The following is a 1,153,433-nucleotide window of genomic DNA, read 5'->3' on the forward strand; positions in this document are numbered from 1 at the left end:
ATGTGGGTTTGAGAGCCCTCTTTTTACACCCTGTTGCTCTTCTCCTAGAGGGTGGGAGAAGTTTCTTCAAAGGTTCTTTGTAGTTCCAGGAGTTTCCTGCCCTGGCTCCTAGCTGACTGCACTGACAATACAGGGTTGTTACATCTATTGTGTGGTGGCAGATCACAGCCTATTTAGGTGCAAGTGGGGCTGTGCTCATCTCTGCCCCCCCCCGAGTCTGTGGGGGCCCACCAGTAATTACAGAAGCTGACTATGCTCTTGTTGGCTTTCTTATGGGTCCAACACATGTTTATTCATGGCATCTCCTCTGCACTTGGCATTGTGGCCGGGGCCCAACCCTCGCTGCCCCTTCACCTGAGCCCACAGCCTGCTATTGCTCAAATCATTCCCACACATCCCAGGCATCTGAAGGGTTCAGGAAGATGTAAGAGATACCGTCTAGTCTCACACTGTTTCGCAAGGAGTAAGAGGGAGTATCACAACCCTGCTTCCCTCAGCCCTTTTTTCAATTCCAGAAAGGATGCCCTATTAGCCAGCACTGTTGCAGTAAAGACTGGAAGCATGGTCACTGCTGCATTCTCAAACTGAAAAGGGCTATCCATACATGCTTTCTGGAGCAGAGTATCATGATCTCTATAATGCAGCAGCTTGGCCACCACCAGACGCAGGGGCTGACCCCGGGGACAGGTGCTTGGCTGGGAACCTGTGCGCTCATTCTAGGGTGAAGAAAGGCGAAGGTTCAGTGGGCGCCACTTCAATTTTCATTCAATGTTCTAGGTATGTAACCATGCCACTGCCCTCCGCCTCTTCCGGCAACCTCACGATCCTGACATTATTGTGCCAATTGCTCCCCTCTGCATCTTTGGCCCTGTGCTCCAATACCTTCACTCGCTCAGTAGGTCAGTCATTTGATGCTGAAAAGAGCGTTGCGCTGGTTGCCTCAGTAGCCTTAACTTTGGCAGTTTTTGGTGGTCTGCCGTGAGGAGGCACAGTCTTTTTCCACCTCTCCAACCTATTGCTGGAGTACGTGTTTGGAATCCACGACAGCCACTAACATTCTGTCAATTTGAGCTGCAGGGCATGTGCCAGGTGTTCCAGGGTAGGTTCTGGAGGCAACCCCTCTGTCCGGGGGCACCCCTCGGTTTTCACAAATGTACCACTTTTCTTTGGCCTAGTTCTGGCCATTGCCCTGATTCCATGGAGCATTTTGCAGGGTTCCAAACGGTCAAAGCACCCAGTGGGGTCCTCGCTGCCACCAATCAGATGAGAGGGGCACTATCCAAGCAAGTAGGCCAATTAAGTGCAGCAACTGACAAAGACGAACCCGCTCTGGGCCACAGACCTCCTTTCCACAGACACCAGGCTCCCAGCCGCACTCCAGGTGACCACAGTGCCACTCGCCACCACTCCAAAGGTACTAGTCTATTGCCCACCCTCCCCCTCCCCAGTGAGGAGAATCACTTCTGCAGTTCGACACCCCAGCAGAAGGTCCCCAGTTATTGCCAAGGCCCAGTTGCCCCCAAACCTCCCCCAAACACACACACAAGGCTGTCTCAACCGAAAGTCACACAGAGCCTGGTCTCACCTCCTGGGCAGATCCTTCACACAGTCCAAATGTAGACCCAAGGGAGTTATCACATGGGGGTGCCCTTTTCCTTTTGTTGACCTGCTAACTATGCAATTAGAAGTCAGACATCTAAGTATGGAAAGTCTTAAGGTCTGTTTCTATTAAGATAATTTCCTACAGGGTCATACATTTCGTACAAATCCCTGGAGTGGATTTGAGGACAAATTGAAGAGCCTTCAATTGGTAATGGCAACCTGCCATATAGTAACTTAAAATATATTCTGTGCTTTGCATGGATCGGAATGTCAAAATAGGCATCTTGAAGACCCAACATTATCACGAAATCTTCTCGGTTCAGTTTTTGGAGAATTTCTTGCAGCATCACCATCTGAAATGATCGTTTTTTTCAGATATTTGTTTAAATGCTGAAGGTCTAAAACTTGTCTCAGTTGGCCTGATTATTACTTGATCAAAACGAAGCTAGAATAAACTGTGTTTTGCAGATAGCTTCCTTTTGTAGGAGCAAAATAATTTCCAATGACCTGGATAGCCCTCTTCCAGGGTGGGTTTCTAGGAGTTTTTTGAAAAAATTCTAAAGTGAGATCATATTGAATTATATCCAACAGCCACTGATCTAATACTGTAGATCTCCAGCTTCTTGCCACTTCGTGGAGGAGAGCAAAAATGAGAGGTAGCAAACCTGCATCACTGCCTTCTAGAGGAGCCTTGCCCTAAACCTGTTTGTATAGGTCTCTTTTGAGTAGTGCTGTCTGCATTGAGCTGCAGGAAGAGGTGATCTATATTATTGATACAGGAATAGTTGCTGATAACCCTGCTTATTTTCAGAATACAGTTGGCATAAGTCTGACTGGTAGCTTCCTCCGGGTGAGAAAAATCTTATTTCTCTTGCACCCCAAAAGGGCTATTTGCCTGCTCCCCTCCTGTACTGCTGAATTTGTTTTTGTTAGCTTTCGGACTCTGTGCACTTTACCGCTGCTAACCAGTGCTAAAGTGCCCAGGCAGGAAAAAAAACATCAATTTGTTTTTCACTACTGTGAGGCCTATCTATCCCATAGGATACCTTTCAGCTGCCTTGTTACATTTCATAGGTGGTAATTCTTATGTGGAAACAGGTAGAAATCTCATGTTTGCGTTCTAAGGAATTGTAATTTAAAATCCCCTTTAATTGAAAAGTTGGATTTTTGGTGACAATTCTGAAAATGCTGCTTTTAGAAAGTTGAAATTTTCATGACCTAACCATTCGGTGCCTGTTTCCTGGGTCACATGACTAGGTATATATGGCAGTTGGCCTATGTGTATTGCTCCACAATAGATGGACTGGGTATTGGCAGGACGGGGGGCTGAGCTATGCACATCCATACTTGAACTTCAAAAACTCTGCCTCAACTCACACACAAAGAACTTCACACTAGCCTATTGTGCCCCTAGAGAGACTGGGACATGAGCTACCATACAATGCTTTAGTTACATTAAAAAATTACCCGTCTAATGTCAGTTAAAGCTATGTGGGTTGCAAAAGTCTGCTGTTTGAAAAATTGGGTCATGGTACTAAAACTCTCCATACACATATTTAAGAAAATAGCAGTTAAGAGAGCATAAATGAAGCACATGTTTTGACAGTTCTGAAGTATGATGGAAACAAGGGTTTTAATGAGATCAAAACAAATCAAGTCACTTTACTTGGTGATGTGCAAATTATAAATATTCACCGAAATCCAAGTTCAAGACATTGGCGGTTACTGTTAAAGTGGTGGTAATACCACCAACAGGCTGGCGGTAATTACCATCAAATTATGCCCATGGCAGGGATACCTCCCATAGACTGCCAATGTACCACACCAACTGCCAGGGAGTTAACACCACTGACCACAGCAGTAGCCATTAACAGCCAGACGGAAGGCAAGGTACCGACCATCATATTATGACATAGCAAATTGCTAGGATTTCCAGCGCGGTACTAATGCCATCAAAAGTCTGGCGGAAACATAAGACAGAAAACAAAAGTCTCACCAACAACTACACAGAGGACTCCGCCGCCGCCATGGAACCGGAACTTCAAGTCTTCCCGATGCTCTTCTATGCCTTGGCCCTCCTGGAACACCAATGCCGACGAAGAAGACGACGGTGAGTACAGCCACCTAACACACAAGGGAGGGAGAGAGGAAAAGGAGAGTGACACACACAACACACACCATACACACAACCAATTGCAGAGTTAAACCAATGTCACAGGACACACGTTAAAATAAAACAAGGACCACAATGAGAATTAGCAAACACTGTAATTTGATGCCAACAGCCACTATATTGTCTATTCAAATCTAAATGCAGGCAACAATGTTCAGATTGGCCCAATGGCCAGTCCAAAGTACAAAATGGCCACATGGCCACAGGGCACAGTCCAAGGCCCAACTTGACACAATCCGGAATCCACTGTTCAGGGGCATCATGTAGGAAATGGGCAGGCACCTCAGGGGGGAAAAGGGGGCGGGGGTCACCTCAGCTGAAGTGGGGAACTTGCCCACTGGTTCTGGAGTGGGCTCCATGCCCATTTGTCTTTGGTGGGGAATGCAAGGTCACAGTCTCTGAAGTGGGGAACTTGCCCACTGGTTCTGGAGGTGCCTCCTTGTACAACAGTCCCTGGAGAGTGGTCTACATGCCTTCTGCTGGAGGTGAGGGCTGTTGTGCCTCTGCTGGAGGTGAGGGCTGCTATGCCTCAGCTGGAGTTGAGGGCTGTTGTGCCTCAGCTGGAGGTGAGTGCTGCTGTGCCTCAGCTGGAGGTGAGGGCTGTTGTGTCTCTAACAGAAGTGAGGGCTGCTGTGTCTGTTGGAGGTGAGGGCTGCTGTGCCTCAGCTGGAGGTGGTATCTCCTTGCCTTCTACTTGTGGAGTTGGCCTCTTGCCTTTCATTGGTGGTTGAGTGGTGACCTTCCCTTTCGTTGGTGGTTGACTGGGAAATGTCCCTTTCATTGTTGGTTGAGTGAGAACCTTCCCTTTCATTGGTGGTTGAGGGGGCATCTTGACTTTCATTGGTGGTTGAGTGGGAACCTTCCCTTTCATTGGTGGTTGAGTGGGAACCTTCCCTTTCTTTGCTGGTGGAGGAGGACCTTAGGCAATCTTTGGTGGTGGAGAGGGATCCATGTGTCCCCTCATGTGACTAGTCCCCTTGGCCTTTGACATGTCACTTGTATCCTTGCCTCCAGGACTAGGAGTTCCCTCCACTGTCCCAGTCTCCTATCCCCTGCTTTTCACCACTCTAGTCCTCCCTTTCTGAGCCAGAGGTGTGCTTTCAGTAGGAGTGGCAAGTGTCACACACTGGGGCCCCTTTGTGTCAGCAGCTGATGATTTGATGGGAGCAGTGGCAGACTGTATGGTATGGCTGAGGTGCTGTGCTGGGTCGTTGGGACCCTGCTCTTACGGCAGGACAGGGTTGGTGGAGGTGGAGGGAAGAGGTCAAGTTGGGAAAGGAAAAGCTTCTTAGGGACTTTGGGGCGGGATGTGAGAGGAGGGATAGGAGTGGAGGTTGAGGGAGTGGTTGTCGGAGGTGTACGTCTGCTGGACTTGGGTGCAGGTGCATGGACAGTGTGTGTGTGTGTGTGTGTGTGTGTGAGGTGGATGCTGTTGGGTGTCTGAGTTCATGTGTCTGTGTCCCTTGGGGGGGGGCAGACAGGGTGGGAGAGGACAAAGGGGATGCGTGGATGGATGTTGTGGAGGTGTCTGCAAGTGTGGTGTATATGCTGCTTAATATGGTGATGGTGGTGGCTGCTGATGCAGTGCAAGCAGGTGTGAGTGCAGATGTGACTGAGGGAGGAGGAGGGGGAGACAGTGGAGGCAGTGGATGTGGCTGTGTGTGCAACTGTCTGTGTTTGACTGTGCTACTCCTATGTGATGTTTTGTGTGCGTGCTTGTCTGTATCTGTGCCTGGGATGGGTTGGGGTTAAAGAGATTGGGACTGGAGAGTGGTATTTGGCGGGGGAACGGTAGGAACAGGGACAATGGCTGCCATCAGAGAGGAGGCCAGAGCCTGAAACGATCTCTGTAGGGCCGCCAACCCACCGTGGATGCCCTCCAGGTATGCATTGCATTGCTGCATCTGAGATGCCAGCCCCTGGATGGCATTCACAATGGTTGACTGCCCTACAGAGATGGACCTTATGAGGTCAATAGCCTTCTCACTCAGGGCAGCCGGACTTACTGGGGCAGGGCCTGAGGTGCCTGGGGTGAAGGAGATGCCCACCCTCCTGGGTGAGCGGGCACAGGCAACTAGGTGGGGGGCTACTGGGAGGGCGGTTCCGGTACAGGGCAGGTTGCTGTACCTGCAGCTGGGGTGGTTCCAGAGGTGTCCGCCACCACCAGGGAGCTTCATCAGAGGAGGAATCAGATTCAGTGTTGTCACCTCCTGTTTCCGCCGTGGAGCTCCCCTCACCCTCTGTCCCACTGGTCCCCTCGGCGTCGGTGGACTCTGCCTCCTGGGTCCTGTGGGATGCAGCTCCCTCAGTCACTGGTGCCCCTGCTACTCCGCCATATGATGCTAATGCACACATGGAGGAGGAAAGAAGAAAATAGGGGTGGGGGAGAGAAAGGGAGCACTGAGTCAATTACAGCACTAACACCACAGTTGGCATACACATTACCATCACACGCAGGGATCAGGATTGAGCACTATGCATTGCATTTGCATTCCATTGGTTAGGTGCTACAGCAAGATGAGAGCCAACTACTGCCAAATGCACCCCTCCTGGGACATACTAAGTCCTGTCTGACATGGAATGCAACCTAGCTAGGTTACTAGATTTTGCTATACACCCATTTACCTTGAGCTGGATCACGCAACAATGGCTGAGCTGGCATTAAAGGGCACCCATTAACTGAAACCCACAACCAGGATCCCATGCCAGCCAACAATAATTGTTGTAACGCTCACTGTACTCACCCCCTAGTGGCTGCTGTGCTGCCCTCAAGTGCCCATCCAGCTATGGGTAGGCCACCGCCAGTATGTGGCCCATCAGGGGGTCAGGTTTTGACAGCAGCTGGGCCTCCGTGGTCTTCCAGGCCCAGCGTCTCAGGTCCTCCCACCTTTTCCTACAGTGGGTGCTCTGCCTGCTATAGACCCCTAGGGTCCGCACGTCCTTGGCGATGGCACACCACAATCCCCTCTTCTGGTGGGCCCTGGCCTGCAGAGGTAATACAGACAGGAGGACACGATTAACCATACAATCCAGCCTGTCACACATATGGCCCACCAATACCATTTCCATCTCCATTAGCACACACATTACCCGGAGCCCTGCATGTACACTACCACCAGACATACTCCCCACCCAAATGACACACTGCTAGCACACACATGTCCATGCAACTTTGTCACATGCATTGTGCCCATGGTGTACTCACCTGTTGGTCTGAAGGCCCATACAGCTGTCCATACAGGAGTAGGACCCCATCCACCAGGTGCTCCAACTCCTCCGAAGTTAAGGAATGGGCCCTTGCTCCGGTCACAAGGGCTATGGCAGGATCCAGACACAGGTCACAGCAGCACACGCAGTGGAGGTGTTGTCCTGTGGAAAGTCAGGAATCAAGTGAGGTTTTAGACAGAAAATGGCGGTCACGTCCACGACGGTGTACACCGTCACCGCCGCCGGTGATCCCCATTGGATAATGTACTCCATAGAGCCCCATTTTAGCCAATGAGGAATAGCACATTGGTGCAAGACCACCTTCTGCCATGATGCACAACGCCGGCGGAGTTACCTCACTTCCACCTGTCCGTACTTACAGAAAAGTCGCTCACCATTTTATGATGGTGGACAACATTCAGAAATTAGAAACTGCGTCATTGCTGTAAATTGCACATAAATTGCCATTCACATTGTCTGATTACATACTATGTACACTGAGGTGGTGGTTCCATTGTTCAATTTGTGACACCCTACTCACTTGTGTCCCTTAGGCACCTACCACTGCGGAGGAATAGGAGGAGACAAGACCACATGTACAGAACTCTTGTGGACTGGGCTACATTGGAGGACAGGCACATTATACTCACCTATAGACTGGACAGGGCCACAATCACAGAGCTGTGTGCACAATTGGAGCCTAATCTGATATCAGCTATCTGTCATCCCACTGGGATCCCCCCTGTTGTGCAAGTTCTATCAGTGCTTCATTTCCTGGTAACTGGTTCTTTCCAAGTGACAGTGGGCTTGGCAGCAGGAATGTCACAGCCAATGTTCTCAATCGTGCAGGCAAAGGTTTTGTCTGCCTTTCTCAAACACATGCGCAGTTACATCGCTTTCCCCCAAGTTGAAGATTTGGTTACTGTGAAGGCTGGATTCTATGCAATGGGACATATACCAAATATTATTGGGGCGACTAACGGAGCACATATTGCGTTTGTCCCCTCCCGACACAATGAACAGGTGTTCAGGAATAGGAAGAGTTTCCACTCACTCAATGTGCAAATGGCGTGCCTGATGGACCAGTACATCCCCCACGTAACTGCCAAGTATCATGTGTCGGTCATGACGCCTTCGTCCTGAGAAGTAGCAGCATCCCAAATGTGATAGCACAACTACAGATGCACAGGGTGTGGCTAATAGGTGAGCCAGAGCCCCCACCCAATGTATGTCAGTGTATGCCTTCAGGAGTCATCCCCTATACCACTGTGCAAGCCTAATGTTTGTCCCTCAATACTTGCAGGTGACTTTGGCTACCCAAACCTATTGTGGCTCCTGACTCCTGTGAGGAATACCAGGACAGCAGCTGAGAATCGGTATAATGATGCACATGGGTGAACCAGGCGGATCATAGAACGTACCTTCGGCCTCCTGAAGGCCAGGTTCAGATGACTCCATCTGACAGGTGGATCCCTCTGCTTCTCCCCTGAGAAGGAATGCCAGATTGTTGTAACATGTTGCATGTTGCACAACCTGGCCCTCAGACGACATGTGCCTTATCTGCAGGAGGAGGAGATTGGAAAGGCCTGTGTGGCAGCAGTGGACCCTGAGGACAGTGAGGATGAGGAAGCAGAGGATGAGGATGTGGCCAACAGAACATCAGTTATTCATCAGTACTTCCAATGACACCCAGGTGAGACACTGAAACTGACCATTCCTCTGATTATTTATGTTTTCTGTGTAGCTGTAGCAGGATGGCATTCAGTTCCTTTTCATCTCAACTGACTGTCACCTATGCCTTCTCATTTTGCAGAAGTCGGTGTTATAACAACTGTGTACTGATGTGATGAATACAGATAGCTACAGCTCATTATTTGTATGCTATCACAGAGTTCATGTCATTTGCACAAGATGTAACTGTTACCATATTTGCACATTTTCATCACATAAAGCACTATCACTCAAGTTGTATTCAAAGGTGTTTACTGTAGTGAAATTTAGACGGAATAGTGCAAGGGAATGGGGTGATGGTAGGGGTAAGTCCAGGGTATTGATCCAGACTGTTTGTGGCACAGTTCCAGTGTCCAACGGGCCATAAGAAGGGGAGAAAAGGCAGTTCAAAGTGGCCAAGGTGACACAAGGGGGACATTCAGGAGGGTCTAATTTCCTGGCGGTGGTCTTGGTTTTGGCAAGTGTCTGTAGCATCTGTCTGGGTTGCAGGGAACGTTTGTGGGGTGGTTCACCTTCTACAGGGGGAGGGGTGCTGGTGGCCTGTGGTTCCTGTGGCAGGGCCTCCTATCCACTAGCTGCAGCAGATGTGGTAGGCTGTTCAGTTGACTGGCTAGTGGAAGGGGCCCACTGGTTTGCTGTATGTTCCCTCATGATGTTGGCCATATCAGCCAGTACCCCTGCTATGGAGACAATGGTGGTGTTGAGGGCCTGTAAATCTTTCCTGATCTCCTGATGGTGCACCTCCTGCAGCCGCTGGTTCTCCTGCATGATGTCAAGAATCTGGACCATCTTGTCCTAGCATTAGTGAGGGCCTCCAGGACAGTCGGTTCCCTCAGCCTGTCATCCCCTGGCGCAAAGCTGTCCTCCCAGTGTCCCTTCCCCCGTGCCTGTGTCCCCTGAACAGTGCGCACACTGCCACTGCCACTGACCCAAGGACCCTCATTGTCTTGCCTGTGAGGTGTGCACTGGGGTCCCTGTACAGGCGGGCACACTGCAGAGTGACATGCCCTGTGGACAGAGGTGTGGGGACGTTGGGTGGGTGCTGTGGTGTTGGATACTGAGGAGAGAGGCTCTGTGGTCAACTGGGAGTGGGCTGGGGTGGCTGACTGACCAGTGGTCCTTGATGGGCCAGGAAGTTCATCCAGATCCAGATGTCCAGAGTTGCTGTCATCACTGGGGGCATCTTCTGTTGGGGGACCGGAGAGCCGTAGCACCTCCTCGCTGCTGGGATTGGCTGGGGCACCTGCGGGGATGTAATTGATGTAATATGCATCATGTCTGTGACATATTCTACATCCCTAGCTTCCATTATATCATTGCTGTTGCCCTGTCACCTTTGTGTATGCTGATGGATTGTGGGATTGTTAGTTTGCCATGCTGTGCATGCACACGTGGTGGGTGTACATGCAGGGCTGGGAGGGATGTACATGCAGTGGGTATGGCATGCAGGGCATGGCATTGGGGTTAGTCATATGTTTGGGTGCACTGTGTGGGATGGAGTGGAGTATTGGGAGTCAGGGTGAGATGGCATGCAGGTATGGGGGGTGATAGGTCGTACATTTTGACTCACCAATGTCAGCCCTCTGGCTACTCCAGTGAGTCCCTCAGAATGCAGTATTGCCAAGACTTGCTCCTCCTATGCTGTCAGCTGTGGGGGGAGGAGGTGGGAGTACACCGTCAGTTCTCTGGATGGCAAGCTGGTGCCTTTCTGTCATGGAACGTTCCACCTCTTCCTGATGCGTCCCTTGTTCTTGGATGCTATCCCACGGCGTTTGCCCAGTCCACAAATCTCCGCCATAGCTCCATTTTCCTTGCTATTGATATGACGGATGGCTGGGTGTTGGTGTGTGTAGTTGTGTCTCTGATTAGCGTGTCTGTCTCTTGGCTATTTTTTGTGTTTGTAAAGGGTTGTGGATAATATGGGTGTGTGTTTTATAGTGCTGTGGGTGGGTGTGGTGTGAGTACTAGAGTCAGGTGTGTGTTTTTGGTATTGGTCAATGTTGAGTTGTATTGTTTTTGGGTGGCCATTCTGACCGTGCCGTTGTGTACCGCCAATGGTTTAACGCTGTTGAATATCCGTCGTAGTGATTTGTGGGTCATAATGTGGAGGGCATTGTTTTGTTGGCGTGACGGTGTGGGTGTTCGGACTGACACTATCACTTACCTTTGATCTGGCGGATGTGTGTTTGTGGCAGTATTCTGTCGGTTTAGTGTGTGTGTGTGTGTGTCATAATATGGCGAACAGATGTTCGCCTCCGTGACGGTATGTTGGCGGCCATCAGCGTGGCGGTAAGCGGGATTTACCACCAATGGCATAATGAGGACCATTATCTTTTGTGTGCTATTTAGTTTTATGAGTACAAATGCATGCCCCTGAAGATTAAGTGGCCATTGTATGGAAAATGTGTTGTTTGAAAATGAGAGGGTGCTCCAAAATGCACCACCACCCATATATTACACCCTTACCACTCCTCAGCTGAGTAGGTGTGCCTCAGTTGTTACACTTTCTTTTCTTTGTGTGATGTTTAGATTTTTCACAATCCCTATGACTGCACCACTGAAAACTCTGTTAACAGGACCCCCACTTTCAAATTTGTTCCAGCACCACTGTGTGGTGCCCTCATCGGCTACAGCCTGCTGCTTTGTCATGCTGTAGATTTTCGACCTCTAAAAAAAGAGACTATGCCCAAACATTGAAGTCTTCATCGAAATTTTGTCCAGTGGCTCCCTGACAACAACGCCTCCTCCTTCTGACACCGAGGGCTGTCCCCCTGAACTTAACCATCTCACACATTTTTCTCAAAAAAAATATTTTAAGTCCGAAGGTAAGCGGAGACGTGGCCCAATCCACTTCAAGTATCCGAACCTGGCTCCATCGCAATGGGCCGCAGCTTTCAACTTTGGCCTGGTCTGGCACGGTTAGATGTCTGCGGTTGGCCCTGTGATCTTTTATGTGCCATTTTACACTTTAATCTGAAAATTCATAACTCCTGTTCTACAGTTTGGATTTTTGTTGTGTTGTGTTTTCACTTTATTGCAGATTAAGTGCTGGATACATACTTTACACATTGCCTCTAAGCTAAGCCTGACTGCTTTTGTGCCAAGCTACCAGATGATTCACCACAGGTTGATATAGTAACTTTGTTTTTCACCCTGACAAACAATGTGGCTGTTACTTAAATAGGGTTTCATCCGTTCAACCAACAAACCAATTTATCACAGCCTGATAACGCCTCAGTCACAAAACGACTAACAATCTTGCTCTCGGTGTCCGCCATGATGAATTTGAAGGCATCATCTATATGTTTGCTGAAGAGTGCTTCCCCATCATATGGCATATCTAGAACTTTTGCATGAGGTCTAAGGGGTTACCTTTAGCCAACATATTTCCTTAAAATTGTTGTCCTTGCTAGTTAGCAAAAACCTGTTGTAGCCACGTCCATAGTAGTGTCTTTTATTTCTGCTGATGTTCTTTCTCCATCTTGGATTATTGCCTTGGCTTCACTTTTCGTACCCACAGGTAGATTTTCAATAAAGGCTCCCAGGTCTGACCACATTTGCCTGTCATATTTTCCTAAAGAGGCACGAACATTGGTAGCCTCCATGGCTGCAAAATATTTGCCTATATTGCCAAGGTTTCTTCTCTCCTTCTATGGTGGAGCTGTGCAAGGGATGGATGGGCTCCTACAACACCTTTGAGCAGCATGCATCACAGTAGACCCCAGTTTAGGGTGACCCATGAGACAGGTTGGTTCATTGTCAAGGGCATTATATTTTTGTCCAAACGAGGGGTACTAGCAGCCACAGTTGCTGGATTTCTCATTTGTTTAAGGCCCCCAACTTATGTGGCCAATAACTGGTATTGGTGTAACTGATTTCTATGCCAGTTCTCAAAAATCAGAAACAGTCCGTTTTCTTTACTGGAATAGTTATGTTCTATCTTTCTGCAGCCCTTTCCACTAGAGCATGGCAACCACCTATGTCATCCGGTGGTGAAGTAGCTGGTGGTGGAGTTGGCTGAGCTGAGATTGACATCACATAATGCTCCCACTCGGAACCAGGGTCAGTAGGCTGATCTTTTCTTATTCTCCTCCCTCCAGCTCCTCATCATCAGAATAGTCATCATGAAAAAGGTGATGAGTTGAAGCTGTCAAGTCAAAGGTAAGTTTCCAGAGTGAAATCTTGCGCTTGGGAGTGTTTGAAGTATCATATAGGTATGAAGAGAGGTGGTTTTCTTAGTGGGCAGATGCTGTCTGAGATGGTATTGACTTAGCAGTTGATTCTGGACATCATCTGTAATAGTCCACAAGCATTTGTCACAGATCTCTTACTAGTGTGACCAGGACTTGCATCTAATGTGCTTGATAATGTTGTTCATCAAAGGTGCCGTAAAATAAATGCTCTGCAAAAACCTCTACTAATCTTGTCTTCTCATGATGTTCTTAGAAAGAGAAATTCCCTCCAAATATGTGCTCTTCACTTCTTCAAGATCTTGACATCTTATGTGGAGCTGTGGCGGACCATAAGCAGGTCTGAATAAGTCATCATCATCAGATTTTTGGAACATCCAGGAGGTTTGCATGTGGTAAAGGAGACACTTTGCTTAAGGATGCATGTACAGACACAATGGTGACTGGTATACCTTTTTCTGTGATTAGCATAATTTATTTTGCTCTTTTCAATGGTGTCTTAGACAGTCATCAACACTGTAGTCAATGGTTGTTTGTGTGATGTAAAGTGTGACTCCAGTGCCATTGCTCAATATTTATATTTTTTCATTATCAAAGATCTTGCCATTGCTGTTGATGCTGCCTTTGATGGTACTGAAGTCATCAAAGCCGTAATAGAGGTCATTGACAATGTCATTGTCGGTATTTCTGTTGACGGTTTCACCAATGCCAATGCCGGGGCCTTTTTTACCTCAGAAACTGCCATTTTCAATTAAAGTAGGGATGGTTCTGATTTTTCCAAATTAGATGAAGGTTTTATTACCATCATGCTTCCATTTTCTTCTGACTGGAATTCTCAACCGTAAGCCGTTTATCATGGACTTTTTGGACCTACTTAAGCTGCTCCTGAATGAAGTCCGTCTCCTTAGAATGTTTCCTTTTTTATATTTTTTTATGGTGAAAAGATGTTGCCTCACCTTCATCATCTGAAGACTAATATTCCTTAGATTTTCTTCTTTGGCAGCCAAACAAGGAGTCTAGCTTATCTGTCTTTCAAGGTCTTAGCAGGAAATGTCTGAAAGAGTTTGCAATTTTTAGAGACGTGTTCAAGATGAAAACAATAAATTTCTTGTAGGGGTCCTCAGAATATAATCTGGGTTTACCACAAGATCCACATGGCCTGAACTAACTCTTTTAGGTAGACTTTGACATATTTTCAGTCATTAATTATTACTAGCTGCTGACATTCTGAGAGAGTAAATTGCTAAGTTGAATCAGAGGTCAAGATTTCAATAAAAACTAACCAAAAGCTGTGAGACTCTCTATCACTCGCTGTGTGGTTTGAAATTAGAAGTATGTTGGCCCTTGAGGGGGAGTATGCTTCAGGTGCTGCATTCTGATTGGCTAAAGTTTGGTAATTTTTTAATGATGTGACTTGGATAGAATTGTCATTTGCTAAAGCTGTACTTTACACATTTTTCTTTTAACTTCCTGTTATAATAACTGTGGGACATCCACCTTGACAACAGGGAAGATGCAAGCATGTGAATCTATGATTCAATACTGGAGAAGACTTGTTTATGTGAGCCGAGTTGCCTCTAGGAGTCTGGGCGTGTTCTGATTGTGGGTGAGTGTTCATGGTGGGGCATGAGTGAGAACACTGGAGATGAGTCAGAAGGTAGTGTTAATTTTTCACAGTGCCTGTTAGTGTGTCATAACGGTGTTCAGACTTCATGCACATAAAATCTGTGGTCTCTCTGCAGAGTGCACAGAATGATGGTCACATATGTGCCAATTATAATTATTTCAGAAGATGAGGGAAGAAAAATGGATTAAGCATATAACTGAGTGAAAGACAACAGAAGGAAGAAGAATGAAGGGGAACAGAAGTGACTGAGACAGTCTGAAGACTTCCTGGAAGCAGGGACCCTTGGGGTTGGCCCATCAGGGCAGATGCTCACCCTTGTCCCCAGCTGATCCAATACTGAGGACTGAGAATAGATTCTCTCCACTAAGCATCCTGGACTCTTGTGACTGACTCACCCTACCTGTGCTCACTCAATCTGTTGAGGCCTCCCAGCCTGTTGTTGTCCCCACCTTAATTTCAACCACCAAAACTCATCAGCTCCATGAACGTCAATTCACTGAAATGCCAAGGGTAGCGGAAGTGACATCACATGCCATTTGACCTTTAATTTCACTCCCACACAAGCTTGCATATACATACACATTCACACTCACTTAAAGACACTCTTACCCGCAAGCATACACACAAAATGCATTTAAAAGCATTTTTACTCAATTCAGCTGCCAGGAATGGGCATATTCCAGCTAATTGTTCTCCCTTCTTAGCACAAGCTGTCTGTGTTCCCGGCACTAATTTTGCCATCTCTGAGGCCGGGGTTCGCAAAGGCAGTGCCAGGGGTCGCCGCTGCGACCCCTGGCAACCCCTAAATGACGTCCATGATCTGCTCTGCTTGTTATCTTAGAACATCGGGTTTCTTTTGTAAGGCAATACCACTTGATCTGCCTCAAGAACACGTCGGAAGAGTCAAATCACTTTTTTTTGGAGGGGTTCATAATCTTTTTTGTTGCAGCAGTGGCTACAGAGGCGGGGCAGGCTAATGCTGCTTTGATAACTTTTGTCTCCCTGGATTTGTGTGGGAGAATTAAGGTCACTGGTTGGGATTCACTGCTGCTACCAGGGTTGAAAATATCTGCCCAGGGCTCTATATTCTTTGCGTGAATCAATTTGTTACAATGCTAAAGCCTTGGCGGCGGAGCCATCTAAATTCAGTATTTTAAATTCTGCTATTGGTACCCCATCAGGCAGGAGGTATGGGCTGGATAAGATAATCCTTGTGGAGGACTTTAATTGTCACCCATGTGTGAGCCCTCTGGATCCTATTAACAGTAGGCCCAAGAGTTTGTTGGCAGAGGGTCTGCACATGGCGCATACTAGCGTAAGGTCTGAGTTAAATACCATTTTAAATTTTCTCTGGAAAAAAGTATATATGTTCCATCAATCCCAGTATCTTACTCACCTTTAGGGGCCGGGGGTGTGTTTCCATTTTTGATTTATTTGTGTGTCAGCATCCCTGTTTCTTTTTTATCGCCAGCTTTAGTATTGTACATTGTGCTTTTAGCAACCATAATCCTCTCACAAGTGCTAAATGGGATACAAAGTGTTCCCAGGAACCTACATGTGACTCAGGGTGTGTTCTCCCATAAAGGTGAGGGACGGTGTGTAAGATGGTCGCACTCCACAAGCCCACTCAGTTTAAAAATTCACTGTTTTCGGAGTGTAGATCTAATTTTCTCACATGCCTGGATCTAAGTGCCCAGAGTGGAACAATCTTAAGTGCCTTTTAGGGTATATCGCAGAAGGTGTTTGCAGTATTGGTGGTCCCCAAATGAAGGACAGGCCCCAAAAGGCCAAATGATTCAATAGCAAATGCATCAAGGCCTTATCGAAATTGAAGGATGCTCTAAAGATGGTTCCCAGAGATAAGGACTTTGTTATTGCCTGCTGTATGGCCTATAAAATGGAACTTACAAACCATAAGGCCAGGCTAAGAGAGAGAGTATGGGACGATTTAGCCCAAGTTTGTGAAGTTGAAGATAGGGCTCTGTTTTGGCAAGTATTAAATTGCCTGGCCTTAATAGGGACAATGCTCCAACTCTATGCCATCATATATCCTAGGGCCAGTGGATGACGCATTTTGAAGGGATCTATAATGACGGGTCTGTGGTAGTAGACACCACTGTGGAAGTGTCCTTCGGAGTAAGATCAAACTATTATTTTTTTTAACACTTGAGGAGGTGAGCAAAGGGAGCCCCTTAATAAGACCCCAGGGCCTGATGGAATCCCCCAGGATTTGTTTCTGGACGATACTGAGTTCTGAGGCCCTCTACAACATGTACTACTGCTATAATCGTTCCCATTTTTAAGAAGGGGAACAAAGATAACCCTCAATGTTATCGGCCTATCTCCCTGATCAATGCTCTTATAAAGATGATGGGCAGGGTGGTGCTTGATAGGCTGATGGGGTGGGCGAACTAGCACAACATAACCACTGATGACCACTATGGTTTCAGGCAGGGTAGATCAACAAGGGACCAAGGCCTTAATCTATATTTGAATATTAGTAAGTATACTGTTGCTAGGTCCAGATCTATCCACCTTGCCTTAATGGACTTCACGTCCACGTTTGACATTGTCAATTGCAGGAAATTGTGGGGTTTGTTTCTTCCTTTAGGGGTGGACCCTAATATTGTCCAGTTGTTGAATGACCTACATGCCCATACTGTTTGATTTCTCAGGGAGGGGCTTGCACTTGACCCTTTAGCTCTAACAGAGGAGTGCGTCAGGGATGTATTCTTGTCCCCTTTCTCTTTACGCTATATATTAATAGGCTTGAGAAAGCTCTCCTGTCTGTGGGAGCTGACTGCCCAAAGGCGGGATTGAGATTGGCAGTGGTTCTGCTGTATGCAGATGGTGCAGTCTTCATGATAAGGACCGTAGAGGGTCTACAGTTGTTACTGGACAAGTTTGATGATTTTATGGCTAGCTTAGATCTTGCAGTTCATTTCAATAAATCCTACGTAATGGTCTTGGGCCAGAGAAGCACTAGATCAAAAATATTTAAGGTGGACTTGCATACAGTAGTCAAAGTCCCTGTTTTTTCTTACCTTGGAGATCTGTTTGATTGTCATGGCAACTTGAAGGCACTGATTGAATATAATAAATTGGAGCTCATTAAGGCAAATGCTACTGTTTATAGATTTGTCCAGACACCGGAGTCCCGCCCGCCCTATATATATATATCCTACGTGAAAAAATCAATTGATCACTGGGTACAATTACTGTCTTTACCATTCTAATTATTTATTAGTTTTTGTTTCTCTTTGTCTCACTCTTGTAAATGAAATACAATTTAGACATTACAACACTATACACATAACTGAATTTCAAACAATACACAAATAAACATATAACGTTTAACATACAATGTTCTAAAACAATACTCAAAAAAGGAATTTTTTTTAGCACTGAAATCTTTCAACATATAAGCTGTTAAACCTTTTCTCGGCAAACAGTCTTGTAACGTGAGGTAATAATATTTAGTATTGTCTTTCTGAGGTTCTTTGTTCCTGATACTTATACACGATACAATCTCATTTTCATTGTTTCATTATTCCATAATTTCAAGAACATTCCTCAAAAGTGAAGTCGACGCGTTTCGGCCTTTCAACTTCTGGCCTCCTCAGGACATCAAAACCAGTGCCTTATCTTTAAATGTGGAGTTTCTTTCGTAGGGCTTTTACTCGAGGCAATCACCATTCCTTTAAATTGTTTTTTTTCAGTTTCAAAATTGTGCTCAATATTCCTTTATAAACAGGAGTCCACCGCGTGTGAATCCTTCCTTTTAGCCGGTGCTTTCCTTAACCTTACGGGTCACTATATGGCAACGAGGAGTGGCGGTATACAAGAGTTACCAGTATTCAGTCGGTGGAAAATTTGTCTTTAAGGTGGGTGTTGCAGGTTCCCCACTGTGCACCTGCACTGTCGGTGATGAATTAGGAGTCCAGTACATAGGTGACTTGATTGCTCTTATGCCACTGATATGCTGGATCAAGGTGTGGACGAGAGGCGAATCCCAGCTGAATAGGCTGATTCTCAAGGACTGTTTATCCTCTGTTTATGCCACTATGATTCCATGGGATACATAAATTAGGGATGTTTTTAGTAGCCTTGGTAGGGAAGATCTGTTCTGTAGCCCTCAATCCGTGAGCACTGATGAGGTAAAATGGGTTAGGGATACATTTTTAGAAAGCAAGTCACTACACAGAGAGCCAACTTAGCTGTTGAAACACATGGTAAGTGGGCATATGTTGCTAAAAACTGTTTGGACTATGGACCCATATCTGCTCAGCCTAAGGGTGATAGGGACAGATTTGTATTGACCAGATTTAACTGCAACATGATACATCAGCTTTTGGCCTCTCCGAGGGGCTGGAGTCTCCCGGGTTCTTTGGGTCCCTGCGGCTGCAACTATCAGTGTCCACAGGACAACCTTGACTTCATGTTGTTCTGCAGTTACTGGTCTTAGGAAAACGTTTATTAAGCCTTTACTGAAGTCCCAAACTATAAGCTGATGTTTCTTCAGTTCTGATCTGATGGTCACATTACTCTTTAAGTGTCTTGCTTTTTAAGACTGTAAGAGATTCCATGCTTGATTAACCATGCAGTTGGCCCTTGCTCACCTAACTTTTGTAATCTGAGGGTTGTCTTTTATAAGATTTTGTATCTGAGTCTTATTAATTTTTGTAGTATGTATTTTAACTGTTTTGCACATGGTTTATTTGTGAAATGCCTTACAGTGGATTGTATGTGCTTTTATGGATATAGCATAACCAAATAAAGACTATTTGAACTTGACTATCTGTTCGTCCACAAATGTTAGCATTGTTTAGTTTAGTCTCAAATTTTCAGAACTGCAACAATTTCAATTACAATTATTTACAATAAAATCATTGCTATTACTCATTTATTGTGATACTGCTAAAAAGCAATGGCAAAGGGTATAGCTCTGGCTTGTCTTTTAGATGTAGGTCTGTTATTGTGCTGTATGGCTGGATGCAATACCAACCAACTCAGAGAGGCACACCCAAATACTGGCCAATTGTATGCTTTGTAAAGCGCAGAATTTTAGTTGTCTTGTTTTATTTGACACCCAAAATTATGAAGGCCAAGACTCTTGAAAAGGAATCCTAGTTACACTTGTTTGCCAAAGTCTCTTTGGAAGACACTCCACTTTTTCATCCTATTTAAAGCAGTAGTCACCTGGGATGATGGCCAACATTATTCGATCAATGCACCATGTTGTAACTTTGTTCACCTTTTAAGCATTATGAGTGTGCTTGGACACGTGGGAAACAGTGCTTCAAGTATGTGATCCCTATTGCAGCATTAGATTTATTCTATCTAAATCCATTAGTGTGTAGAAGTATCAGCCTTCGCATTACAGTGGTTTTATTTGGCGCTGTCAGGTCCTAACAAAATAACCAGGTTTATTTTGATCATTTTTTTTTTTAATAGAGTTTTACATAGCGCGGACAAGACCCTTTTGGGTGACAGAGCATTTTACAATAATAACGAAAGTTAGTTATGATACAAAACAATATGCAATACACATATAAATGGTATAGGTCATGTAGGCAATAGTTACATAAGCAAGTAATAATAAGAAAGACAGGAACACAGTTATTCATAAATACTGGCATGGGTAAAGTTCGATAGGTGTCAGAGGTGTAGATGGTTGGGAAACAGAAAAACAGGTTCAAGTCGGACCTTAAAAGGCCCCAGCACTGCACCACCTACCTCAGTTAAGCTCTGTCTGGAGTGTCACCCGTCAGTCTCTGCAGTATTGCAGTGGATCACAGCACCCGTCTCTCTGGTGGTTCCATATCTCCTCAGAGCATATCAGCACAAGCAGGTACACTTCACAGACAGGAAATTAGCATACCAACAATTCGTTCTTATAGCCCTTCATGTTGTGTCATTCTGAAGGGTTGTAAATAATGAATGCGATGATAAATGGAGGGACATGGTCGATACACAACTGCACATCTGCCTTTAGAATTAGATCCTACCTATCAGCAACATGTTTTAAATCATTCTGACATGTCTCACAGCTATTCCTTTTGTTATAAGCTTCTCTTACATGCATCAACAGCCAAGTTACAATGTCATATCTAAGACATCAGGTTTATCATTGTGGACTCTTAAATTACTGGGTTATGACTCCTAAGTGCACCTAAGATAATTTCCAGTGATTGTACAGTATCAGGATTCTTGATGAGATTAGGTAACAGGGCTTTCCCATTACAGAGATTTCTTGAGCATGGTTGCCCAGCACTTAACTGTACTTGTCCTTCAAAGTCACTAGCCCCATTTCACAGCTGAGCTTGTGCACAAGGGAACCAACTCCAAACGCAGAAGCATGAAGGTGATTTACACACATCCACTCACATATATATCCAGCTGGACGCACACTCACACACCAAACTCATCCATAGGTACACACACAGGCATACACATACCACATACACAAAGTGACCTTTAATATATCCATAAATACAAACTAACCTTCAAACATCCTTGCACAAATACCCATCAATCCACAGACTTTTTACTTTCACGTACATTCTCCATCCACATTCGCCATTCATCGGTTCATCCGTCTGTCCACCAATCAGTCACCTCTATGATTATACTTATGTGTATTTATTCTTTAAACAACAAACTGGCCCATGCCTTCTACAAAACTGCACTAATTGTCTCACTTCTGAAGAAACTCTCCTTGAATCATGGCAGTATGACAAAGTATTGTCCCTTTTCTTTTCTGCCAGTGATAATCACCATACTGGAATGTTGGGTCAATTCAAATGATTTTAGTCTCAGAGGCTCTACAGTCCTCATCCTCCTTAATCTGTGAGCAGTGTCTAATACACTATCACACAACCTGCAAGATAGGCTCCTGCAAGTTGATCTTCACAGCATCGTTCTTGCATGGTTTAGATCTTTCCTAAAGTCTAGGACACAAGTGGTTCAGCTGAGTCCTTTTAGTTCTACCTTTAGAGATTTGGTATGTGAAGTATCAAAGGGTCTGCTTTTGACCCACACTTTTTCATCTGTACGTGGCCCCCCTAGCTGATCTGGTTACCTATTTTGGCTACCAATTCTATGCCTAGGTCAATGACATTCAGATTATCCTGCATCTGGAAGTTGGTCTTACATTATTTTAAGAGAATTTAAATGCTGTCTTGCCTCAGTAGCCAACTGGATGAATCTCAACTCACTAAGACCTAATTCTGACCAAACCGAGGTCTTAGAGTTTGGTGATCCTTCCTGCTCGATTTCATCTTGGTGGCCTCAGTCTATGGATATCTACCCACCACAGCATCTAATGTACACAACAGGGGAGTCACTTTTGACCCCAAGCTGTCCATTGACGCTTATAGAAGGACGCCTGCCTCCACGTGCTTTCTCATTATGAAAGTTTAAAACAAATATTGCTACTCATCCCTTGGACATCCAGGCAGCTATGGATCCACTCTCTGATCATTAGTATAGTAACACCTTGTTTGGTGGCTTCCTCTCTCACCTAGTACATAAACTACAGTTTATTTAGGATGCAGCTGCTAGGCTTACACAAGACATCCTCAAGCATACCAGCATTCCAACACACCTCAAGAGACTATATTGGCTGCCAATCCACAAGAAATGTGTCTTCAAGGTGCTCTGTTTTTGTCACAAGGCAATTTCCTCTACTGCGTACACTGTCTATTTTGGATATTTTCCAGATATTATCCTTCCATACTGCATAGCTCCTCAAGTCTAAATTTGATAGCTGTAAAGTTCCCCAAGGCCCGTCTGAAAATGTGCGTTCTCAGTGATCACTGTCTAGGAATGGAACACTCTCAGTCTTGGGATCTTGTCAGAACCAAATTTTAAGAAACTGGAGTATTAGCTGTGGAGGATAAGAGCCCACCTCATATAATAATCACAGTTCTTGACACTGTGGACCACTATAGTCATTAAATAAAACTGTGCTTATCCATTTAATAGCTTAGCACAAAGCAGTAAGGCTTAACTTAGAGGCAATAGCTAAAGCATTTATGCAGCACTCAAACAGTAATGAAGTAAAAATGCAACAAGAAAAATACCAAATCAATTCTTTTTAAAAAAGGGTAAACTTTAACAAATAAAATTACACCAAAACAACAAAAATCCAATATGTAGTATTGCCGGTATGAATTTTTGAAGTTTTAATGAAAAATAATGCCAAAAGAACTAAGGGCCAGATGTAGCAAGGGTTTTGCGAGTCGCAAACGGCGAAAAACGCCGTTTGCGACTCGCAAAAGCCACTTTGCTATGTTGAAATGCATTTTGCGAGTCGGATCCGACTCGCAAAATGCATTTCCGAATCGCAAATAGGAAGGGGTGTTCCCTTCCTATTTGCGATTCGCAATGGTATGCAATTCCATTTGTGACCACGTATGCGGTCGCAAATGGAGTCGCAGTTACCATCCACTTGAAGTGGATGGTAACCCATTCGCAAACGGGAAGGGGTCCCCATGGGACCCCTTCCCCTTTGTGAATGGACCCCAAAACATTTTTTCAGGGCAGGGAGTGGTCCAAGGGACCACTCCCTGCCCTGAAAAAACCGAAACAAAAGGTTTCGGATTTTTTGAAATGCAGCTCGTTTTCCCTTAGGGAAAACGGGCTACATTTCAAAAAAAAAAAAAAACTGCTTTATTTAAAAGCAGGTCGCTAACATGGAGGCCTGCTGACTACAGCAGGCCTCCATGTTAGCGAGTGCCTATACTCGCAATGGGGTCGCAAACTGCGACCCACCTCATAAATATTTATGAGGTGGGTCTTTGCGACCCCATTGCGAGTTGCAGAAGGTGTCTGAGACACCTTTCTGCATAGCAAATTGCGACTTGCAATTTGCGAGTCGCACGGACTCGCAAATTGCAAGTCGCAATTTGCTTTCTTCCTGCATCTGGCCCTAAGTCCTAACTGCTGTTTTCTGGTCACACTAAAGCAGTTCAAATCCAAAAGTTAAGGCCAACCATGAAGGTGCATGAGTCGTATAACGGGACCCAGTGCATCCTTGTGGAAAGTTTACCTTCTGGCTTAGAAAAGTTTATGGAGAAAATTTGGTCATCAATGAGTTGTCAGAAGGAAAAGCTGCAATTTGAATCCAAGTAGGGCTTTAGGACAGCAGGCTGCCGAAGAGCAGGGTTTCGGTGTGGACATCGCAAAGGCGGGAAAGCTCTGAGTAGGAGAAGTCCAAAGTCTGTGTCTGGAAAGGCCTTGATGTTGATGGGTTGCTGTTTGGCCTTGGTCCAGAGCCATTCAGACTTAGAAACATGAAAGTCAGATCTCCTTCAAAGAGGCAAATCAGCAAGCTGAGGCTGGCTGGAAATTCAAAGTTGACAGCTGCAGCTTCAACTACGGGCTCCGACGGTTCTCAAGGCAGAAAGTTGACAGAAAGTTTCAAAGTTTCATTTCCTGCAGTTTGGGAACAGAAGGAGTGCAAACTTACACCAGCCAAGAGTCCAGGACCGTAGGGGTACCATTTGAGAATTAAGGCTCAGTATGTCAGAGGCCAACAAGCAGGGTCCACGGCAGGTGCAGTTGAAAATGGTCTGCAGGGCAATTGCAGGGAAAGAGGTCTCTGGAAGAATGTTGTGTCCCTGTAGCACAAACAGGAGGTCAGCCAACTGACCCTTCGAGTCGCTTCTGGGGTCCTAGGTCCAAGGCAAGGAGGTCAAGCCTTCCTTCAGGTTTCAGAAAGCAGGGCAGTCCTTCTTGTGGTCTTCACCTGTCTAGGACTGTTCTGAGGAGGATAAAAGGGATGCCACATTTACACCCAGTTCCAGCCTGTGAGTGGGGTAAACTCCTGGCCATTTCCTAGCCAATGGGGTAAAAGTTCCCAAGGGTAGTCCTACCCAATTTTGCATCACTACATGGGTTTTTTTACTGTAAAGTATACCACACTCCCCCTCTACCTAAAACGAACATGGCAGAACCCTTCTTCCTCTGGTCAGAACTCCCTGTGCCCATGTAGAGGTGTGGCTATGGAAATGGCCAAACTCTCCCTTGTGGTAACTTCAAACCAGTTCTGGGGCAGCTGCCACTGGGTTGGAGCCGAACTGACTAGCAAGACAAAAGTGAGGCAGGCCTAGCTGTGAGCGACATTTGATAATGACAGGGTAGGCATCCTTTGAAGCTCAGGAAGGGTGTGAGCTTCAGCACAGCCCCCCAGGCCATCCTGTTCAAGGAAAGAAAACACCTGTCCACACAGAAGCCCTTTGTCCACTGTCTGCGAGCAATCCACATGTCACCACAGGGAAACCATCAGCAGTCAGATGACACTGGGCACTGAAGAGAAAGCCCCTTTTGGCACAGGCAGGAAAGACAACTTCCTAGAAGTTTCAGTTTCAAAACAGTAATATCAAATCTGACTTGACCATTAAGTTAAAGTTTAAATTACCACTAAAATGAGTCCTTGAACCATTTTATCTGTTCCCAAACATAAATTAGGCATTCCAGGTTGTTATAGTGTAACTCTGTATTTTACTATGGGACAGCCAGCCTTGCCATAGTGAAAAGGGAGGTTTTTCATTGTTAGGGCATGGTAAACATTAAATATACAAGCCATTCTTTTTAGATGCCATGTATCCTAACCTATGGGCACTTTTGGCCTACCTTAGAGGTGACTTATAAACATTAAAAATTAATGTTTAGGCCTATGAACAGGTTTGTTTTGCCAGTAGCAGTTTCAAAGGCTCACACCATTACCGAAACAGGTTTCTGAGGACTGCCTGTCCAACTGCTATGTCCGTTTCTGTGCCCACACCAAGGTAGTAGTGAAATCTTTGTCTGTTCACAGAGGAAACATGCTTTGAAGAGAGATTTATTCTCGGTCAGCCATGGTAGCAGTTAGCTGATAGGTAAAAGGCCTCACTGGTCCAGTAAATAGCAAATTTCCTTAACATCAGCTCACAGTTCTGTGAAAGATGAAGACAGGGCCCTTTCAATTCCAGGGTAGGCCAGAAAAATAACAAATGTGAATTCACTGGAATGTTAGAGCACAGCTCTGCCAGGCGACTCCCTCACACAACATTTGGTAGAAATCTGAGCCAACGTGGCTTCTAAAGGGAGCAGGACAGCCAACACCCCAACTCTATTTGCTGAAGCTTGGGCCACTCCAAACAAAGTTGTTATGCCACCTAACAAACAATGCTGCACCGGCCCAGGGCAATTCCAACATTGTTCCCTGCTATTTAAATGTATCAGGAATTCCCAGTCTAAAGACAGAGAATGATTCATGCATATGAATCAATGGAAGATCCAAAGCTGGAGAAAGGTTTCAATTACCTGAACAATAATTATTTGTCTATTCACAATGTGGAAAATATGCCTAAAACACAATTTTAGCAGATATAAGATGCCTAAAACCTGATGTATGGAATCAGAAAACAAAATATTTTACACTGAGATTATCATAGCCTTCTTGGGGGTAGAATTAGGATAAAGTTATAGACACATTATAACCAAACAGCAATTCTTGATAAACAGGGCAAGCATTGAGTGACCAACCATTCCCTAACAACAAAGAACTCATAAATCATCATTAACCCTTTACATAAATTTCACAAGTTTTATGCAGGCTTCCTCACTACTGAAGATGAGGCAGCACACCAGACTGAACACCCAGTAGAAAACATACTCCTCAAGGGAAACAAAGAAGGAAGGAGCCCAAGGGACAATCAGTGAGGACATAATGAGACAGAAACCCTGTAGCACCTATAAAAGACAGAATGGTTTGTAAAGAAGAGAGGCCATTCCCCATCTACTAACATTCAAAAATAGGCAAACACTGTTGACCGTTCCTGAACACCAGGCCACAGAAAATCAGAGATTGGGAAGAATGACAAACCAAGCGGAAAAGCAACTGCACACTATGCACCCACCCCCCGAAAATTATGAATGGGTGAGTGGTGAATGTAAATACATTATCCTTTGGCGGAAAACAGAGTAGTGGTAGGATTTGGTCTTCATGCCCTGCTAAGCAAACAGCACACCAGAATAACAACCCCATTCGGACCAAAAACCTCACCCATGATCAAGACAGTGATGGCGATGGTCCAGCTCACTGGAGAGACTCTAGCTACCAGAAGGTTGGCATTGCGCCTCAGGCACAACTGGGACCATTACAGTGACAAAGGAGAGACTACCATTCAGGGAACAGGCAGGACAGAGAAACAGGAAGGCAAACAGCACCTAAACATTCTAAACAGAGAACTGAAGGTCATCAACTGCTAGAGGCATAAAAATGGAAAAGGAACAGTGAAAAAGCCCACCAGAGCTCGGTCAGGGGCTGGACACCCCTGAGAGAGGTCCTAAAAGAAGAGGAATGCCTACACCCATATCCAACTTGAGTCCAACTATGAGGCCACGAGAAACATGCACTGTGGATCTCCTTCAGGAAATGACAAAACTGGGTGTAGTCATTCAAAACTCTCTAAGCAGAAACTTGAAGAAGAACCTGTAATAGGACATAATCAGTGTATGAGATCCCTCCAGTCCAAACACCCTGTACCACTATACAGACCAAACATGCATCAAAGTAAAGCTAATGAGAGCATTGTACAAGGCTGCAAAAGAAATAGAAAAGTACAGCCAGTTAATATGTCAATCCACCTATTTGATTGGGCTTACTGGGAAACAAATCCAAATAAGGGAGAGTAAACAAGGAACAGCCAGTCAAACAGGTCCCAAGTCCATGATCTGGGCACCAGGAGGCCATGGATGTGTAGAGTAGCAAGGTCCACTGACAAAGGAGACCACTTTCCAACAAAGGTACAGCTCCACCCCTACCTGCACCTCAAAGAGTTTTGAATTTTCAGCCTCCACTGATGCCACATCCCTACCTTCTGGGTCCTGAAAAAATCCCAGTCATCAATAGATCACGTGGGACCAATACATTACCAGTACACAAGGACAAGGATGCAGATTACATATATTTCTTGGTAGAATATCAGACATTGAGATCATACAGTCCACTGCTGCCTTAATTGAACTCTGTCCTAGGATTTAAAACGTTTACTAAATCAAGGAATCCATTAATAACCACACCTCTTCCTTTCAAGCAATAGTACTGAAAGGTTGTAGTCTGGACTATCCTATTAATGATGCTTATTCACCACGCTGGAACCAAGGGAGATGGACTGCGAAACATACATCTCCATAACACGGCCAAGGATTTTGCCCACCGCAATCACATGAATGACATAACTCCTCTTGAAAGCCACATAATATGCAGGTTGGGGCTGATACAACAGTGTCAAATCCTGCTTGTGAGTCTAATCCTGGTTGACAGGTCTGCTGGGTTTACATATAACACTTGGGGTCCACTTGAAAGGGGAGAGAGCAGGATGCCAAGACATTTCATGTGAAGTCAATTGTGAGCTAAAGTGATTTTTGAAACCTGAAAATTCCTACCTGTTTTTGGTCAGAGTATTGTCAAGTATGAAGGAGAATATTTCTGCACACCAAAGTATAACAGGGCCCATATTACCATAAGGTGCTGTTAGACCTGGCATCATTGGCGTGGTTCCCCTATCTTTTTTTGCCTTCTGACCTCTTGTGTTACTGACCTAGTTTTTACTGGCTTTCAGACTCTGTGCACTTTACCAATGCTAACCAGGTCTAAAGTGCATGTGCTCTCTTCTTAAAACATGGATACATTGGCTTATACTATACACAGTTAGCATTTTAATTCACTTGTAGGTTCCTAGTAAAGTGCACTCCCTGTGTCCAGAGCCTGTAAATTAAATGCTACTAGTGGTTCTGAAGCACTGATTGTACCACCCATTTCATTAGCTCTTTAAACATGACTCAGGCCTGCCATTGTAGAGCATGTGAGTGCAGTTTCAAACTGCTATGTCGACTTGGTAAGTTACCTAACTTGCCAGGCCCAAACCTTCCTTTTTAATAAATGTAAGTCTCCCCTACGTTAGGCCCAGATAGCACAAGGGCAGGGTGCAGTTTATTTAAAAAGTAAGACATGTACATTCTAGTTTTATATGTTCTAGAAATTGTTTTTCAATACTGCAAGACCTGTATCTCCCATAGGATAACATTGTGATTACCTTATTACATGTTATAAGTGTAATTTCCAATTGGGTAGAGATGGGATCCCCAGGTTTGGTGTCTCTGGAATCACAATTTAAAATCACAATGTAAGATGAAGTCAGGTTTTAAATTGTGACTCTGAAAATGTCACTTTTAGAAAGTTGGCACTTTCTTACTTTAAACCATCTGGTGCCTGCTGCCTGTCTCTGAATACCCATCTGGGTGGGTGTCAGCTGGTCTCTTGTGCATTCCCTCCAGACAACCGCACACTAAGGGAGCTTAGGTCTGACTGATAGAACATCAACATCCTGATGTACCATACTGGGCAGGATGGAAGGGAGGAGCGGACACACCTGAGTCGGCTGTGTCCTGATCCCATACAAAGGGTTCCCTAACCCTCTGTAGTGAGTCTTGAGTCAGGGAAGGAGGGGCAGGGACTCTGTGCACTTCAAATGACTCTCTCTGAAGTTACACCAACTTCAAAGGCACCACTGGGTATAAGAACTGTACCTCAGACAGCACCAACAAAGTACACTTATGGACTTGTGGATACTCTGCCAGGATGGACTGCTGTGCTGCTGAAAAGACTGTCACTCTGCTGGACTCTTGCTCTGCTGTGCTGACCTGCTGGTTGCTGGCCTACTTTTTTTTTTAATCAGATTTTTTTGGTATTATATCATTTAAATGGTTCTTATACATATTCTGCTTGTATTACATTGTTTACGATATCATATCTAAGTCTCAAAAGTACATGATCTGGTTAGTGGTACTTATTCAGTATACAATGCAAATTCTTATAATAACAAAACTCAACAATCCCCCCCCCCCCGGTCCCTCACTAGCCATCTTCTCCGAGAACCATGATTCAGCATTGATAACTTTTCTGCAGGGTATCTAGTCGTGTTTGGTTAGTGCTTATTGGTGTTCGGCTGGAGTCCGACGCGTTATGTATTTTTGATCAGGGTCAGGTGTGTGTCTCGACCTATGGCTAAAAGTTGTATGCTATTGTCTTTGCTATTTATTACGTGGTCCTAAATGTTATTTACTGGGTGGGTTCTAATGTATGAACTCCGATCTGAGTGTGTCCATTATTATTTCCCAGTCTTCCAATACTTCTGGGGGTCTGATCACGTTCTTAGCCTCCGTTGAAGTAGTGTGCCTTCTGCAGTTGCCCACTTAAGTAATTCGTTTTTCCAGGTTATTATTCTAGGGCCCTTGGGGTTTTTCCAGCTGATTGCTATCTCTCTCTTAGCGAGAGTTAAGGCCAGGTCTAGGAATCTATCTGAGGCTTTGTGTTTAGTTGAATGAGTGAAGGCGTGTAAGAGACAGTTATCCATGAAACAAGTTGTGTTCTTATTCAGTAGTTGTGACAATTTTTGGCAAACCTCTGTCCAATAGAGTGTCAGTATGGGGCAATCCCAAAACATGTGGTTAAACTCAGCGTCCACTAAGCCGCATCTTGGGCAGCTCTCAGTAGTTTTATTGAAGTATTTATTTATGCGGGCAGGTGTTAAGTAGGCTTGGTGTAGGATATAGAAATTGATAAGTTTAAATCTAGCGTTTCGTGATGCCTTGGAGAGGTTTCGCAGGATGTGTCCCCACTCTACCTCCGGGATGTCACGATTGAGAGCTTTTTCCCCACTGTTGTTTAAGGTAGGGGAACGGTTCTGTGATGTCTGCTCTTATCAAAGCATAAAGCGTTGATATTACCTTAGTTTTGTTGCTTGGGGATGCAAATATGTGCAAATTGCTTGTGAAGAGGGTTCAATGCCCTTTGTTCGCCAATGATTGTGTAGGCTGGCTTTTATAGCCCCGTATGTTAAAAAATGTTTTGCCGGAATGTTGTTTTCCGCTCTGATGGCCTCGAATGTCATCAGTTTATTATCCTTGAAAAGCATGCTTACTGTAGTAACTCCGGCCTCTAACCAGTCTCTCAGTTCAAGTCCAGTTTTTCTCTGCGTTATTGCTTGCAAAGAGCTAAGGGGAAGCTCCGCAGAGTAGGGAGTTTTAGTTTTAATCTTACATAAAAAGGTTTTCCAGCACTTAGTTAGTATTTTTAGCTCTGGACTGTCTTGCTTCTCGTCTCTAGGGGACCCCAAGAGTATCTCAAATAGTCTAGTCCCCTGTGGGGTAGAAATTTTTGCGTTTGTTGTTGCCAATAGTCTGTCCGAGATCCAGAGTGCCAACCACTGTAGTTGTGCCGCAAGATAATAGGTCTCGAAATCTGGTGTTGCCAGTCCCCCATCTGTTGACTGTCTTTGGAGTTTTGTCAAAGCTACTCTCTTCCTGCCTTTACCCCATATAAATGAGCTTACTATGGTGTTTAATTCCCTAAAGAAGGATTTAGGAATCCAAATTGGGAGAGCTGAGAAATGATACAGCAATCTCAGCAATACGATCATTTTGAGAATCGCAATTCGCCCTGTCACTGATATTGGCAGTGTTTGCCAGAATGTCATGCAGGATTTTATGGAACGGATTGTGCCACCTAAATTTCCATCTAGAATATCCCGGGAGTCATGATAAACTTTCAATCCCAAGTACGGGAGCCCATCTGGTATCCATCTAACCAGTCCCAAATTCAGGGGTGGTGGTTGTTGTTTTTTAAGAGGGAGTAAGCCTGTTTTGTCCCAGTTTACCTTTAGGCCTGAGTGGCTTTCAAAGTTAGTTAGCATTAGCTGTGCTAGAGGTCGATCCCTTTGGATGTCTTCCAAACATATTAGGAGGTCGTCCCCATAAAGGGCTATATAATGTCCCTCGTTTCTGGAAAGGATACCTGGTCCCCTCTCCCCTGCACTGGCCGCGGCGGCCAGTGGTTCCATCGCCAAGGCGAACAGCAGGGGGGAGAGGGGGCAACCCTGTCTTGTCCCACGTTCCACTTTGTATCTGTTAGATATTATGCGCCCTTTGCGGACTCTGGCTGAGGGGTCAGTATCTAGTAATTTCACCCATGAGATGTATTCAGGTCCTATTCCTAGTTTGGACATGACTTTATAAAGGAAATCCCAATCTACGCTATCAAAGGCCTTTTCAGTATCTACTGCCAGGATACCCGGGGTCCCAGCGGTGGGAGCTACGTCTCTCATGATGGCAATTAATCTACGAATATTCCCAGCTGTATTGCGCCCTGGTATGAAACCTGCCTGGTCTGGGTGTATTAAAGAGGGCATCAGTGGGAGAAGTCTGGATGCCAGGGTCTTGCTAAGGATTTTGTAATCGAGGTTCAACATAGAGAGGGGTCTATATGCTCCCACTCCTGTTGGATCTTTGTCGGGCTTAAGAAGGGGTACTATGACCGCTTCTCGAGAGGATTCAGGTAGGAGGCCCTGGTCTCTGGTGCACCTAAACATTTTTTCTAGTCTCGGAGAGAGGATTCCAGCAAAGGTTATATAAAATTCAGAGGGGAGGCCATCTGTTCTGGGTGATTTTCCCCCTGCCATTCCTTTCATGGCTTTGTTAATCTCAACTAGTGTGACGTTCTCCTCTAGTATTTCTGTGGGTATCGGTTCCCTGGGTTTTAGGTTTAGTGCCGTTAAATAGTTTTCAGTTTGTTCTCTGTTTAAATTGAGTCTTTTTTTGGTATAGTTTCTCATAGAATGACATAAACTGGGCATTAATCTGTTCTGGCTCAAACAGTTGGGTCCCTGTCTCTGAGGTCAGGTTCATTATGGGGGGGGGATCTTTCACATTGCGAAACCACCCAGGCGAGGAGTCTTCCCGCCTTATCTCTCTCGCCATGGGCCCTTGTGAGGTAGTTTTTGTGGTCAAAGCATCTAAGGCGTTCAATACAGTGTGCCACTTCGGCCATGAGTTCTTGTATTAGGGTTTGCAGGTGTGGATTCCCAGGTCTGTCTTTCTCAGCCTCTCTTAATTTAGTCTCGGCCCGCTCTGTATGGCCCATTAAAGTTCTACGTATTCCCACTGTCTCGGCTATGCACTTCCCCCTTATTACTACCCTAAAGGCATCCCATTCTATCAGTGTGTTGGATGCAGTGGCATCATTGTCTTTGAAATATTGTAGTGCACATTGGCGGAGTTCGGCCCGGAAGGGAGCATCCTCCAATAATTCGGGTTTGAGTCTCCACGTGGGAATGCGGGGAACGGAGGAACCCCATTTCAGAGATAACAACAGGGGATTATGGTCCGATATTGTACGAGACAAATACTCCATGTTTTATATTAATGTGTGTACATCAGGTGAGCATAGAAAGGAGTCTAATCGTACATGCAGTTCATGAAGGCTAGAGAAAAAGGAGTAGTCCCTGATTTTAGGGTGTAAGTTACACCAGGCATCTACTAGGCCCCAGTTTGTTTGCCAGGTAGTGAACTGTCGCGCCGTTCTCACCAATGGGGAGTTGGGCAAGGGAGGATGCGATCTATCTACATTGTGGTCGCTTACACTATTAAAATCACCCCCCACTATAACTGGGGATTGTAAGTATGACGCTAGTAAGCTGGATAATCATGTGAAGAATTCACCCTGATCTGTGATGGGGGCGTAAACATTAATCGGAGCCAGTTCTCTCCCCTCTAGTCTTCCCTTGATCGCCACAAATCTCCCCTCGGGGTCTATATGGTTATCTGTTATTTGGAAGGGGACCCCCACCCGGATCAAGATCAGGGTGCCTCTCGAGTATGCTGAGTAGGTGGTATAGTATGCCTGTCCCCTCCATCTTCTCTGCAGGGCCTTGCCCTCTGCCGATGTTAAGTAGGTTTCTTGGAGCATGGCTATTTGAATTCCCCTCCTTTGCAGGTATGATGAGATCTTATATCTCTTAGCCATTGAGTGCATACCTCTGATGTTCCATGTAAGGAACGTATATGGTTTTGGTGCTGTCATGTTGATGGGTTTTTTCCCCTAATCAGGTTATGCTTCTGAGGTCCCAGCTTCATTAAATACCCTGTCATGCTATCATGGTCCCTGTTCGGTTCTGCATTTTTTGTAAGGGTTCTTGGTGTATTATTTAACCCCAAACCATCCCCCAACAAAGTAATTACCCAACTCCCCATCCCCAGGACAAAAGTCAAAACCTCTCTCGCCCAAACTTGTATGGAAACGTTAACCTGTCCAACAACGTGGGGGGTGCTCCAGGGTGGAATCCGAAGCTCAGCAAGGCGGCCCCTCCTCAACCCCCGGGTAGTAAGCATACTGGGATTCCTTGTCCCCAAGATTATATTCCTTACAGGTATGTGTTGTCAGGCGGGTTACTTCGTAAGGAATCCAGATGGCGCGGCCCCGGGCGCTGCCGCTGTGTTCTGTTTTTGGTTTCAGAGAATTGTGATTCCGTGGTCATGGTTAATGCCTGTTCCTCAGATGATGTTGTCTGATGTTCCTGGGGTCACGTCCGGGCCCCTCTTGTCGGATGCAAGTGAGTGTTCTGATTCTTGTTTTGATTCCGATTGATCTATATCATCCTGGGATTGCTTAGGTGAGCCCTGTTCTGAGCAGCTGAGCGATGCAGCGGCTTCCATAGCTTTTTGGCGATCATTTATAATTTCTAGAGGGGATGGACTGGTCCGTCTGATAGAATTGCAGAGGTTATACTTTCCTTCGCGATTTAAATGGTGCTTTTCCAGGCTGTGGTTTGTCTCTCCGGATGGTTGTTTGTCGATCTAGCCCCATATCTCATCTGCCGTGTTGAAGAACTGTGTGCCAGCTGCTGTCATTATTCGTAGTTTGGCTGGAAATAGCATCCCATACTGAACCCCCATTTTGCGGAGTCTTTGTTTGGCTTCCCTGAATGAGGCTCTCTGTCTCTGTACCTCTCGGGAGAAGTCTGGGAAAATTCAGATCACATGGTTGTCAACCGTGCATTCTCCTTTTTTCCTGCTTTGAGTTAGTAGGTAGTCCCTGTCCCTGTAGTGGAGCAGTCTGGCTATTATTGGTCTAGCAGGGATCCTGTGGGCCCTCTCCACTGCGAATAACTGGGAAAGGCCTTCATCCGCCACATTTTTCTTCAGCCATTTTTCAAGAAAGTACCATGTTGGCTCCCTCAGATCGTTCCGGTAGTCCTATGATTCTGATATTATTTCGCCACAATCTATTTTCGGCATCTTCAGCTCTTAATTCTAGTTCCCTAATCCGTTTTTCCATCTGACGTGATATTTTGGAATTGTCTTTTATCTCAGGCCTTAGTTCTTCCATCTGTTTTTCCGTGGTGCTCACCCTCTCTGCCAGGCGGCGATGGTCGTCTCGAAGTACCGAGAAGTCAGACGCTAGCAGGTCTATTTTCCCCTCAAGGGCAACTCTGGAGGCAGTGATGGCTTGCATCACGTCTTGAAGGGTAGGTCCGCCTGATTCTTTTCCCTCTCTTGAAGGAGATTTACTCAGATTCTCCTGTTCCGATGGAATCCTGGTTGGAAGGTCACTGGTGTTGTTGGTATTGCAACGTCTGCCCGTTTTGCCCATTGTGCAGGGTTGCAGGTGTGCTCAGTGACGGCAGTCTTCCTTTAGGTGGTCGTTGGCTACCTGAGAGAGAAAGAGCAGTTTGCCACTGCTGTTAATAATTATCAATTCACCTTATGAATTTCTTTTGGCGTGGGAGGGCACTGGTTACTTCAAAGAGGAGACTGTGTTTTGGTCTTGTGTTAAGTCGAGGACGCTGTTTTCCTTCATGAGCCAACAGCCAGCGCCTGTGTGTGATTTTATGTCAGCCTAGGGATCGCTCTGGTGTTGCTCCTCCGCCTTTGAACATCAGATTGGCTTCTCTGGTAGACGGGGCTGTCGGCCCTTTCTGGGTAACAGCCAGCGCCCGGGTGTCAGGCACCGCAGAGTCCAGGGCCCCTCAACACGAGGCTGCACCCCCCTAGCGCCTCCCCGGTAGGGGCAACCAGGCCGCAGGTGCGGGTCTATTAAGGCAGTCCCCCTGGTGGGACAAGGCAGGCGCCTCCGGTGCTATACCCCCAGTCTCCACTGTAATATTGGGTCTCTGTTATCTCCCCTGTCGTAATGGTCGCGGGGCAGCGCCACTGACCTCGATGTGGCCAGGCTCACCGCCTGTCGTTCACTTCCTGATCTCTGCAGTCCTCATAAGATCTACCGAGGGGCCTCCACCGGCCCCAGCTCAATCCACCCCCAATGGGTAAGATGTTAAAAGGCAAGGGAAAGCCCTTTCTTCTCCGGGGCCGCGGAACACTCGGCGGCTGCTCCCACGCCGGGACGTCTCCTCACTCCGACCTCCGGAGTCCATTCGCAGCTGGGCCAAAGGCGTTCACCTCCAGGCCCCCAGGCCAACCCCCAGCAAATGAGCGCCGGATGCCATGGAGGCCAGGGTCCCGCGATGGTAGGCCCCACCTCTCCTCGCCCCCCAGGTAACGGCAGCCGGACCTTCAGGCGTCGGCCCGCTAGTTTGGAACTCTCAGGGGCACGAGTCAGGGGGCCCAGATGTTATGACCTGGCCCCCGACGCAGCGCCGGGTCTCCCCTCCTCTTTACGCCGACGCGGTCTCAGGGCCGGTTCGCTCACTCCGACATGGTTGGGTTCGCCGCACACGTTCACTCGCCGCTCACCGCAGCTCACAAGCTCCGCCGCGGGCCGACACCGACCCCCGCCCCGGTCTCCGGAAGCGGGCCGGGCACCCAGCGGTATGGATCAGGGAGGGCCCCTCTCTTATTCGATTGCTCCGCGCGGCTGAGTCGCGGATCGCCCAGTGGCCGCCTTCTTTGCAAGTCGACCTCACCTAGTCGTCTCCTAGAGCCCGCTCGCGTCAGAGCTCAAAGTGGTCGTTCTCTGGCCTCTAATTCCATTTGGAGACAGCCGGAGGGGTCACTGCACCCCCGTCTCAATAGTGGTTGTCTTGGGGCGATTCGGGATTCTGTAACCCCGAGGGTGGGGAGAGAGGAGCGTACTTGGAATTAATACAGATCTGCCCTTACTCTTGTAGTAGATTTACCCACATAAAAGTTCCATTATAATCACCATCATCAAATATTATTTTGGCATTACGCCATAAAAGACAACTAAATATATCAATAAAACCTAGTACAATAGCTGTGCACCAGCTTACAAACATCATCACGCAAGGCAAATATTGCACTGAAATACTGATTAGATTACAAAGTAAAATGGTATTATACACATATGATCGTCACTGTCATAAAATACACACCATTAAAAATATACAACACAAAAAAACTATAATGCATAAAAATAGTACAAAATTCCCAGTGAGACTGGTAAAATGCAATTGTCCAACAATACGACCATTGTGCAATCATAATAGATTGCAATTGTATAGTTAAAAAAGAAAAAGAAGTTAGCAGCCACCTCCCTAACATCTACCAAGAATAAATATATCATTAGGCATTAACTACACCTTTACACAATTCTATCAAAACTACTCTATTATATGAATTAAATATGTACCTTCTTATCAAAATCAATACATTTTATTGAATAGATGCGAGCCTTGGGTTAATGCTGGCGGTCTAAACATAGACCGTCAGTCTCCTTGAGACCCCGCCGGCCGTATAAACAAAATTCCACTGGGCCGGTGGGCAGAAAAAGTGTTAACGCCAGCTGGCCGAGCGGAATGCTGGGACAGGACATTGCCGACGGGTCCACATGGAGCTGTCGTCAATGCCGCAGTACGGTGGGTGCAGCAGCAGCACCCCTCGCGCAGATCACTGCCCGTAAATCGGGCGGTGACCTGCATGACGGGGCTGTGCACGGGGGCCCCTGAGCACCCCTTCCGCCAGCCTTTCCCTGGCGGTTAGAACCGCAAGGGAAAGGCTGGAGGAACAAGGGTTCTCTATCCGGAGGGCAGCGCTGCTTGCAGCGCTGCCCTATCGGAAAGAGAAATCCGTCATCGTCAGGCTGCCTGTCAGCGGAAGCCTGGCGGTGGCGGAGGGTTGCCTGTGGTGGTTTTCCCTTGTTGTTTATATGGCGGTCCAAACTGCCATGCCGGTGGCGGTAATTTCCACCGCTGTGGTGGTCTGGACCGCAATGTTCATAATGAGGCCCTAAGTAGTTTGTAAAGTGCCATTTAGCGGCAAAAATCTCCTTTGTGTGCACCACATCGCAAATAACAATTAGGATAGTGCCAGCACTATGCTTTGGCTCATATCAGTTAAAAAAAATTCTATGAGTTACTTTGTGCTGGAGGGTCCCTAGATTTCTATACGTGGGAGCTATTAATTTCCTTCTAGACATACTATAGGCAGGGCAAAAGAAAATTACATGGACTTCTGTTTCACTGGATCCACCATATGAGGGGCAAACCTGTTTATCAATAAATCCTGATGTTTCCCATTTAGAAGTACATGAGCATTTGGGTAATGTACCAAACCTAAATTGGGCATACAATGTCCTGCCCAGACTGGGTTCATTTTCATGCATATACCCTTCGAAATTGAAAGAAACGTATTCAATATAAAACTTTCTGTCAATGATCTAATAGTTGAGCTGGCCAGCATCAAATTTAGAACAAACGTTTTATATCCTTTTTTTTTTTTTTTTTTTTTAATAAGCTTTGGAAAAACATAGGAAAGCCCTGCTGGGATTATCCCACAGACTATCTCTTCCCATGTTTCTTAATGTCTCTCTGACAATTCTAACCCAGGGTAATTGGCCAGCACCCTGCATACCAAGTATTTCTTCAAGGGCTGGCCTGTAAGAAGTCAGTTCAGTGGTGGCCCACACTCTTCTCCAATATAATATAGGCCTGAGGGCAATTTCCTTTGATATAGGATGGACCCCCAAATCAAACCTGAGTGGAACAACTGGTGTGCTAACAGGATGTTCCAACAATTGTCGCAAAAAGTGGTTCTCTTAGAAAAAGGGTTTTTTCTAACTTATGGCCTCATAATTCACCCCATACAATACAACCCCCAGAGCTTAGGCAACATAACTCAATTACTGGAGAGATAGGCTTAGCAAAGGTTCCTCAGTGCACCTTTAAGAGCCCACTAATATGGTGCTCTAATTTTAGCTTTGCTTGGTGATATGTAATACCCAGTCCATCTGCTTGCTGAGGGCAATACCTAAATATTCAAAAATTCCAAAGGAATCCCATTCAAAGTAGGGTTTGGTTGCGATGATCCACAGTGATTAAGGAGCATGAATTTGGTCTTACCCAAGTTGACTTCAAGTCCCTTATCACACGGAACGTACTAAATTGATCAAGGTCTTCTGAAAGCCCATAGGAGATTGTGAGAGGAGGAGGGTTTCATCCACAAACATAAGGGCTGGTACTTTCATAGACCGTAACCAAGGGTGTCATTGACACACACATTTAAATAATTGACAACCATTTATATACAAGGAAAAGAGTGTAGGTGCCAGCACACATCCCTACCTTACTCCCCTATGAACCATAAAAGGTTCAGACCTCTCCCAGCTACATCAAACTTGTGCAAAGCTATGCTCGTGGAGTCTTTCTATGATGGAAAGGAGGTAAGATGGGATCCTCATGTTAGACAAAACCTGCCACAAGGATAATAGGTCTAAGGCTGTCTTTATGTCTACAAAGACCATATAGAGTCTGCCCTCCCCAACACTACTGTTTTCCATTGGAGAAGCTGCAGCCTGAACATCTGGTCAACCATTTTCAATCGAAAACCCACTTGCAGGGGGCTTAGGGCCTTTTTAGCCCCCATCCAATCTTACCAGAATGACTAGCAAATACTTTCTGCATTGTGTCTATTATACTAATAGACCAATAGCTTATGGGCAGTAGGAGTGAACCTTTTTTTTTTTTTTTTAAAGGGGATTATTTCCGTACCCGCCCAAGAGTGGGGGATTGGCAGCCCTTCCATGATGATCACATAAAAAAATGAAGTAAGGCTGAGGCCCAGATCTTAGATTCAGACAGGAATCGATCTCCAGGTATTTAATCCATGCTTGGTGCTTTAGTGGGGGCGATCTTTCTTACTGCCTTATTTACTACATCCAATATTATAGAAGGATACTGAATCCTAGCACACGCCCCCTCTGTACATGTATTGTTAGTTACATTGGACGTACCCAGTGGAAATTAATCAACTGGGTAATCACCATACAAACTGGAAAAGTGCTTGATCCAGTCATTGGCCGCAATGTTATTGCCTATGATCCCATTGCTCTCCTGGTTTCCTAATGAAACCAGCTTCTAGAATGCAGCATGGTCTTTACGCCTTACCCACCTAGCAATTCTTCCCACCTACCATAGTCCCTTTCTTTCTTTGCAGTGTTTTTTTTTTTTTTTAAATAAAGGATTCGCTGCAGACTAATTAAGCTTATATCCTAAGCCTTAATTGTCTTTAGTAGTAACAGTTTGTCTTGCCTACACTGTTCATTGAACCAAGAGGGAGCTTGCTTCCTAGTTCCAAAAGATTTAAACTCAGTATAAAATACCTTCTTGAATTTGCTACAAAGATGGGTTATGTACATCATCAATCTTTAGTAGAGTTTCAGGGTTCCCTTTCATGAGGGCTAGGTTAGACACAGCATCAAGGCTCTTCCCAACCTCCTGGTACATCCTCCTTAATTAAATCTGTGACCGCTTGACTGTGCTCCATTTAATTCTACATTTATTAAATGTTAAATATAGCCTGTCATGAAAGGGATTATGTCACATAGCTACAGCACAACATGCCGGCAGAGTTAGATCTAATACTAAGGCATTATGGTGAATATCATGACTTGTATTGATTAACATCATCAACATATGGCCAGAGTTTTACATCAAGCAATAAGTAGTCAATCAGACTAGTGCTCCCAGTCGTATTAAAGGTATGCTTCCAATTCCTATCAGACTTTGTCCTCCCATTGCAGGCTTGCAGAGATGGATTTAGTGTGAGAGCTTACATTTGCAATGCTACCGATGTCCATTTCTTAATGGGGGGCATGGTAAAATCCAGAATCAGCCAATAATTATTCTCTTCTGCTAGGGTAACATCATGATCTACCTCGAGGGGCTCAAATTGGCAGTTGACATCACTGCCAATGAACTGTTGACTCCGAGAGAGAGGCCATGTGTGTACCTAGACTTTCCATATAGTGAGGATTCCTGCCCATGGCCCACAGACCTCGAGTATCCATTGTATACATAAATATTTACCTGAGATGAAAACGAAAAGTGTATGCAGAGGATGTAATCCAAAACTATCTCAATTGGTTTTACTATACAGCCAAGGTGGGATCCTACCCATATGGATAAACCCCCAGATGGCCTACCCCCCCCCCCAAATTGTTTTTTACTGTAAAAGGCAAACCCTATTCGCTATGGGTCCTTTATTTGCCATGTTTCCTGAAACAGACAAACTGGTCGATATAATTTCCCCAATCCGGGCAACCAAGTTTGGTACCTAGACCAGCAATGTTCCAAGAGAGCAATCTGATTGCTGTATTGCCTCGCTCTTTGCCCAAAGAATTCTTGGACCCTCCTTGCCCAACCTGGCAAAAAGAAGTTTCCCCGCCAGGGCAGCCAATGCGCACACTACTAATCTTTTCTATTTCTTCAGAATAGGTTTGATCCAGGAGAGGGTCCCTTCCCTCATTTGGATAGATTATCTGATGGCTTACAGAGCGTGTACTCAACTTGTCAATATCAATATTGGCAACCCCCCCCCCCCCCCCTACCCCCCAATGACTACACATCTAGCTCCTTAAACTAAGCCACTGGGACCTTGTATTTAGCTGGCACACATTTATTTGGAGGACAATTCTGTCTCCCCTTTTCATGGGGGTCATCGTTCAGCGGGACCTCTAATCTCCTAACAGGGAACAACATTCTATAGGTACCCGCTCTGTTAAGTCAATCAACGTCTTTGAGGGCTTCAAACTTATTGGCAACGGGACATTATGGAAATAATAATCTAGCTGGGACCTGCTGGACAGAGTGGATACTGCTTTGATCGAGTTAGGTATTCACTTCTAGAATATAGCAGTTTTTTTTTTAGAAATAACCCAATGGTAAAAAAATATCAGCACCCTTTTCCTCTTTACAGGAATCATATGCTAGGAGCCTTTTTGCCAAGATCAGACAGAACTCGAAAATGTATGATGACACACTCACCTGGGCGATCAATCAGACCATTCTTAATCCACCTTACTCTACGTGTCAGGGGTATATTGGACGCTCGTGAGATCGAGAAATTCTTCTTTGCTAACCAATGTATGTATTTATTTCTCAGTACCTCTTAGGACTCTACTTGACCTTTATTCAGACTTGGGACTCCCGACATAATCACTACAAATGGACAGGATGCTGGCGATAGATTGATTATTGGTAGGGCATTGCTTTGAACACACTCCGTCATGGTACAATTTTTCACTGATTATCCATATTCAGCACAACATAGCTTTCTTCCCTCCTAATACAAAAGGAGCACTGTTTGGTGAACGAAAACTGGTTTGGGCGGGGGGCACAGCCGCTGTAGAAATCCTATTGTCGCAGCTAATACTATTAGCCATAGGCAGACCAATACGATTGCTTTAAATTACTCCGCTGTCTCTTAAGGGGCCCACAGAGGAGTCATGTTGTTTTAAAATTTCCCTACATAACTGTTCAACAGTTGCAAGGCGGGACAGAACTGGCACGAGTTCCAGCGCTATGGTAGCTATAACATTTTCAATGATCTCCTCTACTAGCTGTGGGATCCAGCTCATTATTATCGCAGAATTTCTTTGTATGCAAGTGCCATTTGCAAGAGCAACATCTCTGCCTTCCTGAATGAGAATATACCCTTGCAAATTACAGTTTTGGAACACTTAATTTGTATTTGGGCATGTGAAAACATTGGACCCCAAATCTTGAAGTGCCCTTGAATTAGTTAAGTGCTAATGAAATTAAATGCTAGAGGTAAGCCACTTTGCTCTCTGAATATTTACACCTGGTATGCATGAAATACAGAGTTGTTTTATAGCACTTCAGGCAAAATTCCACAGTGTTGTGCACTCTCCTTCATTTTATTCACTATCTATGTGTAATCTCTTGATGATTTGATTCGCTGGTACAGGTTTAAATTCTTCCCTTAAGCTGAATAATGATCTGCTGTTAAACTTCTATCCTGCATCCAGGACCAAGTTTCGCATGCTAAGGGAATGTTTGCATGTGGAGGTCAGACAGCCTCCTTATAGTCAGCCCTAGGCCTCAATGCTCTTTCTTTCATATTTATCCCTTCTGCCCACGTCACTCCAGCTCAACCATTAGGTCCCACTGGGGGGGGGGATGTTACTCTAAATCCCCCCTCTCTCTGGAGACCGCACAGTAGGTTCACCCGACACAGGCAAACATTACATTCCTCCCCAAATTTGGATAAGAACAAAGAAAATTAAAAAGGTCAACTTCATCTGGTCTGTCATGAAATCAGTATATCTCCTGAATGGGCCGGGGCTGGATCTCAGATGGTATCGCCCAGTTCCCGATCTCCCTGACAGCACCTTTTGGGTCCCACCCGCGGACAACATTTCTACTGCGAGGAGCAGGGCTCCAGCAAATGCCAAAGGTGAATGTTCCGGTGGCGTCGGCTGCCCAGATGTTACGCTTTCTCAGGGTCATTCTTAGAGCCATCACTCAGAGAGCTGTCCCTCCTGTTACCAGAGGGGGGGGGGGCTGGGGAAAGAGAAACGCTTGAACTGGGACACATTCCTTGTAATGCTATCACCCCCTCTCCCGGCTGTTATTATGGTCCCTTTGACAGCAGTCACAGTCCATAGCTCAGCCTTGAAGGGTAGCCAGAATTTGCCCCTTGGGTGATGGTCTTTAACCAGCAAAGTGTCTCCCTCACGGATGGTGTTCCGGGCCATCTGCTTCTGCGAATCATAGTCATTGTTGCGAGACCTCCGTTCCATGGATCTGTTCTGGGGTTTCGCCTGGGCGGTCCACATAGTGTGGTGTGTGATGGCTTCAGTTACCACTCTTCCAAAACACAGCTGACTTGGGGTGACTCCGGTGGTGGCATGGGGCGTAACCCTGTATTTACGAAGAAAAGTGTATAAGGTGCTCTCGACATTTTGTAACTCCCCTATGGCGATGCAGATTGTTTTTGACAGTGTCTTCACAAATCCTTCCGCTTCCCCATTCGCCTGGGGCCACCTGGGCGTGATCCGACGGTGCTTGCTGTTCCGGGATATGAGGAAATTGGACCACTCACAACTGTTAAATGGGGGTCTGTTGTCTGTGCGAATCTCACCAAAGAGCCCGTGGGTTGCCATCATTTTCTCAACCTCTGGGATGACCACTGATGTCAACATAGTTGGCAGGAGCACCACCTCAGGGTATTGGGAGTAGTAATTGACCACTATTAGCATGTAAGAGCCATCGGAAAGACTCCCATAGTCAGCGCTCACCCTCTGCAAAGGGGCTGTAGGGCCATCCTCTGTGATGACTGCTCCTGGGGGGGTCAGGCACGGCGCTTGCCCGACAGAAGATGCACCCTTTAGCCACATCTTCCACTTGTTAGTCTAGTCCAGGGAACCAGCTTTTACTCCGGAGCCAGTTCTTTGATTTCACAATACCCTTGTGGGCTCCATGCGCTAGCAGCTCTGCCCTTGGTCTCAAACAGGCAGGCAGCACAAGGAGGGGGCCTCGTAGTAGGCACCCTTCTTCACTCACTGATAGTTCATAGCAGACATGCAAGAAGGCTTGTAGCGTGGTTTTGGCTTCCGTGATACGGAACGTGGTGGGGTGTTGCAGAGGGCGCCAGTCACCGGACCAAATGGATTCCATGGCCATCTGTAGGCAGCCATCTTGACTAGTGGCTTCCACTACTTCTGCGAGAGGTATGGGTAATGGTCTGGCCCGGTCCACCACCAGCCTGACGTACTCTTCTGTCTCAAGAGCTTCTTCAGCTTCGTGGGGTTTTGCTGGGCTTGCATGGCATGACAGGAAGCCAGCAGGGTTCTGGATGCCTGGCTAATACTCTGCATCAAAGTAGAACTCTTGCAGTTGTAGTATCGACTTTTCGATTCTTGGCGGTGGCTTGGACGACGATCCTTTGAAGAGAGAGAGGAGTGGCATGTGATCAGTCACCGCCTTGCCATATAAATAGAGGTGAAAGTGCAGACATTTCCAGTGGATGGCAATGGCCTCCCACTCTATCTGAGAGTACCGCTTCTCAGTAGGCGTCAGCTGGAAAATGTGATGCGGGCCCACTCACGCAGTCTTCTCTCTGGGCTAGTACCACACTCAGGCCAAAGTGGTTGGCATCAACAACTAGCTGGGATTCACATTGAGGATTAAAATATGCCAGAGTGGTATCAGCTGAGAGGGCGTTTTTTGTGTTCTCGAAAGCACACTCTTGTACGTTGCCCCACACCCAGGGGTGGTTGGTCTTGGTCAGATCCTGCAGTGTGGGCCGGTGACGTCCGATAAGCTTCTAATGAAACATCCACAGTACGTAACCATACCCAGCAAGCTTCTAACCCCAGAGACGGAGGTTGTGGTGAGGGCCTCTTGAATGTCTTTCACTCTGGCAGGATCTGGGCTGATCCCTTGCTTCGAGAACTTGTACCCAAAGAAGCAAATGTCCCTCTTCAAGAACTCACACTTCTCGCGGTGTAAGGTCAGTCTGTGCTCCCGCAAACTCACGGACACTGCTCATAGGTAGGCCATGTGGCTCTTCAGTGTGGTGGCGTGCACTAGAATGGCGTCACTCACATCCAGGACCCCTGGGAGCCCTCACAGGACCTCCTTGATGGTTTGCTGGAACACTCTGTTAGCGCTGGAAATGTCTATGTTCAGAAGGGTATACCTTCGTAAGCCTGTGTGTGGAGAAGGTGGGTATGTTCAGGAGTCACATGAGCTAGTGGCAACCACTTTGACCTAGAGAGTTCCCCAATGTCGTCTATAGTCGGGGTCAGATGTCTCTCTCGCCTGATGGCTTAATTGGGCAGACGCATGTCCACGCAGATGCAAACTGAGTCTGGCTGCTTGGGCTTCTTCGCGATGAATATTGGGGACACCCAGGGAGTGGTCCCAACACTTTCTCAATGATTCCTGCTTGCTCTGGGAGCTGTAGCTCCAGCTCCACCTTCGGGCGAAGGTGGAAAACTACCCATCTGTGCCTGAGGGCAACCGGGTTCATGGACTCATCGATGTGCAGCTTGAGGGGGAGGGGAGGTCTTTTAGGCATCCAATGCTGCTGAAGAGTGCTTCGAATTCTATGGTAAGGTCTCCCGTTGGCATGAATGCTGAATGCAAAGTGCCCTAGACTCAGGTTTTGTGCTGTCTCACAACTGAGCAGGAACCTTCTTGCGACACATAGACCTTGATCATGAGCTTCGTGCTTTCGTGCACGGTGTCTGCCGTCAAAAAAACACCAGCAATCCGTAGTGGTTGGGTGTTTCCAAAGGTGTACACATGCACCCTCGTGGACTTGAGTGATGGAGGGTCTGGTAAGCTGGAGTACACCTCAGCGGCTATAAGACTGATTGAGGTTCCGGTGTCTATTAAGGCTGGAACAGGTTGTCCACTAATTACCACTTGGCATGTGGCAATCATCGGTTGTTGACTGCTTCTCTGTCTACCACTCTTACCACGTGGACTAGTCTTGGTCGTCGTCCTTGTCGCTATCCAACAAGGTGGTGGGAAGGGCCGCTAATGCCTTGACTTTCTTCTTGAGTGTGGTTGGTGCAACCCTGGATGAGGAACAACAGACTTTTGAGAAATGGTTTAGCTTGCCACACACATTGAGGGCTTTCCTTGTGCTGGGCAGCCGCCGGTGTGTGGTAGGGTGCCCCCACCCCATCTGTGCGATCTGTCTCTCAGCTTCGACCTGGTGTATTTGGTCTTGGCTTTGTTGGTTTCCAAGACCACCTCATTGACAGGTTCAGACTTTATCTGGACGGATGGTGTCTGTTCCATGGGCGCTGCAGGTGCTTTTGAAAGCTCCTGTGAGTGACCCAGGGTGACGATGTCTCTCATACACATGCTAGGATGCTATAAAATGCGCCCTCTGAGTTTTGAGGAAGCGTACCCTTGAATAAACTGAGGCCTGACTTCGTCCTCTTCGTCTGGTAAAGTGCAGCTACTGGCCAAGTCTCTTTTGTGTGTATAGAAGACATCCAACGACTCGTCGGGCTTCTGGCGTGCTTGGTGCAGTAGGAACCGCTCAGTCTGGGTTGGCATAGGGTTAAAAATGTGAGGTGATTGCACCCGTCAGCATGGCATATGTGGGGGGGGGGGGTCACTTCTGCCACTGACTTGGAGATTTTATGAACGTCTGCCCCTCCCAGGTGTAGAAGCAGTGGTGATTTCCTTTTATCCTTCACTTCTAGGGCTTCGAAGTAGGTCTCGAGGAGCTCAATCCAAGCTTTCCGGCATGCAGTCTGTGGGGGGGAGGGAGGGGACCAGTGATCGTGAAAGTTTCAATTGCTGGGATGCCAGACATGTTGGGGTAGGGGTCAGAGGGCTGTTGCTAACGTGGTTGTGATGTACTACATAGGGTGGACAGAGACTCCTTGTCAGGGCGCTTGCAGACTGTGTGACTACCTGCCCGCTTTTCTCTCTGTGTCCGATGGTGTCTTGAGCCTGACACACACCCTGGGCATTTGGTGCTGCTGGGGCTTGTAGCTGCAGGAAACTGGGTGCTCCAGGAGGGAAAAAGAAAGGAAAATCCCAGTACCTTCCAGATGTCATGAAAGTGAGCAGGCAGAGCGGTGGGCACGCTGTGCACCTTTGCCGAGGTTGGCGGCAGCTGCAGGTCTCTGGGCCACGTGGTGGTGAGATTGGGGAAGGCAGCGAGAGAAAACGCCATGCAGGTCCTTCTGTGGGTGGGGACGTGCAGAGCGTCTCTGTGCCGGCTGTGGACTCAAAACGGAGTCCGCGGATCCGGAGAGTGTTTGCGAGTGGTGGGCAGCTTCTGGTGCTGGCCTGAGTGCAGCCTCCAGCGGTCCCTTGCCTGGACGTGCGGTGCGGAGAATGCACTGTGACGTGGTGCAAGGCAATCGTTAGCACTTCGTGTATGAGGAAGGCAGCGTGGCCCCCTCGTCGCCAGTGTAGAGTCGGCCCTGGGCCTCAATGAAGACGCAGAGACTAGTGTGCTGACAAGCGATAAACTTGCTTTATTCAAACTCCTCTACACTACTACTACTTCGCTCCTACTCTTTCTTTCATATTTATCCCTTCTGCCCACATCACTTCGGCTCAACCATTAGGTTCCAGTGGGGAGGGGTGTGGCTGTAAATCCTCCCTCTCTCTGGGGACCTTACAGTAGGTTCACCAAACTCAGACAAACACTACAGCCTCCATCTCCACAAACTGAATGGCACCAAGATCGAAACCCTGTTACAAAAGTCTGTGTTGCCTCTAGCTTGGTGACCTGCCGACTTAGACGAAGCAAGACAAAAGTCGGAGTCTGCTTTGATAACCTGAATTTTGATATCCAAATTCTAAATGTCTGACTATCCTGTTTTCCTCTCTCGAAAACTGCACGGAGATTTCCCCTCTTCATTACTGAAGAAAGGCGGACATTAGTTGTAGGGCTGTTGATTCTGTTCCGCCTGCTTTATGAGAATACCATTTACCTTGGTCTCCCAGGGAAACAACTGAAGTAATGACAGGTCATTTAAGACGTCTGTTTCCTTGTCTGAACGTGTCATGGGTTCGTCGGTCACTACACTGTCTCCAGATCGAGCATGGGAGCCACCAGCAGTGTATGTGCCTTATACAGCGAGCTGTTTTCCGGTCTGACCCAAGGTTTCTCTCAGACCTCACAGTTCCCCGTAGTTTCAGGGTGTTCTACATGCTTTGCAACGGGAAAGGCTGAAATCATCACAATAATCAGTGCAAAACTACGCTCATGGGCAAGTGGACACAGGGCGTGGGGTGAGTACTAAATAGTTTCAAATAGAAAACGTGTTGAAAGACTACAGATTGGGCGATCTGTAATGCAGTACTATGCTTGTTCATAATTCACGTCTACACTTTTTTTTTTTTTTTTTTTACAGTACTTCAAATTTTGACAATCCACCTACTGACAAATAATACGGTGAATGCGGGAGCACAGTCTAATCTCTGTAGTCCAATTGCCGGTTTTATTTTGTACTCACTAAATTTTAACCAAATATCACATTGTAAACACCTACGAACATCAAGCACCTTCTCCTATTTGCGAATCACTAAATGTTTAATTTTAGCAAAGTATGCATTATTTTTTTTATTGACTATTGCGTAATTAATTTGCTAGACGCACTTGCTTGTGTTCAAATTTGCTGCCTGACCACATGGCACCGTTGATTTACATGTGTCATTTGGCATGGCATCAAGCCACGCAGAACGATCATAATCATACGCAGAACGATCATAATGTTTATGAGGGTTTATCCAGAGGAAACCTAGATAAACTGAAGATTCCGTAGGTCTGGACCGATTGAAAAGAAATCCCATAAACCTAAATATGTTACTCTTCAATCCGCCTCGCCTGAACAGCTGAGGTCCATGAAAGGAAATCTTATCACGTATGATGTTCTATGTGAACTGTTTGTTTTATTTTTTTAATCTACATCAAGAGTTTTAATCTGTAACATTATAAGCATTGGGATTTACTGTAAAGGGAATGTAATGAATGTTTTACAGAAACCACCGATCCAAATAGAAAACAATAAAGAAATAAAAAAAAACAATAACTAAATCAAAACCATTTTCTTCCATTGCTAGAGTTATGAACTTCTTAAAATGTGTAATTTCTAGTTATTTACCAGTGTTTATTCTACGTTGTTTCTTCCTCTCCCTGCGGTCTAGAGCTTGCACTTCATTGACCATCCCTCCGATCATAAAGCTATATTATGGTTAAAGATCCTAAAGATTCATCTGGTCTCTGTCATTTGGTCTTATTGGTCTGCCCCTGCGTGTCCTTACGCCATACATGTCAACACACCAGAATCAGGCAAGAACGTCTGATTTTGTCCTGTTTTAGCTCGTGGACAGTTCTAACATTTTTGGGGCAACAGGCAAAACTGGAATGTGGAGGCCCCTCTGATTTGCATAAAATGTGACACATACAGGTGTGTTTTCATTTCAATAGATGACCCTGCTTCTGAAGCTGCTTTGTGCAGATATCTCCTGCGCTGCAGCCCCTCCCACCCAGCCACCTACAAGTACCTCTTTAACAGCTTAAAGTGTTGAAACTGCCGAGGAACTAAACTGCGGGGCAATGGGTGACAGTGCAGGAGGCCTGATTGCAGGCCAAGCCTGCAGAACGTGTCTCCTTGCAACTCGGCCCCTAGAAAGAGCCTCTTCCCTAAGTCCCGCCATGCTAAACCAAGGCTGCGAGGCCCAAAGAAAGTGTGGGGGGGGGGCATGGGCACAATTGCAACAAAACACCTTTCTCAATTGGATGGGCATTGGTCACAAGAAGACTGGTGTGCTGTGGTCAGGCTCTATTGCATTGTTACGGGGCCCCATGCTGGTGGGCTGAGTGCAGGACCCTGACAGCGGCCCACACTGCCCAAGCCTACAGCCGGCGCTGTTTTAGCTTTCTACCACTTAAAATCGCTATCACATCAATGCAAGTGAACTGGAAAAATAAATTCACCCAATTACTTTTCCAAAGTGAACATCTTTCAGGTTTTAAATTGTTTCCATGTGTACTATGCTTCATTGGTTGTCCAAGGTTTTAGCACCATGATGGTGGTGCACTTTATAAATAATAAACATAAAGATGTCTTTCACATGCCTGCATCTGTAACTACAGCATAAGTAATGCCTGCACTGGATCAGGTGTCATGTGATACGCTGTGTGTCCCCCAAGCAATTTCAGCATCGTGTATCCCTTGCAGCCGGAGGACTCCATTCACGTCTATGGCGGTTAACCCACAGAGCCTGGAACTGGACTGGAGACTGCTTTGGTGACAAGGTCACTGCTCTAGAAGTCCTTACTGGCCCCCATTGACCTGCTCCTTGCTGGGGTTTGACACCCAAAGCGGGCCGGAGAGCCAAAACACAACTTTTAAGTTTTGTAGCCACTAACTGCAGTAGTTACCACTGCCTATTTACATTTTGAGTGAAAAGTTGTGATTTGTGTTTTACTTAAAAATCTATATCCACGGAACCATCTCGTCAATAGTGTTCTTTTTGGTGTCTAAATATTTACCAAAATAAGATCTGTTTTTAGACACTGTTGTCATATTTCTTTCGTGTTTTGTGACTATTTCCTTGTTTAATATTTTTAAATGTTTTACACTAGTTCCTTTGTTTATGTCTGACTGTTCTAAGCCATAATTACCAAGGGTTGAGCTAAGGTTTAACAAGCCTGACGGGACCTAATTTAGTGTCATGAGTATATTACACGGTGAGGTCCCACAACCACACCATATAATACACCACTTTCATCACACTGGTGTCTAGTGTTAGGATCCAGAACTTGTGTTTAGCTGCTCCAGACAATAAGTTAGGAACCACTGAAAATCATCCATAGCAACATATGAGAAAAGGTTTTTTTAAAGTCTCCAAGTTACATTTTTTCCTGGAATTTAGCACCATTTACAATCATTTGCAAAGGTTTTTGAACGTTTAAAAAAGTGGTAAACGTTTTTGAAACTCACAAAGTTTATAAACCATAGAGATCGACTTGGCCACCTTGCCCTCACTGAGACTCAACAACCTGAGGAAGGTCTGCGACGAAAGGAAGATCAGTTTGGGCATTTCTGCAAAGCAGGACTTGGAAAAGGCCCAAAGGGCTTGGGAGTAAGCACTAATTATAAGCAAAATAACACCTGACAGTGGGAATAAGAATGATGGCAAGGAGGTCAAGGAGGAAGCAGATGGGGTTGGACAATTATAGCCAGCGCCGACTATTCATTCAAGGCCCCCATCCACATCTTGCAGTGACACAAGCTTGACTTCAGAGAGAAGGCCCAAAAACCTTGAGGCATAAGTCATCTTCCTGGAGTTGGAGGTAGGGAGACTGGCCCTGAAGGAGAAAAGACTAACACTGGAGAGGAGGAGGGTCAAAACGTGTATTTGAAAACCCCAAAACATGGTGGCAGCAACAAAGACACATTTGCTGGGGGTGGCTATGATCCCAGATTACCTAAGGGTATTGTTCCTAAATATGAGGAGGATTACATTAATAGGTGTCTGGCATCCTATGAGAGGGCTCTTAGGATAAGAAAGGTGGATGCCCAACACTGGGGGGTCTATGTTTTGGGAAATAGTACTAGTAGTGGGGTGGGACAGGATCTTAACACTTCAGGATGAGTTGACTGAGTCTTATCCACATATGAAGGAGGCACATTGTGGCCAAGCGTCGGCTGAGGAAACAAAAAGTGGGTGCAACACACGAAGGAAGCAGGAGGAGACTCCGACTTAGGCTCCAGAGTCGGGAGTGAGCAGTCAGTCTGCGCTCTAGCGCTCTAGTGGTGTCCCAGGATGTGCCCTCCCTTCTTATCTCGACCGCTCATAGGCCAGAAGAGCCGGTCTCAGAGGTGCATGACATGAATCCTAGGAGAGAGACAGACATGAAGAGGGACAGGAAGCAGCAGCTCGAGGAGTCAGGTCCAAGGAAAAGAAGACGTGGGAGTGGAAAGCCAGGAGGCAAACTACACTGCGAGGCACCCCGCCAGGTTCCTGGAGGAACGTGGCTTGCTCAGGTATGCTCTTGTATCTGGGGGCAATACAGGAGGCTGGGAGAGAAACCAAGGGGTTGAGGTAGTTGGGTCATCATAGGTGAAACTTGACAGCACTCCATGAAAACAGATATGTCAATTACTGTTGGGAACTGTGTAAACGGTCTAGCAACGTCGAACTAGACCCTGTACTGTTTTCCCCCATCTATGACCGCACCATCAGCTGAGTTTTCACTTGGTAAAGGAAGCACTTAAGTCTAAGCACAGGCTGTTATCCCATTTTATCATGAGCACACCCCTCAGAGGTAGTTGTACCTAATACCCAAACACTTACCTCAGTAGCTCTCCTTTTTCTTGAGGCACATGTTCTAGAAGGTGGTCCCAACGGCCTTGGAAACTAAAGAAAAGGAAAGAAAATAAAATAAAAGGATAATCAGCATCTGTGTATAGCAACATCCCTACCACTTTGTTTTGTGCACTAAGTAAAAGGTAAGGAAAACACTCAAAACAGACTGGTCTCTTCTACTAGCTCCTGCATAACCACTAGTACTCTGAGCCTCTCTCGAAACCTGTCATTACATGTATTGCGCTCTTTGGTCTTACCCCTGAAGAGTACAAACAAAAGTTAATGATCTCACACAAGGGGGGAACATAGACATGGATGGACTTCATGGATGCTTCTGTAAAGTAACTGATGGGCTGGATAAAGGGTAACAGAGTGCATACTTATGACGTTTTCTACAACTTGATAGTGAAGGACCACATACTCACTAACTGTTCCCCAGAGATATTACACCAGCATCAGGTGTATTCTAAATTATCTAGTCCTAGAGAGCTGGGTTAGATGGCTGATAATAGGGGACGCAGTAGGGTGCCAAGAAGTCCCATAGAGGTGATGATTAAAAAAGGAGGACAGGTCCCCATGAGAGGAAAGAAGCGGGCAAGGATAAAATGTAAAGCACTCCTAAGGAGGCCCCAAAATTTGCCCAGCTGGGGTGCCCAGAGCCACATCCTATTCCAAGGGGAGGGGGTTACCTGGAGAAGAACTATGGCCCTTCAAAGTCTGGGATGTCCTATGACTGTAGAAAGACAGTGCACAAACGGGGAGACATCTTGTGAACTAAAAGGTCAGCCACTGGTGACCATCCCAAAGGCGTTGTTAGTGCAGGGATGGGGGATAGGATGTTGGGTACTGTCAGGGCATCAGTAATGTGGTGCTGACTTGAGTGTCCACACTGCTTGGCTCGCAGGGACATTATGGACCCAAGCACCCTACCTTGCTGCTAGTGTATTTTAGGATAATCACAAGGGAGATTGCTAGGGATCTGTGTAGAGGGCCTGGTTGGCTGGATGTCAATACCCTTGCACAGTTGTTGACCTTTAAGAATGAGAAGATATGTTGTAATGTCTGCCTGAGTAATAAGTAATCTTTCCCCTCTCTGCCTGTACTACCCCTGTCTCTGGAATGCTAACCCTTCCTACCTGCGAGTCAACTGCTGGAGTCCCAACATCCTTATTGCGTTGGTGTGGTGCCTTTGTAGCTGTCCGTGGTTGTGTGTACCCAGATTTGTCTCTGGGATTGTAGACAGGGACTGGGCATTGTCAATGTAGATCTACAATGAAACAATATCTCATATTATACATGTCCCAACTTATGCCTTTATTCCCTTCCTAGCCTGTTCACATGCACGTATATGGAATTAGTGATATCACACACTTAAAAGAATGCACAACATTGTCGCAGATGTTCTGGAATCGTGACTGTTCATTCTGAGTCTTCACTAATATTGCACACTAGTTCTACCTGTTAGTAGCACAGCAAAACACAATGTTCACCCGATCGTTAGTTGCACAACACAACCTTCGCACTGTTCCACCCTGTTATGGAAAGTGAAGCTTATTTGTTTAAAAAAAAAAAAGAATAAAAGCGCTTATTTTCGTTGGGTACCTTGTTTACTTTCTGTAGCTTGCTATATACTCACAAGAGTTCTAATGTGTCCTTGTTTGTTTTTCAGGGAGATGAGCGAAGTTACCAAGAGGAAAATTGCCAGAAGGCGAGCTGCTCTTCAGGTGTTTCTTCACAATGCATTGTCTTCTGAAGGCAGGAAAGGGACAGGAATCAAGACGCAGCACTGCCTATAGAGATGTCAAGGAAACAGTTGCCCCGTTGATGGGACGTGGTTTCTATACTGGAACCTGGCCCATCCTGGCTGCAAAGACTCCCTGGGATCTTGCAAGATCTCGGCAGTGAAGAAACAGGGTAGCAGAAGCACATGCACTTGCTGGGCTAAGAAGCCAGAGAGCCTGAAGGAGAAATGTGAAACAGGACATTGTTTTTACAGTGAATAAAACATAAACAGTACAGATGCTACAAGGCAAAAGGTTTACATTAACAGTAATAGATACTACAAGACAAAAGGTTTACATAAAAGGATAAAAGGCACACAGTGCCAAGTCTGATACTCACTGGTATAACAAACATCACACATGTGTGCTGGTTGTATGGGTTAGCATGGGGGATTTTAGGACCCAGGCTATGTCCCAGATGGACCCCTGGGAATCATGACAGGTAGTTTCTCTGGGTGGGGAGGAATTGGAACCCTTGGTTCACTGACTTACAAGTATGGCAACGTATAGGCAGTGGTCAGGAATCAATGGGGTTGAAGTGAAGGCTCTGATGGATACAGGTGTCAAGATAACCATGGTAATGGTTAAGATGGGTTCCCCAGACCAAATATTCCCAGAGGAGCTGCACAAGAAAGTCAAATCTGACACTGTTAAAAAGTACTATCCCTAGTCTGTGATGGATTGAGTGGGGAGGGATTACAGGCCCAAAGAAGGTAACTGTGTCCCCTCATATCCAAGTAGAGTGTCTGCTGGGAATGGCCTTGAGACATCTGCCTGGGGAGAGATTTTGGGAAGGCCCCATGCAGGAACACGGGGTCTCCCTGAGTGGGTGTGTTTCTCCACTAGAGCACAAAAGGCCTTGAGGGAAAGTCAAGGGATCCTGGAGCCTGGAAGAATGGCCCTGGGCCCTAGTAATAAGAGAAAGGCCAGGAAGGCTAATAAACCAACTTTCATGAGCCTTCAGTGCCAGAAGGAGCTCAACCCTGAGGTGGAAGGCCTGATGTCTGAAGAGGAGGATGCTGCCTTGGGGGACTTACTAGATTTAGCAGAGCTTCATGGAGCAGGAGGCCCTTCCAGTAAGAACATGAGCCAGGGAGATATACTTATCCTACTCTTGGTGGCCTGAGACAGCTGGTTATCAGACAGGAACAAGGAGAGGTCAGGAATACCCATAAGGTATACTGGGAGGAGGAAATCCTGTATAGTGAGGCAAGGGACCGGAAACCAAAGGCAGCCAGGAGAGGTAGGGCTCCCAATAATACAGAGAACTCCTTAACCTGGCCCATGACATCTCCTGGACATCTGGAGCAGACCAAGACCTGGGAAATATTGGTCAACCATTTTAACTGGCCTCAGATGTCTGTGAAAGTGAAGGAGTTCTGTTGCTCCGGTGTCACCTGCCGGTGGCAAGACGTCCCTGAAACCACTACCTGTGGTGCAGACTCCCTTCGAGAGGGTGGGGATTGACATTGTTGGTTCTCTAGACCCATAAACAGCACCTGGAAACAGATTCATCCTGATGGCAGTGGACCATGCCACTAGGTACCCCGAGGCAATATCCCTCTAGACAGTTGCTGCTCCTACAGTAAAGCACTCCTTGATTTATAGGTTGTCAGATAGGGTCGAAGCTAGCATCAAAGCTGAGTTGCTAAGATGCTTGAGTTGTGCTGATAAAGACTTCTAGCAGTCCTTCTTAGGCTTGTCCAGTGGTACCAGTACCCAAACCAAATCCCAAAGGAGGTGTTGAAGCAGTAACTGTAAATAAGAATTGTTAATCCCTTTCATTAAAATCCCCACTTACTATTGGACCCCAAAGCAATGGACCTTCGAGGCAAGTGAGAAGGGAAAGAGCTGCCAATTAACAACATCAAATACCTCTGTTCCCAATGACGTTCTTTTTAAAAGTCAACAATGGGAGTTTTGAATTCTATATTTAAAATGTTATTAAACCACAAATCAGTTCAAATCTGTAATATTACATAAACAATGCATATAGCACTTCCCATTAAGATCTAATCTCTATTCTAATCTAGTTTTGGGAAAAATCAAGACTAGTGGAACCCTTAAAGAGTTCTTGTCTCTGATGCGAAAGCATATTATTTTCTAGCCAAGTATCTCACTGAGAATTTCAGTAGAGTCTTTCAGTAATAAGTTGAAGCAGGATAAAATCAGTCTCCAAATGAATCAAAGACATCAGCAGAGAGAATACAGCAAAAAGTGTCAGAATTGGAGGGCTGTCAGAGAGTCTCTGAGAAGTGTTTGCACATGCAGAGAGTCTGAGCAGAGCAAGTCTGAGAGAAGAGTAGTCCTCTCTGTCTTAGTCCGAGAATTCAATTTTATAACATTTTACAAAAAACAAGTTACAAAGTATAAGTAGATAATCTTCAGGTTTAGCAAATCAAAATTCAAGGTCTCTGTGTGAACAGGCAGCTTCTGTCGATATGGCAAGCTTTAACAAATAACATTTTAAATATGCAATACATGTAACTATTTTCTAATTAGCAATGAAATACTTGAGTTTCTTCCCAGAGGTATGCAACGCTGGGAAAAGAACAGTGAAATGAGCATGATACAATTTTTAAATAATTTAATTTCCATTCTTACATATCTTTCAATCAAAGCCTATTCTTAAAGGAATAATTTTAAGATTAATCTAACATTGCAATAATTATTTTTGTGGGTTAAATGGTCATAAAATAAAGCACTAATATTCTCTCTATTCATTTTTTTTTTTTACTATAGGACATTTGCGTCATGAAATGTTATACTTATGGCCATGACTCGGGTCAAAGTTAACAAATAGGAAAGAATAAGTAAAAATAAAGGAATAGGAATTTGTTCTTGTTAGTAGCTCAGCCAAATACATGTCGTCGTGCAAACTTCAAAAGCCAGACCCACGTTTAATATCAGTGTTTGGGTAAGTCCTACAAAATCATGCCGTACAGGTTAATAATATAATGTTTTTAGTCTTATAAAAGTCTATCAGAGGGTAGCCTGAGACGAGGTTCTGGGTGGATTACAAAGGCCTAAATACAGTGACCAAGACTGAAGCCCATCCCATACCAAGAACTGATGAGCTTACTGACAAGTTACGGGCTGCTATTTACCTAAGCACCTTTGATTAGCAGGGGTGGCTTCTCCGTTAGGGCGGAGGAGTGTCGCCACTCCGCCAGTAGCAGCAGCAGCAGCTGCAAAACCTTTAAAAGAAAACAATAATAAACTTTATTATTGTTTTCGTTTAACCCCTTAGCTGCTGGGCCTTTTGCCCCCCAGTGCTGAGCCCTTTTTTGGCTATTTGGGGTAGTTCGCGCTTAGGGCTTCATAACTTTTTGTCCACATAAGCTAACCACGCCAAATTTGCGTCCTTTTTTTCCAACATCCTAGGGATTCTAATGGTACCCAGAGTTGGTGGTTTCCCCTGGAGGAGACCAAGAAAATAGCCAAAATACAGTGAAAATTTTGTTTTTTCCAAAAAAATGGGAAAAAAGGGCTGCCGAAGAAGGCTTGTGGTTTTTTCCCTGAAAATGCCATCAACAAAGGGTTTCTGGTGCTGAAATCACTATCTTCCCACCTTTCAGGAACGGGCAGACTTGAATCAGAAAAACAAATTTTTCAACACAAATTTGGCATTTTACTGGGACATACCCCATTTCTACTATATTTGGTGCTTTCAGCCTCCTTCCAGTTAGTGACAGGAATGGGTGTGAAACCAATGCTGGATCCCGGAATGCTAAACATTTCTGAAAACTAGACAAAATTCTGAATTCAGCAAGGGGTCATTTGTGTAGATCCTACAAGGTTTTCCTACAGAAAATAACAGCTGAAATAAAAAAATATTAAAATTGAGCTGAAAAAAACAGCCATTTTTCTTTATGTTTTACTCTGTAACTTTTTCCTGCGATGTCAGATTTCTGAAAGCAATATACCGTTTTGTCTGCTGGACTCTTCTGGTTGCGGGGATATTAAGGGCTTGTAGGTTCATCAAGAACCCTAGGTACCCAGAGCCAATAAATGAGCTGCACCCTGCAGTTGGTTTTCATTCTATACTGGGTATGCAGCAATTAATTTGCTGAAATATGAAGAGTGAAAAAGAGGTATCAAGAAAACCTTTGCATTTCCAAAATTGGATCAAGATAAGGTTTTGAGGAGCAGTGGTTATTTGCACATCGCTGAATTCCGAGGTGCCCATACTAGCATGTGAATTGCAGGGCATTTCTCAAATAGACGTCTTTTTTACACACTCTCTTATATTTGGAAGGAAAAAATTTAGAGAAAGATAAGGGGCAATAACACTTGTTTTGCTATTCTATGTTCCCCCAAGTCTCCCGATAAAAATGATACCTCACTTGTGTGGGTAGGACTAGTGCCCGCGACAGGAAATGCCCCAAAACACAACATGGACACATCCTATTTTTTTTATAGAAAACACAGCTGTTTTTTCCAAAGTGCCTACCTGTAGATTTTGGCCTCTAGCTCAGCCGGCACATAGGGAAACCTACCAAACCTGTGCATTTCTGAAAACTAGAGACCTAGGGGAATCCAAGGAGGGGTGACTTGCGGGGCTCGGACCAGGTTCTGTTACCCAGAATCCTTTGCAAACCTCAAAAAGTTTTCCTAACATTTCGGTGACAGAAAGTTCTGGAATCTGAGAGGATCCTCAAATTTTCTTCCACCCAGCGTTCCCCCAAGTCTCCCGATAAAAATGATACCTCACTTGTGTGGGTAGGCCTAGCGCCCGCGACAGGAAACGCCCCAAAGCGCAACGTTGACACATCCAAATTTTTTGAAGAAAACAGAGGTGTTTTTTGCGAAGTGCCTACCTGTAGATTTTGGCCTCTAGCTCAGCCGTCACCTAGGGAAACCTACCAAACCTGTGCATTTTTGAAAACTAGAGACCTAGGGGAATCCAAGGAGGGGTAACTTGCGGGTCTCGGACCAGGTTCTGTTACCCAGAATCCTTGCAAACCTCAAAAAGTGGCTAAAAAAACAAGTTTTCCTCACATTTCGGTGACAGAAAGTTCTGGATTCTGAGAGGAGCCACAAATTTCCTTCCACCCAGCGTTCCCCCAAGTCTCCCGATAAATATGATACCTCACTTGTGTGGTTAGGCCTGGTGCCTGCGACAGGAATAGATCACACAACGGTCAATGTTGGTCCTTACGTGAGGCAGCTGTTGACCCTGGGGTGATCCATTCCTGACACAGGCACTAAGTGTAGGCACTCAAGTGGGGTAGTGTTTTTATCAGGACAGGTGAGGAGTCACTGGGTGGTAGGAATGTTGTGGATCCCAGCATATTCCTGTAGTTTGTGTGACAGAAATGCGAGAAAAATAGAGTTTTTTTTCAACATTTCAGCTTTGCAGGGTATTCTGGGTAAGAAAACTTTGGGGAATCCACATAAGTCACACCTCTGTGGACTCCCCCGAATGTCTATTTCCAGAAATGTTTGGGTTTAGTGTGTTTCTCTATATGGCCGCCGAATCCAGGACCAAAAACACAGGTGCCTGCTTTACAAAACCAGTTTGTTTTGCCATAGACAATTTTGATGTCTCCACAATATGATTTGGGTGGTGGAATTTGGGGCTGAACTAAATTGGGGAGCTCCCAAGAGAGCACTCTCTCTCTGCTTGCCGCCGCATTCACCTGCTCTCTGGGTTGGCCTAACCCACTATTACCCAGTTGCACGAACAGCTTGCGAAGGGACAGCAGGACTGTCCTCATCACCTCCCTCATAATGTACTGGAAGAGGAGTTTTCGAATGGGACTCCTCTGACTGAAAAATCACTCCCAGAGTCTGCGCCATTGTCCTATCCCTCAGATGCTGTCTCAGTATCTGATGTCTCAGTCTCTGATCCTATGTCAGAGCGGTCCTCTATAACCCGAGTGCAGGCAGCAGTCATCCATCAAGATGCCATCTCTGCTATTGGCTAAACTGTTGCTCTAATACACTAGGCTACGTAGACAGTCACAAAATCGATGGTGTGTGTGAGATACGTGCAACAGTAGAGGCCACCTTACCTGCGCTTCTTCCCTCAATCAGCACGTACTTTCAAGACACTCAAAAAACACCTTGTCACATACCATTCGTCACAGTCTTTAGCACCTCCTGCGCCCAGTCCAACAATCATTATTGGTGCTCCCACTCCCTCCTCCTCAGATTCCCTCATTACCACCCAGCAAAAGTGCCCTTCATCTCTCCATAGACTTTACTAATGTACTCAGCTATTTACATAAAATACAGATGTGCTCTTTGCAGTAGGCATATAAACCTTCTGCGCTTCTTTATGGCACTAAAACTGCCACTAGACAAGTCGGACCCTCTTCCCCCCAGGGAAACCACACACATATTGACAAAAGTGATATATATATGACAGCCAACCACCTGAAACTCAACTCAAGCAAAACCGAAATAATCCTCTTTGGCCCACACAAAAACACCTGGGACCCCCATGGTGGCCCACCATGCTAGGCCCTGCACCCACCCCCGCCAACCACGCACGCAACCTCAGCATCATCCTAGACTCCTCCCTCTCGATGACCCAACAAATCAACGCTCTTACCTCCTCATGCTTCAACAAACTCCGTATACTGAAAAACATTCAAATGGATCCCCACAGAGACCAGAAAAACTGTCACTCACGCACTCATCAGCAGCAGGCTTGATTACGGAAACGCCCTCTACGCCGGCACCACTCTAAAACTCAAGCGCAAACTACACGCATCCAGAACTCAGCAGCACGACTCATCCTCGACCTCTGCCGACACGAACACATCTCTCCACACCTCAAATCCCTCCACTGGCTCCCCATTGACAAAAGGATCACCTTCAAGATCCTCATCCTCGCACACAAATCACTCCACAACACAGGCCCTGCCTACCTCAACGAGAGTCACCTTCCACACCCCCACACGGAACGTCCGCTCAGCTGACCTCTCTCTCGCCTCTGTCCCCCGCATCAAACACACCACCACCGGGGGCAGATCCTTCTCCTACCTTGCACCCAAAACCTGGAACGCACTCACAACCCACCTTCGCAAGACCCAAAACCTACTTCTTTTCAGGAAGGGCCTCAAAACATGGCTTTTTAAACAGTGAACCTCCCAGCCCCTTTCCCTCACCCCGTTCCCCCCCCCCCCCCAGCGCCTTGAGACCCTCACAGGTGAGTAGCGCGCTTTATAAATCTTTTTGATACAGATCTACCTCTATATATATATATATATATATATATCTATATATATATATATCTATCTACATAGATATATCTATAGATATATCCATGTACCTAGATATATCTATCTACATAGATATATCTATAGATATATCCATGTACCTAGATATATCTATCTACATAGATATATATAGATATATATATACATATATTTTTTTTAGTTGTTTTATGGTTTCCTTGGGGGCGAAAATGGCCCCCAGGGAAACCCTACAACATCTAAAAAAAAATTGCCCCCACAGGGGATCACCCTGTCCACGGGCGACCCCCTGTCATTTCATTTTTTTTTTAATGTATTTTTTTTTGCAAAAAAAAAAAAATCCCCTGGGGGGGGCACCTACCTTTAAAAAAAAAGAAAAGAAATTATGCCGGGGGGGGGGGCGGCCCGTTTTCCGGGGGGGCCGCCCCCCAAAAGTGAAATCCCTGGTGTCTAGTGGGGTTTCCTGGCCCCCGATCGCAGCTGTGCTGCGATCGGGGGCCAGGAAACCGTTTCAGAAGGCCTCGTAAGAAAGGGGAGACTCTCCCCTTTCTTACGAGGCCTTTTCAAAGTGTTTCCTGGCCCCCCGATCGCAGCTGTGCTGCGATCGGGGGCCAGGAACCACTTTCAGGAAGGCCTCGTAAGAAAGGGGAGACTCACCCCTTTCTTACGAGGCCTTCCCGAACGGGGAAAAGGCCGTTTTCCCCATCAAAGCAGGAAGCGGCCGCAAGGCTGCTTCCTGCTTTGATGGGGAAAACACCTTTGAAACGTCAGCGCGCCTCGTGGCGCGCTGACGTCACAAAGGGGCGGGTGGGGGGAGGGGGGAGACACGGTAGCTTCCGTGTCTCCCGGGGGGAGTAAAAAAAAAAAATCCTCGGGTGCAACGCACCCGAGGATTTATTAATGCCCTTCCTGGTGTCGGCCACTGGTCGTGACCCGCACCAGGGAGGGTGTGTGGGCGTCGGCCAGTGGCCGACGCCCGCACCAAAGCGATTAAAGGGGCGGGCCATGGGGGTGACGAGCAGTGAGCAGAGCGCATGTGTGTTTGGCCGGCCAAACACACATGCGCAGTGGGTTCTCTGGTCTAGAGAGAGCCTGCACAGGCTCCCAGTCTGCCTGGGAGCGTGGGCGCTCCCAGTCAATCCTGATGCTGTTCTGAGTAGCGTAAGGATTGGCCGCAGGGCAGGGTAAGAGCCAGTGCCTGCCTGCAGCAGAGGAACGGCACGGCGGCGGCAAAGGTAAGTGCTTTCTTTAAATAAAAATAATACATTTAAGGTTTATTCCCAACCTCCCCCCACCCCGCTCGCCGCCTAGCCCCTTCCGTGCCCCGTTAGCTGCTCCTGTTGATTTGGCTTCAAGTTGCTTGCAGTTAACCCTCACACAAGGAGCCAAGGAGAGATCCTCCCTTTTAACACCTGAAGGCTAGTTTCAATTTAAAGTGATGCCTTTTCACTTGAAAAATGCACCTGCCATCTTACATAGTTTGATGAATATAGTTCTTACAAGTTTGGAAAGCTTTGGTACAGAATATCTAGATGATGTTGCTGTGTTCATTTCCACTGGAAAGACCACCTAGTCAAACTCAAAGGAATTCTTCAGGTCTTGTAATAGGCAGGACTGACTATCAAGGCAAGCAGGTGCCAGAGAGGGCACGGTTCAGTTGTGTTCTTGGGCCACCACTTAGATGGAGGATATGTACTACCTCCTACTCAAAATTCAGACAATTATGAGCTGGGAGGCTCCTAAAACCCAAACCAAAGTCAGAGCTTTCTTTGTCCTGACTGGGTACTATATAGGATTTGTCAAAGGGAATGGTACCATAGAGGCACAACGACAGAACCTATTTCTAGGAAACAACACAGAATCTTTATCTGGCCTCAGCAATGCCAAAAGGCTTTTGCCGCTCTCAATGAAGGTTTGTGCTCTGAACCTGTCCTAAAAGCACCAGATTTCATCAGAGAGTTTATTGTCTAGAAAGATGCTTCTGAACATAGGGTTGGGGCGTTGTTGTTACAAGTGAATAGTTTAGGTCAAGATCAACCAGTTGCCTTTATCAGTACATGAATCCTCCTTACAGAGCAGCACTGGAGTGCACTGGAAGCCTTTGCCGTGGTTTCGTCCCTGAAGAAGCTGCAACGCTACCTATTTGGGATTCACATCAGAGTTTAAACTATCTACATACCTCTACGGTGGCTTATGCAGATGAGAAGAGAGAACCTTAAACTGTTCATTTCCCTACAGTGTATGGACTTTGGGGTGATCACAGTCATAGAACCAATCATGTCATGCAGATGGCTTTTCCAGATTCTTCCACTATGATGATAACCACCAGGGTGTAGGTTAGTTGGGTAGCACAGTTTGTGTGGAAGGAGAGCCATGTAAGGAAATGCCTCTTTTTGCATAATCACCCCCAATGTTTTGGGCTGATAGTGCACTCCGAGTCAAAAAAACTGCACTAACGCATGATAACTAGACCTCAGTACCAGTGCTTTGAGCCCTAAAAGTGTATTTTTGAATGGCTTATACCCAATTGGCGTAGGTTAACTTACTTATAAGACCCTAGAATTTGGTATCATGCGGATCCAGGGCCTGTAATTTAAAGTGTCTCTCAGGTGCTGCAGCACGTATTGTGCCTCCATGAGTATGATAAAGTAAAATATGTCTCCCAGGGTGCCACAGTAGCCCAATAGAGCAGTTTTACACTGTTATTTTGACATTGCTATTTACACTAATGGCAAAGCCCAGACTTCCCTTTTTAATAAATATGTTGCACAGTGTCAGGACTATTGAGTCCAATGGCATGGTACTGAGTATTAAGAAGTAGGACATATACTTTTATGTCTTAACAGTAAAAAACACAAATTATCTTTTTTACTATAGAAAAGGCGAGTAGCCTCACTTGCGAGTATGGGTTTACACTCAGACAATTCAACTGTGCTAACTCCTGAATGGGACTACTAAAATTGGTACTTAAAGGTATCAAAATAATCATTACATTAAACCCAACATGATACCAAAGTCAAATTTTCTGTAACTTTTAAGAATACAGCAACTTGAGAAAGTTGGCAATTTGTTGCCCAAGTTTGTTAGTGCTCATTAACAGATGCTGGTCACCGGACTGCCTTCTGTTCTCCTGGGGAGAGGCGTGAATGACTCCCAGGAAAGGAAAAAATATAGCCCTGCTGCTGGAAGACGTGTGACCTCCCTTGCAGGAAGCCACACAGTGTGTGCCCAAAAGGGAAGTGTAGGAAATTGGGTTTTTGGTTGGCTGGGGTGTGAGTCCCGGTCAAGCAACAGCCACAATCTCTTGCAAGGTGAACTGCAAACAAATCAATACCTTAACTGTGTAGCTTGGTACAAAAAACAGCCAGGCTTAACTTAGAGGCAATTGGAAAGTAGTTATGTAGCACAAAAGCACAAAAGTGAAAACAATACAAGAAAAATTCCAAACAAATTGAGAAAAAGAGTAAATTGTAATAAATCACCTGAGACCCAGACAAGAAAAATCCAATCAGTAGAACTGGAGTTATGAATTTTTTAGGTTTTTAGTAAAATAAAATAGTGCCTAAAAGATCAAAGTGCCTGCCGTGTACATCTAATCACGCATGACTGCGTCAAAGGTGAAAAATATGGCAGACGGTGATGGGTCGCAGTTCAGATACAAGAAGTGGATTGAGCCCGGTCACCGCTTACTTTCATACTCAGAAAGATTTGAGAAAAATATTCTGAGAAGGTAAAGTTCAGCAGTTCAAGGCTGCAGGTGTCAAGGAGGGAGTTTTCTCATCGGATACGCTTGGGTCGAAACCGTGGTGAGAATTTCTATGTTTGGACTTAGTCTCTGAAATGGAAGCTGAAAATCTCCAGCGGGACAAGACAGAGGGCTGTAGTCAAAGACAGTTCCACAAGACCAGATAACTCTTTGGCAAAGGACAGCTGAAAAGGAGTTGCTACTTCTGAGCAGAATGTAGCAGGAGAAGCCGCAAAGTCAATCTGAATAGCGATATAGCTTGGGCAGATAGGCGAGCAGGTTGGTTTTGGATTTTGACCATCTGGACACTTTTAGCACCACTTCCAAGTCCAATTGCCCAGGCCTGGAGGGACACCGCTTGGAGGGTCAGCACTCACTCAGGCTGGCTCTAGGTTCATGTTCAAGATGGAGGAAGCCCTGTGGCTTTGAACAGGAGGCCAGAAAACTAGCCCTTGTAAGTTACTCTGGAGGTCCTGGGATAGTTGAAGATCTAGCCCTTATACCCAGGCAGACGGTAGCAGAGCAGCAGGACAACAGGGCAGAAATCCAACAGGGCAGCAGTCCTCCAAGTGGCAGTCCTTCCATCAGCACAGCAGTCCTCATTTCCTGCAGAGTATACATAGGTTCAGAAGTGTACTGTAGAGTTGGTGTCTGAGGTTCCCTTTTTTTTTTAGTTATCGCTTGCACAAAATCTTTCATGTTTAAAAAAAAAAAAATCGTATAGAGGGTTTAGAGCCCACCCATGACTTACTTTGACTTACCATTGGCTGGCTTCCAAATGGTCTACACATACGTCAACTTACCTTTGGCTGTCTCATTCGTGGCTCTTGGCTGGTCAACTCCTACTCGTCTCAGTCATTGTGCCGTGGAGACTGGCCTCGACCCAAGTACTGCTTCCAGTACCTGTCTCCCTCCACTGGCAGCTTCTGGTAGTAGTTTTTGTTTTTTTAAAAATGCGTGCATAGTGCACATGCTGCCCCTGTCTGCCCCGCACTAATAGGTGACCTTTTGTAATAAATGTGCAAAACACACAGTTCCCTACTACCACATGTACGAAATGATGGGAGAACACATCCACACCTACTCTCATAGACTACTGCACATTAACATATTTGGTATTACATCATATTGCATTTTTCCCAAAACCTCAAAAAGGTACGGATTTTAAGCCAATGTGGGGCACAGAAATACTGAGTTTAAATGAAAGTCTACAACATTGTGGCACACGCATGCCTGGATGGTTGCTTACGGGACACATGTTCTGCACCTACAAGCGGTGCCATTTTGAAACTGGGTGTTTTATAATGCATGAACACGCCAACTGCAGAGCTAAAGGCAAGGCTTCTGAGCTAGAAGTTCAATTCTACAAGCAGTCTGGATGAGCCAAGAAGCAGCCCGAACTGCCATCACTGAGCCTGGGAACTGTAGGAGTTGGGCTTCTGAGGAGCGTAATTCCGGACTCATCCGCTGTGGGAAAGGGAAACATGCCCCTTACAAGATGGCAATGGCTGAAGGATGCCGCACATCTGGTTGTGGAGACATCATCGAGTAAGCACCGTAGCTCTCTGGACCAGAGCTCCACCAACGCATAGGATGTGCAGGTGACAGTAGGACGAGAGTCTGATGGAGGAGTAGGATTGTGATGTTGGCTTGTACTGTCGCCAGTTGTACCACATACAATTGACCATCCAGGAGAGTGTATATTTCATCCTTGTACTGATGTGGCCATTGTGGACATGGGCTGTAGCAGGGCCTTATATCATTGTGACACGAATTGTGAGGGGGATGTTACAGTTTTTCTTTTAATTATTATTACATACATATATATATATATATATATCAATAGGGAAGAGTCTGTATTCGTATTTTATGACATAACTCCGAGAGGACACCGCAATTGTGGTCAAATAATGCCACTTTCCGCAACTGTACCCTGCATGGCATTGGCCAGTGGGTATGGATTGTATCAGTTCTTTCTAATATAATCCAATCTTGTAGTGATGATAATTTGGGAGCAGAGGCCGTAAGCTGGCGCAGAAAAGTTGGACACAAAACGTAGGTAAAATGAGTAGGTGTTTTATGTGACTTCACTCACCAACTGATCTTCAGAAAATGTTGCTACTGAAGCCCCACCTCCTGCTCCCTCCACAGACTCGGAGGACCAGCAGGAAAGGCTGAAGGTAAGACGCATGCGCATTGCTGACCAGCAAACGGAGTTAAGCGCTAGGAAGGTGGAGCCCCTAGCAGGCCATGCTGTCCTGATCCCGTTAATGAAGGTAATAAAGTTAGTCTTGATACAGAATAAAAGGCCATACAAACCGCAAAGGAGGTTTTACTACCAAAGACAATGGTATGATTTTTATAATAAATGGTGAACTTTTCAATTGAAGGATAGAGATACAGATTGCACTGTAAGACAAGCATTGGCAAAGCCAACAGGTTTTGCATTTGTTTTTCTTTTGCAGTTTATCTTACTAACTGGATAATAAATATTAGAAAAATGTTATAATAATGTTTGTTTTAAATTTGATAAATCTTTAATAGTTGTGTTGTGATGTGTGTTGAATTAATAAACAAACTATTAACAGTTTATTAAATTAAAAACAAACATTATTATAATATTTTTCTAATATTTATAATTCAGTTAGTAAGATAGAGTGAAAAAGAAAAAACAAAGGCGAAACGAATTGGCTTTGCCAATGCTTGTTACACCCTGTTGCCATCCTTCTGGAAGGTGGAGAAGCTTCTAGACAGTAGCTTTGAAGTGCCCAACTCCCCTGCTCTAGCTACAAAGACAATGTGAGGTTGTTAGACCCTTTGTGTGAAGGCAGAGCACAGGCTATCCAGTTGCAAGTGGGACTGTGCTCAGCTCTGCCTCCCATCTTACCAGCAGATGGCCCACTGAGGCACACCTAATCCCTCTATTGTGTGACTGCCTGTGAGGAATTCATGAAGTCTATCAGTTACACCCAGTTATGTGACCAAAGACAGGCTACAGGCACAGAAGGTTCAAGGGCAGAAAAATACCAACTTTCTAAGAGTGGCATTTTCAAAAATGTAACTTTATAATTTAAGAGGGTTTATCATTACAATTCCATAGGCACCAAACATGACAAAGCTAACTGCTCCCAATTGGAAATTACAGCTTATTAAAAGTGATGAAGAATCCCAAATGGCATCCCATGGTAGGAGTAGGCCTCACAGTAGTGAAAAACACATTTAGGAGTCTTTCATTACCAGTACATTTACAACTTAAAACTACATGTACAACCTTTTTATTACACAGCATCCTGCCCTATGGACTACGTAGGCCAACCTAAGGGGTGACATATGTAGTAAATGGGGAGCTTAAGGCAAGGGGGTTTAAATGCCAGTTCCACAAGGCAGTATAAAACTGTATTCAGGCTGCAGCGGCAGGCCTGGGACATATTTAAGGTGCTACTACAGTGGGTGGCACAATAAATGCTGCACACCCACTGGTAGCATTTAATGTACAGGCTTTGGGTAAATGTATAACACTTTACATGGGACGTATGAGTAAATTAAATATGCCAATTGAGTATAAGCAAATGTAACCATGTTTCAAAGAGAGAGCACAAGCACTTTAGCACTGGTTAGCAGTGGTATAGTCCAGAGAGTCCTACGGACAACAAAAATAAATTCAGCAAAAAAGTGGAGGGTAAAAGGCAAAGAATTTGGGGTGACCCTGCAAAGAGGGCCAGGTCCAACAGCAAGCTTTAAAGGGGAAACCACCTTTGAAGAGCAAATAGTGCACACACGTGAGAGGGGCTACTCTTTTGTTCTGGTAGATAGGTTGGTGATGGGGAAACAGTAACCAAAGGAGTTTTCCAATGGGTGTGTAGCCCTCAGGTTGACACACATTGGTTGGCTACCAAGTGGCACTCACCCAGATAGGGGTCCTGCAATCTTGAGAGTGGGCAGAATGTTGTACTCTGGGATAGCTAAATGCCACACATCACAGGAAGTCATCATCAGATAGGAAGGGATGTAGTAGCCCACTGACGAGTAACCACTTCATCCCCTGAGGGAACTTTGTGGGAATACATATGGCTCCCCTGGCACCCAGACCGCAGATCTCATGTACACTGGAGAGATGACTGAAAGAGGACTGGCATGCTGTTCCCTGGACATGCCAAGAAAGACTGCACCAAACGCCAGCCTGCCTGCATTGGTGACTTCTTGGGCTAGCAAAGACAGAACTGTGCTTGTGACGCCTGGCTTGTGGAAACGTTACCCCAGAGCCCCAGACAGAAAATGTGAATTCCAAGACTCAGTTGACTATCATTCTGTTACAGCTATAGGGCCACAAATTCTGAAGTAGTCAGCCTTGGCAAGTCAATAGCCACAATTTCCTGACTGCCACTGACTACAGATATGCAGTCTGGGAGACAGAGTCCAGACACTCAAAAGTTGCACCAAAGTCCACTGGACCAGGGAGAGCCCATTGTAGTGTAAAATGGTCACCCAAGAATGACACTAGCCTCCATCAAGGGGTATTGTAGGTTTTACTGTGACCAGTGACAACTGGACTTTTTCTGAACCAATCAGGACTTCAAGTGACAACGACACCTGTAGCCAAAGATTTCCCACCAAGACCACGGGCCAAGGACTAGCCCAAGAAAGACCCCACCTCCCCAATCCACCACACAGCATGCTTTCCATCCTACCCCATCCTCAGCAGCCTGTATCCTTTGCCTCAGGGCCACTCGGTTGAACTCTATGACAGTTTGCCTATAGAGCTTGGAACTGAACTGGATACATCTTTGGTGACAAAGTAACAGTCCTAAAACTTTTTACTGGCCCCCTTGACCCGCTCCCTGATGAAGTTGGTCGTCCAAAGCAGGCTGGAGTATCCAAATACAACTCTTTAAAAGTTTTACAAAGTTTCTTTTAACCATGGTAGTTACCATCCATGCTTGTTTAAATATTGAGTGGAATGATGTGACTTACATCTTACATAATAATTTATATATCAGGAACCCTCTGGTCGATTTTGGTCAATTTGGTATCTAAAAATTATAAAAAAAGATCTATTTTTATAAATTGGTGTCAGATTTCTTTTGTGTTGTTACCTATTTCGTTGTTTTGGCACTTCTAAATGCTTTACACTTTTTCCTTTGTTTAAGCCTGACTGCTCAAAGCCACAACTACCCAAGCTTGAGCTAAGGTTTGACAAATAAGTCTGATTGAACACAAGTATCGTGAGCATATTACACAGTGAGGCCCCACAACCACACAATTAAATGCACCACTTTCCTCACAAATGCTGTGTGAGCTCTAGATATTTACAGGTTGAGTAATATGTGGCACGCCCATCTAACACAACAGCAGTGGCTATATTCATTAAGGGATATATTCCAGTTCACGGAGATGAAAGTTAAAGCTGATAAACAAGGCACGTGGCTAATGGGAGAGTGTCACTGGAGACATTCTCTGATCACTGCCGCCCCGAATATAGCCCACAACAAATTCATTACATCTGCCAACCAGAACATAACAGATTTTTCGGAGTCATCCACGATTCTGGGCAAGGAGTCTAACTGCATAATGAACACCACCCTAGAAATATCACACCAGAGCCCTGGGGTGACGCCTACTATCACATCCACAGCCAAATCTCTACTCCATGATCCTGGCCTAGTAGACGCTTAACACAGACATTACCTCATGATGGACTATTCCCACTTCTCAGCTGCTCATCAAACCTATGCAAGGATTGACTATATCTTGATAGATCATAGACTGATAGCTAGCATCCATAATGTAGACCAGCTTCCCCAGAGTATTTCGGACCATAGTCCAATACTGCTAGCATTAGAGTGTCCTCATTTCAACAACATAACCTGGCACTTAAATGACTCCCTGTTCTGAGACCTGGCAGTTCTTCAAGAAATTTGGCAGGACATAACAAAATATTTGCAGTTCAAGACACAGGGGAGACAGACCTATGTCAAGTTTGGGATACACGGGGAGAAAGACCTACTGACAGTTTAGTATGCTGTGTAGGCGGTACTCTGGGGGTACGTTCATCCAAGAGGAGAGCTGCTTGTGGCGCATGTGGGGGATTGCATTAGAAAAGTTAAAGCCGGAACTGATACCCCGAGAACAAAAATGAGAGCAGTGCTGACACGCAGGATGATGATGGAAATCAAACATACCACTGATAAGACCCTAACAAATGAGGAATGAAAACAGCCAGCTTTCCAAACCTCTGATGAAAATTTATATACAGCACAAACTCTAGACTTCCAAAGTACTACGGAGTACCAAAACTCAGTATGTCTCCCCAAAACAACGGCTGATGAGGCAGAAAGACTGGATGAACCCACTTTCATAGTGGGAGTGCTTACAGTAATTAAGCACCTAAAATATGGGAAATCTTCGGGCACCAATGGAATTCAGAGCCACTTATTATAAATGCTTTGCCCTTCAACTGACCCCCAAAAGCAAACTAATTTACGTCTACACAGAGCCAAACCCAAGAGATGACCAAGACACCAATTACTGACCTCTTAAAATGGAGCAAGGGTGCCTCCCTGGGTTCATTGTATAGACCAATTTCCTTCTTGAAAATCAATGTAAAAATTGTGAAGGTCGTGGCAACCTGCGTGGAGACTATGATACAACAGCTAACACATATGGACCAAGTGGGATTTATTCTGAATCACTCCACATCAGATAAAACCCCAAACAAGCCTTCCATTTATTTGCTACTGCAAAGAACAGATGCCAAATAACAAGTCCTCCTCTCCCTGGTTGCAGGATGGACTGGGGCATGATGATAACAGACGTTTATAGGGCAAAGCTGGGTCCTAGATTTCAAAGATAGGTAGATGTGCTGTATACTACTCTGTGGGTCAGGTCCAGGTATTTGGTGAAAACATCTCTAAATCAGAGATACAAACAGGCATAAGATAGGGCTGCCCTCTATTGCTTTTTACCATCAACCTGGAACCCATACTGCAAAAAAACAGGGAAAACAAAGTGATCCAGGGTGTTTCGTTCAGGGAATCCACATACAAGGATTATGCTTTTGCTGAAGACATTTTACTGACATTAACTACTTCCAGGGCATCCCTTTAAGAATGAACCTTACTATTAGAAGAATGTAATGCGATAGACTCATACTGGCAGGCTGTCACTCTATTTCCTGATTCTTAGTAGACCCCTTTTCAGTGGCTCAGGAGGGCCTTAACCACTTGATATTCTTCCTTGCCCTAGACCACCAAGTGTGCACTGAAAGCAACTTTAAATTCCTATTCAAAATGATCCAAGCAATCACATCCTGCGCCCACATGCTGTCTCATGGCTAGGCAGGATTACGTCCCTTTAAATGGCTCTTTCTGCCCAAAATTCTCTACCTGTTCCAAAATCAACCAACTACATTTATAAAGATTGAGCTGAATCAGATAGTACATCTGCGAAAACTTTGTTCGGAATGGGAAATAACTACAAGACTCCGACCACAGCAGGGAAGTTTAGGCTTTCCCGACATTCATAGCAACTACAATGCGACACAACCTAGATATACCATAGGGTACGACAGGTCAGTTATTACAAGATGGTTTGTTACATTGGAACAATTTCGAACACTGTATGATATAAAAGGACTCGATCTTTTTACTTACCTTATATTACGTCAAGCAGTTGCATCGCTATGGACTGATTTCCCTCTTGAACCAACTGAGTTCCTTCCCCTCACACAGATGTGCCTTTTGGCCAGCACCAGTCGCTGGGTCTCATGACTATACTGAATCGCCGAGATGTTGCACACGCCCCTCTACAAATGATTCCATGGAGAGATGGGAGGCTGATCTGGGAGTACCAATTTGCCTAAAAGTGTGGGGGCATTGTTATGAACATATAACTCATGTTACTGTTAATCAAAGCCACAGACTAAATCATTTTAATTTTATTATTCATTTTTACTATATCCCATGTAAACTACATATTGTTGGCACTACACGACCATTAGGATGTCTCAGATGTTCTACTCATCCTGCTTATTTCATATTTCTTGCATGGTTCTATTTCACTATAGAGTCCTTTTGGGCTGAGGTTTCAGTAACTATTGGTAAAATTATTTACTTAGATTGCCATGTGCACCACCCCCTCTATCCTAGGGTATGTAATCCATCTCCGTATACTGAGAGAAAGCTGGTGCTGTTAGTTCTGGAGGGATTGGTTGAAAGATGTTGTCTTTCTTAATGAGCAAGATGATGCTTGTCATCACTACAAGCTCCGCGGGTGAGCACTCGAGACGCCTGGGGCCATGCTGTAACACCATGACAAATCAGATGAGGACACCTAACTCGACTCCTGCACTAATGATACCCCTACGAAGCCTTTGGGGTTAATGCATGACTAAACAGTATATCTGTGGCTGGCTGTTCCATGTTTATGTTCAGGATCTAACTTCCTACAAGAAGTGTTGCATTGGTATATGATTGTGTTGAAGCCTTGTGTGTAATACATTATCCACAATGCTACAAAATAGACCGAGACACTCCATTTACTGTGTAAGGTATATCTTTCTGTTTTTAACTTGTTTTACTAAAAAACAATAGAAGATTTGAAAATAAAATTTAGATATATCATAGAATGGTTAATGGGGTAACCGATCAGGTTTGGTGCACACGAGATCAGAGCTTCACACTGAGCTTCTGGAGCAAGTCTGTGAATAACAAAACAGTGTTACCGCAATCTATATCAGTCATTGGTTATTAGATTCATCCTTGACACCTGGGATTACCTCACTATACATAGCAGCTTTCCTATGCACCCTTCACCTACTATAACTGCTGTGGTAGGTAACAGACTTTACACTGGGCTCGGAAAGGGGTTGCTTTTAAGCATGGACAATGGGAAATGTTACCGGCTCTGAGACTTTTCCAAAAAGGGACAATTGGAGTATTTGTAGAAATCAAAGATACTATTCGGATTCCAGAAAAGGAAAGGTAATGATACCTACAGCTCCAGCACAGTGTCTCACAGGCCGACGTCAGGGAAGCAGCAAATCACCCGAAGACCCTTTTCTAAAAGTTCCTACAAACATTAAAAAGAACACAAACCCACATTCTCCTGGCAGCTGGGACTCCAACTCAATCCAAAAGAGTGGGAACTACCTTTAACTGCACTACGAATTTCACACCACAATGCACAAGGGGATTAAGCATTGTACAAAACAGTATGTAGATGGCACTACACACCTGCCAGACAGCATACCATGGAACACCCACGCTCTGGATTATGTTGGAGACAGTGCAGGGACATAGGTAACATAACACACATTATGTGGTCATCCCCCAAGATTGCAAGCTTTTGGTTTCAGCTGTAAGAGATGATTTCAGCCATAAAAGATTATTTCACATTTATTTCAGCCATGGGAGATGTTGAAGGGATAGACTTCAAAGACGATTTAGCCTCTATTCTGTTGGTAATTTCACATCAAAGACATGTACCCTTTACACTCTACCAGAGGCCAGAGAATCTTCCATCCTCTTTTGGTAGCTAGTCAAACAATTTTAGGCCTGTCGGGTAAAGACGTCAAACCCACAAAAGAACTCTGGTTACAGACGATATGGCAGTTAACAGCTAATGGAGGAGAAAAAAAATCGCATATGACCTAAAAGACACACATTTGTGAAGCTATGAGAGCCAATCCTCTAGTATTCCAGCACAGACAACAGAAACTTAACATTCTCTTCCAGGGGATCCACATAAATAGTCATGGGCACTGAATATTCCCACCCATATTTTAAAAGCATATGTATATATGTATGTATTTACATACATCTATGCAGCCTATATTAAAGGCTAAAAATGTCTAATTTACATTAAGTATCTCTTTAATGCATTCCAACAGACTAAAATATTTCTGTAAATCGGAAAAAGAGAGTGGAAAAACACTTTATTTGAAGAGAAAACTGTAAGGAAATGCACAGGCATTTTTAGCCAATATGCTGCATTCAAACACAATGAAAGAATGCTGTAACTGAGCCTGTAAACCCTCCATATCCCATCATGCCCCAGAGGTGAGATTGAGGTGACAGGGCAGTTTTTTTCTGGCTCTTTCAGTGAGGATCCCTGAGCATTAGCTCTTTTTTCATGACGTTTAGTTATTAAAACTCATTCAGTGTAAAAGATTTCCGATTTCACTCAACAGTTTTTAGTATTCTAAGAACTTTTAACAGTTTTAAACGGACTAAAAACGTTTTTTTCCAGTCACAAAATACCAGCTTTATTCAACAAATGCCCTTCCTGTGGCAGGAAAACGACACCGTCTGACCCAGACTATGTGTGTGTGTAGTGTGCTTACCTTCCTCACACGGTCCTGACACCCGTCTACCTCTGTAAGAACTTTTCAAAGAAGACCTTAAAGGATAGGGAAAGAAGCAGACTGCATGCCATGCAGGAGAGAGGAAAGGTAAGACCTTCAAGTGGCCTTGGAAAGTCTAAAACCCCTTTGAAAGAGCCCTTCTATCATCACCATAGAGAGACAGCAGAGAAATCTAGTCAAAGGAATTACTCTCCACCGCCATCGAAGAATAGAAGGTTAGTGTAGAGACAAATACTGGTATGTTCCCCTTTAGCGTCGTCGAGGGCATCGGTTCCATTCACATGGACGTCAAAAAAGCCAACAGCAGAGAGATCGCCGTTGAGAAACTCTCCAAAGACGCCGTCAACTAAGCAGCCATCAACGTCAAGACATCGATCAGAGGCAGGACACTCGACGTCAAAGTAAATGCCATTGCAGGCATCTTTGACGTTGCATCAGGTAGCACCTCGCTCACAAGCGAGTCATTCACCTCAGCACAGGAGCTCAACGTCGGCACTGGCACAAGTACCTGTTACCCCACCGTCTAAATGATTATAGACGCTGAGGCAATGACCATCAACAGATAGACAACATTGAACAGAGTCTCACTAGACATTAGGCTCACGGAGATCGACGAACAGCTGATCCTTGTCTCCAGAGGTTACAATAGTGCCTACAGGCATGGCTCATTCTCCAAGGATGCACTGCCCTCAACATACTCCTCAAAAACAGAGGAAAATTCAACGAAGTCCAGGTTTCAAGTACTCCCGGACGTACTCACCAAGCAGAGGCTCTATGAAGACACCTTCGCCTCCATGTACTCCACTGGCTATGTTTTCTTCTGAGTCATCTGTATTGAGGCCTCAGGGCAAGAACTTGACACCACAAAGATCTCCAAGTCCACAGACCACGTGTTCCAGGACCAGATCACCTTTAACAAGGCGTTCAAGAATCAGAACTCTTCGAACAAGGTCCAGGTCTCTACATAGATCAACTCCAACCATATCTAAATATACTTACCAGACCAGATCTCACAGAAGACATAGGATCTTCTTCCTGATCCGCATCATCTCATTCATCAATAAGAGATTATTTGCCAACACTGTCTGATTCACTGCCAACGAGGGTTTCTCCGGTGGACGACCTCATTACTTTTAATGATGTTCTTGTTAGAGGAGCAGTGAAATTGAACATTGACATTGCTTATCCTCCTACTTCGTCTTCAGTCATCTTTGAAACTCTCCACCATAGAACGACCTCTAGACCTCTACTATCTCTGGTCCCAGATCTTTTGGAACCCAACATGCATGTTTTTCTTACACCTGCCTCGATACGAGCTCTGCCATCACGTATTCTCAAAAAACACAAGGTTCCTGAACAGGATCCGCTTTGCCTATGAACAGATCCTCCTCTAGATTCTGGGATTGTAACGGCAGCAAGAAAAACTCAAGCCACAACCTCTTCTTCAAGTGTTCCTCCAGACAAAGACAGTAAACACACTAATTCCCTAGGCAAGAAAATGTGTAACACCATCGCATCTTGCATGAAAGTTGCCAGCGCCTCTGCTTTATTGGGGCGGTACGACAGAGCTATGTAGCACTCTGTCTAGATTTACGATTTCCTACCCAAGGAGGACAGGCAGGATTTTCAAGAGATTCTGGAAGAGGGCGGTCTAGTAGCAAACCAAATCATAAGTGCTGCTGCTGACATATTAGACGTCGCAGCTCATGGCTATGCGCAGGGAATTTGCGCAAGCCGCTCATCTTGGCTATGACTCACAGGCCTCAAGCCAGAGTCACACCAGAGGATATTAAATCTTCCTTTCACAGGCACATCTCTATCTGGAACGCATGCAGATGATGTGATGGTGCAGATGAAGTAGGAACTCGACACGCTAAAGGCGGTGGGCCTCGAGAAATGTAAGGAGTTCAGACCAAAATACAAGCCCTCTGACCCTAGGCCTTACCAGCAGAGGGTTCCAACCCCTCACTGGTTTCAGCATTCATAACAACAATCCAGGTCACACTAACATCCTCGAAGACAAGCAAGAGGAAGAGGAATGCCTCGCCCATCAACCTCCTCTGCTAAAGCCTCGCCAAAACAATGAGATGTTGCTTCCCCCTTCCCTGTATCCCGCTCCGTTGGGGGGAAGCATTATGAGACACCTAATCGAGCGGAGAAGAATAACATACAACAAATGGGTAATGAACATTATTCAAAATGGCTACTCCTTCAGTTTCAAATCCTAATCTCCTGCTGTCCCTCCAAAAACAACACTCAACACTGTCTTTTCTACAGAGCCTGTTGCAAAAATAAGTAAACACGCTACCCCAGAAAGAAGCCATAGAAAATGTTCCACTTCTCCAACAGGGGAGAGGGATATATTCACACTACTTTCTGGTTCAGAAAAAAGGTCCAACTCAAGACTACAGGCCAATCCTAGACCTACTACTTCTGTAGGAAAGTACCTTCTTGCGTGGCATGGTTACCCCCCATTTTCTGCCTCTTGTCAGTGTGTTTGACTGTGTTCACTGGGATCCTGATAACCAGGACCCTAGTGATTATGCTCTCTCCCTTTAAACTTGGTTACTCAGACCACACACACCCCACATTTGGCATACTGGTGCCCCCTTGTAAGTCACTAGTATATGGTACGCAGGGCATTTGGGCACCAGGGGTTGACCATGGGCTGCAGCATGTATTAGGACACCCATGGGGAGCCCATGCAAAGTGTATCTGCAGGCTTGCCATTGCAGCCTGCGTGAAAGTGTGCATGCACCCTTTTTCACTACAGGTCACTACACCAGGTCACTGTGAGTCACCCCTATGGTAGGCCTTCCTAGCCCAGGGGGCAAGGTGCAAGTACCTGTGTGTGAGGGAACCCCTGCATGAGCAGAGGTGCCCCCACAAACTCCGGCTCCATTTTCATGGACCTCATGAGTGCAGGGACGCCATTTTATGCATGTATTGGACATAGGTCACTACCTATCTCCACCTACATAATGGTAACTCCGAACCTAAGCATGTTGGTATCAAACCCTAAGCATGTTTGGTATCAAACATGTCAGAATCATACCCCAATACGGTTGCCAGTATTAGAAGTATAATTCCATGCACTCTGGTGGCTCCTTAGAGGACTCACTGCATTCCTTCTACCAGCCTTCTGGAGTTTTTCCGGGCAGCCTAAGTTGCTGTCACGCCTCAAGCACGTTTCTGCCCTCCTGCTGCTTGATCAACTCAAGCCCAGAAAGGCAGAACAAAGGATTTCCTTTGGGAGAGGGAGTAACACCCTCTCATTTTGGAAATATGTGTTACCCGGCTTGGGAGGGGTAGCCTCCCCAAGCCACTTGTATGCTTTGAAGGGCACATTTGGTGCCCTCCATGAATAAACCAGTCGACACCGGTTGATGGACCCTCAGTCACTGCTCTGGCGTGAACCTGGACAATGGAAAGGGGAGTGACCAATCCCCTGTCCATCACCACCCCAGGGGGGTTGTGCCCAGAGCTCCTCCAGGGGGTCCCTTAATTCTCCCATCTTGAATCAAAGGTGGGCAGAGGCCTCTAGGAGCATGAGAGTCCAGGTCAGGCAGGTGACGTCAGAGCCCCCTCCTGACAGGTGGTCACCTGGCTCATGACCAATCCCCCTTTCAGGGCTATATACGGTCTTCCTCTGGGGGCGGTTACTCAGATTCGGCTTGCAAGATCAGGGCTTGTCTGCAACCACTACTTCGACTTCTAGCCACTGGAACCGCAACTTGACCCTCCAGGAACCGACAATCTGCATCCATGACGTAGACTCGGCTTACAACATTGTTTCCAGCTTCTGCAACATTTCCCTGGCTGTGCATCCTCTGAGGACAGCAAGTCTTCAGTCTGCACGAGAAGGAGGAAGGAATCTCCCTTGGAGTGAAGGAGTCACTCCCCTGCATCCACAGGCACCAACTGCAACGATGACCGGCTGCGTGGATCTCCTCTCATTCTGAGCTGCATGGATCCTTCATCACGGGAGGTGGTCTGGAGTGGTCCCCTCGGTCCTCTCTAACAGCTGTCCAACTTTGGTGAAGGTAAGCCCTTGTCTTCCCATGCAGGACAATACCCCCCAATACATCTCTTGCAGCTGCCAAGGCTTGTTGGCATCTCCTCCAAGGGATCTTCAGGCTCTGTGTAGCCCCAACCCTCTTCCCTGCGACACACAGCCCTCTGTGTGCTTCTCCTGCAGAGTGGGACCTTTCTCCAATTGTGCTGCATGGGCTCCGCTGCGACTCCTGGTTCCTTGTCCAGTGGGTCTCCTGTCGGGGCTGCTGTTCCTTCTGTGGACTCTCTTACTTGCTGAGGGTCTCCCCCATGGGTTGAGTCCTCCTGGACCTTGCTGGTCCCTGGTAGCTCCAATTTTGCTTCACCGCAACTTCTGCCTTTGCCAAGGCTTGTTGGTGGTTTTTCCACAACACTAACCAACTGCAATCTTCCATCCAGCATGGGATGTCGACTACATCCTCCAGGAACTCTTCTCCGACTCCAGGGCTGCATTGCTTTCCGTCTTCGTCCTACCATCGACCAACTCCTGCAACCATAGTCGGGTGGGTAGTGGCTCCTGCCCCCACCGGACACTTCTAGACTTGGTCCCCTTCTTCCAAAGGTCTTCCTCTTCAGGAATCCATTGCTGGTTTCTTGCAGGCTTGTCTGGTTGTTGCATTATCTTCTTTTTAGTCCTTTTGAGTGGTTTGGGGAAAATCCAGTAACTTACCCCTATCTTCCTGGTCGCCGGGGGGCACTTTGATACCTACCTTTGGGGTTTCCTAATTCCCCCAGCTCCCCTCTACACATTCCAATTACCTAGGCGGGGTCCAACATTCGCATTCCATTTTTTTTTAGTATACGTTTTGGGCTCCTGCCATGGGTCACTATTGTCTATTGCTATTTGCACTGTTTTCTATGCCTATTTCTGATTACTAGTGTACATATCTAGGGTGCTTCTTACCTTCTATTGGAGGGTTGGCTCTCTAGTACTTTTTGGTAACTGTCACTAAACTAAGGTACCTTTTTTTGTAACACAGAGTGTTTTCTTTCATGTGTGTAAGTAATGTGTGGCTACAGTGGTATTGCATGAACTATGAATGCCTCCTAGATAAGCCTTGGCTGCTCATCCACAGCTATCTCTAGAGAGCCTGACTTCTAGACACTGCCTAGGCTACACTAACAGGGGAGACCTGGTATAAGGTGTAAGTACCTTAGGTACCCACCACACACAAGGCCAGCTTTCTACAACTTATAAACAAGTACATCCGCAAAGAGAAATTCAGGATGTTGACTCTTCACCATATATACCTGCAATTAAATCAGGGGGTTTGGATTTGATCCATAGATTTTCAGGATGGATACTTCTACATTCTGATCGCCAGGAAACATTAGAAGTTTCTCCTCTTCAGAGTGACATCCAAGCACTACCAGTACAAAGTGTTGCCTTTCTGGCTCAAGTCAGCTCCTCGAACATTCTCGAAGTGCATGGCAGTAGTAGCTGCATACCTGAGAAAGCAGAAAATATTTGTCTACCCTTATTCGGATGACTGGCTCATCAAGAGCTCTTCTGCAGAGTGGAACACTATCAGACCTGCGAGTTTCTGCGAGACCTGGGACAGCATTTAAATCTAAAAAAAATCCACAAACATACCGACTCAACGGCTGCACTACTTAGCGGCAACTCTGAATGCAAACCTCTAAAAAATGTGTCCTTCGGAGGAGAGGTTATCCTCAATCAAAATGAAATGTTGCAATCTTCTCCAGACTTTTCATCCATCAGCCAAACAAGTAGCATAGTTACTGGGATCAATGGCTTCCTGCATTTTCATTGTCCCCAATGCCAGATTGCACATGAGACCGCTACAACAAGCACTGAAAGATCAATGGTCTCAGTGTTCCAACCTATGGGACAACAGATCTGTCATCACACAAGAAGCCAAGCAGTCACTAAAATGGTGGATGCAGAGCCAGTACTTGCAGGTAGGAGTGCCTCCTATACATACTCTGATCATGGTTGCTTCCCTCCAGAGTTGGAAAGCTCACATGAGGTCTCTTCAAGTTTAAGGCTTGTGGACGGAGAAGGAACAGCTTTACCATATAAACATGCTGGAACTCAGGGCAGTCCTTCTAGCACTGAAATCTCTCTATCCATCCATAGAGACGAGCTCTCTGCTCATTCAAACAGATACCACCACCATATTGCATTATCTGAACAAACAAGGAGGGAACTGATCATGCCCCCGATCACTGGAGGCACAAGCCATCTCGAAATGGCTACTACCCAGAGACTTAATAGTTTTGGCTGTTCACCTACCAGGATCTCTAAACAACCAAGCGGACTCTAAGTTGCACCTTCGCAGAAGCTCATGACTGAGTTCTAAACAAACAATGTCGCTCAAGCTATTTTTCAGGAAAGGGGGGCAACTGCAAATAGACCTGTTTGCCGATGAACCCAACAAAAAATGCAGAGACTTTGCATCCAGGTTTTACCGACCAAGGACTTAGGGGAATACCCTTTTGATTGACTGGTCAGGGACATTTCTGTACGCATTTCCACTGATTCCTCTGATACCGACAGTCATCAACAAGCTGTACAAAGCCAGGACCAGAATGATCCTGATAGCCCCAGAATGGCTCCGCCAATGGTGGAACATGGACCACCTTCATCTGTCAGAAAGACCACACAGGAGACTGCCGTGCAGACCAGATCTCCTTCACAAGCTCAAGGGGGCAGATAGTCCACCACAACCTTCCCCCGCTGAGCTTGACAGCTGGGCTCTTGAATTCCTGCAATATGGTCACTTACGTCTTTTGCAGGAATGCAAGAACATTCTCAAGGAGTCAAAAAGACCATCGACAATACATTCTTATTCCTTTAAATGGAAGAGGTTTTATATGTGGTGTATTCAGAATCAGTGCCATCCTATTCTGGGTAAGGAAGATGTCATGCTACCCTACCGCCTTCAGCTAGCAAAATCGGGTTTGCAGTATTCTTCAACTAAGGTACAGCCTCTCCGGGGGCGTGGCCAAGGAACGTGGCAGACGGGACACACTTCTAGTGCGCTCCCGTCCTCGGTGAAATCCTGCCGCGATCCTGGGGCCTCCTCAGGCTTAGGGAGCCGAGTGCCTGGATCGGGAGGACGTCTGGATGGGGCGGGTGCATCAGGGACCCAGTTTCGGGCTCCCGCGGTGGCGGAGCTCACGCGGTCCTGCAGGGCTGCGCTAGAGCGGTGTATGTGCTGTGCGGCCTAATCCCACTGGAGTTCGCCCAGGTAGGCCTGGGGGGGGCAGGAAGGATATCGGTGCCTTCCCTGGGCGCGTGAGGGGTCACCTTCTGTGGCCCATGCTGTGGGGGCTTGGAGCGGCCTGCAACCTGGTTTGAGACGTAAGGGACGGGGCCAGGACGAAAGGCCCGCCATCTGGCCTTGCTTTTGGACTGAGTTGTGGGCCAGGAGGATCGTGGTTCTCGTGCACTTGGGTGGCTGCGGGCTTGGGGCCACCTTACGTGCTGGGAGGTGTGTTGCTAAATTCCCCCGCCGGGGCCCTATAGTGACGGGCTTGCGGCTTGTCTGTTTGGGCCTGTGGGGCCGCGCTGATGGGCGGCTAGAGTTGTGGAGAAGGTACCTGGAGGTCCTCCTGGTCGTCCTGACAGAGGAGTCTTGGCATATCCGCTTCTACATTATTCCGGGCTGCTGGTGTGCTTTGGCCACTGCACTGACACTGCTGGGTGGAGTTATCTGTCTGCCTTGCAACTGCTGGAGAGTCTGGAGCCCATTTGATTTTCCTGATTCACTGGGCACTGAACTTTAAGTCGTGGAGTGCTGCGAGGACCGTTTTGGTGGAGCTATGCTGTCTGGAACCTGAGTGGGGTGGCCTGTCGCTTTGCCTGTGTGGAGTAGCATGGGACGTCACAGGCAGACGGAGGCCTCACAGGGTAACACCATGGAACAGTATACTACCCCAGTGGCTCTCCCGCAGTGACTGGCTAGATCGGAGGTGAGTGGAGAGGTGGCCGATGCAGCATCTGGTGCTGGTGAGCCGTCGTGAGCGGAGCTACTTGCGGCCATCCAGGGCTCCCGGGTGGCACTGGAGGGCAAGCTAGAGACAGTTGCTGTGGAGGTCAATTTGCTGCGAGCGGACCTGCGGAAGGTATCCGATAAGGTGAATGCGGCGGAGGGCACCATTTCAGAGCTTCAGTCTGAAGTGGGGACACTACGGATGCAAATGGCACAGGCCACATCTACGGTGGGACGGCTGGAGGACGCGGAAGGGAGGTCCCGGCGGAACAACATCAGGTTGCTGGGCTTTCTGGAGCGTGCGGAAGGGTCTGCCATGGAATCCTTTGTGGAGAACTGGATCAAGGACGTGATGCAGCCGGCTGGACTATCTAGAGTCTTTGTGGTGGAGCGTGTCCATCGGGCCCTCATTGCGCCTCCGCGGCCTGGTGCCCCATCAAGGGCCATCATTGCACGCCTGCTTAATTATAAGGACCAGGACTGTGTTCTGAGCGCTGCAATGGAGTCAGATAAGGCGTTGTACGAGAACTGCAAGATCTCAATCTATCCTGATTACACCAATAAGGTGCAGAATTCTCGTAAAGGATTTATGGAGGTCAAGGCGAAACTCAGAGCCATGAACATCAGATACATGCTTCTGTATCCGGCACGTTTGAAGATCTTGTCGAATGGCATGATCACTTCTTTGACCGTCCTGAGGAGGTGTGGCGCTGGCTGGAGAAGTGGGATAAGGTGGCCCCCAGTAGAAAGGAGGGGTTTGGAGGCGCCGCCCAGCGGGCCTCTGGCTCGGGAGGACCGGATTGGAGATCACATGGTTCTGGGAGCCTTGCAGAGTCCTGCCACAGGGTGGAGATACAGCGGGTGGCACAAGGCTTTGGTGTCTGCTAACCAAGATGAGTGCACAGCTTCAGAGCAGAACTTGGAGGTGGGTGGGGAGGCTGAGATGACCCGACTGTTAATTCCTTTGTGTGTTGTTTCTTGTTGGATCTGAGGAGGGGATGCAGGACTTGATGGGGGCTGACCCTCGGGCTATGGGTGCTGGGGTCTTGGATTAAGGGGGGTGCTGAGTTTTTTGTGTTTGATGCTGGGGTGGGGAGAGGTCACTCCACTGTTGTGGTAGGCCTTTATTTTAGTAGGGTGAGGTTTAGGCTGTGGTCCTGGCAGCATCTACAGGTTGGTCTTACAGTATGGTTTGTTCTGGTTGTTTTACTGTATTTCCAGGGTGGGACGGGGTGGTGGTGGGGGTATGTTTATGTTTGCAGTTTACTCTGCAGTGTGGGTGTTAGAGCGGGGTGTGCGGGCTGTGTTTTTCTATTTTATCTTGGGGGGTAGCATGCAGCGGGTTGGGTCCATTGGGTGGGGGCATCCACTACTACTGCCATGGGTCACCTCATTAATATGCTGACTTGGATTGTTCGGGCCTGAAAAGTTATACGAAGCGTTATAGGGTGCACTCGTTCCTTCGTAGGCATAAGATACATATTGCTCGTCTCCAGGAGACTCATATGACGGACAAGGAAGCACTTAAACTGGCCAAAAAGAGGCGGGCAGATGTTTTCATCCTCCTTCTCTTCATATGCGCGGGGGTATCTGTTTGGGTGGCCCCTGGGGTCCTGTTTACCCTTGTGTACAGCAAGGTAGTTGTTGAGGGTCGCTATGTCTTGGTGGAGGGCATGCTGGATGGTCTACCCATTGTGATCCTTAATGTATATGCGCCCAACACGGGCGAACCCTCCTTCTACTCCAGAGTACCTGAGATTTTGGGGGAACAGCGTGGATAAGCCCTTGGTCTGGGCGGGGACTCTGATTGTGTGATTGATGTGGAGCTAGATTGCTGCCCCCCAAAGCTGGGAACTAAACCATTAATGGTGCAATCCCTTAGAGATGTGATGGTGCACTTGGGTCTCTGGGACGGTTGGAGGGAGCGACATCCTGACGGTAGAGAATATACCTGTTATTCTAGGACACATGATACACACTCTCGATTGGACAGGTTTCTGTTGGGAGGGTTTGACAGCTCGCAGGTTCTGGAGGTTATTCCTCTGGGTCGGTTTATGTCAGATCACATGCCGGTGCGGCTCCAGTTACAGTGGGGAGAGACGGCCTAACATTCGGCTCAAGGTTGGCATATGCACTCAGATTTGCTGACTGATCAGGGATGTCGGGAACGAGTGGGTGATGCCATTAAACAGTATCTGGACATAAACTGGAACACGACAGCATTCCGCGGTTTGGAGTGGGAGGCTATGAAGGCAGTCATTCGGGGGGGAGTGTATAAGCATGGTGGGTGGGGTGCGCAGGCAGCTGGAGCGGGATCTTACGGCCCTGGAGGTGAAATTAGGGGAAGTACAGCAGTTGCCTCTTGACTTGAGCACCGCTAGACGGGAAGAGCTTAGGTTGTATAAGGAGGTGAACACTTGCTGGGACACACTAAGCAGAACTACTCTGAGAGGGTATAGGCAGCGTTTGCATCGAGAAGGCAACAAAACAGGCAAACTCCTAGCGTGGATCCTGAAGCGGGAGGTGGAGGCTCCGCCAATACTGGGCATAAGGGATATTGAGGGAGTGCTTCTAACGGGGTGTTGTGACATTCTGCGGGAATTGGCGTCCCACTTTCAAAAGGTATCTAGAGCTGGCACTGGGTCGCCGGCGGGGGATGCAGAGCAGTTTTTGCGGCAGTTGCGAATGCCTAGGTTAGACCCGGAGAGTAGGAATGCGCTTGACCTTCCGATCACGGCAGAGGAGGTGGGGGAGGCAGTGAAGGCATTGGCAAGATCAAAATCCCCAGGCAGTGATGGTTTTCCTGTGGAGCTGTATCAGGCTTTTTCCTCCACACTTGGGGAACGACTGTTGGAAGTATTTGAGGAGGCGCAGGGGAGCGGTAGGTTACCAGAAACCATGCAACAAGATATAGTGTGTTTATTGCCCAAGCTGGTGGGGGGGCATGCTGCGGATCTTTCTTTGCATCGGCCGCTAACCATGTTGAACTGCGACGTTGAGATACTCTAAGATTATGGCCATTTGACTTAGAGGAGTGTTTCCGGGTCTGGTGCATGAAGACCAGTGTGGGTTTATCCCGGGTCGCAGTACGTCCTTTAATTTACGTTGTTTGGCACATGTTCTGCATGAGACTAAGGGAGAGGAGTTGGAACTGCCAGTGGTGTCTCTCGACCTGGAGAAAGGGTTTGACACAGTGGAGTGGGACGATTTATTGGAGGTGTTGCTAGGCATGGGCCTTGGCTCTGGCTTTTGCACATGGGGTCAACTATTGTACACTGCACGAAAGCATGTGTGGGGGGAAAGACTTCAGCTGTCTGGGAGATTGGCAGGGGTACGCAACAGGGGTGCCCGCTCTCGCCTCTCCTGTCCTGTTTGCTTTGGCAGTGGAGCCCTTGGCGATCTGGCTCCGGGAAGAGATGGTGCAGTGGGGGATACTGGTGGGTCGAACCGTACACGTAATTTCTATGTATGCTGATGATGCATTGGTTTATGTGTGGGATCCTCGCGTATCGGTGCCGGAGTTGTTGCAGAGGATGGCGGTATTCAGGGCTGTTTCCGGTCTCAAGATCAATATGAAAAAATCACTTCTGTTCCCTCTTGGGTGTCTTGTTGGGGTCTCCCCCCCCAGTCGGGCTTCCTGAAGTGGGGTTGCGCTGGGAGGTGGAGTGTTTTCGGTACCTGGGTATTTGGGTTGCTAACTCGGTGGATGTGTATAACACTCACAATACTGAGCGGGTAGTGGCGGGCCTGAAGTGCTCGCTTACTTTTTGGAACAAGTTGCCCTTCTCTGTTATGGTTCGGGCATCAGTAGCGAAGATGATGTTTTTACCTCGGTGCCTTTATCTGGTGAAGAACTCCTTGTACCCACTGCCTGCTCAGATTTTCAGACGCTTGGATAGCTTGTTGATTTCCCTACTATGGGCGGGCAGGGTGGCGCTGTCTGTGCTGCAGAATGACCTAGATGGGGGGGGGGGAACTGGCGATCCCCAAAATCAGACATTATTACTATGCAGCGCAGCTACAATGTGCAGCGCAATGGCTGTCAGAGATAGATAACTGGGAATAGACATTGTATGCTGGTGTGTGCGATGGGCGATCTTTGGCGCACATTCTCATGTCCGTTGGCAGATCAGACCCCGCTGCCCCTTATCTGGTGAGGACTACTGCCGGGATTTGGGAACAGGTGGTGAAGCGGATGCTCCGGCGGGCTCCGTTTGATAGGGAATTAAGATTATGGGATCTACCTCTGTTTCGGGATATTGCAAGGACAATGTAGATGGTGGCCTGGCGATTGGGTGGCTGTGAAGTGGTCGGTGATATGTACCCTAATGGTGAGTTTCTTTCATTCACGAGGCTCAGGATTTGTTTGAGGTGGGCCCTGGTCGGTTTCTGCAATATGCAAAACTTTAGTGTGACCCGCGAGATCTGGGATGGTTTCTCGTTGGCTCCCAGGGCCTCCTCGATTTTGAACGGTCTTCTTAATTGGGGCGAGGATACGCACTTGATTGCCCAATTTTACATGGAATTACGGGAGGATCAACCAGCCGTGATTACCGCGGGACGTAAGGCATGGGAAGCTGATTTGAGGCTACCTATTGAGGATGCTGACTGGGATGTGGCCTTATCATTGGTCCAAATGGTCTCATGTAATAATAGGTTTAAATTGCTGCATTTCAACTTTGTGCACAGGACATATGTCACTCCTAGGAAACTAAATAAAATAGATCCAGGCAGAGGGGCCAGTTGCCCTCGAAGTGGTGAGCTTGGTGCTCCCTTTCTACATATGGCATGGTCCTGTAGAGCTGTACATGTATTCTGGCAGGAGGTGACGGCTGTGATCACTGAGGTCACTGAGCTTGAATTTGAGGTCACCCCGTTGTCATGTCTCCAGGGTGTGGTGAGTAGGCGGCGGGGTAGAGGGATTGTCTATAGGATATTACAGTTGGCTTTAGTATTAGCCAAGCATAGAGTAGCGATCGGATGGATGAGCGCGCAGACCCCTGCGGTCTCTGACTGGTTGCAGGATTTACTGGAGTGGGGGCGGCGGAGGAGCAACACATGAGCATAACACGTAGCGATGAGAGGGCGCTTGCTGGTGTGACTGCTTGGAGTGCACTTTTAGAACGGTTCACTGATGAGGGGGACATCTGCTCTGTGAGCAGCAACGTGGTGGTGGGGGACGGGGAAACACACTAACCCTCTTAGTACTTGTGACGATCAAATGTGGAGTTGATCTATCTTGACTTGTTTATGTTATTAATTGTTTGGCCTCATTAAGCTGTGGGGCTGACTCTCGGGATTTAGGACCGGATGGGGGGGTCTGGATATGTCTTCACAGATGAGGCAATGCTGTGTGCGCCCGTTTGGGCATCATTATATGTCCGTGACCTAACTCTGCTGAACCTGCACTGTGTTGATTTTTTTGTTGATCTGTAATCTTTCATTTGGAAAATAAAAACTGATTTAAAAATAAAAAAAAATAAAAAGGTACAGCCTCTCCTCCTTGGTAGTTGAATGTCGTACTTTCAAACCTCATGGGACCACCTTTTTAACCTATACATAAGGCTTCTCTACAGCATCTTACATGGAAGATGGCTTTTCTTGTTGCTATAACTTTGGCACGAAGAGTTAGCGAAATACAGTCTCTTTGTGCCAAAGAGATTTATACAGTGTTCCATGCCAACAGGGTAGTAATGAGGATTCATCCTAGTTTCCTTCCTAAAGTGATATCTGATTTCCACATTAACCAGACTATCTCACTTCCTACGTTCTTTCCTAATCCGTCCACACCAGCGGAAAGAGCTTTGCAACCTTTAGATCTGAAAAGAGTACTTAAGTATTATCCAGATAAAAAAAAAGACATCAGACAGTCTGATCACTTGTTTGTGAACTAAGGTCCTATGAGAACAGGCATTGCTGCCTCTAAACAAACCAATTCCAGAGAGATAGTTTCATGCATTGTGTTCACTTACCAAAAAGCCAACAAGCAATTTACTGCCAGGCCCAAAGCCCACTCTACAAGGGGCAAGGCGGCGGCAGCAGCAGCCATATTGCAAAATGTACAAATCTCCGAAATCTGCGACTTGGGGATCAGTACATACTTTCACAAGACATTACTGTCTACATTCATATACTAAGACAGACACCCAAGTAGGGCAAGCCTCTTTACAAAACCTCTTTAAATAAACAAGTCAACTGCTTTAGCTTGGTCTTGCTTCATTCGCATGGGTGTGGAATGGGCCTACTATTCTTTTCAGTGCTTAGAACTATTGATGAGGATCCCCTGGAAGGATAAGTTACTTACCTGTAATCCTAGTTCTCTTCCAGGAGCATCCTCATCAAAGCCATAAGCAAGCCGCCCACCTCCCTGGACGAAGCTGGCATGCAGCAGTTTATACATGGCGGTGTTTAGTTCAGCATATTACTGTAAAAAAGTACTGACTTGTCACCTAACTGTAACGTCACTCTCACCTCTGGGACATGATCGGATACTGGAGGTCCTGGAGGTCTTAAAGGCACTGTGCCAATATTCTTTGATTGTGCTTGAATGCAGCCTACTGGCCAACAATGTATGTGCATTTCCTTACAGTTGTCTGTTCAAATGAAGGTTGTGTTTTTTCACTCTTTGCTCTCTCTTTTTATGATTTACACATGCTTGAATCTGTTGAGATGGGAATTAAAGAGAAACGTAATGTAAATCAGGCACTTATAGCCTTTAATATAGGCTGCATAGATGTATGTAAATAAGTGTGTGTGTATATATATATATTTATTCTATGGAATCAAATTCATCAAAAGTAATTCTAGGGCGGGTGAAAGAACATTTGAACTTAGACAAATGGAATCCAAGATGATTTTACTACTTGGATCGGAGTCTCCTTGGGGTCATAACCTTGATGCTGAATTATATGTCCATTTATGAAATATTATAGGAATTGAATTCTAATTATAATCTTATCATAGTGGGAAATGATATTTACTGATGTAGTAGTCAGCATCTATTGGATTTTGTAGACAGTATAATATCTATATTTGCCATGAATAAGTGGTGATCTGAATTTCTATGTTGCCTTGAGAAACACAGAATAATATGTGTTTATTTTTTTTTTATTTTTTTTATTTTTTCTTCCTATACCTATATGGTATTAGGGGAAGAGACACATTTTCCATCACTGTTTTTATCATGTGATATTTACATAATATATGTAGAAGTGATTTTGATGTTAAGCACTTTGCACTTTAATTAGCGGCCTCTCCTTCCTTTATACATGCATATATCAACATTTCGAACAAAGGATTAAGAATCAATATATTGTGCTTTAAAAAAATCTTTCTTATGTTAGAGACGCTAGGCACTTTGAATGGTGATGGTAAATCCAGGATTTAAAAGATAAAATGCTCCCATGTATGGGTTACACTATATGATGACATTTTGTAAAAAGGCTCCAGACTAAAGATCCCTATCTTAGTTCAGCAGTATAGCCAGATTATTTATAAATATTTATAGCACTTGACACTTTATCATTATTTCTAAATTGTAATTTTGGAAAATAACAGTGATTTTATCTATTTTCACATTTGAATAATGAGAGTTAATTGAAATACTCAACTATAGGATAATGATTACTTTATTTGTTATGAATGTATTTAAGAATATTTATAGTTGATCAATAATAACTGATAAAATATTTGCTGATAATATGGAACAATATTTTTCAATTGTGCTAATTATGATATGACATTGAGCTAATTATGATACATCATTTGTTTTTGTTTTTTTATATAGGGCAGTAAAATGTAATTTGTTTGAGAATTAACAGCTTTAGTTTATTTTATTGTTTGTAATTATCATGACAATTGATTTGTGCCTGCAAGAGTTACAAGTTTTATTAGTGTCCATGTCAGCATAAAACTATATACGTGAATCACTGTTAAGGCAGCATTTTGTTTTCTAAATGCAGGCCCATTTTACTTACTTGCATGTTAAAAGATGGCCACACTATTAGTTTGCAATAGCATGAAATGGAAACAAATTATGTTTTTTAAATGATGTATATAAGATACCGTTGTATCGGCTAAGTTTGTCCAGTAGAAGGCGTTTGCCGAAACGCGTTGTCATTCGTTGCAGGAAACTATGTCGTAATCACATGGAATAAAGCTGAAGAAATCTAACTTTGAATATTGATTTGTCCTCATGAGTCGGAGTCGATGAAGGGATCAGTGCAGCCATCTGGTGGATATTGTTCCATCGGTTGTGGATTAATAAAATATATATATATATATATATATATATATATGCTTCTAAAATTCTAGAATCAATTTGTAGGTTATATATATATATTTATATTTAATGTGTGCTCTGGGTTCCCCGCACGTGAGCGGGAATATTCAGTGCTTCTGACTTTGATGAGGATTCCCCTAGAAGAGAACTAGGATTACAGTTAAGTAACTTATCCTTACGCCACTGAGACTTCTGGATCCCAAGGAAGAGGCGGATGTGACTCCAAGTAGCTGTATTGGTTTGTGGTGAACTACTGAGACTCACACGGACATTGGCATGCTGATTTTGACCACAGAGGAGCAGGTGGTGGTGTTCTTTTTTTTGGGGGGTGGGAGGGTGTAGGGTGGGGTGGGTTGTTTTCTTTCAGGAGGGAATGCCTGCCTTTATAATGTATTGATAATATTGTAATGTATGTATCATATATATATATATATATATATATATATGTATATATATATATATATATATATCTACACACACACACACATATATGTATGTTTACATTTTCTTTTTTTACAAAATTGAAACATGAAGATGTGTTTACCATGAAGACAATTGTTTAGCCTTGTTCTCTGGCTGAATGTGCCTATGGCCTTAGAGGCAATTGGTTACCTTCTAAGGAATGACAATTTTGCACAAAAGGTATCTCATTTATGTTCTCCATGTAACACAATATGGCCCCCTGCACATTCAATGTGTGGCTGTTCCTTTCTGCATACTGATGTTATGTTTTGTGTAATGCAGCTAATTTATTGAATGCTTGACAAATAGATGTTACCATCAGTATCAATCTGAAGTTCATAGACTGTACACATTTGTCCTTCTAAAATCTGATTTAAGGTTCAAATTGTGTACCCTTCTTAAAGAACCAATTGACATGCTTTGTGTGGTTAATATCGAATTGTGTCCTACGAGTGTGCTGAACTACCATCCTAATTAGCCATTTGTGTTTCAAGGGAAGTAAAGACCTACCATAATGAGCTTCACCCCTGGGATTCCCAAAACAAGAATTTCTTTTAGTATCAGTACTTTGTAATGGCAGTTAAATGACTTCTCAGGCAGAGAGGCACACGGTATCATGTTTATTACTGAGATGTGACATATCGTATAATGTTCTGCACCATGCATTCTTCGCCGGTAAGAGACTAAAGTATTCAAACAGGGGGTCCACAAGGTCGATAACACAAACACTTCCTCCAGTGAACAGCATGGGATGATCTTTATTCATATGGGTTGCTATTGAGGCATATCGTAGGTAAGAGTGCTACTATAGACACAGACAGGCCATCTTGATACTGATTTACTATTTGTCTAATCGCATTTTGTAATGGAAATGATGAAATGGCCAGGACTAACTTATCAATAGCTTAATCCTCCTGGACTCACTTTAGGGATACTAGAATGCATAATAACCACAGTTTCTGTTGTTGCTTGTGGCAAACAAGTCTGTATGGTTGGCCCTGTGCTTAGAAAAGATCCTAAATGGCTAACATACTCATTTCCAGTTAGAGTCCTACTACTGACGACTTATATAGCAACTGCTAAGTTGTGTTCCACTCCGTGCACAATTTGTATTTTCTCTTTTTTAGGACCACGAGTCAGATTTTCTTGGTCTCTGGATAGTTTGGAACGTGTTGCACCCTATTTCAGAGTGCAGTTTTGATAATGTCAGTCCAGATTTAACAACAACTTATTTGGTATGTTTGTTGTAAAGTACTGCGGAGCTAGGCCTATTGTTGTCATCTAAACTACAATTAGGGACAAGTTAGTCTGTAGAGAGGTGACCACTTACGCTGTGCAGTTATTACAGTTTCTTCTCCTCCTTATGGTTTCTGCAATCCAGTTCTTCAAAGACCTCTATGAAGATCGAGTGGCAAAAGAAGCTAAAATCGCTAGTGCTGCATGATCACTGCAAAGAACACCAATAGGACGGACATGTGGTCCCCATAGTCTTTATGCTTTCTAGTGCTATATCAGTGTGCTGCCCAAAGAAGGTAACCTCGCCAAAAGGCGTTTTATGATAAGGATGGGTACCTAAAACCACTAACCTGTAATGAAGAGGGGCTAAGCGAAGATGTTTCTGAACGTTACTTGTCAATTGTATGTTCTGTCAGATCTTGGCATGCCTGGATAGTGGTGCTCAGAATAGTCTGCTGCAATAGGAAAATAAATGGGGTCTTGTCTGGTAGAAGGTGCCCTAGTAGCTGTCATTCCATTTACTAATGTTGATTCTGGTAATTGCAAATGCAGAGCCAATTATATCCAGTGAAGACATGCTGTATCATCCACACATCATTTGCATTTGACCTTTAAGTGCTATAGGTAGGAAGCCACTGCAAGCACTACACTTCTCTACTGTACGATTTCTTGACAGACTACAACTAAAAACAGTTTGCTTATCTTTCCAAGGGAAGCTCCAACTGCAAAACATAAAAAGAAGTATTTGTCGTGACGCACAGAAATCTCTTTGTAAAAAAGACAGATTTATTTAAAGAAATACATAATGTCAACACCAGTTCTGATCGATTTTTGAAGGCGAGTGCAGTATATGTCCTTCCTGTGTGACAGTTTCTCCACTGCTTCAATTCTATTTTTCTCTATGAATCTTCTTCTCCTTACAAGTGTGACCAAACCAGAAGATGGAAACAGTTTTGTCTCAGTATCACACAGGAATCAAATGGCAGACATTAAACAGCTGACACCCCTAGACATGACGTTTTTTGTATTTCAAAGGATAACATGAGTTCCAACCCAACCACACAGGGGTACATAGTATTCGGATCTGGTGCCAGATTCATGTCGCAAAACAGAATTAAAGCTCAGTTAAAATCAAACTTCTCTGAGCTATCAGGCGTATACAGTGGACTTTGTTATCTAATTTTATAATACCGATAGTGTTATCAGGCACAGAATATTACTTTGTAGCAGACCAAGGCATTTTGTCGATTTGTAACCACTACACAGCACTCTGGCGAAGAGAACAGTGATCGGAATCAAACCACAAATATCAAACTAATCAACCATTCCTTTCAGACAACTGACCTAATGAATGACAAATGCCAAGCTTTCATTATCAAAACACTATATTAAGTCTCAAACTTTAAGCTTATCGACTTGCTCTTCGAGGGTTATTCCCGGATTTTACCACTAAGGCCTCTTGATTCGTAGCCAGTTTGGCAGATTTTCAGTTTCATAGCCCTTCCTCTTTGGGGTGCGTGCCGAGTTCGTCAATATAATAGATGTCCTCGCCTTGGCATAAGGTCGTTTATCAATCTATTAAACAATTATGGTTCACATTCTGAGCTGCTTTGTTAGACCTGCTGCTGAGTTATTACTGGAACCCTACATGTTACTTATTCCCAAATTCTCTTAATTTGTTCGATACTCTCATCCTGTTATTTTCAGTGCTCCGAGAATAGTAACTGTTGCTGACTGATTTTTACCTCCTTGTGTGTTTGTAATCCCCCATCACCCCCAGTTTCTTTGCCTACAGACTCTAACTTTATTGTTCCAGTTCATTTCTATATTGCCTACTGTTTTTAGTGTTTCTTTAATTTCTCTGTAAAAGATACATTCATGAGTCGTATACTAGATCTTCTACTTACTTGCACCCTGCTTCCATGGAAAACAAGTCTCAAAGACCCCACTACTCATATCCTTACTGGCTATCAAACACAATCATGGATTTTATTCAGCGTTGCTTGGTTTTAGTCCAGTTTGATGAGGATTATATCTCAGGGCCACATTTTATCATATATTGGCTATACATTGGTGCCCCATAGGCTCAATAGTTTACAGTTCTGCTAGCACCCGTTTTCTTGCCTTGCTGCATGCCTTCTTTCTAATTCCTTACTATCCCTCACCAGTTTCTTCAATGCCTCCGTCTAAAGGTTTTATGGCTAGTAATATAGTCTCAAAACTTCCCATCTCCACAAATGTCCCCACCCCTGTAACTGTTCATTGATCTAAAGCCCTCTTTCTAGTCCTCTAGGTCGTATTTCCTTTTTCCTCGGATGAGCCTCTTGTCTGCATGCTTCCTTGGGGTTGTTTAAGCCAGCCTGTCTCTATACAGTAATTGCACAAGACAGCATGCATGTACGGAGTTACTCTTCCATTGTGCGTGTTTTGTACCTGCCACCACTTTGGATTCAACACCTGTGGTGCTTACCTTTGGCAGTGTCATCCTTATTTTCCATGCAATGTTTTTCCTCTTGGTTCTCTGGTCCATTAATTGCCCTCATTTTATCCCTTACATTTTTGCACACAATTACCAATATCTATATTTCTGGCTTCTTTAAAATAAAATGGTGTAATTCAGTAGAGGTTTCCAATCAACTCTCTGTTCAGTAAGCATTTAACCTCAAATACAACATGGTAATTTTAGCAGAAGCCTCCAACAATTTGATGGAGCATGTTTAAGAATGTATTTCTCCTGAGGCAATAGCCACAAACCAGATGGATTATTGAAGCTGTCAAAAAATTTGTTGAAATGAATGAATACATTACTAAATGGGGACATGTTGCTCCCGGTTTCTCAAAATAGCTGGTATTTCATTTGTAATAAGGGCCCCATTTGAGTAAAAAAGCACAAAGCTGGTAAGATCAAACCTATCAAAAGGCTACTCAAAGGAGATTACATAGCTACCATAGGTTCAATGAAAATGACATAAGAAGCCATACTCAAAGTCTCTCTGAGGGATGTTAACGTGGAGAGTCTGAAGGTTACAAATCCAGGGCAAAAAAAAGCATAAGGAATGCTTCTTCTCAGAACTGAAAGTCTTTGCCTTGTGTAGTCTTGCAACTTCTGTTTGCTGATAAATTAACACACCTTTTTACGGTTCATATACACCACTGCGTAGGAGACAGTCGAGAACAGAAGCCCTACGTTGCCTTCAAAGTGGACAACTCTTCCAGTCTTCTCTCTTTGGTCACGAGACAAAGGGTCATGTAAGAGGGCAGACCAATCTGTTGCTCCATGTCAGCTTTGATGCTAGAGAGTGCCCAAACGGTTATCAATTGCAGGTGAAGGCACAATATTTCAGGTAAAGGGAGAATTGAAGGCCAGTGGCTAATTCCTATCTTGGACAAACACCGTTTCTTGAGGGCAGAGTCCTGCCTCTTGTAATGTGATGTCATAGTCTAGGTGTGAAAGTTTCCTTCGAGGGAAGTTAGTCAGCAATTCAAATCTTTCATTGTGATAACCTTTCATCTGAATGTGCTTCACAAGGGCCTGAAAAATATAATGAGAGTTAAGAACAGCAATCAAGCAACACATTCTTCCACTACTTACAAGTTACACCATGCTTAACTGTTCATTTGAAAGAGATTATCCAGTGCACGTATAATTAAACAATTTTCTTAAAATGCTGCGGGGCCAGTGAACATCCACTTGCAAACGACCCTGTAGGACTTTGCACTCCACTTATATTCTTAGTTCATTTCCGTGTTCTCGGCTTACCATAATGCTTTACTCCTTACATCTGCAGGAAACCTCAGAGGATGCCGAAAATGCAGCATGATGGTCTGCAAGGTACTGAAGCGAAGGAGACAAAGCAGCAGAACGAATCAGTGTCAGGAAAGTAACTGTCAAAGGCATTTCCAGGGCTTTGATGCTCAGGCGGAGGAGGGATGGGACGGAACGTAAGGGACAGAGTGCATGAGGAGAGTCAGTAATCCAAATACAGAGTGCACAATAGTGTGTGTATACTGGGGTTGACTACACAGTTGGGTTAGAGATGGAAGATTAGAAAAGGCACAGAAGAACTGTCGGGTCTGCAGACCTTTGCACTGATTGGTAAATATATGATGCCCTGCACTTCTAAGTTTCTGATCCACTGTTTCCCCTCCATTGGATTTGAGCTACTATGCAAGCCACCAAGGGATCTCAAATTTTATTCAACTTGAAGCATCATAATTGAACAAGAAAGTAACCAAAGTGTGCTCCCTTATGGAAGAGTAACCATTGTTCCCTCTACCCATACTATGTGGAGTCTGACAGTGGCAGTAGCAAGTCTAGTCCGGGATCCCGGCCTATTTATCTCTACCCTATGCAGGGACTGTTTACGGGCCCCTCTCTTTGTACAGGTTTGTCCAGTCTTCCAATTACTGGATTCCTTTCTTTCTATCATGGCTGCAGCGGACGTATGTTGAATATCACGTGCGTAGGTGTACATAAGGAATGGCCTATTTTGTGCTGGAGTCCTTTGGACTCGGTGTCTTCTGCACAAGATGGTGGTCATATCTGTCAAGCTGATGTAATCCTATTGGACATTTCATTAAGCACAGGGACATCTCCTGGCTACTCTCTCAAAAATCACATTGGGGAGTCAGGGAAGCTACCCGGCTCTGTCACTTTGACTCTTTTGTGTCTCCTGATAGAAATAAAGCAACTTCTCTCTGTTTCATCTTTGTGACAGTACTCCTCTTGTGAGATGGCCTCCTATCAGGAGTCACTCAACATATATCGGAACCAGCCTAAACCAGAAAGACAGTCAAGGAAACTTACTCAAAGTAGGGCCAGGATTCGATTCGGCCCAAGGCGTACAAAAGATGTAATATCTGTTTATAAAGGCTTGGTCACAAGAAAAATCATTGCCTTTCTCATCCACTACTGGATTTTGTGGACCCATACAGGTGAGAAAACCGTGGAAACACTGTGACTGCCAATCTCCCTCAACACTATCTCAGAGTCTAGGAAACCTGTGAACCCATCTTTTTGCTGGGGCAGAGGACAGAATAATGAATCTGTTTGCACGAGAAGCTGGGCTGCACCTGCAAGGAGCAAATTACTTGATCCCCTGACAACAGCCATAGCCAGGTGATTTTAAGGACCTTTGTGGTGAATGTATCAAAGGAGGGAGAATGTCCATAAACAACAAGGAAGCTGTTAGTAGAAACAACACGATTTGGGTTGAGGAGCTTCTCCATATCCTGCAAGCATTGGAAAGGTGAAGCTGCTCAGTGCCTGATCCTCCAAGTACCTGTAGTCTACTGTGATCATCTCTCATGGTCCCACGGGTCATGTGAATTCTGCACTCCATTCGCTGGTCTGGGCACCCCACCCCACCCCACCTTCACCGGTCCTGTTGGATGAGCTGGTTCTGGAACCATAATATTGAACCTGGCCATTTTGGCAGGGTTATCCACAAACGTTTTCCTTCCTCCTCCTGCTTTTCTGACCTCTTTGTTTGCATTAGGACTCTGGGCACTTTGTCACTGCTGATCAGTGCTAAAGTGCATGTGCTCTCTCCTTTAAATTTGACATGATTGGCCCACCCCTGTTTGGCACATTTAATTTACCTGTAAGTCCATTGTACAGTGGTATCTTCTATATCCAGGGCCTGTAGATTAAATGCTACTGGTGGGCCTGCAGCCCAGCTTGCACCAGCCAAGGAGGTAGCTTTCAAACCTGTCTCAGGCCTGCCACTGCAGGGCCCGCATGCGCAGTTTACTGCCACATTGGCCTGGCATTTAAAGTAACTTGCCGAGCCTGAAACTCCCCTTTTACTACATATAGGTCACCCCTAAGGTTTGCCCTATGGAGCTCTAAGGGCAGCGTGCGATGTAGGTAAAGGGTAGGACATATGCCTTCATTGTGTGGCATGTCCTAGTAGTGCAAACAGCCTACTTGGTTTCTCACTGCTGTGAGGCATACTCCTCTTGTAAGCTAGCATTGGGCATTTCCTTAAAGCTACTTACACGGTCATTTCTGATCTGGGAGGAGTAGCATGGGTCTGTTTGGTATGGTAGTGAGAAAGCCTACTTATTGGTGTAGATGGATTTTGTATTACTGTTGTAGAAATGCCCCTCTTAAAAAGTGGACATTTCACTCTGCCTGTGACGTTTGTGCTTTGCAGCCTGACTCCAATCCTCGTCTAGGGTAGAGTGACAGCTGGGCTTTGTGCATACTTTACAGACAGCCATCATACAGGGAGGGTGGAGGCGTAACAGGATTACATCTGCATAAGGATGGTCTTACTGGGCTGGGAGAGAGGGAGGTGGGGCACATTTACATTTGTATAGGCTGTGTCCTGCCCTTACACAAAGGGCTAGTTCACCCCCTATGAATGTCTGGAGACACAGATGGGGTTGAAAGGGGTTGTTGTGCACTTCTAAGGTCCCTGTGAAGTTCTCCGTAGATCATAGGCATTTTGAGTATAAGTAAAGGGGATGTGGCCCCATGTTTTAAAACATTGCGTGGACTTGTACCCAGACGCTGCTGGCTCTACAGACTGCACCTGCTCAGAGGACTGCCAGGAGAAACGGTCATGGGACTTGGTTGCTTTGTAGTGCTGGGCTTAGAGAAGGACTGCCACTCTGCTACAGGGACTCTTGCGCTGACCTGCCTGCACCTCACTTTTGGTGCCCCCGTGTTCTCCAGGGGCTTATGGGCTTGCCTCCCCACCCTCTGTCCTTGCAAGGGGTTTTCCAGAGTTCAGGAGTACTCCTTTGGATTTGCCAGTGTGTGCTTCTACCCCTGGTTATCAGTGTGTGTTGAGCGATGTGTTGTGCCTGGGATCGGCATGTGGGGAGGTGCTTGTTGAGCACGTTCCCCTTGAGGGAGAATCTGCTTAGTCCAGCACTTGCCCAGGTGCACTCTACGTTTTCTCTGGGGACTGGTGCACGTTTTCTGCGCACCATTCTCCGGCCGTGCCGAGGGAAATCCCGGCAGTGAGAGGCCCTGCGTCCCCTATGGTGAGATTTCCCCTAGGCTGCAGGCGTTGCTGGGGATGGAGGCTTCGCTCCCTGTTGGGGCTGATTTGGACTCCATGGAAGGAAATGAGAGGGAGGGAGCAGACGGCTCTTCCTCCAAAGTGGTGTTCCCCCTCTGGCGAAGCCCCACCCACAGCCCTAAGACACCTTGGGTGCCTCGCAAGTGTTGCAGCCGACGGTCCCAGTCCAGACGGACCAACACAGACATAACTCTTTCCTTTAGGCAGCTTTCGTGGGAGGCCCTGCAGGGCTCTGGACGCACTACTTCTCCAAAAGCAGCTTGTTGGGAGGCTACAGAGGGCAGCACCCAACGGACGGCTGCCTTTAGTTATTCCACATGGAGGGCACCTAGCGAGGTCTCCCAGTGGATGTGAGAAGGGTGTATACCTCCCATCCCCCCAACCCCCCAGGCTTGCACATACCTTACAGGGGCATTCTTAAACCTGCTGGCAGGACAGGAAGGGATCCCCAACGGAGGTCCCACTCTTGCTGATTTCTGTCTGATTACCATATTCACTGTAGTAGGCATGCAGGGATTCCTAAAGCCTACAGTTGGCACTCAGATTACCGCCTAATATGTTATAGAGGTGCAGTAGCACAGTATTTATGTGGTATTATTGATGATATGGGACGACCACTGTGATGATTTATGTATGGTGATGCTTTGATGATTCTTGTGTTTTCTCTCCCTAATCTAACTGCTGCATTTCATAATCCGATAATATGGTATATATTGTTTTTACTATGTCGGGATAACAAGCTATTTCAGGATCTGACTTGTATGCACAGGGAGGGTGTTTTTTTAATGACGTATGCAACTTTTACGTTTTATCTTATTGCACTAATTGCGATGGTTTGAAAATTGCCGACTTGGCAAAGTATTTACTGATTTGTGATGTTCCTGGTCTATGGTTTATGTATAATACATTTTATATTTTATATATCATCATGTGGAGTCTCCTTTGTTGTGTATTTTTTTGCATCACTGGTGTGTGTGTTGCACAAACTCTTACACATTGTCTCTGGGATATGCCTGACTGTTCTGGCCAAACTACCAAGGGGGTGAGCAGGGGTTATCTTGGGTGTGTAACTACCTTACCCTGACTAGAGTGGTGGGTTCTGCCTGGCTTAGGTGCATACCCTAACCAACCATAAATCCCATTTCTGATATTGGTGATCAGCGGTGAGGAAAGAAGTTGCGTTTGCGCAGTACCACAGTGACTCACTGTTGCACTACAAACCCTGCGCTTAGACCATTACATGATTTTGTTTTTCCTGATTCTGTGACTATTCTACAATATTGTAGAATTATCGGCATCGTTACGTCGTTTATTTCGAGTGGATATACAGCAGTAGATGTAAGGAATATGTTGAAATTATGTGTTGATATTAATGAGTAATAATGAATTTAATAGTCACAGATGAAAGCATTCTAACGTTTAAAAGGATGTTTTTCATGACACTGACTATAAGTGAAGAAAGACGATATATCATGTATAAATAGCAAAGCAAGATGGCGGCCAACAGGCCGACGAAGGCAGTTTTGCCGAAACGCGTTCCTGTTGAGATCGCAAATAAAATTGCTGACTACCCGCTCTGGAGTGCTGCCTCTTCTTGAATTTGCTGGAGGAAAAGTGTGGAGATATATATATATATATATATTATATATATATATATATATATATATTTATTTTATTTTTTTACATAAAAAGATCCTTTTTTGCTTCATGAAATAAGAAATTTTTTACAACATAGCATTTTGAAGCACAAAATTATCCACAGTAGTTCAGATCATGCGATGCTTGTGAATAACAGTTCACAAGGGTACAACAACATACCTCTAAGCCAGTGTGGTGTATTCATAGAAAAGGGAGCTATCCTAGCTCAATGCCATTTATCTTAGTGGTTTGACCAATTTAGCCAGTTGAGGATGCAAGTGATAGTAAAGGTGTCAAGTCCACAATAATGCCCCCATGGCGCCATATTTTCAACATTTTCCAGAGATATTCTTTATTGCCATTCATCATCTGCTAAGGTGCAGTGCAGTGGTTCATGCCTTTGCGCTACATTGGTGTTTAGGACATCATTAGTTCCCCAATTCAACTGAAATGTTTTACTTAGTGGTTATCAATTTCAGGGAGCAAAGTATATTTGTGCCAGGGTAGGGCAATTTCATTAGGGAGGCACAAGATAAACAGTTGTAGCATAAGTGGGATCTAATATGGTAGAGATTTCAGTTGTTATTTCATGCATGCCAGTATGTCTGGATAACTCAAAATCCCCAGGTTTTGGGCAACAATAGAGACTGGCCCTGTTATAGTACAGTTTATGTTACTTCCTTGGATGCACAATGACAGTCTCCCAATCTATGTCTTACAAGTGGACAATGTCTTTTTCTCATGGACCTTCTGTATGAGGTAAATGGTCTGATGGGTTATTTGTTGGAAGTGTAAAATATCTGGCAGATACTGCACCAATCAATCAGATACTTCTACAACATGGCTTGTCACCGGAGGGGATGAGGGGTTACTGCCACTGTCATGTAGGGCCTTGTGAGCGTGTCAGGAGATTGAAAGTGATGCGTTTGTTGACAGGGAGCCAGTGTAGGTCCCCCACATCAATTTCTTAGACAGAACCCTGTGTACAAGGGGAACTGCCTCTCGGGAATTAGTTGAGCCAATGAGACATGCTTTTGTTGAACATCTTGAAATATTGGACTGTCTGACTGTTCATAGTTTTCCTACATCTGTCTGGTAGTCTTCATTGCCCCTTACACTAACATCACCTATTCTGAAGATACCCTTCAGCCAGATGCATCTGCCAGCCCTGGTCCCCTCCTAAACCAGCCACTGAATGTCTTTGTCTTAGCCCATTTGTGCAGTGCCACCTATGTTGCTAGTGTCAGTATCAATGTGCCCTTCCCTCTATATTAGCAGTGTAGATAAGCAAAATCTTGCATAGTCAACCTGGCTAAATATACTAAAGAGGCATATTTCTGAGCAAAATCTCTGGCATTAAGGACAAGGAATTGAATGGTGCAGTAGTACAGTCATACACTGCTGACATTACAGTTGTATAGAGCAATGGTTCCCAGCGTATGGGCAGAGGACCTCTGGGTGTCTGCAAAGCCTCCTCAGGGGGTCCGTGACTACATAGAAAATTAACTAATAATAACAGATTAATAAAGTGTATGTGAATAAAGTGGCTAAATGTACAATTGGAAATTTTAAAACGTACTGTAAATGCCAAGGAATCTGAAATTGGAGGCAAAAAATGAAATTAGTATCCTCAGATTGATTTGTGGGAGCAATGCAGGTACATCAAACAGAACATTGTATGGACAATGTGTGGCCTCGAATTGAGAAGAGCGCCAACTTTCCTATTAAAATTAACCTTATTTTTTTATTTTATCTGCAAATTAAAGAAAATATGTTAACGTTTGTGTTGGAATGCTTGTTTCTGTATTTTTTGTGTATTGCTTTGCGGTTCAAATTATTGACAATATTTAGTTCTGAGTCTCGGCTTCCAGTAATTACTTAGGGCAAGTCCCTGGATTCCATTAGTGATTCAGTGGGGGTCCCCCGGGTTCCAATACTGATAAAATGGGGTCCACAGAAGTCAAAAGTTTGGGAACCACTGCTCTAGAGTGATAGTAAGCAGTTTGCAGGGATCGTTCGTACCACAAAAAGGCTCATGTCTCAGTTTTCATGTTTTAGAAGGTGACGTCTTGTATTGGGTATTTTGTAGAATGTACAACTTTTTTCATAATGTTCTCTTTTTACTTATGGCAGCCTGTTCCAGGCGCAACACCGGCAGCAAGGTTGCAGCCTAGAAACTATTCCTGTCTCTGGATTTCCGTATTCCTAATTACATATAGGTGGCTGGGATCATCTGAATGCCTTGCACATGAAGCACCTGTTTGCACCACTCATTTATCCTCAAGCCCCCACTAGCACCAAGGATTTTATTTTCTTGCATGATGTGGCCCCCTTGGACAAAGGTCGCTCCCCCCGTACCCCTCCCTCCCTCCCTCAGGTTAGGAGGGCAGATTGGCCATATGTTTAGGCTGATCCCCCCCCCCCCAAGGGGAGCAGAAAACCACTAGACACCAAGGATTAAAAGATTTTAGATGTAAGGGGGCGACCCCTTAGGCAAGGCCTGCTCCCCATTATTGTGTGAGTGTTTGGCCATTTTCTGCCACTCCCCAAGGGGCTGATTGGCTATATTTTCAGGCCCTCAACAGACCTCAGGGATTATTTTATTTAGACGTTGGGGAGCAGCCCACTTGGCAAGGTTAGCTCCCTATTATTGGGATAGTGTTTTAGCAGTTATCTGCCCCCCTTGGAAGAGATAAGCCACTTTTTTTTTAAAAAGTCAGATCTGTCCCCAAGGGGAGCGTAAAACCACTAGACATCAAAGAATACATTTGTGTGAACTGGAGTTTGGCTGTACTGATGTTTGGCTGGCAGTGTGTGTGTTCTGGCGTTTGGCTGATGGTGTGCTTGAATTGGGGATTTCACTGGCGGTGTGTGTGCACTAAAATATCACTCCAGTGAGGTAGAAAAACGACCCTTACAAATCTCACTCACACCTAATTCACAACTCAAACACAAAACGTGGGGCAGGATTCTATTCCACTTCCAACACCTTTTCTAATTCTTGCTCGATAATAAGTACCTGGTCCTCCAGGAAGATATATCCCTTTTATGGATGGAAAGGCCTCACCCACATAGTAGTGATATGCTTTACCATTGGCCACTCCATCCTGCCAGGTTATGGTCGAACTAACTCAGCGGTCTCAACCATACCCCCAAAGGAGAGCTAGCTCCTTTTGGGACAGAGAGATCAGAATAAAGTATCTTCTGGTCAGTTGGGCAGCAGTAAAAAGAATACTTAAAACTACCTCCAGATCTATCCAAATACACTGATGTATTCAGGATGATGCGGGCAGGGTGAAAAAAAAATTACTGGTCCCTTCTATGCTACAGAGGGATTGCTAATAGGTGTAGGCGATGTAGAGGGTGTCCGAAGAGGTGTGCGGAAGGTGAGGCGTATGTACTGTCCAGAGTGTCCTTCTAATCCTGGGCTATGCTTGCCCACATGTTTTAAATTATACCACATGCAACTGAAGTATTGAGAGCAGCCATGAGTGTAAAAGTAAACTGGCTGGTATGTATCGCTTTGTATTTTTAATTTTTTGTTCAGTTTCACAGCTGGCAGTAGTTTGATGTATTTAGTTAGACCTATTGTGTTTGTAGTCGTAGTTGGATTTTCATCTCCTACAAACTGGCTTGTGTTTTCTTTTTTGTTAAAACATAATTTAAAAAATGTGCTGGCAGTTTGTGTGGTCTGGCGCTTGACTGACTGTGTGTGTGTGATTAGGTGCCAGGCTGGCATTGTGTGTGGACGGGCACCTGGTTGGTGATGTGTCTAGACAGGTGGTTGGCTGGCTGTGTGCGTGGACTGGCGGTGCATGTGGACTGGTGCTTGGCTGCCAGTTCTCGTGGACTGGAGCTTGGTTGGCGGTGTGCATGGACTGGTAGTTGGCTGGTGTTGTGTGAGAGATGCCATTTGGCTGGAGTTCTATGTGTAGTGATTTGCTGCCGTTCACTACACACACATTGCCAGCCAAACGCCGGTCCACACTCAGTCAGCTGCCAAACAGTGCAATTGCTGTGCCAGTCCTGTAGGGGGAATGAAAGTGATGGGCCTTTGAATGGCGCTCTTTGTTGAAATGAGTGTTGTAATGTGCTGGACCCGCAGCTGACGGTGTGAATTGGTTTGTGTGTCACGCATGAAAGGTGTGTGAATGGCCTGTAAAGCGGTTGGTGCGTAAACAAACTATGCTGCAAGGATGACATCTACTACTTTGGGAGGTAGATCAAATGCAGTCAACTGTCACTGCTCAATATCCATACTCGGAGGTATTGCTTGCACAGGCTTGGTGTAAAATTCAGTCCTACTATTGTGACCGGAGATGCTCCTGAAGTAGCAGCATGACCAGAGAACAGATGATCATGCCCAGAATTTACAGGCACCACACTCTTGGCCAAATCAGGACCCAGTAGGATTACTTGGGCCTGGCCGTATCTGATCTTATTCAGAACCCTGTGCGGGAGAGGTAGTTCTGGGAAGGAATGCAGGATTCCTCTGCTCTACTCTCAGGTGAATAGGTCACAAAGAGAGCCTTCTGGAGAAACCCAACTTATAAAAGGTGGAGAAAGGCATTCTAGGTAGTAGAGAAAAAAATAGAAATGGAGTCAGGCTTCTCCCCATTGATATATGACGCCCGGGACCACCTCTGGGTGCAGGTGGCATGTGTGCTCCTCTAGGCATAACTGGCTGAATTCCTCCAACCTGGCATTTAAAGACAACACAAGGTGTTGCACGATCATGGAGATGCCATGATGGTGAAGCCAGTTCTAGAGGCCTAGTGTCTCAACACAGAGCTCCGAACCCCATCCCATCCTGGTTTCTGCAATACCACATGGAAGTGGTGCTGTCTGTGAGGAACTCAACCAGCCTTCCCTTGATGAACACTATAAAGGTTTTCAACACCAAGCAAATATCCTGCAGGAAGTTGACCTGGAAGCAGGTCTCCACCAGAGCCCGGAGCCCTCTGATTTTCATCTCTCTCAAATGACCTTCCCAGCCCGGAAGCAATGCATCTGTCACAACTATATGCTCTGGGTGGGGCACAGAGAGGATTCTGCTGCTGCTCCTATGCAGCTGAGAAGAGACCAATGTAGATCATCTGCAGTTTCCTCTGAAACCTCAAAATTTGATATGGTCCCTCGTGTTGAGCTCAGACTTCAGATGTCACTGCAGAGTCTATATTTGCCATCTGGCATGATCAACGAGCAGGATGAAACATCGGGACATAGCTCAAATGTCCTGACTTTCTGATCTAGACGGAAGGCCCAAACGTGCACTGTGTACAGGCTGGCTCCAATGAAAGGGAAACTCTATGAAGGAGCTCGGTTGACTTTGGTAAGTTGATCATGAACGTAAGTGAACTGTGGTGGTTTGATGCTGTCTAGAGGTGGTCCATGACAGACTTTGGCGAGGCCACCTTTATCAGCAAGCGGTCGAAAAAGGGAAATACTAGTTCTCCTGACCTCCAAAGATGGGCAGTGGCCACCGCCATCACCTGTGTGAACACCTGAGGATCACGGGTAAGGCCAAAAGGTAGTACGGCAAACAGAAAATGCTCTTGGCCCACCTTGAAACGCAGGCAGCACCTGTGGGTCTGCAGGACATTGATACACAAATAGCCATCCTGCATGTCCAACATCACTATACAGTATCCTGGGTCCATGGCATATAGACCATGGGCTAGTGTGACCAACTTGATTTTGTCCTTCCACAGCAAAAGGGCTGAAGATCTAGGATAGGACGGAGGACTCAGCACTAGGAAATATCAGGAGTAACACCCAGTTTGGACCCCAGAGACTGGGATTCTCCCTTTATGGGTCCTTTGCCTATATCACCATCAGCAAAATAGGCTAGAGGTCCTCCGAAAGCCAACCTATGAGGGTGGAAGATGCAGGGGGATAAAATAGAATGGCAAGTTATAGCCTATTGGACTATCTGCAGGACCCACCTGTAGGATATAATGTTGTGCAACTTCTAGAAAAAATGACTGATCCTGCGTCTTATGGGGTGTTTGCGTGCTGCTAAGGGCAAACTAAAAAGACATGGAGACTGCTGGCTGAGGAACTGGTGACTGGGAGGTTCATTCTTATTGCAGGTCTGGGCATTGCCTGCTGGATCCCCTGTCCAACAGGACTGGGGTGCCTGCTGTTGGGTGGTGGTTCCTGATGTGGTCTGAGGTCAAAACTCTAGCAATGTCTCAAAAGGGGTGGGAATTGCTGCATACTGTCTTGAGGGTGTGCAAGGCCGAGGGAGCTTGCATTAAGGAAACTTTCTTTAATGCACTCAAAGGGAGAGCCAGCCTTCTCTCTAAACAAGCAAGACCCATCAAAAGGCAAGTCCATGAGTGATGACTAAAAGTCACCAGAGAGGCATGAAATCTCATCCACACTTGTGCCAGAGCATTACACTAGTATCAACTTCACTGTTTAAACAGTCTGTTCGTGTCGAGGCCTGACCTGATGATCTACTTGGATGCATCCTGACTACCGTGAAAAATATTAACCAAATTAGTGTGCAAGTCTGCCACCACGCCAGGTAAAATTTCATCAGCCGAGTCCCATAAAGCATTGGAGTACCTGCCCAGCAAACACTTGGCATTGACTGATAAACAGACTAGGATAGAGGAATAAAACATCCTTTTCCCAAATGCCTCAACTCATTTTCACTCTCACCTGGGGTGACGGGGGCTAGGTTGTCGGAAAGAATTGGGCTTAGCCTTGCTAGTGAAGGCCTGTATTATACTGTAGTGTGCTGCCTTAGAAAAGCATGGTAACCAGGACTGTGTCTGAGATGACATGCACCTGTCTGTTTACAGGTGGACAAGAGCAAGGTTTGTTCCAAGTGTCCATGAGTGTGTTGGTAAGGGCCTCAATGAATGGCAGTAGGGGTTCCAGGGAGGACTGTCTGGGCTGTAACACCTCCGTAAAGATGTTGTTTTCTTATCTCAATGCAAGATGACAGTAGATCCAAAAAGTCTGCCACCCATCTAATGACCATGGCAAAATAAGCAGACTTCTCTGTGGAAGGACAAGTGGGGAGACCATCCCCATGTCGGGAGAAGTGTGCAGCCCACTGGCCTCTTATATGTCCATGTGAAGGCTGCAGTCATCTTAGAGTGGGGCAAATGCATCCCCACCATTATCGCTAACTGGTGGTTAACTCTGGTCAGTATATGATTATGATCAGAAAGGCTGGTAGAGCACTGGAGGCAGCGTATAATGTTTTGCCAGTGTCAGAATGTACCTGGGCAAGGTGCCTCGGAACTGTGCTATAACGCAGCTTTGAACGAGGGAGATTTGGTTAGGAACCAAACAGAACAAATTGATCAATGTCCTCCTCTAGCATAAGTGCCAGCCTTGACACAGTAAAACCAGCAAGCTTTCTAATGCTAAGTATGGAGTCCACTCGAAAGGCAGAGCTGAACCCAACGTGTGTTCAGCAGGTACAGACCGCACCAAAGGTGGACCCAATACCATTAACCTGACTGCAGGCCTGTTAAGATCCATGGGGCCCAAAAGTGTGCCAGAAGAGCCAATAAGGTGCCAAAAATTGGGGCACATGGTTTTCTTATACACTTCAATCTGTTGTGGCATCAACGACGGACCCAGGAATTTGGGGTGCATGGATACAAGCTGCAGAATCAGTTCCTCCGAGGGGGACTAGAATTAGACTGGGGGGCACGACAGCATCCTCGCGTCGTCTCGGAGAGTTTGCGTGGCCCACTAGAACTTAACTAAACAGTTATATCGTAATAAAGACCACCAGCGGGCTGGGCCTTGAAAACTTGAACGAGTCTGTGCCCATGACTCGAGCAGGGATAGTCCTTGCATGACTTCCTGAGGCGTTCAGGGACATTCAGCTTGCCTTCACTCTGATTACCTTCAGGAGGGCACACACCCCACACAACTTGGAGTTGAGGCCCAGACAAAAACCTTACAGGAACATTTCTTTGTGACAGTTCCGACAACGCTCAAACCCTACAGTTTTAAGCGTGCACATGTTCCCTTGCCCACTGGAAACAAATTGTGAATAAAAACAACTTTGTCAATTGACGAGAAAAAAGTAGGAACTAACTCTGGATCCGCGTCTGAAGACGCAGAAAGAAAGAAAAGGACATCATCCCACTTGTATGGCACCCATATTCAGCTGTCTCTTCCTGGGTGGAGTTGAGTCATTTCAGGGCCGCACGACACCAACAAATGCTAGAGCACCGAGGCTATGCTGGAAAATCTACAGGATTCGGTCTGGCGCCTGGGGACACTCGGAAGGTGAGGACTCTGCTGTTAGAATTATCCATCAGAATGCCCTGGTTCTCTGGGCATTTGGGGGTAACCTATGAGCCTCAATATTCAGCTAAAGGCTATTGGTTGGCCTTGTATATTTAAGCCCCTAGTTATAATGCTAGATGAAACAGCATACCTCTAGTATCTCAATAGCCAAGCTGCAATCGGTAGTTGCACAGCAGCCTCTTTTCACAGTGTAAAGGAATTTCAGTATTAGCCAACTTATTTATTGGGTGACCTGTCCTTTACTGACTTGTCTTCTGCTGGCAATTTAATTTTTATTGGATTGGAGGGCCATGCCTTCTCCAGGAAGCAAGCTCATCTTGATTACTAGGGTGTGCCACGATGGTCACAATCACTACAATGCCAGATGTGAGGATTGTGATCCAGGGAATTCTTTCACGGAATGGGATGTATGGTGAGTAGTTCCAAAGCACAGCTGTTAACCTGAGAGTGGTGTTCTGATACTACACCCTGATGTGAACAAGATGAATCAGCAGAACATTCAGGTTTTCAAACCTTTTCATAACTGAAATAAAGTGGCTTTCTAGTTGTAAGTGTATGGGTAAGGCATTCTAGTATCTGGGTGTGAGAGAGAAAAAAAAGCTCACCCACTCAGATGGGCCCATGTAATACAGGGGACAGTCGCCAGATAGTCTTCAGCAGAAGCAGAACACAGTGCCCATCTTAGAGGGTATATAGAGTATACTAGATCTGATTAATGTAGGACACAGGTAGTGGAGGGTTTGATAGTAGATGTACATCGACTTAAAAGAGCAAGTGTTTTTCCTCACTGGAAGCCAATGAAGATTCTTGCTCTAAGCAGTAATAGAGGAAGTTTTAGAAGGAGCTGGATAAGTTTCTGAATTGAATGTATAAGATTAGCAATTTAGGTAGGTGCAGACATAAGGAATTGCAATAATCAGTATGGAAAAGAATAGCCAGTACCATCAATATGTGTCAGAAGGGAGCATCAGGATACTTTAAAGCAGTATTCACAGATAACAGCAGAAAGCATTATTTTGTTTCACAGAAATGAGACGAATCAAAAATGAAAAGCCAAAGTTAAGGATGAGATTAACCAGGGCGTGAGGTAGATATTCAAAAAGAGTGCAGCTACGGCGCAACGCATGAGGAACAGCACACAAGAGATTTAGAAGAGTGGAAAGGTGAGAGAGAAAGATACTAAGTATGATGATTCATACAGGAGGAAAGCCAGATAAGTATTATGAATGCCCACCGAATGTAAAAGGTGAAGGAGGACAAACCTGTGGACAGTGTCAAAAGTGGCACTTTGATACTGAATTATCGCCGAACCTCCTCCTTTATCAGAATATTGACAGCCACTATAAGAACAACTATTTGAGTCAATGCAGGGGCGAAAGACTCTTCAAGTTTGGTGGATACAGTTTTGTTCTTCCAAAAAAGCTGACTACTGATAATTCACAACGCTTTCCAGAAAACTACAGGGGAAGGAGGATGGATTTAAGACGAAACTTGAGTAAGCTCTTAGTGCTAAGCCTGAGAATTCCTTCAGAGCAGGGACTTTCCATTGCTTCCTTCGACTGGTTGGGCACCGAGGCTTCAGCTAAAGAGGTACTAAAAAGCAAGACAGAGCACTGGTCCTATAAAGTCAATTTTAATTGGAATATGTTTTCAGGGCATGATTACTCAGTGAACGAGACAATGATGAGGATGTGCAGGGAGACTGTTTCAAGTGAAAGAGTGGCAAAAGTAGGTAGAAAAGGCAAAGGACGAGGAGAGGCATCAGAAATCAGCTATATCGGCTGTATTAAGGTATTAGGACTGATGGATTTATTAGGATCTTCTGAAAATACAGAGACTCACAGAGGTCTGTAGAGGGGTGAATGGAAGAAGATGAAGGAGGTAGAACAGATCTTTCACTATTTTACTCTTGATGGATTATGTGCATATTATCTGAAGAATATGTACAGAAATGAGAGCTAGCCTTCCTGAGTCAACTCTTATGAAGCATAATCTCAGTTAAAATGGCTGTCTTTATTAAAGAGCTATAATTCTGCTGCCAACGCGTTAAAAAAAGTTTATGAACGTCTTGCATAAAACTAAGGAAAATTTCACACTGGTTGGTGTAGTACTAATACTTTAATATGCTTCCTTGGCAAACCTTCAAGGTGTTTGCTTTAACTAGCCAATAGTCCACTGAGGTGTGCGTGCAGCTCCCACTGCCAGTGTCTTGGTAAAGAACTTTGTGCTGACTTAATTGCAAACTGCAGGACTTTGAATTGGTGATGTTCTCCCACCATTAGGGACTTTAGGTACTTTGTGTGTGCTGTGGGAGTGGGTATGTGAAGTAAGCGTCCTAGAGGTCTACTATTGCTAGGTATTCACCTGTGTTTAGTAAAGGTATACCACCTTGCAATGATGTCATTTAAATCTTTTGCGTCTTAAAGTACTTATTTACAAATCTCAGGTCTAGAACAGGTTGTCTGGTCAGGCCTTATTTTGGGACAAGAAAGTAAACTGAGTATACAGCTGTGTTTAATTCATGTTATTGCACTTCTTCGATACTGTCCTTTGTCAACAGCTTTTGGACCTCTTTTTGCAGGAGTTGCAATTGCTCCTTCTTGAAATGCCTATGCTTTAGTGGCATTGTTGAAGCTTTTGAATGAAGTCTAGCCAGTACCCATGACAAACAATATTTACAACCCATTTGCCTCTGGAAATGGCTTCCAGTTTTTGATCAAATCCTGTATTCGAGCTAGAGTCAGATCTGTTGGGGTTTCCTCTTGCTTTACCTTTGACTCGGAAAAGGTGACTGGGTTACTGATGTTGCCAATGTGTATAACCAGGGAATTGGCTTATCCCAGTCTCTTCCTCACCCTATGTGTGCCAAATTACTGTCTCCCTTATCCTCTCATTTCTTGCAGACTTCTTCTCTTGAATGCAGCCTAAAGACGGAAAAGCTCTAGATGAATAAAGTAGCTGAGCCTACCATCCAATGGTATGTGTGACTTCTAACTAGGAAGATCCCAATTCTAGTTTGGGAGCTTTAGGCGTAGCACAGTGGAGGATATTCACCATCATGAGAAGACTGGGAACAACTTTGTGTACTTTACTTCTGCTTTGCCTGCCTGGCCTTAGTGAGGAATTACAGCATGCTGATAACTGGGATGTTTTTTTGGGTGCTAGAGTGGCCTCAAGAGGTTGCTTTCGGCACTACACATAGACTAACATTGACTTTTCCATCTCCGTTGTTCCTGCAGGGGGCGGGATCTTTCAAAATTCTTGTTTCTAGATTCCCTTAGACAATTGTTACATCACAGGTTTTCTCATTGGAACTGTAGTTTACCCAACTTTGGAGGGAGCTTTTCTTCCAGAGTACTAATCTTGCTTTTTCACACAAGGGAAGAGCACAAGAGCATCCTTTTTGCAGATGGTGTGCTCCTATTATTAGAAAATCCTGTGACAATTATTTACGCCTCCAGAGTCAAAACCCAGACCAAAGGTTATATTTTGTTTGTTGTGCGCTGTGTTTTCAACCTAGTACATGGAACAAAATGACCATGTGACAAACCCATATTCCCACAAAAGTATACATCACTTTAAAGATTATCAATACTGCAAGAAAGAAGTGTGTCAGACAGCATGATTTTTAAGGAAAATGTTTAAAGAATAACAAAACAGTGTACAACAATTTAAACACCTGAAAACAGGCAAAGTGTATCCCAAGCATAACACCTTTAGAATAGACGTGTTCCTAAACCATCCATGAGAGCAGACATATTAAATTTAAAAAGAACACTGTGAAGAAAGAAGTTTTTGGATCCCCTTCTGTCAACACCATGCTATTCTTAGCATCCGGGATAACCACTGCCAGAAGAAAATACAACTGTATTCCTCCAATTCCTTTTACTCTGATCTGACTCCCTATTAACAAAAGAAGTACTTAGAAACTGGTACGCATTACTCCAAGACACTCCACTATCCATGTAGCCCTATTGTATGGGGCCAACGACAACTAACCAGTACAGTAGATATTGCTCAATTCTGGTAATCCCATTATTAAGAATTTTAAAAGACTCTAAAACAATCAATCTCTAAAAGTGCAAACAGGATATGGTATTCCACCCCACCAGGCATCAGGTGATTTTCTTTTTTCTAAAACCTTTAAAAAAAAAAAAAAAAAAAAAAAAAAAAAAAAAAAAAGGGTAGGTCGCTCCCCCTGCCGCTGCAGCTCCACCAGCCCAGGCTTCTGACACCTCCCAGCAAGACCTGCTAAAAACAGTAAGTACTCCCCCCGCCCAGCCCCTCGCCCAGCCCCGCGCTACTCACCTCTCTTCTCCTGTACCTGTCTTCTGCCTTCCGCTCCCTCCTCCAACCTCTCTCCGCACCTCTGCTGTCCTTCCCTTCGCTCTCTGCTCCTCTTCTGCAGCCCTCTTGCTGCGTGCTCTGCTCTTCCTCGGCCCCGCTCCTCTTCCTCACTGAGTTCCCCTCCTGCTTCTTTCTTCATCCTTGGTCTTCATCTGTGTTCTTCATCTGTGTTCTTCTCTCCCCTCTGCACCCCGTCCTGCGTGTTCTTTCTTCTTTCTTCTTTCTTCATCTGTGTTCTTCATCTGTGTTTCTTCTTTCTCTTCTGCACCCCGACCTGCGTGTTCTCTTCTTCTGTGTCCTTCATCTGTGCCCTTCATCTGTGCCCTTCATCTGTGTCCTTCATCTGTGTCCTTCATCTGTGTCCTTCATCTGTGTCCTTCATCTGTGTCCTTCATCTGTGTTTTTCTTTCCTCTCTGCACCCCGTCCTGTGTGTTCTCTCTTCTTCTGTGTCCTTCTTCTGTGTCCTTCATCTGTGTCCTTCATCTGTGTCCTTCATCTGTGTCCTTCATCTGTGTCCTTCATCTGTGTTCTTCATCTGTGTTCTTCATCTGTGTTCTTCATCTGTGTTCTTCATCTGTGTTCTTCATCTGTGTTCTTCATCTGTGTTCTTCATCTATGTTCTTCATCTATGTTCTTCTTTCCTCTCTGCACCCCGTCCAGCGTGTTCTTCTCCTACTCTGTACTTTTCTCTGCGTGTTCCTTCTCTTCCTCCGTGGTCTCCTCCCATCTTCCGGACGCTTCCCCTCTGCTTCTCAGGTCTCTCCTCTTCTGCCTGACTCCTCTCCTTGACTCTTCTCTCGTCTCTCTTGACTCTTCTCCTCCTCTTCTTGACTTCTCTCCCTTCTCTCTTGACTCTTCTCCTCCTCTTCTTGACTCCTCTCCCTTCTCTCTTGACTCTTCTCCTCCTCTTCTTGACTCCTCTCCCTTCTCTCTTGACTCTTCTCCTCCTGTTCTTGACTCCTCTCCCTTCTCTCTTGACTCTTCTCCTCCTCTTCTTGACTCCTCTCCCTTCTCTCTTGACTCTTCTCTCTTCTTCTTTACCCTTCTTCTTGACTCTTCTCTCCTCTTCTTCTTTACCCTTCTTCTTGACTCTTCTCTCCTTCTTTACCCTTCTTCTTGACTCTTCTCTCCTCTTCTTCTTTACCCTTCTTGACTCTTCTCTCCTCTTCTTCTTTACCCTTCTTCTTGACTCTTCTCTCTTCTGGTCTTGACTCTTCTCTCTTCTGGTCTTGACTGTTCTCTCTTCTGTTCTCCACTCTTCTCTCTTCTGTTCTCCACTCTTCTCTCTTCTGTTCTCCACTCTTCTCTCTTCTGTTCTCCACTCTTCTCTCTTCTGTTCTCCACTCCTCTCTTCTGTTCTTCACTCTTCTCTCCTCTCCTCTTCTGTTCTACCTTACTCCCCTCCTCTTCTGCTCTTCCATACTTCCCTCCACCTCTGTTCTTCCTTACTCCCCTCCACCTCTGTAACCCCCCTCCCCTATCTTTTCATCCCTCCCCTCTACCTGACCCCCCACCCTCCGATTTCCAGCCGCCACCTCCTGCTCGGCCCCGCCCCCCGCTCCCATTCGTCGTCCCCCTCCCGCCCCCTGCCCCCAGCTGACCCCTCCTCCCCCCCTCCTCCCTCTTATGGCGGCCGCTGCGCGGCAGAGTTAGCGACCCTTGACCCAAGGGTAGGTCGCTCCCCCTGCCGCTGCAGCGCCACCAGCCCAGGCTCCTGACACCTCCCAGCAAGACCTGCTAAAAAAAGTAAGTACCCCCCCCGCCCAGCCTCTCGCCCAGCCCAGCGCTACTCACCTCTCTTCTCCTGTACCTCTGTCTTCTGCCTTCCGCTCCCTCCTCCAACCTCTCTCCGCACCTCTGCTGTCCTTCTTCCCTTCGCTCTCTGCTCCTCTTCTGCAGCCCTCTTGCTGCGTGCTCTGCTCTTCCTCGGCCCCGCTCCTCTTCCTCACCGAGTTCTCTTCCTGCTTCTTTCTTCATCCTTGGTCTTCATCTGTGTTCTTCATCTGTGTTCTTCTCTCCCCTCTGCACCCCGTCCTGCGTGTTCTTTCTTCTTTCTTCATCTGTGTTCCTCATCTGTGTTCTTCTTTCCTCTCTGCACCCCGTCCTGCGTGTTCTTTCTTCTTTCTTTATCTGTGTTTCTTCTTTCTCCTCTGCACCCCGACCTGCGTGTTCTCTCTTCTTCTGTGTTCTTCATCTGTGTTCTTCATCTGTGTTCTTCATCTGTGTTCTTCTTTCCTCTCTGCACCCCGTCCTGCGTGTTCTTTCTTCATCTGTGTTCTTCATCTGTGTTTCTTCTTTCTCCCCTGCACCCCGACCTGCGTGTTCTTTCTTCTTCCTTCATCTGTGTTTCTTCTTTCTCCTCTGCACCCCGAACTGCGTGTTCTCTCTTCTTCTGTGTTCCTCATCTGTGTTCCTCATCTGTGTTCTTCTTTCCTCTCTGCACCCCATCCTGCGTGTTCTTTCTTCTTTCTTCATCTGTGTTCATCTGTGTTTCTTCTTTCTCCCCTGCACCCCGACCTGCGTGGTCTTTCTTCTTTCTTCATCTGTGTTCATCTGTGTTTCTTTTTTCTCCTCTGCACCCCGACCTGCATGTTCTCTCTTCTTCTGTGTTCTTCATCTGTGTTCTTCTTTCCTCTCTGCACCCCGTCCTGCATGTTCTTCTCCTCCTCTGTACTTTTCTCTGCGTGTTCCTTCTCTTCCTCTGTGGTCTCCTCCCATCTTCCGGATGCTTCCCCTCTGCTTCTCAGGTCTCTCCTCTTCTGCCTGACTCCTCTCCTTGACTCTTCTCTCGTCTCTCCGGACTCTTCTCCTCCTCTTCTGGACTCTTCTCCTCCTCTTCTTGACTCTTCTCCTCCTCTTCTTGACTCTTCTCCTCCTCTTCTTGACTCTTCTCCTCCTCTTCTTGACTCTTCTCCTCCTCTTCTTGACTCTTCTCCTCCTCTTCTTGACTCTTCTCCTCCTCTTCTTGACTATTCTCCTCCTCTTCTTCTTGACTCCTCTCCCTTCTCTCTTGACTCCTCTCCCTTCTCTCTTGACTCTTCTCTCCTCTTCTTTTTTACACTTCTTCTTGACTCTTCTCTCCTCTTCTTCTTTACCCTTCTTCTTGACTCTTCTCTCCTCTTCTTCTTAACCCTTCTTCTTGACTCTTCTCTCTTCTGGTCTTGACTCTTCTCTCTTCTGTTCTCCACTCTTCCCTCTTCTGTTCTCCACTCTTCCCTCTTCTGTTCTCCACTCTTCCCTCTTCTGTTCTCCACTCTTCCCTCTTCTGTTCTCCACTCTTCTCTCTTCTGTTCTTCACTTCTCTCTTCTGTTCTTCACTTCTCTCTTCTGTTCTTCACTCTTCCCTCTTCTGTTCTCCACTCTTCCCTCTTCTGTTCTCCACTCTTCCCTCTTCTGTTCTCCACTCTTCCCTATTCTGTTCTTCACTCTTCTCTCTTCTGTTCTTCACTCTTCTCTCTTCTGTTCTTCACTCTTCTGTTCTTCACTCTTCTCTCTTCTGTTCTTCACTCTTCTCTCTTCTGTTCTTCACTCTTCTCCCTTCTGTTCTTCACTCTTCTCCCTTCTGTTCTTCACTCTTCTCTCTTCTGTTCTTCACTCTTCTCTCTTCTGTTCTTCACTCTTCTCCTCTTCTTCCTTACTCCCCTCCTCTTCTGCTCTTCCATACTTCCCTCCACCTCTGTTCTTCCTTACTCCCCTCCACCTCTGTAACCCCCCCTCCCCTATCTTCTCCCCTCCCCTCTACCTGACCCCCCCACCCTCTGCTTTCCCGCCGCCACCTCCTGCTCGGCCCACCCCCCGCTCCCATTCGTCGCCCCCCCTCCCCCAGCTGACCCCTCCTCCCTCTTATGGCGGCAGCTGCGCGGCAGAGTTAGCGACCCTTGACCCAAGGGTAGGTCGCTCCCCCTGCCGCTGCAGCTCCACCAGCCCAGGCTCCTGACACCTCCCAGCAAGACCTGCTAAAAACAGTAAGTACTCCCCCCACCCAGCCCCTCGCCCAGCCCCGCGCTACTCACCTCTCTTCTCCTGTACCTCTGTCTTCATCCTTCCGCTCCCTCCTCCAACCTCTCTCTGAACCTCTGCTGTCCTTCTTCCCTTCGCTCTCTGGTCCTCTTCTGCAGCCCTCTTGCTGCGTGCTCTGCTCTTCCTCGGCCCGCTCCTCTTCCTCACCGCGTTCTCTTCCTGCTTCTTTCTTCATCCTTGGTCTTCATCTGTGTTCTTCATCTGTGTTCTTCTCTCCCCTCTGCACCCCGTCCTGCGTGTTCTTTCTTCTTTCTTCGTCTGTGTTCTTCATCTGTGTTTCTTCTTTCTCCCCTGCACCCCGACCTGCGTGTTCTTTCTTCACCTGTGTTCTTCATCTGTGTTTCTTCTTTCTCCTCTGCACCCCGACCTGCGTGTTCTCTCTTCTTCTGTGTTCTTCTTCTGTGTCCTTCTTCTGTGTCCTTCTTCTGTGTCCTTCATCTGTGTCCTTCATCTGTGTCCTTCATCTGTGTCCTTCATCTGTGTTCTTCATCTGTGTTTCTTCTTTCTCCCCTGCACCCCGACCTGCGTGTTCTTTCTTCATCTGTGTTTCTTCTTTCTCCTCTGCACCCCGAACTGCGTGTTCTCTCCTTCTGTGTCCCTCTTCTATGTTCTTCATCTGTGTTCTTCTTTCCTCTCTGCACCCCGTCCTGCGTGTTCTTTCTTCTTTCTTCATCTGCGTTTCTTCTTTCTCCCCTGCACCCCGACCTGCGTGTTCTTTCTTCATCTGTGTTCTTCATCTGTGTTTCTTCTTTCTCCTCTGCACCCCGACCTGCGTGTTCTCTCTTCTTCTGTGTCCCTCTTCTGTGTTCTTCATCTGTGTTCTTCTTTCCTCTCTGCACCCCGTCCTGCGTGTTCTTCTCCTGCTCTGTACTTTTCTCTGCGTGTTCCTTCTCTTCCTCCGTGGTCTCCTCCCATCTTCCGGACGCTTCCCCTCTGCTTCTCAGGTCCCTCCTCTTCTGCCTGACTCCTCTCCTGGACTCTTCTCTCGTTTTTCCGGACTCTTCTCCTCCTCTTCTTGACTCCTCTCTCCTCTTCTTCTTTACCCTTCTTCATGACTCTTCTCTCCTCTTCTTCTTTACCCTTCTTCATGACTCTTCTCTCTTCTGGTCTTGACTCTCTCTTCTAGTCTTGACTCTTCTCTCTTCTGGTCTTGACTCTTCTCTCTTCTGGTCTTGACTCTTCTCTCTTCTGTTCTCCACTCTTCTCTCTTCTGTTCTCCACTCTTCTCTCTTCTGTTCTTCACTCTTCTCTCTTCTGTTCTTCACTCTTCTCTCTTCTGTTCTTCACTCTTCTCTCCTCTCCTCTCCTGTTCTTCCTTACTCCCCTCCTCTTCTGCTCTTCCATACTTCCCTCCACCTCTGTTCTTCCTTACTCCCCTCCACCTCTGTAACGCCCCTCCCCTATCTTTTCTCCCCTACCCTCTACCTGACCCTCCCACCCTCCGCTTTCCCGCCGCCACCTCCTGCTCGGCCCGCCCCCCCGCTCCCATTCGTCGCCCCCCTCCCCCCCCGCCCCCAGCTGACCCCCCCTCCCCCGTCCTCCCTCTTATGGCGGCCGCTGTGCGGCCGCGCCGCTGGCAAGCCCGTCTGCACCTGTCCGCGCCTGGACCGCGCCCAGTGCCACGACCCCTGGCCCCCAGCACTCCCAAACCCCGCAGCACCGCTACGACCCCAACACCCTCCACGCCCTCAACCCGGGGCGCTCCAGCACCTGCTTCCTAGCCAACCTGAAACGTACCCACGGACCCTTCACTTGCCACACCTGCAAACTCACCTTCCACTGCGAAACCACCCCGGCCGCCAGCCCACGCGACAACAACCACCTCAAATGCATCCTGATCAACGCACGCTCCGTCCACAAGCACGCCATTGAACAATGGGACCTCCTGGACTCCACCGCACCGGATGTCGCCTTCATCACTGAGACCTCGATGAACGCCTCTTCGGCCCCCGACATCGCCATAGCCATCCCCGACGGCTACAAAATCTCCAGGAGAGACCGCAACAACCAAGTCGGTGGAGGAATCGCCATCGTCTTCAAGGACTCCATCAACGTCACCACTTCCACAGGAGACACCCCTCTCGCCGCCGAACACTTACACTTCCAGATCCACACAGACCCCAGGACCACCCTCAGAGGAACTCTCATCTACAGACCCCCTGGTCCTCGCGCCCTCTTCAGCGACTCTATAATTGACTTCATCTCCCCGCACACCCTTGCCTCGCCGGACTACATCCTCCTTGGTGACCTCAACTTCCACCTGGAACAAAACAACGACCCCAACACCACCGCCCTGCTCGACAACCTCGCCAACCTCGGTCTCAAGCAACTAGTGAACACCCCCACCCACATCGCCGGACACACGCTTGACCCCAACTTCTCCGCCAGGAACCACTTATCCTTCAGCCACTCCTCCGTTATACACTGGACCGATCACAGATGTGTCCACCTCACCTTCCGACGCAAGACGCGCCACCTCCGCACACAATCCATCCCTCGTCGACATTGGAACAAAATCCCCGCAGAACAGCTTCTCTCCACTCTCAGCGACAACCAACCCACCTTCTCCACCGACCCCAACGACGCAGCCCTCAGCCTCACGCACTGGATCACCAACTGCGCAGACAATCTCACTCCCCTCAGATGCCTCCCAAGACAGACCAACACCAAGAAACCTCTCTGGTTCACAGACACCCTCAAGGAATCTAAAAAAAACTGCCGCACTCTCGAGAAAGCCTGGCGTAAGGACTACACCGCAGATAACATGTCTGCCCTCAAGAACGCCACCCGCGAACACCACCAACTGATCCGCGCCACCAAAAGAAATTCCTTCACAGACAGACTGGACAAGAACACTCACAACAGCAAAGAACTCTTCAACATTGTCAAAGAGCTCTCCAACCCCAACGCCAACGCCATCACGCCCTCTGCAACTCCCTCGCCACCTTTTTCCATCGTAAGATCACCGACCTACACGACAGCTTCGCACACCAGACCCAGCCAACCACCACAGAACCTACAACCCCAGCCATCACCCTCAACGCCTGGACTCACATCAACATGGAAGAGACCAAAGCCACCATGAACTCCATCCACTCCGGTGCCCCCTCGGACCCATGCCCACACTTCATCTTCAACAAAGCCGACGACATCATCGACCCGCATCTCCAGGCCATCATCAACAGCTCGTTTGCTTCTGCCACCTTCCCCGAGAGCTGGAAACATGCAGAAGTCAAAACCCTACTGAAGAAACCTACGGCGGACCCCAGTGACCTGAAGAACTTCCGCCCCATCTCGCTCCTCCCCTTCCCCGCCAAAGTCATAGAGAAGACCGTCAACAAGCAACTTACCAACTTCCTGGAAGACAACAACCTACTCGACCCCTCTCAGTCCGGATTCCGAGCCAATCACAGCACAGAAACCGCCATCATCTCAGTCACAGACGACATCATAACTCTGATGGACAACGGAGAAACAGTCGCCCTCATCCTCCTCGACCTCTCGGCTGCCTTCGACACCGTCTGCCACCGAACCCTAATATCCCGCCTCCGCTCCACCGGGATCCAAGGACAGGCCCTGGACTGGATAACCTCCTTCCTCTCCAACCGCTCCCAAAGAGTCTACCTCACACCTTTCCGCTCAGACCCCACCGAGCTCATCTGCGGCGTCCCACAAGGCTCCTCGCTCAGCCCGACTCTCTTCAATGTCTACATGAGCCCGCTCGCCGACATCGTACGCAAACACAACATCAACCTCACCTCCTACGCCGACGACATAGCTGATACTTTCCCTCACCAAGGACCCCACTGGCGCCAAGACCAACCTGCAAGATGGAATGAGAGACGTCGCAGAATGGATGAAACTCAGCCGTCTGAAACTGAACTCAGACAAAACGGAAGTCCTCATCCTCGGAAACACCCCATCCGCCTGGGACGACTCCTGGTGGCCCACGGCCCTTGGCACCGCAACAACCCCCTCAGATCACGCACGCAACCTCGGATTCATTCTGGACCCTCTTCTCACCATGACCAAACAAGTCAACGCCGTATCATCCTCCTGCTTCCTCACCCTCCGCATGCTCCGAAAGATCTTCCGTTGGATCCCCGCTTACACCAGAAAGACCGTGACCCACGCCCTCGTCACGAGCCGCCTGGACTACGGAAACACCCTATACGCAGGAACCACGGCTAAACTCCAGAAACGCCTGCAGCAAATTCAAAACGCCTCCGCTCGCCTCGTCCTCGACATACCCCGCAACAGCCACATCTCCGCCCACCTGAGACACCTGCACTGGCTTCCCGTCAACAAAAAGATCACCTTCCGGCTCCTCACCCATGCACACAAAGCCCTCCACAAAAAGGGACCCGAATACCTCAACCGTCGCCTCAGTTTCTACATGCCCACCCGTCAGCTTTGCTTCGCTAACCTCGCACTCGCCTCCGTCCCTCGCATCTGCCGCACCACGGCAGGTGGGAAATCCTTCTCCTGCCTGGCGGCCAAGACATGGAATTCCCTCCCCACCGACCTCAATACCACCCAGGACCACCTCGCATTCCGGAGGCAACTCAAGACCTGGCTCTTCGAGCAGCAGTAACCCCTTCCCCCCAGCGTCTTGAGACCCTCACGGGTGAGTAGCACGCTTTATAAATGTTTTTGATTTGATTTTCAAAAGTAATTTTAACACTTGAGGATTTCCTATTGGTGATTACTATCTTTGAATATATGGTCTACCTTTGCTAGCATGTTACATATTAACACATTTTGCACCGTTTGATATATTTGTTTTAATTTTCGATCCTACTTGTATTGCATTTGCAGCCTTGTATACTGGTAATAATACACCAACTAATCAGTTACATTTTTTGCTGTATATTTAATTTCTTACTACATTACCCCGTATTTGACCGATGTACTGGCCAATATTCTCACACTTCTGTAACTTGCTCCAGAATGTGTGATTTAATCCTCTTTATGTCTTAGCCTTATTTGCTTTGAAATTAATGTAATGTAATCTTTGGTTTGCAACCTACACCTGATAACCCGGCTTTCTATAAAGTGCTCTTCCACCTAGTTGTGCAACAAAAAAAGAGCAAATAAGTCTTGGTGAAGTCAGGGGTTCCAAATGCTTTCAGCATGCTAGAATTACATTAAATTCAATATATAATTTAAAACATGCGTTTTTATAACACCCTCAACTGCATGGAAGAATCTAGGATCATGTTATTCTGCATCCATGCCAATTGCTAAAAAGCACAACCACTCTCTACAATGCCAAGGCAAACGTACACACAACAGCCTGCCTGCATAGTATTGCATACAGAGACGTCTGAAGGCATAGGCAAAGTGGGTTCAGGCCCAGGGCCCCAGCCTTTCTGCCCCCCCCCCAGCAGAGCCAACTCTGTGATGCAGAGAGGCTTGCCTTGATGGCCTTGAATGATTCTTAAACAGATTGTTTTAAATACAGTTTTCCTTGTATTTATTTTTAATGGGATGTTTATGTTTCATGCAATAGTCATAAAAGTTTCTTTTAGTTCAAAACAGGACCTCACATATGAGAAATGGGAGGGTGTCACAGAGATTATTTGCAGTAATGTTAGTGAGCTGGTGCCGTGTTAAAATATTAAAAAGAACATGTCACTATCCCTGAATAATACATGTAAACACATTTAGAATTTCGACTAGTGTGCTTGTGCACACACTGTGACCTGGTCAAAGAGGGCATGAAAGAGCTGAAATTGGATCACAGATTCAAAGCTGTTCCGAACAGGTGCCCCCAAAATACATACACGGACCACACTGCTAATAGAGAGGGAGAGAGAGGGAGAGAGAGAGAAAATGTCACTTACCCAGTGTACATCTGTTCATGGCATGTTCCGCTGCAGATTCACATGCTGTGCATATGTCTGCCATCTAGTGTTGGGCTCAGAGTGTTACAGGTTGTTTTTCTTCGAAGAAGTGTTTGAGTCACAGGATCGTGTGACTCCTCCTCTTCGGCTCCACTGCGCATGGGCATCGCCTCCATGTTAGATTGTTTTCCCGCGGAGGGTAAGGTAGGTGTGATAGAGAATAAAGAAAAGAGATGTCCATGGAAATGCAATATATATATATATATATATATTTATATACACACACATATGTACAAGTGTTTGTTTAAATTAAACGGCTACAGGCTTCCGGGGAGGTGGGAGGGTGCATGTGAATCTGCAGCAGAACATGCCACGAACAGATGTACACTGGGCAAGTGACATCTTCCGTTCGATGGCATGTGTAGCTGCAGATATACATGCTGTGCATAGACTAAAAAGCAGTTGTTCCTCCCATAAAAGCGGGTTAGCCTGTAGGAGTTGAAGTTGTTTGAAATAATGTTCTTAGTACAGCTTGACCTACTGTGGCTTGCTGTGCTGCTAACACATCTACACAATAATGTTTAGTAAATGTATGTGCTGTTGACCAAGTAGCAGCTTTACATATTTGAGCCATTGGTATATTTCCTAAGAAGGCCATTGTAGCCCCTTTTTGACTTGTGGAATGTGATTTAGGTGTGACTAAAAGTTGTCTTTTAGCTTTAAGGTAACATGTTTGGGTGCATTTTACTATCCATCTTGCTAAACCTTGTTTTGAAATGGGGTTACCAGTATGAGGTTTCTGGAAGGCCACAAACAACTGTTTAGTTTTTCTGAATGATTTTGTTCTATCTATGTAATACATTAGGGCTCTTTTAACATCTAATGTATGCAGGGCTCTCTCTGCCACAGAATCAGGCTGTGGGAAGAAGACTGGTAGTTCCACTGTTTGATTGATATGAAAAGGTGATACTACTTTTGGATAAAATTTAGGGTTAGTTCGTAGTACAACTTTATGCTTATGTACTTGTATAAACGGTTCTTGATTTGTGAAAGCTTGAATTTCACTAACTCTTTGCAATGAAGTAATTGCGACTAGGAAGGCTACTTTCCATGTTAAGAATTGTATTTGACATGAGTGCATAGGTTCAAATGGTGGGCCCATAAGTCGCGTGAGCACTATGTTTAGATTCCACGAAGGCACTGGAGGCGTTCTAGGTAGGATGATGCGTTTTAACCCTTCCATGACAGCTTTGATAACAGGAACTCTAAATAAGGAGCTGTGCTCTATATTTTGCAAATATGCGGAAATTGCAGTGAGATGTATTTTTATGGAAGAAAAAGCTAAATTTGATTTTTGCAAATGAAGAAAATAGCATACAATATCTTGTATTGATGCTGAAAGAGGGGTAATTTGTTTAGATTGACAGTAACACACAAATCTTTTCCATTTGTTGGCGTAGTAGTGCCTGGTAGTGGGTTTTCTTGCTTGCTTAATTACTTCCATACATTCAGTTGGTAGTTGTAGATACCCAAATTCTATGACATCAGGAGCCAAATCGCTAGATTGAGGGTGTTGGGTTTTGGATGCCTGATCTGCCCTTTGTTTTGTGTGAATAGATCTGGTCTGTTTGGGAGTTTGATATGTGGTACTACTGACAGGTCTAATAGTGTTGTGTGCCACGGTTGACGTGCTCATGTTGGCGCTATGAGTATCAGTTTGAGCATGTTTTGACGCAGTTTGTTGACTAGAAATGGAATGAGTGGGAGAGGGGGAAAAGCGTAAGCAAATATCCCTGACCAATTGATTCATAGAGCATTGCCCTTGGATAGGGGATGTGGGTATCCGGATGCAAAGTTTTGGCATTTTGCGTTTTCACTGGTGGCGAACAGATCTATGTCTGGTGTTCCCCACTGTTGAAAGTATCGTTGAAGTACTTGAGGGTGAATCTCCCACCCGTGTGTTTGTTGATGATTTCTGCTGAGAAAATCTGCCAATTGGTTGTGTAGCCCTGGAATGTATGGTGCTACCAGGTGAATCTTGTTGTTGCCCATTTCCAAATTTTTGGGGCTAGGAGGGAGAATTGGGATGAATGTGTCCCTCCTTGTTTGTTTAGGTAATACATTGTTGTCATGTTGTCTGTTTTGATAAGGATATTCTTGTGAGTGAGAAGAGGATGAAAAGCTTTGAGTGCTAGGAATACAGCTAACAACTCTAAGTGATTTATGTGTAACTGTTTGTGTTTGGTCTCCCATTGCCCTTGAACGTTGTGATTGTTGAGGTGAGCTCCCCAGCCAATCATTGATGCATCTGTTGTAAGTATGGTCTGAGGCACGTGGTCTTGAAATGGCCACCCTTTGTTTAGGTTTGTGGAATTCCACCACTGAAGGGACATGTTGGCAGTCTATCAACACTAGATCTTGAAGTTGACCTTGTGCATGTGACCATTGCTGGGCAAGGCACTGTTGCAAGGGCCACATGCTTAGTCTTGCATGTGGAACAATCGCAATACAGGATGCCATCATGCCCAATACTTTCATGACGAATTTGACAGTGTACTGTTGGCCTGTCTGTATTTGTGCTAATATATTGTGAAATGCTTGTATTCTTTGTGGATTTGGGCTTGCTAGCGCTCTGAGTATTTAGTGACGCCCCTAAATACTGTTGAATTTGCGCAGGTTGTAGATGTGACTTTTGGTAGTTTATGGAGAACCCTAGGGTGTGCAGTGTTTATATTACATAATATGCATGGGTTTGACACTGTGTATGACTGTTTGATTTTATTAGCCAATCGTCCAGATATGGAAAGACATGAATGTGTTGTCTTCTTAGTTAGGCTGCGACTACCGCCAGGCATTTTGTGAATGCTCTGGGATCTGTTGCTATTCCGAATGGTAACACTTTGAACTGATAATGCTTTCCTTGAATGACAAACATGAGATATTTTCTGTGCGCTGGATGGATGAGTATGTGAAAATACGCATCCTTGAGGTCTAATGTTGCCATGAAATCGTGTTGTTGAAGTAGTGGGATAACATCCTGTAGTGTTACTATGTGAAAGTGTTCTGACAGGATGTAAAGATTGAGGGTTCTGAGATCTAATATTGGCCTTAGGGTCCTGTCCTTTTTGGGAATGAGGAAATACAGTGAGTAAACTCCTGTCCCGATTTGATTTTGTGGCACAGCTTCTATTGCTTGTTTGAGTAATAGAGATTTGACTTCTTACTGCAACAGAGCGATATGGTGTGTGGACAGCTTGTGTGGTCTTGGTGGAATATTTGGTGGAGTTTGTGTCAATTCTACGCAATAGCCATTACGGATAATTGATAATACCCAGCTGTCTGTGGTAATGGGTAGCCAATTGTTGTGGAACCTTTGCAGTCTTCCCCCCACAGGTGAGGTGTGAATTGGGAAGGGATGGTACAAGTCACTGCTTAGTTTGTTGTGAGGCTTGATTTGCTTGTTGATATTTTCCCCTGCCTCTGGCGTACTGGCCTCTATAAGTACCTTTGAAACCACCTCATTGATATTGAGGTTGGTAGGCCGACTTTGGTTGTGAGGTGGATGCCTCGGGAGTTTGGGCCCTAAATCCACCTCTATATTGGAGCTTACGAAAGGATCCCCTGTATTTCGTGGTACACAGAGCACCCATGGTCTTTGCGGTGTCTAAATCTTTTTTCATTTTTTCAATTGCCATGTCCACCTCTGGGCCGAAAAGTTGTTTTTGGTTGAACGGCATATTGAGGACTGCCTGTAGTATTTCAGGCTTGAATCCTGAAGACCTAAGCCATGCATGTCTTCTTATGGTTACAGCAGTGTTGATGGTTCTGGCTGCTATATCTGCAGAGTCTAGGGCTGACCTGATCTCATTATTGGTGATGGCTTGCCCTTCCTCTACTAATTATTGTGCCCTTTTTTGATGTTCCTTGAATTACGTCTTTCATCTCAGCCCAGTGGGCCCTGTCGTATCTGGCCAACAATGCCTGAGAGTTAGCTATCCTCCACTGGTTGGCTGCCTCCTAAGATGCCACCCTCTTCCCGCAGCATAAAACTTCCTACTCTCTTTGTCTGGGGGGGAGAGAATGCATCACCTGATGACTGCTAACGTGCTCTTTTTCTGGCTGCGCCCACGACTACAGAGTCTGGTGTAACTGTTGCTTTTACTGGCTCCTCGAATATCTGGTCAGCATGTTTTAACATGCCGGGGAGCATAGGAAGCGACTGATAAGTTGCATGTGTAGAGGAGAGTGTATTAAAAGGAAATCATCCTCTAATGGCTCAGTATGTATGGCGACATTGTGATACGATGGCACCCTAGCTATGACTTGAGTGTAGCCTGTACTATCCTCTAGTGGTGAAGGCTTAGAGGGATAGCAATCTGGGTTATTGTCTGGAATGAGGTCCGGATCATAAAGATCCCATGGATCCAACATTGTCCTGCTGCAAATCAAATGAGTGTGCTGGTGACTGCATAGGTGTAGGACTAGTAGGGGGAGAGAGATGTAAATGTGGAGAGAGAGGGGGAGACTCAGGAGGAGAAAATTGAGGAGGTGGAGGTTTCTCCATTGTTCTTGGCACTTAAGCTGGAGGCTGTGCAGTGTCCAATTCCTCTTGAAAGGCTAATTTCCTCTTTGGTTTTTGAGGAGGTGCTGTTAAAATTCTGCTAGTCTCTTTATGGATGTGAATCCTGGCTTGCCTTTCATCCATTGCTTCCATTTGTGAGTCTCCCTCAGTAGCTTTATGGCTTTCTTTAAGTGCCTGTGATAGTCCATTCTCCTCTGTGTAAATAGGCTTTTTCGGCTCCCAAGCTGGTTTTTTCGTTATAGAAAAAGTGAGGTTTAAGGATGGTCTCAGCTCTGAAAACGATTTTTGAGATTTCGACTGGAAAGAGCGATGTTTGCTCGGCTCGGAGACAGAGCTTCGGCTCGAGTCCAATGGCTTGGGAGGAGTGGCCTTTTTCGGTGCGAAGTTGTGGGTTGGTCACCGAAGGTCTTTTTTTGGGTCGAGCCATGGCCTTCCGGCAGTGGCATCCCAAAGGCCTTATGTTTGGGCTTCGCTGGGACAGGGGCAGGCGTGCTCACGGGCTGTCCTGCCGTGACTGGTCTGTCCTCTTCGGGCTCCTGCATGGAGTCGGATCCTCGAATGGAGGCAGCAGTCTGCATGCTTTCCTCCTCTTCGACGTCAAGACGTTCGGTGCTTTTGGATAACATCTCGAGTCTCCGTGCTCTTCTGCCTTGGAGCGTTTTCTTGGATCGGAAGGATCTGCAGGCCTCGCAATTTTATTCCCGAAGGTCTGGGGAAAGGCAGAGATTACAGATGAGATGTTGGTCCGTGTAAGGGAATTTAGCGTGGCACCGAGGACAAAAGCAGAATGGAGTCCGGTCGATTAGGCTTCCACGCGGTCGGCCCGACTAGGCCCGAGTTGGGCACAGGTGCCCCAAAGGGCGAGTAAAGATGTTTGATCCGACTGTACTGAAGTGTCGATAGAAAATGGAATGCGATCGAAACAATACCGACGAGAAATAGAGAGTTTTGAAACTTTTACGACTCGAACTATCGGAGCGAAAGGAAACACGTCCGAACCCGATGGCGGAAAGAAAACAATCTAACATGGAGTCAATGGCCATGCGCAATGGAACCGAAGAGGAGGAGTCACTCGATCCCGTGACTCGAAAACACTTCTTCATAGAAAAACAACTTTTGCTTCACCGCAACTTCTGCCTTTGCCAAGGCTTGTTGGTGGTTTTTCCACACCACTAACCACTAACTGACTGCAATCTTCCATCCAGCATGGGACATCGACTACATCCTCCAGGAACTCTTCTCCGGCTCCACGGCTGCATTGCTTTCCGTCTTCGTCCTACCATCGACCAGCTCCTGCAACCATAGTCGGGTGGGTAGTGGCTCCTGCCCCCACCGGACACTTCTAGACTTGGTCCCCTTCTTCCAAAGGTCTTCCTCTTCAGGATTCCACTGCTGGTTTCTTGCAGTCGTCTGGGTGTTGCATTATCTTCTTTTTAGTCCTTTTGAGTGGTTTGGGGAAAATCCAGTAACTTTCCCCTATCTTCCTGGTCGCCGGGGGGCACTTTGATACCTACCTTTGGGGTTTCCTAATTCCCCCAGCTCCCCTCTACATATTCCAATTACCTAGGCAGGGGTCCAACATTCGCATTCCATTTTTATTTAGTATATGGTTTGGGCTCCTGCCTTGGGTCACTATTGTCTATTGCTATTTGCACTGTTTTCTATGCCTATTTCTGATTACTAGTGTACATATCTAGTGTGCTTCTTACCTTCTATTGGAGGGTTGTCTCTCTATTACTTTTTGGTAACTGTCACTAAAATAAGGTACCTTTTTTTGTAACACGGAGTGTTTTCTTTCATGTGTGTAAGTGCTGTGTGGCTACAGTGGTATTTCATGAACTATGAATGTCTCCTAGATAAGCCTTGGCTGCTCATCCACAGCTATCTCGAGAGAGCCTGGCTTCTAGACACTGCCTACACTACACTAATAGGGGAGACCTGGTATAAGGGTTAAGTACCTCAGGTACCCACCACACACAAGGCCAGCTTTCTACAACTTCTAAACAAGTACATCCGCAAAGAGAAATTCAGGATGTTGACTTCACCATATATACCTGCAATTATATCAGGGGGTTTGGATTTATCCATAGATTTTCAGGATGGATACTTCCACATTCTGATCGCCAGGAAACATTAGAAGTTTCTCCGCTTCAGAGTGACATCCAAGCACTACCAGTACAAAGTGTTGCCTTTCGGGCTCAAGTCAGCTCCCTAAACATTCTCGAAGTGCATGGCAGTAGTAGCTGCATACCTTAGAAAGCAGAAAATATTTGTCTACCCTTATTCGGATCTCTGGCTCATCAAGAGCTCTTCTGCAGAGAGCAACACTATCAGACCTGCGAGTTTCTGCGAGACCTGGGACGGCAATTAAATCTAAAAAAATCCACAAACATACCGACTCAACAGCTGCACTACTTAGGGGCAACTCTGAATGCAAACCTCTCAAAAATGTGTCCTTCGGAGGAGAGGTTATCCTCAATCAAAATGAAATGTTGCAATCTTCTCCAGACTTTTCATCCATCAGCCAACCAAGTAGCATAGTTACTGGGATCAATGGCTTCCTGGATTTTCATTGTCCCCAATGCCAGATTGCACATGAGACCGCTACAACGAGTACTGAAAGATCAATGGCCTCAGTGTTACAACCTATGGGACAACAGATTTGTCATCACACAAGAAGCCAAGCAGTCACTAAAATGGTGGATGTAGAGCCAGTACTTGCAGGTAGGAGTGCCTCCTATACAGACTCTGATCATGGTTGCTTCCCTCCAGAGTTGGAAAGCTCACATGAGGTCTCTGCAAGTTTAAGGCTTGTGGTCGGAGAAGGAACTCCTTCACAAGCTCAAGGGGGCAGATAGTCCACCACAACCTTCCCCCGCTGAGCTAGACAGCCGGGCTCTTGCATTCCTGCAATATGGTCACTTACGTCTTTTGCAGGAATGCAAGAACATTCTCAAGGAGTCAAAAAGACCATTGACAAGACATTCTTATTCCTTCAAATGGAAGAGGTTTTATATGTGGTGTATTCAGAATCAGTGACATCCTATTCTGGGTAAGGAAGATGTCATGCTACCCTACCTCCTTCATCTAGCAAAATCAGGTTTTCAGTATTCTTCAACTAAGGTACAGCCTCTCCGGGGGCATGGCCAAGGAACATGGCAGACGGGACGCGCTTCTAGTGTGCTCCCGTCCCCGGTGAAATCCTGCCGCAATCCTGGGGCCTCCCCGGGCTTGGGGAGCTGAGTGCCTGGATCGGGAGGACATCTGGATGCCGCGGGCGCTTCAGGGACCCAGTTTCGGGCTCCAGCGGTGGCGGTGCTCGGGCGGCCCTGCAGGGCCGCGCTGGAGCGGTGTGTGCGCCGTGCGGCCTAATCTCACTGGAGTTCTCCCATGTAGGCCGGGGGGTGGCAGGAAGGATATCGGTGCCCCCCCCCCGGGCGTGTGAGGGGTCATATTCTGTGGCCCATGCTGAGCAACCTGGTTTGAGGCATGAGGGACGGGGCCAGGACGAAGGGACTGCCCTCTGGCCTTGCTTATGGACTGACGACTTGTGGGCCAGGAGGATCATGGTGCTCCTGCACTTGGGTGGCTGCAGGCTCGGGGGCCACCTCCCTTGCTGGGAGGTGTGTTGCTGCGTCCCCCGCCCCCCCGGGCCCTATAGTCACGGGCCTGCGGCTTGTGTGTTTGGGCCTGTGGGGCCACGCTGATGGGCGGCTAGAGTTGCGGAGAAGGTACCTGGAGGTCCTCCTGGTAGTCCTAATAGAGGAGTCTTGGCGTCTCCGCTTCTACATTATTCAGGACTGCTGCTGTGCTTTGGCCCCTGCACTGACACTGCTGGGTGGAGTTATCTGTCTGCCTTGCAACTGATTATCCTGATTCACTGGGCACTGAACTTTAAGTCGTGGAGTGCTGCAAGGACCATTTTGGTGGAGCTACGCTGTCTGGAACCTGAGCGGGGCGGCCTGTTGCTTTGCCTGTGTGGAGTAGCATGGGACGTCACTGGTGGATGGAGGACTCACAGGGTAACACCATGGAACAGTATACTACCCCAGTGGCTCTCCCGCAGTGACTGGCTAGATCGGAGGTGAGTGGAGAGGTGGCCGATGCAGCATCTAGTGCTGGTGAGCCATCGCAAGTGGAGCTACTTGCGTCCATCCAGGGCTCCCGGGTGGCACTGGAGGGCAAGATAGAGGCAGTTGCAGTGGAGGTCAATTTGCTGCGAGCGGACTTGCGGAAGGTATCCGATAAGGTGAAGGCAGCGGAGGGCACCATTTCGGAGCTTCAGTCGGAAGTGGGGACACTGCGGACGCAGATGGCGCAGGCCACATCTACGGTGGGACGGCTGGAAGCGCGGTTGGAGGACGCGGAAGGGAGTTCCCAGCGGAACAACATCAGGTTGCTAGGCTTTCCGGAGCATGCTGAAGGGTCTGCCATTGAATCCTTTGTGGAGAACCGGATCAAGGACGTGATGCAGCCGGCTGGACTATCTAGAGTCTTTGTGGTGGAGCGTGTCCATCAGGCCCTCATTGTGCCTCCGCGGCCTGGTGCCCCATCCAGGGCCATCACTGCACGCCTGCTTAATTACAAGGACCAGGACTGTGTTCTTCGCGCTGCACCGGAGTCGGATAAGGCGTTGTACGAGAACTTCAAGATCTCAATCTATCCTGATTACACCAATAAGGTGCAGAATTCTCGTAAAGGATTTATGGAGGTCAAGGCGAAACTCAGAGCCATGAACATCAGATACATGCTTCTGTAACCGGCACGTTTGAAGGTCTTGTCGAATGGCAAGGATCACTTCTTTGACCGTCCTGAGGAGGTGTGGCGCTGGCTGGATAAGTGGGATAAGGTGGCACCCGGTAGAACGGAGCGGCTTGGAGGTGCCACCCGGCTGGCCTCTGGCTCAGGAGGACCGGATTGGAGATCACATGGTCCTGCCACAGGGTGGAGATACAGCGGGATGGCACAATGGCTTTGGTGTCTGCTAACCAAGATGAGTGCACAGCTTCAGGGCACAACTTGGAGGTGGGCGGGGAGGCTGAGATGACCTGACTGTTAATTCCTTTGTTTGTTGTTTCTTGTTGGATCTGAGGAGGGGATGCAGGACTCGATGGGGGCTGACCCTCGGGGCTATGGGTGCTCAGGTCTTGGGTTCAGGGGGGTACTGAGTTTTTTGTGTTTGATGCCGGAGTGGGGAGAGGTCACTCCACTGTTGTGGTAGGCCTTTATTGTAGTAGGGTGGGGTTTAGGCTGTGGTCCTGGCAGCATCTACAGGTTGGTCTTACAGTATGGTTTGTTCTGGTTGTTTTACTGTATTTCCGGGGTGGGATCGGGGTGGTGGTGGTGGGGGTATGTTTATGTTTGCAGTTTACTCCACAGTGCGGGTGTTGGAGCAGGGTGTGCGGGCTGTGTTTTTCTATTTTATCTTGGGGGAGTAGCGTGCAGCGGGTTGTGTCCATTGGGTGGGGGCATCCACTACTACTGGATGGGTCGCCTCATTAATATGCTGACTTGGAATGTTCGGGCCTGAAAAGTTATATGAAGCGTTATAGGGTGCACTTGTTCCTTCGTAGGCATAAGATACATATTGCTTGTCTCCAGGAGACTCATGACGGATGAGGAAGCGCTTAAACTGGCAAAGAAGTGGCGGGGCAGATGTTTTCATCCTCCTTCTCTTCATATGCGCGGGGGTATCTGTTTGGGTGGCCCACGGGGTCCTGTTTACCTATATCTACAGCGAGGTAGATGTTGAGGGTCGCTATGTCCTGGTGGAGGGCATGTTGGATGGTCTACCCATTGTAATCCTTAATGTATATGCGCCCAACACGGATGATCCCTCCTTCTACTCCAGAGTACCTGAGATTTTGGGGGACAGAGTGGATAAGCCCTTGCTCTGGGTGGGGGACTATAATAGTGTGATTTATGGGGAGCTATATCGCTGCCCGCCAAAGCTGGGAACTAAAGCATTAATGGTGCAATCCCTTAGAGATGTGATGGCGCACTTGGGTCTCTGGGACGGTTGGAGGGAGCGACATCCTGACGGTAGGGAATATACACCTGTCATTCTAGGACACATGATACACACTCTCGATTGGACAGGTTTCTGTTGGGAGGGTTTGACAGCTCGCAGGTTCTGGAGGTTATTCCTCTGGGTAGGTTTATGTCAGATCACACGCAGGTGCGGCTCCAGTTACAGTGGGGAGAGAAGGCCTAACGTTCGGCTCGAGGTTGGCATATGCCGTCGGATTTGCTGACTGATCAGGGATGTCGGGAACGAGTGGGTGATGCCATTAAACATTATCTAGATATAAACTGGAACACAACAGCATCCCCCGGTTTGGAGTGGGAGGCTATAAAGGCAGTCAATCAGGGAGAGTGTATAAGCATAGTGGGTGGGGGTGCGCAGGCAGCTGGAGCGGGATCTTATGGCCCTGGAGGTGAAATTGGGGGAAGTACAGCGGTTGCCTCTTGACTTGAGCACCACTAGACAGGAGGAGCTTAGGTTGTATAAGGAGGTGAACACTTGCTGGGACACACTGAGCAGAACTACTCTGAGAGGGTATAGGCAGTGTTTGCATCGAGAAGGCGACAAAACAGGCAAACTCCTAGCGTGGATCCTGAAGCGGGAGGTGGAGGCTCCGTCAATACTGGGCATAAGGGATACTGAGGGAGTGCCTCTAACGGGGCGTTGTGACATTCTGCGGGAATTGGCGGCCCACTTTCAAAAATTATCTAGAGCTGGCACTGGGTCGTCTGCGGGGGATGCAGAGCAGTTTTTGCGGCAGTTGTGAATGCCTAGGTTAGACCCGGAGAATAGGGATGCGCTTGACCTCCTGTTCACGGCAGAGAAGGTGGGAGAGGCAGTGAAGGCATTGACAAGATCAAAATTCCCTGCAGTGATGGTTTTCCTGTGGAGCTGTATCAGGCTTTTTCCTCCACACTTGGGGACGACTGTTGGAGGGTGGGGGGGGCAGGGGGATGCTGCAGATCTTTTTTTGTATTGGCCGCTAACCATGTTGAACTGCGACGTTAATATAATCTGGCCACTCGACTTAGAGGAGTAATTCGGGGTCTGGTGCATGAAGACCAGTGTGGGTTTATCCCGGGTCGCTGTACGTCCTTCAATTTGCATTGTTTGGTGCATGTTCTGCATGAGACTAAGGGAGAGGAGTTGGAACTGGCAGTGGTGTCTCTCGACCTGGAGAAAGGGTTTGACACAGTGGAGTGGGACTATTTATTGGAGGGGTTGCTGGGCATGGGCCTTGGCTCCGGCTTTTGCGCACGGGTTCAACTATTGTACACTGCCCCAACAGCGCATGTGCGTGTGGGGGGAGAGAGTTCAGCTGTCTGGGAGATTGGCAGGGTACACGACAGGGGTGCCCACTCTCGCCTCTCCTGTTTGCTTTGGCAGTAGAGCCATTGGCGATCTGGCTCCGGGAAGAGATGGTGCAGTGGGGGATACTGGTGTGTCAAACCGTACACGTAATTTCTATGTATGCTGATGATGCATTGGTTTATGTGCGGGATCCTCGCGTATCGGTGCTGGAGTTGTTGCAAAGGATGGCGGTATTCAGAGCTGTTTCCAGTCTCAAGATCAATGAGAAAAAAACACTTCTGTTCCCTCTTAGGTCTCTTGTTGGGGTCCCCCCGGTCGGGCTCCCTGAAGTGGGGTTGTGCTGGGAGGTGGAGTGTTTTCAGTACCTGGGTATTTGGGTCACTAACTCGGTGGATGTGTAGAACAGTCACAATACTGAGCGGGTAGTGGCGGGCCTGGAGCGCTTGGTTACTTTTTGGAACAAGTTGCCCCTCTCTGTTATGGATCGGGCATCAGTAGCGAAGGTGGTGTTTTTACCCCAGTGCCTTTATCTGGTGAAGAACACCTTGTACCCACTGCTTGCTCGGATTTTCAGACGCTTGGATAGCTTGTTGATTTCCATACTATGGGCGGGCAGGCGAAGCAGGGTGGCGCTGTCAGTGCTGCAGAATTACCTAGATGGGGGGACTGGCAACCCCAACATCAGACATTATTACTATGCAGCGCAGCTACAATGTGCAGCGAAATGGCTGTCAGAGGTAGATAACTGGGAAGAGAGATTGTATGCTGGTGTGTGCGATGGGCGATCTTTGGCGCACATTCTCATGTCCGGGGGCAGATCATACCCCGCTGCGCCTTATCTGGTGAGGACTACTGCCGGGCTTTGGGAACAGGTGGTGAAGCGGGTGCTCCGGCAGGCTCCCTTTGATAGGGAATTAAGAATATGGGATCTATCTCCGTTTCGGGATATTGCAAGGACAATGTCGATGGAGGCCTGGCGATTGGGTGGCTGTGAGGTGGTCGGTGATATGTACCCTAATGGTGAATTTCTTTCATTCTCTGAGGCTCAGGATTTGTTTGAGGTGGGCCCTGGTCAGTTTCTGCAATATGCAAAACTTGAGTGACCCGCGAGATCTGGGATGGTTTCCCGTTTGCTCCCAGGGCCTCCTCGATTTTGAACAGTCTTCTTAATTGGGGCGAGGCTACGCACTTGATTGCCCGATTTTACAGGGCATTACGGGAGGATCAACCAGCCGTGATTACCACGGTACGTAAGGCGTGGCTACCTATTGAGGATGCTGACTGGGATGCGGCCTTATCATTGGTTCTAATGGTCTTATGTAATCATAGGTTTAAATTGCTTCATTTCAACTTTGTGCACAGGACATATGTCACTCCTAGGAAACTAAATAAAATAGACCCAGGCAGCGGGGCCAGTTGTCCTCGATGTGGTGAGCTTGGTGCTTCTTTTCTACATATGGCATGGTCCTGTAGAGCTGTACGTGTATTCTGGCAGGAGGTGACGGCTGTGACCACTGAGGTCACTGAGCTTGAATTTGAGGTCACCCCGTTGTCGTGTCTCCTGGGTGTGGTGCGTAGGCAGCGGGGTAGAGGGATTGTCTATAGGATGGTACAGTTGGCTTTAGTATTAGCCAAGCGTAGAGTAGCGATCGGATGGATGAGCACGCGGACCCCTGCGGTCTCTGACTGGTTGCGGGATTTACTGGAGTGGGGACGGCGGAGGAGCAACACATGTGCATCACACGTAGCGATGAGAGGGCGCTTGCTGGTGTGACTACTTGGAGTGCCTTTTTACAACTGTTCGCTGATGAGGGCGACATCTGCTCTGTGAGCAGCAACATGGTGGTGGGGGGACGGAGAAACACACTCTCCTTCTTAGTACTTGTGACAATCAAATGTGGAGTTGATCTATCTTGACTTGTTTACGTTATTAACCGTTTGGCCTCATTAAGCTGTGGGTCTGACTCTCGGTATTTAGGACCGGAATGGGGGGGGGCTGGATATGTCTTCACCGATGATGCAATGCTGTGTGCGCCCCTTTGGGCATCATTATATGTCCGTGACCTAACTCTGCTGAACCTGCACTGTGTTGATTTTTTTGTTGATCTGTAATCTTTCATTTGGAAAATAAAAACAGATAACAAAAAAGTACAGCCTCTCCTCCTTGGTAGTTGAATGTCGTTCTTTCAAACCTCATGGGACCACCTTTTTAATCTATACATAAGGCTTCTCTACAGCATCTTACATGGAAGATGGCTTTTCTTGTTGTTATAACTTTGGCACGAAGAGTTAGCAAAATACAGTCTCTTTGTGCCAAAGAGATTTATACAGTGTTCCATGCCAACAGGGTAGTAATGAGGATCCATCCTAGTTTCCTTCCTAAAGTGATATCTGATTTCCACATTAACCAGCCTATCTCACTTCCTACGTTCTTTCCTAATCCGTCCACACCAGCGGAATGAGCTTTGCAACCTTTAGATCTGAAAAGAGTACTTAAGTATTATCCAGATAAAACAAAAGACATCAGACAGTCTGATCACTTGTTTGTGAACTAGGGTCTTATGAGAACAGGCATTGCTGGCATTAAAGAAACCAATTCCAGAGAGATAGTTTTGTGCATTGTGTTCACTTACCAAAAAGCCAACAAGCAATTTACTGCCATGCCCAAAGCCCACTCTACAAGGGGCAAGGCGGCAGCAGCAGCCCTATTGCAAAATGTCCCCATCTCCGAAATCTGCAAAGCTGCGACTTGGAGATCAGTACATACTTTCACAAGACATTACTGTCTACATTCATATACTAAGACAGACACCCAACTAGGGCAAGCCTCTTTACAAAACCTCTTTAAACAAACAAGTCAACTGCTTTAGCTTGCTCTTGCTTCATTCGCATGGGTGTGGAATGGGCCTACTATTCTTTTCAGTGCTTAGAACTATTGATGAGGATCCCCTGGAAGGATAAGTTACTTACCTGTAATCCTAGTTCTCTTCCAGGAGCATCCTCATCAAAGCCATAAGCAAGCCGTCCACCTCCCTGGACGAAGCTGGCATGCAGCAGTTTATACATGGCGGTGTTTAGTTCAGTATATCACTATAAAAAAGTACTGACCTGTCACCTAACTGTAACCACACTCTCATCTCTGGGACATGATCTAATACTGGAGGTCAATCAATCAATCAATCATAGGATTTATAAAGCGCACTACGTAACCATGCGGGTTTTAAGGGGCTGGGGGTGGGTTGGCGGAGCTGTTGTTACTGGTCGAAGAACCAGGTCTTGAGGAGTCTTCTGAAGGTGAGTAGGGTGTTCCAGGTTTTGGCGGCGCGGTATGAGAAGGATCTGCCGCCGGAGGTCTTTCTTCGGATGCGGGGGACGACGGCGAGGTTAGTGGAGCGGAGCGGACACGTGGGGGTGTAGAAGCTGAGTCTGTTGTTTAGGTAGGCTGGTCCGGTGTCGTGGAGCGCTTTGTGAGCAGGGGGAAGAAGCTTGAAAGTGATCCTTTTGTCCACGGGGAGCCAGTGAAGGTTTCTCAGGTGGTGGGAGATGTGGCTGTGGCGGGGTACGTTGAGGATCAGCCGGGCGGAGGCGTTTTGGATGCGTTGGAGGCGTAGTAGGTCTTTTGCTGCGATGCCTGTGTACAGTGCGGTGCCGTAGTCCAGCCTGCTGCGGACGAGGGCCAGTGTTACTGTCCTTCTTGTTTCTGTCGGGATCCACTTGTGGATTCTGCGGAACATGGGGAGTGTGTTGTAGCAGGAGGAGGAGACTCCGTTGACCTTTTTAGACAAGGTGAGGGAGGAGTCGAGGATGAAGCCCAGGTTGCGAGCGTGGTCGGACGGTGTCGGTGGGATTCCTAGTGCGGTGGGCCACCAGGAGTCGTCCCAGGCAGAAGCATCCGAGGATGAGGACCTCCGTCTTGTCCGAGTTCAGTTTCAGACGGCTGTTTCTCATCCATTCGGCAATGGATTTCATTCCCTCGTGGAGGTTGGTTTTAGCGGCGCGCAGGTCTTTGGGGGACACCGCGGATGATGCCGGTGGCTTCAGAGCGGAAGGGGGGGGGAGGCGGACTCTCTGGGTTCTTCCGGAGAGGAATGAGACGAGCCAGTTGAGGGCTTTTCCTTGAATTCCGGTTTCGTGGAGGCTTGATTTCAGGGTGCAGGGGCAGACTGTGTCGAAGGCGGCAGATAGGTCCAGGAGGACGAGGGCTGATGTTTCGCAGTTGTCCATTTGGCATCTGATGTCGTCTGTGGCGGAGAGAAGGGCGGTTTCGGTGCTGTGGTTTCGTCTGAAGCCGGACTGGGAGGGGTCTAGGATGCTGTTGTCTTTGAGGTGGCTGGTTAGTTGTGTGTTGACGATTTTTTCAATCACCTTTGCTGGGAAAGGGAGCAGGGAGATTGGTCGGAAGTTCTTGAGGTCGTTGGGGTCTGCTTTGGGCTTCTTGAGGAGGGCGCCGATTTCGGCGTGTTTAAATTTTTCAGGGAATGACGCTGTTTCGAAGGAGATGTTGATGACCTTCCGTAGTTGGGGGGCGATGGCGGAGTCGGCTTTTTGTATACGTGGTGGGGGCAGGGGTCTGACGGAGATCCTGAGTAGATGGAGTTCATGATCTTGCGTGTGTCTGTGTCGTTCACGTTGGTCCAGGAGGTCAGGAGGTTTGCACATGTGGAGTGTTCGGGGGTGGGGTCTGGCGTGGAAGTGGTGTTGAAGCTGTCGTGGATGTCGGTGATCTTCCGGTGGAAGAAGGTGGACAGTGCATTGCAGAGTTCTTGGGATGGAGGGATGTTGTTGACGTTGGCGCTGGGGTTGGAGAGTTCTTTCACGATGCTGAAGAGCTCTTTGCTGTCGTGTGCGTTGTTGTCCAGGCGGTCTTTGAAGTGGGATCGTGTGGCTTGAGTTGGTGGTGCTTGCGGGTGGCGTCCTTGTGGGCTGTGAGGCTGTCAGGTGTGTTTGAGGAGCCATTCCTTTTTTAGCTTCCGGCAGTCGCATTTGGAGTTTAGGAGCTCGTCGGTGAACCAGGTGGCTTTTTTTCTGGCTTGGTTTTCGGTAGGTTTTTTGAGTGGCGCGAGGGTGTTGGCGCAGTTCTTGATCCACAGGGTGAGGTTGTGGGCGGCGGTGTCTGGGTCGGTGGAGTCGGGGGTGGATTCTGGGCGAGGGCGTTGGTAAGCTGGTCTTCCGTAACTTTGCTCCAGCATCGGCGGGGTACTAGAGGTCTTAAAGGTACTGTGCCAATATTCTTTGATTGTGCTTGAAATAAGCCTACTGGCCAACAATGTATGTGCATTTCCTTACAGTTTTCTGTTCAAATAAAGGTTTTCTTTCACTCTTTGCTCTCTCTTTTTAGGATTTACACATGTTTGAGTCTGTTGAGATGGGAATTAAAGAGAAAAGTAATGTAATGTAAATCAGGCATTTATAGACTTTAATTTAGGCTGCATAGGTGTATGTAAATAAGTGTGTGTGTGTATATATATATATATATATATATATATATATATATATATATATGGAAAATGTCACTTACCCAGTGTACATCTGTTCGAGGCATGAGACGCTGCAGATTCCCATGCTGTGCACATCCCGCCATCTAGTGTTGGGCTCGGAGTGTTACAAGTTGTTTTTCTTCGAAGAAGTCTTTTCGAGTCACAAGATCGAGGGACTCCTCCCCTTTCGGCTCCATTGCGCATGGGCGTCGACTCCATCTTAGATTGTTTTCCCCGCAGAGGGTGAGGTAGGAGTTGTGTATATAGTAATAGTGCCCATGCAATGGAGTAAATATGTATTTACATAATGTGGTTTAAAGTGATATATTTACAAATTTACAAATGTTCAAGATCAACTTAAAACAGCTACAGGCTCCCAGGGAGGTGGGAGGGCGCATGTGAATCTGCAGCGTCTCATGCCACGAACAGATGTACACTGGGTAAGTGACATTTTCCGTTCAATGGCATGTGTAGCTGCAGATACACATGCTGTGCATAGACTAGTAAGCAGTTATCTCCCCAAAAAGCGGTGGTTCAGCCTGTAGGAGTTGAAGTTGTTTGAAATAAAGTTCGTAGTACTGCTTGTCCTACTGTGTTGTTAACACATCCACGCAGTAATGCTTGGTAAACGTATGAGGCGTAGACCATGTGGCTGCCTTACATATTTCAGTCATTGGTATGTTTCCTAGAAAGGCCATGGTAGCACCTTTCTTTCTAGTTGAGTGTGCCTTTGGTGTTATAGGCAGTTCTCTTTTTGCTTTGATATAACAGGTTTGAAAGCATTTAACTATCCATCTGGCAATGCCTTGTTTGGATATTGGATTTCCTGTATGAGGTTTTTGGAAAGCAACGAACAATTGTTTTGTTTTGCAAATTTGTTTTGTTCTATCAATGTAGTACATTAATGCTCTTTTGATGTCTAATGTATGTAATGCTCTCTCAGCTACAGAATCTGGTTGTGGAAAGAACACTGGTAGTTCCACTGTTTGATTTAAGTGAAACTGTGATATGACTTTCGGTAAGAACTTAGGATTTTTTCGTAGAACGACCTTATACTTGTGTATCTGAATAAAGGGTTCTTGTATGGTAAATGCTTGTATTTCACTTGCTCTTCTTAGAGATGTGATGGCTATTAGAAATGCTACTTTCCATGTTAAGTATTGTATCTCACATGAGTGCATGGATTCAAAAGGTGGACCCATAAGTCGTGTTAAGACAATGTTGAGGTTCCACGAAGGAACTGGTGGTGTTCTTGGTGGGATAGTTCTTTTCAGACCCTCCATAAATGCTTTGATGACTGGGATCCTGAATAATGAAGTTGAGTGCGTAATTTGCAGATAAGCTGAAATTGCGGTGAGATGTATTTTAATAGATGAAAAAGCTAACTGACTTTTGTAAGTTTAGTAGGTAGCTTACGATGTCTTTAGCAGATGCGTGTAATGGTTGAATTTGATTATTATGGCAGTAATAAACAAATCTTTTCCACTTATTTGCATAGCAATGTCTCGTGGTTGGTTTTCTAGCTTGTTTTATGACCTCCATACATTCCTGTGTAAGGTCTAGGTGTCCGAATTCTAAGACTTCAGGAGCCAAATTGCTAGATTCAGCGATGCTGGATTTGGGTGTCTGATCTGTTGTTTGTGTTGAGTTAACAGATCTGGCCTGTTTGGCAGTTTGATATGAAGCACTACCGAGAGGTCTAGTAGTGTTGTGTACCAAGGTTGTCGTGCCCAAGTTGGTGCTATTAGTATGAGTTTGAGTTTGTTTTGACTCAATTTGTTTACTAGATATGGAAGGAGTGGGAGAGGGGGAAAAGCGTATGCAAATATCCCTGACCAACTCATCCATAACGCATTGCCCTGAGAGTGAGCTTGTGGGTACCTGGATGCAAAGTTTTGGCATTTTGCGTTTTCTTTTGTTGCAAATAGGTCTATTTGCGGTGTTCCCCATCTTTGGAAGTAAGTCTTTAGTATTTGGGGATGAATTTCCCATTCGTGGATCTGTTGGTGATCCCTAGAGATTGTCTGCTAACTGGTTTTGAATTCCTGGTATGAACTGCGAATGTGGTTGTGAATCGCCCAATGCCATATTTTCTGTGCCAAGAGACACAACTGCATTAAGTGTGTTCCTCCCTGTTTGTTCAGATAATACATTGTTGTCATGTTGTCTGTTTTGACAAGAATGTGTTTGTGGGTTATTATAGGTTGAAATGCTTTCAGCGCTAGAAATACTGCTAGAAGTTCTAAGTGATTTATGTGAAGTTGTCTCTGCTGAGTGTCCCATTGTCCTTGGATGCTGTGTTGGTTGAGGTGTGCGCCCCACCCCATCATGGAAGCATCTGTTGTGATCACGTATTGAGGCACTGGGTCTTGGAATGGCCGCCCTTGGTTTAAATTTATAGGGTTCCACCATTGAAGCAAGAAGTGTGTCTGGCGGTCTACCAACACTAGATCTTGGAGTTGACCCTGTGCTTGTGTCCATTGCTTTGCTAGGCACTGTTGTAAGGACCGCATGTGTAATCTTGCGTTTGGGACAATGGCTATGCATGAAGACATCATGCCTAGAAGTTTCATTACAAACCACACTTGGTAGTGTTGGTTTTGGGTGCATGTTTAATGCTATATTTTGGAATGCTTGTACCCTTTGCGGACTTGGAGTGGCAATCGCTTTTTGTGTGTTGAGTGTTGCTCCCAAGTATTGTTGGATCTGGGATGGTTGTAGATGTGATTTTTGGTAATTTATAGAAAACCCTAGTTTGTGTAGAGTTTCTATAACGTATTGCGTGTGAAGAAGACACTGTTGCTGAGTGCTGGTTTTTATTAACCAATCGTCTAAGTATGGGAATACGTGCATGTGCGGTCTCCTTATATGAGCGGCTACTACTGCAAGGCATTTTGTGAATACCCTTGGGGCTGTTATCCCGAACGGTAACACCTTGAATTGATACGCCGTGTATTACAAACCTTAAGTATTTTCTGTGCGAAGGATGTATGGGTATGTGAAAATATGCATCCTTGAGATTTAACGTTGACATGTAGTCCTGTTTTTTTGAGCAAGGGAATCACGTCTTGAAGTGTTACCATGTGGAAGTGATCTGATTTGATGTAGAGATTCTGTGTTCTGAGGTCTAATATGGGTCTTAACGTTTTGTCCTTCTTTGGAATTAGGAAATATAGTGAGTAGACACCTGTTCCTTTTTGATGGTTGGGTACTAATTCTATTGCTTGTTTTTGCAACAATGCTTGGACTTCTAGTTGTAACAGGTCTAAGTGTTATTTGGACATCTTGTGTGCTCTTGGGGGCACATCTGGTGGGAAATTTATGAATTGTATGCAGTAACCATGTTGGATAATGGCTAGGACCCATGCGTCCGTAGTTATGTTTGTCCAGTTTTTGTAGTATGCAGTAAGTCCCCCCCCCAACTGGTGTTAAGTGTTGGGGGTTTGTGACGTTGAAGTCACTGTTTGCTTTGACTTGTTTTAGGGCTTTGGAATTTTGCCCTTGCTCTTGAGAATTGTCCACCCCTGTATGAGCATTGAAACCCTCCTCTCCGGTACTGCCCCTGATAGGTGGGTTTGGCTTATGAGGTGGAAGGCTCTGGTGTTTGGGTACGAACCCCCCCTCTAAATTGTGGCTTTCTAAAAGTGCCTCTGCTTTGTGGGGAGTAGAGCGCGCCCATGGCTTTGGCCGTGTCCGTGTCCTTCTTTAATTTCTCAATTGCAGTGTCCACCTCCGGCCCAAACAATTGTTCCTGGTTAAAAGGCATGTTTAACACAGCTTGCTGGATTTTGGGTTTGAACCCTGAGCTCCGTAACCATGCATGCCTGAGAATGGTTACTGCAGTGTTGACTGTCCGTGCTGCTGTGTCTACCGAGTCCAATGCGGATCTTATCTGGTTGTTGGAAATTGCTTGTCCTTCTTCAACAACCTGTTGGGCACGTTTCTGGTGTTCTTTGGGCAAGTGCTGTATAATATGTTGCATCTCATCCCAGTGTGCCCTGTCGTAGCGAGCCAGTAGGGCCTGCGAGTTCGCGATCCGCCATTGATTGGCTGCCTGTGCTGCCTCTCGTTTGCCCGCTGCATTGAACTCCCTGCCCTCTTTGTCAGGTGGTGGTGCGTCTCCTGACGATTGGGAGTTTGCCCTCTTTCTTGCTGCTCCCACGACCACCGAATCTGGTGTCAGTTGCTGCGTTATAAACACAGGGTCCGTTGGGGGAGGTTTGTATTTTTTCTCCACCCTAGGCGTGATAGCCCTGCCTTTCACTGGGTCCTGGAAGACTTGTTTTGCGTGCTTGAGCATGCCTGGGAGCATTGGCAGACTTTGGTAGGAACTGTGGGTGGATGCTAAGGTGTTAAATAGGAAGTCATCCTCTATTGGCTCCAAATGCATTGCTACATTGTGGAATGTAGCTACCCTTGATAATACCTGCGTGTATGCAGTGCTATCCTCTGGAGGTGACGGCCTTGTCGGGTAACAATCTGGACTGTTGTCGGAGACCGGTGCATCATATAAGTCCCATGCATTCGGGTCATCCTGCGTCATCCCCGTATGTGTCGGTGACTGCATTGGGAGTGTTGTTAGCGGGGACAGCTGTGGTAAATGTAGTGGAGAAGGCTGTGGCGAAAACCTTGGTGGTGGTGTTTTGTCTCTAGCCACCTTTGCCTTTGGCTGCATTTCTGACTCTTCAAATGCCAGCTTTCTTTTGATTTTGATTGGAGGAAGAGCTTGTATTTTTCCAGTCTCTTTCTGGATATGCAGCCTCCTCTGGGTATGGTCTGGTTCCCCCATACTTATTTCCTGCTCAAATCTATGTACATGCATTTGGGTGGAAAGTCCTTGCTCTTCCGTGTAAGAGCCTATTTCCGGCTCCGAGGCTGCTTTTTTCGGTAGCGAAGGTTTCGAAACAGTCTTTTTCGGTTCCGAGGTAACCTTTTTCCCCTTGGGTGTGTCGAACTCTCGGTGCCGAGATGGTTGGGAGCCTGTATCTCGACCGGAGTAGGATGTCTTCGGCAGTTGTGTGGCCTTTTTCGGTGCCGATGGTTGGTCACCGTGTTTCCGATGGGTTAAGCCATGGCCTGCTGGCGGTGGCATCCCCTTGGCCTTTATGATCTTGGAGTGAGTCTTGGACGGGGCAGTTTTACTCACAGTTTTCTGCGTTGTCGTCGGTAGCTCACTTTCGGAGTCGTCAGAGTCTGTTCCTTGTATGGAGATTCTTTCCTCCTCTTCGACGTCGATCTGTTCTCTCGGAGTCAACGCCATTTGTAGTCTTCTGGCTCTTCGATCGCGCAGGGTCTTTTTCGATCGAAATGCCCGACAGGCCTCGCAAGTATACTCCCTGTGTTCCGGTGATAGACACAGATTACAGACCAAGTGTTGGTCTGTATAAGGATACTTAGCGTGGCAATTCGGGCAGAAGCGGAAGGGGGTCCGGTCCATTAGTTTCGGCGATGGACGCTGTCGGGCCGACCAGGCCCCGCCAAAGAGTGGAAGCCCCGAAGGGCCGCCGGAGCGCTTCTACTATCGGTGTCAATATACTAACACTAAACCGGTACCGAGCGCGAACAATACAGTTGAATTTTCGATGTTTAGCTAACTTTCCCGATTCGAAATACGAAGCGAAGAGAAACACGTCCGAACCCGATGGCGGAAAGAAAACAATCTAAGATGGAGTCGACGCCCATCCACAATGGAGCAGAAAGGGAGGAGTCCCTCGGTCTTGTGACTCGAAAAGACTTCTTCGAAGAAAAATAACTTGTAACACTCCGAGCCCAACATTAGATGGCAGAATAATGCACAGCATGTGTATCTGCAGCTACACATACCATCGAACATATATACATATATTTATATTATATATATTTAATATGTGCTCTGGGTTCCCTGCACATGAGCGGGAATATTCAGTGCTTCTGCCTTTGATGAGGATTTCCCTAGAAGAGAACTAGGATTAGAGTTAAGTAACTTATCCTTACGCCACTGAGACTTCTGGATCCCAGGGAAGAGGCGGATGTGACTCCAAGTAGCTGTATTGGTTTGTGGTGAACTACTGAGACTCACACTGACATTGGCATGCTGATTTTGACCAAAGAGGAGCAGGTGGTGGTGTTTTTGGGGGAGGGGTGGAGGGTGGTGGGGGTTGGGTTTGGTTGTTTTCTTTCAGGAGGGAATGCCTGCCTTTATATTTATAATATTGTAATGTATGTATAATATATATATATACACACACACACACTCAATATGTTTACATTTTCTTTTTTACAAAATTGAAACATGAAGATGTGTTTACCATGAAGACAATTGTTTAGCCTTGTTCTCTGGCTGAATGTGCCTATGGCCTTATAGGCAATTGGTTACTTGCTAAGGAATGACAATTTTGCACAAAAAGTATCTCATTTATGTTCTCCAACTAACACAATATGGCCCCCAGCACATTCAATGTGTGGCTGTTCCTTTCAGCATACTAATGTTATTTTTTGTGTAATGCAGCTAATTTATTGGATGCTTGACAAGTAGATGTTACCGTCAGTATCAATCTGAAGTTCATAGACTGTACACATTTGTCCTTCTAAAATCTGATTTAAGGTTCAAATTGTGTACTCTTCTTAAAGAACCAATTGACATGCTTTGTGTGGTTAATATCGAATTGTGTCCTACGAGTGTGCTGAACTACCATCCTAATTAGCTATTTGTGTTTCAAGGGAAGTAAAGACCTACCATAATGAGCTTCACCCCTGGGATTCCCAAAACAAGAATTTCTTTTAGTATCAGTACTTTGTAATGGCAGTTAAATGACTTCTCAGGCAGAGAGGCACACGGTATCATGTTTATTACTGAGATGTGACATATCGTATAATGTTCTGCACCATGCATTCTTCGCCGGTAAGAGACTAAAGTATTCAAACAGGGGGTCCACAAGGTCGATAACACAAACACTTCCTCCAGTGAACAGCATGGGATGATCTTTATTCATATGGGTTGCTATTGAGGCATATCGTAGGTAAGAGTGCTACTATAGACACAGACAGGCCATCTTGATACTGATTTACTATTTGTCTAATCGCATTTTGTAATGGAAATGATGAAATGGCCAGGACTAACTTATCAATAGCTTAATCCTCCTGGACTCACTTTAGGGATACTCGAATGCATAATAACCACTGTTTCTGTTGTTGCCTGTGGCAAACAAGTCTGTATGGTTGGCCCTGTGCTTAGAAAAGATCCTAAATGGCTAACATGCTCATTTCCAGTTAGAGTCCTACTACTGACGACTTATAGCAACTGCTAAGTTGTGTTCCACTCCTTGCATACATTGCACAATTTGTATTTTCTCTTTTTTAGGACCACAAGTCCGATTTTCTTGGTCTCTGGATAGTTTGGAACGTGTTGCACCCTATTTCAGAGTGCAGTTGTGATAATGTCAGCCCAGATTTAACAACAACTTATTTGGTATGTTTGTTGTAAAGTACTGCGGAGCTAGGCCTATTGTTGTCATCTAAACTACAATTAGGGACAGGTTAGTCTGTAGAGAGGTGACCACTTACGCTGTGCAGTTATTACAGTTTCTTCTCCTCCTTATGGTTTCTGCAATCCAGTTCTTCAAAGACCTCTATGAAGATCGAGTGTCAAAAGAAGCTAAAATCGCTAGTGCTGCATGATCACTGCAAAGAACACCAATAGGACGGACATGTGGTCCCCATAGTCTTTATGCTGTCTAGTGCTATATCAGTGTGCTGCCCAAAGAAGGTAACCTCGCAAAAAGGCAGTTATATGATGAGGATGGGTACCTAAAACCACTAACCTGTAATGAAGAGGGGCTAAGCGAAGATGTTTCTGAACGTTACTTGTCAATTGTATGTTCTGTCAGATCTTGGCATGCCTGGATAGTGGTGCTCAGAATAGTCTGCTGCAATAGGAAAATAAATGGGGTCTTGTCTGGTAGAAGGTGCCCTAGTAGCTGTCATTCCATTTACTAATGTTGATTCTGGTAATTGCAAATGCAGAGCCAATTATATCCAGTGAATACATGCTGTATCATCCACACATCATTTGCATTTGACCTTTAAGTGCTATAGGTAGGAAGCCACTGCAAGCACTACACTTCTCTACTGTACGATTTCTTGACAGACTACAACTAAAAACAGTTTGCTTATCTTTCCAAGGGAAGCTCCAACTGCAAAACATAAAAAGAAGTATTTGTCGTGACGCACAGAAATCTCTTTGTAAAAAAGACAGATTTATTTAAAGAAATACATAATGTCAACACCAGTTCTGATCGATTTTTAAAGGCGAGTGCAGTATATGTCCTTCCTGTGTGACAGTTTCTCCACTGCTTCAATTCTATTTTTCTCTATGAATCTTCTTCTCCGTACAAGTGTGACCAAACCAGAAGATGGAAACAGTTTTGTCTCAGTATCACACAGGAATCAAATGGCAGACATTAAACAGCTGACACCCCTAGACATGACGTTTTTTGTATTTCAAAGGAAAACATGAGTTCCAACCCAACCACCATGGCGGGTGAGGGGTACATAGTATTCGGATCTGGTGCCAGATTCATGTCGCAAAACAGAATTAAAGCTCAGTTAAAATCAAACTTCTCTGAGCTATCAGGCGTATACAGTGGACTTTGTTATCTAATTTTATAATACCGATAGTGTTATCAGGCACAGAATATTACTTTGTGGCAGACCAAGGCATTTTGTCGATTTGTAACCACTACACAGCACTCTGGCGAAGAGAACAGTGATCGGAATCAAACCACAAATATCAAACTAATCAACCATTCCTTTCAGACAACTGACCTAATGAATGACAAATGCCAAGCTTTCATTATCAAAACACTATATTAAGTCCCAAACTTTAAGCTTACCGACTTGCTCTTCGAGGCTTACTCCCGGATTTTACCACTAAGGCCTCTTGATGACTACTTGGTATTCAGAGTCTCACGTTTCGTAGCCAGTTTGGCAGATTTTCAGTTTCATAGGCCTGCCTCTTTGGGGTGCGTGCCGAGTTCGTCAATATAATATATGTCCTCGCCTTGGCATAAGGTCGTTTATCAATCTATTAAACAATTATGGTTCACATTCTGAGCTGCTTTGTTAGACCTGCTGCTGAGTTATTACTGGAACCCTACATGTTACTTATTCCCAAATTCTCTTAATTTGTTCGATACTCTCATCCTGTTATTTTCAGTGCTCCGAGAATAGTAACTGTTGCTGACTGATTTTTACCTCCTTGTGTGTTTGTAATCCCCCATCACCCCCAGTTTCTTTGCCTACAGATAAACCTTATTGTTCCAGTTCATTTCTATATTGCCTACTGTTTTTAGTGTTTCTTTAATTTATCTGTAAAGATACATTCATGAGTCGTATACTAGCTCTTCTACTTACTTGCACCCTGCTTCCATGGCAAACAAGTCTCAAAGACCCCACTACTCATATCCTTACTGGCTATCAAACCCAATCATGGATTTTATTCAGTGTTGCTTGGTTTTAGTCCAGTTTGATGAGGATTATATCTCAGGGCCACATTTATCATATATTGGCTATCTATTGGTGCCCCATAGGCTCAATAGTTTACAGTTCTGCTAGCACCCGTTTTCTTGCCTTGCTGCATGCCTTCTTTCTAATCCCTTACTATCCCTCACCAGTTTCTTCAATGCCTCCGTCTAAAGGTTTTATGGCTAGTAAAAGTCTCAAAACTTCATATCTCCACAAATGTCCCCACCCCTGTAGCTGTTCATTGATCTAAAGCCCTCTTTCTAGTCCTCTCGGTCGTATTTCCTTTTTCCTCGGATGAGCCTCTTGTCTGCATGCTTCCTTGGGGTTGTTTAAGCCAACCTGTCTCTATACAGTAATTGCACAGGACAGCATGCATGTACGGAGTTACTCTTCCATTATGTGGGTTTTGTACCTGCCACCACTTTGGATTCAACACCTGTGGTGCTTACCTTTCGCAGTGTCATCTTTATTTTCCATGCAATGTTTTTCCTCTTGGTTTTCTGGTCCATTAATTGCCCTCATTTTATCCTTAAAATTTTTGCACACAATTACCAATATCTATATTTCTGGCTTCTTTAAAATAAAATGGTGTAATTCAGTACAAGTTTCCAATCAACTCTCTGTTCAGTAAGCATTTAACCTCAAATACAACATGGCAATTTTAGCGGAAGCCTCCAACAATTTGATGGAACATGTTTAAGAATGTATTTCTCCTGAGGCAATAGCCAGAAACCAGATGGATTACTGAAGCTGTCAAAGAATTTGTTGAAATTAATGAATACATTACTAAATGGGGACATGTTGCTCCCGGTTTCTCAAAATAGCTGGTATATCATTTGTAATAAGGGCCCCATTTGAGTAAAAAGCACAAAACTGGTAAGATCAAACCTATCAAAAGGCTACTCAAAGGAGATTCCATAGCTACCATAGGTTCAATGCAAATGACATAAGAAGCCATATTCAAAGTCTCTCTGAGGGATATTAACGTGGAGAGTCTGAAGGTTACAAATCCAGGGCAAAAAAAAGCATAAGGAATGCTTCTTCTCAGAACTGAAAGTCTTTGCCTTGTGTAGTCTTGCAACTTCTGTTTGCTGATAAATTAACATACCTTTTTACGGTTCATATACACCACTGCCGTAGGAGACAGTCTAGAACAGAAGCCCTCTGTTGCCTTCAAAGTGGACAACTCTTCCTGTCTTCTCTCTTTGGTCACGAGACAAAAGGTCATGTAAGAGAGCAGACCAATCTGTCGCTCCATGTCAGCTTTGATGCTAGAGAGTGCCCAAACGGTTGTCAATTGCAGGTGAAGGCAAAGTATTTCAGGTAAAGGGAGAATTGAAGGCCAGTGGCTAATTCCTCTCTTGGACAAACACCGTTTCTTGAGGGCAGAGTCCTGCCTCTTGTAATGTGATGTCATAGTCTAGGTGTGAAAGTTTCCTTCGAGGGAAGTTAGTCAGCAATTCAAATCTTTCATTGGGATAACCTTTCATCTGAATGTGCTTCACGAGGGCCTGAAAAATATAATGAGAGTTAAGAACAGCAATCAAGCAACACATTCTTCCACTACTTACAAGTTACACCATGCATAACTGTTCATTTGAAAGAGATTTTCCAGTACACGTATAAACAATTTTCTTAAAATGCTGAGGGGCCAGTGAACATCCACTTGCAAACGACCCTGTAGGACTTTGCACTCCACTTATATTCTTAGTTCATTTCCGTGTTCTCGGCTTACCATAATGCTTTACTCCTTACATCTGCAGGAAACCTCAGAGGATGCCGAAAATGCAGCATGATGGTCTGCAAAGTACTGAAGCGAAGGAGACAAAGCAGCAGCACGAATCAGTACCTGGTGTCAGGAAAGTAACAGTCAAAGGCATTTCCAGGGCTTTGATGCTCAGGCGGAGGAGGGATGGGACGGAACGTAAGGGACAGAGTGCATGAGGAGAGTCAGTAATCCAAATACGGAGTGCACAATAGACTGTGTATACTGGGGTTGACTACACAGTTGGGTTAGAGATGGAAGATTAGAAAAGGCACAGAAGAACTGTCGGGTCTGCAGACCTTTGCACTGATTGGTAAAGATATGATGCCCTGCACTTCTAAGTTTCTGATCAACTGTTTCCCCTCCATTGGATTTGAGCTACTATTCAAGCCACCAAGGGATCTCAAATTTTATTCAACTTGAAGCATCATAATTGAACAAGAAAGTAACCAAAGTGTGCTCCTTTATGGAAGAGTAACCATTGTTCCCTCTACCCATAGTATGTGGAGTCTGACAGTGGCAGTAGCAAGTCTAGTCCGGGATCCCGGCCTATTTATCTCTACCCTATGCAGGGACTGTTTACTGGCCCCTCTCTTTGTACAGGTTTGTCCAGTCTTCCAATTACTGAATTTCTTTCTTTCTATCATGGATGCAGCGGACGTATGTTGAATATCACGTGCGTAGGTGTACATAAGGAATGGCCTATTTTGTGCTGGAGTCCTTTGGACTCTGTGTCTTCTGCACAAGATGGTGGTCATATCTGTCAAGCTGATGTAATCCTATTGGACATTTCATTAAGCACAGGGACATCTCCTGGCTACTCTCCCAAAAATCACATTGGGGAGTTAGGGAAGCTACCCGGCTCCGTCACTTTGACTCTTTTGTGTCTCCCGATAGAAATAAAGCAACTTCTCTCTGTTTCCTGTTCGTGACAGTCCTCCTCTTGGGAGATGGCCTCCTATCAGGAGTCACTCAACATATATCGGAACCATCTTTTTGCTGGGCCAGAGGACAGAATAATGCATCTGTTTGTACGAGAAGCTAGGCCGCACCTGCAAGGAGCAAATTACTTGATCCCCTGACAACAGCCTAAGCCCAGGTGATTTTAAGGACCTTTGTGGTGAATGTATCAAAGGAGGGAGAATGTCCATAAACAACAATCTCGGCCTAGCAAGCTGTCTAGTAGAAACAACACGATTTGGGTTGAGGAGCTTCTTCATATCCTGCAAGCATTGGAAAGGTGAAGCTGCTCAGTGCCTGATCCTCCCAGTACCTGTAGTCTACAGTGATCATCTCTCATGGTCCCACAAGTCATGTGAAGTCTGTACTCCATTCGCTGGTCTGGGCACCCCACCCCACCTTCACCGGTCCTGTTGGATGAGCTCATTCTGGAACCATAGTATTGAACCTGGCCATTTTGGCAGGGTTATCAACAAACGTTTTCCTTCCTCCTCCTGCTTTTCTGACCTCTTTGTGAACATTAGGACTCTGGGCACTTTTTCACTGCTTATCAGTGCTAAAGTGCATGTGCCCTCTCCTTTAAACTTGACATGATTGGCCCACACCTGTTTGGCACATTTAATTTACCTGTAAGTCCATTGTACAGTGGTATCCTCTATATCCAGGGCCTGTAGATTAAATGCTACTGGTGGGTCTGCAGCCCAGCTTGCACCAAACAAGGGGGTAGCTTTCAAACCTGTCTCAGGCTTGCCACTGCAGGCCTGCATGCGCAGTTTACTGCCACATTGGCCTGGCATTTAAAGTAACTTGCCGAGCCTGAAACTCCCCTTTTACTACATATAGGTCGCCCCTACGGTATGCCCTAAGGGCAGCATGCGATGTAGGTAAAGGGTAGGACATATGCCTTCATTGTGTGGCATGCCCTAGTAGTGCAAACAGCCTACTTGGTTTCTCACTGCTGTGAGACATAGTCCTCTCGTAAGCTAGCACTGGGCATTTCCTTAAAGATACTTATGCGGTCATTTCTGATCTGGGAGGAGTAGCATGGGTCTGTTTGGTATGGTAGTGAGAAAGCCTACTTATTGGTGTAGATGGGTTTTGTATTACTGTTGTAGAAATGCCCCTCTTAGAAAGTGGACATTTCACTCTGCCTGTGACTCTTGTGCTTTGCAGCCTGACTCCAATCCACATCTAGGGTAGAGTGACAGCTGGACTTTGTGCATACTTTCCAGACAGCCATCATACAGGGAAGGTGGAGGCGTAACAGGATTACATCTGCATAAGGATGGTCTTACTGGGCTGGGAGAGAGGGAGGTGGGGTACACTTACATTTGTATAGGCTGTGTCCTACCCTTACACAAAGGGCTAGTTCACCCCCTATGAATGTCTGGAGCCACAGATGGGGTTGAAAGGGGTTGTTGTGCACTTCTAAGGTCCCTGTGAAGTTCTCCCTAGATCAAAGGCATTTCGAGTATAAGTAAAGGGGATGTGGCCCCATGTTTTAAGACATTGCGTGGACAGACGCAGCTGGCTCTACAGACTGCACCTGGTCAGAGGACTGCCAGGAGAAACGGTCATGGGACTTGGTTGCTTTGTAGTGCTGGGCTGAGAGAAGGACTGCCACTCTGCTACAGGGACTCTTGCGCTGACCTGCCTGCACCCCACTTTTGGTGCTCCCGTGTTCTCCAGGGGCTTATGGGCTTGCCTCCCCACCCTCTGTCCTTGCAAGGGGTTTTCCAGAGTTCAGGAGTACTCCTTTGGACTTGCCAGTGTGTGCTTCTACCCCTGGTTATCAGCGTGTGTTGAGCGATGTGTTGTGCCTGGGATCGGCATGTGGGGAGGTGCTTGCTGAGCACGTTCTCCTTGAGGGAGAATCTGCTTAGTCCAGCACTCTACCCAGGTGCACTCTCCGTTTTCTCTGGGGACTGGTGCGTGTTTTCTGTGCACCATTCTCCAGCCGTGCCGAGGGAAATCCCGGCAGTGAGAGGCCCTGCGTCACCTAGGGTGGGATTTCCCTTAGGCTGCAGGTGTTGCTGGGGATGGAGGCTTTGCTCCCTGTTGTGGCTGATCTGGACTCCATGGAAGGAAGTGAGAGGGAGGGAGCAGACGGCTCTTCCTCCAAAGTGGTGTTCCCCCTCTGGCGAGGCCCCGCCCACAACCCTAAGACACCTGGGGTGCCCGCAAGTGTTGCAGCCGACGGTCCCAGTCCAGAGGGACCAACACAGACATAACTCTTTCCTCTGGGCAGCTTTTGTGGGAGGCCCTGGCTCTGGACGCACTACTTCTCCAAAAGCAGCTTGTTGGGAGGCTACAGAGGGCAGCACCGCACGAACGGCTGCCTTTAGTTATCCCACATGGAGGGCACCTAGCGAGGTCTCCCAGTGGACGTGAGAAGTGTGTATACCTCCCTTCCCCCTGCCCCCTAGGCTTGCACATACCTTACAGGGGCATTCTTAAACCTGCTGGCAGGATGGGAAGGGATCCCCAACGGAGGTACCACTCTTGCTGATTTCTGTCTGATTACCATATTCACCGTAGTAGGCATGCAGGGATTCCTAAAGCCTACAGTTGTCACTCAGATTACCGCCTAATATGTTATAGAGGTGCAGCAGCACAGTATTTATGTGGTATTAATGGTGATATGGGACGACCATTGTGATGATTTATGTATGGTGATGCTTTAATGATTCTTGTGTTTTCTCTCCCTAATCTAACTGCTGCATTTCATAATCTGATAATATGGTATATATTGTTTTTGCTATGTCGGGATAACAAGCTATTTCAGGATCTGACTTGAATGCACAGGGAGGGTGTTTTTATGACGTATGCAACTTTGACCTTTTATCTTATTGCACTAATTGCGATGGTTTGAAAATTGCCGACTTGGCAAACTATTTACTGATGTGTGATGTTCTTGGTCTATGGTTTATGTATAATACATTTTATATATCATCATGTGGAACCTCTTTTGTTGTGTTTTTTTTGCATCACTGGTGTGTGTGTTGCACAAACTCTTACACATTGTCTCTGGGATATGCCTGACTGTTCTGGCCAAACTACCAAGGGGGTGAGCAGGGGTTATCTTGGGTGTGTAACTACCTTACCCTGACTAGAGTGGTGGGTTCTGCCTGGCTTAGGTGCATACCCTAACCAACCATAAACCCCATTTCTGATATTGGTGATCAGCAGTGAGGAAAGAAGTTGCGTTTGCGCAGTACCACAGTGACTCACTGTTGCACTACAATCCCTGCGCTTAGACCATTACATGATTTTGTTTTTCCTGATTCTCTCATTGGTCATTTTTTCCTGTGATAGCTCTTACGCCTGGAAATCTTGTTTTTACACTTGTATTTTTGTACCTTGTTAAAAATGGGGATAAGAATCACTGTCCTAGCAGTTTGCATTCAAAGAAACCATGATTTAAAATCTCGGATATGAATCCCAAGATTAGGGTAGTTGCCAACTGGGCTCTTTAATACCTATATTGGAGGTTCTTGCTATCGCTAAACCTTTTATTGTATGGGTGTATCATATTTAGAGGTCCTTCTTCACCCAACTATCTTTAAATTGACATCGAGGGAGCACTCGCCCCTACACAAACATCACTCTCAAACCAGAGGCAAGTGAATAAAGGTCTCTGGACTCCAATACCAAAGAACACTCTCCCTCAACAGAAACTCAATGAGTGGCAACACGTAGCTCCTCCGTATTTCTAAATACTTTTATTATTTATTATATATATATATATATATATATATATTTTTTTTTTTTACAAAAAAAAAAGATCCTTTTTTGCTTCATGAAATAAGAACATTTTTACACCATAGCATTTTGAAGCACAAAATTATCCACAGTAGTTCAGATCAAGCGATGCTTGTAAATAACAGTTCACAAGGGTACAACAACATACCTCTAAGCCTGTGTGGTGTATTCATAGAAAAGGGAGCTCTCTTGGCTCAATGCCATTTATCTTAGTGGTTTGACCAATTTAGCCAGTTGAGGATGCAAGTGACAGTAAAGGTGTCAAGTCCACAATAATGACCCCATGGCGCTATATTTTCAACATTTTCCAGAGACCTTCTTTATTGTCATTCATCATCTGCTAAGTTGCAGTGCAGTGGTTCATGCCTTCGCACTACATTGGTGTTTTGGACATCATTAGTTCCCCAATTCAACTGAAATGTTTTACTTAGTGGTTATCAATTTCAGGGAGCAGAGTATATTTGTGCCTGGGTAGGGCAAATTCATTAGGGAGGCACAAGATAATCAGTTGTAGCGTAAGTGGGATCTAATATGGTAGAGATTTCAGTTGTTATTTCATGCATGCCAGTATGTCTGGATAACTCAAAATCCCCAGGTTTTGGGCAACAATGTTTCCTATTCCTTTCTACTTTTCTGACTAATCAGCCGAAATCACGCCCCTCTTTTAGAGACTGCCCCTGTTATAGTACAGTTTATGTTACTTCCTTGGAGGCACGTTGACAGTCTCCCAATCTAGGTCTTACAAGTGGACAATGTCTTTTTCTCATGGACCTCCTGTATGAGGTAAATGGTCCAATGGATTATTTTTTGGAAGTGTAAAATATCTGGCAGATACTGCACCAATCAATCAATCAGATATTTCTACAACATGGCTTGTCAGCGGAGGGGATGAGGGGCTACTGCCACTGTCATGTATGGCCTTGTAAGCGTGCCAGGAGATTGAAAGTGATGCGTTTGTTGACGAGGAGCCAGTGTAGGACCCCCACATCAATTTCTCCGACAGAACCCTGTGTACAAGGGGAACTGCCTCTCGGGAATTAGTTGAGCCAATGAGACATGCTTTTGTTGAACATCTTGCAATATTGGACTGTCTGTCTGTTCATAATTTTCCTACATCTGTCTGGTGTGCTTCATTGCGCCGTGCATTAATATCACCTATTCTGAAGATACCCTTCATCCAGATGCATCTGCCAGCCCTGGTCCCCTCCTGCACCAGCCACTGAATGTCTTTGTCTTAGCCCATTTGTGCAGTGCCTCCTATGTTGCTAGTGTCAGTATCAATGTGCCATTACCTCTATAATAGCAGTGTAGATAAGCAAAATCTTGCATAGTCAACCTGGCTAAATATACTAAAGAGGCATACTTCTAAGCATAATCTCTGGCATTAAGGACAAGGAATTGAATGGTGCAGTAGTACAGTCATACACTGCTGACATTACAGTTGTATAGAGCAATGGTTCCCAATGTACGGGCAGAGGACCTCTGGGTGTCTGTGAAGGCTCCTCAGGGGGTCCGTGACTACATAGAAAATTAACTAATATTAACAGATTAATAAAGTGTATGTGAATAAAGTGGCTAAATGTACAATTGGAAATTTTAAAACGTACTGTAAATACCAAGGAATCTGAAATTGGAGGCAAAAAATGAAATTAGTATCCTCAGATCGATTCGTGGGAGCAATGCAGATACATCAAACAGAACATAGTATGGACAATGTCTGGCCTCGAATTGAGAAGAGCGCCAACTTTCCTATTAAAATTAACCTTCTTTTTTTATTTTCTCTGCAAATTAAAGAAAATATGTTAGTGTTGGTGTTGGAATGCTTGTTTCTGTATTTTTTGTGTATTACTTTGCGGTTCAAATTATTGACAATATTTAGTTCTGGGTCTCGGCTTCCAGTAATTACTTAGGGCCGGTCCCTAAATTCCATTAATGATTCAGTGGGGGTCCCCCAGGTTCCAATACTGATAAAGTGGGGTCCACAGAAGTCAAAAGCTTGGGAACCACTGCTTTAGAATGATAGTAAGCAGTTTGCAGGAATCGTTCGTACCACAAAAAGGCACATGTCTCCGTTTTCATGTTTTAGAAGGTGACGTTTAGTATTGGGTATTTTGTAAAATGTACAACAGTTTCCATAATGTTCTCTTTTTACTTATGGCAGCAAGGTTGCAGCCTAGAAACTATTCCTGTCTCTGGATTTCCGTATTCCTAATTACATATGGGTGGCTGTGGTCATCTGAATGCCTTGCACATGAAGCTCTTGTATGCACCACTCATTTATCCTCAAGTCCCCACTAGCACCAAGGATTTTATTTTCTTGAATGGTGTGGCACCCTTGGACAAAGGTCGCTCCCTCCCGTGCCCCCTCCCTCAGGTTAGGAGGGCAGATTGGCCATATGTTTAGGCTGATCCTCCCCCAAGGGGAGCAGAAAACCACTAGACACCAAGGATTAAAAGATTTTAGATGTAAGGGGGCGACCCCTTAGGCAAGGCCTGCTCCCCATTATTGGGTGAGTGTTTGGCCATTTTCTGCCACTCCCCAAGGGGCTGATCAGCTATATTTTTAGGCCCTCAACAGACCTCAGGGATTATTTTATTTAGACGTCAGGGAGCATCCCAGTGGGCAAGGTTAGCTCCCTATTATTGGGAAAGTGTTTTAGCAGTTACCTGCCCCCCTTGGAAGAGATAAGCCACTTTTTTAAAAAAAAGTCAGATCTGTCCCCAATGGGAGCGTAAAACCACTAGACATCAAAGAATACATTTGTGTGAACTGGAGTTTGGCTGTACTGACGTTTGGCTGGCTGCGTGTGTGTTCTGGCGTTTGGCTGATGGTGTGCTTGAATTGGGGATTTCACTGGCAGTGTGTGCCCTAAAATACCACTCCAGAGAGGTAGAAAAACGACCCTTACAAATCTCACTCACACCTAATTCACAACTCAAACACAAAACGTGGGCAGGATTCTATTCCACTTCCAACACCTTTTCTAATTCTTGCTCGATAATAAGTACCTGGTCCTCCAGGAAGATATATCCCTTTTATGGATGGAAAGGCCTCACCCACTTAGTAGTGATATGCTTTACCATTGGCCATTCCATCCTGCCAGGTTATGGTCGAACTAACTCAGTGGTCTCAACCATACCCCCAAAGGAGAGCTAGCTCCTTTTGGGACAGGGAGATCAGAATAAAGTATCTTCTGGTCAGTTGGGCAGCAGTAAAGAGAATACTTAAAACTACCTCCATATCTATCCAAAGACACTTATGTATTCAGGATGATGTGGGCAGGGTGAAAAAAACATTACTGGTCCCTTCTATGCTACAGAGGGGTTGCTAATAGGTGTAGGAGATGTAGAGGGTGCCCGAAGAGGTGTACGGAAGGTGAGGCGTATGTACTGACCAGAGTATCCTTCCCCACATGTTTTAAATTATACCACATGCAACTGAAGTATTGAGAGCAGCCATGAGTGTAAAAGTAAACTGGCTGGTATGTATCGCTTTGTATTTTTAATTTTTTGTTCAGTTTCACAGCTGGCAGTAGTTTGATGTATTTAGTTAGAGCTATTGTGTTTGTAGTCGTAGATGGATTTTCATCTCCTACAAACTGGCTTGTGTTTTCTTTTTTGTTAAAAAAAAATAATAAAAAAATGTGCTGGCAGTTTGTGTGGACTGGCGCTTGACTGACTGTGTATGTGTGATTAGGTGCCAGGCTGGCGTTGTGTGTGGACGGGCACCTGGTTGGTGATGTGTCTAGACAGGTGATTGGCTGGCGGGGTGCGTGGACTGGCGGTGTACGTGGACTGGTGCTTGGCTGCCAGTTCGCGTGGACTGGAGCTTGGTTGGCGGTGTGCATGGAGTGGTAGTTGGCTGGTGTTGTGTGAGAGATGCCATTTGGCTGGAGTTCTGTGTGTAGTGACTTGCTGCTGTTCACTACACGCACATTGCCAGCCAAACGCCAGTCCACACTCAGTCAGCAGCCAAACGGTGAAATTGCTGTGACAGTCCTGTAGGGGGAATGAAAGTGATGGGCCTTTGAATGGCGCTCTTTGTTGAAATGAGTGTTGTAATGTGCTGGGCATGCAGCTGACGGTGGGAATTGGTTTGTGTGTCACGCATGAAAGGTGTGTGAATGGCCTGTAAAGCGGTTGGTGTGTAAACAAACTATGCTGCAAGGATGATATCTACTACTTTGGGAGGTAGATCAAATGCAGTCAACTGTCACTGCTCAATATCCATACTCTGAGGTATTGCTTGCACAGGCTTGGTGTAAGATTCTGTCCTACTATTGTGACCGGAAATGCTCCTGAAGTAGCAGTATGACCAGAGGACAGATGATCATGCCCAGAAGTTACAGGCACCACACTCTTGGCCAAATCAGGACCTAGTAGGATTACTTGGGCCTGGCCGTTTCTGATCTTATCCAGAACCCTGTGCGGGAGAGGTAGTTCTGGGAAGGAATGCAGGAGTCCTCTGCTCTACTCTCAGATGAATAGGTCACAAAGAGAGCCTTCTGGAGAAACCCAACTTATAAAGGTGGAGAAAGGCATTCTAGGTAGTGGAGAAAAAAATAGAAATGGAGTCAGGCTTCTCCCCATTGCTATATGACGCCCTGGACCACCTCTGGATGCAGTTGGCATTTGTGATCCTCTAGGCATCACTGGCTGAATTCCTCCAACCTGGCATTTAAAGTCAACACCAGGTGTTGCACGATCATGGAGATGCCATGATGATGCAGCCACTTCTAGAGGCCTAGTGTCTCAACACAGAGCTCCGAACCCCATCCCTTCCTGGTTGTTGCAATACCACATGGAAGTGGTGCTGTCTGTGAGGAACTCAACCAGCCTTCCCTTGATGAACAGTATAAAGGTTTTCAACATCAAGCAAATATCCTGCAGGAAGTGGACCTGGAAGCCTGTCTCCACCGGAGCCTGGAGCCCTCTGATTTTCATCTCTCTCAAATGACCTTCCCAGCCCGGAAGCAATGCATCTGTCACAACCGTACGCTCTGGTGATTCTGCTGCTGCTCCTATGCAGCTGAGCAGAGACCAATATAGATGATATGCAGTTTCCTCTGAAACCTCAAAATTTGATAGGGTTCCTCGTGTTGAGCTCAGACTTCAGATGTCACTGCAGAGTCTATATATGCCATCTGGCATGATCAACGAGTAGGATGAAACATCGGGAACATAGCTCAAATGTCCTGACTTTCTGATCTAGACGGAAGGCCCAAACTTGCACTGTGTACAGGCTGGCTCCAATGAAAGGGAAACTCTATGAAGGAGCTCGGTTGACTTTGGTCAGTTGATCATGAACGTAAGTGAAGTGTGGCGGTTAGATGCGGTCTAGAGGTGGTCCATGAGGGACTTTGGCGAGGCCACCTTTAACAGCAAGCGGTCGAAAAAGGGAAAGACTAGTTCTCCTGACCTCCAAAGATGGGCAGTGGCCACCGCCATCACCTGTGTGAACGCCGGAGGATCACGGGTAAGGCAAAAAGGTAGTATGGCAAACTGAAAATGCTCTTGGCCACCTTGAAACGCAGGTAGCACCTGTGGGTCTGCAGGACATTGATACATAAATAGCCATCCTGCATGTCCAACATCACTATACAGTATCCTGGGTCCATGGCATATAGACCATGGGCCAGTGTGACCAACTTGATTTTGTCCTTCCACAGAAAAAGGGCTGAAGATCTAGGATAGGATGGAGGACTCCGCACTAGGAAATATCAGGAGTAACACCCAGTTTGGACCCCAGAGACTGGGATTCTCCCTTTATGGGTCCTTTGCCTATATCACCAGCAGCAAAATAGGCTAGAGGTCCTCCGAAAGCCAACCTGTGAGGGTGGAAGATGCAGGGGGATAAAATAGAATGGCAAGTTATAGCCTATTGGACTATCTGCAAGACCCACCTGTAGGATATGGTGTGGTGCAACTTCTAGAAAAAATGACTGATCCTGCGTCGTATGGGGTGTTTGTGTGCTGCTAAGGGCAAACTAAAAAGACATGGAGACTGCTGGCTGAGGAACTGGTGACTGGGAGGTTCATTCTTATTGCAGGTCTGGGCATTGCCTGCTGGATCCCCTGTTCAACAGGACTGGGGTGCCTGCTGTTGGGTTGTGGGTCTTGATGTGGTCTGAGGCCAAAACTCTAGCAATGTCTCAAAAGGGGTGGAACTGCTGCATACTGTCTTGAGGGCGTGCAAGGCCGAGGGAGCGTGCATTAGGGAAACTTTCTGTAATGCACTCAAAGGGAGAGCCAGCCTTCTCTCTAAACAATCAAGACCCATCAAAAGACAAGTCTGTGAGTGATGACTAAAAGTCACCATAGAGGCATGAGATCTCATCCACACTTGTGCCAGAGCATTACACTAGTATCAACGTCACTGTTTAAACAGTCTGTTGTGTCGAGGCCTGACCTGATGATCTACTTGGATGCATCCTGACTACCGTGAAAAATATGAGCCAAATTAGTGTGCAAGTCTGCCAGCACGCCAGGTAAAATTTCATCAGCTGAGTCCCATAAGGCATTGGAGTACCTGCCCAGCAAATACTTGGCATTGACTGATAAACAGACTAGGCTAGGGGAATAAAACATCCTTTTCCCAAATGCCTCAACTCATTTTCACTCTCACCTGGGGCGACGGGGGCTAGGTTGTCGGAAAGAACTGGGCTTAGCCTTGCTAGTGAAGGCCTGTACTATACTGTAGTGTGCTGCCTTAGAAAAGCATGGTAACCAGGACTGTGTCTGAGATGACATGCACCTGTCCGTTTACAGGTGGACAAGAGCAAGGTTTGTTCCAAGTGTCCATGAGGGTGTTGGTAAGGGCCTCAAGAATGGCAGTAGGGGTTCCAGGGAGGACTGTCTGGGCTGTAACACCTCCGTAAAGATGTTGTTTTCTTATCTCAATGCAAGATGACAGTAGATCCAAAAAGTCTGCCACCCATCTAATGACCATGGCAAAATAAGCAGACTTCTCTGTGGAAGGACAAGTGGGGAAACCATCCCCATGTCGGGAGAAGTGTGCAGCCCACTGGCCTCTTATAGGTCCATGTGAAGGCTGCAGTCATCTTATAGTGGGGCAAATGCATCCCCACCATTATCGCTAACTGGTGGTTAACTCTGGTCAGTATATGATTATGATCAGAAAGGCTGGTAGAGCACTGGAGGCAGCGTGTAATCTTTTGCCAGTGTCAGAATGTACCTGGGCAGGGTGCCTCTGAACTGTGCTGTAACGCAGCTTTGAACGAGGGAGATTTGGTTCGGAACGAACAGAACAAATCAATCAATGTCCTCCTCTAGCATAGGTGCCAGCCTTGACACAGCAAAACTAGCAAGCTTTGTAATGTTAAGTATGGAGTCCACTCGAAAGGCAGAGCTGAACCCAAAGTGTATTCAGCAGGTACAGACCGCACCAAAGGTGGACCCAATACCATTAACCTGACTGCAGGCCTGTTAAGAACCATGGGGCTCAAAAGTGCGCCAGAGGAGCCAATAGGGTGCCAAAAATTGTGGCACATGGTTTTCTTATACACTTCAATCTGTTGTGGCATCAACGACGGACCCAGGAATTTGGGGTGCATGGGCCCAAGCTGCAGAATCAGTTCCTCCGAGGAGGACTAGAATTAGACTGGTGGGCACGTCAGCATCCTTGCCTCGTCTCAGAGGGAGAGTTTGCGTGGCCCACTAGAACTTAACTGAATAGTTATATCGTAATAAAGACCACCAGCGACTGGGCCTTGAAAACGTGAACGAGTCTGTGCCCTTGACTCGAGCAGGGATAGTCCTTGCTTGACTTCCTGAGGTGTTCAGGGACATTTAGCTTGCCTTCACTCTGATTACCTTCACGAGGGCACACACCTTGGAGTTGAGGCCCAGACAAAAACCTTACAGGGACATTTGTTTGTGACAGTTCCGACAACGCTTAAATCCTACAGTTTTAAGCGTGCACATGTTCCCTTGCCCACTGGAAACAAATTGTGAATAAAAACAACTTTGTCGATTGACGAGAAAAAAGTAGGAACTAACTCTGGATCCGCATTCTACCTGTAAGTGTATGGGTAAGGCATTCTAGTATCTGGGTGTGAGAAAAAAAAAGCTCACCCACTCAGATGGGCCCATGTAATACAGGGGATAGTCGCCAGATAGTCTTAAGCAGAACACAGTGCCCATTTAAGAGGGTATATAGAGTATACTAGATGTGATTAATGTAGGACACAGGTAGTGGAGGGTTTGATAGTAGATGTACATCGACTTAAAAGAGCAAGTGTTTTTCCTCACTGGAAGCCAATGAAGATTCTTGCTCTAAGCAGTAATAGAGGAAGTTTTAGAAGGAGCTGGATAAGTTTCTGAATTGAATGTATAAGATTAGGAATTTAGGTAGGTGCAGACATAAGGAATTGCTATAATCAGTATGGAAAAGAATAGCCAGTACCATCAATGTGTGTCAGAAGAGAGCATCAGGATACTTTAAAGCAGTATTCACAGATAACAGCAGAAAGCATTATTTTGTTTCACAGAAATGAGAGACGCATCAAAAATGTACACAGTTTGCAGAGTAAGAAGGGATGGAGGCACATGCGCATTCAGAGGGCCACCAACAAGATTAGTAGGTAGAGGAAGCACTGCCAAATAACAGCACTTCTATTGTATCGCCATTGAACTTCAGTGCACTGGTGGTCATCCGGTCTGTAACGGGGAAAAGACTTACACAGAATTTGTCAGAAGTTGTGGAAGTAATAATCTGGTCTGCAAAAGACAAATGGAAAGCAGTCAGCATGTAAAATAAAAGAAAAGCCAAAGTTAAGGATGATATTAACCAGGGCGTGAGGTAGATATTCAAAAAGAGTGCAGCTACGGCACGAGTCATGAGGAACAGCACACAAGAGTTTTAGAAGAGTGATTCATACAGGAGGAAAGCCAGATAAGTATTATGAATGCCCACCGAATTTAAAAGGTGAAGGAGGACAAACCTGTGGACAGTGTCAAAAGTGGCACTTTGATACTGAATTATCGCCGAACCTCCTCCTTTATCTAATAGCATCAGAATATTGACAGCCACTATAAGAACAACTATTTGAGTCAATGCAGGGGCGAAAGACTCTTCAAGCTTGGTTGATACAGTTTTGTTCTTCCAAAAAAGCTGACTGCTGATAATTCACAACGCTTTCCAGAAAACTTGAGTAAGCTCTTAGTGTTAAGCCTGATAATTCCTTCAGAGCAGGGACTTTCCATTGCTCCCTTCGACTGGTTGGGCACCGAGGCTTCAGCTAAAGAGGTACTAAAAGCAAGACAGAGCACTGGTCCTATAAAGTCAATTTTAATTGGAATATGTTTTCAGGGCATGATTACTCAGTGAACGAGACAATGATGAGGATGTGCAGGGAGACTGTTTCAAGTGAAAGAGTGGCAAAGTTAGAAAGAAAAGGCAAAGGACGAGGAGAGGCATCAAAAGTGACCTATATCGGCTGTATTAAGGTATTAGGACTGATGGATTTATTAGGATCTTCTCCTGAAAATACAGAGACTCACAGAGGTCTGTAGAGGGGTGAATGGAAGAAGATGAAGGAGGTAGAACAGATCTTTTACTATTTTACTCTTGATGGATTATGTGCATGTTATCTGAAGAATAGGTACAGAAATGAGAGCTAGCCTTCCTGAGACAACTCTTATGAAGCACAATCTCAATTAAAATGGCTGTCTTTATTAAAGAGCTATAATTCTGCTGCCAACACGTTAAAAAAACGCTTATGAAAGTCTTGCATAAAACTAAGGAAAATTTCACACTGGTTGGTGTAGTACTAATACTTTAATATGTTTCCTTGGCAAACCTTTAAGGTGTTTGCTTTAACTAGCCAATAGTCCACTGAGGTGTGCAGATCCCACTGCCAGTGTCTTGGTAAAGAACTTTGCGCTGACTTAATTGAAACGGTAGGACTTTGAATTGGTGATTTTCTCCCACCATTAGGGACTTTAGGTACTTTGTGTGTGCTGTGTGAGTGGGTATGTGAAGTAAGCGTCCTAGAGTTCTACTATTGCTAGGTATTCCCCTGTGTCTAGCAAAGGTATACCACCTTGCAATGTTGTCATTTAAATCTTTTGCGTCTTAAAGTACTTATTTACAAAGCTCAGGTCTAGAACAGGTTGTCTGGTCAGGCCTTATTTTGGGACAAGAAAGTAAACTGAGTATACACCTGTGTTTAATTCATTTTACTGCACTTCTTCGATACTGTCCTTTGTCAACAGCTCTTGGACCTCTTTTGCAGGAGTTGCAATTGCTCCTTCTTGAAATGCCTATGCTTTAGTGGCATTGTTGAAGCTTTTGAATGAAGTCTAGCCAGTACCCATGACAAACAATATTTACAACCCGTTTGCCTCTGGAAATGGCTTCCAGTTTTTGATAAAATCCTGTATTCGAGCTAGAGTCAGATCTGTTGGAGTTTCCTCTTGCTTTACTTTTGACTCGGAAAAGGTGATTGGTTCACTGATGTTGCCAATGTGTATAACCAGGGAATTGGCTTATCCCAGACTCCTCCTCACCCTATGTTTGCCAAATTACTGTCTCCCTTATCCTCTCATTTCTTGCAGACTTCTTCTCTTGAATGCAGCCTGAAGACGGAAAAGCTCTAGATGAATAAAGTAGCTGAGCCTACCAACCACTGGTATGTGTGACGTCTAACTAGGAAGCTACCAATTCTAGTTTGGGAACTTTAGGCGTAGCACGGTGGAGGATATTCACCATCATGAGAAGACTGGGAACAACTTTGTGTACTTTACTTCTGCTTTGCCTGCCTGGCCTTAGTGAGGAAGTACAGCATGCTGATAACTGGAATGTTTTTTTGGGTGCTAGAGTGGCCTCAAGAGGTTGCTTTCGGCACTACACAGAGACTAACATTGACTTTTCCATCTCCGTTGTTCCTGCAGGGGACGGGATCTTTCAAAATTCTTGTTTCTAGATTCCCTTATACAATTTTTGCGTCACAGGTTTTCTCATTTGAACTATAGTTTACCCAACAAGGCATTATATTGCTACTTTGGAGGGAGCTTTTCTTCCAGAGTACTAATCTTGCTTTTTCACACAAGGGAAGAGCACAAGAGCATCCTTTTTGCAGATGGCGTGCTCCTATTATTAGAAAATCCTGTGACAATTATTTACGGCTCTAGAGTCAAAACCCAGACCAAAGGTTATATTTTGTTTGTTGTGCGCTGTGTTTTCAACCTAGTACATGGAACAAAATGACCATGTGACAAACCTGTATTCCCACAAAAGTATACATCACTTTAAAGATTATCAATACTGCAAGAAAGAAGTGTGTCAGACAGCATGATTTTTAAGGAAAATGTTTAAAGATTAACAAAACAGTGTACAACAATTTAAACACCTGAAAACAGGCAAAGTGTATCCTAAACATAACACTTTTAGAATAGACGTGTTCTGAAACCATCCATGAGAGCAGACATATTAAATTTAAAAAGAACACTGTGAAGAAAGATGTTTTTGGATCCTGTTCTGTCAACACCATGCTATTCTTAGCACCCGGGATAACCACTGCCAGAAGAAAATACAACTCTATTCCTCCAATTCCTTTTACTCTGATCTGACTCCCTATTAACAAAAGAAGTATTTAGAAACTGGCACGCATTACTCACAAGACACTCCACTATCTATGTAGCCCTATCGTATGGGGCCAACGACAACTAACCAGTAGATACTGCTCAATTCTGGTAATCCCATTATTAAGAATTGTAAAAGACTCTAAAACCATCAATCTCTAAAAGTGCAAACAGGATATGGTATTCCACCCCACCAGGCATCAGGTGATTTTCTTTTTTATAAAACCTTTAAAAATAAAATTAAAAAAAGGATCATTTTTCAAAAGTAATTTTAACACTTGAGGATTTCCTATTGGTGAGTACTGTCTTTGACTATATTGTCTACCTTTTCTAGCATGTTACATATTAACACATTTTGCACCGTTTGATATATTTGTTTTAATTTTTGATCCTACTTGTATTGTATACGCAGCCTTGTATACTGGTAATAATACACCAACTAATAGGTTACATTTTTGCTGTATATTTAATTTCTTACTACATTACCCCGTATTTGACCAATGTACTGGTCAATATTCTCACACTTCTGTAACTTGCTCCAGAATGTGTGATTTAATCCTCTTTAAGCCTTAGCCGTATTTGCTTTGAAATTAATGTAATGTAATCTTTGGTTTGGAACCTACACCTGGTAACCCGGCTTTCTATAAAGTGCTCTTCCACCTAGTTGTGCAACAAAAAAAGAGCAAATAAGTCTTGGTGAAGTCAGGGGTTCCAAATGCTTTCGGCATGTTAAATATACATTAAATTCAATATATAATTTAAAATATGCGTTTTCAGAACACCCTCAACTGCATGGAAGAATCTAGGATCATGTTATTCTGCATCCATGCCAATTGCTAAAAAGCACATCCACTCTCTACAATGCCAAGGCAAACGTACACACAACAGCCTGCCTGATTAGTATTGCATACAGAGACGTTTTAAGGCATGGGCATAGTGGGTTCAGGCCCAGGGCCCCAGCCTTTCTGCCCCCCCCCCCCCAGCAGAGCCAACTCTGTGATGCAGAGAGGCTTGCTTTGATGGCCTTGAATAATTCTTAAACAGATTGTTTTAAATACAGTTTTCCTTGAATTTATTTTTAATGGGATGTTTATGTTTCATGCAATAGTCATAAAAGTTTCTTTTAGTTCAAAACAGGATATCACATATGAGAAACCGGAGGGTGTCACAGAGATTATTTGTAGTAATGTTAGTGAGCTGGTGCCGTGTTACAATATTAAGAAGAACATGTCACTATCCCTGAATAATACATGTAAACACATTTAGAATTTCGACTAGTGTGCTTCTGCACACACTGTGACCTGGTCAAAGAGGGCATGAAAGAGCTGAAATTGGATCACAGATTCAAAGCTGTTCCGAACAGGGGCCCCCAAAATACGTTTGGCCAATGTCCCCCGAAATCCTTAAGATGTACCTGATCTTATATACACTACTGACAACCGCACACAGACCACACTGCTAACAGTCTTTATATATATATATATATATATATATATATATATATATATAAAACGTATGGGCATCGCCTCCATGTTAGATTGTTTTCCCGCGGAGGGTAAGGTAGGAGTGATAGAGTATAAAGAAAAGAAATGTCCATGCAAATGGAAAATATATATATATATATAAATATATATATATATATATATATATATATATATATATATATATAAATATATATATATATATATATATATATACATACACACACATACATATGGAAAATGTCACTTACCCAGTGTACATCTGTTCGTGGCATTAGTTGCTGCAGATTCACATGCTGTGCACATCCCGCCATCTGGTGTTGGGCTCGGAGTGTTACAAGTTGTTTTTCTTCGACGAAAGTCTTTTCGAGTCACGAGATCGAGGGACTCCTCCCATTTCGACTCCATTGCGCATGGGCGTCGACTCCATCTTAGATTGTTTTCCCCGCAGAGGGTGAGGTAGGAGTTGTGTATACTAGTAATAGTGCCCATGCAATGGAGTGAATAGGTATGTACCTAATGTAGTTTAAAGTTATGTATTTACAAATTTACACATTTACAAATTTACAAATGTTCAAGATCAACTTCTGAACGGCTACAGGCTCCCGGGGAGGCGGGTGGGCGCATGTGAATCTGCAGCGACTAATGCCACGAACAGATGTACACTGGGTAAGTGACATTTTCCGTTCGATGGCATGTGTAGCTGCAGATACACATGCTGTGCATAGACTAGTAAGCAGTTATCTCCCCAAAAGCGGTGGTTCAGCCTGTAGGAGTTGAAGTTGTTTGAAACAATGTTCGTAGTACTGCTTGACCTACTGTGGCTTGTTGTGCCGTTAACACATCTACACAGTAGTGTTTGGTAAATGTATGAGGCGTAGACCATGTAGCTGCCTTACATATTTCGGTAATTGGAATATTTCCTAGAAAGGCCATGGTAGCACCTTTCTTTCTGGTTGAGTGTGCCTTTGGTGCAATAGGCAGTTCTGTTTTTGCTTTAAGATAACAGGTTTGAATGCACTTAACTATCCATCTAGCAATGCCTTGTTTAGAAATTGGATTTCCTGTATGAGGTTTTTGAAAGGCAATAAATAATTGTTTTGTTTTTCGAATAAGTTTTGTTCTGTCAATGTAGTACATTAACGCTCTTTTGATGTCTAATGTATGTAGTGCTCTTTCAGCTACAGAATCTGGCTGTGGAAAGAACACTGGTAATTCTACTGTTTGATTTAAGTGGAACGGTGATATGACTTTTGGTAAAAATTTAGGATTTGTTCGTAGAACTACTTTATGCTTGTGTATCTGAATAAATGGTTCTTGTATGGTAAATGCTTGAATCTCACTTACTCTTCTTAGAGATGTGATGGCAATTAAAAATGCAACTTTCCATGTTAAGTATTGCATTTCACAAGAGTGCATGGGTTCAAAAGGTGGACCCATGAGTCGTGTTAAGACAATGTTGAGGTTCCATGAAGGAACTGGTGGTGTTCTTGGTGGTATAATTCTCTTTAGACCTTCCATAAATGCTTTTATGACTGGTATTCTAAATAGAGAAGTTGAGTGCGTAATTTGCAGGTAAGCTGAAATTGCTGTAAGATGTATTTTAATGGGAGAAAAAGCTAGCTTTGATTTTTGCAAATGTAGTAAGTATCCTACGATGTCTTTGGCAGATGCGTGTAAGGGTTGAATTTGATTATTATGGCAGTAATAAACAAATCTTTTCCACTTATTTGCATAGCAATGTCTAGTGGTAGGTTTTCTAGCTTGTTTTATGACCTCCATACATTCCTGTGTAAGGTCTAAATGTCCGAACTCTAGGACTTCAGGAGCCAGATTGCTAGATTCAGCGATGCTGGATTTGGGTGTCTGATCTGTTGTTTGTGTTGCGTTAACAGATCTGGTATGTTTGGTAGTTTGACATGAGGCACTACTGAGAGGTCTAGTAGTGTTGTGTACCAAGGTTGCCTTGCCCATGTTGGTGCTATTAGTATGAGTTTGAGTTTGTTTTGACTCAGCTTGTTTACTAGATATGGAAGGAGTGGGAGAGGGGGAAAAGCGTAAGCAAATATCCCTGACCAACTCATCCATAACGCATTGCCCTGAGACTGATCTTGTGGGTACCTGGATGCGAAGTTTTGGCATTTTGCGTTTTCCTTTGTTGCAAATAGATCTATTTGTGGTGTTCCCCAACTCTGGAAGTAAATGTTTAGTATTTGGGGGTGAATCTCCCATTCGTGGATCTGTTGGTGATCCCGAGAGAGATTGTCTGCTAACTGATTCTGAATTCCTGGAATAAATTGTGCTATTAGGCGAATGTGGTTGTGAATCGCCCAATGCCATATTTTTTGTGTCAGGAGACACAACTGCGTTGAGTGTGTCCCTCCCTGTTTGTTTAGGTAATACATCGTTGTCATGTTGTCTGTTTTGACAAGAATGTGTTTGTGGCTTATTATGGGTTGAAAAGCTTTGAGCGCTAGAAATACTGCCAATAGTTCTAAGTGATTTATGTGAAACTGTTTTTGCTGAGTGTCCCATTGTCCTTGGATGCTGTGTTGATTGAGGTGTGCTCCCCACCCTATCATGGAGGCATCTGTGGTTATTACATATTGTGGCACTGGCTCTTGGAAAGGCCGCCCTTGGTTTAAATTTATACTGTTCCACCATTGAAGCGAGATGTATGTTTGGCGGTCTACCAACTCCAGATCTAGAAGTTGACCCTGTGCCTGTGACCATTGTGATGCTAGGCACTGTTGTAAGGGCCGCATGTGTAACCTTGCGTTTGGGACAATGGCTATGCATGAGGACATCATGCCTAGGAGTTTCATCACTGTTTTGACTTGTATTTTTTGTTTTGGATACATGGTCTGTATTAAATGGTGAAATGCCTGAACCCTTTGTGGGTTTGGCGTGGCAATCCCTTTTGCTGTGTTGATTGTCGCCCCTAAGTATTGCTGTGTTTGACACGGCAGAAGGTGTGACTTTGTGTAGTTGATTGAGAAACCTAGTTTGTGGAGGGTTTCTATGACATACTTTGTGTGTTGTGAACACCGTTCTAGCGTGTTTGTTTTGATTAACCAATCGTCTAGGTACGGGAACACATGTATTTGCTGCCTTCTGATATGTGCAGCTACGACTGCTAGGCATTTTGTAAAAACTCTTGGCGCAGTTGTTATTCCGAACGGCAACACCTTGAATTGGTAGTGTACCCCTTGGAATACAAACCTTAAGTACTTTCTGTGTGAAGGATGTATCGGTATATGGAAATATGCATCCTTTAGGTCTAGTGTTGTCATGTAGTCTTGTTGTTTGAGCAGTGGGATTACGTCTTGTAATGTCACCATGTGAAAGTGATCTGATTTGATGTAGGTATTTAATGTTCTGAGATCTAATATAGGTCTCAGACTCTTGTCTTTTTTGGGTATGAGAAAGTACAGAGAGTAAACTCCTGTTCCTTTCTGTTGGTTTGGTACTAATTCTATTGCTTCTTTCTGTAGCAACGCCTGAACTTCTAGTCCTAGAAGATCTATATGTTGTTTTGACATATTGTGTGTTTTCGGTGGGACGTTTGGAGGGAATTTGAGAAATTCTATGCAATAACCATGCTGGATAATTGCCAGTACCCAAGTATCTGTTGTTATTTCCTCCCAATGTTTGTAAAACTTGCTTAGTCTCCCCCCCACAGGTGTTATGTGTTGGGGATGTGTGACTTGTCAGTCACTGCTTATTTTGAGGAGTTTTGGGACTTTGGAACTATCCTCTATTTTTTTGGAACTGTCCGCCTCTATATTGTCCCCGAAAACTTCCACGCAGATATTGGCTCTGATAAGTGGGCCTTGTTTGTGAGGTCGTGGGTTCTGTGCTTTGCCCTCGAAACTGTGTTTTTCGAAATGTGCCTCTGCTCTGTGGGGAGTAGTGCGCGCCCATGGCTTTGGCCGTGTCAGTGTCCTTCTTAAGTTTTTCGATAGCAGTGTCCACCTCCGGCCCAAACAACTGCTGTCCGTTAAATGGCATATTGAGCACAGCTTGCTGTATTTCTGGTTTAAATCCTGATGTACGCAGCCATGCATGTCTCCTTATTGTCACTGCTGTGTTGACAGTTCTGGCAGCTGTGTCTGCAGCATCCATAGCTGACCGTATCTGATTGTTGGAGATACTCTGTCCTTCGTCAACTACTTGCTGTGCTCTTTTGTGGAACTCCTTGGGCAAATGTTCTATAAAATGTTGCATTTCGTCCCAATGAGCCCTATCGTATCTGGCCAACAAAGCCTGTGAATTTGCAATACGCCACTGGTTTGCTGCCTGTGCCGCCACCCTTTTGCCTGCTGCGTCGAATTTGCAACTTTCCTTATCTGGAGGTGGTGCATCTCCTGAAGTATGTGAGTTGGCTCTCTTGCGAGCTGCCCCTACCACAACTGAGTCCGGTGTTAGCTGCTGTGTGATGTACACGGGGTCTGTTGGTGGCGGTTTATATTTTTTCTCCACTCTTGGAGTAATAATATTTTTCGGGTTAAGCCATGGCCTGTTGGCGGTGGCGTCCCCTGGGCTTTTGTTGTCTTCTCGTGAGTTTCATGTTTCGACGTCTTACTCACGGTTTTCGGCGTTTCTTCGGGATCGAGCTCGTCCGAGTCCGATTCATGGATGGAGAAGCTTTCTTCTTCCTCCTGGAAACGGCCTTGTCCTGTCGGCGCCGACGCCATCTGCAGTCTTCTTGCTCTTCGGTCTCTTAATGTCTTCCTCGACCGAAACGCTCGACAGGCTTCACAGGTATCCTCCTTGTGCTCTGGAGACAGACACAAGTTACAGACCAGATGCTGATCTGTATATGGATATTTGTTATGGCATTTTGTGCAGAAGCGGAATGGGGTCCGTTCCATCAGCCTTGAAGAGACACGTGGCCGGGCCGACCAGGCCCCGACGGGGGGATCGAAGGGCCACCGGAGCTCTTCAAAAGTCGGTGTCGATCTGTTATAACTAACCCGATACCGAACGCAAACAATACCGACGATTTTTCCGAGATTCCAACTAACTTCCCGACCCGAAACACGGAGCGAAAAGGAACACGTCCGAACCCGATGGCAGGAAAAAAAACAATCTAAGATGGAGTCGACGCCCATGCGCAATGGAATCGAAATGGGAGGAGTCCCTCGATCTCGTGACTCGAAAAGACTTCTTAGAAGAAAAACAACTTGTAACACTCCGAGCCCAACACCAGATATCTGCAGCTACACATGCCATCGAACATATATATATATATATATATACATACAAGTGTTTCTTTAAATTAAACGGCTACAGGCTTCCGGGGAGGTGGGAGGGTGCATGTGAATTTGCAGCGGAACATGCCATGAACAGATGTACACTGAGTAAGTGGGATTTTCCGTTCGATGGCATGTGTAGCTGCAGATACACATGCTGCGCATAGAATAAAAAGCAGTTGTTCCTCCCATAAAAGCGGGTTAGCCTGTAGGAGTTGAAGTTGTTTGAAATAATGTTCTTAGTACAGCTTGACCTACTGTGGCTTGCTGTGCTGCTAACACATCTACACAATAATGTTTAGTAAATGTATATGCTGTTGACCAAGTAGCAGCTTTACATATTTCAGCCATTGGTATGTTTCCTAAGAAGGCCATTGTAGCCCCTTTTTTCCTTGTGAAATGTGCTTTAGGTGTAACTAAAAGTTGTCTTTTAGCTTTAAGGTAACATGTTTGGATGCATTTTACTATCCATCTTGCTAAACCTTGTTTTGAAATGGGGTTACCAGTATGAGGTTTCTGGAAGGCCACAAATAACTGTTTAGTTTTTCTGAATGATTTTGTTCTATCTATGTAATACATTAAGGCTCTTTTAATATCTAATGTATGCAGGGCTCTCTCTGCCACAGAATCTGGCTGTGGGAAGAAGACTGGTAGTTCCACTGTTTGTTTGATATGAAAAGGTGATACTACTTTTGGATAAAATTTAGGGTTAGTTCATAGTACAACTTCATGCTTATGTACTTGTATAAACGGTTCTTGAATTGTGAAAGCTTGAATTTCACTAACTCTTTGCAATGAAGTAATTGCGACTAGGAAGGCTACTTTCCATGTTAAGAATTGTATTTGACATGAGTGCATAGGTTCAAATGGTGGGCCCATAAGTCACGTGAGCGCTATGTTTAGATTCCACAAAGGCACTGGAGGCGTTCTAGGTGGGATGATGCGTTTTAACCCTTCCATGACAGCTTTGATAACAGGAACTCTAAATAAGGAGCTGTGCTCTATATTTTGCAAATATTTTTATGGAAGAAAAAGCTAAATTTGATTTTTGCAAATGAGTAAAATAGCATACAATATCTTGTATTGATGCTGAAAGAGGGGTAATTTGTTTAGATTGACAGAAATACACAAATCTTTTCCATTTGTTGGCGTAGCACTGCCTGGTAGTGGGTTTTCTTGCTTGCTATAATTATTTCCATACATTCAGTTGGTAGTTGTAGATACCCAAATTCTATGAACTCAGGAGCCAAATCGCTAGATTGAGGGTGTTGGGTTTTGGATGCCTGATCTGCCCTTTGTTGTGTGTCAATAGATCTGGTCTGGTTGGGAGTTTGATATGTGGTACTCCTGACAGGTCTAATAGTGTTGTGTGCCATGGTTGACGTGCTCAATGTTGGCGCTATGAGTATCAGTTTGAGCATGTTTTAACGCAGTTTGTTGACTAGAAATGGAATGAGAGGGAGAGGGGGGAAAAGCGTAAGCAAATATCCCTCACCAATTGATTCATAGAGCATTGCCCTTGGATAGGGGATGTGGGTATCTGGATGCGAAGTTTTGGCATTTTGCGTTTTCACTGGTGGCGAACAGATCTATGTCTGGTGTTCCCCACTGTTGAAAGTATCGTTGAAGTACTTGAGAGTGAAACTCCCACTAGTGTGTTTGTTGATGATTTCTGCTGAGAACATCTGCCAATTGGTTGTGTAGCCCTGAAATGTACTGTGCTACCAGGTGAATCTTGTTGAGGATTGCCCATTTCCAATTTTTTTGGGCTAGGAGGGAGAGTTGGGATGAATGGTTCCCTCCTTGTTTGTTTAGGTAATACATTGTTGTCATGTTGTCTGTTTTGATAAGGATATTCTTGTGTGTGAGAAGAGGCTGAAAAGCTTTGAGTGCTAGGAATACCGCTAACAACTCTAAGTGATTTATGTGTAACTGTTTGTGTTTGGTCTCCCATTGTCCTTGAACGTTGTGATTGTTGAGGTGAGCTCCCCAGCCAATCATTGATGCATCTGTTTTAAGTATGGTCTGAGGCATGTGGTCTTGAAATGGCCGCCCTTTGTTTAGGTTTGTGGAATTCCACCACTGAAGGGACATGTATGTTTGGCAGTCTATCAATACTAGATCTTGAAGTTGACCCTGTGCCTGTGACCATTGCTGTGCAAGGCACTGTTGTAAGGGCCGCATGCTTAGTCTTGCATGTGGAACAATCGCAATACAGGATGCTATCATGCCCAATACTTTCATGACGAATTTGACAGTGTACTGTTGGCCTGTCTGTATTTGTGCTAATATATTGTGAAATGCTTGTATTCTTTGTGGATTTGGGCTTGCTAGCGCTCTTTGAGTATTTAGTGGCGCCCCTAAATACTGTTGAATTTGCACAGGTTGTAGATGTGACTTTTGGTAGTTTATGGAGAACCCTAGGGTGTGCAGGTTTTGTATTACATAATACGGATGGTTTTGACACTGTGTATGACTGTTTGATTTTATTAGCCCAGCTATGGAAAGACATGAATGTGTTGTCTTCTTAGGTAGGCTGTGACTACCGCCAGGCATTTTGTGAATACTCTGGGAACTGTTGCTATTCCGAAGGGTAACACTTTGAACTGATAATGCTTTCCTTGAATGACAAACATGAGATATTTTTCTGTGCGCTGGATGGATGGGTATGTGAAAATACGCATCCTTGAGGTCTAATGTTACCATGAAATCGTGTTGTTGAAGTAGTGGGATAACATCCTGTAGTGTTACTATGTGAAAGTGTTCTGACAGGATGTAAAGATTGAGGGTTCTGAGATCTAATATTGGCCTTAGGGTCCTGTCCTTTTTGGGAATGAGGAAATACAGTGAGTAAACTACTGTCCCTATTTGATTTTGTGGCACAGCTTCTATTGCTTGTTTGAGTAATAGAGATTTGACTTCTTCTTGCAACAGAGCGATATGGTGTGTGGACAGCTTGTGTGGTCTTGGTGGAATATTTGGTGGAGTTTGTGTCAATTCTACGCAATAGCCATTGCGGATAATTGATAATACCCAGCTGTCTGTGGTAATGGGTAGCCAATCGTTGTGGAACCTTTGCAGTCTTCCCCCCACAGGTGAGGTGTGAATCGGGAAGGGATGGTACAAGTCACTGCTTAGTTTGTTGTGAGGCTTGTTGGTTGATATTTTCCCCCTGCCTCTGGTGTACTGGCCTCTATAAGTACCTTTGAAACCACCTTGTTGATATTGAGGTTGGTAGGCCGACTTTGGTTCTGAGGTGGATGCCTCTGCAGTTTGGGCTCTAAATCCACCTCTATATTGGAGCTTACGAATGGATCCCCTGTATTGCGTGGTATACATAACACCCATGGTCTTTGCGGTGTCTAAATCTTTTTTCATTTTTTCAATTGCCATGTCCACCTCTGGGCCGAAAAGTTGTTTTGGGTTGAACGGCATATTGAGGACTGCCTGTTGTATTTCAGGCTTGAATCCTGAAGACCTAAGCCATGCATGTCTTCTTATGGTTACAGCAGTGTTGATGGTTCTGGCTGCTGTATCTGCAGAGTCTAGGACTAACCTGATCTGATTATTGGTTATGGCTTGCCCTTCCTCTACTAATTGTTGTGCCCTTTTTTGATGTTCCTTGGGTAGATGTTGAATTATGTCTTTCATCTCAACCCAGTGGGCCCTGTCATATCTGGCCAACAATGCCTGAGAGTTGGCTATCCTCCACTGGTTAGCTGCCTCCTAAGATGCCACCCTCTTCCCGCAGCATAAAACTTCATACTCTCTTTGTCTGGGGGGGAGAGAATGCATCACCTGATGACTGCTAACGTGCTCTTTTTCTGGCTGCGCCCACGACTACAGAGTCTGGTGTAACTGTTGCTTTTACTGGCTCCTCGAATATCTGGTCAGCATGTTTTAACATGCCGGGGAGCATAGGAAGCGACTGATAAGTTGCATGTGTAGAGGAGAGTGTATTAAAAGGAAATCATCCTCTAATGGCTCAGTATGTATGGCGACATTGTGATACGATGGCACCCTAGCTATGACTTGAGTGTAGCCTGTACTATCCTCTAGTGGTGAAGGCTTAGAGGGATAGCAATCTGGGTTACTGTCTGGAATGGGGTCCGGGTCATAAAGATCCCATGGATCCAACATTGTCCTGCTGCAAATCAAATGTGTGCTGGTGACTGCATAGGTGTAGGACTAGTAGGGGGAGAGAGATGTAAATGTGGAGAGTGAGGGGGAGACTGAGGAGGAGAAAACTGAGGAGGTGGAGGTTTCTCCTTTGTTCTTGGCACTTTAGCTGGAGGCTGTGCAGTGTCCCATTCCTCTTGAAAGGATAATTTCCTCTTTGGTTTTTGAGGAGGTGCTGTTAAAATTTTGCTAGTTTCTTTATGGATGTGAAGCCTGTCTTGCCTTTCATCCATTGCCTCCATTTGTGAGTCTCCCTCAGTAGCTTCATGGCTTTCTTTAAGTGCCTGTGAAAGTCCATTCTCCTCTGTGTAAATAGGCTTTTTCAGCTCCCAAGCTTGTTTTTTCGATATCATAAAAGTCGGGGTTGAGGATGATCTCGGCTCTGAAAATGATTTTCGAGATTTGGACTCGAAAGAGCGATGTTTGCTTGGCTCGGAGACAGAGCTTCGGCTAGAGTCCGATGGCTTGGGAGGAGTGGCCTTTTTTGGTGCCAAAGTTGTGGGTTGGTCACCGAAGGTCTTTTTTTGGGTCGAGCCATGGCCTTCCGGCAGTGGTGTCCCAAGGCCTTATGTCTGGGCTTGGCTGGGACAGGGGCAGACGTGCTCACGTGCTGTCCTGCCGTGACCGGTCTGTCCTCCTCGGACTCCTGCTCGGAGTCGGATCCTCGAACGGAGGCAGCAGTCTGCATGCCCTCCTCCTCTTCGACATTGAGACGTTCGGTGCTTTTGGATAAAATCTTGGGTCTCCATCCTCTTCTGCCTTGGAGCATTTTCTTGGATCAGAAGGATCTTCAAGCCTCGCAATTTTCTTCCCAATGGTCTGGGGAAAGGCAGAGATTACAGATGAGATGTTGGTCCATGTAAGGGAATTTAGCGTGGCACCGAGGACAAAAGCGGAATGGAGTACGGTCCATGAGGCTTCCACGCGGTCGGCCAGACTAGGCCAGAGTTGGGCGCTGGCGCCCCGAAGGGCGAGTAAAGATGTTTGATCCGACGGTACCGTAATGTCGATAGAAGATGGAACGTGATCGAAACAATACCGACGAGAAATAGAGAGTTTTGAAACTTTTCTGACTCAAACTATAGGAGCGATAGGAAACCCGTCTGAACCCGATGGCAGAAAGAAAACAATCTAACATGGAGTCGATGCCTATGCGCAATGGAGCCGAAGAGGAAGAGTCACTCGATCCCGTGACTCGAAAACACTTCTTTGTAGAAAAACAACTTGTAACACTCCGAGCCCAACACTAGATGGCAGACGTATGCACAGCATGTGTATCTGCAGCTACACATGCCATCGATATATATAAAAAAACAGATTAAACCTTTTTCACACCATTGCACCGCAACCCTTAGCACCTTATTCACTGCTAAAGCTCACTACACAATCTACAACAAATGTGTGCAAAGTGCAGTACCGAACGGATGTGATGCTAAATAGGAGACTTATCCGATTCTTATATACAGTACTAAAGATTAAATGCGTGCGGTCAAATTGCTAGTTTTCACAGACCCAAATTAAGGTTGCCAGACACTCACCAGAAGTTTAGCTTGTTCAGGGAATGCAATCTGTTCTCTTTTGCCATCTGGATATCTCAGCATAAGTCGTGCCTTTGGTCCTAGCACAAGAAAAAAATATGAATTGCAAAAACAAATTGGAGAAGGTTGAGGTTATGGGAAGAGTATTGTGATACATTAAAATGGGAAGATGAATACTGTCATGGGTTCTCTCTTACTGTCCTGCACCAATTTCCAAATATTCAGTATAACTCCAGAAAAGGAAAATAAAAGCTGTAACTAATTATCTAAAATATCAATAAACCTATTTTCTCTTGTTATCACAGTGAGAAGAATATAACTAAGAATGTAAGAACATATTAGCTGCTTTTGAGGCCACAGACCAGGAGGCACTGTTGGGAGAAAAAGTGAGGTAGTCCAATCAGGCCCTCTTTGTTTTCCAATGGATTTCTCTTAGACAACTGATAGATAAGTTACTTACCTTCAGTAACGCCTTATGTGGTACAGGCTATATCAGTGGTTCCCAACCTGTAGTCCAGGGACCCCTGGGGGTCCGTGAAGCATTCTCAGGGGGTCCGCAACTGCTTAGAAAATTAAAAAATATTAACAAATATTAACAAATTAGGTTTCCAGCTTCCAGTAATGACTCAGGCGGGGGTCCCCAGATTCCAATGATGATTCAGTGGGGATCCCTGGGATCCACTAATGTTAAAGTGGGGGTCCACAGAAATGAAAAGGTTGGGAACCATTGGGCTATATCAAGCTCCAGATTTTTTACCTTAGAATTATCCCCAGGTGTCAGATGGGATCTGGAAGATTTATCGTGAGCAGTATCAATGCGTGTCTGTAGGTGGCGTTGTTTAGCTTTGCGTGACATTTTTGGTAACCTCCACGTTGGAAGTGACATTTGTGGGGCCTATATAATAGGTGTCACCCAGGCACATCAGGAGCGCAGAGACACAAAGAACAATGGTCACCGGTGTTGAAAACTAAGGCCTTGAAAGGGTAATAACCCTAGAAATACATTTGAAACGGGGAGGATGAGTGAGTCCGTAAGGAATCTGTGGCTAGTTATAGAATCTCCCAGATCAGGAGTTACCGAACGTAAGTTACTTATTCATCTGACAGACTTCTAGCCGCAGATTTCTTACCTCAGAATAGATACCCAAGCAATACCATCATTGGAGGTGGCTTTGCAGACCAATTTCAGACGAGTAAATCCAGCAGGACCGAATGGGCTAAGTGCCCATCCCTACTGACCTGACTGTCCAGCAGTAGTGCTTTGAAAACATGTGCAGAGAGGCCCATATTGCTGCTTGGCAGATGCCCAGAACCTTAACTCACTGTGCTAATGCAGCAGTTGGAGCTTTATCTCGGGAGGAATGAGATCGCTAGCAATCAGGGGGCTGCTTTTTGGCCAGTGCGTAGCAGATTTTAATGCAGTGTTAACCCATCTGGAGATGGTCTCCTTCTGCACAGCTGACCTGTCTTTGCTCTGACATACCCCACGAAGGCTTGGTTGTCCACTTGGAACACTTTTGTGTAGTCGAAGTAGAACATCAACACTCTTTATGGGTCCAGGTGGTGGAGTTGTTCTTTTTTAGAGGGATGTGGAGGTGCATAACAAGTAAGCAAAATGATGGACTGGCCTACGTGAAATGGAGTGACCACTTTAAGTAGAAAGGAGCCCCTAGTGCAAAGGACCAGTTTTTCATGATAGATGGGAAGATATGGAGGCTTGGGTGATGTAGCCTTAAGCTCGCTTACTCTTTGGGCAGATGTGATTCCCATGAGGAAGGCTGTCTTGATTGTAAGGAGCCTGAGAGGATAATTATGAAGTGGCTCAAAAAAGTTAAAACAAGAGGCATGATACATGGCAGAGGAAAGAGATGAACATGACCTTTTAGAAACCTATGTACAATAGGGGAATTGAAGAGGGATGGCTGGGCGGGCAACTGCAAAAAAAGCAGAGAAAAATTCTATAAGAACAGATGATGGATGGAATGCTGAATAATGTCAAACACTCCTCCCTAGTCAGAGGTAGGGTCCTGAATCCAAAGTCTGTTTTGCTCACAACGCCATTCCAGTTTCGAACCAGCCATATGCAAATCAGTCTTGACCTTGCTCCCCATGGGAACAGTCCAGCCTGAACTACTAGGCCAGGTCTTCCCCGGACCAGAGACAAGCATCCTAGGACTGGTTTCGGGGTATCACCACTCATCAGCCAGGCTAGCTTGGCTCCAGTACAATTACTAGCATAGGACCCACGTCTAGGCATAACTGTCCCACTTGCGGCGACAAACGCAACAAGAACAAATGCTGAACAATGTCAATCATTCACCCCCAGTCAGAGATCTGGGCCTGAATCCATTACTTTTTTCCTCTCCACGCCATTCCACTTTGGACCCAGCCATATGTAAATAAGTCTTGAACATGCTCCCCATGGGAACAATCCAGCCTAACTGCCAGGCCAGGTCCTCCTTGGACTGGAAACAAGCATCCTGGGGTATCCCCCTTATCAGCCAGGCTAGCTTGGCTCCAGTACAATGGCTAGCATGGGACCCACGTCTGGGTATACCCATCCCACTTAGGGCAACAAATGCAAAAAAGAACAGATGATGGATGGAATGCTGACCAATGTCAAACATTCATCCTCTGTCAGAGATTTGGGCCTGAATCCATAGTTTTTTGCAGGGGATCCCCTGGGAAGGAGTCAGGTGTGACTTTGGTATGTTTATAGTGAAGCCCAACAAAATGAGGCGGCTCACCATGGTCTAGAGGCGGGTGACAGCTCTCTGAAGCAAGCCCACTTAACAGCCAGTCATCTAGGTAGGGGAAGACCGAAACCTCCGAAGATGTGCTGTAAGCATTGCCATTACTTTTCAGAATACCCGAGAGTTAATGGTGAGGCCAAAGTGGAACACAGCGAAATGGATATGCTCCTGTCCTACCACAAATCGCAGTTAGCACTTGTGGGCCTGCAGGACGGGGATGTGATAATAAAAGGGCTGCAGGTTGAAAGCTGCCATCCACTTTCAGGATCAAAGGCAGACAAAGGGCCGAAGTGAGCATCTTGAACCTGCCCTTCAGCAGGAAGGTATTGAGCAGGCAAAGATCTAAATTAGGAGGAAGGCCTCTGTTCCCCTCCGACACCAGAAAATGTAGTGATTAACTACCAAGGCCTGCTTCTGATGCTGGCATCATCTCTATTAATCCTTGGGCAGTACAACCTGCTGCAAGAGGGGCAGATGCTCTTCCACCAGCCATTCTGTGAATGGTTTAAGGTGCAGCAGGAGAACAAGAAATCATAGGTCATAACTTCATCAGAAAATCTGTTGCACAGATTTGCTTAAAGTTACTGCATGCCACTCTGGCAGCAAAAAATGGATCCTTCCTTCGACAATGTAGCGGCGTGACTTGAAGGATATGCTAAAGTAGTTTAGAGGCTTTAGCAGTGGGAAAGCCGAAAGACTGTGCTGCACAATCCCCCTGTTGCCCATGCGGGTAGTGAGTGCACAAAATCAGTCATGAAAAGGCTGCTGGGTTTGATGAACAGGCTGAAAATGATGGCAATACCTAGTACCTCTCATAGCATCAAAAGAGATGGAAGTGTTGGTGTGGTTGACAGAGGGTTGAACAGGCTCAAGGAGCATTCTGTGACCTGCTATTCTTACAGCGCTCAGGAAACAAAGAGCTAATGAAAGCCATGCCCATTAACGTTGACTGAATGTCACCGGAAAAGTTTGTGGACCTCATCCAAGCGTGCCTTATAATAACTATACTGGAGCCAATTGCCCTATCTAGCCGATCTGTGGTGTCCAATCCACAGCAGATGGTAAATTTAGCTGCGTTGTGGCCAAATTGGATAGGATGCAAGTCATCAGGGACGCCGGTTAAGATTTGTGCAATGAAGTTCCAAAGGGCCAGAGTATAAAGTCCTGAGAGGCAGCTGGCGTTACCAGAATGTAGCGGAAAACGTGAAGAAAATATGTGCTTCCCAAAGGTTTAAATGAGCTTCAACTCTCTATCTGGAGGAATGGGAAGGAAGGCATTAGGGCTGACCTTGCTTGCTGAGGCATGCACAGCTAGGCTTTCTGGTATGGGGTGCTGAGTCAAAGTCCGAACCACCCAGAGCTGGACGACAGAGTCGTGCTATCTGTCTGCTCACTTGAAGTCTGGGAAAAGGTTTAGCCCACGCCCAGAGAAGGGGGGGGGGTCAGTGAGCACTTCAGCAGCTTAGTATTTGTTTGGCCAGGTTGAAGCACCTTAGTCAGGACATTAGTCCTAACCTCGTTTGGTGGTATCTGGTGGTCCAGATCTTTGGCCACCCTAGGCATGACCATTGCGAGGAAGCACCTTCTTCCATGACAGGGCCCAGAGAAGATACTAACCCAGTGTCTTGCCAAGTGTCAAGGCCACTGGTGTCCTTAAAGGTCGTTATACCAAATGTCATCTGAATGTGGTTGTGCAGATTCACCCCCAGTACCATAAGCATCATTGTCAGAAACTGATCCAAAGAAGGTTATGTGGCGTTTATGCCCTTCTTACAAGTATGGGCAACGTATCAGTCTGATGAACTGCCCAAAGGCTTCAGTCCAAGAAGATCAGAGCACGGTCATGGTCAGTCAGACCTGACTTGTAGTTAGAAAACACAATGAAGTGCACTTCATCATTTGGAATCAGCGCTGATGCTCCATGGTCTGAAGTTTGTTGGGACGCCAAGATCGGAGGTGACAGCAAAGCTGGTTAAGAGATTGTAGCTGGCTCAGAAGTAGCAACTGGGGACGAGGACAGAACAGTCAGCAGAATTCCAGGTGGAGGCCCTTGTGGTTTCTTGGGTTCCAAAAGCACACCAGATGGAGGAGGTAATGTGCCAGAGAGCCGCAGTATGGCATCACAGAATTGTTTGATTCGCTGCGACATTGAACAGCCCCAAAAACTCTGGTTATTTCAGAACAAGGGACCGAAATGGCTTGGAAGGGAAACGGCTTCAGAAACAAGGCTGGGAGGCACGTACATGTACCCTTATGCCTTCTCTGGAGTTGGAGGGTGGTGGGAAGGGGTAAGTCCTGCTTGGACTTATGTTTTTCCTTTAACTTACCCAGAGACTGACTGCGACGATGATCGCCCATGGGAGTGACGTTGGGAATGGGACGTCCCTTCAAATGGGAAGGCGGTGGAGTCTTTCAGTGTCTGGCAAAGTAGAGCTTTGCCTCACAGTCACGGATAGCCTTGGGATTTTTCAAGGCACAAAAAACACAGTCCTTGGCAAATCAGATCGAAACATTTGGTTGTGCCAGTCCCTACAAGGTTTAAGCCCTGTAGTCTTGGGAGGTGACATTTTACCTTGCAAACTGGATTTTCAAACAAGTTGCAGAAAATAAGGGTTTTGTGTAGAGACAAGCAGTAACTCCAGATTTGCCTCTTGTGACATGGAAACAAAGGAACTAATGTCAATGCGCATGAGTTGCGCCTATATGCAGTTCAGCATGTCACTTCTGGGGAGGAACAACTGAGACGGAGCCGCACAACGCCACATACATCTGTAGTTCACTTACTCTTCTTAAACAGTCAGACAGCAAATATTTGTTTTTGACACCTTCCATTACTGAATGCTGAGGTGGCTGGCAAGTGCACTCTGAAAGATGCTTAACCAAGACCACAGTATATAAATACACACAACTTTCTGATCTGTGAGCTGTTTATTAAAGGGAAATGTGTTGCACCACTTAAACTGTGGTCACTTAGCTGCACATCATTATCTTGTAGACCTCTCCTTGATGCCTGACCTGGCTTTATACAGTTATTGCATAATTTCAGATGTCTGAATTCTATTTCTACATGAGCCTTGCTGGTACCTACAAGCTCCACATATCCGGATGGTCAATCTTTCCTTTTATCAGGGTAGTTTGATCATTTTCAACTGTGAAAAGTGAAGGAAATGTAAGCACCAAGTTTGTCATGTTCATGTGGGTGCTATTAGTAAGATATTCATTTTGTCAATGTTGCATTTGTCCATCATCAGTGGGATCGGAGGCATTGGTGGAAAAGCGTAGCAATAATCTTGTAAAACATTCACTGGAAATAAAAAGTGCAAAGTTTTCTCAGTGTGCGTTCTGTGGTGTTGCAAACAAATCCAGTTTTGTGTTTACCCCACCTTTGAAGCATCTTGTTTACCACTGAATGTTAACTGCCCTTCAAGTGATGCCCACACTTGTGAAGGTCAGGACGTATGCATGTTTCTTTTAGTCTCCAGGTAGAATAGTATACTATCATTCATTTATCTCATAATGGCCCAATACCAAATCTCCTGTGCTAGCTTGGACAATTGTAGGAAAGTGGATTACTATGTGGTGTGGTTCTGAGATTTCAACCATACAACCAGTCCTGGGTAGCTGTGGCACAAACAGTCAGGTTTAATCAAAGAAACAAGTGTAAGCATTTAGAAGTATCAAAAGAACAGGTAAGTAAGATGCATGACAAAAAAAATCCAACTGAAAATTATAAATATCGAGTATATTGAGGGAAACCAGAGATATGACTTCTAAGTAGTAAGCAAATTATTTAAAGTCCAATAAATCTTTGTACTGTGCATTGTGGTTCCTAAGGCAACAGGCTAGTTTGACTACAGATCTTCTCTTGTAATGGCCACAGCAGGTCAGGAGCATGTCATGTGAACCACTTAGGTCAAGGGAGTCTGTTACCAGTCATGTTCAGCAGTCTGAGAGCCCTCACAGAAGATTTCACCCGGATCTCAGATCCAGCAAAGAAGTGGTCCTTATAATGGGGATGCAGGAATGAGGATGCTGAGAAGATGCTAAAGATGCTGCTGATGCCTGAGCTGTGGAAGAGATGTGGTGAGTGTTCAAGGGGCCACCCTGGGGTCCACGAACTTCAGGGGGCTTCGCCAGCCCTAAGACTCAATCTCACATGATGTCCCAGTGAATTCCAGTGATACTGGTCAACTAGTTTCTGGGTACGGGTACAAGGGTCTTCAGGGATTGGAGAGTGTGTCTTTCTTGCAGGAGGTCCAGAGTCCATTTCAACATGGGCACAGGTCCCAAAGACTTAGGGACACTTCAGCCAGATTGAGACTGTGTCTCAGCTGGGGGTTCAGAGTCCAGCGGCGGGCAGGTGATTCTAGGCAGCTAGGATCTCACAAGTGCTGGCTTCCTTCAGCTTTTGTGTCCCTGGTGCTAGACAGGGGAATAGCCACTGAGCCTTTGGAGTCTCTTTTGTCCTGGAACAAATGGATCCTTTTTCAACATGTAGCCTCTGCTGGGACTGTCTTCACTGCAAGTCCCTTGTCAAGACTCCATTCACCTTGGACTGGTAATCTGCAGAAGTGAAGATAGCCCTCCCAGAACCTCCTAGGGACAACCCCGGTCACCCACACAGGCACAGGTGTTCGTGGATTATGCCCAAGGGTAGCAGTGGGTAGGGAATAGGGGTAGGGAGGAGGAGAAGGTAAAAGTTCCTGGAAAGGCTCCTCAGTCCACCCATATCTCAGCCAGATGACCCAGTTCTCTGGTACTGCGACCCCTAAAAAGAACTACAGGGAAGGCAATCTATATCATAATTGACATATAGGCATCACAGTATAAATATGATTGTGGTTATGGTCCCCTCAACCCCCATTCCCCCAATAGCAATCTCTCATCTATTATAATGAGCACTTTCGCTGAAAGTATTGTTTCCATACAAAGAGACCTAGGTAAGGGGATAGATTTCTTCAAGTAATCCAGGTACATTGTTGATCTGTATCAAATAATCACCAGCTTAATCCATATCAAAAAGTCTCTGATAGGTTGAGTAGTAATGTTTCTATAAGTCTGTTAAAGACACAGGCTCAATGCACTGACCAGTTTGAAGATTAGGCTTTTCTTACTTTAGTCACAGATGCTTCCCCAACTCCAGAGAAAGAGCAGCTGCAATGAGAAGACTCCACAAAAGGCAGCATAAGGAAAAGGATCCAGCCAGGCACTGCGGAAGGTGAGGTATTCCAAATGAAGATACGTATAAACATTTAAATAGAGTGTCACCAGATATGTGGGAAAGATTAAAGCCAAGGAGTAGAGTGATTCGAAGAAGGAACTAGCATCTGTTAACCTCACTGTTGCAGGCAAGTATCTCCAGGTATGTAAGGCGGACCAAAACATCCAAGACTTCCCCCCTTCTGAGGTAAGCGGTAAAAAAATAGATGCAGGGAGTGGGGACGGCAGGGAAGTAAGTAATACCAAGAAAAGTGCAGGTAGATACAGAAGCAGGTATGTGGGGAACAGGGAACTAGAATTAAATCAAGAAGGCATGGGGATTCTTTTATAGCCAAACATGAAGCCAAGAGCTGGCTTCCAACTCTGATGCGGCTTTAAAATGTGCTGCATTCACGGTGATTGCTAGTTCACATGAGAGCCAGTGATCTTGTGAGACCTGTACATGAACTCAGCACTCACAAGGAATGAATACTCTGGTATTCCTTCCTTCAGGATCACGCTCCAACACACGCATCACGCATGCGCATGCGTTGATAATCCCACAATTCTACTTACCCCCATGGTTGTCCCACCAGACAAGGTTTGTCAGGATGCAGTACATGAAATCTCCGAATTAGGGTGGTGGCGTGAACATGCACTGCAGGCTACTATCTTCAGGAGTATATTCCTCCCAGTCAATTAAATAATAAAGGCTACCTTTTTAATCAATGCTTCTTTGAACCTCGAACTCTACAAGACCATCAACAACTGGTGGTTGAGGGGGTTCAGTGCAGGAAGCAGGGTAAAATGGTTTCAAAAGAGAGGTGTGACACACAGGATGTATTTGGAGTTCCCTAGGCATGTCTAGTTACATTGCTACTAGGTTAATGCTCTTAGGTGTCATGTAAGGGCAAATGTAACAAGGCTGCAACTTTTGAGGCCCAGTTAATCATGAATTTCTTATTGGTAGCCACACCTGATCACCAATGGCATATGATGGAGCTGGACTTCGATATCGATCTGCTTGTATTTTCATCTGTGTTTTATATTGCTTGAGTTTTGTGTTTGCTTCAGTCCAAATCTTTGCAAGGTTTCCATGATGTATTTTTACTGCAGGAATTGCTGTTATTTCTGAGGGACGATGCAAAGGAAGAACTTTCAGATGAAATCCAAACAAAAAATAAAAATGGAGACATTTTAGGGGCTGAATAGATGCGTTTTTTGGAGTATGAAAAATCTGCTAGTGGAAAAGTCTGTACCTAATCATTGTTACAGGTACTTAAACAATGTAAGTATTGTTCTAGTGTCTGGTTGGTGCATTCCATTCAAACATCAGTTTGAGGATGATAGGTAATCGAACAGACACCTTACCAAGACTTGGAGATGAATTGTGCGCCACAGTCTGAAAACCATGGAAGGTAACCCATGTAGTCAGACAATCTGGTTGATAGAAACTTAAATGAATTCCTTTGCAGTGGGGACCTTTTTTATTGGAAAAATAAGCCACCTTATTCAACAAATCAACAACTACTAGGATTGTTGTCAATCCATTTACTCGAGGTAGATCATTAACAAATTAGACTGATGGAGTGCCAAGCAGTAGGTTGAATGTCTTGTGTCTGCAAAAGACCATTGGGCAGAGAATGTGGAGACTTTTGAAAGGCACCAAAAGAATAAGTTTGAACAAAGGTTTGTACATCCCCTGCCTAGCCTTCCCACCAAAACCTGCAGACACACATCTGTTTACCTTCTCTTCCCCTGGATAATCCGCTAAAGGAACGGAATGGCACCAGTATAACACCTTTTGCTGCAATGGAAGAGCAGGAATATACAATCTGCCTGCATGATAATGGTACTTAACTTTTATGCTATTATTAGGAGCAGCTAGTCACTCGTTGTGGCTCAAGGACTGATAATGTTAAAGCAGTTTACCCAGAAATAGATCAGATTCATCCATGCTATTATGACATTCCCCTATAACTCTTTAATGTGGAATAAAATGTCTGTGCCTATGTGGATAAGGTTCCTGTATCTAGACAAGAAAGGGCACCTGCCTTCCCCTGTTTTACCCAGGGTCTATGCATGATCATGAAATTGAATTCAATAAAAAAAGAAAATCATCCATCTCATTTGGCGAGGAGTGTGAGCATAAGCAGGCCTAAAAACCAAATTTCTTGTGGTTATAATTGATTGTAACAATATGCCGTGACCCCAAAAGGAAACACTTCCATTCCTCAAATGCTAATTTAATAGCCAACAATTCCAGCTCAGCAATAAAGTAAGTTTATTTAGATGTTGGCAATGGGATGCATTTTCCCTGATAAGTTCTGTTGGGACAAGACCCCACCAACTGCACAACTAGGAGGCATCAGCTTCCATAAAATAGGGCTGTGGTGGGTCAGCATGCTTCAAATTGTGGGCTGTAGTAAATTATTCTTTGAGAAATAAAAAGCCATTCTCTGAAGCTATACACAAGGAAAAGGTTTTTCCATTTGTGTAATAGTTTGGTAATGAGTGTAACAGTGTCTGAAAACCATGGTATGAATCACCAATAAAAATTGGTGAAACCATGAAATGATTGTACTTCTTTGACAGACGAAGGGCTGGGCCACTGTAGAATACCCTCAGTTTTCTTGGAATCCACATGAATGGCAGATGGAGAGAGAATAAGTACAGAAAACTCCACCAATAATACAAGCATAAATTTTGATGACACCTTTTTTCATTGTGGGACAGAAGGCCATAGATTCACCCAATTTGCACAGGCTCACTAGTATCTGGAGTCCTCTTTTCTTGGCTATCTTACAATATACCACAATATGAGACATATCTTTTTTAGGTCGAGCATAAGCGTATGACCTCTTCTATGCTTTTAAGTATACTTCTTCTGTGGTCTTCAAGCTATTCCATTTGTAGGTTTCTGTGTCATTTAAAAAACCTTGCTTGCTAGTGGCCAGTCATGCCTCTTTGTCCCTCCTTCTTCTATGTGGAAGGAGGGACCAACTACAGTATAATTACACTTTGCCCTGTTTATGTGGGCTGTAGGAGACTTTGTGTTTGCTTGGATTCGTGCTCTTTATATCTGAAAAAGCATTTCCCCAGCGTGGTCGTGTTTTGACTAGCTACGAGATTTTCTGTAACAGGGCTGTAAATTGTCGTCTTATTTTGGACTTCAAAGTGAGAGGATCTCCCGTCACTCAACCCCCCTCCCAGCTTCAGCTGTTCCCACACCCTCTGAGGTCCTGTCTTTGACCCGCAATTGTGCTTGTTTGTAAAATGCAAGATGCAGCCTGGTTAGAAGGAACATGCTGCGTGTGCTGTCGAAAGCTCCAATTATTTTGCAGGGATGTAATCCCAAAGCAGGCATTAGGCTAACTGTTATCCCACAACAGGCCACATGTCAAACTTGGCCCTGGCTTCCTGTGATCAAGGTGCTGTGAGGAGATGTAGTCATGGTGTGTTATCATCCTGGCAGAGGCCCGCTCTTCTCGGCCACGAGCCAGGAGATTTGCATCCCACCGTGCTGTTACTAATAATACCCAGCTTTAGAGTCACCTTCTGTGGTGAAATGACACTGTGGCCTGGGTCAGAGCTGTCAATCTCCAAAAAATGCTTTATTCATACTGCCCCAATTACAATAATGTCCCGAAGATTGCTAGTGCAGTGCTGCTGGCTAATCTTCACTACAATATTTGCCCTCTAAAGAAATACATTGGCATGTGCCGCATCTAATCGAAATACCACTTCTGTCTCCTGCCTGGAATAACTGCACTTTGCATTCCGAATAACATTGTTTTTTAACCGCACAACGATAACATGGAAACCCAGACAGACCTCGGAATAATGCGCCTTGAAGCTGTGAATCACATAAAGCCCATGTACATGAGTAGGTGGGCTAATTGAGAATGAAACATTTTGCCAGGGGAGATCGTTTCAGCAGCCATACCACTGAGTAATGTCGTAAACAGGTTAGAAGATAAAGGGGTTTACTAAAAGTGAACCCCCATAAGTACACAGCTTATGATCCCGGCTGCCTGCGTCGGCGCACATTGCTCTGCAGCAGTCCTGGAAGTGAGGAGCGGGAGCTGACTTTTCTACCTTGGGCTGGCAGAGTGGGGTGAGGGGGGGAAGAGTAGGGACTGCAGTGGCGCTTCAGCCTCACATGCAACGTGTAGTGGGTGAACAGCAGGCCTTGGAAGGCTGGCCCTGTGCCCACCAGAGCTCACCCTCAGCCCACAAGTGAATGCCCTTCTCTAGGCCATGCTGCTGCACTCTGGCACCTGCTCACTGTTCCCAAGATACAGTACGGCACACATAGCAAGGAATCTGAGTATTCCTCATTTGAGCTAAAGGCAAGCAAGTGTAGGATTAAACTTACTACAGATTGGAAGGACAACATGTTACCTCCCCCTTTTCTAGCGCAGAATTTAGGGCCAGATGTAGCAAAGAGATTGCGAGTGTCAAACGGCGAAAATTGCCGTTTGCGAGGCGCAAATGCCTCTTTGCTATGTAGAAATGCATTTTGCGAGTCGGATCCAACTCGCAAAATGCATTTTCCGACTCGCAAATAGGAAGGGGTGTTCCCTTCCTATTTGCGACTCGCAATGCTATGTAATTAAATGGAATTGCAGTTACCATCCACTTGAAGTGGATGGTAACCCAGTCGCAAACGGGAAGGGGTCCCCATGGGACCCCTTCCCCTTTGTGAGTGGACATAAAAATATTTTTTCAGAGCAGGCAGTGGTCCAAGGGACCACTACCTGCCCTGAAAAAATCCGAAACAAAAGGTTTCGTTTTTTTTTTCAAAGTGCAGCTCGTTTTCCTTTAAGGAAAACGGGCTACACTTTGAAAAAAAAAACTGCTTTATTTAAAAGCAGTCACGGACATGGTGGTCTGCTGTCTCCAGCAGGCCACCATCCCCGTGAGTGCCCCTACTCGCAATGGGGTCGCAAACTGCGACCCACCTCATTAATATTAATGAGGTGGGTCTTTGCGATCCCATTGCGAGTTGCAGAAGGTGTCTGAGACACCTTTCTGCATAACATTTTGCGAGTTGCAAATTGCGAGTCGCTATGACTCGCTATTTGCAAGTCGCAAAATGTTTCTTTGCTACATCTTGCCCCTAGTGTCCTAGGCTCAACAGATGTGAGCAACCAGTAAATTAATAGGGACAGCCGAGCCATGGGTCTGACTTGGTTTGAAGAGCACGAGGCGAGCCAGCAAAGTACCACGTATATCATGCAATACACGATCCTGTGTAAATAGGAAAAACGTTTTTAAATTCAAAGAAGTGTATGCCTTAGGCATTGGAAAGCATTTCACTCTAGTATATTAGATTACATCGCTGCATCCCTTTTATTTTATTTTAGATGTGATGGTTTCTAAACACAAATTTATAAAGATTCATGAGTGCCCCACCCCCGTGCCCATGACAAAGAGGTCATGGGTTAACCAAGGAATTAACCCCTACGGTGCCCTGGGGCTCGTCCTGCACCGGGCCCACGGGCTCCCATCGCCCCCCACCAAGGCAGGGATGGAAGAAGAATCGCTTCTCCTTCCGCTCCCGACTCTCTCCTCCTCACCCCACAGTGTCATCTGATGACGTCAGTGTGCAAAGCTTCCAGCACGATCCCAGAAGAGTAATGCAAAAGCATTTCTCTTCCGACCTGATGGTGGGGTGGGAGAGGCATGAAAGGAAAGGAAAGGAAAGGAAAGGAAAGGCAAGGCCTTTCCTTTCCTTTCATGTCTCTCTCAGCATTACTGCTGCCCACTAGACATCAGGGATTTAAAAAAAATATGTTTCAATAAGGGGGGCAGCCACTTGGGCAAGTGTTGCTCCCTAGGGGGGCAATCTTTTTTAAGGCTTTGCCTGCCCCTCCTTGGGGCAGAAACCACTAGGCACCAGGGATTTATTTTTTTGCGCCAATTTCACGCAAGGGGAACGACCCCTTAGGCATGGGTCGTTCCCCTGGAGGAGGCAAATTTATTTTAGGCCATTTCTGCTCCCCTTCGGAGCAGATCGGCCTATTTCTATTAGGCCGATCTGAAACCACGTAGGCACCAGGGATTGGTGTGTGTGTATGTGTGTTTTGTTTGGGAGGGCAGCCCCTTGGGCAAGGGTTGCTCCCCATCGGGACACATTACAGTTGGCCATATCTGCCCCCCATGGGGGCAGATCCACCTATTTTTGGAAGGCCCATCTGCCTCCAAGGACGCCCTCCAGAGACCAGGGAAGATTTATTTTTCTTAAAAAGAGGGGGGGGGGTGTTATGACTATACCCCCACCCCAAATAAATGGGGCCAAAGTTGTTCTGCCCACTGGTGGGCAGATGGGGCAATTACCCCGGATCCACTCCCCGGGAGGAGGGGGAGGCAGAAAGCCTACTACATGCCAGGGAATAAAAAAAAATAGTGGGGTGGTGGCTACCAATCAGTATGGGCACGGCAAGCAAGAGGACATTTGATTATTTTGGGTTTTGGTTTTACATTTGGGCCATGAGAGCTTGTCTAACTCTCAAAATTGTCCCACTTGGAAGAGTGAGAGCTCCACTTTTTGGACTTTGGGACACTGCCATGTAGAAAAATCCACAAGACCTAGACACATTTGAAACCTAAACATCTGGGTGAGTCCAGGGTACCCCGCACCATTTTCTTACCCAGAATGTGCTGCAAACCTCCAACTTTGCTGGAAATCACATATTTTTCCCACATTTTTGTGCTGGAACCTTCCAGAATCTGCAGGAATCCACAAAATTCCTACCACCCAGCTTTGTTGCATCTATACCGATAAGAACTCTGCGGCACTTGTCAGCCTAAAAGTTTTTTTTTGTTTTTTTTTCAAACTGCCCTTTTGGATCCGCTTTGGTTACCCCTCAATTTTGACATGTTTTTGGCTCTTCCCTGTCACAGGCACTTGGGCCACCTACACAAGTGAGGGTAACGTTGGGTGGTAGGAAATTTGTCCCAGTGCGGTGATGTGATTTTTTTGTTAGCTAAATTTGAGGTTTGCTGACGATTCTGGTTAAGAAAACACTGGGGGATCCACGTAAGTCACACCTCCCTGGACTCCCTCAGGTGTCTAGCTTTTAGAAATGTTTGGGTTTGGTAGGTTTCCCTATATGGCTGCTGAGCCCAGGACCAAAAACGCAGGTGCCTCCCCCCCAAAAAAAGAGGTAGTTTTGTATTTGATCATTTTGATGTGTCCACATAGTGTTTTGGGGCATACCCTGTTGTGGGCCTTAGGCCTACCCACACAAATGAGGTACCATTTTTATCGGGAGACTTGGGGGAACACTGGGTGGAAGGAAATTTGTGGATCCGCTAAGATTACAGAACTGTCACCGAAATGTGAGGAAAAAGTGTTTTATTGGGCACATTTTGAGGTTTGCAAAGGATTCTGGGTAACAGAATCTGGTGGGAGCCTCACAAGTCACCCCTTCTTGTATTCCCGTAGGTGCCTAGTTTAAAAAAAAAATGCACAGGTTTGGTAGGTTTCCTTAGGTGCCGCCTGAGCTAGAGGCCAAAATCCACAGCTAGGCACTTTGCAAAAAACAGCTATGTTTTCTTTGGGAAAATGTGATGTATTCACGTTGTGTTTTGGGGCATTTCCTGTCGCAGGCACTAGGCCTACCCACACAAGTGAGGTACCATTTGTATCGGGGGAGTGACTTGAGGGAGTGCTGGGTGGAAGGAAATTTGTGGCTCTTTTCAGATTCCAGAACTCACCGAAAAGTGAGGAAAAAGGGTTTTTTTGGCCAAATTTTGAGGTTAGCAACGTGTTCTGGACAACAGAACCTGGTGAGAGCCCCACAAGTCACCCCATCTTGGATTCCCCTAGGTGTCTAGTTTTCAAAAATACACAGGTTTGGTAGGTTTCCTATGGTGCTGGTTGAGCTACAGGCCAAAATCCACAGCTAAGCACTTTGCAAAAAACAGCTCTGTTTTCATTGGGAAAATGTGATGTGTCCACTTTGTGTTTTGGGGTATTTCCTGTTGCGAGAACAAGGCCTACCCACACAAGTGAGGTACCATTTGTAACAGGAGACTTGGAGGAGTGCTGGGTGGAAGGAAACTTGTGGCTCCTCTAAGATTCCAGAACTTTCTGTCACCGAAAAGTGAGGAAAAAGTGTTTTTGTGCCAAATTTTGAGGTTAGCAATGGATTCTGAACAACAGAACCTGGTGAGAGCCCCACAAGTCACCCCTTCTTGGATTCCCCAAGGTGTCTAGTTTTCAAAAATGCACAGGTTTGGTAGGTTTCCCCAGGTGCCGGCTGAGCTAAAGATCAAAATCCACAGCAAGGCACTTTCCAAAAAACACATCAGTTTTCAATGTAGTGTGTCCATGTTGCAATTCCTGTCGCAGGCATTAGTCCTACCAACGCAAGTGAGGTACCATTTTTATCAGGAGACTTGGGGGAACACAGTATAGCAAAACAAGTGTTATTGCCCCTTGTCTTTCTCTACATTTTTTCCGTCCTAATTTAAGACAGTGTGTAAAAAAGACATCTACTTGAGAAATGCCCTGTAATTCACATGCTAGTTTGGGCACCCCGGAGTTCCAAGATGTGCAAATAACTGCTTCTCAACACCTTATCTTGTGCCCATTTTGGAAATAAAAAGGTTTCCTTGATACCTATTTTTCACTCTTTATATCTCAACACAAGAATTGCTGTATACAAGGCATACAAGGAACCCATTGCAAGGTGTAGCTCCTTTATTCGCTCTGGAAACCTAGGGTTCTTGATGAACCTATAAGCCCCATATATCCCGCACCCAGAAGAGTCCAGCAGATGTAACGTATATTACTTTAAAAAATCGGACATCACAGGAAAAAGTTGCAGAGTAAAACATGGAGAAGAATGTTTTGTTTTTTTTCACCTCAATTTTAATATTATTTTATTCCAGCTGTAATTTTCAGTAGGAAAACCTTGTAGACAAATGACCCTTAGTGAATTCAGAATTTTGTCTACTTTTCAGAAATGCTTAGCTTTCCGGGATCCAGCATTGGTTTCACACCCATTTCTGTCACTAACTGGAAGGAGGCTAAAAGCACAAAAATAAAAAAATAGTAAAAATGGGTATGTCCCAGTAAAATGCCAAAATTGTGTTGAAAATGTGTTTTTCTGATTCAAGTCTGCCTGTTCCTGAAAGCTGGGAAGATGGTGATTTTAGCACCACAAATGCTTTGTTGATGCCATTTTCAGGGGAAAAAAACCACAAGCCTTCTTCTGCAGCCCTTTTTCCCCCCATTAGGGGGAACCCAGGAACTTTGGGTACCTCTAGAATCCCTAGGATGCAGGGAAAAAAGGACGCAAATTTGGCATGGGTAGCTTATATGGACAAAAAGTTATGAGGGCCTAGGTGCGAATTGCTCCAAATAGCCAAAAAAAGGCCTGGCACCTGAGGGGGAAAAGGCCTGGCAGCAAAGGGGTTAATCAATTGTCGAGTGGTCTTTGTGTATGTCCTATATGTGTCCTCTATAAATGGTGTATTATAAATGTAGCAACATTATTGGGCCTGAGGCACAATTCTCAGTCACATACTAGGGATGTGCAATTCGCAAACTGACTGCCTTCCAAATGGGAATGCAATTTGAAATCTGACCATTGTACTAACAGGCTGCAAAGCAAGTTATATATCTGCAGAGGGACGCAAAAAGACCTGCCTAATATATATTATTAATTAGGCAGTTCGCAATTTGCAACCCTCTGTGATTGTGTACAAGTGCAGGCATAGTGGCCAGCACAGGAAAGAAGACCTCTCTTTTTTTTTTTTTTAGGTTGAGCGGGTAAGCGCTCTGACCTGTTGTTAGTACTCTGGGCTTTTAACCACACTCACCTCACGCCCATCACATTCACTCATTTGTGGGCTTGCCTTTCAAAAATCCTTTATTATCATCGGTAAATGCTTTACGTTTGCCCCGCCTTGAGGAGGTTTTGGTACCACCTTGCAGACTGACCCTATTACATGGATAATTGCACGATTGCCAATATGTTTAACTGTAAGCGAAGTTCTTTTTCCGTCTATCCTTCGTGCTCATGCTCTTGGCGGCCATGGCGATTTGAATTGGCTCCCTTATGTCAACTAATGCTTTACTTTTCATTTTTAATTTATGTGGTAAGAAAGGTCCAGTTAGGAATTTACAACGCCAAAAGCTCTAACTCAAGCAAATGTGAGACCCATTGCATTGCAAAGGTTTGTTAGTCTCCTCTCCCTTCCTTTCCACTAATTTAACATCCAACTTGACTATTACATCAATGAAAGCAGAATACTCTTCTGGAGCATCCACAATTTTAGAAAGGACATCTTTAAGATCGCCTGATAACTCCTGATAAAACAGAAGGCCTCTTTTCCCTCGGACCAATGGGTTTCTGACACTAATCTATTGAAGTAAGTCAAATAAAACAAAAAGATGTGTGAACCGTGTTTCAAATTAAGTAACTCTGTATCACTGGCCCCCATGAAGGTGTGTTTACAAAATAAATTATACATGTTTTTCTTTTGACAATGGAAAGATATACAAAATAGGATTGTCACATTCAACCAAAGGAACAGCCCATGAAGCTGCATTGCCTACTAAATGAGAGATAATTAAATTTACCTTTGCAGCATCATCAGATAAGGAGGATGGACGTCAAATGAACTGTCAAAGACACTGTTTCATAAAGACACTATACTTTTAACTATCACCATTGAATCATTCGGGAACCGCTAATGGTACAGGGTTAGGTGTCATAACTGAGATTAACAGGCTGTGCTCCCTGCCGAACTGGAAGCAGATGTACCTCTAGAAGAGGTAAATAAGTGCCCTGGTTGTATGTATGACGTGGCATTTTGGGTATACTGTCTTCAGACCATTCCCCAATGGATCTCCCCCAGGTTTATACCGTGTTAACTCTACCTACAATTGTTGATTCTAAATTTTTAAAGGATCGTACCTAAATTTGCATCCAGTCGAATTCTAGCTAGTTCTTGCATGGAGGGATTAAGGGATGCTTCAGCTAAATCCTCGATAGAAACTACATCTCTAGATTTCCTAGGTGGAACAAGACCCCTGGATTCATCTTCACCTGACCAGATATACTTTCTTGGGCTTGCCTTTCTCTTTCTGTCACGACTTGACTCCACTCACCTTGGACTGGTAATCTGCAGAAGCGAGGATAGTCCTCCCAATACCTCCTAGGGGCAACCCTCAACACCCAGAACAGGCAAAGGTCTCCGTGGATTATGCCCAAGGGTTGCAGAGAGTAGGTAATAGGGGTAGGGAGGAAGAGAAGACAAAAGTTACGTGAGTGGCTCCTCAGTGGACCTGCACCTACCTTCCTGTGACTCCTAAAATAATGACAGGGAAGACAATCAGTATCACAACTGACATATAGGCATCAAGTTTAAGTGTTATGGTTCTCTGTGCTGCCCCCCACAGAGACACAGCTAAAGCAATAAATTCCTTCAAGTAACCCAGGTATATGGCTGATCCATATCAAACAATCCAAGTTTATTCCATCAAAAAGTCAGCAATTGATTGAGTAGTAATGTTTCTATAAGCTGCAGCCTCAGTGCACTAACCCATTTGAAGATGGCGCTGTAATGACTTTTGTCACAGATGCTGCCCCAACTCCAGAGAAAGACTGTCGGTTTCGAGAAGACGCCACAAAAGGCAGCGCAAGGAAAAGGCTCCAGCCAGGCACTGCAGAAGGTGAGGTGTTCCAAATGAAGATATGCATATACATATATATAGTGTCACCAGGTTCAAGGAATGGATTCAGCCAAGGAGAATAGTGATTCCATGCGGGAACTGGAGACTGTTAACGTCACAGGTGCAGGTAAGTACCTCCAGATAGCAGCGCTTTACAAATACTGATTGACTGATATATATATATATTCACTTACACAAACCAAAGGTTACAGGGACATTATAGTTAGGCTCACATTTTAAACGTACCATAGAAATTCAAAATCACCAATCATAGTTACAATTATCACAAGTAACTAGCTCGTGCCCTAAGGTAACTGTAACTAGACCCTCGGCATTCCACAGTTATCTGATCAATCATTTTATTGCGGATGTTACAGTGACATTATCAATGATGTTATCAAATTTGTCATGAGTGCTGTAATTTGTGCGGTAATTAGTGTATGGCGAGGGCACGAGTTATAGTTGTCTTAGGGCACAAGTTATGGTTATTTGTGATAACTACCTATAACTGGTGAATTTCTGTGGTCTGGTACATTTAAAATGTGAGTCTAACTATAATGTCCCTGTAATCTTTGTTCTTTTTTCAGTGAATTTCTAAGTCTTGTTTAACGTAAAGTAATTTTCATTACTACATGTAAATCCAACCACTGCCCTAGGCCAACCACCCCCCCCCCCCCCCCAACCACCCAATCCCATGCTGCGCACGGCAGGAGTTGGCAGCGACCTGCCTCGCTGGGTGTGAGAATAGGTGTGAGAGCGTGTCTCTGGGGGTGAGAGTGGCTGTGAGAGTGTCTATCTGGGTGTGAGTGGGTGCATCAGTTGCTTAGTTGGTGCACCTGTTTCTGTGTGGGTCTGTGAGTGGGTGCATTAGGGATTCAGTGGGTCTGTGACTGGGTGTGAAAGAATGTGAGTGGGTGTGGAAGGGTCTGAGTGGGTCTGGGAGTGCCAGTGGGTGTGTGAGTTTCTGAGAGGGTCTGTGAGTGGTGCGTAAGGGTGTCAGTGGGTGTGTGAAAGATTGAAAAAGAGAAATTGAGAGAGAGAGAAAGAGTGAAAGGGAGGGAGATAGACTTTTTGTAGGCTTTGGTGAAAGGTATACTTAGAATGAGATTTTGTGGGACAAATTGAAAAGAAAAGTGTATTTGTCAATAAAAACGAGTGAGATCACCTTTCTGTATGAACCTTAAACATTGAAAGCTGAAAAGAAATCAAAGCAGGGAATTTACCTCAAACATACCTGGACTAGAACCCTCAACTGTTAGTGTGAGGGTCTGAGACCTTAACCATTAGGCCACAGGTGACTACTTATTGTGCTTTCTCCAGACATAACTATGACATTCAGCCCACACACTTCGGTCCTAGCCGGCTTCCCACATCCTATGGGAGCTGGCACTGCTCCCGCCAGCAGGGAGCTGCTTTTAAAAGCAGCTCCCCGCTTGCAGGAGCAATGTTTTAATCTGTCGTCCCTGCAGGCATATTTGCATGCAGGGAAGACAAATGAAAGCTTTGCTTTCTGACAGCAGGAGTTTTTTTTACAGCTCCTGCTGTTGGAAAGCAGACTTTGTTGGCTTTAGCTTGGAGGGGGCTGCCAGCTCCTACCAAGCAAAAGCAAACAGGGGTAGGCACCTCAGGACACAGCAGGAGCTGACCTGGGGAGTGGTGGTCCCCAGGGCCATCAATGACTCCTCAAGGAGGGCCTAGCGGTCAGGGCTGTGGGTGTCCGAAATGGACCCCTTCACCTTTTTTTTTTAATTTTATATGTACAAATTTGGATTTTCGGTAATTTCTCTAAAACTACTGAATAAATTTACATCAATTAACAAAAAGGCCTCTTTCTGGGCCAAGCGCTACCTTTCTGCTAAATGTGGTGTAATTACATCCAGTGGTTTCGGCGCTATCGCTGTTCAAAATGGGGAAATGTGTTTTAGGCCCTCCCCCTCTTTTATCTGTCCTGCTTGTCGGATCACCCCAAAACTTTTTCGCTAGCAGCTGAAGTGAGGGTAAACATTTTTTGTAAAATTTTGTGTAGCTTTGTCAATTGGCACCAAAGATATAGGCAAGTCAAAAAATGTTTTTCTATAGAAACTAGGTACTAACTATAACTACCTAGTGGCGACTGCCACTATGTGATATATATGGAAAATATCACTTACCCAGTGTACATCTGTTTGTAGCATGTTCCGCTGCAGATTCACATGCTATGCATATTCTGCCATCTACTGTTGGGCTCGGAGTGTTACAAGTTGTTTTTCTTCGAAGAAATATTTGAGTCACGGGATCAAGTGACTCCTCCTCTTCGGCTCCACTGCGCATGGGCATCGATTCCATGTTAGATTGTTTTCCCGCAGAGGGTAAGGTAGGAGTGATAGAGTATAAAGAAAAGAGATGTCCATGCAAATGGAATATATATATATATATATATATATATAAATAATGTCACTTACCCAGTGTACATCTGTTCATGGCATGTTGAGCTGGATGGAAATTCTCTCTTCCTCCTTGACGTTGAGATCATTTTTCAGATTCGATGCCATTTGTAGTCTTCTTGCGCGTCGATCTCAAGGTTTTGTTCGATCGAAAGGCTCGGCAAGCTTCACAAGTATCCTCTCTGTGTTTGGGCGACAAACACAGGTTACAGACCCAGTGCTGGCTGTATAAGGATACTTGGCGTGCCACTTAGGACAGAAACGGAAGGGGGTCCGGTCCATTAGTCTTGGACGACGGGTGTGGTAGGGCCGACCAGGCCTTGATGAAGAGCGGAAGCCCCGAAGGGCTGCCGAAGCGGTCTTGATGTCGGTGCCGATACACTAAAACTAAACCGGTACCGAACGAGAACAATACTGACGATTTCCCGATTCTTTTCTAACTTTCCCGATTCGAAATACGGAGTGAAGAGGAACACGTCCGAACCCGATGGCGGAAAGAAAACAATCTAAGATGGAGTCGACGCCCATGCGCCATGGAGCTGAAAGGGAGGAGTCACTCGGTCCCGTGACTCGAAAATACTTCTTCGAAGAAAAACAACTTGTAACACTCCGAGCCCAACACTAGATGGCAGGAACAGTGCACAGCATGTGTATCTGCAGCAGCACATGCCATTGAACATATATATATACACACACACACACATATATATATATATATATATATATGAAAGAAAAGATGTCCTGATCTGCGTGTTACGGCGCACTTAATTCTCCGGTGGTGCTGGTTTGAGGCAGGACAACCATATTTTCAAAAAACAAGATTCTCTTTCTGTTTTAGCAAGAGAAAACCGCACTCTGTCGTTGTGCCAAAAATACCTTAACTTTTAATACATTAGTGAGATCATAAACAAACAAACAGGAATCCCCTGACGCGTTTCGGTCTCACCAGACCATGTTCACAGGTGTTTCCTGTGTGCTAATTTCGGCGCTTAAAATAAAGTACTCCAAAGTAACAGAAAAAATACTCAAGTTACACCACTTATCAAGAGTTACTCCATAACATCACTAAATATATATACTTTAACAAAGAAAAATTAAACGTTTTTCTATATACATATTTACCAAATTGTAACAGTGTTTTGACTACAATCCAAGGTGTTTTTCACTGAGTTCCACATTGCATTCTGGTATATGTAGTTTATAGCATTTCATTAAATCAAATTATTTTTAAATATATGTCATAAAATCTTGTTTCAGCGACTAATGGAGACTTCAAAACAATTTCTGAGGTGTGTTAACAAAATATAGGGGCCCTCATTAGTTTTTAATTTATATTCACATTGGATTCATATTCATGTATTGCATGTTACCTACAATATCACAATCCCCAAAGTTTCTTTTAAACAAGGCCCTCGCTAAATCCTGCACCTCTGATGGAAGAAAATTAATGTTTGGGTATTATTCCTTCAGTCAATTTATATTGATAGCACCAAAATTGTATGTCTATCTGACAAATGACAACGGGAAAGAAAGCATCTTATCATTTGGTGGAAATGACATAAAATAAATGAATGGCAACATCTTATGCGACTTTTGGAAGTGCAGCAGCTGTAAGGCATGTAAAATTGGGGTGAATAAGAAAGAGTACTCAACAAATACTGGCATGGAGAGAGTGATACGTAAGCACTTGAACTGTAAAAGTCGATTCACAGTATATGTGATTGAATGTCCTTGTGGGTTGAAATATGTTGGCAGTACCATATGTGAGACTAAAAAGCGAATTTTAGAACATATTCGAGCAACTATCAATATAGATAGGAGCTATGCAACAGCGAGACATATGGAACAGAAACATGATAGCAAGTGGGAACTCATGACATTCTATGTAATTGATCAGGTACTAAAATCAGAACGCGGTGGTGACAGAGAAAAGAAATTGCGTCAACTAGAATCCAGACATATACTTGATATCCGATCTCTCACCCCGCTAGGTTTAAACCAGGATGAGGAGTTATTTGTACACCTATAAGAGTTGTCATAGCTCATAAGATGTTGCCATTCATTTATTTTATGTCATTTCCACCAATTGATAAGATGCTTTCTTTCCCGTTGTCATTTGTCAGATAGACATACAATTTTGGTGCTATCAATATAAATTGACTGAAGGAATAATACCCAAACATTAATTTTCTTCCATCAGAGGTGCAGGATTTAGCGAGGGCCTTGTTTAAAAGAAACTTTGGGGATTGTGCTATTGTAGGTAACATGCAATACATGAATCCAATGTGAATATAAATTAAAAACTAATGAGGGCCCCTATATTTTGTTAACACACCTCAGAAATTGTTTTGAAGTCTCCATTAGTCGCTGAAACAAGATTTTATGACATATATTTAAAAATAATTTGATTTAATGAAATGCTATAAACTACATATACCAGAATGCAATGTGGAACTCAGTGAAAAACACCTTGGATTGTAGTCAAAACACTGTTACAATTTGGTAAATATGTATATAGAAAAACGTTTAATTTTTCTTTGTTAAAGTATATATATTTAGTGATGTTATGGAGTAACTCTTGATAAGTGGTGTAACTTGAGTATTTTTTCTGTTACTTTGGAGTACTTTATTTTAAGCGCCGAAATTAGCACACAGGAAACACCTGTGAACAAGGTCTGGTGAGACCGAAACGCGTCAGGGGATTCCTGTTTGTTTATATATATATATATATATATATATATATATATATATATATATATATATGGAAAATGTCACTTACCCAGGGTACATTTGTTCGTGGCATTAGTCGCTGCAGATTCACATGCTGTGCACATCCCGCCATCTGGTGTTGGGCTCGGAGTGTTACAAGTTGTTTTTCTTCGAAGAAGTCTTTTCGAGTCACGAGATCGAGGGACTCCTCCCATTTCGGCTCCATTGCGCATGGGCGTCGACTCCATCTTAGATTGTTTTCCCCCGCAGAGGGTGAGGTAGGAGTTGTATATGCTAGTAATAGTGCCCACGCAATGGAGTGAATACGTATGTACATAATGTAGTTTAAAGTAATATATATATTTACAAATATACAGATGTTCAAGATCAACTTCTAAACGGCTACAGGCTCCCGGGGAGGCGGGTGGGCGCATGTGAATCTGCAGCGACTAATGCCACGAACAGATGTACACTGGGTAAGTGACATTTTCCGTTCGGTGGCATGTGTAGCTGCAGATACACATGCTGTGCATAGACTAGTAAGCAGTTATCTCCTCAAAAGCGGTGGTTCAGCCTGTAGGAGTTGAAGTTGTCTGAAACAATGTTCGTAGTACTGCTTGGCCTACTGTGGCTTGCTGTGTTGTTAGCACGTCTACACAGTAGTGTTTGGTAAATGTATGCGGCGTAGACCATGTAGCTGCCTTACATATTTCTGTCATTGGAATATTTCCTAGAAAGGCCATGCTAGCACCTTTCTTTCTAGTTGAGTGTGCCCTTGGTGTAATAGGCAGTTCTCTTTTAGCTTTAAGATAACAGGTTTTAATGCACTTAACTATCCATCTAGCAATGCCTTGCTTAGAAATTGGATTTCCTGTATGAGGTTTTTGGAAAGCAATAAATAATTGTTTTGTTTTGCGAATTAGTTTTGTTCTGTCAATGTAGTACATTATCGGTCTTTTGATGTCCAATGTATGTAGTGCTCTTTCCGCTACAGAGTCTGGCTGTGGGAAGAACACTGGTAACTCTACAGTTTGATTTAAGTGGAACGGTGATATGACTTTTGGTAAAAATTTAGGATTTGTTCGTAGAACTACTTTATGCTTGTGTATCTGAATAAATGGTTCTTGTATGGTAAATGCTTGAATCTCACTTACTCTTCTTAAAGATGTGATGGCAATTAAAAATGCAACTTTCCATGTTAAGTATTGCATTTCACAAGAGTGCATGGGCTCAAAAGGTGGACCCATGAGTCGTGTTAAGACAATGTTGAGGTTCCATGAAGGAAGTGGTGGTGTTCTTGGTGGTATAATTCTCTTTAGTCCTTCCATAAATGCTTTTATGACTGGTATTCTAAATAGAGAAGTTGAGTGCGTAATTTGCAGGTAAGCTGAAATTGCTGTAAGATGTATTTTAATGGAAGAGAAAGCTAGCTTTGATTTTTGCAAATGTAGTAAGTATCCTACGATGTCTTTGGCAGATGCGTGTAAGGGTTGAATTTGATTGTTGTGGCAGTAATTTACAAATCTTTTCCACTTATTTGCATAGCAATGTCTAGTGGTAGGTTTCCTTGCTTGTTTTATGACCTCCATACATTCCTGTGTAAGGTCTAAATGTCCGAACTCTAGGACTTCAGGAGCCAGATTGCTAGATTCAGCGATGCTGGATTTGGGTGTCTGATCTGTTGTTTGTGTTGCGTTAACAGATCTGGTATGTTTGGTAGCTTGATATGAGGCACTACTGAGAGGTCTAGTAGTGTTGTGTACCAAGGTTGCCTTGCCCATGTTGGTGCTATTAGTATGAGTTTGAGTTTGTTTTGACTCAGCTTGTTTACTAGATATGGAAGGAGTGGGAGAGGGGGAAAAGCGTAAGCAAATATCCCTGACCAACTCATCCATAACGCATTGCCCTGAGACTGATCTTGTGGGTACCTGGATGCGAAGTTTTGGCATTTTGCGTTTTCCTTTGTTGCAAATAGATCTATTTGTGGCGTTCCCCAACTTTGGAAGTAAGTATTCAGTGTTTGGGGGTGAATCTCCCATTCGTGGATCTGTTGGTGATCCCGAGAAAGATTGTCCGCTAGCTGGTTCTGAATTCCTGGAATAAATTGTGCTATTAGGCGAATGTGGTTGTGAATCGCCCAATGCCATATTTTCTGTGCCAGGAGACACAACTGTGTTGAGTGTGTGCCTCCCTGTTTGTTTAGGTAATACATCGTTGTCATGTTTTCTGTTTTGACAAGGATGTGTTTGTAGCTTATTATGGGTTGAAATGCTTTCAGCGCTAGAAATACTGCCAATAGTTCTAAGTGATTTATGTGAAAGTGTTGTTGGTGAGTGTCCCATTGTCCTTGGATGCTGTACTGATTGAGGTGTGCTCCCCACCCTATCATGGAGGCATCTGTTGTTATTACGTATTGTGGCACTGGGTCTTGGAAAGGCCGCCCCTGGTTTAAATTTATACTGTTCCACCATTGAAGCGAGGTGTATGTTTGGCGGTCTACCAACACCAGATCTAGAATTTGACCCTGTGCCTGTGACCACTGTGATGCTAGGCACTGTTGTAAGGGCCGCATGTGCAACCTTGCGTTTGGGACAATGGCTATGCATGAGGCCATCATGCCTAGAAGTTTCATTACCTTTTTGACTTGTATTTTTTAATTTGGATACATGGCCTGTATTACATTGTGAAATGCCTGAACCCTTTGTGGGCTTGGCGTGGCAATCCCTTTTGCTGTGTTGATTGTTGCTCCTAAGTATTGCTGTGTTTGACGCGGCAGAAGGTGTGACTTTGTGTAGTTGATTGAGAAACCTAGTTTGTGGAGGGTTTCTATGACATACTTTGTGTGTTGTGAACACCGTTCTAGCGTGTTTGTTTTGATTAACCAATCATCTAGGTACGGGAACACATGTATTTGCTGCCTTCTGATATGTGCAGCTACGACTCTTGGCGCAGTTGTTATTCCGAACGGCAACACCTTGAATTGGTAGTGTACTCCTTGGAATACAAACCTTAAGTACTTTCTGTGTGAAGGATGTATCGGTTTATGGAAATATGCATCCTTTAGGTCTAGTGTTGTCATGTAGTCTTGTTGTTTGAGCAGTGGGATTACGTCTTGTAATGTCACCATGTGAAAGTGATCTGATTTGATGTATGTATTTAATGTTCTGAGATCTAGTATAGGTCTCACACTCTTGTCTTTTTTGGGTATGAGAAAGTACAGAGAGTAAACTCCTGTCCCTTTCTGTTGGTATGGTACTAATTCTATTGCTTCTTTTTGTAGCAATGCCTGAACTTCTAGTCCTAGAAGATCTATATGTTGTTTTGACATATTGTGTGTTTTCGGTGGGACGTTTGGAGGGAATTTGAGAAATTCTATGCAATAACCATGCTGGATAATTGCTAGGACCCAAGTGTCTGTTGTTATTTCCTCCCAATGTTTGTAAAACTTGGTTAGTCTCCCCCCCACAGATGTTATGTGTTGGGGATTTGTGACTTGGAAGTCACTGCTTGTTTTGAAGAGTTTTGGGACTTTGGAACTTCCCTCTATTCTTTTGGAATTGTCCCCCTCTATATTGTCCCCGAAAACTTCCCCGCTGATACTGGCTCTGGTAAGTGGGTCTTGTTTGTGAGGTTGTGGGTTCTGTGCTTTGTCCTCGAAACCCCCCTCTAAACGGTGTTTTTCGAAATGTGCCTCTGCTCTGTGGGGAGTAGAGTGCGCCCATGGCTTTGGCCGTGTCAGTGTCTTTCTTAAGTTTTTCGATCGCAGTGTCCACCTCTGGCCCAAACAACTGCTGTCCGTTGAATGGCATATTCAGCACAGCCTGCTGTATTTCTGGTTTAAATCCTGATGTACGCAGCCATGCATGTCTCCTTATTGTTACTGCTGTGTTGACAGTTCTAGCAGCTGTGTCTGCAGCATCCATTGCTGACCGTATCTGATTGTTGGAGATACTCTGTCCTTCTTCTACCACTTGCAGCGCTTTCTTTTGGAACTCCTTGGGCAAATGTTCTATAAAGTGTTGCATTTCGTCCCAATGGGCCCTATCGTATCTGGCCAACAAAGCCTGTGAATTGGCAATACGCCACTGGTTTGCTGCCTGTGCCGCCACCCTCTTGCCTGCTGCGTCGAATTTTCGACTTTCTTTATCTGGAGGTGGTGCATCTCCTGAAGTATGTGAGTTTGCTCTCTTGCGCGCTGCCCCTACAACAACTGAGTCCGGTGTTAGCTGTTGTGTGATGTACACGGGGTCTGTTGGTGGCGGTTTATATTTTTTCTCCACTCTTGGGATTAATGGCCCTTCCTTTTACAGGCTCTTCAAACACTTGTTTGGAGTGTTTTAGCATTCCGGGTAGAATAGGGAGACTTTGATACTTGCTGTGTGTGGACGACAGTGTGTTAAAAAGAAAGTCGTCTTCAATGGGCTCAGCATGCAGGCTGACATTATGAAATGCCGCTGCTCTTGACACCACCTGTGCGTAGGCTGTACTATCCTCTGGTGGCGACGGTCCAGCTGGATAACATTCAGGACTATTATCTGACACTGGTGCGTCATAAAGGTCCCATGCGTCAGGGTCATCTTGACTCATTCCTGTATGAGTTGGGGATTGCATCATTGGTGGAGTGGCTACCAGTGATGGTTGCGGAGAGCATTGTGGAGATGGTGGCGGGGTTACTTGTTTAGCCACCTTTGCCTGTGGCTGCTTGTCTTTTTCTTGGAAGGCAAGTTTGCGTTTCATTTTAATCGGAGGGAGAGTACTGATCTTCCCTGTTTCTTTTTGGATATGGAGCCTTCTTTGTGTATAGTCTGGCTCTATTGTTTCCAATTCCTGTCCAAATCTATGTGTCTTCATTTGTGTGGACAGTCCTTGTTCCTCAGTGTAGGAACTTGTTTTCGGTTCAGAGGCCATATGTTTCGGTATGGAAACCTTTTCGGCTGCTTTTTTCGGTTCCGACGAAACCTTCTTTACTTTCGGCGTCGTGGTCTCTCGGTGCCGACCCATTTCGGTGCCGTTATCTCTGTGCCGAACCTGCTCGGAGCCACTATCTCGGGCCCGAGATTGCTGTGTGGCGGTATCTCGACCGAAGTCGGAAGACTTCGCCACAAGCGTGCCCTTTTTCGGTGCCGATGATCGGTCACCTATTTTTCAGGTTAAGCCATGGCCTGTTGGCGGTGGCGTCCCCTGGGCTTTAGTGTTTTTTTCGTGAGTCTTGTGTTTCGACGTCTTACTCACGGTTTTCGGCGTTTCTTCGGGATCGATCTCATCCGAGTCCGATTCCTGGATGGAGAATGTTTCTTCCTCCTCCTCGAAACGCTCCTGTCCTGTCGGCGCCGACGCCATTTGCAGTCTCCTTGCTCTTCGGTCTCTTAGTGTCTTCCTGGACCGAAACGCTCGACAGGCTTCACAAGTATCTTCCTTGTGTTCCGGCGACAAACACAAGTTACAGACCAGATGCTGATCTGTATATGGATACTTGTTATGGCATTTTGGGCAGAAGGGGAATGGGGTCCGTTCCATCAGCCTTGAAGACACACGTGGCCGGGCCTACCGGGCACCGACGGGGGATCGAAAAAACCCCGAAGGGCCACCGGAGCTCTTCAAAAGTCAGTGTCGATCTGTTATAACTAACCAGATACTGAACGCAAACAATACCGACGATTTTTCCGAGATTCTAACTAGCTTTCCGACCCGAAACTCGGAGCGAAAAGGAACACGTCCGAACCCGATGGCGGAAAAAAAACAATGTAAGATGGAGTCGGCGCCCATGCGCAATGGAGCCGAAATGGGAGGAGTCCCTCGGTCTCGTGACTCAAAAATACTTCTTCGAAGAAAAACAACTTGTAACACTCCGAGCCCAACACCAGATGGCAGGATGTGCACAGCATGTGTATCTGCAGCTACACATGCCATCGAACATATATATATACACACACACACACACACATATATGTACAAGTGAATGTTGAACTTAAACGGCTAGAGGCTCCTGGCGAGGTGGGAGGGTGCATGTGAATCTGCAGAGGAACATGCCACAAACAGATGTACACTGGGTAAGTGACATTTTCTGTTTGATGGCATGTGTAGCTACAGATACACATGCTATGCATAGATTAAGAAGCAGTTTTACCTCCTATAAGCGGTGGTCAGCCTGTAGGAGTTGAAGTTGTTTGAAATAGTGTTCTTAGTACAGCCTGTCCTACTGTGGCCTGTTGTGTTGCTAACACATCTACATAGTAATGCTTGGTAAATGTATGCAGGGTTGACCAAGTGGCTGCTTTACAGATTTCGGCCACTGGTATGTTTCCTAAGAAAGCCATTGCAGCCCCTTTTTTCCGGGTGGAATGTGCTTTAGGTGTAACTAATAGCTGCCTTTTAGCTTTTAGGTAACATGTTTGGATGCATTTTACTATCCATCTAGCTAGCCCTTGCTTTGAAATAGGGTTACCAGTATATGGTTTTTGGAACGCCACAAATAACTGTTTGCTTTTCCTAAATGATTTAGTTCTATCTATGTAATACATTAGAGCTCTTTTAATGTCTAATGTTTGCAGGTCTCTTTCAGCTACAGAGTCTGGCTGTGGGAAGAAGACTGGTAGTTCCACTATTTGATATGAAATGGTGATATAACCTTTGGGAGAACTTTTGGGTTTGTTCGAAGTACAACTTTATGTTTGCGTACTTGTATGAACGCTTCTTGAATAGTGAAAGCTTGGATTTCATTAACTCTTCTTAATGAAGTAATTGCAACTAGGAAGGCAACTTTCCATGTTAGGTATTTAATCTGACATGAATGTACAGGTTCAAATGGTGGACCCATGAGTCGTGTGAGTACTATGTTTAGATTCCACTAAGGCACTGGAGGTGTTCTTGATGGAATGATGCGTCTTAATCCTTCCATGAAGGCTTTGATAACAGGGACACTAAATAGAAAGCTGTGTTGTATATTTTGCAAATACGCAGAAATTGCAGTGAGATGTATTTTAATGGACGAAAAGGCTAAATTTGCTTTTTGCAAATGAAGCAAATAACTTACAATGTCTTGTATTCACGCTGAAAGAGGGGCAATTTGTTTAGATTGACAGTAATACACAAACCTTTTCCATTTGTTTGCATAACACTGCCTGGTAGTGGGTTTTCTTGCCTGTTTAATTACTTCCATACATTCAGTTGGAAGTTGTAGATAACCAGACTCTATGACTTCAGGAGCCAAATCGCTAGATTGAGTATTTTGGGATCTGGATGCCTGATCAGTTGTTTGTTTTGCGTTAACAGATCTGGTCTGTTGGGGAGTTTGATATGTGGTACCACTGACAGATCTAAAAGTGTTGTGTACCAGGGTTGACGTGCCCACGTTGGTGCTATGAGTTTGAGTTTGTTTTGACGCAGTTTGTTGACTAGAAATGGAATGAGCGGGAGAGGGGGAAAAGCATAAGCAATATCTCTGACCAATTCATCCATAGAGCATTGCCCTTGTTTAGAGGATGTGGGTACCTAGATGCGAAGTTTTGGCATTTTGCGTTTTTCGGTGGTGGTGAATAGGTCTATGTCTGGCGTTCCCCAGTGGTGAAAGTATGTCTGAAGCACTTGGGGATGAATTTCCCACTTGTGTGTTTGTTGATGATCTCGGGTGAGAACATCTGCCAATTGGTTGTGTATTCCTGGAATGTATTGTGCTACCAGGTGAATGTTGTTGTGGATTGCCAAATGCCAAATCTTTTGGGCTAGGAAGGACAGTTGAGATAAATGGGTCCCTCCTTGTTTGTTTAGGCAATACATTGTTGTCATGTTGTCTGTTTTGATAAGGATGTTCTTGTGAGTGAGAAGAGGCTGAAAAGCTCTGAGTGCTAGGAATACGGCTAGCAATTCTAGGTGATTTATGTGAAATTGTTTGTGTTTGGTGTCCCATTGTCCTTGAATGTTGTGATTGTTGAGGTGTGCCCCCATCCAATCATTGATGCATCTGTTGTAAGTATGGTCTGAGGCACAGGGTCTTGAAAAGGCCGCCCTTTGTTTAGATTTGTGGAATTCCACCACTGAAGTGATATGCGTGTTTGGCGGTCTATCAACACTAGATCGTGAAGTTGACCCTGTGCCTGCGACCATTGCTGTGCAAGGCACTGTTGTAAAGGCCGCATGTTTAATTTTGCATTTGGGACAATGGCGATGCAGGATGCCATTATGCCCAACAGTTTCATTACGAATTTAACCATGTACTGTTGGCCTGGCTGAATTTGTGCTAATACATTGTGAAATGCTTGCACTCTTTTTGGACTTGGGCTTGCAAGTGCTGTTATTTTTGTGGAACCTTTGCAGTCTTCCCCCCACAGGTGAGGTGTGAGTTGGGAAGAGATGGAGTAAGTCACTGTTTTAGCTGTGAGGCTCATTTTGTTGCCTGAAATTTTCCCCTGCCTCTGGGGAATTGGCCTCTGTAATTACCTTTAAACCCACCTCATTGGTATTGAGGTTGGTAGGTTGACTTTGATTGTGAGGTGAATGCCTCAGGTGTGTGTGCTCTAAAACCACCTCTGTATTGAGGTTTCCAAAAGGATACCCTATATTGTGCCATATACAAAGCACCCATGGCTTTAGCGGTGTTTGAGTCTTTTTTCATTTTCTCAATAGCTGTATCTACTTCAGGGCCAAAAAGCTATTTTTGATTAACCGGCATATTAAAGTCTGCCTGTTGAATTTCAGGCTTAAACCCTGAAGACCTAAGCCATGCGTGTCTCCGTATAGTAACAGCAGTATTAATTGTTCTAGCTGTTGTGCCTGCAGAATCTAGGGTTGATCTAATTTGGTTATTGGTAATAGCCTGCCCTTCCTCGACTATGTGTTGTGCCCTTTTTTGTTGGTCTTTGGGGAGATGTTGTATGATATCCTTCATCTCGTCCCAGTGAGCCCTATCATATCTAGCCAATAGTGCTTGGGAATTGGCTATCCTCCATTGGATGGCTGCCTGCGATGCTACCCTTTTGTCCGCGGCATCAAATTTTCTGTTCTCCTTGTCTGGTGGTGGCGCATCCCCAGATGATTTGGAGTTGGCTCTCTTTCTGGCTGTGCTTGCAACCACAGAATCAGGAGGCAGTTGTTGTGTAATGAATGTCGGATCAGAGGGAGGTGGTTTATATTTTTTCTCCACTCTGGGAGTAATTATCCTGGCTCTTGAAATATCTGGTGTGCATGCTTTAACATGCCTGGAAGCATGGGAAGGGACTGGTATGTAGTGTGTGTAGAGGATAATGTGTTAAAGAGAAAATCATCCTCTAAGGGCTCAGTGTGCATGGCGACATTGTGGTAGGATGCCGCCCTAGCTAAGACCTGAGTATATCCGGTGCTATCCTCCGGTGGTGATGGTTTGGAGGGATAGCAGTCTGGGCTGTTATCAGGAATGGGATCTGGATCATAGAGATCCCAAGGATCCACATTGTCTTGCTGTGAATCAAAAGAATGTACAGGAGACTGTACAGGTGTGGGAGTAGTAGGTGGAGAGACAAGCAGGTGAGGAGAATGAGGAGGAGACTGAGGAGGAGAACATTGTGGAGGTAGAGATTTTTGTTTAGTCTTTGGCACTTTAGCTGGTGGCTGAGCAGTGTCCAATTGTTCCTGAAAGGCCAGCTTCCTCTTCGGCTTCAGAGGAGGTGCAGTTATGATCTTGCCAGTGTCCTTGTGAATGTGAATTCTGGCTTGCCTTTCATCTATGTCCTCCATTTGTGTGTGTTCATCCGAAAATGTATGGCTTTCTTTAAGTACTTTTGAAAGTCCATGTTCCTCCGTATAAACTGGCCTTTTTGGCTCCGAAGCTGGTTTTTTCAGGATCGAAAGGCTGGGTGTGGATGTTGGCCTCGGCTCCAAAAGCGATTTTCGAGGTTTCGACTCGAAGGTTCGATGTCTGCTTGTTTCAGAGCCAGTGCTTCGGCTCGAGTCCGAAGGCTTCGGTGGCGTGGCCTTTTTCGGTGCCGAAGTTGTTGTTTGGTCACCGAAGGTCTTATTGCAGGTCAAGCCATGGCCTTATGTTTGGGCTTGGCTGGGACAGGGGCAGGCGTACTCACCTGCTGTCCTGCCGTGACCGGTCTGTCCTCCTCGGACTCCTGCTCGGAGTTGGACCCTCAGACAGAGACTGCAGTATGCATAATCTCCTCTTCCTCGACGTTGAGACGTTCGGTGCTCTTTGACGCCTTCTCCAGTCTTCGTACTCTTCTGTCTCAGAGAGTTTTCTTCGAACGGAAGGATCTGCAGGCCTCACAATTTTCCTCTTTATGGTCTGGGGAGAGACAGAGATTACAGATGTGATGTTGGTCTGTATATGGAAATTTGGCATTGCACTGAGGACCAAAGCGGAATGGGGTCTTGTCCATGAGGCTCCACGCAGTCGGCCCGACCAGGCCCGAGTTGGGCACGGGCGCCCCGAAGGGCGAGTAAAGATGTTTGACCCAACGGTACCGAAGTGTCAATGAGAGATGGTATGCGATCAAAACAATACAGCCAAGAATTAACAAGTTAGAGAACTTTTCCAACTCGAACTATCAGAGCGAACAGAAACACGTCCGAACCCGATGGCGGAAAGAAAACAATCTAACATGGAGTCGATGCCCATGTGCAATGAAGCCAAGGAGGAGTCACTCGGTCCGTGACTCGAAAATACTTCTTCGAAGAAAAACAACTTGTAACACTCCAAGCCCAACACAAGATGGCAGAATATGCATAGCATGTGTATCTGCAGCGGAACATGCCATTGAACAAATATATATGTGAGAGAGCGAGAGAGAGAGACTATATGCGCACACACACACACACACACATATATATATTTATCCTGTGGTTCCAACCCTGTGGTCCGGGCACTGCTGGGGGTCCGCAAAGCATACTCAGAGGGTCTGCGACTCCTTAGAAAATTAAATAATATAAACAGATTAATAAATGCTATATACATTTTAAAAAGCTAAATATAAGTCTGAACATTTTAAAATGTTCCACAAGTGTGACAGAATTTAAAACTGGAGGCTAAAAATTAAGTCAGTCCATCTGATTTGCTGACGCAGTGCCAGTGCATCAAACAGAATGTAGTATGGACGACTATTGGCCTCAAGTGAATTTAGAAAAGCTCCAACCTTCCAATTAAAATTGTGATTAATTTTATATTTGCATGTGAAATAAATAACTGATTAAGTATTTTGTGTATTTGTTTGAAAAATGCTTGTTTCTGTATTTGTTCTGTAATGTTTTGCAGTTTAAATCATCAAAAATGTTTAGTCTGGGATCTCCTGCTTCAAGTAATGGACTCCGTGGGGGTGCCTGTATTACAATAGGGGGTCCTTGGGTTCCAGTAATGATTATGGGGGGGTCCACATGAGTCAAAAGGTTGAGAACCACTGTATTATATAAATATATATATAGATTTCACTTAAAAAACCTACGGTTACATTGACGTTACAGCTAGGCTCACATTTTAAACGGACAAAACCATACAAATTCACCTGCTAAAGTACAAGTTATCTCACGTAACTATTTTACCGCAAATATCACATTGTTATTTTCATTGATATTATCCAAGATGTCATGAGTGTCGTAGTTTGTGGGGTAATTAGAAGTGCATGGCAAGTGTGTGAGTCTTTTTAAAAATAATTTTCGGCAGATCCGCTGCATCGCCCGCCTGAAAAAAAAAATGTTTTTGGGTCAGGACTCAGGGAAGATTTAGGGGAGAGTGGGTGGTCTTGTGCCCCCCTGGGACACTCCAGCACCAGAGCTAAGGGGCCAAGGTGTCCATAAGCTGTCTCCCCTTCATATCTTTCTTTTAAAAAAAAAATTCTGGGACTCGGCTAAAGCGAAGTCCCAAAAAGGCTCTCAACACTTCCTTGTTGAAGTGTTGACAGCCAATCAGATCTCAGCACGAGATTAGGAGGGTTCGCAGAGCCTTCACAGCCCTCTTTAATATTTCAAAAATTACATAACTGATTAACACTAAATAACAAAAAGTGTGCTTTCTGGACCAATAGTTACCTATCCGCCAAATTTTGTGTTATTCCGTCCAGTAGTTCGTTTATAATTTCTGTTCAAAATCCTATGGGAATTTGCAAGTTTTTTGACCCTCACCCTTTTTCTCGACCCCTGCTAGACAGATCACCCCCCAACTTTCCAGACAGCAGATGACATGAAAGTCAAATTTTTGGGAACATTTTAGGAAGATCCGTCAACCGGCGCCAAAGATATAAGCAATAAAACATTTTTTTTTTATAGTAACTAGGTCCTAACTAGAACTACCTACTAGCAACCACCTGTAGGTTATATGTTTATTCACTGAAAAAAACTAATTTTACAGGGGCATTATTGTTAGGTTGACATTTCACCCTTACAAAACCACAGAAATTCAGCAGTTATAGTTATACTTCTCGTTATACCTATGTCACATGTCAGCGGGCAGGGAAAGATATGAAAAGGAATAGTTTCTTATCTGTACCTCCAGTTCTCTTGTAGGGGAATCTCCATTAAAGTCATAAGCACAGAACAGTCCCACACCAGTGCAGGGACCCCAGGGCACCTTTTCCAATATATCTACGCTTTTCTTCAGGAACGCCTGCAGAGTCACTTAAAGTAGTACGCAGCCTAAATGAATAGGTTAAAGTGGCCCAATTCTTCATCTTGTAGTAAAAAACACAGGCCTTAACTGTATATGCATACAAATGCAAGATGTTTTTGTAAACATCATAAATGTCTTTCGCAAACCCTTTTTTAATAGAGTATAGAGATGAAGGAAGAGGGACAGTGTAGCCCCATAGGCTGTCATCATAGGAGTTAACAATAGAGGCTGTGCCTTTAAGGAACTTAGTGACCTCCAGTATCCCATCATGCTCAGCAGATGACAGTTGCTTCACTTCTTTTTTTGAGTCGATGTGTGAATGATGTACAGGTCCCATGGTTACCTCTATCCAGACCACGGGGGAGGAGGTAGGGTTGCTTATGACTTCAATGGAGATTCTCTTAGAGAACTGGAGTTACAGGTAAGAAACTATTCCTTCTCTTGTAGGGTATCTCCATTGATAGTCATAAGCACGGAATAGAATAGCAGGCCAATCCCTATTAAGAGTGGTGGAAAAGATAAAGGAAGAAGAAGGGAACCATCTAGTTATTTAGATTTGTGAGGGAGGCCTATCCTACTCGAGCATCTGCCCTAGCATCAGAGTCCAGGCACTAATGTGTCGTGAATGTGTTAACAGACCTCCATGTAGCTGCTTTGCAAATCACCACAATGGGATATTCCTCATTAAAGCAGTGATAGCTGCTTTACCCCTAGTGGAGTGTGCTTTAGGTCTGGCTGAGAATGTCTTATTAGCTTTTTCATAGTAAAACTGGATGCATAACACAATCCATCTTGAAATTGAGGTGGCTAGCCCTGTGTGGACTAGACCATAATTAGTAAATAATTGGCCCAATCTGTGAATGTCTCATGTCTTCTCAAGATAAAGTTTTAAAACTCTCCTTACATCTAGGACATTAAGTGTTCTCTTCGGATGGAGTAGAGAGAATCTTAAAGAATGATTGTAATGAAATGGTTTGGTTAACATGGAAATCTGAAATAACCTTAGGTAGGAATTTCGGCTGAGTCCTCATAACCACTTTGTTCAAGTGAAATACCGTGTAAGGTTCTTGAGAGCATAGTGCTTGGATCTTGCTAACCCTGCGTGCTGATGTTATTGCTACAAGGAAAGCAGTTTTCCGAGAGAGATGTTGTAGGGATACCTTATGAACAGGCTTAAACAAGTCCTGCATTAGTTGAGAAACAACCACTTTTGGGTCCAAGGAGGTAAAGGACGCCTTACTGGTGGGAAAACCTTCTTTAACTCTTCTAGAAAATCCTTTATTACAGGGATTTTGAAACAAGAGGTTTGTGAAGGGCATTTTCCGTAGGGAGTAAGAGCTGCCAAGTAAACTTTTATGGAAGAGAATTGTAAGACAGATTTTTCCAGATGCAATAAATATGGAAGAATGACACCTCAGCAAATTGTAAGGTCCACGTTATTGGAGGAACACCAGATGCAAAATCTCTTTCACTTCGAGGCATATGCTGACTGTGTGGACGGACGCTTAGCCTCCTTTAGGTTCTCCCTGCAATCTTGTGGCAAGTTCAAGTGTCAATACTGCACTACCTCAGGGGCCATGCAGCCAAATTCAAAGAGAGATTGGGGTGCACCGTCTGGCCTCCGAACTTCGTGGGAATGTCTGATATGCACTGCAGCTTGAGATGTAGACGATCTGACCGGTGAAGCAGATCTGTGAAACAGCACTGACGTGGCCACATCTTGGTTCTCGAGTGGAAAATGTTGATGAGGACTGATGGTATCAGGGGACTCAGTGGTGTAAGAAATGTGCTCTCTAGTTGGCAGTGGTGTGCACCCTCTCCAAGTAGGGAACCTCACTTTTAGTCAGGGTAAGGGAGTCACACAGCTAGGATAATCCCTGGTCAACCCCTTGGTAGCTTGGCACGAGCAGTCGGCTTATATCTGAGGCAATGTGTAAAGTATTTGTGTAAACACACACACACAGTTACAGAGTGAAAACATCACAAAAGGACTCCACAACAGTCTAGAAAAATAGCCAATATTTATCTGATTAAAACAAGACCAAAATAACAAAAACCAACATACACAAGTAAAGAGATGGATTTTCGGAGATTAAATCATAGTATGGCGCTTAGAAACACAACAGCTCCAAATGGGGCTCTCACAGTATCTTGACGAAGTCACTTCCAACAATCTGTCACCACTCGCAAGGGAGTGCGGGCCGGTCACGGAGTCGTGCATACCTCAGATACAGTACCTTGAAAAACAATGAGGAAAGAAAGATGTTGCACGGAAGTTAGGTGTCGCTCAGCCAGTGCGGCATCGGTTTCTTACTGCTAGGCGTGGGAGGGGAGGCATAACTTCCTTACAACCTGCGGGGTCGATGAATCCAGCAGATCAAGATGCTGGCATCAACTTTGTGGTGTCACGATCACACCATGAGGCCACACGTGCTGCAGCGGAGTTGGTGTCACGGATGTCAGCGACACGGCACTCAGGACTCCCACTGTGGCAGGACTTCAGAGGCACTGCAGCGGGCCTGTGTTGCAGGTGTCGGTCGTTGCACTCAGCAGCGACCACAGCTCTGGTGCAGGCAGCTGAGGGGAGTCAGACAGCGGTGCCACTACCTATGTCCAGCTACATAATGGTGACTCCGAACCTGGGACAGGTTTCTGCCCTCCTGCTGCTTGACCAGCTCAAGCCCAGGAAGGCAGAACAAAGGATTTCCTTTCGGAGAGGGGGGTAACACCCTCTTCCTTTGGAAATAGGTGTTACTTGGCTTGGTAGGGATAGCCTCCCCAAGCCACTGGTATGCTTTGAAGAGCACATTTGGTGCCCTCCTTGCTTAAACCAGTCTGCACCGGTTGAGGGACCTCCAAGTCCCTGCTCTGCGCAAAACTGGACAATGGAAAGGGGAGTAACCACTCCCCTGTCCATCACGACCCAAGGGGTGGTGCCCAGAGCTCCTGCAGATGGACACTTGATTCTGCCATCTTGAATCCAAGGTGGGCAGAAGCCTCTGAAAGCCAATCCCCTTCCACAGCTATTTAGGGTTTCCCTCTTGGGTAGGTCCTCAGATTCGCCAAGCAAGACCCCAGCAGAACTCCTCTGCAATGTTTACTTTGACTTCTAGCCACTGAAACCGCAACTGGACTCCACAGGAACCTACAATCTGCAGCTACAGCGACGACTCTGCTCTGCAACATTGTTTCTCTGGCTCCTTCCAGCAACTGCAACATTTCCTCGGCTGTGCATGCTCTGAGGGCAGCAAGTCTTCAGTGTGCACCGAAAAGCAAGAAGTAACCTTTCTTGGAGTGAAGGAGTCATTCCCCTGCGTCTGCAGGTACTAACTGCAACAATTACCGGCTGAATGGATCCCCTCTCCTCTAGAGCTGCATGGATCCTGCATCACAGGTGGTGGTCTGGAGTGGTCCTCTCTACCAGCTGTCCAACTTGGGAGACGGTAAGCCCTTGCATCTCCACTCAGGACAGTACTCCTGTGAACCATGTCTCTTGCAGCTACCAAGGCTTGTTGGCATCTCCTCCATGTGATCTTTAGGCTCCGTGTAGCCCCAGACCCCAGCACTCTTCCCTGCAATGCACAGCCCTCTGCGTGCTTCCCCTGCGACATGGGACTCCTTTCTAGGTGTGTTGCGAGGGCCTCGCTGTGACTCTTGTACTTGCTGTCTGTGGGTTATCTCTGGGGGCTGCCTTCTGTTCTTCTGACTCTCCTGGTCGCTGAGGGTCACCCGGGACTCCCTTCCATGGGTTGACTCCCCCATGACCTTGCTGGTCCCGGCAGCTCCACTTTTCTTTATTTCTGACATTTGCCTTTCCCAAGGGTTGTTGGTGGTTTTCCCACAGCACAGATAGACTGCAAGTCTTCATCCAGCGTGGGACTTCGACTGCATCACTCAGGAACTCTTCAGCTGCTCCAGGGCTGCATTGCTGACCGCCTTCGTCTCACTGTCAACTAGATCGTGCATCCACAGACGGGGGGGTAATGGCTCCTGCCACCATCGGACACTCCAACATGAACTGGACTTGGTTCCCTTCTTTTCCAGGTCTTCCTCTTCCAGGATCAACTTTTGGTCTTGTCTGGGTCTTGCATTATCCTTCTATGATGTTCTTCTGGTGAGTTTGGGGAGAATCAGTTACTTACCTCTTTTCTCCTGTTCACTGATGAGCACTCTGGTACTTATTTTGTGGGTTTCCTGTTCCTCCAACTCCCCTCTACAGCTTCCACTTCCATGGGTGGGGGCCCGACGTTCGCATGACACTTTCTTAGCATATGGTTTGTGTTGGAAAATGGGTTATTGGTAGGGCAGGTAGGTACCTACACCTAGCAACAAGCCACTAACCTCCACATAGGTACAGTTAGGTCTCAGTAAATTAATCCCAGCTCAACCCTTGGTAGCTTGGCAACGAGCGTCAAGGCTTAACTTAGGAGACAAAGTGTAAAGCATTCAAATATCACAAAACAGTAATTAAATAAAACACAGGAAACAGTTTAAAAATCCAAAACCAATTTATAAAAATAGTTTATATTTTTATCTTTAAAATGACACAAAAACGATTAAAATCGGTTCAGGGGAACCGGAGATATGAATTTTTAAAGAATTATTACTTTTCTAGCGCTTAGAAACAAAAAGCGCCAATCGGGTCATCTGGTTGCACCTCGACCGGGGCAAAGTCAAACTTTCAGGCCAACCGCGATGGAGCCCTGCTCGGCTACAGGTCGCGGGAGCCCTCGGTTAAAAAGTTACCTTCTGACTTAGTCTTTATTTTGAAGTTTTTCTTCACCGGGACGAACCTGCCAGTTGAATCCGACCTCCTGGAGCCCTTGTCCGGATACGCGATGTGGGTTTCCTCGGTGGAGACTTTTACCTTCGGACTTAGTCGTTTTTTCGAGATGAAAATCCTTCTACCGGGGTAAACCTGGATCTTGATCCGACGTCCATGGAGCCCTTCTCGGATACGATGGCTGGGAGGTCCCGGTCAACTTTTTACGTTCGGACTTAGTCTCTTTTTTGGATGTTTTTCTTTACCGGGACGAACCACGAAGTCAGGCCGGGTCGCGGTTGAGGCAAGCCGGCTAGAATTTCTGCGGCGGGTCGGTCCCTCTCTGGAGCTTTTTTCCCAAAATTCTAAAATCTTTTCCAAACTTCTGGGGCTTCACCCAGATGTTCTTTTAAGGTTCTTTTGGGGTCCACAGCTCACCCCAAGGGTCCAGAAGTTCTGTGATGGTCCTTGGGGGGTGCGGACTTCAACTCCCAGAATGCACCTGGCGCAAACTCCTTTTTGGCCACTGGACAGTGGTCAGCTGGTCGCTTTCTTCAGGAGTTGGTGCAGGGGACTCTGGTTAGCAATTTTTCACCTGTAGCAAACAGGGAGTCCCTCCTTGAACCAGTTGAAGCCAGGCAAAGTCCTTCTTGTGGTGAAGCCCAAGTGTGCAGCTGGTGCAGTCCTTCTGAGTGCAGGTTCCAGGTGCAGGCCAGGGGTCCAGCAGGGCAGTCCTTCTTCTCCTTAAGTTCCTTTCTTGTTGAATTCTGGAGGGGATCTGAGGTGTGGGGGCAGGTCTGCCAGTTTTATCCTTGCTCCTGGGTGAAAAGCAGGGGGGTCCTGGTCCTCCAATCAGGTACAGGGTTGTCCCCCTGTGATGACCACTTCCTGGGAAGTGTGGCAAAAATCCATCCCAAAAGGCAACAGTCTCTAAAAATCCAACATGGCTGAATCTGATTTTTGGAGGTTACATCTGGCTCAGCCCACCCACTGGTGTGGCTAAAAATCATAAACACACCCCTCTCCTGCCCTCTCCTAATCTAATCAAGGGGGCACCTAGCTGTCTGGGGTTGCAGGATGTGGGGGTGTTGCTGGGTGCTGCAAATGTCCTTCTCTGCCTTTGAAGACCAGTTTGGCAGCCCTCCCCCTTCCTGCCTCACCATCTGCTGAGGGGAGATTCTCTCCCCCAAGCACATTCCTTTGTGTGAAGCCAGGCCACTTCACACCTAATCAAGGCAGCCTGGCAGAAGCTGCTGCAGGCTGGCCAATCAGAGCACAGCAGCAAAAACAATGCAGAGCTGAAATTGGCAACTTTTTAGGTAAAGTCTAAACTTTTTACCTGGACAAGTTATATTAAATCCAACAACTGGAAGTTGTGGGATTTATTACAACAATCAATTTGATACCAAATTCTTGGTATGTAACATTTAAGGAGACTTTAAAATTTAAAATAAAGTCTGCCCATTCTAGCCTATGAAGGCCATTTACTTCCATGAGGGAAAAACGAATTTGGCTGTTTTTACCTCACCAGGGCTTATAAATCTATTTTTATAAATTCCCTGCTTATAGTTACATGGCACCCAGCCCTAGGGGCACATAGGGCACACCTTAGGGGTGACATATGTAAAAATAAGGTAGTTTAAGACTTTGGAAGTACCTTTAATTCCAAAGTCGAATTTGCATATAACTTTAATTTAAAAGCAGCCAGCAAGGCAGGCTTGCTTTTAAAATGACACTGGGCACCTCAGCAATGCACCTAGATGTGCACCACCTATGCTGTGGTCCCTAAACCTACATGCCCTACCATATACTAGGGACTTATAGGTAGGTTAACTTAGCCACTTATAATTAGCCTAATTTGCATATCCATTTTACACAGAGCACAGGCCCTGGGACTGGTTAGCAGTACCCAGGGCACCTTTAAAGACAGGAAAACACCAGCAAAAAGTGGAAAATGAGGGCAAAAAGTTATGGGGCCTCTGCAATCAGCCCTGTTTTCTCACAGTTTGGTCCTCCCATCAGGCCTCCAGTATTATCTATTGTTTTCACTGTTTTCTACTGCATTCTATGCAAATTCCTGACAGCTTCTGTACATATATTAGTGTGTTTTACTTACCTTCAGTTGGGGTATTGCCTATACAGTATTTTAGTATTTGCATCACTAAAATAATGTACCTTTCTTTTTGTAACACTGTGTGCTTCTTTCATGTGTGTAAGGGCTGTATGACTAGAGTGGTATTGCATAAGCTCTGCACGCCTCTTAGATAAGCCTTAGCTACTCATCCACAGCTACCTCTAGAGAGCCTGGCTTCCTAGACACTGACTACACCTCACTAATAGGAGATACCTAGACCTGGTATAAGATGATAATACCATAGGTACTCACCACACACCAGGCTAGCTTCCTACAGCGGGTTGTTGAAAATGAGACAATACCTATTTTGCACAATATTCAAAACCAGGAGTCTTGTGTTATTTGTTTCCTCTCTGCGAGATAATGTGAAATGCTTTCCCATACCTATTTGGGTAACGGGAGAGGGGGAAGAGAAGCCAGGGTTTTTACGCAACTGGTTCCTTCCCCACTTGAGCAGGATGTTGTGCAAATCTTTCCCTAACCTGTTTTCGTTGGCGTTTTAAGGTCAGTGTGATTGTGACTGCTGGTGAACTTGAGACCACTGAGGGGTTTGAACTCTGAGTGTAAAAACAGCGTTGTAAAGGTGTGAAGGATTTCCTTTGATCCTTAGGTCTCTCTAAAGCAACAGCCTTCAGGGAGTCTAATTCTGATTTCATGCGAGCCGTCTTGTCGTCAGCATGGATTCCTAAGAAACTGGAACCGCCTGACAATTCTTTGTTGTAACTCCAGTTTGAGGGATGTTTATCTGAGCCAAGAATGACTTCTGAAAGCGACTGTGGCAATATTCATGTGCTGCTAATAAGGAAGAGTCTGATGCTGCACTGATGACTTGATTTTGGACCATCAACCTTTTATGAAGTCTACCTGTTTGTCTCTGGGAAGATGCTCCGTGAATCGCTGCAGGGATTCCCATAGAGCTCTGCTGTATCTGCCGAGAATGGCAGTGGCACTGACAGCTTTTACGGTGGTGGCTGCTGTACTGCAGGCTTTGCAACCTACAGAATCTAGTTTTCTGCTGTCCTTGCCAAGCGGTACAGGTGAAGGAGTAGTGGCATGGTGCTTTTGCTGCGACTACTACCACCACAGAGTCCAGAGGAGGATCAGCATGGAGGAAGACGGGGTCATGCTCTGGCGGGCGATATTTTTCCAGAAGCTGGGATGGAGCTAGTTTTACTGCAGCTGGAACCAGAAAAAGATCCAGTGCTGGCTCTAGGAGACTGGGCACAAGTGGCAACAGTGGTCCTGTTGCTGATCACTGTTGAGGTCTCTCGGAAATTACAGATAATGTTGGGGCAGGAACCGACATTTGAATGCCAAGCTTTGCCGATCCTCGTACCAGAACGTCCATGAAAGTGGTAATATCATCCCCACTGGAGAAACACAAGCCAAGGTGGTGGTGAAACCAACAGTGTCTGTGAACATCTCCCTCCACCCCATCTAGAGGATGTATCAGTGGAACAGTGATGAGATCTTGAGTAAGACCTGGACCTTGAGCGAGACCTCTGTGAGCGAGGACAATGGTACGGTCCTGAGCGCCTGAAGCTGTGGCAGTGACGGTGAGAACAATAGCGCATTCTGGACTGTGATCTGGGCCCCAGTATAAGTGCGTCCACTGGCTGCGGAACTGGGGCCAGTGGAAGTGGTGCAGTAGGTGGAGGAGGTGGTGAAGTAGTACTTGGAAAAACAATAGCTGAAGAGGGGGAGCATGTTCTTGAATACTCAGAGTCTGGAGAGGAATAGATCCATATTACTCTTCTTTCTTGCCTCCTGTTGTGGTCTCGACCACACATACTATCCAGAGGTGATGTGAACAATCGGGTGTTTTTGGAACAGCTGTAGTAGTCTATGGATCAAGTTTTGCCTGCTGAGTCTATTTGACTTCAAGGAAAGAATTGAGCATATCGATTTGGAATAGGCTCACACCTCTGGATAGAGTGTGTGGTCAAGTGGAAAGGAGATACTTCCAGTTCTTTGGTGCATTATAATATGTGGCCCTGAGGAAGGTGGTTTTGAGTACCAGTATACTGTGGGATCCACCGAAACACGCTTTAGCAACTAGTACCAAGGTTGGCCCAGCAAGTTGCATCTGAACTGCGCTGGTACCTGGGCAAGTCAAGCCTGGAATGCATTTTCTGCGGAGTTAACAATCTTTTACGAATGTGGAAAAACACAGTAGCTATCCTAAAGACTCCCATAAATGGAATGATGGTATACCTTTGAAGAACTGTGGAAGAAAAAGCTATATTTATACTGTGAAATAGGGAGCAAAAGAAATTTATAACACAAGATTTACTATCAATATAAGTGTTGAAACAATTTTGCCATCACTTTGTTACTTATTTAATTAATTTGATTATGTTTGTTTTTTCTGCTTTATGTGTTTTATTTATATATGTTGAGAACTAAACTTGTCTTATTTGTTGTCTTGTGTTGGTTGTCTGGAGTCTGTATGTAGTGGTTATTAGTAATGACTTGTCTTTATGTCTTTGTCATAGTATTTTGAGGTTTTCAATTTACTGTTTTTCATGATATTAGCAATAAAGTTTGAGTTTTCTAGTTAATTTTCATTCAATTTGTTGACAAATATATAGGAGAGCGGCCTTTTTTTACAAAGAGCTCGTAGAGAGGACCAAGGGAACCATTCCAGATCACTACCTGTGATGTAGGATCCACGCAATTCCGAAGGAAAGAAGATCCTCACAGCTGGTCATCGCTGCAGCTGGTGCCTGCAGTTGCAGGGGAGGGATTCCTTCACTCCAAGGGAGATTCCTGCTTACTTCTTGTGCAGGCTGAACACTCGCCGCCCTCACAGGATGCACAGCCGGGGAAATGTTGGTTGCTGGAAGGAGCCGGAGAAACAAATTCTAGAGTAGAGTCGTCGCTGAAGTTGCAGAGTGTCAGTTACTGGAGGGACCAGTTGCAGTCCCAGTGGCCAGACGACGAAGTAAACGATGCAGAGGAGTCCTGCTGGAATCCTGCACATCGAAGCTGAGGACCCACTCAAGAGGGAGACCCTAAATAACCCAGGAAGGGGGATAGGTCACCTAGCAAGGTGAACACTTATCAGGAGGGGGCTGTGGCGTCACCTACCTAACCTGGCCACTCAGATGCTCCCAGGGGCCTCTGTCCACCTTGGATTCAAAATGGCAGAATCAAGTGGCCACCTGGAGGAGCTCTGGGTACCACCCTTGGGGTGATGATGGACATGTAAGTAGTCACTCCCCTTTCCTTTGTCCAGTTTTGCGCCAGAGCAGGGACCAAGGGTCTCTGGACTGTTGCAAACCGGTTTATGCAAGGAGGGCTCCAAATGTGCCCTTCAAAGCATACCAGTGGCTTGGGGAATCTACCTCTCCCAAGCCATGTAACACCTCAGTCTGAGGGAGAGGGTGTTATCTCCCTTTCCCACATGAAATCCTTTGTTCTGCTTCCTCTGCCTGTTGCTGGTCAAGCAGCAGGAAGGCAGAAACTTGTCTGAGGGGGTAGCAGCAGCGTGGGATGCCCGGAAAATACCAGAAGACTGGTAGGAGCAATCCTGGGGGTCCTCTAAGGAGCCCCCAGAGTGCATGCAATAATACAAACAATACTGGCAACAGTATGGGGGGTATGATTCTGACATGTTTGATACCAAACATGCCTAGGTTGGGAGTTACCATTATGTAGCTGGACATAGGTGTGTCCGGTACATGGGTGAAATGGCTTCTTGCACTTACGAAGTCCAGTGTTACGGAGCTGGAGTTCATAGGGGCACCTCTACTCATGCAGGGGTGCCCTCACACACAGGTACCTGCCCCCTGCCCTCTGGACTAGGAGGGCCTACCACAGGGGTGACTTACAGTGACGTGGTGCAGAGACCTGTAGTGAACAGGTGCATGCACCTTTTCCTGCAGGCTGCAATGGCAGTCCTGCAGACACATTTTGCATGGACTCCCATGGGTGGCACAATACATGCTGCAGCCCATGGGGAACCCTTGGTGCCCCCAATGCACTGGGTACCTTAGTGCCATATACTAGGGACTCATACGGGGACACAGGTATGCCACTTGTGGGGTGTGCAAAGTTCAAAGCAACCAAATTTAGAGGGAAGGAGCACAATCACTGGGGTCCTGGACAGAAGGATCCCAGTGAAAACAGTCAACACATACTGACAGCAGGCAAAAAGTGCCAAATGCCAAAAAGAGGGTACTTTCCTACACCACGTTTCTCTCAATGGGTTTCCTTGCGCCACCTCTGGATGAAGACGCCAATCATAACTGACCAGGCATTGATGGCTGAGTTTGTCTGCTCTGACGTTCAGAGAGCCTGCTAGATGTTGAACCACCAGGGATATGCCCTGATGTTCCAGCCGTGTCCAGAGGTGCAGAGCCTCCCAACAAAGGGTCCACGACCCCACAATACCCTGCTTGATGCAGTACCACATGGCAATGGTGTTGTCCGTGAACACCTCCACCACCTTCCCTTTGTGAGAAGGAAGGAATACTTCCAATGTTAGCCTGATCGCCCTGAGCTCCAAAAGACTGATATATAGCTCGGACTCCGCCGGAGACCAGGCACCTCTGATCTCTGCCTCTCCCATGTGGGCACCCCTTTCCAGGAGTGACACATTTGTCACTACTGTCAGATATGGTTAGGGAAGGGAGAGAGATCTGCCTCTGACCCAATCACGATTCAAAAGCCACCACTGAAGATCTTGCGCAGTTCCTCCCGAGATCTGTACCATGTTGGAAAGATTCCCGATAGGGTGCCCACTGGAACTTCAGGTCTCACTGCAGAGCCCGCATATCCATCTGGCATGTGTCACCATCAGAATGTAGGAGGTTATGAGACCCAGCAGCCCCAGTTATTCACAATGAATTCCAGGATAGAGGCTGAAACATCAGTATCATAGCCTGAATATCCTGAATTCGCCGCTCTGGAGGATAACTTAGAAACTGCACATTGTCCAGAACTGATCCGATGAAAGGGAGCATCTGAGAGGGAGTCGGTGTGACTTCAGCACGTTTACTGTGGAACCCAGGGATTGCATGTGGTGCGCCATAGTCTGGAGGTAGGAAACGGCAGCCTGGGGCAAGCCCACCTTCAACAGCCAGTCGTCAATGTAGGGGTGAATCGCCATCACTTTGGTGAACACCCGAGGGGTGCTGGTTAGACCAAAGGGGAGCACAATAAACTGAAAATTCTCGTAACCTACCATGAACCGCAAGTAACGTCTGTGGAAAGGTGGGGCGTGAATATGGAAATATGTGTCCTGCTAGCCCAATTCAACCATCCAGCCTCCTGTGTCCAGGGCAGATATGAACCGAGCCAGAAAGAAAATTTTTAACTTATCCTTTTTGAGGAAGAGATCGAGGGACTGGAGGTGTAGGATAGGGTGGAGGCCCTTATCCTTCTTGGGCACCAGAAAGTAGCAGGAATAACAACCACAACCTGTCTTTGGCACAGGGACCCTTTCTATGGCTCCCTTGGCCAAAAGAGTCACAGCATCCTTGAAGAGAAGTACCAAGTGATCCTATGTTATCTGATTGTAGGATGGTGGCATGGATGGAGGGGTAGTCTCGAAGGGGAGGGAGTAGCCCCTTTGAACTATTTGCAAAACCCACCTGTCTGATGTGATGGATTCCCAGGGGAGGCAGGTGATGGCATATCCTGACCCCAAACTGGTCCCTGATGGGGAAGCATCAGACTAGGAAGGTTTGGAGGCCGCAGCAGGAGAGTTGGTGGACTGGGTCGACTGCTGGTTCCACGATCCACAAGGGAGCTGGATCCCACTTCCTCGGCTACGCAGAGGCTGGACAGCATGCACGGCACACGTGGTTGGGTGCCTCTTCCTTAGCCACAAAAGGGGCAAACAGCAGACTGAAAGGGGCGATGGGCAGCTGCTAGGCCCAAGGATCGAGCTGTAGCCCGTGAGTCTTTAAAGATCTTGAACGAAGGAAGTCTGCTTTGCCTCCGAAGAGACGGGTGCCATCGAAGGGCATGTCGATAAGCGCTGCTTGGACATGCCCCAAAAAGCCAGATATCCTCAACCAAGCATGGCGCCTCAAGGCCACCATCGATGCAAACGATCTACCCAGTGAGTCGGTCGTATCCAGCCCACATCTGATTGTGAACTTAGCTGCATCTCTCCCATCAGCAACAGCTTAGGAGAGAATGGTTCAGGCCTCCTCAGGGACCTGTGGCAGCACCTGTGCAACCGTATCCCATAAAGTATGGAGTAGTGGCCCAAAAGGCATGTGTTCACAGACCGCAATGCCAGACTGGGGAAAGAAAACATTTTCTTGCCAAATTGATCCAGTCTTTTGGATTCCCTATACGGGGTGCAGAAGGGAATGCACCTGAGGAGTAGATGCCTGGATAACCAAGTTCTCAGGGGTGAAGTGTTGGGTCAGGAATTTTGGGTCATTTAGTACAGGCACAGGCGGACGATTGTCCTGTTCACAGGAGCCCCTGTGATGGGATTGGACCAGGTCCCCAGCAGGATATCAGTGGGGGACTCAATGAGAGGCAAGAGGGGTTCTGAAGAATAAGCCCCAGACTGAAGCACCTCAAACAGGAGGTTGGTCCTGACAGCCTCAGAAGGCAACTCAAGGCCCAGGACCTCGACTGCTCTCCTCAACACCACTGAATATGAGGTCCCCTCCTCCGTAGCCACGGTAGGGGGAGAAAGAATGCCAGAGTTCCCGCCAAAGTCAGAATCAGCGTCGAGCAATGACGGTCTGGCTCCATGTCGGAGTGGGTAATCAGCAGAGATTTGACGCCAGGTGCGGGCCTGGGTGCGTTAAAAGCATCGACCTCTGCATCAGCATCGGGGAAGGTCACAGTGATACAACCGACACCGGTGCGGATGCAGAAACTGAACCCCGGGGTGACCTCCAGAGCCAAAGTCGCCAACACAGAACCCAAGGGGGACCCTGCAGGGCCCAAAGGTGCTCCAGCAGGGCCAGACTTTCCAAAGGTGAGATTCGTGGCCTCATAGAACTCTGAGTTGGGCAGGGGTTTCTCTGGCTCCCTGAAACTCGGGCAGGCATGGAGCAGACCAAGAAGCAGGCTCCGAGGACAGAGGCCTAGAGTAAAGACGCTCCTTTTCTCACGTCGCATAAGCCGACCAATGGGGCGAAGTTAAAGAACGTTTGCTGTTCTTCAACTTCTTGTGCTTACCAGAGTGTTCCGAAGATTTGGAATGGGATGACGAAGAGTGTAGGATCCGTGAGCGGTCCAGGGACCTTCCACTCGACCGAGAGTGACGCGGAGCAGAGCGCTGGGGAGCAAGAAGCTGTGGAAGCCGCTCCCTCAAAGCCTTTGGGTTCATGGCTCAGCACTCAGAGCATGACTTCGGGTCATAGTCACTCTCCAAACACCAAAGACACATGAGATGCAAATCCGTCACGGACATCATCAAATGACAGGAGTCCCTGGCCTTGAAACCCATCTTCCGTGATGACATCTCAACGCACCCGGAGGTCAAAAAGCTTTGACAAAAGTAAAAAAAAAAAAAAAAAAAACTACAACAAAAATCCAGTCAAAAAGTGACTATGGGATAGCTCTTCATCGCATCTGCACATGACTTCAACGACGGACATGGAGTCAACCGACGCCACATGGCTGCACGCAGGGGTACTCCCTGAGAAAAATCTCTGGATCAAGACAGGCCTGGGGGAAATTCTATGGCAAGGAATCTGCTACAAGAAGTCTTGCAGTGGCAGCAGGAGTCAGGAACATAATTTGGCAGAAGGCAGATGTTTTGGCCTTCCTTCATCCACAGACAAAGATGGCATTTTGTTTGACAAAATACTTCACTTTCCTATCAGAAAAATTAAGAAAAGACTAGGAAGAGATGAAAACCATTGAATAAAACAGTTGTCAACCAAGGTTTTGTGCATATTGTGGGGAAAAAAAGCCTGAAAAAGGCTGGGCTCAATGATTCAGGATCCTGTCGACAGGAGCTGGAAAAAAGAAGAACGGAAGCAACTGTCACCTGCTGAGCATGATGAGATAAGAGAGGTCAATATGTTCTTAAAGGCACAACCTCTATTTTTTAATATACGACTAATCCATGCTTATGACTTCAATGGAGATTCCCCTATGAGAGAACTCCACTTCGAGCAAGTGGGAGCATTTTCACTGCTGGAAGAGGAGTGTTAGCTTTTGTTTGGCGGGAGCTGTCACTCCTGCATTCCTGAAACACCTAAAAAGCCTTGACCATGTTGCTGTATGAGGTCTGCTCTAAGTAGGTAAAAATGCAGGAGAGTTGTGTTTAATGTTTTCAGTGCCCATCTCAGCCAGCACTGTGTTTTCCTACTTGCTTTATGTTGTATCATACAAAAGTGAAATATTGGGAAATTGACTGAGGTGGAGCTGCTGTTAGATAAACCTTTCAATGGGTGTGCATGGAAACCTACCGTCCATGGGCTACTACTTCGCTTGGCAGAATTTTAGTTCCTCTAATTGAGGAAATCAGGCACTTCCTTAAGGCCTGCTTGACACCTTTATCCACCGTCAGAACGTGGTATGTGCTCTGTTCGCCGATTTACAAGTGATTATAGTCCCTCACAATGCACATACTGGTGAACAGAACATATGCCACGTTGTCACAGAATAGCCTGAGTGGCAAAATGCTAAAGGATTGACCAGATTTTGAAGTGTTTGTTAGGAAACATATGTATACCACACAAGGACCACCCCTCATTGCCCACATGATCCAGAATAAGTTTAACAAATGAAACCAAATGTCCTGTGGGACTTATTCACCAACATTTCTACTTGCTTTGAAAGTGTGCAAGCTCAATCAATAACTTGTATGATAACCAATGTTTTTGAAAAGGGGTACAGGACACTATTTTGTGTGATTATTGTTTTTGCACTTCTTTAGTATAAGATGTGAACACAATCAGCATACAAGATATTGTGTCCTGTACCCTTTTTCAATAGCATTAGTTATGGTACAAGTTAGTAATTGAGTTTTCACACTTTCAAAGCAAAAGTGTAGGTGAATGAGTACCACAGGACATGTATTTGGCTTATTATTCTAGGAAACTCAGGCATGTCTGCCTTAGTTTCAATGGTAGATATGCTCGATCAGTTTGAGGAATAGGCCTTGGAAGGCATACTTGGACATCCTGAACTTGCATCCACAAACTGGAAGAAGTTGGATTTAGCACAGAAAGTGCCTGAGTTTTCTTGAGCTTCAAATAGCTAGGGACAGAAGGCATTAGTACGGGTTCACCTGGCAATTATACAGGATTAGCCAGGACACGGAGACATGAACGGGTATGAAAAGTTTATGGTAGATGTGCTTAGAAAGGGATATTGAACAGGTAGAATGAAGATAGTAAAGGTAGTACAGGTACACATGGCATGACTACATCTTCACCTACAGATTCAAACCCATTGGTGCTGCATTTTCCTCAACACTGAATTACTATGGCACATATGGGTAAATGCTTGACCTGCTCGCCATGTTCATCCTATGTCGGAACTTAGTAGATGTTTAGTTTGCGGTATGATAATTGCATAACAGTCACAGCACTGCACATGATGGTGGATCCGACATATGGTACATTGTCATGGACTAACCTGTGTGTCACAAACTAAAGTTCTTAATAGTTTATGATGTTCTCTTTAGGGAACTTCAGCAATATTCACCAGCATGTTTGCCTTAGTTTAAAAGGTGGCTATGAACACTCAGTTCGAGGAATGGCAGCTCGGAGTCATTCTCGGATACTCCCAACTTGCATCCACAAACGGGAAAGGAGTTGGATCTACTATAGGGAGTGTGCCTAGGACACATGCAAGATAAGTATTTGTGAGCCTCATGTGGCTGTCATGGGAGCCATTAATAAAGGTTTACTAGGCATGTGTTCGACAATGTTCAGAAAGTAGGAGGCGGTTACTTGACAGGTGGTAAAATGTAGTCACTGATCCCATCTAGTGGTGTATGAATGTGATGTGCCCTTGCATGGCGGCGGTATGTTGATCTGAGTGCACTGATCGGTTGGGTTGGATCCACGGCCGGCAGTATAAAAGTCTTGTGCGGGGTGCATGAATGGACCATAAAGCAGTTTGTGCCTTGACGTGGCTTTATAGCTCACCTTCAGAAGTCTTGGTCTTACTAAGAACTCCTTTTTTCTCATTATGAGTAGCTGTGGATTTTTGGCCCTAGCTCAGACGGCACCTAAGCAAACCTGTACATTGTTGCGAACTAGACATCCAGGGAAGTCCAGGTGTGCATGACTTGCTTGGCGTCACCAAGTATAATTTCCCAGAAGCTCTTGCAAACGTCAAACTTTGACAAGAAGCATACATTTTTAGCACATTTCTGTGACGGAAAGATATGGAATGTGCATGGAGCCACAGGCTTCCCATCACCCGAGTTCTCACACATCTCCCAATAAGAATGGTACTCCACGTGTGTGGATGGCCCAAGAGAAAAGGACACAAAAGCACATAAATCGCTATGTTGAGAGATAAGCAACAGAGTAGGAGTGGTATTTGAGATCGTGTTGTGGCACCACCTGTGCAAACCTACGAACCACAGACATTTTTGAAAACTAGACAACTAAGGCTGCCCGGCGTGGTGTGCCATTTCTGGATCCCACAAGGTTTTCGTACCCACAATGCTCTACAAACCTCAAATTCTAACAAATATCACACATTCACCTTCTATTTCTGTGATGAAAAGCTCCGGAAGCCACAAAATTCCTATCACTCCTCATTACCCCACTTGTCCCGATAAAAATGCTGCCCTACTTCCATGGGTGGGCCTAGTGCCAGGGGACTTCCATTGACCTTAGTTTGATCAATTTCTATCACAGGCACTAGGCCTACCTGCTGGACTGAGCTAGGGTCCAAAATCTAGAACTACCCACATTGGGGGAAAAAAAGGCTCAGTTTTCAATCGAAAAATGCGATACATCGAGGTTGCGTTTTGGGCCGTTTCCTGTTGAGTCCACTAGACCTACCCACACAAGTGAGGTACCATTTCCATTGAGAGACCTGAGGGAATGCCGGGTGGAAGGATGTTTGTGGCTTCCCAGATAGCAGAACCTTTCATTTTAGAAATGTGAGGAAAATGTGTTTTTTTCGTCAAAGATCGAAGTTTGCAAGGGATTCTGGGTCAAAAAACCTGGTGAGACCCTGGATACCCCTTGGTGTCTAGTTTTTAAAAATGTACGGGTTGGCCAGGTTTCCTTAGATCCTGGTTGAGCTAGGGTCCACAATCTAAAGCTACCCACAGTGGGGAAAAAAGGGTCTGCTGAAAAATGCAATGCGTTCATGTTGAGTTTTTGGACCTTTCCTTTTGTGGTCACTAGGCCTACCTACACAAGATGGGTATCATTTTTATCAGAGGTACCATTTTCATTGAGAGGCCTGGGGGAATGCCAGGTGGAAGGATGTTTGTGGATTCCCAGATTCCAGAACTTTTAATTGTAGAAATGTGAGGAAAATGTGTTTTTTTTTCAGTCAAAGATTGACGTTTGCAAGGGATTCTGGGTCAAAAACCCTGGTGAGACCCTGGATACTCCTGGGGTCTAGTTTTAAAAAATGTACAGGTTGGCTATTTTCCCTATGGGTCTGCTGAGCTAAGGTCCAAAATCTAGAGCTACTCCCTAGGAAAAAAGGGGCCAGTTTTCAGCAGGAAAATGTGATTCATCCATGTTGTATTTTTGGCCATTTCCTTTTGTGGCCACTAGGCCTACCCGCACAAATGAGGTAACTTTTTTATTGGGAGACCCGGGGGACTGTGGGGTGGACGTTAGTCTGTGGCTCCCCACAGATTCCAGAACTTTCCATCACAGAAATGTAGGAACATGTATTTAGTTGAAGTTTGAGGTGTGCAAAGTATTCTGGGTAATAAAAAAACGTGGTGAGCCACGAAAGTCAGTCTAACCTGGATACCCTTAGGTGTCTAGTTTCAAAAAATTTACAGGCTGGCCAGGTTTCCTTAGATCCTGGTTGAGCAAGTGCCAACAATCCAAAGCTACCCACATTGGAGAAAAGGGGTTGTTTCTCGCTGAAAAATGCTATGCGTTTATGTTGTTTTTGGCTGTTTTCTGTTGCGGTCACTAGGCCTACCTACACAAGACGTGTATAATTTGTATCAGAAGACTTGTGAGAGCGCAGAATAGAAGAACATTTGTTATTGCCTACTGGATTTCGCTGCATTTGTGCTTTTTAAATGTAAGTCAATGTATGAAAAAAGATGACATTTAGAAAAAATACCCTCTAAATCATACACCAGTATGGGTACCCACATGCAGGGATGTACAAATAACCACTCCTTCTACACTCCATATTTTGTGCTCATTTAGTAAATACATAGGTTTCCTTGAAACCCATTTTTCTCTGCCTATTTCGCTGTATGTATTGGTCTATACTCAATGAAAACTCATTGTACGGTGTGCAGCTCAGTAGTTCACTTTGGGTAATTTGGGTTGTTGGACAGCCTAGAAACCCTATATATCCCCCAACTAGTAGGGTCTAGCAGACGTAATGGTATATGCTTTTGTAAATCAGCCATTGTGACAAAAACTTACATGTGAAAATGTTGTCACAAATGCCCTTTTTTCTATTCATTTTCAATATTTCTTTATTCCAAGATATTTTCTTTGAAAAACCCTTGGAGGGTCTACACATGACTCCCTGCGGCACAAAATTAGTTTTTTTGAATCAGCTCTGCATGTTCCAGAAAGTTGGAGAGATGGTGACTTTAGTACAGAATACCACATAAGGTACAAACAAACATTAACAACATTTTCTCTACATGCTGCAGTTTTAGCAAACTCACTTTCCCAAAATATTTGAGAGGCGGAAACAGAAAGAAAGATGTTACTTAATCAGTAAGCATCTGTTTGTGACATGTAGTGCTGTAGACTCAAATGTTCTGCATACTTCCACCATCTAGTGTTGGGTCCAGAAGATAACAAGTTTTTTTTTTCTTTGAAAAGTCTTTTGAGTCACAAGGTACAGTGACTCCCTCGTCTTGATGGTAATGTGCATAGACATTGATTCCATGATCAGACTGTTTTCCCGCTGGTGGTTTATGAATGGAGTGTAGTGAAGATAATGTAAATTAAATGTCCATGCATATAAATGTGTAGAATAGACTACTACAGCCACAGGAGTGAGTGGGTGGGCGCATCTACCTGCTACAAAAAGATGCTTACTGGGTAAGTAACATTTTCCGTTTGATGGCATGTGTGGCCGTACAAACACATGCTCTGCATAGGAAGTAATAGAGTGCCTCCCAAAATTGGTGGCTAACCTGGGGGTGTTGTAGTATTTTGGAACAGAGTACACAGCACTGCCTAACAGACATTAATTTGCCCGTTGGTGTGCTAAAACATCCACACAGTAATGTTTAGTGAAAGTGTGTGGTGTAGCCCATGTCACTGCTTTAAACATGTCAGTCATGGGAATGTTACCTAGAAAGGCTATAGATGCACCTTTGCACTGGGTTGAGTGTGCTCTAGGGGGAATAGGTAATGTGGCCTTTTGCATAGCAAGTTTGGATACATCTGACAATCCATCTTGCTATAGTTTATTTAGTAACAGGGTTGCCTTTGTGTGGTGGAGAAAAGGCAATAAAAGTTGTTTTGACTTCCTAATGGTTTTGGTCTTATCAATATAGAACATAAGCGCTCTTAACATCTAATGTGTGTAGGCTCTTTCAGCAATAGAATCAGGTTGGGGGAAAAATGTCAATTCAATGGTCTGATCAAGATGAAATGGAGATACCACTTTTCGTAAAAAGTTTGGATTGATACAAAGAACCACTTTATCCTTATGTCGTTGGAAAAAAGGTTCTTGTAAGGTTAATTCATGTAGCTCACTGACACAACTGAGAGAAATTATTGTTACTAAGAATGCCAATTTCCAGCAGAGAAACTGTAAATGACATGAATGTAGTAGCTCAAATAGTGGGCCCATTAGTCTAGTGAGGATCACATTAAGATTCCAAGAAGGCATTGGGGGTAGTCTTGGCGGTATTATTCTTTTAAGCCCTTCCATCAAAGCTTTAAGAACAGAAATTTAGAAAAGAGTAGAATGTTGTCTGTTCTGAAGATAAGCAGCTATAGATGCTAAGTGTAACCATATGAAAATGTATGCTAAGTTTGCCTTTTTTAAGTGCAGAAGGTAAATAATGATATTTTGCATCAATACTTGAAAGAGGTCCCAACTCTAAGCAATGCAGTAGTGCACAAAAGGTTTCCATTTTGCAGCATAGCATGCTCCAGTAATTGGTCTACGTGCTTCCTTAAGAATATCCATACATTCTTGGGGTAGGTTGAGATAACCACATTCTATGACCTCAGGAGCCAAATTGCAAGATTCAACCCTTTGGGATTTGGGTGTCTGATTTGACAGTGGTTCTGACTGAGAAGACCCTGGTTGAGAGGAAACTTCTGATGTGGCACTACTGATAGGTCTAATAGAGTGGTGAACCATGGTTGTCTGGCCCATATGGGTGCCCCTAGAATGAGTGAGAAGTTTGTCTGAGCTTCCAAACCAGATGCAGAAGGAGAGGTAGAGGTGGAAAGCGTAGGCAAATATCCCTGACCAGTTTATCCATAGAGCATTGCCCTTGGACTCAAGGTGTTGGAACCTGAAGGCGAAGTTTGGGAATTTTGCGTTTTCTTTTGTTGCGAACAGATTTATTTCTGGAAATCTCCACTTTTGAAAGTAGGGTATGAGGACTTGGGGGTGGCTCTCCCACTCATGGACTTGTTGTCACATCATGCCAAGGAGGTCTGCAAAATTGTTGTGTGTTCCTGGGAGGTGTTTCGCTAACAGGCATATATTGTGATGGATGGCTCAATGCCAAATTGTCTGTGCAAGACAAGACAGTTGTAGAGAAAGTGTCCCCCCTGTTTTTGCATATAATACATGGTTGTCATGTTGTCTGTTTGTCTGTGCATATCAGAACTACCTTGTTGGTGAGATGAAATACAAAGGCTTTGACTGCTAAGTGAACAGCTAGTAACACCAGATAGTTTATGTGTAGAGTTCGATGTCTGTGATCCCAAAGACCCTGAACAGTGAGATCCTGGAGATGAGCAACCCACCCAGTCTGAGAGGCATCCATTGTAAGAATGATCTGGGGAACAGGGTCCAGGAATAGCCATCTCTTAAAAAAGGTTAGTTTTGTTCCACCACTGCAGAGAGCGAAAGGTGCGGATGTCTACCAACACTAGATCCTCTAAGCGACCCTGTGCCAGAGAATACTGGCCTGATAAACATTCTTGCAACAGCCGCATGTGAAGGCAGGAATGTGGTACGGTTACAATGCAAGAAGCCATCATTCCTAGGAGATTCATGACTGATTTTTTTGCTGTGTTTGGATGATTATGATGAAAGAGAGAAATCTGTGTTTGAAATTTTTGTAGACGCACTGCATTTGGGTAGACTTTTCCCAACTGTGTGTTGAGAATGGCCCTAGATAGGGCTGTATCTGAAGTGGATTTAGGTTGACTTTTGAAAATTGATGGTGAAGCCTAATTGATGAAGTAGGCTAATTGTAGTCTGAGTATGGTGCAAACCTTGTTTGAGATTGCTGGCTTTGATGAGTCAGTCATCTAAGTATGGGTAGACATGAATCTTCTGCCTGTGCAAGGGAGCTGCTACAACTGCGAGGCATTTTGTAAACACTGTGGAGCTGTGGTGACCCCGAACAGACGCAATTTGAATTGGCAGTGTTGTCCTTTTATCACACATCTAAGATGTTTGCGATGTGCCGGGTGTATGGGCATATGAAAGTAGGCATCCTTCATATCAAGTGCTGATAAAAAGTCACCCTGTTGTAGCAATGGGATCACATCCTGAAGTGTGACCATGTAAATTGTTCTGACATGAAGCAATGATTTAAAGGCCTGAAATCTAGAATAGGCTTTAAGGCGCCATCCTTTTTGGGTATGACAAAGTATAGTGAATACGACCCTGTTCCCTGATATTGTAAACTAACTGGTTCTATTGCTCATTTTACCAGTAGGGCCTGCACTTCCTGTTTGAGGACAGCAAGATGGTCCTGTTAAAGTTTGTGAGTTGGAGGGGGAATGTTTGGAGGTGTGTACCTGAGCTCCAGACAATAACCATGTTGGATAATATCCAACACCCATCAATCTGTAGTGATTTGTTTTTTACCAATTTCGAAAAAATAACTGAAGGTGTCTTCCTACAGGTGTTTGGTAATCGGACGGAAGGTGTAGTAAGTCACTGCTTGGTGGCAGTGGAAGAGGTTCTAAGGGAGGGTGTTTTCCCTTACCTCTGTAGTTATTCACCCTATAGGAGTCCTTGTACAATTCTCTTTGGAAGGATGTGTGGAGTTGTCCTTTACTGTATAACAGTGAGGTTTCAGATGTGGAGGGCTTAGAGGCCAATTTAAACTGAGGCTTGCGAAAAGTACCATTCGAGGCAGGGAGTTGGAATACTCCATGGATTTTGCCACTTTATTATCCTACTTCATTTTCTCTAACGCTTCATCTACTTGTGCGGCGAAAAGGTCTTCTTTATCAAATGGCACATTTAATATTGTCTGCTGTACCTCCTGCTTAAAACCCAAAATGTGCAGTCATGATTGTCGGCATAAAAGGACACTAGTGTTTATTCCTCTCACTGCTGTGTCAGCTGAGTCTAAAGCACAGCAGATGGAATTGTTGAATATTAATTGTCCCTCAGTAACAATTTCCTGGTCTCTTTTTCTGTGTTCCTCTGGGAGGTACTGGATACGTTCCTCCATTTCGTCCCCGTGGGCAGATCATATCTGGCAATTAGACCTTGGGTTTTTGCGATAGGCCAGCGATTAGCTGCCTGAACAGCAACATGCTTGCCAGAAGCCTCAATGAGCGTGCTCTCCTTATCAGGAGGCACTACATCATGAGCACCCTGTGAATTAGCTGATTTCCTGGCATTAGATACAACAAAAGCATCAGCAAGTGTGTGACCTTAAATAAAAGCTGGGTAAGATGGAAAGGCCTTTATTTTTTCTCCACCAGCAGAGTGATAATGTGTGTGCTCTACCGGGATCCTGGATAATATTGTCTGCATACTTTAACATACCTTTAAGCCTGGGTAGACATTGACTGGACTTATGTGAAGTGCTAAGTGTTTAAAAAAAAAAAAAAATCTACAATGGGCTCTTTGTGAAGAGGCACCTGATGGTATGTGGCGGTCCTCCCAATGAGTTATTGAAAAGAAGTTCTATCATCCGGTGGGGATGGTCTAGCTGGGTAGACCTCTGTGTTCGCGTTCACATATGTGTCCACATCATATTTAGACCAAGGGTCTGTGTCCGACTGGAGAGGCATATTGTCATTCCCTGTGTCCTGGTGTAGTGATATTGGTGTTTTGACCACGGACTGTGTCGCACCACATTGCACTTGGCATAGCTGTCCACTGTCACATTAGTGGTCACCAGTTACAGACTCCATTTTGTATTCAGCTTAGTCTTAGCTTCAATGCTACATTAAAGGTGCGAGTAGTTTTCGGTAAAAAACATATTATGCAACTTGTTTTCAATTCTGCGTGGTCTTTTTCTCACCGAAGAGCTAGGACAAAAGGTGGAGGAGTCAGTTAGCAACATAAGGCTGTACTAGACTGATGTTTATGTTACAGCAGAGAACGGTTTCGTTTTGGGAAAAACACATTGGGATTTTGGCCAAGTTCCGACGTTTTTCTTTCAAAGTTTACCTAAAATAGCCAGCATTTTTTTAATACTTCTTGCGCAGCAGGAGGGGTTTTTCCAGAAGGCTCCTTCCTTGTTTGTTTAAAATATATAAGAGACCCAGGTTGACAGTGAGAGATTCACAGACCTCGATCAGGATTTTAGTTGTCGAATTCCTGATATATTTCCCGTGAGGGTAGGGTTCTCTCTTTCTCGTTTCAGTCGGCTTGCTGGCAGGAGAAAGATGAAGCACCAGACAGGCCCTACGGTGATGCATTTTTATTAATGTTTTGCTTTGCATTGAGTATGAATATATATACATATATCAATGTAAGTGTATCCTTGCATGTATATATTTACTGTTTATAGACTGAAGATTCTTTGAACATGGTCTTACTTCATTGTTGCACATTTTAAAGGTACACTTTTGGCTATACAGGCCTTCCTTCACGAGCCTTGCACAAAGATGTTTTCTTCAGATTAACAAGTGCATTCCAGAGAATCTTTTTGACTTCTTTCAGTGTGTGTATCTTGGCTCAGTCAGCAGTAAAGCAAAACACCTGGGTGCCATGGAATGACTGAGGTGAGCCCTTTGGGGAGATGTAAAGGGGGTCATCTTGAGATGGTGGAGGAGAAGGAGTACGTACTGGTGGAGGAGAGGTTTGAGGTGGAGAGGTAGGTAGAGGTGGGTGGTTCTCAGCCAAACCCATTCTCTTTTGTTTGACTGGAGGAGTTTCCAGAACCTCTTCAAATGAAAGTTGTTGCTTTTAGGAGTATTAACAACAGCTTTCACCAGCACTCTCCCTGTTTGTAGCTGTACATGCAGTTGTGACTGCTTGGCATGAAGCTGCTGCTTCATCCTATAAAGTATGGGCTCGGGGGATGTTGTGGACTCAGGTTACAGAGCTTGTGAGTTTTTTTTCCAGTGCTGAGGCGCTCTTAATTCTCATCCGAAATTGTCGGTACTGAGGCAGGGAGTCTTTTCAGTGCCAAGATGGTCAGTGCAGATAAGGAAGTGGAAGCTTTCGATGCCGTGGCTGATGTTGCTCGGCTTGGTAATGAGATGGAAGACTTTTGCTTAGATTTCGATGCTGAGCTCGATGGCAGGGTGTCCGATTGAGTCTTTTGGTGCCTACAGGGCATGAGGCAGTGGCGTCTCGATAGCCTTTGCTTCCTTGCTTGTGGGCTTTTGTTTGGAGCAGGGGGAGTTTTACTCACGGTTGGTTGACCTGGAGGAATTTAATGGATCTCAAGAGTTAGGTCATCGGAGTCCAAATCTTGGCTGGAAAAAGCCTCCTCTTCACTAGATGAAGCCTTGTGAAGTTCCTGCTCTAGAGCTCATTGTCGGACATGTCTTGAAGTTTGAAAATATCTGGTGTGTCCTTGACTTCTTGCCTCTGCAGGCTCTCAGGTCTCACAGACTTTTTTGACCAGAAAGACTGGCAGGCCTCGCAGTCTTCTATGTTTCGGCGACAAGCAGAGGTTACAGACCTGGTATTGACCAGTCCTCAGAAATTTTGAGTGACACTTTGGACAGAAAGGCATCAGTTCCATAAGGATTTCATTCACTGATTCCTTACCTTAGCCCTGCTCCAGGGTAGACCAATACTGGCCAAAGACTGCAGAATGACTGCTACTGACGATAAAGAACTCAGTAACTACGCCATGAGCAAACCTACAGACTCCCATGTAGCCTGAAAAGCCACAAAAAGGAAATGAAAGTGCTATGAGGACAAAGTGCAAATAAGATCCGCAGAGCTGCCTAAGAAGCTAGAGAACGAGACAAGGATGAGCGACTTGAGTGCAGCCTCTCCTCTATCCTTGGCGTCGACATGGCATCAGCGGACATCGAAGAACGACGCCGATCCTCGGATCCGTCAGACGCCGGGTCTACAGGCGCCATAGGTCTCTTCGGCGCTGAACGAGGAACCGGATGGTGTGAAGACTGCCTCGGAGTCGTAGGAGGCCTAGACGGCGTCACTGGCTGAGACATCGAAGCCGCCGGAGCCAAAGTTGTAGGAGCCGAAGCCTCAGGAGTCGAAGCCACCGGAGCCGATACCGGCGCCAAGCCCACGTTCCCCAGGGGGAGAAAGGGCATAAAGGGTGCCGGTCGAAGTGGAGCCGGAGCACCCATGTTAAAGGCCAAAGGGCCCGACGGACCAGCCGGTCCACCACCTGGAGCCATCTGCTGGAAGATGGAGAACATCACATTTAAAAATGCAGTACTATCAGCTCCAGGGGCCGGGAAAACCGGGTACTGGGGTGCCTGGTTCGAAGGCGACACTGACGCCGGTCTCGACGTCTGCACAGACAGAGAAAACATCTGAGGCTGCGGAACCTCGAACACTGAAGGAGGATGGACCGATGACATGGGCGAAGTCAGTGAAGCTGGAGAAGGCAACGGTGCCGACGGCTGGGGAGTGACAGTGGGACTGACTTCCCAAGTCTTCCGACGTCGAGCTGATGGAGATCTCGACCTAGACCTCTCCCTACACGACCGGCGCCGTGATTCTCTACGACGCCAGGAGTCCCGATGACGCCGATGAGACTTCGGTGACGACGACTTTCGGTGATGTCGCTTCTCCTTCTTTTTCGACTTCGCAAGAAAAAGCGTGGCCTCTCGCTCTTTCAGGGCCTTAGGATTCATATGCTGACAAGAATCACACTTATCAACATCATGGTCGGAACTAAGACACCACAAGCAGTCAGAATGTGGGTCCGTTACTGACATTTTGCCCCCACAGTCACGGCAGGGCTTGAATCCTGACTTTCTATGCGACATTGTAATATCCCAAAGAAAAAATATATCCAAAAACACACTAACTGTCGAACAGCAACAGTAGCTCCCTCGAAGATAACCGTTTCGAATGGCACGGAAAAAAGGGAACTGACGTCGGCACTGACCTCTTATTGCCTGTATGACGTCAGACGGCGTCGCGTGGGCAATTGTGACGTCCTCGCCGACGTGCAGAAGCTAGGAAGAAGATTTCCGTCGAGTGCTGGCGCAATGGGGAGTATTCATTAGGTGAGGAATCCACAGGTAGTTGTATCCATCAGAAATCCCAAACACCACTGGACGTTTACATGGAGAGAGACATGCACTATGCAATATGCATGTTTGGACAAACCTCACCTAGCTAGACCCCTGCAATCCCAACACACAAACCAGTTATCCACTGCCCCACTATTTGGATGTGGCAAACTCCAGACTGATCCAAAATACAATTGGTTTCTGAGAAACAACCATAGAGTCAAACAGATGGTGAAACAGCACAAATAACTATGCTGAGAAAACCTCAACAGATCCCAGAGCAATAGCCAGGGTCTGCATTCCAGCTATCACCACAGGCCCAAGAAGGTGGCTCAGGTCAAAAAAGGTAATGTAACTGACCAGGGAAGACCTTCGCCCAGACCACTGACAACAGGGGAGCACCAACTAACGCATAAAAGAATGTTATTGTTAGGTAGCAGAGGTAAATGGTGGCTTTTCCTAGGTTTTCCTAATTGGATGCAAGAGCAAATCATGCTAAGATTTACCTAGCTGTGTTGAGGCTAGCAACTGATGTGCTATTATTCTTTGAAACTATAGCATTGTTTTGTAATCAGGCTTACTGATTCTTATACAATGCACCACAATATATTGTAATTTCTAACTCAAGCCTCTACATAAAGTAAACACTTACCTGACTGCTGAACATCACAATAACTCAATATTCAAGGGCACAAAAGGGGTCGCATGGTGATCCAGGTACTGTGTAACAGCAATGGTGACACTAATGGTCAATATCAGAATTTAACCAGGATACTGCTCAGATAACATTGAATGCATTGACTAGAGAAATCCTCCAATGCCAACCACACAAGGCCTACAGCAGGTTTCACCAACTGCTCTTCTGGTCACAGAGAGGACACCCATCCCTACAACTTTTCTTAGTATCTCAATGTGTGTTATTACACAATAAGCCTTTTGAATGAGTGAATATCTTTGCTTCGATTATAAGTATAATCATAAAAGCATAAAAAAATCACTCGTAAAACAATAAAATCACAGCATACAAATATGTATGTTTATATCCTAAAAATGTCACAAAAATAATCAGAAGGATACAGTATTCAAACCCATACTCAAGGAAAAGGAGTGCCAAAACATTATCATAAAAAACGGTAGTTCATTACTTTGTTCCAGTAAAGTGCACTTTTCAAGAAAGAACAAACCGCCATGGCCACATTATGGTCATTTAGCGTTTGGAGATAGAGAACAGCAGGTCGAAATTGATAAAAACCCTTCACTTTAAGAAGTGGGAGCAGATACCTCTTTCTAGGAGGATCGTAATAGCCGCAGAACAGAGCCAAGTGCTATAGTGTCTGAAACGAGCTACCATCACAAGGGACAAGTCTTAATAGAAGATGGCTTGTACTGCCTTAGAGGAAAACAAAAATTGTCCCAAACAGAGCCTAGTCTAAACCTGGTGAGAAGCGATCTCTCCCAGGGGCTTCTAACAAAGGAGAGCTATGCTTCAGGGTCTAAGTTAGTTTTTAAAAGCAATAAAACCCTCATAGAAAGATTTCCCAAGGCCTGGTTCTCTCGCCTGCTGAAGGAAGAGCTTCTTTACAAGCTTTTTATCAATCTTTGTTAACTGCTGGGGCTATAAAACAACTCAGGGCGCCCTAGAGACACTGCAGTACATCTGATATAGTTTATCCACAGGATTTTGTGGCCTTGCTCACATCCAAGACAGTCCTCAATAAATTCCTATTAAATGCGGTACGTTCACTGCTCCATACAGTGATCCATAAAAGCAATGGGGCAATTTTAACAACGTCTTCAGCATAATCAAGATGAAGTTAATCATACATAAAAAAGTTGGAGCTAGCAGGACCCAGACCCAACAGCCTTCTGCAAAATCGTTTTTCTTCCTGTTAAATAGCCTGGCAGTTATTGTATCCCCAGATACCTGCACCATAAAATAAAACTGGAAGACATTTCATCCTGTAGATCCGAAGGAGTGGTGGAATGGGTTTACTACCCACCATAAGGACAAACCTAAAGAGGAATCCACATGCTTGATTAAAACGTGCACATTGATTTGCAAGACATGGGATCCAGCTATTCTGCTGATCGAATGTAAGCCCCAAATAAGGGAAAGAGGCCACCCTTGTTACAACCTTCTTTTTGATAGTAATTGGGGAAAGCTTAGAAGAAAGCCTCCCACAAGCCATGAAATGGGTCTTTGTGTTGTTGACATCCAGCTCCAGCTCCCCCATAAATTTAATAAACAGATCCACCAGGCCTCAAAGACCATTAAGTTTGCGTGAAAGGAGCACAGCGTCATCTGCGTACAGAAGGGAGGGCCCCAGGGCGGACTTTACCCTCGGTATATCTTTACCACGGGCCACCCAAAAATAATTCAATCCATTAATATATAACAAAAATAAAATGGGTGCCAAAACCCACCCTTGCCTGACTCTCCTTGACAAGTTAAGAGTCAGAGAACTCCCCCCTCAATGCCAAACTTAACTGAAGCATTAACACTGGTATGTAGGGCCCGAAGAAAGTTAATCAAAGGATGAGGCAATATAAGACTCTAAAATGCTGCAAAGCATAGAGCGTTTACCCTGTCAAACGCATAACTCAAATCCATAAAAGCAAGGTAAACCGCTCTCTTTTTTGCCACCACGTAGTTGCCCACCAACAATTTCAGGATTAGGCTCTGCTCCATCGTCCCAAACCCTCTCTGAAATCATACTGAGCTAGGCAAAGGACATTATTCACTAGAGCCCATTCTTCAATGTGGTGCAAAATGATACGCCCCACGATCTTAACTGTAGAGTCGAGTAGTGTGATTGGGCATTAACACCCCAGGTCTTGCCTACATCCTTTTTAAAAACAGGGGCAATAACTGTGGATTTCCAGGGCTTCTGGATTTTAACTTGTGCAGCAGCGTTTAATACATTTGTCAATAATGGTGCCCATAGATAGATGTTTCCCTCGTAAAGGTCCATTGGGACCCCATCAGGCCCTGGAGCTTTGTGCGAAGGGCTGCCCACTATAGCCGGTTGAATATTCTCAACTTCAAAGTTTATACCTAATGGGAAGAAAGGCACATCTTCAACCATAATCAAGGGAGGACCTTTACCCAGTGAATACACCTTCTCAAAATAGGCCACTCATTTGGAAGCAAAGATGTTAGTACCTACATCATTGGGAGAAACCTGGTAAGCAGGCTTACCATTAACAATATGCCAGAAACTCCTCCTATCACCCAGCTTACAGATACTAAAAAGCTTCTCCCATCTTTCTTCCTTAAGTAGTTACTTTCTATTACTGACTACTCCTTTATAGGTAGCCCTGGCTAGCTGGACTAGCTGCTGATCCCGTGGCCTTAATGGCAACTTGTAGGTGCTTGCTTGCCACTCCAGCTTGCCACTCTACAATTTTTATCAAACCAGCCCACTGCGGGCATTCTTGGGGGGCCAGATAAATCCAACATAATTGATCTAGGAGTATTATTTAAAGTCTGAAAGCCAGCCAAAACAATGGCGAGGGGGTGACATGTTAATAAAGAATTTAAAAGCATATTTAAGCTTAACTTAATTAAGGCTTCCTGCAGGGAAAGGATCGAAATATTACACCAACTAAGCCTCTGACCCCGATCAATTGGGGTTAAACCCACCACGATTGGGACGTCACTTGGAGGATCAACAGCTGGGGCTACCATCCTCACGTCAATGGGATTACGATCTCTGTAAAGTGAATCAAGTACCTGCCCACTGTTAAAGGGGCACCCAAAAGCTTTTGAGGTGAATATATAATAAATGGTGGGCCCCTTACCTCACCATACAAACGTGGGTCGCCTAAGGGAAAAGTTGTCCACCAGTTCCATTAGGTTATAGAGACCCAACTGCCCAAACGCTTTAGACAACTGCCTTCCTATGGGATCGGGTGCTTTTAAGCTCACAGCGACGTCCCCTGGTACAAAAGGGGTTAGGACGGTGAGGGTGGCACCTAACTTGGCATTAAATTCACCCGCCAGGAGAACATAAATAAAAAAATAAAAAAACAGCATGATACTGGACCTATTCTCCAAAATAGCCAGTACTTTGAATAGGGTCTCAATCTGACATCCCAAGTCGCAAAACAAGTTATAAAAATGAATTAAGAAAAATTGAAAAACTTGGGAAAAGACGACCCACAGTATCTCAATCCCCTCATGCCCAAACAAGACCTATATAACTCTGGGGAGTATAGAAATACTGAACATGGTGGCTAAACCCTCCCTCCCCCCCCAGAGCTCTATTACCTGGAGCAGGAGTAGCCAGGATTATATAGGACTCAGTCATGCAAGGTCAGCAACTCCTGAGCCCATGTTTGCTGAAGTAGGATAACATCAAGCTGGGAAATAAAGTCACCCATTCGAGGCCAAAGCCCAGCACAGTTCCAAGAAAGGAATCCGAGTTCCATGCCCTCTCACACGGTGGTACCTTTAGGTGGGCTATAATCTCGCTTGTCACCCACCGCACTAATACTCATGGCAGTGCTACTAAGAAGTCAATAACTTCTGTCCAGATCAGGCAAGGGAAGAAACCTATTCCTCTTGGGAATCAGAGAAGACAGACAACCCAAAAAGACACGGGCTGGCCTCACATTAGGTCGGGCTGTAAGTGCTTGTAAAAAAAAAAAAACAAAAAAAAAAAACTGTAGCAAGATTTGAATGCCCCTATCCATGGAGGGAATGTCAGTCCTTAGAGGTGAAGATCTATCACCTAGCCAGCTAGGTGATCTACAATTGATCACCACACACTCACCTTCCAACTTCTTGTCCATCAGACCCACCCAACCCACCCTCCTTACAAATAAGATGTCTCTATGCTCCTTGATAGCAAAGTTAGCATTTTAAGCCATTTAGTTATTTTCTATCCATCAGAATATTATTGTTAGTTAGCTGAATGTGCAAATTGTAGAAATTGCCCCCAAAGAGATTTACATAAAACTACCACAAACAGGAAGCAGAAAATGACGGCCCCTCTTCAGGTCTCATGATAGGGCAAACTGTAGCTCAGTCTATCACATGATCAAACTGACCATAGAATCGTGCTTGGGACCCAAATCCTACAGAAACCACCATGGCTGCCTTTAACCCTGGATAGCATGTGTGCCCATCAGAAATGTCCATCTACAAGGTGCAAGCAGCACCTCTACAGCTGCATGTAAAAAAAACACAAATTGTTGCAACAATGTGAGATCCTGCAAAACAAAGTAGAAATGAAACCACAATACAGCGCAAGGCCAAGACACAAAGGGGCTGAAGAAATGAGTTAAGAAAAGCAGGCCACAGAGGGGGAAAAACAGAAGTGATTTTTGAAAGACAGTTTTAGAAATCTCAGTGTTCCTTAGGTAACTGCCAAGTGCTGAGAGAACACCCACTAGATGGAGAACTACTGACCATAGGCTCATGCAGTTAGTTCTGTCTTAAGGAATGTGCACCAGGGCAACAACAAATAAAAAAATAGCGAGTTATTTTACTTGATTTCGAGTTTCTACCCCAATGTCAAGTAACATTAAAAACACAGCTAAAAAGCATCCTGTGAGATAAATATTGATTAACCAGTTCAGGCCAAAACTATTAGATTCATAAGGACATGAAGGTGAAAGGAGACCTGACAAAATCTGGTGGATAGAAATCAGTGATTTAATTCAAAGGAAAACTTGGTGTTTTTACTCACCATTTGCTTGGATCCCATCTTCAGAACAATTAAGCTTTTCAGGCTCTTCAGAGGTTTCTCTTTCCCTATCAGCAGATCCAATATGGTTTGGGGCCACACCAGCAGAATGAGAAGGTTGAGATTCAGTCTTTAAAAAAGCTGATGCCTGAGGCGGTCGATTTCCATCTTTCCACTGACTCATGTCCTTGTGAGGAGACTTTCGTGCCTTACTGCTGGTTATCTCTGGCTCTGGCTGTTCCTCTTCATCGTCCGAGCCACACACTGAGATGAACTCCTCGCTCCCTGAAAAGTGCTCAGACTCTGACTCCTCATCTGAGCATTTCTCAAGCTTGGAAACCATGGTGGAGTCAAAATGGGTCTCTTGCAGAGAGGCCTGGATAGCTGCTTCTAGCTGGCTGTCCTCACTAGCATCAATTAGACTCTCCTGTGTTGCAGAAGGTTGTCACAAGGCAAGAACATAAAAAAAAAATGGTCAATGGCGGTTTTGTGCAACAGTGATATTGTATAGCAAATGCATTTATATTGCACTTCGTACACAATCAGACCCCCAACTGCATTAACAGAAGGGTTGTTTCCTAGAGCATAGTTGGTTGAAACAGTGTTTGTTTGCAGTGGTGCCCTGATCCTACCTTCCACCAATCTTATTCCAGGAAGATAATACAAAAATAATTTGTGTAAAACACGGAGGCAGTCATGTCCTAAATATTCTTTGGTTTATACTTTACTAAGAAATGTACACACTTTGTTTAAAGCATTTTGTGATGCACCTGGTCTACAACAAAGTTAGTTTTTCACATTTATTTACACATTGTACAATCATGTGTTATTTTTCCTCACCAAGGGTGGACTCCCTAATGACATGCGTAACATTTAAATTCAAATATTGTCCGGGTCAAATTACCTTTCACTAAGAAAACATTTTGAATTGACAGCATGCATTGATCCCTATCTTCGAGGTCAGTTATAGCTGAACATACCTAATAATGTCTAGTCATTCTTTGGAATTAGTGGTCTCTTTAGTAAACAATACATTTCTTTATGCTAAGGTTCCCCTGATTGTGGACAAATCTTTTAAGCCCTTCGGTCCTTTGCAAAGCCTTCTTCAGGACGTAACTGGACCTACCACTAAAAACAGACGCTGATCCTTATATTAAATTCATACACAAAAACAGCCTTCTATGTGAGGAAGCAACTCTATTCAAGCACATTAAAATCCTACTAATGATAGGAGAACTGCAAACCAGAATCTAAATTATGAAGCATGTGCTTTGTTTTGGGGCTATATAAGCAGACTGGATTTATTACCCTGTGGTGCATTACAGGCTTGTTTTGGGAAACGTGTTCCCCCTAATACATTTAATTTAATCTGTCCATTGTGTTTTTAGTTTGTTTTGGGCAAAACTATAAAGTTTGAATGTACATTCAATAAACCTCTTCCCTCCTCTCAAAACATACACCCTTTAGGCACTTTATTAATCTTAATATATTTATTTTGGAGAGAATATGTACTGCTTCCAGTCTTAGGCCATTGCATTTGGAGTCTAAAGAAGAGAAGCAGAATGAGAATGTGTCCATGACCAACTGAGTGTATCTTATCAGAATCCTTCCAGGAGGGACTGAACACCTGCTCAAGGCATGCACTGTATAAAGGCAGTCAGTCAACATGACAGAAGGTGGTCCAGAATGAAGGAGCTTTTACAGCTAGTGTTTGAAATTGGGTCTCTAGTTGGCAGAGGTATGCATCCTGTTTAACTAGGGACCACAATCCTAGGCAAGGTAAATCAAATACACAACCTAAATTAACCTGTGCTCACGCTCTGGTAGCTTGGCGCAAAGTAGGCAGGCCTCACTTAGAAGGCAATGTGTAAGGTATTTGTGCAAAATATACACAGTAATCACAATGATTCCACCACATAAAGACTCCATACAGGTGCAGAAAAATAAGGCTTGTTTATCAATATAAATAAAGACCAATACAATAAAAATTCAATCAGTAAATCATGATATTCACTTTTTAAAGTTAGTACAGTGATGCGGTTCACAACATATGTGGCTCAACAAGATGTGAGGAATCCTAAGACGAAAATGTGTTTCTCTTAGAGGAAGTACGGCGTTCACTCTGGTTGGATTCTTCTCTGTAGAACGGCTGGAACTGCAGTTCGAAAAAGTCCCGGAGTGGCAGGGTAGATGTCGCTGGGGCAGCGGGGAGTAACAGTAAGGGTCAGTAAAGCATTGCAGAGTCTCAGGGCAAGGGCGAGAGGGGCCGTGCAGGGTGACAGGACAGCAATCGCAGGCAACTGTAATTTCCTCTGAAGTATCTCGACCCAAGCCCATCGTACCTATTGAGACGTTGTTTGTGGCTGCGCAGAGAGGGGTGCTTTAGTGCAAGTCTGGGGAGCCCTCTCTCTGGCAGGAGACTGAGTCTGGGTGCACCACACTGCAGTGCTAGTCAAGCATGAGTTCTGGGAGTGGTCTCGGGATCTCAAACTGTCGGCGCTACAAATACTGTGCAGGCTGCCTCTTGCCACACAGCAGACTGCCTACCAGGCTTGCGGGAGAGAGTGGTCCTTCCCAGGGCATTTGGCTGACACAGTGGTTCACAAACACCAGACGCAGCGCTCGCTTTATGATGTCTGATGGAGTGAGGTCTTTGATGTCTCGCCAACCTGCAGTATAACCAGAGGCAAGATAGCAAGTCCTTGAGTCACTCTGGAGATGGCTGGTGGTTCTTGGGTTGCAGGGCAGAGATCAGCAGATGACAGGGCAGCACAACAAGACAGAGCAGCAGTTCCTGGGAACAGTCAATCTTGGCACAATGGCAATGCTGGCACACAGCAATCTTTACTCCAGCAGTGTTTCCTTGAGCCCAGAAGTGTACTGATTTTGGTGGGTCAGAGACCCAATAAAAAGTGTATTTTATGTGGGGGATGACTTCAAAAGGTTTCTGTGAAGTGCATAGGTTCCCCTTTCAGCTCGGCCACAGCTCTAGACTATTGGCGGGGGAGGGGGGGAGGGCAATGGTCAGGGGGAATCAGACCCTTTGCGTGGGCTCTGGCCACTACCCTTTAACATTTAAGTGAGTCTCCTTCTCAACCTCCTCCCCAGGAAGACTCATCAGTATGCAGATGAATGCAGATGCAGTTGAGTATCTGAAGGGGGAGTGCATAACTGTAGCAGGCACCTAGCCGAGGTCAGACGTGTACTGGAGATAGGCTGTAGGCACACAGGACAGTGAGGGGAAAGAAATGCCCTCAGTATAAAAGTGGCATTTCTAAAATATTGATAGTAGATCTGACTTTACCAGTAAAGAGGATTTATCATTACTATTACAATGATACTAAACAGGATGCAGCTACTCCTCTCAGATCAGGAATTAGAGCTTAAACGTATTACTAGTAATTCCCAATGCTGGCCTATGAGAGGAGCAGGCCTCGAGGTAATGAAAACACCTTTGGGAGTTTTTCACTACCAGGAAATGAAAGACTTAAAAGTATACATCCTGCCTTTTACTCACATGGCATCTTAGGGGTGACATATATGCAAGAAAAAGGAAGTTTAGGGCTTGGCAGGAGGTTTTTAATGGCAAGTCAGGGTGGCAGTGAGACTGAAAGCACAGGCTCTGCAGTGGCAGGCCTGAGACATGTTTACAGGGCTACCTAAGTGGGCGGCACAAGTGCTGCAGGACCACTAGTAGCATTTAATTTACAGACCCTGGATATATTGGATACCCCTTTCTAGTATGTAAATTAAATATGCCAATTTTGGATACACTAATGTTACAATTTTATAGGAGAAAAGCACCTGCACTTAGGATCTGGTTAGTAGTGGTAAAGTGCTCAGAGTCCTAAGGCTAACAAAAGGTTACAGTAACAAAACAGGAAGTAAAGGCAAAAGGTCTGGGATAAGACCACCCTAAGGACGCCAGGTCTAACAGCCAGCAATTGTAAATTAGATAAGTCCACCTAGGAGTTACCAGGAGTAACTCAGAGACAAGCCCAGGAGAAACAAATCCATACTTAATGGTCTTTAGGAACAATGCACGAGTGACAAAGAGGTGAACTACAGATGTCACAGGAGATGGATATAGGCAGCAAATGTAAAGCTTTACAAGGTCCACCAGAAGCGAAATATCTAAGAAGCACCTCTGGTATACACTGGACACAGGTACCTACGATAAATAAAACATTACTTACCTGAACAATCTGTTTGCAGCTTGTAGTGCTGTAGATTCACATGTTCTACACACTCATATCTAGTGTTGGGCACGGATGTTACAGGCTGTTTTTGTTTGAAGTAGAGGTGTTGGTTCTGAGGCTTGTGATCCCTCCTTCGAAATGCAAAATGCAGTAGGATGTAGATTTTACCTCAGGCTGTGTTTTCCCACACAGGTGAGAGTAACAAACAGGAGGATTTCAAAGCAGGACAGCTCATATAATATGGTTGAATATAAAAAGGTATTTGGAAGCTTATTAATTTAAAAAATGTCATACAGTGACCTCGCATTTGAGGAAGTGAAGAGAAACATATCAATCTACACCACAACCAAGTTACAAACTTTGCAACAGTTAAGATTTCCGTTTGTAGAGTGTGCTGCTGTAGATCACACACTTTGCAAAGCCTGAAAAACAGTGCCTTGCTCCCTAAAGTGGTGGTTCGTGAGTTATAGCGAAAGCCATCTGAAACAAAGTTTTAAGTACAGTTTGACCCACCTCTGCTTCTTAGCGGGCATGAATATCCACACATTGTTTGGTTACAGTGTGAGTAGACCAATCTGAAGCTTTACAGGTGTCTACAAGTGGGATACTACCTAAGAAAACAGTAGCCACTACCTTTCTAACCAAGTGGATTGTGCCTTAAGCACAGAGTGTAACGTGTGTTTGACTTTAGCCCAGCAGAATACGCACATGACAATCAATCAATCAAGGTCCATCGTGGAAATTAGTGTCCCCAAGTAGGAATTGCCGAAAGCTACAAAGTGTTTTTCTAATTTTAAAGAATTTAGTATGGCCAATATAGAACATAAATGCTCTTTTGAGATTTAAAGGGTGCAATTGCTTTCCACAACCAACAATGATTGAGTGAAAGAAAGGAGGAATATCAATTATTTCATTGACATTGAACGGTGGGGATGACCTTAGGCAAAAAAATGAGATTTTTCCTAAAACAAACCATCCTTTGTGATTTGAGTAAATAGCTCCTGGTTTGCTAGAACTTGCAGCTCAATAACAGTATGAACAAAAGTGATAGCAATGAGGTAAGACACCTTCTCTGAAATAAATTGAAGTGCACAAGCGAGTAAGGGCTCATCTGGGGGCCACCTGAACCCGGTGGGAAAAAATGCCAAGATTCCACGAGGAGAGGGGTACACTCTAGGAGGAACTCTTCTTTTGAAGTCTTCCAAATTTGCTCTGACTACTGTAGGTTGAATATTGACTGGTGGTGTCCATTCTGCAAGTAAGCTGCCATAGTGTCTAAATGTATCTTGATTGAAGTGTAGGCTAAGATGGTCTTCTGTAGGTGCAACAAGTAACAAATAATATTTTGCACTGAGGACTCTAAGGGTGGTTTATGATGACTAAAGCAGTAGTAGACAAATCTCTACCATTTTCTGCCGGCACAACCAGCTCCTGTTCTGGGTTTGCGGCCCCCCCCTCAGGAATTAGCATATCCTCTTCTGGCAGCTGGAGACAACTGTTGAAACTGCTTGCCCATGTGTTTTTAAAGTCATGCTCTCTGTGCCAATCTTTGTTGAGAATGAATTGGTAAAGTGTGCTGACTAAACTGTCATTAGTTCCAGTAAACTGATGTTCATGAGAAGACCATTGGCCCTGGAGCGGCAAGTGACCCATATGGGCTCCCCACTGTGTGACACTGTTGTCTTTATTGAAGGTCACTTCAAACTGAGGGACAAGGAATGACCAGTCCAATAAATTCTTGTTGTTTCACCATAGCAGTTTGCCCTGAACTCTGGACTCCACCAACACTAGATATTTTAACTGACCAATCACTCATAACTATTTTCTGGCGAGGCAGCATTACAGATAGCACATGTCCAACTGACCTTGTGGTACAATTGCAATACAAGACATCTTCATTCCCGAAAATGTAATTGTAATTCTCAAAGCCAGAGGATGTGATGTCTATTAAAGGGGAAGCAGTTTCTGAAATGGCATCACACCCTGTTTTTTTTGGATATGCTTTGTCTGTCAGCATATTCAGTATAGCTCCCAAAAAGGAGGTGCGTTTGCTGAGGACAGGTTTGATTTATTTGACACTTACAGTGAACCCTAATGAGTGGAGGACACACTGCTTGTTGAGTGTGAGCAAGGCACTGCTCTTTACCAGCTAGTCATTCAGTTATGGAAAGACAAGAACAGCACAGCAGTGAAGGTGAACTATAACCACTGCCAGATAAAAAAAAATTAACAGTCATGGGGCTATTGTGGCCCTAAGGGTTAGTACATGGGTATGTGGAAGCAGGAAATCTTGACATCTCGACTCCCAGTGCCCAAAGTAGAGTAGCCAAATGAGGTCTTTCAGAGAGAAGCGCTCTGAGATGATGTACCGGTTGAGCGGCTGCACCCTGCAGATCTGTTGCAGCACTGTTTCTATCTTGGGCATTACAAAGTACCACAAGTAAATGATTTGTCCCCACTGGAACTGATTTTATTGCTTCCTTTGAAGCAATCCTTCGTTTCCTCCCGAGAAAGCCTTTGGTGGGTTTGGCTGATGCGGAGTGTGGGTGGTGTGATATGAAACTCCAGACAATGGCTCAGGTGACAATAAGGAAAGGTTGCTTGCCTGTAATCCTAGTTCTCTTCCAGGGGAATAGTCAACAAAGTCATAAGCACTAAATAGTCCCGCCTATTTGGGGGGGGGGGAGGAGATTAGGCCCACTCTGGAGCACAACTTATATATATATATATATATATATATTCTTTCAGGGTTAGAGTGATGCATACATTATGCAAAAAAGAAGAGAAGATTCTTATAGTTGTTATGTTTAGGTGAAGAGCAGCTTCAGAAGGAGTACCGTGCAATACCAGTGACACTCTAGACTTGCTCACCTCAAATGTGTGTTTTTCTAGCAAAGTTTTTAAGCACAGTGCCATCCATGCCCAGCTAAAAAAGGACAAAGTATTTTGCCATTTGTACAGCAAAATCTTTGAGCATAGGGTTGGCACTACACAAACGTCAAAAGATGCAGTCTATAACAAACACTAAAAATGTCCAAATTACATTGAGTTTTCATTTTAAAAACAATAGGCAATTACCACATATGTTTGTTTTAAACAAAAAAGAGCACAGGACTGTTTCACAAACGTTACTTAAAATGGAATATAGGAGACATTTTTAGTCAACAGGCTGCAATTCAAAACATAAGAAAAAAAACAGGCACTGGCCTTTTAGACCTCACAGGAACCCCATATATCCCATCATGCCTCACAGTTAACAGTTAGGTCAGGTCATTTTTTACAGTGACGTGGAATCCTGAACAAAAGAATATGCATGAGCTGCATTAGAATTCTGCCAGGGAGGTGGGAGGGTTGCTTATGACTGTTTAGGATTCCCCTGGAAGAGAACTAGAATTACAGGTAAGGTTTTCCTTTACCTTCCAGGGATCCTCATCAATAATCATAAGCACCAAATGGAATAGCAAGCCCATCCCACAAACATGCAGAAGAAATAATCAATAGCAGCTGTCACAATTACCCATTACGATTTGTCAAAGAAGTCTGTTCTACTTGAGTATCTGTTTTGGGGTCTGCATCTAGGTACAAATGCCTAGTAAATGTATACATAGATCTTCATGTTGCAGCGTTACATATTTCTGAAATGGGTACATTACTAAACAGGGCAGCTGTTGTCGCTTTACCTCTGGTAGAGTGGGCTTTAGGTCTGGCAGGTAAGCGTTTATTGGTTAACTGGTAGGAAAACACAATACAGGAAATTATTCAACTAGAGATTGTTGGTTCAGAGGAAGTTATGCATGTTCTCAGTAGTCCATAGTTGACAAACGGGCAATCTGACTTTTTTTTTATTTTATCTAGGTAACATCTACAAATTTGCAGGGCTATTTCTGCTGGGGTGGAGGGATTAGGAAAGAAAGTTGGTAGTAAAATACTTTGGTAATGTGAAAATTAGAAATCACCTTGGGGAGAAAGCTAGGATGAGTTCTCATGACCACCCTATTTGACTGACAAAATACATATATGGTTCTTTAGCACACAGAGACTGAATTTCACTGACCCTACATGCTTAAGTAACAGCTACTAGAAAAAACACTTTCCATATAAGATGTTGCAAAGAGGCTTTGTGTATTGGTTCAAAAGGAGGGCCTATCAGTTTTGAAAGGACAACATAAATGAGTTTATGTGCGTCAGGGCATGGGTGGGAACTGTTGGGCAATGAGTATGACGGTCCGGACAGGTAAGTAATTTCCTTTCCCCCTGTACTGTTCCTCTAGGTCAGCGCCCACCAGAAGAAGGGTATTTGGCGTGCCATCGCCAAGGATGTCCAGACCGTGGGGGTCTACCACAGACGGAGCACCCACTGCCGTAAAAGATGGGAGGACCTGCGCCACTGGAGCAAGAAGACAGCAGAGGCCCAGCTGGGGATTGCCTCCCAACGTGGGATGGGTGCCCGTCGCACCATGACCCCCCCCTGATGTTCCGGATCCTGGCGGTGGCGTATCCGGAGTTGGATGGGCACTTGAGGGCATCACAGCAGCCACAAGGGGGTGAGTACACTCTCATTAAGCTGACTTTGCACGCATTAAGAGGTGTCTGGGTGGGGGAGGTGGGCAGTGGGTTCCCCTAGGCCAGGGCGAACTTGGTAGGCAAGGTCCCTTGTGAGGCAGGCTATGTGGCACCCCAACCCCACCAGTGGTAAGAGCCATGTACACCTAGTCAGGCTCCTGTGACTTCCAGGTGAGCAGCAATTGGTCTTAGGCCTCGTACCCCATGGTCAGCTGAAATGTCTAGGAACTGTCAGTGCATGGCAATGATTGGTACACTATCCGGACTTGTGTAGCTGGTGTACATATTTGTACATACTGAAATTTGACTTTTGACTAATGGATTTTTCATGATTACACTGGTTACAATCATTTCCTTTTGTCCTTGCGTTCTTCCAGGGGGTGGGGGGTGTATATGTAATGTTGCTGCATGTATTTGTGTGTATGTTGTTGTTTGTGAGGGTGGGGGTGTTGCGTGTGTGTGTCGCTCTCTTTCCTCCTCCCTCCCCTGTGTTGTAGGTGCAGTACTCACCGTAGTCGCCGCAGCCGCCGTTCGTACTCCTGGTAGAAGAGGAGGTAAACCCCAATGCTGGAGAGGGAGACCTAACCGGAGGGAATACTTTTTTGAGCTCTTCCGAGAAATCTTTGACCACTAGCATTTTAAAGGAAACAGTCTGTGATGGAGACCTTCTGTAAGGTATAATGGCTGCAAGCTGTACTTTCATGGAGGAGGACTACATACCATATTTGGCTAACTGGATGAGATAAGGTAGAACTACATTTTTGTGACCCAAAATTGGGTGGACATAATTTTGAGCACAAAATAAATAAAACCTTTTCCATTTGATAGAGTACGATGTTCTGATAGAAGGTCTTTTGGACTCCTTTAAAATGTACATACATACATTCTTCATAAAGGCCTAAATGTGCATTTTGGAGGAATTCAGAAGCCATGCTGTCAAGTTCAGCGAGGGAAGATTGGGATGTAGAATTGGTCCTCCAAACTTGTACAGGAGATCCTGTTTGCACAGCAACCTCTTGTGTGGCGTCTCTCACAGGTGAAAAATATGAACCATCCCTGGAGAGCCCATTCTTGTGCTATGAGGGTCATTCTGGTCCAGGACTTGTGCAGTTTGTTGGTCACTGTTGAAATTAGTGGAGTTGGTGGAAACACAGAGAAATTTCCGCCTGAGAAATTTATCAAAAGGGCATTCCCCACTGACCCTGGTTAGGAGAACACGGACACGTAGTTGCAGCATTTTTTGCTATTTGCATCTGCGAACAGGTTTATTTTGGAATTATTTCATTCTCAAAAGATGTCTTGCACGAATAGCTGTTATTGTTAAGTTCCTGACTATCAGCCATTTCCAAATGGCTAGAGCTTCCAGAGACGGAGGGCGAGAATAAATTCCACCTTGTTTGTTCAGGTAGTGTATGGTAGTCATGTTGTTGGTTTGGACAAGGAGGGAGCGTGTTGTTATCCATGGAAATAACTTTAGCCCTAGAAGAACTGCTCTTAATTCTAGCATGTTGATGTGATAGTTTTTTCCTTGATTCGACCACAAATCCTGAGTCCGAAAGGAAGCCATGTAAGCGCCCCATCCCTGTAGAGAGGCATCTGTGATCAGTGTCTCTGCTGGAGGGTCCTGGTGAAAAGGAATCCCTACCAGTAAGTTCTGACGTTGAGACCACCACGGTAGAGATTGGATTGCAGCTTGTGACAGGATCGGTTTGTCTTCCCAGTGATCTGAAAACTGATTCCATTGATCCTCCAGACATTGTTGTAGAGGTCTAGTGTACTCTTGCATGAGAAACTATTAAAATGCAAGAGGTCATTGATCCCAGTAAAAAGGCAATTTGTCTTGCAGATGGATGTTGAATGTTCAGGAGATTGCAACACTTCAGATTGGTTGAGATTAGTCTCTCCTCCGAAGGATACACTCTATTGTATCTAGTGTAGCAACCAGGTAGGGAAGACTTTGTGCTGGATGTTCTATGGACTTCTTGAAGTTGATCTGGAGACCCAGATTGTGCATTGTCTTGATGGAAATTTGATAATGTTCTTCTGTTTGTGAGTGGGAGGAACTCTTTATGAGCCAATCGTCTAAGCAGGGGTAGACAAATATTTTCTTTTTCTGTAAAGATGCTCAGACCACAGACAAACATTTTGAGAATGTTTGAGGAGCCAACTTATGGCTGAAGTGTAGTATTAATGGTGTTGTTATCCCACTTTGAAGCATAGAAAATTTCAGTGTTTTGTGGAGACTGAAATGTGCATCCTGCAGATCTATAGAGCACATCCTGTTCCCTTGATGTAGTTGTGGGTAGATCTAGTGAAGAGCCAGCATTCTGAATTTCTCTTTGCCTATGAATTTGTTCAGGACTCTCAGGTCCAGAATGGATCTGAACGCTTGCTCTAGACCTTTTTTCCCCTCACAAAGAGATAACAAGAGTAGATCCCCATTCCCCTTTGATGGTGTGGAACCTCCTCTATGGCTTCTTTCTGTAGTAGGATGTTGACTTCCTTTTGTAAGAGGTCTTGCTGTTAGTGTGATGTTTTTGCCAGTGTAACGGCATGAGAAGGGGGATTTAAAACAAAGTGAGTAATAATACAGGACAATATTTAAGACTGATTTGTCTCTTGTAAATGAATGCCACCTCTCCTGGTGCACGGGGGGATTTGAGGGGAATGGGGGAGTGAAGACTCTGCTTGGGAGACGGTTTGCTAGAGGATGCAGGTGGTTGTTGAGATCTTCTGCTTCTGGCTGGTCTTTGAGGACGATAATGTGACCGTGCCTGTTGTTGGTGGCATTGAGCCCAGTGAGGGGTTTGAACCGTCCGCTGATAAGGTCAGTACCTCCTTCAGAACCGTTTTCTTTCCTCAGATCTACAGCCTTGAGAGTGTCCAGTTCAGATTTCACCATGGACATTTCCTCATCTGCATGAGTACCAAATAGTGAATTTCCTATAAATGGTAGATTCTTAACTCTGTATTGGGCCTCTGGTTGAAGGCCTGCGAAATGAAACCAATAAGATCTTCTCATGTAGGTACCATGTGAGTATCCATGCATGCAGAGGTCTGCAGCTGCACTAATTATTTGGTTGGATACCAATCCACCTTCATTCACAAATTCCTCAAAAACTTGCCTGTCTTCCTTGGGCAGTTTTTCTGTGAATCTACTGAGTCTTGTATATCTACCCAGTAAGACAGAAGCATACACCTCATTCATGAAAGAAGCAGATGTTCCACACAACTTCACTCCTATGGAATCTACTTGCTTGCTGTCCTTATCTAGAGGGACTGATTATGAAGAGACCACAGAATGCATCTTGCGTGCAGCAGCTATTATGAGTGAATCTGAAAGAGGATCAGTCCTCAGGAACAAAAATCATCAGCTCCTTGACAAAAAGGTCTGTGAAAAACACTTAAGAATAACAATGCGCAGCCTATGTGAACAGCTACACAAGCCAAAATTGTTAGAAGAAAAAACAGTTGTAGTGTAAATTTCACATTTAAACCTCTATTTATTCTATAAATACATAAATAAATACATTCTCATATTTTATTTACACCTCTCATGAGAATAAAACAATGTAGGGCAGTGTAGCCCACAGGCTGCCATTATACAGAATGAAAATAGAGCTGTGCCTTTAAGAAAGTAAAGTCTTCCTGTTTCCCATCATGCACAGCAAAAGGCAGTTGCCTCAGTTCTTTTTTGGAGGCTATTAACCTGACATGAAGAAAAACAAAACATTTGTTGGAGTACCAACCTCCATAATATTCATATTCTGTGTCAACTCCACCGGGGAGGAGGGAGGGTTGCTTATGACTATCATGGAAATACCCCTACGAGAGAACTGGAGTTACAGGTAAGAAACCATTCCTTCTCTCGTAGGGGATTTCCATGTATAGTCATAAGCACTGAATAGAGTAGCAAGCCCATCCCCATAACCGCGGTGGAGTAGATATAAGAATACTGAGAAAAAACATGAATCATGCAAACAAATTCTTGAGCAAAGCCTGTCCAACCTGAGCATCTGCCCTAGCGTCTGTATCAAGGCAGTAATGCTTAGTAAAGGTATGGACCGACCTCCAAGTGGCAGCCTTGCATATTTCTGCCAAAGGGACATTTCTCATCAAGGCTACAGTAGCTGCTTTCCCTCTGGTAGAGTGGGCTTTTGGCCTACCACCAAGGGATTTGTTTGCTAACTGATAACATAACATTATACATGAAACAATCCACCTGAATAAAGATTGTTTAGATGTGCCCAAACCTGTTCTGATTGGGCCATAGTTAATAAAAAGCTGTTGTGATTTTCGTAAGCTTTTTGTCCTGTCCAAGTAAAATTTCAATACTCTCTTTACATCCAGAGAGTGCAGAGTTCTCTCAGCAGGAGTAGCTGGATTCTGAAAGAAAGTCGGTAATGAAATTGTTTGGTTCACATGGAAGTCGGAGACTACCTTAGGTAGAAATTTTGGATGAGTTCTCATTACCACTTTTGTAGAATGAAAAACCGTGTAGGGTTCCTGCGCGCAAAGGGCCTGGATTTCGCTGACCCTACGCGCTGAAGTGATTGCCACTAGAAAAGCAGCTTTCCATGTGAGATGCTGCAGCGATGCCTTGTGTATCGGCTCGAATGGCGTCAGCATCAGACGTGATAAGACAACGTTCAGTTCCCATGGAGGAGAAGGCTTTCTAATGGGAGGAAAAACCTTCTTTAAACCTTCTAGGAAATCCTTAATAATCGGCATCCGAAAAAAGGACGTTTGTGAAGGACTCTTTCTGTATGCCGTTATCGCCGCCAAGTGAACTTTTATTGACGACAGTTGTAAGCCCGATTTTGCCAAACTTAACAGGTATGGCAGGATAGATTGTTCTCCACAGGAAACCGGGTCAATGTTGTTGTGTAAACACCAAATGCAGAATCTCTTCCACTTGCTTGCATAGGCTGATCGTGTGGAAGGGCGTTTTGCTTCCTTCAGAATTTCCATACAGTCCTGAGGTAGGTTCAAGTGTCCATATTGCACTAGCTCAGGAGCCATGCTGCCAAACTCAACGATGAGGGGTTGGGATGAGATATCTGCCCTCTGAACTTCGTGAGAAGGTCCGGACGATATGGTAGCCTGATGTGTGGTTTGAGTGACCGGTGAAGAAGGTCTGGGAACCACCACTGGCGTGGCCACTCCGGAGCAATTAGGATCATTTTGGTCTGAGCATTGGACAGCTTCTGGAGGACCGCCGGAATCAGGGGAAGCGGTGGAAAGGCGTAAAGAAATGCTCCTGACCAGCTTATCCACAGGGCATTCCCCAGTGTCCCTGGATGGTAATATCTGGAGGCGAAGTTTTGGCATTTTTTGTTTTCTGGGGTTGCGAATAGGTCTGTAGAGGGGGTACCCCAGAGTGCGAAAATGGAATGAACGACGTCGTCGTGTAGTACCCATTCGTGGTTCTCGTTCATTACCCGACTGAGGGCATCCGCTTGAACATTCTGGATGCCGGGCAGGTGAGTTGCCACTAGCGACAGGTTCCTGGCTAGAAGCCAATGCCAGATTGTCTGAGCCTCTCTGGATAAAACTCTGGACCTGGTGCCTCCTTGTTTGTTCACGTAGTACATAGTGGCCACGTTGTCTGTCTGAAGAAGGAGAGTTTCCGTTCTCAGAGAGGGAAGGAAGGCTTTGAGCGCAAGGTGGACTGCGCGAAGTTCCAGCAGGTTGATGTGATAGAGACTCTCTCTCTGTGACCACTCGCCTTGGACTCGAAGATGTTCCATGTGCGCCCCCCATCCGAGCAGTGACGCATCTGTTACGATGGTTTGAGATGGAGGCCGTTGTTGGAACGGAATCCCCACCAAGAGATTGCTGGGTAAGCACCACCACTTCAGGGATTGTAGGGTGTGAGGAGAAAGAAGGACTTTGTTCTCCCAATCGTCCCTCAGTTGACACCACTGATCCTCTAGATTTTCCTGCAATGGTCTCATATGGAGGCGAGCATTGGGAACCAGATGGATACAAGACGCCATCGAGCCCAGTAGAGAAGCTATTATTCTTGCAGTGGCTTGAGGTCTTTCCTGCAGTTGTTTGCATTTTTGGAGAATCGATAACCGTCGTTCCTCCGAAGGAAACACCTTTCCTAGCCTGGTATCTACAATGGCCCCTAAGTAATGCAACCTCTGAACAGGTGTTGCTGTAGATTTCAGAAGATTGACTTGAAGACCAAGTTTTTGTAGCAGTTGTAGAGTCCATTCGAAATGGTGCTGTGCCTCGAGACAGCTGGAGGCCTTTATGAGCCAATCGTCTAAATAGGGGTAGACGAATATTCGCTGTTTCCTCAAGTGGGCGGCTACTACCGCCATGCATTTGGAAAAAGTTCTTGGCGCCGATTTTAGGCCGAAAGGTAGAACTGCAAATTGGTAATGGCGTTTTCCGACGGTGAACCTTAGGAATTTTCGGTGTTTCTTGGTTACTGGGATATGAAAGTAAGCGTCGCAAAGATCTATCGCACATAGCCAGTCGCCCTGACGTAGATGTGGGTAAATTTGGTGTAAGGCTAACATCCTGAATTTTTCTTTGCGAATCCATTTGTTTGCTGTCCTCAGATCTAAGATGGGACGAAACTCTTGTTTGTCTTTTTTCGGTACAAGGAAATATCTCGAATAAATCCCCTTCCCTTGTTGGCTGATGGGAACGGGTTCTATGGCTCTTTTCTGCAATAGGATATTGACCTCTAACTGCAGAGCTTCGAGATGGTGGTTGGCTGTTTTGGGTGGAACAGATGGTGGAGAACTGGTGAATCTGAGAGCGTAACCATGTCTCACAATATTCAATACCCAGGCGTCTGTTGTGATGCGTTGCCACTCGTCCAGATGATTTGCGATACTTCCCCCTACCGGAGTGGGTAACGGAGGAGGGGGAAGCAAAGATTCAGGGCTTAGACGTGGGAGCTTGTCGAGGTGTCTGGGTCTGAGGTGTTGAACGACCCCTTGTCGACCTTCTGGAGAAGCCCCTCTGATGCTGCTGCTGTTGCTGTTGCTGAGGGCGTGAAGACGTCCAATGTGGAGCCTGATACCTGTGGGTGAACAGTCTTCTTTGATATGGGCGGAATCCTTTTCGCTGTTCCTTAGGTCGCTCCATGCCTACCGCTTTCAGGGTATCCAGCTCCGACTTCATTCTGGCCATCTCATCATCGGCATGAGAGCCGAACAAAGTGGAGCCTGAGAAAGGCAGGTTCTGTATCCTCTGCTGTGCTTCGGGTTTAAGCAATGTAAGCCGCAGCCATGCATGTCTCCTGAGCGCTATACCATGAGCATAGTTATGTGCGGATAGTGTTGAAGAATCCGCCGCAGCACTTGTAATCTGGTTAGAAACCATAGCTCCCTCGCTCACGACCTCTAGGAAATCTTCCCTTTTGTCCCTAGGGAGATGCTCCGCGAACTGCAGTATAGAGTCCCAGAGGGATCGATCATATCTCCCTAATAAAGCAGTGGCACTGGCTGCTTTCATGGTGATGGATGCCGTCGAGCATACTTTTCTTCCTGCAGCATCGATCTTTCTGCTCTCTTTGTCTGGGGGAGCAGAGGAAGACGGTGACGTCGAATGCGATTTCTTCGCTGCCACTATAACTACCGAGTCTGGTACTGGGTCCGACCTCAAGAATAGAGGATCTTGCTCTGGTGGACGGTACTTTTTAATGAGTCTGGAAGGAGCAGACTTTGTTGTAGCCGGCGTGAGAAAAATGTCCATTGCTGGCTCAATAAGACCCGGAACCAGTGGAAGTAAAGGTCGTGAAGATGTCCTTTGATGCAAGGTCTCAAAGATCACTGATGTCGATGGGGCCGGAGCTGCTAGCGGGATATTCAGCTTGGTTGCCCCTCTTACTAAGACCTCCTGAAAAGTGTTGACATCATCTATGGGAGACACTCTTGGGGATGGTGAGTCCGATAAGGTTGGAGAGTAGTCTCGTGTGGACGATGAAGAATGTCCATGATGTGATTCCTGACGACGGTGCCTAGAGGTAGATGTACGCCTCGAGGAATAACCAGAACGCCCTGCAGATCGCGTTGGAGTCCTCGGAACAGGTTCTGGAGGAGGCGCCGGAAGAGGAGCCGTAGGTGTTACCGGCGTCTGTGGTAACGGCGACTGCCTTTGCGAGAGCTGTGGCGATGCTGGAAGTAGGATAAGCGAGGCCGAGGATTCCGAGGTTGTATAAACCCTTCTAGGCCTCTTAGATGGTCTTCTCGACGTCGAAGCACTCCTCGACGTCGAACTGCGGTGACGGCGAGTGCCTCTAGACGTCGACTCGTCTCGCCGCTGAGAATCTCTCGACGACGAACCTCGACGTCGGTGCAGTGACGGTGAACGCCTCCGACGGCGAACACTCTCTCTCGACGGCGATCTCCCTCGCCGTGTCGACGGCGAGCCCGACTCGGATCTCCTTGACGTTGACTGTGTTCGCCGTGTCGACGGCGACCCAGATCCTCTCGACGTCGGGTGTCTTCGCCGCCTCGACGGCGAAATAGCTGTCGACGGCGAACGATGCCTTTTTCTCGCCGGCGAAGCACTCCTCGACGGCGAACATGTTGGCGCCGTTCCCTGCTTCGACGTCGACGCTCTCGACGTCGTCGGAGATCTATGTCGTTTTTCAGCAGGTCTGGAAGGAGTCATGGAGGAAACAGGTTGAGCCCTGGTAGAAGTCTGACCTTCTCCTCGCTCTGTAGTGGAATGGCCACTTTTTCTCCTGTCCTCTCTCGCCTGAAGTCGGATCTTCTCTCTATCACGAAGGGTTCTTCTAGAGAAGGTTTTACAAATGTCACACGACTCCGGTTTGTGGCTGGATGGAAGACAAATTATACAGACCCTATGTGGATCTGTTTTAGCCTTCTTTCTTCCACAAGAAGGACATTTATCAAAAAGTGAAGGCATTTCTAACTAGAAAAAACCTCCAAATTCTGTCAGAATTTGACAGAAATCAGTAGAAAATGATCACTCAAAGGTAAAAACGTCGAGTGAAAATGAAATTCAGAAGATATTTCAATTAATTTCTGTCACAAAAGCTTTTGTGAGGTAGAGCTCAATGCTTCAGGGTCCTGTCAGCAGGAGCCGAAAAAAAGAACTGAGGCAACTGCCTTTTGCTGTGCATGATGGGAAACAGGAAGACTTTACTTTCTTAAAGGCACAGCTCTATTTTCATTCTGTATAATGGCAGCCTATGGGCTACACTGCCCTACATTGTTTTATTCTCATGAGAGGTGTAAATAAAATATGAGAATGTATTTATTTATGTATTTATAGAATAAATAGAGGTTTAAATGTGAAATTTACACTACAACTGTTTTTTCTTCTAACAATTTTGGCTTGTGTAGCTGTTCACATAGGCTGCGCATTGTTATTCTTAAGTGTTTTTCACAGACCTTTTTGTCAAGGAGCTGATGATTGCACTTAAGAATATACAACAGTGCTCCGGGGTCCCCGCAGGCGCGCGGAACTATTCAGTGCTTATGACTATACATGGAAATCCCCTACGAGAGAATGCTATTTAGAATCTACGGAGGAGCAATCCTCAAGCCTACTGCACTTTTTCCAGGAGGGGTACTTTCAGTGCAAACATCCTACACAGCCTGTATGGGAGCAGGGAATACACCCTATTCATTAACTTTCTTGTGCTGATCTGCAGGATGATGTGCTTTGTACACCATCTGTGTGGTGGGGAGGTGTCAGCAGTTTTTTGTTTGATTAATCTCTTGGTGATAAATGAAGCCAAGTAATGCACATGAACTGTGCTTGCAAGCCACGCTTAAGAGTGCTCCAGTGGCGAGAAAGAATTTGAAAATCTTCCAAACAACTAAAACCTGGGCTCCGTTTCATGGCAAATGCTTGTTGAAATGCAAAGGTAGATAGGAACCAGAATGCTTTGGAACATATACAGGTGGAGTACGGTGTTTTAACATGAAGTATGTGCGGGGGGCCCATTACAAATTGTAGTTTAAGAGGTTCACTTAGCAACACAGCTTGGAATGGAGACAAGCGGACCTGAGTTTTGGCATGCGCAAGTGTCTCCTGAGAACAATATAAAGAAGCCTCCTGGGTGTGGAAATAAAGACACCAAGAACATCCTTAAGAAGGGAAAAGGATGTTTCCATTGAGAACGAAGTGTGTATGTGCTATCTTATAAAGGGAACCCCTGTGGGTTTGAGCAATCAATAAAATAAGGCAGGCAAGGCTCTCAAAAGGGGTGGCGCAGCACGTGGCTGGGCAAGGATAGGGTACAACAAACAATATATACATTTAAAAAAAAAAAAACTACCTGACTCGCCACTGCCTCCAGCGCGCCAGTCTTCGTCAAGGCAGACACAGGCCTGCCCTGCGGCCAATCCTATTGCGCTGCTGGCAGCATGAAAGCAGCGCTAGAATTCGCTCGAGCGTCCTAGCTTGCCGCACTGAGGCAGACTGGGAGCCCCTGCCTGTTGTCTCCAACTGGGCAACACAGTGCCAGGTTGGAGAGAGCGTATGTGCACTGAGGGGAGTGCTGTGCACTCCCCGTCCATCCCAGTCACACCCCATGGCCCGCCCCTTTAACAATAAAATGATAATAAACAGTTTATTATTGTTTCATTGCTAAAGGTTTGCAGCTGCTGGGAAGCATGGGGGGTGGTGCTCCTCCGCCATAATGGAGGAGCTGCCGCTGACATGAAGAGACTTGTAAGTCATACAAACAAAGCTGGCTGAACCAAAACTTCTAGAGGAGATACTCTTGGGCCTTTGCAAAGAAATGGAACAAAGAGCTAAGTGGGTACAACAGTGACGCAGAAAGGAATACACATGCACATACATATCCTTAAAAAGTGTACACAAAGTAAAATACAGAAGTGTATGAAACATAACCATCAACAAGCTGTACAAGTTCTCCTAGTCAAACAAGCGATTTTTACTGTGCTAAATTTTGGATTTACTTATAAAGACAGCCATTTCCAATGTAAAGTAAAAAAAAGAAATCTCCTAATAACTTAACCCCACGGACAATACCAAACTTGGCACTCGCTTAGCAAGTGCAGCTAATGGTCAGCATGCCAATTTTCCTGCAGTTACGTTTTGGAGAAAACGTTCAAAAGGGGAATATTGGGGTCAATAAGAATAAAAATGCTACCCAATAGCCATATGTTTGTAAAGTGCAGTAGTGCAGATGCACATGCTCTGCATACTCCTGCCATTTATGGTTAGGCTCAAATTGGTTTTCTTTGATGAAGTCTTCAAAGTCACAATATGTGTTGTGACTTCACCCTTGGTGCACAATGTGCATGGGTGCCGACTCCATGTTAAATTGTTTTTCGCACAATGTTGAGAATGTGTATAGAGTATCGATTGAATGTTACATGGTACACGTCACTTGTGCAGTGTCAACTAATAAGCTAATAAGAGAAGAGATCTGCAATCAATACAGGCTTCAGAAAAGAATGGGTGCCTGCAAATCTGCAGCATTACACTCAACGAAAAGATGCATTATGGACTAAGCAACATTTTCCATTTGTAGCATGTGTGATTGTAGATAAACATGTTTTGACAGTAAAGAGGTACCCTACTTTAAGCAATGGCTAGTGTGTGGCTGATGCAGAAGTCTAGAATTAAGTTCTCATTACTGTTTGGCCAGGGATAGTCTGTTGCCAAGTTACGATGTCCACACAATAGTGCTTCGCAAAAGCTACAAAGAGCTGGTCACAATCATGGAAGGGGTTGGTCGATGTAATACATAAGAGCTCTTTTTACATCTAGCACAAGTGGAATTCCTTCCACTACCTAGTCTGGCTGCAGAAAGAAAGCTGGGAGCAATACTGTTTGTTAAGGTTGAAGGGTAATACTAACTTGGAGAGAAATATAGGATTAGTCAGAGAACAATGCTATCTTTGTGACCCAAAATGAAAATTTCATTTAAGTGTGTGCTTGCAGTTCACTAATGTGTCTGAGGGAAATAAAGGCTAAAAGGAAGACCACATTCCAAGAAAGGAACTAAAGTCTGAATAAGTGTAAAAGTTAAATGATCAGCCCCCCCAGGAGCCTCATGAGGACTACAGTTGGTTCAACATGGAGCAGGAGGTATTCTGGGAGTTACTACCCTCCTAAGACCCACCATGATAGCCTTAACTACAGAAATCGTATATGGGGATGAATATTTCCGCTTTTGCATGTAGGCTGCAACAGCAACTAAAAGTAGGCATACTGATGTGTGGACAAGGACGGAGTTCTGCAGATCTAAAAGATAGCAAATGACATCATGGAAGTTAGGCTACAAGGGGTTCAACTTTTTGGAGATGCAATAGCGGACACACATTACACTTTGCGACCTAACAGGTTCATTTAGAATTGTGATATATTTTGGGGGAAGGTTTAAGTAACCAAATTCTAAAACCTCTGTTTCCAGATTGCCTGGGGCCTGAGTGTCTGATCTGGCCTTGCCTCTATGTGAGAAGGTCTGACTGAGTGGCTGCTTTCTCATTGAGGCAGACATCTCCAGGAACATGGAGTACCAGGCTTCCCTTGTCCATTTGGGAGGCACCAGGATGAGTGTTATGGATGTTTGCCTCATCTTCCTCATCACATACAAGATAAGTGGGAAAGGTGGAAAACAATAATGTTACCTGATCAATTCATTCATAGTGCACTGCCTGTGGATTATAGGCACGAGTACCTGGAAGCGAAGCTTGGACAATTTGCGTTTTTGGGCACGGCAAACAGGTTAATGTGTGGGGTGTTAAACAGTGGATGTACCAGTGTTAGACTTGAGGGTGGAGTTTCAAGACATGGACTTGCTGATGTGTCCTGCTGACAAGTTTCACCAGGTTGTGGTCCAGCTCGGAAGGTATTCTGCTAGGAGTTGTATGTTGTGGCAGATCACCCAAAGCCACATTTCCTGTGTTAGTACTTAGAGCTAGGGTGAGTGTGTGCTGTTCTGTTTCTGTAGGTAAATACTTGGTGATCACATTGTCCATTGTGATAAGGCCAACCTTTTCTTAACTGACCTCAAAGTAGGTTTTGAGGGTCTAGCAATTCGAGTAACTGCTGTAGATGCCTTTGTGCTCAGCCATGCCACTGAGACATGCATCTCAGCCTATGACAAAGGTGCCGATGGTAATATCTTGTGAAATGAGTTTGTGAAACTCCTGTCCTTCAAAAGTCTGTTGCTGTTCCACTAATGCAGATAGCAGTGAGTTCTGAACTTCACTAACACTAAATCTAACCAGTGACCACTGACCTGCGAGACAGTGGTATTAAGGAAACATATGTATACTTGGGTGGAGTACAACAGAGAGGCATGATGCTATCATCCCTAGAAGGCTCATTACTGTTTTGGCAGTGAGTTGATGATTGCAATGAATAAAAATCAATAACTGCTGGAATACCAACACACCCTGTTGTTTGGGGTAGGCTTTCCCCCTATATGTGTTCAATGTGGATCCCAGAAATGGCTGGATCTGTGGTTCTCGGTAGCATTTCCCAGTGACTTTCTCGGAGGAAATTTCAGTATGCCATAGCTTTGACAATACACTCACCAAGCGGTGACTAAAGGATTAAACCATGGTATGCTCCACCACTCGAAGACGCTTTATGTCACCCTAAGATGAAGAAGCCATTCATGGTCTGCTAGCTGGTGCCTGCTCAGCTATTCCTCTCTGGCATGCCAGATAGTCTGATCTAGCTAACTCCAAAAGGTGCTAGGTTTGCTGTCACAGGTTTCAGGACCCCACCTCACTATGCTTGTTGCAGCACCAAAAAATGGAAGTGCTCCAACTCACCATGAACCACAGCTAACCCCTGTGGGGCTGCAGGACCAGCATATGGGAATATTCGTCTTGCAAGAGCAAGGATACTATCCAGTCTCCAGGACGGAAAAAATCTGCGCCACAGTGATCATTTTGAATTTGTCCTTTCTCCAGGTGTACAACAGCCAGACGCCCAGTTCTCCTTCGAAACAAGGATGTACTAAGAGGGAGGGCGTGGCCATGCAAGATGGCCGACTAGCCACGTTTTCGACAACTCCTGCTGGCACCATATGAATTCTGAATCATCCTGGGACCGGAACAATTCCTGAACTCCTGCCTCCATGAGCATCAGCCACTGGGGAGTTGGCTGCGGCAAGGAGGCAGCTGCAGGTGAGAGTGAAGAAATGCAGCCGAGAAGCGGCGTGAGGGTTGGAGTGGCGCTGGAAGTGCTATAGACCTTGAATGCAGAGTTGGGTGAACGGCATCGGCTGTGGGGCTCTGCAGCAAGAAGGGGCCCCAAGGGAACGCCAGAGTCCTTTGGGACATGCCTGTTGGCACACTGGATGCCAAGCTGTGAGGTGAAGTGCTGTCGGCAGCCTGAGCCGGGCCGTGAGTCATAAAGAAGCGGCAGCAGAGAGCTCCATAGGGTGGGGCTGCAGGTGAAGTGCAGTGGCCCTCATGGAAAAGAAGCACTGTGGACAGGGCCTGCTGAAGAAGGCAGCCGGTGCCTGTGCCCAACCAGAGCCAGGGGGGTGCACCGGGTGGGGGAGGAGATATTTCTGAGTACGCTGGAGAAACTATGAAACACCATGGGGCCCTTCTGGATGTATGGGCCTAGATGCTAAAATCAGCGCAGTAGCCCAGGCACAGGGCTGTGGTGTATGGGAGACAGTCCCGTCCAGGGTGATGGACTGACAAACTCGGGCGGGCTCCTGAAGGGAGCGGAATCTAGTGCCCACCTGTTCGAAATGGGGTTTCTGATTAGCTAGGGTTTGCACATAAACCAGGCAGAATCCACCACTCTAGTCAGGGCGTGTAAGTTACACATCAAAGTTAACCTGTGCTCACCCAGTCAGTAGCTTGGCTCGGAGCAGTAAGGCTTATTCCTGGAGATTATGGGTAAAGCGTCTGCACAACACACTCACACCAGTGACACAATAGGTACATACTTTGGAGATACTTATGAGAACTAACAGGCCACAGGGACCTCTGTGCACCTGCTACAGAAAATGTGGTAACTACTCCTGGGTAATACTCCAGAATTCACACAATTGTGGGGAGGGCCTTCGTCAAGGACTTCCCCCTCTGAAGGTACCAATGCAGCAAACAAGGGCCCCCGAAGTATGCACACACAGGGGAAGGGGGAGGGCTGCATAAACTGCAGCATCTGCGGGGAAACCTCGCTGTGTTCCCCTGCTGTGGCGAGGCTTGCAAAATGTGGCTGCCTTCAAGCACGCTGGGTAGCTGCCATAATCCTAAGTGGTAGTGGCACCACAGGTGTGGGAGACCTCCCTTGGCCTCTCCAGGCCACCTGCACAGCACAATTCTGGCATAGGCGTTACCACTCTCCTCCCTCGCCATGGGTATGGGAGTTCTCTATGAGGGCTAGACACCCTCATGGGTGCCAGGCAACTGCATACCGGGGTAGGTTGAGGCAAAGACAGCTACTGTTGGGTCTCCTGTTGTCCTGGCAAGGTGGTAGAGTGAGGAATCCGCCTGAACAGGGAGGCTCCTATTGGGGTCATGAAATACCTGGGGCTAGGAAAAGCACCGAAAGGTCCACAACCTACCACCATCGGGTACACAAGGTCTCCCATCTGTCCAAACACACCAGTTACCAATACAATTATGTTTCGCCTCGACACCGGTGCTCCTTTCAAAGGTATTATGATAATCAGAAGTCTCTCGTACAGCGGGGCACTATGTTGAGGTTGAGCCTGCAATACTTGCAGTGTTCCCTGATAAGAGCCACAGGATGTGGCGGGGAGGCCTCGCTGGGTCTCCCCATGTGCAGTGTGATCAAAGAGCAGTTGCCCGCGAGCAGGCGGCACAGTTGCAAGGACACCAAGTAGCTCCCCTACTGACTGCTGAATGCCAGGTCCCTGCAGGCTCGGGACAGAAAAGCAAACGAAATCAACGCAAGGTCGCCTGCTAAGCTAGAGTAGGGTGACAGTGCAACTCCTCGGTGGCTGTACCAGCGTTCTCAGTAGCTTCCGAGTTGCCCGCAAAGGAGTGCAGTATGGTGGAAAAGGGCTTCTCCGGGGCCTGATCACCCTCTCAGCTCCTGGTGGGTCGGGTCCTCCTCACAGGCACCGGGTGTGACTAGAGCAGTCCCCGCGTCCTTTGGGACCTGCTCTATGGGCCGAAGGCAGGCGGAAAACAGGAGCTTCCAGCACCACAGCTGCTTCGTGGGGGGGGGGGGGGGGGGGGGGCACTCCCCAGTGAGGTCCCTGACATTTGATACAGGTACCCTAGAAAGAGAGAGTCAAGTTAGTGCCACTGGCCGGCACTGTTTCCACCAGATTGTCCATCGCAGTTCCCTCGGGTGCAAGGGGTGGGGGGAATGACTGACAGTCATCCGCACACAGGCTCAACTGGGCCAAGCACTTCTAGAACGAGAGGTGAACCGCTCCACACGAGCTACCTTCCTGGGAATAAGGTGCTCCACACGCAACCGACTCAGAATTAAGCATGCAACAGGCACTGTTTCTCAGGAGCCTGGGGAAGCGTTGCCATGCGCTAGCTTCGTCCAAAAAGCAGGAAGATTGCAACGCTCTTCATGCTCTGAAGAGGAAAAGCCATGGGTAGCACCTAGCACTCCCCCAAAGTGCAGGGCCCCTGGGAGAACACATGGGGTACAGAGAGTACAGGGAGCCTAGTGTAGGAGGCTGGCCTGGCTTATAGTAGGTACCTGATGGTACTTACACCTTGGGCCAGGTCCAGTTATCCGTTATTAGTAGATTAGTAGTGTTCTAGCAGCTTAGGCTGATGGAGGTAGCTATAGCAGAGCAGCTTAGGCTAAACTAGGAGCCATGCAAAGCCCCTACTATACCACTTATATCATATAGCACTATATCATAAGAATCACAATACTCAGAGTTACTAAAAATAAAGGTACTTTATTTTAGTGACAATGTGCCAAACATATCTCAGAGGATATACTCCCTTAGGAGGTAAGTAAACTACACAAAATATACACACAAACCAAAATAAGTTAAGTAAACGGTTAGAAAAGGAAGTGCAAACACTGTAGAATACAATAGGATGCAATAGGCCTAGGGGCAACACAAACCATATACTAAGAAAGTGGAATGTAAACCACTTTGGGACCCCCGGCCTAGTGTAGTGTGTAGAGGGTCGCTGGGAGTGTAAGAAAACACTAAGGGTGTCCAAGTTACCCCACCCCAAGACCCTGACAAGTAGGAGTAAAGTGACCCTACTTCCCCAGAAACACACTAAAGTCGTGATAGGAGATTCTGCAAAGACCACAACTGACTGAAAAGCACTGAAGACGGATTCCCGGACCTGAAGACCTGTAAAGGAAGGGGACCAAGTCCAAGAGTCACGAAAGTGTCCGCAGCCCACTAAACCCCGGATGAAGGTGCAAAAGGGCTGCCTCCGGATGGAAGAAGCTGAAGATTCTGCAACAACGGAAGATGCCAGGAACTTCTCCTTTGCAGAGAAGATGTCCTACGGAATGCTGGAGGATGCAGGGTTGTTTCTATGAGGAAAGACCGCAAACAAGCCTTGCTAGCTGCAAAGGTCGCAGTTGAAGAAAAAGAGTGCTGCCCGGGCCCAGTAAGGACCAGGGGGGTCGCCACTTGGAAGAGGAGACAGAGGGGGCCCTCAGCAACACAGAGAGGCCACGCACAAGAAGGCAGCACCCGCAGAAGTACTTGAACACAGGTTCAAGAAAACTGAGCACAGCGGTCTTCTCAACACTACCAAGGAGGGTCCCACGAAGCTGGTGGTCAACTCAGAGAGTTGAACAATGCAGGACGGAGTGCTGGGGACTTGGGCTATGCTGTGCGCAAAGGATTCCTTGCAAAAGTGCACAGAAGCCCTAGCAGCTGCAGTTCACGCAGTACACAGGATTACTGTCTGACGTGGGGAGGCAGGGACTTACCTCCATCAAAGTTGGATAGATGGACCACTGGACTGTCGGAGCCACTTGGATCCAGCTCCTGTGTTCCAGGGACCCCGCTCGTCACAATGAGAGGTGACCCAGAGGACCGGTGAAGCAGATGTTTAGTGCCTGCGTTAGCAGGGGGAAGATTCCGTCGACCCACAGGAGATTTCTTCATGGCTTCCAGTGCAGGGTGAAGGTAGACTGCCCCCAGAGCATGCACCACCAGGAAACAGTTGAGAAACCTGGCAGGATTAGGCGCTACAATGTCTCTGGTAGTCTTCTTGCTACTTTGTTGCAGTTTTGCAGGCATCCTGGAGCAGTCAGCGGTCGATCCTTGGCAGAAGTCGAAGAGGGAGATGCAGAGGAACTCTGGTGAGCTCTTGCATTCGTTATCTGAGGAAAAGCCCACAGGAGAGACCCTAAATAGCCCTCAAAGGAGGATTGGCCACCTAGACAGGTAAGCACCTATCAGGCGGGGTCTCTGACGTCATCTCCTGGCACTGGCCACTCAGAGGCCTCCATTATGCCCTCATACCTCTGGATTCAAGATGGAAGAGGTCTGGGACACATTGGAGGAGCTCTGGGCTCCACCCCTGGGGTGGTGATAGACAGGGGAGTGGTCACTCCCCTTTCCTTTGTCCAGTTTCGCGCCAGAGCAGGGGCTGGGGGATCCCTGAACCGGTGCAGACTGTCTTATGCAAGGAGGGCACCATCTGAGCCCTTCAAAGCATTTCCAGAGGCTGGGGGAGGCTACTCCTCCCCAGCCCTTAACACCTATTTCCAAAGGTAGAGGGTGTAACTCTCTCAGAGGAAACTCTTTGTGCTGCCTCCCTTGGACTTGGCTGCCCAGACCCCAGGAGGGCAGAAGCCTGTCTGTGGGTTGGCAGCAGCGGTAGCTGCATTGAAAACCCCAGAGAGCTGGTTTGGCAGTATCCGGGGTCCATGCTGGAGCCCCGGGGGATGCATGGGATTGGCACCCCAATACCAGATTTGGCATGGGGGGACAATTCCATGATCTTAGACATGTTACATGGCCATATTCGGAGTTACCATTGTGAAGCTACATATAGGTATTGACCTATATGTAGTGCACATGTGTAATGGTGTCCCCGCACTCACAAAGTCTGAGGAAATTGCCCTGAGCTACGTGGGGGCACTTTGGCTAGTGCCAGGGTGCCCTTACACTTAGTAACTTTGCACCTAACCTTCACCAAGTGAGGGTTAGACATATAGGTGACTTATAAGTTACTTAAGTGCAGTGTAAAATGGCTGTGAAATAACGTGGACGTTATTTCGCTCAGGCTGCAGTGGCAGTCCTGTGTAAGAATTGTCTGAGCTCCCTATGGGTTGCAAAAGAAATGCTGCAGCCCATAGGGAGCTCCTGGAACCCCAATACCCTGGGTACCTAGGTACCATATACTAGGGAATTATAAGGGTGTTCCAGCGTGCCAATTAGAATTGGTAAAAATGGTCACTAGCCTGCAGTGACAATTTTAAAGGCAGAGAGCGCATAAGCACTGAGGCTCTGATTAGCAGAGCATCAGTGACACAGTTAGGCACTACACAGGGAACACACATTCAGGCCACAATTATGAGCACTGGGGTCCTGGCTAGCAGGATCCCAGTGAGACAGGAAAAAACAAACTGACACACAAGAAAAAATGGGGGTAACATGCCAGGCAAGATTGTACTTTCCGACATCTAGCACAGAAGGAAGTAGTGATTCGAATGGAGGTTCCTCCTCACAGTACTGCAATGCCTTGTAAAGTCCAAGTCGGGGAGCAACGGGCAGTAGGCCAACACAACAGAGCAACAGGAAAGTTGCAGCCCCTCCTACAGTCCAGCACACAGCAGCAGTAGATGAGCACAGCAATGCAGTGCAGAGTGGCAGTCCCTTCTGGCAGCACACCGGTCCTTATTCTTGACAGGGTGTCCTTTTCTAAAAGTGCTCTAAAAATCATAGGGTCAGAGCCCCTGTACTTATACTCAAAAATGTCCTTGTTCGGGGTGACTTCAAAGGAACCCTTTCAAGGGAAACACAGCCCCCTTCCAGCTCAGCCTTGCCTCCAGACATCAATAGGGGATAATCAGCCCATTGTGTGAGGGTAGGATACAGCCTATTGACATGTAAAGCCTCTTCTGATACACCCAGCCCCTCCTGTGTTGTGGCTGTCTGGCAAGTATGCAGCAAGTGGAGCTGTCACTCTGCCCTAAAGATGGATTGGAGTCCGGCTGCAAAGCACTAGAGTTACAAGCTCAGAGAAATGCCCACTTTATACAAGTAAGCAGGATTTCTCACTACCATTCCAAACATGCCAAAGCTACTCCTCACAGATCAGAAACTACCACTTTGACATACATAAGGCAATTCCCAATGCCAACCTATGAGAGGAGTAGCCTTCACAGTAGTACAAAATTAAATAGGCTGTTTGTCACCACTAAGATCTGTAAAACGTATAAGTACCTTTCCTACCTTTTACAAGCACAGCGCCATGCCCAGAGGGCTAACTAGGGCCTACATTAGGGATGACTTAGGTGTAGTGAAAGGGGAGTTTAGGCTTTGGCAATTAGTTTGACTTGCCAAATCAGTGTGGCAAGAAAATGCACACAGAGGCACTGCGGTAGCAGGCCTGAGACAAGTTTGAAAGGCTACCTCTGTGGGTGGCCCATTCAGCACTGCAGGACCACTAGTAGCATTTGATTTACGTACCCTGGATATATGGGATTCGACAAACAGGTGGAAGCCAATCATACCAAGTTTTAGGGGAAAGAACACATGCACTTTAGCACTGATTAGCAGTGGTAAAGTGCCCAGAGTCCTAAAGCCAAAAAAAAAGAGGGTCAGAAAATAGGAGGAGGAAGACAAAATGTTTGTGGATAACGCTGCTGAAAGGACCATTTCCAATACAGCCCAAATACATGGAGTCGGTCCGTGTGGCATGGGGCCTTGAAGCGCCATGTAGCAGGTGCGCCTGGAGTAAGAGGCATCTGTGAGCCCCGTACTGGATTCAGTGAGAGGGAGCCCCGGGTGGTGGAAGGTGAATGGGACTACAAGTGCAGGCTGGTGCTGGAGTAGACATTTGTGTTGGAGTGCTCACCTCGGCTGGTGGTGCCCCCTGCTGGGTGTGGGACTTGCTCTTGCTGAGCCTCCAGGAGAGACTTGTTCAGTTGCAAGACACACCTGCTTTTGGGATAATGGGCAGCAGTGTGGCCCCTGAACTGGGTCCCTGGACCTGGAGGGTGACGGTGGCCTTTGAGAATTAGACTATATTTTTTTGCCTTTGTACAGAGAGTGGCATACGTCAGGTTGCTTGTTGGTGAGCCCACGGTGTGTGTACTGTGGACAGCTTGGGGTCGGGAGCGGTGGGGGTGGTGGGGTGGGGGCTTTGGGGCAGTCTACACCCAGAGATGGGGCAAGATAAGACAGACAAGACTGTGGAATCCAATAAGATAGACAACTATAATCTCCGTGTGATGACGAATGGGGCCGCTGGGGTCCAGGCCAAGCAGGCCCAGGCTGAGGAGCCTGGGGCCCGACTACGGCAGACATTAAGGCAGAATTATGAGCGGCACGGGCATTCATGTTGGGCAAGATTGACACTGTGGCTGCTGGGGTGAGCTACTCCGCACTGACATCTGGAAAATATTGGGGATGGTCATAGATGCTTAAGGCATTGTTGAAGTGCTTCAACAGGAGGTGGAAAAAGAATGTGGCTGCGCTTCAGCCCCTATTGGTGCGAATGGAAGAATGAATATAGGACGCAGAAGGTCGCTCCCAGAAAATAATCTGCGCTTTCTGGGTTTCCCTGAACGAGCAGAGACAATCAGCTGAAATAATCCCAGAGGACTAGCTTGTGAACACTCTGAAGCCCCAGCTCTCAAAGTTCTTCACCACTGAGCAGGCTCATCGGGCACTGGCCCCAGGTGTCCAGGCTGGGGGCGAAGCTTTGTGCCATCATTGCCCACTTCAATTTCAGGGATCAGGACACACACATCCAACATGTTTGGGTCCAAGGGTCACTGCAGTATGAAGGTAGTAATATTATGGTTTCCCCAGACTACACTCGTGCAGGAACTATCCCGGACTACACCTGTGCAGGAGCTCCATATGGAATAACTGCAGGTCAAAATGAGGCAGCCAGACCTAAACTTTAGATACAGCTTATGTTCCCAGCAAAGCTCTCTGTGCAACCCAATGGTAAGGCATACATCTTAACCTCACCAGGTGAAGCAGACAATTTATTGGAAGTCCTTGGTGAAGAACCCCGGAAGCAACATGTAAGCCGTCAGGCAAGTGGTAGGGGTGGCCCTAGTCGGCCCATCTGCAGAGGCATTCAGCCTGCACAAAGATGAGTAATGGGATGCAGCAGAAGGGGAGGATCCTAGTTCAAGCGGGTGGGACACTGGAGTACTCCAATCAATTGTATACCAGACAGTCTTTCTTGGACCATACAGGAGATCAGGCTTCCTTGAGTAATGGCACTGATTTGATATACCACAATGCTATTGGCTTGTTGCTTCCCTGTGTAACTTAACAAAAAACTTTATTTGCAGCTCTGACGTACTGAACTAATGGGTGCTATAATGGGGAGAGAACCTATGACTTTTACTGCAATTAACAGACACCGGTACGGGTGCTATGCTGTTAATTGTTTTTATTTATACATTTTTCACGTTTGTGGTCCCTACAGTCTGTGCTGGCATATGGCCACAGAGGGTTGAGGTCCCATAGAGGTCGTTTGAGTGCCTAAGCCTTGCCGCTCTGGTGGCTTGATGCAACTGGGGAGGTTGAGGCTTTGGCCTCCAGTGGGAAATATGGGGCAGTGGGTGCTCGGTGTTCGCCTGGTAGTTCTGGGCCAGCGTTGTCTGGACTCTCTGCCTGTTGGTGTGGTGTTACTTGGGGAGTTTTTGCTGATAGTTGATGCGAGTGTTGACAGTTTGAGAACACTCTACGAAGCACAGTCAGGGAAAGTGGTGTATTACTTGAGAGGGGTTATGAGCTGTGTGGAGAGCGTGCGGAGCACTGTGGGATGCCAGAGTGCGTCCTCAATTAGGGGGGTGGACACTGTTTGGAAGTTCCAAATTTGGAAAGTTTGTGGTTTGGGCCAACCAACCAGGAGACACAGAATATATTCCTATCTAAGGCGCTACGGAATTTCTATGGCTTTTTTTTAAAAAATACAGGAAACACGTAACTGGGAGGAATGTATCGGCCAGCTGAGACAGAGGTGGAGGGGACTGGTCTATGGGACCTCCTACTCCAGACATGCTAGAGAGGTTGTTAATCTGCGTGGCACCTGGGACTCCTCTTGTGGCAAAAAGTGTGAAGATAGACTCTGAAGGAAGATATGTGTATTATCCGGTACCCTGGATGCAAGGGACTTATGCCTGGTGAATTTATACGCGCCTAACGTGAACGATGATAGAAATTGTGGGACGGTGATGAGGGGGCTGCAGAGCACACTGGTCCGGAAATGATTCTAGCTGCTGATCTGAATTGTGTGCTGGATGGTAATTTTGACCGTTTTCCCCCGAAGATGGATACAAAATAAGGCATGATGAGTGCCCTACTAGAAGTTATTGGAGGGTGCACTACCCACAGCACCGTACCTATTCCTGCTTAATACCAGCAACAGGGACCCATAGCTGCTTGGACTGTTGCCTGGGGCCTGCTAACATGATCCAAGACGTGGTTGATATTTCCTATTTGGCGTTTTTTTAATTTTTATTTGATCATTCCCCCTTGCTGATCTCATATCAGGTGGGAAGGAGAGCCCTCCAGGGTTCCATTGTGAATATTGAGAGTAGAGGGATTAGTGGATACGGTCTTTGTGCACACTGTGGCTGAAGTGCTAGATCACTATTTTGAGGAGAAATGGAAGAGTATGAATGTGAGGGCCATGGAATGGGACAATATGAAGGTGGTCCTGCGGGGGTTGGGGGGTGAGTGATGTATGGAGTGCAGCATCATTTGTCTCCGACGCTTGATGTCCAAGAGAAGAAATTAAGTGTCCTCAAAGAGTATAGAGTTGAGCAACTGCAGTGGCCGGTTGAGTGGAAGTAATGTAGTAGGGATTTGTTGGAGACATGGGGCCATTTAGATACGTTTGTTCACACCAGTTATAGGCAGCAACTCCATGAAGAGGGAGATAAGGTTAGCAGGATACTTGCCATGCTTCTCCGCAACAAGACCCAGAGTTTCTTGGTGGCAGAGGTCTAAAACGTGCAAGGGCAGAAGGTACACACACACACACAGTAGAGTATCACTGAAGTCATTACAGAGCATTTACAGAGGGTATACACAGTACCTGCTGAGTCCCTGCCAGCGGTTGGAGATGCATACCATGCCAGCTTACAGATGGCCACACTTTCGAGCAAAGGCAGGGAAAGTCTAGATGCACCTACTACCAGGGAGGACATAGTGTTAGTGATTCGGGCTTTGAGGACGGCCAAAGCCCCAGGGGGTGATGGCTTGCTAGCCAAGATGTATTAACACAGGGTGGGCATTTTTGTGGACCGCATGTTGAAAGTCTATAATGAAGCTTACGAGGGAGGACTGCTACCCGAATCCATGAGGGAGGCGCTTTTAGTCATGTTGCCTAAACCGAACAAGGATATTAAGAAGGTGACTTTATGCCGTTCACTCTTGAGGCTTAAAGTAAATATATAAAACCTCAGCAAGATATTGACATCCAGGTTGCTGGAACACATGCCTCAGCTGATACACGAGGACCAGTGTGGCTTTACTCCTTGCAGGAACACTTTGTGCAACCTGCTGAGGCGGTCTCTGGTCACGCTTTGGTTTTGCTTGATATAGAACAAGCACTTGATTCTCTGCTGTGGGAATTCCTTTGGCAGGACCTACGGAAGGTGGCCATTGGAGAGCGTTACATAAAGTGAGCGCAGTTATATAGTGCCCTGGTGGCGAGGGTGTGAGTGAGCAGGATGGTGTCACAGCACTTTCCTTTGCATCGAAGGACCAGGCAGGGCTGCCCGTTGTCACCCCTACTCTTCGAACTGGCGATTGAGCCACCAGTGTGTAGGCTGCGCTCTGTGTTGCCAGGGTGGGGAATTACGATTTGTGAGATCACATGAGGTCTCCTTATACACGGATGATGCCTTGGAATACCTGTGCCAGCCGATGTACTCTGTTCCTATTATGCTGGCGTCTTGTCAGAATTTGGCAAAATTACAGGGTTGCACGTGAATCACAATAAATCGAACTTGGCCCCTTTGGGAAAACTAGGAAGGAGATGGTGTAGAACCTTCCCCGGTAGGGCCTTTCCTGGGAGGTGACTGGTGTTAGCTATCTCGGGATCAGGATGACACGGGAGGTGGTGACATTTCGAGCTTTAAATATAGGATGTCGGAGGAGCTCAAGCCCACAGTGAAGTTCTGGAACACCCTTCGGCAATCCCTGATGGGCCAGATTGCACTGGGAAAATTATCATCCTGCTGCGCTGCCAGTATGTCTTTCATGGGGTCATGTTTGAAATTCCTAGGAGATATTTTGAATAACTTGGCAGATTGGTTGTCAAACTGTTAGAAGCCTCAGGGAGGAAAGGGTTAGCCTGGTCACATTCAAGCATCCCTTAGGGGATGGTGGGCTAGAACTGCCAAGGCTGGACCTATACTACTTAGCTGCTCAAATGAAACAAGCGGTGCACTGGTTCAATGTTAGGGAGAATTGGGAGCAGATGCTGCTGTGATTTTCATGTGGAGAAGTTCACTTACAAGAGATCTTGATGCTGGGATTCTGGACTTGAAGCTGTTTGTGGTCAGGAATGTGTGCAGAGCCTGAGAGAAAGCGATTAGCAAGGTATGCTGAGGGCTCCCTAGGAGGCAGACGTGTAATTTAAACGCTGTGCACGTTTGCACTTTTAGCGGCAACAATGTTGGTCGATTGCTGACGTGCAGGGAAACGTGACATATCGCTGGACTTGTATCCTAATGATCAGTTTATCACACTGGCGAGTGCAGTGGAATAATTTAATTTGGGGACAGGCCAGTTTTTACAATTTGCCGAAATAGCAGCGATGGCCTGTGAAGTATGGCCTTCCTTTCCTTATGTTCCACAGGACTGGCAGTCGTTGGGGACACGGCTGAATATGGATCGGGTCGGAGACTGATCTCGTATGTGTACAAGCTGCTACGGGAGGACCTCCCGTTACGCGTCCTGCCAATGCAAAACAGGTGGTATAAAGTACTGGGTGCTCCAATTTCAAGTAAGAAATGGGAGGGGTGTATATGAAGGGGTGAAGGAGATCTCCACGAATGCAAGAATCAAACTGCTTCCGTTCAATATAGTCCACCAGGTATAACCTCACTCAGGCCACGTTGCATGCAATGTATCTGGGGAGTTCCTCCTTCTGTCGATGCTGTTTCAGGAATGGGGCAGATTTTATACTTATGTTCTGGGGGTGTCCCTAACTTGACACATACTGGCAAACAATACTGGATGCCTGAAGTGTGGTTACGGGATGGTCTGTTTACAGGGATGTTGGACAGTGTCTGTTGGGGATGGCCCTAGTCTGAAAGAAAAAAAAAGCTTAGTAGAAAATTTCTCCAGTTGGGATTGGTGCTCGCTAAGCATAGGGTGGCCACTAGGTGGCTGGCTCCTGCCACCCCGATAGTAGCTGCCTGACTGGGAGACATGACTGGATGGAAGTTGAAGAGGAGAGCCATATGTGAAAAATACGGGTGATAACAGGCTTGCGGAGGACCGACAGTCCTGGGCGGCGATGTCTGCTGAACACCTGGAGCTCGTGAGCTGTGAGGTAGACAAGAGGGTGGGTGGACAAGAGGCTTTTTTTCAGGAATCTGCTCGTGGTAGTCGCTGCATCTTTGTTTCAAAGTATGGGGCATTTGTACGAACCAGCTCTCTCATAAGGCCATTTCATTTGTTCAAGTATATTGCGCTTTCTGAGTGTTATTGTAGGGCACATGGGGGAGGGGGGGTGATTTTTTTCACAAATTATACACTGTGATAAGACATTTTAATGGAAATAAAAATGTATACTACAAAAAAAGCTATGTTAAGAGTAACATTCCTCATCTAAGAGCTTGACACTCTGATGGTACCCTTAGCCAGGAGGAGGCTGATCTCATGTTCAGAGGCATGATTTGCTGAAATTTGAACTGGTGCAGGAGGGATATCAGGACGGAACAAAATAAATGGCAGGAACAGTTTTTTTTAACACCCACCGATCATACATGATGATCATCAAACTGGGGAGGAAAAAGTGGAACTTGCATCGTATCAGCTGGCGTTTGGTCTCGGAAGACAAACCTGAGTGGCTTGAGGGTCACTGCAGCAGGAAAGGATGAAATGAATGACTTCAGCCCCTTCGGATCTGAATGGCTTTGATCACTACTGTGTCATTTGGCGCAAACATTCTGGGTCGGTGGCTGCACTGACTTAGAACGTTGCTGTTGCCAGTCTGCTAAACCTCTTGAATAACCCAATAACTTCCAAACCTGATGTTGGAATTTGTGGGGGGTGACAGCAACCATGGGAGAGTGCTGAGACAGAACTATCCTTAAAATTATTCCAGTGCGGAATTAATCTTTTCCACAAAAAAATGCTTCAGCCATCAAAAGGCATGTTGATCAGGATGACTGGCTGTACGTTGAAAGCTCAGTTACATGCACTGAAGCGTGCCCTCTAAGTACTACATTGGTGCCAACAGTGCAACACAAGCAGTGGTATTAAGGCCAACCCACAGTACATATTTCACTGCACCCTGTCCATCCTGAATCGTCTTGTGCTAGTGCCTCACGGAGGTTCAACAGGATGTTAGGCAAGATCTCACTGACTACGTCGCACAACGAGTAGGCCAAGAAGGCAACTTCATTAAGAGAACCAAGGGGTCAAGCCTAGCAAAATAGCACATCTCAACTAAAAGAGTCAGTTGTTTTATTATTAAATATTTCTCTGTCCCATACACGACAGAGGGAGATTCCAGTTGGATGACCATGACTGCATGCTGATAGCTGAATGTCTTTTCTACAGCTGCTTGCTTAGACTGCCGGATCCCTGGCCGATATCAGGACAATGTCTCCGTAGACAACAGGCTTCCTTGCTCAGGAATGGGGGATGATGTATTCCCAGGGGAGAAACCTGAAGGGTGTATTAGGGCTTATCACGCTATGCTCTAACCTAGCTGAGTCAGGAAACAAATATATTATTCCTAGTGACTGTATGGGGAGCTTTTTTGTGTTTCGCTCTTCTTGTCACAATTTTGCTTCTAGTGCATTTTATCATCCTAGGTACTGCAATACATGTAACTTTATCTAAGATTCAGTTACTTCAATAAATCTTATTGAACTATACTGTGCTTTCGTTTGTCTTTGCCTGTGTGAGACTAATGTAACTGAGAGAAAGGGATGAGATCTCATCGACCACGATTCCCCTGAGGAGTCCTCTTTGTGATGAGTGTGGTTACCACATCCCCACTCTCGAGTATATAAATATATATTATGCGTTTGTAACTGTCTGAATACATGTTTTTTGTTTGCATTACTTTGTTACTAAGTGTATGAGTGGTGTATGGGTGACTGAATGAGTGCATGAGTGGTGTATGGGTGATTCAATAGGTGGATGAGTGACTGTATGGGTGAATGACTAGGTGTATAAGTGGCACAATTTTTATAATAAAACAACTGATGTTCCAAGAAAGGGTCCCCATGTAAGGATTTGTATGTGTCGGTGAATGTCGGAGACACAGGGTACCACTTTTGTTGGAAACCCTATCTGACTGTAACTTTGAGGAAAATACAAAGTGCAATGCTAAGAACATGATGCTTTCCTAGGCGAAAGAAGAACTAGATAGAGAAAATAAAACAACACCGCAAATGTGGCTAATGCTAGAAAAATAAAGCAATGCTGAATAAAATGTAACTGGGCTAAAGTGCACAGCGAAAGGCCTAGTTTGCTAAAATAACATGTTCAAATGTGGTTCAAAGCCTAAAATGAAATAAAGGTATTAAAATCTATTCTTAAAAGCATATGAACATGAATGTCAATAATGACAAGTTAAAAGGACACTTGAGCATGAAGTAAGAAGGGCAATTTAAAACATCAGCAGTGGTGCCAAAAACCGAATTCAAAAGTGTATGTAATTTTAAAAATTGTCAATAATATCTGGGGCAATTGAAGCCAGAAAATATTCCACTTCAGCAGGTGGTAATGAACCCTCAACGAGATCATCAACAGATCAGCATCCAAAGATCAAAAGAGTCAATACTATTAGATTCTCTATCTGAAGGGGTGATAGTAAAATCATTTGTATTCACATTGTTCACTGATACCTGGATCACAAAGGTTTCAAGCATAGGGCGCTGCACCAGAAACCTAGCGTCATCAGAGACCAGCTTTTCACCTTGCATAGGGTCACACAAGGAGCTGAACCTTGCTCTGGCCAAGAAGTCATTAGGTTGCTCACGAGGGCATCTTTAAAGGGAAACAGGGGTTCTGTGGAGGTTGGCCCTGGTTGAAGAATCTCAGTCAGTGAATTAGATTATGTTTTAACAGGCAGTAGCAAGTCTAAAACTTTTGCTGCTCCGTGCATGGAGAAGGAGGTGCATTGATACACTGGTGGGCCAGGTAACCCAAGTGCAGCAGCAGTGTCTAACCCACTGCTGTAATGTAGGTCTAAGTAAAGTCCTTCAAAGATGTAGTGATGGAAAAGTATATTGGCCACCTCCCTCACTATCCTCAGTCATATGGAATATGCTGTTATCTGTGGACTGCATCAGAATAGAGTCCGATCAGAGCCTCAGCCCAGTGGCGGCCGGCAGCTTTAGGAGGAAGGGGGCAGGCGGGAAGCACATACACACATTCTTTCACACACAGACACGCATGCACATCCATTAACAACACTAACATTCAAACATGCACGCACGCACCAAACATTCATTTTCAAAGTTCACACACACTCATTCTTTCACACAGACACGCAAGCAGGCACATCAATTAACAACACTCATACCATTCGAACATGCATGCACGCACCAAACATTCATTTTAAAGCATCACACACAGTCATTCTTTCACATGCACGCACGCACATCCATTAACACTCATAACATTCAAACATGCACCAAACATTCATTTTAAAACATCACACACACACTCTCTTACCTTCAGCCTCGAGGTCTCAGAAGGGATGGGACTGCTGCCTTCCCTCATTGGCTGACCTTAGGTCAGCCAATAAGGGGAGGCAGCAGTCCCAGCCTCGTCACAGAGTGGGATGGGGTCAGTGAGACTGCTGACCCCACCCCACTTTGTGACAAAGTGTCACTGATTGACACTTGCTCTGGGTGCTTCAGGGCTTAAACCTGAAGCGCCAAGGGCGAGTGTCAATGGGTGACACTTTCCTCGTCAACCAGGGGAGGGCCTCGAGGCACCTTTGCTGAGCCGAGGAGGTCACGCCCATAGGAGCTGTGACCTTCTCAGCCCAGCAAGTTCAGCTCAGGCAGCCAGGAGTCTGCACAAATAGCTCATGTCTCACTCCTGGCTGTCTGAGCTGAAAATGAAGAGTGTCTGTCAGGCCGACCATTGTGCAGCCTGACAGACACTCTTCATGAGGGGCAAAAGGTGGGGGGGGTTGTGGCCCCTCCGCCCTAAAAGACGGGCCGCGCCTGACTCAACCTTCTCCATGACGCCAGTACTACCAGAGGCTAACAGCCAGGATCAATCATTAGTGTCTGCGTCATCGTAATCTCATGGCGCTACAAAAGTCTGGCATGGGCTAATGTCGATTTGGGATCAGAGACCGGCATCAGAATAAATATGGTACAGGTTTTAGTGGAGTCAGCTGTGGTGCCAGCTCGGAGGGGACCTACGTGGAACCTGGAAGTGGTGCGAAGGTCTGGAACACCATCAGAACAGGCTGGTAAACTGGTTCAGAGGGGGCAGGTAGCATTAGTGGAGGACACACCGACAGATGTCCAGTTAGAGGCCCTGGTGCCTATGTGAGGGCAGAAGGCATTCCATAGATTGAGGGTAGCATCTCAAAAACTTGCTGCATAGTCTCTTTAAAAGCCTCAACCTGCTGTAGAGCAGTCAACGGCACAAGGAACTTTGTGTATGCTGAGACCAGTTGCGGAACCAGATTGGTATCTGATGACGGAGAGGCCCCGAGAATACCACCTTTGAGGCTTCTCCCTTGACTGAGTGGTGGTTGGGGGTGGGGGGGTCTGTGTATGAACCCACTTGGCTTTTTAGCACTTGGAGCATACCAGCTGCTTTGAACATGACTTATGTTCAATGACAAAGCTTCACTTCTGGGTCGCTGGTTACCTTTGGGTGCTTCAATTCAAACATCTTACACTACTTCGACTTGCAGCCAGGGCCCAGGCACCAAAGATTGGGGTGACATATGACCAACATCTGCGTCCTGCAGTTAAAGGGTGGTTTAAACCCTATCATTTTGTGGGGGTAATGGGAGAAACTTTTATTTCTTACCACACTGTTTTTGAAGTCATTAGAAGGCAGAGAAAGTTGGGACTGAAGTGAGGGATCAAGTCAAAAGGTGAGGAAAAGAAAAAAAACGTATTTCACTGCATAGGATGGCGTCTATGTATAGCTTTTATCCATCACTTCCAAGGTAGTGTGTGGAAGTCAGTAAATGACAGACAACTGTGGCAAATACCTCATAATGGTGCCCGAGCTCTGAAAACTGACAGACTGAAAGACGCTGAGACCCAAAGGGCCAATATAGGGAAAGAGAAAGTTTTAAAACAGTTTGCGAAAGGCCAAAAGGTTGTGTTTTTTAATAAGACAAATAGATTAAACTGTCTCAGAATTTGGGTCCAGGATTGGAAAAGAAACAGCCCCATACTGTAGGTTTATGAACAGTAGGAACACTAGGATTCCCAGAGCAGTAACAAAGATTACGGTTAGGCAAATAAAGCTACAGCAGGTCTCAAATGTAGTGAGGATCAAAGGCATAGATAACATTATGGCAAAAACAGAGGACCCTGAAAAATGAAAGTTTCTCAATGGGCAGTCAATATAGCACTGCAAGATGACCAGAGACTGGATGAAGAACAGGCATACATGCAAACCAGTTGGGCAGGTATTTTTCTGGAAAATGTGGAGTTGAGTAAGGAAATGGCAAGGAAGGCCAAGATAGCTTGAGTTTCCATAACAAAGATAAGACCGAGCGACACATTAGACTAGTCGTATATGCCAGTTCAATAAAAGAAGAGGTAGGAGTTTACACTGGCAGTGTATGTAGTAGAAATAATTAGCTGATATTTTTATAATTTCTTTGGCAATATTAAAGGAATGTTCAAAGAAGAAGCCAAGATTTCTAAGAGTCCAAAGGAATGGGAGCTAAACAAAGCCAGGTCCATGGCAATCTGACAACAATCAAAACATTGGATCTAAATGAGTTAAGCTTGAGTCCGTTTCAGATATCCAGGTAGCCATTGTAGAATGACCGTATCACGAGGTTGGATTCTGCAGATTCAGAGTGCCCATCATGCATGCGTATAAACAAAAGAAGGGCATTATGAAGAATACCGTCAATTAAAAAAAAAGGTTTCAAGTAGTGACAGTTGTCATCCCAGTTGAAGTAAAACACAAAAAATAAAAAAATTAAAAAAATGGAGCCCCCGCAACATTATTCACAACAGACTGTGAGCAGGGCTTGGTCCTCACTGTGCACAGCCAGAGGTTGTATTGTATGTACATTGCCAGGATGTGGAGGTTTGGTTGCACAGCCTGGCCATGTAACCAACCACTGCCGAGCACATTCTAAATTTGTGCACTGCAGAGGCTGGCCATCTGCAGGCGGATGAAAGTTGATTGTCATATATAATCAAAGGAAAAAAAAGGAACAGAAATTCACTGAAATATAACAGTTAACATTAAATTAGTTAGGATTCACAATAAAACCTTAACATTCTTATAATCAGCTTAAAAACAGTTCACTTATAGCTATTACAAATATGTGAGGGAGTGGTTAACTACAAGAATACTGGTATTTTCCATGATGACTTGGAATTTGGCACGAAAGGGCTCAAAAAGTATTATGGACAAGGTTCTCATACTACAGAATTATTATTTGTTAAAAAAAAAAAAAAAAAGAAAGAAAGGAAGAAAAAAAAAGCATAATAGTGGCAACATTCTGAGCAATTTCATGAATTTAAATCCAGACAGACAGTTGGGAAGAGCTCAATGTCAATCAGAATTTTTCCATGCCTCCTTACTCACAGAGCACACACGTTTCTTTGGTGGGCTGTCTGAAAGTCCGTCCAGCTGTCCATGCTCAGTTAGGAAACCAGTCACTTGCTCCAAGAATGAATTCACATCAACCTGATGCCACTCCACAAGCTTTTGCCCTGTAAGGATAAAGGAGATAACAATAGAGTCCTATGAAATCATACCCATTTTTATAAAATTTGGATTCTGTAATGGGGGCCAAGCCGCTTTAAAAAATATTTTCACATTCTTTGCTCTACTGGTAACAGACTTTCTAATGCTTTCATTTCAATTATCAAACCTGTAATTCACGAGTTATGTGGTGTGGGAGGTATGTTTGGGAACAAGGGGGAGGATTGGTGGCGGATAGGCGATCAAGCACCAGAACTGGGACTTTTTTGTGCATGCACTAGAGGGTTTCCTTTTGGAGCCACCACCTCAGGCTCCAGCTGTTTTCAGTTTGATTGGTGATCAAGGGCGCAGCTAAGCCACACAAGCACAGATGTGGACGTAAGAGGTACTGTTGCAATGGAGGCTCTCTCCTTTCCAGTGGTACCTCTCCCAAGTGGATATCTGCGCTGGACTCACTGCATAAGGGTGATCTCATGCAGGGATCCGCCCAACAGAGAAAAAGTATATTTTCTATAGAGAAAAGGTCCATTGGCACAGCACAGGGACAAATGGCTTGTTTACCATCAATCTGCCTGTCCAAAAGGGTAGGAAGTCAACCAAGTAGGCTATGATATACATATTGAATGGGGTGGGGTCAGCAACCCTCCACCCCTGGGTCTCAAATATATTTTCTGGCTCGTTGGGGAACTGATTGTCAGGTTTATCGACAATCTACCAATTGCAGGAAGTAGACAGCCCACTAGAAAACAGTGAGAGTTATAAAAAAAAAAATTAAAAAAAAAGAATCAACTGCGGGCCAGATAATCTTGGCATAAGGCTACCCACTCCAGCCCTGAAGCTCAAACAGTCTTTTTGCCTCTCTGTGAGGCAGACCGGGGAATTTCCAAGGGGCGCAAAGCCCACAACCATCAGGGATAGGTGAGTTAAAAAGATAGAGAAATTCCAGGGAGCAGAAAGCCCACAACCAGTAGGTACAAGTGAATAAAAAAATAAAAATACAAAAAAGAAATGGGGAAAAGGGTCCTGTCATGGAACTGGGTAATCATTTGATATTTTTGGCACTTGGTGTGCAAGTCTCCACAATCCCCAGAATGTGTTGAAGATTTCAGTGTGGTTATACTGTAGTTGGGGATAATTTATTCAGAGAGGATGTGTGGATCCACTCCAGGAAGTTTACAGCTAATCTGCTTAGCCCCTGGGTGGATCGCCCAGGGGGGGACTGGTGTCCAAATAAGTAATAAGATGGGGAACCAGTCTTTCTCAACATCAAGCTCCGGCCCTGAGCAGGAGGCAGTCTTTCTTCCCTTCTGAAGGGGACGATTGAGGGGAATAGTTCACAGTATACTGACCCCAGGGGCAGAAGACAGCTAACCAGGGAATATCTTTTAGTGCCTCTTGAGTGATGGGCCAGCTTGTCATGACATTAGACTGCACCCACTCCTCAGACATCATAAAATCTTTCTGCAACCAATGGGTGCAGATTGGAGGTGCTTACCCCAATCTGCCTACCCATGGGAGCAGAAGGTCCAATGGACAACCAGATCTGGTTCCAAGAAACATATAATGGAGTGAATGGTGAAACCATCCTTGCATCGGGCTGCACCAGATCACACCAGTCCAGTAGGCAATCTTACAGAGTCCCTTGCAAATTGGGGTGTTAACTCCTCATCTACTCAACCCAGAGGGAACAACGCCAACTAGACAACATGGATGTGTTTTGTGTAGCGATACGAACAGTGGCTGGCCTGTCCTGGCTACTCTCATAACAATCTTTTAGTCTCCATTAGGGAAGCACACAAGGGTGCCTATTCTTCCTCCGGCATGCCGTTTGTTAAAACTATACCTGAAGATATATAATTTCCTCTCATTTTCAGTGAAAGGTGGTAGAACTATTTAGGCTTGGGGTTAGCTGGCACATAGGGAATCCTACCAAACCTTGGCAATTCTGACATATCAAGGCTCAGGGGAGATCAAGGTACGTGGACTGGCCTCCAAAAAAATCTACTTGCTCACTCACTATGGCGAATCATATTTTATTAGGTCCAGCTAGTTTTAGGACCTACTAACCCCTTCTGGAGAGTTGACAAAGAACAAGTGTTCTGTTCAGTCAGAAAGGAAGGAACAATAAAGACACCTTTGAATCTTGTTCTTGTCACATTTGCCCTGTGCTCAGAGACAGAGGTCAAAAGTCAGTTTGACTTCTTACAACTATTTTTCCTTCTGACTGCAGAGTTCCAGGATTAGGTAAGGTGAACTGTCTGACCTGCTGTACAAAGTGTGTGAAATGAAAGGCTGCAGAGTGTTGGGTTTTTCCTAACACACAACATTTAACTAAGCCAACTGTACAAACATTTCAAAATAAATTTCAGTAGTTCTGAAAGTCCATTTTTTGTATGTCTGTGTGATTAAAAAAATATTTGAATAGGATGAAAACAAATCAGAACACTTTACTTAGTAATGTGCAAATGATAAATACGTTTCTAAAACCCAAATTTCACAGATTGTTAATAAACTATCAGTAAAGCTGCAAGTTAGTGGGAAGATTTTTCGACATTTCTTGGAAAATTACTGTCTGTAATGACAGTGCTCTACCACATCATGCTTTAGTAATATAATTATTAAAAGTGAATGTTTAAACAAACTGAGGACATGTACTGTCCTAATACAATGCTATTAGTAAACTAGGAGGCACGTCAAGGATCAAGTGTACCCCTATATGTAGGCTAGATTCATATTATACATGGAACAAACGTTTAGTCTATTTAATCAAATCAAAATAGGTGTTTTTGTACAGCTGAAATGCTGAACTCACATACTTGAGGATGCACTCACATGTGAGAAGAAAAAGGCAACTCTGTAAAATAAAATATTTGCCTAGGATAACACAATTTGAGTTCCATTTACGGGTCAAATACATTACAAAAAGGTGAAGCTGATTTTTCAAGTTACTTTACTTGCAGGTCTAGTAACATGTTAATGATTTTTCGAGGTCTGGTAGAACCCTGCACATTATTTTACTCTGATTGCCCTCTAAATGTCAAACCATGCCTATAACACATTTTCTCTCGCTTTTCATACGGCATGGAGACAGTATTCTGTCTCTTGGGCCAGCCCGGACCCAGGCATTTCTAAAAACTGCAAACTGAGAAGAATCCAGAATACTGGCGCTTGTGGATTCCTGCACATTTTCTTATTCTGAATGCCAGTTGAATGTCAAACTATACCTAAAAAGACTCAGTTTCCTTTCTTTCCACATTTGAGCTCAAGGTTGGTCTTCACCTGGGCAACACTACCATCACTGGATATTCCTGAAAAGTAACGACTTCAGAGAATCCAGGTTGGTGGGGTTTAACTAGAATGCCTGCAAACAAACTATCCCTACAAACACCATGCAAGTCACAGCTACCACAAGCATGGAATACTAAGACATCCACAACAGACCATCTTAAGCAAAACTCATTTCCTCTTGTTGGAGGGTTAATTTTATCCCTAGATTGGGCAACCATATTTTAGCTCTTAAGCCCATAGTCCGTGCCATTAAGAAGCAAACACATTGTATTCACTTTTAATTCATTTTAACACAGCTCATTTTATATTTTAACAGCTGCTTTGCTTAAAAAACATGCTTGTTAGTATTTCTCTTTATCGGACCCTTGCAAGCATTTTTCTTTGTGCCCTGCTCAAGGCTGTCACATTAATACACAATAGTTTACTGTGTACTGCTGATCCAAGAGTTTCGGAGTCAACTTTTTAACCATAGACATATCACTTTGGGCCTGTTCTCAGAACACAACACGTTTTGTTATATAAGCACCACACAGGCCGAAGAAGGGTAGAGGGAACATTACAGACAGCCATCTTATGCTGTGCACCACTGCTGTGACAGCTTCGCTGATCTTGGCCTGGTCTTTCCAGCCAACTGGGAGGACTGCCAGCTGAACAACAGGCATACCCTTGCCTTCTTTCAGGTATGGGGTCAGGACTCCTTCCATAAGACCGTGATGGACAGAAGGGCTAACAATGCTAGGCTCTCATGTTAGAAATTAGAGTGTACATAGGAATTCTTAGACTCATTATTATGTCAGGATGTTGGGGTTGTTTTTATGTTTCACTCTAATGGTCCCAATCATCACTGTATTAGGTTTCATCCTCCTAATAACCGCAGTTCATGCCGTTCATGATAGAATGCCGTTTCTCCAACAAATGTATTGAAACTTATCCTACATCTCTTTGTCTGCCTTTACATGTATGAGACTTTGAGCAACTGAGAGAAATGGGTAGGATTGGTTCTACCACGACTTCCGTGAGGAGTCAGGAGAATCATGTTTTGAGGCTGCTAGAAATCACCTTTACTTTCTAGGTTTGGGTGAGGAGCTTCCAGTCAGTATGGGACTGATTCAGTCACCCACACGTGGTGGTACTGCCGCCCTAAACTCAGCAGTCTTCCCCCCATGGTAAGAGTCCTACGACAGCCTTTACATGGTCTTTCCAGCCTTCCTGTCCAAAGCAACAGAACCACTCACAAATATGAATTACTTTCTTTATTCAGAGAAGTATGTGAATGTATAATAGTATGACATCTGTTGTTATCTATTGAATGTCTCCATTATTGGTTTCCAAACAAAGAGCAGGGTGCACAAACACATTTTGAAAAAAAAATCCTTAGAATCAATGGTTATTATGGGTAATTCCAAATTTAAAGTGGTATGAATAGCCCCAAATCATAAAGATCCTTGGACACACTCCCAAAAAATGTATACATTTATATACACATTTTTTATTCATTAGAGTTTGCTTTATAAATGGATGCATGGTCAGAACACAATGAAAAACAAATATCTGAAAGCATGAGCTTGGATGATGACTCTAGGAGTCATGTTAGCCTTTTCCCATGGCGCCGCAATGGCATTAATACTAACACAGGGCAAAGCACATCCATCCCAGTAAAACTCCACAGAAACACGGTTCCCCTGGGTACCTGGAAATGAACTGATTCAGTGAAGGCCCAGAAAGCCATCTTGGAGAATCTGTCCCAGCACTTCATAAATGAATGGCAGATGTTTAATAATAGCTCTATAACTATATACCATACCCCGCTCTAGTTTTGTTTGTTTTATGTTAGTAGTTAAATTTTTTATGTTTCAGGCCTTCGATTCTGTTTTCAACCGTATGTACAGTGCTTTGATACTCTAGGGTCATCCACGTACTCTATAAAACACCCTAAATAAATAAAAAATAAATGCATTTTTGACAAACACTATAAATTTCCAAGGTGCCATTTCTACATTAAACATTTTCACATTCTCCCCCACAACAATTTTCCCATTACGCATTAAAAATGGAATAGAAAGAAAACATTTTTGGCTACTTTTTTTTTTTTTAAGCTCTCTCCAGGGTCAATCACAAACCCCGGGTTCCTTACAATCTCCAACATGTGGGGGGAAAAAGACAGAAGTTTAGCATTGAAACCTTTTGTTGAAACAAAATTCTGAATACTGTCCCCAACATCAAAACAAAGAGTTTCCAAAGCAAATAGGTGCTGCCTCAAGGACGCCAAGCACCTAATGGCTTTGCCAGTGCTTTTTGACGCTGCTGTTCATCATTGGTAAACAGTAACACCTTTTTTGATGACGCTGTGCAGTGTTGGCAAACAAAAGGGAAAAAGCACAATGATGTTTATGCGTACATTCGTCATTAAGCACGACTCAAACCAGGTCAAGAAAATCGCCACAAAGCATTGGTGGATACTGACTGACATGTAATCATTTGTCATTTAAAAGAAACACCAGCCTAAGGAAAATGTGGTCCATACCACACTAAATAAAATAACTACGCCTCATGATCAGAGCACCTTACGGGGCCTTCCCAGAGTCATGAGCATTTCCCTTGTGAGAAATGTTCAGTATGCCCCATGACGAATTGCAGTAAGACCCCAAACCTAGGTCTACATACACCCTGGGAGTAGAAACACCATAACTGTAAATCAAATAATGTGATTTACATGATCAAATAAGCTACGCTACACTGACATGATATCAAGGAAAATCAAGATACGAATCAGTGAGCACCTTAGCAATATTTGTTGCAAATGGTCCTCAGCCAAATGAAAGGATTTTTTGTCGCAAAGGGACACACTAACACTGATATATACTGGAAAGCTATAGACAAAATGATTATGAGTAATAAAATGCCACCAACATTGTTAGAGCAAGAAAAACGGCAGGTATACATGACTGGCATCCACAGACTTGGCCTCAATGACGATATTCCCTGGAATCAGCTCAATTCCATACCTTGCTTGTGTCTATGTCGTCTCTACTTCATGACAGCCAACAATTCCTCAGTAAAATTCTGTGAGGTGAAACAAATATTGGTGCATGCCTCCTTCTGCTCCCAGCTTCTGTGTGCCTTCTTTAGCTAGTACAGGATACGGTTAAACACGTAGAAAGCAAATAATCACAGATGATAAATGCATAGGCTAATAAAAAGGCAAATGTTACTTACCCTGTAAGCATCTGTTTGTGGCAAGCAGGGCTGTACATTGACATGCTGTGCATACTCCTGCCATCTAGTGTTGGGCCCAGTGTGTGCAAGCTGTTTTTCTTCAGAGAAGTCTTATTGAGCCACGAGATAGTGTTACTCCACCTCTTGTTAGTAATGCACATGGTCATGGGCTCCTTTGTTAGACTATTTTCCGCATGGTGTGCAAGGATGGAGCTGGAGCAAAGTGATACAGGACAGAGATGACCATGCAAGAAGGAATGATAACTGCAACAGCCAGAGGCTTTCAGTGAGAAAGGTGGATGTATGTGAATCTACACCACTACATGCCATGAACAGAGGAACCGGAAAGCACTTACCAGCTGCATCAATGCCCTTACTTTCTTTGTCCAGTGGTGGTGTGTCGCTGGTACGATGTATGTTGGCTTATTCGCAAGTTGCATGCACCAAAGTGTTTGGAGAGAGTTGACCTAGGATGAAGAATGGGTCAAAACAGGAGGACTTGTATTTTTTGACTACTCTAGGGGTAACTACACAAACTTTAATTGGCTCCCATAAGATGTCTATGGATGGTTTAAGCATGCCTTTGAGCACTGGTAGGTAATGCAAGGAGTGTTAGAAGGAGGATGAGGTTTCTAGCAGAAAAGACTCTTCAGGGGGGAACACTATGCATGTCTATCTTAAGAAATGAGGTTGCCATACCAAGTACCTCATGTTACAAGGTAATGTCATCTGGTAATGAGTGACAGGTGGCATACAGAACAGGGTCTGTATCACCTGGAGAGTCCATGCTACAAGCAAACCAAGCGTCATCCTGTTGGGGCATGTCAAAGTTCTTCTGTGTATTGATCTCCAAAGTCAGAGTGCGGTGACACCTGTGGTGTGTAAGAAAGTGGGGTCAGTGGGGAAGAGACCATGGGAAAAATTAGTCTTGAGGTTGGTAGGGAGGGGGACAGGTAGCTGAGGCTGTGGAAGAGGACCGTTAGCGTTGTCCTGCTGCTTCCTCTGCATGAATGGTGATGGAAGTTCCAGAGCCACCTCAAAACTGAGTTGCATTTTGGATGTCTGCATGGAGGGTGGCGGTGGCTGTCCTGTTTGGAGGTGGATCATGACATGACGGTGGCGGTGTCAAGTTCATTCTGCAGCTTCTGTAGGACAGGTTCTACGGAGCAGACGAACAATGAGGGAGTTGGTGCCGACGCAAGGGTTGTCGGTGCAGAGCGGGAGTTCTGATGAGGAAAGCTTCTGCACCAAAGGGCATTTGGATGCAGAGGTAGAGGAGGTGGGCACTGAGTGAATCAACTTCAGAATCTTCTTTAGAGCCTAGCTGTGACTGGGTGTAGGTTCCGAAGAGGAGTTCAGTGCCAATAAAGGCTCGAAGGCAGTAGTGGGCCCAGAAACCTGTTTCCTGAGCCTTAAGCACGGCTGTCTGGCCCTTGATGGATAGGGCCTCTCAGTGGGTGAGTGGTATCCGGGTAGGGAAGGAGGAACCATACTTATGAGCAATTGAGTGGGTTAGAGGTCTTAGATCTCAAGGTCAGAGCCAGAACTTTCTTCTGATGAGAAGGCTCCCTTCTTCAGCTACTGATGACTCCCACTGGTGTTCCCTTTCAAGGTCCTCAATGCTGAAGAGGTCTGGGGTGTTGTCACGACTGCAATATTTCCAAGCGATGAGCCCGATGGTCTCAAAGAGTCTTCTTCAACCGGAAGAAGCAATTAAGCTTCGCAGAAGGTCATCTTGTACTCTGGCGAGAGGCTGAGGTTGCAAACCTGATGGGTATTTTGTGCGACAGCAGTGGAAAGGCGTTTGTTCCAACACAGACCAGGCATGGAGATCATGGAGTGAACAGACAAGGGAGGTCCCGAAGGTTGAAACTCATCGGAGGGGATCGAAGTCAGCCCGATCCCCATCTGAACAAAGCCGCAAGCATTGAGATGATGCAAGAAAGGGAAGCCGCAATAAACAATACAACAAAAGGGAGAGAAACCAAGGAGAACCGAAGAGCACACTGCAAGGGCATCGATCCAGCGCTCTGTAACACGTCGGAACCACTTGCATTCATCCGGGCCCAACACTAGATGGCAAGAGCATGCAGAGCATAATTATCTACAGCCATGCACGAACATCTTCTTACACTCCATGTTATAATAGATTTTTAAAGCGCTCATACACCCTAAAAGGTTTCATAGTGCATGAACAGAGGGCAGACAGCTTTGGGTTACCTGTATACCTGTCTAAAGAGCAAGCTTTTCATCAGGGACCTCAATTTCATGTAATTGAAAGAGGTCTTATCTCCAGGGGAAAGGAGTTACATAACTTTGGAGTCATCACTACAAATCTAGAACCACCAAGTCTCATTCTAATAAATTTAGGAACCTCAAGGAGGTTTTGGTGGGAAGATCTGAGGTTACTCTAATGCAGATATTTACGTATTTTAGCCAATACAAATAAAGGGCTCCTCTTTATTTTTTCGAAGCTGAAAGAAACAGGCCGAGGTAACATCACTGATATGGGGCTTCATGGATAGATTCCTGTTTACCAACATCCCAAGACTTTTGGTCCGATTTTGGGGTTTCAGCCAGCAGGAGCAAACCGACTTTTTGCTGTTTATTGTTGATTTGTACAATCTCGGTTTTTATCAGAGCTGAGCTTCAACTAAAAGAGGCTCATCCAATTACTGTTAAAATTGCCCTTCACATTTTGCATCTTCAGTGTGTCTGCCGGCCACTGGCAGACATCGGGGAGGTATTTGAAGGCCCCTCTGGTGGAGTGGAAATATTTGATGTACTCATGTTGCATTTTAGGGCGTTTCCTGTCACAGGCATTAAACCTACCCACACTAGTGCAGAACCATTTCTATCAGAAGACTTTCAAGAACGTTGGGTGGAAGGATGTTTGTGGTTGTCCCAAAGATTTCAGAACTTTCCATCACAGAGGTGTGACGCAAATGTGTCAGTTTTGAGTGGTCAAATGTGATTCATCTATGTGTGTTTTTTCCGTTTCATGTTGCCAGTTCTAAGCCTACCCATACAAGTGAGGCACCATTTTTATCAAAAGATATGTGGAAGAACAGAATAATAGAACATTTGTAAATATCAATTGGATTTCGCTGCATTTGTGCCTTCTAAACCCAGTGTGTAAGAAAGAAGATATTTTGAAAAATACTATCTAAAGCATATACGAGCAAATGCAAATTCAGAAATGTACAAATAACCACTGCTCCTAAACTCCATAACTTGTGCTTATTTGAGAAATATGTAGGTGTCCTTGATACCCATTTTTCACTCTACATATTTCACCATATGAATTGATCTATACTTGGTACACAATAAAAAAAACACTGTATGGTACAGCTCAGTTGTTGGCTCTGGGTACCTTGGGTTCTTGGAGAACTTACAAATCCTAAGTATCCCCACAACTAGAAGGGTCTAGCAGACGAAGCGGTATATTGCTTTTTGAATCGGCCACCGTGACAAAAAGCTATAGATGTAAATGCTATCACAAATGGCAGTTTTTTAGTGTTTTCCTACTCATTTTCAATATTTCTTTATTTCAACAGTTCGGCTATATGGAAAAACCTTGAGAGCGCAACAAATATGACCCCTTGATGACTTCAGAATTTTGTCTACTTTTTAGAAATCTATAGCTTTCCTTGTTCACCCGTGGGTTTCACACTGGTTTCCACAACAAACTGGAAGTACAAAAAAAATAGGAAAAATGAGCTACCGCTTTGAAAAGTGCTGAAACTGTGGTAATTTTTGTTCCCAACTCTGAATGTTCCTGAAAGCTGGGAAGATGGTGACTACAACACAGCAAACTCCTTGTTGATGCCATTTTTATGGGGGGAAAACAGTCACTTATTCTGAGCACTTTTTACCTGTTTTTCCCCAAAAACTCGAAAAGTAGCTATAATTTGCCTATTTTCTCAGTATCCATACAGGGGACTCCACAAACCTTGGGTAACTTTTGAATCCTTGGGATGTTGGGAAAAAAGAACACACATGGATACCTTCTGTGAAAATAAAGTTATGAAGGCTTAAGCACTAACTACCCCAAATAGCCAGAAAACGGCTCAGCCCTTTGGGGGAGGGGGCTGCAGAAGAGCAGTTAAGGGGTTAATCACCACCCTTAACCCGTTTAGTGCGGGTCGCGACCAGTGGCTGACACCAGGGAGGGGGTTAAAAAAAATCCTGAGGTTTTTTTTATTCCCCATGCTGGAAGACGCAGAAGAACTTCTGCGTCTCCCTTCAGATACCCACCCGTCCCTCTGCGACGTCAGCGCACAGCGAGGTGTGCGGACGTCACATTTTTCCCCACCGGAGCAGCAGAGGAGCCGGTAAGTGTCCTCTCCCTTCTCCGGTGGGGAAACAAAAGGCCAAAATGGCCTTCCCAGATGCCATGGAGGCATCGATGGAAAGGGGAGAGTCGATGCCTTCCTAGCACCCTTTCCTGGCCTTGGATCGCAGCGCTGCTGCGATCCATGGGCAGCAAATGCCCCTAGGCACCAGGGAACTTGTTTGGGGGGGGGGGGGGGGGGGGGGGGGGGGGGGAGGTCAGCCCCCGTGTAAATGGGCCACCACAGTGAAAATAAATAGGTTGGGGTTCTTTTGGGGGGGGGGCGATTGCGCCCCCAGATAAAAAATAAATTATTAAAATTTTTTAAAAAAATACTACAAAATGGCAGGTCGGCCCTTTGAACACAGGCTGACCCCTGGGGCTATAAATCATTATAATTTCCCCAGGGAGGGGGGTGATTGGGCCCCCACAGGGAATATTTTTTAAAAAAAATGGAGGCCTTTTTTTTTTTTTATAGATGTGATTTCTTTTTTTTTTATACATATGTGCTTTGCCAAGGGAAAGCACACATGTATGCAAAATAAAAGTGATGTAGAGAGTCAGTCTCTCATATATATATATATATATATATATATATATATATATATATATATATATATATATATATATATTTTTTTTTTGCTTCATGTGTTGTTTTTGGGGAGCCACAATTGGCTCCCCAGGCAGTTTTGATGCCATAAAGTAGCGCAGATGGTTTATTGTCCTGCTGCAAAGGATATACATTTACATGCATTTAGCTGAGTGGTTGGTAAAGGCAAGCATTACCTTTGCTTTAAAACAAATGAAATGTATGTGCAAGGGGAACTATGGAGATATGAGGGGTACTTTTGCTGGGTGGTACTGAGGGAATTAGAAGAGGAGGTCATGGGAGGCAGAGCACCAAAAAGGACTGTTGCACTGGGTGCCAACAGCGATAAAGTCTGTGATGATGGGTATGTGGTAAGGTGAAGTAATACTGTCTTTTTTGGGTTTTTTTCAGTGTCTTCAGAGAATCTGCAGAATGGGAGAAGAAGCGAAGGCAAGGTAGCGACATTTCCTGTTGGACACATCACACACACACCCACAAGCAATTTTGTGACTATCTGCCTTCAACGTAGGCTAGTACTTTAGAGGAACAGTTTAGCCAGTAGCAGAGATGGCATCTCGTTGGATGACCAGCCCTAACTCGGGTAATAAAGGACAGCTCTGATGTAGGATCAGATGAGGGAGAGGACAATGGGGCAGAATCTGGAAGTGATTTTTCAGTCGGCGGAGTCCCATCCGACGACACCTCTACCACTGATTCTGAAGGAGACGATGACGACAGCCGTGCTGTCCCTTTGCAAGCACAGTCTGTGCAGTGGGAAAACATCGGGTTAGTGGAACCCAGAGAGCAGGTGCATGTGGCCACAAGCACTGAGAAAGTGCTTTCTTGGCAGCTCCCCTGTTTAGTTCAGCCCCACATTCCACCTTTTTACTGGCGACGCTGAATGTAGACTCGATACAGCTAACTTTTTTGCCAGTCGACTACGTCCATCTATTTTTGGATGTTGACTTCCTTCAGGAAATTGTGCAGCAAACAAATTTGCATGCACACCAATTTCTGAGGGCACTCTAGGGACCCGTTCTAGGGCACGCCAGTGGACTCCCACTTCGCTGGCGGAGTTGAAAATATTTTTGGGCCTTATGCTCAAAATGCGGTTAGTGCAGAAACCCACCTTGCAGTCCAACTAGACGACTCACACGGTTTGGGTAACCCCCATCTTCGCACCATACATGAGCAGAGATTGTTTTTTGCTACTGCAGCGCATGCTATATTTCAATGGCAATTCTGCTGCTTTGCCCCAGGACCATCCAGACCATGACAGGTTGTTCAAAATTCGGCCTGTCGTGGAACATTTGTCTGCCAGGTTTCCAGAGATCTATACTCCTGGAAAGAATATAGCAATTGATGAATCCTTGATCCTGTACAAAAGACGGCTGCTTTTCAGACAGTACATTGCGAGCAAAAGAGCTCACTATGGCATAAAGCTGTACATGCTGTGTGAGAGCTCTTCTGGCTATGTGTAACGCACTGAGAGTGTATACAGGGAAGGATTCTACCCTAAACCCTGTCGGTTGTCCTCCCCAGTTAGGGGTCACAGGTAGGATTGTATGGTAACTTGTCCAGCCACTTCTTCACAAAGGTTATAATCTTGATGTGGACAATTTCTATACAGGAGTAGAGCTGTTCAGTGAGCTCTACAAAGCTGGCACTGTGGCCTGTAGAACAGTTCGTTGTAACCGCAAATGATTCGCGCATGTATGCAAGAAGCTCCAGAAATCCCAGAGTACTACATTGCGTTCCAATGAACTGCTCGCAGTCAAGTTCTTGGATAGTCGTGACGTATACGTGCTCACTACAATTCACGATAAGAGCACTTCCCCCCCATCACGGTTTGGGGTCAGATGGCCGAAGTCCACAAGCCCATCTGTATACTTGATTACAATAAGTACATGGGCGGAGTGGACAAGAACAACCAGGTTCTTCAACCATAAAATGCGTGTCGTGAAACTTGCACTTGGTACAAGAAACTGTTTACCCACCTGATCCAGATGGCAACATACAATGCGTATGTTGTTTACTGTCAGACAACCACAGGAAGACTCATGACTTTCCTTGATTTCCAGTTGTCTGTAATTGAAAACCTCACTGCTGTTACAGAAGCAGCAGCAGCCTCCACCTCATATGTTCTGGACGATGTGGCAAGGCTGCAGGAGCGACACTTTGCTGATCGCATTCCTAAAACACCCAAAAAGGATTGTCCATGTTGTCGCTGTAAAGTGTGCTTGAAGCATAGAAAGCAGGAGGAGAGTCGGTATTACTGTCCACAGTGTCGATAACAACCAGGCCTCTGTGCCTCTACTTGCATTACGTTGTATCATACTAAAGCAAAGTTCTGGGAAATCAACTGAGGTGGAGCTGCCGTTGGGTAATCCTTTCAGTGGCAGTGCATGGATACCGAACATCCATGGGCCACTGCTTCGTTAGGCAAGAAGCCACAGAATTTTACTTCATCTAATTCAGGAAATCATGGACTTCCTTATGGCCTGCTTGAGACCTAAATCCACTGTCAGAACATGGTAGGTGTTCTGTTAAATTAAAGTGCATTATAGTCCCCATACTGCATATACTAGACAGAACATATGGCACATTGTCAGAGAGTATCCTGTGTGGCAGAATGTTAAAAGCATGACTGAACTTTTAAGTGGTTGTTAGGTAACTTATGTATACTACACAAGGAGCACCATGATTGCCAACGAGAACCAGAGTAAGTGTAATAAGTCAAACAACATTTCTACTTGTTTGAAATTGTGCAAACTCAATTTGTAGCTTCACTTTCAAAGCAAAAGTAGAAGTGTTGGTGAATGAGTCCCACAGGATATTTGTTTGACTTTTTTACTTTAGAGAGCTTAGGATTTCTTCACCAGGATATCTGCCTTAGTTTTAACTGTAGCTATGCTTGCTCATTTTGAAGAATAGGCCTCCCAAGGCGTACTTGGACACCCCCAACTTGCATCCACAAACTAGTATAGGTTCACTTGGCAACTTGCAGGATTAGTCAGGACTCTGTTGAGAACAGAGACATGAATGGGTAAGGAAGGCTTATGGTAGGTGTGCCTTCACAGGGATATTGCACAGGTAGAAGGCAGATAGTAAAGGTAGTACAGATGTACATCTTCTATACCTATGGATTCAAACCCATTGGTGCCATCCCAGCACTGAAGGACAATGACAAGTATAGGTCAGTGTCTGACCTGCCTTTCATGTTCATCCTCCATCAGAACTTAGTAGATGTTCAGTTTGATGTATGATAAGTGCATTACAGTCACAGCACTGCACATAATGTTGACTGGGACATATGCTACGTTCTCACGGACTCCCGTGTGTACCAAACACTACCCTTTTTCATAGCCTATGGCCTTCTCTTTAGGGAGCATCACGAGAATTCCCCAGCATGTCTCCCTTAGTTTCAAAGGTAGATATGCTCACCCAGTTTGAGGAATCGCTTTGTACGGCATACTCGGACACCCCCAACTTGCATCCACAAACTGGAAGGAGTTGGATTTAGCACAGTGGGAGCGTTAAAGGCGCATGAAAAACAGGTCTTCCTGAGCCTCAAGTGGCTGCCATTGGAGTCATTAGTAAATGTTCGTTACACATGCATTCGGTAATGTTAAGGAAGAAGGAGGCGGTTACTTGACAGGTGGTAAAATATAGTTAAACTTATTCCGTTCTATGGCGTGTGAATGTGATGGGCCCTTGTCTGGCAGCGGTAAGTTAATGTGAGTGCAGCGATTGGTTGGACTGGGCCCGTGGCCGGCGGTATGAAAGGGTTGTTATGTGTGAATGGACCATAAACAGGTTGGTGCCTGGACTTGGCTGTATGGCCCACCTTCAGAAGGCTTGGTTTTAATTTTAAGATACTTTGAAACCATAATTTCGGGAGGTGCTAAAACCAACCAGTGTGAGTGGTGGGTTAACTTTAACAAACTAGTACCAGGGGAGTCCAAGGGTGCAGGACTTGCGTGGCTCTCACCAGTTTTCCTTCACCCAGAATCCCCTTGAAATCACAAACATTGCTTTAAAAACACTCTTGCCTTGCATTTCAATGAGCAGAAGTCCAGGGATCTGCAGGCAGCCACAACTTTTCTACCACTCAGCGTTCCACTAAGCTTCCAGTAAAAAACTGCCTCACTTTAGGGAGTGGTCAAGTGACCGCAACAGGGAAGTACCCAAAACAGACTGTGGAGACATCAAAACTGCCTACCACAAAACAGCCTCGTTTTGTAAGACAGTCGCCTGAGTATTTGGTCCTGGGCTTGGCAGCCATATAGGGAAACCTACCAAACCCAGACATTTCTGAAAACTAGACACCCAAGGTAGGCCACGGAAGTGTGGCATGTTTGGATTTCACAAAGTTTTCTTAACCAGAATACTGTGCAAAAGTGAAACTATTAAAAACACTATTTTTCATTTCTTTTTCATCACAGAAAACACAGGAATGTGCAGGGATCCTCAAAATTCCTCCCACCCAGTGTTTCTCCACTTGTCCTGATAAAAACATAACCCCCACTTGTGTGCCTGCGCCTAGTGCCTGCGTCAGGAATGGATCACTCCAGGGTTAACAGTAGCCCTCATGCAAGAACTACCATTGACCCTTGTGTGATCCATACCTGTTGCGGGCACTAGCCTATCCACACAAGTGACGTACCATTTTTATCGGAAGACCTGGGGGAACACTGGGTAGGAGGAAATTTGTGGCTCCTCTCAGATTCCAGAACTTTCCATCACCGAAATGTGAGGAAAAAAAATTAGTTTTTGTCAAATTTTGAGGTTTGCAAAGGATTCTGGGTATCAGAACTTGGTGAGAGCCCCACAAGTCACCCAATCTAGGATTCCCCTAGGTGTCTAGTTTTCAAAAAGGCAGAGGTTTGGTAGGTTTCCCTAGGTGCCGGCCGAGCTAGAGGCCAAAATCCGATGTGTCCATGCTGCTTTGTGAGGTGTTTCCTGTCGCGAACATTAGGCCTACCCATGCAAGTGAGGTACCATTTTTATCGGGAGACTTGGGGGAACAAAGAATAGCAAAACTAGTGTTGTTGCCCCTTGTCTTTCTCTATATTTTCCCTTCAAAATGTAAGACAGTGTGTAAAGAAAGACGTCTATTTGAAATGCCCTGTAACTCACATGCTAGTATGGGCACCCCGGAATTCAGAGATGGGCAAATAACCACTGCTTCTCAACACCTTATCTTGTTCCCATTTTGGAAATACAAAGGTTTTATTGATACCTATTTTTCACTCTCTATATTTCAGCAAATGAATTGCCGTATACCCGGTATAGAATGAAAACCCATTGCAAGGTGCAGCTCCTTTATTGGCTCTTGGTACCTAGGGTTCTTGATGAACCTACAAGCCCTATATATCCCCGCAACCAGAAGAGTCCAGCAGAGCTAAAGGTATATTGCTTTAAAAAATCTGACATCGCAGGAAATAGAGTAAAATGTGGAGGAAAGGGGCTGTTTTGTTTCCACCTCAAAGCCAATATTTATATTTTTTATTTCAGCTGTTATTTTCTGTAGGAAAACCCGCAACCAGAAGAGTCCAGCAGACGTAACGGTATATTGCTTTAAAAAATCTGGCATCGCAGGAAATAGAGTAAAATGTAGAGGAAAAAGGCTGTTTTTTTTTTTTCCACCTCAATGTCAATATTTTTTATTTTATTTCAGATGTTATTTTCTGTAGGAAAACCTTGTAGGATCTACACAAATGACCCCTTGCTGAATTCAGAATTTTTTTTATTTTTCAAACATATTTCGCATTCCGGGATCCAGCATTGGTTTCACACCAATTTTGATCACTAACTGGAAGGAGGCTGAAAGCACAAAAAATAGTAAAAATGGGATATGTCCCAGTAAAATGCCAAAATTGTGTTGAAAAATTTGGTTTTCGGATTCAAGTCTCAGGTTCAGGACCTGGAACCCATCAGTCAACTCGTTTAAAAAAAACAGGCTGGCCAACTCATCAACCACACAAGGTAAGGAAGGAGAATACAAGAAATACAAAATGAATCAGTAAAACTAAAATGGTCAAATTTAACTAATTGAATTCCACAGCAACGCCTTTCAACTTTACCAATAAAAGAAAACAAAAAACAGAAGTTTGCAAATCCTGGGTAATATATAAAAACATTCTCCATAACAGCAGAGACCAACATATGTTGATGGAAACTTAGCAAGGGGCTCAAAAGTAACTGCTTTGTCTCAATTCAAAAGAGCTCCAATGTTTTCCAGGAGGATTCTAACAGCTACGCAAATACTGAAAGAATATTACGTATCTACTTTTATGTGTAGTAAGGAAATTGTCACTTACTTGTAAAAACAGATTTGCAGCTTGAACTTTTCTCAGTTCACATGCTGTGCCCTATTCCGCCATTTAGTGGTTTCGCCTGGTAGGTCCCTATTTTTGCTTCTTATGAGGGTCGACTAGAAAGTTCAACACCCACCTCTCCACTCACCCAAGCCCCACAACCAACCACCACCCACCCGTTTGGTGACTCATTTATTCTGTGTATTATCTGTTGCTTTTAGCCAATTGGTCAACCCACACCCCTACATTGAGGAGGTGGGTGGTTTGTATGTAAAGCTAGGAAAGTCTTCAATCTGATAAACTATTGTTGCAAGAAAGTAACATTTTCCTTTTGTAGTAACAATCTTTTCTGAATTCACATGTTGTGCACCTGATTAAGTAGCAGTATTAGACTTTTGTGGGAAGACGGACTGAAGCGCATGTGTGGTTGCAAAAAAGAATCAAGAATTTGTCCCGTTTGGGCCTCCCTCTTCGAAAGGATGTCCATGCAGTGATTTTTTATGAAGGTATGGACTGATAAACATGTTGTGGCTACATATGTCATTAATAGAGCCATTTCCAAGGGAGGCTTGTGGGGTCCCTGCTAAAACGTAGCAGGCGAGGAAGGTTCTTGTAAGAATGTCTTCTGACACCTGTCGACCTCTATTTGGCAGTTCATTCAAAACAAAAATTGCTTGTGTTCCTTAACAGTTTTATTTCCTGTAATAATTACTTACTGCTCTCTCCAAGCCTCGTATATATATATATATATATATATATATATATATATATATATATATATATATATATATATATATATGTCTCTTTCTGCCTGTGTGTGTGATTGTTGGAAAAAGACTGGTTGTCGTATTGGTACATTTACATGAAAACATGATGCTAAATTTGTGATGAAATGGGAGTTAGTTCTCTTAGGACTGGCCCTATTTTTGCATGATCACTCCTGAAGTTTCTGGTCTGATGTTGCTGATTTTTTCAGACTGTATAGAGCATGTACTCTGACCCCCAAAGTATGTGTATAATTGGCTAACACCTGATTGGCTTACTTAACCTACCTATAAGCCTCTATTATACGGTACAAGAGGTACCAGTGCTTGTAAGTCAAATGTCACTAGTGAACTGCATCAATTAATTGTGCCACTAATGGACTGACAAGGTGGAAACGTGACTCTAGGCATGCGGCTGCAGCCTACTCAGGCAGCATTAATACTGCCAACTCGACATGGCATACTGAGCCCTTTTGGCAGGTCAAAAACGTCCTTTTGATATTGATAAGCACCCCCCACGGAAAGGCCTTGGTAGCTTGCCAGACAGGGTGTTTAATAATAAAAATAAGGGAATATTTCCTTTGTATTTAATTTGCCCTGAGAGTGAAAAAAAACCCAAAATATTTGTTTTAACTGTAGTAAGCAGGGGGTCCCTCTCAGAATCTTTTGAGAACAGGTGAGGCAAAAAGCTTGTTATCAGTGTTTCCTGTGGTGTATACCACAACAGCTGATCGGTGTACACTCATGGGTGCATAATCAATCTCTAAATCTAGCAAATGCATCAGGTAACTTGCAATGGTTGTGTCCCCAGTCATATTGTGTAGCAGGTTTTCTTTCCTAAACCAATTAATGAACTTGGTCCACTTGACCTTGTATGGTGTGGTTTGCCTCTTTGCTGCCTATAGTGCTTCCAGCATCTATCTGACAGACCTAAGTGGCCAAACGCAGTCTTCGGAAGCCATGCTACCAGACCAATACAGACTGTCTTTAGGTGGAAGGACTGTGCTTCCTGTAGTGATACCAATTCCAGAAATACTGGGATTTTGATCCCCCTGCCTTCTGCTACAGCCACAAAATGTCCGAACTAAGACTAGCCCACTGTGGAGCTATTAGTATCACTGTCATGTTTGTTTCCTTGCACTTGTTTATCACAACTTGCTTCAGGGGATTGATGGAGAGACAAATGCAAATGTTCTCAACATTCTACTGATAGGGCATTCCCTTGGGTGAGGTGATGATGGGTCACAGTCAGTCTGGCAAAAGGAAATAATGGGATGCATGAAGCCATCATAACCAGTAACTTCACCACCACCAAGAGACTGTTTCTTTTGACAGAGGTGAACCTGCTCTAACGCCATGATTCTCTCCTAGACAAAGTATGCCCTTGCTGAGTTCAAGTTCAATTTTGCCCCCAAGAAGACTTTTTGCTTCATGGATAGAGGCGAGGATTCCTTCATAATCCCAGAGAATTCTAGTTTGTGCACTGTTTCCATTATTTGTTATATACTGTTATGATACTCATATTGCAAGTTCACCCTTAACAAATAATTGTCTTGGTAGGGGACAGACCTATATTACCTGCCTTCTCAAGCGAGCTACCATAGCAGCAAGGCACTTTGTGAATATTCAACAAAGTGATTTTATCTTAAATGGTAGTACCTTAAATTGATGAGAATTGTCTACCTCGTGTGCTTTTTGTGGTCTCTGTTAATCAGGATGTGGAAGTAGGAGTTCTTGATGTCTGTGGTAGCATCTTGTCTTCAGCTAAGGAATAACCTCCTGCATGTTGGTCACCTTAAATCTCAGTGTTGTGATACACGTGTTCAGAAATCTCAAATATATTATTGGCTGTAATGTGAGATCTTTCTTTGAATGAGGAACTACAAATGTACACTCACTGGTTCTGCTCCTCCTGATACCTCCATGATTGCCTATTTTTGCAGGAGGATGTGAATCTTCTGTTTTAAGACTCAATTCTTCCCCCTTGCCAGCTCCCCTTTTCGGCTTGATGTTCGGGGGTATCTTGCCCAGTTCTATGTTATATCCATGCTTTATAATGTTCAAAACCCACTGATCTTCCTCCGCTCTTGGAGGATAAGTCCAACCCTGCACCATACTGGTGTTAGATGTCGGAAGCTTTCCCTTTAAGAATTCTTTGCCTAATGCTCTAGTGGTCTGTGTTTCTCTTTTTGTTCTGCCTTGAAAGGAATGACTGGCCTGCGATGGGTGTTGCAATTGTGAGCCTGACTCTTGTGTGTCCTTTCCTAGGATCTTCTGTGCTGTTACACTAACTGGAAACCTGCCTTCTCATTAGTCTCCTGGTGAGTGGAGTGCTCCTCTTTCAAACAAAATAGACCTTGAATTGGAAGGCCCCCATCACCTTGAAGTGTTACTATCTTTTCTCATTTGCAGCACTAACTCACTCACTCTTGTTCCAGACAGACACTCCCCTGGAAAGTGCATACTGATGACATCAGCCTGTCCAGATTAAAACCTGAAACCCTGTAGCATGTATGGTGCCTCGGAATTGCACCTGTGCAAATCCATCTGCTGCTTGGGTCAGCAACATTGAGGGATGATTTAAAGCATGTATAATAAATAACTGTACCCTTTCTGTTTTACAGTCTTTGTTCTCTTTTATAATGTTCAGGCAGATACTGCATGTGATCCTTGATTTCTTTCTATTATTGATACCAATATCAAATAAGCAAAGCGTTAGTATTTGCAATGCACCTCTCAGTAGCAGGTGACATTTGTCTGCCCACATCTGTTAGTCTCTTGCTTTCTTTGTCTAGTGGTTGGTCCCTGGTGCTGGATCTGTGGCCCTACTCCTAGTCATAGACATTACAGTAAAGTCAGAAATGCTTTGCCTGTGATGTAGTTAAGGTCCGAGCTTGAAGATTTAAATTTCCTCTCTACCTTTGATGCATGGGTTGGATGTCGTACTTCTTCTGCGATGGCAGAAGTAATTCCAGTATGGAACAAGCCCCTACCTGCTCTTCCTCCAGCTATACCCCATATGAGTATAACTCTTTTGTCCACTGCATTATACAATAAATCACCTGATGGTGAAAGTCTTAATGGGTAAGAGACAAAGTTCTCTTCATGATTTTATTGGAGGTCTACGGATAACTATAACACCAGATTAATAAGTTACTTACCTTCGGTAATGCTTTTTCTGGTGGATACATTAACTACCTGTGGATTCCTCACCTAAAGAATTCTCCCCTCGGCCAGCTTCGACGGAAATTTCTTCTATCTCTGCATGTCGACGATGACGTCACAATTGCCCGACTCCACGCAACGTCGTATGACGTCATCTAGGCAATAAGAAGCCCTCGTCGACGTGCAGACGTCAGTTATCACCATTGTTTACGTGCCTTAGAGGCGAACAGGTGAACATTGACCTTGAAGAGAACATAATCACATCAAAGAAGTGAAAACGCAACATTTATTACAATAAAAATAATAAGAAACTAACAGCAATACTGGTCCATATGAAACCCAATATGGCAGTCAAATTCAATCATGGGTACTTGAATTATCAAAACCAGAGAAAGAAATACATATATACATGCTATAGCTATATACATAAAGCAGGCATATATATATATATATATATATATACATATATATACAAGACAATGGCCCTCACCCACGGATTTTGTGGAACGACCAGTCAGGCAACGAAGAGGCGGGTGGGACCGTGAGGAATCCACAGGTAGTTAATGTATCCACCAGAAAAAGCGTTACCGAAGGTAAGTAACTTATTCTTCTGATAGATACACCTACCTGTGGATTCCTCACCTAAAGAATAGAGTCCCAAAGCAGTACTACCTCCGGAGGTGGGTGCCTGAATGGTCAAACCAAGAAATCCTGCAGCACCGAGCGAGCAAAATGGACATCCTTCCTAACCTCAGAATCCAAACAATAATGTTTGACAAAAGTATGGAGGGATGCCCAAGTTGCCGCCTTGCAGATGTCAACCACAGGAACACCCCTTAGCTAAAGCCGAAGAAGCAGCCTTAGCTCTGGTGGAATGAGCACAAAGCCCCACAGGTGGTTCTTTTTTAGCTAAGGAATAACAAAGCTTGATACAGAGATTGACCCACCTGGATAGTGTTCTCTTGTGGACTGCTCTGCCTTTCCTCTCCCCCACGTATCCAACGAAGAGCTGATCATCTTGCCTGAACTCCCTCGACCTGTCGACAAAGAAGCTCAATGCTCTTCGTGGATCCAGTCGGTGGAGCCTCTCTTCCTCCTTGGATGGATGAGGCGGAGGGTAAATGGAAGAGAGTAATAGACTGCCCCAAGTGAAAGGGTGTAACAACCTTCGGGAGGAAAGCCGCCTTGGTCCTTAACACCACTTTGTCTCTAAATCTAAAAATGTCTTGATGTTATGGCCACCAGAAATACAGTCTTAAGAACCAGCAAATGCAAAGCACAAGAATGCATTGGTTCAAATGGCGATCCCATTAGAAATGCTAATACCAAGTTAAGGTCCCACTGTGGCATAACAAATGGTGTGGGCCGAAACGTATTAGTGAGCCCCTTAACGAACCTCAAAACAAGCGGAGATTTAAACAAGGAAAGTTGATCTGGGAGGCACAGAAAAGCAGACAGTGCTGATAGATAGCCCTTAACTGCGACAACTGCACAACCCTTCTGTGCCAAGGAAAGAGCAAATAATAATATATCAGAAAAGTGAGCCTTTAAAGGATCAATTCGGTTCTCTCTACACCAACGTACAAATTTAGCCTACCGACTTGCATAGATCGATTTGGTGGAGTGTCGCCTGGCCGATAAAATAACATCCACCACTTCTGGTGGGAGCGAAAAAGCACTCAGATTGCCCCGTTCAATCTCCAGGCATGAAGGTGCAGACTCTGGAGGTGGGGGTGTAGAATCTGCCCTTGCGACTGCGAGAGGAGGTCCACCCTGTAAGGGAGACGGAGCGGAGGGCACAGAGAGAGTTGTAGGAGGTCTGTGTACCATACCCTTCTTGGCCAATCTGGGGCTATCAAAATGACCTGAGCCCGGTCTTGGCGGATCTTCCTAAGAACTCGAGGAATCAGGGGTATGGGAGGAAACGCGTAAAGCAACTGACCCTTCCAGGACATCTGAAACGCGTCCCTCAAAGCTCCTTGCACTGGATCCTGGAGGCTGCAAAATAACGGGCACTGCGCGTTCTCCTGAGTAGCAAACGGATCTATCTGAGGACACCCCCACATCTGGAAGATGTAAAGAACCAGATCAGGATGAAGACGCCACTCGTGGTCGACCGAGCTGCGTTGACTGAGAACATCCGCACGTACATTCAGAACTCCGGCCAAATGATTTGCTACCAAACAAATCTTGTGGTCCTGAAGCCAGGACCAGAGTCGAAGAGCTTCGCTGCAAAGAAGGTACGACCCCACTCCTCCCTGCTTGTTTATATACCACATCGCGGTAGTGTTGTCAGTCAGGACCTGGACTGACTGACCGCAAATTGAAGGGAGAAAGGCCTTGAAAGCCAGAAGTACTACCAGCAATTCCAACAGATTGATGTGAAACCTCTGTTCCACTGGAGACCAAAAGCCTTTGACCTCCAGGTCCCCCAGATGAGCTCCCCACCCTAGAGTGGAAGCATCCGTTACAACTGTGGCCACCAGCGGAGGCAGCGAGACCGGCCTTCCTTGCGACAGGTTGCCGATCGCAGCCCACCACTGAAGATCCACTGCAGTGTCTCTGGAGATCGTGATCGAATCCTCGAGATCGCCTTTGTGCTGAAACCACTGCCTGCGGATGCACCACTGAAGAGCCCTCATGTGCCAGCGTGCATGAGTGACCAGCAGTATGCAAGAAGCAAACAGACCGAGCAGACGAAGGACCTTCAGGACTAGAACTACCGGTCCATTTCGAAACATCGGAATCAACGCCTGAATGTCCTGAACCCGCTGGGGCGGAGGAAAGGCCTGATTCAATGTTGTGTCCAGTACGGCCCCTATGAACATGAGGCGTTGAGAGGGCTCCCGGTGAGATTTGGGCACACTGATTGAAAAACCCAGGTCGAACAACAACTGAGTTGTCGACTGCAGGTGACGCCGCACAAGCTCTGGAGTCTTGGCTGTGATCAACCAATCGTCCAGATAGGGAAACACTGCTATCCCTCTTCTTCTGAGCTCTGCCGCTACCACCGCCATCACCTTTGTGAAGACTCTAGGTGCTGAAGTAAGACCAAACGGGAGGACCGCAAACTGATAATGCTGCGACCCCACCACAAACCAGAGGTACTTCCTGTGCGATTTGAGAATCGGAATATGGAAGTACGCATCCTGAAAATCGACAGACACCATCCAATCTCCTTTGTTCAACGCTAAAAGAACCTGTGAAAGGGTCAGCATTTTGAACTTTTCCTGCCTGAGGAACCAATTCAAAATCCTCAAGTCCAGAATTGGTCTCAACCGACCATCCTTTTTGGGGATCAGGAAGTATCTTGAGTAACAGCCCTGCCCCCTATCCTGCTCAGGAACCAACTCTACTGCACCTTTTGACAATAGGGATAACACCTCCTGTTGAAGTAACAGAAGATGGTCGTCCGAACAGAAGGATGGGTGGGGAGGGAAGGGAGGAGGAACTCCCGAAAGGGAAGAGCGTACCCTTTCTTCACAATGTCGATGACCCAAGAGTACGATGATATAAACTCCCACATTGGAAGAAATTGGGCAAGTCTCCCCCCTACCAGAGACAAGTGAACAGGGAATGGTGGAGGACTAAAGCTGCTTTCCCTGCTGCACCCCTCCCGAGGAAGAGGAAGAGGCAGAGTGCTGCTGGGTGGCTCCTCTTGTAAGTACTCTGCCCCTGCCCCTGAAGGATCTGTAAGGCAGGGAGCTTGCAGATTGTTGTGGTGCCTGGAACCTGCCACGAAAGGAGGAGCCACGTCCAAAACCCCTAAACTTCCTATATGACCTAAAGGTAGAGGAAGTGGCTGCCTGAAGTCCTAACGACCTCGCCGTGGCTCTGCTCTCTTTGAAACGTTCAAGAGCAGAATCTGCCTTTGTCCCAAAGAGTTTTTCCCCGTCAAAAGGCAGATCCAGAAGAGTTGCTTGTACATCCGAAGAGAAGCCTGATGAGCGCAGCCAAGCCTGACGCCTCGACACTATGGATGTACCCATAGCCCTTGCCCCGGAGTTTGAGGTGTCCAACCCAGACTGAATCACCTGGGTCGCCGCCTGAGCGTTCGTTAGCAAATGCAACACCTCTTGTGGCAAGTTAGGATGACCTTTCGCTTCCTCCATAAGGGCATGAATATAACGTCCCAAAATGCAGGTTGCATTGGTCGACTTCAAGGCCATACTGCATGACGAAAAGGCCTTCTTTGCGGCATGGTCCATTTTCTTAGACTCCCTGTCCGCAGGGGTCCCGGGGAACGAACCAGGGGATGACCGGGAGGAACACGATGCCTGAACCACCAAACTCTCCGGAGTTGGATGTTTGGAGAGGAAGTCCGGGTCACCTGGAGCCGCACGATAGTGCCTTGCTACCGCCCTGTTGACAGCTGTAGAAGTCATAGGCTTTCTCCAAATGTCCTTGATGGGGTCCAGGAGAGCCTCATTGAAGGGCAAGAGAGGCTCCGCCACCACTGAAGCCAGATGCAGCACTTCAGTCAAAAGGTTCCTTTTCACCTCAGCAGCCGCAAGAGGAAGATCTAAAAAGTCTGCAGCCTTCCTTATTACTGCATGAAAATATGCAGCCTCTTCGGTATACTCCCCAGGGGAAGCCAAATCCCATTCAGGGGAAGTGTCAATACCACTTGCAGTGTCCAGGCCCTGAAAATCACCTGAAGGCTCCAAGATTTCGCCTTACTCCAGATGTTGTCTGCTATATTCCTCCTCCTCCAGGAGGCGTAAAGCTACCCTTCTGGACCGGAGCCTGGATTCGAGTCCAGGCGTCGGCTGACGCCGAAGATCTTCGCCGGCGCCGTTCTTCGGATCCATCCGACGCCGGACCCTCCGGCGCTACAGGCACCTTGACTGTGGACTGGATCTGTGGAGAATCCACTGGCACCAGAGTAGCAGACATTGCAGGCGTCACAGGTCTCCTGGGCGACGCCAAAGGCACCAGAGCAGCGGCTCCAGAAGGCAAAAATGGCATGAAGGGTGTCGGCTTGTAAGGAGCCGGAGCACCCAAATTAATAGCCATAGGGCTTGACGGACCCGCATGCCCTCCACCAGGCGCCATGACGACATAGCATGAAAAAATGCAGCAGGATCCGTACCCGGCGACGGGAAAGCTGGATATGCCTGCGGAGTCGGCGCCGGCATAGAAGCAGATGATGGCATCTCCTGCCCCGGAGAAGCCGCCGGTTCTTGAAGAGGCTGGACTTCAAACACCGACAAAGGTGAAGTCGGAGAAGCCGGAGTCGTAGGCGGCGGAGGAGTGATGGTCGGGCTAATCTCCCACGTCGGATGGCGCTGAGCTGATGGAGATCTGGACCTGGACCGACCTCTACTCGATCGGCGCTGAGAGTCGTGACGACGCCAAGAGTCTCCATGGCGACGATGAGTCGAAGACTCTCTACGATGCCGCCTTTCCTTCCTCTTCTTGGAACGGGCTAGGAATAATTGAGCCTTTCTCCCTTTAAGCGCCTTAGGGTTCATGCGCTGGCAAGACCCGCATAACTCGACCTCATGGTCGGAGCTAAGGCACCATAAACACTTTTCATGGGGGTCAGTGACCGACATCCGACCCCCACACTGGTTACAAGGTTTAAAACCAGATTTTCTTGGCTGCGACATAGTAAATACAGATGCGCAACGGTAGCTCCCTCTTAGCCTCGAAGAAAAAACGTTATACGAAGGCACATAAAAAAGTGAACTGACGTCTGCACGTCGATGAGGGCTTCTTATTGCCTAGATGACGTCATACGGCGTCGCGTGGAGTCGTGCAATTGTGACGTCATCGTCGACGTGCAGAGCTAGAAGAAATTTCCATCGAAGCTGGCGTGAGGGGAGAATTCTTTAGGTGAGGAATCCACAGGTAGGTGTATCCATCAGAATACACATTCTTTGACCAACTTGATTAAAGCTCAAATAAAAAACTATCTATTCTGTTTTTCTCAGTGTTTTTCATCTCCTTTCAAAGTCCATTGCTTTATTGGCAATGACAACTCCCATTTTGCTGCTCTGACACCGGTTCAGCAGCACATCTTGCTTCTTTAATAATCTCTGGCAATCCCCTATGCAGAGTGCTGGACCATGATTCCACACCAAACGGCAGAAAAAAAGAATCTGAAGACGGTGACCACATACTGGGGCACTGTGGGCTTAAGTTCAATGTCATAAGGGCTGGCAATGTCCTCCTCTCCAAAAGGTGCCACCACTGAGAAGCAAATTGCGAAGAACCTCGGTGTTAACTAACTCACATGAATGGACTTTGAACTGGTAATCAAGATATGGAAGTAAGTAGTCTTGAGGTCTATTGTCGCCATTGTAAGGACCTTTCTTAAGCTTTATATTCAGTGGTAAATCCTGTAGATCTATGCAATGTCTGTGTTGTATTATGTTATCTCTCCCCACGTCCACGAAGAACCATCTCAATCTGCCCCATCAGATGTTTTGTGTTGGAAGCATTCTATCCTGGAGTCTCTTAGGGGCTGTGACCCATGCTAAGGAGGTATGGCCTTTTCCTTTGACTACCTCAAAGGGCCACCTTTGTACTATTGCAATTAGCATGTTCTGCCTGTTCCATGGGAAGCAATTGTCTTTGGTGTCTGTATTTGTTGTGGTTGGGAACTTCTTCTGCCCATTGGTCTTCTATTTGGGGGTCATGCGCCTCTGTTAAATTCACAACTATATTTAAGGTTCTGTGGCCCTGACTGTATCATTGTTCTTCTTTTGTTGCACAGATTCATCCACAGTTGCCCAACACAAACTTTCCCCTGTGAATGGCATGTTAATAGAAGAGGCCTGAGCATCTTGTTTAAAGCCTAAGACCCCACACATTTGCCTTCATGGGTTATATTATTGACCCTCTTTTTGTACTGTCTTGGAGGTATGGTATTAAGATGTTGATATCCTCCTACTGCTGTTGACCATATCTATTCAAAGGGGTATTGGAGGTTGCTATGTGCCAATGTGTGGAGCATTGCCCTTAATATGCATATAGTGCTTATATTTTTCTCTAGAATGGGCATGACTGCTTTGGAAGATGCTGAATCTTTGACAGTGTCTCTGCCCTGACCTACAATGCTAGCCAGCATAGGTAGGTAGGTACAGGTTTGTCCTTTGTGTACACACAAATTATAGACAGACATGTCATCCGAATGTGATCGTTTTTAGGGGCAAGATTTGATCACCTCTTCTACTCAATCTGTGTTTAACTCCGGCCAACCTTTTTCTATAGTACTTGTTGCTTCTAATATTTGATGTCCTTTTTCTTCATTGAAGTATCTTGCTCTTCTTGAGGTTCTGGTAATGTTCCTGGTTCTAAATAAATCCGTTCCTCTTCTATTGCCTTTCCTCTTTCCCAGCAGGGATCCTGAACCACTTAAGGGAGTTGTTGAACTCTTCCTTTTTTAATACGGCTGATATTTCAACATTGAATTAATGTGTCTTTCAACTTCAGGTGCACATTGTTTGCCGCTGCGTGCATATTATTTGGTACTGAGCACTGAAGAGTTTTCCTTTTCAGGGTGGTGCTGCCTTTCCCTTTGACTCCTTTTCTTTCCCTGATCTGGACCCCTTCTGGAGTAGAGTCAGACTTTGAAGGCTTGTCCCAAACTGTCTTTTTTGTTTCGATCTGTGGGGTTCTTTGGTATTTTGCTTCCCTTTGACTGTTGACATTTTTGGCATCAAGGAAGTTTTCACAAACTTCAAGTTTGAAGGTTTCGACTCCGTGCCTGTGTGACACTTAGGCACTGTAGACCTGTTTTGTGTGTGTGTGAATCAGTGTTTTTTGCAGCAGCTCTTCTCTTCCAAGTTTGATGTAGGTTCTTTTGACATCAAACCCCTTCGCCCCTGCCACTTCTGTTATTTTGGGCATTTCTTCATCCATCAACAGTCGAAGATCTGTGCCTATCCCATGAAGTAGTGTGTCCATCTTTATTTTTCCCCTGCCTTAATTGTTCTATGGAGAAAGTCCTCACAAGGTCTATGCCCATTGGACTTGTAGTCCCATTGTTGGTGTACGGACATCTGACATCTTAGGAGATAGCAATACCTACTTACTGGAGAAAGCCCAAGAGTTGGGGTGGGGGAGGGAATTGGTTGTTGGTAAAAAATAAAAAAAATAAAAAGAAAGAAAAAAAGGACAATAATAACATTCCAGACTCAATCCAGAAAAGATTTGCACTGCAAACCAACATAAACAGCTCCTTACAAAACCAGAAGAAGGATGAGATTGTGTATAAAAAGGGCCTAACAATATAGTCAGATGACTAGCAGTGGGGAAACATCTTGATAAGGGCAAGCAACTTTGACACAAGCGAGTAGCAGGGAGACCCTGCTTAAGATTCTTTGTAGATGCTGTTACAATCCAGACAGGCTGTACTAAACCGACCTAACTTAATCAGAACACTGTTAGCAAGACAGTGAGGAAAATGGAAGCCTAACATTTTCTGTGATAAAGCCCTACTTTAGAAGTAGATCAAGAAAAGCTCAAATCAGTATGATTGGAAAGTGGAACGAAAGCAGAGAAAGATGATAACTTAGGGCTTGGAATTCAATTCAATCTTTATTCATGATTTGGAACTCAAAGAGGGCCACCTGACCAAAACAATACAATTCTCAATATCATAATCATACATCATAAAAAGAGAAATAAGTGATAGTAAAATTGACCAATGCCAGCAACATTGTAACAAATAACTCATAAAGAACATTCACCCATCAGCTACCCCAATCCCATAAATAACAGCCATTTTAAATTCCTAACAAAAACATAGGAGCAATCCAAATCCTAGATAAAATAGGTACACAGACCTTAAAACAATTAAAGTGCAACCTAAAAGAAAATAAATAAATATATATATACACATACACACACACACATATATATACAGATACTACGTAGTCTTCCTGTAATAAGCTACCACTTTGCATGGCAACAAACCTAGCATGGAAAAAAAACCTCCTAGCAGCAACCAGAAATCTATTAATATAAATTTATAAATCCATAAATCCTTTAAAAAATTTAACATTTGTCATATAAATTAATGCATTCTTGGGAGAAAAGAGTAACTCTTGTGCCAACTCAACAGATGTTACCCTATTCTGTAAAAACATTGGACGTAACAATGGCGTAATTAAGATCCTGACATCCTAAATCACATAAATTACATTCTTTCCCCATTTCTCCAAGAGAGGACCAGTTTGCAATTAAATCATTTAATGGAAGCAAAATCCTTCGGAATAAGACCATAATGCGCCGGAGGCCATGGTCCAAGTTTCAAGGGCTACCACTGGACCACTATCCCTGGTTATTACCTGTAACCTTTTCTTACTCAGACAGTACATACAATCTCTCTGCTGACTGACAGAACTTAAATTGCCTTTCAATAAAATTTCAATTCTATGGAAAGAAAGGGAGGCCATAGTCTATTTCTGCAGGCCTAAATAAGTCAAGGCCAGGGCAAAATCTCAAGAAAACAAATATTTCCCTACCTCAGTACCAAAAAACTGATCTATTCATTAGGCTTCTCATAGTCTCCTTTTCACTGTTCTTCAGCTGGTAGCCCCATCAAATCACCCTGGGCAGAACTTGTACATAGGAGCTTACCAATCCGAATTTCAGCCTAACTGCCGGGTTCTGATCAACTGAATTAAAACGACAAACCTTGAGTAGAATGTGGCCCTCCTTTTGTCTAAAAAGTCCCATTTAGCCACATTAACAGATTCTATGGCGTACAATAGCATTGGGGGAACTTTTGCAGAGACAGAGAGCAGGTGCATAAAATGCCTTCGCCCCACTGCTTTAGGAAAGGTAAATAGACCAATTGCATGTGAGGAAGCCTTGTGTGAGCAATTTTCAATATGGGACCTATCCAGTATGCTACCTGAAACCACTTTCTCTAAATAGGGATAGGATTTTACAATTTCCAGTTTTTCCACACCTATGCTCCAGACGAGATTGTAGAGCTTCCCAAACTTTCTGCCTTTCATTATTAAAATCTTACTCTTAGAAACAATTTCTAGAAAATGTGATGTTGTATACTGTTCTCCGGGCTTGGAGAGTTTAGAATGCATTAGTGGACAAGTTATTTGTGTGGAAATGACAGGTCCTTCGGACAGCTGGGGAGATGCGAGAAGAAAAAAATGTGATACTTACCTGTATCTTTCGTTCTCCAGTATTGATATCTTTCATAGATTCACAGGCTTCAATCATTCCCCATCATCAAAGTGGAAGTCCCATAGTAGCTTCTAGAGCAGCAGAAGCAGTATACATAGCTTACAGTGGCAAAAGACACTGACTTTCATAGTCTATCTACATCATTTATAAAGAACCAAACTACAACAGTAACTTTTTGAGCATGTGAATCCATGAAAGATCCAATATTGGAGAACTGGGGTTACTTTTTTGTTTCATTTATGGCTGTTTGAAAACAAAGTACAAAAAAAGACTGAACCCTAAAACAGCACACAAATCTACGAGGTGGACAATAAACATGGCTGAAACCACAATATGCTAGTCATCGTGTGACTATCTATTGTAAAAAATAAAATAAAAATCATAAAAGAGCATACAAAATGTATACAATCATAAAACAGCAATACGAAATATTAAAATAATAAGATAGCGGCATAAAAACAATGAATAAAATCCAGTGACCACAACATGATTAATCTGGCTTGGAGCGCCTAGATCTTGCAGCAGCACGTAGAAAGCTTGAGCCGGCAAAAAGAAAATTCACATAAGGTAAAAGCTGTAAAAACATGAGCGCCAGACATACTTGGGCAAAGTTTAAGGCTTTCAAAATTGGAAGAAGAAATCGCTTCCTGGGCACACTAAAATATTTGCACAGCAATACAAAACGCAGGGGATCCTGAGAAGACAAATTATCACAGCCACAGAGCTCTAAAGTGCCTGAACAAGATCAGCCACTTGGGGAAGCTAAGAGGTGATGTAGCAAACTGAATTTAAATCGGGCTACCACAAATCTGTCACTTTCATTAGATAACAAAGAAAGGTAAGGGTCCGTACTCCAGACCGTTTTTTAACAGTAGGTAACCCCGCACAATAGGTTTCACAAACTCTAGCTGATCCAGCTTCATGATGGCACAATCAAGAAACAAATCCCTTACCCATTTCTTCTCTGGGGAGCGCAGGGATGATGGTTATAACACATATCCACCCTCCCCAGGCTGGTGAAGGCTGCCTTTATTATTACTTTTTTTAAAAGCATATTTTATTGATTTTACCATACAACAAAACATTTCCAACTTGGGAAGGAAGATTGGTAGGTTGCATTAAAAGTTTACATTGTTAATCATTCTTGTTTATACAGTGTAAACAGTTACCCCCGATGATGTCTTCCGCCCACCTACCCCTCCCTCCCCATCTTCTAAATGCCTGTTCAACTATCATGGATGGGCGCTCCCCATAGGGCTAGTAGTCAGTTCGCCCATAGTACTTGTCCATTTATCGACATTCTGTCCAACTAAGAGTTGTTTGATTTCGGATTTATACAGTATAGTCAGTTGTGCTCCTTGTGGGGGAAGTTGTTGTTACTTCAACTCTCAGCCCCTTGGGGGGAGGGAAGGGGTTAGGGCAGGAATTTGCTGGTGTGTTTGTGTGGGAGTGCTACTGTGGGAACCCTGGCCAGTATCACTTAGACCATCTACTAATCCCTCCCATGCTCTGGCATTATCTATTTACCAATGCCCTTGCAAGCCTCTCATATCAACAGTGAACCCTCACAGCGTGGGCATTTTTTCAATTCTTGGTTCTACACTGTCAGTTGTGGGCCCTTCAGGTCCTTCCAGCGATGAGTAAGTTCTTGTTTCACCAGTAGTAGTGCTAAGTCTTGAAATGTACTAGTTGTTTTATTTTTACTTGAGTGTGGGAACCGGTGGAGTAGGTAGTGGGCAGGTGTTACTGGTACCGTCTTCTCTATCGCCCTTACCTAATAAGAACTCCCAATTCCCTGGATAAGAAGAATAACCCCTCTCATCCAAAGTTTTATGTAACTCATAATCGCAACTTTCATGTAGGGGAGACTTGACGTAGTGTCGCCCTCAGACAAGCACTCAGGCACCCATCAGCCCTTCCATTTAGCTGGAGTGCTATGTTTAGTGGTGAGGGATTATACTTTGTGCATCGATTTAGGAATTATCCTATTAAGGATGGCAGTACGTGGCAAGTAACCCTTCCACCCAGAAGTAGGCCACCAAAAGCAATAGTGGGATTGTATTATATCAGATCATCTGCTGTCCTAGGAGTCACTGCCGATAAGATGTCGCTTGAGTTTATGGAAACTGAGGATCCAGGGTCTGAATCAGATTCTTCCAGTTCTACTTCATACTGCTTGGTTGGTGTAGATGATGCAGCGCTGGAGCCACTCAATGACGCCACTGCTGTCCGCCTTTCCCTTTGCTTTTCAGTGAGCGTTGGCACCCCTGTTGACCTTCTCGCAGGTTTTCCCAGTGGGATTCCTCAGTGGGTCCTGCTCTTGGCTGTAGGTCAATCCACAACCAAAGTTCTTGAGGAGTTGTAAAGAATCGTGTCCCCTTCAGGGTGATCACCCTTAGACATGCGGGGAATTGCCCGGAATACGAGATTACCATTTCCTTCAGCCTCTTCTTCGCGTCCATAAAGGCTGCCCTTTGCTGCTTAACCTCATGGGAGATATCAGGGAAGATCATAATTCTACTGTTCTCAAGGGTAATGGTACCCAGCTCTCTGGACGGTTTCAGGATGAGGTCTTGATCCTCATAAAACAACAGACGGGCCTCCACAGGCCTGGGGCCATCCCCGGAGGCAGTAGCCTGGCCGGGTTTCGGTGTTCTCTTTCTAGTGCAAAAAAAATGCAGATCGGCCCATTGGTGCTATCTCGGTGCGTAACCATCCTTCCAGGAATGTGACTATGTCGCCCCCCTCCAGTCATTCAGGGATTCCAACTAATCGGATATTGTTGGAGGCGACCTTTTTTCGGTGTCGTCAACTTTGGCCTCCAGTGCTTTCATTTGAGTTTTCTGCATGGCGAGTTGAGCACAGGCAGCTGTCAGCTCTGTGGTGACCTCCGACTTAGCTCTCTTGTTGGTGGCCCCTCTTTCAGCCAGGCGTCTGTGGTCGTCTCGCAGCAGTCCTCAGTCGGAGCTCAGAGAATCTATTTTAGTTTCTAATGCTTCTTGTAGGCCGTTATCGCCTGCAATATGTCATGGAGTGATGGGGGAGGGGAGGAGGGGTCACTGAGTCCAAGTTTTCGGTAGCAGCTTCGTCCCGTTGTGTCACGTCAGGGAGTTCCTTCCAGGACATGCTGTTAGTTTCCATTGCGCACCTACGGGAATACTTGCCCATGCTCTTGGTACATTATTGAGGATCTGCCCTAAGCTTTCAGCAGGTTTCCATACCCATGTTAAGGGTCTGCATAAGTCCAATGCATGTGGCTTCTGTACCCGGTGTCCCACAGTCCTCCGGTCAACTTGATCGTAGTTATCAGGCCTCTTGCGGACACCTCATCCGCCTTCCTTTGTCTCACAGCTGGCAAGGTTCACGGTGGTGCGCCAGTGTGCTTCACCCTGATATGGTCTAGGCCTCTAGGTGTGTGGGGGCACCTGGCACAGCATCAAGTGACTCCTACAGCTGTATTGTGGCTCGGTCTGTCTCTCCTGTGCTGCCAAACAACTCTAATGCTTCTGAGTAGTAAATTCAGTGCTGCATTGTCACTGCTCATCTGTCCCAGGACTTTATTATTTACCCCGGTAGCTGCTCAGGTATCCCCCACCTCACATGCAGATCCTCAAATTTAGTTGCCCCTCCTTGTCAGGCCTCTGGTTTGTGCTCTCCTCGTCCTGGACACCCAAAACAAATGGAGCGACACCATCGCTGCTGGGGTCTTTGCTACTGGTGCTCAGCCTTTGCCCTTTTGTTAGCTGTATCTTGGTTCAGGTCACTCACCGCTCCAGTGCCAGTGGGGGTTCTCCTCCGACGGTCTCTGTTTTCATGTGCAGCCGCCAGCCCGTCTAGGCCTCTAGGTGTGATGTCTCGGCTTCTAGTAATTCCCTTGGCTGTATTGTGGTTCAGTCTAAGTCTCCTGTTCTGCAAGATAGCTCTAATGTTTGTGGGTAGCAAATCCAGTGCCGCTGCATCACTTCTCAACCCTCCCAGGGCTTTACTATTTTCCCCAATAGCTTCTCAGGTAAACCCCTCCAGATGCAGCTTCACAAATTCAGCTGCACCTCCTCGCCAGGCCCCCTGTTTGTGCTCCCCTTGTCCTGGCCACCCATCCCGGATGGAGCATCGCCATAGCTGCTGGGGTCTCTGCTATCGCCACACAGCCTTCGCCCTTCTGTTGGCCATATCCAGATTCATGTCACTTACTGCTCAGGCGCCAGCGGGTGTACTCCTCCAGTGATCTCTAATCTTGTGGGCGGCCTCCAGCCCTTGTCCATCCGGCTGCCTGTCGGTCTCTTCCGTCTGAAGACCTCAGCTGTGCTGCGCTGATTCGGGTTAGGCCTGCCTCCTGGGACAGTGGGCGGCAAGAGCAAGCACAACTCACGCTGCTCTGTTCGACCTGAAGGGTCCTGCCAGTCTGTTGCTGCCCCCGCTCCGTGAAGCCGCCATTTTGGGAGGGTCGTTGGCGCCTCAGCAAAAGTGTATTTTTCCCCTTGGGTTGCTGCAAATCAACAGTTGTTGTCCCTAGGCTGGCTCCCCCAGACTTTATTTTTAGGTTAGTACACTGGAGGGCAGTATTATGCAGGATGGGGGACAGATGTGGCCTAGGCTTCTAGAGCTCTCAGGTGCGCATTCTATGCCACTTGCGGTAAGCCACGCCTCATTCTCCTCCCCCGGTGAAGGCTGCTTTCACATAGGCTATCCAAGGGATTTTATGCATATGATCAAGAGCTAGGCAATCAGACAATATAAGCCTATTTAGCTGGGCAAGTTTCCCAGACCATACGTTCACTCAACAAAGCAGAGGCCTAAGAAGGACTAGATCATTAATATATCTCACAACCAGCTCCTCATCACCCAGAAAAGCTGGGGTGCTTTGTGGAACCCATAATATGCACCTCAAAAACATTTTCTGCAGTTTGAATCTCATATGCACAAATGTAGCCCTAAGCTTCGATACCATATAACACTCTGGAGATACACCTGGACTCAAAAAGCTTAATCAGGGTGGCAGGTGACCATGAGCCTGGCTTCTGGTCAAATCTAGCTACCGCCCTATTGGACTTAGCCAACTCACATAGTTTGCCCTCCACCAAGGGGTTCCAGTTTATATCGGCATTAAATAGTACCCCCAGGCAAGGGAACGCTGCAAACTTAGCCAGGGAATGATTGCCCACCCTGAAAGTTTAAGAGCGTGTGGATCGAGAGCCAACGCCATAATATGAGACTTTTAAAAAATGAACGGACAAATCCAGGCTATCCAGAATGATGACAAACCTGTCCAATAATGACTGCAAACCTCTTGACAGTGTTTCGTGAGACTTCCTTCCCCAGACTGCAGCTTGCCCCAGGAGGGGCAACCACAGCCATTATCCCACACGCTATAAAGCACTTTTCAACTCCCAAGGACATCTTGCAGGAGGCTGGTGTTTTGTGGGACTCCCTCTCCCAGACTACAGCATGCCACAGGACGAGGAAGGGCCACCGCAGCAATCATCCCACACATATCTACATAATATCTACAATAGGAGCAACAAGCCATGGAGAAGAATCACAAGTGCTACATCTCCTAGATAAAATACCATGAGAGTAGCTAAGTAATAACTATGAGATTGATCATAGCGATCATAGTCGGGGATCTAAACTTGACATTCAAACCAAGTGGTATGGCTGCCGAGCTGACCAAAGATGAGAATTCGTCTTGGGCATTCCAGAACGAAGCCCCTCCAGAGCAAGATCTGTTTCAAAAGCAGCGTTCCAGGTCGTGGATCTTACTATTGCCCATTGACTCAGGGCATGCAATGGCCGCTCCTCTTCAGACAAATGCTTATCCCCGACCTTTAAAAGGGGGGGTTTACCAAAGTACAATTGATTACATTCTTCTAGATGTAAGAATGTTGAGCAAGTTGGGTGATATGGCCATAGTGGAGAAGGATGAGAGTGACCACAATCCATTATTGTTAAGATTAAAAGTCTCAATGACCATTCCTAGCCCCACTTATATAGCCAAAGGCCAATGACAGATTGTTGGCACGAATAACAGAAGGAATGTGAGATGGTAGGTAGTAAGCTCTTTAGCCGAACAAGTCATGGCCCTGTTTTCAATCTTGGTGACCCACAGAGAAAATGTGTGTATGCTAGGGAAAAAATGATACGGTCAGGGCTGAGCACTATATGGCATTTGATAAATTCAGGAATGTTCTGTTTAAGGTTAGGGGGTGGCTAAAAGCCTTGGGGTTCACAGATGACCATCTTAACCATATGAAGTGATTGTAGGCAATACTCCCAACCCTGTATCACTAAGTGTGACTTAGTCCTGCTTCTGACTCCCATTATTCCTAATGTCAGGGGATTATGGTCACTGAAGGGGCTATGCTTTATGTTGAAACTTAAGATGAGCAAAAACAAGGAAGCAGAAACTAAAATAAGCCACTATTGACACACAACCTCTACCCTTGAATGTGGGGATGACATGGGGCTAAATTGAGTTTATCAGCTTTTCTAAAGAAAACATCAGAATAGAGATATGTAAAAAGATATTAAGTATGATAACTTCAGGTGTATGCATCATATGGAGCCCCTCGGCAATCATGCATCTCCTACCTGTGCCATTCAATGATAGAGGGCTGATACAGAGATGCCAATTAAAGTCGCCTACTAAAACAAGCTTCTTCCGACCTTTTGCACCCTTTGGAAACAAACCCACAATGTTCCAGGATAAGAACCCCAGCTCCTCTTCATTACGAGGGTTGAGTGTGCAAATTGGGGACAGAGGGTACAACCACCAGTGGGGATGGGGTGAATCTCCACATGTGGTCAATCACAGGCATCAAGATTACTCAGAATTTCAAATCTATTACTAAGAGGTAGGGATGATGGAACTGGTGAAGACACTGTGGAGCGCCCAAGACGGGCTGAACAACCCCTTGTCGGAATCCAGTTAGTCATACATAACATATCTTGGTAAAAAAAAAAAAAAAAGAAGAAAAACTCCAAAAGGAGCGCCATGATGTCCGTTGATTGGGTATCTTGTTGGATCATACAATAGTCAAAATATGTGCTGCTCTATTGGATTTATTTAAATTAACCATCTCCCACGGTCTCCAGCCCACCTCTTAACATCCAGGCCCATCAAACCTACCCTCCTAACCAGGATGACAGTCATACATTTACATCCCTTAAATTAGTGTGTACCATGAACCATTGCACCATCTTGTTCTTTAATTCCCTGAAAGTTTCTGGTGGTGATTTTCTATGTAGGGGGACATTCCCTGAAATTACAACATAAGGGGTGGCTTCTGGGGGCAGGTTCATCACCACCCCAGGTCGAAGAGTTAATAGGTGGGTATCTACAGAGTGACAGTGACTTGCCAAGGGAATGCTGGGGCTTTAATTTATACGAGGGACAGCTGCTGATAACCTGAATGGTTGCTGTGGTGGGAACACTGCCTCCTCTTGGCTTACAGCAAGGCATTGAGACCTTGCTGAATCAGTGTTTGCAGAGAACCCTGACCAAGATGAGGCCTCAGCTCCCTCTGTAAAATATCTAAGGATTTTAAATTCAACCCCCACCTGGGCAACACTTGCTTCAATCAAATCCAACCTTGTGGAGATTGAATCTAGCTTCAAATTCCCTATGTAGCTGGTGGCCCCAGGATCGGCCACCTGCTGCCAAGCTGCCTGATCTACATATTCAAGGCATAGAAGGGTCTCTATCTGCATTCCTACAGAGCCCCGAGCAACTTTGTGCTTGGGGGCAGCGGACCACCTTCGGCGCTCACATCTCAGGCTGATGGCCAGGATAGTAACGATATGAATCCCTTGGACACCATCCTCTCTATTAACACCTCCTGATATAGCAAGAGAATCCTCTCGTAGGACCACCTCCCCAAATCCCTGTATATGTGATCCAGGCGAAGTACAAAAGCAACCGATATAACTAGAGCCTCTACAGGACTACATACATCTGACCGATCAAGAGGTGAGGTCTCTCTAGTCATAGGCAACCTCCTCTCAGCTAACTCAATCTCCTTTGAGACTACACTCCGCACCCACGTAAGAAACCCCTCAATAGCTGCTGTCTGAGAAGCAGGCTAGAGTGACTTCACAACAGAGGCACCTACCTTTCTATTCCACATCTTCAGCAATTTGGGGCAGTGGGAACAATACACAACCAGTACCCAATGCAATAGCAAAAATGCAACTGACCCTCCCACACACAAAAAAGTTACATTAGACCAGCAAATTAAAGCTACTCATCTAGTAGATCGCTTGTGCCCCTAAATAGAAGAGCATCATTATTCTTCAGGCAGAGCACGATATCAGTCAAAGGCGGGTCACCGCAATGAAGTCACAGGTCTCCTTCTGCACTCCAGAACAATGTCAGTGGGGAGAAGGCAGATAACAAATAGGTTGTAGACACCAGATCCACAGAATAAGAACATTTGCATAACTAGTTACCAGTTACCGTCTCTTCTAACAGCTAAGTCTTACAATCTCGAGCCAGTGCCCTGGTGCCTGTGGCCATGAAATCCCTTGTAAATAGCAAAGTGAAGAACCAGAGCTGAGGGACTGGCTGGTGCGCTATATAGTGCCAACAATACTGCACAGGTGAAGACCATCGCGGGAGCCGCCCCCCCTAGGGCCCTGGTGCTTGTGGCCATGAAATCCCTTGTAAATAGCCAAGCAAAGAACCAGCGCTGCGGGACTGGCTGGTGAGCTATATAGCGCCACTACGCTAAGTGAAAACCATCGCAGGAGCTACTTCATGGAGCCCTTATGCTTGTGGGCAATGAAGTCCCTTGTAAATGGCCAAGTGAAGAATATGTTAGTCAATCTGGCTCATTATTCGCCCTGAAGCGCTACACAGTCAAGGAAGGCGTTAGTGCCAGGAAGGTGGAGGAGAGCAGAACCGTGGGCATCATGATAAGCCATATGACATCCTGCTTACTACCAAAAGTCTCTGCCTTGCTTAGTCAGTGAAATGCACCAACGCTACAGAACTGGCTATCTTTCGCTATCGTCAGTCTTGGTATAGACAACTTAAAATGTCTCAGCTCAAAGATGAGAAGACTAAGAAAATCTGAGAGATTTTCTGCCAACCCCCCCACCACCATCCAATGTATCCATTATGAGAGTCCATTGTGAGCAGAACCTCTGCTGGAACAACCTTACCCCCATCTTGACTCTGGGTTATCAAGAAAATACTCTGACATGAGAACTGGTAAGTTGAGAAACCCAGTCACTAGAAGACACCCTACAGGATGTCACAGATGGACAGTTTGGTTAAAATTTTGACAGCCAGAGAAAAAGAGAGAGAATGCTGTCAAGCAATGCAGTCAACAAGATAAGAGCTTCCCAAATCTGAGGAAAAAGCTGAGTCTGCAAAGGATAACGCATGTCACTTGAAGAGTAGTTCGCTCCGGAGGCCAATCAGACTGTGCAATAGTCACCAAGATATGACAGAACATAAATTCTCTGGATGTGTAGATGTACAGCTACTGTTGATTGTTTTCCTCACCTTACTTGCAACAGTTCAGCTCAGGCGTGTGTCTCCGGCTCACTGGACCATAAACGCAAATGCTGTACCATAAGAGCTGCACAGGAGCAGGACTAAGGCTGATTTGCGCTGTCTGGGGCATTATGGTGGGTTAAAAAAATTGACTGGGTTGTGGCCACGAGTAATTACCAGTGACAGAATAATTAAAAGATTCCACATACTACATTTTTGTTTTCCTCAGTGTGCTGCACTAAGGGCTATTGTACGACTAGATCTGAATCTTGTATTCTCTGTGTCATTGGACTTACACTGTAGACTACTGAAGAGACCAAAATAGGCTGAACCAGGTCTGGGGTTGGAATGCTCCCCTTCAGAAGAGATCTGGCATGGCAGTTCATGCTGGACTTTTCCTGTTGGAGAACGGCCAGGGCTAATTTGCATACTACTTGTTTCTTTCTAAGGTGTTGTGGTAGGCACATAATGATGGAATGAGATACTACGCACAGAACTTACCAGTAGCGGCGATTATTCAAGCATTCCTCCCAGAATTTGTTTGCTTTCCTTACCTCTATGGTTAACACCACTTTTCGAAACCCTCAAAGTTGATGCAGGACCAAAGTTACAGTAAAGAGCAATGAGCTAAAAGGATGTAATACTAGGTAGAATGTAATTTGAGGGATGCCAATTTGTGACATCAAGACCAAGATTTCGACAGGGGTATTCATATTGTCTAAGCAATTTGTTTAAGAGCCTCAGACACAAATGAAGACAGTATCTCAGTCGTTGTTTGAGACAAAATGTACAGGCCAGAAGTATGACTGTTACGTTTCTAACTGTTTTTTATCAGGACTGTCCATAAAGCAGCCTGTATACTAAATAGATAGACAGTGTGTTTAAAAACGTAGTTACGAATTGTCTTATTGGTCAGATCCAGTAGACTCACCTGGTGTTTCAATATTATTTTAAAGAGGGCTTCACATGCTCATCAATATCTCAGGTAGGCTTCAAGTGATAACCTCTATGATGTAAGGGTTATGTAAAAAAAATACTAATCAAACTGATAACTAGTGTCATTGTTATGGTGGTAATCATAGAATAAAATCTGCACTCAGCCAAAGTTGTAAAACATTTTGAGAAGTCTGACAATTATTTTATATCACTGCATCAAAACTTTGCAAACTATAAAAGACAAGCACAAAAGCACATCAGTGAATGCCTCGTCTTTTAAAATCTTTGCAATCAGTTACCTCAGATAAATACAACCACAGGTCATGTACCCGACTACTTCGCTCATGTGTTTTGCTCAGGATGTCTTGTCTCAGGTGGGCGCCACTACGTGCACAGATAAAGAATCAACACCGTGACTTTAGCGTAAATGCTTCGTGAGCATCCGAGAGAAGGTAATTGTGCATTCTATGCCTGTCAGAAAGGAACTGGTGTTCTCAAATATTTGGTGTCCGCATTAATTCTGTCCAAATAAATACAGAGACAATGAGTATGGTAACAAGCAAATACATGGTTGCTAAGCATGTCTCAGGCAGTCTGAATAGCAAAGATTCTGTATACTCTGTTGAAATGCTTACTTAACCCAAAGGCAATGGTTATTGCCCAAGTTGCATGACAGAGATACAGTAATGTTTATTCCCCTATTGAATGCCACAACGTGTTTGCTAATTTCCTCAAATTCATTCACCTCTTGGTTACAGTGTCTAGCAAATGTATCCACTTATATTCTCGTAGATGAAGCACTGCATTGAGATAACCACCCCTGGGATTCCTGGGCATTTTCTCGAGTACAACTACTTCAAACAAACAAAAGGTAATACGACTTTATTATGCCCAGGAGGTGAATCAAGAAAATAATTCCATTGCAAAATGAGCTGTAGGAACTGTAGTGACAAAGTATTTGGCAAATGTATGCAAGGCTCTTCAAAATTTAAAACGGGGGCTCAGAAGATATAATTTAAGTCATAGCACAACTTTACCAATACAACTGTTGGTCCACGACGATGTCATACCTGTTCTGGGGTCCAGAATTGAGACATATGGATAATCAGACAATTTGTAAAACTGGATGTATCTCTGGCCTTCTTCACTATCATGGTAAACCTAAAAAAAGACATTGTGGTCAAGCTAGAAAAACTACTTGCGCAACATCAATAGCTAGCATGGTATTATTGCATGCACCTGCTAACGAAACTGAAGCTCATTACACTAATGTACACAGAAATCATCCTTTGGCAGAGCAACATTTTGAGTCACATATATGTATCACAAGCCTTTGTAAGACGCAACTGTATGCATCAGGATATTTGGCAACCTGTGAGGCTATGATTATTATGCATCTATTGTCTTGACCTCAGTATTAACAAATCAAACACATTAATATATATATATAAAAATTAGAACACACAAGAAATCAATTATAATTATGATATATAGTAAATTGAAAAGCAAAGATAAAAAAAAATCTGGAGAATGCTGCCCAAAAGCATTATTTTGCTTATTTAATGAGCATATCAACTCATTGTAAACAAGTAGCCAGTAATAAAACAAGGCGGCAGAAAACTGTCCTAGAGAGCTACTACAGTGTAGTGGGGCTAACACAGACAATGATTCTGCTTGTTTAAGGCTACTCAGAGAAAAAGCATTTGCAATGTAATAGGTTTCGCGTTTGTTTGAGTTATAGCTATTAGCGTTGTAAATTCCTAACTGGACTATTCTTGCCACATAAATTGAAAATGAAACGTAAAACAGTTGACATAAGCAAGCCAATTCAAAGTGACTCACCCACCATGGGCGTGAAGGAGAGAGACAAAAGGAAAATGAAGTTCACTTGCAGTCACACGTATCGGCAATTGTGCAATTATCCATGTAACAGGGATGATGGCCAAGGCGGCTACAATACTGCCCCAGAGAGGGACAAACTTGAAGCATTTACCAATGATAAAGGGTTTTTGAAAAGCAAAGCCATGAACGAGTGATAGTGATGGGCGTGCGTGGCTAATAGCCCACAGATAGATTACAAAACGGAGCGCTAGCGCTCTCAACGTAAAAAGGACTACTCCATATTGGACAAATGTAGGACAAGATTGTAGAACAGCATGCAGGTTACTTATACGTTTTTCTCCAGATGATGTACAACAAAAATCTGTAACAGTCTTTAGAAATATTGTGGCGATATCAGTCTCCACGTAGGATATTGAGTCCTGCTTAACCTGATGTAAATACATATAACTGTAGGCAAAATGGCCAACTTAAACTTCACATACCAAGACCTTAATCCATGATGGTTGGGAACGGTAAAGGTACGATTTCCGACATACTTGTGAGTTAATTATGAAACAATTCTCAAATCTTAAGCCTGATTCGTAGCCTGCATTATAAAAGCAGTTTCCACTGCCAATACATCTCCATCATCAAATTGGAAGTGGACCTTGCTAAACTCCCTGGATAATACCACAACTAAGGACAGCCTATACAGAAGAATATTTCCTTACATGCTTAAACCCTCGGATTTGCAAATAATTTTCATGAGACATAACGTCCTTCAAAGAATCTCCCATTCCAGACAGGTTAACTCTTAGGCAGACATACAAAAACTCCGACCTGTGGGTAAGCCTAGAGTAACTGAAAAAGTGAGAGCAGTTATGTCTGCATACCTTTAGTACCAAGTTCTAAAGTTAGGGAAACAAAATGGTTACTTACCTGTAAGAGTAGTTTTAGAGCTCTACAAGTTTCTGGTTTCACATGCTGTGCATTATTCCACCATCTAGTTGTTGGGTCCCAAAAGAACGAGTTACTTACCTTCGGTAACGACTTTTCTGGTGGATACATTAGCTACCTGTGGATTCCTCACCTAATGAATAGTCCCATGGCGCCAGCATTCAATGGAAATCTTCTTCCTAGTCTCTGCACGTCGACGAGGACGTCACTCTAGCCCACGCGACGCCATCTGACGTCATACAGGCAATAAGAGGTCCTCGCCTACGTGCCGACGTCAGTACCAACATTTTTTTACGTGCATGAGAACAACAACCCAATGCAATGAAAGAGCAAGGCAACATCCCATAACACTGTAAAATACACAACATTGCAATAAAATGGCTGTAGATTTAATATAACTTTTTTATTTTTTACCAACAAATATATGCAAATCATGTATATACACAAAGATATATACATATATATATATACATATAAATATATACAAGTATCCATATATACAACATCTATTGCAACCTTGAAGACCAAGAGGTGCGCACTCAAGGATTACTTGGTAAGACCAGAAAGGCAACGGGGAGGCGGGTGGGACCGTGAGGAATCCACAGGTAGCTAATGTATCCACCAGAAAAGTCGTTACCGAAGGTAAGTAACTCGTTCTTCTGATGGATACAACTACCTGTGGATTCCTCACCTAATGAATAGAGTCCCAAAGCAGTACCACTCCCGGTGGTGGGTGCCGAAATGGTCAAACCAAGAAATCCTGCAGCACTGACCGTGCAAAATGGCCGTCCCTTCTGACCTCAGAGTCCAAACAGTAATGTTTCGCAAAAGTGTGAAGGGACGATCAAGTTGCGGCCTTGCAGATGTCGACCACAGGAACACCCCTGGCCAAGGCCGAAGTGGCCGACTTAGCTCTGGTGGAATGAGCTCTAATGCCATCAGGAGGATCCTTCTTTGCCAAAGAGTAACAGATTTTAATGCAAAGAACAACCCACCTTGAGAGTGTTCTCTTGTGGACTGCCTTTCCTCTCCTCTTGCCCACGTATCCGACGAACAGCTGATCCTCCAGCCTGAAGTCCTTTGTTCTATCAATGTAGAAGCTTAACGCCCTCTTTGGGTCCAATCGATGTAGTCTCCCTTCCTCCTTTGAAGGATGAGGCGGAGGATAGAACGTGGACAAAGTAATTGTCTGGGCCAAATGGAAGGGTGAAACAACCTTCGGGAGGAAAGCAGCCTTGGTCCTCAACACCACCTTATCCCCATAAAAAGTTGTATAAGGGGGTTTTACTGATAAGGCTTGCAACTCACTCACTCTCCTTGCAGATGTTATAGCCACCAGGAAGACTGTTTTAATAACCAAATACCTTAATGGGCAAGAATGCATAGGCTCAAAAGGGGACCCCATAAGGAAAGTGAGGACCAAGGACAAATCCCATTGAGGCATAACGAATGGTTTTGGAGGATATTTATTTAGAAGACCTTTCAAGAATCTGAGAACAATAGGGGATTTAAATAACGATGGTTGATCTGGAAGACAAATGAAGGCTGATAGGGCAGACAAATAACCTTTAATGGTAGCCACTGCACAACCTTTCTGCGCTAGAGACAGAGCAAAAGACAAAACATCTGACAGATGAGCATGTAAGGGATCAATCTGTCTCTCTCCACACCACATAACAAATTTAGACCACCTATTAGCGTAGATAGATTTAGTGGAGTGTCGCCTGGCCGCTAATATAACATCCACTACATCAGGCGGGAGAGAGAAGGAACTCAGGTTGCCCCGTTCAATGTCCAGGCATGTAGGTGTAGACTCTGGAGGTTGGGGTGTAAAACCTGCCCCTGCGACTGCGAGAGGAGGTCTGCCCTGAGAGGGAGACGGAGCGGAGGGCACAGCGAGAGTTGGAGAAGGTCGGGTACCACACCCTCCTTGGCCAATCCGGAGCTATTAAGATGACTTGGGCCTGGTCTTGGCGAATCTTCCTCAACACTCGAGGAATCAAGGGTATGGGGGGAAACGCGTAAAGCAACCGGTCGCACCAGGTTATCAGAAACGCGTCCCCCAATGCTCCCTGCACCGGATACTGGAGGCTGCAAAATAACGGACAATGCGCGTTCTCCCGAGTGGCAAACAGATCTATCCGAGGAAACCCCCACATCTGGAAGATTAAACGGACTTGATCTGGATGGAGACGCCACTCGTGGTCGGCCGAGAATTGGCGACTGAGACTGTCCGCACGTACATTCAAGACCCCGGCCAAATGATTTGCTACCAAGCAAATCTGATGGTCCTTTGCCCAGGACCATAGTCGAAGAGCTTCTCTGCAGAGAAGGTACGACCCTACTCCTTCCTGTTTGTTTATGTACCACATCGTGGTAGTATTGTCCGTCAGGACCTGTACCGACTGACTACGAAGGGAAGGGAGGAAGGCCTTGAGAGCCAGACGTACAGCCCGTAACTCTAACAGATTGATATGAAACATCTGTTCCTCTGGAGACCAAAGTCCTTTGATCTCCAGATCCCCCAGATGAGCTCCCCACCCTAGAGTGGAAGCATCCGTTATGACAGTGGCCACTGGTGGCAACTGCGCGAACGGCTTTCCTTGCGAAAGATTGTTGCTCGCAATCCACCACTTCAAGTCCACAGCAGCCTCTCTGGAGATCTTGGCCGCACCTTCTAGATCTCCCTTGTGTTTAGACCACTGCCTTCGGAGGCACCACTGAAGAGCCCTCATGTGCCAGCGAGCATGCGTGACCAACAGTATGCAGGAGGCAAACAGACCGAGCAGACGAAGGACCTTGAGGACTGGAACTACCGCTCCATTTCGAAACATTGGAACCAATTCCTGAATATCTTGAACCCGCTGAGGCGGAGGAAAGGCTCGATTCAATGTTGTATCCAGTACTGCCCCTATGAACAGGAGGCGCTGGGAGGGCTCCAGGTGAGATTTGGGCACGTTCACCGAAAAGCCCAGGTCAAACAACAACTGGGTTGTTGACTGCAGATGATACGACACAAGCTCCGGGGACTTGGCTTTGATCAACCAGTCGTCCAAGTAAGGGAATACTGCTATCCCCTTCCTTCTGAGCTCTGCCGCAACCACTGACATCACCTTCGTGAAGACTCAAGGTGCTGAAGTAAGACCAAACGGGAGGACCGCAAACTGATAGTGCTGCGACCCTACCACAAACCGGAGATACTTCCTGTGCGACTTGAGTATCGGGATATGAAAATAAGCATCCTGCAAGTCGACAGACACCATCCAATCTTCTTTGTTCAACGCCAAAAGCACCTGTGCTAGGGTCAGCATCTTGAACTTTTCCTGATTGAGGAACCAATTCAAGATCCTCAGATCCAGGATCGGTCTCAACCGACCATCTTTCTTGGGAATCAGGAAGTACCTTGAGTAACAACCTCGACCCCTTTCCTGCTCTGGAACCAACTCCACTGCGCCCTTTGAAAGGAGGACTTGAACCTCCTGTTCTAGCAACAGGAGGTGTTCTTCTGAACAATAAGATGGGCGGGGCGGGAGGGGGGGCGGAAACTCCCGAAAGGGAAGGGTGTAGCCTTTCTCCACAATACTGATAACCCAAGTGTCCGTTGTAATAGTCTCCCACTTGTGGAGAAAATGCCGTAATCTTCCCCCTACAGGAGAGGAGTGAGTGGGAAATGGTGGAAGCCTAAGGCTGCTTTCCCGGCTGCACCCCTCCAGAGGACAAGGAAGAGGCAGAGTGCTGTTGAGAGGCTCCTCTGGTGCGGGCCCTACCTCTCCCTCTAAATGATCTATAGGGGTGAGAAGAGGCGGGTTGCTGGAATCTCCCCCATAAGGAAGAGGAGGAAGAGCCACGTCCAAATCCACGAAACCATCCTAAAAACCCTGGAGGAGGCAGAAGAAGCGGCTTGCAGCCCTAATGACTTGGCTGTGGCCCTGCTTTCTTTAAACCTTTCCAAGGCCGAATCTGCTTTGGCTCCAAAAAGTTTGTCCCCATCAAACGGGAGGTCCAACAGGGTCGACTGCACGTCCGCAGAGAACCCTGAGTTGCGAAGCCAAGCCTGTCTCCTCGCAACCACAGCCGTGCCCATCGCCCTAGCCACTGAGTCAGTCGTATCCAACCCAGATTGGATAACCTGGGTTGCAGCAGCCTGGGCATCGGAGACGATATTCAAAAGCCCTTGGGGAAGCTCCGTATGTGAAGATGTTATTTCGTCCATAAGAGCATAGATGTACCTCCCCAAGATACATGACGCGTTGGTGGACTTCAACGCCATGCTGCAGGATGAGAATATTTTCTTGGACTGTGAGTCCAACTTCTTGGAGTCTCTATCCCCCGGCACCGTCGGAAAAGATCCAGGCGCAGATCTAGAAGAACAGGAGGCCTGGACCACCAAGCTCTCCGGCGTAGGGTGTCTGGACAGAAAGCCAGGGTCAGATGGTGCAGCCCGATACCTCCTGGCCACAGCCCTATGAACAGCCGAGGAAGATACCGGCTTCTTCCACACCTCCAACACCGGATCAAGCAAAGCCTCATTGAATGGTAAAAGAGGCTCCGCTGCAGTAGAGGCCGGATGCAGGATCTCAGTCAACAAATTCTGCTTCGCCTCCGCTACCGGCAAAGGCAATTCAAGAAAGTTAGCTGCCTTTCTTACCACAGCGTGAAAAGTGGCTGCCTCCTCAGTATACTCCCCTGGAGATGACAAGTCCCACTCAGGGGAAGTATCCAGCCTACTAGCTGTATCCAGTCCATGAAGACCCTCGCCAGAATCCTCTATCTCTCCTTCCTCCAAGACCCGTTGGTATTCCTGCTCCTCTAAGAGACGGAGAGCACACCTCCTAGAATGTAGCCTCTCTTCAATACGCAGCGTCGACATGGCATCCGCCGAATTTGAGGAACGACGCCGATCGCCGGATCCATCCGACGCCATGTCCGGCGCCACAGGCAGCTTAGACGCCGAGGTAGGAGCCGGATGCAGAGAGGCGCGTCTCGGAGCCTCCGATGGTCCTGTCGGAGTCACTGGTCGAAACCCCGAAGTCGACGGGATGGAAACCTCGGGGCCGAAACCTCTGGGGCCACCGGAGCGGACACCGGAGTCGACACCGGCGCCGAGCCCACATTCTCTTAGGGGAGAAAGGGCATGAAGGGTGCTGGACGTAGCGGCGCCGGAGCACCCAAGGTGAAAGCCAACGGCCCCGAAGGACCAGTTGGAGCACCTCCTGGAGCCATCTGCTGAAAGATGGTATACATCGCATTCAAAAAACGCGGTATTATCGGCTCCAGGGGCAGGAAAAGCCGGATACTGGGGTGCCTGGATCGAAGGCGACCCCGACGCCAGCCTCGACGTCTGCGACGCCGGAGAGAACACCTGAGGCTGCGTCACTTCAATCACTGAAGATGTCTGCCCAGGCGAAGTCTGCGAAGCCGGAGAAGGCAACGGCGTTGATGGATGTGGAGTGACTGTGGGACTGACCTCCCAAGTCTTACGACGCCGAGCCGAAGGCGACCTCGATCGAGACCTCTGGCTGAAATGGCGCTGTGAATCCCTAAGGCGCCGGGAATCTCGATGACGCAGATGAGTCTTCGGCGAGGAGGACTTCCTATGATGCTTCTTCTCCTTCCTCTTCGACTTCGCCATGAAGAGTTTAGCCTCTCGCTCTTTTAGGGCCTTGGGATTCATGTGTTGGCATGAATCACATGTTGCGACGTCGTGGTCGGAGCTTAAGCACCATAAACAGTCCGAGTGTGGGTCCGTAACGGACATCTTGCCCCCACACTCCCGACAGGGCTTGAAACCTGACTTCCTCTGAGACATAGTAACTCTCAGATAAAAATCACGCAGCAGAAAAACACACTGTAACTTCGAAAGCAACAGTAGCTCCCTCGAAGATAACCGTTTCGAATGCACGGAAAAAAGGGAACTGACGTCGGCGAGGACCTCTTATTGGCTGTATGACATCAGACGGCGTCGCGTGGGCTAGAGTGACGTCCTCGTCAACGTGCAGAGACTAGGAAGAAGATTTCCGTCGAATGCTGGCGCCATGGGAGTATTCATTAGGTGAGGAATCCACAGGTAGTTGTATCCATCAGAATGTGTCTTTTACCTTGCTCCACAAGATCCAGTGTGTGGTTGCCATCCTCAGGCACCCCACCCCTCCCCACATCCTCCCAGTCCCTTCTTCCACCAGCAGCTTGCTATTAGACATTTCCTTCCATTGCATTGTTGGTCTCACCTGTTTGAACTTCTACCATTTCCGGAGAAAGAAGAATCCAGAAAACTCTTCAAGTTGCAAAACTACTCCCACATGTAAGTAAGCATTTTGTTTTGAAGCATGAATCTTTTCTGGACTCACATTGTAAGAAATGCCTTTTTTCCATGAGCACCCCTTTTTGAACTGATGCTGCTAGATTTTAGACTCTGAAGGTACACTGAGGCCTGTTAAATAGATCTCAGTGCCCTGACCCTTAAAAGGCATATGCCTGATTGGTTCATCCACATTTGGCAAAAATAACTTACTCATAAGTCCCTAGTTCACAGTACCAGGGGTAGCCATAAGGGCCTCATTATGAGTTTAACGATCTACAAATCGACAAACTAGCAGTGGCGGTTGGACCACTGCACTCCTGGTGGCCCGCCCCCAGATTACACCCCTGGCGGCTGGCCCATTCCTGTCGCCGGCACACACATGCACACATCCCTCCACCCATCCATACACTCACAAACATCCCCCACCCCTAAACGCACGCATGCATTCACAAACACCCCCATTCAGCATAAGGAAACATGCACACAGACACCCCCACTCACTCACATTCATCAAAACAGACACCCCCACCCACTCACATGCATCCACACAGACACCTTGGCTCACTGACATTCATCCACAGACACCCCCCATACATGCGCACATACAAGCAGACACACATTCACTCACATACACGCACACATTCACCACTCACCTCCCCCCTCTGCAGATGCGCACACACGCACCCACACACACAGGCATCCCCTCCCTTTGGACGCCCACTTACCTTCTCCGTCGAGGATGTTACGTTAGGGGATGGATCTCTAGAGCATGACTCCGCCAAGCCGTATTTTGGTTTGTAATACGGCAGGTGGAGACCTGCTGCTGTGGCGGTGCTGGCGATGCACCTGCCTCTGCACGCCGATCGCCAGCACGACTGCTGGCAACTTTCCACCACAAATATGGCAGACAGTTGTCAGCACTCATAGCATGGTGGTCTGCAGACCACCAGCACTAGTGGTCTAGTGGCAGGTTTGGCTTTGGCGGTCAGGGAAATTGACCACCAAAGTCAAAATGAGGGCATAAGTTTTTAACTTTACATGTCCTGACAATAAAAAATCCCAAACACTGTCTTTTTTTTTTTAACTATAGAAACGCTTGCAGCCCCATTGGCAAGTGCATGGTTACACACTGACAACTCAGCATTGCTAACTTCTGAATGGCACTACTAAATACGATAGTTGAAAGTATTGTTGCATTAAACTCGACTTGATGCATAAGTCAAATTTAATGTAACGTTTGTGGCAACTTTAGTAAGCAGACACTTTGTTGAGGAAAGTTTTCCATTGACTGTTTACAGTTGCTGGGCACAAGACATCCTTATGCCCTTTTAAGGGGGCAGTATGAACAACTCTCAAAGGAACACAAAGGATGTGCCATTGGGGGAAGTGTGACTTTTCCCTTGCAGGAAGGCCAAACAAGGTGTGATCCCAAAAGGGGAAGCTGCCTTTGAAGGGCAAATGCTGGCCCCAGGGAAGAGGGTCTACTTTCTTGTTCTTGCAGCTAGGCTGGCATCAAGGACAGAGAGGGGGAGCAGTTGTCAAACCATTTTTTCGGCAGGTGTGTAGCCAGCAGGTAGTCACACCTCTGGGGTGGGCTGAGAATATCCATACAGCAACAGAAGGGTTTCACCATCTTGAGAGTAGGCAAAATAGTGCATTATTTGACAGCTAGAGGCCACACTTCACAGGAAATCGTTTCCAGGCGGGTGGGACCTGGTAACCCATTGGCTAGTCGCCACATCCCTCAAGGGCAGGGCACTGTGTATAAAAGTGGCAATCCAGGCACCCAGAACTCGGATCAAAGCTGTACTGAAGAGTTGACCAAAGAAGCACTGCCCTGCTGTTACCTGTACAGGAAAAAGAGGCTGCACCAAGAACTGACTGCACCTGCTTCCTCTTGGACCATCCAAGAGAGGACTGTTGTGCCCTGCTCAAGAAAAAGTCACCCACCGAGCCTCAGACAGAAGAGAAGACTCCAAGAGCTAGTTGTCTTACTTCCTGTTACAGCTCCAGGGCCACAAAACCTGAAGTAACCTGCCTTGGCAAAGTGGAAGCCAAGAATGCCAGACAGCCAAAGGGAAGCATGCGAAACTGAGTCGCAATCCTCAAAAGTTGCACTCGAGTCTGCTGGACCCAGGAGAGTCGTCGGAGTGCAGTTTGGTTGCCTGAGTCGGAAATTATAACCACTTAAAGGGACCCACTGGTTTTGCTCTAAAAGGAGACCAGTGTCAACTGTTTTTTTTTGGCAGAATTTAAACTGAAAACTGAAGGACATCGACTCCTGTGGCCAACGTCACCTCACCTCACCTTGACCCTGGACCAAGGGATAGCCCCAGGAAGGATCAAAACCCACCTCTCCCTCCCCCTACCCTAATTACCAGATCAAAATCTTGTATCATTTGCATTAGAACCACTACATTATTGTCTATAGCAATATGTCCATAAAGCCTGGAACTGGACTGAAGATTGGGAGATAACAGTTCAACAAAGCCCCTGTGGCTCGCTCCCCGACGGAGTTGGTCACCCAATGAACGTTTTCCAAAGTTTGCAACGTTGACCATAGTCCACTGCAACAATTTATTGGGTTGAATGAAAAAGCAGTGACTTATTTTACCTTTAAAAACTCATATCTTCGGTATCCTACAATGATTTTTTTTGTTGAGGTGTCATTTGAAACAAACATATAATCGATTTCTATAAATTGGTGACATATTTTTTACTGAGTCTTGTTTCTAATTCAACTGTTTTGATATTTCTTCATGCTTTATGCTTGTTCCTTTGATAAAGCCTGCCTGCTCAGAGACACAGCTATTCAGAGTTAAGCTAAGGTTTTTCAAAAAAATCTGACTGGACCCAGTACAGTTAGTAAGTTTACTGCACTCTGAGTTCTCCCAACCATGCCATATAAAAAACAGATTTCCTCACACCCATGATGTCCACTGATGTTACAGCAGTATTCTCCTTCCCCTGGACGGGGAGGGGTTAAATGCGTGCAAGTTTGCAGACAGGTGCCTTAAAACCTTTGGTCATACCGGTCTCTCTCTTCTGGCATGAATGTCCATGCAATAGTGTTTTCTGAATGTGTTTATGGAGGACCATATTACTGACATGCATGTGTCCTGCATCAAGATGTTTTCCAGGAAGGCAAGTGCTGAACCCTTCTTCCTAGTGGAAGAGGCCGGAGGCCTATCCTACAATTTAACTCCCGATTCTTTGCAACAGGTCTATATTACTAGTGCTATCCATCGCCCAATGGTTCCCTTGGATATGTGCGAAACCCTGCTAGGCAGTGCACAGAACACAAAGAACTGCGTTCTTTTGCTGACTGTTTTTGTTTCTTTTAATTAGTACATCACGGTCTTCCTTACATCGAAGGTATGCAGGGCACTATCAGTTTTTATCTTTGGGAGTTGGAAAAACCCTGATAGTTGGATGGACAGGTTAATATGAAAGTGTGTTTTTTGCTGGAAAACAGATAAAAAATGCTTGCAAAACATGAAAGTATGTGATGACCTTAGAGAGAAAATAAGGATTTGTTATCATCACCACCCTGTCATTTGTGACTAAAGGTAGGGTTCCTGTATGGTCAGAGCTTGTAGCTCATTGATTAAGCAGTGAAGAGATCACCACCAGAAATATAGTCTTTAGTGTTAGGTACTTAAGTTCTGTCTTATGCATGGGTTCAAAGTGTTCTTTCATTAGCTGGCTGAGTACCTGATTTAGGTGCTACGTGGGTGCAAGTACTGCTCGAGGTTGAGCTATTCTCTTTACACCCACTAGGAATCGTTTGATTATGGATGCAACAAAAAAGGCTTTTTTAACTATTTCTCCCCTGGTGTATGAAACAGTTGTAGCCAAGTGTATCGTAATGGATGCATAAGTCATGGGGTTCTCCATTAGGAGGCAGGTCAGATATCTAATAACTGACTTGCTGTAGCCCTTCTCTTTTGCACCAGTGGACATATATGTTCCACTTGAATGAGTAGCATTTTCTCTTTGCACACAACCTAGCCTTATTCAGAAACTCCATTTTTCTTTAGGGAATCCCAAGTGTCCAAATTCTAGGTCCTCAAGAGTCACCTACCAGCTTGAGGCTTACTGATTCCGGGTGGCTTATCTTTTCGCCATGCATCATTAGTGGTCGTGAAAACTTGGTAACTATCATTTCTCCCTGCACCATCCCTCTGAAGTCAAAGAAGCACGTGTGTCTTGCCCATTGTAGCGCAGTCAGACTCAAAAGCATTGATGACTGTTCGCACATGTTTATCAACAGTCTGATCAGTGGAATTGGTGTATGCAAATACTCCTGACCAGTCTATCAATAGGGCATTCACTCCTGACCAGTGGTATGGGTATCTGGATGCGAAGACTTGGTATTTTGCATTTTCTGGTGTTGGGAATAGGCCTTTCTTTTGCTTGCCCCACCTCTGAAACACTCTTTATAGCACTTGTTGATTCATTTCCCAGTTGAGTGAGCAGTTTGCATGTCTCCTTAGTGCATGTGGCTGGTAAGTTTACTACCCCAACATGAGTATTGCCACTAGATCTGTCTGTCTCTGAATGGCTCATTGTCATATCTTAGGGGTAAGGCTTGAGAGCACGTGCAATCTTGTCCCACCCTGCTAGATGAGGTTAACACAGTAATTGTGTTGCCTGTCTGGTACTTGGATTGTGTTCTCCTTTTTGTGTCCGTCTTCAGTTCCAACACCTTTATGTGCTTTACTGCTCTGTAGGGCTCCAGGTGCCCTATGTGAGCTCCTGTGTGGAACGCCTGAGTTGTGATGGTCACTGCTGGATTTTGTGACTTCAATGGTTTCCTGATTATTATGTTCTCTAGATTCCACCACAGTATCACCTTACTCACTGCCTGTGTGAAAAGCACTGGATCCTCCCAACTTCACGTTGCCTGGGACCATTTGTTGGAAAGCCACTCCTTTATGGGGCGCAGGTGTAGTCTGGCTTGTAGGACCAATGGTATGCAGAAAGGCATCATGCCCATGAGTTTCATCACAGTCCTTACTCTCAAAGACTGTCCCTTCTGGTAGAGGCAGGTTTGGTCTTCCAAAGTCTGGGTTCTTTTATATACAGCAGTTAACTTCGGCTTCGAGTTAATTGCTGCCCCCAGAAATACCATCTCCTGTTCTAGCATCAAGGATGATTTCTCCATATTCAAGCAGAATCCCAGTTTGTGTTGTGTATGACTGTACGTCCCTCTGGCATTGCTTTCATGAATTTGCCTTTACTAGCTAATCATTTAGCTAGGGACATATTTGAATCTCTCCCTTTCTGAAATGTGCTGTCACCACTGTCTTGCGCTTTTGTGAATGCCGTGAAAGCAGATTTTATTCAGAAGGGTATAAGCCTGCATTGGTAATGTACTTTGGCCAAGATGAACCTATGGAACTGCTTATGTTGGTGATTCATCGAGATGTGAAGGTATGCGTCCTTCAGACCCACCGTGGCCATATAGTCTCCTTTTCTTAGAAGAACCCATTGGCTCCATTGTGTATGCTGCATAGTCCTCTTCTCCCAGGACTGCAATTCTCCTGCTCCCCAGCTGCAAGACCCTGTACCTGGGTTATCTATGCGATTTCTAGGTTTCCCCAGGTTATCTGCCTGCTCTGTACAATTTTACCTGTGGACCTCTCCTTCATGTACAAACATTGCTCCAGTTGCTTTTTGATGCCCTGTAAGCACCTCTCTCCATGCTTTCTTTTTTTGCTCAAATCTGTTTATTAAAATGTTTCAGTCTTACACCACTTTCTGCATCATAAAGAACGGAGCATCACTTAATATACACATCATTGGCAATGCAATAAGGAAAGCTGTGCATCAAATACATTTGTGAAGATTGAAGCTGTCTCCATCAGAAAGGTAAAGGAAAAAAAAAACTTGTATGCCAATCTGTTGTCTATGGTGAGGGAGTGGAATCCTGTGAGGAGGACTCAGTACTTCATTCCAATACCTTTGTACGTCTGGTTGGAGAGTGCAAAAAGATAGCAAACAGGAGTATACCAAAGGCGGGGGGACCTGGAGAGGCCTTGAGGTCTTCAGCCAGTGGAAGTTGGGGGGGGGTGCTATCCAAAACTATGTGGTCTCCTAAGTGCAGATGGTTGTCAAAAGAAAGGGGAATAATCGCCTTTATTCTAAAGGGTCAAACATGTGAAGGGCACGAAGTCTGGGGGTCTGAAAGCAGAAATATTCTACACGGGTCATGTAATCAATAAGAGGTGTCCACAGGGGCAGGAACTTTTTGTCTGTTAGAGGCAATTGATGTGTCACGTGGGAGTGACCTCTTCAGTCATGTGGCTTATGAGGTACCAGTCTGCATGTGTCATTTCTACCAGCAATGTAGGGCTTATCCTGAGTATGATCCTCCTTTACTCTGCTGGGTTCGGAATAGCCCATGGTGTCCCTGATATGGCTTAGGATCTCTTTCCAAAAATTGGAGAGAGAGGGGCATGCGCCCACCATAATGGTGACAATCACCCATCTGTGCCCCCACAGCGCTAGCACAAGACAGAGGCCATAGGAAGCATATTATCTTCAGCAGGATCCAGACGTAATCTTCCTGCAAAAAACACACCTGCTTAAATCTGACTGTCACTGCATGGCACACCCCAAATACCCTCACCAACACTGAGCATACACAGACTTTGGGTGTTGCCATTCTCTGTAAAGGGGATTTTCACACAAAAGCTACTACCATGAACAGGGACCCTGGTGGGAGTTTCCTTACCTTGATGGTTGAGATGGGCAGAGACATGCTGGGCTACATTATTGTGCGAGGCAACTTCAACTTGGTCAGGGACCCTGACCGGACAGGAATACCGCACACGCATAGGGCATTAGAGTTATGTCCAAGCTGCTTAAGAAGCAACTCGCTGATACAGGCCTGGTCGATATCTACACCCATACACAAGGGATTACTCCTTCTATTCGCATGTGCACATTTTTATTTTCGCATTGACAATCTCTGTCACCTCCTCCGTACTGCGAACCTTAACATCTGTGCAAATCTCAATATTTCCACTTATGACCATGCACATGTAGAGCTCCACTGAACACCACATGCATGTAGGGCCCATGCTCCCCTGCATAGGCGCTTGCTGGGGGAGTTAAGCCCACAAATGTTGAGGGATAATAACTTCAAGGCATGTGTGATGACCTCTAAAAAGGGTGGGGGGGGGGGCACGGACACTCTAGAAATGGTTGTTTGAGCAAGGAGACCATACTTTCACCACTGAGCTTCTTTGTCCGGTGGGGGTGGGGTAGCAGCTTGGAGTCCTAGCAGGGAGGATACAGTTGTAGCAGGCGATGAGGGAACCACTCAATTAAGGGTTAAGAATGATGTCCCGACCCTATAGAGGTGTTGCCCTCAGAGAGAAAGACCAAATAAAAGGAGGGGTAAAAGCCAGAAGCAGCGCCAGTGCGCACTCTGTAAAATGCACAAAAAGTAGTAGTAAGTGAAAACACAAGAAATATCAAACAGATTTCGGAAGTCCGAGCTCTGGGTCATGGGCCTCTGCTAAGGCGTGCAAGTCAGTGGGAGTCGGAATCAGCCCAGGGCCAAGGCCGGAGCCCAAGCTACAGTCCTCAGTTCTCTTCAGCGGAGGAGTGTGAAGGTTCCTTTTTCAGTTTCTGGAGGTGTAGGAAACTGTCTGCTCTTGCCGCGTGGGATGACTGGGCAGCCTTATTATTGTGATTGCGGCCGTTTCGATGGACCGTGTGCAATTTGGATTGCCAAGCGTCTGGGTGCACAGAAGAGGGTGGTGAAGCATCCCTGCTGGTGGGGTCCCTCGATAGGCCCAGAATAGACCTGGTCTCTCCATCCCATGTGAACAGCAGGCCAAAGGGGTGGGTCCATAGATATTTAGGTACCTGGGCCCGCAAATGTCCCATCACAGGCTTCAAGTCTTCCCTCTTCTTCAAAGTCAAGGGAGAGAGGTCTTGATAGATCTGCATGGTGTGCCCATGAAAGATAAAGCCTGCACTCCCACTTGCAGCCTTGAGCACTAGCTCTTTGTCCTAGAAGTGGACCCTGGTGAGGATGTTGGAAGCGCGTCAGGCCTTCCAGGCGCAGTTGGCACTCTATGCGCCCTATCGAGAACTAGGGGTTCCCCCTCTGCAAACACCTCAAATGGACCCCAAATGATACCTGATCAAATACATATCCGCACCACAGGGGATGCCTCTGATGCCGAGGCTGTTGCAGTGGCCCCGGATCTTCAGGTCCTCTAGCTTAGCCTGGAGCTCGATATGGTGCTTTTCCAATGCGTAGAATCGCCTCCATAGCTCATCCAGATCAGCCACTTGAGAGTCTACTGTGCGTTCCAGAACATCTGTTTTCTCTTTCACAGTTGTCACGTCCTTACTGAAGTCATTAAGGCAGCTGCTGAAGTTTGTTTTTAAAGAGCTGACCTCCTGAGGGATGTACGTCAAGAACTTCTCCATGTAATCCTGTGTGATAGAGAGAGCAGGAGGGGCTGCGGCAGCCTGCCCAGGTCGGTCCTTCCTGCCACTAATGTCAGCCTCTGGAATCTTGGCCCAAAGACAGACCACCATGCTGTCTTTGGCAGTTTTGCCCCTGGGGGTAGTAGGTAAGACTTCAGACTGGCAAGTTCCTACGGCGCTAATCATGAAGAAGTAGGATGAAGGGGCTGCTGTATCCCTCTTGAAATAGGTGTAGGCGTCTGCCTAAAGCAAGGGGATCAGCAGGGTAAGAAGGTAGTCGATGGTCCCCCAAGGCCACAATTGTGTAGTTAGCATCAGTGCATGCAGTCGGAGCCCAGGTCCCACTGACTCGACCAGGCATCCCAGCTAGGAGTTAGGCCTGCCCATGCAGATTCCGCAGAAGTGTTCAGGTCTCCCCGAGCATGCCGGTGTGAAGAGGCCCCAATAACACCAATAAGCCACAAATATGCTTAAAACAGCCTGAGCAGCCGAAGTTTGGAGAGAATCAGTAGCTGTCTCCCAATGCACTGCACATTCCGCAGATGGAGACGGTCCAGCTCCACTAATAGTCTCACAGGGCCCAGCTTAACAATGTTCAAATAGGGTGAGTAGGCCACTTATCTGCTGCTCTTCAGCTTTGGAAGCCGCCCTGGCCGCCATTCCTCGAGCCTCACATGACATGAGGGAAGCTCGTAAGGGGGCCTTGATATATAGGCGGGGGAATGGTGTGCAGACTCTGGTAAGGGGGGTAGGGGGTCACAGGATCCAACATCACCAGTCTGCAAGGGGTGACCAGACTCTCCATGCTTTCTATTGCAGTTCAACTATCTTTGTGCTTCCCCCTCAGGCTCGACATTCTCAGAGTCCTGACGAAAATCTCACTTCACGTTAAGAGATCGAAACATTGGTGTCTTATAACAAGGACATTATCTACATTGTTCTAGTTGAGTCAAATATGCTGTGTTCTTCTTTACATCATAAACACATTGATCACTTTATTCACTCACATGCATTGCACTAAAAAAGAGTACCAAGCTATTTTCTTGTGATTAGCACCCATCGTATATTTCTATGTTCCTATATATTTTTCATTAACCGAGAAGCAACATTTATTGCTTTTACCATCTCATGTATTAGGAACCATCTTTCTCCTTTGGTGGCATCCTTGGTGTTTTCTTGATCAATTCGATGCAATATCTGTGTCATTACGATATTTAAAACCCATCTCTCCAAGGGGATTGCCTCCCATTACTTAAAGAATCCCCCCTATTCTCCACCCCCTGCCACTGTTGTTTTGGGTGCGGGAAGAGGGGGACCGAGTGAATGAGTCACTTACTTGAGGTCCCCGAACATCTTGGGGTATGACCTCTTCCTCAGGCCCTGCTGTTAAATCTGTTGAGGTACAGTGGGGTGCTGCCATTTTGGCGTACACGCCTGCGGTGCTCTACGTTGGCTGATGTCGCTGGGGGTGTGCTTGCATGGACCGGTCAGTCAGTCTTCTTTCTGACATAGACCCTATTGAGTTGTTTGCTCTCCTCCCACTGTTGATGTCTGTAGCAATTGAAGAGTTGCCTTGAAATAGAGATCCTCCACTGGGTACCCACCCCCTCTCAATATTTCTGCTGACCGTTTCCACTCTCTTACTTTCACTGTTAGGAGGAGAGCCTGTAGATGTGTTGTTGCTCTCGCTGTACCTTGCTGTCAAAACTACTGAGTCATCCCTTACGTTGCCCCTAATGAACAGCCAGTCCTGCATCATGTGTTTACATACTGTTTCTCGATACGAGGGATGACAGTCTTCAAGGAGGAAGGCTCTTGAAGAGCCTCCTATCTTTGGTCCAAAATGCCTGAGACCACTGGGAGATACAGGTTAGTGGGCATCAATTCTTGCCATGTCTCTTCTTGTGTGATTGTAATCAAAGGCCATTTCTTCACCCTGTTAATCTTCCAGCTGCATGGTTTTGGCGTTGAAGGTGCCTTGAGGTCTTAAGCATTGGTATACCTGGGCTTGTGTGATTTAGACAGAATTTGGAAAAGTCTTTACTAGAATGTGTCAAAATCCTTTTTCCTTCTCCAAAAAGCATTCTTTGTGTTTAACATGCAGAGCTGGCTGATTCTTGTCTAGGGTCATCATCGACTTCCCCTTCAATGTCAAAGGTTATTTTCCAAGATTTCGAGTCCAGTTGCTAATTGGGGGTGGGGGTGGGGGTGGGGAGGTGGGTGTGTGTGTGTGTGTGTGTGTGTGTGTGTGTGTGTGTGTGTGTGGGTGTGCGTTTACATGCTGGTGTTTTTTGCACTCTGTCCCTTTCGTTACATTGTTTGCTGCTTCTTCTTTGTAAGATTGATAACCCCATCCTCAGTGTTAGAGCCTGCTCCCTGTGCAGTCTCCCCTGGGTGTCCATATTCTTCCTCCTCCTCACTTGATACCTCATGGTCTATAAGCGAGGTGTGTTTCTGCTGCAACTACAAAGCTTCATAGTGTGCCCACTGCTACTTCTGTCTAGCCTACAACATTTTGGCAGGAATTAGGTGCAGGCCTCACAAGCCTTTACATAGTGGTCTTCTGACAGGCACAAACTGCACACCATGTGACTGTCCTTTTGTGCACTTTTGCAGTGACACTCGTGACATAATCTAAAGGGAGTAGTTTTCATTTCCCACAGAGGCCGTGGGCACCTGAGAACACATTCTCTAAGTGTGTGGTTGAGGGGTCAGTGGTTCTTGGGGCGAAAACATTGTCTCAACAGTGTTTCACCATTTCCTGCACTTTTCTTAAGTGTCTTCATACTTCTTTCATCTTATGTAGCTGTTTCTTGACTAATCTTTGAATATTTGTTTTCCCACTCATTGGAGCGCTTCAGCTCCGCTCAAAGATCCAATGGCAGAAAAAGCCATGCAGTAGAACTTCCATAGCGCGTCTGACGTCACAAGGGGATGGACCTAATGCCATATGGTGCTTCAGAGGAGGCCTACAAAAAAAAGGGGGAAGAGAAAGACAATTCTGGGCCCAACCACTAGATTGCAGAATAATGCACACAATGTGAATCCTGAATAGATTCCAACAACAAAACTAGAGATGGTTGGTCCTACATCAAGATTTCACTTGGCCCAAAAGAGGTACTCTCAATTACAGGCAGGAATTGGGTGTAACCTCAAAATTCTGAGTCATACATTGCAGTCAGTATTGCCTTAGCCACATAAACCTTGTTAAATCAAGAGACTCAACAACAAACCTAGACTTACACCTGGCTAAGTATTTCTGGATAGCCTAAGTGACAGAGCTGACAAATTGTTCAAGTCAATGAAGTTCAGATGAATAACACAATCAAGACAGTCAAAGGAGTTGTCAAATTATTGGCAGAATATATTAAAACACCTTCAACTGGAAGAGGAAGCGAAGAACACAAGGAAGACAGCCATAGAACATGTGCACTTTCAAAAAGCGCTTAATCAGAAAGAAAAAAGTAGTGCCTGAAAATTAAGCAGCGCAAGGACATGAGTAAGGAGGCCATGCTTTAGAGGAGGGTCACAGACAAGAAGAGAAATGCAGGCCACCCAAGCTAAATAATAAAAAAGCAAGCAAATTAGAGTGAGTATAAAACCAGCTAATAAGCAATTCGCTGAAGCCAGAAAGGTAGGAAAAACTACTGTGCTTCTTCTTTTATGGAATATGCCACCCATATCACATCATTCCCTGTGGCAGATTTTTTTTTCTTCTGGTTTCTGCTGACAGTATCCCGGAGCACTTAGCCTGACCTATGTTAAACCCTTTCAATGATACAGATGACAACTGAACTTCAGGTAATATTCATTTTTCATTGTGCATTGACCATGCATTGGTTCATATGGTAAAATCTAATGAATGAAAAATGGGTATGTAGGAAACATTTGCATTTTTTAAGTGTGCCCAAGATACTGAGTTCAGGAATAGTAGTTACTTGTAAAACTACTATGAATTTGGGGTTACCCACCCTACCATGTAATTTACACAGGGCTATTTTACAAATTGTGTTCTTTCTGGCACACTGGCTTTCATTTGGAAGCCAACATTGCAGAGAATGTCAAATGATAATAACAAATGTTCCACAATCTGTGTTCCTACACTTCTTCTGATAAAAACTATACACACTTGGTTGATCAAATCACCCGCGACTGATAAAACGCCAAAGTTCAACATGGGGACAACTAAGTTCTCACCTTGAAACCTTGATCTAGAGCAGCGATGTGGGCAGCTGCAGTATTTGAGCTGGCACTAAGGAAAATCTACAAAATGGAGACATTTCTGAAAACTAGACACCCTGGGGAGCCCAAGGTGGCGTGACATGAATGGATCTCAGTACAAATAGGTTACCCATATTGCCCTGCAAACCTCAAACTTGGGATAAAATCACAAATTTTCCTCAAATGTCGGATATGGAAAGTTCTAGATGCAGTGCTCCCACACTTTCCCTGATTTAACTGATACCCACTTGTGTGGCTGGGCCTGTTTCTTACCTTGGGAAAGGGGCCAAAAAGAGCATGTCAACATAAAAAATTTGACTTAAAAACGGACCCATTTTGGAATCCAGGCTCCTGTGACTCGCGTGGATCGCACATTTTCTAATATTCAAGCAAGCGCACTTGCTTGTTCTGAGGGCTGCTCTTCTCTCCCTGGAGTGTAGAGGGGGATCCCTGCTAAAGGCTCAGGCTTCTGTAGCAATTCCTGGGAAGGGATCCATTAGCAATTGATAAAATTAGATTGGGGAGATTCTCCTCTTTAACAACACTTCTCTGATGCTTCTGAGCACCGATGGAAGCGAAAGCAAAATGAGCCAATTGCTTCCATTTGCAGACTGATGGGTGTACACACTAATAGTCCCTCAGTCAAAAATAAACAGGCTTGCTCTTCTGTGGAAACTCTTCACCAGCAGCCTTACTTGGAAAAAAAAGGAAATCCCTCTAGGGGACGGTGCCAGTGGGATTCCCTCCTCTAGGTTAGTTCACCTGTCATCCAAGTCAAGAGTGCCCAGTTGGTTGTGCTGCGGAAGTGAAGATCACATCAATGGCAACCACGGTGTTAAGGGTTTCTATTTTTTTTATTTTATTTTTTTAAAGAAAATGCCTTCTGTCATCATCTTTGAACTTTCACAAAGTTCCATGCCTTTTTGGGAGGTGTCCCACAAGTGGGAGAAAAAAAGCTTAATCAGACCCTCATGCTCACTGTATTGTGTGACCACCTGATTCTCATCGACCACACTGCAAATTGTGTGAAAACAAAAAGAGGAGAACATTAAATGACAGGGAGAAGTTCAGGCTCCATGGCCTTCAAAAGCACTATTGCAGACATAAGGAAGCAGCATGGAGACACTATCCTCTCTACCACAGCTCCTTCCACTAGTTACATGAACCCGCCCGCTCACCCCTAGAAGAGCTCCAAGGAAAGATCTCAGAAAAAGAATGTAATTTGGAAGAAAGGACCGAAAATAGAATACCAACCTATTCAAGATCTCAGGCTTCAAAGAGGTTCATAAAACTGGAGCAGTTTTCTAATGTTGGCACTTCACCAGATTTATCCAGAACCCCACCAAGGGAAGTGGATGCGTGCATTAAATCTAAAAGATACTTATTTCCACAACCCCACCATTCAGAAGCATTGTAGATTTCTGAGGTTATTGGTAGAAAATATTCATTACCAGTTGAAAGTTCAACCTTGCATCCTCAAGTTACAAAACACTTTTTCAAAGTGCATGGTGGTAGACACAGCGCATCTCAGAAAATCAAAATCTTTGCCTGAAGTTTCCTGACTATCTGATTTAGAAAAGCAGCAATAGTTCAGTTTGTGTATTTCCAATGTTTCTATTGACTTCACTGGTATTTATCAAACTGGTGAAAAACAACGCAAGGATAATCCTTATCACTCCAGGACAGCCGTGGCTGTGGTCATACACAGACTTTCTACAACTATTGGAATGGCTACACCAGAGATTACAAAGCAGACAGATACTCATCCAAGAACAAGATCCTGCACCCTAACCTTCCATCGCTGAGCCTGGCTCCTGAACCCATGCAGTATGGTACTCTAGCTCCTACTGAAGCGGGACGTCCCCCTCCATAAGAGAAGTCTGTCCTTTTAAATGAGATGTTTAGCACCTAGTTTCGAGAAAATAATTTCAGTCCAATCAGATGTCAAGTGGAAGTAGTACTTCCATACCTTTTTCATTTGGCACAGTCTTCGCTATAATTGTCTTCTATAAAGGTACACATACCAGCCACTACTGCTTTAGGAACAAAACCCTTCACAAACCTTTTTCAACAGTTCTGTTATTTAAGACTTTCTAGAAGATCTTAAGGTTAATCCTGCCTTACAGAAACCTTCTCCTCCCTGGGGACATAATGTGATTTTTGTCAAAGTTAATGTGCCCCAGCCCCCCATTAGAGCCCCCCTGTTGGTAAGGCTTCTCTTTAAGGTAGCTCCTAAATTACAGATTTTCTAGTGCCATTACTTTCACCCATAGGGTCAGTAATATCCTGGCAATTTGTTGTAAAGAACCCCATACCTTCTTACGTAAAGATAAAGTTGTGACTAGGACTCATTCGAGTTCTTCCTAAAGCAATTTCAGAATGGCATGTTAATCTAAAGATTTTGCTACTGAATGTTTTCCAGCCTATTGGGTTACAATGTAGGATTACCAGGTCATTAGTAAATAAATTAGTATTATTTTTAAATACACTTTCTTTTTGAGGGTGACCTTTAATATTTTTTAAAGTTCCTAGTAGGGCACTCAAAAAAGGGAGATCAGCAAAGGTGGTAACTTATACTCCTGCTTCAGTCCATTCTGTGATGGATCTCTTTTCGTTTTATTGAGGGGGAAACAGGGTACCTGTTAATGAGTAAAGGATAGCACCAATTCTCCGGCTTTTTGCAGATGCCACTACAATTTCATACCTGACTGAGCTTGCGTTTCATAAACAATTACCTGTTCTCTCCCATTATTGTCAGAATATCATTTCCATAGGACAGTATCTTCATGCTCAGAGATGCTTTATTGCCCATGTGCTTCTCCCCCGCCACCCCGTGTTGCTCTCTCTTATGCTTCTCCATCACATTGCTTTTTTTGCTCCATGTGCTCCCTATCCAACTCCACGTTCCTCTATTGACTATGGGCTTCCCTTCCCTACTCCTGCTCTTCATGATGCTCGCTTGCCCATGTTGTATTTCTCCCCCCGGCTCCATGTTTCTTGTCGAACCTGTGTCTTCCATGTTGCTTCACCACACCAGTGCACCACGTTGCTCTGTCACCCATTTTGAGTACCGTATTTATCGGCGTATAACATGCACCTCATAAACTTAAATTTCGGTATGTACTATGGGTCCTTAACATTATATCGGCGTATAACACGCACACATCATTTGCCCCCTATTTTCAGGGAGAAAAAGTGTGTGTTATACGCCGATAAATACGGGTAGTTCTCCCACTGCCTGGATTGTAACTTCTCCCCCACCCCATACCTGTTACCTACAGACCCCACATGTTGCTTCCCTCATTAATTAAAAAAAGAAAAAAAAAACATTTAGCACTACAATTCCAATTTGGATAGCTTGGTGCTCTGCCTAGAAGCTTAGCTGCCTATTGTTGAAACTCATCAGTGTGACCACTGGTTCTCTTTCACTCTATGTCTAAGCTTCAGTCCCTCATGTTATGTGCAGTGTTCAGACCAATGTGGAACTTCCCTGGTAATGGTGAGATGGAAACCAATCTTTCCTTCTTTTCTTGGACTTTACCTTAGTACTCTCTCATACACTGCAAAAGAAAAAAAAAATTATACCACTCTTTTGTCTCAGGGCAGGGTGAAACGGGTCTAGAAACATGACTGGCCAGATGTACAGAGCATTTTACCAGTCGCAAATGGCCCATTGGGCAGTTAGCGACCGGAAAAATGATTTTTTCCATCTACAAAAGGGAAAATGCGACTCAGTAACGTGTTAACAAATCGCAGTTTATGATTCAGTATTAGGAAGGGGCGTGTTTAGGGCGTCCCTATCTAATACCAAATCACACTGTGTATGTATGAATGTTCTGCAACCGGAATGCCGTTGCAAAACACTCGCAGATCAGATCAGCACCAATTTCAAATTGGGGGTAAGCCATTGGCAAACAGGAAGGGTTCCCCAATGGACCTCTTCCCTTTTGTGAATGGGAGCACCAACATTTTTTCAGAGCAGGCAGTGATCCCATGGACTACTGCCTACTCTGAAAAAAATGAAAACAAAACGTTTATTTTTTTGTTTGAAATGCATTGCGTTTTCCTCTATTGAAAACGGGCTGCCTTTTTAAAATCTTTTTCTTTTTTAAAAAAAATGTTTTCCATATCGAGCCTGGTGGGACTCCAAGGCCCAGGCTCCTCTCCTCTTCTGCCCCTCACCTGCGGACACTTGGACTCTGACGCGGGCGCTACATAGCGCACCGCGCACCACCGCTGCTGATTTCCATATCGAGCCTGGTGAGACTCCAAGTCCCAGGCTCCTCTCCTCTGCTGCCCCTCACCTGGGGATACTTGTACTCTGACACGGGCGCTACATAGTGCACCGCGCACCACTGCTGCGCAGGATGTGACCGGGCGAAGCCTGGGCCAAGGGCGGGCCCGTCCGTGCCCGTAGGCCTCTGAGCCCTAAGGTACGCCATCAGGCCATCTAGTGCTGGTTATTATTTCCAAAATCTTCCTTTTTACATTGTTTTGCAGATCCATCTTACAATGGGGAAGCGCAAGGCGAAAGCAGCCCTGCATTGGGTTCTGTCAAATCCAAAATACCCCAAACCAACAAGGCTGTGTTACCCCATACTAATTGTGTTGCTAAGGAAATCGACGACCTGATTGAAGAGGTGGAACAGATCTTAAACAGAGAGAGTTCGACGGAAGGAGCCAAAAACCGGCACTCTCATTCCGTTCCTATCATTGAAACTGCATACCACTCTCAATTCGCAAACTGCCACCCCTCCTTACCAGGTGTCAACCTCCCAAGGCTCTACTAAAATCATCAGTTCTCCTACTCTCTCTGCATCTCATCTCGAATCTGAAGCATTAAAAGCCAGTGCAACGAATTTTACAATTCCTTGCTTTAACTGCTTTTCCCCCCTGGCCCCCCAAGATCTGGATAATCCGCGACTAACTCCCTTTGCCACACACGGAGAGCGCTCCCCTGCAAGACGACTTGCTAGCACTGGTATCTAGCCTCAAGAACGAAGTAGGCGAGTTGAAATCCTTACTGCTTGAAATTTCCACCCTTCTTAAAAGCAAACATCTCCCCCCCCCACTCGCGAGCCTAAGCCAAACCCTGTGTCAATCAAACATCCACTTGCAAAAGGCGCTTTGACAATTGGGCCCCTGCCACTGCCAGCAAGTGTAGCAGGCCCTATGGAAAGGCAGTGTCTCTACAGCCGGCATGGGCCCCTTTCCGAAAACAACACTTCTCTTCCTTCTAATGTTCTTTTCCAATGGGACACCACAAAGGCTTTTTGTCGGAATTCATATCCAACTAATAACAACTATATATATATATGTGTAATGTCCCATCTTTGTCTCCAAAGTCACGGGAAGACAAAGCCTCACTTGTTAACAAGGTCTCGCATTGGTTGAGACACGTCAGAGGTTGTGGTTGAATAATTCATGATGATATTCTATCCGAAGAGCGAGTAAATGGCTTACCTGGCAGCTGGGACTACATAAAACTTAATTTTAAAAATCCCCACTTGACAATAGGTCTTCTAGATATGGAAGCACGTAACACAAATAGGAAGTCTTCTGCTATCTTTCTTAGCGATAGCCGCCCTTTTGCCAACTACATGCAGTTGAATCCTTTTTCCAGAGCAGCCAATCTGGCTCCGAGCTGTTCTGCAGACTATCAAGTTTCCAGGTCACTAGGCTATCAGGCTTCCAAAGGCATACCACCTGACCCAGCTCCCACGACTAGCGCTGGTCCTGCTTTTAGTGGTCAAACAGCATGCAAACTGGATTTCCAGGAGGCCACTTCTGATATTGATTGACTATGTCTTTCCAACTCTTATATTTCCATTTCCAGCCCAGACACACCGGCTACAGGTCCTCTACTTAAGTTACCTAGTCCATGTGCTGTGCCATCCCTGGAACTTCAATCTGATATTACCAACAATTTTGCAAATTCACCTCTGGTGGAGCGTACTGACAGCCATCCCTCAGATGACATTCTTAGGAAACTAAGCTGTTCCACCGCTCAGGCAACAGCAAAACTTCTGTCCTGGAATGTGGCTGGCATCAATGGCAAACTTGCTGACACTGAGTGGGGGGCATATGTCGAAAATGTTAATGTCTGTATGTTCCAGGAAACTTGGGCAATACATTGCACGTATAGACAGGGGTTTAGCTCCTTTTTTAAACCAGCTAAGCCATCTTTAGCAGGTAGGGCAGTAGGGGGCTTATGTAGCTGGGTAAAATCAACAGAGGTGGGAGGAACTAAGGAGGTATATGTAGATTCCCCTGATATCTTGGCCACTGCTATCCAACCAATTTCTGGTTCCCCTGTTCTTTGCATAAATATCTACAGTAGGCCGGGTCCTTCAAATCATCGTTCAACCATTATTGAGCTATTGAATACTTTAATCACGGACCTCCGTTTAAAATATCACATCATAATAGCAGGGGATTTTAATGTTCAACTCGATCTTAATTCAGACCTCATAGAGGTCATGCAGCCTGAAGATAGCACATGGAATATTCCCCCCCCCATCCCATACAAAAAAACTCATATAAACCTTGTGTTAGGGCTATGCAGACAATAGACCTTATTATACTCCATGGTCTCCGTCTTGGTAATGGCCGCTTTCTAGCTGATACTCCTGCCAGACCAACCTTTTTCAGGGGCTCATACAGTAACAAATTGGATTATATTCTTTTTGATTTAAGAGTTTGGCACCACATATTAGATGTGGAAGTGGGCAATCCGTATACCAGTGACCACGCCCCTCTCCAGATTACGTATAAGAGATCTCTTTTAGCAGGAGCTGCATTTTCTTCTGCTCCTTCTGGTGATATGGAGCTGTCTAGCAACAAGCGCACTGTAAGATGGGACTCCTGTCAGAGATCGAATACGCTTCAAGATAAACTGTGTGTTTTAATTTCTACCCACCAGCTATTGTCGATAGTCTTATATTTGCCCGATCCGAAGTCACGTCCTTACACCTGGACCTCTTTGCAATCCTGAAAGAGCTGTTTTCTAAATGTGTTAGGCCATTGACTAATTTTTGTGCCCAACCTTGCAGCAAATGGTTCAACAAGAGATGTAGAGAGGCAAAAAATACCCTGGTCAATGTGTTAAGGACAAAAGACAGACTAGGAATCATTAATGCCAGACGCCATTATGTCTCTATATATAACAAGAGTAAACATGAGTATAAAGAGGGGCTTTGGAGCGAATTATCTGAGGCAGCTAGGGTCCATGACTCCAAACAGTTCTGGCTTCTGGTCTCTCGTAGCGACCAGGACCGGGCACCTTATCTGGAGTCCCATATTACTCCCGATGCCTGGCTCTCCCACTTTAAGCAACTGTATGGCTCACCATTGGCCTGTGATGCACCAAGTCTGGGAGAGCTGACGGCCCCTTATTTGTCTATGTCTATTTGTCTATGTCCCCCTTGCCTCCTTTCACATTGAATGAAACTGTGCTGGCCATTACTGCACAAAAAGCAGCAAAGGCCCCAGCGTCGGATGGGATTCCTTCTGATATCTTTAAAGCGGACCAGAACATCTGGAGTCTGTATATATTAATAGGCTTTCCAACGCCATTCTGACTACTAGATCATACCCTGACTCATGGAAAGAGGCAATTATCGTGCCCATCTACAAGAAAGGAGAGAGGAATTTCCCGGGAAACTATAGACCTATCAGCCTCCTCGATAATCTTCAAAAAATATTTTGTTACCAACTGTTGAGTAGGCTGAAGAAATGGATAGTGGAAAATCAAATCCTAAGCCACCTCCAAGCGGGCTTCAGAGAAAAAGTTAGTACAATAGACCAGATTTTCCGTTTTATTTCTATTAAATGGAAAATTGTTGATGTGGACCAAGGCCATTTATTCGTAGCATTTGTCAACCTAAAATCAGCTTTTGATTTAGTACCCCACTACAAACTGTGGGAGGTCTTGACCAAACTGGGAGTCCCCTGCCCTATTTTAAATATAATTCGAGATCACTATACTGTAAATCATGCCAGAATTAGATGCGGTCGGCAAGGTGAATTAACTGAAGAATTTCCTACCGCTCGAGGTGTGAGACAAGGCTGTGTACTCGCCCCTACCTTATTCCTTTTATTTATAAATGCATGCATTCCCTATCTTATGGAGTGTTCCAACGATGCCCCCAAAATAGGAGGGCAGAAGATTCCTTGCCTTCTATTTGCCGACGACACCTTGCTGATATCCCAAACAGCCACAGGCCTTTCAATCCTGCTTTCGCGGTTCATGGATTTTTGTAATGACCATGGCCTCGAAATCAATCAACTTAAAACCAAATGCATGGTGTTTGGGGACAAAAAAGGCAGGATGCGGCGACCTATTTACTTAGAGGGTGCCGCGCTGGAAAGAGTTGGTGATTTCGAGTACCTAGGTCTGAAACTAGAAGACTCACACAAGTGGCATTCCCATCTTCAGAAAGCAAACCTCCGCCTGAAACAACGGACGAGTGGCATTGTAAGATTTGCAGCTAGATCTCCTAGCTTTGCCATGATGCCCCCTATTGAAATCCACAAATCGCAAGCAAGGGGGGGGCCCTCTATGGAGCTGAACTGTGGGGCCGTTGCAACTTAGATGATTTGACAAGGGTGGAAAACTCTTTCTTAAAGAGTTCCCCCTAGCACCCCAATGCTTCCTATTCGAATGGATCTAAATTTGCCTCCCATTAGCCAGATCGCTGCTCTCAGGCCTCTGTTGTACTGGATTCGCCTATGGACAATAGATTCCCTTATTCCTTATAGATGCGGGCTAGTTAACCTGATGGCAAATGGCACTAGTCTAAAATCAAGTGGTGTGCGTACATAGAACGGACCCTCGTACTACTTGGTTTGGGGTCATATTGGAAGGATCCATCATCTATCCCAAAAAATGCATCACAGATCCTGAAGGATGCATTTTGGCTCAATGTCCAACTTACACAACTGTCTGCAGTCTTCTCATCATCTATGACTGGCAGCTTTCTAAAAGTCAAATGCCACTATGAATCCGAGCAATATATGGACACAGTACTCTCTCCACGCGCACGTGCATTGTATATCAGATTTAGGATAGGTTCTCTTCCCTTGCGCATCCTAACACACAAATGGATCAATACTAGCTGTACCTCTAAGATGTGCCGGATGGGCTGTGCCAGGGAAGAATCCATAAACCATGTCCTTTTCTAATGTCCTGCATACTACAAGCAGAGGGTCCGTTGGATTATTCCATTATGTAGGAAAATGGGCTTTAGGAATTGTCTACTGGCTCTGAGAGTTCTTAAATCGGATCCATCTGTTTTAGTGGCTTGTTGTTTGGCAAAATATTTAGATTCCATTTGGCACTGCCGATTGAACACGCTCAAAAAAATAGGGGAAAATCCAACAATAGATGTTGGGAGTGGTCATTGACGAACTCACTTGTGAATTTCAATGTATCCATTTACTAATTTTATCACTTTTATATTGTCTAACAAATTTTTCTATGTTCATATATTTTTATACCTTTTAGGAATGTTTTATCCTTATTTTAGTTACTGTGTTTAGTTAGGCACTTTTGCATGATCCCATAATATGGCAAAAAATGTTAGAGGGAAAATGTTTATGTTTAAAAGTCATAACGTCATTTAACATTTTACCTTTGAAGTGTTTTTTTTTTTTTATATATATGAGCTTGTTGTCTTGTAAATTATGAATTTGTGATTTGTGGTGTGCTTTTATGGTATTCATTTGTACCGAAATAAAGCTAACGAACGAACGAAAAAAACTGCTTTATTTAAAAAGCAGTCAAAGGCATGGTGGTCTGCTGACCCCAGTAGGCCACCATCCCTGTGAGTACCAGCCATTCCCAATGGGTCGCAAACTGTGATCTACCACATAAATATTATTGAGGCAGGTCTCATGACCCATTTGGGAATAACAAACAGTGTCTCAGACACTATTGTACATCAGATTTTGTGACTCGCAAATTGTGAGTTGCTAAAAATCGCAATTAGCGAATCACGAAATCGGACTGTCGTACATCTGGCTCAACGTTCCCTGTCATACTGTGCAGGAGTCTTACCATTCACCCGGCTTTGTGGACAATCTCAATTCCTCAACACCTTCCCCTCCGTCATTACCAGTCCTCTCTGTGGTCCTTATTTTCAGATTCCAAAAACTTCATATTAGTTCTCGTTCAGTCACTATCTGCGTCAGTGGCCCTGTGCAAGTTTCTCGTGCATGGTTTTGGCTGCTCAGATGGTAGACACAGCTGTGCCATGACCCCTTTAGGTTCCCTGGTCAAGTCTTTATCTGTTGGTTTGTTTACTTTCCTGGTGGGCACCGACAACTACCTTCTAAAGGTGCCACTTTAAAATAGTAAGACTTAGCATTTCGCTGATCATGCCCAGAAAAATATGCAAATTTATCATTATACGTTTTCGAACTCCCTTGTGGAGGAGTCGAGCAATGATTCCATTGTACATAATTAAAGATGGACTTAGGGCTACTCGCTTTGTGAATAAAGTGGTGTCCATAATAGGTGTAGCAAAACATATCACCATGATTATCTCTAAATTGGTAAGCATCTTCATCGTCATAGACAGTATAATATTGCAAATCTTTTAGCATAGAATCTACTGTCTTCACATCCCAATCATCAGAAACAATGCCTGGAATAACAATATCATTCATTGATAACTTAAGGACATACGGTATTTGAATCAATTCAGTGGGACCATATATATCAAACATTACTTTATCCCACACAATCCCATCCGGAATTGGTATTGCAGAAATGTTCACATTGGATAAGTCTCTTCGAACCATATGAGACGAAAAATGTGGTCTCAACACAGTCTCCACGTGCTCAATGTCTGATCGATCAGGAAGAAAATGACCATGTATTACTAGAAAAAAAGTAACCACAAATCCCAACCATAAAAAAGAGTCATTACAGCCATAAAAAGCCACAAATAGTTCCAAGGAATAACAAAATATGTACGTTTAAGCCAACTGAGTAGCTTACGTGGACCTCGGATTGAAGACAGCGAAGACGAAGAGCTGGATACAGCCGCATCTGCGTCGTTGAAGCAGCCAGAGGCACTTCTTGCAAAAGGTGCAACAGTGAACAAGGAAGCTGATGGAGGTTCTCTCCTAGGTACGCTATAAATCACATGTTCAGAAACATCAGTAGAACGTACAGCAACTTGAGCAAAAGAATCGATATCAATCGTTGACTGTGGAACAATCGCGAGATCATCTTCCACCCTCCCCAAGCTCGGAGAGGAAACAGGGTCGGTGCAAATCACCTGCAGCGGGACTTCTTCCCCAGTAGTGAGAGGGATGCCGGAACTACTGGGTGTCCCTCTTGGTCTGCTGTGCAGAATCGGCCACATGTTGTAACTTGACATTATCAATGGAAACAAAACGATTTCCTTTGGCCCCTTGCAGCGGCGGCAAAATCACAGTTCTCGTGCCGCTCACCCCCAACACCGGGACAGGTGCTCGATAAGAAGGACCAAATTCTTTCTTTACTGCGACCTTTTCACGCACTAGATCCCCAATCCTGGGTATCCAACCAGTAGGTGTTACTGGCTCATCCTTAATTCCAGAGGAGGCAGCACTCGCAGAAGAGTTATCTTCACAAAATTGTTGTAAATCCTGCAAAACAGCGACACGATCATTTATGTCAAAGGGCGTATCTGGCGCCTCCACACCAGGACCATCTAGATCAGGAACATACATTTGTGTTTCGAACAGGCACTTATATGAAGTACGACCCCCCAGTGACCTTCTAGGCAAGTTATTAAGTGCTCTCTGTACTCCATACAGGTGGGCTAGCCAACTACGACCCGTACCTATAACCCTGGCTGTTAAGGATTGCTTTAAATCACGATTTAAACGCTCCACGACAGAATTTCCCTCGGGATGAAATGGAGACGAGAATTGGAGTTGGACCCCCAACGAAGCCATGGTGTCCCTGAATGCCTTAGAGGCAAAAGCAGGGCCCTGGTCCGAATGAAAAGCCGCAACTGCAAATGTATCGACAAAGATACGCAAATCTTTAATAACAGTCCGAGCGTAAGCCGAGCGCTGTGGCCAGACCCACACAAATCTGGAGCACGAATCTACAGCAACCAATATGTATTTGTATGCACTATCTGGTGTCAGCGGACCACAATGGTCCAAGTACACACACTGTAATGGTCTGTTTGAAATCAGAAGAGGCGTCTGCTGCGGGCGTCTAGCCGACGATGCTTTAATTTGTTGACAGACATCACAACAAAGGACATACTGCTTTGTCTCCTTATAGAGACCAGGCCACCAATAACGGGCCTGTAAAAGTGAAATCGTGGCAGCCACACCAGCATGCGCAGATGCCACCCCTTCATGTGCTGCAGAAATTAATCGAGGTCTCTCAATCTTATTCGGTAACTCACGTACACCAATGCCTGGAATATTAACAACAGCATTTAGTGCACCACTCAAGCAGTAACTATATTTAGAAGGGAATCCTTTAGGAAATGGCGTGCCATCAGCCGTAGCTTTTATGGCAGCCGAAATCTCTATGTCTGGTTTTGAACTCGAACGAGTCACTGCGGCTACAGTGGCGATAGCCACTGCCGACTTTGCAGCCTCATCAGCCAAAGTATTCCCAGCAACGTGTATTCCAACGCGCTGGTGTCCAAGTGTATGTACAACATGGACTTTAGGAAGCGTTTCTTTCAGACCCGCAACCTTACCCCACAACAATTTATGTTTAATGGTGTTGCCTTAACCTTACCCCACAACAATTTATGTTTAATGGTGTTGCCTTTAGAATCTCTGAACCCATTCATTTTCCAATAGTGCAGATATTCATTGAAGGATTGCACACAGTAGTAGGAGTCACAGACCAGCAAGGTCAATATCGCCGGCTCTGCATGCTCCAACGCCAACAAAAGAGCTTTCAGCTCAGCCAGCTGCGCCGTGCAATCTCCCAAGGTTTTAGTATAAGTATGTCGGGGGCAGAAGACTTCCCCCCTCCATTGTCCCGCTCACCACCGCACATGCAGCAGAATACTGTTGTTTAGTCCCAACCGCTGGTTGCGCAGAGCCATCGGTATACATGACCACTTCATTTTGGTCAATAGGCAATGTGCCAGCAGGAACTGGGTACTCCATTTCATATTGAAGAAATTCTTGAGTCTGCAGCTTAGGGTCAAATATGTAATCCACATCAGTGGCCGTCAAAGACGTAGCCCATTGTATCCACCGCGGGTGTAAAGCTTGCGAATTAGGAACACTCGCTTTTGTAACAGCCTCTAAGGCCGGAATTGGGGAAACGACAATAATGCGTTGGCCCTGGGCTAGCGGTCTTTCTTTGATCACAGCCATCTGTACTGCAGTGAGAATTTTCTCAGTCTGTGCAAAACGTTGTTCTGCAGCAGAATACAAGTGGGACTTGTATGCTATCGGGACCGTCTCCCCTTCATTAAAGGTGACATACGTAAATCCAACAGCCCCAGGAATCACCCTGATGACCAAATTAGTTTTATTGTCCCGTGTGTGTAAGTGTTTAACCGCTAAGAGATCATTCTGCAACTCTCGCAGTATGTGTGTATGCTCAATCGTCCAAAATCTACTTGAAAAATTCGGGCGAATCAGTTCATATAAAGGTTTTATACGTGTAGCATAATCAGGAATGTAAGTTCTGCCAGAATTCAGAAACCCCAATAATGACTGGAGCTTCCGAACCATATTAGGAGGCTGCAATAAAGCACATTTCTCCAAAAAATGTGTCGCCAGGCTCTTGCCCTCACTCGATAACTCATATCCCAGGAAAATAACACTGAGGAAGGCAATCTTCGATTTCTTAAAATTAAACTTATAGCCAATATCAGCAAAACCCACAACAATGCGCGATACGGGTCTGAGATGTTGTAGAATCTCATCGTCCGTCAAATAAATGTCATCAACCTATGATAACGCCTCAGGGTCCAACTCGTGCAGAAGTTCAGTCACACGAGCCGAAAACAGTCCTGGGCTATTCTTATACCCCTGAGGTAAACGACAAAACTTTTTCTGAGAGCCAAACGCACTGAAACTGGTATAGTCCCGACTTTCGGGTGCTATATTCTGGCAGAAAAATCCATTCGAGATATCCAAGGTTGTTTTGTATTTTTTACGCACTATATTATTCATAAGCGCAGCGCTATGTGAATTCTGTATGGCATATGTGCGTGTATGACTATTCAAATGTCTGTAATCCACCACTATCCTATAGGAATGGTCCGGTTTAGCAACCGGAAATAAGGGATTATTCATCGGCGAGACACAAGGCTCAATCACACCTTGGTACTCCAATTGTGTAAGAATTTTCCTAACCGATGCCCTTGCTTCAAATTTAATAGGATATTGCGGCTGTGGCTGAGGTTCGCCTTTAATTGGAATGACATGATAAGGTGATCGTTTATCCCATCCCACATTATTCCTATATAGGGCGGGGGCTTGTGCTAGAGCCCATGATTTACAATAGGACTCCGCTAGTTCTCTCGGAACAAGCGGTGAAAAGGAAGGCACAATAACCTCCTCCCCAACCGGACAGTCGCGAACAAAGTCAGGTGGCCAATCTTGTTCAGCCAACAGGACATCATATGATTTCACCACATGGTCCCAAAAGATGGTGTGTACAATGCGGTCAATGTCCCCTGCTAATCGTAGAGTCACAAGATATACTTGATCAAGATCAGAGACTCGCATATCCGCCGTCTCGACTTGTATGAAGTCATCAGTTGCTTTCGCCTCCAGATGCTCTAGAAGACTCCGGCGAACTATTGTGACCTCTGCCGCGCTGTCTAACAGCGCTAACGCCCATGTCTTGTTCGTCAAGAGAACTCTCTTCTTGAGCGGCATGTCTAACTGAGACTGCTGCCACTTTCTTCTTTTTAAACTGCTGTTTTTGTTGCAGCGGTTTCTCTTCTTGTTTAATAGAAACCTCCGCTGAACGTTGTGAATCCTGTCTCGGTTTCACGTACTCCGTCCTCCGCTCTGACCGCCCACCTCTCTCACTTCTTTTCTCCGAGGAGTCCTGAAAGGAACGAGATTGGCGCGTATCAGTATATTGATATCTATCAGGCGTCTTCAAAGTATCCCTATTCCTGAGATTATACTTATTTTGTGGGGTCTCCGGTTGCGGAGACTGCCCACCATCTTTCTTAGGTGTTTGCTGTTTCTTGTCCCATCGCTTTTTCGCACCCTCGGGTTGCTGTTGCTTAGAATTATCCTTATTATTTTTACCCTGCAATTGTGGTTTCTGCGGTCGAGCCCCTAGGCTATCACGACCAATACTAGAATATGTTTCAGCTATTATTCTCGGAAGTTCCCGCTCCTGATTAATCTGCGGAACGTCCCGAAGACGCATTCGCACTGCTAGTGCTACAGCCTCCCCCTTGAGATTACTCAAAATAATAGAAGAAACCGCATCAAAATTACCCATCAATTGCATGCCTAAATCCAAGGCAGGGGCAGCCCCATATTCATCCTGAATTTGTTTAAGCACCTCCGGCAAATTAGCCAAAGTCGGTGTACCGTGTGCTGTAGTATAGAGTGCGGCAAACACCGTGCCCCAAGTATTACAAAGATCCACCGTAGGAACCATCCCATACGGCAAACACATTGTCAAAATTCTATGCTTATCCTGAGGTCCCGTATGGGGAAATACTGCTTCCAGCGTATTAATTTTTTGCGCCAGCCAAAATGGAGTCTCCTCACGTTTAGCCGGTACTTTGCCCATTACTGAGTGTACAGTGGCCAGATTGATTCCCGGTACCACCGCATGTGGGTGTGCTGGAGCAGCACGCGCTGCATTAGTATTTAATGTCTGCATCACAAACTGAACTAATCGTCTGTATATTGCAGTTAATTCCATATATAAACGACGCACTTCAGCCACTGCCACATTTGCCACTCCAGGATATGGTGTATATGTAGCCAATAAAGGCCAGGTCGGACCATCATTACTTAACGGACCTAACCTTACTGGTGTTACTGAGTGTGGGAGGGCGCCATCAAGCCAATTATGGTGTTCTTGATAAGATAAAGGTATTTCTAAGTATGCATAAGCCCTGTATTGTCCAGGGACATTCGCGAAAAGTATTTGTACCCCCATCAGCTGCTGGAAATACGACCCAAGAATAAAAAAGTTCTGTTCTATAGGCTGCATGGGCGTCCACCACAAAAGTGACCGGACCCCCCTGGACCGTCAGTCCATGTGCTATCAGATGACCCGTGAGCGGAAATCGCATATTAAGCGGTATATTTACTACAACTGGATTCGCCATTAGTATAACAAAAAATAGCTCTAGGACAGAGAAGGCACACCAATATCGGGGTTTTTCCTTTCAAAGTTCAAGCTTGAACAACCAACCACTAAGTAATAGGATGTACCCAACCTGTGGTGGCGGAAATCCTCAGCTCCACGGACGTCTCCGCATACGGAACCGAGGAGTAAAAATATATACGAGACCGAGAGAGTCAGTCGGACCCAAACATTAGAGCCAGACCAAACGTTGGCGGCGCCACGTCGCGTGGGCTCTCATTATCCTAAATGAGACTACTGGATTTCTAGGCAGCAGGATCGATAACGGTGTGGGGGACTGAGTCTGACCCACTTGTAAGGAACTCTGTCACCCTAAATCCGGTTGTTGCTCCTGCTAACTAGCAGTGCCTCATTTCTCCCACGGGGAAGAAATGATTGGGCAGCCGAGCGCATGACATCTTTGGAACTTCTCAGGGAAGTCGTGGTCACTCAGATCCAAACCAACTCTCTCATTCACAATATGGTCTCATATACAAATGACAAAGACAGTATAAGTTTTATAAAATGTTTTAATAAAACAACTGTATTTTAGATATTAAGGCGTGAGCCGCAATAACCAGAACAATACAACATAGTAGGATTGATATAGTAACCAGGAGAGTAAAACATAAGAATAACGCTATCATAATTCCTAACCGTTTCTACTCTCCCTCTGCTTGTTCTATTTAGAGCACAGCATGTGAAGCTTCTAGCTTGCCTTTCTGTATCACTAGGGAGACGGACACACTCATACCTGAGCAAAGGCCTGTGATCTGGTTCAGCATCTGCAACGAGGCAGTCAGCGTCTAGTTGTGGTTCCCTGGTCGGAATCTCCCTCTTGCATGTATTGGGACAAGGAAGTGATTTTATAACTAACATGTCATCGTGATCACAAAATGTTCCTACGCAGGAATGGCAAGTCTAGACTCCTACCACGTCTATCGGCAATGTACCAGACTGTATCCTTGACTAAAGCACAGAGTGAATATGTTATGAAGAACTCCAGTGCTGAAGTAGGCAAAACAGTGTGATATGAATAAAAAACAACACCATAGAACTGGCTATTCTGTAAAATAACAGTACGAAGCCTAATAGAAAGCATTTAGAGTAAAGTGCACAGAGGCTCTAAGCTGTTAGCAAATGAATAAAATATATTTAGGGCAAAGTGCACAGAGGCCTATGGCCTGAAGCTAATGCGCAAAATATACGTAAAACTGACCACACTACATTCTCTGAGATTCTGTGGGACCATCAAGCACAGTGCTAATCAAAGGTTGTCAAGCTTCAGTCTCTTCTGTGTCAATATTCCAGATTTTCTATGCTCGGCTAGAGAGCCTGTCTGCTGTTGCTGGAATTCCCAAAAGAAGATCAATCTGGAAGGCTGGCCCCACCTGTAAGGAAAATATTACTTACCCAGCAGACATCTGTTCGTGGCATGTGGTGCTGTAGATTCACAAGCTTTGCATAAGTCTGCCATCTAATGTTGGGTTCGGGGTAGTACAACTTGTTTTTGTTTGAAGAAAGTTTTTTGAGTCACGGGATCGAGTGACTCCTCCTCTCTGTAATCCTGCGCATGGGCATCGAGACCTTTGTTAGATTGTTTATCTGCTGATGGGAGAGTGAAATAGTGAAAAATATACAGAAAAGATGTCCATGCAATGTATTTACATATGTGCTTTTTACATATATAAGACTAAATTGCAACATTACACACTCCTGGGGAGGAGGGAGGGCGCATGTGAATCTACATGCCACAAACAGATGTCTACTGGTAAGTAACATTTTCTGTTCATGTGCAGCTGTAGATACACATGCTGTGCATAGACTGTAAAACAGTCCCTCCATAATGCGGTGGCTAGGGTGTAGGGGCTGCAATTGTTTGAAAAAGTGTTTTAAGTACAGCTAGTCAAACATTTGCTTGCTGTCTCGCAAAGACGTCTACATAATAATGTTTAGTAAACGTGTGTGGTGTAGACCATGTAGCTGCTTTACAAATGTCTCCTATAGGTATGTTACCCAAAAATGTCACAGATGCACCTTTTTTCCTAGTGGAATGTGGTCTAGGTGGTACAGGTAATTGTCGCTTAGCTTAAGTATATCAAGTTTAAATGCATTTGACTATCCATCTTGCTATAGTTATTTTAGATATAGGATCTCCTTTGTCTGGTAAGGAGAAATCCACAAAAAGTTGTTTTGTTTTCCTAAAAAGTTTTGTTCTATCTATATAGTACATAATAGCTCTTTTAACATCTAGAGTATGTAGAGCTCTTTCTGCTACTGATTCTGATTTTGGGAAGAAAACTGGTAACTCTATGGAGTAATATGAAATTCTGAAACCACTTTTGGAAGGAATTTTGGATTTGTTCTTAATACATTTTTTGTATGAACTTGAAAGAAAGGTTCTTCTAAAGTTAATGCCTGAAGCTCACTGACACGCCTAAGGGAGGTGATAGCAATTAAAAAGGCTATTTTCCATGAAAGGAATTGTAGGGGGCAGGAGTGAAGTGCCTCAAATGGTGAAGCCGTGAGCCTTGTGAGCAAAATTTTAAGATTCCAAGATGGAGCTGGAGGAATACTTGGTGGAATTATTATTTTTAGTCCTTTCATAAATGCCTTGATAACTAGAATTCTAAACAAAGAAATATGTTGTCTATTTTGAAGATATGCAGCAATGGCGGCTAAATATAAACGAATAGATGTGTAGACTAAATTTGCTTTTTGTAAGTGTAATAAATACTGTACAATGTCCTGTACTGTTGATTTGAAAAGGGTCAACGTTTTTTGTTTGGGAGTTACAAACAAAACGCCTCCATTTTGCTATATAGTATTGTCTAGCGGTAGGTTTGCATGCTTGTTTAAGGAAATCCATACATTCCCGTTGAAAGTGTAAATATCCAAATTCTAGGACTTCAGGAGCCATATCGCAAGGTTGAGAGATTTGGATGTTTATCTGTCCTTGTTTTTGTGTCAGAAGATCTGGTCTGATGGGAAGTTTTTCATGAGGAACAACAGAGTTAGAAAAATGTTGTGTACCATGGTTGACGTGTCCATGTAGGGGCCACGAAGATCATGTTGAGGGAAAATTGTTGACTAGGAATGGTAAGATGGGAGGGGGGGGGGGGGGGGGGGGGGGGTGGGGGGGGAGTGTAAGCAAATATCCCTGACCAACTCATCCATAGAGCATTGCCCTTTGATTGAGGGTGTGGGTAACCGGAGGTAAAGCTTTGGCATTTTTTGTTTTGATATGTTGCAAACAGATCTATTTGAGGTGTTCCCCAGTTTTTGAAGTACTGTTGAAGGACTTGTGGGTTGAGTTCCCACTTGTGTGTTTGTTGACGCATCCTGCTTAGTAGGTCTGCTAAGTAGTTGTCTGTCCCCGGGAGATATTGTGCCAGTATGTGAATATGGTGACGAATTGCCCATTTCCACATTGTTTGGGCTAGATGGGACAGTTGTTGACATTGTGCCTCCCCCCCCGCTTTAGAAGATAGTACATGGCAGTCATGTTGTCTATATCTATCAACACTGTTTTGTGTTGCAACTGTGAAAGGAATGCTTTCATTGCCAAGAATATGTTTTGTAGTTCCAGGTGATTGATATGAAGAGACCAATGGGTATTGTTCCATATCCCCTGAATTGTTAGGTTGAGGGGATGAGCTCCCCAACCGTTGTTTGGGGTATCCATTTTGAGAGTGATCTAAGGCACAGGGTCTACAATGGACCGCCCCCTTCATAAGGTATGTGATATTCCACCAATGTAGAGAGAGATAAATTTGGCGGTCCAACAACACTATATCTTCCATTTGACCCAGTGCTTGAGACCACTGACGAGAGAGACATTGTTAAAGAGGTCGCATAAAAGTATGGCATTAGGCACTATGGCAATACAAGAGGCCATCGTTCCCAACAGTTTCATAACAGTTCTTACTGTGTATGTTCGGTTCTGTGTTAATGTTGCAATTAATGTCTGAAAAGCTTGGACCCTGTTTTGGTTGGGAAAGGCTATTCCTAATTGTAAGGAAATGCCTCCTTGGCATGGTTACCCCCTGACCTTTTGCCTTTGCTGATGCTATGTTTTGAATTGAAAGTGTGCTGAGGCCTGCTAACCAGGCCCCAGCACCAGTGTTCTTTCCCTAACCTGTACTTTTTGATTCCACAATTGACACACCCTGGCCACCAGATAAGTCCCTTGTAACTGGTACCTCTGGTACCAAGGGCCCTGATGCCAGGGAAGGTCTCTAAGGGCTGCAGCATGTATTATGCCACCCTAGAGACCCCTCACTCAGCACAGACACACTGCTTACCAGCTTGTGTGTGCTAGTGAGAACAAACTGAGTAAGTCGACATGGCACTCCCCTCAGGGTGCCATGCCAGCCTCTCACTGCCTATGCAGTATGGGTAAGACACCCCTCTAGCAGGCCTTACAGCCCTAAGGCAGGGTGCACTATACCATAGGTGAGGGCACCAGTGCATGAGCACTGTGCCCCTACAGTGTCTAAGCAAAACCTTAGACATTGTAAGTGCAGGGTAGCCATAACAGTATATGGTCTGGGAGTCTGTCCAACACGAACTCCACAGCACCATAATGGCTACACTGAAAACTGGGAAGTTTGGTATCAAACTTCTCAGCACAATAAATGCACACTGATGCCAGTGTACATTTTATTGTAAAATACACCACAGAGGGCCCCTTAGAGGTGCCCCTGAAACTTAACCGACTATCTGTGTAGGCTGACTGGTTCCAGCAGCCTGCCACACTAGAGACATGTTGCTGGCCCCATGGGGAGAGTGCCTTTGTCACTCTGAGGCCAGTAACAAAGCCTGCACTGGGTGGAGATGCTAACACCTCCCCCAGGCAGGAGCTGTAACACCTGGCGGTGAGCCTCAAAGGCTCACCCCTTTGTCACAGCACCGCAGGACACTCCAGCTAGTGGAGTTGCCCGCCCCTCCGGCCCCGGCCCCACTTTTGGCGGCAAGGCCGGAGAAAATAATGAGAATAACAAGGAGTCGTCACTGGCCAGTCAGGACAGCCCCTAAGGTGTCCTGAGCTGAGGTGACTCTAACTTTTAGAAATCCTCCATCTTGCAGATGGAGGATTCCCCCAATAGGATTAGGGATGTGACCCCCTCCCCTTGGGAGGAGGCACAAAGAGGGTGTACCCACCCTCAGGGCTAGTAGCCATTGGCTACTAACCCCCCAGACCTAAACACGCCCTTAAATTTACTATTTAAGGGCTTCCCTGAACCTAAAGATTTAGATTCCTGCAACTACAAGAAGAAGGACTGCCGAGCTGACAAACCCCTGCAGAGGAAGACCAGAAGACACCAACTGCCTTGGCCCCAGACTTACCGGCCTGTCTCCTGCCTTCCAAAGAACCTGCTCCAGCGACGCTTTCCAAGGGACCAGCGACCTCTGAATCCTCTGAGGACTGCCCTGCTTCGAAAAAGACAAGAAACTCCCGAGGACAGCGGCACTGCTCCAAAAGAACTGCAACTTTGTTACGAGGAGCAGATTTAAAGACCCCTGCAACTCCCCGCAAGAAGCGTGAGACTTGCAACACTGCACCCGGCGACCCCGACTCGACTGGTGGAGAACAACCAACTCAGGGAGGAACCTCCGGCGACTCTACGACTGTGAGTAACCAAAGTTGTCCCCCCTGAACCCCCACAGCGACGCCTGCAGAGGGAATCCCCAGGCTCCCCCTGACCGCGACTGTCTGAACTCCATTTCCCGACGGCTGGAAAAGACCCTGCACCCGCAGCCCCCAGCCCCTAAAGAAACGGAACTTCTGTGCAGGAGTGACCCCCAGGAGGCCCTCTCCCTTGCCCAGGTGGTGGCTACCCAGAGGAGCCCCCCCCTTGCCTGCCTGCATCGCTGAAGAGACCCCTTGGTCTCCCATTGAAAACTGAAGGAAACCCGACGCTTGTTTGCACACTGCACCCGGCCGCCCCCGCGCTGCTGAGGGTGTACTTTCTGTGCTATCTTGTGTCCCCCCCGGTGCCCTACAAAACCCCCCTGGTCTGCCCTCCGAAGACGCGGGTACTTACCTGCTGGCAGACTGGAACCGGGGCACCCCCTTCTCTCCATTATAGCCTATGTGTTTTGGGCACCTCTTTGACCTTTGCACCTGACCGGCCCTGAGCTGCTGGTGTGATAACTTTGGGGTTGCTCTGAACCCCCAACGGTGGGCTACCTTGGACCAAAAACTGAAACCTGTAAGTGCCTTACTTACCTGTTGAAACTAACAATAACTTACCTCCCCCAGGAACTGTGAAAATTGCACTAAGTGTCCACTTTTAAAACAGCTTATTGTGTTTTATGTGAAAAGTATACATGCTAAAGTAATGATTCAAAGTTCCTAGAGTACTTACCTGCAATACCTTTCAAAAGAGCTATTACATGTAAAATTTGAACCTGTGGTTCTTAAAATAAACTAAGAAAATATATTTTTCTATAACAAAACCTATTGGCTGGATTTGTCTCTGAGTGTGTGTACCTCATTTATTGGCTATGTGTATGTACAACAAATGCTTAACACTACTCCTTGGATAAGCCTACTGCTCGACCACACTACCACAAAAATAGAGCATTAGTATTATCTCTTTTTACCACTATTTTACCTCTAAGGGGAACCCTTGGACTCTGTGCATGCTATTCCTTACTTTGAAGTAGCACATACAGAGCCAACTTCCTACATTGGTGGATCAGCGGTGGGGTACAAGACTTTGCATTTGCTGGACTACTCAGCCAATACCTGATCACACGACAAATTCCAAAATTGTCATTAGAAATTGATTTTTGCAATTTGAAAAGTTTTCTAAATTCTTTAAAGTCCTGCTAGGGCCTTGTGTTAGTCCCTGTTAGCATTTCTTTTAGAGTTTAAAAGTTTTTAAAAGTTTGAATTAGATTCTAGAACTAGTTTTAGATTCTTAAAGGCATTCCAACTTTTAGAAGAATAATGTCTAGTACAGAGATGAATGAGGTGGAACTCGACACCACACCTTACCTCCATCTCCAGATGAAAGAGCTAAGGTCACTCTGTAACATAAGAAAAATAACAATGGGCTCCAGACCTACCAAAGTACAGCTCCAGGAGCTGTTGGCAGAGTATGATAGAGCCAACCCCTCTGTGGATAACACAGAGGAGGATGATAGTGAACTGGAGGAAGAATCCCCTCCACCAGTCCTATCTAGGGAGAACAGGGCTTCTCAAGCCCTGACTCCAAAAATAATAGTCAGAGATGCTGGCTCCCTCACAGGAGGGTCCAGACTCTCTGAAATCACTGAGGATAACTCCAGTGAAGAGGACATCCAGTTAGCCCGGATGGCCAAAAGATTGGCTTTGGAAAAACAGGTCCTAGCCATAGAAAGGGAAAGACAAGAGATGGGCCTAGGACCCATCAATGGTGGCAGCAACATAAATAGGGTCAGAGATTCTCCTGACATGTTGAAAATCCCCAAAGGGATTGTAACATAATATGAAGATGGTGATGACATCACCAAATGGTTCACAGCTTTTGAGAGGGCTTGTGAAACCAGAAAAGTGAACAAATCTCACTGGGGTGCTCTCCTTTGGGAAATGTTCACAGGAAAGTGTAGGGATAGACTCCTCACACTCTCTAAAAAAGATGCAGAATCGTATGACCTCATGAAGGGTACCCTGATTGAGGGCTTTGGATTCTCCACTGAGGAGTATAGGATTAGATTCAGGGGGGCTCAAAAATCCTCGAGCCAGACCTGGGTTGACTTTGTAGACTACTCAGTAAAAACACTAGATGGTTGGATTCAAGGCAATGGTGTAAATGATTATGATGGGCTGTACAATTTATTTGTGAAAGAACACCTATTAAGTAATTGTTTCAATGATAAACTGCATCAGCATCTGGTGGACCTAGGACCAATTTCTCCCCAAGAATTGGGAAAGAAGGCGGACCATTGGGTCAAGACTAGGGTGTCCAAAACTTCCACAGGGGGTGACCAAAAGAAAGGGGTCACAAAACCTCCCCAGGGGAAAGGTGGTGAGACAGCCAAAAACAAAGATAGTAAAGAGTCTTCTACAGGCCCCCAAAAACCTGCACAGGAGGGTGGGCCCAGAGCCTCTTCACAAAACAATTCTGGGTACAAGGGTAAAAACTTTGATCCCAAAAAGGCCTGGTGTCGTAACTGTAGTCAGTCTGGACACCAAACTGGAGACAAGGCCTGTCCCAAGAAAGATACCACTTCTAACTCCCATACAGCTAAAACTGGAATGGCCAGTCTCCAAGTGGGATCAACAGTGTGCCCAGAGCAAATCAGGTGTCACACTGAAGCTACATTAGTCTCTGAGGGTGGGGTGGATTTAGCCACACTGGCTGCCTGGCCCCCTAACATGCAAAAATACAGGCAGCAGCTCTTAATTAATGGGACAAGTGTAGAGGGCCTGAGGGATACAGGTGCCAGTGTCACCATGGTGACAGAGAAACTGGTTTCCCCTGGCCAATACCTGGCTGGACAAACTTATCCAGTCACCAACGCTGACAATCAGACTAAAGTACATCCCATGGCAACTTTAGAGTGGGGAGGGGTCAAGGGCCTGAAACAGGTGGTGGTCTCCTCAAATATCCCAGTAGACTGTTTGCTTGGAAATGACCTGGAGTCCTCAGCATGGGCTGAGGTAGAACTGAAAACCCATGCAGCCATGCTGGGTATCCCTGAACTGGTGTGTGTCAAGACTAGGGCACAGTGCAAGGCACAGGGTGAAAAAGTAGAGCTGGAGTCTGGAAGAATAGCCCAGCCTACCAAGAGGAAAGGAAAGTCAGCTGGGAAACCAGCTGCAACACAACACCAAAAAGAGAACCTCTCTTCTCAGGAAGAAGTTCTGCCCTCTGAGGGAACTGAGCCTATGGAACTGGAACCTTATCAGGTTGAGCTCTTAGGCCCAGGGGGACCCTCAAGGGAAGAGTTGTGTAAGGGACAAGAAACCTGTCCCTCTCTTGAAGGCCTTAGGCAGCAAGCTGCTGAAGAGTCCAATGGCAAGAAAAATGGAACACATAGGGTCTATTGGGAAGATGGACTCCTGTACACTGAGGCAAGAGATCTCAAACCTGGTGCCACTAGGAGAGTGGTAGTGTCTCAGGGTTTCAGAGAGTTTATTCTGACCTTAGCCCATGATATTCCCCTTGCTGGGCATTTGGGACAAACCAAGACGTGGGAGAGGTTAGTCAACCACTTGTACTGGCCCAATATGTCCCAGAAGGTTAAGGAGTTTTGCCTCTCCTGCCCCACCTGTCAAGCCAGTGGTAAGACAGGTGGGCATCCAAAGGCCCCCCTCATTCCACTTCCAGTGGTGGGGGTCCCCTTTGAAAGAGTGGGTGTGGACATAGTTGGTCCACTAGAACCTCCCACAGCCTCAGGAAATATGTATATCCTAGTAGTAGTGGATCATGCTACTAGGTATCCTGAAGCTATTCCCCTTAGGTCGACTACTGCCCCTGCAGTAGCCAAGGCCCTCATTGGTATCTTTACCAGAGTGGGCTTCCCTAAGGAGGTGGTGTCTGACAGAGGTACCAACTTCATGTCAGCATACCTAAAACACATGTGGAATGAGTGTGGAGTGACTTATAAGTTCACTACACCATATCATCCACAAACTAATGGCCTTGTTGAGAGATTCAACAAGACATTAAAGGGCATGATCATGGGGCTCCCAGAAAAACTCAAAAGGAGATGGGATGTCCTCCTGCCATGTCTGCTTTTCGCTTACAGAGAGGTGCCTCAGAAGGGAGTAGGATTCTCACCCTTTGAACTTCTGTTTGGCCACCCTGTAAGGGGACCACTTGCTCTTGTTAAAGAAGGCTGGGAGAGACCTCTTCATGAGCCTAAACAAGACATAGTGGACTATGTACTTGGCCTTCGCTCAAGAATGGCAGAGTACATGGAAAAGGCAAGTAAAAACCTTGAGGCCAGCCAACAACTCCAGAAGTTGTGGTATGACCAAAAGGCTGCACTGGTTGAATTTCAACCAGGGCAGAAAGTCTGGGTTCTGGAACCTGTGGCTCCCAGGGCACTTCAGGACAAATGGAGTGGCCCTTACCCAGTACTAGAAAGGAAGAGTCAGGTCACCTACCTGGTAGACCTGGGCACAAGCAGGAGCCCCAAGAGGGTGATCCATGTAAACCGCCTTAAGCTCTTCCATGACAGGGCTGATGTAAATCTGTTGATGGTAACAGATGAGGGCCAGGAAGCTGAGAGTGAGCCTCTCCCTGATCTCCTCTCATCAGACCCTAAAGATGGCTCAGTGGATGGAGTGATCTACTCAGACACCCTCTCTGGCCAACAGCAAGCTGACTGTAGGAAGGTCCTGCAACAGTTTGCTGAACTCTTTTCCCTAACCCCTGGTCAGACACACCTGTGTACCCATGATGTGGACACAGGAAACAGCATGCCTGTCAAAAACAAAATATTTAGACAGTCTGATCAAGTTAAGGAAAGCATCAAGGTGGAAGTCCACAAGATGCTGGAATTGGGAGTAATAGAGCACTCTGACAGCCCCTGGGCTAGCCCAGTGGTCTTAGTCCCCAAACCTCACACCAAAGATGGAAAGAGAGAAATTAGGTTTTGTGTGGACTACAGAGGTCTCAACTCTGTCACCAAGACAGATGCCCATCCCATTCCTAGAGTTGATGAGCTCATGGACAAATTAGGGGCTGCCAAATTCTTAAGTACCTTTGACTTAACAGCAGGGTACTGGCAAATCAGAATGGCCCCTGGAGCAAATGAAAAGACAGCATTCTCCACACCTGATGGGCATTATCAGTTCACTGTTATGCCCTTTGGTTTAAAGAATGCCCCTGCCACCTTCCAAAGGTTGGTGAATCAAGTCCTTGCTGGGCTGGAATCCTTTAGTGCAGCTTATCTTGATGATATTGCTGTCTTCAGCTCCACCTGGCAGGATCACCTGGTCCACCTGAAGAAGGTTTTGAAGGCTCTGCAATCTGCAGGCCTCTCTATCAAGGCATCCAAATGCCATATAGGGCAGGGAACTGTGGTTTACTTGGGACACCTTGTAGGTGGAGGCCAAGTTCAGCCACTCCAACCCAAGATCCAGACTATTCTGGACTGGGTAGCTCCAAAAACCCAGACTCAAGTCAGGGCATTCCTTGGCTTGACTGGGTACTATAGGAGGTTTGTGAAGGGATATGGATCAATAGTGACAGCCCTCACAGAATTGACCTCCAAGAAAATGCCCAAGAAAGTAAACTGGACTGTAGAGTGCCAACAGGCCTTTGACACCCTGAAACAAGCTATGTGCACAGCACCAGTTCTAAAAGCTCCAGATTACTCCAAGCAATTCATTGTACAAACAGATGCCTCTGAACATGGGATAGGGGCAGTTTTGTCCCAAACAAATGATGATGGCCTTGACCAGCCTGTTGCTTTCATTAGCAGGAGGTTACTCCCCAGGGAGCAGCGTTGGAGTGCCATTGAGAGGGAGGCCTTTGCTGTGGTTTGGTCCCTGAAGAAGTTGAGACCATACCTCTTTGGTACTCACTTCCTAGTTCAGACTGACCACAGACCTCTCAGATGGCTGATGCAAATGAAAGGTGAAAATCCAAAACTGTTGAGGTGGTCCATCTCCCTACAGGGAATGGACTTTATAGTGGAACACAGACCTGGGACTGCCCATGCCAATGCAGATGGCCTTTCCAGGTTCTTCCACTTAGAAAATGAAGACTCTCTTGGGAAAGGTTAGTCTCATCCTCTTTCGTTTGGGGGGGGGGTTGTGTAAGGAAATGCCTCCTTGGCATGGTTACCCCCTGACTTTTTGCCTTTGCTGATGCTATGTTTTGAATTGAAAGTGTGCCCCAGCACCAGTGTTCTTTCCCTAACCTGTACTTTTTGATTCCACAATTGACACACCCTGGCCTCCAGATAAGTCCCTTGTAACTGGTACCTCTGGTACCAAGGGCCCTGATGCCAGGGAAGGTCTCTAAGGGCTGCAGCATGTATTATGCCACCCTAGAGACCCCTCACTCAGCACAGACACACTGCTTACCAGCTTGTGTGTGCTAGTGAGAACAAACTGAGTAAGTCGACATGGCACTCCCCTCAGGGTGCCATGCCAGCCTCTCACTGCCTATGCAGTATGGGTAAGACACCCCTCTAGCAGGCCTTACAGCCCTAAGGCAGGGTGCACTATACCATAGGTGAGGGCACCAGTGCATGAGCACTGTGCCCCTACAGTGTCTAAGCAAAACCTTAGACATTGTAAGTGCAGGGTAGCCATAAGAGTATATGGTCTGGGAGTCTGTCCAACACGAACTCCACAGCACCATAATGGCTACACTGAAAACTGGGAAGTTTGGTATCAAACTTCTCAGCACAATAAATGCACACTGATGCCAGTGTACATTTTATTGTAAAATACACCACAGAGGGCACCTTAGAGGTGCCCCCTGAAACTTAACCGACTATCTGTGTAGGCTGACTGGTTCCAGCAGCCTGCCACACTAGAGACATGTTGCTGGCCCCATGGGGAGAGTGCCTTTGTCACTCTGAGGCCAGTAACAAAGCCTGCACTGGGTGGAGATGCTAACACCTCCCCCAGGCAGGAGCTGTAACACCTGGCGGTGAGCCTCAAAGGCTCACCCCTTTGTCACAGCACCTGAGGACACTCCAGCTAGTGGAGTTGCCCGCCCCTCCGGCCCCGGCCCCCACTTTTGGCGGCAAGGCCGGAGAAAATAATGAGAATAACAAGGAGTCGTCACTGGCCAGTCAGGACAGCCCCTAAGGTGTCCTGAGCTGAGGTGACTCTAACTTTTAGAAATCCTCCATCTTGCAGATGGAGGATTCCCCCAATAGGATTAGGGATGTGACCCCCTCCCCTTGGGAGGAGGCACAAAGTGGGTGTACCCACCCTCAGGGCTAGTAGCCATTGGCTACTAACCCCCCAGACCTAAACACGCCCTTAAATTTAGTATTTAAGGGCTTCCCTGAACCTAAAGATTTAGATTCCTGCAACTACAAGAAGAAGGACTGCCGAGCTGACAAACCCCTGCAGAGGAAGACCAGAAGACACCAACTGCCTTGGCCCCAGACTTACCGGCCTGTCTCCTGCCTTCCAAAGAACCTGCTCCAGCGACGCTTTCCAAGGGACCAGCGACCTCTGAATCCTCTGAGGACTGCCCTGCTTCGAAAAAGACAAGAAACTCCCGAGGACAGCGGCACTGCTCCAAAAGAACTGCAACTTTGTTACGAGGAGCAGATTTAAAGACCCCTGCAACTCCCCGCAAGAAGCGTGAGACTTGCAACACTGCACCCGGCGACCCCGACTCGACTGGTGGAGAACAACCAACTCAGGGAGGACCCTCCGGCGACTCTACGACTGTGAGTAACCAAAGTTGTCCCCCCTGAACCCCCACAGCGACGCCTGCAGAGGGAATCCCCAGGCTCCCCCTGACCGCGACTGTCTGAACTCCATTTCCCGACGGCTGGAAAAGACCCTGCACCTGCAGCCCCCAGCCCCTAAAGAAACAGAACTTCTGTGCAGGAGTGACCCCCAGGAGGCCCTCTCCCTTGCCCAGGTGGTGGCTACCCCGAGGAGCCCCCCCCCTTGCCTGCATCGCTGAAGAGACCCCTTGGTCTCCCATTGAAAACTGAAGGAAACCAGACGCTTGTTTGCACACTGCACCCGGCCGCCCCCGCGCTGCTGAGGGTGTACTTTCTGTGCTATCTTGTGTCCCCCCCGGTGCCCTACAAAACCCCCCTGGTCTGCCCTCCGAAGACGCGGGTACTTACCTGCTGGCAGACTGGAACCGGGGCACCCCCTTCTCTCCATTATAGCCTATGTGTTTTGGGCACCTCTTTGACCTTTGCACCTGACCGGCCCTGAGCTGCTGGTGTGATAACTTTGGGGTTGCTCTGAACCCCCAACGGTGGGCTACCTTGGACCAAAAACTGAAACCTGTAGGTGCCTTACTTACCTGTTGAAACTAACAATAACTTACCTCCCCCAGGAACTGTGAAAATTGCACTGTGTCCACTTTTAAAACAGCTTATTGTGTTTTATGTGAAAAGTATACATGCTAAAGTAATGATTCAAAGTTCCTAGAGTACTTACCTGCAATACCTTTCAAAAGAGCTATTACATGTAAAATTTGAACCTGTGGTTCTTAAAATAAACTAAGAAAAGATATTTTTCTATAACAAAACCTATTGGCTGGATTTGTCTCTGAGTGTGTGTACCTCATTTATTGGCTATGTGTATGTACAACAAATGCTTAACACTACTCCTTGGATAAGCCTACTGCTCGACCACACTACCACAAAAATAGAGCATTAGTATTATCTCTTTTTACCACTATTTTACCTCTAAGGGGAACCCTTGGACTCTGTGCATGCTATTCCTTACTTTGAAGTAGCACATACAGAGCCAACTTCCTACACTAATTGTGTATTGAGGATAGCCTCTAAATATGGTTGTATTTGGAGAGGTTGCAGATGAGATGTGACTAGTTTATGGTGAACCCTAGAGAGTGTAGGAGATGAATTGTAGTTTGAGTATGTTTTTGACACTGCAAATGAACAGGCTTCGATGAGCCAATCGTCCAAATAAGGGAAAACATGAATTTGTTTTCTTCGGAGATGAGCTGCAACCACTGTGAGGCATTTTGTGAACACTCTGGAAGCAGTTGTGACTCCAAATGGTAATATCTTGAATTGGTAATGTTTTCCTGCCACTACAAATCTTAGGTATTTGCAGTGTGCGGGATGAATAGGAATGTGAAAATAAGCAACCTTCAGATCTAACGCTGTCATGAAGTGTCCAAGTTATAATAGTGGAATAACATCCTGAAAAGTGATCATATGAAAATGTTCTGATAGGATGTAGTGGTTTAAGGGTCTGAGACCTAATACTGGTCTAAGACACCCGTTTTTTTGGGGAATTGGAAAATACAGGGAGCACACCCCTGGTCTTTGGTATTTGAACGGTATTGGTTCTATAGCTCCTTTAAGAAGAAGGGAATGTACTTCCTCTTTGAGAAGAGTTAGATGATCTTGTGAGCGTCTGTGGGTGTGAGGGGGTATATTTGGTGGAGTGTAAATGATCTCCAGACAATAACCATTTTGGATAATTTGAAGTCCTCACTGATCTGTGGTAATTTGAGTTCACTGGGGGTAAAAGAAGTTGTAACCTTCCCCCTACCGAAGTGGTGTGTGTTAGTATTGTTTGTGGTAAGTCATTGTTTAGTGATGGATGAGGAGCCTCTAAATGTAGATGGTTTTCCTCTTCCCTTATTACTGTTTACCCCAAATATGATCATCTAAAGTAACCTCTGGTGTATTGAGAGGTGGATTTAGTTTGATTTGTAGAATGTTCTTGAAATTATGAACTAAATCCTCTGGTTAACCCTGCATGCTGAATATTACCCCTATGTGTGCTGGCTTGTAAGTCCCCCATTGCTTTGGCAGTTTGATTGTCTATTTAATTTTTCAAGTGTGGTATCCACTTGTGGCCCAAATAAATGCTCTTTCTCAAAAGGCATATTTAAAACTGCTTGCTGTACCTCCTGTTGAAACCCTGAACATCTGAGCCGGGCGTGGCGCCTTATGATGATACTTGTGTTAATACTGCGTGCTGCTGTATCCGCAGCATCAAGCGCACATCGAATGGAGTTCTTGGAAATTGTTTGTCTCTCATTTACAATGTCTACCCCTCTTTTACGATGTTCTTCTGGTAGGTATTGTAAAAGTTTCTCCATAGCATCCCAGTGAGCTCTGTCATTTCTGGATAGTAAAGCTTGAGCATTAGCAAGTCGCCAATGATTGGCTACTTGAGCTGCCATTCTTTCCCCTGCCGCCTATCATTTTTTTGCTTTCCTTATCAGGAGGAGGTGTGTCTCCTGTGGACTGGCTATTAGCCCTTTCACATGCAATAGACGCAACAACATAGTCTGGAGGAATTTGTGTCTTTATATTTAAAGGATCAGTGGGCGCAGCCTTGTACTTTTCTTTTATCAACTCTAGGAGTGATAACCCTTGCTCTAACAGGCTCTTTAAATATTTCTTCTGCATGTCTGAGCATGCCTAGTAGCATTGAAAGGAAATGACTTTCTTTGTGTGTTGTACCAAGGGTGTCAGATAAGAGATGCACATTATGAAATGCTGCTGCTCTAGATATAACCTGTAGGTATGATGTGGAATCCCTGCTGGTGAAGGCCTAGCTGGGTAAAGATCTGGATCATTTGGTGTAATATGATGCGGATCGTACTCATCCCATGGGTCCTGTTTGTCTAATGTTTCCCCTATATCTTGAGACCCAGCAGGTGGTGAACTAGGTGGTGTGAACCCTGAATGTAGGGGGAGATGTTGGTGGAGGAGTATGTTTTGGAGAAGTATGAGAATCTTTTCTTTGGTAGTCTTCTGTGGAGGTGTAGAGGAATCAAGACACTCTTGAAAAGTTAATTTTCTCTTTAAAGATGGTGGAGGTGATGTTATAATCTGCCCTGTTCCTTGCTGAATTTGAAGTTGGCGCTGCCTAGCGTCCATAACTTCTAAAATGGGTTCCACCTGTGATGTAGGGGTTGTTATAGACTGTCCAGACTCAGAGAAAGTCTTTTGTGATGTTTTCGGTTTCAAAGGTTTTTTGGGATAGAAATTTTTTGGTGCTCAAATATTAGCTGACTGGTGTCTGTTTTTCGGTGCCGAAGTGGCTGGCACTGAAGCATTACATAGTTTTTGTTTTGTCGGTGCTGAAATGGAGGTACTGGAGGTCGATGCCGAAGATTTAGCTTTGGCTTCTTTCGGTGCCGAGCTGGTATGCGAGGCATCTGAATACGTTTCTAGGCTTCGATCATGGCTGGAAGGCAGTGGCAGACTCTTGACCTCTTTTGTGGTTGTTTTGCCCAGTGTGAAAAGGGGCTTTTTACTTACAGTTTGTGCTGGTTGCAATGGTTGACTCTCGATGTCCGACTGCACATCAGAGTTCCAAGCCTTCTTGTGCGTGCTCGTCACCGAAGACGTCTGGTGTGTCATCTGGATGTCGAGACGCTATTTCCATTCGACAAGGTCTTCGATCTTTAAGCGTCTTGCTTGACCTAAAAGAATGGCACGCTTCGCAGGTCTGGTCGTTGTAGTCTGGTGAAAGACACAAATTACACACCTGATGATGGTCGGTGTGTGGAAACTTTGAACGGCATCGAGGACAAAATCGAAATGGAGTACGATACCACGTGGAAGAGGTAGGTCCAAAGAGGGCCCGAGAGGGCCTTTCTTTTGCCCAAACGGTTGAGAAATTTGATCCCGAGTATGGAAAAGGAACCGAAAATTTAATTATTAAAGAATACACATTTGGAAACAATGCAGATGATGATAGTAAGACAGAAAGAATACAGTTTTAGAGAGTTTGGAGCTGAGAAAAGGAGCGAGAGGAGCACACAGCCGAACCTGACAGAGGAGAAAAAAATCTAACAAAGGACTCGATGCCCATGCAAAGTATTACCATGAGGGGGAGTCACTTGGTCCTCTGACTCGAAAACTTTCTTCAAACAAAAACGAGTTGTACTACTCCGTACCCAACACTAGATGGCGAGCTTAAGCACAGCACTTGTATCTACACATGCCATTGAACAGATCGTTTCCAGGGTCAAGAGACGTAGAGGGCAGATGTGCTTTGACTCAAATGTAGTACACATTAAAAAAGTGAGAACTAAATTCAAGGCCCACTGTGGTATCACAAAGGGATTCAGTTGAAATATCTGTTGTAAGCAGGTCATTTGAACAAGGAAGGCTGATCAGAAAACCTCAATAAAAGCTGAAGAACAGACAACTAGCCTATTACAATGCCCAACATAAGTGTGTGCTGGGCCAACGACAAAACAGACATATCAGAGACTAGTCATCTAGTAATCTGACGGGTGCTGCACCAAGCCACAAAACATCTGGCCTACACTGATTTTGTAGAAGGGCGTTTGGCTGCCAGAATCATCAACACATTCAGGAGGAAGACTGCTGTCAAAGCTCAATCACCAAGCATGGAGGTGCAGCATGCTAGGCCAGAATACAGGAAGTTTCCCTGTTATGACAATAGATCCTCCCACAACAGCAAACTGATCAGAGTTCAGATGTTCATGCCCAGAATTTCTGGATACCAACACCTCCTAGCCCATTATGGAGCAAAGGATAATTTGTGTCTGGTCAGTATTGATCTTTTTCAGAACTCGAGCCAGGAAAGGGAAAGGCAAACAGGAGTCCAGAGTGGACATGAGTGGACAGAGTGTGCCCCCGAGAGACAACCTTCATGGGAACTCTGACATAACCCATTCTGGGAGATGGGGAAAGATTGAGTCAGGGTTCTTTACATTGCTGGGAAACACCCTGGGCCACCTCTGGGTTTAACTGCTATTCATGATACGCTATGTATTGGCAGATGATCCACCCTGGTGTTTAGACTTCCAGCCAGGTGGTTCACGAGCAGGAAAAATGCCCTGGTGGTGCCTTTCAAAGACACAGAGCCTACTGCAACAGGACCCAAGGCCCCGCCTTGCCCTGCCTGTTGCAATACCACATGATGGCAGTGTTGCCTGTGAGCACCTTTTACTAACCTTCCCTTGATGGATGGTAGAAAGGCCTTCAATGCTAAGCAAATAGCCCACATTGCAAACAAACTGATGTGGAGACATCCTCTCCAACTCTCCCAGATGGCCTCCCATCCCAGTAGTGTATTATCCATGACCACCGTCCAATTTGGCTGGGGTAAGGACAGGGATCTGCCATTGGTCCAATCTAGAATCCGCCACTGCAGATCTTTTGCTGTCTCCTCAGAAACCTGGATGGATCCAATTGGTTCCCCTGGTGCGATTCCCACTGAGACATCAGGTCCCACTGCAGAGCCCCATGTACCAACTGACGTCATTGACTAGCAGGATGTAGAAGGCCAATAGATCTAGAGTCTCCACACCAGGACATTGGCTAAAACACTGGTATGATACGCTGAATACCCTTGTCACTCTATTCAGGGGGGGTTCAGGAGCAGGAAGGCACAAATCTGCACCACATCCAGGATAGCTCTGATGAACCAAAGCATTTGCAGAGGAGTCAGGTGTGACTTTAGCATTTTCAAAGTGAACCCAAACAATGCTAGAAGGGTTGTCGCTATCTGGATGTGGTTTATGACTGCCTGGGGCAAGACTACCTTCATCATCCAGACATCAAGATACAGTAACATTGGTACAACCGACCTTCGAAGGTGTGCTGCAACCATCATCACAACATCCAAGGGACACTGAGAACTGCAGATCACGTCTGGCGGCCTGTAAGATGGGAATATAGAAATATGTGGCCTGCATGTCCAATGCAGCCATGAAGTCTCCTGGGTCCGAGGAAGATGAGAACAGGCCCAGCATGAGCATCCTCAATTTGTCCCAATGCAGGAAGGTACTAAGAGGAAACAGATCTAAAACAGGACGGAGGCCTACACCCGCTTTTGGCACAAGGAAGTAGAAGGAGTAGAACCCAGTTCCTAATTCTGAGGCTATAACACTTTGTATGGTGCCTCTGGCCAGAAGGACCTGTACTTCCAGCTGCAAAAAGGACAGGAGCTCCTCCGTTGGCATGGCTTATGTGTAGAATGAGCACCTGGGTGGAAAGGGGCTGCGTAGCCCAGTTGACAACTTGGAGGACTAATACATACTGGGTATCATCTTGCCACCCTTAGAGGAAATGTCAGATTCTGCCTACTTTAGGCTGAGTGTGTGTCGAAAAGGACATGCTAAAGTGGTTTTGTCGTTGTGGTTTGCAGGTGGTGCGGGGGACTGAGCGAATGCCTTGAATGTTATCCCTGGGTGCCACTGCCTTGGCCACAAACTGGCTGAGGAGTTATTGTACCTGTGGGATCTGGCACTGGCAGTACTGGAACCTTTCAGCACATCCACAAAAGGGGTGAAAATGATGGGGTAATGGTCCGGAAGGGGCTGATAACACCAGGGAACATGCTGTGTCAGGCACTCACTAAAGCTTTCCAGAGTCTGCTTTTTCGTCAAAGAGGCAGGAGTCATCAAACAGCATGTCCGTTAAAGTTACTTTGACATGCCAGAGTAGCCAGTATACCTCAACCAGGCATGGCTCTGAAGCACCAAATTCAATTCATGCACATTCTTGGACCGAGCAGTCAATTGTGTTGTGACAAGACCTTAGTAATAACTTTGTGCATGCTGGATGTCCTGTATGAGTTGAGCTAAAGACATAGGTCCTATGGAACTGCTAGTAAGTTCTGACCAACTACATTCCATAACGCATGACTGTACCAGCCTAGAGGGCAGTTGGCACCAAGTGCAATGTGAGACTGGCAGATTAAAACATGTGCTTGCCAAAAGTTTCCATGCTTAGATTCACGGTCAGGCGGACTTGTGGGGAAGGCGTTAGTGTTGACTCCGCTAATTGATGACTGAACCACCAAACTTTGACGTATGGTGCTGTGGTAAAAAGTCAGGGTTGACCAGTGCCGGTCTCTGGAGAGGAGCTATCTGTCTGCTGTCTGGCAACCACAAGCATGGTTTTGCCCAAGAAGGTATCTGTTAGGGCCCCTTTGAATGGTAAAAGAAGTTTAGTAGGCGCTTGGCCAGGCCAAAGAACATCCATGCAGGGCATTAGATTTGACCTCCGTTTTAGGGAGCTGCAGTTCAAAGACCTTTGCAGCCCGCCTCATGACCACAGCAAAAGAGGCACTCTCCTCTGTGTGGCAGGACTAGGGGGAGAAAGACGACCAGTGTCTGGGGAGGTTTCCAGACCACTGGCACACTGTAATTCAGCATACCAAATGCCCTCGTATTGTTTGACTAATGCATCATTATTGTCTGAATCTGACCTAAAGAGTCGATGTAGTGTTCTATCGGTGCCGGAGGGATTTATTATAGACTCTGGGTTCGTGGTCAGGCCTCTGTCAACACAAAGCCAGTTTGAAGTTTCAGACTGCTACAGGTAACAGCTGATCTTCCGGTGCCACTGATTTGAAAGGAACCGCTCTGAAGTTCCCGTATGACAGGAAGTGGCAGATTACACCTTGGATTTGTTGTGATTTGTTTTGGACTTAGCCGAAGGCTTCGACCACAACCAGGACCTACTGTGGGAATGACTTCAGGAGTGGGACAGAACCTTCCTTTCGACAACCAGTCACACCTTTCGATGTCTGGCGATGTGTAGAGTTCTGCCTTGCAGTCACGTATGGCCTTTGGGTGAATCTGGCCACTGGTATTGCAGGCCCTGGAATCATGCTTTGACCATCAGGCTGTACATGCCTACCTCATGGGGTTCTGTCACAGACACCCGTTTGCGACAGTTCCTACAAGGTTTACATCCTGTCATTATTTTGGGAGGTAACAATTTTCCCTTGTACGCTGGTAAAAAAAAAAAAACTGAACAAAATACTCGGTAAAGGAGGATTAGAGCTCTGTATCCACGCCTGAAAGCAAGGAACTGACATCAGTGCTCCTGGGTAGTGCTTTTATGCGCTCCTCTCTTCACTTCTAGAGCAGAACAACATTGGAGTGGAGCTGCACAACACCACCTACTGGTGCACAGGAGTACTACTTGAGTTTCCAGATTCAGCCTGACACCAGGATGAATATTCACAAGGTGAGGAATGGGCTGTTAGATGGGCCCATCAAAAAAATGCTTATTCTTAAACTTTGGCTAAGTCTTACAATTTTATAAACTGTTGGCAAATATTCACCTTATCTAAATCTAAGTGTTAATGGCTATAAGGTGTAACCAGTATATGCCTTCCCGTGCTGTAAAATATTTCATAGAGGAAATTCCCCCATTGGAAGTTTTGCTAAAAAAAAAAAAACACAGACCCATCACTCACACAAGGTGGCATGCGTCATCATTGGGATCACTCCTCACTGACTTAAAGCTATTGATTTATTGCTAAAATTGAGTAGCTGAATAGACAATAAGTTTTATTGGATTTTACCTCAAGAAAATCTTCAGCATGGGCAAGGGTCCATGTCCTTTTAAAGAAAAACCTTCACTAAGCAATTTCCTCAATTAAACATAAAGCCAAACTGTCTTACATGATTTTAACTTGGATCTCTTGAGAGTTGGACTTTGCATTTGGGAGCATGTACTAAAGACTCAACACTCCCACCCTCGGTAATTATGCACACATTCACACTGTAACAACTGCAGTGCTTACTTCAAGGATTATAAAGAAAAAAGAAAAAAAAAAAAATAAGAAAGAAAAGACTAAAAGAAGCATTTTTTCAATGTTGGAAGATTCCGCATTCCACTAAATCTGTTTTTATATATGTTAATATACAGATGTATATTATGATACACGTTTACATTCTTTGTAATAGATCCTTGGTTGCACTGGATTCGGAATTTATTCAGGTGGCACCCTTCTCATGGCGCCTTGACCAGAGAGTCAGCAACCCCATCATCAGCAGTGAGGTACCACATCAATATAGGTGTCTCCCAAAAGGATAGCAGCTCCTCCCATATTTTCCCCAATCCCAAAAAAATGTCAATACAAAAGCAGAGTTATTCAGACCGCTGGAACCGTGCCTCCTTCCGAAGTTAGGACTCTAATGCTGGGCGAACGTTTTCTGAATGGCTCTGAAAATCTGTGCACCCTGCAATTTTATGTTTTTTTCTGGAGAACCTGTGGTTTATCAGTGAACTCTGTTATTGTCCAAGCTAATTAAGTCTGGTTACTTTTGTACAAGTTACTAACCTTCAGTAACAATATATCTGGTAGAGACATTTCTAGTTGCAGATTCATTACCTTTTAAATTCCCCCAGGCATCAGACTGGATCCAGAGACCTTTTCTTCGAGCAGTACCTCTGCACGCCATCAGGTGGCGTTGTTCGACTCCGCGGGTTCAGTGGCGTCGTGATGATGTCGCGGTAGTATAGAGGCACCACCCCGGGGCTCTGACGTCAGTTTCTTTTCGCGACGTTCCACGCCAGAAGCGCAGAGCCATGAAGAACACTGACAGTGGTGCGCCAAAGCTAGGGCACTTTAAGGAAAGTTCCTACCCCTAGAAATCAGTTCGCAGAGCTGGGAGGATGGGCGAGTCTGTAAGGAATCTGCAACTACAATATGTCTCTACCAGAAGGTATCATTACCGAATGTAAGTAACTTGAACATCTGATAGAGACTTTTAGTTGCAGATTCCTTACCTTTTGAATAGATTCCCGAGCAATACCATCCTCGGAGGTGGGCTGCGAACCAAGATCACACAAGGAAGTCCTGTAGGACCGAACGACCAAAGTAGCCGCCTCTACAGACCTGACTGTCCAGGCAGTAGTGCTTGGTGAACATGTACAGAGATGCCCACCTGGCTGCCTGACAGATATCCAGGACTGGAACTCCTTGTGCTAACACTATGGTAGCTACAGTTGCTCTGGTTCAGTAAGCTTGCAAACCCTCAGGGGGTTGCTTCTTTGTCAAAGCACAGCACGTTTTGATGCAGAGGAGGACCCATCATGAAATGGTTCTCTTTTGCACCATCTTCCCCTTCTTCACCCCCACATATCCCCAAAAAAGTTGCTCGTCCACCCTGAAGTCATTAGTACAATCAAGGTAGAACGCTAACGTTCTTTTTGGGTCCAGGTGGTAGAGTCTCTCCTCCTCATGTGAGGGATGTGGGGCAGGTAAGAAGTAGGGAAGGTGATGAATTGACCTACATGGAAGGGTGTTACCACTTTAGATAGAAAAGAAGCCCTAGTGCGGAGTAGCACTTTGTCAGGATGTACCTCCAGAAAAGGTGGTTTAGATGACAGAGCTTGGAGCTCACTTACCCTGCAAGCAGAGGTAATGGTAACCAAGAAGGAAGTCTTGATGGTTAGGAGCCATAAAGGGCAGCTATGTGCACATCAGATATGAAAGGACTAAATTTGAATCCCATGGGGGCATGATAAATCGAATATTAGGGAAGAGATGTGTGAGGCCTTTGAGAAACCTCCTTACAATGGGCGGTTTGAATAAAGAAGGTTGGTCAGGTAGTTTCAGGAAGGCAGAGATAGCAAAAAGATAGTCCTTGAGGGTGCCCAAGGCAGAGCTCTGTTGAGCAAGAGAGAGAACTAACAGCGGAACTTCAGAAAGAGACGCAGAGAGGATTGACAGATTTGTCGATACACCATGCCACAAATTATTTCCAACGAACAGGAGTATACCGTTTTGGTGGAAGGATGCTTGGCTGACAAGATGGTGTTTCAGACTTCGGGTGGAAGGTCAAAAGCCATCTGTCGCCGCTCAATCTCCACACAAGGAGGCGGAGAGAGGACCGGTTCGGGTGGATGACCCTCCCCTGCTGCTGTGACAGAAGATCCTCCCGAATGGGCAGTCTGATCAGAGGAGCTATGGCCATGCTCAAGAGCTCAGGATACCAGACTCTTCTTGCCCAGTCCAGAGCCACCAGAATAAATTGGGCCCGGTCTTGCCTGATCTTCAGAACTCTGGGCAGAAGTGGTACGGGCGGAAGGGCGTACAGGAGGCCTGAGCTACATTCAAGACGAAAGGCCTCACCGAGCGAATGCTGCCTTGGAAATTCCAAGGTGCAAAACAGCTGACATTGCATGTTTTCTGCAGAGACAAAGTTCTAACCAAGGCTCTCCCCACTGCTGAAAAAGACCTTGCGTCACATCCGCATGGAGACACCATTCGCGATCGACTATGCATCGTCTGCTGAGTTTGTCTGCTCTAGCATTCAAGAAGCCCGCCAGATGTTGAACCACCAGGGAAATGTCCTGATGTTCCAGCCAAGTCCAGAGACGAAGGGCCTCTTGACAAAGAGTCCACAATCCCACCACGTTTTTTTTGTTGCAGTGCCACATGGCTGTGGTGCTGTCCGTGAACACTTGCACTGCTTTCCTTTTGAGAGAGAGAAAAAATGCCTTCAATGCTAGTCGAATCGCACCGAGCTCCAAAAGATTGATATGAAGCCTGGATTCCACTGGAGACCAGAGGCCTCTGATCTCTGCCTCTCCCATGTGGCCGTCCCATCCCAGGAGTGACGCATCTGTCAGTACTGTGAGGTCTGGTTGGGGAAAGTAGAGGGATCTGCCCTTTACCCAATCCTGATTCGTTAGCCACAACTGAAGATCTTTTGCAGTTCCTTCCGAGATCTGGACTTTGTCGGAGAGTCCCCCGATGCTGCGCCCACGAGAACTTCAGGTCCCACTGCAGAGCCTGGATATGCTATCTGGCCTTCTGAACCAGCATGATGCAGGAGGCCATGAGGCCCAGCAGCCTCAGAGTCATTCTCACCGAAATCCAGGACAGAGGCTGAAACATCGGTATCAAAGCCTGAATATCCTGGACTCGCTTTTCGGGAGAATGAGCCCGAAATTGCACTGTGTCCAGAACAGCTACTATGAAAGGAAGCATCTGAGAAAGAGTCAGGTTCAACTTTGGCATGTTTATATTGAACCCCAGCGAATGCAAGAGGTTCACGGTAGCCTGGAGGTGAGAGACGACTTTCTGGTGCGTATCCGCCTTCAACAGCCAGTCATCAAGGTAGGGGGAAGACTGAGACCCCTAACCTGCGCACATCAGCTGCAACCACTACCATCACCTTCTTCGTGAACACCCGAGTGGCACTGGTAAGGCCAAAGGGGAGCACAGTGAACTGAAAGTGCTTGTGGCCTAAAATGAGTCTGAGGTAACGTCTGTGGCTGGCAAGACGGGGATGTGGAAGTAGGCATCCTGCAAGTCCTACGATCCCATCCAGACTCCCGGGTCCAGGGCAGATAAGATCTGAGCCAATGTCAGCATCTTGAACTTCTCCTTTTTGAGGAAGAGATTGAGGGACTGAAGATCTAAGATAGGACGGAGACCGTTTTTCCTTCTTTGGCCTCAGAAAGTAGCAGGAATAACAACCACGACCTACTTCTGACGCAGGGACCCTCCCCTCTCTTTAGCTCCTTTGGCCAAAAGAGCTTTGACTTCCTCACAGAGAAGTGCCATGTGATCCTCCGATATGTGGTCGAATGAAGGTGGCATGGCTGGAGGTGAAGACTCGAAAAAAGTAAGGAGTAGCCCTTCCGAAGAATCTGGAGGACCCAGCTGTCCGTGGTAATGGATTTCCAGTGGGGGCAGATGATGGTGACTCCTGCTTCCAACTGGTTCCAGGTGTTACAACAGACTAGGAAGGTTTAGAGACTGAGGGGAAGGGGGTGAACTGGGCGACTCGCTGGCTCCCTAATCCCCAAGATCATGGGATCCCGCATCTGCAGCTGCGCAGGAGCTATACAGCATGCGCGGGTCGATGGCTCGGTGGAAAAGGACAGGGTTGAGTGCCCCTTCCAAAGCTACAAAAGGGGCGAGAGGTGGACTGGTGGGGTCTAGGGGCAGGAGCGAGGCCAAGGGACTGGGCCGTGGCTTGGGAATCCTCAAAGTGCTCGAGCACCGAGTCCGCCTTGTCTCCGAACAGACGGGTGCCATCAAAGGGCATGTCCATCAACGTTTGCTGGACATCCCAGAGAAGCCAGGTGTTCTCAGCCAGACGCAATGTCTTAGTGCCACTGTCAATGCAACCGATCTGTCTAGAGAGTCAACCGTTTCCAGTCCACAGCAGATGATGAACACGGCTGAATCCCTCCCATCTGCGAGCGTTTGGGAGAGGACAGTCCGGGTCTCCTCCGGAATTGTAAGCAGCACCTGCGCGACCGTATCCCAGAGAGTATGGTAATAGCAGCCCAAAAGTCATGCGGTGTTCACCAACCGCAGCGCTAGACTGACGGAAGAAAACATTTTCTTCCCTAAATTATCCAGTCTTTTTGATTCCCTATCCAGGGGGGGAAGCAGTACGGAATGCGTCAGAGGAAGAGGAAGCCTGGATCACGGGGCTCCCAGGCGTGGGATGTTGGGTGAGGAATTTCGGGTCTGTTGGAGCAGGCAGATGGCGGCGGGCAATCGTCTTATTCACAGGAGCCTCTGTGCTGGGTCTCAAAGAAGTACCCAAAAGGACGTCCGTCAGTGCCTCATTAAAGGGGACAAGGGGTTCTGATGTGGAAGACCCCGGCTGAAGCACGTCAGTTAGGATATTAGGCCTAACCTCCACAGAAGGTAGCTCAAGGTCCAAGACCTCAGCTGCCCTTCTCACCACCATGGAGTATGTGGCGCCCTCCTCCATAGCCACGGTAAGGGGAGAGAGCATACCAGTGTCAGGGGAGGTGTCTAGACCACTGGCATCACCCAAATCCTGCACCCAGTCCATTTTGGGGTCAAGCTGGTATTCTAAAGGTTCCAGCGGCCCCTCTAAACTCCACCCGTATCCATACCCATAAGTATAAGGGTCTAGATCAACCCGTGGCCCAGGAGAGCCCATAGAGAACAGAACCGGCGTAGAGCAACATCGTTCAGGCTCCAGGTCGCCCGGTACGAAAATAGGATCGATGTCAATTATGGGCCCAACCGACGTCAGGAGTGTCGACGTCTGGCCTGACGCCGGGGAAGGTCGCTGTGGCATGATCGGCGTCAGAGTGGATCCTGAGGAGCCCTCTGGAGCCATGGCAGAAGCCGACAACTTCGAACCTGAGGGGGCCCTCACCGACTCACCTGTGCCAGAGGCCGCCGCAAGTGGGTCGGTCTGCCCAAAAATATGGCGCATTGCCTCAAAACTCTTTTAGCTGAGTAGGGGTGGCTTCAGCTCCTGGGAAGTCAGGGAAGCGCGGGGCAGACCCAAACGGAGGCTCAGAGGACAGAGACCTTCCTCTCAAATGGGACCTTGAGCAGTCGAGTGTCGGGCCGCCATTAACTTTAGGGACCGATCCCTCAAAGCTTTCAGGTTCATGGACCGACACTCGGAGCATGACTTCAGGTCATGATTGCGCTCCAGGCACCAAAGACACATGAGGTACGGATCCATCATCAACATCATTTAGTGACGGGAGTCGCAAAGCTTAAAACCAGTCTTGCGGGACATCCCTCAACACATCCACGACCTCGTCAAAATCGTTCTACAAAAATGTCGTCATAGTCAAAAAGTGACTGAGGTAGCTCCTCTCCGGATCTGCGCGAAAGAAAAGAACGGACCTCAGCGGCACCAGGGTGGCGCCAATGTGTGACTGCAATGTCATCACGGCGAACACGACGCCACAGACGCCCACAGACTTGAACGACAGCGCGCCGACGTACTGCTCAAAGAAAAAGTCTCCGGATACAGTCTGACGCCTGGGGGAATTCAAAAGGTAAGGAATCTGCAACTAGAAGTCTCTATCAGATAATTTCGTTTTTGACCAGATTAGAGCAGAGGTCTCTTGCAGGGGATCATAAACTATATGCTCCTGAGTGAGAGACCCTTTGTGTAGGGATTACCCACCTAGGTGAAACTCGCCAAACCCCCATTTTCTGTACGGTAGCCATCTGCAAAGGCAACAGGGGCAAATACAGGCCATAATTTAAGGATAATACACAACACCTTCAGCGAGTCAGAACTGTTAAGACACTGACAGGGACTCTGGGTTGGGAAGCATACAAAATGTGTTTAATAACAAGGACAGGATGTCCCATCCCCCCTACCCCCTCCCCCACCCCGGCACTGAAGAGACTCCCCCTCAGACAGTACTTGGTTCAGAGGCTTCCAGGCAAGCATAAAAGAGATGTCATCGGGCCAGGAGTAAAACCTCATTTGGAATGTTACCTTTTTCCATAGTCAGAACAAGTATAAGACAGCCTCAAAGAGGTGGACTGCGTCTGCCAGGAGAAGAGACCTTATAAGCTTGTAGAAATGCACAAGACCCAGCACATAGAAGGACCTGCCTGAGTACAGCCTAACAGACTGAGCGTACCCAGGGTTAGGAGGTTGCCACAGCCCAGCAAGAAGCAAGATCTCCATGTGGTTTGAAGAGTTGCTCCATCATGTTCTCACATTGAGAAAAGGCAGACTTTCCGAATTCCAGCTTCAGCAGTCTGCTTTGAAAGGCCAGGAATGGGGGTTCTTTCCACTGCTTGGAGGAGATTAGTTTCAGTCTGGATCCCACTGAAGTTCTAGTTCTAAAAATCTAGCTGAATGACGAAACCATAAAAACTAACCCTAAAGTGAATAGTGGCTTAGGTAGGTTCCTCCAACACCAGAAAAGCTTGACCACAAAAGCTATAGTCCTAAATAAAAGATCCTGTAGGTAGTCACCTTTGGGGATCAACAGCAAGTGCCCAACAACTATCCATCAGCACCCTTTAAAAAGTGATGGATAGGATGGGCCCTTCGCGGGCTCTTGGGCTCTCTTCAAAGGAGCAACGGAAGCATCGATGAAGTTATTGTGTGAGTCACCTAACACTTGTTTGGTGTGATCGTAGTAATCATGGTGGTAAAATTGTGTATTATTATATATTTTATGGAGACCCTTTTTTGATCAAATACATTTATTATGGATTTACACCTTTTACAATACCAGTTTGGAACTAGTGGGGTACTTCAAGACCAGATTTGAGTCCAGAGTCTCCACATATGTAGCCCATAGCCATGTTTCAATCTCGTGCTAAGAGCTAGAAACTGAGCACTTGTGAGGTTCCACAAGCCAGACCAAGTCAATGTCCATACGACAGTAAAGCCCACTGTTAACAGAAATCGAGCACATAGCACAATTGAACAGGGCTATACAACAGCCAAACAAAGCAACAGTCACCTTAGGCTTTTTTGTATGCAGTTTTCTTGCCTTTTAGGATTTTTACCTTAAGTGAAGAACAGGCTGATACTGATTTTATTGCATAGCATTTATCAGTTTCCAGACCTCCTCCACTTCCTAAGGTGAGCCCAAAACCCATTGTGTTTATAGTAAGTGAAGTGCCTACCATGAGTAAGTGGGTGAACTAGTTTGGTGGCCTTGGAACATTATGGGTAAACAATAGTACTGTACGTCAGTGATTACTGCCAGTAACCAATGACTGCCTTGGGACCCCAAGAAAAATAATTCAAAATAACGTTTAGCAGAAGAATGCATCCAGACATCCAAGTTAATGTCTGGCAAAACTGACACATAAAAAGATGACAGGCAGACTCAATGTGACTAACTGAATGATCGCAAACACCAACAGGAGCCTCTTTCAATGCCAATTGATAACAGAACCTAATCTACAGAACAGCAGCCCTGGAAAATCTGATTTCGTACAGCCTTTCCTCCACAGAACCAGATGAAAAGCTGTTAATTTGTACTCTTTGAATCTCTACACAAACACCAGTGTCTTTACCAGCTTCAATCCATGCAACCACTCTGTTTTTGAGGAAAGAGGATTAAACAATATGAGAAACCCCTTTTGAAAGACAGAGAAAATAGATTTAATCTTTAAACAAAAACACATTGTAACCTCTACACTTTGTTAGCTGTCAGAACCAGGATGTAGATCTCTGGGCCTTTCAGAAGAAAGGTAGTCATTAGAAAAATTGTTTTCTACGCCAAAAACCTAAGTGAAAAAGGCATGAGCTAGTGAAGTCCCAACAAAACAACTAAATTCAAATCCCAAATCGTGGATACAAAGGGTGTCTGTTAAAATGCATTCTGTTTCCCATTAAGAAACCTCACAACATGTAACAGAAACAAGGAACTATTGCAAGTGAACACAAAGAAGTTGACAAAGCCACCAGGTACCATTTCCCCCATGTTGATGATGAAGCCCTGCCTGATCATGGGTAAAGCACATTGCAATCCTGTGTGATTAGGGTTCCTTCCTGCAAAACCAGTTCATTTACACCAACACCAAGACAAGCTTCCCCTCATACCAGCAGTGCATTCTTACTCATGGTCTTCCTTTAGGCAACCATATTTTAACACAGTCTCTGAATGCTTGGATGTGAGGACAGGAGATCTTCCTTAAACAACAATCTGTAGGAATGAGACATGCTCAAGTTGAAAAGAAGAAAAAAGTATCTTGACTGTAAGTGCAAGTTCTCGACCACTGAAATCGTTGACAGAATAAAATGGCTGAATTACTTCCAACATTACAATGGGTTTCCAGCGTGACATCAAGGTCAAGATGTAAATCTATGAAAGATCCAACAGTGAGGAAGTATCAAAAAAAAAAACAAAAAAAAAGATACTTATATGTAAGTACAGTTCTCATCACTGGAATCTTTCATGGGTTCACATAACTGAATTACTCCCTGCCTGATGCAAGGGAATAATTCAAGCAAGTTAATCTATGTTTTTCTTTTTTTTCTTCAAACAAGTTTATAGTAGGTTTTACATCACTGTCATAACACAAAAACATCTGTTGTTTTGCACTAGTAAGGCATCACCATCTTACTCCACAAAAAATTTGTTGAAAATGCTCCCAAACTTCTTCAACTTCTACCCCCACCTCAATCCACACCCCATGAGTCATAACCATTGACTGCACCAGGTTTAGATCACTGTATAATGCCCACGATTGTCCTAGTGGAGGGTGCAATTCACAGATGAAAGGTGCTGTCTCTCCCCGTGGTTGAGTTTACAGGGTGCGTAGACTTATGGGGCAATTTCTGGATATGTCTTGAATACTAATGAGTTGCAGGTGATCCTCTAAGTGATGGTTGCGTTATGGGTCTTTTAAGCTATCCACGAATGTCTCCCAGGCCCCGGCACGTATCCAGGGAGCCTATTCCCCTTCTTGCTTCTCTCAGAAGCACTCCTCCCTCGTATCCCACACATCTCTCAAGCTCTCTGCACAATATGGTTACTCAGGGTCCCCCTGAGGCCTTCCAGCACCTAGTGATTTCTCTTTTTGTAAATAGAAAAGCCAGGTCTTGGAATCTACTAGTGACCTTGGTTTTGGAGGTACATGGGAACCAGCCCAGTAAACAATGGCCAATGGAGCAGGGGACCTCCTTCTTTATAACTTCAGTGACTACTCTTGCTATTTCTTCCTAGTAATTATGCAGTGAGGGGCAAGTCCACAACATAGGAAGAAGTGCAGCTCCTACTTCCTTGCATTTCAGGCAAGCTGCTTCAGTTGTGTGGAAGTATTTATCGATGCGCCCTGGTGTGAGATATGCTCTGTGAAGGATGTAGCAGTTAATCATCAATTTAAATCTGTCAATTTTAGATACCTTAGGGACTCTTTCTAGGATGATCGGATCCCTAGGTCTTCTTCCCAATGCACCCCCAAGGTTTCCAGGGGCTGGAGTAGACACTCCTGTAGTCTCCATGCAGATTCGAAAGTGCCTGAAGAAAGGGTAACATATTGACAGCTTCAAAGAGACCTTGGTTCTGGTTCTTTGTTCTGACATACCTGACTTCCAGTTTTTACAGAAAGCCATCATAATTGCTCCATTGAGCAAGACGTGGCCCCACAAAGGTCAAATACTGCGCAGAATTCCTTGAATGAGGGGATCTCTGCTGTGTGGAATAGGCCACCTACTCCTGTTGCTCCTGCAGCAGGTCCAGTCCGCCAATCTCCCCTGCACCAACGTATTACCAGAAACTCTTTAGTGTAACTCACTAATGGGGACGCCATACTTTGTAGCACCCCAGTTAGTCTGTGGAGCTCTTGGACAAATTATCCCATAGTAGGGTCCAGAGTCTGTCTATCCTCTAGCCACTGCTTCAACCACTAGAGCTGTGCTGCAAGATGATATGTCTCAATCATCGGGGACTGCTAGTCCTCCCTCCATCGTCGGACGTTGTAGTGAGGAAAGCGCCACCCTCTTGTGGCCTGAACCCCATACAAATGCAGTGGCCAAGGAGTCCAGCTCTTGGAACACTGCCTGAGGAATCCACACTAGGAGCGCAATACCATCCTGATCACCTCCTTGAAGGCATCCTAATCTATATGAGGAGAGGATGCTCTGCCGCTATTGTCAGTGAAATATTGCCCTATCTTCTCCCTAATCACCTCCTGGAACATCTAATCTTCCAAGGATTTGGGCTTCAACCTTCAGGTGGGGATACATGGTCTAGGTGGTTCCCATCTTTGTTGCAGGAGAACAGGGTTATAGTCTGATATAGTTCGGGCCAGATATTCAGAGGGGTGGGGGTTCTACCTGGGGATCTGCTACGTAATTGAAGTCTCCTCCTATAATGGTTGAATAGATCAGATACAGGGCTAGAGGACCCAAAACAACCTGTCAAGAAACCCCCCTGTTCCACATTGGGGATATAATTGTTTACTATTGCTATGTTTTGGCCGATCCAGCTGGCCCATCACCACAACATATCTGCTTTCTGGGTCTAGTAGGTCTCCCGTGTGCTAAAAGGGGACCCCCGCTCGGATCAAAACCAGTGCACCCCTGACATAAGCTGAATAAATTATCTAATAGGAAAGGCCTCTCAATCTGTGTTGCCTCCCTCCTTAGCTCTCAGGTGTGTCTCTTGTAGAAGTGAGATATGGATACAACTTCTGTTCAAATAGGAAAACACTTTATAACGTACCAACACTGTGTGCATCTCTCGGATGTTACATGAGAGGCGCTTATAAGTCATAGGGGGAGCCATCTGTCTGACTCTTGAACATCTTTGCATCACAGTCCCCTCACAGCAGCTCAACCACTATAAAACGGTATCCCTAGATAGGTGTGGTTAAGTAATTCACAAGATTGCGATTCATAGTTTCCATATAATCAACAAATAACAGGAATCCTAACTCCCACTCCCCAGGACAAGCAGGCAACTACCCCCTACCTAAACATTAATTGAAATCACAATTACTCGAGGGAGTACCCACATGCTACATTACTGTGGGAGTTAATATGATATTGCTCCATTTTCTAGCATTCATAAGCAGGGAAATGTTCCCAAAACGTCAGTCACTCACCCCGCTACTGACAAAGGTAGTGTTTTCCAAATGTCAGTGTTCGTTCTTGGCGATCTGATAGCTAGCCTCATGCCCCCCTCAAGTAGATCAGTCTGGTCATGAAAGATCATGACCCATAAATAGGACAGACACCGATACTCCCATTGCAGTGACACAAATCAATCCGTTGAGTCACGGCCCTCAGCGGTCGGGAACTGTGCCAATTAACTTTTAAGACCAATTGGGAGCCAAACTCTTCCAGCATGCCCCTACCTCCTGCAAAACCTACTGCTGTGTCTCTGAGGAAGATCAGTACATCGTCCACATACTGAGCTATGCGATGACAACGTGCCCCAATCTGATCCAGATATTGGTTCCCTATTCTGGGCAGGCTGGAAAAGGGTACAATAGCCAGTGCAAAGAGCAAGGGTGGAAGGGAGCATATCCCTGTCTCGTCCCTCACTCTACTCTGTAGCTCTCAGATATGGTCTGGCCTGTGCAGACTCTAGCTGGAGGGTCTGTGTATAGCAACTTAGTCCATGTCAAGAAGCCTCTCCCCAGCTGCATGTGTTCCAGTAACCCATATAACAAGCCCCACTCCAGGGTATCAAAGGTTTTTTCTAAGTCGACTGCAAACACAGCTACCTCCCCATGGTCATAGGTGATCACCTTCCACAGTGCCAGAAGGCGTTGTATGTTAAGCGCCATGTTTGAGCCTGGGAGGAATCCTGCCTGGTCAGGGTGTATTAGCTTGGTCATGAGGAAAAGGAGCCTAGAAGCCAAGATCCTACTTCTTGTAGTCAATGTTAAGCATCGACAATGGTAGATAGGCTTTGCAGTTGTATGCAGGTTTTATCGGCTTTAGCAAGGGCACCACTAGTGCCTTCCAGGTAAACTCGGTAGACAGACAGTTTCTATGGCTGATCCGTAGAGGTCCCTAATTTGGGGGCCAATTCTTCAGCATAGGTGGCATGAACTTGACTGGAAACCTGTCTGTTCCCAACATCTTACCTCATGCTAGATCCTTAATTGCTGTCATTACCTCCTGTATAGTAATGTCTCCACCAAAAGCCTCTGCCTCCTCTTCTGTGAGATTTGAGAGAGGCACTGATGTCAGGAAGTCATGCACTACCCCTTCGTCATATACTGTGGTGCTCCTGTATAGTTTGGAGTAATACCAATAATAGTTTGGAGTAATACTGATAAGAGTGTTGATTGATCTCTTCTTGTCTATATAGCCTGGTTCCCTCCTCAACCTCAATTTCGAATATGACAGACCCTCTCTTCACTGGAATTGCTAGCCAGGCCAGCAAGGACCCAGTGCAAACCCACTCGGTGTGAGCTTTCTACATATATTTTCTATAACCAAAGCACCCAAGTCTTTTGACCTGAACTGTCACTTTCTCCTTAGTGTCTATCAGGTTTTGCTGTAACTTTGGGTGCCCTGGTCTTTGGCTTTCTATGTCCCACAATTCTTGTTCCCCTGCTAGTACCCTTTGCATCCAAGTGCTCCTGACTCATCGATACAGCTATGCACTGACTCCTGATCACCTCCTTGAAGGCATCCTAATCTATATGAGGAGAGGATGCTCTGCCGCTATTGTCAGTGAAATATTGCCCTATCTTCTCCCTAATCACCTCCTGGAACATCTAATCTTCCAAGGATTTGGGCTTCAACCTTCAGGTGGGGATACATGGTCTAGGTGGTTCCCATCTTTGTTGCAGAAGAACAGGGTTATAGTCTGATATAGTTCGGGCCAGATATTCAAAGGGGTGGGGGTTCTACCTGGGGATCTGCTACATAATTGAAGTCTCCTCCTATAATGGTTGAATAGATCAGATACAGGGCTAGAGGACCCAAAACAACCTGTCAAGAAACCCCCCTGTTCCACATTGGGGATATAATTGTTTACTATTGCTATGTTTTGGCCGATCCAGCTGGCCCATCACCACAACATTTCTGCTTTCTGGGTGTAGTAGGTCTCCTATGTGCTAAAAGGGGACCCCCGCTCGGATCAAAACCAGGGCACCCCTTACATAAGCTGAATAAATTATTTAATAGGAAAGGCCTCTCAATCTGCGTTGCCTCCCTCCTTAGCTCTCAGGTGTGTCTCTTGTAGAAGTGCGATATGGATACCACTTCTGTTCAAATAAGAAAACACTTTATAACGTATCAACACTGTGTGCATCTCTCTGATAAGTCATAGGGGGAGCCATCTGTTTGACTCTTGAACATCTTTGCATCACAGTCCCCTCACAGCAACTCAACCACTATAAAACGGTATCCCTAGATAGGTGTGGTTAAGTAATTCACAAGATTGCGATCCATAGTTTCCATATAATCAACAAACAACAGGAATCCTAACTCCCAGTCCCCAGGACAAGCAGGCAACTACCCCCTACCTAAACATTAATTAAAATCACAATTACTCGAGGGAGTACCCGCATGCTACATTACTGTGGGAGTTAATATGATATTGCTCCATTTTCTAGCATTCATAAGCAGGGAAATGTTCCCAAAATGGAGGAGAGTTTCTGCTGTACTTCTCTTGAGAAGTCCGCGAAGATTTTAACTTTGCTGTTCTCGACTGTGACTTCTCCCTTTTGTCTTGCCTCGTTGAAGATATGGTTGTGGCCCTTGTAATACAGCAATCATGCCACAACAGGGTGCGTCAGGGCTCCCGAAAGCGGCGGTTTCGTTGGCACTGTGTGTTCGTTTCAAAGTGAAAAAGAAGGAGAGAATCTTCACTGCTACGTCCTCCTGGAGCCATATCTCCAAACAGGCCATCATGTTGTTTCATTCAATTCTCTTGGGTAGTCCCACCACTTGTATGTTGTTTCTCTATCACATATTTTCTGAATTTTCCGCCTGCAGTTCAAGTGTTCGAACCTTTGCTTCTATGGTGGCAAGTTGCTCATTCACCGTTGTCAAGACTGCAGGCACTACAGCTAGGTGGCCATCCCTTAGGTTTCCTAGATCACCCAGGGTTTAAATTTTAGTACCTAATACCTCCAGAGAGGCTGTTATTTTCTGCAGTATGTCCAGAAGTGTCGGGCCTCCAAGACGTCCTGACTGCAGGGCTTAGTGTCCATCCTCCCGCAGGATTTCTGCTGCTCCCTTCATCTCTGGCCCTCCCATGTCCTGGACCTTCTTACTTGTTTTTTTTTATGATGATGGGGGTAGGAGGAAGTCAAGTAAGCCTGCTTTGTAGTATAGTCTACACTATCTCACGTAGAGACACTTGGCCCGAGTAGAAGCTTGGCAGCTAACTTAACCTGTGGGAAATCCCTCCTGTGTTCTGTGGTAGTGCACTATAGGGTTCTTCTGGACGTCGCAGCCCCCAGTGTTCCAGTGCTATCAGGGCTTTCAGTGCAGAGACATCATCCTCTTGTTGTCCCCGTCTGTCAGCTTAAGCAAGGCCACTGCTAGGGGCTAATAATCTTCTTTGGGGGGCGTTTGTTGTCACTGCCTGCCCACTGTCTGGGGGTACCTGTAATGTGTTCTTTACCAGTTTAATAGCCTTTTAGCGCTTCTAGATCTAGTTTATTATCAGGGGCCTCACCGGAGTCTCCAAGCCGACCTCCGCTATCTCATGCGCCTTGAGAGGATCACGTTAAAGTCTACAAGCAGCAAAGGAAGTTAGTTTCAGCTAGGACCCTGAAGGATTTGTCGCTACAAACCATTAAGCAGCAAACGATTACGCAGCTTCTTTCTTTGAAGCAATATCACCCCAAGGTGAGGGTATGGGGGTTTGGTGGTTTAATTACTGTCATGGGGTCTTTTGCTGGTTTCACATCAATCCCCACGGTGTCTACTTCTCGCTGGTCGGGCCCAGGCGCACCATGTCCCTTGCTGAAGGCCTTTGTCATGGCAGGCCTTTGCCATGTTAATCTATGATGGGGAATAAATCAAGCATGTTAATCTATGAAAGATGCATTGCCAAAGAGTCAAAATTCTCATTACATGAACTAATTTCCAAATCTTTACTCTTTCCAATGAAGAAATGTGATGGGTGATCCTGGGCATCTCTACTTTCTTCCAAAACATAAAGAGGTAAGGATAGGTTTATTAATTGCTAGTTTTTACAGCCTGCTTAATTAGACAGAACTGAACTAGGCCAGGCTATTGGACATGGTACTTCCACCTCACATAGCCATTTCATGACTGCCTGTGTCTGAAAGCTAAAATAAGGAACTCAGTTTACCACAGCTTCCTATAATGGACTTTCAAAGAATCTCTGTGAATGCACAGTAGTCAGATTCAAAGGAGCTGTCTCTTCAAACTACCTAAAACAGATGTGTCCATTGTGTTTCTTAGTTTGGGAATGCAAAGCAGAGTCCATGAGCAATTAGGATTACTCTTCAAAAACTCTTTAAAAATTTGGCCTGCTTTAAAGTGGAGGCATTGTCTGATCTTACCAATTTACAAAAGGGCCCTTCTCTTAGTTACCAGTCACATTTCAACCGATAATGCTGCTTTCATCCATAATAGTACCACCACTTTCACACACTGTGAAAAGGGTGCTTTGAAACTGTGTTGACTCCCTCCTGGTCTCACAGAAGCCATGAACCACAGTTTTCCCAATGTTAAACCTATATGTAGGTGTGAGGGCGTTACATTTTCATGCAGAGCCTTTATCAAGGCTCTTGCTGCTCTGACTGGTGTCTACAGGTTCCTTTTTCCAACCATAGTTATAAGGAGGTCACATTTGAAATCCACTCCACTGGATTTTATTCAAGGACTTCCACTTTTGTTCACCTCGCCTCTTACCACAGAGGTGCGTCTTCTGCTCCTCTCAGTAGTCACTGCATTGTCTCATCTGCTGCCTGCTTAACTTATAAAAGAAGGATGGTGGGATTTATGGAAAGAATGGTTGCATGTAGTGCTACTTTTATCTGTACTGGCACACTGTTTTGTTAAATTCACCACTTTGCACCTGCGGCAGCCAAATTCCCCATTCTGCTGTGTGCAGAAGTTGGAATTAACATTTGTGTAAAGGATCATTATCGACTTTTGGATGGTTAAACAAGTGAAGAATCAGAACCATGTGCGCCAAACTAGGCCTTAAGCTTTCCACATAGGATGGGAAGCCTACATGATTCGCTTTCTCTCAACATCGTGACCAGGCTGATAATTCAAAACGCTTATAAAATTGTAAACTTTAATATATGTTCTTTAATCGTACATTCAAGTGCTTCAGGGATACAGCGAGGTAGCTTTAACACACTTAGATTGTTAAAAATACTAAAAAATAGCACTTTCATGAAATGCAAATGTGTTATTCTATTAATAAATACGTTTCCCAATAAATAAATAACTGATTCAGTCATTTAAATGAAAGTAAATTAACAAACATTCTCTCTGGATTCAAAACTGTCCTCCAAAGATGGACAAGCTAACGCTCACTAGGACCACAAATGGCGTCCTGATGCACCCGAAATCCCCCACCCCTAAATTTTCTACCTTCTGACAAGCTCTTGTCAACTTCCAACCACCTCTTTTGACCTTTACATTCTCACCTGCCAAAAGATGAAATGCTCCCGAATAATGGTCTTGACAGCCTCATTGCTCCAGACGTCACGGTTCAGGCACTGGCAAGCAAAGTCCTGCACGTTCTGGATATTGATCATCAGCCATTTGTTCTGCAACTGACCGCAGTCCTTGGCCTGCAAACAAATACCTTCCAAGTTGATACAATTATCACATCAAGTGTGTTCCGCAAAAGGCCTCCTAACATGGGTCAGAAATTTGGGTCTACAGTATACAGAGGTAAAATATCAAAATACATTTGTAAGTGAAAGGAGTGATGTTCCTGGGTGGGAGGTGGGGTCAAATGAAAGGGCACAATGTTTCAAGCATCTGATGTAAAGATCCAAGCTTTTCACCTAGATCTGAATAATCAGACAACAATTTATCTAGGGCGCACTACTGAGTGCAGACTGCAACATAAGTAGACAGCTATCTGTTAAATTCATATAAAACATCAATACAACAGCAGACATAACTCAGAACTCATTCACACTTGAATCAATCTGATCGAAATAAAAAGTGTTGCCTCTTGCTATAGTATTGTATTGTTCTGTTTTTATATAGGGCTTCCCCACACTACTTTTAGAAGGCCCAGACACTTTATGGGTCACTAATCAAGTAGCTACTCTGTAGTAATCATTTTCCCAGTGCTTCATAATCAGGATGACAAAGGAGTGCTCCGATTTTTATTGAATTCCTGCTCATGTACGACAGAAAGGGTGTTGATAGTAGTTTGGCCTGCGTGGAGAACAAGCTGGGTAGTGAGAGAGGTTTGTAGCCAGGGTAGAATGGTGCTTACTGCTACATAGAGCTTAAGCAATTGTGCTCCAAAGAGAAGTAGACACAGCCAAGCATTAGGTTAGCCAAGCATTAGGTTACTACCATCTTTGATTAGTGATTTTTATAAACAGGGACTGCTCTGAATGGCATCTGTATAGTTCACAGGCCACAAAACAATAGTAGGCCACACTAGCTTGTGGGAAGGAAATATGAAACCTCCTGTGGGTTCCCGTTCCTCCAGTGGCACCGTGGGCTTAGCCACCTAGGACAGCTGAGAAACATCCTATAGCAGTCTGATCATATAACAGGCAATGTCAATGGTCAGCTCCAATAGCCTTTGATCTCCCCATTACAAATCATAAGTGATTTTCATGAAGGTGAGCCACAGTTATGGGTAAAGTCAAATTATTACTGCTTTTGCTAATTCTAAGTGGTTGCTGATTGTCCTTATTTACATGGGTAAGTTGCTTTCCCTGGGGGTGTTCCCAATAGCTTTGAAAGAGGTTTATTGCAGGTAAAGGGTAGCCAATGCAGGCCCTTGAGTGTGGGGCTGATATAGACCCATCAGTTAAGGCAAAGAAGTTGCCTGACAGCAATATTCTGGATACATTAACATCAGCCAAATAAAAGATTTGTAAGTCCAATGTAAAGTCAGTTGGCATAGTCCAGACATTATACCATTACGGCACCTGATGTTGGGACCCTATGAAGTAGTCAAGATAGATCAAGATAGGTAAACATCATCAGGTGGACCTCAAGTCCAAGGTATGATAGTTTCAGTTCATTCATAATCCGGGTCTGGTTGCCACAGCTAAAACAGGTAAGTTTAAAGGACTCAAAGAGTTTACGAAGTGGGTCAAGGAGAGACTGAAGAGAAGCAGGACAATCTTTGAGCCTTGGGACACACCTATTTTTTTTGTAAGAATGGTGCTCACAGAAATCGAAACAGTCACATATTTTGTGTTCCACCTGTGACACAGGACTGAATCGAAGTAAGGGCTCCAACCTGTATTAATGTGCATTTGGTCAGAAGTGGCAATGTATGGTCCACAGTATCAAAAGCTGCTGAGAGATAAAGGAGAATGAGTTAGATCTAATTTGAAATTTACTGGTTTCTTGAGGTCATGCCAGATTGCAGTTAAATGCTTATGCAGTGCCACTTCTAGGTAGGAAACTTGTCTGTTAATCATAAACTAGGTTGTTTTTCTTGAAGAATTCTGAGATCTGATAATGTTGCTTTTTAAACCAAGAAATGGCTCAAGCAGTATACAATAATGTGAAAAACAGAGGGCAATCCCTTAAATTCTGTGCTTTCACATAATATATATCCGGCGCTCATATAGTTCTCACCAAAAGAGCCTCTCGTTAAAAACGACAAACAACTTTCACTAATTTATTATGTATGAAGCAAGCAAAAAACTAAAAAAAACAGCAAACTTTAGGAAGCATATGACTAATTTGTCATCAGGAATTGTTGCTGCTTTTTTGTTTATAAAATCCACCAGACCATTCCAAAGCAGTGTACACAAAAGAAATGATCCTTCCAAGACTTTTCAACAGATATTTTAACAGCCCTCAAGACCACCACTCACAAACAAGGCGCTCTCCTATTATCATTATGAAATTCCTCTCGGGAGAAGCACGTGCATCACAAGAAGTAATTGACTTCCAGGCCCAAGGTGTCTTCTGCAAAACGACAGATTATAGTACTGAAGAAAGCAAACCTTAGCATATACAACTTCACGTCATCAGGTCCCTTAACCACCATTCTTTAGAACATTATATATAAAATATCATCCAACAACAATGAAAAACTGCCAGCAACCACCTGGTAGACAACATTAAATCCAGTTAAAATATCTAAATGGAGCACTGCAGTAGCAGCCATCCTATGTGTTGATAAATCACAAATATCACAGACAACAGTAAGTTAATTTATCATTACGTTTTATGAAACACCTTGCTAGAAAGTATGAGATTAGACAACATCAAATCACATTGGCTCTCGTAACAGCTCTATTCAAAAACAACTATTAGTACAGATTAACTTCACTTGTTCGATAATGGCTATCAGCAACTTGTAACTCAAGGATCTAGCTTTTCATCATCTGAAACTTGCACATGAGGGTCACCGTAGCTGCCTCATCAACTATAGTTTTAAGATTCACCACTGCACAAATAATACGGAGCAAGTAAAACATTGATAATCAAATAGAGATATTGACTCAGAAATTGCTGCCCCCCACATCGAAGCAAAGACAACACATACCTATTTAATTCACACTCATCGCCCAAGAGCCCACCAATCCGAGAACATTAAATGGTTTTCCAACATGATGTTAGACAGACTAACATCCAAAACTACAAACACAAAGCAAGTAATTCTTCATTGAGAAGGGCATCCCCGTTAAAACCATAATGTCAAGGAATCTCAGAATGCCAGCTAATGGCTTTTCAGTCTATGCAAGGGAACATCCTACATCCTACCCTTTAGACACAGACTACTACATACTCAGCGGACCACTCCCACATTATTACCCAACATACCTGCTTCCACAGAAGAGCATCTTGAACAAGAATGCATTAACATTAAAGGCAAAAGTAGTAAATACAAATCACCCCTTCTGGCTCTCATAAAATATTGGTTCTCCAGGTTCTCATTATCTTGACAGGCTGCTGCATCATCTTTAACAAAAAGAACACCACCCTTCCTTGCATAAGACATAACCATCACATATCATCAACAAAGCCACAACATTAGACTTTGAAGAACAGCAAAAAAACGAAAGGACAAAAAAAACAAGCCACACACTCATCATGTGAAAAGAGCTTGAAAAAGATCTCTTCAAGGTGAGCCTAAAGAACAAAACTACTCCGAACTCCAGGACCCAATATGAGACCTTTTCTGTTCTTACAGTTCCATCCCCTTACTTATGTACATGGTCTCTAAATGATCCCCATCCACAGATTATGTTTAAAGAATCACGTTGGTCCCAGCTAAGGTCAAACTGACTTGTGATACCAACATACTGTTAAGCAAGATGAACAAAGGACAGCCTGAAGACTGATTCTGCAAATGTATTGTAATCTCAAATTCTGTGGCAATGAACACCTTTAATTTTGAGATACAATTTGTTAAGCCCAGCTACGCCAGCTATTGAAAGCTATGCATAGTTTATTTTGTCTATTGCTATAACTGCCACTATTTTAAGTCCTCAATCCCTGGACAGCTGCAAATACTATAGATATAATAAAGGTAGAGAACGCAGACTGATTTAACTGCTTCTAAAACTATAATGTGCATTTTAAATGGCATTTGTTCATGGCAATTTTGTCATGTAAAATGTATTTGGAATGTAATTTGTACCTTCAGTTTGATTGCTAAACATGATTAAAACCAAATTTGCAACTTGCAGGTAACCTGGTCTGAAATGACCACAAGCTACATTCCCATTATGCCATACTTTTAATAGCAGTTTTGAGATGCACAAAGAATAAATTATGGGATTAATCCGAAAAGGCAGACATTTTTCCTAGAAGCACTCTCACTTAATACATATGGGATAAAATGTCCCTTGTCATACATTATAAGGATATTCCAAGGATACCGCAAGTCACTGAGGTGTTGCCTTGCCTGACAATGTAGAGGAACGAGGACAAAAGCTTTTAAAAGGCCATTGAACTCTGAAGTGACTTGCAATATCCTTAAAATCTACAATAGAGTATTTTATTCTTTGCAATGGGCAGACATCAATGCCATTCTTACAAACCACCTACATTTTCGGCAAATTCCTCTTTCATGTGAAATGAACCCACAAAGAAACACGCAGAATAAATAGTTTGAAAATAAGTACATAAAAAAGCAGTCAGTAATTTGTTCAGATGCTCAGAATGTGTAGAAAAAGGTAGAGATTATACTTTTTCTGTATGAGCTTTAGTGTGCCCAACAAATATGTTGCCATAGAGAACAAGTTACATACCTTGAATAACACCTTCTAGTGGATACTGCAGATTTCTCACCTTGTAAATGCTGTTGGGTGCAGGACTACATCCTGTGCATTGATAAATCATGTCATGCAACTCTACATCGACTCCTTTCTGCTCTGGAAGTTTCTTTCATAAGCCTGTTCATGGCCTCGGACATGGCGCAGATCAGTGAATTTGTCTAACCAGTGTGCAGACTCCTAAAATTTGAACCTTTTGAGATCGAAGGAGAGTATTCTACAAAACAGGGAAGGGGGGGTGCGCTGGAAGAGGAATATGTTGTTAAAGTACTTCCCAGAAAGGACATTACCGCGGGTAAGCGAGGATTACGTTACTTACCCTGTAAGCTTCTGTTCATGGCATGTAGTGCTGCAGATTCACATGCTCTGCATACTACTGCCATTTAGTGTTGGGTCTGGTGTGGTGCACACTGTTTTTCTTTGAAGAAATGTTCAGAGTCGTGACTCCTCCTCTTGGTGATAATGTGCATGGGCATTGACTCCTTTGTTAGATCGTTTTCCCACATGCAGATGAAAAAGGAGTGAAAGGAAGAAGAGTATGGAAAAAAAGATGTCCTTACATTGTTCAAATACATGTGTAAAACTGTTAGAAGTGGGGTCTCTAGCTGGCAGTGGTTTGCACTGTCCAAGTAGGGACCATCTCTCTAGTCAGGGTAAGGGAGCCACAAAGCTAAGATAACCCTCCACACCAGTTCAGAAAAATAGGCAATATTTATCTGTGTAAATCAAGACCAAAACAACAAAAATCCAACATACTCAAATTTTCAGATTAAATCTTAGTATAGCGCTTAGAAACACAATAGCTCCAACTGGGGATATCACTGTGTCTTGACGGAGTCATTCCCAGCCGTCCAACAGCACTTGTGAGGGAGTGCGGGCCGGTCACGGACTTCAGAGGTGCTGCAGCAGCTTTGGGCTTGTGTGGCAGGTCTGAGACATGCTTACAGGGCTACACTTTGGTTGTCACAATCAGTGCTGCAGGCCCACTATTAACATTTGGTTTAAAGGGCCTTGGCACACATGGTGCACTATACTAGGGCCTTACTGCCAATCAAGTATGCCAATCATGGATAGACCAATCACCAATGCCATTTAGACAAAGAAACTTGCACTTTAGCACTGGTCTGCAGTGGTAAAGTGCCCAAGTCCTAAAGCCAGCAGAAACTAAATGCAGCACAGAGTCAAAAACTGGTCAGAGGCAAAAAGCTTGACGATAACCCTGAAAAAAGGGACATTTTCAACAACAACTATATACAAATAAAATGTAACTGCACCAGCAACAGGCATCTGGGGAGCAGGGAGGCTGCATGTGAATCTACAGCACTACATCCCACTAACTGATGCTTACAGGGTAAGTAACATAATCCGTTTGATGGCATGTGTGGCTGTAGATACACATGCTCTGCACAGATTGTAAAGCAGCCCCCCCTTAAAATCGGTGGCTAGCCTGTAGGAACTGCAGTTGACTGGAAAAGCGTACGAAGCACAGCCTGACCTACACTGGCTTGTTGGCAGGCAAACACATGCATACAGTAATGTCTTGTTAACGTATGTGGTGTGGACCATGTAGCTGTCTTATAAATGTCAGCTATGTGAATATTACCAAGGAAGGCCATACTAGCTCCCTTTTGTCTAATGGCATGTGCTCTAGGAGAAACAGACAAAGGTCTTTTGGCCTTAGCACAGCAAGTCTGTATACATTTAACTATCCACCTGGCTATGCCTGACTTCGATACTGGGTTGCCTTTGTGAGGTAGTGAAGAAGCTACAAAGAGCTCTTTGGTTTCTCAAAATTCTTTGGTTCTTTCTATATAGAACATGAATGCTCTTAACATCCAATGTGTGAAGGGCTCTTTATGCAACTATGTCAGATAGCGGAAAGAAAACAGGTAATTCAATGGATTGATTTAGGTGGAATTGAGAAATCACTTTAGGAAGAAATTTAAGATTAGTCTGAAGAACTACTTTGTCCCTGTGAATCTGGAAGAAAGGTTCTTCTAAAGTTAGTACCTGGAGCTCACTAAACCGGCTGAGTGACGGCAACTAGGAAAGCGACTTTCCATGAAAGGAACTGAAGTGGACATGAGAAAAGTGGTTCAAACGGTGGACCCAGGAGCCTTGTGAATACAATGGTAAGGTTCCAGGATGGGGCTGCAGGTACCCTAAGTGGAATGACGTGTTGGAGTCCATCCATAAAAGCCTTTATTAAAGGAATTCTGAAAAAAGAAATATGTTGTCTGTTTTGGAGATATGCAGCTATAGCTGCTAGATGAAGGTGAATGGAAGGGTAGGCGAGATTTGCTTTCTGCAAGTGGTGCAGATAGCAAACAATTTCTTGTACCATGGATCACTGGATTAATCTGTTTAGGTTGCCAATAGCAAACAAAACGGTTCTGTTTTGCAGCATAACAGGCTCTAGTAATGGGTTCATGTGCTTCCTTGAAAATGTCCGTACATTCTGCAGGCAAACCTACGCATCCAAACTCTATGACTTCAGGAGCCTTATCGCAAAGTTAAGTGACTTTGGCTCTGAATGCCTTATTTGTACTTGATTCCGGATGAGAAGGTCTGCCCTATTGGGGAGCATCTCATGTGGGACTACTAAAAGATCTAGTAGTGTGGTGAACCAAGGCTGAAGTGCCCAGGTGGATGCCACAGGAATCATGACGAGGGATGTTTGCCGGATCTTCCGAACGAGAAATGAAATGAGAGGTGGAAAAGCGTAGGCAAATCTCTACGACCAACTCATCCATAAAGCGTTGCCCTTAGATAGTGGGTGTGGGTACCTGGAGGCAAAGCTTGGGCATTTTGCATTTTCCGATGTGATGAAACGGTCTATGTGAGGCATTCCCCACCTTCTGACGTATGACTGGAGTACTTGCAGATGGAGTGTCCACTTGTGGACTTGTTCTGGATCCTGCTGAGCAGGACTGCAAAGTCATTGTCTGTCCCCAGGAAATACTCTGCCAACAGGTGAACGTGGTGGTGAAGAGCCCAATTCCAAATGTCCTGAGAGAGGTGTGATAGTTGTGAAGATCGTGCCCTCCCCAAAATACATGGCTGTCATGTTGTACATCCTGACTAAGACAACCTTGTGAGACAACAAGTTTTCAGTGCTAGGAATACTACCTGAAGCTCCATGTCGGTGGTTCATAGGGACGTTTGGTATCCCAGAAACCTTGAACTGTCAAGTCCTGGAGGTGAGCACCCCAACCCTTCAGTGATGTGTCTGTGGTCAGTATTATGTGACGCACAGGGTCCAGGAAAGGCCGCCCCTTCAGGAGATTGTTGGTGTTTCACCACTGCAGAGAACAGAGTGTAGCAGTCTAATACTAGATCTTCCAGGTGATCCTGTGACTGGGGCCACTGACTAGACAGGCAATGCTGCAGTGGACGCATGTGCAGTCTGGCATGGGGAACAATGGCAATGCAGGAAGCCATCATCACCAGCAGACGCATGAGGGCCATGACTGTAAAAACGGTTTTACTGAAACTGCGGGAGAAATGTCTGAAAATTCTGGATGCGGGCTGAATTGGGGTACTCTAACTAACTTTGCATTCAGAATTGCCCCTAGATAATGTTGAATCTGAGGAGGCTGGAGATGAGATTTGGGAATGTTGCAGGAGAAGCCCAAATTGAGTAAGAGATCCACTGTCATCGGAGTGTGTACTTGATACTGGTGTAATGTAGTGGCTTTGATGAGCCACACGTCGAGGTAAGGAAAGAAATTAACGTTCCGTCTTCGCATGTGTGCTGTGACTTCCGCTAGACATTTTGTGAACACCCTGGAAGTGTTATTAACTCTGCAGGGAAGGACTTCGAATTGATAGTGTTTGCCTCCAATGACGAATCAAATATTTTATGTGTGAAGGGTTAATTGGTATATGAAAGTAGGCGTCCTTTAGATCTAGAGCCGTCATGAAGTTGCCTTGCTGTAGTCGGCATCCTGAAGAGTAACCAAATGGAAGTGTTCTAAAAGGATGGATTTGTTTAGAGGACGAATGTCTAGTATTGGTCTGAGAGACCTGTCTTTTTCGGGAATCAGGGAGTATAGGGAGTATACTCCTGTCCCTTGATGTTGTAGCAAAGCTGATTCTACGGCCCCTTTGAGAAAAAGAGATTGGACTTCTTGTTTAAGAAGGTTAAGTGTTCTTCAGATAGTCTGTGAGTGTAACAGGCATTTTGGGAGGAGTGGTGAAGAGCTCCAGACAATAATCATCCAGGATAATGGAAAGGAACCACTGATCTGTGTCAATGGTGTCCCGAATGGAATAAAACTGTTGAAGTCTTCCCGCGACAGCTATTAGGTGACTTTGTGGAGGGTGGAGGTAGTCACTGCTTCACAGTGGAGGGGGCACCGCATGAAGCAGAGGTTTTTCCTCTTCTATTATGGGCAGATTCCCTATAGGAACCTCCTTAGAAACCTCTTGTGTAGGTGAACTGAGGCTGTCTGGGGTGTTATGGCGACCCCTCTGAGATGGACGACTTATATGAGCCCCTGAAGCCAGGGCAACAAAAAAAAAACCTTTGTGGAGTGGTCTGAAGGGGCACCCCTGGCTTTTGCAGTATTGGTGTCCTTTTTTAGCTTGTCCAATGTGGTATCAACTTGTGGGCCTAAGAGGTGCTCTTTATCACAGGACATATTGAGTGCTGCCTGCTGGACTTCAGGCTTGAAACCCCAAGCAGTGTAGCCAACCATGCATTCTGAGAAGAACACAGATGTTGATGATGCGAGCAGCTGTGTCCGCAGCATAAAAGGCGACCTAATAGAATTATTAGAAATGGTCTGGCCCTATGAGACAATCTGCTGACCCCTTTTTTGATGTTCCTTTGGACCTCTGAAACTGCAGGAGCTCTTCCATTTCATCCCAGTGGGCCTGATCGTACTGTGCCAAAAGTGCATAGGAGTTTGTTACCTGCCAATGATTTGCAGCTTGTGTCCTATCCTTTTATCACTGGCATTAATGAGTTTGCTCTCCTTCCCACGGGGAGGAGAGTCCCCAGTGGCTTGACTATTAGCCCATTAATGGGCCTTCGCAGCCACAATAGAATCAGGTGGTACTTGTGCCTTGATGTACAACAGGTCAGAGGGGGCCGCTTTGTATTATTTATCCACCCGCGGTGTAATGATGCAGGAGCAGACAGGTTTTTTAAGAATATCCTCAGCATGTCAAAGCATGCCAGGAAGCATGGGGAGGTATTAAGTTTATTTGTAGGTGGCTGCTAGTGAGTCAAATAAGAAATCCTGTTAAATAGGATCCTTGTGTAGTTCCACATTATGAAAAGCAGCAGCCCTGGTGACTACTTGATGGTAGAAGCTAGCTTTCTCTGGTGGTGAAGGGCATGCAGGGTAGAGGTCAGGGTCATTGGAGAGGATGGGATCAGGGTCATATGCATCCCACGGGTCACTTTTATCTGGAGGACCCACCCAACCTGCCAGTGTAACAGTGGGGGGGAACCTGTGGAGTGTAATCTCCTTTTATGGGTGATTGTGGAGGGGAAGCAGGTGGTGGTGGAGGAGGTGGAGGCGGAAGTGGTTGTTGAAGAGGAGGTGAGGGAGAAGGCAGGAGCCTGTGAGGAGGACTAGTAGCCCTTCCTTAGTACAATTTTTGGAGAAAATAGGAATGTCCAAGTGCCTCTTGGAAGGCAAGTTTTTCTTTGGGAAGCACAGGGAAGAAAAGAGTAGCAATAATCCGACCTGTGCCCTCCTGCATCTGGAGCCTGTACTGACTAGCGTCCATTTTCTCCAGTATGGGCTCAATTGGAGAAGGGCTAGTGGAAGATTGGCCTGAGTCTCCGCTCTCCGATGTTTTCAGCTTTGAGGCTTTTGGCACCTAGGTCTTTGAAAGCTTTGTTGGCAACAAAGAAGAAGCTTGTGGCTGTCGGCTCGGTCCTGTGACCTGGATCGATACTGAAACAATCTCTCGGTCTGAAGCTGTAGAACTCAATGCCAATGAGGCGGCTTTGTGTGGGACAGTAGGGGCAATAGTACACCCTTTGGAAAAAGGTGTTAGGGCTGGGGAGGAGTAGCCTCCCCCAGCCTTTGGAAATGCTTTCATGGGCACAGATGGTGCCCATTTCTGCATAAGCCAGTCTACACCGGTTCAGGGATCCCCCAGCCCTGCTCTGGCGCAAAACTGGACAAAGGAAAGGGAAGTGACCACTCCCCTGACCTGCACCTCCCCTGGGAGGTGCCCAGCGCTCCTCCAGTGTGCTCCAGACCTCTGCCATCTTGGAAACAGAGGTGCTGCTAGCACACTGGACTGCTCTGAGTGGCCAGGGCCAGCAGGTGACGTCAGAGACTCCTTCTGATAGGCTCCTCCAGGTGTTGCTAGCCTATCCTCTCTCCTAAGTAGCCAAACCTCCTTTTCTAGCTATTTAGGGTCTCCGCTTTGGGGAATTCTTTATATAACGAATGCAAGAGCTCAGAGTTCCTCTGCATCTCTCTCTTCACCTTCTGCCAAGGAATCGACTGCTGACCGCGCTGGAAGCCTGCAAAACTGCAACAAAGTAGCAAAGACGACTACTGCGACCTTGTAACGCTGATCCTGCCGCCTTCTCGTTTTCCTGGTGGTGCATGCTGTGGGGGTAGTCTGTCTCCTCTCTGCACTAGAAGCTCCGAAGAAATCTCCCGTGGGTCGACGGAATCTTCCCCCTGCAACCGCAGGCACCAAAGAACTGCATCACCGGTCCTCTGGGTCTCCTCTCAGCACGACGAGCGAGGTCCCTTGAACTCAGCAACTCTGTCCAAGTGACTCCCACAGTCCAGTGACTCTTCAGTCCAAGTTTGGTGGAGGTAAGTCCTTGCCTGCCCACGCTGGACTGCATTGCTGGGTACCGCGTGATTTGCAGCTGCTCCGGCTCCTGTGCACTCTTCCAGGATTTCCTTTGTGCACAGCCAAGTCTGGGTCTCCGGCACTCTAACCTGCAGTGCACGACCTCCTGAGTTGTCCTCCGGCGTCGTGGGACCTTCCTTTGTGACTTCGGGTGAGCTCCGGTTCACTCCACTTCGTAGTGCCTGTTCCGGCACTTCTGCGGGTGCTGCTTGCTTCTGAGTGGGCTCTTTGTCTTGCTGGACACCCTCTCTGTCTCCTCACGCAATTGGTGACATCCTGGTCCCTCCTGGGCCACAGCAGCATCCAAAAACCCTAACCGCGACCCTTGCAACTAGCAAGGCTTGTATGCGGTCTTTCTGCACGAAAACACCTCTGCAAGCTTCTTCACGACGTGGGACATCCATCCTCTAAAGGGGAAGTTTCTAGCCCTCTTCGTTCTTGCAGAATCCTCAGCTTCTACCATCCGGTGGCAGCTTCTTTGCACCCACAGCTGGCATTTCCTGGGCATCTGCCTACTCCCGACTTGATCGTGACTCTTGGACTTGGTCCCCTTGTTCCACAGGTACTCTCGTCTGGAAATCCATCATTGTTGCATTGCTGGTGTTGGTCTTTCTTGCAGAATTCCCCTATCACGACTTCTGTGATCTCTGGGGAACTTAGGTGCACTTTGCACCCACTTTTCAGGGTCTTTGGGTGGGCTATTTTTCTAACCCTCACTGTTTTCTTACAGTCCCAGCGACCCTCTACAAGGTCACATAGGTTTGGGGTCCATTCGTGGTTCGCATTCCACTTCTAGAGTATATGGTTTGTGTTGCCCCTATCCCTATGTGCCCCCATTGCATTCTATTGTGACTATACATTGTTTGCACTGTTTTCTATTGCTATAGCTGCATATTTTGGTATTGTGTACATATATCTTGTGTATATTTGCTTTCCTCATACTGAGGGTACTCACTGAGATACTTTTGGCATATTGTCATAAAAATAAAGTACCTTTATTTTTAGTATATCTGTGTATTGTGTTTTCTTATGATATTGTGCATATGACACTAGTGGTACTGTAGGAGCTTCACTCGTCTCCTAGTTCAGCCTAAGCTGCTCTGCTAAGCTACCTTTTCTATCAGCCTAAGCTGCTAGACACCCCTCTACACTAATAAGGGATACCTGGACCTGGTGCAAGGTGTAAGTACCCCTTGGTACCCACTACAAGCCAGGCCAGCCTCCTACAGTGCGGAAACGAGATGTGACACCAAGGACAAACTGAATGGAGTGTGTTCTATCAGGGAACCATTCCTGTCAGTGCCTGAGCCATGTGGAAGATAGGCTCAAGCGGGCCCAGGGGCCCCGAAGGGCAGATGGACGGAGCCCAAACCGACAAATCGATCGAACAACTAAGATAGAAGAAGCACGAAGCTCCGTACAGGATTCTGAATAGATCCCAGCAGATATCAACTAAAGCATGTTAAAGCCTGTGTTTCTATGATGCTGCATTATGCACTGGTCTTTCCTCAAATGGAATTACATCAAATAAAATGCTCGCCTGGTCTGTCACGGCTCCTTTCCCCAGCTTGTGCCTTTGTGTACCCCTTTGGCTTTGCCTGGCATAATACCATTTACACATAGCTTTAATCAGCCGGTAATTAACAAGTCTCCTAGCCACCCCACTCCATCAGGTATTTTTCTGGGACTTTAGCAGCCTCCCGCAGGTGCACCCCAGATGTTTGAAAGCTGTTTAATGCCAGCCTATGCTAACGATTGTTCTGTTTTCTTTTCTTATATGTCTTACTTGTTTCTTATTTCAAGGGATGCCTTTAGCATGATTGGGATGTTTAAGTGGGAGGAGGGATCGTTATGTTTTAGGTTTGCGGTCTCAGACACCTTACTACCTTCTGTTATCCTTTCAGCCATTATTTCACAAGTCACAGGAGGTACGCCTGGGCACGTCACTACTAAAGTTGAACGTCAGGGGATTAACAACCCTCGTAAAGTTAGTCAGGTATAAGCCTTCCTAAACAGACATCACAAATTTCGCTCCTCCAAGAGACGCACTTGTCACATTACAATGAACACACAATATGCTCCCGCTGGACAGTTGCACATTTGGCCTCTTCCTACTCCTCATACTCGAAGTGTTTTGATTCTGATTAAAAAAGGGGTTCCCATCATGATGACTCATACCGAAACTGATGACCAGGGTACATACACGATCATGCAGGGAAAGTTATGTGACACATTAGTGACGATACTGAGCAACTATAGTCCAAATTTTGATGATCCTGCATATTACACTTATTTCTGGAACAAGCTACACACACTGACACCATCTGCCGTCCTCTGGAGTGGAGACCTCAACGCATGTTCAAACCCAAAACAAGACAGATCTAAGCAAACTGATTAGCATAACAGGCACTCCTCCAGAGTCCTGAGTGAGGGCATTGACAGCCACAGGCTAGTGAACATCTGGAGAGTCAGAAACTCCAAAATGCGGACATGCAAGTTCGCCTCAGCCGTACATAGTTCGTGGTCCCACAGGGACTACTGGCTGGTGACTCAGGAGGTGAGGACCTAGACGATATTGGACATCTTGCTAAAATACTGCCTGACTATGCACCAGTCAAGCTGTGAGAATCTATCCACACACACTCTGACACCATTTACATGGGCGTCCGAGCCAAGGATCTGCTGGACCAGGTATACCATGTGAACTTACGCTCAGCTATCGTGTAATAGTTTGAAGAAAAAAAAACACAGGATCGATGAAGGGGACAGATGTCCCTTGGGAAACCTTCAAAGTAACAATGCATAGGCATGCAAGCCAGGATACTATGTGATATATGCACACAAGACTAAAACCACGATCAAGACACTGGAACACAAATATGCACACTCATGCCGGCCCAGCACCCTTGCAATCATAAGGGAACACACATCGGAATACAATGACATGGCAGAAAGCAAAACGCATTATCTTTCCCGGCGCCATGTAGCGAGGGCATATGGGGAGGAAGGCCGCCCTGGCCACAACCTAGTCAGCCACTTTTACATTGCCAAACCATCCACAATAAATACAGGCATTGCCATCTAATTGGGCGATTTAGCCCTGGCCTACCTGTCTCAGGGCTAATGAGAATACCTAATGCAACCAATAACAGGAGAGGTGAAAGAGGCCATTCCAACTACTCCCTAGTGGTAAGGAACTGGTCCCGAAGACCTGTCAAGCGAGTTTTATACAAAAGAATACGTAGAATTGCTGGTGCCCCCTCTTCATACTGTTTACCAAAGCATCCCACAAACAAGTGCTCCCCTCATTCTTACTTGAGGCCTTTATCACCCTCTTAAAACCTGACAAACAGCCCAAACACTGTGAATCATATCTACTGTAGATAAAAAAAATACAGTGTACATACTAGCTACTAGACTTTAACCACTTATAACCAAAATCAAGTCTTCCCAGACCAATCAGGTTGTATACAGACTTGGTTCACAACACATAACCTACATACATTCTTCGCAACGGTTACACTACTTGGACCCCTCTCTGGAGGCGGTACCATTGGACACTGCCAAAGCAGTCGACTCCATCGCATGGACATACATGTTTACGGTGATTGGACAAATCGGTATGCATGAGGCCTTCTTACGATCTGCCCCAGCTGTGAGGTGCATGCCAATGGTCAAACTTCCAACTGTTCCCAATGCAACCCATTACACTAGGTTGTGCACGCGAAGGTGTCTCCCTGCTCGTGGGGGCTCCTTAGTGGGCCGGTAGAGGAGCACTATTCCCCTGGCTCTCACCACAAAAGTCTGGTAGGCTCAGAAGCCTACGAAACACTCGTCTGTGCAGGGAAAATCAGGACTGCCGAATCACAACTCACTGAGCTCCACACCACGGTGTCGCCCACAATGCCCGCTGACATCACTATGGGCTCCCTAGAGCAGCTAGATTCAACCCTGGGCAAACACTCTGAACAATTTGATAACGTTCTTCATGCCATTCTCTATGTTAAAACATCGCCTGAAAGAAAATTGATGCTTTATCCCTGAAAGTGAACCTGCTGAACATGGCCCATCACAAGTTAGCGGCCTGCGTAGACAAAAAATAATCTGCTCTGTCCTCCAAAAGTCCCACCATATGTTATCTTTAGGCCCAGCTGCACAATGTGATAGAGGAAGTAGTCTCTTTGCAAAGCCACGAAGAAGATGCCAAGGGGTGCTAGTGGCGCAACAACATTCACTTTCTGGGCTTTCCACAGCAGGCTGAACATACCAATGCAGAGCTCTTCCTTGAGAAATGGCTGCTGGCAACCATGTTGGAGAACAGGGTCCCCATGTAGTTTTCGGAATGAGAGCACCACATCCTTGGCCACCCACCTCCGCCCAGAGCACTGCCTTGCTCCCTCATCGCTCGTTTCCTCATATACGAGACTGAGATCTCATATTGCAGCTTTTCCACACCCTGGCAATATGAAAACACCGAAACCTCTGCATACCTGGAGCTCACGGCTGAGTTCCAACAACTTTGGGGATCCTACGCCAAGGTAAAACAATTTTTGCAGGAGCTGAAACTGAGGAACAAGAAAGTGAGGAAACGCCAGCTGGGAAAATTCAAGTCTGCTGCTGCTGTTGGGGTGTAGTTTCTTTTTCTGGAAATCTCTTATAATAATCCTTAAATATCATGTGAAAGGTCTGTAACTAGGGCTACAGAAAGCTGCTTCATTGGTTCCTGAAATGTCTGTTCTTCAAATGTTTCCTCATAAGGATAATCCTAATGGAACTTCTCATATGATCTTCATTTGTCATGGTGCCAATCCCTAAAGGAGAGATCTCCTTGCAAGTAAGTTGTTTTGTCCTGATCAAATTCCTCACCAGTTTCCTGACATTTTACACTATCACCGCCTCATCTCCAGGTGCAGTGGAAGAAAATAGGAACAGTCGGGGAGTTGTGGAGGATAAAACAGAATACTGCACTGAGGTAGTGAAGGGAAGTGGACAGATTTTGTCGAAGTGAGACGTAGAAAGCAGAAAGGCATCAAATTAATATGAAGGCAAGTTACAAAGTGCAACTGGAGAGAGAAAGGGTGGGGGTAAGCACACAAGAGGGAAGACTGCCCTTCGCCACTGTCCAAAACAAAGGTGGTATATCATTCCACAATCCAATTAAAGGAACGACCCAGAAAAACATAAAACCATACAACAGCTACAAGTGGGCCCATTGACATGGATCTGCTCAACGCCTTCCCACAGCCAGAACAGCACATATCTAGGTTTGGTGAAATTGGAGTCAGTGGAATACAGAAGACAGTCTATTTCTAAGGATTCTAACAACCATTAAGCCAGTTCAAACACTGACTCAAAGCACTGTACAATCTAACACTTGATGGTGAGCTGTACCTACAATTGAATTTCAAAGAATGGCTTTAACCACAAGACACTATCCACCTTGAAAAAAATCTCAGCTGCTCTATTACAGTGCACCTTATCCCCTAGTAAACAAATCGACTTGGTCACCAGTGCCTTCCTCAAAACGCTAAGAGATCCAAAGAGAATGAGAACTTTGACAACTCACAGCTCCATCCCTGTCTTAAATACAGTAGATTTCTTATAAATGCTTAAAACTCCCACAACAAATTTGGTAGGTTCAAGCTAAGCAACCAAGACACACAAGGTGTGGTTAATTACCTTTTCCAGCTACTAGGCCTGTGCAGCCACCGTCCTGTGTAGTCAACTTTGACGCTATTCAGGAAGCAAAGAGTATAAAGACATAGCTCATGACCTATTGACTAAGGGGGCCCACAATAAATTTAAGATACAATAACCATTGCCCAAATAACAAGACAGGTGCATTTTAATTCAATGGGACTTCTCCTGACCACATAGACAAAACAGGCAAACCTGAACAGCTGAGAATTCTCAGAAGACTTGTCCTGTCAAACAATTGTGTTAAACAGTTTCCCAAAAACATACATGTCTTTTCACGCCTCCGTTTCTGCTGCGTATTTGCTAAAAAGCTTGAGGAAGGGTTTCCATGCAAGACTAGAATTATATTGTATGCACTCAATATCATAAAGTAACAGTACCATAATCCTAGCTCTGCATCATAGGGACTTCATGGAAGCCCAACAATACAATTGTTCTCCCTTGGCGTGGGGTCTGGAGACCCTTATATTAAATGTAATGTGACATTTTGTAAATATAGATGGTAGATGCATAGGCTACACTGCAGACAATGCTAATGGCCAAGGTCACTATATTTTGCCTTGTTTTCTTCTTTCACAACCGATAACAAATGAATACATAAAAGAACCTTGCAGCAGCACCATCATCATGTTGTTGCACTGGCAATCTTGAAAAAAACTGTGCAAAGTAAAGACTCAATATTAGCACAATGTTCCTTTAAGCAGTTAGCAGCTTCCAAAATCTCATCACATCTTTTACCGGCAGTTGCTGCAGAACACCAGTTTTTTTCCTGATTATGAGAGAAGGATCTTGAATCACTTCTGGGACTGGAAAATCCTACTGACTGAAAGGTTTTTTTCTCACTTATTAGGTCTCCACCTGAAGTCTTTCTCGGACCTAATTTTTTTGTCAATATTTGGAGATTTGGTCACCTTTTTCTACACAGATTAGTATTCATGATTCCTCCTTGTCAAGTGCTTGGGATATGATAGATAGAAGGCAGAAAATGACCCTTACACACTTAGGCCCTCATTATGACATTGGCGGTAAATCCTACTTACCACCACGCTGATGGCCGCCAACTTACTGCCGCCGTGGCGGATATCCGTTCACCATATTATGACACACACACCAATCCGTTAGTATTCAGCAACATACACAAATCCGCCAGACCAAACGTCAATGATAAACTGGCGGTCCCAAAACCCACACCGTTACGCCAACAGAACTACTCCCACCACATTATGACCCACGAATCACCAAAGAGGACGGTAAACCATTGGCGGTACATACTGCTGCGATCACAATGGATACCCACAGACAAACAACCACCACACATTGGACAATTCAAACAACAGACACCTGACACCCATGCACACACCACACCCACACCACTATAAAACACACACCCACATTACCCACAACCCTTTACGAATACAAACCAAGACCACAGACACAAATAGTGCCACACACTACTCACACCTATACACCACCCACACACTCCCCATCACATACAACAACACATTACCCAACACACCCTCACCCACACCCACACACATCACTCAACACCCATGGCACCACAAAGACACCCCCGCTTCACAGAGGAGGCGCTAAGGGCCATGGTGGAGGAAATTGTCAGGGTAGAGCCACAGCTATTTGGAGCACAGGTGCAACAGATATCTATAACTACAAAGATGGAGCTATGGTGGAGAATCGTGGACAGGGTCAAGGGCGTGGGACAGCACCCAAGAACTAGGGATGACATCAGGAAGAGGTGGAAAGACCTACGGGAGAAGGTATGTTCCACTGCAGCAAGACACCAGCTCGCGATCCAGAGGACTGGCAGCGGACCTCCACCTCCCCCCCCCCCCCCCCCCCCCCACCACAACTCACAGCATGGGAGGAGCAAGTCTTGGCAATACTGCATCCTGAGGGCCTGGCCGGAGTCGGAGGAGGACTGGACTCTGGTAAGTCAACTCTCTACTACTATCATCCCCTACCTGCATGCCATCACATACCCTGACCCTAACCCTCACCCCACTCCCATCACTCCACTACTTCACACACACCCCACCATCACATCTCACCCATCCCAATGCCAAGCCCTGCATGCTGTACCAATGCATGGAGACCAGTCATAGCCCTGCATGGGCACTCATCACTAAAGCATGCACACTATAGAAAATTAACTATCCCACCATACACTAACATACACAAGTGAAAGTTGGCAGGGCAAATCCAACCAAAGAGGGGAAGCCATGGATGTACAATATGTTAGACACAGAAACCATAACACGTAATTTACATCCCCACGGGTACCCCAGCCAATGTCAGCGGAGAGGAGGTGCCAGCACCATCCAGTCCCCCAACTGAAGAGGCCCACAGTGATGACAGCAATTCTGGTCTTCAGGATCTGGATGACATACCAGGCCCATCAGAGACCACTGGACAGCCAGTTACCCAGGCCCAGTCACACACCACCACAGAGCCTCCGCCATCAGGAAACACCACCACAGCACCCACCAGGCGTACCCGTACCTCTGTTCCCTGGACACGTCAATCAGCAGTGTGTCCACCTCTACAGGGAGCCCAGTTTACGCCTCGCCCCCAAGACAATCGGGGACTTGGGGGTCAGTGGCAGTGGGCACACGGTTTAGGGGACAGCGGCACAGGCCAACAGGGACACTGGGAGGACTGCTGTGTACCAGGGGGAGGACAGGCCCAAGGAAGCGACCCTCCAGAGATCCTGGGAGCCTATCAACATTCCCAGGACACGAAGGGCCAGATCCTGGACAATGCAGGAGAACAGGCGGGACAGACAGTACCAGGGGATCAGGGAAGACTTGCAGGCCATTAACAACACCCTGATCTCCATTGCAGGGGTGCTGGCAGACATGGCAAACATTATGAGGAAGGCAGTCTCACACCAGCGGGCCCGTCACTAGCCAGATATCTGAACTGCCTTGCACTCTGCTGCCGCGAGTGGTCAGGAGGCCCCGCCACAGGACTCTCAGGCCACCAGCACCCCTCCCCCTGCAGAAGGTGAAACACCCCACAAACATTCCTGCGATCCAGACAGAAGCCAGAGACACTTTCCAAGACCCCGGCCAGGAAATGAGACTCTATTGATGGTCACCCTTGTGTCCCACTCAGTCCCACTGTCCACCTTGAACTGCCACTGCTCCTCTTCCTATGTCCTCCTGGGCAATGCACCTGTGCTACAAACAGACTGAAACAATAGCCTGGACTTTCTTCCATTATCACCCCATCCCATTGCACTTGCCCCTCCATATATCAGCACTTCAATAAACACCCTTTTAAAAAAAAAAAAAACATTTTGGAGTATCTCATGTATATCAAATATCTATTCATTGTAACAGGTACAAACACTGCAAATCAACTGTACAAAGAATGAACAAAGATTAATGACCTGTAGCTGGCTGTAGTGATCACACCAGGAGTATATGTCAGGTCACCAACATCTGCAAAACGAATTGCCAGAGGGAACAGTAAGAGAGCCTAGAAGCAGAAAATATCAGCATGCCATTGCCACACAAATTAAAACAAAAGTAATTGAATTGTGAAGTAACACTGTCCTACCTGTGTGTCATTGGAAGTATTGTCGGATCACATATGTTCTGTTGTCCTCATCCTCTGCGTCCACAGGGTCTACTGCTGCCACACAGGCATCTGCAGCCTCCTCCTCCTCCTGCAAGAATGGGACATGGCGTCTGAGGGCCGGGTTATGCAACATGCGGGATGCCACCTGTATCTGGCAGACCTTCTTTTGTGAGTAGCACCTGTTAGATGGAGGCACCGGAACCTGGCCTTCAGGAGGCCAAAGGTCCTTTCAATGATCCTTCTGGTTCTCCCATGTGCCTCATTATAACGTTCTTCTGCTCTTGTCCTGGCATTCCTCACAGGGGTCAGCAGTCATGACAGGTTTGGGTCACCTGCAAATAATGAGGGACAACATTTAGCCGCACACTATCCTACATGGCCCATACCATACCCATACACCAACATATACTGGGTGGGAACCAGGTCTCACCTATGAGCCACACCCTGTGCCTCTGTAGTTGGGCCATCTCATTTGGGATGCTGCTAATCCTTAGGACAAAGGCATCATGCACCGACCCTGGATAATTAGCACTGACGTGGGAGATGTCCTGGTCCGCCAAGCACACCATCTGAACATTCATGGAGTGGAAACTCTTAAGTTTCCTAAACATCTGTTCATTCAGCCGGGGACGAGGGGGAGCGCGGGGGGGGGGGGGAGAAATGCAATAGGTATTCCATCAATCGCCCCAGTTATGTTGGGGATATGTCTCATTGCATAAAATTCGGCCTTCACTGTGGCCAAATCTTCAACCTGGGGGAAACAATGTAGCTGCACGTGTTTTATCAGGGCAGACAACACTCTTGTCAGCACTATTGATAACACTGGCTGTGACATTCCTGCTGCCAAGCCCACGGTCACTTGGAAAGAACCAGTTGCCAGGAAACGGTGTACAGATAGCACTTGACAAGAGGGGGGGGGATCCCAGTGGGATAACAGATACCAGATATCAGGTCAGGTTCCAACTCGGCACACAGCTCTGTGATTGTGGCCCTGTCAAGTCTATAGGTGAGGGTAATGTGCCTGTCCTCCAGTGTCTCCATCTGCAGCAGTAGAAATCTAAGGGACAAAAGAGTTAGGAGCTGGTCACAAACTGAACAATGGAGCTACAACATTAGTTTGCATCCTGTAAACGTGTAATGGGTCTTTGTGATTTGTCCATTATGTGCTAATATCTCCTGTGACGCAGCATTATTCCAGGGCCTGCCTCCTAACCCCTGAAATGGCGTCCGCCTGTCCTGTGTGGAGGGACAGGTGGAAGTGAGGTAATTCCACTGACGCTGTGCGGTGTTGCAGGAGGTGGTCAGGAACTGCAGTGCAACTCCTCATTGGCTATCATTGGGCCCGATGGGGTACAGTGGCCAACGGTGATGGTATGCACCTCTGTGGACATGACCGCCATTTTCTATCATATTCCTCACTTGCTTTGCTACCTGACCTTCCATAGGAGAGGACCAACACTGCATGTGCTGCTGTGACCTGTGTCTGGAACCTACCATGGCCCATGTGACCGGGGAAAGGGCCACAGCCTTCACTTCAGAGGAGTTGGAGAGACTGCTGGATGGGGTCCTATCCCAGTATGGACTGCTGTATGGACCTCAAGACCAACAGGTGAGTACACTGTGAGCACGATGCATGTGGCATGAATGCATGGAGTTGTGTGTGTGAAGGCCTCGTGTAAGGGGGGGGTGGATGTCCTCTTGGCGGCATACAGGTTGTGTGCTGGGCCATGTGTGTGTAAATGGTGATGGGAAGGGGTATGGTGGGCCATATGTATAACAGGAAGGGCTGTTTGTCTAATTTTATTTTCCTGTGTGTATTGCCTCTGCAGGTCAGTGCCCATCAAAAGAAGGGTATATGGCCATCGCCAAGGAGGTGCGGACCCTGGGGGTCTATGGCAGGTGGAGCACCCACTGTTGCAAAAGGTAGGAGGACCTGAGACGCTGGGCATGGAAGCTGGCAAAGGCCCAGCTGGGGATGGCCTCCCAATGAGGGAGGGGTGCCCGTCGAACCCTGACCTCCCTCCTGATGGCCCGCATACTGGTGGTGGCCTATCCACAGCTGGATGGGCACTTTTGGGCATCACAGTAGCCACAAGGGGGTGAGTACAGTGCCCATCATTACAACTTACGCATGGTAGAGTGGTATCCAGGTGGGAGATGTGTGTCAGTGGGTGCCCCGAGGCCAGGCCGGACATTGCAGTGTAGGTCCCCTGGTGACTAGGGTTCTGAAGGGATAATCTTGCTACCTAGCTCGAAGGCATCCACTACTGGTCAGGGCTGCGTGGGTCCCAGGTGCGCTGTATTTGGCAGAGTGTGCCCCTCTCCATGCCTTGGTGGCAAGTTATTTCTCTGGTAGTGCAATGCATATTGCGTAGGACTGTTCCTTGTGTGTTAGGGTGCTGTGTACGCCAACAGTGGTGGTGTTGCAACTATTGACCCAGTGTATCCTTTGTCTCTTCCCCTTTTTTTGTTTTGCCATTCTGCCCTTATGTGCATTGGCATCATCTGGCAGAGGAGCAGAGGCACCGGCGACGGAGGGAGCTGCATCCCACAGGACTCAGGAGGCATAGTCCACTGACGGTGAGAGCACCAGTGGGACAGAGGACGAGGGGAGCACCACGGCAGAGACTAGAGGGGACAATTCAGACACAGATACCTCCTCTGATGGATGCTCCCTGGTGGTAGTGAACACTTCTGTGACCACCCCAGCTACAGCCACCACCCTCTGTACCAGCACCGCCCTCCCAGCAGCCCCTCTGCGAGTAGCCCGTGCCCGCTCACCCAGGAGGGTGGTCACCTCCTTCGTCCCAGGCACCTCAGGCCCTGCCCCAGTTAGCTCTGCTTCCTTGAGTGAGGAGGCTATGGACCTCCTGAGATCCTTCTCTGTAGGGCAGTCAACAATTGTGAATGCCATCCAGGGGCTAGCAGCCCAGGTGCAACAATCTAATGCATTCCTGGAGGGCATTCACACTGGATTTGCGACCAAACAGAGGTCGATTCAGGCTCTGGCCTCCTCTTTGATGGTAGCCATTGGCCTTGTTTCTACCGTTCCCCCTCCAACTTCCACTGCCCAGTCCCATTCCCTTCAACCCCAACCTATCCCAGGCACACATAAAGACTAGTATGCACACAAGACAACACCCAATAGTGTCACAGGCAAACACAATTACCACACTTCATCCCACAGGCACTCACACAAACACCATACAGTTGCAGACAGAACAACATCCACTATTTCCACTGTCTCCCCCTCCACCACCTCCCTCCCAGCCACGTCTACACTCACACATGCATGCACTACATCATCATTCACTCCCAGCATCATCACCACACCAAGCAAGACACAAACCTCACCGGCAGACACCTCCACAACAGCCATGCACACGTCCCATGTCTTCTCCCACTGTGTCTGTCACCCCACTTCTAATCTACACAAACGCAAACACTCAGACATCCAACAGCCATCCCCCTCACAACAGCATACAGCCCATGCACCCAAAAGCAGCAGACACCTCCAACAACCACTCCCTCGTCCTCCAATCCCATTCCTTCCCCCTCTTCCCGCCCCAAGGTCCCTAAAAAACTGTTGGACCCCCCGTCCTGAACGTATGGCCAGGGTATCACAAGCCCAGCCAAGCAGCCCACAGGCCCAGTCCTAACCACACCCACTCGTGGTACTGAAGGGGAAGGAGCCTGCCCCAGCAGGCAAGAAGGGCAAAGAGCCTGCCCCCAGCAGGCAAGAAGGGCAAAGAGCCTGCCCCAGCAGGCAAGAAGGGCAAAGAGCCTGCCCCAGCAGGCAAGAAGGGCAAAGAGCCTGCCCCAGCAGGCAAGAAGGGCAAAGAGCCTACCCCAGCAGGCAAGAAGGGCAAGGAGCCTGCACCTGCCACCCGAAAGGGCAAGGAGCCTGCACCTGCCACCCGAAAGGGCAAGGAGCCTGCACCTGCCACCCGAAAGGGCAAGGAGCCTGCACCTGCCACCCGAAAGGGCAAGGAGCCTGCACCTGCCACCCGAAAGGGCAAGGAGCCTGCACCTGCCACCCGAAAGGGCAAGGAGCCTGCACCTGCCACCCGGAAGGGCAAGGAGCCTGCACCTGCCACCCGGAAGGGCAAGGAGCCTGCAGCTGCCACCCGGAAGGGCAAGGAGCCTGCACCTGCCACCCCGAAGGGCAAGGAGCCTGCACCTGCCACCCCGAAGGGCAAGGAGCCTGCACCTGCCACCCCGAAGGGCAAGGAGCCTGCACCTGCCACCCCGAAGGGCAAGGAGCCTGCACCTGCCACCCCGAAGGGCAAGGAGCCTGCACCTGCCACCCCGAAGGACAAGGAGCCTGCATCTGCCAACCCGAAGGACAAGGAGCCTGCACCTGCCACCCGGAAGGGCAAGGAGCCTGCACCTGCCACCCGGAAGGACAAGGAGCCTGCACCTGCCAACCCGAAGGACAAGGAGCCTGCACCTGCCACCCGGAAGGGCAAGGAGCCTGCACCTGCCACCCGGAAGGTCAAGGAGCCTGCACCTGCCACCCGGAAGGGCAAGGAGCCTGCACCTGCCAGATAAAAGGCCAAGGAGCCTGCACCAGCAGGCAGGGAGAGCAAGGAGCCTGCACCAGCAGGCAGGAAGAGCAAGGAGCCTGCACCAGCAAGCAGGAAGAGCAAGGAGCCTGCACCAGCAAGCAGGAAGAGCAAGGAGCCTGCACCAGCAAGCAGGAAGAGCAAGGAGCCTGCACCAGCAGACAGGAAGAGCAAGGAGCCTGCACCAGCAGGCAGGAAGAGCAAGGAGCCTGCACCAGCAGGCAGGAAGAGCAAGGAGCCTGCACCACCAAGCAGGAAGAGCAAGGAGCCTGCACCACCAAGCAGGAAGAGCAAAATAACGATGGATTAAACTCAGATCTGTGAGTGGGGGTGAGTGTTTGAAAAGTTTCAACACTCCGTCCATCATTTTATTTTGTTTTGTGATGTTGCTTTGTGTGCCCTAAGTGGGAAGGGCATGCCCAGACGTAGGTCCCTTGCTCACTGTGCCACTGGATTCAAGGTAGCCTGGCTGATTAAGGGTGATACCCTGAAACCGGTCCCAGGATGCTTATTTCCGGTCCAGGGAGGACCTGTCCTGGCAGTTCGGGCTGGACTGTTCCCATGAGGAACAGGGTCAAGACTGATTTGCATATGGCTGGGCCCAAACTGGGATGGCATAGTGAGCAAAAGAACGATGGATTAAACCCAGATCTGTGACTGGTGGTGGGTGTTTGCATTGTCAGCACTCTGTCCATCATCCTTTTGTGTTGAGAAAGACCCACATCTGTTTCCAAAACCACAATGCCTCCCCACAGGGACTGTAAACACCTGGATATCATAGGATGTCAAATCTGCAGGACTGAGTCAAATTCACTGAAGATAGCCACCATATTGCTCTTTTGAACAGTTATGACAGATCTTTGTGGGAAACAATTCACGTTTGAAGATGGATTGTCTGAAGAGAGACAAAGCTAGCCGGTGAAGGTCTTATGCTGTATAATCAGGTGATAAGTGATTCCCAAGGCACAGTAGGCAAATTGAGGTTGTGCCAGTGCTGACTCCCTTCTGTGCATGGCTTTCAGGGGCAGTAAGGAGTGTTTTTATTTTTTGTGTGTTTTTTTTTTAATGGGAACATTATTTTACTTTTTTATTATTAGTGAAAGATCACATGTTTAATGAAACTCAGCATTTCATGCTCAAAACTGTCTTTTTTCCTTGTTATAGGCAAATCAAAAGTACCTTATGAAAGGAAAAGGCTTTTTACAAGTTTAACCTGACTTTTTGCCCCCATTTTGACAACTAGGTACTGATGTAATGGCTCTGAAATACCCTGAGCCCTGCTAAACAGGTCAGTGGATGTGCTTTGACCCTTGAAATGGTACATGCTTTTTTGTTTCCTCCCCAATTGACAAACTAAATTACTCGAAAGTCCATAGTATAAGGTGAACAGGGGATTCCCAGGGCTTTTAAGTTAAAGTGCCCCCAAGGACTGTAGCACTTGTAATGGTAAAGCCCAAACGTTTTATATTTATATATATATATATATATATATATATAATGTTTGGGCTTTACCATTACAAGTGCTACAGTCCTTGGGGGCACTTTAACTTAAAAGTATATATATATATATATATATATATATATATATATATATATATATATATATATATATATATATATATATATATATATATATATACCCTATGGCAGGCCTCATGAGTGCTAAGGCAGGGTGCTGTATGTTAAAAAGTGGAACCTGTACATTTTACATGTTCCAGCACTAACAACCTTAAATTCTAATTTTTACTGTGGAAAGGCTAGTAGCCCCATTAGCAAATATCGAATTACAAGCTGGCACCCAGCCCTGCTAACTACTGAATGGGACTTCTAAGGTTGGTACTGTTTAGTATTATAACAAAAACAAAAAACAGTGTATTGAATCCAATTTAATAGTTAAGTCAAATTTAAAGTAATTGGAGGGCAAAGTGTGCCTTTAGAAGTTGCCACTTTAGTTGCCCAAGGGTTCCAGTGCCCGTTTACGGATGTGAGGTGCTGCCCCCCTCCTGCAGGAAGCCACACAGGTGTTAGCCCAAAATGCAAGCTTCGAAGGAGAAGCTACCTTTGAAAGGAAATGGAAACACTGAGGAGAGGGACACTATTGTTTAGGCAAACGGGCTGGTGCTATGGAAGGAGGAGAAAGCAGCTGTCAAACCATTTTTCCCAGGGGTATGTAGCCCCTTGTAGCCACATCTCTGGGGGAGGGCTCGAGAGCTCTGAGTGTCCAGAGAGGGGTATCATCATGTGGGAAGTGGGCAGATGGTTCATCCTGGGCTAGACAGATTCTATTCTTCCAAGGAAGTAGTCATCAGAAGGGAGGGAACCTGTTAGTTCACAACCACATCATAGCCTGAGGGCACTTTCTGAAGATTAATAGGGCATTCAGAACTCAACTCGCGACCAACTTGAAAGAAAGACCGAAGGAGGACAGCCCTGATGCGCCGCTGGACCAGTACAGAGAGGCTGCACTAAGGAAAGCTGCACCTGGTGGCTTATGAAGAGAGGGACTGTGCCTGCCTTGTCCTGCTCAAGGAGAAGCAGTCGTCAGAGCCCAATCAAGCCAAAAGAATTTCAATAGCGAGCTGACTAACCTCCTGTCGTAGCACAGGGAAACAACAGCTGAAGACGCCTGCTGGGGCAAGTTGGTACCCAAAGCCTTCAAGCCACTACCACCTCCGCCGTGCAGCACCCAGGACCAAGACCCGATGCACAGAGAGGCAGCAGAGTTCACTGAGCCCGCAAGAACTGTCAGAGAGCTGCTGGCACCCTCAGAAGGAAAGCTATCGATCAAGGAAAGCCTGGACTGTGACAGCGACAACAGGTGGCTGGTAATCCAGAGGCAATTGGACTTTGGCCAGATCAGACAGCACTTTGTGGGACATTGATGCTGCACCCAACCTCACCATCTTCATGGACCGAGGAATCCCTGCAGGAAGACTCCTGTTGACTGCATCGCATTAACAGCATCCTTAGAGGATCCCAAGCATCTTTCATCCCCTGTGTAAGGAAATGCCTCCTTGGCATGGTTGCCCCCTGACTTTTTGCCTTTGCTGATGCTATGTTTACAATTGAAAGTGTGCTGAGGCCTGCTAACCAGGCCCCAGCACCAGTGTTCTTTCCCTAACCTGTACTTTTGTATCCACAATTGGCAGACCCTGGCATCCAGATAAGTCCCTTGTAACTGGTACTTCTAGTACCAAGGGCCCTGATGCCAAGGAAGGTCTCTAAGGGATGCAGCATGTCTTATGCCACCCTGGAGACCTCTCACTCAGCACAGACACACCGCTTGCCAGCTTGTGTGTGCTAGTGAGGACAAAACGAGTAAGTCGACATGGCACTCCCCTCAGGGTGCCATGCCAGCCTCTCACTGCCTATGCAGTATAGGTAAGACACCCCTCTAGCAGGCCTTACAGCCCTAAGGCAGGGTGCACTATACCATAGGTGAGGGTACCAGTGCATGAGCATGGTACCCCTACAGTGTCTAAACAAAACCTTAGACATTGTAAGTGCAGGGTAGCCATAAGAGTATATGGTCTGGGAGTCTGTCAAACACGAACTCCACAGCACCATAATGGCTACACTGAAAACTGGGAAGTTTGGTATCAAACTTCTCAGCACAATAAATGCACACTGATGCCAGTGTACATTTTATTGTAAAATACACCACAGAGGGCACCTTAGAGGTGCCCCCTGAAACTTAACCGACTATCTGTGTAGGCTGACTAGTTCTAGCAGCCTGCCACAAACCGAGACATGTTGCTGGCCCCATGGGGAGAGTGCCTTTGTCACTCTGAGGCCAGTAACAAAGCCTGCACTGGGTGGAGATGCTAACACCTCTCCCAGGCAGGAATTGTCACACCTGGCGGTGAGCCTCAAAGGCTCACCTCCTTTGTGCCAACCCAGCAGGACACTCCAGCTAGTGGAGTTGCCCGCCCCCTCCGGCCAGGCCCCACTTTTGGCGGCAAGGCCGGAGAAAATAATGAGAATAACAAGGAGGAGTCACTGGCCAGTCAGGACAGCCCCTAAGGTGTCCTGAGCTGAGGTAACTCTAACTTTTAGAAATCCTCCATCTTGCAGATGGAGGATTCCCCCAATAGGGTTAGGATTGTGACCCCCTCCCCTTGGGAGGAGGCACAAGGAGGGTGTACCCACCCTCAGGGCTAGTAGCCATTGGCTACTAACCCCCCAGACCTAAACACGCCCTTAAATTTAGTATTTAAGGGCTACCCTGAACCCTAGAAAATTAGATTCCTGCAACTACAAGAAGAAGGACTGCCTAGCTGAAACCCCTGCAGCGGAAGACCAGAAGACGACAACTGCCTTGGCTCCAGAAACTCACCGGCCTGTCTCCTGCCTTCCAAAGATCCTGCTCCAGCGACGCCTTCCAAAGGGACCAGCGACCTCGACATCCTCTGAGGACTGCCCCTGCTTCGAAAAGACAAGAAACTCCCGAGGACAGCGGACCTGCTCCAAGAAAAGCTGCAACTTTGTTTCCAGCAGCTTTAAAGAACCCTGCAAGCTCCCCGCAAGAAGCGTGAGACTTGCAACACTGCACCCGGCGACCCCGACTCGACTGGTGGAGATCCGACACCTCAGGAGGGACCCCAGGACTACTCTGATACTGTGAGTACCAAAACCTGTCCCCCCTGAGCCCCCACAGCGCCGCCTGCAGAGGGAATCCCGAGGCTTCCCCTGACCGCGACTCTTTGAACCTAAAGTCCCGACGCCTGGGAGAGACCCTGCACCCGCAGCCCCCAGGACCTGAAGGACCGGACTTTCACTGGAGAAGTGACCTCCAGGAGTCCCTCTCCCTTGCCCAAGTGGAGGTTTCCCCGAGGAATCCCCCCCTTGCCTGCCTGCAGCGCTGAAGAGATCCCGAGATCTCTCATAGACTAACATTGAAAACCCGACGCTTGTTTCTACACTGCACCCGGCCGCCCCCGCGCTGCTGAGGGTGAAATTTCTGTGTGGACTTGTGTCCCCCCCGGTGCCCTACAAAACCCCCCCTGGTCTGCCCTCCGAAGACGCGGGTACTCACCTGCAAGCAGACCGGAACCGGGGCACCCCCCTTCTCTCCATTCTAGCCTATGTGTTTTGGGCACCACTTTGAACTCTGCACCTGACCGGCCCTGAGCTGCTGGTGTGGTGACTTTGGGGTTGCTCTGAACCCCCAACGGTGGGCTACCTTGGACCAAGAACTGAACCCTGTAAGTGTCTTACTTACCTGGTGAAACTAACAAAAACTTACCTCCCCCAGGAACTGTGAAAATTGCACTAAGTGTCCACTTTTAAAACAGCTATTTGTCAATAACTTGAAAAGTATACATGCAATTTTGATGATTTGAAGTTCCTAAAGTACTTACCTGCAATACCTTTCGAATGAGCTATTACATGTAGAATTTGAACCTGTGGTTCTTAAAATAAACTAAGAAAAGATATTTTTCTATACAAAAACCTATTGGCTGGATTTGTCTCTGAGTGTGTGTACCTCATTTATTGTCTATGTGTATGTACAACAAATGCTTAACACTACTCCTTGGATAAGCCTACTGCTCGACCACACTACCACAAAATAGAGCATTAGTATTATCTATTTTTACCACTATTTTACCTCTAAGGGGAACCCTTGGACTCTGTGCATGCTATTCCTTACTTTGAAATAGCACATACAGAGCCAACTTCCTACACCCTGCATAAGTGACACTCCATACAAATCTATTGCAATGCAGATAAAGTGCCTGGAACTGCTGAAGGGCTACTACACCTGTAAAGTTAACGGTTCTTTAAGACCTTGCTGGTCCCCCTGACTAGCTATCTGCCGGAGTTGGTCGTCCCAAGTACTTCCAACCAACTGCACTGACACCTAAGTTTTCCTTGAAAAAGTTTCTAAGTGTCCAATTCATTCACTTGCCAAGGTTTGCTCGCTTTTGAGTGAAATTGCTTTGATTCATTATTGCTTGTAAAATCCATATCCCCGGAATCCTCCAGTGTATCCTTTTCTTATGGAAATGCAGTCTTTTTTTATAAACTGGTGGCAGATTTCTGGAGTGTTGTGTTGAATTCTTCAATTGTTTTGGTGCTGTTTAAAAGCTTAACACTTGTTCGCCTCTGAAAGCTTTGCTGCTCTGTGCCACAGCTACTCAGGGTTGAGCTGAAGCTTTTACAGACAAAAAATACTGGAACTAAAGGGGCGGTAAGTGTGTTAAACGGTGAGATCGCACAACCACACCATATAATACACCCCAGTTCCTTACACCTTACCAATAGAAAGGGCGGCTGAAACATAACTACACAGTACTATGTGTAAAAAGGTGTTCTGGGATCCCACGCGGGGACAGGACAATTTCAATCTTTACAAGGTCCAAGAAAGATCATATAATGCACAACTTTAAGGTGGCAAAGAAAATCATTATGGAAGAATCCGTCATTGACAGCCTGTTGTGTCCAAATGAGCCATACACTTTCAGATGGCCTAAGGAATCCAAGCAGCAACAAGTCTGGAAACATTCTTTACTTTATCACAACTACTGACCTATTCTCCTTGCTAATTATTACTCACTGTGTCAAAGCTTCCTTTGTGCATCAAATCGATAGGAGGTCTAAAGAGGTCTGCCAAAGTTGTAAGCTTTTTGTCCACTGATCCACCATTCCGCAACTCCTGCTCCTGGCGAACTGCACCATCCCAGCAGGTCAAAGGGGAAAAAAATGAGATTTAAGGTCACTAGAAGGGGAGGAAAGTCCAAAGGCTTACAACTTGACTAGTCACGCAGAAGAAAGATAGCCAATAAGCATTCAAAACACACACAAAAATCAACACAAACTCTACAATAAGAAAACATGAGAAGGGCCACTGTTTATGTGTTGCGTTAAGAGTTACTTGTCACATTAATTAATGTCACAAATAGCCATTTGTTGTTAAGAGTGGGAAAGGATAGATTAAAGAGCAGAAATGTCTTCAAACCACACTGAAACAGGTTCTGTTTGCAAATGATAAATGGTGAGGGAATTCCTGAGTTGTGAGCCTTGTGCAGAGAAGCGCCTGAAAAGACACACTGTAAAATTACAAAAGTATAAATAATCTGTTTTTAATAGATCTTTCAACTTTGAACATTTCTGTAACAGTGAAACTTGTCTCATTAGAAACGCAAAGATATGAATCATGTTACAGTGCATTTACCAGAGCACCCATAAGTAGAGATCATCCAAGATAAACTGAGCATCCAAATTCAAAAAGTGGTTTACTGGGATGGGAAACATGAATATTTTAAGTCTGAGTAGAGGGGAAGGATAAGTTACTTACCTGTAAATCCTAGTTCTCTTCTAGGGGTATCCTCATCAATGTCATAAACATTGAATGTTCCCACCCTCATGCGGGGACCCCGGAGCATACTTAAAATACACACATGTAAAAGTATGAAATATGCACGAAAAATATATATATATAATAATTTGAGTGGACAATTTTCATACCAAACTCATGTATATGTGTGTACAACAGCAATGCAGACTATATTCATAAACAGGCTAAAATGCTTTATTTCTATGGAGTTTTTTTTCTTTCTTTTCTAAATAGTCCCTTTCAAATTACAATACGAGAAAAAGAACTTTCCAAAGCCCCATAGCTGGGCCCAGGAAAAAGAAGCAGTAGCAACATCAGTGAAAAAAGAGAAAAAACTACATTGAAAACAATGGAGCATTATTAGCCAATAGGCTGCATGCAGGTTAACACAGGAGAACCATAAAAATCTGGCACCGTGCCTTTAATAGATTAGAAAAATAGTCTGTCCTGCACTTCTAGGAGACTTGCGTCCGGGGAGGAGGGTGGGTTGTTTATGACTTTGATGAGGATAAGTAACTTATCCTTCTCTTCCAGGGGATCCTCATTAATAGTCATAAACATTGAATAGATTAGCAAGCCTATCCCCTATCTCTGCGGACTGTCCAATAGAAGTGCAGGAAAAGATATACACTATGCAAACAAATTTCTCAGCGACGCTTGCCCAACTTGAGCGTCCGCTCTGGCATCTGAGTCCAAACAGTAATGTCTAGTAAATGTATGTACAGACTTCCATGTAGCAGCCTTACATATTTCAGAGACTGGAACATTATTAAGGAGGGCAGCAGTAGCCGCTTTTCCTCGTGTCGAATGAGCTTTAGGCCTAGCCAATAACTGTTTGTTAGCCAAATGATATGCAGTAACAATACATGAAACTATCCATCTAGATATTGATCGTTTCGAGGCTGCATCACCTGTTCTCATATGACCGTAATTTACAAATAGGTGGTGAGATCGTCTAATCAATTTGGTCTTATCCAAGTAAACTTTTAGCACGCTTTTCAAATCCAGAGAGTGTAAAGCTTTTTCCGCCGGAGTATCCGGATTGGAGAAAAAAGTTGGTAGCGAAATAGTCTGATTAATGTGAAATTCCGACACCACCTAAGGTAAGAATGATAGATGTGTTTGTAGAACCACTCTATTTTCATGGAAAACCGTGTACGGTTCCTTGGAGGACAAAGCCTGAATTTCACTGACCCTCCTCGCTGAAGTAATGGCTACGAGAAAAGCTGTCTTCCACGTAAGGTGTTGCAAAGAAGCTTTGTGGATAGGTTCGAAAGGAGGGCCCATGAGTCTAGATAATACTATGTTTAGCTCCCATGGGGGAGAGGGTTTTCAAATGGGTGGAAAAACCTTCTTCAAACCTTCTAAGAAATCCTTGACTACTGGTCTTGTAAAAAAGGATTCCTGAGAAGGTGACTTAGGATAAGCTGTAATGGCAGATAAATGTACCTTAATAGATGACATTTGCAGACCCGATTTCGCCAGATGGGGCAGGTAAGACAGTATGACCTCCTTCTGAGCTAGTATGGGATTCTGACCTTGCTGACGACACCAGATGTAGAATCTCTTCCACTTGAACACGTAAGAACACCGCGTGGAAGGTCGTCTGGACTCCTTTAAGATGTTCATGCACTCCTGCGAGAGCCCTAGATGCCCATACTGCAGGAATTCAGGAGCCATGCCGTCAAGCTCAGAGAGGGAAGGTTGGGGTGAAGTATCCTGCCTCCCAGCCTGCAAAGGAGATCTAGTCTGCACGGCAGCCTCCTGTGCGGTTGTTCTGATAGGTTGAGGAGATCCATGTACCAGAACTGACGGGGCCATTGCGGGGCTATGAGAATCATTCTGGTGCTGGATCTGTAGAGTTTGTTTATCACAGCTGGTATGAGGGGAATCGGTGGAAAGGCGTAGAGAAATATCCCTGACCAGTCGATCAATAGGGCATTCCCTCGAGACCCCGGACGGTAGAACCTGGACGTGAAGTCTGGGCATTTCTTGTTTTCCTCGTCTGCGAAGAGATCTAACTGAGGCCGACCCCATTGAACGAAGATGTCTTCAACAACCTCGTTGTGACGAACCCAATCGTGGGCGTCCTCGAGGGTTCTGCTTAGGAAGTCCGCCTCCACGTTTTGCTGTCCTGGTAGGTGAATTGCTGAAAGAGACATTCCCCTCACTAAGAGCCAATGCCAAATTGCCTGAGACTCCCGAGATAGGGGCAGGGATCCCGTTCCTCCTTGTTGGTTCAGATAACACATTGTTGTCGTATTGTCCGTTCGTACTAGGAGAGATTTACCCTGAATCGATGGAGCAAAAGACTTGAGAGCCAGATGAACCGCTCTGAGCTCCAGCAGGTTGATGTGGTACGCTCTTTCTTTGTTGGACCACAGGCCCTGAGCTTGAAGGGAACCCAGATGAGCTCCCCATCCGTCAGAGTGTCGGACGGGATCGGCTGATGAAAAGGAACTCCTACTGACAGGTGATGTCTGTGTATCCACCATCGTAACAATTGTCGTGCTCCTATCGGAAGAAGCATTCTGTCCTCCCAGTGGCCTGTGTGCTGGTTCCAGTTGTTCTCCAGAGCCTCTTGAAGAGGCCTCATATGCAATCTGGCATTCGGGACAATGAAAATGCAAAAGGCCATGGAGCCCAACAGAGATGTCACCTGAAGGGCCGTAGGTGCGTGGGCACTCAGAAGGTCTGGACACTTCCTCCTTATTGATAACAGTCGTTCCTCCGAAGGATACACTCTTTCGAGCTCTGTATTCAGTATTGCTCCCAGGTAGTGGAGGGTTTGTGTTGGGATGAGGGTGGACTTTTGGTAGTTGACTTTTAGACCTAGAGATCTGAAAACACTGAGCACAATGTCCAGATGGTTTTTCGCCTGCTCCGGAGAGGAGGCTTTCAGTAGCCAGTCGTCTAGGTATGGATAAATGAAGATTTTCTGCTTCCTTAAATGCGCCGCTACCGTTGCTACACATTTGGAGAAAACGCGAGGGGCAGATTTTAGGCTGAACGGAAGCACCTTGAACTGATAGTGTTGGGAGGCTATCAGGAATTGTAGGAATTTCAGATGTTTGGGAATGATCGGGATATGAAAATACGCATCTTGCAGGTCTATGGAGCACATCCAGTCTCCTCGATGCAGTTGAGGGAAAATCTGGTGGAGAGCCAGCATCCTGCACTTTTGCTTCTTTATGTATTTGTTCAGTAGCCTCAAGTCTAGAATCGGTCTGAAAACTCCTTCTCGACCCTTCTTTGCTACCAGAAAATAGCGGGAGTACACCCCTTTCCCTCTGTGTGCGACTGGAACCTTTTCTATTGCTTTTTTCTGTAAAAGAGCGTGAGCCTCTTTGCATAATAATCTCATGTGAGCTGGACTGCATTTGGTTGGTGGCACCTGCGGAGGAGGTCGCCAGAAAAGAAGAGAGTACCCATTCTCTACAATGTTGAGCACCCATTTGTCTTTTGTTATGCCACGCCACTCGTGAATGAAAGCTGTGATACTTCCCCCAACCGGAGTGGTGCACGGTATTAAGGGAAGCGAGTCCTCATTGTTTTGCCGGAGCTTTGGGGGTAGACTGCTGAGGTCTGCTTGACCCTCGGTCTCTTGTGGCTTTAAGAGACTGGAAGAGTGGACGCCCTTGTTTCTGTTGTGGCCTCTGGGACCAATGAGGGGTTTGAACCCTCTGTTGGAACGTACGCCTGTTGTAAGGCCTATATCTTCGCCTGAAGTCCTTCCTTCTCTCGAGGCCCAGTGCCCTCATGGTGTCCACCTCCACTTTCATACGCGCCATCTCTTCATCTGTGTGGGTTCCAAACAGCGAGTTTCCGTTAAACGGAAGGTTTAGGATACGCTGCTGCGCTTCCTGCTTCAAGCCTGTGAGTCTTAGCCAGGAAGACCTTCTCGCACAGACCCCATGCGCATAACCATGTGCTGCCAAGTCTGCACCATCTGCTGCTGCACTGATGACCTAATTGGAGACCAGACTTCCCTCCTGAAGGATCTCCTGAAAATCCTGCCTGTCCTCTCTAGGCAATTTTTCTGTAAACCTGCTCAGTGAGTCCCAAAGTGAGCGATCGTATCTGCCTAGGAGTGCGGAGGCGCTGGAGACCATCATTGAAGCTACCGCGCTACACATCTTCCTCCCCAGAGAGTCCAGGTGCCTACTCTCCTTGCCCGGTAGAACCGTGGAGGATGATGCCACTGAGTGCGTCTTCCGGGCTGCGGCCAATATGACTGAGTCTGGCGGTGGATCAACCCTGAGAAACAAAGGATCTTGATCAAGTGCCTTGTATTTCTTTAAGATCCTAGCAGGAGCTGATCGGAGGTTGGCTGGTGCTAAGAAGGTGTCCATGGTTGGCTGTAGAAGGCCAGGCACCAGCTGTAACAATTTCTTTGAAACCATCCTGTGTTGCAGGGTTTCAAAGATTACGGATGAGGAGGTCGAAGGCTCCGGGACCTCAATATTCACTTTCTGTGCTCCCCTGAGAAGCACCTCGTTAAAAGTTGTAATTTCGTCCACCGGGGAAACTCTCGCTGGTGGAGAATCCGTTAGAGTCGGGGAGTACCCTCTTACTGGAGACCCCGACAATGTGGACCAAGAAGGAGACCTTCTGTGACAGTGTGATCTTGATCTTGATCTGGATCTTCTCTGGGAGCGTGACCTGCTCCGAGATCTTGTTGCAGCGCGCCGAGGCCTAGAGGCAGACTGGCGAGATGCAGAACGAGCCTGTTCTGTCTGCGCTGTTGCCGATGATGTCCTCGGGAGAGAAGCCGAAGGTGAGTACATTCTGGAGTATTGCGAGTCTGGAGAAGCAGTCGTTTTATTAAGACTCTCCAACCACCTTGGCGACAAGTTGATGGGCGAGATGTGCCCAGACGAAGCGACTCTCGACCTCCCAGACGAACCACTCCTTATGGAGACCACTGGACTTGGAGTTCTTATCAGCCGGCGGTAGCCCGCGCTCTTCTCCCTGTGAGATAGGCAACACCTGTGTCGACGTCATCAGTTGCAACGAAGTCTATTAAGTCTATTAATTTGTAGAAGGCCAGCCATTTCGAACTCCAAAAATTGCTTTTACCTCTCACGCACCCATTGCTTTGTGTCGAGTCTTGGCTGCTGTCAGATTCCATTTCAGAGGGGCACGCAGAGACTACTGGGCCCAACTGTGGTGGTTAAGGCCTTCCACTCCTGATGTCCTGGGGTCTGATCTACTATGGATTCTGGGCAACTGGGCCAAGTACCCCGCCTGAACTTGGCTCTCAGGATATCCAGGACCGAGCAGTCCAAGGCTCTTCCGCAGCAATAAATCATTGTCCAGTCAAATATTCACTATTATGAAAAAAGTGAAGAACTTTATTTCTACTGCTATCCAGCACGTAGGACAAATACAACATTCACAACAATTACACAGTGCCCCCCTTGAAGCTGAGGCTTTAGTGTTTCTGTGGTGTTTCCCTGTCCCACTCCCTCATCGCGTTAGCGATTAATCATCATTCACTACTGATAACCTCCAGGGTATGCTCCACTATCAGTCCGAGAAACAAGAGTCAATATTGTTCCAGCTATAGCGCTTATTTAGCAACAAGTTCTCCCAGGGCTGACAGACAGAAACCAGTCTTACCCACACCAGCAAGCGCGAAGCTTCCGGAGTTCCTGGTACACAAGTACTCCCATGGTGTGCACACGTCTCTGGCAGAATGGGGCACATCCGGTTGCAGTTCTTAATGCTCCTGGCAATCCCCCCTCTGGTACACAGGGCCTTCGTATTTCACAGCACAAGGGTTCCTGCCTGATGGGCATGGTGAAATTCTTCATGACAGCCCATCCTGGCACACAGAGTCCCCAGCGCTATGGCCCTTAACTGCACATCAGTTTTTTTCAGGGCAGCCCTATAGTACATGGCGTGGTTCCCTTTTTGGACATGCAGCTCCCTTGACGTATTGGCCATGGCTCCCCATTATTTTACTTTTTTGGGCTGGTTGGGGGGGGTGTAGCCTGGCCTCTTTAGTACTTTCATTTTTCTCCCTGAAAATAATTAGCATGAAGCTGAGTATTATTATTATAATCATAGATGTAATCATATCCAATCCTCTGTGGAGCCCCATGCAGTGTCCACGACTGATAGGACGGATGCGGGGTTCTCATAGAAGTGAACTGTTACTGCATTGTGATGTAGTGCTCTTTAAAGAAGTGTGCCTTTAACTCATTCCTGAGCAGGGCTGTGAGGTCCTGATAGGTACTGGAATCATGTCTCAGATCCTGGGTACATTGACAGAGGAGGTCTGTGTCTACAGTCTAGTTTTTTTCTTTTTGCACATTATTGCCTCCAGTCTGATGGTGCCAGATTGAGCTCCAAAACTAGGTAGCAGAGCACTGTAGAAAGTCAACATAAAAATTCACAATAAACATACACAATTTCACATTGCAAGTAAATTCCTACCTCAGGTAGGCACCTTCATATCCCTAAAGAAGGTGGGTTAGCTTCCGGGGGGTGATGACCTACATGGAGGGTGTATAGGGGAACAGAGGTGGGCTCACTACTGGGCTCTCCCTAACAAAGACAGGTAAACAGCAAACTCCTTAGTTTATCTACACCCTACTATTAATTTTTTGTGTCAATCACCCCAAGTTATAGAACAATAAAAGATGTTTACATTAGCACGTCAAGTGGAATTGTATATAGTCCAGAGTAGCCAGTTTCTGGGCTTTCATGACTGTGACTGAGTTGGTTGTCTGATGGGGGAGAAGGAGCCTTATAAAACAAGGAAAGCTGGGCCCTAAATACATAATAAGAGAAAGACTATGCCTGCCTTGCTTTCTTAGTCTCTTAGTTCAAAGAAAAACGAAATTGTCAATCTGTTTGAAAGACTCACTCTCACAATCAATTGTACATGTGTTATGCAAGAGTTTTATGAGGTTATGTATGGGACAATAGAAATGTATACATTTAATATCTTATATTTATATAGAATATAGTTTGTCATACTCAAAATAAGCTGATTTTGCCAAATACTTTATTGGTTATTATGGGTACAAGGCAGGAAATGAGAGACCATCCTCAATGCAAGAGAGACAAAGTGAGTGAGCGGAAAAAAGTGAACATTTTTTAAGAGGTACATTTGTGCCTTCAAAGTAACCCATTAAAGACTTGGCATGGCTACTGAAACCCAGGAAGTGTTGATACAGTCCCTCCTCCAGCAGCAGGCAGGTCAATGTCTGCCTTAAAGGGCACCTTTCGAGATGGCTATCCAAGCCCTGCACCCGGCTCCCACCCTGCATTTCTAACACATGCAAAGTTGCAGCAGTTGAGGGTCCCATCTCTCTTTGCTGAAATGCATGTCAGAGCAGGAACTGCTGCTGCAGGTGGGAGGGACTAGCTGCACTCACTTCTGAACTCTTTATAAAGAATGCTCTGCTGCCATCTAGTGCAAAGCTTTAGAGGCTTTATGCTTTTACTGAAAAGCTTTCTGTCTAGATGTTAACCGGCAATTATTACTTGAAACCGAAAATCAGACACCCTTGGTGCGCTGCACGCCTGGCTAGTTTTGATGGCACACCTGGGTGCTCCGAGTGCACAGATTGGGAACCACCGGCATACGGGGTCTACTACCTGGAACTACACACAGGCTAAGGCACAATTGGCACTGCACAGCACGTGTCTCAATAAGCTGAAGCCCTCTCCTGGTATATGGGGTCGCAGACTCTGTTCTGAAGTTGAGCAATGATCCGATCAGTGCAACAGCAGTTTCCTCACACCTTGCACTGAAAGTCCTCTCACCCTAGCCCACCACTGTATCTCGCTCCCTCCAATGGTCTCCTCTTTATCAGAGGGTACAATGGTCTTGCCCAGCAGGAAGGCGCTGGTGCTCCAGGGTAGGCCTCCAGTCCTGGTCACAGGCAGAAGTCGTGCAGAGCTTCCCCTACTCACCCCCCCCCCGCTCTCTCTTCCTTTTTCAAAGCATTCTGTCACAGTAGGAGTGGCTTCAAAGCTGACAGTCCCACAACACAGATCAAGCAAGCAACTAAAGTTCAGATCTGGACATCAGCCACAGTGATATGTGCATCAAAAGGAAAGTTTAGGCCCCAGCACTACTCCTCTTATCAGCCGCATCTCCGTCCAGGGGACCACCCAACTGACCATAGGTGTCTCTGCTTTAGTCTGCGGCCAGGGATCAGCGATTCCTCGAGGTAGGCATGCAGAACTAGATCCAAACTCCACTAGCTGAAAGTGTAGGAGGTGCAATCACTCTGGCGTGTCAGCCTCTTTGTGCTCTTCCAATGGGTGCAGAGTGGTCTTTTTCTCATCCTCTTTCCAGATCCAGCAAGTACTGAGGGTCAACATGCCAGGAGTGCAATATTTATCCACACAGTCACTGGCCAATGAGCTACTGGGGCCCCTCCTACCTTGCGAAGAAGTTCCCTTGAAGGGTGGCATCTCGCTTTCACAAAATGCCACATTATAGCTCCATCAACATGGCACGACCCTTTCTTAGTTGTGTGAAGCAAGGTATCCCACCCTAGAGGTATAGCTACCTGGGGACAACACACCCATGGTAGAACCAGTTTTAGTATGAGTCCCAGTAAAAAGTTAGCCGGGAAGGGATGCCACCGGGTAACCCTGTATTAGCCAATAGGGTTCCCAACTTTACCCACAGCAAAATGACAATTTGGAAGTCTTGCTGGAGAGGCATATCAAACTATATATGTCTCACTTAACAAAATCTAGCTCCCTGCCATAGGGCTCTCCAGGCCTTCTTCAAGGGAGACTTACATATAATGTTAAGAAGCAGGGTGGCTTTGTCATTAGTTTAAAAGGTGAAGTCGAACTGAAAGTGAGAACTCCATCCTTCCAGTCTGCAGTGGCAGGCTGGAAGACATTCTCTGTATTGTCACACGAAGGGTTGCACTAACAGTGCTGCAGCCTTGAGTGGACACTTCCTTACTTGCCTTGGGTACCCTGGGTCCCATCTACTTATAAAGTCAGGCCTTGCCAATTGGGTGTATCCAATTCAACATATACTTTGCGTGGAGTCAGAACACTGGCACTGAGGTCTGGTTAGCAGGCCTTAGTGCACTCAGAGTCGAAAAAACAGTAGCATCACTCCAAAAATGGGGGGTGAACATGCAAAAAGAGGCATTTCCTTACAATCTGCCAATGCTCATTTCTGACACACAATTCTACTGTTGAAACTGGTGCTTGTCCACACTTATTAGTTAATTTTGCATCAAAATTGTTGTGAGACCATCTGTAGTATATGGATTACAAATTGATGTCTGCCATTACATAGCTTAGAATGAACATGCGAGCTACCATATCGACTCCTGGCAAAATAGGCAGACTGCAACTTCTTTACGTAAAGCACTACATGTACAATGGGCCTGCTACCTCAGCTAAGGAAATGCAACTCCTACATTAAAAGACACTAGCTCAGTAGAAAGAAAGCTCCACTTGCTTTTAGTAAATACATCAAGGGACACAGGGCATTTGCAAAACCAAAATAGAAAAAAACAGTCACGTTGAGTGACGTGCCCTAATTATGTCTGAATGCATAGTACAAGCTCCACATGAGGTCAGCACAGATTCGGTAGTAAAGTTGCCTTTTTTCTACACGTTTTGTAGAATGCCACATGCAGTTGTTCATTCAAAATAACTCCCCACTGACGGTCAGTCTACCCGCTTCAGTGAACAACTGAAGGCAAGAACACTGAAAATGAGAAAGGGAGCAGAGAAGGGTTCACAGTTATATACTTACTGGTTTCTGTTTGAAAGTCCCTGAAGCCATCAAAAATTGAGCGAGCTGGGCGACGCCTTTTCGGAGCTAAAACAACAAATTTTTAAAATGAAAATGATCACCTTACGTACATTTAACGATCTATATATGAATCAACTATTTTACAATCATTTGTGAATAGTATATAATAAGGAAGATGTAAAAAAAAAAATAATTACTGTACAACGCCAATAAGCGTGTTATTTGCATGCGTTTAAGAGTTTTAGTTAACGTTTAATTAATATTCACATTACAAATACAAATAAATTAACTCCCCACCACTCATCCCCCCTTCCAATTCCTTCACTGTTCTCTCACCAGGGATTTTCATGATTTCATAAAGTACCAATCAAATGACCAGGGATTAAGGCTAACTGAACGACGAGATATGAGTGAAAGGCCAAAATGGGGGCAGAGTTCAGTTTGCTTTTGACTTGCTCCATTTTGTCTGACACTTTCACACTTCAAAAGTATAGTATGAAAATCGGTCCATCAATGTAGATAAGACAAAAGTAAGTGGAGCCACCTGGATGCATCAACCAATAAGAAACAGATCGTTGTACCACTGCATGACATCTAATACAGTCGTACAGTACATAGAAAGGTAACATGACCGCAGAAAGTTCAAGTATCTGCAACAGCCATCGCACAAATTGTCAGGACTGCAAAGTACCCAAGTTGGTCTCAATGGTCTACCAAGCCTTAATATCGTCCCATCTGTAATGCGCTGCAGTGTTAAAAGCTAAAGGTAGCACCAGGCACTTAAGGCTTAAACTCAACAGTACCTGGGGTTGGACGCCAATCAACCTGCCAACCCACCCTTTAGCAAGTTGTCAAATGATTAACAAAGGGTGAAATGAAAACCCAAGAGGATCAATGTTGGAATCTGCTAATGCAAAGCTTAAGCTTTCAGTTTCATACCCGAGTACTGCTTGACGCAGAAAGGAGGTGTACGCCTGCCCTGAGGATCAATGAAGTATCAGGACTTGAACCAAGACATGCCAAAGAAGTGATGTAGGAAAATAAAAGCTTTAAAATGTTGTGCACGTTCGAGTACGTGTCCAAGAGAGCATGTGTGTGTGTGAATTAAACTGAGTGACTTAGTCCAAATGAGTAAGAACTAATAAGTGACAGTGAGAATGAATGACAGAGAAGGAGGGAGAGAGATGAGTGAGAGATAGTAAGAGAAGTGATGGAGTGACAGTGAGTGTAAGTGAAGGAGAATGAGTCAGTGAGAATAAGCGAGTCCAAATGAGGCTGCATGAGTAAGTGCACTTTACTGGATGAGAAAGTATAAGAGTGAATGAGAATGAATGAGTTAGAGTAAGTTGTGCAACAGTGTGAGTGACAGCAAGTGAGGATGACTGAGAATGAGTGAGAGGAGTATGAATGAGAGAAGGATTGAGTGAATGTTAATATGAGTAGGTAAGAATGTAATGTTATGCTTGTAAGTCTGCCACTGATCCAGGCGCGCAGGGGTACTCCTGGCAAAGCGCTTGCACATCGGAAGTAATTCTCATCATAACACCATCTGGGACAACATAGTGGCAATGGCATACAAGAGGTAATTCTTGGCATATGTGATATCTCAGAGCAAATTTCCGGCACTGGCACAGAAAGGTTTTGTGGTTGTTTCTATGACAGCATTATGTGGGCCGAAAAATGGTTAAAGACGGGTTCAAGACATGTTGCTTTTATAAATCAAATAAAACAAAAAAACAACAAACAACAACAAAACAAGGTTTAACCGCTGTGCCCATTTTGACATCCCCGCTGGGCAGAACGCCAGCCCAGCGGGGATGTCGGCCGCAACATGGGAGCCGCCTCCTAATGGAGCAGGCGGTGTTGTGACCGTGCAACGGGTGAAAAGCAGTGTGGGGCTGTGCCTGGGGCCCCTGGGCAGCGCAGCTGGAGGATTAAAACCGCCAGGACAGCCATGGCGGTAAACCGCCGGTCCCAGGGGTGCGACCGCAGCGCTTCCGCCGCAGTCGTAATAGGCAAGATTGCACCGCCAGCCTGTTGGCGGTGCAATCGCCAAAACAGCCCTGGCGGTCTTTGACCGCCAGGGTTGTAATGAGGCCCTTTATGTCGGAGTCTTTCTTTTAAACGTTGCAGTCCACAAATTACAATAATTAAAACTATGTTAAAAGAAAAACTCACAGCAGTGTTTAATTTTTAAATACAACTTTATTAAACATTTTTATAATAACCACTATGAGTAAACATTGCTTTTAGTGAATTACTGAAATGTACACAAATGTACAAAAATGTACAAAAATGTATTAAAAATATTTGTGTTGTTCCATGATAAGTGTCAATTTGTTATTTTGATGGTGTGAGTTTTTTTTTTTTTTTTTCACAAAGTCAGTAAGTCGACCTGAGTGCAGCCAGGACCTGAATATATCAAAAGAGGGTGCGTGGAGCTGGCTGCGTTCAAGTGGATGGACGCAGGGCCCTGCAACCAAATCCAAGCCATGGGGTTGGTTGCTGGTGTGGGTGCGGGCCAAAGTTATGGTTAAGTGATAATACCAGTTAAACCATGCCGGCTTAAATGCTAATGACTTCACATATTACATCACTCATGACATCTATGAAATCATTGATAGTATCACTGCAACATTTGCAACAAAATTATTGATGGCAAACTGCACGGTGGTGGTGCAAGTTTTAGTTACATTAGGGCATGGGTTATAAATACTTGAGATAACCAACTGGTGAATTTCATGTTTTTGTACGTCTAGAATTAGATGTTTTAATTGACATTTTCATCTGTTTGTGGCATGTAGTGCTGTAGATTCACATGCTGTGCATAAGCTCGCCACCTAGTGTTGGGTTTGGATTAGTACAACTTTTTTTTGTTCGAAGAAAGTTTTCGAGTCACAGCTGACTCCTCCTCTTGGTAATACTGAACATGGGCATCGAGTCCTTTGTTAGATTGTTTGTCCACAGGTGGGAAAGTGAAGTAGTGAAAAGAGTATAGTAGGACATAAAAGATGTCCACGGGATATATTTACATATATAATTGCAATCTGTACACACTTCTGGGGAGGAGGGAGGGCGCATGTGAATCTACAGTACTGGTAAGTAACATTTTCCGTTTAATGGCATATGTAGCTGTAGATGTGCTCTTAACAGGCTCTTTATACATTTCTTTTGCAAGAAACTGGCTTTCTTTATGTGTTGCACCAAGGGTGTCAAATAAGAAACCTTCCTCTATGGGGTCAGTGTACATACTTACATTGTGATATGCTGCTGCTCTTGCAATCCCTTGTTGATATGATGTAGAATCCTCAGGAGGCGAGGGTCTAGCTGGGTAAAGATCCAGATCATTTGGTGTAATGGGATCCGGCTCATACTCATCTCCTGGGTCTTGCTCTTCTAATGTATCCCCTATACCTTGTGACCCACCAGGTGGTGAACTAGGTAGTGTGAACCCTAAATGAGTGGGAGATATTGGTGGAGTATGTTGTGGAGAAGGAGGTAAAAGTTGATTTTCTATTTAGAGGTGGAAGAGGTGACGTTATAATCCGCTCTGTTCCTTGCTGAATTTGAAGTCGGCCCTGTCTAGCATCCATAGCTTTCAAAATTGGTTCCACCTGTGGTGTAGGGGATGTTAGACTGTCCAGAGTCACTGAGAGTCTTCTGGTGTTTTTTTCAGTTGCAAAGCTTTTTTTCGGATGGAAAATTTTCAGTTCCGAAATTGTAGCTGTTTGGTGTTTCTTTTTCGGTGTCGAAGCAGTTGGTACCGAAACAATGTTCAGTTTTTGGTTTGTCTGTGTCGAAATGGAGCTACTGGAGGCCAATGCAAAAGACTTGTCTTTGGCTTTTTCTAGTGCTGAGCTGGTATGTGGGGCATCGAATAAGTTTCTCGGCTCCGACCTTGGCTGGAATGTAGTGGCGGACTGGTGACCTCTCTTGTTTTATCCGATGGGAAAGGGGGTTTCTTACTTAGTTTGTGCTAGTTGTAAAGGTTGACTCTCGATATCCGACTGCACATCAGAGTCTGAATCTTGAACGGAGAAGAATCCCCTCTTGTTCCACATCTTCTTGCGCATGCTAGTCTCAGAAGATGTACGGTGTATCTTCTGTCTGTCCAGACGCCATTTACATCAGACGAGCCCTTTGGTCTCTAAGCGTCTTCTTTGACCTAAAAGAACAGCAGTCTTCGCACGTCTGATCATTGTGGTCTGGTGAAAGACACAAATTACACACCTGGTGTTGATCAGTGTGTGGAAACTTCGAAAGGCATCGAGGGCAAAACCAAAATGGAGTACGTTCTATCAGGGCTGCATTGTTCGATAGTTTGGTACCACGTGGAGGAGGCAGGCCCAAGGAGGGCCCGACTGGGCTTTGCTGCACAAAAAGGTCCACAAATTGTGATTCCGAGTGTAAAAAAAGGAACAAAGAGTTGAATATTAAAGAATACGCATTCAGAAACAATACAGACGTCGATAGAAAGATGGAAAGAATCATGTTTTAGACTGTTTGGAGCAGAGAACTCTGAGCGAGAGGAACACACGTCCGAACTCAATGGTGGAGAAAAACAATCTAACAAAGGACTCGATGCCTATGCACAGTATTACCGAGAGGGGGAGTCACTCAATTCCACGACTCGTACTACTCCGAACACAATACTAGATGGCAAGCTTATGCACAGCATGTGTATCTTCAGCTACACATGCCATGGAATAAATATATATATATATATTTTCCAAACAAAGCGAGCCAAGAATTTCGACGCGCACTAGCAGCTGGTGCAAGGCAGGAGAGTTGGCTGAACTCTCAAAATATATGAAGAACAAAAGAAATAATTGCCACACACTCCGCTCAGCCACAGAATAAGTTTAAGTGGTTTATTCGGTGCAAAAAGAAAAAGAACAACGCGTTTCGACTATGCAGTCTTCTTCTTAGTTCAATAGTCCTTTCTCTAACAGATCTATTTATAGTGCATATTTCACATACCAATCCAATGCATTCTGGTTATGATAGTTCAATTATACAATGTAAAATTTCACCTAATTTATACTAAATTTCATCAATTCAAAAATGTGTTCGCCAGAAAATAATATAAATGATACACAAATTATATCTATTATATATTAAAATAAAAAAACATATTTTCATGTGTTAGAGAGAGAGCAAAATAAAGTATTATTCTACAATAAACAAAAAACAATAAACAGCCATTACATAATTAAATGAACCTCACAATTCATTACCCTAATTAATTTACTTCCAATTCATTGCTCAAATGTGAATCATGTGAAGAAAAGTTAATTTGATTAATATGGTCATATGATTTAATATTTAATCAAAATTCTAGTAATATTTTCAGTGAAATAGATTCCAATACATTTTAAATTCATTTTAAATCATTTTAAATCAGAGATGGACATAAAGTTCCTCGTCATAATTGAGCCCTAACGGGATCTTTGTCCTCATTAAGATGATATACTTAGATTCCAGTTGTCTCAATTTTTTTACTCTATCTCCACCTCTTTCATTTTCAGGAATGTGGTCTATCCCATAATAACGTAACATTCTCCAACTATTTGTTTCATGTTGTTGGAAGTGTTTGGCTATGGCATATGTTTGATCTTTATGTAAAACTGCTCTGACATGCTCTAAAATTCTCTTCTTAAGCATGCAGATTGTACTACCTACGTATCTCAGGCCACAATGACATTCAATTACATAAACTGTAAATTTCGTGTTACAAGTTATTCGGTGTTTAATGTTTATTACTGTTTCATCCCATAATTTTACAGTTTTAGTTGATTTTCCAATTTTGCAAGCTTTGCAGCTATTACATTTAATGAAGCCACATTGTTGTTCAATTAACCAATTCTGTTGATTTTTTATTGTGAAGTGGCTTCTTACAATATAATCTTTCAACGATGGAGCTTTTCGATACGTGATCATTGGACCTGATCCTATTATTGGACCAAGATCTAGGTCTTTCCGTATAATATGCCAATGTTTGCATAAAATGTTTTTGATAAGGCCACTTTCTTTAGTGTATTCAATTATCATCCTCACATTGTTTTCCTCTATTTTGTCCTGTATAGCCTGAGTTTTCTTGGGCACTAATGTCTCATCTCGAGAGATTGTTTGTACTTTTTCTAAATTTCTTTGTAAAAGTCGAGAATTGTAGCCTCTTTGTTTGAATCTATGTAAAGTTTCTTTATATTTCAACTGTACCTCTTTCTCATTGGAACAATTTCTACGCATTCTGATCAACTCTCCATAGGGAATACTTTTAAGAAGTGATTTAGGATGGAAACTTTGACCATGTAAAATACTATTTGTTGACGTCTTTTTACGAAAGACTGTGGTTTCTAATTTATTATTTTCTACATAAATATTAATGTCTAGAAAATTAATTGATGACTTACTCATTTCACAAGTAAACTGCAAACCCACATTATTCTGATTCAATTTGTCAAAGTATAGTTGAAAATCATCCTGTGTTCCTTGCCAAATTATAAATAAATCGTCAATGAAGCGTACCCAAAGTGCAATTTTATCCATAAATACATCATTATCCTTACTCCAAGCTATTTCCCTTTCCCACCAACCCATTGTTAAGTTGGCATAATTGGGAGAAAGGGAAATGCCCATAGCTGTACCACACATCTGCTGGTAAATCTCATGATTAAAGATAAAAATGTTATTATTGAGGCATAGTTCTATCATTGAAAGCAACATCTTTGAATGTTCAAATTCCGCAATACTTCGCTGTCTTAAAAAATATTCACATGCTCTTAAACCAATATCATGATTAATAGACGTGTATAAGGATACAACGTCTATTGTTACTAATAAGTAGTCATCCGACCAATTTAATTCCGATAAGATACGTAATAGATCTCCCGAATCCTTAATGTATGAGCTTAAAGTCATTACAATTGGTGCCAGATAAAAGTCAACATAGTCAGAAATTCTTTCATACAATGATTCACATGATGAAACTATTGGTCTACCAGGTGGTAATGTTAGTGATTTATGAATTTTAGGTAAAAAGTATATAGTTGGAATGGTTGGATTCTCCTTTTTCAAAAATTTAAATTCATCTAAATTCAGAAGTGATTTTTGATGCCAATCATCCAATTTCGAATGTAATTGATGAATCATTTGATTGATGGGATTATGATTCAATTTTCTGTAATTCGATTGATCATTTAATTGCCTGTATGCTTCTGTCATGTAATTTTGTATGTCCAAAACCACAATATTTCCACCCTTGTCTGCGGGTTTGATTATAATATTAGCATTGTTCGTTAATGATTTTAAGGCTAATCGTTCACTTGTTGAAAGATTTTCCCGATGACCATGGTGTCTGATATTTTGTAACTTTTCCAAATCTTCCAACACTAGTTCCATAAATATATCAATCTTATTTCCAGGTGATAATACCGGACAGAATTTAGATTTCTCTTTAAAATGACTGAACTGATGTTTATTAGTAGCTATATCCAATTCTCGTAAAACTTCTGATTCAGTGTAAGTTTCATCGGGTAGGTCAAAATATAAATCAAATAACGTTTTCAAGTCTCCAATTTGATCAATATATAAGTTGGATTGATGTGGAATGTCAGTTGATATTTCCTCTTGTGTTCCTTCAGTTTTTTTCGAGTTCATGGAATGATACTTGACCAATTTCAATTTGCGAATAAACTTGTAAATGTCAATACGAGTGTTTGCATAATTAAAATGTTTTTCCGGGCAGAAAGATAAACCTTTATTAAGTAAATGACGTTCAGACGATGTTAGTTCATAGTTCGAAAGGTTTATTACTAAGTCTGGCTTCTCAATTATTTGTTCTTTTGGCTCCTGAGGGGGTATTGCCTTTTTACACTTTCTTTTGGATCTTCTGATCTTCCTCCTCTGTTTTCTGTTTGATCTATTTTTCTTCCACCTCCTCGGTATCGATTTGTTCCTCTGCCTCTCGTTAGTCGTTGATCTAGATACAACACTTGCATTTCCTCTAAAAAAGTATTTCCACTGGGATTGTCAAGATGCTCTGAGGAACTTTCCCCTTCACTGATATCAGATTCACTGGGGGTATCTTCACTACTCTGAACAGACTTCAAATTCTTACGGTGTAAATCAGTTTTAAGACTTTCAAATCTCCTTGCAAAGGTTAAAATTCTGCCATACTTGTAATCTCTTTCATCTCGTATAAATTTATTTTTCTTCCGTTCCTGTATTTCAAGTTCATACTTTTCTAATCTGGATTCCATGTTGGTCCTAAAAACTAATTGTTCATCTTTTGTTTCACTTTTGTTAATTTTTTCTTCCACATCCTTGATTTGTTTGTAAATCTCTTCCAAATCCAATTTAGCATGTTTAATTAAAATTTTCATCATGTTTAGGGAACACTGTGTATTGTTCTCCTCCCATTCTTTGAATAGTTCTGATATACGTAGGTAGTACAATCTGCATGCTTAAGAAGAGAATTTTAGAGCATGTCAGAGCAGTTTTACATAAAGATCAAACATATGCCATAGCCAAACACTTCCAACAACATGAAACAAATAGTTGGAGAATGTTACGTTATTATGGGATAGACCACATTCCTGAAAATGAAAGAGGTGGAGATAGAGTAAAAAAATTGAGACAACTGGAATCTAAGTATATCATCTTAATGAGGACAAAGATCCCGTTAGGGCTCAATTATGACGAGGAACTTTATGTCCATCTCTGATTTAAAATGATTTAAAATGAATTTAAAATGTATTGGAATCTATTTCACTGAAAATATTACTAGAATTTTGATTAAATATTAAATCATATGACCATATTAATCAAATTAACTTTTCTTCACATGATTCACATTTGAGCAATGAATTGGAAGTAAATTAATTAGGGTAATGAATTGTGAGGTTCATTTAATTATGTAATGGCTGTTTATTGTTTTTTGTTTATTGTAGAATAATACTTTATTTTGCTCTCTCTCTAACACATGAAAATATGTTTTTTTATTTTAATATATAATAGATATAATTTGTGTATCATTTATATTATTTTCTGGCGAACACATTTTTGAATTGATGAAATTTAGTATAAATTAGGTGAAATTTTACATTGTATAATTGAACTATCATAACCAGAATGCATTGGATTGGTATGTGAAATATGCACTATAAATAGATCTGTTAGAGAAAGGACTATTGAACTAAGAAGAAGACTGCATAGTCGAAACGCGTTGTTCTTTTTCTTTTTGCACCGAATAAACCACTTAAACTTATTCTGTGGCTGAGCGGAGTGCGTGGCAATTATTTCTTTTGTTCTTCATATATATATATATATATATATATATATATATATATATATATATAATCTATATATCTATATATATATTAATATTACCCAGTAGACATTTGTTTGTGGCATGTGGTGCTGTAGATTCACATGCTTTGCATAAGTCCACCATCTAGTGTTGGGCTCGGAGTGTTACAGGTTGTTTTTCTTCTAAGAATATTTTCGAGTCACAAGTTCGAGTGACTTTTCCTCTCGGTGATACTGCGTATTGGCATTGACTCCTTTGTTAAATTGTTTTCCCGCAGGTGGGTGAAGTAAAGAATGTGTACATGTGTAAGTAGATAGTAAATAAAAGAGATGACCGTGCAATGTATATGGAAAATGTCACTTACCCAGTGTACATCTGTTCATGGCATTAGTCGCTGCAGATTCACATGCTGTGCACATCCCGCCATCTGGTGTTGGGCCCGGAGTGTTACAAGTTGTTTTTCTTCGAAGAAGTCTTTTCGAGTCACGAGATCGAGGGACTCCTCCCATTTCGGCTCCATTGCGCATGGGCGTCGACTCCATCTTAGATTGTTTTCCCCCGCAGAGGGTGAGGTAGGAGTTGTATATGTTAGTAATAGTGCCCACGCAATGGAGTGAATACGTATGTACATAATGTAGTTTAAAGTAATATATATATTTACAAATATACAGATGTTCAAGATCAACTTCTAAATGGCTACAGGCTCCCGGGGAGGCGGGTGGGCGCATGTGAATCTGGAGCGACTAATGCCACGAACAGATGTACACTGGGTAAGTGACATTTTCCGTTCGGTGGCATGTGTAGCTGCAGATACACATGCTGTGCATAGACTAGTAAGCAGTTATCTCCCCAAAAGCGGTGGTTCAGCCTGTAGGAGTTGAAGTTGTCTGAAACAATGTTCGTAGTACTGCATGGCCTACTGTGGCTTACTGTGTTGTTAGCACGTCTACACAGTAGTGTTTGGTAAATGTATGCGGCGTAGACCATGTAGCTGCCTTACATATTTCTGTCATTGGAATATTTCCTAGAAAGGCCAGGGTAGCACCTTTCTTTCTAGTTGAGTGTGCCCTTGGTGTAATAGGCAGTTCTCTTTTAGCTTTAAGATAACAGGTTTGAATGCACTTAACTATCCATCTAGCAATGCCTTGCTTAGAAATTGGATTTCCTGTATGAGGTTTTTGGAAAGCAATAAATAATTGTTTTGTTTTGCGAATTAGTTTTGTTCTGTCAATGTAGTACATTAACGCCCTTTTGATGTCCAATGTATGTAGTGCTCTTTCCGCTACAGAGTCTGGCTGTGGGAAGAACACTGGTAATTCTACAGTTTGATTTAAGTGGAATGGTGATATGACTTTTGGTAAAAATTTAGGATTTGTTCGTAGAACTACTTTATGCTTGTGTATTTGAATAAATGGTTCTTGTATGGTAAATGCTTGAATCTCACTTACTCTTCTTAAAGATGTGATGGCAATTAAAAATGCAACTTTCCATGTTAAGTATTGCATTTCACAAGAGTGCATGGGCTCAAAATGTGGACCCATGAGTCGTGTTAAGACAATGTTAAGGTTCCATGAAGGAACTGGTGGTGTTCTTGGTGGTATAATTCTCTTTAGACCTTCCATAAATGCTTTTATGACTGGTATTCTAAATAGAGAAGTTGAGTGCGTAATTTGCAGGTAAGCTGAAATTGCTGTAAGATGTATTTTAATGGAAGAGAAAGCTAGCTTTGATTTTTGCAAATGTAGTAAGTATCCTACGATGTCTTTGGCAGATGCGTGTAAGGGTTGAATTTGATTGTTGTGGCAGTAATATACAAATCTTTTCCACTTATTTGCATAGCAATGTCTAGTGGTAGGTTTCCTAGCTTGTTTTATGACCTCCATACATTCCTGTGTAAGGTCTAAATGTCCGAACTCTAGGACTTCAGGAGCCAGATTGCTAGATTCAGCGATGCAGGATTTGGGTGCCTGATCTGTTGTTTGTGTTGCGTTAACAGATCTGGTATGTTTGGTAGCTTGACATGAGGCACTACTGAGAGGTCTAGTAGTGTTGTGTACCAAGGTTGCCTTGCCCATGTTGGTGCTATTAGTATGAGTTTGAGTTTGTTTTGACTCAGCTTGTTTATTAGATATGGAAGGAGTGGGAGAGGGGGAAAAGCGTAAGCAAATATCCCTGACCAACTCATCCATAACGCATTGCCCCGAGACTGATCTTGTGGGTACCTGGATGCGAAGTTTTGGCATTTTGAGTTTTCCTTTGTTGCAAATAGATCTATTTGTGGCGTTCCCCAACTTTGGAAGTAAGTATTCAGTATTTGGGGGTGAATCTCCCATTCGTGGATCTGTTGGTGATCCAGAGAAAGATTGTCCGCTAGCTGGTTCTGAATTCCTGGAATAAATTGTGCTATTAGGCGAATGTGGTTGAGAATCGCCCAATGCCATATTTTCTGTGCCAGGAGACACAACTGTGTTGAGTGTGTGCCTCCCTGTTTGTTTAGGTAATACATCGTTGTCATGTTGTCTGTTTTGACAAGGATGTGTTTGTAGCTTATTATGGGTTGAAATGCTTTCAGCGCTAGAAATACTGCCAATAGTTCTAAGTGATTTATGTGAAAGTGTTTTTGGTGAGTGTCCCATTGTCCTTGGATGTTGTACTGATTGAGGTGAGCTCCCCACCCTATCATGGAGGCATCTGTTGTTATTACGTATTGTGGCACTGGGTCTTGGAAAGGCCGCCCTTGGTTTAAATTTATACTGTTCCACCATTGAAGCGAGGTGTATGTTTGGCGGTCTACCAACACCAGATCTAGAATTTGACCCTGTGCCTGTGACCACTGTGATGCTAGGCACTGTTGTAAGGGCCGCATGTGCAACCTTGCGTTTGGGACAATGGCTATGCATGAAGACATCATGCCTAGGAGTTTCATTACTTTTTTGACTTGTATTTTTTGATTTGGATACATGGCCTGTATTACATTGTGAAATGCCTGAACCCTTTGTGGGCTTGGCGTGGCAATCCTTTTTGCTGTGTTGATTGTCGCCCCTAAGTATTGCTGTGTTTGACACGGCAGAAGGTGTGACTTTGTGTAGTTGATTGAGAAACCTAGTTTGTGGAGGGTTTCTATGACATACTTTGTGTGTTGTGAACACCGTTCTAGCGTGTTTGTTTTGATTAACCAATCGTCTAGGTACGGGAACACATGTATTTGCTGCCTTCTGATATGTGCAGCTACGACTGCCAGGCATTTTGTAAAAACTCTTGGCGCAGTTGTTATTCCGAACGGCAACACCTTGAATTGGTAGTGTACCCCCTGGAATACAAACCTTAAGTACTCTCTGTGTGAAGGATGTATCGGTATATGGAAATATGCATCCTTTAGGTCTAGTGTTGTCATGTAGTCTTGTTGTTTGAGCAGTGGGATTACGTCTTGTAATGTCACCATGTGAAAGTGATCTGATTTGATGTAGGTATTTAATGTTCTGAGATCTAATATAGGTCTCAGACTCTTGTCTTTTTTGGGTATGAGAAAGTACAGAGAGTAAACTCCTGTTCCTTTCTGTTGGTTTGGTACTAATTCTATTGCTTCTTTTTGTAGCAACGCCTGAACTTCTAGTCCAAGAAGATCTATATGTTGTTTTGACATATTGTGTGTTTTCGGTGGGACGTTTGGAGGGAATTTGAGAAATTCTATGCAATAACCATGCTGGATAATTGCCAGGACCCAAGTATCTGTTGTTATTTCCTCCCAATGTTTGTAAAACTTGCTTAGTCTCCCCCCCACAGGTGTTATGTGTTGGGGATGTGTGACTTGTAAGTCACTGCTTATTTTGAGGAGTTTTGGGACTTTGGAACTTTCCTCTATTTTTTTGGAACTGTCCCCCTCTATATTGTCCCCGAAAACTTCCACGCAGATATTGGCTCTGATAAGTGGGCCTTGTTTGTGAGGTTGTGGGTTCTGTGCTTTGCCCTCGAAACCCCCCTCGAAAAACTGTGTTTTTCGAAATGTGCCTCTGCTCTGTGGGGAGTAGAGTGCGCCCATGGCTTTGGCCGTGTCAGTGTCCTTCTTAAGTTTTTCGATAGCAGTGTCCACCTCCGGCCCAAACAACTGCTGTCTGTTAAATGGCATATTGAGCACAGCTTGCTGTATTTCTGGTTTAAATCCTGAAGTACGCAGCCATGCATGTCTCCTTATTGTCACTGCTGTGTTGACAGTTCTAGCAGCTGTGTCTGCAGCATCCATAGCTGACCGTATCTGATTGTTGGAGATACTCTGTCCTTCTTCAACTACTTGCTGTGCTCTTTTGTGGAACTCCTTGGGCAAATGTTCTATTAAATGTTGCATTTCGTCCCAATGAGCCCTATCATATCTGGCCAACAAAGCCTGTGAATTTGCAATACGCCACTGGTTTGCTGCCTTTGCCACCACCCTTTTGCCTGCTGCGTCAAATTTGCGACTTTCCTTATCTGGAGGTGGTGCATCTCCTGAAGTATGTGAGTTTCCTCTTTTGCGAGCTGCCCCTACCACAACTGAGTCCGGTGTTAGCTGTTGTGTGATGTACACGGGGTCTGTTGGTGGCGGTTTATATTTTTTCTTCACTCTTGGAGTAATGGTCCTTCCTTTTACAGGCTCCTGAAACACTTGTTTGGAGTGTTTGAGCATCCCAGGTAGCATGGGAAGACTCTGGTACTGGCTGTGTGTGGACGACAGTATATTAAATAGGAAGTCGTCTTCAATGGGCTCTGCATGTAGGCTGACATTATGAAATGCCGCTGCCCTCGACACCACTTGTGCGTAGGCTGTACTATCTTCTGGTGGCGACGGTCTAGCTGGATAACAGTCAGGACTATTATCTGACACTGGTGCATCATAAAGGTCCCATGCGTCAGGGTCATCTTGACTCATCCCTGTGTGGGTCGGGGATTGCATCATAGGTGGAGTGGCTACCGGTGATGGTTGCGGAGAGTATTGTGGAAATGGTGGCGGGGTTACTTGTTTAGCCACCTTTGCCTGTGACTGCTTGTCTTTCTCCTGGAAGGCAAGTTTGCGTTTCATCCTAATAGGAGGGAGATTGCTGATCTTTCCCGTTTCTTTTTGGATGTGGAGCCATCTTTGGGTGTAGTCCGGCTCCATTGCCTCTAGTTCCTGTCCAAATTTATGTTTTTTAATTTGTGAGGACAGTCCTTGTTCCTCTGTGTAGGAACTTGATTTCGGTTCCGAAGCCGGATGTTTCTGTATCGAAACCTTTTCGGCTACTTTTTTCGGTTCCGATGAAACCTTTTTTGTTTTCGGCATCGTGGTCTCTCGGTGCCGACTCATTTCGGTGCCGCTGTCTCGGTGCCGAACCTGCTCGGAGCCACTATCTCGAGCCCGAGATTGCTGTGTGGCGGTATCTCGACCGGAGTCGGATGACTTCGCTACCAGCGTGCCCCTTTTCGGTGCCGATGATCGGTCACCTATTTTTCGGGTTAAGCCATGGCCTGTTGGCAGTGGTGTCCCCTGGGCTTTTGTTTTCTTCTCATGAGTTTTATGTTTCGACGTCTTACTCACGGTTTTCGGCGTTTCTTCGGGATCGAGCTCGTCCGAGTCCGATTCATGGATGGAAAAGCTTTCTTCTTCCTCCTGGAAACGCCCTTGTCCTGTCGGCGCCGACGCCATCTGCAGTCTTCTTGCTCTTCGGTCTCTTAATGTCTTCCTCGACCGAAACGCTCGACAGGCTTCACAGGTATCCTCCTTGTGCTCTGGTGACAGACACAAGTTACAGACCAGATGCTGATCTGTATATGGATACTTGTTATGGCATTTTGGGCAGAAGCGGAATGGAGTCCGTTCCATCAGCCTTGAAGAGACACGTGGCCGGGCCGACCAGGCCCCAACGGGGGGATCGAAAAAACCCCGAAAGGCCACCGGAGCTCTTCAAAAGTCGATGTCGATCTGTTATAACTAACCCGATACCGAACGCAAACAATACCGACGATTTTTCTGAGATTCTAACTAACTTTCCGACCCGAAACACGGAGCGAAAAGGAACACGTCCGAACCCGATGGCGGAAAAAAAACAATCTAAGATGGAGTCGACGCCCATGCGCAATGGAGCCGAAATGGGAGGAGTCCCTCGATCTCGTGACTCGAAAAGACTTCTTCGAAGAAAAACAACTTGTAACACTCCGGGCCCAACACCAGATGGCGGGATGTGCACAGCATGTGTATCTGCAGCTACACATGCCACCGAACACATATGTACAATATTTAGTACACGGGGAGGAGTGAGGTTGCATGTGAATCTACAGCACTACATGCCACGAAGAAATGTCTACTGGGTAAGTAACATTTTCCGTTCACTGGCCTGTGTATAGATACATATGCTTAGCATAGACTGTAAAGCAGTCCCCTCCTAAATAAGCAGTGGCTAGCCTGTAGGAGTTAAAATAGCTTGAAATAATGTCCTAAGGACTGCTTGACCAACATTTGCTTGTTGACGAGCTAGAACATCTACACAGTAGTGTTCAGTAAATGTGTATGGTGTTGACCAAGTAGCAGCTTTACAAATATCTGCTATTGGAATATTTCCTAAAAAGGACATAGAGGCACCTTTTTTCCTGGTAGTGTGCGCTCTAGGAGTTACTGGTAGTTGTCTTTTAGTTTTAAGATAACAAGTTTGGATACACTTGACTATCCTTCAAGCTAATCCCTTCTTTGACATTGTATTACCCTTGTGAGTCATTGAAAAAACTACAAATAGTTGTTTTGATTTCCTAAAACTATTTGTCCTGTCAATGTAATACATGAGAGCTCTTAACATCTAGTGTATGGAGAGCTCTTTCAGCGATTGAGTCGGGCTGTGGGAAGAAGACTGGCCACTCCACTGATTCATTAATATGAAATGATGAAACTACTTTAGGAAGAAATTTGGGTTTTGTCTTATGTACTTTTTTTTCTTTATGTATTTGGAAGAAGGGTTCCTCTAAAGTGAAGCCTTGTATTTCATTAACTCTTCTTAAAGAAGTTATAGCTACTAAAAAACAACCTTCCATGAAAGGAAATGTAAAGCACAGGAGTGCATAGGTTCAAATTGTGGACGCATAAGTCTGGTAAGTACAATGTTAAGGTTTCATAAAGGAGCTGAAGGAAGTCTCGGTGGAATAACTCTTTTAAGGCCTTAATTACAGGAATTCTAAATAGAGAGACAAGTTGTCTATTCTGGAGGTAAGCAGCTATGGCTGCTAAGTGAAGTCTAATAGAAGGGTATGCTAGGTTTGCCTTTTGCAAATGTAGCAAATAACAGACAATGTCTTGTACTGAAGGTTTAACTGGATTAATATTTTTACGTTTATGCTGCTAAACGTTTCAATTTAGCAGCATAACACTATCAAGTTGAAGGTTTGTGTGCTTCTTTAAGAAGGTCCATACAATCAGAAGGAAGTTGTAAGTAGCCAAACTCTGACTTCAGGAGCCATATCGCAAGATTGAGTGCTTTGGGGTTTGGATGTCTGATTTGACCTCTCTTTTGAGTCAGAAGATCTGGTCTGTTCGGAAGATTGAGATGTGGAACCACAGACCGGTCCAACAGTGTTGTGTATCGAGGCTGACGTGCCATGAGGGGACTACAAGTATCATGATGAGTGATGTTTTTTTTCATTTGCACATCAGAAATGGTATGAGTTGGAGAGGCGAAAAGCGTAAGCAATTATCCCCTACCAATTTATCCATATAGTATTGACCTTGGAATGAGGGTGTGGGGATCTGGATGCAAAGTTTGGCATTTTGAGTTTTCTGTGGTGGCAAAGAGATCTATTGCTGGCGTTCCCCACAGTTGAAAGTATTGGTGAAGTACTTGTTGATGAATTTCCCATTTGTGGACTTATTGCTGCGTCCTGCACAATAGGTTCCGCTCTCTTATTGTCCATACTTGGGAGATAATCTGCCAGTAATCAAACGTGATTGTGAATCACCCACTTCAAATTGTCTGAGCTAGAAGGGACAATTGCGCTGAATGTGTCCCTGAATGTTTCGGCAGATAATATATTGTTGTCATATTGTCTGTATGGACTAACACTATCTTGTATGAGATTTGTGTAAAGAATGCTTTGAGTGACAGAAAGAGTGCTAGTTGCTCTAAATAATTGATGTGATGAGTCTGTTGAATGGGATCCCATTTCCCCTGTATGTTGATGTTGTCGAAGTGAGCCCCTCAACCTGTCTGTGATGCATCTGTTGTGAGAGTGATTTGAGGCACAGGGTCCTGTAATTGATGCCTTTTTGAAAGGTTGGTGGGATTCCACCATTGCAGAGAGCGATGAGCCTGGCGGTCTAACACTAGATCCTGAAGATGACCTGTGACAGACCACTGTTGAGAAAGGCATTGTTGCAGTGGACGCATGTGTAGTCTGCATGGGAAACTATGGCTATACAGGAAGCCATAATTCCCAACAGTTGCATCACTATCTTCATTGTGTAAGTATGATTCTCCTGTAACAGAGAAGAGAGTTTGAAAAGCTTTAATCCTTATTGTGTTTGGATATGCTAATGCTGACTGAGTGTTCAGAATGGCTCCCAGATACGATTCTATTTATATTAAGGTTGAAGATGAGATTTGAGGTAATTTATTGTGAACCCCAAATTGTGTAGAAGACTGACAGTGTGCTGGGTTTGTTCCTGGCAAGTGTGTATTGTACTGGCTTTTATGAGCCAGCCGTCTAGATATGGGCAAACATGTATGTGCCGTCTTCTTAGAAATGCTGCTACTACTACTACAGCTAAGCATTTTGTGAATACTCTTGGAGCTGTTGTTACTCCAAATGGTAGAACTTTGCATTGGTAGTGCTTTTCTGCAATGACAAATCTTAGATATTTGTGATGTGCTGGATGTATGAGATTGTGAAAATAGGCATCTCTGAGATCCAATGCTATGATGTAATCCCATTGTTGTAATAGGGGAATAACATTGTGCAGAGTGACCATATGGAAATGCCCTGAGAATATTTAGAGATTGAGGTGTCTGAGATCTAAAATTGGTCTTAATGAACCATCCTTTTTGGGTATGAGGAAGTAAAGTGAATTTACTTCTGACCCTTTTAGGGATATAGTTACTGGTTCTATACCCCCCTTTGAGAAGAAGGGACTGTACTTCCTCCTTCAACAGAATAAGATAATCTTAAGAACATTTGTGGGAACGGAACAAGAAGGAATGTTTGGTGGTGTGGACATGTGTTCTAGAAAATAGCAATGTTGGATAATTGATAGAAACCACTGATCTGTAGTGATGTTTTTCCATTGTGGATATAAATGTACCAGTCTTCCTCCCATAGGAAATATATGAGCTGTGGGAATTTGTAAGAAGTCACTGTTTTGTTGAGGTGAAAGAACCTCTGTAAGCAGATGTTTTACCTCTTCCTTTATTATTAGATACTCTGCAAGAGAATCTGAATGAACCTCTGTTATAGAAGTGTGACCCTTGTTTCTGTTGAGAGGTGGATGGGTCTGTGGTTGATGGTTTGAAACCACCTCTAAATTGTGGCTTACGAAAAGTGCCTCTAGTGGGTGTGTTGTATAATGCACCCGTAGCTTTAGCTGTTTTCTGAGTCTTTCTTAAGTTTCTCTATGATGGTATCCACCTCTGATCTAAATAAATGCTCCTTATCAAAGGGTATGTTTAATACAGCTTGCTGTATCTCTGATTTAAAACATGAACATCTTAACCATGCATCTCTCCTGATTTGTATGCTGGTGTTGACCCCTCTTGCTGCTTTATCAGCTGCATCAGTAGCACATCTAATTGCATTATTAGAGATAGCCTGTCCCCTGCTACTATTTTTTGTTGCCCTCTTTTCTGAAGTTCCGGTGGAAGATATTGCAACATTTCTGCCATCCCATCCCAGTGGGCCCCATCATACCTCGCCAGGAGTGACTAGGAATTTGAAATCCTTCAGTGGCTCGCAGCCTGAGTAGCCACTCTTTGACCTGCTGTGTCTATTCTTTTACTTTCTTTGTCTAGAGGAAGAGCATCTACTGTAGACTGACCAGTGACACGTTTTCTTGCCGCACTTACAACTATAGAGCCAGGTGGTAATTGTGCTCTAATAAAAACTGGATCAGAGGGTGCAGGTTTGAACTTTTTAATCAACCCTGGGTGTAATTATTCTTGCCTTGACGGGTTCCTTAAGAATTTTTGTAGCGTGTCTAAGCATACCTGGAAGCATAGGGAGGCATTGGTATTCTTTGTGTGTACATGTCAAGGTATTAACCAGAAAATCCTCTTCAATTGGATCTGTATGCAATTGTACATTGTGACAGGCAGCTGCCCTAGGTATCACTTGATTGTAAGCAGTGTCCTCTTCAGGGTGACATGGCCTCGCTGGGTATAAATCCGGCTCATTAGGGAGAATGGGATCAGGATCATATAGATCCCATAAGTCTACTGCTTCTTGAATCTCACTTAAGTCATCCCTATGAGGTGATGCGGATGATGTTTGTGGAGAGAACTGTGTAGGTGAGGGCGGTAGAATGAAGGAGAGGATAATGTGGTGGTGAAGGCTGAAGTTGTTGTGCAGCCTTTTCTTTCTCCTTCTCTTTTGATAATTTTTTAGGTGGAGGTCCGGCATCCAAAGTCTCCTGTAATTTACGCTTTTTTTTTTTGTTGCTAGAGGAGGAGAGGCTATGATCCTTCCGATTTCCTTTTGTATTTGAAGTTTGCGCTGCTTAGCGTCCATAACCTCTAATACAAATTGTACATGACTCCTCAGTAGCTGCAGAATGTTTACTGCTGGCAGTTTTCGATTCTGAGGACTTTGACACTGAATGCTTGACACGGACCGAAAATGTCAGCTCCGAAAGTGGTGTTACTTTTTCCCCGAGGTGGAAATGTCAGATTTTCGGCTCGATACCGGAACAGATGTAGCAGTCTGGATTCTTTTTAAGTGTCTTTGTTTGGTGAGATGGGACTGATTTAGTCACGTACTGCACCAGTGGTATGGACTGACTGTCGACATCAGAGTCTGGATCAGAGTCTGAATCTGTAACGGTAACCGGCTGTGCGCTGTCCTACTTCTTCCTGCAAGTGCTCTTCTTCAAAGATGTTGGATATGTCTTCGGACAACTTGGACACCAGCTCCAAACGACACGCTCTTCGGTCCCGGAGAGTCTTCTTCGATCGAAAGGATCTACAAGCATCACAGGTCTCTCTTCTGTGTTCCAGAGACAGACAGAGATTACACACCAAAAGCTGATCAGTATAGGGAAATTCGGCATAACACCGAGGACAGAACCGAAACGGAGTTCATTCCATCACTGTTCAACTACAATGTGTGGAAGTAGGCTTTAGAAGGGCAGGGTCGCCTCTAAGGGCAAGAAATCAACCCTGACGATAGAAATCGATTATAAAGTGTAGAAAACACAATGGAAACTATACCAATAGTTAGAATAAAGTTAAAAAGATACCGAACCGAGAGCTGCCGGAGCAAAAGGAAACACGCCCGAACCTGACGGCAGAAAGAAAACAAGTACTCTATGCCCATGTGCAATATTACAGAGAGGAGGAGTCACTCGAACTGGTGACTCAAAAATATTCTTCGAAGAAGAAAAAAAAACTTGTAACACTTCGAGCCCAACACTAGATTGTGGACTTATGCAAACCATGTGTATCCACAGCTACACATACATCAAACACACACACACACATATATATATATTTAATTTTTTGCACTTTAAAAACAAAAGTTAGAGGAATGTAATAGTTGGGTTATGAATTTACACTCACAAAGCCACACAAATTCAGCTGTTCTAGTTAAAGCTATTTCAAACAACTATAACTTGTGCCCTATGGTAACTATAACTTGCACTCCGCCATGCACAGTTTACTCATCAATAATTTTATTGCAAACGTTGCAGTGATATTATGAATGATAACATAGATGATGTCATGAATGGTATAATATGTGGGGCAATTAGTTGTACATGGCGAGGGTGTGAGTTAGAGTTACGTTAGGGCACAGGTTATAGTTACTTGAAATAACTGAGTATAACAGATGAATTTCTATGGTTTTGTGCGTGTAAATTCAGAACATAACTATAGCATCCCTCTAACCTTTGGTTTCTTCAATGGATTTCCAAGTTTTTTTTTTAGTACTTTCTACTAGCTAATTAGTAAGTCGTACCACGCTGGTTAAATGTATAGTGCATCTACTACACTACAGCTGAATAAAGGACCATGAGGTAATGTCTCCAGTGATGTTGTGTGTCTAATTTTGATAATGTGATTGTTCCTCAAGTGTCTTCAAACGGAAATCTGCAATAACATGACTCCTCGTGTAGAGAAAACGATAAGACTACAAAGAGTTGAACGATCACCAAACAAGGGCACTTCCACTTAATTATATTATATGTAATAAGTGCATCTTTGTTTGGTGGAGACATGCTTACTTTCCTCTGCATCAAGAACGCATCTCCAAAATCGGTGGGAAATGTACTGATGGGGCCTCTTGGTAAGCTGTCCATCATCCTAGAAAAAGGCGGGAAGACATTGCATACCACTAACATATAAGTGAGTGGGCCAAACCAGGAGAGCTTCTGGGTCATTTTGCACACTTGTGATTAAAAGAGAGAACGGCGTGCTCTGTTCTCAACAGTAAATGACTTAAGAGAACCCACTTATCAAGTCACTACATAGCATATTTCGCATTTACGGACCGAGGGACAATCCTCAAGGTCCCCAAGATCCCTGCCAGCTTCCCGCCTCTAGCAGAAGCCGGCACTTCTCCTGCATGCAGGGAGCCGATAAAAATGCTGCTCCCTGCGTGCAGCAGCAATCCTTTCATCTGTTTTTCTCTGCTGCCAGCAAGCAGCAGTCGTCTTCCTGCTTCTGTCCACTGGGAGCGGACTTAAAGTTTGCTCTCACATGGTGGGAGCTCTCAAAGCTCCAGCCAAGCTAAAGCAAACTGCTATCTCCCGAGGGTGGGCACCTCTGGAGATAGGGAGCTGGCCCTGGGGGAAGTTAGTCCCCATGGCCATTAATGGCTCCTGGAGGGGGCTGGACAGCACCTCGTCTTTTAGTTTGCAGAGTGCCGGCCCTGGGAGGTGGTTGTTCCCAGGGCCAAATATGGCCCTCTCCCTGGGGCTCTAAAGAGTTTTCGTGAGTGGGGTCCGCAGGGCACCCCCTACAGTATTTAAATAAAGCCCCTGGGAACCTTGTGGTCCCTGGAGCTATAAAGAGCCTCAGGAGGGGGATCCGTGTGTACCTCCTCCAATCTTTGCTATGCAGAATGATCCCAGGACCTGGTCTACCCAGGGGCTAATCTTTAAACAAGCACAAGAGACTTTTTTTTTTTTTTTTAACCGGGATCCGCCGATCCTCAGCAATTTCACAGGAAAATAAAAAAAGAAAATGCTTTTTGGCACTAGGGGCGCCCAGCACCAGGGCTCAGGGTATTTCTACCCTGCCCTCTTTTCTTTATAGTTTTCTTTATGTTGGGGACTCAGCTGAGTACGAGTCCCAAAATGGCTGCCAACACTATCTGGTTCAAGCGTTGGCAGCTAATCAGCTATCAGCACTGGGACTGTTGGATCGGCGGATGATCAGCATCCCTAGATATCTATATTCCTTTTTTCTTCAATTTCTCAAAAACTGCTGAATGGATTTACAAGAAAATAACAACAAGCATTTGCAATGCAAAAGGTCTTGCGTTTGCTGGAGTTAGAGCTATTGGCATTGTAAATGCATAACTGGACTTTTCTTGCCACATAAACTGGTTTACCCTGACACATAATTTGGTCCTCTCTGCCACATACTTCGAGTGGCCCTGCCTATAACTAAAGAACTTCCATTAACCTTCTTCCTCTATATTGCTATTATTTATTATATTTATTTATATCATTACTTTGGGGTCCCCCCTGATCTAGTGGGATGACCCAGACAGAAAGAGCGTGTCATGCTCAGCATTTTGATGGCGGTCTCATTGTCCTAGGACCACCACACAGTGAGCTTTGAGCAAAAATGTTTTGAATACCCGGTAAAGCATTATGTGGCGAGTTTCCGAGTGCAGCGGATATTGTATTATCTTGACTGCAATGCTCAGAACAGCCCAGAGAGGGCACCACCATAAAAATAGCATTTGTGAGAAACATGGTCGTGTAACCGTATAGTCGCCACTATGTAGATATAGTTAGGACCTATTTTATATAGCAAAAGTGTTTTTAATTTTGTTAATTTTGATGAATCATCACAAAATGTTCACAACTTATACTTTGCTAAGTTCAGCTTCTGTGTTGAAAGTTTTGGGGTGATCTGTCATGCTGGAGCTGAGAAAAGAGGGGGGGGGGTCCCAAAAAGCATTTTCCTCATTCATTTTTCCATAGGACCTTTAGACACAAAGCTAGATTCTGTTTCGCAGATCACGCTTTTTGTGATTCGGTGTGAATCTGTTCAGTAGTTTCAGAGAAATGTAAGGCAAAAAAAATATATATATATAGTGACACGGATCCTCCGCGGATCCAACTGTCCCTGTGCTGATAGCTGACTGGTTGCCAACACTTCAGCAAGGTGGAGCCCTCTTGGGACTCGGCTTCAGCCAAGTCCCAGAAAAAAAAAAATGCAAAAAAAAGTCCAAGGTAGAGTCACCCTGACCCCTTAGCCCTGGTGCTGGGCTTCCTGAGGGACCCCGCCAGGACTAAAGAGGTTTTTCTTTTAAACATCCCAAACAAATGTGGATGGATCTGCAGATTTTTCAGAGATTTAAATTAAAAAATAAAACACAGTCTCCTGCACTTTTTCTTTTTATTTGCCCCCAGGTAGGCCAGGTCCCAGGAGCATCATGGGTGGGGGGTTGCATAGGGCACCCCTCCTTGCACTTTAATAAGCCCCAGGGAGCGCCACCTCCTCCAGCCAATGTCTAAATAAGAGCAGGTATGGGTGCAGCTGTCAAAGCAGCTCCGTGCTTGATGAAGCAATGGCACTGCAGGGGAAGCCCTCCCCATGCACAGCTTTTTTGTCAAAAATGTAAAGGCAAATAATACATTGATATTATCAATGGTGTTATCAAAGATGTCATGAATGGCATAATTTATAGGTAATTAGCAGTGCATGGCAAGGGAGTGAGTTATAGTTACCTTAAAGCACAAATTAATGTTACTTGAGATAACTAACTATAGCTGGTGAATTTCTAAGGTTTTGTACTTTTAAAATGTGAGCCTAACTATAACGTCCCTGTAACCTTTGTATGTTTCAGTGAATATAGATATTTATAGATTGACAGACAGACAGCTAGATATAGATATACACACACACACACACACACACACACACACACACACACACACACACACACACACACACACACACACACACACACACACACACACACACACACACACACACACACACACACACACACACACACACACACACACACACACATATATATATATATATATATATATATATATTCACTGAAAGTACAGTTATGGTTAGCTGCGGAGTGCCCAACCCAGGACCTTCTAGGGACAAAGAGGAGGCCCAGTAGTGGGTTTTGACCCAGACCTCGCAGGAAGACCAACAAGGGCTCATGAAACTGTGTGAGTTTGCGAACTAGGCCGTGGTGTGTGCAAACCCTGGGGCATAATCTGTTTTTTTTTCCTTTATTTTTAACAGGGCAGGGTTAAAGTGGCCCTCCTACCCCATTCACCACCATAGCCAGGGAATACACCCTCTCCCTCATTATGCCTCCTTTATTTTTTTCATGGATGCAAGGGCCAAGCCACACTAGCTGTAACGGACAACAGATAATAGTAGAAAATGTTTTTTTTTTGTTTTTTTGCAGAGTTTCATTGACTAAAAGTCAAGATATCTGTTATTAACCCTTTCAAGGCTTTTACAAAACTGTTGAAACACTATTTTCTCGAACAGTACTAAGACAGATTTACATAAAACGAATTATGAAACGATTGGTGTGATTTCATCCAGCATTCTTTTCCTGTAGCAGAGAGCCACGATTCCTATGGCAATTACAATAGAAAAGGAAATTTTTTGACTAGACATCTCTACTTGCTTGGTCTGCACAAAACTTGCCAAGCACAACCAAAATGGGTAGTTATTTGCAGTCACTAAGAACCAAAAAACAGTTCTTTTAGGGAAACTTTGACAAAACCATATGTACACACAGGCTAATGTGGTGTGCAGTATGCATGTATTTGTGACAAAACACAAACAATATGATACATACCACTGATAAAAGCCCTTGCAGATGCATGCGCTGTCAAGCCAGACTGAAAAGGGAATACAAGTTTGAAGAATAACTTTGTACCACCTCTGGTTCACCGTCATTTTTTGACACATACAGCAGATGAGTTACCTCCCACATCATCTAATCAGACACTTCGAGTTCAGTACGCTTTTATGTCAACTCACCACCAAACAGGGGTTCCGGCTCCACAAGAACTTCCTGCTTCTGTGGAATTGGTGCTCTTACATCATCATCATCACTGAAACAAAAAGAACACAAATCTTAATACTACAGTTAGAATCCACCAAAGCAGATGTTTGAAATCATAAATTATTAATTAGCAAGAGAAAAATATTCAGTGATATCCCATCATATATTGTTTTCAAATGTCACAATTGACTATCCTGTTCATCAAATGTTGTCAAATTCATCCGTTTATCTCCTATATGTGTAATACAGTTCATAACAGATTTTAATCTCTCCAACAACGTAGATGAGCCCCATTAAACCATATGGCTATCATGAACCAAATAGCATTTGACTGCCCTACCCACATCTAGTCTATTCTGGAAAACTCCCTAATATGCACAGATCAGGTCAGATTTCCATCTCACAAACTTGTTTCAGCTTAGGGAAGATGGATTACCATTAATTCTCTATTTCTAAACACAGACATAGGGCAGCAGTCATCATAGGCACATATCTGAGTACTTGTCAGAGAATGTATTTTGTCATGTGGAGGTGTAATGCAGCTGGTATACAGCCTAGCACTTGCCTTTGCTCAAAATAAACATAAAAGAAAGTTTGTGCATCGCAGTATTTATTTTGTTCCATTCTAATTTAGGTGGTTCTAAGCAGATATCTTATTGCCTATACAGCACATCTTCCATGTTTGGGCACAATAAGAGAACCAAGCTTGTCACAGATCTGAGCAGTATGCCAGCTACTGACAGTAACAAAATGCCAGATAATATACTAGTAAGTTAATTCCCCGGACAAACTAATAGAAAGCTACACAGTTGAAGATATTTATAAAAAATAGCGTAATTTAATGACAAGTCCAAACTCCACCTCAAGCTTCAAAAAGGGAAGAGTTAAGTCCCAACCCGGAGGTGTGGAATTCCTATAGCCCGAAGTCCATGATATATTGTTCGGGGTCAAAGACAACAAGTTCTCATGTTTATTTTGTCCTTGGGACAAGTAGGCCCAGCTCCAGCAGCCCAAACCCTTTTGCCTGCAAGTTTACAGTACCACATTATGGATCAGTGACTGGCATTGTCTGCAGTTAAGGTAATATTGGTGCCCTTGGTAATGCTGTTCGAAGCTGTATTTATGGGTCATTAAAATGTTGTAAGCTCGGACTGCACTACTGACATTGGTTCCAGTATTAAAATGTGTCCAATATTTGCAAAGTTTAACAGTATGAGCCTATGTATAATGTTCCAGCATGCTCTCTGGTTTGTTGCAAATATTTGCAGACATTCGAGACATTGCAGACATTCTTGGCTTTCAAAATAAAATGTTCACAAAAAATGGAACTATGAAAAAAAGTTGTGATAAACTACTGTGAAATTTAGGTACCATTTCTTTCAAGCCTCATTCAGTAAAATGTGTTCATACATGCTAGTATTTCCAAAAAATCAAAATGGAAAAATTAGTGTAACCACTTCAAACAAGATTATGGGAAATTTGAAAATAAACAAGCAATGGCAAAGCCAATAGGTCTGACATTGGTGGTGAGCTTTTTGGTTTTGTCAATGCTTGTCATTTTGACATGGTTTTGGTAGAGCCTTATTGTTGTGGGAGCTGCTAGGACCTCACCATCATAAACACCGACAAAAAGAAAACATATTTTTGGTCTCAAAACGCACATCTTGCCACAGTAGTTACAATAGTTTGGGGCACTACACAAAACCACTTTATGTGCCAATATGCTCCTTGTGAAATAGTGAAGCCAGACGATAAACAGAGAGGGAGACAATTTTAATCAAAACAGGTCTTGGAAAACCAATTAGGTGCCCAATTCTTAAAGAAAATCACAGAACTGCACACATGATATGTCCTTGCATTAATACAGATTTACCGCTTTCATTAATTCCCAATAATTTACAGATGTAGGGCAGGAAATTGTAATCCAAGAAAATATTTGTGAACTGCACTTTAGCACAAGCAAATATGCATGTGTAGATTTGCTCATGCCAAAATCTATTGAGCGTTTTACAAGTTCACTATCCCTCCAATTACTTTTTCCCCAACCCTGGAAGAAGTTTTACTTCTGCCTTTGTCAGGAGTAAATTTCCAATCTTTCCCTGCATGGCAAAAGATTGGAGAAATGATGGTGCAAACCCCTAAACAATGCAAGTTAGTAGGTTTGCACAGACTCAATAGGGCATTCCAGCCCTAGTACTATTGCTTACGGCTACTTTCCAGCCCCAGGATTTAGATCTGCTGAAAGTTGGCAAAATAAGGGAACTGCTAGTATTCAAACCCTTTAATAGTATGAGCCCTGGATTATTCAGAGAGGCTTTTATCAGAGCTCGGATTCAACGAGAGTGCTGCCATAATTTGTCACCGTACTACACGGCGACAGTGACAAGTGGATATTTTTACAGGACAAGTAAATTTATGAAGCAACCTGTCCCATGGACAAGTAGATATTGTATCAAATTTCACACCCCACACTGCCAACCCATCAGCTAAGTGACCAATCATAATCCTAAATCCTCCATCTTCCCATTTTGATACTCATAACTAACTTGCACAGGAATGGTGGCAGAATACCAGGGATAGGAGCTAACTCTTTCGTGAGGCACATCTGTATCCAGACATCTCAACCTTAGCAAAAAGCTTGTGGAGTATGAAATCTACTTTGCTTATAAAAACAATGATTTTTAAATGTAGCAACGAACCTAGATACTCCTTGCTCTATGGTCATTTCAATTTATAATGTCACGCTCAACTGTTTGTTCATTTCTGGAATTAAATGCCGCTGTTGTGGTTGCAAAATGACAATATTTCCCACATTGTGCTCTAGAAAAAGTGCAATGTCATAACATACAGCATAATTTTGGGGACCCCTACATATTGTGACTGACACTTATTTCAGTCCAGTTTCCTATGCAGCTAGCAAGCGACTCCATGAAGACACAGAAAAGAAAAGGGGACAAAGAGCTGCCCTTTTCAATCCCCACTGAGCCAAAGTATTCCCCATTAAAGATAAAGCAACTCAGGTTATATTACATAGTAAATCACCTGGAATAGAAACTCCACTGTCTCTATTGCAGCCCAGTTTACAAGGTCCAAAGTTTTTTCGCCATTCAAAATTAAAACAGCCAAAGGTTCCGCAAAACGAATGAATATTTGAAGCCAAGAGGTGTGTGGAGATAAATATTGTTTTATCTGGATGCACATGTGTGTTGATTACACAAGCCAATCAATTTTATACTAGCAACATATTTTACAGTCTGAGGTTAGGAATGTCACTAGCCAATAGAGGAGGATTTTCCTTCAGCTTCACAAAAGGCACAAACCATTCACATAGGAAAATCGGAGGTATTTTGTTTTTTGTGTGCTTGTTATTGAATTCTTAGAGTTTTGATTTTGCAGGTTTTAAGTTATTATATTGCAACTGTATAAAGCACTTACTAACCCTAACTAGGTGTTGAGCTGCTTTATGCAGAGCAGAACGCTCTTCAGGAATCTCAGGTTAGTGGCCAGTCCAGTGTTATTGGGATAAGTCTTGTGTGCTCAAGCAAACCATTCTGTGCATTTAGTTTGGTTTCTTCGTGGTTAGATTCAAATTACTAGGAGGTAGGTGTTATCATGAGTGGGGTGTGCGGGGGGGAGCGATATACTAGTTCATGAAGATGTTTGGTAGGAGTAACAGATGGGCTATAGGAGGTTAGGTATTATTTGGTTGCAGAGGTATGGCTTTCAAAACAGGAGTGATTGCGATCTTTGAAATGAGGTGTGTGCAAACTGCAGAAATACTTTAAAGGAGATTAAGGCAAACTTTCAACTGACTTAAAGAAGAGTACACCCAGAGAGAAAAGACATGCAGAGGACCGGAAAAAGGGAAATGGTCATTTGAAAGGAAAAGAGTGATTTTAAGTAAAGATCAGTTTTTGATGTCATATTTTATTGATATAAAGGACACTTTTTGAGATGATATGCAATTTGAGGAGGTAAGACTAGAAAGAATCAGCATCACCTGCATGTGAACAGTGCTATATTTGACAGAACCTGGCAAACAGTCTGTGCTGTGCAAATCTACCACTAGACCACGACTTCAGCCAGGACAACTGATCAGCTCAAGGGTTGGAAGCTTAGAATATTGGCTGGGTGCAAACCTTGAAAGAAGATTCTGCAAATGCTGGAGGGGATGATTCTCAAGTTTCACTCACAGTATTAACTGCAAAGCCAAGTGGGATCCGTTTTGGACACAAATGGTTTGATATGGCACAAGATGAAGGGCAACCACAGCTTCGCTAGGCAGTGAAAGTATATTGCCTGCATTCATGTGGCAGGAGGGTGGATACCCAGGCACGGAAATTCATTGAAGACTTTGCTAGCAAGGGGCTTCTCATCAGATTTCTTAGAGCACTATGCTAGATTGTGGGGGTAAGTAGTGGAACTATAGATTTTGCTGCGCAAGTTGAAGCGGAGCCCTTTAAGGAGGCCTTTTGTCTTTCTTGATCACACTTTCAGTTGGGCTGATGTCAGCCAGTGCACCGGTTCACAGCTCTGTGTGTGTTTTCTGTTAGTGCTCCAGGCTGACGACTCCCTTGCTATAAGGGGTATCACTAAACAAAGGCTGTGTCAGGAGGGCATCCTGGAAAGGACATTTGAAAGGAGAACCAAATGAAACCAGCTCTTTACATGTACACTTAAAAAAAATATCTTCATGACGACACTGCAATTATTTGACTGTACTAGGCCAGGTTTTACCAAAAATAATAGTTTAAAACAAACACGTTTTCACAGCGCTTAGTGCCGGACAAATGCAAAATCATTCAAGGCTGGTACTTTGCTGTACTGGGAATACAGATGACCCAACGAGTCAGAAGGCCACACGTTCTCTATGCATCTTTGAAAGCTGCGTTTCAAAAGGAAAAAAATATTGCCTTAAAAAACATCATGCTGCCCAAACTGAAGGCTCCACCGCCATGCAAAAGCCAGCAGAGAGGGGAGTTGTAATCACTAGGCTGTTGACTAGCAGCAACCTGGCGGTGCCGGCGGTCGGACTGTGGCGGCTCTTCCAGTGTCATAATGTGAAGGCCGGACCATTGCTTTGTCGGAGGTCTGACCGCCACTGTGATTCCGGCGGTCCCAGGACTGCCAGACTCGTAGTGAGGGGCTCAGTGTTTTGAGAACGCTCTAAAACTGAGAGCTATTTAGTCCAAGCATGTGCACACAGATCTCATGCAGAAAATAAGTGTTTATACTAAGAATTTTACTAAATAAAATAGTCTGCTGATATAACAGTTTAATTGAAAACAAAGTCACAGTACACTAAATTAGATAACATCTTGGCTATCTCATTGTCTACTCTGATCAAGTTTTGTTACAGTTTATAGGTCCATAATTTATCCATAGTTAAAGTTATCCCTTTATCCTCTCGAGTTCTGAATTTCCAGAAACGTTTACTCCATAGAGGTGTCTGTAAAGCCCAGATGAACTATGCACAACTTTATCTACATGTAGTGAAGGACTGTCCTCTCCTTTTTCCTCCTTTTAGCAGTCAGCTTTGCAAGTTCCATCGTAAGTCCTAAAGGTAGAGGGTCACCAAGTAAAGGTATAAACAACTGTTACACATTCCATTACACACTATGCTTGGATGGCAGCAACATTCATGCAAAATCATTTGACATGCATTTAACCACACGACTGGGGATCATCTTTTTAATACAAGTTATTCAAAAGACAGGCAGAAGCATTAGAGTAATGCACCTTCTCTACTAAGGCACAGGTGGCAATCGGCAATGAGCACTTCCTGACAAGTACCTGTATCATAATTAAATCTGCTTTTAGTTGCTCAAATGCTGGAGACTTCATCTTAGCCCATTCACATTAGCAAGCAAGATTTAAGATTGCCATGTTATCTCAAATTATGTTTTTCTGTCTTTCTTCTCTGTAGAATCAAAATGCCATCTTTCTTTTTTGATGTCTCTTCCTCCCCCAACACACACCTCACTCTTCGAGGCTAGGTATTAAAGACCCCTGAACTTTTGTACTTCAAACTACATTTATGCAATGTAAGCATTTGCTCCATTGGCAATATCCTAAAAAGAGGTATGTAAACCAGGTATGGGAAGTACTACATCCACTAGGTAAATTAATAGGAGTAGACCCACCAACCACAGGAAGTGATTCACCGAAAATAACTGCCAGCACATGTTCTCTTCAATACCCTGCTCCTCAACCACAAACATATTTTACTTTTTTGGCAAGACCTTTAGCAAGGTTCCAGGCTCCTCAAACACAGATAATGCGGGAGGCTACCTCATCTAATACCAGAGGACAAGGATTTTGCATAAGCTTGGTCTTTGAGCCCCTGTTTTGCAGTTTAAGTATCATGCGAAAGAATTGTCTAAGGCACTGGGCAGCCTCAAAAGCAAAGTGGAGGGTGGCCAATATTTTTTTAAGCTAAACCCTAATCGAACAGGATTGTTTCTAACCAGAAAATCATATACCTGGAGCAAGGTAGTCTGGCTCCATACTATTGCCCCTGTGCCAGAGGCCGGCGATCAGTCAATAAAAACTCAAGTTTCCAATGTGGACAGCTTCTGCATCCTGCAAAGAAACACTAAAAAAAAAAACTAAAAAAAAAACCTGGTCGTCTCTATTTAATGATTATAAATGCCACATGCAGTTAATGCCCTAATTCAATCAAAACTAGGCTATGTGTATGCAATTTAACTGAAAGCTACAACCAAGCCCTTTAATAGGATTCAGCTAGTGCAAAATACCACAGCCAGTATAAGAGAACATGTTAATCCCACCATTAGGTTGATGCATTAGCTACCGGTTTATCAGCGAAGAGTATTCAAGGCAATGACATGCAAAAAGCGTCATACCCTGCTACTTCTCGAATACCAAATTTAGATAGCATATCCTAGACAATGTCCTACCGCAAGTGGGTAGAACCCAAACTGGCACATTGGTGACAGTGCATTCTCAGTGGAGCTGCCAAACTATGAACTCCTAACCCCATTCCTTTACAGAATGAACAGAATTTACTGCAGCTGTCTGTTGCAGACAGCATCAACTGCAATACTTCCAGCCCACCAGATGGCTTTCTTGTCAATCCCACTTGCATTGCTCTTATTGGCGGCTATCCTCTTTCTCTGTTCTTGACGGGTGCAAAAGGAGCTCTTTTGTTTTACCATTAGTAGATTTCTCAATCATTTGTGAAGCATCAAGCTAATATGAAGTGCTGCTGCACACCCCCACTTAAGTAAGGTATAGTTTCAATGAGGGGAGGGCTAGGCTGCATGGTGGAAGATAGAAGATAACTTGCGTTAGCTGTCTGCCTTTTGTGCAGGATCGATTTTTTTCTGCTAAACCCTATTTTTGCTGTCTTTATAGGTCTGTACAGTTCATCCCTGCTAACCAGTGGTGAAGTGCTTGTGCACCTCCTTTCAACATAGTAAAATTGGTATACACCTTTATATATTTTTTTTTAATTTGCCTAGATATCATATTTTATATATATATATATATATAAATGTAAATTAGCACTTGTATAGCGCACTACTCACCCGTTAGGGTCTCAAGGCGCTGTACTCATACCGCTATGGAACACACACACACACACCAAGGGCACACAGGGCCTGCATAATTAAAGGCTACCATAGGACTGCAGCACTCATTGTGCCACCCTCTGCAGTGGCACAAACTTCCTTTTAAATATTAACAAGTCACCCCCAAGTAAGTCTTGATGCCTTGAAGTTAGAGCACATAATATTTAAGAGTATGACATGTACAAGTTTAATGCTGAACATGTCCTTGCAGCGAAAAAGCCCTAAAATCTATTTTCACTGCAGCAGGTTTGGTTGCATCATAGAAGAGCACCAGGAGAGAATACTAAGTTTACTAAATGTTGTCTCGGCTAGAAAATGCTACACTTTCATTTTTGGACTTTTTAAAATATTGATTACAAGCCCAATTCACTACTGAAATCAGATTTGCAATAAATAATTTGGGAAGCGGATTTTAGAAAGTAATTGTTGCCTTTCATAAAGCCCCTGGAAGCTAAATCCCCCACTTTTTCCAGCCAGTAAATAACATTTGAATAGGTGTGAGTGAGGTGTAAACTTGCTTCCAGGAGCAAATAAGCTGATCTGAATGGGCTAAAATAATCCATCAGAAACTGACAGATTATATAGGGTGGGGCTGCAAGTATCCTTTTTGACATCAAAGTGATGAATGCTGTTTAAATGCCTCATCCTGCTTGACAGATCTGCTGGGGTTTTTATGGGATACCTGAAGCGCACTTCAAAGAGGACTATCCTATCACAGGTAAATGTTAGCAGACACATGTGAGGATGTGCAGTGTGTTCCAGTGCAGACAATGATGAGGCAGGAGCCATTATAATATTAACAGAAAATTAGATGTATTCTAGTACAGAAACTCCAGCAACTGTGCAGCATAGTCTCCTCCCAAACCATAATATTTCATATAGAAAATGCCATTGTCACTAAACAGGAGGCGGCTACAGGAAGAAGAAAGCAACCAACTGAATATACAAAGAAGTGAGAAAGTAAACCGCTTGATTATACCAAATACCATACACCACCATCACCCCCTAAAAAACAAACATAAAATAACAAAGTAAAACCATCAAGTACTAACATAACACATATTCAAGCACACCACAGAGATATACAAGATGCAACACCACAATGTCCCTATAAAAGTAAAAAGAATAGAAAAGAGGACAGACTAAGGAAAATAAAAGGTAACTCATTTGTCACTTAATTGTTGTACCCAAAAAAAAAAAACATTGAAATTCTTTTTTCACCCATCTTCCAATTTAACTGCTCCCCTGGAGAAAGACCTTGATCACCCTGAGAGGGTTGCTGAACCTAAAGGTGCCCCTATGTGTGTCCTAGTAATTTAACCCATATTATGTCATCCAAAGCTTTAACAACTTTCAAATATCATACTGTTCTCTCCACTTAGCCTGTTCTCTTGTCCTTCTCATCTTTCCCGGTACTTCAACATCAACTGTTTTTAAGATGAGCTTCTAACCATGGAGGACAGATCCTAGCATAGGACTTTCTTTTTCTGAAACGCTCAATAGGACTTGCCTGCAACGCAGAATGTGGTAAAAATCTATACTCTTAAACACAACACTTCACATTCTCCTTCCAACTCCATCCCTTCATTTAGGCTATCTGAATGGTTTCCTTTGATGTTTTATTGAACCTCCCAGCCATCCCACTAGTTTGAGGATGTTATAATAAAAATCTATTGAGCAAAATACCTCTTTGCTCTAAGAACACTCCCATAATTTTAGAGGTTAATTGCAACCACTTGTCTGTGGGAAAACACTCCGGGTTCTTTATCTTGAAAATGTTGGCTGAAAATGATAGTACTGAATAGGTGGTGGGCTCATGAACAATTCCTACCCTCTGCCATCTAGGAAATATGTCCATCAGAACAAGTAAGCATACAGATCTGCTCTCCCTAAACTTAAAGGACTCACAATATCAAGAGCTACTTCCTCCTAAACTTCTTTTGAAAGTTTGCAATAGACCACAGGTGCAATCCTAAGTTTGGAAGCCTTATCATTTGTTCTGCAATCAACACAATAAATCACCATCCTTTCACCATGGATATCTATCCCTGGACACCAGAACGCCAATCTAATTCCTTCTTTGGTCTTACAAATAACTTGAAATCCTTCATGGGCTAGTTTCAACAAATGATTTCTCACACCCAAATGAGGCAACATCCTGCAAACTATAGTTCTTCTTTAAAAGACAGTTCACTCATTACCGTAGACAAGCCCAAATTTGACTCTCCACTTTGTTGGTCAGACCTTCCACGGATAGTCTAACCACAAGCACGTTTCAATAAATCATCTGTTTCTATCTAACACAACCATTCCACTTCACATACACAACCCTTTGTTACGGTGCAAACTTTCATGTAACTTCATCTTGGCAAACACTCCTACCCATCTGGAAAGGCACATATGCATTTACGTACCTGTGAGGAAACACAACCCAATCTTTTTTTCAAAAAACTCCCTGAAGAAGCTTATGATCAGTTTGGACCATAAACATAACACAAAACAGAAACTGCTTAAATTTCCTAATTGCTCATTACACGGACAGAAAATCCTTCTCAATGGTTGAATACAGTATCCCTGCACTACTCAGGGACCTCGACACTTATGCCAGCGTTACCTTTACACCTTTCAGTTTTTGTTTCAAAACTGCCAAAGACCTTGATCACTGGCATCACTGACAACAGAGCAGGGCAAACCCAGAACAAAACTTCTTACACGTTGTGCATTTGAAAGACTGTTCTTAATTTCCAAAAACTCTCTTGGATGCTCATCACTCCAAGAAAACTGCACTCCCGTTCTCAATAATATATGTATAGCATTGGAACAGCTAATGATATTGGAAATGTATTCAGCATAGAACTCAACCATTCCACTGAGTCCATGCAGTTACTTTCTTGGTTGGACTGAACAAACCCAGAACTGATCTGACAAATTCATCTTTATGCCACACACTACCAGCTGTTATTATGTGATCCAAATAAACTAATTCATAACAGCATAACTTACTTGTTGGCTTTAAGAGTTATACCTCTTGTGCTAAAGATCCTTAAGATTTCTTTGACTTTGTTGATGTGAAATTTCATGGTATCACTAATCATTTTGGAAATATTTTAAAATTGATAACTTCCCCAAGATATCATCCACAAGTCACTGAAGCCACTGAGCATAATCCAAATGGTAGCCTATCAAATCTAGATTCCGAATTGGGTTATAAATGAAGTGTGATATTTAGATTTTTCAAAAAGCTGCACCTCTGACGGTAAACAGAGGCAAGATCTACTATAGTGACAACTCTAGCTCCAGCCAGCATGGTAACCATTTCTGTAATTATGTTAGATAATGGAAATGTATCATCCACAAGCTCTAAGATATTTACGGTCTATGCAAAATTTAATCTCTGCTGAACCTTTAGTAGTTATGCTTACAATAGTAGGAGCTACCCATTCTGATGCTTCAATTATACCCCCATCATAAAACCATTTTAATTATTTTCACAGCACCCTGTACGCTAAAGGGTATGGTTCTCTCCTTCCATGCTACTGGCTTATCAGCATCCTTCAATTTTATGGGAGAAACATACCCTTTCACAGAACTTACACTGCAAAAGAACACAACCAGAAACACTTTAAATAAAATGCCAAGTGGACTCATCTGAACTTGGGATTGAAATTTGGGTATAGATACATTTCTAAGAGTTTCTGAGGAGTCCAGCTTAAAATGGTGCCACCTTTTACAGGTATATAAGCTGTACAATATGCAATATTGCCTCTAAATTATATGTTATCTTCACAATATCCAATTAGCTCTAAAGGTTTTGCCTCATAACTAAATAGTGTAACTTCTGTTTTGCATAAATCAACGTTACACTGAAACGAAGGAGTATAATCCCCAACTAATGTAAGAGAACCTTTATCCGGAGTCCATTGACGGGGACGCTACAATCCATCTGAGCATTATAACTTCTGAAGGATGGTCACATTGTTGATTAGATATGCAGTTGGAGTTATTAACAACTTATTGTACAATATCTTCCTTTGAGGATGAAACCTCAAATATCTGTTCCTTACTAAAACTCCTTTACAACATTTAGCAAAATGCATTCTTGTACCACATGCTTTACATAGTACCCTTAGTGCAGGACAATGGTTGGCACTGGTAAAGTGATTAAGCCACTGCACTCATAACAGCTCCCTTTTTCTTTTGCAAACATAGAACTTGCGTGTCTTCTGTTTACAGATACTAGGTTTGTTTATTGGTAACAAACAATGGCATATTCTTAGTTTTCAGAAGTTGCTGCATACACATAATAGAACATTAACTCTTCTGCAATAGTTAAGTACTTCATTATGGTTGGGATTATATTTTACCCAGAGCCCTTCTCATATTTGATCACTCTTGCATTTAAACATAAACTGGTCTTTTATCCTTTCCGCTGTATTTTTGCCAAAGTCACAAGTGGTGACTAATTTAAGGAGAGAAGTAACAAAGTCTTCTACAAACTCTGAATCTCTCTGTTTTCTTATATCAAACTAGTACCCCTGAAGTATAATAGAGACTTTGGTTAAAAAACGATTATTCAATTTCTTTATGGAAATTTCAAAATCATTTAGGGTGTGTGCTGCATCATTATCATCATCTTGCAGCATCTGGTAAATTCTAAAATATTTCTTGCCCTTCCGCCCCTAATCACTGAAGTAACATTGGGGCATTTTTTCTCAAGCAATAGGTTTGGACAACAGACTTTTAAATTAATAGCAAAAACCTTTATCAATTTTGACAATGGAAGATTGGGTTCAACTGGTAGAAAGAAAGGGGAGGTGAAATATTTTGCATATTGTGACTAGTAAATGAATAAAATAAATAATTATAAAAAATAAAATAAAAAAACTAAGTAAAATAAGTAGGAGAAATAATGCACTCTACTAGGTACTTACTAGTAAATCGAATATGCCAATCACGGGGAAAGCAATTACCATTACAACTTACACAGGGAGCACGTGCACTTTAGCACTGGTCAGTAGTGGTAAAGTGCCCAGAGTCTTAAAGCCAACAAAAAGAAGGTCAGAAAAACAGGATGGAGAAGGCCAAATGTTTGGGGATAATCCTGCATACGGACAAGGTCCAACACAACCCCCTTCCAGTCTAAAGGGTAGACTATCAGTACCTTGATGGACTTCCCTGCTTAGGGTGACAGAACATGGACCCTGGCCCGCACCAGCAGGGGCACGCTCCCGTTTTGTGCTTTTCTGAACCCAGTTGGATCCCTCTGCCCATACTCTCAGGGACCATGAAGCTAACCCATGGGGAATCCTTCTCAACTGTGGATCCCATCTGTGCAGCATCTAATCGTATTGTGTGCACAGATGTATACCAGTAGGCAGACAGTACCACCATGGCCAAGAAGGTGATGGGGCCCCTTCCAACATGTAGGTCTGGCTTCTGTCCCCAGCGTAAAGGCAATTCTATCCACAAGGACAGCAGCCCACAGTGGCCATTGACAGCTGTCAGTGACAGGAGCAAGGCCTCGTGCTTTTCAGCGCTCTCTAAGCTCCGGGGTTTCTCAAATTGGGGGGCGGTAGCCACAGGTGACTGGTACTTTTTGTCCACTCTCCGTCCCACCAGTTCAGGGGTGGTATCCTGAGAGTGGTACTCCATCCCAGGGTCTGTACTCTTAAGCTGGACAGGAGTCAGGGAAAAGTCCTCCCTCCCCCTGTTCCCCTTCCCAGGGATTGATACCATCCTTTTGGGAGCGGTACCTCCAGAATCAAGAACTGTCAGGGTGCTTCTGGCAGTCTTTCTGCACAATTCTTCCACCAGTTCAGGAGTGCTATCCTGCAACTGGTTACCCAACCCAGGGTCTGTACCCTTAGGTTGAGCATGTGCCTGGCAAGCCAGGGCTTTCTCCGTGGGGGTACACCTCTCCCTGTTACTCCCTTCTAGAGCCAGTAGAGTGCCCCTTTCACCACCAGGAATATTACTCCCTCTGTCAGTTCCCCAATCCTCCTCAGGGACCCTGCGCACCTTTGGAGCTCCCTCATTCGCATGAGCCCAATGGTGTATGGCGCACCCCCTACTTAGAAACCAAGTTTCTGGGTTTGTGGACCTTTTCTTCAGTACTGGACACAGTACTTTCACTGCCACCATCTGAGCTCCTGAGCTAAAAGAGCTTTCTTCTCCTCAAGGGTCAGTCTCATTTCCTCCAAAACCTTTTCTCTTTCCTACTTTAACATGAGCTTTACAAGATCCAACTTGCGTTTCCTGGCTCTCTGCCTATTCTTCAGCTCCTCTGGGCACAGACCTGGAGAGAAAACACTGCTGCCAGTTCTGGAGTGCGCACTTCCACCATTCAGGCCGGTCCCCTACCCCAAAGGCAATGGTACCTCCAGCCATTCAAGGTGCAGACTGTTCCTCCTCCTCCACAACATCATTTCCATCCTCCGTGTGCTCACAAGCTTTCCTGGCTGCCAACCAGGCCTTCAGCACCTTTTGCGCTACTCCTTCCTAGTGAGGCCTTTAAAAGGACATTTGAACTTACTGGAGAACTTTTTGCGCTGAGGCACCATATATATTTCCAACCTCTCCTGCTCAAACACCAAATCTACTGCTACCGCTGATGGCTCACCAGACTAAGGCATCAAGAGTTGCAAAAAAACAGAAAGAGAAAAAAGCTGTTATGCATTGATCTGTGATATGGAAGTAGTGTACACCAATCACTGTATATCAAGTACAAATACAAGTCCTATCCCACCCCTGCCACCGATGTTAGAAATAGGGTCTCTAGGTGGCAGTGGTTTCCACCCTGTCCAAGTAGAGACCCTCACTGTAATCAGGGTAATGGAGGTACACAGCTAAGATCAGCCCTGCTCTCTCTCTCTAACACACACACACACTGAAAAAACACACCAGTTTAGAAAAATAGCCAATATACATCTGAGTATAACAAGATCAATATGACAAAAATGAAACATACACAAGTAAAGATAAAAAATTTCAAAGATTACATTGTAATTGTATTGTATTGTAATAGTATTTATATAGCGCTTACTACCCCTGACGAGGCGTCAAAGTGCTTTTCGGAGAGTAGCACGCTACTCTGGAACCTAAATGAAATTAGTGGTGGATTAGTATAGGGAAATATGAGTACAGTTTTAGTATTATTAGGAGATAATTTGAGCCGCGGGTATGTGAGTTTGTTAGTTTGATTGACTGGAGTAATGGAGTGGTGGAAGAAGAAGAATCCAGAAGTGTTAATTGGGAGTTTATAGTAATAGGATTTAGGCTTGGGATGAGTAAAGGGGGGATGGAGGAGGGAAGAGTCTATGGAAAGGGTTAGGGAGATCACAGTAGCAGGAGGGGTTTTGGATAAGTTAAAGGAGAGATAAATGAGGGAGAATTTAGTAGGGTTGTTTGGGAGATCATGGTAGTAAACTGAGGTTTGAGTGAGTTAGATGCGGAAGAGGAGAGAAGAGCTTAGGCAGGGTTATTTAGGAGATGAAAGTGGTAGAATGGATTTGGGATGGGTCAGAGTGGGAATGGAGGATAGATTGATAGAGACATGATATATGGTGATGGGTAGACAAAGTAAAGCTTACAAGATAATATATATATATATATATATATATATATATACACACACACACACACACACATACATTTTTATCATCTTTTTTATTTAATGTATTTATTCTTTATTATTAATATAAAGATATATATTTAGATTTATTTATAATTAGAATTGTATTTATAGATTTTATTTTATTCATTTTTTTCTCCAGTACAGTAGTACTAGAGGAATAAATAGATATGTAAGTACATAGTAAGGGAATATATGTTCAAGGAATATAATAATGGGTATAATATGAGAAGAAAAGTAGTATTGTATAAATACAGACTTTCATGATTTGTAATATTTGAAGTTAATTAATAAGTGTACTTTTCTAACATGTATTTCTCTCGTAGGGGATTTCCATGTATAGTCATAAGCACTGAATAGTTCCGCGCGCCTGCGGGGACCCTGGAGCACTGGTGTGAAGTATATTCTTAAGTGCAAATACCAACCCTTTGAAAAAAGGTTTGTCAAAAAACACTTAAGAATAACACTGTGCAGCCTATGTGAACAGCTACACAGGCCAAATTGTTAAAAGAAAAAACAGTTATAGTGTAAATTCACGTTTAAACATCTATTTATTTTATAAATATATTAACAAATACATTCTCATATTTTATTTACACCTCTCATGAGAATAAAACAATGCAGGGCAGTGTAGCCCATAGGCTGCCATTATTCAGAATGAAAATAGAGCTGTGCCTTTAAGAAAGTAAATGCACAGCAAAAGGCAGTTGCCTCAGTTCTTTTTTCCGGCTCCTTCTGACAGGACCCTGAAGCATTGAGCTCTACCTCACAAAGTTTTTTGTGACAGAAATTCATTTAAAATCTTTTTGAATTTCAATTTCACTCGACGTTTTTAACATTGAGTGATCATTTCCTACTAGTTTCTGTTAAATTCTGACAGAATTTTGAGGTTTTTCTAGTTTAGAAATGCCTTCACTTTTTGACAAATGTCCTTCTTGTGGCAGAAAAAAGGCTAAAACAGATCCACATAGGGTCTGCATAATTTGTCTTCCATCCAGCCACAAACCAGAGTCGTGTGACATCTGTAAAACCTTCTCCAGAAGAACTCTTCGTGATAGGGAGAAAATCCGACTTCAGGCCAGAGAGGACAGAAGAAAAAGTGGTCATTCCACCACAGAGCGAGGAGAAGGTCAGGCTTCCACCAGGGCTCAATCTGTTTCCTTTATAACTCCTACCAGACCTGCTGAAAAACGGCACAGGTCTCCGACGACAGGTCTCCGAGGGCGTCGACGTCGAAACATGGAACAGCACCAACATGTTCGCCGTCGAGGAGTGCTTCGCCGGCGAGGAAAAGACATTGTTCGCCGTCGACAACCATTTTGCCGTCGAGACGACGTGGACACACGACGTCGAAAGGATCTGGGTCGCCGTCGACATGGCGAGGACGTTGCGCGTCGAGGAGATCCGAGTCAGGCTCGCCGTCGACACGGCGAGGACGATCGACGTCGAGAGAGAGTACTCGCTGTCGGAGACGTTCGCCGTCACCACAACGACGTCGAGGGTCGTCGTCGAGGGGTTCTCCACGGCGAGAGGAATCGACGTCCAGAGGTCGCCGTCACCGTTCTTCAACGTCGAGGAGTGTGTTGACGTCGAGACGACAATCAAAGAGGCCTAGAAGGGTTTATACAACATCGGAATCCTCGGCCTCACTTATCCTGCTTCCAGCGTCTCCACAGCTCTCGCCTCGGCAGTCGCCGTTGCCGCAGACACCGGTAACACCTACGGCTCCTCTTCCGGCTCCTCCTTCAGAGTCTGTTCTGAGGACTCCAACGCGATCTGTAAGGCGTTCTGGACATTCTTCTAGACGTTCTTCTTCCTCTCGGCACCATCGTCATGAATCACGACAGAGATCTCGGCATTCACATCATAGACATTCTTCTTCGTCTACACAGGACTACTCTCCAACCCTATCGGACTCACCGTCCCCGAGAGTGTCCCCCATAGATGATGTGAATACATTCCAGGAGGTCTTGGTGCGAGGGGCAACCAAACTGAATATCCCGCTGGCGGTGCCTGCTCCATCGACGTCAGTAATCTTCGAGACCTTGCATCACAGGACATCTTCAAGACCTTTGCTTCCACTGGTTCCAGGTCTTATTGAACCAGCAATGGACATTTTTCTTACACCGGCTGCAACAAAGTCTGCTCCTTCCAGACTTATTAAAAAATACCGTCCACCAGAACAAGATCCTCTATTCTTGAGGTCGGACCCATTACCGGACTCAGTGGTTATAGTGGCAGCAAAGAAATTGCATTCTACGTCACCGTCTTCCTCTTCACCTCCAGATAAAGAGAGCAGAAAGATCGATGCTGCAGGAAGAAAAGTATGCTCTACTGCATCCATCACCATGAAAGCAGCCAGTGCCACTGCTCTATTAGGGAGATATGATCAAGCCCTCTGGGACTCTGTACTGCAGTTTGCGGAGCATCTTCCTAAGGACAAAAGGGAAGATTTCCTGGAGGTCGTGGGCGAGGGAGCTATGGTTTCTAACCAAGTTATAAGTGCTGCGGCGGATTCTTCGATACTATCCGCACATAACTATGCTCACGGAATAGCGCTCAGGAGACATGCATGGCTGCGACTTACATCGCTTAAACCTGAAGCACAGCAGAGAATACAAAATTTACCTTTCTCAGGCTCCACTTTGTTCGGCTCTCATGCCGATGACGAGATGGCCAGAATGAAGTCTGAGCTGGATACCCTGAAAGCAGTAGGCATGGAACGACCGAAAGAACAGCGAAGGGTATTCCGCCCATATCAACGAAGACTGTTCACCCACAGGTATCAGACTCCACATTGGATGTCTTCACATCCCCAGCAACAGCAACAGCAGCAGCATCATAGGGGTTTCTCCACACAACGAAGGTCGGCAAGGGGTCGTTCAACACCTCAAACTCAGGCAACTCGACAGGCTCCCGCGTCGAAGCCCTGAATCTTTGCTTCCCCCTCCTCCGTTATCCACTCCGGTAGGGGGAAGTATCTCAAATCATCTGGACGAGTGGCTACGCATCACAACAGACGCCTGGGTATTGAATATTGTGAGACATGGTTACGTTCTCAGATTCACCAGTCCTCCACCATCTGTTCCACCCAAAACAACCAGCCGACACCTCAAAGCTCTACAGTTAGAAGTCACCATTCTATTACAAAAAAGAGCCATAGAACACGTCCCAATCAGCCAACAAGGGAAGGGGATTTATTCGAGGTATTTCCTTGTGCCCAAAAAAGACAAGCAAGAGTTTTGTCCCATTTGAGATCTAAGGACAGCAAACAAGTGGATTCGCAAAGAGAAATTCAGGATGCTATCCTTGCACCAAATTTACCCACATCTTCGTCAGGTCGACTGGCTCTGTGCAATAGACCTTTGCGACGCTTACTTTCATATTCCAGTGACCAAGAAACATAAAAAATTCCTAAGGTTCACCGTCGAAAACCTCATTACCAATTTGCAGTTCTGCCCTTCGGCCTCAAATCAGCGCCGAGGACTTTTTCCAAATGCATGGCGGTGGTAGCCGCCCACTTGAGGAAACATCGAATATTTGTCTACCCCTATCTAGACGATTGGCTCATAAAGGCCTCCAGTTATCTAGAGGCACAACAACATTTCAAATGGACTCTACAGCTGTTGCAGAAGCTAGGTCTTCAAGTAAATCTCCTGAAATCCACAGCAACACCTGTTCAGAGGTTGCATTACTTAGGGGCCATTATAGATACCGATCTAGGAAAGGTGTTTCCTTCGGAGGAACGACGATTATCGATTCTCCAAAAGTGCAAACAACTGCAAGAGACTCCACAGACCACTGCAAGAGTAATAGCTTCTCTACTGGGCTCGATGGCGTCTTGTATCCATCTCGTTCCCAATGCTCGCCTCCATATGAGACCATTACAGGAAAACCTGGAGGATCAATGGAGTCAACTAATGAACGAATGGGAGAGCAAAGTCCTCCTTTCTCCCCACGCCCTACAGTCCCTCAAGTGCTGGTGTCTACCCGACAATCTCTTGGTGGGGATTCCGTTCCAACATCGGCCTCCAGCTCAAACCATCGTAACAGATGCGTCACTGCTCGGATGGGGAGCGCACATGGAACATCTTCGAGTCCAAGGCAAGTGGTCACAGAAAGAGAGTCTCTATCATATCAACCTGCTGGAGCTTCGCGCAGTCCACCTTGCGCTCAAAGCTTTCCTTCCCTCTCTGAGAGCGGAAACTCTCCTTCTCCAGACGGACAACGTGGCCACTATGTACTACGTAAACAAACAAGGAGGCACCAGGTCCAGGATTTTATCCAGAGAGGCTCAGACAATCTGGCATTGGCTTCTAGCCAGGAACATGTCGCTAGTAGCAACTCACCTGCCAGGCATCCAGAATGTTCAAGCGGATGCTCTCAGCCGCGTAATGGACGAGAACCACGAGTGGGTTCTACACGACGACGTCGTTCATTTCATTTTCGCACTATGGGGTACCCCCTCTATAGATCTATTCGCAACCCCAGAAAACAAAAAATGCCAAAACTTCGCCTCCAGATATTACCATCCAGGGACACTGGGGAATGCCCTGTGGATAAGCTGGTCAGGAGCATTTCTTTACGCCTTTCCGCCGCTTCCCCTGATTCCGGCGGTCCTCCAGAAGTTATCCAATGCTCAGTCCAAAATGATCCTGATTGCTCCGGAATGGCCACGCCAATGGTGGTTCCCAGACATTTTTCACCGGTCACTCAAACCACACATCAGGCTCCCTTATCGCCCGGACCTACTCACGAAGTTCAGAGGGCAGATGTCCCATCCCAACCTCTCATCGTTGAGTTTGGCAGCATGGCTCCTGAGCTAGTGCAATATGGACACTTGAACTTACCTCAGGATTGTATGGAAATCCTGAAAGAAGCAAAGCGCCCTTCCACACGATCCACTTATGCAAGCAAGTGGAAGAGATTCTGCGTGTGGTGCTTAGACAACAACATTGACCCGATATCCTGCGGAGAGGAGTCTATTCTGCCATACTTGTTAAGTTTGGCAAAATCGGGCTTACAATTGTCATCAATAAAGGTACATTTGGCGGCTCTAACAGCATACAGAAAGAGCGCCTCACAAACTTCCTTTTTTCGAATCCCAGTTATTAAGGACTTCCTGGAGGGTTTAAAAAAGGTTTTTCCTCCCATTAGAAGACCATCTCCTCCATGAGAACTGAATGTTGTCCTATCGCGTCTGATGCTACCTCCATTCGAGCCAATACATAAGGCATCACTTCAGCATCTCACATGGAAAACTGCTTTTCTAGTGGCAATCACTTCAGCGCGTAGGGTCAGCGAAATCCAGGCCCTTTGCACTCAAGAACCCTACAAGGTTTTTCATTCTGCGAAAGTGGTAATGAGAACTCATCCAAAATTTTTACCTAAGGTAGTCTCCGACTTCCATGTGAACCAAACAATTTCATTACCGACTTTCTTTCAAAATCCAACTACTCCTGCTGAGAGAACTCTGCACTCTCTGGATGTAAAGAGAGTCTTGAAATTTTACTTGGACAGGACAAAAAGCTTACGGAAATCACAACAGCTTTTTATTAACTATGGCCCAGTTAGAACAGGGTTGGGCACGTCTTAACAATCTTTATCCAGGTGGAATGTTTCATGTATAATATTATGTTATCAGTTAGCAAACAAATCCCTTGGTGGTAGGCCAAAAGCCCACTCTACTAGAGGGAAGGCAGCTACTGCAGCCTTGATGAGAAATGTCCCTTTGGCAGAAATATGCAAGGCTGCCACTTGGAAGTCGGTCCATACCTTTACTAAGCATTACTGCCTTGACACAGACGCTAGGGCAGATGCGCAGGTTGGACAGGCCTTGCTCAAGAATTTATTTGCATGATTCATGTTTTCTCAGTATTCTTCTGTCTACTCCACCGCGGTTATGGGGATGGGCTTGCTACTCTATTCAGTGCTTATGACTATACATGGAAATCCCCTACGAGAGAAGGAATGGCTTCTTACCTGTAACTCCAGTTCTCTCGTAGGGGTATTTCCATGATAGTCATAAGCAACCCTCCCTCCTCCCCGGTGGAGTTGACATAGAACATGAATATTATCGAGGTTGGTACTCCAACAAATGTTTTGTTTTCTTCATGTCAGGTTACAAGCCTCCAAAAAAGAACTGAGGCAACTGCCTTTTGCTGTGCATGATGGGAAACAGGAAGACTTTACTTTCTTAAAGGCACAGCTCTATTTTCATTCTGTATAATGGCAGCCTATGGGCTACACTGCCCTGCATTGTTTTATTCTCATGAGAGGTGTAAATAAAATATGAGAATGTATTTGTTAATATATTTATAAAATAAATAGATGTTTAAACGTGAATTTACACTATAACTGTTTTTTCTTTTAACAATTTGGCCTGTGTAGCTGTTCACATAGGCTGCACAGTGTTATTCTTAAGTGTTTTTTGACAAACCTTTTTTCAAAGGGTTGGTATTTGCACTTAAGAATATACTTCACACCAGTGCTCCGGGGTCCCCGCAGGCGCGCGGAACTATTCAGTGCTTATGACTATAATGGAAATACCCCTACAAGAGAACTGGAGTTACAGGTAAGAAACCATTCCTGATCTTTACTCAACTTTTTTAATAGCCAAATACCTATGATGAAAAACATTTGATCAGTGTGATATAAAATGAGAGCACGGAATCATAACTATCTAATATAACAACTTATAGGAGCTATGCAATGACCTATGAACATGTTAAGCATAGAATAACATACACATATTTATATATACACACACGCACATACATAAACATATACACACATATATATGTACATACATATACATATTTTAACCGTGAGTAAATATACATTAGGTAAACAGGTTTAAAGAGTATGTGTGCAGTTTAGTGTTATGACATAGTAGCGAAAAATATTTTCCAAAGACCTATATATAACTAGACTATACACATAATCAGATAAAAAATATTTATCAACACAGGCATATGCAGTCCATAGCTGTTTGAATATGGTGGTTATGAAGGAAAGAGCCAACTCCTGAGTAGTTTTCTGAAGACAAGATAGTTATCTGTGGATCTTATAGTTGGGGGTAATGAATTCCATAGTTTGACTGCTTGAAGAGAGAAGGATGTACCACATATAGTCTTTTTCTTCTATGGTGGTGTTCTAAGGTGGGGTGCCAATCCTGAGTGGAGGTTTCTTTGGTGAATGTATTTGCTTATTTTGTTTCTGATAAAAAGCGGTCCTGTTCCGTGTATAGCTTTGTGGGTGACACAAAGCAGCTTAAAGGTGCATCTTCTGGCAACGGGTAACCAGTGTAACGCTCTCAAGGCAGGGGAGATGTGGGCTTGTGGCTTTACATGTAATAGTAGCCTGGCTGCGGAGTTCTGAATACGTTGTCATTTTTTCATAAGAGATAGAGATGATCTGTGGTAGAAGCCATTGGCATAATCCAGTTTGGATAGTTCAAGCGAGATAGTAGCCTTCACCTTGTGTGAAAATCCGAGGTGGGGGTAAAATGTGTTGTAGAGTCTTCAAGGTGATGAAGCTTGTTCTTGCTAATTTGTCCACTTGAGCATTCATAGTTAACTTGGATTCCATGGTGATTCCAAGGTTTTTAAATTCCTTGGATAATTAAGGAGGTGGTCCGAGATCATCAGGCCAGGCGCAGAGTGGGTCATAATATTTCCAGTCACCACATATGAGGATTTCTGTTTTGGAGGCATTTAGTTGGAGATGGCTCCAAGTCATCCACTGATCAACGGCTCCGAGGCAACTGAAGATTAGTGAGTTTTGAATGTTTTTGGGGCATTCTAATTTCAGTAGTATTTGTGTGTCATCTGCATAGTTGTAGCATGTGAGATGAAAATCATTTATCAGTTCGGGTAATGATATCATGTAGATGTTGAAAAGCAAAGGTGATATGATTGATCTAACTAATATCATCTAGTCAAGAGCAGTCACTTCAATGCCGGCTTCGTGGAGTCTTTGAATTAGGGTGTCGTGGTCAACCATATCAAAGGCAGCCGAGAGGTCCAAGAGAAGTAGTGCACCAACTCCATTGGGGTCGACTGTGTTTTTAAGATCATCTCGGATTGCTATGAGTGACGATTCAGTGCCTCTTTCTGGGCGGAATCCAGTATGAACGTCTGAAAGTATAGAACTGTCTTCAATGAATTGTGACATCTGGGTGAATGCTGCTCTATCAGTTTGCCCAGGAAAGGTCCATTTGTGATTGGTCTGTAGTTGTTGTGGTCTTGCAGGTCTAGGTTTGTTTTCTTTAATAATGGTCGTATGTATGCCTTTTTCAGTTCTACAGGAAAAGTTCCTGCAGTTAAAGAGTTGTTGATTATTCTTTTTACAGGTGTGGCAGCAGAAGTAGATTAAAGAATGTTGTTGAAGACGTGTGGTGGGCAAGGGTCAGAAGGGCAACCGGAAGGTCTGTTCGCTTTGACCAAATCCATAAATTCACTTTGTGATATTTGTTTGAAGGACTGTAGAGGCTGAGCTGGTTTATTCTTAGAGGGTATTTTAAAAAAGGGGTTGGAGCTGAAGGTTTTCTTCTGTTTTAAATAGGAGTCCAATGTGTCTGATTTGGTTGTGTAATGAGTTGCCAGTTTGCTTGTGAAATCTTGAGTAGTGGGATGACTTCCTTCCATGCATGCAGGTTTTCAAAATTCATTCAGAATTTTATAAAATTCTTTGGCTGCAGATTTAGCATTTTGAATTCTGTCTGAGTAGTACCTTTTTTAACTTTTTTGATTGATGATTTTTATATTCTGTTAAGTTTGGGTAGCTGCAGTTTCTCCTGACTGTTTTGAGCCAGGTCCGCTGCAACTTTCTGATTTGTTGCTTTATCTTTTTAAGTTTTGTGTTTCTCCAAGGTGTTGGTTTTCTTTTGTCCCGTTTAGTTTTTGTGAGTGGTATTAGGATATAAAAAGCTTCCTGAAGCCACTCAAACTTTTGGAACAGAATTAATTTTATCTAGATCTGTGTTGGCTGTTAGTTCTTAGTATAGTGCACACACAATAGCTCCAACTGGGGCTGTCACGGCGTCTTAAAGGAGTCATTCCCAACAGTCTGACGCTTTTCATCTGCCATGGTCCCTACTGTTCACTCTCGCCCCACTGTTCTGGACCCCTCCCACGACAACACCACCAAGGTGTGTTCCTTCACTTTCTTACTGAACAGAACACCTGTTCTTTGTCAACTCAACAGAAGGGGCGAGTAGGTCCTAAAATAGCTCGGCCTGATAAAATATGACTCACCATAGCAAGTGGGCAAGTAGATTTTTCGAGGCCTGCAGAGTTGTAGCTGTGTCCATGAAGAAAAAGTTTAAAGTACATTTAATATGCTAATCCCTTATCTTGGGTTTGGAATAATCTAGAGACAGACAACTGTTTATAATATTTATTATTTTATAGTATATAGGGAAGAATGGAGAAACAGGGGTCATTTTATCCCAAGCCACAATTTTGCTTCCTGTCTTAATCTCAGTGGAGTAGGGGGCTGCAACCCTGAAACAGTTTAGTGGGGGTTGACTGCCAATTACCTTAGGACAGTTTGTAGTGAGGCAAACAGTATGTGCTTTGGAAGTGAGAAGGTTTGCCCCTAGAAACAGTTTACCTATTGGTTGGGAAATGTCCAAGAGTCATTGCATGCACAGGCTAGCGAACTGAACAAAAGTAGCATTTCATACCCAGCTCCTCAGAATACTTCTTGTACCTGTGGCAGAACAGAAGGGTATTGGACTGATTCTCTGTAAACTGCCAAGAGACCCGAAGGGCTGGTTGTTCTCCCACTTGCAATCAGGACTGATAAATGGGTTCTAAAGAGGAGTTGGCTAACCTACTGTCAGGTGTCAGGGACACAAAAAGCTGCACAAAGCTTTTTTCACGCAGTGACCTTCGGACCAGTTACAACTGGAGTTGGACTGGACCTTGCCACTGGCCTCTGCCAGAGTATGTCCTGGCCCCTTAAGTGCTGCCCCTGAGGTTCTGGGTATCTTCAGAGGTGGCTAAGAGGAAGTGTGAATAGTTGGGGCTTAGAAATACTTTGGACTTCCAAGACCTCCAGAACATCAGCTCACAGCAAGGTTGACTGATTTCAGAAGGACTTCATTGGATAGAGCTCCAGACTTGTCTTGCTGGAAGATTTTGAGCTCGAAATAAAAAAAGAGATTAACTGCAGAGGTAGAAATCTTTACCAGGCGATGGCTTAAGGCGTATTCCCCCCCAATAAAGGCATTTCAACGGCAGTGATATTTTAATACTCTCACTTAGAGCAAAAACCAACAACTTCTTCTTGATCTTGTCCAGTGCTAATCTAAATTCGACAGGACTTCGAATACAGCCATCAACCTTTCCCCCAATGGAGAACAACTTTGACCTAAATACAAATTTTGACCTGAACAACCCACTTGGTGTATCCCACTTCCACTCCATCGTGGTTCGCCTGAAAGTGCACTTAGATCCCAATCAACCAAACACATTGATTTCTGATTGTCACTTCACTTTGCCTTCATGCTTTTTACCTTTAAACCTTTTTAAAATTCCCTTATTTCTGCCCCCCCTCATTTAATGTTAGTCTTGCATTTTTCCGCATCCATTTTTCTTCATTTTGAGGAACTGGTTGTGGGAATGTTATTGTACTGTTATGTCTTTATAATGGTTTCAGTTTTTTCCGATACTTTGCACAGTTTCTTAAGTTAAGCCTGTCTGCTCTGTGCCTTTGCTACCAGGGGTTGAGCTCAGGGATACATTACTGAAACTGTGTATGTACCATAAAGAGATTTTAGCACTTATTTTTAGGGGAGAGCTCACACCCTTCCCAACAAAATTTCTAACAGCTCACTACTATTATTGGTCAAATATGAAATGCCTGTGTTCCTAGAGACTGTACAGTTTGTAAATGTGTATGTTCCAACTGGCATATTACAGCACCCACTCCAACAGATGCATTCCACTTTGGGTTTTTTATGCAGTGGACAAACGTGGGATTCACCTACACTAACCCTGTCACATGAATAGTTGAACAGTTGCCTGCATTGTAGAAAAGCTGAAGTAGGTACATTTTTGTGGTTTACACTATTTGTGTCTGTTATTGTTAACTCTTTAGGTCTGGCATAGCTCATATTGCAAGTAGAAATGTCTTATGCAGATTTGTTTCCAAGCTAGCTACAAATGGAATGTTGTAGGGTGTTTTGATGTTCAATGAAAATGTTACTGGTATTTGTATATGAGCTGTTTAATATCCCTTGTATGTGCGACTGAGATCTAGAGTGCTTCGGACTTCGTACCCTAGCAGAGCCATCTTGCCTTTTTTGGCAGATCTTATAGAGCGTGGACTCGGCCAAAGCCACTGGTGCATTTTACATGAGCACCAGATTACATTATTCAAGATCTGATTCAGTTCATAATGTATTTTTATTTTATTTTTTATTTACTTTTTTTTGTTGCAGGTAGATTAAGTGATTTGCCACGAATCACAGGATGCAGGTATGACACTGGGACTCAAAGCTGGTTCCCCAGTTCCAAAATTGTCAGCTCTGGTCATTAAGTCACATCTCCGAATAACAGTACTAATGATCACTGAAAGAGTTTTGAAAAAGCAAAGTCTGCACCGCTAAGAGCCATATTAAAATAAAAGTCTGGCAATGCCAATCGGTCTCGCTTACGTTTAGAGTAAGGGATCATTTGGTGACATAGTAGTGATAAAAGCCATAGATCAACTCTGTCTCCAAGATGGATGCTTTTGAAATTAACAGACATCCATGGCTAGAAAGTACAACTTTCATTAACAAATTGCAGGATAATTTGCACATGTAGCGATACAATGTGTTGTTAAAGACATCTAAAGAGTTCTGTTGGGAAGATGGGGATGCTATATGTCACCTAGCGGATTCTTGAAGTTTCATTCCAAACCTCCATCCTCCAAACCAGGCCATCTTAAAAGAAATAACTGAGTGAGCTTATCGAGTGTGATTACTATTCATGCTGTATTTGAGTTCCACCTTCTGGATCAAGTCTTGAGGGTTCACTATTGCAACTTTTGAGAAAAGTTTAGAAAATGAACTACTGTGGTGTACAGATGGAATGATATAGTCTTTTTTTTTAGGTCAAGAGCGCAAGTGCTCTGATGTGTTGTAATCTATCTGTGAACTTTTAACCACGTCCACCACATGCCCCTCACCATCACTCTTTCATGGGCTTCCCTTTCAAACATTCTTTGTCATCATTGGTAAATGCTTTATGTTTGTCCCTCCTTGGTGCAGTTTTGTTACTGCCTTGGCCATTGACCCTGTTACATTAATAATTGCATGATTGTCAATACATTTGACTGCGAGCAAACTTTTTTTTTCCTTCAGTGTCTCTCCTTCTCGCTCATGCTCATGGCAGCCATGGGCCTTTGAATTGGCTTGCTTATGTCAACTGTTTTACTTTTCATTTTCAATTTATGTGGCAAGAAAAGTCAAGTTAGGAATTTACAACACTAATAGCTCTAACTCGAGCAAACCCGAGACCCATTGTATTGCAAATGCTTGTTTATTATTCGTTTAACGAGTGTTTCAAGACTAAAAAGTAAAAAAGCAGGGGCATCTGCCAGAGGAGGCAAGGGCTACACCTGCATCAACATATACAGCTGAAGGGTTTCCCAAATGTCTCAAGACCTACTAGTAGGGGGAAGCATAGGGTGGTATAGTGTTAAAAGCTCCTGACAATAAGCCAAATCTACTAACCACTCTCGGGTAGTGGGAACTTTCCCCCAATCCCATGAGCAGGCCACTGTATGCTTGGCTGGCAACAGTGCTGAGATGAGAAATTTCCTGTGGACATCTGCCATTTCCGTCAAGAAGCACAGAAATGCCAGACCGGACGAAGGGTGGAACTGTTTCTGCAGGATATCAAAGGGTAAAACTGCAGCCCTGTATGCCAAGATTGAGGGCAGTATCAGACAGGGTGCATGAAGTCTGCTCCACTCCCATGGCATCTAGCACATTTGTCTGTGGCTCATAATTTGTAATGATGCAATTTAGCTGGAGTGTAGTATGCTTGGTGAAGGCATCGAAAAATGGATGAGGCGAAGACTATCACTAGGGGATGTAGATTATCCCAATCCACAAATGGAGGCCCAGTCTTTATCAGAAATAGGTTTGGCCGGGGCAGGCTCCCAACGAACCTTGGCCTGTTGAGGGCCCAGATGCATAGAGGCGAGACAGTAAGTGCTGACAGGAAGGAGCGGTCATCAACGGGAGGGAAAATGTGGTACATTCTGCTGAAGCAGCTGGGAAGTCTGAGTAGCATTCTCTGAGCTTTGCTCAGAGATCATAGAAGGTGAAGAGATCAAGCAAGACTAACGGATAATCTGCACTGGGAGCCAGCCTTTCATGAAACCTATTATCCGAAAAAAGGTCACCCATCTCCAGAACATCCCAGCGACTGATTTGCTGCCGTGCCACCCTTTCCTGGAGAATACCATGCAATGGGGAATGGACAGTTAACTGTTTTAGAGAATATAGGATCTAATGACACAGCCTAATGCACGCAGGAACCCATGCCTGCAGTGTACACATAAATGTATCAATTTCCCTGCAGGACTGTCATTGGGGCTGTCCAAGCAAAGCTGATGTAAGAGTGGATTGCACATGGTCATGTTCAGCAGCAAGGTGTGTCAGATAAAGGGGAGGTCTGAGCCAAAATGAGCAAAGGAGGCCTGAGCACAAATATAATAGAGCTCAAAATATGGGGCTGCAAGACTGCCCCTGGCATGAGGCAGTGTCAGGACTTCCCAGCTAAGGTGAGGTTGGCCTCAAGCCCAGGCAAGGAGCACCATTAAAGTTTGCGCTGTATGGAAACAATTGTGTGGTTGAGGTATGGGTATGTTCAGGAACTGTTAAAGAAGTTCAGGGAAGAAAACCATTTCCATTAGGGTCACATGTTTCATTAATGAAATTGGCTATTTAATCCATCCTCGGATCACTTCTCCCAGCTTGGATAGTGTGACACAGTAATTTCCAGGATAACTACCAGTTTACTAGTACTGATGTGGATTCCCAAATATTTTAAGGACTTGGTGACCTAGCGAAGAGGAAATGAGAGTGGACAAAGGCTGTGGCCAGAGTACGGGGAAATATGAAGGGTTTGGACCAGTTGACTGCTGTACACGATCACTCTAAATAATGAGAATTTGCAGATCAACAGGTCCAGATTTACTTCAGGGTCACTCAGATAAGCGGTGGTGTCGTCCACATAGAGCAATGTGACGATGTTACGCAGGGAGAATGCTAGACCCCTGTGACCATGAAGGTGCCGAACGGCTACAGCCAGTGGCTGGGTCACCAGTGCATATAAAAACGGTAACAGAGGGCAACTTTAGCGGGTGCCTCTGCCAATGGGAATAGGACCCAATAACAATCCATTAATCCGGATCCATGACGAAGAGGCAGCATAAAGGAGTTCCATCTGGGACAAGAAACCATCAGGATCCCGAGAGGGTGCAGGACTGTAAAGACGTGTGGCCACTCAAAGGAAACAAAGGCTTTAGAAGTGTCCAGAAGATAGCCACTTCTTCCTCATCTAGGCGCAGTTTGTGTGGCAAAGTGAACAAGGTCCGGACATTATGGGAGGTACAGCGTTGGGAATAAAGTCAGACCTATCAGCCAGGATGAGGTTAGGGACCAAGAGAATTAACCAGCGCTTTGGCGAAGATTTTGGCATCAGTATTTATTAAGGAGAGTGATCAATAGGAGTCTGGGCACTTAGGGGTTTTGTTTGTCTTTAGGAGTGTTATGAGGATGCTTTCGTGAAAGGAGTGTGGCAAGATGACTGAGTAGGGCCTCATCGTAAACCTGAAAGAAGGAGGTACAAAAAGGGGCGGGGACGAGAAAACTTTATAAAGTTGTTTTAGTGGGGAGGGGGCGGGACCATTGCTCCCCAGTGACATACAGGTGGGTAGTCCCCATATTGCCACAGTAATCTCTTCCAATGTGATGGGTTCTGTCAGAAAAACTCTATGAGGGCTTTCTAGGTAAGCCAAAGTAAGGCAGTAAAGATAGGTGGCGTAATCCTCAGCATCCCGTGAAAACCGGTAGGAGTATAGCTCAGTGTAGTAATTCATAAACTGCTGCATGATATAATCAGGCTCAAAAGTAGCAGTGCCACTGTCACGGGTCAGGTGAGTGACCAGTGGTAGCCCTCGCTTGTTTTTTTAATAATTGTCAAGTGTCGGGCCAGGCCAATCACCCTCCCCATAAGCACATGCAATAGCATATTTATGTGAATTAAGGCATTTGCGGGCAGCTTGTTCAGTGTATTAAGTTAATGCTGCTTGGATCTCCGCCGGCAGGTGTGGCCTATTGGCCACTTCCAAGTCACTCTTTAGGTCTCAAAGTGTTCCCATTGCTGCAGAGAACCATATGAATCAAAATCTGTTTAGATATACAGACCTCCTTAAGGTTAACTTTAAAGGCTTTTCATACTGTGCCCATGGAGTATACACAGCCCTCGTTAATCTCAAAGAATTCAGTAATGTCAGAGTGACTGTCAGCCCTGAAGACCGGGTCTATTAGGGCCTGGGGTGAGAGCGACCACACAAAGGTGACCTGTGGAGAGGCTGGAAGTGCAAGTAAGAATCACAAAGGAAAGATAAGAAAAAGTCTGAGGCAGCCAAGTGTTCCATCTTAGCAACCAACCATAGAAATCAGTGGTGCCTATAAGTAATCGAGCTGGCCCAGGATTCATGGGCAGTGGAAATAAGCGTGCCTTTGTCAAGGTCTGGATGGAGGGCCCTCCAAAAGTCTAGGAAAGCACTGACATCCATAATGTCGTACAAGGAGCTGGCAGCAGCCCGATGAGTACAGGGTGCAAAATTAGAGCAGTCCATATTTCTGTCCCATACAAGGTTAAAATTCCTGCCCCAAAGAACAATGCCCAGGGAGAAGGTTTAATAGCGCTGCCAGCCAAAACGAAGTGTGGCTCATCTACGTTGGGCCCATAGATATTAATGCCAGTAAAATGATTCCCATGGGTGACTGATTGCAGGATAACATGCCTGCCATGCAAATCAGAAAACTCCTCAAGCAGACAAACTGGGAGACTCTTCTGGACCATCCCACCTGCATAAGCAGGGTGGCTTTCATATCCTCATGAGCAGCCCAATTAGCCACAGCTTGCACCAGGTGCAGGAGATGCATTTCCTGCAGCAGTGCTATATGAACATCATGGCACGTCAAGCAGGCAAGTACCTTGCACTTTTTCCTGGGAGTCATTGAGGCTGAGCACGATCCATGTGACAATGTTCATCTCAAATGCATTATGGAGGCACCGTAACATGTAGGCTAGTAGTTAGCAAGTCGCGCAAGGGCCCTAGATAGACTGAGAGGTCTAGGAGGTTCCCAATGACGCCCAGCTAGCCTGCACAAGCAAAAATCCAAAGGCTGAAATAGCAACATAGGATCAGCAGCCATAAGGCAGAACCAGGAAAGGAAAAGAATAGAAAACATAACCCCCTCATTCCTTCCACCACCCAAATTGGACATTCCCACCATCAGTGCATGCCCTAGTAACAGAAAATGCATGCCAAACTCTACAACATAAAACAGCGTACCCTTAAGCATCAAGGAGAAACAATGAAAATGTGCAATGCACCGGGAGAAACAATGTAGACAACCACCACGCATCAACCATAAAGGCAGGCCTCCCCACCCATGGGTATCAGGATGAGTGACCCCCCACAGAATTAAAAAGCATGAGGAAAAACAAATTGAGACATCAGAATCCGCAGTATTAGTGCAAGAAGATATTAAAGATTGCAAGCTTCACTATTTAATTTAGGATAATCGACCTGTTCAAAAATTGGTCACCAACAAGTTTAGTCTAATTACAGAGGAGCAACGGCTTCTCAAACCCATGGTCCATAGAGAGGGAAGATGTCTGCAGCCTCATGCATCGGGTCCTGCTTTATCAGAGAGGCCAGTGTCACTTCTAGGTGTTAAAGACTAAGTAGTACGGTGAAGCCACCTGCGTGGGCCAAGGGCAGCCTAAATGCAATGGAAGGCCTCCATCGAGCATATGAAGATGGTCTGTTTCCCATCAGCTTACTGGCGAGGGGTGCAGGATATAGTATGGAATAAGCCTTGCTGTGATCTCCAACAAGTGCATTCACCTCTCAGAAAGCATGCCTTGCTTCCTGCACCGTGAGAGTAAAGTCCGGGAAGATGGAGATCCGACTGCCCTGGTGGGTATGTTTGCCTCTCTCCAGAGCCAGTCGGAATATCACACCGGGGTCCTGATAGTTGAGAAGTCTGAGTATATTTTGGCATAGAGGTGTGCCAGTGGGGGCCCATTGAATGGTGAGCCCACTCCACCGTGAAGCATTTGGAGAAGAACGTGACATCCAAGAGATCACTTAGCAATTGTTTAGCAAACGGCTCTATTCGGCCGTTATTAGTGGATTTCTGGAATCTTCACCAGGTATATGTTAATCCGTCTGGAGCGGGCCTCGAAGTCCGCAGCTCTGGTGGCTACATTGAGCAATTCATTGCGGAGCTTGTGGTAGTCAGCAGTAAGAATTGTTGGGTTATTTTCCATTAAAGAGAGGTGCTGCTCCGTGTCATTGGCACACGTTTCTTGGTTTGAGAGGAGAGCCTCAAGCTGATCAAGCCGGCCTGTCAGATTATCTATTTTTGAGTCAAAGCTCTGGATGCTGGCACTCATTTGAAACAGTTGAGCATGTATGTCAGCCTCAAGAGACCGGGTATCCAGGGGTGCCTGTTAAGTGTCTGAGACGTATGTTTTGCAAGAGGTGCTTTTATTAAAGTTGAACCCAAGCTTAGGCTTTCTGGGATCTGTCTTGCCCATAATTAGTGAAGAGGCAAGTTCGGGCCCAAAGGATCAGCAGCCACATCAGGATATATAGCAGCAGGTGCGGGGTTGCACTGAGCCTGGCAGATAGACAGATGGTGCCGGATTATGTGGGCAAGGGAGTGGAGATCCCAGGTTAGGCAGCCTTCTTAGCTGGCTGTTGGCCATGCTATCACAACGCCCCCCACCCCCGGAATGATACAGTCTTAACCTTTATAAGTATTTACCACACCTACTGCCCGTTAATCTTGTGTTGCCACAGGACTTGGTCCAGTGGATACATTTCAGTCATGGAACTAGGGTACTCGACATTTAATCTTACCTTAACCACTTCATGACAAGCATGCTAGAAACAAGCATTGTATACTAAAGTTGGAAAGGGTCCGCAAAATAGAGTCAGTAACCTGGAAAGGGCAGCCCTTTGGCACCACCATCTGAATCGCTGTCATTCCAGTTGCGCTCTAAAGAAATAGTTGGAAATGCAGAAGGAGGCGACTGTCTTATTCGCAGTCTCCCATTTGACTAAACTGTATGCTATCGGATAATCACTTTTGAACTTATTTCTGTATTTCTTTTTTGTCATTATCAAAAGTATTTAGAATCAAGGTAAAAGCAGCACCTACGCATGAAGTTAATAAAAACGGACAGGATATTATTACCTGAGAGAGGGGAAAAAAGAGCCCAGTCCCATAGTATATTCACCAAACTGCAATATGGTGTGAATATTTAGCCTTGAAAGAAAGTAGCAGAGTGCCTCAGTTTCAGGTCTGCTAATTTAACATATCAATTTGATCCTGGGCAAATCAAACTTTCCTTGTGCCTCTACTCAATTATTTGACAATATGTCTGCACTTCAGACTTACAGAAAGAAAAACACCAATGGAATACTCTCAGAACAGGACACCGGCATTGTTGGTTTTCATTCACATATTCAGGGCTGCTTATTAACAGGTGGTTGGATTTGCACTTTAATAGCTGAAGTGGTGTATTGTGCTACCCACTCGCACTGCAGTACCTATCTTGCCACTGATAGGTACTTATTTAACAAAAGGTGGTTTCATTGGTGTCCAATCGTGCTTCTGTGGGACAGTGGGAAAGAACCCATGATTTCAGGACAACCCTGCAAAAAGTAGAACAGTTAACAACCCCTACCCTGTACCAATCTAGTACTTGACTACCAAACTACTCCTTATCTTTACAAGCAAGTGAGGCCAAATGGCAATTGTTAACAAAGTATTCCCACTGACTCAAGCTTTGTTTTTAGCCTTCCTAATTCTTGTTGGTGTTAACAGTCTCGACAGTGCCAAGAAGCTTTGATGTTGTGTACCCGCCTTTTCACGACAGAATGTCATTTATGTGCCTTTTCAAGTTTTGGCTTGATGGTACTGTACTGTTGGAGGAAGGTGGTCACAGGTGTAGGGGATTTTCCAGATTTAGGTTTTGCAGATTTAACCCAATAGATCTGACCTACATATAACTTTAGAGGACCATCTTCTAAATGCATTATTATTAAGTCACTGAGGAAAACAGAAAAGTGATGGATGGAACACCTGAATTAATCTCAGCCACTGGCAAGTACTCTAATCTACAGTCTGGTTCATATTTTCTGCCATTCCAGGAGTCCAGCAAGTCCCCTGATAGTCAGGCTTGTTCAGTACAAAAGGAACAGTCCAGCTCAACTGACTGCTCCCCACTGTATATAGCAGAGGTCTTCAAATTGTGGGGTGCACCCTCCTGGATTGATGTGGCTGTGTTCCCAGGGCGGTGCAAATGGCTCTGCAATTACTTGTAAATTAAGATAGCCTGGAAGCACAAAAGGAGCATTTCTATGCGGCCTTCGTTTACATGCAGTACTTAAAGTACATAAAAAGCGTAATGACGATACTACAGAGTGTTGTGGGATAGGTGAGTGATTGTGAAGACAGGAGTCAAACACACAGCTAAAAAGAATAAAGAAATAGGCATTTTATTGTTTTTACAAACCCACACACACCCTCAAATGAAAAATAAATGCAAGTTAAAATAATCAAGGGGAAATATACTTTTACTTCATGAAACCTTAGTTGGCTATTGTGATCATTGCAGATGTCAGTGTGTGACCAGAGAGTCACATAACTGAATGCTGATTGGTGCAGTGGGGAATAGTGACTTTATAGTGCTAAAAGGTCCCAGACTACGATAGAAAGCACAGTGAATTTCATTAACTTACATTGGTATCACACTATAGAAAACAGTCTGCGGCAAAGTACTGTTTAAAATAAAACAAGTGCTTTAAAAATATACATTTTAGTTATAAGCAGACTATTTTATTGTAAATATTTTTATGTGTGTCCATTAAAAGGGCGTACTCCTTTGAACAGATATATATTACCTCTCAAATAGATTGAATATTTGTCACCATGAAGCTGAGTGACTCTATTAATACCTACAATGTCTCTAAAGCAACCTTTATGTTCGGTAAGTAACCACTGCACATATTTACATTTCTTTCAGGTAGTGGCACCTTGGTGAGAAGGGATATTTCTTATTTAGTTCTCTACGATCTGCTTCACAGCATGGAAGCACCCTCCCCTTTTCTTTTCTAGCATTAGTGCCTAGGTCACCACTGCTGCATATGGAATATGGCCCAAGCAACAGGTGGGGGGGCCTAAATGTGCTTTTATGTTGTTTTATTAATGCAAATGGCAGAAAGCCTGCTTTAGGCATCTAGCCTAGACGTAATGGCCTCATTGAATGGGCAGAGTGGACAACCCGCTTCACAGAGCTCTGGGTATTATTGGTGCTGTAGCTGAGTTAAAGAGGTGAGAGGGATGGTGTGAGATGGAAACCCATGTTGTTAACAAAGGTCGGAGGCAACAGCAAGGCAGTAGCTATCTTTAGTGAAACAGGTGCAGTGACACTTTTGCCTAGGGGCTCACAATTATGATATGTGTTACAATGAAAAGTTGTCATTGTAGGCTCATTTATTCTAGAATTAAGCCAGATCCACCCCCACCTCCACCCTCGGCACAAAAAAGGAGGCAGCATGCAGTAGCTCATTTTCTTCAAAAAGGGCTTGTTTTGGGATTGAAGTTATGGTCAGACATAGTGGAGAAGGAGTGAAAGAAGAGAAGAGGTAATAGCCTGTATCCGAGGGCTAAATCCATAATTAATGCAGCAGGTGGAGTTGCAATAGGGCCCACAACCCCCCAATTATAGGCAATAGTGTTTTTGGTCAATTCTATTCTTGTTTGATGCTGTTGCTTTTTTACAGGTCCCACATTTAGTGTGGATTACAGGCTGCAGACCAGCACCTCTGAAATGATCTCATGATCCCCACTCCCTACCATCATCCCTTCTGCTCCCACTCCCCACATTCTAGCCATATAGTTTTGGAGGGAGGGGCCTAACGTCAGAACAATTTGCTCATTGGGCTCAGAGCAAAAACCTTTGAAGACCTCCGATATACAGGGTTTAATCTGCATCTCACTGAGAAAGCAGTAGTGGTCTGAAACCCATCTGAGGTGTCCCTTGTCCCTGTTTGGAGAGGACGTGGCCTGGCAGTTCATACTGCACTGTCTCTATAAAAGGCAGTACCAAGAATAATTTGGATATGGCTGGTGTCTGAGCTAAAGAGGCACCAGACTCAGGGCCCGATTTAGAGTTTGGTGGAGAGAGTATTCTGTCGTAAAATGACAGAGTACCTTATCCATCAAACTCTGTCCGCCTACCTGGGTGGGCCAGCAGGCTTACACCAATGGAGTAAAGTTTACTCAGTGACAGTAAACCTCCCAATAACAGCCTGAAGTGAGGGTCTTCTGAGATAGCGCATAACAAAGACCGCTCTATTTACGGTGGATAACTTAGTGTAGGGATTTTTTTTCCTGTCCATCAGTTCCAGGTAAGTGTGGGACAGGAAAATAAATAAAACCTTAACTCAACCTCCCTCCACCCCAAAAAAAAAAAAAAAAACAAGAGAGAAAGCTCCCATGGTATTTGAGCCATTAGTTTTTTTCTTCTTCTTCTACAACAAACTCCTGCTATGGGAGTTTGTTTATAAAAATTAAAAAAAACTGTTTGGTAAACTTTGATATCTGCCCTCCATATTTGGAGATGCAATCGGTCAAACGTTTCCAACAATCACAGCAACCACCAATGAAGACTGTGTTACTACCAATGCATTGAGATGTGAGCAGGACCAACAGACATCTCTCAATGTGGCTGGCAGAGTAAAAGTGGGGTGGGGGATGTAAAGTCTTCCACCACCCTATTTGCCTTTACTGCGTCGGCCAAATGATAAATCTTGATCTTAGCATTCTATTTCTTCAAACAATACTGACATATCCCAGGTTCAGCTTTGGAACAAGCAAATTTGTCTTCCTCCGGTGAACTGTTAATGTACCGTTGAGTTTTTCAAGCCTTTCATCCCGAACACAGTGTCTTGCCTCTTTATAAAGCATCCCAACCTCAAATTACCATAAACAAGCAAATCTACTAGCAACTGTGGTTTGTATGCACCACTGCTCACTTCTCTCCTAGTTTTAAAATGTACAGTAAGGCATATGTAATGATTAGGCAGAAAAGCAGATAAAAATCTTCCATTAACATTCTAACCAGTGCGCTCTAGCAATGTTCTACTTTTAAGGGTCCAAGCAAAGGAACACAAAGTACCAAAGCACTCCTTCCAAGCCACTCTGGTCCTGGGGTCTAATCCCAAAGTCTGCAAGAGTTCTGTGGGTTTCGTACCTCAGCCAGCACCAAATTGCATACATAATAGCAAATCCTGTATAGAACACATCTAATGCAATAAGTCTGTTGTTCCTACAGGTGCCACTCATTTCCAGCCAGAAGCTATGCAAGGGAGGGTTTCAAGCACATTTCTTTGAGCGAGACACAGTCACCCAGAACATGGTCTTGTGAGATGGCTGTGGTCACTAGGCCTTATCTAAGAAAGGAAGAGATAGCGCAAGAAAGGACCTATGCGACGCAGTTAATGATGCAGTCTTTGTTAACTGAAAAGACGTTGAGTTACATGCCGACAATGCCTCATTAGTACCATCTTTGATGAAAGTACAGTCAATAGGGTGGCCTTAAACTAGTGTATTAATAATATAATTGGTGGCAAAAGATGCTTAGCAGACATGCCAGGTTGACTATTCTTGACAACCTCTTTATCAGAAAAGCTATAGATCGAGGGATGAAGAAGTCAGTCCTTGAATGTACATCCCTTCAGTCACCAAATCAAGCTTGCACTCCATGCTTCCACTTCGATTTTTTAGTCAGTAATTCATAGAGGTTTGCATCAGACTCCTCCACAGAACAGTATCCCTCCCCAAGGTCATGCAGGAGTCTCATCTCGGTTATAGACAAGAGTTGCCTAGGAATCAGACTGGCACTTGCACAGTTTTACAGCATGAAGCCTTGATTAAGGCAATAGATAGATCTTTATGAAGATCATCACAATGAATCATCAGCAGGACATGTTAAGGCTCTCAAACGACAGCTTCATATTGAAGGGTATCTCAGTAATAACTAAAAACTAGAGTTACCGGATCAAAGTCGAAAGCACCGGGCTCCAAGCTAGGTTTCAGAGTTGCAGCTAAATTCCGAAGCTCCAAGGAGTAGTAAAAAAAAAAAAAGAAAAAAAAAGTAATTCTCATCTCTACAACACTGCTGCAGGTGGAGTATGAAGAGATGTTCTTTCATCCACAGACATAAAAATATTGTTAGGAGGGTGAAATTAGGTAAATGTAGCAGAGCTCACTCTCTTTACTGAGATCCCCTCACTCAAGATTGTAGAAAAATCTGAGATTTGGTTGCTTCTACAGGATGTGGAGTTGGAAGGCAATCTGTTTCATTAGCTGCAGTCTCACCAAAATAAGTGAGGTGGAATAAGGGAGGTTACTCTGCTACGTTAGAGTGTAGTAGGTCTAAAAACCAAGCTGAGGGATCGTGAGTGGGGAATTTTGTGGACAAGTTTAATTTCTGCATGATGGAAGAGACCTGGGCGACTACAGATTATTTCAGGCAAGGTTATACTAATTTTCAGATTATCGTTGTAGAGTCCAAGGCAGGTAAGACCGCCAGGAGGCCTTTGTACCTGGGTGAAAATAGCCTGAGTCTGTTCTGTAAAACAAATCAGAATACATTTCCTGGATATGGTAGGCTTAAAAATATCCATGTATAATACGAGCCTCATTTTATTACTAAATGTTTACAGTAGAAGTGTCAGGAAGGCATTCAAATCCCATACTTCAGGTCAGTTAGATTATATTTTAAATGCCTTTGGGAAGGACTGTGAACCAATAATTGGAGGCAGAAGACTTTAATACCACTTTTGAGAACTATTTCTAACACCCATGCTTCACCCACATTCAAAAAAGGCCACAGAAGTTGTAATGACTATATACGAATAGATACCAGCATATGGAGTGACTTAACAGTAATGAAGATAGTTAAGGCAATCACAACCCTTTGGTCCTCTATCTCAAAAGATCACTGATTACAGGGCAAATAGATATGTCTTCCCAAAAAAACAATGGTGTAATCATCTGAAATAATACAAGAAACCTAAAATGGGATGAAATTATTAATACTCATCAAATTATAGAGACAGTTTATGAATAAAACTGCCTTAACAGTGGGGTGTTTCATAGATAATCTACTTTATCCCCTTCTAGCATGGGAAGAACATACTCAATTATATGATCAGCACTGGGACCTTTTTACAAGATTTCTTTCCAGGCGCAGACTCAACCGGAAGAATGGTTTAATAGGAATTATAGGATCAAAAAAACAATACTTGTCCGGGCGATAAAAAAGGCCACTGGTGAGTTATTAAAATCTTCTAGGGTGGAGTATAGGCTGTGTACCAAACAAGCTAACCCAGACTGGGATCACAGGCTGTGGGAAGATCTTATTGAGGCTTAAAAATGCAAAGATGAAAGACCATTTTGGCATTCAGTGGCTCATGGCGCCCGGAATTCTGTTTATGAAACCAGAAGTGCATTTTCAGTCAACTGAATGGGTACAGCACTTTGAGTTGATGTGACACCTAACATTACCAATTCCCCATGTGAAACTCTTACAGTTGAGTGTGCTAAGGATCCCGAAAATGTAGCTTTCTTTTTACTGCAAGATACATTGTTAGCCATTAAAGCCCAAAAGAGGGCATAAGCACCCGGCCTGCAATCAATACTCTCAGATCTTTCTCTGCTTTAACAGGACGGTCTGGACTCCATATGTAAACACTATCTCTAATGCAATTATCTCCAGGGCACCAATACCAGACTCCTAGAGCACAGCTGAGACAGTGCCATTCTACAAAGAAAAAAAAAAAAAGATAGTTGTACTCATCCCAGTAACTAGTGTCCAATTAGCTTGATAGATAGATAATATCCTGTAAGCAAGTTTTGGATAAGTGCTCGACATACATGACAAACCATAACATCTTAGTGAGTTTCAAGCAGGGTTCAGGCCAAATACTAGCACTTTCAACCAGGTCTTCAGTTTCCTCTTGCTAAGTTTGAATTCTATTGACTTTGTAAAAGCCAGCTTTTGTGTTGATTTCATCGATTTATGAACATCCTTTGACCAGGTCCAGAGAGAGAAATTAAGGGAGGGTATGGCTTAACTGGGTGTTCTAAGCAATTTAGTAGGCATAATCAGACGTTGACACCAATGACTTTGCCCAAGTGAGGTGGGGTTGTAATGGAGAGGTGGCTGAAATGATTAAGGTCAGTAAAGGTGTCTGCCAAGGCTGTCCTGGCACCAACATTTTTTCTCCTTTTATGAATGGGTACATTGACTACTTAATGAAATGCAAGGACGATTTGCCAGTTTTGGCAGGTGAGGAGGTGCTTGCGCTATTGTTTGGGGGATGATAGTTAAAAAAAAAAAAAAAAAGTCCTAGACACCCTACATTAAGATTTGTAACCTTTTATAATTCCCTTGGCTTGGAAATAAATTCTGAGAGGACTTACTTTATGAAATTTAACTCCCACAAAACATTCAGGGAGAAAATAAGACTGAATAATAATGATATCGAAAAAGTGACTAAGTTAGACTACTTGGGTTTCAGAATATCAGATTTGCATGGCAGGCATGAGATCACAAAAACGACACTCTTGCTTAAACTTAAATCAAGTGTGTTAGTAAAATTCCTCACCCAGGCAAGCTGCACTCAGTACCACCAATTTAGGAAATATACAGGAACAGGCCATGAGCGCAGCTCTTTATGGGTCAGACTTATGGGGTCACTGTAGGATGGACAGCCTAGAAAAGGATGAAAAAGCTTTCATGAAGGCCCTGATGAAACTTCAAAGAATGCTTCACTAATCCTGTTAAGGTTAGATCTAGGTCTGGATTTAATCATGATCTTTGTAGTGCTGTGCATTATTTTATTCGGTATAAGAATTTAGTTGACAGAGCAACTGAGAACCTTCAGAGATTGTGTACTCGACATAATTTCAAATTCCCAGGCAATAGAAATTCCACGTTTAACCATATTCTAATTAGCCTATGGCTTGGAAAATACTGGTTTAATGTCTTATGCATCAACGTTGTTATCATGCACTCAAACAGAGTTGCTGGTATTGAGCATTTGAGAAACTGCTGACCTCAAACACAGAGGGTCATCTTAAAGGTACATTCCTGATAATGAAATAGTAAAACAGATTTGAGGACTAGATAGATTTTACATTGCCTCCAAATAAGCAAAGTTTATATATAAACTTTAGAATGGGGGACTTATCCGTGGCGGTATTTAAAAGCTTGTTATAAAAAAAACAAAGTTCTGAGCCCGGGGGGGGGGGTGGAGCTTGCCACCAACAAAGATGGCGCGAGCTAAGAAAGCACCTCGGGGTGAGTACACACCCAGAATCCAGCACAAATCCTGAAATTAAAGGCGCACAGGACTAACCCTGTACCCTGGAAGCTGCAAAGGAGCCACCAGTGTGCTTGTGGCGACATAGGCAGCGCCGGCTGGCGCTGCCAAGCACAAAATGGGAAACGAAGCGAAGCAGCCTGGCTGAAGCAGAGACGGCCAGACACAGACACTGAGTCAGTGGGGCGACTGGAGAGGAGGGATCCCATTGCAGTTTCCCTGCCTTTCCCTGGAAATCCTGCGACGAAGAGAGTGGGGCGGTCCTTAGGGGGACTAGGGAGGAATCAGGGGAGGCAGTGAAGAGCCGTGACACAAAGCGGCAATGAGGAGAGGCAGTGAAGGGCCAAGAGTCGGGCGACGGCCTAATGAGAAGGAGGCCAACCGTCAAGGAGCAGCAGAGGTGGGGTGAGTGACCCACACCCTCCTACCTCCCCCCCCACAATTCCCCCTGAAGCTTGGAGTGCACCACACAGGTCTCCAGAGAGAGAGAGAGAGAAAGGAGGGGACTAACTGGCTGGGGGTGGGGGCACAGGCTGAGATCGGATAGCAACCCCCCAGGGGGAGGGGAGAGACCATGGTGCCCCGCCAGCAAAGGGCCGAGGGACCAGAGGGGGATATGAAGGAGACGGGCTAGGACTGACCCATCTGAAGCCGGGAGGGGCCAGTCCATAGAGAAGATAGAGGTGAATCCCGCAGTGCCTAGCTGGAAAGCGAGGAAGGAGGCATCAGAGAGTTGGAGACTGGTGGAGCAGCAGGCTAGGGGCAGCAGGACCGCAAAAGGCAGACGCAGCGGGGGACCACAGGAGGGGAGAAAAGGGAGGCTGGGACCACGGTGAAAGGCTGTACTCCTAAGCATACGAAAACAAATAGTCTGGACAGATACATGATGCGCATGGAGGCAGCAGAGGGCCCAATCCCGGGGTAGGGGGGAGGACCCAGTGGTGAAGACTTAAGCCCTGGGAGGAGCCCTCGCTGAGCACGAACATGGCAGCCATACAGGACATTTGAGACTCCATCTCCCCCTGCTACCGAAACTGGACGCAGTTCAAATCGAAGTCAACCTCCTTAGAGCATATATGGGCAAGATCTTGCCAAAAGTAGCTGTGGCAGAAACACACATTGAGGGCCTACTCGCGACAACAAAACATTTGGAAGGTCCAGTCGCTCACCAGAAAAATCTCAGCAATGGAAGCCAAGCTACAGGTCCAAGAGGGGTGGTCCAAGAGGAATAATGTGAGAGTGGGGGACGTACAAGAGGACATGGAAGGCCCAAGCGCGGACTTATTTGTGGAGGACCTTGTCCTGAATGAACTCAAACCGAAACTATTGTCCAACTTTTTCTCTGTGGAGAGGGCACATAGAATACCAAGCCCCCCGTCGAAGACAGGGGCCCCACCGCGCACCATAGTTGCCAGGATCCTGAACTACAGGGATAGAGTTGCCCTCCTGCAGGCGGTCAGAACTTTCTAGGACTTAAAGCAAGACAATGCCATCATTCGCTTCTTTCCTGACTTCACCCTGCATGTGCAATGCCAAAGGAAGAACTTTGAGGAAGTTAGAAAAGCGTTGAGGGTCAAGGAACTGAGATTGATGATGCTGTTTCCAGCCAGACGGAGTGGAGGCGGAGGGCAACACCTGGCACTTCAGGTCACCAGAAGAGGTGTGGGACTGGCTGGAGATCATCAGGCAATAGACCGAGAAAGCAGGAAGCCCCGACTCAATGTCGCTGATGGAAAGTCACAGGCCGGCTCAGGGTGGGTGAAACACCCCCCAGAAGGCGGAGGACTGAAGGGCTCTGGGGAGTCATGACGGAGGTCTAATGCTCCTGTGGTGAACGAAATCCTCATGTGGGGAAAGGCGGGGAGAAACAATCAAGGCACGCTTTGCTATATAGCGACCAAGGCCACAATAACTAACTGAAGCAAGGGAGGGGGGGGGGGGAGACACTGGACATTCCCCCAGATGAAATCTGCTGAGTGATACCATGCAGGTATCACTCCTGCCCTCATTACCGAATCAATGTTGACGAATGGGAAGTCCGGCACATAACTTGACCATATGGTCCTGGAACATTAATGGTCTGAGAAGCAGGATCAAACGCACACTGGTCTTGCAGCATATAAAGCATGACGCATCGGACATTGTTCTGCTCCAGGAGACACATCTCTGAGGAAACTACGATAAAGGCACTAGATAGATTTGGCTACAAGCTCAGAGCACATGCAGGGTACACCACTGACTCCAAGGGAGTGGGCACACTCATTAAGAAATCAGTACTCCTCATTACACATCAGATTTAGCACGACCACAATGGACGGTAAGTGGCGTTACCCGGGACCTGGGAGGGAACTACCCTGAACATGTGCTCCCCATACCTCCCCCCTCGCCTGCAGGAGGCAGCGCTCCCAGAGGTGGGAGACCACCTGCTTGGCCTGCTCCAAGGGATCCTTATCTTGAGGGAATGACCTAAACTTGACTATGGATACGGGGATAGACAGTTCAGGGGCTTTAGAGGATGGATGAGGCAGGGGGCTCCTTTTCCAGTTTCCCAGGGCACTGGGCTTGACTGACCTATGGAGGGAGGGCAGTCCACACACAATACAATACACATACTTCTCAGCGACACATGGGAGCTTCTCCCTACTAGACTCTTCACATTGTGTGCTCATGCTTCCCGGTTCCGCGACACAGTCATTCACCCGAGAGGCATCTTGGACCACTCTCTGGTGGAAGAAAAGCTGACGGGTCCACTGTGAGACTTCACACTAGTGAGCCGACTGGATGTCTGCGGGATAGAGGGACCAGAGAAAGCCTGCAGGAGGGGGCAACTCTCTTCTCTAAGGAAAACCGGGGCTCGGTGTCATCAGTGGGAACACTGTGGGATGCCTTCAAGGCAGTTTGACGGAGACAGGCGCAGGCATTACTTGGGGTGGCAAAGAAAGAGTTGCAGTTACAGTGCGCAGCCATAGAGAGAGACATAGTAGGATTGGAGGAAATAGCCCTCGCCTCAGGGGATTCAGAGGACTGAGAGAACTTGCGTCTGAGACAGGGGGATCAGAGGTCCCTGGCGGAAAACCACACTAGGAACTACACATTGGCAGGCCACTGCCGGCTGTGCGAGGTTGGTGATGAAGCATGCTGGAACAGAGAAATAGGGAGTGTGCATGGGTATTAAAGGTAGAAAACACAGAGAAAGCATGCAGACAACTGGCGCTGCTATAGTAAAGACCTTCACAGACTACTACTAGAGCCTGTACACCTTCAGGATAGTCATATCAACTGAGGACTGTACCGACTTCCTCAGACACATTCACCTGCAGGAGTTACGGGGGAAGACAGACGCATTGGAGGCGATATGACGGAGGAAGAGGTGATCCTTACTTTGCGGGACCTACAGATGGGAAAAGCTGCAGGCCGGAACGGGATCCCAGTTGACTTGTACAAAGGAATGGCTAATGTTATTGATGGTCCTCTACAAAAGATTTCAAGGAGGTCAAGGACAGGGGTAGCCTGCCAGCGGATAAAAGATCTGCGACGATCACAGTGATCCATAAGGAGGGTAAACCCCCAGAGGATTGCAGTTCATACATGCCAATCTCATTGTTAAATATGGAGGCTAAGGTACTGGCCAAGGTATTGGCGACCAGACTACAAGGGGGTCACAGTATCGCTGGTGTATCCGGACCAGTCTGATTTAATGTCAGACCGGAGCATGCTGCTCAACCTCCAGCATCTGTACAGGGTGCTGCCTCTGACGGACGATCCTCAGACAGAGCAGATGGCTCTAATGGCGCTGGATGCCAAAATGGCATTTAGCCTTCCTGGAGTGGAACTATATGTTTGCAGTCCTGGTGCAACTGGGCTTTGGGCCGCAGTTCTGCGAATGGCCCAAATTACTATATGCCTCCTCTATGGCGCGTGTGAGGGTCAATGGAGTGGTGTCTCTGGAGTTCAAGCTGGGGAGGGGCACCCGTCAAGGTTGTCCCCGATCCCCCCTGCTCTTTGCCGTCGCACTGGAACCACTGATGGCATGGATCCGTCAGAACCCTTTGGTCAGGGGGATACAGGTCCTTGTCGGCTGTAAGGAGCGTACATCACTATATGCTGATGACATTCTCCTTCATGTGTTGAGGCCCTCCCTGACGATCGGCAGGCTCATGCAAATATTCAAAATATCTGGAGTCCACTCTGGATATACGATAAATTGGTTAAAATCGGTGGTGTTTCCCCTCTTGGGAGACCGGCCTCACCTCCCTTGGGATTGCAGGCCCTCGGTAGTGATAGAGGGCTTCCGTTACTTGGGAATATACGTGACTAGGGACCCCAGGGACTTCCTGAAAAATTATTTCACTCCCCAACTGGAAAAACTCAAAGGGGCTGTAACTCTCTGGCACGGTCTCCCCTTGGCTCTGATGGGGAAAGTAGCTCTATATAAAATTATGAGCTTGCAGCGCCTCCTCTATGTCATGCAGAACACACCTTACAGCATTCCATAAGAGGTTTTCGGTATGATAGACTCAGAGGTACGTAGATTGCTGTGGGCGTGGGGGCACCGAGGATTGCTCTGGCCAAACTGCAGAGGGGGGTACACGACGGGGGACTGGCAGTTCCGGACATTCAGTACCACTGGGTATCCCACATTCTTGAAGTCAACGAATGGATGTTGTCAGACCAGCAGGATCTCGCTTATTATATGCTGGATAGACACCTGATGGGAAGGGAGGGACCTGAAGCCCTACTACATGACTAGATGCGAGCGAACCCTGCTGCACTACACAAGGGTAGTGATCCAGGCCTGAAAAGACTCTATAAGATATTTGGGGTGGACAGGAAAACTCACTGACCTCTCCCCACTATGGCATAGCAATGAATTGGCAGATGTGCAAGATCTACATGGAATTCAGAAGTGGGAGATGATAGGCATAGAGCACCTCAGAGATGTGTGGAGGGGACAGGCATTCATCAATTTTGAGACGCTTAAGGAGGAATATGCATTGGCAGCCACTGAATTCTATCGGTACATGCAACTGGGACATGCTGAGGAGGCATATCAAGGAGGGTGATCAACTGTCGGACGTCTCCCTCTGGAGAATAGGGTCCTAATGGAACCACTCCAGAGGAAAGGAATCTCAATGATCTATAAAAAATTAATCAATAATTCCCCTAATCTGTTGAGTAAATTGAGGGAGACATTGGAGACTGACCTGGGACACCTAGAGGAAGATGAATGGGGGTAAAGCCCTCAGCAGCAGCAGGGACACAGCCATCAGAGCCAGATTCCGATTGGTTCAACTAAAAATTATGCATGGAGTGTATTATTCTCATACATTACTATATAAAATTGGCAGGGCAAGGAACCCACTCTGCATGAGGGGCTGCAACGAAGAAAGCACATTCATACATAATATGGGACTACTGCTCCAGTTTAGTTAGTGAGATGTCCCGGACCATTGCACTTGACATTCGTTGGACCCTAAGTGGCTTACCCTGGGAATATCAGGAGAGCACACCTGGCCCAGATACTCAGAAATTTTGCTGAGACTTGCAGCTGGGGTAGCTAAACGCAACATTGCAAGAGCATGGGGGAGCACAGTCATCCCTCGAATAACAGACTAGTAGTATGATCTGGACTGGTGTCAGAACTGAGAAGGCTATATACCAGGGTAGGGGTTGCCCCAGGAAATGGGAGAAGATATGGGGAGCTTGGGCATTAGCTCGAGGTGGGGGGGGATTGATGGTGACCCACAGGAGTGTGCGGAGGGAGGGGTCTGAGGGAGGGAGAGAAGTTTTTTGCTCAAGTGGTGAGGTGGCCGTAAACGCGCCATGATGGTTTGGATGATGTATTCAATGACATGATGCAAGACGTGATGTATTCTCATGTATGTACACTCTATGCATTTGTGTACACAGCAGTGCAAACCCTGTTTTCATTTGAAAAACAATAAAACTATTATTTTTTTTAAATGTTAAAAATCTGAGGCGGATAGTAAGGCCTTTCCATAGCGTGGCCCAGCCAGTGAAACCAAGGAACATGTCCTATTTTTTTGTAGTGCCTGTACTGAAGCTAGGCAGAAATGAGTTAAGCCATTTTCTTTGTAAATAGGGGTCAGAAAGTGTCATTTTACTCTCAGAATATGCAAATCAGACACTAGTATGTGTTTGTGATTTCTATGTACTTTCAAACGATGTGATAAGTAAGAGCAAAGAACAAGAAATATCCTTATGCCCAGCTTCAATCCTTTCTTTTCTTTCCAGCTTAATTGATTATCTAATCTATGTGTATTTCTAATAGGGATCATGTTTACTGGCTAGGAAATGAAACTGCTATGTCTAAGCTAATGTTTCTGAATGCACTTTATGGAATAATTTGCATGCATTTAGGATTTTGAATGAGATTTTCAATTACTGTAATCATAATGGTTTGTAACTTTTGTGATTTAATGCGTGTAATTGTCGATGGATGATTTTCATCCGAACTGCCAATAACGATAGAGTGTACTAAACTAGTGTATGTTAACGCAACAGTTAAAATATAAACACACACAAGCTTCAAAGCCTCAAAACTGGAAATGATTGAAAGCATATGAATGTACAGAAGCTAGAATACTCGAAAGAAGGCTTTTAAAAACAGCTTTTAATTCTCCTTTTTCTACGTGGGCAACTGTACATTGCCCCAACTGACAGAAAAACTCATAGTGAAGCAACATTTGGGGCTACAAGCATAGCAAGATGAGAATAGGGCTCATTTCCTGAAGTGTTTATTAGCAAAGCTAGGATGTGCCCTCAGAGAAAAGTATTATGAACAAGAGTCAGTAGATGAGGTTTGTACAGTAACTGGTAGACCTAATCGGCATGCACAACAAAACATTGATTAATACCTACTTTTGACAAGGATTTTGTATTTTTATTACATCCTTAAGAAGAAAATTTGGTCTGAGTGGAGGCTATTCTGACAGAAGTGGAGAGTCCAGAGACTCCATATCAGTATCCCTAGCTCATCCTAAAAACCTAACAAGCACGAGACACACCTTATTCAACTGGAAGCGCAATCAAGATGTTCATAGGTATCTGAGGCTTGAGAAAAAAGGAAAAAACATGCTTTCCCGGTGAATTATTCAAAACATACTCTGGGGATCCTAGATTTGGCAACCATCACGTGTATTGTTCACATTTATTTTTTTTGCTTGCTTTAGTGGTAAGATAATCTGTGTGGTCGTCCTCATTTAATTAACATATTTTGCAAGATGACTGAATGAAGTTCTGAAAGCTGCATTTTTACAGAGTCTTCAAGTCTGTGAAGTTACCTAGAATATGCTGATTGGGCACGCTGGAGCATCAAAGCACACAATATTACAAATACTGAGCCTGTCTTGATCGCACCAAAGAGAACTCAGACTCCCATAGCAAAGATGGACATCACGTTCTGTTTTTATTTTTCAGCTGTTTATTTTCGATCTGTAATACATCAAACTTTCTGCTCGTTTGTCCTGGAAGGAAGCACTGAGCATGAGAAAGTGCACTTTCACTTCCAGGAGACTGATAGGAGTAGAAGCAACTTCAGCGGTGAGAATCGTTTGTGCAGTCAGGTCCTGTAAACATATCAGACTTGGAAGACGTCATCTGTGATAGTAGGTCTGTGGTGGGTGAGGGACTGGAATGGACACCCTCTCACTGCGTTTTCATTCATCAAGATTAGGACCCAGGTGTCTTAAGGACGCTCTATTTGTGGCCTCCTACAAGGGCATAATCACAACCTACTGAATATGAAGGTTACTCAAACCATCAAAATTCACAAACTGGGGCACCAGCAGGATAAAATGAGCTTTGCCCCCAACTTCACCAACATGTTTTACTTCTGTGAGTTGTCTTGACTTCTTCCTCTTCTGCCCTACCTAAACGGCCTGGCAGCTAAGGGGGAACATTTGCTCAGTAGAAAATATGTTCCAATCATGACAGTACCTTGCCAACTTCTAAACCAGAGACCTCACATAAGTACTACACACAGCTTACTGAAGTATTTTAAACCAAAATTTCCAGTTCTGGTGGCTGAATTTCGCCAAACCAACCTTTCTGATGGGGAATTGTACCCTCTGTTAACTCATCATGAGATACTGAGCTGCCATCACAACCTCTTACCAGAGTAGGAAATGTATTAGCACCTTATATGCTCAATTTTACAATGTGCATTAATCAGTCATTATACAAGGGGTGTCTTGCCTCACTTTAAAACATGTCTCTTTCCTCTTTCTGATGATGGCCATTCTGGAACAGACCTCTACTGGGTGTCAATGGGAGGTCTTCCAGCACACAGCACAGTACTCGAGAAAGTAATTACTGTGGGGCCTTTTATGTGGCAGTCAGTGGTTACTGGACATTATCCTATGTTGTTACTGTCATTTAACGCTAGTGTCAGAGTGGTCACAGTAATAATGGATTAACTGAATAACCAAGTTAAATCTTTTGGACACTCGATTTCTCAGAGGCGGTGGGCGAGCTCTTCAGCTTACTACATGAGAAAGTTGGGGGAGTGTTAGGAATGCCAATTCAGTTGGCTATACTCAATAATATCTACATCTAGTTTACTTTCGAAAAATTAAAATTAATTTAAAAAGTGAATGGTTTACTAAAAAGCAGACTGACACAAAAAACAGATACATTCCACAACATAATTATAGTGTCTAAAGGATAGACAACTAGATTTTTGATAATGATGGCCCTATGATCAGAGTTATTCTTTGGGGCTTGATTCAGGTCAACTCGGGATCTTCTGGAGAGCTTAGACCCCAGGGTTTTAAAAGATGCCAAACTATCACAAACGTGTCCTGAACCAACATGAGGTACCAATGTTAGAATTAGCACTCTCACCCCAAACATTAGTGAGAGCCAGAATAAAAGGGGTAATTGCTAACACAAATGTTTACGGGAACACATAAACCTTCCCACCAAAGACCTAGGATGTATGCTGCAAACGTATCGAGTGCTGGCTCAGTGTCCCCAGTGGTGATGTCCTAGTGGCCTGGTATCGGGCTATTAATGTCCAGTAAAGGACACACTCCACATAAATCTTAAGTCACTGCAGTGTGCATACTAAAAGGGACCACAACTGATACTCCTGTTTTTCCTATCTGGCCAGATGCCTATACTCATTGGGTCCATTGCAGGATGCATTTTTCTTGTGCAGGTCTTGATCTTGCACCAAGTTGGTTGTGTCATGGATATGGCAGAGACATTTCATGTAGTAAGGTGGGATGGGAGTACAGAAGCACCTTTTAAATCTCCCAAAAGTCAAATGTCACGTTTTCCTTTTTCTCTTTTAGGAAAGGAGAAGATTTCACACCCAATTCTATTAAACCTTGTCTAACTGTAGTCTTGAAGTCGAAGTCTATGAATCAGCTAAAGTGCAATGCAGATAAGAGCGAGTTTCTCTTCCTTGGCTCCAACTTTTCAAAAGACTGGCAGATTTTTGGGCCAGACGGTAGGCCCCCAATCCGAGGTGGTTAAAAAACATTGAGTGAAGTTTGACAACCAACTGTCTTTTCAAAATCAAGGCAATCCAATGGAAAGGACCTGCTTTGGCCTGCTACGTACTACAAAAACGTTTCTGCACTTTCCTTCCCTCCCACCCAGGAAAACAATTTTTGCACTCATTATGACTTGACAGAATTCTGCAAATACATTGTATTTTGGCCTCCTTCAGTATTTTAGTAAATAGGTTACAGCTAGTACAAAAGGCAGCTGCTAGCTTGTTTCTTCAGTTTTCGCTGAGAACTCAGATTTCTTCACATCTTCTCTTCTTACATTGGCACCAAGTGAACAACTGCATCCTGTTTAAAACTCTAGTGTTGAACCACAGAGCTCTGCATTTATCTGGGCTTAGCTATCTTTCATCTAGGATACACTCATCTCTCCCTAACGGGAAGTTGTGTTATTCTAATAGGGCACTGGCCACAATATCCAGGATCTGGCACTCTAACACAGGGGGTTGCTCTTTTTCCTATCTTGGCCCCTCAGTCTGGAACAAACTTCCCCTTGATCTCCATCAAATTAATCAGAAACGTGGTTGAAAAAGGAACTGAAAACTTGGCTCTTCTCTCAGAATTAGTCATCTTCTCCCTTGCATTAGAGCCTGGACATCTTCCGAGTAGCTGCACGCTTCATAAAACCCATTTCATTGTCATCCTTTTCCCTTGCCCTTTCTCTTCCCTTCAGTTCCATCTCTCCCCACTTCACTGCCGCTTGCCCAGAGAGTTCAGCTTTTTTACTGTCAACATTTAGGAGTAGGGCATACTGACCAACACAGAGAGTGCTGAAGAGGAACAGTTATGATAAGTTGTGATGTGTCAATTTGTTTTTTTCACTTTTTCTGCCTTGGTATATTAGTCCCCAGAGGTTTATTACGTGTGCCAATTAATAAAGAAGATTATAAGTAGAATAGTTCCTCAAATAATCAGATAGAACATGCAAACCCCACACATCGTACAACACCACTTACAAACTCAACACAAAACATATAAAAGATATTCCAACTAGGTAGGTCTCAACACACTCACAAAAGCAGTGCCAACAGGCAGCGCACATTAAGACAGAACTCAGAACATACAAGCAATTGAGCCCTATTAAGCAATTAATTGGTTATTAAGGCATCTTATAGCATTTTAGTAGAAACCCAAGAATTATCATAACTACACGTGCAACATGTACCGGAATGTGCATGTCAGTGAAATAAGTAAGAGGGTGAGTGAGAATAAATCAGAGTGGGAGGCTGAGTGAGTTTAAGAGTCAGTGCAAGCTTCTGTGGTTTAGTCGGTGGTGAAGTGAATGGGTGATTGTGAACAGGTGGTGGTGAGTGCGCGTGATTGAGTACAAAGGTGAGTACCACTGACCAAGTGAGTGTGGGCACCTGTGACAATATGCAAGTGTGTGTAAGAGTGAATACAGGAGCCCCATCCATAATGTCTGCAAGCCAAAATCTCTGGCTAATTCCCCGTCCAAATAGTACAAAATAAGTTAACAAGGTCAAGTTTCTATTACGCTCTCTACTATTGGGGAGAACAGTACCTTTGTGCAAATGGGAACTACCATCGCACTTCCAAGTCCGTAGGGACAAGAAAACAACTATCCAAGTAAAAATTATAGTAAACCCCCTTAAAACCCTTAGGAAAAGCACATACTGAACAGCGCCTTCAGATAAACAAGAGAAGAAATAGCAAGAGAAATACAAGCTGGTGCTCAAAAGTCATCCTCTGTCAGAGCAAATTAACAATGAAAACAACAACTGGGGGTTAGTGAAAGTCCAAACAAAACCATATGCACCTTTTTAAAGGACACGGTTACAATTAAAAACGTTGGTTATATGCGCTCTGAATTTCTACAGTAAACGAGGACAGTAAAAATACATCTGCCTCCAAGATCCTTATTGCGAGGAGATCACTTTAAAGATACGGATTTTAGCCATTAATCACTTGGAGCTGTAAGTAAGCCTGCCTTTTTCCAAACATACACAGAGAAATGGATCATCGGAAATGAGGTCAGGCAAACAATCGCTTTCACTAAACAGGAGAAGTATGAGAATTAAACCGAAGTTCTAAATGAAGGAATGGAGCTGTAAGCAAATGCTGCTAATTACTGGCGCCAAAGGGTAAATAAGCTTGGTAAAGGAGGCGGAGACACCCTGCTTTATTTTGCGATTTTCACAACGAAAGCAGTCAGTGAGAGGGAGGAACATTCCTTGTTTGAATTATGAGACATGCAATTTCCAAAAGCTTAGCAGGTATTATACACGCAATCACTCAGACTGATATTTTTAAGACGCATTACACTCGGACATTATCAAAAAATATATATGCACAGAAATTCCTAATCATTCAGTAAAAAACAAAATTAAACCCAACACCAATGAAGCATCCTGTCGGGTGTGGGAATACATTTCACAATGTGTCTGACTGCCAAGCAAGGAATAGGCCAATGTGAAGAGTTATTAGAATGAACACCTACTCTGCAACAGGCCGAACAGTGGAGGTGCCAGCAGAGCTTGTACTGGGTTCCTCTGCTATTCCACCGCCATCCAAGAACATGGTGACAGCCATCTCAAGGTTGTGACTGCATGCTTCTAGCATATGTTTTCCGATGCTTTCAGAGGCACCTGCAACACAGATAAAGATGAGAACACAGAGAAGCACCACTCAGGAAGGAGCCCAAGCTCAAATCTTTAAAAAATAATAATCCATGGCAGCAACAGCAGTCTCCACACGTCATTAGTCATACTGTTTGACTTCATAAGAATAATACTTTGGGGACTCCATTTTAAAAGACATCAAGGACATCAATTCACAGACGCTGGAATAACAATCAAATAGAATCTGCAATACTACCTGAGCTCCTTATGAGGCGCAATCAAAGGTAGGAAGCACTAGGTCGCCAACAAATGACATCCTAATTATTACAGCAAAGGGGGTTGTTCATTAGCATTTATGACTGTTCGCGATACTGTATCATTTCTCTGTATTTCTGCAGTATGACAATATTCTACTACCAGAAACGCAAAGAACTGATGAAACATCTTTAAGAATCATACCATGTTCGAGCTGCCTTCAAAATTCTCAAGTACTGCCTAACCAAGGAAGGGGTTAGGCATAACGCCTAACAATAATCCTCAATAGATTGCCACTATTTTATGAAGTCCTGGTTTAGTTTCCAGTTGCCTTGGTTACTTTAACCACTTAAGTTCTGAGGATCATTGTCTGTCCCTCAATGTCCTTCGTTTACATTTAGGGCAGTTTGTGCTTAAGATAAAATGCTTTTTTTCCGCAAAAGATATCCAGGCCAAATTTGTGTTCTTTTTTCCCCCCTACTTGTGTTAGGGGCTATAAAGGGTACCACTGGTTTGAATTACAGTGGAAGCACTTGAGAAAATAGCCATTACATGCGGGAAAAATTAAAGCATGGGGGTAAACACTGGGCAATAAAATGTTCACTTTCTTCTAAAAAATGGCATCAACAAAGGGTTTGATGTGATATGATACCGGGAAAACAGAAGTAATATCCAGATCTGAACCCAATAAAAGTTTGAATTTAGTCAGGGTCATGTGTGTAGATCACTTACGTTTAGCGGGGAAAAAGTAATAGGTAACAAGATTTTCATTTGTAACTTTCTGTACTGAGGCCAAACAACAAACAATTATGTCCGCTCGAGTTCTCTGGTCGCAAGGAAACAGTTTGCAGTTTGCAAAAAAAAAAAAATCCAATATTCAGAGCCAACAACTATGCCGCGGCTCAAAATGCTTTTCCATTGTGTTCCAACCAACTAACACTTTAGATTTAAATATTCTAACTAATAAAAATGGGATTATAGTGAAAGCCTTCAATTTGTTTCAATGTACCTAAATATATGAGTTTTGGGATATGGAACACGTATATCACTTCGAATTCTGGATTATTCTTTATTCAAAATGACCATCAACTAGAGCTTCAACGCTCACTTAAAAAAATTACTAATGAACAAATGCAACAGTAAATGCACATTGTAGAGTAAAAATCCATATACAAGTTTAAGGTAAAATTCATTTACCAAATCCATAAATATTCGTTTGGCATAATTTTAAAAGAAAAATATGAAGTAGTGTGTTGTAAGTGAGGAAGTAGGGTGCGCTAGAGCTTGGTAACTGACAAACAAAGCAATCTGGCAAATTGGAAACTGGCTAATCAGTTTTGGGTCACTGGATGAGCGCAACTCGTTTAATGCCTTCCAAAATAAGTCCAGATCTTTAAAGTGAATCTGCTGCTTGATGGGAAGCCAGTTTTTTCAAAGAGTCTTGTTTTGTGGAAAGTGTCCTAGGAGCAAGCCACAAACAGGGGGAAAGAAAAATCAATAAATAACATGTCTTATCACTTTGTATTACCACATCTCTGCAAAAAAAAAAAAAAAAAAAAACCCTAATGGAATCCATGCGAGGTTGTGCCTATCAACAAGCAGAGAAAAAGATCTAAACTGCAACCAAGGAAAGGTCTTCTATGTTCCTTCCAAAAATATATATATATTTTTTTTGGGCAGGGAGAGTGGGAGCTGCCATACTTGGACCTGCAGTCAATCGTCCTTCAGGGAAACCTACCAACCCAGGGCATTTCTAAAAGCTAGGCACCCAGGAAACTCATGGTGATGAGACTTGCATGAATGACACCACTTCTTACCTAGAATGTCCTTGCAAATGCAAACAAAAATCAAAACTCGCTTACATTTCTGTGACTGAAGGTTCCAGAATTTATAGAAGCGACATTTCATCTAGCACTCTCACACTTACTGAGAAAAACTTAATCTCATGTATGTATTGGTGGGCCTCTCCAATAGAACAGCATCAGGCTAAAAATGCCATGTGGTGTCATGGTCTTCACAAGGTCAGTTTGGCTTGTTCCTGTCTGATGCAAAAGGCCCACCCCCAGGTGTGATGTGCCATTTCAACTCAAGAAGTGTGGAAAGTACGATGATGGGACCTTGGAGTTCTACTGACAGAAAATTGATCAAACCATTTTTCACCAACATACTTTGGCCTTTGAAGCAAGCCACACCACCCCGGATACCCCTCAAACTCCATAGAAATGCCTCAGATTCGTAAGATGTCACACGATCCTGGGCCCAAATACTGTTTCACCATGGAAACCAAGAAGAAATTGTTTAAGGAATATTTTTGACATTTTTATGGCATTGTAAAATGATGAACTAGGATCCATGCAATCTACAACATCGCCTATGTGTCTTGTTTTAATAACTGCCTGGGAAAGGTAGACTTCCCTGGGTGCCAGATTAAATAAAGCTCAAATGCAGGGGCAATTTCCCGCATGGGGTCAACAGAGGGGTCAACAGAGGGGTCACATGCCCGCAATTTCATCCATTTTCTGAACTATAAGATAGGCCTATTTACACAAGTGAAATACTGTTTTTACCACTAAAAGAGTAGGAATACTGAAGTAGGGCTCTTGCCTTTTGTGTTGACTAAGACGTGAAAATTAGAAATGAGTGTCTTCACCAATATTTGACATTTTCAGGGCATCTTAGGTAAGGGGAACTTGTAGAGTGCATGCAAAGCATACCTCCTTAGATCGTCTAAGGTCTCTGCTCTTGTAAAATGTGGGGGATGATAATTTTACTTAATGCTGTGCAAACCATCAAATCTGAGTGAAAAACAATAAGTCAACAGATTCAGTTACTGAATGACTATACCCAGTGTGGTATACCCAACCACAATTGGTCTTATTTTGACAGTATTGCAGGATAGTGTGCATGGGGTGCAAGTGGGCCAGGAAACAGACCAGAGTACATAGGTCCTGTGGCATTCCTGCTTACAGAAAATAATGAACTCTTGTACTGCAAATCTCACCTATCATACAGCTGTATGTAGACATGGCAGTAGCATCCATGTGCTTACCAAAGGGAGCTGAAGTGCAAACCGAATGCAAAGCATGAGAGAGGCATGCCCTGTGGCAGAAGGCTGCCCTCACCACCCTTTCCATTTTGTCGCTTGGTCAGAAAGGATGTCTGTTGTCCAGGAGACATTTGTGCCCCCACTCCCTCAATGTATATAGATGGGTGGGTAACATCACCCAACTGCATCTCCTTCCTAAGGATGTTCCACCTAAAAGGATTACTGCTCCTGGATTCCAGCTGCAGCTGCACTGGAGCCCTTCCAAAAAGGTTGCCTGCTTGAGATTGCTAGCTTACTGGTGTTCCTGAGCAGTAATCCTTTTTCGAAGCTGTATCAATGAAGAGGAAAAGCAGACTGCTCTACTTCCTCTGACAACCTCAGGGAATATGAAATGCTTCCTGCAAATTAGCAATTATTTTTAGTCAAGCAAAAGCACCTTAGCTACGAGGGCCAAGGTGTGCCTCACCCAGGCCTCTAAATCGAACAACTGCTAGCATTTCAGCAACCTTTAGGAAGCAAATTGAGAGGATGTAAATCCCAGAATGCCACAATCATGGGTCCTGAAATGTCCCCTAGCCACTAGGGATAATTTTCATAAAAAGTACAAAAAAGGACTGGAAGTGGGTAGCCAGGCTTCCTGTTAAAAGGCATGCATCACACTGGCCTCCACCCACCATCTCACTTATCAGCTTCCTTAGGTTAAACAGATCAGGGTCACAACCCCCTAATCTGACAATCTTAGTTAGCATGAAATGCCCAGTTGACATAGAGGATTCTGGTCCAGCGACCCAAAAAAAAAAAAAAATTCGAACAAAGTGCCTGACTTCCACATACCAGGCGTGCCTCACTCTCGTCTACCCCCACCTGTTGCATTTCAATGGTGTAACCCCTCGATCTGCACTCATAAGGGGGGGCTGAGAGGCTGATGTGCCTTACCACATGAAGGAAGCCATGACCATGGAGGGGTGCTGTTCTTCGTTCTAAACAGTCTGCGGTGCTAGCACATCCCCAAGAGTGGTAGTATAGCTTATGTATAATAAAGGAACCCAGACAAAAGAAAATTAGAGATCAGTACTAGCAAATATCTGCCCATGCCAACTAGAACAGTGACTGTTAGGAAAAGGACAGTGCTGCCTTCTCATCACCTTAGTAACGAAAGAAAGTGGTCTCCGTAAATCCATGTCAAAATGGTCAACAGATCTAATGCTGTTGTGCAAGATAAATTTACAGTTACTATTTGTTTTGCTTCATCTTCTTTTGATACAAAATCGTCTTTTGATGTCTAGTGGGTGGATTCCTAGGGTAGGAATTCACTTTGCTGAGACAACACTGGAAGAGAGACTCCCCCTTCAAACAGTCCTTCACCCATTCTAATCTTCCAGCCACTGGTGGAGGGAACAAAGGGGGGAGGGAGGAGAGTCTCTGGTGCAAGAACTAGAGGTTACCCAGCTACCTTACCGCTACATTCTCTACTCTAAATAAGTAGCACAGAGAACATGGGAGGTCATATCCTCTGCACTTAGGAGATTGAAAATTCCCTACAATCTAGCCCATATTGAGTCACTGTCAATTGCTACCTTCACCCAGTTAGTGGCCATGATGGATCAGTACAGAGTAAACTATTTTGCAGATGTTATCACCTAGAAACAACACAATCAGATTAATAAGAAAATGATTATCAGAGGTTTTTTTGCATGTTGCTCCATCACAGACCTAAAGGATTAGGCTACAAAAGGATTTGATTCTGCTTGAAATATCACCATACCTTGGTTTAGTGCACCAGATACTAACTGCAGAGTACCCAGAGTGATGGATCTTCTGTCCGTATGGAGTTTCAGATTTGTGAGTGAGACTATATTGGGGGACATTACTGGGCATGTAATCTAGCTCTTAAGTCTGTTCACAATCTTTTATGGATTACACCCTTGCAATTGGACCCTTGTTTGGGGCATTAAAGATTGTTCTTCCTGTCACCCAAAATCTAAACAATCATCAAAACCTCCCCTTTCAATAATGAGTATATGAAGAAGCTTGGGGTTTAGTAAAGACTTGAAGGAGGCCTCGTTCCCGTGTAAGCAGAAACCCTATGGAAGAGTGACCACATTTCCCACCTGAATCTCTGGCACCAACTTTGCAATGAAGATAGACTTCTATTGAGAACATCCATGCTTTTAACACAGTTAGGATAATGCTAGTCTTACTTTATGAGCAATCAAGATATTGGTTGTCTTTAGGACGAGGTGACATCAGTCCAAAGAGTCTGAACTAGAGACCTTCACATCTGTTGGAACGCAATTAGGGCTCTGGTCTTGTAGTTTCTGCTGGGATGGTGTTCCAAAAAGGAAATTAAAAAGAAATGCATTGCTGATGAAAGGAATTGGTTTTGAGTCATGGATAAGCTCTTAAAAATAGTGGCTATAGATTTGTCTCAATGCCAGGTAAACACGTTGACCAAGCATTTCCCACTAGGCCTAGGTTTACTCTGTTAAGCTTTTATTTACCTCCCATTCTACAACTTTAGGGCACACCAGCAGCCACTAAGTCCCTCTTAGCAGTGGACTTCACATCCGCAGGAAAAATAAAATTATACTGAATATCAAAAACTCAAGAGCACTCTGCCCCAATCATTGATTCCCTAATGATTTAAGGTGCCAGCATGATTTTTGTTCCCTCTTTTAGCTGTTTTGGTGCAACCTGAAAAACCACAGAGCACATCCACAATGGAAGGGCCCAATTCTAATATCACGCATAAAAGGAGAGGCATTAAGTTTCTGTCCACTTGTCTTCTGCTGTTGATGCTATACATTCGCTCCAAAGTTGTCACACAATTTAATTGATTTGTATAGCTAGATTTGGGTAACCTTTAAATTTGTCAGTGATATATATATACACACACACACACACACACACACACACACATATATACATATACACATATACACATACTTTAGCTAAACAACAGAAGTTCAAGATTTCAAAAAAGTTGCCTGGAGAGCACATTGTATCCCTGTTTGACACGACTATGCAACAGTTCTGGGTAAGAAATCAGTGAGTCTGGATTTCATGAAAGAGTACTCTGAAGTAAAGTATCTCACAATAAATCTGAAGAAAACAAAAACCTTGTGTTTCAGACTTACTCCTACTAACACAGGTTGGTTTCTGGGAATCAACAAACTGGAGACTACTCCCTGCTACAAAAACCTTGGGCTGCAGCTTGAGCATGAGCTGAGGTGGAGCCCTATGTTTGACCTTAAGAAGAGGTCAGCCAGACTATTAACTGGTTTGCCAGTTTTAACTACAGATTTGGATACACAATCCTAGTCTTTAAGAAGAGCTGAAATGGAACAGTCATTCCCATTATCACTTATGGAGTAGAGATTTGGTTCCCAGGATGTTGGGCTAATCTGGCTTCAATGAACCCCCTTTATGTTAGAGAGTATTGGGCCTACACACCAGAGTAGCCAGTGAGGCAATCACGCTGTAAGTGTTACAGGATGGGCCCAGAGAAGTGCTTTGCACCTTAATTGGCAACAGCTTCCCGAGATGCCTGCAAAACCCGTGGTGCACCTAATTAGGCTTGAACAGTTGAACAAGGGTCCCACGATACAGATGAAAAAATCTAAAGAACTGGAATTAAAAATCAACTGATTTTTGGTGTGAATGGGGTTTTTGATACTCTCAAAGTCTCAACAAATTTAAATTTAAAGTTATTCTATGCTTTGAGGTACTTGATAGAACACAGATTTGGGAAAGCTGCAAGGAATGCACACCTTGGCAAAGTATGCTTATCATTTGAATGTATCACATATCCAGCAATAGTCAAACATGAAGGTGAATCTTACCATGAGGGGTAATTTTTTAAAATATATATTTGTATTGAATTTTGAAAATTTGAATCAAAGTGACATACATGAAAGTCTGTGTCATAACAAAAGACAGTGCAGGAAGGGGTCCATTCTTCTACGATCAATACTAAGAACAAAGGATAATATGAAGGTATAGTGCAGGACTGTTTTAACTTGACATGTACAATCTATCAAGCAATAAAAAGACATGGATTCTGAGCTGGGAGCACTGCATCCTCATAATCCTGGACATCACATTTATAATATTTAATCCAGCCACCCCATATTTTTTTTAACTTTTCGTGGGCAGTCTCTGCTTCTATACGTGTCCCCTTTAGATGCCATTCACAGGTCCATTCTCCTCCTCCATTCCCCCAGGTTCAGCGACTTGGGGGCTCCCCAGTACCTGGCCAAATCTCTCTTTGTGATCACTAAGACCGCTCACTAAGGTTACAAAAAAAAACTTTTCTCTGGGAAGGTCTACATCTCTGGGGATACCTAGAAGGATATATTTGGGATCTTTTCCAGGGGTACCCCCTCCACTACCTTACCCAGTTCCTCCACGATTGTTTGCCAAACAGAGTGTATGGTTATTTATGTCCAAAGTGTATGAAACAAGTCTCCCCTCTGTCCCCCAGCAGCGTAGTCAATCTGAGGACTTTGCTACTCCCAATTTATGGAGGCACGCACTGTCATAATAAATCCAGTGTAGGATTTTGAGCTTGATAAGTCTCAGTCTTTATTTAATCGCTACATTCCTGAGGAATATTAGGGCAGCCTTCCCATTTAGAGGTTCCATTTCTCCCATTTCCACCTCCCATGTGAGCCTTATTTTTTTTTTTAGGTGTTGGGTATGTTGTTCTTTATGGTTTTAATCATAAACAATATCCCCTTTTTCCGTAATCTCCTTCCATCAAGGGTCTCCGCTCCAGAGGCGCATATTCAAGGAGGTCGTTGCTATGGATTACACCCTCTCAGGCGTGTTTAAGCTAAAGCTACTCAAAATATTATGCATTGTGGAGTTGGTATTCATCCTGGAGGGAAGAAAAGGACATAAGGGCACCCTCTTCTAATTAGGGACCCACCTTGGAAATGCTTATGCAGTCCCATCAGATTCCCTAGTTCCTTAAAACTATTCCCTTAACATGGTGGAGTTTCCTGGGTGAATTTATTAACCCATTTTATGTATCGATTTGATTTATGCCATGCTAGAATTGGAGCTTGGGTCTTTGGGGGGGAGCGTCCCCATCCCTTTGCCCCCGTAAAGATAATGAAGATAGGATCGATGTAGAAAGTGGGTTTTTTCCAGCACCTTTGTGGGGTGTTCCCTGTCTGTGAGTGTCCATTCATTTATGGCGAGCAGGTGTGAGGCCCAGTAATATGCCCTAATATCTGTGAGTGCAATGCCTCCATTAACATTTTGTTGCAAGGTTCGAAGGGCTATTCTACGGTGTGTCTCATTCTATAACAACTTCCGGAGCTCAACTTCAGTTTTAGTAAAGATCTCATTTGGTTTGCTATAACAGGATTTTTTCAGGGCATATAGAAATTTCAGGAGTGTGATCATTTTGAACATTGTTAGAAGGTTTATACTTCTATCTTGGGTCTAGCGTACTATAAATACCCAGATATAGAAAGCCTTCTCTTGCTACTCTCAATCTCCCAGTAAATCTCATCAAATCTTCATGGTCAGTTACGGAATACAGTACTGGTTTATCCCAACTGATAGTGTACCCCGAATGCGCTCTAATTTTCAATGGTTTGATGAAACATTACGGGGATTGAGTCATGGGGTGGGCAAAGTACAGAAGGATGTTGGCTGCTTACAGTGAATTATTTTCCTCTTCAAATCGAGGATCCCTCCACTCTGAAGCCTCTAATGCTCGGATATGCACAGACTACACATGCCATGGGTTCCAGCATGAAAGCAAATACAAAGGGTGAGAGCCAGCAGCACTATCGGGTTCCCCTTCTAATAGGGAATTCGGTCGATAAGACACCATTGACTCTTATCACTGCAGTGGGTTCTTGACATAAAAGCTCCACCCAGGCCAAGAATTATTTTGCCCCAGACCCAACTTCCTCAGGACCTGTATCAAAAAGGTCAGTGAACCGTGTCAAAGGCATGCTCTGCATCAATTGAGACGATGAGGGGTACTTTTAAGCTCTTTGGCTTAAGAATCTCACCATTTCTATGCACCAACAGGGCCTGAGTTGGTCTAGCTAATGAACAATGGTGCTTGATTTAAGGTGAAGCAGCGGAGTTAGCCCACGACATTGTTACAGAATGTTGGGCAATATAAAAACATCTCTCTGCCCTCACCAGTACCATCTTGACTACCTACAGACACTTTAACGAATACATCCATTTTGCTAATGAGCTACTGGCAATTGTGGATTTTCAGGAATGTCTGCCATACAAGAAATATGCAGATTATATACATACATACAGCCATAGGTAAGGGTAACACAGCATGCTTTCATATTTGTGTGTATTTTTTCATCCTGACACTCAGAATTTTATATCAAATTAATTTTCCACTTTAAGCTGGCATCTCTATATTTCTGTGTTTTTTTTTATATAGAATTGTACAGTTTAAACAAAATATCACATTTAATTAAATAACATATGAAGATACTACATAGAACAGAATGTAGAGAACATTCTTTCTGCTACACAAAATTATTCTCCTATAAACCATTGTCTCCTTATTGTGTTTTTAAAATGCCCTTTTAAATTGGGCTTGACAGCACCAGATCATAAGTGATCAACATAAAGAAACATCTTTCAGGAGTGCTAGGGAAGGAGTGACTTTGGCTCTTCCCACAAGACTTGATTTGGCAAAAGAAGTGGACTGCCACCAAAAAGAGTGCATCTTTCGCTCTACTTGGCTCCTGAGTGGTTTCTTCTATCCTACAGGAAACAGGTCATTACATGCTCAAAAGTAAGAAAAAATAACACTGGTCTACCATGTTACTGCAACTGTAGAACGCAGGATTGTGCACGGCAGGCAGGAACAGCAGCCATGAACCCACTCCCCATTGAGAATGGAAAACAAGTGAGGCAGCCCAGTGCCAGACAGACTGCGACCACTTCTTCAACAAGTGTACTGCTCTGCACCATCGCTGATGCTTGACCAGACACTCCTAATCTGTGAGAGGCTGACTGTGGGAAGGCACTGGTGCAGTTTGTAGTTCTGGTGCTGCTCATGTTTGGAAGCTGTTTATGTTTACACTTGATTCTGTGGTGAAGCAGGGACGTAGCCCTGCCCATAGGCAGTTGGCGGTGTTCTACACTGTGCAGTAGCAACTTTCAGCAACTGAACAGGAGCATCAGCTATTGCTTCCCTCTAGTGAGGCTTTCCCCCCACTGTCATAACTACTATAATAATTGAAGCTGGCATAACTACTGCTTCCAAAACTGGATTCCAGTCTCAGTCTAGCCAGATTTATTATCCTGTAAGAGTAAATATGCTGGGTTATTCCTAGACAGTAATTCTGTTAATGAGGCTGTCACCTTGACTGGTACTAATTATTCGTATTCAATTATTATGAACGTCTTGTAAAAACCTCAGTGTGACCAGAAAGACGCTCTTATACATTTTGAAAAACTCCTTTCATTTAACAGCCTCTTGCTTAGCCCATATTAGTGTATTTTATGCAGCAAAGTGCATAAAAACTGTATTTGCATTTATACAGCACTTTCTACCCCTGACATGGCATTGAAGCACTTTAGGGCATGTAGGGAACTCGGTTTTGTTGCAGTACCTCACCTACACACTTTTTGCCTGGTAGTTGATGCAACTTTGACTGAAGTGTACTGCGACCCTCCCAACCAGATCCCCATTGGCAGTGTTCTTACTCCCTAAACTGTACTATTGTTTCCCCAATTGGCAAATCCATTAGCACTCTCTGTAAGTCCCAAGCAAATGGTACTCCTGTACCTAGGGCCTCAGGTGCTAAAAAGGCTCCTTAAGAGCAGCAGCATGAATTGTGCCACCCTGAGGGACCACATGCGTGTCTTGGTGCAGACAAAATTGAAAACACGGCATGGCACACGGTCTGTTTAGTATGTCCCCCAACACTGCATGCAATACATGTAAGTCGCACCTCTAGCAGGCCTTACAGCCGTAAGGCAGGGTGCATTATATTACATATGAGGGAATACCTTCACACGGAGATATGTCCCTGCTGTATCTATCGATTCTCAGACAAAGTAAGTGGCCAGGGAAGCCATTTTAAATGAATGTTCTGGACACGGGTCTATATGAGTTCTCCAGCTACATGATGGCTTCACTAAAGACATGGATGTTTGTATCAAACATGTCGTATTGATGAACCCACACTGATGCCAATGTGGGATTTACCAATACATGCACCCAGAGGGCACTTTAGAGGTGCCCCCTGAAACCCTACCAGCCACTGGTGTGGTTGCTGACTGGTTTCTGCCAGCCTGCCACCTGAGACACAGTTCTGGCCCCCTAACGTGAGGGCCTTCTACTCTCAGGAGGCCCAGAAAAAACGCCTCCGGGAAGAGGGTGTAACACCCCCTCCCACAGGAAAGGAAGCCAAACCGTCCAGAGCTCATTTGGTACCTGGACAGGCAGGAAACTTATTCAGATAGGCATGCCACCTCCAGGCTGGTACCCACCCCTAAGGTGGGCTACTGCAAGGTGGTTTCAAAATTTCAGAGAACGCCATCTTTGTGATGGCATACCTAGGAATTCTGGGACAGGGTTATGCCCACTTCTCACAGGAAGTGGTCATTTAGGGGGTGTAGTGCCCTAGGGTCAGCAGTCCATTGGCTACTACCCTACATGCCCCTAAAACCCCTAATTTCAGTATTTATGGGAGCCCCTGGCACCAGAGAAACAGTTCCTGATGACCTAAGAAGACCAAGGACACCAAAGAGCGACAACAGCAGAAGAGGAGTAAAATAAAAGCAGCTGACCTGGTACCAACCTAGCCTACCTGTCTGCATCCCTCGTTGAAATTTGCACCAAAGTCGACCTGACCTGCAGCTGTGCCTCCAAAAACCCTGGAGGACTGCCTTTGAAAAAGACTCAAGACCCCAGGGAACAGCGGACCTGTTCTTCAGCAAACTCCAAAAGAAAGGACTCTGAAGTCTCTGGAGCCCTCAAAACCCGACAGCTGAAGTCACCACTGCACCCACCATTTCCAACTCGAGTTGAAGTGGACCACCAGAGCCAACAAGGTTCCCCGGCCCTCCAGACTCCGAGACCATTGTGCTTTCACCCCTCCTGGATTCCACAACGACGCCTGAAGCCTCTGCACACAATTCCCCCTCCACGACGACCGCTCCAGTAAAGAAAACCCAACACCTAAGGACACCTCTGCACTTGTCACCTTCGAGCAGTGGAAAGGTGCCTACCTGTGCCTAAGCCCCGCTGTTGGTTCAGTCCAACTGGCCTTCTGGCCAGAGCTTGCAGCCTCTTTTCGCAGTGACCGATCTCCATTGGAACGCATTGGGCACCTGACACTGTTTCGCACTTAGCCCACCCCGTGCCACTGAGAGTGTACTGTTGGTGCTGCCATGGACCTTGCCCACTACTCACTGAAACTCCTGGCGATTGGTCTTGTAAGTCGCTGTACTCTACCTCTTTGCAGAACTTATTTTTCCATCCTTAGGATAACATTGCAGAACTCAGAAATTGCACTGTCCACTCTTTAAAGTGAAAAGAATTCTTATTTACAAAAGGTACTTAATTCAACTATTTTTCTCTGATGCCTAAACATACATAAAGATACTTGCTATTTTTATAAATTGGTGAGGATCTTCTTATTGACTGTTGTGTGCATTTGTAGATGATTGCACTCCTCTGTGTTTAGCCTAAGGCTGCTCGACCACACTACTCCTAAACAGAGCACTTTGGGATTGATTTGCAAGCCCTGCCCACTCACCAGGGAACTCCTGGACCCTTTACACAGCATTCACATACCACATAAGGGGCCAGGTTCCTACAAGGCATGATCCTCATTACAATCTCGAACTAAGAACGTTTTTGGCTTGTATTAAAAATTGTCAAACATTAACTTGAACTATTGGGCTTCTAAAGAGGCAGACAAGAAAAAAAAACGACAAGTTAAGCAAACATAGCTGGTTTTCAGGTATGGCTTGATGTTGTTGTGACCTTATGTGATCAATTTAAAAAACAGCTTTCAGGAGTACCACAGAGTGGTTTTGTCTGGTTCTCAGAAGTACATGTTTTGATCGGGAACAGAAGTGCTTTTCTCATAAAAAAAGTGCTCGAGTTACACTCCAGCTGGCTTTTGCGGACAATCTTTATTAGTCATGCAGCGCCCCAATGCCATTACTTTAAATACTTCTCAGTATCATAGTACAGATCTTATTTACTCTGCAGTTGTGAGGGATCAATCCCCTGCTCTGTGATTCAAGAGGTATTTAGTTAACAGAAATATACAAATGTAGGCATGTTTGTAGGTAGTTTGTCGGAAAAGAATTGAGGATACTTGTAACTGTTTTTTTGCCTTGCCAGAAGCATAGGATCACACGACATAGTGCACATGCCAGGTGTTAAACTTCCACCACAATACAAGGCTGTATATGCAAGGGTAGAAAGACAGAGTATCCCCTGTGTTACGTTTTTGTGACCAGGATTTGGAGGGAGAGGCCAGGCTAACAGTATATTAATTACATATTTCATGAAATCTCCCTAACATCAAGGCACAGCTGCAAGCCATGCTGCAAATCACGTTTAAGTCTTTAAAGGGGGTCAAGAAGCTGCATAGTCTCAGTCAGGGAGCTCTTGGGTTGAACGGTGTTGCTTCATTTTATGTTATTTTTTCCTTTCCTGAGTAGTTAAGTACACACAAATAGTCTTTTATTTCTTAAATACAAGGCCAGCTGCTTGACATTTCTGAGGATAATGCAACGTGTTGTGGTATTGATTAAACATATGCATGGATTAACCCCTTAGCAGCTGGAACACCTATGTTTTGTGCTTTGGACCTACTTCCTGTTTTTGGTTGATACCGGTGCAAAACTCATTGGTGATCCAGGAAAGCTATTCATTTCTAAAGCGTTAGACCTTCAGCCTACCATGTTATCGGTATTCCATGGGGGGATGGGTTCTAATATGATTTATTGGCAAGGTACTGACGCCTAGAGAAAATGTGTGATAGCAAGCTATAACTCTTTGCCTTTTGTGAGTTAGCACTCCGCTCCGAAGATACCCTGATGCAAATGGAAATGTTTTCATGTTTTTTATTATTGTGAATTTTATTATTAGAAATTACAATTACAAAAATGTGATTAGATAAACTGATAATTATAATAATAGTAATTAAGATTACATTAAGTCCACCAAGTAAAATGTATGCATTATTTAATTTCTTTTTCCGGAGCTGGTGATGAATGACCATGCAGCATCATGAAGAAGAAAAACACATCCTGTCCCTCTGATACCCAGTGTATAATTAATTTATGGTCAAATGTCCAACATGGAGCAAGGCTGACGAGCCTGCAGGATTACTCATCATGAAAAACTTTGTTAGAGCCAGCTCAAGTAAGGAATCACATTCCACTGTTAAGACACTGTGATAAATGTGGAACACACAGGAAGTTCAGGAGCCTGTTTACCATGAAGAGAGATTTACACACCATTAAGCAAAAAAGCTGAAGCTGAAGCTAGTGTCAGTGATGATGCTGACATGAGTGAGTGCCCCAGTAAATGCTTAAACAGAATAACATCATTAAAGTCAGACGTATAGGCTAAAGAATGCATATTTTGTGGAAAGATAAAATGTTACAGGGGAACATCAACATGTGAGAAATTAATCAAGGCCACAGAGCTTAAAGTTGGCAAAAGGCTTTGAGAGTTTGCAACCATTAATTGTAATTCAAAGATATTAGCAGCCTGCAGTAGAGGCACAGTGGCTGCAGAAGCCCATTATCATACATCTTGTTATAAGAACTGTGCAAGGGTTTTAGCGAAGGAAGAAGATCATGCATCTAGCATTCAAACCAATGATCTCTACAAAAATGAGAGTTGACGCATATAATGAACTATTTTAATACATTAGAACTGTGATTATTCCTAACAAAGAGGTAATACATGTGACAACACTCACTGAAAGGCTTGTAAACCTCCTGACATGCAGAGGAATACGGGGAATAGACAAATCAACCAAGAACCATATTAGAAGAAAATTGGACTCAGAGTTCAGTGACAGCCTCCACATATTCCCAGACAACCGAGGAAAATTATTGGCCCAACCTGACACTGTCATGCTATAGGACTTTGGAAAAGAAAACCAGAGTTTGAAAAGAGAGCTATCGGTTTTAAAGGTTAAGGCAACAGACATGAACAAGATTATTGATCAAACATCATCGCACAAAAGAACAATGATTAAAACAAACTTGAGATCAACACCATGGCCATATCATCAGTCGTTGATAACGATTCATTTACAGTGCCTGATTACCTTAAACTATCCCTATTAGGACTTCTGACTGGAGATCCAGAAAACACAAAGACGACCAAAAGGGTCGCCTTACTCATGCAATCATTCAGTCTGGACATTATATATGCAATCACAAATGGACAGCAGAAGGCCCCTAACCCCCCCCACCCCCCAAAAAAAGCAACTGTAGCTCCCATACACCATAAAAAGGCTGACAAGCAATGCTGAAGTCATTTGCACTCAACAGATTTGATCATGGGATTTCATACTCACCACTGGAAGAAAATAATACTACCTTATGTCTAGAAACATGCTGCTACCTTAAATGAGCAAATTGTTCTTCCAGGCAACATTCAATCTCATGTCTTAACTAACTTAGCATGGGATAACCCTGACAGACTGGAAGAGACTCTTACTGGTAAGGGGAAAACTCATTGAGTCAAATGTATAGCTCTGCAGCCCAAGTTGTTTGGACAACAACCGTATAAATCTCCTCTCCCAAGCATTGAGAAACAAAACTAAAGAACACTGACCATCACAAATACTGAAGAATTGTTCATGTATGTTACTGGAGAACGAGTCACTATCTTCCCTGACTACACCCTGGAGGTGCAACGCAAGAGATCCTTTTTCTTGCCAGTGAAGAAGAGCCTTAGAGAACACAACATCAGGTATGCTTTACAGTTCCCGGCTACACTTCGTAGAACACACAACAACACCACCACTTTCTGCACCACTCCAGAAGCAGCTTGGTCCTGGATGGAACACAGAGGCATGGCAATCGCGCCCCTAGAGAACCAGGAACACTCCGTGGAATGGAAGGTGCAGAGACCCCAAAGCAGTCATCCATCGGTTGGCCCCATGAAGGAACAGGCAGCATGAGAAAGGGCGCAGATGGTGGCAGAAATGGAACGGCATGAAGTGACACTATCGCCTACTAACTCAGTTATAGGACAGCGAGATGACAACTCACCAGACGCCGCTCAGGTACCGTTAAAGACACCCCTACAGGGGAAGGGCCTTGCGGTGACCCCCCAAACAGCCGAGGAAGACATATAATCTCTTGTTCACTACTGGTGAGCATATTTCTGAGCAATATTCACTGAAACACTGAGCAGTCCACAAGGGGTGGCAGATGTAATTCAAACCATGGGCTGGGGGACCCAGACTAAAGGCAACTGGGTGCCTACACAATTTCATTGCCAGCTACCCGTTCACAAATAGTGAATCTGACAGACTAGTTCACAATGTTTGTGTGAAGTTGCTTTGCAGTGCCACTGGATGGGGCCCACTTGTGCACCAACCTGGGGAGGAATGTTTGCAGTTACCCCCAGAGTTCTACGTGGGGTTGTTAAAGTATCTTTTGGTGCACAGAAAAATACAGATATGTGGCTGAAGGAGTCGAGATGGAGGGAGGAACTGTGTTATAAGGAGGGTCATGGGGAGGAGGGACATGGCTCCAGAGGTTACCACGTATTAAGTGGCTCAAAACACACACTGACACATGACACAGTATGTGCTATTGTCCTGGAATGTCAGGGGGCTTGCAGGGTTTGCTGAAAGGTAGTGTGTTCAACAATACTTACGCAGATGCACAATAAATGTGGCACTCCTTCAGGAAACCCACCTCACTGCCCTGGACCTTGAGTACATGCATAGGTGCTGGCTGGGCACCCTGATAGAGACCACTTATTCCTGATATGCTCATGGGATACTAATATGGGTGGCTCCTGGAACCCTGCTAGAAGTACTTCACACCAAGATAGACTCGGGGGGAGGTATTCAGAACTGGAGGGGAGGTTGGACGGCCTTCCGCTTTTGTTGATCGCCCTATAATCCCCAAACACCAATCAAGCACAATTCCTACTATCACTTACCCTGACACTACTGCATTATTTCCCTGCACCCTGTTAATGGAGTGGAGACTTTAACTGTGTCTCAAAACTAGACTTGGACTGTTCACGCGCTATGGTCCCGGGAGCTCAAGCTGCTACTCTTATACAACACCTAAGGCAATGGGCATCTCATACACAAGTTTCTGACACATGGCACTAATTGCACCCTACTACTAGAGAATATTCCTATTATTCAAGATTACATGATTTACCTACTAGAATAGACCTCATATATTGCAACCCCGAAGCAATTTCAAAAGTTGACAGCGCTGAATACTTGGTATGCACTATTTCAGATCACTGCCCCTCACAACTTCAATTAGCTTAGGGACAAAGGCACCCAAATATACTGACATGGCAGCTCCCAGTAGCAGCCCTACAAGATGAGGCATTCAATAACACTACAAGGGACCCCATCATGCATATTTTGAGGTAACGCGGCATAGCCTCCAATACTGGAATAGAATGGGACACCTTTAAAACAGTCCTACATGGCCATGAAATTAAGACAGTATATGGTGCCAAACAGAAACTGCGCCGGCAGTTGCTAACCCTAGAAGCAGATATTAGGAGGTACGACCAATGCTAAAGAGGGACCAAGCAATGGCCACCCCCTTGGTACTAACACAACTTGACCACAAGATGACACTGGACCAGCTGAGCAAGCTGGACTAAAGGGACTATCAGATGAAAAAGCATGTGAAAGTAGATAAGGCAGGCAAACTCTCTTAGCCTGGCTTCTACACTTAGAATGACCATGAATCCCTATCACACTCTCCGCAATGACTTGGGTCGACTGGTCAATACACAAAACTCGATCAACACACATTTTGCTCCTACTATGCTAAATTAAACACTGTTGCAAGGCCGAATAACACCAACCATATCATCTCTTTGTCAAACATGATCCCTCTTCTACACTTGCAAGGTTTCCAGGCCATATACCTTGACACACCCTTGCAGGAAAGTGAAATCACGGAAGCAATGCAGCAAGTGGCACATGGGAAAACACCTTGGACGGACAGCTGGCCATCTGATTTCTACTCCACTTATTAAACACATCTTATTCTCCAACTGTTAAAGATGTATAATTCTGCACAAGCCAAAGGGATACTACCACCCTCTATGCATGAGGCAATACTAGTGGTCCTACCGAAATTGGACAGAGCTGGGATCCTACCGTCCCCTCTCTCTACTAAACTCGGATTTCAAGATCCTTGGCAAGGTTCTAACTAACCACCCGATTCCTATAGTACAACATATAATTCACCCTGATCAAAACAGGTTTATCCCAGGCAGGAATACGTTCAGGAACCCGCAACGCCTGTTCATGCTAATGGATTGGGCGAGGAGCACAAGTGCACGTCCTTGGGTAGCAGCCGTGGACATAGAAAAGGCGTTTGACACCCTGGGCTGGGAATGCCTGCAGGAAGCCTTCACAAGAATAAGAATAGGCCCTTGTTTCCTCAAATGGATCACCTTACTGTACAACACTCCTATAACACAGGGGAAAATGTGGAATGTCTTTTCGGACCAGTTTCAAACTGAACGTGGCTTGGATGCCCTCTGTCCTCGATAATTTGTACACTGGCCATGAAGCCTCTTGCTTGTGCTCTAGGGTTGCGTGCAATAGAATGGGGGATACAGGCAAGAAATACCTGGCATATAATTTCCCTGTATGCCGATGCCACCCAGGTTTATCTCCACAAAGATGCGACAGCACTTCGCCACCAAATGGAGTTCCTGGGACAATTCAGAGAGGCATCGGGCGGAAGGTAAATTGGGAGAAATCATGACTGTTCCATGTCATGGCCCTGTCAGAGGAACAGCGTAGAGAACTTCCGCTCACCCCATTTACTTGGATGAACAACACCGTTAAATACCTGGATGTCAGGGTATATCACTCAACAGCAGATCTAATAGATGGAAATTTGGGCGGAGCCTTAACAGGGGCACGGGCTTCACTTCCGCTCTGGACCTCCCTTCTCCTCTCGCCAGCAGGCAGGAGAGCCATCTTCAAGATGTTGGCACTCCCGAGAATTCTTTACTAATCCTCCGCTATACCCACTCCAATGGAAAGCGATCACAATTCTATACCGATTGATATGTGTAGGTAGAGAGAACTCCCTTTGTCCACGATCAAAAAACACTGGGAGGCCGCCCTAAACGCAGTAATTACTGACAAACAATGGACACAATTTCTATGTATACTGAAATTAATCCCCACTAATGCCAGGCTGAAATACATGCAATTTAACCATCTACACCACACTTACCTTAACCCAGAGTGTCTAGCACGGACATACCCAGGGGCGATCAATGTCGGACTGCATATCAAATCCGGCGAACTTCGTACACATGGTAGTGGCCTGTTCCTTCCTTTACTCTTATTGGGAGGAAATAACCAAGTTTCTCGCAGAGGCCTCGAGTTACTATATAAACAGGGAATTACTTCACTACCTCCTGGGAGTCACCACTCACACTGCAGCACAACAAACACTAAAAAATCATTGATCTTGCGCTCATCCTAGCAAAGCGACGTATTGCGATGTGTTGTAAGTCTGAAACAGCCCCCCTCATCAATCACTATCGGACCTACGAACTGGAATACTAGCTGAACAACTGGCATTAGCCAAGTGCGGTATATGGGTCAAACCTCCATCAAGGCCACCTGACTAGAAGAGGTACCTGAAATGTGTAGAGGCAAAGTCCAATACCAGACTACCGGGAAGAGGTTCAAGCAGATCCTATGCACATACAAATAAACAGACTGCAATTATCTCTCACACACACACACACAGAGAGTACTATCATGCATGCCAAAAGACAATGCCATCGCAAATAGACTCATGAATAAGCTACTCGATGACCCTCCGCACCAGCTTTCATACTCTAAAATAAGACTTGTATTTCTAGCCCTCTCCCCCACCAAACCACACAAACAAATACCATTCGCACACACTACACCACACTCAACAACTGCATATCACAGCTTAACACAAGGCACACCAGACAGAAATGATACTTTTGGAGGGGATGAGTGACTTCACATACCTCACCTTTGAACTCCAGGCACAAGCACTGTGAAGCGCTTGAAACTGTAAATGAACCAATTAATACAGAATACCTATAGACAAATGTGCATGCATGTATGCTGCTGTCGATCTCACGCATATTATCAAGTGTCACTGCTGTTTGTATATGTATTTCTTGTTGAAAACCAGTAAAGATATTTTAAAAAACAGTGCTATACTGACTTCAAACCTGAGCTACTTGAGAACAATCCACACCTATTAGGAATTTTCATAACTCAATGAAAATGAACAAATTAAAACCTTCACTAACATGTCCAAGAAGAAGGCAGTGAACAGTAGTGGCAGGACAATCATCATGAAAGCAGACAAAGCACTATCTGGTCAAATCATTGTGACAGCACAGAATCGGAACCTTCAAATTGCAGATGTACTCTCTCATCCCTTAGGACTTTTACCATGGGCTTTGGCAACTCCAGAAGGTCTGTTGTGAAAGACAAACAAAACTGTTTTAGCAACATACTTGCATAGAAACATTACCACTGCTGAGTAATTACCAGGAAATTCAGCCACGCTGATTGACGGTATGGTTCTTGTTCAGAGAGTAAAAGGAGAGGAATAAAATTTTGGTGACATGACTATGTCTGTCTTGTCCATGGCTTTGCGGAAAGGAAAACTGAGTCAAAGAACTGATGTTGTGTTTGATACATACAATGAGATATCTATTAAGAACAGCGAAAGGACAATCAGAGGGGAAGAACTCTGGCACCAGTTACACAGCATCTCACCTTCCCAGATTGTTAGACAGTGGAGGAAATTCTTAAGCCACATAAGGAATAAAACAACTTTCATCGCATTTCTTGTTAACAAATGGAGGAAACCAGAGAATTTTGTAAAACTTGAGAATAAAACACTATTTGTGAACTGTGAAGATAAATGATACAAAATCACATCTGAAGAGAAGCTCGAAGTGACTGGTCTGTCACAGTACACATAAAAGAAGCAGATGGTTGTTTGTTGCTGCATGCAGCACACACTGCTAATGAGGGTTATGAGGCAGTAATAATAAGCTCAACGTAAGGAAAAAGTGTGATTTCAGGCAAAGTTTGAGGTTTTCAGGACATTGTGGGTAAGAAAACTTCATGGGATTCACACAAGGTACACCCTCCTGGAATCCGCAGGTTGTCTATTTCCAAAAATGTATGTGGTTGATAGGTTTCCATGGGTGGTAACCAAGCATGGCCCAAATCCCACAGCTACCCCAATTGCTGATCTCCCCACATAGCAGTTTAGGCCCTTGTGAGTCAAGGCTTCTTCACCCACTAACACAAGTGAGGTACTATTTTTTTTTTTTTTTAAATCAGGAAACTTGGGGGAATTCTGTTTGGTAGGAAAGTTGTGGCTACCCACAGATTCCAGAAGCTTTCATCACAGAAACGTGGGTAAAGCGTGTGTTTTTAGTCAACATTTGAGGTTTGCAGGGCATTGGGAGTAGGAAATAGAAAGAGATGCATGCAAAGCATAACACCCTGGACTACACCAGATGTCTAGTTTTCAAAATTGTCCCAATCTGGTATGTTTTTCCAAGTGGCAGCCTGCCCAATCCCAAAAAGTACAGCTATTCACAGTGCCAGGTGGGATGATACTGGGGGTTAGCCAGACTCTCCTAGTCTATCTGTAAAATCTACACCCATAAAATTCAAATGCCCTCTTGCTTGCCATTGGGATGGGAAGGTTTAGTTTGCAGGGGAGCAGAAAGACTGTTGAGGTTTTAGGGGTGAGGGTGTTCCTGCAGGTAGGAGGGGAAATACGCACCACATAATTTTATTAAAAATGTATTGCTGCCGTACAGTGGGCAGATTGAGTGTAATTACCCATATGCCCCAGAAAGGGGGGGGGCATTAGTAGGGGGTGGGGCATAGCACTACCCATGATGGGCAGACCTCACTCATACATTTGAAAAAAAAATCCTTGAAGTCTAATGGGCTTTCTGTCCATAACCCGGGGCGATTACCACAATCAGAGTGACTTTTTTTTTGGGGGGGGGGGGCTGCAGAAAGACTGCAGCCCCATGTAGTTGTGGTAATGGCAAGATCGGGTATTTTTGCCGGGGTAGAAATACTTTCATATAAAAATAATTAAGAGGGAGCACAAGCCCTTGCCCAAAGGGCTGCTCCCCCCTTCCATGGTGTCTAGGGAGTCGATCCCTACTTCGGGATCGCGTTCCTGTGGCGATCCCCTCAAGCAAGGATCCACTGGGCAGAGACAACATTGGAAAAGGGAAATTCTCCCCTTTCCAACGATACCTCTCCTATAAGAATCAGTGCTCGGGGGTGGCCGAGTTATCACCACAGAGCACTGATTAGGTGAAGTGAAAAGAGCTACTTTCACTTTAGTATGCAATGACGACAGGGTGCTCTGCGCGCTGATTGCCATTACATATTAAAACAAGCATTTTCGATGCAACGGGTCTCAAAGAAGAAAAAAAACACAGCGCGATCGCACTATGTAAAATACAGCGTGATCGCACTGCGTGGAAAATAAACAGATAAAGTAGTCCGGACACCATGCTGAAAACATCAAGCCTCGTATGTTTTTATTATTTTACCGGTGCTGTGTACGTGGGCTAAACACCGGAAAAGGCATGGCGTATGCATGCCTTTCACAAATGAAAACAAGCGGATTTTGAAAGGCAAGCCCAGGAACCAATGAAAGTGACTGACATGACATGGGTGTGGTTGGAAGCCCAAAGAGAGATTACAGAATGGGACGGAGCGCTTTGCGCTCGCCCATAAAAGAGAAGCTCTGGTGCAAAGCACCAGGGGAGCATCTCTAACCCTCTCTAGTGTTGGCCAATAGGAGGGTGTGCAGGTATCGACCCCATACTTAAGGGGTTAAAAGCATTTCTATTCATCCTAGCATTGCTGTATTTTGTTGATGGAGCCCTGTCAGACCTGACAGCCTTAGGGTAGTCATCCCCCAACTTTTTGCTTTCCTCCCTCCACTTTTCTGACACTATTTCTGCTTGTTTTAGGACTCTACACACTTTACCACCGCTAACCAGTGCTAAAGTGCATATTCTCCTGCCCTTAAACATGGTAACATTGGTTCGCTTCCAATCGCCATATTTGATTTACTTGTAAGTCCCTAGTAAACTGCACTACATGTGCCCAGGGCCTGTAAATTAAAAGATACTAGTGGGCCTGCCGCACTGTTTGTGCCATCCACATAAATAGCCCCTAACCATGTCTCAGGCCTGCCATTGGAAGGCGAGTGTGTGCAGTTTCACTGCCACTTCAACTTGGCATAAAAGTACTTGCCAAGCCTTAAACTCCCCTTTTTCTACATATAGGTCACCCCTAAGGTAGGCCCTAGGTAACCCATAGGGCAGGGTGCTATGTAGGTAAAAGGCAGTGCATGTACATATGTGTTTTATATGTCCCGATAGTGAAAAACCCCTAAATAAGTTTTGCACTACTGTGAAGCCAGCTCCTTTTATAGGCTATCATTAGGACCACCCTCATACTTTTTGAGTGGGAAATGCTGATCTGAAAGGGGTAACCAGGCCATATTTAGTATGGCCAGAATTGTAATAGAAAATCCTGCTTATTGGTGAGGTTGGATTTTATATTACTATTTTAGAAATGCCACTTTAAGAAGGTGGCCATTTATCTGCACTTAGAAGCCATCTGTGACTTACAGTCTGTTTTCAATCAACACCTGGGCTGGGCTGGTTGACAGCTCCCTTGTGCATTTCACCCAGACAACCACAAACACAGGACACTCAGTCTCACCTGCATTCATCTGCATATTGAATGGGTCTTCCTGGGCTGGAATGGTGGAGGGCGTGACACATACATTTCAACGGCTAGCGGCCTGCCCTAACACAATGGGCTGCCAAACCCCCTACTGGGACCCTGGCAGACAGGACTGTGCTTAAAGAGGAACCTGTGCACTTCAAAACCACCGTTTGAAGTCCCCCCCCCCCCTTCAAAGGCATTTTGGGGGAATATAAATTGGGTCCCTGACCCCACCAACTCAGACACTTCTGCACCTACACCTGCATCCTGTCAAGGAACTGCCTCGCTGACCGAAGGACTCACATGGACTGCTTTGCTGAGAAGGAGTGCTGCCCCGCTGGCATCTGACTTTGCTGAGAAGGACTCTGCCTTACCTAAAAGTGCTCTCCAAGGGCTTAGAATAAGCTTGCCTCGTGTTTTCTGAAGTCTCAGGGCCAAAAAGACTTCATCTCTTCAGGAAACTCTTTGTGCTTTGAAAATCGACTCGCCGCCTGCCGGAATCGACGCAAAGCCTGCAGTGCAACTGAAAAATCACCTCACAGCCAACCAGAAAGGAGTAGCCCAACTTCCTGAGTGGAAATTCGAAGCAGCACCTGCCTTGCACCAGAAAATTTGCTGCATCGCCTACCGGATTGACGCAGCGCCCGTGTCTACTTGCAGCACATCAAGGATTTTTCCATGCATTATCCCTGGGCATCAAAATACCCCGCATCGCAGTGAGCAACCAAGACTGCGTGCCGGAAAACAACGCAAATCCCTTGCAGCTTGGAAAAAAACAATGCATCGTCTGTGCCATGCTGGAAAATCCGACATACACCGAATTTTTCCACGCATCTCCTCCTCTGTGGTCTCCGTACGTCGTTATTTTTTACGCAAACCAGGTACTGTGAGTAACAAAGAGACAACTGTTTCTTTTTAAGGATTAAGACTCTTAAACATTTCAAAAGTGCTTATTGAATCTTTTGTCGTTTTGACCTTATTTCATTCAGATAAATATTATCTATTTTTTCTAATCCTGTGCGGTGAATGTTTGTGGTGTTTTCACTGTTACTGTATAATCTATTGCACAAATACTTTACACATTGCCTTCTAAATTAGGCCTGACTGCTCTGTGCCAAGCTACCAGAGGGTGGGCACAGGATAATTTGGACTGTGTGTGACTTACCCGGACTAGGATTGTCGTCCCTACTTGGACAAAGGTGTATACCTCTGCCAACTAGAGACCCCATTTCTAATATTGGTGATCAGCGGTGAGGATAGGACTTGTGTTTGTGCAGTACTGTATAATAGCTATGTGTACACTACCTACCCACAGTTAAGGTCAATTTGATTTGTTCCCTTTCTGTTGCAAATTTCTCTGCTTGACATTCTTTAATCAGTATCCTATACAATATGTCTCTGGCTGGGTCTCAAGGAGGAGCTGGAGAGTTTGACCTAGCCAAGCTGGAGGCAAACATGGTCAGCCAACTGAAGGGGATGGGGGTACCTACCCGGGAGCCTCAAGAAAGGAGGAGTACTAAAAGATGCTGAGGGCCTGGGCAGAATCCCGTTCACAAGAGCATACTGAGTTGGGAGAGCAAGTGGATGGCTCTTCCAGAGGATTTGACAACAGGAGTGAGGGAAGACACCCCTGGATTTGTGCCCCGAGAAAGCAGGGAGCAGTGTTTCTAATCATGGCCTGACCACAGAGGAAAAGAGAGAGGAGAGAGAATTCAGGCTGCAGTTAGCAAGATTAAAAATGGAGGCAGAGAAGAGAAAGTATGAGAGAGAAGCTGAGAGAGCCTTGGCAGAAAAGAAACTACTTCTGGCTCCTGAACAGAGTCTATAAGAGTTGGACCTCGGGTCTAGACAGTCTGAGTCCAGCAGTGATGGTGGCAGCATACATACAGGACCTACTGGAGAAAAAAAAGATTTGTATACCCAAGGATGTGGTGCCATGTTATGTGGAGGGAGACGACATTGATAAGTGGTTTACTGCTTATGAAGTTGCACTAAGGGCTCATGGGGTTCCTGAAGAGCAATGGGGGGGTATGCTTGTGGGAACATGTGTCAATACTTGGGAGGGACACACTTCTTTCACTAGAGGTTGGTGATCTGGATACGTATGCCCCATGAAAGCCATTTTGACTGCCAAATTTGGACTGACCCCTGAAAAGTATAGCCAAAGATTCAGGGACAGTACCAAATTCCCCAACCGAACCTTGGTAGACATTTTTGACTTTCCTAGTTAGGCACTGAATAGTTGGGTGTGGGGCAGTAAAGTAAATGATTATTTGGGTTTGTACAATTTGATCACGAGAGATAATACACTTACTATTTGCTTTACAGAGTTGCACCAGCACCTAGTTCACAGTAAGCTGACTGATCCCAGGAAGCTTGCTGAGGAGGCGTACCTCTGGGCTAGCACCAGAATGTCCAAAAAGGTATCTGGGGGAACTCCCACAAAGGTGGTCAGGGTCCTCAACAGAAGAAAGAGGGTAGAAAAAAACTTAAACAAGGAGCTCTCAAAAGGCCCACAAAATAATTCTCAAGGGAACAGTGGTGACCAGTCCCAGTCTGATTCTAAAAAGTAAGGCTTCTTTGACCACAAGACAGTGAGGTTTATAGCCCAATGCATACAGTGCACTAAGTATGGTCACACTAAGGGCAACTCAAAATGTCCTAAGAGGGCACAGCTCCCACTGGAAGGCAGACAACTGGGTTGGCTAGTGTAGCCCTCAGGGAGGAGGTAGTCCCAGTTAGTTTTGGGGAACAGACAGAGGTAACCCTAGTGTCCCTGGGGGATGCAGAAATGGTGCCAAAAGCCCACATGCCTGCTAATACCTCCAAGTATAGGCGTGGGTCACCATTGAAGGGCAACGGATGGAGGCTCTGCATGACACAGGAGACAGCATGACTACTGTCAGGGGTCTGCCGGTATCAGCAGAGCAGGTCCTACCGAACACATTCCACCAAGTCATAGTCGTTGACAATCGTGAAAGCCACCTACCAGTAGCTCTGATTCTCTTGGAGTGGTGGGAGGGGGTCTTCTGGTACTCTGAAAGTAGCTGTGAGTCCTGCCATGCCTGTACATTGTCTGTTAGGCAATGAGCTTCAGCACACTACCTGGAGGGAAGAAGAGCTAAGTTCTCACTTGGAGATGCTGGGATATCCTGAGTGGGTCTGCATGACCACAAGGTCCATGGCTGCCCGTGAGGGGAGTCAAGGGCGTCTAGACCCTGGAAGAATGGCCCAGATAGCTGCTAAGGAGCGGGGCAAGGGGTGCGAGAAACCAGTCCCAGAAGCTCCCGCTGTGGTAGACGGGGTAACTGAGGAGGAGGCCCCTGAGCCCACTGGGGAGGACATTGCTGTCTACGTGACCTACCTGAGCTTGCTGGCTGGCAAGTTGAGGGTGGGCCAACCAGGGGAGAATTCTTCAAGGCGCAGAAAGAGTGCCACACTCCTGAGGGTTTGAGGCAACAGGCCTCAGCCCAAGCAGCAGGTGAAGCCTCTGGTGATTACCTTTTCTATTGGGAGAATGATCTCCGTTACAGTGAGCCTAAGGAACCGGAGGCTGGGGCAGCACGTGTGCTGGTACATCCCCAGTGTTACCAGGCCTGCCTACTGGGCCTGGCTCACGACATTCCCCTGGCAGGACATTTAGGGCAACCCAAGACCTTTGCCAGGCTTGTCACCCACTTTTACTGGTCCCGAATGGGACAGCCTCAGACTCATTCTGTAGGTCCTGTCCTACCTGCCTGGCCAGTGGGAAGACAGGCAAAAGGCTCAAGGCCCTCCGATCCCACTTCCTGTTGTTGGCACTCCCTTTGAAAGGGTGGGCATCAACATCATTGGTCCACTGGACCCCAAAACTGCCCTAGGCAACAGGTTTATCCTGGTTTTGGAGGACCATACCACCCACAACGCAGAGGCAATCCCTCTGAGGCGGTGACTGCAGCGATGGTGACCAGAACTCTTAATGGGGATCTTTACCCATGTGGGATTCCCAAAGGAGATTGTGTTGACAGAGGCACAAACGTTATGACTGCATACATGGAGTCCATGTGGGGTGAACTACAAATTCACCACTCCCTATCATCCTTAATACAATGGTCTTGTGGAGAGATTCAACAAGAACTTAAAAGGCATGATCACAGGCCTCACTGAGGACATGGTCTGTAAGTGGGACATCCTTTTACCATGCCTTCTCTTTGCTTATAGAGATGTACCACAGAAGGGGGTAGGGTTCAGTCCCTCTGAACTTCTCTATGGGTACCCTGTCAGGGGACCCCCTAAGCATTGTGAAAGAGGGGTCGGAGACCAGATGCAGTGCTTCTGGAAAAGGGCCAAGAGCAACCTCGAGGCCAGTCAGGAGGTGATGAAATGCTGGTACAACCAGAAGACCATCCTCATGGAGCCAGATTAGACTGAAGCCTCACTTTGAAAGGACTAAAGTCAACATGCTTCTGGTGACAGATGAGGGTGTGGAGGAGGAAAGTGAACCTCTCCCCGACCTTCTCTCTGCCCAAGAAGGTGATGGGTCAGTGGATGGTGTCAATCTCTCGGACTCTCTGACCCTGGACCAGCAAGCGGATTGCTACCAGTTACAGGAGCAGTACTCCTCCCCATTTTCCCTTACCACTGAACTCCCACACTTGTGTGTCCGTGATATTGACATGGGAGACAGCGCCCCTGTAAAGAATCAAATTTACAGGTTGTCAGACAGGGTGTAGGCCAGCATCAAGGAGGAAGCTGCCAAGATTCTGGCTCTAGGGGTAATTGACAAATCCAGCAGCCCCGGGTCCAGCCCTGTGGTGCTGGTACCCAAGGCTGCTGTCTCTGGTGCCAAGCCAGAACTCAGGTTCTGCGTGGACTAACGGGGTATCAATTCTGTGATTGACGCTCACCCCATCCCCCAAACTGGTGAGCTCATAGACAGGCTAGGTGCTGCCAAATTCCTCAGTACTTCTGATCCCACTTCAGGGTACTGGCAGATCGCCTTGAATGAGGGGGCCAATGAGAGATCCAATTTTTCAACTCTTGAGGGACATTACCAGTTGAGAGTAATGCCTTTTGGTTTGAAAAATGCCCCGCTACCTTCCAGCAGGTGGTTAACAGGGTCCTGGCTGGTAAGGATGTGTTCTGTGCTGCCTACCTAGATAACACTGGTGTCTACAGTTCCAGCTGGGAGGAACACCTGCTCCACCTCCAAGAGGTGTTCTAGGCCCTGCAACAGATAGGCCTGACAATCAAGGCCAGTAAGTGTCAGATTGGGCAGGGTTCCCCAGTGTACTTGGGACACCTAGTAGGTGGTGGCAAGGTTCAGCCCCGCCAGGTCAAGACCGAGACAATCACGGCCAGGCAACCACCTAGAACCCAAAAAGAAGTAAAAGCCTTTCTAGGCGTCTTTGAATACTACAATAGGTTTGTTAAGGGTTATGGCACCATAGTGGCCCCCTTTAACAGAACTAACTTCCAAAAAGCAACCTAGGTTGGTGAATTGGACAGAGGCTTGTCAGAAAGCCTTTGACTCCCTAAGGGAAGCCATGTGCACGGCACCCGTGCTCAGGGCCCCTGACTACTCCAAGGAGTTCATTGTGCACACAGACGCTTCAGAGCACGGCATAGGGGCGGTTCTAACATACCTAAATGATGAGGGCCTAGACCAACCAGGAGCCTTTATTAGCAGAATCCTATTACCACGGGAACAGAGGTGGGGTGCCATTGAAAGAGAAGCATTTGCGGTGGTCTGGGCACTGAAGCTGAGACTATACCTGTTTGGGACTCACTTCCTGGTTCAAACAGACCACAGGCACCTCAAATGGCTCATGCAGATGAGGGGTGAAAATTCTAAACTCTTGAGGTGGTCCATTTCCCTACAGGGGATGGACTTTTCAGTGGAGCATCGCCCAGGGACTGACCACGCCAATGCTGATGGTCTCTCCTGATTGTTCCACCTTAGTGATGAGAGCTCCCAGGGGGTTGGTTAGCTCTGCCCACTTTCCTCTGGAGAGGATGTGGGACATGTCACACCTGACAGCCTTAGGGTGGTTATCCCCCAACTTTGTGCCTGCCACCCTCCACTTTTCTGACACGGTTTTTGCTGGTTTTAAGACTCTACACACTTTACCACTGCTAACCAGTGCTAAAGTGCATATGCTCTCTCCCTTAAACATGGTAACATTGGTTCACTCGCAACTGGCATATTTCATTAACTTATAAGTCCCTAGGAAAGTGCACTACATGTGCCCAGAACCTGTAAATTAAAAGCTAGTAGTGGGCCTGCAGCACTGATTGTGCCACCTACATAAGTAGCCCCTTAACCATGTCTCAGGTCTGCCATTGCAAGTCGTGTGTGTGCAGTTTCACTGCCACTTCAGCTTGGCATTTAAAAGTACTTGCCAAGCCTTAAACTACCCTTTTTTTTACGTATAGGTCAGCCCTAAAGTAGGCCCTAGGTAACCCATAGGGCAGGGTGCTATGGGGTAAAAGGCAGGACATGTACATGTGTGTTTTATATGTCCTGGCAGTGAAAAACTCATAAATTTGTTTCCCACTTCTGTGAGGCCTGCTTCTTTAATAGGCTAGCATTAGGACTGCCCTCATATACTTTTGAGTGGTCGATTCGGATCTGAAAGGGGTAACCAGGTCATATTTAGTATGGCCAGAATGCGAATAAAAAAAATCCTGCTTGTTGGTGAGGTTGGATTTTATACTACTATTTTAGAAATGCCACTTTAAGAAAGTGAGCATTTCTCTCTACTCAAAAACCATCTGTGTCTTACAGCCTGTCTCCAATCAACGCCTGGATGACTGCTCCCTTGTGCATTTCACCCAGACAAAAACAAACACAGGACACTCGGTCACACCTGCACTCATCTGCATTTAGAATGGGTCTTCCTGGGTTGGAAGTGTGGAAGGCCCGACACCTACATTTCAAAGGTTAGTGGCCTGCCCTCACACAATGGACTGCCAAACACCGTACTAGGATCCTGGCAGGCAGGACTGTACTGAAAGGGGAACTAGTGCACTTCAAAACCACTCTTTGAAGTCTCCCCCCATTTCAAAGACATTTTTGGATATATAAACTGGGTCACTGAACCCACCAAATCAGACACTCCTGGAACCACACCTGCATCCTGTCACAAGGAACTGCCTGGCTGCCCAAAGGACTCTTCTGCACTGCTTTACTGAGAAGGACTTTTGCCCTGCTAGGCGATGACTTTGCTGAGAAGGACTCTGCATTCCCCAGAAGTGCTATCCAAGGGCTTGGATTGAGCTTGCCTCAAAATAAATAAATAAATAAATAAAGGGCTTTATCTTTTCAGAAAACTCCTTGTGCATTGAAAATCGATGCACCGCCTGCTGGAATCAACGCAAAGCCTGCACTGCGACCGAGAAATCGACACACAGCCAACCAGAATGATGCAGCCCAACTTCCCAAGTATAAATTAGACGCAGCGCCTGCCTGCGATGAAAAATTAGACGCATCGTCTACCGGATTGATGCAGTGCCTGTGTCAACTTCCAGCACATCAAGGATTTTTTCCTGCATCGTCCCTGGGCGTCAAAATACCCTGCATTGCACTGGCGAAAAACTACGCAAATCCCTTGCAGCGAGGAAAGACACAACGCACTCTCTGTGCCGCACTGGAAAATCCAGCACGCACCTTATTTTTCAAAGCATCTCCTCCTCTGTGGTCTCCATGCGTCGCTATTTTTTACACAAACTAGGTACTGTGTGTAACAAAGAGACAACTGTTTATTTTTAAGGATTAAGACTCTTTTAAACATTTCAAAAGTGATATTTCAACTTGTGCTTATTGATTCTTTTGTCGTTTTGACCTTATTCAGATAAAGGTCTATTTTTTCTATTCCTGTGTGGTGTATTTTTGTGGTGTTTTCACTATGTTACTGTATGATGTATTGCACAAATAATTTACACATTGCCTTCTAAGTTAAGCCTGACCGCTCAGTGCCAAGCTACCAGAAGGTGGGCACAGGATAATCTGGATTGTTTGTGACTTACCCTGACTAGGATTGTGGCCCCTACTTGGACAAAGGTGTATACCTCTGCCAGCTAGAGACCCCATTTCTAACAAGCCCAAAAGTGTCTTGATCTTTATATAAAAGATACATATTATTTGTGTTAAGATTAGAACATGTAGCTTGCACCTTTTTAGTACGACATGATTTTGACAGGAGAAACCTATTCTAGTTCCAATACTTAAAACTGAAACACATTACTAAAGCTAAATATTTTGGAAAATCTCATTCAAGTATACGGTGACCGGGGCTTTAAGTGGGATCAAAAGTAAGGAGAGGATGTAGTCTCTAAAACTTAGTGTGGTCTATGAAACATACCTACGAATCCTTTCCAATAGGTGTGGGCCATGTAATTAAGGGTGTGCTTAAAACATGCAATTTAAAATCCTGTGCTTCCTACAGAGTGCCATTGAGTCAGCATTATGATACTTCTCCGTCAGCTTTCTGATTCTGCATCCAAACATTTCACATAGTACCACTCATAAAGTTAAGAAGCCAGACATACTGGCTTTGTCAATTCTTGATCAATTTCTACCCCAGGAAAGAGGTAGAGAAGGTCTAAAAACAGTGTTTAAAAGTGTAGCATTTTTTCATCAGGAAGGAAGAACCAACACCCAAAATCTGGGGTGAATGTGTGACCATACCATAGCCGAAGCAATGCCTCTATAGTGCCTTGAAATGTCAGTATACATATGACTTTATGGAAATACCAAAACATACATACATATATATATATATATACATATATATATACATACATATATATATACATATATACATATATATATATATATATATATATATATATACACATATGTGTGTATATTATTTTATATATATATATATATATACAGTGGAAAAAACAAAGGTTAAAGGGATGTTATAGTTAGAAAATACAATTTAAAACATAGAAATTCATTAAAAAAAAAAACAAAAAAAAAAAAGGTTACAGGGACATTATAGTCAGGCTCAGATTTTAGCCGTCGCAAACCACAGTAATTTAACAGTTAGAGTTACCTCAAGTAACTGTAACTCACGCCCCTGCAATGCACAGTTGTTTCATCAAACATTTTACTGGAAAATATTACACTGATGTTATCAATGATGTTATGAAAGATGGCATGATTGCCGTAATTTGTGGGTTAGTTTGTAGTGCATGTCGAAGGCGTGAGGCCAACCCCCTAAAAACACCCAACCTTGCACCAAGCACAGCCTTCACTTGTGCGCCAGACCCTGTGGCCAACACTTCCTAACCCAAAACCATGATGTGCACAGCGCTTTGGCCCTGTGCAGCGGGCTTGGCCTTGGCTTCTCTGGGTGTGAGAATAGGTGTGAGAGGGTGTATCTAGGGGTGACAGTGGCTGTCGGATTGCCTGTCTGGGTGTGAGTGCGCACATCAGTGTTTTGCTGGGTGTGTCAGTGTGTGCACAGGTCTATCAGTGGTTGCATCAGGGTGTCAGTGGTTCTGTGAGTGGATACCTAAGTGTCTGAGTGGGTCTGTGAGTGGGTTTGCAAGTGTCTGAGTGGGTGCGTGAGTGGGAGAATTTATTGAAAGAGAGAGCAAAAAGGTGAAAGAGATAGAGGTTTTTAGTCTTTGATGTCTAGTATACTTAGCTATTTGTTTCCAATTTAAAATTAAAAAATTACTTTTTTTTTTTAATATATTTTTATTTGGAAGAAAAAAAAACATTTGAAGTGAGTCCAGTTGGACTCGAACCCCTAAAGCTCAGTGTGGAGGTCTGTGAACTTCACACTGAGCTACAGTGTTTTGTTTTTTTGTTTAATTAAAAAAAACATTTTTTTAACCCTTTATGGGCTTCTGGGACCGCAAGGGAGCCTGCTCCAGTGGGGTCCCTTTTCATTTATTTATTTATAAGTTCTAACTAAAATGCCCTTTACAGGCTATCTGGCACAGTGAGGGAGCAAGGGCTCCCTTGCGATCCCTCCTTATTTATTTATTTTTTTTAAAAATGCTCTCTTTACGGGCTGACACTGCAGGGGAAGCCTTAAGGCTTCCCCTGCAGTGCCCATGCTTCAGCAAGCACGGAGCTGCTTTGACAGGCGCTCCGTGCTTGTTGAAGCATTTCATCTCTGTCCTCTGCACGCGTGCAAGGGACGGAGATGAAAGCTCTGCTGTTTGACAGCAGGACCTGCTTTAAAGGTCCCGCTGTCAAACAGCAAACTTCTATGTCCTAGTGTTGGGCACCCCAGGACATAGCAGAAGCAGGACCTGCGGGGTGGCGGTCGCCAGGGCCATTTGTGGCTCCACAAGAGGGGCCACGGCCCTCCTCCATCATGAAGATAGCCCCAGGGCTGCTGGTCCCCAGGCCGCAGGGAGTCCGAAGCGGACACTCTTTCAATTTTGTTTGCCGTTTGTTCCGGGGGGGTGATGTTCCCTGGGGCGTGCATGTATCTATAAAGAAGCCATTGGGTGGTGGGTCCCCGGACTCCCCCAACCATAAAATTAGGTCAACTGTGTGAGAAAGTAGCCTCTTTCTAGCTTTGTTACCCCCACTTTTGGCCTGTTTGTGAGTATATGTCAGGGTGTTTTCACTGTCTCACTGGGATCCTGCTAGCCAGGGCCCAGTGCTCATAGTGAAAACCCCATGTTGTCAGTAGGTTTGTTATGTGTCACTGGGACCCTGCTAGCCAGGACCCCAGTGCTCATAAGTTTGTGGCCTATGTGTATGTGTTCCCTGTGTGATGCCTAACTGTCTCACTGAGGTTCTGCTAACCAGAACCTCAGTGGTTATGCTCTCTCTGCTTTCCAAATTTGTCCCTAACAGGCTAGTGACTAAATTTACCAATTCACATTGGCATACTGGTACACCCATATAATTCCCTAGTATATGGTACTGAGGTACCCAGGGTATTGGGGTTCCAGGAGATCCTTGTGGGCTGCAGCATTTCTTTTGCCACCCATAGGGAGCTCTGACAATTCTTACACAGACCTGCCAGTGCAGTATGAGTGAAATAACGTCCACGTTATTTCACAGCCATTTACCACTGCACCTAAGTAACTTATAAGTCACCTATATGTCTAACCTTCACCTGGTGAAGGTTGGGTGCAAAGTTACTTAGTGTGTGGGCACCCTGGCTCTAGCCAAGGTGCCCCCACATCGTTCAGGGCAAATTCCCCAGACTTTGTGAGTGTGGGGACACCATTACACGCATGAACTGTACATAGGTCACTACCTATGTACAGCGTCACAATGGTAACTCCGAACATGGCCATGTAACATGTCTAAGATCATGGAATTGTCCCCCAATGCCATTCTGGCATTGGGGGACAATTCCATGATCCCTCGGGTCTCTAGCACAGAACCCGAGTACTGCCAAACTGCCTTTCCGGGGTCTCCACTGCAGCTGCTGCCAACCCCTCAGACAGGTTTCGGCCCTCCTGGGGTTCAGGCAGCCCTGGCCCAGGAAGGCAAAACAAAGGATTTCTTCTGAGAGAGGGTGTAACACCTTCTCCCTTTGGAAATAGGTGAGAAGGCTGGGGAGGAGTAGCCTCCCCCAGCCTCTGGAAATGCTTTGATGGGCACAGATGGTGCCCATCTCTGCATAAGCCAGTCTACACCGGTTCAGGGATCCCCCAGCCCTGCTCTGGCGCGAAACTGGACAAAGGAAAGGGGAGTGACCACTCCCCTGACCTGCACCTCCCAGGGGAGGTGCCCAGAGCTCCTCCAGTGTGTCCCAGACCTGTGCCATCTTGGAAATAGAGGTGTCTGTGGCACACTGGACTGCTCTGAGTGGCCAGTGCCAGCAGGTGACTTCAGAGGCTCCTTCTGATAGGCTCTTACCTCTCTTGGTAGCCAATCCTCCTTCCTAGGTAGCCAAACCTCCTTTTCTGGCTATTTAGGGTCTCTGCTTTGGGGAATTCTTCAGATAACGAATGCAAGAGATCACCAGAGTTCCTCTGCATCTCCCTCTTCACCTTCTGCCAAAGGATCGACCGCTGACTGCTCAGGACGCCTGCAAAACCGCAACAAAGTAGCAAGAAGACTACTAGCAACCTTGTATCGCTTCATCCTGCCGGCTTTCTCGACTGTTTCCAGGTGGTGCATGCTCTGGGGGTAGCCTGCCTCCTCTCTGCACTAGGAGCTCTGAAAGTCTCCCGTGGGTCGACGGAATCTTCCCCCTGCAACCGCAGGCACCAAAAGACTGCATCACTGGTCCTATGGGTCCCCTCTCAACACGACGAGCGTGGCCCCTGGAACTCAGCAACTCTGTCCAAGTGACTCCCACAGTCCAGTGACTCTTCAGTCCAAGTTTGGTGGAGGTAAGTCCTTGCCTCCCCACGCTAGACTGCATTGCTGGGGACCGCGTGATTTGCAGCTGCTCCGGCTCCTGTGCACTCTTCCAGGATTTAATTTGTGCACAGCCAAGCCTGGGTCCCCGACACTCCTTCCTGCAGTGCACAACCTTCTGAGTTGTCCTCCGGCGTCGTGGGACTCCCTTTTGTGACTTCGGGTGGACTCCGGTTCACTTTTCTTCTAAGTGCCTGTTCAGGTACTTCTGCGGGTGCTGCCTGCTTCTGTGAGGGCTCCCTACGTTGCTGGGCGTCCCCTCTGTCTCCTCCTCCAAGTGGCGACATCCTGGTCCCTCTTGGGCCACAGCAGCACCCAAAAACTCTAACCGCAACACTTGCAGCTAGCAAGGCTTGTTTGCGGTCTTTCTGCGTGGTAACACCTCTGCAAGCTTCATCGCGACGTGGGACATCCATCCTCCAAAGGGGAAGTTCCTAGTCCTCTTCTTTCTTGCAGAACTCCAAGCTTCTTCCAACAGATGGCAGCTTCCTTGCACCCTCAGCTGGCATTTCCTGGGCTCCTGCCCACTCTAAACACTGTTGCGACTATTGGACTTGGTACCCTTGTCTTACAGGTACTCAGGTCCGGAAATCCACTGTTGTTGCATTGCTGGTGTTTGTTCTTCCTGCAGAATCCCCCTATCACGACTTCTGTGCTCTCTGGGGGTAGTAGGTGCACTTTACACCTACCTTTCAGGGTCTTGGGGTGGGCTATTTTTCTAACCCTCGCTTTCTTACAGTCCCAGCGACCCTCTACAAGTTCACATAGGTTTGGGGTCCATTCGTGGTTCGCATTCCACTTTTGGAGTATATGGTTTGTGTTGCCCCTATACCTATGTGCTCCTATTGCAATCTACTGTAACTTTACATTGCTTGCATTACTTTATTTTTCTATTACCTGCATAACTTTGGTTTGTGTACATATATCTTGTGTATAAAACTTATCCTCATACTGAGGGTACTCACTGAGATACTTTTGGCATATTGTCATAAAAATAAAGTACCTTTATTTTTAGTACTCTGTGTATTGTGTTTTCTTATGATATTGTGCATATGACACCAGTGGTATAGTAGGAGCTTTAGATGTCTCCTAGTTCAGCCCAAGCTGCTTTGCCATAGCTACCTTCTATCAGCCTAGCTGCTACAAACACCTCTTCTACACTAATAAGGGATAACTGGACCTGGCACAAGGTGTAAGTACCTTTGGTACCCACTACAAGCCAGGCCAGCCTCCTACAAACGGCCTACCTATTACATGAAAGCCAGCAGCAGGTAGGTGGCAGTCCCCAGGGTAGCTGCGGGGATGGGGGGGGGGGGAAACTTAGCCCACCCGGGGGCATTAGGCCAACAAAGCTTGGGTGACCACCACCAGAGCTAAGGGGTCAGGGTGTTCGTACCCTGATCCCTTTTGTTTTGTTTTTTTTACTTTTTTTTGGGACTCGGCTGAAGTCAAGTCCCAAGATGGCTAACAACACTTCAACAGCTTCTGTTGTTGAAGTGTTATCAGCTAATTAGATCTCAGCACCAGATAGTTGGCGGTCATGAATCCTTCACGTCCCTAGATATACAAATTTGTTTTCCCCTTAATTTCTCAAAAACTACTGAATGCAGTTACGCCAAAACAAAAAACAGCACTCTTTCTGGACCAGGACCTACCTTCCTACCAAATTTGGTATCATTCCATCCAGTAGTTTTTGCGCTAATGCTGTTCAAAATCCCTATGGAAACATTAATGGGGAAAACGTGTTTTGGGGCCCCCTTTTTTTCTCGCTCCCTCCTGGACGGATCAACCCGAAACTTTCCAGCCAGCAGCTGATGGGACTGGCAATTTTTGTGGGAACGTTTCATGAAGATTCGTCAAGCTGCACCAAAGATATACGCAAGTAAAAAATAAAATAAAAAAAAGACTTTTTATATAGAGGCTAGGTTCTAACTATATCTACCTAGTGGCGACAGCCACTAGGTAATACACACATATACATACACACACCATAGAAATGCAGCAGTTATAAGTCATACTTATCTGAAGAAACCATCTTGTGCCGGAAAGTAACTTTAGGCTATGAGTTACAGTTTTTTTTAACATAAATATAACTGGCGAATTTCTATGGTTTTGTGTGCGTAAAACGTGAACCTAACTATAATATCCTTGTTGCCGATATACCCACACACATACATACACACACTCCATATATATATATATGGCTAACCTGAGCAAAGCTACAAAGCTAAAGTAACTCACAAGGTTGTCAAAATAGAGGAATGTTAGACAGGTAAGCGATACGAGATGTAAAACAAGCGTTGGCAAAGCCAATAGGTCTCACCTATAGCAGATCTATTAGCTTTGTCAATTTTTTATTTAACCATTTTGTTGTACAGTAGCACGACTGCTCCCTAGCATGGTTAAAAGTATGAAAAAAGTGTTATGATGTAGCCAACCCTAGCCACTTTATGGTGCTTGCTTTTTCTTTTCTTTTTTTTTTTTAACTTTCAATCATGGTGCACATCAGCCACAGAGCTGTACAACGTGGCAAGGAAAACATTGAAAACCCAAATAACAGAGCTGTGCAGCATGGCTGAAAGTAAAAAAGCATTATAAGCGTGTCATAGCACACTACTGTACTTTTAGACATGCTGTACAACATAGCTTAAAAAATCATTGACAAAGCCAATAGATCTCACACAGATGAGACTTACTGGCTTTGGCATTTTATTTTTTTTTAACAGTGATTATACAGCACGAACTCAATTCAAGTGCATTGAAGCGCTTTGCATGAGCTCACAGTCACATTAAATTTGGTGTTTTTTAGGCACAGAAGATTCATTGACATACCCAAAAACAAAGTATGTTGAGCTGAAGCACTGGAAATGGAACCTGGTAACCCAGTTCCAAAGTCGACAGCTCTGGCCATTACACCACACCCAGGCTACTTAATGACAATTTTGCACATTGGTAACAGGGTGTGATGAGAAACGTGGGGGGGGTTTAAACAGTTGCCTTCGTGCAACACCCCAAACTCTTCCTCTATGCTGCTTTCCTAGGAACTGTTGCATGCTGCAGTGAGCAGATGTGATCTAGGCAAAGGAGGGTGCAACTATTTATCCCATCTCTCTCCATACAGAGGCTTTAATGTGGACACGAGATACAGGACTGCAGCTTTAGTCATCTCCTTTCCGGTCAATCGGTTTATGTTTTGCCAAATTTCAGCTTCCCACTAACTCCTGAAAGATGGGTAGGGGGGCGGTGCTGAGGCCATTTCACCAACCGGTATTGTAACGTAACACTTGCTTTGAGATTAAAGATGTTTCAGCGAAAAACCATCAAAATATGTGTGATATCTTAACAAAAAGAGTGAGAAATCACTAGGATGAGCGCTATTCACAGTCAAGCATGTTTGCCTGAAAGGAATTTCCTTAGAACTTCTGAGAAGAATCGTGCAAAGGTGAGAAAGCGAAAGCTTTCTAAATTAAATAAACTCGTATACGGGATTAAAGCACTGAGGAGTACCTTCTGGGAAGGGAGAACGGCTATCCACACACCTGAGGCACTTGCTTAACAAGTTATTAAAAATCCATGGCTCTATCCTTGGCCCAGAGAACCCCAGCTATAGAGTACACCAATGTCACACCGCTGACCGAATCCCTGACGAGAATCGAAACTGCCTGGTGTTTTATAAACCATATGAAAACTGCACATAGATGTTTATAACGCACCAGGCAGGTTGGATCCTTTGTACGAGGCATGTGGTCTGCAAGACGCTGCTCTCTCTTGTTGGTGCCTCGAGAGGATTGCAATTTAGAATCATTAAAGTTTGTGGTCGAGAGATGCACAAGAAAACTCTGACAGGAAGTTTCAAGCTGCCTACACATAACCTCCGTGTCCCTGTTATCCTCCCGTGTCCTACACTTTCACACCAAAAACCAATGTTGAATAGCACCTCCTCCCCATTTGAAATAACCGTAGTGAAATGCAATACGTTTGGCTTCCTTATGTTTAACATTTAGTTTGACGGCTACTTGTGGGGTTTTGGGCACAAAAGGTGACGGCTTCCCTCAATGGTGGGCAATATCACTCAGTTGCATTAAAGCACTTTGCAGGCATTAAAAATATGTGTAGTCAACAGTACATGAAAATATCGAACGAGGAGCGCAGAAGACTCAAGGGGCAGGAGTGATGGCATTGAAATGCTGGGCGTGCACAGATCATGGCAATTTATAAACGAAAAAAGAAATAGTACCCAAATCACAGAGCGACCAGCGGAACAACAGTAATAAAAAAAAAAAAACATCTGTGCTTGGTCCATGTGCCATAGATCGAACCGGAAGTGATATTTTGCGTGCAATGGCCAATTAAGGAGCATTTAGAGAAGAGTGGTGTGCAGTCAACAAATGGGGAGCAACAGGTGGGCTCCAAGCCCTTTTTTGTATACAACAGTCTCGCAAGATCGCCCCTAAAAACAAACCTGTTTACCCATTACAGTGGATTTTTTTTTTGGGGCGGTGGAGGTGTGTGTTTCATAGTACTTCACAAAATGGGGGCCTGAATGTCAGGAATGAGGTGCACTGACAGGTGTGTCCTATCTGCTGTACATGAAAATCAGATGATGCAGCAGGGTAGGTTTGTTTTGAGGTGCCACTCAAGGGACTCAGTACTGAAATATCAATGTGGCCTGAAGAACAGAATTGAAAAGCATTGGCGGAATTATGCGAGTTTTTCTACTCTAACAGCAGAGGATGCTGCAGGGTTGAGGTGACAGAGGTTGCACTAGTTCCTGTACTGAAACAGCAGAGGTGCTGTCGCCTAGGGGTGAGGTGCACTGACAGAGCTGTGCATGGGTCTCATGCCATCAGGCAGCACTAAGGATTCCAGGACAATATACACTGCACTCCCTCCAGCTGGGGTAAGCTATTTAACAGAGTTGACTGAAAGTTTTCGCTGTAGAGCGGTATCAGGATCTTCTGAGTAGGCTGTGGGTTGGTCGCTATAAGTATGTATGTGTGTAAGACAATGGTAAATTGCTTGCGGTGTGAGCCTGTTTGGGTGAATTACATGGGTCTGTTATGCCATGGGCTTCTGCGCCTTAGACGTCACTGTGTGTCACGTCCTTGTGTTTTAACTGCAACAGTAAATTCCCATTTATAGAGAGCTCAAAACACACATTCATTCGTTTCTAAGCGCTACCTCTTTCGACTGAGACAATATGGCATTCCACTAGAGATTAGCTCATTTAACCCAGATCACGGACATAGTCAAACGGAGAACCCAGGATTAAACAATTTTCTTGAAAACGTAGTTAACAATTTTACCACTTGACCAGGTATCTTGTGTGTGAAGCAGATTTCCGAGAGGGGATTTTTGGACTGTATGGGTGTATAGGTATTAGTTCATGGATGTGGAACTGTTTTTCATGAGTGGGTCTGTGAAACGTGAGGGATGAGTGAGACTGGAAATGCACTGGGTCTTTTTCTAGGGGTTGGTGGAATGTTTCATTCCGGCAGCGAAACAGGTGGAATTTGACATCTCCGCTCCAGAAATGTGACTTGGTGAGCGAGATAGGGCACCCCCTCGGGCATTTTTTTTTTTTTTTTTAACACTAACAATTGCGGTCAGGTGGTTATTTCTCATGTAGATTTGCTGCAGCTCAAGTAGATTTCCTACTCAAGAGGAAGCAACATCAATTTGTATTGTCACAGGCTCTTGTGCACAGCATGGAAGAGTTGGTGTGGATTTTTCATTGCCACCATCACTAAATTGCAGTGCAGGCTCTGTGATGTGCATTTTTTCCCCACCAGTTGGCAGACCTCCACAGAACCTTGACTAGTTTTTAAGTAACTCTACAGATTTCTGCAGTGAAACTCCTCGAGTTCCACCACCACTATTTTATTCCTGTATTTTTGATGAGGTCTCTGAAGTGTTTGAAATGTGTGTTACATGGTTGTGCACCCTTGTATGCGATGGTCTATCTGTTACAAAAATACTTTTTGGGGACATTCTGAAAGCTTTCATGTGAATGCATTCTGCCCATTGCTTACCATTGCCTCTGTGGTTTGTAATTTACTCTTGCTTACTTTCTATTTGCTGGCTTCGTTTGTTTTTAGAATGTCCAACATGTCTTTGCCCCTCCTGAGGAGCACTGCCTATTTATCATCGCTCCTTGCCTTCTTCAACAAGGGCTCGCTTTCTGTAGACAGGCCTTTTAATTTTTTTCTTATCTTGTCACATTTGTTGTGCAATCAAAGACAGAGGGCAAAGTCAGGCTCTGTCGGCCTAGGGAGGTTGGTGGTCGCTTTTCTTTTGCTGACTTCAAAGTGAGAATTTATGTGGCAATCTTGCTGGACACTGGAAGAAGGCAAGTGAAGTTCTTTTCTAGGACACAAGAAAATGTAACTGTCTGTAAATGAACTGTGCAAGTATTTAAAAATATATCAGAATTATTCTGATGTGTGGTGGAAACAAATATTTTAATACAATCAATATAAATCAATACACTAGGTGATGCCATTTCCACACATTATCATGTGTACGCTGTACAGGGAGTGCAGAATTATTAGGCAAGTTGTATTTTTGAGGATTAATTTTATTATTGAACAACAACCATGTTCTCAATGAACCCAAAAAACTCATTAATATCAAAACTGAATATTTTTGGAAGTAGTTTTTAGTTTGTTTTTAGTTTTAGCTATGTTAGGGGGATATCTGTGTGTGCAGGTGACTATCACTGTGCATAATTATTAGGCAACTTAACAAAAAAAAATATATACCCATTTCAATTATTTATCATTACCAGTGAAACCAATATAACATCTCAACATTCACAAATATACATTTCTGACATTCAAAAACAAAACAAAAACAAATCAGTGACCAATATAGCCACCTTTCTTTGCAAGGACACTCAAAAGCCTGCCATCCATGGATTCTGTCAGTGTTTTGATCTGTTCACCATCAACATTGCGTGCAGCAGCAACCACAGCCTCCCAGACACTGTTCAGAGAGGTGTACTGTTTTCCCTCCTTGTAAATCTCACATTTGATGATGGACCACAGGTTCTCAATGGGGTTCAGATCAGGTGAACAAGGAGGCCATGTCATTAGATTTCCTTCTTTTATACCCTTTCTTGCCAGCCACACTGTGGAGTACTTGGACGCGTGTGATGGAGCATTGTCCTGCATGAAAATCATGTTTTTCTTGAAGGATGCAGACTTCTTCCTGTACCACTGCTTGAAGAAGGTGTCTTCCAGGAACTGGCAGTATGACTGGGAGTTGAGCTTGACTCCATCCTCAACCCGAAAAGGCCCCACAAGCTCATCTTTGATGATACCAGCCCAAACCAGTACTCCACCTCCACCTTGCTGGCGTCTGAGTCGGACTGGAGCTCTCTGCCCTTTACCAATCCAGCCACGGGCCCATCCATCTGGCCCATCAAGACTCACTCTCATTTCATCAGTCCATAAAACCTTAGAAAAATCAGTCTTGAGATATTTCTTGGCCCAGTCTTGACGTTTCAGCTTGTGTGTCTTGTTCAGTGGTGGTCGTCTTTCAGCCTTTCTTACCTTGGCCATGTCTCTGAGTATTGCACACCTTGTGCTTTTGGGCACTCCAGTGATGTTGCAGCTCTGAAATTTGGCCAAACTGGTGGCAAGTGGCATCGTGGCAGCTGCACGCTTGACTTTTCTCAGTTCATGGGCAGTTATTTTGCGCCTTGGTTTTTCCACACGCTTCTTGCGACCCTGTTGACTATTTTGAATGAAACGCTTGATTGTTCGATGATCACGCTTCAGAAGCTTTGCAATTTTAAGAGTGCTGCATCCCTCTGCAAGATATCTCACTATTTTTGACTTTTCTGAGCCTGTCAAGTCCTTCTTTTGACCCATTTTGCCAAAGGAAAGGAAGTTGCCTAATAATTATGCACACCTGATATAGGGTGTTGATGTCATTAGACCACACCCCTTCTCATTACAGAGATGCACATCACCTAATATGCTTAATTGGTAGTAGGCTTTCGAGCCTATACAGCTTGGAGTAAGACAACATGCATGAAGAGGATGATGTGGTCAAAATACTAATTTGCCTAATAATTCTGCACTCCCTGTATAGCTGTGTCAGTACAACTGTATGTGCAAATGTAATGGTCATTTCAATTGAAAATATGTTGTTGGTAATGGCAGTGCACTGCCACACCACGCATATTCCACTCTACGACACACCATTCCAATCTACACCTTTCCACTTTACACCACTCTATGACACTCCACTCCACAACACTTTACTTCACGACACGCCACACTCTGATACACCACTCTTTTCTACGCCTCAAACATTTAGCCATGCTGAACAGCAACCACGTTGGTGTGCAACATGGCCAAAACACATTGAAAAAGCCAATAGCTCTTGCTCTGGCAAGACCTACTGGCTATGCCAATGCTTGTTTTGTGTGGTATTTATGTCAGATGAGCATGCATGATGCTTGTGTCTGAGATAGGTGTATGCAAGTCTGCGAAAGGAAGAGTTTGGTATGCGCAACAACAGTCTGTGTGAACAAATACATCTGTGTGAAGAATGAAGTGTTTTTCTGAAACGTAGGTCCATATGTGCAACAAGATCGATGTAAGATTTGTTCAAAAACTAAATTTCAACTCCACCATAAAGTTGTAACATTATAGTCCAAATATCTCTTTCAAGTTATACACAGCAGGGTGGATTAATGTACCCTCTGCAGGTAGGATACGTGCTAGTATCCAGTTGTGTCGACAACCATAGATGTTTCAGAGAACCACAAAAAATGAGCTTAAATACATCTGTCAATAGTAATGGCAGAAATGTACAGAGCAGCAAAGATGTGAAGCTGGCACAAAGCGTAAATGGAAAAAGTGTAAGCTGGTGTTGCTATACCATCAATGCAAAACAATTATTTGTTGCAAAACTGTCTGAAGTGAAGGTAAATAGTGGAAGCCCTTGTGCATGATTTTATTCTCCGGGAATAAGGACAAACAGCTCAGTTTATGTTTTTTTTATTTTTTTATTAGCTGCTGTGATCATGGTTTCCATCTTCAGTTTCACAACTTCAAGTGTATTTTGCTAAATAGCATTTCCATGAGAATGATCTATAGAAGTTTTAACATAGGTGTCTCATTTATCTTCAGACATTCCAACACAAAGGTAGCAAATACCAGCACAGGCAGGGTAACCTGGTTCCTTTTTTGCTCCAAAGTCTAAAATGTCTCAGATGTGCTCAACAGTCACAGATAAAATGTAGTATAGTTGGAACACAGTGAAGTCACTGAAATGTTTTTGCAAGGCATGATGTTTGAGGGGTAGTTATACAAAGAACCTTGATAAAGTAATAAATATGGTCAGTAATTGCTAAGAAGTAGCCCTAGCTGGCAAGAAATATTTTACCTCTGCACAGCTGTCTGTCACACATCCCGGTTTTGTTCCATTTCAGTCATTTCTGTCTCCTGACAGCCTCCACCTCCTAACAATCCCTTTTTATTTCCACACCAGTCTCTCACAGTTACAGCTTTCTCAGCTCCAGTTTCCTCTCAGGTACTGCTGTCTCCTTAATAGTCTCCACTTTCTCACAGGCTCTTTTTAGGTCGAGCTTGCAAGTGCTCTGACGTGTTGTAATTTATCGGTGGACTTTTAACCATGCCCACCACATGCCCATCACTATCACTCATTCATGGGCTTGCCTGTCAAAAATCTTTTGTTACCATTGGAAAATGCTTCATGTTTGTCCAACCTTGGGGCAGCTTTTTTTTGCCGCCTTGGCCATCAACCCCGTTACATGGATAATTGAACAACTGGCAATACGTTTTTGTGTGTCTCTCCTTCGCGCTCATGATCATGGCTGCCGTGGCGCTTGGAGTCAGCTTGCTTATGTCAACTGCTTTACTTTTCATTTTCAATTTATGTGGCAAGAAAAGTACAGTTAGGAATTGACAACGCAAATAGCTCTAAATCGAGCAAACGCGAGACCCATTGCATTGCATATGCTTGTTTTGTAAAGCAGTCTCTCACGGTTTTGAGCTCCCTCAGCCCCAGAAGCAGCATCACTACTATTTCCCTGGTGAGTCTTCCATACTGGGCAGTCTCTATCCTTCTTTGCACCGCTGTTCTACCTCCAGTTCCAATTTGTCACTACTGCATTAAGTCTTCCCTCGTGACGCAACTAAACCTTTGTCAAGACCTCCTGTCTCGTCTGGGCTTCCTCATAAACCTTCAAAAGTCTGTTTTAATCCCCTCCCAACGTCTTGAGTTCCTGTGGTTCCTAGTCAACACTCGGAGTCTCTTCTTCAGCTTCCCCAACACAAGGTTTCCTTGATAAAGAAAGAGATTCGTCATGCCTTGTCTCTCCCTTGTTCTTCCCTCAGAGCCCTAGCTCGTCTTGTAGGCCTTCTTTCTTCCTCCATCCAAGCCATATTTCCGGGTCCCCTTTGTTACAGAGCCCTCCAGAGGTTGAAAATCCGTCACCTTCATAAAGATCTCACCTATTCAGACCAGGTTATCCTGGATTCGGAGTCCAGGGAAGAACTTACATGGTGGATGAGTCATTTGGAAGCCTGGAACGGGAGAACAATTTTCTCTGCCGCCCCAGATCTTGTCTTAGAGTCAGATGCAAGTCTGACAGGTTGGGGCGCAAGATGTGGTCCACTCTCGACTGGGTGTCCATGGTCCGTTCAGGAGTCGTCACTGCACATCAACTGTTTAGAGATGCTTGCAGGTTCCTTTGCCATCCGGTCCTTTACAAAAGACAGAGTAAAGTGCTCCATTCTTCTCAGAATGGACAACCTATCGGCTGTAACATACATAAATCGCCTGGGCGGAACAAGATCCAAACCTTTGGCTCTCTTAGCCGAGAGTCTCTGGGAGTTTTGCCTCCACAAAAACATTCCAGTTAAGGCAGAAGATCTTCCCGGCAATCTGAACGTAGTGGCCGATTGGTTCTCAAGACATTCCCAAGATTCAAGTGACTGGCATCTTCACCCTTCCATATTCAATCTCCTTTCTTCTATCTTCGGAACTATGTCCATAGACCTTTTTTCCTCAAGGCTCAACTCTCAACTCTAAACTTTCTTCAGTTGGAAACCAGATCCTTTAGCCTTGGCTACCAATGCTTTCCTTCAAGTTTGGCCTCCTTCGCTCCTGTATGCCTTTCCCCCCTTCCTCTTTATTGCTAGAGTCTTGGCGCATGCCCACAGGCAACGTTCTTCTCTAGTTTTCATCACTCCATTCTGGCAGTCTCAACCTTGGTATCTGACACTTTTGGAACTCTCTTCAGACCTTCCAGTCCTGATTCCTCCCTTCCCCAATCTTCTCTTGAACCCACAAGGTCTTCCCCACAACCTCATATTGCAATGTTCCCTGTATCTCATAGCTTTGAGAATTTCAGGGCTTCCTGGAGAATCCAAGGAATTTCGGAGGAAGCTGTCCAGTTCATCCCGCAATCTTGGGCTCCGGGTACTTCAAGAGTCTACCGCTCCACTTGGTCAGTATGGTGTAGCTTGTGTGTGGACAGGAATTCAAATTCCGTTTCAGCAGACGTTACCTTAGTGGTAAATTGCCTAGCTTCCCTGGCTTCTCAAGGTAAGGCATACCGTACTGTAAATACCTATAGATCTGCAATCTCTTCAGAATATGTCAGGGTGGATGGTAGACCTGTGGGGGGAACACCCCTTGGTTTGCCGTCTTTTAAAAGGAGTACGTTTTTCTAAACCTCCAACTCCCAAATACAATACCAGGTGGGATGTAAACTCCGTCCTTTGTCTTCTTATCTAATGGCCCGACAATGCTGATCTATCCTTGAAACATTTGTCTGCTAAATTGACCATGCTCCTCTGTTTAGTATCTATCAAACGTGTTTCAGATGTCAAGGCTCTGGATGTTTCCTCCTTTCATTTTTCCGCTTTAGGTGTGTATTTTAATGTCTTTAGATGTACCAAGACCAATTTGTCTTCTGTCCTTTATCCCTTTTTTTCCTCTCAACCTAAACTGTGTGTGTGTGTAATTGCTTAAATACTTATGTTTCACGAACTGCAGATCTCATGGTTCCTTCCTCATCTCATTTGCTTATTTCTTTTCAGAAACCCCATAAACCGGTTTCAACCCCCACTCTGGCTCGTTGGGTGAAGTGGCTTATGTCTCTGGCTGGAGTTCCTAACTTTTCTTATGGTGCCCATTCCGTTAGAGGAGCTACGGCTTCTCGTGCCTTTTGGCCTGGAGCTAGTTTACATGATATCCTCAGATCTGCAGATTGGTCAAACGTTAGTACGTTCAGAACCTTCTATTGTAAACCTGTTGATCACCCTTTACAAACTGTTATTGCGTTGCTTTAAACAAGCATAATATGAGCCTCCGGTCTTGTAATAACATTGAGATTTTCCTAGCCTTGGTGTCAGAAAGGCTAGATTTTAATAAAGACAAGAAAGCGAGTATTATCCCTCTTCATTTAACCCTCCCTGTTCTATTTTTCAGTGGCCTCAACTTCAACCGATACCACAGCTGCCGGCTGATCGACTTTCGACTGTTCCTGCTCTGGGACCTTCATATGGAACCTCGTGTTCTCCTGCTGCTTCTTATCCATTCTTCAAGGATTTCTGCAAGGACTTCCTCTCTGCCTTTTTGACACTTTATGGAATTTTATGGTTCTTTTCGGATTATTCTTTTGACTGACTTTCACAAGAAAAGAGGACTTGGTGCTCTCAGTCAAGATTGTTATTAGAGGGCTCATTATGTGATTGGTTAGCCCCATTGTGATGTATTTCTGTAGTTTTTTTCCCAGGGTTTCTGAGATTCGTAGTTCTTGGCTGCTGTTCAATAAAGTGAGAAAAGAAAAGCATAATACTCGCCTCTGTGTCTTTAATAAAATCTAGCCTTTCTGACACCAAGGCAAGGAAAATCTCAATTAAACAACATAGTTCAATATTTGAGTATTTGTTTGGTGTATACTTGTTTTTGTACTTTTGTGTATTGTTTTGAGGTTCAAATGATAGAAGTTGCTTAAGCAACGTACAATAATGAATCAGTCCCCGGATTTCAGTAATGATTCAGTGGAGGTACACAGAAGTCAAAAGGTTAAAAACCAGTGGTGTAAGCCATTAGAGTGAGACAGTTTTGAGAAGACTAGAGATTTTTGCTTGGACCTTGTAGGAAAATTCTAGGTGTGGGAAGATGCACTGCAGTGTTTTTGATTGTGAGAGAGCTTGATCTGGCCACCTTATCCACTTCAACATTCACGGACAGCTTAACATCCATGGTAAGTAAGAGGTGTCTTACTTTCCTATATATTTTTTGGGGTAGTCCTAGATCGTCAGGAATGGCGCTGAGAGGGTCATACATTTTCCAGTTACCACAGGCCATTGTTTCAGTTTTAGACAAATTCAGTATGAGGAGGCTCTATGTCATCCACTGTCAACAGCCCAAAGGCAACTGAAATTGATGGATGTTTCCATTCCCTTAAGGCTTTCTAATTTAATAAGTATCTGTGTCCTCTTTGTAGTCATAGCAGGGAAAGTGAAAATTAGTTATCAGTTCCAGTAAAGATTTCATGGAGATGTTGAAAAGCATGGGTGAAATGATTGAGCCTACAGGAATTCTTGCTTTATGATTCTAAGGCAAATGGAGTTGTATGGATGATTTTTGTTTTATTGTGCAAGTATTCTGTGATTTATGCAAGAGCTGTGCCCTCTATTACCTATTCCTCAGATCTTTGGATTAGTGTGTCTAGATAAGTTGTGTCAAAGGCAGCTAAAAGGTCAATGAGAAGAAGGGAAGCACCCCATTCTGGTCTACTGTGTTTTTAGAGTCATCCTAGATTGAGATTAAGGTTGTGTCTTCCCAGATGGGATCCAGTTTGGATGTTGGAAATTAGAGAATTGTCTTCAATTATTTGTGACATCTGAGAGAAAGCTGCTCTTTCTTTATGTTTACCCAAGAATGGCACTACACTGGAAAGCAACCTTGGACCCTTTAGTGGTCGTGTGGAACAGCAACGTAAACGCGATGAGCAAGGGCACAGGACAACATATTAGAATGTCTTTGCCAACAGAACGGGAGGTGCAGATCCTGGGATGGGATGCGCTATTGTTAAGGCGGAAGCCGACTCTGACCCGAGTCCGCCTTGAAACAAGACACTTCGCAAAACATAGTAAGCTACCAACTTCAATCGGTGACCTCCGCGGAAACCTCAATGCCCCACAAGCATGCACAGTGCACACTGTGGCTTCTGTATTAACTTAATTGAATGAATGTCTGTACATGATGAGGTCTATGGTCAATACCCATGCTCACTGTATTCATACCTGGAAACTTTTGATAAAGAACTTTTTGTTTTTTTAATAAAAAAAAAGTTTACCCAGGAATGGTCCATTTGCTATAGGTCTGTAGTTGGCAGGGTCTTGAGTGTCCAGGTTAGTTTTCCTTAATAACAGGTGTAAGTATGATTTTAATTCTTGTGGGAAAACTCCTGTGGCTAAGTTGTTAACAAGAATGTTTTTGAAGATTTAAGATAGACAAGGGTCAGAGGAGCAGAAGGCTGGCTTTCTTGACAATTCGATTTGCGATAGTTCTTTGAAGGAGCATAGAGTCTGTTACCTTCCCCTGGAGGGGTTTATTGCAAATGGTTTGTGGCTGCTGGTTAAGTACAAACCCAGCATGTTTGCTTTAGTTGGGTAATAATCTGCCAGTTTGTCACAAAAATCTTAAGAAACGGGATTGATAGCTTCTGTGCATTTTGGCTTATGGACATTTTTTTTCTTCACAAAATTCTTCAGTGGTACATTTTGCATTTTGGATTTGAGTGGGATAGTATTGCTTTTGAGCTTTTTTGATTGTTTGCTTGTATAGTCTATCGTGCCTGTGCAGGTGTATTTTATATTGAGTGTTTGTTTTGAGACAGTTGCATTGAAGCATAGCAATTTATTTTTTTATCTTTTTTAATTCCACATTCAACCAAGTGGCCTGCTTTCTTTTGTTACTTGCAGATGTTTTCAGTGGCAGTAAGATATCAAATTCTTCCCAGAGCTATCATAGACTATTCATACAGAATTTATTGTGAGAAGTTCTGTGTTGGAGGGAAGCATGCTTTCTAGCCTGTCAAATTTCGGCTTCTTCCAAGGTCAATATGTAGTTGTGGGTAAGATGAGTTTAGCTGCAGTGAGTTGTGGTATCTTGTGACAAAAGGCAACCAGGTGGTGGTCTGACCATGTGACTGGAGTAATCATTTGGAATGTGATTAGGTCCTATTTGCCGAAAACAACACCTATGGTGTGTCCTGCAATGTGTGTGGGCTTAGGAAGGAGCAGCTATAGGTTGTGTGTGTCTAGGCCAAGAAGGATGGTTCTGGAGTAGTATGGCACATTAGGTTTGTCAAAGCAAATGTTCAGGTCATTAAGGATCCATAGGTAAATTGTAAGCTAGTTAGAGACTGTGTCTAGAATGTTACTGGGAATGTTACATTGCTAAGTGGTGGTCTATAGAGAAGGGGAAATTTACATGAAAAGATTGGGAAAGGGGTTACATCTGACAAGAAGTGTAAGCCTAGGGAAAAAATAAAATAAAAATGTTAACAGACCTGTAGGTGTAGTGGCATGAATAATCTACTCAACTTAGCCGTAACATGCTTGACCCATAAATTGTTCTCAAATTGTGCAATCCTAGGCAAATATTTTATTTCACAGCCACCATTTCCTTCATTAGCACATGAGCATATTCAAATAGTTTATTGAACAGCAGACATGCTGAGTTCACCTATTTTGTTTGATCTACTATTGTCCATGCATATTAGGAATAGCGACCTCATATATGGTAAAGATGAACCCTGACTTGCATCTCTATTCACTTATAGCATTGTCATGAGGGATGGGACAGGAAAGCTTCATGTTTAAAAACTCCTACATTTATTTATTTAAGAAATATATAACACTAAGGCATACTGTTGTAGCAGACTGTGATTTACAGACAGCACATTTTCCATTGAAATGGCCACACACATTCTCACTCACATGCAGTTTTAGTGATAAAACTATACAAAATGATAATGTGTGGGAATTGGGTTTCTGGAAATATTTATCATATGTGCATTATCAAGTAAAGTGTTTTGATACTGCATAATGACAAAAATGTGCTTTCCTAACTGCTGATACATTTTGAAATATCTGTACAGTTCATTTACAAGCTGTTTACATGGTGTGCTGGAAAATAATTGGCTGCTTTTCATTTCACTCTCCTTGTACCCCAGCATGCTCGTCAGACAGGTAACTACAAAATCCTCTATCCTTGCAGTCACGAAAGCAAAGTAAACACAAAGCTCTAGGATAAAATAAGTAGCAACTTGTAAGACAAATTAAGCTGCCATTTGTTAGAACTGGCACCGTTGGCGTGGTTTCTCCTAACCTTTTTGCCCTCTGACCTCCTGTTTTCTGATTTATTTTTGCTGCCTTTAAGTGGTCAGTACTGTTACATGGTAACATTGGCTTTTCCACAATTGACATATCTGATTTACTTTTAAGTCCCTAGTAAAGTGCACTATATGTTCCCAGGGTCTGTCAATCCGGTACTACTAGTGGGCTGCAGCACTGATTGTGCCACCCACTACAGTAGCCTTGAAACATGACTTGGGCCCGCCATTGGAGAACCAGTGGGTGCAATTTTAAACCACCATCTCGACCTGGCCAGTGTGCACACTTGCCAGGCCCAAAACTTCCTTTTTATTACAGGTAAGTCACCCCTAAAATAGGCCCAGGTTATCCACAAGGAGGCTGGACTGGCTTGTAGTGAGTACCAAGGGGTACTTACACCTTGCACCAGGCCCAGTTATCCCTTATTAGTGTATAGGGTGTCTAGCAGCTTAGGCTGATAGACCATGGTAGCTTAGCAGAGCAGCTTAGGCTGAACTAGGAGACGAGTGAAGCTCCTACAGTACCACCAGTGTCATATGCACAATATCATAAGAAAACACAATACACAGATATACAAAAAATAAAGGTACTTTATTTTTATGACAATATGCCAAAAGTATCTCAGTGAGTACCCTCAGTATGAGGATAGCAAATATACACAAGATATATGTACACAATACCAAAAATATGCAGTATAGTATTAGAAAACAGTGCAAACAATGTATAGTTACAATAGGATGCAATGGGGACACATAGGGATAGGGGTAACACAAACCATATACTCCAAAAGTGGAATGCGAACCACGAATGGACCCCAAACCTATGTGACCTTGTAGAGGGTCGCTGGGACTGTAAGAAAACAGTTAGGGTTAGAAAAATAGCCCACCCCAAGACCCTGAAAAGTGAGTGCAAAGTGCACTAAAGTTCCCCAAAGGACATAGAAGTCGTGATAGGGGAATTCTGCAGGAAAGACACAAATCAGCAATGCAACAACAATGGATTTCCAAACGAGGGTACCTGTGGAACAAGGGGACCAAGTCCAAAAGTCACAAGCAAGTCGGAGATGGGCAGATGCCCAGGAAATGCCAGCTGTGGGTGCAAAGAAGCTGCTACTGGACAGTAGAAGCTGAAGATTCTGCAGGAACGACAAAGGCTAGGAACTTCCCCTTTGGAGGACGGATCCCTCACGCCGTGGAGAGTCGTGCAGAAGTGTTTTCCTGAAGAAAGACCGCCAACAAGCCTTGCTAGCTGCAAATCGTGCGGTTAGGGTTTTTGGATGCTGCTGTGGCCCAGGAGGGACCAGGATGTCGCCAATTGTGTCTGGGGACAGAGGGGGCGTCGAGCAAGACAAGGAGCCCTCTCAGAAGCAGGCAGCACCCGCAGAAGTGCCAGAACAGGCACTATGAAGTGGAGTGAAACAGTGCTCACCCGAAGTCGCACAAAGGAGTCCCACGTCGCCGGAGGACAACTTAGAAGGATGTGCAATGCAGGTTAGAGTGCCGTGGACCCAGGCTTGGCTGTGCACAAAGGATTTCCGCCGGAAGTGCAGAGGCCGGAGTAGCTGCAAAAGTCGCGGTTACCAGCAATGCAGTCTGGCGTGGGGAGGCAAGGACTTACCTCCACCAAACTTGGACTGAAGAGTCACTGGACTGTGGGAGTCACTTGGACAGAGTTGCTGGATTCAAGGGACCTCGCTCGTCGTGCTGAGAGGAGACCCAGGGGACCGGTGATGCAGTTCTTTGGTGCCTGCGGTTGCAGGGGGACGATTCCGTCGACCCACGGGAGATTTCTTCGGAGCTTCTAGTGCAGAGAGGAGGCAGACTACCCCCACAGCATGCACCACCAGGAAAACAGTCGAGAAGGCGGCAGGATCAGCGTTACAGAGTTGCAGTAGTCGTCTTCGCTACTTTGTTGCAATTTTGCAGGCTTCCAGCGCGGTCAGCAGTCGATTCCTTGGCAGAAGGTGAAGAGAGAGATGCAGAGGAACTCGGATGAGCTCTTGCATTCGTTATCTAAGGAATTCCCCAAAGCAGAGACCCTAAATAGCCAGAAAAGAGGGGTTGGCTACCTAGGAGAGAGGATAGGCTAGCAACACCTGAAGGAGCCTATCAGAAAGAGTCTCTGACGTCACCTGCTGGCACTGGCCACTTACAGCAGTCCAGTGTGCCAGCAGCACCTCTGTTTCCAAGATGGCAGAGGTCTGGAGCACACTGGAGGAGCTCTGGGCACCTCCCAGGGGAGGTGCAGGTCAGGGGAGTGGTCACTCCCCTTTCCTTTGTCCAGTTTCGCGCCAGAGCAGGGCTGAGGGGTCCCTGAACCGGTGTAGACTGGCTTATGCAGAAATGGCCATGAAAGCATTTCCAGAGGCTGGGGGAGGCTACTCCTCCCCTCCTGAACACCTTTTCCCAAAGGGAGAGGGTGTAACACCCTCTCTCTGAGGAAGTCCTTTGTTCTGCCTTCCTGGGCCAAGCCTGGATGGACCCCAGGAGGGCAGAAACCTGTCTGAGGGGTTGGCAGCAGCAGCAGCTGCAGTGAAACCCCTGAAAAGGCAGTTTGGCAGTACCCGGGTCTGTGCTACAGACCCGTGGGATCATGGGATTGTACCAACAATACCAGGATGGCATAGAGGGGGCAATTCCATGATCTTAGACATGTTACATGGCCATATTCGGAGTTACCATTGTGAAGCTACACATAGGTAGTGACCTATATGTAGTGCACGCGTGTAATGGTGTCCCCGCACCCACAAAGTCCGGGGAATTGGCCCTGAACAATGTGGGGGCACCTTGGCTAGTGCCAGGGTGCCCACACACTAAGTAACTTCGCACCCAACCTTTACCAGGTAAAGGTTAGACATATAGGTGACTTATAAGTTACTTAAGTGCAGTGGCAAATGGCTGTGAAATAACGTGGACGTTATTTCACTCAGGCTGCAGTGGCAGGCCTGTGTAAGAATTGTCAGAGCTCCCTATGGGTGGCAAAAGAAAAGCTGCAGCCCATAGGGATTTCCTGGAACCCCAATACCCTGGGTACCTCAGTACCATATACTAGGGAATTATAAGGGTGTTCCAGTATGCCAATGTAAATTGGTGAAATTGGTCACTAGCCTGTTAGTGACAATTTGTAAAGAGAGAGCATAACCACTGAGGTTCTGGTTAGCAGACCCTCAGTGAGACAGTTAGGCATCACACAGGGAACACAGACCTATAGGTCACAAACTTATGAGCACTGGGGTCCTGACTAGCAGGGTCCCAGTGACACATAACAAACATACTGAAAACATAGGGTTTTCACTATGAGCACTGGGCCCTGGCTAGCAGGATCCCAGTGAGACAGTGAAAACACCCTGACATACACTCACAAACAGGCCAAAAGTGGGGGTAACAAGGCTAGAAAGAGGCTACTTTCTCACAAGGGTGCACTGTATTTAAAATGTTGAACATGTATCTTTTAGTTTAACATGGCCAAGTTGTGAAAAACTTGTACATTAATTTTCCACTACTGCAAGGCCTATCTCTCCCATAGCTTAACTTTGGGGATGCCTTAAAGCAACTTTTAAGAGTAATTTCCCATTGGGAAGAGATAGAAATATGGAGCATGGGGTATTTGGACTCACAATTTATGATGAACACGGCTTTTGAATTGTAAGTCTGAAAATGCCACTTTTCGAAAGTTGTCATTTTCTTACTTTAACCATTTTGGCCCTTTGTCAGTCTCTGAATACGGTCTGGGGTAGATGACAGCGGGACCTTGTGCAATCCCTCTAGACAGTCACACACAAAGGGAGCTTGGATGTGAAATCGGCACCCTGATCACCTGGCTGATAAGCCTTCCTCGGCTAGATGGAAGGGAGGACCTGACACCTACACCTGAATAGTGCTGTGTCTCTTCTCACACAAAGGGCTGCATACTTCTTCTAGAGTGTCTGAAGCAGGGGAGGAAGGGTCCTTGTGATCGTTAAAGGCTTGAAGTCCCCTCCACTTCTAAGACACATTTTGATATAAGTACTGGACCCCACCAAATCAGTTCACTTCTGGGTCCTGAGGAGACTGCCATGAAGAGGAGCTGTGCTACCAGTAGGGAAAGCCACTTTTTTAAATGCTCTGTTGTGTTGGCCTACTGCCTGCTGCGCTGCTAGGAGGGACTGCCAATTTGCAACTTCCTCTGCTGTGCTGGCCTGCTGAGTGATTCCTTTTGCAGTAAGGTGGTGACAGGAACTGGGTGGTTGTTGCAGTGCACCCCCCCAACCCTTTGCCTGGTTCTATGATGTAACGTTGACTGAAGTGCATTGGGCTCCTGATAACCAGGTCACCAGTGCCAGTGTTCTTTCCTCCAAAGCTGTACAGTTATTTCCCCAATTGGAAAATCCTTTAGCACCCTTTGGAAGTCCCTAGTAAATGGTATCCCTGGTACCTAGCCCCCCCCCGAGGTGCTAAAGAGGGAAACCAAAGGGCTGCAGCACAAAGTGTGCTAACCTAAGGGACCCCTCACCAAGCACATGACAATCTGCTATTGCAGACTGCGTGTCCTGGTGGAGACAAAAGTGAAAACACAACATGGCACACAGCCAGTGTGCCATGTCCCCCAATACTGCATGCAATATATGTAAATCACCCCTACAGCAGGCTTTACAGCCCTAAGGCAGGGTGCATTTTATTACATGTGAGGGCACACCCGCAAGAACAGATATGACCCTGCTACGTCTTTTTTAACTCTTAGACATAGTGGCCAAGGAAGCCATTTTAAATGCATGTGCTGGGCACTGATCAATACGAGTTCCCCAGCTTATTGATGGCTTCACTTATGAGTGGGATGTTTGGTATCAAACATTTGATATTATAAGCCCACACGATTCCAGTAATGGACTTATCAATACACGCACTCAGAGGGCACCTTGGAGGTGCCCCCTGAAACCTTACTAGTCTATGGTGTGCATGCTGACAGGTTTCTCCCAGCCTGCCACCCGAGACAACGTTCTGGCCCCCTAGGGTGAGAGCCTTCTGCTCTCAGGAGGCCAAGAACAAAAGCCTGTCCAGTAAGAGGGTGTAACAACCCCTCCTGCAGAAGGACCTGCTGATTAGCCTTACTAAGGCAGTAAGACTAAAAGAGCTGCTGCCTTTGAAATGAGAACCTGGCTCCTCTCACAGGTAAACATATAAATGGTCCAACAAGTCTGATAGAATAGCATCCCTCTCCTCCTCCCCCCACAGTTCCCAATGCATAATAATTTAAATGAACATGGCTAGCCATCACAATGCAATCAAGTCAACACAGGAAGTTACCACCCCAGCCAGTTCTACCACATCCCTCTTTTCAGCATCTCCGCCCCAGAACCCCCACCTCCCCACTATCTGATGAGGTGAGTTACATCTCCAGAACTAGAAAAGAAAGTCACATAATTCCTTTCATATCAGCTATGTCCTCTAGCGCTTTATCGTCTCATTGGCTAATTCTTATCAGTGATTCCTTGGCTACAGACCATTCCCGCACATCAGTGAGCATTATCTGGCGCTCCCTCTCCCATCCCTGTTACAGCTACCCTTCATCTGGCCAGGAGCAGAGTCAGGTGCAAGAACCTGTATGCCATCTTCCTGCCCTCTGGACACTGAATATTGCTAGGAGGCAATACTGGGGTGTCTGTGCAAAATGTATCCCTACAAACCTCTGCATTTCCACAACCACCACGTCCAGTAATTCTGTACCTCCTTGCATTACCAAGCTAAGTGTAAGAAGTCCGCTTCACCACTGCCGCATCTGGGGCAAGCATCTCAGAGTGAGATATGTCCTGTGGAGAAAATTATAATGCACCAGTTTAAATCGGGCAGTAAACAAGAGTGTGTGAGGTTACTGATCCGCACCCAGTCCCCTTTAGTAAGTTGGGTGTCTAATTCTAAGTCCCAAGCTGTGCAGGTCCATGGAGAAGGGGCTCCAACGTGTGAGGGCAAAGAGTTGTATAATAATGAAATCAAATGACGGCCTGCGCCACAAGTCAAGAGTAGCCAGAGAGTATGAGTTGTTTTAGGGGCTGCCAGATAAGTTGGCCAGGCTTCCCTCGCTATTTCTGCCAGACCCACGTGATGCAGGAATTGGCCTGGTCCAAAGGAGAAAGCGTCCGGAGCCTCCTCAAACGTAATGGAGATTTAATTTGTGTTTAAGTCCCCAAGGAGTTCACACACCCCTTCTAGCCTCTGTTGAAAGAACATATTATTCATCATGCATCTCACTGGATTCAATATCCAGAACAGGAATTCCCGGTGGAATGGGGCTCACCTCCGAACAGTCCAAATGACCTGTGCCAGAGGGACATAAGAAGCTCATGAAGACATTCAGCTTTCAAAGTACCAGTCAGTAGGTGCTTTTCCCAGTTGTCAGCTGGGTCTAGCCATCGAGCCACATGTTGCAGGTGAGCCGCAAAATAATACAGATGCAGCTGTGGGGCTTCCAATTCTCCCCCCTCGTACTGTCTCGCGTGAGCCGTCAGGGAAACTTTACTGCGCTTTCCCGCACACAAAAATATGAGGTCAGATTCCAGCTGTCAAAAAATCCTGGGAGGTATAACAGTCAAGGAGTTTTGAAGTAAGTACAGGCACCTTTGGAGCAAGGCCATTTTGGCAATGGCCAAGTGACCCATCAAAGTGAGGGGTAATGTGTTCCAAAAAGGGACTGATTTCCCCAAAGTGTCGACTACTCTCCCCAAATTGAGATTGAGCTTTAGTTTCCCTGTGTGGGCCACTCTGATCCATAGGTAGCGACAACTGGATGTTTCCCATCGCAGGCCAATGTTAGGTAATTGCTTAAGTCGTGTTGACATCAGCGTAGCAAGCGGAAACAACCTCAACTTGGCATTATTGAGCATTAGCTTGAATGTATTCCAAATGCCCTCCAATAACTGCAGTACTGCTTGCACAGTCTTGCAAGGGGGGCGAATGGGGGCGGGGAGGGGTTTTGGACAGGTACAACAATGCATCATAAACATATAACGAGATAACATGGCAGTTGTCTCCCCTTGGTATCCCCCATTCTCATGGCTTATGTCATGTCTACATGTCCACAACGCTTTTTCCAAATCTATGGCTACTAGCGTCCTTTCCTTCCTGCGAAATTTGGACCTCATGAAGTACATGAGTTAATCGCCACAAGTACAAACCGATACTACATACCGGTATGAAACCACATTGGTCTTAATGCACCAGGCATGGCATAGGTAAGGGTAGACAAGTAGCAAGGGCTTTACATAGAAATTTCGTGGCCGAATGTATCATTGTGAGGGGTCTGTAAGTGGACGGAGCAGATTAATCTCCACCCTGGTCTGAGTAGCATACAAATTTCCCCTATTCTCAGGGACTATGGCAGTATACTCGATTCACGGGCTACTAAGAGAATCTCTAAAAGTTTCTGTGTCAGGATCGCAGCAAAAGTTTGATATAACTCATGAGGGAAGATGTCAGTACCAGGGGCCTTGGAGCACGGGAGTGCTCGCAATGCCGTCCTAAGTTCCTCCAGTGTCAGCAGGGCATCAAAGGCCTCAATGACTGTTACATCTAACCTAGGGAGTCCCACCTCAGCCAAAAAGAGAGCGCACCATTGTGTGCTATGGTCTGTTGCATAAACATGCTGTAGATGTTGCTGAATCCTTTGCACTATGCCCACCATAGATGTGACCGTATCACCCTTGATAATGGTGAGGTGGGTGATGTGTGGCGGTGTTTGTTCCCTACTGTAAAGAAATAGCTCCCTGTTGCAGTTACCCCCCACTTTTTGCCTGATACTGATGCTGACTTTACTGAGAAGTGTGCTGGGACCCTGCTAACGAGGCCCCAGCACCAGTGTGCTTTCACCTAAAATGTACCATTGTTTCCACAATTGGCACAACCCTGGCACCTAGGTAAGTCCCTTGTAACTGGTACCCCTGGTACCAAGGGCCCTGATGCCAGGGAAGGTCTATAAGGGCTGCAGCATGTCTTATGTCACCCTAGGGACCCCTCACTCAGCACAGACACACTGCTTGCCAGCTTGTGTGTGCTGGTGGGGAGAAAATGACTAAGTCGACATGGCACTCCCCTCAGGGTGCCATGCTAACCTCACACTGCTTGTGGCATAGGTAAGTCACCCCTCTAGCAGGCCTTACAGCCCTAAGGCAGGGTGCACTATACCACAGGTGAGGGCATATGTGCATGAGCACTATGCCCCTACAGTGTCTAAGCAAAACCTTAGACATTGTAAGTGCAGGGTAGCCATAAGAGTATATGGTCTGGGAGTCTGTCAAAAACGAACTCCACAGCTCCATAATGGCTACACTGAATACTGGAAGTTTGGTACCAAACTTCTCAGAATAATAAACCCACACTGATGACAGTGTTGGATTTATTAAAAAATGCACACAGAGGGCATCATAGAGATGCCCCCTGTAGTTTACCCAATTGTTCAGTGCAGGACTGACTGGTCTGTGCCAGCCTGCTGCTGAGAGACAAGTTTCTGACCCCATGCGGTGAGCGCCTTTGTGCTTTCTGAGGACAGAAACAAAGCCTGCTCTGGGTGGAGGTGCTTCACACCTCCCCCCTGCAGGAACTAACACCTAGCAGTGAGCTTCAAAGGCTCAAGCTTTGTGTTACAATGCCCCAGGGCACTCCAGCTAGTGGAGATGCCTGCCCCCTGGACACAGCCCCCACTTTTGGCGGCAAGTCCAGGAGAGATAATGAGAAAAACAAGGAGGAGTCACTGGCCAGTCAGGACAGCCCCTAAGGTGTCCTGAGCTGAGGTGACTCCGACTTTTAGAAATCCTCCATCTTGTAGGAGGAGGATTCCCCCAATAGGAATAGGGATGTGCCCCCCTCCCCTCAGGGAGGAGGCACAACGAGGGTGTACCCACCCTCAAGGACAGTAGCCATTGGCTACTGCCCTCCCAGACCTAAACACACCCCTAAATTCAGTATTTAGGGGCTCCCCAGAACCTAGGAAAGCAGATTCCTGCAACCTAAGAAGAAGAGGACTGCTGAGCTCAAAAACCCTGCAGAGAAGACGGAGACACCAACTGCTTTGGCCCCAGCTCTACCGGCCCGTCTCCCCCCTTCGGAAGAAAACTGCTCCAGCTACGCTTTCCCCAGGACCAGCGACCTCTGAATCCTCAGAGGACTGCCCTGCTCTAGAAGGACCAAGAAACTCCCGGGAACAGCGGCCCTGTTCACCCAAGACTGCAACTTTGTTTCCAAAGGAGCAACTTTAAAACAACTGCGTTTCCCGCCAGAAGCGTGAAACTTGCAACTCTGCACCCAACGCCCCCGGCTCGACTTGTGGAGAAACAACACTTCAGGGAGGACTCCCCAGCGACTCAGAGACTGTGAGTAACCGAAGTTGTCCCCCCTGAACCCCCACAGCGACGTCTGCAGAGGGAATCCCGAGGCTCCCCCTGACCGCGACTGCCTGACCCTCAGATCCCGACGCCTGGAAAAGACCCTGCACCCGCAGCCCCCAGGACCTGAAGGATCGGAACTCCAGTGCAGGAGTGACCCCCAGGAGGCCCTCTCCCTTGCCCAGGTGGTGGCTACCCCGAGGAGGCCCCCGCATGCCTGCCTGCATCGCTGAAGAGACCCCTTGGTCTCCCATTGATTTCAATTACAAACCCAACGTGTGTTTGCACACTGCACACGGCCACCCCCGTGCGGCTGAGGGTGTACTTTCTGTGCTAACTTGTGTCCCCCCCGGTGCCCTACAAAACCCCCCTGGTCTGCCCTCCGAAGACGCGGGTACTTACCTGCTGGCAGACTGGAACCGGGGCACCCCCTTCTCCATTGAAGCCTATGCGTTTTGGGCACCACTTTGAACTCTGCACCTGACCGGCCCTGAGCTGCTGGTGTGGTAACTTTGGGGTTGCTCTGAACCCCCAACGGTGGGCTACCTTGGACCCAAACTTGAACCCCGTAGGTGGTTTACTTACCTGCAAGAACTAACAAACTCTTACTCCCCCTAGGAACTGTGAAAATTGCACTGTGTCTAGTTTTAAAATAGCTATATGTGTTTTATTTGAAAAGTATATATGCTATTGTGATTATTCAAAGTTCCTAAAGTACTTACCTGCAATACCTTTCATGCAAAGTATTACATGTAGAATTTGAACCTGTGGTTCTTAAAATAAACTAAGAAAATATATTTTTCTATACAAAAACCTATTGGCCTGGAATTGTCTCTGAGTGTGTGTTCCTCATTTATTGCCTGTGTGTATGTACAACAAATGCTTAACACTACTCCTTTGATAAGCCTACTGCTCGACCACACTACCACAAAATAGAGCATTAGTAGTATCTCTTTTTGCCACTATCTTACCTCTAAGGGGAACCCTTGGACTCTGTGCATACTATTCCTTACTTTGAAATAGTGCATACGAGCCAACTTCCTACATTGGTGGATCAGCGGTGGGGTACAAGACTTTGCATTTGCTGGACTACTCAGCCAATACCTGATCACACGACAAATTCCAAAAATTGTCATTAAAAATTGATTTTTGCAATTTGAACTATTTTTCTAAATTCTTAAAAGTCCTGCTAGGGCCTTGTGTTAGTCCCTGTTAGCATTTCTTTTAGAGTTTAAAAGTTTTGTGAAAGTTTGAATTAGATTCTAGAACTAGTTTTAGATTCTTAAAAAATATTCCAACTTTTAGAAACATAATGCCTGGTGCAGATGTGAATGTGGAGGAACTCGACCTCACACCTTACCTCCATCTTAAGATGCGGGAGCTAAGGTAACTCTGCAAAATAAAGAAAATCACAATTGGCTCATGACCCTCCAAACAACAGCTCCAGGAGCTTTTGGCAGAGTTTGAAAAAGCCAACCCCTCTGAGGATGACAACCCAGAGGATGATGTTAGTGACATGGAGGAGAATTCCCACCTTCCAGTCCTAACTAGGGAACCCAGGGACCCTCAATCCCTGATTCCAACTGTGATTGTCAGAGATGCTGCTTCCCTCACAGGAGGGGCCAGCACCTCTGAAATCACTAAGGATAGCCTCAGTGAAGAGGACCTCCTGCTAGCCAGGATGGCCAAAAGATTGGCTTTGGAAAGACAGATCCTAGCCATAGAAAGGGAAAGACAAGAGATGGGCCTAGGTCCCATCAATGGTGGCAGCAACATAAATAGGGTCAGAGATTCTCCTGACATGTTGAAAATCCCAAAAGGGATTGTAACTAAATACGAAGATGGTGATGACATCACCAAATGGTTCACAGCTTTTGAGAGGGCTTGTGCAACCAGAAAAGTAAACAGATCTCACTGGGGTGCTCTCCTTTGGGAAATGTTCACTGGAAAGTGTAGGGATAGACTCCTCACACTCTCTGGAAAAGATGCAGAATCTTATGACCTCATGAAGGGAACCCTGATTGAGGGCTTTGGATTCTCCACTGAGGAGTATAGAATTAGATTCAGGGGGGCTCAAAAATCCTCGAGCCAGACCTGGGTTGATTTTGTAGACTACTCAGTGAAAACACTGGATGGTTGGGTAACTGGAAATGAAGTGCATGACTATGTTGGGCTTTATAATTTGTTTATGAAAGAACACATTTTAAGTAACTGCTTCAATGAAAAGTTGCATCAGTATCTGGTAGACCTAGGTCCAATTTCTCCCCAAGAATTGGGAAAGAAGGCAGACCACTGGGTCAAGACTTGGGTAACCAAAACTTCCACTGGGGGTGACCAAAAGAAAGGGGTTACAAAGCCTCCCCAGGAGAAAGTGGGTGACACTAGAAACAAAGAAAAAGAGTCCTCTGTAGGCCCCCAAAAACCAGAACAGGTGGGTGGGCCCCAAGACACAACCCAAAACAAAGGTGGGTACCAGGGTAAGAACTGGGATGCCACTAAGGCATGGTGCCGTAACTGTAGACAGACAGGGCACCACACCAAGGACACTTCTTGTCCCAAAAACAAACCCCCTAGCAAAATCCCAGGGGTAACCAGTGTAGCCATTGGGGATGACTCCTCAGATGAGGAGGTCTTCATAGCCTTCAACTGGAAAAAGGGCCCAACAGGTGAGTTGGAGATTCCAGAGGGAAGTAGACACTTCCACCACCTACTGGTGAATGGAATCCCAGCCACTGCCCTGAGAGACACTTGTGCCAATCACACTATTGTGCATGACAGGCTGGTGTTCTCAAACCAGTACATCCCAGGTGAGACTGCCAGAGTAAGAGTTAGCACAGACAGGGTCACTAATAGGCCTGTGGCTTTTGTGCCCATAGAAGTGGGTGGGACTTTTAGCTGGAAAAGGGTGGTAGTCAGTACAGACCTCCCCCGTGATTGTCTTCTTGGAAATGACTACCCAGAGGTTAGTCAGAGCCCAAGAGAGGAACTGGTCCAGTGCCAGTCCTCTCCCAAGGATTCTGGAGGTCCTGCCCCTGCAGTAGCTGCAAGCAGGCCTCAGAAGAAAAAGAAAAGAAAACAGTGTAGGAAGGGTGGACAACCTTTAGCCAAGGTTCCAGCAAGCCAAGGAGATTCTGCTCCAGTAGGGGAGAACTCCAAAAGTGGCACTGGTAAAGTCCAGCCTGACCCACAAGAAGTCCTGGCTAGTCAGGCAACTGTTAAGCCTGAGTGGGTGGCTCCTAACAGAAGAAAGAGTGGAAGAAGGGTGTTTACTACAAGATGTGGTAACCCCCCACTCTAATACAGCAGACAGGCACCCTGAACCCAAAGAAGCCTGTAACTTAGCCCCTTCCCTTGTAGGTGAAGAGCTAAAGGTGTGGTTCTGGGCACTGACAGCTGTCAGTGGCCTCTGCTGGGTGTTAGCCTTTATGGCATGGTGGTCTGACCCCATGCCAAATAGCAAGTTAGGCCCCTTGACCCTGTTGGTCATGGTGGGGTTACTCCAGCTCTGGGTAACCTCTTTGGGTAAGCTAGGGGTGACCCTGGCTAAGATAAGATTAGCAGAGGTGGATACCTCTAACCCCAAAATAGAGAGAATGGGTGGAGACATTAAAGACACAGACAAGAGGCAATTCAGACTAGGTCCTATCACTGTGGAAGTGGGTCAGTTCCCCAGAGGGAATGACTTGAACAGGAGGATGTAAGGCAGAGTAGGCCCCGCAACAAACCAGCCTATTTCCTCTACTCTTCCTCGCCTGACAGACTAGGAAGACTCTCCCAGCTTTGGCTGAGCCTCCTGGCCTGTGGGCTGGGGGGGGGGGGCTTGTGTAAAGAAATGGCTACCTGTTGCAGTTACCCCCAACTTTTTGCCTGATACTGATGCTGACTTGACTGAGAAGTGTGCTGGGACCCTGCTAACCAGGCCCCAGCACCAGTGTTCTTTCACCTAAAATGTACCATTGTTTCCACAACTGGCACAACCCTGGCACCTAGGTAAGTCCCTTGTAACTGGTACCCCTGGTACCAAGGGCCCTGATGCCAGGGAAGGTCTCTAAGGGCTGCAGCATGTCTTATGTCACCCTAGGGACCCCTCACTCAGCACAGACACACTGCTTGCCAGCTTGTGTGTGCTGGTGGGGAGAAAATGACTAAGTCGACATGGCACTCCCCTCAGGGTGCCATGCCAACCTCACACTGCTTGTGGCATAGGTAAGTCACCCCTCTAGCAGGCCTTACAGCCCTAAGGCAGGTGCACTATACCACAGGTGAGGGCATATGTGCATGAGCACTATGCCCCTACAGTGTCTAAGCAAAACCTTAGACATTGTAAGTGCAGGGTAGCCATAAGAGTATATGGTCTGGGAGTCTGTCAAAAACGAACTCCACAGCTCCATAATGGTTACACTGAATACTGGGAAGTTTGGTACCAAACTTCTCAGAATAATAAACCCACACTGATGCCAGTGTTGGATTTATTAAAAAAATGCACACAGAGGGCATCATAGAGATGCCTCCTGTATTTTACCCAATTGTTCAGTGCAGGACTGACTGGTCTGTGCCAGCCTGCTGCTGAGAGACGAGTTTCTGACCCCATGCGGTGAGAGCCTTTGTGCTCTCTGAGGACAGAAACAAAGCCTGCTCTGGGTGGAGGTGCTTCACACCTCCCCCCTGCAGGAACTGTAACACCTAGCAGTGAGCTTCAAAGGCTCAAGCTTCGTGTTACAATGCCCCAGGGCACTCCAGCTAGTGGAGATGCCCGCCCCCTGGACACAGCCCCCACTATTGGCGGCAAGTCCAGGAGAGATAATGAGAAAAACAAGGAGGAGTCACTGGCCAGTCAGGACAGCCCCTAAGGTGTCCTGAGCTGAGGTGACTCTGACTTTTAGAAATCCTCCATCTTGTAGAAGGAGGATTCCCCCAATAGGAATAGGGATGTGCCCCCCCCTCCCCTCAGGGAGGAGGCACAACGAGGGTGTAGCCACCCTCAAGGACAGTAGCCATTGGCTATTGCCCTCCCAGACCTAAACACACCCCTAAATTCAGTATTTAGGGGCTCCCAGAACCTAGGAAAGCAGATTCCTGCAACATAAGAAGAAGAGGACTGCTGAGCTGAAAAACCCTGCAGAGAAGACGGAGACACCAACTGCTTTGGCCCCAGCTCTACCGGCCTGTCTCCCCCCTTCGGAAGAAAACTGCTCCAGCGACGCTTTCCCCAGGACCAGCAACCTCTGAATCCTCAGAGGACTGCCCTGCTCTAGAAGGACCAAGAAACGCCTGAGAACAGCGGCCCTGTTCACCCAAGACTGCAACTTTGTTTCCAAAGGAGCAACTTTAAAACTACTACGTTTCCCGCCAGAAGCGTGAGACTTGCAACTCTGCACCCGACGCCCCCGGCTCGACTTGTGGAGAAACAACACTTCAGGGAGGACTCCCCGGCGACTCCGAGACTGTGAGTAACCGAAGTTGTCCCCCCTGAGCCCCCACAGCGACGCCTGCAGAGGGAATCCCGAGGCTCCCCCTGACCGCGACTGCCTGACTCTCAGATCCAGACGCCTGGAAAAGACCCTGCACCCGCAGACCCCAGGACCTGAAGGATCGGAACTCCAGTGCAGGAGTGACCCCCAGGAGGCCCTCTCCCTTGCCCAGGTGGTGGCTACCCCGAGGAGCCCCCCCCCCTTGCCTGCCTGCATCGCTGAAGAGACCCCTTGGTCTCCCATTGATTTCAATTACAAACCCAACGTGTGTTTGCACACTGCACCCGGCCGCCCCCCGTGCGGCTGAGGGTGTACTTTCTGTGCTAACTTGTGTCCCCCCCGGTGCCCTACAAAACCCCCCTGGTCTGCCCTCCGAAGACGCGGGTACTTACCTGCTGGCAGACTGGAACCGGGGCACCCCCTTCTCCATTGAAGCCTATGCGTTTTGGGCACCACTTTGAACTCTGCACCTGACCGGCCCTGAGCTGCTGGTGTGGTAACTTTGGGGTTGCTCTGAACCCCCAACGGTGGGCTACCTTGGACCCAAACTTGAACCCCGTAGGTGGTTTACTTACCTGCAAGAACTAACAAACTCTTACTCCCCCTAGGAACTGTGAAAATTGCACTAAGTGTCTAGTTTTCAAATAGCTATATGTGTTTTATTTGAAAAGTATATATGCTATTGTGATTATTCAAAGTTCCTAAAGTACTTACTTGCAATACCTTTCATGCAAAGTATTACATGTAGAATTTGAACCTGTGGTTCTTAAAATAAACTAAGAAAATATATTTTTCTATACAAAAACCTATTGGCCTGGAATTGTCTCTGAGTGTGTGTTCCTCATTTATTGCCTGTGTGTATGTACAACAAATGCTTAACACTACTCCTTTGATAAGCCTACTGCTCGACCACACTACCACAAAATAGAGCATTAGTATTATCTCTTTTTGCCACTATCTTACCTCTAAGGGGAACCCTTGGACTCTGTGCATACTATTCCTTACTTTGAAATAGTGCATACAGAGCCAACTTCCTACACCTACACAGTATCCACACTACAAATCTGCCTGCCTTGCCTCCCTCCCTGAGGAGTTTCTGACTGTACTGGTGTAGGGTACATTTATCGAGTCGGTCCTCAAGGTCTCCCAGCCGTCTAAAACTCTGGACCTCGCATCTCTGTAGTACCCGGGTGACCAGGAAAGGCCCCTGTATCTTAGTCAGTTCAGTCTCCTCACTGCTTATATCGGTCTGCAGCTGACGGCGTGCTCCACATATAATGCCAAGACAGGTGACCACCTTGTAAGCTTCCCACTCTGTTGACCTACAGTGGGGGATCCCCAATTGGTGTCCAGATACTCAGTGAGGGCTTTCCCCAGGGTCTCATGACCCACTGTGTCTTCAAAAATACCTGTCAGCAGCTGCCATGATTGTTCCATCCAGGAGGAGTTCCCCCAGACCAGACTATAGCACACTGGGGAATGATCGGATAAAAACTGTAAATGATCTGATAGAAACGGGCTGTGTGTGTAACCTCAATGTCCTCTAGTCGGGTAAACTCACTCACCAGCACCCGGCCCAGTCTGCTATGTGTGTTGTGCGTTAAGGAGTGGCATGTGAATGTCTGTTGTGTTGGGTGCGAAGGTCTCCACACATCATATAGACCTAAATTCTGCATCACTTTGAGGAGGGATTTAGGTCATGTTAGGTTTAGTCCCTGCCCTAGGCGGTGTTCTGTCCGGAGGGGGTCCAAAACACAGAAAGTCGCCCAACCAAATCAGGGCTGAATCTAGGGCGGGAGTCATCAGATCAGGTATAGTAGAAGAGCCCAGGGTCATCGCTGTTGGGTGCATGAGAATTTAGTATAGTCACACCTCCATGCCATCCAGTGTGCCCTGCAAAAGGACTTATCGGCCACATACCTCAGCCTCCATGTAGGTGAAGGAAAATAGGACCCTAGGCGCCACCCAATTAAAGTACCTTGAGCATATGTCTAATAGGGGGAGTGAAACATCTGCCCCTTCCATTTATTGGCTAGTCTTACAGTCCCACTTCATCCAGGTGTGTTTCTTGGAGGCAGACTATGTCAATTTTATGTCATTTGAGAAATGAAAGAACTCTACATGACTTATAAAAGGTATTCAGACATTCGAGTACCCGACAGTCACCCTGCATCATCTATGGGATATGTGTTGACATGAACCCCTCTCCACCATGCCATCCCTAGGCCCGCACTCTGCTGCAGAAAAAAACAATCATTATAAAAACACAAACCAACCAACCCACCCCACCCCGCCCCCTCACCAATGGGCAAACACAGATCAAGCATGAGTCTATCGATGCCCATCCCAAGCACGTGCCAGGACAAACACAGCTACCCCCACATCCACACAGGGGTCGGTAAATACAAACAGGGAGCAGCCCCACCAGCAAGGCTAGTATGCAATTGTCCCCTCTAAGGACTGTGAATTGAAAGAGAGAACCCTGTGCTTGAAACATATGTACATGATTTGATCGAGTGCTAACCTCCTTGCGGGTTATCACCTGCCTTATCAGACTCACACACGCAATTGTACCCCACCCACCCCCGCATTCCGTTGTTGGGAAGCACAGATCCAATGTGTCACGTTTCTTCGTTAGATCCCCATACTTTCTCCCCAATGCCCCTCCCAAAAGCTTCCACCAAATGGAGCCTGAGCAGTAAGGTAATTGGCTGTAACTCAGCTCTATCCTCCCCACTTACCTCTGCCTAAGAGTCCAATATCATGTCTGTCGTGGGGCTTGGAGTCCCAGAGGGTGTGCTTTCCAGTTACACTTGAGAAGGGGGAGCACACTACCTGGCCAACTGAGTTGCAGTTGACTGATGCATGGTGCCGTCCTCTCCGATTTGCACCCAGAGAAAACCCAAGCATGGTTGTGTTGTTGCTTCCAAGAAGGGACCGGAGGGCACCCCTGCTGGGACGCGTGCCCCATGTTTTCGGCTTACTACCATCAGGACTATAAACCGAGGGTTCATCTCCGAGTTCTTACCACTCCCATACTTCCTCTGCCCAGAATATGGATGCTATTGCAGCAAGAGCGGCCTTCAGCATCCTTAGCCAATATTCCCAGCTCCACTGTCGTAGCTGTTAGAGGACTGAGTTTGGGAGCACTGAGGAGTCCATTGAGGGGCCAGGAGTGAGCTACTTCAGCAAGAGGGTCTCTCCATAAGCATATAACCCATCATCCCTGCGACTCTGGTTGGAAGATACCCTGTCGTATCCGCCATGCCAACCTATCCCAATCTGCTCGGTGGCCCCAAGAGTACACTGCACTCCCTCTCTCCTCATGGGGGCTCGGGGACACTGTCACAGCAGCAGCCACATGAGGCACAGCAGCAGAACTCAGCCCTGCAGTTCCAACAATGTTCCTGCCACAGGCGGGCCTCAGCAAGATCACAAGGTCACCATAAATGATGCTCGTTATGCCTCCATTTCCTGTAAGGATCCTGAGTTTGTATGTATGGCCGGGTGTGTGCGTCACCTTCAGGGTAACAGAGCAGATGCACAGGCGTTGTGGAACCCTCATTGGTCTCTTCCTTTCCTCTATATGATGGGTTGGGGACACTCACCGAATGTCCAGTGCTCCCCATGCAGAGTAAAAGTCTCCTGCGGGCTGGCACACCGTGCGCTGGGGCCACCACTCACAGTCCCAGTTGAGTGTCACTGGGGGGGTCTGTGTTCAGGGGCCAGTCGGCACCCAGTGGCGATGAATAGGGGAAATTCCAGGGCCATCAAAGATTTCAACTGTGCATCACTGCTGTGGATCTCCGTCACCCAAGAGTCTGGTAGCAGTGCGTTGCAACAGGGAACCATTTGTCTAACTGCTCCGCATGTGTGACAAGCTCTATCTGGCCAGAGCGTGGACAGCGCTTTTTTCATTTACCAAACCAGAGCGTGTCAAGCGCTTCTTCGTTCACAAAGTCAGCACGTGTAAAGCCTTCCTTTGTTTACCAAGTCAGCACGTGTTGAGAATTTCCTTGTTCACCAGACAACGTGTCCTGAGTGCTTCTTAGTTCACTAAGCCAGCTCGTGCCAAGAGTTTCTTCATTCACCAAGTCAGCGTGTCCAGCGCTTCTTCGCTTACCAAGTCAGCGCGTGTTGAGTGCTTCTTTGTTTGCCAAGCCAGCGCGAGTAGCGCTTTTTTGTTTAATAGCCCAGCCAGCGTGTGCAGCACTTCCCAGCATTCTGCAACACCGCACCGTTTCCGGCCCAGCAGCCACGACTGAGGGATCTCCACACGGCAGCCAAGAAACAGACAAGGTACTCTGAGTAAAGGGAGCGTGCCGACTGCTCCACCTAAGCCTGTATACCCAGTGAGACCCTGCGTCGCAGCTCTGGGGTACCTGTTGTGAGTTTCATGCTTTGGATTGACTTCCAAACGTGACACTGATTGCCGTGGTGATCTCTTCTCTATTGCAGGGAACAAAGTGTCATCATCATTATTTGCTGCTGGTACTTTGTTGGTGTCAAAAACCCCACTGGAGTTCCAGAACTTACTCGTTCGATTTCTAACTGCTTGTGGGGATTGGGTTGGAGGTTAACACGGCCAAGACTCAATTTATGACCTTCAACCCCTTAGTTCTTTCAGAGGTAAAATTAAGCTGGGGATAAACACCTGGACAAGGTTAAACTGTGTGATTATCTGGGGGATAGGTTTTCAAATACTCTTTCATGGACCCCTCAGATCTCAAAGAGTCAGTTAGAGCTGTATCATGTAAGTTCTTCTATAGCTAACAAAAAGGTAAAGAATCAATGTACAGCCCAGTAACTCCAGGTATTGAAATTATCACTCTAAAGCCATAAGGGCAGCACTATATGGTGCAGAGATATGGGGTATAAATGATCTTGGTCCAACTGCGAAAGCAGAGAGTACCTTTTTGAGATCTATTCTAGGAGTTCCCCACAATACATTACTCACTCCTATGCGTTTGGACCTTGGCCTGACAAATATTAAGCATGTAGCTGCCTTCAGACCTTTAGCTTAATGGATTAGAATCTGGTCTAACAACTTTCTACTCCCTATGAGAGAATCTCTCCAAGAAGTTTTTGAACTGGGTAATTCATGGAGAATACCCTGGCTTAGATGTCTAAATGTGGTTACCAAAGTTGGGTCTAAGTGAATTATGGTACAAGCCTGAGTATATCCCAAAAAGAAGAGCTACTGGAGTTATGTAAATTAAAACTGGCTTAACAGTGGCTCTTTAAGTGTGCTCACAGAGAGGTTCCTGGATTTTAAAAGGTCATTTGAAATGTGAGGAGCTCCTGAAGCAAATTGAACCCCAGCAGACAAGAACACTATATTTGAAATTTAGGTATGGTACACTCCCGGTAAATGGGTTTTGTAGCAAATTGTCAAGTTGTCAAACTTCACATGTATGTCCTCCATTCTTGGACAGCCCTGAAACAATGGAACATTTCCTATTCTTCTTTCCCAGTTATAAGGCCATCAGGAAGTCCTGGCTGATTCCCACCTGTTATGTTTTAGCTGCAAAACACCATGAGAATTCTCAAAAGTGATGGTACCGAGTGGCTAGTTTTGCACTTTGCCGGTATCTTTTATATGCTTGGAGGGTGCATTCCAAGAACATGTGTTTTTAATTTTTTTTTTTTTTATAACTGCTACCTGAGTACATGACTCCAGGTTTTTTTTTTCGTTTTTTTTTCTGCCACTGTAAAATAGTTTTTTTATATAAACTACATAGTTGTATGAGTCGCTGGGCAGCTAGGTATTTAGCCTGCAAATTGAGGCTAAAACGCTGGTCCATGAGGGAGGGGGGTTAATTGGTCATTACCTTGTTTTTATAGTATTATTATCTTAGGTTTTTATGGGCTAGGTATACAAAGCCCAAATATTGAGCATACATTGGGTTTTCTTTGGTTTTATTTTTCCTGGTTTCTGTATGTCCTATGGAATACAAGTATGTCTATCTCATGCACTAGCACCTTATGAACTATAAGAATATTGCCGTTAGGTGAAAATGCCTCATGTTGTCTTTATAATCATTAATGTTTTTTTTTTTTACTTTTGAATTTTATGGTCTATTTAGTGTGTGTGTATATATATTTATGCATATATACACACACACACACGATGTATTGTATGTATTTGTTCTTTTAGGGTCTTTACAAAAAAGCAGCGAATAAACATCTATTACTACTTCCAATCTCGAGGGACTAGGGAAGCACAGATTCCGGGTCCCGAGAAAGATGCCAGGGGTGGTATCAACCCAAGGGTGGGCAGGGTCCTTACCAGTAGAAGGAGGGAGGTACAAGAAGAGTAAGGAGTTCTCTAACGGGCCATAAACTAGTTCTGTAGGACAGGGTTCCCTTCCTCCCTCTGAGAAAAAGAAGTAGTAGTTCCAGGAGAACAAGTCTGCAGGAAAGGCACCCATGAAGTTCAATGAGTGTCAACAGGAAGGGCACCTCAAGGCGTGGCCTGGCAAGATATATGGCTGGTAACGTTTCCCCCAGAGCTCCCGCCAGCCTCGTAATTATCTGCCTTTTAATCTTTAGCAAATCGCCCCCCAAAGACAGACATCTTAAGGATATCCAGCGCCTCCCCCAAACTGCTCTGCTCCCCGGACCATTGCCCTGTGTATCCGATTACCTGCAGAGGTGGCAGTCAGACGGTTAAGCGCCTTGGAGATCGAGCCTGGCATGGTTGGTGATGGGCCGCTGTGTGTCAAGTGATGGTGACCTTGATGCGGGAGCTGTCGGACCACCGCTGTTGTTAGGGTCCATGTAGTGCGGTCAGTGACGGGGCACCTACATCCAGACAGGGAGAGCCACATGAGGTCATATAGGCGTGGGGCAGTGATCACAGGGACTGCTGGGAACCAGCCTGACCTGTAAGATGGCTGATTGAAGATTGGGCCTCATCGTTCACCAGGGCCTTTTTCAGTATTGCCCTGGGCATGCACCAAGAGGACTTGCTGCTGTGCAGGGTCTTGGCAGCGATGCCGCTGGGAGCCAGCCCCCCAGTAAATGTTTTTGCCCGCACTGACTGCCACCTATCCACCGCACTTTCATCAGAATTGGAGCACCGGCAAGTGCATTGAGTGAGCACTTTTACTGGTTTTACTTGGAGGTCATCTAATATCTATGATCTCTGACCCACATGTACACTTGTGGCCCTACACCTGCCATTTGAAATATCAGACTGTAACTCAAGCAAGCATGGGGGGGCAGCTTTGAAATGTGGGCCCTGATTCTAATAGGCGTGGATCTTCATTCAATCCTAAACAAAACCGGGGCTAGTGGTACTTCGTAGACTATAGGGGCTCCCCTCTGGTCAAGGGTATGACCCATTCCGATCTCAGGCACCCACTGGAGGGTAGGATCTTATTTGCATGCCACGGAGACTGGAGCCCGTGGTCGAGGCGGGTGTGCATCCCATTGCAGGGAGGGATACCTGACTTGGGGGGTTCGCTACTGCTTACTTCTCCGAGCCACCATACCAATGAAGGGCTGATCCCTGAGAGGGTGCCCGCCACTTATCTGGCTGTTCCCTTGTAGACACCACAACAGTTGTGACCTGTCCTTTTCTCCACCCTAAACTGCCACAATGGTTAACGATAAGCCCAACAAAACTGTGCAGGTGAACAAAATAGACCATAAATTGATACAGTGGCCCTTGAGGTGGGCCTCCTTCGCACAGATTTCAGAAAAATCTCTGAGAGGGTCTAAGAGACAGAGGGGCAGGTTAAGAAAACTCTAGCAGGAAGTAGTCTCAATCCAGAAACAGGTTTTGGAGCTTCAGGACACTCACAGCTTGCCTGGATGACAGGGTGGAGAATATAGAGGAACTTTAATGGAGGAACAACCTCCAATTTATCGCCGTCCCTGAGGAGGTTACGGGACAGACAACTGAACTGTTTCTACAGGACTGGATAACAACAGTTGTAAAGCTCAAGTGCCTGTCCAAGTTTTTTACTACTGAGAAAGCAGATTGTGCACCAACACCGATACCTAGGCCAGAGGCACTACCTAGTGCCATAATTGCTCATCTGTTTAAAGTTCGCGACAGGGATGCAATCCTGCAACACGTGCGGGTCCGGGGGGGTCCCCCCAATCTGAGAACAAGAAAATCATGATTTTCCTGAACTACACCCATAACTACACACAGAAGGTGCAAGACTTCTGCAGAGACTATATGCGGACCAAAAAGGCAACTATGGGTAGGTGGCATTCGCTACAGTCTCATAGTCCCGCGAAGCTGCAGGTTCAATACAAGGGGGAAGGCTCTATTCTTTGTCCCCCGAGGAAGCTAATAACTTGCTCAATTCCCAGAGCCATGTTCCCCACAAACAACAATCCAACAACAGACCAGGCAACACTGAGATACCCTAAAGTTAAGGCATATTCTTTCTTTGTGCGTCACTTAAATTATTGCTTGCTTTCTGGTGCATTGCTCCAATGTGTGGAAGCCAATAGCCGAGAGACTTGGAAGTCTACACTGAAGCGTTTGAGAAAGGGGTACTTCCAGCATCCATGAGGGAAGCCCTTGCTAGTTAAGTTACCTACGCCAGATAAGGACTTAATGGAGGTTGGTTCCTATTGTCTTCTGGGTTAAACGTGGATGCAAAAATCCTGAGCAAAACTGTCAGGAAAACTATTGCCAGCGTTAAGTTCTTCCCTTAGCAAAAACGATTCCCATTTTCCTTGTACCCACGCTGGTTTTCAGCAGAGTCCTCACTCCTGGTGGCTCTTGTGGAAGCTGTTCTTAGAACAAGCTTCTTCAGGTTTAACTGCCACTCAAGATGGTGGCCGCAAATCCTTGTGAGGTCAGTACTCTAGTGTTCCTACCTTAGTCTCGTGCTGAAGCTTCCCTCCAACTGTTTCTCTCTGGGAGCTGTGCACTTCAACTGTCATCCTGAGGAGAATGAGCAGTGTTCCGGAGGTGCTTCGTTTCATAGACAATTCTTCCAATTTTGAGTAATTAATTCTTTTTCTTGTTACGGTGTGCACACCGGCTACTTTTTTCCCTTCTGGAGAAGCTGAATTTCGTACTTCTTCCAACTACTGGCTATCGGCTTCCTGAGGAGAATTTGTTTTGGCTAAATAGAACTTCAACTGCAGTAAGGAATCCTTTTGTATGATCTCCAGACTTGCCAATATATGTATGTACACATATATTCAAAAACTCTTCGCCTTGCAGATTTTCCAGTCTTGGAAACAAACATCAGTGTTCAGACTAACTCCTAGAGACTGTGATTAAGAAAACTGAACCTTGAGAAGGAGTTTTCGTTTCTTGTAAAATACATTAGCAGTTTGTATTTTTCTGAACTTTTGAACTGTTCTCCAGAGAACCTTGGAAGCCTCTGACTCCTGGAGTAAAGAAGGTATGAAATTAACATTGTTCTGTTAGAGAGAGGCCAGTCTCTCAAAAGATCCAGATTAGGAGAACAATAGAATTGGGTGAATGTCAATGGCTGAACAGTTGAAGCCGCAGTAGGAATGTACTTATCTATGCTCTTATCACCCGCCTGCAGGTCCTTCCTTTAAAGAAATCCCAGTAAGAAGAAAGGTGCAGGTTACAGAAGCACACACTGAATATCCTATCTTCAAGTGGGAAACACAGGCTGGAACTGGATCTGGAGGCAGTCTCTCTTTTTCTATTCCCATTCCCCTTTCCCCCTGGTGGATGCAGGGTTCAGATAATCAGTAAAGTCTGAGCACGCATCTGTTGGAGGGAGTTGGGTAAAAGCCATCTGCTCCTGTGGAAGTTTGATTTAATGGGTAATCTCCTGACAGAACTTCTGTATTGGCACCCTGTGAGAGGGGCTCTAACTCTGGTGAAGGAGGGCTGGAAGAAAACTCTTAGAAAAGCCCCCAGGATGTGGCCAGCTACATACTGCCCTTCGGAACCAGACCATGCGCTTCAGGAGCTTGCCTAAGAGAACCTAGTAGCTAGCCAGTAGGACATGAAACGCTGGGGCAACTAGACTGTCACTTTAGTGGAGTTTCAGCTTGGCCAATAAGCCCTTCCCGAAAGGGCATGTCTGATCCGAGGATAGATGAACATGCTCAGTAACTCTGGAGACTAGACTCTCCAAGTCCAGTCAGTCCTAATCTCCTTGAGAGCTCTGGGCAGGAGTTGCTGTCTTGGAAACTCAAACGTGCAAAACTGCTGACTACACATTCTCAGCAGAGGTAAACATATCTAACCAAGGCTCTCCCACTGCTGAAAGACACCTTGCGCCACCGCCAGATGGAGACAATTTGTGATCCGCCAGGCATTTTCGGCTGAGTTTGTCCGCTCTGTCATTCAGAGAGCCCGCTAGGTGTTGAACAACCAGGGATATGCTCTGCTGTTCCAACCATGTCCAGAGGCGCAGAGCATCCTGACAAAGGGTCCACGACTCCACCTGCACTGTTTGTTGCAGTACCACATTGTGGTGGTGTTCTCCGTGAACACCTGCACCATATTTCCCTTGATAGAGGGACAAAAGACTTTCAATGCCAGCCAGATCGCATAGAGCTCTAGCATGATAATGTGGGGTCAGTTGAGACTTTGGCATGTTTATAACGAACCCCAGCGAATACAGGAAGTCTGCTGTAAGCTGGTGGTGGGAGATAACAGCCTGGGATGAGCCAGCCTTCAACAGCCAGTCATTGAGATGAAGGAAGACAGAAACCCCCGATCTCTGTGGGAGAGCTGTAACCACCTCCATCACCTTGGTGAACACCCGAGGGGTGCTGGTAAAGCCAAATGGGAGTACAGTGGACTGAAAGTGCTTGTGGCCTGTTGTGATCCGCAAGTAGCGCCTGTGGAAAAGCAAGATAGGGATATGAAAGTAAGCATCCTCCAAGTCCACGGCTACCATCCAGTCTCCTAGATCCAAGGAAGACAAGACCTGAGCCAATGAGAATATCTTTAACTTCTCCTTCTTGAGGAAGAAACTGAGGGAATGAAGGTCAAGTATAGGACTAAGGCCCTTGTCCTTTCATGGGGTCAGAAAGTAGTGGAAACAGTAACCTCAGCCTACTTCTGGCACTGAAATGCTCTTTATGGCTCCCTTGGCCAAAAGAGCTGTAGTTTCCTTGCAGAGAAGGTACAAATGATCCTCCATCATCCAATGGTAGCATGGTGGCATGAATGGAAGGGAAGTCTTGAATGAGAGGGAGTAGCCCCTTAGGATTATCTGCAAACCCCACCTGTCTGAGTTGACAGATTGTCAGTGCGGCAAAAAAAGAAAGAAAAGAAACAAACAAACACACAGCACTCAGTTGTGTGCAACTGCACATAACAGTTGATACCAACCTTCTAGTAAACCTGATTTACATGGCAGCAGGAATGTAGGATTTACATTACTTACTTGTTCCCTAAATGTACTGTAAACTATAACTAAATGATAATATTCCTGGGTCTATTGACAAATTTCAAACAATTGATGAGAGGCTAAGACTTTGCGTGCCCAATTGCTAACTGGATTACCCGCATTTGTCCCTTGACTGAAACCTAAATTCTAAGCATCCAAAATGCTTACGGTGTTTCAGATTATAAGTGAAAAAGGGTCTTTGCCTCCTTCTTGGAAAGGTGGCGCTCTTGTATGTATCCAAAAGAAATGGGATGTTAGCTCCCCTAGTAACTATAAGCCAAGTGATCCAAGTCAAAGTCACCAAACTGTTTTCTAGGGTAATGTTGTGCACATTGATCAAGTGCAGCAGAATGGAAGGGCTAATTCTGAAAACACTAAACTCTTTCAGAAAAAGCACGTGCCCCATGGTAGGCACCTACCTGTAATAAAAATATATTCTTGATGAAGCCCAATTAGCATTTCACCCTGGTTCCCGAACAGCATTTGCTTACTGCCTACTACAAATTACTTCAGAAGAGCAGCAATTTGGGCTGTATGAGCACAATGTTATTCTTGACCTACAATCAATGTTTGATAAAATCTGCCATGCCACTCTACTAAACATATTCTCAATAGCAGAAGAGGGCAAGAACTCTTATGGTGCACTTCATTTCTAAAAACATAAACAAAACATTCTTCTTGGTCATAACACCTCTAAAGCTTCCACAGGACTCTTTCCCTACTTGTTCAATTCTAAAATCAACCACTGCATGCCCGATTTGTCACTCTGAGCTGATATTTTACATCTACAAAGACAAAAGAAAGTTGCTATTTTGCCCAAACTACCTACTCAACCAAATGCCATCTTGAACACTGTTTCTGTGAGTTGCAAACATGCATGTCTTATAATGGGTTAAAACTCAACTAGTTTAAAAAAAAAAAAAGAAAAAAAAAATCAAAATTTGTGGTTGGTGGCAGCCCTTCTCCATGGAACTTGGTCTTTTGGCACAGGACCAACACCCAGTCTCATCTTCTACTGTTAAAAGCTTGGGAATATTTAAACAAACTGCCTACTTTCGCAAGCTTCGTAAAACCATCCTGCTCCTCTCCATAAAAGGCATCACACCGTAACTGGAACTCAAAAGCTCTTTAATGGCTTACGGCAACTCACTCTATCTAGGTCTCAGCAAAACCTGTTTGCATCAATTGCAATGCATGTGGAACTAAACCTTAGTTCTTACGTCCTGTCACTTTTCCAGAGTGTCTTCTTTTTTCAGGCAGCTCCGCTGTCTTCTCATCTATCCTGGAGTCCAATTTAAGGTCCTCAGTTTCATCTACTCTTCACTTTAGTTACCCATAACCTACTTTCTATCCCAACAAATCCAGCCTAAAGCTTCTTCCACAACCCTCCACTCTGCATATTACCTCCAGCTAAAAGTATTTAGAATCTACAAATACACAGTGGGCAGCTGTTCCTTCTTATACCGGACAAAAAGCTAGGAACAACATTCTGCAGTCTAAAATCCACCAGCTCTAAATTCAGGGGGGAAAAAACTCAAAATGTTTGTTTTCCCTAGATTGAATGTTGCGCTATACAAAACTCCAGTAACATAACAACGCAATATAATTCAATGACACTGAACATCAATGTCAGATCTGTCCTGCACACCGAAGGTCGAAGGCTGCACAGTTTCATGGATTATAATGCAGTCTTTGACCAGAAATGTATAGTTTGTGAAACGTTGAAAAAAACTCTTTTTGCCCTGAACTTCTGAACCCGCAGAATATGCTTAACCCTATCGGTGCAGGCGTGGACCACTGGCCGATACCCGCACACCCTCCCTGGTGCAGGCCACAACCAGTGGCCGACGCCAGGGAAAAGTTTTAAAAATCTTCCGGTGCAATTTTTTCTTTCATCCTGGAAGACGCAGAAGAATTCCATGTCTTCCCCCGCCCCCCGTCCATCTGTGACATCAGCGCACCTCGAGGCGCGCTGATGTCACATTTTGTCCCCACAAGAGCAGCAGAGGAGCAGGTAAGCATCCTCTCATCACTCTGGTGGGGGGAGGGGGGGGAGGCAAAAGCAGCCAATGTATTATATATATTTTTTTTAATGGTTCCCCAGGGGGAGAGAAGGGGGGGCGAGGGCAATCGCACACCCTATAAATTTCTTTAAAGAAAATGTTGGGGTAAGCCCTTGGAGTGAGGGCATTTTTTTTTTTTTTTTTTTACACGTGTGCTTTGCCGTGTGGTCTCGATGGCCCCTGGGAAAGCACACTTGTAAAAAAGACAAAGAAGTGATGCAGAGAGTCTCTACATTCATTCATTAGCTTTATTTCGGTAAAAAATAAATACCATAAAAGCACATCACAATTCCATGGTTTAGCAAGACAACAAGCTGTATAAAAGAGATTTTCGAGCATGAAAGATTGAGCTACATAAAAAATGTTAGGCATAAGCATTTTTCCTACTAGAGATTCATACCATATTTATAGAATCGTATAAAAATGCATAGTAGGTATTAAAAATCAAATACAAGCCTAGCCAAACATATCACGTAAAATGAAACATTTCTGTTTAAAAATATCTAAGCATAAAAAGGAAAAAGATACATTTAGGCAATGTAAAGTAATAAGTGCATACAAAAATGGGTTCATCAATGAGTCTCTACATATATATATGTTTTCCGGTGGCCACGATCGGCCCCCAGGGAAACCACACATATATAAAAGTGATTGTGTGTGTGTGTGTGTGTGTATATATATATATATATATATATAAATAAAGAGAGAGAGAGAGTATAGCGATAGATTCTCTCTATATAGAACTAGATATGTCTTTTGTCTAGTGGCAGTTTTGACGCCATAAAGGAGCGCAGATGGTTTATATGCCTGCTGTAAAGGATATATATGTATTTAGCTGAGTGGATTAGGGAAGACAGGCGCTACCTGAGCTTTAAAACAAATGAAATGTACATGGAGGGGGCTATGGAGATATGAGGGGCACTTTTGCTGGGTGGTACTGCAGGAATTCAAACAGAAGGTCATGGGATGCTAAGTAGGCTAGTGTTTTAGAGCAACAGTTTAGCCAGTAGCAGAGACGGAGTCTCGTTGGATGACTGCTGCTCAAGACCTAACTTGGGTTGTAGAGGACAGCTGTGACGTAGGATCAGAGACTGAGACAGCAGATACTCAGACAGCATCTGAGGGACGAGTCCCATCCGACAACTCCTCTTCCAGTGATTGTGAGGGAGGTGATGAGGACAGTCCTGCTGTTCATTCGCAAGCACAGTCTGTGCAGTGGGACAATAGTGGGTTAATCCAGAGAGCAGGTGCATTCGGTGGCAAGCACAGAGAGAGTGCTCTCTTGAGAGCTCCCCAGTTTAGATCAGCCCCAAATTCCACCACCCAAATCGTATTGTGGAGACATCAAAATTATCCATCACAAAACAACCTGGTTTTGTAAGGCAGGCACCTGCGTTTTTAGTCCTGGGCTCGGCGGCCATATAGAGAAACCTATCAAATCTAGACATTCCTGGAAACTAGATACCCGGGGGAGTCCACAGAGGTGTGGCTTGTGTGGATTCCCCAAAGTTTTCTTACCCAGAATACCCTGAAAAGGTGAAATGTTGAATAAAAACAGTTATTTCATGCATTTCTGTCACACAAACTACAGGAATATGATGGGATCCACAAAATTCCTACCACCCAGTGTTTCCCCACCTGTCCTGATAAAAACGATACCCCACCTAGTGCCTGCACCAGGAAATGATCACCCCAGGTTCAACAGTTCCCTCAAGCAAGGACAAACATTGACCGTTGTGTGATCCATTCCTGACACGGGCACTAGGACTAACCGCACAAGTGAGGTACCATTTTTATCAGGAGACTTGGGTAATGCTAGTTGGAAGGAAATTTGTGGCTCCTCTCAGATTCCAGAACTTTTGATCACCGAGATGTGAGGAAAAAGTGTTTTTTGTGCCAAATTTTGAGGTTTGCAAAGGATTCTGGGTAACAGAACCTGTTGAGAGCAACACAAGTTACCCTATCCTGGGTTTTCAGAAATGTCCAGGTTTGCTAGGGTATCCTAGATGAAGGACAAACTAGAGGCCAAAATCCACAGCTAGGCACTTTGCAAAAAACATGTAAGTTTTCATAAGACAAATGTGATGTGTCCATGTTTTGTTTTGAGGCATTTCCTGTCACAGGCACTATACCTACCCACACAAGTGAGGTACCATTTTTATCAGGAGACTATAAAGGAATGCTGGGTGGAAGAAAGTTTGTGGCTCCTCTCAGATTCCAGAACTTTCTATCAATGAAATGTGAGGAAAAAGATTTTGCCAAATTTTGAGGTTTGGAAAGGATTCTGGGTAACAGAACCTGGTAAGAGCTCCACACATTACTCCTTTTTGGGTTCCCCTAGGTGTCTAGTTGTCAAAAATGTACAGGCTTGGTAGGTTTTCCTAGGTGCCGGCTGAGCTAGAGACCATAATCCACAGCTAGGCACTTTCCAAAAAACACGTCAGCTTTCAGTGTAAAAATTTGATGTGTCCATGTTGCGTTTTGGGGCATTTCCTGTCGTGGATACTAGGTCTACCCACACAAGGGAGGTACCATTTTTATCAGGAGACTTGGGGGAATTCTGGGTGGAAGAAAGTTTGTGGATACTCTCAGATTCCAGAACTTTGCAGCACCAAAATCTGAAGTAAAAAAAATTTTTGCCAAATTTAGAGGTTCGCAAAGGATTCTGGTTAACAGAACCTGGTGAGAGTCTCACAAGTCACCGCATCCTGGATTCCCCTAGGTGACTTGTTTTAAAAAAATGCACAGGTTTCGTAGGTTTCCCTGTGTGTCAGCTGAGCTAGAGGCCAAACTCCACCACCAGGCACCTTAAAAAAAAACATCAGATTTCAATATAAAAATGTGATGTGTCCATGTTGCGTTTCCTGTCGCTGGCACTAGGCCTACCCAAATAAGTGAGGTACCATTTTTATCGGGAGACTTGGGGAAAACACAGAATAGAAGAATAAGTGTTATTGCTCCTTGTCTTTCTCTACATTTTTTCCTTCAAAATGTAAGACAGTGTGTAAAAAAGAATTCTATTTGAGAAATACCCTGTAATTCACATGCTAGTATGGGGACCCTGGAATTCAAAGATGTACAAATAACCACTGCTTCTCAACACTATCTTGTGATCATTTTGAAAATACAAAGGTATTTTTCACTCTTTATATTTCACCAAATGAATTTCTGTGCACCTGGTATACAATGAAAACCCACTGCAAGGTGCAGCACATTTACTGGCTCTGGGTACCATGGGTTCTTGATGAACCTACAAGACATATATCCCCACAACCAGAAGCGTCCAGGAGGTGAAATGGTATATTGTTTTCAAAAATCTGCCACGGCTGGAAAAAGTTATAGAAGAAAACGGGGACAGAAATGGCTCATTTTTTATATCTCAATTTCAATATTTTTTTTATTTCAGCTGTTACTTTCTGTAGGAAAAGGATCTACAAAAATGACCCCTTGCTGAATTCAGAATTGTGTCTACTTTTCAGAAAATGTTTAGCTGTCCCCGTTTCTGTCACTAACTGGAAGGAGACTGAAAGCACAAAATAAATAGTAAAAATGGGGTATGTCCAAGTAAAATTTCAAAATTGTGGTTTTATGATTCAACTCTGCCCTCTGAAAGCTGGTGATTTTTTTTTTTTTTTTTTTTAATCGCTGCAAATTCTTTGTTGATGCCATTTTCAGGGGCAAAAACACATGCTTTCTTCTGCAGCCCTTTTTCCCCATTTTTTCTGGAAAAAAATAATTTAGTTGTATTTTGGCTAATTTCTTGGTCTCCTCTAGGAGAACCCACAAACTCTGGGTATCTTCAGAATCCCTAGGATGTTCGGGAAAAAGGACGCAAATTTGGCGTAGATAGCTTATGTGGACAAAAAGTTATGAAGGACTAAACGCAAACTACCTCAAATGGCTAAAAAGGGCACAGCAGCTAAGGGGTTAATAAAGAGATCCTTGTATAAATTCAAATGGATATTAACAGTGCTTTAACATCAAATATTGACACATTGACTTGATTCATAACTGTAGTCTGGAGTCTGCCCAGTTCAATTAGTGTATGTTAAACATGAGCAAACAACCATGCAAGATTGAGTTTTCCTCACAAAGTATACAATCTTCTCCATGTTTGTTGACTTATGTGGATGACCTGCTTCTCCTTGACAGGTGAGCATGGGCCTTCAGTGCCTACTGGAAAACCTGGACTCATAATGCCTAGTATGTTTTGTATTTATATAGAGTTTACTACCTCAGACGAGGCATTTATTTATATATATATATATTCATATTTATATTATTTACCAGTGGCAGCAATATGAAGATAATGGTTTTCAGATGGGGAAGAACACTTGGTTTTTGCAAGTGGCTTAAAGCTGAAGCAGGTCCAAAACAACAAATACCGAGGAATAACAGTTACACCTTTTTGGAATTAGAAAATGACCCAGGAGGATATCTCAGCAAAGGAAAGTACACCTTTCATAGGTTTGAAAATATTTGAGTCTCCCATGCAGGTACAATAGAAGGCTTGAGTCTTGATAAAACAATTATCATTGCTTCTACACTGAACCCATAATTGTAGTGCTAGATCTGCATTAATGATAGTGGAACCTGACTGTAACTACCATTTACGTTCACAATTTCAACTCCCTTGAATTTAGTTTGCCTGGAATTAGGTAAGTTATGTTTCCAAAAGGTCAACATTGCTTTACGGAATTTAGTGAAGAAAAGCATCTGAAGACAGGCAGCTTGTAAATTGATTATTATGTTTTAACAGACTTGTGAATATCCCAACTGTTCAAAAACATTTTTAAAGCCCATCTTGTAACCATCGCGGGCACATGGATGACTGACATGTAAAATCCGTTTAAAATGTGACGCAACGCTTAGAAACATTTAGGAGATGCCAATTCTATAGCAATACTTGATAGCAGGCCATATGCCCATTTAAGACATGCATTCATAACAATATTCAAGAAGCTAGAAATTCTTGACTTAACTAACTTATGGCAAAGCAATACATGTGCAAGTCACAGGTGTAGGCAGTGGGACCATGATGCAGAGAATTTACCCATTTGTTAACAATTTAGCCAAGCTTGACGGTGCTCAGAAGGAGTTATTTGATGCTAATAATCTAGGTTTGCACAGTGGGTATTGAAATCAAGCCGTTCAGTGTTACCTGAAGGGTGCTACGAATATAATATGCTCTAGAACATTTAAATTCTTTAAGCATCAAGAGGTGTTAAGAAACAGTAATGAATGACAAGAGGCCCTTCCTTTACTCATTCTAATAAACTGCAGGGATGTGGAATTCCTATCGCCCGACGCCCGGGACATCTTGTTTGGGGTCAAGGGCAACAAGTTTTTATGTTCACTTTGTCCTTGGGACAAGTAGGCCCAACCCCTCTGCAGCACAAACCCTTTGGCTGCCTGTTTACAGGGAGTGGAACTCTCTGCAGTTGAGGTAATGTGTTTCCAAAAGATAATGCTGTTCGAACTTGTATTTATGGTTCATTATTTGAAAACCTTAATTATTAGGGTGAGTGCTGTAAATAAATGTTTTAAGGTCACACTTCACTACTGACGTTGGTTCCAGTACAAAAAAAAAAACGTGTATACACATGTTTGAAAAGTTTAGGCTATGAGGCTAAGTATAATGCTCCCAGAATGCTCTCTGATTAGATGCAAATGAAGTGTCAATTAGTAAAATGTTTTGATGCATGCTAGTATTTCCCAAAAATATTTCGAATGGAAAATCAGTGTAACCATTTTCAACACGATTATGGGGAGCATGAAAATAAACAAACACTGACCAAGCCAACTGATCTGACATATTTTTATAAGCCTTTTAGTTTCATCAATGCGTGTCTTGTTTTGACATGGCTTTTGTAACACTTTATTGTTGTGGGAGCTACCAGGCCCTCAACATTGTAACAAACACTGGAAAAAAAAAAAAAAAAACGTTTTTGAACTCTAAAAGCACACGTTGCCACCAGTGGCATAACAAAGGCCCCGCAGCCACCCTCCAGGGGGCCCCTTCAGCACAGCACCTGCCCTGAGTGAGTCTGGAGAGGGGGCTCCTCCATGTTCTTTGCAAAGGGGCACCCTCCAGTTTCGTTACGTCACTGATTGCCACTGTTGTTCCTGACACTGAACAAAACTACTTTGTGTGCCAATATGCTCCTTGTGGAAGAGAAGAATGCGATCACTCACAGTAAAGCCAGCCGAAAGAGAGAGAAATAGAAGTTTAATAAAAACAAAATGTCTTTGTTAACACCAGACCTAATTAGGGACCAAGACCCACATGTAGGTAGCTTTTTGCATGTCGCAAACAGCGACTTTCGCTGTTTGCGACGTGCAAAAAGCACATTGCGATGCACAAACCCAGTTTTGCGATTCGGTAACCTGGTTACCGAATCGCAAAACGGGTTTGCGACTCGCAATTAGGAAGGGGTGTTTCCTTCCTAATTGCGACTCGCAGTGCAATGTAGGATTGTTTTGCGAACGCGGGCGCAAACCAATCGCAGTTTGCACCCATTTCAAATGGGTGCTAACACTTTCACAAAAGGGAAGGGGTCCCCCTGGGACCCCTTCCCCATTGTGTTTTCGTTTTTGTAATGCATCTCGTTTTCCTTTAAGGAAACGGGCTGCATTAAAAAAAAACGGCTTTATTGAAAGCAGTCACAGACATGGTGGTCTGCTGTCTCCAGCAGGCCACCATCCCTGTGAGGCCGCCATTCGCAAGGGGGTCGCAAATTGCGACCCACCTCATGATTATTCATGAGGTGTGCATTTGCGAAGCCCTTGCGAATCACAGATGGTGTCAGGGACACCATCCTACATTCGGATTTGCGACTCGCAATTTGCGGGTCGCAAATCTGAACCTACCTACATGTGGCCCCAAATTCTTAAAGAAAGTCACAAAAGTGCACCCATGGTATATGTCGTACCCTTATAAAATATTTGTGAACTGTATTTTAGCATGGGTAAATACGCATGTGTAGATTTTCTCATGTGAAAATCTATTGAGCATTTGCAAGTTCATTTTCCCTCCAGCCACTTTCTTCCCAACCCTGGAAGAAGTTCTAATTCTGCCATAGTCAGGAGTAAATGTCCAACCTTTCTTATTATGGGAAAATATTAGAGAGAAGCTGGTGAAAATCTTTAAAACATGCAGGTTAGTAGGTTTGCAGACTCAAAGGCATTCCAGCCCTGGAACTATTGCTTACTGCTTCCTCCAGCCCCAGTATGCAGATCTGCAGAAAGGTGGAAAAATAAGGAAATTGCTACAGTAGGGATTGAAACTGCAAGTATTCAAGCCCTACTATGGTAGTAGCCCTGGCATAATCAGAGAGGCTATTATCAGAGCTCTTACATAATGAGATTGCTGCCATAATTTGGCGCCACACTACATGGCACCAAAGGGACAAGTAGATCTTTTTACAGGACAAGTAGATTTGAGAAGCAGCCTGTCCCGTGGACAAGTAGATATTTTAATAAATTCCACACCCCTGAACTGGCTGGCAATATACTGTGTTTAAAATTTAAATATTCAAATGATTGCACATTTTATATTTGAAGCCATTCTCGTGGTGGTGACTAACTCATTCCTAGGTCTGGCGGCACCTTTTTTAATTTTTTCTTTTTTTAAATGCATCGCTGGGATCTCCCTTCTAATTACCACCATATTGCCCTACTCGATGCGGTATGTAAAATATTTGTCAAGGGTATTCTGGATCACCTCTCAATTCGAGTTGAAGAGGACAAGATTCTTCCTTTAGAACAAGCGGGTCATAGGAAGAAATAGTGTAAGCTAGACTACAAACTCCTGCTGAAGCTTATAGTGGGAAAATACATGTAAAATTTGGGAGCGTACCATATATATATTGACAGGGTAGATTGCCTAATCTGAAAAAAAAAAAAAACTGAAGGGATAAAGTATGCCTCAAAGACTTTTTACATTAGTTACTGCCTTTTATTCCTTCACTTGGTGTCGGGTGCTATTGGACAGGGATCAGGGCCTCTACTCTATAATTCTAACTAAAAAATGGTTTGACACAGGGCTGTCTGTGGGCTCCCTTTATTTTCCCACCTTATGTTTCAGAACTTTTGATAACTTATCCCAGTATTGGTGGCCACCCTTCCGTTGCATGCCAATGACACTGCTATCCTCAACTTAACTCCCAAGGGTTTGCATAATTGTTTGGCCTCTCTACAGCACTTTGTTACTCGAGAATCGATGTCTCAAAATGTAAAGTACTGATTTTTAGGTAGTGAAGTTAGGAAGTCTTGTAACTATAGCTGGATTCAGAGAACCTGTAGGCAGTAAAATCATATCACTATTTGAGGAAAATTATAGTAGTCAGTATGAATGAAAAGGATTGCATTATCTAAGGCCTTACATTATCTAAGTCCTTACCGCACGCCAAAGGTCTAAGAGCTTATTATAGCACAGTGGGTCGGAGGAACACTTTTTGCATTTGGTAACTGTATAAAAAGGTACAAGTTCCCCCTGATGCTACTGTATGCCACTAAATCAATCAGTCTAAGTGGGATTTCTTAGAGAAGAAGGAGGGACAAATTCTGCATAGGTTATGCAATTTTAATTTGTCTGTCCAAGTTCCTGCTTTAAGATTAGATTTTGGGCCAACAGGCGATTATGTGCAAGGCCAGCCTAATGTGGTCACCATCTTATGAAGGACAAGGAGGATTCATTAAGGGTTTTTTTGTGTTTGGAAAGTTTTGATTCAGCATTAAGAAAATATTCATTCTCTGGGGATTTTAATTATATCTTAAATCAGTTTGATCTAAAGCAGGTTTCACTGGTCCCTTTCTCATATATTCAACTTAAACGTTTTTTAAGCAGTCATCTAGTTTTACAAGTCAACAGTTAAATGTAGAACACTGAATTAAAAAACAATGTAAGGTGATAACCTCCTCCCGTCAGTTACAAGAAGCCCTGGAGTATTTGTCTTGGAATTTAGAGCATGGAACTCGTCATTTTTAGACATTATTATTATACATTAATTTACTTTCTCTAATCTGTTAACAAATTGGTCTAATTCCAGAGATTTTTTTTTTTTAAATCTCTTTTATTTATTTTGCGCAAAAATAGTGAAAAACACACATCTACTGTGTAGAACGACCCACACCCTTCACCTTCCCCTCCCCCCACTTAATTCCCAGCATACAAAATATCATTTCCAATTGTCAAAGCACTTCCGTGTATACAACTGATCCTACACAGTTTATTATAAATCAGCATTTATTTGGTAGAGGCTTCATCCGAGTCTGATTCTGATGTTACGCATGAGCTGTCTGAGATTGTATCATCTGGGTGTTTGAGGCTTTCCAATATTGTGTCCCATTGTTGTGCCCTGTCTCTTGACCCTCTTCCCCGTGCTGCCTCTTTTTGTAATATATTTCCCTCTGCCCTAGCCCATTTTATCAATGCATTCTGCCACCTCTGAATTTGAGGGCCCCCAGCATCCCTCCAATGGATCGTAATTTCTCTCTTGGCCAGAATCAATGCCAGATCAATATATTTATTGGTTGTCTTTTTAGCGGGGAGTCGGGAAAATCTCCTAACAGTGCTGTCAAGGGAGATAGTCTCAGTCTCCTATCTGTAGCCGCAGCCAGTTTCTTAAATACCTCTTCCCAATAAGGCACTATTTGCGGACAATTCCATAACGTGCTCTGAACCTGCCTCTGGCTCTGAGCATCTGGGGCAACCCCCACCCCCAGTGGCATGCATCTTTGCAATTCTTTGGGAGGTAAGATAAGCTCTATGATAGACATAGATGTTTATTAATTTAAAACAAGCATTTCTAGTTGCAGGATATATATGTGTAGTGATCCTGGCCCACCTCCATTCATCTATGGGTGTCCCCAACTCCGTCTGCCACTTCAATCTGAGTTTGTTCAGAGGAGTGAATGTATCTTTGTGTAAGGCCTTGTAAATTGCTGAAACCACACCCCGGTCTCCCCCCTCGTGAGCAAATAATTCTGCAACTTTCATGTATAGGTGGTTCGTGAGACTCCAGCTTCCAGGTCCTTTGTATAATCCTAACGATCGCATTATTTATAAGGAACATTCCGGATGAAACATCATACTGCTCCCGCAGTTCTGAGAAGGCGTGCAACTGCCCATTATGATATAAGTCCCCCAGCACTATAATATTATATGAAGCTAGTCTCTTAGTGCCATATGTACAAACACATTTTCCCATTATCACAGAATGGGAAAAAACCTTTGCTACATCTGGCCCTTAATCCCTCTTAGAGCCTTCCCTCCCACCACATGCTGCAGACCTGCCATTGGAATTTCGGGAGCATATGGGATTGCTGAACGGGAGCGCCTGAGACCACGCTCCCAGCACACCAGCACAGTGTGCCATTCTGGCGGTAGTCGCCGCTTCCTCCCTCTTGGCACCAGCAACACGCCCAGAAGGGCGTGATATAGTCCGCCCAGATCATACTGCGTATTCTGATCCGCTGGGTCTTCACTTAAAGATCTTGCTAACCATTGCAACTGGCCAGCCCAGTAGTAAATCTCCATGTCTGGAGCCGCTAATCCCCCCTCTAAGGTGGGCCTCTGAAGAGTGCTCTGTGCCAGTCTGTTTCTACTTGATCCCCAAACAAAACTGGATATCATGGAGTTAATGTTACTGAATACTGATTTTGGGATAACCAGTGGAAGAGTAGAGAAATAGTACAATAATCTTGGCAGTATTATCATTTTTAGTAACGTCACTCTCCCCATAACCGCTAGTGGGAGCAACCCCAAAAACTGCATATCAGTTCTCAATCTCCTTATTGCTCTGTGTGTGTTCCCCTAAGTCTACTGTTTTATGATATATGTTAACTCCCAGGTAACAGAATGTATTGGGTGCCCAGGGGAGCCCTCGTGTATCAATAATCCTCAGGACCCCCTCCGTCAAGGGAAAAATTGAAGATTTCTGCCAATTTATCCGTAAACCCGATGCTCCCCCAAAGCATTCCAACATGGTCATAGCTGCCGGCAAGTCCGTTTCTGTGTCCCCCAGGAAGATCAGCATGTCGTCTGCATATAGTGCAATATAATGTACCCGCGGTCCCACCTGAACCCCCTCAAAATAGATGCCTGACCTTGCCATTCGGGCAAGTGGTTCCACTGCTATTGCAAAAAGCAGGGGTGACAGGGGACAACCCTGCCTAGTGCCCCTGCCAATTTGGTATGGATCAGATATAGTCCTGCCCGTACGTACTCGTGCTGTGGGATTCGTATAGAACAGCTGCGTCCATCGGACAAAATCGAGGCCTAGTTTCAGCATTACCTTTTCTAAGTAATCCGACCTAAGGCTATCAAAAGCCTTCTCAATGTCGACTGAAATAATCGCCGCCCGTTGCAGTGTTGGAGACTCAGAGTGGAGTATGGAGACCTGCTGTCTTATGTTCTGTGCAGTGCTACGTTGGGGGACAAACCCAGATCGATCCTTATGGATCAATGTCGTCATATAGGGCAGCAGGCGGGCCGCTAGTATTCTAAGTATCTTATAGTCCAAGTTGAGCATGGACAGGGGGCGGTATGAGCGCACACCCCTCACGGTCTGTCCGGTTTTAAAAGTGGTATCATGATAGCTTCATTTGTGGATTGAGGTAGAGCTCCCCTCCCCCTCACTTCGGTGCATAGGGTACACACATATGGGGCCAGTTTTTCCAGGTATACACTATAAAACTCCACAGGAAGTCCATCAGCCCCCGGGGCCTTTCCTCTAGCCACAGTTTGGACTTCAGCATTAACATCCGCTATCGAGATTGGCTCAGTGAGGACCTGTCTGTACTCCTCCCCCAAATGTGGGAGATCAAGTTCATCCAAGCCCTCCAACTGGGTGGAGCTCAGAGCCTTGACAGGTGGGGCATATAGTTGGGAATAATAGCTAGCAAACCGTGTGTTTATTGCACTCTGCCCATAGAGACGACAACCAGCCGCGTCTTCAATTTCTGTTATTACTGTCTGCTGTCTCGGCGGAGCCGCAAGCCACGATAGAAGTGAGCCTGCTCTATCCCCCTCCGCGTGTTGCCTAGCCAATTATTTTCTGTAATCAAAACAGTTCAACTTTTCGGATGCCACTGCAATTTTGTCTTTGAGTTCAGCAAGACAAGGGGCCAGTTCTGGGTTATTGGGTCTCTGGCGTTCAATGTCTCTAAGGGATTCCTCATATTGTTGGATTTCTAATTCTAAGGTCCTCCAAACCCCTACACTCTCTATTATGCATATTCCTCTGATGACTATTTTAAATGTCTCCCACTCTATCGCCCTAGTTGATGCCGTTCCTGTATTAGAGGCAAAAAAAAAAAAATCCCCAGTTGCTGTCGACAGCGAGTGTTTAAATGCCTCGTCCTCGAGCATCTCTGCTCTGAGACGCCAGGTTGGGATGCTAGGTTTTTCCCTGCACCAGGCCAGTGACAGCAGCAGTGGATTATGATCTGGAATAGTGCGGCATAGGTATTCTGCTGTTTCTACTACGCTTTGTATCTCAGGGGAGCGAGGAATGTGTCCAGGCAAACATGTAAGTCATGTAATGTAGAATGAAAAGAGTAGTCTCGGGCCGTAGGGTGGATATACCTCCAGCAATCACCAAAACCCCATCGTTGCTGCCATTCAGAGAACAGTTTAGCTACTGTTGTGGTTTGGGAACGGGGCAGGGGTGTGTGTGACCTGTCCAATGCAGGGTCTGCAATACAGTTAAAGTCTCCTCCTATCAAGGTAGCTCGTGTAAAATAGGGACTCAACACCCTCGAAAGTGCAGCATGTATTTTTTGGAAAGGCACTCCGGGACGTACCCATATTAAGACTCCTCGTGCAAAGGCAGCGTACGTTGTGGCGAATACCTGGCCACGCCATCTCTTCACGAGGGCTCGGACTTCCTGCTCCAATAGGTGCGTTTCCTGCAATATGGCTATGTGGACTCCCCGTCTCCTAAGCTGATTGTATACCTTTTACCCATGCTATTCAGGCCCCTAACATTCCAGGTAGCGATTTTATATTTCAAGGGTGAACCCCCTAAAGTATCAGTGTAAAAAGCCAGATTGTGTTTGATCCTCTCCGATAGCCAGGGGCTTACCCTCAACCATATTTCCTTAATGTGAAGTGGAGCTAGTACCTTTGTGCTGGGTGCGAATCTCTTATAAACACACATAACTCAAACCCCAATACCCCCCCTTCCTTCCCCCAGGACCGGTAAATAAAACTATCCCGTCCAAACTTTTAAAACTGTAACTAACATCATTTAGGTAGGGCGCACACCAGAAACCGAGAGCCCCCTCCCGGGGTGTCCCCAGGGCCGAGTCAGATTATATCATATATCAACAAACTTGTTACACAAATGCCCCTGTATCAGTCTTAATTGATTATATTGCGATATAAGGAAACAGAACCCCCTCCCTCCATGGAAGCTACTCCAGATGAGAGAACCTCCTCCCCTTCTTAAGACCCATGCGTCTCCTCCAAAGAATCAAACCTCGTAGTTTAACAAAAGCTGTCACTGTGCGACTGCATGGTCCTTCTCCGCCACTCACAGATACTCAACAACGAGGTGTTCAAATAAGGTCCTCTGATGATCTTGGGGTTACTTTGGGCATGCTGATGGATGTGACTCGAGATGAAACGGAAAAACTACCAGAATCCGCTCATAACTGCTGTAGTATCCACTGCCTCTCGCATATCCTGTAAAGCCTGATATCGTGGAGGAGCTACGTCTGTACCTCGCCTGTTGGATCTGTTACGCCTTCTGTTGGTTGTGCAGGGAGTTCCTCGCTGTGGATCAGATGTCAATGGGTCCAGAGTCTCCAACCAGTCCCACACCAGTTGGGGCGAGGTAAAGAAGTGGGTTTTATCACCATATGATACTCAGTTTAGCCAGGAGGAGCATAGCGTATTGAATTCCACGGTCTCTGAGCCATCGCTTGGAATCTTTGAAGGAGGCCCTCTGCTTTTGTGTTTCCCTGGTAAAGTCAGGGAAAATCATTATCCGTTGGTTGTCCACCATTATTTACCCCTTTAGCCGTGCCTGAGTTAGGATACAATCTCTGTCTTTAAAATGGAGCAGTTTGGCAACAATCGGGTGAGGTCCAGCTCCCGGGGGGAGAGGTCTGGTTGACACCCTTTAAGCTCTTTTGATGGCAAAGAAGGGGGATAAGCCCTCTGGTGCCACCACTTCCTTTATCCAGTTCTCCAGGAAAATTTCTATGTTTGCTGCTCTCAACTCCACCTTTTCAAGTAGTCCCACTGGATGGATATTGCTTCTACGGGCACGATTTTCAGCATCCTCCACCCTCGCTTCGAGCAATTTTACTCGAGACGTGAGCCCTAGTAGGTCCGTAGAGAGGGTTTTTTGGAATGGGGTCATTTACTCTAGAGCCTTTTCATTGGAAACCACTCTGTCCGTTAACCTGCGATGGTCATCTCTCGGCAACTAAAGATCCACCGTTAGAGTATCTATGTTCTGTTCAAGGGCCTCACGAGTGTCCAGGATCGCCTGAAGTATTGTGTCCAGTGTGGTCTCCATGGTTGGTGCATCAATGTTTGCCCCAGTGGTAGACGTTTGTTCAGGTGGTTTAGCAGCCCCCAGACCGTCCGGTTCCTGGCCCTCCCTTCTCTTCGGTTTACCCATTGTGTCAGGCCCAGTCTCCTGCTTCCGGCAGCAGAGCAAGCCTCTCACCCCCCGCAGTGCAAGCGCCGTCTCTCACTATCTCTGCGAGGGGGGGCGCTGTCGCTCCTGCCGTACCTGGTTGTGGGCTCCTCCCTTGTCCCTTCTGAAGTGCCAGTCGTCTCCAGCGCCGTTCAGTGCAGGCAGTGCCGTTCCGCCCTACTCCCGAGCTGCGGCCGCCATCTTAGCTCACCCCGACTCGGGGCTCAGGCGCTGGCACTGGTGCCCCAGGTACTCCGAGCCCCTGGGCGCCGCTCAGATCCATGTTTGGGGCCATTGTGTCTTCAGGATTTTCCAGGCCGTGACTGCTGCGGGAGCTCCGCGTTAGGCGTGCGGCTCCATCAGCTGCAGGCCACGCCCCCACTCTAATTCCAAAGATATCAGGAAACTGTACAGTTTGTGTAACAGGAGTACAATCATGTGCTGTTTGTTTGTCCTGCACTTTCCTCGACATCATATTTTAAGATCAATATTTTTACACTGGAGTCGTAAGACACTAGCAGCAGCTTGGCAATGTATCTTCTTTCCCAACAATGAAGTCATTTGACAAAAAGTTTTTTGTTCTATAAATGTGATCTACGCTATTTGCTACATTTTTCGTTTTATGTTGACCTCATCCGAGTTCCAAGACATGAATAAAAACTTAACTATATATAGCCAAGAAAGAAGTGACTCAAACAGATGATCTCGCTAAAGAACAAAAATATATTTCTACTACATTTCAGCTTCCGCCTTCCTCAGGTAGTACAAGATGGTTTGCTCAGTGGCTGCATAGCTGACACTGCTGGATTTTCAAAAAGCATCATGAGTGAAGATTCCAATTGGAACGTGGAATCAGTGCAGTCCTGAGAACTCTTCAGATATGTTCCCTGTGGAACATGTTTTAAAAAAAGAACTACTGGACATCATAGAACATTTCTGGATGTACAGTTTAAAATCACTGCATCCAGATGGCCTGAACATCACTGACAATACCACTTGATTTCTGCATATCTGAAGAGTTCTCATGTCTTATAAAATTTTAGTGGACACCTGGAGAGGAAATTTCAAGGGGAGTTGCGCTCACTGTGAATGGAAGAAACCTTACCAAATAGTCCCTCAACTCTTAAAATTGTCCCAAGTCACTGACCAACACTGCAGTATTACAAAACGAGGAGGAGATGGAATGTTACAATGCGAGAACTACACAGAAATATAGATACGTAATAAGACTATACGTAATGCCTACATATTTTGGAAAGCAAATTGAAGTGACTGCACACTACGACGCGGTCTGTGGGTCCACAATTTACTTATTGTAGAAACATCTTTAAAAGGAAACGGGGCACTACAACACAAATGTTAATTTTTTTTAAAGACATTTACATTTTAGAGGTTGGTAGCACTGGAACCAACGAGTGGTACTGCCAAGAAAGCCAGTGACATATGTAAAGTTCCTCGGGCGTAAAGTAACTATCCCCTCCCTATCAAATGTTGCTCTACGCCCCAGACACTACCCTTCCAATTCAACCCTTGACTCAAACGGTTCCTTCTAAACTTCCTCCATTTTGAAGACCCTCCAGATCTTTCTCAATTATTTCCTGACAGGAATAGGACCTCGCTTCTCTCCGCGTGGACCTGGTTTCCCTTCTAATTTAGGGGGTCAAATAATACTTTTCGTCTAAAAGTCTATTGTGCATCTGATTCCCGCTCCCACTCTCACACGGAGGATCCCCTGCCCTCATTGGCTCACCTGTAATGGCAGTAAACTGAAGCAAGAGAGCGGAGAAATGGGAAGGTGCGGCACCCAGAGCGGAGGAAGCTGCGGATCCACCGCGGGCTGCCATCTTTACTTCCAAACCACAACAAACAGCGTCCACTAGCTCTGCCGTCACTGCGCCGACATCAAGACATCACATTGGGCGCGGAGCGTTGTCTGTTTCCTGGTGAAATTGTTGTGCGCGTGCGGAGTAACCAAACACTCACTTTGCGCATGTGTGCGAGATTAGTGGCTTAGTCTAAAACACTGTACGCACTACCACGTATGTTCAGCTAGAGATGCGCCTGTGAGTGGAGTGTTCAGACCGAGCGTGGCCGCTAATACCATACCGCGCGTTCTAACTTTTTAAAATCCGTAGTGGCGCATCGCAGACAGGACCTGGTTACGGTTCACATTGTTGATGAGCGATTGTTTTTTGCTTACAGTTGGTTCTGGAGTGTAGCGCCCTTTACAACACCCACATTGCCAAATTCTTACATTTCAGCTCTGTTCGAACTTAACCAAAAATTACAACATTCCACTACGGGAGTTAGATTCGTAAATACTCCCCCGAGTAGTACGACCAGATCTTGAAAACCGAAAAAGGGAAATTACACAAACTTAGAGGTATATTATACCACTTTCAGTTCAGTTAAGGACAGAGGCGGGCATTATGCACTCCATGCCAGGAACAGGATATAGGTTAAACATTTTTCTAGTTTAGCCATAAGAATTTTTCTATTAAGGACACAGATGCGAGGCTTATGCGTCTTTCTCTTTACTGAGTAAAATAATAGAAACCAATTGCAACAGTATAAAGTAAACAAGCGTTGGCAAAGCCAATAGGTTTTGCCTATTTAAGACATTGATTAGGTTACTTTGCCTTAGGGTTGATTGGTATGGAATGAAGTATGTTATATTGTAGTGAGGTATATTTAAGTGAAGTGGTGTAAATTTGGTTAGAGTGGAGTGTAGCAAAGGTAATACGTTTCCTTATGTAGTATTTATCACCTCTGTTTTGTAGAGATATTTTGACTTATAGTGTGTATTTTTTTGTTGTGTGTGTGTTATTAATTGTATTTAGGGATGTAACAATACTATTTTTTTACCACACTTTTTATTTTTATTCCAAAATTTGTTTTTATACATACTTTTAAGTTGTAGAATTTAAAATAAAAGCAGATATGAAAAACGAGAATTACAAATAAACACAATATGTATGAGTTAGCTAGACTTTTTTTATCAAATGTTTGCAAGTCATTTGTAATTTTGCTATTTTTATAAAATCAATTTATTTTTAGTATAGTCCTGCAAATATTTTTATTTACACCGTATTACCATTCTTGTATTATGTTGGTAATATATCCATTACAGAAAATTACTTCACTTGTAGTTGGGAAATGTTCCCGTGATGCTTCTGTTAAATTTTTAACACCAAGATCTATAGTAAACCAGTCTATGAGTAAGTCAGATGTAATGTCCATTGATTGGAAGTTGTCTGTATTGATCACTTGCGTTGTTAATGTATCTTCCGTGTGATTGTCGATTTCATAGCTATGTGTTTTTATAGTTTCCGGTAGGAGTTCTGTAATATTAAAAAGTAAGAATTAGTTTTATTGTTTTTATTATTTTTTGGTAAATGCAATTTTTAAAGTATAGTCATACCTGTAGTTTGCTGTGTCTTGTGTTTAATATTTTTTCTCCTCTAAAATTCATGTGCAGTTTCTTGAGTTATTTGTATGTAATCTTCCAGTGGAATTGAAATTCGGTTGCATTTCTCTATATAATAATGTTACTTTTATGTTGTCAGTTGAGTTCTTTATTGCAATGGATTTAAATACTGTTTCTTGTCCATTTATAAATACTTTTTTGGTTGAATCTTTACAAAAGAGTAAAAAAATGTAAATTTAAAGTATGCAGTTGTTTTGATAGGCATTAGTTTTGTTGGTAGTTTTCACTGTGAATAAGTGCTTATGGCTGACTATCCACTATCCTCTAGAGCCATTGGTGGACTTTTAAACAGGGTTTGAGCAACAAAGTGGCCTATCTTAATGGCAAGATAGATACCTTTGTGTTGAAATTTGAATGATAGGCGGATATATATTCCCCAGACTGCAGATGGGATTGTATTACATGTGGATATTAGTCTTTTCTATTGAGTTTGAAAATATGAGTTTGGCATTGTGCACTAAAGGTCTACTTTAAAATGGTTCTTATTAATTGCTGTTTGCCATATTCTTAGTTTTTATGTTTTGCTCAATTTGAAGGGTATGTTTTAGTTAATTAGAGTGCCTGTTGATAAATTAGTTTTCGTTTTTTTTTTTATATGTAATTTAGAATTGTCAATAGTTAAGGTTTCTGATAGGTCGGCAAACATATATTGGAGCAACTAGATTATTGAAAGAGGCTAGCTGGAGCTGACTGAACAAGAAAAAACATTACTCTTTAAGATTTTTGTTAAACTTGTGGTAAACAATAATTTCAATATGTAGCATATTACAGCTACTGGAGAGAAAAGTAATGTGACAGGAGTGAATACTGGTCTAGTGACTCTACATTTCTTATTTTGACATCACTCTTTGTGTTCTGTTTGAGTAGAATAGAATAATTGGCATTCTAGTTTTTAAGGGCTGTCCTAGTATATATGGGACCTGATTATACGTTTCCTTTTATATTGCGATCCATGCGCAAAGCTTTGTTTATGCAGATTACAATTTTAATTCGAGTAATGTTTTTCACACCTGGTAATTTGGTCAGCTAAATTGACATCCATTGTTAATTTTTAGCAGGTTAAACGTGCTTAAATTTAATTGGAGGCTGAGTTCTGCTATTTAACAGCATATGCACATGTTGGTACAGTACACTTCTAACATTGCATGTTTTTTCTCACAAATTTAGAATAGGTTTTTATTTTTATTGAATGTAATAATTATTGTATTTGATAATGACCCCTTCATTATCAGGTCTTTAGTGTTAACCTTTCCCTTGACTTCTATATGTTTATTTTTTCTTTCCCTGTTTTTTCCCATTTATAGTAGTTTATTAGTTCTGAAATTTGGACTTGGAATTCCTTGTTTTGTTTTTGATTGTGTTGTGTGACTTTTGTTATTGATAGAATAGGGATGCAGTGTTCACCTAAAGTGTTATTTGTTCAAAGTTAAAAATTATGATAGAAATGATAGTTAAAATCTTGCAGAAGTGGGAGCTTGCAAGGCCTCAGATAAAACTGCTTGCAAGGTATTTAAAAAAATTGTACGAGGACAGGGGATGTGGTTTAAGCATCAAGATGGCGGTCGCATTCTAAGAGTGCTCCGGGATCCTTCGTCATCCACTCGAATTCCTTGCCATGAGCCACTACAAATTATACCCCTGCCTGCCTCTTGGTACCCGAGCCCACCCCGTTCCTTCTGTAGCCTGCAGGAGAGTTCCAGAGCTGCCCCTTCTGCACTAAACACAGTGGCGCTGTCGTTCTTGGTGTGGTAGCCTGTGCTGAAGGCCGCGTCCCCACCGCCCACCTCAAGGGGCTAACTCAAGGGGTTTCCGTGGCATGCAGGTGACTGTCCACGGCTGCTTGTCTGCTGTGGCCCCCGTGGACTGACTCTTCTAGTGGCGCAGCCTCCTGGGAGCCGGCTGGGGTGAGCAGGGGGGCTGGAAATCTACCGTGCTGTGAGACAGGAGTTGAAGACCCACCAACCCCCCCAGCAGCCTAATCTGGTGGGAGCTAAGTGGGGCAGGGCGCTCCTTCCCGGGCTGCCATCATCGGAGACTGGGAGTGTTGGGCTGTGCTGGTGTGGGCCCTTGCTGCCCTCTGGCTTGCTTCTGTGGCCTACATGCTGGCCCTGGGGAGTGGGGGCATGCAGTGGTGGAAGGCCCATGGAGGCTGCTGCGGCTGCGGAGGACTATTCGTGGCTTGCACTACTTTGAGTTGTTTAACCGTTATTAAGGGCCGCCCTGCCCCTAGTTGCTGGTCCCCATCATATGGATCACAGCCACTGCTTGTCCTCTGTGTTGTCCAGTCACCTGATTACTAAAGAGTCCTAGTTGCTACATCACAGGTTTTCTTTTAAGGACATCCACTTCATATATCCCGCTGCACATTGAGATTCTTTTGCACCACGCTGAGCTCCCCCATTGATGCAAATGGGGGAGTGGGCGTCCTCAGGGGATGAGATACTTTGGTCTCAGCTCTGGACTCTAGGGACCTCTGCTCATGTTCAGCTTCCTCAGTGCCTTCCATACATCGGACTGGGGTTGGTACTCCTTCTTCTTCGTGCCCGCATTCCATGTCAGTTACACTCCCCCCTCTGGAGGCGGTCTGAGGGGATAGCTACACAGGGAGGAGGCCCCGATTCCATTGAACATGGGGGAGCATTGAGGCAGACCGCTCGTGCTCCCACAGGCTTGTGGCAAGCGGGTCGAGCCTCCATCACTGGAAGAGTTACATCATTATACTGATCACTGACCATCTGCAGCTATGGGCAAAGATAAGCACGCCCGTCCACCGGCCTCTCAAACATAAATGTACCTGTACACCACTGGGCCTCTGGCGGAACAGGCTGGGGGTGTGGGCCGAGGGGGATCCCCTTCCTTCCGAATGTGACCTTGCCACAATCCTTCAGGCTGTTCAGACCTCTCAAACCGCAGTGGAAACCAAGATTGGAGAGGTCCGGGTGGGTGTTGCACTGCTCTGTCAAGACCTCCGGAACACTACATCCAGGATTACAGAAGCCAAGTCTCACCAGCTGTGCCACCACTTTGAGAGTCAGTGAGTAATGGAGGATTTTGAACCCCTGGAGGCGTCAGTTTACACAAACCTCTGCAGTACACTATACACACTCGCGTATCAATACTGTCTGTATGCCAACTCCTGAATGTTGAGCTGTTTCCCGGGCCCAGATTCTCCCACGTGGAATTTCAGACCATGCCCCTCTCCTCCTTTAACTTGGCTCCTCGCGGATCGTTTTCGCCCACTGTGGCGCGTTAATGCCTGGTACTTTCAGGATAAGCATTATGTTTGTGAGCTTGGCACTGAACTCCAGAAATATTTCTGTGATAGCAAGGGTTTCATTATTACAGCCAGCACCTTGTGGGCAGAGAGAATTTGCCCTGGGACATATCAGGGCAGGAACGATCCCGCGCTCTCTTCTTCATTCAACTTGAGGTATGTGCCCTCCAGCTGAAGAATAATGTGACACTGAAAACGCATGACGTCATATCTCGCAAGCTGGGCCTTATCCATGAGGATATACGCCTCCAGTCCCTGGAAGCTGCCAAACAACTTAGGCGCACTGCTACGGCCAGGATTTACGAATGGGGTGACAAGAACGGGAAAATATTGTATTGGCTAGCTTCATCCCACCAGACAACCAGAATTGTGCCTGAGATTATTGATGCATATGGTAGTTCTAACACTAACCTCCCTGATATAACACTGTCCTTTGCCGGCTACTACCACAATCTGCATGCATACAGCACATCCCATTCCGGGTGCAATCTCCCCCTCCCAGTTCCTTGATGAGATACCCTTGCCCAGGCTATGTCATACTGAAGCCCACTTGCTTGATGAACCCTTCACAGCCGAAGTGGTAAACACGGCCCGTCTGCATTGCCTTCGGGGAAAACTCCTGGACCTGATGGATTCCTCGCTGAGTACTACACCAAATTTGGTGATGTCCTGATCTCCCATCTTCTGGCTCTCTATAAGGAGGTGGAGCATAAGGGTGCTTTTCATTCAGAGATCGACACTGCTATGATTGTAGTGATCCCATAAACACAACCTCCCTCCTCAGCGTGTACAAACTAACGTCCCATATCTCTCATTAACGGGGAAGTTAAGTTCTACACGACATCACTGGCCACCCAACTCGAGAAGGTCCTTCACATACTAATACATCCCGATCAATGTGGCTTCATGCCGCCTTACAGCACAAGCCATTGTCTTCACCGCCTCCATGTGGCCCTAGCCCACCAACATCGTTTGCCCATGGCCTTAGGTCTGCTGTACAGTGGACTGGGAGTAACTTTGGACTGTGCTGCAACACACCAGGATGGGACCATGCTTTCAGAGGATGATCCGAGCCCTTTACTCTAATCCCACGGCATGAGTCCAAATCAATGGAGTCCTCTCCTGTGCCTTCACTAGCATCCAAGGGACTAGAACAGGGATACCCTTGTTCCCCACTTCTTTTTGCAATAGCAATAGAGCTACTGGCATGCCTCATACATTTCAATGCCCTGATCCAGGGTAGGAAGTGGGAGGTGGGGTCAAGCAGACCGAATAGCTTTGTATGCAGATTACTTGCTTTTATACGTGTCCGAACCAGCGTTGTGTGGACCCCACTGTTTACTTCTCCTGCAGCAGTTTGGAGAGGCGTCCAGTCTTCTCCTTCAAATATGTAATGGTGCCCTTGGGTCCCTCTTGGAACTGCTTTGATTGGCAAGAAACTATTCCCATCCACTGACTCAGTTTCAAATATCTAGGTATTTGGGTGGCTCTCCATCCGGAGTTGAGCTGGACCCTTAAGCTCGAGCCTATGGCGAGGAAGGCCAAAACTGACCTCCTCAAATGGCAGTCTCTTTCTTTAAATGTTATGTGGTGCATAGCTCTCTACAAAATGGTGATCCTCCCAAGATTTTTATATCTCTTCCAAAATGTACCTCTCCTCGTATCTCAGTCTTGGTTCCATGCCATGGAGGGATTTGGGGCCACCTTTAAATGGCTTTGTTCCAAGCATTGGCTTTCCTTTGCACATGTTTTAGCGGGACCCCTATGATGGAGGCTTGGGTATGATCAGCCTCTACCTGTACTATTTAGCCTCGCAACTATTAGTGATCCATGACTGGTTTAACGGGGGTGGTAAGACCCAACATACCGATTAGAAGTCTCCCGTTTGGGGCATTCTCACATAATGGATTTGCTTTACGGGTCCCCAATTCCCCAGAGCACTCCCCCCTAATGACTAAAGTTGCCTTTCTCACTTGGAGAGCAGCCCCATGTCGTACTTGATGGAACTCGACACGCACACAACAAATGCCTCTTTGGCATGGTACCTGGTTGAGAGAGAGGGCCTTGTTACGCGGGTTTGAGAAATGGGACCCCATTGGTATTTCACACTTGGGTTATGTTTGGGCAGGCACACATATGCAGGCCCTTCAAGAACTCCAGACTACTTATGTGCTCACCAAGACACAATTCTATAAATATCTCCAGTCAAAACATGCCATCCAGGCCCATGCCATCCAAACCAACCTCCTTCCAGAATTTAGCCCAATGGAAGCCAAACTCCTCATGGGTGCCCTGGGCAAAAGGGGTGTCTAAGACATACCATGCCTTCATTGTTAACACTCCAGGCAGCCTAGCTCACTCAGAGTCGGTGAGATGCCTGGCTGGGTCCGCTCAAGGATGACGATTGGAGAGACACCCTCTTGGCACCTAGAATCATTATTGTATCCTCAAAGCTATGCTTGATACAGACATATCACTTATACACAGCCTATCTCACCCCAGCCTGGATGAACTGAGCGGGCCTCGTCCCTGAGCCCACCTGCCCCCGCAGTGCTGGAACACCCACAGTCTTCTATCACGTGGTCTGGCGCTGTCTAAAAATTCAATTGTATTGGTCAGCAGTTGTGGGGGAGTTGACTGAGGTCTTGGGATGAGAGGTTCCTCTTTCTTCTTTGGAACTTTTAATGGGGGTCCTTGAGTGGTTTGCTGGTACAAGGTCTGAAAAGACTTTCCTTGGGACAGCGATTATGGATGTCAAGCGGGACATCGTGTCCCACTGGAGAAAGACCACCTTTCCCACCATTTCCCAGTGGCGCCTTGGGGTGAACTGGTGTGTACAACAAGAGAGACTGGTATAGGAGGCCTGTGGGTGCCCTCGCAAACATGGTAGTGTCTGGGGAAAATGGTTTGGACAGCTGTGATAAGAATTGTTGTGAAGAAGGGACAAAAGTGCAGCATCATATTATTGTGTGACTTCAATTCTTGATTGATGCTGTGCTCGATGGCTATTCAGCCTTCTCTGCCATAATGAATGTGTGTCCTGTTGTGGTTTACTATGTGCACTATCTGCAACACTCAATAAAATCTGTTTATATATTTAAAAAAAATAGTATGAGGAAAAGGACTTGTCCTGAAATTTCCAATAATACACCAGGGTACTGAGATACTGCTATTTTAAAATGTTATAAGGTTGATTGATATCCCAGTTGCTAATTATTTTATTACTAATATTCAGACTTTGAAGAGTTTTTGAGTTTATAATGTTGTAGAAATACCAAGCATTTTTCTTATTTTAAAAGCTCCTTTGCATAGGCAGCAGTGTATTTTTTCATAGACACCCAGCCAACATTTTATTAAATTTGTTTTGTGATATGGGGTCCAATTAGTAAAATTATTTTGTTGTTGTAAAGACTGTGATTTTTTTGTAAATTATGGGGTTTGCAACCAGAAATGTGTGTTTTGAATAGTACTATAGTTACTCTGAGAGTTCAAAATCATTTTTGTGGACTGTTTTAAATAGCAAATAGAAGAAATTGGGTAGGGGATTCCCTCCTTGTATTTGTGATTTAGAGATTTGTGTACATATGGTCTAAACCTGCAATTGTAGACACAAACTACTGATCGGTTACTGTCTTTCCTGCTTTGCATCAGAGTAGTTAGTGAGGTGGCTTTGGAGAAATAGACTACGGTCCAAGCAGGTCAATGAAAGAAAAAGAAAATGAAAGAAAAAGGCTGAGTGAAATCTTATACCAGTAAATATATATATAATTCTTTTATTAAAAACAAAATATATTGACTAATGCCAAAAGTGAAGAAGCATTGGTAAAGATAGTATGCTTTGTCTATGCAAGATCTTGGTTTGTGAATGTTTTTAGCCATGCTCTGCAGTATGGCTAAAATCTTTTTTTTAAAAGTGCTGTAATGTAGCTAGCGCTGCTGTAGGAATAGCAACCAGTGAAAGTTAGGGTTCAGGCACGTTAATATTGATAACGAACTGAGAGATGGAGGTGGGTGGTATGCCAAAATAGACAACGAATGGAGACTGGGACAGAGTGTGGGGCGAGCCTATGCATAATAAAGAGAGGGATGAAGGTTGGAAATAAGCTAATATGGCCAATAAATGAAGCAAGGGAGTATGGTGGGCCAGCTAATATTGGCAACAGAAAAAGGTAAGGAAGGCGGTGGTAATCATACGGACAGGGCAGGAACATCGAGGGGGAGTAGTTCATGATAAGTTAATTTAAAAAGACACACTTTGGTACAGTGCTTAAATCCAAATGAAAAAGTAGCCTAAAAATGCTTAGTGAAAGAACACAAGTAATGCGTTATAGTCTGTGCGATGGACAAACACTTGAAGAGGATGAAAGCCAACAGTGTTGAACCAATATGGGTTGATCAAAGATAATCTAAACAATATGTTTTGGTAATTAAGCTATAGTAATTGTTTACTTTTTTGTTAAAAACAAGCTGTGTTTTATTTTTTTGTTAATTTTACATTTCTTACCTCAATAACTGTTCCTGATACAGTCATTAGAGTTTTAAGATGGGCGCTTCTTTTATTGTTTTTATTGACAAACTTTTTGGAGCTGGTGGATGAAGTAGATATTCTGCTTCTTGCTTAATTGCATTTGGTAGCAATATAGGAGGTAGTCTTGTTACTTTTGTTTGCTTTGTAATATTTATAACATTGTTTTTGAACATGAAATTGTGTGTTCATATTCCATATTTTTCTTTTGTTTGGTTAAAATAATCTTCATTGTAACATGTCACTTTAATTGTTGCTTTACTGTTAGCTCAAGTCAGATGATGTAATACTTTGTTTTCTTGCTTTCCATTTTTATAATAGGTTTTGTCTGAGCATCTGATGACATTTGCTTTTTGTAAGTTGGTAAGGTTTGCTGTTATCTGGTGTTTCGTAGATAATTTCGTGAATGGAAAGCATCTGAAATGAAAAAAAAAGAAAAGGTTAGTTTGAACGTTGATATAGGATAGTGGTTTTTATTTTTGAAGTGCTACCCAGAATGCTTTGTGGTCACTTTAATATGTTTGTAATATAAGTTGGTATTAGAATATATGTGATCTAAGATGAATTTCTGATACGTTGTGTAATTAATAATATATTGTGAGCTCTAAAATGTATTTAGCATATATTTTTGCAATCTTTCAGTTTGTGTACTTGGTATGGGCAGTGGAGGGGCCTCCCTGTTTGCTTTGCAGACAGTGAACAATGCGAGGATGCTGGTGCACCCTGAAGGCTACAGCATTGCCACAGGTTCGATTAAGAGCAGTGGATAATGCTGTAGCCTGTTTCCCGCTAGGCCAGCTGGCAGACACTCAGGTTTCTGCCCGCTGACCTGGCGGGAAACTCTTAATAACACCGGAGGGGAGGTCGCCACATAGCGGCGGCCACCCTGTCTGGAATTTGGCAGACAGGCTTTCCCATCCGCCAAACTTGAAATAGGGCCCTAAGTAATCTTTTACTTTAATTTGTAATGTAATATATCAATCCCTCATAATATTCATAAGTTTGAGGTATGTGTAAATCTTTTTTGTAATAAATAGCTAAACCATGTTTTTTTGCTGATGATATTTGTTGTAAATGATATGATAGTATTGATTAATTTTGAATGTAATTATGTACGTTTTGTTGTATTTATTTCTGTCATCCAAATAATATCTGCATTCATAATATTATCAGGAGTTATAGATTTAAAATGTTTTTGAATAGATCTTCGTTTGCAAACTATAATTTTATTATGATTTTTGTATGTGCTTAATTGGCTAACTAAAATTGTTCATCGTCTGTTATCTCATAATCTTTTCATTTCTTGTACGTTTGAATGTATGATGTTTTATCCATGAAGTTTTGTATGTATATGTTATTAATTGACTTTGCTCGGCTTATCGCATCATAATGTAGATGATTTATTTTACTATTGTTAAAGTGTATGTGAACTGGTTCTATGGTATCGCCTTGTGTTCCATGTATTGTTCTTGCTGATGCTTGTCGCAATGGGAATTGATTGCGTACAATAGTAATCATTTTTTTTTGTGTCTTGAAATTCATTGTATTGGTGTCCAATCTTTACAAATTGATATATTATATGTGTTAGTTTTGTTGATGTTGATTTTCCAATATTTATCAATTTTAATCATCCAGACTCTTGTTGGTATGTTGTGAATATGTTCTACAAATTCAACTATTCCTGATGCTATATTGGTTAATCCATCATTTACTGCTACATTACAAATAAGATCATTACGCAGTTTAACACAATATGTAATCTGTGGTAAAGGCCCATAGTTTTACCTGGAACTTTTCTAATATAGTTTAACTTGTTGAGTGAGTTCAAAAGCAACAGTGTCACTTGCTATATTATTAAAACATGAACATTGTGTATTATATTGTAATAGAAGGTCAATATTCATTGTATTTACTTCATTATTAGTTGCCATGATGTATTGAATTTCTTTTATGATGGTATTTGCAGCTTTTATTTCTCTTTCCTTAATAGTTAACATATGTTTTTCTATGTTTTCCCTCTAGAATCTGTTAAGCAATCATGCAAATGGTAGATCAGTTTGTTGTAACATATTTTTTGTTAATTAATATAGTTGAAAGTATGCTGTCCATAAGTTAGTACTTAAAGCTTTACACAAGTATCTTAAATCTTCAAAGATGTATGAACCAAGTACAGGTTTCAGTTGGTAAAAATCTCCAATTGCCAAAATTGAAATTCCACCAAAAATATAGGTTTGTTGATTTTATTTCTTGCAGTCTGTTATGTATAAAATTGAACATATTAGTACCAACTAGTAAGATTTCATCAATTATAAGTACTTTTAGATTCACTGATAGATTTTTAAGAATGGTCCTTTGTCATGTGACAAAGATTTATATTTAAAATTCTGTAATACAGGAATTTTAAATGGGCTGTGTATTGTTTTTCCATTAATATTGTGTGCAGCTTTACCAGTTGGAGCAGTAAGTATTATATAAATATTATCTGGGTTCTCGCCGCCTTTTGTATTGTAATTGCGTAATATACTCTGACAAAGAGCAGTACTTAGAAAGCTTTTTCAAACTCCTGCACCACCAGTACAGAATGTGTAGCATGGACTGTCTTTTGTTTTCAACCATTCTAAATGATGGCATACAACATTTCTTTGTTCTTTGGTTAAATTATGCATTATGTTATAGTATTGCTCATTTGGCAAGATATAGTTTGATTTTGGAGACAAAGGAGTTGTTAATATTGTTCCATTGTTAATAGTGTTATCCAAATAGGTAACACTTTAATTATTTGAACTGCATTTGTTGTGAGGTAAATCCACAATGTATTTAACTTGCATATATCTTTCATAATATGTGTTATTTTTTCCATTGATTTATTTTTCTTCTCTCCATGGGTAGTAAAGCATTAATAAATCTCAATAATAATTTTTACTGTCATTTACTTTGTTGAATCTGCAATAGCATATCATTTTGTTTCATTGTCATGTTTGTAAATTGTATAGTGATTCTGCATGTGTATATTTCTTTTGTTTTTGCAAGGTATTATTTCTAACTGTTCCTCATCTGAATTGTAAAATTTAGTTTCTGCAAATACATTGTCATTGTAATTTTTTCCTTTTGTTTATGTACTCTGGTTAAAACACGATGGTCGTTTGCTATATTTGATAATATTGCCATATTTTATCTCTGAATCTAGTAAAGTATGTATAGTTTCGAAATCATTCTTTAAATGTGTTATTTTTTCTGTTGTGTTTGTATTTACTTATAAATATAAATGATCTTGAACTTTTTTGTAATGGTATTTGCAAAATAAGGAAAGCAGCTTTTTGGTCACTTACTTTGGTACTGTTTACAACTTTGTTTCCTATGTGTTTTAGTTTGTTAATATATGTATTTTAGTGGACTTCTTTTGCTGCCTGAGTTAATAATGTACTAAATGCCTCTTTTTGATTTCCTGGAATGTGATATAATGTATACTGCACAGGCATGAGGATTTAATATAAATTGTAAATCAATGTTTGCTCTCCATGCCTGTAAAAGTGTACAATTATAATTGTTACTGAAGCATTCTGATAGCTCTCTTTTTTGTAAAAACAAAATCTTTTTTTGATCATTGATCTAAGGCATATAATATATTCTTCATTTAACTGTGTTTTTTGTCAAATGTCTTGATAGGTTAATGTGTTAAACTCTTGTTTATTATTAATGTTGTGAATGTTCTGACAATATTTTATCAAATTACTGTTTGCTTATTCAATTGCTAGTGGTTCAAGGATCATAGTATGTGACATGGAGTAGTTTGGGAATTGATATTTTCATGTTCCTTGATGTTTTTGGGACTGTTTTGTGTATGTGCATGCTTTTTAAATGTTATTACATATTCTAGTTGGGCATCTGTGGTTTTAGTACATGTTATATATGTATTAATAAATTGAATAGTTTCTTGATAGTTTGTTTTTTCATATTGTGGAGCATTTTTAATCCATAACAATTCATGTATATGTGGTGAACCTCTTTGCTTTTTATAAGCACACTTCATCTAAAGGGATAAACAAACGCTTCATTTGACAAAATGTGTTTATTATTGGCTCATAATATAGTGCAAATACAAACTAAGTGTAGGAAGTTGGCTCTGTATGCACTATTTCAAAGTAAGGAATAGTATGCACAGAGTCCAAGGGTTCCCCTTAGAGGTAAGATAGTGGCAAAAAGAGATAATACTAAAGCTCTATTTTGTGGTAGTGTGGTCGAGCAGTAGGCTTATCAAAGGAGTAGTGTTAAGCATTTGTTGTACATACACACAGGCAATAAATGAGGAACACACACTCAGAGACAATTCCAGGCCAGTAGGTTTTTTGTATAGAAAAATATATTTTCTTAGTTTATTTTAAGAACCACAGGTTCAAGATTTACATGTAATACTTCATATGAAAGGTATTGCAGGTAGGTACTTTAGGAACTTTGAATTAGCAAAATAGCATATACAGTTTTCACATAAATCACGTATAGCTATTGTAAAACTATACAGTGCAATTTTCAACAGTTCCTGGGGGAGGTAAGTGTTTGTTAGTTTTTGCAGGTAAGTAAACCACCTACGGGGTTCAAGTTTGGGTCCAAGGTAGCCCACCGTTGGGGGTTCAGAGCAACCCCAAAGTTACCACACCAGCAGCTCAGGGCTGGTCAGGTGCAGAGTTCAAAGTGGTGCCCAAAACGCATAGGCTTCAATGGAGAGAAGGGGGTGCCCCGGTTCCAGTCTGCCAGCAGGTAAGTACCCGCGTCTTCGGAGGGCAGACCAGGGGGGTTTTGTAGGGCACCGGGGGGGACACAAGTCAGCACAAAAAGTACACCCTCAGCAGCGCGGGGGCGGCCGGGTGCAGTGTGCAAACACGCGTCGGGTTTCCAATGGTTTTCAATGAGAGACCAAGGGGTCTCTTCAGCGGTGCAGGCAGGCAAGGGGGGGGCTCCTCGGGGTAGCCACCACCTGGGCAAGGGAGAGGGCCTCCTGGGGGTCACTCCTGCACTGAAGTTCCATTCCTTCAGGTGCTGGGGGCTGCGGGGGCAGGGTCTTTTCCAGCCGTCGGGATTTCAGAGTCAGGCAGTCGCGGTCAGGGGGAGCCTGGGGATTCCCTCTGCAGGCGTCGCTGTGGGGGCTCAGGAGGGACAACTTTGGTTACTCAAGGTCTTGGAGTCGCCGGAGGGTCCTCCCTGAGCTGTTGGTTCTCCACCAGTCGAGTCGGGGTCGCCGGGTGCAGTGTTGCAAGTCTCACGCTTCTTGCGGGGAGTTGCAGGGGTCTTTAAATCTGCTCCTTCGAAACAAAGTTGCAGTCTTTTGGATCAGGGCCTCTGTCCTCGGGAGTTTCTTGTCTTTCTTGAAGCAGGGCAGTCCTCTGAGGATTCAGAGGTCGCTGGTCTTTTGGAAAGCTTCGCTGGAGCAGGTTTCTTTAGAAGGCAGGAGACAGGCCGGTAAGTCTGGGGCCAAAGCAGTTGGTGTCTTCTGTTCTTCCTCTGCAGGGGTTTTTCAGCTCAGCAGTCTTCTTCTTCTTGTAGTTTCAGGAATCTGAGTTCCTAGGTTCAGGGGAGCCCTTAAATACTAAATTTAAGGGCGTTTAGGTCTGGGGGGTTAGTAGCCAATGGCTACTAGCCCTGAGGGTGGGTACACCCTCTTTGTGCCTCCTCCCAAGGGGAGGGGGTCACATTTCTATCCCTATTGGGGGAATCCTCCATCTGCAAGATGGAGGATTTCTAAAAGTCAGAGTCACCTCAGCTCAGGACCCCTTAGGGGCTGTCCTGACTGGCCAGTGACTCCTCCTTGTTTTTCTCATTATCTCTCCTGGACTTGCCGCCAAAAGTGGGGGCTGGGTCCAGGGGGCGGGCATCTCCACTAGATGGAGTGCCCTGGGGCATTGTAACACGAAGCTTGAGCCTTTGAAGCTCACTGCTTGGTGTTACAGTTCCTGCAGGGGGAGGTGTGAAGCACCTCCACCCAGAGCAGGCTTTGTTTCTGTCCTCAGAGATCACAAAGGCTCTCACCGCATGGGGTCAGAAACTCGTCTCTCAGCAGCAGGCTGTCACAGACCAGTCAGTCCTACACTGAACAATTGGGTAAAATACAGGGGGCATCTCTAAGATGCCCTCTGTGTGCATTTTTTAATAAATCCAACACTGGCATCAGTGTGGGTTTATTATTCTGAGAAGTTTGATACTAAACTTCCCAGTATTCAGTGTAGCCATTATGGAGCTGTGGAGTTCGTTTTTGACAGACTCCCAGACCATATATTCTTATGGCTACCCTGCACTTACAATGTCTAAGGTTTTGCTTAGACACTGTAGGGGCATAGTGCTCATGCACCTATGCCCTCACCTGTGGTATAGTGCACCCTGCCTTAGGGCTGTAAGGCCTGCTAGAGGGGTGACTTACCTATGCCACAGGCAGTGTGAGGTTGGCATGGCACCCTGAGGGGAGTGCCATGTCGACTTACTCGTTTTGTCCTCACCAGCACATACAAGCTGGCAAGCAGTGTGTCTGTGCTGAGTGAGGGGTCCCTAGGGTGGCATAAGACATGCTGCAGCCCTTAGAGACCTTCCCTGGCATCAGGGCCCTTGGTACCAGGGGTACCAGTTACAAGGGACTTACCTGGGTGCCAGGGTTGTGCCAATTGTGGAAACAACTGCACATTTTAGATGAAAGAACACTGGTGCTGGGGCCTGGTTAGCAGGGTCCCAGCACACTTCTCAGTCAAGTCAGCATCAGTATCAGGCAAAAAGTGGGGGGTAACTGCAACAGGGAGCCATTTCTTTACACTAAGGTGTGTAATGCATTTTATGAGCACTCTTGATCTGAAGGGGTGTTTCTAATCAGCGTGTCCCTTCTGCTGGTCGTGAAAGGAGGCTGCATAGTTTCAAAGCAGTGCCAAGAATGGACTGATCACAAACATCACTTCAGCTGGAGTGTACACATGTAAAAAAAACACAATACCATTGTTTGTATTTTATTATATTTAAACTTATTGTGCTCATTTTTATACTTTTCAAACAGAAATGCCTATATCAGCTTTGTTTTTTGCACCCAAAATCTTCACATATTTTATCACTAAGCGTTCAGCTAACTGAGCAACTTGTACTTTCCTTTTATTTAAACATACTGAATAAGCACTTCATAGGTCAGCATGCTTTTATTATTACCTCATTAAGTAGTGCAAATACGAAATAAGGTATTGTAGTGCTTTTTATAAGCAACCGCAAGGGATGTTTGTGATCTGCACGTCCCTTCTGTTGGTTGTAAAAAGAAATAACATAGTTTCAAGAGCAGTAACAGGGATGGGCTGATCACAAACTTCACTTCAGATGGAACTGCCTCATATTAAGCACTATACACCTTCATACATATTTGCGCTACATAATTAAACAACAACAACACACATATGCTGTTGTATAAAATGATTGTTCATTATGTTAAAAAACAAAAGTAATTACAAATAGCTCAGTGACTGAACACTTAATAATAAAATATTAAAAAATGTTGAGCTCCAAAAGCAAATCCAACAATAGGTAGAAGACCTTTTTTTTAGACTTACTCTAGGTAATTCACAAAGTATTAGGATTTATATAAAGATTTGTTTGCAAAAGCAACACATATAAAATAGAGCGTGTTATACATCAAAAAAATAAACAAACCATAAAGGCGTTAAATAGTATGTGACTATTAGCCTATATAAAAGGAAAAACAGATTAAGCAGTAATGTATGAGATCCTTTAAAATGTTTTATGCAAACAAAACCAAGGAAAGTACAAATAGCTCAGTGAGCTCAACGCTACGTGATAAAATATGCAATAATATAAAGTGCAAAAAGCAAGTTCAATGCAAGCATCTATATTTGCAAACCGAGTACAACAAGCACAGTAAATTTAATTGTTAAAACATAAAAATTGACGAACTTACCAATAACACAAACACAGTCTCAAACACTATATTTAAAGACATTGTTTCTTATTGTAAAATCAAACCAAGTTTGTTTATGTGTGCAATTCATTAAAATAATAAAAATCGATTAGGAGGATTATAAATAAACTAACCAACCCAAGTGGCAAACTGAAAATACATTTATCCCATATTGCAACACCTCCCTTAAAAAAAGAAAGTAGCAGAGATCTGTTCACTAACTGCACAACTAAGTAATAAAAAGCTAGCATTCCTGAAATAGTGTAAAAAGCTGTCTGCCTTTCCTGTGTGACAAGATCTTATCTTATACTTTAACAGGCCCTAAAGTCTCCACAGTGAACGGTACTTAAACAGTGTAAATTGCCCAAGATCACCTTATGTTAGGGTGACGCCAAGACTTAAATGCGCTTTTACCCTTTCAGCTCTTCTAGCTGGACACGTAATTGCCAATTGTGTGAAAGTATTATTTATTTGCACAATAATATTGTTCGTGGTAAATGTTTGTCCATTTATTTGGCATATTTATGAAATATAACTGTTAAAAATGGTACAGAAGATTTCACACTAATTAAATTACAAATATAAATTAAAAAGTCGTACAGACAGAAACATGATTACTTACAAAGACAAGCTTCTTCCTGTTCCAACAACAAAATACAACGGCTAATTGTTCTAACAAAATGCACAGCAGGTGGAATTTTATTTCTCAATACTCTTAAAACTAAAAACCCTCCTTTCCCAACCTGCAGAAGTAATGTGCATAGTTTTAAAAGCATTAACAGGGACAACCTGATCACTAACATTCCTTCAGACAGAGTGTACTCTTGTAAAACAGCACAACACTTTTGTATATTTTATCACTAAACATTTAGCTCACTGGGCGACTTGTACTGAACTTCTTGTTAACAAACTGAACAAGCACTTCACACAGAATGTGTTTATTATTGGCTCACATAGTGCAAATATGAACTAAGGTATGTAATGCATTTTATGAGCACTCTCGATCTGAAGGGGTTCCTAATCCACGTGTCTTTTCTGCTGGTCGTAAAAGGAGGCTGCATAGTTCCAAAGCATTGACAAGGATGGACTGATCACAAACATCACTTCAGCTGGAGTGTGCACATGTAAAACAACACAATATCATTGTTTGTATTTTATTATATTTAAACCTATTGTGCTCATTTTTATATTTTTCAAACAGAAATGCCTATATTGGCTTTGTTTTTTTGCACCCAAAATCTTCGCATATTTTATCACCAAGCGTTCAGCTCACTGAGCTACTTGTACTTTCCTTTTATTTAAACATATTGAACAAGCACTTCATAAGTCAGCATGATTTTATTATTACCTTATTATGTACTGCAAATACGAATGAAGGTATTGTTGTGCCTTTTATAAGCACTCTCCATCTAAAGGGATGTTTGTGATCAGCACGTCTCTTCTGCTAGTTGTAAAAAGAGGTAACATAGTTTCAAGAGCAGCAACAGGGATGGGCTGATCACAAACTTCACTTCAGATGGAGCGGACTCATATAAAGCACTATGGGCCAGATGTATGAAACTTTTTTGCATTCGCAAATGGTGCGAATCGCAAAATTTGTCCGTTTGCAAGTGCAAAAACGTGGTCTGCAATGCATGAAAGGCATTTGCAGACCAAAAACTAAGAAATCTCAAAAATTTCGATTTTTTGCGTTGCAACCTGGTTTTGCGAGTCGCATTTAGCGATTCGGTATTTCCAGTAGGAAATTGCGAGGTGCAAATTGCGATTCGCTAAATCCAGGTCGCAATTCGATGCATCAAAAAATCGCAAATTGTGATTTTTCGCAGAATGGCATTTTGCACATGCAAAATACCACTAAGTGAAACCAGGTGGTAACCAGGTGCAACCTATATAAAGAGGCCCAGAATGCCTCAGACTCTTTTCCACAATGGCTGCACTCTACGTCATGGTGAGGAGGATGAGGATCTTGGCAGGTTTGAGGAGAGGGAGGAGGAGACAGGAGCGCATTTTCAGAGTGCGCATTACACTTTTTAACCTGACAGAGGAGGAAATATTTGAGAGGTATAGGTTGAACTCAGCCATGATACTTGATCTGATAGCTGAGCTACAACCCATACTTCAGCGCAGAACACTAAGGACTCACAGCATACCCACCTATGTGCAGATATTATGCTCCCTCCACCTACTCGCCTCAGGAGCTATCAAGAGATCATAGTAGCAGCTGGAGGGGTATCACAGAGTACCCACTCTAGATTTTTCAATGCATTTATCAACGCCATGCTGAGCAGACTACACCAGTACATCAGATTCCCCCACACCCCACAGGATATACAGCAGACAAAAATAGATTTTTACCAGATAGCGCAGTTCCCCCACGTCCTAGGTGCCATAGATGGGACACATGTTGCAATCTGTCCACCATCAGCCACAGAGTATGTGTATCGCAACCAGAAATACCAATATTCAGTGAATATACAGGTTATTTGCAATGCCTCATACATCATTACTGATCTCGTGGCCAGGTACCCAGGGAGTACACATGATTCGTACATCTTTCGCCATAGCGGCATTCACACAAGACTGCTAGCTGGGGAGTTTGGAGAAGGATATCTACTAGGTATTGTCCCTCTATACAATGGCGCTTTGATGGCGTGCTGATGTCAGTTGGCTCAGTTACTCATCATACCCTCTGTCCCTTCCAAGAGACAGTGCCTGCGCAGTGCGCACCTATATGATGACGCCCTACCTCAATCCTGCAACACCTGCTAAACAAAGATACAATGCAGCACACAGGGCGACCCGCAATGTGGTGGAGCGCACCTTTGGACTGCTAAGGAGTCGCTTCCGGTGCCTCCACAAAAGTGGAGGGGCACTACAGTACAGCCCAGACACCACATGTAGAATAGTGGCTACTTGTGCAATCTTGCACAATATAGCTACCACCAGCGGCATACCAGTAGAAATATGTGAATCTGAATCTGATGATGATCCCATACCACCCCTACAGCCAGCAGACAAGGACTTCCCTCTGCTGCACTAGCAGAGGGAAGGCAAAGGCGTGCTGACATCACACACAACCATTTCAGATGTAAGTATGAATAAGACAAATGCACTGACAAATGTACCTGTAGTGAATTGAATTTATTACCTTAATGTCTGGTAATGTTAGTTCAACGAATAGCAAAAGAAATGAGTTAAAAAACTAGAGGCAATAGAAGCTCAGAGTAATGCACTATTACGTCATAGAGAACTCATTACCCCTCTGGCCGCTACAGTTACTTTTTGCGGCCACGCACACCACTCTGGTGCCCAGTTACCTCACTGGCACCTCGATTGTCCGCCTCAGTGACAGTGCTGTGCCTGGCACTGCGCCGTCTGGTGTCCATTGCGGGTACAGCTAGACTGCTGAGGCTGGAAGTGTCCTCTGTGTCCCCCAGTGGAAGCTCACTATGTGTGGCTGACCTCTGTCCCATGATGTTATCAATCACATTAGTGATTTGGACAAGTCCGTTAGCCACATCCCTGCTGCTGTGTGCTGCCTCCACCTGTGCAGCCACTGCACGACGTACAATCAGTGAGGTTGCAGTAGCCACCCTGTTGACAGAGCGACAGAAGCCCCCAAACATGTTCATGAATCTGCGCTCCTGTCTGCGGTTGCTCACCCTCTCATAGCGCAGCTCCTGGTATAGTTCACGCACAGCAGAAGTGAGCTCTCTTGTGTCCTGCAATGCCTGCACCTGTCCCTCATGCAGCAGTTCTATATTAGCATTCAGGCACTCAAGCTGGCGATGCAGGCCCCCCATGTTGGTGTTATGTTGCTGCATATTTTTTTGTAAGCCAAGGATCCTTTTGTTCTGTAGGCGCTGCTGCTGCAACATAGCTGCTTCCAGCCCACCAAAGAAGGAGGGACCCTCACCAGCCTCGTTCTGCTGTGCACCGGTATTTGTCGCCATCCTGCGGGGTGCTGTGGTCTGCTGAGAACTGGCCTCCTGCATCTGGGTGCGCCTGCCAGTTGGGGATGGTGTAATTGGCCCTTCCTGCTGCTCATCCGAGTCCTGACTGAGCTCTGGCAGTGGCAGTGCCCTGGGCCTGCGTCAGACTGGCGCAATGGTGAAAGACCCACTGGTGTTTGAGTCAGAGGCTGGTTGGGTGTCATTCTCGCCTACGCTGGCTGATGCTGTGGCTGCTAGGCCTGGCCCACCTGCAACGACAATATGCAGCATGTCAGTAATGTTTGTTGCAAGTAAGGGCACACAATGGTAATAAAGGTACAGGTACTTCTCTTCACTGTGTTGTGGGTGTTGTGTTCCTCTGGGTGTTGCTCTACTTAATTACATTGTACGTGCTACTTTCAGCTCTGGGTTGTGGACTGCCACTCCCATAATGTATTGTTGTGCTGCTTTTAAGATGTGGAATGGACTACATCCCACAATGTTTTACATTACTTGCTAATTCCTAAGGGGCTTTTGTGCATACACATCTGGGGTTACAATTCAATATTGCACTTACCTTGGCCGGTACTTGGTGTGCCGGAGGTGTCTATCTCTGGGACCCCAGTCACAGCTTCAGGGAGGAGTGTGGACTCCACTAGGTCCTCTAATGGGGTGGATGGTGCCTCTGTGGGTGGACCGCCTCCTGTGCCCCTGGCCTCCTGCAGTCTTCTTGCTACCCTCTCCTTCGCACGGGACCGCAGGTCATACCACCTCTTCTTAATCTCGTCGACCGAGCGCTGTGCCACTCCAATTGCGCAGATTTTGGTTTGTATATCTGCTCAGAGTCTCCTTTTCTCCGGCACCTGGAGTGAGCTTTTCCCAAAAAGGCGGTCATGGCTCCTGACCACCTCCTCTGTCAGCACCTCCAGCTCTTGCTCGCTGAATATGAGCTTCCTCTTTCTCTCCCCCTTCTCCTTTCCTTGAGCTGAGGTGTCCATCCTTGTTCAGGTGTGCTGCCTCCTTCAGAGTCTCTCTGGATGCTGGTTTGGGTGTGGCACCTGAAACTGCCTGGGATGACTCACTTCCTGCTTGTGATGTCATCAGGCTCCTCTATGTGTGCTTTCTCGAAATTTCTCGCAATTTGCGATTTTCAATTACCGAATAGCAATTTGCGAAAATGCAAATTGCGATTCGGTAAATCGGCCTCGCAAACCACAAATAGCGATTTTTAAGAAATCGCTAATTCCGATTTGCAATTATGTAACATGGCCTATTGCGACTGGGAAATAGTGATTTCTTAAAAATCTCTATTTGCGATTCGCAAGGCCATTTCTTCATACATATGGCCCTATATACCTTCATACATATTTGCACTACATAATTAAACAACAACAAACACATGCTGTTGTATAAAAGGATTGTTCAGTATGTTAAAAAAGAAAAAACACAAGGAAGTACAAATAGCTGAATGACTGAACGCTTGATAATAAAATATGCAACATAGTTAATTCCAAAAGCAAATCCAGCACTTGCATTTGTATTGGCAAGCTTTTTCATGCTGTGACAACAATATGGTGATAGGCAGGAGACCTTTTTTTAGGCTTAATCTAAGTAATTCACAAAGGGTTTATATAAGGATTTGTTTGGGAAAAGCCTCATATATACAAAATAGAGCGGGTTATACATAAACAAAATAGCCAATAAGAAATAATAAAGGAGTTAAATAGTATCTGACTATAAGGCTATATAAAGGAAAAAAACAGATGAAGCAGTAATGTACGAGATTTAGTTTGGTAATTTTTTTTTAAACATATTGCAGAAGTACTTCATACAAGAGCCTGTGTTTGTCATTGCCATATTATATAGGGCAAATACAAGCAAAGGTATTGTAGTTCTTTCTTATGAGCACGCTTTGTGTGAAGTGATGTTTGTGATCACAGGGTCCCTTCTGCTGGTCGTGAAAGAATGCTGAATAGTTTAATAAGCAATGACAGACATGTACTGATCACAAACATCCCTTCATTTGGAGAGTGCTAATGTTAAACAGTACAATACCTTCCTATCTTTTAACACTAAGCATTCAGCTGACTGAGTTACTTGTACTTTACTTATTATTCTGACATACTAAACAGGCAATTTATACAACAACATGTGTTTGTTATTGCCTCATTATTTAGTGTAAATACAAACAAAGGAAATACATGTTTTTTATCAGCAGACTCCAACAGAAGGGATGTTTGAGATCAGCACGTTTCTTCTGCTGGTCACAAAAAGAAGCTATATAGTTTAAGGATGAGCTAATCACAAACATCCATTCAGATGGAGCGTACAACATGTTAAACAGTACAGTACCTCCGTAGGTTATATCACTAAGCAATCAGCTCACTGAGCTACTTGTACTTTACTTTTGTTTAACATACTGAACAAACATTTCATACAACATAATATATTATTACCTCATTATGTAGTACAAATACAAATGAAGGTATTGTAATGATTTTTATGAGCATGCTCCATCTGAAGGGATGTTTGCGATTATCGCGTCCCTTGTGCTAGTTGTGAAAGGAGGTTGCATAGTTTTAATTAAGAACAGTAAGCCTATACTAATAATCACTGTGTCTCACACTAAAAAAAACATAGAAAGCACTACAATACCTGCATTTTATGTTTCTCACACTTGACAAGAAAAAAATAAAATTTCATTGTTTTAAACTATTTCAGAACAACATTTTCTATAAAAAACCTCCACCTCACAAATCCCATCAGACCACAAACACTCTTGCCGACAAGACAAACTTCTTTGCAGTCCAACAACAATAACCGGCAGCTTAATTTTAAACTACCACTGGTTTTCAAAGTATGCAGCCTCCTTTCATGAAAAGCAGAAGGGACGCGCTATTCATAAACATTCCTTCAGACAAAATCTGCTCCTAATAAAAGCACTACAAAGGATTATGATGAGGGATACATCCTGTGCCCTGTTCTGTGCAATTAGCAAGTTTCTTGCGGCTGCATGGCACATACGAATTTGTCACTTAAAAAATTATTCTTGATTACTATGGGGCCCTATGATTAGGTTGTCATCTTGCTGGATGATACTTTGGCTAACCTGAGGAACAAGGTTTAGGTAGTTATGCATTGTGTGAAGAGAAATACCACCTTGATTTTAGTATTTATGTTTTTATATATTTTTTATGTATTTTTGAATGTAAGATATTTACGATTTAAAATGATAACCTTTGTATTGTGTGATTTATGCTTTGATGGTTTAAATTAACCGAATAAAGCGATGTGTTGATGATGATGAAAAGCACTACGTACTTTTGTTCCTATTTGCACTACGTAATGAGGCAAGAACAAAAACAAGCTGTAAGCTGTCATATGAAGGACTTCTTCAGTATGTTAAAAAAAAGGACCAAACGAAAAAGTAATCAGTGGAAGGACACTGTCATTAACTGATGACAAAAAATGGAAGCTGTTCTTTGTCCACATTCCAAGCAACAGCAGAAGCAAAGCAGAAGCAAAGGAAGTTAAAGCACAGACAAAGTGCTAGAGAATATGAACAAAGTAAATTTGAGCGACATTACTATGAACAAATAGGAAATTCAGTAAGTAAGGGGCAGATTTAAAGTCACTTTAAAGAACTTTTTTGAGATACAAAAGACTTTCAAAGCACAGCGAAAGCGCTGTACAGGCAAAACCTAAAAACTCCATGGCCCATGAACCCCTAGTGTAACATAATTACATGGTCGAGTCACTATCAATCCCTTCGATAAGGGTCGTCATCTCCATTTTTAACACCCTCTTTCTTTGCAACAGAGCTGGCATAATAAGGAACATCAAACTTTCTGAAATAGAACCATTTCCAACTGAAGATAAGGTATTGTCTTCCTTCCAAAAGAATGAAACCAAACTCTTGCCATATCCAAAGTCAAACGGAGCACCATTGCTTTAAGGTGAAATCTTGATAAACTACGAAGATTTCAACTGCGCCGAGCCCCAGTTGAATATCTGATTACTTCAAACATGTTTCTGCTCATTTCATGAGAAAATGGAGATTACGAGCCGTGAAAACCATCCAGATGAATAAAATAATCAATCATATTCGTATACAGGGCAGGATTTCAACATAAAGTTACAGATAAATATACCAAAAATATATTTATACTTTTACGTAGATATATGCAGATCATCAACCAATCCGGGTGGGATAATCCTCGCCTCTGTGTCCTTAATAGAATTAAACATTCTTATTGCATAAGCTAGAAATTAGTTTATTCTATGTCAGGACTAGAGGCTTAGATCATGCATGTTTAAAGCTGTGCTACCAATACAGATTCTACATCCACAATAGATTTATGGTAAAATGCCTTAAAGGTGGATCCCAGTGACCAGTCTGCAGCTTTCAAAATATCCTCCAGGCGCGACCCCAAGGAGAAGGATTTCAGCCGGAGCTGACTTGGTCCCTTAAGCTTGAGCCTCTGGCAAGGAAGGCCAAAACAGAGTTCCTCAAAAGGCAATCCCGTTCTTTAAATGTTATGTGGCGCATAGCCCTCTACAAAATGATGATCCTCCCAAGATTTTTGTGTGTCTTCCAAAATGTACCTCTCCTTGTACCTCAGTCCTGGTTCCAGGCCATGGATGGATTTGCGGTTGCCTTTATATGGCATGCTTCCAGCCATTGGCTTGCCTTTGCACACTGTCAGCGGGACTCCTATGACGGGGGCTTGGGTATGGTCCACCTCTACATGTACTATTTAGCCTCTCACCTATTGGTAATCCATGAATTATTTAACGGGGGTGGTCAGACCCAGCATGCCGATTAGAACTCTCTTGCTTGGGGCATTCTCACATAATAGATTTGCTTGGGGCATTCTCACATAATGCATTTGCTTTATGGGTTCCCAATTCCCCAGAGAACCCTCTTGGCACCTAGAATCATTACTGTATCCTCAAAGCTATGCTTGATACAGACATACTACTTATACACAGCCTATCTGTCCTCAGACGGGATGTACCGAGGGGGCCTCCTTCCTGAGCCCACCTGCCCCCGCAGTGCAGGCACGCCAACAGTGCTCTATCACGTGGTCTGGCTCTGTCCAAAAATTCAATTGTATTGATCAGCAGTTGTGGGGGAGTTGACTGAGGTCCTGGGATGGGAGGTTCCTCTTTCTTCTTTGAGAGTTTTACTGGAGGTCCTTGAGGGGTTTCGGGGTATGAGGACTGAAAAGACTTTCCTTGGGACAGTGATTGTGGTGGCCAAGTGGGACATCATGGCCCACTGGAGAAAGCCCACCTCTCCCACTATTTCCCAGTGGTGCCGTGGGGTAGACTGGTTATGCACAGCAGTCGATTCTGGTATAGGAGGCCCGGGGCTGCCCTCGCAAGCATGGTAGGATCTGGGGAAAATGGTTTGGACAGCTGTGATAAGAACTGTTGTGAGTTAGAGACAAAAGTGCAGCACTATATTACGGTATGATATAATTTCTTTATTGATGCTGTGCTCGATGGCTATTCAGCCTTCTCCGCCATAATGAATTTGTGTCCTGTTGTAGTTTACTGTGTGTACTGTCTGCAACACTCAATAAAATCTGTTTATTAAAAAAAAATTGTATGAGGAAATGACTTGTCCTGAAATTTCCAAGAATCTACAAGGGTACTGAGATACTGCTGGTTTTTATTTTATATTTAAGACTTTGAAGAGTTTTTGAGGTTGTTATGTTCTAGAGATACCAAGCATTCTTCTGATTTTAAGAGGTCTTTTGCATTGGCAGCAATGTAGTTTAACAGACACCCAGCCAACATTTTAGTACATTTATTTTGTGATATGGGGTCCAATTTGTAAAATGAATTTGTTGTTTTAAAGTCTGATTTATTGTAAATTATGGGCTTTGCGAACAGAAATCTGTATTTTGAATAGTGTAATAGTTACTCTGAGAGTTCCAAGTTATTTTTTGTGGACTATTTTAAATAGCAAATAGAAGAAATTAGGTAGGGGATTCCCTCCTTGTATTTGTGATTTAGAGTTTTGTGTATGTATGGTTTAAGCCTGCAGTTGTTTCCTGCTTTGCATCTGAGTAGTTAGTGAAGTGGCTTTGGGGAAATAGACTACAGTCCAAGTAAATATGTGTGAAAGCAGGTCAATGGAAGAAGAAGGCTGAGAGAAATCTTATACAAATTATTAATATATATATATATATATATATATATATATATATATATATATATTTTCTTTTTTTTTTTTAATTTAAAACAAATGTATTGACCAACACCAGATGTAAAGAAGCATTGGTGAAGCTAGAATGTTTTGGCTTTGTGAATGTTTTTAACAATGCTCTGCAGTATGGCTAAAATGTTCAAAAAATGCTATAATGTAGCTAGCGCTGCTATAAGGATAGCAACCAGTGGAAGTTAGGGTTTAGGCAAGTTAATATTGACAACGAACCAAGAGATGGAGGTTGGTGATATGCCAAAATGGACAACAAATGGAGAGTGGGTCAGAGTGTGGGGCAAGCCTATGCATAATAAAGAGAGGGACGAAGCTTGGAAATAAGCTAATATGCCCAATAAATGGAGTTAGGGAGTATGGTGTGCCAGCTAATAATGGCAACAGAAGAAGGGGAAGGAAGGTGGTGGCAATCATACAGACAGAGTAGGAAGATCTAGGGGGAGTAGTTCATGATAAGTTAATTTAAAAAGACACTCTTTGGTCCAGTGCTTAAATCCAAATGAAAAAGTAGTCTAAAAATGCTCAGTGAAAGAACACAAGTAATGCGTTATGGTTTGTGCGATGGACAAACACTTGAAGAGGATGAAAGCCAACAGCATTGAACCAATATGGGTTGATCAGAGTTAATCTAAACAATATGTTTTGGTAATTAAGCTATAGTAATTGTTTACTTTTTTTTGTTAAGAATAAACTGGTTTTTTTTTGTGTTAATTTCAAATGTCTTACCTGAATAACTGTTCCTGATACAATCATTAGAGTTTTTAAGTGGGTGCTTTGTTTATTGTTTTAATTGACAAACTTGGTGGAGCTGGTGGATAACGTAGATATTCTGCTTCTTGCTTAATTGCGTTTGGTAGCGATAAAAGAGGTACTCTTGTTAGTTTTCTTTGCTTTATAATAATTATAACATTGTTTTGGACCATGAAATTCTGTATTCATATTCCATATTTTTCTTTTGTTTGGTTAAAAAATAATCTTCATTGTAACAAGTCACTTTATTTGTTGGTTTGCTGTCATCTAAAGCCAGATGATATAATACTTTGTTTTCTTGATTTCCATTTTTATAATAGATTTTTGTCTGAGCATTTGATGACATTTGCTTAACTGTATGTTGATAAGGTTTGCTGTTATCTGGTGTTGTTTTGTTGCTAATTTCTTGAATGGACAGCATCTGAAATGAAAAAAAGAAAAGGTTAATTGAACGTTGGTATAGTGTAGTGGTTTTTAGGTTGACCATAGCAGCACGCGTGTGCTGCTTTTACGACGTGTTGGTATGTCTCTTGGCTTTTAACCACACCGACTGCATGCCCATCACTGTCACTCGTTCATGGGCTTGGCTTTCAAAATCCTTTGTTTCCGTTGGTAACTGCTTTACGTTTGTACCTCCTTAGGGCCGTTTTGTTACTGGCATGGCCATCGATCATGTTACATGGATAATTGCACTTTTGCAATTAACTTTAGCTAGGAGCGAACTCCTTTTGTCTCTCTCTTCATGCTCATGGCAGCGCTTTGAATCGGCTTGCTTATGTCAGTTGTTTAACTTTTTTTTCAGTTTGTGTAACAAGAAAAGGGCAGTTAGGAATTTACAACACTAATCGCTCTACCTTGAGCAAACGCGAGACCCATTGCATTGCAAATGCTTGTTATTTTTGAAATGCTACCAATAATGCTTTGTGGTCACTTTAATATGTTTCTGATATGAGTTGGTATTAAAATATATGTGATCTTAGATGGATTTCTGATCAGTTGTGTGTAACTATTAATATATTGTGAGCTCTAAAATGTATCTAGCAAGGTTAAAGTCTCCAAGGACAATATAGTTGTAATTTTGGTAAAAGTTGACAATAATTGTTAATATTTTTTAAAATGTTGCTTTGTATTAGTGGTGGTTTGTATAAAGCAATGACTAAGGGCCTTATTCCGAGACTCACAGTGGTGGTCGGACTGCCATGGAACTGCCAGCTCCGCAAGGATCACAGATCCCGGCAGTATGGAGGTTGGTGGTAGTCCTAATCTGCCAGGGCAGCTCTGCAAGCAGCGCTGCTCTGGGGATTAGAACCTCGTTCTCCGCCAGCCTTTTCATGGCAGTAGCACCACCATGAAAAGGCTGGCTGAGAACAGTGCAGGCACCCCCCTGGCCAGCCACTTGCCATGGGCAGTGCAGGAGGGCCCCAGGCCAGCACCCTCACACTGTTCACTGTCTGCTTTGCAGACAATGAACATTGCGAGGGTACTGGTGAAATCTGCAGGGTACAGTGTTGCTGCCGGTCAGATTACGAGCCGGAGACAATGCTGTAGCTTGAAACTCTTCATAACACTGGCGGGGGAATCGCCGCATAGGCAGCAGCCACCCTGTCAGGAGTTGGGCAAACAAGCTTTCCCCGTCCACCAAACTTGAAGTAGGGTCCTAAGTAATCTTTTTCTTTCATTTGTAATGTAAAATGGAATAATATATCAATCCCTTCATAATATTCATAAGTTTGTAGGTAGTATGTGTAAATCGTTTTTTGTAGTAAATAGCAAAACCATGGTTAGTTTTTTGCTGATGATATTTGGCATAAATGATATGATAGTATTGATTAATTTTAAATGTATCATGTTCATATTTTGTTTTTAAATAGATCTTAGATTGTGAACTATAATTTTAATATGGTTTTCATATGTACTTTATTGGCTAACTAAAATTGTTAATTGTCTAGTATCTCGTAATCTTTTAATTTCTTGTTCTACATTTGAATGTATGATTTTTTTCATTGAAGATTTGTATGTATATGTTATTAATTGATTTTGCTCGGCTTATCGCAATATAATGTAGATGATGTATTTTACTAGTGTTAAAGTGTATGTGAACTGGTTCTATAGTATCGCCTTGAGGTCTGTGTATTGTTCTTGCTGATGCTTGTCGCAATGGGAATTGTTTGAGTATAATAGTAATAATTGTTTTTGTGTGTTGAAATTGGTTGTATTGGTGTCCAATCTTTACAAATTGATATATGATAAGTGTTAGTTCTGTTGGCGTATTACTTTTCCAATAGTTACTTTATCAATTTTTACCCAGACTCTTATTGGTATGTTTTGAATATGTTCTATAAATGCATCTATTCCTAATGCTCCATTGGTTAATCCATCATTTACTGCTACCTGACAAGTAAGATCATAACATAGTTTAAAGCAATATGTAATGTGCAGTAAAGGCCCATAGTTTTACCTGGATCTTTTGGTAACTTTTCTAATATAGTTTAACTAGTTGAGTGAGTTCAGAAGCAACAGTTTTGATATATTAGTAAAACATGAATATTGTGTAGTATATTGTAGTAGAAGGTCAATATTAATTTTATTTACTTCATTATTAGTTGCTGTGATGTATGGAATTTCTTTTATGATGTTATTTGCAGGTTTTAATTCTCTTCGCTTAATAGTTAAAATATGATTTTCTATGTTTTCCCACTAGAATCTGTTTAGGAACTGTGCAAATGATAGGTTAGTTTGTTGTCGCATATTTTTGTTAATTAATATAGTTGTAAGTACGTTGTCCATAAGTTAGTGGTTAAAGCTTCACACAAGTATTTTAAATCTTTAAAAATGTAGGTTTGAAATTCCACCAAAAATGTAGGTTTCTTGATTTTATTTTTTGCAGTCTGTTATGTATAAAATTAAACATATTAGCACCAACCATTAACATTTCATCAATTATAGTACTTTTAGATTCATTTATTGATTTTGAAGAATGGTCCTTTGTCATGTGATAAAGGTTTATATTTAAAATTCTGTAATACAGTAGTTTTAAGTGTGCTGTTTAATGTTTTTCCACTTATATTGTGTGCAGCTTTACCATTTGGAGCAGTAAGTATTATATAAATATTATCTGGGTTCTCTCCGGCTTTTGTATTATAGTAGCAGTAATTAGAAAGCTTTTTCAAATTCCTGCACCACCAGTACAGAATGTATAGTATCGACTGTATTTTATTTTGAACAATTGTAAATGATGGCATACAACATTTCTTTGTTTTTTTGTTAATTTATGCATTATGTTATAGTATTGCTCATATGGCAAGATATAGTTTGTAGTAGTTTCTTCTGTACTTTGACTCCATATACCTTAAATCTAAAGATAAATCATAATGTTTTTTTCTTCACAGTTATTTTTTTTTTAACTTTCTAAGTCTGCTACTAAATAATAATTTTGCTCATCAATAGGTTTTGGAGACAAAGCAGTTGTTAATATTGTTAATAGTGTTATCCAAATGGGTAACACTTTCATTATTTGAAATGTATTTGTTGTGATGTAAATCAACAATGTCTTTAACTTGCATATATCTTTCATAATAATGTGTGTTATTATTCCCAATGACTTTTCTTCTCTCCATGGGTAGTGTTAGAAATGGGGTCTTTGGTTGGCAGTCAGGTTACCCCTTATCCAAGCAAGAACCCTAATTCTAGTCAGGATAAGTCACACACAATCCAAATTATCCTGTGCCCACCCTCTGGTAGCTTGGCACTGAGCAGTCAGGCTTAACTTAGAAGGCACTGTATAAAGTATTTGTGCAATAAATCATACAATAACACCATATAGCACCACAAAAATACACCACACAGTGTTTAGAAAAATATATAACATTTATCTGAATAAATGCAGGTCAAAAACGATTAAAATGCAATAAGTAGATGTTGAGATATCACTGTAAAAGTGTCTTAAGTCTTTGCAAAACAAATAAATGTCTCTTAAAAACAATAAAGGTCTCTTGCAAGCATAAAGTACCTGGTTCGCGATCAAAATCTCATCAAGGGACCACAGAGGAGGCGATGCGTGGAAAATGGGGAGGTGTGCGTCGGTTTCGCCCCTTCTCAGACCAAATTGCGTCGTTATTTTCCACGCAGGGGAAGACTTTGGGTCGATTTCTGGTGCACGGTCTTGGTTCCTCTTCAGGCTGCGGGGTTTTCTGGTGCCCCGAGGACTGTGCTTGGAACCCTGGGCTAGCGGAGCAAAGTTACATGTGCTGCATCGATCTAGTGGGCGTTGTGTGGACATTTCACCTGCACGGCAGAAGCTTTGTCGATTCCTCTCTGGAAGTCGGGCTGCGTCATCCCTGGTCTGCTGTGCGCTGATCCGGTGGGCCATGCGTCGAAGTTCCTGTCGCAACGCAGGTGCTGCGTTGATCTTCTCCTTGCGAAGTCATGCAGCGTCGTTCCGGTTCGACGTGCAGTGAATTTCTCACCGCAGGGCAGGCTATGTGTCGTTTTTAGCAGGTTGTGCATCGAATTTTCAGCGCACAAGGAGTACAGTTGCAGGAGTGAAGTCTTTTTGGTCCTGAGACTTCAGGGAACAGGAGGCAAGCTCTATCCAAGCCCTTGGAGAGCACTTCTCAGCACAGCCAGAGAGCAGCAAGGCAGCTGTCCTTCTCAGAAAAGCAGTCCCAGTGAGTCCTTTGGGCAGCCAGGCAGTTACTCTTGGCAGGTCTGGTTCAGGGATTCTTCACCAGCAGGTTTCTTGTCCAGAAGTGTCTGTGAGGTAGAGTGTCTACCCCAAGAAATGTCTAAAGTCTGTGGTTTGGTGTCCTCTTCTTATACCCATTTTGGCCTTTGAAGTAGGCTTGCTTCAAAGGAAAGTGTCACTTTTTTGTGAAATCCTGCCTTGCCCAGGCAACGCCTCAGACACACACCAGGGGGTTGGAGTCTGCATTGTGTGAGGGCAGGCACAGACCTTTCAGGTGCGAGTGACCACTCCTCCCCTCCCTCCTAGCATAGATGGCTTATCAGAAGATGCAGGCTACACCCTAGCCCCCTTTGTATCACTGTCTGGAGAGAGGTGCAAACAGCCCAACTGTTAAACTAACCCAAACAGGGAATCCACAAACAGGCAGAGTCACAAAAATAGTTCAAGCAAGAAAATGCCCATTTTCTAAAAGTGGCATTTTCAAACATACAATCTTAAAACCAACTTTACTAAAATATGTATTTTCAAATTGTGGGTTCTGAGGTCCCAAACTCCACATGTCTATCTGTTCCCATGGGGAATCTACACCTTAATCATATTTAAAGGTAGCCCCCAGGTTAACCTATGAGAGAGATAGGACTTGCAACAGTGAAAACAGAATTTGGCAGTATTTCACTGTCAGGACATATAAAACACACTAGTATATGTCCTACCTTAACCATACACTGCACCCGGCCCATGGGGCTACCTGGGTACACTTGCCAAGTTGAATTTACAGCTTAAAATTGCACACACAGACGCTGCAGCGCAGGTCTGAGACATGATTACATGGCTACTTATGTGGGTGGCACAACTGGTGCTGAAGGCCCACTAGTAGCATTTGATTTACAGGCCCTGGGCACCCCTAGTGCACTTTACTAGGGACTTGCAAGTAAATCAAATATGCCAATCATGGATAAACCAATCAACAGTACAATTTACATAAAGAGCATATGCACTTTAGCACTGGTTAACAGTGGTAAAGTGCTCAGAGTTTAAAAGCCAACAAAAACAGGTCAGGAAAAATAGGAGGAAAGAGGCAAAACGTTTTGGGATGACTCCCTAAAAAAGGGCCAGGTCCAACAGGTAGTAAAGCATTAATAGCTCTTTGTTGAATCTGCAGAAGTATATAATTTTGTTTCATTATCGTATTTGTAAATTGTATAGTGATTCTGTATGTGTATATTTCTTTTGTTTTGCAAGGTATTATTTCTAACTGTTCCTTATCTGAATTGTAAAAATTAGTTTCTGCAAATACATTATCTTTGTAATTTTTTCCTCTTGTTTATGTAATCTGGTTAAAACAGGATGCATAATCTGCTAATGTACACTGTTCTACGGTTTGAGGTTGTTTGCTATATTTGATAATAATATTGTCATATTTTATCTCTTAATCTGGTAAAGTATGTATGTGTTCTTTTTTCTGTTGTGTTTGTGTTTATTTATAAATATAAATGGTCTTGAACCTTTTTGTAATGGTAATTGAAATTAAAGAAAGCAGCTTTTTGGGCACTTATTTTGGTACTGTTTACAACTTTGTTTTCTATGTGTTTTAGTTGTTCTTGAATATTTGTATTATAGTGGACTTCTTCTGCTGCCTGAGTTAATAATTTACTAATGCCTCTTTGTGATTCGCTAGTATGTGATATAATGTGTATCGCACAAGCATAGAGATTTAATATACATTCTAAATCAATGTTTGCTCTCAATGCTTGTAAAAGTGTACAATTATAATTGTTATGAGGCACTCTGATAGCTCTCTTTAAAAAAAATAGTTTTTTTGATCATTGATCTAAGGCTCGTATTATATTCTTCATTTAACTGTGTTTTTTGCCATGTGTCTTGACTAAGGATCATAGTATGTGACATGGAGTATCTTAGGAATGTATTTTTGCATGGTCTTTGATGTTTTTGATGACAGTTTTGTGTATGGGCATGCTTTTGAAATGTTATTACATTTTCTAGTTTTGCATCTATGGTTTTAGTGCAAGTTATATATGCATTAATAAATCGAATAGTTTCTTGATAGTTTGTTTTTTCATATTGTGGAGCATTTTTAATCCATAACAATTCATGTATATGTCGTGAACCTCTTTGCTTTTCATAAGCTCACTCCATCTAAAGGGATGTTTGTTATCAGCGCGTCCCTTCTGCTGGTTGTAAAAAGAGGCAACATAGTTTCAAGAACAGTAACAGGGATGGGCTGATCACAAACTTCCCTTCAGATGGAGCAGACTCATATAAAGCACTATACACCTCCATACATATTTGCGCTACATAATTAAACAACAGCATTGACTCACTTTCATATAAAATGATTGTTCAGTATGTTAAAAAATCAAAAGAAAGTACAAATAGCTCAGAGACTGAATCCTTAGTAATAACGCAAAAATGTTGAGCTCCAATATCAAATCCGACAATGGCATTTGTATTTGCAAGCTTTTTTATGCGGTGACAACAGTATGGTGATATGTAGGAGACCTTTTTTTTAGACTTAATCTAGATAATTCACAAAGTATTGGAATTTATATATAGATTTGTTTGGGAAAGCAACACACATAAAATAGAGCAGCTTATACATTAAAAAATAAACAATCAATAATTAAGGAGTTAAATAGTATGTGACTATTAGCCTATATAAAAGGAAACACAGATTAAGCAGTAATGTACGAGATCCCTTCAAACGTTTTATGCAAACAAAACCAGGGAAAGTACAAATAACTCAGTGAGCTCAACGCTACATGATAAAATATGCGATAATATTAAGTGCAAAAAGCAAGTCCAACGCAAGCACTTATCTTTGCAAACTGAGTACAACAAGCACAGTAAATGTAATTGTTAAAACATAAAAGTTGCCGAACATAGCAATCACACAAACACAGTCTCAAGCACAATATTTAAAGACGTGGTTTCTTAATGTAGCATCAAACCAAGTTTGTTTATGTGTGCAATTCATTAAAATAATTAAAATGGATTGGGAAGATTATAAATAAACTAACCAACTCAGGTGGCAAAGTGAAAATACATTTATCCAATATTGCAACAACTCCCTTAAAAAAAGAAAGTAGCAGAGACCTGTTCACTAACTACACAACTAAGTAATAAAAAGCTAGCATTCCCGAATTAGTGTAAAAAGCTGGCTGCCTTTCCTGTGCAACAAGACCTCATCTTATACTTTAACAGGCCATAAAGTCTCCACAGTGAACGGAACTTTAACAGTGTAAATTGCCCAAGATCACCATATGTTAGGGTGACGCCGAGACTTAAATGCACTTTTACCCTTTCAGATCTTCCAGCTGGACACGTAATTGCCACTTGTGTAAAAGTATTATTTATTTGCACAATAATATAGTTCATGGCAAATGTTTGTCCATTTATGTGGCATATTTAGGAAATAAACTGACGTTTTCACACAAATTACATAAAAAATATAAACTAAAAAGTCCTACAGACAAAAACACGATTAATTACAAAGACAAGCTTCTTCCTCTTCAAACAACAAAACACAATGGCTGATTGTTCTAACAAAATGCACAGCAGGTAAAATTGTATTTGTCAATGCTCTTAAAACTATACAGCCTCCTTTCCAAACCTGCAGAAGGAATGTGCATAGTTTGTAAAGCAATAACAGGCGCAAACTGATCACAAACATTGCTTCAGACAGAATGTGCTCATGTAAAACAGTACAATACTTTTGTATATTTTATCACAAAACATTTAGCTCACTGAGCTACTTGTACTTAACTTCTTGTTAACAAACTAAACAAACACTTCATTTGACAAAATGTGTTTTTTTTATTGGCTCATTATATAGTGCGAATATGAACTAAGGTATGTAATGGAGTTTATGAGCACTCTCGATCTGAATGTTTCTAATCAGCGTGCCCCTTCTGCTGGTTGTGGAAGGAGGCTGCATAGTTTCAAAGTAGTGATGAGGATGGACTGATCACAAACATCACTGCAGCTGGAGTGTGCACATGTAAAACAACACAATACCATTGTTTGTATTTTAGTATATTTAAGCTTATTGTGCTCATTTTTATACTTTTCAAACAGAAATGCCTATATCAGCTTTGTTTTTTCCTCCCCAAATCTTTGCATATTTTATCACTAAGTGTTCAGCTAACTAAGCTACTTGTACTTTCCTTTTATTTAAACATACTGAACAAGCACTTAATAAGTCATCATGATTTTATTATTACCTCATTAAGTACTGCAAATACAAAATAAGGTATTGTAGTGCTTTTTATAAGCAACCGCCATCTAAGGGGATGTTTGTGATCAGCGCGTCCCTTCTGCTGCTCGTAAAAAGAGGCAACATAGTTTCAAGAGCAGTAACAAGGATGGGCTGATCACAAGCTTCACTTCAGATGGACTGGACTCATATAAAACACTATATACCTTCATACATGTTTGCACTACATAATTAAACAACAACAAACACATGCTGTCAGTATAAATTGATTGTTCGGTGTATTAAATAAAAACCAAAAGGAAGTACAAGTAGCTCAATGACTGAAGGCATAATAAAATATGCAAAAATGTTGAGCTCTAAAAGCAAAATCAGCAATGGCATTTGTATTTGCAAGCTTTTTCACGCTGTAACAACAATAATGGTGATAGGCAGGAGACCTTTTTTTAGACTTAATCCAGGTAATTCACAAAGGATTTATATAAGGATTTGTTTGGGAAAAGCCTCACATGTACAAAATAAATCGGGTTCTACATAAAAAAATAGGCAATAAGAAATAATAAAGGAGTGAAATAATATCTGACTATTAGGATATATTAAGGGAAAAAACAGATTAAGCAGTAATGTAGGAGATTTTGTTTGGTACTCTTTAACATACCGCAGAAGTACATTATACAGTAGCCTGTGTTTGTTATTGCCCTCTTGCATAGGGCAAATACAGGCAAAGCTATTGTAGTGTTTTTTATTTTCCCTAGACCGACATCTCTCTATTGGGATTTGAACCCCGTTTGTTACACCAATGTACCCATCATCTCCAAGCTGACACATAACGCTTGTGGGTACCCAAAGCACAGACCTCACTGATATAGGCAGAAGCCTGTTGTAAAATACCTGGCATTTGCTATGTAGTCCGGAAACCCTACATGCTACTAGTTTGAAAGGATTAGCGGGTAAGGCAATCCTACTGGGTCTAGCAACAGTTTCCTGCAAGGTGGGATCAGGAGAGGAATGTCGCAAGACTCTTCTAGAGCCAAGGGAAACCAAGGTTGAGCCCTCCAGAGAGGGGTTACTAGGATAACCTCCACTTTCTGTCATTGGACTTGCTACAGGACTCTGAGGATCATGCTTAAATGAGGGAAGGCATAACTCTGATGGTGGGACCAGTCCTGCAAGAAGGCATCCATCGCCGTTGCCTTCGGATCTGGATGCTAACTGAAAAATTGAAGGATCTGCTGATTGAGTCGAGAGGCGAAAAGATCTGTTAAGCAAGGGACCCACTTGTGATTGAGGCTGAAGAATACTTTCAGATGCAGCCTCCAATTGCTGTAGTCGCGGAGGTATCTGGAGTTCAGTCCACCACTGAATTGATCTCCGTGGCGAGATATTCCGCTAAGACTGAAATGCGATTCTGGAGACAGAAGTGCCAAATATCCCTGGCAATCACCACCAGCATCCGAGACTTAGTTCCTCCAAACTTGTTGACATATCGGACTGCTGAGATGCTGTCCATTCTTAACAATATTTAACAGTCTGTCTGTTCCAGGAATAGACTCTTGCTCCTTGCAAAAGAGCCTGCAAGGAGCTCCAGACAATTGATGTGGAGTTGGAGCTCAGATTCCAACCACCGACCTCTCCTCCCCATGGTGAGGGATCCACATCTGGATCCCCAGCCCCACCTGCTGGCATCTGATTCCAGTCTGGTATCCAGGGAGCTGCCGAAGATCACTTTGCCATTCCAGGCATCCATGTGTTCAATCCACCAATTTATCTCTCTCTTGGCTTCCTCTGAGAGGCGAACTTGGTCTGAATATGAGAGACCTTTCTGTAGATGCTGGATTGTTAGTCTCTGTAAAGCCCTGTAATGGAGAGGACCCACAAAAATGGTGTGGTTCAAAAAGGCCGGGAGACCCACACAGAGCGACTGAGAATATGGTTGGTCTGCTCAATGCAGACATCAATTCCTCCTTGATATTCTGATTTTTTTCCGTCAGGAGAATTAACTGAGACAAGAGGGAGTCTATCTGGAAACCAAAAACTCCATCTAGTGGGAGGGGGCCAGACATAACTTCACTTGATTTATGACAAAACCCAGATCCTGCAAGATTTGCATTGTCCAAGACAGGTCCTATGTCACCATCTGTGGATCCTGTGCTAAAAGGATCAGGTTCCTGAGGTAAATGATTAGTCTTACCCTTCTGGCCTGCAAGCTTTCCACTATTGGCTTCATCAGTTTGTTAAACACCAAGGAGCTGATGACAGACCAAAAGGGGGGAGGGGGTGGGGGGTTTGAATTTGAAGCTACAACCCAGTCAGAAGAATTGGAGGAATCGCCGATGTGGAGGAAAAATAGGGTTTGTTAAATAAATGCCTTTCAAGTCAAGCCGGCCCATCCAGTCGCCCTCCTGAAGAATGTCTCAAAGTACATGTATACCCTCTACCTTGAAATGTCTGTACATGCTCCAGGTATTGAAATCTTTTAGGTTCAAGATTAGGCGAGAATTGTGATCGGCCCCCACGTGGGCACATGGGATTGAATGTATTGTCAGATGACTGTTCTTGTCAGTATCCCCAACTGCGGAATGAGGACTCCCTTTGAGGGCCTTGCAAATAAATTTGGCCTGACAAACAGCTCTTATAATGTCCGTCCCTGCCAAAAAGGGTACTGCAGAACACTTTTTCAAATGAGAGGTGAGCTTTGTCCAGCATGGTATATGTCGCTGCAAACTTGGCTAAGTCCTTAACGAAGGACCGCCAAACATGAGGCCCAGAGTGCTGTTCCAGACTCTGAAGAGGGTACATCGTTGAGTTTTGGTTCTATGCATAACAGAATGGATCATCATCTCTCTCTGGAGATGGCTACGTTTGCGTTCACCAGTTGGCATATTGTGCGTTGCACCCGACCCACCAAATATTGGGTTTAATGGGTTCGCCAGACTCCTTGGCCAGAAAGGTCATCTCATGAATCCTTGTATTGTTTCAGGAATCCAGAGATGTCTAGGACTTTATCCTGGCAGTTACATCAAGCCCTGTCTATGCCCTTCTTGGGGGTTCTTGCCTATTTCTTCATAAAATTGACCATGGTGGGGGTCTACTTCAGGGGTCTCTGTAGGTTTACCCACCAGGTCAGGGGACATTCTGCATGTAGTCCAGCACAGACATCTTTGTCGAAAGCTTGGATGATAATGCTTTGGACATACTCTGCAACTTTGTGAGGGGGAGTCCAATTGGACTTAAGTGGGTGGATGAATTCTGTAGATTTGAATGTCAATACCTTGGGAGTCTTGGAATGGCTTTCAGGTTGGCATTCTGCACACCTTTGTTTACTGGGCCCTCTCTATCACTGTACCCACTGGAGTGAGAATCGGAGTCAGACAGATCAGTGGGTTTAGGCGATTGATCAGGAATAGCGTAGAGGGGTTGAGACACGATATAACCATGCTCTTCTCTGTCTGTCTGTATGGGCCCATCATTTAGCCTTCCCTTTCCCTTGGCCAGACTTAGTAAGCAAAGTATGGGAATCAACTGTGGGGTTTGAGAGGAGGTACCATCCTTTTTGTCGAGGCAAAGCCCTTAAAATATTGGGTGAGGTGCCCCAAAGCCTTAACTAAAGCATTGTTTATCAACATTTGCACCCTATTATCTAGCGCTTTGACCTGGTTCTCCTCTAGGGAAACTTGTTAATTCTCGCCATATGATTCCAAGCCATCTTCATACTGATCATATTGTGCCATCATTCACTGAGGCTGGAACCACAGAGGGCAGAGTAGCCTGCAGTTAAGGTAGTAGTGGCAACTAATAATAAGTGGGGAGTGCTCACCCCACAGGTGAAAGGATATTTAATGTGTGGAGTGCGCCGCCTGACAAGCACTGTAAGAAGAGTTGATATTGGAATTTTACAAACCGTGGCACATTTTTGTGTACCAGGGCCTTTAGGGAGCAAAAGGTGCTTAAGCACTAGGGCGCAAATGCGTGGCAATTGAGGTGCAGAACACTCCAGTGGAAAATGCGCCGCTTAATGCTTATAAGCAAGTGTGCCGCTGAATTCACAAGACGTTTGGCATGTAAGCTTGTGCCCATCCCAAAGGACTAGAAAGAGGACTACGGGCGTCGATTCCAACGCTCATGTCTCGCTCCTGCTCCACAACCTGAACCCATGGAGGTACGGCTGGCAGGGAGGCAAGATGCACTCCCAAAACTGTTCACCTGTCCCCAGGGAAGGAAACAATCAGTGGGGCAATGTCCTGACTGAAGCAGAAACACACTTGTCCCACAACACAATGCAAGTATATTTATCTCAAACTGCAGAAATTAACTTACATAATTATGCTCACAACAGTCTAGATGCCAACTCACTGCGCGAGACCTCGTTTCGGCAGGCAGAGTGTTCACACGATGCTCCAATAATTTGTAACACTACCAAATGCATAAGACACGGAAAGACCAATATCAGTTAACTGGCTGTGACGAAGCAAAGAAAGAGAAGGTTGAAATTGATAAGATGACCTTCATAGAAGGAGGTTGATAGTTTTAGACCATGTGATTATATTACACTAGGGGTTCATGGGTCATGTAGTTTTTTTACTTTATATTGTTGTAATTGGCTGCTGCTATTTTATGCAGTAAGGAGAAAGAAGCATAATCTGAGTCCCCGGTCCTGACATAGAATTATGCTTCTCAAACTTTACTGCTCTAAAGCACAGCAACAATTGAAACCACATTATAAGAAGCCCCATTTCACATGAGTACTCTTTACATAACAGTGTCACCAGTCAGGACACCCCAATCATTGTAAGAGCAGAGAACATGATAATCGGTCCTCTTTATTTGCTGCTCGCAGCTAAGCTAAAGTATTGTTTTCCTCAGGCAATGTAGTTAACATTGTTTGGCATGGTTATGAAGTAACTTTACGTGGTTTTAGTGTATGTTATTTAGATACGACTACCATGTGTGCCCTCTGAAAGTAGCGATCATTTACTGCAAGCCGTTTGCGACTGTGGTCACATTTGCACCATTTTGCCTCCTGACCCTTTCTTTCTTTTCTTTCTTAGTATTTTATTTATGGGGCTTACAATGGCCCCACACTCTTCTGAGAGAGGGACTGCTCCTGCACCAGAGTGCTCTCGCTGAGGGCGCAGTCCTCTTTCCACTGCAGACACACTGCTGCTCAGGTGCCTGCAAATTTTGAAAGGCCTGGGCCGATTGGGCGCTGGCAGTTGGATTGAGCTTCATACTGTTTGCTCCATTTTACTGCCAGCCCATACTCTTCAAAGTAATCCCTCATCCAATTAACCTGAGAAATGTTCCTCTTCTCAGCATTCATAGCCCACAGCTACTTCTCCACATCCCTTGTCAGAGTATAAAATTTGTGAAAACAGGGTACTGCCCTAGGGGTTACAGGCCACTTCCTCCACTCTCTATCAGCCAGGCAAATCTTGAGCCTGTATTTGGGGGTACCTCCCACTATTTACATCCCTGCGGGATCAAGACATCTGACATCTAAGAACGCCACAGCAATGTCAGACGATAAATCCTTTGATAGCGAAGAGTATATGGAATATGATGAAGACTTAACTCCATTCAGGAGACAGTAAACAAAGCACTAGTCATGACTCTATGACCTTTTACAAGACCCCTGAAGAAGTATGGCCTTCTGCAGGCAATGTTAAAGCAAAGAGGCCTCATTCTGCATATTAGACAAGATCTCACAGTCCATTATAATGGATCATGGGTCCGGAACTCAAGTCAGACTGGTTCCTTCAGGGTTGGTTCTGATGTACAAACAAAGTTTTGATGATGCCTCCTCTCAGTCCTCGCATTTACTCTCAGGAAGATCCTCAACCTACCAGAGTGAAACACAAATGCAGAGTCCATGAGGAGGGTGTTAACCCATCTCTTGGGGGGTTCAAAAGAGTCCTCGACTTTGATTCAGACAAAATTATCCACCCTAGGTCAGCTGATTAGCTTCCTATTCTGGAAGTAGCAGACTACGGGCATGGTAGTCTCTGCAAGTGTTTTGATAGGGAGTGAAGAACCTGGCTTCAGGCCAAGTGCCCCAACCCTTGTTCACTGGTAAAGTGGCAAAAACACCAGAGATTGACCCAAGTATGTTGGTTTCCTATGCAAATTCTCAAAAGATCCTAAGTAATGGACCAGCCACTTGTGGCACAGATGTCAAGCTAAACCTTTGGACATCTCCGACTCTCTTACAAAGATATTGGAACTAGCTTTCAGAGTCAAGGACTCTAATGTTTCCATTGACCTTGACACCCGGTTTGTCTTGGCGCAACGTGCAATATTCTAGCTTGGTAAAGCAAATTTTGCATTCTCTTTGGAGCGGTGAAGGCTATCTTTAGCTAACCTGGCTGATCTAGCATCCTCTGCAGCTGGCCCTTTAGCCAGTGTTTTGTTTTTCGGTGATGCTTTAATAAAAGACCTTGGAAAGTTCATCTCTACTTTCTCTGCCTTGATAAGGCCCAGCTATTTCTTTAAAAAGTGTTCATTACTGGCATTTTTGCCATGGTCTGGTGGTATTGAGGATGAGGCCTCTCAAAGAGAATTTATCAGCTGCAGGCATAGGGGATGGGCCATTGTCAGTAAAGTAGGCACGTTCTTCCTCTCCAGAGCACAAGGTGGAAAACGCTGCTTCAAAAGAGGTGACTGCAGAGGCAACGCCTCTGGATTTACCAGTTCATCCTATAAAGGTGAACATTATCCAGCTTCCCAGAAATATCCTGGGGGTAGGGTTCGGCATTTCATACACAACTGGTACATAATAACTCATGATCCTTGGGTCTTAGAGAAGGGTACAAACTTCAGTTCTATGGAACCCCAACTCATCAGTTTCTTCCCAGCCCCTTGAGTTTTTTCCAACAAGAGAAAATTATCTTAGACTCTGAAATTCAGATACTGGTGCGCAAAGGCACAATTTGTGTTGCGCATCCTCACCTTCAGGGTTCTCTCAGCACAATCTTTCTGGTGCAGAAAAAAGGCGATGGCTTCAGATTAGTTCTAAGGCTTCTTGATTTTAGTCCCTAGGTTGTGTACCAACACACCAAAGATGAAGGGCTTCCATCTATTGCTAGACCTTCTATCAGATGGAGTTTGGCTTGTGTGTCTTAATATAAAAGGGACTTATCTCACTTTACCCATTTTCTCATCCCGCAGGACATTCCTACATTTCCAATGGGGTCCCAAGTGGTACAAGTACAAAGTTCTCCCATTAGGATTTTCATCTGTCTCATGGTGTTTCACCCAATGCATCGGGCCAGTGGTCGAGGCTCTCACAGCAAAAGGCATTTGCCTTGTAGTCTATCTGGATGTTTTGATAATCATGGCCCAAGATCAAGAGGCAGTGAAACTTCAACCCTCTTAAACTGGTTAGTTGCTCCAGGAGCTGGGGTTCATTATCAGTGTTGTGAAGTCGATTCTGATCCTGACTAAGATTACAGAGTTCCTGGGATTTCAAGTAGACTCGGTTCAGACTCAACTCAAATTTCCAATGCTGAAAGTGAATGTGATTGAGAGAAAATTGAGACTTGAATTGTTTCTTCAGACAAACTCATTGTGGTCCTTGGCCAGGATAGTAGACCTACTGGCATTTTCCCTGGGTACTTTGCACCACTGAGCCCTACAGCACCTCTGAATCCTGTCTCTTCAGAAGACGCTATCATATTCACAATATATAACCCTGTCAGAGGAGACTAGGATGGAAATGCCCTGATGGTTCACTCGCATCAAGGCATGGAAAGGCACAGCAATCTTTACCAGTGTGCCAGAAGTGGTGATTGAATCTAATGCCAGCAGATGTGGCTGGGGAGTGAGATGTGGCTGCAACTCTAGGAAAAGGAGATAGCTCCCTTTGGAACTACAACTCCACCTCAACTGCTTGGAGTTACTTGCTGGATCCTTTGCCATCAAGACTCCCTCCCCAGAAAACAAACTGTTTGCTTCTTTGGATGGACATCTCTGGCGTGCACTATATTACCAAACGGGGGGGGGGGGCGCGATCCTGAATCTTACTGGAAACAGTAAAGGATTTCTTACACTTTTGCCTAAAACATCAAAGCTCCATGATTGCAAAGTAAATCCTGGGGCAGAAGAATGTGATCCCCAACCGGAACTCCCATTATCTGTGGCACAACAGTGAGTGGAAGGTACATCCCCAGATTTTAAGTTCCCTCAATTCGCTTTGGGGTCCTTGTAGTTGCTTTGCATCTGAACACCCAGTTACCAGTGTTCTTCAGCTAGAGGCTAGACCCTCTAGCCATGAGTTCTGATGCGTTCGTGCAACATTGGGGTGGGGACAATCCACACCATTGGTCATGATACCAAGGGTGATCTCTCAGGTAAGATGTCAAGTGGCAGAGCTGGTTCTGGTAAAACTTGGATAAAAAAATTAAGACATGGTGCCCAGTATTACTGGAGATGTCATGCAACAATCCAATGAGGATTCTGACATACTGGGATCGTGCCACGGATTCAGTGGGTCTCCCCTACCCTTTGGTCCTCACAGGTCAACTGTGCTCGGTGGCCCAGAGGGTTTCAGGAGACAGTGGCACATGCCACGCATTTGCAGCAGGTTTCCTACTAGCTCCAGCAGTCTTGGTTAGCTAATACACATAGAAGATATTCTTCAGCCTGGAGACAATGGGTTAGCTCGTGCAATGAACAGGGTGTGGATCCCCTGGCAGCAGAACTGCACTATATTATAAACTATCTTACTTCACTTCACTTACTAGATATTAGTTTGGCTTACAGGTCCATAAATAACTGCTGATAAGCTATTTTGGCTGGTCATCACCCCAGTGAAGGCAAGCCTATTTTCAATACTGTCTGATTTTTAAATTATTGAGCAGTATTAGATTGGTACAACCCACAAACCTCAGTATGGGGTTTTGTGGGAGGTTAACCTCTTTTAAGATACTTTGAAAGATGGCCAGCTAATGAGGATTCAACCAGAAAAAACACTTTCAGCAAAATTGGCAGTGCTTTTATGTTTGATTTCCTGTTGGAGAGACTAGGAGGTGCAGTCTGTCAATTTAGCAGGCAGAGTATTTGCCCTTTTTGTGGTTTTCTTTATGAACTGTAAGAGAACCAGAACCAATATACCCAATGTATATCTTATTTGGCTTTCCCACATAACCACAAGTTGTATGTCGCACAACGCTCGAAGGTCTAAGAGGATACTACCAGAGCATTGCAACAAGAGTCATAAGAACAGCTGTTAATAACACTGTTGAGACCTTTTAAATGTCACTTCAGGTACCTTGGCCAGGCTGGTATGATGGCTTTTAGCCGAAGCGGGAGTTGATTATTTTAGCATTTGGGGCACATTGTCAAAGATGCCATTACATCAAAGACATTTTCTCTAGGATCTTGCTTGGAAGATATGTCAGCAGTAGACTGGCTCTATGAGTCGACCTTTAAAACATTCTACCATAAACCTATTGTAGATGTGGCTTCAGTTGTTACGGGCCAGCTTTAAATAATCATATTCCGAGCTTACGGTCATGGCATAGAATAAAACATTTTCTAGTTAATTCGTCAAGAATTTTCAACCCTTTTAAGGACACAGAGACGAAGATTATCCCTCCCTAATGAATATGATTCAGTTTAATGGATTTAAAGACTTCAATGAATTTAATGCATTTGGTTCACAAAAATATGTATGTAATATGCAACAAAACTTGCTTGCCATGCAAATGTTTATAATGTTTGCCCTCCCTAATTGTTTGATTTGCAAAATTGATTGTTATGATAGGTTACGGCTTTGGATTTTGTTTTCTATTTCACAGGCTCTGATCAAAAACAGGATTGAGCCACTGTTTCCCCAGCACAGACAGTTGACATGGATGCTGATATGTTCGGACGAAAGCTTCCTCATCGGCAGTCTGATTGAGCCATGAGATTGTCTGCAACAGGCTTCTCCAACAAGTAGCTGGTGAGCTACCGTTAGCTCACCACCTGCTTGTAAGTAGCTCTCCTGCATGCAGCACAGCCTATTCAATTAGAGGCTTGTGGTTAGTTAAATTAATACATGTATAGCTACATTGAAAAGTGAAACACATACTATTTTCAGCAATCATAAGCTGATCTTTGCAGAACAATGGCTGAATTTTCAAAATACTTTTACAGCTGATATTTGAATGTTAAATCATGCAGGGTTCAAGAGGCGTTTTCCCAATATTATTCTAATTATTTTTACTGCTGCTGTTGCACTTAGGTGATCAATGTTTGTAATTATACATATGATAGTCTTCAGGCCTAGAAAAACCATAAGATTGTTACTAGACCCTGCAGGTCGAGTTACCTGAATAATCTACTCTACCTAACTGCAATGTACATGACCTGTAAATGGGTCTCAAATTGTGTGATCCTAGGCAAATATTTTGTTTTACAGAGTCACCTTTTCCTTTATTCTCACATTTGAGTGCACCTTTGAGTATCTGAGTTTAGCATTTCTGCTGTATAAAAAACACTTTTGTTTGATTAAACAGGCCAAACGTTTGCTCCATGTATAATAAGAATCTAGCCCACATATAGGGTACATTATCTCCAGGCTGAAGAATATCTTCTATGCATACTACCTGACCAAGACTGTTGGAGCTAGAAAGAAGCCTATTGCAAATGCCTGGCATGTGCCATTGTCTCCCGAAACCCTCCAGGCCACCAAGCACAGTTGACCTGTGAGGATCAAAGGGTGGGGGACACCCACTGAATGAGTGACACGGTCCTAGAATGATCTGTGACTTGTCTTAGTTTACTAATAGCATTGCCATTAGGGCAGAAGTATTTCCCAGTTTATGTTTAAACACTCACTTTTAATAAATACATTACTGTAGCATGATGTGTTATCACACTGTCATTTACAGATAGTACATTTCCAAGAAATGTCCACAAACCTTCCCACTAACTTGCAGCTTTACTGATAAAACTATGTAGTGTATTGATAATCTGAGAAAACTGGGTTTCAGGAAACATATTTAGCATTTGCACATCACCAAATAAAGTGGTCTTATTTGTTTTCATCCTATTAAAATATTTTCTTCATCAAACTGAAGAACAAAAAATGGTCTTTCATAGCTACTGACATGTATTTTGTCTGTACAGTTAACTAAGTTATTTAAATGTTGTGTTTTAGAAAAAACCCATACAGCCTTTCATTTCACATTTTTTACAGCAGACCAGACAGGTCACCTTAAAAAATCCCAGTGCTCTGAAGTCAGAAAGAATAGACAAACTGACTTTTGACCCCTGTCTCTGAACACAGAGCAAATGAAACAAGGCATCTTTTTCATTTTCTGACTGAACAGAACACCTGTTGGCTAGTAGGTCCTTAAAATAGCTTGACCTGATAATAAATTAGTTACTTGCCTGTAACTGCAGTTATCCAGTATTGGTATCTTTCATAGATTCACATGCTTGAATCTCTCCCGTCGTTGACGTGGGAGTCCCACTGTATCCTAAAAAGCAGTACATAGCAATAACCAAACTGACCATAGAGTTTGTAATGCATAACAGGCCTAAATTTGACAGATTGTCCATGTCATTATATAAGATGGACCAAACTTGAATCACAGCCAATCAGGCGACAGCACCCTCTAGGACACTCCCAGGAGAAGCTCCCTTCCTCAGATTTTCAGTGTGAGAATGAAGTTAATAACCTGAGTAAGTAAAAACTGAGTCTCTAAGGGGAGGAGGGTGGGTCGCATGTGAATCTATGAAAGATACCAATAATGCATACCTGCAGTTACAGGTAAATAACGAATTTCTTATCCAGTATTGGATCTCTCATAGATTCACATGCTTGAATCAGAGTAACAAGCAGTATCATAACATTAACATGGGTGGAGGGAATGAAAAAACATTGCGTTTTCCCTTTTTCTCTCACTCATGGTATATTTATACATAAAAGCTCTTTTTTTTTTCTTTTTTTTTAAACAAAGAGGTAAGTAAGTATACAAATCATATCAAGACTATGGCGGAAGCATAGACGTTCAACTTGAAGAGAAGAAACAGATAAATACGAGAACAAGAGATATAATGATAGTAACAGTAGAAAACAAAATTCTACATTACCAAGAGGCTCACCTTTACTGGAACAGGTGACGGAGAACTGCTTGGCCCACAGTCGCATCCGTCTTATGTGTAGCCTGAAGGCAATAGTGCTTCGCGAAGGAGTGGGTACTCTTCCAAGTAGCAGCACAGCATATTTGATCCAGCAGCACCCCAGTAAACAGAGATGCAGGGGTTGAAAATGCTCTCGTTGAATGCGCTCTAGGTTGCCTTTGAAGGGGTTTCTCTGCTGCAGAGTGGCAGAATTGAATAGTTGCCGATAGCCATCTAGCTATCATTGCCTTTGTCACTGAAGAACCCAGACACCCAGGTCCATAGGAAAGTAATAATTGATCAGATTTGCGAAAAGTCTTAGTTCGCTGGAGATAAAACTTAAGACATCTCTTCACATCCAATGTGTGGAGGGACTTTTCCGCAGGAGATGTCGGATTAGGAAAATATGTGCGGAGAATAACTGGCTGATTCAGATTAAATTGAGGAGGAACTTTAGGAATGAACTTTAGATTCATTTTAAAAATGACGAAATCGTCCGTGAAACGCGGAAAAAGTTGCTGTATTGTGAAGGCTTGAATTTCACTGACCCTTCTGGTGGACCTGATCGCTAGAAGGAAAGCTACCTTCCAAGTAAGGAATTTAAGATCCGCTTTATGTATGGGTTCGAATGGAGGCTTCATTAATTGAGAGAGCACCACATTAAGATGCCATTCGGGAGGAGGCAACATTACTGGAGGAAATACTCTGAATAGACGCACTTATGAACTGCTTAATTAGACGTGTCGGGCAAAGTGAGGCCGTATCCGAAGAATGCCTGTATGTCGAAATTGCTGCCAGATGCACCTTAACTGAAGAGTGCATAAGCCCAGATTTTGCCAAAAACAACAGGTATGGTAGAATCTGCCCTGGAGAAGCCTCATAAGGGTGTAGGTTGTGCCGCTGACACCAACAACAGAACCTCTTCCATTTGAGTCGATACGTTTTGTTTGTGCGGATTCGTTAGACATTATTTCTCTGCATTCTGGGTCTATTTTAAGATATGGAAACTCGTGGAATTTAGGAACCATGCATGAAAGTGTAGTGACATTGGATCCGGATGTAGAATCTCTCCCCGACGCATTGAAAGTAGCATTGGCATTGGAGGAAGGTGTATTGGTGCGGTTTCTGATATTAGAAGAAGCTCCGTGTACCAGCATTGCCGGGTTCATATGGGAGCGATTAGTATTAGGCGACAGGGTTCCCTCTTCATCTTGGCTATAATCCTGGGTATCAATAAGATGGGGGAAAAAGCGTAGGCATAGATCCCGGACCATCGCATCAAAAGGGCATTCCCCCAAGACCCTGGTAGGGGATACTGACTTGCGTAAAATCGGCATTTGGCATTGTTGTTCGTTGTGAATAGGTCTAGAGCTGGCTTCCCCCATGTCGCAAAAATGTTGTCTAGCAGAACTTGATTCAGCTCCCATTCGTGACAATTATTGTGGGTTCTACTGAGCACTTCCGCTAGTGTGTTGCGCACCCATGGAACATGCTCTCAGAGAAATGTTGTGTCTTGTAAACCAGTCCCATAGTTCCTGGGCATCTTATGAAAGTGTTAAAGACTTTGTGCGTCTCTGTTTGTTTATATAATACATGCTGGTTGTGTTGTCTGTCCGCACCAGCACTCGAGAATCTTCTATCCTCGGAAGGAATGCTTGCAATGTGAAGAAAATGGCTTTGAGTTCTAGGCTGTTGATATGCATTAGCCTTTGGCGATCAGACCATTTCTCCTGAACTTAGAGATCTTGAGATGTCCTCCCCAACCTTCCATGGAGGTGTCTGTAGTAATGATAAATTGTGGGACTAACGGAATTAACTTGAGACCTTGAGAAAGATGAGACTGGCAAATCCACCAACCCAATGTCCTTATCGTTCTTGATGTTACCAGAATGCGATCCTCGAACGAACCTTGTGATTGGTTCCACTGAACCACCAGTTCTTCTTGTAACGGCCTCATTTTGAGATGCACATTTGGCACCAGATTGATGGTGAAAGATATCATACCCAGGAGCGATTTGTATGAACTCACTGAAACGGACCTTCTTTATTATATTGTTTGTGCCAGGGATATTAGATGATGCTAGCGTTCCTGCGTAAGGAATGCTTTGTTCATCTTCTACTCAGAATAGCTCAGAGAAAAATCATCCTCTGAGTGGCCTGACAGTGAATTCTAGGGTGTAAGCCACAATGTCCAAAACCCATTGGTCCGAGGTGATAGACTTTCAATTGCGCAGATATCTGGTTATGTCCGCTCCTACTTGGTGTCGGGATAGGAGAGTAGCTGGTACTACTGCAGAGTCCTTGTTTACATCCTGTGTCTCTGGGCTGATGAGAAGATTTTCGACGGGCACCCTGTCTAGAGAAACCAACTGTAGTTGGTTGTCTAAACGATTGTAATGGTCTGTATTGTTGGTACGGCTGGAACTGTTGAGAACGGAAATATGATCCTCTGTAGGAGGAAGAACCACGCCCCCTTGCCCCTCGGAATGGCAGTTTCCTATATTGTGAAGAACCAAGGGACTTAGCGGTATCAGTGTCAGTTTTAACGGCAAGAAGAACCTCATCTATATGCTTGCCAAAAAGCATGTCTCTGACGTATGCCATGTCCAAAACGTTTATTTGTACCTCCGGGCGAAATGAAGTGGCCTTCAACCATCCTAGGCGTCTCAGAACAGCAGAGCCTGCCAATTGCCGAAATCTGGTTGAGGCTATGTCCATGGCATTATCAATGATTTCAGAAGAGGTCCACTCCCCCTCTTGTAAAATCTTCTTCGCTTTTTGCCTCTGCTCCTCAGGGATGAGATCCAGGAAAGTCTTAATATCTGACCACATCTTCCTGTCGTAACGTGCTAAGATGGCTAAGGCATTAGCAGCTCTTACCGTAACGGCCGACATGAGAGAAAACCTTTTCCCAATCTTGTCAACGCGTCGACCATCCCTGTCAGGTGGCACTGATATAGGGGCTGCTGGATTCTTAGAATGCCTCTGTGCAGCCTGGGATATCACAGAGTCTGGCCGAGGATGCCCCGTGAGACATACAGGAGCATCATCCGGAGCCCTGTATTTCTTATCAATCCATGGCAGGACCGCTGGCACCGTAGCAGGATTTTTCATGATCATGACACCCGCCTTCCATAAATGTTCAATGATCGGAATTGATCTTATCGATTTTCGCGCTTGATCATTGAAGATGTACAAGAAGCAATCATAATGCTTTACTGTAATGGCTAAATTAAACCTCTCTGCTGCTCTTTCCATAATCGTGTGGAACCCCCCCCAATGTCTTCAGGAGGGGAGTCTGCTGTAGGATATTGAGGCAGGGATGGGGTAAGGATTACATAATCCTGCCATTTGTCATGTTGAGATGGTAATTCACCCTCTTCCCTTGTTTCGTCCTCCGATGTAGAAGGATCATCTCTAGGCGGAGGAACAGCATGAGGAGGTGGCGTCATTCTGGGTACCATTGGAGGTGGAATGTCTGGGAGCGGAACAGAAGTTGTATTTGGTGGAGTAGATGGTGGTACTTCTGTCTGTGGCGTTAAACGGCGTATATAGTCCGCCAGCATGCTCTGAAGATTCTCTATAAGTGAGCAAGGCATAACCGCCTGCTCCTGCGGATGATGGTAGTCCGTATACTAGTAGTGTTCTGCGTACTTCTGATTAGAGAGTTGGCGATAGGATCCCTCAACCTGTTGAATATGATTGTCATAGTATTCTTCTTCCTTCTCCTCGTCCTGATATTTCACATGGAGCTCCGAGGGACTATGAGCCTGTCCAAAAGGTCCTTCCTCATCCAAGTCCTCCATGTCTGAAAGGTGATGTGGAAGAAGAGGTGAAGTGTTTGTTGCATAAGTCATGGTAGGCTTGTGGTAAGTTCTAATTTTGATGTTCAGAGACATTGTCTTCGTCGACAGGAGCGTCGACGACGGTATCGTTATTGATGGAACTGTAGACGGAGGAACCGTCGACGGATGGTACCGTCGACAACGGAGGCGTCAATGTTGGAAGTGTCGACGGCGGGAGCGTTGCCGCTGAGGACAACGTCGATGGGAACGTCGACGATGAAAGGGTCGATGATGGAAGCGTCACTAGAGGTGATGCCGTCAATGACTCATCCGGTGAAGTCTTGGATGTCTCCGAGGACCTCGCAGACGAAATGGGCGTCAGCGTGGAGAATGACATAGTCGTCGTCGACCCTGATAGTCTCGTCGACGATGTTGCCATCGACGGTGGCTTCGTTGTTGATGACAAAACAACTGGAGATTTGTGCCCCTTTTCTTTCAGTGGTTTACAGGGGGTAGCTGGAGCAGAGGAAGCTACCTCTGAAGAGGGTTGCTTTTCTCTTTCACTCTTTTTGGATTCCTTAGAGTGATGATGCATTTTTAGGGACTTCCTGCTCTCCTCATAAGCTCCTTCAAGAGATCTAGCCCTCCTATGGAATTTAGGAGCAGAGTCACTGTCCTCATCAGATGATGCTCTCTGAGCTTTTGTTTTCTGTAGCCACAATAACAATCTTCCCTCTCTGTCTATCAGAGTTTTTGGTAGGAAAGTACAACAGATCTTACAGTCCTTTGCCTTATGAGTGGCATGAAGGCAATAAATAGAGTTTTTATGTGGATCATCCACATTAACTCTCTTTTTCCCCCAGGTCTTGCAGCGACGAAAGAGGCCTTTAAAATCAGACATAATTTTGGAAATAAGAAAATCCAAACCTTCTCTGAAGAATAAACTGTGAAAATAACTGACTCCCTTCACATTTGACGTGCGGTGAAAATCTGAGGAAGGGAGCTTCTCTTGGGAGTGTTCTATAGGGTCCATCTTATATAATGACATAGACAGTCAAATGTAGGCCTGTTTTGCATTATGAACTCTATGGTCAGTTTGGTTATTGCTATGTACTGCATTTTAGGATACCGTGGGACTCCCACGTCGAGGATGTGAGAGATCCAAGCTTGTGAATCTATTAAAGATCCAATACTGGATAAAATATGACTTTCCGTAGCGAGTGGGCGAGTAGATTTTTTGAGGCCTGGTCTTGAACGTAATATGTCTGATTTGGTCACTGTTACTACACTTATTATATTAGAAGCTCAGGGTGATTTTCATTGAAAACAAGTAGCTCTTATTACAGAAAGGTTGGAGACCACCTGTCTGGAACATATTGGGGTTTGTGATTTTGGTCAGGAGGTTGCAGGGGTTGGTGGATTGTAATTTACTGTTCAAGTTGACCCAGGAACCCGGCTGCCTTTATACAATGCAGAACTCATTCCGTGTGCTGCCACCCATGCTTTTCAGTCAGATCGAGCCATTATTAGTGAACCTAGTGTGAACAGGCAAGAGGAGTAGGGTATGACTAGAGATTCTTAAATTAGATCCCAGCTGGGGTGGGCTCGGTCTCCCAGATCTTGACCTGTATTATCTGGCAGGGCTATTGCAATACGCTGCAGTGTGGTGCAACAACAGATCTAATGGGGAGAAGGAATTACTCTCAGGTACCACTGCAATTCCCGAGCTGCTCATGAGCTGCAATAGGCTCCTGGGGAAGACTTCATTTATTGTCACTCAGGTGGCCCAAGCATGGAAAAAGGCTGACAGGGCTGGAGGGTTCTAAAGCGAGTTCCCTATGCCAAGCTCCTTCCGATTTGGTGGCTGCGCCCCTTCTTTCACATTCAAGCTTTCATGGATGTTACTAAATGGCTGGAGGGGGCTGCCAGACAGCTGGAGACCTATTTCTAAATGGCAATTTTATGTCCATAAAGGAGGATGGAACTCACCTCCGAGTAGATTGAGGACAGTTTTTGCAATATGCGAGTATATCACGCACGTCTGCAAGATCTGGTCTTCATTCCCAGAGGAGCCAGAGCAGTCCCAAGTTCTACAGGTGATTCTAGATCCTGGCTTTTTCAAAAGTATTATTTCACTGCTAAATACTGCCTTAAAATGTGATAGGCTAACGAATATTGCACTGATGCGCGCTCTCTGGGACAGAGTGTTGGCGACCCCATTCACTGATGGGGAATGAAACAGCTTTTGCACAGGTGAGAGAAGTAGCCAGCAATGCCCCATCTAAGTTGGTGCAATTTTATTTACGTCACAGAGCACATTTGACATCACAATGCTTACATAGGGCATATTCGACACAACCTGGGGGATGTGCCAGATGTGGTGTAATCCCAGAAGATTTTGGTCATGTTGAGGGGAGGTACTGTGTAAAATGCACAGAGTGACAAAGGTGAAGGTAGAATTCATAACCAGACACTGCTCACTGGAATTGTTGCCTCTTCCAAAGAAGGGGAAAAATGCAGTATAGATTCACTGAACTGGGCTTAGTACTAGCATAGCCATATACTGAGCCAAAAAGTAATAATCATTACTTGATATCAATCTGAGCTTGTTCCAGGAACTTGTGTGTTCAAGTCCAAATAGTAACCAGGGAATTATTAAACTGGCTCTAATATGTATATGGCAATAATAATCCAAATAGTAACATTGAATCAAAAACAATATTCACTTTGTATAAACACGTACAGTGACATTCATATTATTAATGAAATGCATTCCTAATAAGTTACTGCTATATAAGTAGTAGTATACAAAACTAATGAGTAAGGATTATACAGTAAAATTATCTTTGCACTTGGGTATAATCAAAAGATCAGGCGTTAGTCTTGATAGCTTTCAGATGGCTGTGGTGTATTTGAAACAAGATTTGCACTAGAAACAAATAAACTACGGACTGGTTAACTTACACAGAAGAATTGCGACGTATTCTATCTACCGGTCATAAGACCAGATTCTCTTCATATCAGTGTGCTTTTGACTTTGATGTTTTTTCTTTACATGATTAAGATATTTCTATATTACTACAAACGAAAGATATATACCTATTTACTTTAGCATATGCCTCTATATCTGTAGAGTTGTCTGATTAACATAGTTTTTCAGGTTAGAGGGTGAGGGTGTTTTCCCTTATAAGAGCACCGCTTTATTGTTATACACGCAATTTAATATGAGCCAACTGGGTCTTTGAGCACCAAATTTCTCCCATATCTAACACCCCCCTTTTTTGTATTTAACCATGCACTGGGCTACCCTGACGACTCCGACTCTGTCCAGATTGCGGGCTGATTTCCTGGAACGAGCGTAGCAGAGGAGTGCAGGCTCAGGAAGGTTTGCACTGATGAAAGCGCAGAAAGATACCTTGAGTGTCCAACATGACCATGGGTGTCATGTTGGACAAGCTGGGTGATCACAACACATCCCTGGGAGACAATTCTGACTGTGATTCACCGGAGGGGGATGACGTGGCCCCCGCTGTGCTAGATGATACTGGAGTCGGGTTAGCCAACTCGATATCCTTTCCATTCTCACACTCTTCTACCTCCCTTTAGGACTAGTTGGTCCACTTCAGTGTGCATAAATACCCCCAGTGCATTATTTCCACATGCAGCACCCAAAAGTATGTGGATACATGGTGTTAATTGGTGTTTGGGAACACTGTTATGTAAAGAGTACTCATGGAAAATGAAGCCCATTACAATAATGTGTTTTCATTGCTGCTGTGTTTGAGAGCAGTAACGTTTGAGGAGCATAATCCTTGCTTCTATGTCATTAATAGAACTAAAAAAGATTCCCACATTAGCTAGAAAAATATTTATTCTCTTCTCTGCTTTATCATAACTGCAGACATATAAATGCATAAACCATCCAATAAGTAGAGGAGGCCAAAGACTAGAGTACCCATTACCACAGATTAAAAAAATACATCTTTGTTGAACACCAGAGTCCATCCACCAATCACGATCCTGGGACAATTATAAACAGTGACAGAGACATGTAAACCACCTCTTCTTGATGCAAAGAACATTTACATTGCACAAACAGTCTAGGGAAGCAAGTCTTGTTTCTACTCTGAAAACAACATACTAAATATCTATTTCATCAAACTTTATTAATTAAATCTGGTAAGGATCAAGAGATAAAACATATCAACTCATGATGCAAGGCCATTTCAATCAAGAAAAAATGAGAGGGATAATCCTCGCCTTGGTGCTCTTAATAGAATTGAAAATTCTTCATTGCTTATGCTATAAAACTTTAAATTCTATTACAGGTGTGAAATATTCAGAATTTGTAAATTCAAAGGGTATCACAACTATGGAGAATGGATTATTTACTGGCTTGCAATAGAGCTCTTTAAACATTACGTTTGAAGACCAATCTTCCATGTTGATGATGTCCTCCAATCGAGCTTTAGCATTGAAAGATTTTGAAGTCCACTGACTGAAAAGACACTAAATATGGAGCTGTCAATGCCCGTTTCAGACAGAATCCATTTGGTCCAATGAGCTTATTTCAGATAGGAAACAGGGCCGTGTGGATTTACTAAGGAGATTAGCTGCTGGCCAGATGGAGAATCTCTGACACTGAGAGAAGAGTTGACCCATTCTTATTTCCGAAGACACCGAGCATCATTGAGATTTTGGACTCCTGGAAAGGAGACTTGTCTAGTTGTGATTTTGTCCTTTTGGCAATTACAAATGAGTCTCTTTCTAAAGTAACATTTCTACCTGCTAATTCCAGGGCTCAAACAGCTGACACCCGCTTGCAATAAACCAAGCAGAGGAGGAAGGTCAATTTGGCAGAAAGTAGTTTCATATTAGTACATTATCAGGCCAAGACTGAAGAAATTTCAGGACCAGAGACACATCCCTGAGGAAAGAATGAGTACCTTGATTGAGGGGCAGCAGAAAATCTTATAGCTCTTAAATATTGGGAAACTAGGGGGTGTTCACCAACAGAGCAATCAGCAATTGGAACATGTCCTACAGAGAATGCCGAACTAAAAGAATACATTCTGTAAGACAGGCTATTTGTCAGTAAAGATCCAAAGAAATTCGTCACACATGTTATATCAGCAGTCACGGGATCCAAACTTCGTTTCAGGCATCATTGTGACTAAATGTTCCTGTCAATTTGTATCTCTTGTGTATTGAATCAGACCAAGCTTTGTTGATCAAGAGCCTGTTTTGAAAGTCCTGGCACTTTCCCGCATCTCTGGAAAGTCTCCAGTCTACCAGTTTCAGCAGGTGATGAATAACCAGAGTATTTTGCTGGCCCACTGGGTAAAGGGGCAGGGTTGGAATGAGAGGGAGAATGTGAGAGATCACAAGATAGTTCTAGGAGGAGAGGAAACCAACTTTGTGTATTGCACAACGGCTACATCAGGACCAATGCCACAGATTGTTTCCTCACCTGGGGAGCAATTCTCAAGATCCTGGAAATCGAGTGGAAGACATATTTCAGACCCTTACCATTCTCCAAGGAAGCTTTTGTCACCACTGCCAAGTGGGTCCAGTCTCCAGCTATAGAATAACAGTAATTTTTAGGTCAACTGAAGCGCAAAGAGATCCATATGACAAGTGCCCCATTTCCCATTATGTTTGCCTGGAAGGTGAGAGCCAATACAGAGAAGTTGTAGGCCAGGCAGTGTTGCCAGAAATCCTTGGCAATCTCTGCTAGAGGATGGGATCTCGCACCAAGGAGCTAAGGAGAGTCCGAAAGACAGAGCTAAAAATTTGTATCTAATTTGTTTCCACTGAAATTTTATAGTTATTTCTTATTTCGATCAATCCATAGTAAATATTTGGTAAAACAACAATTTAAAATTGGATCAGTTGGGTTAAAACATGCAAGGATTGCTTGGCGGCATGAATGGATTCTACGTGTGATAAAGTCCGCCCTCAAGAGTTCCCTTCTATCCTGCAGGAGAGCAGGGTATATGCAAACAAAGTGGATCATGTCCTCTTTACATGCTTCACATAAACAACAACTAATTGATTTGCTGGTCCTTAACCAAGGAAGTCTATGAAGAAGAGGTGATAAATAACAAAGCAAATGAGCATAAACTTTCATTATAGGAACACTGAGTATCCAGAATAAAGGTAGGGCTGTGATTTTAGGATCTTGTGGCTCTGTAACACCATCCAGGCATAAGATCTGTTGAACAATGATCCTTTGTCACCCTCTACTGACAGCTTCTTTGTGGTACCATTGATCACTGTTTTAAGGCAATATATGCTAAGTTTAAGACTCAAAAGGACCCCAGTCCAAAGGCATGCACAGCAGAGTCCATATATATCCTGCCAGGCATTGAAGTGCAGTTAGCTAATGTAGACCATAAAATTGTGTCAGTTGGATAGTTGGTTCTGCTTTTTAGTCTATAGCAGGTCTTAATATAGTCTCCTTGTCTAGCTAGGGATTGTTTAACAATTCCAAATTCTAAACTAATTTGTGCTGGTGAAGCATTTTGGGCAAATTAAAGACACTCCCATATACCTTTGAAAGTATGATATCCAGCTGTGTGGCATTGTGGCCACATAATGCCTCACTGCCATAGTTCCCGGTTAAAAGTAGTTTGACATTAATGATCTTTAAGAAGGGGCCGAAAGTTGAGCCCTTCAGTACAGGGAATGGAGTGCCTATGCCAGGGTATCACTTTTCTGTGAAGTTTGTCATTTTTGAGGTTAGAAAGAGACTTTCTCATTAAATAACACCCCGAATATTTGTATTCAGGCACAGTATCCAAGGGCTGACCTTGTAAGCGCCATCTATGATGGCTTATAATTTGACTGGTAATTACCATGACTTTGGATTTGGCCTGTTTTTTTACATCCCATTGGTGGTAGAATATAAGTCTAATTTATCTAGTAAACATTGGAGGCTGACATTGGTTTTGACGCAGGAGCATCACATCATCAGCATATCGGAAGTGTGAGATATGAAAGTCTCCAAGCTTTGGCGCATGAGAGTTGACTTGGTCCACTGAAATGGGCCTATTGGCCAGAAAAAGATAAAAAATATTGGGGTGCCAGCACGCAACCCTGTTTAAGACCCTGATGCGTGGGGATTTTCATTGACAGCTGAGTGTTTTCACCTATCTAAGTACCTGATTTAGAGTTTGGCAAATGGGATACTCTGTCACAAACATGACAGATATCACCCATCCGCCATATTACGATCTCATTATATCCTATGAGAATCACAGTACGGCGGACAGGATATCGTCACTTTTGTGATGGAGAAACCCATCCACCAAAGTCTCAATCTGGCCCTTAGTGCTCAACCCCGTGTCCATGAATAATTGTTGTATTGGTCGCAGAAGGTGTTGCAGTATGCTCCAGTTTGTTAGTTTAAGCCAAAGAAGATTTTATGGTACACAGTCAAAAACCGCCTCAAATTGATGAAGCATAAGTACAGTGGATGACACCTAAATATCGTGATCGGAGACTAAAGGCAATGTCATATTGTTAATAGTGGTCCCAGTTCCACTTGGGAAGTCAGTTTGATTTCGCGGAATTATGTTGTGTTCCCCGGTCCACGTACAAAGATCCTTCATTGGTTGTTATGCAAAGTACTTTGCTTCTTCATCAAGTAGGGCCGCTAGCTGATAATTGCATGGCTTAGACCTATCATCCCGCTTTGAAAATATAGGCTGTCAAGCCTCTATAGGAGTCTGGGATAGTCTGCGTTTTTAGGGTGGCGCTGAAGACCATGGTCAGTTTCCTTGCCCAGTAGCCATAGCTAGTTTTATTTATTGCCTGGGAAATGCAATTTGTCCCGAGAGCTCCAACCCAATGTCCTTGCACAATTTATTTCTCAATTTGAGATGGTCTATATCTTGTTATTTCATTTGTGGAAGTTTGAGGAGAACGTTTGACAGTAGAGGAGGTTTATTGGCAGTAATAATTTATCCTTTGTTGGGGTTGTGCTAAGGACCCCGGTGAGGCCTCTTAGCGGGTCTCCCACTGGACAGTTGAGATGAGTAGCGAGGCTGTCAGTCCATTTTGCTTCAGGAATGTTAAATTCGATAATTGGAAAAGGTGCTTTTTTTGATGCAGCTGACTTCTCTCTAGAAGCTTTTTGAATTTGTTTGCTTAATCAGATTTCTACTTCTTGTTCCAAAGTAGATTTCTGTATGATTTCCTGAGGTTCTGGGTGTAAGAACAGTGCTGTATTACATGGAGATTTCCTTAGAGCTCTCAGAGCTTTATTCGCTCACAGGCTGGTGGTAACTTTAGTGTTCTTAGTTTGAAACTGGCCTGGCCCTGATCACCGTTTCTAGACCAGTGTAGTGTGAAGTTAGTAAACTTGTGTGACAATAGTTTTGTGAAATGTACCCAGTTTTCAAGAGTATTAAAACCTGCTCTTGGACAAGAGTCCAACACTTGCACCACTGTGGCTTCTATGGAATTAACTGATTTATCTGACCATTTAATTTTCTTGAAATTTAGTGTATGCAGAGAGCCAGGGAACCCATCCACTATAGTTAGTTGCTATCGTATCTCTTGTTCACCAAAGCAGGTCTCTGCCCAGGGCATTCTTTAATACAGATTAAGCTCTCTTTTTTTCATTTAAGGAGCTATTATGGCAAATCACTTCTCCTGGGGCTAGCACAGTAAGATAGCCTGGGTGGTGTATAGAGTAATGTTAATTCCCCAGTTACTAAACGCAGTTTTTTTTCCTGAAGAAATAAAAGCACTACTTCATACGAAGTCAAAGTGATGAGGGTTGCCTCGCTGATATGGTTCACCTGGAGCAGGAGAAATTCAACCCATTCAATGTTTGAGGAGGTTAATCCCACCAGAATGGTAAGAGTTACCGTTGTTGTAGTGTGTGTTGACGTATTGGTCTTCATGGGCTGGCTGATTATTATTTGTGTGTTTTGATGGCCTGCCTGTTGACTGCATCTAAGGTTTTAGCTCAACTGCTAGCATGGGGGTGTTATCTGTTGGTGCAAATCTTATGCCATTGTTCTATTTGAACAGTTTGGAGACATATACTCATTTATAACGACCTACCTTAGGCAGAGGGTCTAAAAAAGCAGGTGGCAAACTGGGCGTTACAGTATCCCAGCAAGATTGTGGGTTTGTGATTTGAGGTAACCTGGCTATTCATGCCTAACCAGTCTTATGCAGTGGCGTAGCGTGGGGGGTGCAGGGGGGGGCGGCCGCACCGGGCGCAACATCTTGGAAGAGACTCGAGTGCTAAAATCCACGGGTTAGGGGGGCGCAAATTACTTGCCTTGCCCCGGGTGCTGACAACCCACGCTACGCCACTGGTCTTATGGCACTTGAACTGTCGTCACTGGTTTCTTGGACGCGGCCACTGCAGAGGAGACTGTCGTTTTTTGACATTTATGAAGTGTCGCCTTGGCTGAGAGAAGTTAGCTGAGGAAAGTTGTATTTGTTATGATCGCTGTGATTTGCCATCTCCCAATGCTCTTTGTTGGAATGGAATGTGCTTGCATTTGGAGCATTATGGATGCTTGGACCCGAGGTGTTAGTATGTGTGGGCCTGCAATTACCCCTTTTTACAGCAGCCAGAAGCTGTATATTATTTTCCACTTTACCTTTGATGCTGTAGAGAGTAAGCGGGGAGCCATGCGGGCTCTCCCTGTTTGTACAACGTGCTTTGCGTGTCCGGGAGGGGCACGGAGCACGAGTATATAATAAAGAGAGAACTGCGGTGACGCAGTCTCATGTGTGTCAGCAAACCAGCCTGGTCTCCGTGTGTTACTACTTATGCCCGGTACCCGCACTACATTGGCGACGAGCGGGATATCGATATGCCACGCATCCTAAGAATAAAAGAATAAACGTACCAGTGTGCACGTGGCGCGGAGTCGGCCGCTGTGAAGGGGGAGACGCGGCATGCGGCATAGTTTTGAAGACGAAGGCGATTGACGGCCTTGGCTTGGTGGAGACCGATCGCCTGGTGTGCTGCCCGGGGAGTGTGCGGCCTGACTCCCTGCCCGGGGAGGCCGATTACGGTGAGCCGCGCCCCGCCCCAGAAAAAAAAAGAAGAACACGTGGAGCAAAACGCTCCGTCGAGTGCGCCCGCGGAAAGCGTCCTGTTGCCGGGACAGCCTGCCTGCCCCAGGAAGAGTAACCACGTGGAGCGGAATGCTCCGTCGGGCACTCCGAGTTCGAGCGTCCTGTTGCTAGGGAAGCAACAGTGACGCAGGAGTGTTTTCCCCATCCGGCGCTCCGCCTGTGAGCATTCTGCCGCTGCAGGAGAGCAGCAACGAGTGTTTTCCCCGGGGCCGGGGAACTGTTTTAAAAAAAAAAAACAACGTGGGGAAGGCGGGTCTCTGCATGAAAACACTGGAGAATGGTGCTAGAGAAAGTCGGAGGCACAGCTGGCAGGCAGAGGTTTGCAAATAAATAAATAAATAAAAAAAGAATAATTTTTTTTTTCTTCTCTCGTGGACAATAAACACAAATAAGTAGTGGTTGACTATCATTCTCTACAAAGGATGTTCTGGAAAAAAAATACAGATAAAGCGCTCAAATAACAAGACTGATAAGAGTAAAACGTTGACTTTTGTTAATCAGCGAAGCGTGAGAGTGCAAATATGAGTGCCCCACCCCAAGACAATGCCAATCCACCACCACCACCACCACCAGGGAATCCCCAACTCCCAGCACAGTTAAATAATAGTATTCACTCCTCAATCACATCATTACCACCGTTTAGCCAACTGATTGACCCGGCCACTGCTGCGCCCAGATGACGTTTATGGATAAATCGCCTAGAAAACTATTTTTGCGCAACAAGAGAAACGGATGGGGCAGTACGTAGGTCTGTAATGCTGCTGATGGGAGGGGACGAACAACAGGAGCTTTTTGATTCTCTCCCTGATACAGGAGACAAGTCTGACTTTGATGCAGTGGTAACTGCTTTAAAGAGGCATTTCAATCCTCAACTTAATTCTGATTATGAACGTTTTAAATTGAGACAGGCGCAACAAACAGAAGTTGAGTCGATGGATATGTTTTACGCAAGGTTGAGAAAGCTGGTGAGCTCGTGCACTGGGCTCAATCAGCAAGAAGAGATCCGAGCGCAGATCATTCAAGGCTTCAGGTCCAATGCCTTAAGAAAGCTTATTCTTCGACAGCAGGGTATGTCCCTTGATGATATTTTGATTCTTGCACGATCGCATGAACTGTCTGCGGTATGAGCAGACGCGATGGCAGCCGTAAGGGGTCAGTCGTTAGCTGCAGCGTCATCGACTCGCACTGTTCAGGTAAAGGAGGAACAGGTGGACGCTGTCCAGACGCGCCAGGCAACACCGCGCAAACCAAACCCCGCTAAACCCAGTGATAGGGCTTGTGGAAGCTGTGGCTATGAACATAGAGCGAATATGGGGTGCCCGGCAAAAGGACAGTCGTGCAACCGCTGTGGTAAGGCAAACCATTTCGCTAAAGTATGCAGATCCAGGAGGAATAAGCCAGGAGATCAGAAAGGAAAGGATGCTAATGTTAGAACTGTATCCAATAGTATGGAAGAGGTAAGGGATTACCCGATGGCGAGTGGCCCGGTGTTCGATGAAGACGAAGAAGAGGACATTTTTGTAATTTCTTTCACGGGAGGGAGACAACAAAAAAAAAGACCGCCTCCCATGAGTGATGTTCATGTCAACGGCATGCTCGTATCAGTACTCATTGACACAGGGGCGTCTGTCAACGTCATGGATGAAACTCTTTTCCGGAAATTAATACCTGCTCTGATGCTTACTCCGACGACTACAAAGATATATAACTATGGAGGAAGAGACCCCCTTCCTCTCAAAGGAACTGTGGAGGTGGCTGTGAATAGTGGGGACAAGTCAACAGAGGCAAAGTTCTATGTGGTGGCTGGAGACCGTGGTACTTTGTTAGGATGCCACACGGCAGAAGAGCTAGAACTGGTGTTTTTTGCACATCAAGTCTATGACACTCAGGTGGAACGGCTTCTCAGTGAGTTCCCGCAGCTTTTCGAGGGTCTGGGACGATTGAAAGGAAAGCCTATCAAACTGCACATAGACAACAGCGTGGTTCCTGTGGCGCTAAGACATCGTCGAGTACCGTTCCATTTGCGCCCTGTCGTTGAGAAAAAATTGCAGCTGCTGGAAGACTAAGGAGTCATTGAAAAGGTAGACGGGCCTACACCTTGGGTATCACCATTGGTGATCGCGCCAAAACCTAAACAACCTGGAGCGATTCGTCTCTGTGTTGACATGCGGTTGCCAAACAAGGCTATTCGAAGAGAGAGGCACATAACGCCCACTATGGATGACATTATTGCAGATCTGAATGGGGCACAGTGGTTCTCAAAACTGGATCTTAACGCTGGGTATCATCAGCTGGAACTTGACCCTGAGAGTAGGAACATCACCACCTTCTCGACACATGTGGGGCTAAGAAGATATAAGAGACTCAGTTTTGGGGTGTCCTCGGCTGCTGAGGTATTTCAGAATGCAATCAGAGAGACATTGTCTGGATTACCGGGAGTAATCAATCTGAGTGATGACATCTTGATACACTCCCGGACGAGAGAGGAGCATCATTGCCATCTTAGAGCAACGTTGCAAAGGTTAGCTGAAGCAGGGTTGACGCTGCACAAAAAGAAGTGTGCTTTTTACCAAACATCTGTAGAGTTCTTCTGTTATATCTTTTCGAAAGATGGCCTGCAAGTAGACCCGAGGAAAGCTGAGGCAATCCGTCAAGCCCCTGTTCCACAAAATCCCACGGAAGTTCGCAGTTTTCTAGGAATGGCCACGTATTGTGGAAGGTTCATACCACAACTCGCCACCATGTCTGAACCTCTTCGACAGCTCACGAAAGGGCAACACCGTTGGGACTGGACTCCGGAGGCACACAAGGCGTTTGTGGACATTAAGGCTGCATTGCTAGACAGGTCGACTATGGCTTATTTCAACCCCAGCAGGAGAACGGAAGTGGTGGTAGACGCGAGCCCCGTCGGGCTTGGAGCCGTTCTGTTGCAAGAACAAGGGCATCAAGAATGGATTCCTGTTGCATATGCCAGCAGGGCTTTGTCAGCGGTTGAAACCAGGTACGCACAGATTGAGCGCGAAGCGCTAGCTATTCGATGGGCGTGCCGCCATTTTCATCTGTATTTGTATGGGCATGAGTTTCAAGTAGTCACTGACCATAAGCCTTTAGTTTCGTTGTTTGCGGGCAGCCCGCGTCTGGCACCTCCGAGAATTGAACGATGGACTGTTCTGCTTCAGCCGTATCGATTTACGGTCGTTTATCGACCTGGGGCAAATAATCCTGCAGACTATCTATCTCGTCATCCTGCTCCGAAAGTATTTGATGCTCACCAAGAACATGATGAAGAAAGTACCGAGGTTTTCGTCAGCATGGTCGTACAGTCGGCATGTCCCAATGCTCTTCTTGTAACTGACATTGTAAGTGCTACCCAGGATGATGTGGTACTGAGTCATGTCAAAGAGGCGTTGAGCCACAAAAAATGGAAGTATTTTCTAGAGAAGACCAATGTGTCATGCCCAGATCAGAAGTTGGCTATGCAAAGTATATGGAAGGTGCGTGATGAACTGTCTACTGATAATGATGGGTTGGTTCTGAGAGGAAGAAGAATTGTGCTTCCGCAGTGTTTATGGTCTCGAGTAGTTGAGTTAGCTCATCAAGGGCATCAAGGGGCTGCTAAAACCAAAGCAAGGTTACGTGCCAAAGTGTGGTTCCCTGGTATGGATAAGCAAGTTGACGACATGATAGGGAAGTGTCACTCCTGTATTATCACATCGATGGAACCTCCGAGTTGCCCAGTGGTAACCGAACCTGCTACTTTGAAACCTTGGACAAAGGTGAGCATGGACTTTGGAAGTTTTCCGGATGGAAGGTTGACCGCTGTTTTGATTGATTCATACACAAAATTCCCTGTGGTCGAGGTCGTATCGTCAACAGCGTTTGAAAATGTAAGGCCAGTTCTGCAAAAGACGTTTGCATTGTTTGGTCTGCCCGACGAAATTAGAACAGACAATGGTCCCCCATTCCAGGGGCAAGACTTTCGCTCGTATCTCGATGGGTTAGCGATTCATCACCATAAGATAATGCCCTACTGGCCTCAAGCAAATGGGGACGTTGAAAGGTTTATGCGAACTTTGAATAGGGCTCTCCGAATTGGAGTTGAGCAGAAGGAAGACAGTGAACAGTGTTTGTACCAGTTCTTGAGTGCGTATCGTCAAACACCCCATAGCACCACTGGGTGTGCCCCCTCTGCTCTGATGTTCAAGGTGTCTCCACGTGACTGTATTCCCTCAGGTCCTAAGTGGAAACCTCCGGTGCTGGATGTCAAGGCCACTCAAAGACGACGAGCGATTACTAATCAGAAGGCCAGCGTAAAACGAAGAGCCAAATATCGAGGGTTTCAAGAAGGAGATCGAGTGGTGGTGAGATGTCGGCGAGGAGGAGGGACGTTTAGGACACCGTTTGAGCCTGAGGTATGGGAGGTCATTGGAGTAAAGGGGTCGATGATAACTGCGTCCAGAGGACGACGGAGAGTGACCCGAAACGTGTCGCATTTTCGTAGGGCTGGCCTGAGAGAGTCGGCTGAAGAAGAAGACGAGATAGGTGACACTAATGGTGGTCCATCAACGACATCTGAAGAGACGGAGAGTGTCGTCGGACCAGCAGTAACTGAACAAACCCAGCCTGTGTGTGCTCCTGAGCATGGAAGTGTGCGTACTAGGAATGTGAGGTATGACTTACGCCCCAATCCTGCACCAAGTAGTCAGCTAAAAGACTTTGGCCCTCATTCTGACCTTGGCGGGCGGCGGAGGCCGCCCGCCAAAGTCCCGCCGTCAGGTTACCGTTCCGCGGTCGAAAGACCGCGGCGGTAATTCTGACTTTCCCGCTGGGCTGGCGGGCGGTCGCCTTCAGACCGCCCGCCAGCCCAGCGGGAAAGAGGCTTCCACGATGAAGCCGGCTCGGAATCGAGCCGGCGGAGTGGAAGCTGTGCGACGGGTGCAGCAGACAGTGAAATACATGTAGGGGCCCTCTTACGGGGGCCCCTGCAATGCCCATGCCAGTGGCATGGGCACTGCAGGGGCCCCCAGGGGCCCCGCGACCCCCCCTACCGCCATCCGGATCCCGGCGGTCCGGATGGCGGTAGGGGGGGTCGGAATCCCCGCGGCGGTGCAGCAAGCTGCGCCGCCGTGGAGGATTCAATGGGGCGGCGGTACACTGGCGGGAGCCCGCCAGTGGTGCCGGTCCGACCGCGGCTTTACCGCCGCGGTCGGAATCCCCATTGGAGCACCGCCGGCCTGTCGGCGGTGCTCCCGCGGTCCTCCGCCCTGGCGGTCTTTGACCGCCAGGGTCAGAATGAGGGCCTTTATCTGTCAAGTCGATTGGTCATAAACTGTATGTCGTTATCATTCTTTTATGACAATAACACTGTTGGAGACAGATGGTGACAGTGTAAGAAGGCCTCCGGACGTCTAAAGAGGACAGTGTTTGCAAGGATGGTGCGCTGGTTGTTACGGAATTGCAGTTATGGTTATTTGGTGTTTCTTTTGTTTTCTTTCACTTTCTCCCTTGTGGGGGAGGGCTGTAGGGTAATGTTAAATTATTTGTTTAAGTTTATCAGTTAATCCTTATCCATGTGGAGTAAAACATGGGGGGGATGTAGAGAGTAAGCGGGGAGCCATGCGGGCTCTCCCTGTTTGTACAACGTGCTCTGCGTGTCCGGGAGGGGCACGGAGCACGAGTATATAATAAAGAGAGAACTGCGGTGACGCAGTCTCATGTGTGTCAGCAAACCAGCCTGGTCTCCGTGTGTTACTACTTATGCCCAGTACCCGCACTACAGATGCCAGCAGAGTCCGGTTTATTTAGTGCAGGCCTAAAGATTGGAGAAAACCTTGTAGTTGTTACTTCATGTGAGCTTGTTGTTTCGACTTGGTCCTTTCTACTGTTTATGCTCGTCGGGAGTAGATCTACATGGCTCCTCCTCGAGCCAGTCAGTGTGAATCTTATGGGCATTGAGGCGAGAATTTGTTTTAATTAGTAAATACTGTGATACTCCTCTTATTGCTGGATTTACTTCGTCTTTTGTTTTTTAGAGATTTCTATTACAGGAGTGATATCAGCCTTATGGCATTTAGGCAATGGGGTTAAATCTGCTTTGGAGTTTGGCGCTTGCATTTTTCTTGCCTGACTGTTATAGTAAAGGGCCTCTTGGAAATTTTCCAAGTTGACCCTTGACTCCCCATCAAGAGTTTTTGAGTGAGTGGTTTTGCATGTCCCTGACAAGAAGGAGCTGAGCTATCAGCCGGAGTTGATGAGCATAAATGGTGTGAATAATTAGGAAGCAGTTTTGTGGGAGATTTCTTAGGCTGCTTGTATTGAGTAAGGGTCTCATGTTTGCTTTATTTTCTTTGGTGAAACTGTCTAAGGGTAGGGGGCTTTGTTTATAAATGAGCTGTCTGCTGTGGCAAATGCTCTTACTGAGTGCAGATTATTCGATTTTTTAGCTCACCAACTTTAGTGTCTATACCAGCAACGACTACAGCTAATGTGTTCAGGAAATCATCTTGTCGGCCCATTTTGTCTGATTGATAATTTAAAGCATCTACCGTAGACTGGAACGTTTTTTGCAATAGATCCCTGGCATTGGTGGGGGGATAGCTGCATCATTCCTTCTTTTGAGTATCGAGTAAGTATGAGCGGCGAGTGAATTGTGTGAGCCACAAATGCCACCCTGTAAACCTGCTCAGTATCTGGGTCAGGATCCTGTGGCAACTCAAATGAAGGCTCAAAAAGTAGAGCAGCATACAATGTCACAGTTTGGCTGGTCTACCCCCACGTTTCCGTAGTGAGCAGAGATATTCTGGTGTCTGGCACAGGAGAATCGTGGCTACACTAGTGATTGTCAATGGAGAATGAAAGTCTCTTCAATGGGGTTTTCCAAGGGTGGACACTGTCCAAGTTGTCAGGTATTATTGAGTATATGGATGCTGATGTAGAGGTTGTTGGGGAAGCTATTCCCAATTGTGTGAGGTTGAATTATGATACCAGGACTTTGGCAATAAGTTGGTATTTGGCTCAGCTGTCAGAGATGATTTTGGAGCTATATGTGAGAGACTTTTTATGATTGGACTAATTGGGGAAGACAGCCCTGCTGCCTTGTTGGTTGTTGTTGATAAAATTATGTCTCTTTGAGCCGTGGAAATGTAAAGGTGTCTATTGAGCTCTTTGCAAACATCCTAGCAATGAGAGAGAATAGACACTGTTTATCTTGGGCCACGTTAGTTTCAGTATGTTTGAGTGATGGGGCAGTTGATGACAACTACATGTGATTGACTTAGGGGAGGCTCTAACTTTCCAGGATCTCATATTCCAGCTTGTGGATGTCTGCAGTGGGAACCAATGTGGAGCCCAGGCAGGGCAAGCGAGGGGAGGATCGGAAGGGGGAGTCCTGCCACAAGTGTCCTCTAACCGCCCACTTTCAGTTATCCTGGTTGGTAATAAAAAATTAGGTAGACTGCCCTCTGTTGCCCCTCCTGGGTTGTCCCTTATCTGTTTATCCACTTGGTTGAGTCCCTTGATGCCACAGGCAAGCAGAAGGCCAGAGATGTTAAAGGCAAGGGCAGGCTTTATGCGCAGGTGAGGTGACATTGACACATCTGGTCTGGTGTGCACTCCCCAAAGGGCTACTTGGTCCTGGCCCTGAGTCTGGGCTGAAGTGCTCCCCCATCACTGGTTTCTTGCACCCCTTCAAGGGGCTTGCAGTTTTATCTTGCCTCTGTTGGACGTTGCAGTTCCATCTGGATACTTTGGGTCTTTGAGGTTGGCGAGCCGCAGGCAGAAATACTGGTGGAGGCCAATCGTGTTGCACCAGCAGGCGAACAGCAAGAGACAGCAGACGGCAACCACAGTATGCCACATTGGGCAGAGAGGTGTGTTGCTGGAGGAGATGGTGTTGAGGTGGAAGGCCAGCCACTAGCCAGCAGCTGCTGAGCACCGTGAGTATTCAGTACTCCCCGGCCCCGTGCTGCCCCGCACAAACGCAGGGTCTTGCTTGTCCCATTTGCCTCTGTCGCAGCTGTGTAGACCCCACCCCTATCCCCCCTTGGCACGGCTCCAGTGCTGCATCACTGATGACAATGACAAAGTCCCCCTGGAGCCCAGTTTTTTCTGAAGGTCAAGGGGGAAGGTCCAGCAGGTAGAGCTGGTGGTGGGTGAGGCAACACATGGAGGGGTGCAAGCCGCACCTGGGCCTTAACCTGGCCATTCTGCTTCTCCGGCTCAACCCTCTAGCTATGGGGATAGCGCTGCAGCCACACCTTGCCTCACCACACCTCAATCCACAGTCTGTGATCCTCTTCGGTCCTGCTTTTGCCTGCTCAGTTCCTCGCTGTCTCACTGTTAGAAACAGGGCGAGCGGGGCAAGAGGCCAAGGCTGAGGTCAGCAAGGAACTGGTAAATAAGCATACTTCGGTTATAAACTGACCATGAAGTCAACTTCTCTTAAGCGGTCTCTCAACTAAAAAAAACCTCCATTTCAAGAGTCTATTACCGATCAAAGTATTGAATACCTTGAGATCAACCAAAGGGCAAAATCTTCCACTTTCTTTGGCCTAAAAGGAAGAATTGCTCAAGAAACCCCTGTTGGGACAGCAAGGAGCTATAACTTGATTTTGGAGTAGTGTAGAGATCTTTTGATCTTTGAAATGCAGTCTGTGTACTAAAAAATGAATCTGCTTGGGAGGAGCATACTGAATTGGGGTTATGTGAAACTTTAGATGATAACCCAGCCCCGGCTTGAGTATCCATGCGTCTTGTGTGTGTTGTTTCCAATTGTGAAAAAGTGACAGATTCTCCTGCCAAAATCTGGAAGGGAAGAAGGGAGATCACCTACCCTCAAAGGAAGAATTAAATGTGTATATCTGAACCCTTTGCGTTGGAAATTACCTCTAAATCCTCTGGCTCTTGAAAGGAAAAAGTGGATCCCCTTTGATGATCATTCCAGGTTGATTGTCACTGTGAAGTTCATCTGAGGAAAGGAGCCTGGTATAGAAAAAGCAGACAGAGTGGCTCATATCTATGCCAGCCCTGATGAAAAGTTAGGATTGGAGTACCATCTTGAGAGATAATTGGGCCTTATCAATGGAAGTGAATGTATTGACAAAATGTACCTCTTCCTTTACAAAGAAAGGAGGGGTGCTAGCTGGATAGGACACAATTTGAATTGCCCAAGAGGCAACTGTCCATCTGAGCCCATTCAACCAGAACATCTGGATCAATCAGAGTACCTTGATCCTTGACTAAAAAAGCCAAATCCAAAATTGTGGAAAGTGGACCAGACAAGTCCAAGAGCTTGTCTGGGCAGGCTTTCCGATATCTATTGTATCCTTCTCAGGGTTTTTAACACATTTTCCCAAGAAGGTGGACAACTTGGTGTCAATGTCTAGAGTCAAGGTATCCTCGCCCATTAGGGAGAGACTTAGGGCCATATGTACGAACACTTTTTCCCATAGACACAGAATGGGTAAAAACCTTTGCTACATCTGGCCCTTAGACACTCTGCATGGAGTCTGTTACAGACAGCCTTGAGGAAGGCTTTAAGAAGTCAATTGTGCACATAAGTCTCTGTCTTCATGGAGGGCGTCCACTCCGAAGAATGCAGGTGAATTAAGCCTTAAGGGCCAAAGGTTCCCCGTAGTACAGGGGCGGTTACTTGGGATCCAAAGGGACCCACCCCTGCTTCAGTCTTCATGCTCCTTTTCTTGGGCACAGGAAGCCATGATCTTATATTATTGTCATCTGAGACATCACAGTCCATTTCAGCCTTGTTGATGTCTGGAAAATTATTAATACTCTCTACTTTGTCTTTCTTGTCCGCCTCTCCTGGGTCATTCGCCAGGGAATCTAAATATGCTTTCTATAAATTGTCAAAAGCGTCCAGTTTGGGTTGAGATCTTTTGGTGTTCTGGGCAATTGTGTTAGTTCCTGAAGGCAACTGAAGAGTGGGTTGTGATAGTCCCGTTAGAAAGGACTTAAGTTGCTGCATCGTGGAGTCCAGTGAGGCTGTAATAATCTTCTGGCCTTAGTGTTGCAAAATTTGGTCTAGTGCCAAGCTGTCAGAACTCAAGACAAAATCAGCTGCATCATCTGCCGTCACATCAGCTGGAATGCCCAAGTTATTACTCTGAGATATTATGATGGTAGTATTGAATCTGGCAGTCAATATGAGTCCCCAGTAATTGTTATAGTTCACCCTGTTTAATCTATAGTTTGTAGAGTTGAAACTGTATAGTTGAATGGGTGTACCCAGGCAAGTTAGAATGTTAAATATGTATATATATCTACGGTCACAGCTAGGTAGTTATAGTTAGGTTTGCTGCTCCATACAAAAAACCTTTTTGTGTTGCTAATAACTTTGGCACTGTTTGGCAAATCAAAACTTTCCAAAAAGATGCTACTTTGTGACTAGTTTGTGCATGGCACGTTTTGGGGTGATCTGTCAGGTGAGGGGCAAGAAAAACGGGGGGTCCCAAAACACAAAATCCACACGCATTTTCCATAGATTTATTTTAAATGGGCTACTGAAAAAACTGCTGAATGGATTTTCACAAAATTTACAGGACGCTAAATCTTGGTCCACATACTGTGCTTTTTGTGATTTGGTGTAAATCCATTCAGTAGTTTTAAGAAATTAAGTTTGAAAAATAATTGTATATCTGGATGGTTGGATCCGACTCTCGTGGGAGCGGCAGTATAAAAAATAGAGCACTCTGATAGGCCCAGGGAGCTTTATTTCCCATGGGCCACTTGGTTCTCCTGCTGGTTGGCTGCCAGCAGTATGAGAACAGTGTTGCTGGCACCCGTTACAAGACTCAGGACTTAGGGCCTCATTATGAACACGGCAGTCGAAACCACTGTGTTCATACTGGCGGTCTTACTACTGACCACCAGCGCCCCTGGAACCTCCCCGCCGTATAAAGAACATTCCTGTGGGCCGGCGGCCGGAAACATTGTTTCCGCCTGCCGGCCCACAGGTATGCCTGGCCGGGACATTGACGGCAGCTCCACATGGACGATGAAATTAAACGATGCACGATGTGGCACTGCACAGGGACCCCTGCACTGCCCATGCCAAGTGCATAGGCAGTGCAGGGGCCCCCAGGGGTGCCCTGGTGCACCCCTTCCGCCAGCCTTTCCCTGGCGGGGAAACTCACCAGGGAAAGGCTGGTGCCTGAGGGATCATTATCCGAGGGGCAGCAGCGCTGCCCTGTCGGATGATGATGCCGACCGCCGCCAGGCTGCCTGACGGAGGCAGCCTGGCAGTGAGTGAGGACCGGCTATGGGGGCCCTCCATCGGTTCATTATGTGGGGTGTGGCCCGCCATGCTGGGTGGTGAAATTTCCCGCCACCGCCAGCATGGTGGGCCACACAGCCATGTTCATAATGACCATCTTAGTCCCCTGTGCTAAAGTTAGAAAAAAGTAATAATATAATGGAGCACGGTAGATATACCCTGACCCAATAGGCCCCATGGGAGGACCCTAAGGGACCCTCCTGGAGACCAAAAAGGAAAAATAAACTTGCAAAAAGCTGCACTCTTGCAGAAAAAAACTAACTGGCGGCTTGGCTGCATTCATTAGTTATAGGCTCCAGGAAGCCTACCCCCAAAGCTGTAAATATAAAAAAACGGGGAGGGGCTGCATAGTCTTCATCTCTGAGCCTCCAAAGGCCCTGGGGACCCCATCCATAGGTTGATTTTCGTAATAAAGGGAAGGTTGGCATTGTGGCTCCCCTCTCCAAGCCATTAGAGGTTCCAGGGAGTCCACTCCCAGGGCTAAAATTTGTTAACAGAGAGAAGGGCCATGTAGCACCCCTCCTTGAGCCTCTAGAGGCCCCCAGGGAGCCCACTTCTGGGGCCGAAATTATTGAAAATTGGGAGTGGGCCACACTGATCCCTTTCCCAAGCTTATATAGGGTAGAGAAGCCCACCCCGGTGCTGAAATTACAGTAAATAAGGAGGAGGGCATGTGCCCCCCCTTCTGAGCCTTTAATGGCCTTGGTACCCCATTCCCAGGCCTGCTAAGTAACTATGTCCCAAGATCCCACCCCTGGGGAAATAGCTGTTTCCATGCCCGCACGGGCGCAGGCATATTTGCTCTTGCGTGCTGGTGCATTTTTTAATTTCAATACAGAGATCTGGTACGGGACCAGGGTTCAATTCCCACCTCAGCGGGTCTTGGGCTCAATTCCCTTGGACCAGATAATTCTCACCTCGGTGCCTAATCTAATTAATGGGTCCCACTCTGTAACTCTGGGCAATAGCTTGCTTAATCTCCACAACGGCCCTCACAGCGCTTGGATGCTTGGCTTCACCCTGGGGCTGTCCAGGAGTGGGCGCCTTACAGGGAAAAGCCAGGAGGGGTTCCACAGCGGTATGCGTACAGCACCTTGAGACCCTAACGGGTGAGTAGTGCACTATACAAGTGCAAAGTTTTTTACTCCCAACAGGCGGGAGCTTTGAAAATGCTCTTGACTACTGGGAGCAAAATTTTGATCTGTTTCATAGATCAAAATATTGCACCCAGAGGGAGCAGCCTTCTCCTGGCGAGAGCAATGCCGGCTTCCACTGCATATGCCAGGTGGGGCTGCGGGGGCCATGGGGCCTCCTGCGGACCCAGTGACTCTAATGTGGGTACCCTGTGTGAGCACCAGGACACCACATTTAACAGTGCAGGGCCCTGGGTATGGGTTCCCTGGGGCCCATAATGGCCTTTCGAGTGGGGCCACGTGGCCCCCTACCCTATATTTAAATAAGTGGCCCAAGGGACGTGTTCCCAAGGCCAATAATGGCTCAACAAGAGGACCAGTGCAGCCTTTATTTTTAGAAAATGCCCTGGGGGATGGGGTCCCCATGGCCTAAGAAGGCTCTGAGAGGGGGGCTTTGCAGCCCCCTTCCCTTTTAACATATATGTATGGCCTGGGGGGATGGTGTCCCAGGGCCAGAAGAGGCTCAGGGAGGAGGGCTCTGTGGCACTCCTCCTCTTTAATATAAAAAAAGGCCTTGGGGATGAGGTCCCCAGGGTCTAAAGTGGGTCAGGGTGGGACGCCTGGTCCCCCTCCCCTTTTAAATTATATGTATTCCCCTGTGGGATAGGGTCTCTAGGGCCTAAAGAGGTTCAGGGAGGGGGGCCACATGGCCCCCTCCCCTTTTAACTTAGATGTATAGTCAATGATGCACATAACCCATGCTTTGGCCACCTATGAGAATTGTATCTGTGATGCCATTAATAATGCCTCATATTCTCATGATGTAATATGTGAGGTCATAAGCACTGCTTGGTAGGGGTGCAAGGTAAATAGCTCTGCTAATAACTGAATTTTGGTGTCTTTTTTTTAAACTTCAAAACGTTAATGTTTTTACTGACAAAGGCAGCTAACTATAATGTTAAAAAGAAAAGGCATTATTGTATTGCTAATAATCTTGGCACTGTTTGATGAGTCTCCAAAAAGCTTTCCAAAAAGTTTGTGATTGGCAAATTTCGGGGTGATCCGTCAGGTAGGGAGCGAGAAGAAAGGGGGGGGCCAAAGCACAAAATCCCCCACACATTTTCCATAGACTTCTTTAAAATGGGCTACAGAAAAAACTACTGAATGGAATTTCACTAAATATGTCCGAAGCTAGATCTTGGTCCAAGGATTGTGCGTTTTGTGATTTGTTGTAAATCCGTTCAGTAGTTTTCGAGAAATTAAGGACCAAAAATAATTGTATATTTTGTCAGTTGGGCTCGAGACAGTAGCTTTATTACCCTTGGGCCACCTCGCTCCCACTGGAGTCAGACGCCAGAGAGAGAGATAGAGCGCGTTCTGATTGGCTGCCAGCAACATGAGAAATCTAATGCTGGCAACCATTATACAACCTGGACACTTAGTCCCTCTGTCCTGAAGTTGTGAAAAATAATGTATAGGGCAGCGTAGGGATACCCTGACCTCCTAGGCCCCATGGTGGGACTTAGAGGGCCCCCCTAGGGCCATAAAAGAAAAACAAAGGCAAAAAATGCAGATCCTTTTGCTGGATTGATACAAAATGGCAGCCAGGCTGCATTTCAATGGTTAATTCCCCAGGGAGCCCACCCACTGGGCTGGTTTCATATAGGGGAGGGGGTTGCATGGCCCCCTACCAGACCCTCCAGAGGCCAAGGGGAGCCCGGGGGGCAAATACTGCTGCTATGGGGAGAGGGGATGCGCCGGCCCCTCCCTGAGCTGCTAGGGACCCAATGAGCTCCACCCTGGGGCCAACATTACTTCTTATGGCTTGCGGAGGGGGCCCTCACCCCAGACAAATATAGCCAGGCCCCATAGAATTGGGTCCTTAGGGTGGAAATCGGCCCAGAGAAGAGGGCCACTTTCCCCCTCATCTTAAAAAAAGTTATGGCAGGTTCTGGGTCGGCGAGCTGCGTACACCTTCTCCTTACAGATATTGCTGGACCCCGGGGGATGGGTCCCTGAACCAATATGGGCTCGGAGGGAGAAGCTCCATGCCCCTTCCCCAAACAAGCATGCCAGGCCCTGGGAGATGGGATCCCCAGGGCCAAAATCAGTCAGGGGAGTGGGACCATATGCCCCCCTCCCCTACAAATATCACCAGGCCACATAGGATAGGGTCCCCGGGGCCACTTGACCTCCCGCCCTAAAAAACCTTTGCAGGCCCCTGGGGATGGGGTCCCTGGGTCTGACATCAGCCTGGGGAGGGGGGCACATACCCTCTCCCTAAACAAGCATGCAAGGCCCCAGAGATAGGGTCACCAGGACCAAAATCAATTCATAGGAGGGCCACATGTCCCCCTCTCCCAAGCAAGCACATTGGTCTCTGGGAGATGGAGTCCCCAGGGCTGAAATTGGCCTGGGGAGGTGGCCACGTGCCCCATTCCTCCTGTTAATAAAGCCTGGGTCTGAGCCAAACCGGCCCGTTGAGAGGGGGGGGTCGCGTACACCTGCCCTTTGTGAAAATGTTCCAGGCCCCGGGAGCTGTGGTTCCCAGTGACAAAATCAGCCCTACTAGGGGGGCAGTGTGCCCCCCTCCCCATGAAAAATCATGCTGGGGAATGAGGCCCGAGTGGGCCCAAAATCAAGCCCGGGGAGGGGGGCCACATGCTCCTGACCACTTAATCTAATTAAGTGGCCCCACAGGCTGGGGTCCCCGGGGCTGATAATGAGTCAGGGAGGGGAGCCGCAAGAACCCCCTCGACAAATATTGACGGGCCCTGGGGATCGGGTCCCTGGGGCTGAAATAGACCAGGGGAGGGGGCCACTCACCCCACTCCCATAAAAATTGCAGCAGGCCGGTATCCTCAGGGCCGAAATCAGCCCAGAGAGGGGGCTGTGTACCGTGCTCCCCAGACAAGCACACCGGGCTTTGGGGAATGGGGTCCCAGAGCTGAAATTGGCTGGAGAGGGAAAGTGCTTGCTCACTACCCCTGCAAATATTGCTGGGCCCTGGGGGACGGGGGGGGTGAAATCAGCCAGAGGAGGGGGGCTGTGTACCCCCCTCCCCAAACAAGCATGCCAGGCCCTGAGGGACGGGGTACCCGGGGCCAAAATGGAGAGGGGGACTGCATACCCTCTCCCCCGACAAGTATTGCCGTGCTGTGGGGGTTGGTATTCCCGGGGCCAAATTTGAATAGGTTGCCCAGGGGAGGGTCCCTCCATGCCCAATGGCTAACTACGGGTGGGATTGGCTGCAGGGGTTAGCCATAGGTCTGGCCCAGTGGCCATCTCCCTGCTGCACATGGCCAAAGGCCGTGCGTGTCATGGAGTTGCATTTGCGTATGGTAATTAAGTATTTTTTCATTTATGTTGAAAAAAAACCATCAAATTTCACTGAAAAAGTGTAATAATTAGGTGTGATAAAAAGATCACTTGTTTTTTTTTTTTTAAACTTAGAAATTCACTGAAAAAACTAAAGGTTAAATAACGTTATAGTTAGGTGAATATGTGAATGATAACATTGTTTTGAACTACAAAAACACAGAAATTCAGCAGTTATAGTTAGCAGCGCTGACTATAACTTGCACCCCCGCCATGACCATCACTGATTATATCACTGATGATATCATCCAAGCTTCGCTTTGACACATATTAGTCTATAAATTACTATGGCATTAGAAGCCTTACAGTAAGTACAAAATAGCTCAGGAGAATATCACCTATCATTCATGCCATAACAGATACAACTCCTTTAGGTGCAGAAAGCATGCATTATTTGCAACATTGACCCCATGCAATAAACTTTACAGCTCGCGTAATTCACACTTAGCAATCAACCACAGATATATAGGAAACCCTCATTTAGCATGGTGTTCAATCTGTATATAACTGTTCGGAGCAAGGCAAGTTCCTAAAAATAGTGAATGTCAGTTCCAAAACAAATAACTTAACTACAGATAGCTTTTACCTGTATCAGACACCTGAAACTCACCAAACCTACATTGAGAAATTAAGTTGATATCAGTAGAGAACCGGGTACTGTAAAGAGTTTACTGTTATCCGACTGTTTGCAAACAGTGAAACTTTCATAAGGTACATAGTATTAAAAAGTATCTACTTAGAATAGTATACACTCTGCAACAGTTGTCAAAAAAGACTTTTCTAAAAATAACCTAGATCTGAAGGTTTTAGACATCCCACTACCTGCACCCTTTATAATGTCACAAAAAACTCTACAGATACCCCATCTTCTCAAGTAAAACATGCATAAAGGTTTGTACCGGGTCACACAGTCTTCTAAGTTATGTAGAAATTGCTATGCTGACTCAATTCTGTCGAATAACTCAAGGATGCTTACAAAAGTTAGTATCTACACACACACACACGTTACCATCCTTGAGGGGGCTGTGCGTGGATACCTGCCTTGTGGAAACTAACCATTTCCAATGTTTTTTAAACATACTAATAACACACACATATTAAGAAAAAAATCATGATACAAGAACCTGCTTCAAATTTGCGAATTTATTGTTATTTAATCACACGCACAAAACCATTCCTGTGGGGACTTTAACATGTGGTACCATCCTTGTGAGGACCTACTGCATGATTATCATTTGTGACTGAATATCACCAAAGGTGCATAGCTAAATATTTATTGTATCTGCAATATATATAAATAATCATAATCTGTTCATATATTATTTGCTGCACATCTCCTAGACGCACATGAGTGATGGATTATGGTATTATTATATCAGAAAATATATTGCAATTACAGAAGCACACTTAAAACTGTATTTAACCCATTGCTCAGTGCTCAGAATTTTAGGAGAACAGGAAATGAACAGATAGGGAAATTAGCAGATTAAGGTGGTCATTCTGACCCTGGCGGTCTTTGACCGCCAGGGCGGAGGACCGCGGGAGCACCGCCGACAGGCCGGCGGTGCTCCAATGGGGATTCCGACCGCGGCGGTAAAGCCGCGGTCGGACCGGCACCACTGGCGGGGTCCCGCCAGTGTACCGCGGCCCCATTGAATCCTCCGCGGCGGCGCAGCTTGCTGCACCGCCGCGGGGATTCCGACCCCCCCTACCGCCATCCAGATCCCGGCGGTCCGACCGCCGAGATCCGGATGGCGGTAGGGGGGGTCGCGGGGCCCCTGGGGGCCCCTGCAGGGCCCATGCCACTGGCATGGGCATTGCAGGGGCCCCCGTAAGAGGGCCCCTAAATGTATTTCACTGTCTGCTGCGCAGACAGTGAAATACGCGACGGGTGCAACTGCACCCGTCGCACAGCTTCCACTCCGCCGGCTCGATTCCGAGCCGGCTTCATCGTGGAAGCCTCTTTCCCGCTGGGCTGGCTGGCGGTCTGAAGGCGACCGCCCGCCAGCCCAGCGGGAAAGTCAGAATTACCGCCGCGGTCTTTCGACCGCGGAACGGTAACCTGACGGCGGGACTTTGGCGGTCGGCCTCCGCCGCCCGCCAAGGTCAGAATGAGGGCCTAAGTTAGGTAATGTGGTAAAGTTGAATCAAAAGTCTGCACACTTACATTCTTGTCAATGTAGCTGTTAGATCACAAATTCCTAGCCATGGCATGTAATGTTAATATATGCATAGAGATGTTGTGTGATGATGCCCGGAGCAGTGATATGTGCTTATCACAGAGACATGCTGAGTCATGATGCCTGCAGAAGTGGTAAGTGATCACCAAATAGGAATGGTGTGCCATGATGCCCATAGAGGTTGTAGGTGATCACTACACAGAGATAGTGTGTGACGATGCTCACAGTGGTGGTATGTGATCGTAGTAGCACCATAGCCTCTACAGAGCTTGTGTTTACCGCTCTGATGAAATTACCCACAGATGTAGAGTGCGAAGATAATTATATTCAAGTCCTCACAGGGATAGTGTGTGAAGGGAATCACATCCCATTCCCTTCAAAGGTATTGTGTGGTTATAGAGATGTTCATGTATCCATCGAGATAGTGGGTAAAGATAGCAGTGTTCAAGTCTTCACTGTATTAGTTTGCAAAGACAATGCTCGGGTCCCTGCACAAAGAGTGTGAGGCTGATGATCTTAAAGTCCAAACAGAGAGAATGTGTGATTATCGGCATCTTCAAGTCCACTGAGGGATAGTGTTGCATTATAGTGGTGTATAGGTCTTCACAAAGATAGCGTGTGATTATAGTGGTGTTCACGTCGCCACAAGGATAGTGTGTGTTTATAGTGGTGTTTAGGTCCCCTCGGAGATTGTGTATGATTATGGTAGAGTTCAAGACCTCAGAAAGATAGCAAGTGATTATAGTGATGTTTAGGTCCCCAGAGAGATAGTGTGTGTTATAATGGAGTTCAGATCCCCAGAGATATAGTCTGCCATTATAGTGGTGCTCAAGTCCCCAGAGAGATAGTGTGTGATTATAGTGGAGCTAAGATCCCAAAAACATAGTATGTGGTTATTGTGGTGTTCAAGTCCCCAGAGAGATAGTTTGTGACGATAGTGGTGTTCAAGTCCCCAAACAGATAGTGTGTGATTATAATGGGGTTTTGGCCCCTACGGAGATAGAGTGTGATTACTGTGGTGTTGAAATCCCCACAGGGATAGTGTGTGATTATAGTGATATTTAGGTCCCCACAGAGATAGTGTGTGATTATAGTAGTGGTCAAGTCCCCTGAGAGATACTTTGTGATTATAGTGGTGTTAAATTCCCCAAAGAGAGTGTGTATAGTTATGTAAATGTTGTGCATGCCTGTTGAAGAGAGTAACCAGTGTACATAACTGTATTCCAATCCAGTACCTCACTGCTATGATATAGCAATAGTTGTGAACAAAGGCTGTTATGCACTGTTGCTGGGTCATTAGGGAATTCCTGGCTGCTCTGGCTGGGCTCTCTAGTAGGCCTGAGCAGATGTTCAGTTATGCTGGAGTAATCAGAGTAACTTGAGAACCTTTGCATGACTCTTTGACACAGAATTATTGTTAATAACGCAATGATTTCCACTTGCTTATTCAAGCATAATTCTGGAGGAAAAACATTGTAACGCAAGAACACTGCTGTTTATGTTCTGTTGCATTTAGCTATATTTTCTTAGTGCAAAATGCATCCTCGCGTCCATTTTGGATGGAAGGGTACGTATTTGCAATAAGAGAAAATAGCTAATTTCTGGGAGTAAGTTGGGAGAAATCGTACTCCAAGAAAACATTTAACAAGCATGATTGGCTGCTCGCACTCACTATTCATGTTCTGTTGCATTCAGCAATATTTCTTAGTGCAAAATGCATCCTCACGTCCTTGGTGGCTACAAGAGGACATTTTTGCGGTAAGAAAATAGAACTAAATGCAGAATTCTTCTTGTGTAATTCTGGGTAATGTCATGGAATTTTGATGTAATTTCAGACAATTAAACTACACAAGTTATGCTTTTCTGGAGGAGAAGGCACAGAGAGTGGTGTTGGGTGACATGAGGCTAGTTATTATTATTATTTTTTGTTTACATTTAGGACAAGGCAGAGATTCCATGTTATGTATAGCTCCCCTACTACTCCTCTGCCCCCGCATAGTAATTGAAAGCAGCGGTAGATGATTATGGGAGCCATAAATAACATAAAATTATAGATGGGTAAAAACTGAAGAATTATGAGTATGTTTTCACTTTTGGGATCTGAGTAACATCAAAAACAACTCAAGCTTTGCTCATTCTCTGTTTGATATCACTCGGAACCCCTGTGAAACTATTGCTGTAATTCACTGTTACCCATCTATAATTCTACATGTCTAGCCCTCACAGAAATAGTGTGTGAACTTAATCTTGCTCAGAAAAATTGATTTTTCTTAGAGCAATATTCAAGTTATTAATAAATAGTCCATGTCAATAACTTTGTTCAGGTCCACGATGAAAGTGTCCACACAGAAAATGTGTGTGAAGATGATGAAGTTTAAGTCTGAACAGAGATTGTCTGATTATAGTGGTGTTCAAGTCACCACAGAGACATTGTATGATTACATGAATGTTAGAGCTCTCCTAGAAATGTTGTGTGAAGTTAATCTTGTGCAAGTACTCATAAAGATAGTATTTTATTAGTGTTTTCAAGTTCCCACAGAGGTAGAGTTAAAAGATTATCTTGTTCAAATCCCAAAAGAAATAGTTTGTAAAGACAATGTTCAAGTCCCACACAGTTTGCGTCTAAAGATGATATCAAGTCCTAACACATAATGTATGATTCTAGGAATGTTATATTCCCCACATATATAGCATCTGAGTATACTGATGCACAAGTCCCTGCATAGATACCATCTGATTATAGAACTGATATAGTCTCCACAAAGATGGTGTGTGAAATTAATCCTGATCAAGTACCAAGGAGATCGTGTTCAAGGTAGTCTTATTCTGGTGCTGTCTGAAACAGTGTGCATAGATAATGGCCATGTCCCCAGACAGTGTGTGAAGGTCACGCTGTTCAAGTCCAAACAGATATTGCTTGATTAGAGAAAAGTTATAGCCCATAAAGAGATAATGTGAAGTTAATTTTACTCAAGTTCCCACACACAAATATAGTATTTTATTATAGTAAAGTGCAAGTCTCCACAGAGTTAGCGTGTGTTTATTCTATTGTAAAAGTCTCCTCAGAGATAGTGTATAATGATGATATTTTTCAACTCCCCACTGAAATAGTGTGTAAGGACAATGTCCAGGACTTAACATTGGTAGAGCGTGACAACAGTGATGTTCAAGCCACTACAGATATAGTGAGTGGTACTTGTGATCTTTAGGTCCCTATGCAGTGGTTGAAGGCAATCGTGGTCAAGTCCCCACTGAAATAGTGTATAAAAGCATTGTCCAAGACTCAACATTGGTAGAGCATGAAAATAATGATGTTCAAGCTCCCACAGATATAGAGCCCGATTCAGAAAGGTAAACTTAGATGTTTGGTTTAAATTTAGACAAAAAGTCAATTCATATGTTATACTTTCTGTTTGCGAACTGAAACTCACTCACCACCTTGAAAAAAGTGTTCCGCCAACCATCACATCCTCGAGGTTGGAACATGAAAGAAGCACAGCTCTCTAAATAACATGCTTCAATATAGGGGATCCACTATAACATAGCTAAATGAAAACGTTTTTAGAGAAACAAACACAGTTATAATATACAGTTATAAAATCTTGTATGGCTCAGGTTCAGGAAAAGAAGGAAGAAGAGGTTAAGAGAGAAACTAAGGAAATTAAGGAAGATTTCCAAACATAACCATAAAAATGTAGATTCTGCTTTGCTTCTGAGCTCACTGGAGAGATAGGCATATTGAATATAGCAAGCCAGAACAAAACTTGGAACTTTGCAGTGTAATCATTGTTGATATAATAATTGTTGTCACTATAAGTTACCTCTACCGCATTATGCCATTCACAATCCCCTAGGACATAGTCATAGTCATTCTGTTGGTATATGGAATAGGCGAGATAATTTAATTCATATATTTTAAGGGACACACAAGGAGGAACAAATGTAGCTTTGGTTGTCTTTGATTTATTGGTGGGGAGAAAAAGGCAAGCAGAGCAAGCCTAGTACATGTTCCAGCATGATGAAAGACATGCCAAAGTGTTGGAAGGGTCCGGTGACTGGAATGTGACAGTAATTTGTCTGGCCAATAGTAGGTCTTTCAGATAAATACATTCTGATTCTTTAACCATTTTAAGAAAGGAAACACATCAGGGCATGGCCAACCAAGATGGTCGAGTAGACAGGCGCTGTTGCAGCTTCCGATATGGAGGACGAAATACTGCCAGATCCTGCAGCACTTTATGAGCTGAGAATGCAGAGAGAACAGTGGCGCATCCCCGCACCCTAGTATCCTTATCCTCCCTGTGAAATGCACCCCCTCCCACTAGACACAACTGCAGAAAGCTCCTGAAGTGGCCGGGCCAAGATTGTGGCCTACGACAGTGTGGTGTACCCAGGCATGATGTGACCCAGGGCCGTTTACACTGCTTCACGGTGGGCCCACACTGAGAGCCTGGACAAGACCCCTAGAGGATTCCTTGGGATCTGCTAGGCAGCCAGGATGAAGACATAAGGTAAGGAGGCAGCACACTGCAGTGGTGGTGGGGCAAAGAGTGGCAGACCTGGCGGTGATCGTACACTCAGAGTGCTGACACCACCAAGCCTAACTCCACAACCAGCCTGACACATGCCGTCCAGAATTTCTCTGCCTGGATCACTGACTGCAGCTGTAGATTCACCCATATCAAAGCAGGCAAGTGCTGCAGATCCAACAAACAAGCCATCTGGTACAACTAGAACTCAGGCCAATGAAACACAACTGCAAACTACTAGAAAGAAGATGGGGCACCAGCAGAGATTCCACAGACCAAGCCACCTTCATGTTAGCCATCAACAGATACCACCAACACCTTAAAAACAAAATAAGGCACCTTGGCAGACCGTGTCGAATCAACCTCCAACCACATCAAGGAACTCCTTAGCATTATCAGAGAGTTCTCCTGCCCATCATCCACACAGAACACAATCTCCCCTTCTCAGAAACTCTGCAAACCATGTTGGACTATTTCCACAGCAAGATATTAACCATCTACAGTAACTTCGAACTCCAACCAACTGATCTCTGCAACCTGGATGCCACCCCAAACCACCTGCTCACCGCATAGGAAGAGCTCAACAGCTCGCCACACAGAGCACCACAGCAATCATGAACTCCATCCCTTGTGAATCACCCACAGACCCATGCCCCTTGTATTCCTTCAACCTAGGGAGCAGGGAAATCAGCTGCAAACTCCCCTCCATTCTCAACACATCCATCACCATGCCTGCCTTCCCTGACGGATGTAAACACACAGAGGTCAGGACCCTCCTCAAGAAACCGTCCACTGACCCCAGCGAACTCAAGAACCACAACCCCATCTTGCTGCCCCCCTTCCCCACCAAAGTCCTCAAGAAGGCCATCAACAGCCAGCTCACAGAACACCTGAAGAAAAGCAACCTACTGGATGCCTCTCAATCTGGTCCACGCTAACCACAGCACGTGGACTGGCCTGATCACTGCCACCAATGACATCAGAAGCCTCCTCGATCTGGGTGAAACAGCGGCCCTAATTCTCCTTGACATCTCAGCAGCGTTCAACACTGTATCCCACCACACACTAGTCAAGAGACTCCACCGCATTGGGATCTAGGGAGACACCCTCAAATGGATCTCATCCTTCTTCACATGACAGACTCAGAGAATCCGCCTATCACCTTTCACCTCGATACAAAAAAGCACCATCTGCAGCATCCCTCAAGGTTCATCCCTCATCCCCACCCTGTTCAACTCCAACTCCCCAAAAACACCTTCACCATGAGGACCAACTTCCACAACTGCATGATGAGTGTGGCTGAATGGATGAAGACCAACTGCCTGAAGCTAAGCACGGACCAGACAGAAGTGCTGTTTTTGGGGAACACACCTCACCGTGGAACAACACCTGGTGGCCCATCGAACTTAGATCCACACCCACTCCGACAGACCACACCCGCAACCTTGGCATCATCCTAGACAGTAAGCTCAACATGAAATGCCAGATCAACACAGTCTCTTCCACCGGCTTCCACACTCTCTACATGCTCCTAAAGATCGTCAGATGGCTGCCCGTCAGTACCAGGAAAACTATCTTTGAACCTCTAGTCACCAGCTGGTTGGACTACGACAACATACTCTATGCAGGAATCACCACCCAACTCCTGAAGAGACTCCAGGGGATACAGAACTCAGGTGCTAGACTTTTCCTCGACTGCCCCAAGTGGACCCACATCACTCCTCTCTTCAGGAACCTCCACTAGCTCCCCACCAATTCAAGATGCTGACACATGCCTACAATGCCCTCCATGACCAAGGACCAGCATATATCAACCACTACTGAACTTCCACCAACCCTCAAGACACCTGCGCTCTGCCTCCTTCGTACAGGCTCACTGCATCTACCAAAGCTACAGTGGAGGACTATCCTTCTCCTACCTTGCCGCCAAGCCCTTGAACGACTTTCCCTTCTCCTCTGCACATCATCCTCCCTTCTGTAATTCAGAAAGGGACTCAAGACCTGTCTCTGCTCCCAGCATGAACCTAGCACCTGAATGCCCTCACAGTTGATTAGGCACGTTCTACAAATCTGAGTTGATTGATTGATTGATTGATTAGGAGATCTATGGGGGTATTCCAAGCCTGAATAGTGGGGTTCATGACAAGACCTTCCACCTCATAACTGAATAGCAACTGATGGCCACCTTCACAGCCTGCAGATCTTCCCGCTCTCTCTTAAAGACCTAAACCCAGCGAAAGTCATGATATCATTATTTGACTTTTGTAAAAATGAACTTTTCCCATTTATACCAACTCACAGGGTAGAAAACCTATCATGATTTATATGTCAGCAGTAGTGAAGTCACTGCTAAAAGCCTTACTTAGCTCTGATGACCCTAACAACTTTCGGACCATTTCACTACTGCCTTTGCTGGGTATGTTTTTGTTTTTAATTTTATTTATTTATTGGAACTTTATTCTTTAGTTTATAACAGGAACTGCAGTTCCAGATATAACAGAATACATTCACCAATACTTGAAAGACAGTCATGTCACATTGTCAGTAATAAAACAAATATAACAGATTAATCAATTAAAAGAAAGCCCCCCCTTAATCCAACACCACATGCAGAGACACAGTCATCTCAAAGGTCTTCAGTGCATCAGACAGCTTTGTTTCCCGAAGTACACTGGTGTTCCATCAGTAAGGATACCTGTCCAGAATCAGTGGACTGTCCATCTGTAGTGCATTTGAATAAATACATTTGAAATGGTGCCCGTGTTTGTCTGGGCCAGTACACTCTGGGCAGGAGTGAACCATTTGTCTCAAGCTGATATTTACAAAGGGTAAGATCAGATAACCACATAGCGTGTGACTTTCCCTTGTGCCATTATTTAGCAACTTGGCGTTTGGCAGAGACTACCACCAATTTACAAATGGATATTGGGTGCTCCCAGTTTGTGTTCTGGTTGTATGGGCTCCCCATCCACGCCTCCTTGTCGGACACTGCAGACTGCCTTGCCCCACTGAACTTTACCTTCACAGACATTTTTAAGTCCTAAAGGTAAGCCAAGACCGAGACCAATCTGCCTTATATATGTGAACTGCCCTCTGTGGGGGTTGGCTGTAACTTTTGACTTTGCCCCGGTCTCGGAAACTAGATGTCTGTGTATAGAAATTTGATTTTTAGGTGCTATGTTTCGCTAAAACGCACAACTGTGTTTCTACTGATTGGATTTTTGTCACTCTGATGCCTAACTATTTATTATGTTCATCTATATTTTTCTGAATTGGGGTGGGATTTTTCCTCGGTTTGTTTTTTTACTTTATTACTGTTTGAGTGCTGAATAAATTCTGAACACATTTCCTCTAAGTTACGCCTGACTGCTTTTGTGCCAAGCTACAATAGGGTTAAGCACAGGATAATTTGGGGACTTTTGTAGTTCAGCCTGACAGGGATTGTGCTTTCTGTTTGAGAAGTGTAATCACTCCACTCAACCAAGAACCTAATTTTCATCGGGGATGCATTAATAAGCTCCCACTGCCAAATGTGGTTGCTAGGGCTGAGGGTGAAACTAGTAGTGTGCAATTAATGCTTGCATGCATAAGTAATATAATGTAAAGAGATTTGAGGCAAAACCCCCCTGAGCATAGGGTAATGTCAATGGACCTGATTACGCCCGTTGCGGAGGGGATTACTTAATCACAAACGTGACAGATATCCCGCCCACCATATTACAAATGAAAGGTGGACTATTGTCAGGCTTTAGAATGGCTGGTATGCCCTATGTTGCAAAAATGCCATCAAGGTTTTGGATTACAGGCCTATGTGTTGTGGATGAAAGATTCTCGACTGAAGTAAAACATGAATATTAATCTGTAATCACCATTAAATGATGGCCATTATCAAGTGCACCAAATAAATAGATCGCTATTCTCTCCCAGGCATCTTTAGGGAGTTTCAGACATATTCAGAAGATGTTGAGTAACTTTGGTTGACAGGCAGTTGCACATGTGGCAGGCCTTGAGTTCCTTTCCAATTCTTTCGTTTAAGTATCAAAACCATACTCTGTCTTTGAAGCAACGTTACCACAATGTCCTTGGTGAGCCACTTTAATCACCCTTTGTCATAGACTCTCTGGAATCAGAATCTTCAATCCTTGCAGTCTAACTCCTTCCTTAGTTATGGACAATTCATCTTTAACATTTATGTACTTTTGATATTCACCATTATTACTGGGGGGGTTGAATGTGTTTATTCCATGACTGATGTGTAATTATGTCTTAACTTGAGCAGGTCACCATCATGAATCCTGGGAGTGAAAATCTGGGTTAACGCTACAGCAGCTGGTGTACTTGAATTGGCAATGAAGGTGATGTAGGCTTCAGCCACTTTAGATGGAGTACAATGACCGTGAATAGGCACTCTCAAAAAGTATTCAGCAGGATTTTGATCCTTTTCTGGTTGATGCACAATTGTATAATCATATTCTTGCAATTGTAGTCCTCATTGTGGCTTTTGGATTGCCAAAAATGGTTAGGAAAGCTTGATGATCAGTCACCAGCGTAAATGGCTTTCCATACAGGAATACCTGGAAATGTTCACAAGCCCATACTCCAGCCAAACTTTCCTTCTCAGGCTGCGAATAAGCATTTTCTGATTGAGACAAACTTCTTCTAGCATAGGCCACAACATGTAGTCTTGATTTTGGTCATCCACTATGCTGTGCAAGTATAGTGCATAACCTGACGGGCTAGAATTAACTAGTCTCTGTATGAAGCTCTGGATTGAAGTAGCCTTTTTGATGGCATGTTTGATTCTCTTGAAACTTTTTTCACTTCTTGCGAGCATGTAAAAGAAACATTTTTCTTTGTTAACTCTCGTAATGGAGCAATAACAGTGGCAAAGACCTTTATGTATCTTGAACAGCAACTCGCCCTTCTGATAAGAGAACATACCATTAAAACATCTTATGCGGGTTCAGCATTTGTTAAAGCTTGCACTTTTCCAGGATCAGGCGTCATACCCCCATCAGAAAATATATGGCCAAAGAATTTCAGTTTTGTCTTTTTGAATTCACACTTGTCTGCATTTAAGGTTAAACCTGCATCATTGAGTAATTAACATATTTGTGTAAGTCCTTTATAGTGCTCCTTCTGGGTAGCTCCAAAACTAACTTGTCATCACTATAATTCAGTGCATTCACAACAGAATGTATGATGCATCAAATGACCTGGAAAAGTTCTGCAGTCAATGACACACCAAAACTAAGGGGGTCATTACGACCTCGGCGGTCTTTTTGCAAGACCGCCGAGGGACCGCCGTGCGGAAGACCGCCTGTGCAGGCGGTTTTCCGCTCGGCGTATTATGACTGTTGGCTGCTCTCCGTCGTTATTCCGACGGAGAGGCGCCAACAGCCATACTTGCGGGCGGCGGGGAAGTGGAGGTTGCTCCACCTCCACCGCCACGCCAACAGAACACCGCCCAGTGCATCACGTCCTGTGATTCGCTGTGGCGGTGTTCTGTTGGCGTGGCGGTGTCGGCGGAGCTGCCCCCATGGCTCCCGTCCCCTCCCGGAGGATCGACGGAACAGGTAAGTTGATCGTCCGTTAGGGGAGGGGGTGGGGGGGTGTTGTGTGCGTGCATGGGGGTGTGTGTATGTAGGGGGGGTGTGTGAGTGAGTGTATGCTTGCGTGGGTGTTGTGTGTATGGGAATGAGTGTGTGTATGTCTGTGGGTATGTCTGTATGGATGTGTGCGTGTATGTTTGAATGTGGGTGTGCGTGCCTGACTGTGTGTGTGGCTGTGGGCATGTATGTCGGGGTGTGTGCGTGTGTGTGTGTGTTGGTGGTGCCTGCATGCGTGTCGGGTGTATGTCAGTAATGTTATGTTGGGGGTCGGGGTGGGGAGGGGGGCCCTGCCACCTTTGGGGGGTGGCAGGGGTGGTGGGGGGTGTAGGGGAGGGAGTCGGGGTGGGGGGTGGGGGAGACCCCTATCAGTGCCAGGGAAGGAATTCCCTGGCACTGATAGAGCTTACCGCCATGGATTTCATGGCGGTTCAAACCGCAGGAAATCCACGGCGGTAAGCCGGGTCCAAATACCGCCGGCGGTATACTGACGGCCGCAGGGCTGGAGAACCAAGTCTCCAGCCCGGCGGTTGTTTCCGCCCTTGTGGGCGGGACGGAGAACCGGCGGATGACCATGGCGGTAACCCCCATGGTCATAATTCACCTATGTAAGACTGCCAGCCTGTTGGCGGTCTTACCGCCGGTTCTCTGCCATCCGCCAAGGTTGTAATGACCCCCTAAGTCTCTTGTATCTAAACAAACCAACGTGTAGTGAAAATGTTGTGATGTATCTACAGTTTAGCATTCCTCAATTTCCAACTGATGATAAACTTTAATCAAATAAAGTTGAGAAAAGACTTTGGCACCATTTAATTGTGTTATGTCAGCAATGTGTGGCCTTGGATGTCATTCTTGTTCAATTGCTTTGTTTGCCTGGTGCATGTCAACGCATATGAGCACAGCTCGTTCCTGGACCTTTTAACACACTACTTCTATGGGAGAAACCTATGGTGTGGGACCAGTGGAAAGTTCAATATTGTTGTACTTACATAATGATTCAAGTTCTTTCTCAACAGCTTCTTGTAAATGACAATGCAATTCATCTATGTCTCGGAGCAACAGGACAGAGATCCTCATTGATATGCAACTTTAGTTTCATAGTTTAACTATCCTAAACCATGAAATAATGAAGGAAATTGACTTTTTTTTGTGATGAGCATTCATGTTGTAATTCACCAAAATCGGTCTGTTGTCAGCAGCTATGGGCACTTGCTTTTGTACCTTGAAGCACATAGATCAGCACTTGTACTTTTGTTTTCTTATGTTTCAATGTTGCTATAAACAAACCCCGACGTTTCATGGGCGTAGATGCAGCCCGAGCGTACACTTTGGTCTTTGGCAGTGTAACTAGAGGTAACGGAGACAGTTCATTGTGCTTTACTTCTGGCATTCTATTCATCAATGTACTGCTATTGATAATGAAAGGTATTGAGCATCCATTTGTTTACAATGTAATCCTTGAACAGTGTTAGTATGATTTTGTTGCTTTGACACGTCGACTTTTCTTTGACTGACTTTTCTCCTCAGAAGCAACTAGTCCGATATGTGCATATTTTTTCTGAGGTAAGCATTGACATGGCATGGCACAATAACTGTCTCTACTTTCACTTATTATTGAGGCAGAAGAACCATTTGACGATGACTTAGATGATGATCCACTTTGTTTAGTATGTATTTGCTTTAACTCATGTTGCCCCTTGGCCTTGTGTGTGCATGTTGACTGTTGCTTCTGGAATGTTCTGGTGGCCATTTTATCTTCGTGGGATGACACACTTCGTTCTTTCTTCACTCTGCCCATTGTCATAATATGGTTCTCTTTCCAGAGCCTTTGCACATCTGACCAATGGTGGGACACTTTCCTTCATGTGGAAACGCAAATCCACATCTGAAGCACAACTTCTTTTTCCATGTCAAAGCAGCAGGAAAGGGACTTGTCTGCAGTTGAGGTACTATTTGTGCCCATATGTTATTGCTGTTTGAACTGGTACTTCTGTTCATTAATGCAAACCCCTTTATTATTAGGGTGAGCGATCTAAATAAACGTTGTAAAGTCAGTCTGCACTACTGACAGGAATTTCCAGAAAAATAAATGTGTACACGCATTTGCACAGTCTATCAATATTAGGCTACATACAACACTCACAGAATGCTCTCTGATTAAATGCAAATATTTGCAGAAGCTTGAAAGCACGATTGGTGATTCTTTGCTTTAAAAATAAAATGTTCACAAAAAATGCAACCAGGAAAAAATGTTTTGCGAAACTACTTTGAACTTTTAGTTACTATTTCTTTGAAGCATCATTTAGTACAATGTGTTGACGTATGCTAGTATTTCCAAAACATATTCATAATTTAAAGTCAGTGGAACCAGTTTGAACAAGATTATGGGAAGCATGAGAATAACTAAGCATTGTCAAAGCCGGACATTGGTGGTCAATCTTTTCATTTTGTCAGTGTGCTTCCTATTTTGACATGGCTTGTGTAAAACCTTGTTGTGGGAGCTGCTGGGCCCTCACTATTGCAAAAAACATTGGCAAAAATCAAAACTATTTTTTGGTCTCAAAAAGCACAGATTGCAATACTATTTCATGGCACTGAACAAAACTACTTTGTGTGCCGAAAATGCTCCCTGTGAAAGAGCAGATTGCGATCATTCCTAGTGAAGCCAACCGACAGATGGATAGAGAGAGGTAGAATTTTAATAACAACAAAAGCTCTTGGTTAACACCAGATCTAATTAGGGAAAGTCACAAAAGTGCACCCATGATATATGTCTTTGTATTAGTTCAGATGGATGTTTTTCATGAATGTAGTAGGCTTTTTCAGTATATGGTTTACACCTATAAATGAGGCACCCTGCACTGAGTCCAGGCAACCCTTAGTGATAGTGTTAGAGGCCTTCCAATAACCAACGCTTCCGAAAGGAGTAGCTGTGGAGATTAGCTAAGGCTCATGAGAAAGGGTGTAAAACTATTGCAATAATCGCAGTCAGTGATTTACACACAAGAAAGGGCCACACCAAGTGTTTGGAAAAAAAAAGTATTATTTATATAAACACACACACGTTACCATCCTTGTGGGGACTATGGCCCTCATTCGGACCTTGGCGGGTGGCGGAGGCCGCCCGCCAAAGTCCCGCCGTCAGGTTACCGTTCCGCGGTCGAAAGACCGCGGCGGTAATTCTGACTTTCCCGCTGGGCTGGCGGACTGGCGGGCGGCCGCCTTCAGGCCGCCCGCCAGCCCAGCGGGAAAGAGGCTTCCACGATGAAGCCGGCTCGGAATCGAGCCGGCGGAGTGGAAGCTGTGCGACGGGTGCAGTTGCACCCGTCGCGTATTTCACTGTCTGCGCAGAAGACAGTGAAATACATTTAGGGGCCCTCTTACGGGGGCCCCTGCAGTGCCCATGCCAGTGGCATGGGCACTGCAGGGGCCCCCAGGGGCCCCGCGACCCCCCCTACCGCCATCCGGTTCCCGGCGGGAGAACCGCCGGGAACTGGATGGCGGTAGGGGGGGTCGGAATCCCCTCGGCGGCGCAGCTAGCTGCGCCGCCTTGGAGGATTCCAATGGGCGGCGGTACACTGGCGGGAGACCGCCAGTGTTGCCGGTCCGACCACGGCTTTACCGCCGCGGTCGGAATGCCCATTGGAGCACCGCCGGCCTGTCGGCGGTGCTCCCGCGGTCCTCCAACCCGGCGGTCATGGACCGCCAGGGTTGGAATGACCACCTATGTGTGCATACCTGCCTTGTGGGGACTAACCATTCCCAATGTTTTTTAAATATACTATTAGCACACAAATATTAAGAAAAAAATCATGATACAAGATCCTGCTTAAAATTTGCAAATATATTGTTATTTAATCACAGGCACAAAAACATCCCTGTGGGGACTTTAACATGTGCTACCATCCTTATGAGGACCTACTGCATGATTACCATTTGTGACTGAATATCACCAAAGGTGCATAGCTAAATATTTATTATATCTGCAATATATATAAACAATCATAATCTGTTCATATATTATTTGCTGCACATATCCTAGATGCACATGAGTGATGGATTATGGTATTATTATATCAGAAAATATATTGCAATTACAGAAGCACACTTAAAACTGTATTTAACCCATTGCTCAGTGCTCAGAATATTAGGAGAACAAGAAATGAACAGATGGAGAAATTAGCAGATGAAATTAGGTAAAGTGGAATTAAAAGTACGAACACTTATATTTTTGTCAATGTAGCTATTAGATCACAAATTCCTAGGCATGGCATGTACTGTGTGGTTATAAAGATGTTCATGTATCCACAGAGATAGAGCATAAATATAACCGTGTTCAAGTCTTCGCTGAATTAGTTTGCTGAGACAATGCACGAGTACTAAACAGAGAGTGTTAAGTTAATGATGTTAAAGTCCAAACAGAGACAATGTGTGATTATCGGCATCTTCAATTCCCCAGATAGATAGTGTTGCATTATAGTGGTGTTTAGGTCTCCACAAAGATAGTGTATGATTATAGTGGTGTTCACATCTCCATAGGGATAGTGTGTGATTATAGTGGTGTTTAGGTCCCCACAGAGCTTGTATAATTATAGTAGAGTTCAAATCATAAGAAAGATAGCAGGTGTTCCCCACAGGAATGGCATGTAATTATAATGGTGCTCAAGTCCCCAGAGAACTAGTGTGTGATTATAGTGGAATTTAGATCCCCAGAGAGCTAGTGTGTGATGATTGTGGCTTTCAGGTCCACAGAGAGATAGTGTGTGATTATAGGAGTGTTTAGGTCCCCACAGAGATAGTGTGTGATTATAGTAGTGTTCAAGTCGCCTGACAGATACTGTGTGATGATAGTGGTGTTACATTCCCCAAAGAGACTGTATAGTTATGTCAATGTTGTGCATGCCTGTTGAAGAGAGTAACCAGTGTACATAACTGGATTCCAATCCAGTAACTCAGTGTTATGAAATAACAATAGTTGTGAACAAAGGCTGTAACGCACTGTGCTGCGTCATTAGGGAATTCCTGGCTGCTCTGGCTGGGAGTGATTTGAGAACCTTTGCATGACTGTTTCACACAGAACTAATGATAATAGTGCAATGACTCCCACTTGCTTATCAAGCATAGTTCTGGGGAAAAACCATTGTACCACGAGAACACTGCTGTTTATGTTCTGTTATATTTAGCTCTATGTTCCTTGTGCAAAATGCATTCTCTCGTCCATTTTGGATGGGAGGGTACATTTTGCACTAAAAGAAAATAGCTAATTTCTGGGAGTAAGTAGGGGGAAATCCTGCCCCAAGAGCACATTTAACAAGAATGATTGGCTGCTTGCACTCACTATTCATGTTCTGTTGTATTTAGCAATATTTCTTAACGCAAAATGCATCCTCACGTCCTTGATGGATACAAGAGGACATTTTTGCGGGAAGAAAATAGCACTAAATGCAGAATCATTCGTCTTGTGTAATTCCGGGTAATGTCGTGAAATTCTGAGGTAATTTCAGACGATTAAACTACATAAGTTATGACTTTCTGGAGGAGAATGCACAGAGAGTGGTGAGGGGTGACATGAGGCTAGTTATTGTTATTTTCTTTTTTACATTTAGGACAAGGAAGTGATTCCATGTTATGTATAGCTCCCCTACTACTCCTCTGCCCCTGCATAGTAGTTGAAAGGAGTGGTAGATGATTATGGGAGCCATACATAACATAACATTATAGATGGATAAAAACTGAAGAATTCTGAGGATGTTTTTCACTTTTGGGTACTGAGTAACATTAAAGACAACTCAAGCTTCACTCTCATTTTCTGTTTGATATCACTCAGAACCCCAGTGAAACTATTCCTGTAATTCACTGTTACCCATCTATAATTCTAAATGTCTATCCCTCACAGAAATGGTGTGTGAACTTAATCTTGCTCAAGTCCCCAGAAAGATAGTTTTCTTACAGAAATATTCAGGTTCCCAGAGAATAGTGCATGTCAATAACTTTGTTCAGGTCCACGATGAAAGTGTCCACACAGAAAATGTGTGTTAAGATTATGAAGTTCAAGTCTAAACAGAGATTGTGTGATTATAGTGGTGTTCAGGTCACCACAGAGACAGTGTTTGATTACAGGAATGTTAGAGCTCTCATAGAAATGTCATGTAAAGTTAATCTTGTGCAAGTACTCATAAAGATAGTATTTTATTAGAATGTTTTCAAGTCCCCAAAGTGATAGAGTTAAAAGAGCATCTTGTTCAGATCCCCACAGAAATAGTTTGTAAAGATAATGTTCAAGTCCCACACAGTTTGCATCTGAAGATGATATCAAGTCCAAACAGATAGTGTGTGATTCTAGGAATGTTATATTCCCCACATATATGGCGTGCGATTATAGTGATGCACAAATCTCTGCAGAGATACTGTCTGAATATAGAACTGATAAAGTCTTCACAGGGATGGTGTGTGAAATTAATCCTGATCAAGTACCAAAAAGATTGTGTTTAAAGTAGTCTTATTCTAGTGCTGTCAGAAACAGTGTGTAAAGATAATAGCCATGTCCCCAGACAATGTGTGAAGGTCACGCTGTTCAAGTCCAAACAGATATTGTTTGATTAGAGAAAAGTTGTAGCCCATAAAGAGTTAATGTGACGTTAATCTTAAAGTTCCCACACACAAATATAGTGTTTTATTATAGCAAGGTGCAAGTTTCCACAGAGTTAGTGTGTTGTTATAGGGATGCTCAGGTCCATGCAGAGATAGTGTGTGATCTTTCTAATGTAAAAGTCTCCTCAGAGATAGTGTATAGTGATAATATTTTCAACTACCCACTGAAATAGTGTGTAAGGACAGTGTCCAGGACTTAACAATGGTGAGAGTGACAACAGTGATGTTCAAGCCACTACAGATACAGTGAGTAGTAATTGTGATCTATAGGTCCCTATGCAGTGGTTGAAGACAATCATGTTCAAGTCCCCACTGAAATAGTGTATAAAAACTATGTCCAAGACTCAACATTAGCAGAGCATGACACCAATGATGTTCAAGCCCCCACAGATATAGAGCCTGATTCACAAAGGTAAATTTAAAAGTTTGGTTTAAACTTAGACAAAAAGTCTAAGTTTACGATTTTGAGGAATTCACAAAGGGCATTTATGAATAGTATCTTTACGTTCCATTAACTTTGGGCCAGCTAACTCTCACCCAAAAGCAGTGGGGCACTGACATTGCTCTTATTAGCTTTCAAGGCAATTCATATGATATACTTTCTGTTTGCTAACTGAAACTCTCACTCACCACTTTGAAAAAAGTGTTCCGCCAACCATCACATACTCAAGGTTGGAACATGAAAGAGGCACAGCTCTCTAAATAACATGCTTCAATATAGGGGATCCATTATATCATAGCTAAATGAAATCTTTTTAGAGACACAAACACAGTTAAAATATACACTTATAAGATCTTGTATGGCTTGGGTTCAGGAAAAGAAGATAGAAGAGGTAAAGAGGGAAACCAGTGGAATTAAGGAAGATTTCTAAACATAGCAATTACAGTGTAGATTCTGCTTCGCTTCTGCGGTCACTGGAGAGATGGGCATATTGAATGCAGCAAGCAAGAACAAAACTTGGAACTTGCAGTAGAATCATTTAAATTATTGTTGATATTATATTTGTTGTCACCATAAATTATCTCTTCTGCATTATGCCATTCATAATCCTCTAGGACACAGTCATAGTCATACTGTTGATATGTGGAATAGGCGAGATAATGTCATTTATAGATTTTAAGGGACACACAAGGAGACACAAATGTAGCCTTGGTTGTCTTTGTTTTATTGGTGGGTAGAAAAAGGCAAGCAGAGCAAGCCTAGTACATGTTCCAGCACAATGAAAGACATACCAAAGTGTTGTGAGGGTCCGGTGACTGAAATGTGACAGTAATTTGTCTGGCCAATAATAGGTCTTTCAGATTAATACATTCTGATTCTTTAACCAATTTAAGAAAGGAAACACATTGGGCGTGGCCATCCAAGATGGTTGAGTAGACTGGGCCAGTTGCAGCTCCCGATACGGAGGATGGAATACTGCCAGCCCCTTCAGCACTTTATGACCTGAGAATGCACAGAGAAGGGTGGAACATCCCCGCACCCTAATATCCTTATCCTGCTTGTGAACCGCACCCTGCTCACCGCATGGGAAAAGCTTGCCACACAGAGCACCACACCACAGCCATCATGAACTCCATCCACACACCCATGCCCCCCCGCTTCTTCAACTTCGGGAGCAGGGAAATCACTAGCAAACTCACCTCCATTTTCAATGCATCCATCACCACGGGTGCCTTCCCTGATGGATGGAAACACGCAGAGGTCAGGACCCTCCTCATGAAACCCTCCACCGACCCCAGCGAACTCCAAAACTACAACCCCATCTTGCTGCTCCCCTTCCCCACCAAAGCCCTTAAGAAGGCCATCAACAGCCAGCTCACCAAACACCTGAAGAAAAGCAACCTACTGGAGGCCTCTCAATCTGGTCCACGCCAACCACAGCATGTAGACTGGCCTGATCGCTGCCACCAATGACATCAGAAGCCTCCTCGATCTGGGTGAAACTGCATCCTTAATCCTCCTTGACATCTCAGCAACGTTCAACACTGTATCCCAAGAGACTCAACCACATTGGGAACTAGGGAGGCACCCTCAAATGGATTGCATCCTTCTTCACAGGACAAACTCAGAGAATCCGCCTACCACCCTTCACCTCGAAACCAAAAAGCACCATCTGCAGCATCCCTCAATGTTCATCCCTCAGCCACAACCTATTCAAATCTTACTCCCCAAAAACACCTGCACCATGAGGACCAACTTCCACAACTGCATGGCCAGTGTGGCAGAATGGATGAAGACCAACTGCCTAAAGCTGAACATGGACCAGACATAAGTGCTGATTTTTGGGAACCGTGGAATAACAAGTAGTGGCCCTCTAAACTTGGATCCACACCCACTCCGACAGACCACACCCGCAACCGTGGCGTTAGCCCAGACCTCAAGCTCAACATGAAATGCCAGATCAACACAGTCTTCTCCACCTGCTTCTGCACTCTCTACATGCTCTTAATGTATCCCGGCCAGGCCGCGGGGGAAGCTGCAGCCCGTGTCAAGGGTCGCGGCGCCCGCGGCAGGCCTTTTCTCCGGCCGCGCGCTGTTATTAGGACGCAGCGAGGCCGGAGACCCAGAATTGGGTCACGGTCCTCGCCGCGCACGGCGCACAACACAGACATTGTTGTGGGGTGTCTGGGCCCTCCCCCCTAGCATTACTCACCTGCCACACGCCTTCAGGGCCTTTCTCTTCCTCATGCATGGTTTTGAAGCATGCCTTCTCCTTCCCAGCATGCCGTGCACTTCCCTTCTTCCCTGCATGCACCTGTTCCTTTTGTACAAGGGTATATTTTCTATCTCTAGCTATAGCTCCTTCCCAAGCCAAGATGGTGGTGTTACTTCTTCCTGTTTATCACTTCCTGTCTAGGGGTATATAAGGGGAATCATTTCTTCTTCTCATTGCGTTGCAACACTTCAGCGGTGGTGGTCACGCTCCGGCTGGTCTTCGTTTGGGACGCCAGTCATTCTTGTTCTGTCTTCAGTCTTCCAGATTTCCAGGATCTTGAGTTCTAATCCTTGTGTCCTCCTTCTGTTTCAGGGAGTTCCTGTTGGATGTTTTTTCCCCCTTGGGGTTTTTCCTCTGGGACTCCTTCTGGAGGGCACGGACTGTGGTGGCTTACTATTGTCAACAGCACCGTGGCTACCGGAAGGGGTCGCCCCTACCTCGGTCAGAGCATGACTTGCAGGAACTGGGGCCGCTCACCATCCCTCTCCAGTACTGACGGTAAGCCCAGGGTGAATCGTGACAGATTGCAACGCCCAAAACTCCAGTCGCTGACCGGAACCATGGAGAATCCCGTGATGAGTACGGAACCAACAAGTCAAACCTTGCTCCTGACTATCCAACAACAGGCCCAAGAACTTCAACAGCTACGAACCGAAAATATGGCTTTCCGACAAGCCTTAGCCTATAGAGCCACTGATGTTCCTACTGTCTCTGCAACCACACCTCGCTTCTTTGGGGATCCTAACAAATTGCAAGAGTTCCTAGATGCCTTCACAGTCTATTTCGCATTCCGTCCTTCACAGTTCATGCAAGACAAAACTAAGTTTGGATATTTGATCAGCGCTCTATCTGGCCCAGCCTTGGCCTGGGCAACCCCTTTGGTGACAGGCAAAGATCCCAGCCTGTCTAATTATTCAAACTTTGTCGCTGCCTTTAAACAAATGTTTGAGCGTCCTGGACTTGAGTCTTCAGGAGAAGAAGCTCTATGCGATAGTCAACAAGGAAGTCAGGACGTTCTACAATACATCACACAATTCAAACAGTTGGCAGCTGAAACTTCTTGGGTGGAGCGTACTTTGGTGACCCTGTTTCGCAGGGGTCTCAAGGATGACATCAAAGATGAACTAGTGCACTCCGCCAGAGTGGAGAACCTCAAGGGTTTAATGGATCTGACCCTTGCAATAGAATATTGTCTAAATTAGCGAAGGGTGGAGAAGAAAAAGTCGTATACCATCACACTCGATGACGTCCCGTGCCCTTCCTCATCGCTCTGAGGAGACTCGTTCTGAACCTAAAGGTACTACTGATGAAGAGCCTATGCAAATTGACATGGCACGAGGGCCATTATCAACTAGTGAGCGGGAAAACAGGCGAAGAAAAGGACTTTGCCTTTATTGCGGTGCTGCTGGTCATCTACTTTGTACCTGTCCTGTCCATCCAGCCAAGCCCTTGGGAAACGCCAGCTCCCGTCCTCTGAGAAGGGTGAGGACGGGATATTCCAAGATACCTTCCATCTGTTCCTCAAGGGAAGAAATAACTGCTCTTTTCCTCTTACCCGTCACCTTACACTTAACAGATGGCCGTGAAGAAAGAGACCTGGCCTTGCTGGATTGTGGAGCCAGTGGTATCTATCTAGACGAAACTTGGGCCATGGAAAGACAGATTCTGCAAATACCTAAGGAAGTACAAGAGCAAGTCCACACGGTGGATGGTTCACTCCTAGCCTCAGGACTTGTCCGGCATACCACTCCTACCTTATGTCTGCAGTTCGGGAAACATCAAGAAAATATTTCCTTCGACTTAATATCCTCACCGCATCACGTAATGATTCTGGGGATTCCATCGCTAACTCGGCATAATCCCTACATTAATTGGGAAACTAGAACCATTTCTCTTTCCTCCCACTTTTGCCAACACCATTGTTATTTAGCAGGAAACTATTGGTCCCCGAAGAGTCTCTTACTCACACCACCTAAGGTGGGATGTTCCATCAACGTCCTACAAGGAGTACCCAGACATTATCTAGAATATGCCGATGTATTCCAGAAACCAGAAAGACCAGAACTGCCACCCCATAGAGAATACGATTGCGCCATTCCCTTGGAATCAGATGCCGTGGGCGAATGTATTCTCTAACCGAGCCTGAGAAAAAGATCCTCAAGGAATATCTAGAGGAAAATGTACAAAGTGGTTTGATTGCCCCTTCCTCTTCACCTGCAGGGGCTCCTCTCTTTTTAGTACCAAAAAAGACGAAAGACTTACGTCCTTGCATAGACTTTCGAGGATTAAATAAGATTACTACTAAGGATCGCTACCCTCTGCCTCTTATCAAGGACAGCTTAGAAGCCGTCAGAGGGGCTAAGAAATTCACCAAGTTAGATCTTAGAGGAGCATACCATCTTTTAAGGATAAAGGAAGGTGATGAATGGAAGACCTCCTTCAGAACACCTTTCGGCCATTATGATTATCGGGTGATGCCTTTTGGACTAACCAATGCTCCCTCCATCTTTCAAAGATTCATGAACGCTATTTTTTCTGATCTTCTACACCAGACAGTGGTCGTCTATCTGGATGACATTCTAATATTCTCTGTTCACTCAGAACAACACACTAAACATGTACTACAAGTATTGGAAAGGCTTAGACAACATCATCTATTCTGCAAGCCAGAAAAATGCGAATTTGACAAAACTGAGGTAAAATACTTGGGGTATTGCATTAACCAAGTAGGTGTTGCCATGGATTCAGATAAGATTCAAGCAATTCTGGGTTGGCCATCCCCCTCTTCCATCAAGGAAACTCAGGGGGTCATTCTGACCTCGGCGGTAAAAGGCCCTTACCGCCGGTCAGAAGACCGCCATTCTACCGCCGCGGCCGCGGTAAACCACCACGGTCATTCTGACCAGCAACTGGCAAACCGGCAAAAACCCGACATCCACTGAAGGCCGCCTCATCAGCGGGCAGCGATAAACTGGAGATAACCAAACCTCCACTGCCACGCCAACACAAACACGCCCATGCCATTCTGACCCACAAATCCACGCGGCGGTCTTACAACCGCGGTATTCCATTGGCGGTACACTCCGCCGCGCTCAAAATACACACACACATACAAAACACAGCCACATTGGACAATTCGAAATACACACACCTGAGACACATACACATACCACTCCCACACACCCAATACAATATAAAACACACACCCACATCACCCACAAACCCCTACAACAAAATATATATGAGAGAAGGCGCAATACACTGAGAGAGAGCACAGGGAACGCAAAGCACAACACACACAGGAACACAACATCATCACCCACACCACATCTACGCACACATCAACACACATCACCACGCACATCACCACAAACACCACCCCACACCTCATCCACACCACCCATGGCACCCCAAAGACACCCCAGGTTCTCGGACCAAGAACTCAGGGTCATGGTGGAGGAAATAATCAGGGTAGAGCCCCAGCTCTTCGGCACACAGGTGCAGCACACCACTATAGCAAGGAAGGCTGAGCTATGGCAAAGGATCGTAGACAGGGTCAACGCTGTGGGACAGCATCCCAGAAATCGGGAAGACATTAGAAAGAGATGGAACGACCTACGGGGGAAGGTGCGCTCGATGGTGTTGCGACACAACATCGCTGTGCAGAAGACTGGCGGCGGACCCCCATCCATTCCACCCCAATTTACAGAATGGGAGCAAGAGGTAGTAAATATCCTGCATCCTGACGGCCTCGCTGGAGTACACGGAGGAATGGACTCTGGTAAGTCGAATCTCAATTACTTCACCCCCCCCCAATCACCAGCATGCCAACCCACAACCCCACCCTCACCCCCAATCTCAAACCCCCCAGCACACATCCTCCCTGCCAGTGTCCCACCAGCACAACCCACCCTAAACAACACCAACCCCTGAATGCCAACACAAACCATAGACAGCCATCACCAATGCATGACCACTGCACAGACCCATCCCCCCCCCCCCCCAACCACCCTCACAACACCTCCCACAAGGGAATGTCAGCACTGGGGGACAAGGGCACTGACAATATGTATGCCATGGCAGACACAAAAACAATAACCAAACATTTTACCCCTGCAGGGCCCGAACGCCAACACACCGCCACGGAGGGTCCAGATTTGTCCATCCCACCCCCAGAACAGCCCCCCAGTGAGGACAGCAGCTCTGTCGACCTAGAACCTGATGACCATCCCAGACCATCGGGGACCTCTGGACAGTCGGTTCCCCACACACAGACACAGGCCACACCAGACCCAACCCCCTCTGGGAACACCAGCACAGCTCCCACCCAGCGGGCCCATGCCTCAGTCTCCAGGACGCGTCAATCAGCGGTGTGTCCGCCACTACAGGGCACCCAGGCTGACCCACCACCCCAACAACAACAGGGACCTGGGGGCAGTGGTAGTGGGCACACCGTCCAGGGGACAGAGGCCCGGGGAAACAGGGCAACTGGGAGGGCTGCTGTGCGACAGGGGGGGGAGGACAGGCCCAGGGAACCCACTCTCCAAGAGGCCCTCGCCACCATCATGGGAGCATACCACCACTCCCAGGAGACGATGGCGACGGTACTGGCCAGGTTCACCGAGATCCAGGCACAGCAGGAGGAACGCTACATGGGGTTCAGCAATGAACTCAGGAACATCGCTACCGCCATGGGGACCATAGTCCAGGCCCTCAACCGGATAGAAACCACATTGCGGGACACTGTGGCACCACAAAGGGCCCCTGTCACTAGCCAGGACCAGGAACAGCCTACCACCTCCGCCAGCGCTAGTGGACAGGAGGCCCCACCACAACGTCAGGCCACCAGAACCCCACCTCCTGCTGAAGAACAACCACCCCGCAAGCGGAACCTGAGATCTCACAGGAAGACAGAGTAGGATGCCAAGACACCCGCCACCACAACATACCCCCTGATGTCATCCCACTGTCCCACATTGTCACCCTGTCCAACCTTAAACTGCCCCTGCTCCATCCTTCCACAGGCATATGGACAATGCACCTGTGAAACTGAGAACTGGACTCTGCCATGGACATTACTCCACCCCCTCCCATCACCCTCTTACTATCATGTACCAATATCTATCACTAAAAATAAAACACTCATTGCACTTAAATCATTCAGGAGTCAGCCTGTATTATTTACAAATGTATTACACATTAATGTTCAATAATGGTCAGTTAATTTATGAAGAGAACATACCGATGTCAATAACCCTTAGTCCATGGGCTAACCAAGCAGAAGTAACGCAGTGGGTCATACAGCACTGAAAAGGGAAGGGAAAAGGAAAAATCAATAAGAAAGAACTGGGGGGAAATACACAAAGTAGAGATGCAGGAGCCTTTAAGTAAATGTTAAATGGCGTGGGTGAGTCTTACCTATGTGCTACTGAAAATACTGTTGGATGACTGTGTCCCTGTTGTCTGTGTCGTCCCCGTCGTCTTCCTCCTCTTCACTCTCCACAGGCACCACAGCTGCTACAACACCACCATCTGGACCATCCTCCTGCAGGAAAGGCACCTGACGTCGCAATGCTAGATTGTGAAGCATACAGCAGGCCACGATGATCTGGCACACCTTCTTTGGTGAGTACATCAGGGATCCACCTGTCATATGCAGACACCGAAACCTGGCCTTCAGGAGCCCAAAGGTTCTTTCTATGACCCTCCTAGTTCGCCCATGGGCCTCATTGTACCGTTCCTCAGCCCTGGTCCGGGGATTCCTCACTGGGGTCAATAGCCAAGGCAGGTTGGGGTAACCAGAGTCACCTATTAGCCACACACGTTGTCTCTGTAGCTGTTCCATCACATAGGGGATGCTGCTATTACGCATGACATACGCGTCATGCACTGACCCAGGGAACTTGGCATTTAGATGGGAGATGTACTGGTCAGCCAAACAGACCACCTGCACATTCATAGAATGGTAATTTTTCTGATTTCTGTACACCTGCTCATCGTCTTTTGGGGGTACTAAAGCCACATGGGTCCCATCAATGGCACCAATGATGTTGGGGATATGTCCAAGGGCATAGAAATCACCCTTCACAGTGGCCAAATCACCCTCCTCAGGGAAAACAATGTAGCTCCGCATGTATTTCATCAGGGCAGACAACACTCTTGTCAAAATCTTTGAAAACATAGGCTGAGACATTCCAGATGACATGGCCACTGTTGTCTGGAATGAGCCACTTGCCAAAAAATGGAGGACTGACAGAACCTGCACTAGAGGGGGAATTCCTGTGGGTTGGCGGATGGGGGACATCAGGGCTGGCTCCAGCTGGGCACACAGTTCATGGATAGTGGCTCGGTCAAGTCGGTATCTAAGTATAATATGGCGTTCTTCCATTGTCGACAGGTCCACCAGCGGTCGGTACACGCGAGGATTCATCCTTCTCCTCGCAAGTCCCAGCGGACGGTGCCTAGGAAGGACAACATGGAGCACTGAGTCAGGCAAACCACAGGTTCGTTCATACAGCTTGCACAGTAAAAGAATCGCAATGCAGTGAAAGGCGTGTATGTGTGGCAATGCAAGGCCTAGGCCTGTGTGACGCAGTTGAAATTAAGCCATGTGGGCCCTTGAAATGGCCGCTGCCTGACCTGTGAAGTGTGACAATGGGATGTGAGGTCAATGCGCTGGCGTGGCGCACCGTGGCGGTAGGCGGTCGAAGACCGCTGTACGAAGGCGCATTGGTTAACATTGAAGCCTATGGGTTTCAGGAGCCAATGAGGATGTGCGCCGGCGGTCGCGGTACGCACCGCCGCGGGCGTGACCGCCATTTTCTATCTGCTTAATCACTCGAGACCTGATCATCCACAGGAGAGGACCTATACTGCAAGTGCTGCTGGGACCTCTGTCTGGAAGTGACAATGGCTGCTGCGACTGGGGAAAGGGCCCCTGCCTTCACGTCTGAAGAGTTGGAGAAACTTGTTGATGGGGTCCTCCCCCAGTATGCGCTACTCTACGGTCCTCCAGACCAACAGGTAAGTACACTGGGTGCACATTGAATGGGCTATGCCTGTGTGGAGTGGGGTGGATGTAAGTTGGTGGGGTGGGGGGCGAATGAGGAGTGCAACGCACGACAGATGAGAGAATGTGCCACATGGCAAGTTTGGGGAGGGGGGGCATTCTCATATGAAATGCAGAAAACTGACGAATTTCTCTTTTCCCACCCTGTACATGTCACATAGGTCAGCGCCCATCAGAAAGTCGACATTTGGCGTGCCATCGCCAAGGAAGTCCGGGCCCTGGGGGTCCACATCAGACGGGGCACCCACTGCCGCAAGAGGTGGGAGGACATCCGCCGCGGAACCAGGAAGACCGCCGAGTCACTGCTGGGGATGGCCTCCCGACCTAGGAGGGGTGCCAGTCGTACCCTGACCCCCCTGATGTCCCGGATCCTGGCGGTGGCCTACCCTGATTTGGATGGGCGCTTGAGGACATCACAGCAGACACAAGGGGGTGAGTATCAGCACATACTGGGATCTTTACGCGCAGTGGAGGCGTCTGGGTGGGGGAGGAGGGCTGTGGGTGACATTAGGCCAGGGCGCTTTCTGTAGTGTAGTCCCCTCCTTTAGGCATGGCCCGGTGCCACCGCCCCCCCCCTCTGTAGTGTGCCAAGTACAGCTATCCATGATCCTGCATCACATGTGCGCGTTTGTTGTCCCTAGACCTGTTGCCCTAGTCAGAAGTACTGAGTAGTGTACCCTGATTGCGCGGCTTAGTGCATGAGGCTCCTGTGTCTGTCCTCTCCGCCAACGGTGTTGACAATGCATGCACTCAACCTATCTTTATTTCTCCCCCCACTTTTTTTCTTCATCTTCTTGTGCATGTGTGCATTAGCATCATCAAGCGGAGGAGATTTGGCATCGGAGCACGAGGGAGCTGCAAGTCACAAGGCCCCGGTGGGCCCTGGAACAGACACCGAGGGCACCAGTGATCCGGAGGGCGAGGGGAGCACCACAACGGGGACCGGTGGTGACACCAGCGACACCGACACGTCCTCGGATGGGAGCTCCCTAGCGGTGGCGGCAACATCCGGGCCCCCCGCCTCTACAGGTACAGCCGCCACCCAGCGCACCAGCACCGCCCTCCCAGCAGCCCCTCAGCCTTCGCTCCGTGCCCGCTCGCCCAGGAAGGCGGGCATCTCCTTCGCCCCAGGCACCTCAGCCCCTGCCCCTGTCACCCCTGCTGCCCTCAGTGAGGAGGTCATTGACCTCCTTCAGACCATCATTGTTGGGCAGACTACCCTTTTGAATGCCATCCAGGGGGTGGAAAGGGAGGTGCATCGTAGCAGTGCCTACCTGGAGGGCATTCATTCGGGTCAGGCTGCCCATCAACGATCGTTCAATTCTCTGGCCTCAGCACTGACGGCAGCCATTATCCCTGTTTCCAGCCTCCCTCTTCTAACTGCCTCCACCCTGTCTCTGTCTCCTGTTCCTCAGCCTATCCCATCCACACCATCAGACCAGCCTGCACACACCTCAACACCCAAGGCCAGCTCATCCAGACACAAGCACCACAAAACACACAAACACTCACCCAAGCAACACGCAGATGCAGACATTCCAACAGTCACTACCACCTCTGTGTCCCCCTCCTCCTCGTCTCCCTCCTCCCTCCCTGTGACGTCCACACTCACACTTGCATGCACACCACCATCAGCCAGTGCTTCCATCACCAGCACACCCTCCAGTACAGTCCGCACACGTGCAGTCACCACCCCCACTGCCATTTACACGTCCCCTGTGTCCTCTCCCACTGTGTCTGTCACCCCCTCTTCCAAGACACACAAACGCAGGCAGCCACCCACCCAACAGCCATCCACCTCACGACAGCCTACGTCACAATCACCTGCACCCAAACTCAGCACACCTGACTCTCCTACAACCACATCCTCTTCCTCCACTCCCATCACTACTACTCCTACCCTTTACCTTGGTCCTAAAAAAGTTTACCTCTCCAATCTTAACCTCTTTCCCTCCCCTGACCCACCCCCTCCATCTGCTAAGAGTCCCAAGAGCACCTCAGCCACCACCAGCCCAGCTTCGAGTGTCACTGTGGTGCGTGGGTTATGGAGTCCACCCTTTGGCGGCAGTGACACTTCAATCAGCAGCAAGGGGACAGCCAGCCCCCCCCCAGGCAAGAGGACCCGGAAACTAAAGGGCCGCCGTGAGAGGACTGACACTGCTGCCCCCAAGGAGCAAAGTTCGGCCACTTCACCTGCCACAACATCCAGGGGAGGCAAGGGCCCGAGAGCCCCATCTAAGGAGCGAAAGGGCAGCAGGGCGGAGAGGTCAGCCAGCAGGAGCACGGAGCAGGAGGGCCCCACAAGCCCCATCCCGGCTGCAAGGGACGACACCAAAGGGCCCAGGACTCCGTCCCCGAAGGGGCCTGCCACTGCACGGTCGGAGGGCGACTGAGCAGGGAGTCCAGGCCAGGTCTGGCTCCCTTCACTTACTAGACAGGCACCGCTGAACAGGGCCCCGCCGTGAAGACAGGCACCGCTGAACAGGGCCCCGCCGTGAAGACAAGCACCGCTGAACAGGGCCCCGCCGTGCAGAAGAGCACCGCTGAACTGGGCCCGCCGTGAAGACAAGCACCGCTGAACAGGGCCCCGCCGTCTCAAGCACCGCTCCGCTGGGCACCGCCGTCTCAAGCACCGCTCCGCTGGGCCCTTCATCTCAAGCACCGCTCCGCTGGGCCCTTCATCTCAAGCACCGCTCCGCTGGGCCCCGCCGTCTCAAGCACCGCTCCGCTGGGCCCCGCCGTCTCAAGCACTGCTCCGCTGGGCCCCGCCGTCTCAAGCACCGCTCCGCTGGGCACCGCCGTCTCAAGCACCGCTCCGCTGGGCCCTTCATCTCAAGCACCGCTCCGCTGGGCCCTTCATCTCAAGCACCGCTCCGCTGGGCCCCGTCGTCTCAAGCACCGCTCCGCTGGGCTCCGCCGTCTCAAGCACCGCTCCGCTGGGCACCGCCGTCTCAAGCACCGCTCCGCTGGGCACCGCCGTCTCAAGCACCGCTCCGCTGGGCCCCGCCGTCTCAAGCACCGCTCCGCTGGGCCCCGCCGTCTCAAGCACCGCTCCGCTGGGCACCGCCGTCTCAAGCACCGCTCCGCTGGGCCCTTCATCTCAAGCACCGCTCCGCTAGGCCCTTCATCTCAAGCACCGCTCCGCTGGGCCCCGCCGTCTCAAGCACCGCTCCGCTGGGCCCTTCATCTCATGCACCGCTCCGCTGGGCCCTTCATCTCAAGCACCGCTCCGCTGGGCCCTTCCTCTCAAGCACCGCTCCGCTGGGCACCGCCGTCTCAAGCACCGCTCCGCTGGGCCCTTCATCTCAAGCACCGCTCCGCTGGGCCCTTCCTGCATGCACTGTTCACGGTTCACTGTGCCCACCATGCCTCCTCCTTGACCAGTGGAGACTGTAATCCACCTGATGGACTGTGTCTTTGCACTCCCTAGGATGGCACAGTGGGCAAACCACCCACTGTAGAGACTTGAGAGACTGTGGCTTTGCACTCCCTAGGATGGCACAGTGGGCAAACCACCCACTGTAGAGACTTGAGAGACTGTGGCTTTGCACTCCCCAGGATGAACAGTGGGCAAGCCACCCACTGTAGAGACTTGAGAGACTGTGGCTTTGCACTCCCCAGGATGAACAGTGGGCAAGCCACCCACTGTAGAGACTTGAGACTGTGGCTTTGCACTCCCCAGGATGAACAGTGGGCAACCCACCCACTGTAAAGACTTGAGAGACTGTGGCTTTGCACTCCCCAGGATGAACAGTGGGCAAGCCACCCACTGTGGAGACTTGAGAGACTGTGGCTTTGCACTCCCCAGGATGGCACAGTGGGCAACCCACCCACTGTATAGACTTGAGAGACTGTGGCTTTGCACTCCCCAGGATGGCACAGTGGGCCTGGTGGCCCCTTCGTGGATCTGGCATCGTGGACTCATGTGGCTGTGGTGCCCCCCCCCTTCCCTTCCCCCTGAGGTGCCTGTAGTTTTGTCATCAGATGCCCCTGCAGTGTTCTCTCCAAAGGACTCAGGTCTCCTGTGTGGGCTTTGCCCTTGTGTTGTTACACTTTGGCCCACGGACACTTCGAATTTTGTAAGATGTGCAGGACTAATTGCCTCGGTTATCCATTGCAATGTATATAGATTTTTTTTAATATAAATATTTTTGCTAGTTGACCAATACTTATCAGAGGCTATTTTGTACATACATTTTTCTTCACAAATTAATTATGTCATTGCATTTTTTACGGGGTTTGGGTGGTGTCACTCTGAGTTGTTGCTCTGCATTGGTGTGTACATATTGGGGGGGGTGGGGGTGTATCGCGTATGTGTGTGCCCGTAACCTTTCGTCCTCCCCCCTCCCCTGTGTCGTAGGTGCAGTACTCACCGTTGTCGTCTGCGCCGGCGTTCGTACTCGTGGTAGATGAGCAGGTAGACGAGAGCAGGTAGGATGTTTAATTCGGGTTCCATGCTGTCCTCCGTCCTCATGGAGTGCGTAGAGGTGAGCGTTTTCCCGTTCGTAGTCTGTTTCCGCCGTGTTTTTATCGGCGGTGCTCCCGCCCCGGAAAAGGTGGCGGATTGGTGAGTTATGATAGGGTGGGCGGTACATTGTCTGCCGCCTGTCTGTTGGCGGTGACCGCCGCGCTGTTTGTTTGTACCGCCGTGGCGGTCGGAGTGTTAATGTGGCGGTCTCTGTTGGCGGTTCCCGCCAGGGTCAGAATTCCATTTTTTGGACCGCCAGCCTGTTGGCGGGTTGGCCGCCGCTTTATCACCGACCGCCAGGGTTAGAATCACCCCCTCAGTGTTTTTTGTGATTGGCCAATTTTTATCGACAGTTTATAGCTGACTTTGCCCAGAGAACCAGTTATATTACACAAACCCTTAAGAAAGACAATCTAAGGAAGGGTTTTTGTTGGACCCAAGATGCAGAATTTGCCTTTCAAGAGCTAAAGAAGGCCTTCATTCAAGCCCCCATTCTACGGCATCCAGACACCACCAAACAGTTCATCGTCGTCACGGACGCCTCAGAAAGAGCAATCGGAGCTGCCTTGCTACAAAAACAAGATGATGATGGGCTAGAGCACCCTGTATTCTATCTATCTCTCACACATACTATCCGACTCCGAACTTAACTATTCGGTGTTAGAACGAGAACTACTCGCCTTGAAGACAGCTTGCACGGAATGGAGACACTTTTTTATGGGATCGACAGAACCTTTTGAGGCACGGACAGATCACCAGAATTTACAGTGTTTGAGAAACTTTCAGTGCCAAAATAGTTAGCAGGCTCGATGGGCTTTTTTTTTTAGTCAGTATGATTTTTACATCACATATATCCCTGATTCTCAGAATAATTGGCAGATGCCCTATCCCGTCGCTACCCTGAGTGTAGCGATTCTCCTGTACAAAACCTATTTGAAAATAATAAGATCATTGGCCTAGTACAGACATTCCTAGACAAGGTTAAGACTGAATATTCCATCCTTGAAATAACTGAAATGAACGACTGCAGCTTCATAAAGACCAGGAATACTATTATTACAAAAAAGCCTTGTTTCTACCTACTAAGATAGTCCAAACAGAAGCCCTACGTATGTGCCACGACTCTCCCATCGCAGGTCATCGCGGAATGAAGGCTACCCAACAGCTCCTGCTTCGCTCTTTTTGGTGGCCCACAATCGAAGCAGATACTGAGGACTATGTGACTTCTTGTCCCATCTGTGCACAAGCCAAGACACCTCGTAATAAACCAGTAGGATTACTCCGTCCGTTACCTGTTCCACCAGGTCCGTGGCACACTATATCCACTGATTTTATGTGCTCTTTGCCTCCTTTGGTTGGGAATCGGGTAATAATGGTAACGATTGATTCCTTCACAAAGATGGCACATTCCACGGCATTAAGGAAACTACCTACGGCTAAGGAACTAAGTCAAATCTTTATTCAGGAGATTTTTCGGCTTCATGGCCTGCCACAAGTCATTATCTCAGATCGGGGTCCCCAATACATTTCCCGATTTTGGAGACAATTTTGTAAGACACTAAGAATAGAGGTGGCCTTATCATCAGGTTTCCATCCCCAAACGAATGGACAGACAGAACGGCTGAATCAAGGCCTTGAACAATATTTACGTAGTTTTTGTAATGCTACGCAGAGTAATTGGTATACGTACCTACCACTTGCAGAATTCTCATACAACAATTCAGTACACAGTGCTTCGAAAGTCTCCCCTTTCTATTGTTCTTATGGATTCCATCCAAAGGCCTTTCCTATTCCTCTGAAAGAAACCTCCAATCTTCCTGCCATTACCTCATATGTCCGGCAACTACGGGGTATCCAACGTGTCATACATTCAAATCTTTTAGCCACTAAAACACGCATTGACAGAATGGCTGATAAGAAACGTTGTGAGGCCCCGCGTTATCAGATCCACGATAAGGTCTGGCTTTCCTCTAAATTCTTACCTCTCCGACTAACCCAAAATAAATTTAAACCTTGATATTATGGTCCACTCCTGATTCTTCAGAAGATCAATCCTGTGTCTGTTCGTCTTCGCTTGCCTCTGACTTGGAAAATACATCCTGTATTCCATGTATCACAACTCAAACCCTACATCCCTCATCCTTTTCGCAGACAATTCACCTGTCCTCCTCCTCAATTGATTGATAACGTGCCTGAATACGAGGTCCAGGAAATCTGTGACTCTCGGGTCTTCTGTGGTTGTCTCCAATACCTCATTCATTGGAAGGGCTACCCTATGAGTGAATGCTCCTGGGGAAACACAACTTCGGTTCATGCCCCTCTTTTGATCTGTTGTTTTTTCCGTCTTTTACCTCACAAACCTGGGGCCTCGGGTGGGGGACCTACTGTTGGTACACGGGCCGCTGAGGCGCCTCTCGGCCGGGCCGCACAATAAGCCACGGCCCGTGTCAAGGGTCGCGGCCCCCACGGCCACCTCGGCGGCCACCTCGGCGCCCGCGGCGGCCCCTTTCTCCGGCCGCGCGCTGTTATTAGGACGCAGCGAGGCCGGAGACCCAGGTCGCAGTCCTCGCCACGCACGGCGCGCGACGCAGACATTGTTGTGGGGTGTCTGGGCCCTCCCCCCTAGCATTACTCACCTGCCACACGCCTTCAGGGCCTTTCTCTTCCTCATGCATGGTTTTGAAGCATGCCTTTTCCTTCCCAGCATGCCGTGCACTTCCCTTCTTCCCTGCATGCACCTGTTCCTTTTGAACAAGGGTATATTTTCTATCTCTAGCTATAGCTCCTTCCCAAGCCAAGATGGTGGTGTTACTTCTTCCTGTTTATCACTTCCTGTCTAGGGGTATATAAGGGGAATAATTTCTTCTTCTCATTGCGTTGCAATACTTCAGCGGTGGTGGTCACGCTCCGGCTGGTCTTCGTTTGGGACGCCATTCGTTCTTGTTCTGTCTTCAGTCTTCCAGATTTCCAAGATCCTGAGTTCTAATCCTTGTGTCCTCCTTCTGTTTCAGGGAGTTCCTGTTGGAGGTTTTTTTCCCCTTGGGGTTTTTCCTCTGGGACTCCTTCTGGAGGGCACGGACTGTGGTGGCTTACTATTGTCAACAGCACCGTGGCTACCAGAAGGGGTCGCCCCTACCTCGGTCAGAGCAGGACTTGCAGGAACCGGGGCCGCTCACCATCCCTCTTCAGTACCGACGGTAAGCCCAGGGTGAATCGTGACACTTAAAGATCTTCAGATGGCTGCCCATCAGAAGCAGGAAAGCTATCTTTGAACCTCTAGTCACCAGCCGGTTGGACTATGACAACATGCTCAATGCAGGAATCACCACCTAACTCCTGAAGAGACTCGAGGCGATATTGAACTCAGCTGCTAGACTTTTCCTCGCCCGCCCCAAGTGGACCCACATCACTCCCCACCTAAAGAACCTCCACTAGCTCCCCATCGAGAAAAGATACCAATTCAAGATGCTGACACACGCCTACAATGCCCTCCAAGACCAAGGACCAGCAGACATCCACCACTGACTGAACTTCCACCAATCCTCCAGACACCTGTGCTCCGCCTCCCTCTCACAGGCGCCCTGCATCTGCCGAAGCTACAATGGAGTATTATCCTTCTCCTACCTCGCTGCCAAGACCTGGAACGACCTTCCCCTTTACCTCCGCACACCATCCTCCCTACTGGAATTCAGAAAGTGACTCATGACCTGTCTCTGATCCCATCAATAACCTAGCGCCTGAATGCCCTCACAGGTGATTAGGCATGTTCTATATGTTTGAGTTGATTGATTGATTAGGAGATCTATGCAGGCGTGCCATGCCTGAATGGAGGGGTTCATGACAAGACCTTCCACCTCATAAGTGAATAGCAACTGATGGCTACCTTCACAGCCTGCAGATCTTCTGTCTCTCTCTTAAAGACCTATACCCGTCTAAAGTCATGATATAATTATTTGACTTTTGTAAAAATTTACTTATTCAATGTATACCAACTCTCAGGGAAGAAAATCTATCATGATGTATAAGTCAGCAGAAGTGAAGTCACTGCTAAAAGCCTTACATAGCTCTGATGACCCTAACTACTTTCGGACCATTTCACTACTGCCTTTCCTGGGTTTGTTTTTGTTTTTAATTGTATTTATTTATTTATTGGAACTTTATTCATTAGTTTATATCAGGAACTGCAGTTCCAGATAGAACAGAATGCATTCAGCAATACTTGAAAGACATTTATGTCACATCGTCAGTAACAAAACAAATATGCAAGACTTGATTAAAAGAATGCACCCCTCACTCCAACACAGCATGAAGAGACAGTCATCTCAAATGTCTTCAGTACATCAGACAGCTTTGTTTCCCGAGGTTCACTGGTGGTCCATCAATATCACCACTTGTCCAGAATCAGCGGACTGTCTATTTGTAGTGCAGTTGAATAAATACATTTGAAATGGTGCTAGTGTTTTTCTGGGGCAGGAAACTCTGGGCAAGAGTGAACCATTTGTCTCAAGCTGATCATTACTAAAGGTAAGATCAGATAACCACATAGCCTGTGACGTTCCCTTGTGCCAGTATTTAGCAACTTGGCCTTTGGCGGGTAGCAAAGAGTGCCACCAATTTACAAATGTATATTGGGTGCTCCCAGTTTGTGTTCTCGTTGTATGGGCTCCCCCGCCACGCCTCCTTCTTGGACACTGCAGACTGCCTTGTCCCATTGAACTTTACATTCACAGACATTTTTTTCTAAATTTCTTTTAAGTCCTGAAGGTAAGCCAGGACCGGGACCTATCTGCCTCATGTATACAAACTGCGCTCCGTCGGGGGTTGGCTATAACCTTTGACTTTGCCCCGGTCTCACACGACTAGATGCCAGTGTTTAGCACTTTGATTTTTCAGGTGGTATTTTGATTGGATTTTTGCCACTCTGGTGCCTAAATATTTACTATGTGTTTCTATATTTTTCTGAATTGGTGTGGGATTTTGCCTGGATTTGTTTTTTCACTTGGTTACTGTCTGAGTGCTGCGTAAATTCTCAGCATATTTCCTCTAAGTTACACCTGACTGCTTTTGTGCCAAGCTACCATAGGGTTAAGCACAGGATAATTTGGGGATTTTTGTAGTTCAGCCTGACAGATATTCTGCTTTCTTTTTGAGAAGTGTAATCCAGCTGTTCAACCAAAAAAACACTTTTCAACAGGGATACATTAATAAGCTCCCACAGCCAAATGTGGTTGTTAGGGCTGAGGGTGAAACTAGTAGTACACGATTAATACTTGCATGCATAAGTAATATAATTTAAAGAGAGATGCAGTGAAACCACCTTGAGCATAGGGTAATGTCAATGGATCTGATTATGACTTTGGCTGAGGGGATTACTTCATCACAAACTTGACAGATATCCTGTCCACTGTATGACAAGTTCTCAGCGGACGCGATCACGTTTGTGATGGAGTAATCCCCTCCGCCAAGGTCATATTCAAGTCCATAGTCTCCCATTTGAGACTAGGCGGTTTACCAGCTCTGATGGGTCTAATTTTCATGTATCACAAAATATGGAAAAAATACCTGGCCAGCAGACTGGTAATATGTAGAAAAATAAATAGCATTTGCAGAACTATAATCTTTTTTCCCAGTGTAATTCTTCTTGCCATGGACAAGGGAAGTTGTATCCATCTATTAATTTTATCATTTAGTCGGTATATTGCACAATCACAGTTTTCACTTATGATAGTATCAATCTGTTGATTGACCCATGTAGCCAGGTCAAGTACTGAGCCCATGTTCCATTCCAATGGAAAGTCGGGAACAAACCCAGTAGTATTGGGTGTAACCTGCTTAGTCCACTTAATTATGAGTCCTTAAATTTTACCAAACCTAAGAAACATTATAAGGATTGGATGGAGGCTCACTTGGAAGTTGCAGAGATACAGGCCCTCATTACAACATTTGCGGTAAATCCCGCTTACCGCCATGCAGAAGACCGCCAACACACCGCTACAGCCGCGGAAATCCACTACAGCTATTACGACCGACAGGCTGGAATACGCCAAAATCTAGACACCCACACAAGTCCGCCACACCAAAGGTCAGTGATAAACTGACGATAACAAAACCTCCACCATCACACCAACAGGAATACACCCACACTATCACGACCCACGAATCCACACGGCGGTCTTTCAACTGCGGTATTCCATTGGCGGTACACACCGCTGCGCTCAAAATACACACACTCTTACAAAACACAACCACATTGGACAATTCGAAATACACACACCTGATACACATACACACACCACTCCCACACACCCAATCCAATATAAAACACACACCCACAAACCCTTACAACCAAAACTTTGAAAGAACGCCAGAGAGAGAGACTACCTAAAACAACACCAGCAGCCACAGACACACAACACCATCACTTACACCAGTGTTTTTCAACCTTTTTGGGGCAAAGGCACACTTGTTTCATGAAAAAAATCACGAGGCACACCACCATTAGAAAATGTTAAAAAATTTAACTCTGTGCCTATATTGACTATATATAAAGTAATTCTCTTGAATAGGAATCAAATAAACACAAAGAAAGTATTTTATAATTACTTTATTATGAAATAGTAAGTAAACAGAAATATGAAAAATTATAAAATACTTTATTCAGTGCGCAACCTGGGCCTGTTTGGCTGAACACAAAGCTGATATTCTGGCTGGAATCGAAGAAAGACACACACGTAGCTCTTCGTCAACAGCTCTCAGTCTCTCTCTGTATTTAGTTTTTATAGCAATCATGCTTGAAAAGCTCATCTCACACAGATATGTAGTGGAAAATGGGAGCAATGTCAAAATAGCTTTGTTTGCCAGAAGGGGGAACTCCTTGGCAGTATCCAACCAAAAACTGTCCAAAGGTAGATCAGCAAATCTTAGCTTGAAACCACGATTTTGTCTCAGTTCAGTTAGTTCCTCCTGCTCCTGTAAAGTCATGTCCTTTCCACCAACTGATGCTGAGCTATAAGGGTCCCTAACCCAGTCAAGGCATTCAGTGGAGACTGAAGAGAAATAAAATGACAACTTCTCCTCGAGAGTTTGTAAATGTTTAACTATTATCTCACACAGTGCAGCAGTGTGAACACCTTGCCATTGCTTGGTGAGTGTGAACATTTCAAGATTGCCACTTTCCACGTGTTGATGCCAGAGTTGCACCTTTGAACGGAACCCATTTATTTTATCTGTACTTGTAAGCAGGTTTTCATTTCGGCCTTGCATTCGTGTGTTCAGTTCATTCAGATGATGAAATATATCTGCCAGGTATGCCAGCCTTGCACACCACTCATCACTTGCAAGCAGCTTTGCGTAATCTGACCTCTCATTTGTCAGAAACACTTTAAGTTATTCCCGCAGCTCATACACACGAACCAAGACCTTGCCACGCGACAACCACCGGACCTCCGTATGAAACAGCAAGGTTTTATGCTTCGCTCCCATCTCCTCACACAAAGCTGCAAATATGCGAGTTTTCACGGGTCGTGACTTTACAAAGTTTACCATGCACACAACATCATCCAACACATGAACTAGGTCTGCTGGTAAAGTCTTGGCTACGAGGGCCTCACGGTGTAAAAAACAATGTGTAACAATCACATCTGGATTTCTTTCCTTCACTCTGCTTACAAAGCCTTTGGTGCGCCCGACCATGGCTGCAGCTCCATCGGTGCAGACACTTGTGCAGTTTTCCCACTTAAGTCCTCCTTGTTCAAGGTATTCTGATGTGACCCGAAAAATGTCTTCTCCTGTTGTTTTTTCTGGCAATGCCTTGCAAAAAAAGAAGTTTTCTCTAATTGCATCACCATCAACAAAACACACATTGGCCAAGAGTTGAGCATGTCCACTGATATCAGTAGACTCGTCAAGTTGCAATGCAAATTTCTCACTGATACGGATCTTTTCCAAAACCACACTTTTGATGTCTGCAGACATGTCATTAATACGTCTGGAAATTGTGTTGTCTGAGAGAGGGACTTTGGCTATTTCCTTAGCTGCTTCAGGTCCGAGCATCTCCTCTACAATAGCTTTGCAGGCGGGAAGTATTAATGTCTCTGCCACAGTGTGCAACTTTTTTGACTTGGCTATAAGTTCAGCAACTTGATAGCTAGCTTTAAGTGCTCTTTCATTTACCTTTGTGGTTTTTCTCATGAAAGTTGCCTGTTTCTCCGTGTTTTCACGCAGGCAAACAAAATAGTCTGCATTCTTGTTTTGAAGCGAAGGGTGTTTCGTTTGGAGATGGTGTTTAAGTTTGCTTGGGACCATAGCACTGTTAGCTAGCTTTTCACCACACACCACGCACAGTGGAGTTGGTTTGTTTGCATCTCCGGTGAAAGTAAATCCAAATGAAATATAGCTTTTGCTATATTGCCTTGTGCCAGAGAATTTGCTTGAGCTAACCATCTTTGCTTTTTTTTGATCCCCACTCATACTTGGGCTCTCATCTGGCTCCAAATTTTGTTCAGAGTCCAGTTCTTTCCTTTTCAAAAACTTGTCCATCACTGCAGTATCTCACTGTCACTCAGTACTTACTGCGCTTGTCTCCTCCAGATAGCCGCTGTCCGTCACACTCAGCACTCTTCTGCGCATGTCTCCATCTAGATCCATCAGTCAGCGCTCTTCTGCTCATGTTTCCTCCAAATCCAGATCCATTGGCGCTCTTCTGCTCATCGGCGATCTACTGCGATGTCTCCTCCTGTCCTCCTCCTGTTAGTGTAACAGTGACACCGGAGCTATTTATAGTCCTTAACATCAGTGGTGGGATTCAAAAATTTTAGTAACCAGTTCCGACATTCAAGCATGGTTTAATATTTTTTTCTTTAATGGCAAACAAAAACATTGCGGACTGTTCTCTGCTCAGCGGGGATCGATCCGCTGATCCCCGCTGAGCCGGCGGATGACAGCTCCGTCTCCGCACTGTGTGCAGAGAGGGAGATGTCAGAGCCCCGCTGCTCTCTATGGGGAATCGGATGAGAGCGGACCGCCTGTCCGCTCTCATCCGATCCCATCCGATCTGATCCCCACCCAGGACGGATGGAAAATAGGGTTTCCATCCGTCCGGATTTCACGGACAGGATCGGATGCGGATGGCAGCGGGTGTCAGCAGACATGTCACCGCTGACGCTGACATCCGCTGCTCCATAGCGCTGAATAGGGCATCCAGTCAGATCTGACAGGCGGATCTGATCGGAACGCCCATGTGCAAGAGGCGAGCCCTTACTTTTATTCGATGAATAATAAGTACTGAATAATAAACGTTCCAAACTACTGTATAATAAAAATCATAGTAATAGTCAGAAAAAATCACAATGGTTTGTAAAGTGTTATTGCTATTTTGATTTTTGATTTTTTTTTTCATCTTAAATTGTCTCACAATATTATATGAATGAATGCGTGGTGGTGGGGACAAGGTGCCTTCCAATGGGGAGGCTGCGCAGAGAGCATGGGGTGGCAGCATACCCCCTCCTTCTGAATCATACCCAGGCCACATCCCTTTTAACACTGCGAGGGTACCTTTCAAAATGAAGCCCCCCCCCTCTTTGTAAGGCAACTTGTTCCCAGGTTGAGGAGACAAAGATTTAATTTCTACATTTTGCTCCCAGAACGGATCATATGACTCACGGGCATGTGCCGGGGGCCTATTAGAGTGGAAGCCCCTTTATAGTAATAGGCATTGCACAGGTGATGGTACAGGCATGGCACAGGTGATGGTATAGGCATGGCACAGATGGTACAGGTATGGCACAGGTGATGGTATAGGCATGGCACAGATGGTATAGGCATGGCACAGGTGATGGAATAGGCATGGCACAGGTGATGGAATAGGCATGGCACAGATGATGGTATAGGCATGGCACAAGTGATGGAACAGGCATGGCACAGGCGATGGTACAGGCATGGCACAGGTGATGGTACAGGCATGGCACAAGTGATGGAATAGGCATGGCACAGGTGATGGTATAGGCATGGCACAGATGGTACAGGCATGACACAGGTGATGGTATAGGCATGGCACAGATGGTATAGGCATGGTACAGGTGATGGAATAGGCATGGCACAGATGATGGAGTAGTATGGTAAGTATGGATATTTATTTAAATCTGTGCGAATATAGAATATTATTAGGTTTGTCTTGCGGGCTGAGGTGGTTCGGTTCTTTTGTTAACTTCGTCTTCTCCTGATTATTCCTTAGGTTGGAGGCTCTGGTGGGCTCTGGTGGCTCCAGTATTACCGGCAAGAAAAACAGAAATAATACCAAGGTAAGTGACGGGGTATCTCTGGGGTTTCTATTACCGTAGAAGAGGGGAAGGGATTGTGGGGTGACAGGTATATAGTGGAGTTACCCAGTGCAAGCAATAACGGGTAATGGTGAGGGGTCTCTAATTTAGTGCATCGTGCCCCCAAGTGGACAGGAAAACAAGACTGTCCTCGGTTGCTGTTATTGTGCCCCTACCTTTCTCCTCTCCCAGCTCCCCTATTTCCTTCCCCAGTGCCCTTTTCCCTCTAGGTTCCCGCGTCCCCAGGAGGGACCGTACCTTTGCAAGCCACGACCCTCCTGGGTCGTGGCTGGCTCCTCGGCTGTTCTGCTCCGGCTCTTCTCCGTGGTAGACCTCCTTCTCCTTGTCTCTCGTTACCGCTGCTCTCTCGTCCTCCTCGTCCCGCTCCTCGACTCCAGTTCTTCCTGACTTGACCTCCTTCACTCCTTCGTCTCGTCCTGACCTCGTCGCGCTCTCCCTCTCCGCGTCTTTCGGCTCCGGCCCCTTTTCACCGTCGCTGCCCCGGAAGTCCTCAAGCGTTTCCCTGGAAACAGGGAAACGCGTCATCGACGCCCGGAGCGTTCCCATGGAGACATGGGAACGCGGAACTGACTCGTCGGGCTTTCCTGGCGAGAAGCTGGTTGGCGCTGGCGTGGACGTGGTCGTAACGACCCGTTCACAATGTCCTACTGTGATAGGTCCAGGCTGGAGTCTGGACCAATCACAGCCCGGACATCAGAAAAGTGGAGGGTGTCCCCCTGAGGAGCGCCAATCGGCGCCCCTGCTGGCCAAAGGTGGGGTCAAAAACCCCACCCCCCCCATACCCAGGACACAGTCCGGCGCCCGCCTAGTGGGCGAAAATGTGACTTTTTTTTTTTTTTTTTAAATCTTTCAAATTTTTTAATTTTTCCCACGGCACACCAGGCAACATGTGTGCCGCGGAACAGTGGTTGAAAAACACTGACTTACACAACATCCACGCACCTCACACAACACACACCAACACATCCACTCACACATCACAACACACACCACCTCACACATCACCCACACCACACCATGGCACTGCAAAGACACCTCAGGTTCTCTGAGGAGGAGCTCAGGGTCATGGTGGAGGAAACCGTCCGGGTAGAGCCACAGCTATTCGGATCACAGGTGCAACACACCTCCATTGCTAGGAAGATGGAGCTATGGCGCAGAATCGTGGACAGGGTCAACGCAGTGGGACAGCATCCAAGAACTAGGGATGATATCAGGAAGAGGTGGAACGACCTATGGGGGAATGTGCGTTCCGTGGTCTCAAGACACCAGATTGCAGTTCAGAGGACTGGCGGCGGACCCCCATCTCCTCCCCCACAACTAACAACATGAGAGGAGCAGGTCTTGGATATACTGCATCCTGAGGGCCTCGCAGGAGTAGCAGGAGGAATGGACTCTGGTAAGTCAAATCTTAACTATTACATCCCCCACCCTACCTGCATGCTATCACATACCCCCACCCTCACCCCCATCACTCCAACACCTCACATATGTCCCACTATCACAAACCACCTATCCTAACACCAAGCCCTGCATGCAACACTAAAGCATGGACACCCATCTCCAAAGCATGTCCACTACAGATACCCACACAGATCCCCAAACCAAATATCACACAAGGTCCTAGACAAGAATGTAAGCACTGGGGTACAGGGTCACCCACCCATTGCACGTGATGGCATACACAGATGCAATAATCATGCCTTTACACCCCCCCAGGACCCCTACCCAACGTCACCGGACAGGAGGTTCCAGACATGTCCACCCCCCCACAGAAGAGGCCCACAGTGATGACAGCAGCTGTGTCCACCTGGATCTACATGACCAGCCTGGCCCATCTGGGACCTCGGGATAGTCAGTTCCCCACACACTGGCATATGCCACCACAGAGCCTCCCCCCTCAGGAAACACTAGCACAGCACCCACCCAGCGGGCCCATCCCTCTGTCCCCAGGACATGTCAAGCAGCAGTGTGTCCACCACTACAGGGAACCCAGGCAAACCCACAAACCCAAGAACATCAGGGACCTGGGGCAGTGGCAGTGGGCACACGGTTCAGGGGACAGAGGAACAGGAAAACAGGGGAACTGGGAGGACTGCTGCGTGACAGGGGGAGGACAGGCCCAGGAAACCCACTCTCCACGAGGCCCTCTCCAACATCATGGGAGCGTACCATCATTCCCAGGAGACAATGGCAAAGGTACTGGCCAAGTTTCAGGAGACCCAGCGGCTGCAGGAGGAACAGTATTTGGTGATCAGGGAGGAACTCAAGTCCATCAACACCACCCTGATCACCATTGTAGGGGTGCTGAGGGTCCTTGTAAACACAAGGAGGGACACTGTAGCACAACAAGGGGCCCCTGACACTAGCCTCGATGATGAATAGCCCCCCACCTCCGCCGGCGCTACTGGATAGTAGGCACCGCCACAGGACCACAACACCAGCACCCCACCCCCTGCAGATGGAGAACCACCCCGCAAACGGTCCCTGATATCCAGGAACAAGACAGAGAACAATGCCAAGACCCCCGCCAATAAATGAGACCACCCTGAATGTCATACTTCTGTCCAACTTCGTCACGCTGTCCATCCTTAAACTGCCCGATCTCCACTTCCTATGCTCCTTTGGACAATGTACCTGTGAGACAAATAGACTGGACTCTGCCATGGACATTCCTCCACCATCACCCCTGACCATTTTACAACCCCCTCCACTATTTTGCACTTAAATAAACACCCTTGAATCACAAAACAATCTGGAGTCAGTCTGTGCATTCACAAATGTGTATTTGCAATAACTATGGAATATAGCAATGTCAATTTACTTGTTCATATACCAATGTAACACAGCTGTAGTCCATGAGGTAATATAGCAGAGGTCACACAGTGGGACCCACATCTGTGAAATGGAAAGGCAAAGTGACAAGTCAGGGTCCATACACTGGGTGAAAGTGACAGACATATGATAGGTCTAACAATTGTATGAGATGTAGGAGGCAGTGATGTGTGAAGTATTGCTGGATCACGTTGTTTCTGTTGTCGATATCCTCTTCTGCTGCCTCCTCTTCTTCACTGTCCACAGGCTCCACAGCTGCCACAAGACCTCCTTCTGGACCATCCTCCTGCAGAAAAGGCACCTGTTGTCGCAAAGCCAGGTTGTGCAGCATACAGCAGGCCACGATGATCTGGCACACCTTCTTTCGTGAGTAGTAGAGAGAATCACCTGTCAGTCATATGGAGGCACCGGAACCTGGCCTTCAGGAGGCCGAAGGTCCTTTCGATCACTCTCCTACTTCACCCATGTGCCTCATTGTAGCGGTCCTCTGCCCTTGTCCTGGGATTTCTCACTGGGGTCAGTAGCCATGACAGGTTGGGGTACCCAGAGTCACCTACAAAAGTTGAGGGATAACTGTTAGACACAAACTAACCCTCAGGGACAACCCCAGACAATCATTCACACGGTGTAGGGTCCGTGTCCTCACCTATTAGCCACACACTGTGCCTCTGGAGTTGCCCCATCACATAAGGGATGCTGCTATTCCTCAAAATGTAAGCGTCATGCACTGAGCCTGGAAACTTGGCGTTCACATGGGAGATATACTGGTCGGCTAAACACACCATCTGCACATTCATCGAATGGTAGCTCTTCCGGTTTCTGTATACCTGTTCACTCCTGCGGGGGGTACCATCAATGGCACCTATGATGTTGTCCCAGGGCATAGAAGTCACGTTCACTGTGGACAAATCCTCCACCTGAGGAAAAACGATGTAGCTGCGCATGTATTTCAGCAGGGCAGACAACACTCTGGACAACATGTTTGAGAACATAGGCTGGGGCATCCCTGATGCAATGGCCACTGTTGTTTGAAAAGACCCACTTGCCAGGAAATGGAGTACTGACAGGACCTGCACTAGAGGGGGGATTCCTGTGGGATGGCGGATAGCTGAAATCAGGTCTGGCTCCAACTGGGCGCACAGTTCCTGGATTGTGGCACGATCAAGTCTGTGAGTGATAATGATGTGTCTGTCTTCCATTGTCACCAGGTCTGTACACCGGAGGATGCCGCCATCTCCTCACCTGCCCCAGCGGACATGCCCTATGGAGGAGAACAGTGAGCACAGATTCAGCCAACACGGAGGTATTAAAAAAATAATTTATTGCACACATCTGTCAATCCGCAATGTGCCTGTCACTGTGTGTATGCAAGGCCTAGGTAGGTGTGATGCATTTAAAATTAATGCCATGTGGCCAACTGAAATGGCGACTGTCTGACCTGTAAGGTGGGACAAGGGGATATTAGGTAACTGCACTGGCGTTGTACACCGTTGCGCTAGGCGGTCGAAGAGCGCGGCGCAATCCTGCATTGGTTAACATTGTACCCTATGGTTCCCATGAGCCAATGACGATGTACGCCGGCGGTGACGGTACGCACCGCCGCGGACGTGACCGCCACTTTCTCTCTGTTCACTCACTTGATACGTGACCTTCGACAGGAAAGGACCTACACTGCAAGTGATGCTGTGACCTCAGCCTGGAAGCGACGATGGCTCATGTGTCTGGGGAAAGGGCCCCTGCCTTCACTTCGGAGGAGTTGGAGAAGTTAATAGATGGAGTCCTCCCCCAGTACACGCTACTCTAAGGTCCTCCAGACAAACAGGTGAGTACACTGTGAGCATGCTGTATGGGCAATGCCTGTTTGGAGTGGTGTGGATGGAAGATACAGGGGGGGAATGAGGCCTGCATGAGCAGACGGTGAGTGTATGTGCGTCAGGGCAAGGGTGGGAACGTGGGCCAATGACTGTGACGGTCCGGACGGTTAAAGATCATCCTTTTCCCCTGTACTATTCCTCTAGGTCAGTGCCCACCAGAAGAAGGATATTTGGAGTGCCATCGCCAAGGACGTCCGGACCCTGGGGGTCCACCACAGACGGAGCACCCACTGCCGGAAAAGATGGGAGGACATTCGCCGCTGGAGCAAGAAGACAGCGGAGGCCCAGCTGGGGATGGCCTCCCAACATGGGAGGGGTGCCCGTTGCACCATGACCCCCCTGATGTTCCGGATCCTGGTGGTGGCATATCCGGAGTTGAATAGGCGCTTGAGGGCATCACAGCAGCCACAAGGGGGTGAGCTTCGTCACATCCATCTGACTCCGCTTGCATTACGAGGTGTCTGGGTGGGGGAGGTGGGCAGTGGGTTACCCTAGGCCAGGGCGAGCTTTGTAGGAAAGGACCCTTTGTGAGGCAGGCTATGTGGCACCCCAACACCACCAGTGGTAAGAGCCCTCTACACCTAGTCAGGCTCCTGTGACTTCCATGTGTGCAGCAATCGGGCATAGGCCTTGTACCCCATGTCCCTGTGATTAATTAGGGAACTGTCAGTGCATGGCATAGTGCAGAGGGCTGCTGTGTCTGTAGTGTCCGCCAACGGTAGCGTTATTGCATGCACTGAACATGTCTTACTTCTTTCTTCCCTCCCGCCCTTTTTGTGGTCTCCCTGTTCTTGTGTGCATTAGCAACATCAGGCAGAGGAGCAGTACCACTGGAGCAGGAGGGAGCTGCATCCCACATGGCCATGGAGGGTGAGACAACGGAGTCTGAAGTCACCAGTGGGCCGGATGGCGAGGGGAGCACCACAGCGGGGACAGGAGCAGAGAACAGCGACACCGACTCCTCCTCTGATAGGAGCTCCCTTGTGGTGGCGGGCCCCTCTGTGCCCCCACATCTACAGGTACAGCCGCCACCCCCCCCACCAGCACCGCCATCCCAGCAGCCCCTCAGCGTGTGTCCTGTGGCCGCTCACCCAGGAGGGTGGGCATCTCCTTCGCCACATGCACCTCAGGCCCTGCCCCAGTCAGCCCTGCTGCCCTCAGTGAGGAGGCTATTGACCTCCTGAGATCCCTCACTGTTGGGCAGTCTACCATTCTGAATGCCATCCAGGGTGTAGAGAGGCAGGTGCAACAAACAAATGAATACCTGGAGGGCATTCATTCTGGCCAGGCAGCCCAACAGCGAGCATTTCAGGCACTGGCCTCTGCACTGATGGCAGCCATTGTCCCTGTGTCCAGCCTCCCCGTCCAACCTCCTCCACCCAGACCCAATCTCCTGGACCTCAGCCTATCCCAAGCACACCATCAGACCAGCATGCACACACCTCAACACACAAGGGTGGCTCTGGCAAACATAAGCACCATACATCCCACAGGCACTCACACAAGCATCACACACATGCAGACATACCAACATCCACTGCCTCCACTGTGTCCCCCTCCTCCACGTCTCCCTCCTCCCTCCCAGTCTCGTCTCCACTCACACCTGCATGCACTACGCCTTCAGCCACTACCCCCATCACCAGCACACCCATCACCACACACCGCTCACGTGCACTCACCACCCCCACTACCATTCAGACATCCGCTGTGTCCTCTCCCAGTGTGTCTGTGAGCCCTCCTCCCAAAGTACACAAACGCAGTCACACACCCACCCAACAGCCATCCAGCCTCACAACAGCCGCCAGCCCATGCACCTTCACCCAAAGTCAGCAAACGAACACCTCCTACAACAACTACTTCTTCCTCCACTCCCAAACCCCCTCCATCTACCCGTCCCAGTGTGTCCAAAAAGCTTTTCCTATCAAATGTTGACCTCTTCCCGACACCTCCCCCCCGTCAGTCCCCTAGGGCCCGCCTTTCCAGGTCCCAACCCAGCATCTCAGCCACCACATCACCGGGCACAGTGGTGCCAGCAATAGTGGGATTTTGGAGTGCGCCAAGCAACAGGGCTGCCAGCGTCCCAAGGAGCGAGGGTAAGGACATTCCGCCACCTCCAAAACTGAAAAAGTTGGCCACATCCCGGAGGGAGAAGGCGAAAACACCTGCCACCAAGGGCTCAGGCAAGACAAAAGTGGAAAGTGGCAAGACAGCTGCGTCACCATCCAAGGTGGGGAAGGGCCAGAAAATCAAATGCAGGTCCACGTCGATGCCAACCTGCATGGCGAACAAGACCACCACATGCACCGCCGCCAGCACCGCAGACACTGAGCCTGCCACCAGCACCTCAGACACTGAGCCCGCCACCAGCTCTGATGCCAGAGTCCACCGCAAGCACCGATGCCACAGAGTCTGCCGCACCACCGCAGCTACTGACACCGCCGCCACCACCACTGCTACTGACACCACCGCCAGCACCACCAGCGGCCCCGCGACATCCTGAGCCAGTGGCACCACTGCAGACATGGCTGCCACCCCCAGTGGTCAGTCGTACGAGGCTGGTGGTCAGTTCCAGGAGCCTGGCCAGCTTGCATGTTGCACCACCGTCAGTGGAGTGTCACATCTACTACCTCAGTCCTTGGCAGGATGAAGCACTCTGGGCACAAAGCCCCCTCCAGAACCAGTGGAGATTCACATCCACTACCTTAGTCCTTGGCAGGATGAAGCACTCTGGGCACAAAGCCCCCTCCAGAACCAGTGGAGTATCACATCCACTACCTCAGTCCTTGGCAGGATGAAGCACTCTGGGCACAAAGCCCCCTCCAGAACCAGTGGAGTATCACATCCACTACCTCAGTCCTTGGCAGGATGAAGCACTCTGGGCACAAAGCCCCCTTCAGAGCCAGTGGAAAAAGGCATCCACTACCTCAGTCCTTGGCAGGATGAAGCACTCTGGGCACAAAGCCCCCTCCATAACCAGTGGAGATTCATATCCACTACCTCAGTCCTTGGCAGGATGAAGCACTCTGGGCACCAAGCCCCCTCCAGAACCAGTGGAGAAAGGCATCCACTACCTCAGTCCTTGGCAAGATGAAGCACTCTGGGCACAAAGCCCCCTCCAGAACCAGTGGAGACTGTTATCCACTTGAGAGACTGTAGCTTTGCACTCCCCAGGATAAAGCAGTGGGCAAACAGCCCACTGAAAAGACTTGAGAGACTGTGGCTTTGCATTCCCCAGGATAAAGCAGTGGGCAAACCACCCACTGAAGAGACTTAAGAGACTGTGGCTTTGCACTCCCCAGGATAAAGCAGTGGGCAAACCACCCACTGAAAAGACTTGAGAGACTGTGGCTTTGCACTCCCCAGGATAAAGCAGTGGGCATACCAGCCACTGGAGAGACTTTAGAGACTGTGGCTTTGCACTCCTCAGGATAAAGCAGTGGGCAACCCACCCACTGAAAAGACTTGCGAGACTGTGGCTTTGCAATCCCAGGATAAAGCAGTGGGCAAACCACCCACTAAAAAGACTTGTAAGACTGTGGCTTTGCACTCCCCAGGATAAAGCAGTGGGCAACCCACCCCCTGGAGAGACTTAAGAGACTGTGGCTTTGCACTCCCCAGGATAAAGCAGTGGGCAAACCACCCACTGAAAAGACTTGTGAGACTGTGGCTTTGCACTCCCCAGGATAAAGCAGTGGGCATACCAGCCACTGGAGAGACTTTAGAGACTGTGGCTTTGCACTCCTCAGGATAAAGCAGTGGGCAAACCACCCACTGAAAAGACTTGCGAGACTGTGGCTTTGCAATCCCCAGGATAAAGCAGTGGGCAAACCACCCACTAAAAAGACTTGTAAGACTGTGGCTTTGCACTCCCCAGGATAAAGCAGTGGGCAACCCACCCACTGGAGAGACTTGAGAGACTGTGGCTTTGCACTCCCCAGGATACATCAATGGGCATGGAGCCCCCTCGTGTAGCTGGTGTCGTGCACTCATCCAGCTGAGGTGCCCCCCCTTCCCCCTGAGGTGCCTGTTTCATTTCGATCTGATGCCCCAGCAGTGTTCTCTCCGTTTGAAGTCTGGTATCGAGTGTGGGCCTCGCCCATGCATTTTGGGCCCAGTGGTCCACGGACTATGAATGGTGCACTAGTCGGACTTGTATAGTTGGTGTACATAATTGTTTATACTGTATTTAAAGCTTTGACTTATGGATTTTTCATGATTTCAATCGTTACAATCATTTCCTTTTGTCATTGCGTTCTTCCAGGGGGGGTCGGGGGTGTAAATCTAATGTTGCAGCATGTATTGGTGTGTGTGTTATGGGTGAGGGTGGGGGTGTTGCGTGTGTGTGTCACTCTCTTTTCCCTCCCCCCTCCCCTGTGTTGTAGGTGCAGTACTCACTGTGGTCGTCGCCGCCGTCTATCGTGCTCTTTGTAGAGGAGCAGGAATACTATCGCAGGGAGGATTTGGAGTTCTTGCTCCATGGCGTCCTGGTTCCTCGTGGGTTGTGTAGAGGTGAGTGTTTCCACTTCCAGGTCCTATTTCCACTGTTTTTTTGTTCTTGTTGGTTCCACCCCAAAAAAGGTGGCGGATTGGCCTTTCATAATAGTGTGGGCGATACATTGTCTTCTGCCTGTCTGTTGGCGGTGACCGCCATGCTGTTTGTTTGTACCGCCTTGGCGGTCGGAGTGTTAAAGTGGCTGTCTATGTTGGCGGTTTCCGCCATGGTCGTGATTCCATTTTTTTTACCGCAGGCCTGTTGGCGGTCTTACCGCCACTTTATTACCGACCGCCAGAGTTGTATTGATGGCCACAGTGTCATATCATCTGCATGCAAGGACACCAGTAATCTGCACAAATTGTAGTAGAAAAAATGTTCTGCATGTCATCGGCATAATTAAACTGCCTTTGGCTCCATCGCCAGTACAAACAGATTTGGAGCTAGTTGGCATTCATGTCTTGCACCTCTTAAATTTGGAATTGGGGCTGTGAGAAGACCATTATGTTGAATTCGATCAGTGAGGTTTGTGCAATGCAGCTGGATCTTTGTTATAAATTGTGAAAGTAAACCCCTGCTTTGTTATAAATTTTGAAAGTTACCCTTGTGTTGAAGTATAGGGAAAAGGTGCAAATATACACCAGAATCAAATGCCTTGGTGGCATCTAAAAATTGCAGCTGCATCTGTATCTTGATGTACCTGGTTTAAGACTGCAAACAGTGTGTAAATTATGGGTTGTGGAGTGTCAAGACATAACCCCACCTGATCTGGCAGTGCCATTTCAGGAAGCAGTGGAAGTAGCTGATTAGTCAGCAGCATGGCTGAGTTTATTAGTGATAGATGTCTATGCGAGTCAAATGTTTCTGGGGTTTTATTTGGCTTCAGTAGGGTAATCAGGAGTGTTTCCAGCATACACAGGAGGAGGATCTAGAAGTCAAACAGAGCTAGTAGATGAGGGGCCACTATGTCAGAAAGCTCATAGTAAAATTCAGTTGTACGGCACCTTTGACTGTGTTCGTTTATTAATTTTGTTATCTCCTCCACTAAGAATGGTTGGCTAAGGTGCTCATGGCATGGGTTACTCAATCAGGCTATACTTGTTTCTTGCAAGAATACTGAAGGCTATGATCAGGCTGGTCAATAGTATTTACTTAACTGCAACAACTTGAATAGAAATATGGAATTTTTGATGCTTCTTGAGCATACCTCTTCCCTGGATTCAACATGAAACTGGTGATTGTATCAGCACTAGAAAATTCTATGAAGCTTTATAGATGGAGGTTATGTCAGAGAGCTAACGGTTTTAGATCTGTTGACAGCCTGCGAGATCATTGACCATGATATTCTTCTACAAATTGTCACAAATCTTGGCATCTCATGCACTGCCCTGAAATGGATCACATCATACGCAAGTCATCCTTGGACTCCAGCACAATTCCTTTTGTCAAATAGCAGATACTATGATGAAATCTCTCTCTTTGTTTTCTTGGTTTATTTTCTTTTTAGTTGTTCTTCGTTATTTTCATAGTCAACCATGCAGTATTATAGTCATCCAGCATTGTAGGATTACATGTATCCAAGACTACATTTGCTTTTCAGAAAGCAACTGTGTAACATGTCGATTCTAACTATCCATGAAACAGTGAGTAATCCCTGGTCTTGTAGCAACAAGCAATAACAAAAAGAACCCCCTACCCTGGTACCATCACCCAGATCTCATACAGTCAACAGTGTTATTTTATTACAGAATATTATCAGAACATCTGGCACATGGTCTCTTCTGCATGCTCATGTCATTAGCATGACAGGTTCTGTACAGTAATGTAATGACCTTCACATAGCCTACAAATAGTATCCATAGGCATAAATGTCTGTATGAGTCATTGCCTAAGTCGTTTGTCAACTCTCTTGGTGTTGACAGTCCTACCAATTGTCTCCAAATCCAGTGTCAATCTAGGTCTTAGCATGTCAGCTGTTGGGCATAACTGTGCATCAATTTCGGGCTGGGCAAATTTGTACAGGTCTATATTCCAAGGTCCTAAGGCTATTTGTCCCTCTGTGAGAGGTAAAGCCAGGTATTTAAATTTACTATAAGATCTATTAACGTTTGACCTAGGCAGAAGTCACAGCAGGCAAATAGTTAGGCAACCCTAAATAGCATTTGCCTTTCCAGTCTGTAAGACATCTTGTGACATCAACCCACCAATGCCTAAAGGCTCTGCAGGGCCATATAGCTGAAAGCAGCACATTCGATTACAATGAGGACATCAAAAGGACATTTTCACATGCATAACCTGTAGGCATGCTAGCATTGAATGCACTGTCTGGACACAATTAAATTGTGAAAGCTTAAGGCGGGTATTCAGCAATACCAGCCATACTTGGTGCAGGACTCCGGTCCATTTAGAGTCTATGAGCTCTTCCTCCAAAACCTCTTCTAACTTAGACTGCAGTGAGGTCAAACCTTTAGATCTGGTGGCCCTGTTGGCTGCATATACAACTGTGATGAAATGACAGCCGCTCCTACATATCCACAACATCTGCATTATTGTGTCTAACATCGGTTATGACCCACCACTACACAATGTGAGTGTGATAGCTTTGGAAAGTACTGCCTGGGAGGAGAGGTAAGTAGCAAGCATCACTTCTTGAAGAGACATGAGAGTACCATAATCATATAGATCACTCAATAAGGCCTGCCCTGCTCTGGACCGAGGAGACCTGTCCACTCTTTGTGTTACCTGTGAAAACCTTTGGAGCACCCACAATGGGCTCTGTGGAGTATAAAGGCTCCAAACAACCCTCACATATATGCATTGTTGCCAACTGTCTTATGCTGCCTGTTGCAAGATCGAAGTAGCTTGGACATTATAATGCATATCAAGAACATATTTACAATGCTTGCGGGGGATAATTCCTCTTGCACAGGAAAATTCAAAGGACGCCCCAGGACTGAAGCGCCCTGCAACACTCTGCAGTTTCACCATCAGGTAATAAGATTAAAAGTCAGAGATCTCCTATTTCCCCATTCCAAGAGAAAATAATGCCAGTCTATTGCTACCGTCTTCCTGTTTGAACCCCAGACCAACTCTGTCAATAGCGTGGAGAGTTCCTAAAAAAAATGTCTAAAGCTGCATCAGAATGTTTGTGTAAAAATGGAGCGCCTGCGTAATAACGCTATGTTGGCTAGGGCTACTCATCCCATTACCAAGTGGGGCAATTTGCACCAAAAACCATTTGAGGACCTAACAGCCACTATAGCCTGTCCAAGATCGACTTATAGCACATCTTGTTGGTCTCCTATACTCTGACTCCTAGGTATTTAAAGTGCTGAGTGCTACGAACAGCCCTGAGATTGAAAGCAAAGGCATCACTGCAGCACCCTCCTTGGGCAGTTGGAAAGACACAACTTCACTGCATTCGTCTGTGTGCCAGATTGTGCCCTAAACCTTTGGTGTTCTTTTAGCAGTCCAGCAAGACATTTAGTGCAATTATTAAAATATTAAAATGTCGTCTGCATATAGAGAAATGACATGTTTGTGACTACTGATATGAACACTCAGCATCCTTCTGTTACTGTGTTATGTCAAGCACTCAACTGTGTGCCCAACAGAAAAGTAGGAGAAGCTATACCCCTGCCTTGTCCCGCATTGCACTGTCCAAAAATTGGAGATCATGCTCCCTGTTCGGATCCTGGCAGTAGCGGAGTAAAGAAACCCATTTAATTATATCATTCTCAAAGCACATGTGTTTTAGGACTGACCACAGGAAGAGAGTCAAACGTTTTCTCCATGTCTATGGACACTGTGGACACTCTGGTGGATCCAGCTGGGACACTACTAATGACAGGAAACAACCGTCTCAGGTTTGGTATTATGCTGCAGCCAGCAACAAACCCATTCTGATCATGGTGTACAATAAACAGCAGAACATGAACCACCCTGTTAGCCAAGGACTTCTTCAGTATCTTGCAATCAAGATGTAGTGAAAGGGAGGGAGGGGGTAGGAGCAGTGGGGTAACAAAACTTAATGGGGCCCCATGCAAAATACATGGAGGGCCTCCCTCTGGACGTATTCAAGAATTCTCAGGCCCAGGTACTGTGCTGAAGGGCCCCCTCACCACGGGGCTGTGGAGCCTTTGTGATATCACTAGGTAACAGCCAACTTTCCAGGGCTTGCAAACCACCTTTGGCAGCACAACCACCACAGTTTCTTTGGTAGATGGGGTAATTGTTCGCTTGTGCAGGCCTCATAGTGAAGTTTCAAAAGACGTGGAGTCAGCTGCCCCTGCAATGCCTTAAAACACTTCAGGGGCAGCTGTGTCAGAGCTGTTTTGATCTCATGTGGTGAGATCAGTAGCTTCAACTCCTGCTTCTATTGGGTGATTCACAGCTGTATAGTTTAGATTGGGGCATCTGATGTTATAATACTTTGCAATGCATTTGTGATGCCTTATTTTATTGTCTATAATAGAAATCTTTATCAAAGAAACGTATTTATTAAAATAAAAATTATTTGGGGTGTTCTCTGGCCATTCAAAGAAAATGGGGTGAGAAAAAAGATTGTATATAAATACTCCATGACACATTCATTGCTCTGCTTGAAACAGTGTTACTTAGGATTTGTTTATCCAATGTTGACGTATCTTCCACTCTTTGCATTAGTTCATCCTTCATCTTTATAACCTGAAGGTAGGGCAGTTTGTTATCTTTCTTTAACAACCCACAAATAAATAAATACCAACTACACGAACCATGGAGAACCAGCCTTCTTTCAAATAAAAAATAGTTTATTTGGGATAGTAAATATGTTTCAAGAAACACAATTTCAGAAACTCAGCTCACTTCTCCTCCCTTTTAGGTAAACAATGACTATAATGCCAGTGAGGGAATTATTTGAGAGACAAAAGGTATACATTATAAGTCGCTTTCTATTAAATGTAGGAAGTAAAATGTATTTCTGAAAGTTCGCACAGCCCTTGACGGAGCCGTGCTATGCTGTTTATAATTACAATGTTAGAGGGAACGTAACTATTCCTCAATCATGATTCTGTGTTCAGCATTATAACGTTTTCTTTCAGTGTGTATATATACGTTTTTTTGACAGCTAGAAGGAAATAATGGTTCACTTTTTACATGTTAAGTGCCATTTAAATAAGTGCGAATTTAAAACTGATACATTGTTTTTATTAGGGTTAAAACGCTATAAGTCACCGTCTGTGATCTAAAGCCATCCACAGCCAAGAATGGTCCAACATCTTTTTGCCCGAGCTATCAGTACCAGGCTGGTCATATACAATGCTGGCTCTTTGAGGCTTTCTTAACCAAGGTGTTTTCTATCCCAGCCGGCTCCATCCTCCAGTATGTGACACAAAACAACCAGACCGCTTTCAGCACACTGGTTTATTGTCAAGCGATTGTCCCTTTTGTTATGCAAAAATGCGCTTTTAAACATCTTTAGCTGCTCCTCCTAAGACCTGACATCCTCTTCTTTACTGCACAGAGAACAGTTGGCAGAGATGCTAGGCCTGCACAGCCAAGCATCACCGGGATGGGTTTAGTTTGTATGATATTTAGTAGTACTTTATCAGTTTCTTGCAGGTAAACAGCGCCCACAAACAAATAAGCGCTCATTGAAAGGTTTGTTTTTTAACCCCTTCGCTGCCAGGCCTTTTCCTCCTCAGGTGCCAGGCCTTGTTTGGCTATTTGAGGCAGTTCGCGCTTAGGTCCCCATAACTTTTTGGCCACATAAACTATCCACGCCAAATTTGTATCCTTTTTTTCTAACATCCTAGGGATTCTAGAGGTAACCAGAGTTTATGGGTTTCCCTGAAGGAGACCAAGAAATTAGCCAAAATACAACGAAAATGTAGTTTTAAAAACAAAAATGGGAAAAAAGGGCTGCAGAAGAAGGCTTGTGTTTTTGTTCCCCTGAAAATGGAATCAACAAAGGGTTTGCAGTGCTAAAATCACCATCTTCCCAGTTTTCAGGAACAGGCAGACTTGAATCAGAAACCCACTTTTTCAGCACAATTTTGGCATTTTACTGGGACATACCCCATTTTTACTATTTTTTGTGCTTTCAGCCTCCTTCCAGTTAGTGGCAGATATGAAACCAAAGCTGGATCCCAGAAAACTAAACATTTCCGAAAAGTAGACAAAAGTCTGAATTCAGCAAGTGGTCATTTGTGTAGATCCTACAAGGTTTTCCTGCAGAAAATAACAGCTGAAATAAAAAGAATATTGAAATTGAGGTGAAAAAACTGCAATTTTTCTCCACGTTTTACTCTAACTTTTTCCTGCAAAGTCAGATTTTTCAAACCAAAATACCGTTACGTCTGCTGGACTCTTCTGGTCTCGGGGATATATAGGGCTTGTAGGTTCAAGAACCCGAGGTACCCAGAGCCAATAAATGAGCTGCACCTTGCAATGGGTTTTTGTTCCATACCTGGTATACAGCAGTTCATTTGCTGAAATATAAAGAGTGAAAAATAGGTTTTAACAAAACCTTTGTATTTCCAAAATGGGCACGAGATAAGGTGTTGAGAAGCATTGGTTATTTGCTAATCTCTCAATTCCGGGGTGCCCATACTAGCATGTGAATTACAGGGCATTTCTCAAATAGATGTCCTTTTTACACACTGTCTGACATTTGGAAGGACAAAATGTAGAGAAAGACAGGGGGCAATAACACTTGTTTTGCTATTCTGTGTTCCCCCAAGTCTCCGGATAAAAATGGTACCTCACCTGCGTGGGTAGGCCTAATGCTCGCGACAGGAAATGCAACAGGGACACATCACATTTTTACATTGAAATGTGACGTGTTTTTTGCAACGTGCCTAGCTGTAGATTTTGGCCTCTAGCTCAGCCTGCACCTAGGGAAACCAATCAAACCTGTACATTTTTGAAAACTAGATACCTAGGGACATACAAGATGGGGTGACTTGTGGGGCTCTCACCAGGTTCTGTTACCCAGAATCCTGTGCAAACCTCATAATTTGGCCAAAAAAACACCTTTTCCCCATATTTTGGTGACAAAGTTTTGGAATCTGAAAGGAGACACAAATTTCCTTCCATCCAACGTTCCCCTAGGTCTCCCAATAAAAAGTGTACCTCACTTGTGTGGGTAGGCCTAGTGCCTGTGAAAGGAAATGCCCCAAAACACTATGTGGACACATCAAAATTATCAAATGCTAAACTACCTGTTTTTGCTGGAGGGGGGCTGCGTTTTTGGTCCTGGGCTCAGCAGCCATATAGGGAAACCTACCAAACCCAAACATAGACACCCGAGGGAATCCAGGGAGGTTTGACTTGTGAGGATACCCCAATGTTTTCTTACTCGCAATCCTCAGAAAACCTCAAATTTAGCTAAAAAAAATCTAATTCTTCCCACATTTCTATGTGGTATGAGTGCACCGGGCCAAATTTCCAACCACCCAACGTTTCCCTGGTAAAAATGATACCTCACTTGTGTAGGTGGGCTAAGTGCCTGTGACAGGGAAGAGACGAAAACATGCTGAAATTGAGGGGGAACCAGAGCGGGTCACAAAGGGCAGTTTTAAAAAAGAAATTTTTAGGCTGACAAGTGCGGCAGAATTTTCTCGGTATAGGTGAGACAATGCTGGGTGATAGGAATTTTGTGGATTCCTGCAGATTCCGGAAGGTTCTATCACAAAAATGTGTGATTTCCAGAAAAGTTGGATGTTTGCAGGGCATTGTGGGTAAGAAAATGGTGAGGGGTGCATGTGAAGCATACCACCCTGGACTCACCCAGATGTTTCATTTTCAGATGTGTCTAGGTCTTGTGGATTTTTCATATGGCAGCGTCCCAAAGTCCTAAAAGAACAACACTCACCATTCCAAGTGGGATGATTTTGAGTTAGCCAAGGTCTCATGGCCCAAATGTAAAACCAAAAATCAAAATAATCAATTGTCCTCTTGCTTGCCATGGGATAAGATGTTTTAGTGTGTGGGGGGAGAGCTGAAAGACTGTTACCCCCTTCAGTTGGGGTGGGGGCAGAACCATGCCCATACTGGTTGGTAGCCACCACCACACTATTTTCTTTTTTTTGTTTTTATTCCCTGGCATCTAGTATACTTTCTGCCACCCCACCCCGGGTGTGGATCGGGTGTAAATGCCCCATCTTCCCACTGGTCAGCAGAACATCTTTGGCTCCATTTATTTGGGGTGGAGGCATGGCCATAACCACACCCTCTTATTTTGAAAAAAATATATCTTCCCTGGTCTCTGGTGGGCTTTTAGCCCCCCCGGGGGCAAATGGGCCTTCCAAAAATAGGCCGATCTGCTCCCAAGGGGGCAGATATGGCCAACTGTAACGTGCCACCATGGGGAGCGACTCTTGTCCAAGGGGTTTTCCCCCCCAAACAAAACACACACACCAGTCCATGGTGCCTAAGTGGTTTCTGTCCCCCCTCCCCTCGGCAGATTGGCCTAATAGAAATAGGCCGACCTGCCCCATGGGGAGCAGAAATTGCCTAAAATAAATCCCTCCCCCCCGGGAGCGACCCCTTAGACAAGGACCATACATAAAAACATAGTAAAAAATATATATATATATCCCTGGTGTCTAGGGGTTTCTGCTCCCCCTGGGGCAGATCGGCCTAATTATAATAGGCCGATCTGCCCACTGGGGGACAGAAAAGGCCTACAAATATTTTGCCCCCCTGGGGAGCAGCCCTTGCCCAAGGGGCCGCACACCTTATGCTCAAGTATTTAAAAAACAAATATTCCCTGGTGTGTAGTGGTTTCTGCCCCCCATGGGGGCAGATTGGCCCAATTATAATCAGTCAATCAATCAAAGAAATTTGTAGAGCGCGCTACTCAACCGTGAGGGTCTCAAGGCGCTGGGGGGAGGGGGGAGGGGGGGGGCCAGGGAGGGTCACTGGTCGAACAGCTAAGTCTTGAGGTTCTTTCTGAAGACCAGTAGGTTTTTGGTTTTGCGAAGGTCGGTGGGGAGGGAGTTCCAGGTTTTGGGGGCGAGGTAGGAGAAAGACGTGTCTCCTGTGGTGGTGTGCTGGATGAGGGGGACTGTGGCTAGGGCGAGGTCGACAGATCGGAGGTTGCGTGTGGGAGTGTGGAAGTTTACTCCTTCATTGAGGTAGGTTGGGCCGGTGTTGTGGAGGGATTTGTGTGCGTGGATGAGGATCTTGAATGTGATTCTCTTGTCTATGGGGAGTCAGTGTAGGGATTTGAGGTGTGGTGAGATTTGTTTGTGTCGGGGGAGGCCAAGGACGGCTGTGTTCTGGATTCTTTGGAGTTTGCATTTGAGTTTGAGTGTGGTGCCGGCGTAGAGGGCGTTGCTGTAGTCCAGTCTGCTGCTGATGAGTGCGTGGGTGACTGTCTTTCTGGTCTCTGGGGGGACCCATTTGAAGGATTTTTTTAGGGTGCGGAGTGTGTGGAAGCAGGAGGAGGTTAGAGCATTGATTTGCTGTGTCATGGAGAGGGCGGGGTCAAGGATGATGCCGAGGTTGCATGCGTGTGTTGCGGGGTGGGTGCGAGGCCTAGGGTGGTGGGCCACCAGGAGGCGTCCCATGTGGTTTTGTTGGGGCCGAAGATGATGACTTTGGTTTTGTTTGAGTTGAGCTTGAGATGGTTAGTGGTCATCCAGTTGGCGGTGTCCAGGAGAGCGGCGTGTAGGTTGGTTTTGGCGGTGGTGGGGTTGCGGGTGAGGGAGAGGATGAGTTGGGTGTCATCTGCATATGAGAGGATGGTGATTCCGTGTGCTCGGAGAATGTTGGCTAGGGGGATCATGTAGATGTTGAAGAGTGTGGGGCTGAGAGAGGACCCTTGGGGGACTCTGCAAGTGATCTTGGTAGTGTTGGAGTGGAAGGGCAGGAGGCCCTTATTATAATAAATCGATCTGCCCGGGGGGGGGGCAGAAAGGGCCTACAAATATTTTGCCCCCCTGGGAAGCAGCCCTTGCCGAAGGGGCTGCTCCCCTTATATGTAAGTATGAAAATAAAAAAAATCCCTGGTTTCTAGTGGGCATGTCTGCTGCCCGCTCACATCTCGATCGGGCAGCAGAAATGCTTGTAGAGACATGAAAGGAAAGACCTTTATTTTCCTTTCATGCCTCTGCCTGCCCTCTCCTCCTGAGCGGAAGCGCAATGCTGAGCATTTCTCTTGGGAGGTGACCTCTGATGAGGTCAGCACGAGATTGTGTGCTAACATCATCAGACATCACGGGGGAGAGTCGAGGGAGTCAGGGGTGGAATGGGAAGCAATTCGGGGTGTGGGTGGGCCGGTTGCAGAATGAGCTGGTCTCGCCCTCGGCACATAGAAAGCGTGTGCGAGGCCAAGACCAGCTTGTACCGGGACCCTATTGGTTAAGCATTTCACATTCCAGTAATTATTAGTAGGCATTTTGGTAAATATTGAAAATGCCTTCACCATTTACTAGGTGTTTTGTACAAGTTAGGCACCAGTCAAGCACATGAAATACACCTTCTGTTCAAAGGGTTATTTTTAATTATTTCTTACTGAAATTGCCTTTTTGTCTTTCAACAGAGTGCTTTTGTGGGGCATGGATTTGTATTGTCTGTGGCTTTTCAAATATAGAGCAAAATCCACAAAGGAAAGAAACATGGATGAGTAATGTTATTTGCTATGTTGTGCAAAAGTGACATCTGTTTTATATTAGGGGTGTGTGAAATCCAAGTAATGTACTTTTATGCAAAATTTAAACAGACTTATACAAAATGCAAATCCGACATTTGAACTATATTTTAGTGGGAAAAAGTGCAAAACAACCAAAAGCACCACAAACAAAAGCCACCCACGTTCTTTTTCTCCAGTGCATTCTCAGTCATTTTTTTTTAGCACTAAATGGTGTGTGGTTATGTGAAGTCATGCAATCGCATAATTGTGACAAGTGTACCTTGAATTTACCAATTTTGCACAAATTATGCCAACATAACTCAAATTTTGCTAAGGCAAAGTTTATATTGTCAGCTTTCCCATTCTTAGTGTGTGATTGTAGTCAAATTATTTTGGACCCAATTTAGATTTTGGTGGCGGTCAGAAAATCTAATTAAACAATTAGTACCAATTTCCTTTCTGGAGGAATTACCTATACTATATTTATTATTCAAAAGCTAATTTCTGCTGGGTGATCCATCCACCAGTTGAGAATTCTCCAACTGCGGAGTTACAAAATTTCCCACAAATCTGTGGACTTCTTGCCACTTAACTAACACAGGCACCCTTATTTGTGGCTACACGGCTAAAACTGGAGGATAGTTCACAGTGGAATTTCCTCTGCTGTACATGAATTATGGAGAGCTCAATTCCAGTGGTGTGTTATCCATATTATCCATTTGATGGTGAAAATTCCACCCGAGGACTCTCCTCAGCTTCAGCTTCAGCTTTTCCTCTGGAAATTATAGGATTTTCTATTACTATCAACTTGCTTTAAATTAGGACACGGGGGCTAATTTAGAACTCAGTGGCAATATGGCAAAATGCTCATTTCTTTGTTGAAGGTTTCACAAAAAGAGGATTACTTCCATCATAATATGCCTATGGCAGAGGTATTTCTGCCTATGGATACTTCAATGTACTAGAAGTCTTCATCAGAGAACATACAATTTTCCTCAATAAATCAACGAGTTGTTGCTAACACCTAACCTAGCTCAAAATCAGACCTTTAGCTCCTTGATTGAATTTTGCTAACACTTTGCTTCTGGTTTGCATCTCAAACGTGACACAACCCAAGACAATGTGTTGTGGTGGGATTTGCTTTCCAACACAAATCATGATTTGCTTTCGAACGGTTGCTTAAGTCAGGGCCACTGGAATTCTGCAATTCTGCAGCCCCTGCACTTTCCTCATAATCATAGATTTACCACATTTGCCACATGATCCAACATCCTGAACTACAGATTTTAACAAAAAATTGTTTCTAGCTCAAACAGATAACACGTTGCAAAAAATGTTGAGACCTACATTTGCAAGCAGAGGAAGACTGTTTGCAAAGGTTAACTGGTCATCTTTTAGTTGCTTATTTCTGTACTTGGTTTTTAAATCGGTACTAATGAGGTAAAACGCTTCCCTAGGCAGTATTGCCATGTGAAACACTTACAAAATAATGAAGTAATACTAGAAAAATCTGTACTGCTTTATATAACATCATTTGCCTTTTCTTGCTGCATACTTTAGTAAATCCTGCTTCATAATTTGGTGCTCCCCTGCTGCATGATTCCAGCAGCCCTACCTAAAGTAATGCAAAGTAGCACCGTGGCCTATTTTGCACTACTTTACGTCAAGGGGACATACCATGGTTAGTACAGAGACATTGCCATGCAGCCACCAATGAGTTTTGATGCAAGTCCATATCTACTAGCATTTGTAGACAGGGATTTGTAACAAAAAATGAAGGCTCTTCGTTGCAAGCTTAACAGTGAACAATGTTTAAAAGCCTCCACTTTCTTCCAACTTTGTATATGTACTGCACTGTACAAAATAGGAAAGGCCTGGAATATTGATGAAACACATATACTGCATCTATGTTGTGCAGGAATGCTGAAACATACAGAGTGAGTTCTGTGTTGCCCCAGTGATGTTTTAGCAACGTAATACTCTGCTATTTCAAGCCCTTAAACACTTTACTGTTTGATATGTTGCAGCTGCTGTCAATCATTAAGGTGCATGAGAGGAGTGTTTTCTGATGATTTAAAATAATGAATTTATCAAGTATTTCAAATAATAGAAACTGGCCTTTATTGTTTAGTTACCATAACTATAACTGCTTAATTTCTATGGTTTTGTGCGTGTAAATTCAGCACCTAACTATAATGTCCCTGTAACCTTTGATTTTTTTAGTGAATATAGATAGAAAGATACATTTAACTTTACTCTGAGCCTTCCTTTCCCACTACTCACCCTTAAAACCAGAAATTATCCTTACCACTCTTTACCACTACCCACCTCATAACCCTAAAATTACTCTCACAGTCCTTTAACACTACCCACCCATAACCCTAAAATGACCCTTACCACCCTTTACCACTACCCACCCCTAAACCCCCAAACTGCCCTACTAACATTCACCACTACCCACCCTTAAACTCTAAAATACTCTTACCATTCCTAAACCCTAAAATTACCCTTCCCATCCTTTACCACTGCCCACCCCAAACCCTAAAATTACAAAGACAAATCAACATAAAGGGGGTCATTCCTACCCTGGCGGTCCGAGACCGCCAGGGTAGGGGACGGAGGAAGCACCGCCAACAGGCTGGCGGTGCTTCAGGGGCTATTCTGACCACGGCGGTAAAGCCGCGGTCAGAAAAGGGAAGCCGGCGGTTTCCCGCCGGCTTCCCACTGCCCCAGGGAATCCTCCACGGCGGCGCTGCAAGCAGCGCCTCCATGGGGATTCCGACCCCCTTCCCGCCAGCCTGGTTCTGGCGGTTTTCACCGCCAGAACCTGGCTGGCGGGAACGGGTGTCGTGGGGCCCCTGGGGACCCCTGCAGTGCCCATGCCACTGGCATGGGCACTGCAGGGGCCCCCTAACAGGGCCCCACATTGATTTTCAGTGTCTGCTTGGCAGACACTGAAAATCGCGACGGGTGCAACTGTACCCGTCGCACACCAGCAACTCCGCCGGCTCCATTCGGAGCCGGCCTCCTCGTTGCTGGTGCTTTCCCGCTGGGTGGGCGGGCGGCCTTTTGGCGGTCGCCCGCCCGCCCAGCAGGAAAGTCAGAATTACCGCGGCAGTCATTTGACCGCGCTGCGGTATTCTGGCGGGGGAACTTTGGCGGGCGGCCTCCGCCGCCTGCCGCCCGCCGAAGTTAGAATGACCCCCAAAGTCTCTAAATTCCGGGTACAAGCATTAAAATGTAACACTAAGCATTGATGCCTCTTAGTTATTTGCCCAAAATGATAAAACCAGTTATTATTGTATTGCTGCATAGTGCACCACCATTCTTTAATTGCAGTTAAGAATTAAATAACATTAGTGAAGCATTCTGGGACTCAAAACTGACTAATAGCAATATTTATAAAACCATTAACTACATTCAAGCACAAAAAGTCTAAATAAAATACTTCATGTAAATAAAGTTTTATTTTACTAATTCGAGAAAATGTTAATTTGCATGAAATTATTTCTAAAAACATGGTTATGCAGCTTTTCCTTTGAAATGTCTGTCTTTTCTGCTGCTAAGCAGAGTGTGTTTAACTCAGGGCCGGCTTTAGGACTAGTGGCGCCCTGTGCCCCCCACCCCAGGACCTCCTTCTCAGTTTCACTCACTACCACCCAGCAAATGTGGCCCTCATCTCTCCATCGTTCCCCTTTAACATACATTCATGTGTTTTAAAGCACTTGTAAAGGCTGGCTTTACTAATCCAGTCAGCTAGCCACATTAAATATAGGGGCATATTCAAGAGCCCCTAGCGCCATTCTAATGCCACATTAGTGTCATTAGTGTCATTTTTTTACGCTAATGTGGCGTTAGAAGGCTAAAAATGCTGTGCCATATTTACAAAGTGGCGCAATGCATGCAATGCGCCACTTTGTATCCCTTTGCTCTACATTATTTCTGTGGCAGGCATAATGTATGCAAAGGTGGCATTCCCCCGTTAGGGAGGGACAAAAAAAATGGTGCAAAGAAATCTGACAGATTTCTGTGCGTCATTTTTTTCCTGAACCTGTAACGCCTGCTCACAGCAGGCATTAAAAGGAGGCATCTGTTGGTTACAATGGGCCTCTGGGTGCTTTGCAGGATTAGCATCAACATTTTTTACGCTAATCCCGCAAAGCGCCGGACTAGCGTCTGACACTAGTCCCCTAACTACTGCCATGTTGTGCTGTATTTTAAATACAGCACACACATTGTGGTGTTAGGGGAGTGCTAAGGGGCACAATAAAAGTGGTGCAGCACTCTGTGCAGCTCCACTTCTTTCAAATATTCCCCATAGAGCATATTTAAGAGCCCCTAGTGCCATTCTGATGCCACATTAGTGTACTTTTTTAAAGCTAATGTGGCATTAGAAGGCCAAAAATGCTGCGCCATATTTACAAAGTGGCGCAATGCAGGCATTGTGCCAATTTGTAACCCTTTGCACTACATTATGCCTGTGCCAGAAATAAATAAATGGCACCTGACAGATTTCTTTGCGTCATTTTTTTCCAGCAATTATAACACCTGCTCAGAGCAGGCATGAAAAGGAGGCTTCCATTGGTTACAATGGGCCACTGGGTACTTTGCAAGATTAGCGTCCAAATTTGTGGCGCTAATCCTGCAAAGTGCCGGACTAGCATAAAATATTCTGATGCTAGTCCCCTAACTACTGCCATGGTGCACCATATTTTAAATATGAATCACACATGGTGGCATTAGGGGTGTGCTAAGGGGTGCAAGAAAAATGGCTCTGCACTGTGTGCAGCGCCACTTTTCTTAAATATGCCCCATAGTTCTGTTTTCTGCAGCAAGCATATTAACCCTCTATGCTCCTTTTGTTGAGTCAAAGCTGCCACTAGGCAAAACTCCCATCTCTCTCTCTAGCAGGAACATTAATCACAAGAGGTATCTTGACATTTTAATTGTTTCTTGAAGGCTAAACGCGGAAGGAACTTTTCAGCAGGTGCTTTTAAATCGCAAGTTTCAGAAGTTATTGCTAAACACAGCGTCCAAATGAGGTCAGCGCCCGGTGCGGTCGCACCGCCCAAAAGCCGGCCCTGGTTTAAATGCAAAGTATGTTTAAGATTGGAGTCGCCTGTTGTCTAGAGGGGCAGAGCAAAGCCAAACTATAAACACACTTGATGAAACACAGGTCCCCAGAAGGCAATTTTTTAAAAAGTTGTAAAAATTGACACAGATGTTCCTGAAGTCATTTTTTTTCATTTAGAAGTGCAATCAAGTCCCCACAGCGTGAATGTGTTGTCACACCTAAGTCCCCTCAAGGATATTAACACAAATTCCACCTGCCCCCCGCTCCCCTCCCTCCCCAACAACAAACACACACCAAAGTTTGGTATATCGTCTAACTGGAGATATAAACACACAAAAATATACTTCAGGAACAGATAGGTACAAGCATATAAACATGGCCACTATGGGTGGGCCAAACCATATCCTTAAAAAATACGTAAGTAAAGGCAAAACTAACCAGGACTGATACCCTAAGGACTGGGGAAGTACTAAAACACCAGAGGTACGTAGCAGGTATTCCCCAGGAGCCCGTGTGCAGAGGTGTTACCTAGTGTTGGGTGTCCCATAGGAAAACATTGGGTAAGTCAAGGTTAGGAAAAGGTTGGAAATGGACCCTTCCCAGAGGACTCTGAGGAAACCCATTGGAACAAGGAAGTTACAAGCCTTCTCGTGGATGCTTTTCTGTGGTGGCGATCGTCGGGAAGATGCAGCTGCGGCATCCAGGCGATGCAGAGGGATTGCAGGAGTCGTTCACGACCCATCCCATGCCAGTTGTAGATTGCAGAGTGGTCAGTGGCCAGCAGGGCCACCAACAAGCCGTGGCAAATTCAAGTGAACTTTTGCAAGAAGAGTTGCAGTGATGGGTACCACCAAAATCCGAGGGACTCAACCTTTGTTGGTAAGTCAGGGCCATCCCTCAGCAAGGAGAGCTAGCAGGAATCAATGGAGACCCCAGGAGGACCCTCAAGCATCAGGACAGGGAGTCACGAGGAGGCCTCAGCAGCACAAAGAAGATAGATGCCCATGGTGAAGGAGTTGCAGAGAGGACGTCAGTCTTGGAGCTGTGTGAAGCTTGAGGCTGGGGCTCCTTGAAGCTAGTAGGTCTTCAAGCTGAAGAGCAAACAAGCCTTGGTGACAACAGACACTGTGCACAGGGGGACCATCTAGCAGGCTCCAACGAGGGACCACCGTCTTCCCAGTTACAAACAAAAACAGGTCAGACCTCTGGAGAGCCACAGAACCACCACCTGTGTTGCAGAGCCTTAAGGAGTCTGTGGGACAGCAGAATCCACAAGCTGCTCGTAGAACTCAAGTGATTGCGGGTGCAGGGAAATGTTCCCATCACTCCAAGGGAGATTCCTTCTCTATGTCCTTAGTGCAGGCTGAGTCCTTATGACTCTGGAGGATGCACAGTCACGGAAGTTGCAGAGTCCTTGCAATGCACGGGGACAAAGTTGCAGTAGAAGCCCTCCTACCAGTTGCAGTCTTGTCTTGGTTACCGGCAAAGTCCAGCAGCAGGATCCGGTGTCCAGGTCACACCAGTGCCCACCCTGATAATAAAGGCTTTGCAATAATGTACCACAAGTACAAGATCAAACAGCATTAACATATGGACAGAAATATTACCTTAACTACAGACAGTGCACTTCCCAGGCCCATAATGTGGTACTGTGAACTAGCAGCCAAAGAGTTTGTGCTGGAGGGGGTTGGACCTACTTGTCCCAAGGACAAAATAAACATGAAAACATGATGTCCTTGACTCCAAACAATATGCTAAATGAATTCCACATCCCTGGGTACAACTACCAGTGCTACTGCTAGGGGAAGTAGGGTGCTTTTCTCACGGCAACTGGAGTCAGCTGCCCTGCTGCCCTATGGCCTTTTGCCTTACAGGCAAAGCACCAGAGTTTCTTACCAGAGGAAGAGGAAGATTTGGACCCACCCCTAGAGGAAGATGTTTGTGGAGCCGAAGAAGACCCTTTCTTTTTATCCTTAGGTTTCTTACCATCTTTCCCTTGGGATTTGGAAGTATTTCCTTTCTTATAGTCACCCACACTGTGAGTTTTCTTACTCATCCTGGTGTGAACCCACTTGTCTGCATTCTTTCCCAATTCTTGGGGAGAGGTCAGCTTGGAGTCCACCAGGCATTGGTGCAGTTTTTCAGACACAGTTATTAAGGATGTGGTATCTCATGATTAGATTGTACAGCCCTTGATAGTCATGCACATTACTACCATGTAATGAAGCCTCCCAGAGCCGTAACTGTGCAGTCCACAAAATCAAGCCAGTCTTTCTGAGTTTCCCTGAACTTTATTCTGTATTCCTCAGTAGTAAGCCCAAACCCATCAACCAGTGCCTCCTTCAAGACCTAGTAGTTGTCTGCATCCTCTTTCCTAACTGCTAAATGTTTGTCTCTACCTTTGTCAGCAAAGGAGAGCCACAGGATAGCTGCCCACTGCCTCTGGGGGCCTTTTGGACTTTACAGGCCCTCTCCATAGCAGTAATCCACTTGTGGATATCATCCCCAGACTTGTAAGGTGGGACTATCCTGTTGAGATTCCTGGAGTCAGAGGTGCATATTTACAAGCCCTTTGCACCAAATTAGTAAAACATTTGTTTACACTAATGTGGCATTATGGAAGCATTTGTGTGGTGCCATATTTACAAGCTCCTTTATGGAAATCCTTTGTTCTGCCTTCTCCTGCCCAAGTTAAGGTCAGCAGCAGGAGGGCAGAATAGTGTCTTGGGTCGGTGGCAGCACTGGCTTGCACTCAGACTCTGCAGGGCTGGACAGGCAGACATGGGAGATCCTCTAAGGAACATGGTATTGTGCAACTAGCACTGGAACCAGTGTAGTTGCATGATTCCAACACGCCTAGGTTCGGAGAAACCATTACGTAGCTGGACATCTTGTAATGACCAGTGTCCACTACATACCTCACAATAGTTTCCCAGCACTTCAAAGCCCAGAAAACGGAGTCTGGGCTGGGTAGAGGGACCTCTGCGTGTGCAGGAGTACCCTAACACTTAAAACCATGCATCCTGCCCTTGGGCTGAAGGGCCTACCTTAGTGGGTGATTTATAGGGTTGAAGTGCAGTGACCCAGTATAAGGTAAACCTTGTATCTGGAGTGAAAGATACATGCACCATTTCACGCAGGCTGCAATGGCAGGCCTCTAGAAACACAGTTTGCATGGGCCCCCATTGATGGCATAATACATGGCATAATACATGCTGCAGCCCATGGGGGACCCCTGGTGCCATGTACTAGGGACTTACTGGGGGACACCAGCATGTCAATTGTGGGGTGTAAGACCAACCAAATTTAGGGGAGACAGCACCAACACTGGGGTCCTGGTTAGCAGGGTCCCAGAGTACTACAGTCCAAACACACTGACATAAGGCAAAAAGTGGGGGCAACCATGTCAGAAAGATCCTACTTTCCGACAATTAACTTACAGAAGAAGACCAGGAAATCGTACTCTTCGAAAATATTTGTGAACTGTATTTTATGGATCAAATCTGTTTATTAATAGTTTCAATATAAACAATACATATGTAACATCACAGACTGAGACCGATGCCATATCATACATTAAGTTCTGTATACAACAGTAAAACAGAGGACTACTAAATAGTAACATAAGTAAAAAAGAAAGGAAAAATACTACCAAGGTTTCCCTTCTGTTGGTTCACAAGCTAGCATCAAGGACTATTATCGTCAGATTCACCCACCTGAGCGCAAGCATGCCCAAGTCTTCCCTCCCGACCCTAGGTCAGCCTCAAAACCCTCAAATAGGTTGGACATGTCAATGCCGTAAATTCGGTTGACAATATTCGTAGGAATGGTTGCCACAGTTCCTTAAAGTCTTCACCATTCTGCAAGGAAGACAGAGTGAGCCTCTCCATGGCGAGAATAAACCAAATCAAATCAAATCAAATCATTAACATTTATAAAGCGCGCTACTCGCCCGTGCGGGTCTCAAGGCGCTAGGGGGAAGGGGTTACTGCTGCTCGAAGAGCCAGGTCTTGAGGAGTCTCCGGAATGCGGAGTGGTCCTGGGTGGTCCTGAGGATGGTGGGGAGTGTGTTCCAAGTCTTGGCCGCCAGGTAGGAGAAGGACCTCCCACCCGCCGTGGAGCGGCGGATGCGAGGGACGGCGGCGAGAGCGAGGCTGGTGGAGCAGAGAAGACGGGTGGGAGCATAGAAGCTGAGGCGACGGTTGAGGTATTCTGGTCCCTTGTTGTGGAGGGCTTTGTGTGCTTGGGTGAGGAGACGGAAGGTGATCCTTTTGCTGATGGGAAGCCAGTGCAGGTGTCTCAGGTGGGCGGAGATGTGGCTGTTGCGGGGTATGTTGAGGATGAGGCGGGCGGAGGCGTTTTTAATTCGTTGCAGATGTTTCTGGAGTTTTGCGGTGGTCCCAGCATAAAGGGTGTTGCCGTAGTCCAGGCGGCTCGTGACAAGGGCGTGGGTCACGGTCTTTCTGGTGTCGGCGGGGATCCAGTGGAAGATCTTCCGGAGCATGCGGAGGGTGAGGAAGCAGGAGGATGATACGGCATTGACTTGTTTGGTCATGGTGAGAAGTGGGTCCAAGATGAAGCCGAGGTTGCGTGCGTGGTCTGAGGGGGTCGGTGCGGTGCCAAGGGCCGTGGGCCACCAGGAGTCGTCCCAGGCGGTCGGGGTGTTACCGAGGATGAGGACTTCCGTTTTGTCCGAGTTCAGTTTCAGACGGCTGAGTTTCATCCAATCTGCGACGTCCTTCATTCCATCCTGCAGGTTGGTCTTGGCGCTGGTGGGGTCCTTGGTGAGGGAAAGTATCAGTTGAGTGTCGTCGGCGTAGGAGGTGATGATGATGCTGTGTTTGCGTACGATGTCGGCGAGGGGGCTCATGTAGACATTGAAGAGTGTCGGGCTGAGCGAGGAGCCTTGTGGGACGCCGCAAATGATCTCGGTGGGGTCTGAGTGAAAAGGTGGGAGGTAGACTCTTTGAGAGCGGTTGGAGAGGAAGGAGGCGATCCAGTCCAGGGCCTGGCCTTGGATCCCAGTGGAGCAGAGGCGGGTTATTAGGGTGCGGTGACAGACGGTGTTGAAGGCAGCCGAGAGGTCGAGGAGGATGAGGGCGACTGTTTCTCCGTTGTCCATCAGGGTTCTGATGTCGTCTGTGACTGAGATGAGGGCGGTTTCTGTGCTGTGGTTGGCTCGGAATCCGGACTGGGAGGGGTCGAGAAGGTTGTTGTCTTCAAGGAAGTTGGTAAGCTGCTTGTTGACGGTCTTCTCTATGACTTTGGCAGGGAAGGGGAGGAGCGAGATGGGGCGGAAGTTCTTCAGGTCGCTTGGGTCAGCCGTAGGTTTCTTCAGTAGGGCGTTGACTTCAGCGTCTTTCCAGCTCTCGGGGAAGGTAGCAGACGAAAACGAGGTGTTGATGATGGTCTGGAGGTGCGGGGCGATGATGTCGTCGGCTTTATTGAGGATGAAGTGTGGGCAGGGGTCCGAGGGGGCACCGGAGTGGATTGAGTTCATGGTGGTTTTGGTCTCTTTTGTGTTGATGTGGGTCCAGGCGTTGAGGGTGATGGCTGGGGGTGTGGGTTCTGTGGTGGTCGGCTGGGTCTGGTGTCCGAAGCTGTCGTGTAGGTCGGTGATCTTACGATGGAAGAAGGTGGCGAGGGAGTTGCACAGGTCTTGTGAGGGCGTGATGGCATTGGCGTTGGGGTTGGAGAGCTCTTTTACGATGTTGAAGTGTTCTCTGCTGTTGTGGCTGTTTTTGTCCAGTCTGTCTGTGAAGAAATTCCTTTTGGCTGCACGGATCAGGTGGTGGTGTTCGCGGGTAGCGTTCTTGAGGGCAGTCATGTTGTCTGCAGTGTGGTCCTTACGCCAGGCTTTCTCGAGGGTGCAACAAGTTTTCTTTGATTCCTTAAGGGTGTCAGAGAACCAGAGAGGTTTTTTGGTGTTGGACTGTCTTGGAAGGCATCTGAGGGGAACGAGGTTGTCTGCGCAGTTGGTGATCCAGTTTGTGAGGCTGAGGGCTGCGTCGTTGGGGTCGGCAGAGAAGGTGGGTTGGTTGTCGATGAGAGTGGAGAAAAGATGTTCTTCGGGGATTTTGTTCCACTGTCGACGTGGGATGGGTTGTGTGCGGAGGTGGCGAGTCTCGCGTCGGAAGGTGAAGTGGACACAACTGTGGTCGGTCCAGTGTAGAGCGGAGGCGTGGCTGAAGGAAACGTGTTTGCTAGCGGAGAAGATGGGGTCGAGCGTGTGTCCGGCGATGTGGGTGGGGGTGTTCACCAGTTGCTTGAGGCTGAGGTTGGCGAGGTTGGCGAGCAGGGCGGTGGTGTTGGGGTCGTTGTTCTGTTCCAGATGGAAGTTGAGGTCGCCGAGGAGGATGTAGTCTGGCGAGGCGAGGGCGTGCGGGGAGATGAAGTCGGTGATGGAGTCGCTGAAGAGGGTGCGCGGTCCGGGGGGATGGTAGATGAGGGATCCTCTGAGGGTGGTCCTGGGGTCTGTGCGGATCTGGAAGTGCAGGTGTTCGGCGGTGAGGGGGGTGTCTTCAGTGGAGGTGGTGACGCTGATGGAGTCTTTGAAGACGATGGCGATTCCTCCTCCTACTTGGTTGGTGCGGTCTTTCCTGGAAATCTTGTAGCCTTCGAGGATGGCTATGGCGATGTCGGGGGCCGAGGAGGCGTTCATCCAGGTCTCAGTGATGAAGGCGACGTCTGGTGCGGTGGAGTCCAGGAGGTCCCAGAGTTCAACGGCGTGCTTGTGGACGGATCGAGCGTTGATCAGGATGCATTTGAGGTGGTTGATGGCGCGTGGGCTGCTGGTCGTGGTGGAAGGTAAGTTTGCAGGTGTGACATGCGATGGGTCCGTGGGTATGTTTCGGGTTAGCTTGGAAGCAGGTGCTGGAGCGCCCTGGGTTGAGGGCGTGGTGGGTGATGGGGTCGTAGCGGTGCATCGGGATTTGGGAGTGCTGAGGGCCAGGGGTCGTGGCGCTGGGCGCGGGCCAGGCGCGGACGGGCGCAGACGGGCTTGCCTTTGGCGCAGTGGCCGCCATAAGAGGGAGGAGGGGTCAGCTGGGGGCGGGGGATGGGAGTGGGGCGACGAATGGGAGCTGGGGGGGCAGGGCGTGCAGGAGGTGGTGGCGGGAAAGCGGAGGGAGGGGGGACAGGTAGAGGGGAGAAAAGATGGGGGAGGGGGTTAAGGGTGGCGGAGAGTTTAGGAAGAAAGTTAGGAGGAAAGTTAGGAAGATAGGGGAGGGGGGGTTACAGAGGTGGAGGTGAGTGACGGTGAGAGATAGAAGATAGGGGGTTACAGAGGTGGAGGTGGAGGTGAGTGAGGGTTAGAGATAGAAGGGTAAAAGGATAGGAAGATATGGGGGGTTACAGAGGAGGTGGCGAGTGAGGGAGAAAGATAGAAAGATAGGTAGATAGGGGCGTTACAGAGGGAGTGGCGAGTGAGGGAGGTCAGAGAGACGAGTCAGGAGCAGGAGGGCAGACGCGGGAAGATCCAAGAAGAAGGTGAAAGAAGAAGAGGAGCAGAAGAGAGAAGAGCAGAAGAGAGAAGATCACAGAAGAAGGTAAAGAAGAAGAGGAGCAGAAGAGAGAAGAGCAGAAGAGAGAAGATCACAGAAGAAGGTAAAAGAAGAAGAGGAGCGGAAGATCACAGAAGAAGGTAAAGAAGAAGAGGAGCGGAAGATCAGAAGAGAGAAGATCACAGAAGAAGGTAAAGAAGAAGAGGAGCAGAAGATCACAGAAGAAGGTAAAGAGGAAGAGGAGTGACGAGCAGCAGAGAGAAGTGCCAAGAAGAGGGACACAGATGAAGAAAGCACACGCTGGTCGCGGTGCAGAGGAGAGAGAAAGAAGCACACAGAAGAAGAGCACAGATGAAGGCAGAAGATGGGGAGCAGGGAAGAAAGAAGAGTACAGATGAAGAGTACAGAAGAAGAGCACAGAGTAAGATCAGAGATGAAGAAAAGAAGCAGGAGAGGAGGTGAGTAGCGCGGGGCAGGGCGAGGGGCTGGGCGGTGGGGGGGGGTACTTACTGTGAATTCGCTGGGCTTGCTAGGAGGTCTCAGGAGCCTGGGCTGGTGGAGCTGCAGCGGCAGGGGGAGCGACTTACCCTTGGGTCAAGGGTCGCTAACTCTGTCGCGCAGCGGCCGCCATAAGAGGGAGGAGGGGGGGGAGGGGTCAGCTGGGGGCGGGGGACGGGAGTGGGGTGACGAATGGGAGCTGGGGGGGCGGGGCGTGCAGGAGGTGGCGGCGGGAAAGCGGGAAAGTGGAGGGAGGGGGGACAGGTAGAGGGGAGAAAAGATGGGGGAGGGGGGGTTAAGGGTGGCAGGGAGTTAAGGAAGAAAGTTAGGAGGAAAGTTAGGAAGATAGGGGAGGGGGGTTACAGAGGTGGAGGTGAGTGAGGGTGAGAGATAGAAGATAGGGGGTTACAGAGGTGGAGGTGGAGGTGAGTGAGGGTGAGAGATAGAAGGGTAAAAGGATAGGAAGATAGGGGGGGTTACAGAGGAGGTGGCGAGTGAGGTAGAAAGATAGAAAGATAGGTAGATAGGGGCGTTACAGAGGGGTTGGCGAGTGAGGGAGGTCAGAGAGACGAGTCAGGAGCAGGAGGGCAGACGCGGGAAGATCCAAGAAGAAGGTGAAAGAAGAAGATCACAGAAGAAAGTAAAGAAGAAGAGGAGCAGAAGAGAGAAGAGCAGAAGAGAGAAGATCACAGAAGAAGGTAAAAGAAGAAGAGGAGCAGAAGATCACAGAAGAAGGTAAAGAAGAAGAGGAGCGGAAGATCAGAAGAGAGAAGATCACAGAAGAAGGTAAAGAAGAAGAGGAGCGGAAGATCACAGAAGAAGGTAAAGAGGAAGAGGAGCGACGAGCAGCAGAGAGAAGAGCCAAGAAGAGGGACACAGATGAAGAAAGCACACGCAGGTCGCAGTGCAGAGGAGAGAGAAAGAAGCACACAGAAGAAGAGCACAGATGAAGACGGAAGACGGGGAGCAGGGAAGAAAGAAGAGTACAGATGAAGAGTACAGAAGAAGAGCACAGAGTAAGATCAGAGATGAAGAAAAGAAGCAGGAGAGGAGGTGAGTAGCGCGGGGCAGGGCGAGGGGCTGGGCGGTGGGGGGGGTACTTACTGTGAATTCGCTGGGCTTGCTAGGAGGTCTCAGGAGCCTGGGCTGGTGGAGCTGCAGCGGCAGGGGAGCGACCTACCCTTGGGTATAACCATAACTTATGGAGCCATAATGTTATCGACGGAATCTTGTCAGACCCCCACATGCCCAACAACAACTGTGTGGCTGCATTTAGCGCTAAGGTCATCTGTCTGCCTTTCATTGTTCTCAGGGGGAAGGTGAGATCATTGGGAAGACCCAGGAGGATGGATGCGGGAAACCTAGATATGTGAGTGTCGAAGGCTGCGTCAAGAGTGTCTAAAATATTATCCCAATACCGGTGAAGCTTAGGGCAGTGCCACAGAAGATGGGCAAGCGAACCGGACATTCCACACCCTCTCCAACACAATTTCGACTTAACCGGATCCCAGACATGGATCCTTGCCGGGGTGTAATACCAGTAGGACGCAACCTTGAAGGCTGACTCTGTTCCAGCCGCATTATAAGCAGTGTGATGTGTTCTGTAAAAAGATGCTCTCCCACTCCTCCTCTGAGAGTTCCCTTTCCAGTTCCCTCTCCCATCTTAGTTGACCCTTAGATTTAGTTGGTCGTCCCCCCTCGCATGAGAGCATATAACTCAGAGATTAGTCGCTTGTCATCTTTTTTTGTTATAATCCATTTTTTGAATGGCGTTAAGGGCCTATCTATTGACGGTCTATTGGCGGGCGACAGAACCCAGTGTCTTATCTGATAATACATCATCCTGTCTGCCTCCAACAGGCCATATGTCTCCCTCATCTGGTCAAAGGGGATCACACCCTGTTCATCAAAGAAACAGCCAGCTCTCTTACAGCCCCCCTCGTACCAACGGCGCAGCGCTTCCGCCTGGAGACCCGGGCCGAAATCAGGATTCGCCCCCAAGGGTGTCATTGGGGACGGAAAGGTCGTCAGGCCCGCGCGGCAGGCCACGCGGTCCCATACGCGCATCGAGACCTCCGTGACCAGGGACGCATACAATCCGCATGCTCTATGTCGGCGCCTTAACCAAGGCTCTTTCCAAATATGTGAGCCCGCCACCGCCTGATCCATGAAGCACCAGTGCCTCTCGGAGGACGGGCGGCTCCACTCCAGTAGGAAGCGAAGTTGCGTGGCCTGGAAGTATCGCTGAAAGCAAGGGACAGCCAGTCCCCCCTACCGCTTAGGGCGGTAGATCAATTTTCGCGGAAGCCTCGCTGCCTTCCCCTCCCATATGAATCTTAAAACTGCCGTCTGAAGGACTGCTATTGTTCGCGGTGGGGGTTCTACTGGGAGTGCCTGAAATACATATAGCACTCTCGGCAATATAGTCATCTTGACGGCCGCCACGCAGCCCAACCAGGATAATTTAAGCCTCGCCCAGCTCTCTAAGTCGTGCTGTACTTCCCGCGTCAGCTTCTCGTAGTTCAACGACGTCGTACGGGCTGCTGTCGGACCCAACTCCACTCCCAGATACGGAAGGGCCAGATAAAGGGAAAACGGTCTCGCAAAGTCTTTTCGTGTTCAGCGCTAATAAACCTACTCATAGCCTGCGACTTTAGCATATTGATTCGGAAACCCGAGACTTGTCCAAATTCCGCTAATACCTGCATTAGCGCAGGGAGTGATGTCGTGGGGTCCGCCATGGTGAGGATCACATCATCCGCATACAATGAGATAAGATGTCTATCGCCTCCGAATTTAAGGCCCACAATCTTAGGGTCATCTCGGAGTCGCTGGGCTAGAGGTTCCATATATAAAGCGAACAAAAGGGGCGAGAGGGGGCACCCCTGCCGAGTTCCTCTCTGAACCGAAAAAGGCAAAGAAAGCATCCCGTTGACCCTCACCGCCGCCCGAGGCGCTTGGTAGATGCATCGGGTCCAAGCCATGAACCCAGGGCTCAACCCGAAGCGCTCTAACGTCTTAAACAAATATGGCCAGTGGACCCTGTCAAACGTCTTCTCAGCATCGACAGAGAGGAAGAGTGCCTCCTGTCTCGATCTTTCCGTTTTGTCCAATAGATGAAGCAGCCGTTTAGTGTTATCGCCACACTGTCTACGCGGTATAAATCCCACCTGATGCGGATCCACCAAGCCGGGCATATAGTACTTTAGACGGTGCGCCAACACTCCTGTGAACAGCTTAGCGTCAATATTGAGGAGCGAGATCGGCCTGTACGAGGCACAGTCCTCAGGGTCCTTTCCGGGGTTTGGAATTACTACAATGGTGGCGTCAAGCATGCTCGGCGTAAGGGACCCTGTTCGACGGAAGTAGTTAAAAAGACGCACCAAGACCGGAACGAGTTCCACAGCAAATGTCTTATAGAAGAGCGCCGAGAAGCCATCTGGCCCAGGCGACTTCCCGGACTGCAGGCGCGAGATCACTGTTATAACCTCCTCCGGTCTTATAGGTTTCTCCAGACAAGCTGAGTCCCCTTCCGGCATCGGGGTAATTGCTATCCCTTCCAGAAAATTTCCGGGAGATGAGGAGTCAGACTCCTCCGCCTGATATAAGGCCTTATAGAACTCCGCGAAATCGTCTGCTATTTGATCGCTGGTCCGCGCCTCAACCCCCGATGGTGAGCGGACCATCTGTATCACTGACGCCGTTCGTTGTGCTCGCAGCTTGTGCGCCAGCAATTTCCCACATCTGTTACTACCAACATAGTACTTATGTTTAAGGCGCACCACCGCGTATTCCGCCCTATCCCAGTCCAGCGCTCGCAGCTGTTTTCTTTCTTTCTCCAGCTCACGCCAGATCCTCGGGGCCCCAGTGTGTTTATGTGAGCGCCCCATTTCACCCACCTGCCGCTCCAGGTCCGTTCTAAGGACCTTTCTTGCCCTAGTATCTCTAACCGAAATCGACATCACCTCTCCCCTAACCACGGCCTTCAGTGCCTCCCACAGCGTCGTCTCACCAGTAGACCCATCGTCATTCCGGTCGAGATAGTCAATTATAGCCTTGTGAATCTCTTGTACCGTTACATCGTTCTGGAGCATTGTGTCCCTAAATCGCCAGCTCGCCACATTCACTCGCTCCATGCCCATCTGAACATCCACTATGACCGGGGGGTGATCTGAAAGAGACCGATGCTCGATCGAAGAGTCCCCAATCCGGGCCAGTAGTTCCCGTGAGGCCAGGAAGAGATCCAGGTGGGCGTACGTCTTAGTCGCCGCCGAGTAAAACGAGTAGTCTCTCAACGTGGGATGAGCCCTGCGCCACACATCCACCAGGCCACATTCATTCAGCCAGTGTTTACCAGCCTCAGTAATGGACCCCGTTTGCCCCCACCTGTGGCCCGAACGATCCATCCCCCCGTCCATCACCAGATTGAAGTCACCCCCAATCAGAATAGCGCTGTCTGGGGACTGTAGCAATGGGGTCAAGGCTCTTTTTAGGAAAGGTTCCTGCTGGGAGTTAGGTGCATACAAAGAGGCAATGGTGAAGGAAAAGCCCCCCCGTCTCAGACGTATGGCTAAAAGCCTCCCTGCTATCTCGTGGAACTTGGACACCACCTCGCCCGGGAATGAGCGCGCTAGAAGAATCGCCACCCCTGCATGCTTTGTTGTTACCGAGGACCAGAACTGCCTAGGGAACCACCTGGAGCGCATGCGGTAGACATCCTTCGGTATAAGATGTGTCTCCTGAAGCAAGCATATGTGACAGCCTGACCTCTCTAGGGTGGACAGAACAGCCAACCTCTTGGTAGGGTTATTAAGCCCACGGACATTCAGACTCATACATTTAAGGAGCCTGGGTCAGGTTGAAAATCACAAGCAAAGAAGCTGAAGGGTGCTAGAAAGAAGCTCCGGGGTCAGTTCCTCCCCATCTGTAACCACAGGCCCTGGGGGAGACTCCCTACACATGCAAACCCACAGGGAAACCCAACAAGAATAAACCATCACGCACAACAGGTGCAAAAAGTATATAAGTCCTCGCACTTTCTTCCTCACAAGGAAAGGTCTCCAAAGGGCAGTAGAACCAGCCATGAATGAAAGTCCTCCTCCATCGCCTCTGCCGCCCCGAGCCTTACCGACGGCCGACATGCCGTTCGCATCCAGGCCCGCTAGCCGTTAGAGCACCACCCGGCCCTCTCCTCTACGCCGAAGTTCCAGCTGCCACACTGCTCAGAACAGACCCTCTCTCCATTCTCAGCTCCGAGGGGGACGGTTGTCGCGGCCTCCGCTTTCTCTCTTTTCGTCGCCACCGAGGCTGACCACCCCCGGACAGGGCTGAACCCTCACTCGCTTCCTGGGGTCCATCCTCCATGCCCAGGATCCGAGCCGCCTCTGCAGTGGACGTCACCTGTCGGAGTTGTTCCTCCCATCGAAAGACCAGACGGAACGGATGACCCCAAAAGTAAGAAACGTTGTGCACCCGCAAATGCTCTGTGATCGGTCTAAATTCTCTTCTCCTTTGCAATGTGCGCACTGAGAGGTCATGGAATAGTTGGAGATCATGACCTTTAAAGTGGACCTTCTGAAGAGTGCGGGCTTGCTGCAGAATCCGTTCCTTGAGAACAAAATTATGTAGGCAGGCCAGAATGTCCGGAGGACGGTCCCCGAGGGCGCCAGCTGACTCGGTGCACCCTGTCCAGAGTTATCTCCTGTGTCTCGTCTGGGCCCAGCACATAACGGAATAGGCCCTTCACATAGTCCCCGGTGTCTTCCTTCTCAACCCCTACCGGGCCCCACTGATGCGGATGTTTTGTCTCCTCAAGCGATTTTCCAGATCCTCAACTGTTAACTGGAGATGATCTTGCTGTTCCCGAAGACGGACAACCTCCTGCTGTAGGCCCACCAGTTCTTCTCCGCAAGGAATCTCTCCATCCTCCAACTGCGAGACACGCTCTCCCAAGGAGGCCACCTCTCCTCTCAACTCCTTCACCTCCTGGGATATATCCCGTCGCAAGTCTTGTATATCACTACGAAGTGAATCAAAAAGGGATGTCAAGAAGCCTTTCGTGACCGGCGAACTGCCGTCAGAGTCCCCTTCCAAGCGTCCCTCAGGAGGTCTTGTCGCTGGAGGGTCTTCGGTCATGCCCCCGTAGGTAAGCGAGCACCTGCCAGCATGTCTTTCACTGACCGCTCTCGTTTTGTCTTAGCCGCCCCCATGCTTCGCAGGCCCCGGCCGTTTGCCGGATCAACCTTCCATGTGGCCACACCACCAACGCTGGTTACAATGCACCCAGGTGTGCCTAGTGGCCTCCGTGATCAGCGCCCAGTAAGCGCTTCTCCTCGCACGTGTCTCTCAGGTTCACTGCTCATGCATGCCAGGCCTGTTCCTTCCGGTGCGCTCTGGGGTCTCACCCCATTCGGGATCTCCAGCTGTGCGCAGCCCTTTTTGTCCTCAGCCGCAGCGTCCCAGGGTGCAGCGCCCACACAGGCCGACACTTACTTTCTGTATGGGGGGTGCAGGGTGCCTCCTCGATCACCTTCAGTCCGTGGGGCCTCTCCACGTCCCACCATGTGGCTCTCCAACACTAATGGGTCAGTCTTCAGCCCCTCGCAGCTCCAGCACCTGGGTGGATTCACTTGGGCTCCCAGCCCTGTCGCTCCCTGGGCGCGGGATCTCCGTGCCTCCCGATGGGCCAGCGGAGTTGAAATGCCCCAATGAGGCAAAAGCAGAGGGGGAACCGGGCCTCCTCAGGCCTCCCCCCACGGGTGCGAAGACCAGGGAGCGCCGGGGAGAGAGGGCCCACCCCCCAGCCACTCCAGCCACTCCGGCCGCTCCGGCCGGCACACGTCTCCGGCCGCACTCATGCGCGCCCGGGACACCCCTCGATCCGCGGTCGTCCGACGCATTTTTAAGCCCTCAAGTAGCAGCGCACGGATCGCGGCAGCAATCGGGGGCCCTGGGGGGCCTCCTCAAGTCCTCTCCGGCGGGCTTCGCAGCTTTTTAGAGGGCTGGGGCGGCAGAGCTCGGATCAACACGTCCTAGCTCGCCGCCATCTTGGCCACGCCCCGTGAACTGTATTTTAGCATGAACAAACAGACATGTGTAGATCTGCTCATGAGAAAATCTGTTGAGCGTTTACAAGTTAACTTTTCCTCCAACTACATTTTTCCCAACCCTGAAAGTTTTGCTTCTGACCCTTGTCAGAAGTAAATTTCCAACTTTTCTCAGTATGGGAAAAGATTAGAAAAGAGCTTACTGCTATCTCCAGCCTCAGTATGTAGATCTGCAGAAAGGTGGCAAAATGGGGAAATAGCTAGTATTCAAGCCCTGCTATAGTGCTAGACCTGGCATAATCAGAGAGGTTATTATCAGCACTCTTACATAAAGAGATTGCTGCCATAATTTGCTGCTGCACTACATAGCACCAAAGGGATTTTGGAGCAGATATGCTAATATGAGAATATTCTAATGATTTGCGTATACATACTAATGAGAAATAATTGCAAACAAAACTAATGATTGAAAATAACATGTAATGAGTAAAATGTGCCCACGGGGAGTGGTCACCGTGTACGTTAACAGTACTAAAATAATGTGAAAAATGTATTATGTCATAATTGCTGATATATTCTAATATTTTATGATGCTTCTTATCCTTAACTTAGCCGAACTAGAGGCCTGGTCGGCGCTGGGACTTGCTTGCTTAAACGTGGAGACGCGATGAGCTGCCGAGGACTGGAACTGGAGAAAGGGACCTTGAACTGTACAGAGTTCAAATGAGCTCTGCTAGAATTTTCTGCAATGCACCAGCGGACAGGAGACGATCAGAACAAATTGATACAATTATGTGTAGAGTAGGCTAAATGTACTTTCCCAGGACTCGAACAATGGAACCACTGACTAAGAGACTGTGGGCAACAATTTTGTTACCTGAAGAGCCGGATAATGTTCTCATCGACAGTAGGACCAATCATATTAATGGAACTTGATGCTCGAACCGACGCAAACAAGTGGTAAACAAAAACTATAGGTTAGAATCATGACCCCAGATAAGGTTGACCAATTAGCAAAAGGTGGGATGGACTGAGAGACCCTAATAAAAAGTCATGACACAAGAAGGGAAATCAGAGCAGAGAGGCGAACGTTTGATGACGTCAGGAGACGCTGTCCGAAGTGCTGATATTTGGGCTTGCTCCCTGTGAGCCCAAGTCTTGCTGATGACTTGGAGACGAAGACTGACTCGTTGCTGATCTATCTTGGATAGGTAGCTATAAAATGTTGACTGACTAATGTGTACTTTGTCTTCTAGGTGCCAACTGCGCAGTTTTAACATGTTTTTCTCTCGTAGATAGATTTTTCCAAATTAACGATTTTTGACTAAATTGTTTTCGCACGACGACCCACATGCTGATGCTAATTTGAGATAGGCAGGTTGATAAGGGCGACTTATGGTGACTACAGACAGACTGACTTGCATTGCTGAATTATTCAACGTTTGATTTGCTGAACTAGGGTTGATGTTTATTATTGCTTACTAATGAATCTTGGTAATTTGTTGCTCATGATGCTAATAAAGTTTGATTAACAATAAAGTCGAAATAAAGGTTTTTGATTAGAATTGTAACAAATAGGGAATAAAAACGATTAACCTTTTTGAGAATGATGTTTTTTTTTTTTTTTTAGATAAGGTTTTTATGAATTGCATGTTGATTATAATGGTTATTGAGGTTTCACTGGTTACCGCTTAACTAGGATACTCTGTGCGATCCAAAAGATTCATCGACCTATACGCGTCCCCTTGTAAGTTTAGTTACTAAGGACAAAGCACGCTAGCAGGGACAAGTAGATTTCTTTACAGGACAAGTCCCAGTGACAGGTAGATATTTTAGTAAATCCCACATCCCTGTGGATTAAACGTGAGATTCAACGCATTCCTAATCCGACGGTATGTGACTCCCCTGTCAGTTTATGGCATTTTTTTAAATGACTTCTTTTACACTATCACCAGTAACGTTTTTGAAATATTTGAAAATCTTCCTCTTATCAGTCTCGTCAAGCTCATCAGTGAATCTTCAAATGTATTTATCCAGGTAGTCCAGCTATTGCCAATATTTTGCTTTTTTTGCCGGTGTCAAATGGTGGTGGTTTTATTTATTTATTTTTTATTTAGATTTTAGAGCCAGAATAAATCAAGTCCAATACATATTACAAACAAAGAAGAGGTCAAGATATAGACCATAGTCCAAATACATTTGAATAAAGAATTAGGGTTAGAGGGAAGAGAAAAGAAGTAAGCTGGCCCAAAGGCCCAGAAAAACAAACACACTAACTACTTTAAGGTTAGGCTTGAACTCATGTATCATTTGTCACGAATTACAGGTTACCTAAGACCTTAAAACAGCCCAATTAAAGCTTGTCCAAATTGTCTAAATTTATTAATACAACTGACCCCCGCTTGCCTTGGCCAACGCCTTTTCAAGATCAAATATTTGCCATAAGGTCATTCACCTTTCTTTAGAGCTGGGGGAATGAGCAGACACCAACAAGTTAGCTATGCAAAGCCTAGCTGACGTAATTAAAATTGAGAACAAGGGGAAGAAGGATATAGGAAACAGCGCTCACAGTCTATCACCAAATACACCTAAAATATCCTTAAAAGAACAAGGTGCTCCTGGCAGGAGGATCTTCCTCTTTCCTCCAATGCTTCCAAAGGAAACCAAACATCGACATAACAGGTGTCAGGGCACTCATGAATAATATTCAGTCCTCCATATGTGTCAAGACTTGATACACCATCAATTATGATTCGGACCGGGATGTTAGGAAAAAGTTCTGTTTAATCTTGAAATATAAAATCCATTGGAAACCAATATTTACAATCCACCAACAGCCAACACGTGTTTCGTCCTATGAGAAAGTTTGTTCTCAAAGACTTCATCAGGGCTTCATATTGGTTGCAGGGACTCTAAACGAGTGTCCACTTAAGTCCCCATCTCAAGTGAAAATCTAAATATTTGTCTCAAAGATAAAATGTCAGAATTTATCCACGCGGATAAGTGCAGCATTATGAACGGGAACGCGTCTCTCCGCTCCTCGGAGCTGGAGTGAACCGAGTATACGCTATACTGAATAGGATGGCATAAATTCTGACAGTTTATCTTTGAGACATATATTTAGATTTTCACTTGAGATGGGGACTTGAGTAGACACTTGTTTAGAGTCCCTGCAACCAATATGAAGCCCTGATGAAGTCTTTGAGAACAAACTTTCTCATAGGACGAAACACGTGTTGGCTGTTGGTGGATTGTAAATATTGGTTTCCAATGGATTTTATATTTCAAGATTAAACAGAACTTTTTCCTAACATCCCGGTCCGAATCATAATTGATGGTGTATCAAGTCTTGACACATATGGAGGACTGAATATTATTCATGAGTGCCCTGACACCTGTTATGTTAAAGTTCAGAACAGCCTAAGTCATAATCTGGCCTGTACCCTAACATAGCCTCCCCAGAGTGTGAGCAAGATCTCATGTCCGAGAGCTGCCCTAATCATACTAAGCATCTCCTCCCAGAACTCCCTTAGGGCAGGACATGAATGGAAATATCCATGAAATATCTGCTGCCATTAATCCACATTTAGGGCATTTAGCTTTATCCGATCTGCAATCCAAGGCCCACCTCACCAATTTTGTGGTTGTGTATTAAAGCATACAAATTGTCCTAAATTGATGCAGCCTTAATTTCACCGAGCGCACTGCACTCTCCACCGTCTCCAACGCATTACCTATCTCTGATGGCAGCTAATAACAATAATAACTCTACTCCATTTGGCTGTATGCTGGGAAAGATCGTCTCCCCTCTGTTCGCAATAACCCTGATACATAGTACTTATCAGAGACTCCCAGCTGGATCTATCGAGCTTTAACATCACAGAGGAGCCTTTCAATTCTGCAGACAAGCCCTATAAAGAGAAAACAGTCCCTCAGCTTCAAGTATTTGAAAAAATTGGTTATGGGGAGACTGTAGTGGACTTGCAGATTGGAGGATGAACGAAAACCTTTAATATCGAACAGCTGCCCTGCAATAACAAGCCCTTGTCTTGCCCATCCCTTACAAATTAAATCATGAAAAATGCCCAGAAACATCAGATTTTCCTAGAGCAGCATTTCCTAATGGATTAGCTTTAGGGAGTATTTGAAAGAAATTTCCTGTCAGACAGTTACTGAGTTCCTAACGCTCTTGAACCGCACTCTCTCGTAATAATTGGGGTCATTAATCCGATATAAGAAAAGCTGACAGACCGGGCCTAAGGTTAAATGATAGCAAAAGGCCAATGGGTCTGATTTTGCTAAAATAAACAGACTTCGTAGGCGACCCACAAATGCTGCCCAAAAGTATAGCCAGAAATCTGAGAGTTGTAGCCCACCCAGTCTATGAGGTAGTTTCAGCTATCCTACAGCAAGCCTTGCTCATGTGTAGCCCCAGATGCAACTACTAATTGCCCTGTGTAACTTCTTTTAAAAATAAGGTATGCACTCTAAACGGAATTGCACAAAAAAGATAGACAAATTTGTGGAGAATATTCATTTTAATAAGGTTATCGGTCAATGATACTTATTGGTAGTTTATTTCAGGACCGCAGCTTTGTGATAACATCTTGTAGTAGCGGCTCATAATTTAATTCAAAATTTCTATCTATTTGGGCAATAAATGTGCCCTCCCAGATACAAAACTGTATTTACCACACCTGGTAGTTGGGTACTCGGATTATAATTTAATAATATTGGCACTTAGATACGTTCAATTTATAGCCAGACACCGAACCAAACTTTCCAGTCTCGTCCACAATGGTTCCATAGTTATGCAGGGTCTCAGTAGTAAAAACCGCCACGTCATCTGCATAAGCTCAGACTTTCAGATCACACCCACCAAAGGTCAATGGATCAATATCCACATTCTTCTGTAGCACCTGCAAATATGGCTCAATATATAGTGAAAACAGAGGAGGAGAAACCAGGCAGCCCTTTCGGGTACCCCACTGTATAATAAAAGATGTAGCAGTGATGCCACCGTAAGGTAACACAGCAGCCAGGGATTGATACACAGACTGTACCCATTTAGAAAATCGCTCACCTAGCCTGCCTGCCCCCATTGTGTCCCATAAACAGTCCAGGGCTACCCACTTAAATGCTTTCTCAGCGTCTTATAAGATCACTGCCAACTTAGTCCTCTTAGTGGTGGTAGTTTGAGGAAGGTAGCAACATTGTAGATCAGTCTGAATCTCACTGATGTTGAGAGTAGCGTGCTTTCCAATGATGTTGAATGATCATGTTTGTGCCAATCCTCTTTAAAGTCTTTTGACATGGGAGCCTCAGGATCGGCTTTAACTTGGATGGGAGTGGTATCTTCTTTCTTAGTTCCCATCTTCAAGCTTCACATATTCAACTGTTGCCTTCAATCTTTTTGCTCTTGAAAGACCTATGAAGTTGTTTTAGCCCCACATGGCAACTTGATGAGCAGGCACTTCGGGTACAGACAGCTGTGTAAGCACACCTGGAGCAACTCTCCTTGAACCGCTTTGGTGACTGCTGTGGCACGATGACTCTCTTTAGTGAGCTCAGTAAGTCATCTCTTCTATTCTTTTTGAACTTCAGTTTGTATTTTCTTATACTGTGTTGATCTATGCCTTGCAGCGTTATTTGTTATCTAATAATTTTCTGTAGCTGCACTTTGTAAATATAGTTGAATCTCCCTACAGCGTTAACACTCCATATACTTTATAACTTTATTTTGCATGGCAGTGCGGTGCCTTTTTGTATGATCTTGATCGTAGTTTCTTGACCAACGATGCGTAAACATTTCCATGAAGCTCTTTCCATGCACATGCTTCACATCAGCTGGAGCTGAGTGTTGACTCCGCATACACCAGCCGTCAACTTGACACTTCGACAAAGGCACATGTGGCATGCACAAGCAGTTTGCTTGGACCAAGGCAAACTCTCCAGGAGAGCACTTTCTTTTTCGGGTTACTTATCCCATATCTCCTCACCAGTTTGTAGCGTCTTCTCTGCTACCCACTGAATGACTAGGCCACACACAGAGCTGTAAATTATACATCTTTAGTCCCATGCACGTACCTGTGAACTCCAACATTCTAAACCAAGTTATTACATTCTATTTCAGTGATTACATCACACTGATATGGAGTCCTCGGGGAGCCAGAAAGGTTCTGTTCTGAATCATGCACGGCACTACACTGTTGTCTACTCTCACAAGTCTCAATCCATTTATACAACTATTTTGCTCTTTTCCTTGCCACCCCATACCTCAGTCTTTTTCACCTTGTCTTTCTATTCTTTTCCCTATGTCTCAATCACTACTTTTGTCTCAGATACTTTCATTATCATACCTATCTCCCCATGTCGTGATGGTAGGTAATTGTATGTATAACTAAGATTGTATGTTGTCTATTGTAGGACACCCTATAGTTGGTTATCCCTGGTTTATGAGGTAATCTCCTGGAGATTCTGGAATGTCATGAGCTGTTGGTTAACTGTCGGAGTGGTAAATACAAGGTGTACCTCACATTCCTCTCTTTGTGTGTCGGAGATATATACTTTCAGCAATAAAGAACTGAAAACGAATTGTGTGTGGAAGCCATCACTATACCCAAGCTCTCTATCCCTCTCAATCCAGCTATCACTCGCCCTTTCTGTGTCTGTATCCTTATTTCATTCTTTCACCCTCTTTCTGCCTACACCTGTGTATTCATCTATCATTTTCGCTTCCTCCATCTTACTCCTTCTGTCATCCTGTCATCTCTCTTTAACTTACTCTGTCCATTGTTATCTCCTCTCTATCCATGCATCTTGCTGCTTGTCTCCTATCCTCTCTCTATTCCTCTCACGTTTCTTTTCCTCTCGCCATTGCCTCCATCCTAAGAACGAAATAGTGTATGTAGATTAAAAACAGAAATGTGGAAAGAGGAACTAGAAAGGAATACAACTAGAGGTAAATGGTAGACTGCAAAATAAACATTCTTAAGCAATAAATGACTAAACTTTAAAAAAATATAAACAATCTTGTTGTAGGTTCCTCTTAGCACCTAGAAAGGGCACCCGTATTTTAGCCCCTAGCCTGTGCCTTCAAGACATGCATACATTTTATTTGCTTGTATTACATTTTAGCACAGCTAGCTTTTACCTTGTTGTTTTATATTTTATCAGCTGCTTTTCTTACAACACATTTGTGTTCCACATTTATCCGTCCCTTACACACATTTCACTCTGTGCCCTGCTCGAGGTTGTATATGATAGTTTAAAGGGTACTGCAGATCCAAGAGTTACATTCAACCTTCTGACTATAGACATACAATCACATCAGGCCTGTTCTCAGAACACAACGCATTTTGTTATATAAAAACCACACAGGCTGAAGAAGGGTGGAGGGGACATTCCAGCTAGCCATCTTATGCTGAGCATCACTTAGTCAACAGCTTCCCTGATATTTGCCTTGTCTTTCCAGCCAACCGGGAGGATTGCCAGGACAACAGGCAGACCCTTGCCTTTATTTCAGGTATGGGGTCAGAGCTCCTTCCATAAGACCAGGACGGGCAGAAGGGCTAACACTGCTACGCTCTCATTCTAGATGCTAGGGTGTAAGTAGGAATTCCTAAACTCATGATTATGTCAAGATATTGGGACAGTTTGCATGTTTCACTAGAATGGTCACAATCATAAGTGTTTTATTTTTCATCTTACTAATAATCACAGCTCATGCCTTTTATCAGAGAATGCAGTTTCTTTAATAAATGCATTGAAACTAATCATCCATTTCTTTGTCTGCCTTCGCATGTGTGGAACTTTGTGCAACTGAGAAAAAGAGGTATTGTTAGAAATGGGGTCTCTGGTTGGAAGTCAGTTTGCATTCTGTCCAGGCAGGGACCCTCACTCTAGTCAGTGCATTGGAGATACACACTTCAGATAACACCTGCTCGCCCCCTTGGTAGCTTGGCACAAGCAATCAGGCTTATCTCAAAGGCAATGTGTAAAGTATTTGAACTGTTAACGCGTCCCAATCTAGTTAATTTATTCACTCTGGGACTCGTTTTAGGCCAATGAATCTTTTGACCCTGATTGAAGACACCATAGGACAAGATAACTGATCAATATGTCAATCAATATATCAATAACGTCATCAATAATACTCGGAAACCACCATGACCTTTCAGTCATGAATAACCACACCAATTTAGTACGATTTTGTGATATTTATTCCCTATTGATTACAATTCTACCAGTAAGTTTATTCATCTCAAAACCATAAAACACATCAACATAGTCATAATATGGCTTGAATAAGATTTAATCAAAGCAAAAATCATGAACATTAGAACATAGCACGACGTCAACATGGATTAACATTAGCAGAGTATCATTAGAGCATTATTCAACAAAGCCTTGATTCAGTCATTTGTCTATTTGCGTCTGTTTAGTGAACCCCTTAACTAACCTCAAATTAGCATTGGCATGTTGGGCTTCATGCAAAACAATTTGGTAACACTAATTTGGAAAACATCTAACTATGGTCTCTGTCAAAAGAAGCAGTTGGTACCTAGAAAGGAAAGGCAAACAGAAATTACAATTTCATCATCATATAGTTACCCTCCGTAATGGGTCAGCATACAGAGTTTGTCTTCGTCCTCAGGACATCAGTTAATTCGCCATCAGGCAAGGGATTCAGCAAGATGGGTAAGAAGGGACACTTCCCTCATAAGGAGGAGAAGTATAGAATGGGCAAGATAAGGGCGAGGATGGTTTGAAGAACCAAACAGCAAAGTCTGTAGGTAGAGTGACAAAGTGTCTGGGTCATAGCAAAGTTTGCAACGGCATCTCCCCAATGGCTCCACGTGTCAAAGGTTTTTATCCCTTTTCTGTTGTACAGTCCCCTAATTCCTGATTGGGTAAGGTTGGCACCCCACTATCTCTATCCAATGGGTTTCCAATGATTTCATCAAAATTGTCACCCCATATCAGTTCTCACGTAGTTTCTTGGTTCTTGTGATTGACGTCTCCAGCGGGTAGAATGTCCAGTATGATTTCATACTCTCGTGGTCCTCTCGCATCCTCAGTCAGTAGGTTCATTTTCTGTACCGGTTTAGGCGACCTTGTACCTGTATCTAGTCTACACTGTTGCATTCAGCAAAAATGTTTCCTTGAGCAAGTCGAATTTCATGAGAACGGATCTACTATGGTTACACTCATCTTTTAGCTTTGGAAAAGTACGAGTACATGTCCTTCAGCAAGTCAGCACACTGCACGTTAGTAAAACACATTTAATATGAAACCAGGCAGCTAGGCCTCGACTCATGTTAACTAAGGCCTAATGAGTTATTAGCAAAACCTTAACATATAACTCTTAATATTAGTGTAAAATCATACGTTAACATATCATTATTTCATTATTAATCAATTTCATTAGTCATTGTATACAGTGGCGGCCACTCCCCGTGGGCACGTTTCAAGCGCACGTTTAGCAAAAGCACAGTAATACATTTTCTATGCGCCATTATTATGCAATAGTTCATAAACATTTCATGTTAATTTTGAGTATAAGAACTACGCTCCCTCAGTACCAAAACACACAGTAATACAGTGAAAACACAAAAAAATGGGCACCACACCAGTTTTGAAAAATAGGCAATCTTTATCTAAATCAAACAAGACAAAAGCAACAAAACTCTCACATACACAAGTCAAGATATACATTTTTAAAATAAAACGAGTATTACTCTACAGAAAACAGTGGAAACATTGTTTTTACACAAAGTACCTGGTGTGCGTCACAAATAAAGCCGCAAAGGTGAGCATGCTTCCGAAAAGTCATCGATGCCTCGATTCCTTACTCGCAAGTGAGGTCATGCGTCGTTACTTCTCCGGTCTGGTAGGCAATGCGTTGTTTTTCTCTACCGTGCGAGAGTGACGCGTCGATTTCCAGATGGGGCACCTCAGATCCACTCAGGTTCACGATGATTTTGACACCCAGTACAATGCGTGATAAATCCGGCCGCACTGAGAGGGAAAAACCATACTGTTAAGGGTTGCGTTGTTTTTACTGCTGCATTGCAGGTGGTATGTCAACATTTTCCTTGCATGGCTCCCTGTGCATGGATTTCAGTCCTTGTTCTACCAGCTTCACCTTTCAAGGGCCCAGGGACGGGATAGGTCACCACTTGACATGGCAGTAGTCTCAGCAGGAGTCCAGGTGCTGGCAGAGGAAGTCTTTGATGGACCTGAGACTTCAAAACAGGAGGCAAGCTCAATCCAAGCCCTTGGAGATTCTTCACAAGCATGAATTTACCACAAAGTCCAGTCTTTGTCCTATTTTAGGCAGAAGCAGCAACTGCAGGCCAACCCAGCAAAGCCCAGTCACAGGCAAAGGGGCAATGCTCCTTGGCAGAGGTTCCGCTTGATTACAGAAGTAATCTGAAAATCTTTATGTTTTGGGTCCACTACTCAAAGGAAAGTCTCTTTTGTTCACAAGATCCTGCCTTGCCCAGGCCTGGCTCCAGGTTCACACCAGGGGGTTGGAGACTGAATTTTGTGAGGGCAGGCACAGCCCATTCAGGTATAAGTGGCCACTCATCCCTCCACTCTAGCCCAGATGGCCCATCAGGATATGCAGGCTACACCCCAGCTTCCTTTGTGTCACTGTCTAGTGGAGATTCACAAACAGCCCAACTGTCAGTCTGACCAAGACAGGGAATACACAAGCAGGCAGAGTTACAGATTGGTTTAAGCAAGAAAATGGCTACTTTCTAAAAGTGTTTTTTTTCAAACTGACAATTTAAAAACCAACTTTACCAAAATATGTATTTTTTAATTGTGAGTTCAGAGACCCCAAACTACAAATCCCTATCTGCTCCCTAAGGGGAAACCACACTTAAAAGTTATTTAAAGGCACCCCCCATGTTAACTTATGAGAGAGATAAGGTCTTGCAACAGTGAAAAACAAATCTGGCAGTATTTCACTGTTAGGACATGTAAAACACATCAGTACATGTCCACCTTTCGCATACACTGCACCCTGCCCATGGTAGAACTTTATTAACAAGAGCATACATTTGTGAGCGCCTCATTTTCCTGGAAGGATGATGCCATCGTACTTCTGCTAGAACCAGCATGTGGCTTCCTCCTTGCCAATTTGGTGCTTTGCGCCAATGACTCCAGTCCTGTGTTTTTTGTCTGCAATGCTGAAACCAGGTCTGCCTAAGACCACATAGAAATCCAGGCCATAGATACCGATGCTAGGATCATATTTAATTCCTAGATCAATATGTTCCTGGATTCCAAACCCAAGGGTGCCAGTGGCAGAGAAATTGTTTTTCCTCAACTCATATTCTCTCACCTTAAGGCCTTTCCCCAGAATTTCCTCAGCCTTGGCCCCTCGGACTGTGCAGTGTACAGCAATCTTTTCATTTCTACGGATGCCGAAGGATCTTGCTGTGTAACGGGCTTTAGAGAATACTGGTGTCTGGCCAGTGAGTTGCTCAAGCACCTTGGCTGCATGTGTCAGTCTGTCACCACTTTCACCTACACAGATGTTGAGACAGAGTATGCGAATACGCAGTTCCCTCATGGGGTTCTCGTTTTCAGTTTTATCTGCCGTGATGGGAGAATGCCCATGGGGCTACCCAGGGTCTTACTTAGGAGGGCCTTACATATATAAAAAGGGAAGGTCTGCAGGTCGAATTGGCAGTTCAAAACTGCACACACAGACACTGCAATGGCAGGTCTGAGCCATGTTTACAGGGCTACTCATGTGGGTGGCACAACCAGTGCTGCAGGCTAATGAGTAGCGTTTGATTTACAGGCCCTGGGCACCTCCAGTGTACTTTACTAGGGACTTACTAGTAAAACAAATATGCCAATCATGGAAAAGCCAATTACACCTACAATTTACACAAGAAGCATGTGCTCTTTAGCACTGGTCAGCAGTGGTAAAAGGCCCAAAGTACCAAAAAAAGCAAAAACAAAGTCCAGCACACAGTCAAAACATAGGAAGCAGAGGCATAAAAAACAGGGGAGACCACACCAAGGATGCCCAGTCTGACAGGTATGATCTGTTCCACTTCTACTTCCTTGGGGAGTTAGAGTGTCATGGTTCTAGGCTGCCACAAATTACCTTTACTTTCCAGGTTTGGGAGAGGTGCTGCTAGGTAGCTGATAAAGTCAGGTCAGCAGCTTTCAGTAGCTGTGGGACTAACTTGGTCACTCACACATGATAGTGCTGCCACCCTAAATTTAGCAGTCTTACCCTCCGTAAGAGTTCTATGACATAGCACCCAACGTTTGGTCAGTTATTAATTTAAATGATCTTTTGGGTATTTCATTCTCTCACATGCTAAAGCCACCTTAATTACTTTAGACAGAGACGTCCTTGGTATTAGGGAGGTATTCTCCTCCGCTAAATACATAGTACTTAACCTTAGGCTGTAGGTTGTGCAAGTTTGAACCTTAAATGGATTCCCCAAATTGATTTCTCTGTTTCTGAACTTACCATCTAAAATATGGCAGACCCTCAACTGGTAGCAATTCCAGTAAATATAAGACAACTTCTCCCACAACAACTATTAGCTCATGAACTGATTGTTGAGGGTGGGGATGTTATGCTCAGCGTAGAGCACATGATGCGTACACAACAGAAACTTTCTATCCCTGGGTCACCTTTCCAGCAGCAGATAGAAATTCACACTTTTTTAACAATTATACAATAGTAAATGCACCTGCACAATACAGTGCATATGCATATTTAAGAAATACCACTTTCCAAAATTGGTTTTAAGGCGCCCCTACCACACATTATACAAAATGTTAGATTAGGCCCCTTAAGTAATTAAGGACCTACATGGCGGCCAGAATTAGCCACATATACACCACATTCCAAAGGAGCAAATATGACAGCAGCAAATTTCACACCACTTATGTAATAATTTAGTAGATATATATACATAGACACGTAATACAGTTCGTAATGCAGAATTTAAATACTGCCCTAGCGAAGGCAACTCCAGCAGCAACAGATTTGGCTACAACCGGGATAAATCCTGAAACTGTGCATTCAATAATGGGAAAGGAACCCACCAAATGAGGAGAAATTCTATTTTAGTTAGCACAAAAAATAAATGTCCTGGAAGAAGTTTCCCCCCATACAGGACCCCAAGGCAAACATAGAATTCTCACAATGTGCTTGACTTTTAGGAAGGTTCCCTCAGCAGATAACTGTGCCATTTGGGGTGCAGTATTTGCTGCTAATTACACTACAGCATGCGGTACACCTACACTTGTGAACCTTCCAGAAGTGTAAAAACACTTCCCTGAATTTGAAGATGCAATTAATAGGCAATTGTGCCACAGTATCCTCAATCATATTAAGTAATCTTAAAGGGGAAGCAGTAGCATTGGTAGTACGCGAGTGGCTCTGTGACGTTCTTGTTAGACCTAGCATCCTTAGGGTGGTCTTTCCCCAGTTTTTGGCTTTAACCTCCTGTTTTGTTGCTGTATCTTTTTGTTGGCCTTAGGACTCTGAACACTTTGCCACTGCTAACCAGTGCTAAAGTGCATGTGCTTCTCCCCTAAACATGGTAACATTGGTATATCCACAATTGGCATATTTAATTTACATGTAAGCCCCCTGTAAAACCGTATGCATATACCCAGGGCCTGTAAATTAAATGCTACTAGTGGGCCTGCAGCACTGATTGAGCCACACACTCCAGTATCCCTGTAACCATGTCTCAGGCCTGCCACTGCAGAGTCTGTGTGCAGACTCACTGCAACCCCGACTTGGCATTTAAAACCTCTTGCCAAGCCTTAGACTCCCCTTTTCTTACATACAAGTCAGCCCTAAAAAAAGACATAGGTAGCCCATAAGGCAGGGTGCCATGTGAGTAAAAGGTAGGACATATACTTTTAAGCCTTTCAAGTCCTGGTAATGAAAAACTCCCAAAGTCGTTTTTTCGTTACTGTGAATCTGTCCCTCTCACAGGCCAGCACTTCTTAAAATACTTTTAAACTGCAATTCCTGGTCTGAGAGGAGTAGCTGCATCAGGTTTAGTATCATTGGACTGATAATGATAAATCCTCTTTACTGATAAAGTCAGATTTGTTAATAATGTTCTAGAAATGCCACTTTTAGATACTGAGCATTTCTCTGCTCTCACTTCCCTGTGTGTCTACAGCATGTCACCAATACACATCTGACTTGGGCTACGTGACAGCTGCACTTGTGCGGTCCCTCCAGACACCCACAACACAGGATACTCAACTGCATCTGCATACTGATGGGTCACATTTACACTTCAAAGGGAAGTGACCAGAGCCACACAAAGGGGCTGATTACCTCCCACTCATAGTTTGGATCCAGGGCTGAGCTGAAAGGGGGTACTTGTGTACTTAACAGAAATCTTTTGAAATCATCTCCCACATCAAAGACACTGTTTGGTAAACGTACTGGGTCTCTGACCCACTCAAATCAGTACACTTCTGGACTCAAGGAAACTCTGCTGGAGTAAAGACTGTTGTGTGCCACATCACCACTCTGCCAGACCTGACTGTTTCCAGGAACTGCGGCTATGCCCTGTTGTGCTGCCCTGCTGCCTACTGATCTCTGCTCTGCCCCCCAAAGACTACAAAACAGCTCCAGAGTGTCTCCAAAGGCTTGCTAACTTTCCCCCTGTTCTTTCCTGAGTTCTCAGGGACATCAAAGACCTCGTCACCCTGCAGGATCACCATCAGGACCTCACACCACTGTTAGACTGAGTGTGGCACTTATATTGTGATTCCTCCTACTGTGTGCGTATCCTGGGAGCAAGTGTGCTGCGCTGATGTGATGAGACACCCTAGGGGTCCTGAGGTGCTACGAGGGCTGCATCTTCTTGCATCAATATTGCCAATGTGCTGAGCGCACACTTACCAAATCCTCTCCCAGGGTTGAGGGGGCGCTTGACCGGCCCAATATTGCTGTGCCTTCTCTTCCCCTCCATTGGAGGGAACCGTGCACCAGCATGACTCAGCCCCGTGTTGCGGAACTCCCTGTGCAAAGCCGCTGATATCCCAGACTAGAGGCGTCAGGGAGTTGCACATCAGCACAACTCAACCCAAGTGTGCAAAGTCACCACCGTAGAACCTTGTGTAGAAGCGCACAAGTGCCTCCAACATACAGCAACTACCCTGTCCAGAAACCTGCCCGCATTCTTGTTTTCTCAAGCAGTAATATTATGAAAGCACATTATTTTATCTCTGAACAGAGAGCGACCGTGCAGACGCTTTTCCATGCACTGCTAGCTTGAACATCACAAGAATAATCACACCTCTACTATCTGAAGGAGTCCACAAAAGATTTATTCAAAAGTTTTGATTAGATCTTTGAGGTTTTAGTTTATTACATGCTTTCTGGCCTAGCTTCTTCCTACTGGCATGATTCTTGAATTATTGATTGGATTTTTGTCGTTTTGGTCTTGATTGACCGATAAATAATCACTATTTTTCATAAACCCTGTGTGGAGTCTTTTTGTGGTGTTTTCACAGTAATCACTGCATGTGTGTTGCACAAATACTTCACATTGCCTTCTAAGTTAAGCCTGCCTGCTCTGCGCCAAGTTAGGAGAGGCTGATTACAGTTTAACTTAGGTTGTGTCATTGACTTACCCTGACTAGGATTGTGGTCCCTACTCTGCCAACTAGAGACCCAGTTTCTCACAGTCCCTCAACAAGGACAGGAACGCGAGCTGCCTAAGATTATTGTTGAGAAATACTTTATAACCACAATTACAAGGTAAATCCAGTAAGGACAGTACTGCCACGCGTGTTAAAAAAAAAAAAAAAAAGTAAATACTGGGATTAAAAGAAAAATAGCAAGGACAAACAAGAGGAAAAAGGAGCATCTCCGAGTTCGGAGACCTCAGAAAAACATTACAACCTTAGAAATAAAGAAACTTTAATAACTCCGGACAGATATCAATATACTAATACACCCCCATCTTGCTCCTTTCAGGACTCACCCGAGAAATGCAGTGATAGAGGAGGGCGATCAGATCACCAAAAGGACTGTGTGAAACAGAGAAAGGAGTAACAATGCTCATCGGAAATTTCAGTCAAAAAGGAAGAGAAACTTCCACACAAACCCAGTTAAAAGAAAAAAAAAAAAAAAGGATAAAAAGCTGTAGCACTTCGGCTGAACATGCCACACATATTGAGAACATTATTGACTAATAAGACGTAGGCAGTGACTCTGCTAGACAGTGCAGTATCGGTCACAACAATTCACCAGAATCTTCTACAACTTCTGGATGTGACACCAACTAACGACTTCCTTGAAGTCGAAACTGTGGACAGGCGCGTTTCCCATCCGAAAGGGTTTACAAATTAAGAATTTAAAATGAGGTGGGGACACAGAGCGCACCATTAAAATTATCTTCTGGGGAAGATTAACACTAAGTTACGAGATTCTAATGGCAGAAAAAGATTGGCCACCTGAATTTTTCCCTTCTCTCCCACAAGGGGAAGATGCCATATTGCCTTCTTAGTCCTTCTTCCAGACACAGTAAAAGAAGCTTACACTGCAGATTGGGCATTGATGTGAGCCCGCGAGCGCTGTATCGCAGCCATGTGGGGTGGGACCACGTTAAACCAATAAGATCCACTCCACAGATCCAACCTCAATATTCCATTAATCATGAGGCTAAAGCACCAGTGAGGGAAATTCTCTCAAAGTGAGTAGCCGGGAGTAATTGAACCTGTGTCTCTACTATGAATAACCATTTGTTGCTAAGCCAGACCATTCATACAGAATAGTCTTAGAACAGACACTTAAACAGTCATACATGCACATTTGCAATACAATTTCACATAGTACCTCATTCACTCACAGTGTTAAAAAAGTAAAAAAACAATCTTATTTCTGATGTTTTTCCCCCAAAATCTAGCGCCAGAAAGCAGGGATTTAAGTGCCTTCTTAGTGCTCAATTCTCAAAGAACACTTTGTAGACTCCCTCAAGGGTATAAGGACAGTCCTAGATTGTTCTCAGCCCGTCTAACATCAATAGTGCATGATATAGATCCAAAGGGGCTGTCTTATGTCGATGACTTATCTGACAGACAATCTCAACACGCATTTAGCAAAAGGTGGATTGCATTGTTTTGGGATTCGTTGCACAGGGCTACAAATTCAATTTCAAGAAAACAAAAATTACTTTTCTGTCTTATTTTTAGGATACAAACTATTGAGGAAAAGAGCCTGGCACCAGTATTCCTAGAGAAATGTGTGCAGCTCCAACACCAAATACCATCAAGAAACTACAGTCATTGGGCCCGATTCACAAAGGTAAACTTACGCATTTGGTCTAATTTTAGACCAAAAGTGTAAGTTTATGGCTGCTTGGTATTCACAAAGGTAAATTATGAGTAGTATCTTTACGTACACACTCGGTGCAGATCATACACACTCGGGCCGGATATGGCAGAAATGCATGATGACACATCTGTGTGAGTGCCTACCATCCCCCACTCAGCTCCAGCTGAAACTCCTCAGCCCACACCCAGTCCCAGCCTTGCTGCAGATATAAAAGCGAAGCAGACACAAACAAACCCTTTCAGACCTTGCAACATGTCGCTGACTTTGTTTGCTGGTTTGCCCCTTGTTATGCAACAGGATCAATTGAGGAGAAGGAGGAGAGTTGAGAGGATCTTTACACAAAGGATAAACTTCTTTGGGATGTCCAGCCAAGATGTCCTGGCCAGATACTGTTTACCTCTGAAATCATCTTGGAGATGCTTTGTGAGTGGCAGCAGGATCTTGACTCAGTGATCTGTCACTCCCACGCAATCCCAGCCTTTGTCAAGATCCTAGCAGCTCTCCATTTATTTTGCTATGGGGTAATTCCAGAGGGACACAGGTGACTTTGTGGGCATCTCCCAGGCAACCCAATCCTGATGCCTGCATCATGCACTGAGCTGCATAAATAGGAGAACCGATCCTCACATGCGAATGCCCCATACACTGGCCAGAAGGAAAAGGGTAGCTAGGGATTTCTTACTCATTTCCTTATTCCCACGTGTGCTGGATGCAACTGATTGCACTTGTGGCTCTACAGCCACCTCGCCACAATGCACACATCTTCTGCAACAGACACAGATGGCACTCCATCAACATGCAGGGTGCCTGTGATGCCAGTGGTAGCTTCTTTGATGTGCATGCAGTATTCCCAGGTAGTCCCCATGACAGCTATGTGTTCCACAGGTCACCTCTTGCCTGGCAGATGGCAGTGGGAGAAATTGGCAACATGTGGCTACTGGGTAAGTAACAAGCACCACACAAGTATGAAATGTATAATTGTGTATATACACGTGCACAAACATTAGACAGAGCTGATCCTCATCCCACATTCATGCCCCAAACCGACACAGCATTTACCAATTCATACAGCATGTACTATACAGATGCATGAGGGACCTTCTTCAAATGTTACTCCTTTTCCTTCCTCAGGTGATGCTGCATATGCACTCTCCTTTTATCTCCTCACACCATACAGACATGCAACCACTGTGCCTCAGAAGAAGTACAATAGGGCACACAGAGGTACATGAGCCATCATGGAACACAGTTTTGGTATCAATGATGGTGGACACTCAACACTGTGTCCTCATATGCAATCCTGAGACTACTTTGCGAATCATGCAATGATGTCTGTATACATCTGTCCCCAGGAGTCAAAAGATTGTCTGTGCATGTTATCATGTGCACATCATGGACTAGCATGTCAAACGTCAATGATTGCCTCATTGGCTCCGGGGATCAAAGCTCAGCATGTGTGAGACCTCCGTAGATTGTGTCACAAAAGGCCTCTGCTTCACAAAGGTGGTTTCCCATTGGGGTGAAGGTGCCATATCAGAGGATCTGTCCTTGTAACCAAGGTGGATTTTCCTGCCATGAGATATTGCAGTGTAATGCAATGTGTAATGATTGAGGGGCCACTGTCAGTAGTGCATAGGTTGTGGTCATGTCCTGACTGGCCAAGGTGGGTATTAGGCTTTTGTCACGGGCACTGGAGGGCAGGGGGCAGGTCTCATTATGGTGTATTGTTTCAGAATTTGCATGCCAATATGTGCAACCAGTTAAAAATTGACAACCCTCCATGATCCATACAGTTGAATGTACGGTTTCTGTTTTGGGGTTGGTACAAGGAACTAGTCAGTGCTGCAATGGTTTTCCAGTCCTACAATGTACATCTGGCCCGTGGTGTACTTGGTACTGTGTGTCCAGGGGTTGACATCACAACCTGAACCTGGATTAGTGATACAGCACAGTTTCCCAAGTTGTGCATAAGATATGTTGACCACATGTACCATAATGCAATGCAAAGTGCAAAACTGTGTTGGGAAGTCCTGTAGTGTAAAGTGTATCCACAAAACTTTCCATTCCTCCCTCAGCACACCTGCCCTTCCTACACACTTGTATATGTCACGTTTGATTTCCATTTTCCACTTTTTTAAAAACTGCCACGCCCCACAAGCAGATCCTAAGCTCCACATGATCTGCACTTGGGGGTAGAATCTGGCGACAAGCTGAAACCCAATGATAATCAACATGAAGTGACAGAGGAAATGCAAGACAGGAAGTCCCAGACAGGAAGTTGCAGGCAGCCATTTTCTAGTCATTCTGAGTCATCTTCTGCACAAACAGGATCCTCAGCCATCCTGCGGCTCAGTTAATCTTTACTGCCCCCAACATGGCTGAGGGAGTTGAGGAGGATCCCCTTCAGTGAAAGGGAATTGGACATCCTAGCCGAAGGGGTGCTGGACCACTACCCTCAGCATCACAGGGGCCCGATGACCAGTTGAGCAATGCAGCAGTGCACTGGGCGTATACTACCGGCGGGACAGGACGTGCCGCAAGCACAGGGAGGACCTGAAACGGGCACATCTGAGGGCCCAATAACTGCTTGGGCAGTCCTCCCAGCCCCATGTGCACCGGCCCGCCGCACACCACTGTACAGGAAGGTCCTGAGTACAGCCTGGCCAACATTCCATCCTCAGCTGGAGGAGATGGAGCAGCAGAGATCTGGGGAGTGGATTACCTGTATGCTGTGTCTGGTAGCATGGTGTGAGTGGTAACAGAGCTGTACAAATGTGTATCACATGTCATCAAGTACAGAATCTGGACATTATCTGCAGCAGTCATAAAGCCACTGCCCCACGGGATTACATTGGAGGCACTGATCAAAGTGCATTCTGGGACTTGTAGAGTGCTGGACACTACAGGGAAAATAGCTATCACTCATGCTTTAATGTGAAGAAATGCAATGCCTCCACCGTGACTGGGGAAGCAAGGGCCTTATCCTTGCTAGGTGCAATGCCAAATGGATGGGCCAGGCACTGTCCAGTGTGAGGTCAAGTGGTCACATTTCTTGTGTCGGATGCTGTGACATGCATGCCTTGGTTGTGTGTATTATCCATGTAAAAAATGATTTCTTGTATCATGGAGTAATGGCTGACTTTGGAATACCGGTCTCACACAAAATGGTTCTGGAACTCCCAACGTTTAACAAATGAATCTGTCCTTCAACAGTGGCTCGTCTGTCTAATTTCACAGCTAACTAGCTGAGCCATCTTTGCACGTGTCAATTGGTGTGCAGCACCAGCAGACAATCTTGAACTGCCAAATGTGGCACATGCCATGTGGATTGACAGATAGTTTCAGGCATCCCACAATGCATGTACTCACAGCTTAGCAAAGGTCAGGTCCAAGGGCTGGTTTGCACTTGTAAACCCATTCAAACATTTAGGTAGAATCAGACCATGCTACATAGCAGATATGCAATATTTTGCAGCTACCAAGTCTACACTTGGCAGGGTGATCATTGACAAATGGGGCCCTATTCACAAAGGTCAACTTAGACCAAAAGTCTATGGCCCATATTTATACTTTTTTTAGCTCCGCATTTGTGCCTCTTTTCGACACAAAAACAGCACAAACTTACAAAATACAATTGTGTATTTTGCTAGTTTGAGCTGTTTTTGCATCAAAAAATGACACAAATGCGGCACTAAAAAAGTATAAATATGGGCAAATGTTTGTAAGCTTAGACTTTAGGTCTAAGTTTACCTTTGTGAATTGGGCCCATGGCTTTGGGGCAAACCGCTTCATTCAGACCTTGTAGACTGACTAATGAAGAAAACTAGATAGTGAGAACAGGAAACCCTTGTCCCAATATCTTTGGTTAGCTTGAACTTCAGCCCAATATTTCAAACGTACAGCTTTTATGGCCGTTGAGAATCTTAACAAGATTTTTAGGTTTTGCTTAAGGTTAGTTTTTTGTCATGACAGTAGAGTATACCACTCACAATTGTCAGAGATGTCAATGTGTGAGTTATGTCTGGACATATCAGTGATAGGACACATTCTATTGGGACTCAAAGTCAGCGGGTATTGATCAGTGAGATCAAAGGTGGACAAAGTCATTTTGCTTCAGATACTCATATGTTTTGCCATGATTTGGACACCAACTACATAATGTTCTTACTTCCATTTTCAGTGGACCCAGCTGGCCAAGAAGACCAAGAAGAGGACTGAGGAACAAGGAGAGCTTCCTTTGGATGACGGCAGGCACAACCTCTATCGTCTACTGAGGAGGAGGGACCTGTACCATCTATAGGAGGGGAAGTGCACCCACCAGGATGGACTCCGAGGACAATGCCCGGTTGGAGGCTGCCATGTTAAAAGCTGCAAGTGATTTTCCACGTTGTATAATGTGCTCTCTAATGTTTATTTGTATTTTGTTCCCACCAAGGGCAGAGGATGATAAGAATGTACTCAGAAGGTAGGGAACAGACTCGTTTTCGATTATCACCTTGGGATTGTGGCCACATCCTGGCGTGTTATTTTCAAAGCAGGCCTAAAGCAATCAGCATTTTGTGAATAATAAACTTCTGCAGGGTGAGGGAATTTTATTTTTTGTTCAAAGTATAAGAGGCCGAGACCAGATGGACCGGGGACAGAGAGTGTATGCAGGTCTCAGGCACATCCAGGACGCTCGAGTGTGCCATCCTTCTCGTAAGGATAATTGATCTCTCTTTACTCGATCAATTCCGCCATACCAGCGATTTGATGCTGATTAGGGGAGAGATGAAGGAGTGTTGCCCTTGCCTCATGGTGATGCATACTTTGTAATTCATTATTTGCTTTGCATTATAATAATGATACATATATTTGCTGTGTATATTGCAGTGGAGAATCATTTGTACATTATTGCTATGACCATTTTTTAATTTGTGCTTTCAACATGCTAATCTCCTTTTATGGATCAAATCTGTTTATTATTTTGAACATATAAGCATACAAAAACAGCATATCACAGGGCCGTGAGAGAAATGTATCACTGCAGTAAGAACTCAAATCTACAGCCAAAAATCCCTCCAATTAATCCCTGTACCGTTCCCAAAGGGACATCCCCACCAGCCCCCTCCTTGCGGTCCAGTGAGCAGGCTGGCAACGCCCAATAGTTTCAGACTGCGAGTCCCGCCGATGAGACCCCATGTAAACACATAAATAAACACATACTAACAATGCTTCCCCTCCAGCACCGATGTCATCCTCCTTTCTCTCCACTCCCCTACTCCTCCCCCTCGCCCAGTCCCAGCCCTCCCAGATATCCCCCCACACAGCACTCTAACCAAGGTTCAAGTTAGCCTCAACACTCTCAAATAAGCCGGGCATGTCAACTCAGTGAATTCTGTGGATAGGATCTGAAGGAATGGCTTCCATAATACACTCATTTATCCCATCCGCTGTTGGTAGGCTAGGGTGAGTTTCTCCATGGCGAGAATAAACCAAAGATTCTGGAGCCATGAGGCATGGGTCGGAAGCCTATCTGTACCCCATAGAGCCAGGATCAACTGTAACGCTGCGTTAAGTGCCAGAGCCATCTGCCTTCCTTTTAGTGATCTCAAGGGAAAAGCGAGGGGATTGGGCAGCCCCAACAAAATGTACGATGAGAATCTAGGGATCTTAGTATGGAACGCTGTATATATATCATCTATAATGCTTTCCCAATAACGATGGAGCTTGGACAATGCCAAAGTAGATGCACAAGTGTGCCTGTGGCTCCACACCCCCTCCAGCAGAGGTCAGACTTAACATGGTCCCATGCGTGTATCCGTGCCAGAGTGTAATACCAGTAGGAAGCCACTTTATATGATGTCTCAGTCCCTGCTGGATTATAGGCTGTGTGGTGTATTCTATAGAATATGCTGTCCCACTCCTCATCTGAAAATTCCCTCTCCAGCTCCCTCTCCCATCTCATCTGTCCCTTTGACTTAGGCGGGCGCTTCTCCCCCTGCAGAAGCCGATAAAGTTCTGAGATAACTCTTTTATCATCCTTCTTTAGCAACAGCCATTTCTCGAACGGCGTAAGTGGCCTATCTATTAATTCTCTGTTAGCCGGCAGGAGAGCCCAGTGCCGTATCTGATAATACATCAGCCTATCTGCCTCCAACAAGCCATACGTCTCCTGTGTCTGTACGAAGGACAATACCCCTTGTTCGTCAAAAAGGCTTCTCACCCTCTTGCAACCCTCCTCATACCAGCGCCTCAGGCCTTCCAGACAAAGTCCAGGCTCGAAATCAGGATTCGCGTCTATGAGGGTCATCGGGGACGGAAAGGACGTCAACCCCAATCGACAAGCCACTGCATCCCATATGCGTAGCGTTGCTCCCGTAATCGTGGAGGAATAAAGTCCTCTTGCCCTGTGCCGACGTCGGAGCCAAGGCTCCTTCCGTATATGAGAGCCCGCCACCGCCTGGTCCATAAAGCACCAATGTTTCTCAGTGAGTGGGCGACTCCACTCTAGAAGAAAGCGCAACTGCGTTGCCTGAAAATATCGCAAAAGACAGGGAATCGCCAGCCCTCCCCGCTCTTAGGGCGATGTAAAACCTGCCACGGGAGACGCTTTGGACGAACCTTCCATATAAATCTCAGAACCGCTGATTGAAGAGTGGGTATCGTCCGAGGACGTGGAGTCAACTGAAGCATCTGAAACACATACAGTATACGCGGCAGGATTGTCATCTTCACTGCCGCCACCCTTCCCAACCAAGACAGCTTGTGTCTCCCCCACGACTCCAGGTTCCGCTGCACCTCACGAACCAACTTCGTATAATTCAGGCTCGCCGTCTTGGCAGCTGAAGTCACTAATTCAATCCCTAAATAGGAAAGACTCAAAGACGTCCAAAGAAAGAAGCTCTCAAGGCTTCCTCATGCTCCGAGCTTACCGACAGACTAAGGACCTGGGACTTCTGCATGTTCACCCGAAATCCCGAAACCTGGCTAAACTCAGCTATTATCTCCATAAGCGCCGGTAGCGAAATCGCAGGCTCCGCAAGGGTGAGGATCACATCGTCTGCATGAGATGGTGATCACCGCCAAATTTCACACCGGAAACCAGGGGGCTGTCCCGCAAACGCTGCGCAAGGGGCTCCATATATAGCGCAAACAAAAGGGGAGAGAGCGGACATCCCTGTCTAGTCCTGCGCCCGACCGGGAACGGCAGTGAAAGCACCCCATTAACACGAACCGCCGCTCTGGGAGACCGATAGGCGCATCGGATCCAAGACCTAAAGCCAGGGCCCAAACTGAAACGCTCCAGCACCCGAAAGAGGTATGGCCAGTGGACCCTATCAAATGCCTTTTCAGCATCAATAGAGAGGAAAAGCGCTTCCCTTTGAGATCGATCTATTTTATCTAGCAAATGCAGAAGGCGCTTCGTGTTGTCACTACTTTGTCGGTTTGGGATAAAACCTGACTGGTCCGGGTCAATAAGGCCCGGCATGTAAAAACTAAGGCTGCAAGCAAGAATCCCAGTGAATAGCTTGGCATCTATATTCAAGAGTGAAATCGGCCTATATGAAGCAAACCTTATTGGTTGGTCCAGCTGGGACGCTTCCTTCTCGCCAAGAGGCGTGATTGCTATGCCTTCTAAAAAGGAATCCAGGGCCGTGCTGTCTCGCACATCTGCCGCGTATAAGCCCAGGTAGAACTCTGCAAAAGCCTCTGCAATCTGATCACTCGTGCGGGCCTCCTTTCCGGAAGGGGAACGGATCAATTTTATCGCCGACGCCACTCGTTGCTCTCGCAACCGGTGTGCCAAGAGCTTTCCGCAACTATTGCTCCCAATGTAGTATTTATGCTTAAATCGCACTACCGCATACTCCGCCCTATCCCAGTCCAACTGCTTCAACTGCTGCCTCACCTTCTCTAATTCGCGCCAGATTCTAGGCGCGCCAGTAGATTTATGGGAATGCTCCAGCACAGTCACCTTCTGCTCCAACTCCTCCCTTATCTCTCTCCTTGCCTTATTATCCCTCGCAGACAGTGCCATCACCTCGCCCCGCACTACTGCCTTCAGGGCCTCCCACACAGTCTCCAGAGCTGTGCTGCCATTGTCATTAAAGCTAAGGTAGTCCGTAATCGTGCGCTGGAGCGACTCCACCACCGTCTCACTCTCGCCTAGGCACTTGTCCCAGCTGCCACACTGCTCACTGCTGTTTCCTCCTTCTTTCCTTCCTCCGCCAGCGCGGACGGCCCCCGCTGTCCAGACCTAGCTTCAAGTCCAGATCCAGGACATCTCCCTCCAAGCCCAGGATCCGGCCCACCTCCGATATAGACTTCACCTGATGTAGCTGGTCCTCCCAGCGAAAAACAAGGCAGAACTGGTGACCCCACGAGTAGGACACAGCATGTGCGTGCAACTGCTCTGTAATGGGCTTAAGGGACTCAACGGGCCTCTACGCGTCGTCACCGGGGGCTTTATTCTCCTGATCTCACACCCCTGCCAGCAGCCGTCGGCCTTTCTCTGTAGGGCTCTCCGTGGGCCTGTCCAACCCACAGCTCACTTCCGATTTAAGTAAAGGCCACCTCGGGCCGCCCGTTCCGCCGACCAGTGGCCCAGACCCACTGCGCCACTGCCGACTCCTCGACGTCAGCGCCCAGCGGCACGAGAGCGCCATCACCCGCTCACCGTCTTCTCTGGGGCTCCTTCCTGCTAGGCCAAACAAGGAGGGGCACAGCCACCTCCCAGACCCCAGTACCCGGTTCAGCACCAGGCTCGCACTGCGGGCTCCACGTCACTGCCAATTCGTGTCCACTTCCACAGGCGCTGCCGCGCCCTCGCACCAAGTCAGCAGGCCGCCAGCTCCGGGCCCACCTCGTGGCACGAACCGCGGCTCACTGCACCTGCCGGCAGCAAGCGCAGGCCCAAGGCGCACGACTCCTCACGCACAGCGGTCCCGGCCGTGGGCACCCCCGGTTCTCTCTCGACCCCCACTGCCCCTCTACATCAGGCGTCACAGCGGGACTCCACCGGGCCCCTCAATCGGGGGCCGCAAAGCAATTTCAGAGGCCCGGGCGGCGGAGCTCGGACCAACGCGTCCGCTCAAACCGCCATCTTGGCCACTGCTAATCTCCTTTTAGGAACCTTGCGTAGTGAAATAATAAATGTCTTCTTTGGACTAAGAAGCCCATTCCAGAGATTTTTGTCAGTCCATGAGTGTTTTACCTCAGTCATTAGTGAAGCACAACAGACCCCCAGTTAAACGGGCCCCCCAGTTGCCACCAGTCCCCCTCCATATGCCTGCCCTAGTCCCACTGGGTGCTCTGTTGTCCCCAACACCCCACATCCCTCTTGTGCTACCCAAACCCCTCTCTGTGTTGTCACCCCTTTAGCTGCATCCCAGGAAGGTATGGTGGTATCTGAGGGGGAGCGGGTCAGTCTCTCCCGGAGCCAACAGCAGTTAATAGTAATAGAAGAACAGCATAGGACCCAAGAGAACTTGTCCCGCTCTCTGGATTCCATCAATGCCACCCTCACTTCCTTGGGTACGGCCATGATTTCTGCCCTGTCTCAGCACCCCTCCCACATCACCGGCCATGTGTCCCCCTGTCATTCCTCCCACTCTGTTTACTCCCTACACCTCGTATCTCAGTTCCTAGGGATGTCTGGTCCTCAAATGGCCAGCCAGAAAGAGACAACAACAGCAGAGGATCTCATTGTCATTGAAAAAGAGGATGACTAGAATGACTATTGACTGGGCTTTTGATTTGGACTAGACTTTTCTCCCCCCCACCCATGTGAACAGACTGTTTTCCATTACATTTGCTGATGTGTTTTATTTATTTTTCCCAACCCCCTCCATTTCCCCTGCCCCTACTCTGTGAACAGCAAATATTTATTTATGTTTATTCCTTCCCGATGGACAGTTGTGTTTTTTGGATTACATTTATCTATATAAAGAAAAAAAACGGAAAAGTGTTTTTTGTAGTTTATGGTCTGTGCTGGAACCATAGTTTGGAATTCTACGTCTGGAGTTGGTTAGCTATGCCTTCCACATGACATAACTGTATACAGATGGTACTAGTGATAAACATGTTTTACCGACATTGTTGACACATACATGGCCTACAGCCACTTTGAGCCTTTGAATGTCATCAACTAATGACCAAAACAATTTAAATGTACACAATTTCATTCATTTCATACTGCTGTGCATGCATGTGTCACAGTGCTCATGGGGGATCTTGGCTGCGTCTTCGCAGGTTTGGTGGTAAGGACCTTTGCAATGTCATGTGTTTCCTGAAATACTTAGGCCCATATTTATACTTTTTGACGCACAACTGCGCCAACGCAGTTGTGCGTCAAAAATTTTACCGCCAGCTAACGCCATTCCAACGCGCCATGCGGGCGCCTTATTAATGGAATGACGTTAGCCGGCGCTGCGGACTGGTGTGCGTCAAAAAAAATGACTCACACCAGGCAGCGCCGGTGTATGGGAAAATGAGGGTTGTGCGTCAAAAAATGGTGCAAGTCAGGTCTGAGGCAAAATTCAGGCCTCAAACCGGATTTGCGCCATTTTTTTTTACGCCCAACCTCCATTGACATGACTCCTGTCTTAGCAAAGACAGGAGTCATGCCCCCTTGCCCAATGGCCATGCCCAGGGGACTTATGTCCCCTGGGCATGGTCATTGGGCATAGTGGCATGTAGGGGGGCCCAAATCAGGCCCCCCCATGCCACAAAAAAAATCGGAAAAAATACTTACCCAAACTTACCTTTACTTCCCTGGGATGGGTCCCTCCATCCTTGGATGTCCTCCTGGGGTGGGCAAGGGTGGCAGGGGGTGTCCCTGGGGGCATGGGAGGTCACCTCTGGGCTCCTTCCGAGCCCACAGGTCCCTTAACGCCTGCCCTGACCCAGACATCAGGCTGTGCGCCGTTTTTTAAGGCCCACCCCCTCCTGTGCGTCAAAATGACGCCAGAGTATAAATAAGGGGCACAGGCCTTAAGGTCATTTTTTGGAAGGGAACGCCTACCTTGCATATAATTAACGCAAGGCTGGTTCCCCCTTCCAAAAAATGAAGCATATGGTGGAATTTTGACGCCCGCGGGGTCGGGCGTCAAAGTATAAATATGACGCAGGGTTTGCGCGATTGTGCGTCAAAATGTTTGACGCACATTCGGCGCAAACAGAGTATAAATATGCTCCTTAGTTGCAGGTAGCAGGTCCAGTGTGTGGATCTGCTTGGACAGCAGGTGTCTGTGCCTGTCCAGTGTGGGAGTCTGCTTGGGCAGCGGTTGTCTGTACCAGTCCAGTGTGAGGGTCTGTGTGGACAGCGGGTGTCAGAGTCTGATCAGTGTGGGGTATGTTTGGACAGCAGGTGTCTGAGCCTGTTCAGTGTGGGGGGGTCTGCTTGGACAGTGGGTGTCTGAGCCTGTCCAGTGTGGGGGTCTTCCTGGACATGGGTCTTGGAGCCATTACAAGGAGGGTATGTGACAGTTCATTAGAGGGTGTGTGCAAAGTGAGTGTTCCCATAAGTGGAATTGTGGGGGTGGGGAGGGTGCAGGTTCCCTAACCAGGGGTTGGAGTTGGGATGGTATAGGTAGATGTAATGGTTCCCCTCCATGCACTGACTGAAAAATTTGATATCATTTTGAGTATCCCGCCATCATATTCATAGCCAATGCATGGTGCCTTGCACTCTCCTCCCTCTGAATGACCATGATGTCATTCAGCCTCTTAGCCATGTCTTGCCTGAATGTGTCCATCCTCTCCAACACCCTGGTAATTCTGTGCACCAACTGTGGGAGTTGGAGCATGTCCTGCAGTGAGGCGGACATGTCTGACAGTGTGCTTCTGTCACATATATCCTTCCTCATATCTGACTCCTGCTGGGAAGAAATCTTCCTCCCACTCTCCCACATGTATATCTGCCAGCCCTCTCTGCATGGGATGCCCTAGGATACCAACAGCAGGTCCATGGGCAGGGGTGGGGGGTGGTGCCAAGTGGGAGGTTGTGAGGAGTAGATTTGTGTCTAGGGGCTAACTGCTCCTCAGCAGGGCTGGCATGTCCCTCAGATGTTCGAGTGAAGGCCTGGGAGACACTGTCAGGGTAGGATTGTGTAGGGGAACCAACATGTCTGACCTGGATGGGAGGGCTGTGAAGAGGTGATCTGTGGGTTGGTGCTTGTGGGGAATGGGCATGGGTTGTAGAAGGAGGCACCATGCCAAACACAGCAGATGTGGGATTTGTGTGTGCGCTACATGGGCCAAATGGAGTGGTCATGGGATTGGCCTTCACATTACTTGGATTCAGTCCCTGATCTCCCTCCTCCTACTCTTTCCACCTCCTGTGCTGTCCTGGAAGCTGACAAGACAACTTTGAAGAGAAGTGGGTTTGCCAGTCAGCTTGCCCTGTGCCCGTCACTGGCAGTTGCTTCATCATCCGGACTCAGATCTTCATCGTGACCACCTGTGAGACAGAGTTTGCAACAGGTTAAGCTGGCTTACAACATGGTGCGGTGCAACACAGGTATTGGTCAAAATATGTCCAGGTCAATGGATGATCCACACGTGACCTGGTTTGTGTGCCCCTACACGTGATAGCTCACACTGTGGCCATGAGATGTTCAATGCAAATGTGAAATGCATAAGCAAACTCACTAGTTCTGACCACAGGTCTATGTGCTACTGAGCTTCCCCTAGATGTCAGCTGCTCGACTGGGCTCCTTGAGTGTGTAGCAGAAGAACTGGCCTGTGATCCATCAGCTTTGGAGAGAGGTGACACCATGGTTACTATTCTCCATGTATCCAATGTGATTATACACACCTGAAATAAGCATCACAAATCAGTTAGAGTAAATATTGCATACCAACTACAGGAGAGATCCAAAAAATGGCAATATCTGCTCATCCACTTCCACAAGAAATTGGTTCTTGTTCAAGGGTGGGGTATCACTAGTTTACCGCACCATATGGACTCTTACCTGACGGACAGATGGCAGTGGGTTTGACTGCTGCAACCAGGATGTCTTCTAAACCCCTGGATGGTGTCATACTCATCACTGATGTTGTCCTGACACCAGCTGTAGCGTAACATACATATCCTTTACTGATAGCAAAGGATGATGGTGATGATCCACATGTACATGTTATCTACAAGTTACACCAAGTCCCAGCTCAACCATGTTTCACACTAATAGGCAAACATGTAATTGGATGTTACTGAGAGCAATAGGACGGGAATGACTTGGGTTTCCTGCACTGCCTACTTTTGGACACACCTACATCTTCATTGGCATCATGAATCCCAAGTATGATGTGGTGCATGCTAATTCTTAAAAGAATCTTCCCGAACACGCAGAGCTGGGCAATGCACATCAGATTTTGTCAGTACATTGACAGGTATATGTTTGATATACACAATTATCAACCAAGGTATGGGTAACATTTATTTAACACCTCCACCCCTGCTCCTAAAAGGACCATTTTGATAATTATAGACTGTGAGGGCACCATCTCTGCTGTGCGCTTACCCTTTAGCTTGTGTTTTAAACGTACATGTACAACTTTATGTTCTATGTTGCCTGACCCCAGATAGTCATGGTCAGCACACATCCTGTGTTCCTCTATTCAGAGGTTCAATCATTTGTGATATTGTTGGCAAAGGGAGATTGACAGTTTTAAAGGAGCCCGCATCTTGCTCAAGTGAAAAAGATGGGCTGTTCCCCGGCTTTATTGTTTTCACAATGTGCTGTTCTACCGCTAGATGTCTAATCTTCCCCTCCTCTACACCCAACTTGCCACCCACTACCACACTCCGAAAATGCAAGCCTGCTGGTATCAGTACAGCTCTCACCAACAACATGACTTTAGCAGTTGTTTCCTGGTATCTTGTGAGCAAGTATCCTTGTCAGGAAATTAGGAACAGGTTGTGACTCCACCGCTCCAGGATGAACTTGGGGACAGCTTAATGAGCCCCAAGGTCCCGGAGGATCACTCTTTGTGCAACTCCAGCTCTACACACCAGTAAATCATGTCTATGTGGTTTCAGCAGGGTACTTTGCATGGTTCGAAGTGACCTGCGTGAACTGTGTCAAGGATGGAAAAATCTCTGTGTTGCCTCATTCTCCACTGGAGTGACATTCCATGAACAATGGGAACACTTGTAAGAGTTCCCCAGTGACAGAGCCATGTATACCTGGAAGGGCACAAACACCTTACACCCTGTGAGGTGAGTCATTGCGACTTGTCACATGTAGACTTCCAGCACAGATCCGCCCAAAAATTAACCTACGTGAGGGCCCATATGAACTCTTAGGTAGGTAATGTACACATACATATTTGGTAGACATATCATTGGCCAAAATGACAGGTTGGTGTGTGGCATTCTCTCATGACCCATAAATGAGCATATGGGAATGAGTGACAACAGTGACATTAGACAAACAAAAGCTTTTTGTGAAGCCATTTTCATGTATCCTTACCATTGTCTCACATCTGTTCAGTGTGTTGTGCTTGACCAGAATTCACACCCATACATGTTGCAGAGGTCACTGCAGGCTGCACCTTTCTGGACAACATCACAGGGCCTACAATGATGTGTGTGTTCAGTAAACATAGAAGTTGACACGTGATACACAAGTATACATAGTTCACTTCACAGGTTTGACCCAGTTCATGCATTCCATGTACATAAACTGTGAATCGAATGGTAACAGTGTTTGGGAGAATGCCCTCCCCTAGCCATATTTACTTACCAGTTTGTGCTGATGACATTGGTTGTTGTGCTCCATCACGTTGCTTCCCTGATGGTGCAGGGGACCTGTGCTGCAGTGTGTGACTTTTCTCTGGCTGTATGTGGCAAAAGAACAGAAAGGTCATCAGACATGTCCAAGATATTTTGTTATGTGCAACCTGTGACATGACCACATTTGCATCTTTAGCCAACAGCAGTGCTAAATGTATGAGGAGGGCTTTTATATTGCCATACACCAGTGTGAAGTGTATGAAGCAGCACTGATGGCTCACTGTTTGGGACTGAGGTATTGTACATTTCTATTGCCACCACAAAGGATTCTGGTACTTGTAGTGTAATGGACTGTCTGAGACACATGAAGGGGAGAGTTACCATGCAGATAGCACTTATTTGGGACACCATTCATGGTAACATTTAATGAGTATCACAAACATAGTCATTTGGTGTCATTGTTAGTTACATTGCAAAATACCTGGCACCCCCTTGCAGTCATCAGTCACAGGCAGCCCATGGACCATCTGGGGGTCTATGGTGGAGATGGCATTCCTCTCAAGTGAAGTGAGTCAGAGACGGGCTCCAGTTTGGAGCCCTGGCCACCTCTATCCTGGTGTACTTCTCTTTCACCCTCTTCTCATCCTGCCACTTCTTCATGATGTCCAGATGTCCTCCCCAGTGCAGTGACTGCAGCGGCTAACTGCCATAAAGATGCCTTCTGTGAGCAACCGCTGCTGTAGGGTAGGAGACCATGCAGTCTCTTGTAGTTTCTCACAATAAATTTCAGGATCATGGTGGTCTCCTCCTCTGTGTAGTTTTTTTCACTCCTAGTGTGCAGCATGGCTTCTGGATATTCAGCACAGGCAGGCACAATATGGCTCTTGGGAAACCAGAGCCTTGCTTGTGTGCAGCTTTTATCTGTTTTTTGGATCTGGGTTTTGATTATGTGCAGGTGCATGTGATTACACTGATTACAGCTGTGGTCCGGATGAACTGGCCCGAGTGCAGATGATTTGACCAGAGTGCGGATGATCCACCACAAGTGCAGACATAAAGATACTACTCGTAACTTATCATTGTGAATAACAAGCAGTCGTGGCCACAACAATCGGCTGACGCTCAAACTGTTATTAAAGATTTGCATGTCTTCATAGGGACATATACAGCTGCAGATTCACATTCGGACCAGTGCCCTGCCTTTGCCTCCAGGGCATTCAAGGCCACCATGGCAAAGATGGGTTTTGGAGTGGATTACACTTCTCCCTATCATCCTGTGAGAAAATTGATTGTGGAGCCGAAGGACTGGGACTTAAAGCAGTCCTTAATAGCTACAGTATTAGGTTCAGGTCGTAGATGGCCACATCACCTGTATGGAGTCCAGAGAGCACTAAATAATCTGCCCAGAAAGTCTTTGGTAGGACGCACCTTCTATGTAGTCTTGTTTGGGATATCTATGTATGTTACACATCTTGATGGCCCTTGTGCGGTGGCAGCACAAAAACCTTTTGACATAAATGAATGTGTCACTGTCTTGCAGGAAACGCAACAGTTCAGTGATGAAAATTCATCAGCATATGCCACCACCTTTCGAATGAGGATTTGTCACCATCCACAGTCTGGATTCCTAAAGTTGGGGATCTAGTTTGTGAAAAGATATCAGTGAAGAAAAAAGTGTTTGAGAGAACACCGGTTTCAGTCCTGGTAATACATGGTACCAGAACTGTCATCCTACCACGGTGGCCTGGTTGTAAAGAAAACCGCGTTGTTTCAATAGACAACGTCAAATTGCACCACGTGGCCAATCCTGCACAGTAGACCGCAAGGACTCCTGGGTAGTTTCCGTACCCCTACCATCCAGGAGTTGCCTCTTGAAGCACTCAACAATCCTTTAATTATTTCCCCGGGCTTGGGGAGGGCGAAGAATGAACTTTTGTTGATTCCTGTAACCACTTCATCTACAAGAAATGGCCAGAATACAAATTTGCACTCTTCGAATGCAGCACAAACGGATGGAATTGTTTATTATGAACCACTAATGGATACATCTACCAGTTCCATTACACCTGCATCATCTCCAGTTTTTGCATAGATTGCTTCTGGTTACTTTGCTGACATTGACAATTTTTTTTCAAATTCTTCAGCATCATCTACAGTACCTACATCAAAAGCACATAAGTTCTACATGCAGCTTAAACCTAATTACTTAGTTCGTGTCCATGGTACTATCAGTGGATATTATTGAAAGCGCTCTTCTTTTTTGGATTGGTTTTCTCATTGTTTTCTTTCTACTGCTACGTGATCAATATCTTCCAGGATGCTCTGCTGTTGAACTGATAGATGAGGTTTTAAACCCTTGTTTGTCCTTACATAAGGTCCACAGTGACTTCTCCCATGTGAACATTTCAGCTGTCCCATTCCTGGAGGGACTGGTTGGGGCAAGGTACTATTTGATAGCTTCAGCTCTAAAGAAACAATTCTAATTAAACAGGTTTTAAAAGTATCTGTGAATGCTAGTATTACAACTGGGTTGTTTCTGATGACTGGGATGTAAAGACAGATGAGTCTATGCTTTCTGAGCTTGATTATTACACTGTATTTGAAAGTGAAGATGTGTACATGAACACTGCAAATTATGGGGAAATGTTCTGTTAGCACCATTATGGACATAATTTTCTACACCAAGCTGGTACCACACGAATAGTTTATAATTCTACACAGTGGAAACATTGCCCAACTCCACCAGTAGGGAGTTCTAAAATATATGCAGACAAGGTTTATTTTACTGGGCATGATGTTAAAGATTCTGAGTCCTATTACTTTAAATTTTCACCCTCAAAAGCAAGGAAATATTAATAGACACCAAATTGATTTATTCTGATTCCTTTGTTTCCCAGTTAGTTATAGAAGGCTATGAATATTGGATGAGGTTGATTGACTTGAACAGTGTGTGGGGAACAAAAGATTGGCAAATACAGGATAGGGAGGCTTTATTTAGAGCTTGTCTTATTGTTACAATTTATATTTCTCACCGACACCATTTAACAACTTGTTTAGGATAGGCAAAAATAAAAGAAATCAATGCGCCTAGTATTCCATCACCAGCAAAATTTGATAATTGGCAGTAGATTTCGAATATCACTGAAGAACAGCTCAATAGTTGGGAACAACACCTTTAATTCAACACTTTCAGGTCCCAGTGGGTGGATATTGTGGCCAGTGGACATAAATGGTTGTCATGCATGTTTTGGTAACTCCACACAGAAGCAGACCGGACCCTTGTTAAGTCATCACACAACAATCTGGTATTGTGACATCATACAGCATGGACTAGCTATGTCAACAATTGTTAAAATCTTTCCACATTAGCAGCTTAAAAAGAAAACTTTAGTCTCATTTCAAAAGGTGTAGACTTAAAGGATTTCTTGTTATGTCACAGCAAACCACACTCAAAACGTTTCTTATAAGCTAGTGCGTAAACTGAACCAGACAGAGATACTAGTGCGGTTTCTAAGACAGCTTAACAACGCACCTTTTACTGGAAATGAAAAATACATGCCATGGTTAATTTCATAATCTAATGGCAATTTTTTTAGTTAGGCTGCAAGATAAAGAAAATGTCAAAATATACAGTACAGAACACACTGAACATTTTGATGCTCATTTAAGTGAGCAGAGATTACCAAACCAGCTAGATAAATTCCGATTTTAAAATGCAGAAACAACATGTCTGCGTGTGTTGCTGTCACACATCGCAAAAAGAAAAGACTAGAAATGCGGATGTTAATGAAAAGATTTAAAATAAAAAGGGAAGTCCGTTGTTCGGATGTGCGTTGTATCTTGTGGCTGAAAATAGGTTGGATTTGAGGTACTTAAAAGTTATATGCAAGCAATGTCTGAGCAAATTAGATCTTTTTATGTTGACAAGATCAATCCTAAACAGGGCCGGCTTTTCGGCGGTACGACCGCACCGGGCTCTGACCTCATGGGGGCGCTGTGTTTAGCAATAACTTCTGAAAATTGCGATTTAAAAGCACCTGCTGAAAAGTTCCTTGCGCGTTTAGCCTTCAAGAAACATTTAAAATGTCAAGATACCTCTTGTGATTAATGTTCCTGCTAAAGAGAGAGATCGGAGTTTTGCCTAGTGGCAGCTTTGACTCAACATAAAGTAGCATAGAGGGTTAATATGTCTGCTGCAGAAAACAGAACTATGGGGCATATTTAAGAAAAGTGGCGCTGCGTGCAGTGCCACTTCTCGCGCGCCCCTAACGCCACCATGTGTGATTCATATTTAAAATACGGTGCACCATGGCAGTAGTTAGGGGACTAGCATCAGAATCTTTTATACTAGTCCGGCGCTTTGCAGGATTAGCACCACAAATTTTAACGCTAATCTTGCAAAGCACCCAGGGGCCCATTGTAACCAATGAAAGTCTCCTTTTAATGCCTGCTCTGAGCAGGTGTTAAAAGTGCCGGAAAAAAATGACGCAAAGAAATCTAACAGATTTCTTTTTGTCATTTTTTTGGCCCCCCTATCGGGGGATGCCCCCTTTGCATACATTATGCCTGGCACAGGCATAATGTAGCGCAAAGGGCTACAAAGTGGCACAATGCATGCCACTTACCCTTTGTAAATATGGTGCAGTGTTTTTGCCCTTCTAACGCTACAATAGTGTAAACAAAATGACACTAATGTGGCATTAGAATGGCACAAAGGGCTCTTAAATATGCCCCTATGCCAGTGCCTAATTTTGCTTGTTGTTTCCGGTGTGCAGCCACGACACTTATTTTTCTGACTCAAGCACTTACTATGAGAAAAAGACACATATGGGAAAGGCAGAGGAAAAGAAAATCGAAAAAGCGTCACAATGGGGAAAAAGCAGAAATCCGCAAGAGTAAGTGTAGGAAACTACCATCTTGCCTGGCATGTTACCCCCAATCTTACTGTATGTATGTATGTTTTAGCCCTTATGTCACTGGGATCCTGCCAGGCAGGACCGCAGTGCTCATAGAATGTGCCCTCTATGTGTTCCCTGTGTGGTGCCTAACTGTATCACTGAGGCTCTGCTAACCAGAACCTCAGTGTTTATGCTCTCTCTGCTTTCTAAATTTGTCACTGCAGGCTAGTGACTAAATTTACCAATTCTCATTGGCACACTGGTACACCCACATAATTCCCTTGTATATGGTACTGAGGTACCTAGGGTATTGGGGTTCCAGGAGATCCCTATGGGCTGCAGCATTTCTTTTGCCACTCATAGGGAGATCAGACAATTCTTACACAGGCCTGCCACTGCAGCCTGCGTGAAATAACGTCCACGTTATTTCACAACCATTTTACACTGCACATAGGTAACTTATAAGTCACCTATATGTCTAACCTTCACCTGGTGAAGGTTGGGTGGCAAGTTACTTAGTGTGTGGGCACCCTGGCGCTAGCCAAGGTGCCCCCACATCATTCAGGGCAAATTCCCCGAACTTTGTGAGTGCGGGGACACCATTACATGCATTCACTATAGATAGGTCACTACCTATGTATAGTGTCACAATGGTAACTCCGAGCATGGCCATGTAACATGTCTAAGATCATGGAATTGTCACCCCAATACCATTCAGAATGGTATGGGGGGGGGGGGGTCAATTCCATGATCCCCCGGGTCTCTAGCACAGAACCCGGGTACTGCCAAACTGCCTTTCCGGGGTTTCCACTGCCGCTGCTGCCAACTGTAGGAAAGTACCATCTTGCCTGGCATGTTACCCCCATATTTCACTGTATATATGTTGTTTTAGTCTATGTGTCACTGGGACCCTGCCAGGCAGGGCCCCAGTGCTCATACGTATGTGCCCTGTATGTGTTTCCCTGTGTGATGCCTAACTGTCTCACTGAGGCTCTGCTAACCAGAACCTCAGTGGTTATGCTCTCTCTGCTTTCCAAATTTGTCACTAACAGGCTAGTGACTAAATTTACCAATTCACATTGGCATACTGGTACACCCATATAATTCCCAAGTGTATGGTACTGAGGTACCCAGGGTATTGGGGTTCCAGGTGATCCCTATGGGCTGCAGCATTTCTTTGGCCACCCATAGGGAGCTCTGACAATTCTTACACAGGCCTGCCACTGCAGCCTGTGTGAAATAACGTCCACATTATTTCACAGCCGTTTACCACTACATTTAAGTAACTTATAAGCCTCCTATATGTTTAACCTTCACCTGGTGAAGGTTGGGTGCAAAGTTACTTAGTGTGTGGGCACCCTGGCACTAGCCAAGGTGCCCCCAGATTGTTCAGGGCAAATTCCCCGGACTTTGTGAGTTCGGGGACACCATTACACGTGTGCACTGTACATAGGTCACTACCTATGTACAGCGTCACAATGGTAACTCCAAACATAGCCATGTAACATGTCTAAGATCATGGAATTCTCACCCCAATGCCATTCTGGCATTGGGGGGACAATTCCATGATCCCCCGGGTCTCTAGCACAGAACCCGGGTACTGCCAAACTGCCTTTCCGGGGTCCCCACTGCAGCTGCTGCCAACCCTCCAGACAGGTTTCTGCCCTCCTGGGGTCCAGGCAGCCCTGGCCCAGGAAGGCAGAACAAAGAACTTCCTCTAAGAGAGGGTGTAACACCCTCTCCCTTTGGAAATAGGCGTGAAGGCAGGGGAGGAGTAGCCTCCCCCAGCCTCTGGAAATGCTTTGATGGGCACAGATGGTGCCCATCTGTGCATAAGCCAGTCTACACCGGTTCAGGGATTCCCCCAGCCCTGCTCTGGCGCAAAACTGGACAAAGGAAAGGGGAGTGACCACTCCCCTGACCTGCACCTCCCAGGGGAGGTGCCCAGAGCTCCTCCAGTGTGTCCCAGACCTCTGCCACCTTGGAAACAGAGGTGTCTGTGGCAAACTGGACCACTCTGAGTGGCCAGTGCCAGCAGGTGACGTCAGAGGCTCCTTCTGATAGGCTCTTACCTCTCTTGGTAGCCAATCCTCCTTCTTAGGTAGCCAAACCTCCTTTTCTGGCTATTTAGGGTCTCTGGTTTGGGGAATTCTTCAGATAACGAATGCAAGAGCTCACCAGAGTTCCTCTGCATCTCCCTCTTCACCTTCTGCCAAAGGATCGATCGCTGACTGCTCAGGACGCCTGCAAAACCGCAACAAAGTAGCAAGACTACTACTAGCAACCTTGTATCGCTTCATCCTGCTGGCTTTCTCGACTGTTTCCAGGTGGTGCATGCTCCGGGAGTAGCCTGCCTCCTCCCTGCACCAGGAGCTCTGAAGAAATCTCCTGTGGGTCGACGGAAACTTCCCCCTGCAACGGCAGGCACCAAAAGACTGCATCACTGGTCCTTTGGGTCCCCTCTCAGCACGACGAGCGTGGTCCCTGGAACTCACCAACTCTGTCCAAGGGACTCCCACAGTCCAGTGACTCTTCAGTCCAAGTTTGGTGGAGGTAAGTCCTTGCCTCCTCACGCTAGACTGCATTGCTGGGTACCGCGTGATTTGCAGCTGCTCCGGCTCCTGTGCACTCCTCCAGGATTTCCTTCGTGCACAGCCAAGCCTGGGTCCCCAACACTCCTTCCTGCAGTGCACAACCTTCTGAGTTGTCCTCCGGCGTCGTGGGACTCCCTTTTGTGACTTCGGGTGGACTCCGGTTCACTTTTCTTCCAAGTGCCTGTTCTGGTACTTCTGTGGGTGCTACCTGCTTCTGTGAGGGCTCCCTGAGTTGCTGGGTGCCCCCTCTGTCTCCTCCTCCAAGTGGCGACATCCTGGTTCCTCCTGGGCCTCAGCAGCACCCAAAAACCTCTACTGTGACCCTTGCAGTTAGCAATGCTTGTTTTTGGTCTTTCTCCATGGGAATACCTCTGCAAGCTTCATCGTGACGTGGGACATCCATCCTCCAAAGGAGAAGTTCCTAACTCTCTTCTTTCTTGCAGAACTCCAAGCTTCTTCAAACAGGGGGCAGCTTCCTTGCACCCTCAGCTGGTATTTCCTGGGTTCCTGCCCACTGTCGCGACTATTGGACTTGGTCCCCTTGTCTTACAGGTACTCAGGTCCGGAAATCCACTGTTGTTGCATTGCTGGTGTTTGTTCTTCCTGCAGAATCCCCCTATCATGACTTCTGTACTCTCTGGGGGTAGTAGGTGCACTTTACACCTACCTTTCATGGTCTTGGTGTGGGCTATTTTTCTAACACTCACTGTTTTCTTACAGTCCCAGCGACCCTCTACAAGCTCACATAGGTTTGGGGTCCATTCGTGGTTCACATTCCACTTTTGGAGTATATGGTTTGTGTTGCCCCTATACCTATGTCTCCTATTGCAATATACTGTAATTCTACTCTGCTTGCATTACTTTTCTTGCTATTACCTGCATAATTTTGGTCTGTGTACATATATCTTGTGTATATAACTTATCCTCATACTGAGGGTACTCACTGAGATACTTTTGGCATATTGTCATAAAAATAAAGTACCTTTATTTTTAGTACTTCTGTGTATTGTGTTGTCTTATGATATTGTGCATATGACACCAGTGGTATAGTAGGAGCTTTACATGTCTCCTAGTTCAGCCTAAGCTGCTTTGCCATAGCTACCTTCTTTCAGCCTAAGCTGCTAGAAACACCTCTTCTACACTAATAAGGGATAACTGGACCTGGCACAAGGTGTAAGTACCTCTGGTACCCACTACAAGCCAGGACAGCCTCCTATACCAATGCCTCAGACAGGATTCTGCCCTCCTGGGGTCCGGGCAGCCCTGGCCCAGGAAGGCAGAACAAAGGATTTCCTCTGAGAGAGGGTGTTACACCCTCTCCCTTTGGAAATAGGTGTGAAGGGCTGGGGAGGAGTAGCCTCCCACAGCCTCTGGAAATGCTTTGATGGGCACAGATGGTGCCCATCTCTGCATAAGCCAGTCTACACAGGTTCAGGGATCCCCCAGCCCTGCTCTGGTGCGAAACTGAACAAAGGAAAGGGGAGTGACCACTCCCCGGACCAGTACCTCCTAGGGGAAGTGCCCAGAGCTCCTCCAGTGTGTCCCAGACCTCTGCCATCTTGGAAACAGAGGTGTTAGGGGCACACTGGACTGCTCTGAGTGGCCAGTGTCAGCAGGTGACGTCAGAGACCCCCTCTGATAGGCTCTTACCTTTCTTGGTAGCCAATCCTCCATTCTTGGTAGCCAAACCTCCTTTTCTGGCTATTTAGGCTCTCTGCTTTGGGGAATTCTTTAGATAATGAATGCAAGAGCTCACTAGAGTTCCTCTGCATCTCCCTCTTCGACTTCTACCAAGGATCGATCGCTGACTACTCCAGGACGCCTGCAAAACCGCAACAGAGTAGCAAGACGACTACCAGCAACATTGTAGCGCCTCATCCTGCCAGCTTTCTCGACTGTTTCCTGGTGGTGCATGCTCTGGGGATCGCCTGCCTTCACCCTGCACCAGAAGCCAGGAAGAAATCTCCAGTGGGTCGACGGAATCTTCCCCCTGCTAACGCAGGCACCAAAAGACTGCATCACCGGTCCTCTGGGTCCCCTCTCATCCTGACGAGCGCGGTCCCTGGAACACAGGAACTCTATCCAAGTGACTCCCACAGTCCAATGATCCTTCAGTCCAAGTTTGGTGGAGGTAAGTCCTTGCTTCCCCACGCTAGACTGCAAACCTGTGTACTGCATGATTTGCAGCTGCTCCGGCTTCTGTGCACTTTTCCAGGATTTCCTTCGTGCACAGCCTAGCCTGGGTCCCCAGCACTCCGTCCTGCAGTGCTCAACCCGCTGCATGGACTCTGGTTCACAAATCTTCCAAGTGCCTGTTCAGGTACTTCTGCAGGTGCTGCCCGCTTCTGTGAGGGCTCTCTGAGTTGCTGAGCGCCCCCTCTGTCTCCTCCCTCAAGGGGCGACATCCTGGTCCTTAGCAGCACCCAAAAACCTCTACTGCGACCCTTGCAGCTAGCAAGGCTTGTCTGCGGTATCTCTGCGTGGGAACACTTCTGCAACCTTCATCGCGGCGTGCGACATCTTCCATCCAAAGGAGAAGTTCCTAGTCCTCTTTGTTCTTGCAGAATTCCAAGCTTCTTCCATCCGGAGGCAGCTTTCTTGCACCTTCATCCTGTTTTTCTGGGCTCCAGCCCCCCCCCAGACACTGTTGCGACTATTGGACTTGGTCCCCTTGCTTTGCAGGTCCTCAGGTCCAGGAATCCGTTTTCAGTGCACTGCTGGTGTTTGTTGTTCTTGCAGAATCCCCCTATCACGACTATTGTGCTCTTTTGGAGTAGTAGGTGTACTTTACTCCTACTTTCCAGGGTCTTGGGGTGGGGTATCTTGGACACCCTGACTGTTTTCTTACAGTCCCAGCGACCCTCTACAAGCTCCCATAGGTCTGGGGTCCATTTGTGATTCGCATTCCACTTTTGGTGTATATGGTTTGTGTTGCCCCTAGACCTAGGTCTGTCTATTGCAACCTATTGTAATTCTACACTGTTTGCATTACTTTTCTGACTCTTACTTACCTGTTTTGGGTTTCTGTACATATAACTTGTGTATATTACTTACCTTCTTACTGAGGGTACTCACTGAGATACTTGTGGCATATTGTCATAAAAATAAAGTACCTTTATTTTTAGTAACTCTGTGTATTGTGTTTTCTTATGATATTGTGCATATGATATAAGTGGCATAGTAGGAGCTTTGCAAGGCTCCTAGTTCAGCCTAAGCTGCTTTGCCATAGCTACCTTCTATCAGCCTAAGCTGCTGGAAACACCTCTATTCTACTAATAATGGATAACCGGACCTGGCACAGGGTGTAAGTACCACAGGGTACCCACTATAAGCCAGGCCAGCCTCCTACAGTGAGCTGAAGGGGCAGGGAGTGCCTATAAATGGATTGAAGAGGCCTGAAATGGCTTCAGGATTAAGCTGCCTCTGTATTCCGTGTTCACACATTTAATTGCAATAGCAGCGTGTTTAAGAGGATGGCTTTGGGTGCCTTTTTATTTACAAATTAAACACTGCCGTATGGGGCATATTTGAAAAAAGTGGTGCCGCACACAGTGCTGTGCCTTTTTCCTTGCGCCCTTTAGAACCCCCCTAACGCTACCATTTGTGCGTCATATTTAAAATATGGTGCACCATGGCAGTAGTTAAGGGACTTGTATCAGAATTTTTTATGCTAGTCCGGTGCTTTGCAGGATTAGCAAATAAAATGTTGACGCTAATTCTGCAAAGCACCCAACCCAGAGGCCCACTGTAACCAATGGAAGCCTCTTTTTAATGCCTGCTCTGAGCAGGCGTTAAAATTGCTGGAAAAAAATGACGCAAAGATATGTCAGATTTCTTTGCGCCATTTGTTTTGGACCCCTAGCGAGAGGGTGCCCCTTTGCATACATTATGCCTGTCTCAGGCATAATGTAGTGCAAAGGGTTACAAATTGGTGCAATGCCTGCATTGCGCCACTTTGTAAATATGGCACAGCATTTTTGGCCTTCTAACGCCACAGTAGCTTTAAAAAAGTACAGTAATGTGGCATTAGAATGGCACTAGGGTCTTTTAAATATGCTCTATGGGGCATATTTGAAAGAAGTGGAGATCCACAGAGTGCTGCACCACTTTTCTTGTACTCCTTAGAGCTCCTCTAGCACCACCATGTGTGCGCTGTATTTGAAAATACAGCGCAACATGGCAGTAATTAGGGGACTAGTGTCAGAATTTTTGAAGCTAGTCCGGCGCTTTGTAGAATTAGCGTAAAAAATGTTGATGCTAATCCTGCAAAGCACCCAGAGGCCGATTGTAACCAACAGATGCCTCTTTTTAATGCGTGCTGTGAGCAGGCGTTACAGGTTCAGGAAAAAAATGATGCAAAGAAATCTGTCAGATTTCTTTGCACCATTTTTTTGGCCTTCCCTAACGGGGGAATGCCACCTTTGCATACATTATGCCTGGCACAGAAATTATGCAGCCAGTGTGCTCTTTCGAAGCCCTTGTGGGTGTATGCAGCCTAAAACCGCAAAAGTCCCCATGAGTGAATTAATTAAAAGGTCAGAGAGGCAAGATAGTGTGCTTGCTTTAGACTTGAAAGAAAACAGACATGTTAGAATTGTCCCACGAGGGTGCTGAACTAACTGTTGTGCTAGTTAATGGCGTGCCTACTAAAGATAAGCAGATTTTACAAGAATTAGTTTGTCTTGAAACCCCTGCACACAAATAATATCCAGTCACAGACTGTATATTGTCCATGGTTGGAACAGAAGAAACTCCAAATAGAGGACAGTTGGAAGGAGTAGCTAAAGAAAAAATAAGAGCAGATATATGACCACTACACAATCCATCCCTCACAGTCTAGGGAATCAATGTGAGAAGCAAATGAAAAGCAGCAGATGTAAGAAGCAGAAAAGAAATTGCAAGTGTATAGGAGAAAAGTTTAGAAGCCCAATTATGAGAAAACAGGGCTGACCGCAGAGGCCCCCTAACTTTTTGCCCGCATTTTCCACTTTTTGCTGGAGTTTTCCTGACTCTGATGGTGCCCTGGGTACTGCTAACCAGTCCCAGGGCCTGTGCTCTGTGTAAAATCAATATGCAAATTAGGCAAATTATAATTGGTTACGTCAACCTACCTTTAAGTCCCTAGTATATAGTAGGGCAAGTAGGTTTAGGGACCACAGCATAGGCACTGCTGAGGTGCCCAGTGTCATTTTAGAGGCAGGCCTGCCTTGCTGGCTGCTTTTAAATTAAAGTTATATGCAAGTTCGGCTTTGGAATTAAGAGTAGTTCCAAAGTCTTAAACTACCTTATTTTTACATATACGTTACCCCTATGTGCCCCTAGGGCTGGGTGCCATGTAACTATAAGCAGGGACCTTATAAAAGTAGTTTTATAAACCCTGGTGAGGTAAAAACAGCCAAATTCGTTCTTCCCTCATTGTAGTGAATGGCCTTCATAGGCTAGAATGGGGAGACTTTATTTTAATTTTAAAAGTCCCCTTACGTAAAGGATACCAAGTGTTTGGTATCAAATTAATTGTTCTAATAAATCCCACAACTTCCAGTTGTGGGGTTTAATATAACTTGTTCAGGTAAAGAGTTTTAAACTTTACCTGAAAAGTTGCCAATTTCAGCCCTGCATTGTTTTGCCGCTGTGCTTCTGATTGGCCAGCCTATGGCAGCCTGGCCAGGATGCGTTGATGAGGTGTGAATTGGCCTGATTTTACACAAAGAGATGTGCCTGTGGGAGGGGATCTCTCCTCAGCAGATGGTGAGGCAGGAAGGGGGAGGGCTGCCAAACTGGTCTTCAAAGGCAGAGAAGGACATTTGGAGTAACCCAGCAACACCCCCACATCCTGCAACCCCAGACAACTAGGTGCCCCCTTGATTAGATTAGGAGAGGACAGGAGAGGGGGGTGTTTATGATTTTTAGCCACACCAGTGGGTGGGCTCAGCCAGATGTAACCTCCAAAAATCTTTTTCAGCCATGATGGAGTTTTGAAGAATGTTGCCTCCTGGGAGTTTTTTGCCACACTTCCCAGGAAGTGGTCATCCCAGGGGGGAAGGACTGTGCACCTGATTGGAGAATCAGGACCCCCCTGTTTTTCACCAAGGAGCAAGGATAAAACTGGCAGACCTGCACCCACACCTCAGTTCCCTACCACATCCCTACCAGGAAGAACTACAGAAGAAGGACTGCCCTGCTGGACCCCTGGCCTGCACCTGGAACCTGCACTCAGGACTGCACCAGCTGCACACTTGGGCTTCACCACAAGAAGGACTTTGCCTGGCTTCAACTCGTTCAAGGAGGGACTTCCTGTTTGCTACAGGTGAAAAATTGCTAACCAGAGTCCCCTGCACCAACTTCTGAAGAAAACGATCAGCTGACCACTGTCCAGTGGCCATAAAGGAGTTTGTGCCAGGTGCATTCGTGGAGTTGTAGTCCGCCCCCCCCACCCCCCCAACGATCATCTCAGAGCTTCTGGACCCTTGGGGTGAGCTGTGGACCCCAAAAGAACCTTAAAAGAACATCTGGGAGAAGCCCCAGAAGTTTGGAGAACTTTTGAAAAAAAAAAAGCTCCATAGAGGGACCGACCCACCGCGGCAACTCTAGCCGGCTTGCCTCAACCTCGACCCGGCCAGATTTGCAGGTTCGTCCCGCTGAAGAAAATCTTTGAAAAAGAGACTAAGTCTGAAGGTAAAAAGTTGACCAGGACCTCCCAGCCAGCATATCCGAGGAGGGCTCCAGGGACGTCGGATCATGATCCAGGTTTACCCCGGTCGAAGGATTTTCACCTCGAAAAAAACGACTAAGTCCAAAGGTAAAAATCTCCACTGAGGATTCCTGCAACGCGTATCCGGAGAAGAGTTCCAGGAGGTTGGATTGGACTGGCAGGTTCGTCCCGCTGAAGAAAATCTTCAGAAAAGAGACTAAGTCCGAAGGTAAACTTTTGACTGAGGCCTCCCGCAAGCTGTAGCCGAGCAGGCCTCCATCGCAGTCAGCCTTAAACTTTGACTTTGTCCCAGTCGAGGTGCAACCAGATGACCCGATTGGCACTTTTTGTTTTTAGGTGCTAAAAAAACAATAATTATTTAAAAATTCATAACCCTGGTTACCCTTATCCGATTTTATTCGTTTTTGTGTCATTTTAAAGATAAAATTATAATCTTCTTTTATAAATTGGTTTTGGATTTTTAAACTGTTTCCTGTGTTTTATTTAATTACTGTTTTGTGATATTTGAATGCTTTACACTCTGTTTCCTAAGTTAAGCCTTGTCGCTCGTTGCCAAGCTACCAAGGGTTGAGCTGGGTTTAATTTACTGAGACATAACTGGACCTAAGTGGAGGTTAGTGGCCTAGTGCTAAGTGTAGGTACTTACCTGCCCTTACCAATAACCCATTTTCCAACACCAATGCATTCCCATACTTTTCTTTTCTCAATCAGGAGGACATTATGATTGTCGTGTACAAGGATTAGCATCAGAATACCAGGAAGGTCCATTAAATTCAGAAGAACCACATTACAGACAGAATGTGGAATATGTAATCTTTCTTCTGTTTAAATGAGTGATAGATAATTTAAGTTGCTCTGTACGCTAGATGTTCAATTGCATGTATGATTTAAAAACGTCTGACAATTATGTACGGAGGAATTGTCTGAAGCACGCATTATTCACATTTTCCCCAAACACAGAGGGGTACCAAAGAATATTGGTACCAAGTACACAGCTTGGGCCTACTAATATGGTTCGGGACACAGTTTTGCAGAGTATGCTAGGGCAAATCTTCGTGATTTTCTAAGAACTGCAAATGCTAGCATCCTGGGTACGGGAAGAAGGGGCACATGTGGTGCTGCAGCACCCACAAAATAACTATGCTGGAGTTCAGTAGGTTGATGAGCATTAAAGAGTCCTTTATGTTTTTTTTTAATCCTGTCACAATTTGAGTTCTTTCAAACACAGAGGTCAATTGTCAGACTGTCTTCTGAAAAATTGCTGCATATTGTTTTAAAGGAAGGTTGGGGTTTATTTTTATTTCGGACTGCAAAGTTAGAGGATTTTGTAAGGCAAACTATGAAACAATCTTGGTGTGTACAATGAGTGTGAAAGGAAACAAAGTAGGATGTCATATTTTTTTTTTTAACTAGCACGAAACACAATTTAAATACCTGTAAATGAACTGTTCAAATAGTAAGAAACAAAAATCAATCACTTTTTTGTTAGTCCTGAAGTGTGAAGTAAACAATTTTAATATGATCAAAATTAATCTATACACTTGGTAATGCTCAAATTAAATATTCACTGAAGCCAGATTTCTGCTCATTGTGCGCTGTATGGTTTTATCAGTGATCTGCACGCCTGAGCAAATGTAGTGGGCATTTCTATGTCAAAAAGGATATTGTGCTTTTACTATCTGTTAGGCTAGGTTCTTAGGGATCCATAGCCCTGACTAATGCCCACGACCGGTACAGTAGACTTAAACCAGGGCAGAAATATGTTGGCAAAAACACGATGGTCGGATCCACATCGCTCCTATTCCGTCACTTAGTTGGTTTTAGATGCACCAGAGGCTACCATTATTAAAAGTCAAAACCCAGTTACCACTTGGTACTTGTAGTTTTTCTTGGATCCCCTGCTTTGTCTAGGAAAATACCTTATCTAAGAACTCCCTCCATCGGGTCAACTAGGAAGCGGAGTCTGTCCTGGTGGTATTGTCCTACCCGGGTGGAGAGAGGTTGCCTATGATGAAACATGTCACATTATGTGAGTGACGCTTCCTCTTCCAAAAAGATTGGTCCTTTTTCTTGCTACCCTCTTTCACACCAGAATCTTCATAATTAAGGCACTGGTGATTTGCACGTATAACACTTATATAAGAAACACAATATAGCCACCATATCTTTTTATTTTGAGTGTGTTACCACACCATACTTTAGAAATATATTTCCAACACTGTGCTCCAAAAAGCCCCACAAGCTAAATACTGTATCTTACAACTTTCCTTCTGTATGCATTTGCTAAGCTTGTTCTTTCTTTGTCTGGCACTTCGATTTTTGACAATACCTATGACTTGAGTGATTTAACACTGATGGCAGCATCCAAAATCTAAAACGTCTTCTAGCAAAAACTGATTTACCTTCCTGGCAATTGTAAGCAAATAATTGTTCAAGTATGCTCAATTGTCCTCGCAAATGTGGGAAATGCCTTCAGTGGGAGATTCCTTAAAGCGCTGCATTTCATTTGTAGCAGAAAAACACATTGTGTTTAGCTGTAGATTTTTTTCTGACGAAAAGAATATTAATTGAGAAGGGCCCTACATAGTTACATGCTGTTGTAGATAGTGCTCCTAAATTTGTTGAAGTTGTGGACAATTTGGCAACATTTAATTTAAACATTTGAAGTGCAATTTCATCAGAAACTCAAAACCGATTTGCATGGAAAGTTATTGATATTTCAAAGACACAGGCATGCTAAGTACTGTTGATGCCAGTATAGGCAAAAATAAAGCTAATTCTACACAGTGCACGTTTAGCTTTCTAAATCCAGAATTAATTAAAGGAAAACTAAGGAAGTTAAGTCAGACATTTAGACACTACAAAGTATACGTACTGTTTGCACTGAGATGAAGTATTAACGTACATTATTGAATTCAGAGCAGTCCTTTTCATCAAGTGGAATACCACGATGATCAGCAGTTTGTGGTAGACAATGCAACTACAGTTGTGAGATATGTAACTTCTGTTACGATTTGACAGTTTATATAGTTCCTCAAAGGATTACAGCCAGCAATCCCAGGTGTCCACCTGTTCCAACTGATATTCAGATTGTGAACACTTCAATTAAGAACCCAGGAAACATGGGGGAAAGATAAGCCACTAGAAACACGTATTTGGAAATTATGCCCACAGTAATGTTACCAAAACATATAGAAAAACAAACGAATCCTCAGTAAGACAAAATAAAAAACTCAAACTCTACACAATGCCTGAATGAGTCTTACCTCTTGCTTGACGGACTATGACTACCCCAGATCATACAAGGACACAGGCACTAGCAGCATACGCCCAAAGGATTCTGGTGGAATGAGGTCATATGGACCCAACTTTGCTTTGCTTTAATTTGTGTCAGCTTATAGACATAAGCTATAGACTATGCCCTATACAGGGAGTGCAGAATTATTAGGCAAGTTGTATTTTTGAGGATTAATTTTATTATTGAACAACAACCATGTTCTCAATGAACCCAAAAAACTCATTAATATCAAAGCTGAATATTTTTGGAAGTAGTTTTTAGTTTTAGCTATGTTAGGGGGATATCTGTGTGTGCAGGTGACTATTACTGTGCATAATTATTAGGCAACTTAACAAAAAAATATATATACCCATTTCAATTATTTATAATTACCAGTGAAACCAATATAACATCTCAACATTCACAAATATACATTTCTGACATTCAAAAACAAAACAAAAACAAATCAGTGACCAATATAGCCACCTTTCTTTGCAAGGACACTCAAAAGCCTGCCATCCATGGATTCTGTCAGTGTTTTGATCTGTTCACCATCAACATTGCGTGCAGCAGCAACCACAGCCTCCCAGACACTGTTCAGAGAGGTGTACTGTTTTCCCTCCTTGTAAATCTCACATTTGATGATGGACCACAGGTTCTCAATGGGGTTCAGATCAGGTGAACAAGGAGGCCATGTCATTAGATTTCCTTCTTTTATACCCTTTCTTGCCAGCCACGCTGTGGAGTACTTGGACGCGTGTGATGGAGCATTGTCCTGCATGAAAATCATGTTTTTCTTGAATGATGCAGACTTCTTCCTGTACCACTGCTTGAAGAAGGTGTCTTCCAGGAACTGGCAGTAGGACTGGGAGTTGAGCTTGACCCCATCCTCAACCCGAAAAGGCCCCACAAGCTCATCTTTGATGATACCAGCCCAAACCAGTACTCCACCTTCACCTTGCTGGCGTCTGAGTCGGACTGGAGCTCTCTGCCCTTTACCAATCCAGCCACGGGCCCATCCATCTGGCCCATCAAGACTCACTCTCATTTCATCAGTCCATAAAACCTTAGAAAAATCAGTCTTGAGATATTTCTTGGCCCAGTCTTGACGTTTCAGCTTGTGTGTCTTGTTCAGTGGTGGTCGTCTTTCAGCCTTTCTTACCTTGGCCATGTCTCTGAGTATTGCACACCTTGTGCTTTTGGGCACTCCAGTGATGTTGCAGCTCTGAAATATGGCCAAACTGGTGGCAAGTGGCATCGTGGCAGCTGCACGCTTGACTTTTCTCAGTTCATGGGCAGTTATTTTGCGCCTTGGTTTTTCCACACGCTTCTTGCGACCCTGTTGACTATTTTGAATGAAACGCTTGATTGTTCGATGATCACGCTTCAGAAGCTTTGCAATTTTAAGAGTGCTGCATCCCTCTGCAAGATATCTCACTATTTTTGACTTTTCTGAGCCTGTCAAGTCCTTCTTTTGACCCATTTTGCCAAAGGAAAGGAAGTTGCCTAATAATTATGCACACCTGATATAGGGTGTTGATGTCATTAGACCACACCCCTTCTCATTACAGAGATGCACATCACCTAATATGCTTAATTGGTAGTAGGCTTTCGAGCCTATACAGCTTGGAGTAAGACAACATGCATAAAGAGGATGATGTGGTCAAAATACTCATTTACCTAATAATTCTGCACTCCCTGTATAGTAATACAATTCTTGTTATAGGCATAAGTACAATAAAATAAACTGTAAATTAGCGACACAAACAGTTATAAATGCAAGATACATCACCAAAGCCTGAGTGTAAAACTCTTCCCAGGCCATACAATTTAAATATTGTCAGTGGGAATAGATAAAGAGCTCTGTGCACGAAATTACAAGTTAAATGAAGTTTCAACTTCATGATCGTGCCATCAAAACTGATTCTAACAATTAAGATACTTAAGGACTCGGGCATTATACTATCTAATGCAATAACACAATAAAAATAAATTGGCATTATGCGTAGATATGAGACAACAAAGCAACTTAAGAATAATTTGGACTCCTAGACCATGCAATTAAAGTATCAGAGGGCCCAAGTAAAGTGCTTTGTGCAAGAAATTGCACGTTAAAGTGTATTTTCAGCTTGAGGATGACACAAAAAAGTAACATCAAGAAAAGAAAGGGACTGGGAGAATATTTGTCCAGTGTACAGTCCCCCAAGACTCATGTATATAATAGATATAGTACACTGTTCCATACACTAAGTACATGCAGGGCTGAGAAAAGTCAGTAATTTCAGGAGAGCCCTCACATACCCAATAGGATGTCAAGCTTCATCACTGGGCAGCCTCCTCGTCAGACCGGTGCTGCAATGTCTGGCGGACCACCCCTGTTATGGTGGTGGTACTGAACCGGAGACTCTATACTGAATTCGGTTAGGTCTGAGATGAATACTGAAAAAGAAAAACAAGGGAGTGAAAATGGGGATAACGTCCCGCTACTCTCCACACAAAGGAAAAAGGTAGTGTGCCCAATCCTAGAAATAAGTGCGTGTTCCTATGATGTCCAATCTCTACTATGGTATGGGCGACTGGCTGACCAATCGACGTTGACGGACAGTCCTCATTAAGTAAGTGACCATCCAGCACTTATTTTTGCACATTAGCATAGGAGAAGTAGTAGTTATGGTCCTGAAGAAGTGTTAAGGGGTCATTATGACCATTTAGACGCGAAACATGTTGACCACATTTTTCTAGGATTGGGCACACTACCTTTTTCCTTTGTGTGGAGTGTAGTGGGACATTATCCCCGTTTTCACTCCCCTTGTTTTTCTTTTAATCTTGGCCTGAACCTATCCCTGATTCATTAAATGTGATGTTTAAGGTTCTGAGCTAATTTTAACTCTCTCTGTCTCTCCTACATTTTTCCAACAGTCAGTATTCATGTCAGACCTAACCGAATTCGGTATACAGTCTCCGGTTCAGTACCCCCACCATAACAGGGGTGGTCTGCCAGACATTGCAGCACCGGTCTGACGAGGAGAGTGCCCAGTGAAGCTTGACATCCTATTGGGTGTGTGAGGGCTCTCCTGAAATTACTGACTTTTCTCGGCCCTGCATGTACTTAGTGTATGGAACAGTGTACTATATCTATTATATACAAAAAAGTAATATGTCAATGGATTGCTAACAATTGAGGCACTTCTAAACTCAAATGTTATGTTGTCTAATACAAGATTGCGTAACTTTCCAAGCTTCATAGATATATGAAGATACTGCGTCAAACGTCTGCTCTTAAACATAAGTACATGCAGGCATTGCAATGTCTGATGCCATACTTTAAAAAAATAATAAAAAAAGCACAAAGAAACCTTCTTGCTAACAAAGAAAAAGAGCACAGCAGTATAAAGTGTGTGAGATTCTCGTCGCAGCCTTGCAAGCAGGGGCGGGTGGAATCACCAGTGGAAATCGACCAGTTCCATATGAAAGACTGTACAGGAAGGCATTATAAACAGTGGTCTCTTTATCCATGGAAATATATGATCAACAAAAGGCTCGAAAACCAAATTGGGGGGGGGGGGGGGGGGTGGGGGGGGGGTGGGGTAGGTTGATTCCCCACAGAGTCAACGACAATTTTCCATGGTGCTGGTCAGAAATCCATGAACAGTAGTTCCCCTTTAATCTATCTGGGAATGACATGGTTTCCGGACAGGCCCAATATTCATAGCAATCAATGCTGTTGAGGGTATCTGCAATATGTTTGAGCCATGGTAACTTGTAAGAATGGCTGCTATCCCAAAGTATGCGGATTGGCTTGAGGTAACTTGATAAATTTGGTTTTGACCAGATTAGGTGCTAAAACAAGAGTGGTGATAGAGCAGCAATGGATTTGATATTGTTCAAGCCCAACTCATGTCTAAGGGCTGCCATTGTGGTCCCAGCGCCAAGTTGTAACAAATGGAAAAGAAATTGATGTTTTAACTTTCGGAAGGCTTGTTGCCTTGCTGGACCGCCAAATCTCAGATCCATAGAAGCCAGCAGCAAGTGCTTTGGCTTGGAACGGTTAGTGCTGGCTTGATTGCTCTTCACCGAACACTACTGATGAAAGTGAAGGAATACAGCATTTGACTGTTGGAGCATGCTCATTTCATTCTTTTTCTGCTGTATGCTCAAGGTTAAATTAGTGTAGATCCTTATCCCCAGGTAATCGTAGGAATCAACCTGTTCTAGTGGGTGGTTGTATGAATTCTTCAAGCTGCGCTGAGAATTGACCTGCATATATTTCGTTTTTGAATTGTTGATTTCGAGTTTCTTCTTGGAACAATATTTTAACCCTTGGGGAGCTTGTGTATGGAAAGTTCTGTGCAGACCAAAAGAACGCCGTCGTAGGCAAACAACAAACTTGATGTTGTATTCCGTCCGATCGTGGGGACATCCAAATGTAAAGCTAGCAGTTAATTACTCACATCATTTATGAACACATGAAATTATAAAGGTGGGGTACACGCCCTTGCCTGACAGGCACGTCTAACCCGAAGCTTTGCTCCCTTGTGGCCAAATCTTACCACTATTGTGGTGAAGCAGCCTTGTGCCACACAGAGGCTTGTTGTTGACACCCTATTCCTCCAGGGCATGCAAAAGAGTCACCCTGCACGCAGAATCAAAGGCTGTTCTAAAGTCAATACATATTAAGAAAATAGCCGAATGTTTTATAAAGGTGTATTTCAAACAAATTGAATACAACCTGCTGCTTGTTTGTACCTTGCGACTTGCGAAAGCCGGCTTGAAATGGAGAAAAAATATTTTGGTCCTCGACTCGAGTCTCTAATGAGTTAAAAGTAGTCTGGCCTAGATTTTTCCTGCACTATTCTAGAGAGCTAGGATTGGGACCCAGGTGGTTAGATTGTTGAGGTAGGGGTCAAATAAAATTTTATCAGGGCTAGATTATTTCAAACATTTTTGGCTCAGAATGGCGATATGGAAGTCGCTTTCCCAAATTCTTAACTTGTGATGCCAGAAGTCAACACAGGTGGCATTACAGCATCAACCGGCGAAAGATCTTTGGCTACATTGAAAGGCCGACATCCCCTCTTTGTTAAAGTGGCTACACCATGTTGGATTATATATGTTTGTAATATGGTCAATACAGGAGAGATCCAGGACATGGGGAAGGTAAGACAGGTGAAACCCTCCTTCTCCCAAACCCGTATTGACAAGTATACTACTCCGGCTAGGGATCAGGGTGGGGACACTGAGAACTCAACCACTGCCCTAGGAGACACTGACAAGATTATACAGGCAATTCAGTCCTCAGGCAGCAGTCAAGAATAATATTGGGGCGGTAAGAGCGAGAACGGCCCTACTACAGCAGGACCTTAAATACTCCATGGTGCCCATTTCCGAAGCAGTTTCCTCAGTGGAGGATGAGGTCCAAGACTTAAAGACCAAGGTGAATCACTTACTAACTCACAAACTACAACAGCATGTAGAGAACCGGCCAAGATGCAACAACCTGCGATTCATCGCACTTCAATAAGGGGCCGAGGGTCCCCAGCCTGTTGACTTCCTTGAGATGTGGCTCAAGTCATGAATGCCTTTTGATAAGCTGTCCCCGTGGTTTGCTGTTGAACTCGAACTCTCCCCACCAAACCTCCACCTGGTGCACACCCCAGGACGTTGATTGCCCGCTTCCTTAATTTCCGGGATTGTGACTGCATTTTGAGAGAAGTCCATTCACAAGTTGAAGTTCACTTCCAAAATTCGAGGATCCTAATTTTGTGAGGCTAATCTCGTGAGGTTCAGGTCAGGCGAAGCTCCTATGAACAAGTTAAAACAGAAACCGAGAGCATTGCACTTGCAATATATGATCATTTTTCCAGCGCGCCTCTTGGTCCTGCATGCCAGGAAGGCCCACTTCTTTGACACCCCAGAATCCGAATGGGAGTGGACGATGGAGGAAAGACAGCTCCGGACATGCCCCAACGCATCCTTTTCCTCCTACTGGGCCTCAGCTCTCGCACCTGAGGTGTCTGTAGAGGGTGTAATTGCTGTAAGTGCTTCCGCACTGGATCTCGCAGGAGGCGATGGAAGACCCAACCTGCCTCAAGATCCTCCAGCTCTGGGTCTTCTACCCTACTGATCTCTCCGCACGAGGACTGTTCTTGTGATCTGGTCCACCAAGAACGAACACCCCGACTGAGGGGAGAGAGGCTAAGTCAAACACCACTAATCTACTGGTCATAATGAATCAATGCAACATTTGGACAGGATAATCAGCACAGCAATTATGAGATCCTGTTTCCTGAAGGGGTCCACCACTCCATACTGTCTTATTCTTTATGGGTCACTGTTGGGGATATATTGGAGAGCGACAGATGCTTCTTCAGTTTGGATGGGAAGTATGGCGATGGGGGGAGTTGGAGGGCGTTAATCAATGCACATTTGTGTTGCTGCATTATTATTTGATCTAGACTTTGATGTCAAGTAGATCCAAAATGTCTTGGATTGTTGAGATCCATACACAAACTCCATCTCACAAGGCAGGTCCATCCGGGAGGCTCCAGGTGCTCTCTGACATACAGTCCTCCCTGGGCTGATCTCCTTCGTTCCACACCTCATGGTCCCCGCACACCATAATATTGTGGACTGTCAGCGGGCTTCTAGATAAAATCAAAAAGGTGGCGGTGCTGCGTCACGTTCAACAGCTTCGACCCTCCATTCTATGTCTCCAGGGAACAGACTTAATGGGTGCCTCATACCCCTTTCTTGCTAGCTACAGATGTGAACATGTGTACCATGTGGGATTCACACAAGGTGCCGGGGGGGTTGCAGTTCTCTTGCAGTGGAGTTACTCATTGGTAATACATCGGTCGTGGTCTGACCCCCAGGGGAGATTTATTGCCCTGACAAGCATGGTGGACAGTCATCCTATCAACTTACTCGTATATGCCCCCTACGGCACTTAAGTCATTCTTCGCCACACTCTTGGACACAATAGCTCAGATGCCCTCGGGCTCTACCATTATTGGGGCGATATGAATGCGGTCCTCGACCTGGGATTGGACATTACAGGTCCCCCATCAGAGGTCTGATGCAGACAATCCATGTCCCTTGGTAAATGGATATTGAGTCTTGGCCTTTGTAATGTGTGGTGGACTTGGCATCCCCACTCCTGACACTACACTCATACCTCTGCGACACCACACACATGCCCACATGCCAGTATTAACATGACCTTCATGCCAGCCACTATCTTCCCTTAGTTACTCAAGCACAGATACTTGCGAGGTGTGTCTGATCATGCCGCAAAACTCCTGACCCCCACTCGGAGGCCTATGTGACACCTGAATGCGTGGCTTCTACATGACGATTCCTATTCTACTGGCCTCTGCAAGGAGATTGAAAACTATTTTCGGGATAATGAAGCCACAGTCCAGTCTAATATAACGCGGGCGGCTGGCAAGGCTACAATCTTCGGCAATGCCGAGGCCCTTTTGTGTCACCAGGAAAAGGAGAAGCAAGCACACATAGCACAACTTGAGGCTCAAGCTCTTCAATTGGGGTGCAAACTATATGGGGGGAAAACGGGAATGCATGGACCGTGACCTGGAGTTGGTAAGGGAGGAAACCAGGACTCATTCCCTAGAGGAAGCAAACCAAATTTGGCATGCTTCTCAGGTGCTCGTTTATGGATGGAGTGATAGGAACAGCAAAATACTATGATGGCTAGCCAGCAGACCATTGGCAGGGAGAGTGATTCTTGAAGTGCAAATTTGAATGGGACACTTCATACAGCCCACCATGGCATAGCCTCTACTTTTGCACGGTATTATGCAACCCTTTACACAGCAGTGCCTAGACTGACCATTGAACAGGTTGTACCACTCCTGAACGAGATATCCACACCTCGTCTCCTGGCCTCAGTCGGTTGGAGTCTGGACAAGCCCATAATGCTAGAAGAGATTGGAGAAGCTATTATGGCCCTGAAGTCAGGCAAGGCCCATGGCCCAGACAACTATCCCACTGAGTACTATACCAAGTTTAGGGACGCACTGATACCATAACTTCATGGACTTTATAAAGGGGCCTTGGAAAGAGGCAACCTTCAGTAAGACCTGGACCAGGCAACAATAGCAGTACTCCCAAAATCTCAGCCTCCCTCTGTATCCTGTGCAGACTACCGGCTCATCTCGCTTATTAATGGAGAAATTAAAATATACACCACTCTTTTGGCCACTCGCCTCAAGACAGCCTTACATTACTTGATGCATCCCAACCAGTGTGACTTTACGCCAAACCGTAGTACTATGCACTATCTGTGAACATTACATGTCACCTTGGTACACCGGCACTTGCTCCCATCTCCACGGGCTCTATTATTAATAGATTTCAAATAAGAGTTTGACACAGTGGACAGGGGATACCTAGGCCTTGTTCTCCAAAAAGTTGGTCAGGGGCATACTTTACACAGAATGGTGCAACTTTTGTACTAAATGCCACAGCTCGAATACTTGTCAACACGGTACTCTGAGGCCTTTCCTATCGGTAGATTAACAAGACAGGGCTGAACTCTATCCCCACTACTCTTTGCCCTAGCCATAGAACTTCTGGCACACTTGATTCGCCGAGATACCTTCCTTACTGGGTGGAAATGGGCAGGGGGGGTAGGAGGATCGCATTGCCCTCTACACCGATGATGTGCAACTTTATTTATCACACCTGGTGGTGAGTGGACTCATATGCCTTCATCTGCTGCATGTCTGAGGCGGCATCTAGCCTCCGGGTGAACCATAAAAAAAAAAAAATCTATCCTGGTCCCTTTCTCTCGAGTTCCTGTGATACTGTAAACTGGCAATCCAACATTCCTATCCGGTGTCTTAGTTTCACCTACTTAGGCATCAGAGTGGCACTCGATTCGTCTCTGACCTGGGCCTTAACATCACCCATCTTACCGGCAGGGTAAAGGCTGATCTTGGGAAATGGCAATCACTGCCTCTGAACGTCAAGGGCCATATAGCACTTTATAAGATGTTGATAGTGCCCACTTCCTTTATATCCTTCAAAATCTCCCCATTCAACTTTCACGTCACTGATTCTGAGAAATGAATTCAGTCCCATGGAGGCTAACACGAGGATGGGGGCATTGGGTGCAGGGAGGTATCACAGATATATTACTCCCCATTACTAAATGCTTCGCCTTTCTTCCAACCATTACGATCCTGGTGGGAAACCTGGATTGGACCAATAGACAACAAGGACTGACAGGATGTGCTTATGGCACCTCGTACTATTACAATCTGTCTGATTACATGTGGTAAAATCATATTGCTTGCACTGCGCCTATCTAATCCCTACCAAACTTTACTGGACCAGGCTAAGACCTAACCATCAATGTAATAGGTGTCCACACTCACCTGCTGACTTTTTTCCACATAGTGTGGTCTTGTCCTGTTATTACAGGTTATTAGACACAAATCCTGAATGAACTTTCCATGGTGTTGGATCTCGCCCTAGAGCCATCCCCACTGATGGTCCTCCTGGGTGTGATGAAGAGCGTTGGGGGCTCTCAGGCCCTACGAACATTACTGGGCACTACATTACTCATAGCGAAAAAGGACATTGCCACACAATCAGTGACGAGTACTCCTCCTACACTGTCAAGATGGAGGCGGGGGATTGACTGGTGTTCCCAATTGGAACAGCCGGTGTACCAAGCGAGGGGCTGCCCATAAAAGTATGATAAGGTTTGACACCAAACAGCTTCGGACTGTATGACCAGAAGTATAAGTGTACATCCTGTATGTGGATTCTGATCTGATCTGCTGGGGCTGCCGATTCTTGGCCTGGACAAAGCTGGACTTCAATGGGTATACAAAATATTGTAACAACACGAGTTACTTTTATGCACAGTTACATGTTATTATGGAAATAAAACAAAGTTGGTTATCAAAAAATTGTCAATACAGACCTAAGCCATAATGACAGACTAAATTTCTCAGTGTGCCTCCACAGCCCCACCTAATCAAGTTCCAAAACAATTTTGTGTTGTTTTCTTGAATTGCCTCCATAAGTTTAAGTCAGGCTTTAACATGCAAGTTCAGTTTTTTAAAAATAATTTAATCATCCCCTTATGAGCCTTCCTTACCAACAAAAATGTGACTCACAATGCAGAATTCTTTTTGGAGTGAAAGGCTGATGCTGTCAAACCAAGTGAAGCATATACAACCTTTGAGGTCCAGCTGGTGATACAAAGATGGTGAACCTACTCCAGCTTTGACGTAGTTCTCAAGAAGGTAACCAGTTTAAATGGAACAGTTCGAACAATTTGGTCTTGCTGCAGTAAGAAGTCATTGTGTTCTTGCTTTCAACAATTAATCAGGGCGTAAATTGTTGGCTTATTAAAAGAGCCTCCCATATATTTTTTCTACTTGCCTCCACAATTGTCAGTTGAGCTGTAGATTTTGGCCACTTCTGACCCCAAGCCGGGCTACAATCTCAGATTTAAAGTTGCGACTAAGGGGTCATGGTCACTTCTTTCTAGTTGCCTTATAATGGTCATGTCAGTGATGACATGCTGGGATTCCATATCTATAAATATGTGATCAATCAAGCTGCTCAGTGGCTTGCTCTAAACCTATATTGACCAGGACAGTCTGATGTAGGACCAATAAATAACTCGATCCTATGTAGGAAGTCACGTGAAATTCTGCCAAGCTCGTAAAATCTTGTTTTGAGGATGTCCAAATGCAGATGACCCCATATGGGCTATTGCCTGCACATCTCCACATCCATTAGAGTCCAAGCCGGAGTTGAGGTCCCCACAAACAATTAACATGTGAAGCCTGATGCTTTCATTGCAAGGGAACTTTGCCTCAAGAACTCATTATGTAAGTTAGTGATCTACAGCTCCAGATCGTTTATAACAGCAAGGTACTTCTTGATACCATCAGAGAGGCAATGGATTTTGATAATATCAATTATATGCCCTTCACTGCCTATCCTTATATGCAGGATGTATGCTTGAATTACCTTTCTGATGCTCTAATCTGTTAGTACGGGTATTTGTTGAAACTCAAGACTGCTATGCCATCCTTCTTCCTTCTTTTGTGGTGATTTGTTAGACCTGGCAGCTCTTGGCATGGCTTCCCTGTACTTTTTGCTTCTCGTCCCTGTTTTTGGGCCCTGTGCTGTGTTTCTTTTTGCTGGTTTTACTCTGGGTACTTTACCACTGCTAACCAGTGCTAAAGTGCAAGTGCTCTCTGTCTAAAGGATATTGGAAATTGGTTTTCCACAATTGGCACATCCGATTTACTGGTAAGTCCCTAGCAAAGTGCACTATGGTTGACAAGGGCCTGTAAATCAAATGCTACCAGTGGGCATGCAGCACTTATTGTGCCACCCTCATGAGCAGCCCTGTAAACATGTCTCAGACCTGCCACTGCAGTGTGTGGGTGCAGTTTTCCACTGCCAATTTGACCTGGCAAGTGTACCCACCTGCCAAGCCCAAACCTTCCCTTTCACTACATGTAAGTCACCGCTAAGGTAGGCCCTAGGTAGCTCAATGGGCAGGGTGCAGTGTCCTTAAAAGGTAGGACATATACTGGTGTTTTTTACATGTCCTGAGAGTGAAATACTGCCAAATTAGTTTTTCACTATTGCAAGGCCTATCTCTCCCTTAGGTAAACACGAAGGCTGCCTTGAATTATCTGTAAAGTGCAGCTTCCCATTGGGTGCAGATAGAGATATGGAGTTTGGGGACTCTGAACTCACAATTTAAAAATACATCTTTTGGTAGCGTTAGTTTTTAAATTGTCGGTTTCAAAATGCCACTTTTAGAAAGTGGGCATTTTCTTGCTTAACTATTCTGGCCTCTGCCTGCCTGTGGAATCCATGTCTGGGTCAGACTGACAGTTGGGCTATTTGTGAATTCCCTCTAGACTGACACAAAGGGAGCTGAAGAGTGTCCGACATATCCTGATGAGTCTCCTGGGCTAGCGTGGAGAGGGAGGAACGGACACCTGAATGGGCTATACCTGCCCTCACACAATCCAGTTTCCAACTGCCCAGTGTGTGTCTGGGGCCAGGCCTGGGCAAGGCAGGATCTTGTAAACAACAAAGACTTTCCTTTGAAGTTTGCCTACTTTAAAGGCAGAAATGAGTATAAGTAGTGGACCCAAAACCCCAGATTTTCGGATTACTTATGGATCAAGAAGAACCTCTGCCAACGAGAAGAGCTTGATGCTTGAGGACGACCTGCCACTCTGCCTGTTACTTTGCTGTGCTGGCTTGCTGCTTCTGCATGAAGCAAAACTGGACTTTGCTTTCTGAAATCCTACTTGTGAAGTTTCTCTGAGTGCTTGGTCTGAGCTTGTCCCCTGTCCTGATGTCGCGGGGTCATCAAAGACTTCATCTGCCAGTTCATGGGAGTTCTGACTTGATAAGTGGTGCCAAATCCAGTCCCTTGGCCCTTAGAAGTGGTAACTGGTAAACTGCAAGGGGAAAAATCGACACACCGCTGTGCGCGTGTCAGAAAAATCGACAACAGCATGTCCCACAGCTGGAAATTCGATACAGCTCCTGCTGTGTGGCTGGAGAACTGATGCAGTGGCTATTCTCAACGTGGACTCTTCGCACAGCGCATTGGAAATTTCCAAGCACAGATCCTGGGCGTCAAAATCTGTAAACATCACCGCACGGACCAGAGGATGCGCACCCAAAATTTGTGCACAGCCCCTCCCTTGCAAGTAAAGAATCAACACAGTATCTGGTGCGAGCAAAGAATAGACACACAGCCTCATTTGAGAGTAAGGAATCGATGCATCACTTGTTTTTCTGATGCAGCATCAACCTTGCGGCTTTATTTTTGATGCATACCAGGTACTTTGTGCTAAAACAACGCATCCATTGATTTCTATGGATTTAAGACTCTTTTTACTTTAAAAATTAATATCTTAACTTGTGTATGTTGGCTTTTTGTCTTGTCTAATTTAAATAATATTGGCTCATTTTCTAAACTGGTGTGGAGCCCTTTTGTGGTTTTTCACTGTGTTACTATGTGTGGTACATATACTTTACACATTGCCTCCAAGATAAGCCTGACTGTGTGTGCCAAGCTACCAAGGGAATAAGCAGGGGTAATCTGAGCTGTCTATCTCCCTTACCCTAACTAGAGTGAGGGTCCCTGCTTGAACTAGGTACAAACTGACTGCCAGAGACCCCATTTCTAACATGATTCTACAAAAAGTTGAGTCCCCATCGAAGACCCCCTCACTAACGGACCAAGTTTCCAGAAAACAACAAATGTTGTGTACTAGAATAAAGGTGACCCAATATGGGTTTTTCCATTTTGATCTTTGCCCTGCAATGTTCCAGTATTTGGTTTTGCTACCTTGCCTTCAGAGTTTAACTTAACTTCTTTGCTCTCTGTAGTTGTATTTGTGATTGTAGCCCTGTTCGGAAATATTGGGTTAGGGAAGTTTGGAACCTTAGTTCATTGGGTGCAACTGCTGAGGATAAAAACTAGAACAGTCTAGTGGGATGTGGATTTATAGCAGCTAAATGAAGTGGAAGCATTGCAGAATGATCTACAATTTGTATGGCACGGATAGTTATTCTAATATTGCCACTGTTTGTAGTCAGATAAAGATGTCCTGATAGAGGAGGTTCTCAGTCTCTTTGCTGATCTAAGGAGCTACTTTGGAGTTCCTTGACTGACTTGACATGTTTGCTGCAAACAATGTTTCAAAGACCAAATGGTACTGCTGTGGGGCCCTTTCTGCTACCAAGATAACCCAATGTTCCAAGGTGGCATACTGTGACAATACCTTCTCTAACAAAGGTTTTCTGGATCACCATGTTATCATTGTCTCTCTACCTCAGAACTGGGAATGGAGCCAACCCTATAAAGGATCATGGGAATGTATTTCTTGGAAACCCGGTAGTGAGATAAAAAGTGTTAGAAGGTTGGCTCTATTCAGAATATCTTGAGGACCCCTAGAGCTATTAGCGTAAATAAAATGACTTTTCTGTGCTAGAGAAGCTGCCTCAACTGTGCCCAAGTGAGGAGCTTGACTGTCATGACACAAGTTTAACTTATCAAACCCAAGGCAGTTACTAGGCTGCCCCAAGTCTTAAGTTACGACCTCCTGTGTTTCTGGTTGTACAGCATGGGATTGCAGTGGCAATCCAATTTCGGACCACTAATATGCCTCATGGATAAATGAGGTAGTGATATCAGAGGGGTTCCTGGTTATCTTACCAGATGAAACCGGTTCATTATAAGGCCCGAGGGCTGGCTTCAAGTTGTTAGTTCTTGGAACGAGTTGGCACAATTTGGATTGTCTCATGTCAGCTCCCTGTGATGGAATAAAATATGCTGTTTGGAGCCAGCAGTTCTTGACTTGTATAGAGAGTGCAGATCAGGCTGACAGACCGTACTATAAAAGTGGGAGGTGTGCAAGTGGGGGAAAAGAGGTAGCAAGGTAATAGGGACTTAGGCAACCAATAAGAGAGGAAAAAGGGTAGGAAAGCAATAATGGGTGACGAATGGAGTGAAAGTGTACCAAGGAAAAACAACTTTGAGAGCCTGCCAGACACTTGACCTGGTTCTAATAGACGTTATTTAGTAGCCATGCCACTCTTGCCTAAAGGTCCCAATTCTTAACCGGAAGTGAGGATGGCAAGTTGTTTTATTGGCTTCCCTCTTCGTACTCTTCACAACGTCTATCTTGCCCTCTCCTGGTCTTTAATCTAACTTCCCTTGTTTTCCAGAATTTACTTCAACCCAAAAAATACTCCCCTCACCTCTTTTGCTTGGGCCAGGTTTCTTTTGGGAAGCGTTTGTGAAATATGGCTGGTAATCTCCAAGCAGAGACAAAGGAGACAGGTTCCCTAGACCATCCAGAAGCATCAGATTGTTTCCAGGACACTAAGTACTGCAGTTGTTTGAGATAGGAGAATCTAATCCAGCCTCATATTCCTGTGATCCATTCACTAGTTAAGGAGGATGTGGACTTCATTTTTAGACAGCAGATTTTACTCGAGATATATGTAATACTAGGTACTCTTTCCATTTCTTAGCAAGCTGAAGTTGTACTGGTAGCGGTCTTAAATATGGGAGAGAGCATACAAATATAGGGGTGAACTTAGGAAAGAACTCTCCTAAGTGGAGATATTTTATAGACAACTGTCGTAGTTGGACTCTTGCTCTAGGCAAGACTGCTGGTTCGAGGATGACCGTACTTATGTTTGTAGGTGACTATGCCTATCCTACAACAAGTTGCAACTGTAGTCCCAAACCCTTCCGGCTCACTAGCAGTACCTCACCAAAAACCCAAACAGTTAAAGGTGATTTGTGGCAGCCTTTACACATGGACTCAAGAGTATGACATCTCCGGGAGTGTTGTGGTTAAACGGAGATTACCCCTTTCTCACAGATACATCATGTCTCAATCAAACACAGGCAATAAAGAAGATGCAGTAATGTTTCAATAGTTTTTATTCAACACAATCTGCGGAAAATTGCATGGGCTGCAATGATTAGCATAATGAGCAGCGTAAGAGCCAGAATGGTAAAAACAAGTCATGATATTAAAGACCCCCACCATCTTGCAGTAACATGCAAAGACAAGAGTGTTTAATATGTCCTATTACCCTATTCTGATAGGCCTAACCTTCTACCTGAAGGAGAGCTGGGTATGTTAAACCTAACCTGCCAATGCCATGTCCCTGAGAAGAGCCCCCAACCCTTGTTACCTTGGAATGAGGTCTCTAGCTCAGACTCCGTAGGAACACGAAGACCAGGTCAGCGTCAAGGCAACGTGCAGCAGTGATAGCAGCGATGGTATCTGGTCGGAAGCCCTCTGATTATCTGTCTAAAGTGAGGTGTATTTATACAGATCTACTTGGACCCCTGACATAGGTTGTTCCCAAACAATAGATAACATAACATGCTTGGGACGGTAACTAACATAAACAATTCCCTTAAAAGCGTGAAGAGGGAAAGTACCTAATGTGAACACCTACAGTTTGTCTTTGTCGCTTGATTTGACGCCTTAGCGCGGTGGCACTGATAACAAACTTAAACAAATGGCCTAACTATAAACACAGCAGCTATCTTAGAAGGATTATTTAAATAAATGGGCTAAGACAGAGCAAGCTAAGTAGGTTAAACGTCACTAGGTGACGGGGGAACGAGCCTGCAAGCCAAAGGCTAAGCTAACTCGTTATCCCTTTGAAACAAACTAGGATTCACTACACCAGTGGTTCCCAACCTGTGGTCCGGGGACCCCAGGGGGTCCGCGAAGCCTCCTCAGGGGGGCCGCGGCTGCTTAGAAAATGTAATATTATTAACAGATTAGATCCCCAGCTTTCAGTAATGACTCATTGAGGGTCCTCAGATTCCAATAATCATTCAGTAGGGGTCCACAGAAGTCAAAAGGTTGGGAACCACTGCACTACACAACTACTTTCTCACCCACTTCATATATGGGATACTGTATACAATGGTGATCAGCATCTCTCAAGTTCGGCTTTAAGGTGGCGATCACTGTATTCTTGACTTCTTTTAAATGTGTTAACAGCTGAGTGACCAAGGTGGCAGAAAGACAGGAGGGAAAAGTTGCATGGATCTATGCCATAGATACAGTAGAAAGGAGCGATTCCCATACAGGCATAAATGGAATTGTTATAAGCAAATTCTGCCATCGGAATCCATGTACTTCAGTCTGACTAATCCTTTGAAAAGCATCAGTGTTATTGTTCAATGGCTTGGTTCAACTATTCCGCCTGTCCATCAGTCGGTGTATGAAAATGCATGGAAGGAACAGGTTTACTTCTGCTACTCTCATGAGTTCCTTCCAAAAATGTGTGAAACTTTGATCATCTGTCGGTAAGGATAAAATTGGGAAGACCGTGTAGCCTATGTTTCAGAAACACCTGAGCCAATTGTACTGCTGTAAGCAGACCCTTTTAAGCAACAATATGTCCCAACTTAGAGGAATAGGCCGAAATTCCCAGCAGCATATCAAATTATTTCAAGGATGACAGGTAAACTATACAGTCCACAGATGTTGCAGACCATGACTGACTGGATACTGGTCACGCTTGCGACAATAGCCGTGAAGTGGCTGTCTTTGCTTGTGTATAAATCAAACATTGTTTAGTGAAGTCCTTTGCTAAAGCACATACATTGGACAATGGAAAACGTCTCTTACCTCGTTTTTTTTGCACTCCAAGATGCCCAGCAATGGGTGAATCATGGCATCATTCCACAGCCTGTGGTTGTAGTTCCTTATGGGGCGAGTATAATGCTTCCTTCCACTATGGTAGATGGCCTCCCTTTCTTCTAGCACCTGGTTCCGTCTGAAGTCAATGCACTTCTTTGATCTGTCCTTGTATGAAACACACTTGACCTATGAATTGGTTGACTTTCTGCAGCAGAGATCACAGTAGACAGGAAGTTGTGAGCCCCACCTCGGTTCCCCCCAACCCCTCCCAGTCATGAAAAGGCATCCACCTTCCCATGACTATTTCCCGGTCTATCAATTAAACCATACAGAAACCTGGAAACGAATAAGATCCACCTGGCATGTTAAGCATTCAGGAACGTCATAGAGCATAAACAAACATGTTTTGTTATGCTCTGTCCAGATGCTGAGTGGATAAATTGCTCCTTCCAGGTAGCGTTTCCATTGAGGGAATGATTCCTTGATGGGTACAGGAGAAAGCAAAATGTAGAGGCACTTGTCTCGACAGTAAACGTGAGTTGCATTCTGGCATGTGTCAAAACCAACCCTGTTATGAAAGCTGGTTTGAGGTCTTAAATGCAGCATAAGGTATCTAAAGGGTCTATGAATACATCACTGACAGAGTGCTGGTATGCTGCAGGAGTACTGCACAAGACAAACAGCATGACAAGATACTTGCAATGACGAAAGCGAGTGCTCAATGCAGTCTTCCACTAACCCCCCTCATGAAAAATGACCAGATTAAAGGCTTCCTGAAGATCTAATTAGGAAAACATGATAGTCTCCTTGATCTGCTCCAGCAACACCAATATGGGAGAAGGATACTTATTTCTGATGGTGCTCCATTCTCCTTAGTCTAATTACGGGCTATATAAACCATTCAGTTTTGGGATGAAGAATTCATGAGCTCCTGCAGGGGATGTAGAATGAAGTTTACTTGAAGATACTGTTTTTAGAGCCTTGTCCACTTTAGCAGCCCGCAGATAAATTCTTCAGTGAGAAATAGGAGCATCTGGTTTCAAAACAAACACAACAAAGGGGACGATGTGGTAGAAGGGTTTAATTTATTTTCCAAATAAAGATCTTTACAGGTGTCTGGAATCTAGATCTCATTGAAGGTTCCGTGTTCGAAAGTTTACATATCTGTTTCTGTATCTCCAGACAAGTTTTGAATTGTGGCTATTTCTTTCCAATGGAAAGTAGTATTAAAACAATATCCAGACCAGGGGGTTCTGTTTAAGGAGCCATGAGGTATTTAAAAAAAAACCGAAAATGCTGGAGCATCAATAACGTAAAAAATGATTTTCTCTGGAATAAGTTGCCATTACCATAGCTGTCTCCTTGCCCACTGCTCCAGAAGCCAGATGTGGCATCAATTGCTCGAATTTCTTCTGGTGTGTTTCTTTATCACGCATTGGAATTTGGCTTGTTTTGTTGAAAACGGATGCCCATAAAGCATCCCGATGCACCATAGTGGATTAAAGTTTACAGATGTAACGGCACTTTATTAGTAGAGAACCACTTCCATACAGAAATGCGCCTTCCCATGGACAGATTAATTGGGGACTTGTAAGTTTGACCAATGTACGTCCTCCAATGGCAAGCTTACTACATTTCCCAACAAGGGGCAATTCTTTATAAAATGTAGTTGTTCCCCACAAACCCTTCTGACATCTCCTTTACTTTGTTCGCTGTAACTGCAAAGGCTCAACTTCGGGTTGAAAATTATCAGACTCCTGTATGAACAACCCTCCGTTGTAGTTCCCAAGAGCTTTAATTTCTTTCTCATGGCTGGCTTGTTGTGCATTCATTTTTACAGATAAGTCAATAAACGGAGAAGTGTTAACAGATTGGTTCATAACCAAAGCTGAAGTGTCTTTCAATTCTTCATTTAACCCTTGATAGAATGTTCTTGCAGCAGCTTCATCCATTCAGAACTGCTACTTTGGAAGCAACTTACATGAGCAACTAGATCCCGATTCTCCTTGTTTAAGGATTTATACTGTCCTAGTTTTTGCGCATGTATAGCCCACAAAGAATCACAGCCGACAGCCACAAGTGTCTAGGTCTTACAACTGAAATACACATTCTGAATACAATTAAAAACGGGGGGACAGGATAAGATACTGGAGATACCATTTGGGGAAATGGTGCTCACAATAGCCAGGATTGTCTCAGAACCACTTCATAGCAATCTGGACAATAAAGTATAGGAACAAATTATTAGAATCTGGTAATCAAATTAACAACGGTGAAATGAGGCTTACCTCTCTCTTGGCAGAGGAAAGCTGTGATTAGACCAGTTCCTACTAGAATATCAATGACCTAATCAACAGCAACTCATATGGTTCACGGTATCCCTCATACTACTCAGAGTTCCTCATATTCCACCATAAATCTAATACTGCAGAGGCCCCAGTTCATCACATTTCTCAGATGAAGAGCTCCCGTCAACTCAGGATGAAGCCCTAGCTCCTGGAAACAGTGTGCAACCACATTACAGAAGTCGTCTCCCACAGATTCGCTACTAGATAATGGCGAGTGCAAAGCCTCAATGTGTCCACATTCGTTCCCTAGCTCAAAGAAGGATTTGCATGTCAAAGAACAGGACCCCAAAGAGTCACCACCAGTGGCCAGCACTGATCACCAGTTTGTGGAAACAGGGATGGGCAGCTGGGGCACATCACTCTATGCTTAGTCACTCTGCATCAGAAGGCTAAGTGATGTCAGGGTATGACAGGAGGGATCTCATTGTAACCTTCACATCACAGAGGACACCACACCACTAATGCTTAAAAAAAGACCCTTGTCAAGAAAACGGTAATGTGCATCTCTGCATCTTCACACCAGTATATCACAGAGAGACATCTAAGCCTAGTTGGGCCTGTCAGAATGGGGATCCAAGCAGACCGGTCTATTCTAGCAGGGACCTGGAAGTGTCTTTACATAATATCCAAGGCTGCAGGCAGGTTGATCACAAAAGGCTCCAGGTCTGTTCTGCCCCTTGTAATGGGCAGCTCAAACTTGCTTGCACATTCCAGCTCTGAGAGAAGGTCGGGGATGAAGATAGCCCTGCATACAGCAACCATGTTAATATAAATTTCCAAAGCAAACAGCCACCTACTGGCTTGGCTGCCTATATTTGGTAGGAGGTACGGAACCGCACATAGGTTATTAATTGCATTTTGCCTTGAGGGTTTGGGAGCTCGCAAGGGGTCATGTTGAGAGCCCACATGGCACAGCTCCTCCTACCACCTAAACCCTGACCCCTCGCATGCAGCTGCTCATCAACTTGTGCTCAGTTATGCCTTGAAATAGGCACAGAAGACCTCTAGATTACCAGAGTAATCACAGAGATTACCTTATTAGGACCTCGTGTCAGTGCTGCACAACTGAAATTCTACTGCCACTAATAGGCTACTTACTTTGTCTTTCCATGTACTGATTCAGCTTTAAGCACACTGTTGCAATGTCGTTCTTTTACCATGCTTCTGAATTGTAGCCCAAAGTTACGTATACCAAATACAGAGTGATGGATTTTAATAACAAATTAACGGGAGAGTGCATCTTTCAACATGAGTGACCTACAAAGACATCAGACAATGCACAAGCTTCACCCAGTCACTTGCGGAGAACCGATCGTGGTAGAGGGCATATAGTCAATTAAATCTAACATTTTCCTTAGTACCTTTCCAAGTTCCAGTAAATGTTTTGGCAGGGATTTTATTTTCTTGCAGAGTTTGGGATTCAGCGCAGCGAGAAGGGGAAGGAGGAATGCAACTGCTGTCAGCAGAAGTCACCTGCCATCTAGGGGTTATAATCCTTTTGGATTTCAGTTTTAACAGAAGAGGCACTGGTCTGGCGGGGTGTTAACTTGTGAGAATCTGTTGGAACCAAATATCCTAATAAATACTGCATTATAAATTGATTATTTTATAATCTATCCGAATTGTGCATTTACAGATTATTTGTCTGTGTGTAAATAAATTACCTAATGCCATAATAAAGTCGAAAAGAACATACTTGCTCCTGGCATTGAAGCAGATGATATAAAACAGGCAGTCCGGAAGTAGATAACAGAAAACCCAGTCTCAGAAGCCAGGACTCAGTTACCCAAACAGAGTGACCTCAATAAACCTGAATCTGTCTCCTAAAATTGCTGCCCATAACCTATTGTAACAAAAGATCAGGCGTTTCTAATGTGGGTAATCCGTCAACAGGATTTAAGCAGCACAGATGATCATCGAACAGTTATACTTCAAGGTGGCTTTGTACCATTAAGGGCCCAAAGAAATCTGCCTTCCATCCTCTAAGGGACTGTAGTCTATGCACCCGCCCCCCAATCTCAATTCAAGAGAACTGAGGGAACAATAGATCCAAACTCCACCTAATTATATCTGGATGTGAACTCGAAAGTAAGCAGAATCTCCCCTTCCACAGCATATGGTACCAGGTTAATGTGACAACCTTGTTGCAGCGAAATCTGGGAGCTCAATAGTTTTCCAGAGGCAAATTTGCATTTATGCCTTTGTAACACCGTCTTTGCTGGCCCCTGGTTCTGGTACAGTATACCTTAGTGGAGTACCCAGCAGTAGGTGGTACCTGCTCCTCAAGCAGACTTTGGCGCTACAACCAAAGTCATAACAATTAACCTATGTCGCAGGCTGAATATGTACTTCGGGATGAGCTTTATTTATGCCCTTCATGAGGATGAGGATATCAAGGTAACACAGCAGGTGCATTGCCTGCTCAGTAACTCTGGTTTGCCTAATAAACAGCTCCACCTAAAATCCCTAAAATGCGTGCACTGTACGGGATTGGGGCATGTCTGAATACCAGATTCTGACCAAACACGGACACGACCCCTCCTACAATGACTAACATTGCTTAGATTTTTGGCTGAAAAATTATTTTATAAAGCTTAAGTGCACAGATTGATTTGACCTCACTAACCGATTTTGTAGGGGTTTCAGCTTCCTAAAAATGTAAACCTTTATTAATGAAATCTGTGACCAGTGTCATAACAGGATCGTTCTAAGCAAACTGTGATGGAGAAAACTCTTGCATGGAACTAATAACCGGACTTTTCTTGCCATGTAAATTGAAAATGAAAAGTAAAACAGTTTCACATAAGAGAGCCAATTCAAAGTGCCACGTCATGAGCGTGAAGGAGACACAGAAAAGGAACAAGCCGATTCAAAGCACCACTGCCACCATTAACGCCAGTTATTGGCTCCCTGCGTGAATGTCTTGAAAGGATCGGGGCTGGGATCAAATGCAAACCGAAACTAGAGAAGGGGCCATCATATGCCATAACAGGAGGAAGCGTGACAGTGTGATGGCCACCAAAAATGTTCACTTAGTTAAAACACCTGGGGAGGGAACTCCGCACACAAAGGAGGGACATTTAACAAAATGCACCAATAAAAATGTAAAAGAAGCACAACAAACAATGAATAGCAAGGGTGGCCATGGTTAAAAGCCCATAGAGGAAATACAACAGGCCAGAGCGCTTGGGCGCTCAACCCTAAAAACTACACCAGGTACCAGTGAAGTCTGATTTGCTTTAACCTTAAAAACAGGCTGAAGTCAGGGGATGTTGACAAACGTGTAGAAAAAAAGACGAGGGAGAAGTTCAATGGATGACTGGCCATACATAAAAAAGTGAAGTATTCTTTAGAATACTCATTTCAGGGTAATTAGAAAGACACTGAACAAAATGACAACCAGAATGAAATATTACCTGCAACCATTTTCGATTTTAGGTGTGAAGTCCTACCAAGTGAAGGATTCAATATAAATGAAGTTTTTGAGAGAGATTCAGTAGTGGCTAGATCACCACTGTGAGACCAGTCACATGAGGACAGTGGAACAATGCTGCAAATCACTCTAGTTCGTCCTCATAGCGCCACTTTAATAATATATGGTCCGTAAATCGCAGAAATAAACAACAAAGTGTATACTTACTCCGATAGTAACTTTATAAGGAGAAAGTGGATGCCTGTGAGCATTAGTATATGGTTTCGTTAGAGTACAAGTGGTCGGCTGCACACTAGCAACCACTCTTGCAGGGACTGTGGTCTAACAAATGAGAAAGGGACAATATTTTATCTAGTCTGAGTCGATATCTATCTTTTAAAGCGAAGGATGAAAAACAAAAGCTCATATTTTACACCCTGTAATATGGTCTTTATGTTTACCTTTATTTTCAGGTCAGAGGTGTAATGCATTTTCAGGACCTCTCGTAAGTTTACGTGTAAACTACATAACCCTGAAAAGGACATAGTGAAAACCTCCACAGATTTTTTTCAAACTAAACAAATAGGGTATAGCGACCTGGGATAAGATTAGCATACCTCATCACAAAAAGCAACACTGTCTTCTAAATCAGGATTATGTTCTAGTATATCTTAACGTTGTAAAAATATGTAGGAAACATCAGTAAGTTCACGAAAGAAGATTTTTTCTAAGAGTCGGATCTGGTTGTTTGGGTTGTGTTTTTTTCGGAATAGCTAATTTTATGCTACTGGACAAACAGCATTTGCTTTTGAGGGTCTTTGCTTTCTGGGTGCCAAATTTGGTACACTAAATTAAAGTTCACAATTAAGTATCCTTTACCTGTATTCTGGTATTCAGGCCATTACAAAAGCCAGAACTATTATGATGATTTGTGAATCGACCCAAAGCAAGCAGAGAGGATACACTTGGACCAATTGCTTCAGTAAAGTAAGCCCCTCCATCAACAACTGGGGTTATGTATAGAGGCCTAAAGGGGCTAGGACCTCTTTTTCATCTGGCTTTAACTGTTCACTTTACCAATCTATTGGAATATGGTACTTTTGCAAAGTAAAGGCCAAGCTGTACACAGACATTCTTTGTGTCACTGTGGGTTTCTACCATCTTCATATTTCATCTCCTGTGATAGGCCATGTATGTTTGCCCTCCAAACCCCAAGAGGGCCAAATTCCTAAAGGGAGTAATATGTAATTCCAATAAGCAGTTGGACGCTAGAAGTACCTGATACCCACCACACATACTACTGCCAATACCAGGGCTCACAGTCTCATTGGAAGACACATTAGATTAGAATCAGATTTTATCTTACATACCACCTTTGCTTTAGTGACTGAACCCAGTGTTAAGATGGGCCCATGAAGACAGTCTCGAGTGAAGGGCAGTAATGTATGTCAGTTCTCGTGTGACTAGGAGGTTTTACGAAACACATGGAGGCGTAATGGTGACCTAGCCATTACAGATGAACTCTGAAAACCCTTGTGAGGTATTACATTTACTGTACACAAAACAGACACTTAACCAGTTTGGGCTACTACTATTTGCTACCTGTAATCAAAATTGGCAAGAAGTGTCATTTCCTTCCTTCAAATAGTCTTTTTGTTCAAATACATTTATGTGAGAATATCTGCAAGGATTGTGATTCCCACATCAGTCACTGTAGTTAAAGGCCTGTTTGTTTCAAACCCTGCAAATACTAAGTACATGTTTTGTCTGACTAATGCAGGGAGTATGTGAGATTGATGGCAAGCGAAGAACAGACAAAATGGAAAAACACGAAAGCCTACTAATTACACTGCAAAAGCCCAGAGTTAAACGATTAATAGTCAAGGGTTTATCAGTGAACAGGTGAATGGAGAACTGTACGTGGTATGGGAAGTGGTTACATGATATTCAGCATTATAAACCACTCAAATGAATTACAAGAACACAGTGACAGAAATGCACGGGTTAATTCAATTTTTGATTTATTCAGCAGCTGCACTACCGGAGGGCTTCAGGTTATTACAGAAATACTTTTAAACAAGCTGTAGAAACCTAGTCATTTACTTACACACCATAACATTCCTTCTTTGGCCATACATGTTTTAGCCCCCAGATCTCCCTTTTATTTCTAGCAGAATGAATAAAAGAATGTTACTCACTTTATTCACATAGAGAATCACCCACTTCATCTCTATAGATTAGCTATGGACAATAGCGTGCAATTCACAGATATTAAATATCCTTCCAGAATTCATTTATTCGAATCTTTAAGTAATTAAAAAAACTGTAGAATCCAAACATGAGTTTAATCTTAAATTTCATTACTTGGCAGAAGATCGATGAAACATCTCTAGGATTGTTGGCTGTTTGTTACTAGACTGTAGGATTTTGCCTTCATCCAACAAGGGAAACTTGCTGGTAATTCTACACTTTCTGCGCAGGATGACATTAGCTGGCGATGTAGGGCGGTCCTTAGAGCATGGCTTTTTGTTCTCATCGGGAGAGTCGCACCTTGGTTTTGGCTGTCCATCCTGAGCTTGAGTTGGTTTCTTTTTTGGCTGTTTCTTTACACTGTGAATGGTCTCTTCCTGGGGAATGTCAGTCTTGGATTCAGTTGCACTAGAGGACTCTCGACGCCGTAGCAAATAGCCATCTGGGGAGCCCTTCTGCCTGTTCACCTGGCTCAGTTCCTTGTCTAGCTCCCTCTGTATCTGCAAGGCAAATAACCGGTCTTGTTCCTCTTGATGCCACCTCTCATACATGTTGTTTTCAACGTCAACCAAATGTTGAGATACAAAGCTGCCTTCTGAATTCACTGTGATGTCTTCACTCTCGCTCGTATCAGATTCTGAGCGAATCCGCTGCCTCTTTCTGCCAAGGCACAGACCCCTGTGTCCTTTTAGGGAAGACTTAACACCCTTCGTCTTTGAGGCCTCTTCAACATTCCAGGAACTACATCTATCCATTGACAGCATGTCCAGAAAGGGGTCTCTTTTGTCACGTGTACTTGTTGAGTCTCCAGATAGTCTCTTCAGGGAAGAAAGCTCAATGGGGACAGAAACACCAATTTTAGGACTAAGGTCGGGCATATTCCTGTATAAGTCACTATCTAGGAAGGTGGTTCCGGCCAAGCTGTATGTTGCTTCTTGAGAAAGCTCAGGCATCTCATCAACATCATCTTTCGCCTCCTCTTCCACACAGTCATTAACCGTGGAGCCTCTGTCCTTTAGGAGAGAACAAAAATAAATTAGTATAGTAATGCTCCATAAAGTTTCCAAAACAATCAAGAATCACGAAACTGCTTTGCCGGCTTAGTACTCGAAAACGTCTGTCGGGTGACTTGTATTCTATCAAAGAAAAAGTCAATATAATAATTGCAGGGCTATTTGTCAAAATACACAAGTTAACATTTCCAAATTTCTTTCTTTGCAAACTTATTTTAGGCCACTTTGTGAAAGCGTATAGAATTTCTTTTTTTACTGCCATGTAAGTTGCACAAACTTCAGTAAGGGTAAGACGTCGAAAAATGGTTCTCTTATGCAATGCTGTTTCAAATCACAAACATATATTGGGACTTACCGCTTGTTTAAATGGTCTCACCTTCAAAAGTTTGGGTGTTGCCACCCAGTAGTGGGACCAAAAAGTGCCTCTTAACATTCTACTAATAGGTCCATTAATCATGAAGTACACTTTGCCATACACCTTGCACCACCTATCCTCCTGGAGAGGTGCACACTGTTCGGAGTTTCACCTTTTTAAATGAAATCTGGAGGTGTGAGATGTTCAGACTGATGTCGGAGAGGGGCTTAGCTGACAGGTTGTTGTGAATAGGAGATCCTATGAACTATCAGTCATCCAATAGATAAAGGTACCCTCCTCAGTCTTTACTATTGTTAATCTATTTGCACATTCTACAGCAAAGGAAAAAAGGAGTATGTGTAGACACAGAAGTCAGATAATTAAGTGAAATTAATCCTTACGATTTCTTGACTGAACTGTGCACTGCAAATGCTACACATGTTGCTTGTATAGAGGGGAGGGTGGCTCATGTCAAGCTCTGCAAATATGTTTGATTAGAACATGTCTGGAGATTGCCCTGAAAGTGTTGCGGCGATTCCGCACAGAAAGTTTTGGGCTGATCCTTCAAGCGGGGGCCAAGAAAAGGAGGGGTGTGTCAAAAAAGTGGTGATTCCCCATGTTAATTCCCATAGAACCTTAAGACATGTCTACAGCTTGAACCACTGGACGTAATTACACCAAATTTGGCAAAAAGCTAGCTTTCGGTACGCAGATTAAACTTTCGCTTATTTTGGAGTAAATCAGTTTAGTAGTTTTTGAGAAATTTAGGGAAATTCAAAATGTATACCTATGGCAGCGGTGTATTTGCAAACAAATTAAAGCTTGTGCAAGGAAATGCACAGATCTGACTGGCTGCTAACACTTCAAACCAGGAAGTGTTGGCAGCCATTTTGAGACTCTGCTTCGGCGTGTGTGTGGGTTGAGTGTGTGTGTGTGTGTGTGCCACAGAACGACCATCTCAGAGCAATTTTATTTTTAATTATGTTTTTGCCACAAAATTGTAATATTTCAGGTGAAAAATAAGCACAGGCTCACACACTTGTTTTTGACAGGCTCCCGGGACGGCCATATCCTGGGGGCATTAATATTTTTGTGTAAAGGGGCACCCCTCAGCCCCAGGGGACCTCCATGTATCATGGGCAATGTCTTAATCTGGTGAGGGAGGGGGAATCCTCCCTAGGGCTATGTGCACGTTGAAGGGGGGCTGTGCGGCACCCCTTGGAGGGGCCTATGATTTCCCTGGGGACCACCACCCTCCAGGGCTAGCTATGTACTAGGGTGACCACCCCCGGGACATAGCTGTTTGCAGTGGGTTAGCTGCAGCTTTGCAGCTGCAGCCAAACCACAGCAAACTTAGTTTTTTTGAAAGCGGGGCCTGTCAAGCAGAAATACACAAACTTCACAGGAAGATAACAATAAGCACAATGATCATAATCGTAAACATCACAATAACTATCAAGCTAATTATAACACTAACAACATCAATAATCATTATAAGCAGAACAATTAACCTTGACCAGATTAAGGAAACGTAATTCACATACCCTTTTCGTGGAAGGTGGAATGACCAGAGAGGCTCACCTTAATGGAATAGATGCCTCACCACTGTGTCCATGTTATTCCTCTCTTCGAGACAGTAGTGTCTTGTGAAAGTATGTTGGCTGGACCATGTGGCTGCTCTACAGATGTGCTGTAAGGCCACTCCCGCGAAGAGCGCTGCTGACGTGGCTACCGCCCTTGTGGAGTAGGCTCTAACCTTGTTGTGGAGCGGTTTACCACCTTGAGCATGACATAATTGGATTGCTAGGCCGATCCACATTGCAATAGTCTGTTTAGACACTGAGGAGTCTTTCCTCGCATCCCCAATAGACCACAAATAACTGGTCTTACTTGCGGATGTTCTGCATCCTTCGAAGGCAGATTTTCAAACACCTCTTAATATCCAAAGAGTGCAATGTTTTTTTCTGTGGCGTATCCATTGAATTCAGGAGCCAGGCCGACAAGTGTAGAGATGCGGATCCGGATGCCTGACCTGGCCCTGGTACATGGTCAAAAGGGTTGGCATCTATCTGAGTAACATGTGGCATTTCCGAGAACATGAGGAGTTCCGTGAACCACACCAGTCTGGGCCACCTGGGTGCTATTAGCGGAAGGCAACATCCTTCTGTCTTCATCTTGCTGATGACCCTTGGTATCAGATGGATTGGAGGAAAAGCAAAGGCATAGACCCCTGACCCTCTCATCAAAAACACATTCCCCCACGCTCTTTTTTGGGGAAGCTAGCTTGCATAATAGGGGCATTTCTTGTTCTCGTATGTGGCAAACAGATCGAGATTTGGTCTGCCCCATATTTGGAAGAGTTGGTCAAGAACCTACTGGTCTAGCTCCCACTCGTGATACGGGATAATCGTCCTGCTCAGTGTGTATGCCAGTATGATGGTCTGCCCTGCACGTGCTCTACCCTCAGAGAAATGTTCTTTGCTATGGCCCATTTCCAGATGTCTTGAGCTTGTCGTGATAGCTGTAGAGACCTTGTGCCACCCTGCTTGTTTAGATAAAACATGCTTGTGGTATTTTCCGCCCTGATCAAAACATCAGAATTTTAAAGTCTTGGCAAAAAAGCCTTTAGAGCCCAATCTATCGCCTTGAGTTTTAGCTGGTTTATGTGGAGTTGCTTGTCCTTTCGAGTCCAGGACCCGCTTATTCGCAAATCTTGAAAGTGGGCACCTCGACCCTCGAGGGACGCATCCATTGTCACTATGTAGCGAGGAAAAGTGAGACCGCTGGACAAGTTGGCTGGTGTTGCCCACCAAGACATGGCTACCCGCGTTGCTGGTGTGATGAGAATTTGGTCCTCGAAGGAACCCTGCACCTGAAGCCACTGAGCATTCAACTGCTCCTGTAAGGGTCACATACGTAGTCTGCAATTTGGGATCAGCGGAATGCATGACAAGATCATTCCCATTAATGATTTGTAAGTTCGAACTGAAACAAATCTTTTTGTTGAGAGCTTGTGGGCCAAGCTGGACAGCTTTTGCTTTCTCTCTGGAGACGGGTTTGCCTTGTTTCAGACAGTATCCAGTATCGCTCCCAAAAAATTCAGTGGAAGCGGCGGATCTGACGGAGGGATATTTGGTGGTCTTTGAACAAACTCCAGAGTATGCTCCTTAGCTACTATATCCAGCAACCACCTGTCGGATGTTATGCTTGACCATCAAAGGAAGTGAAAAGTGATGTGACCCCCAATTCTCAAGCCCCGGGTAGTGCTGGAAGCTGGTATGACTGCCTGGTCATTGCTTTCTGCCCGTATCTGTTCCACAAGCAACGGATCTTCCCTTTGTGGGTTGTCTATAAGCAGCTGTGGGTGGCAACCGATAATGCTGCTGTTGCTGAGTGCATTGTTGTAGGGGTCCTGCTGGAGAGGACTGGTACTGCGGTCTATACTGTTGGAACCACCCCGAAAGGATTAACTTCCTCTACCCCTTGCACCTCAAAAAGGCTGTTTCCTGAACTGTAATGTACCAAGGGATTTTGCTGTGTCCGTATCGGTCTTGATGGCCTGCAGCATGTCATTCAACATGCTTCCCAAAGAGGCTTTCCCCCATCAAACTCCATGTCCAGAATTCTGCTCTGAACCTCCAAGCGGAAGGAAGTAGACTACAGCCACCCTTGTCTATGCAAGACTGCTGCACCTGCTAGCTGCCGGAAACCTGTCAGGGAAATGTCAATTGCGCAATCGATGATCTCAGCTGCAATCCGCTCACCCTCCTGTAACACCTTCTTTGCCTCCAACTTGGCATCCTCAGGCAAGAGGTCTAAATAAGCAGACATGTCTGCCCACATCGGGCGATCATACCTGCCCAAGATGGCTAACGAGTTAGCCGATTTCACTCCGATCGCCGCCACTGAGGAAAATTTCTTCCCAATATTGTCCAAACACTGTCCGTCCCTTTCTGGAGGAGGTGTGATTGGTACCGAAGGGTTCTTTGAGCGACGTTGCGCCGGCAGAGATATTACAGAATCTGGTTTTGGTTGGAAAACTAAGCAGGCCTGAGTGTTACCAGGGGCTTTATACTTCTTTTACAGATGCAACATCTGGGAAGGCATTGCTGCTGGAGTTTTAATTGCCTTCAACCCATCCTGCCATAGAAAATCCACTATTTGAATAGCCCTAACCGACCTCTTTGCAGGCTCTTTAAAGTCGTGTAAGAAACAATCAATTTTCTTGGAGACAAATGGCCAAGTCAAATCTTTTGGTTGTCCTTACCATCAAATTATGGAAACCCCCTATGTTCTCCGGGGGTGAATCAATTGGCCCTGCTCGTGGTGGTGATGGTGTAGGAATGAGGTATTCATCCCACTCGCTAGGAGCTGCCTCCGTTATCTCACCTTCGTCTCTCTCGTCATCTGTAGAGCTATGATCATCCTGTGGTTGGTGAACAAACGGGATACTTCTGTGTGGCGTTCCCGGGTTACTGGTCACAGGGGTTTGCAGAGGCATCTGCAGGTTGTAGGGCCTGGATGGAGTCACCGGCATTGATGGTGGAAACCTTTGATAATAAACTTTCAACATACCCTGGAGGTCTGACACTAACATCTAGGCATGGGAAAGGAAGCTTCCGTCTCCACTGCGTGGTATGATGGATCCTGTTGGAGTGCAGCCGACGAATAGATGAGCTGTTCCTGCCCTTCATCCAGGTCCTGGCATTTTACATGTAGTTGCGATGGACTACTGGCTGTACCAAACATTCCCTCCTCCTGAGAATAAATGTCATCGTCATCATCTAGGAGATGCTGAGGAGGGTACGGCAATACTTGCTTGGGGAGGTATGACTCGGAAGAATTGGAGATGTTTTTTCCCCCATGGTGATAAAAGAAAGAGGGAAGAATCTTGCAGAGTCCTGTTGCACAATGAAATCTGCTGAAGGTGGTGCCGTCGTCGACGGTTGCGACGACGAAACCTCTAATATCCTCAACAGTTCTGCCGCCGTCGACGTCCTCGTTGGTGGACTTTGTCGTCGACGGCTCATCCCCCATCGACGGTACCGTTGTCGCTGGTGTGCTAGTCAACGGTGCCTTCTTCATCCTTGTCGCCAGATGTTTTAGTCGACGAGAGTGCCACCGTCAACCGATGGACCAACGAGGAGTCCATCGTCGATGATGCCTTTTTATAGATCCTGGCGGTGATGATCGTCGTTGATTAAAGCGGGGACGACATAACGATCATCGGGGACACTGCTGTAGTAAAAGGCAGCATCTGAGGAGAATCTTACAGAGTCCTTTTCCGGCAACAGGGACAGAGAGGCACTTCTTGGGGGTGCCTTTTTTCCCCACAGGTGTAGTAGGCTCTGAGCAAACCTTTTTTTTTTTTTTTTTAGAGTCTTACGTGGGTCTCTGATCCCGAGGTAGCACTCTCCTGGCACTAATGTTTTTCCACACAGGTATATCTTGTCTTTTTAGCTACCTTTCTTGGAGGCTCTGTAGGCAGTTTTCCTCACTCTCCAGGTCTTTAAGGAGTGAGAAGTGTGAGATGAGGCTTCACTCATCCGAAGATGGATTTTCCATGGCTTTCTGATTTTGTAGCCACAACAAAAGCCTACCCTCACGGTCCTTGAGGGTTTTGTGACTGAAGGTGCGACAGATCTTACAGTCTCTCACCTTGTGATCTGGATACAGGCAGTAGATGCATTTCTTGTGGGGGGATCATCAATATGCAGTCTTTTCTTCCCACAACTGACACATTCTCTGAAAAGACATTTCTTAGTCTGTTGGGATATAATGTCCACTGCAAAGCTGGGTTCTCAGAGAAAATAATCCTGTCAGAAGAATAAACTGAGCAGAGTTCAGGGAGACTCCCTTCACAGGACGCGCTGTAGACAATCTGAGGGAATCAGCCTCTGTTGGGAGTATTCTAGAGGGTGCTGATGCCTGACTGGCTGTAGCTCAAGTTTGGTTCCTTTTTTACAAAAGAACATGGATGGGCTATAACAGTGCCTATTTGGGCCATTAAGGCCTAGTGTATCACAATTACTGATATATGTATTTGAAGTTACCGTGAGGCTCCCACCTCAATCAACAGGGATGATTCAAGCATGTGAATCTATGAAAGATCCAATACTGGAGAAAGGTGACACCACCTTTGACAGAAATTTTGGATTGGTTTTAAGTACAACTTTACGTTTGTATACTTGGAAAAAATATTCTTCAAGAGTGAATGCTTGTATTTCACTAACTCTTCGTAATGAAGTAATAGCTACTAGGAAAGCAACTTTCCAGTTTAAGAATTGAATCGCACATGAATGCATGGGTTCAAAAGGTGGGCCCATTAATCTGGTGAGTACAATATTGAGATTCCAAGCAGGAACAGGTGGTGTTCTGGGTGGAATAATATGTTTTAGTCCTTCCATGAAGGCTTTAATAACTGGGATTCTAAAGAGAGGTATGTTGTAGAGTTTGTGAATATGCTGATATGGCAGTAAGATTAATTTTAATAGATGAGAAAGCTAAATTTCTGTAAATGAAGAAGGTAGCATACAATATCTTGTATTGATGATTTAGGAGGGTCAGTATTTTTAGAATGACAGTAAAAAACAAATCTTTTCCACTTGTTAGCATAGCACTGCCTAGTTGTAGGCTTGCATGCTTGTTTGAGAACTTACATGCATTCTAATGGAAGTTGTGAGTATCCAAGTTCTATGACTTCAGGAGCCAAATCGCCAAGTTGAGAGCACTGGGATATGGATGTCCAATTCGTCCTTTGCATTGCTCTTGGACAGAAGGTATGGGTGTCTGGATGCGAAATTTTTGCATTTTGCGTTTCCGCTTGTTGGGAATAGGTCTATTTCTGGTGTTCCCCACTTTTGAAAGTACTGATGAAGTACTTGAGAGTGAATTTCCCATTCGTGTATCTGTTGGTGTGTTCTGCTTAGGAGATCCGCTAGCTGATTGTGGATTCCTGGGATGTATTCTGCTAGTAGATTGAATTGCCCATTTCCATATTGTTTGGGCTAGACGGGACAGTTGAGATGAATGTGTCCCGCCTTGTTTCTTTAGGTAATACATGGTCGTCATACTGTCCGTTTTTATCAAGACAGTCTTGTGTTTGAGAAGTGGCTGAAATGCTTTTAGGGCAAGGAATACAGCTAATAATTCTAAATGGTTTATGTGGTAATTTAGCTGTTGTGAATCCAATTCCCCTTGAATGGTAAGGTTGTTGAGATGAGCTCCCCAACCTGTCATTGATGCATCCATTGTTATTGTGGTCTGAGGTACAGGGTCTTGAAATGACCGCCCATTCATTAAATTGCTGAGATTCAACCATTGAAAGGACGTGTGCGTTTGGCTGTCTAGATCTTGCAGTTGACCCTGTGCTTGAGACCACTGCTGTGAGAGGCACTGTTGTAGTGTCCTCATGTTTAGTCTTGCATGCAGTACTATTGCTATGCAGGATGCCATCATTCCTAATAGTTTCATTATAAATCTTACAGTGTATTGTTGATTTGACTGAATTTGTGGTATGAGATTTTGAAAAGCTTGTGCCCTTTGTGGGTTTGGATAAGCTAAGGCTTTTTGCGTATTGAGAATAGCACCTAGCTAAGGTTGCACCTGTGCTAGTTGAAGATGAGATTTTTGGTAGATGAAAGTGAACCCTCGTTTATGTAGGGTCTCTATAGTGTATTGAGTGTGTTTTTGACATTGTATAAAATTGCTTGCTATCGTCTAGATATGGAAAGACATGTATGTGTTGCCTTCTTAGGTGGGATGCTACCACTGCTAAACATTTTGTGAATACCCTTGAAGCTGTTGTAATGCCGAATGGTACAACTTTGAACTGATGTTTTCCTGCTATAACAAACCTTAGGTCTTTTCTGTGAGCTGGATGGATGGGTATATGGAAATACACATCTTTAAGGTCTAATGCAGTCACGTAATCTTGTTTTTGTAATAGTGGGATGACATCCTGCAGAGTTACCATGTGACAGTGTTCTGACAGGATATATAGATTTAGGGATCGGAGGTCTAGGATGGGCCTGAGAGTGCCATCCTTTTTGGGAAGGAAGTATAGTGAGTATACTCCTGTTCCATATTGAGAATGGGGGGCCAATTCTATTGCCTGTTTTAGTAGTAGCAATTGTACTTCTAGCTGTAATAGAACATTGTGTTCTGGGGACAGCTTGTGATAACGTGGAGGAATGTTTGGAGGGATAGAAATCAATTCTAGGCAATAACCATTGCGGATAATTGATAATACCCATTGGTCTGTGGTGATATTTTGCCAATGGGAGTGGAATTGCTGCAGTCTGCTGCTCACAGGAGATTTGTGGGGTTGAGGGATGGTAAATAAGTCACTGTTTAGATTCGGTGGTGGCTTGTTTTAAAATTTGGAACTTGCCTCTGGTTCTAAAGTATTGGCCTCTATAAGACCCTCTAAAAGCCCCTCTCTGGTACTGCTGTTGCCCTTGTTTTGCCTGAGAGGTAGAAGACTCTGTGGATTGCAGCTTAAATCCTCCTCTGAATTGTTGTCTGCGAAAGAAGCCTCTATAGGGTGTTGTGTATAAGGCTCCCATTGCTTTAGCAGTGTCTGATTCTTTTCTCAGTTTTGCTATGGCTGTGTTGACTTCGGGGACAAACAGGTGCTTTTTTTTAATTAAAAGGCATATTCAGCACTGCCTGAGGAACCAGAGGAACGTAGCCATCCGTGTCTGCGTATAGTGATGGCAGTATTCACGCTTCTAGCTGCAGCATCAAGGGCAGACCATATTTGATTGTTGCTTATGGCCTGAACCTCTTCCACAATCTGTTTTGCCCTTTTTTGGTGTTCCTTTGGGAGGTATTGTAGGAGTTCCTGCATCTAATCCCAGTGAGCTCTATCGTACCTTGCTAGCAAGGCTTGCGAATTTGCAATTTGCCATTGTTTGGCAGCCTGAGTCGCTACCCTCTTGCCAGCAGCATCGAATTTTCTACTCTCCTTGTCGGGGGAGTAGCATCCACTGACGACTGGCTATTAGCCCTCATTCTAGCCGCACTTACTAGCACTGGGTCTGGAAGAACTTGGTGGCTAATATAATTAGGATCTGTAGGAGCAGGTTTATATTTTTTATCAATACGTGGTGTTATTACCCTAGCTTTGACTGGCTCACTGAATATTTGATATGCAAGTTTAATCATGACAGGTAGCATTGGAAGGCATTGATATTTAGAGTGCGGGGAAGATAGTGTGTTAATGAGAAAATCCTCTTCTAGGGGTTCAGTGTGCATAAGCACCCCATGGTACCCTGCTGCCCTGGAAATAACCTGCGTGTGTGCAGTAGTGCCCTCTGGGGGAGAAGGCTTAGAAGGGTATAAGTCTGGGTCATTGTCAGGGATAGGATCTGGATCAACGTATCACCATGTGAATATTGTGAATGAGTTGATGAAGGCAAAGGTGGTGGGCTAGTGGGTGGTAGCGAAAAAGAAAGTTGTGGTGAATGAGGGGGAGAAGTATGGGTAGGTAATGGCGTCTCCTGTTTATAAGTTTTTGCTGGTGGTGGAGCAGTGTCCAATTGTTCTTGAAAGGCCAACTTTCTCTTGGTTTGCAGAGGAGGTGCAGTAATTATTCTGCCAGTCTCTTTATGGATGTGAATCTTTGATTGTCTTTCATCCATAATCTCAAGGATAGGTTGGGCTTCAGTGTCCTCAGAAACATGATCAGAAGGTCTATAAGACTGTTCATCCAATGATTTTGAGCTCTGTTTAAGATGGCTCAAAAGTCCTTGCTCTTCTGAATAAGATTTGTTTGGCTCCGAAGATGGTCATTTTTTCAGGCACAACAATACAGCTGGTTGTTTCGGCTCTGAAGCAGGGCGTTGAGGCTTCGACTCCGAGCTGTGAGGACGCTTGCTCGTGTCTCAACTAGCACTCTTGATAGATTTACTCGACTCCGACGGAGTAGTGGCCTTTTTCGATGCCGAACCCAAAGGTAGGTCGACGAGTTTTTTTCGGTTCGAACCATGGCTCTCTGGCAGTGGTGTAACCAAGGCCTTTTAGGACTTCTTATAAGTGGGCGTAGGGGCAGATGTACTCACGTGCTGACCAGCAGTGATAGGCCTATCTTCTTCCGATTCTTCTTCTGAGTCAGTGTCCCTGATGGAACCCACCGTCTGCGTCTGTTCCTCCTCCATGGTGTCGAGATGTTCCGTACTCTTCAACGTCATTTCCAATCTTCTTGCTCTTCTATCAAACAGGGTCTTCCTAGATTGAAATGATCTACAGGCCTCGCAATCTTCTTTTTTGTGATCGGGAGAAAGACACAGATTACATACGAGGTGTTGGTCTGTGTAGGGAAATTTTGTTGTGGCATCGGGGACAAAATCGAAATGGAGTCCGATCCATCCTTCGACGCAGTAGGCCCAAACAGGCCAGAGTCAGGCTCATGCGCCCAGAAGGGTGAAATTTAGTTTCCAACGGTACTATCAGTTTGAGGGTAGGTGGAAACGCGATCGAAACAATACCGACGAATAAGGGAATTTTCTAAAGCTTCCGATTCAAAATCTCAGAGCGAGAGGGAACATGTCTGAACCAGACAGCGGAAAGAAAACAATCTAACAACGGAGTCGATGCCCATGCGCAGTTATGACCGAGAGGAATCACTCAATCCCGTGACTCTGAAAAGACTTCTTCGAAGAAAAACAACTTGTAACACTCCGAGCCCAACACTAGATGGCGGAATAATGCATAGCATGTGTATCTGCAGCTACACATGAACATACATAGATAGAATATTTAGTATGTGCTCTGGGATCTGTGCAAGTAGGCGAGAATATTCAGTGCTTATGACTACTGATGAGGATCTCTTGGAAGAAAATCAGTTCCTTCCAGGTAAAAGGATAGAGCTCTGTGTAAATCTAGGGAATGCATCGAACCTCCTGTTTCGAGGATGGGTCTGAACAAAAAAATAGGAAGAACCAGATTCTGAAACCAATGTAAAGTTGAAGAGATGGCAAAATGGTCAGATCTGGACGAAACACTACCTTATCTTGAAGAAAAAAAAAAAAATCATATGTAAGGATCATGAACCAGAAGGGCACCAATCTCGTCTAACTTACTCCCTGAACTAACTGCTAGCAGAAAAAACACCTTGAAAGGAGACCGACAGAGAACTCTGAAGGCATTCAATACCAGAGGTAAATCCCAGGAAGAACAGAAACATGAATGACTGGCCTCAGTAGATGGAAACTTCTCAAAAGACACGCAGGTAAAGAAAGGAAATTGCAACACAACAAGATGATGGTCGGAGTGGTGAAACTTTGCAAACACTCCCCCACAGTCACAGATCTAGGTTAAATTCATTGTTCTTTTGCTCACCATGCTACCCCAGTTTGGACCCAGCCATATGCAAATCAGCCCGAGCTGCCAGGCCCTCAATGGACTGGATACAAGAATCCTGGGACCAGTTTCAGGGTATCACCACTTATCAGCCAGGCTAGCTTGAATCAAGTGGCACAGTGAGCAAAGACCCACATCTGGACATACCCTTGCCACCTCGGGTGAACACAGCAACAAAACAAGATGATGGATGGGGGTGAGTGTTTGAAACGTTTTAACACTCCGTCCATCATTTTATTTTGTGACGTCGTGAGCAAAATAATGATGGATTAAACCCAGATCTGTGACTGGGGGTGAGTGTTTGAAAAATTATTCCTGTGCAAATGGCAGGTGATAACAGCAGTTGCATATGTTCCACTGAAGGCACATAATTTCAGATTAGAATCCTATGAAATACTTGTTGAGTAAAGCAGTGTTTTTTTCCTGTAAGAACAAAGACTGGTGGAGATGAACTGGAAAACATTATTACATCTTTCCTTTCTCTGTGATCCTCAGCATCAACTTTGTAGTCACAAAAATGGAAAAGGGTGTAATAAAACTGCAGGGGTTCAATGCCTGGTTGGGCTAGAAACATTTCATAATGCAGGGCATCTATCTACTTTTGGCTAGAATACCTAAAAAGGACTGGACGGCGCCAGTGGACATGCAGGACGATTAGCTCATGATATCCATTCTCAATCCTCTATGGAAATATCTCCAGTTTCAGGACAAGGGAGGAGTTCAAGATTCACCTGTTTGGCTTGTTACCCAGCCCCTAGTCTTTTGCAAAACTCCAAAAGCCTACTATGGCTTTCAGTGCAGGGTTTTAGGAAGTTTACCTACTTGGACAATATGTTTAATAGCTCAGAAAAAGGATGTTTTTTTGCTGCCAGATCTGACTGACAATGGAGCCCTTATTGTACCTTGGTTTCTAATCAACCGTGCAAAGTTGGACCCAACATGAAACCTGGGCATCATTCTTTTGTGGGTTCCATTTGGATTCTGGGTCAGTGAACCTTAAGTCTCCAGCATTCAAGGTGGCTTTGATCAAACAAGCAGCAGAGGAAAGTATCAAGAGCAGGTCAGATCTCTGACAGCAACGGGCCTGGATCCTGGGGCTGCTGACATCACCCACCCAAGCAATCCTCCAGGGGCACCCTGTAATCATCTCCATCAGCTGTGGCAGGAAGGAGATTCAGTGACTGCTGACCCATATAAAGATGTGGAATAACATCCCCTTTTAGGGTGATGTTGATGCTGTTATCTAGGAAGATGCTAGCAAACCAGCCAAGAGAGCTAGGGTTGGCAGGAATTCACTGGAAGATCTTACGACTACCCAAAATGCCTGGAACTTGTGGTAGGGTACTATACAGTTTGAGGTTTACCGAAGGACAAATTTCCAAGTTTAGTCTGACTAAGAAACAGCTGGTCCGTTATTTCAACCAGTTGGCAGACAGAAGGTCGACTACCAGTAAGATCTTCAGTGGTCTTGACACCAGACATGTTATGTTTGTAAATCAACTATGAAGGCTGAACACTGACACCTACTTCATTTCTGCTGTTAGAACAAATATCCCCTTTCCAACTAACTGCCCTGTTATTGGTTCTAATTTTGGACTTCTGGCCGCAGAGCTGCTGCCGCCACTACCAAACACTTCCTCAGATGGCAAACCACTCTTCATGTTGCTACCTTTCATGTACGTAAGGTATTTGTTACAGGGTAGTTATCTTATCCTATGCAAGCATTTGGGTGGACATTCTGCAATAGGATTTCCATTTGATTATCTTGGAAGGATCATTCAGTGACCTCAGTGCCAGTATAGGAATCAGAGTTTCAGTTTATCTTGGATTGAGACAGTACATAGTAGACACCTGGATTAATATCCAATAGTGATACTTCCTCATTAGCCCATTTTGTTTATTTAAAACAAAGACCGTACTTCCTTCTGCACAGTGGATGTGATCTAATTTCAAGCTCACATTTATACTTTCATTTGGTGGCTTCTTGATTAAAAACACAATCCTTATCTGATGAGTACAAAGACCTAATGTCTGAGGTTATTTTCTCCCATGCTTTTGAGAAGACCCTCAAACATTGCCCCACTATGTTAACATAGCCATGAAGACAAACAGCTTGATAATAGGTGGTACTAGCTGAGTCTTTTGGAATACGCTCCCCGTCTCTCCCACAAAAAAAAGCTGACTTTGAGGCTGAAATGGCTGCAGCCTTGATGACGTTGGATGATTGCTTATGCTAAGAATGTTTTGGTAGGCTTTCTCCAAAGAAAGATTCTCTATGTTCTCAGGCTTGTATCTACCTTTACATCTGTAGTGTCCCGCATCTGTTCCATAAAATAATTTCCACTCACTCCGCAACAGTCATTCTCTGCCACCTTACGAGGAGAACATGTTTGGTCAAGAAACTTGAATACATATTCTCCTTTTGAAATGTGTGTAGATGACAAGGATTCTTACTGTATTCCTAGTTCTCCTCCAGAGGAATCCTCAACAAAGTCATAATCATTGAATATTCCCAACCATGGGCAGGGTCCCCGGAGAATACATTATATATATGTATATGTATATATGTATATATATATGTATATATATACACACACACACATATATATATAAAACTATATAATATACATATATGTAAAACAGCTCTACATTTCTGCAACCTATAGTAAAGGATAAGAATGCATAATTACATTATATTTTTCTTTTAAAATGTCTCAGACTCATGTATTTCTGCAAAACAGAAGAGAGCAGAGGGTGCAAAACAGCTTTTATTAAACTGACATTTGAGGAAACATCCAAAGACAGCCAATAGGCTGCATTAAAAGCATAACAAGGAATGAAAATGTCACTTACCCAGTGTACATCTGTTCGTGGCATCAGTCGCAGTAGATTCGCATGTTTTGCAATAGCTCGCCATCTGGTGTTGGGGCGGAGTGTTACAAGTTGTTTTTCTTCGAAGAAGTCTTTCGAGTCACGGGACCGAGTGACTCCTCCTTTTGTCTCCATTGCGCATGGGCGTCGACTCCATCTTCGATTGTTTTTCCCCGCAGAGGGTGAGGTAGGAGTTGAATTGTAGTAATAGTGCCCATGCAATGGAGTGACTAAGTATGCACCTATTTAAGGTTGAGATGATACATATATAAATAGTTGAAGGTAACTTCCAAACTGCTACAGGCTCCCGGGGAGGCGGGTGGGCACATGCGAATCTACTGCGACTGATGCCACGAACAGATGTACACTGGGTAAGTGACATTTTCAGTTCGATGGCATCTGTCGCTGTAGATACGCATGTTTTGCATAGACTAGTAAGCAGTTATCTCCCCAAAAGCGGTGGATCAGCCTGTAGGAGTGGAAGTAGTCTGAAATAATGTTCTTAATACGGCTTGACCTACTGTGGCTTGTTGTGCGGATAACACGTCTACACAGTAGTGCTTGGTGAATGTGTGAGGCGTAGACCATGTGGCTGCCTTACATATTTCTTGCATTGGGATGTTTCCTAGAAAGGCCATGGTAGCACCTTTCTTTCTGGTTGAGTGTGCCCTTGGTGTAATGGGCAGCTGTCGTTTAGCTTTAAGGTAGCAGATTTGGATGCATTTAACTATCCATCTGGCTATACCTTGTTTTGATATTGGGTTTCCTGCATGAGGTTTTTGAAATGCAATAAATAGTCGTTTAGTCTTTCTGATGTTTTTTGTTCTGTCAATGTAATACATCAATGCTCTTTTGACATCTAATGTATGTAGTGCCCTTTCAGCTACGGTATCTGGCTGTGGAAAGAACACTGGAAGTTCCACTGTTTGATTTAGATGGAACGGTGAAATAACCTTTGGCAAAAATTTAGGATTGGTCCTTAGGACGACCTTATTCTTGTGTAGTTGTATAAAAGGTTCCTGTATTGTAAACGCCTGAATCTCGCTTACTCTTCTTAGGGAAGTAATGGCGATGAGAAATGCCACCTTCCAGGTTAGGAACTGTATTTCGCAGGAGTGCATGGGTTCAAAAGGTGGACCCATAAGTCTAGTTAGGACAACATTTAGGTTCCATGAAGGAACAGGTGGTGTTCTTGGTGGTATAATTCTCCTAAGGCCCTCCCTGAATGCTTTAATGACTGGTATCTTATATAGGGAAGTTGAATAGGTAGTCTGCAGGTATGCAGATATTGCTGCAAGGTGTATTTTAATGGAAGAGAAAGCCAGGTTAGCTTTTTGTAAGTGAAGCAAGTAACCCACTACATGTTCTGGAGTTGTGTGTAATGGTTGTATTTGATTAATATGGCAGTAGCAAACAAACCTCTTCCATTTACTTGCATAGCAGTGCCTGGTGGATGGCCTTCTGGCTTGTTTTATGACTTCCATACATTCTTGGGTAAGTTGTAAGTGCCCGAATTCTAGGATTTCAGGAGCCAGATTGCTAGATTCAGCGATGCTGGATCTGGGTGTCTGATCTTTTGGTTGTGCTGTGTCAACAGATCTGGCCTGTTGGGCAATTTGATGCAGGGTACTACTGATAGGTCTAGCAGCGTTGTGTACCAGGGTTGCCTTGCCCAAGTTGGTGCTATTAAAATGAGTTTGAGTTTGTTTTGACTGAGTTTGTTTACCAGGTAAGGAAGGAGAGGGAGAGGAGGAAAAGCGTAAGCAAATATCCCTGACCAGTTCAACCATAGGGCATTGCCTTGGGACTGTTTGTGTGGGTATCTGGATGCGAAGTTTTGGCATTTTGCGTTCTCCTTTGTCGCAAACAAGTCTATCTGAGGTGTTCCCCAGAGTTTGAAATAAGTGTTCAGAATTTGGGGGTGAATTTCCCATTCGTGGACCTGTTGGTGATCTCGAGAGAGATTGACTGCGAGTTGATTTTGGATCCCTGGTATAAATTGTGCTATTAGGCGAATTTGGTTGTGAATTGCCCAACGCCAAATCTTTTGTGCTAGCAGGCTTAACTGCGGGGAGTGCGTCCCCCCTTGCTTGTTTAGATAATACATTGTTGTCATGTCTGTTTTGACGAGAATGTATTTGTGAACTATTATTGGTTGGAAAGCTTTTAGTGCTTGAAAAACTGCTAGAAGTTCTAGGTGATTTATATGCAGTTTTGTTTGATGTACGTTCCATTGTCCTTGTATGCTGTGTTGATCGAGGTGTGCTCCCCACCCTGTCATGGAAGCATCTGTTGTTATTACGTATTGTGGCACTGGGTCTTGGAAAGGCCGCCCTTTGTTTAAATTTATGTTGTTCCACCACAGAAGCGAGAGGTAAGTTTGGCGGTCTATTAACACCAGATCTAGAAGGTGACCCTGTGCTTGTGACCATTGTGATGCTAGGCACTGTTGTAAGGGCCTCATGTGCAGTCTTGCGTTTGGGACAATGGCTATGCATGAAGACATCATGCCTAGGAGTTGTAGTACCATCTTTGCTTGTATCCTTTGTGTTGGATACATGCGTTGTATGATGGTGTTGAAATTTTGAATTCTTTGTGGACTTGGAGTGGCTACTCCTTTTGATGTGTCTATTATGGCTCCCAGGTATTGTTGTACCTTGCGCGCCAGAATTTTGGATTTTGTGAAATTGACGGTGAACCCTAGTTTGAAGAGGGTTTGTATGATATGATTTGTGTGATTTGAGCACTCTATTAACGAATGGGCCTTGATTAGCCAGTCGTCTAGATATGGGAACACATGTATTTGCTGCCTTCTTATGTGTGCAGCGACCACCGCTAGACATTTGGTAAAGACTCTTGGTTTGGTTGTTAATCCGAAAGGCAGTACCTTGAATTGGTAATGTATTCCGTTGAATACAAACCTTAGGTATTTCCTGTGCGATGGGTGTATTGGTATATGGAAATAAGCATCCTTGAGGTCTAAAGTTGCCATGTAGTCGTGTAGTTTTAGCAATGGCAATACTTCTTGTAGTGTGACCATGTGAAAGTGGTCTGATTTGATGAAAGTGTTCACTACTCTGAGGTCTAGGATTGGTCTCAGCGTTTTGTCCTTCTTTGGTATCAGAAAGTACAGTGAGTAAACTCCTGTGTTTATTTGTGTGTTTGGCACTAATTCGATTGCATTCTTTTGCAATAGTGCCTGCACTTCTATCTCCAGGAGATTGGAATGGTGTGTTGTCAAATGTTGTGCTTTTGGTGGTATGTTTGGAGGGAATTGTAGAAATTCTATGCAATAACCATGTTGGATAATTGCTAGAACCCAAGTGTCTGTAGTGATTTCCTCCCATGCTTTGTAATAATGACTTATTCTTCCCCCCACTGGTGTTGTGTGGAGGGGGTGAGTGACATGTGAGTCACTGTTTAGTAGTAGGGGTTTGGGGGCTCTGAAATCTTCCTCTATTCCTAGGGAATTGCCCTCCTCTATATTGTCCCCGAAAACCTCCTCTATACTGTCCCTGGTAACTGGACGGTGTTGCTTGTGAGGTGCTGGCTTGTGTGCTCTGACCCCGAAACCCCCCTCGAAAGGGTGTTTTACGGAATGTGCTGTAATTGCCTCTGCTCTGCGGGGAGTAGAGTGCGCCCATGGCTTTGGCAGTGTCCGTATCTTTTTTGAGTTTCTCAATCGCTGTGTCCACTTCTGGAACGAACAGTTCTTTTTCGTTAAAAGGCATATTGAGAACTGCTTGTTGAATCTCTGGTTTAAATCCAGACGTTCGGAGCCATGCATGCCTTCTGATAGTTACAGATGTATTAATTGTCCGTGCAGCTGTATCTGCAGCGTCCATGGAGGAGCGGATCTGGTTGTTGGAAATGGTCTGTCCCTCCTCAACCACTTGTTTTGCCCTATTTTGTAAGTCCTTGGGCAGATGTTCAATGAGATGTTGCATCTCGTCCCAGTGGGCTCTGTCATAGCGCGCAAGTAGTGCCTGGGAGTTCGCGATGCGCCACTGGTTTGCAGCTTGTGCTGCGACTCTTTTACCAGCTGCATCGAACTTGCGGCTTTCTTTATCTGGGGGTGGTGCATCTCCAGATGTGTGAGAGTTGGCCCTTTTCCTAGCTGCTCCTACAACGACAGAGTCTGGTGGCAGCTGTGTAGTGATGAAAACCGGGTCTGTAGGAGGCACCTTATACTTTTTGTCCACCCTTGGTGTGATTGCCCTACTTTTGACCGGCTCCTTAAAGATTTCTTTTGCGTGCCGGAGCATACCCGGGAGCATAGGCAGGCTTTGGTATGAGCTGTGGGTGGAGGAGAGTGTGTTGAATAAAAAATCATCCTCGACCTGTTCTGAGTGTAGGCTTACGTTGTGAAATTGTGCTGCTCTAGCCACCACTTGAATACGCGGTGCTGTCCTCTGGTGGAGATGGCTTCGTAGGGTATGCCTCCGGACTGTTATCTGACACTGGGGCGTCGTATAGGTCCCATGCGTCTTGATCTTGGTCACCCTGGCTTATGGTGGTGTGAGCTGGGGAGTGTGATGGAGTTCGTGCTGGTGAGACGTTAATCACGGGCGGAGGAGAGGGTGGTGGGGTAACTCTTTTCACCACTTTTGGTTGTGGTGTCTGTTCAGTTTGGAACTCCAACCTTCTCTTTCTTCTAATGGGGGGAAGGGTGCTTATTTTTCCTGTCCCCTGCTGTATGAAAATACGCTTTTGCGTATGGTCTACATCAGTTGATTGTAGCTCTTCCTCAAACCTATGCTTTTGCATTTGGGAGGTTAGCGAGTGCTCTTCTGTATAAGAGCCTGAAGCTGGGTCGCTTGCAGTTTGTTTCGGCACCGAAACCCTGTCTGCGTGTTTTTTCGGCTCCGAGGTGACTTTTTTCTTTTTCGGGGCCGAAACCTCTCGGCGTCGATCTTCTTCGGTGCCGCTGTCTCGGCGTCGAGCCGTGTCCACACCGGCATCTCGGTGTCGAGGCTTGTCTCCAGCACTTTCTCGGTCCCGAGAAGGCTGCGTGCCGGTGTCTCGACCGGAGTCGGACGATCTCGGCACTGTTTGGGCCTTTTTCGGTGCCGACGGTTGGTCACCGAATTTATGGGTGGAGCCATGGCCTGATGGCAGTGGCGTCCCCTGGGCCTTGTAAATCTTCCTCTGTGTGGTTTTCGACGTCTTACTCACGGTTTGTGTATCGTCGAATCCTTCGGAGTCCGATTCTTGGATCGAGAAGGTACCTTCCTCTTCTTGTTCCTCGAACTCTCGGTGGGCTGTTGGCGCGGACGCCATCTGAAGTCTTCTGGCTCGACGGTCTCGGAGTGTTTTTCGGGACCGGAACGCACGACAGGCCTCGCAGGTGTCTTCACTGTGCTCAGGTGACAGGCACAGGTTACAGACCAAGTGTTGGTCTGTATAGGGGTATTTATTGTGGCATTTGGGGCAGAAACGGAACGGGGTCCGTTCCATCGGCGTTCTTCAGCACGCGGTCGGGCCGACCAGGCCCCGACGGGGGATCGAAAAACTACCCCGAAGGGCACCGGAGCTCTTCGATCTTCGATGCGTGTTGAATCTAACTACGCCGATCCCGAACGCAACAATACCGACGAAAATCTTCCGAAATTAGCTATCTTTCCGTTCCGAAACTCGGAGCGACAGGAACACGTCCGAACCCGATGGCGGAAAAAAAACAATCGAAGATGGAGTCGACGCCCATGCGCAATGGAGACAAAAGGAGGAGTCACTCGGTCCCGTGACTCGAAAGACTTCTTCGAAGAAAAACAACTTGTAACACTCCGGCCCAACACCAGATGGCGAGCTATTGCAAAACATGCGTATCTACAGCGACAGATGCCATCGAACATACTGTTACTGTGCCTTTAAGACCTCCAGGTCCTCTCGTCTCCCATCATGCCCCAGATATGACTGTTAGGTGATAGGTCAGTGACAAGGAGGGCAGGTTGCTTTAGACTTTGATGAGTATTCCCCTGGAAGAGAACTAGGATTACAGGTAAGTAACTTATCCTTCTCTTCCAGGAGAAGCTCCTCAATAGTTATAAGCACTGAATAGAATAGCAAGCCCATCCCACACTCCTGCAGACGAATCAAGGATAAACACCAATAAGTATTTTTTTATCGATGGAATAGATTTCTTGATAAGGCCTGTCCTACTTTGGTACCTGTCTTAGTGTCTGAATCGAGACAGTAATGCCTTGTGAAAGTATGTACCGATTTACAAGTAGAAGCTTTGCAGATTTTGGATAAAGGACGTTCTTTAGTAGGGCTGCTGTTGCTATCTTGCCTCTTGAAGAGTGAGCTTTTGGCCTGGCAGGCCAACTGCCAGGCTTGTGGGCCGACTGATAAGTCCTAATAGGGCCATAGTTTACAAACAGGTGATCAAATTGTCTAATGTTCTTGGTTTTGTCCAGATAAAATTCCAGGACTCTTGAGATCTAGAGAGTGTAACGCTCTTTCTGCTGGTTTGGACGAATTAGGAAAGAAGGTAGGGAGTGAAACGGTCTGGTCAAGGTGGAAACCAGACAACCTTGGGGAGAAAACTGGGACGGGTCCGCATCACAACCCTGATGGCATGAAAAACAGTATAAGGCTCTTTGGCACAGAGAGACTAAATCTCACTGATTGCATGCCGAAGTAATTGCTACTAGAAAAGCAGTATCCCAAGTGAGATGCTGGAAGGAAGCCATATGTATTGTCTCAAAGGGAAGACCCATACGTTTTTGAAGTACCACATTCAACTCCCAAGAAGGAGGGGAAATGTACTGGACTTTATTTAAACCCTCTAGAAAATCTTTCTCTACAAGTAATTTAAAGAATGACCCTTCGGAAGGTGATTTTCTAAAAGCAGTAATTTCTGACAAGTGTACCTTAATGGAAGAGAACTGTAATCCCAATTTTGCTAGATGGAGGATGTAGGGTAATATAAACTCCTCTTGTCCCAGAATTGGATGGTAATTCTGAATACACCACATGGAAAACCTTTTCCATTTTAAGGAATAACAGCGACTAGTAGAAGGTCGTTTTGACTCTTTTAGAATGTTCATGCACTCCTGAAAGAGACTTAGATGTCCATATTGCTAGGAATTCAAGAACCATGCTGTCAAGCTCAGCAAAGAAAGGTTGGGATGGACTATCTTCCACCACTAGCGAGGCCATTCTGGGGTTATCAGGAACATTCTGGTCCTGGCTCTTTAGAACTTGGTGATGACTAAGTATCAGAGGAAGGGGGGTGGGGTGGAGAGACTCGTACAGAAAAATTCCTGACCAGCTAATCAAAAGGGCATTTCCCTTTGTCCCTGGTTGGTAAAACGTGGGTGCAAAGTCAATCAATCAATCATTTGTTCAGTGTGCTACTCACCCGGAAGGGTCTCAAGGCATTGAGAGGAGAAGAGGGGGGGGGGGGGGGGGGGGGGGAGTTGGGAAGAAGAGGCGGTGCTATTGCTCAAAAAGCCAGGCTTTGAGACGCTTCCTGAAGGTCAGGAGGTCCTGGGTCAGACGTAGGTTGATGGGGAGGGAGTTCCAGGTCTTGGCCGCGAGGTGGGAGGAGGATCTGCCGCCGGCTGTGGTACGGTGGATGCGGGCACGGTGGTGAGGTTGGCAGAGCGGAGATGGCGTGTCGGGATGTGAAAGTTGAGACCCTTGTTGAGGTAGGCAGGGCCGGCGTCGAGGAGAGTCTTGCGAGAGTGGGTCAGGAGTTTGAAGATCATCCTTTTGTTGACGGGGAGCCAGGGGAGGTCTCTGAGGTGGGCTGAGATGTGTTCGTAGTGAGGGAGGTTTGTCTGGGCATTTCTTGTTTGCTTTGAATGCAAACACGTCTACTTGCCGTTGCCCCCATTCCTGAGAAATATCTTGAGCGACATTGTCATTTAGAACCCAGTTGCAAGCCTCTGTGAAGGTGCAGCTTAAAAAGAGTGCTTGGGTGTGCAGAGCTCCTGGTAGGTGAACAGCCAAAATTGTTACGTCTCTGGCTAGTAGACGTTTCCAGATGGCTTGCGCCTCCAGTGATAAGGGGTGTGAGAGTCCCTCCCTGTTTGTTCAGATAATGCACTGTGGTTGTGTTGTCTGTTTGAATAAGCAGACAGTTCATCTCTGAGAATCTTCAGCACCAGATTGACTACCCAGACTTGGACCATATTTATGTGCTAGAGCTGTTCCTTGTCCTACCACAAGCCCTGAACCTGAAGACACCCCATGTGAGCTCCCAACCTCTGGAGGGAAGCATCCATGATCAGTCTGTGTAGGGAGTTCCTGGTGAAAAGGCGCTCCTATTGTAAGTTCTGGCTCTGCATCCACCATTTGATTGACTCCTTGGCTTGTTGTGTGATGACTACTTGGTCTTCCCATTGGCTGGAATACTGAGACCAATGGTCTTCCACTGCTTGCTGTAGCAGTCTCATGTGCAGTCTGGCATTGGGGACAATGATCTCAGTAACGACGCTACTTGTCTGGCTGATGGACGAGAAGTCTGGAGAAGATTGTTACATTTCATGTTGATTGAGGACTGAAGGATACACCTCTCCTCCGAAGGATACACTTTTTTGACGTCTGTATCCAGAGTTGCCCCTAAGTAGTGCAGTTGCTGAGTCAGTATGTTTGTGTATTTTTTTTTATTTTTTGTATTTACTTGAAAATCCCAGGTCTCGTAGAATCTCTAGGCAGGTCTGATAGTGTGGTTGCGTTCGCACAGGAGAGAAGCTCTTGATTAACCAATCATCCAGATTAAGGATAGACAAATATATTTTGTCTCCTCAGGCATGCAACTACTACTGCTATGCATTTCCAGAACATCAGAGGAGCTGATTTGAGTCCGAAACGCAACACTTTGTACTGATGGTGCTCGGTTGCCACTGTGAAGCGGAGAAACTTCTGATGCTTCCTGGCGATCAGAATGTGGAAGTATGCATCCTGAAGACCTATGGAGGACATTCAGTATTTGTTTAAAGTTCTTAAGTTTAGAATTGGCCTGTACTCTTGAGTTGGACTTATTTCTGCACCAGAAAATAGCCTGAATATATCCCTCTCCCCTGTTGGGGGAACAGGAAGCTTATACAACTTCTTTTTGGAGCAATGTGTGTACTTCTTTTCGCAACAGACTTTGCAGATGAGATTGTATTATTTCTGGAGGTAAAGCAAGAGTAGGGGGATTTAAACCCGATAGAGGAGCCATTCTGAACAATGTTCAATCACCCATTTGTCATTTCTCTCTACTTGTTCAGATGCTTCATACTTCCTCCCCACTGGAGCTGGAAACGGGAGAGGTGAAGCCTCGGCTCATTGCTTTGGTTGGGCTTCAGCAGAGGAAGATGATGGGTAGTGAGTTCCTCTTGCTGGTCTTCGCTGATGATCGTGTGACCTGGATTGTTGCTGAGTGCGCTGTAATTAGCGAGCGGTTTGAACCCTCTGCTAGTAAGTCCTGCGTTCGAAGGGTTTGAATTTACGCCTGAACTCCTTGCACTCCTCGAGGCAACGTGCTTTCACGTTTTGTCTTAATTTTTGCCATATCATCAGCATTAGTCCAAAAGACAGATGTGCCCGTAAAAAGACAATTCAGTATTTTCTGCTGTGCCTCTGGTTTGAGACCCGTGAGACGGAGCCAAGATTAGAGCCTTGCACAAACTCCATGAGCATATCCATAAACTGCGAGGTGTGCAGTATTAGCAGCCCCACTGATGACCTGGCTTGCAACCAGACCGAAATCTTCAAGAATCTCTTGAAAGTCTTGCCTGTCCTCCTTAGGTAGTTTTTCAGTGAATCTATACAGGGAGACCCCAAGAGCTGTGTTATACTTCCCCAATAAAGCGGAGGCGCTGGCCAGTTTCATGCAGGATGCCGAAGTGTTACACATTTTCTCGCCTACGGAATCATTGCGTTTACTATCCTTGTTTGGAGGTACAGTGGAAGAGGATGCAATTGCATGAATTTTTCTTGCTGCTGCAACAATCACAGAATCTGGAGGAGGACCAGCTTGTAGGAAAGCGGATCCTGCTCAGGGGCCTTGTATTTTTTAAGAATACGCGAAGGCACAGTTCGTATGGAGGCAGGCGTTAGAAAATGTTGCATTGCTGGTTCCAAAAGACTTGGGACCACAGAAAGGAAGGGTCTAGAGGCCGTTCTATGGTGGAGTGCTTCGAAGATGAGAGATGACTAAGTAGGAGGAAACGCAATGTCAATGTTGCTGTTCCTCTTACAAGAATATCATTAAAAGGTAATGTACTCGTCCACCGTAGAAACCCTAGCTGGGGGTTAATCAGACAGTGTGGATGAATAATCTTTTACTGATGAACGAGATGTTGAGGACCAGGAAGGGGTCCTATGTCTTCTGCGAGATCTGGACCGTGAGAATGTCTAGATCTGGTTGGAGTTGAGGTATGTGGCGACCTAGACCTTGTTCGAGGAGATCTGGTTCTTAAAGTCCCAGTCTGTGGACTTGGAGATCTTTGTGGCATCAGTCTTGGCACCTGGGGTCTCGATACAGGCCAAAAAGATGAAAACCTACCAGATGGAGTACGTGGAAGTGAAGGTGTATGCAGTGTTTCTATTTGTTGAAGTCATCTGGTATTACTCAGAATCTGGACTTTGGTGGGTTTCACTCTGTCGTCATAGTTTGTTGAGGAATGTGTGCCATTGGTGCATGAGCAGAGACTGTAGGTACTATCTTGACTTCTGGAGATTTCTCAACATTGACATCCTTGAACGTGATGCCAATAGAGTCTGTGTGTGATGTAGTCTCTTCTTTGACGGTGGTGATTGTCTCAACATTTATAAACGTTTCAAAATCATAATAACGGGTACTGGAGCTGGTGCCGGCGACGTTTCACTGCAACGGCGAGAGGCTCAAAGTCGATCAAGATGCAACCTTTTGCGGCGTTGAGCTTCCATGCGATGCCGTGTCTTGGCTCAGAGGGGCGATATCTCGACAGACGGTTGGTCGATGGTGTCTTTGATAAGCGTCTCAACAGCAGTCATTCTGCCATCGGGCTGTTTGACGTCAACTGAGGTGGCACCAGAGCCCTCGACGAAAATGTTGAAAAGGAGACACATCAGTATTTCCTCCGACGCTGACCTACTCATCGACAGCAGTGGAAAATTATGCTTTTGAAGCAATTTCTCCTTCTGTGTTAATGACAGGAGGGCTCTTTCAAGGAGATTTTAGAAACCCCCCAGCCCCTCCACCCACCCACTTGAAGGTTTTAACTTACCTTTCCTCTCTCCTGCATGTAATGCAGTCTGCTCTTTAACGTGTCCTTTAAAGTCATTTTTTTTTGTTTTTTTTAACAGTGGTAGCAGTCAGGACAGTGTGAAGAAGGCAAGCACACAACAAAGTGTGTGGGTCAGAGTGCAATTTTTCTGCCACCGGAAGGGCACATGTTGAATAAAAACGGCATTGTTAGACTCAATGGAAAAAAAAATTCAGTCAGAAAAAAGGTTAAAAGCAACCAGTGCACTTAAAACCATCGAATGAAAGTCAAATCTTTGAAAATTGAAGGACTTTTACTGACTAAAAGTCAAGAAAATGAAGAGCATATGCTCAGGGATGCTCACTGAAGGACCAGGAAAAAAAGAAAGTGACCCGTCATTTAACAGCCACCTCTGGGGCGTGATGGTATACAGGAGATCCTGCAGGTCTTAAAGGCACAATAAAAAAGTTTTTCCTTGTTATGCTTTTAATGCAGTCTATATGCCAATAATGCCTTTGGACGTTCCCTCAAATTTCAGTTTAATGAAAGCTGTAGTTTTGCCCCCTATGCTCTTTCTCTTCTGTTTTGTATAAATATGGGAGTCTGGAAAAAGTTTTTTTTTTTTAAAGAAAAATATAATGCAAGTAGGCATTCTTAGCCTTTTATAGGCTACATATTTGTAGAGATAGGTTTTTACATATATTTATATATATATCTGATATATGCTTCGGGGTCCCCGCGCATAGGTGGAAATATTCAGTGCTTATGACTACTGATGAGGATCCTCTGGAAGAGAACTGCTTGCACCACCGATGTAAAACCAGAGATTAGACAGGCATGTCACCTAACTACAAAACATCACTCTATGGACTATCAGCTGTACCAGTCACATCTACAGCTAGTATGAGATATATTTAGTATTGTTTTCCCTCTAACATCTGGAGAGGGACAGGTAATAACAGATTTCCTATTGTAAAAGAAGGATTGAAAGCAATCCACCCTTTCCAGCTGCAGGATTGGAAAACAAGTAGCATAAATATAATAAATACACGGAGATGTAGACCATCAGTGTAGATCTTATTTTGCCTGCGATTTGAACAGGGCTTGAAGAGAAAGCTTTTCGCACCATCAAGCATAGCATACTTTGGTGACTGGAAGAAGTCCCAGTCGGCCAGTAATTTGGAGAAAAATACCACAAATGGATTAAAAACAGCTCTCAGTTTGCTGAAAGCTGAAGATAATGCTTGTAAATGTCCAAGGAAAATGAAGTAGAGGTGAAGACGTAGCCAGAATAAGGTTAGACACAAGTTAAAGCAGAGGTCTTCTCAGAGACTCCCTCAGACATGACACAGATTTCTACTGTGCCAAGGTGGACTCTATGCAAAGCAGAGAGCTCAGCACTTCTATGTCTATGAAAGATCCAATGCTGGAGAAATGTTTACAACCTAAGGCAACAGGTTTGTCACTACATTATTGTATATCATATATGTTGATTGTTTGCTTTTTAAGAATTTACATACCAAGATATTAAGTGTTGTCTTTAAAAAACAACAGCCGGTCGAAGATTTACAACTTCACTGCAACTGTGATAATTATGTTGTGTATCTTCACTCCTCTTTACACAACTTTTTGGTTATAAATTGCTGACTATGTATCCATGTCTACCCGAAACATGGAGGCCAAGTATCCATTGTAGATGGACTACTTAATGCCCTGGCTAGTAGGGTACACCAGCATTCTAAAATTTGAAGGTGCTTGGTTGTCCCAGTAAGGGCAAGAATCGGGTGTGGATGGGAGTAACTCAAGCATTGACATTTTCATGGCCCCAACATAAGTATTTTAGTTACCGCAGGTAGGGAGTACTTTCAAGTAAAGCACCCACACTTTGAACTCCATTAGTGCGTAAAGCTGTGCTTTCCCAAAGCCTCAAATTAGTTATTCCAGACTTCAGAATTTAGCTACTGGCTATGCCTCATTTGGCTTATTAGACATGCTTAAGCCGATTTATATTAAGGTACTTAAATTGTTTTTATCGTGATGGCCATGTCAGGAAAATCATGCTTACCTATTACATAATCAAAAATCTTTCTGTTTACCACTGTCTTTCTTATGATGTAAAGACTTTCCAAACAGTCTAGCACTGGCTATGGCCCATTCAAAAGTTGATTAGTTGCTTACCTAGAAATCTCATTAATTGCTACATAATGAAAATGTCACTTACCCAGTGTACATCTGTTCGTGGCATCAGTTGCAGTAGATTCACATGTTTTGCAATAGCTCGCCATCTGGTGTTGGGCCGGAGTGTTACAAGTTGTTTTTCTTCGAAGAAGTCTTTCGAGTCACGGGACCGAGTGACTCCTCCTTTTGTCTCCATTGCGCATGGGCATCGACTCCATCTTCGATTGTTTTTCCCCGCAGAGGGTGAGGTAGGAGTTGAATTGTAGTAATAGTGCCCATGCAATGGCGTGACTAAGTATGCACCTATTTAAGGTTGAGATGATACATATATAAATAATTGAAGGTAACTTCCAAACTGCTACAGGCTCCCGGGGAGGCGGGTGGGCACATGCGAATCTACTGCGACTGATGCCACGAACAGATGTACACTGGGTAAGTGACATTTTCAGTTCGATGGCATCTGTCGCTGTAGATACGCATGTTTTGCATAGACTAGTAAGCAGTTATCTCCCCAAAAGCGGTGGATCAGCCTGTAGGAGTGGAAGTAGTCTGAAATAATGTTCTTAGTACGGCTTGACCTACTGTGGCTTGTTGTGCGGATAACACGTCTACACAGTAGTGCTTGGTGAATGTGTGAGGCGTAGACCATGTGGCTGCCTTACATATTTCTTGCATTGGGATGTTTCCTAGAAAGGCCATGGTAGCACCTTTCTTTCTGGTTGAGTGTGCCCTTGGTGTAATGGGCAGCTGTCGTTTAGCTTTAAGGTAGCAGATTTGGATGCATTTAACTATCCATCTGGCTATACCTTGTTTTGATATTGGGTTTCCTGCATGAGGTTTTTGAAATGCAATAAATAGTTGTTTAGTCTTTCTGATGTTTTTTGTTCTGTCAATGTAATACATCAATGCTCTTTTGACATCTAATGTATGTAGTGCCCTTTCAGCTACGGTATCTGGCTGTGGAAAGAACACTGGAAGTTCCACTGTTTGATTTAGATGGAACGGTGAAATAACCTTTGGCAAAAATTTAGGATTGGTCCTTAGGACGACCTTATTCTTGTGTAGTTGTATAAAAGGTTCCTGTATTGTAAACGCTTGAATCTCGCTTACTCTTCTTAGGGAAGTAATGGCGATGAGAAATGCCACCTTCCAGGTTAGGAACTGTATGTTGCAGGAGTGCATGGGTTCAAAAGGTGGACCCATAAGTCTAGTTAGGCCAACATTTAGGTTCCATGAAGGAACAGGAGGTGTTCTTGGTGGTATAATTCTCCTAAGGCCCTCCATGAATGCTTTAATGACTGGTATCTTATATAGGGAAGTTGAATAGGTAGTCTGCAGGTATGCAGATATTGCTGCAAGGTGTATTTTAATGGAAGAGAAAGCCAGGTTAGCTTTTTGTAAGTGAAGCAAGTAACCCACTACATGTTCTGGAGTTGTGTGTAATGGTTGTATTTGATTAATATGGCAGTAGCAAACAAACCTCTTCCATTTACTTGCATAGCAGTGCCTGGTGGATGGCCTTCTGGCTTGTTTTATGACTTCCATACATTCTTGGGTAAGTTGTAAGTGCCCGAATTCTAGGATTTCAGGAGCCAGATTGCTAGATTCAGCGATGCTGGATCTGGGTGTCTGATCTTTTGGTTGTGCTGTGTCAACAGATCTGGCCTGTTGGGCAATTTGATGCAGGGTACTACTGATAGGTCTAGCAGCGTTGTGTACCAGGGTTGCCTTGCCCAAGTTGGTGCTATCAATATGAGTTTGAGTTTGTTTTGACTGAGTTTGTTTACCAGGTAAGGAAGGAGAGGGAGAGGAGGAAAAGCGTAAGCAAATATCCCTGACCAGTTCATCCATAGGGCATTGCCTTGGGACTGTTTGTGTGGGTATCTGGATGCGAAGTGTTGGCATTTTGCGTTCTCCCTTGTCGCAAACAAGTCTATCTGAGGTGTTCCCCAGAGTTTGAAATAAGTGTTCAGGATTTGGGGGTGAATTTCCCATTCGTGGACCTGTTGGTGATCTCGAGAGAGATTGTCTGCGAGTTGATTTTGGATACCTGGTATAAATTGTGCTATTAGGCGAATTTGGTTGTGAATTGCCCAACGCCAAATCTTTTGTGCTAGCAGGCTTAACTGCGTGGAGTGCGTCCCCCCTTCCTTGTTTAGATAATACATTGTTGTCATGTTGTCTGTTTTGACGAGAATGTATTTGTGAACTATGATTGGTTGGAAAGCTTTTAGTGCTTGAAAAACTGCTAGAAGTTCTAGGTGATTTATATGCAGTTTTGTTTGATGTACGTTCCATTGTCCTTGTATGCTGTGTTGATCGAGGTGTGCTCCCCACCCTGTCATGGAAGCATCTGTTGTTATTACGTATTGTGGCACTGGGTCTTGGAAAGGCCGCCCTTTGTTTAAATTTATGTTGTTCCACCACAGAAGCGAGAGGTAAGTTTGGCGGTCTATTAACACCAGATCTAGAAGGTGACCCTGTGCTTGTGACCATTGTGATGCTAGGCACTGTTGTAAGGGCCTCATGTGCAGTCTTGCGTTTGGGACAATGGCTATGCATGAAGACATCATGCCTAGGAGTTGTAGTACCATCTTTGCGTGTATTGTTTGTGTTGGATACATGCGTTGTATGATGGTGTTGAAATTTCGAATTCTTTGTGGACTTGGAGTGGCTACTCCTTTTGATGTGTGTATTATGGCTCCTAGGTATTGTTGTACCTTGCGCGGCAGGATTTTGTGAAATTGACGGTGAACCCTAGTTTGAAGAGGGTTTGTATGATATGATTTGTGTGATTTGAGCACTGTATTAACGAATGGGCCTTGATTAGCCAGTCGTCTAGATATGGGAACACATGTATTTGCTGCCTTCTTATGTGTGCAGCGACTACCGCTAGACACTTGGTAAAGACTCTTGGTGCGGTAGTTAATCCGAAAGGCAGTACCTTGAATTGGTAATGTATTCCCTTGAATACAAACCTTAGGTATTTCCTGTGCGATGGGTGTATTGGTATATGGAAATAAGCATCCTTAAGGTCTAAAGTTGCCATGTAGTCGTGTAGTTTTAGCAATGGCAATACTTCTTGTAGTGTGACCATGTGAAAGTGGTCTGATTTGATGAAAGTGTTCACTACTCTGAGGTCTAGGATTGGTCTCAGCGTTTTGTCCTTCTTTGGTATCAGAAAGTACAGTGAGTAAACTCCTGTGTTTATTTGTGTGTTTGGCACTAATTCGATTGCATTCTTTTGCAATAGTGCCTGCACTTCTATCTCCAGGAGATTGGAATGGTGTGTTGTCAAATGTTGTGCTTTTGGTGGTATGTTTGGAGGGAATTGTAGAAATTCTATGCAATAACCATGTTGGATAATTGCTAGAACCCAAGTGTCTGTAGTGATTTCCTCCCATGCTTTGTAATAATGACTTATTCTTCCCCCCACTGGTGTTGTGTGGAGGGGGTGAGTGACATGTGAGTCACTGTTTAGTAGTAGGGGTTTTGGGGCTCTGAAATCTTCCTCTATTTCTAGGGAATTGCCCTCCTCTATATTGTCCCCGAAAACCTCCTCTATACTGTCCCTGGTAACTGGACGGTGTTGCTTGTGAGGTGCTGGCTTGTGTGCTCTGACCCCGAAACCCCCCTCGAAAGGGTGTTTTACGGAATGTGCTGTAATTCCCTCTGCTCTGCGGGGAGTAGAGTGCGCCCATGGCTTTGGCAGTGTCCGTATCTTTTTTGAGTTTCTCAATCGCTGTGTCCACTTCTGGACCGAACAGTTCTTTTTCATTAAAAGGCATATTGAGAACTGCTTGTTGAATCTCTGGTTTAAATCCAGACGTTCGGAGCCATGCATGCCTTCTGATAGTTACAGATGTATTAATTGTCCGTGCAGCTGTATCTGCAGCGTCCATGGAGGAGCGGATCTGGTTGTTGGAAATGGTCTGTCCCTCCTCAGCCACTTGTTTTGCCCTATTTTGTAAGTCCTTGGGCAGATGTTCAATGAGATGTTGCATCTCGTCCCAGTGGGCTCTGTCATAGCGCGCAAGTAGTGCCTGGGAGTTCGCGATGCGCCACTGGTTTGCAGCTTGTGCTGCGACTCTTACCAGCTGCATCGAACTTGCGGCTTTCTTTATCTGGGGGTGGTGCATCTCCAGATGTGTGAGAGTTGGCCCTTTTCCTAGCTGCTCCTACAACGACAGAGTCTGGTGGCAGCTGTGTAGTGATGAAAACCGGGTCTGTAGGAGGCGCCTTATACTTTTTTTCCACCCTTGGTGTGATTGCCCTACTTTTGACCGGCTCCTTAAAGATTTCTTTTGCGTGCCGGAGCATACCAGGGAGCATAGGCAGGCTTTGGTATGAGCTGTGGGTGGAGGAGAGTGTGTTGAATAAAAAATCATCCTCGACCTGTTCTGAGTGGAGGCTTACGTTGTGAAATTGTGCTGCTCTAGCCACCACTTGAGAATACGCGGTGCTGTCTTCTGGTGGAGATGGCTTCGTAGGGTATGCCTCCGGACTGTTATCTGACACTGGGGCGTCGTATAGGTCCCATGCATCTTGATCTTGGTCACCCTGGCTTATGGTGGTGTGAGCTGGGGAGTGTGATGGAGTTCGTGCTGGTGAGACGTTAAGCACGGGCGGAGGGAGAGGGTGGTGGGGTAACTCTTTTCACCACTTTTGGTTGTGGTGTCTGTTCAGTTTGGAACTCCAGACCTTCTCTTTCTTCTAATGGGGGGAAGGGTGCTTATTTTTCCTGTCCCCTGCTGTATGAAGATACGCTTTTGCGTATGGTCCACATCAGTTGATTGTAGCTCTTCCTCAAACCTATGCTTTTGCATTTGGGAGGTTAGCGAGTGCTCTTCTGTATAAGAGCCTGAAGCTGGGTCGCTTGCAGTTTGTTTCGGCACCGAAACCTTGTCTGCGCGTTTTTTCGGCTCCGAGGTGACTTTTTTCTTTTTCGAGGCCGACACCTCTCGGCGTCGATCTTCTTCGGTGCCGCTGTCTCGGCGTCGAGCCGTGTCCACACCGGCATCTCGGTGTCGAGGCTTGTCTCCAGCACTTTCTCGGTCCCGAGAAGGTTGCGTGCCAGTGTCTCGACCGGAGTCGGACGATCTCGGCACTGTTTGGGCCTTTTTCGGTGCCGACGGTCGGTCACCGAATTTATGGGTGGAGCCATGGCCTGATGGCAGTGGCGTCCCCTGGGCCTTGTAAATTTTCCTCTGTGTGGTTTTCGACGTCTTATTCACGGTTTGTGTATCGTCGAATCCTTCGGAGTCCGATTCTTGGATCGAGAAGGTACCTTCCTCTTCCTGCTCCTCGAACTCTCGGTGGGCTGTCGGCGCGGACGCCATCTGAAGTCTTCTGGCTCGACGGTCTCGGAGTGTCTTTCGGGACCGGAACGCACGACAGGCCTCACAGGTGTCTTCACTGTGCTCAGGTGACAGGCACAGGTTACAGACCAAGTGTTGGTCTGTATAGGGGTATTTATTGTGGCATTTGGGGCAGAAACGGAACGGGGTCCGTTCCATCGGCGTTCTTCAGCACGCGGTCGGGCCGACCAGGCCCCGACGGGGGATCGAAAAACTACCCCGAAGGGCACCGGAGCTCTTCGATCTTTGATGCGGTGTTGAATCTAAGTACGCCGATCCCGAACGCAACAATACCGACGAAAATCTTCCGAAATTAGCTAATTTTCCGTTCCGAAACTCGGAGCGACAGGAACACGTCCGAACCCGATGGCGGAAAAAAAACAATCGAAGATGGAGTCGACGCCCATGCGCAATGGAGACAAAAGGAGGAGTCACTCGGTCCCGTGACTCGAAAGACTTCTTCGAAGAAAAACAACTTGTAACACTCCGGCCCAACACCAGATGGCGAGCTATTGCAAAACATGCGTATCTACAGCGACAGATGCCATCGAAAATTACTTTTAAGTCTGAGTAAAAGTGGGCAGGAGACTATTTGCTGTCATCGATAGAGGTTACCATTTACACTGGCTCACTCCAAAGGTCACAGAATTTAAAGATCTATACATTACCATAGATTCCTGTTTTGTACTTTCATTTCCAACCTCAGATGGAAGAAATGATGAAGAGTTCCCAATATGAACCGGTGACAGGAATCTGTGGAAATTAAGGCTCACAATTAGGGAAACAACACTTTAATTCAGGAACGGCAGTTGATTCTCTGTACCACAACATGGAAACCACATAAAGGTAAGCAGTCCTCTGAAAATTAACAAAATCCCATGCTTACACTACTATTTCGAAGACACCTATCACATTATTCATATTTCCAATCAAAAAAATACAGACGGTCCGGCTAATTAGCAGTGCAATCTAGCAGACATACAGCTAAAAGGCTAATAACCTGTCGCTTTTTTGCCTATCAACTGTTAAACATTCACATATATTGCCCGACTATCATCTAGTGTCAATCTGAAATAGTTTTATTGGGTTTTAAAGACTAACCTGTGCTGTCAGCCAGGAGGGTATTAGTACGTGATCCTGATGGAATAGGCAGAAACCAGAATTGCCCATGGTTTAACACCACCTTCTGACTACTCTGTCGAGTTGCAGCATTTAGAGCGGTTAACATTTTGCCTCATATGGAAGTTGGGTGGAACAAATAAAGGAACAACATTAGCACACTGGATGTCTGTAGGGCCTGGGAAAGCAGAAAAGCTTCTGGGAATAAATGTCAAAATGATAGTTACCAGGAAATAATATGGTTATTCCCCACTTAATAGTACCCCCAAAAGATGCAGCCTGTTTAGCAGACACCCAATAATACTTGGCCTAAAATGACTACCAGCACTTGCGAAGGCCCACTGCGTGCCCAGTATGTTAAACTGATAGCTGGACCAGACACCCCCTAATAGTTGGTAATAGATAAGAGCAACCTGCAGCTTCCTCCCTTTGCTACCGTTAGCCCAGTTCTCCTCTCAGAAACATAATGGGTGATAACATTACATTCTACTTTTGTGTATTGGGGGTTAAACAACGTGTCTCCCTCTGAAGAAACAAGATCTGTAGGAGGCAACATCAAAGTCAGCAAAACCTCAACGAAAAGGTGGCTGCTAACTAAGTCAAGAGGGCGTGACAATTTTGCATTTAGATAAGTATAGCACATGGGTCTCCAACCTCTTCTGTAATATGAGCTACTCATGTTTAATGAGAATCAGTCCGAGTTACTGATATTATTAGTGTTGTAAAAGTGACCACAACAGCCCAATTATTTTAGTGGCCACCCTATCCAAGATTACCAGAAGAAATCGCCTCAGCACATCAGGCAAAGCTGGCAGTAGTAATGTAAAAATAAAAAATAAAAAAAAAAAGTCAATGTGTAATTCCTCTACTATATCAGCCACAGCTGCAATTTAACTGACACCAAGGTAGTAATATTAGTAATAAGTCTCTCCAGTACACCATGTCTTTTCAGGCAAATATCAGCTCTAAATCTTTCTCCAAATATCAGCTTATAAGTTCTAAAAATGCACGTCTTTCAATTTTGGTACACATATATTAATTCAGTCAAGCAAAATCTAATTTAGTAGGCTGGGCTGCTCTTACGGGAAGCTGGAAAGTTACCAGTAGCTTGCAAGTAACTCGCTGGAGAAGTCTGGTATAGAAAATCCTGGTGTGGGGAAAACAAGCAGGTGAGCAGTTAAGACAAGCAAGAGAAAACCGAGAGTGGGGAGATATATTTTATTCACAACAATACACTACTTATTTTCCCAGACCTGCATATAGCCTGTCTGTAACATTGGTGGCAATCACAAGATTCAGTTTAAAACAAAGGGGTATAATGCAGTAGCAAACAAAATGAACGTAAGCAAAACAAGAAAAAGGGGGCGGGAGCCAACTCATGGGGAATACAAAAATCAGTAAGGTTGACAAGATACTCCTGTTGCTTCATGTACACGAAGGGTCTAAACTACGACATCATGCTCAGGTCTGGACCACAACAATTTACGTGTCAGAACCCATGCTTGGACCCTGGTGCCCCATGTCTATTTTTCATCAACACGAACAATATTCTTATTGCTCATCATAATACAGTTCTCAAACACTTTCTAAATTATCAGTCTTCCATCAATTCCTGTAATGTGCAGCCACCCACACAGGTACACCCCTAAGACTCTCCAATACCTTTTTTCCTCTGAGATCTTGATCACTGGAAAATCCATTCCATTTCCCTGTTCCTTATCTCATTTATATTGCTCATTTGAGATATACCGTAATAGAGCAACTGACCTAGTATGCATAGCTAAAAGGCTTTCAAAATCTCTATACCTCCTACTTAGCAAATGCCACCTCTTAATTTTCTCATTCTTTCTGCACCAGTTCAGTGGTGGAAGCATTCTTAGGAACAACAACCGGAGGAGGATCTAGCAGGCCACAGAGATCCTGTGCAAAGCCCTGCTGACATCACACTGAAAGAGGTATCTCTGGCAAGGAGTGGGTCTATTGTAAGATACAGGAACATCTAAGGAGGTACCCTCAAAGCAAAGACCCTGTACCAGATTTGATAGTGCTTAAACCGGGCCTTTTGTTGCAGGTGGGGCCCACAGGTACTCATCTGCAGGAACCAGCACATATTTCTTCTCAGACTGACATAGATCAAGAAAGTGAAAATCATACAAGGGAGAAAGAAGGAAAACAAAGACGGAGAAAAAGGTGACATAGAAAGAAAGCAGGAACCTGCAAGAGTGAGATAAAGAGTAAAGGACGTTCTGATGGTGGATTCAAGAGGCAAAACCTTCGGGCTGGCATGGATTACTTTACAAAGTAAGCAATGCCAGGAAACATGCTTGCTGAAAGTGTTGGACTCTGGCTTTCATGCCAAGTTCTGTCCAGATCCCCGATGCACGAGTGTTCCAAGAGTGGGGACATCACTGTTCCAAGCACGCTGTGGGTTCCATAGACGAGGGCCAGAGGCAGGTAATAGACCTATTGCATTAAACTGTATTCAGCAAGCCTGCGTTTAAAGTTAAAACCAAGATACAACAGAATAAAAATAAGCGTTATCACAATATTACACATAACCTGCAAAATGCATGGACCATGATCTCAAAAAGCTCAGTCAACTAATTAAAAGGTTTTCCATTCGAAGTGCAGGAGAACAGTTGACGAAACAATGCATCAAAATCTTAGAGTAAATGCATGTCTTACTCTTTCTTTATTCACCATTCAAAGCTGATTAGTAAAGTGCAGGTCCCACCGGTTAAATGACATGATCAAAGGAAAGAAATGTTCACATTCCAGGTGACATAAAGGGTATTGGCAATGTATCCCTTGCGTACAACATTAAGTGCAGTGTGGCAGTCCATGTTTAAAGTGCAGAGTGCAATGATACAGTGGTCTCTATTCATTATCATTATTCTAGGATATGCATACCATAATAAAGTACTGAAATCCAGTGTTAAAATCTTGAACGTAGTACAATCAAGTATGACAAGCATAAATATAAAAAGATTATAATTAAGGTACTAGTCAATCCCAGCCAGGATCTTTCAAGGGAACGAACACTAGTTGGAACTAGCAATCATTCTGACAATACTTATATTTCATCTATAGCCCATAGGATCTCCTATGGTGGGCGGACTCTCGGGGTTAACTAATTCTGATCATTAATCAAAATGAAAATGTCACTTACCAGTGTACATCTGTTCGTGGCATCAGTCGCTGAAGATTCACATGTTGTGCATAGCCCGCCATCTGGTGTTGGGTCGGAGTGTTACAAGTTGTTTTTCTTCGAAGAAGTCTTTCGAGTCACGGGACCGAGGGACTCCTCCTCTTTGTCTCCATTGCGCATGGGCGTCGACTCCATCTTCGATTGTTTTCCCCGCAGAGGGTGAGGTAGGAGTTGTGTTGTAGTAATAGTGCCCATGCAATGGAGTGAATAAGTATGTACCTATTTAAGGTTTAAATAATATATTTACAAATGTACAAAGTGTAAGCCAACTTCCGAACGGCTACAGGCTCCCGGGGAGGTGGGTGGGCACATGTGAATCTTCAGCGACTGATGCCACTAACAGATGTACACTGGTAAGTGACATTTTCAGTTCGATGGCATCTGTCGCTGTAGATACACATGTTGTGCATAGACTAGTAAGCAGTTATCTCCCCAAAAGCGGTGGTTCAGCCTGTAGGAGTGGAAGTAGTTTGAAATAAGGTTCTTAACACGGCTTGACCTACTGTGGCTTGCAGTGCGGATAGCACGTCTACACAGTAGTGCTTGGTGAACGTGTGAGGCGTAGACCATGTGGCTGCCTTACATATTTCGTGCATTGGAATATTTCCTAGAAAGGCCATGGTAGCGCCTTTCTTTCTGGTTGAGTGTGCCCTTGGTGTAATGGGCAGCTGTCTTTTTGCTTTAAGGTAGCAGATTTGGATGCACTTAACTATCCATCTGGCTATACCTTGTTTTGATATTGGGTTTCCTGCATGAGGTTTTCGGAATGCAATAAATAGCTGTTTAGTCTTTCTGATGTTTTTTTGTTCTGTCAATGTAGTACATTAGTGCTCTTTTGACATCTAATGTATGTAGTGCCCTCTCAGCTACGGAATCTGGCTGTGGGAAGAACACTGGTAGTTCTACAGTTTGATTTAGGTGGAACGGAGAAATAACTTTTGGTAAAAATTTAGGATTGGTCCTTAGGACTACCTTATTTTTGTGTAGTTGGATAAAAGGTTCTTGTATTGTAAACGCTTGAATTTCGCTTACTCTCCGTAGAGATGTGATGGCGATGAGAAATGCAACTTTCCAGGTTAGGAATTGTATTTCGCAAGAGTGCATGGGTTCAAAAGGTGGACCCATGAGTCTTGTTAAGACAACATTGAGGTTCCATGAAGGAACGGGTGGTATCCTTGGTGGTATAATTCTTTTAAGGCCTTCTATAAATGCTTTAATGACCGGTATCCTGAATAGTGAAGTTGAATAGGTAATCTGCAGGTATGCAGATATTGCCGCAAGGTGTATTTTAATGGAAGAGAAAGCTAGGTTTGATTTTTGTAAGTGTAGCAAGTAACCCACTACATCCTTTGGAGATGCGTGTAATGGTTGGATTTGATTATGATGGCAGTAGCAAACAAATCTTTTCCATTTGCTTGCATAGCAGTGCCTAGTGGATGGTCTTCTTGCTTGCTTTATGACTTCCATACATTCTTGGGGAAGGTCTAAGTGTCCGAATTCTAGGATTTCAGGAGCCAGATTGCTAGATTCAGCGATGCTGGATCTGGATGCCTGATCTGTTGTTTGTGTTGTGTTAACAGATCTGCCCTGTTGGGCAATTTGATGTGGGGTACTACTGATAGGTCTAGCAGTGTTGTGTACCAGGGTTGCCTTGCCCATGTTGGTGCTATCAGTATGAGTTTGTTTTGACTCAATTTGTTTACTAGATATGGAAGGAGAGGGAGAGGGGGAAAAGCGTATGCAAATATCCCTGACCAGTTCATCCATAGGTCATTGCCTTGGGACTGCCTGTGTGGGTATCTGGATGCGAAGTTTTGGCATTTTGCGTTCTCCTTTGTTGCAAATAAGTCTATTTGAGGTGTTCCCCAGAGTTTGAAGTAAGTGTTTAGAATTTGGGGGTGAATTTCCCATTCGTGGACCTGTTGGTGATCTCGAGAGAGATTGTCTGCAAGTTGATTCTGGATCCCTGGAATAAACTGTGCTATTAGGCGAATGTGGTTGTGAATTGCCCATCGCCATATCTTTTGTGCTAGAAGGCACAGCTGCGTTGAGTGTGTCCCCCCTTGTTTGTTTAGATAATACATTGTTGTCATGTTGTCTGTTTTGACAAGAATGTATTTGTGAGTTATGATTGGTTGGAATACTTTTAGTGCTTGAAAAACTGCTAGCAGTTCTAGGTGATTTATATGCAGTTTTGTTTGATGTACGTCCCATTGTCCTTGTATGCTGTGATGATCGAGGTGTGCTCCCCACCCTGTCATGGAAGCATCTGTTGTTATGATGTATTGTGGCACTGGGTCTTGGAAAGGCCGCCCTTTGTTTAAATTTATATTGTTCCACCATAGAAGCGAGAGGTATGTTTGGCGGTCTATCAACACCAGATCTAGAAGGTGACCCTGTGCTTGTGACCATTGTGATGCTAGGCACTGTTGTAAGGGCCTCATGTGCAGTCTTGCGTTCGGGACAATGGCTATGCATGAGGACATCATGCCTAGGAGTTGTAATATCATTTTTGCTTGTATTCTTTGTGTTGGATACATGCGTTGTATGATCTTGTTGAAATTTTGAATTCTTTGTGGACTTGGAGTGGCTAATCCTTTTGTTGTGTCTATTGTGGCTCCTAGGTATTGTTGTACCTTGCACGGCAGAATGTGTGATTTTGCATAGTTGATGGTGAAACCGAGTTTGTAGAGGTTTTGTATGACCTGATTTGTGTGGTGTGAGCACCCTGTCAGTGAGTTGATCTTGATTAGCCAGTCGTCCAGATACGGGAATACGTGTATCTGCTGCCTTCTTATGTGTGCAGCCACTACTGCTAGACATTTTGTAAAGACTCTTGGTGCGGTTGTTAAACCAAACGGCAATACTTTGAATTGGTAATGTATTCCGTTGAATACAAACCTTAGGTATTTCCTGTGCGACGGATGTATTGGTATGTGGAAATACGCATCTTTGAGATCTAAGGTTGTCATGTAGTCCTGTTGCTTTAGCAATGGTAACACCTCTTGTAGTGTGACCATGTGAAAGTGTTCTGATTTGATGTAGGTGTTTAGTGTTCTGAGGTCTAGGATTGGTCTCAGTGTCTTGTCCTTTTTTGGTATTAGAAAGTACAGTGAGTAAACCCCTGTATTCCTTTGAGTTTTTGGTACTAGTTCTATTGCGTTCTTTTGCAGTAATGCTTGGACTTCTATTTTTAGGAGGTCTGAATGTTGTTTTGATATATTCTGCGTTTTTGGTGGTTTGTTTGGAGGGATTTGTAGAAATTCTATGCAATAACCATGTTGGACAATTGCTAAGACCCAAGTGTCTGTTGTTATTTCCTCCCACGCTTGGTAATACTGACGTATTCTTCCCCCCACTGGTGTTGTGTGGAGGGGATGAGTGACGTGTGAGTCACTGTTTGGTTGTAGGTGTTTTGGGGCTTTGAAATTTCCCTCTGTTTCTAGGGAATTGTCCTCCTCTGAATTGGCCCCGGAAGCCTCTCCTTTGGTACTGTCCCTGGTAGGTGGACGGTGTTGAATGTGAGGTGCTGGCCTGTGTGCTCTGACCCCGAAACCCCCCTCTAAAGGTTGTTTTGCGGAAGGTGCTGAAAGTGCCTCTGCTCTGCGGGGAGTAGAGTGCGCCCATGGCTTTTGCAGTGTCCGTGTCCTTTTTCAGCTTCTCAATTGCCGTGTCCACTTCAGGTCCGAACAATTGTTTCTCATTGAATGGCATATTGAGCACTGCCTGCTGTATTTGTGGTTTAAAACCAGATGTCCGTAGCCATGCGTGTCTTCTTATAGTTACTGCTGTGTTAACTGTTCTTGCAGCTGTGTCCGCTGCATCCATAGAGGAGCGTATCTGGTTATTAGATATGTTTTGCCCCTCCTCAACCACCTGTTTTGCCCTCTTTTGTAGATCTTTGGGTAGATGCTCGATGAGGTGTTGCATCTCGTCCCAGTGGGCTCTGTCATAGTGCGCTAGGAGCGCCTGAGAGTTTGCGATGCGCCACTGGTTTGCAGCTTGTACTGCGACCCTCTTCCCACCTGCATCGAACTTGCGGCTCTCTTTATCTGGGGGTGGTGCATCGCCCGATGTGTGAGAATTGGCTCTCTTGCGAGCTGCTCCTACTACGACCGAATCTGGTGGCAGTTGTGAGGTGATGAAGACAGGGTCTGTTGGAGGTGCTTTATATTTCTTTTCCACCCTTGGTGTAATTGCTCTACTCTTGACAGGCTCTTTGAAGATTTCCTTTGCGTGCCTAAGCATTCCTGGGAGCATAGGTAGGCTTTGGTAGGAGCTATGGGTAGAGGAGAGGGTGTTGAACAGGAAGTCATCCTCGACAGGTTCGGAGTGCAGGGACACGTTGTGGAACTCTGCTGCCCTAGCCACCACTTGTGAGTATACTGTGCTGTCCTCTGGTGGTGAGGGCTTTGCAGGATACGCTTCTGGACTGTTGTCTGACACAGGTGCGTCGTATAAGTCCCAAGCGTCCTGGTCCTGGTCATCTTGGCTCATGGTAGTGTGAGCCGGGGAATGCGACGGAGTCTGTGCCGGTGAAAAGTGCGTTGCAGGTGGAGGAGAGGGTGGCGGAGTTATCTTTTTCACCAGTTTTGTTTGTGGTGCTTGTTCTTGTTGGAACTCGAGTCTCCTTTTTCTCTTAATGGGGGGGAAGGGTGCTTATCTTCCCTGTTCCACTCTGAATAAAAATCCGTCTTTGAGTGTGGTCCACCTCGGTGGATTGTAACTCCTCCCCGAATGTATGCTTTCTCATCCGAGAGGACAGTGATTGCTCCTCTGAATAGGAACCGGTAGTTGGTTCAGTTGCGGGTCGTTTTGGCACCGAAACTATGTCCGCGCTCTTTTTCGGCTCCGAGGCCACTTTCCTTTTTTTCGGAGCCGAACCCTCTCGGCGTCGATCCTCCTCGGTGCCGCTGTCTCTGCGTCGAGCAGCTTCGGCACCGCTATCTCGGCGACGATCTTTGTCTGCAGCACTATCTCGGTCCCGAGATGGCTGGGTACCTGCGTCTCGACCAGAGTCGGACGATCTCGGCACTATTTCGGCCTTTTTCGGTGCCGATGTTCGGTCACCGCTTTTATGGGTTGAGCCATGGCCTGATGGCAGTGGCTTTCCCTGGGCCTTATCAGCTTTCTTGTGTGCTATTTTCGACGTCTTACTCACTGTTTCATGGTCGACGAATTCGTCCGAGTCCGATTCATGGATCGAGAAGGTTTCTTCTTGTTCTTCGAACTCTCGGTGTCCCGTCGGCGTGGACGCCATCTGCAGTCTTCTGGCTCGTCGGTCACGGAGTGTTTTTCGGGACCGGAACGCACGACAGGCCTCGCAATCTTCTTCCCTGTGCTCGGGCGACAGGCACAGGTTACAGACCGAATGTTGGTCCGTATATGGGTATTTGTTGTGGCATTTAGGACAGAATCGGAACGGGGTCCGTTCCATCGGCGTCGATGTCACACGCGGTCGGGCCGACCAGGCCCCGACGCGGGATCGAAAATTACCCCGAAGGGCAACGGCGATCTTAACGATTTGGCGTCGATTCTATCTATCCCGATTCCGAACGCAACAATACCGACGTAATTTTCCGAATTTTGATCTAACTTTCCGTTCCGAAACCCGGAGCGAAAGAAACACGTCCGAACCCGATGGCGGAAAGAAAACAATCGAAGATGGAGTCGACGCCCATGCGCAATGGAGACAAAGAGGAGGAGTCCCTCGGTCCCATGACTCGAAAGACTTCTTCGAAGAAAAACAACTTGTAACACTCCGACCCAACACCAGATGGCGGGCTATGCACAACATGTGTATCTACAGCGACAGATGCCATCGAACACCTATTTTCGGGTCCACTATGTAAACAGTAAGGAGTGTCCACCAGAGTGTTTGGTCCGTGCCAGGGTTGCACTTTAGTAGTATTGGTTCTTTCGTTAGATATGATACATTTATGCTTGAACAACTGACTTTGCATTTTGGTCAACATGGCTTTCTGCCTTACAGATCACATCCTTCCTAGAAATTTGTCTACTGCATAACCGTAGAATGGTCCAGGGTGTGTTCTTCTGATTTCGAAGACCTAGTGCAGGATTCAATGTAACCATCTGAGTGCATACTGGTTTGATCCAGGTAAGCCTTGGTCGTGAATAGGCTGCATGCACAGGCAAACACGACGTGAGCAAGAGTTTCATTATTAGTATTGAAAAGAGGGCATAACGAGGAAAGCATATTTGTAGTTGACCATTTAAAAAAAAAAAATGTAAATACCTTTATTTCTGAGTTTTACATCATTGTAGTGGATTAGAAAAGGAGCATAAAGGATGCAAAGAAACATGGACCCCAAACAGACATGCCACTCACAATGTACAACCACAGCACCACCACACATATTACCACTGAGATAGATACAGACATTGCAATAATGCGTGACAGGGCGGAAGTCTCATGTAACCCAGCTCATGCATTACAACTTGTAGAGTCCAAATCACTTCACACCAGCGTTTAAAATGTAGACACCATTCGCTTCCTCAGAGCCAGTGTGTGCATCTGAACCAGATTCACTGCCCCCATAGTCCTGAAAATGTTCCAAAACGTTCACCCAGGTTGAAATATAATCCTTAACTTTTTTTTTGAAAACCTAGACTGTGAGATATGCTGCTCATCGGCCACCACCCACTCCAGGACATCCTTGACCCACAGGTCCACATGGAGTGTAAGTTTCCATCTAACCAATAACCACTTTTCTTATTGTCAAGAGGTAAGTAAGCGGCAGGAACTCAATGTAACCAAGAGTGGAAACTCAGCAGCCGCCTTGATCCATGGAACCATGCCCACCCCACCCCCACGTATGCCATCACTAGCCTGCAGGCCCATGGCAAGTGTTTAAAGAAAAAAAAAAAAAAAAAAGAGGGAGGGGGGTGGGGGCTTTTTCCTCTCCACATCTGGGACCTTTTACCAGCTTGGTGGGATAGATCTTACTAAGGATGTAAGGAGTGATACATATCAGGTGAATGGAATTAAAATGTAAAAGCTTGAACCTGCTGTTGCAAGAAACCTTACTGACCAATGCACAAGCCTGAACTCAGTCAGCATCTGAGAAGGGCTCAGCTAGTTCCGTCTCTCAGGCTTGCAGTGGGGGTTCAGGTGAAATGCCCCCTCGGGGCTCTAAGCAGAAGTGTTATTATGTGCCTTCTTCCCCCAATCTCAGAACCCCACCAAGCACTTGCGGCAGTACCAGTGCAGCTGGAAATGTGCACCACACTTCCTTTGCAGTATTTTTGAGATTTGCATATTGTAGAAACTAACCAACTTAGAGAAGTAATCAAAAACTCCACAGGCTAAAGGCCTCCAGCTAGCACCAAACAATAAAACAAGAAACACACACAAGACCAATTAAAAAAATCAGCATTTCTTTATGAATTTTTAGAGTCCTTGATTATCAAAATCTGGAGAGAAGAATGTTTTTAAACATTAAAAAAATTCTTTAAAACGACCACAAATGAGCATTGGTCAGCAAAAAGTTTGTAAACATTTGAAAGTTTGTTCAGCAACTCCGCCCGAGTCCCACAGTCGCAGTTCCCGATCAAATGGGGAACTTTGGAGATTTGCAACCTGACTGCTGCGTCTCGAGAACCAAAGGTCTGCTACAGCTGCCCTTCTACCATCGCAAAGAGGACTTTGCAGAACCCCCAAGTTCAATGGCCAGTCACCGCACTTCACCCGTAGTCCAAAGAATCACCAGGAACTTACAACCACAGAGAATCAAGAGCATGTTTGATCATCTTTTTCTCCTGCATACACAGCTTCAGGACCACTTCATTGTCATCTACAACAGTTGTCTCTTAAAGGCTGGAACTGGACTGAAAAAGGCTCTGGTGGCCAGCTAACTGTCCAAAGTATTCTTACTGAGATCCTAGACCCATGTCCTGCCAGGACTGGTTGCCTACCTTGGGTCAGAGTTGCTGAACAAACTTTTCAAAAGCTTACAAACATTTTGTTGAACAATTCTCATTTGTTGATTTAAAGATTTTTTTTAATGTTTAAAAAAGTTCTTATCTCCGGATTTTGATAAATCAAGAGCTGTAAACATTCATAAAGATATGCTCTATTCTGTATAAATTGATGTTGTGCTTCTTTTTTGTTGTGTGGCTTTCTTGTTTCATTGTTTGGTGCTGTTAAATGCTTTACACATTGTTCTTTTGCCAATCTTTACTTCTCGCAGATAGTTACCCAGGGTTGAGCTTAAAGTTAAGTAAACAAGCCTGACTGGACCCTTTATGGTATTTGAGAGTCTACTGCATGATAAGACCCCAGAGTCGTGTCATATAGTACACCCAAATCCTCACATTAACTCTAGTAAAGCTACTCTGCTGGGCGACCTTCTCACATCAAGGAGATCAGTAGGCTGTCCAAACTCTGAAGATTCCCAGATCAACAGAATATAAATAATTCTGCACAGTGTACAGACATCTAGGGAGAAGGATCTTTGTAGCGCTCTCCAACATACCCATGACAGAGAAGGGAAACGCCTTCCAAAACTGAATTGACCTATGGAGGCCTCCCAGCACCCGGTCTATATTATAGCAATGGGGGTTATCATAACCCCCAGTTACTGGAAACTTCCTATCGCCCATTGGAAACCAAGCTCTGGGAGGTGTTCTCTTGGGACAGTTGTTAACCCACCCAGGGGAAACAGGAGTGTCATACGCTTATTAACCCAAAGGCCAGAGAGCTCCTGAAGGCCTCCATATGTTGCATCAGAATCGGTACTGCCTCTCTGGGAGGGGGAACATATATAGGAGCATCATGTGCAGACAGTTGAATAATATGTGTAGTGTACCTACCGTAATTCCCCAGTCCTTCATCACCAGGCGTAACAAGGCAGTCAGGGGCTTCTGAGCCAGGGAAAAGGCAACGGTAAGAAGGGGCAACCCTGGTGGATGCCCCTCTTAACGTCCAATTCTCTTATGCCATACCACCCACTCTAACCCCGAGCACGGGTTCCGTGTAGAACCGTGTCACCCAATCTCTAAAGGAAGGTCTAAACCCTAGTGCCTTCAATACCAACAAGTAAGTAGGTCCAGTCTACAGTATTGTAGGCTTTCTCTAATCGATAGCCACCAATGCCATTTCTTGCTCCTCATCAACTACTGCACACAAGACATGTGTCAGTCTGCGTATATGAAGAGCCGTGCTCCAGCCTGGGATAAATCTGCATTAGTCCCCATGCACTAAGTTCCATATTAAAGTCTGAAGTCTGGTAGCCAGAAGCTTACAAAGCACCTTATCGTCTGAACTGATCATGGTAAGGGGTCGGTATGAAGAAGGATCCGCTGCATTCCCTCCAGGCTTGATCAGTAGGTATATAAACACCCTCAGGCATGGAGAGGGGGATAATCTTCTTGGCCCATGCCTCCTGACATAGGCCAATAGCTGCTCCGACAAAAGTGCGGAGTAAGTTTGGTAGAACTCTACAGGGAAGCCTTCACATCCCAGGCCCTTCGACATATTAAGTTCCCTAAGTTCCCGCACAGTCCCCCTCAAATCCTTCAGTGTGAAGTTTATGTCCAAATCTTGCACCCTTCTGGGGCAAGCACGAGAAGCGGCATTGTCCAGAAGAAGACCTCCATCACATCTTCGCCGACAGTCTCTCTAGTTGTGTACACAGTCTAGAGCTGCATTTGAAATCTGTCAATATGGCCTGGTGCGCAGTAACTTTGGACATAACTGCTAAGAGGAAGCTAGGCATTAGCAGGTGTGCTCCTGTACAAGGTGGATGTAGATCCCTCTCACCATCTGCAAAACAATTAAAATCCCCCACCAAAGAAGTGCAAAGTTGTGCTATCCTGGAGCAAGTCCTGCATCATTATTCAGAATTGTGACGGAATTCCCATCTAATGTACCTCGCGCACAAGTGTGTATCAGCCCTCCACATCTGCTTCTATGTGAAACGAAAGGGTACCCCCGGAGCTATCCTTATGACCACTCCTCTAGCGCTGGAAGAGTATGTGGTTGACTCTAGTTGTCCCCTCCATTTTTTCACTAGTTTACATGCTATGTGGACCTTAGTGTGGTTCTGAAAGGAGTGAACCCAGTACCTTTTTGTATAATCCTTCCACCCAAGACACTCAAGGCTATTATATAGGTGGGTTCTGCCATGAGGAGCTATGAGTGCTACCCTGTGCATTCTGCGTCACAAGGCACATATGGCTTAGTGTTATCAATCTCCCTCCCTGTTTTGTGGAGCAAGAAAGGACACAGCGCAATGTCCCAACCACTACAAACCCTACATAACTCAGTTGCAAATCAAGCAATAACATATCCCCTCCTCCACCCCCGGGCAAACAATTCAACAAAGAACAATCAATCTCGTCCATCATTGCAAAGCTACCAGGACCTGCAGCATAATCCCAAAACGTGTCAAAGTTTACCACTAAAAGTGAGAGGAGGTCCCTGTGTACTAATATAAGTTCATGATGCATATGTAACTTAACCACCTCACCCGTTACCTGGCAACCCAAAAAGAAGGGCTCAAGAGACACTGCATACCTCATCCCCCTACCCGAAAAAAGAAGACAATCAAGAGTACAGCAGGGGAGAAATGCCCACTACGCCTTCCTCCGCCACCCAGGTACCTTGGTCCACACTGCCATCCAAACCACAGCTCCCATGTGTAGACCAGGGAGGCAGACAAATGTTTAGGTGAGAGCTATTTAATCCCCTCACTCCCTGGTGTCACCCAGCTCCAGCTCCTCCATTTCATCTGAGGTCCCCATACCTCAACACCCCCCCACCAATCACCAAATCCACTGAAGCATGATTTAATGCCATGGTGCCATCTCCCTGGATCACTATCCGTGAGGTTGCTGGTTCTTCAGTTGAACCTTGTTCCGGATGTTTATCACCCTTCGAGACCCCCAGCCACTGGGTGGACCCCACTTCTCTCATGGATGACTCCTCCAGGAACCAATCGTTACGTGGTACCTTGCCCCATATCTCCAGCCACCTCCAAATATCATCTGGGCAGTTGAAGTAGTGTGATTTCCCATGCAAAGTCACACTCAGTCTGGCTGGGTACAAAAAAAAGTATTTGAGGCCCATAATCTTCAGTTTTTTCTTAACCTCCACTAAAGATTTTCTGTCTCCTTGCACATGCTTTTTGTAATCTGGGTAGATGGAGATTTTGTGGTTCTCATAATGGGCATTATCAGTTTAACGTACAGCTCAAAGGATACAGTCTTTATAATTAAAAAAGACTGCTACCACCAGAGGAGGTGCCTCAGGCCACAGAGGGGGCAGCCAGTGCCCTGTGCGTCCACTCAGAAAAACTAGAAAGGTCTCTCGATTTCAGTACATCCCGCAACCACTGCTCAATAAATTGCTCTCCTGATCGGCCCTCTGCATGTTCTGGGAAGCCCAAAAGTCTAACATTATTGCACTGGGACCTACCCTACGCAACTTCTGCCCAGACCCCAATGTTTCCTGTCCTGGAGAGGACACCCTCCACTTGCTTTTTTACAGATGCCACCTGCAACTTGAGACCGCCATGGTCTTGTCAGCCGCATGTACTTTCTCAGAGACTTCACGTAGATCTGCGAGGAGTACTGACCTCTATCGACATCGGTTTTTATTTCCTCTTCTATAGTAACCCTAGAGCCCTGGACTGATGATGACCAAAGTTCTGCCCTGGATAGTTCCCCCATTGGTAATTATGGCCTGGGATCCCGGCTCGGGAGACCTCCCCTCTGGCCAGCAAGAAACATACCACACCAAGGTCTATGCCTGGTGTGGGGTGAGAGCTATAATCTCCAGGGACTGTTCATCGTAACATAGTCAGGTCAGATCACAGTGCCTCTGGGGAACCCCTGATAGATCCACTGCACCTGAGCCAACCTCATCCCCACCAGCTGCGGGAGCAGGGTACATGTCCATGTTCCCTTGAGGCCAACTGGCATCTGAGTAGATCTCATGAGGAACCACTGTCTTTGCCACTGCTTTGGCCCAGTCCCAATGAGTCTCTGAGGTCCGCGGCCACACTAACTGCTCCACCGCAGCTCCAAGGACAGCAGCACTGCAACACCAGGGCCACAGCACCAGCAAGGCCCCTGTCAGGGGTAGAACGGGCATGGAAAAACACCAAACATGCCCCTCGGTGATCTAGAGTAAGGTAGGCCCCTGTGCTGCTGGCGGTCATGCAACAATCAGCATCCACTGCAGAAATCCAGTCAGTCGCAGTGCACGGGGAGATCGTTGGGTTAATAAATCCCCAGTCGATCTCCACCAGGGAACAATAAAAAATGACAGGATTGGACACGATTATGCAGGATATTCATGGGCCCATGAGGTGCTCCTCAAGGAACATCTTGTCAGCCATCTTGCGTGGCAACGCCCTCATGGTGGACCTTTAGCTGTAAATGCACTGAGGGGTAAATATGCTATTCCGAATTGTATGTATAATTTTCTATCTATTGGATCTTTAATAGAGTCCAGATATTGTTCAAAGCTGCTGATAGCCGTGAATTCAGCAGATTCATTTAATAGCGTACCCTTATTAGTGTTTTGAGGGTCATTCTGAGCTATCCATAACCAATATAATTGTTTAATTCTACATTTGGACGGAAGAACTCAGTAGGAGAGGTATACCACAGCTCCCGCAGACGCTAACAACTCAAAGGTTTCTTAATATTATTAAGCCAGTCTATTATATGGAATCTATTCTGCTTGACTATTTCTTGTGGCGCTTCAGCATAAGCAGCTCGCTCCAGTGTGGCGCTCAACCTCCTCCAGAACAAAACAGATATGATTCTTGCTTTGTCTGAAATCAGTTTCCTCCCTAAGTCAAGTTTTAACAGATTTAACAGTGTGCTAAAGAAGAGACAAGATAAAGATCTTAAAGTTGTATTTTCAGATCTAGCCATATCAGCTAGGTTATGGAAGCCCCAAATCTTTGCACCATAGAGTGCAGTGCCCAAGGCCTTCAAATCATAAAGCAGTAAGCCTAGAGAGACTGGCTTACTATAGGATGCGCAGTGTTCCTTCAATGTGGCACCCACAGCCTGTTTGAGCTTTAGGGTACTTTTATCTACATGCATTTTCCATGATTCTTCAGAATGTAACTCAATTCCTAGATTATCAAAAGCACCTAGATTCTCTAGCTCTACCCTTCCTAATGCCATCCTTCTTTTATAAGATGTGTTGATTGGTTGTTATGTACTTACGTTTTTGCTGCATTTCCTACTAGTTCACGAGTACAATGAAATGTTTTAAAGCGGTTCAATAAACACTGTGATCCATACGGAGTTTCAGACACTAGTAAAGTGTCATCAGCAAAGATGAAAGCAGGAATTTTTCTTCTAGCCAGAGGGGGAGCATCAGTAGAATGTAATGATAGAAAATGAACTACATCAATCAAAAGCAGAAAGAATGGGGTGGGGGGTCGGGATGCAATACTTAATAATGGGAATGGGGTTTGTTAGTTGTCCCCGGTTGCCCCATCTTACTCTAGCAAAATGTGAAGACGAATTATGACAGAGAGGATTTTTGAAGGCTTTACAATGTTCTGTAAAACCTACCACACCTTCTGGAAGGGGTACCATATCGAAAGCAGAATTCAGTTCGACAAAGCCCACATGTAGGTATCCTTTGCCAATCAGCACCTCTTCCAACGCAAGGTCTGAAATCGGAAAACTTGGTGTATGGTACTGGTTTTTTCTAAATCCAGTTTGGAGCGTTGAGAGAATCTTATTATCTTCAATCTACTTATGAATTTTCCCCAACACCACAAGGCAAAGGACCTTTTGAATGGCATCCGTTAAGCTTATAGGCCAATCATTTATAGACATATTACTGTCTCCCTTTTTGAAAACTGCTACAACCTCGGCTCCCTTCCAGGATCTGAGAATAGGTACAACCCTTGCAATTGCATTTGTCAGCGCCAAGATGTATTTAGACCAATTGTCTTTATCATGAATGAAGGTATCACCCGTTACTCCATCAGGTCAGGGCACTTTCCTGCATGCAATGGCATCAAAGGAAATTTTTATGCCGCTTAAGTCAAACACCAAGTCATTCTTTTTCGAGCCTTTGTGCAGCAAAGTAAAGACCGCTAGGCCTCGCCACACAAACATTGGGTAATGCTTGAAGGCATCCGGAGTAGGGTCACAGTTTAATGCCAACTAAGACCCAGAAGCACAGTCCAGTTAGATTTCTCAAGATATCTGGCAGGCACCCAGTCACAGGTCTGCCTCGGTCAGATCCCCAATGGAAGGCCACTCACGCTACGCAAGGGGCTGAAAGTGGCTGGTAGAAGGCTTCCAGCTCTAATTCTGCCGTTGGAAATGCTATAACAAAGGAACCACATCTTAAGACAATGGTTTAAGAGTCTGCAAGAGAAACAATATTCAGAAAGAGTTTACCGACATGCAAGCACAGCAGCAAACTACAAGGACTGCAAAAACTGAACACTAGGAACTGAACACAAGATTAAAAAGCTGAATGGAAGAGGCCTGACATTTAGAAAATTACAACTCCTTGCTCTATCAACAGACAGAAGGCAAAGGAGGAGGAAGCTGCTGAGCACTAGATGTGTTACACAGCTACTCAGTCTCCAATTTTTAACTGAGTGGTTAGCAAATATTCTTTTATCTCCAAAATAAGTCTCACCTTTGTATATCTCCAGAATGCTTTGTTTGTTTTTTTGTTTCCCGACAGGACTTAGATGATGAAGCCCTGGCAGAATTGGAGACAGGAGAGCACCTTTCAGGAGACCTGCAGCTGGACTCTCCACTGGAAGCCTAAAAGGAAGGAAAACAATAAGTAGAGGTATTCAAACTCCCGTCCTAAATTACTTTTTCAGTACACAGTGGTCTTAATATCAGCAGTACTAAATTTGATATTTTACCATATTCAGTTTAGGAACTAAAGTATTTGCCATATTAAGAATATAAGCACATTGTAATAGAGAAAGGAGAACCTGCCAATGGTTGGAAAGAATTTACAGAATACATCTAGTGCCACTGTCTCAAATTTCCTCAGTGGAGGCTGTGATGGATTAATTAAGGGGCAACTCTTCTTAACCTAAGTGCACCAACTGTAATTAAAGAAACAGTTACTTTACCTTTGCCAACTATATTTCTGAGTGAAGCATAATATTCCTGCAGATTTCACATCTTATGAATACTCCTTCAATGTTTCTCACCAGTCCAGAAAACATTTCCTCAGCAATGACCCTCAAGCAAAGCCTGGTGGCCCTACATGGCTCCAGCTACAACTGTTTCCAGACGTGACCTGAATGAGTATTTTAGGCACCAACTGACATCAGTTTCTAATATTTATCCCCTGCCCTATCGAAGGATGGAGGGGACGGAAAGAGCCATGACAGCAACAAATACACCATATACACGCCAACAACCTTGGGATCCTAATCTTCACGCCACTAGCTCATTGGGAAGGAGGTAGGGGGGTGGGGAATCCGAGAGAAGATTATGTATCTACCAGTATGAAAAATCACCTGTCAGCATCTATTCATAGCATGTCATGCTGTAGATTCACACGATTTGCATAAAGCTAAAATCTAGTGTTGAAAATGTTTTCTTTGGAGAAATTAATTTGTGTCACAACCTGCCCCAGAAATTCCTCCCTTAGTTATGCGGAAGGGCACCAACACCATACAGTGAGTGAGAGTAGTATGGATTGGTGAGTCAAAAAAGTATGGTGAACATGTGCAATTGTAAAGGAAGTTATTTAGTAAATGACAAAATTTCTGTGATCAGAGCCACATGCATCTGGGACAGAGGGCGGGAGCATGTGAATCTACAGCACTACACTCTACAAACAGAAGCTTATACCTTAACATATCCTGTTCGTAGCATGCCTTGCTGTAGATACACGTTCTGTACTAACTGTAAAGCAATACCCTCTACAAGTGGTGTCTGTAGACGATGTTGATGTCTCAAATAGTGTCTTGAGTACCATACTGGGAACCACTGCCTGTCGTCACAGTCAAATATCCACAAAATGTTTAGTGAAGGTGTATGGGTTTGACCACGTAGCTGCATTGCATTTATCAGCTAATTAGATATTGGCCAGAAAAGCCACAGTTGCTGCATTTAGTATGTAGCGTGCAGAGCTCCTTTAGCTTTACGATAGCAAGTTTGGATAAACCTGACTTTACCTGGCAATGCCTGCTTTGGAGATGGGCTGGCCCTTGTGGGGTTTAGCAAAGGCTATGAACAACTGGTCAGTTTTGCAAAATGGCTTGGTCCTGTCAATACATTACACTTATTTTAAAATGTATTTATTGATTTTGTAGAGTAAATGGAACAAAGGACAACATTTCGTACCAGATATATCAGAGACTATTCCAGATGGAGTGTTAAAGCTGCAGTATGAGCTGGGGTTGGTGCGGAGAACTTAGTTAACTTTGGAGTCAGCAATGTTGCACGCATCCCTGGCTGCTGATTACAAAATATAGGATCTACTGGCCAATCCAAGTGCATGGGAAGGGATCCATAATCTAGGCACATGCCACAAGTTGCTATGCAAGTACCAGTAGTAGGGCCATCAGTCTTCCCAGAGCGCGAAGAACAGACAAAGTACCCCAGAATCATAGTATGTGGTGCATATGAGAGACTAAAGTCAATCATCTCAACCAGTGTTTCAGCCTCCTCAATCCAGAAGGATCAAATGTGGACAGGCCCAAGCAACGTCAGAAACTCTGCAGAGTTGGTGGAGCATTGAGCCCAGATCCAGGAGCACTAAGTGTCTATTTGTTTAAGCCGATACGAGTCGCAATATACTCATTTAATTAAATTAAATTGTATAAGCCTATTTCTGTTTAATGGAGACCTGCTTTTTCTGTTCACAGCAATGCTTCCACACTTTCTGAGAGAAAAGGAACCTAACTAAACCACCCAACTTTCCTCGGGATCATTCACTGCAGAAGGAAGAAGCTCCTTGGTCATCCTACACAGACAAGAGACCAGTTCCTATTATTAGACAAAAGGCACTTTTGTGGCTGTGGAAATAACTCACAAAGTTTGTGGGGGAACTCTGGACATTGAGTCGCAGAAGCAGCATCATCATGAAGTTTCAGTAAGAGAAGATGTCAGGTGTGTTAGTCTCACTGAAAGACTTAGATTGACCTAGTGTGAGAAGACACTATCAGAGAACAACTGGATAATCGTGAGAATACTAACACATAGTAATACAGCACATGCAGCCTACTTAATTGCTGGGGTTAGGAACAGGTTTTCCAAGTGGCAGAGTTGGGAAATAAATCAGTGTCAGCCTCTTGCACCTTACTAAGAACCACATCGCCAAGCTAGTACAGCACACAGATTCAATATATTTAGTGGATCATAGTAGTGAAACCACTATCTGGTCTCTCGCAAGCCAAAGGTGAGGGGCAGGACATTTAGGAGAAATACAGTAAATGGCATAGTAAGCCTGTGCCACAAGGTAATAATACTCGGGATCTGAAAATGGCAAATCCAACCCTCTCATAAGCTCTGGTGAGCCTCACCTAACGTGAGGTGCCCTAACTTCCTATATAAACTCTGGGAAGGATGACTCAAAGCCCTCCATGCAAGTTTTAAACATTGGTATGTGGGGAAAAAAAAGGGCAGAATGTTCCAGGTTTGGCATGTATGCGGATATTACTGCAAAATGGAGCTGTATGAAGTGTAGACGAGACATTTTTGCAGGTGGCGCAAATATCATATGATGCCTTGGACTGCAGATTTTAGGGGTTCCACATTTTGGGGTCAATAATGAACACGTCTTGTCCACCTTCCTCAATGATAGGTCTACATGACTTTAGTAGATGTCCATGCATTCTTGTGGGAAACGTAGGTAGCCAAACTCTAGGACCTCAGGAGCCTAATCACTAGATTGAGCGGTTTGAGGTCTGGATTGGCCTCAACTCCTGGTGAGAAGGTCTAGCCAAGTGGAAAGATTCTCGTGGCGGGGGACTGACAAGTCTAGGAGTATCATGTATTAGTGCTATCTGGCCCAGGTGTGTGCTGCGAGGGGAAAAAAAAAAAGTCTGAGAAGTTTGCCATATCTGGACGACAAATGGAAGGAGTGAGGGAGGTAGTAAAACAGACACAAAGATTCCTTACAATTTCATCCATAGTGCATTGCACATGAACTGTGGGTACCTGGGGCCAAAGTTTGGGAGTTTTGTGTTTTTAAGGCGGCAAGTAGATCTATGTGTGGCGTGCCTCAGTGCTGAAATTAGTGAAAAGGGACCTGCACGTGGAGCTCCCACTCATGGACTTGTTTGTGCATTCTGCTGAGAAAGTCGGCCAGTTTGTTGTCCACCCATGAGAAGGTACTCAGCAATGAGGTGATTCCGGGGAAGTAGTGGCCAATATCAGGTCTTTTGTGCCAGTAGTGACATGGGAGAGAGAGCAAATACTGCGTTTCTGGAGGTAGTACATGACTCATATTATCTGTTTTGATTAGCACTACCTTGGGTGGCTCACAGCACAGCAAGGCACACGGAGCAAGGAGCGAGGCAACAAGGCAGCGGGTGTCACCAGGACGTTGGTGGGTCGTGAGTCAAGGTGAGGCGTGGTGGCTGCTTGGCTGCGCTGACCACTGCCCCAGTACTTCTGCATTTGCCTTGCCCGGCCAGGCCCTTGGCTCAGGCTCCAGGAGCAAGTGGTTCAAAGCGGTCATCAAGGGCTGCTCTGTCCCCCTGTAGAGAGCCCCCCGTCAGATCGGAAGTGGCAGGGGGGAGGAAGAGGGAGTGTGGGGTACGGCCTGTGGTGCTCAGGCCCCTTCTGCCACTTATCCACTGGCAGTTGTTGCTGCCATAGTCATAGCCACAGCAACAGCCACAGCCCTTTCTCATTACGGGTCCCAGGGCCACCCGGGCCCGAATCAAAGACCCAGGACTAATATTTGAGTGCAGTGCGGTTAAGTCCAGCAGCGTGGGTGCAGCGGGAGTGCAACTTAAGGGCTTTAGGCCGCAGCCACGTTCTGTACAGAAGCGGCCGGCGTTAGGCTGGTGTGGTTTGTGCTTAAGGAAAGTCTGCCAAGCTCCCCCTCAACTCACCTCTTCATGGTACAGGCACCATCACAAGGCCTATTTTCCCAGCCCAGCCGAGCCTAGTTCAGCTGCTTGGTCACCCATTAACCAGCAACCAGTAAACATCAATTGCCATAGCAGGTTAAGAGCCAAGGAGTAAGGATGCCACTAACTAAGGGGAAGAGAAAGGCGGCAAAAAGGCTAAGGTAAAGCACCCGAGGCTTGCAGGGCAATCTGATCCAATGGGCCAGCCAAATGACTATCACCAGTCTAATTGCAGCTGAGAAAGCTGACAACAACTCGTGCAAACTCAACTCAAGCAAACCGGCTGGACAATACAAGAAAGAGGGGTACCAAATTACTGACTTTTGGTTATCCAAGCTGGTGAACAAATGTACCTCAGCTTCTATCACCACTCAGACAGACCCCCAGCACCCGAACATCTCAGAGGCAGCCGTCGCAGCAACAGAGAGGTGGAAAGCTCCCCCCACCCCCAAAAAGACTGACAGGGTAAACCTCTGTAGCACCCCAAGTGCCCCCCCCCCCAATAATAGAATAAGGGCGGAAGTACACTCTGGTAATAAACAGAACTCTTTCTATTCCCTGAATCTCAAGAACTGGAGCCAGAACTACCCTTTAACATCTCCACAGGTGCCACTGCAGGTGCCATTAGCACCACAACCATCGCAATCATCAGTGAATCCGCAGGAACGGGTATCACTTACAGCACAATGCATGATCCACCACTAATCGATCCTTCTGAACTTTCCGACTCCCATGTCTCAGTACCCTCAACAGAGATGGGGGCCTCCTTGTCCATCTCAAATATCATGCAAGGAGAAAGGGATGGGAGGGGGGTAAGGGAGTCTAGCTAGCCCAACGCCCACCCCGAATCAGAGTACTATCAGCTGTAGCTGATTGGAGGAGACAGTGGCCCATTCCTCCTCCAACTCCTGGAGTTCCAGTGTCTGCAGTTAAACAGGAGCTGGCAACTGGTATGGTGCTGGGTCAATCAGTGGAGGCCAAAGCTTCAGCAGCTTCTTTGTTGGATGTTCCATCTAAAGAGGCCCGGACGGCTTTTGAGGAGGCTGGGGCCTCCTGGCAAGCCATGCTCACAACCATGGATACCATGTCCACGGCGATCTATTATAAAGCAGACAAAAAGGAAACCCAGGTGGACCTACTTAACGTCTTGGCAGTACATATTGTGAGCACTGATAAGAAACTTCAAGGTTTGAATGACCTCATTAGAAGGGCTCAGACCCAGAGCAACTGGGATGGAATAGCAGTGCAGAGGGAGATCATTAATTCCAACTTCCTGGAAGTAGACTCCAATACCAACTAGAACATTGCGCAAGGGTGCTGTGGTGACAACACTGAGCGAGCAGCGCTTGATCACAGAGTATCTAACCAATCTTCCACAATAATTGAGCACAGTCATGTCCTGCAACATGTTGTACTGGCTAACATCCGGCCGACCCAGACAGGGTACAACATACAAAACTAATCTGAAATCACAGACATCAAAATGCCCGCTGGGAGCACATTTTCTTTCGCATTCCTAGGCTTTGAGTAATCAAACTCTTTTTCATTCCCCAGTACAATTCAATTGGAACCTTTGACATTTTAAGCAGAGGATCGGTCATCAGGATCATTAATGAAATTCGGCCCCTTTAACCATATCACTATGGCCAAGCTGCAGTCAGTGGAGTTTGTCCCGCACCCGTGCAATCGGGACAAAGAGGCAACTCTTACATCCTGGGATTCTCCAGATATTGGCGTTCAAATCCGGTCTCATTAAGACACATTTTGCTCATGGGCATTACACTATTAACACAAGAACCCTGCCAATATCCTAGCCCTTTGCTCCCGGGAACTGTGAAGGAGGCATTAGTGTTGAAAGGAGCAGTTGGAGTTGAGAAGTCCCAAAGCAGATGTGAAAATGTAACCATAGTAAGAAACCTAAGCTTGCTTGATCAGGGGCGCAGCCATCAAGTATTCATCGGCAGGCCCACAATCAGGAACCAGGTAGAGCCACAGCCCACCAAGGCACACCACACCAATTGGTTCTGACGCTAGAGTTTGGGAAACCTCCACTGAGGATCACTTACACATATGCACTTGGAATTGCCATGGACTGAAACAATTGGTCGCGGATAAAGCAACACTGAAGTTCTTACAGACATTTGATATAACAATGCCCGAGGAAACATGGTGCACAGAGCCCATTCAAATCTCTGGCTATGTTGGCCGGGATGTCCAGCAGTTAAGCTCCAAAATTTCGGGGACTCGAATGGCGGTCTCAACCACACTATGCTCAACCAAGATCAGCTCGGCTATCAAACAAATCGATCTTGGAATCGACTGGCTGCTGCCAATTCAGTTGGACCCCCAAGAGCCATCAGGGACTATGAACTCACTACTGTTAACCAATGTTTACATACACCCGAACAAAGAGTTGAACAGCGAAAATGTTGAAACTCTTTTCAGCATCCTTAAAATATTGATGAGGCTGTATAAGGAGGCCACTCATATTCTGTCTGGTGACTTCAATGTGGACCTGAGCAAAAGCCACCCAAGACGGGAAAAAACATTATGGCCCATATCTAAATAACTGGCTTGAAAAACTGGGACTAAGTCACTTGAAGACGCACTCAAGGGGAGATTTTTCTTCACCGGTAACCTTTTCAAATGGAGCTACGAAATCAACAACTGACTTTACGCTAATAAATGATGCAACACTGCCACTCGTTGCTACCTACAATATAGTTGCACGCCCAGAAAGCGACCACTTTCCTCAAGCCATACAGCTAAAACGGGCATGCAAGCGATTACCAAATACAAATATCATCATTGCCGCTCCGGGTACCGACAACATAAAGAAGTTAAAATGGCAAAGGCAAGGCATTGTGTACATTGTGGCGAGGGGTTATTTGATGAGCTTAAAAAGGAATTTGAAAATCAGGAAGGTACTGTTTTGCATCCAGGAGCCCGGGTTAAGGCTTGGAAGCACTTATGTGACTCACTACTATATACATTTCCTAATAAATCATCCAGTTTAAGCTCTGCAGTTGTAAAGGAAAAGCAAAAAGCTGTCACCGAAGAGCAGCCATGGTACAATAGAGCCTTGAGCAATTTAAAAAAACAAGTTTCACGCAAATATAAAAAAGTGGCTAAGGCAAAAACACATATGAAGAAGACCTCCGATAATTAAATGCTTCTGAAATTGAGATTACAATACAAGAAGGCCTGCTGGAAGGAAAAAAGGCAGAACTACGAAGACCTGTGGGGCAAGCTCTTGATGTCCAACAAAACGAAGAACAATAGTTAATTCTGGCAATTGGTGAAAGGGCTGGTACATGGGAAACGATGGCATTCTAACGCAGGCATAGATGCTGCCTCTTGGGAAGCCCATGTTTTGGCACTATACTCCAGCACAAATGGAGGTAGAAGGGGACCAACAATCGGGAGCACTTCAAGGCAGTCTGATTTCATCTTTAGTGTCAAGACAAAGGCAGACCCTGACCAAGTAGATGTCATCAAGGATAATGATATCGGCCAACTAATTGGCATCATAAAGAAGCTAAAAATGGCAGGAGCAGCAGGACAGAATGGTATTCCCAACGCCCCATTAAAAGGTGATGCAACATACTGGGCCTACTATCTGGCACTCCTTTTCAACGACCTCCATGGCTCCAAGACGCTTCCAGACACCTGGAAAGACAGCATATTCTGTCGTGACTGACATTGAAGCTAAGCTTTATGCATCATGTTTGCTGTCACAACTATCGTATTGGGTCCAAGAGAGACAACTCTTACCACAAAGTCAGACTGGCTTCAGAGCTGGCTTGGGAACCTCAACCAACGTGACTGAATTGGCCTTGTTAGGCTTAAAGTCCAGATACAAGAAAAGTCAGTTATTTGCCTGTTTCATCGACCTTAAGTCAGCGTTCAATCGGGTCCCTAGAGTCTGTCTGTGGGAAAAGCTGGGGTTTACCCAGCTGCTCGTTGACCGCAATGAGAGAACTATACACAGGTACCCAGACGCAAGTTAAGATTGGAGCAGGCAGCCATGTCACCTACCTTAAACGGTCTAAAGCAAGGATGTGTTTTAGCCCCCATGCTCTCTAATTTATACCTAGCCGATCTTGCTGAGGCCCTCTCCTTGATATCAAACCATCTGCCAACCCTGGCTCAGAATACAGTTGCATGGCTACAGTATGCAGATGACATCGTGCTTCTTAGTTAAACTCCACTCGGCCTGTAGCGTAGTATTAATACCCTTACTGGTTACATCACCAAACAAGGTTTAGAACTGAACCGGATCAAAACCAAAGTTGTGAGTCAGACCAGTGGTTTCAAAACAGTAAATCTGACTCACGGTTCATTGTTGGAACCCAGGTGGAGGTCGTTGCTGCCTACAAATATCAAGGCTTCATAGCATCTGTCCTTCAAACCTCAGCCGGTTGCTGTTCAAGCAAAAGCACAAGCCCTGACACATGGATTCAAGACACTAAAACAAAAACTGAGCTGTCCATCATACAATCATCTGCTCTCAGTTATGACAGCACGGTTAATGCAAACAGTCACTTATGAAGCCGAGACAACGATGGGCAAAGAAACAGCAGTTTTTAATCAAATTAAAACAAAGGCCTACAAAGCTGTGTTCCAGACCCCTAATTCAGCTTCACCAGCTCAGGTTTGCCTAGAATTTGGGTTAAAAAATATATATATTCCAGATCAAGAATTCGTATGTAAAACTCTGCTGGCGACTGCGAGCAGCAGAAATAGGATCAATAAGCAACCTATGCTGGCTTGAAATCAAGGGACAACAGCGCCGCAATATCATAGGTTCATGGGGAAACCATCTAAATATCTCAATAAAGGACTTGGGCCTGGACACTGTCTGGGGCATGAGCTTGAGCAAAGGGAAGTTTTACCGGATAGTCCATGCCGCAACCTGGTCACTGTCACTCATCACTGATAAGAACATACTTGCCAAAAGACGACATGCCTGGGTGGCATTACCTTCATACAAAGTTCTCAGACCCCAGGAATATCTATCAGCTTTTTTTAGGCAAACGCTGAAACGACAATGCTTTTGCACTTTGGGTCGATTGCCACCAAAGATATGGTTCCCTCCTGGAAACAGCAATCCAGGTCGGAAGCGTGTCGTCTTTGTGGGGACAAACTAGAGGTCCTTGTGCATCTTTTTGTGTATGTCCAGCACTGCTGGAGTAAAGGAAAATACTTTTGAAACACACCTTTGTAGCCCTTGGCATATGTTCTTGCAGACCAGCTGTTATCAGCTGGCTAAGCGGCTCTTCAATTTATTTTGCCTGCAGGGGGACGGAAGTTTATGGTGCAGGCGTGTAAATCTCTGTCAAATACGGCCGAATCAGTAGCTGAAAAGTCTGCCATTGATAGGGGTGTCACTGTCCTACATCCAGTACAAGGTGTAACCAAGCACCACCAGACTTTGGGATGATAGTCAATGCTGTATTGACATTGTAAAATTAAGATCAGAATCGAGGTTTCGTCCCCAACTCTCTGTTTTAAGTTTCAAGAAAACCAGGCGGGGCAAACCCACCCAGCCGTTTGTAATCGCCTGTTCTAACTGTATTAATGCATACATGTTTATGTATTTATAGCTCACAAATGTGATGCATTGAATTGATGTTGGTTTTAATTAACTATGCTAATAAAATCTACATCAGTCTGGAGGGGAAGGAAGGCTTTAAGGGTGAGTTGTATTGCAAGGAGCTAGAGGTAGTTGACATGATACCCATATTGAGGAGAAGCCCACCATGCATCTCCAATCATGTTCTACATGCACCACCCAGCGGCCTGAGTAGTCTGTGTGGTGATGGTGACTTGAGGAATGAGGTCCAAGTAAATGTTTGTCCTGCAATAGTTTGGCAGTTCCACCACTGCAGAGAAAGACGATGCTAGCATTTACCAATACTAGACCTTCCCACTTCCCATCCACTTGTGACCACTGTGCTTGGAAGCACTGTTGTAGCGGATGCATGTGGAGCCGGGCCTGAGGTACTATGGTGATGCAGGAAGCCATCACCCCCTGTAGGTGCATAAAGGTTCCGACAGAGTTGACGATTTGGAGGAAAAAAAAGAGTAAGAGCTGCAGGAGGACTAATAACCTTTGTGGTTTAGGGTATGCTTTGCCTCGTAGTACAGCAACAAAAAAGGCTGGACTTTGAAGGGGTTGTAGGTGGGATTCAGTGGCATTTACTGTGAACCAGAGGCTGTGTAGGAGTGAGCAAGCAGCTTGGGTATCTGCTAGGCAAAAGTGCTTACCTGTACCCTTTATCAGCCAATCATCGAGGTAGGGGGAAACACTGATGTGTTGGGTGGCAGGTTGTATGAGGATATGAAGCGCTGGGTGGCAGGATGTATGAGGATATGAAAGTAGGTGCCTTTGAGGTCTAATACTGCCATGTAATCACCTTGTTGAAGCAGAAAGATTACATCCAGAAGCATTACCAAATGGATATGTTTGGAGAGGAAGTAGTGATTCAGTGGCTTGAGGGAGCAGTCCTTCTTGAGGATGGGGAAGTTTAGAGTAAATGCCGTTGCGCCCTGCTGTTGAGGTGGCATCGGTTCTATTGCCCCATTTTGGAGGAACATTGGTATCTCTGCAAAAGGGTGTGATGACCACTGCTGAGGGTATAGCTACAGGGTGGGGTGTTGAGAAGGGGAGTGAAGTTCTAGGCAGACAAGGTACAGAACCTCGTAACACTCACTCATCTGATTTGATTTCCTGTCAGCAGGAAAGGAAATTCTTCAATCTACACTTTCAAGGTGTTGTGTGACTTTGGGGTATGAGCTGTAGGCAATCTTTTGGGGTGGAGGCCTCTTTCCCAGAACCTCCTTTGCCCATGCTACTGTTGCCCCTATAGGCACCCCTAGGGTACCCTAATGCTGTATGCAGATGGCAGGAGTTCTGCTACTTCTGGTTTGGGGGAAGGAGCTTTGGAGCTGCCCTCCCAAGCGGACTCCAAAAGGAGGGCATCCATGGCTTTTAATGTGTCTGTGTTCTTTTTGATTTTTTCTAACATCTGATCAAACTGTGGCCTGAACAGATGTCTTCCACTGAAGGGCAGGTTGAACAGATGTTTCCTGACCTCCAGCTTGAAGCTTGAGATATGGAGACATGCATGTCGCCTGATGAGGACACGGGTGTTCATGCTCCAGGATTCGGAGTCCGTGGCATCAAGAGTGCAGCGGATAGTGGGTGAGACTTGTCATACCAGAAAAGGGGACAAACTGAAATTGGCTATCTTCCAGTGGGTAGTGGCCACTACTGCTACCCTCTTCCCTGAAGCATCCAGCCTATTGCTCTCTATCAGATGGAGGAGTGAGGAAGCCCACTTGTTTGTTGTATGGACAACAAGGGAGTCCGGTAGGACATCTCCCTGGATGTAGGTTGTGTAGTTGGGGGAAAGGCTTATTTTTTTTTTTTTTTGCTACTATGGTGTTACCACCCTGGCCTTGATGGCCTACTTAGAGATGTCAGGGGCTGATTTTATCTTGCCCTTCAACATTGGGAGAACTGGGCAGTCTCCCGAACTTGGATATTGTTCATTGAGGAATGCATGTACAGTTTGACAAAAATGACTGCCCTTTGGATCACATCTTGGTACAACGTAGCGTCACCTGGGGGAGATGCCCCAAAACAATAATGATCCACGTTTGGATCCTCCAGACGGCTGACACACTAGTCAGCCCATGGGTCATCTGTAGGCAGCAGGTTGAATAATATATTGCCTCTTAGGCTTCGGGCATCAAGATGGCGGTCGCACTCCGAGTGCTCCGGACCCTCCGGCATCCGCCTGAGGAAGCCGCCAACCCTGGTTCTGCTCCGCGTTCTCGGCTGCCCCTGTGGGCTCCCTGACTGGCGGTGACCCAGGCGAGCTGCGGGGCACTGCGCGGCAGTGTCCGCACACCTACAAAAGATCGAGCCGACTTCTCGGCTAAGATGGCGGCGGGAGATGGAGCCCCCCATTGCGTCCCAAGCCGTGGTGCGGAATCCCGGGCCGGGCACGCCAGAAAAGGAAGACAGTGAGGAAGCCTGCGGAGACTGGTGACGCGGCCCGGCGTGTGGGTCTCCATGCAGGCCCGGCGAGTTGGTGGAGGGGGCGGCCGGCTGAGGGAGCCCCGACTGCTGCGGAACGGCCCTATGAACTTCTGGGACCGGTCGGAGCGGAGTCCCGGACGAGTGGAGGCAACCGCCCTGGGGGCAGAGAGTCTCCCCGAGTCGCGTGGACGGGAGTGCGGTGCCCGGGGGCAGAGAAGGAGGTGAGGAGGAAGATCGAGCCCCGCCTGAAGTGGAGCCGGCGGAGGCTGGCCTGACGCGCGGGAGGACAGCCGGGCGCCGCAAGACAACGTTGGGCCGCGAGAGGCCTTGGGGCCCCTCCCCCACCGCCGGACAGCACTGGGGAGAAGGTACCCGGACAGCTGCGGGAAGGCTGTGATTTGGACCCTGGAGTGAGGAGGCGGCAGACACCCGGGGCCGGGGATAGGCCCTGAGCCACGTGAACTGAGGTGCGGCACCCCTGGGAAGCAGAGGAGGTGGAGAGGAGCGAGCTGGCCTGCCTGTTGCGGTGATGGGCGACGGCTGGCTGATTTGATATGCACGTGCACAAACGGCCCATGAGATGATGACTGGGCCCTCCTGGGCGCCACAAGAAAATAGCTAGCGGGCTGTGGGAAGCCCTGGAGTCCCCCCCTGCCACCGGTCAGTGACGGGTTGTTCAGCTGGGTGGTGGTGAGAGGAGGGACGACTCGCCTGCCCCCCCTCTCCCAGGCTGGGTGAGCGGCCGGGTCTCCTGGGGGCTGAGGAGAGCGCTGACGCACCAGAGCGGCGTGGGAGAGGTGTAGTGGCGGACCGGCTACCGGTGAATTCAAGCCACAGGTAACAACGGGTGCGCAGGCCCTGCTTTCAAAGAGCCCCTTGGAGGAGCAAACATTAGCTGCAGTTTCTGTGGGTGAGGGGCACCTGACCGAACCGGCCTGAGGAGCTTGCCACGGGCCGGACGGGGCAGAATTGGCCACCCCCTGGCTCCGGGGGGACTGTTTGGGACCCGACGCTTTGCCTGGAGGCGCTGTCCTGACGGGTTGGAGGGTGGACCCTGCAACTGTTGGCCCACTGCACAGCCTCACCGGTTAGTGGCCTCCCCTGGGGTTGCCTGGTTGACACAGGGTTCCCTCCGAGGGAGACCCTCTCTGGGAGTCGGTGAGTGTAAGGAGCCACGGCGTAACCAGGACCCTATTGCGCAAGCTACGTGGCACAGTAGATGCCCACCCTGACCCCTCGAGGTGTTATGGGAAAGGTCAGAGCGACTAGGCAGCCATCGGCTTCCCAACAGAAAATCTATCAATTTACCACGCCAGCGGCCTCCCGGAGTGACTGAGACACGGCCTCCGGAGGTCCCGCCCCTGACGGAGTGAACGCTATCCTTCAGGCAATCCAGTCATCGGAACTGGCCGTGGAGACCAAGATTGGGGAAGTGCGAGAGGATATGGGCCTCATAAGGCAAGACCTTAGAAACGCAGTGGGCTGAATCAATGAAGTGGAGGGCCGCGTCTCTCGGACTGAGGACAATCTGGCCGATCTCAGGACCAAGGTAGCCCAACTGCAAACCCGAATTGGCGAATTACACCGTCACGCCAAAGCGCCGAAAACCGATCCAGGCGTAACAACTTGCGCCTCATTGGTTTTCCGGAAGGAGCAGAAGATAATAAGGCTACCGAGTTCCTGGAGAGCTGGATCAGGTCCTGGATGCCGGAGCGAACTCTCTCACCCTGCTTTGCAATCAAGCAGGCGCACAGGGCCCTGGCTCCGCAGCCCCCTCCAGGCAGCCCCAAAAGGCCAATGATCGCAAGTTTTCTCAACTTCAAGGACCGGGACAACATCCTCAAGGAAGCCAGGCGCTCCGCCAACCTTCACTGGGATAACCACAAAATTTTAATATTCCCTGACTACACTCGAAAGGTCCAAACTCAACGTCGGTCATACGAACAAATCAAGCAAGAACTTAGGGCGATGCAACTCTCATCCATGCTCCTCCTTCCCGTCATCATGGCCGGAAAATCATACTTTTTTGAGTCGCATGAGGAGGCATGGGACTGGCTGACAGAGGAGGGCATTGGGAGCCGGAGGGGCCCTCCCAGCCCGGTGGGGGGTTCCCCGGGACACGGCCCCGTCTCGCGAACGGGCACACGAAGAGGCCGAAGGCACACCAGGTCTCGACGTGGGAGACTAGGGGCCCGACAACCCTATAGATAAGGACATGGGATCAAGAGCCAGCTCCCAGGTGGGTGGACACCACGCAGGCGCTCCAGAGGCCCGAGATCCGGCACAGATGTTGGATGGAGATTGCCTAAGCCAATCCCCTGCACTCTGCTAAACACGGGCTCATGGGCTGACCCGTGACACGCTGGGGACGACCGACGCCGCCCGGCGCTAGCATGTGCGGACTGGAGCAGAGCCATACACACTGTTCAATGTTTTGTTTATCACCCATCACATATGGCTTTAGCTTCCGTCAATTGATTGCATATGATCTGCTTGAATGGAGGGGTCCACCACTCCACTCAAATGACAGTCCCTCTGGCTGTGTTGTTTTGATTGGGTAGTTGGGTGACAGATGCTTCCCCGGTAGAAGTATGGGGTGATGGGGGTTGGGGGTGAGAAGTTTACAGTGGGGATAAGTAATGTTGTTTCAATCAGTTTCCTTTGTTGCTTTTGTAATTCTTTTCCTTGTTTGAGACGGTCGTCCCTGGGCCCACTTACGGGTACCTGACACTCAAGTACATCGACACTGCACACGTGGCCCTCACTGACGCAGGTCCTTTCATGGAATGTTAATGGCCTTCTAGATAAGATCAAGAGGTCTTCAGTGTTCGGCACCCTTCGCAGGTACGCCCCCTCAGTGGTCTTGCCACAGGAGACCCACCTGCTTGGCACCAAGTGTCCTATGATGGCGCAAGGAGGATACGACAAGGTTTACCACTCAGGATTCTCAAGGGGCTCCAGGGGGGTGGCTATTCTACTCCACCGCTCGCTACCCATAGTGGTTACCAGGTCACTTCCGGGTTACCATTCAACCTCGTGTGTGCCTTTGCTCCCCCTACCGGGTTGCCAATTTCTTACTTTCACTCCGCCAGGAGCTGGCGAGCCTTCCCCAGGGATCTACACTAATAGGAGGAGATTTTAACTCCATCCTGGATCCCAGGCTGGACATCTCAGGGAGTATATCCATCAGATGGTCTGGTCGGGCGTCGAGCTTGAGTAGCTGGGCTGAGAGCTTTGGCCTATGTGAGGTTTGGAGAATCTGGCACCCCAGTATGCGACAATATACACACACATCAGCCGCCCACCAGTCGCATGCTAGAATTGACCTCGTGTATATGCCTGCACTAGATATCTCTAACGTCACCGGGGCGGAGATCCTACCCCGTGGGGTTTCAGACCACTCGCCATTGCGGGTCCGACTGGGTGGCGCGGACCCTGCTCGGCACCCGATGTGGCGCTTGAACGTGTGGTACCTACAGGATGACGAATACACCCTCTAGGTCAGAGACCATCTCACCCAGTACTTTGAACAAAATCTATGATCTGTGCGGTCTCCGGGCATAGTATGGGCTGCATGTAAGGCTACTCTCAGGGGCTACTCTACACCAAACATAATCTTCGCATACGGGAACGCAACTCACGAGTGTCGGAGCTGGAAGCCAGGGCGTTGCGGCTTGAGTGCCGAAATGCGGTCACCGCATCAGCCTCCAGTCTGAGGCAACTCACCTTGGTTAGAGAGGAGATTAGACATTTAGTGCTGGAATCCGCGAAACATGCTTGGAGAGCGTTGGCAGCCCGAGTGTACGGCTTGGGAGACAAGAACGGAAAACTGCTACACTGGCTGGCCACGCGACCACTAGCTCACAGAGATATCTCCGAGATCACTGATGAGTCAGGAACACTTGCTAGGGCACCCAGCGACATCGCACAGAGATTTGCCTCCTACTATACACAGTTATATGCGGAGCTTCCCCGGCCACTAGCAGAAAGGGAGTGTCCTCTCCTAAACGACATTGTCCTTCCCAAGGTCTCGCAGGCGACCAGAGAAGGCCTGGACGAGGCCATAAGCCTCACAGAGATCACAGAGGTGATAGCCAAATTGTCATCGGGTATGACGCCTGGCCCAGACGGCTTCCTGGCGGAGCTCTAAGGTAGATGTGGTGATATCCCTTCTGGGATTGACCAAGCCACAATTGTGGTGATCCTCAAGACCCAACCTCCGTCACACAACTGCTTGGCGTATCGACCTATCTCTCTCCTAAACACCGAGATTAAGGTGCTATCGACTATTCTTGCCTCTAGGTTAAAGGAGGCGCTCTCCTAGTTGGTACATCCTGACCAATGCGGATTTATGCCCTTGCGAAGCACCAGACATTGCATTAAGCGGCTGCACGTAGCCCTGGCACACCACGGGGCTCTGACTTGGTCGCCTTTGGCTCTTCTGTTGCTTGACTGCGAGAAAGCCTTCAATACTGTGGACTGGTCCTACCTGGAGCATGTCCTGTTAAGTAATGGAATCAGGACTAAATTCCGTGGTCTCGTGAGGCTACTCTATTCCAACCTGACTGCTCGAATCCAAGTGAACTGAGTGGTCTCTGACCCGGTCCCCATCCGCTGGGGCACTCGTCAGGGATGCCAACCGTCCCCGTTGCTTTTCGCACCTGCGATAGAACCTTTGGTGAAACTATTGCGAGAAGCCCCCCTGATTGAGGGCTGGTCATGGCCTGCGGAACCAGAGGATCGTGCGTCACTATACGCGGACAATGTCCTTATATACTTCTCTAACACGGTCATAAGTGGTCCTCGAATTTTGCAAATCCTAGATCTTTTCTCACAGGCCTCGGGCCTGACCCTGAACCCTGGCAAATCTTTATTAGTTCCCCTGCATCCCTCCAGAGAATGTGTTGAATGGCAACAAAACATCCCAATTCGACGTAATAGCTTTAAGTACCTAGGTGTGCACATAGCCCTGCTACCTGAACTAGCATGGGAACCAAATGTTGCTTCGCTTACTAGGAAAATCAAAGATTACTTCCAGCAATGTCGGAACCTACCCCTCAATCTGCTTGGTAGAATAGCGCTTTACAAAGTGATGATTCTTCCCAGGATCCTCTACTTACTGCAGAACTTCCCATACCCAGTTCCCCGGAAATGGTTCAGGGAGATGGAAACGGTGGCGCATCGGTTTTTACGGCACGGCACTCTTCCAAGACTGGCCCTTATTACTTGCCAAAGAGATGTTTAAGACGGAGGGTTGGGAATGTCCAATCTCTACTTCTATCACCTTGCAATGCACCTGCTCATGATTAATGACTGGCTGGGAGGAGGCTGGACAGACCCTGCATACAGACTGGAGCTCCAAACAATGGGCTACCCCGGGGTCTTCAACGCACTATATGGTGGCCCGGTTCCCCGAGGCGCCCCGGATGTAACTAAGGTGGTCCTGGTGGGTTGGCGTGCGGCCCAGAAAGTGTTGGGTTAGTGGGGCCACCTCACCCAGCAGACCCCACTATGGCAGGGGAGACAGCTGGCATAGGTCTCAGAACTGGAGAGATTCCAGAGATGGGATAGCATTGCGATCCTCACCCTGGGCGACGTCTTGGGTGGGGGTGGGGTGGGGGATGGGGGGGGGAGGGGGGGGGGGGGTCGGGTCACACATGGAATCCTTTGAAGAGCTCCAGGGACTCTATTCACTAAATAGGAGTCAATTTCACAAGTATCTACAGCTTTGTCACGCCCTGCTAGTACATCTTTGAACAGGAGAAAATATTCCAGAATACAGTCACATGGAGGCGAAGGTACTGATGGGCAACTTGGGCAGGGGTGGAGTCTCTCAAATTTACCGATCTCTGATCGCTAATACTACCCCCCCACTTGATGGGCTTTGCCAGAAGTGGGAGGAATGGGTGGGTCCTATGGAAGAGGAGGACTGGAGAGAGGCGTTAATGGCCCCCCCGGACCCTAACCATGGCATCCCAATTTCGACTGTTAAAGACCCTCTACTTGCATACAGCATATTTCATCCCCAAAAGGCTCTTTAAGGCAGGCCTCCGGCCCACAGCTGACTGCCCCCGATGTTCGTGCCCGGACGCTGATTTTTTCCACATGGTTTCGGCTTGCCCAGACATGATGACTTATTGGAGGGCGGTCATGAGGGAGGTCTCGAAAGTCCTGCATACTGTGGTGGAAGCAGCTCCTTTGCCACTCTAGCTGGGGGCCATGGGGAGGTGGGGCTGGGAAGAGCGAACTGTGTCTTCCTGGGAGTGGCCTGCCTGGTGGCCAAGATAGATATTATGGTGGACTGGAAAGCCGGAGTGGCACCGGCACTGGCTAAGTGGAGACGTGGTGTAGACTGGTGTGCACAGCGTGAAAAACTTGTATATGAAGCTAGGGAGTGCCCGAATAAATACAACAAAGTGCGGGGGAGATGGGAGGCTACGTGGAGCACTTAGCTTGTCTGTGATGTCCAGGCTCAGTGGGTGGTGTCACCTCCAGTTGCGAGCTGCGAGAGGGTTCGCTCCTCCACTCCTTACTTCCTTCTTCCTCTTTTACTGAATTGAGTTCACGCTGCATATTATTAATTTTATGTATCCATTGTCTATGGAGCCCATCGGGGCCAATGTTGTGACCGTCTCAAGGTACCAATTGGTGTCATGTTACCTGTATTTTTATTTTATTGTTATGCGTAAAACCAATAAAAGCTCTTTATCAAAAAATATATTGCCTCTTAAAGGTCGACAGAGCCAAAAGGGACTGCCTTCTTGGTAAGAGGAATGGGGCGAACCCTTTTGGTGAGTACGGTGCAATAGAGGTGGTGGTTGTGATGGGGAAGGTGGAAAAAGATGAGTAGGTGCAACATAGGGAAGGGAGCTGGTTGCCTGTCCTTGCGCTCCAAAGCCATCTGTTTCTCAAAAGTTAGTTTTCTCTTCTGAGGCAAAGTCTCCGAAAGTATAGTTGGAAGGAACTTTTTCCAAATTCTCCCCGTTTGAAGATGGATGAAAACTGGTTTTTGCTTTGCATAAAACTCCTCCTGCAGTTTCCTTAGTATAGGCTGCTTCAAGTTGTCAGAGCCTATTCTCAATGGAATCCTCAGTGCCAATGGTGACTTCGGATTTGACAGAGGCCTTGGGACTGACGGTGGTCTCTGTGCCCGAGGACAAAGGTGACTTTGCTTTTGAAGGTGCTCAAGGCTTATGAATAGCCTTAGGGCTTGACAGGTGAACTGGGTTGATGCAGGAAGGAAGGAGTGGTGTTGGCTTTGAAGCCTTTGATCAGTGTTGACCACAGCATGAAGGCAACAGAAACCCAAAGGCTGATTAGGGGTCAGAGTGCTGAATACCCGACCTCCTTGGGGCAGTGCTCTGTCTATGCCTTTGGCATTCTGGGAAGCATGATGTGAGTATCCATGACGACCATACAACCCTTGAGGGGGTCTTTGTTCGAGGACCAGTGTTTGATGAGGTGAGGAGAACCTCCTAATTCTTCTTCACCGTGGAATGAGTCAAGAGGAAAGATTACTGCTAGACTGGGAGATGCTGGATAGGGCGGGATGTCTTAAGTGCTGGCGTACTCCCCTTCCTCAATGTTGAGCGGGTCCGGTTCTCCAAAAATGTCAGCAGGTGTCCGACTTGCAGCTGCATCTTCAATGGACCAACCTTCTCTCTGGTCAAAACCGGTGGACATTCTTCGAGCAGGAGGGGAGACAGGTCTGAGACACTTATGTTTGGAAGAGAGGTTACAAACTTCATGGTAATCAGACCACAAATATTTGGTGAGGCACTGGGGAAACTATGGGAATGGCATTTGCTCTGTGACCACATTCTTGCGTAGAAATCGCCAAAGAGGGCTGGGCATTATTTGTCAGAAGTCGGTCCTGGAGCTTGCTGCTGACAGGAACCTGGGTCAAAACATGGGGGTGTGCCCTAATAACCCCACGATATCTGGGCACCAACATAATATTCCATAAGCATGACCTACTGAAGGGAAAGATGTAAAAGTCACGACCACAGTAAGCACATCAATTACTCACAGATGTAGCTGACCATTACTTGAAGCAAATGAATGTATTCATGTGTGTTAGTATCTGGAATTTGAAATAATGACAACAGCAATTAAAACATTTTAAAAGCCACATGACATAAAACACAGACCAAAACATGTAGTAGTCCACTGGCTGGATGAAAGGCAAATGTATATGATACAATCTTATTCCAGTCTGCCAACTAAGTAAACATCACGTAGCTGTGATCCTTATTTAAAGGACAGTCCACATGGGAGATAGTTCATAGGGTACGCAACCAAGAGGATGTTACCATCCACTGTTTTTAAATGTGAGGCCCAAATGTCAGTCAATATCTCTCTTGCTTAAAGAACTCCTCCAAAAAAGTTTGACGTGTTTCGGCCCCTATCCAATATGGGTCTCTTCAGGAAAATTTCAATTGTTGGTGTACCTTACCATTCAGAGTAATCGGTTTTTGCAATTATTGCATTTATAATGTCCAAAAAGTGGAGGTAGTTCTAGCATATCTCAGGTCCCCCTTTTTGTTTCTTTTGGACAAGTGACCAAGTGATCCGGTAAGTTCAGATCCTTTTTAAATGACAACAAACGCTTCAGTATTCCAAGCGGGTTCAACATTTTCCAATTTCTCTCATTGATGAGCAGCTTTATTGGCCTTGGGACTGTATGTAATAACACAGGTTAAAGGCTCTCCTTTTGGTGTTCCTAAGGGACCAATAGTGTTTCTCTTGGTGTGAACAATGTTCACTTAGATGCTACTTTTAGAAGTTTCTTTGGGTATCCTATGCTTACCAATTTGTTTATCAGAATAGCCAAAGTTTCAAAATAGTCGTCCCTGTTTGTGCAGTTTCTCCTAATACGAAGTTGCCCATTCAGAAGATTTTCATTCAAGTAGCGGGGATGCCCGCTTGAAAAGTGTAACAAAGAATTTTGATATATAGACTTTATGGATAAGCTTACTTTTATGTGTCCATTTCCCATAACCCATAGGTCTAGGAAATTAATTTTCTTAGAATCACTGGTCAAGGCAAATTTAAGGTCAGGTGTACAGTGGTTTAACCACTCATAATGCTGTCAAAATGTTATTAACTTCCCATGTCATGAATAGACCTTCAATGTATCTTAACTATTGAATGAGGTTGGTTCTAAAAGGGTTATAGTTATTGTACACATCTTTGTTCAAAATAACCCATAACTGAGTTTGCCACTTCTGGAGCAAAACTATAGTCCATCACCACTATCTGTAAATATAATTTTTCATTAAGTGTAAAGTAGTTGGTCTTCAAACACAGGGTGTGCTAGGGTTACTAGAAAATCAGTGTGAATATTATGCGGTGCAGGCCTCATATTGAGGGTTGCTCTAATCACTTGAATAGCCTCATCCTGCGGGATGTTTATGTAGAGGGATTGTATGTCAAAAGCTACTAGATATCCTTTCTGTTTGTTAAAGAGGATCCTTTCAATTTATTATTGATATCCATGGAGTACCTCACATAAGCTGGTGTTTTAGTTACAGTTTAGTAAAAACATCTATGTTAGGAGCTACGATTTCAAATATAGAACCGCAGGATTAAATTATTGGCTTCCCAGGGGGATTCACCAGATCTTTATGGATTTTGGGAAGCACATATACGACAAGCGTACTTACAGAAATTCAAATTCGTTGTTACAGATTAAGGCCTGTTTAACTGCCTCCAGGGTAAGTTCTTTAATTTTCTCACATAAATCACGGGTAGGATCTTCTTTAATCAAGCCATAGAGGGCTAGATTATCTAATTAGCGCAATACTTCCTGATCATACTTGGTTCCACCCACTTTGTCTGTTTGCTTAATGACAATTGACTTCTTGTTAGCCAGACTAGATATTGGTATAATCTTCTTTGGTACAATTTTGCTGAAAAACATGTTTCGGTTATTCAGTCGGTCTATTTCCCTTAACACAGTCTTCTAAAAAATGAATACTTCAGGAGGCATGCTATTCGTTGCATGACTAAAAAGGACTAGTTTCTTAGGCCACTGATTGTCCTCCCTGCTATCAGTTCTACCTGAAAAGTATGCTTTCAGTCTTAATTTTACATAAAAATTGTAAGACTTCTGTTTTGGTCTCTACAGGATCTCAAACTGTAACTGGTATAAAAGATAACTCTTTGCTTAAATCCTGGTTTTCAGCTGTGCTGAGTGTATAGCAAGGCAAGGTAAATTGTAAATAGGGATGAGATCAGAATCGAATTAGACTGTCTAGGTCACAGTGGAAGTGTGGAGAAAATTGTCAAAAATCAGAGTCCCAGTATCCTTCTGAACTTGACAGCAGGCGCATTGCCAAATGACAGAGAAGTCATAATGCATGTTGTGACTTGAAATACTTTTTTTTTTTTTTTAAAGAAAAAAAATGCAAATGACAGAGGCCAATTCTAGATGGCAGAAGTAGGCAGTGCATGTGTAGCTACAGCAATACATACTACGAACATTGTTATGGAAGGTAGGGATTATGTTACTTACAATGTAAGTGGCATGTAGTGTATAGATTTACATGCTCTGCAGACTCCTGCGTTCTAGTGTTAGATCCAGATGCGTGCAACTTGTTTTTCTATTCTAAGTCGTCTCTAGTGTCACAAGGTAAAGGGACTCCTCCTCTTAGTGATATTGCACATGGACATCGACCCCTTTGTTAAATTGTTTTCCTGCAGTCAGGTGAGAATGGAGTGTAAGTGCTATGTCCATGCATATAAGAATATAATAAAAGGTACTACAACGGTGACAAGTGTCCGAGAAGGAGGATGGGCGCATGTGAATTTACAGCACTACATGCCATAAACAGATACTTACTTGGTAAGTAACATAATCCATTCAGTGGCATGTGTGGCTGTAGATACACATGCTGTGCATAAACTATAAAGCAGTGCCCTCCAGACAGCAATGGCTAACCTGTGGGTGTGCTTCACGCCAGGCCGGCGCTGCAACGCCTGACGGGGTCCCAGAACGGGAGCTCTTAACCATGTGGGTAAACTAATAACTAATCAGTTTAAATAGGGAGAGGCAAGTGCCTAAATTCAGGCACCGGCACTGGTGGAGAGAAAGAAAAATAAATAAAATTGGTTATTCATCCCAACGAGTCCATCATATTTTTATTCAGTTCAACAAGGAATGAAGACCAAGATTAATAATAACCATGAAAGTCACGAATTGAGTATAATGCTCAATTACTTTAAAAAAGCAAAGAACCACAGAGGACTACGATAATTAAGGTGCCTCTAAATTCGGGTCAACATGTTCTTTGCTTTTTGAAAGTAATTGAGCATTATACTCTATTCGTGACTTTCATGGTTATTTTTAATCTTGGTCTTCATTCCTTGTTAAATTGATTAAAAATGCGATGGACTCGTTGGGATGATTAACCAATTGTACTTATTTTTGTTTCTCTCCACCAGTGCTGGTGCCCGAATTTAGGCACCTGCCTCTCCCTATTTAAACTGATTAGTTATTAGTATACCCACACGTTTAAGAGCTCCCGTTCTGGGAACCCTTCAGGCGTTGCAGCGCCGGCCTGGCGTGGAGCATTCCCGATGATGATGCTAGACATCCAGTGTGATGCTTGAGGGTCTTGTTCCTGAGACATCAGGTCTCCCAGAAACTTCTAGTTTAGTTTGGAACAGTGTACCTTCTGTTTATATCAATTACAGTGGGAGACTGTATACTGGACCAGTAAAAAAAATTCCCGGTCCTCCCCCCCCTTTTTGATTAGTAGATAACCTGTGGATGTTGCAGTTGTCTGAAAAAAATGTAGGTAGCACTGCCTGCCCTACATCTGTTAGTTGGCAAGCCAGTGCATCTACACAGTGGTATTTAGTGAAGATGTGTGGAGTTCACCATGTAGCTCCTTTATAGATCTCAGCTTTTGGCCTATAAAAGCCATTTCACAAGTAGTGTGTGCTCTAAGAGGTGTGGGCAAAGCTATTTTAACTTTGGCTTAATATGTCTGAATGCATTTAACTATCCATCTTGAAAGGCCTGATTTAGCTACAGATTTCCTTGTGTGAGGGGGTAAGAAACAAAAAGTTGTTTGGTTTTATTAAACTCCTATCAATATAATGCATCAAAGCTCTTAACATCTAATGTATGAAGGGCCCTTTTTGCAACAGAGACAGGCTTAGGGGAAAAAAAACTGGTAGTTCAAATGACTGGTTTAGATGGAAAGGCAAAACTCCCTTTAGTAGGAATTGTGGGCTAGTTCTAAGGACTACCTTGTCTCTGTGTATTTCAAAGAAAGGTTCTTCCAAGGTTAATGCTTGGAGCTCACTTACACAGCTAAGTGAAGTGATGGCTACTAAAGAAGCAACCTTCTAAGATATAAATTGGAGAGGGCAGTTATGCAACATTTCAATTGTGGACCCATAAGTCTGGTAAGTACAATGTTAAGATTCCATGTAGGTGTAGGGTAATCCTGGGTAGAATTACTGTTAAGTCCTTCCATGAATGCTTTAATGACTGGTACTTTAAATAATGATAAATGTTTGTTTTGCAAGTAGGTGGCGACTGCGGCCAGGTGCAATCGTATTGAATAGGACGCTAGGCCTGATGTCTGTAAATGAAGTAGACAGCAGACAATATTTTGGACAGTTGCATGGAATTGGCCAATATGTTTACTCTGGTAGTAGAACATTTTCCACTTAGCAGTGTAGAACGCTTTTATGGGTTTAAGGGCTTCTCTGAGAATGGTCAAACATTCTGGTGGGAGATTGAAGTAACTATGACCTCTGAAGCCAAATCATGAGGGTGAGTTATTTTACATTTGGGTGCCAGACTTGTGCGTGGTCCCAAGTGAGAAGATCCTGGTTGAGGGAAAGCTTCTTGTGGGGTACTACAGAAAGGTCTAGCAGTGTGGTGAACCATGGTTGTCAAGCCCAAGTGGGAGCTATCAGAATAAGGGTGAGAGACTTTTGACTGAGCTTCGGAACCACAAACTGAAGAAGTGGGTGAAGTAGAAAAGTGTAGGCAAATATCCCTGACAAATTCATCCATAGAGCATTGCCCGTGGATAGTGGATGTGGGGGCCTGGATGCAAAGTTTGGGTAGCTGCTGTGAATGTGATCTGGGGGACAGGGTCTAGAAACAGCTTTCCTTTTGGTATGTTTTGTGTGTTCCACCACTGCAGAGAGTAATATGTGCGGCTGTCTACCAACACTAGATCTTGTAACTGACCCTGTGACAATGACCATTGACTCGCTAGGTACTCTTGCAGCTGTCGCATATGTAGTCAGACATGTGGCACTACTGCAATACATGATGCCATGATGCCCAAAAGTATCTGGATTTTTCTGACTTATGTGTTGATTGGGCTGAAATTGTAGAATCAGCGTGGAAAGGCTGTAAATCCTGGTCGCATTGGGATAGGCTTGTTTCCGCTGTGTGTTGAGAATAGCCCCTAAATAAGGTTGAACCTGTGAAGGTTGTAGGTGAAACTGTTGTACATTGATTGTGAATCCAAGTTGATGAAGAGGTTTTACAGCGGATTGAGTAGGCTGTAGACCCAACTGACTCATACTGGATTTGATGAGCCAGTCGCCCAGATATGGGAAGACATGAACACTGTCTGTTGCAACTAGTGCTAGACATTTGGTGAATATACAAGGAGCAGTCATGACTACGAATAAAAGCACCTTGAACTGATCATGTGTTCCTGCTATCACAAATCTGATGTATTTGTGATGTGCTGGATGTATTGGAATGTGGAAGTATGAGATTTAAGTGTAATGCAGACAAAGTTGCCATGTTGTATTAGAGGAATAACATCTTGTAGCGTTATCCTGTGGAAATGCTCTGAAAGAATGCAATGGTTTAACGGTCTGAGGTCTAATATCAGCCATAGTCAACCAACTTTTTGGGGGGGAATTAGGAAGAATAAGGAGTATACTCCTGAGCCTTTTTGATAAAGAGGGACAGGCTCTATTGCTCCTTTGAGCAGAAGAGACTGTACTTTCTGTTTGAGCAAGGTTACATGCTCTATGGAGAGTTTGTGTCTGTGAGGTGGCGTGTTTGGAGGTGCTCTGATGCGCTCCAGCCAATAACCCGGATTGATAATATCCAACACCTACTAATCTGTTGCAATGTTTTCCGAATTGTGATAGAACCGTTGTAGTCGCCCCCCCAACAGGTGTTAAATGACCAGGGGGAATGAGTAAGGAGTCACTGTTTTTAAGTGGAGAGTGTTGTATGGGGGGAAAAACCTTTTCAACGAGCCTCGGAATTATTAGAATTATGTGCCTTTGTAGTATCCCCTTGAAGGGGAGGAGTGATGTTGTCTATAGGAGGAGGTGGGGAAATCTGATGGTGTGGTCTTACTACCATGCTTATATGTGAGGCATTAAAAAGGACCTCGAGGAGCGGGGGTTGTAATGCCTCCATTGACTTAGCGACATCAGTGTCCTTTCTCATTTTTTCTAATGTTTGATCCACCTGTGGACCAAACAGATGTTGTTGATCAAATGGAGTACTAAGCAGTGCTTGTTGCACTTCTGGCTTAAAACCAGATTTTCGCAGCCAACCATGTCTACGCATCAGTACGATGGTGCCAATTTCTCTGGCGGCTGTGTCAGCTAAGTCCTCTGACGCATTTTATAGCGTTATTTGAGATGAGCTTGAACTCATATTATTTGAGGACGTCTTTTTTTTTTTATACTCATCAGGAAGCTGTTGCAGGAGTTCCTCCATTTCATCCCAGTGTGCCACGTTGTACCTTGCCACAGTGCCTGGGTGTTTGCAATGCGCCAATGATTAGCTGCTTGTGTTACAACCGTTTCCATGACACATTGGTAAACTTACACTCCTTAATGGTGGAGGGGCATCTGATGTTGTTTGAGAATTTTCTCTTTTGAGAGCATTAGAAACTGCCAGCTAGTCTTGGGGTAGTCGGACCTTAATATACGGTGGGTCTGAGGGTGCACCTTTGTACTTTTTATCCACCCTCTGTATAAGGACTCGTCCGCGCACCGGAACTTTAAAAACCTCAGAGAGTCGGAGCATGCCTTTTACCACAGGCAGATATGGACATGCTCTAGTTGTGTGTGCTAGTGTCTCAAAAAGAAAATCCTCCTCAACTGGATCCTTGCATAATGGTACCTGATGGTAGGTAGCCGCCCTGGCAATAAGATCTTGATAAGATGTTGCGTCATCTGGGGATGAGAGTTTAGATGAGTAGAGGGCTGGGTCGATATGTTCTAGAAGGTTAATATGTGTGTTCCATGGATCTGTGGGCTGCTGTTCACCCGTCCTTCCCTGATCCCCAACGTATAACTGTGGAGTGCCTTATGGAGTGATGTCACCTATATCGTTAAAAGTGGTGAATGAGGTGGAGGTGGTGAGGGAGGTAAAGGAGGTAGTGGGGTGGAGGAAAAACAGACAAAAGGTGGGTAAATAGGATTGGTGGCAATGTACTTTTTCTTCTTCTTTGGAGGTGCAGGATCGATGGCTTCCCCAAAAGAAAGCTGGCACTTGGATGAAGTAAGCTTTACCTGCACAGGTTTTGCCAAAATCTGACCAGTTGAGGGCAAGATGTGGATTTTCTTTTGTTTCGGATCGACTCTCGCAGTCATGGTTTCTATTAACAGTTCTGGTGCAGAAACGGAAGGTTTTTGTGCTGTGTTCAGCCTTTGTATCGGTGCCAAGGTGGGTGGAGCCGAATCGGGTGCTGGTCGGCAGCAAGACAGCTGGACTCTATGCGGATGGTTTCGGCCTGGCTTTTGGTGCCAGGACTGAGGGAGGGGCATCCTTAGCAAGAGTTCAGTGCCTACCATGGCTAGTTGGCAGGGGTGGCCCAAGAAGCTGTTTTGGACGGAGCCGAAAGTCTTTTGGTGGTCTGGACAGGGGCATGAGTTCTCACTGTGCGCTGTCTGAAGTGAGATCTTGTAATTGTTTCTTTAACTCTATTTTTGGATCAGACTCGGAGTCTGGAATGGAGAAGGCCTCCTCCTCTTCTGCTGCCCAGCCCTTGTGAAGTTCTTCCTCACAGTCAACATAATGGTGACAGAAGATGTCAGGTGCTCCTCCAGCTTTCTGCGCTGTATTTCCATTCAACTCTCTAGTCTACCCCGCACTGTTTTCTTAGATGGAATAGATCAATAAGCATCACGGTTCTACGCGCTGTGGTCTAGAGACAAACACAGGTTGCAAACCTGATGGAGATCAGAGTGCATCTAACTTGCTGTGACAGTTGGGACAGAACCTAAATGGAGTCCGTTCTATTAGCAGTGCATGTATGACTTAGCTTGATTACATGAGACTAAGGGCCGAAGGCTGCTTGAAGAAACGCCAAACATCAACTTGACAGGGGACTATTCTGTTTTTGGAGGGTTAAATGCGAACAAAAACAATACCAACAGATGTAGAGATGAACTATGGACCAAAAGGGAGCCTGAAAACAGACTCAAACCGGAGCACCAAAGAACATGTCCGAACCAGATGGCAGAAAGAAAACAACCCAACAATGGAGTTGACGCCCATTCGCAACATCAAGAGGAGGAGTCACCTCGCAACTCAAGAGACTTCTTCCAAGAGAAAAACAACTTGCACACATCCGTGCCCAACACTAGATGGCACGACTATGTATGGCATGTATATTTACAAGCTATCGCAAATTTTCTTCTGATGGACAGCACTTCTCCTGGAGGTGAGACTGAGAAGTATGCAACATACATTTGGCACAGTATCTATTGCTGCATGCCCGAGACATGACAGCAGTGTTTTTCTAAACATTTGCAAGAACAACCACAGTCAGGTGTCAGCAACCAGGGAGCATTTGGAGAGAGCTATGACTGCACTGATAAAGTGTCCATAAATGCCCCACAGGATTTGTTTGGCAGTGGCACAGCAGATCCCAATATAAAGTGTAAGCGTATGAACAATGGTGCATTTAGTCACAACTTTGCTCTTAAGCTGCAATGAAAACCCACAAAGAGCTGTTCATAAACTGTCCTGTCGCATGCAGTCGGGATAGTACAGCACCGCCTGACTGAAGTTCAGTCCATGCAAGCATTCCTCCTTTTTGGTTTGATACGGATGAGGGGTAAAAGACGGCAGGGTAATAGATTTACCCATATAAAAATGCAGACTGTACTTTAGGTAAGGATGGGCAGGTGTCAAGGCCCAACTTACATGGGTAGAAAACGGAGAGGCTGATGAACCTGAAAGGCCGATGAACCGGAAGGGTCTAAAAAGTTCTCAGACTCTGGATTCAGAGACAATTACCAAAAAAAGAACAGATTTTAGAACAGACAGTAAAAGCAGTCAACTATGTATAAGATGGAATAGAGGTGCCGTCAAAACAAACTTCAAATCCTAGCGACTGCCAGGGAACAAGAAAAGCAACCAAAAGCAAAACCATCATACGCCAAAAGCAAACCTTGCAGAAAACAAGCCAGTAGTGGCACTCTAAAGGTGGTAGGATGATCAGGCTGACAAATGAAAACAGACAGGGACACCAAATAGACCTTAACTGTAGCCACCAGTAGGCATTACTAAGAGAAGGACATTTGCAAAACACTGGAAAGGTGGGATTAAAGATGTTGATCCCTTCTAGCTGCACCATTGAATTAATTTAGTTCTTCAGCCTGAGTAGATGCATTTATTAGCACCCTTCTTGGGAACCAAGATTATGTCTGGGACCTTGTCAATAAGACAAACACTGCTCAAACTCCATGTGCCCACCCACAGCATCTGCCGATACGTGCGGATGACAATCATCCTGCTCCAAGAGCAGGTTGTAGGAAAGTTCCCCTTTTGGCATGGTTACTCGAACCCCCCAACACACTTTTTGCCGGAGGTTGATTCTAACTTGACTGAGTGTGGGCTAGGATCCTGCTAACCAGGCTCCAGCACTGGTGTTCTCCCATCCCACTATACCATTGTTTCCACAATTGGCACACACCTGGCTTACAGCCAAGTACCTTATAAAAAGTACCAGTGATATCAAGGGCACTGTAGCCAGGGAGGGTCCCTAAGCGCTGCAGCGTATATTATGCCACCCTAAGGGACGCCTCAACAAACACATGCACACTGCAGTTGCAGCTTGAGTGTGTTGGTGGGGAGAAAAAAGTAACATTGACATTGTACCCCTCTCTGGGTGCCATTCCTACTGACCACAGCCTGTGGCATAGGCAAATCACCCCTCTAGCAGGCCTCACAGCCCTAAGGCAGGGGGCATTATACTATAGGTAAAGGCACAGCTGCATGAGCAATATGCCCTTCAATGTCTAAGTCCATTCTTAGGCATTGTTAGCGCAGTGTGGCCATATTAAGTACATGGGCTGGGAGGTTGTCATTATGAACTCCACAGCTCCATGAAGGCTTCACTGAAGATTGGGAAGTCTGGTACCAATAAACCCACACTGAGGACATGTGTTGGATATATTGAAAAATGCACACAGAAGGCATCTTAGAGATTCCCTCTGCATTTCACCCAACTCTTTGGTGTAAGGTTGACCACTCTGTACCAGCCTGCCACAGACAAGGTTCTGACCCCATAGGGTAAGAGCCTTTGTGCTCTCTGGGGTCAGGAACAAAACCTGCTCTGGGTGAAGGTGCTTCACACCTCCGCCATTCAGGAACTATAACACTAGGCGGTGAGCCGCAAAGGCTCAGGCCTCCTGTTACACTACCCAAGGGCACTCCAACTAGTGGAGCCAGAGTACCAAGAACTCCTGAGGACAGCAAGCCTGTCCATAAAGAAACATGCCAGGAGGACTCCAGGACCACCAGAGATCTGCGACCTGGCCCACTCAGCAATCGGCACCAACGGACTGTGTTTAGGTGGACCACCGGTCCAGAGAAGGTCCCCAGAGGATTCAGACCTCGACCCCACCAAGGGTTGTCCCCTCCTGGCCATCACAATGATGCCTGCAGCCTAAACCTAGAGGACGCCCCTGACCGTGGCCGGATCCGATGCAGATTCCCAACACCTAAAGGTACCCCTGCACCTGCAGCCCCCTGACCTTGGGGAATCTGACCGACGGACCAGTAAAGTCCAGTGGCCACCTCTCCTACTTGTCCAGACTGATTTTCCGCAACGACTCCCTGGACCCAACATGCAACATCTTTGTGAACCCCGTGGTACCCCCACTGTAACGCATTGGGTGCCCGATGGGTTTGTCCCCTGCACCCGGCCGCCCTGTGCCACTGAGGATGTATGTTTGGTGTTGACCTGCGACCCCTCTGGTGCTCATCTAAACCCCTCAGGTCTGTGGCCCTGAAGTCACTGGTACTTACCTGCAACCAGTTTCCTTCCAAGTGCCCCAAGTCTCCACAGAAGTCCATTAAAATCCCGACACCAGCTTTGACCTCTGCACCCGGCTGGCCCTGTACTGCACTTTTGGGGTCAACTTGAACCTTGACCTGTGGACATCCTAACTCTTGATACAATGGATGTGGCAGTCTAAAAGAAATTGTATGCAATTACCCAAGACAGAAGGTAGGAAAGACAGGCTACCTGCAGCTTGAGTACATTCATGTGCAGATGCTGCTCTGACAGACCAAAGGCCACATGCCATCATGTCGCCCAAATGAGCACCCCAAACCAAAGAGGAGGCATGTGTAACCCTAGTACCCGCAGCCTGGGGGGTGTTTTGGGAGAACATGTGATATGCTGAATATGCAACTTCTCCGAAAGGTGAAGAAATCTATACAAATTATCCTGAACCCGATGCACTGTCTGGAATGTTTACACTTGAGCCAAGAGATGTTCTTGGTGTTGCAGATACTGCCTCCTCAGGCAACACTGAATAAATCTCATCTGCCATCAAGTGTGAGGCATTAAGAGGATGTTCAAGGTCATGAAGCCTAATAAATCCAAAACCTGCAGGATTAGGATTAAATTTGAATCAGATATATCAGAAATAATCACCCGAATACCTGTGATCCTTGGAGGAGGATGTAAGCCTTCACAGGGGTTTAATAAGCAGCTCGATGATAAAAGTCAGCTTTTGTACGGGAGCTTTTCAGACACACTATCATAGGTGTGGGATAGAGCAATGCCCAAAGATTAGGCAATGGTTATTGGGCCCAACCTTGAGGTCTTTTGCAAAATATGTCAAGATATCCCATCTTCCTATGGCCAGTTACAACTTTTTCACACTGCACTGTCAGGTAGAGAGGGCAAGCAGTCAAATATCTTCCTACTGAGATAGAGTGGGAAAGAACTCGTACATCAACAGACAACTAACGAAATATGTAACATCTAACCCAGTGCTTTCTGTTTATATAAACGAACAGTACATTTAATCCAATAGCAAAACATATTACAACACAATTAGATGAGAACCTAATACTCAGTTGTAAACCAAGTTGTGTTTAAAAGGAAGGATTATAATCCTACATCCCCCAATACATTAGGGTTTAGGCATTGATCAGGCACAGGTGCAGAATGCAGACAGTTTCCTAAAAAAAAAAAGACCATTAGCGTGTTTAGGCAGCCTGAGAATACCAACAATGTTAATCTGGATTTACTGATTTGGCACAGCCACGATTATAATTTTACTCTGCATAGTTGTGCTTTTAAACAGGAGTGTTTATGAATTAAAGACTCATTTTAATCTACCTTGCACTTCATTGCCTAGGTTGCCATTTCCTCACTAGCTATACTAAGAACTGGTTAAGAGGCTTCACTCGCTGGGGGCGGCCTGAGTTCAACCCACCAGATTTGCCTCACTTCCTGCGGACTTGTTTAGGCAACTATCTTCAGTAGCAGATTGTGCTTTAGTTGGCTGGTCTCGTGTGCACTTTTTTCTATTTTAACATGTCATTAGCGAGTCCACTGAGTGGACGCACCAAAGGCAAGTCAGTCTCTGCCCAACAATGGCCAGGGACAGGTCACTATTCCAGCAAGGAGAAGCCACAGGAGGTATCTGCAATGAGAGGTACTCAGCTTCCTAGCTTTACAAATATCAACATGATGCTTTGGTTCTTCACAAACGTATGATTAAAAATCTAATAAATCTTATTAAAGCTACTGAGGTTGTCTTTTATCAAGTCCTGGTCTGTGTGGTATTGCTTGTGATAAGATTTCCAAGCCAGGAATCAAATCTTCTGTTAGTTCTGTGGCGGTAAGGCACCTGAAGCTGGGCTATATAAACAAACTTTTAATTTAGACATCCTTGCTAGCTCTGAAACCTACCTTGGATAGCCACATGAAGTTCTTTCTGCCATTTGATTAGTTAGTTGCCAGGAATGGGGGGAAAAAGGGTGGTGGTATAGCAGTTATTGTTTGGTCTAATGTTTAAAGGCTAATCTCAAAGGCACTATATAACATCTTTCTTATGCCCCCTCTCAGTGATTTCAGGAATTTATGGATACTATTAATTAATTCTCCTCAGCCCAGTCGACAGCCATTGTACTAGGAGATTTTAATATATATTTAGACACCCAATTACCTGCATACCACTGAGCATCCTATTTGATCCATCACTTAGGTTGCTTACAGGTCACTGTGGCATATACACAATGCAGCCATAAAGAAAGTGAGTTCTCAATTTTACTATGAATGTCCATCTAGAGCTGGTAATTCAGACAGAAATTTTTCAGGTCCTCTGGAATTACAGGTCATTTCTCCCTGGTGGCTGAAAGGATTATGTCACAGGACCTTTCCAATCATTTAAAAAAAAAAAAAAAAAAAATAGAAGCTTCAGCAGATCCAAGCTGGTGTTAATCTCAAAAGATTCAAGGGAGGGTACTGGTGTCACAGGATCAAGGGAGTAAACTGGCTTAGCCTATTAGCTAATAAATTAAGCGATATGAGGGCTCAAAGTAGGCTGAATCAGTTTGAAAAATCGACATTTGGAGGAGCTGGTTTCTGTGATTAAGTTGTGCAAGACTTGATCATCTGTCAACATTTTCCCCCTTAACATTATTCATCTTGATTTATCCACCTTGACCCTTTCTATTTCTAAGATAATTCAATCATCTCAGAATAATGGAATTGCTCCCAAGAAACTTAAAATTGTGACGGTTAAGCCTCTTTTGAAAAAGGTGGGGTTAAACTCCAAAGAACTCTTTCAATTACAGCCTTACATTATTCTTTTGCCGGCAGCAGCCAAGGTCATTGAAAAAGTGGCACCTGGAGCTTAACCTGCTCAGGTTTGTTTTACGATCGCCTTGTAGCATGGAATGCCTGTGCTTGCAGTACAGGACAACCTGTGAAGGGATGCTGCTGGGAGCATCACAAGTGTGTTAATTATGCTCAATTCGTCAGCAGTCTTTGAAACTGACCACAGTCTTCCCAGTGTCCGCCTAGCTGAGTGTGTTAATGAAGAGTGGAGTCTGAGTGTGTAAAATCCTTCTCATCTAACGACCCCAGATAGTTTCTCTAGGGAGTTGGACAACCAGGCCACCTGCAAAACACACATTAGAGTACCTAAAGGCTAAATATACTCACTTCTAAAGCAGCCTTTTTATATCTATTGCTAGAAGATTAGGATGCTTGCTATAGTCTTACGCCAATGACAACCAGCTGATCTTTTAGATGTGATGTAGATCAATTCCGTTCCGCTTCAACAGAGTGAATAAACAACATCAGGAGAATGATGATCAGCAATAGGATTAAGATAAACTTGGACAAGACTTAAGTTTTCACAGTAGGAAACAATCTCTCTTCTTGGCTGGCAATCTTATTGCCCAAAGATCACACTGAATGTCCTACTCCTATGTCTAGTGTCACAATTCTGGGGGTGAACTTTGATGATGAACTTAAGGTCAGTCCTAAAATCTCTGCTTTTGCTTCAACCTGCTTCATGACTTAAGCCTGTTCTGTCTCCATTATCACTAGACATTCGTAGAAGTGAAACTTCCGCTATTGGATCTTGACTGGATTACTTTACTTGTTATATGGTTTGGTGACCAAACAACAACTCAGCAAACTACAGACAGTCCAAAAAAAAAAACCACACAAAAAAACCCGAAACAAACAAACAAGCAGCTAAGGTGGTTGTGGAAGCAGCTCGATTTGCCTCAGCTAGTTTAATTTTGCCTAAGGTCCACTGGCGTCCTATTAATAAACTGATCAGGTTTCAATCTATACATGTTATACATATATATCGGTTTGAATCCACCTCTCAGGGTGTGTGTTTATCTGCTCCATTCCTCACTGATTCTCCATCCGGAGAATACTAATCTATTAATGGTGCCTAATATTAGGAATTTGTGGACTGGTGGAAGAGCTTGCTCTTTTTTTTAGCAGCCTGTCAGTGGAATGTGTTGCCTCTTAAGCTTTATTCCATCGCTCACCTTCCCAGGTTCAGAAAGAAAATAAAAACTTAGCTTTTTAAATCCTGATCCTCGGTTTGGTCAGTTTTTTCCTTCATTAGTGCCTCTGGGGTGTACATGCGCCTAGTAAATATTCTTTACCATAAAAATATAAATGGAATCTTACATATCAAATAAAACACTGTACATATCAACAAATTTAGACACATATTACACAGTTTAAACTTTTCGGGTATGTAGTGCTGCAGATTCACATGCTATGCATAGCTCTTCCGACAGCTAGTGTTGGGCTTGGAGTGTTACAAGTTGTTTTTCTTCAAAGAAGTCTTTTGGGAGTCACGGAATCGAGTGACTCCTCCTCTCGGTTACAGTGCACATGGGTATTGACTCCATTGTTAGATTGTTCTCCCGCAAAGGGTGAAGGAAGGAGTGACAGTAGAAGAATATAAAGAGATGTCCATGCAAATGTAAATGTATCTACATATGTACAAATGGTAAACTTAAATGACTACAGGCTTCAGGGGAGGGTGCATGTGAATCTGCAGCACTACATGCCACGAACAGATGTACAATGGGTAAGTGATCTTTTCCGTTTAGTGGCATGTGTAGCTGCAGATACAAATGCTATGCACAGACTATAAAGCAGTTAGACCTCCCCAAAAAATAGCGGTGGCTAGCCTGTAGGAGTTGGGTAGTTTGAAATAGTGTTCTTAACACAGTATGGCCTACATTAGCCTGTTTTCTGTGAGAAAAACACCAACACAAGTGTTTTGTAAATGTAAGATGGAATTGACCATGTAGCAGCTTTACATTTATCAGCCATTGGTATTTTTCCTAAAAATGCCATTGATGCACCTTTCTTTCTTGTAGAATGTGCTCTAGGAGTGACTAAAAGTTTTCTCTTTGATGTAGCATGTTTGGATGCATCCAACAATCCAAGCCTTGCTTAGATATAGGAATACCTTTATGTGGATGCTGAAAAGCAACGACAAGTTGTTTTGTTTTTCTAAAATCTTTAGTTCTGTCAATGTAGTACATAAGAGCTCTTCTGAGCTTTAAGGTATGAAGAGCTCTTTCAGCAACAGAGTCTGGCTGTGGAAAGAAGACTGGCAATTCCACTGTTTGGTTGATGTAAAAAGGAAATACTACATTTGGTAGAAATATTGGATTTGTCCTAAGCACAACTTTATGTTTGTGTACTTGGAAAAAAGGTTCCTCGAGAGTGAACGCTTGTATTTCACTGACTCTTCGTAAAGAAGTAATAGCTACAAGGAAGGCAACCTTCCATGTTAAAAATTGAATTTCACAAGAGTGCATGGGTTCAAAAGGTGGGCCCTTGAGTCTAATAAGTACGATATTTAAATTCCAAGAAAGAACAGGTGGTGTTCTAGGTGGAATAATGTGTTTTAATCCTTCCATGAAGGCTTTAATAACGGGAACTCTGAATAGAGAAATGTGTTGAATAGTTTGTAAATATGCAGATACGGCAGTATGGTGGATTTTTATGGATGAGAAAGCTAAATTAGATTTTTGCAAATGAAGAAAGTAGCATACAATATCTTGTATAGACGCTGTAAGCGGATCAGTGTTTTTGGATCGACAGTAATAGACAAATCTTTTCCATTTTTAGCATAACATTGTCTAGTAGTAGGTTTACATGCCTGCTTAATCACGTCCATACATTCCGATGGAAGTCTTAGGTAACCAAATTCTATGACTTTAGGAGCCAAATCGCTAAATTGAGAGCAATGGGTGCCTGATTTGACTTTTGGTCTGTGTTAACAAATCTTGCCTGTTTGGGAGTTTGGAATGAGGTACTACAGACAGGTCTAGGACCAATGTTGACGTGCCCATGTTGGCGATATGAGTATCATGGTCAGAGATGTCTGACATAATTTGCTGACCAGTAAGGGAAGGAGTGGGAGAGGGGGAAAAGCGTAAGCAAATATCCCTGACCAATAGATCCATAGAGCATTGCCCTTGGATAGGGGATGTGGGTGTCTGGATGCAAAGTTTTGGCATTTTGCGTTTTCGCTTGTTGCGAATAGGTCTATTTCTGGTGTTCCCTACTTTTGGAAGTACTTTTGAAGTACTTGGGAGTGACTCTCCCATTAGTGAGTTTATTGGTGATTCCTGCTTAGGAGATCTGCTAACTGATTGTCTTATCCTGGAATGTATTCTGCTAATAGATAAATGTGATTGTTAATTGCCCATTTCCATTTTTACTGGGCTAGCAGAGACAGTTGAGATGAATGTGTCCCGCCCTGTTTTTTGAGGTAATACATGGTCGTCATGTCTGTTTTTTATCAGAACATTCTTCTGTTTGAGGTGGTGTTGAAACGCGTTTAGGGCAAGGAACACAGCCAATAATTCTAGGTGGTTTAGGTGAAATTGTTTGTTAGGGATCCCATTCCCCTTGAATGGTATGATTGTTGAGATGAGCTCCCCAACCTATCATTGATGCGTCTGTTATTATGGTGTGAGGCACAGGGTCTTGAAGTGACTGCCCCTTCATTAGATTACTGAGATTCCACCATTGACGGGACGTGTGTGTTTGGCAGTCCATCAGATCTTGAAGTTGACCATGTGCCTGAGACCATTGTTGTCAGAGGCATTGTAAAGGCCTCATGTTTAGTCTTGCATGTGGAACTATGGCTATGCAAGATGTCATCAGTCCTAGAATTCAACATAAATCTTACAGTGTATTGTTGATTTGATTGTATATGTGGGATGGGATTTTGGAAAGCCTGTGTCCTTTGTGTATCTGGCTATGCTAGGGCTGAGTATTTAGAATAGCACCTAGGTAAGGTTGTACCTGTGCTGGTTGAAGGTGTGATTTCTGATAGTTTAGAGTGAATCCTAGTGTATGCAGGGTTTCTATTACATACTGAGTGTGTTGTTGGCATTGTGCAAAATTGCTTGATTTTACTAGCCAATCGTCTAGATATGGAAAGACGTGAATGTGCCGTCTTCTTAAATAGGCAGCTACTACTGCTGGACATTTTGTGAACACTCTAGGAGCGGTTATGCCGAACAGCAAAACTATGAACTGGTAATGTTTTCCTGCTATTACAAACCTGAGGTATTGTCTGTGAGCTGAATAGAGGGGTATATGGAAATACGCATCTTTGAGGTCTAAAACAGTCACAAAATCTTCTTTCTGTAGTAGTGGAATGACATCCTGTGGCGTTACCATGTGAAAATGTTCAGACAGGATGTATAGATTGAGAGGCCTACGATAAGCCTTAAAATACCATCTTTTTTGGGAATGAGGAAGTATAGAGAGTATACTCCTGCTGCTTGCTGAGAATGTGGGACCAATTCTATTGTTTATTTTATTAGAAGGGATTGTACCTCCTGTTGCAACAGAACGTTGTGTTCCGGGGACAGTTTGTGGTAACATGGTGGAATGTTTGGAGGGGTGGAGAATAATTCTAGGCAATAGCCATTGCGGATAATTGATAACACCCAATTGTCTGTTGTGATATTTTGCCAATGAGAGTGGAATTGCTGTAGTCTTCCCCCCACAGGAGATGTGTGTGGTGGAGGGGTGGGAAATAAGTTACTGTTTGGATGGTGTATTGGTTTGTTTTGAGGCTTGGAACTTGCCTCTGTTTCTGAAATATTGTCCTTTATAGGACCCTCTAAACCTCCCTTTTTGATATTGTTGCTGATGTTGTCTCTGCTTTGCCTGGGAGGTAGAAGCTTCAGAGGATTGTGGTTTGAATCCTCCTCTAAACTGTGACCTGTGAAAGGAGCCTCTATGTGGAGTGGTATATAATGCTCCCATATGCTTTGGCAGTATCGGAGTCTGTTTTTAGTTTTTCAATGGTGGTATCTATTTCAGGACCAAATAAGTGTTTTTTTTTTTTTTTTTAAATCAAAAGGCATGTTAAGTACTGCCTGTTGAATTTCTGGTTTAAAACCAGACGGGCGTAACTATGCATGCCTTCTAATTGTAATGGCAGTATTTACACTCTTTGCAGCTGTATCAGCAGCATCGAGGGCAGACCTTCTCTGGTTGTTACTTATGGACTGTCCCTATTCTACAACCTGTTGTGCTCTCTTTTGTTGCTCTTTTGGGAGGTGCTGTATGAATTCTTGCATCTCATCCCAGTGGGCTCTATCATATCTGGCAAGAAGTGCTTGCGACTTTGCAATTGGCCATTGGTTAGCCACTTGCGTGGCTACTCTCTTGCCAGCAGCATCAAACTTTCTACTCTCCTTATCAGGTGGAGGAGCATCCCCTGATGATTGTCTGTTAGCTCTTTTCCTAGCTGCACTCACCACTACGGAGTCTGCGGGAACTTGATGTGTAATGTATTCTGGGTCTGTAGGAGCAGGTTTGTATTTTTTGTCAATTCTGTGAGTAATTACTCTAGCTTTGAGGGCTCACTAAAAATTTGGTTGGCACGTTTGACCATTCCAGGTAACATTGGGAGGCACTGGTATCTAGAGTGAGTGGAAGACAGAGTGTTGAACAAGAAGTCCTCCTCTAAGGGCTCAGTGTGCATAAGCACCCCATGATAAGCAGCTGCCCTAGAAATGACTTGAGTGTAGGCAGTAGTGTCCTCTGGTGGAGAAGGCTTGGAGGGGTTATAGGTCAGGATCATTATCCGGAATAGGATCTGGGTCATATAGATCCCAAGGATCCACTGTATCTCCATGAGAGTATTGCAAGTGTGGTGGAGAAGGCAATGGCGGTGGACTATTGTGTGGAGGTGAAAAAGAAAGCTGTGGAGAATGAGGAGGAGAAGGAGGGACAGGTGCTGGTTTCTCCTTTTGTTTTTGAACTTTTGCTGGTGGTTGCGCAGAGTCTAATGCCCCTCGAACAGCCAGCTTTCTTTTAGTTTTTAAAGGAGGTGCAGTAATAATTCTGCCAGTCTCTTTATGAATATGGATTTCAGACTGTCTTTCATCCATAACGTCCAATATTGGCTAAATCTCAGTGTCCTCATCAGAAGGCTTGTAAGATTCTTGGATTGGCTTCAAGATTTAAGTGTGCTTAAAAGTCCTTGTTCCTCTGTGTATGAGATTTTTTCGGTGCCGAGGTATAAATCTTTTTCGGCCCTGAAAATGAAGTCGGCTGTTTCGGCTCCAAAGCCGGGCGTGGAATCTTCGACTCAGAGGACTGAGGACGCTCCCTGGAGTCGGAAGTGGAACTTTTAACCAACTTGCTCAACTCCGAAGTAGACTGAAGAGTGGCCTTTTGCGGCACTGAACCTGAAGGTCGGTCGGCAACAGCCTTTTTTCGGGCCGAACCATGGCCTTCCGGCAGTGGTGTACCCAAGGCCTTAGGTAGTTGTTTTTTTTTTTTTAAATATATATGGGCGTAGGAGTAGACCTACTCACGTGCTGGCCAACAGTGATAGGCCTATCTTCTTCAGTTTCTTGCTCGCAGTCAGTGTCTCGGATAGAGACTGCTGTCTGCGCCTGTTCTTTTTCCATGACGTCGACATGTTTTGTGCTTTGACGCTATTTCTAATCTTCAGGCCCTGCGATCTCTTAAGGTCTTTTTGGATAGAAACAATTGACAGGCCTCGCAATCTTCTTCTCGGTGGTCTGGAGAAAGGCACAAATCACAAACCAGATGTTGGTCTGTATATGGGAACTTCGCGTGGCACCGAGGGCAGAATGGAAAAAGAGTCCGATCCATCAGGCTTCCACGCGGTAGGCCCAAACAGGCCAGAGGCTGGCAAACGCGCAGAGAAGGTCATAATCTAGATTTCGATGGTACTATTGGTTCGATGCTATATGGAAAACGCGATTGAAATACCGGCTATTAAATAGGTTTTCTAAGTTTTTCCGATTCGAAATCTCGGTGCGAGAGGAAACACATCCGAACCCGACAGAGGAAAGAAAACAATCTAACAATGGAGTCAATGCCCATGCGCACTGTAACCAAGAGGAGAAGTCACTCGATCCCATGACTCCGAAAAGACTTCTTCGAAGAAAAACAACTTGTAACACTCCGAGCCCAACACTAGATGTTGGAAGAGCTATGCATAGCACGTGTATCTGCAGCTACACATGCCATCCAACATATATATACACACTTACAAAATGACAAAGTAAGATTCAACTTATGTTGAATATTGTAAAGAGTGGGACAGTGCGAGAAAAAATAAATTGCAGAAAGAAATGGGCATTTTTTCCAGTGATCATTTAAGGTTTTCACTGATGTTGCAATAACATACATATTTTCCCAGGACATGCTACTTCACATTGATTTGGCTTTATAGCCCAGGTTTAGAGGGGGTTACAAGGGCTCTACCCTGTTGAGGTGAGGTAGTAAATATTCTATAACATAAAACATAGCCTCAAAAGTCAAACATAACTAAGTTTAATGTTTTTTTTTGGGGGGGGGGGGGGGGGGAGGTCGGGTCTCTGAAATGTGTACAGCAGTCTGAAGTGTGTCCAGGAAGCTAAGTCCCATTTACCTATTGACCATCAATGGAGAAAGGGGTGGCGACGGAGCAGTTGGGGTGGGTCAGCAACGAAGGCAACTTCACCTTGGGACAGTATTCATGGGAAGAGATTGGTGAGGCATTTCTGTGCAGAAAACTGCAACTGCTTCTGCAGAATTTGCTGCTGGTTTAAGATCGGGTTTCAGGTCCTGGCAGAACCATCTGTGGTGGAGAACTTTCAGAAGTTGCAGCCTTTGGTCTGGATTCCTGCTTCGGTAGTGACACAGCATTGCTCTGTTGTGTCGGAAACTGTAGCACCAGTCTTTTGAGCTCTCTGTACACTGTTGTGCGTCACAATGGTACTTGCCATGTGGTAGTGTTCTTGTGGCTCACGGAGGAACCACACAGTCTCAAAGGAACCTCTTTACAGCACTGAAGCCAGGAGCGATCACTCCTCACAGACTGCATTCTCTGGGTGCTCTGCACACCAGGAATATGCTGTTTTTTTTCCTGCTTGACAGTCTCTACTCCTCCAGGGCCAGGCATCCTTCTTCCCTCACTCAGCATGCGTACAAGTGGCAAAGCACTTCAGGCAGAGTACAGACTTTAGGTAATGTCCTCTCACATCTAAGAGACGGAATGGAAGACATGCATCAGACATAGCTGCACAGCAGCTCTTTAAGTACTCTGTGAAGTACTCCCTTTCCTTATTCAAGGACAACTTGCGACTTGAAGAAAGACGGAATGTTTGATACCACTTCTATACATATTTTTTTTGAGCTGCTCCCCAGGCACAGTTTTTGTGCAAAGTGACGGTTCTCACAGCAGTTAGCAACTTGGCTGGCCCCAATCAAGCATAAGTATCCAAATCAGAGCCACTATGATGTGTGATGTCTCTGTCGTTGGGTGCCATCATCCAACCTGCAGAAATAATCGGGGACAGACAAAACGGCAGGCCATGTCTATAAATGTTCTCACCTTGAACAAAAGAAACTGCAGTCCGACCCTTCAACCCTACAATCTACTAAATACTGGTGCACATGAAGAACTAATGGGCAACCTTTTGCCAATGAGGTTCGCATTGACTTTAGAAATGTAGCTTAAACTCCATTCTCCATCTCTTAAGGTTCCTGGTCTCCGCCCTCCAGACACATGAATACAGACAATGTATTTCAACTTACTCTTGACGCTGTCCTCATCCCCTATTTTGTGAAATGGGTAAACCAGGGGCATCTCAAATGGGTCTCATTGGTCCCAGTACTCAGACTCACAACAGCATACTGCTACTTCATACATGGAACACACTCACTTCACATACAGGCACTCAGCAAGCACACAGTTCTGTGCTTCACTTAACACCAGATTGTTACCTGAGAGTAGACAGAGAACTTGCCTCTCCCAGAGAAAAAGGTCTGATCACACTATTGTTTCACAAAACACAGCACTTTGCCACCACTGCTTTACATGAGGACACATTTGGTATATCCTTCAAAGTTCATAGGACAAATTAAGTAATGCTTCAATTATTTCAGAGTTGAAACACATTCTTATTGATTGTCACTATTGAAGGTCATCAGTTGAATTGTGTACGTGAACACCTTTGTTGTCAAGTTGATATACAATACATAAAACCTGATTTCATTAAACCGATATATAAATCACATTGTGTCCTACTAAACAAAATGTACACAAATAAAATAATTTTGATCCAGAATTCATTAAAAAGATAATACATCAATCAAGTTAAGAATTATAAAAACTTTTAAAAATACTCTAAATAATTCCGCCAGGTAATAGCTCCCTTCAGAGAATACCCCAGCCCTGGCCACACCAATGCATCAGAAGCCATACGCAGCCACAAAAAAGCTGGGCGATATTGCACAAAACCCTTAGGCCTCAACAGGGGGAGTAAAAAACTACACCTAAAGGGCGCATAAAAATCACAAAACAAAGTAAAATGAACCAAAGTCTGCAAAGACACACCATCGCAGGGGCAGAGTCTGATGGATTTTTCATCATACTTACCTAGCGGAAAGCATAAGTTACTTCTGATAACCACCAGACAAAATCGCGTGATGAGACCTCACATTTCTTATCTCTAAAAGATAGGGCTCCGGGCCCACCCCCATCTTTAGACTAATAAAATCCCTTACAGATTTTTTCCTTAAGTCCTCCTCCTCTCTTTTGGCCCCCAGGATTCTCAGAAAATTTAACTTAGCCCAATATTTATCACGACTGGTCAAACCCTCAGGAGCCTCAAACATGTCCGGACGCCCCATCAAATAGGCTACCTTTCTTCTATACATCCGCCAGGGAATATCCTTCACATGATCACAGGCCAATCAGTCCCGCAGGATCTCTCTGTTAAAAGAGGCACATTCATTAGTCCAAATAAAGATCCATAGCAAGAAGGGATCAAGCTGGATGGTACCTAGTACAAACTCAAGAGCTAATTCAGTGCGCAGGCAAAAGCCAGAGGTGTTTTGGTCAACTCCCAGTAAACTTCTGAAAAAACGATTTTCCTCTACTGCAGGGGCCCTGATGCCCGTATACCCCCAGAGAGCAGGACTGGGAGACATTTACGCCTATAAACTTCGAACAAGGGCTTAATAGCTTTATTTCCCACCCTTGCAGGAAAGTCAAACGTGGCACCAACTGTAATATTAAAAATAACCCCTCTTCTAGAGATACAGGGTTTCCAGGTGCCTTTGTTATCAAAAACAACCCCCTAAATAGGGGAAATCCTGAACCTTGCTGATTACTTGTTCTTTAATCTTCAGCACCCCCACCCTGCTAAGAGGATTCCCAAAGATCATAAAATTTGTTTTTTTACAATTAATCTCCAAATCAAGGGCTGACGGAAAAGAATCATAGGCTCGAACTGCTTCTCGGAGACCATTCATAGTGCAGGCCCATAAGCACTGCATCGTCCACATAGATCAATGCAGGGACACTATTGCCATTAATTTTGGGAGCATCCCTACAGTGTTCCACTAAAAAGTCAAACAATCCATTAGTATACAAAAGGAAAAGGGTAGGGGCCAGGACATATCCCTGGCGCACCCCCCTATTTAACTCAAAAGCATCCGAACATTCCCCATTTGTCCCCACCCTCACATTAGCATTAGTTCCTAAGTGGAGGTACCGAAGCAACTCCACGATATGGGGATCCATGCCTAACCGGTTTAGCCTCTCCCACAGCTTAGCCCGATTTACCTTGTCAAAGGCACAGCTAAGATCCATAAAGGCAAGATATACGGTGGCTTTCCTGGCTTGTGTATATTTTCCAATCACCATCAATAGGTTTAGACATTGTTCCTGGGTGCCAAGCCCTTCCCTAAAGCCGTACTGTGTCCGGCTCAAAATTTCATTTTCAGCCATCCAAGCCTCAATGCGCCTTAAAATAATCCGGCCTAAGATTTTGCCTCATGAATCAAGAAGGGAAATAGGGCGATAGGATTTGGGGTCATTTCGATCCCCCTTTTTGAACACAGGAATAATGCAAGCCGATCTCCAAGTGGCGGGAATTCCCACAGTAACTGCTGCATTGAAAACATTTAACAGAATAGGCGCCCATAACTGGGGACAAGATGTATAGAGATCCATGGGAATTGAGTCCGGGCCCGGAGCTTTGTTGCTGGCGCTACCACAGAGCGCCTCCCTAACCCCATGGAGTGTAAACCTGATAGCTAATTTGGGAGACTCATCAACTTGTCTATCCTGATTGTTTCTTAAATGGCTTCCCTGAAAAAAATCTACAAAAATGATTCACCCAGGCATCAGGGGCGATATTACAGCCCAGACACTGATGTTTCAGATTCAAAGAGACCCCTATTTACAACATTCCAAAACAAGCCAGGAGTTTTGTGCTCTACTGCATGTTCCAATTTCTCCCAGGCTATTTCCTTGAGTTTGAGCTTTCTTGCCCTCAGAACACTTTTATACTTAGCCCTCACATCTCTGACATAATCCATAACTCTGGGGTGGACTTTAAGAGCCCTCCTCAAGGTTTTCTTAGCCTCATAGCAGGCCTTACTGAACCAACCGCCCATATGCTTACCGGGGGACTGAACAGCTGAGAACAGACAGTCTTTAAAGGCTTTGTTCACTCTCAGCATTGCAGCCATTACTTCCTTCAGACTGAAGTCTCTACCAGAAGTATACCCGTGATCAGATTTAAATTGTCACCCACCACCCTTACTACTACTTGCTGGATATTTGCCTGTTTCCACCCAACTCTCCTGCCCTGGTCTTTTATCCTCACCAGCGCAGGCCCTCCCAGTCCTGGTTTACATAAAGCCTCTGGAAAATTGAAACAGACCGCAAGGGGGTTATGATCACTAAGGTGATTCTCTAGCACCTCTCCTCCTGTCACCAAATCTTTTATTGGTGGGGACACAAAGATATAGTCAATTGTAGAACCAGACCCTCTACCTACAAAGGTTGGGAGTTGATCAGTGCCCACCACTTTAAAGTTAAAAATATTCAAAAGGCCAATATTCCTTAGCCCTTTAATGAAAACCCTGCCACTGGGATCCTGAGCACCCTCAGCTGAGCAATCCTCACACTCAAACTCAAAGGGATTTACCACTGTGCTATGTTGTCCTATCTTGGCATTAAAATCTCCTGACACGACAGCACAGAAGTCTATCCCCACCTCCTCCATTCTACACTTCAACACCTAAAGAACTGAAAAAAGGACCCTAATTTGGCACCCCACATCCCAGACAGCATTATTATAGAAATTAACCAAGAGAACATTGAAATTGTTAGGGAGAATTACCCAGACAATCAATATGCCCTGATGGTTACAGCTAATTTGAAATGCTCTCACTATTTTGGAAAATCGGATTAGGGTAACCAAACCACCTTTGGGGCGGCCTCCGTGGAACCGAACTGCCATGACTGCAAACCTCTAATATCCATCCCAGGATGCCTGCCCATCCGACCAAGTTTCCTGGAGCACGATAAAGTCATTATGAGCCAGACACTTAATCCATGCCCGATCTGATAGCTTTGAGTCATACCCGGGACCTCCCTACACATATCAGCACTCGCTGTATGTCTCCTCGCACAGCGTCAATCCACCCCCTCCAAGTCAGGGGTTTTGATGATGTCGATTCTCCTAGTTAGCTGCAGAACACACTGATCTTGATAGGAATTCCTGCCAAACCCAGGTAAAAGCTCAACACACTGCCGCTTATGATTATAAAAATAACCCAAAGGGACCATACCAATCTTTCCCTCTCTCAGAGGAGCCATTGGGCCAGGCCGGGATAACAACAGTTTATAATGATGCAGTCCAAGATTCCCTCTTTTTCTTGGGGCCCAACCCAATCAATTCTTCTAACAAACAAAATATCCCTAAGGCCCTTCCAAGCAAAGTCACAGTTTTTACTCAGCCAATAGCCAGTCTTATTTTTCAATTGGTCCGTGGATTCACTAGAACCTAGGGCAAGAACAGGGCCATTTGTCACCACCACCACATAGGGGGGAGCTCCAAAGAAACCAATGGAGAACTTTTCTTCAACAGATGCCAATTTTGTTTTCTGCTGCTATGTTGAGATCCCCGCCCCCGTTCATCACAAGCCCCGGCCTGTCAGTCAATGATGGGCGGAGGACGGGCATGGCCCACGCGACGGTGTAATGCCTCGCGCTAAGTAGCGCTCACTGGGGTTGGCTCCGCCCCCTGCCTCTTCTCCTTTTGGGACTCGGAGTCCCTTGGTCCCAACTGCCGGTGCTCTCGCGACGGTGTAATGCCTTGCGCTAAGTAGCTCTCACTGGGGCTGGCTCCGCCCCCTGCCTCTTCTCCTTCTGGGAGTCGGAGTCCCTTGGTCCCAACTGCCAGTGCTCCCACATAGGCATGTACTTCTGCATCCAAAGCATTCAGACATAAACAATTGCACTCTAGTAGCAGTAGGGTAGTTAGACTGGAAGGTGTGGAATATATTTTCATTTCAGTTTTCAAACATGCACTTAAAACTGTACTAAGATGCCTAGACCCAGTGATAAATTTACACGCACTGAAAAGAAAATAGTGCAAGACTGATTTATGATACAAAAAGAAATGAGGATGGTACACCTCACAGTCATTTTTGTAAACTTAAAATACACTGGAAGGTGAATCGCGAGTAGCAAGAAGTATCCAAGATATTAAAGTGTCCCTAGGCCCCTCTGCTAAAAGCAGATGTTATTTTACAGTAGGTCAACAGATGCAGGAAATACATGCAAGATAACCATTCTGACAGGTAACATTTATATCTAAGTGTTCTAATTTTTAATGCATATAATTCAATGCAGTTTACAAAGAGGCAGGCATAACTGCAACAAAGGAAAGCAGCATTCCAACGAAGATGCAGCTTATAGTAGTCAACAAAAATCAAGTTTCTATTGCGCAAAATTAGATATTTTATATTGCAGGCTGGAAAGCACTTGGGAAGGCTTAGGAGGTGGTGTACCTGTACATACAGCATGATTTGAAGTATATTCCGAAGCAGTTTCAAAGGCAGTAACTAACAGTTTAAAAAAGAAAATTAAATTGGGGAGAGGGCAGCAGTTTAGAAAAACTTCATCATAACAAAAGTGGTTTGTCGTGTGCTTCTATTCGCTTTTCTGAACACCAAGGCCCTCATTACGGCTTTGGCGGTCTTTTCTTTTTTTTGTTTTTAACACCGCCAAAGCCACTGCAATCAGCATACTGCCAGTGCTGGTGGTATGCTTGCCACCCTATTAGGAGTTTTCCCCTGGGACAGTGAGTAAAATGAAAATGTCACTTACCCAGTGTACATCTGTTCGTGGCATTAGTCGCTGCAGATTCACATGTTTCGCACAGTCCGCTGCCTGGTGTTGGGCTCGGAGTATTACAAGTTGTTTTTCTTCGAAGAAGTCTTTTTTGGTCACGGGACCGAAGGACTCCTCCCTCTTCGGCTCCATTGCGCATGGGCGTCGACTCCATCTTAGATTGTTTTCCCCGCAGAGGGTGAGGATGGAGTTGTTTGCTATAAATAGTGCCCATGCAATGGAGTGAATACGTATGTACATAAAAAGTTTATAATAATTATTTACAAATGTACAAATGTTTAAGATTTAAGATCTACTTCTAAACGGCTACAGACTTCCCGGGGAGGCGGGAGGGCACATGTGAATCTGCAGCGACTAATGCCACGAACAGATGTACACTGGGTAAGTGACATTTTCAGTTCGATGGCATATGTTGCTGCAGATTGAAAATGTCACTTACCCAGTGTACATCTGTTCGTGGCATCAGTCGCAGTAGATTCGCATGTTCTGCAATAGCTCGCCATCTGGTGTTGGGCCGGAGTGTTACAAGTTGTTTTTCTTCGAAGAAGTCTTTCGAGTCACGGGACCGAGTGACTCCTCCTTTTGTCTCCATTGCGCATGGGCGTCGACTCCATCCTCGATTGTTTTTCCCCGCAGAGGGTGAGGTAGGAGTTGAATTGTAGTAATAGTGCCCATGCAATGGAGTGACTAAGTATGCACTTATTTAAGGTTGAGATGATACATATATAAATAATTGAAGGTAACTTCCAAACTGCTACAGGCTCCCGGGGAGGCGGGTGGGCACATGCGAATCTACTGCGACTGATGCCACGAACAGATGTACACTGGGTAAGTGACATTTTCAGTTCGATGGCATCTGTCGCTGTAGATACGCATGTTCTGCATAGACTAGTAAGCAGTTATTTCCCCAAAAGCGGTGGATCAGCCTGTAGGAGTGGAAGTAGTCTGAAATAATGTCCTTAATACGGCTTGACCTACGGTGGCTTGTTGTGCGGATAACACGTCTACACAGTAGTGCTTGGTGAATGTGTGAGGCGTAGACCATGTGGCTGCCTTACATATTTCTTGCATTGGGATGTTTCCTAGAAAGGCCATGGTAGCACCTTTCTTTCTGGTTGAGTGTGCCCTTGGTGTAATGGGCAGCTGTCGTTTAGCTTTAAGGTAGCAGATTTGGATGCATTTAACTATCCATCTGGCTATACCTTGTTTTGAAATTGGGTTTCCTGCATGAGGTTTTTGAAATGCAATAAAGAGTTGTTTAGTCTTTCTGATGTTCTTTGTTCTGTCAATGTAATACATTAATGCTCTTTTGACATCTAATGTATGTAGTGCCCTTTCAGCTACGGTATCTGGCTGTGGAAAGAACACCGGAAGTTCCACTGTTTGATTTAGATGGAACGGTGAAATAACCTTTGGCAAAAATTTAGGATTGGTCCTTAGGACGACTTTATTTTTGTGTAGTTGTATAAAAGGTTCCTGTATAGTAAACGCCTGAATCTCGCTTACTCTTCTCAGGGAAGTAATGGCGATGAGAAATGCCACCTTCCAGGTTAGGAACTGTATGTCGCAGGAGTGCATGGGTTCAAAAGGTGGACCCATAAGTCTAGTTAGGACAACATTTAGGTTCCATGAAGGAACAGGTAGTGTTCTTGGTGGTATAATTCTCCTAAGGCCCTCCATGAATGCTTTAATGACTGGTATTTTATATAGGGAAGTTGAATAGGTAGTCTGCAGGTATGCAGATATTGCTGCAAGGTGAATCTTAATGGAAGAGAAAGCTAGGTTAGATTTTTGTAAGTGAAGCAAGTAACCCACTACATGTTCTGGAGTTGTGTGTAATGGTTGTATTTGATTAATATGGCAGTAGCAAACAAACCTCTTCCATTTACTTGCATAGCAGTGCCTGGTGGATGGCCTTCTTGCTTGTTTTATGACTTCCATACATTCTTGGGTAAGTTGTAAGTGCCCGAATTCTAGGATTTCAGGAGCCAGATTGCTAGATTCAGCGATGCTGGATCTGGGTGTCTGATCCTTTGGTTGTGCTGTGTCAACAGATCTGGCCTGTTGGGCAATTTGATGCAGGGTACCACTGATAGGTCTAGCAGCGTTGTGTACCAGGGTTGCCTTGCCCAAGTTGGTGCTATCAATATGAGTTTGAGTTTGCTTTGAGTGAGTTTGTTTACCAGGTAAGGAAGGAGAGGGAGAGGAGGAAAAGCGTAAGCAAATATCCCTGACCAGTTCATCCATAGGGCATTGCCTTGGGATTGTTTGTGTGGGTATCTGGATGCGAAGTTTTGGCATTTTGCGTTCTCCCTTGTCGCAAACAAGTCTATCTGAGGTGTTCCCCAGAGTTTGAAATAAGTGTTCAGTATTTGGGGGTGAATTTCCCATTCGTGGACCTGTTGGTGATCTCGAGAGAGATTGTCTGCGAGTTGATTTTGTATCCCTGGTATAAACTGTGCAATTAGGCGAATTTGGTTGTGAATTGCCCAATGCCAAATTTTTTGTGCTAACATGCTTAACTGCGTGGAGTGCGTCCCTCCCTGCTTGTTTAGATAATACATTGTTGTCATGTTGTCTGTTTTGACGAGAATGTATTTGTGAACTATTATTGGTTGGAAAGCTTTTAGTGCTTGAAAAACTGCAAGAAGTTCTAGGTGATTGATATGCAGTTTTGTTTGATGTACGTTCCATTGTCCTTGTATGCTGTGTTGATCGAGGTGTGCTCCCCACCCTGTCATGGAAGCATCTGTTGTTATTACGTATTGTGGCACTGGGTCTTGGAAAGGCCGCCCCTTGTTTAAATTTATGTTGTTCCACCACAGAAGCGAGAGGTAAGTTTGGCGGTCTATTAACACCAGATCTAGAAGGTGACCCTGTGCTTGAGACCACTGTGATGCTAGGCATTGTTGTAAGGGCCTCATGTGCAGTCTTGCGTTTGGGACAATGGCTATGCATGATGACATCATGCCTAGGAGTTGTAATACCATCTTTGCTTGTATCTTTTGTGTTGGATACATGCGTTGTATGATGGTGTTGAAATTTTGAATTCTTTGTGGACTTGGAGTGGCTACTCCTTTTGATGTGTCTATTATGGCTCCCAGGTATTGTTGTACCTTGCGTGGCCGAATTTTGGATTTTGTGAAATTGACGGTGAACCCTAGTTTGAAGAGGGTTTGTATGATATGATTTGTGTGATTTGAGCACTCTATTAACGAATGGCCCTTGATTAGCCAGTCGTCTAGATATGGGAACACATGTATTTGCTGCCTTCTGATGTGTGCAGCGACTACCGCTAGACATTTGGTAAAGACTCTTGGTGCGGTTGTTAATCCGAAAGGCAGTACCTTGAATTGGTAATGTATTCCTTTGAATACAAACCTTAGGTATTTCCTGTGCGATGGGTGAATTGGTATATGGAAATAAGCATCCTTGAGGTCTAAAGTTGCCATGTAGTCGTGCAGCTTTAGCAATGGCAATACTTCTTGTAGTGTGACCATGTGGAAGTGGTCTGATTTGATGAAAGTGTTGACTACTCTGAGGTCTAGGATTGGTCTCAGTGTTTTGTCCTTCTTTGGTATCAGAAAGTACAGTGAGTAAACTCCTGTGTTTATTTGTGTGTTTGGCACTAATTCGATTGCATTCTTTTGCAATAGTGCCTGCACTTGTATCTCTAGGAGATTGGAATGGTGTGTTGTTAAATTTTGTGCTTTTGGTGGTATGTTTGGAGGGAACTGTAGAAATTCTATGCAGTAACCATGTTGGATAATTGCTAGAACCCAAGTGTCTGTAGTGATTTTCTCCCATGCTCTGTAATAATGACCTATTCGTCCCCCCACTGGTGTTGTGTGGAGGGGGTGAGTGACATGTGAGTCACTGTTTAGTAGTAGGGGTTTTGGGGCTTTGGAATCTTCCTCTATTTCTAGGGAATTGCCCTCCTCTATATTGTCCCCGAAAACCTCCTCTATACTGTCCTTGGTAACTGGACGGTGTGGCTTGTGAGGTGCTGGCTTGTGTGCTTTGACCTCGAAACCCCCCTCGAAAGGGCGTTTTACGGAATGAGCTGTAATTCCCTCTGCTCTGCGGGGAGTAGAGTGCGCCCATGGCTTTGGCAGTGTCCGTATCTTTTTTGAGTTTCTCAATCGCTGTGTCCACTTCTGGACCGAACAGTTCTTTTTCATTAAAAGGCATATTGAGAACTGCTTGTTGAATCTCTGGTTTAAATCCAGACGTTCGGAGCCATGCATGCCTTCTGATAGTTACAGATGTATTAATTGTCCGTGCAGCTGTATCTGCAGCGTCCATGGAGGAGCGGATCTGGTTGTTGGAGATGGCTTGTCCCTCCTCAACCACTTGTTTTGCCCTATTTTGGAAGTCTTTGGGCAGATGTTCAATGAGATGTTGCATCTCGTCCCAGTGGGCTCTGTCATAGCGCGCAAGTAGTGCCTGGGAGTTCGCGATGCGCCACTGGTTTGCAGCTTGTGCTGCGACTCTTTTACCAGCTGCATCAAACTTGCGGCTTTCTTTATCTGGGGGTGGTGCATCTCCAGATGTGTGAGAGTTGGCCCTTTTCCTAGCTGCTCCTACAACAACAGAGTCTGGTGGCAGCTGTGTTGTGATGAAAGCCGGGTCTGTAGGAGGCGGCTTATACTTTTTTTCCACCCTTGGTGTGATTGCCCTACTTTTGACCGGGTCCTTAAATATGTCTTTTGCGTGCCGGAGCATACCAGGGAGCATAGGCAGGCTTTGGTAGGAGCTGTGGGTGGAGGAGAGTGTGTTGAACAAGAAATCATCCTCGACCTGTTCTGAGTGGAGGCTTACGTTGTGAAATTGTGCTGCTCTAGCCACCACCTGAGAGTACGCGGTGCTGTCTTCTGGTGGAGATGGTTTTGTAGGGTATGCCTCTGGGCTGTTATCTGACACTGGGGCGTCGTATAGGTCCCATGCGTCCTGGTCTTGGTCACCCTGGCTCATGGTGGTGTGAGCTGGGGAGTGTGATGGCGTTTGTGCTGGTGAAACGTTAATCACGGGCGGAGGAGAGGGTGGTGGTGTAACTCTTTTCACCACTTTTTGTTGTGGTGCTTGTTCCGTCTGGAACTCCAACCTTCTCTTTCTCCTAATGGGGGGAAGGGTGCTTATTTTTCCTGTCCCCTGCTGAATGAAGATACGCTTTTGCGTATGGTCCGCATCAGTTGCTTGTAGCTCTTCCTCAAACCTATGCTTCTGCATTTGGGAGGTTAGCGAGTGCTCTTCTGTATAAGAGCCTGAAGCTGGGTCGCTTGCAGTTTGTTTCGGCGTCGAAACTTTGTCTGCGTGTTTTTTCGGCTCCGAGGTGACTTTTTTCCTTTTCGGGGCCGAAACCTCTCGGCGTCGATCTGTTTCGGTGCCGCTGTCTCGGCGTCGAGCCGTGTCCACACCGGCATCTCGGTGTCGAGGCTTGTCTCCAGCACTTTCTCGGTCCCGAGAAGGCTGCGTGCCGGTGTCTCGACCGGAGTCGGACGATCTCGGCACTGTTTGGGCCTTTTTCGGTGCCGACGGTCGGTCACCGATTTTATGGGTTGAGCCATGGCCTGGTGGCAGTGGCGTCCCCTGGGCCTTGTAAATGTTTCTTTGTGTGGTTTTCGACGTCTTACTCACGGTTTGTGTATCGTCGAATCCTTCGGAGTCTGAGTCTTGGATCGAGAAGGTACCTTCCTCTTCCTGTTCCTCGAACTCCCGTCGGGCTGTCGGTGCGGACGCCATTTGAAGTCTTCTGGCTCGACGGTCTCGGAGTGTTTTTCGGGACCGGAACGCACGACAGGCCTCGCAGGTGTGTTCGCTGTGCTCAGGTGACAGGCACAGGTTGCAGACCAAGTGTTGGTCTGTGTAGGGGTATTTATTGTGGCATTTGGGGCAGAAACGGAACGGGGTCCGTTCCATCGGCGTTCTTCAGCACGCGGTCGGGCCGACCAGGCCCCGACGGAGGATCGAAAAATTACCCCGAAGGGCACCGGAGCTCTTCGATCTTCGATGCGGTGTTGAATGTAAGTATGCCGATCCCGAACGCAACAATACCGACGAAAATCTTCCGAAATTAACTATTTTTTCTGTTCCGAAACTCGGAGCGACAGGAACACGTCCGAACCCGATGGCGGAAAAAAAACAATCGAGGATGGAGTCGACGCCCATGCGCAATGGAGACAAAAGGAGGAGTCACTCGGTCCCGTGACTCGAAAGACTTCTTCGAAGAAAAACAACTTGTAACACTCCGGCCCAACACCAGATGGCGAGCTATTGCAGAACATGCGTATCTACAGCGACAGATGCCATCGAACACACATGTTTCGCATAGACTATAAAGCAGTTACCTCCCCTAAAAGCGGTGGTTTAGCCTGTAGGAGTTGAAGTAGTTTGGAATAATGTTCTTAGTACAGCTTGGCCCACTGTAGCTTGTTGTGCATGTAGTACGTCTACACAGTAGTGTTTAGTAAATGTATGAGGCGTAGACCAGGTTGCAGCCTTACATATTTCGCTCATAGGAATGTTTCCTAGAAAGGCCATTGTAGCACCTTTCTTTCTGGTTGAGTGTGCCTTTGGTGTAATAGGCAATTCTCTCTTGGCTTTAAGATAGCATGTTTGAATACATCTGACTATCCATCTAGCAATGCCTTGTTTAGAGATTGGATTTCCTATGTGTGGTTTTTGAAAAGCTATGAACAGTTGTTTTGTTTTCCTGATTAGCTTTGTTCTGTCAATGTAGTACATTAGTGCTCTTTTGATGTCTAATGTATGTAGTGCCCTTTCAGCCACGGAATCTGGTTGTGGGAAGAACACTGGCAATTCTACTGTTTGATTTAAATGGAATGGTGAGATTACTTTTGGTAGAAATTTTGGATTTGATCTTAGAACTATTTTATTTTTGTGTATTTGAATAAATGGTTCTTGTATGGTAAATGCCTGTATTTCACTTACTCTTCTGAGGGATGTGATTGCAATGAGAAATGCGACTTTCCAGGTTAGATATTGCATTTCACAGGAATGCATGGGTTCGAAAGGTAGACCAATGAGTCTTGTTAAGACGATGTTAAGGTTCCATGAAGGAACTGGGGGTGTTCTTGGTGGTATAATTCTTTTTAGCCCTTCCATGAATGCTTTAATAACTGGTATTCTAAATAGAGACGATGAATGAGTAGTTTGTAGGTAAGCAGATATTGCTGCGAGGTGTATTTTTATAGATGAAAAAGCGAGATTCGCTTTTTGCAAATGTAGTAAGTATCCCACTATGTCCTTTGTAGAGGCATGCAATGGTTGGATTTGATTGGTATGGCAGTAGCAAACAAATCTTTTCCACTTAGATGCATAGCAGTGTCTAGTGGAAGCTTTTCTAGCTTGTTTTATGACCTCCATACATTCTTGTGTGAGGTCTAAGTGTCCGAATTCTAGGATTTCAGGAGCCAAATTGCCAGATTCAATGATGCTGGGTTTGGATGCCTGATCTGTTGTTTGTGTTGTGTTAACAGATCTGGTCTGTTGGGTAGTTTGACATGCGGTACTAGTGAAAGGTCTAGTAGAGTTGTATACCAAGGTTGTCTTGCCCATGTGGGTGCTATCAGTATGAGTTTGAGTTGGTTTTGACTCAACTTGTTTACTAGATATGGAAGGAGAGGGAGAGGGGGAAAAGCGTATGCAAATATCCCTGACCAACTCATCCATAGAGCATTGCCTTGTGATTCGCGGTGTGGGTACCTGGATGCGAAGTTTTGGCATTTTGCGTTTTCTTTTGTTGCGAACAAATCTATCTGGGGTGTTCCCCAAATTTGAAAGTACTTGTTCAGAACTTGGGGGTGAATTTCCCATTCGTGGACTTGTTGGTGGTCTCGCGAAAGGTTGTCTGCTAGTTGGTTTTGGATCCCTGGAATAAATTGTGCTATTAGGCGAATGTTGTTGTGAATCGCCCACTGCCATATTTTTTGTGTTAGGAGACACAATTGTGTTGAGTGGGTTCCTCCTTGTTTGTTTAAATAATACATTGTTGTCATGTTGTCTGTTTTGACAAGAATGTATTTGTGTGTTATTATGGGTTGAAAGGCTTTTAACGCTAGAAATACTGCTAACAGTTCTAGGTAATTGATATGAAATTTTGTTTGGTGTACATCCCATTGTCCTTGAATGCTGTGGTGATTGAGGTGTGCTCCCCACCCTGTCATGGAAGCATCTGTTGTTATAACGTATTGAGGCACTGGGTCCTGAAATGTCTGCCCTTTGTTTAAATTGTTGCTGTTCCACCATAGAAGCGAGAGGTATGTTTGGCGGTCTACCAACACCAGATCTTGAAGTTGACCCTGTGCCTGTGACCATTGTGATGCTAGGCACTGTTGTAAGGGTCGCATGTGTAGTCTTGCGTTTGGGACAATGGCTATGCATGATGACATCATGCCTAGAAGTTTTAGCACAAATTTTGCTTGTATCTTTTGGTTTGGAAACATAGCACTTATTACCTTGTGGAATGCTTGCACTCTTTGTGGACTTGGAATGGCAATTCCTTTTGATGTGTTGATGGTTGCCGCTAGATATTGTTGTGTCTGACACGGTTCGAGGTGTGACTTTGTATAGTTGATGGAGAAACCCAGTTTGTGAAGGGTTTGTATGACATATGTGGTGTCGTTTGTGCACTTTTTTACTGTGTTGGTCTTGATTAGCCAATCGTCTAGGTAAGGAAACACATGTATCTGTTGTCTCCTGATATGTGCTGCTACTACTGCTAGACATTTTGTGAATACTCTTGGTGCAGTTGTTATTCCGAATGGCAACACCTTGAATTGGTAATGTATTCCTTTGAATACGAACCTTAGGTACTTTCTGTGAGAAGGGTGTATTGGTATATGAAAGTACGCATCTTTTAGGTCTAATGTGGTCATGTAATCTTGCTGTTTGAGCAGTGGAATGATGTCTTGTAGTGTGACCATGTGAAAGTGGTCCGATATGATGTAGGTATTTAGTGTCCTGAGATCTAATATTGGTCTTAATGTTTTGTCTTTTTTTGGAATTAGAAAGTACAGGGAGTAAACTCCTGTGTTTTTTTGTTGTACTGGTACTAACTCTATTGCATCCTTTTGCAGTAGTGCTTGAACTTCTAGTCCTAAAAGTTCTAAATGTTGTGGTGACATTTTGCGTGTTTTTGGAGGGATGTTTGGTGGGAATTTGTGGAATTCTATGCAATAGCCATGTTGGATTATTGCTAATACCCAATTGTCTGTTGTAATCTGCTGCCAAGATTGGTAGAATTGGCTTAGTCTTCCCCCCACTGGTGTTGAGTGAAGGGGTTGTGTGACTTGAAAGTCACTGTTTAGGTGGAGGTGTTTTTGGAGTCTGGAATCTTCCCCTACTCCTTGGGAATTGACCCCATCTATATCCCCTGAAACCTCCCCTTTGGAATGAACCCTGATATGGTGTGGTTCTTGTTTGTTGGCTGGTGGTGTCTGTGGGTTGGCCACGAAACCCCCCTCTAAATGGAGTTTTTCTAAAAGAGCCTCTGCTCTGCGGGGAGTAGAGTGCGCCCATGGCTTTGGCCGTGTCTGTGTCCTTTTTAAGTTTTTCAATGGCTGTGTCCACTTCAGGGCCAAAAAGTTGTTTCTCGTTGAAGGGCATATTAAGGACAGCCTGCTGGATTTCAGGTTTGAAGCCTGAAGTGCGGAGCCAAGCGTGTCTCCTTATGGTGACAGCAGTGTTGACTGTTCTCGCTGCAGTATCGGCTGCGTCCATTGACGAGCGGATTTGATTGTTTGAGATCGTTTGTCCCTCTTCAACTATTTGCTGCGCCCTTTTTTGGTATTCCTGGGGAAGATGGTCTATGAGAAGTTGCATCTCATCCCAGTGTGCGCGGTCATATCGGGCCAGCAGCGCTTGAGAATTTGCGATGCGCCACTGGTTGGCTGCCTGTGATGCTACTCTTTTTCCTGCCGCATCAAATTTTCTGCTTTCTTTGTCCGGAGGTGGGGCGTCGCCAGATGTATGGGAATTTGCTCTTTTGCGAGCTGCCCCTACTACTACGGAGTCAGGTGGTAACTGCGAAGTAATAAACACTGGGTCTGTGGGTGGTGGTTTGTATTTCTTATCCACCCTTGGGGTGATGGCTCTTGATTTTACGGGCTCTTCAAAAATTTGTTTTGCGTGCCGTAACATCCCTGGTAGCATTGGGAGACATTGATATTGGCTATGTGTAGCCGAGAGGGTGTTAAATAAAAAAATCATCCTCTATAGGATCGGAATGCAGTTGGACATTGTGGAATTCTGCTGCCCTAGCCACCAGTTGCGAGTATGAGGTACTGTCCTCTGGCGGTGACGGCTTTGTGGGGTATGAATCGGGATCATTGTCCGGCACTGGGGTGTCATATAGGTCCCAAGCGTCTTGATCCCGATTATCTTGACTTATGGTAGTTTGCGCTGGTGAGTGCATTTGTGGCGGTGTTTGTGCCGGCGATGCCTGTTGTGGTGGAGAGGGCGGAGGCGTGACTTTTTTAACCACTTTGGCTTGTGGTTGTGCGTCATCCTTGAGAAGTCCGATCCTTCTTTTTCTCATTATTGGGGGAAGGGTTGATATCTTCCCTGTGTCTTGCTGGATGTACAGTCTCTTTTGTGTGTAGTCTGATTCTACACTTTGGAGCTCTTGTCCAAATCTGTGCATCTGGCCACTTATTCCTTGTTCCTCTGTGTAGGATGGAGGTGTGGAACTTTTCGGCGCCGAGAGAGAATCTTTTTTCGGCTTCGGCACCGACAGAATTTTTGTGGCTTTCGGCAGTGTGTCTCGGTGCCGATGTTTTTTGGTGCCTGCATCTTGTTTTTGCCTCTCGGAGCCGATATCTCGGCTCCGAGGTTGCTCCATGGCGGTCCCTCGACCGGAGTCGGGTGTCTTCGCTATGGGCGTGCCCTTTTTCGGCGCCTTCGACGGCTCGCCGGTTTTATGGGTCGAGCCATGGCCTGTTGGCAGTGGCGTCCCCTGGGCTTTTGTCTTCTCGATGGTTTTAATTTTCGACGTCTTACTCACTCTGTTTGTTGTTGTTGTTCGACGTCGGAGTCTCCGGATTCTGATTCCGGAACCGAGAATGTTTCCTCTTCGTCGTCGAAACGTTGTTTTGTCGGCGTGGACGCCATTTGTAGACGCCTGGCTCTTCGGTCCCGGAGTGTTTTTCTGGACCGGAAGGCTCGACAGGCCTCACAGGTATCCTCCTTGTGCTCGGAGGACAAGCACAAGTTACAGACCAAGTGCTGATCTGTATAAGGATACTTACTGTGACATTTTGGGCAGAAACGAAACGGGGTCCGTTCCATCGGCTTCGATGTCGCACGCGGTCGGGCCGACCAGGCCCCGATGGGGGATCGAAGCTACCCCAAAGTCTTCCGATGATCGGTGTCGATGTACCCAACTATCCCGATACCGAACGGAACAATACCGACGCTTTCTTCCGAGATTCTGACTAACTTTCCGAACCGAAACACGGAGCGAAAAGGAATACGTCCGAACCCGACAGCGGAAAAAAACAATCTAAGATGGAGTCGACGCCCATGCGCAATGGAGCCGAAGAGGGAGGAGTCCTTCGGTCCCGTGACCAAAAAAGACTTCTTCGAAGAAAAACAACTTTTAATACTCCGAGCCCAACACCAGGCAGCGGACTGTGCGAAACATGTGTATCTGCAGTAACATATGCCATCGAACACAGCGTTTCCGCCTGCTGGTCCAGTGGAAAACTCACGACAACACTGATGCCAGCTTGTAATCGAACCAGCAGCAATGTTGTGGTGCGTCGGGTGTGACAGCACCCACTGTGCATTTCACTGCCTGTAATTCGGGCAGTAAAAAGAGTGAAGGGGTGGTCCACAGGGCCCCTGCTCTGCCCATGTCAAGTGCATGGGCAGTGCAGGGGCCCCCATAACCCCTTTCCACCAGCCTTTGCATAGCTGGTGAGGCTGCCATGCAAAGGCTGGTGGAAAGGGGACTTGTAATCCCCAGGGGAGCGCTGCTTGTGGCGCCACACTTGCGGATTGCGACTGCAGAGACCACCAGGCTGTCGAGCAGATGGCAACCTTGAGACTGCCACACTCATCATGAGGGCCTAGGTTTAAGTTTGGTTTGCAATGCGTCATGAACATAGAGGACATAATGACTGGCTGCCCAGGCTCTCACAATTTTTAGATGGAGCGAGCAAGCACTTTGACCTGTTGTCGCAGATATGTTTTTTGTGAGAATACTACTTTTTTTTCTTCCGTGTCTCTCCTTCACGCTCGTGGCGGCCATGGTACTTTGAATTTCTTTGCACTGCCTTCCCCCCACCCCTCCCACTTCGTTGCTTCTATTGTGTAGCTTTTACATGGTTTTGAAGATTTGATTGCAGTAACTACTATATGTGCACTGTTAATGGTTTCTTATTGTGTCTGTTTTTAACCATCCTTGCTTCAGCCTTTACCGCGCTTGCAATGTTATCTCAGCCGAAAAACTAGTTAACAGCCATGTACACAATGGGTATCACACTGCGCCCTTTCACAGTATCATCCTCCTTGCATCTGTTGATGTCAAAAATACACTCTGTTATCAAACATTCCTCCCACGTGTATGTAGCGGTTTCTAAATATTTGTACTTTTTTTGCACACCCGACGTAAAAGGGAATTCAGGAGTTGGGCTGCATTTTTTCACATTTTCGAAACGCATCTGCGATCTCAGCTAGTTCTAAGCACATGTAAAGCTTGTTGAGATTTATAAAGGCACTTGTGTTTTTTTCTTTTTCCATGCGTTTTATTGGATACTCAGATAATAAGTGATTTTAACAGTCAAAAACTAGTTTTAAACCACGAATCCCTAGCAAGCTGTTCACTTATAATGAAATATGATAACTTTGTTTGCATGTGTAAGCTCGTGCTGCCACTTGGCATTTATCCGAGTACTCATTGCACAGTGCCCTGTATATCTATTAAACCGTGGCAGATACTGTGGATCTGGAACAAGTTTCAAGGTGAGGTTGCTGCCATTAATCTTATATAATTGATTGTGAAAATGTCAAGTGTCACACAAAAATCAAGTGTAGAACTTGTGGCGCTTCCATTAAGGAGGAGAGTAGCAGGAACGTAGTATGTAGCTGTGGTGCATTTTGGATCACTGGTTGTTGAGCGCACTGTCATTTACAGAGAAATCCTTTACTATTGAAATGGTCACTAAATTTGCATAAACAGTTTTACTGTAAAACCATATAACACGCAAACAATAGTGTTGAAATACATTTTCAGGAAATATTTATCATTTGCAGATAACCAAGTGTCTTGATCCTATTAAAATCTTTGTTTCCATTACACTTCAGAATTACAAAAAAGTACTTTGTCTGTTCTTTCCTAATTGCTGATATATTTTGAATTATGATTGCTGACATTTTGAAATCTGTATACCTCATTTACAGGTATTTATGTTGTGTGTTACAAAAATATTGACAACCTGAAGCTTTCCCTTCACTTCCTGTACCAAGTAAGATTGCCACCTAGGTCACTTTATCAAAATCCTCTCACTTTGGAGTCAGTGAAATTGAAGTAAACACCAGTTTCCAAATAAAAGAGCAATTTGTCAGAAGACATAGCCTGACATTTGACCTCTATCATTTAATTCACCGCATAGATGACAAGATAAACACAATATTTAATGGCATCTTTGTTGCTCACGCACCTTCGGAGCTCCAGCACTGTTATTTTTGGGGGTATTACATCACTTGCATCCCTACTTCGAGTACCTATGGACAAACAGAACTTCTCTCTTTGAAGCTATGCTGTACATCTTAAGTCTCCCTAAAGCCCTGTAAGCATAATGAGCAAACACTCTGGGGCTCTATGGCCTCTTTGTTTGGTTAATTATCTGCGGTCACTGAAGCATTGAGCTTCTCCTAAAATCACTATTTGTCAAGCCAGGTGAGCCAGAAGAGTAAAGAAGGCAAGAAATGCTACTTAGGTTGGGTGTGCAAGTGCTTTCCGACCTGTTGTTATCTATCTGTGGTCTTAACTATGCCCATGTCACACCCATCAGTTTCACTCATTCGTGGCTAGCCTTTCAAAAATCCATTGATACAATTGGTAAACATTTGTCCCAGCTTAGGGCTGCTTTGTTACTACGTGGCAGACTGACCCTGTTACACAGATGATTGCACTATCACGGATATACTGCAGTGTGGGCAATCTATTTTTTTCTTTTGTCTCTCCCCTTCGTACTCCATGGCACTCAGAGCAGAAAGAGCACTGGTCACATTGTTTACACCAGTGGTTCTCAACCTGTGGTCCGGGGAACCCTGGGGGTCCGCGAAGCCTACTCAGGGGGTCCGCGAAAGCTTAGAAAATTAAAAAATATGAACAAATATTGACAAATTAGCTCCCCAGCTTCCAGTAATGACTCAGGCTGGGGTCCACGGATTCCAGTGATGATTCAGTGGGGGTCCCTAGGTTCCATTAATGTTAAAATGGGGGTCCATGTGAATCAAAAGGTTAGGAACCACTGGTTTACACTGTTACCCAACCAGAGTTCTTTCTTTTGGCTCTCCCTTAAGTATGTTCTCTCTCCAGAAAGAATATAAATTGCCAGAATTATTTTCACATTTTTACATTAGATGCACTCTGTGATCAGCCTAATACACATTTTTTGCAGCAGGCATATTAACCCACTGCACTACCTCATGATGTGTCCAAGTTTCCACTAGATAAAAGTACATTCTCTCTCCAGAAAGAACATTAATCATCAGAGTTTTGGCATTTTTACATCAGATGCACTCTAAACAGAAAAAAAACGACACAAATGGGGAAAAAAAAAAAGAAAAAAAAAAACCTGTAAAAACAAAAAAAAAAGAAAAAACAGCTGTAACAATGGCCAGGAGTGGCTGGACATGGAATATACAAGCCTGATATGGCTTTAAAATTATGTTTCCTCAGTAGTTATTGCTTTAACATTTATATGCAGCTGTGTTACTGCATAGTGCTTTATAGCTATTTTCTGCTTTGAAGATGTATTTTTTTTTGGGCCTCCAGGAACAATGAGATAGTTGTTTGAGTGCAATATTACAACTTTACCGAACTCTTCAATAAATACCTTTGAAATGTGTGCACTGCAGCTGCTTCCAAACCCTGTGCAGGCAGCCAACTCCAGCTCCTGAGCGGTTACTGCAGTCTGATAAAAACAGTCAGGTAAGGTGCTGAAATCCTGGATTTGCCATGTTTTTACTGTGATACACTACTATTCAAGAGGGCATTCCAATTGTACTATCAAAGTTGGAAGCCAGCCCTTGGAGTAGTATTCGTAGAGTTGTCCAGCTCCCTAGTTCGATGTGTGATTTGTTCATTTAGTTTGTTTCTGCTTTGCATTCAGGGACTTGTAGTTTTATTTCCATAATGTGATACAAGTTGCGAATACAAAGTTAGTCTGTGAAACTTGAGCTGTGTGCGTGTATTTATAAAACTAACTTGGAGGAGAGCTTAAGTTGATTATACTGTACAATGGTCAATATTTTAAAACTAATATTTCAGTTCTAGACTGACTGAGGACCATTGATATCATGTGAGATGGCTCTCCCCAAGTGCATGAAAAATCATTGGCGTTTTGTTTGACTCCCCAGACTGCAGTAAAGGCACAGTAATCCAGTAAGCAAGCATTCTTGGAATATAATTATGTATTCGTTCCCTCGCGGAAAATGTCACCTGTAGCAACCGCCAAGTAAATATGCTTTGCATCTGGGCGTAGTTAGTGTTTTAAGGACCTTGTTTGAAAAAATATTCCAGTAGGCTTAACAAGCCCTTTAGTTATATGTAGGGCTACTGGAATTATGTGGCAGATAGGACCAAAATATACAGTAGGATTGACCAATTAATGTGGAAAAAAACAGTCCAGTTATGAATTTACAATGCCAATTGCTCCAAGTCAAGTAAATACAAGACCTATTTCATTACAAATGCTTGTATTCTCTATATGTGCACAGAGGTCAGCCCCACACTCACCAGATCTACACTGAGCATTTGGGCTAACTGTGCATCACGTTTCAGCTGCTCCTCTTGCTCCTGTCTCCTTAATTCCATCAGGGCCCTTTCTGCCTCCTCCTCTGCTATCAGTCTCTGAATCAGTGCCTCGCTTGCCTTTCTTTCCTCTTCCTCCCGGGCTCGCCGTTCTGCTTCAAGCTGAAAGCCAAAAAATAAATACAAAGTGAATAAAAAGAACAAAAAAAAAAACTCATGGTCCAGATAGAACAGATGCCAAAAACGTTATTGATATATGCAAACAATTTAAGCTTTTGACACATTCACCTCCCTCTAAGCAGCACACTATGACAGGAACACCTACGTTAGCTTAAAACCTCTTCCAAAAAATAAATAAACTGTAGCATGTCCAAAAGCATTTAACACTCCAAAATAAACAATCCAAGTCTAATTGCTTCAAATGTTTAAAAGTAAGGAATAGCAAGCAAACAAGGAGCAGAGTAGGCAAGCTCAAACCAGAGACAATGCAGTTAATGGGTCAGCGCACTGCATCATCAAAAGTACAGCAGGAGGCTGCAACAGGGACTTAGCATGTGCAAACAGTCTCAGAAACAACAATTACTGTATGCAGCAGCCATACATACATAAAGTGGACTCTGAGTGACAGAGGATTTTTTGGGACTATCACGTTTGTGTATTTTGCCATTAGAAATCAGCATTATACTCCCCAGAAACCGTTAGAAATAAGGGCATTCTTTGTTGTTTTTAGAAACTAGTGACCAAATGAATGGGTGCACTCATTGCTTCTTGTAATAAATAAGAAAAATGTTTATACTCCTAAATTGTTTGATAAATAAATTGCAGCTATACTTGATTGGAAATGCTTCCAAATAATACCAGCAGCAATATGCAGTATTATAAATGGTGACATACTGAGAAAAAGAGGATTACAAACTGAAACGAGGAACAAATTAGTAGAAGCTTCTAGTCAGAAAGATACTCTGACTCGGGGAAATCTTTAACAACCCACTCTTTAGTTTACAACACATTAGGGATTTATACACAAATATACAGGCAGTCAACTGCGTGGCCATTTTCCGGAGTTGTATAGGTCACCATCTTTGCTGGCCAAGCATCAGATAGCTCCACCTCAATCAAACGTATTGTTTATCTCATTGAAAGTGATAAGTGAAGCAACTGTTTCAAAATAATATGATTCCTGGCCCAGATGGATCCTGCAACCTTTTTAAGCATAATGTGGAGTTTTAGAGCCCTTTGTCATCTGTGGTACTAACAGTACAGATCAAGTCTTGCCATATACTAGGCGGCAACAAATGTTTATCCCAATAATTAAACAAGGCGACAATTTTTTTCAGCTGTTTTACAGAGCACATGCACAGAAGAGAGAAGGTTATATTACTCCTAGTATCCAAGACCTGTTGTACCCAAACTGGGTCAAAATTGGAGAATATAGCCTCAGTGGTCGAGTTTCACAGAGACAGTGTTGTTGGATACCTGTGAACATTTTTCAAGTAAGCTAGCAATTTGTAGATAGAAAATATATTTGCGTAGCTTATGGTTTAGTTCTTGAGGAGTAATAGTATTGCCCTCGACTTGAGGAAAGGCTTTATATTTATACAATAAAAGCATCCCCTTGGTATGATTTCTTTAACCTAAATATACTATTCTGTGGAATTATTATTATTATTTTTTTAAAACGTTTTTGTAATAAGGGGTCAGTCAGTCTGTTTTCATATGCAGTTTACCTGCTGGATTATAGTTTCTCTTCCAGGGGTATCTTCATCAATAGTCATAAACACTGAATATTCCCGTCCACGTGTGGGGACCCCGGAGAATAAACACAGATGTATATGTATGAAATATATATGAATAACATTTTAGTGGATACTTTCCATAAAAGTATAATATATACATGTGTAAGACAGTAATGCAGTCTATGTTGATAACCAGGCTAAAAATACTTTATTTCTATGGAGTTTTTTTTTTAACATACATAAAAACTTTCAATTATAGTAAGCCCAAGTAGAAGTCATAGAAAGTATAAGCAACACATTTTAAAATAGAAAAACTACGTTGAAAATAAAGGAGCATTATTAGCCAATAGGCTGCATGCATGTCAATACAGTAGAACCAAAACAATTGGCACCGTGCCTTTAAGACCCTGAGCACCTCCAGTATCCCACCATGCCTCAGGGGTTAGAGTGAGGTGACAGTTGGTTCACTGTTAGGTCAGTTCTTTTTTCCGGCTTCCTCTGTGAGGATCCTGGAGCATTGGGCTCTCATTTTTCTGATGTTTTCAACAGAAAAATAATCTGAAAAAAAACTGTTTTTCAGGCTTCACTCAACGTCTTCACTTATTTCCTGTGTGAAATGATTATTTTCTTTCTTAAAATGCCTTCTCTTTTTGCGAAATGCCCTTCCTGTGGGAAGAAGAAGGCCCAGTCAGATCACACTCTGTGTGCATAGTGTTTGCCTCAGAGTCACTGCCCGGACACCCGCAGACATTGTAAAAACCTGTCTAAAAGGACTTTAAAAGACAGAGAAAGGATTAGTCTTCATGAGAAAGAAAAAACTTCATCATCTTCTCTTCCCAGAACTTCTAAAGATCCTTCTGATGCACGACAAGCTACATCGACGTCAGTTGGTAAGAAAATTTAGTTATGTGAGGTCTTACTGTTGCCAAACATGCTGTGAGTTAGCCCTAAGACGTGAACAGGTTCAAATATCGATATTGTTCAGGTCACACTTTCTGCCGACATTCTTTGGCTGTGAAATTCATTAGCTTTTCCTATGTGAAATGCCTTTGGCTCACTCTTTGTATGCAAGTTCATAAAGCTGCATCTCTTCAGTTTGGACTTGCTTGCCTCTAAAGGTCCTAATTGTGGTTTGTCCCTTTTGTCTGTAATGCCCCTAACGTTGCAAAAGAAAATTAGTTACTTACCTGTAACTGCAGTTCTCCAGTATTGGTATCTTTCATAGATTCACATGCTTGAATCATCCCCGTCGTCGAGGTGGGAGCCTCACGGTAAGTTTAAATACATAAAGCAGTAAGTCAGTAAAAGTAAAACCAGTAGGCCTCATAAGGTATTTTACAGTCTATCCACTTTGTTTTGTGAAAAGACCCAAACTTCAGTCTCAAACAATCAGGATTCAGCCCCTCCCAAACAGTCCCAACATGGGGCTGAATTCCCTCAGATTTTCTAGTAGGAGTGTGAAGTTTAATATCTGTATAATAGGGGAGCCTCTGAGGGGAGGAGGGTGGGTCGCATGTGAATCTATGAAAGATACCAATACTGGAGAACTGCAGTTACAGGTAAGTAACTAATTTTCTTCTCCAGTATTGGATCTTTCATAGATTCACATGCTTGAATCAGAATAACGAGCAGTAATGTTTTCTTAATTAGTGAATTACATTGACTCTAATTCTATCGTAATTTTATAAATGATGTGAATCACATTAGTTCAGCTTTAAAAAACCACATACCTATTAATATAAGTACATCAATAGACATTCGAATAGAAGAGCAATAACAGGTGTGTGGCAGAAAAAACCTGTACTCTTTTCATTATTATGAAGAGTACGACAAGCTAAGACATTATAATGAAGTGAACAATCTGAAGCAGAAATGTAGAGTAAAACACACTGTAGCTTTTAAGAAGACTAAGAACCAATAATGAACATACCTTGAGTGTGGTGGTGGGATGTGTTAGAGGCTCACCTTATCGAAATAAATGCCTCAGCACTGCCTGCCCCACTGCTGTATCGACGTTGTTCGTTTCCTCAAGACAGTAATGCCTCGTAAATGTGTGTTGGCTGGACCATGTTGCTGCTCTACAGATGCTATGTAGTGGTACCCCTGCAAATAATGCAGCAGAAGTGGCTACCGATCTTGTAGAGTGGGCTCTCACCTTGGTGTGGAGCGGTTTTCCTGCTTTTGAATGGCAGAATTGAATTGCCAGACCAATCCATCTTGCTATAGTCTGTTTGGACACCGCGTGTCCCTTTCTTGTTCCTCCGAAAGCTACAAACAATTGATCCGACTGGCGGATAGCTTGAGTTTTCTGTAGATAAAACTTTAAACATCTTTTAATATCAAGGGAATGTAATGTTTTTTCCGCTACTGTTTGCGGAATTGGAAAAAAGGTTTTTAAGATAACTGGTTCATTTAGGTGAAACGTTGAAGGAACTTTCGGGATGTATTTTGGATTTGTCCGCAAGATGACACCTGAGTTTGTGAATTGGAGAAAAGGCTGTTTGATAGTGAAAGCCTGAATGTCACTGACTCTCTTTGCTGAAGTAAGAGCTAGCAGTAACGCTGTTTTCCATGAAATGAATTTTTGGTCAGCTTTGTGGATCGGTTCAAAAGGAGCTTTCATAAGCTGCATCAATACCACATTCAATGACCATAATGGTGGAGGCTTTCTAACTGGCGGGAAAACCCGAAAAAGGCCCTTCATAAATTGTTTGACGATTCTTGTGGAACACAAAGAAACTCTGTCTGGAGATCTGCGGCATCTGGAGATTGCTGCCAGATGTACCCGAATAGAAGAATATGCAAGCCCTGATTTTGCGAGGAGCAGGAGATATGGAAATATCTGTTCCGGAGTAGAGGACAAAGGATGTATATCTTGTGTTGCACACCATATACAAAAACGTTTCCATTTAAGTTTATAGGTTTTGTTGGTAGTGTCCGCTCTAGCTTTCGCCAAGATATGTCTACACTCCGGGGAAATGTTGAGATTCAAGTATTCATTGTATTCAGGAGCCAAGCTGACAAATGAAGAGAAGACGGATCTGGGTGTCTGACTTGTCCCTGGTGCATCGTTAAAAGAGTCGGGCTCTGTCTGAGTCGTAGATGTGGTCGTTCGGAGAGCATGAGGAGCTCCGTATACCAGACTTGTCTGGGCCATTTGGGAGCTATGAGCAGAAGGCGACACCCCTCCGCCTTCAGTTTGTTGATGACTCTCGGAATGAGCGGGATCGGAGGAAAAGCGTAGGCATAAACTCCGGACCATCTCATCGAAAACGCATTCCCCCACAAATCTTTTTGGGGAAGCCAACTTGCGTAGAACTGGCATTTCTTGTTCTCGAGAGTGGCAAATAGATCTAAGTTCGGTTTGCCCCATAATAGAAAAAGGCTGTTGAGAGTTTTCTGGTCTAGTTCCCACTCGTGATAAGGAATCACTGTCCTGCTCAGGGTGTCTGCTAGAATATTGGTTTGTCCTGGCACATGCTCCGCCTCGAGTGAAATATTGTGCTTTATGGCCCATGTCCAAATTTGTTGGGCTAGCTGCGAAAGTTGTAGGGATCTTGTGCCTCCTTGCTTGTTTAGATAAAACATGCTGGTTGTATTGTCTGTCCTGATTAAGACGCTTGAACTCTGTATCTTTGGTAAGAAAGCTTTCAGAGCTAAGTGTATTGCCTTGAGTTCCAGATAATTGATGTGGAGCTGACGTTCTTTCTGATTCCAGATTCCGCTGATTTGCAGGTCCTGGCAATGTGCCCCCCATCCTGCAAGAGAGGCATCCGTTGTTACTATGTAACTTGGTGTTTGGAGAAGAAAAGACAGTCCCGTTTGACAAATTGGTTAGATTCGCCCACCACCTCATGATGTTCTTCATTGGAGGCGTTATGCAAATCTTGTCTTCGAAGGAACCATTGACCTGGGTCCATTGTATGTCTAATTGTTCTTGCAGGGGTCGCATATGGAGCCTGCAATCTGGGACTAGCGGAATGCATGAAGATATCATTCCGAGCAATGATTTGTAGATGCGGACTGAAACGAACCTTCTTCTGGAGAGCCTTTGTGCCAAGGAGGTTAACTTTTGTTTCCGCTTGTGAGATGGGTAGGCTTTGTTGCGGACTGTGTCCAGAATTGCCCCCAAGAAATTCAATTCCTGTTTGGGGTAGAGTTGAGATTTCTGATAATTGACTACGAACCCTAGGTTGTGTAGCAAATGAAGGCAATGGAAAATATGATTTTTCACTTGCGATTTTGAGGGTGCCTTTATAAGCCAGTCGTCCAGGTAAGGGAAGACCTGGATCTCTGACTGGCGGAGATGTGCTGCTACCGGAGCTAACATTTTTGTGAAGATTCTGGGGGCTGATTTGAGGCCGAATGGCAGAACTCGGAATTGAAGGTGCATACTTCCCACTCTGAACCTTAGGAATTTGCGATGGTTGCGATATATGGGGATATGAAAATAGGCATCCTGGAGGTCTAGGGATGCCATCCAATCCCCGGGATTTAACAGACGCAGGACATCCTGTAGAGTTACCATCCTGAATGATTGCTTCTTCAGAAACTTGTTCAGGGCTCTCAAGTCCAGAATGGGGCACCAGCCTCCTGAGGGTTTCTTTACAAGGAAAAAACGGGAGTAGAATCCTCTGTTCTTTTGAAATAAAGGGACTGGTTCCACTGCTCCTTTTCTCAGCATTATTCTTACTTCCCTGAGGAGTTGGTTCAACCTCGGAGGCGGTGGGCCCGATGGAGGAACAGTTGGTGGTGTTTGAGTGAATTCCAGAGTATGACCTCTGGCCACTACATCGAGTACCCATCTGTCCGATGTTATAGCCTTCCAGTTGGGGAAATAGGAAGTGATGCGACCTCCGACCCTCGATGTTGGTTGGTGGGGAAGCGTTGAGATGATCAGCGGGTCATTGTTTCCTGCCTGTATCTCTTCCCCAGGCAGCTCCTCTTCCTCTAGCTGGGTGTTTGTAAGCTGCGGCCGGAGGCAATCGATAATGCTGCTGTTGCTGATGGTATTGCTGTCGTGATCCTGTGGAGGAAGATGGATATTGTGACCTGTATTGCTGGTATCCACCTCGAAAGGAGTAATTACCTCTACCCCTTGCTCCACGAAAAGGTTGTTTTTTATATTGCAGGGTACCTAGGGATTTTGCCGTATCGGTATCCGTCTTGATAGCCTGCAACATGTCGTCCACGTGTTTGCCAAACAAACTCTCTCCATCGAAAGGCATGTCAAGAACACGAGTCTGGACTTCTGGTCTGAAAGAAGTCGCCTTTAGCCATCCTTGTCTGCGCAGGACTGCTGCACCAGCTAATTGTCTAAAGCCAGTGAGAGAAATGTCTATTGCGCTGTCTATTATTTCTGCGGAGACCCTTTCTCCCTCCTGCAAGACCTTTTTTGCTTCCACCTTGACGTCTTCTGGCAGTAAATCTAAAAAAGCAGACATGTCTGCCCACATCTGGCGATCGTACCTTCCCAAGATGGCGAGGGAATTAGCCGCCTTAACGGTGACTGCGGCCACAGAGAAGAATTTCTTGCCAATATTGTCTAATCTCCTTCCTTCTTTATCTGGGGGAGACGCAATAGGTGTGGAGGGGTTTTTGGAACGTCGCTGAGCCACCTGTGATATCACAGAGTCAGGTTTCGGCTGTGAGACTAGACAGGCCGGAGAATCATCTGGGGCCTTATATTTTTTCTCTAGTCTTGGCATTTGTGAAGGCACTGTTGCTGGGTTTTTCATTGCCTTCAAACCCTCCTGCCATAAGAAATCGACAATGGGTATGGCTCTTACAGATCTTTTTGACTGCTCTTTAAAGTCGTACAAAAAACATTCGGTTTCATGAGAAACAATTGCAAGGCCAAAACGTTTCGCTGCTCGCTCTATCAGATTATGGAAACCTTCTATGTCCTCTGGAGGAGAACCTACTGGACCTGCTGGCGGTGGAGATGGTGTGGGGACGAGGTAATCATCCCATTCACTAGTCGTCGAATCTCTTAGCTCACCCTCTTCCCTTTCGTCGTCCGATGAGGGGCAAGTTTCCTGGGTTTGGCTAATTACAGGTATAGTAGCCTGTGGCGTTACGGAAAGGCTAGTAGTATGAGCTTGCCGAGGTGTCTGGTAGCTCTCAGGTCTAGGTGGCGTGGACTAGGTTGATGGTGGAAACCTTTTATAGTAGTCTTTCAACATAAATTGAAGATCTGTCACTAATGTGCTAGGCATAGCGAGGGGCGATGGTTGTTGTGTCTGTGGATAAGATGTTGAGGCATAACTAGGCTGATACTGTTGATCCTCTTCTTCGTCAAACTCTTGGCATTTTACATCGAGTTGTGACTGGCTACTAGCTGCCCCAAACATTCCGTCGTTCTGCGAGTATGTGTCGTCGTCCTCATCCTCTAAATGATGTTGTGGTGGGTATGGCAACACTTTACTTGGTGAGGTATGCATTGGAAGAATATCAGACGCCTTGTCCCCTATATTAATAATTGAAAGGGGTAAGAATCTGGAGGAGTCGTCCTGATGGTACGAGGAATGGTGAGGCGAAGTATCCAGGTAGGTGGATGGTTTGTATACTGTTAATGCTGTAGATGATATGATCGTCGACGGTTCTCTTTTGGCCTGTTCTCTCGTCGACGGTTCTCTTTTGGCCTGTTCTCTCGTCGACGGTTCTCTTTTGGCCTGTTCTCTCGTCGACGGTTCTCTTTTGGCCTGTTCTCTCGTCGACGGTTCTCTTTTGGCCTGTTCTCTCGTCGACGGTTCTCTTTTGGCCTGTTCTCTCGTCGACGGTTCTCTTTTGGCCTGTTCTCTCGTCGACGGTTCTCTTTTGGCCTGTTCTCTCGTCGACGGTTCTCTTTTGGCCTGTTCTCTCGTCGACGGTTCTCTTTTGGCCTGTTCTCTCGTCGACGGTTCTCTTTTGGCCTGTTCTCTCGTCGACAGTTCTCTTTTGGCCTGTTCTCTCGTCGACAGTTCTCTTTTGGCCTGTTCTCTCGTCGACGGTTCCTTCGTCGACGGTTCCGTCGTCGACGGTTCCTTCGTCGACGGTTCCTTCGTCGACGGTTCCTTCGTCGACGGTTCCTTCGTCGACGGTTCCTTCGTCGACGGTTCCTTCGTCGACGGTTCCTTCGACGGCTCTCCCATCGACGGCTCTCCCATCGACGGCTCTCCCATCGACGGCTCTCCCATCGACGGCTCTCCCATCGACGGCTCTCCCATCGACGGCTCTCCCATCGACGGCTCCGTCGGCGGCGTCTTTACTAACGGGTCCTTTGTCAACGAATGCTCCGTCGATGGTTTCTTTGTCGACGGGTACTTTATCGAAGACGGTCGTGTAGGTGCCGTCGTCGGCAGTGCCTTCTTGAACCTCATTGAGAGGTGCTTCGTAGATGGGAGTGCCCTGGTTGATTGGTGAACTCAGGAGGCCTCCGCTGTCGACGATGTGGTTGCCGACGAAGCTTTCTTAAAAAATGTTGCCGTAATTATCGTCGTCGATGACAAAGGCGACAATGTCATAATCATTGGTGAGGCTGGCGTTGTGAACGTCGACGATACCGTAGTCGCTGTTACCGTTGACACAGTCGTCGACGGGGTGGTCGTCGACGGATGTTTTTTCACCGAAAAGAGTTGTTCTGGCTCTTTTTGTGGTGACAGAGACTGAGATGGCTTTTTTGAGGTACTTTTCTGGTGTAAAGGCGTAGTAGGTTCTGAATGAACCTTTTTTGGCCCATGTTTAAATGTCTCTGAATGAAAAACATCCTTTTTCGTCCCAGTAGAGACTTGTCTTGTCTTCTTGAGCACCTTCCTTGGTGGTTCATCCGACCCTCTGCTGCTCTCACCTGTTCTTTTCTGAGGGCGAGAAGTTTGTGATGATGCCTCGCTGTCATCTGAGGAAGGATGCTCTAAGGCTTTCTGTTTTTGTAGCCATAAGAGAAGTCTACCCTCCCGGTCTTTGAGGGTTTTTTGACTAAAGGTGCGACAGATTTTGCAGTCTCTCACCTTGTGGTCTGGATGAAGGCAATAAATACACTTCTTGTGGGGGTCATCAACATGCAGTCTCTTCTTCACACAGGTGTCACAATCTCTGAACAGACCCTTTTTTGCCTTTTCAGACATAGTAGAGCTGTAGCAAGTTTCCTGAGAGAAAAAACTAATCTTCAGTCAGAAAATAGGAAAAAACTGAGCAGAGCTCAGGGAGACTCCCTTCACACGACGTGCGGTAGAAAATCTGAGGGAATTCAGCCTCTGTTGGGACTGTTTGGGAGGGGCTGAATCCTGATTGGTTGAGACTGAAGTTTGGGTCTTTTCACAAAACAAAGTGGATAGACTGTAAAATACCTTATGAGGCCTACTGGGGCCTACTGGTTTTACTTTTACTGACTTACTGCTTTATGTATTTAAACTTACTGTGAGGCTCCCACCTCGACGACGGGGATGATTCAAGCATGTGAATCTATGAAAGATCCAATACTGGAGAAGATTGTATTACTTTCAATTGGGTACCTTTCAAACTTTTTTATTTTAATTATAAGTTTGTTTCTCATATTTTTAAAGGTTATGCTTCTTTAATTATTACATTGTATTAGTGTACAGAAAAGGCAAAACTTAAAGTCATAAATAGCAAGTAAAATCCAATAACTTAAGGATCAAAGATAGGCTCACCATTTTTACAGTGTGGACAAAAGAAAATGAGCACGATGTGAGTATGCAAGTGACAGCCAAATTAACAGGACTGTGAAAAAAAACAATGAAAGCCAATGGAAAACAGAACAGAGACACTCACCTTGCTCACTTCTTGTTCGTACTCTTGTCTCAACTCCCCAGGCTTGCTCACAAGAGGGGCTGGATAGGACGTGCACCCTATGTGTAAATGAAAAGACAATTCTCCTTAAAACAAAGGTGATGTATTGTGAGTTCTACAAACTCACACAGTTTAAGAAGCATTTGTTTAGGAGGAAAAGGTATGCTCCAGACTTTGCCCTGCTACCTTGCCCCATGCATAGTGGACAGGGGAGTGGGTAGGGGGGCCTAGTCACACCTGGAAAATAAGAGGTTGCATACGGATACAGTTTCCTCAGGGTTTCATTGTTTTTATGTATATTAATTACAAGAGGAAGGGGCAGGCAAAGTACAGTTCTCCTAGTACCACATCTGTGACAAAGATCTGCAGAGACTAAAACAGTTCAGTCACTCATATCCACCAATATTCAGTAGATTGACTAAAGTTAAAGAAGTTGACTTTGCACAAACACACACAAAGGATCTATGCCGACCCTGAAGAAACCACCTCTAGGTATCAGAATGACTTGCTGCTCATTGAACTCTAGGCCTCTACGACGTGAAGTTGAGAAACCCAAAGTGCTCAATGATTCCCAGTACAGCCATGTACTGGACAACAATGTGTACTTGAGTGAACCTTCCCATTTTTGCTGTGACATTATAAAAGAGTAAGCTTCAAGAACCAACTGAGGCTGAGGGCAGAATTGTACCTTAAACCACCAACTCCATTTACACAAGCTGCAAGTCAATACAAGGCCTCTCTCTCAATTTGCGACTGGTAAGCATGTCCTACACATTGCCGTGGATCATGCTCTGCCATCCACAGGACACATGAAAATGTGTTTCACTCTTCCAGTGCATGCATTCGTTGGGCTCTTTACTCCAATGTAAAGTGCAATAATCATGTTTCTATCCCTCTAGCATTTGCTTCCTAAATACTAAAATCTAATTAAATGCAAAACAATCAATTGTATTCTGTGCCAACCTATGATTTTTTGTTACTGATCTTTTACCCAGAGAACCACAGATGCTACAATATCTATTCCTGACCAAATAAACTCAAAAATATCTAGTCTTTTAAGCTGAAAGCTCTACAATGTAGCCACCCACATATGCAGTAAACTCTGTATCCATGTGCTATTCCTGCTTAAAAGCTATCCCTAGAAGCAGAAGGCTTAGAGCCTCTGCCAATCACCAGACAAGGCAGTCCTAGATGTACAATTCAAAATGTCTCTGTGCCCCTCTCCCAATAGATCAGTTATAGCAGTGGTTTCCAACCGGTGGTCCGGGGACCCCGGGGGTCCACGAATACTTAGTAAACTACATAATATTAAATGATTATTAATGTGTATACAAATAAAGAACCTAAATGTACAACTTAACATTTTAAAATGTATTGTAAATGTGCAGAAATTTGAAATTGGACGCAAAAAAACATAAATTAGTATCCTCAGATTTATTCATGGGAGCAGTGCAGGTGCATCCAACAGAATATAGAATGGATGATGAGCGGCTTCAATTAAATTTAGAAAGGCTCCAATCTTTCTAATAAACTTAGATTTGTTTATTTATGCGATTGCACATTAAATAATACGTCAACAATTGTGTATCTGTTTGCCGATTTTTTTCCTGTATTTTTTGTGCATTGTTTTGCTGTTCAAATCATCAACAATTCTTAGACCCGGGTCCCTGGCTTTCAGTATTGACTCACTGGGGATCTCCAGCTTCCAGTAATGATTAAGTTGGGTCCCTAGAAGTCTAAAGGTTGGGAAACACTGAGCTATAGATTTGGAAGTATGTGTACCTGTGCTAACTTCCCTCAAGTCAACCACTGATTTGCGAATATTTGTATACTAGGTTCCAACAATATAACAAACAAGCCCCAGAAGCACAATTATCTATCCCTGAACTACACTCCGAAGCTACAGAGCCCCTCACACGGAGATCTGAATCGTGGCTCTAATCCTCATAATTATAAAGCCCTACAGGTGAAAGGCTCCCCTCCAAATTATACAGTCCTACAAGTGGAAGGCTCTGTACCCTATGCTAGTCACAGTGTTTGCACTCAGATTTGCTCTGGGTCAGTCTGATGACAGCAGAATAAAGTCACAGTTAAACAAGCATGCAATAACACAGTCATTGTGAATGCTGTAAAATTCACACAGCTGTAGATACTCCTTAGAGGAAAAAAATTAATGCAGATGTTCTTCTAGTCCAGAGATGTACATTTTAACACTCACTTTCCTCTAGGTCGTCCAAGTCTTGGCCATTGGCTCGCCGCTGACATTCAACTGGGAACTCTCTCTGTATCCTCTCCCACAGCTCGACATCCACTAGGGTCTTGGAACGGGCATGAAGCCGAGCCCAGGTGGCGACACGACGACGGCACATTGGGCAAGAGAGGCTAGCTTTCTCCACCGTCATCTGAAAGCATGGTGAGCAGAGAGTGTGGCTGCAGGGTAAGGTAACCGGCTCAAGCAAGATCTCCCTGCATATAGGGCAGAGGCAATCTGGCAGGGAGAGCGGAAGCTGACTGGGCTTTGGCATCCTACCTCAAAGCAGGACACAACAGCAGCAACTGCAAAATAAAAATAAACAAATGGGAGGGTGGGGGACAAGTGAGCGAGATCTCCACCATGAGGTACAAACAGTTTGAATAATATTGCACAAAGACATATCCTACTTTCAGAAGCTGGGGCATAGTGGTTAATGATTAAATATCAAGATGATCTAGCAGGAGTGACACCTGCTTGTACCTTCCAAGTAATAGCGTGTCTGACCCAATTAAGTTAAACATCATCAAACCTATCTTAAAATATTTCACCATAGGGCACAATGGAGCCAGTCAGTTCTAAGTTTACCCCCAAACTACCATCAGCTACAATTATGGGCAAATATCTGTGGTTTAAGCAAATCAATCCTGTCTAGGAGCACAAATATTATTTATTACTCATTATTAAAGATATTTGTGAAGTACCCCGCTCTATAATAAGTGCATGCAACGGGGAAAACAAAAGTATGAAAGCAAGAAGAATGGGGACTATGTTGAAAGAATGGACATGGGCATACTAGGCACTAATTAGTCTGTTTTAAGTGTTCTGAAGACTTGCAGGCCAAGGTGGAGTTTTGGATCTTCTGGTTAATGGCCCCATCTACCCTTTATTGGAGCTTTCTGTTCCAGAAAAGTGCACAACATTTACTTTATTAAGCACAAGGATCTATCAGATGTTGGGGGGGGGGGTACCATAAACAGGAATGCCATTGTGGTATTAGCGACGCTGAAAGCATCGGACAACAATTAACAGCCTACATGTTAAGGTTAAGAGAGTTAGCGCTTTCTGACCTGTTGTAAGTATTCTGTGGGCTTTTAACCACACCCATCACCTTCACTCGTTCATGGGCACACCTTTCGAAAATGCCTTGATGTCATTAGTAAATGCTTTATGTTTGTCCCACCTGAGGCAGTTTTGTTACAGCCTTGCAGACTGACCTGTTACATGGATTACTGTATGTTTGCTCCATGGCGGCCATGCCGCTCACAGCGCAGAACTGGGCGAACTCCATCAGCGGTTTTGAAGCGCTGGTCACACTGTTACCTAATCAGAGTAATTTATTTTGGCTCTCCTCTTCACGCTTCGTAGCTTTCACAAAAACACTTGTAATTGATAAATGTTTACGTTGAAAATATTAAAAAAAAAAAAAAAAACACAGAAATCCTCGAAGTGGCTCTCCAGACACAGCGGATACTACAATATTCACTGCATTCATGTGTCACAGTTAGACTCTTGCTCTAGGCAAGACTTCTTGTTTGTAGGCGAGTAGGCCAATCAACAAGTTACAACTGTTGGCTCAACCCTCCCAGCTCACAAGCAGTACTTCACCAAAAACCCAAACAGTAAAAGGGGATTTCTGGCAGCCAATACACATGGATTCAAGAGTGCAACATCTCATGGGAGTCATGGTTAAATGGAGATTACCCTTTTGCCACATGAGCAATAGGTCTTAGTCACACACAGGATATGAAGGAGATGCAGTAAAGTTTTCAACAGATTATTAACAAGACTGCTTGCTATCTAACGTATGCATGAGCTGCAATGATTAGGATAATGAACAATGCAAGAAACAGAATTGTAAAAAAAAGAAACTAATCTCCAACCTCAAGAGAGCTAGGTGTGTTAAACCTAATCTGCTAGTACCATGTCAATGAGAAGAGCTCCCCCAACCCTTGTTATCTTAGAATGAGGTCTCTGGATCAGACTCCGTGGGGACACGAAGGCTGGGTCTGCATCAAGGCGATGTGTAGCATAGATAGCGTTGATGGCATCTGGTAGAAATCGATCTGATAACCTTGTCTGTATGAGATTTATTTATACAGATCTTGTAGGACCCCTGACACAGGTATGTTCCTAAACAATAGATAAGAAGGGATGTTTGGCGCAGCAATTATGAAAACAATTCCTTCCAAAAGTACATTATGCTCCTGTCACACTTAAGTGGGAAAGGGTCATGATGTGAATACCTACGTTTATCACTTGTCTTTGACGAAGATAGTGATGCCTAAGTGGCAATAATAACTTGAAATCAAAACATTTTCCCAACTATAAACAGAGCAGCCATCTTGGAAGAAATAATTAAATAAATGAGCTAAAACAGATCAAGTAGGTTAACAGTCACTAGGTGACGGGGGCACAGGCCTGCAAGCCAGAAGGCTAAGCGAACTCCTAATTCCCAATAAAACTAAATAGGATCCTCTACACCCTCCCCATTGCCGGAACAACTATGACCCCATAGAAGCAACGCATGACAAGGTGCTTGAGCCCAAGCTAAAATGCTCTGAACTAAAAACAAACTAAAATACTATTAAAATCTAGTTCAAAATAGGTAAAACATACAAAAGGATAAAATGTCGACCATAATAAGTACAGGAGGCCAAAGCTAATTAGATCAAAAGGCAATGTTTGGCATGACTTTGAAATTTTAGAATAATGCCAATGGTCACATTCATCTAACAATAGTCATGATCTTCAAGAAGGTCTCAGAAGTCATCAAAAGGAAAGGTGTCTGGGAATGAATCCACTTTGTCCGATGTCAGAATTGGCAGACAGACCCACAGAGCAGTAGTGCGCAGCAGTCTCAAGCGCAGGATCACCCGCAAGGGCAGCACCATCCAAAGTGCCTGAAGGAGCCAGGTAGTCCACCAAAGGTGGCTTATAAGCAGCCTCACGAATCAGCTGTAGTCTCATGTGGCACGACTGAGAATTAACTCATCAGGAATATTAGCAGGTCTCGCTCCACAGGAGGCACTGGCGGAATAGCAAGGCACACTGAAGGTAAATGATCGAACCAGGTGCAACGAAAGACTGCTTGCACAGACCAGAAGACTGGTCGGAACAACAGTAACCATTCATACTCCAATTCTTCCAGCAATGGGGCACCAAAGAACTGCCCCATACGGTCATGGCACCGTTGGGCTAGTGGTAGTAGCTCTATTACTCTGCTTAGATTGGAAGGCACAGCCACTGCGTATCAGGTACAGCAGTAGCAGTATCCCGCTGATCAATGCCAAAGTCACAGGAAAGTCACCAAACACACTTGAAAAGAATGAATTGATGGCTGAAGGAATGACTCCTAAGATAGTCTGGAAGATGGACCCGACAGCTTTAAAGAAGTGCTTGGGGAAGTTGGTATTTAATAAGTATTGTATCTTGGATGATGATCCTGCTATCTGGAGAGCATATGTCTCTCTAGCCAATGTCAAAGCAACTTGTTTCCTGAACAGTAGCACCTTTAGTCTGCACAGCTTGCCATAATTTACATTAGTAGTATCAATGTGAGGCCACATTTCCACTACTCAACTCTTGGGGGGGGGGGGTTGGGGGAAAATGTCCACAGCAAGTTACAATCTTGGGGACTGAAATTGCGTAGGCAAAGCCTGGTGTCATACTGCAACAGCTCTGTTCATTCAGGAACATATAACTTCCATTTTGAAAGATATAAAATGTTGGACGAATCAAAGGGACTGGAGTACCCTTCAGAAAACAGACCAAGTTTGCGGCCCCTGCATTGCAAAGGCCATGAAAAGACACCTGTTTGCAAATCACTGAATGACTAACAATCACATTCACTTCCACTGAGAAAGACTTCTGTTTCGCAGTTCAGACATTTATATTCAAAGGGCAACTCCCAATCTTCTTTAATATAGTTATCTTCTACCCGCTCGTATCTGCCCACGGCAAGATGTTTCAAGCATTTTGAAAAATGAAAGGCGGAAATAGGCAGATTTATAATGCCACGTACCAGCCATACTGTTGATTGACTTTCTGCAACCATGAAAGGCAACTTTTCTATATGAAGCATGCTGAAACTCACTTCCCTTTTAGCCACTGTCTTTTATTCCATGGATAAATTAAAAGCAGCAAAAGTGTCACTACTGTTAATTATTTACATAGAACGCAGCCATTTTTCAGAATCCAGAGTGTCTAACCTAACTGCATAATGGAACGCAGTTGACTTTGTCCACTGTGTAAAAAGGACATGTCATTCTGAATGATGTCTAGCACAGATGACACATTATTATTAAGGGAGTATATATATTCTGTTGAACGGTTTCTCCAGGCCATTATTCACAACAGCTAAAGCCTTTTCCAAATGTTCCATATCTATCTGCCTTAGAAGCGCAGCTGCTTTCATTTGAGAAAACTTCCAGATCCCATTGTATAAGGCATACAGGAATCATTTAGAGCCTGGGTTTCTGGGACCTGAGAAAGAATCTTCTAAGTCCATGTCTTCAGATAGCATATTAAGATGTTCTTTAACCGCTGCTAAGGTGTTGGTCTGTAACCATTGCTGGCACAGTTTACCCACACTGTATGTGGTAACTAAACCCAAGTGATGATCCGCGACAAAGCAAGGGTCCGGCCGGCTAATCTTGAAACCCCCCGAGGAATTAACAAAAATCCCCTGACATCCATGTGTGTCTATTGGCCACAATACCCACCACCCGGGACTGGAAAGTGAATAATTAAAAGGTACCAGCCTGAACCTTTGAATCTAATTTTTCCTCAGTGATATTTAGGAAGGATTGACAATTTGTGAATTTGGCCGGTGTGGGGATACTAGACGCATTCATTTCCTTCATTTTTGCTAAACCTAGGTAGGACGTCGGCTGAACTGTCATTTAAAAAATACAATTTGAACAGGAATAAGGTATGCTCTAAACAACGTTTACCTACCCTGAATTTGGCAATCTTATGTTTCCCCCATACACTTTTTATATCAATAGGGCTCTTCCAGTACTCGTATCCTTCAAATGCAAGTCGGGAAACAAACTAATTTGAATAGCTCAAGTTTGTGTTTGTTAGCAAATTCTTTCTAATTTTAGAAGGTGGTAATGTGAAATAGTATGATTCTGCCTTCTTAATTTATGCCCAGAAAAATATGCAAATTTATCTGAATAATGCTTAGGGCTCCCCACAGGCGGAGTTAAACAGTGTTCCCACCGTGTGTAATTAAATACTGATGTGTCTAGTTGCTCAGTGCAGGTACTAATGTCCCCAATTATTATAACAAAACATTTCCCCATAATTATTTGTGCTAGTGTATACATCATTACTCTCAAATAAAGTATAATCCTGTAGTTCAGCAAGCACTGAATCAACTGTTTGAACATCCCAGTCATCAGAAATACCACCAGGTGTAATTACATCAGTCACTGAGATTTTGAAGACATATGGCATTTGAGCGACCTCAAAAGGCCTGTATATATTGAACGGAACTTTATCCCAAACAATCCCATCTGGAATTGGTAATGCTGAAATGTTCACAAGAGACAAGTATCTTCGGACCGTATGTGAGGAAAGGTATGAAGTTATGACTTCATCCACTAGCTTGACAGAAGAATGTTCAGGAAGATAAATGACCATTTATCAAGAGAAAGAAAAAACAGTCACTAAACCAATCCATAAAAGAAAAGCAATGCCAAATATCCACATATACTTCCCTGGATAAACTAAATAGTTCTTTTTAAGCCATATGTACATCTTAAGTGTCTTTGAAAACTTTCAGTTGCGGATGAAATCGAAGAAAAGTCATCAAGGTCGATGAAATAACCGGAAGCAGTCTCTGCAAACAAAGGAGCCGGTGCATTACTGGTGGATGGATCAACCTTGTGTGGAGGTTAATAGTAGACTAGATCGTCTGTTTGTGAGGAGTTGCAGTAGAAAACAGCCACATCTTGGGCCGTTGTTGTCGGTAAAATGGTAACAGGAATCAACAAAAGTTCATTTTCCGCCCTACCCGTGCTCGAGGATGCATTTGTAGCATTGTTGTACATGCTGTTGTAATCAGAAGTGTTGTTGTTTCTTCTTTGAAAAGGTATGTCCTGTTGGGTAGTGAGAGGGGACCAGGATCTACCCAAGGGACCTCTGGGTCTACTGTGCAGGATCGACCACATGGTGTAGTTTGATGTAGTCAATGGAGACAAATCTGTTTACTTTGCAACCAGGCAGCAGTGGTAGGATGAAAGTTCTGGTACCTTGTATTCCCAGGACTTGGACTGGTGCTCTGTAGGATGGGCTGAATTCCTTCTTCACAGCAATCTTCTCACAAACCAGATCCCCGACTTTAAGAATCCAGCCTGTACAAGTTGTTGGCAAACCCCTTATTCCTAAAGTGGCAGCACTGGCGGATGAATTATTACAAAACTGAAGCTCCTATAAGACAGTGAGACGTTCATTTATGTCAAAAGGTGTTTTTGCTGCCACCAAACCAGGGCCATCAAGATCTGGGACATACACGGGTATCCCAAAAAGAACCTCTTAAGGAGTGCATACCCCCAAGGACCGTCTTGGCAGATTATTCAGTGCACTCTGGGGCCCATACAGGTGATGAAGCCAACTATGGCCAGAAACTAATAGAGGGTGAGGAGTAATGGAGCTCAACACCCATTGTCCTCATGGTGCCCCTGAATACCTTAGAGGCAAAGGCAGAGCCCTAGTCCGAATGGAATACTGCAACCGTATATGTACCCATAAAGATCAACAAGTCTTTTATAGCGGTTTGAGCCTCAGCCGACCGCTGAGGCCATACCCACAGGAATCTAGAACAAGAATCCACAGCGACTAAGATGAATTTGTATGCACCATCAGGTTGAAGGGGAACACAACGGTCGAGGTACACACATTGTAGTGGACTGTTGGAAACTAAAGAGGAATGTCTGCAGTGGGCGTTTGATATTGGAGCCCTTTATTTGCTGGCAAATGTCACAGCAAAGAACATATTGTCTGGTCTGTACGTATAGACCCAGCCACCAAAAGTGTTTCTGTAAGAGTGTTATTGTGGCCACAGCACCAGCACGTGCAGAGGCAACACCCTCATGCACTGCTTTGATTAGATCTAATCTCTGGTCTTATTTGGGGATTACTCCATCTCCAACCCCAGGAATTGGTGCAAAGGCAATATTCTGAGCACTGATGTGGTATGAATATTTTGTATGATATGCTTTTGAGAGGCTTGCCTTCAGCCGAAGCTTTCATGGCAGCCAGTATTTCATTATCCAATCTCGTCTGGGAACGAGTTACTGCAGCAATAGAAGCAGTAGCTACTGCAGATTTGGTTGTTTCATAAGCCAAAGTGTTGCCAATAACGTGTACTCCTACACTGTGGTGGCCCAATGTATTGACTACATTAACATTAGGTTAGCTCATCTTTAAGATCAGTTACCCTCCCCCACAGAGTTCTGTGTTTTATGAGTCTCTGAACCCCTTCAATCGCCAATGATCAAGGTAATCATTGTAAGACTGGACACAGTAGCACGAATCACAGACAATCAACGTGAGTTGTCCTGGATCTGTATGTTCTAGTGCTAGGATAACGGCTTTAAGTTCAGCCAGCTGAGCTGTGCAGTCCCCCAGGGTCTACGTGCAGTTATTGTGAGGGTAGAATATACCATCCTTCATCAATACTGTCACAGCTGTGCAAGCAGCCGAGTAAGGATGTTTAGTACCTACAGCTGGTTGTACTGAACCATCAATGTAAATGACAGTATGATACATGACTAGCGGCAAGATGTCCAGAGGTGCGGGGTACTCCTGTTCGTACTGGAGAAATTCTTGTGTTTGAAGTTTGGGATCAAAGAGGTAATCAACATCAGTGGCAGTCAGGGAGGCTGCCCACTGAATCCAACGTGGATGTAACGCTTTAGCGTTAGGAATGCTTGCTTTGGTGACAGCCTTTAAGGCTGGCACCGGGGTAACAACAATAATGTGTTTCCTTTGGACAAGTGGCCTCTCCTTGAAGACAGCCATCTGAACTGCAGGTAGAATTTTTTCTGTGGGTGGAGAGCGTTCTGCATTTGAGTATTAATGTGAATTATGTGATATGGGCACTGTGTCGCCTTTGTTAAAGGTGACATAAGTGAACCCAATTGCACCAGAAGTTATTCTTACAACCAAATTTGTTTTATTGTCACTGGTGTTTAAGTGTTTTGCTTCTAGCATGTCCTGTTGCAATCCTCTAAAGATGCATGTGTTCTACTGCCTAGTGTCTGCTGGAAAAATCTGGGCGTATTAAATCATAAAGTGGTTTGATGCATTGTGCACAATTAGGAATGTATGCTCAGCCAAAGTTAAAGAAACCAAGTAAAGACTGTAGTTTTTCTAAAACGTGCAGGGCCAGGGCCTTGCGCTCATTTGATAGCTCATATCCCAGGAACAATACACTGAGAAAGGCGATCTTAGTTTTTCTAAAATTAAATTTGTCACCCAGGGCTGCGAATCCCAGAATGATGCGATCGACCCTGGCAAGATAAATGTTGAGGTCATCATTTTTGAGACAGATGTCATCCACATAGGACAACACTTCGGGATCAATTTAATGCAATATTGATGTCACATGGACTGAGAACAACCCTGGGCTGTCCTTATACCCTTGGGGCAAACAACTATCTTTTTGGTGAGCCAAATGAGAATGCACTCAGGTCCTGACTTTCGTGCGCTAAGTTTTGGCAGAAAAAACATTGGAGATATACAAGGTTGTTTTGTATTTGTTACGCACTATGTTGTTAATTCGTGCTGTGTGAATTTTGTAAAGGGTATGTGCGTGTATGACTATTTAAGTGGCTGTATTCTAAGACTATTCTATATGAAAGGTTGGGCTATGCAAAGGGGAATAACAGGTTATTCTTTGCACGGGCTCAATTACTTCCTGGTACTCAAGCTGAGTGAGGATCTCCCTCACTGGAGATTTAGCTTCATGTTTAACAGGATATTGAGGCTGAGGCTGGGTTGTAGGCCTAATTGGTACTACATGGTAAGGAGAATTCTTGCCCCAACCTACATGATTGCCATATAGCACGGGTGCCTGCGCTAAAGCCCAGTTGACAGCATAGCCTTGTTTCATTGCTTCTGGAACAAGGTCAGAGAAAGGCAAAATTACATCTTCTCCATGTGGGAGCTTTTGGACATGTTCTGGTGGTCAGTCTCTTTCAGCGAATAGGATATCACAACCAAGTTCATCCCAGAATATTATACTAATGATGCACCTTTATGACTCACTGCATTTGGATATTTAAATCATAAACCCTGTTGGGTGGGATAACACATCCGTCGGCAGACTCAACTGAAATAAAAGTTGCTAGTTGCTGTCGCATCCACCTGATCTTTCAGACTCTGGCGACATATCGTGACTTATGACGCACTGTCCAGCAGTGTCACAGCCCACGTCTTGTTCTTCAGCAATGTTATCAAGTTTGTTGGCATTTGTAATTGAGAGAGCTGCCACTTTTTTTTTTTTTTTTTTTTTTTAAACTGCGGCTTTTGTTGTGTGGGCTTGTCTTTTTTTGTCCGAAGACCGCAGTGAGTCTTTCTTCTGTTTCACATAGGATGTTTCTCTGATCGGCCCACTCTCTCACTACGTCTATCCTGTGCGTCCTGAAAGGAATGAGAGGGACGGGAATCAGTATATGTCAGGAGCTTTTATGTTTTCTCTAATTCTGAGACTATATCACCTATTAGAGTTCTCCGGGTATGGAGAGTCTGCTCTCCGACTTCATCTGTCATAATTTTGCTTTTGTTTATCCCAGCACCTTTTATAACCCTCCTGTGCTTGTTTGATACCTTCCTTAAGGGTGGTACTCTGTACTTCAGGCTTTTTCAGCTTGGCTCCCAAACTATCCCGTCCTATATTAGTGTAGGTATCAGAAATAATTTTCGGTAGCGCTTTCTCTTGTACCGAGTACAGAATCTCTTGGAGCTGCTGGCATATAGCCAACTCTACCGCTCCCCCTTTAATGTTACTGAGAATTATTGAGGAGACTGCGTCGAAGTTACACATCAGTTTCATCCCCGAATCTAGGGCTGGAGCAGCCCTTTGTTCGTTCTGTATGTTTGAACACATCCGGTAAATTGGCAAGTGTCAGGGTACCACCGTAGTAGTGTATATTGCAGCGAAGACTGTACCCCATGTGATGCAGTTGCAAGCGATCCCGGTCCTTAGTAAGTAAACTTGCAAGGGGACACGTATAGGTCGATAAACCTTTTGAATCGCATGGAGTATCCTAGTCATGCAGTGACCACTGAAATGGTAGCTAGCATCAAAAATCACAGAACATTCTATGAAAAACAATCTTAAACCATAATACTCAAGAATAACCACTACTCAGGAAGGAGTTAACAAGCTTTATTTCCCTATTGGTTACAATTCTAAATCATCTATTAGATCAATCTTTATTCAAACCAACTCTTTATTGATTCATCAGTAAAGACATTATCTTTAAAAGAAAACATATGCAACAAAGCACAGCATAAGCTATGAATACCAGCATTAATAATGTAATTCAGCACTTTAGTTGGTCAGTCATTTGACACTGTCAACGTCACCCCTAACAGCCTACCTAACCAAGATTAGCATTAGCATGTGTGTCTCATGCAAAAACAATTTTAGGAAACATTTAATTTGGAAAAAATCTACCTAAGTGAGAGTCTCTATGTAACAGACCAGTTGGTACCTAGAAGAAACAGCACAAAATCATCAGTCACATTTTCATAGCTACCTAGCCAGGATCGATCAGCAACAAGTCAGTCTTCGTCTTCAGGTCATCAATCAGTCAGCTACGGATCAAGCTCACAGAATATGAACCCAAATATCAGCACCTCGGACAGCGTCTCCTGACATCAAATTCTGAAGTCTTGGCCCCTTGTTGTGACTTTTTATTAGGGTCTCCCAGTCCATCCCCCTAATTGCTAATTGGTCAGTCGGACAGCAGATTTGACTTTAACCTATAGCTTTTGTTTACCAAATCTCCTAATTTTCATGCAGTTCAAAACAGAGAGGTTCTTCATGCGATGAGGACATCATCCGGCTCTTCAAGTATCAAAGTTGTTGCATATGGCTCTCCAGTCAGTGCCTCTACTGCTCAAGTCGTGGAAAATACATTTAACCTAATCTACACATAATTGTAGCAAATGGTCTTCATCATCTCCTGTCCATCGGTACATTGCAGAATGTTCTAGCTAAGTAACTTGAACTTTGAGCGGTTCAAGGTTGCTGTTACCAGTCCTTTGCAAGAAGTTTAGTTTCTCCATGTTCAGAGCAAGCAAGGTCCAGTGGAACTAGGCCTTTCGTTCAGCTAACTTAATAATACAAAACAGAGGTTATGGATCTCATGACATATTACTACATTTTTCTCATATATTTTCATTATTTTGCACATTTTAGTACACCTGGTGATCACTCCCCGAGGGCACATTTTCAAACACGCACATGTTCTGCAATAAATTTTTCTACACATTTTTCTCATTAGCAAACACACATATATCATCAATATTCAAAATGTGCACATCTGCACCAACAGTCCCTCCTCTATGACTATGGGGGTCATTCTAACCCTGGTGGTCCAAGACCGCCAGAGCTAAAATGACGGGGGCACTGCCAACAGGCTGGCAGTGCCCCGCAGGGCATTCTGACCGCGGCGGTTCGGCCGCGGTCAGAAGTGGAAAACCGGCGGTCTCCCGACGGTTTTCCGCTGCCCAAATGAATCCTCATGGAGGATTCTGACACCCCATACCGCCATCCTGTTCCTGGCGGTTCTCCCGCCAGGAACAGGATGGCGGTATGGGGTGTCGCGGGGCCCCTGGGGGCCCCTGCAGTGCCAATGGCATGGGCACTGCAGGGGCCCCCGTAAGAGGGCCCCAAAAAGAATGTCAGTGTCTGCTTTGCAGACACTGAAATTCGCGACGGGTGCAACTGCACCCGTCGCACCTTCCCACTCCGTCGGCTCAATTCTGAGCCGGCGTCCTCGTGGGAAGGTAGTTTTACACTGGGCTGGCGGGCGGCCTTTTGGCGGTCGCCCGCCAGCCCAGTGTAAAACACAGAATAGCCACAGCGGTCTTCCGACCGCGGTGCGGTATTCTGGAGGGGGGGGGGGGAGAGTCTGGCGGGCGGCCTCTGCCGCCCGCCAGACTTAGAATCACCCCCTAAATATGTCATCACACCTTTCCTTGACATTACCTTAAAATTCTTTATCAGATGTACATTGCTTTCTTTTTTAATTTTCTCTATAAATTCTTCTCCTGGATTGTTCCTCCCTCCTCTGATCATTCTTAGATTTTCTTAATTGTATCTTTTGCCATAATTTGCATGTACCCCATAATCCCAATATTGAAACAATCACAATTAATACTCCCTGGATGATTTTCCATAATACCCCCATTCCAAATTTGACTAAATCAATCAGTTACCCACAGACGCAAATCCATGTCCAACCTTTTCCCAAACTCCTGGTTCCTTCAATTCTTTCGAATCTTTACTTGAGTTATTTAAATTAGTACGTAAATCTCTCATCTCTTTATCATTGTTTGGAATAAATGAGTAACAGTGCCTAGCATTAATCATTTTACAGACTCCGTCGTCTTTCACTAAAAGTAGGTCTAAAGCAAGCCTATTTTGAAGCGCCATAGCTCTATCTGCAGCTAATTCAGTATCTAACAGGATTATTGCCCCTGTAAAGTTTGTCAGCATGTTATCCACAATAGTAGACAACGTTCGTATCTTGATTGCATTCAGAGTAACTCCTACAGAAGGAATTACTGCCCCAAAAATGTCTCACAATTGCAGAAGAGGTTTCCCTCGTCTGTCGCTCATAATGTAATTCAGTCACTTTTGGAATTTTCTTTAGATTATTTAGCTGATAAATTTTAGGGAAAACTATTCCCAAATAACACGTGCCATGCCATCCCCTAGGGAGACGGTAATCAGCATTAAGTCCACAAATATAGTAAATTCCAGGAATCACAGGGTCCTGACCATTCAGCATAAAAGTCCATTTACTCTGGAACAGAAACACGTCCACATTCACTCGTTCCCACAAATAAAGTGTAAGTGCGTGATTTCGGCCTATATATACAAAGCTTCCCTACATGTAATGCATCTAAAGCTAATTTCCCTTGCGTTTTAATAGCAGTGTAAGCATAATCATTTTTAGAAGTCCTTTTCTCCAATCTTTTCTCTAACTTCTCCTTCAATGCCTTCCTTCTGTCATCAGTATGCCCTGGTACGCTCTTTTCTAATGGGGTTAGTAAGCAGGTAAGGTTATTTCGATGCGCATAAGCAGTACCAAATGTTAGCGTTGGCTCAAATAATCCTCTAACACTATATCATTCTCCTTGGCTATTTTACTCAAATATCTAATAATAGGCACAAAAGAAAACATGAGATCATAGTTAGAATAAAAATACTGAATATACTCTTGGTTATAGAATCTGGTAAGTAGCAGACTACAATTTATGCCATAAGTTAAAGACAAGCTATGGTACGTAACCCCTTCTTCCACAGAGGAAGGAATTTGTGTACACACAAGACAATTCCACGCATCCATTGTCTCGACATTCTCTCAACAACAGACAGAAGACATTGGAAGAAAGCTCTTCTTGTGCATTAGTATAGTCATGCAGATATTTTTCATCTAATTTAAACCTCTCTAAAGGTATTAGTGTAGTAGTCTCAGGAACAGAAACAATAGTAGCCTCCTTCATTTCATGAACAGACATACCCACAATCATTATTATAAACATTATTCCACACATAATTGCCACGCCAATACTCAAATACCTATAATACCTAACTTTTCTAATGTGTGTATTTAATTCAGCCATGATCTGTAAAGAATCAGAAAGCAGTAAGGATACTGGCTTGAGACACAATTGCTTCAGACCTTACAGATTTTCACTAATAGCCCTTTGCTCATGTAGCTATTCCTCATTCTCAGTCTCCCACATTCACAAGCAAAATTCGACCCGCAAATTTGTACTCTCAACTGATCAATGGGTCTGTCCTGGTGCACATAGAACTTGCCAAATCTCAGTCTAAAATAATTTTACTCATATTTTTCACACACCGACTTGTTGACCACGCCCAATCAACCTACTAAACCAGACAGATTACAACATATAACCAAGTGTCTCCTACACTTGGTCAATATACTCCAGAGTCTCAGACCACACAGGGTCCATACATCACCAACAACACCGTGGATAATTTGTGCATGAAGCGCCACTCACTTGTGAAGTTCAACAGCTTCCCTACTCTCATACTACGGAGTACGCACACTCCTACTAACCTCAACTGGAGTACACAGACTCCCTACTTTATTTCAAATACATCATAATTCACCTGCGGTTTGCTTAAGCGTTTGCAAGCGCAATCTATCACTTTCATACTATCTCCAAAAACACACCGAGATAATACCCAACTTTACTAGCAGGATACAGGTTCTGGGAAAGTCATTTGTGGGCTTAAGGAGACATCATCTTTGCTACCATTGCCATTTAAGAAAAACAAAATTCAATTCTCATAAAAATATGAACAACTAATCCTAACTTAAACTAATACCATAACCAATAATCATCACATAACTAGTTCCCCAAGGAAACTAAACATCAAGCTGCTACCAAAACCTGCAAGCGCGTCTTGTCCTTAGTAAGTAAACTTACAAAGGGGAGCGTATAGGTAGATGAAACTTTTGAATTGCATGGAGTATCCTAGCCATGCAGTGACCACTGAAATGGTAGCTAGCATCAATAATCACATACCATTCTATGAAAAACAACCTTAAACCATAATACTCAAGAATAACCACTACTCAGGAAGGAGTTAACAAGCTTTATTTCTTTATTGGTTACAATTCTAAATCATCATATATTAGATCAATCTTTATTCAAATCAACTATTTATTAATTCACCAATAAAGGCATTATCTTTAAAAGAAAACATATGCAACAAAGCACAGCACAAGCTCTGAATACCAGCATTAATAATGTAATTCAGCAATTTAGTTGGTCAGTCATTTGTCACTGTCAACGTCACCCCTTACAGCCTACCTAACCAAGATTAGCATTAGCATGTGGGTCTCATGCGAAAACAATTTTAGGAAACATTTAATTTGGAAAAAATCTACCTAAGTGAGAGCCTCTATAAAACAGCGGTTGGTACCTAGAAGAAAAGGCACAAAATCATCAGTCACATTTTCATAGCTACCTATCCAGGATCGATCAGCAACAAGTCAGTCTTCGTCTTCAGGTCATAAATCAGTCAGCTACGGATCAAGCTCACAGAACATGAACCCAAGTATCAGACCTCGGACAGCGTCTCCTGACATCAAATTCTGAAGTCTTGGCCCCTTGTTGTGACTTTATTAGGGTCTCCCAGTCCATCCCCCTAATTGGTCAGTCGGACAGCAGGATTGACTTTAACCTATAACTTTTGTTTACCAAATCTCCTAATTTTCAAACAGTTCAAAACATAGAAAGCCGATTGGTTCTTCATGCGATGAGGACATCATCCGGCTCTTCAAGTATCAAAGTTGTTGCATATGGCTCTCCAGTCAGTGCCTCTATTGCTCAAGTCCTCGGAAAATACATTTAACCTACTCTACACATAATTGTAGCAAATTGTCTTTATCATTGCCTGTCCATCGGTACATTGCAGAATGTTCTAGCTAAGTAACTTGAACTTTGAGAGGTTCAAGGTCGCTGTCCCCGGTTACCAGTCCTTTGGTAGAAGTTTAGTTTCTCCATGTTCAGAGCGAGCAAGGTCCAGTGGAACTAGGCCTTTAGTTCAGCTAACTTAATAATACAAAACAGAGGTTATGCGTCACATTATGACATATTACTACATTTTTCTCACATATTTTCATTATTTTGCACATTTTAGTACACATGATGATCACTCCCAGAGGACTCCCAGAGGAAACGTGCACATTATTTTCTGCAATTAATTTTTCTACACATTTTTCTCATTAGTAAACACACATATATAATCATTAATCTTCAAAATTTGCATATCTGCTCCAACACAGTCGTCCACTGAGGGAACCATTCCAAATGGCAAGCAGATTGTGAGTATTCTATGTTTTTCCTGTGGTCTTGTATGGGCAAACTGCTTCCAGTTGATTTGTTTTCTGGGCTATCCAGAACAGGATTCTCTCTCATTTCGTGGGCACTTTGCACTGTTTGTGGGTTAATCCTAGTAACGGCCAATTGATATCCAGGTGTTTGTTGGCGATGCTGGACGCGCTGGTGTTGTGTTCAAAGTTCGCATTACAAACTGAACAAGTCTGTATAGTGTTACTGTAAATACAGCGCACATGAGCTGCCTGCATGTTTTGTACACCAGGGTGAGGTTGTATATGTGGCAAACATTGGCCACATTGGTCTGCCATTACCTAAAGGTCCTAATCTTGTGGGTTGTATTACGTGTGGTAGGGCACTATTACACCAGTTCTGATGTTCTTGATAAGTAATCAGTATTTTAAGATACTGGTGTGCTTGGTACCACTGTGGCACGTTTTCAACTCTATGTGTGGAATGTGTATGTTGTAGTCTTCCTCAGGAAAGGGGACCCAGAATAGAATTTTTGTTTCGTAAGCTTCATGAGCTTGTACAATGAATGGGATATCCCCGCCCTCATCTATTAAGCCTTGCGCTATGAGATGTAGTGTTAATGCTTGTCTGACATTCTCTGTAATGTCTATGGCGTAAGCCATATTGTGAAATGGGTAAAAAGATGGAACACCAAATAGCGAGAAAGTCATTTTAAGAGTTCGAGCTAGAACAACCTACAGCCTACTTAGGTGCTCCCTGTTCAGCTGAGGAGGATTATCCCAAAGACCGTGGACGTCTGTATAATGGCACTTAGAGTACCTGTTGTGTGTTAGACAGATACTCAGCGCATCCGCAAATTAGTGCCAAAACACCATCGTTGGTGGCGCCATGTCGTAGTTGGACTCTTGCTCTGGGTAAGACTGCTGGTGTAGGGATGACAGTATTTTTATTTGTAGGCTCCCAGGTTAATCTTACAACAAGTTGCAAATGTCGGCCCAACCCTCCCGACTCACCAAAGACCCAAACAGTAAAAGGTGATTTCTGGCAGCCTTTATGCATGGACTCAAGAGTGCAACATCTCAAGGGAGCCATGGTTAAACGGAGATTACGCTTTTCCTCACATGAGCAATAAGTCTCAGTCACATACAGGCAATGAAGGAGATGCAGTAAAGTTTTCAACAGGTTGATTAACAAGACTGCAATCTACTGTCAAATACATGAGCTGCAATGACTAGGATAACAAACAATGCAAGAAACAGAATTGCAAAAACAGGAACTTATTCTCTAACCTAAAGAGAACTAAGGGGGTCATTCTGACTCCCGCCGGCCGCGGTAACCGCAGGGCCCGCTAAATGACCGCAACGCGGTCAAATGACCGCGGCGGCCATTCTGGCTTTCCCGCTGGGCTGGCGGGCGACCGCCAGAAGGCCGCCCGCCAGCCCAGCGGGAAAGCGCCTTCAACGAGGAAGCCGGCTCCGAATGGAGCCGGCGGAGTTGAAGGCGTGCGACGGGTGCAGTGGAACCCGTCGCGATTTTCAGTGTCTGCTATGCAGACACTGAAAATCTTTGTGGGGCCCTGTTAAGGGGCCCCAAGACACCCGTTACCGCCAGCCAGGTTCTGGCGGTCAAAACCGCCAGAACCAGACTGGCGGTAAGGGGGTCGGAATCCCCATGGCGGCGCTGCCTGCAGCGCCGCCATGGAGGATTCCCTAGGGCAGCGGGAAACCGGCGGGACACCGCCGGTTTTCCGTTTCTGACCGTGGCTGTACCGCCGCGGTCAGAATGCCCATGGATGCACCGCCAGCCTGTTGGCGGTGCATCTGCGGTCCCCGGCCCTGGCGGTCCATGACCGCCAGGGTCGGAATGACCCCCTAAGTGTGTTAAATCTCATCTGCCAGTACTATGTCCATGAGAAAAGGTCCCCAACCCTTGTTACCTTGGAATGAGGTCTCTAGATCAGACTCCGTGGGGACACGAAGGCTGGATCTGCATCAAGGCGAAGTGTACCATAGATAGCATTGGTGGCATCTGGTAGGAATGCCTCTGATAACCTTGTCGGTTGAGATGTATTTTTACAGCTCTTGTAGGACCCCTGATGCAGGTATGTTCCCAAGCAATAAATAAGACGGCATGCTTGGGGCGGCAATTATATAAACAATTCCCTCCACAAGTATATTATGTTCCTGTCACACGTAAGTGGGAAAGGGATATGATGTGAATAGCTTCGTATATCACTTGTCTTGACGCAGATAGCGACGCCTTCACATAGTGGCAATAACGTGAAATCTAAACATCTACCCAACTATAAACACAGCAGCCATGTTGGAAGAAATAATTAAATAAATGTGCCAAAACAGAGAAGACTAAGTAGGTTAAAAGCCACTAGCGGGGGTATGGGCCTGCAAGCCAGAAGGCTAAGCTAATTCCTGATTCCCAATAAAACTAAATAGAATCCTCTATAAAGGAAACTAGCCCCATAATACTTTGCAGGCCCTTACTTTTAGGAAACATTTTTGTTCATAACTCAGCCTATGGTGGTCCTAGGACAATGGAACCACCACCAAAACGTTCATGACAACGTGTGCTTTCTGCCTATATCATCTCTTGGTCCCCACACTAGGTTATTGAGGGGCCCACAAAATTAACCCCCTCCCATCATTCAGTGTCATTTTAAGTGCTCTCATGGTTGTAACTTTTGTTTTACAGCTAGGAGTAGTTTGTGTTTTAAGGGCCTTGTTTGAGATTTCATTGCAGTAGGCCTGCTACCCCTAAAAATGTGTAATGCACTATGCCGTCTAGGGGCTAAAAATATGGTTACAGTGCATTACTTTCTGGTATTTTCTTTTTCATGTGGTTATGCCCTCTAGGGGCTAACTGTATGATTACATAACCATGTTTCTTACAAATGTTATTTTCACTGTGGTGTCCTCTAGGGGCTATTCTGAGCATTACAGTATAATGCCTAAAGATTAATTCTGATAAAGGTTTTTATTGCGTTTTGTATGATAATTGTATATGTTTTATTACTCTCTCCTTATTGCAACTATGACCATGATTCAGGCCAACTGAACATCCTTATTACACTATGACTGTTTGAACACTTGATACGTTTGGGTGACGCTTCTAGTTTATTTCTTTTGTTACTCCACCGTGGCTGTCTTGTGTCTTTTTTTGGAAATTGTGTTAGCCAGTCAGAAACTCTGATGGTGGGGTCGTGAAAGTGGTACTCCATTGGAATTAGCATGGCAGATTTAAATTAGGATGCTAAAATGGCAACATTTTCAATTTTGGCTTCCAATATAGGAATACGGTGAGTGGAAGTGCTTTAGTTATTGCAGGGCCACTGGAATTATGTGGCAGGAAAAGACAATGATGAGGCAGTGTTGACCAAGTTATGTGGCAAGAAAAATCCAGTTATGAATTTACAGCATCAACAGCTCTAACACAAGCAAATGCGAGACCTATTACATTGCAAATGCTTGTTTTTTTCAACGTGTAAACACTATGATGTGGCACAAAGACCATCTCCAGTTTCCCTCCTTATCACATCTCAGCAGAAATTCACAACTTGTGTATGAGAATGGGCCTGACTAAACGGGAAGTGTGGTACTGTGGGTGGCAGGGTGAGCTTAGACTAATTTCATAATATGTTTGAATAACTTATTGAAATCATCGAAACCTGGCAAATTAGAGAGTATTTCAATCCGTACACTGCCAAGGAGCTCCACGCCTTTGGGGCACCCACTCGGAGAAAGGTACCTTTTAATTACTGAATATAGTAGTCACATGGGATGTAAAGAGAGAGGCTGGAACTTGTAGCCCAAGCTTCAGAAAGGTTGGAAGTAATTGAAAGCAGGCTTTGCCCACCACATCCGGGGCTTGCAATTAAGACTGTTTATTCAGCCTCTATTTTGTTAATCTAAGCTACTGCTCCATGTTGTGGACAATGAAATAACTAGGCCACAGGAGTGCACTGTACATCTGCAATACAAAATCAAAGGTCTAACTAGAGTTAATGTTTGACCCGCATACAACTGAATTAAACAAATGCTCTATGACACGACTAAAGTATAACGTAATTCTAAATCCTGGTTGTAATGGAGTCTTACACCACGATGAAAAACTTACAAATAAAACAATCTTAATGTGCTTTGACACACTGTCCCTCTTCTGAAAATAATAGGCCAACAATCAAGATGTTCAGTCACACGTTGGCTGTGGTTTGCAGAGAACCTTTCAGATATTGTAATCCCCCAAATCCTCCATGAAACTTCTGCTCCCTACCATTGTACTAAACATTTAATTTTCCTGCCTTGTTCACTTTGACGTGTCTGGCCGTGTAGGTGGTTCACGGGTAAAACAGCAATTTAATAGCAGCCCAGGCCGGGTATATACCACAGGAAAAATTTTGTGCTGCCATCTAAGGGCAGACCCTTTTTCAGACTGCACAGAAAATGAAAGCAAATTCCAAGCAAGAGAACTACCTCAATACTGGAGGTATTTTCCAATCTATGAATGCTGGCACCCTTTCACTCATATGCTCACTAACAACAGTCAACAAAGAAGATTGGCAGTCACTTTAAAAGGCCTTCTCCACCATGGAAACAAGGCAGAATTTTCAAAAAGGTTAATGTTGTTCATTGGACTCCTCATAGGGACCTGGGCCTCCCATGTGTGAGCTGATCACTTTTACGTGAGCCGTATTTAAAGCTACACTGTTGTATTAACTGCTTACTCTAGTTTCTACACTCCTTGGTAGTGGTCTTCCCTTATCCCCCAGAGATGCTTCTCATATGACACTTCTACCTCGAAATAGTATCCCTCTCACCTCCTCACTAAGGCTTGTGCAATACACTGTTGTTGGGGGGAGCACGGGGACTGCATCTCTTCACTACCACCATCACCGTCATTCCTTGACCGTCCTTTCTCTCCCAGGTAGATGGAGGATGTGCTCAAAGAAACAGCACAACTCATTCTTAGCCTTCCAAGTGACTGCAGCCCAATTTTAGCGCTGAGGCTAAGTCAGTCTTGGGTTCTGAGGCAGGCTCTTACCTACCCCCTACTGCGGCACCCACATTGTTTCCCCTACTGTCCCACCCTTAGAAATCAAAGCCCAACTCAAAATACTCTATCCCACCTTCACCCACAAATCTTTAGGGGAATCCCCAGGGAAACCAAACATTCCAATGTAAAATGCATTCAATAAATAGGCAACATTGATGACTTTAAGACTAATGAACTTGGAAGATAATACCCTCACTTGGATCAACCGCCTGGGAGACTAATAAGGCCAAAGTAGAAAATCACGGAGTTCCAGGTGTTTAAAAGCAGTTATGACAGCCATATGGTTTGAGAAGAGCTCACTGCTAACGTTAGGGTGGTCTTCATATCTTCACACAGATAGCGAACTATAGATGTCTAATGACCATATTTTAAAGAGGTTTTATTGCAGAGATGAATGACACCCCAAGTCGAGCAGCCACTCTTCTTTATACGTTCACTGATCTCATAACCCCAGTTCCCTGAGAAGATAAATGGCAAGGATAAAGGAGAGGATTTGAACCCGAAAGAGCCCCCAGGTTCACTCCATGTTCTGGCACAAGACAAAAAAGAAGGACAACAGACACAGAATCTGGCATTGAAGGCAGACAGTCTAGAAGGTTGTGTTCCAAAATATCCTAACAAACATGAGAAACAGGAACATACAAGAGTAACTTATGTCTATTATCAAGTGGAATAGATGTAGGTTCTCTATGTTATATGTGTTTGTTACACACAACAAAAACTCCCACCTTTACACGCTTGCAGACGCAGAAACACATGATGAGACCTTGTAGCACGTATGAGCAACTGTGCTATGGGCAAATACAGTGGTTTGAAATTTGCTGCAGCCCATCACAGCATTGTGTCCCACAGATGCAATCAAACCAGAATTAAATGTGAAGGGTTCTGTACTCATCTAAGGACTGACAAGCAACATACCATGTCCAGGTTTATGGTTTGTTCCCTTAAGGCACCATGAGGAAACAGTGTTAGATTCCACTGATGTCCCACATTTCTACATATTAAGGAATGCATGATTAGCACTATAATCTGGATATAGACAGGAAGGACCATACAATACACCTTCGGGAAAATCACTGTCCTAATGCATCCTATAAATTGAAGAAGATTTTGTGAATTTCCAGCTTTACTACAGAAGATAAATTTCAGAATACATAATATAAAGGATTCATATTGAGACACAATAGAAAATGTTTGCTCCTGCAGTGCAGCCTAGTCATACACTGGAGACCAGAGGTGTAGACGATAATGGCTGTTTTCTATTGTTGGGACAGAAATGAGCCCTGCATGTTAATAGGAAAATACTCTTGCCATAAGTGCCCGGCTACATCTCAAACTGGTATCCTGACTTTTTGTTTAGCCCTAGCATCCCGCTAATTTAGAGTGCACATGGAGGCATAGATCTGTCCTTGTTCATATGAGGCCCATACCTGTTTGTTGCCCTAGAAGGGTGCACAAAGACTGCCCTCACTTTGGGCAAAGAACTAAGGCCAGTGCCTAGTAAGGTACACAAAGCAGCAGTTGAAGTCTTTTTGATAATCATTAATGTCACCAGACATTTTGCTCTGCACTGAACAGTACAGTCTACTGATGCCTCTAATGCAAAGTCCTGCTGTTATAGGAAGCTCTAGAATCTTCCACTGAAAGTGCATTTATGTGAAGTGAGTGTGTACATGTGTATGGTTGTAGAACTCTGTCAGTTATATTAGTCTTATTACAGGGACAAGTGGGATTCACTTTGGATGCTCTGGTTTGGCATGACACCATATTTCGGAGGATAGTGAACGTGTATTACTTGCATTCTTCTGGCTGAAGGGTGGAGACAAAGACACTAATGTGAAGGTGGGTGGAGACAAAGCTCCCTCAAGAAATTAAATGAGGAACTGGTTAGCAAAGGGCTGATGAGTAAATCTTCTTGAACACTGCCATTTGGTAGATGGGAGGGGCGGACGGACTGCAGTGTCTGTAGCTGAAGGTGAGCAAGTTTCTAGTCATGCCTACTCTTTTGTCTGTCTCGGACTGCTACTTCAAGAAGTCTGATGACAGCCAGATGCAGAGATTTCACACTTGGTTGTGGCCATATTCTAGCTATATCTCACACTGCTGGACTGATGAATCCTAACATTGTAGATGTCTTCCAAAGGGACTCACCCCTCTTTTAGAAACAAAGCATCCACCCGCTTGCTGTGGCATGCTTCATCAGAGTATGGCAGGATTCATGATAGGGTATGCTTCATTCAACACATTGGTGTATTTCGATGGAGCTCAGTCATTAAGCCAGCTTTAGATGATATTTTGGGACCCAGAAAAACAGGTGATTCAAACTGTATGAAGAAATAACCAATCAAGATGATTTTTGTTTGTGGGTTCTTTTTCACTGTGTTAAAATCATTAAAAAAAAATTAGATGGTCCCAGGGCCCTTAACACCCCACTCTGTCTTAGCATTGTCGGAATAGTAGCATGAGAAAGGCCCCGAGACCATCTAATATTAGTATGATTTTAACCCTTTAGAAACTGTAATTACAGTAGTTCACTATTTTTTTTTATCAAGTGCTAATTTTTGGGCTAGGTGGGAATGTATATTGCATTATGTTAATACTATCAATTTTTACATGTAAATTTAGCTTTTTTAAACTAGATGGTTTGTATTTTATCTTTTGTAATGACTTGATTTTGCTCAGTAATAAATGGATAATTATGATGTGGCACTATGGTGAGAGGAGAATGATTTTAAGTTACGGCTTGGGCTACTAAATCTGATGGGTACTATGTTTCTTTATAAATCGAATTGCAGGGCAAGAAACATCCAAAAATCACTTGGAAAGCAGGAAGGTTTAAAAAATAAAAATAAAATCAGGCTCTTTCCATATGGAGGATCACACCGACCAACAAACAGATTCAAACTCTCCCACAAGAAAGGTACAGACATCTGATGACTCAAGTGCCTACCCTCCAAAATGTTTTCCATTGATTTCCAGATAGATTATTTACAACCTACACCAGAGCTCAAGATATAAAGCTCCAACATCCCATACCTCATTTGTTTCTCCACTAAATGCTTATACATGAGACAATAAAAGGACTACTCCAGATATCACTTGTACTACTAATACACTTCCCACATAGGTGTTATCTCGGATTGCTCAGAACAGTTAAGTTTTGCAGATGTCTGTGCCGACAAATTTCTTCAAGTGAAATTTATGTTGTGTTTTCAGAAAAGGTGTCACATGAACTAGAAATGTTCTTGGGCTCATACTTTTGGCACCCCCCTTATTTTAAGGTGTAAGGCATTGAGAAAAGGCAGCGATTTCTTTAACACACTGTAATCTCACTCTTCTGAGAGAAAGTCTAGCAAACAACACTGCCATGCATCATGGCAGGCAGCATGTCAAACGCATTGCTATTTTAAGTTACTATCTGATTTTTATTTGTTAACGCTGCAGACCAGGTCAAGCACACCACTGATAAAAGCCCTATAAATTATCTGCAGGTAGCATCACAGCCACAGCAGCACCCGTGGCAAAGCTCAGACCAGAATCCATTCTTCAAACATGTACCTTAGTAATTAGTCCATAAAATGGCTTAAAAAAGCAGCAGTAAAGAAATAGGCATTTGTCAGTTAGGTGGAAAAAAGTGTACTGTATTTAACAATGTCTCACCAGTCATATGGTATAACAGTCCTAGGGTACCAAGCACTTGTCACTGTAGTCCTATAGCCTTAGTCACTGTCAAAACGCAGTCCAAATGTCATGCTTGTGGATGTTTTAGATATCTGGTCATCCCACACAAGGATCCTGCATCAGGAGGTGGAATTTTGCAAAATATCTGCTTGTCCACATGACAAGATGCTTCATAAGTCTACTTGCCCTGTAACCAATATCCACTTGTCCCTTTGGTGCCAAGCAGTGAGGTGACAAATTATACCAACGCTCTCCTTGAATCAGACCTTGGTTTAAAAGTTTTTTTTTTTTATAATCTCTTCTCGCACTGGGACACAGAAACGTACCCTTGACAAGGTCAGAAGTAAAACTTTTTCTACTAACTGGAAAAACAGGAATTGTGGGGAAAGTAAACTTGTAAAAACTCAGCCGAAAATACAGTTCACAAAGGACTATGGTTTCTAAGCCTACTTATGTAAATTAATTCTGCAATAATGTGAGAACATATACCATGGGTGCACTACACACACACACACGTGGTTGCCACTGGGTAGTTATAGTTTGGACAGATTTCCACAGAAAAGGCATTTTTTGTTTTCCAGTTAACTTTGACACAGTTTGATGAATCTTCAAACCTTCCCCAAAAAATATATATATATATATATATATATATATATATATATATACATACACACACACACACACTTACACCTCAGCTTCTTCCTAAAAAGTGTTGAAATGATACCCCAAGTGGGTGCTGAGGAAAAGGAGAGGTCCCCAAAAGGTGTTTCCCCCATTCATTTGTCCATAGGAAAATAAGATGGGGCCCTGCTCCCACCTCTGCGCCATGTACTGTGACGGACATCTTACTTTACTTAAAATTAATTTTAAAAAATAGCGACCAATTGGAAAAAAAAAAAAAAGGGTAATGTGGCACTATAGTTAGTAATTGTAATATCTTACTTTACAATTAAAAAAAAGCCTTAAAACTTCACTGAAAAATCCAAAGGTTGAAAGGGGGTTATAGTTCAGTGAAAATGTCAGTTAAAAAATGTTTTTAAACAAACAAAAAGAGTGATATTCACCAGTTGTGGTTACCTAAATTAGCTATAACTTGCACCTTTATCCTGCACTGCTTCTACCCCTGAATAATACATCACTTGTGACATGTTCAATGGCTGCATTGATATAATCTCTAATGATACATGAAATTACACCACTGATAAAAACACTGCAAGGACACAAGCTAAAGTTGCTTGAGATAATTAGTAACTGGCGAATTTCTTTTTTTAGTTTAAAATGTTACATTAAAACTGACATTTGCATCTAACTATAATGTCCCTTTAAGCTTTGTTTTGTTCAGTGATTTTCTAAGAATTTATTATAACAAAGTAAGATATTATTACAGTTCCTACCTATGACACTGTAACATGCATATATACACACAGATAAAAAGAGCGTGCGTGCTATCCACTCTGAGTGGCGACATTGTGCTCTTTCACAAAAAGCCCACCAGCACACAAAACAGTTTCCTTCAGACCCAGGGACTCCTACGGAAACGTGTGCTTTCTGAGATCAAAAAAAACATTTTTTGTACTTAGCTTATGTTTTTGTCACATTGGTAGGGGTGCGGTAGCTTCCACAACATTAACATTTTAGAAAAACAAAAAAAATAAACAATAATAATAAAAAAATATATCAATCAATCGTGTTTTCAGGTTTCTGCACGTTTGTATATTTAATTAGAGAATTTGCAGAACATTAAGAATTTGAGACTACCTATAAACTTTGAAAACGTGTGTACACATTTATAATGGAACCACTGTCAGCAGCGCAAATGAAGCTCACATAATTTCCTTACAGCGATCATCCTATTAATAAAGACTTAGAATTAATGAGATATGAAGACAAGTTTTAACAGCATGCACATTTGGATAAAAATCTGACCTCAACTCTGCCATTGCTCTTTTACACATCCATAATGTGTTACTGAGAGTTGGCAGTCAAAGAGTTTGTGCTGCAGGAGGTTGGGCCTACATGCCCAAAGGACAAAATAAACATGAAAACTTGATTTTTTTAACGCCAAACAATGTGATCTGGGAGTTGGGCAATAGGAGTTTCAGGCACCTGTATGCATTGCATATCTGCTAATACAGTAAAAACGTTAGAAGTATTGAGCACAGTATAAAGACAAATTCAATACAATGGTGTTACAGAGGCACAAGCAGACATATATCCTGGCTGTGAAGGTGCAAAATTGCTATTGTAATGCATAGGCAGGAGACATGCAGCTGTTCGGAAAACGGCTCTGTGTAAACGAATACATGCATGTTTGCTCTGTCCAATGGGGAGGTGGTGTGGGAAGGCATGGTTCTAGAGAGAGGGGCAGGCCTCCCCAGAGGAGCTCCTTGGCTTTCCCCACGCATCAAAGTGAAAGAGCGTCCTTTTGCGTTTTGTTAATATTTTTACATGCAACCTGTGCTCTGTCACCTCACTTGCATGAGAGCTGATGCAAAAGCACTTTGCTGCTGCAACAACTTCCAGGCTTTATTTGCTCACAAGGGGAGAGCACTTTGAATGCAGCAAGCTGTAGTTTTCCATGTCTGAACTTAAATATTTACGCTAGTGATTTAAGGAGTTACCTTTTTTTTTTTTTTTTTTTTTAAGGCAAGATTACAAACTATTTCTTTCCATTATTAGATTTTGGAAGTGACATGAGCTAGTATCGCTGCAATCATTTTTTCCTAGCAATTCTCCCCATTTAATTTAAAGATACTATATGAATGAATAATCTAGAAGACAAATATACAGCACTTTTTGATTGACTGAATCATGCATGTACTGTTTTAAGTTTATATCACGAATGGAACAAAGTTGCATTTTTTGTATATTTCCCCAACTGTTTCACCAGCCTAGATTTGAAAATGCAGACTAGGTCGGTGAAATACTGGCAAGTTGATGGAACCAAACGCAAAGGCATAGAGCGAGACAGACCCTCAGTGAACATGCGACCCATCAAGGGCTTCCTTAAAGCCTAATGCCAATAAATATCTGCCTTTCGCCACTTCCAATGTCATATCACCCACCCACAATTCAACAGCAGGGCACCCTGCTAGCTCCCACTGTAGCAATAGACAGCACATACGAAGCTTCCATCATCACATGGTAGTTGAGAGTTCAAGACTATCAAATAAGCATTATCACAGTTAACTCCCATTGGAGCCCAAATATGGGACTTTCGATTCTTAGAAATGTCCATTCCGTACAGATATCTGCATACAAATAGGTCTCTCAAAAATGTTTTGCGATCCATACCTGCTCTTTACGTGAACCTGCACGGACCGGTTAGGAATTTTCATGGCCCTCCCGAATATAGAGAATGTGGAGCTGAGCCTGGATGGGAGGAACCACACGCTGCAGGTGACAAATCTCCGTTCCACTTACAAAAATAAGCGGGACAGTCTCTCTGGGACCACCTAACCTTAAGTTTATGTGCCCTTTGAGTGCTAATTGATTCACTGTTTAGGTCAGGAGGACACGACCCGCCTCCTACTCACCAGAATTGCGATTAACAGCGTTGATCCCGGCACACCGCTGTCCGGGGATAGAGGACAGGAGATACCGAAACCCAAACCTTCCGAGGGTGCAGCACCGAAGCGTTACATGACGGCGGGAACCGGATGAGTACAAATACCAACTAAAGCGTGTCGGACGGTTGGGCGGGTCTAACGACAGTTGTGCAGCGGGTTCCCGCGGGATCCTATTCTCCCGCTCTCCAATCCCCGCCTCTTCCTTTCACAGAGACCTCCTCCTGTCAGGCTTGGCTCATCGCCCTGTCTCCTCTTACGCCTCCGACGCGCAACAAGCCCGGGCAGGGATTGAAACTTCCGGTGCGGTAGAAGGTTGTTTGCGCGCCGAGTGCTGACACAGCAGAGGTGGCAGACGGGTCGTGCTGTGAAATGTGAAACAGTCCCGGGAGGGTAGAGCGCATCTGAGGGGCTGGGTGGGAGCTTCTCGAAGGAGGATGCTTGAAATAAAATTGGAGGTTTCGGAGAGTTGGGTATGGCGTGCATGGGGAGCTAAAAGGGGCGCACGAGGGAACGGGTATAGAACGAAATGAGGGTGGGGAATCATCCAGAATCAGCTGTGTCCGAACAACTGAAAGTTTAAGCTAGACTTGAGCCTGAAGCTTGGCTGTGGCTTAGCTCCAGGTCCCGTTCGAACCCCAGAGCCCATAACGAGCCAGGCTTTCGAGTGGATTCTGCCCCACCCCCCCTCGGCGTGGCGTTAGCACTTGAGCTGTCGACTTTAAATCAGGAAACCCTATTCTAGTCTCGGCGTCGGCTCAGCATTCTGTGAATCTTGGCATCTCATTTCCTCAATCGTACATACACACTGAACTGCGATCTTGTGTGATGTAATCTGGTTAGGTAAAAGGCTCCAATCAGCTTAGTCCCAGTTCGAGGTATATAAAAACTGCTTATAAATGGACATAGAGGTACAAATAAAGCCTTAACATAAGGCATTGGTTTTCAAACTTTTCAGTAACCCAGCGGCCCCCCAGGAATTAAAATAACCATCAAGCCCCCCCCCCTCCTTTTTGAATTTTTCACAATTCTATTAAGTTGGCAATGTTTAGATGTATTTAAACATTGCAGTTAAATTCTGTGTGTTTTCTAGAAATGCAAAAAAAAATCTGCATAATGCTTCTTTCGGCTCTTCCCTGCCAGCCCCCCCCCCCCCCAATCAATCGAGGCACCCCCACCTAAATGATCCCAATCAGCTAACTTGGTACCTGTATTTCTGAGCTTTGTAGGTTGAATACATCTGTCATTACTCACGAGAACACCACTGAGAACTGAAATTTCTTGTGAAACTTGAGTAAATGTTTTTAACTGCGGCATCCAAGTTCCTTTCTCTAGGCCAAGCAACTTCTGAAAAATGTATTTCCTTCTACAATAGCTTATCAGCATTTAAAGCATCTAACCATTCCTGGTCTGTAACACTAGCCTTTCCTTTCACAAGATCTTTAACCATCGCAACAACACACTTTTTCCTCCTTACAGTTATCTTTATCACTAGAGACAAGTGGCATTCTAGAACGCTCTCAATTTGTCCCCCTTGAAATGTACTTAATATCAAATACATATTCATGAATTTCAGATAATAACTGAGCCATGAGTTTGCTAGAAAGTAATGAGCATTCAATTCCTTTTGCAATGTCTACCACCTCCAGTAAGGTAGGATCTCTTGTTGATAGCTATTTTAGCCATATTTTAGACACCTTCTTTTAGCAAACTAGGGCTGCCGTTGTGCACTTTAGCACAGTTACATTTTATTCAGAATTACTTTATTTTTCTAGTAATAACCACATTTACAGTATTGTTTTATTTCTCTCTATGTAATTGTTCTTTCACCTAGAAAAGCATTACGTTCTCAGTAGGTCATTCATTTCACTTTGTGCTTTCTTCAACGCTGCAGTCAGATAGAGTTGCCGGAAAAAAGTGGGACACTATGTCTCCAACATTCACAAAAACATACACGCTCATACATGTGTACCATTTCTTGGAATGTCGACTGTTTTTTGATAAAAAACACTCCTTTGTCCCATACACGTTAGAGGGAGATTCCTGCCAGATGACCACAATTGCATGCTGATTGCCTCGCTACAGTTGCTTGCTTAGACTGCCGAACTCCTGGCTTACATAGGGATGGGTCTCTAGACTACAGGCTTCCTTACTCTGGTATGAGGGATGATGTTGTGGGAGGCTGGCCTTGTTTGTAGTGGGTACCTAAGGTTCTTGCACCTTATACCTGGCCCAGTTACCCCTTATTAGTGAAATGTAGCCAGTGTCTAGAAGCCAGGCTCTCTAGGGGTAGTGTGGATGAGCAGCCAAGGCCTAACTAGGAGAAATGCAAAGCGCATCCAATACCACTGTAGTCATGCAGTACTCACACACATGAAAGAAACTACTCAGTGTTACAAAAATAAAGGTACCATGGAGACTATATTCCCTTAGGAGGTAATTAATACACAAATTATATACATTAGTATGCAGACATAACTGTAAAAACAGTTAGCAAATAGTGAAAATCACAATAGTTAGAAATGGGCCTAAGGGGAACACAAACCATATACTAAGAAAGTGAAATGTTAAAGTTGGTTCCCACCTAGGCAAGTGTAGTGTGTAGAGGAGCACTGGGAGTATCAGAAAACATCAAAGGTAAGTAATATACCCCACCCCAGAGCTCATGAAAGCAGGAGTAAATCACAGTAACGTTCCTAGAACGCACAAGAACACTAGAAAGAAGATTATGCAAGAACGAGAAGAGACAGCAAGACACCAACAATGGATTCCTGGACCAGAAGACCTGTGGAAGAAGGGAACCAAGTCCAAGAAGCACTGAAGAGTCCAGGGAGAACAGGGGCCCCTGCTAACCCGGTTGAAAGTGCAAAAGAAGAACCACCAGTGAAGAACAATAGCCAGTACTGCACCCAAGAAGACGGATGCGGGCTCCTGGTTGGTGCAGATGATGTTCCCACGCCAGATGGATGATTGCAGTCTGGTTTGCATCACTGGATTTCGCCAACAAGCCTTGCTCATGCAAAACTTGTAGTTAGTGGAAAATGGCGCTGCCCAGGACCAGGAGGGTCTTGGTGGGCTCTACCCAGGAGGGGGAGACAGAGGGGGCTGTCAGCAACTCCGAGAGCTCTCAGAAGACCAGGCAGCGCGCACAGAAAGTCCCAAACCACAGGGACAAAGAAGGTGCAAGAGGATCCCATGCCGCAAGAGAACCACAAAGGAGGCTGTGTGTCGCACGAAGAACTGCTGGGGGCCGGAGCCGGGCCGGATGCACAGTGCATGAAGAAGTTCATGGAAAGATGCCAACAAGCCTTGGCAACTGCAAAACCCGTGGTGCATGGGGGTACTGTCCTGCGTGGGGAGGGAAGCTCTTACCTCCACCAAAGTTGGACAGTTGGACGTCAGGACCATCAGGACCACTTCAGTCCACCAGCCGTGATGCTGGATCCACGCACTTCGTCAGGAGAGGCGATCCAAGCCACCAGTCATCACTGCTGAGGTGTGCCTGTTGAAGCAGGGAAGTGACTCCTTCCCTTAAAGGGATATTCATTTGTTCTTCTGGTGCAGGCTGAAGACTGGCTGTCCTCTGAGGATGCACAACGGGAAAACAGTTGCAGTTGCTCGCAGGAGATAAAGATACAATGTTGCAGAAATCGTCTTTGCTTCTTTGTTGCAGTTGTAGAGTTCCTGGAAGGTCCAGATGCAGTTTCTTCGGTAAGAAGGTGAAGTAAAGGATGCAGAGGATTCCTGCTGGAGTCTTGCAATCCAAATCTAAAGAACCACCCAGAAGAGAGACCCTAAATAGCCCTGGAAGGAAAATTGGTCAGCTACACAGGTAAGCACCTATAACAAGAGGGCTCTGATGCCGCCTGCTGGCACTGGCCATTCAGATGCTCCCAGAGTTCCCTGCAACTTGGAATCCAAGATGGCAAAACCCAGGGACCCTTTGGAGGATCTCTGAGCACCACCCCTGGGGTGGTGATGGACAGGGGAGTGGTCACTCCCATTTCCTTTGTCTAGTTTTGCACCAGACCAGGGACTGGGGGTCCCTGAACCAGTGTAGACTGGATTATGCAAGGAGGGCACCATCTGTGCCCTTCAAAACATTTCCAGAGGCTCTGGGAGGCTACCCCCCCCCATGCCTGTAATATCTATTTTCAAGGGGAGAGGGTGTAACATCCCTCTCCCATAGGAAATCCTTTGTTCTGCCTTCCTGGGCTTGAGCTGCTCAAGCAACAGGAGAGCAGAAACCTGTCTGTGAGGTGGCAGCAGCTGGGGCTGCCTGGAAAACTTCAGAAGGCTGTAATGGCAGTACTGGGGTTCCTCTAAGGAGTCCCCAGAGTGCATGGGATCATACAACCAATGCTTGCAAAATCCTTAGGGTATGATTCCAATGTGTTTGATACCAAACGAACGAGTTACTTACCTTCGGTAACGACTTTTCTGGTGGATACATTAGCTACCTGTGGATTCCTCACCTCATGAATACTCCCATGGCGCCAGCATTCGACGGAAATCTTCTTACTAGTCTCTGCACGTCGACGAGGACGTCACTGTCTCGCACGCGACGCCGTCTGACGTCATACAGGCAATAAGAGGTCCTCGACGACGTGCGGACGTCAGTACCAATCATTTTTTACGTGCATGAGAACAACCAGGCAATGCAATGAAAGAACAAAGCAACATCCATTATATTGTAAAAATACACCACATTGTATGAATAACTGTAAATCTTTTTATGTACATATATATATATATATATATATATATATATATATATATATATATATAAACTCTCTCTTTTAAAATATATACACACACCAAGTATATACATAAAGATATATACACATATACCTATATATATATAAATATATTATATATATACATCTATTGCACCCTCAAAGACCAAGAGGAGCGCACTCAAGGATTACTTGGCAAGACCATAAAGGCAACGGGGAGGCGGGTGGGACCGTGAGGAATCCACAGGTAGCTAATGTATCCACCAGAAAAGTCGTTACCGAAGGTAAGTAACTCGTTCTTCTGATGGATACAACTACCTGTGGATTCCTCACCTCATGAATAGAGTCCCAAAGCAGTACCACGCCCGGCGGTGGGTGCCTAAATGGTCAAACCAAGAAATCCTGCAGCACTGACCTTGCAAAATGGCCGTCCCTTCTAACCTCAGAATCCAAACAGTAATGTTTTGCAAAAGTGTGAAGGGACGACCAAGTTGCGGCCTTGCAGATGTCGACCACAGGAACACCTCTGGCTAAGGCCGAAGTGGCCGACTTAGCTCTGGTGGAATGAGCTCTAATGCCCTCAGGAGGATCCTTCTTTGCCAAAGAGTAACATATTTTAATGCAAAGAACAACCCACCTGGATAGTGTTCTCTTGTGGACTGCCTTTCCTCTCCTCTTGCCCACGTATCCAATAAACAGCTGATCCTCCAGCCTGAAATCCTTTGTTCTATCGATAAAGAAGCTCAACGCTCTCTTTGGGTCCAGACGGTGCAGTCTTTCTTCCTCTTTGGAAGTATGAGGCGGAGGATAGAACGTGGACAAAGTAATTGCCTGAGCCAAATGGAAGGGTGAAACAACCTTCGGGAGGAAAGCAGCCTTGGTCCTCAACACCACCTTATCCCCATAAAAAGTTGTATAAGGGGGTTTTACTGATAAGGCCTGCAACTCACTCACTCTCCTTGCTGATGTTATAGCTATCAGGAAGACTGTTTTTAAAACCAAATACCTCAAGGGGCAAGAATGCATAGGTTCAAAAGGGGACCCCATAAGGAAAGTCAGGACTAAGGACAAATCCCATTGCGGCATAACGAATGGCTTTGGAGGATATTGATTTAGAAGACCTTTCAAGAATCTGATAACAATAGGGGATTTAAATAAAGATGGTTGGTCTGGAAGACATATGAAGGCTGACAAGGCCGATAAATAACCTTTAATGGTAGCCACTGCACAACCTTTCTGCGCCAGAGATAGAGCAAAAGACAAAACGTCCGATAGATGAGCATGTAAAGGATCAATCTGCCTCTCTCCACACCACGCAACAAATTTAGACCACCTATTAGCGTAGATAGATTTAGTGGAGTGTCGCCTGGCCGCTAATATAACATCCACTACCTCAGGCGGGAGAGAGAAGGAACTCAGGTTGCCCCGTTCAATCTCCAGGCATGTAGGTGCAGACTCTGGAGGTTGGGGTGTAGAACCTGCCCCTGCGACTGTGAGAGGAGGTCTGCCCTGAAAGGGAGACGGAGCGGCGGGCACGTTGAGAGTTGGAGAAGGTCGGAGTACCACACCCTCCTTGGCCAATCCGGAGCTATTAAGATTACTAGAGCCCGGTCTTGGCGAATCTTCCTCAATACTCGAGGAATCAAGGGTATGGGAGGAAACGCGTAAAGCAACTGGCCGCACCAGGTCATTTGAAACGCGTCCCCCAACGCTTCCTGCATCGGATACTGAAGGCTGCAGAACAACGGACAATGCGCGTTCTCTCGAGTGGCGAACAGATCTACCCGAGGAAACCCCCACTTCTGGAAGATTAAACGGACTTGATCTGGATGGAGACGCCACTCGTGGTCTGCCGAGAAGTGGCGACTGAGACTGTCCGCACGCACGTTCAAGACTCCGGCCAGATGGTTTGCTATCAAGCAAATCCGATGGTCCTTTGCCCAGGACCATAGTCGAAGAGCTTCTCTGCAGAGAAGGTACGACCCCACTCCTCCCTGCTTGTTTATGTACCACATCGTGGTAGTATTGTCCGTTAGGACCTGTACCGACTGACCACGAAGGGAAGGGAGGAAGGCCTTGAGAGCCAGACGTACAGCCCGTAACTCTAACAGATTGATGTGAAAAATCTGTTCCTCTGGAGACCAAAGACCTTTGATCTCCAGATCCCCCAGATGAGCTCCCCACCCTAGAGTGGAAGCATCCGTTATGACTGTGGCCACTGGTGGCGACTGCTGGAACGGCTTTCCTTGTGAAAGATTGTTGCTTGCAATCCACCACTTCAAATCCACAGCAGCATCTCTGGAGATCTTGACAGTACCCTCTAGATCCCCTCTGTGTTGAGACCACTGCCTTCGGAGGCACCACTGAAGAGCCCTCATGTGCCAGCGAGCATGCGTGACCAACAGAATGCAGGAGGCAAAAAGACCGAGCAGACGAAGGACCTTGAGGACTGGAACTACCGCTCCATTTCGAAACATTGGAACCAAATCCTGAATATCTTGAATCCGCTGAGGCGGAGGAAAGGCCCGACCCAATGTTGTATCCAGTACTGCCCCTATGAACAGGAGGCGCTGAGAGGGCTCTAGGTGAGATTTGGGCTCGTTCACCGAAAAGCCCAGGTCGAACAACAACTGGGTTGTTGACTGCAGATGACGCAACACAAGCTCCGGGGACTTGGCTTTGATCAACCAATCGTCCAAGTAAGGGAATACTGCTATCCCCTTCCTTCTGAGCTCTGCCGCAACCACCGACATCACCTTCGTGAAGACTCGAGGTGCTGAAGTAAGACCAAACGGAAGGACCGCAAACTGGTAGTGTTGCGATCCCACCACAAACCGGAGATACTTCCTGTGTGACTTGAGTATCGGGATATGAAAGTAAGCATCCTGCAAGTCGACAGACACCATCCAGTCTTCCATGTTCAACGCCAAAAGCACCTGTGCTAGGGTCAGCATCTTGAACTTTTCCTGCTTGAGGAACCAATTCAAGATCCTCAGGTCCAGAATTGGTCTCAAACGACCATCCTTCTTGGGAATCAGGAAATACCTTGAGTAAACTCCTTGACCCCTTTCCTGCTCCGGGACCAACTCCACCGCGCCCTTTAAAAGGAGGACTTCTACCTCCTGTTCTAGCAACAGGAGGTGTTCTTGTGAACAATACGAAGGGCGGGGCGGGATGAGGGGCGGAAACTCCCGAAAGGGAAGGGTGTAGCCTTTTCCCACAACACTGAGAACCCAAGTGTCCGACATAACAGTCTCCCATTTGGTGAGAAAATGCTGTAATCTTCCCCCTACAGGAGAGGAGTGAGTGGGAAATGGTGGAAGCCTAAGGCTGCTTCCCCTGCTGCACCCCGCCAGAGGATGAGGAAGAGGCAGAGTGCTGCTGAGAGGCTCCCCTGGTGCGGACCCTACCCCTCCCCCTAAAAGATCTATAGGGATGGGAAGAGGCAGGTTGCTGATATCTTCCCCGAAAGGAAGAGGAGGAAGAGCCACGCCCAAATCCACTAAACCTCCTGAAGAATCTGGAAGAGGCCGTGGAAGAAGGAGCTTGGAGTCCCAACGACTTAGCCGTGGCCCTGCTCTCCTTAAAACGTTCCAAGGCCGAATCAGCCTTAGCCCCAAACAGTTTGTCCCCATCAAACGGGAGATCCAACAATGTGGACTGTACATCTGCCGAAAAGCCCGAGTTACGGAGCCAGGCCTGTCTCCTTTCCACCACAGTTGTGCCCATTGCTCTGGCTACCGAGTCGGTGGTATCCAGTCCCGTCTGGATAATTTGGGTCGCAGCAGCCTGGGCATCAGAGACAAGATCCAAAAGACCCTGGGGAAGCTCTGTAAACGAAGAGGAGATGTCATCCATCAGAGCATGAATATACCTCCCCAGGATACAGGTCGCATTAGTGGCTTTTAACGCCAGACTGCAGGACGAAAAAATCTTCTTCGACTGCGCCTCTAGCTTTTTTGAGTCTCTGTCCCCAGGCACCGTCGGGAAAGAACCAGGCGCTGACTTGGACGAACAGGAGGCCTGCACTACCAAGCTCTCCGGCGTAGGGTGCCTAGATAGGAAACCAGGATCAGTTGGAGCCGTCCGATACCTCCTGGCCACGGCTCTGTGAACTGCTGGGGAAGATGCCGGCCTCTTCCACACCTCTAAAACCGGATCCAGCAGAGCGTCATTAAAAGGTAACAGAGGCTCCGCCGCGGCTGAGGCCGGATGCAACACCTCCGTCAAAAGGTTTTGTTTCGCCTCCACCACCGGCAAAGGCAGGTCCAAAAAACTAGCTGCCTTCCGTACCACTGTATGAAAGGAAGCAGCTTCCTCAGTATATTCCCCCGGGGACAAAAGGTCCCACTCAGGGGAAGTGTCCAGCCCACTGGCCGACTCCAGTCCACGCAGCCCATCACCCGAGTCCTCTAGCTCTCCTTCCTCTAGGGCTCGTTGGTACTCCTGCTCTTCTAGTACCCGGAGAGCACGCCTCCTTGAATGCAGTCGTTGCTCAATCCGCGGAGTCGACAATGCCTCCGCCGAAGTCGGAGATCGGCGCCGATGCGACGCCGCATCCGGCGCCACGGGTAACTTCGGCGCCGACTGAAGAGCAGCTGAAACAGATGGACCCACCGGAGTCACAGGCCGAAATCTCGACGTCGACGGGATGGAAATCCCTGGGGCCAATCCCTCCGAAGCCACCGGAGCGGCCACCGGCGCCGACACTGGCGCCGAGCCCACGTTCCCAAACGGGAGAAAGGGCATAAAGGGTGCCGGCCGAAGAGGCGCAGGATCACCCAAAGAAAAGGCCAAAGGCCCAGCCGGAGCAGCCCCTGGAGCCATCTGTTGGAAGATGGCATACATCGCATTCAAGAATGCGGAACTATCGGCTCCAGGGGTGGGAAAAGCCGGATACTGGGGTGCCTGTCTCGGAGGCGACCCCGACGCCGGCCTCGGCGTCTGCGCCGGAGAAAACACTTGAGGCTCCAATACCTCAATCACCGACGCCTGTCCAGGCGAAGTTGGTGACGCCGGAGAGGGCAACGGCGTCGAAGGATGCGGCGTCACCGTGGGGCTGACCTCCCATGTCTTTCGGCGCCGATCCGGAGACCTGGAACGAGCCTCCCTTGAATGACGCCGAGATTCTCTACGGCGCCGGGAGTCTCGATGACGCCGATGTCTTGGAGAAGACTTCTTGTGATGCTTCTCCTTTGACTTGGCCATAAACAGCTTCGCCTCACGTTCTTTAAGGGCCTTCGGATTCATGTGCTGACATGAATCACAAGTCGAGACGTCGTGGTCGGAGCTCAAACACCAAAGGCAATCGGAATGAGGATCCGTCACCGACATCTTGCCTCCACACTCACGACAAGGCTTAAATCCAGACTTTCTCTGCGACATTATTTCCACAGAGAAAGAGTACGCAGCAAGATATACACTGTAACCGCAAGAGTAACAGTTGCTCCCTCGAAGATAACCGTTTCGAATGCACGGAAAAAAGGGAACTGACGTCCGCACGTCGTCGAGGACCTCTTATTGCCTGTATGACGTCAGACGGCGTCGCGTGCGAGACAGTGACGTCCTCGTCGACGTGCAGAGACTAGTAAGAAGATTTCCGTCGAATGCTGGCGCCATGGGAGTATTCATGAGGTGAGGAATCCACAGGTAGTTGTATCCATCAGAAAAGGCCATATTCAGAGTTACCATTGTGAAGCTGTACATTGGTAGTGACCTATGTCCTGTGCACGCATAGAATTGCGTCCCCGCACTCACGAGGTCCTGGAAAATGGTCCTGGAGGTCGTGGGGGCACCTCTGCTAGTGCAGGGTTGCCCTCACACACAGGTACTCTGCACCCAGCCTTCAGGGCTAGAAGGCCTGCAATATGGATGACTTATAAGTGGCCTGGTGCAGTGTAAATGGCAGTGAAAGGGTGCATGCACCATTTCACACAGGCTGCAATGGCAGTCCTGTAGAAGACTTTCCATGGGCTCCATATGGGTGGCAAAATAAATGCTGTACCCCATAGGGATCCCCTGGAACCCCGATGCCCTGGGTACCTAGGTACCATTTCGAGGTGCTTATAAGTGGGGACCAGTATGCCAATTTTCATTGAAATACAGGGTTACCAGTATGCATTGACAACATTTAGAGGAGAGAGAGCATACTCACTGGGGTCCTGGTTAGCAGGATCCCAGTGAACACAGTCAAACACACTGGAGCAGGCAGAAAGGGGGAAACCTGAAGGGCGGATTAGGTTTATTATGCTGTGCTCGAACATAGCATAGGTAGGAGAACTATATATCACTCCTAGTGAAAGTATGGTGGGACTTTTTTTGTGTTTCACTCTCCTTGTCACACTCCTGCTTTTATTGTGTTTTATCATCCTAGTTATTGCAATACATGCCATTTTATCTAAGATGCAGTTACTTTAATAAACCCTTATTGAACTATATTCTGCCTTTGTTTGTGTTTGCCTGTGTGAGACTAATGTAACTGAGAGAAAGGGACTGAATCTGATCGACCACGATTCCCCTGAGGATTCTTTCTTGTCATGCGCCCAGTTGCCACAATTATCCCTGCTCTTGAGTGGAGATGAGGCACTGCTAGATAGCCTTAGAACCTAGATTAGGCCGACAGGCGTCACATTGTGTGAAATTGTGCTTATTGCCCCACAATCTCTATACGATTCTGCCACCCAAATCCAGTAGCCTCACTAGGATAATGAGAACCTACGCAACATGGCGCCACCAATGTTTGGTCAGGTGCCAATTTTCAGGTCCTCCTAAGTTGCTCTGTCTCACTAAAGGCACAAGACACCTCAATACTATATACGAAGACGACCGTGGTATTGAGGATTTCCTCCTCAGCTAAGTAGGTACTACCTATCTAAAGCTGTAGGTTGTTCAAGTTTGAACCTTAAAAGGATCAATCCCTAGTTGGTGTCCTTATCTCTGAATACACTTTACCATGAACATAGCAAACCTGCAACGGGTAGTAATTGCAGTAAATATGCAACCGTCCCTTAATGTACACTTATTAGCAAATGGCCTAAGGGCCCGGTGGGTCAAGTCACATTTGTTGTTGAGGCTCATCCAGTCTACAGAACAGAAACATTTTATTCTTGGGTCACTTTTCCAGCAGTAGATGGAAACACAAATATATTTCATCATTATACACCAGCAAACATACCTTCACAACACAGAGCTTATGCATATCTAGAAATACCTCTATCTTATCAAGACCATAATAATTGGCCTGATGGCACCCCGCCACGTGCAATACTACACGTTAGGTTAGGTCCTCTGAGCAACAATGGCCCGACCTGGCCTTTATTGGCCTGATGCAGCAACCTTAGCGGTACCTGAGGTTCACCGCTTATATACAGAGCTCAATGGAAAATACAGACTGTTAGTACAGGTTGTAAGTAAAACACTAAATGCTAACCCAGCACGCTCTGCCCCAGTACAACCACACGCAGTTACGCCCGGCATAAACCCGGCAACTGTACATTCGATCATGGGTAAAGCACCTGTCAAGCGGGAAGTAATTCTTTTTTTGGTTAGCTCAAAAAATAAATGTGCTGGAAGCAGTCTTTCCACATAGGGCCCTCAGGACAAACATAGAGGTGGTCATTACAACCCTGGCGGTCGGTGTTAAAGCGGCGGTAAAACCACCAACAGGCCGGCAGAAAAAAAATGGAATTACGACCGTGGCGGAAACCTCCAACATAGACAGCCACTTTAACACTCTGACCGCCAAGGCGGTACAAACAAACACTGCAGCGGTAACCGCCAACAGACAGGCGGAGGACAATGTAGCGCCCACAGAATTACAACAGTCCAATCCGCCACCTTTTCCGGGGGGCGGAAAACAGTGACACACACACACCCAACACACAAAACCCCCACCCTCACCCACGACAATACACACACTCATACATCATGATACATTACAGTTACACCCCCCAAACCCCCCGGAAGAATGCAAGGACAAAAGGAAATTAGTTGAATAATTGTAATATATCCAAATACAGTAATCAAAAATATATACGTATATAAAGATATTATACTATAAACAAATATATACACCAAGAATACAAGTCCAAGGTATTCAACTATCATAGTCCGTGGACCACTGGGCCCAAAAGGCATGAGCAAGGCCCACACAAGATACCCGAACAAGACGGAGAGAACACTGCTGGGGCATCAGATAGAAAAAAAACAGGCACCTCAGGGGGAAGGGAAGGGGGGGGCACCTCAGCCGGATGAGTGCACAATGCCAGATCCACGAGGGGGCTCCATGTCCACTGTTCAATCCTGGGGAGTGCAAAGCCACAGTCTCTCAAGTCTACAGTGGGTGGTTTGCCCACTGTTCAATCTGGGGAGTGCAAAGCCACAGTCTCTCAAGTCTCTACAGTGGGTGGTTTGCCCACTGTTCAATCCTGGGGAGTGCAAAGCCACAGTCTCTCAAGTCACTACAGTGGGTGGTTTGCCCACTGTTCAATCCTGGGGAGTGCAAAGCCACAGTCTCTCAAGTCACTACAGTGGGTGGTTTGCCCACTGTTATATCATGGGGAGTGCAAAGCCACAGTCTCTCAAGTGGATAACATTCTCCACTGGTTCTGGAGGGGGCTTTGTGCCCAGAGTGCTTCATCCTGCCAAGGACTGTGTGAGTGGATGCCTTTCTACACTGGTTCTGGAGGGGGCTTTGTGCCCAGAGTGCTTCATCCTGCCAAGGACAGAGGTAGTGGATGCCTTTCTCCACTGGTTCTGGAGGGGGCTTTGTGCCCAGAGTGTTTCATCCTGCCAAGGACTGTGTGAGTGGATGTGAATCTCCACTGGTTATGGAGGGGGCTTTGTGCCCAGAGTGCTTCATCCTGCCAAGGACTGAGGTAGTGGATGCCTTTTTCCACTGGTTCTGGAGGGGGCTTTGTGCTCAGAGTGCTTCATCCTGCCAGGACTGAGGTAGTGGATGCCTTTCTCCACTGGTTCCGGAGGGGGCTTTGTGCCCAGAGTGCTTCATCCTGCCAAGGACTGTGTGAGTGGATGTGAATCTCCACTGGGTCTGGAGTGGGCTTTGTGCCCAGAGTGCTTCATCCTGCTCGTAGCAGCCTCAGTAGCGTCGGAATCTTTGGCACTCACTGGCCTGCGGTGCTTGTTGCGGCGGTGTCCCCTGGGCAGCGGTGCTGGTGATGGCGGTGTCCTGGCAAGCGGGGGCTGGTGGCGGCGGTGTCCTGGCAAGCGGGGGCTGGTGGCGGATGTGTCCTGGGCAGTGGTGCTGGTAGCGGCGGTGTCCTGGGCAGCGGGGCTGGTGGCGGCGGTGTCCTGGGCTGCGGTGCTGGTGGCGGCGGTGTCCTGGGCAGCGGGGCTGGTGGCGGTCTTGTCCACCGTGCAGATTTTCCCAGACTTGCCGGTTTTACTGTGCCCCTTCCCTACCTTGGATGGTGGCGCAGCTGTCTCCACACTCCCAACTGTACCCCTGGGAGCGGCTTTGGTGGCTGATTTCTTTCTTCTCTCCCGCTGGGCAGTGGCCAACTTTTTGTGCTTTACAGGTGGGGGACTGTCCGTGCTCTGGCTCCTTGCCACACTGGCTGCCCTGCTGCCTGGCGCACTCCAGAAGCCGGTTACTACTGGCACCACTGGTCCTGCAGATGTTGTGGCTGAGGTGCTTGGTTGGGACCTGGAGAGGCGGGCCCTAGGAGGCTGAAGGAGTGGGGGAGGTGAGGGGAAGAGGTCAAGGTTGGACAGGAAAAGTTTTTTGGGAACACTGGGACGGGTAGATGGAGGGGGTTTGGGAGTGGAAGAAGAGGTAGTGGTTGTAGGAGGTGTATGTTTGCTGACTTTGGGTGAAGGTGCATGGGCTGGAGGCTGTCATGAGGTGGATGGCTGTTGGGTGGGTGTGTGGCTGCGTTTGTGTACCTTGGGAGGTGGGCTCACAGACACACTGGTAGAGGACACAGGGGATGTGTGAATGGTAGTGGGGGTGGTGACTGTACGTGAGCGGGATGTGGTGGTGGGTGTGCTGGTGATGGACGTAGTGGCTGAGGATGTAATGCATGCAGGTGTGAGTGGAGACGAGATGAGACAGGGTTGGAGGGAGACGAGGAGGAGGGGGACACAGTGGAGGCAGTGGATGTTGGTGTGTCTGCATGTGTATGATGCTTGCGTGCGTGCCTGTGGGATGTGTGGTGCTTATGTTTGCCAGAGCTTCCCTTGTGTGTTGAGGTGTGTGCATGCTGGTCTGATGGTGTGCTTGGCATAGGCTGAGGTACAGGGGTTTGGGTCTGGGTGGAGGAAGTTGGAGGGGGGAGGCTAGAGACAGGGACAATGGCTGCCATCAGTGCTGAGGCCAGTCTGAAAAGCTCACTGATGGGCTGCCTGACCAGAATGAATGCCCTCCAGGTATGCATTGGTTTGTTGCAACTGCCTCTCTACACCCTGGATAGCATTCAAAATGGTAGACTGCCCAACAGTGATGGACCTGAGGAGGTCAATGGCCTCCTCACTGAGGGCAGCAGTGGCTGAGGTGCCTGGGGCGAAGGAGATGCCCACCCTCCTGGGTGAGCGGGTACGGGACACACGCTGAGGGGCTGCTGGGAGGGCGGTGCTGGTGGGGGGGTGGTGGCTGTACCTGTAGATTCGGGGGGCACAGATGGGCCCGCCACCGCAAGGGAGCTCCCATCAGAGGAGGGGTCCGTATCGCTGGTCTCAGCTCCTGTCCCTGCCGTGGAGCTCCCCTCGCCCTCCGTCCCACTGGTGAATTCAGACTCCGTTGTGTCACCCTCCAGGGCCATGTGGGATGCAGCTCCCTCCTGCTCCAGTGCCACTGCTCCTCCACCTGATGATGCTAATGCACAAAAGAACAGGGAGACCACAAAAAGGGGGGGGGGGACAGAAGAAAGACATGTTGAGTGCATGCAGTACCGCTACCGTTGGCGGACACTACAGACACAGAAGCTCCCTGCACTACGCCGTGCACTTGGAGTTCCCTAATCAATCCCAGGGACAAGGGTTACAAGGCTATGCCCGATTGCTGCACACATGGATGTCACAGGAGCCTGACTAGGTGTAGTTGGCAATGTACACAGGTGGGGTGGGGTGCCACAGGGCCTGCCTTAAGAAGGGACCTTGCCTACTAAACTCACCCTGGCCTAGGGGAACCCACAGCCCACCTCCCCCACCCAGACACCGCCAACGCGCGCTGAATCAGCAGAATTAGAGTGTACTCACCCCCTTGTGGCTGCTGTGATGCCCTCAAGTGCCCATCCAACTCCGGGTACGCTACCGCCAGGATCCTGAACATCAGGGGGGTTCTGGTGCGACGGGCACCCCTCCCACGTTGGGAGGCCATCCCCAGCTGGGCCTCCGCCGTCTTCTTGCTCCAGCGGCGAATGTCCTCCCATCTTTTCCGCCAGTGGGTGCTCCATCTGTAGTAGACCCCCAGGGTCCGGACTTCCTTGGCGATGGCATGCCAAATGTCCTTCTTCTGGTGGGCGCCGACCTACAGGAATAGTACAGGGGAAAAGGAGAAGATATTACCGTCCGCACCGTCACAGTCATTGGCCTGCATCCCTACCCTTGCCATGACGCACATGCACTCACCGTCGTTTCATGCACACCTCATTCTCACCCCTGCATCTTTCATCCACACCACTCCACACAGGCATTGCCCATACAGCATGCTCACAGTCTACTTACCTGTTTGTCTGGAGGACCGTAGAGTAGCATATACTGGGGGAGGACCCCATCTACTAGTTTCTCCAACTCCTCCATGCTGAAGGCAGGGGCCCTTTCCCCAGACACACGAGCCATTGTCTCTTCCAGACTGAGGTCACAGCAGCACTTGCAGTGTAGGTCCTCTGCAAGTCAGGTATCAAGTAATTGAACAGAGAGAAAATGGTGGTCACGTCCTCAGCGGTGCGTACCGTCACCGCCGGCGTACATCGTCATTGGCTCCTGTGACCCATAGGGTCCAATGTTAACCAATGCAGGATAGCGCTGCGGTCTTCGACCGCCTACTGCGACGGTGTACAACGCCAGCGCAGTTACCTCATATCCTTGTCCCACTTTACAGGTCAGGCAGCCGCCATTTCATGGGCCCACTTGGAATTATTTTGGACTGCGTCACACATATCTAGGCCTTGCTTCAACACTAATACAGGCATATGTCAATTTGCTAATATTTTCCCATTAAGCTGTGTTTACGTACCTCAGAGTTGGTTGACTCTCTGCTCGCTGTTCTCCTCCATAGGCACCGTCCGCTGGGGCATGTGAGGAGATGGCGGCATCCTCCGGTGTACAGACCGCTGGTGGACCTGTCGACAATGGAGGAGCGACGTGATCATCACCTACAGACTTGAGCGTACCACAATCCTGGAACTGTGTTCTCAGTTGGAGCCAGACCTGATGTCAGATATCCGCCATCCCACAGGAATCCCCCCTCAAGTGCAGGTGCTGTCAGTACTCCATTTCCTAGCAAGTGGGTCTTTTCAAACTACAGTGGCCATATCATCAGGGATGTCCCAGCCTATGTTTTCCAACGTGTTGTCCAGAGTGTTGTCTGCCCTGCTGAAACACATGCAGAGCTACATCGTTTTCCCTCAGGTGAAGGATTTGCCTACAGTGAAAGGTGATTTCTATGCCCTGGGACATATCCCCAACATCATAGGTGCCATTGATGGGACACATGTGGCCTTGGTCCCCCCGCAGGAGTGAACAGGTGTACAGAAACCGGAAGAGTTACCATTCGATGAATGTGCAGATGGTGTGTTTGGCAGACCAGTACGTCTCCCATATGAATGCCCAATTTCCTGGCTCAGTGCATGGCCCTTACATTCTGCGGAATAGCAGAATCCCTTATGTGATGGGGCAACTCCAGAGGCACCGTGTGTGGCTTTTAGGTGAGGACATGGACCCAATACAGTGTGACTAGGGGCCGGATGTAGGAAGCAAAACATTTGTGAGTCGGAAATTGCGAGTCATAGCGATTCGCAATTTCCAACTCGCAAAATGGGATCCAACAAAAAAAAGCAACATCATTTTGCGACTCGCAAATGATGTCGCACCGCAGATTGTGAGTCCGCTGTTAGCTAGGTCCCTTTTTGCAACCTCGCTAAAAACGAACTCGCAAATTGCGAGTGGGTATCGCACATTACAACTGTGCCGCAAATTGAATGCAGGTGCAGCAAAACAGTTTGAAAAACACTTCCTGGCTCTTGCTGATGACATCAGAGCTAGGAAGACATCAAATACACCTGGGAGGAGGGAGGACCACACTGTTTTCTAACTGCTCAGCAACTACCTGGAGGAACAGCAGCAACAATGGAAGACTCAGGCAGTGCAGGCAGGAAGAGAAAATTGAAATTCTCTGAAAAGGAACTTGAGGTGCTGACAGAGGAATGCAGCCAGCACCATGACCAGCTGTTTGGAAAGGCTGCCCCGAGTGTCCAAGACACTGAAAGGAGGAGAATCTGGCAAGACATCCAGCAGAGGGTCAATGCCATAGGGGTGAGCCACAGAAGCATAGATGAAGTAAAAAAACGGTGGTATGACCTGCGCTCCAGGACAAAGGAGAGGGTGGCAGAGCACCTCAGGGAGATGAGGGGCACAGGAGGAAGCCCATCCACCATCCCACCACCCACAGCCATGGAGGAACTGGTTGAACAGACCCTGGAGCCTGAGGCAGTGTCAGGAATGGGAGTACTGGACACGTCGGAGCCAGGGACATCAAAAGTACCATGAAACATGCATGTACACCTATAAATGCTATACCTGCACCCACCCAGTACACAGCAGCATGCACATCCAGACTAGCTCCATTTCAGACTAGCAACCACCAGAATGGTGCATTATGGGCAATGTAGTAGAGTAGTCAGCTTATAGGCAACTGTTTATTAGGAGGCATACAACAGATGTTAGATACTGACAGTGTGTTCCCTATGTCCCACAGGTCTCCCACCAGACACCCCTACCAGCCACACCGTCCAGGGTGAAGAAAGCAGGCCACAGGCAGGGCAGGAGGCTGCAGCAGCCACTATAGGGCCCAGTACCACACCACCACAGTTCCCTCCAGCTGAAGAAGTGGACATGGAGGAAAGAGACACAGCACCTGGTCCCAGCCACAGTGTGAGACAGCAAGACCCAGAAGCACCACTGCGTCGCAGACGCAGACTCCATGTCCAAGCAGTGTCCCAGGAGGATATAGGTGACGCATCCATGTCTGCAGCTGAGGCATCCCTCATATCTGGTCAGCGCCTGCAAACAAGGCAGTTGAGAATCATTTCTGGGGCAATGCAAAGGATGGAGCACAATTTTACAAATGGCCTGGCAGAAGTGAACACACAGTTCACACGTTTGAATAAAAATGTCAGTGACCTTGCACTATCCATACGGCAACTGGTGACGGAACTGGTGTCAGACAGACAGAGTGCAAGGTGCCGTGAGCGCCAACTCGTACAGAGATTGGACCGCATGGCTGCATCCATTGTCCGTCTCGCAGTAAACACCACAGGGCTGTCACAACGTACTGTGAGCTTGCAGGTGGACTTGGGCCACTTTGCAGGGGATGTGGCTCGGGGACTGGGTCGCATTGGCCACGCTGTGGACATGCTGGAGGCCAGACAGGTGGCTAGGGGCACGGCTGAGACACCTCAGGACAGTTAGGAGGGATCCACCATCAGCATTGCATCTGCCACAGACACACATGTCTTGCGGAGTGGCAGTGCACGTCAGGGGTCTGCTGACCCATCTAGCACAAGCCATGCTGGGCGTACCAGGAGGAGGTGTTAGGCCCAAGCACTGCAGGACACGTGAGGCACACAGAGTTAATGTGTCCTCATTGAGGGTGGACATGTGCAGCACCTTAACAACCCTGGTCACCATTGCAGGGGTGCTGACAGACCTAGCCAACACCATGAGGGACACAGTGGAACACAAACGCGCCCCTAACACTAGCCTGAACGATGAACAGCCCCCCATCTCCGCTGGCGCTAGTGGACAGGAGGTCCCGCCACAGGACCAACAGGCCACCAGCAGCCCATCCCTGCAGAAGAAGAACCACCACGCAAACGGTCCCTGAGATCCAGGAACAAGACAGAGAACATTGCCAAGACCCCACCAGGAAATAAGACTCTCCTGATTGTCACCCTTCTGTGCCACTTTGTCACCCTGACAACTTTGACCTGCCATCACTCCACTTCCTATGCCCCCTTGGACAATGCACCTGTGAGACCAAGAGACTGAACTCTACCATGGACATTCCTCCACCATCACCCCAGCCCATTGCACACCCCCTCCACTTATTAGCACAGAAATGAACACCCTTGAATCACAAATCAATCTGGAGTCAGTCTGTACTTTCACAAATGTGTAATTGCAACCTCACAGAAATATAGCAATGTCAATGTTCATGTTCACATACCAATGTTACACAGTTGTTGGGTGTAGGAGGCTGGACTGGCTTGTAGTGAGTACCAAGGGGTACTTGCACCTTGCACCAGGCCCAGTTATCCCTTATTAGTGTATAGGGTGTCTAGCAGCTTAGGCTGATAGATAATGGTAGCTTAGCAGAGCAGCTTAGGCTGAACTAGGAGACGTGTGAAGCTACTACAGTACCACAAGTGTCACTTGCACAATATCATAAGAAAACACAATACACAGTTATACTAAAAATAAAGGTACTTTATTTTTATGAAAATATGCCAAAGTATCTTAGAGTGTACCCTCAGTGAGAGGATAGGAAATATACACAAGATATATGTACACAATACCAAAAATATGCAGTATAGTCTTAGAAAACAGTGCAAACAATGTATAGTTACAATAGGATGCAATGGAGACACATAGGGATAGGGGCAACACAAACCATATACTCCAAAAGTGGAATGCGAACCACGAATGGACCCCAAACCTATGTGACCTTGTAGAGGGTCGCTGGGACTATTAGAAAATAGTGAGAGTTAGAAAATTAGCCCTCCCCAAGACCCTGAAAAGTGAGTGCAAAGTGCACTAAAGTTCCCCCAAAGACAGAGAAGTCGTGATAGAGGAATAATGCAGGAAAGACACAAACCTACAATGCAACAACTGTGGATTTCCAATCTAGGGTACCTGTGGAACAAGGGGACCAAGTCCAAAAGTCACAAGCAAGTCGGAGATGGGCATATGCCCAGGAAATGCCAGCTGTGGGTGCAAAGAAGCTTCTACTGGACAGAAGAAGCTGAGGTTTCTGCAGGAACGAAAAGGGCTAGAGACTTCCCCTTTGGTGGACAGATCCCTCTCGCCGTGGAGAGTCGTGCAGAAGTGTTTTCCCTTCGAAAGAACGCCAACAAGCCTTGCTAGCTGCAAATTGTGCGTTAGCGTTTTTGGATGCTGCTGTGGCCCAGGAGGGACCAGGAGGTCACAAATTGGACCAGGAGGTAGAGGGGACATCGAGCAAGACAAGGAGCCCTCTTAGCAGCAGGGAGCACACGGGGAAGTGCCAGAAACAGGCACTACGAGGATGCGTGAAACAGTGCTCACCCGAAGTTACACAAAGGAGTCCCACGTTGCCGGAGACCAACTTAGAAAGTCGTGCAATGCAGGTTAGAGTGCCGTGGACCCAGGCTTGGCTGTGCACAAAGGATTTCCGCCGGAAGTGCACAGGGGCCGGAGTAGCTGCAAAAGTCGTGGTTCCCAGCAATGCAGTCTAGCGAGGTGAGGCAAGGACTTACCTCCACCAAACTTGGACTGAAGAGTCACTGGACTGTGGGAGTCACTTGGACAGAGTTGCTGGATTCGAGGGACCTCGCTCGTCGTGCTGAGAGGAGACCCAAGGGTCCGGTAATGCAGCTTTTTGGTGCCTGCGGTTGCAGGGGGAAGATTCCGTCGACCCACGGGAGATTTCTTCGGAGCTTCTAGTGCAGAGAGGAGGCAGACTACCCCCACAGCATGCACCACAAGGAAAACAGTCGAGAAGGGGGCAGGATCAGCGTTACAGAGTTGCAGTAGTCGTCTTTGCTACTTTGTTGCAGTGTTGCAGGCTTCCAGCGCGGTCAGCAGTCGATTCCTTGGCAGAAGGTGAAGAGAGAGATGCAGAGGAACTCTGATGAGCTCTTGCATTCGTTATCTAAAGTTTCCCCAGAGACAGAGACCCTAAATAGCCAGAAAAGAGGGTTTGGCTACCTAGGAGAGAGGATAGGCTACTAACACCTGAAGGAGCCTATCAGAAGGAGTCTCTGACGTCACCTGGTGGCACTGGCCACTCAGAGCAGTCCAGTGTGCCAGCAGCACCTCTGTTTCCAAGATGGCAGAGGTCTGGAGCACACTGGAGGAGCTCTGGACACCTCCCAGGGGAGGTGCAGGTCAGGGGAGTGGTCACTCCCCTTTCCTTTGTCCAGTTTCGCGCCAGAGCAGGGCTAAGGGGTCCCTGAACCGGTGTAGACTGGCTTATGCAGAATTGGTCACATCTGTGCCCAAGAAAGCATTTCCAGAGGCTGGGGGAGGCTACCCCTCCCCTGCCTTCACACCATTTTCCAAAGGGAGAGGGTGTAACACCCTCTCTCAGAGGAAGTCCTTTGTTCTGCCATCCTGGGACAAGCCTGGCTTGACCCCAGGGGGGCAGAAACCTGTCTGAGGGGTTGGCAGCAGCAGCTGCTGCAGTGAAACCCCAGGAAAGGCAGTTTGGCAGTGCCAGGGTCTGTGCTACAGACCACTGGGATCATGGAATTGTGGCAACAATGCCAGGATGGCATAGAGGGGGCAATTCCATGATCTTAGACATGTTACATGGCCATATTCGGAGTTACCATTGTGAAGCTACATATAGGTATTGACCTATATGTAGTGCACACGTGTAATGGTGTCCCCGCACTCACAAAGTTCAGGGAATTGGCCCTGAACAATGTGGGGGCACCTTGCCTAGTGCCAGGGTGCCCTCACACTAAGTAACTTTGCACCTAACCTTTACCAGGTAAAGGTTAGACATATAGGTGACTTATAAGTTACTTAAGTGCAGTGTAAAATGGCTGTGAAATAACGTGGACGTTATTTCACTCAGGCTGCAGTGGCAGGCCTGTGTAAGAATTGTCAGAGCTCCCTATGGGTGGCAAAAGAAATGCTGCAGCCCATAGGGATCTCCTGGAACCCCAATACCCTGGGTACCTCAGTACCATATACTAGGGAATTATAAGGGTGTTCCAGTAAGCCAATGTAAATTGGTAAAATTGGTCACTAGCCTGTTAGTGACAATTTGAAAGAAATGAGAGAGCATAACCACTGAGGTTCTGATTAGCAGAGCCTCAGTGAGACAGTTAGTCACTACACAGGTAACACATTCAGGCACACTTATGAGCACTGGGGCCCTGGTGAACAGGGTCTCAGTGACACATACAACTAAAACAACATATATACAGTGAAAAATGGGGGTAACATGGCAGGCAAGATGGTACTTTCCTACACAACCCCCCCCCCCAAACGAAGGACAATAAGACTAGCCATGACCTGATGAGTCTTCATTGTCTAAGTGGAAATATCTGGAGAGTCCATCTGCATTGGAGTGGCTACTCCCAGGTCTATGTTCCACTGTATAGTCCATTCCCTGTAGGGATATGGACCACCTCAACAATTTAGGATTTTCACCTTTCATTTGTTTTAGCCAAAGTAGAGGTTTGTGGTCTGTCTGAACAATGAAGTGAGTGCCAAACAGGTATGGCCTCAACTTCTTCAGAGCCCAGACCACAGCAAAGGCCTCCTTCTCTATGGCAGACCAACGCTTTTCTCTAGGGGTCAACCTCCTACTAATAAAAGCAACAGGTTGATCCTGGCCCTCAGAATTAAGTTGTGATAGGACTGCCCCTACTCCTAATTGAGATGCATCAGTTTGGACATAGAATATTTTAGAGTAACAAGGGCTTTTCAGGACAGGTGCAGAGCACATGGCCTGCTTCAGCTCCTCAAAAGCTTTCTGACAGTTTGCTGTCCATAATACCTTTTTAGGCATTTTCTTGGATGTGCGGTCATTAAGAGGGGCTGCAATGGAGCCATAGTTCTTAATGAACCTCCTGTAATACCCAGTGAGGCCTAGGAAGGCTCTCACCTCAGTCTGTGTAGTAGGGGGAACCCAATCAATATTTGTTTGGATTTTCCCCTGAAGTGGTGCAATCTGTTCCCCACCAACAAGGTGTCCCAGATAAACCACCTTACCCTGCCCTATCTGGCACTTTGAAGCCTTGATAGTGAGGCCTGCCTTTTGCAGGGCCTCCAAAACTTTCCATAGGTGGACCAGGTGATCATCCCAGCTGGAGCTAAAGACAGCTATATCGTCCAAATATGCTGCACTGAAAGCCTCCAGCCCTTGCAGGACTGTGTTCACCAACCTCTGAAAAGTGGCAGGTGCATTTTTCAAACCAAAAGGCATTACAGTGAACTGGTAATGTCCTCCAATGGTTGAAAATGCAGTTTTAGGTTTTGCATCTTCTGACAATTTGATCTGCCAATACCCTGCAGTCAAGTCAAAAGTGCTTAGATACTTGGCAGATGCCAGTGTATCTATTAGCTCATCTGCCCTGGGTATAGGGTGAGCATCAGTTTTGGTTACCAAGTTGAGACCTCTGTAGTCTACACAAAACCGCATTTCCTTCTTTCCATCTTTGGAATGGGGTTTTGGTACAAGTACCACAGGAGAAGCCCATGGACTTTCAGAGTGTTCAACCACTCCTAGTTCTAACATTTTCTGGACCTCTTGCTTTATGCAGTCCCTGACATGGTCAGGCTGCCTATAGATCTTACTTTTGACAGGCAAGCTGTCTCCAGTATCTATAGTGTGCTCACACCAAGAAGTGGTACCTGGCACAGTAGAGAAGAGTTCAGAGAATTGATCTAGGAGATTCATGCAATGGTCTTTCTGCTCAGCAGTAAGACAATCAGCCAAAACTACACCCTCCACTAGGACATTTTGCTCTGTGGAAGAGAAGAGATCAGGTAGAGGATCACTGTCTTCCTCCTGTCCCTCATCAGTTGCCATGAGCAGGGTGAGATCAGCCCTGTCATAGTAGGGTTTCAGGCGGTTTACATGGAGTACCCTAAGGGGACTCCTTGCAGTGCCTAAGTCAACTAAATAGGTGACTTCACCCTTTTTCTCAACAATTGTGTGGGGTCCACTCCATTTATCTTGGAGTGCTCTTGGGGCCACAGGCGCCAGGACCCACACTTTCTGCCCTGGTTGGTACTGAACCAAAACAGCCTTCTGATCATGCCATTGCTTCTGGAGCTCTTGGCTGGCCTGAAGGTTTTTACTGGCCTTTTTCATATACTCAGCCATCCTTGATCTGAGGCCAAGTACATAATCCACAATATCCTGCTTAGGAGCTTTTAAAGGTTGTTCCCAACCCTCCTTTACAAGTGTTAGTGGACCCCTAACAGGGTGTCCGAAAAGAAGTTCAAAGGGGCTGAAGCCCACTCCTTTCTGGGGTACCTCCCTGTAGGCAAAAAGGAGGCATGGTAGAAGGATATCCCATCTCCTGCGGAGTTTTTCAGGGAGACCCATAATCATGCCCTTGAGAGTTTTGTTAAATCTCTCCACCAGTCCATTTGTTTGTGGATGATAGGGTGTAGTGAACTTATAAGTCACACACACTCCTTCCACATGGCCTTTAAGTATGCAGACATGAAATTGCTTCCCCTGTCTGATACTACTTCCTTTGGGAAGCCCACCCTGGAAAATATTCCCAGGAGGGCCTTTGCCACTGCAGGAGCTGTAGTGGTCCTTAAAGGAATAGCTTCAGGATATCTTGTGGCATGGTCCACTACCACCAAGATGAATCTATTGCCTGAAGCAGTAGGAGGGTCAAGGGGGCCAACTATGTCAACCCCTACCCTTTCAAAGGGAACCCCAACCACAGGCAGTGGAATAAGGGGTGCCTTTGGGGTGCCACCTGTCTTGCCACTGGCTTGACAGGTTTCACAGGACTTCCAAAAATCTTTTGTGTCCTCAGACATCCTAGGCCAATGAAACAAGGGAACAAGCCTGTCCCAAGTTTTCATTTGTCCTAGATGCCCAGCTAGGGGAATGTCGTGTGCAAGAGTTAGGAGGAACTTTATGTACTCCTGAGGAATCACTAATCTACTGGAAACTCCAGGTTTAGGATCCCTTGCCTCAGTGTACAAGAGGTTGTCCTCCCAGTAAACTCTGTGAGAGTCACTGACATCCCCATTAGCCTGTTTGACAGCTTGCTGTCTTAGACCCTCTAATGTGGGACAGGTTTGCTGTGCCACACTCAGCTCCTCTCTGGCAGGCCCCCCTTCACCCAAAAGCTCAGCAGTATCTGCTTCAAGCTCCTCTGGTGTAGGTTCTGCACAGGGAGGGAATTCTTCTTCCTCTGAAGTTGAATCCACTGTAGAGGGAGGGATAGTAGGAAGTGGTTTGCTTCTACTAGCCCTAGCTTTAGGGAGCACTTGGTCCATTGTTCCAGGATCCAAGCTTCCCTGTCCTTTTTGCTTTTTGGCCTGAGCCCTGGTTAAAGCAAAAATATGCCCTGGGATGCCCAGCATTGCTGCATGGGCCTCCAACTCCACATCTGACCAAGCTGATGTCTCCAAATCATTTCCTAGTAGACAGTCTACAGGTACATCTGTGGCCACCACAACTTTCTTTGGACCAGTAACCCCCCCCCCCCAGTTGAGATTTACAACAGCCTTGGGGTGGCTAAGTGTGTTGTTGTGAGCATCGGTTACTTGGTACTGGTGACCAAGCAGGTGTTGTTCAGGGTGGACCAGTTTCTCTATGACCATAGTCACACTGGCACCAGTGTCCCTGTAGGCCTGAACCTCAACACCATTTATTAGGGGTAGCTGCTTGTACTTATCCATATTAAGGGGACAAGCAACTAAGGTGGCTAAATCAATAGCCCCCTCAGAGACTAACACAGCCTCTGTGGCCTCCCTAACAAGGCCAACCCCAACTAAGTTACCAATAGTGATCCCAGCTACTCCCTTGGATTGGCTATTAGTAGGTTTGCTCCCACCACCACTGCTATTAATAGGGACACTAGGTGTAGCAGTAGGGGTTGTAGTGGTAGGAGGCTTGGTGCTTTTCTTTGGACAACTGAGATCTGTTGTCCAATGGCCTTTTACTTTACATAAATAGCACCATGGTTTCTTTTCTTTGTTTTGATTCAAGGAGGATTTGGACCCACCACCCCCACCAGAGTGTTTTTGTGGGCCTGATGAAGACTCATTTTTAGATTTGTCCCCACCCTTGTCAGAAGACTTACCATCCTTCTTTTTGTTGCCATCTTTGTCACCCCCTGTATGAACTTTTCTGTTCACCCTTGTTCTGACCCATTTGTCTGCCTTCTTTCCCAATTCTTGGGGAGAGGTCAGATCAGAGTCCACCAAGTACTGGTGCAACAAATCAGACACACAATTGTTAAGAATATGCTCTCTCAGGATCAAGTTATACAGGCTTTCAAAGTCAGTAACCTTACTGCCATTTAACCACCCCTCCAAGGCCTTCACTGAATGGTCAATGAAATCAACCCAGTCTTGTGAAGACTCCTTTTTGGTTTCTCTGAACTTTATCCTGTATTGTTCAGTGGTTAAGCCATAACCATCCAGGAGTGCATTCTTAAGAACTGTAAAATTATTGGCATCACTTTCTTTCACAGTAAGGAGCCTATCCCTACCTTTTCCACTAAATGATAGCCATAGGATAGCAGCCCACTGCCTTTGAGGGACATCCTGTACAACACAGGCCCTCTCAAGTGCAGCAAACCACTTGTTAATGTCATCCCCCTCCTTATAAGGGGGAACTATCTTATGCAGATTCCTGGAATCATGCTCTTTTACAGGATGACTATGGGGAATACTGCTGCTGCCACCATGGGTATCTAAACCCAACTTCTGTCTTCCCTTCTCTATTTCTAAAGACTGTCTATCCAAATCCAGCTGTTGCTTTTTAAGCTTCAGTCTGGTTTGTTCCACCCTCAACTTATTGAGTTCCCTTTCTAACAATCTGTCATCAGGGTTGGTGGGAGGGACATTCCTAGATACAGAGGTATGATGGGAATGAACAGAAGGAGACCTGTCCCTTTCAGAGGCCACTCTAACAGCTTGGCTGACAGTGTAATGTGAGAGCACATCATCTGTATGATGTGACTCCACCTCAGTACCAACTATGCTAGACTGTCTTGTAATGGGCAGGCTAAGAAGTTTCTTTCCTGAATCTTTTCCTGGGGGAGTCCCTGGATCAGATTGGGAACCATTTGCTACTTTTTCAACAGATGTGGCCCCTTTGGCCTTATCTTGTTCTCTAAGCATATTAAGCAACAATTCCAAGGAAGGATTCTTCCCTACACTCAAACCTCTCTCTATGCAGAGACTCCTTGCTCCTTTCCAGCTAAGGTGGTCATATGCAAGTTTGGACAGATCAACATTTTGGCCTGTGCCAGACATTTTTAGAGAGAGTTAAAGTGATAGAAAAAGAGAAAAAAGTTTGTCAGAGCTTTTAGAAAGACAGAGAAAAAAACTTTTAAAACTTTTAAGAACTTTTTGAAAGTTTAGAAGTACTTTTCAGCACTTTAGAAAAGAGTGAAAAGAGGAAATGCAAAACTTTTTAGCTATGTGTACACACACTGAACTTGTTTTGTATATTTTTCTCTTATGAAAAGTACAATGACAAGAGTGGTAAGTAGTCTCAAAGCACTTATCCCACCGCTGCACAACCAATGTAGGAGGCTGGACTGGCTTGTAGTGAGTACCAAGGGGTACTTGCACCTTGCACCAGGCCCAGTTATCCCTTATTAGTGTATAGGGTGTCTAGCAGCTTAGGCTGATAGATAATGGTAGCTTAGCAGAGCAGCTTAGGCTGAACTAGGAGACGTGTGAAGCAACTACAGTACCACAAGTGTCACTTGCACAATATCATAAGAAAACACAATACACAGTTATACTAAAAATAAAGGTACTTTATTTTTATGACAATATGCCAAAGTATCTTAGAGTGTACCCTCAGTGAGAGGATAGGAAATATACACAAGATATATGTACACAATACCAAAAATATGCAGTATAGTCTTAGAAAACAGTGCAAACAATGTATAGTTACAATAGGATGCAATGGAGACACATAGGGATAGGGGCAACACAAACCATATACTCCAAAAGTGGAATGCAAACCACAAATGGACCCCAAACCTATGTGACCTTGTAGAGGGTCGCTGGGACTATTAGAAAATAGTGAGAGTTAGAAAATTAGCCCTCCCCAAGACCCTGAAAAGTGAGTGCAAAGTGCACTAAAGTTCCCCCAAAGACAGAGAAGTCGTGATAGAGGAATAATGCAGGAAAGACACAAACCAACAATGCAACAACTGTGGATTTCCAATCTAGGGTACCTGTGGAACAAGGGGACCAAGTCCAAAAGTCACAAGCAAGTCGGAGATGGGCATATGCCCAGGAAATGCCAGCTGTGGGTGCAAAGAAGCTTCTACTGGACAGAAGAAGCTGAGGTTTCTGCAGGAACGAAAAGGGCTAGAGACTTCCCCTTTGGTGGACGGATCCCTCTCGCCGTGGAGAGTCGTGCAGAAGTGTTTTCCCGCCGAAAGAACGCCAACAAGCCTTGCTAGCTGCAAATTGTGTGGTTAGCGTTTTTGGACGCTGCTGTGGCCCAGGAGGGACCAGGAGGTCGCAAATTGGACCAGGAGGTAGAGGGGACATCGAGCAAGACAAGGAGCCCTCTTAGCAGCAGGGAGCACACGGGGAAGTGCCAGAAACAGGCACTACGAGGATGCGTGAAACGGTGCTCACCCGAAGTTACACAAAGGAGTCCCACGTTGCCGGAGACCAACTTAGAAAGTCGTGCAATGCAGGTTAGAGTGCCGTGGACCCAGGCTTGGCTGTGCACAAAGGATTTCCGCCGGAAGTGCACAGGGGCCGGAGTAGCTGCAAAAGTCGTGGTTCCCAGCAATGCAGTCTAGCGAGGTGAGGCAAGGACTTACCTCCACCAAACTTGGACTGAAGAGTCACTGGACTGTGGGAGTCACTTGGACAGAGTTGCTGGATTCGAGGGACCTCGCTCGTCGTGCTGAGAGGAGACCCAAGGGTCCGGTAATGCAGCTTTTTGGTGCCTGCGGTTGCAGGGGGAAGATTCCGTCGACCCACGGGAGATTTCTTCGGAGCTTCTAGTGCAGAGAGGAGGCAGACTACCCCCACAGCATGCACCACAAGGAAAACAGTCGAGAAGGGGGCAGGATCAGCGTTACAGAGTTGCAGTAGTCGTCTTTGCTACTTTGTTGCAGTGTTGCAGGCTTCCAGCGCGGTCAGCAGTCGATTCCTTGGCAGAAGGTGAAGAGAGAGATGCAGAGGAACTCTGATGAGCTCTTGCATTCGTTATCTAAAGTTTCCCCAGAGACAGAGACCCTAAATAGCCAGAAAAGAGGGTTTAGCTACCTAGGAGAGAGGATAGGCTACTAACACCTGAAGGAGCCTATCAGAAGGAGTCTCTGACGTCACCTGGTGGCACTGGCCACTCAGAGCAGTCCAGTGTGCCAGCAGCACCTCTGTTTCCAAGATGGCAGAGGTCTGGAGCACACTGGAGGAGCTCTGGACACCTCCCAGGGGAGGTGCAGGTCAGGGGAGTGGTCACTCCCCTTTCCTTTGTCCAGTTTCGCGCCAGAGCAGGGCTAAGGGGTCCCTGAACCGGTGTAGACTGGCTTATGCAGAATTGGTCACATCTGTGCCCAAGAAAGCATTTCCAGAGGCTGGGGGAGGCTACCCCTCCCCTGCCTTCACACCATTTTCCAAAGGGAGAGGGTGTAACACCCTCTCTCAGAGGAAGTCCTTTGTTCTGCCATCCTGGGACAAGCCTGGCTTGACCCCAGGGGGGCAGAAACCTGTCTGAGGGGTTGGCAGCAGCAGCTGCTGCAGTGAAACCCCAGGAAAGGCAGTTTGGCAGTGCCAGGGTCTGTGCTACAGACCACTGGGATCATGGAATTGTGGCAACAATGCCAGGATGGCATAGAGGGGGCAATTCCATGATCTTAGACATGTTACATGGCCATATTCGGAGTTACCATTGTGAAGCTACATATAGGTATTGACCTATATGTAGTGCACACGTGTAATGGTGTCCCCGCACTCACAAAGTTCAGGGAATTGGCCCTGAACAATGTGGGGGCACCTTGCCTAGTGCCAGGGTGCCCTCACACTAAGTAACTTTGCACCTAACCTTTACCAGGTAAAGGTTAGACATATAGGTGACTTATAAGTTACTTAAGTGCAGTGTAAAATGGCTGTGAAATAACGTGGACGTTATTTCACTCAGGCTGCAGTGGCAGGCCTGTGTAAGAATTGTCAGAGCTCCCTATGGGTGGCAAAAGAAATGCTGCAGCCCATAGGGATCTCCTGGAACCCCAATACCCTGGGTACCTCAGTACCATATACTAGGGAATTATAAGGGTGTTCCAGTAAGCCAATGTAAATTGGTAAAATTGGTCACTAGCCTGTTAGTGACAATTTGAAAGAAATGAGAGAGCATAACCACTGAGGTTCTGATTAGCAGAGCCTCAGTGAGACAGTTAGTCACTACACAGGTAACACATTCAGGCACACTTATGAGCACTGGGGCCCTGGTGAACAGGGTCTCAGTGACACATACAACTAAAACAACATATATACAGTGAAAAATGGGGGTAACATGGCAGGCAAGATGGTACTTTCCTACACAACCCCCCCCCCCAAACGAAGGACAATAAGACTAGCCATGACCTGATGAGTCTTCATTGTCTAAGTGGAAATATCTGGAGAGTCCATCTGCATTGGAGTGGCTACTCCCAGGTCTATGTTCCACTGTATAGTCCATTCCCTGTAGGGATATGGACCACCTCAACAATTTAGGATTTTCACCTTTCATTTGTTTTAGCCAAAGTAGAGGTTTGTGGTCTGTCTGAACAATGAAGTGAGTGCCAAACAGGTATGGCCTCAACTTCTTCAGAGCCCAGACCACAGCAAAGGCCTCCTTCTCTATGGCAGACCAACGCTTTTCTCTAGGGGTCAACCTCCTACTAATAAAAGCAACAGGTTGATCCTGGCCCTCAGAATTAAGTTGTGATAGGACTGCCCCTACTCCTAATTGAGATGCATCAGTTTGGACATAGAATATTTTAGAGTAACAAGGGCTTTTCAGGACAGGTGCAGAGCACATGGCCTGCTTCAGCTCCTCAAAAGCTTTCTGACAGTTTGCTGTCCATAATACCTTTTTAGGCATTTTCTTGGATGTGCGGTCATTAAGAGGGGCTGCAATGGAGCCATAGTTCTTAATGAACCTCCTGTAATACCCAGTGAGGCCTAGGAAGGCTCTCACCTCAGTCTGTGTAGTAGGGGGAACCCAATCAATATTTGTTTGGATTTTCCCCTGAAGTGGTGCAATCTGTTCCCCACCAACAAGGTGTCCCAGATAAACCACCTTACCCTGCCCTATCTGGCACTTTGAAGCCTTGATAGTGAGGCCTGCCTTTTGCAGGGCCTCCAAAACTTTCCATAGGTGGACCAGGTGATCATCCCAGCTGGAGCTAAAGACAGCTATATCGTCCAAATATGCTGCACTGAAAGCCTCCAGCCCTTGCAGGACTGTGTTCACCAACCTCTGAAAAGTGGCAGGTGCATTTTTCAAACCAAAAGGCATTACAGTGAACTGGTAATGTCCTCCAATGGTTGAAAATGCAGTTTTAGGTTTTGCATCTTCTGACAATTTGATCTGCCAATACCCTGCAGTCAAGTCAAAAGTGCTTAGATACTTGGCAGATGCCAGTGTATCTATTAGCTCATCTGCCCTGGGTATAGGGTGAGCATCAGTTTTGGTTACCAAGTTGAGACCTCTGTAGTCTACACAAAACCGCATTTCCTTCTTTCCATCTTTGGAATGGGGTTTTGGTACAAGTACCACAGGAGAAGCCCATGGACTTTCAGAGTGTTCAACCACTCCTAGTTCTAACATTTTCTGGACCTCTTGCTTTATGCAGTCCCTGACATGGTCAGGCTGCCTATAGATCTTACTTTTGACAGGCAAGCTGTCTCCAGTATCTATAGTGTGCTCACACCAAGAAGTGGTACCTGGCACAGTAGAGAAGAGTTCAGAGAATTGATCTAGGAGATTCATGCAATGGTCTTTCTGCTCAGCAGTAAGACAATCAGCCAAAACTACACCCTCCACTAGGACATTTTGCTCTGTGGAAGAGAAGAGATCAGGTAGAGGATCACTGTCTTCCTCCTGTCCCTCATCAGTTGCCATGAGCAGGGTGAGATCAGCCCTGTCATAGTAGGGTTTCAGGCGGTTTACATGGAGTACCCTAAGGGGACTCCTTGCAGTGCCTAAGTCAACTAAATAGGTGACTTCACCCTTTTTCTCAACAATTGTGTGGGGTCCACTCCATTTATCTTGGAGTGCTCTTGGGGCCACAGGCTCCAGGACCCACACTTTCTGCCCTGGTTGGTACTGAACCAAAACAGCCTTCTGATCATGCCATTGCTTCTGGAGCTCTTGGCTGGCCTGAAGGTTTTTACTGGCCTTTTTCATATACTCAGCCATCCTTGATCTGAGGCCAAGTACATAATCCACAATATCCTGCTTAGGAGCTTTTAAAGGTTGTTCCCAACCCTCCTTTACAAGTGTTAGTGGACCCCTAACAGGGTGTCCGAAAAGAAGTTCAAAGGGGCTGAAGCCCACTCCTTTCTGGGGTACCTCCCTGTAGGCAAAAAGGAGGCATGGTAGAAGGATATCCCATCTCCTGCGGAGTTTTTCAGGGAGACCCATAATCATGCCCTTGAGAGTTTTGTTAAATCTCTCCACCAGTCCATTTGTTTGTGGATGATAGGGTGTAGTGAACTTATAAGTCACACCACACTCCTTCCACATGGCCTTTAAGTATGCAGACATGAAATTGCTTCCCCTGTCTGATACTACTTCCTTTGGGAAGCCCACCCTGGAAAATATTCCCAGGAGGGCCTTTGCCACTGCAGGAGCTGTAGTGGTCCTTAAAGGAATAGCTTCAGGATATCTTGTGGCATGGTCCACTACCACCAAGATGAATCTATTGCCTGAAGCAGTAGGAGGGTCAAGGGGGCCAACTATGTCAACCCCTACCCTTTCAAAGGGAACCCCAACCACAGGCAGTGGAATAAGGGGTGCCTTTGGGGTGCCACCTGTCTTGCCACTGGCTTGACAGGTTTCACAGGACTTCCAAAAATCTTTTGTGTCCTCAGACATCCTAGGCCAATGAAACAAGGGAACAAGCCTGTCCCAAGTTTTCATTTGTCCTAGATGCCCAGCTAGGGGAATGTCGTGTGCAAGAGTTAGGAGGAACTTTCTGTACTCCTGAGGAATCACTAATCTACTGGAAACTCCAGGTTTAGGATCCCTTGCCTCAGTGTACAAGAGATTGTCCTCCAAGTAAACTCTGTGAGAGTCACTGACATCCCCATTAGCCTGTTTGACAGCTTGCTGTCTTAGACCCTCTAATGTGGGACAGGTTTGCTGTGCCACACTCAGCTCCTCTCTGGCAGGCCCCCCTTCACCCAAAAGCTCAGCAGTATCTGCTTCAAGCTCCTCTGGTGTAGGTTCTGCACAGGGAGGGAATTCTTCTTCCTCTGAAGTTGAATCCACTGTAGAGGGAGGGATAGTAGGAAGTGGTTTGCTTCTACTAGCCCTAGCTTTAGGGAGCACTTGGTCCATTGTTCCAGGATCCAAGCTTCCCTGTCCTTTTTGCTTTTTGGCCTGAGCCCTGGTTAAAGCAAAAATATGCCCTGGGATGCCCAGCATTGCTGCATGGGCCTCCAACTCCACATCTGACCAAGCTGATGTCTCCAAATCATTTCCTAGTAGACAGTCTACAGGTACATCTGTGGCCACCACAACTTTCTTTGGACCAGTAACCCCCCCCCCCCCAGTTGAGATTTACAACAGCCTTGGGGTGGCTAAGTGTGTTGTTGTGAGCATCGGTTACTTGGTACTGGTGACCAAGCAGGTGTTGTTCAGGGTGGACCAGTTTCTCTATGACCATAGTCACACTGGCACCAGTGTCCCTGTAGGCCTGAACCTCAACACCATTTATTAGGGGTAGCTGCTTGTACTTATCCATATTAAGGGGACAAGCAACTAAGGTGGCTAAATCAATAGCCCCCTCAGAGACTAACACAGCCTCTGTGGCCTCCCTAACAAGGCCAACCCCAACTAAGTTACCAATAGTGATCCCAGCTACTCCCTTGGATTGGCTATTAGTAGGTTTGCTCCCACCACCACTGCTATTAATAGGGACACTAGGTGTAGCAGTAGGGGTTGTAGTGGTAGGAGGCTTGGTGCTTTTCTTTGGACAACTGAGATCTGTTGTCCAATGGCCTTTTACTTTACATAAATAGCACCATGGTTTCTTTTCTTTGTTTTGATTCAAGGAGGATTTGGACCCACCACCCCCACCAGAGTGTTTTTGTGGGCCTGATGAAGACTCATTTTTAGATTTGTCCCCACCCTTGTCAGAAGACTTACCATCCTTCTTTTTGTTGCCATCTTTGTCACCCCCTGTATGAACTTTTCTGTTCACCCTTGTTCTGACCCATTTGTCTGCCTTCTTTCCCAATTCTTGGGGAGAGGTCAGATCAGAGTCCACCAAGTACTGGTGCAACAAATCAGACACACAATTGTTAAGAATATGCTCTCTCAGGATCAAGTTATACAGGCTTTCAAAGTCAGTAACCTTACTGCCATTTAACCACCCCTCCAAGGCCTTCACTGAATGGTCAATGAAATCAACCCAGTCTTGTGAAGACTCCTTTTTGGTTTCTCTGAACTTTATCCTGTATTGTTCAGTGGTTAAGCCATAACCATCCAGGAGTGCATTCTTAAGAACTGTAAAATTATTGGCATCACTTTCTTTCACAGTAAGGAGCCTATCCCTACCTTTTCCACTAAATGATAGCCATAGGATAGCAGCCCACTGCCTTTGAGGGACATCCTGTACAACACAGGCCCTCTCAAGTGCAGCAAACCACTTGTTAATGTCATCCCCCTCCTTATAAGGGGGAACTATCTTATGCAGATTCCTGGAATCATGCTCTTTTACAGGATGACTATGGGGAATACTGCTGCTGCCACCATGGGTATCTAAACCCAACTTCTGTCTTCCCTTCTCTATTTCTAAAGACTGTCTATCCAAATCCAGCTGTTGCTTTTTAAGCTTCAGTCTGGTTTGTTCCACCCTCAACTTATTGAGTTCCCTTTCTAACAATCTGTCATCAGGGTTGGTGGGAGGGACATTCCTAGATACAGAGGTATGATGGGAATGAACAGAAGGAGACCTGTCCCTTTCAGAGGCCACTCTAACAGCTTGGCTGACAGTGTAATGTGAGAGCACATCATCTGTATGATGTGACTCCACCTCAGTACCAACTATGCTAGACTGTCTTGTAATGGGCAGGCTAAGAAGTTTCTTTCCTGAATCTTTTCCTGGGGGAGTCCCTGGATCAGATTGGGAACCATTTGCTACTTTTTCAACAGATGTGGCCCCTTTGGCCTTATCTTGTTCTCTAAGCATATTAAGCAACAATTCCAAGGAAGGATTCTTCCCTACACTCAAACCTCTCTCTATGCAGAGACTCCTTGCTCCTTTCCAGCTAAGGTGGTCATATGCAAGTTTGGACAGATCAACATTTTGGCCTGTGCCAGACATTTTTAGAGAGAGTTAAAGTGATAGAAAAAGAGAAAAAAGTTTGTCAGAGCTTTTAGAAAGACAGAGAAAAAAACTTTTAAAACTTTTAAGAACTTTTTGAAAGTTTAGAAGTACTTTTCAGCACTTTAGAAAAGAGTGAAAAGAGGAAATGCAAAACTTTTTAGCTATGTGTACACACACTGAACTTGTTTTGTATATTTTTCTCTTATGAAAAGTACAATGACAAGAGTGGTAAGTAGTCTCAAAGCACTTATCCCACCGCTGCACAACCAATGTAGGAGGCTGGACTGGCTTGTAGTGAGTACCAAGGGGTACTTGCACCTTGCACCAGGCCCAGTTATCCCTTATTAGTGTATAGGGTGTCTAGCAGCTTAGGCTGATAGATAATGGTAGCTTAGCAGAGCAGCTTAGGCTGAACTAGGAGACGTGTGAAGCAACTACAGTACCACAAGTGTCACTTGCACAATATCATAAGAAAACACAATACACAGTTATACTAAAAATAAAGGTACTTTATTTTTATGACAATATGCCAAAGTATCTTAGAGTGTACCCTCAGTGAGAGGATAGGAAATATACACAAGATATATGTACACAATACCAAAAATATGCAGTATAGTCTTAGAAAACAGTGCAAACAATGTATAGTTACAATAGGATGCAATGGAGACACATAGGGATAGGGGCAACACAAACCATATACTCCAAAAGTGGAATGCAAACCACAAATGGACCCCAAACCTATGTGACCTTGTAGAGGGTCGCTGGGACTATTAGAAAATAGTGAGAGTTAGAAAATTAGCCCTCCCCAAGACCCTGAAAAGTGAGTGCAAAGTGCACTAAAGTTCCCCCAAAGACAGAGAAGTCGTGATAGAGGAATAATGCAGGAAAGACACAAACCAACAATGCAACAACTGTGGATTTCCAATCTAGGGTACCTGTGGAACAAGGGGACCAAGTCCAAAAGTCACAAGCAAGTCGGAGATGGGCATATGCCCAGGAAATGCCAGCTGTGGGTGCAAAGAAGCTTCTACTGGACAGAAGAAGCTGAGGTTTCTGCAGGAACGAAAAGGGCTAGAGACTTCCCCTTTGGTGGACGGATCCCTCTCGCCGTGGAGAGTCGTGCAGAAGTGTTTTCCCGCCGAAAGAACGCCAACAAGCCTTGCTAGCTGCAAATTGTGTGGTTAGCGTTTTTGGACGCTGCTGTGGCCCAGGAGGGACCAGGAGGTCGCAAATTGGACCAGGAGGTAGAGGGGACATCGAGCAAGACAAGGAGCCCTCTTAGCAGCAGGGAGCACACGGGGAAGTGCCAGAAACAGGCACTACGAGGATGCGTGAAACGGTGCTCACCCGAAGTTACACAAAGGAGTCCCACGTTGCCGGAGACCAACTTAGAAAGTCGTGCAATGCAGGTTAGAGTGCCGTGGACCCAGGCTTGGCTGTGCACAAAGGATTTCCGCCGGAAGTGCACAGGGGCCGGAGTAGCTGCAAAAGTCGTGGTTCCCAGCAATGCAGTCTAGCGAGGTGAGGCAAGGACTTACCTCCACCAAACTTGGACTGAAGAGTCACTGGACTGTGGGAGTCACTTGGACAGAGTTGCTGGATTCGAGGGACCTCGCTCGTCGTGCTGAGAGGAGACCCAAGGGTCCGGTAATGCAGCTTTTTGGTGCCTGCGGTTGCAGGGGGAAGATTCCGTCGACCCACGGGAGATTTCTTCGGAGCTTCTAGTGCAGAGAGGAGGCAGACTACCCCCACAGCATGCACCACAAGGAAAACAGTCGAGAAGGGGGCAGGATCAGCGTTACAGAGTTGCAGTAGTCGTCTTTGCTACTTTGTTGCAGTGTTGCAGGCTTCCAGCGCGGTCAGCAGTCGATTCCTTGGCAGAAGGTGAAGAGAGAGATGCAGAGGAACTCTGATGAGCTCTTGCATTCGTTATCTAAAGTTTCCCCAGAGACAGAGACCCTAAATAGCCAGAAAAGAGGGTTTAGCTACCTAGGAGAGAGGATAGGCTACTAACACCTGAAGGAGCCTATCAGAAGGAGTCTCTGACGTCACCTGGTGGCACTGGCCACTCAGAGCAGTCCAGTGTGCCAGCAGCACCTCTGTTTCCAAGATGGCAGAGGTCTGGAGCACACTGGAGGAGCTCTGGACACCTCCCAGGGGAGGTGCAGGTCAGGGGAGTGGTCACTCCCCTTTCCTTTGTCCAGTTTCGCGCCAGAGCAGGGCTAAGGGGTCCCTGAACCGGTGTAGACTGGCTTATGCAGAATTGGTCACATCTGTGCCCAAGAAAGCATTTCCAGAGGCTGGGGGAGGCTACCCCTCCCCTGCCTTCACACCATTTTCCAAAGGGAGAGGGTGTAACACCCTCTCTCAGAGGAAGTCCTTTGTTCTGCCATCCTGGGACAAGCCTGGCTTGACCCCAGGGGGGCAGAAACCTGTCTGAGGGGTTGGCAGCAGCAGCTGCTGCAGTGAAACCCCAGGAAAGGCAGTTTGGCAGTGCCAGGGTCTGTGCTACAGACCACTGGGATCATGGAATTGTGGCAACAATGCCAGGATGGCATAGAGGGGGCAATTCCATGATCTTAGACATGTTACATGGCCATATTCGGAGTTACCATTGTGAAGCTACATATAGGTATTGACCTATATGTAGTGCACACGTGTAATGGTGTCCCCGCACTCACAAAGTTCAGGGAATTGGCCCTGAACAATGTGGGGGCACCTTGCCTAGTGCCAGGGTGCCCTCACACTAAGTAACTTTGCACCTAACCTTTACCAGGTAAAGGTTAGACATATAGGTGACTTATAAGTTACTTAAGTGCAGTGTAAAATGGCTGTGAAATAACGTGGACGTTATTTCACTCAGGCTGCAGTGGCAGGCCTGTGTAAGAATTGTCAGAGCTCCCTATGGGTGGCAAAAGAAATGCTGCAGCCCATAGGGATCTCCTGGAACCCCAATACCCTGGGTACCTCAGTACCATATACTAGGGAATTATAAGGGTGTTCCAGTAAGCCAATGTAAATTGGTAAAATTGGTCACTAGCCTGTTAGTGACAATTTGAAAGAAATGAGAGAGCATAACCACTGAGGTTCTGATTAGCAGAGCCTCAGTGAGACAGTTAGTCACTACACAGGTAACACATTCAGGCACACTTATGAGCACTGGGGCCCTGGTGAACAGGGTCTCAGTGACACATACAACTAAAACAACATATATACAGTGAAAAATGGGGGTAACATGGCAGGCAAGATGGTACTTTCCTACACAACCCCCCCCCCCAAACGAAGGACAATAAGACTAGCCATGACCTGATGAGTCTTCATTGTCTAAGTGGAAATATCTGGAGAGTCCATCTGCATTGGAGTGGCTACTCCCAGGTCTATGTTCCACTGTATAGTCCATTCCCTGTAGGGATATGGACCACCTCAACAATTTAGGATTTTCACCTTTCATTTGTTTTAGCCAAAGTAGAGGTTTGTGGTCTGTCTGAACAATGAAGTGAGTGCCAAACAGGTATGGCCTCAACTTCTTCAGAGCCCAGACCACAGCAAAGGCCTCCTTCTCTATGGCAGACCAACGCTTTTCTCTAGGGGTCAACCTCCTACTAATAAAAGCAACAGGTTGATCCTGGCCCTCAGAATTAAGTTGTGATAGGACTGCCCCTACTCCTAATTGAGATGCATCAGTTTGGACATAGAATATTTTAGAGTAACAAGGGCTTTTCAGGACAGGTGCAGAGCACATGGCCTGCTTCAGCTCCTCAAAAGCTTTCTGACAGTTTGCTGTCCATAATACCTTTTTAGGCATTTTCTTGGATGTGCGGTCATTAAGAGGGGCTGCAATGGAGCCATAGTTCTTAATGAACCTCCTGTAATACCCAGTGAGGCCTAGGAAGGCTCTCACCTCAGTCTGTGTAGTAGGGGGAACCCAATCAATATTTGTTTGGATTTTCCCCTGAAGTGGTGCAATCTGTTCCCCACCAACAAGGTGTCCCAGATAAACCACCTTACCCTGCCCTATCTGGCACTTTGAAGCCTTGATAGTGAGGCCTGCCTTTTGCAGGGCCTCCAAAACTTTCCATAGGTGGACCAGGTGATCATCCCAGCTGGAGCTAAAGACAGCTATATCGTCCAAATATGCTGCACTGAAAGCCTCCAGCCCTTGCAGGACTGTGTTCACCAACCTCTGAAAAGTGGCAGGTGCATTTTTCAAACCAAAAGGCATTACAGTGAACTGGTAATGTCCTCCAATGGTTGAAAATGCAGTTTTAGGTTTTGCATCTTCTGACAATTTGATCTGCCAATACCCTGCAGTCAAGTCAAAAGTGCTTAGATACTTGGCAGATGCCAGTGTATCTATTAGCTCATCTGCCCTGGGTATAGGGTGAGCATCAGTTTTGGTTACCAAGTTGAGACCTCTGTAGTCTACACAAAACCGCATTTCCTTCTTTCCATCTTTGGAATGGGGTTTTGGTACAAGTACCACAGGAGAAGCCCATGGACTTTCAGAGTGTTCAACCACTCCTAGTTCTAACATTTTCTGGACCTCTTGCTTTATGCAGTCCCTGACATGGTCAGGCTGCCTATAGATCTTACTTTTGACAGGCAAGCTGTCTCCAGTATCTATAGTGTGCTCACACCAAGAAGTGGTACCTGGCACAGTAGAGAAGAGTTCAGAGAATTGATCTAGGAGATTCATGCAATGGTCTTTCTGCTCAGCAGTAAGACAATCAGCCAAAACTACACCCTCCACTAGGACATTTTGCTCTGTGGAAGAGAAGAGATCAGGTAGAGGATCACTGTCTTCCTCCTGTCCCTCATCAGTTGCCATGAGCAGGGTGAGATCAGCCCTGTCATAGTAGGGTTTCAGGCGGTTTACATGGAGTACCCTAAGGGGACTCCTTGCAGTGCCTAAGTCAACTAAATAGGTGACTTCACCCTTTTTCTCAACAATTGTGTGGGGTCCACTCCATTTATCTTGGAGTGCTCTTGGGGCCACAGGCTCCAGGACCCACACTTTCTGCCCTGGTTGGTACTGAACCAAAACAGCCTTCTGATCATGCCATTGCTTCTGGAGCTCTTGGCTGGCCTGAAGGTTTTTACTGGCCTTTTTCATATACTCAGCCATCCTTGATCTGAGGCCAAGTACATAATCCACAATATCCTGCTTAGGAGCTTTTAAAGGTTGTTCCCAACCCTCCTTTACAAGTGTTAGTGGACCCCTAACAGGGTGTCCGAAAAGAAGTTCAAAGGGGCTGAAGCCCACTCCTTTCTGGGGTACCTCCCTGTAGGCAAAAAGGAGGCATGGTAGAAGGATATCCCATCTCCTGCGGAGTTTTTCAGGGAGACCCATAATCATGCCCTTGAGAGTTTTGTTAAATCTCTCCACCAGTCCATTTGTTTGTGGATGATAGGGTGTAGTGAACTTATAAGTCACACCACACTCCTTCCACATGGCCTTTAAGTATGCAGACATGAAATTGCTTCCCCTGTCTGATACTACTTCCTTTGGGAAGCCCACCCTGGAAAATATTCCCAGGAGGGCCTTTGCCACTGCAGGAGCTGTAGTGGTCCTTAAAGGAATAGCTTCAGGATATCTTGTGGCATGGTCCACTACCACCAAGATGAATCTATTGCCTGAAGCAGTAGGAGGGTCAAGGGGGCCAACTATGTCAACCCCTACCCTTTCAAAGGGAACCCCAACCACAGGCAGTGGAATAAGGGGTGCCTTTGGGGTGCCACCTGTCTTGCCACTGGCTTGACAGGTTTCACAGGACTTCCAAAAATCTTTTGTGTCCTCAGACATCCTAGGCCAATGAAACAAGGGAACAAGCCTGTCCCAAGTTTTCATTTGTCCTAGATGCCCAGCTAGGGGAATGTCGTGTGCAAGAGTTAGGAGGAACTTTCTGTACTCCTGAGGAATCACTAATCTACTGGAAACTCCAGGTTTAGGATCCCTTGCCTCAGTGTACAAGAGATTGTCCTCCAAGTAAACTCTGTGAGAGTCACTGACATCCCCATTAGCCTGTTTGACAGCTTGCTGTCTTAGACCCTCTAATGTGGGACAGGTTTGCTGTGCCACACTCAGCTCCTCTCTGGCAGGCCCCCCTTCACCCAAAAGCTCAGCAGTATCTGCTTCAAGCTCCTCTGGTGTAGGTTCTGCACAGGGAGGGAATTCTTCTTCCTCTGAAGTTGAATCCACTGTAGAGGGAGGGATAGTAGGAAGTGGTTTGCTTCTACTAGCCCTAGCTTTAGGGAGCACTTGGTCCATTGTTCCAGGATCCAAGCTTCCCTGTCCTTTTTGCTTTTTGGCCTGAGCCCTGGTTAAAGCAAAAATATGCCCTGGGATGCCCAGCATTGCTGCATGGGCCTCCAACTCCACATCTGACCAAGCTGATGTCTCCAAATCATTTCCTAGTAGACAGTCTACAGGTACATCTGTGGCCACCACAACTTTCTTTGGACCAGTAACCCCCCCCCCCCCAGTTGAGATTTACAACAGCCTTGGGGTGGCTAAGTGTGTTGTTGTGAGCATCGGTTACTTGGTACTGGTGACCAAGCAGGTGTTGTTCAGGGTGGACCAGTTTCTCTATGACCATAGTCACACTGGCACCAGTGTCCCTGTAGGCCTGAACCTCAACACCATTTATTAGGGGTAGCTGCTTGTACTTATCCATATTAAGGGGACAAGCAACTAAGGTGGCTAAATCAATAGCCCCCTCAGAGACTAACACAGCCTCTGTGGCCTCCCTAACAAGGCCAACCCCAACTAAGTTACCAATAGTGATCCCAGCTACTCCCTTGGATTGGCTATTAGTAGGTTTGCTCCCACCACCACTGCTATTAATAGGGACACTAGGTGTAGCAGTAGGGGTTGTAGTGGTAGGAGGCTTGGTGCTTTTCTTTGGACAACTGAGATCTGTTGTCCAATGGCCTTTTACTTTACATAAATAGCACCATGGTTTCTTTTCTTTGTTTTGATTCAAGGAGGATTTGGACCCACCACCCCCACCAGAGTGTTTTTGTGGGCCTGATGAAGACTCATTTTTAGATTTGTCCCCACCCTTGTCAGAAGACTTACCATCCTTCTTTTTGTTGCCATCTTTGTCACCCCCTGTATGAACTTTTCTGTTCACCCTTGTTCTGACCCATTTGTCTGCCTTCTTTCCCAATTCTTGGGGAGAGGTCAGATCAGAGTCCACCAAGTACTGGTGCAACAAATCAGACACACAATTGTTAAGAATATGCTCTCTCAGGATCAAGTTATACAGGCTTTCAAAGTCAGTAACCTTACTGCCATTTAACCACCCCTCCAAGGCCTTCACTGAATGGTCAATGAAATCAACCCAGTCTTGTGAAGACTCCTTTTTGGTTTCTCTGAACTTTATCCTGTATTGTTCAGTGGTTAAGCCATAACCATCCAGGAGTGCATTCTTAAGAACTGTAAAATTATTGGCATCACTTTCTTTCACAGTAAGGAGCCTATCCCTACCTTTTCCACTAAATGATAGCCATAGGATAGCAGCCCACTGCCTTTGAGGGACATCCTGTACAACACAGGCCCTCTCAAGTGCAGCAAACCACTTGTTAATGTCATCCCCCTCCTTATAAGGGGGAACTATCTTATGCAGATTCCTGGAATCATGCTCTTTTACAGGATGACTATGGGGAATACTGCTGCTGCCACCATGGGTATCTAAACCCAACTTCTGTCTTCCCTTCTCTATTTCTAAAGACTGTCTATCCAAATCCAGCTGTTGCTTTTTAAGCTTCAGTCTGGTTTGTTCCACCCTCAACTTATTGAGTTCCCTTTCTAACAATCTGTCATCAGGGTTGGTGGGAGGGACATTCCTAGATACAGAGGTATGATGGGAATGAACAGAAGGAGACCTGTCCCTTTCAGAGGCCACTCTAACAGCTTGGCTGACAGTGTAATGTGAGAGCACATCATCTGTATGATGTGACTCCACCTCAGTACCAACTATGCTAGACTGTCTTGTAATGGGCAGGCTAAGAAGTTTCTTTCCTGAATCTTTTCCTGGGGGAGTCCCTGGATCAGATTGGGAACCATTTGCTACTTTTTCAACAGATGTGGCCCCTTTGGCCTTATCTTGTTCTCTAAGCATATTAAGCAACAATTCAAAGGAAGGATTCTTCCCTACACTCAAACCTCTCTCTATGCAGAGACTCCTTGCTCCTTTCCAGCTAAGGTGGTCATATGCAAGTTTGGACAGATCAACATTTTGGCCTGTGCCAGACATTTTTAGAGAGAGTTAAAGTGATAGAAAAAGAGAAAAAAGTTTGTCAGAGCTTTTAGAAATACAGAGAAAAAAACTTTTTATACTTTTAAGAACTTTTTGAAAGTTTAGAAGTACTTTTCAGCACTTTAGAAAAGAGTGAAAAGAGGAAATGCAAAACTTTTTAGCTATGTGTACACACACTGAACTTGTTTTGTATATTTTTCTCTTATGAAAAGTACAATGACAAGAGTGGTAAGTAGTCTCAAAGCACTTATCCCACCGCTGCACAACCAATGTAGGAGGCTGGACTGGCTTGTAGTGAGTACCAAGGGGTACTTGCACCTTGCACCAGGCCCAGTTATCCCTTATTAGTGTATAGGGTGTCTAGCAGCTTAGGCTGATAGATAATGGTAGCTTAGCAGAGCAGCTTAGGCTGAACTAGGAGACGTGTGAAGCTACTACAGTACCACAAGTGTCACTTGCACAATATCATAAGAAAACACAATACACAGTTATACTAAAAATAAAGGTACTTTATTTTTATGACAATATGCCAAAGTATCTTAGAGTGTACCCTCAGTGAGAGGATAGGAAATATACACAAGATATATGTACCCAATACCAAAAATATGCAGTATAGTCTTAGAAAACAGTGCAAACAATGTATAGTTACAATAGGATGCAATGGAGACACATAGGGATAGGGGCAACACAAACCATATACTCCAAAAGTGGAATGCAAACCACGAATGGACCCCAAACCTATGTGACCTTGTAGAGGGTCGCTGGGACTATTAGAAAATAGTGAGAGTTAGAAAATTAGCCCTCCCCAAGACCCTGAAAAGTGAGTGCAAAGTGCACTAAAGTTCCCCCAAAGACAGAGAAGTCGTGATAGAGGAATAATGCAGGAAAGACACAAACCAACAATGCAACAACTGTGGATTTCCAATCTAGGGTACCTGTGGAACAAGGGGACCAAGTCCAAAAGTCACAAGCAAGTCGGAGATGGGCATATGCCCAGGAAATGCCAGCTGTGGGTGCAAAGAAGCTTCTACTGGACAGAAGAAGCTGAGGTTTCTGCAGGAACGAAAAGGGCTAGAGACTTCCCCTTTGGTGGACGGATCCCTCTCGCCGTGGAGAGTCGTGCAGAAGTGTTTTCCCGCCAAAAGAACGCCAACAAGGCTTGCTAGCTGCAAATTGTGCGGTTAGCGTTTTTGGACGCTGCTGTGGCCCAGGAGGGACCAGGAGGTCGCAAATTGGACCAGGAGGTAGAGGGGACGTCGAGCAAGACAAGGAGCCCTCTTAGCAGCAGGTAGCACCCGGAGAAGTGCCAGAAACAGGCACTACGAGGATGCGTGAAATGGTGCTCACCCGAAGTTACACAAAGGAGTCCCACGTCGCCGGAGACCAACTTAGAAAGTCGTGCAATGCAGGTTAGAGTGCCGTGGACCCAGGCTTGGCTGTGCACAAAGGATTTCCGCCAGAAGTGCACAGGGGCCGGAGTAGCTGCAAAAGTCTCGGTTCCCAGCATTGCAGTCTAGCGAGGTGAGGCAAGGACTTACCTCCACCAAACTTTGACTGAAGAGTCACAGGACTGTGGGAGTCACTTGGACAGAGTTGATGGATTCGAGGGACCTCGCTCGTCGTGCTGAGAGGAGACCCAAGGGACCGGTAATGCAGCTTTTTGGTGCCTGCGGTTGCAGGGGGAAGATTCCGTTGACCCACGGGAGATTTCTTCGGAGCTTCTAGTGCAGAGAGGAGGCAGACTACCCCCACAGCATGCACCACCAGGAAAACAGTCGAGAAGGCAGCAGGATCAGCGTTACAGAGTTGCAGTAGTCGTCTTTGCTACTTTGTTGCCGTGTTGCAGGCTTCCAGCGCGGTCAGCAGTCGATTCCTTGGCAGAAGGTGAAGAGAGAGATGCAGAGGAACTCTGATGAGCTCTTGCATTCGTTATCTAAAGTTTCCCCAGAGACAGAGACCCTAAATAGCCAGAAAAGAGGGTTTGGCTACCTAGGAGAGAGGATAGGCTACTAACACCTGAAGGAGCCTATCAGAAGGAGTCTCTGACGTCACCTGGTGGCACTGGCCACTCAGAGCAGTCCAGTGTGCCAGCAGCACCTCTGTTTCCAAGATGGCAGAGGTCTGGAGCACACTGGAGGAGCTCTGGACACCTCCCAGGGGAGGTGCAGGTCAGGGGAGTGGTCACTCCCCTTTCCTTTGTCCAGTTTCGCGCCAGAGCAGGGCTAAGGGGTCCCTGAACCGGTGTAGACTGGCTTATGCAGAATTGGGCATATCTGTGTCCAAGAAAGCATTTCCAGAGGCTGGGGGAGGCTACCCCTCCCCTGCCTTCACACCATTTTCCAAAGGGAGAGGGTGTAACACCCTCTCTCAGAGGAAGTCCTTTGTTCTGCCATCCTGGGACAAGCCTGGCTTGACCCCAGGGGAGCAGAAACCTGTCTGAGGGGTTGGCAGCAGCTGCAGTGAAACCCCAGGAAAGGCAGTTTGGCAGTGCCAGGGTCTGTGCTACAGACCACTGGGATCATGGAATTGTGCCAACATTGCCAGGATGGCATAGAGGGGGCAATTCCATGATCTTAGACATGTTACATGGCCATATTCGGAGTTACCATTGTGAAGCTACATATAGGTATTGACCTATATGTAGTGCACGCGTGTAATGGTGTCCCCGCACTCACAAAGTTCAGGGAATTGGCCCTGAACAATGTGGGGGCACCTTGGCTAGTGCCAGGGTGCCCTCACACTAAGTAACTTTGCACCTAACCTTTACCAGGTAAAGGTTAGACATATAGGTGACTTATAAGTTACTTAAGTGCAGTGTAAAATGGCTGTGAAATAACGTGGACGTTATTTCACTCAGGCTGCAGTGGCAGGCCTGTGTAAGAATTGTCAGAGCTCCCTATGGGTGGCAAAAGAAATGCTGCAGCCCATAGGGATCTCCTGGAACCCCAATACCCTGGGTACCTCAGTATCATATACTAGGGAATTATAAGGGTGTTCCAGTAAGCCAATGTAAATTGGTAAAATTGGTCACTAGCCTGTTAGTGACAATTTGAAAGAAATGAGAGAGCATAACCACTGAGGTTCTGATTAGCAGAGCCTCAGTGAGACAGTTAGTCACTACACAGGTAACACATTCAGGCACACTTATGAGCACTGGGGCCCTGGTGAACAGGGTCCCAGTGACACATACAACTAAAACAACATATATACAGTGAAAAATGGGGGTAACATGCCAGGCAAGATGGTACTTTCCTACACAACCCCCCCCCCCCAAACGAAGGACAATAAGACTAGCCATGACCTGATGAGTCTTCATTGTCTAAGTGGAAATATCTGGAGAGTCCATCTGCATTGGAGTGGCTAATCCCAGGTCTATGTTCCACTGTATAGTCCATTCCCTGTAGGGATATGGACCACCTCAACAATTTAGGATTTTCACCTTTCATTTGTTTTAGCCAAAGTAGAGGTTTGTGGTCTGTCTGAACAATGAAGTGAGTGCCAAACAGGTATGGCCTCAACTTCTTCAGAGCCCAGACCACAGCAAAGGCCTCCCTCTCTATGGCAGGCCAACGCTTTTCTCTAGGGGTCAACCTCCTACTAATAAAAGCAACAGGTTGATCCTGGCCCTCAGAATTAAGTTGTGATAGGACTGCCCCTACTCCTAATTCAGATGCATCAGTTTGGACATAGAATATTTTAGAGTAACAAGGGCTTTTCAGGACAGGTGCAGAGCACATGGCCTGCTTCAGCTCCTCAAAAGCTTTCTGACAGTTTGCTGTCCATAATACCTTTTTAGGCATTTTCTTGGATGTGAGGTCATTAAGAGGGGCTGCAATGGAGCCATAGTTCTTAATGAACCTCCTGTAATACCCAGTGAGGCCTAGGAAGGCTCTCACCTGAGTCTGTGTAGTAGGGGGAACCCAATCAATAATTGTTTGGATTTTCCCCTGAAGTGGTGCAATCTGTTCCCCACCAACAAGGTGTCCCAGATAAACCACCTTACCCTGCCCTATCTGGCACTTTGAAGCCTTGATAGTGAGGCCTGCCTTTTGCAGGGCCTCCAAAACTTTCCATAGGTGGACCAGGTGATCATCCCAGCTGGAGCTAAAGACAGCTATATCGTCCAAATATGCTGCACTGAAAGCCTCCAGCCCTTGCAGGACTGTGTTCACCAACCTCTGAAAAGTGGCAGGTGCATTTTTCAAACCAAAAGGCATTACAGTGAACTGGTAATGTCCTCCAATGGTTGAAAATGCAGTTTTAGGTTTTGCATCTTCTGACAATTTGATCTGCCAATACCCTGCAGTCAAGTCAAAAGTGCTTAGATACTTGGCAGATGCCAGTGTATCTATTAGCTCATCTGCCCTGGGTATAGGGTGAGCATCAGTTTTGGTTACCAAGTTGAGACCTCTGTAGTCTACACAAAACCGCATTTCCTTCTTTCCATCTTTGGAATGGGGTTTTGGTACAAGTACCACAGGAGAAGCCCATGGACTTTCAGAGTGTTCAACCACTCCTAGTTCTAACATTTTCTGGACCTCTTGCTTTATGCAGTCCCTGACATGGTCAGGCTGCCTATAGATCTTACTTTTGACAGGCAAGCTGTCTCCAGTATCTATAGTGTGCTCACACCAAGAAGTGGTACCTGGCACAGTAGAGAAGAGTTCAGAGAATTGATCTAGGAGATTCATGCAATGGTCTTTCTGCTCAGCAGTAAGACAATCAGCCAAAACTACACCCTCCACTAGGACATTTTGTTCTGTGGAAGAGAAGAGATCAGGTAGAGGATCACTGTCTTCCTCCTGTCCCTCATCAGTTGCCATGAGCAGGGTGAGATCAGCCCTGTCATAGTAGGGTTTCAGGCGGTTTACATGGAGTACCCTAAGGGGACTCCTTGCAGTGCCTAAGTCAACTAAATAGGTGACTTCACCCTTTTTCTCAACAATTGTGTGGGGTCCACTCCATTTATCTTGGAGTGCTCTTGGGGCCACAGGCGCCAGGACCCACACTTTCTGCCCTGGTTGGTACTGAACCAAAACAGCCTTCTGATCATGCCATTGCTTCTGGAGCTCTTGGCTGGCCTGAAGGTTTTTACTGGCCTTTTTCATATACTCAGCCATCCTTGATCTGAGGCCAAGTACATAATCCACAATATCCTGCTTAGGAGCTTTTAAAGGTTGTTCCCAACCCTCCTTTACAAGTGTTAGTGGACCCCTAACAGGGTGTCCGAAAAGAAGTTCAAAGGGGCTGAAGCCCACTCCTTTCTGGGGTACCTCCCTGTAGGCAAAAAGGAGGCATGGTAGAAGGATATCCCATCTCCTGCGGAGTTTTTCAGGGAGACCCATAATCATGCCCTTGAGAGTTTTGTTAAATCTCTCCACCAGTCCATTTGTTTGTGGATGATAGGGTGTAGTGAACTTATAAGTCACACACACTCCTTCCACATGGCCTTTAAGTATGCAGACATGAAATTGCTTCCCCTGTCTGATACTACTTCCTTTGGGAAGCCCACCCTGGAAAATATTCCCAGGAGGGCCTTTGCCACTGCAGGAGCTGTAGTGGTCCTTAAAGGAATAGCTTCAGGATATCTTGTGGCATGGTCCACTACCACCAAGATGAATCTATTGCCTGAAGCAGTAGGAGGGTCAAGGGGGCCAACTATGTCAACCCCTACCCTTTCAAAGGGAACCCCAACCACAGGCAGTGGAATAAGGGGTGCCTTTGGGGTGCCACCTGTCTTGCCACTGGCTTGACAGGTTTCACAGGACTTCCAAAAATCTTTTGTGTCCTCAGACATCCTAGGCCAATGAAACAAGGGAACAAGCCTGTCCCAAGTTTTCATTTGTCCTAGATGCCCAGCTAGGGGAATGTCGTGTGCAAGAGTTAGGAGGAACTTTCTGTACTCCTGAGGAATCACTAATCTACTGGAAACTCCAGGTTTAGGATCCCTTGCCTCAGTGTACAAGAGGTTGTCCTCCCAGTAAACTCTGTGAGAGTCACTGACATCCCCATTAGCCTGTTTGACAGCTTGCTGTCTTAGACCCTCTAATGTGGGACAGGTTTGCTGTGCCACACTCAGCTCCTCTCTGGCAGGCCCCCCTTCACCCAAAAGCTCAGCAGTATCTGCTTCAAGCTCCTCTGGTGTAGGTTCTGCACAGGGAGGGAATTCTTCTTCCTCTGAAGTTGAATCCACTGTAGAGGGAGGGATAGTAGGAAGTGGTTTGCTTCTACTAGCCCTAGCTTTAGGGAGCACTTGGTCCATTGTTCCAGGATCCAAGCTTCCCTGTCCTTTTTGCTTTTTGGCCTGAGCCCTGGTTAAAGCAAAAATATGCCCTGGGATGCCCAGCATTGCTGCATGGGCCTCCAACTCCACATCTGACCAAGCTGATGTCTCCAAATCATTTCCTAGTAGACAGTCTACAGGTACATCTGTGGCCACCACAACTTTCTTTGGACCAGTAACCCCCCCCCCCCAGTTGAGATTTACAACAGCCTTGGGGTGGCTAAGTGTGTTGTTGTGAGCATCGGTTACTTGGTACTGGTGACCAAGCAGGTGTTGTTCAGGGTGGACCAGTTTCTCTATGACCATAGTCACACTGGCACCAGTGTCCCTGTAGGCCTGAACCTCAACACCATTTATTAGGGGTAGCTGCTTGTACTTATCCATATTAAGGGGACAAGCAACTAAGGTGGCTAAATCAATAGCCCCCTCAGAGACTAACACAGCCTCTGTGGCCTCCCTAACAAGGCCAACCCCAACTAAGTTACCAATAGTGATCCCAGCTACTCCCTTGGATTGGCTATTAGTAGGTTTGCTCCCACCACCACTGCTATTAATAGGGACACTAGGTGTAGCAGTAGGGGTTGTAGTGGTAGGAGGCTTGGTGCTTTTCTTTGGACAACTGAGATCTGTTGTCCAATGGCCTTTTACTTTACATAAATAGCACCATGGTTTCTTTTCTTTGTTTTGATTCAAGGAGGATTTGGACCCACCACCCCCACCAGAGTGTTTTTGTGGGCCTGATGAAGACTCATTTTTAGATTTGTCCCCACCCTTGTCAGAAGACTTACCATCCTTCTTTTTGTTGCCATCTTTGTCACCCCCTGTATGAACTTTTCTGTTCACCCTTGTTCTGACCCATTTGTCTGCCTTCTTTCCCAATTCTTGGGGAGAGGTCAGATCAGAGTCCACCAAGTACTGGTGCAACAAATCAGACACACAATTGTTAAGAATATGCTCTCTCAGGATCAAGTTATACAGGCTTTCAAAGTCAGTAACCTTACTGCCATTTAACCACCCCTCCAAGGCCTTCACTGAATGGTCAATGAAATCAACCCAGTCTTGTGAAGACTCCTTTTTGGTTTCTCTGAACTTTATCCTGTATTGTTCAGTGGTTAAGCCATAACCATCCAGGAGTGCATTCTTAAGAACTGTAAAATTATTGGCATCACTTTCTTTCACAGTAAGGAGCCTATCCCTACCTTTTCCACTAAATGATAGCCATAGGATAGCAGCCCACTGCCTTTGAGGGACATCCTGTACAACACAGGCCCTCTCAAGTGCAGCAAACCACTTGTTAATGTCATCCCCCTCCTTATAAGGGGGAACTATCTTATGCAGATTCCTGGAATCATGCTCTTTTACAGGATGACTATGGGGAATACTGCTGCTGCCACCATGGGTATCTAAACCCAACTTCTGTCTTCCCTTCTCTATTTCTAAAGACTGTCTATCCAAATCCAGCTGTTGCTTTTTAAGCTTCAGTCTGGTTTGTTCCACCCTCAACTTATTGAGTTCCCTTTCTAACAATCTGTCATCAGGGTTGGTGGGAGGGACATTCCTAGATACAGAGGTATGATGGGAATGAACAGAAGGAGACCTGTCCCTTTCAGAGGCCACTCTAACAGCTTGGCTGACAGTGTAATGTGAGAGCACATCATCTGTATGATGTGACTCCACCTCAGTACCAACTATGCTAGACTGTCTTGTAATGGGCAGGCTAAGAAGTTTCTTTCCTGAATCTTTTCCTGGGGGAGTCCCTGGATCAGATTGGGAACCATTTGCTACTTTTTCAACAGATGTGGCCCCTTTGGCCTTATCTTGTTCTCTAAGCATATTAAGCAACAATTCCAAGGAAGGATTCTTCCCTACACTCAAACCTCTCTCTATGCAGAGACTCCTTGCTCCTTTCCAGCTAAGGTGGTCATATGCAAGTTTGGACAGATCAACATTTTGGCCTGTGCCAGACATTTTTAGAGAGAGTTAAAGTGATAGAAAAAGAGAAAAAAGTTTGTCAGAGCTTTTAGAAAGACAGAGAAAAAAACTTTTAAAACTTTTAAGAACTTTTTGAAAGTTTAGAAGTACTTTTCAGCACTTTAGAAAAGAGTGAAAAGAGGAAATGCAAAACTTTTTAGCTATGTGTACACACACTGAACTTGTTTTGTATATTTTTCTCTTATGAAAAGTACAATGACAAGAGTGGTAAGTAGTCTCAAAGCACTTATCCCACCGCTGCACAACCAATGTAGGAGGCTGGACTGGCTTGTAGTGAGTACCAAGGGGTACTTGCACCTTGCACCAGGCCCAGTTATCCCTTATTAGTGTATAGGGTGTCTAGCAGCTTAGGCTGATAGATAATGGTAGCTTAGCAGAGCAGCTTAGGCTGAACTAGGAGACGTGTGAAGCAACTACAGTACCACAAGTGTCACTTGCACAATATCATAAGAAAACACAATACACAGTTATACTAAAAATAAAGGTACTTTATTTTTATGACAATATGCCAAAGTATCTTAGAGTGTACCCTCAGTGAGAGGATAGGAAATATACACAAGATATATGTACACAATACCAAAAATATGCAGTATAGTCTTAGAAAACAGTGCAAACAATGTATAGTTACAATAGGATGCAATGGAGACACATAGGGATAGGGGCAACACAAACCATATACTCCAAAAGTGGAATGCAAACCACAAATGGACCCCAAACCTATGTGACCTTGTAGAGGGTCGCTGGGACTATTAGAAAATAGTGAGAGTTAGAAAATTAGCCCTCCCCAAGACCCTGAAAAGTGAGTGCAAAGTGCACTAAAGTTCCCCCAAAGACAGAGAAGTCGTGATAGAGGAATAATGCAGGAAAGACACAAACCAACAATGCAACAACTGTGGATTTCCAATCTAGGGTACCTGTGGAACAAGGGGACCAAGTCCAAAAGTCACAAGCAAGTCGGAGATGGGCATATGCCCAGGAAATGCCAGCTGTGGGTGCAAAGAAGCTTCTACTGGACAGAAGAAGCTGAGGTTTCTGCAGGAACGAAAAGGGCTAGAGACTTCCCCTTTGGTGGACGGATCCCTCTCGCCGTGGAGAGTCGTGCAGAAGTGTTTTCCCGCCGAAAGAACGCCAACAAGCCTTGCTAGCTGCAAATTGTGCGGTTAGCGTTTTTGGACGGTGCTGTGGCCCAGGAGGGACCAGGAGGTCGCAAATTGGACCAGGAGGTAGAGGGGACGTCGAGCAACACAAGGAGCCCTCTTAGCAGCAGGTAGCACCCGGAGAAGTGCCAGAAACAGGCACTATGAGGATGCGTGAAATGGTGCTCACCCGAAGTTACACAAAGGAGTCCCACGTCGCCGGAGACCAACTTAGAAAGTCGTGCAATGCAGGTTAGAGTGCCGTGGACCCAGGCTTGGCTGTGCACAAAGGATTTCCGCCAGAAGTGCACAGGGGCCGGAGTAGCTGCAAAAGTCTCGGTTCCCAGCATTGCAGTCTAGCGAGGTGAGGCAAGGACTTACCTCCACCAAACTTGGACTGAAGAGTCACTGGACTGTGGGAGTCACTTGGACAGAGTTGATGGATTCGAGGGACCTCGCTCGTCGTGCTGAGAGGAGACCCAAGGGACCGGTAATGCAGCTTTTTGGTGCCTGCGGTTGCAGGGGGAAGATTCCGTTGACCCACGGGAGATTTCTTCGGAGCTTCTAGTGCAGAGAGGAGGCAGACTACCCCCACAGCATGCACCACCAGGAAAACAGTCGAGAAGGCAGCAGGATCAGCGTTACAGAGTTGCAGTAGTCGTCTTTGCTACTTTGTTGCCGTGTTGCAGGCTTCCAGCGCGGTCAGCAGTCGATTCCTTGGCAGAAGGTGAAGAGAGAGATGCAGAGGAACTCTGATGAGCTCTTGCATTCGTTATCTAAAGTTTCCCCAGAGACAGAGACCCTAAATAGCCAGAAAAGAGGGTTTGGCTACCTAGGAGAGAGGATAGGCTACTAACACCTGAAGGAGCCTATCAGAAGGAGTCTCTGACGTCACCTGGTGGCACTGGCCACTCAGAGCAGTCCAGTGTGCCAGCAGCACCTCTGTTTCCAAGATGGCAGAGGTCTGGAGCACACTGGAGGAGCTCTGGACACCTCCCAGGGGAGGTGCAGGTCAGGGGAGTGGTCACTCCCCTTTCCTTTGTCCAGTTTCGCGCCAGAGCAGGGCTAAGGGGTCCCTGAACCGGTGTAGACTGGCTTATGCAGAATTGGGCATATCTGTGTCCAAGAAAGCATTTCCAGAGGCTGGGGGAGGCTACCCCTCCCCTGCCTTCACACCATTTTCCAAAGGGAGAGGGTGTAACACCCTCTCTCAGAGGAAGTCCTTTGTTCTGCCATCCTGGGACAAGCCTGGCTTGACCCCAGGGGAGCAGAAACCTGTCTGAGGGGTTGGCAGCAGCAGCAGCTGCAGTGAAACCCCAGGAAAGGCAGTTTGGCAGTGCCAGGGTCTGTGCTACAGACCACTGGGATCATGGAATTGTGCCAACATTGCCAGGATGGCATAGAGGGGGCAATTCCATGATCTTAGACATGTTACATGGCCATATTCGGAGTTACCATTGTGAAGCTACATATAGGTATTGACCTATATGTAGTGCACGCGTGTAATGGTGTCCCCGCACTCACAAAGTTCAGGGAATTGGCCCTGAACAATGTGGGGGCACCTTGGCTAGTGCCAGGGTGCCCTCACACTAAGTAACTTTGCACCTAACCTTTACCAGGTAAAGGTTAGACATATAGGTGACTTATAAGTTACTTAAGTGCAGTGTAAAATGGCTGTGAAATAACGTGGACGTTATTTCACTCAGGCTGCAGTGGCAGGCCTGTGTAAGAATTGTCAGAGCTCCCTATGGGTGGCAAAAGAAATGCTGCAGCCCATAGGGATCTCCTGGAACCCCAATACCCTGGGTACCTCAGTATCATATACTAGGGAATTATAAGGGTGTTCCAGTAAGCCAATGTAAATTGGTAAAATTGGTCACTAGCCTGTTAGTGACAATTTGAAAGAAATGAGAGAGCATAACCACTGAGGTTCTGATTAGCAGAGCCTCAGTGAGACAGTTAGTCACTACACAGGTAACACATTCAGGCACACTTATGAGCACTGGGGCCCTGGTGAACAGGGTCCCAGTGACACATACAACTAAAACAACATATATACAGTGAAAAATGGGGGTAACATGCCAGGCAAGATGGTACTTTCCTACACAACCCCCCCCCCCCAAACGAAGGACAATAAGACTAGCCATGACCTGATGAGTCTTCATTGTCTAAGTGGAAATATCTGGAGAGTCCATCTGCATTGGAGTGGCTAATCCCAGGTCTATGTTCCACTTTATAGTCCATTCCCTGTAGGGATATGGACCACCTCAACAATTTAGGATTTTCACCTTTCATTTGTTTTAGCCAAAGTAGAGGTTTGTGGTCTGTCTGAACAATGAAGTGAGTGCCAAACAGGTATGGCCTCAACTTCTTCAGAGCCCAGACCACAGCAAAGGCCTCCCTCTCTATGGCAGGCCAACGCTTTTCTCTAGGGGTCAACCTCCTACTAATAAAAGCAACAGGTTGATCCTGGCCCTCAGAATTAAGTTGTGATAGGACTGCCCCTACTCCTAATTCAGATGCATCAGTTTGGACATAGAATATTTTAGAGTAACAAGGGCTTTTCAGGACAGGTGCAGAGCACATGGCCTGCTTCAGCTCCTCAAAAGCTTTCTGACAGTTTGCTGTCCATAATACCCTTTTAGGCATTTTCTTGGATGTGAGGTCATTAAGAGGGGCTGCAATGGAGCCATAGTTCTTAATGAACCTCCTGTAATACCCAGTGAGGCCTAGGAAGGCTCTCACCTGAGTCTGTGTAGTAGGGGGAACCCAATCAATAATTGTTTGGATTTTCCCCTGAAGTGGTGCAATCTGTTCCCCACCAACAAGGTGTCCCAGATAAACCACCTTACCCTGCCCTATCTGGCACTTTGAAGCCTTGATAGTGAGGCCTGCCTTTTGCAGGGCCTCCAAAACTTTCCATAGGTGGACCAGGTGATCATCCCAGCTGGAGCTAAAGACAGCTATATCGTCCAAATATGCTGCACTGAAAGCCTCCAGCCCTTGCAGGACTGTGTTCACCAACCTCTGAAAAGTGGCAGGTGCATTTTTCAAACCAAAAGGCATTACAGTGAACTGGTAATGTCCTCCAATGGTTGAAAATGCAGTTTTAGGTTTTGCATCTTCGGACAATTTGATCTGCCAATACCCTGCAGTCAAGTCAAAAGTGCTTAGATACTTGGCAGATGCCAGTGTATCTACTAGCTCATCTGCCCTGGGTATAGGGTGAGCATCAGTTTTGGTTACCAAGTTGAGACCTCTGTAGTCTACACAAAACCGCATTTCCTTCTTTCCATCTTTGGAATGGGGTTTTGGTACAAGTACCACAGGAGAAGCCCATGGACTTTCAGAGTGTTCAACCACTCCTAGTTCTAACATTTTCTGGACCTCTTGCTTTATGCAGTCGCTGACATGGTCAGGCTGCCTATAGATCTTACTTTTGACAGGCAAGCTGTCTCCAGTATCTATAGTGTGCTCACACCAAGAAGTGGTACCTGGCACAGTAGAGAAGAGTTCAGAGAATTGGTCTAGGAGATTCATGCAATGGTCTTTCTGCTCAGCAGTAAGACAATCAGCCAAAACTACACCCTCCACTAGAGCATCTTGCTCTGTGGAAGAGAAGAGATCAGGTAGAGGATCACTGTCTTCCTCCTGTCCCTCATCAGTTGCCATGAGCAGGGTGAGATCAGCCCTGTCATAGTAGGGTTTCAGGCGGTTTACATGGAGTACCCTAAGGGGACTCCTTGCAGTGCCTAAGTCAACTAAATAGGTGACTTCACCTTTTTTCTCAACAATTGTGTGGGGTCCACTCCATTTATCTTGGAGTGCTCTTGGGGCCACAGGCTCCAGGACCCACACTTTCTGCCCTGGTTGGTACTGAACCAAAACAGCCTTCTGATCATGCCATTGCTTCTGGAGCTCTTGGCTGGCCTGAAGGTTTTTACTGGCCTTTTTCATATACTCAGCCATCCTTGATCTGAGGCCAAGTACATAATCCACAATATCCTGCTTAGGAGCTTTTAAAGGTTGTTCCCAACCCTCCTTTACAAGTGTTAGTGGACCCCTAACAGGGTGTCCGAAAAGAAGTTCAAAGGGGCTGAAGCCCACTCCTTTCTGGGGTACCTCCCTGTAGGCAAAAAGGAGGCATGGTAGAAGGATATCCCATCTCCTGCGGAGTTTTTCAGGGAGACCCATAATCATGCCCTTGAGAGTTTTGTTAAATCTCTCCACCAGTCCATTTGTTTGTGGATGATAGGGTGTAGTGAACTTATAAGTCACACCACACTCCTTCCACATGGCCTTTAAGTATGCAGACATGAAATTGCTTCCCCTGTCTGATACTACTTCCTTTGGGAAGCCCACCCTGGAAAATATTCCCAGGAGGGCCTTTGCCACTGCAGGAGCTGTAGTGGTCCTTAAAGGAATAGCTTCAGGATATCTTGTGGCATGGTCCACTACCACCAAGATGAATCTATTGCCTGAAGCAGTAGGAGGGTCAAGGGGGCCAACTATGTCAACCCCTACCCTTTCAAAGGGAACCCCAACCACAGGCAGTGGAATAAGGGGTGCCTTTGGGGTGCCACCTGTCTTGCCACTGGCTTGACAGGTTTCACAGGACTTACAAAAATCTTTTGTGTCCTCAGACATCCTAGGCCAATGAAACAAGGGAACAAGCCTGTCCCAAGTTTTCATTTGTCCTAGATGCCCAGCTAGGGGAATGTTGTGTGCAAGAGTTAGGAGGAACTTTCTGTACTCCTGAGGAATCACTAATCTCCTGGCAGCTCCAGGTTTAGGATCCCTTGCCTCAGTGTACAAGAGGTTGTCCTCCCAGTAAACTATGTGAGAGTCACTGACATCCCCATTAGCCTGTTTGACAGCTTGCTGTCTTAGACCCTCTAATGTGGGACAGGTTTGCTGTGCCACACTCAGCTCCTCTCTGGCAGGCCCCCCTTCACCCAAAAGCTCAGCAGGATCTGCTTCAAGCTCCTCTGGTGTAGGTTCTGCACAGGGAGGGAATTCTTCTTCCTCTGAAGTTGAATCCACTGTAGAGGGAGGGATAGTAGGAAGTGGTTTGCTTCTACTAGCCCTAGCTTTAGGGAGCACTTGGTCCATTGTTCCAGGATCCAAGCTTCCCTGTCCTTTTTGCTTTTTGGCCTGAGCCCTGGTTAAAGCAAAAATATGCCCTGGGATGCCCAGCATTGCTGCATGGGCCTCCAACTCCACATCTGACCAAGCTGATGTCTCCAAATCATTTCCTAGTAGACAGTCTACAGGTAAATCTGTGGCTACCACAACTTTCTTTGGACCAGTAACCCCCCCCCCAGTTGAGATTTACAACAGCCTTGGGGTGGCTAAGTGTGTTGTTGTGAGCATCGGTTACTTGGTACTGGTGACCAAGCAGGTGTTGTTCAGGGTGGACCAGTTTCTCTATGACCATAGTCACACTGGCACCAGTGTCCCTGTAGGCCTGAACCTCAACACCATTTATTAGGGGTAGCTGCTTGTACTTATCCATATTAAGGGGACAAGCAACTAAGGTGGCTAAATCAATAGCCCCCTCAGAGACTAACACAGCCTCTGTGGCCTCCCTAACAAGGCCAACCCCAACTAAGTTACCAATAGTGATCCCAGCTACTCCCTTGGATTGGCTATTAGTAGGTTTGCTCCCACCACCACTGCTATTAATAGGGACACTAGGTGTAGCAGTAGGGGTTGTAGTGGTAGGAGGCTTGGTGCTTTTCTTTGGACAACTGAGATCTGTTGTCCAATGGCCTTTTACTTTACATAAATAGCACCATGGTTTCTTTTCTTTGTTTTGATTCAAGGAGGATTTGGACCCACCACCCCCACCAGAGTGTTTTTGTGGGCCTGATGAAGACTCATTTTTAGATTTTTCCCCACCCTTGTCAGAAGACTTACCATCCTTCTTTTTGTTGCCATCTTTGTCCCCCCCTGTATGAACTTTTCTGTTCACCCTTGTTCTGACCCATTTGTCTGCCTTCTTTCCCAATTCTTGGGGAGAGGTCAGATCAGAGTCCACCAAGTACTGGTGCAACAAATCAGACACACAATTATTAAGAATATGCTCTCTCAGGATCAAGTTATACAGGCTTTCAAAGTCAGTAACCTTACTGCCATTTAACCACCCCTCCAAGGCCTTCACTGAATGGTCAATGAAATCAACCCAGTCTTGTGAAGACTCCTTTTTGGTTTCTCTGAACTTTATCCTGTATTGTTCAGTGGTTAAGCCATAACCATCCAGGAGTGCATTCTTAAGAACTGTAAAATTATTGGCATCACTTTCTTTCACAGTAAGGAGCCTATCCCTACCTTTTCCACTAAATGATAGCCATAGGATAGCAGCCCACTGCCTTTGAGGGACATCCTGTATAACACAGGCCCTCTCAAGTGCAGCAAACCACTTGTTAATGTCATCCCCCTCCTTATAAGGGGGAACTATCTTATGCAGATTCCTGGAATCATGCTCTTTTACAGGATGACTATGGGGAATACTGCTGCTGCCACCATGGGTATCTAAACCCAACTTCTGTCTTTCCTTCTCTATTTCTAAAGACTGTCTATCCAAATCCAGCTGTTGCTTTTTAAGCTTCAGTCTGGTTTGTTCCACCCTCAACTTATTGAGTTCCCTTTCTAACAATCTGTCATCAGGGTTGGTGGGAGGGACATTCCTAGATACAGAGGTATGATGGGAATGAACAGAAGGAGACCTGTCCCTTACAGAGGCCACCCTAACAGCTTGGCTGACAGTGTAATGTGAGAGCACATCATCTGTATGATGTGACTCCACCTCAGTACCAACTATGCTAGACTGTCTTGTAATGGGCAGGCTAAGAAGTTTCTTTCCTGAATCTTTTCCTGGGGGAGTCCCTGGATCAGATTGGGAACCATTTGCTACTTTTTCAACAGATGTGGCCCCTTTGGCCTTATCTTGTTCTCTAAGCATATTAAGCAACAATTCCAAGGAAGGATTCTTCCCTACACTCAAACCTCTCTCTATGCAGAGACTCCTTGCTCCTTTCCAGCTAAGGTGGTCATATGCAAGTTTGGACAGATCAACATTTTGGCCTGTGCCAGACATTTTTAGAGAGAGTTAAAGTGATAGAAAAAGAGAAAAAAGTTTGTCAGAGCTTTTAGAAAGACAGAGAAAAAAACTTTTTAAACTTTTAAGAACTTTTTGAAAGTTTAGAAGTACTTTTCAGCACTTTAGAAAAGAGTGAAAAGAGGAAATGCAAAACTTTTTAGTTATGTGTACACACACTGAACTTGTTTTGTATATTTTTCTCTTATGAAAAGTACAATGACAAGAGTGGTAAGTAGTCTCAAAGCACTTATCCCACCGCTGCACAACCAATGTAGGAGGCTGGACTGGCTTGTAGTGAGTACCAAGGGGTACTTGCACCTTGCACCAGGCCCAGTTATCCCTTATTAGTGTATAGGGTGTCTAGCAGCTTAGGCTGATAGATAATGGTAGCTTAGCAGAGCAGCTTAGGCTGAACTAGAAGACGTGTGAAGCTACTACAGTACCACAAGTGTCACTTGCACAATATCATAAGAAAACACAATACACAGTTATACTAAAAATAAAGGTACTTTATTTTTATGACAATATGCCAAAGTATCTTAGAGTGTACCCTCAGTGAGAGGATAGGAAATATACACAAGATATGTGTACACAATACCAAAAATATGCAGTATAGTCTTAGAAAACAGTGCAAACAATGTATAGTTACAATAGGATGCAATGGAGACACATAGGGATAGAGGCAACACAAACCATATACTCCAAAAGTGGAATGCGAACCACGAATGGACCCCAAACCTATGTGACCTTGTAGAGGGTCGCTGGGACTATTAGAAAATAGTGAGAGTTAGAAAATTAGCCCTCCCCAAGACCCTGAAAAGTGAGTGCAAAGTGCACTAAAGTTCCCCCAAAGACAGAGAAGTCGTGATAGAGGAATAATGCAGGAAAGACACAAACCAACAATGCAACAACTGTGGATTTCCAATCTAGGGTACCTGTGGAACAAGGGGACCAAGTCCAAAAGTCACAAGCAAGTCGGAGATGGGCATATGCCCAGGAAATGCCAGCTGTGGGTGCAAAGAAGCTTCTACTGGACAGAAGAAGCTGAGGTTTCTGCAGGAACGAAAAGGGCTAGAGACTTCCCCTTTGGTGGACGGATCCCTCTCGCCGTGGAGAGTCGTGCAGAAGTGTTTTCCCGCCGAAAGAACGCCAACAAGCCTTGCTAGCTGCAAATCGTGCGGTTAGCGTTTTTGGACGCTGCTGTGGCCCAGGAGGGACCAGGAGGTCGCAAATTAGACCAGGAGGTAGAGGGGACGTCGAGCAAGACAAGGAGCCCTCTTAGCAGCAGGTAGCACCCGGAGAAGTGCCAGAAACAGGCACTACGAGGATGCGTGAAACGGTGCTCACCTGAAGTTACACAAAGGAGTCCCACGTCGCCGGAGACCAACTTAGAAAGTCGTGCAATGCAGGTTAGAGTGCCGTGGACCCAGGCTTGGCAGTGCACAAAGGATTTCCGCCGGAAGTGCACAGGGGCCGGAGTAGCTGCAAAAGTCGCGGTTCCCAGCAATGCAGTCTAGCGAGGTGAGGCAAGGACTTACCTCCACCAAACTTGGACTGAAGAGTCACTGGACTGTGGGAGTCACTTGGACAGAGTTGCTGGATTCGAGGGACCTCGCTCGTCGTGCTGAGAGGAGACCCAAGGGACCGGTAATGCAGCTTTTTGGTGCCTGCGGTTGCAGGGGGAAGATTCCGTCGACCCACGGGAGATTTCTTCGGAGCTTCTAGTGCAGAGAGGAGGCAGACTACCCCCACAGCATGCACCACCAGGAAAACAGTTGAGAAGGCGGCAGGATCAGCGTTACAGAGTTGCAGTAGTCGTCTTTGCTACTTCGTTGCAGGCTTCCAGCGCGGTCAGCAGTCGATTCCTTGGCAGAAGGTGAAGAGAGAGATGCAGAGGAACTCTGATGAGCTCTTGCATTCGTTATCTAAAGTTTCCCCAGAGACAGAGACCCTAAATAGCCAGAAAAGAGGGTTTGGCTACCTAGGAGAGAGGATAGGCTACTAACACCTGAAGGAGCCTATCAGAAGGAGTCTCTGACATCACCTGGTGGCACTGGCCACTCAGAGCAGTCCAGTGTGCCAGCAGCACCTCTGTTTCCAAGATGGCAGAGGTCTGGAGCACACTGGAGGAGCTCTGGACACCTCCCAGGGGAGGTGCAGGTCAGGGGAGTGGTCACTCCCCTTTCCTTTGTCCAGTTTCGCGCCAGAGCAGGGCTAAGGGGTCCCTGAAGCGGTGTAGACTGGCTTATGCAGAATTGGGCATATCTGTGTCCAAGAAAGCATTTCCAGAGGCTGGGGGAGGCTACCCCTCCCCTGCCTTCACACCATTTTCCAAAGGGAGAGGGTGTAACACCCTCTCTCAGAGGAAGTCCTTTGTTCTGCCATCCTGGGACAAGCCTGGCTTGACCCCAGGGGGGCAGAAACCTGTCTGAGGGGTTGGCAGCAGCAGCAGCTGCAGTGAAACCCCAGGAAAGGCAGTTTGGCAGTGCCAGGGTCTGTGCTACAGACCACTGGGATCATGGAATTGTGCCAACAATGCCAGGATGGCATAGAGGGGGCAATTCTATGATCTTAGACATGTTACATGGCCATATTCGGAGTTACCATTGTGAAGCTACATATAGGTATTGACCTATATGTAGTGCATGCGTGTAATGGTGTCCCCGCACTCACAAAGTTCAGGGAATTGGCCCTGAACAATGTGGGGGCACCTTGGCTAGTGCCAGGGTGCCCTCACACTAAGTAACTTTGCACCTAACCTTTACCAGGTAAAGGTTAGACATATAGGTGACTTATAAGTTACTTAAGTGCAGTGTAAAATGGCTGTGAAATAACGTGGACGTTATTTCACTCAGGCTGCAGTGGCAGGCCTGTGTAAGAATTGTCAGAGCTCCCTATGGGTGGCAAAAGAAATGCTGCAGCCCATAGGGATCTCCTGGAACCCCAATACCCTGGGTACCTCAGTACCATATACTAGGGAATTATAAGGGTGTTCCAGTAAGCCAATGTAAATTGGTAAAATTGGTCACTAGCCTGTTAGTGACAATTTGAAAGAAATGAGAGAGCATAACCACTGAGGTTCAGATTAGCAGAGCCTCAGTGAGACAGTTAGTCACTACACAGGTAACACATTCAGGCACACTTATGAGCACTGGGGCCCTGGTGAACAGGGTCCCAGTGACACATACAACTAAAATAACATATATACAGTGAAAAATGGGGGTAACATGCCAGGCAAGATGGTACTTTCCTACACAACCCCCCCCCCCCCCCAAACGAAGGACAATAAGACTAGCCATGACCTGATGAGTCTTCATTGTCTAAGTGGAAATATCTGGAGAGTCCATCTGCATTGGAGTGGCTACTCCCAGGTCTATGTTCCACTGTATAGTCCATTCCCTGTAGGGATATGGACCACCTCAACAATTTAGGATTTTCACCTTTCATTTGTTTTAGCCAAAGTAGAGGTTTGTGGTCTGTCTGAACAATGAAGTGAGTGCCAAACAGGTATGGCCTCAACTTCTTCAGAGCCCAGACCACAGCAAAGGCCTCCCTCTCTATGGCAGGCCAACGCTTTTCTCTAGGGGTCAACCTCCTACTAATAAAAGCAACAGGTTGATCCTGGCCCTCAGAATTAAGTTGTGATAGGACTGCCCCTACTCCTAATTGAGATGCATCAGTTTGGACATAGAATATTTTAGAGTAACAAGGTCTTTTCAGGACAGGTGCAGAGCACATGGCCTGCTTCAGCTCCTAAAAAACTTTCTGACAGTTTGCTGTCCATAATACCTTTTTAGGCATTTTCTTGGATGTGAAGTCATTAAGAGGGGCTGCAATGGAGCCATAGTTCTTAATGAACCTCCTGTAATACCCAGTGAGGCCTAGGAAGGCTCTCACCTGAGTCTGTGTAGTAGGGGGAACCCAATCAATAATTGTTTGGATTTTCCCCTGAAGTGGTGCAATCTGTTCCCCACCAACAAGGTGTCCCAGATAAACCACCTTACCCTGCCCTATCTGGCACTTTGAAGCCTTGATAGTGAGGCCTGCCTTTTGCAGGGCCTCCAAAACTTTCCATAGGTGGACCAGGTGATCATCCCAGCTGGAGCTAAAGACAGCTATATCGTCCAAATATGCTGCACTGAAAGCCTCCAGCCCTTGCAGGACTGTGTTCACCAACCTCTGAAAAGTGGCAGGTGCATTTTTCAAACCAAAAGGCATTACAGTGAACTGGTAATGTCCTCCAATGGTTGAAAATGCAGTTTTAGGTTTTGCATCTTCTGACAATTTGATCTGCCAATACCCTGCAGTCAAGTCAAAAGTGCTTAGATACTTGGCAGATGCCAGTGTATCTATTAGCTCATCTGCCCTGGGTATAGGGTGAGCATCAGTTTTGGTTACCAAGTTGAGACCTCTGTAGTCTACACAAAACCACATTTCCTTCTTTCCATCTTTGGAATGGGGTTTTGGTACAAGTACCACAGGAGAAGCCCATGGACTTTCAGAGTGTTCAACCACTCCTAGTTCTAACATTTTCTGGACCTCTTGCTTTATGCAGTCCCTGACATGGTCAGGCTGCCTATAGATCTTACTTTTGACAGGCAAGCTGTCTCCAGTATCTATAGTGTGCTCACACCAAGAAGTGGTACCTGGCACAGTAGAGAAGAGTTCAGAGAATTGGTCTAGGAGATTCATGCAATGGTCTTTCTGCTCAGCAATAAGACAATCAGCCAAAACTACACCCTCCACTAGAGCATCTTGCTCTGTGGAAGAGAAGAGATCAGGTAGAGGATCACTGTCTTCCTCCTGTCCCTCATCAGTTGCCATGAGCAGGGTGAGATCAGCCCTGTCATAGTAGGGTTTCAGGCGGTTTACATGGAGTACCCTAAGGGGACTCCTTGCAGTGCCTAAGTCAACTAAATAGGTGACTTCACCTTTTTTCTCAACAATTGTGTGGGGTCCACTCCATTTATCTTGGAGTGCTCTTGGGGCCACAGGCTCCAGGACCCACACTTTCTGCCCTGGTTGATACTGAACCAAAACAGCCTTCTGATCATGCCATTGCTTCTGGAGCTCTTGGCTGGCCTGAAGGTTTTTACTGGCCTTTTTCATATACTCAGCCATCCTTGATCTGAGGCCAAGTACATAATCCACAATATCCTGCTTAGGAGCTTTTAAAGGTTGTTCCCAACCCTCCTTTACAAGTGTTAGTGGACCCCTAACAGGGTGTCCAAAAAGAAGTTCAAAGGGGCTGAAGCCCACTCCTTTCTGGGGTACCTCCCTGTAGGCAAAAAGGAGGCATGGTAGAAGGATATCCCATCTCCTGCGGAGTTTTTCAGGGAGACCCATAATCATGCCCTTGAGAGTTTTGTTAAATCTCTCCACCAGTCCATTTGTTTGTGGATGATAGGGTGTAGTGAACTTATAAGTCACACCACACTCCTTCCACATGGCCTTTAAGTATGCAGACATGAAATTGCTTCCCCTGTCTGATACTACTTCCTTTGGGAAGCCCACCCTGGAAAATATTCCCAGGAGGGCCTTTGCCACTGCAGGAGCTGTAGTGGTCCTTAAAGGAATAGCTTCAGGATATCTTGTGGCATGGTCCACTACCACCAAGATGAATCTATTGCCTGAAGCAGTAGGAGGGTCAAGGGGGCCAACTATGTCAACCCCTACCCTTTCAAAGGGAACCCCAACCACAGGCAGTGGAATAAGGGGTGCCTTTGGGGTGCCACCTGTCTTGCCACTGGCTTGACAGGTTTCACAGGACTTCCAAAAATCTTTTGTGTCCTCAGACATCCTAGGCCAATGAAACAAGGGAACAAGCCTGTCCCAAGTTTTCATTTGTCCTAGATGCCCAGCTAGGGGAATGTCGTGTGCAAGAGTTAGGAGGAACTTTCTGTACTCCTGAGGAATCACTAATCTCCTGGCAGCTCCAGGTTTAGGATCCCTTGCCTCAGTGTACAAGAGGTTGTCCTCCCAGTAAACTCTGTGAGAGTCACTGACATCCCCATTAGCCTGTTTGACAGCTTGCTGTCTTAGACCCTCTAATGTGGGACAGGTTTGCTGTGCCACACTCAGCTCCTCTCTGGCAGGCCCCCCTTCACCCAAAAGCTCAGCAGTATCTGCTTCAAGCTCCTCTGGTGTAGGTTCTGCACAGGGAGGGAATTCTTCTTCCTCTGAAGTTGAATCCACTGTAGAGGGAGGGATAGTAGGAAGTGGTTTGCTTCTACTAGCCCTAGCTTTAGGGAGCACTTGGTCCATTGTTCCAGGATCCAAGCTTCCCTGTCCTTTTTGCTTTTTGGCCTGAGCCCTGGTTAAAGCAAAAATATGCCCTGGGATGCCCAGCATTGCTGCATGGGCCTCCAACTCCACATCTGACCAAGCTGATGTCTCCAAATCATTTCCTAGTAGACAGTCTACAGGTAAATCTATGGCTACCACAACTTTCTTTGGACCAGTAACCCCCCCCCCAGTTGAGATTTACAACAGCCTTGGGGTGGCTAAGTGTGTTGTTGTGAGCATCGGTTACTTGGTACTGGTGACCAAGCAGGTGTTGTTCAGGGTGGACCAGTTTCTCTATGACCATAGTCACACTGGCACCAGTGTCCCTGTAGGCCTGAACCTCAACACCATTTATTAGGGGTAGCTGCTTGTACTTATCCATATTAAGGGGACAAGCAACTAAGGTGGCTAAATCAATAGCCCCCTCAGAGACTAACACAGCCTCTGTGGCCTCTCTAACAAGGCCAACCCCAACTAAGTTACCAATAGTGATCCCAGCTACTCCCTTGGATTGGCTATTAGTAGGTTTGCTCCCACCACCACTGCTATTAATAGGGACACTAGGTGTAGCAGTAGGGGTTGTAGTGGTAGGAGGCTTGGTGCTTTTCTTTGGACAACTGAGATCTGTTGTCCAATGGCCTTTTACTTTACATAAATAGCACCATGGTTTCTTTTCTTTGTTTTGATTCAAGGAGGATTTGGACCCACCACCCCCACCAGAGTGTTTTGTGGGCCTGATGAAGACTCATTTTTAGATTTGTCCCCACCCTTGTCAGAAGACTTACCATCCTTCTTTTTGTTGCCATCTTTGTCACCCCCTGTATGAACTTTTCTGTTCACCCTTGTTCTGACCCATTTGTCTGCCTTCTTTCCCAATTCTTGGGGAGAGGTCAGATCAGAGTCCACCAAGTACTGGTGCAACAAATCAGACACACAATTATTAAGAATATGCTCTCTCAGGATCAAGTTATACAGGCTTTCAAAGTCAGTAACCTTACTGCCATTTAACCACCCCTCCAAGGCCTTCACTGAATGGTCAATTAAATCAACCCAGTCTTGTGAAGACTCCTTTTTGGTTTCTCTGAACTTTATCCTGTATTGTTCAGTGGTTAAGCCATAACCATCCAGGAGTGCATTCTTAAGAACTGTAAAATTATTGGCATCACTTTCTTTCACAGTAAGGAGCCTATCCCTACCTTTTCCACTAAATAATAGCCATAGGATAGCAGCCCACTGCCTTTGAGGGACATCCTGTACAACACAGGCCCTCTCAAGTGCAGCAAACCACTTGTTAATGTCATCCCCCTCCTTATAAGGGGGAACTATCTTATGCAGATTCCTGGAATCATGCTCTTTTACAGGATGACTATGGGGAATACTGCTGCTGCCACCATGGGTATCTAAACCCAACTTCTGTCTTTCCTTCTCTATTTCTAAAGACTGTCTATCCAAATCCAGCTGTTGCTTTTTAAGCTTCAGTCTGGTTTGTTCCACCCTCAACTTATTGAGTTCCCTTTCTAACAATCTGTCATCAGGGTTGGTGGGAGGGACATTCCTAGATACAGAGGTATGATGGGAATGAACAGAAGGAGACCTGTCCCTTACAGAGGCCACCCTAACAGCTTGGCTGACAGTGTAATGTGAGAGCACATCATCTGTATGATGTGACTCCACCTCAGTACCAACTATGCTAGACTGTCTTGTAATGGGCAGGCTAAGAAGTTTCTTTCCTGAATCTTTTCCTGGGGGAGTCCCTGGATCAGATTGGGAACCATTTGCTACTTTTTCAACAGATGTGGCCCCTTTGGCCTTATCTTGTTCCCTAAGCATATTAAGCAACAATTCCAAGGAAGGATTCTTCCCTACACTCAAACCTCTCTCTATGCAGAGACTCCTTGCTCCTTTCCAGCTAAGGTGGTCATATGCAAGTTTGGACAGATCAACATTTTGGCCTGTGCCAGACATTTTTAGAGAGAGTTAAAGTGATAGAAAAAGAGAAAAAAGTTTGTCAGAGCTTTTAGAAAGACAGAGAAAAAAACTTTTTAAACTTTTAAGAACTTTTTGAAAGTTTAGAAGTACTTTTCAGCACTTTAGAAAAGAGTGAAAAGAGGAAATGCAAAACTTTTTAGCTATGTGTACACACACTGAACTTGTTTTGTATATTTTTCTCTTATGAAAAGTACAATGACAAGAGTGGTAAGTAGTCTCAAAGCACTTATCCCACCGCTGCACAACCAATGTAGGAGGCTGGACTGGCTTGTAGTGAGTACCAAGGGGTACTTGCACCTTGCACCAGGCCCAGTTATCCCTTATTAGTGTATAGGGTGTCTAGCAGCTTAGGCTGATAGATAATGGTAGCTTAGCAGAGCAGCTTAGGCTGAACTAGAAGACGTGTGAAGCTACTACAGTACCACAAGTGTCACTTGCACAATATCATAAGAAAACACAATACACAGTTATACTAAAAATAAAGGTACTTTATTTTTATGACAATATGCCAAAGTATCTTAGAGTGTACCCTCAGTGAGAGGATAGGAAATATACACAAGATATATGTACACAATACCAAAAATATGCAGTATAGTCTTAGAAAACAGTGCAAACAATGTATAGTTACAATAGGATGCAATGGAGACACATAGGGATAGAGGCAACACAAACCATATACTCCAAAAGTGGAATGCGAACCACGAATGCACCCCAAACCTATGTGACCTTGTAGAGGGTCGCTGGGACTATTAGAAAATAGTGAGAGTTAGAAAATTAGCCCTCCCAAGACCCTGAAAAGTGAGTGCAAAGTGCACTAAAGTTCCCCCAAAGACAGAGAAGTCGTGATAGAGGAATAATGCAGGAAAGACACAAACCAACAATGCAACAACTGTGGATTTCCAATCTAGGGTACCTGTGGGACAAGGGGACCAAGTCCAAAAGTCACAAGCAAGTCAGAGATGGGCATATGCCCAGGAAATGCCAGCTGTGGGTGCAAAGAAGCTTCTACTGGACAGAAGAAGCTGAGGTTTCTGCAGGAACGAAAATGGATAGAGACTTCCCCTTTGGTGGACGGATCCCTCTCGCTGTGGAGAGTCGTGCAGAAGTGTTTTCCCGCCGAAAGAACGCCAACAAGCCTTGCTAGCTGCAAATCGTGCGGTTAGCGTTTTTGGACGCTGCTGTGGCCCAGGAGGGACCAGGAGGTCGCAAATTAGACCAGGAGGTAGAGGGGACGTCGAGCAAGACAAGGAGCCCTCTTAGCAGCAGGTAGCACCCGGAGAAGTGCCAGAAACAGGCACTACGAGGATGCGTGAAACAGTGCTCACCCGAAGTTACACAAAGGAGTCCCACGTCGCCGGAGACCAACTTAGAAAGTCGTGCAATGCAGGTTAGAGTGCCGTGGACCCAGGCTTGGCTGTGCACAAAGGATTTCCGCCGGAAGTGCACAGGGGCCGGAGTAGCTGCAAAAGTCGCGGTTCCCAGCAATGCAGTCTAACAAGGTGAGGCAAGGACTTACCTCCACCAAACTTGGACTGAAGAGTCACTGGACTGTGGGAGTCACTTGTGCAGAGTTGCTGGATTCGTGGGACCTCACTCGTCGTGCTGAGAGGAGACCCAAGGGACCGGTAATGCAGCTTTTTGGTGCCTGCGGTTGCAGGGGGAAGATTCCGTCGACCCACAGGAGATTTCTTCGGAGCTTCTAGTGCAGAGAGGAGGCAGACTACCCCCACAGCATGCACCACCAGGAAAACAGTTGAGAAGGCGGCAGGATCAGCGTTACAGAGTTGCAGTAGTCGTCTTTGCTACTTTGTTGCAGTGTTGCAGGCTTCCAGCGCGGTCAGCAGTCGATTCCTTGGCAGAAGGTGAAGAGAGAGATGCAGAGGAACTCTGATGAGCTCTTGCATTCGTTATCTAAAGTTTCCCCAGAGACAGAGACCCTAAATAGCCAGAAAAGAGGGTTTGGCTACCTAGGAGAGAGGATAGGCCACTAACACCTGAAGGAGCCTATCAGAAGGAGTCTCTGACGTCACCTGGTGGCACTGGCCACTCAGAGCAGTCCAGTGTGCCAGCAGCACCTCTGTTTCCAAGATGGCAGAGGTCTGGAGCACACTGGAGGAGCTCTGGACACCTCCCAGGGGAGGTGCAGGTCAGGGGAGTGGTCACTCCCCTTTCCTTTGTCCAGTTTCGCGCCAGAGCAGGGCTAAGGGGTCCCTGAACCGGTGTAGACTGGCTTATGCAGAATTGGGCACATCTGTGCCCAAGAAAGCATTTCCAGAGGCTGGGGGAGGCTACCCCTCCCCTGCCTTCACACCATTTTCCAAAGGGAGAGGGTGTAACACCCTCTCTCAGAGGAAGTCCTTTGTTCTGCCATCCTGGAACAAGCCTGGCTTGACCCCAGGGGGGCAGAAACCTGTCTGAGGGGTTGGCAGCAGCAGCAGCTGCAGTGAAACCCCAGGAAAGGCAGTTTGGCAGTGCCAGGGTCTGTGCTACAGACCACTGGGATCATGGAATTGTGCCAACAATGCCAGGATGGCATAGAGGGGGCAATTCTATGATCTTAGACATGTTACATGGCCATATTCGGAGTTACCATTGTGAAGCTACATATAGGTATTGACCTATATGTAGTGCATGCGTGTAATGGTGTCCCCGCACTCACAAAGTTCAGGGAATTGGCCCTGAACAATGTGGGGGCACCTTGGCTAGTGCCAGGGTGCCCTCACACTAAGTAACTTTGCACCTAACCTTTACCAGGTAAAGGTTAGACATATAGGTGACTTATAAGTTACTTAAGTGCAGTGTAAAATGGCTGTGAAATAACGTGGACGTTATTTCACTCAGGCTGCAGTGGCAGGCCTGTGTAAGAATTGTCAGAGCTCCCTATGGGTGGCAAAAGAAATGCTGCAGCCCATAGGGATCTCCTGGAACCCCAATACCCTGGGTACCTCAGTACCATATACTAGGGAATTATAAGGGTGTTCCAGTAAGCCAATGTAAATTGGTAAAATTGGTCACTAGCCTGTTAGTGACAATTTGAAAGAAATGAGAGAGCATAACCACTGAGGTTCTGATTAGCAGAGCCTCAGTGAGACAGTTAGTCACTACACAGGTAACACATTCAGGCACACTTATGAGCACTGGGGCCCTGGTGAACAGGGTCCCAGTGACACATACAACTAAAACAACATATATACAGTGAAAAATGGGGGTAACATGCCAGGCAAGATGGTACTTTCCTACATTGGGCAGCAGTGAACATAGCAGAGGGCACAAAGTTGGACCCAGATCTGTGAAATGGAAAGGCAAAGTGACATGTCAGGGTCCATACACAGAGGTAAAAATTTACGCAATGTCCTACAGTAGTATGATATGTGAGAAGCAGTGCCATCCTCTTACCTGTGTCTCACTGGAAGTATTGCATGATGATGTTTTGGTTGTCTATATCTTCTTCTTCTGCCTCCTCTTCTTCACTGTCCACAGGCTCCACAGCCACAAGACCAGCACCAGGCCCCTTCTCCTGCAGAAAAGGCACCTGGCGTTGCAAAGCCAGGTTGTGCAACATACAGCATGCCATGATGATCTGGCACACCTTCGGTGAGTAGTATAGGGAGCCACCTGTCAGATGGAGGCACTGGAATCTGGCCTTCAGGAGGCCAAAGGTGCGCTCTATTATCCTCCTAGTTCACCCATGTGCCTCATTGTAGCGTTCCTCTGCCCTTGTCCTGGGATTCCTCACTGGGGTCAGTAGCCATGACAGGTTGGGGTAACCAGAGTCACCTGCAAATATCGAGGAACAACTGTTAGACATCCTCCAACCCTTAGGAACTCTCCCATACCCATAAACCTATTTAAACTGTGTGGGGACCTTGGGCTCACCTATTAGCCACACACAGTGCCTCAGGAGTTGCCCCATCACATAAGGGATGCTGCTATTCCTCAAAATGTAAGCGTCATGCACAGAGCCAGGATACTTGGCATTCACATGGGAGATGTACTGGTCTGCCAAGCACACCATCTGCACATTCATAGAATGGTAGCTTTTGCAGTTTCTGTACACATGTTCATTCCTGCGGGGGGGGGGGCAAATGCCACATGTGTACTATCAATGGCACCAATAATGTTGGGGATATGCCCCAGGGCACAGAAGTCACCTTTCACTATGGGCAAATCTTCCACCTGAGGGAACACGATGTAGCTGTGCATGTGTTTCAGCAGGGCAGATAACACTCTGGACAACACGTTAGAGAACATTGGCTGTGACATCCCTGATGCCATGGCCACTGTTGTTTGAAAGGACCCACTGGCCAGGAAATGGAGCACTGACAGGACCTGCACTAGAGTGGGTATTCCTGTGGGATGGCGGATAGCTGACATCAGGTCTGACTCCAACTGGGCACACAGTTCCTGGATTGTGGCACGATCAAGTCTGGATGTGATAATGATGTGTCTGTCTTCCATTGTCGACAGGTCCACCAGGGCTCTGTACACCGGAGGATGCCGCCATCTTATCACCTGCCCCAGTGGACGTGCCCTATGGAGGAGAAGGGTCAGCAGAGGGTCATACACCACATGGGTTTCACAAGGCTGTTTAGCACAATCGTGATATAATCGTTGTGTGCATTTGTCTGTCCGTATTCCTGGCCAAAAGTGCTGTGATGCAGTTAGTAGGCCTGCCATGTGGCCACCTGAAATGGCGGCTGCCTGACCTGTAAGGAGGGACAAGGGGAAATGAGGTAACTGCGCTGGTGTTGTGCAGCATCGCAATAGGCAGTCGAAGACCACTGCGCAATTCAGCATTAGTTATCATTGTGCCCTATGGGTTCCAGGAGCCAATGACGATGTACGCCGGCGGTGACGGTATGCACCGCCACAGACGTGACCGGCATTTTCTACCTCTTCACTCACTTGATACCTGACCTTCAACAGGAGAGGACCTAGAGTGCAACTGCTGCTGTGACCTGCGTCTGGAAGCGACAATGGCTACAGTGTCTGGGGAAAGGGCCCCTGCCTTCACTGCGGAGGAGCTGGACAAACTGGTGGATGGGGTCCTCCCCCAGTACACGCTACTCTACGGTCCTCCAGACAGACAGGTGAGTAAACTGTGTGCATGGTGGATGACACATGATTGTATGGAGTGTCGTGGATGGAAGAGACAGGGTGGGGCACAGGCCAGCATGTGAGGATGGTGAGTGTATGTTTTTCTGGGCCAGGGTGGGAGGTTGGTGGGCAATGAGTGAAAAGAACCGGGCAAGGGAGTAACATCCATTTTTACATAACTATTCCTCTAGGTCAGCAACCACCAGAAGAAGGGTATTTGGCGTGCCATCGCCAAGAAAGTGCGGACCTGGGGGGTCTACCATAGACGGAGCACCCACTGCCGGAAAAGATGGGAGGACCTGCGCCGGTGGACCAAGAAGACGGCGGAGGCCCAGCTGGGGATGGCCTCCCAACGTGGAAGGGGTGCCTGTCGCACCATGACCCCCCTGATGTTCAGGATCCTGGCGGTGGAAAATCCTGAGTTTGATGGGCGCTTGAGGGCATCACAGCAGCCACAAGGGGGTGAGTACAGTCTCATTCAGCTGACTCTGCGCACTTTACGAGGTGTCTGGGTGGGGGAAGTGGGCTGTGGGTTCCCCTAGGCCAGGGCAGACGCGCCAAGGTACATCCATTGTTTTGCAGGCTCAGTGCCACTCCAACCCCAAAGGTGGTAGTTGCCCTCTACACCTAGTGAGGCTCCTGTGTGTTCCAGCTGTGCTCCAAATGGGTCTAGGCAGAGTTCCCCATGGGCATGTGCTTTTCCCCTGCACTGCTAGTGCATGCACTAGTGCATAGGCCTGCTCCCTGTGTGTTGTGTCCGCCAACAGTAGTGGTGTTGAAGGCATTGACCATGTGTCTTTTCTGTCTTTACCCCCCTTTTTGTTTTGTCACCCTGTCCTTGTGTGCATTAGCATCATCTGGCGGAGGAGCATTGGCACCGGAGCAGGAGGGAGCTGCAGCCCACATGGCCCTGGAGGGTGAATTTACGGAGTCTGAAGGCACCAGTGGGACGGAGGGCGAGGGGAGCTCCACGATGGGGACAGGAGCAGACACCAGCGACAGCGACTTCTCCTCTGATGGGAGCTCCCTTGTGGTGGCAGGCACCTCTGTGCCCATCGCATCAACAGGTACAGCCACCACCCCCCCTACCAGCACCGCCCTCCCAGCAGCCACTCATCGAGTTTCCTGTGCCTGCTCACCCAGGAGGGTGGGCATCTCCTTCGCCCCAGGCACCTCAGGCCCTTCCCCAGTCAGTCCTGCCGCCCTCAGTGAGGAGGCTATTGGCCTCCTGAGATCCCTCACTGTTGGGCAATCAACCATTTTGAATGCCATTCAGGGTGTCAAGAGGCATTTGCAGCAAACAAATGCATACCTGGAGGGCATTCAATCTGGCATGGCAGCCCAACAGAGAGCATTTCAGGCTCTGGCCTCAGCATTGATGGCAGCCATTGTCCCCGTGTCCAGCCTCCCCCTCCACCCTCCACTACCCAGACCCAATTCCCTGTACCTCAGCCTATCCCAAGCACACCATCAGACCAGCATGCACACTCATCAACACACAAGAGTGGACATGGCAAACATAAGCACCACACATCCCACAGGCACTCACACAAGCACCACCCCCATGCAGACACACCAACATCCACTGCCTCCACTGTGTCCCCCTCCTCCACGTCCTCCTCCTCCATCCCAGTCTCGTCTCCACTCACACTTGCATGCACTACATCCTCATCCACTACCTCCATCACCAGCACACCCATCACAACACACTGCTCACGTGCACTCACCACCCCCACTACCATGCATGCACACGTCCCCTGTGTCCTCTCCCAGTGCGTCTGTGAGCCCTCCTCCCAAAGTACACAAACGCAGCCACACACCCTCCCAGCACCCATCCACCTCACAACAGCCTCCGGCCCATGCACCTTCACCCAAATTCAGCAGACGTACACCTCCTACAACCACTACCTCTTCCTCCACTCCCAAACCCCCTCCATATTCCCGTCCCAGTGTGTCTAAAAAACCTTTCCTGGCTAACGTTGACCTCTTCCCTACACCTCCCCCGTCCTTCCCCTAGGGCCAGGATGTCCAAGTCCCAGCCCAGCACCTCAGCCACCAAATCCTCCAGCAATGTGGTCTCAGCAAGTCCTGTCACATCACGGACGGCACCCATCAGGGCTGCCAGTGTGCCACCTAGCAAGGCCAAGGATCAGCCCATTCCGCCACTTGCCAAGGTGAAGAAGGTGCCCACATGCCGTAGGGAAAAGCTGCACCAACCACCCAGCAAGGCCTCCTCCAAGCCAAAAGGGGACAGTGCCAAGAGACCAGCAGTGATATCCAAGGTGGGGAAGGGACACAAGGCTAAGGGGAAGTCAGCACAGGGCACGGAGCCTCCGGCTGAGGGACTAGAGTCACCCCTTCTGGCAACCAGAACAGCAACCTGTGCGGCAGTGGACACTGCCACCTGCACCACCACCTGCACATCTGCTGCCTCAGCAACAGTCCCCAGTGGGCAGCCGTCTGAGGCTGCAGGAGACGTCCTGCTGTCTCCATCCACAGGTGCTGACACATTCATCACCGGCAGCATCTCCGCCACAGACACCGCCGCAACCGTCGCAACCACCGCCACCAGCCCCGCAACGTGCTCAGACAGTGCCAGCACAGCCGACATGGCAAACATTCCCAGTGGACAGCCATCCAAGGCTGCAGGAGACATCCTGGACCCTGCACAGCATACATGAGGCACGACACCCAGCACTGTTAGTACCAGCAGGTGGCAGGAAAAGTCGCAGCAGGGTGGAGTGTGTCTCTGCCTCCATGGAGCATCATGCTATCTGTTCCCAGGCAATCTTGTGGCACACACACCCAGGTGAGGGAATGGAACCTGCCACACTGCATGTGCAGCACTCTGGGCACCACGCCCCCTCCAGAACTAGTGGAGAAAAGCATCCACTACACCAGTCCTTGGCAGGATGAAGCACTCTGGGCACCAAGCCCCCTCCATTTTGGAAGAGTGCTTATCTTGAAGAGACAAATGCATTTCTGAACATTCTACATTATTATTGTAGTTAATTGCCTAAATGTGCTTCAGGAAATCTGCTTGAGCTCAAGTTCTACAAAAAGTGACAGTGCAACTTTATGGATCAAATCTGTTTATTTGTAATTTCAAATATAAACAATGCATATGCAACGCTACAAAATAAGACCATTGCAATAACATACAATGTGCTCTATGCATATCGATAAGACAAAAAAACAACTAAATAAAAAAACCATCAAACATAGTTTCCCCGCAGTTGACATACAAAATCGCATCAATATCTTAAACTCCCAGGACCTGTACCTGCGCAGACACGGCCCCGGAAAGAAGCGAGCATTGCACACCCTATTCTCCTCCTTCAAATCAGCTTCAAAACCCTCAGGTAGGTTGGACATGTTAGTTCCGTGAACTCCGTAGACAGTATTTGTAAGAATGGTTGCCACAGTTCCTTAAAATCTTCACTACTCTGCAATGAAGACAGGGTAAGCTTTTCCATGGCGAGAATAAACCATAGCTTATGGAGCCATAATGTTAGGGTCGGGATCTGATCAGACCCCCACATACTTAACAACAGCTGTGTGGCTGCATTTAACGCTAAGGCCATCTGTCTACCTTTCATTGACTTCAAAGGGAAGGTGAGCGCATTGGGAAGGCCCAGTAAGATGTTCGCAGGAAATCTGGGGATATGAGTATCGAATGCCGAGTCAAGAGTGTCTAATATATTCTCCCAGTACCTATGGAGCTTAGGGCAGTGCCATAGGAGATGGACAAGTGATCCGGTCATTCTACACCCTCTCCAACACAGGTCTGACTTAGCAGGATCCCAGGCATGGATCCTTGCCGGAGTATAGTACCAGTAGGATGCCACCTTATAAGCTGATTCTGTTCCTGCCGCATTATAAGCTGTGTGATGTGTTCTGTAAAAGATGTTCTCCCACTCCTCCTCAGAGAGCTCTCTCTCCAGCTCCCTCTCTCACCTCAGCTGACCCTTAGTTTTGGGTGGTCGGACCCCCCCTGCAGAAGAGCATAAAGCTCGGAAATCAATCGCTTATAATCCTTTTTCATTATAATCCATTTTTCAAATGGTGTTAAGGGCCTGTCTATTAATGTTCTATTGGCTGGTAACAGAGCCCAATGTCGTATCTGATAGTACATCATCCTGTCTGCCTCAGATAAGCCATATGTCTCCCTCATCTGGTCAAAGGGGATCACACCCTGTTCATCAAAAAAACAACCAACCCTTTTACAGCCCCCTTCATGCCAATGACGAAGCGCCTCGACTTGAAGGCCCAGGCCAAAATCGGGATTCGCACCCAGGGGGATCATTGGGGACGGAAAGGTCGTCAGGCCCAATCGGCTGGCCACGCGGTCCCACACCCTCATCGATACCTCCGTGACTGGGGATACGTACAACCCACGGGCTCTGTGACGGCCCTTAAGCCAGGGCTCCTTCCATATATGTGAGCCAACCACTGCCTGGTCCATGAAACACCAGTGCTTCTCGGAGGACGGGCGGCTCCATTCCAATAGGAAACGCAATTGTGCCTGCCTGAAAGTATCTCAGGAGGCAGGGAACAGCCAATCCCCCCTCCCTCTTAGGGCGATACATCAGTCGTTGTGGTAGCCGCGCCGCCTTCCCCTCCCATATGAATCTTAGGACCGCCGTTTGAAGGCTTGTTACTGTTCGTGGCGGGGGTTCCACCGGCAGTGCCTGAAACACATACAATACGCGCGGCAAGATGGTCATCTTAACTGCTGCCACCCGACCCAACCATGACAATTTAAGCCTCCCCCAGCTCTCCAGATCGCGCTGCACCTCCCGCGTCAGTTTCATATAATTCAACGTCGCTGTACGGGCAACTGTGGAGCCCAACTCGACCCCCAAGTATGGAAGCTTTGAGGAAGACCATATGAAATGGAATCGGTCCCTCAAACCCTTTTCATGTTCAGCGCTGAGAAACCTACTCATGGCCTGCGACTTTAGCATATTGATTCGGAAACCCGAGACCCTTCCAAATTCCTCAAGTACATTCATTAGCGCAGGCAGCGAGGTCGTAGGTTCCGCCAAAGTAAGAAGCACATCATCCGCGTATAATGAGATGAGGTGCTTATCCTCCCCAAACTTACCGCCCGCAATCCTAGGGACATCACGAAGCCGCTGAGCCATAGGTTCCATATACAATGCAAACAAAAGGGGCGAGAGGGGGCACCCCTGCCGGGTTCCTCTTTGAACCAAAAATGGCAAAAAGAGTGTCCCATTAACCTGCACCGCCGCACGGGGCGCTCAGTAAATACATCGGATCCAAGCCATAAAACCAGGGCCCAAGCCAAAGCGCTCTAACGCCTTAAACAGGTATGGCCAATGAACCCTGTCGAACACCTTTTCAGCATCAATAGAGAGGAAAAGCGCCTCCCTTCTAGAGCGATCTGTTTAATCCAATAAATGGAGCAGTCTTTTGGTGTTATCGCTACACTGTCTATGCGGTATAAATCCCGCTTGATCAGGATCGACCAAGCCTGGCATATAGTAATTTAGACGGTGCGCCAATATGCCCATAAACAATTTGGCATCGATATTCAGGAGCGAGATCGGCCTGTATGAAGTGTAATCCTCAGGGTCCTTCCCCGGCTTCGGAATTACCACAATAGTGGCATCAAGCATGCTAGGCGTGAGAGCCCCCGTGAGTCGAAAGGAATTAAAAAGTCGCACCAAAACTGGAACAAGCTCCACGCAAAAGGTCTTATAAAAGAGTGCAGAGAAGCCGTTGGGCCCAGGTGATTTCCCGGCCTGCAAGCGCGAGATTGCTGATATAACCTCTTCCGTCCTTATAGGTTGCTCCAAAGAAGCCGAATCTCTCTCAGACAGAGGCGTAATTGCTACACCCTCTAGAAAGGCCTCCGGAGAAGATATACCGGGCTCCTCTGCCTGATATAATGCCTGATAAAACTCCGCAAAGGCTTCCGCTATTTGGTCACTTGTGCGTGCTTCCGTTCCCGAGGAAGAGCGAACCATTTGTATCATTGACGCCATTCGCTGCGCTCGCAACCTGTGCGCTAGCAGCTTCCCACACTTATTACTTCCAACATAATACTTGTGTTTGAGGTGCGCCACCGCATATTCTGCCCTATCCCAGTCCAACCCTCTCAACTGTTTCCTTACTTTCTCAAGCTCGCGCCAGACTCTCGGTGCCCCAGTGCGTTTATGTGAACGCTCCAGCTCGCCCACCCGCTGCTCCAGCTCCGCTCTAAGGAGTCTCCTTGCCCTATTGTCTCTAGCCTAGAGCGACATCACCTCCCCCCTAACGACAGCCTTCAGTGCCTCCCACAGCGTCGTCTCGCCAATGGTCCCATCGTCATTCCGGACGAGGTAGTGTGTTATAACCTTTACAGATCTCTTGTACTGTTACATCGCTCTGAAGCAGTGAGTCCCTAAACCGCCAACCCGACGCAATCACTCGCTCCGTATTCGTGTGAACCACAACAGTAACCGGTGCGTGGTCCGAAAGAGTTGGGGGTTCAATCAAAGAGTCCCTGATCCGGGATAGAAATTCCTGCGAAGCCAAGAAAAGGTCTAGGCGAGCATATGTCTTAGTCGCTGCCGAATAGAAGGAGTAATCTCTTAACATGGGGTGAGCCCTACGCCACACATCCACCAGGCCACACTCACTCAGCCAACGACGACCAGCGTCGGATATAGACCCTGTCTGCCCCCACCTGTGACCTGAACGGTCCAAACCCCCGTCCATCACCAGGTTGAAATCGCCTGCAACCAGAATAGCGCCATCTGGGGACTGCAACAGCAGGGTCAATGCTCGTTTTAAGAAGGCTTCCTGCTGAGAGTTAGGCACGTACAGAGAAGCAATAGTGAAGGAAAAGCCCCCCAATCTCAATCGCATGACCAGAAGCCTCCCTTGTATCTCATGGAGTTTGGACACCACTTCCCCCGGGAATGAGCGCGCTAGTAGTATCGCCACCCCCGCATGCTTTGTTGTTGCCGAGGACCAAAACTACCTAGGGAACCACCTAGAGCGCATGCAATAGGTGTCTTTCGGGACGAGATGCATCTCCTGAAGCAAACATATATGACAGCCTGACCTCTTTAGGGTGGACAGAACGGCCAACCTCTTGGTAGGATTATTGAACCCACGGACGTTCAAGCTCATACATTTAATAATCATGAGTTAAGTTAAAAGTTGCAGGCAAAGAGGAGGAGAAAGCGCAAGAAAAAAGTCCCTGTGCCAAGATCTACCCCACCGGTAACTACAAGCCCTGGGAGAATCTCCACGTAAATGCCAACCTTGCCGGGAAACCCAACAATCATCAACCATTACGCACAACAGGTGCAAAAAACATAAGAGTCCTCGCACATCCATCCTCACGAGGAAAAGTCTCCAGAGGGCAGTAGAACCAGCCTTCGCCCCCGCCGCCCCGACCCTCTCCAATGGCCAACATGCGGTTCGCAGCAAGGTCCACCGCCATCCAGGACACCTCCGGGCACTCTACTCTACGCCGAAGTTCTGGCCGCCACACTACTCAAAGCAGATTCCCTTTCCGATCTCAGCTCCGAGGCCGACGGGCGCCGCAGCCTCCACCTCTTCTCTTTTCTCCGCCAACGCGCGGGGCCCCCCACCGTCAAGGCCGACCCCTCACTCGACACCTGGGGTACATCCTCCAAACCCAGGATCCTGGCCGCCACCAAAACAGATGTCACCTGCCGAAGCTGCTCCTCCCAGCGAAAGACCAGGCGGAATGGATGACCCCAAAAGTAAGAAACATTGTGCGCCCGCAAGTGTTTCGTGATCGATCTAAATTCTCTCCTTCTTTGCAACGTACGCACAGAGAGGTCCTGGAATAGTTGAAGTTCATGTCCCCTAAAGAGTACCTTCTGAAGAGTGCGGGCTCGCTGTAAAATCCGTTCTTTGAGGACAAAGTTGTGAAGGCAGGCCAGGATATCCGGCGGACGGTCTCCGGGGCCGCCACCATGGCTAACTCGATGCCCCCTATCCAGGACTATCTCCTGCGTGTCATCCGGGTCAAGGAGAGAACGAAATAGGCACCTTACATAGTCACTGATGTCCTCCTTATCTACCCCCACTGGGGCCCCCCTGATGCCGATGTTTTGTCTCCTCGAGCGATTTTCCAAAACCTCGACTGCTAACTGGAGATGATCCTGCTGCTCTCGGAGACGGACAACCTCCTGCTGCAGGCTCGCTAATTCTTCACCACGAGGAATCTCACCCTCCTCCAATTGTGAGACACGCTCCCCCAAAGAGGTCACCTCGCCTCGCAATTCCTTCACCTCCTGGGATATGTCCCGTCGCAATTCCTGTATATCGCTACGGAGCGAATCAAACAGGGAGGTCAAAAAGCCCTTTGTGACCGGCGAGCCTCCATCAGAATCCTCATCCAGTTGACCTTCTGGGGGTCTTGTCGCCGGTGAGTCTTCAGCCATGCCATCCAATGTCATACGGGCGCCTGCCAGCATGTCCTTCACTGACCGCTCTCGCTTAGACTTAGACGTCGCCATATTTCACAGGCCCAATCGCGAATCGCCGGGTCAGCTGCCAACGTATCTACACCACCTCCACCGGTAGCAGAGCGGTCGGAATTGCACAACAAATTCTGCGTCTGGGCCCCGCGCCCAGAGATCACCTCCTGCAGCTCGTGAACATTAGAGCCTCTGCCTTCTTGTGCCTAGCCCGGCTTCCCTGGGAATCGTGCGAGCATCATCGTATCGGGGCCAATGTTTGGATCCAACACCCGGCTATCCTCCGCTGTCCCAATTTGCGGTTTCTACCTGGGCCCACACTTACTTGCTGTCATGGGGGGGCGCGGGATGACCTGTGGCGATGCAATCGCCTCCCCCGTCCGCAACTGGGATCTCGGTCCTCTCCTCCGTCTGCTGCGGGGCACACCAGTATGGGGGAACCAGCTTCCTGGCCTCAGCCAGCATAGGCATAAAAGGGTGCCTCCCCGCGCCCGCGCTCCAAAGTCTTAGGGCCCAGGCCCTCCGCTCCGCCCCGTCAGAACCAGGGCCAAAAATGCCAAAAAAGAAAACGAGCCTCCTCGGCCCGAGGCCCTCCGGCGCCAAAGCAGACGAGCTGCCGGGTAAAGATCCTCCTGCTGGCGCAGACCACCGCCCACGCCGCACCGCGACCTAGGCCGCGCCTCAGCGCCTGCCGGCTCCTAGCAACCAAGAGCCGCCTGGCGTGCCCCAGAGTCCTCAGGGGGCAGTTCGCGGCCCACGGCGATGTCCGCAACTTCTGGGGGGCCTCAAAGCGACCCCCTTAGCAGACCAGACAGCTATTCAGAGGGCCAGGGCGGCGGAGCTCAGACATACACGTCCTAGCACGCCGCCATCTTGGCCACGCCCCGACAGTGCAATTTTAAAAGAGCATTTACGTGACTTTTCTTTCTCTAATAGCATAACTCTTGGATTTAATTTGTGTCATTCATGCCTGTGTTTCAGGTTTGAGGAATTTGCTTTTGAAAGGTTTTTCACACATTCAGTGAAACCAAACTAAACTGTGCCATCCTAACTGTTTAAACCCAGACTGGACATTTGTATTTCTTAGGTTGTTTTTGTTCCTTTTAGTTTAACCCTATGCATGCAGGAAAGTTATATGTGATATAATTAAAGCCCTTGTTATTCTTTCTTGTGCTTGATAGGTGCAACCACAATTCTAATTGTAGTGTGAAACAGTGAATCTCTGTGAAGCCAGCCCTAGTGTTGCAGTACTTATTGTTATGGTACTCAGTTTGGGTTTTTGGTAATGCAGTGTTAGTAATTGTGCCGTTATTATTATCCAAGAAAAGTGCTGGAGCATCCCGGTGTTCTTCTACCGCCCCATGCCCATATCAGAAAGAGAGATTCAGTTTCAAGGAAGTAGAGTGCACTAACTCTACTATCACTCTGTCAACAACAACCTGCCCCCCAAAGATACAGGGTGCCTGGCTAGACCGGCAAGACGTGGCAGTGTTTTGTAACTTTCTCTTTCACTCCCCCTTTCCTTTTGGGACACCTGCCGGGTTTCTGTGTCCACCACGAAGCGCCGAGAGGTGTTCCAGGAGGTCAGGGGCATACCATCGCCCCTGCAGACATCCTGCTTTTCAGGTGAGATGTCCCGTCTCAACATAAAGCCATGCCACAACATACAGGGCTGCCTGGGCAATGGATTCCTCAATGGGTACTGTCAGAGGTTTAGCACAGGCTTTACCAGCTGATCAGGATGCTCCATCTTTATTAGATTTAACTAGGGCTCTAGCGGGATTACAGAAGGAAGTTTTTTCCTTAAAGCAAGAGAACCTGGAGTTGCACACTGAACTACAGCGGTATAAACCACAAGACACCCCCTGGAGAGGAGTCAACCTAAAACAAAGATCTCCAGTACTACAGGCCCCTCGGTTTGACCCGTCTAATAATGTTCCTAGACCCGATTCAGGCCCAACGACTTCCGCCACACAACCCATGCAGGTAATGGTCACAACTCCAACCCCCGTGCCCTTAGCTCCTCCAGAAAGGTTTTTTGGAGATAGTGCCAAGTTCTAAATTTTTCTTAACCAGTGCCAGCTACAGTTTTTGTGTTGGGCAGCTGCATTCCCCAACGATGCTGCAATGGTAGCTTTTATTATCTCTTATTTGGGAGGCAATGAAGCTAATTGGTCTATTCCGCTGGTGGAGCACAATTACCCTATACTGTATGATTTCAACCGGTTCAAGGAAGCCTTGCGGAAACTGTTCGCCAAACACCTCTTCGTGCAAGCCAGTGACAATGAGTTGCTGAATTTGCGCCAGGGAAACAATGATCTACTGTCCTATATCACCTCTTTCAATCGGTTGGTGGCAGAGACTGAGTGGCCCAAGGAAAAGAGGACCTCCCTCTTCTATCATGGCCTTCGGAAAATCTCAAGGATGTTCTAGCCCAAATTGTGGAACCTCCTACGGAGTGTTCCGAACTCATTGACCTGGTTGTACGATTGGATCACCGCTTGAGCGCACGTCAGGGAGAAAACGTCTGGGGTGACATATGCTTAGTGGTGCTCAAAACTGGGAAAAAGGAGTCCACCATTCCCACTCATGATACACCTGAGCCCATGCAAATTGGCAGTGCGTGGGGCCCACTATCTATGGAAGAGAAAGAACGTAGGAAAAAATTTAAATGGTGTTTATACTGCGGTAAGGCAGGGCATTTTGCTCTGGAATGTCCTAACAAGCCTAATGCTCCAAAGAAAGCCATCAGAGTGGTAACAGGGCGTGAATTCTCTCTTCCTGACCAGGCGGAAAACTAACTGGCTCCATAACTTCTGAGACCATTTTATTGAGCGCTTCTTTCAATATGCTCTCACATCTTCTGGCTAATACCACCAGTCCAGTACCTCGACATCTAACTCTTATTGTGAGTTTAGTGTTGCCCCCTCAGGTTCATAAGGTCATTCCCATATTGCCTGACTCTGGGTCTACCGGAAACATTTTAGACTGGGGTTTGGCTAAAACCCTAAGTATTATGACTGTCAGAAAAGACGTCCCTGAACCAGTCAGAGCCGTGAATGGCTCAGAATTGTCCTCTGGTCTTATAGTTTATCAAACAACACCCTTGTCCATGCTTTGTGCAAACAACCATACAGAACAAATTCAGTTTGACCTCATAGATACCCCAGTATTTGGAGCCATTTTGGGGATACCCTGGCTTCAGTTATACAATCCCAAAATTGACTGGGCAGCAAGGACAGTGACATTAGACTCTAAACATTGCTGGTACTGCTGTTACCAAGACAAACCATTACTAGTGACACCCTTGCATTGTGGGTCCACACATAGTACAGCTATCAAGCCGGACGACACACTGGTCATTCCTGCACCGTATAAAGACTTCCATGATGTCTTTAGTGAACAGAAGGGCACCCAGCTGCCGCCACATAGGTCATACGATTGTCGTATAGACTTGATTCCAAGGGCAATGCTACCATGTAGTAGGGTGTATGCTCTTTCTGAGCCTCAATACCTGCAAGACTACCTGAATGATCTATTGGCTAAGGGTTTAATTCGTCATTCAACGTCACCAGTATCGTCGTCTTTGTTTTTCGTGCCCTGTATAGATTATTGCGCAGTGAACAAAGTGACCATAAAAAATCGGTATCCATTTCTGTTGATCCCGGTACTTTTAGATCAGGTACGTCAGTCGACCATTTATACTAAACTCGACCTCCGGGGCGCCTACCACTTGATCCGAGTGATGAAGGGGGATGAGTGGAAGACGGCGTTCCGTACTAAATTCGGACTCTTCGAGTACACAGTGATGCCCTTCGGGTTGTGTAACGCTCCTGCAGCGTTTACATTTTTCATCAATGAAGTGCTGCAGGAGTTTCTGGATATCTGTGTAGTGGTATACATAGATGACATTTTGATCTATTCGTCTTCCACTGAGGAACATATAGGGCATGTAGGAGCGGTTTTACAACGGGTTCATGAGCATCATCTCTTCGCCAAGCTTCAGCAGCTACAACTGTAGAATTCATGGGATATGTGATCACTCCTGATGGAATTTCCATGGAAAGGTCCATGGTGCAGGCCATCCTGGATTAGAAAGCCCCACGATCCATCAAGGAAGGGTAACAGTTTTTGGGCTTCGCAAATTTTTATCGGAGATTTATACCCCACTTTTCTACCGGGGTATCGCCCATAACTCGTGTAAAGAAATGTCTCCCTGTTGCAGTTACCCCCCACTTTTTGCCTGATACTGATGCTGACTTGACTGAGAAGTGTGCTGGGACCCTGCTAACCAGGCCCCAGCACCAGTGTTCTTTCACCTAAAATGTACCATTGTTTCCACAATTGGCACAACCCTGGCACCTAGGTAAGTCCCTTGTAACTGGTACCCCTGGTACCAAGGGCCCTGATGCCAGGGAAGGTCTCTAAGGGCTGCAGCATGTCTTATGCCACCCTAGGGACCCCTCACTCAGCACAGACACACTGCATGCGAGCTTGTGTGTGCTGGTGGGGAGAAAATGACTAAGTCGACATGGCACTCCCCTCAGGGTGCCATGCCAACCTCACACTGCCTGTGGCATAGGTAAGTCACCCCTCTAGCAGGCCTTACAGCCCTAAGGCAGGGTGCACTATACCACAGGTGAGGGCATATGTGCATGAGCACTATGCCCCTACAGTGTCTAAGCAAAACCTTAGACATTGTAAGTGCAGGGTAGCCATAAGAATATATGGTCTGGGAGTCTGTCAAAAACGAACTCCACAGCTCCATAATGGCTACACTGAATACTGGGAAGTTTAGTATCAAACTTCTCAGAATAATAAACCCACACTGATGCCAGTGTTGGATTTATTAAAAAATGCACACAGAGGGCATCTTAGAGATACCCCCTGTATTTTACCCACTTGTTCAGTGCAGGACTGACTGGTCTGTGCCAGCCTGCTGCTGAGAGACGAGTTTCTGACCCCATGCGGTGAGAGCCTTTGTGCTCTCTGGGGACAGAAACAAAAGCCTGCTCTGGGTGGAGATGCTTCACACCTCCCCCCTGCAGGAACTGTAACACCTAGCAGTGAGCCTCAAAGGCTCAAGCTTCGTGTTACAATGCCCCAGGGCACTCCAGCTAGTGGAGATGCCCGCCCCCTGGACCCAGCCCCCACTTTTGGCGGCAAGTCCAGGAGAGATAATGAGAAAAACAAGGAGGAGTCACTGACCAGTCAGGACAGCCCCTAAAGTGTCCTGAGCTGAGGTGACTCTGACTTTTAGAAATCCTCCATCTTGTAGAAGGAGGATTCCCCCAATAGGGATAGGAATGTGACCCCCTCCCCGTGGGAGGAGGCACAAAGAGTGTGTACCCACCCTCAGGGCTAGTAGCCATTGGCTACTAACCCCCCAGACCTAAACAGGCCCTTAAATTTAGTATTTAAGGGCTTCCCTGAACCTAAGAATTTAGATTCCTGCAACTACAAGAAGAAGAGGACTGCTGAGCTGAAAGACCCCTGCAGAAGAAGAAAGAAGACACCAACTGCTTTGGCCCCAGTCCTACCGGCCTGTCTCCTGCCTTCTAAAGAAACCTGCTCCAGCGACGCTTTCCCCAGGACCAGTGACCTCTGAATCCTCAGAGGACTGCCCTGCTTCAAGAAAGACAAGAAACTCCAGAGGACAGCGGCCCTGTTCCAAAAAGACTGCAACTTTGTTACAGAGGAGCAGATTTAAAGACCCCTGCAATCCCCGCAAGAAGCGTGAGACTTGCAACACTGCACCCGGCGACCCCGACTCGACTGGTGGAGAAACAGCGCTACAGGGAGGACCCTCCGGCGACTCCAAGACTGTGAGTAACCAAAGTTGTCCCCCCTGAGCCCCCACAGCGACGCCTGCAGAGGGAATCCCGAGGCTCCCCCTGACCGCGACTGCCTGACTCTAAAATCCCGACGGCTGGAAAAGACCCTGCACCCGCAGCCCCCAGCACCTGAAGGATCGGAACTTCAGTGCAGGAGTGACCCCCAGGAGGCCCTCTCCCTTGCCCAGGTGGTGGCTACCCCGAGGAGCCCCCCCCTTGCCTGCCTGCACCGCTGAAGAGACCCCTTGGTCTTGCATTGACTCCCATTGGAAACCCGACGCTAGTTTGCACACTGCACCCGGCCGCCCCTACGCTGCTGAGGGTGTACTTTTTGTGTGGACTTGTGTCCCCCCCAGTGCCCTACAAAACCCCCCTGGTCTGCCCTCCGAAGAAGCGGGTACTTACCTGCTGGCAGACTGGAACCGGGGCACCCCCTTCTCCATTGAAGCCTATGTGTTTTGGGCACCTCTTTGACCTCTGCACCTGACCGGCCCTGAGCTGCTGGTGTGGTAACTTTGGGGTTGGTCTGAACCCCCAACGGTGGGCTACCTTGGACCCCAATTTGAACCCCGTAGGTGGTTTACTTACCTGCAAGAACTAACAATAACTTACCTCCCCAGGAACTGTTGAAAATTGCACTGTGTCCAGTTTTGAAATAGCTATATGTGTTTTATGTAAAAGGTATATATGCTATTGTGATTATTCAAAGTTCCTAAAGTACTTACCTGCAATACCTTTCAAATGAGATATTACATGTAGAATTTGAACCTGTGGTTCTTAAAATAAACTAAGAAAATATATTTTTCTATAACAAAACCTATTGGCCTGGAATTGTCTCTGAGTGTGTGTTCCTCATTTATTGCCTGTGTGTATGTACAACAAATGCTTAACACTACTCCTTTGATAAGCCTACTGCTCAATCACACTACCACAAAATAGAGCATTAGTATTATCTCTTTTTGCCATTATCTTATCTCTAAGGGGAACCCTTGGACTCTGTGCATGCTATTCCTTACTTTGAAATAGCACATACAGAGCCAACTTCCTACATTGGTGGATCAGCGGTGGGGTACAAGACTATGCATTTGCTGGACTACTCAGCCAATATCTGATCCCACGACAAATTCCAAAAATTGTCATTAGAAATTGATTTTTGCAATTTGAACTATTTTTCTAAATTCTTAAAAGTCCTGCTAGGGCCTTGTGTTAGTCCCTGTTTAGCATTTCTTGTAGAGTTTAAAAGTTTTGTGAAAGTTTGAATTAGAACCTAGAACTAGTTTTAGATTCTTAAAAAGTATTCCAACTTTTAGAAGTATAATGTCTAGTGCAGAGATGAATGTGGAGGAACTCGACCTCACACCTTACCTCCATCTTAAGATGAGGGAGCTAAGGTCATTCTGCAAAATAAAGAAAATAACAATGGGCCCCAGACCTTCCAAACTACAGCTCCAGGAGCTTTTGGCAGAGTTTGAAAGAGCCAACCCCTCTGAGGATGGCAACACAGAGGATGAAGATAGTGACTTGGAGGAAAATTCCCACCTACCAGTCCTAACTAGGGAGAACAGGGCCTCTCAAGCCCTGTCTCCAAACATAATAGTCAGAGATGCTGTTTCCCTCACAGGAGGGACCAACAACTCTGAAATCACTGAGGATAATCCCAGTGAAGAGGACATCCAGTTAGCCAGGATGGCCAAAATATTGGCTTTGGAAAGACAGATCCTAGCCATAGAAAGGGAAAGACAAGAGATGGGCCTAGGTCCCATCAATGGTGGCAGCAACATAAATAGGGTTAGAGATTCTCCTGACATGTTGAAAATCCCAAAAGGGATTGTAACTAAATATGAAGTTGGTGATGACATCACCAAATGGTTCACAGCTTTTGAGAGGGCTTGTGCAACCAGAAAAGTAAACAGATCTCACTGGGGTGTTCTCCTTTGGGAAATGTTCACTGGAAAGTGTAGGGACAGACTCCTCACACTCTCTGGAAAAGATGCAGAATCTTATGACCTCATGAAGGGAACCCTGATTGAGGGCTTTGGATTCTCCACTGAGGAGTATAGAATTAGACTCCGGGGGGCTCAAAAATCCTCGAGCCAGACCTAGGTTGATTTTGTTGACTACTCAGTGAAAACACTGGATGGTTGGGTAACTGGAAATGAAGTGCATGACTATGTTGGGCTTTATAATTTGTTTATGAAAGAACACATTTTAAGTAACTGCTTCAATGAAAAGTTGCATCAGTATCTGGTAGACCTAGGTCCAATTTCTCCCCAAGAATTGGGAAAGAAGGCAGACCACTGGATCAAGACTAGGGTAACCAAAACTTCCACTGGGGGTGACCAAAAGAAAGGGGTTACAAAGCCTCCCCAGGAGAAAGTGGGTGACACTAGAAACAAAGAAAAAGAGTCCTCTGTAGGCCCCCAAAAACCAGAACAGGTGGGTGGGGGCCCCAAGACACAACCCCAAAACAAAGGTGGGTACCAGGGTAAGAACTGGGATGCCACTAAGGCATGGTGCCACAACTGTAGACAGACAGGGCACCACACCAAGGACACTTCTTGTCCCAAAAACAAACCCCCTAGCAAAATCCCAGGGGTGACCAGTGTAGCCATTGGAGATGACTCCTCAGATGAGGAGGTCTTCATAGCCTTCAACTGGAAAAAGGGCCCAACAGGTGATTTGGAGATTCCAGAGGGAAGTAGACACTTCCACCACCTACTGGTGAATGGAATCCCAGCCACTGCCCTGAGAGACACTTGTGCCAGTCACACTATTGTGCATGACAGGCTGGTGTTCTCAAACCAGTACATCCCAGGTGAGATGGCCTGAGTAAGAGTTAGCCCAGACAGGGTCACTGATAGGCCTGTGGCTTTTGTGCCCATAGAAGTGGGTGGGACTTTTAGCTGGAGAAGGGTGGTAGTCAGTACAGACCTCCCCCTTGATTGTCTCCTTGGAAATGACTACCCAGAGGTTAGTCAGAGCCCAAGAGAGGAACTGGTCCAGTGCCAGTCCTCTCCCCAGGATTCTGAAGGTACTACCCTTGTAGTAACTGCAAGTAGGCCCCAGAAGAAAAAGAAAAGAAAACAGAGTAGGAAAGGTGGACAACCTTTAGCCAAGGTTCCAGCAAGTCAAGGAGATTCTGCTCCAGTAGGGGAGAACTCCAAAAGTGGCACTGGTACAGTCCAACTTGACCCACAAGAAGTCCTGGCTAGTCAGGCAACTGTTAAGCCTGAGTGGGTGGCTCCTAAGCTAACAGAAGAAAGAGTGGAAGAAGGGTGTTTACTACAAGATGTGGTAACCCCCCTCTCAAATACAGCAGACAGGCACCCTGAACCCAAAGAAGCCTGTAACTTAGCACCTTCCCTTGTAGGTGAAGAGCTAAAGGTGTGGTTCTGGGCACTGACAGCTGTCAGTGGCCTCTGCTGGGTGTTAGCCTTTATGGCTGCACTATCCTTGGCATGGTGGTCAGACCCCATGCCAAATAGCAAGTTAGGCCCCCTGACCCTGTTGGTCATGGTGGGGTTACTCCAGCTCTGGGTAACCTCTTTGGGTAAGCTAGGGGTGACCCTGGCTAAAATAAAATTAGCAGAGGTGGATACCTCTAAACCCAAAATAGAGAGAATGAGTGAAGACATTAAAGACACAGACAAGAGGCAATTCAGACTAGGTCCTATCACTGTGGAAGTGGGTCAGTTCCCCAGAGGGAATGACCTGAACAGGAGGATGTAAGGCAGAGTAGGCCCTGCAACAAACCAGCCTATTTCCTCTACTCTTCCTCGCCTGACAGACTAGGAAGACTCTCCCAGCTTTGGCTGAGTCTCCTGGCCTGTGGGCTGGAGGGGGGGGCTTGTGTAAAGAAATGTCTCCCTGTTGCAGTTACCCCCCACTTTTTGCCTGATACTGATGCTGACTTGACTGAGAAGTGTGCTGGGACCCTGCTAACCAGGCCCCAGCACCAGTGTTCTTTCACCTAAAATGTACCATTCTTTCCACAATTGGCACAACCCTGGCACCTAGGTAAGTCCCTTGTAACAGGTACCCCTGGTACCAAGGGCCCTGATGCCAGGGAAGGTCTCTAAGGGCTGCAGCATGTCTTATGCCACCCTAGGGACCCCTCACTCAGCACAGACACACTGCTTGCCAGCTTGTGTGTGCTGGTGGGAAGAAAATGACTAAGTCGACATGGCACTCCCCTCAAGGTGCCATGCCAACCTCACACTGCCTGTGGCATAGGTAAGTCACCCCTCTAGCAGGCCTTACAGCCCTAAGGCAGGGTGCACTATACCACAGGTGAGGGCATATGTGCATGAGCACTATGCCCCTACAGTGTCTAAGCAAAACCTTAGACATTGTAAGTGCAGGGTAGCCATAAGAATATATGGTCTGGGAGTCTGTCAAAAACGAACTCCACAGCTCCATAATGGCTACACTGAATACTGGGAAGTTTAGTATCAAACTTCTCACAATAATAAACCCACACTGATGCCAGTGTTGGATTTATTAAAAAATGCACACAGAGGGCATCTTAGAGATACCCCCTGTATTTTACCCAATTGTTCAGTGCAGGACTGACTGGTCTGTGCCAGCCTGCTGCTGAGAGACGAGTTTCTGACCCCATGCGGTGAGAGCCTTTGTGCTCTCTGGGGACAGAAACAAAAGCCTGCTCTGGGTGGAAATGCTTCACACCCCCCCTCTGCAGGAACTGTAACACCTAGCAGTGAGCCTCAAAGGCTCAAGCTTCGTGTTACAATGCCCCAGGGCACTCCAGCTAGTGGAGATGCCCGCCCCCTGGACCCAGCCCCCACTTTTGGCGGCAAGTCCAGGAGAGATAATGAGAAAAACAAGGAGGAGTCACTGACCAGTCAGGACAGCCCCTAAGGTATCCTGAGCTGAGGTGACTCTGACTTTTAGAAATCCTCCATCTTGTAGAAGGAGGATTCCCCCAATAGGGATAGGAATGTGACCCCCTCCCCATGGGAGGAGGCACAAAGAGGGTGTACCCACCCTCAGGGCTAGTAGCCATTGGCTACTAACCCCCCAGACCTAAACACGCCCTTAAATTGAGTATTTAAGGGCTTCCCTGAACCTAAGAATTTAGATTCCTGCAACTACAAGAAGAAGAGGACTGCTGAGCTGAAAGACCCCTGCAGAAGAAGAAATAAGACACCAACTGCTTTGGCCCCAGTCCTACCGGCCTGTCTCCTGCCTTCTAAAGAAACCTGCTCCAGCAACGCTTTCCCCAGGACCAGCGACCTCTGAATCCTCAGAGGACTGCCCTGCTTCAAGAAAGACAAGAAACTCCAGAGGACAGCGGCCCTGTTCCAAAAAGACTGCAACTTTGTTACAGAGGAGCAGATTTAAAGACCCCTGCAATCCCCGCAAGAAGCGTGAGACTTGCAACACTGCACCCGGCGACCCCGACTCGACTGGTGGAGAAACAACACTACAGGGAGGACCCTCCGGCGACTCCAAGACTGTGAGTAACCAAAGTTGTCCCCCCTGAGCCCCCACTGCGACGCCTGCAGAGGGAATCCCGAGGCTCCCCCTGACCGCGACTGCCTGACTCTAAAATCCTGACGGCTGGAAAAGACCCTGCACCCGCAGCCCCCAGCACCTGAAGGATCGGAACTTCAGTGCAGGAGTGACCCCCAGGAGGCCCTCTCCCTTGCCCAGGTGGTGGCTACCCCGAGGAGCCCCCCCCCCCTTGCCTGCCTGCACCGCTGAAGAGACCCCTTGGTCTCGCATTGACTCCCATTGGAAACCCGAGGCTAGTTTGCACACTGCACCCGGCCGCCCCCACGCTGCTGAGGGTGTACTTTTTGAGTGGACTTGTGTCCCCCCTGGTGCCCTACAAAACCCCCCTGGTCTGCCCTCCGAAGACGCGGGTACTTACCTGCTGGCAGACTGGAACCGGGGCACCCCCTTCTCCATTGAAGCCTATGTGTTTTGGGCACCTCTTTGACCTCTGCACCTGACCGGCCCTGAGCTGCTGGTGTGGTAACTTTGGGGTTGGTCTGAACCCCCAACGGTGGGCTACCTTGGACCCCAATTTGAACCCCGTAGGTGGTTTACTTACCTGCAAGAACTAACAATAACTTACCTCCCTCAGGAACTGTTGAAAATTGCAGTGTCCACTTTTGAAATAGCTATATGTGTTTTATGTAAAAAGTATATATGCTATTGTGATTTTTCAAAATTCCTAAAGTACTTACCTGCAATACCTTTCAAATGAGATATTACATGTAGAATTTGAACCTGTGGTTCTTAAAATAAACTAAGAAAATATATTTTTCTATAACAAAACATATTGGCCTGGAATTGTCTCTGAGTGTGTGTTCCTCATTTATTGCCTGTGTGTATGTACAACAAATGCTTAACACTACTCCTTTGATAAGCCTACTGCTCGACCACACTACCACAAAATAGAGCATTAGTATTATCTCTTTTTGCCACTATCTTACCTCTAAGGGGAACCCTTGGACTCTGTGCATGCTATTCCTTACTTTGAAATAGCACATACAGAGCCAACTTCCTACAACTCGTCTCCTATGAAAGGGGGTTAAGTTCCTCTGGGATGCAGAAGCTGAGAAAACCTTCCAACATCTTAGAAACACATTCACTGAAGCACCCGTTCTCCATTATTCTGACCCGGCTCAGCCATTTTTCGTGGAAGCAGAAGCTTCCCAAATGGCAGTGGGTGGTGTCTTGTCCCAACAAGAGCCTGAGTCTGGGCATTTCCATCCAGTAGCTTACTTCTCAAAGAAATTGCTATCCGCAGAGCAAAATTACATGGTGGCGGAGTGGGAACTTCTGGCCATCATGCTTGCCTTCCAGGAATGGCGTCACCAGCTACTAGGAGCTAGACACACCGTAACTATTTACACAGATCACCGTAATTTACAGTTTTTTCAAGTTACCAAGGCCCTGGCACCTCATCAATTACGCTGGCATCTGTTCTTTAACGACTTTGACTTCGTAATCACCTATAAACCCGGTACTACACAACAAAAGGCAGACACGTTGTCTAGGATGGGTTTCTCCTCTGATGTTGCGCTAGAACAGGTCAGAAGCATTATACCCCCAGAATACATCGTGGCTGTGTGCACTTCCCAAGAGTTCCTGAGAAAATACAGGTAGCCCAACACAAGGTTCCCTGTTCAACTGATGTGTACGAAAAAGAGGGTTTACTATACCATGCTGATCAGTTGTACACCCCTACCAAAGAATTACGGGATACAGTGTTACACTGGGGACATAATTCTGTCCTCGCAGGTCACCCAGGTGAGAAAAAGATGTTGGATCTCTGTCAAAGATGTTTTTGGTGGCCCACACTTGTGCAGGATGTCAGAAGCCACGTCCAGACTTGTTCCACCTGTGTTCGGGCTAAAACCCCACATACTCCAGCCTCAGGATTGTTACTTCCCATGCCAATTCCGGTGGCCCCATGGCATACCATAAGTATGGATTTTATTTCTGATCTCCCAGCTTCCAATGGACACACTGTCATATGGGTGGTTGTAGATTACCTAACTAAAATGGCTTATTTTGTTCCATTAAAATGCCTCCCTACGGCTTCCAAGCTCTCTGATTTGTTTGTCCAGTACATTGTACGGCTTCATGGGTTGCCCACCACAATTGTTTCCGATCGTGACCCCCAATTTATATCATGGTTTTGGCGTAGCTTCTGTTCCTCTGTCGGTATGGACTTCTACTTGTCCTCTGCATTTCATCCACAAACGGATGGGCAGAGGGAACGTGCCAACCAATCGCTGGACAAATCCGGAGATGTTACATTGACACATGGTCTACTGAGTGGGATAAGGCTTTACCTCTTGCTGAATTTGTATATAACAACAGTGTCCACATGGCTACAGGAGTATGCCCATTTTACTGTTTGTTTGGTCTGCACCCAAGAATGCTACCTATAACTGGGTCCCATACATCCACAAGAGCCCCATCAGTACAGAAACACCATAAAGAGGAACAGGAGATTCAAAAACAAGTACAACACCATTTAAAACTCTACCAAGCTCAAGTAAAAAACAAGCAGACAAAAGAAGGATACCTGCTCCCTCTCATCAGATAGGAGATCAGGTGTGGCTCTCATAAAAAAAATCTCCTTCTTGCAGGATCCAGAAAATTAAACCCCCGATTTCTAGGCCCCTTTCCTATTGGCAAAATCAACAATCCTGTAGTAGTAGAACTGACATTGCCAAATGATTTCAAGGTACACCCTGTGTTTCATGTGTGGTTACTCCGTCCCTATTCCCCTGATACCCGTGATGCCCACCACCTCCCCTGGTAAAAGTACACGGGCAATGGGAATTTGAAGTGGCCAAAATTCTTGACTCCAGGCGCATCCGTGGTGTTCTACACCATTTATTGGCTTGGAAAGGCTATGGGCCTGAGGACAATTCCTGGGAACTCGCGTCCACAGTTCATGCTCCATGTCTTACTAAACAATTCCATCTCCTGCACCCTTCCAAGCCCTGCCCTTTGAGAGGGTCCTTGGTGGGGAGGACTGTCAGGAATCCCCAAGGTGCCTTCTGCATTATCTGTCAGCATCCCCAAGGATTAGGGTTAAATCATATCTCTGTTCTTGGTTAAACCTTCATGTTTCTAAGTAAACACAGGCCCTCATTACAACCCTGGCGGTAAAGTCTGCTTACCGATGTGCCGACGGCCGCCAACATACCGTGACCGCGGTGGAAATCTGCTACGGGTATTATGACCCACACAGAGAAATCTGCCACTATACAGACACCCACACAAGTCCGCCACACCAAAGGTCAGTGATAAACTGGCGATAGCAAAACCCACACCGTCACGCCAACAGGAATACGCCCACAGTATCACGACCCATGAATCACTGCAGCGGTCTTTCAACTGCAGTAAACCATTGGCGGTACACAGCACCACGCTCAAAATACACACACACTTCTAAAACACAACCACATTGGACTATTCAAAATACACACACCTGACACACATACACACACCACACCCACACACTCACACCACTATAAAACACACACCCACATTACCCACAACCCCTTACAGTGAACAATTTTGAAGAAGCAGAGAGAGAGAAAAGCAAAGACCACACCATCATCCAGAGGCACCGAACACCATCCCACATACACCATCCACGCACCTCACAGCACACACCCCAACACATCACCCCACACATCACCTCACATATCACTCACACCACATCATGGCACCTCAAAGACACCCCAGGTTTTCTGAGGGGGAGCTCAGGGTCATGGTGGAGGAAGTCATCCGGGTAGAGCCACAGCTATTCGGATCACAGGTGCAGCAGACCTCCATTGCTAGCAAGATGGAGCTTTGGCGGCGAATAGTGGACAGGGTCAACGCAGTGGGACAGCATCCAAGAACAAAGGATAGCATAAGGAAGAGGTGGAATGACCTACGGGGGAAGGTGCATTCCGTGGTATCAAGACATCAGGTAGCCGTACAGACGACTGGCGGTGGACCCCCACCTCCTCCCCCATAACTAACAACATGGGAGGAGCAAGTCTTGGTGATTATGCATCCTGAGGGCCTCGCAGGAGTAGCAGGAGGACTGGACTCTGGTAAGTCAAATCTTTACTACTATATCCCCCACCGTACCTGCATGCCATCACTAACTCCTACCCCTACCCTCACCCCATCACTCCACCAACTCACACATACCCCACTATCACAACCCACCCATCCCAATACCAAGCCCTGCATGCAACAACAATGCATGGTCACCCATCACAGACCTGCATGGACACCCATCACCACAGCATGCCCAATACAGAAACTCACCCAGGCCACAACATCACCACTCACAAAAGGCCCAAGGCGATAGTGCAAGCAGATTAATACAGGGAAACACACCCATTGCACAAGCTGCCACACACAGATACAATAACAATGCATTTACATCCCAACAGGACCCCTACCCAACGTCACCGGACAGGAGGTGTCAGCCATATCCAGTCCCCCCACAGAAGAGTAATAACTAAGTGGGGGGGATGATTAGTGAGTGTAAGGCGCTCCTACCCTCATATCAAATAACTCTTATGAAACATGTAATGCACGGTGCAAAGTACTGGGGTTACACCCTCCAAATCCCCCTACACGATAACAAATAGTTATCAAAAATTTCACAATATGTATTTGCACACGTGAACAAATAAATTAAATTACATACAGTATAAGTGAGTTGTTCAGATCTTATTATTATATTCAAATTAGTAACATTTCTTACATCCAAACATCACAGAAATCCAAATAACAAACAGTAAACCAAATAACTGCAATCCCATTACTATCCTCCTATTAGTAATAGTTCAAGCTCTGTGGTCCAAATATCAAAGGATCATAACATCTTGAAGTTCCAAATGAAGATCCAAGCTTGTTCCAAGAGTCCCAAAATTGATCCAGTCCATCCAAAATTAGCCACTATTAAGTTTGTCCGTCAACATGTGTTTTATCCGGGGAGTGCCCCTGGATTTCCTCAGGACCCCCCAAAATAATATTTCCATAAATGCTACTTTAGTATGTCACATGAAAATTACATTCCTGATTATAAACATAGTGATTCATTCTATAATACACTAATATACAGTGGGAACCAAACTAAACCATATTACTTAGTGATATTTCAGTAATAATTGTGTTCATATACTACATCCTGTTTGTGATCCAGGTGAACAAGACAAAAACTAGTGTGTAGTTATTACATGCTATATCTGTGAGCATGCTCATTTAAAAACATATCACCACATCTGTGATAATCCCCTACCAACCATGAACACTCTCCCTAAATAACCTAAATGTGAAATTAAATACATAAGATACACTATACCTTCCAAAAGGCTATAGTTGTCTTATATTATTACTCTGTCTCTCTGTACTTCCAAAACCTCTCAATGGGCTCAACTGAAATAAAAATAAATATTCAAATATCATACTCCCCAATATCTTATTTCAGAGTATTAAGCACCAGTATCTCTGCTATTTAACTCACCACTAATCAGTACAATTGAATTCAATGAAATTGATGGACATTCTAATAGAGAATGCGGAAAGGAAAGTAGGTAAATTACAATCAGATATAGATGCATTGGAGAAAGAAATCACGGAACTAGATTTAAAAGAAGCTACGGAGAAGAATTATCTCGTCTTGAATGATGTGATTATGAGATATCAAGATGAGATTAAGCAGAGGAAAGCCAGGAAACTGAGAAGGGATGAGTTAGACTATGCAAATGGGAGAGTTTTTACTTTTTCACGCAAATATGATCATTTGGTTAGAAGTACAACAGTGACAGCAGAATCTAGCACCTCTGTAGAGTCCTCATCCACATCTAGGAGCAGTCTGGTTAATAGTTTGAGTGATACTGAGGGGAGTGAATCACATATTGGATCAGATACACATGGGGTAGGTTTTTTATAGGAGCTGAAGAGAATAAAACAGGGCAACTGGGAGTCAAATCAAAAGAAAAACTGGGTAGGAAGACAAGAAGAGGGAAGAGAGGAGGGAAAAAGCTAAACTTATTTGGGCATGAGAACAAGATCACGGGACAAAAAGACATAGGGCACTCCCCGGATGAAACACGTGTTGACGGACAAACTTAATAGTGGCTAATTTTGGATGGACTGGATCAATTTTGGGACTCTTGGAACAAGCTCGGATCTTCATTTGGAACTTCAAGATATTATGATCCTTTGATATTTGGACCACAGAGCTTGAAATATTACTAATAGGAGGATAGTAATGGGATTGCTGTAATTTGGTTTACTGTTTGTTATTTGGATTTCTGTGATGTTTGGATGTAGGAAATGTTACTAATTTGAATATAATAATAAGATCTGAACAACTCACTTATACTGTATGTAATTTAATTTATTTGTTCATGTGTGCGAATACATATTGTGAAATTTTTGACCCCCACAGAAGAGGCCCACAGTGATTGCAGCAGCTCTGCACACCTGGATCACAATGACCAACCTGGCCTATCTGGGACATCTGGACAGTCGGTTCCCCTGCCACAGTCCCAAACCACCACAGAACCTCTCCCCTCCTGAAACACCAGCACAGCACCCACCCAGAGGGCCCATGCCTCTGTCCCCAGGACACGTCAGTCAGCAGTGTGCCCACCACTACAGGGACCCCAGGCAACCCCACTAACAAAAGACGATCAGGGACCTTGGGTCAGTAGCAGTGGGCACATGGTTCAGGGGACAGAGACACAGGACAACAGGGAAGCTGGGAGGACTGCTGTGTGACAGGGGGAGGACAGGCCCAGGGAACCGACCCTCCACGAGGCCCTCACCAACATCCTGGGAGCATACCACCATTCCCAGGAGACCATGGGCACAGTACTGGCCAAGTTTCAGGAGACCCAGCAGCTGCAGGAGGGACAGTACATGGGGATCAGGGAGGACCTCACCAACATATACACCATCCTGGTCACCATAGCAGGGGTGGTGGCTGACATAGGCAAGACCATGAGGGAGGCAGTGGCACAACAAAGGGCCCCTTGACACTAGCCAAACCGAGGAACAGCCTTCAACCTCTGCTGGCGCTAGTGGACAGGAGGCACTGCCACAGGAACAACAGGCCACCAGCATCCCACCCCCTGCAGAAGGAGAACCACCCCGCAAACGGTCCCTGCGATCCAGGCAGAAGACAGAGAACATTGCCAAGACCCCCGCCAGGAAATAAGACTCACCTGATTGTCACCCATCTGTCTCACTATGTCATCTTGTCCAAACCGAACTGCCATTACTCCACTCCCTACTGCCCCATTGGACAATGCACCTGTGATACCAAGAGACTGGACTCTACTATTGTCAGCGAGACCGGATCCTCAGGGTTTGTGCCTGTTCCCAATATGTCCACCTCTTGGCAGCTCCAAACTCTACTAGCCGTTATAGCACATAGTTAAAGAATGGCCACGTGGGGGGTGGGGTTTAGGTTGGGAACAGTGGGGAAGGAGACCTGCGGAAGCAAGAGTTAGGAACACAATAGCAAAGTTATTCATATTAATCTTCATGAACTTTGTTAATAAATATCAATACTTTGATGACATGAGAGATCAAAAGCTTTTCAATAACATTTTTTTTTAGTTCTGGATACCTGGAAGTAAAAGAAGGATTACGTAAACTTTCATTTGAGCGTTTTCCAGAATAGCATCTTATGCACTGAACATGGAACTCTCTCAAGTTAGTTCTTGGAATAGTAACTATGGCATGACAAGAGCCAATTAACACATTAATTCTCAAAACATGAACAGCGAAAGATTCATGAATAATACTGTAAAGTCACACTCTGTTCAGTTTCAGAATTCAATTGCCCAGAAATTACTATGCATATTATTGCTAAACTGTGTATCAAGATTCCATTGCCAGGAAATGATCGCGCACTCTGCTGATCTGAACTGTAGAGGTTGATTGCCAAGAATGAATAGCTCACACTGCTGGCGATTCAACCATCAAAATTCAAATGTCAGAAAAATGATAGTGCACTCTGCCGATCTGAACTGCAAGGGTTAAATGCCAAGAATGAATTGTGCACACTGTTGCCGATTCAACCATCAATATCTAAATGCCATGAAATGATCGCACACTCTGCTGATCTGAAATGCAAGGGTTAAAGGCCAAGAATGAATCGCGCACACTGCTGCTAATTCAACCATCAAGATTCAAATGCCAGGAAATGATTGCGCACTCTGCCGATCCGAACTGCAAGGGTTAATTGCCAAGAATGAATCGCGCACACTGTTGCCGATTCAACCATCAAGATTCAAATGCCAGAAAATGATCGCACACTCTGCCGATCTGAACTTCAAGGGTTAAGGGCCAAGAATGAATCGCTCACACTGCTGCAGATTCAACCATCAAGATCGAAATGCCATGAAATGATCGCACACTCTGCCGATCTGAAATGCAAGGGTGAAAGGCCAAGAATGAATGGCGCACACTGCTGCCGAGTCAACCCTCAAGTTCCAAATGGCAAAAAATTATTGCGCACTCGATTAAATCCAAAGACCAGAACTCTAAAAAATCTTAAGAAACGGAGTCGGGGGCCTAACCGATCTCTGCCTTACCACCCTGCTTGAGGATTACCAAGGTAATGAGGACAGGACCTGGAAATGTCCAAGTAGGCCTCCGGAACAGGAGCCCTGGAAACTGCTGCTGCTCTGCACCAGGACCTCTGAATAGTGAGCACGTGAAGCTGGGCTGGGTTCTTTAAATAGACCCAAGTCCCGCCCACTGCCACACCCAGCCACACATAGTCAGGCTGCAGGAAAGGCTTGAAAATGCACAATACATTGCAAACAGTATTAAAGACATTTCAAGATAAATACCTGCAATGCAAAAAGCTGCTACGAAATATCAGCATACAATACATGAATTTTTACATTGCGCAAGTTTTGTTTCTTTGCATTATGTTGCCCGTAGAGCGCACATTGTCCTGGTGTTGACAACTATGGACCTTCCTCCGCCATCACCCCAGCCCCTTGCACATACCCCTATACTCATTAGCCCCTAAATAAACACCCTTTAAGCACAAACCAATCTGGAGTCAGTCTGATCTTTCACAAATGGATAATGACAACATTAGTAACAAATAGCAATGTAAATGTTCATTTACTCATACCAATGTATGACAGTTGTTGGCCAGCAGTACATATAGCAGAAGGCAGATTGGGGGTACCTAGATCTGAAAAATGGAAATCCAAAGTGAACGATCAGTGTCCATAGACAGAGGTTTAGAGGCTGACTTGTACAATGTCCTACAGTATTCTGAAATGTGAGGAGGAGTTACAGTCTCTTACCTGTGTGTCACTGGAAGTACTGCATGATGATGTTCGTTCTGTTGTCAATATCTTCTTCCTCTGCCTCCTCTTCCTCACTGTCTACAGGCTCCACCCCTGCCACAAGACCATCACCAGGCTCATCCTCCTGCAGAAAAGGCACCTGGCTCTCAATGCCAGGTTGTGCAACAAGCAGCATGCCACGATTATCTGGCACACCTTCTTCAGTGAGTAGTATAGGGAGCCACCTGTTAGATGGAGGCACCGGAATCTGGCCTTCAGGAGGCCGAACGTCCTCTCAATAATACGCCTAGTTCGCCCATGTGCCTCATTGCAGCGGTCCTCTGCCCTTGTCCTGGCATTCCTCACTGGGGTCAGTAGCCATGAGAGGTTAGGGTAACCAGAGTCACCTGCAAGTGTTGAGGGATACCTGTTAGACATACACTAACCATTATGGACTACCCGATACCCAGACACCTACTCATACTGTGTGGGGACCTTGGGCTCACCTATTAGCCACACCCGGTGCCACTGGAGTTGGCCCATCACATAAGGGATACTGCTATTCCTCAAAATGTAGGCTTCATGTACAGAGCCAGGATACTTGGCATTCACATGAGAGATGTACTGGTCCGCCAAACACACCATTTGCACATTCATCGAATGGTAGCTTTTTCTATGTCTGTACACTTGTTCATTTCTGCGGGGGGGACAAATGCCACACTTGAACACTCAGTGGCACCAATGATGTTAGCGATATGTCCCAGGGCATAAAAGTCAGCCTTCACTGTGGGCAAATCCTTCACCTGGGGGAACACAATGTAGTTGCGCATGTGTTTCAGCAGGGCAGACGACACTCTGGTCAACACGTTAGAAAACATTGGCTGAGACATCCCTGATGCCATGGCCACTGTTGCTTGGAAGGAGCCACTTGCTAGGAAATGGAGCACTGACAGGACCTGCACTAGAGGGGGGATTCCTGTGGTCTGGCTGATAGATGACATCAGGTCTGGCTCCAATTGGGCACACAGGTCTTGGATTGTGGCACGAGCAAGTCTGTATCTGATTATGATGTGTCTGTCTTCCATTGTCGACAGGTGCCACCATCTCATCATCTGCCCCAGCGGTTGTAGTCTATGGAGGAGAACAGTGAGCAGAGGGTAATTTAACACATAGGTTGCACAAGTGTGTCTGCAGTATTGTTAGTAAATCCATGTGTGACATAGTTAGTCCGTGTATGTGCCCAAATGTGATGTGACGCAGTTAGGTTCCATGCCATGTGCCCCCCTGAAATGGCGGTTGCCTGACTTGTGAGGAAGGATAATGGGAAATTAGGTAACAGCGCTGACGTTGTGCTGCGTCGCGGTAGGCGGTCGAAGATCACCACCCAACTCAGCATTGGTTATTGGGCCCTATGGGTTACAGTAGCCAATGGCCATGTACTCCGGCGGTGACGGTACGCACTGCTGTGGACGTGACCGCCATTTTCTGTCTGTTCACTCCCTTGATACCTGACTGTCTTATTCAGGTGACTGGTTGACACCTGTTCGGTATAAGTCAATAAGGACGCTCAATGAAGGACCACACGCCAATTATAAATACAATTTAGCTTTACTAGAATTTTAGGTAAATGTAGGCATTTAGCACATTAACAATAGTAGAGTAAGAATAGCAATGAAAAGCATCTATTTATATATAAGTACACTACAAAGAACATCTATGCATATATATAAGCAAAGAGTTCATTGACAGATATAAGTTTTGATTAACTGTATAGCTAAATGCATCACACTACGATGTTCAGGAAGCAAAATATAAATGAGTTGAATACTTCAGATAAGCTTTGATTTACTGCACACCAAAAGGCATGTTTCAATTACTGCAGCAGGCTCACACTACGATGTGTAGAAAGCAAAATATAAACAAGCTGAATACTTCAGGTTATAAACACAGTGCAAGCATAAATAATCAATCATAATAATAGAGCAGAGAAACAAAGGCCTTTCATCCCTGTGTGGAACTTAACTTAGTCCACGAAATTCTGGGAAGCCCTCTACCTCCTGCTTGGACCTCTCTCCCCCTCAAGCATCACGGTCAGCAAAACAGGGAGGCAATGCTGGGCCATGGCAGCTTTCACAACTCCATCTGCGAGCTTCAAGTCCCTCACCCACACTTCAGTGCTTAAATAACTCGAAGCTTGGATTCTATCTCTTTCTGGCATTTTCTAGCTATGTTATCAGCACCTGGCTGCTCTGCCCTTCCCCAGCCTTTGTTTTCATTCCATCTTCTCCCTGTACTCTCGTTCTCAAGGTTGAGACGGAGTCTTCTACACAAACAAGCTTGAAAATAATATCATGAACTTTTCCTCGTTGCTCGGGGGTTTCAGCAGGCATCACGCTCATCTACACTGCTCAAGCTAATTAACCCTTTGCATCACAATGTCTTCCGCACCTTTCCCTATACTGATCACTCCACCCCTCAGATAAGCGTGATGCATGCGAAACGGATATCATTTACTTTGACATTCCGCTAGCTAGGTTGCTACTAATACTGGTCAGCGTTATTCTAAGCGCCTGCATCTTAGTATAAAGCTGTTTTGTGCATACATATAGGGGGTCATTACAACATTGGCGGTAAAAGCCGCTTACCACAGTGCAGAAGGCTGCCAATACACCGCCGCGGCCGCAGAATTCCACCACAGCTATTATGACACACATCTCGGAATCCGCCGAAATTCAGACACCCACACAAGTCCGCCACACCAAAGGTCAGTGATAAACTGGTGAAAACAAAACCTCCACCTCCACGCCAACAGAAACACGCCCATGCTATTACGACCCACAAATCCACGCAGCGGTCTTTCAACCGCGGTATTCCATTGGCGGTACACACCGCCGCGCTCAAAATACACACACATCTCCAAAACACCACCACATTGGACAATTCCAAATACACACACCTGATATACATACAAACACCACTCCCACACACCCAATGCAATATAAAACACACACCCACATCACCCACAAACCTCTACGACCACAATTCATGACCGAAGGCCAGAGAGACAGAGAGCACAGCAACTGAGAACCCCACCACACAGAGGCACACAACACCATCACCCATACAACATTACACTCACAATACAACACACACCACTACACATCACCACACACATCAACACTGACACCACCCCACACATCACCCACACCACCCCATGTCACGCCAAAGACACCCCCAGTTTTCCGAGGAGGAGCTCCGGGTCATGGTGGAGGAAATCCTACGGGTAGAGCCACAGCTATTTGGCTCACAGGTGCAGCACACATCCATAGCCAGGAAGATGGAGCTATGGCGCAGAATAGTGGACAGGGTAAACGCTGTGGGACAGCATCCAAGAAATCAGGAGGACATCAGGAAGAGGTGGAACGACCTACGGGGGAAGGTGCATTCAGCGGTCTCCAGGCACAACATTGCGGTTCAGCAGACTGGCGGCGGACCCCCACCTCCTCCCCCACAACTAACAACATGGGAGGAGCAAGTCTTGACCATCATGCATCCAGAGGGCCTCGGAGGAGTCGGTGGAGGAATGGACACTGGTAAGTCAAGTCTTAACTATCATATCCCCCACCCTACCTGCATGCTATCACACACCCCCACCCTCGCCCCCTCCCTATCACTCAAACTCCTCACTAATGTACTAATGTACCAATAACACAAACCATCCATCTCAACACCAAGCCCTGCATGACACAACTAAGCATGGTCACCCCTCACTAAAGCATGCTCACTGCACATACCCATAACAACCCCCTAACCATCATCACACAAACCCACACACAGGAATGCTTGCACTGGTGTACACGGTGAGCCACCCATTGCACACCATGACACACACACATGCAATAATCATGCTCTTATGCCCCTGCAGGATCACGAAGGACCGTCACCACACCGGAGGGTCCAGACAACTCCACTCCACCCACAGAAGAGGCCCACAGTGACGATAACAGCTCTGCCCTACTGGATCCTGATGACCAGCCCGGACCATCGTGGGCCTCGGGACAGTCGGTTCCCCTTGCACAGGCACAGCCCAACACTGACCTTCCACCCTCTGGTAACACCAGCACAGCACCCACCCAGCGGGCCCATACCTCCGTACCCAGGACAGGTCAATCAGCGGTGTGTCCACCACTACAGGGAACCCAGGATAACCCACCACCCCAACAACAACAGGGACCTGGGGGCAGTGGTAGTGGGCACACGGTCCAGGGGACAGAGGCACACGAACACAGGGGAACTGGGAGGGCTGTTGTGCGACAGGGGGCGGACAGGCCAAGGGAACCCACTCTCCACGAGGCCCTATCCTCCATCATGGGAGCATACCACCACTCCCAGGAGACAATGGCGATGGTCCTGGCCAAGTTTCAGGAGACCCAGCGCCTGCAGGAGGAGCAGTATTTGGGGTTCAGGGAGGAGCTCAGGACCATCAGCTCTGCCCTGGCCACCATCGTAGGGGTGCTGAAGGACATACAACACACCATGAGGGACACCGTGGCACACCAAGGGGCCCCTGACACTAGCCTGGACGATGAACTGCCCACCACCTCCACCGGCGCTAGTGGACAGGACGCTCCGCCACAGGACCACCACACCAGCACCCCCCTGCAGACGGACAACTACCACGCAAGTGGTCCCTGAGATCCAGGAACAGGACAGAGCAAGATGGCAATACCCCGCCAGGAAATGAGACCACCCTGATTGTCCTCCCACTGTCCCACTTTGTTACCCTGTCCATACTTAAACTGCCCCAGCTCCACTTCCTATGCCCAGATTGGCAGTGCACCTGTGTGACCAATGGACTGGACTCTGCCATGGACATTCCTCCACCGTCCCCTATCACCAAATTACAACCCCCCTCCATTTTTGAGCACTTAAATAAACACCCTTGAACCACAAAACAATCTGGAGTCAGTCTGTGATGTAGTAAATATGTATTATCAATGACAGTGTCATAATGCGTTTCCTATTGTAAAGCCAACATACCGATGTCACACATCACAAGTCCTTGAAGGATGCAAGCACATGACAGACGTTGGTAACCACACCTGTGAAACCGTAATGGAAAGGTACAAGTCAGTGACCAAATACTGCTATGAAATGACAGACAGGATAGAGGGAGATGCGTGAAAGTCAATGTGATGGTAAAAATGCCAATGTTCTCACCTGTGTGTCACTGGAAATATTGCTGTATGACTGACTCCCTGTTGTCGATGTCTTCATCCTCAGCTTCCTCCTCATCACTGTCCACAGGCTCCACAGGCTCCACAGCTGCCACAACACCGTCATCTGGACCATCCTCCTGCAGAAAAGGCACCTGGCATCGCAAAGCAAGATTGTGAAGCATCGAGCAGGCGATGATGATCTGGCACACCTTCTTCGGTGAGTAGAATAGGGAACCACCTGTCATATGGAGGCACCTGAACCTGGCCTTCAGGAGGCCGAAGGTGCGTTCGATCACCCTCCTAGTCCGCCCATGGGCCTCATTGTAGCGTTCCTCCGCCCTGGTCCTTGGATTCCTCACTGGGGTCAGTAGCCATGACAGGTTGGGGTAACCAGAGTCCCCTAATAGCCACACACGGTGCCTCTGGAGTTGACCCATCATATAAGGGATGCTGCTATTCCGCAGGATGTAGGCGTCATGCACTGAGCCAGGGAACATAGCATTTACCTGGGAGATGTACTGGTCTGCCAAAGATACAATCTGTACATTCATGGAATGATAACTCTACCGGTTCCTGTACACCTGTTCACTCCTGTGGGGGGGGGAACCAGAGCTACATGGGTCCCATCAATAGCACCTATGGTGTTGGGGATATGTCCAAGGGCATAGAAGTCACCTTTCACTGTAGCCAAATCCTCCACTTCAGGGAAAACGATGTATCTCCTTACGTGTTTCAGCAGGGCAGACAACACTCTGGACAACACGTTGGAAAACATAGGCTGGGACATCCCTGATGCCATGGCCACTGTTGTCTGAAAAGACCCACTAGCAAGGAAATGGAGCACTGAGAGCACCTGCACGTCAGGGGGGATTCCAGTGGGATGGCGGATTGGTGACATCAGGTCTGGCTCCAACTGGGTACATAGTTCCTGGATAGTGGCACGGTCAAACCTGTAGGTGACGAGTAAATGTCGCTCCTCCATTGTCAACAGGTCCACCAGCTGTCGGTACACCGGAGGATTCCGCCATCTTCTCAAATGTCCCAGCTGACGGTGCCTAGGAAGGACAACAGGGACCACAGAGTCAACAAATTCCCAGGTATGTACCCACAGATACACAGAACACGACACGAAACACAAAACCCTTCCTGTATGTGTGGTGAGTGTAGGCCTAGCTATGTGTGACACAGTAGTAAATGAAGCCATGTGGGCCCCTGAAATGGCGGCTGCCTGACCTCTAAACTGGGACAATGGGAATGTGAGGTCACTGCGCTGGCGTTGTACCACGTCGCGGTAGGTGGTCGTAGACCGCGGCGCAATGCTGCATTGGTTAACATTGGACCCTATGTGTCCCAGGAGCCAATGACGAGGTGCGCCGGCGGTGATGACAGGCACCGCTGCGGACGTCACCGCTGCGGACATGACCGCCATTTTCTATCTGTTCAATCACTCAATACCTGATCTTCGACAGGAGAGGACCTACACTGCAAGTGCTGCTGTGACCTCGGTCTGGATGATACAATGGCTGCTGCATCTGGGGAAAGGGCCCCTGCCTTCACTGCTCAGGAGTTGGAGAAGCTAGTAGACGGGGTCCTCCCCCAGTACACGCTACTCTACGGTCCTCCAGACCAACAGGTAAGTACACAGGGAGCACATTCTATGGGCTAGGACTGGGTGGAGAGGGCTGGTTGTAAGAGGGAAGGGGGCAGAGTTCAGGGAACATGAAGGACTGTGAATGCATGTGCCACATGGCAAGGGTAGGGATGGGGGCCACTCACATTGACGGTGCAGTTGGTAATGACTTCTCTTCTTCCCTTGTGCATGTCATGTAGGTCAGCGCCCACCAGAAGGACATTTGGCGTGCCATCGCCAAGGAAGTCCGGACTCTGGGGGTCCACCAGAGACGGGGCACCTACTGCTATAAGAGATGGGAGGACATTCGCCGCTGAAGCAAGAAGACGGCGGAGGCTCAGCTGGGGATGGCCTCCCAACGTGGGAGGGGTGCCCGTCGCACCATCACCCCCCTGATGTTCCGGATCCTGGCGGTGGCCTACCCGGAGTTGGATGGGCGCTTGAGGGCATCACAGCAGACACAAGGGGGTGAGTAAAACCTCATTCTGGGGACTTAGCATGCAGTTGAGGGGTCTGGGTGTGGGAGGAGGGCTGTGGGTGTACCTAGGCCAGGCAGAAATACGTAGGCTAGGCCCCTCTGTAATGCAGGGCATGTGGCACTCCACCACACCTCAGTAGTGGGCCAAGTACAGGTATAGATGCCCCTGTGGCATCCATGTGTGCAGATGTCCACCATAGGCATGTAGGCCATATCCCAGCAATTGCATCTGTAGAGGCCAAGAGCACGGCGTAGTGCAGGGGTCTGTATTGTCCGCCAACGGTAGCGGTAAGCCATGCACTCAACCTGTCTTTCTTCTGTCGTTCCCTCCCCCTTTTTCGGCTCTCCCTGTTCTTTTGTGCATCAGCATCATCAGGCGGAGGTACAGTGGCACCGGGGCACGAGGGAGCTGCATCCCACATGGCCATGGAGGGCCACACTGCCGATGGGAGCTCCCTTGTGGTGGCGGCACCATCTGTGCCCCCCACTTCTACAGGTACAGCCGCCACCTCCCCTACCAACACCGCCCTCCCAGTAGCCCCTCAGCGTTCGCCCCGTGCCTGCTCACCCAGGAGGGTGGGCATCACCTTCGCCCCAGGCACCTCAGGCCCTGCACCAGTCACCCCTGCTGCCCTCAGTGAGGAGGTCAATGGCCATGTGTCTTTCGGCTACATAAATCATAAAGGCGGGCGGTTTGGAGTATCGAACTCCTTTGGTTCCATTGGTCATTGTAACAACCACCATATGCCCTGGTAAAATGTTTTGTTTGTTAGAACAATCATAAGGCCTACACGGATATGTCTGTACTGGTGTAAAAGGTACAATGGTATCACAATATTTACATATATATTGTTTAGCGTATAATTCAAAGCCTGTACTGTTGCTGGCATCCCTTGCAACTCGTTCAGTCCGTTGGCATGTCGGATTTGCTGCCCAGTTACCTTCCAGGTTACAGCCTTGGCAGCCATCCACTTGCCTCCAGGTACCTTCACGTTGCAAAGTGAAACATTTCCCTGGTCATCAGTTACGTTAGTGGCTTGAGGTGCACAAGTGACATGAAGGTCCGTAACGACATTCTCTGCTATATTCGGTCGGACCCAAACACTTTCTCCGTAAACAGGAACCACGTCATCGATGCAGATGTCATCATTTACAACCGTGGGGTAAGTCAGACTGCAGGTACAAATACAGTTACATTAGAGTTCTTTAAAAGTACAATATACGTACTCCCCACCCCTTGACTCAATATCTCTCTTGCCTCTGGCTTTTTCCCTGGATGATGCACCCATACTCTTCTTCCTGTGCTTCTAAATCCTCCCTCACCTCTCTGGGTGTTATCGGGGGGCAGATCTTTCTTCAATGTGGGGGGATGCGCTTGTTCACAAATCAATTGAGCAAGTCTGTCATGTGCTTGATACGATACAGTAGCATCTCCTTGGTTCAGTAATACTACTTTAACCTCTCCTCTAAAATCTGGGTCTATGACTCCCCCTAGCACCAACACTCCCTTGATGGCTAGGCTGGATCGAGGGGCAATTCTACCATATATTCCAGGTGGTACTCTTACTCCTATTCCTAAGGGAACAGTTTTCACCTGTCCTATGGGTATTTCTCCATCCTCTGGAGCAAACAGGTCCAGTCCTATACTGCCAGAAGTAGCCTATAAAGGTAATTGAGCTCGAGGGTCTGTTTTCCAGACAATCATTGTGTGGGTGATTTCTTTATCATGCCCTGTCATCCGAATGAAAGGAGTCTGCTGCCCAACTGGTCTATTGTTCAATTCGAACAAGGCTTTGTCTAAATTACTACTCCATCCTTTTAGAGTCTGATGTGCTGATAACTTTTTTAGCTGTTCTTTCAACAATCCGTTATATCTCTCAATCATGCCTGTAGCTTGTGGATAATAACTAAGGTGTAAAATCCACCGAATTCCCTGTTCCTGCGCCCAATCCTGCACTGTTTTCCCTGAAAAGTGTGTGCCCCTATCTGTTTGGATTTCATCAGGCACCCCATAATGTTTTATCAGGTAGTTTAGCCCTCGCAAAGTGGTCTTTTGGTCTGCAGACTTACAGGGCATACCCAACATAAGGCCAGAGTAGGTGTCCATCATGGCCAATATGTAGCTTTTTCCTCCTTCCTTTGGTAGTGGCCCAATATAGTCCAATTGCCACACTGTAGCAGCTGCGGTTTCTCTTCTGATATGGCCGCTAGGCTTTTTTTGCAGGGGTATTTGTCTTATCTGGTTGCATGTGGGGCACTCTTTTACTGCTTGTTGCATCTGTTCTTTAGTGACTGGAATTTGTCGTTGCTGTGACCATGCATGAGTGCCATTCTCTCCTAGATGTCCGGATGTTGCATGTGCCCTGTTTGCTAAAGCAGCTTCAGCTTCCTCACTGGTGACCACCGTTCGTGTTTTGGCCATTTGATATGCAGTGTTGTTGAATAGAGATGCAAGTGAGGTATCCGATGGGCAAAGGGCATCCACAGGTCCCACATAGATTTGAAATTTTTGCTCTTTCTCCCACATCTCTTCCCATAGCTGCTCGCCTCCCGAAATGGGGGTGCCTTTGATTTTCCATCCATCCTTGCACCAAGTCGGGCCCCAGCTTACTAGCCCTTGGTAAGTGGCCCAACTGTCAGTGTACACAAATGTTTTCTCTACGATGGGGGCTTGTTCGATCACTGCTGCTATCCCCTGCAGTTCTGCAAGCTGGCTTCATTCATTATCCCCTCCTCACAGCAACATCGTTTCTGTGGCAAGCTGGAATGCGACTTTGCCATTGTCTTTTTCCTTGATAGTACTGGGCGGTACCATCAGTGAACCATGCACTTTGCTGTTTTTCTTCAGTGAGTCGTTCAAAAGGTGGGGCTGTCTTAAATGGTGAGGGTTCCATTTCAGAGGGCTTTGGTGCAGGGGCCATTGCCTGCAAGTCCACTGCCCCTAGTGTATCTTCTTGTAACTTCGACACTCCTGCTGGCCCCGGTTTTGCCCTCTGCTGCAGATACCATTTCCACTTCACGATGATAAACTCCTGCACTCTGCCTACTTTAGTGCCAACTCCTCCTTCTCTTGTCCAACCTAGTAAGGGGACCCTCTTTTTTCTCTGCCATAGGTTCCACATCACTACATCATCTACATCATCCTGTACTATCATTTCCAGCTCAAACGGGTCTCCTGCTGTGATGGGACCTAACTTAAAAGGATTCTGTAATGCATCTTTTGCTCCAGTGTCCCACAATCTCACCAACCATTTAAACAAAGGCTCTGCAGGCATCTGCCTAAACATACGGGTTATCTCCAACAACTCACTCTGCGTATAATCTCTTACCAAACGAGAATTTTGTATTTGCCCACCATTCACTCCCTTTTCACCTTCAATTTCACCTACACGTCCTTCTCCACTTTCAACTCCACCTAGTTCTGTTACACGTACTTCCACCTCATCCTCCCAATTCCAGTCATCATTGTCTGAGACTGTTCCATCCCAAGTATATGGATCCCACTTTTCTTTGCGTACCAATGCCCTCACTTGCACAGTTGAGGGTATTTTAGGCTTCTGCTTACTCTTCTGTTTGCGTACCAGTGCCCTCACTTGCACAGTTGATGGCATTTTAGGCTTCTGCCTACTCTTCTGTTTGCGTACCAGTGCCCTCACTTGCACAGCTGAGGGCATTTTAGGCTTCTGCGTACTCTTCTGTTTTGCTACTCGTACTGCTAGTGCGGTGCACCTTGCCTCCATTTGATCACCCCGAGTCACTGCACTTTCTATGGTCTCTTTCATAAGTAACTGCCTTTCCTGCAAGGCTGCAACCTCATCCCGCAGTTTTGTCTTCCAGTATACCATATGGAGCGCAGACAGGAAAAGCCATCCCACTTGCCCTGCTGCTTTCCGCTCCAGCTTCGCTCCTCTTAGCTTCACACTCTCAACCGCATCTTCCACTAAGAGAGGAGTCACTTTCTCATCTAATGCCTCCCATAACACTGGCGCTGCCCACCGGTTCAGGAGTCCTGCCACACCAGAGAACGGGTCAGTTGCTAACTGTAGGAGGCTGGCCTGGTTTGTAGTGGGTACCAAGGGGTACTTACACTCTGCACCAGGTCCAGTTATCCCTTATTAGTGTAGAAGAGGTGTTTCTCGCAGCTTAGGCTGATAGAAGGTAACTATAGCTGAGCAGCTTAGGCTGAACTAGGAGACATGCAAAGCTCCTACTATAGCACTGCTGTCATAGGCACAATATCATAAGAAAAAACACAATACACAGATATACTAAAAATAAAGGTACTTTATTTTTATGACAATATGCCAAAAGTATCTCAGTGAGTACCCTCAGTATGAGGATAGCAAATATACACAAGATATATGTACACAATACCAAAAATATGCAGTAATAGCAAAAGTAAGTAATGCAAGCAATGTATAGTCACAATAGATTGCAATGAGAGCACATAGGTATAGGGGCAACACAAACCATTTACTCCAAAAGTGGAATGTGAACCACGAATGGACCCCAAACCTATGTGAGCTTGTAGAGGGTTGCTGGGACTGTAAGAAAACAGTGAGGGTTAGAAAAATAGCCTACCCCAAGACCCTGAAAGGTAGGTGTAAAGTGCACCTATATTCCCCAAAGAGCACAGAAGTCGTGATAGGGGAATTCTGCAAGGAAGACCAACACCAGCAATGCAATAAAGGTGGATTTCCGGACGAGAGTACCTGTGGAACAAGGGGACCAAGTCCAAGAGTCGCGACAAAGTCGAGATTGGGCAGATGCCCAGGAAATGCCAGCTGAGGGTGCAAAGAAGCTGCCACCGGATGGCAGAAGCTGTGGATTCTGCAAGAACGAAGAGGACTAGGAACTTCCCCTTTGGAGGATGGATGTCCCACGTCGTGAAGAAGCTTGCAGAGGTGTTCCCATGCAGAAAGACCGCAAACAAGTCTTGCTAGCTGCAAGGGTCGCGGTTAGGGTTTTTGGATGCTGCAATGGCCCAGGAGGGACCAGGATGTCGCCAATTGCGTGAGGAGACAGAGGGGGCGCCCAGCAAGATAGGGAGCCCTCACAGAAGCAGGCAGCACCTGCAGAAGTGCTGGAACAGGCACTACGAAGAAGAGTGAACCGGAGCTCACCCGAAGTCACAAAAGGAGATCCCACGACGCCGGAGGACAGCTCAGGAGGTTGTGCACTGCAGGTTAGAGTGTCGGGACCCAGGCTTGGCTGTGCACAAAGGAAATCCTGGAAGAGTGCACAGGAGCCGGAGCAGCTGCAAATCATGCGGTACCCAGCAATGCAGTCTAGCGTGGTGAGGCAAGGACTTACCTCCACCAAACCTGGACTGAAGAGTCACTGGACTGTGGGAGTCACTTGGACAGAGTAGCTGAGTTCCAGGGACCACGCTCGTCGTGCTGAGAGGGGACCCAGAGGACCCGTGATGCAGTTCTTTTGGTGCCTGCGGTTGCAGGGGGAGGATTCCGTCGTCCCACGGGAGACTTCTTCGGAGCTTCTAGTGCAGAGAGGAGGCAGACTACCCCCACAGCATGCACCACCAGGAAAACAGTCGAGAAGGCGGCAGGATCAGCGATACAAGGTTGCAGTAGTCGTCTTTGCTACTTTGTTGCGGTTTTGCAGGCGTCCTGAGCAGTCAGCGGTCGATTCCTTGGCAGAAGGTGAAGAGAGAGATGCAGAGGAACTCTGATGAGCTCTTGCATTCGTTATCTAAAGAATTCCCCAAGGCAGAGACCCTAAATGGCCAGAAAAGGAGGTTTGGCTACCTAGGAAGGAGGATAGGCTAGTAACACAGGTAAGAGCCTATCAGAAGGGGTCTCTGACGTCACCTGCTGGCACTGGCCACTCAGAGCAGTCCAGTGTGCCAGCAGCACCTCTGTTTCCAAGATGGCAGAGGTCTGGAGCACACTGGAGGAGCTCTGGGCACCTCCCCTGGGAGGTGCAGATCAGGGGAGTGGTCACTCCCCTTTCCTTTGTCCAGTTTCGCGCCAGAGCAGGGCTGGCGGATCCCTGAACTGGTGAATACTGGCTTATGCAGAGATGGGCATCATCTGTGCCCATCAAAGCATTTCCAGAGGCTGGGGGAGGCTACTCCTCCCCAGCCCTGACACCTTTTTCCAAAGGGAGAGGGTGTTACACCCTCTCTCTGAGGAAGTCCTTTGTTCTGCCTTCCTGGGCCAAGCCTGGCTGGACTCCAGGAGGGCAGAAACCTGTCTATGGGGTTGGCAGCAGCTGCAGTGAAACCCCGGTAAAGGCAGTTTGGCAGTACCCAGGTCTGTGCTAGAGACTCGGGGGTCATGGAATTGTCTCCTCAATGCCAGAATGGCATTGGGGTGACAATTCCATGATCTTAGACATGTTACATGGCCATGTTCGGAGTTACCATTGTGACGCTATACATAGGTAGTGACCTATGTATAGTGCACACGTGTAATGGTGTCCCTGCACTCACAGAGTCTGGGGAATTTGCCCTGAACGATGTGGGGGCACCTTGGCTAGTGCCAGGGTGCCCACACACTAAGTAGCTTAGCACCCAACCTTTACCAGGTAAAGGTTAGACATATAGGTGACTTATAAGTTACTTAAGTGCAGTGGTAAATGGCTGTGAAATAAAGTGGACGTTATTTCACTCAGGCTGCAGTGGCAGGCCTGTGTAAGAATTGTCAGAGCTCCCTATGGGTGGCAAAAAAATTCTGCAGCCCATAGGGATCTCCTGGAACCCCAATACCCTGGGTACCTCAGTACCATATACTAGGGAATTATAGGGGTGTTCCAGTATGCCAATGTGAATTGGTGAAATTGGTCACTAGCCGGTTAGTGACAATTTGGAAAGAGAGAGCATAACCACTGAGGTTCTGGTTAGCAGAGCCTCAGTGAGACAGTTAGGCATCACACAGGGAACATATACATATAGACCACAAACCTATGAGCACTGGGGTCCTGGCTAGCAGGGTCCCAGTGACACATAACAAACATACTGGAAACATAGGGTTTTCACTATGAGCACTGGGCCCTGGCTAGCAGGATCCCAGTGAAACAGTGAAAACACCCTGACATACACTCACAATCAGGCCAAAAAAGGGGGTAACAAGGCTAGAAAGAGGCTACTTTCTCACACTAACCACCCAGGAATGGATCTGGCTTCTGCCCCATGCTGCCTTCCACTCTCTGCCTCACTTTTCTTACTTCCCCAAAGAGGCATTATTGACTTATACCCCACTACTGGTACCAAAATGTCTTATCCAGGTGACTGGTTGACACCTGTTCGGTATAAGTCAATAAGGACGCTCAATGAAGGACCACACGCCAATTATAAATACAATTTAGCTTTACTGGAATTTCAGGTAAATGTAGGCATTTAGCACATTAACAATAGTAGAATAAGAATAGCAATGAAAAGCATCTATTTATATATACTGTAAGTACACTACAAAGAGCATCTATACATATATATAAGCAAAGAGTTCATTGACAGATATACGTTTTGATTAACTGTATACCAAAATGCGTCACACTACGATGTTCAGGAAGCAAAATATAAATGAGTTGAATACTTCAGATAAGCTTTGATTTACTGCACACCAAAATGCATGTTTCAATTACTGCAGCAGGCTCACACTACGATGTTCAGGAAGCAAAATATAAACTAGCTGAATACTTCAGATAAGCTTTGATTTACTGCACACCAAAATGCATGTTTCAGTTACTGCAGCAGGCTCACACTACGATGTTTAGAAAGCAAAATATAAACGAGGTGAATACTTCAGGTTTAAACACAGTGCAAGCATAAATAATCAATCATAATAATAGAGCAGAGAAACAAAGGCCTTTCATCCCTGTGTGGAACTTAACTTAGTCCACGAAATGCTGGGAAGCCCTCTACCGCCTGCTTGGACCTCTTTCCCCCTCAAGCATCACGGTCAGCAAAACAGGGAGGCAGCGCTGGGCCATGGCAGCTTTCACAACTCCATCTGCGACCTTCAAGTCCCTCACCCACACTTCAGTGCATAAATAACTCGAAGCTTGGATTCTATCTCTTTCTGGCATTTTCTAGCTATGTTATCAGCACTTGGCTGCTCTGCCCTTCCCCAGCCTTTGTTTTCATTCCATCTTCTCCCTGTACTCTCGTTCTCAAGGTTGAGACGGAGTCTTCTACACAAACAAGCTTGAAAATAATATCATGAACTTTTCCACGTTGTTCGGGGGATTTCAGCAGGCATCACGCTCATCTACACTGCTCAAGCTAATTAACCCTTCGCGTCACAATGTCTTCCGCACCTTTCCCTATACTGATCACTGACCTTCAACAGGAGAGGACCTACACTGCAAGTGCTGCTGTGGCCTCAGTTTGGAAGTTACAATGGCTCGAGTGTCTGGGGAAAGGGCCCCTGCCTTCACCGCGGAGGAGTTGGACAAACTGGTGGGTGGGGTCCTCCCCCAGTACACGCCACTCTACGGTCCTCCAGACAAACAGGTGAGTACACTGTGAGCATGTTGCGTGGGCAATACCTATTTGAAGTGGTGTGGATGGAAGACAAGTGTCAGGGGTGGGCTGAGTGCTGCATGTGAGGATGGTCAGTGTATGTGCGTCAGGGCATGGTTGGGAACTGGTGGGTAATGAGTCTGACGGTCTAGATGGGTGAGTAATTTCCTTTCCTCTAGGTCAGCACCCACCAACAGAAGGATATTTGACGTGCCATCACCAAGGAAGTGCAGACCCTGGGGGTCTTACATAGACTGAGCACCCACTGCCGCAAGAGATGGGAGGACATGCGCCGCTGGAGCAAGAAGACGGCAGAGCACCAGCTGGGGCTGGCCTCCCAATGTGGAAGGGGTGCCCGTCGCACCATGACCCCCCCTGATGTTCCGCATCCTGGCGGTGGCCTATCCGGAGTTGGATGGGCACTTGAGGACATCACAGCAGCCACAAGGGGGTGAGTACAGTGTCATAAAGCTGACTCTGCAGGGTTAAGAAAGTATCTGGGTGGGGGATGTGGGCTGTGGGTGCCCCAGGCCAGGGCGAACATGGCAGTGTAGGTCCCTTGTTGGGCAGGCTCTGAAGCACTCCAACCCCAATAGTGTTAGTGGGCATCTACTACTGGGCAGGGTCCTGTGGATTTCAGGTGTCCAGCTAATAGCGTTAGGCATTGTACCCCATGGGCTGGTGACTTTCTTAGTAACTGGTAGTGCATGGCCTAGTGCGTAGGGCTGCTCCCCGTGTGTTGTGTCCGCCAACGGTAATGGTGTTGCTGGCTTTGACCATGTGTGTCCTCTGTCTTTCCCCCCCTTCTTGTTTTGTCACCCTGTTCTTGTCTGCATTAGCATCGTCTGGCGGAGGAGCAGAGGCACCGGCGCCGGAGGGAGTTGCATCCCACATGGCCCAGGAGGGTGAATCCACGGAGGGTGAAAGCACCAGTGGGACGGAGGGCGAGGGGAGCTCCACGACGGGGACAGGAGGGGATACCAGCGACAGCGACTCCTCCTCTGATGGAAGCTCCTGGCGGTGGCGGACACCTCTGTGCCCACCCCAACAACAGGTACAGCCGCCATCCCCCCTACCAGCACTGCCCTCCCAGTAGCCCCTCAGCGAGTTTCTCATGCCCGCTCACCCAGGAGGGTGGGCATTTCCTTCGCCCCAGGCACCTGAGGCCCTGCCCCAGTCAGCCCTGCTGCCCTCAGTGAGGAGGCTATTGACCTCCTGAGATCCCTCACTGTTGGGCAGTCAACCATTCTGAATACCATCCAGGGTGTTGAGAGGTATTTGCAGCAAACAAATGCATACCTGGAGGGCATTCATTCTGGCGTGGCGGCCCAACAGAGAGCATTTCAGGCTCTGGCCTCAGCACTGATGGCAGCCATTGTCCCTGTGTCCAGCCTCCCCCCTCCAACTTCCACTACCCAGACCCAATCCCCTCTACCTCAGCCTATCCCAAGCACACCATCAGACCAGCATGCACACACATCAACACACAAAAGTGGCTCAGGAAATCTTAAGCACCACACATCCAACAGGCACTCACACAAGCACCATACCCATGCACACATAACAACATCCTCTTCCTCCACTGTGTACCCGTCCTACACGTCCTCCACATCTCTCCCAGTCTTGTCTCCACTCAAACCTGCATGCACTACATCATCAACCACTGCCTCTATCACCAGCACCCCATCACAACACACCGCTCAAGTGCAATCACCACCCCCACTACCATTCACACGTCCCCTGTGTCCTCTCCCAGTGTGTCTGTGAGACCTCCCCCCAAAGTACACAAACGCAGGCACACACCCACTCAACAGCCATCCACCTCACAACAGCCTGCAGCCCATTCACCTTCACCCAAACTCAGCAGATGTACACCTCCTACAACCACTACCTCTTCCTCCACTCCCACGCCCTCTCCATCTTCCCGTCCCAGTGTGTCTAAAAAACTTTTCTTAGCTAACATTAACCTCTTACTATACCTCCCCACCCCCCGTCCTTCCCCTAGGGCCAAGATGTCTAGATCCCAGCCCAGCACCTTAAACACCAAATCTGCATCTGCTGAGGTCCCTGCAAGTCTGGGAGGCTCGAAGGGGGGCACCCGTCAGAGCTGCCAGTGTGCCTCCTACAGATATGAAGGACCACCCTATTCTGCCACCTGCAAAGGTCAAAAAGGGCCCGGATTCCAGCAGGGGAAAGTCACACCACCCACCAGCAAGGCCTGGCCCAAACACAGAGAGGACAATGCCAAGGACCCTGCAGTGACTGCCAAGGTGGGGAAGGGCCACAAGACAAAGGGCAAGTCACCTCAGGGCACGATGCCTCCTAGTGAGGGGCTGGTGACCACCATTTCATCAGGGATGGCAGCGACCTGCACCACAGTCACCACTGCTGCTCCGACCACCACCTGCACTGCCACCTGCACCACCGCTGCCACAATGTCAGGCTGCAGCATCCTCTGCAATGATCAGCCATCCGAGGCTGGCGGAGACGGTTTGGTTTGGTGTCTCCATCCAACACAACAGACACTTGCACCACGGCCAGCACCGGCAGCATCTCCGCAGCAGCCACCGCCACCTGCACCACCATCTGCACCGCAACGTGCCCAGAAGATACCACTCTGTCGGATGTCAGCAGCATCCCCAGTGGGCAGCCAGCTAAGTCTGCAGTTGACATCCTGGACCCTGGACACGCACCTTGATGCACCACCTCCAGCACTGGCACGACCAGCAATTGGCAGCCTAAGTCACCGCAGGATGGAGTGTGGCTCTGCCTCCATGGAGTATCATGCTACCTGTTTCAGGTACATCGCGTGGCTCAGACACCCAGGTTAGAG

General features: G+C 45.6%; 3 protein-coding genes across 3 annotated transcripts; all 3 read right to left on the reverse strand.

The window, feature by feature from the left end:
* Window positions 1–150,296: 150,296 nt before the first annotated feature.
* UBXN7 (UBX domain protein 7) lies at window positions 150,297–634,556 on the reverse strand. Its single transcript, XM_069213616.1, has 11 exons — window positions 634,315–634,556; window positions 536,498–536,645; window positions 482,545–482,618; window positions 456,841–456,906; window positions 446,307–446,419; window positions 414,258–414,404; window positions 338,051–338,141; window positions 294,593–294,720; window positions 252,755–253,178; window positions 182,129–182,208; window positions 150,297–153,095 (listed from the first exon to the last, which is right to left on the reverse strand). Exons 1-11 carry the CDS (start codon window positions 634,406–634,408, stop codon window positions 152,934–152,936), a joined length of 1,527 nt encoding a protein of 508 aa, XP_069069717.1. The 5' UTR covers window positions 634,409–634,556; the 3' UTR covers window positions 150,297–152,933.
* Window positions 634,557–808,025: 173,469 nt separating this feature from the next.
* LOC138266613 (large ribosomal subunit protein uL5-like) lies at window positions 808,026–808,526 on the reverse strand. Its single transcript, XM_069215442.1, has one exon. The coding sequence runs from the start codon at window positions 808,491–808,493 to the stop codon at window positions 808,026–808,028; it is 468 nt and encodes a 155-aa protein (XP_069071543.1). The 5' UTR covers window positions 808,494–808,526.
* A 62,916-nt stretch (window positions 808,527–871,442) lies between these two features.
* Window positions 871,443–1,031,945, reverse strand: RNF168 (ring finger protein 168). Its single transcript, XM_069213617.1, has 7 exons — window positions 1,031,084–1,031,945; window positions 1,002,669–1,003,006; window positions 1,000,433–1,000,509; window positions 989,910–990,086; window positions 924,987–925,117; window positions 906,678–906,762; window positions 871,443–872,701 (listed from the first exon to the last, which is right to left on the reverse strand). Exons 2-7 carry the CDS (start codon window positions 1,002,973–1,002,975, stop codon window positions 871,799–871,801), a joined length of 1,680 nt encoding a protein of 559 aa, XP_069069718.1. The 5' UTR covers window positions 1,002,976–1,003,006; window positions 1,031,084–1,031,945; the 3' UTR covers window positions 871,443–871,798.
* Window positions 1,031,946–1,153,433: the final 121,488 nt, after the last annotated feature.

This window comes from Pleurodeles waltl, chromosome 11 (assembly GCF_031143425.1).
Source record: "Pleurodeles waltl isolate 20211129_DDA chromosome 11, aPleWal1.hap1.20221129, whole genome shotgun sequence".
Taxonomy (NCBI): Eukaryota; Metazoa; Chordata; class Amphibia; order Caudata; family Salamandridae; genus Pleurodeles; species Pleurodeles waltl.

Bases quoted from the DNA above. Each gene is read 5' to 3' on its own strand.
- LOC138266613 (XM_069215442.1), bottom strand. From the start codon at position 808,493: ATGAGGGAACTGCGTATTCGCATACTCTGTCTCAACATCTGTGTAGGT.
- UBXN7 (XM_069213616.1), bottom strand. From the start codon at position 634,408: ATGGCAGCCCGCGGTGGATCCGCAGCTTCCTCCGCTCTGGGTGCCGCA. The intron at 536,646-634,314 runs GTGAGCCAATGA...TCTGTGTTGCAG, and splicing joins TCAGTTTACTGCCATTACAG to GTGCCTCTGAAAGCATCGGA. The intron at 294,721-338,050 runs GTATGACATCGT...TTATCCTTACAG, and splicing joins AATTCTGGACCCCAGAACAG to GGCAAAAGCTTGTGGAGTGG.
- RNF168 (XM_069213617.1), bottom strand. From the start codon at position 1,002,975: ATGCCAAAGCCCAGTCAGCTTCCGCTCTCCCTGCCAGATTGCCTCTGC. The intron at 990,087-1,000,432 runs GTGAGTGTCTCT...TTTGGCTTTCAG, and splicing joins ACGAACAAGAAGTGAGCAAG to CTTGAAGCAGAACGGCGAGC. The intron at 872,702-906,677 runs GTAATGTATAGA...TCTCTCCTAAAG, and splicing joins GTACAAAACAGGAATCTATG to GACAGAGGCTCCACGGTTAA.